General features: G+C 44.0%; 4 protein-coding genes across 4 annotated transcripts; 2 read left to right on the forward strand and 2 right to left on the reverse strand.

Moving 5' to 3' along the window:
• Window positions 1–603: 603 nt before the first annotated feature.
• LOC309543194 (homeobox protein SIX4-like) lies at window positions 604–79,731 on the reverse strand. Its single transcript, XM_082242619.1, has 3 exons — window positions 78,850–79,731; window positions 52,777–53,441; window positions 604–1,933 (listed from the first exon to the last, which is right to left on the reverse strand). The coding sequence occupies exons 1-3, from the start codon at window positions 79,530–79,532 to the stop codon at window positions 1,134–1,136; spliced, it is 2,148 nt and encodes a 715-aa protein (XP_082098745.1). The 5' UTR covers window positions 79,533–79,731; the 3' UTR covers window positions 604–1,133.
• Window positions 79,732–128,232: 48,501 nt separating this feature from the next.
• On the forward strand, window positions 128,233–462,237 carry MNAT1 (MNAT1 component of CDK activating kinase). Its single transcript, XM_082242630.1, has 8 exons — window positions 128,233–128,391; window positions 203,267–203,419; window positions 214,867–214,940; window positions 225,154–225,257; window positions 241,716–241,856; window positions 259,594–259,713; window positions 332,818–332,939; window positions 461,788–462,237. Exons 1-8 carry the CDS (start codon window positions 128,303–128,305, stop codon window positions 461,906–461,908), a joined length of 924 nt encoding a protein of 307 aa, XP_082098756.1. The 5' UTR covers window positions 128,233–128,302; the 3' UTR covers window positions 461,909–462,237.
• A 20,690-nt stretch (window positions 462,238–482,927) lies between these two features.
• Window positions 482,928–515,924, reverse strand: TRMT5 (tRNA methyltransferase 5). The gene is made up of 5 exons (XM_082242625.1): window positions 515,855–515,924; window positions 509,950–510,575; window positions 503,052–503,176; window positions 498,803–499,454; window positions 482,928–483,103 (listed from the first exon to the last, which is right to left on the reverse strand). Exons 1-5 carry the CDS (start codon window positions 515,857–515,859, stop codon window positions 483,036–483,038), a joined length of 1,476 nt encoding a protein of 491 aa, XP_082098751.1. The 5' UTR covers window positions 515,860–515,924; the 3' UTR covers window positions 482,928–483,035.
• An 87-nt stretch (window positions 515,925–516,011) lies between these two features.
• Window positions 516,012–636,070, forward strand: SLC38A6 (solute carrier family 38 member 6). Its single transcript, XM_082242626.1, has 16 exons — window positions 516,012–516,185; window positions 529,778–529,908; window positions 541,216–541,289; window positions 547,587–547,639; window positions 548,075–548,114; window positions 591,564–591,642; window positions 599,856–599,938; window positions 600,391–600,449; window positions 614,730–614,795; window positions 616,675–616,725; window positions 626,029–626,108; window positions 627,831–627,931; window positions 629,613–629,737; window positions 631,079–631,223; window positions 632,819–632,913; window positions 635,672–636,070. The coding sequence occupies exons 1-16, from the start codon at window positions 516,099–516,101 to the stop codon at window positions 635,753–635,755; spliced, it is 1,353 nt and encodes a 450-aa protein (XP_082098752.1). The 5' UTR covers window positions 516,012–516,098; the 3' UTR covers window positions 635,756–636,070.
• The last annotated feature ends 305,493 nt before the right edge of the window (window positions 636,071–941,563 follow it).

The raw sequence follows: 941,563 nt of genomic DNA on the forward strand, positions 1-941,563 counted from the left end.
CCTCCAAAAAATGGCCAACTGGGCCACGTTAGCTGGTCCTTGTGGCACTATACCTCCAACTGATACAAGACACTATTCCTCCCACTGATACATTGCGGCATAATTCCTCCCAACAACAGAGCATTCCCCCCACTGACACCAATGATGGGGAACTCCCACTGACTACAGGGCCTGAGGCAACTGCTACTCCCACTGCCCAGAGTCCGGCCCCCCTGAAGTCTGAAGGACAGTATACCGGCCCTTCTATCTAACCTATAGACACATGTGGATTGAATCTTCCAATAAAAAACGTATCACAAATATAACCAGACAAACAAGACACATATGACCGCTCCACTCTTAGTATGTGCTTGGCTGCTAAATAAATGGCCCACAGGCCAGAAGGCACAGGAAATTTTTAAAATAGCTAGATTTAGATAAAAAAAATTCATTGCAACAGCAGAGAACAAGGCCAAACTATGAAAAATAAAGTTACAATTTGCTATTCTAAGGCTTTGAAATTCGCTTTTAGTGTTTTCCAAAAAATAAAAAAATAAAAGTCTTGCATATTTTCAGCTTTTGCTACAAGTAAAATTAATTTAAGGAGTTTTACAACTGCTGCAATTGCTACTACAAAGGAGGTCTGAATACGATACCTTAAGTAAATGACACGACATTCTGTTTGTTTTAGTCGGACAGTACAGTTGGCAAAGATTAATAACATTCTTGCATTAGCAGAAGCTCACTGCAAAGTCACTGTTCAAATGTAACATTCCAATTTGTCTAATAAAGTTTGAAAGGAAAAACAAAAAAAAAGTGTCAAGAGTGTAGCCTTGGGAAAAAGGGGAGGATGCCATTGTTTTATCCCTTATTTGATAATTTTATATACATTTCCAGCATAGCCCAAAAAGTAATAAAGTACCAAAAAAAAAAAAAATAGTTCTTTTTTTGTTTCGTACACCAAAGTGGTGTTTCCTTTAAATACCCAAGTTAAAAAAAAGGATTTAACTGGTTTTAAGGGGGGGGGGGGGGTAAAAGAACAAATTGAGAAAAAACAAAGGGGTGATTTGCCAAAAAGATCCTACTTTAGTCAACTATCGATGAAACTGTAAAAGGGTCATCAGAATCCATTGACTTTAGAAACTTTTTCTTGCTTATAGGTCATGCATATCTTCATCCATTTGAACATTCTGAAGCTTGACCAACTCCTTTTTGTCACCTTCAAGTTCCTCACAGCCAGAGTTGACCATACCACTTAGGACATACTGGGATTTTGCATCCAACAGCATGACGCTGCCACTAATAGTGGTGTTGTGGCCAACCGATAGGTAATTCTGCTTTGCCTCGGGTAAAGGCTGAAGAACCAGATTGTGATGGTTGTTGAAATCTTGATGGGCCTGAGGAGCCGAGTGGCTGGTGTTATTATTGCTGCTTGTGGGGATGGATTCCCCCAGGTTTGCCTGTGATGTAGAAACAGACAACATGTCTTGAGTAGTGATGTAGTGACAGTTTGAAAGAGGTGCAAAGTTTGCGTTACTAGTGGGAGTGATACTGGCTGTGGTGGCGGCGACAGATGCAGAAATGGACTGGTTGACAGCTGCCGGTTGGTTCCCTGTAACAGAAGCGAGCTGCCCAGCTGCGGTAATTAAGGTAGAAGGAGCAAGGGTGAAATTTGGGGAGTGAGTTCCGTTTACTAAGGAGGCAGCAACGGACTGCAAGGCATCCTCTGAAGGCATGCTAATGTTTACTTGTGCTGTGTTTTGATTAACAGGCATTAACTGAGAAAAGACGAGGCTGCGTTCCAGACCGTCCTGTTTTAAAGAATGCGGAACGGTGTACACGACTGTGCTCGGTGGCAGGGAGCTGAGGAACACTTTCCCTTGATCGCTGTTTGAGGTGGTGTCACTTGTAAACGTCCCTCCGTCTGAAGTACAAGGAGCAATGGCAAGATTCCCTGCAAACAAGAAAAGAAAGCATAAGAGAAAAATACACAATGTGTAAAAAATACGCTGCGAAACAGGACAGATTTCTGCTGTGAGAAAAGGGGCCTAAAAAAGGAGCATCCAGTCGTATTAAAATATATGTAAAGATTTGGGTTTGGTGATAAGTTAGAACCCCTGTCAAGTTTTTATTGCCCGTTAGGGAGATTTGCTCTCTCTGCCTGTAATGGTGACCGCTGTCCTTGGAATTAAAGGTGACAATCCAATAGTCTGAGATGTCATCAGAACAAAAAGTAAATTCTTCCAATGGAGACACTTGTTCTAGTTACAAGAGGACATTTTGGGGGAGATTTACTAAAACTATAGCACTCAGAATCTAGTACAGCTGTATATGGTAGCCAATCAGCCTCTAATCTAAACTACAGCTTGTTCAATGAAAGTGGTTCTAAAGCCAAAAGGTTTTTTTACCTTCATGCATTCTATGTATGAAGTTAAAAAAACCTTCAGTGTGCAGCTCCCCTCTTTTTTACTCTGCTGAGCCCGATCCCAAGATGTGCACAAGAGCAGAAGCTCTTCCAGGTCTCTGCCTCCTTATTGGCTGAGACACAGCAGTGAGGAGGAGGGGCGGAAGAGGCGCACTCTAGGCACACAGAGGCCGCTCGGGAGCGAGAACACACGAGTGTGGGGGGCCTGGAGAAGAAGTGGATCGGGGCTGCTCTGTCCAAAACAATTGCACAAAGAAGGTAAGTATAACATGTTTGTTATTTCAATAAATAATAATAACCGGAAACCTTTCCAATCACTTTAAGCTTTGACAAAAAAAAAAAAGACACACGAAGCTTATTTCTATGCAGAGCTGCTCCAGATTTTGCACTCTCCAGTTTTAGTAAATCTCTACCTATGTATAACTTTTATAGCACAAAGATGGTAAAAAAACAAAAAAAATCTGACAGGCATTTTAAAACTAAAGATGCTGACTTTAGATCTAATATAAAAGTAACTCGGTCACAAGAAAAATATAGATGCCTAGAAAGTCAAATGTACTTATCAGCATGCCTATAATGGATCAGTAACTCAAAGCATTGAGGCCAAATAATCAGTGTGACAGCACAGTAACTAGTATTTGCAGAAGAATTTAGCAATGGCAATATTCAGGTTTTAATATCACAGGGGTCTCCTTTGATCTTTCTCTAGTCTGACTTTATTAGACTGAAACCAGAGTGGTCCCCGTGGGTTACTGTACTTTCTACATCTAGTCTGTCCTCTGCACTGCTTTACTGCATAATCCTGCTTCTGTACCTGCTGTCTTTCATGTAAACCTATTTGGCCCCTGAAACCTCCTGGGACACATCACAAGTCCCAGGAGGTTGTGGGACCAACCGAATGCGCAGTGCAGCTCACACATAAGCAGTGGGGATTCAGCTGTGAAACACCAGGCAGTCACAGCCAGCTTCCCATATCCAAGATGGCCGCACCGGGGACCTAAAGACTGGCAAAGAACCGGCCCAGGTGGAGACAGCACTGAATCCCTGGGTACAATATTTGTAGCTGCTGACTTAATTTATATAGAAATGAGCAGAGCTCCTCTAATGACAGAAATATCAGTAATCATGAGATTAGTCTTCCTAGTCTGGGTTCAGCTCATTGACATTTGTTTCTTGTGCCCTTTACCGGAAGACATTAATATTATGCCAATGTTGTGGTTACAGAACTGTACAGTAGGCGTTGCAAACTAGACTGATTGACATTGACTTCTGGTTAAAGCGCGATTAATACTTGCACTACAATGCACCTGTACGTTAGCCCTCTAGTAAACAAGAATAACCAGATTAGAAAGGTAACAGCTGATTCTTCTATGGTTTCTTGGTAACCCGGACACCATAACAGCCGAGAGATCCAGCACTTGTATTACATGTTCACTTGTCCGTTTAGCTTACTAACTGTGTTAATATTGATATCTTGCATAGAAAGAAAACCATACACTCTGTGCAGCAGGTATCTCATCTTAACAGCTGCTGACAGACAGTAATTGCACTGAACGCCTAAGGGCTCCCTCTAGTGACTAATCTAAAAAAGCTCTACAATTATTACAAGAAAAATGTGAAATGCTTTAGGACAGCCCTTCCCATGGGTGTAGATTGGTATGGCCGTGTACCTGGCTCTGCCTGCAGGCTGGAAAAAATATTTATAAACGAGTTGTACAGGATGCCAGGGATGGGTACTGGGAGGCTGATGTGTGTCCCTAATATTTGGGCTATGGTCCCCTTAGGGAGGATGAAAAAGCTCAGTTGGAGTACTCCGGGATTCTCACTCATGCAGGGGGGGATGGGTTCCAGAGTGATCCTATAGAATGGGAAAGCTTTCCCTGGATTATTAAAGGATAAGTTCACCTTTTTAAATAACAAAAATTAATGCTCATCTTTTTGCAGGTAAAAAAAAAAAAAAGTGCATTTATTTAGAACTTGGAGCCTGTAAAGTATTGCACCCACAGTCAGCAGATGCATGGTGCCACGTGGGACTCCTGCAGACATCTCAGTATCGGTCTGCTCGTATCAGGTACGGGGCAGGCAGATAAACACTGAGAGAAAAAGACAATGATCAGATCGCTAAAGAGCGCCATGGTAGTTAAATTGAGAACTATAAGCTAAAAGCCGCAAAGGCTGTCGGTACTTGTAGTTTCCCATTCAGAGAACTCTGAATGAATTACCCGGCCTGGTGGGCGGAGCCCCGCATGGGTGTTTTTTTTGTTTTTTTTTTATACAGCAAGCAAGCAGGGGAAGAAAATCCCTGGCTTGCTGTCACTAGAGGCAGCAGAACAGGTTAACCCATCTGCAAAAGGGCTAAAAAGGGCAGGAAGCTGTCAGCAGACATTTGTGAGGTGTTGAGTGGAAGAAGATACAATTATAGGACGACTGTCTTATATCTGGCTACCGAGGTGTCCTTTCCTAGACCCTGAAAACAGACAGGAACCCCAAACCCTGGTGTCAGCCTGTTCTACTGGTGGTGATCTGTTGTGTCATTTGCTGTATACCAGAATCATGGGCGGTTTTTGTTTAAAGGAAATGTACAGCCAAAGCTCGTTTGACTGTACATCTCCTATGGATCACAGGAGTGCAGTTCGTTCTGTACTCCCGTGACCCGTTCTGTGACTGAAGTCCGCTCTCTGCTGACGTCACAGATGTCAGTCCAGGCACTGCATCATCACAACCACAGAGTCGTGATCAGCCAGGTGCCTGGACCGACACCCAGCTCAGCCTCTACGAGCCGGCCGGTTCCCCACCCCTCCACAGCCCAGCGCTCAATTGAGTGAGGAGGGGGAAGAGCAGAGAGCTGCTGACTGACAGTTAGAAGCTCTCTGCTCGAGGAGCTGTCAGAACCAAGTGATCGGTGGTGTTCAATTGCTCGGTTCTTAGTGTAGAAGCGTCGGGGGGACAGATGCAGCATCTACCTAGGCAAGTATAAATTGGGGGGGGGGGGGATGTAACCCCATACATCTCATTTAATCTGCTGAAGAAAATTGTTTTTGTTTGTTCTGTTTTTTTGAAAGAAAAATAAAGACCATTTATTTTAACAAGCAGCTGGCTAGTGTTCTGAACCCCAAAGATTGCAAAGGTTTTATATTAATGTGACATAAAAATTATTGTTAAGTACTGAACATACAGTTAAAGTTTTAACCTAATATTTCACTTTTTCCTATAGATTCTCCATATTGATTTCGGGATCTGTACTCCCAACTTTCTCTATTTTTGCTGTATCCTGTATTTTAGTTTAACTGGCCAGAGATGGAACAGTTGGACATACATGCATGGGCTGACCTTCTCCTAATGATTGCAAGTGCAGAATCTCCATTAAAGTGTTTCTGCTTAAGCAGTGGAGAATCTGTACCAGGCTCTGACAGCATGGCACAGGGCGCTCCCAGCACAGAGACCAGGGGTCTACCCAAGAGCCCCGGGCCCCATACTAACGATCGGGACTCAGAACTCCCAATTCAAAGTCACCTGATCACTGATAGCCTCTGATTGGTTATAGTAATCAATCACTGTGAAGCTCGCCCCCGTGTTTTCTCTCTGAATGGAGGAAAGAGATACATTGTATCCCTTTCTCTCTCTCCTTGCAGAATCAAATGAAAGCCCAAAAGGCAGTATAATCCACCTGGATACACAAAGTAGTTGTGATGATATGTACGGTTTTACTAACACGTCAAAGTTGATAAATTGTGCTTACGCATTAACATTTGCTTTACCCTTAGGTGCGAAGGGGTTAAAAAGGTACGATTTGCAGTCCAGTTCAGGTGTGATTTCCAGTGGCATACACTTTAAAAATCTGCACCTGAACCACTGAACGAAAATTACACCGGACTCCCTCTACAAATCGAACAGAAACCATTCCTGCACATATGTGAACCCGGTCTTTTTAATATCTGCAAAAACAGTAATGGTTATAGAATTTGTAGGCCTCATCAAGTCTCAAATACCCAGGTCAGGAGATCTAATTTAAGTTGGGTTGTTGGCACTTTGGTTTTCTTCACCGGGGTCCAATTTCATTTTCCCACCAGGGCTAAGTTAGAAGGGTGCACTTGAACACTTTCAGTTGTGTTAAACTCTTTCCTTGGGGTCTCTCTTGAACAGCTTTATATACTTAGATTTTTTTTTTTCCAAGTAATATTGAATTTCGAATACATTTTTCAAGCAGAAAACAGAAGATGTATTTATATATATATATATATATATATATATATATATATATATATATATATATATATATATATATATATATATTCACACACACACACACACACACAGGATCAGTAGTTTGCATTTTGCAAAAAGTACAAAAATATACCATATAAATATACAAATGTTTAACTTATCAATTCCATGTAAACAGTACATAGAGCATATAGGGAAGTCTAGCTGAAAACTTTAATATAATAAAAAAAAAAAAAAAAAAATGGCGTAGAAACGAGGCTGCAAGGTGAGACGGGATTTTCAGTTTATTTACAGATCCCTGTTAGTTAATGATGCAGCTGTGCAGGCACCCCACATTTTATATGTGACAGCAGCTGCAACAGAAGAACCGCCTGCCTGCTGTCACAGGGGTGGGGAGGACTGGTTATTAGCAACATGTCACATCCTAAATAATAGTATAACCTGTGTATAACATGTGCCCTCAACTACATGTGGAATTCTCTCAATCTGGCTGGCCCCTACAATTTGGGAGCCACTGCATTATGCGTAAAGCTGTCCAACCCAAGATATTTTTTTTATTGGCTAAAGATCAATGTCCAGTATGTTTTACAATTTCTTGGACTTTGCCAATCAGGGCACTGTCGCCATAGGGTCACTTACAAAAAATACCAACTCTGTATAGAAGAGGCACTTAAGTGGGGTACACACTAGTAGAAAATCTGCCGAAAATTCCCGTCCGAGTAAAAATCGTATTTCAGCAGCCGATGCCGACATTTTCAACGAAAAAAATCGGAGGGATAAACACCAAAATTAATATCTTCCATCCCTAGCACGGCCAATTTTCGTTTAATGTGTACGCTGAGCATGAGAGCGAAAAGAAAAAAAAAAAAAATCGGAGGATATTTCGTCAAGTGTGTACGAGCCTTTACTTTCCATCAACCTGTGTAATGAAACAGCTGCTTCAAGCTTCCCAGACGCAAGCAGGTATTTGTCCATTCGAATGAGTTGAATACCCGTCCCCTTGCTGCATGCAATAGTTCCTCCGGCCGGCACATACATCCTGTAGTGATGTAGGGCTGGTAGAAGAAAACCACTGCATGTGATGGGAGGCGCAGGTATTCAAAGTCTGAAAGTGCAGAATACCTGCAGCAGTTGGGCAGAGCAATAAGTAGGGGTGTTTCAATACAGAGGTATGTGTCTTGTATAGAGAGCCTGCTCTTTAGGTCCTATACGCCATCTGATAGATTTTCTGTCCCCCTCTCATGCCTACAGCTAATAATATAAAATGTAATTTGTTAAATTTATTCTGAATCTGTATCATAACTGAACTACACTGTCAAAGTGAAAATACAACACAATCTTCTTTTTACATCTGGAGAGAAAATGTAACCAGCGTGTTCCGCTTCTGGCCATCTTGAGCATAAATGACAAATATTCCTTCTTGGGTAGAGGACATCCAGGCTCAATGATCTCTACTCACATCATCAGAAACCTTCCTATAATGTAAAATACAGTATAAAAGATACACACTGAAGCAAATCTCAAATGTAGAATTCGGAATAGAATTTCACTGCTAGCCTGAAGTGTCGGATACTGATCAGCAAGCTTAGCTCTTGGTGGCATAGGTGGCAAGATAGGTATTAGTTCTTTATTTGGCAGGGTAGCCATTCCATGTGCTCCTTGCTGTTATAGGTGAGCGCACTGGCCATTCATTTATACTGTTGAAATATTGGTGGGGAAACACTACTAGACAAAGCGGTGTTGCTAAATGCAGCTGAGAAAAAAAGTCCCATAACCAAAACGTAGCCTGTTGCTGCATAAACAGTATATCACAAAAGTGAGTACACCCCCTCACATTTTTGTAAATATTTTATTATATCTTTTCATGTGACAACACTGAAGAAATTGCTACAATGTAAAGTAGTGAGTGTACAGCTTGTATAACAGTGTAAATTTGCTGTCCCCTCAAAAAAACTCAACACACAGCCATTCATGTCTAAACTGCTGGCAGCAAAAGGGAGTACATCCCTAAGTGAAAATGTCCAGATTGGGCACAAACTGTGAATATTTTGTGTGGCCACCATTATTTTCCAGCACTGCCTTATCGCTCTTGGGCATGGAGTTCACCAGAGCTTCACGGGTTGCCACTGGAGTCCTCTTCCACGACATCACGGCACTGATGGATGTAGGGATCTTGCGCTCCTTCCAGTAATCCATGTCCTTCGTCTGCTTGTCTTCAGCAAACTGTTTGCAGGCTTTCTTGGGCATCATCTTTAGAACAGACTTCCTTCTGGGATGACAGCCATGCAGACCACTTTGATGCAGTGTGCGGCGTATGGTCTGAGCACTGACAGGCTGACCCCCACCCCACCCCTTCAACCTCTGCAGAAATGCTGGCAACACTTATATGTCTATTTCCCAAAGAAAACCTCTGGATATGACGCTGAGCACGTGCACTCAACTCAACCTGTTCCGAGTGGAACCTGTCTTGTTAAACTGCTGTATGGTCTTGGCCACCGTGCTGAAGCTCAGTTTCTTGGCAATCTTCTTATAGCCTAGGCCATCTTTATGTAGAGCAACAATTCTTTTTTTGAGACCCTCAGAGTTCTTTGCCATGAGGTGCCATGTTGAACTTCCAGTGACAAGTATGAGAGAGAGAGCAGCAATAACACCACATTTAACACACCTGCTCCCCGTTCACACCTGAGACCCTGTAATACTAACGAGTCACATGACACCGAGAAGTGAAAAGGGCTAATTGGGCCCAATTTAGACATTTTCACTTAGGGATATACTCACTTTTGTTGGCAGGGGTTTAGACATTAATGGTTGTGTGTTGAGTTATTTTGAGGGGACAGCAAATTTACACTGTTATACAAGCTGTACACTCACTACTTTACATTGTAGCAAAGTGTCATTTATTCAGTGTTGTCACATGAAAAGATATAATAAAATATTTACAAAAATGTGAGGGGTGTACTTACTTTTGTGAGAGTGTGTGTGAATGTGTGTGTGTGTGTGTGTGTGTGTGTGTGTGTGTGTGTGTATGTGTATGTATATATCACATTTCTATTGTGTATTGTGCTTGGAGACAAGATATAACACTTATTTGTGGCAATCCTGTGGTAAAGGTAGTAGGACTCAGTGGCTCTGATCACCTCCTGGGCTTGTGATCCTGCTACAGAGCATTTTCCAGCCATTCACTGACATTGTGTGTATGTCTATTTTTACCCTTGGTGCCACATTCAGAAAACTTCAAATACTAGTAATGATTAAAAAATGAATACACAGCAGTACGATCATAGACACAAGCATGTTCACCATGTACTACATTCACTGTGATGATCTGTACTGCAAAGAGGAATGATTTGTGATGATGGTGTAATATAAAATAAATAAAATACAAAAAACGATTTAAAATATTGCACATACAATCGATATTGTGTTACAATAAAAAAAAAAAAAAAAAAAAAAAATACACCGGAAAAGCACCTAAAGTGAATATTTACATAGAAATTGACATTGTTTATTTGAAATCGTAAACTTATAAAATTAAAATGTATACCAAAATGTTTTGCGAAGGCCTTCCCCTTTAAACAAACATCATGCACCACTAGAGCTGCACAAATATATGGAGTAAGGTAATGGAAAAGGTTATGCTGTCTGTCTATTGCCAAACTTTAAACACACAGGCAACTCAACATATTTCACTGGAAAACCTTCCATTCTTCACCTGAATGAGCAGCTTACCCTTTCAGGAGGTAGCTGCTATCTGGTTCCAGTCTTAGGTCAGCCATACACAGAACAATTTTATTTCCTGCACACATGGGTTGCAGGAAAGAAAATTGCTTGATTCCCCCATTAACACAGACAGACAGTGTTGATGCGGAAATCCCTCCTGCCAGATCATTGTCTTCTCCTGGCAGGGAAAACCCATCCCCACTGAGAGAAGACAGCGATTATTGTTAGCAGCCACTAGTGATAATCGCAAGAGCATTCAGCAGGCTGGCTGTACCCAAGTTGATCGATCAACTTGGTACATTCAGCCTGTCCATTAACGATTTGAATCTCGGTCGGTTCCTGGCTGCTGAACCTGCCGAGATTTGAACAGTGTATAGCTGGCCATAAACGGAAAGCCTAATCTATTCAAATGACATGATGGCATAATGGTGGACTGAATAGGCAGGGGCTAAAAGATGGTTAATGTCCAATTCCCTCTTTATAGGAGTTGGAAAGGCCGAAGGTTTTTTTTTTTTTTTTTTTATCTTAATGCATTTTTATGCATTAGGATAAAAAACCTGTGTGTAGCAGCCCCCCCTCATACTTACCCGAGGTCCCTCTCTGTCCAGCAATGTCCACAAGTGTCTAAGCTGTCAAAAATTCTCCCTCCTGATTGGCTGAGACACAGCAGCGGCACCATTGGCTGCCGCTGCTGTTTGAGTCAGCTAGCCAATCAGGAGTCAGGGGGTGAGGCGGGGTCTGAATGGACACAGGGAGCTATGATTTAGCTCGGGTGTCCCCATAGCAAGCTGCTTGCTGTGGGGGCACTGAACAGGAGGGAGGGGCCAGGACAGCAGAAGAGGGACCCAAGAAGAGGGGGATCTGGGCTGCTCTGTGCAAATCCACTGCAACAGAGCAGGTAAGTATAACATGTTTGTTATTTTTATAGGGGAAAAAAAAAAACTAGACTTTACAATCGCTTTAAACTACAAAGTGAAAGAATAAAGTTCAGCACGACTTAAAACAAAACCAAAAAAGAAGATTTTATGGCATTATCTGACCCTGGAAGATTACTGCTCAGTCCTGCTGCTGCTTGTCTTTTAGGTTTAATTACATCCATTCAATCTATTTCTTGAGAGTCCAGGGCATCATGGGCCCATCACACCACCCAGGGCTAATGGGACTGCTGTGATGAACGGTGCAGACACATCTCCTTTGTCAGTGATCTTAAAAACACCCCTCCAAGATTCTTGTGGTCTCAACAAAAAAAAAAAAAAACATAGCTGTACTAAATATTTCACAGCCACCAGACTAAACTTGGTCTTCGAAGTCTCAATGTGTTTGGCAATTCAGAAAGCACAGTGAGCAAGGCCACTGTCTGATCTGGGGGTGCAGTAAAAAAAGTCAGGGGGCACAATGTCAACACTGTGTGTCACTAACAATCTGTTACAGAGGTTGATCTACTAAAACTGGAGTGTGCAAAATCTGGTGCAGCTGTGCATGGTAGCCAATCAGCTTCTAATTTCAGCTTGTTCAACTAAGCTTTGAAAAAAAAAAAAAAAACCTGGAAGCCAATTGGTTTTTGTGCAGAGCTGCAAAAGATTTTGCACTCTCTCCAGTTTTAGTAAATCAACCCCACAGTGTTACACAGTGTTATTGGTACAATAGATCCACTGGTCTCAGACCCGGTGGACCACCCCAGCAACCCACTAGATCCGACCTGAGACAAAGAGGAAGGCCCCTTTCACACTTGTACGACCTAAAAGTTGCACAATTTTGACTGGACTTGAAGCAATGCCTGTGTAATCTTGAGGTCTATGGGATCAAAGTCGGACCAAAGTAGTGCAGGGACTACTCTGAAGTCGTTTCAGCTTGAAGTCACACAGCTTTAAATGGAACTTGGAAATCATGGAGTAAGACTTGTCATCCCACTTTGCAGTCCCAAGTCAAAGGACAAGTCCCAACAAGTGTGAAAGGGGCTGAAGTTGCACCAGTCACCCTTTAAGAAGTCTAAACCTTCTCCTACTAAGTCTGTTACATCTGCTTAGTAGAAGGCTGGAGTTGTCAGACCCTGTAAAATGGCTTTTTGGTAACCACAAAGCCAGCCCAACAATCAGGTTGCACATGGATAACTATATAATTATAAAAAGCAAAACAAAACTGGATTACAGAGCAAATCAAAAAGAACATGCTGACATGAGAACTGTAGGAGCATCTGTAGGGAGGGATGTGGCCAGAACAGTATAAGCTTTCTGCTGCTTACACCTACTTTCCTTCCACTCAATATCCCACTGCCCCATCAGAGCGCCATCAACCCAGAACTACTATTGGTGAAGTGCAATACCTTCCATAACTAGGTGTGTATGAGCATCCACTACAACCCCTGAGCCCACTAATGTCTTGCTGTGTCCTCACCCAAAACCCAAACAGCTTCTGGAGATCTGGAGGGTAGGTACAAGCACTAGTACAGCACCTGACATCAAGCACAATGATTGCTTTATGTTGAATATGCAAAAGTACAAATTCACTTTAACAAAAAGGAAAAAAAACATCTCCACACATTATTGGGAAAAGTATGAAATAGGGTATAATAATCACTGGTAGGCTTTTGCCAAACTGCAACACCAGGTATTTTTTCCCAAAATGCAAAAGATTAGAACTTTTGTCAAAATTGTATTTATTATTTTGGTGCTTGTGTAGATTTCTCTTCACTTTGTCTTATCACAGGATAAGAAGTGAAAGAATATCGGTCAATGAGAACACAGAAAAAAACCTAAAAGAATCTGAGCTTTCCTGAATTTGTCTGATAATTAAAAATGGCGTGACCAAAGTTCCATTTTATGATCATGAATTACAGCAGACACCAACAAGCACACTAAAAGCAGATTTTTTTTATTTACAAGGAAATACAAAATGCACATTATAACAAAAGAAACAGCTAAGAACAGTCAATGATCCAGACTCATTACTCCTACTTGAGACAGCTGCAAAATGATCTCATGTTTTAGTTTCTTTCATGTTGAAGCTTCTCTGTTACCCCAGTATTGGCAGCTGAAGATTTCTCAAGAAGTTCCAGCATTTTTCCCAGTATCAAACCAATGTTGGCCATCTCTCCGCGCAAACCTCGCAGGTCAGTAGCCATGCTCCTCTGGAGTTCACAAAGATCTCTTAATCTTTGGTCAACACAGGAAAATTGTCCCCTGGAAGTACACTGGGCCCTGCTTGCACGTTCCTCAGGAGATATCTGAAAGTTCATAGGTTTTTTTGACTCTGATACCAATAAAGAACGCCGCCTATATTTCTTTTTTTTCCTCACTTTAGGTCGTTCATGTTGGCTGGATGCTTGGCTGTCTGAAGAAGAATCATGCTCAGCCAGATAAAGGTCTGATTCAGACAAGCAATTGGAGGACACCTCAGCTATGGTCATCTGTCCCTGAGCGGATTCATCAACATGTGGAGGAAAATTGGAGGGCGTACTGCCTATAATATGGGCATTTAACAGCTTTTCTGCAGTTGTATGCCCTAAATTTGCATGACAGACTTCCTCAACATATGAGCCCCCCGATAGAGAAAGCCGGTCCTCATCCATGGCTGTTACCATGCACTCAGAATGAGAAAATGGCATATTCTCTTTCTTTAAAGAACAGTGTGGAAAGATCTTGGCTTTAGAGCAGTGTGGGGATGATACACATTGATGCATATCTTCAAGACCTCTGCTGGTTGAGGGAAATGGCCGTCTCTGTTCATCTCTCCCTTCATCTCCTGTGAAAAGGAAAAGCAAGAAACATAAAAAATAATCCCTAAGCTCCTTGAATAGTAGCTTACATTTATGTATTTTTTTTTCATTAAGTACTTACACATAATCACGGAGTAGTAGTCTGCAGCACAGGGTCCTGTCCACTGAGCTACTGCAAAGGAGCAGGAAGAGACTGACTGACCTCATGTAGTTCTAACCTTAAAAACAAATACATTTTCTGCTTAAAATTTGGTGCCAAAAGGCATGGAGGTCAAAAAATGAAGCAAGGTATTTTAAAATAAACCGAAATATTGTTTAATAGGAAAAAATGCAAATAAATGATGGGTTTTCTTACCTGAAAAAATGTGGATCGTCTATCTTCCAGTAATGCGCCAACTAGGGCTTGTGTTTGTATTCTGGCGACTGTCCACAATGCTGCCATGTTGTTAATGTTCACACAAGATAAAATTCAGAAAGCTTCTTCTCTCTCTTGCAGTAGCCCAGAATAGACATGACAAGCAATAAACATAATACATCAACTAAAAGGAGGCAGTTCATCCAATCATAAAGGTTCCATGCCTCTGTCACATAGACAGGATAATTAGGAGTCACAACTGAACTGCACTCTTTTCCATTCACTTTACAATATTCTGTTGTGGCCTTTATATTATACATTCATTATAAAACACGGTATAGGTAGAGATTGATGACAGGCGAAGGAGAACCTTAAATCCGGTATTAAACCCAAAAGCCAACATTATATTGCAGCTTACCAATTCTTAGATGTGGCAGCTGTATCCATTTTATTGTTTTAGGCTTTTTCCTTATTTTGACCTGGTGGTGTGGCCAATAAATCTGTTTTTCAACAGAACAAGCTCTTCTGTAAATGTAGCCATTACAGGGCTGAGAAAAAACATTTACCACTGGCAGGGGTGCTTACAGCGATCAGCTTTTATTCATTTGTGTTTATAACCTTTATCCCAAAGGGGAAAAAAAAACTGTTGCTGTTAACTGACAAGATAATGGATTTCCTAGTGTTCATGCACATGGCCATAAGAAAATACAACTAGCACACAGGATCTTGTTGGCAGAAGTTGACAGCAAAATGTTGTGTAAAAAGTATATTATATATATATATATATATATATATACACATACATACATACATACATACATACATACATACATACATACAGGGAGTGCAGAATTATTAGGCAAATGAGTATTTTGACCACATCATCCTCTTTATGCATGTTGTCTTACTCCAAGCTGTATAGGCTCGAAAGCCTACTACCAATTAAGCATATTAGGTGATGTGCATCTCTGTAATGAGAAGGGGTGTGGTCTAATGACATCAACACCCTATATCAGGTGTGCATAATTATTAGGCAACTTCCTTTCCTTGGGCAAAATGGGTCAAAAGAAGGACTTGACAGGCTCAGAAAAGTCAAAAATAGTGAGATATCTTGCAGAGGGACGCAGCACTCTTAAAATTGCAAAGCTTCTGAAGCGTGATCATCGAACAATCAAGCATTTCATTCAAAATAGTCAACAGGGTCGCAAGAAGCGTGTGGAAAAACCAAGGCGCAAAATAACAGCCCATGAACTGAGAAAAGTCAAGCGTGCAGCTGCCAAGATGCCACTTGCCACCAGTTTGGCCATATTTCAGAGCTGCAACATCACTGGAGTGCCCAAAAGCACAAGGTGTGCAATACTCAGAGACATGGCCAAGGTAAGAAAGGCTGAAAGACGACCACCACTGAACAAGACACACAAGCTGAAACGTCAAGACTGGACCAAGAAATATCTCAAGACTGATTTTTCAAAGGTTTTATGGACTGATGAAATGAGAGTGAGTCTTGATGGGCCAGATGGATGGGCCCGTGGCTGGATTGGTAAAGGGCAGAGAGCTCCAGTACGACTCAGACGCCAGCAAGGTGGAGGTGGAGTACTGGTTTGGGCTGGTATTATCAAAGATGAGCTTGTGGGGCGTCCAAGTACTCCACAGCGTGGCTGGCAAGAAAGGATATAAAAGAAGAAAAGCTAATGACATGGCCTCCTTGTTCACCTGATCTGAACCCCATTGAGAACATGTGGTCCATCATCAAATGTGAGATTTACAAGGAGGGAAAACAGTACACCTCTCTGAACAGTGTCTGGGAGGCTGTGGTTGCTGCTGCACGCAATGTTGATGGTGAACAGATCAAAACACTGACAGAATCCACGGATGGCAGGCTTTTGAGTGTCCTTGCAAAGAAAGGTGGCTATATTGGTCACTGATTTGTTTTTGTTTTGTTTTTGAATGTCAGAAAACGGAATTTTTGTAAAATCTTACCTGTAAAACGGAATTTTTGTAAAATCTTACCTGTAAAATTCCTTTCTCTGAGTCCTCCGACAGTCGCCGCCTCTTCATATTCGTCACATATGGGGTATTAGACTTTGCTCCGAAGGAGTAGCTAGGCAACAGAATATGTTAACAATAAAGCTTTAACATATCCCACCCTCAAGGGGTGGTCCCCTCAGTCAATACCCTCCTACTTCCTGCAACCATATCTCAGTTTTAGTGGAATAGCAGTAGAGTATACATTCAAACCCCAAAGGAGGGGCGGGGGCGGCGACTGTCGGAGGACTCAGAGAAAGGAATTTTACAGGTAAGATTTTACAAAAATTCCGTTTTCTCTTACGTCCTCCGACAGTCGCCGCCTCTTCATATTCGTCACATATGGGGACGTCCCAAAGCAGTGCAAACATGAGGGGTGGGAAACGCATCCGCGCCGAAAGGCAACGCAGTCTCCACATCAAAGAAAGGAACCTTACCAAAGGAAGGAAACCAGCTGGGCAACGGCAAAAAAAGTGCTCAACAGGAGCAACAACCCAGGAAAAGACAAAAAACCCAGGGAATACAAAAAACTATCCCAACAGCCAGGAGTCCCCAACAAGGGACCCTAGGGAACAGCCGCACTAAGAACCTTGCGGCCAAAGGAAGCATCCGCCGATGCCTGAACATCTACTTTGTAGAATTTTGTGAAAGTGTGCACGGTCGACCAAGTCGCCGCCTTACACACCTGGGCTACAGAAGCCCCATGACGGCAGGCCCAAGACGTACTCAGAGATCTAGTAGAGTGCGCCTTCACAGGCACAGGGGGAACCTTCCCCTGCAAGGCATAGGCCTGTTCAATGGTCTGCCTGATCCATTTGGCGATGGTAGAGGCCGAAGCCGCCATGCCCTTCCGAGGACCCTCTGGAAGAACAAACAAGGAGTCCGTCTTACGAAAAGACTCAGTCGATTTAAGGTAAACCCTTATCGCCCGAACAACATCCAGAGAGTGCAATCTCATCTCCTTTGGATGTTTAGGCTTCGTGCACAACGAAGGCAAAACAATATCCTCGTTAAGATGGAATTCCGAAACTCGTTTCGGCAGAAAAGAAGGATTAGGTCGCAAGACCACCTTATCCAAATGAACAACCAGGTACGGAGACTTGCAGGACAAAGCCGCCAGTTCCGACACTCTGCGAGCCGAAGTGATCGCCACCAAAAAGGCGACCTTTTTGGACAACATAGACAACGAGATCTCCCTGATCTGTTCAAAAGGAGCACGTTGTAACACAGATAGAACGAGATTCAAGTCCCAAGGGGGCAAAGGATCCCTCCTAGGAGGAACCAGATGCCGCACACCCTGAATAAAGGTGCCAACCAAGGAGTTGGAAGCCACGGGACGTTGAAACAGAACGGCCAACGCAGACACCTGACCCTTTATCGTAGCCAGCGCCAAACGCTGATCGACACCCGTCTGAAGGAAAGACAGCACACGGGAAACCGAGTACGTGCGGGGTGAAAACCCCCTGGACTCACACCAGGCAAAATAGGCCTTCCAAGTACGGTAATAAACCTTCCGAGGAAGACTTCCTCGCGTTGATCAAAGTATGAACGACCTCTGGAGAGAGACCCTTCTCCTTCAGGACCTCGGTCTCAACAGCCAGGCCGTCAAAGCCAGCGACTGTAAAGCAGGATGGTAAATCGGTCCTTGAGACAGTAGATCGTCTCGAAGAGGCAGACGCCAAGAGGCGTCGACCGCCAGATTCACGAGGTCTGCGTACCAGGACCGGCGAGGCCAGTCCGGTGCCACAAGAATCACCGTGCTGCGTTCCGAGTGTAACCTGCGAAGGAACCTGGACAGCAACTGAATCGGTGGAAACGCGTACATCAGCCTGTACTGATGCCACGGGGCCACTAACGCGTCCGACGCGTCTGCCCGAGGGTCGCGCGTCCTTGCCACGAACCTCTTCACCTTGGAGTTGAGGCGAGACGCGAACAGGTCCACATCTGGAAGACCCCACTTCGCGCACAACATCTGGAAGACAGCCGGGTGGAGAGACCATTCCCCCTGATCCAGGGTCTGGCGACTCAGATAGTCCGCCTGCCAGTTCTCCACTCCCGGAATGTGAACCGCCGTTATCGCCGGGACATGAGTCTCGGCCCAAGATAGAATGTCGGCCACTTCGAGCCGCTCGGGCACTCCTGGTGCCCCCTTGGTGGTTGATGTAGGCCACCGCCGTGGCATTGTCCGTCTGCACCCGAACCGGGCAGCCCTGCAGTCGGTCCGTCCAGCGATGAAGACAGAGCCTTATCGCACGCAATTCCAGAATGTTGATCGGGAGGGAAGACTCCCCCTTCGACCAGGTCCCCTGGGCGGACAGAACGCCCAGAACACCACCCCAGCCCGACAGGCTGGCATCCGTGGTGATTACCGTCCACGAGATCGGACGAAACGACTTGCCCCCGGACACCAACGGGGACTGGAGCCACCACAGAAGGTTTTCCCTGGTGCGATGACTCAACGAGATCTGAAGATCCAGAGATTGAGGTCGCCCGTCCCACCTGGACAGGATCTCCGCTTGGAGACCCCGCGTGTGAAACTGCGCGAAAGGAATCGCCTCGAAGGCCGAGACCATCAATCCCAGACATCTCATACACGTCCGCAGAGACGAGTGCGGAAGGTCCCTGAGGGACCTGACTTCCTCCTGAAGAGTCCTGAGTTTGTCTTCCGGCAGGAAGACCTTCGCCTGCACCGAGTCCAGTATCATTCCCAGATAGGGGAGACGAACCGACGGACTCAGTGTCGACTTTGGAACATTTATCGTCCAACCAAACTCCTGTAGAGTTTGCATTGTGACAGACAGGTCCTCCTCCAGACCCTGTCTGGTCGCAGACCGAACCAGAATGTCGTCCAGATACCCCAGGACAGAAATGCCCTGGGCCCTCAATAATGCCAGAACCGGTGCAAGCACCTTGGTGAAGACCCGCGGAGCCGAGGCGAGACCAAAGGGCAACGCCACGAACTGGTAGTGATCCTCCGCAATGGCAAATCGAAGGTATCTCTGATGACCCTCGAATATGGGGATGTGAAGGTACGCATCCTTCAAATCGATGGAGGCCATGAATTCCCCCGGAACGAGGGCAGCCACCACCGAGCGCAGGGATTCCATGCGGAACTTGCGAACCCGCACAGAGCGGTTCAGAGCCTTCAAGTCCAGAATCGGACGAACCTTGCCCTCCTTCCTGGGCACGGTGAACAGGATTGGAATAAAACCCCCGAAATCTGTCCCGATGAGGCACCGGAACCACCACTCCCTGAGCCCTTAGGTCCCTTACCGCCAGGTGCAGATCCCGCAGGCGCTCTGGAGACAGTTGAAGATTTGAGGGAAAAAATCTGCTCTCCGGCCGAGAGAGAAACTCGATCTTATAACCAGATCGAACGATTTCCAGAACCCATCTGTCCCGCACACGGGCCAACCAGGGCTGAAGAAAACCGAGCAAGCGTCCCCCCACCCCAAAACTGGGTGAGGGCGCCCCTTCAGGCCGAACTGTTATGGGCTGCAGGTCCGGATTGGCCGGACTTCTGTTTCCCAGACCAGGGCTTCTTCTGAGAGCCTTGGCCTTTGAACGGTTTGCCCTTGTAGTGCGGCCGAAAGGCACGAAAGGACCCCTGAGGGGGCCGAAAATTAGCATGCTTCTTCCCAGAAGCCCCCTTAGCCTTGGGGAAATGGGGCAAGAGAGTGCTCTTACCTCCGGTGATCCCCTTAATCAACACATCCAGGGACTCCCCAAAAAGGCGAGACCCATCATAAGGCAGATTGGCTAAGGTCTTACGGGAAGATTGGTCTACCGACCAACATTTCAACCAAACCAGGCGGCGAGACAACACCGCCACGCTGTGCACACGTGCAGCCAACGGAATCAGGTCCAGGTCCGCATCACACAGATACATGACACCCTGGTGGATCTGATCCACCCTATCCAGGGTCGCCGCCGAGGCCGAATCGGCCACTAGGACGCGCCTAAGCATCTGCGTCCAACTTGCGATCGCCTGGGCCGCCATGAGAGAAGCAAACAGAGCCTTAAGCATAGAACCCGTAACAGAATAAGTATGACGGGCAAGAGACTCCAGTCTCCTATCCGTGGCATCACGGAAAACAGGGGAAGCCTCTGCAGGAATCGCAGTGGCTTTGTTCAAAACCGCAATTGCATGATCCACTGGCGGAGGCACACACCACCGTTCATCAGTGGCAGGCGAGAAAGGATAACGCAGCTTGAATTTACTTGGTACCGCAAAAGGCTTGCGCAGATCGCGCCATTGATCCTTAACAGCGCGCTGAAAATCAGCATTGCAGGGAAAAACCTGCGGCGTCCTGCATTTCCTCTGCGTCCCATAAGTCGCCAAGGCAGCGGGGGGACACACTTCGTCTTGCAAACGTAGCGTCTGCTTAATGGAAGCAATCAACTCATCCATGATTGCAAGCTCTTCAGGCGAGCCAGGGGGAGAATTATCAACCCCTTCAACTTCAGCCTCAGACCCCACTAGATCAAGAGAGGAGCGGGACCCCGATAAGGAGGTCCCTGCCAGAACAGCCCCATCACCTTCACCCTCAGAATCAGAGGACAGAGCAACTCTGGGCCGTTTAGTAGATTGAGCAGCCACCAGCATTTGCACCTGGGCAGTAAGGCCAGCCACAATAGTGGCTAAATCCCCCCCTGGGGGGGAAACAGCAGTCCCCTGGCTTTCCACCAATACTGTAGGAAACTTGCCCTCCTGAGAATCCATTGCCCCTGTAATGCCAGACAACCAAGGGTTAACTGCCCCCTTTTAGCAAGCGCGGCAAGCGCAGCCCACCGCACCACACTCAGGCACAATGAGACCCCCACAGGGAATATACAAACTGAATACAGGCAATGGATAGCAAGAACAGAAGGATAAAACCTGAGGAGACCCCGCTGCTGCTGCTGCCTCGATCGGTGTTCCTGGAAAGAGGAAGTGATGCTGCCAGGGCGCTCTATGTAAGCCTATGGAGGCTACAAGAAAATGGCCGCCGTGCATGTAAACCATGCGGCCGGAGCGGGCGCCGGTAAAATGGCGTCGTTTGGCGCCGAAAACGCCGCTCCACAGTGCATAAAAACACACACATTACATCCCAATATAAGGATACATGTTAGATCGCCGCAGCGATCACTGTATATGCCCAAACATGCCAAGAAAAAACATGCCCCACAGCACACAGCTTCTCACACTGCCCAGCCTGACACACACAGTGTCATACAGCTCCCCCCCCCCCCCTTGCAGCCCACAGCATGCAGCCGAGAGATAGGGAGACAAGCAGTGTGATTAAAGGCAGGTTACACAGTCCCAGACTGAGACCCCCCCCAGACAGACAGGTCCCCACATAAATACACTTACCTCACATGGCGTGGGGAACCCGCACAGGCGAACAAGCCGCTGCACATGAGGCAGGGAGAGTCGCAATTCAAGACGCACACAAGGGGGGTTAAGAAACCGCACAGCGTCCAGTGAGGTAGCCACCTCACCAATCATCCCTGCACCGAACAGGGATGGGTCGTTCACTGTGCCAGGAGCGTTACCTGGCTGAACGCTCGATGGCAGACTGGGAAGCCACTGACCCACGACCTGCGACCAGGGGGATCAGCCCGAGACCCAGTCCGCATGATCCTCTTCGTCCGAAGAACTAACTAATGCTGACAAAAATAACAGCTAAGTAAAGATAGAGAGAAAACTCAAACAAAATATTAAAAAGAAGAAAGAGTCTGGGACAGAAAGTCCCAGCACAGAGAGAGCCAGCCACTCCTGACAAGCTAGACATTAAAACTGAGATATGGTTGCAGGAAGTAGGAGGGTATTGACTGAGGGGACCACCCCTTGAGGGTGGGATATGTTAAAGCTTTATTGTTAACATATTCTGTTGCCTAGCTACTCCTTCGGAGCAAAGTCTAATACCCCATATGTGACGAATATGAAGAGGCGGCGACTGTCGGAGGACGTAAGAGAAAATTCCTTTCTCTGAGTCCTCCGACAGTCGCCGCCTCTTCATATTCGTCACATATGGGGTATTAGACTTTGCTCCGAAGGAGTAGCTAGGCAACAGAATATGTTAACAATAAAGCTTTTAACATATCCCACCCTCAAGGGGTGGTCCCCTCAGTCAATACCCTCCTACTTCCTGCAACGATATCTCAGTTTTAGTGGAATAGCAGTAGAGTATACAACCAAACCCCAAAAGAGGGGCGGGGGCGGCGACTGTCGGAGAACTCAGAGAAAGGAATTTTACAGGTAAGATTTTACAAAAATTCCGTTTTCTCTTACGTCCTCCGACAGTCGCCGCCTCTTCATATTCGTCACATATGGGGACGTCCCAAAGCAGTGCAAACATGAGGGGTGGGAAACGCATCCGCGCCGAAAGGCAACGCAGTCTCCGCATCAAGGAAAGGAACCTTACCAAAGGAAGGAAACCAGCTGGGCAACAGCAAAAAACAAGTGCTCAACAGGAGCAACAACCCAGGAAAAGACAAAAAAACCAGGGGATATAAAACTTATCCCAACAGCCAGGAGTCCCCAACAAGGGACCCTAGGGAACAGCCGCACTAAGAACCTTGCGGCCAAAGGAAGCATCCGCCGATGCCTGAACATCTACTTTGTAGAATTTTGTGAAAGTGTGCACGGTCGACCAGGTCGCCGCCTTACACACCTGGGCTACAGAAGCCCCATGACGACAGGCCCAAGACGTACTCCGAGATCTAGTAGAGTGCGCCTTCACAGGCACAGGGGGAACCTTCCCCTGCAAAGCATAGGCCTGTTCAATGGTCTGCCTGATCCATTTGGCGATGGTAGAGGCCGAAGCCGCCATGCCCTTCCGAGGACCCTCTGGAAGAACAAACAAGGAGTCCGTCTTACGAAAAGACTCAGTCGATTTAAGGTAAACCCTTATCGCCCGAACAACATCCAGAGAGTGCAATCTCACCTCCTTTGGATGTTTAGGCTTCGTGCACAACGAAGGCAAGACAATATCCTCATTAAGATGGAATTCTGAAACTCGTTTCGGAAGAAAAGAAGGATTAGGTCGCAAGACCACCTTATCCAAATGAATAACCAGGTACGGAGACTTGCAGGACAAAGCCGCCAGCTCCGACACTCTGCGAGCCGAAGTGATCGCCACCAAAAAGGCGACCTTTTTGGACAACATAGACAACGAGATCTCCCTGATCTGTTCAAAAGGAGCACGTTGTAACACAGATAGAACGAGATTCAAGTCCCAAGGGGGCAGAGGATCCCGCCTAGGGGGAACCAGATGCCGCACACCCTGAACAAAGGTGCCAACCAATGGGTTGGAAGCCACGGGACGTTGAAACAGAACGGCCAGAGCAGACACCTGACCCTTTATCGTAGCCAGCGCCAAACGCTGATCAACACCCGTTTGAAGGCAAGACAGCACACGGGACACCGAGTACGTGCGGGGTGAAAACCCCCTGGACTCACACCAGGCAAAATAGGCCTTCCAAGTACGGTAATAAACCTTCCCTGAGGAAGACTTCCTCGCGTTGATTAAAGTATGAACGACCTCCGGAGAGAGACCCCTCTCCTTCAGGACCTCGGTCTCAACAGCCAGGCCGTCAAAGCCAGCGACTGTAAAGCAGGATGGTATATCGGTCCTTGAGACAGTAGATCGTCTCGAAGAGGTAGACGCCACGGGGCGTCGACCGCCAGATTCACGAGGTCTGCGTACCAGGACCGGCGAGGCCAGTCCGGTGCCACAAGAATCACCGTATTGCGTTCCGAGTGTAACCTGCGAAGGAACCTGGACAGCAACTGAATCGGTGGAAACGCGTACATCAGCCTGTACTGATGCCACGGGGCCACTAACGCGTCCGACGCGTCTGCCCGAGGGTCGCGCGTCCTTGCCACGAACCTCTTCACCTTGTTGTTGAGACGAGACGCGAACAGGTCCACATCTGGAAGACCCCACTTCGCGCACAACATCTGGAAGACAGCCGGGTGGAGAGACCATTCCCCCTGATCCAGGGTCTGGCGACTCAGATAGTCCGCCTGCCAGTTCTCCACTCCCGGAATGTGAACCGCCGTTATCGCCGGGACATGAGTCTCGGCCCAAGACAGAATGTCGGCCACTTCTCGAGCCGCTCGGGCACTCCTGGTGCCCCCTTGGTGGTTGATGTAGGCCACCGCCGTGGCATTGTCCGTCTGCACCCGAACCGGGCAACCCTGCAGCCGGTCCGTCCAGCGATGAAGACAGAGACTTATCGCACGCAATTCCAGAATGTTGATCGGAAGGGAAGACTCCCCCTCCGACCAAGTCCCCTGGGCGGACAGAACGCCCAGAACTCCACCCCAGCCCGACAGGCTGGCATCCGTGGTGATTACCGTCCACGAGATCGGACGAAACGACTTGCCCCCGGACACCAACGGGGACTGGAGCCACCACAGAAGGTTTCCTCTGGTGCGATGACTCAACGAGATTTGAAGATCCAGAGATTGAGGTCGCCCGTCCCACCTGGACAGGATCTCCGCTTGGAGACCCCGCGTGTGAAACTGGGCGAAAGGAATCGCCTCGAAGGCCGAGACCATCAATCCCAGACAACTCATACACGTCCGCAGAGACGAGTTCGGAACGTCCCTGAGGGACCTGACTTCCTCCCGGAGAGTCCTGAGTTTGTCTTCCGGCAGGAAGACCTTCGCCTGCACCGAGTCCAGAATCATTCCCAGATAGGGGAGACGAACCGACGGACTCCGTGTCGACTTTGGAAAATTTATCGTCCAACCAAACTCCTGCAGAGTTTGCATCGTGACAGACAGGTCCTTCTCCAGACCCTGGCTGGTCGCAGACCGAACCAGAATGTCGTCCAGATACCCCAGGACAGAAACGCCCTGGGCCCTCAATAATGCCAGAACCGGTGCAAGCACCTTGGTGAAGACCCGCGGAGCCGAGGCGAGACCAAAGGGCAACGCCACGAACTGGTAGTGATCCTCCGCAATGGCAAATCGAAGGTATCTCTGATGACCCTCGAATATGGGGATGTGAAGGTACGCATCCTTCAAATCGATGGAGGCCATGAATTCCCCCGGAACCAGGGCAGCCACCACCGACCGCAGGGATTCCATGCGGAACTTGAGAACCCGCACAGAGCGGTTCAGAGCCTTCAAGTCCAGAATCGGACGAACCTTGCCCTCCTTTCTGGGCACGGTGAACAGATTGGAATAAAACCCCCGAAACCTGTCCCGATGAGGCACCGGAACCACCACTCCCTGAGCCCTCAGGTCCCGCACCGCCAGGTGCAGGTCCCGCAAGCGCTCTGGAGACAGTTGAAGATTTGAGGGAAAAAATCTGCTCTCCGGCCGAGAGAGAAACTCGATCTTGTAACCAGATCGAACGATTTCCTGAACCCATCTGTCCCGCACACGGGCCAACCAGGGCTGAAGAAAACCGAGCAAGCGTCCCCCCACCCCAAAACTGGGTGAGGGCGCCCCTTCAGGCCGAACTGTTATGGGCTGCAGATCCGGATTGGCCGGACTTCTGTTTACCAGACCAGGGCTTCTTCTGAGAGCCTTGACCTTTGAACGGTTTGCCCTTGTAGTGCGGCCGAAAGGCACGAAAGGACCCCTGAGGGGGCCGAAAATTAGCATGCTTCTTCCCAGAAGCCCCCTTAGCCTTGGGGAAATGGGGCAAGAGAGTGCTCTTACCCCCGGTGATCCCCTTAATCAACACATCCAGGGACTCCCCAAAAAGGCGAGACCCATCATAAGGCAGATTGGCTAAGGTCTTACGTGAAGATTGGTCCACCGACCAACATTTTAACCAAACCAGGCGGCGAGATAACACCGCCACGCTGTGCACACGTGCAGCCAACGGAACCAGGTCCAGGTCCGCATCACACAGATACATGACACCCTGGTGGATTTGATCCACCATATCCAGGATCGCCGGCGAGGCCGAGTCGGCCACTAGGACGCGCCTAAGCATCTGCGTCCAACTTGCGATCGCCTGGGCCGCCATGAGAGAGGCAAACAGAGCCTTAAGCATAGAACCCGTAACAGAATAAGTATGACGGGCAAGAGACTCCAGTCTCCTATCCGTGGCATCACGGAAAACAGGGGAATCCTCTGCAGGAATCGCAGTGGCTTTGTTCAAAACCGCAATTGCGTGATCCACTGGTGGAGGCACACACCACCTTTCATCAGTGGAAGGCGAAAAAGGATAACGCAGCTTGAATCTACTTGGTACCGCAAAAGGTTTGCGCAGATTGCGCCATTGATCCTTAACAGCGCGCTGAAAATCATCATTGCAGGGAAAAACCTGCGGCGTCCTGCATTTCCTCTGCGTCCCATAAGCCGCCAGGGCAGCGGGGGGACACACTTCGTCCTGCAAACGCAGCGTTTGCTTAATGAAAGCAATCAACTCATCCATGATTGCAAGCTCTTCAGGCGAGCCAGGGGGAGAATTATCAACCCCCTCAACTTCAGCCTCCACCTCAGACCCCACTAGATCAAGAGAGGAGCGGGACCCCGATAAGGAGGCCCCCGCCATAACAGCCCCATCACCTTCACCCTCAGAATCAGAGGAAAGAGCAACTCTGGGCCTTTTAGTAGATTGAGCAGCCACCAGCATTTGCACCTGAGCAGCAAGGCCAGCCACAATAGTGGCTAAATCCCCCCCTGGGGGGGAAACAGCGGTCCCCTGGCTTTCCACCAATACTGTAGGAAATTTGCCCTCCTGAGAATCCATTGCCCCTGTAATGCCAGACAACCAAGGGTTAACTGCCCCTTTTAAGCAAGCGCGGCAAGCGCAGCCCACCGCACCACACTCAAGCACAATGAGACCCCCACAGGGAATATGCAAACTGAACACAGGCAATGGATAGCAAGAACAGAAGGATAAAACCTGAGGAGACCCTCGCCGCTGCTGCTGCCTCGATCGGTGTTCCTGGAAAGAGGAAGTGATGCTGCCAGGGCGCTCTATGTAAGCCTATGGAGGCTACAAGAAAATGGCCGCCATGCATGTAAACCATGCGGCCGGAGCGAGTGTAGGCAAAATGGCGTCGTTTGGCGCCGAAACCGCCGCTCCACAGTGCATTAAAACACACATTACATTCCAATATCAGAATACATGTCAGATCGCCGCAGCGATCGCTGTATATGCCCAAACATGCCAAAAAAACATGCCCCACAGCACACAGCTTCTCACACTGACCAGTCTGACACACACAGTGTCATACAGCTCCCCCCCCCCCCTTGCAGCCCACAGCATGCAGCCGAGAGATAGGGAGACAAGCAGTGTGAATAGAGGCAGGTTACACAGTCCCAGACTGACACCCCCCCAGACAGACAGGTCCCCACATAAATACACTTACCTCACATGGCGTGGGGGACCCGCACAGGCGAACAAGCCGCTGCACATGAGGCAGGGAGAGTCGCATTCAAGACGCACACAAGGGGGGTTAAGAAACCGCACAGCGTCCAGTGAGGTAGCCACCTCACCAATCATCCCTGCACCGAACAGGGATGGGTCGTTCACTGTGCCAGGAGCGTTACCTGGCTGAACGCTCGATGGCAGACTGGGAAGCCACTGACCCACGACCTGCGACCAGGGGGATCAGCCCGAGACCCAGTCCGCATGATCCTCTTCATCCGAAGAACTAACTAACGCTGACAAAATAACAGCTAAGTAAAGGTAGAGAGAAAAACTCAAAACAAAATTTTAAAAAGAAGAAAGAGTCTGGGACAGAAAGTCCCAGCACAGAGAGAGCCAGCCACTCCTGACAAGCTAGACATTAAAAACTGAGATATGGTTGCAGGAAGTAGGAGGGTATTGACTGAGGGGACCACCCCTTGAGGGTGGGATATGTTAAAAGCTTTATTGTTAACATATTCTGTTGCCTAGCTACTCCTTCGGAGCAAAGTCTAATACCCCATATGTGACGAATATGAAGAGGCGGCGACTGTCGGAGGACGTAAGAGAAATGTATATTTGTGAATGTTGAGATGTTATATTGGTTTCACTGGTAAAAAAAATAATTGAAATGGGTATACTGTATAATTGATTTTTAAGTTGCCTAATAATTATGCACAGTAATAGTCACCTGCACACACATATATCCCCCTAAAATAGCTAAAACTAAAAACAAACTAAAAACTACTTCCAAAAATAGTCAGCTTTGATATTAATGAGTTTTTTGGGTTCATTGAGAACATGGTTGTTGTTCAATAATAAAATTAATCCTCAAAAATACTAATTTGCCTAATAATTCTGCACTCCCTGTATATATTTTTTTTAGAAAGGTTTACAAGCATAAATCATTAGAGTGTGAATAGCAATGTTTCTAGGATGTTGCTAGGATGCAGGCAGCTGCTCACTGAATCTGCCTAAAGTGGGATACACACTAGTAGAAAAACAGCCGAAAATTCCCGTCCGAGCTACAATCGATTTTCGCCTAGTGTGTACACAACTTTCAGCAGCCGATGCCGACATTTTCAACGAAAAAAAACGGAGGGAGGACAAACACCAAAATTTTAATCGTCCTTCCCTACCACGACCAATTTTAATTTAATGTGTATGAGTATGTCCATGAAAAATACAAAAGACCGCACAGGGCCCGGAAGTTTGTAATAAAAAAAAAAAAACACAACAGAAATGGATAATTCGTATCTATATTCGTTGCACTATGAACTGAGCACCGACTCTCTATCTAGCCACACATTCAGTGTACAGGGGATATGTAAACTCTATACACCAATGTTGGTATGTCAGAATACAGACACTCAAAGGCGTGGCCTCGGGTTCACATGTATACATACTAACATCACACTCTACGAACAACCGTTCCAAAAAATAAAAAACAGACGAGAAATTTCGTGAACATTATGCACTATCAACTAAAAACGGTTATGACTGCTGAGCAAGAGAAAAATCGGAGGATATTTCGTCCAATTTTCGTCTAGTGTGTACGAGCCTTAAAACCCTGCAGTTGCTAGGATGCAGGAGGGTTCCCAACTAAGCTGCCTAGGGTCCTTCGCTTCCCTGGATGCAGGCAGCTTCTCAAAAAAAGCCTCCTAGTGTCCTTCCATTGCTAAAATGCTGACAGCTTCTCACTGAAACCACCTAGCATGCTTTCATTGCTAGGACGCAGGCATCTTCTTAAGGAGGCTGCCTGGCATCCTTCTGTTACTAGGACACACTAGACTCCAACAGAGCGCATTCACACTGCATGTATGTGAGGGTTTTCACAAACGTTTACATGTGTACACTGAAATTACAGGATTTCCTAGAAATTTTTTTGCACGGAGCTGTACGCAGTGTAAGTTCACTGATCTTTACGAAACAGAGTGCAAGGGCCTATAGAAAGCTATACATAGCTGAACATGCGATCTGTCCTTGTGTCACTCAGTCACCTCCCCCCACACACGTTAGTAAGCACCAGGCATACATTAACCCCTCCCTCTCCAATAAAATTAACCCCTTCCCTGCCAGTGTCATTTTTACAGTAACAGTGCATATTTATAGCACTGTCACTGGTACCCCCAAAAGTGCAAAAATGTCAGTCAAGGGTCCGATCTGTCCGCCGCAATGTCGCAGTCCCGCAAAAAAAAAAAACACACCAAAAACGACAGAAATCTTTCCCTTAGTTAGTAAACGCAATAACTTTTGTGCAAACCAATCAAAATACGCTTATTGTGATTTTTTTTTTTTACCAAAAATATGTAGCAGAAAACAAATTAGCCTAAAATGATAAAAAATTTTGATATTTACATTTTTTTGGGGGGGGAATTTCACAAAAAAATTTGAAAAATATTGTTATTTTTTCAAAATTGTCGTTCTTTTTTTGTTTATAGCGCAAAAAGTAAAATCGCAGAGGTGATCAAATACCACCAAAAGAAAGTATTTGTGGGAAAAAAAGGACGTACATTTCGTTTTGGGTACGGCGTTTCATGACCACGCAATTGTCAGTTAAAGTCGCACAGTGCCGAATCACAAAAAGTGGCCCAGACGTAAGACAGCAAAATCCTCCGGTGGTAAAGTGGTTAAAAAAAAAAATGTAATAAAGAAAAAAAGTTTAACCACTTCCCGACTGCCTAACGCCGATCTATGTCGGCAGTCAGCCCCTCACAGGCAAAGTGACGTAGGGCTACGTCACTAGCTTGTGAGGGTCTAGGGAGCGAGCGCGCGCTCCCGCGTGGTCACGGACCCCCCCACGCGTGTGACCGGCGGACCCGATGTCCGCCGGTCACTCGGCGATCGGCGGGGGAGAGGGAGAATGTCAGGCAGCTTGTGTAAACAAGCCACCTGTCATTCTCCTTGCTGTTAGGATACTGATCACTCGGATCTAGTATGTAGATCCGTTGATCAGTGTCCATACAGCTCAAGCCCCAGCCAATCACAGTAGAAAGCACGCCCCTAGGGATACACACAGCCCCTCCCTCCCAAATAAAGTTAACCCCTTCACTACCAGTGTATTTTTACAGTAACAGTGCATATATATAGCACTGATTACTGTAGAAATGTCACTGGTAACCCCAAAAGTGTCAAAAATGTCAGTCAAGGGTCCGATCTGTCCACCCCAATGTCGCAGTACCGCAAAAAAAAAAAAAAAAAAAAAAAAAAAAAAAAATCGCAGATCGCCGCCATTACACGTTAAAAAAAAAAACAAAAATGACAGAAATCTTTCCCTTTGTTAGTAAATGCGATAACTTTTGCGCAAACCAATCAAAATACGCTTTTTGCGATTTTTTTTACCAAACATAGGTAGCATAAAAGAAATTGGCCGAAAAAGTAAAAAAAAAATTGATTTTTAAATTTTTTTTTGGGGAATTTCATATAAAAAAATGTGAAAAATATTGCTATTTTTGCAAAATTGACGCTCTTTTTTTGTTTATAGCGCGTGATCAAAAAATCACACAGGTGATCAAATACCACCAAAAGAAAGCTCTGTTTGTGGGAAAAAAAGGACGCCAAATTCGTTTAGGTACAGCGTCGCACGACCGCGCAATTGTCCGTTAAAGTCACGCAGTGCCGAATCGCAAAATACCCCCTGGTCGGAATGGGGGTAAAATCTTCCGGGGCTTAAGTGGTTAAAAAAAAAAAAAAAAAAAAAAAAAAAAAAGAAGATGTATTAAAAGTTTATTTATTTTTTTTTTTTTTACATACTGTGACCAGTCGGTGTCTCTAATCACTGAAACCCCAGTTATATGATGACACTGTACTGTACTGGTGACAGTATGTAATTCATTTTCCAAATTTTAACTTAAAAAAAAAAAAACCCACAACATACCATGCCTCTTAGTAAGTACCTTGGACTGTCTACTCCTTTTTAAAAAAAAAAAAAAAAAAGTAATTAGGGGGATATTTGTACTGCCCTGACATTTTTGGGCCTCAAGAAATGAGATGAGATAGGCCGTCAGTACATCAGGATTGGATTGATTTTCAGATATACTGTATTTTACTATAGATTTGGGACTTCAACTTTCTTACAGCCTAAATTAAAAAAAATGGATTTTTGTAAGATCTTACCGTAAAATCCTTTTCTCTTAAGCTCATTGACAGACGTAGTCTTCTTGATTCTCAAGAGCTGGGTTATGTTGTCTCCGCAGGAGTAGGACTAGGCAGAAAGAAAACGTTCTGGCTCCACCTTAGGGGCAGTCCCTGAGGGTATATCCTCCCTCTCTCTGCTACAGGGAATCAGTTCTGTTTAAAGCAGTACAGAGAATTTAACCCAACCCAACTCAATGATAGAGGGGCGGGTACTACGTCTGTTAATGAGCTTAAGAGAAAAGGATTTTACGGTAAGATCTTACAAAAATCAATTTTTCTCTATCGCTCATTGACAGACGTAGTCTTCTTGATTCTCAAGAGCTGGGACATCCAGAAGCAGTGCCACAAATGAGGGGTGGGATTGACAAAATCAAATCCAATCTAGAAGGCCCAACCGGTGCCAAACTAGAAGTTTTAAAGGCTCATTATAAACAAAGAATGAGACTAAAGAAAAAAATTTTCCAACGGAAAAAAACCCTCGAGGTAGACCACTGGTCTCCTCAAATTGCGGCCTGCAAAACCTTGCGGCCAAACGAGGCATCAGACGATGCCATTACATCAACTTTATAATGTTTAGAAAAGGTATGCACCGACGACCAGGTAGCCGCCTTGCACACCTGGACCACTGACGCCTGATGGCGAAAGGCCCATGACGCACTAAGTGCCCGAGTGGAGTGCGCCTTAACAGGGAACGGGGGCTCCCGACCCTTAATAGAATAAGCCTGTACTACCGTCTGTCTGATCCATCTGGAAATGGTCGCGGCAGATGCAGGCAACCCCTTTTTGGGTCCATCTGGGATCACAAAAAGTGAATCCGTCTTGCGAAACGAGTCTGTCGTTTTCAAGTATACCCTGATCGCCCGGACCACATCCAAGGAGTGTAACGCAAACTCCCGAGGATGACTGGGCTTAGGACACAGGGAAGGTAATACAATTTCTTCATTCAGATGAAATTCTGAAACCACTTTTGGTAGGAAGGATGGATTCGGACGAAGAACCACCTTATCTCTATGAACCACCAGATATGGTGAACGACAAGATAATGCGGCCAGTTCTGACACCCTGCGTGCAGAAGTAATAGCCACCAAGAAGGCCACCTTCTGGGACAACGTGGGTAGAGGAATTTCCCTAATATCTTCAAAGGGAGGTTTCTGAAGAACCGACAACACTAAATTAAGATCCCAGGGGGGTAACGGCGCGTGCACTGGCGGAGCCAGATGTCGCACCCCCTGGATGAAGTTCCGCACCAAGGAATGAGTAGCCAAAGGCTTCTGAAAGAAGATGGCTAATGCTGAGACCTGACCCTTGATAGTACTCAAGGCCAGTTTCTGCTCAACCCCTTGTTGCAGAAAAGCCAATATTCGACTAATCGAATAAGACCGAGGACGGAACCCCAAAGGTTCACACCATGCAATGTAGGACTTCCATGTGCGATGATAAATCTTTCTGGAAGTCGCTTTCCTTGCTTCAACTAGAGTAGGAATAACTGAAGCTGACAAACCTTTGTCCTTCAGCACCTGGGTCTCAATAGCCAGGCCGTTAAAGCCAGCGATCGTAAAGCAGGATGGAAGATCGGTCCCTGAGACAGTAGATCCTCCCTGAGAGGAAGTCTCCACGGGACGTCCGCCACCAGTCTGACCATGTCGGCGTACCAAGCTCGACGAGGCCAGTCCGGAGCTACCAGGATTACTGGGATTCCTTCCTCCTCTATTCTGCGAAGAAGTCTTGGCAGTAATGCGAGAGGAGGGAAGGCATATATTAGCTGGTATTGCCCCCACGGGGCGATCAGTGCGTCTGCGGTTTCTGCTAGAGGATCGCGGGAGCGAGCCACGAATCTCTGAACTTTCCTGTTGAATCGTGATGCCAACAGATCCACATCCGGGGTGCCCCACCGTAGGCACAACTGGTGGAAAACGTCTGGATGGAGGGACCATTCCCCCTGATCCAGGGTCTGACGGCTGAGATAATCTGCCTGCCAATTCTCCACCCCCGGAATGAATACCGCAGAGATTGCTGGAACAAATCGTTCCGCCCAGCGAAGAATGCAAGCCACTTCTTTGGCCGCTCGGACACTCTTGGTGCCCCCCTGGTGATTGACATAAGCCACGGCCGTGGCATTGTCCGACTGGATCCGAACCGGGCTGCCCTGGAGCTGCTCGGTCCAGTGAATCAGACAAAGTCTGATCGCTCTCAGTTCCAATACATTTATCGGTAACCTGGATTCTTCCGGGGACCAGAGTCCCTGGACAGATAACTGACCGAGAATTCCTCCCCATCCGGATAGACTGGCATCCGTGGTCACTATCGTCCAATATATTGGCAGAAATGACTTTCCCTGGCTGAGCATTGGAGACCGAAGCCACCAAACCAGAGACTCCCTGGTCTGTTTGCTCAATCGTATCTGATTGTCCAGGGATTCCGGATTCCGATTCCATCTGAGAAGAATCTCTTGCTGAAGAATTCGGGTATGGGACTGGGCAAATGGGACTGCTTCGAATGAAGCCACCATCAACCCCAGAACCCTCATGCAAGTCCGAAGGGAAGACCAGCTGTTGGACAGTAACAACTGGACTGCTGATTGAATCTTTCGGAGTTTCCCTACCGGAAGGAAAACTCTTGTCCTGACTGTGTCTAGAATTAGACCCAGATATTCGAGCCTCTGGGTGGGAACCAGAAATGACTTTTGCTGGTTCACCAGCCACCCGAATTCCTGTAAAGAAATCATAGTAATTTCTATGTTTTGTAGCAAGGTCTGAGGAGACTCTGCATGAAGCAGAAGATCGTCTAGGTAACCTGGAATCGATATACCTCTTTGGCGCAGAAGTGCCAACATTGGGGCCAACACCTTCGTGAAGACCCGCGGAGCCGTGGCGAGACCGAAAGGTAACGCCACAAACTGATAGTGGTTCTCCTCTACGGAAAAGCGTAGAAACCGCTGATGTCCTGCGAAAAATGGGAATGTGAAGATAGGCGTCCTTGATGTCTATGGACGCTAGGACATCCCCTGGATGCAGGAAGGCTGCTACTGTGCGAATGGACTCCATTCTGAATCTTCTTATGTTGACGAAAGAATTGAGTGCTCTTAAGTCCAGAATTGGACGCACTTTGCCCTCTTTCCTGGGTATTGTAAACAGGTTTGAATAAAACCCTTGAAACCGTTCTGTCCAAGGAACGTGGACTACCACTCCTTGTTGTAGTAGATCTGTGACTGCTCTCCGCAGATCTTCTAAACGATCTGAGGATAGTCGGATATTGGAAGGGAAGAATCGTGCCGGTGGGAGAGATCGAAACTCGATCTTGTACCCTGACCTTATGACTTCGCAAACCCATTTGTCCGGGATTCTGGAAAGCCATGGATCCGGGAACCGGCGAAGACGTCCCCCCACCCCAGTTATGGGTGGGGGCGCACCTTCAGGCTTTGGATGGTTTATCTTCAGGTCTGGAGGGGGCGGGCTTTTGCTTGCCCGACCAACGACCCCTGACGCCTCCTGCAGGAGCTTTGGAGGACTTAGTTTTTTCACCCGCTGGACGAAAAAACCTCTTGTGAGCAGAAAAAGAAGGCCCTCGTCTTTGACGAGTTCCTCTACCTTTAAAATTTTGCGGTAAAAAGGTGCTCTTTCCACCGGTGAGATCCTTAATGATCTCATCTAGGTTGGCTCCAAATAGACGCTCTCCTGAAAAGGGGATATTAGCCAATGCTTTTTTGGAACCTTGGTCGGCTAACCAACCTTTTAGCCACAGTGTACGCCTGAGAACCACTGCTGAGACTGATGCTCGCGCCATTAATGGAGTGGCGTCCAACGCCGCATCACACACAAACTGTAACCCCTGTATCATTTGTTCCAACAAATCTGATACCGCCTGAGGGACCTCTTCTAAGTCCCGGCGTAACCACTTGGTCCATTCAGTTACAGCCTGCGAAACCAGACCAATAGCTATTATAGGTCTGAAAGCTGATCCAATCAAGGAAAACATGGTGCGAGACATAGCTTCTATCTTGCGATCCACTGGATCTTTAAAAGACGGAGCGTCTTCTAAAGGAATAACCGTGGCTTTATTCAATCTAGCAATTGGTGAATCCACCACAGGTGGTTCTGTCCATTTCTTAATAAGGGTTTCCTCAAACGGATAACGCCTGTCAATGCGTTTAGAAATAGTAACAGTGCGTTTTGGCAGACGCCATTCTTCTTCGATTGGATTGCCAAAACATTTGGGCAATGGAAAAACCTTCGCCACTTTGATGCGTTTTTTAGTCCCAAAAGGGATTTCAGTTTCAGCTATTTCCGATGGAATACCCTGTAACCTTAAGGTCTCTTGAACAGATACAATGAGTGCGTTTACCAACGCTTCCTCTCGGGCTATGGCAGATGCCGAAACATCCTCCTCACTGTCTGAAGAGACAGGACCCGAGACACCAATACCAGATGAAGTACCTGCAACTGCAGAAATAGGCTCAGAGTCTGAATCCGAGGTTTCAGATAATAAGGGGTTAGGCGGGGGTCGCTTTCTTGCGCCCTGTCCCTGACAAGCCACTTCCACCCGGGACACAAAAGTTTCCATAATAGCTGACAATGATTCAATTGTCAATGGGGTGCTGGAGGATCCCGCAGACCCCTCGAGGGGATCCGGAGGAGATACATGAGTGGCAGGGTCCATGTTAATACAGGACACCTTTGCCAGCAAAACAAAAAAACTTTTTCTTTTTTTTTTTTTTTTTTTTTGTGCGTCTCCCCCTAGCGCAATAGCGCCCCTCAGAGTACCTGCTTCTCGATCCCAGAGAGAGAGAGAGGGACCCCCAAGGCTCACCAACCGATGCAGTGCAGTTTCCAACCAACTGCAGTCAGCGTCTGTCTTACACAGACTGGAAGGAGCTGTTTGCTTTTTCCCGGGCAGAAGGCGTGGCTCCGCCCCCTGTGTACGCCTTCCGGCGTTCCCAGCCCTCCACGAGGTAGCTGGGCTCACAAAACATGGCCGCCCCCATAGAAGAGACATAAGACTCCAAAAACATGGCGGCCGGCGTGACCTGAGGACATACATGCATTCGGTCTACGGCAAAATGGCGGCGGCCCGCCGATATCGTCTTCCCAGCACATCCACCTGCACTCTGCTAAGAGGTGATATATGGATCTACAGAGATACACTACACATAAGGTAGGATTATACCTCCTATGTCTGCTGTAATGTTACAGTCTGCTGGGTAGAGTGTTAGCTCTTGAACCAAGTCCACTTCCCACAAACACATGCTGTATTACAAGGGGGACTTGTAAGTATCAGATATATACTGACCATATATGGAGGGGCCCATAGTATATACTGCCTCATAATGAGGAAAAAAGGGAACGTTTACTCACCATACCGAACCGACAGGCACCCTCTCTTCACAATACCCTCTCCACCGAGGTGGGGGTTTGTGGACGCCTCGACTCTCTGGTACCTGGCGTCCAAGCGAGACTTTTAACTCGCAAAGTCAGTCCCTTCACTGGGACTCCGTCGCGGCCGACCCAGCGCGGAGCTCTGGTCTGCACGCGCTCGTAGGCAGAAACCGGGGTGACCACTGGATCTCAACATCCAGCCCGTCGCCCGGCCCCGCATACTTACTTGAATATGTCGCGGCCGACCAAGCTCAATGCCATGGTCTGCGCGCGCTCGTAGGCCGGCTGGGGTGACCACAAGTGTCGCCCAGTCCGGCATTTTTGCTTGAAGATCTCACAGGAAAAAACACTGGAGAAAACTACCTAAAAAATGTCTTTCTTAAAGAAAAAAAGTCTTGCCAGGACCAAAAGATCCCAGCAAGGAACTTAGGTCCTTACTCCTGACTAGACAGAAAAAAACTGATTCCCTGTAGCAGAGAGAGGGAGGATATACCCTCAGGGACTGCCCCTAAGGTGGAGCCAGAACGTTTTGTCTTTCTGCCTAGTCCTACTCCTGCGGAGACAACATAACCCAGCTCTTGAGAATCAAGAAGACTACGTCTGTCAATGAGCGATAGAGAAAACACGGTTAGGGTTATTTTCATTAAAGAAATTTAGATGAATACAGCTTGGCCTGAATCTATGAAGATAGATTGGTATAAATTTTTGCAAAGAAATAAAGTAATAATGCATTTTTATCCCCAAAATGTATTCTTTTTCAGTTTATTTAGCAAAAAATAAAAAACCCAGTGGTGATTAAATACCAAAGGATAAAAAAAAGAATTTGGGTACAGTGTTGCATTACCGCGCAATTGTCAAACTGACAGCACAGAGCTGAAAATTGGCCTGGTCAGGAAGGGGGTGAAAGTGCCAGTTACTGAAGTGGTTAAAGTGGAATTTAATGCTAGATCTAACCAAGCCAAAAACTGCTCCCACCATCCTTTTAACACCTATACTAACCTGTAAAACTAGGATGCATAAACTTACCTATCCTCAGGGTGGTCAAGTCCAGTCCAATCATGCGGCAGGCTTCAGGGGAAGAGGAGAGAATGTAGACAATGGCTGACATGCCAAGGCGGTGATGTCACCAGTACGCTTGCTATGGGGCATCCGTTGTTGGCTGTCCCTCCTCTACCCTAAGCCGCTACTGGGAGCTGATCACATACACACACACTATATATATATATATATATATATATATATATATATATATATATATATATATATATATATATATATATATATATATATATATATATATATATACTTCTCAAAGAGTTTTCTTTATTTTCATGACTATGAAAATTGTAGAGTCACACTTGAAGAGGTAGTCACCTGAAATGGTCTTCCAACAGTCTTGAAGGAGTTCCCAGAGATGCTTAGCACTTGTTGGCCCTTTTGCCTTCACTCTGCGGTCCAACTCACCCCAAACCATCTCGATTGGGTTCAGGTCCGGTGACTGTGGAGGCCAGGTCATCTGGCGCAGCACCCCATCACTCTCCTTCTTGGTCAAATAGCCCTTACACAGCCTGGAGGTGTGTTTGGGGTCATTGTCCTGTTGAAAAATAAATGATGGTCCAACTAAGCGCAAACCGGATGGAATAGCATGCCGCTGCAAGATGCTGTGGTAGACATGCTGGTTCAGTATGCCTTCAATTTGAATAAATCCCCAACAGTGTCACCAGCAATGCACCCCCACACCATCACACCTCCTCCTCCATGCTTCACGGTGGGAACCAGGCATGTAGAGTCCATCCGTTCACCTTTTCTGCGTCGCACAAAGACACGGTGTTTGGAACCAAAGATCTCAAAATTGGACTCATCAGACCAAAGCACAGATTTCCACTGGTCTAATGCCCATTCCTTGTGTTCTTTAGCCCAAACAAGTCTCTTCTGCTTGTTGCCTTTCTTTAGCAGTGGTTTCCTAGCAGATATTCTACCGTGAAGGCCTGATTCACACAGTCTCCTCTTAACAGTTGTTCTAGAGAGGTGTCTGCTGCTAGAACTCCGTGTGCCATTGACCTGGTCTCTAATCTGAGCTGCTGTTAACCTGCGATTCCTGAGGCTGGTGACTTGGATGAACTTATCCTCCGCAGCAGAGGTGACTCTTGGTCTTCCTTTCCTGGGGCGGTCCGCATGTGAGCCAATTTTCTTTGTAGCGCTTGATGGTTTTTGTGACTGCACTTGGGGACACTTTCAAAGTTTTCCCAATTTTTCAGACTGACTGACCTTCATTTCTTAAAGTAATGATGGCCACTCGTTTTCCTGTACTTAGCTGCTTTTTTCTTGCCATAATACAAATTCTAACAGTCTATTCAGTAGGACTATCAGCTGTGACTTCTGCACAACACAACTGATGGTCCCAACCCCATTTATAAAGCAAGAAATCACACTTATTAAACCTGACAGGGCACACCTGTGAAGTGAAAACCATTTCAGGTGACTCCTCTTCAAGTGTGACTCTACAATTTTCATAGTCATGAAAATAAAGAAAACTCTTTGAATGAGAAGGTGTGTCCAAACTTTTGGTCTGTACTGTGTGTGTGTGTGTGTGTGTGTATATATATATATATAAAATTTATTTTTTTTTATTTTTTTTAAGAACATACAAGGCCTTCTTACTTTGATATAGTCTTAAAAACTATTTTTTTTTATGCAACTCCGATTAAAAAAAAAAAAAAAAACCCCTTGCACTTTAAGCTATCTTAGAATAAATTGGATACTTATCTACAGTAACACTGTTTTCATTTAAAGGACACAATTCTTTATTGGGTACCAAGCTATTTGCAAAATTCAAAAAGTTTTTTTCTTCTCAAATTTTGCACTTTTGTTAATGACATTAAAAATGTATTAATAGAGCGGAGGACATTAGGCATAAGGAGGAACTAAATGACACGATGAAGGGCAGAGGAGAGTAAACATGGTTTTAAGAGGGTTATTATACTTTCTCAGAAGAATTCAAAATAAAACCTAGCAGGCTGACATGGTAGACTTGTTATAATCCTGTTTCTTGAGCTATCCATATTCTAATTCTTGAGGTGGGCAATGTGGCCATCCTACCACCTTGTACATTCTCCCACCATCATTTTTAGAACAAATAAGGCCTTCTTACTTTGATATACTGTAGTCTTAAAAACTATTTTTTAAGACTAATCTTTCCCTTCCTGTTCTCTGCTCCTTCCTTTATGTCTACCCCTATAACTAGATTTACCTTTGTCGACACATGCGCTTTGTACTTTTATTTTTGGAAATGTTTTAGGCTCCGTTCACATGTAGGCGTTTTGGGGCGTTTTTGGGGCGTTTTTCTGCTCTAGGATCAGCTCTCAAAACGCCCAACAAGACAAATCCTATTCATTTCAATGGCCCCTGTTCACATCTGAGCGTTTTGACGCTGTGAGCAAAACGCCCAACGCTCAAAAAAGTACATGAGCTTCTTTTTGGGCAGATTACAGGCGTTTTCCGTTGGTCTCTAGTCAATCTAAAAACGCCTGCACAAAAATCGCGGTAAAATGGCAGTAAAATCGCAGTAAAAATCGTGGGTAAAAAAAACGCACGAAAACGCTACGCTCAGGTGTGAATGTAGCCTTACTGTACACCCCTGTAATTCATAAATAATGTAAAAAAAAAATAAATAAAAATAAAATAGGGACGACAGGATTAACCATGATTCCTCTGTATCTCGCCCCCTCACTAAATTTGAAACTTTTTGCACTGAAACCTCACCTCAACAACACATGATTTCTAACATTCATGCCATGCTTTTTGATTCCATTTCCCCCCAAATCAGGAAAGGCATGCCACATATGGTAAAGGGATCTGCAGGTGGATTTATCTGAAGACCAATGGGAACGTACATTATCTGACATAAGTGAGTACACCCCTCACATTTTTGTAAATATTTTATTATATCTTTTCATGTGACAGCGCTGAAGAAATGAGACTTTGCTACAATGTAAAAGTAGTGAGTGCACAGCTTGTAGAACAGTGTAAATTTGCTCTCCCCTCAAAAAAAACACACAGCCATCAATGTCTAAACCGCTGGCAACAAAAGTGAGTACACCCCTAAGTGAAAATGTCCAAATTGGGCCCAAAGTGTAATAATTTTGTGTGGCCACCATTATTTTCCAGCACTGCCTTAACCCTCTTGGGCATGGAGTTCACCAGAGCTTCACAGGTTACCACTGGCGTTCTCTTCCACCCCTCCATGACGACATCATGGAGCTGGTGGATGTTAAGAGAACTTGCGCTCCTCCACCTTCCATTTGAGGATGCCCCACAGATGCTCAATAGAGTTTAGGTGTGGAGACATGCTTGGACAGTCCATCATCACCTTTATCCTCAGCTTCTTTAGCAAGGCAATGGTTGTCTTGGAGGTGTGTTTGGGGTCGTTTCGTTGGAATACTGCCTGGCGGCCCATCCTCCGAAGGGAGGGGGGGGGGGGATCATGCTCTGATTCAGTATGTCACAATACATGTCTGCATTCATGGTTCCCTCAATTAATTATAGCTCCCCAGTGCCAGCAGCACTTATGCAGCCCTAGACCATGACACTACCACCACCATGCTTGACTGTAGGCAAGACACACTTGTCTTTATACTCCTTACCTGGCTGCCGTCACACACTCTTGACACCATCTGAACCAAATAAATTTATCTTGGTCTCATCAAACCACAGGACATGGTTCCAGTAATACATGTCCTTGGTCTGCTTGTCTTCAGAAAACGGTTTGTGGGCTTTCTTGTGCATCATCTTTAGAAGAGAAGAGGATTCCTTCTGGGACGACAGCCATGCAGACCAATTTGATGCAGTGTGCAGCGTATGGTCTGAGCACTGACAGGCTGACCCCCCACCCCTTCAACCTCTGCAGCAATGCTGGCAGCACTAATACATCTATTTCCCAAAGACAACCCCTGGCTATGACACTGAGCATGTGCACTCAACTTCTTTAGTCAACCATGACGAAGCCTGTTCTGAGTGGAACCTGTCCTGTTAACCACTGTTTGGTCTTGGCCACCCTGCTGCAGCTCAGTTTCAGGGTCTTGGCAATCTTCTTACATCCTAGGCCATCTTTATGTAGCGCAAAAATTCTTTTTTTCAGATCCTCAAGAGAGTTCTTTGCCATGAGGTGCCATGTTAAACCTCCAGAGACCAGTAGAAGAGTGAGCGATAACATCAAATTTAACACACCTGTTCCCCCCATTCACACCTGAGACCTTGTAACACTAAGGAGTCACATGACACTGGGCAGGGAAAATGGCTAATTGGGCCCAATTTGGACATTTTCACTTAGGGGTGTACTCGCTTTGTTACCAGCAGTTTAGACATTAATGGCTGTGTGTTGAGTTATTTTTAGGAGACAGCAAATTTACACTGTTATACAAGCTGTAGACTCACTACTTTACATTGTAGCAAAGTGTAATTTCTTCAGTGTGGTTTCATGAAAAGATAGAATAAAATATTTACAAAAATGTGAGGGGTGTACTCACTTTTGGGAGATACTGTATTTACACTATAGCCCACAAAGGCTCACTCAAAGTCACGATCCAAGAAAATAACTAAGACCTTCACCTGATGGTACCGATCACCTACCCTACTCAACAAAGTTAATTCAGATGTCCCAGACAAATGCTGGCGATGTTCTAGGGAACAAGGTACCCTTCTATACATTTTGTAGCTGTGCCCATTATTACAATCATTTTGGACGCAAGGTCATGAATTAACCTTGCATAAACCTGAATAAACCCAATGTACAAAAGAAATTATGCAGTAAAACAGAGAAAGAAAGCCCAGCATTCCTAATCTCATTGCCATGATCTGTTGAGCTCTATCAGTTGTTTGCGGAGTGTGTCACCCATGCATTTACAGCTCCAGCTACTGAGTCACCAGCGCTGAGTGTATCTACTTTTTCAATCACATAGATTAGAGACCAGATCACAGAAATCAGGAAATTTTTCCATTGATAACAACTGTACAAGTGATTGCCAAAGTTAAACAAAAAGGGAAATAAGTAAAATGGATTGGTTGATGACAGAAGCCAGGAAAGCAAAGTGTAAAGCCTAGTACACACGGGCCAAATGTTGGGCGGCATTGGCCAGTACAAGAGAAACCAGCTGACATTTGGCCTCTATGTACTTCAGTCAGTCTGACAGAAGCCAACCAACTTCTGTTGAAGGGGCATGACCAAAAAAGGTCTGCCGATTGGCTCCCTATCAGGGCTCTCCGCTAATGAGGGGGTGTCCCTCTGCCAGAACAGCAGCAAAGCAGGGGAGATCGCTGTGCTAAGGTTGGATGGTTAGTTCAGTGGCTCCTCCTGAGCTGTCTTTTTTTTTTTTTATTCAGCCTTACTGGGTTGAAAAAAAAAAAACACTAGTGTGTACGAGGCTTAAGGCAGGCCATAGATGAGATCACTCATCTCATGAATCCCACTCACAGAGCCATTGTAATCATCGGCAGGGAGGGGCGCAGGGAGCATTTATAGCGCAGTGCATAGAGCTTTCCCGGGCAGCAGAACACTGATTACCGCTAGAGGCTTTAGCCACTGGCAGCAATCACATGTAAATAATCCAACAGGCTGCTTGTACCCAAGTCAATTTATGGTACAATCAGCCAACTGGCTGACTTTAGAAACTGGCCACCTGCATTGTATGTTGAGGAATAGTAAAGTGTGTCCCCAGTCTGTGTGGGGACAGAGACACTGAGACTCTCCAGAACTGCTTACAAAACTGCCATGACACCTTATCCTAAGAAACTTATGAAAGGAGAATTAAAGTCCACCCCAAAGTGGGTATGCCATAATGTACTAGTATGCACAGCATATTAGTACAATATGGCAGACTTCCCTGTCATATGGTGTCCTCGAGTGCAGTGCTGGGACCGATACAGCGGGTCCCCAGCGATTCCATCTTCGCCCGATCTTCCTTCCAGGTCCCAAACCTTCGGCCACTTGATAGGACAGGCTGCAATGACGCCATCACCGTGGAACGGATCAGGGCGGTAAACATTCGCTGAGCTACGAATGCACGGCTCAGTGAACTTGACAGCTGGCAGGCAGAAGGATGCATTTATGGCAGGAGAGAACAATAGGGTCTCTTCTGTCATAAATACCCTGCCTGTCAGCCATTTGATTACACATCAACTATACTTCCACTTGAAAGAGAATAGGTTTATGGTGTGCTGTGTGTATGGGAACACACAAACATAGTGGTGTTTTCTCAAATTTAACTGCCGAACTGAAAATTCTCCTTACAGTGCAAGCATAGCTGCATTTTCATTTTGGTTCTGGATAGAGTAAAGCCCCGTACACACGTACCGAATGTCTGCCGAACGATCGGCCGTCTTTTGTCCGGTGCTGTCCTGTCGGTTGAAAAGTACTAAAGACTGCACACGAATTTTGTCGGCCAACAACAGCCGACTGCAGAAGTGATGTCATGTGATGGTTAACTTTCCGTGTGTTTTTTCTTCTCTGAGCATGCCCAGTCTCGCTCATCTGCTGTTAGTCTGCCGAATTCTGTACTGACTGAGGAACAATCGGCCGTTCTGGTGTTGGCCAACAAAAATTTTAATGCCTGCACACCAGATTCTGTTAGGCCGAAAAGTCGCAGTCGGTTGTCGGAAGCATCATACTAACAAGCCGACAATTGGCCGATCGTTCGGCGGCCGAATATTTACGGCCGACAATCGCTACGTGTGTACGGGCCTTATGGAAGAGATAAATGGCCTCGGAGGTTATTTATTGCATCCGTGGCTTTAGCTTCCCGTTGCATTTCCAGTAAGGAAGTAGGAGAAATCCCCTAAAGTGAAGGAATTCACCTTCCAGAAAGCGGTCACAGGAATATGTATTTGCATTGGAGGATTTTGACTGACAAGCCCAATTTTGCATTTCCAATTTTTTCCCTATCTGGGTGATTACGTTATAAATACAGGAGAGAATCTCACCAACAAGGACACAGCCAGCAATCTAACTCCTACACGCTATCCAAAGAAAAAGAAACCCATTTCACCGTTGCATACACTTTACCTGGCTCCTGGTTTAGATTGATTTCTAAAATGCTCTGATTATATGTCATCAATGAGAACCTAAGCGCCAATCAATGTAGTCTGATCAAAAGGAAAGCCTAAATTTCACAGACGAACTTTAGTTAAGCTTGCATTTGCAAAAATCTGTAACTGGAATTAACTGCACCTAGTCAGGAGTTGTATACACAACAGTATAACAATTACTATAGAAGTCCGCTGGTGCTCACTATGTCACGCTAAGAACCTGTAGCTAACAGAACCCTCACCTGTTCCAAGGGTTTCACTACTTTCATGGCCAATCCAGTGAGGTGTCAGTTACTTCTTCCTCATTGGCAGGTTCGATTTTGGAACAATTCGGCCAAGTGACACTATAGAACAAGGTTCGGGTTCTCATCAGTGAGTTGAGGTATTGCTGGCAAGTTGCTTTCAGCCACAGGTTCACTATTCTGAGAGGGACCAATACCTGAGGGCCTGTTCAGACTCTGGCATCCTGGTGCATTGTGCCAACATGTACTAATATGGAACTAAAGGCACAAATACTTACCTTTTTTCCAATGGTCTGATGCCTGGGAGGCCCCTTGCTGGCATCTTCTCCAAGACCGGGAAGCCAGCCATTTTGACTGGCCAGCGTGGGGTGACATCACTCTCATACAAGTGCGGGAATGCAGTCACCCCAACACCATGGCAGTGTGCCAGAAGGTAAACGGAGTTGTACATGCACAGCTCAGTGTACATTCTGCAGAGGATTGCGAATAGGCAGGCAAGTGTACTTTACTACAGGAGACACACTGCGTTTTGCTTCTGCAATAAAAAGCCTGCCTGGTCGCAGACTTGTACTTTTTCATTTTTGCAGCCCATTCAAAAACACTGAACTGGAAACAGACCAAAATGTCCAAAAAACAGACATGCACCATTTTTAGGCACACAGCACACCACAACTGGTAGTGCCTTACTGCGTGTTGTCATGCGCTGCAATGTGTGTGCACTGGAGCTGCGTTTAAATTAAATTAGAAAAAAATGCTTGACAGGTAGAATTATGACAGGAGAGACCCTATTGGTCTTTTCTGTAATAACTGCTTCTCCCTGGTGGTCAACATTTGTGCACATGAGCGTACATTTTTTTTTTTGGTGGAGATTTATTTCCACAGTAGTGATATTAAAGCGGTAGTATACTCCGCTTTTTAACTTTTACCTACAAGTAAGCCTATAATAAGGCTTACCTGTAGGTAAATTTAATATCTCCTAAACCTGCATGGTTTAGGAGATATTCGTCCACTGACACCAGTGGCGCCTGCGCTCTGAAGGTCCGGCGGACCTTCAGAGCTCCTTGCCAGAAAGTGAACTCCAGCGCGCATGCGCGGGAGTGACGCCATCGCAGTTCCGGCCACTCACAGCATTGGAGCCGCCGAACCTGGAAGAGACGCCAAGGGAAGATGTCAGCTGCCTCAGCAGTGTCCGGGCGACCGTGTTGGGGCTTTGTTCTAAGGTAAGTATTTCATAATAAGCTAGTATGCGATGCATACTCGCTCATTATGCCTTTGTCCTGCAGGGTTTGTTTTTTTTTTGATGATACAACCGCAGTCTTTTTTTTTTTAAATAACAAACATGTTCTACTTACCTGCTCTGTGTAGTGGTTTTGCACAGAGCAGCCTCCATCCTCCTCTTCTCGGATCCATTGCCAGTGCTCCTGGCCCCTCCCTCCTGCCCGTTGCCCCCACAGCAAGCAGCTTATGTGTCCATTCAGACATGGAGCCACAGCTCAGTCCTGCCCCTCTCGCTCTCATTTGCTCACTGACTTTGATTGACAGCTGCAGTCTCAGCCAATGAGGGAGCATCCTGGGCAGCTGAGGCTCGCGCGCAACATGGCTGGAGAAAGATGCGCCAAGGTAAGCATTAGGTTGGGGCTGCTGCACAAAGGTGTTTTTTTCTTTTTATCTTAATGCACAGAATTCTACCTTTACAACCACTTTAACTTGCCTTGAGGTGCAATTCAAAACTAATGGTGCCATAACATGCACACTGGATTTAAGTGGAAACGTGTGTTTGGCCCTCCACGACGGCAATGTTGCAGAATAAAAACAAAAACTGAACAAGCAGTAAGATTCAGCTACTGAACGGAAGACACATGGATTATGCATCTGGAAACAGCAGCTACTCTGAGCAGTGCCTTTCAAACTGTTGTGATTTTGTATTTGCAAAAAGATATTCTATACATTTCCCACTTATGAGTAGCAATGACTGCACATCTTTGGGAAAAAACAGTTATTAAGCAAACCTGACAGTGAGGTTTTTATTGCTAGTGCTAAAAGTGCCTAAAATCTATGACGGATATACCTTCCACTAATATCACTCGCTGTTGCTTTACACTTTTGTATCCCCTTTGCGTTCCCATAGACAAATACCAGTATTTAGCCCTGGTGGTGCAGGGGGGGGGGGGGGGCATGGAGTTCAGCTTTAAATCAACAGCTAAACTAAACCCATTCAATGAGGTCTTATGTATAGCTGTGATATATTTAGTTCCAAGCTGAACAGCTGCAAAATAAAAGAGGCAAATGCAAAGCTTCACTACTGTTCCTAATGACCACACGTGGCATTGAACGGGTATAGTTCATTAGTAGGATTAGAAATCTCTTCCATGGAATGAATGTTCTGCATAGCTTCCAGAATTCATCTAAGGCCTGAGACAAGCACAGCCATAAAAAAGGGGCACCCAGTAAGGGCTCCTAACATGCACTGAGCAATCCCTGATGTTCAAGACATACAGCGCCTCAACTAGGTGCAAGCATTAGTTGGCACGGACACTGCAGCTCTTAGATGATTAAAACCAAAAAGGGGAAGTTCTGTTTTTCTGCCCCCCTCCCCCCCCCCTCAAGTTTTTTTTGGGGATAGAGCAGGTACTTTGTTTTGACAGGTACCCGCTTCCACTTCCGTTCGGCAAACCATGGTGATTCAAGCAAAGTTTGCCCTGGCCCTTCTTCACCCGCAGCCTTCTGGGACACATCAGAGATCCCAGAAAGCTGCATGACCATACACAAAGTGCTTCTCAAAGGTGACCATAACTGAACCCGAAGATGAACGACAAGGTGGCTCGGGTGAGGATAGCAGTGGATCCCTGGACAGGTAAGTGTTCCATTATTAAAGGTCAGCAGCTACAAACACTGTAGCTGCTGACTTTTAATAATGGGAACACTTACCTGTCCAGGGATCCACTGCTATCCTCACCCGAGCCACCTTGTCGGTCATCTTCGGGTTCAGTTGCTGTCATGTTTACTTTACATTTTTTGTTTTCAGGGTGAAAAACCGCTTTAACTATTCTAACGGAGGCAGCTAACTGCTAGGGATATGGTAAATGGTCAGTTTACAAGCAGTAGAGTCCTACTTTAAGCCTTCTTACTGAAGTTCTCATATGATCTATAGGTGTGCAAACAAAAAAAAAAAAAAAATTTAAAAGTTGAGGTGCAATAGGACTTTTTGGTAAGATAGATAATTAGATATTATATATCTATCTCTCTCTATATCTATATATCCATCTCGCTCTCTATAATATCCAATGGTTGCCACCGCACAGAAATCAGGGATAAAAAAAAAAAAAAAATGGGCCGGTGTGCACAGCAGAAACAGCGCATATAAACCAAAGAAGAGAGCGGCACTCATGGGTCTTGAAAGGTGAACGGACAATGATGGTTTAATCAACGTTTCGACGAGGCACAAGCCCTTCTTCCATCCTGAGGAAGAAGAGCTTGTGCCTCGTCTAAACATTGATTAAACTGTCATTGTCCGTTCACCTTTCAAGACCCATGAGTGACGCTCTCTTCTTTGGTGTGTGTGTGTGTATGTATATATATATATATATATATACATATACACATATATACATACATACACACACACACATACACACACAGTAAAACCTTGGATTGCGAGCATAATTCGTTCCGGAAGCATGCTTGTAATCCAAAGCACTCTTCTATCAAAGCGAATTTCCCCATAAGAAATAATGGAAACTCAGATGATTCGTTCCACAACCATTTATTCACAAGTCCTTCAGTTTATAGTCCATATAAAAAGATTATAGCATTGCGATAGATTGCATAAAATGTCCATCCACAAATAGCCCCTTCCATAAGGGGATTAGAAGCAAAATCCAGCAGGAGCTACAGAGTATCAAAGAGAAGAGAGGCGCCTCTAAGTGTAGCAATATGGTTCCATTTAATGAAGGTACAACAAGTAGCAACTCACATGGTTGATGAATAAAACAGGCACATCTAAGTATGCAGGCATCCAGGGTAAAGCTGTCCACATAGACCATCTTCTGCACCGCCAGCTGGCAGTCTGTAATCCTGACCGGGAAGACCACCCTGCAGTAAAGAGATCTGAAAGCGAGGGGCAGCATGGAAAGGATGACATAGATGGCGGTGCAGAGGATGGTCCTATGTGGACAGCTTTACCCCGGATACCTGAATCCTTAGATGTGCCTGTTCCAATCATCAGCCATGTGAATTGCTAAAAGTTGTACCTTCATTAAATGTAACCATATTGCTACACTTAGAGGCGCCTCTCTTCTCTTTTATACTTAGCTGTGACTTGAGGCTACTTGTATATCAAGACATCGCTTGTATATCAAGTCAAAATTTATTTGAAAATTTTGCTTGTCTTGCAAAGCGCTCTTAAACCAAGTTACTCTCAAACCAAGGTTTTACTATATATATATATATATATATATATATATATATATATATATATATATATATATACATACATACATACATACATACATACATACACACACATACATTACATACATTATATATTTATTTAATTCATTCAAACACACACAATTCGACCACAGTAGTACAGGAGTCCAGAAAAACAAAACCACCATGTTTTACCTCCTCCTGTGTACCTTTGTGCTGCACCACATTCTAAGAGCACCCCTGACCTATCAAATGACTGGTGACACAGATGGTGAAATTTCGACAGGACGTTGTGTCCTGATGATAGCGGGGTCACTGCATACTTCTCCCCAAGATTGCAAGCTCAATTTTCCAACATGAATGAATAGAAGCACCGGTTACTAGAGCAGAGTTTTATGAGGAACAATTTGTAAGTAGCTTCTTAGTAGCATCTGAAGAAACCCCATGTTGGGTAAATTTCTGCTTTAAAAGAGAAAGTAAAAGTAATAAATATTTTCTTTATTATAAGAAGGATTTAAAAAAAAAAAAAAAAAAAAAGCTTTTTTTCTGTTTGGGAACTTTGAATAATTTTTAAAGCCTTCTTTGCAACCAGCAGGTGGAGCTCTACTTTCTTTTTGACATCATTAATCCAATGACTTTTCAGCGATGTTAAAAGAAGCCTGGTTACACAACTCAAGGAGTTACTGCAGTGATTCACTCATTACTGAGTGTGAAGTCTGCAGTGTCAATCGGACAACTGAGCTGCAAAGCAGTTTGCTTTGCTGCGGTGATTTTAGCTTTCTCAGTGCTTTAGGAATCCTTTGACATGTATTAAATAATTGTTTATGTCTAAAGCAAATTGTAGAAAGGCAGTAGAAATACAAAAACAAAAATTAATATTAAGTTAAGTGTTTCAACTTTTAAGTATTAACTAAAATGGTTCCTAAACTCTAAAGTGTAATGTCACACACGTTTTAAACAATATGCAGTATGAGATATAATAAAAACCAAGGATAATATTTGTGAACTATAAGATTTGTAAATACCTTTTTTAGATTTTATAGTTTATAGCGATGCTTTTCTAGTCCTTCAATAAGGTCAATGTGCAATAGGTGGGAGGAGATCTAGCAGTAATGGGAGGATTTAAAAAAAAAAAAAAAAACTGAATCTAAAGCAAAAAGCATTATGTAAATAAACACACGACAGCAATGCTTGCTTTCATGTATGGAGGTAGACTTTTTTTTTTTAATTCAGTAATAAAAGAGAGAGAGAACACTCCTCTGCACGTGACACTCTGACATCATGCGGGGTGGCTCCAGGATCATGATTGACAGCAAAGATTGACGCATTGCTCCTCTGTTTATCATTGCTGAATATCTAATTATGTGGGCAGAGCTTCAGGGATCACATGATTCATTAATAAACTCTACAAATGGAAACATTATGTGAAGCAAAAGTGTGAACGAAATACTTTCTTTTATGTGTTTGGTTTTAAATACTCTCATGCACACGTGGAGCAGTTATCAATGGATCACATGATCTCCAGTGCCCTGCCCACATATTCAGCAAGGATAAAGAGTGGATTGATGAGTCAATGCTATTCTACCAATCACAATCCTGGAGACGCCCTGCATAGAATATCATATAGGGCCGCTTAATATGGAAACAAGGAATTAGAGAACGCACAGACAATGGCAACACAGGGCAGGGAAGAACACGGACAATGTTGCCACTCAATAGGGAACTGGCAGAATCACCAGGTAATTACAACCACAAATCCAGGCAGCACAGTGGTGTAATGGTTGCACTTCTGCCTAGCAGCACTGGGGTCATTGGATGAATCCCAACCATGGCACCACCTGCCTGGAGTGTGCATGTTCTCCCTGTGCCTGGCAGGTTTCCTCCGGGTACACCAGTTTCCTCTAACACTAGAGACATGCTGGTATGTTTATTGGCTCCTGTCTAGATTGGCCCTAGTAGGTGTATGAATGTGAGTCAGAGGCCTTAGGATTGTAAGCTCTTTGAGGGCAGAGACTGATGTGAATGTAAAATATATATGTAAAACGCTGTGTAAATTGACAGTGCTATAAAAATACCTGTAATAAAAATAAACCGCACTTGTTATACAAAATAGAAAACACACATATTCAGATGCAATACTCTTACATCCTAAGCTAGAATTTAAGGTCTGGGTTTAAGGTCGCTTTAATAGTAGTTCTTTGAAGAAAAAATGATAGCACAGTGGCTATGTGGTTAGCACTTCTACGTAGCAGCACTAGGGTTGTTGGTTCAAATCCCATCCACAGCAGTACCTGCCAGGAGTTCGCATGATCTCCTTGTTTCCGCATGGGTTTTCTCGCACATTCCAAAGACATGCTGGTAGGTTAATTGGCCCTAGTATGTGTATGTAAAAATGGGAATTTGGGACAGGACTGCAAGTTCCTTGAGGGCAGGGACGGATGTGAATGTACAATATATATGCAAAGCTTTGTGTAAATTGATGGTGCTTTATAAGTACCTGTAATACTAATAATATAAAATGCACTGTTGCACGCTTACAGATGCTTATTTACAAATTCTGATACAGGAAAAATAGCCTACGCTGCCGACATTATAGCTGCTGTGCTTCACCTTCTACACAGACAGTAAGGCCATTTTGGGTAAAAAGGAAACACACTTATTGCAAATTGTGCATTTCATAAACACTGTGTTTTGACATAATGTACTTACCTTGAGAGACAGCGACAGAGGGCAGCTGGAGTGTGGAGAATCCAATACTTCCATTTAATAACTGAGCATTTGTTCCTGAATTGGGTATTTGCACAATGCCATAGGGGTTTATCTGTATGGGAGTGGTGAACGTAACAACTGTTCCGCCATCTTGAGAGGTAATGGGCTGGATGGCCTCAGTCTTAATTTCAGAGGGAGGTATTAACCCTGGGAAAGAGGGCTGCATGTTTGTCGTGTACGTTGAAGAGGAATCTGAGAGGCCAGTCTGTAGAACTTTGACATCCTCCGAGGAAGACACCAAAAGATCAGAGTTCAGGGCACCGTTGCTTACAATGGTGGGGGCCAATTTTGATGGGTTCAGCCCCACAGTTTGTGAGTTTGCCACATTGATACCATTAAGGAGCACTCCATTGGGTCCTTGGATAAATGAGCCACCGTTTAAGAAGACAGATGAAGGATTGGAGGACACCAAGCTTCCATTCAACAGCACTCCAGGGGAGCTTAGTTGGATTTTATTACCAATTTGTTGCATGTACACAGTGTCGGCTTGAGAGGGAAGGTTCATGTTGGAAATCCCATCCGAACTGTTGGAGAGGGGATTTGGGGAGAGATCATCGTGACCTTTGCTCGATTCATCTTCAGTGCTGTGGTTCCCATCTGACTCACTGAAAAAGCAACACAAAAACAAAAAAAGAGACATCATTAAAACTAATCCAAAAGGAAATGTAACAACCTGCCCATGCAAGACTATGTTCCCAGTCTTCTGTTATGTAAAAACAAACAAATGGTTCAGAATAACCTTTTGTGTGGAGGCTAATGGACTCTTCAGCCTGTGTGAACTGGTAAGGAGCAAACATTACAAGGACAACAAGGGCCATTTGGCAAGTCTCTGGTAATCAAGTGGCAGTATGTGCAAATGAATACCATTTGTCAAGAGGCTTAACACATACCAAGCACAGAAAAGGAATATAAAAAAATTAAATAAAGGTTACAACATTTAAAAAAGCACAATTACATTTCCTGCAAATGTGATCATAAGGGCAGAAAAAAGATCAGCATTGTATGTGGCCCTAACTGTATTTTAGGATTATATAGGTTCCTGAAATCAGAACTCCATATTAATATTTTGCTATAACATAACATGAAGCCTACCTTCGCCCTTTTCATCCATTCTCCATTAAACTACTCCTTTGCCCCTACTTTTACACAGCCACACAAATTATTTTTCTGTAAATACCTTGTGCCAATGTCACATACCAACAGATTCTCCCCTAGATAAAGATTCTCCCCTAGATAAAAAGAACATATCCCCCTGCCGGTAGGCTCCTGTGATACTTGCATCACCCATTTAGGAGGCTTTGGGCCAATCCACCATATAAGCTGCGGCACTGGGGGCCTGCTCTCGATTTGGCTCATTCATGTCATCAAGGGGTTGGCTACAAGAACCAACACAGAAGGCAGGCTCCTGATGTCAGGAAAAGAAGATGGCTGCATGGACCTCAGGTGTAGTGGCAGATCACGACAGAACACCACTGATTTTAAGGCTCGGTTCACACTAGGGCGACCTGTGAGGCGACCTGGTCGCCTCACAGGTCACCGCAGGTCGCCTCCCATAGGGAAGCTGCGGACCCGTTCTAATAGGAGCGACACAAGTCGCTCCGACCTAGAAAAAGGGTCCGGAGCTTCTTTGGGGCGACCAGGAGGCGACCGCCATAGACTTCAATGTTATGAAGTCCGTGGCGGCCGCTCCGAGGTCGCGGCGCGCTGTTCGCACCGCGATCTCGGAGGTCGCCCCTGGAAGTAGCGTCGCGGTAATGTGAACCGGCACTTAGGAAGCATCAATATGTTTGTCAACGATTTCCCAATAAAGAAAATGAAGAGGGATAAAGAGAAAAAAAAAAAAAAAATAGGGAGTGAAGTTACTTTAAAGCGGTCTGCCTGGACCTTCAGAGTGCATGCAGGGCGAATATCTCCTAAACCATGCAGGTTTAGGAGATATTAATTTTACCTACAGGTAAGCCTTATTATAAGCTTACCTGTAGGTAAAAGTTAAAATGTGGAATATACTACCACTTTAAGACACAAGAGTGTTGATAAACAAAAACTGTAGCAACCAATCAGGGTTCACTTTTAAATCAAACAAGCACTCAGCTTGCTAAAAATGGCCGCACAGTGGCTAAGTGGTTAGCACTTCTGCCTAACAGCACTGGGGTTGTGGGTTTTGGCACTAGCTTCATGGAGTCTGCATGTTCAGCCTGTGTCTGCGTAGATCTGCTGGTAGGTTATTTGGCTCCTGTCAAATTAGGCCCTAATATGTCTATGTATGAATGGGAGTTATGGACCTTAGATTGTATTCTCCTTGAGGGCAGGGACTGATGTGAATGTACAATATACTGTTCTAGATTGTAAGCTCTAACGAGCAGGGCCCTCGGATTCCTCCTGTATTGAATTGTATTGTAACTGTATTGTCTTCCCCCACATTGTACAGCGCTGCGCAAACTGTTGGCGCTATATAAATCCTGTATAATAATAATAATAATAATAATAATATGTAAAGCGCTGCGTAAATTGGCGGTGCTATACAAGTACCTGATATAAAATAAACCGTTTCACTTTTTCACCATAAACAGTTCAGTCTGCATTGCTCCATAGGCAACAAATTAAAATGAACAGATTAAAAAGTTATTTTAACTCCTAGTTCTAGAGCAAGACATTATAAATCCAGTTTACAACCTTTAGGTTCACACTGCTATGGAGATCCTATGCGATGTGTGTGCGATGCAAATAGAAACTGTATGGCTGAATTTGCATCGCATTCGGACCACACTCATGCAGCTCCCTTTTTTTTATCCTCACCGGAATCAGATAGCATGGATTTTCTAGGATTCTTCAAATCATGCTGCATTTTGCAAACAGATTGCAGGGTGTCGTTAACATACACGCTGCAATCAGTTCGCATGATCAGGTTGCGATTTTGATGCGGTGTGGATTTGCAGCGAATTCGTACCGCATCTAGTGTGAACCGGATCTTAGGATATTTAAAGCCCAACTCTAGCCAAAGCCTTTTGCATTTGGTTTTAAATGTTTTATCAAGGATGAAAATGGAGAACTGAAAAGATTTCAGCAGTTAGATCAATTTCTTTCAACCTCCTTTAAAAGCAAGTGTCACACCTATTATTTTATAGCAGTATGTCAGAACAGGAAGTGATGGGAAATCACCCCAAAAGGGACATAAAAACATTACTAGGGCGAGTAGAGTCAGTTTCTGGCAATATTTTTATTGCTCCACGTCTTCCCTTTCAGTGACCACAACAGATCCTCCATTTCCTGTACAGAGACAGGAAGGGAGTTAAAATCTCTCTGATGTGGTCACTGACCAAGCTAAAACAAAAATTGTCTGGAGTTAAATGAGAATTATATTCTTTTTGCTTTCTTTATGTTTTTTCAATCATGAATGTAAAATAGAACAGCATTATGTAACTCATTTTTATGAGCAAAATTTTAAATAACCTTGTACGTATGTAATTAGGCACAAAATGGGGGCTGGCCACATTTTTTCATTATACATACAAGCCATGCTCTCATTTGCGGGTTACCTTACTTCACAGCAAGTCTGATGGGATTGGTTTGCAAACAATGAACTGTGTAGCCTTCAATTAGACATCCACAATGCCTCTGATAGAGAAAATTTTTAATTTACAAGAGACACACACTTTAATCAAAAGAATAGTGTGAATCAAAAGATACCCCAAAAATGGAAAGCATCAATATGTGAAATAGCTACAAATTACTAGGGATGTGCCAAATCATATCATCCGAAAATCGTGTTATCTGCATTTTGCTGATGAGAAGAAGGTGCCGATAATGTCGCCGAAAACACCAAAAAGCTTACAACAATAAATATATACATCAGTGCCATTTGGTATAAAAGGCACTCAATGTACTATTATACATAGCAGCAGTTTTGTGCTTTACAAAATAAAGGGAAACAATACGGTTACAAAATTTTTTTTAGGAATTAAAGACAGGAGGAGGGTTAGCAGGGCTCACAAGAGCTTACAATCTAAAAAAGGAGAGGCGAGTAAAACAAAAGGTAATAGCTGTGAGGAATTAAAATTCCAGCTGTTCGGTAGAGATGGGATGAGATTCCCTAAACATAGGAGTTTTCTGGACACACCTAAGGGCGCACAGTAGGAGATCGCTGTACAGGTTGGTGTAGGGAGTTCCAGAGGCTCTGGTGAAATACTGGAAAAGAGCACAGGAGGAGATGACAGAGCTAGAGAGCAGTTCAACGAATGGTAAAGCATTACCCTATGGAGCGGTGTGCTGTACTACACAAAATAGTGCTGGTCCAATTTTCAATCCATTGTGGTGTGTTGACAGCCCAGGTAAACAAATGGGACACCTTATGTTAACATGTGACAATGTGTTGATGTAACCGCAAAAGACCAGGATAGATCTGAATGAGCACTAAGCAAAAGGAGGCACCACAATGACAGTCTGGCTTTTTGTTCTATGGAATAAATGGGCAAGAGACCAATTTTGCATATGTAAATCAGCTCTCTATGACAACCTGATTTTAAAGCTGAACTCCAGGCAAACCACTAAATACAAAAATGAAATACAAAATACGGGAGTGGTTTTACCTTCATCACACTTGAGCAGTGCTTCTGTGTTTATATATATATATATATATAGTTTTTGTACAGGCACATTTGTGCGCCTTTTAGAATTAAAGTGTTACTAAACCCAGGAGCTTGCATTCACTATATCTGGTCTCCCACAGTACACAGAACGTGGAAATGCAATAGTCTTAGTAAATATAAACTACTAAATACCTTTTCTCATCAGCAGTATGTAGCAGTTTTCTGACTTCTATCAGTGTCCGGTTAAAGCTTGTAGGAGGAGTTCATTCTCCTCTGACTGTCCTATTAGGCTGCAGGACCCCTGACCCTCTGTCTGGACAGTGCTAATTGACCCTGTGCTGATCACATGCAGGAAAAAAAAAAAAAAAAAACTCTCTAGCAATACACACCAAACTAAGCATGTGAGAGTGCCCCCTAGGTCTCTATCAGAAGATGGTTCGGGGACAATGGAAGAAGGGGAGGATAAGATGACAGAATCAATCAGCCTTTTTACACAATGCAGAGGATTATTCCCTTCGGTTCCACGGTGAGTATAACAAGCATGCTTTACTGCATATACACACTGATTTTACTGTTGTGGGTTTAGTAACCCTTTACAAATGTATCCCTTTCAGTGGGATTGAGCCCACACTGCAAGGGATAACTGCCCGTTTAGGTCTCAGGGGCTTGATAAAGAAGATTTACTTACCCCCAAGCTGTTCCTACATGCTGATAGACTAGTACCCGAAGTGTCTTCTCTCATGTGTTCTACCAATCTAAGTTCCTGACATCAATGCCAATTGAAAGCTAGTTACTAGGCAAGAAAGCATACATAAAGCCCATGTCGCATGCATTTTCCAGGCGCTCTCATTGAAGTCTATTGGAGCCAAAACATGTGAATCTAATCTGCCCCAAATGAAGCTTGTGTGCTTTTCCAAGCAACAAGCTTAAAGCGACACTACACTTCGATGTGAAAGGGGACCTCTGATTATAATAGAAATCTTAGTCCAGCATTGAAGAGCTCCTGATAACGTTGTACTTCAAATAGCTCAGGTGTGAACAGGCACCATCGAGTAGAACAGATCCTGGGAGGTCCCTCACTGGTTCCTTCTCCCCAGCTTCTTCGGGGGGGGGGGGGGGGGGGGCTATCTTTGGACATTTGGTCATTGGCCTGTGCAGAACGACCTAACCCCTGGTCATGCATCATCCCTGCACACAGGGACCACAGAAGTCTGCGAGCAGGCAGGTAGGCGTATTTTATTACAGAAGAGACATTACAGATCTCTTCTACAAACGGTTTTTAATGCTCTCGGTTTATCTAAACCTTCTAAGGGCTCCAGCACCCTGCAACTCAAAAAAAAAAAAAAAAAGCTGCTTTTACAGGCCTTTGCACTTTTTTTTTATGGTGCTTTTTCATGTGTTTTTTAGCTTTTTGCAAGTTTTTTTTTTGTGTGTGTGTTTTTTTCATGTCTTTTCATGCGTTTTTGGGTGCTTAGGTGTCCTTTCTGCTCGAAAGCTCCTCCCAAAAACATGAGTTTTGTGGTGTTTTTCCCTACCTGTAAGCTCATATGCCTTTAAACTTGTGAAAATGCCATAGTCTGCATGGACACATTTGGCTAACATGGAGGGGAGTTTCCAGACAGAAAAAAATTAGAGCTCCAAAGTCTGTCAGAACAGCTTCTTTGAGATGCAGTGTGCATTGGCCCCAAGCCCTAAACCTGCTTATACATCCAATGCCACCTTTCCCTCAAACTGACAATGCTGCTGTCCAAAGGTGTCCTAGTTGCTCCCCCATACAGAGTGAAGATACCATGAGACATAAGTGTGTTACTGGCTGGATGACAAGGTTAAAATAAAGGAAAAAACACCTGAATAAAGAAAACAAATGCAGCCACCAAATCTAAGGATTGGTAAGCTACAACACATTACATTTTTGCTTCAGGCCCCCTTCACTCCAGCAGACCAATCAGGTCCATCTGTCAGGGGGACCTGATCGGACCACCCACTGTTCTCTATGAGGCGGTAGATGTCAGCAGACATCCGATTTGTCATCCAATCTGCTAAAAACAGACGGATGGGAATCCTTTCCCCATATCCATTCGGTGGATCAGACCGGATGATAATTGGATGGCAGTCCATTTCCATCCGACTGCCCCATAGAGAACAGCAAGCTGTGTCTGCATAGCGGAGCAGACACAGGCCTGTCATCTGCCTGCTCAGCGGGGATCAGTAGAGAGATCCCCCACTAAGCAGGCGGATCCGTTTGGATGGATTCCGCCCCTTTCCAACATGCGGACTGTTCAGATCCGCCTGTCAGTTTCTCAGGTGGATCTGAACGGATGCCCCATGCATCTCTATGGGGCAGCAGATGTCAACGGAGGCATGTCCGCTGACACCCACTGCCATCCGATCCGATCTTTCAAATCCGGACGGATAGAAACCCTATTTTCCATCCGTCCAGCGGACTGGATGAGAACGGACAGCGGGGATCTGACACCTCAGTCTCTACACACAGCGCGGACACAGAGCTGCCATCCACCTGCTCAGTGGGGGGATCGGCGGATCGATCCCCGCTGAGAAAAACAGAGTCCGCCGACGGAGCAGACAGTGTGAAAGGGGCCTAAGGGTTTATTACCACATTAATGATGGATTCATGAATACAAAGCTACATCATCTTGTGTCTTCTAGATTGGCTTTAGATACATTGAAGTCTGATAATCTCCTTTTACATACTCGCTCAAAATTAAAAAACTGCTTTACATAACAGTTAATTTAAATTCAGAAGACCTAAAAATAAATATTAACCAAACTCACAAATCAGAAGAGTTTATGGGTTTGGATACCTGTGTGGATTTTGTATTCCTCCATTATCAAAAGGCTGATCTCCCATTCCCAGAAAACAACTTTCTTTCTTTGTGTAATTTTCAGGAGACTGCTGGAGTAAGAAGCACAAAGTTTCTGCCTTAACTGGACACTTCCTGAGCTGACAGGCCTACAATTTACGAAGGGCCTGGAGCTTAGAGGCTGGAATGTCCCCAAGGTGTGAATGTGTGGGGGAGCGAGAGGAGCTTCAGTGAGGTGGGGGAGGAAAGAAGTGAACCAGGAAGCAGTAGTTTACAGCCCAAAGAATGTTACCTGTCTGCGTTTGCCCATCCATCAAGCAGCCCTCCCCCCACAAGCTCTGATCTAACAGTAGACTCATTGCTCTTTGCAAGGCAAAAAAAAAAAAAAAAAGGCAAAAAAAAGAAGCCACAATTTTTTTTCAAAACTGTAAATGTTTCAGTAGATTCTTTTGAATGGCGCTGCTTCCAATATGCAGCCTTGACATAACGCAGAGAGCTGCAGAACAGCACATTAAAAAGCTTATGAATATTTTACAAGCTGTAAAGGTTTAATCCATAACAAATATGTCTGCATCAGTTGTCTGCATGCGTAGGCATGTGAGGACCCAAATAGGAAGTGACTGGACCAATACAGCCTCTGCACAACCCCCATCCATCCAGCTCTCTTCTTTTTTTTTTTTAGTGAATACTTGCTTCCCTTCCCCTCTTCTTTTTTAAACAAAGCAAAGTCTTGTGAGCAATGAAAACTTACATGCTGGTCTATACTAGTGGTGACTATAGCCGTTTTAGAGAACTTGCAATAAAAAATGTTTTTTTTTTTTTTTTTTTATTTACACTAATTTTTTACATTTTTGGGTGGCTGCATTTGTTTTGATTTTTATTTTTCTCTGGTGATACAACAAGTAAATTCTGTTATTTTTTTACCTTTACCTGTCTGGGCTACGTTGTTCTCACAAGTTGAGGTAACACTACTTTCTGAAAGTAGAGACCCCTTTCTTGGGCCTTATTAATACAATATGCTTAATTTACACACCAACACAACAGGAGAAGGATCCTTATTTGTATAAAAAGGATTCTTGTCAGCAGAGTGCGATGAGATGAAGGTGGTTGTAAAGTCAGGTTTTTTTTTTTTTTTTTTTTTTAATGCATTAGGATAAAAAAAAACCTGTGCGCAGCAGCCCCCCTCAGATCCCCCCTGATGCTTACCTGAACCCCCACTCGATCCAGCGATGTCTATGACTGTCTCAGACGCCCGGGACTCCCCTCCTCATTGGCTAATGGCCGGAATACACGATAAGAAAATCAGCCGAAAATTTCCGTTAAGCGAAGGATCGGCCGATATTCTACTCGTTAATGCCCAGCCATCAGTGACCGATATCAATTTTGTGAATGAAAAATCCCGTTTGAATAAACCGAAAAATTGTCGTCTCATTTGCGAACGAACGATATTCTATACATTGGTGTTAAGGTCGTTCATTTAAAACCTGTAGAACATCATCACGCATGCACTGTTTCGATGGTCGGCGGTCAAACGGTCGGGCGATATTCGGCCTGTGTATGTTGGCAACGTTTTCGACCAACGAACACTTTTTCATAAGTCGGTGGTCGAATGATCGGGCGATATTCAGCCCGTGTATTCCAGCCATAAGACACAGCAGCGGCGCAATTGGCTCCCGCTACTGTCAAAGTCAACTAGCCAATCGGGAGAGAGAGGGGCGGGAGTGAACCGCAGCTCCGCATCTAAATGGATACATGGAGCGGTGATTCGGCTCAGGAGCCCCCATGGCAAGCTGCTTGCTGTGGGGGCAGTCAAAGGGAGGGAGGGGCCAGGAGAGCGGAAGAGGGGCCCAAAAAGAGGAGGATCTTGGCTGCTCTGTGCAAAACCAACTGCACAGAGGAGGCAAGTATAACATGTTTGTTATTTTTATTGGAAAAAAAAAAACACGAGACGTTACAATCACTTAAAGCCCCTATTCACACCTCACAGCGTTTTGTAGCTTGGAGCTCGAAGCTCCAAAATACTAGAAAGAGAAAAAAAAATCAATTATTCTTATAGTTGGTTCACATCCCCAATACAAGTTGCCTGAAGCTCAAAAAAGTTCTGGAGATTTTTTTTGTAGCTCGAATCTGTCAGATTGGTGTGTTCTTAAGCAGTTTTTGTTCCATTAAAATAGATAGATTGATTAGAGCATTTTTTCCTGTGTTTTTCTGCTCAAAAGGCAATACTTACATAAAAATAATAAAATTAAAAACTAACCCTTATGGCCTCTTTCACACAGCCGCTCCGTTTTTTTTTCTCCGCTCCGGCACTTTTTTTCACGGACATGGATGACACTTGTGTCATCCACTCCGTATGTCCGCATATCATCCCATCCGTTTGAGGATGATATACGGACATAATGCATGTCTATAGGGATTGCGGATGTCAGCGGATGACACCGCTGACATCCGATTTTGCGTCCTTTCCGTTTTTTAAACGGAAGAAAAATAGGGTTCTGTTCCGTTCCAAAAAATGGAACAGAACTGAAAGGACACAAAAATCGGATGTCAGCAGATGGTCATCCGCTGACATCCACAATCTCATTGACATTCATTATGTCCGTATATCACCCCCAAAACGGATGGGGTGATATACGGACATACGGAGCGGCCGTGTGAAAGAGGCCTTACAGTACACACATCCGAATATCGTATGAAAAATATCGCTTTCAAAGCCGTCGTGCGAGAATCTGATTGTTAGTACAGAGCTTTCGAGAGCCGATCGGACAAACAAACATTTTTCTCGTACGATAACAGATTGTAAGATTTTCTTTTAATCGGTACAGTTGTCATTCTAAAATACAACACAAATACACTACAACACATTACATCACTTCCAAATTATTATTCGGTTGTACGAGAATTTTCGTAACCTCTTCAGTTTCGATCTGGGCATGCAAAAAAAAAAAAAAAAAGGACAATCATTTCATCCGATCATCACAACATGTGTACGGGCCATAACTCTAAAACCACCCACAAAGAACTAGAAAATAGATAAAAGCAAATGAAAAAAGCAGAAAAACATAGCAAACATTGAATCAGAAGATATTTTTTCTCTACTGGTAATTACAAAACACCAAAGCTCAAAAATGCTTTAACGGCTTCCTGCAAAATCACATAACTGTACGTCATTTTGCTGAAGTGGCTGTACAGGCATCACCCAAGTACTGATTTTTTTTTAGAGCAGACGATCGGCTTTCTTGTAATAACAATTGATGCGGCTAAGAAGCTGCTCGGCTGTTATTACAAGCAGTGTAATAACCCCTCCACCCCCGCCGCTGCTCTGCCATCCACCTGCTGGCCGGAGACCCAAACAAAGCCGGAAGCTTTGATCAGGTCTCCTAAGTAGCAACATCATTTCTGGTTTACTCTGCAGCAAACAGCGCCAGTTTTAAAAAATCCAAAGTATTCAAAAACACAGATCTTGATGTTTTCAATACTTTGAAGTGCAGAGGAAGGGTTTGGGGTCTTTTAGACTGTAGAGTGCCTGTCATTGCCTATTCTGTCACAAGGGATGTTTACATTTCTTGCAACAGCAATAAAAGTTATCAGAAATTATTTTAAAGGGAGAGAGTAAAAAAGTAAATTAAAAAAAAAAATAAAAACTTTTTTCTTTTAAGAGCCCCATCCCTCCCGTTAGAAATGGTTTAAGTGTCGCCTATGGAGATTTTTTTTAAGTACTGTAGTGTATTCCCCCCCCCCCCCCCCCCCCAAAAAAAAAAAGACTGCTGCGCAAATACAGTGCGACATAAAATTTTGCAACTACCTCCATTTTATTCTCTAGGGCAGTGATGGTGAACCTATGGCATGCGTGCCACAGCTGGCAGGCAGAGCTCTCTCTGTGGGCATGCGAGAGCCACCGCCACCACTGACTGCAAGGGGAGAAGCGAGTACGGACTGTCAGTGTATTTCCCTCGCTCGCCCCTCTTTTTCTGTCAAGCAACGCGGGACAGGGACAAAGTGGTGCTTGCAGTGATCACCGCCCACTCTGATTCCTCCGGCCTCTCCATTGGCTGAAGCCAGGGACCAATGAGGAGCCAGGACAAATGAACCATGGGACATGTAGTCCCGCAGACTATGGCTCCTTTTTTTTTTTTTTTTTTTTTATTGATTAAAAAAAGAAGGACAGCTCTAGCATGCCCTGAGAAAATAAGGAGGGACAACCTGGAGCCCGGGGAAACAAAAAGGGCTGAGAGAGAAGGGAGAGCAAGGGTGAGAAGAGTGTGGAGACGAGATTGAGAGGAGGCTGAGGTGGTTTAAGAGGGAGAGAGAGCCCAAGCCACAAACAGCCCCTTGAGTTGAACCAGCCAGAGAGGAGCAAGAGGATGGTGCTAAGAGGACACCATCAAGAATGAGGAGGGTGATCAAAGGCACCAACAAAAAGGAGAAGCTGCTGCCAGGCACACCGACACTAAGCGCCGACGCCGGGTGTACTCCCCACTATACTGGCCATTGCAGAAAAAGGCCTCTCACACATGGGAGTAGTTTTTTACTGATCGGAAATTAAATGTATTGTTGTCTATGGGACAATATGCACAGAGTATGATCAGTAATACAGTGTTGAGTACAGAGCAGTAAAACAAAAATAGAAAATTTTTCATTTAGCCTTTTGCTTACTGCAGCTAGAAAAAGCTCAGTACAGAGTTATTTTTTTTTCCTCTTCCCGATTTAAAACGCAACCCATTGTTTACAATGTGCCTGTACACACAGGTGTGTAAGAGCCCATTCACACTAGGGCGACTTATGAGGCAACTTGTGTCGCCCCAGGTCGCCTGACATAACAAAAGCAATGTTAATCAATCAGTGCCGTCTTAATTGGCACTACTGAAGTCGCTCCTACTTCAGAAAAGGGTCCCGTACTACTTTGAGGCGACCCGTGATCCGACTTGTCCCATATACTTCAATGGGAGTCGCCTCCTTATCTTATTTGAAGCGACTTGTGATCAGACTTTCCATAAAAATGGTATTGAACAAGAAAAAAAAAAAAAGAGCATTTTTCTTATAATTTTTATTAGAACATTAATACGGCTTCTCTCCACCTGGCTTTTTTTCTTGCAGGCATTTATCGGGCATTTTTTGAGGCAGGCATTACATTTTTTGGATTTAGTGTCTGGGGGGTCTAAAAAGTGTCCCTGTGAAGTTTCAGCTCTGTAGCATGTCCTGAACCCACACTGCTGTATTAATAATTATAAGAAAAATGCTTTCTTTTTTCTGGTTCTGGACATGCTACAGAGCTGAAACTTCACAGGAACACTTTTTAGACCCCCCCCCCCCCCCGACACTAAATCCAAAAAAAGTCACGCCTGCCTCCAAAAATGCCCTATAAATGCCTGCAAGAAAAAACGCCAGGTGCAGAGAAGCCGTATTCATGTTCTAATACAAATTATAAGAAAAATGCTATTTTTTGGGGGGTTCTGGACATGCTACACAGCTGAAACTTCACAGGTACACTTTTTGGACCCCCCAGACACTAAATCCAAAAAAAGTCATGCCTGCCTCCAAAAATGCCTGCAAGAAAAAAAGCCAGGTGGAGAGAAGCCATACTAATGTTCTAATAATAATTATAAGAAAAATGCAAATTTCTTGGGGGGTTCTGGACATGCTACAGAGTTGAAACTTCACAGGTACACTTTTTAGACCCCCCAGACACTAAAGACATGCCTGCCTCCAAAGACGCCCAAAAAATGCCCGATAAATGCCAGAAAAAAAAAAAAAAAAAGGAAAGGGAAATTAGGTCACAACACATCATATTCTGATTGGCCAAATACAAAGTAGTCTTGCGTAAGTCGCGCTAAAAGTCGCCCCTTATGAGGCAACTTTAGTGGTCGCGGCAGTGTGAACCGGCTCTAAACAAGGAGCTGCGTATTCTCGTATTCTGCGTATGTAAAAACAAAAGAAAGGAAAATCTGCGTTCCCAGGCAGTATTTTGCGCCGGTACACGCAGATATGAGCATAACTAATGAATTTTCCCTAGGAATGTATTATGCGTGCAAATATGCACAAGACAACCATCTGAAATGACTTCCAAAAAAGTAAATGGCTCAAACATCAGTACCGTGTGCAAGAGGATTTTGAGTGCAGCAATTTACTCGCATACATGCGTTTACACGAGTATAAATGAGTATATTGCAATACTGGCGATAAAGAAGAATTGTACTTGTCTATACGCTTATGCACCTTTACTCGCCTATACTCCACATTACTCAGGTCTTTACACACAGGGTCACAAGTTCCTGAGTAAACATTGTTTCTTGATTCAACCCCTCAACCTCTCAGTGCCGCCCCTTTAGAGAATACAGAGCCAGGTATCATTTTGTGGTGCTAAGTAATTTGTATAGAATTTGGTAATAATAGCAAGAAAAGCAGTAAAATAGATCCCCTGCAGCCACCAGCAATAGACTGCCCCCATCTCCCCCCAGCAACCACAGATCTCCCAGCAGCAGCCAGCCTTCCTCAACAGCAGGTCTTATCCAGCAACAATTGACTGCCCAGCATCATAAGCCCCCCTCCAGCAAACCAGCAACAATTGACCTCCTCAGAAACAAACAACCATGCAAAAATAGATCCCCTCCAGCCAGTATCAATAGACCCTCCAGGACACCCCAGTACCCCTTGCCATTAAATACAGTACCATTCAGTACTGAAGGTGCCGGAACTGCTTTCCCCCACGTTCCTGCTGAAAAAAAGCCCTGATTACAAGGGATGTTGACATTCCCTGTAATAGGAATAAAAGTGATCAAAAAAAATTAAAAGGGAAAATGTAAAAAAAAAAAAAAAGTAAAAAAGTACCCCATCCTCCACGCAGAAGTAAATGCATACGTACGTCGCACCCACACATGTAAAAAAACGTTATATCCACACATGAGGTAAAGCCGCAAACGTTCAAGCAAGAGCAACAATTCTGGCTCGAGATCTCCTCTGTAACTCTAAACAGGTAACCTGTAAAAATGTTTAAAGCGTTGCATACGGAGATTTTAAGAAAAAAAGTTTGGCGCCATTCCAAGAGTGTGCGCAATTTTAAATGGCGACATGTTTTTCGGTATCTATTTACTCGGTGTAACATCTTTCACAATAAGGGTTTTGTTTTTTTAATTTATGAAACATTTTTTCCAAAAAAACGCGTTTGAAAAATTGCTGCGCAAATACCGTGAGGCATTAAAGTTTCAATGACCGCCATTTTATTCCCTAGGGCAGTGGTCCTCAACCCTGGCCTACAGGGCCCACTAACAGGCCAGATTTTCAAGATAACTGAAATACATCCCAGGTGATATCATTTGCTGCTCAGTGATTGCATTACTCTAGTCTGCATCCCCTCAAGGTAATACTTAAAATCTGGCCTGTTAGTGGGCCCTGAGGACCGGAGTTGAGGACCACTGCCCTAGGGTCTCTGCTAAAACAAAACACGTTTGGGGGTTGTGAATTTTCTAGCAAAAAAACTATTATTACATGTAGAAGTGGAGTGCCAGAATTGGCCCAGTATAGAAGTGGTTAAGATATAAATTAAAAAAAAAAAACCCTGTGTGCAGCAGCCCTCCAAATACTTACCTGAGCCCCATCTTGATCCAGCGATGTTGCACAAGCGCCTTGGCTGTCCGGGACTCTTAATCTTCATTGGCTCCCGTTGCTGTCAAAGTCAGTGAGCCAGTGCCAGAGCTGCTGCTCAGTGTCTGAATAGACAGAGCACCGGCTTGGGTGGCCCCATAGTGAGCTGCTTGCTGTGTGAGGATTCCGCAGGAGGGAGGGGCCAGGAGTGACAGCAGGGGAGCGGAGGAGGAGGAGAATGTGGGCTGCTCTGTGCTAAACCATTACACAGAGCAGGAAAGTATGACATTTTGTTATTTTTAAACAAAAAAAAAGACATTAACATTTATTTTTTTAAATACATCTTCATGTTCTAAATTAAATTTAAGCAGATTTAAAAAAAACCCTATTTAACCACTTAAGCCCCGGAAGATTTTACCCCCTTCCTGACCAGGGTTTTTTTTTGTGATTTTTTACTGCGTGACTTTAACGGACAATTGCACGGTCGTGCGACGCTGTACCTAAACGAATTTGACGTCCTTTTTTTTCCCACAAACAGAGCTTTCTTTTGATGGCATTTGATCACCTGTGCGATTTTTTGATCATGCGCTATAAACAAAAAAAAAGTGTCAATTTTGCAAAAATAACAATATTTTTCACATTTTTTTATATGAAATTACCCCCCAAAAAAATGAAAAAAATTTAACATTGTCGGACAATTTGTTTTATGCTACATATGTTTGGTAAAAAAAAAAAAAAAAAACGCAAAAAGCGTATTTTGATTGGTTTGCGCAAAAGTTATCACGTTTACTAACAAAGGGAAAGATTTTTGTCATTTTTGGTGTTTTTTTTTTTTTTTTAACGAGTAATGGCGGCGATCTGCGATTTTTTTTGCGGGACTGCGACATTGCGGCGGACAGATCGGACCCTTGACTGACATTTTTGACACTTTTGGGGGTACCAGTGACATTACTGCAGTAATCAGTGCTATACATATGCACTGTTACTGTAAAAATGACACTGGCAGGGAAGGGGTTAACTGTATTGGAGAGGGAGGGGTTAAGTGTGTCCTAGGGGCGTGGGACATGGCTACTAGTGTAAAAACAGAGATCAACGGTCCTACATAGTAGAACCGTCTGATCTCCATTTTTACACAGGGGAGAATGACAGGCGGCTTGTTTACATTAGCCGCCTGCCTTTCTCCCTTCCCGGCGAACGATCGCGATTGACCGGCGGACATCTGGTCCGCCGGTTACACGCACTGACTTCTTAGGGAACGAGCTGAGGGCGGGCGCGCACTCGCCCGCTATTGGCTCACAAGCCGGTGACAGGCTAGTGACGTACCGGTACGTCACTTTGCTTGCCCGGGGCTGACCGCCGCAGTATATGTACTTGCGGCGGTCGGCAAGTGGTTAAAATTTGATTTCATCATTTAAAATTTTTTTTTTTTTTACAACATGGCCCTCATACAGAAAAGTTTGGAGACCCCCTACTCTAGCACCAGAACAAAAAGGCCTTTGTAGAGACCTGGGGTTGGAGGTAGAGGACGCAGAAGCCTGTACATTGCACCCATGACACACTGTTCACGGCTGCAAAACTGCAGATTGCAATGCAAAAATGGAATACATGCAAATGTTTTATTTGATCTTTAGAGGAGAAAATACAGTGTGCAAAGCTCATTAAGCCAAAGCAACCTATTAGAATTCTTTCATTGCACCGTTTCTGTCTAGTGATGGATGAAATCTTTATAGCTAACGGTTGCTGCATATAACCGCGCTTAGTATTTCCTTAAATCACAAGCCTCCAAAAAAGGTGTTGATTATGCTAAAGAGTCTCGTCATGAAGATAAATATGATCATAAACCATAATTACGTATACGTCACAATCATCCCTTGGCCCTTTGTGCACACGCCAGCAATGCAAGCAGCAAGCAGTATACATTCTCCGCCTTTCGAGAAAAAAAATGCCTGTGGGCAAGTTCTCTTTATAAAGTTCAGTAAATGCGTGGTGATAAAAGAGAAAAAAAAAAAAAAAAAGGGCTGGGCCTAGCCTTCTGCTGGAGGAACCTGTCACCTCCACCTGGCAGGCCAAACCAGTCAGAAACCTGTAGAGATAAATGATTTTCTGCCTGAAGACAACAACCAACCCCCTGCAAAGCCTCAAAATCCCTGAGCAATGTGGCCCTGGACCTTGCACCCAGACACAATGAAAGAGCAGCTAATCTACAAGAAGCCCTTCAACTCAAACATGACAAGACAAGTTACTTTAGATGGTATCTGCCATGTGCACCTGTGTGATAAGGCTCTGGTGAAAGCAGCCATTCCCCGAATCATGTGACACATATACTTGGTCTGAATCAATGAAGCTAAAACTACTGAATGGCCAATCTGGAACCAGCAATCGGTTCATGCTAGAACAGAGCTACTTCCAGCAGAGCTTAATCACACAGGTGCTTTACAGTTCAGGAGTGCAGCCGATTAATGCCGATAAACTTTGTTGTAGATTTTAAACCATTCTGCTCCATTTTGCAAATGTTGAAGACAAATCCTAATGGGAGTGCTGGTTGTCACTTTAAACAGGATGCTAGCAGGCTTCAGGACTTCTTGAAGCTTGCTGAAACCTGCTAGCAGCATGCTTATAGTGGCAATCAACACTTGCATTAGGATCGGTGTTCAACATTTATAAACTGGAGCTGAATAGTAGTTTAAAAGCTTTAACAAAGCTTGCGGAAAGCTCTGCAAATGCTGTTCACACTGCTCTTATACAAGCTGAAGTCCATAAAAAACAGGCCTAAGGCCCCATGCACACTGGTGCTCTGGCATTTAGTTGCAGGCAGCAGGTACAGGTGTCTCTGCTGCTAGCAACCTGTCAAATATGAGGCTGACAGCTGCTGCAACCAGATGGTGCAACTATTGCTATAAATATTTAGGGCAGTATGCACCCAGGGACGTGAGCAGTCTGCGTTCTGGGCATGTCCGCTGACGCACACTGTCCTAAACGCAAAACTTGTTAAGTGCGCCATCCAGCTGCAGCAGCTGTCAGCCTCTGTGTTTGACAGGCTGCTTCATCAGAGCTGGATGGGACACCTGTACCCCCTGCCAGCAGCTAAATGCACAGAGCAGGGGGCCTAAATAATATAAAAAGATCAGACAATGCATCGAAATATTGACACTTGAAAGTCAAGCTTCCTCTGTGAATGGTATTGCAAACGTGCTCTGCAGAACATGAAATGTTAATAACAAAAGCGACGACCAAAGGAGAGCTCCACCCAATAGGGGAAGATCCGCTTGTTCCCACTTCTCGCCACATTTGGCACTTTTTGAGGGTAACAGATACCTGTCAAAACCAGGTACCTGCTTCCACTTTTGGGTAGGATCACTGCACGCCGTCTGCGATGATCTACAAAATATCTGGCCCCTCCTCTCCCCCACAGACACACGGGTCCCAGAAGACAGCCGGCCCATTCAGAAAGCACAGCGTGACTCGCTCATGCGCAGTAGGAAACAGGCTGTGAAGCTGCAAGGCTTCACTTCCTGTTTCCCTTAGTGAAGATGTCGGCGCCTGCACCCACAACCCATGGACGAATCGGCTAGGGGTGCCGACATTGTGGGATACCTGGACAGGTAAATGTCCTTATATTAAAAGTCAGCAGCTACAGTATTTGTAGCTGCTGACTTTGATTTTTTTTTTTTTCCCGACAAGCTGGAACTCCTCTAAGACAGAGCAGCATGCATTTTTTATTTTTTCCTGTCCATACATATAGGCATCTGAATACTCAGAAGTGAACAATCAGACGATGAACAATCAGATGAAGAAGATGATACAGAGCAATGTCCCCCTTCCATAGGAAGCAATAAAAAAAAATAAAAAAAAAAAAAAAAACGAAGATTCCCATGCTATCTCTATTATTGGAAACCATCACTGTACATCTTCGACTGCCTTGCAGTATCGATAAAATCAGAATAGAAAGTTTGAAGTTTTAATTGCCATATGCATGGCCTTGCTTTAGACCTAAAAACAATGATTTCGAATAAGAGTTCCTGACAGGCTGTAAATTAAATCGATGGTATAACCAGGCCCTTGTATGATCTAGTCTCTTGCTGCAGAGAGATTTAAACACTTGAAGGCTGTCACATTATTGGGTTAGAGATTCACAGAAATTAGAAAGTAATGGCACTTTTCCACTGCAAGTAACGGCTTGGCTCTACTCGGCCCGGTTTGGCCAGGTTTGCTTTTCCACTGCTGGTACCGCATGGTACGGTATGGTTTGCTTTTTCACTAAAGTAGTACTAAAGTTAAGTGGGTGGGATAACAACGGGGTGGGTGGGATTCTCTGACCAATCAGTGGCTAGTAGTGACTGCATGCAAAGGATTGTGGGATATGGTACCGGGCATGGTACCTGTTGGAACCACAATCGAGGTGGTACTGTTTTTGAGAGCTGTACCGTTCGGTTCCATGCAGTGGAAAAGCGCCGCCGTACCATACGGTACCAGCAGTGGAAAAGCACAAAAGCGAGCCGAACCGTTCGGTTCCATGCAGTGGAAAAGCGCCATATCTCAGGTGGATTATTAAACTGCTAAAAGTAGCACCTTTTACATCGCTAAATACATGGAACACACTGTCATCTATTAAATTAACTAAACAAGTGGCATATAGTAGAGATCAATCTCCCACAATTACACAATGTTACAACCAGGATTGCTACTAAATGCTACTTGAGTAACTCACTCTTAAGTGAAGGTTCCCACCAGCGCCACTTTGAAGCCGTCATCCCTGTGCAACTTCATCGCAGCTTCCCCAAAGTAGTGCAGAAACCGCATTCTTCAGTCGCACCACTTAGAAAGGTTCCATTGCTTCTCCTGCAACTTTGCCGCATGACAAGTCAGGGTAAGGTGAACCAGTGCTAAAGTGGTTTACACTAAAAGAAAATCGGGCTAACGATTGTCCGATTTTCCTCGTTGTTTCACAGAAAATCGGAACCGATGAAAGAAAATTCTCGTATGACAAAGGCTTTTTTTTTGTTTATTGTTTCTGATTATGCGCAGTCTGGTTTTTCTTGTACAAAAATCATATGAGGCTCGGGTCACACTATTGCGATGCGGGAAGGCTGCGAATTCGCAGCCTTTTCCCGCATCGCACACGCACCCCCGGCAGTTCACACTGCCATATGCGATACGCTGGGGGTGTCAATGTAATCTTAACTACACCCCCAGTTTGATCGCATATCGCAGTGCGATCGTGCAGTTCGCACAGGATGGGATCGCACAAGTGTGAACCGCTGTGCGATCCGATCCTGATGCGGCTGCAAAAATGCCTCCTGTGCGTGTTTGCACCGGGTGCGATGCGAATTTAGCCATACAAACTGTATGGCTAAACTCGCACCGCACAGCTGATCGCATGTAATGTCGGAGCAGTGCGCTCCGACATTACATGCGAACCCGGCACTCGCATGAGTGTGAACCGGGTCTGAAAACAGTACACATTAAACGAAAATCTTACGTTTTTTCCCGTATGAGAAAAATTTTGGAGTTTGTCCCTTCGAGAATTTTCGCCTGAAAATTTTGAATCGTCTGTAAAAGTGCTGTACACACTATTCGAAAATGGTACGAAAATTCTTTAGAAGAAAATGTTGGCCAGATATTCTTATAGTGTGTACGAGCCTTAAGTAGCCATTTGCTCCATCTGTTTAGCAGTCATTTGTTACACTTTGGGAAAGGATGCTTGCATTACAACTGTGCTACTAAGAACCTCCTATGTAGCTCTAGGGTCTAGCAGTTCTAGCTTATAGAAGACTACACAATTAGATTGTAATGTAATGTATATGGTCAGGTAATTTAGAAAAGAAAAAAAAAAAAAAAGTTTGAAACTTTCTGGACTTCTGACATGTAGATCAAATAACATTCCTTCATGTCATTCCAGGACTGGCAGCTGTGGGAACAAACTCACATCTGTTCTAACACTCTCCTCTGCAACCTCAGATCCCTCCAGATCCCAACCCCCCTCCGGCTGCTGATCCATCTAAGCAGAAAATCTGACCCTTTTCACAGCTAAAGTGTCTAATGCTGGCCATACACTATACGAAAAAAACGTTCAAACTAATTTCCAAAAAACTAACACTCGGCTGTGAGAGCAGACAATCGTGCCATCATGTAATGACCGAATTTTGATCGATAAATCGTTCAATGGACATGAATGAATCAGTTTTTCGTTTATTTTAATCACATATGCTATGCCTAGTGCAAACAGTTCGGGGGAGAAACACATTAACCCTTCAATTTATTGTTTGTTCAGCAGAATTTTCCAAACTGTTAGGGTCCTTTCACACGAGCGATCCGATCAGATCCACCTGCAAGTTTTTTAGGCGGATCTGATCGGATCCTCCATGCACCCCTATGGAGCAGCGGATGTCAGCGGAGACATGCTGACACCCACTGCCATCCGCATCCAATCCTGCAAAACAACATGGGTTTTACCTATTTTCTACACCAGTCAAAAAAGTAAAAGTTGGCTTTGGATACATTTAGGCCCGGTTCACACTATTGCGATGCGGGAAGGCTGCGAATTCGCAGCCTGTACCCGCATCGCACACGCACCCCCGGCAGTTCACACTGCCATATGCGATCCGCTGGGGGTGTCAATGTAATCTTAACGACACCCCCAGTTTGATCGCATATCGCAGTGCGATCGTGCAGTTCGCACAGGATCGGATCGCACAAGTGTGAACCGCTGTGCGATCCGATCCTGATGCGGCAGCAAAAATGCCTCCTGTGCGTCTTTGCTGCGGGTGCGGTGCGAATTTAGCCATACAAACTGTATGGCTAAACTCGCACCGCACAGCTGATCGCATGTCATGTCGGAGCAGTGCGCAATGTATTAAAAACCTTCTGCACTTCTGACATGTACTTCAAGTACCATTCCTGCAGGACTGGTAGCTGAGGGTACAAACTCACATCTGTTCTAACACTCTCCTCTGTAATCCCAGCAGATCCCTACCCCCAACCCCTCCGACTGCTGGAGACCAGATCCATCTAAGCAGCAAATCTGACGCTCTTCTCCGCTAAAGTGCCTTATTCTTAGCAGTGCAAAATAAAGATCACACAGAACTGTTGTCAGTGGGAGGAGTTATCCCTCATCGTTGGTATCAATGTGAGAAAAGGTGCCACATCACAGATGTCAATAGGCAGAATATTGGTGTTTGTGAATGCCCCATCATTGGTGTCAGTGGGAGCAATTATCCCCCCTTTTGGGATTAGGGGAAGGAGCAGGCTCCTCCCCCCAAAATCAGGGAATAGCGGAAGGAACAGTGCCCCCCCCATATCAGGGATGGCGGAATGAACAGTAGCCCCCTCCAATATCGGGGATGGCGGAAGGAACAGTGCCCCCCTCCAATATCGGGGATGGCGGAAGGAACAGTGCCCCCCTCCAATATCGGGGATGGCGGAAGGAACAGTGCCCCCCTCCAATATCGGGGATGGCGGAGGGAACAGTGCCCCCCCCCATATCTGGGATAGCGGAGGGAACAGTGCCCCCCCCAATAACTGGGAGAGCGGAACAGTGCGCCCTCCCCCAATATCAGGGTTAGTGGGCGAAATACCGCCCCAATATTGTTAATTGTTGTTTGTGTCAGTTGGAGAAAATGTGCCCCATCATTGGTGTCAGTGGAAGGATTATTACCCCATTAATTGTGTCAGTGGAAGGATTATTACCCCATTATTGGTGTCAGTGGAAGGATTATTACCCCATCATTGGTGTCAGTGGAAGGATTATTGCCCCATTATTGGTGTCGGTGGAAGGATTATTGCCCCATTATTGGTGTCGGTGGAAGGATTATTGCCCCATCGTTGGTGTCAGTGGAAGGATTATTACCCCCTCGTTGGGGTCAGTGGAAGGATTATTACCCCCTCGTTGGTGTCAGTGGAAGGATTATTACCCCCTCGTTGGTGTCAGTGGAAGGATTATTACCCCCTCGTTGGTGTCAGTGGAAGGATTATTACCCCCTCGTTGGTGTCAGTGGAAGGATTATTACCCCCTCGTTGGTGTCAGTGGAAGGATTATTACCCCCTCGTTGGTGTCAGTGGAAGGATTATTACCCCCTCGTTGGTGTCAGTGGAAGGATTATTACCCCCTCGTTGGTGTCAGTGGAAGGATTATTGCCCCATTGTTGGTGTCAGTGGAAGGATTATTGCCCCATTGTTGGTGTCAGTGGGAGAAGTAGTGCCATAATATTGGTGTTCGTGAAATAGTGCCCTTTCATCAGTATCAAGGGGAGGAATAGTGCCCTATCACCAATTTTAGCGGAGGGAATAGTGTTCCAAGGGTCAGTTAGGCAAGCCAAAGGATCTTCTTAAACAAACTACTCGTAAACCCAATCCCAAGTAACAAATACAACCAAAATACACTGCTCAAACAGAATTAAAGGAACACTTTTTAATCAGAGTATAGCATCAAATCAAACCATACCAGTATAGATCCTAACATATTACCCAATCCATACCAGTATAGAACCTAACACATTACCCAGTCCATACCAGTATAGATCCTAACATATTACCCAATCCATATCAGTATAGATATCCAGCATGAGATGTTTCCCCATTGAGATCTGATATGTTTTCAAAGTGTCCCTTTCATTTTTTTGAGCAGTGTATAAAACCCATAAAAACACCTCTACTTCCCAGTAGAGAAGTGTGACAGGCAGGAAGAGGCATGGAGAGGAGGCAGAGCCCGGCATGGAGAGGAGGCAGAGCCCGGCATGGAGAGGAGGCAGAGCCCGGCATGGAGAGGAGGCAGAGCCCGGCATGGAGAGGAGGCAGAGCCCGGCATGGAGAGGAGGCAGAGCCCGGCACACAATGAGTCTTCCGTCTCTTTAACATTTCATTGAAACCCGAGCCCAGCCAGGCCAGAATCAGGTTTCAAAACACAGGCAGCCCGCTCTTCTCCATGCTTCTCCTCCAGGATCCCAGTCAATGATTGACTCTGTCATTATTGCACCCCGTGCCCCAACAACCGCTTCATCTATGGAAAGTTTAGTCCTGCAGCCATATTGCAGCACAATGGAGGAGAGGAGTACAGGAGAGTACAGAGAAATAGAGGAGAGGAGTACAGGGATAAGAGGACATGAAGGAGTATGAGAGAGGAGTAAACGGAAGTACAGGGGGAGCAGAGGAGAGGGGTAAAGGGAAATACAGGGGTGCAGAGGAATATGTATATCAGGGGAGTATGGGGAAGGGGGCAGGGGACTACAGGTAGATGAGGAGTATGAGTACAGGGGAAAACAGATGAGTACAGGGGAGTATGAGGGGGGGGGGCAAGGAGAGGAGTACAGCATGGCAATGGAGTAGATGAGAGGAATACAGGGGAAGCTCAGGGAGGGGAGTATGGAGGTGTATTGGGGGGGGGGGGGGGTGAGAGCAGTATGGAGGTGTATGGGGGGGGGAGCAGTATGGAGGTGTATGGGGGGGGGAGCAGTATGGAGGTGTATGGGGGGGGGGGGAGCAGTATGGAGGTGTATGGGGGGGGGGGAGCAGTATGGAGGTGTATGGGGGGGGGGGAGCAGTATGGAGGTGTATGGGGGGGGGGGAGCAGTATGGAGGTGTATGGGGGGGGGGAGCAGTATGGAGGTGTATGGGGGGGGAGCAGTATGGAGGTGTATGGGGGGGGGGAGCAGTATGGAGGTGTATGGGGGGGGGGGAGCAGTATGGAGGTGTATGGGGGGGGGGAGCAGTATGGAGGTGTATGGGGGGGGAGCAGTATGGAGGTGTATGGGGGGGGGAGCAGTATGGAGGTGTATGGGGGGGGAGCAGTATGGAGGTGTATGGGGGGGGGAGCAGTATGGAGGTGTATGGGGGGGGGGGAGCAGTATGGAGGTGTATGGGGGGGGGGAGCAGTATGGAGGTGTATGGGGGGGGGGAGCAGTATGGAGGTGTATGGGGGGGGGGGAGCAGTATGGAGGTGTATGGGGGGGGGAGCAGTATGGAGGTGTATGGGGGGGGGAGCAGTATGGAGGTGTATGGGGGGGGGAGCAGTATGGAGGTGTATGGGGGGGGGAGCAGTATGGAGGTCTATGGGGGGGGAGCAGTATGGAGGTCTATGGGGGGGAGCAGTATGGAGGTCTATGGGGGGGGAGCAGTATGGAGGTCTATGGGGGGGGAGCAGTATGGAGGTCTATGGGGGGGGAGCAGTATGGAGGTCTATGGGGGGGGGGAGCAGTATGGAGGTGTATGGGGGGGGAGCAGTATGGAGGTCTATGGGGGGGGAGCAGTATGGAGGTCTATGGGGGGGGGAGCAGTATGGAGGTCTATGGGGGGGGAGCAGTATGGAGGTCTATGGGGGGGGGAGCAGTATGGAGGTCTATGGGGGGGGGAGCAGTATGGAGGTCTATGGGGGGGGGAGCAGTATGGAGGTGTATGGGGGGGGAGCAGTATGGAGGTGTATGGGGGGGGAGCAGTATGGAGGTGTATGGGGGGGGAGCAGTATGGAGGTGTATGGGGGGGGAGCAGTATGGAGGTGTATTGGGGGGGGGGGGAGTATATGGTGGATGGGAGAAGAGTATTTCACCTCTTGGAGTGCACCTAGGAAGGGTATTGGGGGAAGTGGAGTATTTGGAGGGGGGGGGGGTTGTATATGGGGGGGTAGTAGAGGAGTATATAGGTGAGGAGAGGAGTATATAGGGGGTAGGAGAAGAGTATCTCACCTCTTAGAATGCGCTTCGGAGGGGTTTCGGTCGCGCTGTCTCCGGTTCTAGAACCAGTTGCTGACCTGTGTGAGGTGGGGAGGTATGGGGGGGTGTAGTGTATGGGGGGGTAGTAGAGGATTATAGGTGAGGAGAGGAGTATATAGTGGAGTAGTAGAGGAGTATATAGATGAGGAGAGGAGTATATAGGGGGTAGGAGAGGAGTATAGGGGAGAGGAGTATATAGGAGAGGAGTATATGGGGGGTAGGAGAGGAGTATATAGATGAGGAGAGGAGTATATAGGGGGTAGGAGAGGAGTATAGGGGAGAGGAGTATATAGGAGAGGAGTATATGGGAGAAGAGTATCTCACCTCTTAGAATGAGCCTCGGAAGGGTTTCGGTCTCGCTGTCTCCGGTTCTTGAACCAGTTGCTGACCTGTGTGAGGGAGAGGCCGGTAATCTTGGCCAGGTTCCTCTTGGCGGCGGGGGATGGGTACCGGTTGTGTTTGTAGAGCTCTTTGAGGGCGTTGCGGGACTTCTCCTTGAAGCAGTAGACGGTCTCCTCTCCGTCCCATATAGTACGGGGAAGGGGGAACTTCCTGCGGAGCCGGTATTTATCTACAGCCCCCAGAGGTCTCCCCCGGGCCCGCTCCGCCTCGTTATATCGCGCCTTATACCAGAGGTCCTGGAGGGCGGCGTGGTTGGCCGCCTCGAAGTTGTGGCTCTCTAGGACGGAGAAGAGCTCCTGGTATCGGCCCTGATGGAAGGCCACCAGAGCCCGGGCTTTCAGGATACTCTCGTTGCCACGTAGCAGCTCGCTCTGGGGCAGAGACCACAGGAACCGGGCCAGCCTGTCCAGGTCGCCGCCTTGTTGCAGAGCCTCGCACACACAGGCGACGTGCTCCGGGGAGAAGGCCAAAGTGTACGGCGGGGACACCTCACTCTTCACCGCCTCCTCCTCCTCCTCTTCCTCCGTCCCGGGCTCCATGGAGAACGCCGCGCCGTCCAGCACATCCTCCTGCTTGATTTCTATCCCGTTGGAAGGGGAAGACATTTTCTCCCCTCACCCCCCTTCTGTTTCAAAAAAAAAAAAAAGTCCTCCCCTCCGTCCGATCAGGTTTCCATCGGCCACGCAGCGATCATTAGGAGCTCCTCTCCTCTCTTTTTTTTTTTTTTTCCTAAGTGTAAACGGAGAGCAACAACGTGACTTCTCCACTACTGAGAAACTCTGGCAGCAACGTCCCGGCCCCGGAGCTGGGAGCACCATTGGGGGACTGGGGGCGGGGCCTGCGCCCTACAAGACCGGCCGTCGTCCTGGCAACCGTCACTCAAAGTACACCCCCACCACCCCCCTTCCTCCTCCACCACCACCTATCCCGCACACTGCGCACACCTCTACCTGGACGGACGGAGAACGTTTCCCGCACACACAGCACACGGCTGCCTCTCCTCTCCTCTTCTCTGCAGTGCTTAGCGCACCGGGGTCCCAATCCACATCAGGGCACTCACTGTCTACATGGAGTTTGCATGCTTTCCCTGTAGGTGATATGGGATCCTCCCAGTCCCCCACTGTCCTCCCACACTCCAAAGACATGCTGGTGGCTTGATAGTGGACCTTCAAAATTATTTGTACCTGGCTCCAGCGCACCCCCCCCAAAAAAAGTTATTTGTACCTGGCTCCAGCGCACCCCCCCCCCCAAAAAAGTTATTTGTACCTGGCTCCAGTGCACCCCCCCAAAAAAAGTTATTTGTACCTGGCTCCAGCGCACCCCTCCCAAAAAAAGTTATTTGTACCTGGCTCCAGTGCCCCCCCCCAAAAAAAAGTTATTTGTACCTGGCTCCAGCGCCCCCCCCCCAAAAAAAAAAGTTATTTGTACCTGGCTCCAGCGCCCCCCCCAAAAAAAAGTTATTTGTACCTGGCTCCAGCACACCCCCCCCCCCAAAAAAGTTATTTGTACCTGGCTCCAGCACACCCCCCCCCCCCAAAAAGTTATTTGTACCTGGCTCCAGCACACCCCCCCCCCCCCCCAAAAAAGTTACTTGTACCTGGCTCCAGCGCACCCCCCCAAAAAAAAGTTATTGGTACCTGGCTCCAGCGCACCCCCACAAAAAAAGTTATTTGTACCTGGCTCCAGCGCACCCCCCCAAAAAAAAGTTATTTGTACCTGGCTCCAGCGCACCCCCCCCAAAAAAAGTTATTTGTACCTGGCTCCAGCACACCCTCCCCAAAAAAAACAATTATTTGTACCTGCCTGCAGTGCACCCCCCCCCCCCAAAAAAAGTTATTTGTACCTGGCTCCAGCACACCCTCCCCAAAAAAAACAATTATTTGTACCTGCCTGCAGTGCACCCCCCCCCCCCAAAAAAAGTTATTTGTACCTGGCTCCAGCGCACCCCCCAAAAAAAGTTATTTGTACCTGGCTCCAGCGCACCCCCCCCCCCAAAAAATAAGTTATTTGTACCTGGCTGCAGTGCGGAACACGTGGCGTTATAGCGGTCCCAGCTGAAGCCTGATTTATTTATTTTTTGTTTAATAAATGTTTATTGAAGAAAATGCAGATACAAAGAGATACAAATGAAAACGCATTGCTAGAAATGCACATAAAAGTACATGGTGTAACATAGGCAAAACTAAGGATGCACGCAGGGCTGGAAGCTGAAGCCTGATAAGGAGAAACGCGTCGGTGGAGAAGCCATGCTGTCATGCCACACCACGTGTTCCGCACTGCAGGCGGTCACATTTGGTATACTTGGAACTATTGTGTATGCCCAGTTCCTTCCATTTGCCATGTAAGTGTGTTTCTTTTTTAATAAAGTTTTTTTAAAAGGATAATGCACTATTGGCACTTTATATCGTTGTTATGGGGGAGCTACATTAGAGTACAGTATCGCCAGCCACATCGGTGAGTTGGATATGGTGGAGTGGAGAAACATTCAGCCCTCGCATTGAAGCCACCATTGGATTCCCTCTATCTGGTGCATCCGTATAAACAGTGGTTTATGCCTACCCTCTACATTCTTCTGGTAAGAAGTTTGCACTACAACCGAGGTGTCACCTCACTTCATTTCATTTGTTCACTTGTGGAAAGTGCCGATTCACCAATAAGGCTCACTGTTTAGTGTTATCTGGACTGGTAAGAGGCTATTTCTTCTATTTCACCCTCACATATCGGTCTAAGATTAGCAAGATTGAAGATCCACTATTGATGGAAGCTTGATCTTTGGCTATTTGAGACTATCTGGATCAATTGGAGGACTATATATATATATATATTTTTTTTTTTTTTCACGATTGTTCTAAATTATATGTTTTTGCATAAAGAATTTTCACACTGTATGAAGATCACCATAATATTTGGGTCATCCCAGATGTCATATGTTTAATATTTATGATTGTGTTGAGCACACTATACCTTTTTTCACATTTATTTTCCCCATTTCAGTGCTGCCGCATAATTGTATGGTTAGCGCACCCTTTTTTCTATCACAAACATAATGTTACACCAAGTAAATAGATACCCAACATGTCATGCTTCAAAATTGCGCACGCTCGTGGAATGGCGACAAACATTGGTACTTAAAAATCTCCATAGGCGACGCTTTAAAAAGTTTTACAGGTTACCAGCTTAGGCTCCGTTCACATCTAGGCGTTTTGGGGCGTTTTTGGGGCGTTTTTCTGCTCTAGGATCAGCTCTCAAAACGCCCAACAAGACAAATCCTATTCATTTCAATGGCCCCTGTTCACATCTGAGCGTTTTGACACTGTATACAAAACGCCCAATGCTCAAAAAAGTACATGAGCTTCTTTTTGGGCAGATTACAGGCGTTTTCCATTGATCTCTATTCAATCTAAAAACGCCTGCACAAAAATCGCGGTAAAAATCGCGGTAAAAAACGCCGCAAAAATCGCGGTAAAATCGCGGTAAAAAACGCGCGAAAAACGCTACGCTCAGGTGTGAATGTAGCCTTAGAGTTACAGATCCCTTGTAGTAGAAATAAGCATGACAGGTCCCTCTTTAAAGCGGATTTCCGGCCACAAAATCTACTTCGATTTTGGGACATCCACTTGCTTATGGTCACCTGAAAAATAAATGGATAGTTACGATATTTTTTTTTTTTTTGTTTACTTACCTTGTTATTAAAGAAAGATATACTCACCTTTCTTCTTTTTCCTTCCTCTGCGGCCGCGGCCCGTGCCGTCACTTCCTCTTTGCATTTATTCCTGGGAGCTGAACGTCATCGCTCCCAGGAATCAATGTGCCTGCACCGGCCCCGCTCATCACTTCCGGTGCAGGCGCGTCATGCCCTGCTAAACAGCTTCTGGGCATGCCCAGAAGCTGTGGAGGGATGACACGCCCGCACTGGAAGTGACGAGCGGGGCCGGTGCAGGCACATTCTGGGAGAAGAGGACACGGAAGAGGACGCGCTGGCTTCAGCTGCCCACATCCGAGATGGCAGCGCTGGAGAAGAAATTTTCAAGGTAAGTAATTCTTCTAAAAGATAAGTGCGATCCGGGACAGTACAGAGGCTATCCATTGTGGAATGTACTAGCCCTGACTGTCCCGGGGGTATTTTTATTGAAAAAATATTTTCGTGGCTGGAACTCCGCTTTAACCACTTTACCACCGGAGGATTTTGCTGTCTTACGTCCAGGCCACTTTTTGCGATTCGGCACTGTGCAAATTTAACTGACAATTACGCAGTCGTGCTTTTTTTTCCCCACAAACAGAGCTTTCTTTTGGTGGTATTTGATCACCTGTGCGATTTTTACTTTTTGCGCTATAAACAAAAAAAGAGCGACAATTTTGAAAAAATAACAATATTTTTCACATTTTTTATATGAAATTCCCCCCCCCCCCCCCCAAAAAAATGTAAAAATCAAAATTTTTTTTAATTTTTGGCCAATTTGTTTTCTGCTACCTATGTTTGGTAAAAAAAATCACAATAAGCTTATTTTGATTGGTTTGCGCAAAAAAGTTATTGCGTTTACTAACGAAGGGAAAGATTTCTGTCATTTTTGGTGTTTTTATTTTTTAACGAGTAATGGTGGCGATCTGCGATTTTGTGTTTTTTTTTTTTTTTGCGGGACTGAGACATTGCGGCGGACAGATCGGACCCTTGACTGACATTTTTGACACTTTTGGGGGTACCAGTGACATTACTACAGTAATCAGTGCTATAAATATGCACTGTTACTTTAAAAATGTTACTTTTAAAAAAAAAAAAAAAACAATATTCTTTACTTTTTGCTATAAGATACAGCCAATAAAAAAATGTAAATAATTGTCTAATTTCTTCATCAATTTGGAAGTGTATTCTGCTACATGTTTTGGTAGAAAAAAAAATCCCAATAAGTGTATATTGATTGGTTTGCACAAAAGATATAATGTCTACAAACTATAGGATAGATTTATGGGATTTTTATTTATTTATTTTTATTTTTTACTAGTAATGCTGGCAATCAGTGATTTTTACTAGGAATGTAACATTGAGGCGTACAAATCGGACACTAAGTGACACATTTTGGCGACCCGTGGCTCTAATACAGTGATCAGTGCTAAACAAAATGCACTGTCACTGTAATAATGACACTGGCAGGGAAGGGGTTAACATCAGGGGCGATCAAAGGGTTAACTGATCTCCTAGGGGGTGCTTTCTAACTGTGTGGGGGATGGACTGACTGGAGGAAGACAGAGATCCGTGTTCCTGCTTAGCAGAACACAAGATCTCCATCTTCCTCTCTGACATCCTTGTTTACGTAGACAGACCGCCATTCTGCCTCTCCTCTAAATGATTGGTGGGTCTTTGCGGAGATAACGTCCACCGGACGCGCTGATCGGCTCCCGGTGTGTCCAGTCACAGCGGGAGTGGGTCGTCGGCGGTGCGCACCCCAGACCCAGAGCACAGGTACGTCGGTTCATGCAGAAAGGCCGCCCTGCCGCAGTATATCTGTGTGGGGCAGTCCTTTAAGTGGTAAGGGCTGATTCACACCTACAGATGGTGTGCGGTGCGATTTGACTAAGCCCGATGAAGTGATGAGCTCAGCAGGCCGCACTTTTTTTTTTTTTTTTTTTTTTTTTTTTAACACAGACACCATAACGACATCTTAAAAGCTCAAGAGTTGGCCACATGGTGCAAAGCAGGGGATTGCCACTGGCAGCGATCTGCGTTTTTTTGCGGGACTGCAACATTGTGGCAGGCAGATCGGACCCCTGACTGACATTTTTCACACTTTTGGGGGGACCAGTGACATTACTACAGTAATCAGTGCTAAAAATATGCACTGTTACTGCAATAATGACACTGGCAGGGAAGGGGTTAACATTGTGGGTGATCAAGGGGTTAAATGTGAGCCTAGGGGGAGTGATTCTAACTGTGGGGGGGGTGTGGCTTCTGAAATGACCATCGAGACCTGTGATCCTATATAGAAGGATCACAGGGGCTCTGTGATCATTCCAGGGAGAAGAACGGTCAGCTGTGTTCTTCTCTCTCAATGGGGAACGATCGCGGGTGTCAGGCGGCAATCAGAGCCGTCTGCCCGCAGCATCGGCTTCCCCGCTGATGAGCGGGGATGGGATCGTGCCGCCGGCGGCGCCCACTCACCCCCTAGCCTCCTGCGCGTGACCGACGTATAGCTACTTCGGTTTGCCCAGGAGCGGCTGCCTGCTGCAGTATAACTGTGGCGGGTGGTCGTAAAGCGGTCAACATGGACTTCAATGGCCGTAGTTCACACCAGTGCAGTGTGTTCCCATGCAGTCAACAGAAGTAGAACATATTGTATTTTTTTTTCTGTATAAAACACAGCAAAACGCATCAAAAACACATTAGAACACGAAGCAGGAGGGGAAAAAACACACCAGAACGCATTAAAAACACACATGTACCAACACATCCTGAAGGCAGAAATTGCGGTGTGAACCGCCTTAAGGCTGGCTATTCATGGGCTATTTTTTTATTTTTTTTTCATTCATAAATTTTCTTTCATTCATAAATGTCCCAAGTGTGTTGATGGTGGAATCCTCCCAACTGTCTCATTGAATTCTTACAGCAGGGAGACTCCCCCACTGTCAGATTACATAGATCAGTGCTGCAGCCTATTGCTTGCAGTGCAGGGCGGTTGAACAGTAGAAATGCGTTCCACGTATGGCAGTTCCCGTTCACGAGGAGATGATCTAGTGATGAACTCCTCCTGAATGGGACTGCTGGTATATTTTCGCTCAATCATCTCTTGTAGCCAATCAGATGCAGCGCTGATCAGTGTATTCTGGCAGCGGAGGAGTCCCACTGCCAGAATAAAGTAGCGCAGCAGGGGGATTTCCCCATCCAACTGAAATGTGTGGATCAGTGGGGGAGCTAGACTTTTAAAACAGGGGTGGCAAGGTATTATTTTGGGGGGGTCAATATATAAAGTGTCATTTAGTGTCAGATTTGTCCACCGCAATGTCGCAGTCCCTCTAATAATCGCTGATCGCTGCCATTACTAGTAAAAACAATTAAAAAAATAAAAAGTTCCATAGTTTGTAGATGTAATAACTTTTTTGCAAACCAATCAAAATACACTTTTACAAAAAATATGTGGCAGAATACATATTAGCCTAAATTTATGAAAATAGGGGGGAGCTGTAAAGCACTGTGGGGAGCTGAAGAGCCCTGGGGGAGGGGGGACTAAAGAGCACTGGTGGGGGGGGGGGGGCCTGAAGAGCTCTGGGGGGTACTGGAAAGGGGGGGTGTAAAGTATGCATTTATTAGATACAGAGAAGAAAAATACATCCACATCAGCAGTTCTATGGCACATCATTCTTTGTCAGTTAAACACTCTGACCTATACATATCTGTGAACACTTGCAGATTAATATGTGCACATTATTCTAGGTATATTGGGGACAGTGGCGGCTGGTGCTCACAATTTTTGGGGGGGCGCAAACAGAAAAATGTAACAGGCATTGCTTTGCGGCAAAAAATGCTGTAAAAAATTGCGTGACTTTGAGGTCGCAAAAGTGTGAAAGGGGCCTTCAGTAATTAAGGTATACTGTGCCCCCTTTCAATGCAGAGAGACCAGCGTGCCCCCTTTCAATGCAATGACCAGCGTACATGCCCCCTTCAATGCAGTGACCAGCGTACATGCCCCCTTCAATGCAGTGACCAGCATACATGCCCCCTTTCAATGCAATGACCAGCGTACATGCCCCCTTCAATGCAGTGACCAGTGTACATGCCCCCTTCAATGCAGTGACCAGCGTACATGCCCCCTTCAATGCAGTGACCAGCGTACATGCCCCCTTCAATGCAGTGACCAGTGTACATGCCCCCTTCAATGCAGTGACCAGTGTACATGCCCCCTTCAATGCAGTGACCAGTGTACATGCCCCCTTCAATGCAGTGACCAGCGTACATGCCCCCTTCAATGCAGTGACCAGTGTATATGCCCCCTTCAATGCAGAGATCAGCATACATGCCCCCTTCAATGCAGAGATCAGCGTACAACCTCCTTTCAATGCAGAGATCAGCGTATATGCCCCCTTCAATGCAGAGACCAGCGTACATGCCCCCTTCAATGCAGAGATCAGCGTACATGCCCCCTTCAATGCAGTGACCAGCGTACATGCCCCCTTCAATGCAGTGACCAGCGTGCATGCCCCCTTCAATGCAGTGACCAGCGTGCATGCCCCCTTCAATGCATTGATCAGCGTACATGCCCCCTTCAATGCAGTGACCAGTGTACATGCCCCCTTCAATGCAGTGACCAGCATACATGCCCCCAATGCAGTGACCAGCATACATGCCCCCAATGCAGTGACCAGCGTACATGCCCCCAATGCAGAGATCAGCGTACATGCCCCCAATGCAGAGATCAGCGTGCGTGACCCCAATGTAGTTACCAGCGTACATGCCCCCAATGCAGAGATCAGCGTGCGTGCCCCCTTACCTACCTGGAGCGTCAGCGGGCGGCTTCTTCTCAGTCCCGGTGACCGGCGGCGCGTCTCCACGAGTCCTTCCGCCTCCTCCTCGGCTAATGGCAAGGGGTTTGTCTTGTGGCAAATGGCAAGGGGTTTGTCCTCCCTCCCCCCCCCCTCGGGCACTCACATTCTTCTTTCCCCCCTCCTCGGGCACTCACATTCTTCTCCCCCCCCTCGGGCACTCACATTCTTCTTTCCCCCCTCCTCGGGCACTCACATTCTTCTCCCCCCCCCTCGGGCACTCACATTCTTCTTTCCCCCCTCCTCGGGCACTCACATTCTTCTCCCCCCCCCTCGGGCACTCACATTCTTCTTTCCCCCCTCCTCGGGCACTCACATTCTTCTCCCCCCCCTCGGGCACTCACATTCTTCTTTCCCCCCTCCTCGGGCACTCACATTCTTCTCCCCCCCTCGGGCACTCACATTCTTCTTCCACCCCCCCCCTCGGGCAGTCACATTCTTCTCCCCCCCCCCTCGGGCACTCACATTCTTCTCCCCCCCCCTCGGGCACTCAGATTCTTCTTCCACCCCCCCCCCTCGGGCAGTGGCACTCACATTCTTCTCCCCCCCCCCTCGGGCAGTGGCACTCACATTCTTCTCCCCCCCCCCTCGGGCACTCACATTCTTCTTCCACCCCCCCTCGGCAGTGGCACTCACATTCTTCTCCCCCCCCCGGCACTCACATTCTTCTCCCCCCCCCCTCGGGCACTCAGATTCTTCTTCCACCCCCCCCCTCGGGCAGTGGCACTCACATTCTTCTCCCCCCCCCCCCCTCGGGCAGTGGCACTCACATTCTTCTCCCCCCCCCCCCCCGGCACTCACATTCTTCTCCGCCCCCCCCTCAGGCACTCACATTCTTCTTCCTTCTGCTCTCAGAGCAGCGCTGCAGCCAGAAGAAGACGGAGGGGGGTGGAGGCGGAGCCAATGCTAGGCGGCAAGGAAAGGAATTTGAAATCCTCCTCCGCTCCGAGAACCTCTTCTGCTGTCATGACGAGAGGAGGAGGATTTCAAATTCCTCTCCTTGCCGCCTAGCATTGGCTCCGCCTCCACCCCCTCCGTCCTCTTCTGGCTGCAGCGCTGCAGCTGAGAGCCGAAGGAAGGAAGGAGGTTAACGATCCACACGAGACCTGGGGCTTTTTAGGGGCACACTCGGGGCTGAAGCTCCGTTCAGACACCCCCCCCCCCCCCGCCGACACCACTGGCTGTGTATAGTAGCAGGAGTCCAGTCTTCCCTGCTCTCCATCCGCCTCCCTCCGCATGCAGCTCCCGCCCGTACGGCGATCCCCTGTGATTCTCCCGCTGCCCTGCCATGCACCCGGCCACCCCCGCCCAGGATTGGGGTGGCAACAGGGGTGGCAAGGGCTTCTTCTGGGGTGTCAATTGCCACCCCAGCTAACCCTCTGGCTCCGCCACTGGTGTGGATGGGCAAATGTTGTTGTTGTTTTTTTTTATCAGTCACTCGGCTGTTCAAAAAAATCAGTTTATCTATGGGCTGCTTAAAGCAGAACTTTACCTATAATAACTTGATAAAAAATAATGTATAACATACAGTACATTCCACAATAATAATGATGCTAACAAAATTAGTGTGTGCTGTAAATTGCCTCCAGCATTGCTCCTGTTTCTAATTACTGGAAGCCTCTATCTTGCTGAAGCCCAGAACCCCTGAACAGCAGTAAATCATAAAGCAGAACTATCCCCATCGATTTAACGGTTTAAAAGAAACAGTTACATTCCTGGAATGCCGGGATTGCTAACTGTCACATTTGCTTGTGTCCTCAACCAAACTGTCAAACCATCAAATGACTTGTGTCATAACTGATTGCATGTGCAGCTCCTTGGCAGTTGCAGATCAAACAGAAGCAGTTTTCTTGGCTGTAAAGGAGGGTTTAGTTCCGCTTTAAGGCTGTCAGCAGATCCGCCACTACAAATTCAGCAGTGCCTAAAAATAGAGAGCAACTGAGCATGTGCAGAGCAGGGTAAGACAGTTTATGTCTGGATTTTAAACAGTATAGGCACTTATTTTTTATGTTTTACAGTACATAGATATACCTGCAAAAGGGGCCACCCTAAAGTAAGTGAGCAGGACTTTATTGTTTGACTAAAGTTCCACTTTAAGTAAAAAACATTGATTATCTTGTTACAATGGCACCTGGAAGTTGGTGGGATATATTAAGCAGCAAGTGAACATGTTGTCCCTGAAGTTGATGTGTTGAAAGCAATAAATATGGGCCTCACAGTTTGCTGCGTATGGGGCTGCATAGCCGCAGAGTGGACAGGGTGCCCATGCTGACCTGTGTCCACAGCCTAAAGTGTCTACAATGGGCACATGGCCATCAGAGCAATGGAAGAAGGTAGCCTGGTTGGATGAATCCCCTTTTCTTTTGCATCATGTGAATGGCCGGGTGCCTGTGGGAAGAAATGGCATCCTACCTGGGGAAGAGATGGCACCAGGATCCAGTATGGGGAGAAGTCAAGCTGGCGGAGGCACTGTGATGCTTTGGGCAATTTTCTGCTGGGAAACCTTGGGTTCTGTCGTTTATATGGATGCTACTTTAACACCCACGACCTACCTAAACATTGTTAATGACCGAGTACACTCCTTCATGGAAACAGCGTTCCCTGATGCCATTGGCCTCTTTGAGCAGGATAATGTGCTGTGCCACACTGCAAAAATGGTTCAAGAATGGTTTGAGGAACACAACAATGTGTTCAAAGTGTTGACTTGGCCTCCGAAATCTCCTTGTCATAATCCATCGAGTGTCTGTGGGATGTGCTGGAACAATAAATCCAATCCATGGAGGACCCACCTCACAATTTATAGGACTTAAAGGATTTGCTACTGATGGCTTGATGCCAGATACCACAGTATACCATAATAGATCTAGTGGCATCCATGCCATCAGAGTCCACCTACATCAGGTGTACCCATCATAGTACCTCTGTACCTTTTATAGCCAGGCGGACAGAAGGTGGGAAGCAGAGCAGGCTACAGGTCTGGATGAAGGAAGTTCCACTTTTATCCTCCTGTGATGCAGGGGATTCTGCAAGTATGACATCATCAGTAGTTAGAATGCCGGTGGTCCTAGCCAGCAATGACAGCAGAGGAGGAGAACGTGCACTCAGGATTGGCTGGCTGGTGGTCTGGATAGGACTGTCACTAGGTCTGGGTTCGGACCGCAGGCCACCATTTAGTGATGGCGGAATTAGGGGATCCAAAAGGTTTCTTCCCGCCTGTTGAACTTTATACATTTTTTTTCTTCCTCTGGTTTAGCTTTGGGTATAGGGCTCTGTTTATGGAGGTTTTCTTATCGGTTGAACTTGATAAATTTGTGTCTTTTTTTTTCAACAAACTAAGGGTCCTTTCACACGGACTTTCCGCCCGGTGGACTCTGTTTTGCTTAGTGGGGATCGCTCCGCCAATCCCCGCTGAGCAGGCGGATGACAGGTCCGCCTCCGCTCACTGTGCTGAGACGGACCTATCAGATCCCCACTCTCCCCTATGGGAGATCGGATGAAAACGGACCGCCTGTCCGTTTTTATCCGATCCTCCAGACGGATGGAAAATAGGGTTTCCATTCGTCTGGATTTCATTGACAGAATTAAATAGCAGCCATAGAAAGCCAGTGTGAAAGGGCCCAACTAGGTTACTATGCATTTTACCTTCAATCCAGAGATTTCATCTTCAGATGTCCTCAGTCTGATGGCCAGCACCATTCAACCTACTTCCACTACAGTCAGGTCATCCTGGACCCCCCAGGCTGTGATTGGACAGCGAAAGGAGAAGCAACACTGTGATGAGCTCGTCTCTCTGTCACTCTGCTCTCTTCTGCTATCGGCATGCTTCTTGCCACCACATGAAATGATTGGTTCCTACTTGTGCTGCTCACACTCCAGTTCTGCAAGAAGGTAATATCAGGTCGCATTCAGATACTTACACTGCTTGAATTAAAACAAAAATACATATAATTAAATACTAATAGTTACAGAGCTGCAATATTGTGTGTCTTTTTATCTGGTTAGAGTTCAGCTTTAAACGTTTGACATTCTGTTTAAAGTGTTACTAAACCCAGGAGCCTGCATTCACTGTCTGATCTCCCACAGTACTCAGAACATGGAAATGCAATTATTTTAGTAAATATAAACTGCTAAATACCTTTTCTCACCAGCAGTATATAGCAGCCTTGTGACTTCTATCAGTGTCTGGTTAAAGCTTGTAGGAGGAGTTTTCATTCTCCCCTGATTGTCCTATTAGGCAGCAGGACCCTTGACCCTCTGTCTGGACGGTGCTAATTGGCCCTGGGCCGATCACATGCACCCTCCCAAGAAAAAAACTCTCTAGCAATACATACCGAACTGAGCATGTGCAGGGTGCCCTCTAGGGCTCTGTACTATCATGATATGGATTTGGGACTGTGGAAGAAGGGAAAGATTAGAGAAGACAGGATCAAATAGCCTTTTTACCCAATTCGCAGGATTAACCTCTTAGGTTCCACAGTGAGTATAACAAGCATGCTTTAGTGCCGGTTCACAAATATGCGATGCGGGAACCCTGCGAATCCACTGCGTGTTCCCGTATCGCACTCAACATGCAGGCAGTTCACACTGCCATATGCGAATCGCTGGGGGGGTCAATATAAAGTAAACGACCCCCAGATCAGTTTGCATATCACAGTGCAAACTGTCAGTTTGGACATGAATCGGATCGCATAGGTGTGAACAGCAGTGGTGTATTTTGGTTTTGTGCTTCCCTAGGCAAGACTAAAATTGGGCGAGCCACCCCCCCCCCCCCACCAACACCTATATACATTTGCCCCACTCCTTTTTTAACGGATGTGACTCCCTCCAAAATTGAAGGAATATGAACCCCTGAGATCTCACGAGAGGGGGGGTTGAGAGGAGTTGGGTGAGAGATAGAAGGGGGGGATCAAATAGTGATAGAGGGGAGATGAGAGAGGGAAGATGAGAGAAAGGGGGATGAGAGAGGGAGGGGGTGAGAGAGGGAGGGGGTGAGATCGGGAGGGGGGTGAGAGAGAGGGGGATGAGAGAGAAAGAGGGAGGGAGTGGGAGAGAGAGGAGGGGTGAGAGAGAGAGAGAGGGGGATTAGAGAGAGGGGGTGAGAGAGGCGGCTCTAGCAACCAGTGGCCAACAGAGTCTCAGGTGGAGGGGGTGGCTTTTTTGCTGCCCCCCTGCAAAGTGCCGCCCTAGGCCTGGGCCTTGTTGGCCTAGGCCAAAATACAGCACTGGTGAACAGCCATGCAAACCGATTCTGGTGAGGACCAAAAAAAGGTCCGAATGCAATGCTAATTCAGCCATACAATATGTATATCTGAATTTGCAACCTGCAGACATCGCATGTGATTTGCAGAGCAGTGCGCTGCGAATCACATGCAATGTCTGACATTGCATATGTGTGAACCAGCACTCACTGCATATACCCAATGATTTTATTGCCGTGGGTTTAGTAACACTTTAAAAAAAAAAAAAAAGTTTTGGCTTCAGATACATTTTAACTTTTCTTCTTTTACCATTTAATTTTTCCTTTTTGCAATTGCTAACATGGCTGCCACACTTAGGAGCAACATTCTTATCATTTATAATTCAACATTTCTAATAGCAGACAGCACACGTCACACAGTTGAATTGGCGTCAAACAAATATCAGTTGCCCCCGCTGTATGTCAAAATCTGATGTCAAAGGTTAAGCACTCAGAGATGTCTGCAGAGCATGTTCAATAATCCAATCCATTTTTATACCTGACAAAGCCTGATTGCTGATGATCACCAGTGGGACCGGACTGAGATTCTGGAGAAGGATCTGGGTTGTTCATGAGCTATACCATTCCTTTGTGATTCCCTCCCTGCTGGGGTACACGGGATAATGTGGCGTAAAGACAATCAATGACCTCAGCTTCACATCTAGTTTTGGTAATATAAATTAAATGGAAGCTATCATTAATATTTCATTGTGTTTATATTGATACAGACTTGGTGTTTTGTCTGGTCGGGCTTACCACTTCCCTATTACGTCGTCCTTTCTGTGTTTAGGATATAAATATATTTATGCATGAGATTCACCACTCCGTGAACCCAGTACGGAGACTGGTGAATATATTTTGAAATGAAGACTGAACAGAAATGAAGGCTTAATGCTTTTTATGGGCTTCGCCATTTGCGTCATTGCATGTCTGTAATGTGTATGAAACAACCTGGTCAGAAGGCAGCATACAAACCAAAACTACAGAAGGTCTTGATTTAAAGTTATCTCTAGGAAAAATCTTTATTTTTCATCGAAAAAAGTGAGGGAAGGGTTAGATCCTCTGTAAAATTTGTATTGACGTGTGTGTCCCCATTGGGGAGAACCGCCCCTCTATGTATACTAGTGACCATTGTCCCCCGAGAAAGTGAGGGGACATCCTAAATTTTAGGTTGGTGAGGAAAAATGGGGACATCTATCTAAAAGAAACACAAGGGGGGGGGGGGGGGAGAGTTGGCGCAATGATGCAAGTGCTAATGAGCCCGAAGTTATCAAACAGAATCAAGGACAGTAAGATCAATAAAAAATTAAGATCAATGGTGATCAATGATTAGTCCCCCCAAAAAAAAGCTCAGTGAAAAGCAAGAAGCAGCTTTGGGGAGTCAGGGCTGGATTAAGAGCATTATGGGCTTGGTGCTGAGGATTTTGAAGGGCCTTAAGGTCCGTGCCTCGGCATGCGCCCTGAAGAAAAGGGGTGCAGCCGCGCAGGCCTAATACAACATGAGATGCCCTCTCCGAAGCCCATAAACACATCCATGCATTGTAAACTGTCCCTCTGTGTCTGGTTTTCGTGCTGTGTGGGGTGGTTCTGAGAGAGCTGCCTGGGGAAGCATGCCTTCCCTTGTAGCACAGAAGCCAGACTTCTATGTTTACAAGTGACAGTAAAGAGCTGGCCAGCCCGGGCCTATATTAAGGTGGGGGCCTGAAGCTGCAACTCCAATAGCCCCTACCTTAATCCGGGCCTGTGGGGAGTAACTGAAGAGAAAACACAAGCGCCAAACTGAGTGTAGTATGTATGGACATTTAAATTAAAATGGTACTCACAAAAGTAAAACATGATAGGCATTGAGCACTGTGTTGGATCAATCATCAACAAAGCTGGACGTCGGAGTGGCAGCTGTGGTTGGTGTACTCTACGGCAGTGTTTCTCAACTCCGATCCTCAGGGCACACTAACAGGCCAGATTTTAAGTATTACCTTGGGGAGATGCAGACTAGAATACTGCAATCACTGAGCAGCAAATTATATCACCTGTGATGTATTTCAGTTTTCTTGCAAACCTGGCCTGTTAGTGTGCCCTGAGGACCGGAGTTGAGAAACACTGCTCTACGGGATGGCTCCGGTGGCTCTCCCCGCTTCCTAGAGCCATGGAACGGACAGGGAGCCAGTGATGATGGCACGTCCCTGGTGTGATGTGATACCTTAGGCAACGCGTTTGCGGAGCATGCGCTACCTCTTCAAGCCTAGTGAGTGCCATCTTGGACAGGGGCATATAAAGGTGCGCTGGTGGACACTGGTTCCTAAGCTCGAACGGTGACATATGTAATGTGATTACTTTAGCAACCACACCAGATGGAATAATGGCAGTACATTGACAATGCATGAACTAACATGACATAACGTGACAGTCTGTACTTCCACAGTATAAATATAGTAAAATGTAAACATTTCAAAACAAGATAGTATATTCAATGATAAAATCTTATACAAGAAAAATAATAGAGAGAAAAATAGGATTAATATAATAAAATAAAATTAAAAAAAAATGTAAAATAAAGATAATATACATAAACAATGTACACAATAATCTGGTCACTAAATAGACAGAGTTTTATAAAAATTCCCAAAAATATAGGATATTTATTAATAAGTGGGCAGCATGAATGCAAAAGAATGTAGCAAAATAGTTAAAAACATATGCCCCATATATTTTATAAATCGTATTATTTGTATACGCAATTTCTTGCTGTATATAACATCATGGATTAGACCCCATTCACACTAGCGCGACTTGTCAGGCGACTTGGTCGCCTGACAAGTCGCGGTGGGTCGCCTGCCATAGATTAGCACAGGACCCGTTCTAATAGGAGCGACACAAGTCGCTCCGACTTAGAAAAAGGGTCCTGTACTACTTTGGGGCGACCTGAGGGCGACTTGCATTGACTTCAATTATATGAAGTCCGTGCATGTCGCGCCGAGGTCGCGGTGCACAGCAGGTCACCCCGGCAAGTCGTGTCGCCCCTGTGTGAATGGGCTCTTAAAGTCACCATAGTAGATTATTATTAATATTTTTAATTGTGTTTTTATTGTTTTACATAAAAAAGGGATATCTCCCAGAACAATGTGGGGGAGGCCAGGGAGTGTATATTAACATGATATCCCAAATAAAATAATGTGCAGTGGGTTTTTTTATGCGTTTTTTGGTACTTTTTTCTTTTTACAATAATAGAAGGTGCATTTTCGGTGCATTTTTCAAACAGGGCACCAAAGATGCAGCAAGCAGGACTTTTTGAAAATGCAGCGCACTTTTAAAAAAAAAACGCAGTGCAGAGACGTGAACAGATAGAAAGGTGCATTTTAGCGTGGCAAAAACGCACCAGTGTGAACAGGGCCTAAGACAACATTTCTTTTCTTTTTTGTCCTACAGGGAAAAATGTATTAAAGCAGTAGTAAACTGCAACAAAAAAAAAAAATTTGGCCCCCGGGCGCACTGCATAGTAGCACATTATGACAGACTTACCTGAAAACTAAGCCCTACAGCGGCGCACTGTCGCCACTGTAAGAGCTTCCATCTTCACCTGGTCTTGATTCTAGATTCACGGGCTTCGACCGCCTGAATGGCCAAACCGTGATGTTGTCACTCCTTTGCATGCTCACGGAAGTCACGGCCACTGCAAAGAGTTCTGAATGGACAGCACAGTCCATTCAGAGCCCAGTCAGCATGTGCTAGAGATGTTATCAGCTGCTGCTAAAGTAAATATCTCCTTAAAGCGATTGTATCATCAAAAAAAACAAACCCTGCAGCTGCAGGACAAAAGCATAATGAGCTAGTATGCATCGCATAGTAGCTCATTATGAAATACTTACCTTAGAACGAACCCCCGACACAATCGCCCGGACACCGCTGAGGCAGCTGACATCTTCCCTCGGCATCTCTTCCGGTTTTGGTGGCTCCGGCGCTGTGAGTGGCCAGAGCCGCAATGACGTCACTCCTGCGCATGCGCGCGGGAGTTCACTTTCCGGGAAGGAGCTCTGAAGGTTCCACCGGACCTTCAGAGCGCATGCGCCGTTGGTGCCAGCGGCTGCATGCAGGGCTAAGATCTCCTAAACCGTGCAGGTTTAAGAGATATTCATTTTACTACAGGTAAGCCTTATTATAGACTTACCTGTAGGTAAAAGTTAAAAAGCGGAGTATACTACCGCTTTAACTTCCCTGGCAGTATGATTCTTTCCGATTTTAGGTGCTGAAAGCGGTACCATTATTTTGCATGTAATTCTTGAGAATGAGCAGCCCAAACCAACTATTTACATATTTTTTTTTTTTTTTACTGTGCGTTCTTCTTTATAACATCTCGGGTATGATAAAGTTTGAGACACAAAATCATAAATTATAATATAATGAACTATAAAAAAGTGTATATATATATATATATATATACTGTATGTGTGTGTGTATATATATATATATATATATACTGTATGTGTATATACTGTATGTGTGTGTGTATGTGTATGTGTATATATATATATATATATATATATACTGTATGTGTGTGTATGTATATATATATACACATGTATACATAAAAAGTACAGTAAAACTGCAGGAAAGGGCACTGAGGGGCAATGTAATGTGAATTTATTTTATTTTGAATGGTATCAGTGTGTTTGGTGTGTTTTTACATTTGAATTTGCCGCCGGTTCCACCCCCCTGCGAACGTCACGTCACAGGAGACGGAAGCCGGGGCACGTAGAGGATCGGGTGGAAGATCCGCCGCCGCACACCGCTGAGATACATCGCTGGATCCCGGTGACAAGGTAAGAAACCTCTTTTACAGGATCCAGCCATGCTTCTGGCAGTACCCCGAGTGTGGCTCGGGGTTACCGCTTTTGGCTCTGAAATTTAACCCCGAGCCACGCTCGGGAATACCGCTAAGAAGGTTAACTGTGCACGTTTAGGAGATATTTACTGTACGTACAAGTAAGCCTTATTGTAGGTAAAAATCAACCATCTGACTTTACTACCATTTTAAATATATTTAGCTTTCTCTAGGTTCCTAGATGAAGGTAATGCCATGCTCCTTCTAGCAATATCCTGGGAAATGCTGAGTAGCCCAGATCGCACAACAACATTCCCCTGCCTTGCGTTTTGAGTGTCATCTTGTGAGATTTGGGCTACTTAGCATTTTCCCAGGATCTCCTCAGAAGGAGTGTAATGTAACCCCTACAGCACAGAAGCCAGGGGAAAGGTATGTATATTCATTGACTTTACTATCCTGTTTTTTTTTGCTGACTTTTGGTATAGGAGCGCATATTAAGCCCCATACACACACGTAGATGGTCGTCATACAAATGTTCGTCTTTTCTCCCCGGGATGTCGGTGTCTGTTGAAAAGTGCAAAGACAGCACAAGGACAGCACAAGAATTTTGTCCGCAGACTTCAGCTGACTGCAGAAGTGATGTCATGTAATGGTTAACTTTCCCTGTGTTTTTTATTTTCTGAGCATGCCCAGTCTTGCAAATCTGCGGTCTGTCGGCTGATTTCTGTACTGACAGGCAAACAATCGTCCGTTCTGGTGTCCGCAGACAAAAATTTTCATGTTTGCAAGAAAGACTCTTGTCCGCGGATTGTGTGCAGACAGCTGTCGGAGGCACCATACTAACACGCGTACAATCGGCAGATCTTTCGTCCGCCGACGTTTGTATGACGACGATCTGCGTGTGTGTATGGGGCTTAAAGGATAAGTGCACTTTGCAATGTGTATATTCTCCATTTTTTGTAGGAAGTGTTTATTCATTTAGTAAATCAGTTCCAATGATTCCTCTTTTATTGATGCCCTGAGGGTTTAATCTGTTTTTATGCCACTAAATCTTATCTCAGTAGAAAATACAATTATTGTGTTAGCGGAATTCAAAGACAGCAATGGGTTTACATGAAAGGTTTTACTAGTAAATTATTGCTGTCATTTTCGTGTTTAATAGTTGTATTTTGATACAATGACAGTTGATAGTTTTGTTACTTTTTGTAACATTTTTTGATACAGTTTTATACATTTGTATTACCATGTAAACTCTGATCCACATTTGAGTGTTTTGTAGCCACCCAGGATACAGAGGTGCAGGGGCATGCAGGCAGCATGTTGAAATCAATGACAGAGTTTTACAGACCTCGCGCAGCCCTCCATGCACATCCCGGAGTGTGCACTCACCGGCTACTTTATTAGTTACACCTGTTCAATTACTTGATAACACAAACTGCTTATCAGCCAACCACATGGCAGCAACACAATGCATCTAAACATAGTGATGATGACTTGCTGAAGTTCAAACCGAGCACCAGAATGGGGAAGAAAGGGGATTTAAGCAACTTTGAGGGTTGCATTGTTGGTGCCAGACAGGCTGGGATTTTCATGCACAATCATCTCTAGGGTTTACAGAGAATAGTCAGAAAAGGAGAAAATATCCAGTGAGCGGCGGTTGTGCGGAGGAAAATGCCTTGTTGATATCAGAAGTCAGAGGAGAATGGGCAGACTGGTTTAATCACTTCCGCCCACCCTATAGGCAAATTATGGCGGGAAGGTGGTTGTATTATCCTGAGCCGCCGTCATATGATGTTGTGCGGGATAATGCGCTCTGCGCACCCCCGGGGGCGCACAGAGCGGCAATCGGTGCTGCGGTGTGTCACTCTGACACACCACAAGTTCCGATCGCAGTAAAGAGCCTACTAACTAAGGCTCTTTACCATGTGACCAGCTGTGTCCAATCACGGTTGGTCACATAGTAAATAGGAAGAGCCGTTGATCGGCTTTCCTCAGTTCGTGCCTGACAGGCACGAGTAGAGGAGAGCCAATCCGCAGCTCTCCTAACAGGGGGGGGGGGGGTCTGTGCTGGTAACCAGTGCAGACCCTGGGGGGGGTTCCACTAGAGCCACCAGGGATGCCCACCCATGACCAGCAGGAAAGCCCACCATGGCCACCAGGGATGGCAATCAGAGCTCAGGGCGCCTGACAGTGGTTCCCTCCCTATCAGTGCTGCCCACCATTGCCATCTATCAGTGCAACCCACCAGTGCCTATTATTGCCCACCAGTGCCACCCATCAGTGCCCATCAGTGCAGCCCATCAGTGCCACCTATCAGTGCCCATCAGTGCCGCCTATCAGTGCCCACTAATGCTGCATATCAGTGCAACCTATCAGTGTCCATCTGTGCTGCATATCAGTGCCGCCTATCAGTGCCCATCAGTGCTGCATATTAGTGCCATCCCATCAGTGCCTGTCAGTGTGGCCTCATCAGTGCTCATCAGTGCAGGAAAAAACTTATCTATTTGTAAACTTTTATAACATAAACAAAATATCTTTTCATCTGTCTTTTTTTATTTGTGTACCAAAAAAAGAAAAAACCTTGTGGTGATCAAATACCACCAAAATAAGGCTCTATTTGTGGGAAGAAATTGATATAAATTTGGTTTAGGTACATTGTTGCATGACCGTGCAATTGTCATTCAAAATGCAACAGCGCTAAAAGCTGAAAATTGGCCTGGGCAGGAAGGAACTGCCATGTATTGAAGTGGTTAAGATGATAGAAAGGTAACAGTAACTCAAATAATCACTAATACCAAGCTATTCAGAATACCATCTCTGAACACACAACACATTGAACCTTGAAGTAGATGGATTACAGTGCCACTGCTGTAAGCTAAGAACAGGAAACTGAGGCTACATGATCTGGCCCTCCGCCCTTTCCAGCGTTCGGATCGCTGCTCCGTATGTACCCTTTGTGGTGGGCTCCTTGGTTGCCTGTGTGGGGATCGCAATGCGGGGGGGGGGGGGGGGACGGATGGAGGACCCTCCTCCATCCAGTTGGAAATGACATGGAATCAGTTTCTGGTAGAGAAATAATCTGGGATTGGTGTTCTCTCACCTGGGGGTGGTCTCACTTTCACTTTATATACCCCTAGCCTGCAATCTCATTCTCCTCCGGCTGAGGGGATGTGTGCACGCTGCAGGCTGGTATAAAGGTAATTACTTTGCTCGTGTTTCACCCTTGTTATGGGTCTTCTCTCATTTACTCCACAACGAACATATTTTATTATTTTTATTTTCTAATTGAATTATATGTTTTCCTTTCCTTTCTCTTCTTCCCCCGAAATAACCTATGGTTTTCAGCTTGGTTGTTTCTGGCTTTTTCTATTTTTTCTGAGTCCTTCTTGGTTTTCTTTCATGCACAGAATCTCTTGGGGGTGCACTGATCCCTAATATTGGGTCTGGTTCTAGGACAAACAGGTATGTTATTTATTACTTCAAAAAAAATTTCTTTTCTTGGGCAACTTTGATTGTTCCCTGTTCCCCTCTGCTGCATTTTCTTCTCTTTCTTTACACCCTTCTCCACCAGGTCTGGTTCTGCTTAACAACCACTTGAAAGAGGAAGTTGAGATTCCGGGGGGGCATTTGCCCCCCCCTTGCCCCTACCTGCAGACGCCCATGCACGTCACATTTAGGACACACAGAAAACAATTGTTTTCTATGCATCCTGTTCACACTGCAATGCAGCCCAGAGGTGCGGTGCAGTGAGCTGTGATAAAATGTATACATGCTGTATTTTGTTGTAGCGTACAGGAAGAGATCACATGTTACTATGCAGCAGCGCAACCACCACGCTGCCATGCAGTGAAAGGAATAATGTATCACTTTGTGCACTTCAAATAACGTTAAAACAAAAAACAGGGAACTGTGTGATGTTGCCAGTTTGACATCTTTGCCCTGAGCACCAGATGACCTTGTCCCGGCCCTGGGTGTATGGATTGGTATGCTCGTGTAAATGAGACCTAAACCAACAATGTAACATTGTTCCTCTATCATTCTGTGATATAAAACTGAACAAAATCAGGCCGAAACTCAAACCTGAGATTATCAGGACACTGGTAAGAACAAAGAAAAATATTTTTTGACAACTGGCCAGTAGTAATTTGGAAACCCTGGGCAATGTTGTACAGCTTCCATTCCTACTTGGCTTCAGTAATGTGGAGAATTTTTTATGGCCTCATTTTCAAGCTTATGGAAAGATGACATACAGGGTTTGATTTGATTCTTGACCGTCCCTCTCAGTGCTGTATCCTGGCCTAGGCCAACAAGGCCCAGGCCTAGGGCGGCACTTTGAAGGGGGGCAGCAAAAAAAAAAATATTTCACTATTTGTATAATGACTATAGACTTTCTATTTATTATACAAACAAGTGAAAAAATCCCATAATTTACAATCAGTGGCAGCAAACACAAATCCAAATATCTTAAAAGAGTAATCTTACTAATCCCATGACATAAGGCTATACTAATGGGCACTGATAAGGCTGCATTGGTGGCCACTGATGAGGCTACACTGATAAGGCTGCACTGATGAGGCTGAACTTATGGGAACTGATGAAGCTATGCTGATGGGCACTGATAGACTGTGGTTGTGGTCTGTGGTTTACAGATGACAGGGTGGGTCATAAACAGGAAGGGGTGTGGCCTTTACAGGAAGGGGTTGGTCATATTTAAATTAGGGGGTGCACAAGTTTAGTCAGGACTAGGGCAGCACAAAACCTAAATACACCAGTGGTCCCTCTTAGATTGTAAGCTCTAGCGAGCAGGGCCCTCTGATTCCTACTGTATTAAAGTATATTGAAGTTGTACTGTCTACCCTCAAGTTGTAAAGCGCTGCGTAAACTGTCGGCGCTATATAAATACTATATAATAATAATAATAAAGGCAAACAGGCTGTGAATGAAAGGGAAGCTTCACTTTACAAGGAAATTTGCCCCAGAGTTAAGTGAAAGTGAAGATCTTGCAGGCTTCCATCATTCAATAATGTGCAAACAAAAATTGTGTTTTTGTTTACTTGCACGTGATAGAGGTTTTCTTTTTTCTTTTTTTCACTGCATTTACTAAGCTTTGGGGAAAACTCTCTCGCAAAGTGAAACTTTCCTTGCAAAGTAAACAGCCAATTTACCTGTAGTAAATCAACTCCAGAACACTTTTTTTAGAAATGCAATTTTCCAGTGTATCATAGAGGCCATTATCTCAAAGCGAATAGAGAGAACATTTAGTTTAGTGCTGGGACAAAGTCATCCAGTGCCCAGGGCAAAGATGCCAAACTGCACCCAACCCCCACCCCATTCGTGATGTGTAAGCTTAGGGGATCCTACAAAAAGTACCCTTTAGTGCCGAGTCACACTTGTGCAATGCGGGAAGGCTGTAAATTCGCAGCCTGTTCCCACATCGCAAACGCACATCTGGCAGTTCACACTGCCATATGCGATACGCAGGGGGTGTCAATGAAATGTTAACGACACCCCCAGTTTGATCGCATATCGCAGTGCGATCTGACAGTTCGCACAGGATCGGATCGCACAAGTGTGAACCACTGGCCAGTAGTTCGGATCGATCCTGATGCGGCTGAAAAAAAGGGTCCTGTGCGACTTTTGTGCGGGTGCAGTGCGAATTTAGCCATACAAAGTGTATGGCTGAATTCGCACCGCACAGCCGATCGCATGTAATGAAGGAGCAGTGCGCTCCGATATTACATGCGATCGCCGCACACGCTATAGTGTGAACCGGCTCTTACAGACACAAAAAAAAGAAGCTATATGATATCTTGATTATTGGATAATAATAATCCACTTATTAAAGTATATAGCTTTTTTTGGACTATCTCCCTGTCAATTATTTTTGTCTACCATATGGCTTCTTTTTCCTGTGTATGTACAGGGTACTTTTTGTTCATATGCGTCAGGCTAGGATGACAAACACCACATTGGTGAAGACAGACTTGAATGTACCTCTCCAAACTTTAGCCTAATTTTTCTTGCTTTTTATATACATGAGGGGATCCTACACCTAGCAGCCACTTGCTTGTCAAAATCACTACCACTGTCTCGACAACCTTGCAACAGAAGGAAGGCGCCCCCATCCCTAAAGTGGATCATTGCAACCAGGGCAGCCAACCCTCCTGCCCACCCCTTGTCCCAGCCCTGTTGGGGTGGATTTACTAAAACTGGAGAGTTCAAAATCTTGTGCAACACTGCATGGTAGCCAATCAGCTTCTAACTTCAGCTTGTTCAAGCTTTGACAAAAAAAACTTGGAAGCTGATTGGTTTCTATGCAGAGCTGCACCAGATTTTACACTCTACAGTTTAGTAAACAACCCCTGTATGCCAGGCAGAGGGGATTCCAGATTGGAGGAAAGTTTAGAACATCATTAAAGCTGGTCTTACAAGCTAGCAGATTTCTGAATGAATACTCGTACGAACATCTATATGAAAATTCTCAGTTAATTCAATCACTTGATGAATGTCATTCGAAACTACTACAAAATTTAATTTGCTTTTAACATTTTATATTGGAATAAATATAGTTTCCTGAACCAAAAGCAAATACACTGTTAGAAATTTATATGTTCAAGAAACATTTTCCATCTTGCTTCTTTGAAATTTCTTATCACTGTGGTTGAAAAAAATAAAAATCTAATTGGCCAGCTTGTGGTTCTAAAGGTTAAGCTTTTTTTTTTTTTTTACCTAAATACATTCTATACATTAGGGTAAAAAATGCTTCACTGCCACCCCCCCCCCCTCCCCCTTAAACACTTACCTGACACCTCCATTGATCCAGCGTTGTGCCCATCTGCAGCATCGCTGTTCTCTCTTCCTCTTCTCACAGGTGGCTTCTGTCAGTCCAATCCTATGAAGAGGGAGCAGGGGACATGTCAGAGCCTCGCTGTGTATGTCTATGCATTTTCTTTGGTGCGCAAGCTCATAAAATATTTAAAATATTTTTTTTCCTATTTATTTTATTTTATTTTTTATTTTTAACACCATTTAAAAAAAAAAAAGAAAATCTGATCACTGATCACAGAAATGTAAACAGTAATAGGCAGTGACAGGTACTCTTTATGGAGGGATCTGGGGTCTAAAAGAATTGGTATTTTTGAATACTGACACTTTTTTTTAAATCGGCGCCATTGGCAGCTGAGTAAACCGGAAGTGACGTTGTGACATCGCGTCCGGTTACATGATCAGAGACCCGATCTAAGCCGAAGCCGGCTTCATTTGGGACTCCAACCAGCCCGCGGATGTGCCGGCTGGCTGCTCGAGTCTCCCAGTGGACTGGGAGACCCGGGCAGTGCCGCGTAAGGCAGGGGGAGGGGGGACGATAATGGCTGAGTGGCTCCTGAAAGCCAACCGCCGGCTCTAAAAAACGGTACTGGGTCGATGCCTGTAGGCATCATCCCAGTACAACCAGTGCCATCTTAAGAGCATTAAAGGGCCCCGAGCAATGCAGTGCACTGGGGCCCTGCCTACACAATCACCCACGAGAATAAAAATGCGAATTATCGATAAGGCGATATTTATTGGTACAGCAGTGCCAGGCTAATGACAGCTTCCAAGTTTGGCAGCTGGGTCCAGTGAACACACACGCAGATGGGAGTCAGACTCTACTGTCCTGTGTGTGCCTGTTCCCGTGGAGGTGGACAGGTATTCCTGCAGTTGTGGGCTCCCCCTCCACAGCCCAAGTGGCCTGACAGCAGCGCAGGGCGGACAGGCGCTTGCCACCTGCTAAGTTCAGAGGAATGCACACGGGAATCGGGAATAATGCTTGGCTGGGGCTGGGTCGCTGGGCAGGTGGGGCCCCCCGGGCAAGTGGGGCCCCGGGGAACTGCCCAGCGTGCCCATTCAGTAAGATGACCCTGAGTACAACCACTCCTTCAAGCAGACGTACAGGTACATCGGTGTACGGGAAGTAGTTAAGATGCTTCTTTTGCATTCTAACACTTAGGCTCCATTCACATATAGGCGTTTTCGGATTGCGGGCAGAATTGCCGCAATTCTGCCCATGATTTCGAACCATTAGAAGTCGCGGGAAGCCCAAGCGATTCCCGTAACTTGCAATGGCACCCCAAACGTGGCACGATTTTGCCGCGATTGCCGCCCGACGAATCGCGCAAACAGAATCGTGGGACACCTGACCCCCAATAGAAGTACAAGAACTTTTTTTTGGACGTCAGGTGTCCCGCGATTCTGTTTGCGCTATTTTAACGCGATTCGTTGGGCAACAATCACGGCAAATTCGCCCAACGTTTCAGGTGCCATTGCAAGTCACGGTAATCGCTCGGGCGTCCCACGACTTGCAATGGTTTGGAATTGTGGGCAGAATCACGGCAATTCTGCCCGCGATCCGAAAGGCCTATATGTGAACAGAGCCTCAGTCTATTACAGCATAAAGTGACATTAGTGATTATAGCGATACAACAAATAGAAACATTACATTGTGCAAAAAATGAATATAAAAAGTGTGCATTTATTAAAATAAAAAGTGTGCATTTATTAAAATAAAAAAAAGTGTTTAGTATTTTAAAAAATATTTAAAAACAGAACAAACGTGGAATAAATTGCAGCTTACCATTCATTTGATTAGTTTTACTTATCCTTTTTAACCCCTTTTTTTTATACCTGGCCATCCTGCAAGTAACACACTTGCTACCCCAGGATACCCTCACTTGTGTACTGTATCTTTGGAAGAGCAGCACTGTCACCCTAGGACAGGACTATAGATTACCTCTCCTTTCCTTTTCGCCATAAAAAGGGGTATGTTTTGTAGTCTACAGAGATAGCAGCTTGGAACAATGTAACAAGAGTGCTGCTGAGGAAGTTACCAGCTCACGTGATTTCTTGCAGGTTCAACAGGTATTAATTTACACTTATTGACCAGATATAACAAGATATTTTCAATGGTGTAAAAAAGAGCAAATCTGAGAAGTTTGAGCTTACATATATTTTAGTAGCTAGGCTATAAGAATCTTATTTCATTCGCCTTCCATTACAAGCTGTGTTGATATGCTCACTATAGCTGTACTTCTGAAAATCTTGAACTGTTATCAGGGGTGTGCCCAACAAATCTGTTTTAATTGGCAGCTATTATGTTATCCTGCTCATCTTTTAAATGCTGACTCTGCGCTTCAGGGCCAGCTAAAATCAATGCATTAAAAAACACAGAATCAACCTGTTTGCATCTTCCTGTAACTGAGATTTCAGTTAAAGTGGAGTTCCGCCTCCCCCTCCCCCTCCAAAAATTAAAAGTCAGCAGCATACTGTAGCTGCTGACTTTTAATATTAGGACACTTTCCTGTCCTGGAGTCCAGCAATGTCGGCACCGCAGCCAATGTTTCCATCGGCTGTTGGGTGCTGCCGCCTCCATTGCCGGTGAGGGAACCCGGCAGTGAAGCCTTGCGGCTTCACAGGCGGGTCCCTACTGTGCATGCGCGAAGCACGCTGCGCATTCCTATTGGCTCGGTGGCAAAGGAGGGAGGAGGGGACCGAACTTCCGAGGGACGGCGCCGCGACGCCGTATCCCGAAAGTGGGGAAGGGTACCTGTCAAAACAGGTACCCATTCCAACCTCCCCCATGAAAGGTGCCAAATGTGGCACTGGAGGGGGGGGGGGGGAACAAAAGAGCGTAAGTTCAACTTTTAGGTGGAAGTCCGCTTTAAGGATGATCTACCATTTATTAACATTTAGACCAATAAATATAAAAGCTTTCAGGTAACCAGTGCTTTGGCCATCCTTAAAGCGGAAATTCCACTGTTTTTTGTGTTATTAAAAGTCAGCAGCTACAAAAAGTGTAGCTGCTGACTTTTAATAAACACACCCTCACCTGTCCCACAGTCCAGCGATGCGGCCGGCGGGAGCCGCTGGTTCTCTCCCTCTTCTCCCCGCGGTGCGGGCACCACTACTGTGGGCACCCAGCTGTGACAGCTTGCGGCTTCACACCTGGGTGCGCACTGCACATGCACGAGTCATCTGCGCATCCTGAGTGGACATGCATTCTTCTGGGACCTGTGACGTGTTCCAGAAGATTGCAGGGAGAGAGGGGGAGAGGAGAACTTCCGCTAAGCAGAAGTGGGAGTGGGTACCTGTCAAACCTAGGTACCCACTCCCCCCCCAAAAAAAATGACATGCCAAATGTTTCATGTCAGGGGGTCAGAAGGCCTTAAAGCAGAAGTTCCCCTTTTGAGTGAAACTCCGCTTTAAAGTGTTACTGAATCCACAACAGTAAAAACAGTCTGTATATGCAGTAAAACATGCTTGTTATACTCATTGTATAACCTAAGGGGTTAATATTCTGTATTATGTAAAAAGGCTGCTTGATCCTGTCTTCTCTGATCCTCCTCTTCTTCCACGGTCCCCAAATCATCTCCTTATAGAACAGAGCCTTAAGGGCACTCTGCACATTTTCATTTTGGTGTGTATTGCTAGAGAGTTGTTTTTTTTTCCTTGGTAGGGTGGGTGTGATCAGCACAGGGCCAATCAGCACTGAAATGACAGAGGGTCAGGGGTCCTGCAACCTCATTGGACAGTCAGAGCAAAATAAAAACTCTTCCTGCAAGCTTTAACCAGTGATCGTCCAGACACTGATAGAAGTCACAAGACTGCTATATACTGCTAATGAGAAAAGGTATTTAGCAGTTTATATTTACTAAAATAATTGCATTTCCATGTTCTGTGTACTGTGGGAGACCAATTGTAGTGAATGCAGGCTCCTGGGTTTAGTAACATCCCAAATCCTAAACACATTTCTAGTCAAATTGTGGGTGTTTACATCTAATTTTGTATATTTCTGTGGAACCCAAATATTGTCTCCTAACCGTGTTTTACTCAATGTGTTTTCAATTGTTACCGATGCTTTATCGCTGTTTTGTTAGTCCATTCGTACTAATACAGAGGCATTATAGTATCTTTTAAAATCCGGAGCCATTATCCCCTCTCCCCTGTGCTTTATTTTTAGTTAGTATTGCAAACTGTATTCTCGGTTTCTTATTCTGCCATAATACCTTATTTATCATTTCAATCAATGATTTGAAATACCTCTTTGGGATTGATATTGGTAACATCTTAAATTTATATAGGATTTTTGGCACTATCACCATTTTTACCATGTTAATCCGTCCTAACCATGAGAGTGGTTTAGTTATTATTTTTTTAATGTCTACTTTGATTTCGTTCAGGAGTGGTATATAATTTGCTTGGTAGAGGTTTTTTAAAGATGGGGTTAGTTTTATCCCAAGATATTTTAGATTTTTTTTCCCCAACTAAATGGAAATTCTTTTTTAGAGCCAATATTTCTTGTTTATTCGTTTTTATGTTTAAAATTTCCGATTTTACAGGGTTGATTTTTAACTTTGAGAGTTCACCATATCTTTTCATTTCTTTTATTAAATTTGGTAATGTAATTCTTGGTTTTCATATATAAAACAGCATTTCATCCGCGTAAGCCGCCACTTTATGTTAAACTCCTCCTATCTTAAATCCTTCTATGTCGCCGTTGTTCTGTATTGTAGCCTGTAATGACTCCTATGATAGCACAAATAGCAGGGGGGGAAAGTGGACATCCCTGTCTTGTCCCATTGTGCATCTCAGAAGGTGCTGACAGGGTGCCATTTACCTTTACCGAGGCTACTGGTTGATTATATAATGTTTTAATCCGTTGGAGCATCTTTGGGCCCAGCCCCAATGTTTCCAACGTACCAAACATAAATCCCCAGTCTACCCTGTCAAATGCTTTTTAAGCATCTATTGACAGGAGTAGTGCTGGGGATCCATTTCCCTCTGCTTTTTGCATCAGGAGCACGGTTCTTACTCTATCCTTTCCTTCTCTTACTGGTATAAATCCTGTTTGATCTTTGTGGATCCATTCAGGCATTATTTCCTTTTAGTCTACTGGCCAATATTTTTGCATATAGTTTTGTATCTGTGTTTAATAATGCTATCGGTCTGTAACTAGAACTCAAATGGCGCTTTTCCACTGCATGGAACCGAACAGTTCGGCACGCTTTTGTGCTTTTCCACTGCTGGTACCGCATGGTATAGTGTAGGAACGGTTTGGTACGGCGGCGCTTTTCCACTGCATAGAACCGAACGGGACGGCACGGTACGGCTCTGAAAAAACAGTACCTACTCGATTGTGGTTCCAACAGGTACCATAACTGGTACCATATCCCACAATCCTTTGCATGCAGTCACTACTAGCCACTGATTGGTCAGAGAATCCCACCCACTTAACTTTAGTACTACTTTAGTGGAAAAGCAAACCATACCGTACCGTACCGAACCGTTCCAACACTGTACCATGCGGTACCAGCAGTGCAAAAGCAAACCGGGCCAAGCAGGGCCGAGTAGAGCCGAGCCGGTATTTGCAGTGGAAAAGTGCCAAAAGTCGGGTCCTTCCCCTCTTTAGGTTTAGGTTATTACTATGACATGTGCTTACAGTGACTCTTTCCTCAACCCCTTTCTTTCACCTACCCCATTTATATAAGAACAACATTTGGGAATTAATAATTCTTCTAATAATAATTATAAATAATCTCTTTAAAGATTTTATAACGAATAATGAATTCATCAGGTTCTGGACTCTTCCCCGTAGCTGTGGGGTTTTTTTAACGCTAATTCGATTTCTTCTTTTGTTATTGGTTCTTCTAATAAATGTAACTTTTCTGCTGGTACTCTAGGTAGATTTGCTACTTTAATATATTCCTGTATTTTTTTTTATCTTGTTATATCTGTTTCCTGGGATCCTTTTAATCTTACCGAGTATATGGAGCTATAATAAATTTGGAAAACTTCTGCAATTTTTGATGTTGAATAAACCATTTCCCCTTTTTGTTTTTCATTTTCCCTATAATTGATTTCCAATTTTTAACATTTTTGCAAGATATTTTACAGGTTTATTTCCCCAGTTATATCTGTCTATGGCCACTCTTTTGAATAAATTTCTTGTCTCTTGCTCCATTAACTCTTTTAGTTCCTCTCTCTTTAAGATCAAGGCCTGTTGTTTTCCTATATCTGGTGTTCATTTATGGATTTGTTCTAAGTCATATATTTCTGTGGTTAGTTTTTTTCATCTTGCTTATTCTTTCCCTTTTCTTTTTAGCACCTATAGCAATCAGGATTCCCCTTATATAGGCTTTATTTTCCTCGCAAATTGTGGCCTGTGATAACCCTGGCATTTCATTAAACTGAAAATATTGTTGTAGTTCTTCTTTTATTTTATTTTTTACCTCTTTCTCTTGTAGCAAATCTTCATTTAATTTCGTTTTAATTTCCAATTACTTATCCTTTTTTGAGTTTCCAATAACTTTATTCTCATTATAACTGGTGCATGGTCTGATATGGATATTATTTAAATGGGATGTTTTTACTACTAAGTCTAATGAGCCATACACACTATAAGATTTTCTGAAGACTTTTTCCTTTAGATTTACCAAAAAACATATAATATGAAGTCAAACCTAAACACTTTCCATTTGTATGCAATCTGGCAGGCCCTTAAACTACATAGAAAAGGTAAATCTGAAGGAAAAAGTCTTCAGAAAATCTTATAGTGTGTATGGCCCTTAAGAGTTTGTAATCTAGCATAATATAGTCCAGTCTTGAACACGTCCCATGCACTGGTGAATAAAATGTATAGTCCTTAACCCCTGGGTGTTGTACTCTCCATACATCTACCAACTGTGCTTGATATAATTGTTTCCTCATTTTAGCAGTTGATGACTATACTTCTCCAGTGCATGTGACATACTGTCCATATGTGGGTTCATACAAAAGTTTAAATCACCAGCCAATATTACCAATCCTTTTTTAAAGTCAATTAACTTCTCCACCACTTTATACAGGTAACCTGTCGGGTTTTTATTTGGACAGTATATGTTCGCCAGGGTGCATGCACTCTCTCTCCTGTAGCTTCCCCCATAAGAACATATAGCCACTATTCTCTCCTCCAGAGAGAATTTTACCTCTTTTGCAAATCCTATTGCCACTGCCTTTGCTTGTTTAGTTGTGGAGTCTCCGTAGTACCAAATCGGGTGATCCTTTGAATATAGTCTTACATTTCTATCACATATTATATATGTTTCCTGTAAAAAAAAAAATATTACTTGCAGAGTATTGTTTAGTTTCCCTGAGGACCCTATGTCTCTTTGTTGGGGTGTTTAATCCTCGTACATTATATGTAAAAATATTTTTCCCCCTTCCCCTCCCCACCCAGAAGCTCTGTGTCTTCGAGTATTTATACAGACTCCCAGCAACCTTCGGGGCTATACTCCCTGGGATTGGCCTGGGCTGTATAAATATGCATGCTGGTAAATGTATTGCTCCACATAGGGCCACTGATAAGGGGTACCACCGGACCTCCTGTAGGAGGCTAGGACACACAGGAGGACAATTACAGGACAATGCACTGTGTCTGTGTCTTTCACTCCAGCAGCTGAAACCCGGTTCCTACTTCCACTCCCTCCCTCCCTTTAAGCTGCTGGAGGAAGAGACACAGACAAAGTGCATCATTCTGTAATTTCTCTCCTGCCCCACCACACCAATCCCTCTCTGTGCGCTGCCCACATCTGATTCCCCCTGTGTGCCCACACCCAGCAACGCTGACGGATTTCCTCTCCTGCCAGCTGCTGTGGGTATAGAGGTGGGGGGGGGGGAAGGGTCCCATAAATATTTACTGGCCCTTCCTTTTCTGAATTGAAAATAGTGAGTGATCAGTACCGCTCCTGTGTCTATTAATAACTGAGCATATTAAACTGTGTTCAGTTCTGTCTCCTGTTCATTCATTTTCAGTACAGCTGAGGCTACAGGGAAAGAAATTTAAGAATCTGTGTCCTCAATTTCATTCTCTGTCTTTCTTGTTTTCTTTTTTACATTTACTAACACCTATGTTCCAAAGAATTCTACTGTTCTCTGGAAAGCAGAGGAAACAGTTAAACCAGCACCGGCTGAAACACTGAGCAGACCTAACTAATCACATGCAGCTGCACTTATTACTGGGAGCACAGCTAAATTTACCTATCACAGCAATTGCAGTCACACTGGCTACAGTAAGGCAAGCTAAATTTACCTAACCACTAAAAAACAGCTTCATCCACACAGTGAGCTAGAACTTAATCTACATATTCCTAGCACCTAGCACATCTAGGAGGGTGTTACAGAAGTTTGTGCTAAAAAACTCTGAAAAGGGATCTATGGTTAATCCCATTTATGGTTAATAGTATTTCAGACTGCATCTAAGCAGACACTCTTTGATAAATGGCAATTTCCAATGGAACCAATGTGCCGCACAAGAAGGATCATTGGTCACCTAAAAACACACAACTCGCTGGACCCAAAGCAGTATGCCTTTACTGAGGGTAGATCATGTCAGACTAATCTGATTGAATATTTTGAGTGTATTGCTAATGTTTTGGAGCAGGGGGGTGCAGTGGACATAACATATCTTGATTACTGCAAGGCATCCAATAGAATTCCACATAATAAACTAATACAAAAGTTGTACAAGCTAGGACCTAACCCTTGGGTGGTTTAGTGGATATTCAGTTGGCTAAAGCGGGGGTCTCCAAACTTTCTAAACAAAGGGCCAGTTTACTGTCCTTTAGACTTTAGGGGGGGGGGGGCGGACTGTAGCCATCAAAAGTAGAAAATGCCCCAGCATCAGTGGGAATGATTAAATCCCCATCTTTGGTGTCAGTGTGAGGAATTGTGCCCCGTCATTGGTGTTATTGGATGGGAAGTATCATGCCCCATCGTTGTGTCACTGGGAGGAACTGTGCCCCACTATTACTGTCATTGGGAGGAACATAGCCCCTTTGTGTGTGTCATTGGGGGGAATTTCATCACATTGCTGGTGTCAGAGGATGAATAAAAGCAAGCAAAGGGCCACATTCGGCCCCTGGGGCACAGTTTGGAGACCACTAGGATAAAGGATAGATATCAGATAGTGGTTGTAAATGGGGTTCATTCGGAACAGAGACTAGCCCCTAGTGTATAGCTCCAAACTGTCCCTGATTTTGAGGGACTGGCCCTCATTGGAAAAACAAAGTCCCTCTGTTCCTCTTCTCTTCTCTTTGTCCCTCATTTGGTCTGATCTATGTAGATGTATATAAAATGCACTACTTATCTATCAAAAAGTGTTTTACTGTGCTAAAATTCTAAATTTCTGCATTTGTAAATTCCAAAAGCAAATTTAAAGGAATAGTAGTGATGAAAAAAGCACTTGTGGGTTTAAACAATTTTGTTTTGTACAAATCACCTTTATGTCTACATCATTTTGTTAATAGGTGTCCCTCATTCCCATCTCAGCAGGTTGGGGGGTATGCTGGTGGTGTACCACAAGGCTCTGCACTAAGTCCTGTTCAATGTAATCTATATGTAAGTGATATAACTACTGTAAAAGGTTGGTGGGTAAGGTATGTCTTTTTGCTGATGATACAAAGGTGTGTAGTAGAAGTGATAGCCCTGGAGGTGTCTGTAATATGCAACATGAGTTGGCATTGCTGGAAGATTGGTCAAAGCAGTGGAGTCCAATGCTTATAAATGTAAAATAATGCACCTAGGGCAAAATAATCCCTTGACAGGTCACAACATTGGGGATACAGTGTTAGCCAGCACTACAGAGAAAACAGATTTGGGGGTATTTATTTCAAATGATTGCAAAATGAGCAAATAGTGTGACCAGGCAGTGGGAAAAACAAATAGAATTCTAGGATGCTCAGCATTGTAAAAATGTCTACTACATTGTATTACTTTATTTTGTAAAACTAATAAAAATTATTGAAACAGAAAGAAAAAAAATAGTCCCTTGAGTCTTGTAGCCTAACGGTTGCGAATACTGCCTTGATTGAGACTTGGGACTATACCGATATCCCTTGATTTTGAGACTACTGTATGCCCTTACTGTTCTCACTGCCTCAGATTTATAAAAAAATGTCTACTACAGTGTATCACTCTATTTTATAAAATTAATAACAAGATTGAAACAGATTTCTAGGATGCATCACTAGAGGGATCGCCAGCAGGAGGAAAGAGGTCCTGATTCCTCTATTTAGGTCTTTGGTGGGACCTCATTTTAAACACTGTGTCCAGTTCTGGAGACCTCACTTACAGAAAGATAATGATAAGACAAAATGGGTCCAAAGACAGGTAACAAAAAACATTTTATTATGTCTGGAGGAAAGAAGGGAAAGGGAAGACATGACTGAAACCTTTAAATACATCAAGGGAGTGAATTGGGTTCCAGAGGCAGGATTTTCAATATAAACCCAAGATCCAGAAAATGGGAACATGACCTAACACTAACTGGAGGAAAGTTCAAAACTGCCAAGGTCTTACCTTGCCCCATAGGCGTGCGCACAGGGTGTGCCAGGTGTGCCCAGGCACACCCTAATCACCCTGTGCAGCACAGATTCCCCCTATTGCCCTGGCTACCATCCCCCTTACCCCCACAGCTCTCCCGGCTTCCCTCCTTTCCTCTCCAGCCGGCTGTTGCTGTGGGGATGTTTTAGGATGAGTGGGGAAAGGGGTTGGTAAAAATATAATTTGCCAGCCTCCTCCCTTTCTGAATGAACATCGTGAGTTATCGGTAGTGTGTGTTTGAGCTTTGGTGTGCGCACCCTAATGCATTAGGCTGCGCACACCTATGCCTTGCCCTCCTGTTGGCAGCTATCTTGGACATGTGCAGACTGCTGCCTCATATAGACTCTGATTGCATCATCACTTCCTGCTGCCTGGGCATCGCGCATTGATGATGCTGCACACCTGACTATATATATCACCTGTTGGGTTGCAATCCTTGCCCTTGTGTTTGTGCTCCAAGCTGCATCTCTGCTAGCAGTCTTCTGTTCTCTGTGTTCCTCCATGTATGACCTGGCTTGGCTGTCGACTATCTTGGCTCTTGACCGGCATGGCAGATGGCCCGGCATCGGCAGACTACCCACTTCTGGACCCAACCCCGGCTTGGATGATTACCCACTCCTGGACTTGACCCCGGCTTGTTCCTGATCTCGCTTCTTCACTCTTACTGTGCGTTTATTGTTGCTTTCTCTAATAAACTGCTTTATTTTACCTGCATCCCCGTGTGGTCTGGTTTCCTGGCACCTTGACAAAAACGTAGAAAGTATTATTTTATTGAAAGGGTAGTTGATGCTTGGTATATACTTCCAGCAGAGGTAGTTAGCCAGAATAAGTGGCTTCAAACATGCTTGGGACAAACACAGGTCTATACTCAGACAAAAAAGTTAACAAAAAAAAATACAAAACCATGTAAAAATTAAAAAAAAATAAAATCGGACCACTTTTTTCTTCTGACTGAACTGAACTCAATGGGTTTATTTACTAAAGGCAAATCCACTGTGCACTTCAAGACCTGAGGGGGCAAGGAAAATAAAAAAACAGCATTTTTGCTTTCACATGATTAGATGAAAGAAATCAGCAGAGCTTCCCCTCATTTCAGACATTCTCCTCAGATCTACAGCGACTACACTTCCAAGTTCAATTGCAGTGCACAGTGGATTTGCCTTTAGTAAATAAAGACATTAGTGCTAACCAATTTCCACCTTGATTTCTATGTATATTTATGCATAAATGTCTTGTTTATTAGGTTTAGCATGACTCCATACCCTCTTCGGAAGAAAAAAAATTGACATTTTGTCATTTCTTGACTCCATGCCAGGCTAAGACCTATTGTCATAAATAGTATTCCAAACTCTTTCACCGCTGGGAAACAGAACTTCAAACCATTGTGTGTGAAAATGGTAAGATTTCCTTCCTGCTCTTTTAGCATTTATGGTATAGTACTAAACCACTAATTGCGGTATAACCCAATGTCAGACAGGAGATCTCACTGCCTGTGAGACTGCAGTTTTAATCCATCCACAAAATAAATATACTACCTAATACATAGCTTGTTCAAGTGTTTGCATTTGCTTACTGATTTTTTTTTTTTATAATAGTAAAATAACAAAGGATTACAATTTTTTTTAGAGGTTTAATAAAGGTTTAGATGACCCATTAATCTATATTTTCCTAGTGCTTTCATAATCATAATTATTATTTCCATATAGTTGTGGGTGGGACTAGAACAACACTTGCTAATTGCCTAGGCAGGAGTTTGCTTCCATGTGAAAATCAACATTAAAACAATTGTAAAATCTAGTTTTTTTCACTATAAAAATAACAAACATGTTATACTTACCTGCTTGGTTGCAGTGAATTTGCACAGAGCAGCCCTGGTCCTCCTCTTCTCAGGTCCCTCTTCAGCACTCCTGGCCCTCCCTCCTGTTCAGTGCCCCCACAGCAAGCAACTTGCTATGGGGGCACCCAAGCCAAGTCACAGCTCCCTGTGTACAATCACAAATGGAGCCCTGCCCTGGCCCCGCCCCCTCTCTCTCCTGATTGGCTAGCTGACTTTGACATCTGTGGTAGCCAATGAAGGGGGCTGCTGCACACAGAAAGTTGTTTATCCTAATGTATAGAATGCATTAAGATAAAAAACCTTCTGACTTTACAACTCCTTTAACGCATAACTGCATAACTTTAGACTAAAGCCTCGTACACACGCGTCGAAATTCGGCCGGGAATTTTCGTCCGACGACCGATCTGACGATTTTCGGCTTGTTAGTATGGTGCTCTCGACAACCAGAGATGTATAGTAACGAAGTAGAACTACTTAAGTACTGTACTTAAGTACCGAAATGCGGTATCTGTACTTTCCTAGAGTAGAATTTCTTTCTCCTACTTCTACTTTTACTTCACTACATTTTTTCGATGATTTCGATACTTCTACTCAAGTATTTTTTTTTTGTGCTGCATAGTTATTTGTTACTTTTAAAAAAATTACCACTGCCAGAACAGTAGATGGCAGGTTGCATAAAGCTCAAAAAAATGTGTATAATGTCATTTGTAAATCAGCGCATACGAAAATAAAGGCTGTGTATAATTAAAGCTGCTATACCAAATCTTTCCAATAAAAAGAAAATATGAAACAAACAAATAAATGGTGCTACAGCGCTTAAAGTGCATCAAGAAACTACTAACAAACACAGGTTAATCATTTGAAATAATAAAAAACAATATGATGTTCAAACGTTTGACTTCTTTCTTTAATAACTACATAACACAGTACTTGTACTTCTACTTTCAGTACTTGAGTAGAAATTTTTTTTCAAAACTACTGGTACTTTTTACTTTTAGTACTTAAGTAGCAAATTTTTTTAAAAAACTACTTGCAATACTTAAGTAAAAAAAATGTTGAATACTTTAGTACTTCTACTTAAGTAACTTTTTCTGTGAGCACTTCCACTTCTACTCAAGTCACTTTTTGATCGAGCACTTGTACTTTTACTCAAGTAGAAATTTCGAGTACTTTATACAAGTCTGTCGACAACCGACTCTGACTTTTCGGCCGAAAAAATTCTGGTGTGCAGGCTATAAAATTTTTGTCCACCGTCAAAACACGTCCGATTTTCGTGCAGTCAGTACAGTTTTTGACAGGGAAAAATCTTATGAGCAAGACTGGGCATGCTCAGAGATGAAAGAACACAAAGAAAGCAATCCAACACATGACATCACTTCTGAAGTATAATTCTGTCGGACGACAAAATTCGTGTGCAGTCTAGAGCACATTCCAACCAACAGACACGACTCTGGACAAAAGACAGACGACCGGTCGGCGGAAATTCGTTGCGTGTGTACGAGGCTTTAGTAGCGAGCCACAATGAACACAGGCAACCCTCTATTTACCCATGGCTAACTGACTGCACTATTACAGAAAGCACTAGAAACACTATCACAGTTAGAGAACACCAACTCCCAGGTGCACAGAATTTAGGAACCAGGGTCGCAAAGCCTGCACAGCACCCACCAACCCAGCAATACCTATCACCTCACTCCCAGTGACATGTCCACAGTTACCAGTGGCTATAGGAAATGAACCTCACTTTGTAACTACATACTTGGTCTCTCTCTCACTCAGGGGCCCCTTCTGCGTCTCTCCTGTGACTCCCAGGCTAGGTCCCTGTATACTCTGCACCGCAGGTCTTGTCCCAAAATGTGGGACCCAACTTTTAGTGAAGTGGATAAGCACAACACCCCTTCATTACCAAAGTAACCATCACCCTTGGCCATCCACCCATTCCCTGGCTGGTTGGTTGCCTTAAGCTATGATACATGTACGGTTGTCCCTAGCAATGGCATATTGGCCTACACTAGACAGCAAAATACATGCTGGACTAAAGTGCACTGTATCTACTCTAACCTACAGTCCCCATGTTACAAGCCTTGTTTGTTGGATACCCCAAGATATACACCAAGAAGAAACTTCAGACCAGGCATTAAACAGTTAACAATAACTTTACTGAAGAAAGGTATCGCACTCCTTATAAAGCAGCTGCTCACATGGATTCCTGTACAAGGTGCTTTAGTTTCTTTAGGGTAATCATACCAGCATACCATACCATACTAGCAGAGTCCATTAATGTCAAACAACCCACAAGAGGTAGTACAGGGTCCATAAAGTCAATGTTTGGCAAAGATCCTCAAAAGCCAATCAGTCCATCCTTGGTAGTTAAGAGTCCTCAGGTTCCAGGTCCCTCACGGAGCCCCGTCTGCCCCCCCCCCCCTAGCTGAGGGTACAGTCCAGCAGAATAATAGCCTATATTTTGACAGTGTTGTAAGTGAATCTGTAGAAAGTTGGCCAACAAATCTAGCCAATCAATTCCTCAGATCCACCACACATTGTACCATTTTAACTGCAAAACATGAGTCACCATAGAAAAAACATTAACCCTTCTGTGGGCACCTACCTACATACTGGTAAAGGATAGTTAAGTAGAATAATAAAACCTAAATCCCATGTCTTAGCTTTTTTATGTTGTTGATAGAGTAGTGATGAGTTAGAATCTCTGTCGGGTTCCTTTTGTTCTCTGTATCCCTATTAATGAGATTTCTGCTCACTTGCTGTCCTTGGGATAAACCAAAAATTGATTGGATTTTGTTTCTTAAAATTAAGCAAAATCCCACCTCGGACAGTTGTCAGTACAGGAAGTGATGAAAAATATTTTCAGTGGGGACACAGACATCCCTGTTTCAGAATGGTAAAGATTTAGAGCTTTTGCCCGGTTAATATACTGTACCTTAAGGCACATGACAGGTGGAGAAAATCGCCAACAAAACAGCAATGAAACCCTGAATAAAATAGTTACTCTTCAAAAGTGTAAAAAAAAAAGAAAGAAAAAAGGTTTTGTCTGGAGTTGGGTTTTATTGAACCGCATATTATTACAGCAATGCTGCCAGGTGGAATAAACAGTAATACATATATATATATACATATATGCAGGGGCAGACTGGCAACACTCAGGGCCCCCACCAAACAAAGCAAGGGCCCCCTGGCCCTGCACATAGCCCCTTGGCCCCGCCTCTACATTTTGCACAAAGTACAACAAAAAATCTGTTAAAAGCATCCCCCCCCCCCCCAGGCCGCATTAGAGACTACAGAGGAGTATAATGGGACCTGGAGGAGGGTCTCTCTTCAACAGTGTCCATTAGACAGTCAGTTAGAAAGTGTCCCCTCCAGGTCCCCTTAGAGAATGCAAAGGAGTATAATTGGACCTGGAGGGGGGGGGGCCTCTTTTTGTACAATGAACACCATCATTCACTCTGGTCACTCTGGACCCCCTCCTTGAGCCAAAAACTCTCACCCCTGCCCCAACCTCTCCCTCTGCTGTGGGTGGGTCACTGTGGATGGCTGGCTGGCCCCCTGGTCTTGCTGTGGGTGGGTCAACATGGGTGGCTGGCTGGCACCCTGGCTCTGCTGTGGGTGGGTCGCCGATTCACTGTGCTTGGCTGGCTGGCACCCTGGCTCTTCTGTGGGTGGGTCACTGTAGGTGGCTGACTGGCACCCTGGCTCTGCTGTGAGTTGATCACTGTGGATGGTTGGCTGGCACCCTGGCCCTGCTGTAGGTGGGTCACCGTGGGTGGCTGGCTGGCACCCTGGCCCTGCTGTGGGTGGGTCACTGTGGGTGGCTGGCTGGCACCCTGATCCCTGGCCCTGCTGTGGCTGGCTGGTGGTGTGTCCTTGACCTCTCTGTTCCAGTGCACTGGTTGATGAGCCAGGGGGTGGCAGCCTTTGCCCTACTGACATCCAGGTAGAACTAGAACAAGCCAGCCCACTAGCCCAGGAGGTCTAAGAAGGTTTGCAGGCCCAGTGCGTTGAGGAACGCGACGCAACATGTAATGATGTCACGTGCATGTGCTGCATGAATCCGCTCACTGAACCTGCAAACCTTCTGGGTCCTGGGCTGGCTTTCGGCCGGTTTAGAAAAAGATGGACACCACGAGCCTGCAGCCGCTAGTTTTTTGTTCCACCCGCTGGAGGGCCCCCCGAGAGTTCGAGCAGGCAACGGCGGCGGGCCTACTTCCTCGGGCGGGCCCCTGGTCGGTCCGCCCCTGTACATATGGCAGAGGTCCTGCTCTCTGCCACTGTGTTAGCACAGAGTATTTTACATGTGTATGTGAAGCCATTAGCAATCAAATTGTCCATTTCTATGGCAATCCTTAGAATTACCCTACATTTTTTTGAAGTATACAAATACTTTTTTTTTTTTTTTGCAGAATGGTAACCCTAATAGTTCCATAGTATCTGTGCTGATATGAGTAGGGGTGAATCCAGCCAATGCACGTGACATACAACATAATTGTCTCCGTGGGTACGTGTGGGTTCGTTGTAAAAGTTTCACTGCGCATGTCTGTTACCCTGGCCTGTAGTAATTTTGCTAGAAACAGCTGGATGTAGAAAGGGGGGTTACTTCGTATGTCTGTCAACGCTGCCTTAGGTTTGAACGCACAAATAGACTGCTGCCTCTTGGGATGTCAAGTCATGCATTCAGCAGGCTTCAGAGCAATCTACAGTGCATGCATCATGGTGCGTCATCAGAGATCTTATGTCTCTTCCTGGTTCTTGCAGGCAGCCCCCTGGTGATGCCCAACAGTGCATTGTTCATCATCGGGGGTTGGTTTCAAGAACCAGGAAAAGAGAACTGGCTCCCAGATGACATAAGAGAGGAAGATGGTGATGTGGAATCAGGGAAGCATTAGCAAACTGGCAGGTTACTGAAGAGCAACACTGGAATTGAATTTCTTGGCATCTACAGTAAGTATAGTTATGAAAGACATAGATGGGGAGATGGATTTAAAAAAATAAATAAAAAATGGGGGTCCTTTTTAATATCCTTTTCCACGCAACAGTTTGTCTAGAGTCTGTGTAAAAGGAGAAATTTGGGGCAGGAAATTAGTTGCTGACCATTCAGGATTCCTGGTCTTCTATGCTATGTTGACCAACCTGTTTTTCTGCATGTCTGGACCAACATATACGTATTCCTCTCAGTGACCAAAGCACTGCTCTGACAATATTATCTACCTCCACCTCTTGTAGATTTTTTTTAACCCCTGAAAGTACAGCATTAGCAAAAGCAGGTGTGTTTATTTTTTTATTTTTTTAAGTACCTCTAGGGTGTTTATTTCACATTAAGCCCAGGTTCACACTGCTCTGAAATGAAAGTTTGCCCTGCAACTTTAGTCCGACTTTGATCCGACTTAATGTGACTTTTAACACTCTATGGCATTGAAGTCGTATCAAAGTCGTACCAAAGTAGTGCAGGAGCCTTCTCTAAATTCAGAGAAATTTGTGTCTGATCAAGACAGATTTCATAGGGAAACATTGAATTTGACAAGTCATACGACTTGTGCTCTCACAAGTCTGATCCCATATCGCACCAGTGTTAACCCGGGCCTAACTGTTCAATAAATATAACCAGTTTTCCTTACTATCAGCAATGATTGTGAATGGCTAGGCTGAACAAGGGTCCACTGAGTTTAGGGGCCATTTATTTCACAAAGGTTTTTATTGGGTTTTTCGAGGTTTGTTACAAAAGATGCATAGAAAGGTGTAATAGTAATACTAAGAAAAAGAGAAATTAAGTAATGGAGGTTGGCACATAGTAACAAGTCTGTTTGGACATAATGGCAAAGCACAATATATCTTCACAAGCAATGAACGAGACTGGTAATTACCTAGATCCAGGAGAAGTATGTGCCAATAGGTGGGGGAAGAGAACAGAGGAGAAAGGAAATTTGCCCCGGGGGCAAGGACAGACGGACAGGAGGGGGAAATTCCAGAACGTTCTAGTCCACTGTACACAATGGATCTCCCTAGCAATCATACAGATAACAAGGAGGTGTCCAGACCTAGACGGTCATTATAAGTGATCCATGAGTCCCATACCTTTGGCGCGGGTATCTGTAAGGATAGATGTGAGCTTCTCGTAAACCATCGTTTACATTAGATGCTATTTAATCTCAGCAAAACTAAGAAATGGTTGGCAATTTAGCCAGGGTCTGTTGAGCTGCCAGGAAGAAAAACCCCACCAGCTTCCTCTGGTCCTTGGTCAAAGACAGGATGGACTTATGCAACAGGGCTTCCCAGGGGTCGGGTGCAAGTGAAACATTCAGAACAGATCTAATTATAGAATAGACTTGGGTCCAGAACCGCAGGGCTTTGAGGCAAGACAACCACATATAAAGGTTACCAGATATAAAGATACCAGGTTCCCTGCATCCCCAAAAACATAAGGGAGATACAGAGGGGACAAATTTTGCCATTCGCGGGGGCTTGTGTACCAATGGGAGAGTAGCTTAAAGGCGTTCTCCTGAGCAAAAATATTACAAGAACATCTTGAAGCGTGTAGCCGAATTTGATTCCAGGAAGATTGATCTAGGGTCTTGCCTAGGTCAGCTTCCCTTTTGGAGACATAGGAAAGCTTGCAAGGTCCCATAGAGTTTGTTAGGGAACAATAGAAATCAGACACCAAACCTTTCAAAGTAGGGTCTTTACAACACCTGTTTTCAAAAGAGGTCAGGCATTTGGGGGAGTCCGATTAATGCTTAAGGAGAGAATGAATATAGTGGCGTATTTGGGTATATTGGAAGATCTTAGGGACCCAATGCTTTGAGTAGGTGCTGGGATCCCTTCCCACTGTTTTGGAAACCTGAACAATTCTCAATTCTAGGACAGTAGAAAAGCAGGAGGCATTGTCTATGCCCTATCCATTCCACCTAATTGTAAAACATTTTGTTAACTCATTTTACCTTAAAGTTCAACTCTGGCTCAGGTCCCTCCCCCTATAGGCCCCTGCTTTTTGCTTTCGTACACTATAAATAAAGGGTACTGTAGTGATCTCCTCCTAGAAAGAAGGACCATGATACTCATTTATTCCTAGTATATCCATAGTCCATCAAGTTCAATGACATTTGGTGTCATTCAACCCTCAAGACTAAGGACATCTTATGCAATATTTGAGAAGTACTGCAGGGCACCTGGATGGAAGGTAAGTATGGTAGCATGAGTGGTTTAAATATTTTGTTGCCTACCTGGGGACCCATTTGAAGAAGAATTCCAGGTGTATACTTACATTGGTCCAGCTTTCATAAACCATACCTGTGGGATCTCTCTAGAAGCTGGAAATCACTGTAGTAGACTTTGCTTCTCCAGTGATCTTCACAAGCCTATGGGACCAATGCCACGTGGCTGCCCTTCTGCATTGTGAGCACAGGATGTTGGCTTCTGGGCATGGATGGTGAGAAAAATGCATAGTGATCTCAGAACGGCGCCCATCCTGAATGGTCGACCTTCTTTGTTTACAATGCAGAAGGGCAGCTGATTGGCACAGGACCCGGAAGCTAGTGGAGATCACTGGAGTAACAGTGTGTACTACAGGGATTTCCAGCTTTTAGAAGGATTCCACAGGTATGGTTCACCTGGACCAATGTAACTTTGTAAAAAATATCAATACATGGAATTCTTCTTTAAATAATTAGAAAAAGTTGACTGGAGTTGGGCTTTAAAGGGAAACAATGTTTTTCGTGTACATTTTATTTTTTTTATAGCTTTTTTTTTAACGTTTACACTGTTATGCTATATCTTTGTTTTTACTGTATGTATGCAATCTCTGCTTTACAAATAAACATTTAATATGTGACAAAGGATCAAGAGCACTACAGGTTAACTAAAGAGACAACAAAGATGTAAATGGCATCTTTCAGGCAAGCTGGTTCTCATTGAAACCCCAATAATAAAAGATAAGTCACTGCATTTGATTTCTTGTATGTAAGTCAAGTCATTTGATTTCTTGGATGTAAGTCAAGTCAAATGATTTCTTTGATGTATATCTAAGCTTGTGCTAATAAATTCTTTAAACTACAAGATTTTCTCAACAGAGGGGCAAGCAGACTATGATAAACATGGGGAAAGGAGCCTGAAGCTCTATCACTCTATTTCATTAAATGTTGATCAAGTAATTGAGGTTGCCACCTAAAGTTTCATAAAACTTGTGACAGATGGCTGGCACAGAGTTCTACTTGTGTGGTATCTACCTAACGTGAATGGTGCCCTGTTGTAAACGGCTCCATTTGCCTTTCTTGGGCCCCAAAACCGGTAATACTTTACAAATTCTATAGAAACTACCTTCCACATTGCTCTACAGTGGTGGTTAACAAAGTTATGTATTCAAAGCTAATGCAGATAAATTAGACATGACTTGTTGTTAGTTTAGCTTTCTATTATGCAAATTCAGTTGTGGATCACTTTTCAGTGGGCAGTTTCCGGGTGGCTGGGAGGCAATATGTTGCCTGCTCGCCACCTGTTTTAACCCTTAAAAGGCTGCACCACCACGCAACAACTGCATGCAAAAATCAAGGCTCAATTGCTTGCTTTTACCCCCTCCTGGCGGTCCTAATGAACCCTAAGTGGACCTAATTGTAGAGAAGCCTCTTGGGGCATCTGTACAATTAGGCACTCTTAGGTGTAATAAGTTATAACATTGGAATGAACATCAGAGCTATGTATCGAGGCGTGGAGTGTCATCTAATCACATTTTAATTAAATGGATTGATTTACTGACTTTGATGTGCAATCCTCAATAAGAGAACGCAGAATAGTAACATGTAATATTTTATATTTAGCTTCATCAAAAACGAATTTTAAGTCCTGTCTTAAATGATTAAAGAAGATCAATATGTACTAAATCACTAAATTAACATTGGCAGTTAATGGGCATGAAATGGGGCAATCGGTACAACATGCACACAACTAATGGGCAATCCTGACAATACATGGGCAGCAAATATGAATTAGACCAGCAACAATCAGTTAATCTTTATAATCTCTCCACTGATCCCCGCTGAGTAGGCGGATGACAGGTCCGTGCCCACTCCGCTATGCAGAGTGGACACAGTCCGGCTCTCCCCTACAGGGCAATCGGATGGAAACAAATGGAAAATAGGATCACCATCCTTCTGTTTTTGGTGGACAGGATCGGATGGCGGCGGGTGTCAGCAGACATGTGTCTGCTAACATCTGTCGCTCCATAGAGGACAATGCAAGGTCCAATCAGGTCCGCCTGAAAAACAGGTGGACCTGATTGGACAGCTTGTGTGAAAGAGGCCTTAAAGATGTCTATACATTAGACAGAATAGAGGGGCAAATAAGTCGGACAGAGTTGGTTCCAGTCCATTATATTAAGAAAGTTAAAAGGATATGTAGACAGCAAATGCATAATATTTGCACAAAAATCAGGCAGCTGTTGCAATATGTGAGCAACAAAAGAGCAATTTTTCAATATGTAGGTAACAAATGGGCAATTTTGATAATATGTGGGCAATGACAAAAATAGTGATTACAACTGGAGCTCAGTCTGCCCCTCCTCCTTACCTTTCCTTTTCTTCAGCCTAATGCCAGCAGGACCAGTGGGTGCTCCTGGTAGTCTGGACCCTGGTATGATTATGGTAAGTGCACCTTGGTTGTAGCATGGGTTTACACCCACTCACGTTGTGGCTTCCATGGTGCCAGGAAAGTAAAATCATGGTATGTATTTCATACAATTTTCCGTATTCCTGGTGCCAACATGGCAGCATATTATCACATGTATGCTGCCATGAATTGGAGCCACCAAGCGAAAATTATGATAAGCATTTGATTCAGTGTTGTGTTATGTTATGTTGCGGGGTCCCACTTTGAAGTAAGGAAGGACACCGGAATAACAGCGCACTGCAGCACTCTGTTTCCGATAAAGGGTCAGGGTTGTTTTTATCTCCGCTGGGGTGTGTTGGCAGCCCATTTAACCGGTTGCCGACCGCCGCAAGTACATATACTGCCCCGGCCAGGCAAAGTGACGTATGGGTACGTCACTAGCCTGTCACTTGCTTGTGAGCCAATAGCAGGTGAGCGCGCGCCCGCGGAGGCGCGCGCCTGCCCGCCCCGGCTCGTTCCCTGGGAAGTCCGTGCGTGTGACCGGCGGACCCGATGTCCGCCGGTCACTCGCGATCGTCCGCCGCGAAGAGAGAAAGGCAAACAAGCCGCCTGTCATTCTCCCCTGTGTATGAATAGTGATCATACAGTTCTACTATGTAGGACCGTTGATCACTGTTCCTACACCAGTAGCCATGTCCAATCACAGTTAGAAACACGCCCCTAGGGACACACTTAACCCCTCCTTCCCCAATAAAGTTAACCCCCTTCCCTGCCAGTGTCATTTTGCAGTAACAGTGCATATGTATAGCACTGATTACTATAGTAATGTCACTGGTAACCCCAAAAGTGTCAAAAATGTCAGTCAAGGGTCTGATCTGTCCGCCGCAATGTCGCAGTACCGCAAAAAAAATCGTAGATCGCCGCCATTACGCGTTAAAAAAAACCCACCAAAAATGACAGAAATCTTTCCCTTAGTTAGTAAACGCAATAACTTTTGCGCAAACCAATTAAAATACGCTTTTTGCGATTTTTTTTACCAAACATATGTAGCATAAAACAAATTGGCCTAAAATGTTAAAAAATTTTGATTTTTACATTTTTTTGGGGGAATTTCATATAAAAAAATGTGAAAATATTATTTTTGCTAAATTGACGCTCTTTTTTTGTTAATAGCGCAAAAAGTAAAAATCGCACAGGTGATCAAATACCACCAAAAGAAAGCTCTGTTTGTGGGAAAAAAAGGACGTCAAATTAGTTTAGGTACAGCGTCGCACGACCGTGCAATTGTCCGTTAAAGTCACACAGTGGCGAATTGCAAAATAGGCCCTGGTCAGGAAGGGGGTAAAATCTTCCGGGGCTTAAGTGGTTAAATAAATGAATTACCTGAATGTGCATTGCTGTAACATAATGATGTAAACCCAGCCTTGGGAATGGCGGAACGCATGCAGTTTTGTACCTCCTACGTATAGACCTGTTATCAGACCACATCCTGCAGGAACCTCCGTTCATCACAGAAATGAGGGGATTGGTGGTCAGTGATAGCGGTCTGAGGATGGGGGGCTGATGATATCATAGCAACAAAGCTGATTGGTTGCCAAGAGCAGACAGTAATCTTCCCAATAGCAAACCTTTCATACATCATGGCCATTTCATTGTCCATAACACAGGACTGTACTTCTCTGTGCTTTCAAACATTAAGATATTCTTTATTACAAGTATTAATTCCTTACACTATGATTTGTTTCTTATATAAACTATCCAGGAAGAGCTGGAAGAAGTCCTGCAGAAATGACATCTGTAGAAGAGAGGAGCAGTGACCAGGAGAACACTGTGTGGTGCTGAGTGAGGAAATCCCCAGCTAGTGTATAACAGCAGTGGGGGGAGGAACCAAGATTCCTCTGCCGGGTTCCCGGGGACACAGTTTGCAGTGCACCGAGGTGCTGTGTGATGAAAAGAGATGGATGACCAAGGCTGCCCGAGGTGTAAGACCACCAAATACCGCAACCCCTCCCTGAAACTGATGGTGAATTTGTGCGGACATACTCTGTAAGTGCAAACAGGACACTTTTACTGAGAGCACTGTGCACACTGGGGCCCCTGACAGGCTGCACTGTGTACACTGGGGCCCCTGACAGGCTGCACTGTGTACACTGGGGCCCCTGACAGGCTGCACTGTGTATACTGGGGCCCCTGACAGACTGCACTGTGTATACTGGGGCCCCTGACAGACTGCACTGTGTATACTGGGGCCCCTGACAGGCTGCACTGTGCACACTGGGACCCCTGACAGGCTGCACTGTGCACACTGGGGCCCCTGACAGGCTGCACTGTGTATACTGGGGCCCCTGACAGGCTGCACTGTGCACACTGGGACCCCTGACAGGCTGCACTGTGCACACTGGGACCCCTGACAGGCTGCACTGTGCACACTGGGGCCCCTGACGGGCTGCACTGTGCACACTGGGGCCCCTGACGGGCTGCACTGTGCACACTGGGGCCCCTGACGGGCTGCAATGTGCACACTGGGGCCCCTGACGGGCTGCAATGTGCACACTGGGGCCCCTGACGGGCTGCACTGTGCACACTGGGGCCCCTGACGGGCTGCACTGTGCACACTGGGGCCCCTGACGGGCTGCACTGTGCACACTGGGGCCCCTGACGGGCTGCACTGTGCACACTGGGGCCCCTGACGGGCTGCACTGTGCACACTGGGGCCCCTGACGGGCTGCACTGTGCACACTGGGGCCCCTGACGGGCTGCACTGTGCACACTGGGGCCCCTGACGGGCTGCACTGTGCACACTGGGGCCCCTGACGGGCTGCACTGTGCACACAGGGGCCCCTGACGGGCTGCACTGTGCACACAGGGGCCCCTGACGGGCTGCACTGTGCACACTGGGGCCCCTGACGGGCTGCACTGTGTACACTGGGGCCCCTGACAGGCTGCACTGTGTACACTGGGACCCCTGACAGGCTGCACTGTGTACACTGGGACCCCTGACAGGCTGCACTGTGTACACAGGGACCTCTGACAGGCTGCACTGGGACCGCTGACAGGCTGCACTGTGTACACTGGGGCCCCTGACAGGCTGCACTGTGTACACTGGGGCCCCTGACAGGCTGCACTGTGTACACTGGGGCCCCTGACAGGCTGCACTGTGTATACTGGGGCCCCTGACAGACTGCACTGTGTATACTGGGGCCCCTGACAGACTGCACTGTGTATACTGGGGCCCCTGACAGGCTGCACTGTGCACACTGGGACCCCTGACAGGCTGCACTGTGCACACTGGGGCCCCTGACAGGCTGCACTGTGTATACTGGGGCCCCTGACAGGCTGCACTGTGCACACTGGGACCCCTGACAGGCTGCACTGTGCACACTGGGACCCCTGACAGGCTGCACTGTGCACACTGGGGCCCCTGACGGGCTGCACTGTGCACACTGGGGCCCCTGACGGGCTGCACTGTGCACACTGGGGCCCCTGACGGGCTGCAATGTGCACACTGGGGCCCCTGACGGGCTGCAATGTGCACACTGGGGCCCCTGACGGGCTGCACTGTGCACACTGGGGCCCCTGACGGGCTGCACTGTGCACACTGGGGCCCCTGACGGGCTGCACTGTGCACACTGGGGCCCCTGACGGGCTGCACTGTGCACACTGGGGCCCCTGACGGGCTGCACTGTGCACACTGGGGCCCCTGACGGGCTGCACTGTGCACACTGGGGCCCCTGACGGGCTGCACTGTGCACACTGGGGCCCCTGACGGGCTGCACTGTGCACACAGGGGCCCCTGACGGGCTGCACTGTGCACACAGGGGCCCCTGACGGGCTGCACTGTGCACACTGGGGCCCCTGACGGGCTGCACTGTGTACACTGGGGCCCCTGACAGGCTGCACTGTGTACACTGGGACCCCTGACAGGCTGCACTGTGTACACTGGGACCCCTGACAGGCTGCACTGTGTACACAGGGACCTCTGACAGGCTGCACTGGGACCGCTGACAGGCTGCACTGTGTACACTGGGGCCCCTGACAGGCTGCACTGTGTACACTGGGGCCCCTGACAGGCTGCACTGTGTACACTGGGGCCCCTGACAGGCTGCACTGTGTACACTGGGGCCCCTGACAGGCTGCACTGTGTACACTGGGACCCCTGACAGGCTGCACTGTGTACACTGGGACCCCTTACAGGCTGCACTGTGTACACAGGGACCTCTGACAGGCTGCACTGGGACCCCTGACAGGCTGCACTGTGTACACAGGGACCTCTGACAGGCTGCACTGGGACCCCTGACAGGCTGCACTGTGCACACTGGGACCCCTGACAGGCTGCACTGGGACCCCTGACGGGCTGCACTGTGCACACTGGGACCCCTGACGGGCTGCACTGTGCACACTGGGGCCCCTGACGGGCTGCACTGTGCACACTGGGGCCCCTGACGGGCTGCACTGTGCACACTGGGGCCCCTGACGGGCTGCACTGTGCACACTGGGGCCCCTGACGGGCTGCACTGTGCACACTGGGGCCCCTGACGGGCTGCACTGTGCACACTGGGGCCCCTGACGGGCTGCACTGTGCACACTGGGGCCCCTGACGGGCTGCACTGTGCACACTGGGGCCCCTGACGGGCTGCACTGTGCACACTGGGGCCCCTGACGGGCTGCACTGTGCACACTGGGGCCCCTGACGGGCTGCACTGTGCACACTGGGGCCCCTGACGGGCTGCACTGTGCACACTGGGGCCCCTGACGGGCTGCACTGTGCACACTGGGGCCCCTGACGGGCTGCACTGTGCACACAGGGGCCCCTGACGGGCTGCACTGTGCACACAGGGGCCCCTGACGGGCTGCACTGTGCACACTGGGGCCCCTGACGGGCTGCACTGTGTACACTGGGGCCCCTGACAGGCTGCACTGTGTACACTGGGACCCCTGACAGGCTGCACTGTGTACACTGGGACCCCTGACAGGCTGCACTGTGTACACAGGGACCTCTGACAGGCTGCACTGGGACCGCTGACAGGCTGCACTGTGTACACTGGGGCCCCTGACAGGCTGCACTGTGTACACTGGGGCCCCTGACAGGCTGCACTGTGTACACTGGGGCCCCTGACAGGCTGCACTGTGTATACTGGGGCCCCTGACAGACTGCACTGTGTATACTGGGGCCCCTGACAGACTGCACTGTGTATACTGGGGCCCCTGACAGGCTGCACTGTGCACACTGGGACCCCTGACAGGCTGCACTGTGCACACTGGGGCCCCTGACAGGCTGCACTGTGTATACTGGGGCCCCTGACAGGCTGCACTGTGCACACTGGGACCCCTGACAGGCTGCACTGTGCACACTGGGACCCCTGACAGGCTGCACTGTGCACACTGGGGCCCCTGACGGGCTGCACTGTGCACACTGGGGCCCCTGACGGGCTGCACTGTGCACACTGGGGCCCCTGACGGGCTGCAATGTGCACACTGGGGCCCCTGACGGGCTGCAATGTGCACACTGGGGCCCCTGACGGGCTGCACTGTGCACACTGGGGCCCCTGACGGGCTGCACTGTGCACACTGGGGCCCCTGACGGGCTGCACTGTGCACACTGGGGCCCCTGACGGGCTGCACTGTGCACACTGGGGCCCCTGACGGGCTGCACTGTGCACACTGGGGCCCCTGACGGGCTGCACTGTGCACACTGGGGCCCCTGACGGGCTGCACTGTGCACACTGGGGCCCCTGACGGGCTGCACTGTGCACACAGGGGCCCCTGACGGGCTGCACTGTGCACACAGGGGCCCCTGACGGGCTGCACTGTGCACACTGGGGCCCCTGACGGGCTGCACTGTGTACACTGGGGCCCCTGACAGGCTGCACTGTGTACACTGGGACCCCTGACAGGCTGCACTGTGTACACTGGGACCCCTGACAGGCTGCACTGTGTACACAGGGACCTCTGACAGGCTGCACTGGGACCGCTGACAGGCTGCACTGTGTACACTGGGGCCCCTGACAGGCTGCACTGTGTACACTGGGGCCCCTGACAGGCTGCACTGTGTACACTGGGGCCCCTGACAGGCTGCACTGTGTACACTGGGGCCCCTGACAGGCTGCACTGTGTACACTGGGACCCCTGACAGGCTGCACTGTGTACACTGGGACCCCTGACAGGCTGCACTGTGTACACTGGGACCCCTTACAGGCTGCACTGTGTACACAGGGACCTCTGACAGGCTGCACTGGGACCCCTGACAGGCTGCACTGTGTACACAGGGACCTCTGACAGGCTGCACTGGGACCCCTGACAGGCTGCACTGTGCACACTGGGACCCCTGACAGGCTGCACTGGGACCCCTGACGGGCTGCACTGTGCACACTGGGACCCCTGACGGGCTGCACTGTGCACACTGGGGCCCCTGACGGGCTGCACTGTGCACACTGGGGCCCCTGACGGGCTGCACTGTGCACACTGGGGCCCCTGACGGGCTGCACTGTGCACACTGGGGCCCCTGACGGGCTGCACTGTGCACACTGGGGCCCCTGACGGGCTGCACTGTGCACACTGGGGCCCCTGACGGGCTGCACTGTGCACACTGGGGCCCCTGACGGGCTGCACTGTGCACACTGGGGCCCCTGACGGGCTGCACTGTGCACACTGGGGCCCCTGACGGGCTGCACTGTGCACACTGGGGCCCCTGACAGGCTGCACTGTGCACACTTGGACCCCTGACAGGCTGCACTGTGTATAGGGGCCAGTAAAATGCTACAAGTGTACAGTACACCATGTACAGGAGCTTCTGACATACTTGTGTATAGTGGCCCCGACATGCTGCGCCGTGTACACATTGTGCACCCTCTGTACACAGGGGCCCCCCGAGCATGCTGCCCCATGTAAATACGCTACATTGTGTTCACTATGAATTTGGTCCCTATCTGTACATCTGTGGTTCCTCTGTGGCTGCTCCAGGTTTTCACCATCACTTCACAGATATGAGACGTCTGACATATTTTGTCTGTTTTGTACAGTCTTGTGGTCTGTGTTACCGGCTGTGTTATGTGGAGCAGTTATCAGTATTCCTCATGTGTCATCTTAACATTAATATTCTTGTTTTATTGTTTTTTCTTTTTTTTTTCACCAACATCTTTTACACACATCATTAATTTGTATCCTTCTATAGTCCTGGTGAAAGTGTATATTCTGGCCCCCGAAACGCGCTGGATGAACGGTGGGGGATGCCATCCCCGCTGGGAGACGACAGTGATTATTGCTAGTGGCTATAATTGCCGCCAGTTATAATCATATGTAAAATCTGATGGGCTGGTTGTACCCAAGTTGATGATTGATCAACTTGGTGCTGTACATTCGGCTTGCCCATACATGCTTCAAATCTCACCCAGTTCCTGCTGAACCTGCTGAGATTCGAACCGTCTATGGCTGGCTTTAGATGCACTAGCACAGTGATGGTGAACCTTGGCACCCCAGATGTTTTGGAAATACATTTCCCATGATTCTCAACTACACTGCAGAGTGCATGAGCATCATAGGAAATGTGGTTCCAAAACATCTGGGGTGCCAAGGTTCACCACCACTACTAGCAGATTTAATTGAATTTCACATAAGTGACTAACAGATTGAAGCTGAACTCCAACTAACTCCTTCTAAGCAGTTACAGTCTCCTATAGAAGTTAATGACTGTAACCACATCAGTTTGCACGTACAGCTCTCAACACAAACATTCTGTGACCAGATTTGTGTGCCTGTCCGCACACGACATACTTGTGTATAGTCATGTGTAGCTATTGACTTCTATAGGTGGCAGTATGCGGCACCTGTGGGCTTCCTGGGTGCGAAGAGCACAGAATTTTATACTATACGGCCAGATACCACCATGTGCAAAATCCACTGCTCACAAGTGGCTCCTTTTTTATAATTTTTTATTTTTTAATTTATTTTTTCTCTGTAAAGTCATGTGCATTTATTTCTTTTTTTTTCAAGGTGAACTTATTCTTTATAGAGACTGATTTACGAAACAAGTTGAGAATTTTTACTGATTGTAGCAGTGTTCACTCTGAATACCAAATTGTGAAGATTCTCAACTCCTTTAGGCCCAATTCACACCTGAGCATTCCAGAAGAGTGGCAAAACGCGTGACGCGTTTGCAATGCCATTACTTCTTAATGGCATCCCCAACCCCGGTGCGATTTTTGCCACGGTTTTTGCATGATAAATTACTCTGCAATCGTGGCAGACAGCATCACAGAAAGATTGTCATCCAAAAGAAGCTCCTGCACCTTTTGGATGACAAGCTTCCCACAATGTGATTTGCCACAATTGCAGCGCGATTTATTGTGTGATAACTGCGGCAAAATCGCACTACTTTTGGGGTGCCATTAAGAATGCCATTGCAAACGCATCCCACGTTTTGCTGCGATCCCGGAACGCCCAAGTGTAAAGGGAGCCTTAGTAAATCAGCCTCAGAGTGTCTGTAGAATTAATATTTTCTTATCTGCTTGAAAATTTTAAATACTGCTATTTTTCAATACTGGATGCTTGGTCTTCTCTATTTTTTTTCCACAATGGAAAAAATGAAAGCCGAACTAAACCCATCGCTTTAACATTTTAAAAAAACTGTTCATTCCCAGTTTGCTGGGATTGCTAACTGTCACATTTTCTTGTGCTCTCTACCAAACCATCAAATGGCTGGTGTCATAACTGATCACATGGGCAGCACCATGGCAGTTGCAGATCAAACAGAGGCTAAGATGGCAGCTTCCTTGGCTGAAAAGGATAGGAGGGTTTAGTTCCGCTTGAATTGCATTGTAATTTTATATATAATATTGTATCATTTTGTTCTAATGTTATCAATTAAAGTATAGTTGGTGGCTTTCTTGTTGGTTGGTTGATTGTAGTTTACAAGGTTATGCAGATTTACACAGCTCTTTACATACTGTACATTCAAATCAGCCCCTTCCTATTGGATTGTAAGCCCGCAGGAGCAGTCCTCCTAGCCCTCTTGTATTGAATTGTATTGTTGCTATATTGTAAAGCGCTGCGCAAACTTTTGGCACTGTATAAATCCTGTATAATAATATTAATAATCAGTCCTTGTCCTCAAAGAGCTTGTTAGGTCTTTATCTCACATACATATATATGTAATGCTTCTTTTAGTGGCCTGGGCTTGTCTAACCTATATAGGTGGCTTTTAGTAGAACCGTCCTTCATAAAATAGATTTGCAGCCTGCAGTGGTTGGGAATTCTAGTGGGAGAGTCTTGCTGCACACTTCAGAAGTCAACAAAGTAATGGGAAAGTAGAAAATCATATTAATGTACTGTGACAGGAAGTCAGGTAAATCTGTGGATGTAGTCACAGACAGGAGATACATTTCCACCTGGTTTGGAAAGTTCACCAATTACTATAGGGTGTCGGCTGCAAAGGTAGCCAGAACTGGCTTAAGGAAGTTGAAAGGCCTTCAGCTGTTCGGAATGAGGAAGTTAAGGCTTCTATAATTGGTCCAGAGGAAGTCGTTTGATTGCTGCCTCCTGTCGCCGTGTGGGCTGGGAGAGGAGGACAGACAGACGTGTGCCCCCTGAAAGCTGTGTGAGCATGGGGAAGACCTCCTTAAGCGATGTGAAGACTACTCAAGGTGAGGTCTTGAACTATTTCTATGTGGAAGAAATCAATGAACTGTTTGTTATGTGAAGCGACAAGCAAAGGGACATGTTCAATGTGAAGAGGAAAAGGGGACATGTTCAATGGACATTTGTTGTGTGAAGATAAAACATGGACTGTTGAGAGTCTGCTCTATGATCAGCCAAGTCTGCCCAACAGTAGGTTGGGGACAGACTTCATAAGATAGGTTCCGGTATGTGAGAAGGTAGCCGCCCACAGTGGCAAGGATTTATTTTGTGTTTTATTTTGATGTTTTTGGAGCTTGCACTTGTGTGAAGAAAATAGCAAGAATAAACCATAGTGTTGTTTGCAACCACTTCTCGGCTGTCTCCCTGTGTAACGAACCCCCCCAAGGGGTCATCCACGCCTACCACCGAGCTAGTCACCCCACAGTACACTTTAGTTTTAATGTTTCTGGCTGGTTTTAGAAAGCAGCAGTCGCATGTAAACCATGGTGGACTGTCAGCAGGGTTGCTGTGCCCATTAGACTATTAGGGCTCATTCACATGGGGGCTGTGGCCCGTATAGCATGAATGAGTGCCTTGTTAATGCAGATGGAGCTGCATGCATGGAGCCCATATTTCTTTATGGTGATGCGGTAGTGATTTTAAACATGGCCACTTTTCCTTTTTGTGAAAGGCGTTCAGGGGTAAGTGAGCATCTCCCGACTGTCCGCGTGCAGCTCCTGGTGGCTCCAGCCACTTAAGCAAGGTGCTATTTCGTGCAGTATAGTCACAGAGCTTCATGTGAATGATGCCTTAAAATGTATGTCAAGGCATTGCCTGCATTTGCCACCAACTCTCCTTCTCCCCCCTCTAGATCGTGTCTCAGTATTTTTTTTTACCTTTTTTCCTGAAGTGAGAAACAACTTTTTTTGTTGTGACATCATCACCAGGCGTGTAAAATTCTTAAAGCAAATCTTCACAGTCGAAAGAAAAGATTTCAAGTCAGCAGATACAAATACTGTAGCTGCTGACTCTCTTAATAAAAGGGCACTTACCTGTGCAGGGATTCAGTGCTGTCCTCACTCGGGCCAGTTCTTTACTGGCCTTCAGGTTTCCGGAACCGGCATGTTTACTGTGGGAAGCCGACTTCTCCTCGCAGCTGGCTTTCCACTACGCCTGTGTGAGCTGCTCTTTGTCAGTGGTCCTGCTGCCTTCTGGGAACTGTGGTGTGTGCTAGGGATGCACCGATCCGATACTAGGATCGGATATCGGCGCCGATACTGCCAAAATAGCTGTATCGGGGAATCGGTAAAATTAACCGATCCACGGGCCGATCCGGTTTTGCTGAGTCTCGGCTCAGCCGTTCCTTACTTGCACGTAGCCGCTACTTCCTGTATAGGTCTCACAGGCGGAGTGATATCAGGTGCAATCCGCCTGTGAATGAGCCATACACATGAAGCAGTGGCTTTGCTCTGTACTGCAGCCACATGCATATTGTGTATGTGTGTAGTTCCGGATCGGTTTAGGTATCGGCAGATACACAATGCCAGGTATCGGGACTAGAAAAGTCGGATCGGTGCACCCCTAGCGTGTGCCAGAAGGCTGAGAGCAAAGAGGGGGGTGGTAAACTTTGCTTGGATTGCCTAGTCGGAGTGGGTACCTATCAAAACTAGGTACCCATTCCCCCCCAAAAAAAAAGAATTTGCCAAATGTGGTTGAGGAGGGGTGGAGGAGTACAAAAGATTGAACATCCCTTTCAATGTGTTTTGCGCACATTGTGGTGCATTTGTAAGCATTTTAACAGGACGCGGATCTTGCCTAGAAATGCAGAGTAAGCAAAATAGAGTTTCAAGGTCCATCAAAGCCCCAGGCAAGGCACTAATTTCCACAACTAAAACAACTGGTGAGGAGCATTTCCAGCCTGCTGACTAGATAGTTACATTGATAAAATGACATATGTATTTTTATGGTAAAATACATTCCTGCATTCTTTCATGTTATTTTCACATCTACATAGAGTTCATTTTTTAAAATGCAGAAAATCATATTTTGTAGTAAAGTGGGGGGGGGGGGGGTGTGTTAAACCAACTGACATTGTTAGTAGGGATGCACCGAAATGAAATTCTTGGCCGAAGCCAAAGCCGAATAATAATGAAATGCTTGGCCGAAGGCCGAAGGCCCAATACCGAACGCGGTGTTTCGCATTTTTTCCATTTATTTTGCCAATTTTTAGGGGGCACGCTGATGGGCACATTTTATGTTAGGGCGCACGCTGATGGGCAAAACAAAACATTTAAATCAGCGTTGCTCTTAACATAAAATATGCCCATTAGCGTGCCCCTTAAAATAAAATATGCCCATCAGAGTTTCCCTTAACATAAAATATGCTCATCAGTGTGCCCCTTAACATAAAATATGCTCATCAGCATGTCCCTTAGCATAAAATAAGGGGCACGCTGATGGCCACATTTTATGTCAAGGGAGCACTCTGTTGGGCACATTTTTTTTTCTTTTTTTTTTTTTTTAAGGGGCACTTTATAGGGCACTCTAATGTAATGAGCATGGCAAGTGGCAACAACATATGGCAGTCTGCACACTAATGCTTGTGCAGCTGCCAGCTACCGTATTCTCCCCCAAATGTGCTCCGCTCCACATCACATACCTGAACTGCAGCCGGAGCCAAAAGCCGCGAACAGGGGGGCGGGGCGTGGACCTAGTGTGAAGGAGCCGCAGTCAGGAGCAGGGGGCGGGACGCGCGCGTGACGTCACACCCCCCACTCGCGGTTGGACAGGACACCCGCGGCGTGTGAGAAGGGAGCCGCGAGCCGCAATGAGGAAGGTGAGCGGTCAGGGCGGAAGCTGACATTGTTCGGCTCAAAATTATTCGGCCTTTTGACTTATTCGGCCGAACGCCGAAAGTGCTATTTTCTCTATTTTCGGCCTAATAATGTTCGGCCGCCGAATATTCGGTGCATCCCTAATTGTTAGGGATGCACCGAAATGAAAATTCTGACCCGAAACCGAAAATGCAGGATGCCCTTGGCCAAAAACCAAAACAGAAAATTACTTTTTTCCCCCAAATGATTTTTAAAATAGATAGAACGGGGGCATACACCAAAAACAGGCAGCGACGTACACCTGTCGCTGCCACCCTCTCACAGTATATGTACTGTGACGGGTTGGCAAGTGGTTAATTTAATTACCAATGGAATTTGTATTATGCAGCATGAGGGGGTTAATGTATTGCCACTGCTGGTCACTGATGCATTAGTGACCGACCAATGGCAGTTAATTAACCCCCCCCACTGCCTCTGCGTCCCCCCCCGCCTCAGCGCCCCTCCCCCCCAAGGATGCAATCTCCTTACTGTCACTCAGCTCCTCCTGTGTCCTTCCTTTCAAAAGACCCGCCTCTGGCCGGCGGCCCGCCTCCCTGTGATGTCACTACTACTACGATGTTCATGAATGAACTAACACGGCGGGCGGACGAGCGGCCGCTAATAGCTATAACCATGTGAGCCCTTCAGTTCCCTGTCAGAGGAGATTCCCACCTGACAGGGAAGTGAAGCGCTCACTTAGTTACAGCTATTAGCGGCCGCTCGCCCGCCCACCCAGTGTGTTAGTTCATTCATGCACATCGTAGTAGTAGTAGTGACATCACCGGGAGGCGGGCTGCCGGCCAGAGGCGGGTCTTTTGAAACCTGCACTGCGGCGGCCATCTTTAATATCGGCATCTTTAATCCATTTTCGGCCGAAATGGAATATGCCCATTTTCGGCCGCTAAAATTTCGATGCACCACTAGACATTGTTTTTATTTCTTGCCGTACCTTCCTTTCCTGATGACTGTACCCCCTAATTATTTGTACAGCATTACACAGGCAGTAAATGAGGACACATTTCCTCATCACAGGCAGAAATAAACTGAAAAACATTTTTTTTCTTCTTAACTTTGTCCAAAACTATAAAAAAATTGTATAGTTAGGACATGGCCCAACAATTAATGCAGTGCTTTTCACACACACATATATTGTACATTTACATCAGTTCCTGCCCACAAGGAGCTTTCAAAGGTCCCTAAAGCCCCGTACACACGTACCGATTGTAGGCCGTAAATATTCGGCCGCCGAACGATCGGCCGATTGTCGGCTTGTTAGTATGATGCTTCCGACAACCGACAGCGACTTTTCGGCCGAACAGAATCGGGTGTGCAGGCTATAAAATCTTTGTTGGCCGTAACCAGAACGGGCGATTGTTCGCCAGTCAGTACAGAATTCGGCCGACAAACAGCAGATTAGCAAGACTGGGCATGCTCAGAAAAGAAAAAAGACACGGAAAGTTAACCATCACATGACATCACTTCTGCAGTTGGCTGTTGTTGGCCGACAAAATTCATGTGCAGTCTTTTGCACTTTTCAGCCCACAGGACAGCACCGGACAAAAGACGGCCGATCGTTCGACCGACATTCGGTACGTGTGTACGGGGCTTTACTCACATTCACATATACACATTCTAAGGCCAATTTAGACAGGAGCCAATTAACCTACCTGCATGTCTTTGGAGTGTGGGAGGAAACCCACCCAGGCATAGGGAGAACATGCAAACTCCAGGCAGGTAGTGCCATGGTTTGGATTTGAATCGACAGGCCTTGTGCTAACGGGCAGAAGTGTTAACCACTTAGTTTCTGTGCTGCCTTTTAATCTGTATGTGGGGAAAATAATAAAAGGAGAATATTCCATTGACAGCATTATAGGTTCTTTTTATGCAGCGCTACAATTCTACCGTACAGAGCATCAAATGAGAAAGGAGAGTTGGCTTTAGGGTTTTGAACTGCAAAGACTCTTTTGACTCTTCGCAATATCCTCTGAACCCCCTTTTATTATCTTGTTAAATTTACTTAGGCCCAGAAATAGAAGAAGAAAAATAAGGAAAAAAAACAGTTGCCTACAGGGCACTTTCATCCCCTTCCTGCCCAGACAAGTTTTCAGCTTTCAGCTCTGGCCTACTTTGAATGACAGTTGCGCGGTCATGCAACACTGTACCCAAATTACATTTTTATCACACAAATGGAGCTTTCTTTTGATAGTATTTATTTGCTACTGGCTTTTTAATTTTATGCCAAACAAATGAAAAGACAGAAAATTTTGAAAAAAAAAATGGATTTTTGTCTAACCGTAAAATCCTTTTCTCCGATGTTCATTGACGGACATAGCTTCATATCTTCTTGACTGATGGGTTTATTCTGCTCTCCATAGGAGTAAGACACTAGATGGAAAAAAAATTGACCACCCCTATAGAGCAGTCCCAGGGGGTATACTCCCCACTTCCTGCTATAGGACTTCAGTTTTGTAACAAGCGGTGTCTGAAGAACATAAAACCCAACTTAATAGAGGGGCCAGTGCTGTGTCCATCAATGAACATCAGAGAAAAGGATTTTATGGTAAGACAAAAATCCAGTTTTCTCTTCCGTTCATTGATGGACACAGCTCCATATCTTCTTGACCGGTGGGACATCCCAAAGCAGTGTCAATATGAGTGGTGAAAAAAAAACACACTTCCCAAAGGCTAAACATAGCCAACCAGGAACAACTGGAGCTTATCTGACAAAAAAAACAAATTCACCCTCCAGAGGTCTAAACCTCTCTAACAGCAGCCTGCAAAACCTTGCAGGCCAAAAGAATCATCCTCAGATGCTAACGCATCCCCCTTATAAAATTTTGTGAAAGTGTGCACGGACGACCAAGTGGCCTACTTGCATACCTTCATCACTGACGCCTGTTGACGGAAGGTCCGTAGAATACGCCTTAGCAGGAAAAGGAGAATCCTGGAATAGGCCTGCACCACCGTCTGTCTGATCCATCTGGAAATGGTCACGGCAGACGCAGCCATCCCTTTACGCGGTCCATCCATAAGGACAAACGGAGAATCCGATTTCCGGAACGACTCAGTCGCCGCCAGGTACATCCTGATTACCCGAACCACATCCAAAGAATGTAAGGCAATCTCTTTAGGATGCTTAGGCTTAGGACACAAGGAAGGCAACACAATGTCTTCATTTAAATGGAAACCAGAGATGACTTTAGGAAGGAACGACTGACAGGTACGAAGCACCACCTTGTCTCTGGGAACCACCAGGTAAGGTGAGCGACAGGACAACGCAGCCAGCTCCTACACCCTGTGAGCAGAAGTAATGGCCACCAAGAAAGCTACCTTCTGTGTCAAAGTGAGCAGAGGAATCTCACAAATATTTTCAAAGGGCATTTTCTCACAGAGGGAGCCAGGTGGCGGACCCCCTGAGCAAAGGTTTGAACCAAGTCATTTGTGGCCAATGGACGTTTGAAAGAAAGTCGCCAGGGCCGATATCTGGCCTTTTTGATGGTACCCAAGGCCAAACGTTGATCTACACCTCTTTGGAGTAACTCCAAGACACCGAGAAGGAACGAAGGAACGGGCCCGAGACTCACACCAAGTAATATTCCAGGCTCAATGATAAATTTTCCTAGAAGTAGATTTTCTAGCATTTAACAATGTCGGAATCACCGATTCAGACACCCCTCTGTCCTGTAACACCTGGCTTTCAATAGTCAGGCCGTCAAAGCCAGCCACTGTAAAGTGGGATGGAAGATCTGTCCTTGGGTTAACAGATCTTCTCTGAGAGGGAGCCTCCAAGGGACATTGGCGACCAGCCATACTAGGTCTGCGTACCAGGACCTGCAAGGCCAGTCCGGTACCACTAGGTCAATTGGAATCGCTTTTGCCTCAATCCTTCGCAGAAGTCTCGGCAGAAGAGTAAGTGGAGCAAATGCTTGCAATTTCCTGTTGAGACAAGAGGCCAACAGGTCCACATTGGGAGTCTGCCACAGGAGGCACAGTTGATGAAACACCTCCTGGTGTAGTGACAATTCTCCCTGATCCAACTTCTGCCGATTTAGGTAATCCGCCTGCCAACTTTCCCTGCAATATGCACAGCAGAGATGGCTGGAAAAAAGCGCTCTGCCCATCTTAGAGTGCCGGCTACTTCCCTGCCCGCTAAGGCCCTTGATTATTGACACGCCCCTGGCATTGTCCGATTGATTCCTCGACGGGCGCCCCTGCAGACGGTCCATCCAATGAATTAGGCCAGGGGTCTCTAAACTACGGCCCTCCAATTGTTGCGTAACTACACGTCCCATGAGGCGTTGTAATACTCTGATATTTACAGCCATTACTAGGCATGAAGGGAATTGTAGCCTGACACCTGAATTTCCAGGATATTGATCGTCAGACTGGACTCCTCCCAAGTCCAAACCCTCTGAGCCGGATCTGTGCCCAAGACCACCGTCCAGTACAGGGGAGATAGGATTTTCCCTGTTGAAGCTCCGGAGAGCGGAGCCACTGGATCAGGGATCCCCTCGTACTCCGGCTCAACAGGATCAGATTGTCTAGAGCCTGTGGATTCTTGTTCCATTTGACAAGGATCTCCTTCTGTAGAGACGGGGTATGGAACTGAGCAAATGGAACTGCCTTGAAGGTGGAGACCATCAGGCACAGCGCTTGCATGCAAGTCCTGAGGGATGATCGCCGGTTGGACAACAGGAGCTGTGTCGCATCCTGCAACTGCTTGAGTCTCACCTCCGGAAGAAACACCCGGGCTGAGGTTGTGTCCAGGGTCAGGCCCAGATAGTCCAGTTTTGTGGACGGAACCAGAACAGATTTTTGGAAATTCAGTTTCCATCCGAACTCTTACAAAGTTTGCCCTGAAATGTCCAGGGAGTCTTTTTGGGCAATCAGAGATTCTGCTCGCAGAAGGAGATCGTCCAGGTACCCCAGCCCCACAATCCAACTATTTTGTAAACACCCGAGGAGCCGAGGCGAGACCAAAGGGTAATGCCACAAATTGATAGTGCTCCTCGCCCATCGCAAAGCAAAGGAAACGCTGATGCCCGAAATATATTGGGATATGAAGGTAAGCGTCCTTGAGAGGCCAGAAAATCCCCTTGTTGAAGGGATGCCACCACCGTGCGAATGGATTCCATTAGAAATTTCTGAACCCACACAAAGCGGTTCAAAGCCTTGAGATCCAGAATGGGATGGACCTTGCACTCCTTCCTGGGAACAGTAAACAGGTTTGAATAAAACCCCTAAAAACTTTATGATTCTGGAACCTTTACAATGACCCCCTGTGAGAGCAGATCCTGTATTGCCCCAAGAAGACCATGTAGATGATCTGGGGACAAACGCAGATTGGATGGCAAGAACCTTGCCTGAGGCAAGGACTGAAACTCTATCTTGTACCTGGACCGAATCAACTTGTGGACCCATTTGTCTTGAATCCAGGAGGTCCACGGATCTGGAAAGAAGCAGACGTTTCACCCCCACCCCACCTCAAGTACGGGTGAGGGTGCCCCTTCAGGCAGAAGCGAGCTTGTCTGTGATCCTGGAGGGTCCCACTCTTGACCTACCTAGCCAGGGCCTCTTGAAACCCGCTGCGCAGTTACGGGTGGATTTTGGTCCCTGGTCCTGGATGAAAGGACAACTTATGGGCTGAGAAGAAAGGACCACGCTTGCAACGAGTCTTTACTCCTGGCAGACTGCGGAAGCCGAGTACTTTTACCTCCTGTAAGATCCTTAATGATCTTCTCCATGGAAGCACCGAACATGCGGTCTCCTACAAAATGATGTTCTCCATGGAAGCACCAAACATGCGGTCTCCTACAAAGGGGAGATCAGTCAGTACCTTCTTGGAAGGCTGGTCCGCAGACCAGTATTTCAGCCATATCGTGGTGCAGAGTCACCGCCGTCACGGACACACTGCAGGCTAAGGGGGGCGCATCCAGAGAGGCATTACAGATATATTGTGTGATGGTGTTCGTTGTCACTGGGAGTGAGGGACAGATACTTTGGGGACACTGAGAGAATTGTCAACGGTGTCTCAAGAAATGTGGAGATTTTGATCCCACTTTGCACTGTGAGACCTGTGGCCTGTTGCCATGGAGTCTGTGACGCCTAGATGTATATTCCATATGTTTCATTGTAGACGGACAGACTGTCATTGGCAGTGTTGTCCTATTGTCTATCTATTGAGCTGGGGTGTGGATTGTGTTAAGTCTGCCTGTCCCATTGTTAAATGCTAATGACCTCACCTTGTTCTGTCCAGATGGCCAGATAATTAGTTCAGGTTAATTCTGTTTCTGTGCACAATTTCATCTGCATAGGATAATGTAATCAGGCAACCCCTGACCTGTGTGTAGTAATTTGATCAGGAGGGGGATGTGCTCATGTGTGTATAAATTTAGTGTGAAACTGTTCAATAAAGGAGAAGGTTCCAAAACTTATATGAGCTAAGTTGTTGGCTAGCTTTGTATGAGGGCAGCTGGTAAAATCTGGGATATGTAAGTTCATGACTGCAAGGAAGCCGTATACTGATGGAAGACCACAAGTACAGTGTGGGTAATTTTTCTCCTTCACTAATGTGCGTTGATGGGCGGCACTCATGGGCACTGTTGGGACTGCACTTATAATTGTGACACTGATAATCAGTGCTGATGTCCCTTTAACTCAAGCTGGTTATCTGCTCTCCTCTCCTCATGCTGTCAGCGTGAGGAAAGAAAAGCCGATAATCGGCTTGTTTTTACTTCTGTGATCAGCTGTCATTGGACATAGCTGATCATGTGGTAAAGGGGCGGCTGTGATTGGCCCTCTACCTTGAGGACTCAGTGATCACTGTGCATATCGCCTGCGGGCAGCGCGATCACAGGAGGACGCCATTCGACGTCCTTCTGGCAAAGTGAGCCCATCATTCGGCTATAGCATGGGTGGGAAGGGGTTAAAGTGATTGTAAGATCTTGTTTTTTTTTTTTTTTCTAATAAAATAACAAACACGTTCTACTTGCCTCCTCTGTGCAGTGGTTTTGCACAGGGCAGCTCAGATCCTCCTCTTCTCGGATCCCTCTTCGGTGCTCTTGGCTCTTCCTCCCTGCTGAATGCCCCCACAGCAAGCAGCTTGCTATGGGGGCACCCGAGCCGAGCTGCAGCTCAGTTTATTCAGACATGGTGCTGGCGTTTTGCCCTGCCCTGCCCTCACCCCCACTTTCTCCTGATTGGCTTACTGAGTTTAATTGAAAGCAGGAGGAGCCAATGGCTCCACTGCTGTGTCTCAGCCAATCAGGAGAGAGAGTTCAGTTGGCTGAAGCACTGGTGGACATTGCTGGATAGAGAGGTGGACATTGCTGGATAGAGAGGGGGCTGAGGGGGGCTGCTGCACACAGAAAGCTTTTTATCTTAATGCGTAGAATGCATTAAGATAAAAAAGCCTTCTGACTTTACAACCCCTTTAAGGCTGCATTTACACCTGAGTTTAGTGACTTTCAGACGTTTTTATTTAACATTTTTTAAAAGTGTATTACCAGCATTTTAGAAGCCTATTGCAAGCATTTTACGGCTTCAGGTATTATTGTTTAGACAAGAGAAAGCACAAGGGGGAGGAAATTAGGGGTGGAGAGCCGCTGTTTGAGCAGAAAACGCGCGACAAAACGCTCATGTCACACGTTTTCAGGCTTTTCTATTGAAGTCTATAGGGCCAAAAAACGCTTGTAATCAGCCAAAAACAACCTCCTACTTTTTTGAGAGACAAGCGTTTTGCTTTAGAAAACAGAACGCTGTGAAAAGGGGGCCATTAAAATGAATGTGATTTGGCTTGTTGAGCGTTTTAGAACTACAAGCCTCAAGCAGAAAATCGCTCAGGTGTAAACGGGGCCATACAGTTTGAGGTTTGGCGCTGTTTTCTTACCCTGCTGCCCTAGGCACTGGGCCACAAGTGCCATTCTGGTATATACAGCCTCAGCAGTCATTATATTAATGGGTGGTAGGTTGCATTATTGGGTACTGGCCTTTCCACGTTGTTATTGCTCTTTTCACTACCCGAGAGATGGCAATCTAAAAGTCTTAATGATGTGGCTTTGTGTATCTATTTAAATTACAATAATTTCTCAGTTAACTGCAAATTTAGTTCTCCACATTACAGAGCAGGTCATGTAAGATTTAATATTCCATTTGAAATGGTTGTCTTAAATTGTATAATAATTTGTTTCTGTGCCTTGGCGAAACACTCTAATAATTCTTGCCGTTTTGTAATACTTATTAAATGACCACGTTATTTGCTTTGGCTGTAAGCAGCACATTTTTGCTGAATAAAGGCTGTGGGCGGCTTTTGCTGAAATAGATTAAAATTGCCTGCTTGCTTCGATTATTGCCTCCTTAACTGAATGCAGAAAGGTGGACAGCAAAATTTACTCCTTTGTGTCTAACATTTTAAAAGTGTGTTGAATAGTTAGTGAGATTGTGCCGACAGAATGCTTAGAGAGTCAGTAAATCTTTAAGTGTATCTAGGCCCTAAATAAAAAATTGTCATATGTTGCAGCTTACCTTAGCCTGGAAAAAAACAAAACAAAAAAAACAAAGAGCCATCACATCTTTATTTCCTTTTTTTTTTTTTGAACTGGTGATCCTGCCAGTAACACACTAAAGTGTCCCTAAACCCTCACCATAAAAAAATCAATAAATGGTGTATGACAGGCTGTTCATACTCAATAAATCACTATGGGAATAGTTTTATGTATTCTGCAAAAAACCTGGTTGATCCTGCTGCTCTCTATCTCCACCTTCTGTTCATGTCCCCAGTTCAGCTAGGGATTTTGCAGCTGTGGTGGCAACTCTGCACGTTTAGTCTTCAGTGAGTTTCAATGCTGAGCATCCCCTGGTCATCGGATATCGGTATCAGCCGATATTTTCGGGCATGTAAACATTTTTTATATTTTTTCTTTTTTTCCAGGTACTGTTGAGGAGGGATCTGGGGGTCTAAAAGACCCCAAACCCCTCCTCGGCACTCAAAAGCATTCAAAACGCCAAGTTTGGCAGTTTTGAATGCTATCAGTTTTTTGAATGTGGCGCCGAGTATCCGGAAGCGATGTCATGATCACTTCCGGGTTGTTTACATGGAGACCTGATCAGAGCCGAATGTGGCTTTCTGTTCGGCGGCCATGCAGGTAGGATGCCTGGGTCTCCCAGTGCAATGGGAGACCCGGGCGAGCCGCGGGAGGGGGGCTTCTCAGCCGCATCTGTTGTCATTACAAGACAGCCGACAGCCGGCTATGGACACCGGTACCGGGGGGATGCCTCTAGCTGCAGGCATCACTCCAGTACAACACTTTCCTGAAATATCAGCAATATCGGTAACCTCAGGTGGTGCCCATAATCGGTCAATCCTTAATAATAAAAAAATAAATATATATATATATATACAGTGGGTACGGAAAGTATTCAGACCCCCTTAAATTTTTCACTCTTTGTTATATTACAGCCATTTGCTAAAATCATTTAAGTTCATTCTTCTTCCTCATGAATGTACACATAGCACCCCATACTGACAGAAAAACACAGAATTGTTGACATTGTTGCAGATTTATTAAAAAAGAAAAACTGAAATATCACATGGTCCTAAGTATTCAGACCCTTTGCTGTGACACTCATATATTTAACTCAGGTGCTTTCCATTTCTTCTGATCATCCTTGAGATGGTTCTACACCTTCATTTGAGTCCAGCTGTGTTTGATTATACTGATTGGACTTGATTAGGAAAGCCACACACCTGTCTATATAAGACCTTCCAGATCACAATGCATGTCAGAGCAAATGAGAATCATGAGGTCAAAGGAACTGCCTGAAGAGCTCAGAGACAGAATTGTGGCAAGGCACAGATCTGGCCAAGGTAACAAAAAGATTTCTGCTGCACTTAAGGTTCCTAAGAGCACAGTGGCCTCCATAATCCTCAAATGGAAGACGTTTGGGACGACCAGAACCCTTCCTAGAGCTGGCCGTCCGGCCAAACTGAGCTATCGGGGGAGAAGAGCCTTGGTGAGAGAGGTAAAGAAGAACCAAAAAGATCACTGTGGCTGAGCTCCAGAGATGCAGTCAGGAGATGGGAGAAAGTTGTAGAAAGTCAACCATCACTGCAGCCCTCCACCAGTCGGGGCTTTATGGCAGAGTGGCCCGACGGAAGCCTCTCCTCCGTGTAAGACACATGAAAGCCCGCATGGAGTTTGCTAAAAAACACCTGAAGGACTCCAAGATGGTGATAAATAAGATTCTCTGGTCTGATGAGACCAAAATAGAACTTTTTGGCCTTAATTCTAAGCGGTATGTGTGGAGAAAACCAGGCACTGCTCATCACCTGTCCAATACAGTCCCAACAGTGAAGCATGGTGGTGGCAGCATCATGCTGTGGGGGTGTTTTTCAGCTGCAGGGACAGGACGACTGGTTGCAATCGAGGGAAAGATGAATGCGGCCAAGTACAGGGATATCCTGGACAAAAACCTTCTCCAGAGTGCTCTGGACCTCAGACTGGGCCGAAGGTTTACCTTCCAACAAGACAATTGTAACGCTCCTGCGTTTTATGTATGATGTGGATTTACAGCTGCAGAAATATTCCACTTCAGTAGTCATGTAGAGAAACGCTGAGACACCAATGCCAACTCCCAAGACTCATCATGTGTGGATGATCTCAATTCAGCATACAAATATACACACTCAATAAGAAGTTCCTGGAGTGATCTATGTATATAGTAGTATAGAGGTGATAGGCTGAAGAGACAGGTTGAGTAGAGACGATAGGTGACAGACACTTGAGAGGAATGTTCTTGAGAATGAGATAGTAACAGGTGGGATGCAGATAGGTTACCAATCATGTATGGTAGTAGATGATAGGATAGCAGATGACATACAGGAGAGACTAACCCAGTGCAAGAGCAGATGATAGTAGGCTCAAGAGCTAGCAATCTAGATAATGCAGATGTAGTAACAGTCCTTAGTATGCAGAGCTAGACAGTGCAAGAAAGGAGAGAGCGGCGCCAGCTTAGTATAGTACAAGTTTATTTAACACTGTTAAAATTGGTGACTCACTGTCCGAGGTTGGGTGAGACCGGTACACAAAGACTGTTAGGGTCATCCATCTTCCTCTTCCAGGATAGTGGTCATAGGAGAAGGTGGTGAGGTTCCAGAGGTATAGCCGAGCCGCTGTGGGGCTGCTAGTTGTCACTGGCCGCGGCGGAGCATGCACAACAGGGCTCCGGCTGCCGACTTCTGATCCCTGATGACATCACTTCCTGGCAGGAGAAAAATAGGGGTTGCACGCGTTCGGAGCATCCGTGCTCCTTCGTTAGGCGATGGGAGTGTCTCAGGTGGGGCAGGGAATTTATACCCTGTTGCCGGACTAATTGCAAAGACATCTGTCTGTGGGGGGGCGGAGCCAAAAGACTCTAAGAAAGTCATCTCAGTAAAAACACAATTGGGGATACATGTCTCTAGGAAATCCATAAAAGTACATAAAAATGCATGATGGTATTACATAAAAGAGGACTTATAAGAATAAATCCCATAAAAACAATACTGACATGGCCATGGGGAAAATAGATCGGTAATGTGTGTATACATCTACATGAAAAAACGGTATTGGAGGGAAAAAATAAAAATAGAAATAAATGTAAAGATAAAAAAAAAATAAACCTAAAAATAAAAATATAAAAATAAAACTAAATGTAAATAAAAATAAAAATAAACATAAAAATAAACATGAAAATAAAAGTAAAAATAAAGACAATAATAAAAATAAAATAAAAATGAAAATGAGAATAGAATACACACACACACACACACACACACACACACACATATATATATATATATATATATATATATATATATATATATATATATATATATATATATATATATATATATATATATATATATATATATATATATATATATATATATATATATATATATATAAAAATATTGATGGAAAAAAAAAAAATATAAATATGTCACTGATAGGGAATGATGTGTGAATGTATGAGGTGTCACAAGTATATGTGCAATATTTTAGAGTGCGATATTGATTTCTAATCCCTCGTTTAGGCCTCCTGGCGCTAGAGTGTCCAGGGTATAAATCCAGTAGTTTTCTCTGGTACACAGTCGCTTGAACCGTTCAGCAGGGGGAAAGTGTGCAGGGATGGCTTCCAATACCCACACTTTGAGTCCATCGGAGCTCTTGGGATGATACTCAGTAAAGTGTCGGGGACGCTATGTTTATCGGAACCTGTTTCAACAAGGTTCCGATGCTCTCCAAAGCGTTTGCGTAAGGTCCGTATAGTACGGCCTACATAAAGTAGGTTGCAGGGGCACACGAGGCAATAGATGACATATTCCGTCGAACAAGTGTAGAAGTCAGTGAGGTGATGGGTTTTTCCATTGTTTGTGAATTCCTTTAGACCGTGTCTCACATGTTTGCATGTTAAGCACCTGGTCTTACAACATTTGTACATTCCCTTGATTTGGAGAAAGGAGGTGAGTGATGAGTTAGTTTTTGGTCTAATGGAGCGGACCTGGCTTGGTGCTATTAGAGTTTTGAGGTTTTTTGCGCGCCTGTATGAAAAACGGGGGCGCTCGGTGAGGTCTGCACGTAGGTAAGTGTCTTCCTTTAGGATTGCCCAATGTTTATGGAAAATGCGTTCCATGTGCTTGAATTTACTGGGAAACTGGGTAGTGAATCGTGCGGAGGTGGGATGATTGTTTATTTTCCTTGTATACTCCGCTCTACTTTTCTTTAGATCTTCATGCAGGTAGTGGTCAGAGGCTTTTGTTATGAGTTCTTCAGGATAGCCCTTTTCAAGAAATTTCTGTTTGAGTAGTGTTCCATGGTGGAGATATGTTTGGGACTGAGTGCAATTGTGTTTAAGGCGGCAATATTGGCTCTTTGGTATATTCTGAATCCATCTGGGGTGGTGACAGCTATTGTAGTGCAAGTATGAATTTCCAGCGGTGGGTTTGACGTAATTCTGAGCACTGATTGTATTATCATGATGGTATAACTCGAGGTCCAAGAAAGTAAGTTTTTCGGCATCTGAGACTGATGTGAAGGAAAGCCCCATCTGGTTGTTATTGCAGTGTTCGAGAAATGGTGGTATGAGGGAGGCAGGGCCATCCCAGATGATAACTATATCGTCGATATATCGACCGAAGAAGATGAGATGAGAAGCAAAGGGATTGTTGTGCCAAATGTATTGCTCCTCCCAGTAGCCCATAGTTAAGTTGGCGTAACTGGGGGCAAAATTGGCCCCCATGGCCGTGCCTTTGATTTGGGTGTAGAACTCGCCATTAAACTCGAAGTAATTGTGGGTGAGACAATATTCTATGAGATCCAGGAGAAAGTGTGTTTGCCGGGGATTGAGTGCAGATTCATCATTCAAGAAGAAACGTACGGCCTGAAGTCCAATGTGATGTGGTATAGATGTATAGAGAGAGACTACGTCCAAAGATAGCCAGAGATATGATGGTTGCCATGGGTAAGAGGATAATAGGTCCAGTAGATTGATGCCATCCTTAACATATGACGGAAGTTGTTGGACTATCGGTTGAAGGAAATGGTCGATATAGATGGAAAAATAACTGGAGACACTCTCCATGGCTGCAATGATGGGTCTGCCCGGGGGATGAAGGGGATCTTTATGGATCTTGGGGAGATGATAAAAATATGGCCTATGGTAAAAGTCATGTTTGAGAAATGACACTTCTGTGGAGGTGATGACATTGTCCTTTGCCGCTTTTTCAATGAGGGAATGAGCTTCCCTCTCAGAGTTTCTTCTTGAATGATGAATCTGCATCAGTGACATATTTATATATATATATATATATTTTTTTTTTTCCATCAATATTTTTATATATATATATATATATATATATATATATATATATATATATATATTTTTTATATATATGTATGTATATGTATGTGTATGTGTGTGTATATATATATATATATATATATATATATATATATGTGTGTATTCTATTCTCATTTTTATTTTTATTTTTATTTTATTTTTATTTTTTTCATTTTTATTATTATCTTTATTTTTACTTTTATTTTCATGTTTATTTTTATTTACATTTAGTTTTATTTTTATTTTTATTTTTATTTCTATTTTTATTTTTTCCCTCCAATACCGTTTTTTCATGTAGATGTATACACACATTACCGATCTATTTTCCCCATGGCCATGTCAGTATTGTTTTTATGGGATTTATTCTTATAAGTCCTCTTTTATGTAATACCATCATGCATTTTTATGTATTTTTATGTACTTTTATGGATTTCCTAGAGACATGTATCCCCAATTGTGTTTTTACTGAGATGACTTTCTTAGAGTCTTTTGGCTCCGCCCCCCCACAGACAGATGTCTTTGCAATTAGTCCGGCAACAGGGTATAAATTCCCTGCCCCACCTGAGACACTCCCATCGCCTGAGGAGCACGGATGCTCTGAACGCGTGCAACCCCTATTTTTCTCCTGCCAGGAAGTGATGTCATCAGGGATCAGAAGTCGGCAGCCGGAGCCCTGTTGTGCATGCTCCGCCGCGGCCAGTGACAACTAGCAGCCCCACAGCGGCTCGGCTATACCTCTGGAACCTCACCACCTTCTCCTATGACCACTATCCTGGAAGAGGAAGATGGATGACCCTAACAGTCTTTGTGTACCGGTCTCACCCAACCTCGGACAGTGAGTCACCAATTTTAACAGTGTTAAATAAACTTGTACTATACTAAGCTGGCGCCGCTCTCTCCTTTCTTGCATCTCTCAGGGCTTCTCCACGCTTCAGCCGGCTGCCGCGGACTATAGCTTCCCTACAGTACCAAACTTTGTCCCCCCCCCCCCCCCACGCAGCCCCATAACCCCCCCCCCCTCCCATCCACCCACATTCCTTGTACCATCTTGGGATATTAGAAGAGCGCCATGACACCCCCCACTTTCATGTCAGAGCTAGACAGTGTAAGCTTTAGTATGAAGGTTATTGAGGTTTCCCCTGTGGGGTACTTATCACTAGTAGCAATGTAGCAGAGGAGAGGTTCGACAAGAGCGGATGATCCGGTAGCGGGATACAGGGATCAGCGCAGCGTGGTTCCGACAGCGAGGTATGCTTGCAAGCATGAGAGCTTCGAGACAGGTTAGCATCAAGGCACATCTAGGCACACAGCAGGTTGAACGAACACATGTGAGTGAAAGCTGGTGATTTAAATAGCTGTTCAGTCCGGCGCCTCATGATGATGTCAGCACTCTTAAAGGGAAACACACCTATATGTGCTTCATCTATCTAGGTAGATGGAAAGCACCCGGAAATGATGTGATAGGAGGCACTGAGAGTGCCAGAACCTTACAACAATGACCCTAAGCACACAGCTAAAATAACGAAGGAGTGGCTTCACAACAACTCCGTGACTGTTCTTGAATGGCCCAGCCAGAGCCCTGACTTAAACCCAATTGAGCATCTCTGGAGAGACCTAAAAATGGCTGTCCACCAACGTTTACCATCCAACCTGACAGAACTGGAGAGGATCTGCAAGGAGGAATGGCAGAGGATCCCCAAATCCAGGTGTGAAAGACTCCTGGCTGTATTAGATCAAAAGGGGGCTTCTACTAAATACTGAGCAAAGGGTCTGAATACTTAGGACCATGTGATATTTCAGTTTTTCTTTTTTAATAAATCTGCAACAATGTCAACAATTCTGTGTTTTTCTGTCAGTATGGGGTGCTATGTGTACATTCATGAGGAAGAAGAATGAACTTAAATGATTTTAGCAAATGGCTGCAATATAACAAAGAGTGAAAAATTTAAGGGGGTCTGAATACTTTCCGTACCCACTGTGTGTGTGTATGTATGTATATATATATATATATATATATATATATATATTCAATGCGGAGTGACCACAGCGTGCCCCCTTTCAATGCGGAGTGACCACAGCGTGCCCCCTTTCAATGCGGAGTGACCACAGCGTGCCCCATTTCAATGCGGAGTGAGTGACCACAATGCAGAGTGAACAGCGTGCCAAGCCCCAGTGCACTTGACTTACCTGTTGCAGCGGCGGCTTCCTCTCTTCAGTCCCCGCGTCTATTCGAGTCCTCCCACGTCCCGCCGCCTCCTCGGCCAATGACATTGGCCAAGGAGGAGGAGGATCCGTGAGACAGTAGCGAATTTTCATTTGCTATTGTCACACAAATGGGCGGGCTCGCGGTGCACTGCTCTGCGCCTCGGGTCCACCCTTTTCGGAGATTCAGTGTCAGAACGGAGCCATCGGCTCTTTCTGACACAGCGGCACGGGGGGGGGGGGCGGATTGCAACGATTGTGTGGCCCACACAGAAGGATCGTGCGGGCCGCATGCGGCCCGCGGGCCGGAGGTCCCCCACCCCTGAAGTATATGAAGGAGAAAAAAACAAATAAATATATAAACAAACATAATAATCATACATTTATTTAACCCCCCCCCCCCCCCCCCCAAAAAAAAAAATGGAAAAACCCAAACAATAATAAAACACCATATATCTAGAAAAATATACATATCCCAAACCACGGATGCACAAACACTACTGCTGGCCAGTAACACATCTAAAACTTCAAAAAGGAGGCACATGTTGTCCCTGACTGCACTGGATGTGAACAGGGAACAAAAAAAAAAGGAAAAAGAAAAAATATATATGCATGTGAGAGAGGTATTCAACCCATGGGCATAATATAATTCTTGTTATGCCCATGGGTTGAATACCCCTCTCATATGCATACAGTATCTCACAAAAGTGAGTACACCCCTCACATTTTTGTAAATTTATTATATCTTTTAATGTAACAACACTGAAGAAATGACAATTTGCTACAATGTAAAGTAGTGAGTGTACAGCTTGTATAACAGTGTACATTTGCTGTCCCCTCAAAATAACTCAACACACAGCCATTAATGCCACTGGCAACAAAAGTGAGTACACCCCTAAGTAAAAATGTCCAATTTGGGTCCAATTAGCCATTTTCCCTTCCCGATGTCATGTGACTCATGAGTGTTACAAGGTTTCAGGTGTGAACGGGGAGCAGGTGTGTTAAATTTGGTGTTCTCTCTCTTACTCTCTCATACTGGTCACTGGAAGTTCAACAAGGTACCTCATGGCAAAGAACTCTCTCTGAGGATCTGAAAAAAAGAATTGTTGTTCTACATAAAGATGGCCTAGGCTATAAGAAGATTGCCAAGACCCTGAAACTGAGCTGCAGCAAGGTGGCCAGGACCATACAGCGGTTTAACAGGACAGATTCCTCTCAGAACAGGCCTCACCATGGCCGACCAAAGAAGTTGAGTGCACATGCTCAGCATCATATCCAGAGGTTGTCTTTGGGAAATAGACGTATGAATGCTGCCAGCAGTGTTGCAGAGGTTCAAAGGGTGGGGGGTCAGTCTGTCAGTGCTCAGACCATTCGCCGCACACTGTTGTCCCAGAAGAAAGCCTCTGCTAAAGATGATGCACAAGAAAGCCTGCAAACAGTTTGCTGAAGACGAGCAGACTGAGGACATGTATTACTGGAACCATGTCTTGTGGTCTGAGACCAAGATAAACTTATTTGGTTCAGATGGTGTCAAGCGTGTGTGGTGGCAACCAGATGAGGAGTACAAAGACAAGTGTGTCTTGTCCATAGTCAAGCATAGTGGTGGGAGTGTCATGGCCTGGGGCTGCATGAGTGCTGCCAGCACTGGGGAGCTACAGTTCATTGAGGGAACCATGAATGCCAACATGTACTGTGACATACTGAAGCTGAGCATTATTCCCTCCCTTTGGAGACTGGGCCACAGGGCAATATTCCAACATAACACACCTCCAAGAAGACCACGACCTTGCTAAAGAAGCTGAGGGTAAAGGTGATGGACTGGCCAAGCATGTCGCCAGACCTAAACCCTATTGAGCATCTGTGGGGCATCCTCAAACGGAAGGTGGGGGAGCGCAAGGTCTCTAACATCCACCAGCTCTGTGATGTCCTCAAGGAGGAGTGGAAGAGGACTCCAGTGGTAACCTGTGAAGCTCTGGTGAACTCCATGCCCAAGAGGGTTAAGGCAGTGCTGGAAAATAATGGTGGCCACACAAAATATTGACACTTTGGGCCCAATTTGGACATTTTCACATAGGGGTGTACTCACTTTTGTTGCCAGCGGTTTAGACATTGATGGCTGTGTTTTGAGTTATTTTGAGGGGACAGCAAATTTACACTGTTAGGCCCCTTTCACACTTGTGTGACTTGTCATGCGATTTGGGACTGCAAAATCGCATGACAAGTCGTTCTCCATTATTTCCAATGAGTACCATTCATATCAGTGCGACTTGAAGTTGCACCGACTTCAAAGTAGTCCCTGCACTACTTTGGCACGATTTTGAGGCCAAAGACATTCAAGCCCAGTCAAAATCGCGGTAAAAAGTAGTGGCAAAATCGCGTGACTTTGAAGTCGCACAAGTGTGAAAGGGGCCTTATACAAGCTGTACACTCACTACTTTACATTGTAGCAAAGTGTCATTTCTTCAGTGTTGTCACATGAAAAGATACAATAAAATATTTACACAAATTGAGGGGTGTACTCACTTTTGTGAGATGCTGTGTATAGTTTTTCTTTTTCTCTCTCTCTCTCTCTTTTTTTTTTTTTTTGTTCCCTGTTCACATCCAGTGCGGTCATGGACAATATATGCCTCCTTTTTTGAAGTTTTAGATATGTTACTGGCCAGCAGTAGTGTTTGTCTGTCGTGGTTCGGGATATGTATATTTGTCCTTTCAATCTCCCCTTAACTGGAACATATCCAACGTTACCTTTCCGTAGGTATATGGTGTTTTATTATTGTTTAGGTTTCCCCCCCTTTTTATTATTATTTTTTTTGGATACATAAATGTATGATTATTATGTTTCCCTGCAGACAGGCTAGGAAAGATCTCTAATCCTCCTCCTAACTCCCTTCTAAGCCAAGTCCACAGTCCTGGTCTCTCTCTGCCTCGGTTTCCTGTTGCTAGAACTGCTGATCCAGATGTACAAGTTATACATTACTGTCTGTCCCTTGCCTCCTCCTTGTCTTTAAATCCCTATAGTTTCTTCAGCCAGGTTTACTCCACAAACAAAATAGCTGCTGCTCATTGTAACTGCAAATCAGACAGAGTCTACCATACTGTATGTCATATTGCATACAGGGATTTTTTATTTTTTTACCTGACCCACACATAGCTGAATCAAATAATAACAAACATGTTACTCTTACCTGCTCTGTGCAATGGTTTTACACATAGCAGCCCTGATCCTCCTCTTCTTGGGTCCGCTGCCGGCGCTCCTCACCCTCCCCAATGCCTAGTGCCCACCATAACAAGCCACTTGCTATAGGGGGGCCCTCATGTGGGCTCGCTCCCAAGCAGGCTCTTTGTGTCCATAGACACACAGGGTGCAGCTGGGTCCTGCCTCAGCTCCCTGGCTGTAATTGACAGCAGCGGGGACCAATGGTTACCGCTGCTGTCTCTGAGCCAGTGAGGAGGGAGAGAGTAGAGAGAACCTGAGATTGGGCTCAGGTAAGTGTAGGGGGGAGGATTATAAAGAGAGGAATTCCTGTCTTATCTTGCCAGTGTCCATTCAACTATAGGTGATGCATAACGCATTAGGTAAGGATTCATACAGTCACTTTGTCTCCCGTGATATACTCCAAAAAATGGATTTTGCAGGTAGGTACAAAAATCCATTTCTTCATAGGTGAGGAAAGGGTTTGGTTTGCTCACCAGTCCTCTAACAAGTTTTAATTTCCCTTTAGAGTAGCAATGACTGCCTATGTGCTCAATATTATCTTCTAGGCTAGTGGTCTCCAAACTGCGGCCCTTTACTTGTTTTTATCTGGCCCCTGGGGTACTATTTCATCCACTGATACCAACAATGGGGCATATTTCTCTTGACTGACACCAATGAAGGGGGCACATTTCCTCCCAATAAAATTAATGATGGGGCACAATTCCTCTCAATGACACATATGATGGTGTGCAGTTACTCTCACTGAAACAAACAATGGGGCATTATTTTTTCTCACTGACGCCGGGACCTTTTATACTCCCACTGGTCACAGCCCGGCCCTCCTAAAGTCTGAAGGACAGTAAACTGGCCCTTTGTTTAGAAAGTTTAGAGAACCTATTCTAGGGCATCACTAACTACCTTATAATTCTGAGATAGGAGTTTTGGATCAAAATAACATTTATGAGAATGTAAGAAGCATCTGTGAATATTATTTGCAGCGGATTAAGATTTTATTTTAAACTTGTGGTTTATAGAACCGGTCCAGCTTTTCTCGACCCTTGACTTGTCACTTCCAGTAGGACACCTGTGCTTCCCCCTCCGCAGTAGATTCTTCAGCGGCTGAGTCACATGCAGTAGAACCCTGGTGCCAAGAGTAATGTCAGTTATGAAAAGCATACCGGCAGCCTCAGCATCTCCTGGATGTCCTGGGCTCGGCGCGGCCTCTACAGTCTGCAGGTTCAGCATCTGTGCCCTTGAGTCAGTGAAGGCTGTAAAACCCAGCAGCTGAAACAGCAGACTTTTAAAAGATGCAGAACACAGGCTTGAGAAGCAGACACTAAGCTGCTGGAAGATTCCAGAACAGGTGTGTGTGGTCTGACATTAAAGATGGAGATGTTGGAAAGATCTCAGTGTTATTTAGGCAAATCCTACACTTATCTTCTAATCTAGGGCAATAGTTTTTGGACAGTCTGTGCTGCCCAAGATTACGCCTCAGATCCGTTTTGAACATGTCACACAGAGGAGCATACATGCTGAAAAGTACTGTGCTCATCATGTGTATCTCTGGTCTATGCGTACCAGTCTTTGGAAGTTTTTAAGGAAACAAGCAATAGGGATGGTCATGTAATATTTGATCTCCCTCATCTGCCTTCTGTGGGCACACATAATAATAATAAGTTAATTACATATTCGGGCACTGTTTTGCTTACAAAAAGGACATAGATTTTTGCCCAGGCAGTTTTAAGATGTTCCCAGTCCTGCCACACAGCATTGCTGAGTTAATGACCTCACCTTTCTCTACTATTAACCAAGATAGCCTGGTCACTTCCCTGTCCCCAGTCTGTGAGTGGACAGTTAAGGAGTAGCAGAATACTCATGTTATCCTGCTGCTCTCAGCATGTACATTGTCAACACGTGTATCTAGCACATTTGATTGCATATAGACTTGAAGTGCCGCTCAAAGCTGGAAAATAAGATTTCCCTGCTGGTTTGCAAAAACGTGGGAGCAGGCATCCATGTAATATCAAGGGGGGTAACCCTGCGCTAAGTGTGCACAGGAACAATTGAAAAAAATGTCCCCAAACAAAAGATAAGAGCAGCTAAACACAGGACCTATAGAAATCCAACAGAAATGTATCAAAAGAAGTGTAGCGCTAATAAAGGTTATCACAATAATTCATGAACACATGTGTAGTGACATTGAGATAAAAAATAAATATATATAAAAAAGTCCATAAGAGACGTAAGTCCCAGAATGGATAATTGATAAGGAGCTGTAGTCCAAAGGCAGAATCCCAATAGGTGGTGAGGGAGGAGGAAAACACCCGTGACAGGTACTAAAAGATGGCTGCTTACCAGAATAAATGGGCCTCCAACTTAATGGACAGGCCACAATAGGCTTGGTAGAAAGCTCAGCTCAAACTCTTGCCTCCACAAACACAGGGTTATAGGCATAGATCCATGCACCCGTTATCAACCTGGCTCCACAGTGCAGAAGATTAAACAATATATTCAAATAGGGCTACAATCATGTGTGATGCCATACACGTGGAAGAGAAAAATTGAGGGAGACCATAGCGTAATCCAGTGTTGAATACCAAAAAATCATTTATTAGGTCACACTTACATTTTTGTAGACAGACATGCAAACAGTAAAAAACCGTGGCGTCCCGCGGGGAGGTAACAAGCCGGCGTTTAGAGGGGCGTGATCAGCTTGGTGTCCGGTACAGCCCGACCGGTTTCGTCAGATGTGACGTCGTCCGGGGGGGAAAACTATGTTAGGAGTGTGGACATGTTCAAGGTGAGACGCCGATCAAACCAGCCCGATGCTTTAGAAGTTCATGTAACTGCCCATGGCCTCAGCCAGCGCTACTCTAGCCATGCCCTCTGGAGCATTTTCACCCTGCCCACCGGGGGGGGCTTGGTCACAGAGGTCAGGCTCTGTGACCAAGCCCCAGTGGGCAGGGCGAAAAGCGCATCTGACTTTGAACATAGCACACCTGATTAGGGATCGGCCGATTATCGGAGGCGGATACTCACTTTTTTTGAAGTATCGGCCACAAACTTGCCGATATGACTGATATTGCTTCAAATGGTTGTACCCGAGTGATGCCTGCAGCTACGGTTGGCTTAATTGTAATAACAACCGATGCGGCTAAGTAGCTGCTTGGCTGATATTAGAAGCAGCGGGAGGGGACATCACCCTCCCCCTTCCGCCGCTCCCCCTGGGTCTTCCGTTCCACCGGGAGGCCCGAGCAACCAGCCGTCACATACATCGGCTAACCGAAGACCCGAACAAAGCTGGAATTGACTCTGATTGGGTCTCCTGTAGTAACCCGGAAGTGATGTCATGACATTGCTTCCGGTTCCTGGAGCCTTAAAGACGCTAGATTTAAAAATAAATGACAGTATTCAAAACAGCTAATATTGGCGTTTTTGAATGCTTTTAAGTCCAGATCCCTCCATAAAGAGTACCTGTAACTGGTTATTACTGTCACAAGGGATGTTTCCAAAAAAAATAAAAAAATGAAAAGGACAGTGTAAAAATAAACTTTAAATGTGCGGAATATCGGCACCTAATGTGGGCTACCAGCCTGAAGGGTGGCCTGAAAATCGGTATAGGCCCTGAAAAAGCTATATCGGTTCATCCCTACACCTGATTGGCTGCAAGTGCAGTACTTCCTTCTAACAGTCTGATTGCTTTGATGGGATTACAAGAGGTACATACAAGTTTGAATTCTGGAAGTTAGAGTATCTGTATTTAAAATATACAGTATTTTCATTGAGTCATAAAGAATATGTAAAACCAACATTTCATATTCCTTATATGTACCATGTGCTGTACCATGTACCAAGAATCCTGTTTTCTTTGTATTGCTTCCTTTGTGTTAAATCCCTGGTATTCCTGTCAGTCCCTCTACTTTTCCTATGAAAAACTGGCTACACTAGGCATGAGTGCACACAGTGGTCAGTTCTCTAGCTATGCTGGGAACTCAGCTTGCTCTCTTCCAATGATCAGTCTTGTCCTGACAACCCCCATGCACAGCCATTCATTGGGAAGACCAGTGTTCTGCTGCTTCGCCTCCCCCAGCTCTCTGTGCTCCTTATGCAGCTCAGAAGAGAGATTGTAATCGCTTAAAAAAAAAAATTGGAAAAAGGGTATTTAAAATGGTTTTTATATCAGTTGTTTTACAAGGTGACCTTTTAACATATGCTTTAATGAATACCTAACTGCCTTAGCTGGTGAAATATTTTATATCTGCTTTACTGAATCTTCATTTTTATTGATGTGAGTAAAAAATCCCTTCACAGTCATCAAGTCTTTCCTGTATGTGCTATAGCTACAGAGGAGACAAGCCATCCCAATGCAGTCACTCAGATGCATCTATGGCAGGGCATACACGGTGCAATTTTTGATGCAGGAATCCCTCCTGCCGAGCAATTGTCTGCTCTCGGGGCGGGGGTGGGGTCTCCCTTTTGGAGAAAACAGTGCTATAGCAGCCGCTATCAATAATTGCAAGAGAATCTGTCAGGCTGGTTGTACCCAAGTTGATCAATCAACTTGGTACATTTAGCCTGCCCATTAATGGTTTGAGCCATGTATGACCGGCCTAAGTATGTGCAAAGAGACAAAAAAGATACCTGCACAGTATAGGAGGAAACTGCTTCCCTGGCCGTCTTTAAAGCTGCAATTTCTGAGCTAATAATCCACTGCAGTAAACCTAAGGACATCACTCAGGATGGCATACTGTACATGGCAAGCTGTCAGCAGTTTGCCTCTAGTAGAGGCGGAAAGCCAATTTTATGGGTGGGTATTCTGGGAAATCTTTCCGCAAAATTGGGTACTGCTGCCATTATTTAAAGGTAGGGAAAATCATTTTTGGCAGTGATGGGATATTTTTATTGGTATTTGGTATTTTTTTTTTATTAATCTTTAATTACAAAATGATTTTTGTAGCAGTGATGTATCCTTTTTTATAAACTTGAGTTTTCTTTTAATAATGGTTTAAACTTTAAAGCTTTAAAATCAACTTGTGGAGGGTTTAAAACTAAAAAAATTGGCACCTACTGGACACATTTAAAGTAAATACATTAGCTACATTTAAAAAAAAAATAAATAAATAAAAATTACCATTGGTGAAAGACATTTGTAAATTAAAGGGTGTTGCGTGGTTGCCAGCAGTTCTGCAATTTTTAGACAACAGACATTACTGTAGATCTGCGTCATATTTTCAAACCGGTCAAAAGGGATCAAATAATCCAAACTTCATTCCTACAACATAATAAATACATTTCTTAGGGAAGACAACTTGCTTATTGAATCTTTAAACTCACTTTGAAAGTCACTGAAAGATGGCTAGGTATGTGCAGGGTTATAAATAGCCTAATGCCGGACGCAATGACCTGATGTCTATTTTAGAAGCCGCGTCTGTCTGACTGCTTTAAGAGGACTAGCACACTTTTTAGCTCTGTCCATCTATTGCCTTCTCAACCAGTTTCCTGCTCTGTCTTCTTCTCTGCTTTTTTTACTGCCTTGAACACTGATGTTAGTTACCATCATGGAAAGAAGTTCTTCCTTGTAAAGGTGGCTATGCATCATGTGAAGGGGCTGATTGTTCAGTAACAGATGAGCAGATCCATGGGTGACATACAAATAGCCACTAGAGGGAGAGTACACAGATCTGTATGTATATCACCTGAATAAAAAAAAAAAAGGGAATACTAACAGTTTTTCAAAAGGTGAAACACCGTTTTTTTTTTTTTCTTATTTTAAACATTTCAGTACCATCCAAAAATGTGTTAATCACATTATAGTTTTACCTGTAAAAATAATTTTTGGGGATTTCCAGGTTTTAATTTTGAAGGAAATGTAATTTGTTGTGTTATTTATTATGTTTAGAACTAAAAGTAGGTTAAGATTGTTCCCTTCAGCACAGAGAACTGAACAAAAAAAATCACTTCATTTCCTCTGTCCATGCTAAATGTCAGAGGAATCTCCACTGCCAGCCATTGTATTCTGACAGCAGCAGCTGTCTCTTTGGCTGGCAATACCCCCACCCGACTCCTTTTGATTTTTCAGTTTGTTGAGCCGGATGGTGCCAATAGGGCCACCCACAGCTCAAGTTTGGGCTGATTCAGCAGGAGTTCACTAAAATTCAAGCTGTGTATAACCAGCTTAAAAGAGAAGTATGGGAATCGAAGGAACTGCACTCCTGTGACCTACAGGAGAAGCATAGCCAAAAAAGGTTTGGCCCACATTTTTCTCAAGTTGCCTTCCAGGGCAGCAACTGAGAGATGGCTCTCCTCCCACTTAAAACAGGAAACCCATAATCCACCATTTTAAAAGGCCGTCACCTCAGTGCCTGAGTTCTTGTGTTTCCTCCGGACCAACAGGAGCTGCAAGCAGTTTATTTTCTTCTAGGCTCAGTGTTAGTTGCAAGGGCCTTCCCGTCTGACTGCCTGCACAAGCCTCCAGGGAGGTTAGGCAGCTTCAGGACAGGGGCAACTAGAGGACCCCCCTCAGGATTACTCTCTCCTTTTTTTCCGGGGTTTCGCTCCCACTGGGGGTAAGCAACTGTTCCATCTGCAAGCATTTAATGAATAGTGCCCTGAGTGTGTCTCACTCATTGCTGCAGGGCCAGGAGGCAGCGGGGCACTGACTCTCTTTTTTTTTTTTTCCCCCAGGCATTGGCTTCTACCTGCTGTGATCTGGAGCACATGGTGGACGGGGGTGACCTCATCATTTCTGACCGCCATCTTGGTAGATGTATGAGCGGATGTGTGGTACACCACACTTCTGGTTGCGTCACTTGCTGGTACATCTTGATTGGGTGCAGCGAGTAGCATCCCTTCTGGTTTTGCCAATTTGGCGTTTTTTGGAACCTGGAACATGCAACCTTAATCTTACGAAGCCAGACACCTTCTGCAGCAGGGAGGACAGAGCATAATATCAGCAGGTACAGTTGTGCTCATAAGTTTACATACCCTGGCAGAATTTTTGATTTATTTGCCATTTTTAAGAGATAATAAATAAAACAAAAACTTTTCTTTCACTCATGGTTAGTGTGTGGCTGAAGCCATTTATTATCAATCAACTGTGTTTACTCTTTTTAAATCATAATGACAACAGAAACTACCCAAATGACCCTGATCAAAAGTTTACATACCCCAGTTCTTAATATCGTATATTGCCCCCTTTTAAACATCAATGACCGCTTGAAGTCTTTTGTGGTATCTGTGGATGAGGCTCTTTATCTTCTCAGATGGTAAACCTGCCCATTCTTCCTGGCAAAAAGCCTCCAGTTCTTGTACATTCTTGGGCTGTCTTGCATGTTTTGAGATCTCCCCAGAGTGGCTCAATGATATTGAGGTCAGAAGACTGAGATGGCCACTCCAGAACCTTCACTTTATTCTGCTGTAGCCAATGACAGGTCGACTTGGCCTCGTGTTTAGAATCATTGTCATGTTGGAATGTCCAAGTAAATCCCATGCGCAGCTTACAGGCTGATGAATGCAAATTTTCCTCCAGTATTGTTTGATAACATACCGCATTCATCTTGCCTTCAATTCTGACCAAATTTCCTGTGCCTTTGTAGCTCACACATCCCCAAAACATCAGCGATCCACCTCTGTGTTTCACAGTAGGAATGGTGTACCTATCATCATAGGCTTTGTTGACTCCAAATGTAGCGTTTTATGGTTGTGGCCAAAAAGCTCAATTTTGGTCTCATCACTCCAAATGACTTTGTGCCAGAAGGTTTGAGGCTTGTCTCTGTGTTGTTTGGCGTATTGTAAGCGGGATACTTTGTAGCATTTGTGTAGTAATGGCTTTCTTCTGGCGACTCGACCATGCAGCCCATCTTTCAAGTGCCTCCTTATTGTGCATCGTGAAACAGACACACCACTTGTTTTCAGACCTGTATTTCCCCTGAAGTTATTTGATGGTTTTTCTTTGCATCCTGAACAATTTTCATTGTTGTGGCTGAAATATTAGTTTTGTCTACCTGACCGTGGTTTGGTTTCAACAGAAACCCTAATTTTCCACTTCTTGACTAGAGTTTGAACACTGCTGATTGGCATTCTCAATTCCTTGGATATCTTTTTATATCCCTTTCTTGTTTTATACAGTTCAATTACCTTTTCCCACACATCCTTTGACAATTATTTTGCTTTCCCCATGACTCAGAATCCAGAAATGTCAGTGCAGCACTGGATGAAAGATGCAAGGGTCTGTCAGAAGTCCAGAAACTCGTTGACCTTTTATATACACACACACTAATTACAAGCAAACAGATCACAGATGAGGATGGTTACCTCCCTAAGCATGTGCTTCATATGAGGGCAAATGGCAGCCAGCTGGGCCAAAAATCTTTGCCAAAAGTGCATAAGCAAACCTGTGGCAAAAAAATCCCTGGGAGTCCTAAAAGGATTTGTCTCCTCTGTAAAAGTCATCAGACACCTTCCTCTCCTTTCAGTCTGAGTGCAATCAGGTCTTTGTGCTTGATTTTGGTGTGAATCTTGCAACATATATATGACTGGCTCTTGAACTAGTCCTCTATGCAAGGTCTGCATAGACAAACCTATGCCTAATGACTGCTAGTTATCACAGGCAGGTGGTGTACTTCTGACTGCTCTGGCCACATTTTCAGGCTCAGGATGTCAGCAGCTTTAATTTACTACCAGGCCTGACCAGGTTAAAGCCTAGTACACACGCAACAATTATCGGCCGACCCGACGTCCATCTTTTGTCCAGAGTGGTATTTTGTTGGTTGGAATGTGCCTAGACTGCACACAAATTTTCTCGCCCGACAAAATTCTACTTCAGAAGTGATGTCATGTGTTGGATTGCTTTCTTTGTGCTCTTTCTTCTCTGAGCATGCCCAGACTTGCTCATAAGTTTTTTCCCTGTCGAAATCTGTACTGACTGCACGAAAATCGGCCGTGTTTGATGGCAGACAAAAATTTTATAGCCTGCACACCAGATTTTTTTTGGCTGAAAAGTCAGAGTCGGTTGTCGGAAGCATCATACTAACAAGCCGAAATCGGCAGATCGGTCATCGGACAAAAATTCCCTGCCGATTTTCAACTCGTGTGTACGGGGCTTAAGGCTGGCCATGCATGTTCAGTTATCTTGTGCAATTTTCTTTTGGATTTACCAAAGACCATGTGATATACAGGCCAAAAATAAATAACACTTACAATTGTATCCAATTAGGCGGGCCTTGCGCTACATGGTTGAAGGTGAATCTAGGGAAAGTTGTAAAGTATGTCCAGCCTAAGACCTCAGGAATTGAGAGACTTTGGGTGCTTCTCATCTGAGTGAGATATTCAGGTTTACTTTAGTGTACTTTTCTCTATGGGTGACTCATTCCAACTAAACATTTTGGCCATGGTCAGGGATGAGTGGAAGCTGTACCTATCATGGGTTACTACTAGTATCCACTATACACACCACTTGGTGCACTCGCCTTCACACTTTTTACCTGAAGTCCCCCAGTACTTCCACTGAATAGATATATAATGCATTGGCAGCCACAGAGCAAATTTTTTACCTAGGTTCTGATTCTGCTATCTGCTTGATGGCATAAACATCAATTGCATATGCATTGCAGATCAGGAGGTGTCTCCCTGTTGAATGCACCATGACTGTCCTCAGGGTTCTGCAGTATACTAGTATTTTATATCTATCTTAAACATACACATAAAGTGGATATATTGGGGGCAGGATCTCTGGTGGCTGTAGTTCAACTAGATTTCCTTTGCATATTTAACGTTTCATGTGAAATTCACTATCTGTGACTGTGCATTTCATAAACTATTTCTCCATCTATGTGGTGTTTCTAATGAGCTTTCTTTTAGAAGCAGATTTTTTTCCAGAAGTTTCCGTGTGATGGTGCACTATACAGAAAATATTAGCCTTCTGTGTTTTATATAAAGACATGGGGGTTCAGTTGTTTCTAATGCATCCTTTTGAATATATTCAGATGGTAATTACACATGAAGGGCCCAAGAGTCTTGGCTGCTGGGACTTCTCTGATGGTTTTGCAGTATACTCTGTCTCAATATGTTATTTTGTCTACATGTATGATATTGTTTGGACATTAACATGGACATGAATTAGACTATTAGGGACTGGACATCTAGTTGCGAATGTTCAACAAAGTTATCTTTGTCGCAGATCAAGGCTTTTGCCAATAATCTCTGACTCTGTTTTTTTGATGCTACTGATAGTCTTCTTTGTGCATGGATCTCAGCCGTATATGGGCCATGATTTGGTAAACTTTTATTATACGCATACTGCTTTAACTCAGACTATATGCAGTTAGCAATATGGTTGTCTTTATACATAGACAACGTGTGTGCCTGGTTTGGGGGTCAGACCTCTGGGCAGGAGCCTGACTAGGGTACTTTTATTTTTATTTTTTATTTATGAGCTCACAACCGGTGACTCTATATATGGGTGGTCTTTCTACACACCTTCTCTAGGGAATGGGCTTTGTTGCAGCAAGTTCTACATGATTAAGCACTAGTTAGTTCTTTATACATGTATCTCTTATACTCCAGTTGTATCTGTCCTTGCATATGGATTGCCCAGGAGACCTAGCTCCTGAGGCTTCATCCAGCAGACAATCCTATCCCACACATCCAGGCATTACCAGACACATTCCCTGGGGCCGGACACTGGTAGCTTTTAGGAAATGATTCCAGTCCTCTAGCTTCAGGGAAATATGGTATATCCGGACAAAAAGTGCAAAGAAATACAATAGACATTCATATGAAAAAAAGTTTTGCTGAAAAAAGTCCAAAGTATGTAAAACGCTGGATCTAAAGGAGTAGTCACAGCATTGAGACAACCACCGGTGGTAAGAGATATATAGTTGCAGAAACAAAGGGTGACTGGAAAGTAGTTACTTCACACCCAAGGTAAGTAATTAAATCTGCTTACCAGAATAAATGACCACTAAATTATAGGTGGTCTGATTAAGCTTAGAAAATTTAGACCTCTTTTGGATCATAAGGGATGAAAGCCACTCAGATGATACAGCCGATTCCCAAAAGGTAAAAAACACAAAGTGCTCCCATAGTGCAATGAAGGGTATCACTTTTAATTGTATATAAATAAATGCACTTACAGGCTCCAAGAATCAAGACAGAGTGTAAAAACAAATGTTGCGGCGTTCCTGCGGGCTATCTCTCGTGCTTACAGGTCCAACAGAGAACCAGCCAATCGGGTATGGATTGCGTGATGAGTCACCGTAGTAGACCCCGCCCTACTAGTTTCGTCATAGAGAACAACGTCTGGGGATAGGTCCGAGTGGCACGACATCACACATAACAGTATTTATAGGCACAGACGCTATCTTAACTGCTGGCCAATACCCACTCTTAATAGAAATTAATGGAAAAAGGAGACGCTGTCTTGATTCTTTGAGCCTGTAAGTGCATTTATTTATACACCATTAAAAGTGATATCTTTTATTGCAGTATGGGAGCAGCTTGTGTTTTTTTTATCTTGTGGGAATCGGCTGTATCATCTGAGTGGCTTTCATCCCTTATGATCTGAAAGAGGTCTAATTTTTCTTTGCTTAATCAGACCATCTATAATTTAGTGGGCATTTAATCTGGTAAGCCGATTTAATTACTCACCTTGGGTGTGAAGTAACTACTCTCCAGTCACCCTTTGTGTCTGCAACTATTTACATCTGTCATCACCGGTGGTTGTCTCCATGCTGTGACTACTCCTTCAGATCCGGCGTTTTACATACTTTGGACTTTTTTCAGCAAAAACTTTTTTCATATGAATGTCTATTGTATTTCTAGTGCTGCACTTTTTTGTCTGTATATTAGTTTGGAGTGTGTATCTTTGCTCTTAGTGCTGGCAGCTTTTCTATCCTAGCGCAGTGTTTTTTGCCATTTGAATATGGCATATCACTTATCTCCTCAAAAACAATTGTGTTTATGCAGACATCCCTACAGTAGAGATGGTCTTCAGGTTATGGCACTATATAAGAGGGTATGCCTACACTAAGGATGTGGGGCCACTACAATTATATTATAGTGTCAATGTTCTATACAATAGTATATCCTGGGCCAGGGCTGCAGAGGCAGCCAGGTCATTCACATGATAATCTGCAGCACATTTTATGTGCAGTGTTTATGGGTGTTTCAGCCTATCATTATTTGCTATCACTCGGACCTTATACCTGTTTGTGGTTGTTATGGCACTATATTCAAATATAGTCAATATGTATCTTTTTATATCGCCCCTGAGCAGAAGTGAATCATAAGGCCCCTTTCACGCTTGTGTGACTTGTCCTGCGGCTTGGGACTGCAAGTCGCATGACAAGTCCTACTTGATGATTTCCAATGAGTATCGTTCATATCTGTGCGACTGCAAGTCAAAGTAGCTTCAAAGTAGTCTCTGCAATACTTTGGTCCAACTTTGATGCATTTTGAGGTCTATAGACCTCAAGATTACACAGGCATTGCTTCAGTCCAGTCAAAATCAGGGTTTTTTTTTCACTTTTAGGTTGCGCAAGTGCGAAATGGGCCTAAAGTGGAAAAAATCCCATCAATTTAGGTCTCTAAAAAGTTAGCAATACAGGCATTCCAGGAATGTAACTGTCACATGTGCTTGTTGCATCAACCAAACTGTTAAACCATCAAATGGCTGGTGTAGTGACTCGCATCGTATGTGCAGCACCATGATGGTTACAGATCAGACAGAAGCAGCTTCCTTGGCAGTAAAGGATAATGGGGTTTAAATCTATTTTAAGGCTGTCAGCAGATCCGTTTACCATCTCGGCAGTGCCTAAAAATTCCTAAAATGGGGAGCAACTGAGCATGTGCAAAGCAGGATATGTCAGAGTATTACTGAATTTTTCACAGCAGAGACCATTATTTTTAGCGCTTACTGCTACATCTGCAGAAGGGGCCAGCCTGAGGTGATATAGCAGGACTTTGTTTTCTGGCAGTCCCCCTTAACAGATCATGGTGTAACAATGAACATGAACAGGTTATCCTGTTACTGCTACAGACTCTCTTCAAGCAGGGATCTACCCAACCCTACTCATACCAGTATCACAACTAGCGCCAGTGTCCTTGGAGGGACTCCGAATTAATACACAGGAAGAACACCTAACCTTTGCATTCAGATGAGGAGACGGTTATATTGTGTATGCAAGAATGTACTGTATGATTGATCTTGCATATTGCTCATAGGCGTAGTAACTAATTGGCAGTCTAGCAGTTTCTGTGTATTTCTTTCTTTTGTGGTCAGAGGACTTTCCTGGTCAGCCCTTTCTACACTGATGGTCAAGGGCGTTGTTTGTTAGTCCATGCTTTAAGTAGCTATTTGGACACATCAGGAGTTGCAGTGGTAATTATGGTCTAGTTATCATGGAATTCTACTATACTGTTTTATGCTCCAGTCTCTATAATCTTTACAGAAGTTCACTCCGATTCAGGTATCGTTGATCTTTTATCCATTTTCAGACCCAACCAGGGATGGAAAGCTGCGTCTCCATGCTTACAGTGCCTAATTGGCTGCTCATCGGATGGTGCTTGGGTGGTTCTGAGGCCAATGACACTTAGGAAACCAAGTGGCATCATAGCAATGTTTTTTTAATAGGGTGGCATTCTGGTCATCGCTGTAGGGGTTTTTTAGTCCTTATTGTCTACAGTGTGTGGAGCATAATTCCAATGGCCCACAGAGTAATCAATTTCAGTATGATTTCTAAAACTGATTTAATTAGGGGTTCTCTGCTACTCTTCATAGTTATAGGTAGAACCTCTCATTGGAGTCTGTGGTCATTTCCCAAATCTTTCACACCAGTATGGACAGAGGAAGGGGGTTTGCCTCATAAACTCCACAGAGCTGGCAGTTAGATCAGACTACATTTACCAATCTCAACCAGGTACCACCCAAGGGGATCACAGCCCATTCTACCAGGGCCTGACCATCTTTATATGTGGAGAAAGCTGGCGTTACGCCAGAAAAAAATCTGCCAGGTGGCAACCTGGTCGAGCTTCTGTACCCTTACAAAATGTTACAGGATAGATTTTCTGTCCAGCCAAGACCAATCTTTCAGTGGAAAGGTCCGTCAGGCTGCAGACCCCCCCCCCCCCCCAGTAGTATTGCTTGTTAAATCCCCTGATGCTGCCCTGGAAGACAACTTGAGAAAAACAGAGTTAAGTACCTGGTAACTCCTTTTCTAGGAAGTCTTCCAGCGCAGCACTTCTACCCGTTCCTATTTTTTAGGTGGAAGTTTTTGGAAGGATAGTGTATGTTTGCCTGTTGTTCCTCTGGTACTTGTATATTACTGAGGTATGTGACGGCCTTTTAAAATGGTGGAAGATGTGTTTCCTGTTTTAGGTGGGAGGAGACCTATCACTCAGATGCTGTCCTGGAAGACTTCCTAGAAAGGGAGTTACCAGGTACCTAACTGTTTTTTGCGCTCCTTTGGACCTAGGGTTGCTACGGACCCAAAGGTGAATCTCTGTGAGCATTGGTGTGTGCAGGATGCAGGTCAGAGTTTGGGGATCTCTCTCATCTATAGGCTGTTGCTTGACACAGCGGATACACTCCGCTTCTCTCCTTTTTTTTTTTCTTTCTCTTATATTTGAAGTATTTGACAAAATGTTGCACTTTTTGGAATTTTGGGTGGCGGCCCTTCCCGTACTGTTTTAGTTTAGAGTGGTGAACCCTTTTCAAAGCGTTTGATGTCAAAATCTTATTACGCCCCATAAGGATCTGAATGTATTTGTGATGACAAGTTTATTGTGGGCTGTACCTCATTGCTGTGCCTTTTCTGTTTTATTCTTTATTCGTGACTTGCCGGTGACTTTGTTATTGTTTATCTTATGCACCTCACTTTTGATACAGTTAAGGGCTCTTTCACACGGGCGTTCAGTTTTTTATGCCCGATCAGTTCCTTTTTTTTTTTTGAAACGGACACGGATGACACTTGTGTCATCCGGTCCGTATGTCCGTTTTTCATCCCATTCGTTTGCGGATGAAGAACGGACATAATGTATCTCTATGTAAATACGGATGTCAGCGGATGACACCACTGACATCCGTTTTTGCGTCCGTTCCATTTTTTGAACGGAAGAAAAAATAGGGTTCTCTTCCGTTCAAAAAAACTGAACTGAACTGAACGGACAAAAAACTGATGTCAGCGGATGATCATCCTCTGACATCCGTATTTACATAGAGATACATTATGTCCGTTTTTCATCCGCAAACGGATGGGATGAAAAACGGACATACGGAACGCCCATGTGAAAGAGCCCTTAATAAAAAAAATAGAAAGTAAAAGCTTTGGCCATACTTCTCCTTTTAAGGATAGATTTTGCTCCGGTAAATCATATTGTTTACAAATTTCAATCCTGTTTGTAAACTTTCTTTGTGAAGATCTCCACACATTTCCCTGCTGTATCACAGAATTCACAGCGTCTGCTTTGTGTTGCTGAAGCACAGTAAGTACAGGAATCAATGCTTGCAGGCTGCAAGGTGCCATGGGATATGTAGTCCTTTAGAAAATCAAAGTAAACAGGAGAGGGGAAGCTGCAAAAATGCAAGGAATCCAGGAAGTTATAGAAAAACCTTTTCAAGTAAAATTATTTTGGTTTGTGAAAAATAATTATTATCTCTCAACTCTGAAAATCCGGGGGGGGGGGGGCAGCAAAGAACTCTGAGAGCTGATTGGAGGGAAGAGACACCCCCCCCCCCCTTCACGCAGCAACAGGGCTGAGGTTGTCAGTTACAGACTGTGCCATCACCATCACCATTTTTCTTCTTGCTGTCAGTAAAACTTGTCAGAAGGGACACATGCTAATAGCAGAGGAAATATGAAGCAAACAGAAATGACACTTAGTGCTCTGGATTGAGACACGCACACACTGTGGATGAATATGCTTTGCTCATATTTCATATGAGAGGTTTGAAACTACTTTTAAGCAGAACTAAACCCATTAACTAAACAGTTAAAAAAAAAAAAAAAAAGTTACATTCCTGGCATGCCCAGAATGCTGTCCACATTTGCTCACGGTTTCAACCAAGCTTTTTAAACCATCAAATAGCTGACGTCATAACTGATCACATGTGCAGCACCATGGCAGTTACAGATCAAACAAAAAAGGCAGCTTCCTTGGCTGAAAAGGATACAAGAGTTTTTAGTTCACTAAGTTTAACCTCCCTGGCGGTATGATTCTTTCCGATTTTAGGTGCTGAAAGCGATACCATTATTTTGCATGTAATTCTTAAGAACGAGCAGCCTAAACCAACTATTTACATATGATTTTTCTTTTACTGTGCGTTCCTCTTTATAACATCTCGGGTATGATGAAGTTTGTAAATAATAATATAATGAATAACTATAAATAAGCTAAGTATGTATGTGTATATATACTGTATGTATGTATGTGTGTGTATGTATGTGTGTGTGTGTGTGTGTGTGTATATATATATATATATATATATATATATATATATATATATATATATATATATACACACACACACACACACACACACAGTGGGTACGGAAAGTATTCAGACCCCCTTAAATTTTTCACTCTTTGTTATATTGCAGCCATTTGCTAAAATCATTTAAGTTCATTCTTCGTCCTCATGAATGTACACATAGCACCCCATACTGACAGAAAAACACAGAATTGTTGACATTGTTGCAGATTTATTAAAAAAGAAAAACTGAAATATCACATGGTCCTAAGTATTCAGACCCTTTGCTCAGTATTTAGTAGAAGCCCCCTTTTGATCTAATACAGCCAGGAGTCTTTTTGGGAAAGATGCAACAAGTCTTTCACACCTGGATTTGGGGATCCTCTGCCATTCCTCCTTGCAGATCCTCTCCAGTTCTGTCAGGTTGGATGGTAAACGTTGGTGGACAGCCATTTTTAGGTCTCTCCAGAGATGCTCAATTGGGTTTAAGTCAGGGCTCTGGCTGGGCCATTCAAGAACAATCACGGAGTTGTTGTGAAGCCACTCCTTCATTATTTTAGCTGTGTGCTTAGGGTCATTGTCTTGTTGGAAGGTAAACCTTCAGCCCAGTCTGAGGTCCAGAGCACTCTGGAGAAGGTTTTTGTCCAGGATATCCCTGTACTTGGCCGCATTCATCTTTCCCTCGATTGCAACCAGTCGTCCTGTCCCTGCAGCTGAAAAACACCCCCACAGCATGATGCTGCCACCACCATGCTTCACTGTTGGGACTGTATTGGACAGGTGATGAGCAGTGCCTGGTTTTCTCCACACATACCACTTAGAATTAAGGCCAAAAAGTTCTATTTTAGTCTCATCAGACCAGAGAATCTTATTTCTCACCATCTTGGAGTCCTTCAGGTGTTTTTTAGCAAACTCCATGCGGCCTTCATGTGTCTTACACTGAGGAGAGGCTTCCGTCGGGCCACTCTGCCATAAAGCCCCGACTGGTGGAGGGCTGCAGTGATGGTTGACTTTCTACAACTTTCTCCCATCTCCTGACTGCATCTCTGGAGCTCAGCCACAGTGATCTTTGGGTTCTTCTTTACCTCTCTCACCAAGGCTCTTCTCCCCCGATAGCTCAGTTTGGCCAGACAGCCAGCTCTAGGAAGGGTTCTGGTCGTCCCAAATGTCTTCCATTTGAGGATTATGGAGGTTAAGGTTCTCTTAGGAACCTTAAGTGCAGCAGAAATCTTTTTGTAACCTTGGCCAGATCTGTGCCCTGCCACAATTCTGTCTCTGAGCTCTTCAGGCAGTTCCTTTGACCTCATGATTCTCATTTGCTCTGACATGCATTGTGATCTGGAAGGTCTTATATAGACAGGTGTGTGGCTTTCCTAATCAAGTCCAATCAGTATAATCAAACACAGCTGGACTCAAATGAAGGTGTAGAACCATCTCAAGGATGATCAGAAGAAATGGAAAGCACCTGAGTTAAATATATGAGTGTCACAGCAAAGGGTCTGAATACTTAGGACCATGTGATATTTCAGTTTTTCTTTTTTAATAAATCTGCAACAATGTCAACAATTCTGTGTTTTTCTGTCAGTATGGGGTGCTATGTGTACATTCATGAGGAAGAAGAATGAACTTAAACGATTTTAGCAAATGGCTGCAATATAACAAAGAGTGAAAAATTTAAGGGGGGTCTGAATACTTTCCGTACCCACTGTACATAAAAAGTACAGTAAAACTGCAGGAAAGGGCACTGGGGGGGCAAACTAATGTGAATTTATTTTGTAATGTATCAGTGTGTTTTACTGTTTGAATTTGCCGCCGGTTCCACTCCCCTGCGAGCGTCACGTCGCAGGAGACGGAAGCCGGGGCACAGAGCATCGGGAGGAAGATCCTGCCGCTGCACACTGCCGGGATACATCACTGGATCCCGGGGACAAGGTGAGTACCCTCTCTTACAGGATCCAGCGATCTCCCTAGCGGTTCCCCGAGTGTGGCTCGGAGTTACCGCTTTTGGCACTGAAATTTAACCCCAGGCCACACTCGGGAATACTGCTAGGGAGGTTAAAGTGGAAGAAAACCCATCGATTTTAAAGCGGAGTTCCACCCAAAAGTGGAACTTCCGCTTTAGGTATTCTAACCCCCTGACATGCCACATTTGGCATGTCATTTTTTTGGGGGGGGGGGAGCGGGTACCTAGTTTTGACAGGTACCCGCTCCCACTTCCGCTCGGAGCGCCGTGGCGCCCTGAGCGGAAGTTCTCCTCTCCCCCTCCCTCCCTGCAATCTTCTGGGACATGTCAGAGGTCCCAGAAGATTGCCGGCCAATCAAGACCCGCAGCGCGACTCGCGCATGCGCAGTGGGTACCTGGCTGTGAAGCCGCAAACTGTCACAGCCGGGTGCCCACAGCAGTGATGCCGGCGCCGAGGGAGAGGATCGAAGCTTCGGGCGGCCACATTGCTGGACCGTTGGACAGGTGAGTAAAATGGCTGGAACTCCGCTTTAAGTTCATAAAAACAGTTACATTCCCGGATTGCTAACTGTCAAATTTGCTTGTCTCCTAAACCAATTTGTCAAACTATCCAATGGTTGGTGTCCTAACTGATCACATGTGCATCACCATTGCAGTTAGTGTAAAGTGGAACTTTAGTCAGAAAATTAAGTCCTGATCGATCACTTCAGGCTTGCCCATTTTGCAGGTATAGCTATGTAAAACATTACAATTCAGTGTCTATACTGTTTAAAATCCATTAATACATGGTGTCACCCTGCTCTGCACATGCTCAGTTGCTCTCCATTTTAGGCATTTTAAGGCACTGCTGAGTTTGTAGAGGCGGATCTGCTTACATCCTTAAAGCAGAATTGAAAAAATTGGTGGGGTGATAAATGCGCTGTCACGTATGTATCCGAGTGGGAGGATTCCTCTAATATGCCGCAGCTCGTTATAAATAAATAAATAAAAACTCTGAGATTCGGATTCAATCTTCTTAAAGCAGAATTAAACCCTCCTATCATTTAAAACCAAGGAAGCTGCTTCTGTTTGAACTGAAACGTGCATGGTGCTGCACATGTGATCAGTTATGACACCAGCCATTTGAGGTTTTCACACTTTGGTTGAGGACACAAGCAAATGCGACGGTTATCAATGCCGGCATTCCAGGAATGTAACTGTTTTTTGAAACCACAAAATCAATGGGTTTAGTTCCACTTTATGATTTACTGCTGCTTGTGGCCTCTGGGCTTCAAAATGGCAGCCTCCAGCAAGAAGCAAGTTGTTTTGGGTAAAGCTCTGCTTTAAACCAAGATGGCAGCTTCTTTGGCTGAAAACAATAGGAGAGTTTTCTTCTACTTTAGGTATTGCTGAAGTAATCACAAACTTGCTGCACAAAGTATACATACCTTCCCCAGTCATTCAGCAGTTATTTATTACTGTAATTATTTTAATGATGATGACTGGCATCTGGTTGCTATGAGTTACTAAGTTTTGAAGATTATCCTTGCTTGTTGTGATAGCAAATTGGACAAGCCTGTAAACTGTTTAAACTGAACAGACAGAGAGTTCATGGAAATGTTTGTGCTGTGTTTACTTTGCTCTGGGCTGAATGGTGTTTGAGATCTTGCCTGACGCTTACAGGATGATGTCAGTAGCAGAGCATTAATACTGCATAAAATGTGTGTTTACTGTAATGTGATCTCTCCTTGTGTCATTGTCTTCCAAGCCATTAGGACAGGCAAGGGTGTCCAGTGTCTGCAGTCCAGTGTCTACTTTCTTTATAACCATAAGCAGCATATTGACTTTGGGCGTCTTGTCTGCTAACGTAAGCCATTTGGACTTTTTTTATGTTCATAGATATCCAAAACTTTTTAAGGGGACCTCATACTTCACCTTTTTATTTTTTTTCAAGTTTTTTCATATATTCTGATTCCATGTGTTGCCTAAAGAAATATTCTACTTTTTGCAAAGAATACTAAATACACCCATATCGATTTATTAAAAAAAGTGAATGTATTTATTATTTTTGCATTAGAGCAAAGCATTGCAGCCATGATCATGGGTGCAATGCTCTGGCTTCTGCAGACTATTCTTCTGGTATTTGTACTATGATGTTTGATCTGTACTGAGGTTTGGATCTTCAGTTAGAGCTCTTTCACACGGTCCGCCTCCGTAGGCGGATCCGTGCTGCTCAGCGGGGATCGATCCCCGCTGAGCCGGCGGATGACAGCTCCGTCTCCGCTTGCAGTGCGGAGAGGGAGGTGTCACAGCCCCTGCTGCTCTCTATGGGGGATCGGATGAGAGTGGGCCGCCTGTCCGCTCTCATCTGATCCGTTCCCTGAACGGATGGAAAAATAGGGTTTCCATCCGTCCAGATTTCACGGACAGTATCGGATACGGGTGTCAGCGGTGATGTCTCCGCTGACATCCGCTGCCCCATAGAGCTGCATGGAGGATCCGATCAGATCCACCTAAAAAAACTGGCAGGCGGATCTGATCGGATCGCCCGTGTGAAAGAGCCCTTACGGAGCTGGAGGGTGTATCAATGGACTACAAGTGTGGTCATGTCACCACACTTGTACTCCATCGAAAACTACAAATCCCTTTGTCGCGGTAGAAGATGGGACTTGTAGTTTGTAGCTGTGCAGATGGAGTGACACACAACCGCACCAAATTCAGGTAATAATAGGATGCTGCAGGGAGTTGTTTGTCTTGTCTGCCTAGTGGCATATATTTTTGTATATTTGTAACTCCACTATAGCTCGGATAGCCTACCTTTCCTCCGGTGTAACGGACGATCGCGAGTGCCCGGCGGACATCGGGTCCGCCGGGCACACGTGCGGGGGGGTCCGTGACCGCGCCTCCGGCGGCGTGTGCTCGCTCGCTCCCTAGAGCCTCACAGGTTAACGACGTAGCCCTACGTCGCTTTGCCTGTGAGGGGCTGACTGCCGACGTGAATAGTCATGCGGCGGTCAGCAAGCGGTTAAATAAAATTAAAAAAAATACCCAGTGTTAGAGTGAAATCTAAAATCCATCCTAAAGTGCAAAACAAATGAACAGTAATAAATCAAAGTCTATAAAAAAAAGTATTTTTTGTATCATAGAAAGCATTGCAGTATATTAAAGTTCCAAAATGCTTCTTATTTTCCCGGATCACAGTGAACAAGTGAAAATCGTTCCCCTTTTGGTTCAAAACCAACTTTTTCTGCCACCATTTTACTGATTAGCAGAACAGACTTTGAACACTCCTTCCAGATAAGCCGATCTTCCCTGTGGTCCAGATGCCACTATAAGAAGATGCACTCTCTCGTGCTCAAGGGAATAAGATAGCCCGCATAGCATAATCCAGTATAAAACACATTATTTATATTAAAATTCCCCAATAAAACACTTACAAAATGACATCAGTAACAATGTCAAAGAAAGTCACAGTGAGCCAGCATGTCACCCCAAATAGCGTGGGAACAAATTGTGTTTCCATCCTACCATACTTGCAGTCCTCCCAGCCACATCTCCTCCAATCGGCATGTTGACATCACATCCAGTCACCATATGGTCTGGTCCTGATGCATTTCATCATTACAATTTCGTCTGAGCCATACGGCATAGCAACAAACCACTTATAGACGTCCGCTGGCCAGACTTTTCGGATATTGCAGTCCCGGGACTCTCCAGGGCTGCTGATTTCACTGTCTCAGCACAAGTCATTGGAGGCCAGCACTTCAACATGTTTAATACATCAACTGAATCATTACATCTAATCACTCCTAATCTACTTAGACATTATTATATTTGTCATAGACCATTAAAATATTTATTAGGTAATTTCCATACAAGTTTAATTAAAATAACTCCCACTCCAAATATTTAAAAAAATATTCCTAAAAAGGATATTGCTAAAAAATACATATTTACGGTTTTCCGGGACTATATTATTGCAAATTTCAGGACGTTTTGTCCTCTCATCTCTGTGCATTCTTTAATGCAATACGCCTTGGGGGAAACCTGCCGCTTCAGGAGAAAGCAGCATTCATTCATGTCCTCCCAAAACCGGGGAAGGATCACAGTATGTGTGAGAATTATCGCCCAATATCGTTAATAAATTCAGACTTAAAGATCTTAACTAAAATCATGGCGACTAGACTTGGCTCTTTCCTATCTAGCTATATTCACCCTGATCAGGCGGGGTTTGTCCCGGGACGCCAGACTTCCGATCAGACTAGGCGGGTACTGGACATCATATCGGCCATCCACTCGGACTGGGATGGGGGGGGGGCCCTCGAAAGTGCATGCTCCTCTCATTAGACATTCATAAGACATTTGATTCCCTCTCGTGGGCTTATTTGTTTGATGTCTTAGCGAGATATGGTTTTGGCGCGCCTTTTCTCAACATGTTGAGGGCTCTCTATAGCTTTCCCACAGCGAAACTAATGTTGAAGGGTTACGCGTCAGGTCCGATAACCATTGGTATGGGAACCCGACAGGGTTGCCCCTTGTCTTCCCTACTTTTTGTGTTGGCCTTAGAGCCTCTGGCAATTAAGATACGTGCCTCGGCAGATATTAAGGGAGTGCTCTGCTGGGGATCGGAGCACAAATGCATGTTGTTTGCAGATGACATTCTGGCCTTGATCTCTTCGTCGACCACAACTCTTCCGAACCTTTTTGCGTTGCTTCGCCAATTCGCACGTATATCGGGCTTGAACGCCAATCAAGCTAAGTCGCAGGGGATGAATGTTTCTTTAGAGGGTTCAACGGTTACCGCCTTACAACAGTCTTATAAATTTATCTGGCAGACTAAAACGTTACCTTACTTAGGCATACAATTGACACCGTCCTTACATACACTGTACAATAGTAACTATCCGCCCCTCTTTGCTCGACTACTGGCTGACATGGATAGGTGGCTGCTCCACCCTCCGTCGTGGTTTGGCAGACTACACTCAGTTAAAATGAATATCTTGCCTAAAATGTTATATTGGTTTCGCACATTGCCTATTGCCTTACGTAGATGCGATATCCAGAGGTTACAGATCAAACTGTTATCCTTTATCTGGGGGAACAAGAGACCTAGGGTGAACAGGAGAACGCTTTTGACTCCCAGAAACAGGGGTGGCTTGGGGGTGCTGGATTTGATGAAGTATTACTATGCTGCACAACTGGCCCAATTAGCAAAATTTCACTCAAACGGCCCCCACCCTATCTGGATGTAGCTGGAGGCGTGCTTTGTTCCGGATAAATTGATCTCTCATTTATTGTGGTAACCGCCTAAAGAGCGCCCCCCTGTTTTATGCCTGGCTCTGTCCCATTCTTTGGCCGTTTGGGACAGATTGTCCAAGGCACATAATTTCAAATCGCTCCACACTCCTCTAGCTCCTGTGCTCAACAACAGCGGGTTCCCCTGGGTCTCTCTCCCAGTCTCTCTTTCCAGTGGTGGACAAATAAGGGGCTTATACGGATAGCGGATTTCTGCGATCATAGGGGTTTTCTGACGAGACAGGCACTGATTGAGAAGCACGCTTTACCTACGTCTGAATTTTATCGTTTTAACCAAATTGTGCACTTCCTACGTACTTTGTCTCAGATTTCTGATTTAATGACTATGACTCCCATGGAATTTCTCTGTCGGAAATACGACAAGCTTCACGGCTATATCTCCATACATATGTTGTCTGAATCTTCTGTGAAGCTGTCATATATGGTTCAGTGGGAAGCCGACCTGCAGGAGGGCATTGAGCTGGTCGACTGGCGACTTATGGCTCAGGCCGCCTCCAAATCACTGATTAATACCTCAATTATTGAAGCGAACTACAAAGTATTTTTGCGCTGGTATACGGTACCGGCGAGAATTTAGAGATTTGTACCTGGCGCATCTTCCCTGTGCTTCCGTGGCTGCGGTCAGGAAGGAACTATGTTTCACATTTGGTGGCAATGCCCTAAGGCGCGCCGCTATTGGATAAGGGTGTATAACTTTATATACACCCTTACACAAGTTAACCTGACTAAATCCCCACAACAAGCCTTGTTAGGGTTGAAGGTGGACGCTAATGACAAATGGGGGAAGGGAATGTAATTAAAAAATACATAGGACAGACGGCATATATATATATATATATATATAACATATGGTAGAAACAGGTAAAATGTGGATGAATCCATACCACAGTAGTATTTCAAGACAAGCCGAAGGCCTAGCAGCCCTATCACTAAGGGAATAAAATGAGGAAGGGGAACAAGTGGGACTTTATATGAAGTGCATATTGGTTGGGGTGTATAACATGGCTAGAGTAGGTAAACAGATGGGTGCACAACCAGGTAGCAAAAAGAACAACAATTTAATGATAATTGTCACCATCCATACAAATATCCACAAAAGGCATAGGTACATGTATAAAAAGTAGGGTACAATAATAACACAATGGAACAGCATATATGTACAGTCATAGAGAACTGATGGAGCCTAAACAGATGAAGCCATGGCTAAAAATGGGCATATAAAGCCAAATCGGTAAAATGTAGGTCGAGTAATAAAAGGAATGCATAGTAACTGGCTCTACGCGTTTCATGGAGTAAATTCCACTTCTTCAGGAGCAGATGCATCCCTTGTCATGCTTTATGATGAGATAATTATGTAATATACTGTATGGGCAACAGTCCAACCAGGGAAAGACGTCTAACCGGGAGCTATGGGAGCCCAGTCTCTAGCCAGTAAGGGACGACGAGAGGACATCAAAGGAAGAAATTGGTGAACCCAGGTGTGTAAAATAAGTGGCGTAGTTAGATAGCAATTACCAACGGATACTGCATATAGAAAATATATGTAAAAATTAAAGGTGGGTGGTAAAATATCAAGTATATAGTGCATGTAGTAGCCAGAATAGAGAGCCACATCCCAGGGCAAGAACCTCTATAGCAAGGTAGGTGAGGGGGCCAGGGTGATGGAATGGGAAAGTGCAAAAAAATGATGATAGAAGTAGGACAATGCTAAAAAATGAGTAGATGGTGTTAGCCATTGCCACCGTGAGAATTTAGCATAGACCGGATGGTGGCATGTGTAAACCCAGTAGAAATGAGAAAACAAGACAGCCAGGGGAAGAAGAAAGAAAAAAGAAATAGTAAGGATATACAAGGGAGATGTCCTTAGATAGTACCCAATTAGCGGCCACAAACAGCTCCCATCGTCACGTCAGCACTCACAAAAAGGGAAGAGGACGCCACACCACGGGTGGCAGCAGCCAACCCGGACTGTGGCGCCAAGGTCTCCCCCTGTTAAGAAGTGCAGCTGTAACCCGACGTGCCGACGCCGTGGCGCCAAAAGGATGACGTCACACGTAACGGCACGGGATGCGTGACGCCGATGCACAGCGGGCAAACCCTCCCACGTCCCTGCGTCAGAGGGGAGGGGGAAGGCCCCCGGTGTGCCTCGCAGCTCCCGGCGCCTGACGGCAACCCTGCCGGTGCCACCGTCCACACATTGAAATAAACCAAGTGCCTATAGATGACCCAATGGCCATGGTAAAGGACAGGTGGTGGCAATATTATAAATCAATGAAATTGTATGGTATAGGGCACCCCATAGTGTAATGAATGAATATAAGCCATATAACCAACCAAATAGGCACTTCCATCCCTAATCAATTGCAACAAAAAAGAGGAGGTTTTGGGACTTTATATGAGGCATCACCTAAAGGTGGACGCTGCCGCGGGGGCGCAGAGAAGGCTTATTTAGTTTATTTTTACGGCTGCCAAAATAACGCTGGCACGATCTTGGAGGTCTCCAGTCCTGCCGCTCGACCAGCTCCGCCATAAACTTACCTGGATAATGCTCAATGAACGTATGTCGGCTATGCTGAATGATAAGATGAAACAGTTTGACAAGGTATGGGAGCCGTGGCTCCGCTATCTCACTGGAGGTAGCTAATGGAAACTGGGGCATCGGATTTTGGGGACAGGGGGGGCAGGGCGGGGTCCTACTAATTCTCTTCCTACTACTTTTTTCCTTTCTTCTCTCTTGCTATTCCATCTTGTTCCTATCTCTTTGGCCTTATGGATGTGTACCGTTAGCCCACTTGCATTTTCTCACATTCAAACCCTCCATGTGATTACATAAGCAGCACTGGGGCTGGGGTACGGCAGTGGGCTGAATGGCTTTTATTGCTTACAACATTTTTTAGCCCCTATTACTTGCTGTACTATGATGCTCGCATTCCCAATACTTGTTCTTGTTGGGTGTTGTTCTGTAACCTGTTGAACTGCATATAGATTTCTCACTCTCCTCGGACTATGATTCATAGCGACTGCCTACGCTGCGAGTGTCTTTTTCCTACGTTAATATTTTGTAATTGCAGTAGGACAATTGTGACTGTTATGCCTATGTTAACGGTATTTCTTTCTGTACCTTTGATGTTTTTTTTTTATTCTCATGAAAATCTCAATAAAAAACATTGAAACGAAAAATACATATTTACATTAATACTAATAACTTCAAGTAATATTAAAAGAATTATTAATTATTAGAACCCATAACAATTCTGCGCTCCATCCATATATACTGTATTATCTGGATAAATTAAACACAAGCTCCAACATTAATACATTACCTATAGTTTAATATGAATCAATTAATGTAGCTATTAATGTCTTTAATGGTTATTGATTTATGTTAAACTATAGGAAATGTATTAATGTTGGAGCTGATTTTTAGTTTATTCAGGTAATATATATGGATGGAGTGCAGAACTGTTATGGGTTTAATAAATGAATCCCTTTTTTTTAATATTACCTGAAGTTCTTAGTATTATTAAAAATATCTATTTTTTAAGAATCACATTTTTATGAATAATTTTGTTAAAATAATTGGAACGGGAATGATTTATTGTGTATTTTAATTAACTTTAATGGAAATTACCTAATGAGTATTTTAATGGTCTATGATAGATATAATGTCTAAGTAGATTAGGAGCGATTAGAAGTAATGATTCAGTTGATGTATTAAACATGTTGAAGCGCTGGCCTTCCATGACTTGTGCTCAGATCGAGAGTGAGCTCAGCGACCATCGAGAGTTCTGAGACTGCAATATCCAGAAGGGTTAGGTTTAGGCGTCTATAAGAGTTGTCACTACGCTGTATGGCCACACCCTCAGACGTTGTCGTAATGACGAAACACGTCAGCAGGAGACCATACAGCGATAAGAAGCTACATCAACAAGCCAACTGGAGGCAGCAAGGATTGGGAGGACTGCGAGTGTGGTGAGACACACAATTTGTTCCCACACTATCTGGGGGGACGTGCTCACTGTGACTATCTTTGGCATTGTTACTGTTGTCATTTTGTGAGTATTTTATTGGGGAATTTTAATATAAATAAAGCATTTTAAACTGGATTAAGCTATGTGGGCTATCTTTTCCCATTGAGCACAAGTGAACTCATCTCCTTATGGTGATATCCTGACCCTGGAGAGGATCAGCTTGTCTTGAAAGAGTGTTTAAAGCCTGTTTTACCAATCAGTATAATGATGGCAAAAGCAGTCGGTAAATATTGAACCATAAGAGGAGCAGTTTTCACTTGTTCACTGTGGTGAAGTGGATGTGGAAAGATGAGAAGCACTTTGGATTTTAATATACTGCAAATTTTTCTATGATACAAAAGGGACTTTTTATGGACTTTGATTTATTGCTGTTTGTTTGTTTTGCACTTTAAGGTGGATTTTAGATTTCAAACTAAAGCCTGGTACACACTAACCGGTTTTTTTTTTGTGCAACCTAGCCGGTTGCCCAAAAAAGAAAAAAAAAAACCGACCGCTCAGTTTATTATATTTATATAATATTTATTTTTTTCAATTTTATGTATTTCTCCTAGGCGCGATAGTATTTGGGATAATTTGTTTTAGAATAACATGTTATGTTTTTTACTTTAAAAAAAGCTTAATATTCCTTTAAAACGACTTTGTTTTTTGCTATCTGTGTCTCAATCAGGATATTTCCATTTACTTTCTATCCTATGAACTAAACATGAAGTGAAAGGATATCTTTCTAATATCAGGGAAATCCCTGTCCCGGGAACAGGTGTCACTATTGTAAGATTTCCCCTCTATTTCCGTTCTGGTGGCAACTCCTAAATGTATTTACCTCACTTTAATTCCTATGGACATTGGCAATGACAGCAGTTAGACATCAAAGACAGCAATAAAAACCTGACAGTGTCTACACAAGTGTTGATCATTTCGAATTTACATGGCTGTAGGTGTGAATTGTCAAAACTAGGTAAAGATGTTAAAACAGCATTATATGTGAGAGACAAATGGTATGGAAAACCCCCAACCCTGTTCAGGGATGGTTGTTTTAGTTTGAATTAGATGGCCTCTTTCACACTACTTGTGAAACAGTTGTCCTTTGTCTAAAACGTGAACTTCACTGTCCTCCAAAGAATGTCCCTTCGAGGTCCTCTTATTTTAAACAAATGAGGAAAAAAATTTTTTTGACTGTAGTCACATTTTAATGAACCACTCTTAATACTTAGTTCTAATAAGTACTATTTGTTGCCTGTTGCTTTTCTTCTAACAAGAACCCTTCTGTGTAGTTCTAATCGACCGATTATTGGTGGGGCCGACGTTCCCTTTTTGTGAAGTATCAGTATTACAGGAAAAAAGGGGTTATACCTGTGCTTAGACAATAAATAATTATAATCAGGTGCTCAGTGAAAAAAAATTGGCTGCTGCTGATAAAGGAATAATTCCTTTTAAAATGCTTTATATGCTTTATATTTCTCATATTATGATTGTTGGTCATTAAATAATGACATTATGGCGCATTTAGTTGGAAAAAGCCAGGTATATATATTCGGAATAAGACTATACTGCTGACAGTTTACAAATTTGGGAGTAGTATTATGGCGTCTGTTAAGTTTCCGGAGGAGCAAGATGGCGGCAAGGGTACTTCCGGTTTGGCACTGACTGTTAATCCCCTGATAATAATTAGAAAGATGGAGCAAGTGCAATACATGACTACTTAAGTCAAGCAGACGCATTACACTGTAGCTTCAGAAGATGCTCTGTAGGAGGGGCAAAACCGGTAAGCTTCTAGTTGACGTCGCATCCGTTTCCGGTGGTTGGAGCGCAGGCTGGTTACGGCGTCCACCACACCAGGAAATATTGCCTTTTTAACTTGGAAAGCTCGTGAGTGCATTGATTTTGTAATTTATTTAATAAAGCTTCTTTAACCACTTGCCTACAGTGCACTTTCACCCCCTTCCTGCCCAGACCGATTTTCAGCTTTCAGCGCTCTCACACTTTGACTGAGTATTACTCAGTAATGCAACACTGTACCCATACAAAAATTGTGTCCTTTTTTTCACACAAATAGAGCTTTCTTTTGATGGTATTTGATCAATACTGGGTTTTTTATTTTTTGTGCTATAAATAAAAAAAGACTGAAAATATCGTGAAAAAACGCATTTTTCTTTGTTTCTGTCATAAAATTTTGCAAATTAGTAATTTTTCTTCACAAATTTTGGCCAAAATTTATACTGCTACTTATCTTTGGTAAAAAAAACCCAAATAAGTGTATATTATTTGGTCTTTGTGAAAGTTATAGAGTCCACAAGCTATGGTGCGAATCATTGAAAATTGATCACACTTGATCACACCTGATGTACTGAAGGCCTATCTCATTTCTTGAGACAATAAAAGGTCAGGAAAGTACAAATACCCCCCGAATGACCCCTTTTTGGAAAGTAGACATTCCAAGGTATTTAATAAGGGGCATGATGAGTTTTTTGAAGTTGTAATTTTTTCCCACAATGCTTTGCAAAATGAAGATTTATTTTTTTTTATTTTTTTTTTTTTTACAAATTGCCGTATTAACAGGTTATTTCTCTCACACAGCACATGTATACTTGCAACTACACCCAAAAACACATTCTACTACTCCTCCTGAGTATGGCGATACCACATGTGTGAGACTTTTTCACAGCCTGGCCACATACAGAGGCCTAACATCCAAGTAGCAGCGTCCGGCATTCTAGGAGCACAAATTACACATATCATTTCCTGACAACCTATCGCACTTTTGAAGGCCCTGGAGCACCAGGACAATGGAAACCCCCATAAAATGACCCAATTTTGGAAAGCAAACAGCCCAACGTATAATTTTTGAGGCATAATGAGTCTTTTGAATATGTCATTTTTTTCCACAAGTTTTTGGAAAATGTGGAAAGAAAATGAAAACACATTTTTTTTACACAAAGCTGTCCATTTATGCAATATTTCTAACACATCGCATGTACATAGCAAAACTTGCACCCCAAAATACATTCTGCTATTCCTCCTGAGTATGGCGATACCACATGTGTAACACTTTTTCACAGCCTGGCCACATACATAGGCCTCACATCCAAGTAGCGCTTTACACAAAGTTGTCCATTTATCCACTTTAAGACTGGGCCTATTTTTGACACTTGGTGTTTACAAGCTAAAATCATTTTTTTTGCTAGAAAACTACTTTGAACCCCCAAACATTATATATTTTTTTTTAGCAGAGACCCTAGAGAATAAAATGGAGATCATTGCAATATTTTTTATCACACCATATTTGCGCAGCAGTCTTCCAAATGCAATTTTTTTGAAAAAAATTCACTTTTTTGAACTAAAAAATAAGAAAACAGTAAATTTAGCCCAATTTTTTTCCATAATGTGAAAGATAATGTTACGCCGAGTAATTAGATACCGAACATGTCATGCTTCAAAATTGCGCATGCTCACAGAATGGTGCCAAACATTGGTACTTAAAAATCCCCATAGGCAACATTTTAAAAATTTCTGCAGGTTACTAGCTTAGAGTTACAGAGGAGGTCTAGGGCTCAAATTATTGCACTCGCTCTAACGATCGCGGCGATACCTCACATGTATGGTTTTAACACCGTTTACATATGTGGGCAGGACTTGCGTATGCGTTTGCTTCTGCGCGCGAGCTAACGGGGACAGGGTGCTTTAATTTTTTTTTTTTTTTTTTTTCCTATTTATTTTATTTATTATTTTTCTATTTTTACACAGTTTAAAAAAAAAAAATGTTTTGATCATTTTTATTCCTATTACAAGGAATGTAAACATCCCTTGTAATAGAAATAGGCATGACAGGTCCTCTTTATTGTGAGATCTGGGGTCAAAAAGACCTCACACCTCACAACTACACTAAAAAAGAAAAAAAAAAAAAAAAAATTGTTGAAAGAGGAAAAAAAAAAAGCAAAAAAAAAAAAGCGGCCCTTTAAACCGGTTGCTAGGCAACGTCTTTTGACGTAGCTCCGGTCCTCCAAGACCATAGAGTTGAATGAGGGCCATTTTGCCCTCACTCGACTTCCTGTCTCTGAGGATCCGGGATCGGATAGTTTTCCCCGCTGCCGGTGGGTCCGGTAAGCTGGGAAAACGTCTGGGACGTGGCAGGAGGGGGGGGGGCACCTCTTCCCCTGCACCGTAAGGGTAATTCCGCGGCGAATCCGCCACTGGGACCACCCTTATCTGAAAGCCGACCGCCCGCCGTTTCAAAAAATACCGGGGTTATGGGGGCTATCTGCTGCCATAACCCCAGTATTTAGCTTTTAATGGCCGACGCATATAGTCGTTAGGCGGTCAGTAAGTGATTGCATGTATATAGCAAACAGGTGACGATGACTGATGGGGTGACAGGTGACAATGACTGATGGGGTGACAGGTGACGATGACTGATGGGGTGACAGGTGACGATGACTGATGGGGTGACAGGTGATGATGATTGATGAGGTGACAGGTGATGATGATTGATGAGGTGACAGGTGACGATGATTGATGGGGTGACAGGTGACGATGATTGATGGGGTGACAGATGACAATCACTGACGGGGTGACATGTGACCGGTGAACTTTAGGCTACGTTCACATGTGAGCGTAGCGATCACGGGCAGAATCACTGTGATTCTGCCCGTGATCCAGAAATCATTGCAAATCGCTGGACGCCTGTGCGTTGCCCGTGATTTGCAATAGCACCCCAAACGCTGTGCGATGTTGCTGCGATTTCCGCCTGCCGAATCGCGGTAACATCGCGCAAACAACGCATGACGCTCCAAAGAAACTCTTGTACCTTTTTTGGGCGTCATGCGATGTTTGCGCGATGTTACCGCGATTCGGCAGACGGAAATGGCGGCAACATTGCACAGCGTTTGGGGTGCTATTGCAAATCAGGGGCAACGCACAGGCGTCCCGCGATTTGCAATGATTTCCGGATCGCGGGCAGAATCGCTGTGATTCTGCCTGCGATCGCTACCCTCACATGTGAACGTTATAGGTGTCAATTTCTGGGCACTGATGAGGTGACTGTTGGGTGACAGGTGACATTGGGGGGGGACTGAGGACTGTGTGGGGACCTTTTATTTGTGTGATTTTACTGTGCTTTTACATTTTACAGGTACACAGAGCAGTAACTCAGTGTTTCTAGCTCTGCTCCCCTCATACTGGAAACTGTATGAGGAGAGAAGAGCTAGTAACACTGAGTTACTGCTCTTTGTTTACATTTTGTGATCGGCTGTGAATGGATTCACAGCCGATCACATAGTAAACAGTCACTGTCAGTGACTGTTTACTACCGCCGGTGACAGCTGTGTTCCTACGGAACACAGTGCCACCGACATGACCGCGCTGCGCGCTCCCGATCGCGCATGCGCGGTCATCTTGTGGGCGCCTTCATTGTGATCGGCTGTGTCATTGGAACACAGCCGATCACGTGGGAAACGGCCACGCCCATTGGCTGTTTCCCCCCTGCCGGTGACGGGGGGTGTCCCGGGGACACCCCGACACCGGCAGTGCAGGGCGGCGCGCACGCGATCGCGCGCCTGCCCTGCTTAAAGTGCCGCCGTCATATGACGGCGGCCCAGGATAATGGTCGCACCGCTCCGCCGTCATATGACGGCGGGCGGGCGGCAAGCGGTTAATATACTACACTATGGAAGCATGTTCTCTTTATATGGTGGCTGGTATGTGGAATTGAGGAGGAGCTAGCCCCGGAGTATAGGAGGAAATGCTGGAGTGGCCCACATCCCTGTGGGAAGTGCAAGGTTTACCCCTGTGAAGATCTGAATGGCCCATACCCTACCTGCCTCTGGTAAGTAGGGAGGAAAGAGGGGAGCACGGTTTGCAGCACTGACCATAGTGAGAGATTACAAATGTAATATACCTGAACAGTGGACACCGGTCACTTTTAAGCATTTATGAACTGCATTATTTAGGGACTAAAGAACAGAAGGGAGAGCAGTTTATGGACGATTCGCACTAGCACTTGTCACTTTATTATTATTTTTTCACTGGATTTATATTCTTTATGAGATAGATATATATTCACTCAATTTATTTATTTATATGATGCATTTGTAATTTATTAGAGTTCATTGCTGTTATCTAGATATATATTGCTGGCACTTTACATTTATATTTTAAATCCCAGATTATATCACCCATTTATACTTTTTATAGATACAGCACTAATATTGTTATAAGAAATTTATATCTACTTGTTTTATACATTCTAGACCAGGCATCCTCAAACTACGGCCCTCCAGCTGTTGTGAAACTACACATCCCATGAGGCATTGTAAAACTCTGATATTCACAGAAATGACTAGGCATGATGGGAATTGTAGTTCCTGAACAACTGGAGGGCCAAAGTTTGAAGACCGCTGTTCTAGACACTACCATATACACGTTTTATTAATTTAGGGTGATCACAGGTTGAGTCACTGACTCACATTCGTTTTTATACTTAGGAGTATATTGAGAGTCCTTTAATCTAAAGAGCAGCGCTGATTTATTTGCATTCAGTCAAGTATCAGTATTGGTCACGAAACTTGCCGATATGACGGATATTGTGCGCGGAAGACGCGACAATGCCTATTCTGCGCCATGCACATCCGCGCACTGGGCCTGCATGTTCTGGCTTCTTAGGCCGCCTCCCTTGTTTTTGGACAGTGAACACCAGGGAGGACACCCCAGCCAGCAGCCACCCACCCACCCACATCCCCTGTGCCAGCCAGCCACAGCAGCAGGGTGCCAGCCAACAGCCAACCAACCCACGGCCAGGTGCCAGCCAGCCACCCACGCACAGCAGGGTGCCAGCCAGCCTTTTTTTTTTTTAACCTTCTTCAGAATAAACTTTCAGATTGCAATGGAGATGGATGCAGACAGAAAAAGTAAAAGTGTGGTGGGGGACTATTTCTTGTCTCCACCATATCCAAGAAAAGCAGCAGTGTGCAACACATGCAAAAACAATGTAAGCATGGGATCAGCAACTGCAAGAAACAAAAATAAGTCAAATATTTGGGCCCATTTAAGAGTTCATCATGTTGAACTGCACAAAAAAAAAAACTGAATCACAAGGTAAAATACCTCCACTACCTCAGATAACAATAACAGATATGTTTCAGAAAAAAAAAAACAGGTGGCTAAATTTGGATGGAAGATCCCAACTGCTGAACAAAGTAGTCACAGAGATGATGGTCACTGATAACCAGCCATTTACAATGGTGTCGGACTCTGGATTTAAGCGGTTGATGTCCATAGCTGAGCCAAGGTACACACTGAAGAGTGAAAAGTATTTTCGAACTGAAATGCTGGGAAAGGTAGTTCAGAAAGTAAAGACTATGCTGCAACCAGAGAATGCTGACAACTCACTCTCATTCACGATTGACTGCTGGTCAGGACAAACAGTCACTAATGAGTCTTACATACCACTTTATTGACAGCGGATGGACAAAAAGGCAATTGGTGTTGAATACAAAAGTGATGCAAGGATCTCCCATTGGGGAGTACAATCGAGAAATTCTAGGCATGCTTGAAGACTGGGGAATAAACAAAGACTGGGTGATACTTGTGCTTCGAGGCAGCGGAGCAAACGTAGTGAAAGGAATGAGGCTTTCTGAAGTGTCAGACCTCAATTGCATGGCACACACCCTGCAACTTGTGGTAAATAAAGGTCTGTCAAGCCAGAGAGCTTTGATTCATATAATTTGCATGCTGAACAGGTGCTTGGGCCATTTCCACCATTCAATCCTTGCCAAGCAGTGACTGAGGTGCATTCAGAAAGACCTTGGCCTACCCAAAAACAACTTGATTCAGGCTGTTCCAACACGATGGAACTCAACACTTCACATGCTGCAAAGAATGCTGGAACAGAAGCGAGCTCTTACCATCTATTCAGGTGAATATGGAGGATATTCTTGTCCTACTGCTGATCAGTGGGGCATTATAGCCAATGTCATTGAGACCCTCCTCCCCATAGTAAAAGTGACACTAGAGGTGAGTCGTTACGACTCATCTGTGTCATCTGTCATCCCATGTGTGAGAGTGCTAGAGATGCTTCTTCAGGAGAATGAAGGACCCAACACATTCGGCATTGAAACATGTAGGCAGGCCATGAGGGAAAGCCTCACCAAATGTTTTGAGAAGCATGAAGAGAATAAAAATGTTGTGCTGGCATGTCTATTGGATCCTCGATACAAGACTCTTGCTTTCTCTTTTTCTCTATTCTGATGATGCTTTCTCTTCTGATGATGTTTAGCCCAAGGCTGAGCGAAGATATTCAACAGGAGGTTCCTGCCGAAATGTCAAGCCAGGAAGAGCATGTTTCTAATCTGGAAGAGCAGGATGCTGTAAAAAACAGACAAATGTCCAAAATGACAACGGACAGAAGAGAATCTTCATTGTGGTCGAATTGATGGTCAGGGTTTTATTGGAGCCTCATGCTGAGGATTCTTCTGAATCTGCAATAATCGGCCTGGATGATGAACTTCATCTCTATTTGAAGGAACCAGTAGTTGACAGAAGAAGAGGTGATCTTCAGTGGTGGAAAGAAAATGAGGCACGCTACAAAAGACTTGCCTCTCATGCTAGAAGATACCTTTCTGCTCCTCCTTCCTCAGTACCAAGTGAGCGTGTTTTTAGTGAAGTGGCAGCAATATATGAAAAAAAAAAAAAAAACGGAAGCCGTTTCAGGTGAACATGCTGAAATGTTATGCTTTCTGCACTATAATATTGTTGTGCTTAACTGGGAGTATTTAAGTAACTATAGTGTCCACTGTCTAGCTTTTGCACTGCTGTAGTGATTTAAATGTAATCATTACAGTGAGTGCACTGCAGCAGTTTATGCCATTTTTCTATGTTTTGGGAAGCCTTTAAAAAGTTTTTATTTTTCAAGCCCTTTGTTTTACAGTTGTCTACTTCTAGGCCTCGTTCGTTCAGTCACACCATGGTATAGACAGAGACATCTGTTTTGCTGCACACTTTCTGCAAGTGCACAAAAAACAATGGTTCTTCTCTATGTGGCCTGTTCAGTGTTCACACCACACAATGTGCATGAAAACTGACTGAATTGTGCATGAAAACGGATGTGAAACATGTCTCTGCAAGTGAAGTCTGTGCCGTTTTCCTATCCATTTTCATGCAGGCAGGTATGGTGTGAAGAATGAGCCCTCAATGTTAAAAATTTTAATAAACGTTAACATGTTCAGTACCAGATTTTTTTCGAAAATTGTGTTGATTTTTCAAAACTTTAAATGTACAGAATATCAGCACCTAATATCGGCTATTGGCCTGAAGAGTGACCGAAAAAATCGGTATCGGCCTTGAAGAAACTATATCGTTTGATTCCTACTTCTGTGCTCCTCTAATTGCTGAAATGGAAAGTTGGCTGAATTTTGCAGATAGCGGGTATTAAATATCAGGTTATGTTTAACGGAACACAAGATATGTTTCTATCTCGGAAACGTTCATGCTGACCATTACACAGCATACACGCACATTTTTTTTAAATTGTAATTAAATCTATAAAACGTGAAACATTGTCCGTTTAAAACATCGGTGGGTAGAACAGGGTGAATTGTTTTATCCATTGGTAACCCAACCACACCTCTAGATTTGCTGTTAAGATTTCCAGAAATAATTCATTGTCTGTGTGTATTGCCTTGTGAATTCTTCTCAAGGACGTTTCAGCGTTGAATTTCAGGTTTCTTGCCCAACAAGAATTAGGTGTCGATAAAGTGTACAATAAATGTATAGCTTTCTCCCACCCCCCACCACTCCGTTCTGAGTAAGCTGTTCAACATAAAATTTACGAGTCATTGAAAAGGCAGCTGCCACTCACATTATAATTAAGGCTTCTTTCGTGCAAAAATCACAAAAACTAAAATACACACGCCTTGAAAAATAAACATGCAAAAACCTGTTTCTTGTTGATCTTATTGTGCAAATGCCGTACTGGTTCACTTTGAAGTAGTCTGCATAATATTTCCTTTTATACAAGGGCTTTGTGTGCAAACAACGTTTTTTGTGCATTTGTGAACTGAACTGCAAAGTACAGTAAGTGTGCGTCTACATTCATTCATTGACCTGGTACAATGTACATCTGGATAGGTTGCATAATCCCAATATAATTTCAGAAAACTTTTTTCTGGTAAAAAAAAAGGGTAAATATAGGGTTCCTGTGCCGATTACATAGGGGTCCTTAACCACTTAAGCCCCGGAAGATTTTACCCCCTTCCTGACCAGGGCCTATTTTAACGGACAATTGCGCGGTCGTGCGACGCTGTACCCAAATGAAATTGACGTCCTTTTTTTCCCATGAACAGAGCTTTCTTTTGGTGGTATTTGATCACCTGTGCGATTTTTTTTTTTTTTTTTGATCATGCGCTATAAACAAAAGCGACAATTTTGCAAAAATAACTATTTTTCAAATTTTTTTTATATGAAATTCCCAAAAAAAATGTAAAAATCAAAATTTTTTAACATTTTAGGCCAATTTGTTTTTTGCTACATATGTTTGGTAAAAAAAATCGCAATAAGCGTATTTTGATTGGTTTGCGCAAAAGATATTGCGTTTACTAACTAAGGGAAAGATTTTTGTCATTTTTATTATTATTATATATTTTTTTTTAACGAGTAATGGCGGCGATCTGCGATTTTTTTTTTTTTTTTTTTTTTTTTTTTGTGGGACTGCGACATTGTGGCGGACAGATCGGACCCTTGACTGACATTTTTGACACTTTTGGGAGTACCAGTGACATTACTACAGTAATCAGTGCTAAAAATATGCACTGTTACTGTAAAAATGACACTGGCAGGGAAGGGGTTAACTTTATTGGGGAAGGAGGGCTTAAGTGTGTCCCTAGGGGCGTGTTTCTAACTGTGAAGGGATGTGGCTGTTTGTGTAACAACAGAGAAATACGATCCTACATAGCAGGACCGTATGATCTCTGTTCTTACACAGGGGAAAATGACAGGCGGCTTTGTTTACATTAGCCGCCTGCCTTTCTCCCTCTCCACCCGACGATCGCGAGTGACCGGCGGACATTGGGTCCGCCGGTCACACGCGCAGGGGAGTCAGCGAACAAGCGGGGGTGGGACCACGCTTCTAGCGGCGCGCGCTCACCCCATGGAGCCTCACAGGCTAGTGACGTACCCCTACGTCACTTTGTCTGTGAGGGGCTGACTGCCGCCGTATATAGTCGTGCGGCAGTCTGCAAGAGGTTAATGTGTTTGTAAAACCAAGATGCTTAGTTTTGCAAAGGGTATGGAAAGTTTAAACCCCCTGTCAGGTGTTTTTTATTTTTTTTTATCGGTTTACCATTGGGGAGATTTGTCTTTACTTCCTGTCCTGCAGACACAAAGGAAGGGGGGGGGGGACATTTCTGAAGTGAGGGAAGTCTCCTCTTATACAGATGTCACTGGGACAGGCATCCCCATTGAAAGATTAAGGCTGAGTTCACACTATTGCGACTTGGATGCCGGGTTTCCAATACCCATGTCAGGAGATTGTGACCGGCTCTCTATGGATCCGATTCACATATCTCCGGAGCGACAGTCCTGTGCATCTTCTGGTCCATTTCAGGTCCGAATTCAGCCCAAAATTCGGACTGAAATTGGACCTAAAACGGTGAACAGGGACGCACCGGACCCCAGCTGTGAGCCACTCGTGTGGCAGTTTGAACCCAGCCTAATTCTCTATTCCATGTTCTTGTGATAACCTACATTTTTGGATTTTTGCACTACTTTGGGTCATGATGACAATTATCAGTGAGACAAATAGTATGAATGATTCCTGTGGGACACAGCAAAAAAAAAAAAAAAAAAAAAAAGAATTACATATACTTTTAGATTTTTACAATCACAGGCCCTCAATAGATTGCTTCTTTCACCAGACTGTCAAAATAATTGTCATTAGTCCTCCTATATGCCAGTGTGAGCAGATTTACACCTTTCTTTTAAATAAATGTGCGTTTTTAAAATGTTTATTGTTGGGAGCCTGTTAAGTATTAATTAGCAGATCACGAGTGCAGTGTCAGGCTCCTGCAGACTGTCAGTGTAGCTGGGTCGGGGCAGGCAGTTACTGAATGGTAGGAAGAATCAATGAACTACTAGAGCGCTCACCAGTGTCATTGTAGTTCATTAAAAACTACAAGCCGTCCCCTGCAATGATTGACAGTAGTGGTAGTTTTCTTTCATTCACAGCACTGAATGATGCAGGGGGTAGGGGAGGGTATGGTTGGGGAGAGTGAACTGCTGTGCTCTTTTCAAATTGTGAAACTGATGCTGGGAGAGGAGCTCCTGCCTGCTGTCACGTGGGGGAGGAGTTTGATGCTGACTTAGTAACATGTTGCACTCTAAATATGGGTTTAACATGTTATAAAAGGAGAAATTTATCCTTTATTAAATACAGGGAGGAACCAGACTAAGTGCAGTATGTAAAATCACTTTAATTTTTTAAATAGACAGTGATCAACTCACATTGTCTATAAAATTTACAGGCACGTCTAGTAATCCGTGGCAGGGTGCTTCGGGTCTCGTTCGGCACTCGTTTTTGCAGTCTGCTCATTGGAGGATGTGGCCAGGAACTGCGGTAACCAGCATTTAAATGCAAATGAGGCCGGGCTAGAATTTACATCATCTGTGCTGCTGTGAATGGGGGGCAGTAACGCATTTCGTAGTTTCCACTTCTTCCTCAGACCTGATTACTTGATGCCTGTGTTTAATATAGGTCCTAAGGGGGGTGGTGTTCAAGACAAATAGCTGGTAGTACGAGCTGAATGCCTGTCTTAAAGGGAACCACAATTAAAGGGATTTATTTGGATATATACAGTGGGTACGGAAAGTATTCAGACCCCCTTAAATTTTTCACTCTTTGTTATATTGCAGCCATTTGCTAAAATCATTTAAGTTCATTCTTCTTCCTCATGAACGTACACACAGCTCCCCATATTGACGGAAAAACACAGAATTGTTGACATTGTTGCAGATTTATTAAAAAAGAAAAAACGAAATATCACATGGTCCTAAGTATTCAGACCCTTTGCTGTGACACTCATATATTTAACTCGGGTGCTTTCCATTTCTTCTGATCATCCTTGAGATGGTTCTACACCTTCATTTGAGTCCAGCTGTGTTTGATTATACTGATTGGACTTGATTAGGAAAGCCACACACCTGTCTATATAAGACCTTACAGATCACAATGCATGTCAGAGCAAATGAGAATCATGAGGTCAAAGGAACTGCCTGAAGAGCTCAGAGACAGAATTGTGGCAAGGCACAGATCTGGCCAAGGTTACAAAAATATTTCTGCTGCACTTAAGGTTCCTAAGAGCACAGTGGCCTCCATAATCCTCAAATGGAAGACGTTTGGGACGACCAGAACCCTTCCTAGAGCTGGCCATCCGGCCAAACTGAGCTATCGGGGGAGAAGAGCCTTGGTGAGAGAGGTAAAGAAGAACCCAAAGATCACTGTGGCTGAGCTCCAGAGATGCAGTCAGAAGATGGGAGAAAGTTGTAGAAAGTCAACCATCACTGCAGCCCTCCACCAGTCGGGGCTTTATGGCAGAGTGGCCCGACGGAAGCCTCTCCTCAGTGTAAGACACATGAAAGCCCGCATGGAGTTTGCTAAAAAACACCTGAAGGACTCCAAGATGGTGAGAAATAAGATTCTCTGGTCTGATGAGACCAAAATAGAACTTTTTGGCCTTAATTCTAAGCGGTATGTGTGGAGAAAACCAGGCACTGCTCATCACCTGTCCAATACAGTCCCAACAGTGAAGCATGGTGGTGGCAGCATCATGCTGTGGGGGTGTTTTTCAGCTGCAGGGACAGGACGACTGGTTGCAATCGAGGGAAAGATGAATGCGGCCAAGTACAGGGATATCCTGGACAAAAACCTTCTCCAGAGTGCTCTGGACCTCAGACTGGGCCGAAGGTTTACCTTCCAACAAGACAATGACCCTAAGCACACAGCTAAAATAACGAAGTAGTGGCTTCACAACAACTCCGTAACTGTTCTTGAATGGCCCAGCCAGAGCCCTGACTTAAACCCAATTGAGCATCTCTGGAGAGACCTAAAAATGGCTGTCCACCAACGTTTACCATCCAACCTGACAGAACTGGAGAGGATCTGCAAGGAGGAATGGCAGAGGATCCCCAAATCCAGGTGTGAAAGACTTGTTGCATCTTTCCCAAAAAGACTCCTGGCTGTATTAGATCAAAAGGGGGCTTCTACTAAATACTGAGCAAAGGGTCTGAATACTTAGGACCATGTGATATTTCAGTTTTTCTTTTTTAATAAATCTGCAACAATGTCAACAATTCTGTGTTTTTCTGTCAGTATGGGGTGCTATGTGTACATTCATGAGGAAGAAGAATGAACTTAAATGATTTTAGCAAATGGCTGCAATATAACAAAGAGTGAAAAATTTAAGGGGGTCTGAATACTTTCCGTACCCACTGTATATAAAAACCTATATGTATATATATATATATATATATATATATATATATACCATATATATAAAAAAATATATATATATAGATAGTATATAAAAAAGAATGACAATGTGTAATGAGCAAGGGTGCAAGTACAATACATAAAAAATGCAATAATTTTAAATAAGAGGGAGCAATGAGCAAGGGTGCAAGTACAATACATAAAAAATGCAATAATACATTTAAATAAAAAGAGGGAGAAAAATAAGAGTGAATATTAATAGGATGCAATGTAGTGAGGAGTAGTATGTGTGGGAATTATTGAGCTAATTTAATGCAACAAAGTATACGGAACTAAAAGAAGACATGTATATCCTGACAATACAAATAGACCCCTCATTATTGTAAACATAATGAATATAATTACTAATATGTAATGCAGGGTTCAATTAGTTCAAGTCTGGCATGTGTACACCACCAAACCGGGGACCACACACACACCCCACGCATAGACTCCAAGGGCTAAAAAGTTTTATGCACCGGTTAATACAGCAAACCATGTGCGTATACTACTATATACTACTTACCACCCAAAGCTGTAGTAGATGATGAATTATAATTAAAAGGCATTTGGGAATGATAAAAAAAACTGAAAATTCGTAAAGGTAAATAGTTCATGATGAGATATGATGAAGACAATGGATAACAATAGTCTAAAATCTATTGCAATGCGCCACCCTAATGTTTGGTAGATATATACATCTCACTAAGAGTCTACGTCTGGATAACGAATTAGACAACCATACTGTACTAGTCTCAATTTCTTTGTTCAGACCTTTTGTTGCTAGAGTATCTAGTGTAAAAATCCAATAAGTTTCCTGCTGACACAGTCGTTGGAAATGTTTGAATGGTGGTAATGTGTCTGATATGAACTCAACCCATACCTTAAGCTCTTGTGAAACTTTATTGTGAAATTCAGAGAAATTACATGGTACACTATGCTTTCTATTGCCCTCCTCTAAAAACAAGCGGTGTTCATCGAACCTTTTGCATAGAGTGCGCATAATACGGCCTACATAAAGTAACCCACAGGGGCAAGAGCGGCAATAGGCTTCGTGCAGGGAGGAACAATTATGGAAGGCACTGATGCGAAAAGTTTTCCCATTGGTAGGGGAAGGACTTTAGACCATGTTGTACATGTCCACATGTCAGACATAACGATTTTTTACAACGGTACAAGCCCACAAGTGGGATTAGGGTAAGTTGTTTACCCATAGTACATTTTTTGGTAATTTTAATGTTCCATATTTTTATTCTTCCACATTTGGCATTCCCCCCACTTCTGATTGGATTGCTGCAGCGATCTGAGTGGAAGTTCACCCCTTCGCAGCCTTCTGGGACACATCACAGGTCCCAGGATTGTGGGACCATTCACAAACAGCAGCCAGTGCTGCTCGTGCATGCGCAGTGGGAAGCTGCCTGTGAAGCTGCAAGGCTTCACTGCTGGTTCCCTTAGTTAGGATTCTGGCACTGGGACCCTGAAGTCCATTGAAGAATCGACTCGGGTGAGGGCAGTGCTGGATCCCTGGACCTGTAAGTCATTATGTTATATTATATTATGTTATATTGTATTACAGTATTTGTAGATGCTGATAGGAGGTCCTCTTTAACCACTTTCTAAACATAGGACTTTCATGGACATCCTTAGATTGAAGTGGTTTTATCAAAATAATGCCTGCAGCTACAGGCATCTCGTATCCTTTTTTTCTTTCTTTTCAGCCAGCGATTCAGTTTTTTGTAAAAGCCATCCTATCGGCTGGATTTCTTTTACAGGCAGCAGGAGGAGAGCCTGGTATGCGATCCGGTGCATCTGCTGGGTTACCATAAAGCTGGATGTGGACCAGATGGTCCCTACCCATCTCTATGCTCCTGGGAGGCTGGAAGCGACGTCATGCTGTCACTTCTGGTTTTGACAGATGTAAACGCTGTCATTTTTTTTTTTTTTTTCTGGAAAGCTGAGATCAGTGTGTTTTTATTTATTTTTATCTCATGCTTTCCGGGGTAGAGGAGGGATTTGAGAGACCCCCAGATGTCTCCAAAAAGAGGACCCGTCCTGCCTTTTTTCTATCACAAGGGTGATGGGAATAAAAGTGATAAAAAAAAAATTAAAAGGGACAGTGTAAAAAAAAAAAAAAACTAGTTATTAAAATATATAAGGATTTTTAAAGTGCCCTGTCCCCTCGTACACATGCAAGCTATCGCCATGAATTTTATTTTTACAAATGTTTTTTTTTTTGCTGTGTCCCACTGGAATCATTCATACTATTTGTCTCACTGATGATTGTCATCATGACCCAAAGTAGTGAGAAAATCCAAAAATGCATCATTGGTTTTATTGGAAGTAAGAGGGCCCCGTTGTGAGTATCAATGGGAAGAATAGTGCCATCAATGGTATCCGTACAAGAAATGGAGTCTCATCATTGCTGTCAGTTAATGGAATAGTGCCCTAAGGGTCAGATAAAGACAAGAAAAGGGCCACATCTGGCCCCTGGAACCGTGGTTTAGGGACTACTTCTCTACATCTATCAGCGTTCTCCTTTTTTAGCCCATATGTACTGTAGCTTTGCTGAATGTTTTAAATAGGTTGAAAAAAGACACAAGTCCATCTAGCTCAACCAACAAAAAAGAAAATGCAACCATACAATCCCATATACACAATCCTATATCCATAGTTGCATAGTTTTCTTGTACTGCTTCTGTCTCCCAGTCTGAGCTCTGTTTAAAATGTGGACTGCAAGAGGCTGGTACAAACTCTGACTGAACTGCTTGCATTTAAATTAATACATTCAATCTGTAATTAGTACAGAACTGCAATAATGTGTGCTTTAACAAAGATACAATTTCTTTGCATTGTTCAATACTGTGCTTTTCTCACATTTAATTTTCTTGTTTTTCTAGGTGTGAAAGTTGTGTTGATTTACTTTTTGTTCGAGGTTCTGGTACTTGCCAGGAGTGCAACACACCCCTCCGAAAAAGTAACTTTAGAGTGCAGCTCTTTGAAGACCCCACAATTGATAAAGAAGTGGAGATCCGCAAAAAGATCATAAAAATGTAAGCTTTTTTTTTTTTTTTTTGCTTATTACCTTCATGGACCAGGTACAAATAATATGTTTAGGATGTTACTGTATCTAATGTGATCCTGTTCTACAGAGCACTTGTACGTGCCTAGACTCTTTGCTGGCGCTTGCTAAATATAGTCTTTCAGTCATTAACTATATTTAGGTGGACACCAGTGGTGGACAGCAGATGGACTGTTCTGGGAGATAGTTATACAGGTGTCTTTTGATGCTTCGCCTATGGGAGGTTGCCCAGTGGTGCCAACTACCATGTCTCTTTGTGATCTGTTTTATTGTTTTTGCTGCCATTAAGCTGGACCAACTCTGCTCAGATTTTTCTGCTTTGGGCTCCAAATTAAGTGGTTCTAAAGGTAAAACATTTTTTCTCTTTCATTCATTGACGGACACAGCTCCAGATTTTCTTGACTCTTGGTTTATGCTGCTCCCTTCAGGAGTAGGACATTAGGTGAAAAAAAGTTTGACTACGCCAATAGGGCAGTCCCAGGGGGTATACTCCCACTTCCTGCTATAGGTCCTCAGTTTTTTTTCCTGCCTAGTCAGGAATAAGGACCTAGTTCCTTGCTGGGATATCTGGTCCTAGCATTTTTTCCCTTTTAAACTGATGTTTTTCTTCTTTTATTGTTTTCTGTTTCTGTGAGAACTACAATCAATTCTGTTCCTGTGAGAACTACAATCAACTGCCGGACTTGGCGACGACTGGATATCCTAGATCCTTATGGTCTTCCCAGTTTGGCCAGGGAATGCGACCCGAAATTAGCTCTGCGCTAGGTTGGCCACAACATAGCCCCACTGGATGGGGGCTGGCCGGCAAGTTAAACGCCTCACGAGGACGCATAGCCCTGCTCACAGCCCTGTTCAGGACCTGAGTCACAGCGAGTCTCTGGCCCGTTGCACCCACATTCCAAGATGGTGCGGTGGTCTGCCTGGAGCTGTGGCCGCCCGGTCCCAAGGTGTGGCAAGTAGTGTCCCCCCTCCTTTCTGGTGGTTTTTCTGGGTGGACGTGGGGTCCCCTCCCTGGGTTGGTCAGACCCCCAATGCCCTTCCTTCCCTCCTGTCGCTCCCCATCACTATCGGGGTCCCTCTGCAGACCACCCCCATTCACCCATCCCCCCCCCCCGGGGCCATACCTTGTTTTTCTTGAGGGTGTTGGGGGCAAGGGCGGGGGACGCCGGTTGCGCAAAACGCGTTTTTTGAGGGCGATGGTCTTGGTGGGAGGTCCTGGTGTACCTGGGGTACCCCGGGGGAGGGGTCCTGGGAGCCACGTGGGCGCCCCGTGTAGCTGCCAATTTGCCGTGGATGACTGCATGTATAATCGGCGGCATTTTTTGTATGGTTCGGTGGCCGCTTTCTTGTAGTTTCCCATTGCTATCACGCGGCGGCCATGTTTTTGAAGCCTATGGAATGGTGAATCGGGGGTGGGCCTCTAATGGCAGTTCCTGAACTTCCTCTTTCTCTTTGATCGCCGCATGAAGCGCAGCCCAGCTCTCAGGCTCTGCATCTGAGGAGGGGGTGCTAAATGGCTCCCTCTTTCTGCTACAGCGGTATTTGGTGCGCTGGGACTTGTGGTGCCGCTGGTGCAGTGGTGGGGGGGGAACTTTTAACAGCAATTTTTACACTTCTTGCTGGCAGTCCCCAGGTAAACTATGGAGTCCCTGGAGCACGTGTTGCCATCTGACCCCCCTCTCAGAGGCTGCAGGGCCCGCAGGGTCCCAGTCACCCTTGTCTGCTATGACGGGGGTCCTGCAGTCACTGGTGTCCAAAGTAGATATGGCCCTCCAAAATAGGACAAGCAAAAATCTTCCTCCGCCTTCACCTGCATCCTCTGTCTCCTCTGAGGTTGATTTGGCCGCTGTGGACGCAAGTCAACCTACTGGGTCTGCGTCCACGCACCCTGAGTGCTCTGATAGTGAGGATGATTCCTCTTCCACTACTGCCACGCATGATGAAAAAGCGCTAGTGGATGCGCTGATTGTATCAGTGCGGGAAACTTTGAAGTGTAGCTACTGCTGCGTCGGCTGCGCAGGTGCAATTTGGTATCACAGAGCCTCCAAAGTGACAGAGGGGTTTCCCTTTCCCGCCTATTTCGACAACATTGTCATGAGTCAGTGGGGTTCCCCCAAACGCACAGTCGGGGGTCCCTAAGTGCTTTGCTAGAATGGTATCCTTTTTGAAGAGTCCCTGTTAAAGAAACTGACAGTACCACCTCTGGTGGACTCGCAGGTTTCCAGGTTGAATAAAACCACCCTTCTCCCAGTGGATAACTCTCAGTCCTTGAAGGACCCTTTTGACAAGAGAGCTGAATCTCTTGTCCGATACCTTTTTTACCATGGCCAGTTCTATTCTGCGGCCAGTTTTTGCCATAACCTTGGTTTCCCAGACCTTAACGGAATATGCTAAGCTCCTGCGCCAGGATTTGGAAGGGGGACAGTCCCCTCCTGACCAAGCGGAGCTGGCGGACCAGTTGGTCCAGGTGTTGTAGTATATCTGTGTTGTCTCTCTGGATACGGCCCCCTTAGCCTGCAGGGTGTCCGTGACAGCGGTGACTCTTCGCCGCATGATATGGCTGAAATACTGTTCTGCGGACCAGGCTTCCAAGAAAGTATTGACTAATCTCCCTTTTATGAGACAGCTTGTTCGGAGCTTCCATGGAAGAGATCATTAAGGGTCTTATTGGAGGTAAGAGCACTCTGCTTCCACAGACTACCAGGAGCAAAGTGTCTCGTCGCAAACGGGGCTCTTTCTTCTCAGCCCATAAGAGGTCCTTTTGTCCCTTGGGATCTAAGGAACAGGGATCAAAATCCGTCCGTAACTCCGCAGGGGATTCCAAGAGGCCCTGCCGTGGTAAGTCAAGAGCAGGTTCCTCCGGGACCGTAGACAAGCCCATTTCCTGAAGGGGGGGCGCCCTCACCTGTATCTGGGATGGGGGGATGTCTTTGCTACTTTCCGGATCCGTGGACTTCCTTGATTCAAGGCAAATGGGTCCACGAGTTGATTTGATCCGGTTATAAGATCATGTTCCGGTCCTTGCCTCCGCCAAGGTTCTTCCCTTCCAACCTGCGTTTGGCCCCAGATCGCCTAGGAGGCCTTCTTGGGGCGGTACGGGATATGCTTTCACAGGGGGTCATTGTACAGGTTTCGGAATCTGAATGCTTTCAGGGGTTTTATTCAAACCTATTTACTGTTCCCAGGAAGGAAGGCAAGGTCTGTCCAATTCTGGATCTCAAGGCCTTGAACCGTTTTGTACAGGTTCAGAATTTCAAATGGAGTCCATTCCCACAGTAGTGGCATCCCTTCATCAAGGGGATTTTCTGGCCTCTATCAGTATCAAGGATGCTTAACTTTATAGTCCAGTACAGTGCCATGCAAAAGTATTCACCAGACCCCCCCCATGGCATTTTTCGTGTTTTGTTGCCTCACAACCTGAAATTAATTTACAGAACATGCCCACAACTTTGAAGATTTTTTTTTTTTTATTGTGAAGCAAACAACAAATAGGACAAAATAACAGAAAAAGTCAATGTGCATAACTGTTCACCCCCCTAAAGTCAATACTTTGTAGAGCCACCTTTTGCGGCAATCACAGCTCCAAGTCGATTTGGATAAGTCTCTATGAGCTTGCCATATCTTACCACTGGGATTTTTGCCCATTCCTCCTTGCAAAACTTCTCCAGCTCCTTCAAGTTGGATGGTTTGTGCTTGTGAACAGCAGTCTTTAAGTCTAACCACAGATTTTCTATTGGATTGAGGTCTGGGCTTTGACTATGCCATTCCAACAAATTCCGTTGGTCTCGCCTCAGCTCCTCGGGTGTTGGTAAATGTTTTGGCCCCGGTGTTAGCGTTGCTAAGGCAGAAGGGGATTGCAGGGAAGGGACTGGGACAGAAGGGACTTGGGTACTTGGACGACCTCCTTCTGCGAGCAGAGTCTCCGAATGCCTTAAGACAGTCTGGACATTTCGGTGTGAACTCTGCAAGAGTTCGGATTTAAACTGAATTTCCAAAAATCTGTTCTGGTCCTGTCCACCAAGCTGGACTATCTGGGCCTGACCCTAGACATAGCCTCAGTCCGAGTGTTTCTTCCAGGGGTAAAACTCCAGAAGTTGCAGGATGCGATACGGTTCCTGTTCAGCCGGCGGTCATCTCTCAGGACTTGTATGCAATCCATCTTTCTCCTCCCCCTTTTCCTTTAACAACCTCCCCCCCCCCTTTATTTTTTTGATGGCTTCCTAGAATGCATCTACGCATAGCTCTATCATCTTTATTGTCACTCAGACTCATATCAGAAGGCCCTTCTTGTATATAAACATTTCTCCAACTATTTACGTTTCCCCACCATCAGCTGCATCCTATGAGGTCTAAAATTATTTAAAATATGATTATGATTTCCCCTCTTTTTATTATCATTTCTTAATAAGTAACATTAATTTTATAACTCTGTAATTTATTTTCTGTGTTATTGTCTTTTTGCTGTTATTTTTTTTTTTAATCTGAGGAATTGATATTGTATGCTCCTGTGAGACTATTTACTCCTATCCCAGTTTTTCCTGGTAGCTGGATGTGTATTATGACCCACATTTACATATGTTTACTGAGTGCCTTCCCCCTTCTCAAGTAGCCTATTTAAGCTGTAGGCATACTAGTGCAGTGTTTCTCACCTCCAGTCCTCAAGGCACACTAAAAGGCCAGATTTTAAGTATTACCTTGGGGAGATGCAGACTAGAATACTGCAGTCACTGAGCAGCAAATGATATCACCTGTGATGTATTTCAGTTTTCTTGCTAACCTGGCCTGTTAGTGTGCCCTGAGGACCGAAGTTCAGAAACACTGTACTAGTGTAATAATGCTTTGAAAAAGAAGCGGGGCTGCCGCAACACCCGCAGCTCACATGCTCAGAAACGTGTCGCATACCGGTGACGTCACGATCCCGCGCTGCTGGAGTCATCGCATCCCAAGTCTCGTTCTGAAGATTTATCCACTGCTCAGTCGGAACGCAGACAGTTACCTAGCAAAGCTGCTCAGGTCTTACATCACTTCACAGGACGCCAGCGTATGGGACTGACACCCACCTAGGATCCCCTGATCCACTACTTTCTTGATGTGCCTGCATGTACTAGCCTCCATGTGAGTTACTATTGTTTTTTACTGCTATTAAATTTTAAACCTGCACTCAGAGGTGCCTATCTCTTCTGTCTACATTGCAGCCTTGGATACATGGTTTCAGTCCCCATTGACGGCAGCCCTAAGTACATGGACTTTATAGTACTTATGTGAAGTGCATGGACTTCTTATATTCCCTTGTCAATTTCCTCCTCCATTTGTATCCCACTCCATGCCCATGGATTATTTAGATCTGCAGCTCCAGCGCCTTTTTTTTTTGTTGTCGTTCACCCTATCTGGTGGTTCACAGAGACAAAGTGGTGCTTCGTCCCGGCCAGTTGTTCTTTTCTAAAGTCATCTCTGGTTTCCATTTAAATGAAGACATTGTGTTGCCTTCTTTGTGTCTGAAGCCTAAGCATCCTAAAGAGATTGCCTTACATCCTTTGGATGTGGTTTGGGCAATCAGGGTGTACCGGGCGGCGACTGAGTCGCCTCGAAAATCAGATTCTCTTTTTGTCCTTACGGATGGACCCACTAAGGGGCTGGCCGCGTCTGCTGCGACCATTTCTAGATGGATCAGGCAGACGGTGTTGCAGGCCTATTCCATTAAGGGTCAGGGTCCTCCTTTCCTTGTTAAGGTGCATTCTACGAGGGCGATTAGTGCCTCTTGGGCCTTCCGTCATCAGGCGTCGGTAGTACAGGTTTGCAAGGCGACCACCTGGTCGCCCGTGTACACTTTCACAAAATTTTAGAAGGTTGATGTGTTGCCATCTGCGGGTGCTTCTTTTGGCCGCAAGGTTTTGCAGGCCACTGTTGGAGAGGATTAGTCCTCTTTGATGGTGTTTTTTGTATTTGTCAGGTGAACTCCAGTTGTTCCTGGTTGAGCTCCTGTTTTACCTGGTTGGCTATGTTTAGCCTTTGGGAAGTGTGTTTCGTTGCTGTGTTCTTCACACCCCTCATGTTGACACTGCTTTGGGATGTCCCAAGGGTCAAGAAGATCTAGAGCTGTGTCTGTCAATGAACGAAAGCGAAAACCTGGATTTTTCTCTTACCGTAAAATCCTTTTCTCTGATGTTCATTGATGGACACAGCACCTGCCCCTCTATTGAGCTGGGTTTTATGTTCTTCTGACACTGCTTGTTACAAAACTGAAGACCTATAGCAGAAAGTGGGAGTATACCCCCTGGGACTGCCCTATATGTGTAGTTAAACTTTTTACTTCTGTAGGGGGCAGCATAAACCAAGGGTCAAAAAGGTCTGGAGCTGTGTCCGTCAATGAACATCAGAGAAAAGGATTTTACGGTAAGACAAAAATCATGTTTTACCCTAATGCATTCCCTGGAAAATGTTTTTTTCAACATGCTATGCTCCCCCCCCCCCCCCCCCACCTCCCTAAATACCTCAGTTCTCAATCAATCTAGCTCTGTGCCCAGGTGCATCGCTTCTCTCCCTCTACTCACAGGGACTGAGGTAGCAGCCATTAGGTCCTGCTGCTGTCAATCAAATGCTGCGGGTAAGGAGTGGGGTTTAGCTGCTCTGTGTGTCTCTATAGATGCAGCCCGCATGTCTGCCCCATAGGAAGTGGCTTTCTATTGTGGCAGACACAGAAGAGGAGGAGCCAAGATTGCTGGCGAGGGACCCCAGAAAAGGAGGCCTGGGGCCGCTCTGTGCAATATTATTGCACAGATCAGGTAAGAATAACATGTTTATTGTTTTAATTTAAAAAAAAAAAAAGTATCTTTATAAATTATTTAACTGCTGTCTATGATTCCCAACTGAGTGTTTACGGCTATATCATGAATTCAAAAAGAGCACGAATTTATCCTCCAACTACTGTATCCTGTAGGGATGCATACCTGGCAAAAGGAACCGCAGAACGCAAAGAGGGACCAGGAATTTGGGGCAACAGAGTGGCTAAGTGGTTAGCACTTCCACCTAGCAGCACTAGGGTCCTAGGTTTGTACCCCAACTATGGCACTACCTGCATGGAGTTTGCATGTTCTCCCTCTTCCTGCGTGGGTTTCCTTTGGGTACACCGCTTTCCTCCAACACTCCAAAGGCATGCCGGTAGGTTAATTGGATCCTGTCTAAATTGCCCTATATTGTGTATGTATGAATGTGAGTTTAGGGACTTTAGATTGTAAGCTCCTTGAGGGCAGGGACTGATGCGAATGTACAATATATATTAAACATGCTGCATAAATTGATGGCGCTATATAAGTACCTGAAATACATAAATACATTTTTGACACTTCCAGGGGTGTCGGATTCTAAAGACATTTCAGGAGGCGAACCTTTACCAACAAGGATTCCATTTTAAAATTCCTCACTCCTCCTCCTTTTTACCCACAATGTCTCCTTTTTCTAATCGTTCTCTATTAATGAGCAGCAGGTGGGTATCTCTGAAGATAATAATGTACCCAGTGGGTAAAAGAAGATAAATGATACCTTTCGGATGGACGGTAAACCCAACTTTGCTCTCTTGTAGTGATACAGCTGTATCTGGTATTGGGGTGTTCCCAGATGCTGTGTCCAGTCAAAGACCTATCTTTCAAAACACCTGGTAGTGTTGGATTCCCATGGCGGCTGTAACTCTGCAAGAGAGTGTAAATTGGAGTCCGCACCTACTGGGCAGGTGGTATTCACCTTCTTGTACAGGCCTGAAGTTCTAGCAACAGAGTCATTTTAGAGTGAACCTTTCGATGACCTTGGCAGTTTTAATGGAGAATTTGATAAAAAAGATGCATAGGTAGAAAATACCTTTAGTGAAAGCTGCATGCCAGAACAGTTAGTTGATCTGAGAATCTTTAAGCTGATCTCCAGGATAAACACGTTATTTTGTAATTGAATCCTTTTATAAATGTTCTAGCGAATCGCCAAATGATTTTACAGATCACTTACATAATTGCCAAGAAAACTGATATTTAATCATTGTTCAGCTCTAAGTTAAAAATATACAGATGGATATATAGTGCCTTACAAAGTATTTGTACCCCTTGACATTTTCCACATTTTGTCATGTTACAACCAAAAACGTAAATTTATTTTATTGGAATTTTATGTGATAGACCAACACAAAGTGGCATATAATTGTGAAGTAGAAGGAAAATTTATCAATTTTTTTCAAATTTTTTTTTACAAATATGTGAAAAGTGTGGCGTGCATTTGTATTCTGTCCCCTTTACTCTGATACCCCTAACTAAAATCTAGTGGAACCAATTGCCTTCAGAAGTCACCTAAGTAGTAAAGAGTCTACCTGTGTGTATTTTATCTCAGTATGAATACACTTGTTCTAAGAAGGCCCTCAGAGGTTGGCTAGAGAACCTTAGTGAACAAAACGCATCATGAAGACCAAGGAACACACCAGATAGGTCAGGGATAAAGTAGTGGAGAAGTTTTAAAGCAGGGCTAGGTTATTAACATAAAAATATCCCAAGCTTTGATCATCTCACGGAGCATTGTTCAAAGCATCATCCGTAAATGGAAAGAGTATGGCACAACAGCAAACCTACCAAGACATGGGCATCCACCTAAACTGACAGGCCGGGCAAGGAAAGCATTAAAGTGAATGTAAATCCTTGCATATACCAAGTGAAGTGAATAGCCTGAAATAATATATTAAATAAATCTCCCAACATAAGTTTTACTTGTAGATCTGCAGTCTTCCCTTTTCTACACTCTTTAAAAAGATTGTGTTCAAAATCTTTCTTCCTCATTCAGGGCAGAGGGGAATCTGGGCTTACCCTCCACATAGGCAGAGAAACGAAGGAACATGCAAAGCTGGAGTCTGAATAATCTACCTCTAAGCTCCCTCCCTGACACAAATTTCCAACTGCTTTTATCTCTTGTGTCGGAGAACTTGTCAAAAGTTACCCTGCTGCTAACCGAGGAATGGAGCGCTTTGAGGAGAGATAAGTAAACACTAAAGATATATGTGCCTAGGTCAGATTTCATGAATGGTGTTTACAATCACTTTAATCAGAGAAGCAGCCAAGAGGCCCATGGTAACCCTGGAGAAGCTGCAGAGATCCACAGCTCAGGTGGGAGAATCTGTCCACAGGGCAACTATGAGTCGTGCACTCCACAAATCTGGCCTTTATGGAAGAGTGGCAAGAAGAAAGCCATTGTTGAAAGTAAGCTATAAGAAGTCCCGTTTGCAGTTTGCGAGAAGCCATGTGGGGGACACGGAAACCAGGTGCTCTGGTCGATGAAACCAAAATTGAACTTTTTGGCTCAAAAGCAAAATGCTATGTGTGGTGGAAAACTAACACTGTACATCACCCTGAAGACACCACCCCCACTGTGAAACATGGTGGAGGCAGCATCATGTTGTGGGGATGCTTTTCTTCAGCAGGGACAGGGAAGTTGGTCAGAGTTGATAGGAAGATGGATGGAGCCAAATACCAGGCAATCTTAGAAGAAAACCTGTTAGAGTCTGCAAAAGAATTGAAACTGGGGCAGAGGTTCACCTTTCAGGAGGACAACGACCTAAACATACAGCCAAAGCTACAATGGGATGGTTTAGATCAAAGCATATTCATGTCCCATATTCATGTCCTGGAATGACCCAAAGTCCAGACCTAAATCCAATTGAGAATCTGTGACAAGACTTGAAAATTATTGTTCACAGATGCTCTCCATCCAATCTGACAGAGCTTAAACTATTTTGCAAAGAAGAATGGGCAAAAAATGCACTCTCTATATGTGCAAAGCTGATAGAGACATACCCAAAAAGACCTGTAATTGCAGCAAATGGTGGATCTACAAAGTATTAACCCGGGGGGCAGAATACAAATGCAGGCCACACTTTTCACACATTTATTTGAAAAAAAAAAAAAAAATGAATATAATTTCCCTTCCACTTCACAAGAATGTGCCACTTTGTGTTGGTCCATCACATAAAATCCCAATAAAATACATTTACGTTTTTTGGTTGTAACATGACAAAATGTGGAAAATTTCAAGGGGTGCGAATACTTTTTCAAGGCACTGTAAGGGTACTTGTCACCTGACTACACACAGACCAGGCATTGGTTTCTGGTCCCCATGACAGCAATTGGGGAAGAGAAGGGCTCCAAATGATTAGTGTGCTTAATTTTACTAAAATTCAAGGACACTGGCTAGAAGGGTAAGAAATTACCTACATGGCTTTTTGAAAATTGTGCTCAGAGTGAGGTTTTAAATTATCTTACGCATGCAACCTCCTCCAAGACTACTGGTGCACTTTAAAGAGCCAGAAAACTCCTATTTATGATGACAATATTATTCAAGGCTGAAAAGGTTGGTGCAGGGTGAACTTTTTTTATGGCACAGAAGTTGTTCACCTAATTGTTGCCTTAAACAAAAACTACGACCCTTGCATTGGGTCCCCCTTCACGTTAAGCGTTAAATGATCATTTTATCTAGAGATGGAGGCAAAGGCAGCTATGGTTACCCTATTTCTCACTCCTCTGGCAGCCAGTGCTCTCCTCTGCTCTCCAGCTCTCTGTAATTTGGGTGGGTCCTTGCACACATCGCAGGTTTGCTGGTCCTCCATTGTACCTGGTGATGTTGGAATGCATGCAACCTACAAAGGAATGCAACTTCAGGGGACCAGGCATTCAACATGGAGGAAGTCTGTGGTAGTGAGTAATAAGTGTAGCTGCTTATTCCTCTGCTTCTAGATAAAAAGAACATTTAACGTGTGCAGAGGAGGTTTTTTTCTTAACCTGGAGTTCAACTTTAAAGCAAACTTGTTGCTTTACCTTGTCTGGACTAAGCACAGGTTTGCTTTTATGCCCAATCAGATGCTATCTTTCAATTTTTGTAGCAGCACTGGAAAGATGAAAGAGAGTATTGGATGTCTCTGGGAGATGTCTGTCAGATACATGTGTGAATGAGGACCAAGAGAATGTCTGTCTATAAAAGCTATTGAGTTTCAGGCCATGGAGGGGCCACATCGATCTCCAAGTTCAGGCACTTTCATGCAGTATTCTAAATTTACCTCTACGTGTATAAATCTGTCAGAGGGTGAAATGCACATAAATATGTGAAAGATTATCCAGGTTCATGTAACGTACTAAACTGTAAATACTTCTATTATACCGGTGTGCGAAAAACCTAGGTCTTCTCAGGATTTTACAGTAATATGAGGTTGGAATGATCTAAGAAAAGAAGGGCTGTAATGCATCCTGTTGTGTTTTTCCTTTCATCTGACAAATAGCACTAGGTAGTAACACCTCACATTGAGAAAATATAATAAAACAAATTTATATCGATCAGGCAGCCATTAGCTAGAAGGATGTTGCTGAATTATTGAATTATGCTTAAATTTCTCTTTCTTGTTAGATATAATAAGCGTGAAGAAGACTTTCCATCTCTGAGAGACTACAATGATTTTTTGGAAGAAATTGAAGAAATAGGTAGGTGTGTTGTAGACTAAAAAAAATATATATATTTCTACTAGCTTTTACTAAACCTCACCCAAAACAGTTTTTTCCATTTTGGGTGATCAGAAAGAGACTAAACCCTCTGTTGGGTTTGGACTGGTGACAGCAGCATTGGCGTAACGCATTTACTTCTTGAGCTTTCCTTAGAAATATGTGGTGAAGTCCTAAAATGTAATGGTCCTCCAAAGCCATGCCATGAAATATCTAAATCTGACTGCTTACAGAGAGCTTGATATCTATATATCCCTACCCCAGTTTTATAGAGCAGCTCTTTTGTACAACCATTAAAGCCCAATTGTAGTCAAATGAGAAAAAAAATTAATGCAGTTCGATATTCCTTAACCCCTTGCCTACCAAGGTACACTTATAAATGTCCTGACATTTGCGTCTGCTGCAGCCGTGAGCATAGGGTTTTTTTTTTTTTTTTTCAGCCAGCAATCAGATGGCACCTGCAGTAGTTCCCAGGTTCTCCCATTTTTTTTCAGGGAGCCTGGAACTGTGGTAAAATGCTACAGAGTGAAGGGGAGGAGGAATTTGGGGGAACATGGTTACATAGGTTGAAAAAAGTCCAAGTTCAACCCCCTAAAAAAACAACATACAATCCCATATACACAATCCTATACCCACAGTTGATTCAGAGGAAGGCGAAAAACCCCAGCAAAGCATGATCCAATTTGCTGAAAAAATTCCTTTCTGATCCCATGAGTATCGCTGTGAGCTTCGGAGTGAGAGCAAAAATTCTAGGACCATAAATTATGGTTAACTCTAAACTGATAACCTGTAAAGTCTATTAAAGTGTTGCCTTTGGTTAATTTTGGGTACCCTAGTTTTTTTACGCATTCAGGGGCACACGCAATTTTAAGGCTTGATACTGTATGTTAGGTATCTAATTACTTGACGCAACCTCCTCCTCTTCTTCTTTTTTTATTCTACCAAAAAATGGGTATTCTAGGTTTTCACTAAAACATATTTTTTCCTCAAAATATGTACTTGATAAACAGTTGAGCAAATATTGTGTGATAAAAGAAAAAAAACATTTCAAGTGCTTTCATTCTACAGGATCTCTGCTTTGAGAAAATATATACAGTAATTGTTAGGCTCCATTCACATATATGCGCGATTTTACAGTGACTCATCGGGCTACAATTGTGGCAAAATCGCACCGTGTTTGAGGTACCACTGCAAGTCACGGGAATTGCACGAGCGTCCCGCGACTTGCAATGGTCCTGGATCGTGGGCAGAATCGTGGCAATTCTGCCTGCGATTCGAACCGCCTATATGCGAATGGAGCCTCAGTGAGGACATTTTTTAACAATAAAAATGCAGATATTGACCGCTTTAGGTTTGCCCTTTAGCAGTTTTTCTGCTACAGGGCAGCACCTGTGTGGCTGATCACGTATATGTACGTTATCCGACATTTCTGGGTAGGGGGTGCATAGTGCAAGGTATTCGATGTCCTCCGCCACCCACTGATGTTCGGGCAGAGACATGGAATGTAAACAAGGCAGATCGCTGTTCTGACAGGAGGAAAGGGGTGGAGTTTGTGTCCATGTAAAGCAGGGAATAAATTCCAGTTAATCCTTTGATTGTCCCTGATGTTAAGCCCTTCCCAGCCAGTGTCATAAGTACATTGAACGTGCAAATTTTTTATCACTGTATTAGTGTCACTGGTCCCCAAAAAGTCCCAGTTGGTGTCAGAATGTCTGCAGCAATATCTCAGTACTGCTATAAGTCGCTGATCGCCGTCATCACTAGTAAAAAAAAAAATGAATAAAAATATCCCATAGTTTGTAAGCGCTATAAAATTTGCTCAAACCAATTATGTGCTTATTGGGGTTTTTTTTTTTTTTTACCAAAAGTATGTAGTAAATACATATTGGCCTAAATTTATGAAGATTTTTTTTTAGATTTTTTTTTTTTTATTATTAGATAGGATTTATGTAGGAAAGTAAAACATATTTTATATTTATTTCAAAATTGTCGGCCTTTTTTTGTTTATAGCGCAAAAAATTCAGAGGCGATCAAATAACCACCAAAAGAAAGCTCTATTTGTGGGGAAAAAAGGACATTATTTATTTTTTTTTTTTGGGTACAGCATTGCATGACCACGCAATTGTCATTTAAATGAATGCAGTACCACAAAAAATGGCCTGGTCATGAAGGGGGGTAAATCTTCTGGAGGTCAAGTGGTTAACATGTGTCTGTGCTTGTGTGTAAATATGTGTATGAAAAATAGGTACACTTTCATTTTTATTAAACACTTCAGCTCCGGAAGGTTTACCCGTCTTCATGATCAGGCCATTTTTTTGCTTTACGGCACTCTGTTACTTTAACTGACAATTGCGCAGTTGTGCGACGCTGTACCCAAATAAAATTGATGTTCATTTTTTTCCCACAAGTAGAGCTTAATTTTGGTGGTATTTGATCACCTCCTGTGGTTTTTCATTTTTTGTGCTATAAACAAAAAATGACAATTTAGAAAAATAAAAACAAAACCTTTTTTACTTTCTTCTATAAAACACGGGTCGCCAACCACCAGGCTGTGGCCCAGTACCGGGCCATGGCCTCTCTGCAGCCGGGCCGCGTGTGCGGGTAGTCGGATGAGAGTGCAGAGAGAAGACCATCTCTCACTGCCCGCCCTGCATCACAGATGTTCCGCCCTCACTGTGCAGCTGCAGGCAGCAGAGAAATTACATCACCTCTCACTGCCAGCCCTCTCTCTGGGACCCAGCCAATACTTAAGTGCTGCATCTGGTGGCAAGTGACAATCTGCATCTGGTGGCAGGCGACGTGACATGCTGCATCTGGTGGCAGGTGACGTGGCCAGTGACAAGCTTCATCTGGTGGCAGGCGACGTGACAAGCTGCATCTGGTGGCAGTTGACGTGGCCAGTGACAAGCTGCATCTGGGGGCAGGCGACGTGGCCAGTGACAAGCTGCATCTGGGGGCAGGCGACGTGGCCAGTGACAAGCTGCGTCTGGTGGCAGGCGACCTGGCAAGTGACAAGCTGCATCTTGTGGCAGGCGACCTGGCAAGTGACAAGCTGCATCTGGTGGCAGGGGACGTGACATGCTGCATCTGGTGGCAGGTGATGTGGCCAGTGACAAGCTGCATCTGGTGGCAGGCGACGTGACAAGCTGCATCTGGTGGCAGTTGACGTGGCCAGTGACAAGCTGCATCTGGGGGCAGGCGACGTGGCCAGTGACAAGCTGCATCTGGGGGCAGGCGATGTGGCCAGTGACAAGCTGCATCTGGTGGCAGGCGACATGGCAAGTGACAAGCTGCATCTTGTGGCAGGCGACCTGGCAAGTGACAAGCTGCATCTGGTGGCAGGCGACATGGAAAGTGACAAGCTACATCTGGGGGCGGGTAATGTGGCCAGTGACAAACTGCATCTGGGGGCGGGTGATGTGGCCAGTGACAAGCTGCATCTGGTGACACGCGACATGGCAAGTGACAAGCTGCATCTGGTGACACACGACATGGCAAGTGACAAGCTGCATCTGGGGGCAGGCGACGTGGCCAGTGACAAGCTGCATCTGGGGGCAGGCGACGTGGCCAGTGACAAGCTGCATCTGGGGGCAGGCGATCTGGCCAGTGACAAGCTGCGTCTGGTGGCAGGCGACATGGCAAGTGACAAGCTGCATCTTGTGGCAGGCGACCTGGCAAGTGACAAGCTGCATCTGGTGGCAGGCGACATGGAAAGTGACAAGCTACATCTGGGGGCGGGTAATGTGGCCAGTGACAAACTGCATCTGGGGGCGGGTGATGTGGCCAGTGACAAGCTGCATCTGGTGACACGCGACATGGCAAGTGACAAGCTGCATCTGGGGGCAGGCGACGTGGCAAGTGACGTGGCAAGTGACAAGTTACATCTGGTGGCAGGCGATGTGGCAAGCTGCATCTGGTGGCAGGTGATGTGACAAGCTGCATCTGATGGCAGGGGATGTGACAAGCTGCATCTAGGCGGCACTGTTGGGCAATAATGGGCACTGATGGGCGGCACTGATGGGTCCTTTTCCTGTCTGCAAGCATGTGCGCGGGATAAGTTCGCTCACGAAGAATGCAAGGGGGAGGAGGCTGTGTCGTCATCTAAAATGTCTGATAATGCATCTAGCATAAGGCAACGCTTAGGAAGAGGGTACATAGTGCTACAAAAAAAAAAAGAAAAGAAAATAAAATAAAAAATTAAAAAGTGAGAAGACTTCTCTAAAAAAAAAAAAAAAAAAACGTGACGTAAACATTCCTCAACTTAGTTTCCTGTAATCTCCTGTAAATGTGTGGGCAGTATACAGACTTGAAAAAAGGTAAGGCCAGAGTGAGCAGAGGGATAACCTCCATCCCTGCAGTGGTTCCCATTCATTATTCAATTAAAAAGCTGGGACTGTTTGTGGGTTTTGCTGTATCAATAATGGTGCTTCCAGACAACACAACAGTGGAATCTGAGACTATTGGATTATACTGCTGCCTTTAGGAGGACATTGGCAAACAAGATCACTGTTTGCCATCCAAGTATAAAACTCTGTCTCGTCCAGTGGTCGGACCGGCTTCGGGGCTGTCCTGTTTGGGTACAGACGGACAATGCTACCGCGGTGGCTTACTTCAACCACCAAGGGGGCACCAGGAGTGCCCGGGCGGCCCGGGAGGTGACCGACATTTTGTCTTGGGCCGAGACTCATGTCCCGGCGTTCTCAGTAGTTCACATTCCGGGTGTGGAGAATTGGCAGGCCGACTATCTGAGCCGCCAGACCCTGGACCAGGGGGAATGTTCCCTACACCCGGAGGTCTTTCAACTGCTGTGTGCGAAGTGGGGATCCCCGGACGTGGATCTGTTCGCGTCTTGACTGAACCACAAAGTGGTAAGGTTCGTGGCAAGAACGCGCGATCCTCTGGCAGACGCCTCGGACGCGTTGGTAGCCCCTTGGCATCAGTATCGTCTGATGTATGCCTTTCCTCCGATTCAGTTGCTGTCCAGGTTCCTCCGCAGGTTAGCCTCAGAACCGCACCTGGTGATTCTGGTGGCGCCGGACTGATCACGTCGGTCCTGGTACGCCGACTTTCACCTGGCAGTGGCGCCCCCGTGGCGGCTGCCAATGCGGGAAGATCTCCTGTCACAGGGTCCGATCTTCCATCCTGCTTTACAGTCGCTGGCTTTGACAACCTGGCTGTTGAGACCCAGGTCCTGAGGGATAGAGGTCTCTCCCCTGAGGTTATCCCTACCCTTGTCAAGGTTAGGAAAACTTCCTCTGGTAAGATCTATTACCGTCCCTGGAAGGCTTATTTCGCCTGGTGTGAGTCCAGGGGGTTCTCCCCTCGCTCATACTCGGTGTCGAGAGTGTTGGCCTTCCTCCAGTCTAGGGTGGACCAGCGCCTGGCGCTGGCCACAATCAAGGGCCAGGTGTCCGCACTGGCTATTCTTTTCCAACGCCCGGTGGCGTCTCATTCCCTGGTTCGCACCTTCATTCAAGGTGTGCGACATTTGGCTCCTCCAAGGAAGGAGCCGTTACCTCCATGGGACTTGAACTTGGTTCTGTCCGTGTTGCAGCGTGCTCCCTTTGAAAAAGTTATGGGAGATATCGCTGCCTCTGCTGTCTAAGAAAGTTGCCTTTTTAGTGGCGATCACTTCGGCTCGCAGAGTGTCGGAACTGGCGGCGTTGTCTTGCCGTTTCCCCGTACTTGGTGATTCACGAGGATAAGGTGGTCTTGTGTCCACATCCCTCCTTTCTTCCTACGGTGATCTCTGAGTTCCACCTTAATGAGGACATTGTCCTGCCTTCGCTTTGTACGAAGCCTAAGCATCCTAGGGAGTTTGCTCTGCATTCCTTAGATGTTGTCAGGGCGATCGGGTTTTACCTGTCGTCTATGGAATCCTTTCGGAAGACGGATTCCCTCTTTGTCCTTCCTGAGGGACCTCGGAAGGGCATGGCTGCGTCTGCAGCGACTATTGCCAAATGGATCAGACAGACCATTGAACAGGCTCATGCTTTGAAGGAACGGGTTCCGTCCTTCCCTGTTAAGGCGCACTCTACCAGATCTGTGAGTGCGTCCTGGGCCTATTGGCATCGTGCCTCGGTGGCCCAGGTGTGCAAGGCTGCGACTTGGTCGTCGGTGCACACTTTTTTTTTCCAAATTCTATAAGGTAGATGTTCTGGCATCAGCTGATGCCTCCTTTGGCCGCAAGGTTCTTAGTGCGGCAGTGCCATGAAGGACCCTTGTTTTTTTATGGGTCCCTGGCTGTTGATATTTGCTTTCCTGGGCTGTTGCACCTGTTGAGCATTGTTTTTCTGTTGCCCAGTAGGTTCTCTTACTGTGCGTGTAAGGTTCCTTTCTCTGATGTGGGTACTGCGTTGCCTTTTCTACGGTTGCGTCTCCCACCCCTCATATCTACACTGCTTTGGGACATCCCAATAGTGATGACTTAGAGGCGGCGGCGACTGTCGGAGGACGTAAGAGAAAACTGAATTTTTGTAAAATCTTACCTGTAAAATTCCTTTCTCTGAGTCCTCCGACAGTCGCCGCCCCGCCCCTCTTTTGGGGTTGTCTTATTACCTACTGCTATGCTACCAAACTGAGTTGGGAGTGGTCACTGCGGGGGGGGGGTATTGCCCTATGGGGACAGCCCCCATGGGTGTGTATATGCAAATGCCTTTGTTCCTTTTGACTGTCTTATGCCTAGCTACTCCTGCGGAGCGGAAGTCAATACCCAATTGTGATGACTTAGAGGCGGCGGTGACTGTCGGAGGACTCAGAGAAAGGAATTTTACAGGTAAGGTTTTACAAAAATTCTGTTTTTTGTACTGCTTGCTGGCCCATTGGGACTCCTATTGATACTTTATACAGTAGGTCCCTGTTTCTGAGGCACACGTCTGAGAGTTACATCATTGTGAGCACAGACTTTGAAGTGGAGATGGTCTCATCACTTATTATTTAATGGCTTTTTGTGACTGTGGAATATATACAGACTAGCAACCTTGTATTAATACTGAACCCTGAAGATTTCCTTGGAAGTAGGCCCCCATTAGGGGGATGAAGACTGCCTGGAATGTGATTTATGTTCACTGGGTTCTGCATGTGGCACTCTCCAGTACTTTGCAACTGTGTTTGTTGGCCACAGAGTGCATTTAGAACCTGCGCTCATGGTAATTCTGGGTCATAGCCCCTCATGGGCTGGGCACACCATTGTTAAAGCTAAGCTCTGGGGAAGTGATACATCAGCAGAGTTGCACAATTACTTTGCCTCTTCACACTTTTCGGCATGTTTAATAGTTGCCCTACTGCACTGCATTGTGTCCTAATGATCCAGCAGGCCTCTCCAGCTCATGTTGCTTTAGCAGCAGCTTAGGGACTGCCTGCAGTATCTTGGATTGGTGTCCCCTGCTTCAATCTACTTACTCCTTGTAATCTTTCCTAACTTTCCCAGGTGTTGCTGTTTCATCTGCTCTGTTCTACAGATGTGCTAGATTTTATTAACAAAATCTCTGTCATAATAGCAGAAGCAGAATGCAGAGGGTCAATAGGAAACATCTACGCCCTCTCTTCCAAAGTTTCGGACACTCTTGCAGGTGGGTCAGCCTCTGTGCAGTCAGCTGTGGATGTTGAGGAGTATCATTAGTGCTTCTTGGATGAGTTTGTGTTTGAGGAAACTCAGTCTTCTGACATAACACCTAGGCTTAAAGATACTATATTGATTTTTGTTGACCTGGTGTGATTATGTTTAAAACTCTAGGAACTTTGTCTTAGACTGCTCCTGTCACCAGTCTGGGTTCTCTTAACTCTGAAAAAAAAGGCCACAAAAGGATATTCCAGTGTTTAGGGATCAAGCTTAGAAGTTTCCCGATATTCTTTCCAAGTCCTATTTCTCCCCCACAGACCCTGCCCTGTAACCTGTTATCGCTGTCATGTCTATTTGCCAGACTTTACAAGTGGGAACTAAGGAAATGTCCAAAGAACCTTAAGTCTTTCATCTTAACCATGCAGTCCTGGAATGTTTGGAGCCTATGGCTACTGCATTGCACAGCTGGGCTCTGAGGGCTTGGTCAGTATTGCCTATCTCCTATTAATGAGTCCCCTGTATATTAATAGGTGATAAATCCTTGGCTAAAATGCAATGTGAAAAATCCTTGCTTTGTATGGCCTTCGATTGGGACAGTCTTTTGTGTGCTTCCCTGGGCAACTTTATAAAGCATGTCACATGTCAGAAAATGTCCTCTTTTACCAAAACAAAAGAAGCCAAAGACCCATACTGGCAAAACTCATTTGCTATTGAAGACAGAAAAATCGTTCCTTTCATTTTCCTCAGGTCTCTAAGTTCAGGCCCAAATTTGGGACCCAGTTCAGTCATAAATCCTGGACTCCGTAATGCTCTGCACTGGATTGATGGAGGAGAGTTGGGTGTTGGGGAGGGGGTGAGGGACAGACAGTGCAATTTTTTTTTTTTCCGCTTAGGCTATATTCTTGTATGACTCCAAAGTCATGCAACTTTCGGGTGCAATTTTGGATGGGTGCGACTTGGATGTGACTTGTCCCTCTGCAAAGTCGGACCCACTATTGCATGTAAAACATTCAGGTATGACTTTCATGCAACTTTTGAGGGTTAACATTGACAACTATGGCCCTCAAGTTGCATTAAAGATGGACCAAAGTAGTGCATGAACTACTTTGGAGTCGCTGAGACTTTGTCACACATATATGAATGGGTATCATTGTAAAACATGGGTTATGACTTGTCATGCGACTTTGGACCTTAGTTGCATGACAAGTCGTACAAGTGTGAATGGGTTGTAATACAGAGAATGCATAAGGTAAAACAAACCTTTAGAGTTTATAACCATTAACCACTTTATTTCAGACTGCTTGTTTCTCGTGTCCTAGTAAAGGCCTTTGTACAGGTTGTTGCTCATATAATTCTACCTGTACAACCACCGGTGACCTCTTGGGATCTTAACCTTGTTCTCTAAGCTCTTTAAAGACCACCCTTTGCACCCATCAGAGATATTCCCTTGTCTACTCTGACTACCCTGTCTGTGTCCTCTCACTCACAAGGTGATGTCTTTCTAGTTGCCATCATTTATGCTAGGCATGTGTCTGAGCCTGCAGCCTAATACTGTAAAGGACCCTTCTGGTTCTCCACAAGGACAAAATTATAAAAGCCTATTAGGTTCCACCTTTTCGAGTCAAGGTGCTCTCTACTATATCAGTGAGTACTTCCTGGGCTTTCTGGCATCGTTATGCATCTGCTTCCCAGATGTGAAAGGCTGCCACATGGTGCTTTGTTCACACGTGCTCTAGGTTTTACTAGTTGGATGTCTGATGCAAGCTTTGGGCATAAGTTTCTTCTGGCAGCTCCCAGTATGTTTTTAATATTATTGTTATTTTTTTGTTTTGTGGGCTGGTTAGCAGCGTTGTTGTTTGCTGTGTTGCCCACACCTCATTTGGACTCCTTTGAGATGGCCCAATGGTCTCAGATTCCACTGGCGAACAAATATAACCTGATTTGTTCTACTGGCTGTACAATCCTTTTCTTGGAGTCTATCAAGGGACATAGTTCCCACCCCACTATGTTTAGGATCTACTCCTAATAGTGATTTCCTAAAAACTGCAATTGCCAGTGTCCAGTTCCTCCTAAATGCGGCAGTATAACCCAACAGTCTCAGATTGCACTGATCCTGTGTCCCTTTAATGAATTCCGAGAAGAGGATTTTACAGTGATTATAAATAATTTTATGACTTACCTTTCCTAATGTTAATGTCACCGATCTTTGCTCCCTTGAAGAGTTATGGAGGATGAAAAATATTCAGCATTTGACTGTTTCTGGTGTGTTGGAAGCCTTGTCCCCCTCTGCGTGATGTGGTTTTACTCACCAGCCCCCTACGCCACTACATCGTAGAGGAGTACATCCTGGGCTTCTGACATACCTAGATGTGCCAGATGCTAAACATTTTTCGGCAGTGATTATCAGCTGGATAGGTTAGAATTCTTTAATTTACTGGCTGTCTTTTCATTTCTTCTTCTTTAATTTTGTTTAATTAGCTATATGATCATTAGCTATATGATCACTTTATTACTGGTACAGTAATACAGCTGCAGGAAATGTACTGTGCCACACCCTGATATATTTTTTTATGCATGTTCAACAATTCTAAATTAACTTTTTTTTTTTTCCCTTTTGTCCCCTTACTTTTCCAGTGTTCAACTTGACCAACAATGTTGATCTTGACAACACAAAAAAAAAGATTGAGATGTACCAAAAGCTAAACAAAGATACCATCGTAAGAAACAAAGTAAAATTGGTTAGTATTGTTTTGACTTTTATCTTTTGCTGTTACATATAATGGTCACTAGGCTCTGACTTAGCAAGGCTGAAATATTGAATTGCTAATGATAGCATAGCTGGGAATGGCAATGTTATGATCCTGCAACTTTTCACGTAGGATCAAGGGATCAGCCAGCTGTTTTCCTTTCTCTTTTATTTTGTTCCATGGTTTTAAGTACTGTGCATGGCTTACATATTGTCTGATGATTCATAATAAGGAATAAGGTACTACTGTCTACATTAATTTTTCATTTTTTTTAAGTTCCCAGGTCAGATAAGGCTATGCTCCTCATCACAAAGGCAATATGTCTGAACATTGTTTGATATGTGCATTGTGTATACTAGTGATTGACCGATATTGTTTTTTCATTGCCGATACCGATATTTTGGTCAACTCGTATCGGTATCGGCCCATATTGGCCGATATATTTGTACATTTAAAAAAAAAAATGTTATGTTTATTTTTTTTACTTCACAGGTACTCTTGTTGAGGGATCTGGTGGTTTAAAAGACCTCAAACCCCTCCTCTGCACTTTAAAGCATTCAAAAACCAAAGTTTGGCTGTTTTGAATGCTGTAATTTTTTTTAATCTGGCGCCAGTACCCGGAATGCGGCTTTGATCGGGTCTTCGGCGTCCGTGCAGGCTGGTTGCCCGGGTTTCCCGGTGGGACAGGAGACCCGTACGAGCCACAGGAAAGGGGGGGGGGGACGTCCCCTCCCGCTCCTTGTAATGGCAGCTGAGCGGCTTCTCAGCCACATCGGTTGTCATTTTAAAAGACAGCCGACCGTCGGCTATGGACACCGGTACCGGGGCGATGCCTCTAACTGCAGGCATCACTCCGATACATACACTTTCCGAAATATCGGCAATATCGGTAACCTCCGGGGCCGATTCCGATATATTGGGGAAAGTGCATATCCGCCCTCTATATACAGTATCGCCTTTGCCGGCAATCGGTCGATCCCTACTGTATACTTTAGGTCACTTTCAAGCTGATATGTACAAGAATAAAAATAAAATTCTTATTGGTTGTTATATGTAGCAAAATCACTTCCTTCTGTGGTCGTAACATGGTTTGACAAATCCTTGGGGAAGGGCTTACATGACAACAATTAAAGCATGTGTCATGTCATCCTTATGTGGTAGATTTTTTCTTTTTAAAGTAGATCTAAATGAAATCGCTTAAATCTAATGTAGGCTTTAAAATGTTAATATCATCCTTTTAGGTTGTTTCCACTCTTGTTATGTTACTTTTAGTAGAATACCGATTGGTAAAGCTATGAAGGTCCTTGTTCATACACTATAGTGTATTGTGCAAAAAGTCCGGATGGCTGCACACTCGACTGGAAGATCCAAAAAAGCTTCCCTCCCATGTCTGTACATCTGTGTTGCTTTTATCCTTGGTGATCAATAAAAGCTAATTTGGATCTTTCAGTCGAGAGTGCAGCCTTCCCGACTTTTTGAATTATACTTCAGTTACGACTGGGCTTGCACCTCGAACCTTACAGACCACACATCTGAATGCTGGCTCACCTGGAGCTGCGTTAGCATGCATCACTTGTTGAGACACTGTTTTGGTATGGCAAACTGTTTTCCATTTGTGCTCCATTGTCACCCTGTCACATGTGTCCCTAATGGAGAATATAGGCGGTCGTGCTGACAAAACATCATGCAATGCATGGTCCTCTGATGATGTCAGTCTCAGGATGATGACCCCAAGCAATGATGTATAGCAGATGCTGGGGTGGGTGCATGTAAACAGAAGTGGCTAGAAGACTTCAACTCTGAGTGCAAAAGAGGACTTAAAAAACAAAACAAAAAAACAAAATGAGTGTTTCTCTATCATTCATTGATGGACACAGCGCTCCATAAATCATAACTACTGGGTTAACCCTCCTCTTGTGTTAGGGTCAAAACTGACCCGTTTTCAGGTTTTGAATGTCTATAAGTATCACATAAATTTGTTTATTGCATCAATATTTTTTTACTTTGTCAGGAACCTCTATTTAAACAATGTAATAGAAAAATAATCCTTTTCACTAAATTATAAAATACTGTGGTGAAAATTAAGACGTTCATGGTGTTAGGGTCAATTCTGACCCAGTTATAATATAGGATTTTAGGACACTAATAAGTGCCAAAACTGAAATCATAAACACTCTCTCTGCTTAGTAACAGTGACAGCCAATCCCCTCTCAACCCTGTGAGCTGTAGTTAGGGAGGGGCCTATCTCTTTTCCTGCTTGTCTGCTTCTCTAAATAAAGTGAAGAAACATAGGACAAATTCATTTCCGAGTTGCTGACTTTATTTTACCATTTTTTCAATTTGACAATGAGAGGTATGCTATCAAAAGAAAGGTCTAGGGGTCACACCAAAAATATTAAAACCAATCTTTCTCTGTCGCTCATTGACAGACGTAGTCCTCCTTGATTAATATCAACTCGGGTTATACTGCCCTCTACAGGAGTAGGACTAGACAGGAAAGAAAACGTTCTGGCCACACCCTAGGGGCAGTCCCAGAGGGTATATCCTCTCACTTCCTGCTACAGCAAATCAGTTTTTTTTCTGTCTAGTTAGGAGTAAGGACCTAGATTCCTTGCTAGGATCTTCGGTCCTGGCAGGATTTTTTTTTAGAAATACTTTTTTAGACAGCTTTTTTTCTCCAGTGTTCCTGTGAGATCTTCAAGCAAGTACACTGAAACTGGGCGACGGGCTGGATGTTGAGATCCAGTGGTCACCCCAGTTCAGCCTACGAGCGCGTGCAGGCCATAGCTCCGCGCTGGGTCGGCCGCGACATAGTCCCACTGGACGGGGACTGACCCTGCGAGTTAAACGTCTCGCCTGGACGCCAATGACCAGCAGAGTCACAGCGTCCTTATTGGTCGACTGGTTGGTTCTGTCAGGAGTTGGCGCCCGCCTGGTTCCGGTATGGTGAGTAGAATGTTCCCCCCTCTCCCCCTGTCGGGTTTGTTGGTGGACGCGGGCCCCTCTCTGGGATAGTCGGACACTCAGTTTCTGGGTCTCCCCTCTATTCACAGATCCCCCAATTTTGAGTGTGATTTTGTGAATAGAAACCAGGAGGCTTGGTTTGGGAGCTGACGATCTAAAGTCACTATATGACTGTAAGGGTGACTGAAGTCAGTGGCAGACTACTAAAAGGCATTACCATGAGGATAGAGGTATCCTACCTGTCATAGTGTGTACACAGGCCGATGCCTATGCCTGAGTACTGCAGCCACAGATCGCTATCCCTCCAGAAAGCCGGTCACTTCCACAGGCCACACAGCCTCCCGCAGGCCGAGGACACATCCTGCAGGCCGAGGCATTCCCGTAGGCGCACAGGCCGAATGCACACCTCCCGCAGGCCGCTGCTAGCTTGCAAGCCGCCGCTATCCTATACAGACCGCCGCCATTTTTTCTTGCAGATCGCACGAGGCCGCCATATTTGCGTAGCCTCGTGTCTCCAGCATGTGGGCGGCCATGTTTGAGGTGACCAAACACCTCGTGGAGTAATTGGGAGGCGCCGGAAGGCGTGTAAAGGGGCGGAGCCGCCTCCTTGGCCCAGGGAAAGCAAGCCAAAGACTTCCTGTCTGTAACAGACAGTGTTGGAAGCAAGTTGATAAGAAACTTCTGTGCATCAGGTGAGCCTTGGGGTCTCTCTCTCTCTCTTTCTGAGGGGTCCAAGCAGGTAGACTGAGGGGCGCTATTGCGCTGGGGGACTAAGTTAAAAAAAAAGAAAAATGTTTTTTCTCTTACGTCCTCCGACAGTCGCCGCCTCTTCATATTCGTCACATATGGGGTATTAGACTTTGCTCCGAAGGAGTAGCTAGGCAACAGAATATGTTAACATTAAAGCTTTTAACATATCCCACCCTCAAGGGGTGGTCCCCTCAGTCAATACCCTCCTACTTCCTGCAACCATATCTCAGTTTCAATGTCTAGCTTGTCAGGAGTGGCTGGCTCTCTCTCTGTGCTGGGGCTTTGTGCCCCAGACTCTTTCTTCTTTTTTGATTTTTTGTTTGAGTTTTCTCTCTACCTTTACTTAGCTGTTCTTTTTGTCAGCATTAGTTAGTTCTTCGGATGAAGAGGATCATGCGGGCTGGGTCTCGGGCTGATCCCCCTGGTCGCAGGTCGTGGGTCAGTGGCTTCCCAGCCTGCCATCGAGCGTTCAGCCAGGTAACGCTCCTGGCACAGTGAACGACCCATCCCTGTTCGGTGCAGGGATGATTGGTGAGGTGGCTACCTCACTGGACGCTGTGCGGTTTCTTAACCCCCATTTTGTGCGTCTTGTATGCGACTCTCCCTGCCTCATGTGCAGCGGCTTGTTCGCCTGTGCGGGTCCCCCACGCCATTGTGAGGTAAGTGTATCTATGTGGGGACCTGTCTGTCTGGGGGGGTGTCAGTCTGGGACTGTGTAACCTGCCTCTGTTCTCACTGTTTGTCTCCCTATCACTCGGCTGCATGCTGTGGGCTGCAAGGGGGGGGGGGGGGAGCTGTGTGACACTGTCTGTGTCAGCCTTGTCAGTGTGAAAAGCTGTGTGCTGTGGGGCATGTTTTGTGGCATGTTTGGGCACTATACAGCGATCGCTGCGGCGATCTACCATGTTTTTTTATATATGGATGAAATGTGTGCATTACTGTACTGTGGAGCGGCGGTTTCGGCGCCAAATGGCGCCATTTTGCCTACACTCGCTCCGGCCGCATGTTCTACATGCATGGCGGCCATTTTCTTGTAGCCTCTCATAGGCTTTAATAGAGCGCCCTGGTCTCATCACTTTCTCTTCTCCCGGGTACACCGATCGAGGCAGCAGCAGCGGCGAGGGTCTCCTCAGGTTATATCCTTCTTATCCATTGCCTGTGTCAGTTTTATTGTCCCTGTGGGGGTCTCATTGTGCTTGTGTGTGGTGCGGTGGGCTGTGCTCGCCGCGCTTGTTAAAGGGGCAGTTAACCCTTTATTATCCGGCATTTGATATTGGGGCAATGGATTCTCAGGAGGGCAAATTTCCTACCGCCTTGGTGGAAAGCCAGGGGACCGCTGTTTCCCCCTCAGGGGGGGATTTAGCCACTATTGTGGCTGGCCTTGCTGCTCAGGTGCAGATGCTGGTGGCTGCTCAATCTACTAAGAGACCCAGAGTTTCTCTTTTCTCTGATTCTGAGGGTGAAGGTGATGGGGCTGTTGTGGCGGGGGTCTCCTTATCGGGGTCCCGCTCCTCCCTGGATCTAGTGGGGTCCGAGGTGGAGGCTGAAGTTGAAGGGGTTGATAATTCTCCCCCTGGCTCGCCTGAAGAGCTTGCAATCATGGATGAATTGATTGCTTCCATAAAACAAACGCTGCGTTTGCAGGATGAAGTGTGTCCCCCCGCTGCCTTGGCGGCTTATGGGACGCAGAGAAAACGCAGGACGCCGCAGGTTTTTCCCTGCAATGATGATTTTCAGCGCGCTGTTAAGGAACAATGGCGCAATCTACGCAAACCTTTTGCTGTGCCAAGTAGGTTCAAGCTGCGTTATCCTTTCTCGCCTTCCACTGATGAACAGTGGTGTGTGCCACCCCCGGTGGATCACGCAATTGCGGTTTTGAACAAATCCACTGCGATTCCTGCAGAGGATTCCCCAGTGTTCCGTGATGCCACGGATAGGAGATTGGAGTCTCTTGCTCGTCATACTTACTCTGTTACGGGTTCTATGCTTAAGGCTCTGTTTGCCTCTCTCATGGCGGCCCAGGCTGTCGCAAGTTGGACGCAGATGCCTAGGCGCGTCCTAGTGGCCGATTCGGCCTCGCCGGCGACCCTGGATATGGTGGATCAAATCCACCAGGGTGTCATGTATCTGTGTGATGCGGACTTGGACTTAGTCCCGTTGGCTGCACGTGTGCACAGCGTGGCGGTGTTGTCTCGCCGCCTGGTTTGGTTGAAATGTTGGTCGGTGGACCAATCTTCACGTAAGACCTTAGCCAATCTGCCTTATGATGGGTCTCGCCTTTTTGGGGAGTCCTTGGATGTGTTGATTAAGGGGATCACCGGAGGTAAGAGCACTCTCTTGCCCCATTTCCCCAAGGCTAAGGGGGCTTCTGGGAAGAAGCATGCTAATTTTCGGCCCCCTCAGGGGTCCTTTCGTGCCTTTTGGTCACACTACAAGGGCAAACCGTTCAAAGGTCAAGGCTCTCAGAAGAAGCCCTGGTCTGGGAAACAGAAGTCCGGTCAATCCGGATCCGCAGCCCATAACAGTGCGGCCTGAAGGGGCGCCCTCACCCAGTTTTGGGGTGGGGGGACGCTTGCTTGGTTTTCTTCAACCCTGGTTGGCCCGCGTGCGGGACAGATGGGTTCAGGAGATCGTTCGATCTGGTTACAAGATCGAGTTTCTCTCTCGGCCGGAGAGCAGATTTTTTCCCTCAAATCTTCAACTGTCTCCAGAGCGTTTACGGGACCTGCACCTGGCGGTGCGGGACCTGAGGGCTCAGGGAGTGGTGGTTCCGGTGCCTCATCGGGACAGATTTCGGGGGTTTTATTCCAATTTGTTCACCGTGCCCAGGAAGGAGGGCAAGGTTCGTCCAATTCTGGACTTGAAGGCTCTAAACCGCTCGGTGCGGGTTCGCAAGTTCCGCATGGAATCCCTGCGGTCGGTGGTGGCTGCCCTGGTTCCGGGGGAATTCATGGCCTCCATCGATTTGAAGGATGCGTATCTTCACATCCCCATTTTCGAGGGTCACCAGAGGTACCTTCGATTCGCCATTGCGAGGGATCACTACCAGTTCGTGGCGTTGCCTTTTGGTCTCGCCTCGGCTCTGCGGGTTTTCACCAAGGTGCTTGCACCGGTTCTGGCATTATTGAGAGCCCAGGGCATTTCTGTCCTGGGGTATCTGGACGACATTCTGGTTCGGTCTGCGACCAGCCAGGGTCTGGAGAAGGACCTGTCTGTCACGAAGCAAACTCTGCAGGAGTTTGGTTGGACGATAAATTTTCCAAAGTCGACGCTGAGTCCGTCGGTTCGTCTTCCCTACCTGGGAATGATCCTGGACTCGGTGCAGGCGAAGGTCTTCCTGCCGGAAGACAAACTCAGAACTCTTCAGGAGGAAGTCAGGTCCCTCAGGGACGTTCCGCACTCGTCTCTGCGGACGTGCATGAGATGTCTGAGATTGATGGTCTCGGCCTTCGAGGCGATTCCCTTCGCCCAGTTTCACACGCGGGGTCTCCAAGCTCCAAGCAAGTCATCGCACCAGAAGAGACCTTCTGTGGTGGCTCCAGTCCCCGATGGTGTCCGGGGGCAAGTCGTTTCGTCCTATCTCGTGGACGGTAATCACCACGGATGCCAGCCTGTCGGGCTGGGGTGGTGTTCTGGGCGTTCTGTCCGCCCAGGGAACTTGGTCGGAGGGGGAGTCCTCCCTTCCGATCAACGTTCTGGAATTGCGTGCGATAAATCTCTGTCTTCATCGCTGGACGGACCGGCAGCAGGGCTGCCCGGTTCGGGTGCAGACGGACAACGCCACGGCGGTGGCCTACATCAACCACCACGGTGGCACCAGGAGTGCCCGAGCGGCTCGAGAAGTGGCTGACATCCTGTCTTGGGCCGAGACTCATGTCCCGGCGATAACGGCGGTGCACATTCCGGGGGTGGAGAACTGGCAGGCGGACTATCTGAGTCGCCAGACCCTGGATCAGGGGGAATGGTCGCTCCACCCGGCTGTCTTCCAGATGTTGTGCGCGAAGTGGGGTCTTCCAGATGTGGACCTGTTCGCGTCTCGTCTCAACAACAAGGTGAGAAGGTTCGTGGCAAGGACGCGCGACCCTCGGGCAGACGCGTCGGACGCGTTAGTGGCCCCGTGGCATCAGTACAAGCTGATGTACGCGTTTCCACCGATTCAGTTGCTGTCCAGGTTCCTTCGCAGGTTACACTCGGAACGCAGCACGGTGATTCTTGTGGCACCGGACAGGCCTCGCCGGTCCTGGTACGCAGACCTCGTGAATCTGGCTCCAGGGGGTTTTCACCCCGCACGTACTCGGTTTCCCGAGTGCTGTCCTTCCTTCAAACAGGTGTCGATCAGCGTTTAGCGCTGGCTACGATAAAGGGTCAGGTGTCTGCGCTGGCCGTTCTGTTTCAACGTCCCGTGGCTTCCAACTCCTTGGTTGGCATTTTTGTTCAGGGAGTGCGGCATCTGGTTCCTCCTAGGAGGGATCCTTTGCCCCCTTGGGACTTGAATCTCGTTCTATCTGTGTTACAACGTGCTCCTTTTGAACAGATCAGGGAGATCTCGTTGTCTATGTTGTCCAAATAGGTCGCCTTTTTGGTTGCGATCACTTCGGCTCGCAGAGTGTCGGAGCTGGCGGCTTTGTCCTGCAAGTCTCCGTATCTGGTTATTCATTTGGATAAGGTGGTCTTACGACCTAATCCTTCTTTTCTTCCGAAGCGAGTTTCGGAATTCCATCTTAATGAGGATGTTGTCTTGCCTTCGCTGTGCGCGAAGCCTAAACATCCAATGGTGGTGAAACTACATTCTTTGGATGTTGTTCGGGCGATAAGGGTTTACCTTAAATCGACTGAGTCTTTTCGAAAGACGGACTCCTTGTTTGTTCTTCCTGAGGGTCCTCGGAAGGGCATGGCGGCGTCGGCCTCTACCATCGCCAAATGGATCAGGCAGACCATTGAACAGGCGTATGCTTTGCAGGGGAAGGTTCCCCCTGTGCCTGTGAAGGCGCACTCTACTAGATCTCTGAGTACGTCTTGGGCCTGTCGTCATTGGGCTTCTGTAGCCCAGGTGTGTAAGGCGGCGACCTGGTCGACCGTACACACTTTCACAAAATTCTACAAAGTAGATGTTCAGGCATCGGCGGATGCTTCTTTTGGCCGCAAGGTTCTTAGTGCGGCGATTCCCTAGGGTCCCTTGTTGGGGACCTCTGGCTGTTAAGTTTTTTATCCCCTGGTTCTTTGTCTTTTCCTGGGTTGTTGCTCCTGTTGAGCAATTATTTTTCCTGTAGCCCAGCTGGTTTCCTTCCTTTGGTAAGGTTCCTTTCTTTGATGCGGAGACTGCGTTGCCTTTCGGCGCGGATGCGTTTCCCACCCCTCATGTTTGCACTGCTTTGGGACGTCCCCATATGTGACGAATATGAAGAAGCGGCGACTGTCGGAGGACGTAAGAGAAAACTGAATTTTTGTAAAATCTTACCTGTAAAATTCCTTTCTCTGAGTCCTCCGACAGTCGCCGCCCCCGCCCTTTTTTGGGGTTTGGTTGTATACTCTACTGCTATTCCACTGAAACTGAGATATGGTTGCAGGAAGTAGGAGGGTATTGACTGAGGGGACCACCCCTTGAGGGTGGGATATGTTAAAAGCTTTAATGTTAACATATTCTGTTGCCTAGCTACTCCTTCGGAGCAAAGTCTAATACCCCATATGTGACGAATATGAAGAGGCGGCGACTGTCGGAGGACTCAGAGAAAGGAATTTTACAGGTAAGATTTTACAAAAATTCAGTTTTTTTTTCTTCTTGCAATTAATTTTTTTGTGTTTGCTGGCAAGTGTCTTGTTACATGAACCCTGCCACACATGTATCCCCACCTGATCCCCTCGGGGTGGCCGCAGGACCCTCCAGTACCCCATTTGTGATGATGCATTATCAGCAGTTTTGGAGTCTTTGGTATCCCGGGTGGAGGTAGCCTGTCAGGGACGGGGGTCAAGAAGAGCGACCCCCGCCTACACCTATGTCATCTGATACTTCAGATACGGATTCTGAGCTGGTCATTGCAGCCCCTTTTCTGGGGTTGTTGTCTCAGGTATGGTCTCCTCAGACAGTTAGGAGGACGCTTCTGCCTCCGCCATAGCACAAGAAGCATTGGTGGAAGCACTAGTTGTGTCTGTCCGGGAAACCTTAAATCTTGAGGTTATACCGACAGAGTTAGCGGAGACTCATATTCCTTTTTTGGTACTAGCAATCCTACCAAAATGATGAAGGGTTTCCCTTGCTCAAATAGCCCCTGCTATTTCCAAACGCATTGCTAGGCGCTATCATTTTGAGGAATCCCTCATTACAAAGATGGACGGTACCACCAATAGTGGACTCACCGATTTCCAGACTAAATAGAACCACTGTTATCCCGTTGGATTGACAGAATGGGCCCCACCCATCTCTAGGGTGGGGGGACGTCTTCACCGGTTTCCGGATCCAGGGCTTTCCAGAATCCCGGATAAAGGGGTTCGCAAGGTCATATGTTCGGGATACAAGATCGAGTTTCGATCACTTCCACCGGTGCGATTCTTCCCTTCCAATATTCGACATCCCCGGGTCGCTTAAAAAGCTTTGCGGGGGACAGCTTGATGCAACAAGCAGTGGTAGTTCCCATTCCTTGGAGGAGTTCTAGTCGAACCTGTTCACAATGCCCAGGCAAAAGGGCTAGGTGCGTCCAATTCTGGTCTTGGAAGAGATGGAGTCCATCCATACAGTGGTGGCCTCCCTGCATCAGGGGGATTTCCTGGCGTCCATAGACATTTAGGATGCCTATCTTCATATCCCCATCTTCGCAGGACATCAGCGTTTTCGTTGCTTTTCCCAAAGATCATCCCTGGTTCCCACCAGGAGACTGAACTATCTGGGCCTAATTTTGGATACATCCTTGGCAAGAGTGTTTCTCCATGCGGAGAAACTCCACAAGATTCAGTCAATGATTCGGATGTTGCTGTCCGTCAACTGGCTGTAATTGATGGTCGCCTCTTTAGAGGCAGTACCGTTTGCCCAGTCTCATACCCAAATTCTCCAAAGAGGAGATTCTTCTCATATGGAATTGGAATCCCGAGTCCCTGGACAATCGGATCCGATTGAGCGAGCGGACCAGGGAGGCTCTGGTCTGGTGGCTTCGGTCTCCGATGCTCAGCCAGGGGAAGTCATTTCTTCTGATAAATTCCAGGTTACCGATAAATGTGTTGGAACTGAGAGCGATCAGACTTTGTCTGATTTACTGGACCGAGCAGCTCCAGGGCAGCCCGGTTCGGATCCAATCGGACTATGCCTCGGTCATGACTTATGTCGATCACCAAGGGGCACCAAGAGTGCCCTGGCGGCCATAGAAGTGGCCAACATTCCTATTGGGGGAACAGTTGTTCCAGTTCTCTCTGCGATATTTATCACGGGGGTGGACAGGCAGATTATTTCAGCCGTCAGATTCTGGATCAAGAGGAATAGTCTCTTCATCCAGAGGTATTTCACCAGCTGTCCCTTCATTGGGGCACCCCGGAGATGGATCTGTTGGCAGGTTGGCTCAACAGGGCTCGCGCCCGCGATCCTCTAGCGGACGCAGCAGACGCGCTGAGCGCCCCGTAGGGGAAGTATCAGTTACTGTATGTCTTCCCCCTTCTCAAGTTACTGCTGAGATTTCTCCGCAGGATAGAGGTGGAGGGAACTCCAGTTATCCCGGTATTTCGGGCTAGCCTCGTCAAGCCGGGTACGCCGACTTGGGCAGGCTAGTCGCGGACGCTCCTTGGAGACTTCTTCTCAGGGAGGATCTGCGGTCTCAAGGACCGATCTTCCATCGTGCTTTACAGTCGCTGGCTTTAACGGCCTGGCCATTGAGACCCAGGTACTGAAGGACAAGGAATTGTCAGCTTCAGTTATTCCTACTCTAATTAAAGCAAGAAAAGCGACTTCCAGCAAAGTCTATTATCGCACATGGAAGGCTTATATTGCGTGGTGTGAATTGTAGGAGTTTTCCCCCACGTACCTATTCGGTGACCCGAATCTTGTTTTTTTCTGCAAAAGGGGGTTGAGCAGAAACTATCCTTGAGCACTACCAAGGGTCATGTTTCAGCGTTAGCAATCTTCTTCCAGAAGCCTCTGGCTACTCATTCCTTGGTGCGGAATTTCATCCAGGAGGTGCAGCACTTGGCTTCGCCAGTGCGCGCGCCCTTACCACCCTGGGATCTTAATTTGGTGTTGTCGGTTCTTCAGAAACCTCCCTTTGAAAATATCAGGGAGATTCCCTTGCTTACATTATCCCAGAAGGTGGCCTTCTTGGTGGCTATCACTTCTGCACGCAGGGTGTCAGAACTGGCTGCATTATTGTGTCATTCCCCATATCTGGGGATTCATAGGGATAAGGTAGTTCTTCATCCGAAGTCATCTTTTTTCCTAAGGTGGTTTTCAGACTTTCATCTGAATGAAGATATTGTGCTACCTTCCTTGTGTCCTAAGCCCAGTCATCCTCGGGAATGTGCGTTGCATTCCTTGGATGTGGTGCGGGCAATCAGGGTATACCTGAAGACTACGGAATCGTTCCGTAAAACGGATTCACTTTTTGTGATCACGGATGGCCCCAGAAAGGGGTTGCCTGCATCTGCCGTGACTATCTCCAAATGTATTAGACAGACGGTGGTACAGGCTTATTCTATTAAGGGTCGGAATCCTCCGTTCCCTGTTAAGGCGCACTCCACTCGAGCGCTCAGTACTTCTTGGGCCTTCCGCCATCAGGCGTCAGTGGTCCAGGTGTGCAAGGCGGCTACCTGGTAGTCGGTGCATACCTTTACAAAATTTTATAAAGTTGATGTGATGGCATCCGTGGATGCCTCATTTGGCCGCAAGGTTTTGCAGACCGCAATTTGAGGAGACCGGTGGTCTACCTCGAGGGTTTTTTTCCGTTGGAATTTCTGTTGAGTCTCATCTTTTGATTGATGAGCCTTTTAAACTTCTAGTTGGCACCGGTTGGGCCTTGTAGATTGGATTTTGATTCCCATTTTCCCACCCCTCGTTTGTGGCACTGCTTTGGGACGTCCCGAGTTGATATTAATCAAGGAGGACTACGTCTGTCAATGAGCGACAGAGAAAAATGGATTTTTGTAAAATCTTACCATAAAATCCTTTTCTCTTAAGCTCATTGACAGACATAGTACCCGCCCCTCTGTTTTTGAGTTGGGTTGGGTTAAATTCTCTAAACACTGCTTTGTGACATAACTGATTTGCTGTAGCAGGAAGTGAGAGGATATACCCTCTGGGACTGCCCCTAGGGTGTGGCCAGAACGTTTTCTTTCCTGTCTAGTCCTACTCCTGTAGAGGGCAGTATAACCCGAGTTGATATTAATCAAGGAGGACCACGTCTGTCAATGAGCTTAAGAGAAAAGGATTTTACGGTAAGATTTTACAAAAATCCATTTTTTCAAGGATAAAGAAGCCTAACAAGGTAACCAAGAGGTAAGAAACAAATTTGATGATAAATAATTATTCAGAGGGTATTTTATGGCTGATTTAAAACACGGGTCAAAACTGACCCTAACATCATGGATAGTAACGGAATTCTAACATAAGAGGAGGGTTAAATTGCCTCTTCCAGGAATAGGACTAGGCAGAAAAGCTGATATATAACCCCCCTCTCTGATCTAGGTAATCAGTTTTATTCTGTCTAGCACAGGGTATCGGAATTGGGGGCATTATCCTGTTGCAGTCCTTGTTTAGTGGTCTATAGGGATAAAGTGGTTCTTCGTCCCTGTCCATCATTCCTACCCAAATTTGTCTGACTTCCATTTGAATGAGGACATTGTTGTGTTGTCTTCTGTGTGTCCCAAGCTGGCTCATCCCAGGGAATTTGCTTTGCATACCTTGGATGTGGTTCGTGTGATTCGGGTGTATCTGGCAGCTACTGAGTCCTTTCGGAGGTCAGACTTTTTGTGGTTTATGGTTGGACCAAGGAAAGGGCTGGCCGCTTCTTTGGCTATCAGCTCCAGATTGATCAGGCAGACGGTGACTCAGGCTTATTCAATTAAAGGTCAGGTTCCTTCTTTCCCTGTCAAGGCGCACTCTACTTGGGCGCTCAGGGCCTCCTGGGCCTTCTATCATCAGGCGTCGGTGATGCAGGTTTGCAAGACGGCCACCCTGTTGTTAGTGCGCACTTTCACAAAGTTCTATAAAGTGGATGTGTTGGCCTCTGTGGATGCTTCTTTTGGCCGCAAGGTTTTGCAGTCTGCATTTTACGAGGACCTAGTCCTCCTTTGGGGGTGTCTTGTTTTTTTCAAGTTAGCTCCTGTTGTTTTGGTTGAGCTCTTGTTGCCTGGTTGGCTACTGTTTAGCCTTGGGAATTTTTTGCTGTTCCCACCCCTCATGTTTAACACTGCTTCGGATCAGGAGCTTTGTCCGTCAATGAACGAAAGAGTAAATGGGATTTTTGACTTACTGTAAAATACATTTCTCTGATGTTCATTGACGGACACAGCACCCACCCCTCTGTGGAGTTATAATTCTTCTGACACTGCTTGTAACAAAACTAAGTACCTATAGCAGAGAGAGGGAGTATACCTACTGGAACTGCCCATAGGCGTAGCCAGACTTTTTTTCTGCCTGGTGTCCTAATCCTGTCGGGGGCAGTATAACCCAAAGGTTATAGAAGATCAGGAGCTGTGTCTGTCAATGAACATGGATTTTACGGTAAGTCAAAAATCCCATTTTTTTTAAAATGGCTATTATTTATGATGTGAAATACTAAACTAAACGACAGTTAGGGTATCTACTTTAATCATCTTCCTCTTTATATGTCTCCTAAGCAAATTTTTGTCAGTCAGGTACTTCCATACTTCAGCTAGTGCAGACCTCTCTTGTGAGACTACTGGGTGATGCTCTTTGCTGGACTGGATGTATGGGATGATCAGAAAAATGAAATATGGCACAACCGTATATGATCAAGGATGATCTAGTGCGTAGGTTTCTCAAGCTATGTTCATTTGGCTTTCCTGTTGATTTATAGAGCTGCTAGTCAAAGCGTGTTATTGTGCCTAATATTATTGCCCTATAATAATTAATGCCCTATAAAGTATTGCTTGTGTAATATGAAGCATCATTCAGAAACGTTATATATACATTTGTGCTCATAAGTTTACATACCCTGGCAGAATTTGATTTCTTGGCCATTTTTCCGAGAATATGAATGATAACACAAAAACTTTTCTTTCACTCATGGTTAGTGTTTTGCTGAAACCATTTATTATCAATCAACTGTGTTTACTCTTTTTAAATCCTAATGACAACAGAAACTACCCAAATGACCCTGATCAAAAGTTTACATACCGCAGTTCTTAATACCGTGTATTGCCCCCTTTAACATCAATGACAGCTTGAAGTCTTTTGTGGTATTTATGGATGAGGCTCTTTATCTTCTCAGATGGTAAAGCTGCCTATTCTTCCTGGCAAAAAGCCTCCAGTTCCTGTAAATTCTTGGGCTGTCTTGCATGAACTGCACGTTTGAGATCTCCCCAGAGTGGCTCAATGATATTGAGGTCAGGAGACTGAGATGGCCACTCCAGAACCTTCACTTTATTCTGCTGTAGCCAATGACAGGTCGAATTGTCCTTGTGTTTAGGATCATTGTCATGTTGGAATGTCCAAGTACGTCCCATGTGCAGCTTCCAGGCTGATGAATGCAAATTTTCCTCCAGTATTGTTTGATAACATACCGCATTCATCTTGCCATCAATTCTGACCAAATTTCCTGTGCCTTTTTGTAGCTCACACGTCGCCAAACATCAGCCATCCACCTCTGTGTTTCACAGTAGGAATGGTGTATCTTTCATCATAGGCCTTGTTGACTCCAAATGTAGTGTTCATTGTTGTGGCCAAAAAGTTCAATTTTGGTCTCCTCACTTCAAATGACTTTGTACCAGAAGGTTTGAGGCTTGTCTTTGTGCTGTTTGGCGTATTGTAAGCGGGATACTTTGTGGCATTTGAGTAGTAATGTCTTTATTCTGGCGACTCAACCATGCAGCCCATCTTTCTTCAAGTGCCTCCTTATTGTGCTTTTTGAAACAGTCACAGCGCATGTTTTCAGAGAGTCCTGTATTTCACCTGAAGTTATTTGTGGGTTTTTCTTTGCATCCCAAACAATTTTCCTGGCAGTTGTGGCTGAAATTTTAGTTGGTCTACCGGACCTTGGTTTGGTTTCAACAGAACCCCTCATTTTCCACTTCTTGACTAGAGTTTGAACACTGCTGATTGGCATTCTCAATTCCTTGGATATCTTTTTATATCCCTTTTTGTTTTATACAGTTCAACTACCTTTTCCCGCAGATCCTTTGACAATTCTTTTGCTTTCCCCATGACTCAGAATCCAGAAACGTCAGTGCAGCACTGGATGAAAGATACAAGGGTCTGTCAGGAGTCCAGAAACTCATTGACCTTTTATACACTCTCACTAATTACAAGCAAACAGATCACAGGTGAGGAAGTTTACCTAAGGTTATTATGATTTAAAAAGCGTAAACACAGTTGATTGATAATAAATCGCTTCAGCCAACCATGAGTGAAAGAAAAGTTTTTGTGTTATCATTCATATTCTTGGAAAAATGGCCAAGAAATTATAAATTCTGCCAGGGTATGTAAACTTATGAACACAACTGTATGTGTAAATATATATATATGTGTATATTCTAGTAATATGGTAAAAATATTAATAAACCTGCTTTTATGTCTTAATATAGACTAGGGAGCAGGAAGAGCTAGAAGAGGCCCTGGAAGTTGAGAAACATGAGAATGAACATAGGAGGCTTCTTATACAGAAGGAAGAACAACTTCAGCAAAAGATAAAAAGGAAGAATAAACAGGAATTGTTGGATCAGCTGGTAAATGTCTGTTTTTTTGTTATGAACCCTAACTTTGCTTTTAAAGAAGAACTCAACTGTAAAAGCTATGCCCAAAAAGGCAAGTGAAGAACAAAGACTAGTCAACAGCATTGCCTCTGGTCTTTCTGCAGTTGATCTTTTCCCTTTTACTGACTTTCCATGCTTTGTTCTACACTGTGTCTCTGTGTGTGGAGGTGGCCATTTTGGTAGGTAGAGAAGCACGATAATGCTTTATCGTGTCAGAGCTAACCCGCCCCTAATGACTGATGAGGTAATATCCAAGAAGCAGCAGGAGAGGTGCACAGATCCACAGACTGACTGAAATGAACCAGAAGCAGAGAGATCCTTACACTATAGCCTAAAACCATGAGTTTTTTTTATCCGTTCAGTCCAGCAGGTTGAAAACAAAAAACATTGCTCCGGTCAGAGCCGCTGTACTAACAATCTGATGTTAGTACAGCAATCTCCCCCCGCTGAGTTGTTGTACAACAATCTCCCCCCACTGAGTTGTGTTGTTATTGGGGGATGGCCCCCCTGCCAGAACATTATGGTCAGCTGCTGGTTTTCCAGCATGAGCATCCAACAAAAGCTGGCCACTGTACACATGTTTTTTTCTAAACTGGCTGATGTTGCCTGAAATTTTGCCCGTGTGTACTAGGCTTTAAAGTACAGCACAGTAGTGACCTCAAATCTCACTTCAAATCCCATGAGACTAGCAGTCAACAGTAGGAGTGCTATAGATTATTTTATACTGCAGATATACAGGCATGAGGCTTAAGTAAGTGCACTGCTTTTTTTTTTCCAGGAGGAGTTCAAGACGAGTTCACCTGAAAAGATGAGATTCTTTAAAATAGCAAATCTTCACTTTTTAAGTTCTTGTCCCCTGTAGAAACCTTAAGCTAGCCATACATGGATCAAAATTCTTCCGGTTCAGCAGGACCCGGTCGAATTTTGATCCTTGTGTGGCCAGGGGTCTACAGAAGTGTGTCTACCGATTGACTTCTGTAAACCGACCTGTTGGTATATTTTCGCTCAATCAGCACCATAGGCAATAGGTTGCCGCACTGATCTGTGTATTCTGATGGCGAGGGAGTCTTCCTGCTGTCAGAATACTATGACACGGGGGAGGATTGCTGGATCCACATAAAATTTGTGGATGAGAGAAACGGGTCCGTTTTTTCATTCAACCTGCTAGTTGAATAAAAAAGACTGACCCATGTATGGGCAGCTTAAGTTTAGCACAGCATTGCACAACAGCAGTAAACAGAAGATAATGTTAATCACAATATAATGACAAGGTTATAAAGACTTTTAGGAACAATTATTTTTATGTTTGACCCCTGTTCCCTTAATTGCTGATCCAAAGAGGTGAACAGAGCCAAATGGCCATGTGGGTGATGGCTAAATTTTTGTAAGGTTCCCCTGGGGGTGGGATTTTAAAGGCACAAAGCAAGCAAAAAAAAAAAATATATATATATGCAAACAATTGAAAAAAAATATTCAAGTTTTATTATACAAACAATACAATAAATGTTAAAACCATGAGCAAGCAAAAGACATAAATATTGTGTCAGAACCAACCACTGAGTCCAAAGTTGATACCCGACGCGTTTCAAAGTAACTGCTTCTTCATCAGGGGTGACTTTGGGTGGTTTTCTGTTGAAAATATAGTGATAAAGCCACATATAAAAATGTTTAACAATTGTCAAAAAGGTACAATGAAAATACATTCCACTTATATGTTATATGATAGAAAAGAGTATAAAACTCACATGGTTAACTGGTATATTATTTTTTTTTTGCTTTGTGCCTTTAAAATCCTACCCCCAGGGGAACCTTACAAATTTTGTCTATTACCCAGGGATGCAGCATATTTTCTAGGAACCCTGTCAAGAGCACACATTGGTGCATGTGGGTGATGGCTGAACATGAAATGCTGTGTTCATCCCATGGTTGCCTATTGATTGATTTGATCTTTTGAGAGTGGTCAGACATAGATGGAGCACTCACAACAAATGCTAACTGAAACAAGCTTGGTTAACCCAGCCTCCGAGTATTGTTTCTCTCACCAGAAAAGCTAGGGATGAAGGGATTAGGGTGTGACACTCTAGACCAGACCTGGGCAAATTGCGGCTCAGGGACGCATCCAGCTGTTTGGCTGTCCCTATATGGACCTTGATGCCTCAATTGTCAGCATGCCTCTCAGAGCCTGTCAGCTTTTTTACCATTTTTATCTCTCTCCTTCCCCAACCACTCATCTGAAAGAGACCTATTTCATAAGCAATTGTGCCTATTATTCCTAGGGGCTGGTTTTCCATATGTTTATATACAGTGGATATAAAAGTCTACACACCCATGTTAAAATGTCAGGTTTCTGTGATGATAGAAAATGAGACAAATCTAAATAATTTCAGAACCTTTTCCACCATTTAATGTGACTTATAAACTGTACAACTCAATTGAAAAAAGTAAAGTAAAAAGTAAAGTATAAAGTTCTGAAATGATTTATCTTTGTCTTGTTTTTTACATTACAGAAACCTGACATTTTAACAGGGGTGTGTAGACTTTTTATATCCACTGTACTTATGGCCTTGGCAGGTCCAAAATTAATATTGAGCAGAATTGTGTTTGCCCCCCCACAACACTCCCAGTTTCTTATGTGGCCCCCTGGGGAAATGTAATTGTCCAAACACTGCTCTAAACAAAAAAACTCTGCTTTTAAGATCGGGGCACACGTGTCTTGTTTGAGCCACATTTTAAGAAGCTATGTATGTGTTCCATGTGGAAGTGCCCACTGTCACTCTGTAAAGTGTGTTTCTAAGGGTAGATTTAGGCATGCATCTAAATCTCCCTTGCTTCCAAAGCCTAATTCACGTTAGGATCGCGCTCCAGGAGCTACTGACAGGCAGTGAAGAAGTGATGCGGCACCTCCTCACTGCCTGTTTTAATCCCATTTGTGCTGACAATTGCGCAGCAACTGTATGCATTGCATGCGGTTGCATGGTGTTTGTGGTGCTTCCCCATTGACTTGCATGTGTAGCGTTCGATGAGCTTGTCGCCTGCTGAACGACATATGTCAGGTAAACTGTGCTGTAGCTACGAAGTGAAGCATCGTGCCCGCAGCATAAAAAGACCTCTTTCAGCTGTCTATTGCAACTTAGCTTAATGGGGGGAGGGGGGAGAGGAGGAGGGGTCAATTAGCGGGCTGCAAATATGCAGCTCAACCGCACATTTTTGCTGCCCTCCAACTGCTAGTCTAAATGAGGCCTAAAGCTTATTCTAATAGAAGGTTTGTTTTGAATTAAAATTACAGTTAGGATAGAACAACAGCTAAATTAGTAAAATATATAAGAAGATACAGATTAGTATATTTTATATACTGAAGTTAAAGAAAGAAAGAAAATTTGTATCTGGCAGCTGTACAAGAATTTTTAGTCAACTGCATGTGAAAATTTTGGAATGTTTAGCTGAGTAGATCAGAGAAAAGTAAAACTCTGGATCCTTTTTTTCTCTTTCGTCCACCGACGGACGTAGCTGCTGCTTTAAATCATAGATGAATGGGTAATAAGCCCCTCCCACTAGGAGTGACCAGGTAGAGCCAAAGGCTTTGACATGCCCAGGGGGGCGGGGTCCCTGGGTTATTACCCCTGGCCTCACCGTTGCATCTTCAGTTTTAGCTGCCTGGTCTTAGGAGCTCTCTGTTTGTGAATACGGATGGACCCTGTACGGGTCATGCTACGTCCTGTGGCGACCATCTCTCGATGGATCAGACAGACGGTGGTGAAGGCGTATTCTCTTAAGGGCAAGGTTCCTCCTTTTCCTGTCACGGCTCACTCTACGTGGGCGAGCTTTCCGCCATCAGGCGTCAGTGATGCAGATTTGCAAGGCGGCCACTTGAGTGGATGTGTTGGCATCCTTGGATGCGTCCTTTAGCTGCAAGGTTTTGCAGGCCCCCATTTAAGGGGCAGTCTACTTTTCCTTCTCCTTTATGGGTTTGCTACAATTGAGCCCCAGTTGTTGCTTGTTGGGCTCCATGTTATATAGTTGGGCTATGTTAACCGTGGGAATTGCATTCTTTTAAGTTTGTCCTTTCCCCGCCCCTCAGTGGTTACTGCTTTTGGACGTCCCATCCATCTATGATTTAAAGCAGCAGCTATGTCTGTCGGTGGATGAAAGAGAAAATGGGATTCAATGGGAGTCCGACGGACGTAGCTCCCACCCCTCTTTTCTCTGAAGAGTTGGGTTTTGGTTGTTATTGACTGCTTACAACTAAGCTAAAGATGCAACGGTGAGGCCAGGGGTAATAACCCAGGGAACCCGTCCCCCTGGGCGTGTCAAAGCCTTTGGCTCTACCTGGTCACTCCTAGTGGGAGGGGCTTATTACCCTTCCGTCTATGGTTTAAAGCAGCTACGTCCGTCGGTGGACTCAGAGAAATGGTCTTTACGGTAAGTAAAAAATCCAATTTTGTTTACTTTGTCCTCTCTAGAGTTTAGGTATACATGTGAAAACATTTGGCTGTCCCTTCTTTCACTGTTCTCTCCTTTGCTTACCACTGGTCCAATCCAAAGCTATACAGGCCACACTTACATAATGATACCGTGCCATTGCCAGTGTTAGATTTACTGTCAGATTTAAATACACTAACAAATTGAAGCCAAACTCCAGCTAATACTTTTACAGTTACAGCACACAGTTTTTTCTTTTTGGGAGAATGGTTTTACATGAATAAAATCTGATCATTGTAAGCACCCCTGTCAGTGACAAATGGTTTGTCTCTCAACACAGTAAGTGATGCGTTCTGCTGCTGGAGAGCTTGTTTTTTTTTTTAAAAAACAACAGACTTAAAGTGTTATTAAACCTAGAACCCCAAAATATCTGGTCTCCCACAGTACACAGAACATGTAAATGCAATTATTTTAGTAAATACGAATGGATGCATACCCTTTCACATCAGCAGTATATAGCAATCTTGTGACTTCTATCAGTTCCTAGTAAAGTTTGTAGGAGGAGTTTTCATTCTCCCTTGATGCTCTATGCCAGTGGTTCTCAACTCCTGTCACCAGGACCCACTAACAGGCCAGATTTTAAGGATTACCTTGTGGGGATGTAGACTAGAATGCTGCAATCACTGAGCAGCAAATGATATCACCTGTGATGTATTTCAGTTATCTTGCAAACCTGGCCTGTTAGTGGGTCCTAAGGACCGGAGATGAGAACCACTGCTCTATGCACTCTCCAAAAAAAAAAAAAAAAAAAACCTCTCTACCAATACACATCAAACTGCGCATGTGAACCCCTGCCCCTAGTAAATATCAGGTTATTTTTTGGAGACCGTGAAAGAAAAGAAGGATCAGAGAGCTAGGATCAAACAGTCTTTATACATAGTGCTAAGGATTAACCCCTTAGGTTCCACTGTGAGTATAACAAGCATGCTTTACTGCATATACAGTGCCTTGCGAAAGTATTCGGCCCCCTTGAACTTTTTGACCTTTTGCCACATTTCAGGCTTCAAACATAAAGATATAAAACTGTAATTTTTTGTGAAGAGTCAACAAGTGGGACACAATCATGAAGTGGAACGAAATTTATTGGATATTTCAAACTTTAACAAATAAAAAACTGAAAAATTGGGCGTGCAAAATTATTCAGCCCCTTTACTTTCAGTGCAGCAAACTCTCTCCAGAAGTTCAGTGAGGATCTCTGAATGATCCAATGTTGACCTAAATGACTAATGATGATAAATAGAATCCACCTGTGTGTAATCAAGTCTCCGTATAAATGCACCTGCACTGTGATAGTCTCAGAGGTCCGTTTAAAGCGCAGAGAGCATCATGAAGAACAAGGAACACACCAGGCAGGTCCGAGATACTGTTGTGGAGAAGTTTAAAGCCGGATTTGGATACAAAAAGATTTCCCAAGCTTTAAACATCCCAAGGAGCACTGTGCAAGCGATAATATTGAAATGGAAGGAGTATCAGACCACTGCAAATCTACGAAGACCTGGCCGTCCCTCTAAACTTTCAGCTCATACTAGGAGAAGACTGATCAGAGATGCAGCCAAGAGGCCCATGATCACTCTGGATGAACTGCAGAGATCTACAGCTGAGGTGGGAGACTCTGTCCATAGGACAACAATCAGTCTTATACTGCACAAATCTGGCCTTTATGGAAGAGTGGCAAGAAGAAAGCCATTTCTTAAAGATATCCATAAAAAGTGTTGTTTAAAGTTTGCCACAAGCCACCTGGGAGACACACCAAACATGTGGAAAAAGGTGCTCTGGTCAGATGAAACCAAAATCGAACTTTTTGGCAACAATGCAAAACGCTATGTTTGGCGTAAAAGCAACACAGCTCCTCACCCTTAACACACCATCCCCACTGTCAAACATGGTGGTGGCAGCATCATGGTTTGGGCCTGCTTTTCTTCAGCAGGGACAGGGAAGATGGTTAAAATTAATGGGAAGATCGATGGAGCCAAATACAGGACCATTCTGGAAGAAAACCTGATGGAGTCTGAAAAAGACCTGAAACTGGGACGGAGATTTGTCTTCCAACAAGACAATGATCCAAAACATGAAGCAAAATCTACAATGGAATGGTTCACAAATAAACATATCCAGGTGTTAGAATGGCCAAGTCAAAGTCCAGACCTGAATCCAATCGAGAATCTGTGGAAAGAACTGAAAACTGCTGTTCACAAACGCTCTCCATCCAACCTCACTGAGCTCGAGCTGTTTTGCAAGGAGGAATGGGCAAAAATTTCAGTCTCTTGATGTGCAAAACAGATAGAGACATACCCCAAGCGACTTACAGCTGTAATCGCAGCAAAAGGTGGCGCTACAAAGTATTAACTTAAGGGGGCTGAATAATTTTGCACGCCCAATTTTTCAGTCTTTTATTTGTTAAAAAAGTTTGAAATATCCAATAAATTTCATTCCACTTCATGACTGTGTCCCACTTGTTGATTCTTCACAAAAAATTGCAGTTTTATATCTTTATGTTTGAAGCCTGAAATGTGGTAAAAGGTTGAAAAGTTAAAGGGGGCCGAATACTTTCGCAAGGCACTGTACAGACTGATTTTACTGTTGTGGGTTTATTAACACTTTAACTACTTACCGACGGCCAGCAATACATATACTGTGGCAGGTCGGCTCTTCTCCGCGAAACAACCTAACTGTACTGCCCATTCGCCACAGGGGAAGCTGATCTGCGGGTCCGGCGGCTGTCGTCTGCCGTTGTAAACATGGCAAACCGCTGTTCTGTCAGCAATGAACACAGGGCTCCTGTGTTCCTCCTATTAAGGAACACAGGTCCCTGTGTTCATTCCATAAGTAACACCCTCACATAGTTAAAAAGCACCCCCCTAGGGACAGGTTTAACTCTTTGATTGCCCCTTCCATTGTCATTAGTACAGTAACAGTGCATATTTTTAGCACTGATTACTGTAGTAATGTCACTGGTCCCCCCAAAAGTGTCAAAAAAATGTCAGGTGTCCGATCTGTTCGCCGCAATATCGCAGTCCCGCTAAAAATCGCTGATCGCCACCATTACTAGTAAAAAAATAAATAGATATATAAAAATGACATAAATCTTTCTCCTAGTTTGTAGACGCTATAACTTTTGCACAAACCAATCAATATACTTACCAAAAATATGTAGCAGAATACATATTGGCCTAAAATGGTGAAAAAATGTGTTTTTAAATTTTTTTTTTGGGAATGTTGTATAGCAGAAAGGGAAAAATATTATTTAGCACTCTTAGCCATTGAATGAGGGCACTGATCAGATGCGAATCGGCAGACTTTTCCGTCATGACCCTTCTACAGAAGCCGGACATCTTTCTGTTGGACCGACTGCCGTACACATAGGCTGAATGTCGGCTGATTTCTATTGAACTGGCCGATGCTGCATGACATTCGGCCCATGTGTATTGCCCCTTTACTGTCCGGATTACCAGGATTACCAGGTTAAAATAGAAGATAGATGTTTCAGCTGTATTCATTTTCTTATTTAGGCTTTCTAAGAATTGATAAGCTGCAGTAAAATAAATGTTTGTTTTGGGGTTTAATACTTCTTTAACTTTATATAGTCTGCCATCATGGTTGTTTAAATCATTTTAAATGTATTGGCATTGTTCAGTTGCTCTTGTAAATACGGTAAGTTGCACAGGGCGTAGAAATCTCTTCACTGACATTGCCCTTATTATTGCACCACATTTGGTGCAGTATACTGGAGAATGTAGTATATAATGAGTATACTGGAGAATGTAGTATATAATGAGTATACTGGAGAATGTAGAATCTGGCCTTTTCATTTTTACAACAGATTTGTAATGGTTTATGTGAACTTAGTTAAAGCTTTGCCTCGAATCAGTCATCAGTGATTTGTTTTTTTAGGCAGATGTGCATACTGTTCTTGCCCTTCTCCAGTGTATTACTGCAGCAGTTCAATACAGACGTCTCATTTGGTGCTGGAGCTCTAACACTTTCTGTTTAAAGAAATTTAATTATTTCTAGTGAGACCTATATTTAGAAGAGTAAATGAATGGAAATCGGGGAATGCACTGCCTAGGCTGCGCTGTTCAATCAAGGCATTCTTTATGCTTTTAATTGATTTAAGGTGCATTAGCTGCTGAGAAGCCAAGTCATTTATTTACACAATTAAAAATAGTTCTTGGATGGTTACGCCTCCTTGCGGTTCTCTCCATTTCACAATTACCCGTTCCACTGGGCTCCACTGTAGCAGATAAAAAGCTTTGGTGAGTTATTGAGTTTAGACAATGAGGATTTTGTGACATTATCTCTCTCCTGGCCTCCATACTTCGGTGGTCCTGAAACTGACACCAACACTGCCAATAAAAAGAGATTCTCTTGACTGTTTGTTTTTTTTTTCTTTTTTTTCTCCTGACTTCCAGACTGTTAACAGAATACTTGCTTTATTCTTGAATTTAATGAATAAGGTGCATTGAAAGCTAGAAGTTTAAAGAAAGTAGACTCCCTCAGTGCCTTATTTTACCTTAAAGTTAACAACCCTTACATATACCCAGTGAAGTGCCTGGCCTCAGGTGATAAACAGAGATGAAACAAATCCTACCTCAAAGGGTTACCTGTTTAACTGCAGTATTCTCTTCTTTGCATCCATTTAAAGTCCAGAATTTGTAAAGCTCGTCTGAGCTGTCAGTAAAAAACAGGATCGTGAGCTGCAATTACGCTCTGCAGAGGTCAGTGAGGAGAGTTGAGAGCTGATTGGAAGGCCAACCCCCCCCCCCCCCTTTCACACAGCTTACTTGAGCAGAGCTGGGGCTGTCAATCACAGGTTGTGTGCTGGAGCCCCCTCTCCTGACACCTTTTTTACCTCTTGGTGTCAGGAAAACTTGTCAGAAGTTGACTGCTGATAGCAAAGGAATGAGGCAGAAACAAAAGGCACTTTGTGTTCTGGATAGAGACAAGAACACACTATAGAGGGATATGCTTAGTTCATGTTTCATATTTTTTGTCTGAGGTTTACAACCACTTCATTACTAAACTCTGGGGAGACAAAAAAAACAACAACCTTAGATGCTTTAGGTCGTGGGCAGGCCTTCAGCAACCTCACTTACAATGCAGGACTACAGGTCCCACATTGTTCCAGATGACATCAGGGTGGGACTGCCGGGCAGAGCACAGAAAAGAGAGTACAGGGATGTTCAATTCCCGACGCTCATGACATACAGTTCCAGGAGCCTGGGCAAGAAGTTTTTTTTTTTTTTTTGTTTTTTACATTTAGCCCAGCTGCAGGTAAACAGCAGGGTTTAGAGCCGACAGTCGGCTCTTGTAAAAGCAATCCGATTGGCTAACTAGCTGCTGGATAGCTTGTACCAGCAGTAGGAGGGGCGCTGTCTGACCATAAAGGTAGACTAAGAGCGAAGCTGCTCTGTCTGCCTCTATGATATAGGAAACAGAAAGCAATGAGCATTCATCACTTCTGGTTTATCCATCTTGGTGTGATCAAATGCTTTTAAGGGCAGAGGGGGGATCTTGACCCCAGATCTCTCTATAAAGAGTACCTGTTACTGCTGTCACAAGGAAACCAAGTGATTAAAAAAATGTTTTCTCTTTCATTCCTTGACTGACACAGCTTCTGACTTTCATAACTATTGGGTTATACTGCCCCCATACAGGAGTAGGACACTAGGCAGAAAATAAATTTTGGCTACACACATGGGAAGTCCCGGGGGGGGGGGGGGGGGTCGGGGGGTATGCCCCTTTTCTCTGCTATAGCCACTCAGTTTTTTTCTGCCTAGTCGGGAGTAAGGACCTTTTTTCTTGCTGGTATCTTTGGTCCTGGCAAGAACTTGGACCGGGCGACAGGCTGGATAATCTAGATCCAGTGGTCACCTCTGTCTGGTCAGCGCGCGCGCAGACCTCCGCTCCGGACTGGGGCTGGCCTGCGAGTTAAACACCTCGCGGGGTTGCATACGACTGGGTCTTGGCCTAAGTTGCAGCGTTCCTCCTGGCCGACAGCCCCCCTCTCCCATTTAGCTCCTGGTATGTTAAGTAGCTGTCCCCCCTCTCCCCCTGGTGGGTTTTGGGTGGACGTGGGCCCCTCCTTGGGACAGTCGGACCCCTGGGTTTCCCTCATTCCCGCAGGCACCCCCCTTCCAAGTCCCTTATCCTGCTCCCCCTCCACGCTGGGGCTATTTGGGTGGTCTGACCATTTTCCTGGGATGGGACAGGGCGCTAACTGGCAATAGGGGCTGGGGGAGGCACCGCCGGCGACCTGACGATCAATTGTTCCGAGATGGGGTCGTACCTGGTGTGGGCTCCTGCCAGGGCTTCCTGTCCTGCCTGGATCTGTCCTTGAGGTCTGGTCTCACTCCGGGGTCCCTATAAACCTTGTGGTGCCACCGGGGCAGCCATTTTGTTGTAGCCTGTGTGTTTCTATACACAGAGGCCATGTTTGTGTAGTCTGGCAGCCATTTTCTTGTGGTTTGCCGTTGGTCATTGAGGCGGCCATTATAGTGGAGCCCTGTGGGTGGCGAGTTTGGCGTTGGGAGCCCCTCCTCATCCTCTGGTGCTGACTCCTGAATCATTTTTCTTCCTAATCGCCGCACATGTAGTGCAGATTTTCATGGTGGCTGCAGGTGCCTGTTTCTGTGGCTGGTGAGTCTGGTAGGGTCCTCTCCCTCTCGACTGAGAATCGCTTTGTGCTTTGTACCAGGCGACCGGGTGGTGTTGCTAGCGCGGTGGGGGTTATCCCTTAGCAGTGTTTTACACTTTTTGTGGGGTCCCCCTGGTGACTCAATGAGTCTTTAGAGCACATTTCCCCACCTGTTCCCCTCTCTGATGCTGCGGGCCTTCTGGGCCCCAACCATCCATGCACTGATGGCGGCCCTGGAGTCCCTTGTGTCCCGGGTGGAGATGGCTTGCGGGAGATGGGCTAGCAAAAAGCACCCCCTGCCTCATCTGTCTCATCTGTTCCTGAATCTGATTCGGCCGCCATGGACGTGGGTCACCCTGCTGGGTCTGCAACCATGCGCCTGGAATCCTTTGATAGTGAGCATGATTTCTCCACCTCAGGTGTTTTTCTTTGCCTGCCTATTTTGACAGATTTGTCGCTAAAGAGTTGGGATGTCAAGGTCTTACCTTGCCTTCTGTTGGCAGCCCTCTTGGACATGTGCAGACTGCTGTCTCTTATAAATTCTGTTTGCATCATCACTTGCCTACTGCCTAGGCATCGCTCAGTGATGATGTTGGATGCCTGACTATTTATATCACCTGATGACTTGCAGTCCTTGCCCTTGTGTTTGTGCTCCATGGTGCATCACTGCTAGCAGTCTTCTGTTCTCCTTGTTCCTCCGTGCATGAACTTGTCCCCGGCTTGGATGACTACCCACTTCCGGACTCTATCCTGGCTTGGATGACTACCAGCTTCTGGACTTTACCCCAGCTGTTCCTGATTTCCCTCCTCTCTCTTGCTGTGCGTTTATTGTTGTTGCTATAATAAACTGCTTTATTTTACTTGCATCTTTGTGTGGTCTACAATCAACTGCGGGACTGGGCGCCTGGCCGGATAATCTAGATCCAATGGTCACCCCCAGCCTGGCCAGCATGCGCACACAAACCTCAGCTCTGCCGGTGAGTTGTATATGACCGGGTCTTGGTCCGAGTCGCAGCTTCCCTCCTGACAAACAGCCCCCCATTTCTGTCTGGAGCGGTGCCCACCTGGTTCCTGGTATGGGGTGAGTAGCTGTCCCCCCCCTTTTCCCCCTGGAGGGTTTTGGGGTTAATGTGGGCCCCCCCTTGGGACGGTCGGACTCCCGGGTTCCCCTCCTTCCTGTCAGGCACCCCCCTTCATTTGTCCCCCCAACCTACCTCCCTCCCATTACGTTGGTGCTGTGTGGGTGGTCTGGTCCACCTCCTTGGGTGGGGGGCAGGGCGCTATGCTGGCGATGAGGGGTGCACCGCTGGCAACCTTATGATTGGCTGTGCAGGGGGTTGTGCCTGGTGGGGGCTCCTGCCATTGCTCACCCATTTTGCCGGGGCCTGTCCTTGAGGCCTAGGGATTGCTCCTGGGTCCCTGGGAGCCTTGCGGGGCCACTGTTTTTGTGTAGCCTGTGTGCTCAATGCATGGCGGTGATTTACCATTGAAAGTAGTGGAGACCATGATAGTGGAGCCCTGTGGGTGGCGATTTCGCTGGTGGGAGCTCCTCTACAACCCCCTGGTGCTGTTATCTGGATCTTTTCACTTCCTGATCGCAAAACGTGGAGTGCAGATTCTCCTGGTGGCTGCAGGTGCCTGTTTCTACTGGGTGGGCAGTCTGGTGGGGTCCTCGCCCTTTCTGCTGAGGATCGCTTGGTGCTTTGTGCCAAGCAACCAGGTGGTGCTGCCAGTGCGGTGGGGGTTGTGCCTTAGCAGTGTTTTACACTTTTTGTGGGGTCCCCCTGGTGACTCATGGAGTCTTTTGGAGAACATGTCCCCATCTGATCCCCTCTCTAAAACTGTGGGGCCCTTCGGGTCCCAACCATCCATCGATGCACTGACGGCTGTCCTGGAGTCCTTTGTGTCCCGGGTGGAGGTGGCTTTCGGGCGACGGGCTAGCAAAAAGCGCCCCCTGCCTCATCTGTCTCATCAGATCCTGAATCTGATTCGGCCGCCGCGGACTTGGGTCACCCTATGGGGTCTGCGACCATGCACCCAGAATCCTCACATAGTGAGGACGATTCCTCCACATCTGCAACCACGCATGAAAAGACGCTGGTGGAAGCACTGATTGTATCTGTGCATGAGACCTTGAAGATAGAGAACGCAGCTGCAACGGAGGCGCAGGTTCCCTTTAGCACTACGATCGTACGTGGAAGGCGTACGTTGCGTGGTGTGAGTCTTACGGGGTTAATCCATGCTCTTTTTTCGGTGGCTTGGATCTTGACCTTCCTTCAAAGGGGAGGTTGATCAGAAGCTGGCCCTGGGTACTTTCAAGGGTCTGGTGTCAGCCTTAGTGGTCCTCTTTCAATGGCCCCTGGCCTCATGATCCTTGGTGCATACTTTTCTTCAGGGAGTTAGACACTTGACCGCTCCAGTGCGGTCTCTGTTGCCCCCTTGGGACCACAATTTGATGCTCTCAATCCTCAAAAAGCCTCCTTGAGAATCTTTGGGAGATTCCCCTATGTACGTTGTCCCAGAAGGTGGCTTTTTTGGGGGTTTTCGCCTCTGTGTGCAGGGTGTCGGAATTGGCGGCCTTACCCTGTCGTTCACCTTACTTGGTGGTGCACAGTGATGAGGCGGTCCTTTGCCCCTGTCCGTCGTTCCTTCCTCAGGTTGTCTCTGATTTTAATTTGAATGAAGACATTGTGTTGCCTTCCCTGTGTTCCAGGCCAAAACATCCGAAGGAAATTGCTTTGCATGTCTTGGATGTGGTCCAGATGATTATGGTGTACCTGGCAGCTACTGTACCTGGCAAACTCGCTATTTGTGCTTACGGAAGGGCCTCCGAAAGGGTTGTCGCTTCCTCTGCGACCATTCCCAGATGGATCAGACAGACGGTGATTTAGGCTTATTCCATCAAGGGTCAGGTTGCTTCTTTCCCTGTCAAGGCGCACTCTACTCGGGCGCTCAGTGCCTCCTGGGCCTTCCGTCATCAGGCGTCAGTGACGCAGGTTTGCAAGGCGGTCGTCGGAGCAGACTTTTACAAAGTTATATAAAGAGGGTGTGTTGGCATCTGCAGATACTTAATTTGGCTGCAAGGTTTTGAGGACCTGGTCCTCTTTGAGGGTGTATTTTTTTTTCACGTGAGCTCCAGTTGTTTTGGTTGAGCTCCTGCTTACCTAGTTTGCTATAGTTAGCCTTGGGAATTTTTTTTTTTTTTTGCTGTTCCCATCCCTCATTGTAACACTGCTTTGGGAGGTCCCAATGGTTAAGAAGATCAGGAGCTGTGTCCGTCAATGAACATCAGAGAAATTGATTTTACGGTAAGTTAAAAATCCCTTTTTTGACACTGTGAAGATTTCCTTTAACTCTTTGAAGTAGAAGTTCACTCAAATCCTAATTATACTTAAACCTGCTCCCAACCCCCATTATATGCCTATTCTAATTATCCTGTAAAGGAAAGATATCTATATTTGCCTGTTCTGAGGGGGCTCTGGTCCAGTCACATAATCGGGTCCCAATGCCGACTTCAGTGTAGAGGAGCTACAGCCGACAGCAAATACCCCATAGTAGGCCTATGGGTGATGTCACTGCATAGGCTTTGCAGCTGTTATTGATTTCTCCTCTTAACTGAAGCTGGCCACTGGAGATATCATGTGATCAAAGTGTCCTGAGAATAGGTAAAGATTGATATCTTTCCTTTACAGGGTAGTTAGAATAGGCTTAGAATGAACTTGGTAGCAAATTTGACTTCTTCATAAGGATCAGTTCCTTTCATAGTTCTCTTTCTTATTGTACAACATAGCCCTCTCCTCTTCTAGGAATTATAATTACTGTTTGTGCTGGTCTAGCTCCTCTGCCCTTCCCCTCACCTCCCTAGAAAACCTTTTATGATGTTGCTGGGGGAGGAGCTAAGGGGAATACTATAGAGCAGGGGTCTTAATTGGGCAGCCCTCCATCATGACTCTGCCTTTGGGAGTCATGCTTGTAAATGTCAGCCTTGCAATGGCTCATGGGTATTGTATTTCTGCAAGAGCTTGAGAGCCACCAGTTTGAGACCCCTGCTATAGAGTGTCACTTGAGTGATAGCTCTAAAACTGCTGAGGCTGTTGACATCACATCCAAGGTGGTGGTGCCTGTCAGCAGTCTCAAGCCTGATATCGACAGAAGGGAGCCTTTTTACAGGTTGCACACATGCATAAAAAAATAAAATGCACGTATGTTATGGGATGATAATTAAATGAATGGTCTGGTGATGGAGGCTTCCGGAAGGTTCACCCTGCTTCCTGACCAGGCCATTTTTTACAATACGGCACTGCATTGTTTTAACTGACAATTGCATGGTCACGTGACGCTGGTGTGGTTAGCGAGTAAGCGATCTATAGCATCGTGAAACGCGTCAACCCGACACGTCTGTTTGTGCACTGTCTTTTTGCTTTATCTATGAGGAATAAAAAAATGTATTGATTTCATCATATCTCCTTGAGTGCGGTCTCAACTTTGGATTTTTATCACGTGACGCTGTACCCAAATAAAATTTATGTCCTTTTTTCCCACAAATAGGACGGACTTTTGGTGGTACTTGAGCACCTCTGCTGTTATTTTTTGCACTATAAACAAAAAAAGACTGACAATTTTGAAAAAAAAAAAAAAATGTATATATATATATATTTTTCCTTTCTGCTATAAAACACATCCAATAAAAAATTAAAAAAATTGAATTTCTTTACCGATTTTCCGAAATGTATTCTGCTACATGTTTTTAAAATCCCAATAAGTTTATATTGATTGGTTTTCGCAAAAGTTATAGTATCTACAAACTATGGGATAGATTTATTGACCTATTATTTTTTTTTTTTTTTTGCTAGTAATGGCAGCGATCAGCAATTTCTAGCAGGACTGCGGTATTGCGGCCGACAAATCTGACACTAAATTACACTTTTTGGGGACCAGTGACACTAATACAGTGATCAGTGCTAAAAAAGCACTGTCACTGTACTAATGACACTGGCAGGGAAGGGGCTATCATCAGGTGCGAAGAAGTAAATCTGTTCCCTGGGAGTGCTTGCTAACTGTGTGGGGGAGGTGCTTTGACTGGGGGAAGAGAAAGATCCGTGCTCCTGCTTAGCAGAAACACAAGATCTCCATCTTCCCCTCTGGCTGAACAGCGATCTGCCTTGTTTTCATAGGCAGACTGCCAGGGCCGGCCTTAGGTGTTCAGGCGCCCTGTGCGAGCTAATCCTGTGGCGCCTCCACCCCCCACCCCCGCGCGCGCATTTTCTTGCACCTTTTTTGCACTTTATTTGACTTTTCTTTTTTGTGATCACTAATAACTTAGCCCCCCTTACATCAGAGACCCTCACAGAGGCCCCCCTTTACATCAGAGACCCTCACAGAGGCCCCCCTTTACATCAGAGACCCTCACAGAGCCCCGCCTACATTAGAGCCCCCCACAGAGCCCCCCCTTAAATCTGAGCCCCCCCTTAAATCTGAGCCCCCCCTTAAATCTGAGCCTCCCCTTAAATCTGAGCCTCCCCTTAAATCTGAGCCTCCCCTTAAATCTGAGCCTCCCCTTAAATCTGAGCCCCCCCTTAAATCTGAGCCTCCCCTTAAATCTGAGCCTCCCCTTAAATCTGAGCCCCCCCTTAAATCTGAGCCCCCCCCTTAAATCTGAGCCCCCCCCCTTAAATCTGAGCCCCCCCCTTAAATCTGAGCCCCCCCCCTTAAATCTGAGCCCCCCCTTAAATCTGAGCCCCCCCCTTAAATCTGAGCCCCCCCTTAAATCTGAGCCCCCCCTTAAATCTGAGCCCCCCCTTAAATCTGAGCCCCCCCTTAAATCTGAGCCCCCCCTTAAATCTGAGCCCCCCCTTAAATCCGAGCCCCCCCCTTACATCGAGCCCCCCTTACATCACAGACCCCCCACACAAAGCCCCCCTCACATCAGAGAGCCCCCTTACATTTGTTGCAAGAGAGAGACCTCACTTACCTCACGCTGTCTGCAGCTTTTTTTTTCTTTAAACTTCCCGCCCACACATCCCTGGGGATGTGGGCGGGAGGGGGAGGAGAAGAGGCGGGAGGAGGAGGAGAAGGGGCGGGAGGAGCTGACGATCTCTCTCCTCTGGCGTTCCGGCAGAGAGTAGGAGGGATCAGTCAGTGGCGGCGTCTCTTTGGCTGAGCTGTGTGTAATACACAGCTCAGACTGCAGCAGTAGGAGACCGAGGCACAGCCACACATCGCGAGGTAAGCGGCGGCCGCAGCCTGTGCAGACCCTGTCCAGGCCGCGGTCGCCGCTAACCTCCCGCTGTGTGGCCTGATCTTCTGCGAGCTGTGATGGCCGCACGGCGTCCCTGTTGCCCATGGCGCCCTGTGCGGCCGCACAGCTTGCACACTCCAAAGGCCGGCGCTGCAGACTGCCATTCAGTCCACTTCGGGAACAATCGCGAGGCATACGTGATTTTGTGCTTAAGGGTCGCCTTGCCACAGTATATGTACGTTGGGCCGTCCTTAAGTGGTTAGTATACAATATATTACAGTAAATATAATCATTGTAGATCTATTTCATTTATAGTCTTGATCTAATCCCCTGTTTCTTTCACCTTTAAACAAATAAAGGAGACATCTCGGCTTCCCGCATCAATTCTGTTGGCCCAGCACAAAGGGAAAACCACTCAGATTGAGATGCAGCTGGAAAAGGCTAAACCAGCAGTAACATTTTCAACTGGCATTAAAATGGTAAGTAATCAATAATTTAAGTTCAAGATACCTATAAGCTTGATGTAAGCAGTAATATTTTGGCTCTGCTTGCTTTATAACAGAATATGTAAAAAAGAAATCAAGGCCGCAGAAATTCAAACCGAATGACAGATTGCAAAAGTTAGTAGGACAAATCCCCCAAAATTCTTCAAAAATATTAATGGTAAAAAGGTTAGGTCTGAGCATGTGGGTCCTTTACAAAATCTAGAGTGGGTGACGGGACAAAGAGAAGGCAAATTTTATTAAATACCTTCTTCAGCTCTGTGTATACAAAGGAACATGGGGGAGCACATATCCATAATGGGGATGATATTGACACAGTCCCAAATGATCCACATTGGCTCAAAATTGATATGTCCAGAAATATTTAGACAGAATAAAGGTGAATAAAACACCTGGGCCAGATGGCATCCACCCTCAGATCCTAAAATAATTGAGCTCCTATTTCAAAGCCACTGTTTATAGTTTTTTTCCCCCAGCCTTTATTGACTGGAATAGTACCACTGGATTGCCGTAGGGCCAATGTGGTGCCTATATTTAAAAAGGAATCAAAGTCTTTACCAAGTAACTATAGACCTGTTAGTTTAACTTAGTAGTACTTATTAACTTAATAACTTCTAGTTGGGAAGATACTGGAGAGTTAAATAAAAGACTACATAGATGAGTTCTTGCTGGAAAAAAATATTTTAAGCAACAGACAGCATGGATTCATGAAAGACAGAGGTTGTCAATCAAACCTGATTTCTTTTCATGAGGATGTAAGTAAAAGCTTTGACAAAGTAGTGGCTGTGTTCGTAGTATACTTGGATTGTGCAAAAGCGTTTGACACAGTTCCCTACCCACGACTAATATGTAAGGTAAAGTCTACAGGCTTAGAAAACTCAGTTTGTAAACTGATGGAAAACTGGCTAAAAGACAGAATTCAGAGAGTAGTGGTTAATGATTTATAAATGATATAGGGTCTGGGATTAAAAGTACCATTTCAGTCTTTGCAGATGACGCTAAGCTTTGCAGTCGAATAACTTCTTTACAGGATGTCTCCAATTTACAAACCGACCTCAATGCACTGTTTAATTGGGCAACTGTGTGGCAATTGAGGTTTAATGTTGATAAATGTAAAGTTATGCACTCGGGGGCTAAGAATATGCATGCATCATACATACTAGGGGGAGTACAACTGGGGGAATAAATGGTGGAGAAGGATCTGGGTGTTCTGGTAGATCATAAGCTTAATAATAGCATGCAATGCCAAGCTGCAGTTTCCAAAGCAAGCAAAATCCTTTCTTGTGTTAAGAGAGGCATGGACTCCAGAGAGAGAGAGAGATCTCATGTTGCCCCTGTACAAATCATTAGCAAGCCCTTATCTGGAACATGCAGTTAAGTTTTCGGCACAAATTCACAAAAAGGATTTCAGGGAACTGGAGAAAGTGCAGAGAGAGGCAGCCAACCTGATAAGAGGCATGGAGGAGCTCAGCTATGAGGCACTGAATTTATTCTCTCTTGAGAATAAGAGATTAAGGGTAATATGAGCAACATGTGTAAATACATACGTGGTCCATATAGTGAACTTGTTGAGTTACTCCCTTTAAGGTCATCACAGAGGACATGGGGGCACTCTTTACATCTGGAGGAAAAGAAATGTAATCTATAAATACGGAAAGGTTTCTTCACAGTAAGAGCTGTGAAAATGTGGAATAGACTCCCTCAGGAATTGGTTCTGTCCAGCTCAGTAGATCGCTTTAAATTAGGCCTGCATTCTTTTCTAAATTTACATAATATAACCAGACACTAACCTTTATAGGTAAAGTTGATCCAAGGATTATCTGATTGCCTCTTGGGGGATCAGGAAGGAATTTTTCCCCCTGCTGGAGCAAATTGAATAATGCTTTGTTGGCTTCTTTGTGTATATAGGATTGTATAATTTTGTTTTCCTTTTATTGGTTGGACTGTAACAATGCTTTTTCTCAAAGTGAACCTACACATGCCTTAAAGGGACTTTCACAACTATAAAAGGTCTAAAAATACACATCTGTAAAATAGCTACTGAGTAGCACCTATTTCTGACACAATATCTTTAGTCCCGGTTCACACTGCCACGACTTGGTCGCCTGACAAGTCGTGCTCCATTCTGTGCAATGGATCCGTTCTAATCAGAGCGACTCAAGTCGCTCCGACTTAGAAAAAGGTTCCTGCACTACTTGGGGGTGACTTCGGGAGCAGCTTGCATTGACATCTATTAGAGAAGCCTTTTGCAAGCCGCAATGAAGTCGTGCTGCACGGGGCGGCTTCAAAGTCGGGGCGACTTTGAGTTGCCCCAGTGTGAACCGGCTCTTATTCTTAACAGAGATATCTGCTACCTTAAATAGGCAGAAAATATACACTTCCTGTAGTGTCTGATCCTCTGACTTACAGGGCCAACCTCAGCTGGCCTCTTCCATGGCTCTTATGCAATCCCTGTTACAGCTGTAAGTGATACATTTCAAAAGATTGGAAGTGAAAGCCTCTGCCTGGTAAATTCTGATCTAGAGTATTTACTATACAGAAACAGAAACTTTTACCTCTTATCTTTTGCGATTTCTCTACCTGCAAAAGTAAGAGAGATGATACAAGGGCCAGGAAGGAGAGTGTATGCAGGCAACTTGAAGTCAGAGGATCTGACACTACAGGAAGTGTTGATTCTCTGCACATTTATCAGGGTGGCAGAAAATGTATGTAATTATTGAAAAATAATTATAACAAATACAAATACCTGATGTTTTTATTTTAGCCACTTGTGATCCCCTGTACAGTGGCACACAGACTGGAAAAAGAAGGGGCAGTACTTTGTATCCTGTACGCACATGAGCTGACAAGGAAAATGCTGACGGGAGGAGAGAGTGGAGAGATGACCATATCAGTCTTCTGCTACGGGGGGACAGTGTGATGCGTTTTTTAGCACATCACGCAGCTTTTTTTTTTTTTTTAGCTTTATGTGAAGTACACAAAGTGACACTTCATTCTTGTCACTACGCAGCATGCGGTGACATGCAGGGCCATCCAGAGAGGTGCAATAACATGCACACATTGCATAATATCACACTGCTCTGGAGCGCAGTGTAACACTGCATTCTGGTGTGCATATGACACACAGCAAATTATTGTGTGTTGTGTGTCATTGCAGTTACCTGCATTTATCCATGTGGAATACGCAAGGTAACTGCACATAGTGGGCCCTTAAGATTAGAGTGAATATCTGAAGGCGAACCACATATAGATATGTAGGAAAATACTCTAATACTCCGCAAGAGTGCTGAATAATGTAGAGGGAGTTCTTATCATCGACGATTATCTTTTTTTCTTACATAGCCCTAAAAAGAGTCATTCCAGGTATGGATATATTATAAATTGTTAGTGGTCCAGCTTGGACCAATGTACTGTAACTGTAAATATACCATACCTGGCTGATTCCCCTTGGAAGCTGGAACCACTGAAGTAGATGCCCCTACTCCAGTGATGTCCACAAGCTTCTGGCTCCCATGCCAAGCGGTTGGCCTGCTGCATTCTGAACACAGGAAGTTGGCTGCTCGAAGCAACCTTTGATTGGAAGAAATGGAGAGGCAAGGAGATGACGCCCCCCTTAATGTTGTCCATGCCGGGCTGCCAACCTCCTGTGTTCAAGCTGGACCAATGTATCTAAATATAAAATATCCATTCTTTCCTTTTTAAAGCTATGGCCTCTCATGAAAATCATAGCCCAGCCATGCACCTGTGTCATCTTAGAATAACATACTGGCCTTCCTACTGGAAAAGAACTATTTAGCATTGTTACTGTTCTTTCTCCTTCAGGCAATGTGTCTTCTCAAATACAAAGCTTTGTATGAGAACAGTATCGGTTTCCTGTCCTGTAGATAAAAAGGCCTTTTTCAGACAAAGGTGGTACTGCTGCCTTGTCTGCCAATATCTCACACTCACATGGCTTTGTTAAATAAGGATGCTTTGAATGAGGAGCTCATTAAGAAGTTGGAGCTTAAGTTACATGTGGATCGTCTTACCATGAGTTTGCATTTTCCTGCTGTTCAATTGAAAAGATCTTTTCTCTTCACATATACAATGTAATGATGTGCCGACGATACTAACTGTGTACTGCCATATGAGGCAGATTGCTTGTGGCCGTAGCACATGCCATAAATTAAAGCGTAACTTTACCCATAGCAACTTGATTAAAAAATTGTATTCAGCAAGGAACAAACATTCAACATTGACAATTATGCTACCAAACCTAGTGTGTGCTGTAAATTGCCTCCAGCATTGTTCCTGTTTCTTCTTGACAGAGGCTGCCATTTTGCTGAAGCCGAGAGCCCCAACAGGGCATAAAGTGGAACTAAACCCATCGATTTAACAGTTTTTTTTAAATAACTGTTACATTCCTGGAATGCATGGATTGCAAACTGTTACATCTGCTTGTGTCCTCAACCAAACTGTCAAACCATCAAATGCCTGACTTCATAAGTGATCACATGTGCAGCACCATGGCAGTTGCAGATATAACTGAAGCAACTTCCTGGGCCGTAAAGGATTGGAGGAGGGTTTAATTCTGCTTTAAGACTTTCAGCAGATCGGCCTCTACAAATTCAGCAGTTTCTAAAAATGCTTAAAATGGAGAGCATCTGAGCATGTTCAGAACATGGCGAGACAGTGTATTACTGCATTTTAATCCAGTTTAGGCACTTAATATTTTACATAGCTACAGTGGGGATCGAAAGTTTGGGCACCCCAGGTAAAAATTTGTATTAATGTGCATAAAGAAGCCAAGGAAAGATGGAAAATCTCCAAAAGGCATCAAATTACAGATTAGACATTCTTATAATATGTCAACAGGAAGTCGAGTGAGGGCAAGATGGCCCTCACTCGACTCTATGGTCTTGGAGGACCGGAGCTACATCAAAAGTCGTTGCCTAGCAACCGGTTTAAAGGGACGTTTTTTTTTTTTTCTTTCCTTTTTCAACAATTTTTTTCTTTTTTAGTGTAGTTGTGAGGTCTTTTTGACCCCAGATCTCACAATAAAGAGGACCTGTCATGCCTATTTCTATTACAAGGGATGTTTACATTCCTTGAATTAGGAATAAAAATGATCAAAACATTTTTTTTTTATAAACTGTGTAAAAATAATAAATAAAATAAATAGGAAAAAAAAATTAAAGCGCCCTGTCCCCGTTAGCTCGCGCGCAGAAGCAAACGCATACGCAAGTCCCGCCCACATATGTAAACGGTGTTCAAACCATACATGTGAGGTATCTCCACAATCGTTAGAGCGAGAGCAATAATTTGAGCCCTAGATCTCCTCTGTAACTCTAAGCTGGTAACCTGCAGAAATTTTTAAAATGTTGCCTATGGGGATTTTTAAGTACCAATGTTTGGCGCCATTCTGTGAGCATGCACAATTTTGAAGCATGACATGTTGGGTATCTAATTACTCAGCATAACATTATCTTTCACATTGTGGAAAAAAATTGGGCTAAATTTACTGTTTTCTATTTTTTAGTTCAAAAAAGTGAATTTGCATTTGGAAGACTGCTGCGCAAATATGGTGTGATAAAAAATATTGCAACAATCTCCATTTTATTCTCTAGGGTCTCTGCTAAAAAAAATATATATAATGTTTGGGGGTTCTAAGTAGTTTTCTAGCAAAAAAAATTATTTTAGCTTGTAAACACCAAGTGTCAAAAATAGGCCCAGTCTTAAAGTAGATAAATGGACAACTTTGTGTAAAGTGCTACTTGGATGTTAGGCGTCTGTATGTGGCTAGGCTGTGTAAAAGTGTTACACATGTGGTATCGCCATACTCAGGAGGAATAGCAGAATGTATTTTGGGGTGCAATTTTTGCTATGTACATGCTATGTGTTAGAAATATTGCATAAATAGACAGCTTTGTGTAAAAAAAAATGTTTCTCTTACGTCCTCCGACAGTCGCCGCCACTTCATAATCTTCACTAATGGGGTAATTGACCTTTGCTCCGCAGGAGTAGCTAGGCAACAAGATTTGTTAATATCAAAGCTTTTAGCATATCACACCCCTAGGGGGTGGTCCCCTCAGTCAATACCTCCCTGCTTCCTGCATTCTCAACTCAGTTTCTAATGCCTAGCTTAGGAGTAGCTGGCTGATCCTGTGCTGGGGCTTTCAGTCTCAGACTTCTATCCTCTTTTTGATTTTATTTTGAGTATTTTTCTCTTTCTTTTACTTAGCTGTTCTTTTTCTCAGCATTAGTTTAGTTTCTTCGGATGAAGATGATCATGCGGAGCTGGGTCTCGGACTGACCACCCTGGATCCCAGGGTTCAGGGCCAGGGGCTTCCCAGCCTGCCATCGAGCGTTCAGCTCAGGTTTCCCTGGCATATTGAATGACCCATCCCTGTTCGCTGCAGGGATGCTGTCTGTGAGGTGGCTACCTCACCGGACGCCATTTGCGGTTTCGCACTGCAGTTCCACTGCGTCCTGACTGCGACACTCCCTGTCCTCAGTGCAGCGGTTTGGTCGCTGGAGAAGGCTCCCCACGCCATCCGGACTGGTAAGTGCAAATCTATGTGGGGACCTGTCTGTTTTGGGTGTCAGTCTGTGACTGTGTGACCCTGCATGTCTGTGTATCTGCTGAGCTCCCTGTCAGATTCCTGTGTGGAATAGCTGCCTTTCTGTGGGCTGCGGGGGGGGGGGGGGGCTCTCCCGCTCTGCTATGTGAAAGTATGGGGCAGACTGGGTTTGGACATGCTGTGCGGCGGCCGCTACTGCGTCCCGCCATTTTTTTCCGCAAATTATGGTGACCGGTCCTGTGTGGTACGACGCGGTGTTTTGGCGCCAAACGCCGCCATTTTGGTGGCGATCGATCATACAGCCACATGTCGGCGCCATTTTCTCATTGCCTAAAATGCCTCAGCCGAGCAGCCATGTTTGTGTAGCCTGCATAGGCTTTATAGGGCGGTCAGTCATTGCATCACTTCCTTTTGCTCTGGAACAGCGATCGGTGGCAGCAGCCTGTGTGGTCTCTCCAGGTTTTTACCTTTCCTTTTTCCTGTATTTCCTTGCTCAGTGTCCTTATCCCTGTGGGGGTCGGTACATACAGTAGTGTGCGGTGGGCTACGCTCGCCGCGGTCTTAAAGGGGCAGTCCTCCTTTTTCAATTATTGCTGGGGCATGGATTCTCAGGATTGCAAGTTTCCTCCCACCTTGGTGGGGGGCCAAGGGGCTGCTGCATCCCCCGAGGGGGCTGATCTGGCTGCTATTGTGGCAAACCTGGCTTCTCAGGTGCAAATGCTAATGGCTGATCGATCCGCAAAACGGCCCAGATTGTCTATTTCCTCTGATTCAGAGGGCGATGGGGCTGCTATGGCTGGAGTGCCCTTCTCAGGGTCTCGCTCATCTCTGGACCTTGGGGGGGTCTGAGGGGGAGGCTGAGGTAGAAGGGGTTGATAATTCTCCCCCTGGCTCGCCTGAAGAGCTTGCACTCATGGATGAGTTGGTTGCCTCTATCAAGGAAACACTGCGTTTGCAGGATGAACCATGTCCTCCTGCTTTGATGTCCTCTTATGGGACGCAAAGGAAACGCAAAACGGTGCAGGTTTTTCCCTGCCCTGCGGAATTTCAGCGCGCTGTTGATAAGCAATGGCGCAATTTAAAGAAGCCATTTACTGTGCCAAGTAAGTTCAAGCTGCGTTATCCATTTACACCCACCACTGATGAGTGTTGGTGTGTGCCGCCTCAGGTGGATCACGCGGTGGCGGTTCTGAATAAATCCACTGCGATCCCTGCTGAGCATACCCCGGTGTTCCGGGACCCTACGGACAGGAGATTGGAGTCTCTTGCCCGTCATGCTTATACGGTTGCTGGTTCTATGCTGAAGCCTATTTTTGCTTCCATTTTGGCAGCCCAGGCTATTGCGGATTGGGCGCAGGTGCTCAGGCGCACCCTGGTGGCTGACTCTGCTCCACCGACAACATTGGCTATGGTGGATCAAATTCATCAGGGTGTCATGTATTTGTGCGATGCGGACTTGTATTTAGTCCCTTTGGCTGCACGCCTCTCAAGTGTGGCGGTATTGAACCGTCGCCTGATATGGCTGAAATGTTGGTCGGTTGACCAATCATCTCGCAAGACTTTAGCTAATTTGCCCTACGCGGGATCTCGCCTTTTTGGCGAGTCTTTGGATACTCTGATAAAGGGAATTTCCGGGGGTAAGAGCACTCTCTTACCCCAAACTCACAAGAATAAGTTTGTTCGCGGTAAGAAGAATACTTTGTTTAGGCCCTCTCAGGGGTCCTTTCGTGCCTTTCGGTCGCAATATAAGGGCAAGCCCTTCAAGGGCCAAGGCTCCCAGAAAAAGCCCTGGGCGGGTAAGCAGAAGTCCGGCCAGTCCGGGTCCGCTGCCCATGCCAATTCGGCCTGAAGGGGCGCCCTCACCCGGTTTCGGGGTGGGGGGACGTTTGCTCGGTTTTCTTCTACCTTGGCTGGCCCGCATTCGGGACAGGTGGGTTCAGGAAATCGTTCGATCTGGATACAAGATCGAGTTTCTCTCTCGGCCGGCGGGCAGATTTTTTCCCTCAAATCTTCAGCTGTCTCCGGAGCGCTTGCAGGATCTGCACCTGGCGGTGCGGTACCTGCGGGCCCAGGGAGTGGTGGTTCCAGTACCTCATCGGGACAGATTTTGGGGGTTCTATTCCAATCTGTTCACTGTGCCCAGAAAGGAGGGCAAGGTACGTCCGATTCTGGACTTGAAAGCTCTGAACCGCTTTGTGCAGGTTCGCAAGTTCCGCATGGAATCCCTGCGCTCAGTGGTGGCTGCCCTGGTTCCGGGGGAATTCATGGCCTCCATCGACTTGAAGGATGCGTACCTTCACATCCCCATTTTCGAGGGTCACCAGAGGTACCTTCGATTCGCCATTGCGGAGGATCATTACCAATTCGTGGCGTTACCCTTTGGTCTCGCTTCGGCTCCGCGGGTTTTCACCAAGGTGCTTGCGCCGGTCCTGGCTTTGTTGAGAGCCCAGGGCATCTCTGTCCTGGGGTATCTGGACGATATCTTGATTCGGTCTGCGACCAGTCAGGGCCTGGTGAACGACCTGTCCATCACGATGCAGACTCTGCAGGAGTTCGGTAGGACGATAAATTTTCCAAAGTCAACGCTGTGTCCGTCGGCTCGTCTCCCCTACCTGGGGATGATCCTGGAATCCTGTTCAAGCGAAGGTCTTCCTGCCGGAAGACAAGCTTCGGACACTTCAGAACGAAGTCAGGTCTCTCAGGGACAATCAGTGCTCCTCCCTCCGGACGTGTATGAGGTGTCTGGGATTGATGGTCTCGGCTTTCGAGATGATTCCCTTCGCCCAGTTTCACACGCGGGATCTTCAGGCGGAGGTCCTGGCCAAGTGGGACGGGCGTCCGCAATCTCTGGATCTGCGGATTTCATTGAGCCGCCTCACCCGAAGGGGTCTTTTATGGTGGCTCCAGTCCCCGGCGGTGTCGGGGGGCAAGTCCTTTCGTCCTTTGTCGTGGACGGTAATCACCACGGATGCCAGCCTGTCGGGCTGGGGTGGTGTTCTTGGCGTTCTGTCCGCCCAGGGAACTTGGTCGGAGGAGGAATCCTCCCTTCCGATCAACATTCTGGAATTGCGAGCGATAAATCTCTGCCTTCTGCGTTGGACGGACAGGCTTCAGGGCCGTCCGGTTCGGGTGCAGACGGACAATGCCACAGCGGTGGCCTACATCAACCACCAAGGGGGCACCAGGAGTGCCCGAGCGGCTCGGGAAGTAGCCGACATTCTGTCTTGGGCCGAGACGCACGTCCCGGCGATATCTGCAGTTCACATTCCGGGGGTGGAGAACTGGCAGGCGGATTATCTGAGCCGCCAGACCCTGGACCAGGGGGAATGGTCCCTTCACCCGGATGTCTTTCAGATGTTGTGCGCGAAGTGGGGTTCCCCAGATGTGGACCTGTTCGCGTCTCGTCTAAACAACAAGGTGGAAAGGTTCGTGGCAAGGACGCGCGATCCTCGGGCAGACGCCTCAGACGCGTTAGTGGCGCCCTGGCATCAGTATCGTCTGATGTATGCCTTTCCACCGATTCAGCTGCTGTCCAGGCTCCTTCGCAGGTTGGCCTCGGAACCGCACACGGTGATTCTGGTGGCGCCGGACTGGCCTCGCCGGTCTTGGTACGCAGACCTCGTGAATCTGGTGGTCGACGCTCCGTGGCGTCTGCCTCTTCGAGAAGATCTCCTGTCTCAAGGACTGGTATTCCATCCTGCTTTACAGTCGCTGGCTTTAACGGCCTGGCTGTTGAAAGCCAGGTCCTGAAGGATAGGGGTCTCTCCCCTGAGGTCATTCCCACTTTGATCAAGGCTAGAAAAGTCTCTTCGGGGAAGATTTACTACCGTACTTGGAAGGCGTATTTTGTCTGGTGTGAGTCCAGGGGGTTTTCCCCTCGCTCATACTCGGTATCGAGAGTGTTGGCTTTCCTTCAAACGGGCATGGACCAGCGTTTGGCGTTGGCCACGATTAAGGGTCAGATTTCTGTGCTGGCCGTTCTCTTTCAACGCCCTGTGGCGTCTAATTCTTTGGTTAGCACCTTTGTTCAAGGGGTGCGATACTTGGCCCCTCCTCGGAGGGACCCTTTACCTCCATGGGACTTGAACCTTGTTCTGTCCGTGTTGCAGCATGCTCCCTTTGAGAAGATCAGGGAGATCTCGTTGTCTCTGTTGTCCAAGAAGGTTGCCTTTTTGGTGGCGATCACTTCGGTTCGCAGGGTATCGGAGCTGGCGGCCTTGTCCTGCAGCTCTCCCTACTTGGTGATTCACTTGGATAAGGTGGTCTTACGACCTAACCCTTCTTTTCTTCCGAAGAGGATCTCGGAATTTCACCTCAATGAGGACATTGTCTTACCTTCGCTTTGCGCGAAGCCTAAGCATCCAAAGGAGGTGGCTTTGCATTCCTTGGATGTGGTTCGGGCGATCAGAGTTTACCTGTCGTCGACGAAATCCTTTCGCAAGTCAGATTCTCTATTTGTCCTTCCAGGGGGTCCTCGGAAGGGCATGGCGGCGTCGGCTGCGACCATCGCCAAATGGATCAGACAGACCATTGTCTATGCTTTGAAGGGGAAGGTTCCCCCTTTCCCTGTGAAGGCGCACTCTACCAGGTCTCTGAGTACGTCTTGGGCCTATCGTCATCAGGCTTCTGTGGCCCAGGTGTGTAAGGCGGCGACTTGGTCGTCCGTTCACACCTTCTCAAAATTTTACAAGGTGGATGTTCAGGCATCGGCAGATGCTTCCTTTGGCCGTAAAGTTCTTAGTGCGGCAGTGCCTTAGGGTCCTTGGCTGTTGGGGTGTTTTTTACCCCTAGGTTACTTGTTCTTCCTGGGTTGTTGCTCCTGTTGAGCACGTTTTTCCTGTTTCCCAGTTGGTTTTCTTACTTTGGTAAGGTTCTTTTTTCTGATGTGGGTACTGCGTTGCTTTAGGGGCGGCTGCTTTTTTCCCACCCCTCATGTCTACACTGCTCTGGGACGTCCCCATTAGTGAAGATTATGAAGTGGCAGCGACTGTCGGAGGACGTAAGAGAAAACTGAATTTTTGTAAAATCTTACCGTAAAATTCCTTTCTCTGAGTCCTCCGACAGTCGCCGCCCCGCCCCTCTTTTGGGGTTTGTTTATGTACTCTACTGCTATGCTACTGAAACTGAGTTGAGAATGCAGGAAGCAGGGAGGTATTGACTGAGGGGACCACCCCCTAGGGGTGTGATATGCTAAAAGCTTTGATATTAACAAATCTTGTTGCCTAGCTACTCCTGCGGAGCAAAGGTCAATTACCCCATTAGTGAAGATTATGAAGTTGCGGCGACTGTTTCCAAAAACTTGTGGAAAAAAATGACAAGTTCAAAAGACTCATTATGCCTCAAAAATTATTCGTTGGGCTGTTTGCTTTCTAAAATGGGGTCATTTTATGGGGGTTTCCATTGTCCTGGTGCTCCAGGGTCTTCAAAAGTGCGATAGGTTGTCAGGAAATGATATGTGTAATTTGTGCTCCTAGAATGCCAGACGGTGCTACTTGGATGTTAGGCCTCTGTATGTGGCCAGGCTGTGAAAAAGTCTCACACATGTGGTATTGCCATACTCAGGAGGAGTAGTAGAATGTGTTTTGGGGTGTAGTTGCAAGTATACATATGCTGTGTGAGAGAAATAACTTGTTAATACGTCAATTTGTAAAAAAAAAAAAAAAAAAATCTTCATTTTGCAAAGAGTTGTGGGAAAAAATTACAACTTCAAAAAACTCACCATGCCCCTTATTAAATACCTTGGAATGTCTACTTTCCAAAAAGGGGTCATTTGGGGGGTATTTGTACTTTCCTGACTTTTTAGTGTCTCAAGAAATGAGATAGGCCTTCAGTACATCAGGTGTGATCAAGTGTGATCAATTTTCAATGAATAGCACCATAGCTTGTGGGCTCTATAACTTTCACAAAGACCAAATAATATATACTTATTTGGGTTATTTATACCAAAGATAAGTAGCAGTATAAATTTTGGCCAAAATTTCTGCAGAAAAATTACTCATTTGCTAAATTTTATGACAGAAACAAAGAAAAATGCGTGTTTCACAATATTTTCAGTCTATTTTTATTTATAGCACAAAAAATAAAAAACCCAGTAGTGATTAAATACCATCAAAATAAAGCTCTATTTGTGTGAAAAAAAGGACACACATTTTTTATGGGTACAGTGTTGTCATTCAAAGTGTGAGAGCGCTGAAAGCTGAAAATCAGTCTGGGCAGGAAGGGGGTGAAAGTGCACTGTAGGCAAGTGGTTAAGTATAGTTTTTTTTTTTTTTTTTTTTTTTTTTGCGAAAGGAGAAATGGGCATGTTGGCAAACTTGCTCAGATGATGACATAATAGGGATTATCTTGTGCATGGGATGTAGAAAAACTATGTATCTGGTGCCCAGTCAAATGGAGCTAAACTTATACCAGTATTTCATTGAAAATACTATAAGCAACTCTTCCTGGTCCAGGAATTTATTATAGCTTTCTAATAAAATCCATTTGAAAGGCAAAGTCCCAGAATATAGCAGGGCCCACAGCAACAGAATCCTGATGCTCCAGAGCATCAGGTAACATTTTTCCAACTCAATGATCCTGCATTAGTGTAGGTACCATAAACAAATAAGCGGTATAGTTGGTATAAAGTTTACTTTACTCTCTTCAAATGGTAAATTATATTTTATATCCAAAAAACCATGTGTTCAGTATTACACTTTGCTATTACACTTCAGCCCCAGAAGGTTTTACTCCCTTCCTGACCAGGCCATTTGTTGCGATACAGCACTGCATTGTTTTAACTGACAATTCGGTGGTCGTGCAAAGTTGTACCCAAATAAAATTGATGTCCTTTTTTTCCCCACAAATAGAGCTTTTTTGATCACCTTTGCGGTTTTTATTTTTTGCGCTTTAAACAAAATAAGACTCACAATTTTGGAAAAAAAAAAAACAATATTTATTACTTTCTGCTATAAAACATATCCAATAAAAAAAATATAAAAAATCTAATTTCATCAATTTAAGCCAAAATGTATTTTGCTACATATTTTTGGTAAAAGAAAAACCCAAAAAGCGTATCTTGCTTGATATGCGCAAAAGTTATAGCGTCTACAAACTATGGGATAGATTTATGGAATTTTTATTTTTTTTTAATTATTTTTATGTCAGCGATTTTTAGCGGGACTGTGGCATTGCAGCGGACAAATCTGACACTAAGTGACACTTTTTGGGGAACAGTGACACTAATGCAGTGATCAGTGCTAAAAAAAATGCACTGTTACTTTATAAATGACACTAGCAGGGAAGGGGTTAACATCAGGGGCAATCAAAGGGTTAAGTGTGCTCCTAGGGAGTGCTTTCTAACTGTGTGGGGGATGGACTGGGTGCAGGAAGAGCGACATCTGTGTTCCTGTTTAGTAGGAACACAATATCTCTCTCTTCCTGTCTGACAGAAAGACAGTCTGCCTTGTTTACATAGGCAGACCTCCGTTCTGTCATTTCATTCCTCTGAATGATCTCAGGTGGCCAGCGACTAACGCAGCTGCTGAACCCACTGATTGGCTCCCACTGTGTCTAATCACAGCAGAAGCACACCTCCAGCAGTGCGTGCTCACGCCCCAGAGCCGATTGAAGAGATGACGTACAGGTATGTGATTTTGTGCTTAAGGGACGCCCTGCCACTGTAAATGTGTGTGGGATGGTCCTTAAGTTTTTTTTTTTCTACTGGCATATATAAAATACACTAATTAACCACCTGCCGACCGCCGCAAGTACATATACTGCGGCGGTCAGCACCCATGCAGGCAAAGTGAGGTATGGGTACGTCACTCGCCTGCAAGCCAATAGGGGACGAGCGTGCCCCGCCGGAAGCGCGCTCCCGCTCGCTCACTGTGGTTCCAGCGCGTGTGACCGGCGGACCCGATGTCCGCCAGTCACTCGCAATCGTACGTTACAGAGGGAGAAAGGCAGGCGGCTAATGTAAACAAAGCCGCCTGTCATTCTCCCTTGTGTAACAGCAGAGATCATACGGTCCTGCTATGTAGGATCGTAGATCTCTGCTGTTACATGAAAAGCCACATACCTGCACAGTAAGAAGCACGCCCCTAGGGACACACTTAGCCACTGCATCACTAATAAAGTTAACCCCTTCCCTGCCAGTGTCATTTTTACAGTAACAGTGCATATGTATAGCACTGATTACTGTAGTAATGTCACTGGTACCCCCAAAAGTGTCAAAAATGTCAATCAAGGGTCCGATCTGTCCGCCGCAATGTCGCAGTCCCACAAAAAAATTGCAGATCACCGCCATTACTTGTTGAAAAAAAAACAAAAATGACAAAAATCTTTCCCTTAGTTAGTAAACCTAATAACTTTTGTGCAAACCAATCAAAATACGCTTATTGCGATTTTTTTTTTTTTTTTTTACCAAACAATATGTAGCAGAAAACAAATTGGCCTAAAATGTTAAAAAATTTAGATTTTTACTTTTTTTTTGGGGAATTCCATATAAAAAAATGTGAAAAATATTGTTATTTTTGCAAAATTGTCGCTCTTTTTTGTTTTATAGCGCCCAGGCTCTGGGTTTGAAGTGGACACCTTACTTAACTCCAACAGAGAAAGTGTTGTAACCTTCCTGTCTGTGGCAGAGGGGTATGAATCGCAAGTGAGAGTGGACGCAACAGACATATAAGATAGTTTACGTATGTGCAATTAGGCCACGTATTAACTGTATGTCTGCAGTTCTGCTTTAAAGGATGGGTTCACTTTTTATTACAAAAAATTAAAAAAAAGAGGAAATGTGCAATTGTTTTTCATTTATTATTTTTTGTTGCAAGAGCCTGGAAAGCATTGCAAGAGCGATCACCAGAACGCTGATGCCATGCAGGTCTCCTGCACACTGTCCTTGTATCGGCTTATCCGTACATCCCATACGGGTAAGTCATTACTCCCTTTTTATCTTCTCCAAATAGTAGATTTAATCACATTCTATCAGGCACATAAATGCACCCAAAAAAGTTTTACTACAGAGCTTTATGGATTTATCTAAAATCAACATAACGGAATACTTCAGCAATGTAAAACCATTTATGTCTAGAGACTTCATGAAAATTCAAGCCATGTAGAACGACTCCTTTATTTTTCCATTGTCATCAGCCAGGCTTTTGGGACTGATTTATTCCAACAAAACTGTTCTATAACTTGGTGAGAGCAGAAAATAAATAAAAACCCGGAGAACGCAATACTTCAGACGCTGTTCATGAATGGATATTTTGTTAGTAAATAAGAATCCTCTGTGTGTGTGACAGGCCTGTTTTCGAGGACTGTCGTGTAATCTGCAATGTGTAGGTTTTTCTTGGCTGATTACTTGAAATACGTTCCATTAATAGCCGCTCCAGATATGTGAAATCACTGTTGATATTTTATTGGCGTGCAGTAATTTCCTGCCAAGGGAAAAGTTGAGAAATGTAACGCGGGTGGGCTAAAGATGTGTGGATTCAGCTTATTTATATTTCTCATGTATTGGATTTTAAAACTCTCCCTACACACTTTTACTGGAACAGACATTTGATTTCTGAGTGTGAGAATTTGCTTAGCCGGGATAACGTGCTGTGCTGTTTCCTTCGTTGATCAGGATGTACTGATGTGCCTGTATATTTAGAATATTGGAAGGTACACTCCAGTCAATTTGGAATATTTAGCATGGGCATACGCAGTAGAGCATGGTTTCTTAACCTTTTTAACCCCAGAGGAACCCTTGAACTAATTTTTCAGTTCTCTGGGAACCCCTTCTAAAACTTTTTTATCAGTTTTACATTGGTGATCTTTGGAAATACCCCCCTCACAGTGGTGGTCTTAATGCCCCCTATAGATAGCAAAAAGTTCATTGGTGTCATGCTTTTGCCTCTGCATGTTGCCTTAACCCTGGAACTATGCAGGGACATTCAAGCAAACACTGGAGGAACCTCAAAGTTCCAAGGAACCCTTGTTGAGAATGGCTGCATTTGAGGCCCATACTATTTGCCCAGGATTTTTTTTTCTTTTTGACTGGGCAACCTAAAAGGGAAGTGCTTAACCACAGACAGATGTAGACCAGGGGTGTTAGGATGTACAGTAAAGACTGATTGTCTAGGTTCCTGGTGTTAAGCCTGTCCTCTGAAGGCCACATGCAGCCTTTTGCCCTTGGGCCTCATCAGCTAGTAGTGTATGTGATTGTTTTGTAAGGGGCTACAATGGCATTCTCCTGAAGCAAGTATCCTGTCCCTGACCATCTTCTGAAGAATTTGTCCAATCTCTAAGTCTAACCCTCTCCTTGGGCTGGAACAGGGATCCTCAAACTACAGCCCTCCAGCTGTTGCGGAACTACACATCCCATGAGGCATTGTAAAACTCTGACATTCACAGACAAGACTAGGCATGATGGAATTGAAGTTTCTGAACAGCTGGAGGGCAATAGTTTGAAGACCCTTGGGCTAGAAGATTGGTATATTGGTTACTTGGGCACCCCGTTACTACGAGGGATTCAGTACAGACATGCATGTGAGCTCTGTCCTACAGTAAAGAAGGTACGGCGTTTTTCTATTGTGTATGGGAGTCACATTTTAGGAATCCAACAGCACAAACTGACAGCTGCTTTACCTGCTATTTCTCTTTAATGCTGGCCATACATGCAATAATAAACATTCTATCCACAACATAGTCGATTTGTTTCCGACAAAAATATGGATTGCTTGTTACTAGAAAGGCCCATTACAAACCAGGACAAATATGTTTTCACTTGAAAGCTTGATAATCCCTGGTCCTGAAGGGATGAAAGTTGAACCCCAGGTAGAAACAAAAAACACAATTTAGTCCAGCTATATTTTAACTTTCTTTTTTCCTATACAGAATAAGTGAGAGAGGAAGGGTTGGAAGTCTGAACCAATCAGGACTTTATTAGGTTGCACAGTGTTGACCTTTTTTAACTGTGAACATCCCCACAGAAGGTTAAAGCACACGGGGGACCTCATCAGTGCTCATTGTCCAGCCAGTTGACCTTAGGTAGTGAAAAGTGAGTTTATGGACCTGGCTATGCTGTTTGGTAGTGATACCTGGATCACAATATACTACAAACTACAACGTATTTAGGTAGGTAACCTTTTTTTCGCGCTATTTCTGAATGGGACTGCAGCTATGTCACATGACTGTGCTGTAAGTCCTAGTCTTTAAAGTTCAGAGAGATGGGAGTTCTGGAATCTGTAAACTATTTAGATACTAAGATACAGACAATTGCAACTGCAGGGCAGAACGGTTATGAAGACCAATGCCAGGATAAAAGTTTGGGCCATTCTACAGGTAGGCAGCATGTTGAGAGAGGGAATTTTAAGTATATCCAAACCCAAGAGCAAAAAAAAAAAAAAAAAAGGTAATAAATGGTTTATAAACCTGTTAGTATAAAAAAAATAAAAATACAGCTCGAGATGCCAAGAACCACATTAGCAGTGTTTCCACCAGTCCTTCTCAGAGTTCCCACTTGGCCTTGTTGTTCAGAAGTTTTTTCCCCTCTTCAGCCACCAACCACACATGCTCATGAGAAAACACAAGAGCAGACGCTCCACATAGTGTAAAATCCCATAAAATTCTTTATTACTAAAATAGAAGGCACTTACAAATGGTCACAGTTCGATGCACAGTAAAAAAACATATCTAGCCAATAGATCTAAATCGGGACCTCTTCCAGTTATGCTGTGATTTCCACAAACGGCTCCTCCCTACATGTTTCGTCACATGTGACATCTTCCGAGAAGAGGACTCCTCTGAGAAAGACTGATGGAAACGCTGTTAATCTGGTTATTTGCATCTTAAGCTGTATTATTTTTCTCTTTTAGAGGGTCATATACATTTGGTAAGCTTTCATTTTGACCATTCTGTTGGAGGTTCCTGCTCTGGCTTATCACCTTTGAAGATCTTTGGGTGGAATATCCCTATATATACACACACAGTGTGTGGACTCTTGTATCTTTACAGTTGGGACATTATATACATATATTTTTTTTCACTTTTTTAGTTTCTTATTGGTCACATTTTGGCTGTATGCTTTATTTATTAGCACAACACCATAGATTTATATAAAAATAGCAGCTTAGCAGTACTTGGATGGGTGGCGGCCTTTATTTTTTATATGTATATTTCTTTTCTGCAAGTGCAGAAAAATGCTAGTAAAATCATACCCGGAATCAAGTTTCCTTGTGGTGTTTCCTTACTCACTGACTTGAATTCTTAAAGTATGTTATCAGCTTTCTGAGCCATCCTCAGTAAACTACAAACCCTTTACCCCGTGTAATGGTGATGAGGAGAGAAGGAGGTGTTTGTAATATCAGGAGACCAACCTAGGGGGACAATGCTGCTAAGACCGGAAGTGTGTCGCTGATGATGATGAGAAAAACAGGTGAAAATATGGAAGACCCCCCTTCCAAAAAATTTGACATTACGCTAATGCAGCCACCACATCTAAGGACTGGTAAGCTGCCATATGTAAAGTTGTTGTGTTTAAATAGTCTATTACAGAATTGTAATGTTCAACTGAACTTTTCTATAGTCCGTCTCCTTTGCATTGTCACGCTTGCTCCACACCCTTTTTTTCTTTTATCAAAACTGCAGTTTCCATTTGTGTGAATCACAAAGTTGATGACTATCAACAGTAAATTACCCTTCAGTCCAACAATTGGAAAATCAAATATCCCTTTGCGAATTATGATAATAAGCACTCCTTTATCTTGCAGTTCAGAGCTGAAGCGATGACGTCACAGGGACTGAACTGTTTATTTAAAATCTCTCTTTATATTTTGAAAGGAAGATTATATTTAGCTGTGCACACTGAGCATGAGTATTATGCAAGAATTGCCTCTCATTTCCCTTTCAATAATAGATCTCCACCATGTACTAAGCTTGAGGGCTTTGTGCCAAGAAGAACAGGTTTGACTTGTCTGTGAGGATTTACACTCTGGTAAACGGCACAACTGCTTTGACAGAGGTCATAGCAGAGGTCGTAAAGTCCATTGCTCATCACTAAGAATATTCTGGGGGTAGTCCCCAAGAGTTCATCTAGCTTCATTGTGAGAAGAGAGCATGGCAGGAAGTTAACAGCTTACATGATTTGTGCCAATATCATCATGTATTTGCCCTTATCAAACAGATATAACAAAAAATGTCAATTGTATAATTAACAGACCAAAAAGGATCAAACAGGAGAAGGTCAATGCTATGGTTTACTTACATTGCCAATCAGTGGGTGCTGGGCACTGGATGTCCTTCGGCATCTGCCAATCATCAATATGTAAACAAGGCAGATCTCAGTTCTGACAGAGGCGAAGGAATGAATTATGTGTTTTTGCAAACTCTTCCCTTAGTAAAAACACTGGCTAGGCACACAGTTAACCTTTTGAAAGCCCTAGATGTTTAACCCCTTCCCAGCTAGTGTTATTAGTACAGTGACAGTGCATATTTTTAGCACTGATCACTGGTTCCTTCAAGTGTCAAAAGTGTCAATTAGTGTCCCATTGTCCACTGCAATATGGCATCCCCTGATCGCAGCCATTACTAGTATAAAAAATGAATAAGAATTCCATAAAAATATAGACGCTATAACATTCTTGTAAACCAATCAATTTACACTTATTTGGATTTTTTTTTTTTACTAAAAACATGTAGCAGAATACATATTGGCATTAATTTTTTACGAAATTATATTTTTTACATTTTTTTTTTTTTTAGGATAATTCTTAAGAGCAGAAAATAAAAAATATTTGTCGGTCTTTATTTGTTCATAACGCAAAATATAAATCGCAGTAGTGATAAAATACTACCAAAAGAAAGCTCTATTTGTGGGAAAAAAAAAGTACATCAATTTTATTTGGGTACAGCGTCGCATGACTGCGCAATTGTCAGTTAAAATAACGCAGTGCTGTATTGCAAAAAATGACCTGGTCGTGAAGGGGTGTAAATCTTCCCGAGGTCAAGTGGTTAAAGCACTTATGCAAAGTGAAGTAAATCCTGAAAACATGACCTGTTTGGTGTACTTGAGAATTGAGGTTTGGAAACCAATGCCTTGTTACAAAAAAAAAAATTGTTTTACTGCCAGAATCGCCTTGTGAAAAGAAAAATGTAAAAAAGCTCAAGTTGAACAGTTCCACCCTATTTGACAGATCTCTGTTTTTGAGCACTCACAAATAGTTGAGGGGAACCACGCATAATGTGGAATTCCAGTCTAGAACTAACTGCTCCCACCCATCTTCTAACTCCTATACTAACTACCCTGTTGAAGGAAGATGCTTATACTCCCCTATTCTCAGGGAGCTTCAGTCCGGTCAGATGATCGGCTTCAGGGGAGAGAAGGGACAGCAGACAACAGATGCCCCATAGTAAGCCTATGGGTGACATCACTGCCCAGGCATTCCATCCGATGTCAGCGCTCCCTCCTCTCCACTGAATCTGGCCACCGAGGAGATCACCTGACCACATCAGAGCACTCTGAGAATAGGTAAGTCTATGCATCTTCATTTTACAGGGTTGTTAATATAGGAGTTAGAAGGTGGGTAGGAGCAGTTTTAGGATTAGTTAGTTCTAGATTGGAATTTCACTTTACCTCTGTGCAATACAAATTATAGCTGCTGTATTTGCATAGGAATTTTCTATATAGAGTGGTGTATAAATAAGAAAAGCAGACCCTAAAGATGCCATCTAGTACAATGGTGGTCAACTTGAAAATCCTAGAGGTTCTCCAGTATGGCCCCCAGCAGCATGTAATAAACTAGGTGGGACTGATAGGCAGGATTATGGATGAATTGCTAGGCCATACTTACATGACCCAGTCAACACCCAAAGCGATTATCCAGCTTTGTCTTCCAGAAACTCGGGATGTGTTTGTCATGGTAGGTGCTGAATGCTCCACTCTTTGTCAAGGGGGGTAAATGGGAGGATAAACACACACCAGAGGAGGTAAAGCTGGTAGATGGGCACACAGACCAACATATCTTCATTTTTTGGAGCAGGAGCACAATTTTTGAGGCAAACCTAAATTTCTCTAGCGCTCATTGACAGACGTAGTCCTCGGTGATACACCACCTTCGGGTTATGTTGCCTCCACAGGAGCAGGACTAGACAGGAAATTAAAAAGCTCTGGCCACACCCTAGGGGCAGTCCCAGAGGGTATATCCTCTCTCTCTCTCTGCCTCAGCAAATCAGTTATTTTCTGTCTAGTTAGGAGTAAGGACCTAGATACCTTGCTGGGATCTTAGGTCCTGGCAAGATTTTTTTCTTAAAGGATTTTTTAGACAGCTTTTTTTCTCCAGTGTTCCTGTGAGATCTTCAAGCAAGAAAGCTGAACTGGGCGACGGGCTGGATGTTGAGATCCGGTGGTCACCCCAGTTCAGCCTACGAGCGCGTGCAGGCCATAGCTCCGCGCTGGGTCGGCCGCGACAAAGTCCCATTAAAGGACTGACCCCGCGAGTTAAACATCTCTCTGAAACGCCAAAGACCATGAGTCACGGCGTCCATATCGGTCGACAGCCCTCCCGCCCCGGTGGAGAGGGGTACTGTCAGGAGTTGGTGCCCGCCTGGTTCCGGTATGGTGAGTAGTATGTTCCCCCTTTTCCCCTGACGGGTCTTGTGGTGAACGCGGGCCCCTCTCTGTATGGTAAGATAGAGTCCCTCTCTATCCTATAATGACACAAATCCTCCTACTTTGAGTGTGATTTTATGTGCAAAAAGCCAGGAGGCTTGGTTTGGGAGCTAACAATCTAATTGTATACATGTTAAAAAGATTATAATCTGTGGCATTCTGGGAATCTTACGGTGATAAGAATAAGCTACCTACCAGTCAGAAGCCACGGACATGTAGACTGCCTTCCTAATCAGATCTCCAGCTATTAGCAGGCCTCCCGAATGGCCATGCGGTCCGCCAGGGCCGGTACCGCCAACCACGCCAAATCCCCATGCAGAGAGAGTGTTGTGTGCCCTGCAGCACACCGCTATTCAGTACAGGCCGCCGCCATTTTTTTTGCTGGATCGCACGAGCCGCCATTTTGGCGTAGCCTCGTGTCTCCAGCATGGGGGCGGCCATGTTTGAGGTGATCCAAACACCTCATGGAGCTAGGGGAGGCGCCGGAAGGCGTGCAGAGGGGCGGAGCCGCCTCCTTTCTTCCTGGGCAGCCAGCCAAAAGACTTCCTGTTTGTCAAGACAGCGCTGTAACCTGTTGCAGTTAAACTCTGAGCATCAAGTGGTGAGCCTGGGGGTCTATCTCTGTCTCTCTCTCGATCGATAGGGATCCCTAGCAGGTAACACTAAGGGGCTTTTTGTGGCGCTGGGGGTCTGAAAAAAAAAAAAAAAAAGTTTTTTATTTGAATTATATTATCCAGGAAGTGACTGGAATTATCATGGACCCTGCCACACATATTCCCCCACCTGTTTCCCTCGAGGGGGCCACGGGACCCGCCGGTGCACAGAGTGTAGAGTCATTTACAGCAATTTTGGAGTCTATGGTGGCTCGGGTGGAGGCGGCCTGTCAGGGACGGGGGTCAAGGAAGCGACCCCCGCCTACCCCTATACTATCTGACACCTCTGACTCTGATTCAGAGATGGTCACTGCAGTTGCAGGTTCCTCTGCAAAGGCTGTTATCCCAGGTAAAGCCCCCTCAGACAGTGAGGAGGACGCTTCTTCTCCTGCTATAATTCAGGAAGAAGCATTGGTGGACGCACTAGTTGTGGCAGTGCAGGAAACCTTAAAACTTGAGGCTTTACCGGCAGAGGCAACTGAAACAGAGATTCCTTTTGGTACTAATAAGCCCATCAAAACGGTGAAGGTTTTTCCTGTACCCAAATGTTTCGGTAATCAGATTAAAGGAGAATGGGAGCATTCTAAACGTACCTTTACTATTTCCAAGCGTATTGCTAGACGCTATCCGTTTGAGGAATCCATCATTAAGAAATGGACGGTACCACCAGTGGTGGATCCACCTATTTCCAGGCTGAATAAGGCCACGGTTATCCCAGTGGAGGACACTTCGTCCTTTAAGGATCCGGTGGATCGAAAGATGGAAGCAGAGTCCCGCACCATCTTCTCTCTGATAGGGTCAGCATTTAGACCAGTAATTGTTATTGGTCTAGTTTCCCAGACACTTACGGAATGGGCGAAAATGGTACGCCAAGACCTTAGGGGAAAAGATATTCCCCAGGAGACATCTGATTTGATGGAACAGATTATACAAGGGCTACAGTTTATCTGTGACGCAGCCTTGGACACTACTCCCTTATTAGGGCATGCATCTATGTCAGCGGTGATCCTCAGACGTGTGCTGTGGTTAAAATGCTGGTCAGCTGACCTAGGTTCCAAAAAGACCTTGACAAATCTCCCCTTTCAGGGGAATCGTCTATTTGGGGCCAACCTAGATGAAATCATCAAGGATGCCACTGGGGGCAAGAGCACTTTTTTGCCACAGGCTGCTAAAGCTAAGGGACCTCGCAACAAGCGAGGACCTTTCTTTACCGCCCATAAAGGGCGCCCGGCTGGTACTAGCGGGAAAGGCAAGACTCCTCCAGGAGGGTTCAAGAAGGGCTGGTCGGACAAGCAGAGGACCAACCCAGCCAAACCCGAAGCAAAGGAGTACACAGCCTGAAGGTGCGCCCCCACCCGGTTTCAGGGTGGGGGGACGTTTTCACCGGTATTCAGGACATTAGATCGAGCTTCAACCACTACTACCGGTGCGATTCTTCCCTTCCAACATTTAAGTACTACAGGAAGCGGTAGTTACCGTTCCCTGAATAGATCTTTTCCTTTACCTTTTCCTAAGATTAGTCCCTATACCTCACAGGAATCGGATCTGGTTGACCAGATAGGCCAAGTAGCCTCTAGTCGGGTGACTTCGGTCCCTGAGGTTCAACCAGAAAAGATCACCCTTCCTGATAACAATCAGGTATCTGATAAATGTGTGGGAACAGAAAACGACCAGACTTTCTCGGATGGTCGGGGCCAGATACCTCTAGGGACGCCTGGTTCAGATTCTATCAGCCCCAGTGGTCCTAGAAATTCTAGGCTGGCCTCCTCAAGCCGGCCTGGCCGACTTGGACATGCTAGTCGCAGACGTTCCGTGGGAACTTCGTCTCAGGGAGTGTCTGTGGTCTCAAGGACCAATTTACCATCATGCTTTACAGTCGCTGGGTTTAATGGCCTGGCCATTGAGACCCAAGTACTGAAGGACAGAGGTTTGTCTACTTCAGTCATTCCTACCCTTATTAAAGCAAGGAAAGCGACTTCCAGCAAGGTCTATTATCACACATGGAAGACTTATATTGCGTGGTGCGAATCTTTAGGATTTCCTCCACGTACCTATTCGGTGACTCGAATATTGGCCTTTTTGCAACAAGGGGTTGAGCAGAAGCTAGCCTTGAGCACCATCAAGGGTCAAGTTTCAGCATTAGCAATCTTCTTTCAGAAACCTTTAGCTACCAAGTCCTTGGTGCGGAATTTCATCCAGGGGGTGCGGCACCTGGCTCCTCCAGTCCGCGCGCCCTTACCGCCCTGGGATCTTAATTTGGTTTTGTCGGTTCTACAGAAACCTCCCTTTGAAAACATCAGGGAGATTCCCTTGCTTACTTTATCCCAGAAGGTGGCCTTCTTGGTGGCTATTACTTCTGCTCGCAGGGTGTCAGAACTGGCTGCATTATCATGCCAGTCCCCATACCTAGTGATTCATAGGGATAAGGTAGTACTTCATCCTAAGCCATCTTTTCTTCCTAAGGTGGTTTCAGATTTTCATCTGAATGAAGATATTGTACTACCTTCCTTGTGTCCTCAGCCCAAGCATCATCGGGAACATGCGTTGCATTCCTTAGATGTGGTTCGGGCAATCAGGGTATACCTGAAAGCTACGGAATCATTCCGTAAGACGGATTCACTTTTTGTGATCACGGATGGCCCCAGAAAGGGTTTGCCTGCATCTGCCGCGACCATTGGATTAGACAAACGGTGGTACAGGCTTATTCTATTAAGGGTCAGAGTCCTCCGTTCCCTGTTAGGGCGCACACCACTCGAGCGCTCAGTACTTCCTGGGCCTTTCGCCATCAGGCGTCAGTGGTCCAGGTATGTAAGGCGGCCACCTGGTCGTCGGTACATACCTTTACAAAATTCTATAAAATTGATGTGACGGCATCGGCGGATGCCTCATTTGGCCGCAAGGTTTTGCAGGCCGCAATTTGAGGAGACCGGTGGTCTACCTCGAGGGTTTTTTTCTGTTTGAAAAAAAAAAAAAAAAAATTTTTCTCTTTTTTGTTGAGTCTCATCATTAAGGATGAGCATTGTAAACTTCTAGTTGGCACCGGTTGGGCCTTCTAGATTGGGATTTGATTTCCATTTTCCCACCCCTCATTTGTGATACTGCTCTGGGACGTCCCGAAGGTGGGGTATCACCGAGGACTACGTCTGTCAATGAGCGCTAGAGAAAAATGGATTTTTGTAAAATCTTACCGTAAAATCCTTTTCTCTTAGCTCATTGACAGACGTAGTCCCCGCCCCTCTGTTTTTGAGTTGGGTTGGGTTAAAATCTCTAAAGACTGCTTTTTCACATAACTGATTTGCTGAGGCAGAGAGAGAGAGGATATACCCTCTGGGACTGCCCCTAGGGTGTGGCCAGAGCTTTTTAATTTCCTGTCTAGTCCTGCTCCTGTGGAGGCAACATAACCCGAAGGTGGTGTATCACCGAGGACTACGTCTGTCAATGAGCTAAGAGAAAAGGATTTTACGGTAAGATTTTACAAAAATCCATTTTTACCTCTAGTTGGGGAATGTCAGGAAGGCCATGTTTAACTCATACATATGGTGCAGCATAAGAAAACACCACATTAAAAGTGATATGTGTAAGATTTTTTTCACAGAACGTGGATAGTTGATTATTATCTGGCAGTATAATGCATCTCATTGACAGGGATCCCAATAGACAACTTGGAAGCTGCCGAAAGCCTGATTTCATGGTGAACCTTTGGTTGTAAACATAACTTTTGTAAAAGTGCAAGCGGGCAGCTTTCTATTGCAGAAGAGACATGCTCTTTCTCTTCTGCAATAATAAACCTACCTGCCTGCTCAGAATTTTCTACCGAATGTACACTAAATTGGCAACCGGGAGATGTCAGCAGCCAGCGAGGGATGTAACCGCTGCATCACTGGAAGTTAGAAGTGTGTGCACTGCATTAATAGCCGATGACAGGATTATTCAACTTTACATAACTAAATATGCACATTGTGTGCTTACATGTTCTTTTCTTCCTTTTTGCCCGTTAAGCAGAAACAGAACCGAGCTCTGTATCATGGGAGAAGGCCACATACTCCCCCATTCCTGAAAAAAATGAGTATTTCTCTTTAGTTCATCGACGGACACAGTGCTCCATAAATCATAACTACTGGGTTATATTGCCTATCATCATGCCAATCAACTGGCGGGCTGGGCGACGGGCTGGATAATCTACATCCAGTTGTCCCCCCAGCCCAGCCAGCGAGCGAGTGCAGACCGCTGCTAGGCACTAGGTTGGCCGCGACATAGCCTCACAGACAGAGGGGAGCCCATGAGTTAAACATCTCGCAGGGTCGCATACGACCGGGCTTGGGTCTGAGTCGCAGCAGTCCCTTGGCCGACCACTTCCCTGTGGCGAGGATTCTGTCTGGAGCATTACCTGCACTATGGAAGGGTAAGTACAGTCCCCCCCTCCTTTTGGCGTTTTTTTATGGGGTGGACGCAGTTAACCTCCAGGGACAGTCTGACTTGCCTGCAGGTTTCCTCCTCCCATCCTTTAAAATCCCTCAGTGAGCTAGGCTTCCCCCATTCCCTTTCCCCTATGTCTGTCCTAGGGCAGAGGATGCAGTGGAAACCCCTGGGGTCCTCTGCTATCCCCACTCTGTAAGGGTTATGGGATAGTGTTTCCTGCCCTGGTAGTCTGGAGGAGTCCCAGTGTAGAAGACCCCTAGGTGCATGCCCCACTGTTTGCAGTTTGGGTATAGGGCAGGGGGGGATTCCCAGTGCAGAGACCGATACAGAGTGTGCAGCGTAGTCTCCCCTAACGGGTGTCTTACCTTCAGGAGGGGGGTCCCCTTGCAGAGGGTGCAGCATTGCAGAAGGCACAGAGAAGATCCTGGCAGCATGTTGTAGCTGATGGCACTAGGGCTATTTTCCCTTAGTCTGACTGGTCTCCAGTTGGCGGCCATGTTTGTATAGCCCAATGTCAGGGGGGCCATTTTCCCTTAAGAAACTATGTTGGGTGGGGAAACTAATAGTCTAATTAGGTATCCTCACCAAAAGGTTAGAAACCTCTGTGTACCTTCCCACTCATTAAATTAAGTGGGGCTCAATGGCCAGTGTACCATATAACAAAAACAAAAGATAGGCAGAAAAGGAGCATTGCCCTAAGGACCATATGTATCAGGCATGTCCAAAGTCCGGCTCACGGGCCAATTGCAGCCCACAGGCCGCTTTGATGCAGCCCCACAGGTAATTTGGAAAAATCTATTATTGTGGCCCCTGTGAATCCCAGAGCACTGCTCAGGACCCCTAGGATCTCTGGATCTTTCAATTCCGCACGTATGCCATATTAGTTCTTTTACCATTCATTTTATACATCCTCTTATATATGCTACTGTTTTTTCCTGTTTCTTGTGAATACACTATTATTAACACCCACTGCCTGCCCCCGCCAGCTTTCTATTCCTTGTCCAATCTGGCCTCAGCCTAATTAGGGAGCAGTGATAAGTGACTCCTCAAAATGGTAACGTGGGATCATGGTAGCTTTGTTCAACCTGTTGGTGGACCCTCTGTTTCCAGGTTGAACAAAGCTACCATGATCCCAGTAGAGGAATCCCCGTCCTTTAAGGACCCAGCTGACAGGAAAGCGGAGGCTGTGGCACGCAGCAGGTCTACTATGGCTGGTTCGACATTGTGGCCAGTCTTCACCTCAGGCCTGGTGTCTCAGACCCTAACTGAATGGGCCAGGCTTTTGCGCCAGGGCCTGGGGGGTGAGCAGGTCCCTGCTGCTTATGTTGAGTTAGCTGATCAGTTGGTTCCTGGGCTGCAGTTTATTTATAATGCAGCTTTGGATACAGCTCCTGTGCTGTCCAAACTTTCTGTCTCAGTGGTGGTGATTAGGCGCGTGGTGTGGCGTAAGAATTGGTCCGCAGACCAAGCCTCTAAGAAAGCTCTCATTGATCTGCCCATCTGCCCTTTCAAGGCAATCGCCTGTTTGGGGTTACACTGGATGACATCATAAGGGTAACACGGGGGGGGGGGGGGGGAAGGGTACCTTCCTGCCATAGTCTAGCAAAGAGAAGGAACGTTGTCGCAGATGGGGGCCCTCCTTCTCAGCACAGAAAATTATTTTGTGCTTCTGGGACAGAAAATAGGGGAAATAGATCTTGCAAATCTTCCCCGAGAGGTTCCAAGCATCCTTGGTCTGGTAAGCCTAGAGCTAGCTTCTCTGGACCCGCAGACAAGACCTCAAATACAGTGAAGGAGTTTAAGCATGCATGGGATAGGCATAAGGCTATCCTTCATACAAGATAGGGCCAGGGACTATTCATAGGATTCAGATATATTGGGCAGACTAGATGGGCCAAATGGTTCTTATCTGCCGACACATTCTATGTTTCTATGTTTCTCTTCAGCATTTAGGTCTGCCCTCACCCATTATTGGGGTGGGGGGACATCTTCGCTGGTTTCCGGCCCCGTGGACCTCCTTCATGAGCGTCAAGGGGATCCACAAAATGATTCTTTCGGGGGTACCCAAAAAGGTAGACAAAGCTTGTCCTTTCAGGTTTTTTTAGGTCCTGAGTCTCCTTGTGCCGATTTAATTCCTGCAAAGGTTCAGGTGATGTCCGAACTACCTAAGGTCCCCTCCCTATCCCTGTCCAGGGAATTGATTTACCTAGGTCTGATTCTAATTCTGACCTGGGTGGTCCTTCCTCTGGACAAACTTCAGGAACCACAGGCCGTGATTCACCGGCTGCTGTCACACAGATAGTTCTCTCTCCCATTTGCATACAGGTTCTGAGTCTGGTGCTATCCACCTTCAAGACAGTTCTGTTTGTACAGTCCTACATGCAGCTCCTTTAGCAGGTTCGGCTCCACAGGAGGATACCGAGGTACGTGGCGAGATCACAAGGTGCTCTGGCAGACGCCGCAGGCCAGTATCATCCTCGTCTCAGGCTTCTTCCGCAATTCCTGTGAGGAATGAAGGGCGAGGTCCTTCCAAACAGTCTGGTGGCCATAAACGTCCCTTCGAGGGCTTCCTTCCAAAGAAGACCAGTTGTCCCAAGAGCTGATCTACCATCCTGCTTACAGTCACTGGTTTTAATGGGTTAGCTATTGAAAACCAGGTACTGAGGGATACAGGTCTGTCTGGATCAGTGATCCCTACTATGGTGAAGGTGAGGAAGTCATCTTCCAGCAAGATATACCATTGTACGTGGAAAGCGTCCATTTCTTGGTGAGAGTCGATTGGCGCTCATCCTCCATCCTTTTCTGTGGCTCGGATCTTAACCTTTCTTCAACAGGGCGTTGATCAGAAGTTGGCCTTGAGAACCATTAAGGGCCAGGTGTCTACCCTGGCGATCTTCTTTCAGCGACCCCTAGCCATGTACTCTTTAGTTCGTATCTTCATTCAGGGGGTTCAACATGTGGCTCCACCTGTACAATCTCTTTTGTGGCCATGGGATTTAAATTTAGTGCTTGCGGTTCCCTGAAAACGTCCATTTGAGAATATTCGGGAGATTCCCTTGCCTACGTTATCCCAGAAGGTAACATTCTTGGTGGCTATTGCCTCGGCCCGCAGGGTATCGGAATTTGCAGCATTATCCTGCCGCAGCCCTTATTTAGTGGTCCTTAGGGATAAAGTGGTTCTTCGTCCCTGTCCATCATTCCTGTCCAAAGTTGTTTCTGACTTCCATTTGAATGAAGACATTGTGTTGCCTTCCTTATGTTCCAAGCCGGCTCATCCCAAGGAATTCGCTTTGCATAACTTGGATGTGGTTCCTGTGATTCAGGTGTATCTGGCAGCCACTGTGTCCTTTCGGAGGTCAGACTTGCTTTTTGTGGATACGGACAGACCAAGAAAAGGGCTGGCCGATTCTTCGGCTACCATCTCCAGGTGGATCAGATAGACGGTGACTCGGGCCTTTTCCATTAAAGGTCAGGTTTCACCTTTCCCTGTCATGGCGCATTCTACTCGGACGCTGAGTGCTTCTTATGCCTTCCATCTTTAGGCATCAATATCGCAAGTTTGCAAGGCGGCCACTTGGTCGTCCTGGTCCTGGTTAGGGCTCTTATGTTTTGCCTTGGGTTATTTCCCCCACCCCTCATTTTCCTTTTGGCACTGCTTTTGGACGTCCCAGTAGTTATGATTTATGAAGTGCTCTGTCCGTCAATGAACGAAAGATAAAATTAGATTTTTGTACTTACGGTAAAATCGATTTCTCTTGGTTCATCAACAAACACAGCTCCCACCCCTCTATGGCATTCTGATACTTCTTTCTAATAGTGCTTGCTACTAAACTGATTACCTAGAGCAGAGAGGGGGGGGGGGTTGTATACCAAGCTGAGGACGGCCCATGGGCGTAACCAGGTGTTTTTTGTTCTGCCTAGTCTTTCTCCTGGGGGAGGCAATATAACCCTGTTATTATGATTCATGGAGCGCTGTGTTCGTCGATGAACTCAGAGAAATGGATTTTACGGTAAGTACAAAAAATCCTATTTTTGCAACAGTAGTGATAGGGCTGAGCTGTAAAGGTGAGTATCATTGAACCAGGGGTCTTATTAAAGTATATCTAAAGCTAACCATAGATTGCTTTTTTCGATTAGCCAGCAGGCTGATTGGAAAAAAAAGGGAATAAATTCCTCTATCTACACAAGTGTGGTGGATAGAGGAATCCTCCCTGTTGAGAGATAGGGTTTTTTTTACTAAATGCAAATACACTCTGCACTGCAAGTACACTACAAGTGCACTGGGAAGTGCAGTCGCTGTAGATCTGAGGGGTACATGCAAGGAAAATAAAAACAGCATTTTTGCTTGCACATGATTGGATTATAGAAATCAGCAGGGCTTCCCCTCATTTCAGTTCTTCCCCTTAGATACATAGCGATTGCACTTCCAAGTGCAGTTCAAAGTGCACTTGCAATGCACTTGTAGTGCAGAGTGGATTTGCCTTTAGTAAATCAACCCCATAGTGTTCTGACACCAGGGACTCTTCCCTGTCAGAATATTCCGGTCATCGGCTGCAGCTGGTGATCCACAAAAATTTTCCAACATTCCCCTTTCGCCAGAAGTCAATAGTTAGATCACCTCCTGTCAAACTGGAGCAGCCATACATGGATTGAAATTTGGGCAGTTCCCTCTGAAAAAGATGAATTTCGATCCATCTATGACCAACTTAAAGGAGTATTAAACCCTAAAGCAAACCTTTATTATACTGCAGCTTACCAATTCTTTTGGTAATCTTTTTGTTTTCTTTATAGGCTTTCTTCTGTTTTCATCTGGTAATCTGGCCAGTAAGTCCCATTATTTTCAAAAGCACAAGCTGTCTTGCAGATATAATAAAGCGGTCGTATACCCCGCTTTGTTATTTTTACCTACAGGTAAGCCTATAATAAGGCTTACCTGTAGATAAAATGAATATCTCCTAAACGTGTACTGTTTAGGAGATATTGACCCTTCATGCAACCGCTGACGTCAGTGGCGCATGCGCTCTGAAGGTCCATGGATCTTCAGAGCTTCTTGGCAGAACCAAGGGCTGCTGCGCTTATGCACGGGAGTGACAAAATCACAGCGCCGTATGTTGCTGTAACTGTTTATAATGTATTAGCTGGAGTGAAGGCTGACTTCTAACTGTAACCTCACATTGGTGCAGTGCAGAAAAGTGCAATTTGATGTGCTTGCATATATAATTTTTAGTAGGGTGTGGTGCGTTAACCACTAAGTGTTGTTTTAAAACTGAACAGGGGCATTTGTTCAAGTGTAGTTTTAAGTGGCACTGGGAATCAGCAATTATCTTAGTTTCCTGCTGGCATGTGGACTGAAACCATCAGCTGTTAGTGACAGCTGGAATCCATCCCTAAGATCAGGATCTGAAGCGAACAGCTCCTGAGCTTCTGATCTTGCTACTCAGTAGGAGCACCTGTAGTAGATTAATGTAAACACAATGCTTCATTATCTTTACATTTGAAGCTGGTTGACATCACATATTACATCAGCATTACAGCACTTCCTTCTAGCATGGATGCTGGGGCAGAGTTCTAGCAATCTATACTTGCTTCTCCCAGCAGCAGATCATTCCTGCAGTCGGCTGACTTTAACAATTATATTATGGGGTAAATCTCTGGGGCTGCCCTGATTTTGTAACTAATGCTTTGGGAAGAATTACAGGAAAATACTTTTAAACATTTTCAGTACTTCTTCCTAATTAAAACCTAGAAAATAATGTTTGTATCCAAGTCTTCTATTACTTTAAAGCCCTATCTATCCTAAAAAATCGATGTATGATATATTAGGAAAGACTACAAAACCTAAAAGATAAAAGGTGCGGAATTGAGACATCGCTAGGGAAAAAAAATGATCTGGAACTTGAGGTTGTTTTAGGGGAAAAAAAAGGCCTGGGGACTTGAGCAGTTAAAGAAACATGCGTTAATGCATGGCATAACTCTCATTAACGCACTACGGTAGGCTGCAACAATGATTGGGCCCTAAAAAAAGATATGAATATAATAATATAGCGCTTATTTCTTGTATACAAAGCAATTTGATAAAAGAAAAAGTCAACTTTGTTGTCAGTGTTTACAGTTACCCATAGTTTGTATTTAAATGTCCAAATTTTTTAGTAAAATTTAGTTTCCTGTTTATACTTAAATGAAAAGCAGGGCTTCCGTGCCATGGATTAAAAGTAGGTGTGTTTTTATTTTTTTGTCTGCCTTATAAACAAGCTGTTGTTTCAAATCTGTTGTCCGGGGTTAGAGCTTGGAGATTAATTAGTAAACTGGAATGTGCTGCAGCAAATGTGTGTGTGATTGGCAATCACATCTGCTTCAGCAACTGGTGGTGGGGCCATACTGCCCTCCTGTTCAGATATTTCCAAAAAGGCTTAAGAGTCCTCTGCCACATTCTACGTTTCCTAGTTGGAACGAATAACGATCCAGGAAAGGATTCCTGGTTTAATGAGGGGTGAAAAACAAACAATGTTTTTTTTTTTTTTTTTGACTCACCAAAATGAAATTTACAAGTGACTATATTCTGAGTCAATTTAAAGGAACTCTGGAGACAACCTTCCACTGCAAACTTCCTTTTATATATTATCTATTATCTGCACACTGGATGTTTTTACAGCAGCTGTTTTTGGTGTCCGATGTTTTTTTTCTACAGCCAGTAAATTCCCCAGCTATGGGTCCATGCACATTTAGGCTATCAGCAAATTTTGGCGGGGGCCTTTTCTGGCTGGTAAAAAACCCCAGAACTAGTGGGTTTTGAGAGGAGTTTTTCAGCTGTAAATATGCTCTAACTCTGATAAAAGCTTAAAAATGCCATAAAATGCTGAAAACGCAGCGATTCTGCGATTATCTACGTTTTTGAGCCATAAGCTTTTGTGGGAGTATAGTTTTGCTAAAAAAAGCTAAAGAACGCTACAGCTGAAAAACTCCTTTTACAGCTACAGCTTTCTACTGCGTTTTGATAGCGTCCAGTGTGCATGAAGCTGTATAGTTTGCTTATGTTGATTTTGATTATAAAGATTCATGAGGGCTGATGCTTGGACAGCTGTGCCTTATGATAATCAGCAGCTGAGCTTGTCAACCAGCTTCCTATAGCCAATTAAAAGAATTGTCCACATGCTGACCATCCGCCCTTAATCAAGCGTGACCTCACACTTATAGCATGTAGTGGGTCACTGCCGGGAAAGTGAGCAGAGTTTGTCGTGAGATGGCTCTTTAAGGTAGTAATTTTAACCAGATGTTAAGAAAAGTGAAGCCATGTAAGAATTGGAAGAACCCTTTCCTGCTTTTCAAGCAGTTGATAAAAACTGCTTCTGGAGAGTTAAAGCCTGCTGTGACATAGTTTGTGAAAGTTAAAAAAAAATAAAAATAAATTCACAGAAACAACACTGTTAGCCTAGGCCATAGTTAGTGTTGACAGGGGGACCCCCAATTGTCTTCTCCCGGCTGGGGCAGGCGGCTAACTAACTAAACGGGGCCGGCGGCTGCACTTGCGTGTTCTCATCCGCAGCTGTAAATAAAAGATTTCTGCCACTGCGATTAAGGGCAGATTTCTCGCACTGGCCTTAATCGCCTATGTAAATGTAAACTTAGTCATGTCAAAATAATTATAAGTGAAAAATATTAATCGCAATGGGAAAGGTTTCTCTTCTAAGAATTTTTTGATAATTTTTCTTAATATTAGCCATGTACTTATTGTCACAAAGTATGTCTCAAGTGATGAAAGCTGGGAATGCAAGTTAGAAAACATGGATTAAAAATGATTGTTGTGTGTATAGTGTTATCCATAGTTCAGTTATGATCAGTTTGCTGCCATAAATTAATTGTTTAAAAATTAACCTTAGCCGGAAAATGTTTTTTTCTAAAGCTTTATTTGACTCAACTTCCCTGTAATGAAGGATGTGACAGAGTGACACATTGTGTTAGCAGATGGATCCCGGAGATATCTACTGTGTAGGAATACCCTCCCTGTTCTTTTCCTACTGCTCAACATCCAGCCTGGGGGGTGCTAATAGCTCAGAGCATTCTGTGAAGCTGCAGTGAACAAGCTTCTGACGGGGACACACCCTACTCTCTCCCCCTCTAGTGGGAAAAGCTGTTTCATTTATTAAACTATATGTAACATGATCTGTGATTTGGGGAAAGAATCCTGTGACCCATCAGACTCTCCTTCATTCACATATCTTGTTACATGCAGTGTATACTGTGAAACAACTTTTTCCCAGTGGAGGAGAAAGTAAGAGGGGGCAAGTAGCAGTTGGGAGCTTGTGCATTACAGCTTCCTAGTAGACTTAGGTCCCGTACATCCTATGGGAAAATCGGAACATTCCGTACGTGACACGATTGCTCGATTTTCCTATAGTGTGTATACAATTTTCGACATGCGATTCCGTCTTTGCAAACAAAAATTTCCGAAGGGACAAACCCCCAAAATGTTTCTCGTACGTGAACAGAACGAATGATTTTTGTTTAATGTGTACTGTTTTCATACGAAAAATATTAGCTACGAAAGACTGAGCATGATCAGAAACAACAAATAACAGAAAAAAGCCTTGTAAGAATTTTCAGACATTTCAATCCTCGGTTCCAACTTGCTGTGAATCATCGAGGAAAATGCCCCACATAAGAGCCTAAAACCATTTCAGTGCCGGAAGGTCAGTGGCAGGAATAGGGCTGGGCTACAGTTCTCTGGTTTTGCTAAAGAGGGAGCACAACAGAATCTGTTTCTTTTCAGACACAATGAGGGTTATAGAGGTAAAAATCTTCGCTCATGAGATGGTGTGACTATTCACTTTACTTATCCAATCATGTGAATAGCAAATTCATGTTCACTTTAAATACCCAGTCATGTCTGGATCCTATTCACATTATTGGATAATGGAAGTGAATACTCACACCATCTCATGAGAGAAGATTCTCAAATCCCTTAGTAAGTCCACCCACCTGTTCCTGATTAAAATCTCATATTAAGCCAAAGGAACGGGGATGAGTCACTGATTTGGCAAAACGTTTTTTTGTGTGAATTTTAGCTTCAGCTACTGAGCTTTGTAAACATAGTTTGTTTTGCTATAGAAAAGAAACCAGAAAATGTAAAAGGCAAATAAAAATTCACCTGTTGGGTTAAAAATAGGAATACAAAAACAATGTGCAATATTTCAGATTTATCTAAATATATGCATTTTAAAAGGTTACTTTTTTATCTCTAAAATAGAGAAAATGTATAAAATATAGAAATATACAGTATATAAATACTGTATAGTATAGACAACTATACCTTCCCATCATAAAGAGATAATTAATTTTTCTTTCTATCGGAGTGGTTTACTAATTTAGGCAAAGACCTTGGCAGTATGCAAGGGGAAATTTTCAACAGCAGCAATTTAGATATTTTCTTTTATTAATGTTGCAGCAGATTTTAAATTTTTTCTTGCAAAACTTTGATTGTCAGTTGTACAGGTTGATGACTTATTACTAGTTTTTGAATTGACATTAAGCAGAATGCCTTCTTAGGTGAAAGTCCTCTGCAAATGCAGTGTGTGCAGCATTGCAGAAAATTACAATGGACCAATATATTAGAAATGTCTAAAAACTAATATGTACTTCCAGAGTAAATAAATCTGCCAGTCGTGGTATGTTTTCACAAGGTTTGGCAAAGTAATCGTCCATACTCTAGTTACTGAAATTATTTTGTTAAATGAACTGGAAATGATCTGTTAAATGGTCTGCATAGGGACTGTTCAGTCATGTGTTGCAAGCCTGCCGCACCCTTACCTTTACTGTCCTCTGACTACAGTTGTGTACAGACTTAGGGCTTACAGCACTTTTTAGTAAATAGTATGTGTAATTAAAGGCTACTGCTTTTCTTTTCATCTGGCATTCCTCTTGTTCAGCTAAATGTCTCTCGCGCCAAATCACTCTGGTCACTATTATCCATATTATTTTCCTTGTTGAAGTCAGGTCAACATTTCTCTGAATTTGAGCATTACACTCGCTAGTTCCACAAAGAGTTATCTGTGAATAGCTTTCTGGATATGTACAGTATGTAATCATCATTTTAAAATTTAGATTGCGGGCTCGTCCACACCATACGTGCATGAAAACTGAAGGGAAAACCACACAGATTTCACTTGCAGAGGCATAAGTTTACATCAATTTTTACATGCGTTTCAGTTTGATTTTATGCACATTGACATCATTTTTTATGCGCGTCAGTTATTTCCCTGATCACACCACAGTGTTGTCATTTCAGTTTTTTTTTGCACAGAAACTGCATACATGTTTTAGATTCTTGCGCAGAAAGTCTGCACATAGGGCTGGGCTACGGTCTGCGCAGAAAGTCTGCACATAGAGCTGGACTACAGTCTGTGCAGAAAGTCTGCACATAGAGCTGGACTACAGTCTGCGCAGAAAGTCTGCACATAGAGCTGGACTACAGTCTGCGCAGAAAGTCTGCACATAGAGCTGGACTACAGTTTGCGCAGAAAGTCTGCACATTGAGCGGGACTACAGTCTGCGCAGAAAGTCTGCACATAGAGCTGGACTACAGTCTGCGCAGAAAGTCTGCACATAGAGCTGGACTACAGTCTGCGCAGAAAGTCTGCACATAGAGCTGGACTACAGTCTGTGCAGAAAGTCTGCACATAGAGCTGGGCTACAGTCTGCGCAGAAAGTCTGCACATAGAGCTGGGCTACAGTCTGCGCAGAAAGTCTGCACATAGAGCTGGACTACAGTCTGCGCAGAAAGTCTGCACATAGAGCTGGACTACAGTCTGCGCAGAAAGTCTGCACATTGGCCTGGGCTCTGTCTTATTAGGAGATGGATTGGGAACAGTAAAAGAAGAGGAGGATCAGAGAAGACAGGATCAAACAGCCTTTTTACACAATGTAGAGTATTAACCCCTTATGTTCCACAATGAGTATAACCAGTATGCTTTCAGCATATACAGGCTGATTTTACTGTTGTGGATTTAGAAACACTTTCTGGGTCATCTTTTCTTGATACTTGTTGCCGGTTAGTGAATATGGCAGTCAGAAAACCTTTGAGAGCCATGTGACTAGCCTTTTCAAATAGGGGTAAGCCATGAAGCTGACATCTTCCTCTTGATTGGTTTATTTAAAAGAAAACCTTTGCCAAAAAAAATGCAAACAAGATAAATGTTACAAGAAATGTAGAATACACAGCTCACTCATAGTAGGAAAGACTGGACAAAATTAGTGAGTGTTTTTTCCCAATCCTTCTCTGATACAAACATACACATTCACTACATATATTTTCTTCTGGCTTAAGTAAACATGAGGGGCCAAGAAAAAAAAAAAAATCAGGAAATCCTGGATAACCTTTTCTTGATACACAAGTACTGTATCTTGAACCACTTGGCTCATTGTAAAGAACAGGGGAATTGTCTCTTTACGTAAGTGATTTGTATGTGTTCCTAAGTGCTAATAGCTCACCAGTATGGAGACCAGTCTTTTAAAATCGCCCACCAGGAATTGTGGAAAGTTCTTCCGGTTTCTTTATATGGTCCCCAGAGCTCTTTTGTTTTTATTTTGTAGGATTTGTAAAATGGTATGCTAGTGAAGAAATGTACAACTTGGTCATTAAACACATTTGACAGTTGTGGGCCAATTCAATTTGACATTGGTACCTAAATAAGCAGGGGCACCTGGTAGGTTCAGTTGGCAATCATTTCCCTGATATACTGTACATGGAAAGTTGTGGCATACACTGATTAACTTTCACACAGCTAATAAAGCATCATTTGTGACACTGGACTATTCTTACTGGGCAGTCAGGATAAGGTTCACACTAGAAGACAAAATATGACGTTGAGTCTTAGAGTAACTGAGGTCCTAATAGTCTATTAAAATGTATTTTTTAGCAGGTGTCAACAGATAAATATGGAATGTGGGAATTGAAATACCAAAGCTAGCAGCCTGTCAAGTAGCACTACAGTACACTTATCACAGTAAGGTCTAAAATGCATTGCTTTAAAAAAAAAAAAACGTCATGGAGGAATTAAATGCTAGTGAGTTGGCTGTTCGTCCAACCCTTTGCCTTCAGTGCTTTGAGACATGGACCCTGCACAAGTGTTTAGATCAATAGCATCAGATGCATGCTTGTTCTGGGTCATTGATGCAAAGTAAGAGGATCAGCAGAACAACCAGAGAGCAAACATTTTCAGAAGTAGAGCCCAGCAATAGCAAGCGTTTGTTTATCCTGTTGCAGGTTTTCTTTAAAGGATAAGTCCAGGCAAATCCTAACGCTAAACCTGCTTTGTGCCACTATCTAACCCTGTAAAGCAAAAATCACTGTACTTGCCTATTCTGCAGCCGATCCGGTTCGGTCCCACGCTGAGTTGTCGGTGGCGGCTTCAGCGTGAAGGTGGATGCTGGAGAGGCACTCTACAATGGAAGGCCCCATAGTAAGTCTATGGGTGCCGTCACTTCCCATTCATTTCACAGCTGTTGCTGGTCCTCTCCTGCACACAGCTTCTGTCGCTGGAGACCGGATCTGGTGCAGAGTGGGTAATACAGTGATTTTTGCTTTACATGGTTGGATAGATTAGGTTTAGAATGTGGCACAGAGCAGGTTTAGCGTTAGTTAGGTTTTGCCTGGACTTATCCTTTTAGCCTTTGGGATATGTTTGTCTGGGCCTATTTGTAGTTGACCTGGGGGAAACCTGGGGTTCTGCGGAACAATCAGATACCAACTCGAAATGCATCTTGGGGCAAAAGAAGAGAAAGAGAGGGAGGAGAGCAGGGGGAAGGGCACAAAAAAAAGAATGCACCAATGGGTACTGCTATCTTTAAGATCAGCAGTAAGGACCTAAATAATATTAGGGTTCTGGATAAGAGTTTAAAGTATGCCCCTACCAAAAACCTAAACAAATTTGACACTTATGTATTTAAAAATTTGTACGAACATTAAAAGAAAAGAAATACTTTTTGTCCAAAACAGATAATAGACTCCCTCTGGTGGAGATGGGTCATCACTCCACCTTAAAAAAATAAATCTGTGTTTAACCCCCAGAATACGGACAATACATTTATTGATGTCTTTCAGGATATGGTAGTTGAGGATTTGGAAAATTTGAGAATTAAAAAAATCAACCACCCCCCAGTGGATAAAAAAGGGTATAGCAAACGGAACAGAATAAAGATGTTGTAATACGCACTATGGATAAGGAGGGAGGGTTAGTGATTATGAGCAAAAGTACTATCTAGAAGAAATGGAGAGGCAATTGTCAGACACTGAGACATATCGAGGGTTAGTGATTATGAGCAAAAGTACTATCTAGAAGAAATGGAGAGGCAATTGTCAGACACTGAGAAATATCAATTTGAACCGAACCCCCAATAATGAATATAAGAGTAAGTTGGAGAAATTATTTAGGAAAGGCGTAAGGAAGGATATACTAACTAAGAAGGAAGCACAATATCTTAATCCTATGGTTTGGACCCCCATCATTTATTTTCTTCCTAAGATTCATAAGGATGCAGCTAGACCCCTGGGTAGACCGATTATTAACGGTATCGAATCAAGCTGCTCTAGATTGGGCCATTATATTGATTACTTTTTGCAACCCTTGGTCCAGACAGAGGCTTATATTAACCACTTGTGGACCGCATGGTTTTACCCCCTTAATAAATGTGGGATTGCAGCGCCCATAAAAAAACATAATTATAGGAGTAATAAAAAATCCTTCAAGTCCATGAATGATAAAGTCCTTAAAAATGAAAAAAAGTCACTCACCAAAATACTCTAAAATGTGATAAAAATACCTGATGAATACACCAATAAAAAAATCGAGAATGTCCATGTTGCATTCAGTCTCGCTCTCATAAAGTGACATATGAGGAAAAAGCAAAGAATATGAGACTCTCATAGTGCAATCAAAGGTTTAAAATGTATTCCTAAATATGCGGCAGGCAATCTGACGCTGTCCGGTATTAACACTAAATAACGTTAATGCGAACTGATGTCACCTGTGACACTAATAGTGATCAGAGAAAAGATCTGTACACTATTAATAGTGACACTGTGACAGGGCAATGAAGGGGTTAACTGGGGGTGATTGGGGGGGGGGGGGTAAATCTTTATTGGGGGATGTATAGTCGGTATCCTAAACCTATCTAGGACTACCTCTTAACTACCACTATCTGTCTCTTACACTAACTAAAGTCACAAGTGACACTAATACAGTGATCAGTAAATTATCTGTATACTGTATATAGTGTACACACTGACACGAAGTGAAAGGGTTAACTGGGGGGTGATCAGGGGGTTAAATGTGTGCCTTTGTGTACTGGTGTCAGTGTAGTGCATGTGTACTCACAGTTGATGTTCTCTTCTCTCACTCTGGAACCGAAAAGGTTGCATCATTTTCTGGGCCTATGTTTACATTACACAGGCACGGGACATTCTGCAATTGGTCAGAACCGATCACCAAGTCAAGGCCAAAAATGATTGGCCTGGACCTGATGACTGATCGGTTCTGAACCGAATTAGATCATCGCGGGGACAGCGCGCGCCCCCCTAACCCCACGCGAGACTGACGTACAGTTACGTCGGTTTGCGCAGCCGAGCCACCTTGCTGCATTAAAACTACGGCGGGTGGTCGGCAACTGGTTAAAGACACTAAGCATATCATTCAATGTCTTGAATCACTAGAAGTGTTTAAAACGTATTTTGGCTACGGCAGATGTGGGCTCATTATATACCATAATCGGACATGATGAATCAGTGACTTACAAGGCTCTGATCTGACTGAGGGACATAAAAAGTATCTTTTGAAATGTCTGAAATTCTGCCTTACCCATAACTATTTTTGGTAAAGGAATGTTTGTTTACAGGTGCGAGGTGTAGCCATGGGTGCTAGATTTGCCCTGAGTGTAGCGAACCTCTTCATGGCTTGCAGGGAGAATGAAGTTCTGTGTGAATGACCAGCTGAACTCTTAACTTATAAAAGGTATATAGATGACCTGGTGATCATCTGGAAGGGAGATAAACTGTCTTTTGATAGGTTTATGGACAAAATGATAAGGAATTCCAAAAACATTAAACTGACCTGGACCACTAGTAGCGAACAAATAGTCTTTTTAGATTTAGAGATTTATAAAGAACAAGGTTAGTTGGGTACTAGGAATTTTTTTAACCTACAATTGGGAATTCCTATTTTCCATGAGACCGTTGCCATCACAAAATATGGCTCTGTAATATCCCTAAAGGACAGTTTATCAGAATGCAGAGAAACTGCTCTAAGAAGTCTGACTATATACAACAATTGGAGATCTTAGTAAATAGATTGAGAGAAAAAGGGTATAAAGTAGAAATTATTAATCAGAAAATGAAGGTATTAGAAGTGGATAGGAGACTACTGCTACAGGATGTCAAAAAGCAAGGGGTACCGAATTTTCAATATAAATTGATAATGAATTCTAATGCCCAATTTAGACAGGTTGAAAAAATTATCAATAAACACTGGAACATTTTGAGAAAGCTAAGATATTGGGACCTGCTTTAACTATTAAATCGGAATGTATATACAAAAAAGCCCCCACATTGAAATATATTTAGTGGCCCCAGTGGTTGTTGATCCCCTATTCAGGCTAAAAGTAACATTAAAAAGAAAAAATATTTTTTATCTAGGAGCACAGGAAGAAAGTATGAGATCAAAGATCTGATTACCTTTTCCACTACTGGCGGTGTTTATATGTTGGGAGTGTGGATGCGGGCTCCAATATATAGGGCGCACATCGGGATGTCTGAATATTAGGGTGGCAGAACATATTAAAAATATTTAGAAGGGGGTCATCACACATAATGTGTCCAAGCATTTTAGAGATGTTCATGACAGGGATCCAAATTCACTTAAATTCTGAGGGATAGAAAAGACATTGGAGGGGGGATTATATAAGGCAACTGAGCAGAAGAAAACCTGTCTGGATTTTTGAGGCCAAGGTTCTTTCACCTAGAGGCTTCAATGTGGACTTTGACTTCAACTGCTTTATTAGTGACAAATGATTTCATTCTTATCCAATTTGATGGAAAAAAAAAAATATATATATATATAGAAAAAAATATTTATACATTAAATAATTGTTTACTGTATATTTTATTACATGATTAGGTGGTGTGTCCAATCCTGAGAGTTTGATGTTCATTTTAAAAGCTTTGGGTTTTGTCAAGTTCTGTGTAAAGGTGGTCGGGATGGGAACTGATGTAAGTGGGTATACGCCGCTTGAGTGGTGTCCCCAGTATTTATCTTTCGGTGACCCCTTCCTCTCGTCACGCTATTTCCGGGGTGTATCCCATTGAGGGGTGGCTGATTATGCTGTCTGAGTGTTATTGAGAATAAAGGCAGGCATTGCAGTCCATCAAGCTGAGATTATTTAAAGAATGGAGTGATGTCCTAACCCCATCCCTACTGAAGAAGTGTACGCCCTGATGTAACGCGTGTAGGGGGCAGAGCCTACGTGCTGACAGCACATCGCGGCCATCTTGATTGAAGAGATACATATGTTTTTTATGCCGGATCAGCTTAAGTGCCACAAGTTTTATCAAGATTTTGTATTATCTTGTATTTTTATGTAACAATAGAATTTGTTTAACAGAGAGCACTAGATTCTGCTATTCTCATGTTCCCTCATATTTTTGTAGCACTGCCCCCTTGAGGACTGCTGGATATTACACTTTCGTGTCCCCCCTGGGTTACCTTTAGCAACACTGGTATTCACAATTTAACACTTTACTTCTTGGCTCAGTCAATGGTCCAGGGGTATGTAGTTTATTTTTGGTGTTTTATTTTAAATGGGTATGGAAGAAGGGAATAGTGGGATACTCCAAATTAACTATCCACAAATTCCGAGGACTCCTGTCTGATGATGCAGCCAGGCTGCTGATCCACATTGCCACTTAGGTAGATTTGGGTTTAAGTAATTTGCTATAAGACTTGGCGAACTACATTTCTCTAGCGCTCATCGACAGACGTAGTCCTCGGTGATACACCACCTTCGGGTTATGTTACCTCCGCAGGAGCAGGACTAGACAGGAAATTAAAAAGCTCTGGCCACACCCTAGGGGCAGTCCCAGAGGGTATATCCTCTCTCTCTCTGCCTCAGCAAATCAGTTATTTTCTGTCTAGTTAGGAGTAAGGACCTAGATACCTTGCTGGGATCTTAGGTCCTGGCAAGAATTTTTTTCTAAAAGGATTTTTAGACAGCTTTTTTTTTTTTCTCCAGTGTTCCTGTGAGATCTTCAAGCAAGAAAGCTGAACTGGGCGACGGGCTGGATGTTGAGATCCGGTGGTCACCCCAGTTCAGCCTACGAGCGCGTGCAGGCCATAGCTCCACGCTGAGTCGGCCGCGACAAAGTCCCATTAAAAGGACTGAACCCGCGAGTTAAACGTCTCGCTGAAACGCCAAAGACCATGAGTCACGGCGTCCGTATCGGTCGACAGCCCTCCCGCCCCGGTGGAGAGGGGTACTGTCAGGAGTTGGTGCCCGCCTGGTTCCGGTATGGTGAGTAGTATGTTCCCCCTTTTTCCCTGACGGGGTTTGTAGTGAACGCGGGCCCCTCTCTGTATGGTAAGAAAGAGTCCTTTCTATCCTATAACATGTCACAAATCCTCCTACTTTGAGTGTGATTTTATGTGTGCAAAAAGCCAGGAGGCTTGGTTTGGGAGCTAACAATCTATTGTATACATGTTTTAAAGATGTAATCTGTGGCATTCTGGGAATCTTATGGGTTAAGTATAAGCTACCTACCAGTCAGAAGCCACGGACATGTAGACTTCCAAATCAGATCTCCAGCTATTAGCAGGCCTCCCGAACGGCCATGCGGTCCGCCAGGGCCGGTACCGCCAACCACGCCATATCCCCATGCAGAGAGAGTGTTGTGTGCCCTGCAGCACACCGCTAGTCAGCACAGGCCGCCGCCATTTTTTTTGCTGGATCGCACGAGCCGCCATTTTGGCGTAGCCTCGTGTCTCCAGCATGGGGGCGGCCATGTTTGAGGTGATCCTACACCTCGTGGAGCTTGGGGGAGGCGCCGGAAGGCGTGCAGAGGGGCGGAGCCGCCTCCCTTCTTCCTGGGCAGCCAGCCAAAAGACTTCCTGTTTGTCAGGACAGCGCTGTAAGCTGTTGCAGTTTAACTCTGAGCATCAAGTGGTGAGCCTGGGGGTCTATCTCTCTCTCTCTCTCTCTCGATCGATAGGGATCCCTAGCAGGTAACACTAAGGGGCTTTTTGTGGCGCTGGGGGTCAGAAAAAAAAAAAAAAAAAAAAAAAAAAAAGTTTTTTTCTTTTGATTTATATTATCCAGGAAGTAACTGGAGTTATCATGGACCCTGCCACACATATTCCCCCACCTGTTTCCCTCGAGGGGGCCTCGGGACCCGCCGGTGCACAGAGTATAGAATCATTTACAGCAATTTTGGAGTCTATGGTGGCTCGGGTGGAGGCGGCCTGTCAGGGACGGGGGTCAAGGAAGCGACCCCCGCCTACCCCTATACCATCTGACACCTCTGACTCAGATTCAGAGATGGTCGCGGCAGTTGCAGGTTCCTCTGCAAGGGCTGTTATCCCAGGTAAAGCCCCCTCAGACAGTGAGGAGGACGCTTCTTCTCCTGCTATAATTCAGGAAGAAGCATTGGTGGACGCACTAGTTGTGGCAGTGCAAGAAACCTTAAAACTTGATGCTTTACCGGCAGAGGCAACTGAAACAGAGAGGCCTTTCGGTACTAATAAGCCCATCAAGATGGCGAAGGCTTTTCCGGTACCTAAATGTTTTGGTAATCAGATTAAAGAAGAATGGGAGCATTCTAAACGTACCTTTACTATTTCCAAGCGTATTGCTAGACGCTATCCGTTGAGGAATCCATCATTAAGAAATGGACGGTACCACCAGTCGTGGATCCGCCTATTTCCAGGCTGAATAAAGCCACGGTTATTCCAGTGGAGGACACTTCGTCCTTTAAGGATCCGGTGGATCGAAAGATAGAAGCAGAGTCCCGCACTATATTTTCTCTGATAGGGTCAGCTTTTAGACCAGTAATTGTTATTGGTCTAGTTTCCCAGACACTTACGGAATGGGCGGAAATGGTACGCCAAGATCTTAGGGGAAAAGATATTCCCCAGGAGACATCTGATTTGATGGAACAGATCATACAAGGGCTACGGTTTATCTGTGACGCAGCCTTGGACACAACTCCCTTATTAGGGCATGCATCTAAGTTAGCAGTAATCCTCAGACGTGTGCTGTGGTTAAAATGCTGGTCAGCTGACCTAGGTTCCAAGAAGACCTTGACCAATCTCCCTTTTCAGGGGAATCGTCTATTTGGGGCCAACCTAGATGAAATCATTAAGGATGCCACTGGGGGCAAGAGCACTTTCTTGCCACAGGCTGCAAAAGCTAAGGGACCCCGCAACAAGCGAGGACCTTTCTTTACCGCCCATAAAGGGCGCCCGGCTGGTACTAGCGGGAAAGGCAAGACTCCTCCAGGAGGATTCAAGAAGGGCTGGTCGGACAAGCAGAGGACCAACCCAGCCAAACCCGAAGCAAAGGAGTACACAGCCTGAAGGTGCGCCCCCACCCGGTTTCAGGGTGGGGGGACGTTTTCACCGGTATTCAGGACATCAGATCGAGCATCAACCACTACTACCGGTGCGATTCTTCCCTTCCAACATTTAAGTACCACAGGAAGCGGTAGTTACCGTTCCCTGAATAGATCTTTTCCTTTACCCTTTCCTAAGATTAGTCCCGATACCTCACAGGAATCGGATCTGGTTGACCAGATAGGCCAAGTAGCCTCTAGTCGGGTGACTTCGGTCCCTGAGGTTCAACCAGAAAAGATCACCCTTCCTGATAACTATCAGGTATCTGATAAATGTGTGGGAACAGAAAACGACCAGACTTTCTCGGATGGTCGGGGCCAGATAGCTCTAGGGACGCCTGGTTCAGATCCAATCAGCGCCAGTGGTCCTAGAAATTCTAGGCTGGCCTCCTCAAGCCGGCCTGGCCGACTTGGACATGCTAGTCGCAGACGTTCCGTGGGAACTTCGTCTCAGGGAGTGTCTGTGGTCTCTAGGACCAAGTTACCTTCGTGCTTTACAGTCGCTGGTTTTAATGGCCTGGCCATTGAGACCCAAGTACTGAAGGACAGAGGTTTGTCTACTTCTGTCATTCCTACCCTTATTAAAGCAAGGAAAGCGACTTCCAGCAAAGTCTATTATCACACATGGAAGACTTATATTGCGTGGTGCGAATCTTTAGGATTTCCTCCACGTACCTATTCGGTGTCTCGAATATTGGCCTTTTTGCAACAAGGGGTTGAGCAGAAGCTAGCCTTGAGCACCATCAAGGGTCAAGTTTCAGCATTAGCAATCTTCTTTCAGAAGCCGTTAGCTACCAAATCCTTGGTGCGGAATTTCATCCAGGGGGTGCGGCACCTGGCTCCTCCAGTCCGCGCGCCCTTACCGCCCTGGGATCTTAATTTGGTTTTGTCGGTTCTACAGAAACCTCCTTTTGAAAACATCAGGGAGATTCCCTTGCTTACTTTATCCCAGAAGGTGGCCTTCTTGGTGGCTATTACTTCTGCTCGCAGGGTGTCAGAACTGGCTGCATTATCATGCCAGTCACCATACCTAGTGATTCATAGGGATAAGGTAGTACTTCATCCTAAGCCATCTTTTCTTCCTAAGGTGGTTTCAGATTTTCATCTGAATGAAGATATTGTACTACCTTCCTTGTGTCCTCAGCCCAAGCATCATCGGGAACATGCGTTGCATTCCTTAGATGTGGTTCGGGCAATCAGGGTATACCTGAAAGCTACGGAATCATCCCGTAAGACGGATTCACTTTTTGTGATCACGGATGGCCCCAGAAAGGGTTTGCCTGCATCTGCCGCAACCATTGCCAAATGGATTAGACAGACGGTGGTACAGGCTTATTCTATTAAGGGTCAGAGTCCTCCGTTCCCTGTTAGGGCGCACTCCACTCGAGCGCTCAGTACTTCCTGGGCCTTTCGCCATCAGGCGTCAGTGGTCCAGGTATGTAAGGCGGCCACCTGGTCGTCGGTACATACCTTTACAAAATTCTATAAAATTGATGTAACGGCATCGGCGGATGCCTCATTTGGCCGCAAGGTTTTGCAGGCCGCAATTTGAGGAGACCGGTGGTCTACCTCGAGGGTTTTTTTCTGTTTGAAAATTTTTTTGTTGAGTCTCATCATTAAGGATGAGCATTGTAAACTTCTAGTTGGCACCGGTTGGGCCTTCTAGATTGGGATTTGATTTCCATTTTCCCACCCCTCAGTTGTGATACTGCTCTGGGACGTCCCGAAGGTGGTGTATCACCGAGGACTACGTCTGTCGATGAGCGCTAGAGAAAAATGGATTTTTGTAAAATCTTACCGTAAAATCCTTTTCTCTTAGCTCATCGACAGACGTAGTCCCCGCCCCTCTGTTTTGGAGTTGGGTTGGGTTAAATTCTCTAAGCACTGCTTTTTCACATAACTGATTTGCTGAGGCAGAGAGAGAGAGGATATACCCTCTGGGACTGCCCCTAGGGTGTGGCCAGAGCTTTTTAATTTCCTGTCTAGTCCTGCTCCTGCGGAGGTAACATAACCCGAAGGTGGTGTATCACCGAGGACTACGTCTGTCGATGAGCTAAGAGAAAAGGATTTTACGGTAAGATTTTACAAAAATCCATTTTTATCTTCGGGACACTCTCCTCAGTATCCCCTTTCTGAACTGCTAGCACCCGTCCATTGACTATCCTACTTTTGGGGTGGCCCCCCTCAGGTCAGACCCCTTGACACAATCCCTTGTACTAACGATATGGTTTTTCTAGGGTATCCAGTGTCTCCCCACTCAGTCAGCTTTCCTGGACTTCTGGAATTAGCTCCTTTCCTCTGGTTCCCAGGCCGACCGCCTGTGACCACGTGTCACTGCTACAGAGGAAGCGGCAGCTGCCACCCTCCCTCTGGGACTCTGCTCTTCAACCAAAGACCCCGCAGCACATGTGCTTCTGGCTTTTACACAGTATCCATTAATGCACCAGACAGCTGGTGTCTGCCAATCACCGGGACTGTATCAAAGCCTATGTACCCATTGGTCCGGTTTCCTCCCACTGTTCAACATGCCTCCCTATTGGACCAGTGTGAAACACTATTTAGACCCAATGAATCACACACTGAGCAGACCTAACTCACAGATACTGTTCTCTGGTAAGCAGAAAGCAATATAGATTTGCCTGCTGCTCCTCTGATAGGCAGACAGAGCCAAAAACTATACTCTCTCACTAGCACCTACCTAGAAGGGTGCTACATATTGACTGATATCGAGGCTCGCAGAGCGGGCTGGAGGGAGAGTAAGTTGCAGAGGAACACTGGATAAATCAGTTGTCCCCAGAGGGTTTATTTTACATGATTGTTTGATTTTTTTATGGTTTTCACACTTTGAGTATCACTTTATTATTTAGAATTGAGTATTATTGCACTGTATGATCTATTTATTATAGTTGTGCCCCAGCACTGTTTTTAGTTAAATGTATTTGTATTTGACCTTACTATGTAAGCCTAATTTGTTATTTTCACTCTTCATGAGTTTTCATGTTACTATAAGGCAGAAGGTAACTTCCATAATCACTCCTTCTAAAGCACAGGTTTTGGAAAGGCCTTTTTTTCTCTGTAAAAACTCCAATGTCAATTAGTCCTTTCAAGTGGGGGAAAGAACCGCTTGTTAAATGTTGGTATGGCCCAGTAAGCTGAAGAGGTACATTTCGTAGGCCATTTCTACTTAGAGAACCTTATTGTCTACTTGGGGAATCTTATTTGTCTGCTCTTTACAGGGAGCATTGGAAGAGCATAGAAGTCCAGCACCAACACACTTTGGAATAAAATTCCAAATAATAAATAAAAGTCCTTACCATTAGTATATTGTATTTAAAGTCAAAGACTCCAGTCAGATGCTGTCTTGAAGTCAGTCACTTCTCCACACATGGCTCCATAAGTAGAATTAAGTTTAGGAAAAGAAATGTGTGTGTGTGTATATATATATATATATATATATATATATATATATATATATATACACACACACACATACATGTACACAGATAAACACATACATACAGACATCCATGCACGCCCACTCCTACCAAAATCCCAACCACATAATTTCTAATACCTAAACCTTATGTTGTTGCCAATGTAGTAAATGTATTCTGGAAATTTGCCTGGAGTTGACTATAAAGGCATATGGTAGCTGAAGAATAGAATGTCCTACTCCTGCCAAGCTATTTCTTAGACATTCTATTCTTGGCATTTTACCATAAACTGTTGACTTGCTTATGTGAGCACTGAAGTACATACTCTTTAGTGTCCGTATCAGCCGTTCTCAACCAGGGTTCTATGAGCACTAAGCAACGTCTGACTCAAATACAGTGCCTTGACAAAGTAGTCATACCCCTTGACATGTTACAACCAAAAACATAATTGTATGTTATTGGGATTTAATGTGATAGACCAACACAAAGTGGAGCATAATTGTGAAGTAGAAGGAAAATGATAAATGGTTTTCAAAAGTTTTTACAAATATCTGAAAAGTGTGGTGTGCACTTGTATTCAGCCCCCTGAGTCAATACTTTGTAGAACCACTTTTTGCTGCAATTACAGCTGCAAGTCTTTTTAGGTATGTCTCTACCAGCTTGACACATCTAGAGAGTGACATTTTTGCCCATTCTTCTTTGATAAATAGCTCAAGCTCTGTCAGATGGAGAGCGTCTGTGAACAGCAATTTTCAAGTCTTGCCACAGATTCTCAATTGGGTTTAGGTCTTGACTTTGACTGGTCCATTCTAACACATAAATATGCTTTGATCGAAACCATTCCATTGTAGCTGTATGTTTAGGGTCATTGTCCTGCTGGAAGGGGAACCTCCACCCCAGTCTCAAGTATTTTGCAGACTCTAATGGTTTTCTTCTAAGATTGCCCTGTATTTGGCTCCATCCATCTTCCCGTTAACTCTGACTAGCTTCCCAGTCCCTGCTGAAGAAAAGCATCCCCACAACATGATGCTGCCACCACCATGTTTCACGGTGGGGATGGTGTGTTCAGGGTGATGTGCAGTGTTTGTTTTCCATCAGACATAGCATTTCACTTTTAGGCCAAAAAGTTAAATTATGGTCTCGTCTGGCCAGAGTAAGTTCTTCCACGTTTGCTGTGTCCCCCACATGGCTTCTCGCAAACTGCAAACAGAACTTACGGCTTTCTTTCAACAATGGCTTTCTTTTTGCCACTCTTCCATAAAGGCCAGATTTGTGGATTGTACGACTAATAGTTGTCCTGTGGACAGATTCACCCACATGAGCTGTGGATTTCTGCCTCACCTCCAGAGTTACCATCGGCCTCTTGGCTGCTTCTCTGATTAATGCTCTCCTTGCCCAGCCTGTCAGTTTAGGTGGACAGCCATGTATTGGTAGGTTTGCAGTTGTGCCATACTCTTTCCATTTTCGAATGGTGGATTGAACAGTGCTCTGCGAGATGTTCAAAGCTTGGGATATTTATTTATAACCTAACCCTGCTTTAAACTTCTCCACAACTTTATCCCTGACCTGTCTGGTTTGTTCCTTGGCCTTCATAATGCGGTTTATTCACTAAGGTTCTCTAACAAGTCTCTGAGGGCTTCACCAAACAGCTGTATTTATACTGAGATTAAATTATACACAGACTCTATTTACTAATTAGGTGACTTCTGAAGGCAATTGATTCCACTAGATTTTAGTTAAAGGTATAATTTTTCTTCGACTTTACAATACGTGCCACTTTGTGTTGGTCTATCACATAAAATCCCAATAAAATATATTTAGGTTTTTGGTTGTAACATGACAAAATGTGGGAAATTTCAAGGTGCATGAATACTTTTTTAAGACACTGTAAATATCTAACAACAATCTTTTAAGCTATCTGTAATGGGGACTTTCTTTCCAGTGACCACTAATGTACGGAGCTTTCTTTCTACTAATCATCGCTGTACTTGACCCTTCTCCTACTGACCATCGGTGTAAGGCAGGTCTTTTCCCTTTAACCTCCAGTTTAATTTGACATTTTAATGACCACCAATGTAACAGGGCCATTTACTAACATGCAGTGTTAAGGGCCATTTTTCATATATCGATAAATGTAAGCAGGCATTTCTTCACTGACCACCAATACATGGAAACACTAGCATTTTCATGGCCTGTGTTTCTTTTCTAGCCATGATTATTATTAATAACAATTTTCACATTTTATTTGTAATTACTGAAAATATTTTTTCCTATAGAGGCCCTGGGTGTCGTATACACTAAGTGTGTCTCATTACTTTTTCTTTTTTAATATTTATTTTTATCTCCACCTACAGTTCATGCTAACGTACACTATATTACCAAAAGTATTGGGATGCCTGCCTTTACACACACATGAACTTTAATGTCATCCCAGTCTGGCAGCTATAACAGCTTCAACTCTTCTGGGAAGGCTGTCCACAAGGTTTAGGAGTGTGTCTATGGGAATGTTTGACCATTCTTCCAGAAGCGGATTTGTGAGGTTAGGCACTGATGTTGGAGAAAAAGCCTTGCTCACAGTCTGCGCTCTAATTCATCCCAAAATTGTTCTATCGGGTTGAGGTCAGACATGGATGAGCGATTTTGGGGTGGAGGAACTTGACTAGCCTGCACATAGTTCTGACCTCAGCCTGATAGAACCCTGAAACTGATGAAATAGTTCTACATTGATTGGTTTCATAAGACGCGGCTGTATCTTTCATACTGCCAAGCCGCAATATCTACCCACCATAGCTCTTGGCTTTGTCCCCTCCACATAGAGTTTTGGGTGTTCTATCTCCTTGCATGTTCTGTTAAAGTAAATTAAAATTCCAGCAGGCAGAGTAGGGCTCCCTTGTTTTGTGAACAAAGAGGCTTCATCCTTGAAGTCCCAGAGATATCCCACAGAAAGGGTTTAAATATCAGTTTTGGATGGTTCAACCCCTCCTCTGTCTGACCATTTTTTTTTACTATTTTGCACACATGTTAAAATCCAAATTTTTGGCTTGAAAATTACTTAAAACACCTAAAATATTATACTGTATTTTTTTTAAAGCAGAGAACCTGTATAATAAAGAGATGGTAGTTGCAATTTTAAATGTGTGATGTTTGTTTAGCTGTTTATCAAACCTATATTTTTAGCAAGAAATAAACTCTGATTTTAGTGTACACAAACCTAATATACCGTATTTTCCGGCGTATAAGACGACTGGGCGTTAAAGACGACCCCCCTAATTTTCAAGTTAAAACATAGGTTTTGGGCTATACTTGCCGTATAAGACTACCCCCCTTCCGAAGCAAGGCAACACCATTGAAAAACATCAGATTTCTCATAGATCTCCAAGGTACCCCAAGTACTGTAATACATGTAATCTCTCATAATATCTCCAAGGTACCCTAAGTATAAGTATTACCGGTAGATGTAATCTCAACACGCTGGCGGTGCGGGAATCCTGTATCGGTATACCGTATGTACCGTAGCTTTGGCTACATACAGTGTACCGCGCTAAGCCAATCACAGTGAGCGATGTATTCTGTTATTGAATGCAAAGCCTGCTCAGATTGGCAGAGTCAGAGAGGCTGGCTGATGTTACTCCACCAATCCAAGCAGGCTTTGCATTCAATAATAGAATACATCGCTCTCCCTGATTGGCTCAGCGCGGTACACTGTATGTAGCCGAAGCTACGGTACATACGGTAAACCGGTACAGGATTTCCACACAGCCAGCTTCCTGAGAGATTACATCTACCGGTAATACTTATACTTAGGTTACCTTGGAGTTATTATACTCGGCGTATAAGACGACCCCCCATTTTTTGGGGATTTTTTTGAGGTTCAAAAGTAGTCTTATACGCCAGAAAATACAGTAATTCCCAATTGTTTTGGAAACTTTTAGAAGATGACATTGTTAAAGAAAAATATACCAGAATATGAAATAGTGTGTGCCCGTAAAATGACGCAAGCAAAAAAAAAAATAGGATCCAAAAATTGTCCATAGACAATGCTTTTTAAACCTTGTACAGCTCATCAGTTTGAAGTTATTGGTAAATGAAGGCCTTAGAATCATTCCTCCCACATTTAACCGGTTGCCGACCGCCGCACGACTATATACTGCGGCGGTCAGCCCCGGCCAGGCAGAGTGACGTATGGATATGTCACTCGCCTGTCACTGACTTGCGAGCCAATTGCGGGCGGGTGCGCGCCCGCCGAGGCGTGCGCCCGCCGCGGCTCGTTCACAGACAAGTCAGTGCGTGTGACCGGCGGACTCGATGTCCTCCGGTCACACTACGATCGCTCCTGTGAAGGGAGAAATGTTAAAAAATTTTGATTTTTACATTTTTTTGGGGAATTTCATATAAAAAAATGTGAAAAATATTGTTATTTTTGCAAAATTGACGCTCTTTTTTTGTTTATAGCGCATGATCAAAAAATCGCACAGGTGATCAAATACCACCAAAAGAAAGCTCTGTTTGTGGGAAAAAAAGGACGTCAAATTCGTTTAGGTACAGCGTCGCACGACCGCGCAATTGTCCGTTAAAGTCACGCAGTAAAAAAATCGCAAAAAACCCCCTGGTCTTTTAGCAGCCAAATCCTCCGGGGCTTAAGTGGTTAACATGCATAGCAATACCTAATATACAGTATGTTATAAAATTGTCATTTACGTATGCATGCTCACCCTGTGCATGGTTATGTGTGGAGGTTAAAATCCTTGATTCAATTTATTTTAATGTTTTTATTATTATTATACAGGATTTATATAGCGCCAACAGATTGCGCAGCGCTTTACAATTTTTAAATCTATGTAACATTATTGCCATCACAAGGGGGCTTCCACATTGCTATGCAGTTATGTACAGTATATATATATATTTTTACTCCTCTGTAACTATACTCATTCTGTGGGGGGAAGGGGGGCTGTGGCAATGCTGACACTACATAGAAAGGTGCCCTGCATTTCAATCCTCTGGTCTTCAGAGAATATAAAATTTACTCTTTTAACATGAATACTATTTGGCACTATGAAATGACTTTCTAAAATGCTGAATGTTTTTTTTTTTTTGTTTTTGTTTTTTTTAAGAGCCAGTAAAATTGGCAATGTAATTACCTTACAAGTCTCTGAGCACAAGGCTTCCTTCCTCTGGATGAGGCTCATTAAATTCAGAAATAAGTTGTGCTGGACTTTATTGGTTTGCCTTTTTAAGAGTCAGGCCAGTAGAAAAATCAATGTAATTCTGCTCAGTGCTGAGCCAAGCAGTTACCTTAAGCAGATGAAAACTAAAACTACTGTTGCCTAGGCAGTACCTGCGTTATTTCCCTATGTGAATTTTAAGCAGCAGAAGCAGCCCAGAATCTTTGTTTGCTGGAGATTTGACTAACAAATACTTGACCCTACTATTTCTGTGTACTGCTGTACTGAGCTGGCCACTTTTATTTATTTTTTTATTTTATGCAAATATGTACGAAATATTTTTGTCCTGACCTTGTCAACCGTATAAACCAGCAGTTGTCACTGCACACACATCCATGAGAAAAATGGGCCCAGGTGCTCAGCAAATCATGAAGTATATTTAATTCAAAAGATAGGGTGGCACTCACGGGTTGAAAGGTGAACAGTCTGCGATTAGGTTTATTTTGACTTTTTGACAGGGCACAACCTTATCTTCTCTGTGAAGTGAAATAGAACAACATATACACATACCCCAACATATACATCCCATTATTTCCACCCATATTTAGTATTTACCCACTTTTTTTTTTTTTTAGCTGGAACTTTGACTTTTGCACTTGATGATGTAATCACATGGGTGCTAATGATGGGAATGATTTTAGGGTATATATGTTCATGTGTCATCCTGTACAGCTTTGCAGTCATGTTATGTTGCTCCTAAAACAGGCTTGGTTGTGACTTTCTTTTGATGTATAATTCATACCTTTGTGTTCCAAAATGAATTTAGAAGCAGAGTGTTCACTTATGGAAATAAACCTGTAATATGTTTTGTTTGAATTGATGGCATGTATGTTTGTGCAGCATATTTTATGTTTTTTAAATTGATCATTTCAAATATTCTTAAACATATTTAATATATTATGAATTATTTAAAACCATTTCCTGTTTAAATATTTATTGGAGTCCTATACTAATATACATTTTAAAATTTCTAAGTACTACTTTCACTTTGTCACTGTGCAAATCAGCCTCTTCCTGGTTCTTCTCCAGTGACGTCACACATCCAGCACAAAGATTGGTCTTTCTCCAGTAAGTCCCACCTCCAGCATGCACATATTGGTCTTTTACTAAGTGAGTTTCCACCTCCAGCACATAAATTGGTCTTTCCTGTCTATGCCAGCCTGCATACTTTACAATATATTGTAAATGTATACATACATATTGTTATACAAATTCATTCTGAAGTGTATAAGCATTCCCTTTCAGTGGTCAGCTGCCACAGGAGAAGATTGTACCTTTCAGTATAGGCTTTAACCCTTTAGTGGCCCTCTGCTGTGTATTTGATATGCTTCAAGAGCATGTAAAGAATCTCCTCAGTGATAAATATTTACTGTGTGCGCCTTAATTCCTTAGTGACCGGTCAGCAGCACATTAGCATTAAATTAGCTGTAAAGTTGGAAGGTTTTCTTTCTTTTTTTTTCTTTGCCTAGCAGACAAAGTGCATTTATTATTTTTGCCTTTTCCATCTGACCTAACCCCCCCCCACCATGCCTTTACAAATGTATACTTACTGATATCCTGTGTTTCTTAACATCCAGCACTGCAAGTCCTCTGTCTCCTCTTTGCATCTGCGTAGTACAGCTCAATAGCAGGCAGCGGGGCTCATCTGCCCCCTGTCTTGTTGACTTGGGTGGGAAAAATCCTCAGTTCCTCAATTCGTAGGTCCACCACTTATGTGGTAGCCAGACCTTGTACTTATCTCAGCAGTCCACAGGCCTTTGTTTGTGAGCTGTTTAATGTTCAGAGCTTTCTATGGTGAGAGCCAGCTGCTGGGTGAAAAAGCTGGCAGAACACAAATAAGGTACCAGAGCTAAAAGAAAAAAGATACCACGTTAGTGCAAATAGTAATAGATCAAAGTGAGCTGCAACTATTTTGTGAGATATGCACGATGTAAAAATAAGATAGGTATAAGTTGCGGTAATAGTGAATGTCCATAAAGATCAGAAAACAGACCATAGTTGGAAGTATTAAAAAAAATCCTTGATGTGATGAACACCACCCTCTGTCACCCTGGATAGGCTCCGATAACACTGCCACCATCACCACCACCTAAGACTCGTATCAAGGTTCACAACTTTAAAAATTTATCCTTTACAGGACCTAATGTCCACAACTTTGTAATGCAGGTTAAGAGTTGTTAATAAATGCATTCACATCTACATTTAAACCATATGGAACATTAGATTTGATCCTATGTATCCAGGCCATTTCTAATTTAGAAATCTCCCTAACTAAAGAACTACTCCGCCATTGAGGCCTATATTTGTCTATACCCAAAAATAAAGTATGTGTAGGATCTCTATTGTGCACAGTTGCATAATGTTTTCATACTGAAATGGTTTTTAAAGCCCTTTCTGATATTGCTAATTTGTTCATTTAGCCTCACCTGTAAGGCTTGTTTAGTCCTGTCCACATACTGAAGCCCACATGGGCACTGCAACAAATATACTACCCCAGTACTGGAGCATGTTATAAATGGTTCGATCACAAACGTATGTGAAGTGCTTGTAGAGACAAAACTATTAGTTCTCTTGTTTTTACATCCATTTAGGCCACATACCTGACATTTTCTACATTTATAATACCCAGTAAGGTTCTGAAAAACCCTAAATTGTTGTGAACATTGGGAGCAATTTTATCTCTCACGGAGGGGGCACCCCTAAATACTACCTGTGGTCTACTAGGCAAAATCGACTTCAAAACTCCATCATTGCCCAACAAGTGCCAATGCTTCTGTATGAGACATTTCACATTTTGATGTTGAACAGAAAATGTTGCGATAAATGGAAGGAGGCGATTTTTTATTGTCTATTATGTAAGTGCAATATTTTAGATTTTAATAACGGAGTTGAACGATCTTACACTATGCGGAGCTTTTGCATTTCTGGGTTTAGCTATGATGTTATCCTATGGTCATCGGTGTGTGGAGTCATAAGAGGACCCTGAATCCTTTATTGACCTCCAGAAACGGGGTCAATATGAGCTGGTAAGAGTCCATTTTAGTCTTTGGTGGTGGCAGTGTTGTCAGAGCCTATCCAGGGTGACAGAGAGTAGTATTCATCACATCAAGGATTTTTTAATACTTCACCTATGGACTGTTTTCTGATCTTTATGGACATTAACTATTAGTGCAACTTATACCTATCTTATTTTTATAAGGTACCAGAGCTACCTATTTTGTTTTCCCGGAACTAATTTGGGTGCAACTCATTAGTCGGGAACTGACCTGAGTTTAGTTAGTATCTTAAAAGATTGGATGTTTTGTTATTTTTTTTATTCTATGGATTTGCTTCTGTCTCCCATTGGAGAGATTTACTGTCACTTCTGGTCACATAGCCAGAACAGGGAGAGAAAGGAAATCCCTGCAAATTAAGGGAATTGGGGGGGCCCCAGGTCACCAGAACTAGTGTCTCCATTGGAAGGTTTCCCCTCTATTACTTTTCTGGGAACAACCCAAAATGTGGGGTTTTCATTTACTTTCACTTTCAAAGATATTGGTAAACAGGACAAATAGAGAGGGTGAATCCCCCTAATGGAGGCACATACTGAAAAAAAACAAAAAAAAAAACTAATAGGTGTTCTAATACATCTTTACTCTATCCAACACTTTAAAAAAGAAAAAAAAAGTTTTGCCTTTAGTTATACTTTAAGGTAAAAAACCTTTTTTTGTGTAAATAATTTACTGAGCCAAAACTAGATCCAGCGCTGTGCCTGTGAGCAGTGACGCTGCTCTTCCTCTCCCTCCTCACTGATTGAGAGCAGCGGGAGCTATTCACTCCTGCTGCTGTAAATCAAATGCAATGACAAGGGAGCAGGGGGTAGGGCCGAGCAGCACTGTGTGTCAATAGACGCGCACAGTTCGGCTCAGGGTTAAGCCAACACAAGTGCCCACGTAGTAAGCGCTTGCTCTGGGGGCACTCAGAAGAAGGAGCCAGGAGCATCAGATGAGGACCCCAGAATATGGGGGTTAGGGCTGCTCTGTGCATAACATGTTTGTTTTTAAAAAATAAGAAAGAAACCTTTACAATCACTTTAACTTACCCACCAAAAGTCTTACACTCATCAGTTCTCACCCCTGCCTGAGTCATGCAACTCCCCAGCCGCAGAGGCACAAACTGCATTTGGCAGGGGCATGGACAAATGAGTATAAGATTTTGTGGAGCTGGGGTGAGAGTTGGTCTTACTACTTCCAGAGCTTTCAAAACTGAAAATGGATCACATTTGCTAGAGCAGTATTTCTCAACATTTTATTCAGTCAAGGCACCCTTTAAAACTCTCCACAATCTCGAGACACCCCAATTTTATAGGTAAGATACAAAACTATTTGTTTTACATAATGCATCAACATCCACACATGTAGAACATCCAATATTAGAGGTGATTTACTCTTGCAAAGCAAATACACCTTTGCACACTGGTACTGACTAGTATTCCAGTGTTTCTCTTCTCCCTTGTATCACTCACTCAGCTAATATGACCCCAGTGCTGACAGAGAGGGGTGGGGGGTTAAACAAGGATGCTGTCCGGGCGCCCTATGTCCTCCTCTTTATCAACCAATTACATTGGTTATTTGGATGCTGACAGCTGAAAGGTTGTAACGTTGCGCAATAAAAACATGGCTTTGCTGAAACTGATTGATCCACACGTTGACTTGTAGACACATTTTTGGGCAATTTGCCAAGGCACCCCGGTTGAAAAAGTCTTTGCTAGAGTATAATTGGTCTAGTTAGTATAGTAGCACCATTTTTCCCACTGTAGAACTAATGTCTTCAAATGTTGCAGGTGAATCTTCTATGTGTTTAAAAAAATTTAATGTATTGCGTACCACATTTCCTGCTTGCCATTTAAACACTCCTCTAAATTTTATCATTGCCAAAGCAGTGGAGCTGTGAGAATAGTATATACACTATATTACCAAAAGTATTGGGACACCTGCCTTTACACGCACATGAACTTCAATGACATCCCAGTCTTATGCCCCATACACACGTGCAGATTATCTGCAGACTTACCTTTTCTATGTAGTGCAAGGGCCTGCCGGATTGCATACAAATTGAAAGTGTTTAGGTTTGACCTCATATTATATGGTTTTGGTAAGTCTGCAGACAAAAGTCTGCAGATAATCTGCACGTGTGTATGGGGCATTACTCTGTAGGGTTTAAAATTGAGTTGGCCCACCCTCTGCAGCTATAATCGCTTCAGCTCTTCTGGGAAGGCTGTCCAAAAGGTTTAGGAGTGTGTCTATGGGAATGTTTGACCATTCTGCCAGAGAAGCGCATTTGTGAGGTCAGGTACTGATGTTGAAGAGAAGACCTAGCTTGCAGCCTCCGCTCTAATTTATCCCAAAGGTGTTCTATTGGGTTGAGCTTAGGACTGTGCAGGCCAGTCAAGTTCCTCCAGCCCGAACTCACTCATCTATGTTTTTATGGACCTTGCTTTGTGCACTGGTCCAAATCATTTGGTGGAGGGGGTATTATGGTGTGGGTTTTTTTTTTTTTTTCCCCCCATGGGTTGGGCCCCTTAGTTCCAGTGAAGGGAATTCTTAAGGCGTCAGCATACCAAGACATTTTGGACAATTTCATGCTTCCAACTTTGTGTGAACAGTTTGGGGATGGCCCTTCCTGTTCCAACATGACTGTGCACCACTGCACAAAGCAAGGTCCATAAAGACATGGATAAGCGTATGAGAGTGAGAGTTTGTGGTGGAGGAACTTGACTGTCCTAACCTCAACCCAATAAAACACCTTTGGGATAAATTAGAGCGCAGACTGCGGGCCAAGCCTTCTCGTCCAACATCAGTGCCTGACCTCACAAATGCACGTCTAAAAGAATGGTCAAACGTTCCCATAGTCACACTCCTAAACCTTGTGGACCGCCTCCCCAGAAGAGTTGAAGCTGTTATAGCTGCAAAAGGATGGGCAAACTCAATATTGAACCTTACTGACTAAGACTGGGTTGCCATTAAAGTTCATATACTTTAAAGGCAGGCGTTCCAATACTTTTGGTAATATACTGTATGTGCTTGTGTTAGGGATATTGGATTACCGGCTTTAGTGCTGCAAAGCCTGATACAAATGGTAAACACATATTCTCTAAAGTGACATATAATATGCCAACACTACATCTGTATGTGAAATAAAAACCACAATCTGATTCCTGTTATATGTTTTGGCCACGTGATGGTTTCTGTCTCGATGACAATGGTCGCCAAAGTTAGTCCAACTAGCAGGAACACAGTAATAAATAAGGACTAGGCAGAGGTTCTATCCCTTCCCTACTCTATTAAAAGGAAATAAAATATTAACAGCTTTACGTACATTTTAGATTTTGTTTTTTACTATAAAGCTGGCAGATAGTAAAGCTGCATGAATTGCAGCATTCTTTATCTTAGCCCTGATCCTAGACCTGGCTGGATTTGTTGTGTATGTGACCTACTTGGTTTTCTCTGTTTCTAATGTATACATTGTCTAAATCTGACATTGAATGTTATGATGTCATTGAGGTAGACTGGTGATTGAGTGCCCCCTGCAGGCTTCTGATCCAGCCGTGTTCTGCACCTTCATCAGAGCCGATAATATAATCTATCATGTCAGTTACACATAAACAGCCTAGTTAGTGTTCCTTGGAAATGCATATCACTTCCTTGTTTTTGTCCTCTCATTACTTTAGTATTTGCTTTCACATCAAAGTGAAATTTAGAACACCTTAAATTTGTTGCGTAAGGCTGGCCATGCACTGTTCAAACTGTGTGTTGAACAAAAAAACAAACCGATTTCTCCATCCATGCTATGCAGCACAGCTCGACATATCTCCCACTGTGCCTATTGTATTCTCTGTTTTCAATGAAAACTATCCAATTCTTTCATTCTTAATCATGGGAGAATAGGGATGTTTTTTTGTTTTGCAGTACACACACAGCTGTTTCATCTGATTGGATGCATCTGCTGTTCAGGTGAAAGTTTTTAATCAAAAGATATTGGGTGGTGGGGGGCAGCAGGGCCACCCTCTTAGCAAGGTTTGACTGGTTCATCAGGAAACAGCTGAAATTTGCATAGTGTATGGTCAGTTTAACAGGCAAGTCAGTACATAGGAACCTAGTACACAGGTATTTCTCAAAATAAAATGCCCAGAAAAACATGCCTATTTGCCCATGATTACCCATTTGACCTTCATGACCGGGCCATATTTTGCGATATGGCACTGTGTTAATTTAACTGACAATTGCGTGGTCATGCAAAGCTGTACCCACATAAAATTTGTGTTATTTTTTTTCACACAAATTAGAGCTTTCATTTGGTGGTATTTGATCACCTCAGTGTTTTTTTTTTTTTTTACGCTATAAACCAAAAAAGACCGACAATTTTGGAAAAAAAAAAACAACTATTTTTTACTTTCTGCTATAAAACATATCCAATAAAAAAATTGAAAAAGTGTTAATTTAGGCCAATATGTATTTTTGGTAAAAGAAAATCCCAGTAAGCGTATATTGATCGGTTTCGCAAAAAGTTATAGCGCCTACAAACTATGGGATATTTTTTAACTTTTACATCTTTGTTTTGTTTTCACTGGTAATGGTGGTGATCAGTGACTTGTAGCTGGACTGCGATATTGCAGTGGACAGTCTGACACTAACCGACACTTTTCAACATTTTTGGGGACCAGTGACACTAATACAGTGATCAGTGCTAAAAATGTGCGCTGTCACTGCACTGGCTGGTAAGGGGTTAAACAACTGGGTCGATCAAAGGGTTAACTGTGTGCTTAGCCTGTGTTTTAGAGCCGGTTCACACTGCGACTCAGTCGCCCCGACTTTAGGCGATTTTAAAGTCGCCCGTGCAGTGCGACTTCATCGCGGCTTGCAAATGACTTCTCATAATAGAAGTCAATGCAAGTCACTCCGTTTTCGCCCAAAAATAGTGCAGGAACCTTTTTCTAAGTCGGATTTGAGTCGCTCTGATTAGAATGGTTCCATTGCACAGCATGGAGCGCTACTTGTCAGGCGACCAAGTCGCCTGACAAGTCGGAGTAGTGTGAACTGGCTCTTAGTGTACTGCGAGGTGCTTTTACTAGGGGAAGGCATGGATCCATGTCCCCGTTTTTCACGAACATAGGATCCATGCCTTCCCTACTTACGGCCCGCTGTTCCGCCTCGATACTGGATGATCGGCGGGTGCAGACGGACTTCAAATTTGCGGTACCCGCAAATCGGCTCCTGCTGTGCATAATTACAGCATTAGTGAGTCGCCACTGGCACGCATGCTCGCCCCCAGACCCGGAAGTGTTGGATCACGTACTAGGAGTAGTGCCACCTTGCCACCATATGAGTTCTACGGGCAGCAAATGGTTAAGGATGCGAGAAATTGGTGGGATTCTTTTTCTTCAAACATAAGTGAAAATGGAGAGATTTTAGTGAATATTTGCCATTTTGTTTAAATGCATTTGAGTCCGTAGCGAAGATATAATGAACTTAAAGGGATTATAAACACTTTTATCACTCTTATCAACTACCCCTGACTCAAAGGCCAGCCATTCACAGTGCTGAACCGGCTGAGATTCGAACCAATGGGCAGGCTGAATGTACCAAGTTGATCGATCAACTTGGGTACAACCAGCCTTCCGTAGCTGCTTGTGATAACTGTCTTCTCCCAGCAGGAACGGCTTCCCCCACCCGCTCTCCCTCCCTCCCGCCCCCCCTGCTCGGTAAAGACAAATGCTTGGCAGGAGGCATTCCCCTGTCAGCACGGTCTGTGTTGATGGGGAAATCGTGCAAATGTCTTTCCTACCTGTGGAAAGAAATTCATGCACCGTCTATGGCCTGCCTAAGACTTGGTACAGAAAATTCGCCCCTTATTATCAGGCATAGAAAACTACTTAAAGCTGGGGAAGATTATCTTGCAAAAGGGTGTGTCTATGGGTGCACAACCTGTGTCCCTCCAGCTGTTGCGGAACTACACATCATGCCTCAGACTTTGGGAGTCATGCTTGTAACTGTCAGCCTTGCAATGCCTCATGGGACTTGTAGTTCCACAAGAGCTGGAGAGCCACAGGTTGAGCACCCATGCAAAGTTAGGTAAATCAACCCCACTGCGTTGTCAGCTCAGTGCAGGTAGTAAGGAACTCATTGGATTACTGGGAGGATCGTCTGGTATTGTTCTTTACATGCAGCAAGATACAGAACATGGGGACATATGTATGTATTGCAATATTGTACTGCTCATGCTTTTTTTTTAATTCTGATTTTGTTTTAGAATTTTTTTTTTTTTTCTATGACGTAAAAAAAAAAAAGGAAAAACATAAAAACAATTCAAGACATAGAAAAGAAATCTCAAACACAGATCTAATTGCCTCACAGGACAATACCAGCAGCAATACATTTGATTCATTGCCATCAAGTTTTCAAAAAAATGCAAAGATATTCATTCAGAAATATTCAAAAATACTCCAGAGCAAGTGATATGTTATATGAACCATATATAAGAACTCGCTATGATAGGCCATCCTAGTCTACTAAGAACATACCCAAACGTTGTTCTATATTAAAATTAGACTGTGATGCAGCTAAGTATATAGCATAAGTATAGTTCTCAAACATAACCTGTTTATCCATTTCCCAAATCCAGTTATCAAGGGTAGTAGAATTGGGTGAAATCAGCTTGCGTGCCATAAAAAGTGATCTAGCATTAGCCACTACCTAGTCTTGATCCAGGTTGTTAGGCTTTACATGCCCTAGTAGGCAAAGAACGGGATCTGGAATCAACACAATGTCATATACAGAATTCAACATGTCTAGCACTTCTTGCCAATACTGATATCTCCAGAACAGATGCATAAAGGAGCCAGGAAACTAAGCACATTTTACTTATTCACAGTTTTCACTCCTGCCTACCCTATGCAGCAGCTCCAGAGTACGATAAGCCCAATGCAGAATGAAGAGTTTGGTCACTCTGTGTTGGAGATGTGGAAACCAACTGTACATTCTGCAATATTTGGTCCCGTATATCCCCCAAAGCCTCATCAATATCTGTCTCCCATCTTTACTTGCATGAAATAGGAAATGTAGAAAGAAGTATCACATGTAAACCTTACTAATAAGGCCCTTAGCAGTATTTGGAAAACAGTTCAGCACTATAAAGATCACATTAATGCTTCTTGCAAGGGATAATCGATATATATAAGCAGAAAAATGTGATCATAAATGTAAAAAAGAATTATACGCACATAAGTTCATAAAGATAATAAACCAAAAAGTCCCAATGACTCTTCAGTAGTATTATTCTGCTTTTCTAGTACATAAACATCTCACATTTTGTTAATAATAAATACAGTATATAGTTTTTTCTTACCTCAAAATGTAATTACTAAACACAGAGGTGCTTGTAAGGGCTCTCTTTGATTGTTAGTATTTACTGTTGGGAGATTAAATCTCTTCTTAATTGCCTCACATTTTCCAAACCTCTTTGCAAACATCATTTAGGAAACTGTCTCTATTTTTTCCATGATGTGTTATTGCTTCAGTTTTGTTAGTATATTTAAATTTGTAGTTTGTATTCAAACTTCTTTTTTTTTTTACATTCTATTTAAAGTAGATTCTTAATATATATATATATATATATATATATATATATATATATATATATATATATATATATATATATATATATATTATTTTTTTTTTAACAAAGTAATGTGTTTGACAAACAGGATTGTGCTCCATGATTATGGTGGCCTAGTACATTTTTCACTTCTCAGATTGTGATTTAAAACACATCTATGCTCAAATTTAAAATCATATAATAAAATCAATAATTTCCACATTGTTTTTAAAATTATTTTTAGCCTGATAAAGTTTGTAAACTTTATTATGATCCCGATATATATTTACTTCCTTGAATCCTGTGACACCTATTCACTATGCCCTGTGAGTAGGCATTGCTGTGTCACATTTTATAGAGCCTGCTTTCTAAACTACAGAGGTGCTAAGTGGAAGAGTTTAGGGAGGCAGGATCAGTACAAGAATCGCTGCTTGCAGACAGCAAAATATCATGGGATATGTAGTCCTTAACAGAGGTGTAGCTGCAAAACATGCAGGGAATCCCAGAAGTTGTTGGAAGAGATGTCCAGCAGAGAGGCAGCACTTACAACATAAAAGTTTACAAGTAATCTTGTATTTGAACTGTAAAAATAACTTTCTCTTTCATTTATTGATCCATATCTTCTTTGACCCTTGGGTTATGCGGCTCTCCATAGGAATTTTTTTCTTCTTTTATTATTTTTTGTTTCTGTGAGATCTACAATCAACTGCCGGACTGGGCGACGCACTGGATTTCCTAGATCCTTACGGTCTTCCCAGTCTGGCCAGCGAGCGTGACCCAGCTTTAGCTCCGCCTCGTGAGGACGCATAGCCCTGGTCACAACCGGAGTAACAGCGTACCTCTGGCAGCAGTATCCCCATTCTAAGATGGTGGGAGAGAAGTGGAGAGCCCACACAACCGGACACTTTCCTGCTCGTGTGTGTCTTAAGAAGGGTCCGGGTGTAACGCTCCGGCGTTTATTTGTGTGGTGTGGATTTGCAGCTGCGGAAGTTACACTCAGTAGTCATGTAGAGATGTGTTGAACTACCATATCCAACTCTCAAGACTCATCATTGTGCATCAGCCTGTCTCAGCAAGCACATACACAAACACAGACACTCATTAAAGATGTTCCTGGAGTGATATGTTTATATGTGAAAGTATAGAGATGATACTGAGGGGACAGGCGTGGATAGTGATAGCAATGGTAAGAGGTAACAGATGGTGATAGTAAGCACTTAGGATAGCAATCATGTACAGGTAACAGGTGGTAGTGAAGAGCAGATGAAGTGTACAGGAGATGCTAGGCTAGTGCAGTGACAAGATGGTAATAGGCTCAAGAGCTTGCAATCTAAGTAGCGGTGCAGATGCTAGATGTAACAGTATAGTTCTTAGAGTAGCAATAGTCTTTAGTAAGCAGAGTAGTAGTGAAAGTAGATTAGGAAGGTATTCCCCTGTGGGGTACTTATCACTGGTAGGTTTGTAAGGAGAGGGTTCCGGCGGTGAGGTAATGATCTTGTAGCGAGATACAAGATGTTGTAGCAAGTCTTCGGTCAATCCAGGTATTAGGGAATAGCTGGAGGATTCGGCAGCGTTAGGTAATGCTGTAGCAAGCGGTTTGCACGAACACATGTGAGTGAATGCCGGCGGTTGAAATAGCCGCTCAGAGCGGCACTCACTGATGAGGTCATGGAATTTAAAGGGACAGGTACTAGATGCGTTCCACCTATCTATATGGTGGAACGTAATGTACAAATAATAGGCTGGAAGGGTACCGCAGGTACCAGGATCTTACACAGGGCTGACATTAAAGTCCCCTCCCAACATTGGTCGTTCCTTTTGGAAGTCGGACAATTTATCAAGGACTATATCGGTAAAAGAAATCTGTTGTGAGTTTGGGGCATACAAGGTTGCAAATGTATAAACCTGGCCCATGAATACATTTCAAGAACACATAGCGTCCCTGGGGGTCAGTATAATGGGCTAAGAGCTGAAAGGGGCAACTCGTGTGGATGGCAATAGTCATCCCCCGGGATTTCGGTGTTGGGGAATTACTCAGGTACCACTGTGGGAAGAAGCAATTGGGTAGTTTAGGGATGGAGGCATTTGTGAAATGTCTCCTACAGAAAAAGCTCCTGTGTCCTTTTGTATTTTAGCTCCAGCCATAGCCTGCTACGTTTGTTGGGAGAGCATAAACCACAAACATTATATGAAACTACCTTAGCCATTGCCATATTGTGTCAGATGTCAGTTGTCCATTTGAGACCAGCTGAAATATTGAACCAGGTGTGCGCAGCCTTAAATTTAAATAAAAGAAAATTAATAGAACGCACAAACAGTATCCAACAAAGAGAGCGAACGGAAGACACAATAAGTCTCTGAGGGCTTATAGTCTGCTGCATGCCTGACCCCAGGAACCCCCTGCAAGTGGAGGAGCCACCTGTGTGAGGCTTGGTGCCCAAAACAGGTAATCCTATGCAGGAAGTGTAATTGAACATGAGAAAAGGGTATATCCCAGTCCCTGCAGTAAATAAATGCTAAAATTACACTGGGGATCAAAAAAAGTGAAAATAAAGGGCGTGAGAAGAGCCTCCTTCCCTCGGCAGAACGGATGACAAGGGGGTTATCCAGTAGAGACTATGTTCATCTTGCAGACTCGCAGCAGCGAAGATGGAGGGGATGGCTTAGCGTAGATTAAAAGGTTAGAAAATGGGGACGCTAACGGTCCCCTCCTGCTAGGCAATTGGGCCACTGGATTGTCCTCACATTGAATCAAAGCCAGATAGGGATGGGAGTAACCTCAGAACGAAAGTTCGGGAGCCCAGGGAGCGTCAGCTGCTACCATTCTTGGCCCTGGGTGAGGTATTTGATGAAGAGCGTTTGCGGCCCTGTGAGCATTCTGAGGGCCGAGCAGGGAGCCAAGGGTTTGATGCCGATGGAAGTTGCACATTCGTATAATGGCGCCAGTCCGGAAATTCCACAGGATCTAGGCCCAGTTGAGAGAGGGAGTGTGGAAGATCGTCTTTAGTGCGTAGGGTAGCAGACTTGCCTTCTCTTTCTGCCTGAAAGTTAAAGGGGAACCCTCAACTGTATGTGATGCCAGCCTCTCTCAGAGCTTCCAAGAGGGGCTGAAGAGCTCTGTGTTGCATTAGGGTGCGACATGACAAGTCTTAGTAAAAGAACAAACAGGCACCATCAAAATCAAATAAAGGGTAATTGCGCATGCGTTGCATAATTTGCTCCTTTACCGTAAACTTGTGTAACTTGCAGATAATGTCCCTAGGGTTTGCAGCATCTTGTTAGAGGGGTCTGAGAGCTCTGTGTGCTCTGTCAATCTCCACTGTATCAGTAGGGTAGAGATCCAGAATCTTCCTGAAAATGTCTTGCAATGTGGAGACAATATCTTTAGTTGATGTTGCCTCTGGTGACCCGTGTATGCCGATATTAGAGCGACAGATACGGTTCTCATAATCGTCTAATTGGTATAGGAGGGTCTCGATCCTTTGGTCCTGAACAGAGCACTTGTCCCTGAGCTGGGATATAGCTGGAAGAGTGTCCTTGACTCTTTTCCAGAGTTTCCAATCTGGTGCCTAGTTGAGTGGTATCTGCCTGTAGCTGTTCAACATCCTGCCTAAAGGCCTTCTCTACTCTCATACAAAGCGCTCCAGGTCATCTTTGCTTTAGGTCTTAGTCCCCTAGAAGCTCTGATATGTCTGAACCCTGGCCTTGTGAGATTGAGGAGCCAGGAGAAGCTGGTGGGGCTGACTCACTTACCAGTCTCGGCGATGCAATGGGGAGACTGCAGGCTGTAGAGAGGTTTGGCCCACGGGAGCTGTGTCACGTCCTCTGTCCCGAGCCGGGTGCCATCTTTGTTGCCTCGCAATGTGGCCGCCCTCCATCGCTGATAAAAATGCTTATGGAGCCCTTGTTCGGCTTTGCGGAGCCCCGGGGCTGTGAGTGGGCTCTCCGACGTTGTGACATCCCGATGAGGGCCAGAAGAGCTGTTTAAATTACCAGTGTGAGTGGCTGAAGTGTCTGTCTGCAAGAAGCTGTGGATCCGTGCCTCCTCACTCGCTAATGTCCAAGCCACGCCCCGAATGAGCCAAGCTTTTGTGCCAGGGTCTGGGGAGTGAGCAAGGTCCCCGCTTCCTTTATTGATTTAGCAAACCAGTTGGTCCATGGGCTGCAGTTTATTTGTGATGCAGCTTTGGATATAGCTCCTGTGCTGTCCAAACTTTGTTTCAGCGGTGGTGGTTAGGCGCGTGCTGTGGCTTAACAATTGGTCCACAGACCAAGCCTCTAAGAAAGCTCTCATTGATCTACCCTTTCAAGGGGCTACTTTGGATGACATTAAGGGTATCACGGGGGGAAGAGAACCTTCCTGCCACAGTCAAGGAAAGTGGAAGAGCCTCGTCACAGACGGGGCCCTCCTTCTCAGCCCATAGAAAATTATTTTGTGCTTCTGGGACAGATCTTTCCTGGGAGGTTCCAAGCAACCTTGGTCGGGTAAGCCTAGAGCTAGCTTTTCCGGACCAGCAGACAAGATCCCTTCAGCATGAAAGTCTGCCCTTATCCGTTATTGGGGTGGGGGGCCATCTTCGCTGGTTTCCAGCCCTGTGGAGTTCCTTTGTGAGCGTCAAGGAGATCCGCAAAATGTTTCTTTTGGGGTACCCAGAAAGGTTGTCAAAGTTTTTGTTCTTTTCAGGTTTTTTTGGGTCCTGAGTCTCCTTTTGCGGATATATATTTCCTGCAAAGGTTCAGGTAATGTCTGAACTACCCAAGGTCCCCCCCTATTCCTGTCCAGGGAATTGAATTACTTAGGTCTGATTTTTATTCTAACCAGGGTGGTCCTTCCTCTGGACAAATTTCAGGAACCACAGGCTGTGATTCACCGGCTGCTGTCACACAGATAGTTCTCTTTTCCAATTTGCATACAGGTTCTGAGTCTGGTGGTATCCACCTTCAAGACAGTTCCGTTTGCACAGTCCTACATGCAGCTCCTTTTAGCAGGTTCGGCTCCATAAGAGGATACCGAAGTTGGTGGCGAGATCACGGGTTCTTTAGGCAGACGCCGTAGGCATCCAAGGGCCACGTTAAGGCCAGTATCATCCTTGGCTCAGGCTTTTTTGGCAGTTCCTGTGAGGAATCAAGAGCGAGGGTCTTCCAATCATCCTGGTTGCCGTAAACGTCCCTTGGGGGCTTCCCTCAGAGAAGACCAGTTGTCCCAAGGGCTGATCTTCCATCCTGTATTAGTCGCTGGTTTTAATGGCTTAGCTATTGAAAGCCCGGTACTGAGGGATAGAGGTTTGTCTGGATCAGTGATTCCTACTATGGTGAGGGCGAGGAAGTCCTCTACCAGCAAGATATACCATCGTAGGTGGAAAGGGTACATTTCTTGGTGTGAGTCGATTGGCGCTCATCCTCGATCCTTTTCTGTGACTCGGATCTTAAACTTTCTTCAATGGGGCGTTAATCAGAAGTTGACCTTGAGTACCATCAAGGGCCAGGTGTCTGCCTTGGCAATCTTCTTTCAGCGACCCCTAGCCACGCATTCTTTAGTTTGTTCCTTCATTCAGGGGGTTTGTCATGTGGCTTCACCTGTATGGTCTCTTTTGCCGCCATGGGATTTAAATTTAGTGCTTTTGGTTCTCCAGAAACCTCCATTTGAGAATATTCGGGAGATTCCCTTGTCTACGTTATCCCAGAAGATGACATTCTTGGTGGCTATTACCTCGGCCCGCAAGGTATCGGAATTGGCATTATCCTGTCGCAGTCCCTATTTCGTGGTCTATAGGGAAAAAGTGGTTCTTCGTCCCTGTCTATCGTTCCTGCCCAAAGTTGTGTCTGACTTCCATTTGAATAAGGACATTGTGTTGCCTCCCTTGTGTCCCAAGCTGGCTCATCCCAAGGAATTTGCTTTGTATACCTTGGATGTGGTACATGTAAATCGGGTGTATCTGGCAGCTACTGAGTCCTTTTGGAGGTCAGACTCGCTTTTTGTGTTTACGAACAGACCCAAGAAAAGGGCTGGCTGCTCTTTCAGCTACCATCTCCAGATGGATCAGACAGAGGGCGACTCAGGCATATTCCATTAAATGTCATGTTCCACCTTTCCCTGTCACAGAGCATTCTACTCGGGCACTGAGTGCTTCTTGGACCTTTCGTCATCAGGCATCAATATCGCAAGTTTGCAAGGTGGCCACTTGGTTGGCGGTGCATACCTTCTCAAAGCATCTGTGGATGCTTCTTTTGTCCGCAAAGTTTTGCAGGGTGCTGTTTGAGAGGCTATTCCCTCTTGAGGTGTGTTTTTCTTTAAACTTTTATTTTTCAGACGGGTCTCTTGTGACCCGGTTAAGACTCCTGTGTCCTGGTTAAGGGCACTTATGTTTAGCCTTGGGTTATTTTCCCCACCCCTCATTTTCTTTTTGGCACTGCTTTTGGACGCCCCAGTAGTTATGATTTATGGAGCGCTGTGTCCGTCGATGAACGAAAGAGAAAATTGGATTTTTGTTCTTACCATTAAATCCATTTCTCTGAGTTCATCAATGGACACAGCACCCACCCCCTCTATGGAGTTCTGATACTTCTAATACTGCTTGCTACTAAACTGATTTCCTAGAGCAGAGAGGGGGGTTATATACCAGCTGAGGATGGCCCATGGTCATAGCCAGGTGTTTTTTGTTCTGCCTAGTCCTACTTCTGGAGGAGGCAATATAACCCAGTAGTTATGATTGATGGAGCGTTGTGTCCGTCGATGAACGAAAAGAGAAATGGATTTTACGGTAAGTACAAAAATCTATTTCCCCCCCCCCTAAGAAAAACAGGCCTGGATAAATGGGGCCCTATTATGCTGCTATTTAACTTAATTAGGGGTATTTAATATTTTGTTTTCATTACAGGTTCAACATATTTCATCAGTTCCAATTCCAAAGCTGGAAGAATCTTTGTATCGTTATCAGCCCATTCATATAGAAACGCACGGTCCAGAGGTCCCCCGTATAGAAATGTTGGGAACACTGGGGTAAGTTTGTGTCTGGTAATGTGTTTTTACAGGGTCAGTCTGATCACTTATGCTGGCAGGTCTGGGGAAACAACCTTATGTTTGTTCAATGTATACAAACTATGGAACACCTGATGTTAGTGAACACTGTGGAATTTTCCTTATACAGAAGCTTTAGAAGCCTAATTCCATCCTAATATTCCACCAGCAACATCCCCAAAAGTACATACAGAGGGTAACAAACAGATATGGGACTTTTAAGATGCCTGGGAAGAAAACTCGTTATCCATTCCACAATTCAAGCTCAATATATTAAAATATAAATTTATTTATTGAAAAAGTTAAAAACATCAATTCACATTAAAGCAAGATGATTATAAGTATATTGTGAGATTGTTACATTTATAGTTCCTGTTTGCGCTTTTAATTTGCTGACTGGTTTCGCCAAAAAGGCTTCTTCAGAGACAGCGCAGGTATCAATCTGCCTAATAAACAAAATATAATCAATACAAAAACATATTTTATATAAAATATATATAACAAAATTAACTACACAATTATCCAAAAATTGCCCAATGCCTAAATAGAGTGCAGATATAGTGAAAGTGTCCAAACCTGAGGTATGGCTGAAATCTTGTTGAGTAAAGCTATGTGAGCCTGTGTCTGGGAGTTAATGGCACGTGTCAGACGCATGAGCCTCACGGCCTAGGGTCTCCTGCAGAGGGGAATAGACAGAGCTGAGACAACAAGTACAAACCTGTTTGACAATAGACTCTACTTAGGATACAAATAATTAAGTATGGACACTTTGACTATATCTGCGCTCTATTTAGGCATTGGGCAATTTTTGGATAATTGTGTAGTTTGTTTTGTTTTATATATATATATAAAATATGTTTTTGTATTGATTATATTTTGTTTGTTATTAGTCGGATTGATACCTGCGCTGTCTCTGAAGAAGCCTTTTTGGCGGAAACCGGTCAGCTAATTAAAAGTTCAAACAGGAACTATAAGTGTAACAATCTCACAGTATACTTATAATCATCTTGCTTTAAGGGGGTAAAACCTTCCGGTCCAGAAGTGGTTAAAAGCTTGTTTATGTATTGCAGTATAGTATTTTATCTGTTTCTAAATGTGGTTTGATTATTTTTTGCGCTAAAAACGTGCACATTTGTTTTTGGTTAAAGTAACCTTTATTTGGTGTTTAAGCACCCAAAAAAAAAGTATCACTTAAAACAAATTGTGACTTTCTGACCCATGAGCTCAATAGAACACCTAAACCTAACCCTTAACCTCATACTAATCCCTGAACCTAATCCCTAAGCTTAACCATTAACCTCAGTGTAACCCTTAACACTAACTTTAAACCTCAGGCAAAATTTATACCTCAGGCAAAATTTATACTATCCTAGCGATTGTACATGAGGCTAGCAAATGTTGGCCAGTTCCTCAAATGGGTAGATTCAGAATGATGGTGTTAATCCTCGGGAATATGAAGTTTGTACATGTGGTTTCATTTTGTTAATTATACCTTTTCAGTATAAAGAGTCTTTTTGTGAATCACTCAGAGCTAGATAATAGATGCACAGTGATATTAACCCTTTAATGCAAACTTTGCATTGAAAACAGGGATTCTTAGGGCATGTACAGTATATTGCAATGCATGTTCAAGCTGACTGACTAGAGCAAAGTGATCACTGGCTTGGTAGTCTGCTAAAAAAAAGACTCATGCTTATGTGTACATATTATATGTGAATGGAATGGATGGATATATAGTGGTAATGTGGGGGCTAGACCTGGTTCTTCTACTTCAACTTAAGTTCAAACTCAATAGTTTTTAGTTTTTCTCTTTCGTTCATCGATTGACACAGCGCTCCATAAATCATAACTACTGGGTTATATTGCCTAATCAAGGAGTAGAACTAGGCAGAAAAAAAAACTCTTGGGTACACCCATGGGCTGTCCTTAGCTTGGTATTTAACTCCCCTCTCTGCTCTAGGTAATCAGTTGTATTCTGTCTAGTCAGTTTTTTCTCCTTCCTTACATCTTTTTTGTTTTTTCTCTCGGGAGATCTACAATTAACTGATGGGCTGGGCGACGGGCTGGATAATCTAGATCCACTGGTCCCCCCAGCCAGCGAGCATGTGTAGACCGCAGCTAAGCGCTAGGTCAGCCGCGACAGAGACTGGCCCGCGAGTTAAATGTCTCACAGGGTCACATACCACCAGGCTTGGGTTTGAGACGCAACGGCCCCTTGGTCGACAGCTCCCCTACTTCGGGGCGAGGATTCTGTCTGGAGCAATACCCATACCATGGAAAGGTAAGTACAGTCCCCCCTCTCCCTTTTGGTGTTTTTTTTGGGGTGGAAGTGGGTAAACTCCAGGGACGGTAAGACCTGCCTGCAGGTTCCCTCCTCCCATCCTTAAAACCCTCAGTGAGCTGGGCTTCCCCCCCTCCCTCCCTCCGTCTGGACCTGGAGTCTGGTGGGGGTCCCAGTTTAGGAGACCTAGTGCATGCCCTACTGTTTGCCGTATGGGTATAGTGCAGGGGGGTCCCAGAGAAGAGACTGGTGCAGAGTGTGCAGCAGAGTCTCCCCTAAACGTGTGTCCTAACTTCAGGGGGGGGGGGCCCTTGCAGAGGGTACAGCATTGCAGAGGGCGCAGGGAAGATCCTGGCAGCATTCTTCAGCGTCTGTAGCTGATGGTGGCCATTTTCCCTTAGTCTGGCTGGTCTCCGGTTGGCAGCCATGTTTGTGTAGCCCAGGGCTTGACAAACCCGGGCGCCAGGTTGCATTGGCGACTAGAATTAGCGACCTGGTGCCTGGGGTGCACTGCAGGAGGTGTCCTGTCCCTTTTGTGCTCCCCCACCCACTCCCTGAGTGCACGGACTACCACTCCATCCGATAATTGAGGCCGCGCCTTTTCGGCCTTCTTCAGTGAGAGAATAGGGAACTGGCGCCCTCTTGTGGTGGCCGGGAGTTTGACAAGCAGTCATTAATGGCTGTTTCCCCTGCCTGTCCTCAATGCCTGTCCATCTCCTTCCCAAGAGGAGATGAGAGGGAAGATTTTGCAGGCTTCATCTCCCTGTCCACTTACCTTTGCTTGAAGGTAAGTGGACAGGGAGTGTGGTTATTATTATTTTTTTTTTTTAATTATTAAAAAAAAAAAAAAAATAAGTTTTTTTCTTTTTTTAAAAAAAAATATTTTTTTTTCTTTTTCAATTATTATAAAAAAAAATTAAAGATGTTTTTTTTTCTTCAATTATTATAAAAAAAAATAAATAAAAAAAAAAAAAAAAATATATATATATATATATATATATATATATATATATTTTTTTTTTTTCTCCTCATCGCCATGCCACAGTTACACAGCCGAAGGCCCCTTTCACACGGTCTGTCTGATCAGGTCCACCTGTCAGTTTTCCAGGCAGACCTGATCGGACCCTTCAGTCTCCTCTATGGAGCGGTAATCTGCCGCCATCTGATCCTGTCCGCCAAGAACAGACGGATGGTGGTTCTATTTTCTATCCATCCCGTGGATCAGATCAGATGGCATCGGATGGAAACAGACACACAGTCTGTTTCCATCCGATTGCGCTATAGAGGAGAATGGGGTTCTAGTCGTCTTAATGTGTAAATTTAGTATGTTATTTTTTTTAAAATAAAGCTTGGTTGGTTGTTTAAAAAAAAAAAACTGGCTCCTAACTTTTTTAGCTGGCTTCTAGATTTCAGGCAAATTTGTCAAGCCCTGGTGTAGCCCGATGACGTCACAGGGGCCATTTTCCAATGGTCCGGTAGACGCTGGAGACGGCCAAAGCCTCGCGGGGATGCAGAGGATGCGGCTGATGTAGCTACGGATGTGGCTGTGTCGTTTGTTACGCAAAAGTCACCTCATACTCTAAAGGCGTTTCCTTATGTGCCTTATTATGACCGGTTTTCCTGTAAGGAATGGGAACAACCAAAATTACCCTTTGTGGTCCCCAAACGTTTTGCTGTACGTTACCCTTTTGAGGAGTCACTTTTAAAATTTGAAATTTGAATTTCAGCTTGAATAAAGCAACCATGATCCCAGTATTATATTCTATTATATTATATTATTACACAGGATTTATATAGCGGTAACAGTTTACACTTACAGTTTACAATAAAAAAGGGGACCGCACAATTTACAATACAGTTCAATACAAAAGGAATAGAAGGGCCCTGCTCATGGAGCTTTCAATCTAAAGGGAAGAGGAGGTGGTACAAAAGGTAGTGGCTGCAGGGGATGATCTGATGGAGGAGATTCGAGTACAGATCGGATAGGTGGAGGTGGGGTAGGCTTCCCTGAATAAGTGTGTTTTCAAGGATCCCCTAAAGGCGGACAGGGTAGGAGCTGACCAGACATACTGGAGCAGGGAGTTCCAGAGGATGGGAGTGGTTCTGGAGAAGTCCTGGAGGCGAGCGTGGGAGGAGGTAACAAGGGAGCTAGAGAGCAGGAGGTCCTGAAAGGAATGAAGAGGACGATTTGGGCAATCTCTGCAGATTAGGTTAGTGATGTAACTGGGGGTGATAATGTGTATGGCCTTGTATGTTGTGGTTAGTATTTTTGAATTTTTATAAGATGGGGTAGAATAAGCCAGTGAAGAGATTGGCAGAGCAGGGAAGCAGTCACGGATCAGTTATTAGGGTGAGATTAACTAATAATCTGACAGCAGCATTTATGATAGACTGAAGTGGGGATAGCCTGTTTAAAGGTAGGCCAGTGCAGAGGGAGTGGCAGTAGTCAAGGCTGAAAATAACCAAGGAGTGAATACGTTGTTTTCGGGTGTTTGGAAGGAGCGAATTCTGGACATGTTGCAGAGGTTAAGGTGGCAAGATTTCTCCAGTGATTGGACGTTGGGGCTGAAGGAGAGGACCGAGTCTAGGATTACACCCAGCACCCTGGCATGTGTGGAAGGACCAATGATTGTGCCATTGATCTCAATGGTAAAGTCTTGTGAAGGGAATCGGGGAGGAGGAAATATTACAAGGTTGAGTTTGAGTGATGTGTCAGTGACTGATATGTCACTCAGCAAGTTTTTGATGCGTGAGGAGATTGAGGCAGGGAGTTGGAGTCGAGAGATAAGTCGAGAGGCGTTCAAGAAGCTTGAAGGCAAATGGGGAGCAGGGAAATTGGTCTTAAGTTTTCCAGACAGGTGGGGTCTAGTGAAGGTTTTTTTAAGTATGGGGGTAACCAGTGCAGGGAAAAGTGGCGGAAGAGAGGGAGAGGTTAAAGATGTGGGTTACAGAGTTCAGGATTGAGCAGGAGGGTGTTCGCAGTAGTTGCGAGGGGACAGGGTCCAGGGATGGTGTTCGCAGTAGTTGCGAGGGGACAGGGTCCAAGGGATAGGTAGTGAGGTGGGCTGTGGAAAGGAGTTTGGCAACTTCATCAGTGGTAACAGGGTTGAAGAAGGAAAGTGTGGAGTTTGGAGTTGGACATGAGGTATTGGTTGGTGGAGGAAGGATGGACGCTGGATATTGCATCACAAATTGTTGATTTTGTTTTTGAAGTGATTGGCTATTTCTTGGGCAGTAAGCAAGTTGGTGGGTGGAGGCAGTGGGGGTGGAGTAAGGAATTAAGGGTAGAGAAGAGTTGACAAGGTTTGGACGAGAGGGTTTTGATGAGAGTGGTGTAGTAGGTTTGTTTAGCGGAGTGGAGGCAGGAGTTGTATTTGAGAAGGGCAGATTTGTAGAGGGTGAAGTCTTGTAGGGATTTCGTTTTTCGCCACACTCACGGCTGTGTATCTTGAGACTTCTGGTGTCATCAGAGAGAGGAAAAGGGGTGTTAAAGGGGTTGAGGGTAGTGCAGAGGTGGGAGAATATGAGGTCAAGAGCGTTGCCATTGGAGTGGGGGGTGGTTTGTGTCCATTGTGTTAGGATGAAAGAGAGGGGGTTAAATTGAGTAGTTACAAAGTGGCTGAGGTCTTAGCATTGATTGGAATGTTAAAGTCGCTGAGAATATTGGCAGGTACTTCTGAGTAGAGAAAGTAGGGTAGCCATGCGGAGAAGTCATCTAGAAAACGTGATACTGTGCCAGGGGGGGGGGGGGCGGTAAATTACTGCAATCCTCCGACAAACTGGGGGCAAAAGGCGAATGCAGTGCACTTCAAAGGAGCAGAGGGAAAGAGAGGGAGGTGTAGGAAGAACCAGGAAGGAGCTTTGTGGGGAGAGGAGAAGTCCAACTCTGCCTCCTTTTTGTCCGCTGGATCTAGGTGAGTGAGTCCAGAGGCCCCCATGGGAGAGGGAAATTGGAGAGGCAGTGCCGGATTCCTGGAGCCAGGTTTTGTTGATAGCAAGTAGATTGAGAGATTTGGAGAGAAAAAGGTAATTGACAGAGGCAAGTTTGTTCGAGACTGAGCTGGCATTCCAGAGGGCACACAAAGGGAGGGGGGGGGTGCGGTGCTGACTCTTGCAATAAAGGGAATTGAGATAAGAGAGCAGGAGTTATGGTTACAGAGACAGTAGACTGCAATTTCTGGGGCTAAAAGTTGGCTGGGGGAGGGCCAGGGTTTGGGACGATATCCCCAGAAGTTAGGAGTAGTAGGAGGGTGAAGGCCATAAGGTGGGATTGGGATTTATATGAGGGCAGGTGCTGCAGTGAAGTGGAAGAGGTAGCATTGTGTAGGCTCTAAATGATAAGTGCAGTAATTTTGAGAGAGCAAAAGTGAGGGGGATATGTACAGGTTGTGGGATATGTACAGATGGCGGCCCTCCTTCTCAGCCCTTAGAAAATAATTTTGTGCTTCTGGGACAGAGAATAAAGGAAATGGATCTTTCAAATCTTCCCCAGGAGGTTCCAAGCAACCTTGGTCTGGTAAGTCCAGAGCTAGCTTCTCCGGACCCGCAGACAAGACCCCTTCAGCATGAAGGTCTGCCCTCACCCATTATTGGGATGGGGGGACATCTTCGCTGGTTTCTGGCCCCGTGGACTTCTGTTGTGAGCGTCAAGGAGATCTGTGAAATGTTTCTTTTGGGGGGTACCCAGAAAGGGGGGCAAAGTTTGTTCTTTTCAGTTTTTTTATGTCCTGAGACTCCTTGTGTGGATTTAATTCCTGCAAAGGTTCAGGTGATGTCCGAACTACCTAAGGTCCCCCCTATCGCTGTCCAAGGAATTGATTTACCTAGGTCTGATTTTAATTCTGACCAGGGTGGTCCTTTTTCTGGACACATTTCAGAAACCAAAGGGCGCAATTTGCCGGCTGCTGTCACACAGACAGTTTTTTTCTCCCGATTTGCACACAGGTTCTGAGTCTGGTGGTATCCACCTTAAAGACAGTTCTGTTTGCACAGCACTACATGTAGCTCCTTTAGCAGGTTTGGCTCCACAGGAGGATACCGAAGTTCGTGGCAAGATCACAGGGGGTCCTCTGACAGACGCCGCAGGCATCCAAGGGCCACGTTAAGGCCAGTATCATCCTTGGCTCAGGTTTTTTTGGCAGTTCCTGTGAGGAATCAAGAGCGGGGGTCTTCCAATCATCCTGGTGGCCGTAAACGGCCCTTGGGGGCTTCCTCTCAGAGAAGACCAGTTGTTCCAAGGGCTAATCCACCATCCTGCTCAACAGTCGCTGGTTTTATTGGCTTCGCTATTGAAAGCCGTGTACTGAGGAATAGAGGTTTGTCTGGATCAGTGATCTCTAGTATGGTGAAGGCCAGGAAGCCGTCTTCCAGCAAGATATACCATCTTACGCGGAAAGCGCACAGTTCTTGGTGTGAGTCGATTGGTGTTCATCCTCGAACCTTTTTTGTGGCTCAGATCTTAACCTTTCTTCAACAGGGCATTGATCAGAAGTTGGCCTTGAGTGCCATCATAGGCCAGGTGTCTGCCTTCGCAATCTTCTTTCAGCGACCCTAGCCACACATTCTTTAGCTCGTACCTTCATTCAGGGGGTTCCACATGTGGCGCCACCTGTACGGTCTCTTTGCCACCATAGGATTTAAATTTAGTACTTTCGGTTCTCCAGAAACCTCCATTTGAGAATATTCGGGAGATTCCCTTGTCTACATTATCCTACAAGGTGACATTTTTGGTGGCTATTACCTAGGCCTGCAGGGTATCGGAATTGGCGGCATTATCCTGTCACTGTCCCTATTTGGTGGTACATAGGGAAAAAGTGGTTCTTCGTCCCTGTCCATAATTTATGCCCAAAGTTGTCTCTGACTTCCATTTCAATGATGACATTGTTTTGCCTTCCTTGTGTCCCAAGCCGGCTCATCCCAAGGAATTTGCTTTGCATACCTTGTATGTGGTTCGTGGAAATCGGGTGTATCTGGCAGCTACTGAGTCCTTTTGGAGGTCAGGCTCACTTTTTGTGGTTACGAACGGACCAAGAAAAGGGCTGGCCTCTCGGCTACCATCTCCAGATGGATCAGATAGAGGGTGACTCAGGCCTATTCTATTAAAGGTCAGGCTCCACCTTTCCCTGTCATTGCGCATTTTTCTCTGGTCCTGGTAAGGGAACTTATGTTTAGCCTTGGGTTATTTTCCCCACCCCTCATTTTCCTTTTGGCACTGCTTTTGGATGTACCAGTAGTTATGATTTATGGAGAGCTGTGTCTGTCGATGAACGAAAGAGAAAATGGGATTTTTGTACTTACGGTAAAATCCATTTCTCTGAGTTCATCAACGGACACAACACCCACCTCTCTATGGAGTTCTGATACTTCTAATACTGCTTGCTACTAAGCTCATTACCTAGAGCAGAGAGGGGGGTTATATACCAGGCTGAGGACGGCCCATGGGCGTAGCCAGGTGTTTTTTGTTCTTCCAAGTCCTACTCCTGAAGGAGGCAATGTAACCCAGTAGTTATGATTTGAGCGCTGTGTCCGTCGATGAACTCAGAGAAATTGTTTTTACGGTAAGTACAAAAATCCCATTTTTATAAAATGTGTGCCTGTTGAAAAGAAATGTTCTTTATGTTGGCAACACTGGAAGTGAATGGGAAATCTTGATAAGGGAGATAGACAGTAATGCCAACCCTTCCACTCACCAAAGAAAAAAATATATATATTCTATTGCTTCCTATCTTGGTGACAGAATGAGCAGAAATCTTCCCAGTGGGGCCACAGGAAGCAATAAAAACCCAGCATATTTTCTTGTGCTTCACTATGTTAAAATGTCAAATTTAATAATGCAGTGGTTCTCAAAGGCGAATACCGTAAAATATTAACAATGTGATAATATAATTTTTACAGATTATAATAACATTAAGAATTAATAACATTTTAGGTACTGCACACTTTTCTTTTACTAGTAGGCTGTCTTCCAAAGATGCTAGTTGTCTGACTAATACACTGACAAACTGGGTTGTGTAAGGTTTGAGTCACTGACCCGGAAGTTTAAATCTGTAACGTTTTGATGCGAGAGTTACCCTACATGACCGCAAGGAAACTAGCAATTGTAGAATGAGAAGTTGGAATGGAAGTCCCCATGTTTTTCCTTTATAACAGCCTTACATGAAACCTTTTCTGGTGGTTATGGAGCAGGGGGAATCTGTGTTGAGCTTTGTTCCCAATCTGGTGTTGCAATTCAACCCCTCCTGACTTTGGTACCTTTGCAACACCATAGACCTTTTGCTATAAGTTCTGTCCTACAACAAAATCTCTGATCTCTTGTACAGAGTGGACTATCTGTTTTCAAACTGCATTGTACCAGATGTTTATGGGTTTAGATATTCTTTTTTTCATGCGGATTCTGGTTATGACATATGGTCAGAGTAATTAAATTATCTGGCCTTTCTAACCAGCAGGGGAGGTATCTTTTTCTCTGAAAAGTTGAAAATCACATGTTGTAAAGCATGTGCCAAGTGTTTGCAGAGTCTCCAGTTATAACATAATGATAAATTCACCTGACCAAAGGTCCTTGAAGCACAATTAGTCTTTCTTCATGTTACACCACTGAGGAGCCTTTGGCTGAAACCAGAGATGCAGAATGGCAAATTCACGTTTTGCGTATACAACTCTTCACTCGAAATATAAACTAGCAAATGTTGCTGTGAGCTGATTGGTGAATATGAACAAAGGTTCTAATCTCCGCATACATTACATTACTAGTACACTTACAGTAGTTCAGCGCCAAATCATTTGAGGGGGAACATTAGCAATCGGGTAGTATTTTCCATGTTGTTCAGTCACTTTCTGCTCCAAAAAATGGTAAATGTATTGCTTGTTATAGGTTATTGCTGCTTGTAGCACTGTTGGGGAGAATATCTCTAACTTTTTGTTTTCACTAGTACAGGATTTCAGGGGAAGTCTCCAGCGGAGATGCAGACAACCGTAAAATAATGTCGAGATTCTAGCCTCCTCCCACTTTACTACACAAAAAAGCATTATTAATTATTTTGCGACCCTGTTTGGGGCTAAGTGTTCTAGTGACTAGGTCTTGGAGGTGGGAAGTGAAGGGGGATCTCCCTAATGGGTTCCTCATATAACAAAATATAACACAGGTTACCCTTTTCCTAATTTATTAGTAGTTTTAATTTACCTCCTAACATGAACTAAAACTTTAGCCTATGCCCAACATGTATAGTTAAAAGGGTACAAGCGCAAGCAGTCCCTTCCAAGTCTTCCGTGGTGTAGAACAGCAAGGACGACGGTAACATCAAAGACCTAAGGTGATGCTGCCCTCCTCAGACGGGGTGGTCCGATTGGTACTACAAAAACAAAAGAAAATCTGTAAGGTGCACGCACCTAGTATATTACCAAAAAGCAGAGCTAGGCTCTGAGGAAGGGGGTGTGCCCCCGAAATTCTTCAGTGGTTTATCCCGTAATGTGAATGCAACAGGTGTGTTCCACTGTCCAGCGTTTGTGAAGTCTTATGGCTTGTTCCTTTCACCACTTTTGTGAGAACCCATTTTTTATTGTCCATATTATTGCATAAATGTTTTATGGTAATGCACTAGGTGTGTGCACCTTCCATTTTCTATTTTGTTTTGTTTTTTTAAGGTAAAAAGGTAACTCTATCTTTGTGGGAAAAATCTGAAAATAAAAAAATTGCATATACAATGGCTACACAAGCCTTATTGTAATTTAATGTAATAAAAACTACATTTTCTTTTCAATCAGCAGCACTGTATATTTCTGAAAAAATTCAATGCAATATGATAACCTGGAGGTGTGTACTGAACACCCCCAAAAAAATAATTTCCTGCTTTTGTGACTCACTGATTTCCCTAGAAGCCTGCACTAATATACAAGTCACATTTTAGACATTCTCTGCAACAAAAATGTAATTTCTTATGAGATACTCCCAAAGGGTTAATTTCTTCCAAAGGCATGCAGACCCCGCATGTTCCTCATTAGAACACTCCAAGTGCATCAGCTGATTAGTGGTGAAAAAGTAACTCCCATTCAGATTCACTCTCTAGTTAACAAACACCTTTTCCTTCAGAGAAGTAGGAATGTGCAGCAAGGTTTGGTAAAATCCGTGCAATGTACATTGATTCCATCATGAAGCAAAAAGTGGATCAGTGTAGGATATAGGGCTCACCTAAGTGATTAGAGAAAGGCCATGAGATCAGCATATTCGAAGCCTGGAATGGCGGTGCTGCAAAGAGATGGAGTATATTCCCCCTATATATGCCAACAGAGACAGCTCCTCCCCTGCCTCCCGTCCCCTACGTCACACGTCCTATTCCTTAACATGTCCTTAACCTCTTCATCAAGGCTAACTTAACCCAGAAAGTTAGTGATCAGCCTGATATTTTCCTTATACCAAAAGTATCAACCTGTAACAGCCATGCAAAAAAAAAAAAAAGTAACAGCACTGGAATATGGTGCTGAATAAATTTAGGACACCTAAAGGGTTATGTTGTTATGCTACCTAATGGCTGAAATACTTAATTCACTTTTTTTTTTACTTTTATATATTTCTTTTATTTAGCAATTTAAAAAAATGGAGGGACCTGACAGAAGCAAAGTATTTTAAAGCCGTTTCAATATTTAGACACATGCAGTCTGTAAAATACCTGTTGTATGTAAATTTTTCTGTAGATTGGTTATTGGTTGCATAACTCGCTATCACTGCTTTTTTTTAAGGTAGCGTTTTTTTTCCCCACAATAAGCCAAACTGGCATGCGTTTAAAATATTTAAACTTGAGTTTGTAGGCTCATGGCCTTTAAAAGTCATATGTTATTGTGTGCAGTATTGTATTCACTGTCGGATTTTTGAAAACAAATGATCTACATTCTCAAAAAAGGATTCTTGAAATTGTTTTAAGTCTGTCTGTAAAAGTGTTTGACTTGAATATTTTTACCTTGGAATGTTAATTTTGTTTCAGGTCTTTGTTCCTAATCTTTTGAAAAGTTTGTCTATAAGAAGTGTCTTTTCAATGATTTTAGCAGAAAACATCAGCCCTAGCAGACTGTTATACGATACTGTGTAGGATGTATTGTTCAGATACTGTTGCAATGAAATTGAAAGATTTATTTTTCTTTTTCTTTTTTTTTTACATGAGGATTCGCTTTTGAGACAGTCTTTACTTTTGTAGGCTGAACGTGGTAGAGGGTGGACATATGAGGTTTTATTTATCTGCTGGCACTAATAATGGGTTGCTGCCAGACAAGCGGTTAAAAGAAAATTCCAAAAACTTTAAAATTTTCCTTTGCTTACTTTAGTTGTGAGACTGCAGGAAAGGAAGATTGTAGATTGTATATAGCACAGCAACTTGTCAGTGTTTTATTTTTTTTTCTCCTTTCTTGGTTTGCCATTTTCCAGTCAGCACATTGCACACATCCATTTTGTTCCAGTAGCCTGGCGACACAACCTTTACTTCCCCAGTCTAATTGCATATATTCTTGATCTTGGTAAAAAATAAATGAATACATTGACAGAAGAGCACATTTAACCACTTTAATACAGGGCAGTTAAACACCTTCCCGCCCAGACCAATTTTCAGCTTTCAGCGCTCTCACATTTTGAATGACAATTGCTCAGTCATGCTACACTGTAACCAAACAAAATTTCTCTAGCGCTCATCGACAGACGTAGTCCTCGGTGATACACCACCTTCGGGTTATGTTACCTCCGCAGGAGCAGGACTAGACAGGAAATTAAAAAGCTCTGGCCACACCCTAGGGGCAGTCCCAGAGGGTATATCCTCTCTCTCTCTGCCTCAGCAAATCAGTTATTTTCTGTCTAGTTAGGAGTAAGGACCTAGATACCTTGCTGGGATCTTAGGTCCTGGCAAGAATTTTTTTCTTAAAGGATTTTTAGACAGCTTTTTTTCTCCAGTGTTCCTGTGAGATCTTCAAGCAAGAAAGCTGAACTGGGCGACGGGCTGGATGTTGAGATCCGGTGGTCACCCCAGTTCAGCCTACGAGCGCGTGCAGGCCATAGCTCCGCGCTGGGTCGGCCGCGACAAAGTCCCGTTAAAAGGACTAAACCCGCGAGTTAAACGTCTCGCTGAAACGCCAAAGACCATGAGTCACGGCGTTCGTATCGGTCGACAGCCCTCCCGCCCCGGTGGAGAGGGGTAATGTCAGGAGTTGGTGCCCGCCTGGTTCCGGTATGGTGAGTAGTATGTTCCCCCTTTTTCCCTGACGGGTTTTGTGGTGAACGCGGGCCCCTCTCTGTATGGTAAGAAAGAGTCCTTTCTATCCTATAACATGTCACAGATCCTCCTACTTTGAGTGTGATTTTTTGTGTACAAAAAGCCAGGAGGCTTGGTTTGGGAGCTAACAATCTATTGTATACATGTTTAAAAGATGTAATCTGTGGCATTCTGGGAATCTTATGGGTTAAGTATAAGCTACCTACCAGTCAGAAGCCACGGACATGTAGACTGCCTTCCAAATCAGATCTCCAGCTATTAGCAGGCCTCCCGAACGGCCATGCGGTCCGCCAGGGCCGATACCGCCAACCACGCCATATCCCCAGGCAGAGACAGTGTTGTGTGCCCTGCAGCACACCGCCATTCAGCAGGCCGCCGCCATTTTTTCTTGCAGGATCGCACGAGCCGCCATTTTGGCGTAGCCTCGTGTCTCCAGCATGGGGGCGGCCATGTTTGAGGTGATCCTACACCTCGTGGAGCTTGGGGGAGGCGCCGGAAGGCGTGCAGAGGGGCGGAGCCGCCTCCTTTCTTCCTGGGCAGCCAGCCAAAAGACTTCCTGTTTGTCAAGACAGCGCTGTAAGCTGTTGCAGTTTAACTCTGAGCATCAGGTGGTGAGCCTGGGGGTCTATTTCTCTCTCTCTCGATCGATAGCTAGCAGGTAACACTAAGGGGCTTTTTGTGGCGCTGGGGGTCAGAAAAGAAAAAAAAAAAAAAAAAGTTTTTTTCTTTACTTTTGAATTATATTATCCAGGAAGTAACTGGAGTTATCATGGACCCTGCCACACATATTCCCCCACCTGTTTCCCTCGAGGGGGCCTCGGGACCCGCCGGTGCACAGAGTATAGAGTCATTTACAGCAATTTTGGAGTCTATGGTGGCTCGGGTGGAGGCGGCCTGTCAGGGACGGGGGTCAAGGAAGCGACCCCCGCCTACCCCTATACTATCTGACACCTCTGACTCAGATTCAGAGATGGTCACGGCAGTTGCAGGTTCCTCTGCAAGGGCTGCTATCCCAGGTAAAGCCCCCTCAGAAAGTGAGGAGGACGCTTCTTCTCTTGCTATTATTCAGGAAGAAGCATTGGTGGACGCACTAGTTGTGGCAGTGCAAGAAACCTTAAAACTTGAGGCTTTACCGGCAGAGGCAACTGAAACAGAGATGCCTTTTGGTACTAATAAGCCCATCAAGACGGCGAAGGCTTTTCCTGTACCTAAATGTTTTGGTAATCAGATTAAAGGAGAATGGGAGCATTCTAAGCGTACCTTTACTATTTCCAAGCGTATTGCTAGACGCTATCCGTTTGAGGAATCCATCATTAAGAAATGGACGGTACCACCAATCGTGGATCCGCCTATTTCCAGGCTGAATAAAGCCACGGTTATTCCAGTGGAGGACACTTCGTCCTTTAAGGATCCGGTGGATCGAAAGATAGAAGCAGAGTCCCGCACTATCTTTTCTCTGATAGGGTCAGCATTTAGACCAGTAATCGTTATTGGTCTAGTTTCCCAGACACTTACGGAATGGGCGAAAATGGTACGCCAAGATCTTAGGGGAAAAGATATTCCCCAGGAGACATCTGATTTGATGGAACAGATCATACAAGGCTTTACCGCCCATAAAGGGCGCCCGGCTGGTACTAGCGGGAAAGGCAAGACTCCTCCAGGAGGGTTCAAGAAGGGCTGGTCGGACAAGCAGGGGACCAACCCAGCCAAACCCGAAGTAAAGGAGTACACAGCCTGAAGGGGCGCCCCCACCCGGTTTCAGGGTGGGGGGACGTTTTCACCGGTATTCAGGACATTAGATCGAGCATCAACCACTACTACCGGTGCGATTCTTCCCTTCCAACATTTTAGTACCACAGGAAGCGGTAGTTACCGTTCCCTGAAAAGATCTTTTTCTTTACCTTTTCCTAAGATTAGTCCCGATACCTCACAGGAATCGGATCTGGTTGACCAGATAGGCCAAGTAGCCTCTAGTCGGGTGACTTCGGTCCCTGAGGTTCAACCAGAAAAGATCACCTTTCCTGATAACTATCAGGTATCTGATAAATGTGTGGGAACAGAAAACGACCAGACTTTCTCGGATGGTCGGGGCCAGATAGCTCTAGGGACGCCTGGTTCAGATCCAATCAGCGCCAGTGGTCCTAGAAATTCTAGGCTGGCCTCCTCAAGCCGGCCTGGCCGACTTGGACATGTTAGTCGTAGACGTTCCGTGGGAACTTCGTCTCAGGGAGTGTCTGTGGTCTCAAGGACCAATTTACCTTCGTGCTTTACAGTCGCTGGTTTTAATGGCCTGGCCATTGAGACCCAAGTACTGAAGGACAGAGGTTTGTCTACTTCAGTCATTCCTACCCTTATTAAAGCAAGGAAAGCGACTTCCAGCAAAGTCTATTATCACACATGGAAGACTTATATTGCGTGGTGCGAATCTTTAGGATTTCCTCCACGTACCTATTCGGTGTCTCGAATATTGGCTTTTTTGCAACAAGGGGTTGAGCAGAAGCTAGCCTTGAGCACCATCAAGGGTCAAGTTTCAGCATTAGCAATCTTCTTTCAGAAGCCTTTAGCTACCAAATCCTTGGTGCGGAATTTCATCCAGGGGGTGCGGCACCTGGCTCCTCCAGTCCGCGCGCCCTTACCGCCCTGGGATCTTAATTTGGTTTTGTCGGTTCTACAGAAACCTCCCTTTGAAAACATCAGGGAGATTCCCTTGCTTACTTTATCCCAGAAGGTGGCCTTCTTGGTGGCTATTACTTCTGCTCGCAGGGTGTCAGAACTGGCTGCATTATCATGCCAGTCACCATACCTAGTGATTCATAGGGATAAGGTAGTACTTCATCCTAAGCCATCCTTTCTTCCCAAGGTGGTCTCAGATTTTCATCTGAATGAAGATATTGTACTACCTTCCTTGTGTCCTCAGCCCAAGCATCATCGGGAACATGCGTTGCATTCCTTAGATGTGGTTCGGGCAATCAGGGTATACCTGAAAGCTACGGAATCATTCCGTAAGACGGATTCATTTTTTGTGATCACGGATGGCCCCAGAAAGGGTTTGCCTGCATCTGCCGCGACCATTGCCAAATGGATTAGACAAACGGTGGTACAGGCTTATTCTATTAAGGGTCAGAGTCCTCCGTTCCCTGTTAGGGCGCACTCCACTCGAGCGCTCAGTACTTCCTGGGCCTTTCGCCATCAGGCGTCAGTGGTCCAGGTATGTAAGGCGGCCACCTGGTCGTCGGTACATACCTTTACAAAATTCTATAAAATTGATGTGACGGCATCGGCGGATGCCTCATTTGGCCGCAAGGTTTTGCAGGCCGCAATTTGAGGAGACCGGTGGTCTACCTCGAGGGTTTTTTTTCTGTTTGAAAAAAAAAAAAAAATAAATTTTATTTTCCCTTTTTTTGTTGAGTCTCATCATTAAGGATGAGCATTGTAAACTTCTAGTTGGCACCGGTTGGGCCTTCTAGATTGGGATTTGATTTTCATTTTCCCACCCCTCAGTTGTGATACTGCTCTGGGACGTCCCGAAGGTGGTGTATCACCGAGGACTACGTCTGTCGATGAGCGCTAGAGAAAAATGGATTTTTGTAAAATCTTACCGTAAAATCCTTTTCTCTTAGCTCATCGACAGACGTAGTCCCCGCCCCTCTGTTTTGGAGTTGGGTTGGGTTAAATTCTCTAAGCACTGCTTTTTCACATAACTGATTTGCTGAGGCAGAGAGAGAGAGGATATACCCTCTGGGACTGCCCCTAGGGTGTGGCCAGAGCTTTTTAATTTCCTGTCTAGTCCTGCTCCTGCGGAGGTAACATAACCCGAAGGTGGTGTATCACCGAGGACTACGTCTGTCGATGAGCTAAGAGAAAAGGATTTTACGGTAAGATTTTACAAAAATCCATTTTTTTATCATTTTTTTCACACAAATAGAGCTTTCTTTTGGTGGTATTTGATCACAACTGGGTTTTTTAATTTTTGTGATATAAGCAGAAAAAGAGCAAAAATTTTGCAAAAAAAACACTTTTTTTTAGTTTCCATTAAAAAATTTTGCAAAAAATTAATTTTTCTTCATACATTTTGGCCATAATGTATACTGCTACTTATCTCTAGTAAAAATAACCCATATTAGTGTATATTATTTAGTCTGTGTGAAAGTTATTGAGTCTAGAAGCTATGGTACCAATTCCTGAAAATTGATCACACCTGATGTACTAACGGCCTATCTCCTTTCTTGAGGCCCTAAAATGTCAGAACAGTACAAATACCCCCCAAATGACCCCTTTTTGGAAAGTAGACAGTCCAACGTATTTAGTAAGAGGCATGGTGAGTTTTTTTAAGTTTTAATTTTTTCCCACAATTCTTGGGAAAATGAAGAAAAAAATTGTTTTTTCTTTTTTTTCCCACAAAGTTGTCAATTTATAAACTATTTCTAATACCTAGCATGTACACAGCAAAAATGACACCCCAAAATACATTCTGCCACTCCTCCTGAGTATGGCAATACCACATGTGTGAGACTTTTACACAGCCTGGCCACATACAGAGACCCAACGTCCAGGGAGCTCCTTCAAGCGTTCTAGGAGCATAAATACACTTATAACTTTCTGACTACATATCACACTTTTGAAGGCCCTGACTGGCCAGGACAATGGAATTGCCCACAAAATGACCCCATTTTGGAAAGAAAACACTCCAACGTATATTCTATGAGGCATTGTGAGTCTTTTGAACATGTCATTTTTTTCCACCAGTTTTTGGAAAACGTGGGAAAAAAATGAAAACCTATTTTTTTTACACAAAGTTGTCAATTTATAGGATATTTTTAACACATAGCATGTACATAGCAAAAATGACACCTCAAAATACATTCTGCCACTCCTCCTGAGTATGGCGATACCACATGTGTGAGACTTTTTTACAGTCAGGCCACATACAGAAGTCCAACATTGAAGTAGCACCTCCAGGCGTTCTCGGAGCATAAAATACACTTTTCATTTCTCAACCACCTATTACACTTTTGAAGGCCCTGGAGCACCAGCACATTGAAAAAGCCCACTAAATGACCCCATTTTGGAAAGCAAACACCCCAACGTATAATCTATGAGGCATAATGAGTCTTTTGAACATGTCATTTTTTTCCAGAATCTTTCGGAAAATGTGGAAAAAAAATGAAAATGCATTTTTTTTTTCACAAAGTTGTCCATTTATAAGATATTTCCAACACATAGCATGTACATAGCAAAAATGACACCTCAAAATACATTCTGCCACTCCTCCTGAGTATGGCAATACCACATGTGTGAGACTTTTTTACAGTCAGGCCACATACAGAAGTCCAACATTGAAGTAGCACCTCCAGGCGTTCTCGGAGCATAAAATACACTTTTCATTTCTCAACCACCTATTACACTTTTGAAGGCCCTGGAGCACCAGCACATTGAAAAAGCCCACTAAATGACCCCATTTTGGAAAGCAAACACCCCAACGTATAATCTATGAGGCATAATGAGTCTTTTGAACATGTCATTTTTTTCCAGAATCTTTCGGAAAATGTGGAAAAAAAATGAAAATGCATTTTTTTTTTCACAAAGTTGTCCATTTATAAGATATTTCCAACACATAGCATGTACATAGCAAAAATGACACCTCAAAATACATTCTGCCACTCCTCCTGAGTATGGCAATACCACATGTGTGAGACTTTTTTACAGTCAGGCCACATACAGAAGTCCAACATTGAAGTAGCACCTCCAGGCGTTCTCGGAGCATAAAATACACTTTTCATTTCTCAACCACCTATTACACTTTTGAAGGCCCTGGAGCACCAGCACATTGAAAAAGACCACTAAATGACCCCATTTTGGAAAGCAAACACCCCAACGTATAATCTATGAGGCATAATGAGTCTTTTGAACATGTCATTTTTTTCCAGAATCTTTCGGAAAATGTGGAAAAAAATGAAAACGCATTTTTTTTCACAAAGTTTTCCAATTATAAGATATTTCCAACACATAGCATGTACATAGCAAAAATGACACCTCAAAATACATTCTGCCACTCCTCCTGAGTATGGCGATACCACATATGTGAGACTTTTACACAGCCTGGCCACATAACGAAACTCAACATCCAAGTAGCACCGCCAGGCATTCTAGGAGCATAAATTACACACATAATGTTCTGACTACCTATCACACTTTTGAAGGCCCTGGAGCACCAAGACAATGAAATTGCGCCCAAAATGACCCCATTTTGGAAAGAAAACACTCCAACGTATATTCTATGAGGCATTGTGAGTCTTTTGAACATGTCATTTTTTTCCACAAGTTTTTGGAAAATGTGGGAAAAAAATGAAAACTTATTTTTTTTTACACAAAGTTGTCAATTTATAGGATATTTCTAGCACATAGCATGTACATAGCAAAAATGACACCCCAAAATACATTCTGCCACTCTTCCTGAGTATGGCGATACCATATGTGTGGGACTTTTACACCGCCTGGGCATAAACCGAGACCCAACATCCAAGTAGACACCTTCAGACGTTCTAGGAGCATGCATTTTACATCTAATTTCCTGACAACCTATTACATTTTTGAAGGCCCTTCATATTTCTAACACATAGCATGTACATACCAATTACACCCCAAAATATATTCTGCTGAGCAAAGGGTAAATAAATGATTACCTGTGGTTTTAGTAGTGGTCCACAGAGGAGAGCATCCAGGTAGAAGGCAGGGATGTGGTCCGTGACAGCAAAAGCAATCGGACAGGCAGCAGGCAGAAATACTGTCCATAGTCATTACAGGCAGCAGGCAGGAGTACTGTGCATAGTCATTACAGGCAGCAAGCAGGGATACTGTCCATAGTCATTACAGGCAGCAAGCAGGGATAGTGTCAGCACAGCCAAGCATTGGTCCAGGTAGCAGGCAGAGATGTGGTCTATAAAGTCCTGGGTCATTATATGCAGCGTTATGTTCAACCCCACAAAATATTGATCCAGGCAGCAGGAAGGAACATCACGCTTAGGCCTCTGTCAGGAAAGAATGGGGACAGGGGTAGAGGCTTCTCCCACCCAAATCGCTTTGAAGCCTCCAGACTCCAGACCCTGTTATGGGAACACAGAAAACCAAAAACGGTTTTTCCATACTCCTAACTCTCTTCTGAAGCCCCTCACATATATGTGAGACCCCTGTCTACTGAAGTAGAAGGGCAAAAGATCAGTCCAAGTGGCAGGCAAAAAGCGTGGTTGATTAGCAGGCCGGGTCGGTACACTTGGAAGTCAGAAATTTGGTTTAAATCGGCAGGCAAAGGCATCGTTGGTAAACAGGCTGAGGTCGGTACACATGGATTTCAGAAACTTGGTTTTCAAAGCGGCAGGCAAATGCATCGTCGGTAAACAGGCCAGGGTCTGGTAACGTAGAAACATGGTAGCATGGTGATCTGGAAGGGTATTTCAAAAAGGGAAATGGCAGTCTTAAAATTAAGGGGATCTAAAATCTTATGGCTGTATGGTAGATTTTGAAACAATCTCCAATGCATAGGCCAGGTTGGGAGGGACAATCGGGACAATGATAACTTGTGTCTCTTCGAATTCCATTACTGCTGCACACACGACATCTCTTTTGGCGCCTTCTTCCTGATTCTGTGGGGGGAATACTATAGGGAAAATGTTGCTCGTGAAGTCTACTCACACTATCTGAGCGAATGCTTGCTGGGGCCGGTCCTCGTTGGTATATTAGGGCAGTGATGATTTCTTCAATGTACTTGAGGTAGTGGAGGTGTGGGTTTCCGGGTGTTTTTTGATGGCAGACAAAGGAATTGTACATGGCCAAATGAAATAGGTAAAATGCAACTTTTTTGTACCAGTAACGGGACCTTCTGGTTGATAAATAGGGCTGCAGCATCTGGTCATTTAAATCCACCCCCCCCATGAACAAATTGTATTCGTGGACGCATTCAGGCTTTGTAATGGGGCCACGTCTTCGGGGAATCTCCACCACGGTGTCATTGTGGATGGTGGACAAGATGTAGACATCTTTCTTGTCCCTCCACTTCATGGCCAACACTTCCTCATTCCTCATAAATGCGGTTTCCCCCGGTTGAAGGTTTTTTTGGACCAGAGGTTGTGGTTTTTGCGATTTTTTCTGCTAGTACCACAGGCCAGGGTTTTTTCCAGGTATAGGTGGCGAAAAAGGGGAAGACTGGTGTAATAATTATCCACATAAAGATGGTACCCTTTTTTGAACAGGGGGTATGCCAGGTCCCAGACAATTTTCCCACTGGTTCCGATGTATGTTGGGCATTCGGGGGGCTGGAGCTGGGAGTCTTTGCCTTCATAGACACGAAAGGCGTAGACATACCCAGTGGCTCTCTCGCATAATTTGTTCATCTTCACCCCATACCTGGCTCTCTTATTTGGGATATATTGCTTGAAGTGCAGCCGGCCAGTATAATGGATCAGGGATTCATCCACACAGATGTTTTTGTCTGGGACATACACTTCAGCAAATTTTTGTAAAAAATAATTTATTAGGGGGCGCAATTTATATAATTTGTCGTGGTTGGGATGATCTCGGGGAGGGCACTGTGAATTGTCACTAAAATGGAGGAAGCGCATGATCATGTCATACCTTGATCTGGACATGACAGCGGAAAAAAGAGGCATGTGGTGGATGGGGTGGCTGGACCAATAGGCATGGACTTCATTCTTCTTAGAAAGCCCCATGTTGAGTGTAAGTCCCAAAAATATTTTGAATTCGTCCACTGTAAGACGGCGCCAATTGAACGGGCGGGCATAGGAAGAATCGGGGTTGGAGGCAATAAATTGACCTGCGTAAATGTTGGTTTGGTCCACAATGTACTCCAGCAAGTCTTGGGGAAAAAACAAATAAAAATAATCCAATAGCGAAAAATTTGAAGTGTTGGGCTGCACACCTGGCTGTGCGGTGAAAGGGGGGATTATCGCTGTTCCTGAGCTGGCAGGCAACCATACAGGGTTTGCCAGGGCATCGGGAAGGTGGGTTTGGGCCCGGCTTCTTCGGGTTGCACTAGTTATTCCAGTGCTGGTACTGGGCTCCTCTTCTTGGGGTCTAGCTGCGGCGGTGTTGGTGCTGCTAGATGACGGAAAGTGTTCTGGGCTTACTCTCCTTATCCTTTTAGGAGGACGGACTGTTTCCTCCTCGGATTCAAGGTCCGATCCACTATCCTCCACTGGCTCATATTCCGATCCAGTATCGGATGATGCGAGCTCCCCGGCGCTCTCATCACCTGACTCCGCTATCATTTCAAATGCCTCCTGTGCTGTGAAAAACCTTTTGGCCATACTGGCGGTACTGATTGGTACTGGCGGTACTGATTGGTACTGGCGGTACTGATTGGTACTGATGGGTCCTGGCGGTACTGACAGTACTGGTGGGTATTGGCGGTACTGGTGGGTATTGGCGGTATTGGCGGTACTGGTGGGTACTGGTGGGTACTGGTGGGTATTGGCGGTATTGGCGGTACTGGCGGGTACTGGTGGGTACTGGTGGGTACTGGTGGGTACTGGCGGGTACTGGTGGTACTGATGGGTACTGGCGGGTTTTTAGATGTTCCAGATATGATGACAGATCCACAGATCCAGATGTTCTGACAGATCCAGATGGGCTGTGAGTGACACTGGTGACAGGTCCTCTTTATTGGGGGGGGGGGGGGGGCTGTGTAGTGCACTTTTTACTACAATTACACAGTAAATGTACTCACTGATCACTGATCTCTGCTATTCTCCTCACACGATCGGTGTGTGTGAGGAGAACAGCTTAGATCAGTACTATCAGCTTTCCATTGTTATTGTTGTGACCGGCTGTGATTGGACACAGCCGATCACGTGGTAAACAGCCAATTTTATTGGCTGTTTACCCTGATCGGGTATGCGCTGTGTCCGAGGGACACATTACATGCCCGATCGCTGCGGTGCGCGCTCTCAGGAGCGCGCAGCAGCTTGTTATCCTGGCCGCCGTCATATGACGTCCGGTCAGGATAACTCAACCACATTCCCGCCGTCATTTTGCAATAGGGCGGGCGGGAAGTGGTTAAAGACAATGACAGGACCTCTTTCAAGCCCACCACTGACTCATTATACTCACCTTCCTCATAACCCCTGCTGTTCTGGTGTACTGCAGTGTTAAACAGAGGTACAGTGCATCCGGAAAGTATTCACAGTGCTTCACTTTTTCCACATTTTGTTGTTACAGCCTTATTCCAGAATGGATTAAATTCCTCAAAATTCTACAAACAATACCCCATAATGACAACGTGAAACAAATTTGTTTGAAATCTTTACAAATGTATTAAAAATAAAAACACAAATAAAATCACATGTACATAAGTATTCACAGCCTTTGCCATGACATTTAAAAATTAGGCTTAGATGCATCCTGTTTCCACTGATCATCCTTGAGATGTTTCTACAACTTGATTGGAGTCCACCTGTGGTAAATTTAGTTAATTGGACATGATTTAAAGAGGCACACACCTGGCTATATTGGGTCCCACAGTTACATGCCAGAGCACAAACCAAGCCATAAAGTCGAAGGAATTGTCTGTAGACCTCTGAGACAGGATTGTATCGACGCACAGATCTGGGGAAGGGTACAGAAAAATGTCTGCAGCATTGAAGGTCCCAATTAGCACAGTGTCCTCCATCATCCGTAAATGGAAGAAGTTTGGAACCACCGGGACTCTTCCTAGAGCGGGCCGTCTGGCCAAACTGAGCGATTGGAGAAGAAGGGCCTTTGTCATGGAGGTGACCAAGAACCCGATGGTCACTTTGACAGAGCTTCAGCATTTCTCGGTCGAGAGAGGAGAACCTTCCAGAAGAACAACCATCCCTACAGCACTCCACCAATCAGGCCTGTATGGTAGAGTGAGTGGCCAGACGGAAGCCACTCCTAGGTAAAAGGCACATGATAGCCCACCTGGAGTTTGCCAAAAGGCACCCAAAGGACTCTCAGAACATGAGAAACAAAATTCTCTGGTCTGATGAAACAAAGATTGAATTCTTTGGCCTGAATGGCAAGTGTCATGTCTGGAGGAAACCAGGCACCACTCACCTGGCAAATATTATTCCTACAGTGAAGCATAGTGGTGGCAGCTTCATGCTGTGGTGAGGATGTTTTTCAGCGGCAGGAACTGGGAGACTAGTCAGGATTGAGGGAAAGATGAATGCAGCAATCTTTAGAGCTATCTGTGATGAGAACCTGCTCCAGATCGCTCTGGACCTCAGACCGGGGCAACGTTTCATCTAACAAAGCACACAGCCAAGATAACAAAGAAGTAGCTACGGAACAAATCTGTGAATGTCTTTGAGTGGCCCAATTAGAGCCCAGACTTGGACCCCATTGAACATCTCTGGAGAGATCTGAAAATGGTTGTGCACCAACGCTCCTCATCCAACCTGATGAAGCTTGAGAGGTCCTGCAAAGAAGAATGGGAGAAATTGCCCAAAAATAGGTGTGCTAAGTTTGTAGCAGTATACTCAAAAAGACTTGAGGCTGTAATTGGTGCCAAATGTGCTTTAACAAAGTATTGAGCAAAGACTGTGAATACTTATGTACATGTTGTGATGGAACTGACCCACACTGTTCTTGAGTGCTGCTGTCAGTATACTGCTTCCTCCAGTCTTGAACATAGATATCAGATATTATAGCTGCCTGTTGCAGCCAAGAACTAGGCAGAACTCGTTTTAGCTGAAAATCTGGAACTGTTTATTAAACAAACTCACACAGAATATATACCCCACCAGGTCAGGCGCCTGATTACATTATCGTATGCAGATGAAATTGTATACAGAAATATTATTAACATATCTAAGGAACAAACAACACAGTATACTACTTTCTCACTAGCAACTAATAGCTGACAGTGATTTAATTAACTTGAGCTAAATAACTAGCCACCTGGACACTCAGAGGTCTCATCCCAGCAGACTTGCCGGTATGAAGCTCATGAAGTACACTACACATTATTACAAGTGTAAAAACATCCCTTTGCAGACAATAGGTGAGGTAATTGGCACAGTTAGCAATGTGTGGAAGACAGGTGGTTGAGCTATTAGCATCTGCTATGAGTCTGACTGTGTGGAGCGGTCCCTATTGGTAATGGGAAGCTAGGGCCTAACAGGGACCCTGGGCCTAGAGTCCCAGAGTCTGCGTGTCTTGGGGGACATGGACTTGAATCCAAAGTAACATTATTCCAAGGGTACCCCCAGCATACACCTCACAAAGAGTAGTGTTTCCTTAAAAGCCAGGGCCCATAGTCAGTAGGCAAGAGGCTAGCCTGAAGTCCCCTCCAAAAGCCTCTGTCCCGAGTGTGTCTATCACATTTCCTCCCCATCAAAAGTTGACTAATAAGGTCCCAGACCTCCACCTGCTTTGTACATGCTTTAGTCCGGCAGAGTGAACTCACATAGTCCGCATGATCTCCATTCTTGGCTGCAGGGTAAAATTGTCCTCAGGTGTGGGACAGAGGCCATTGACTCTGTCTGGCTGGCAGCTCTTCAGCTGGGATTGGAAGCATCACTAAATCAGCTTGTCACTGGGGAGTGGTGCCAACTGCCCCAGCTCCCTGAAGCTGTGAAGACACTGAAGGTACTAGGCAGAGGCCAGCAATGCTATGGCCCGTTGCCACGATTCAGCTGGGATTGGAAGCTTCACTACATCAGCTTGTCGCTGGGGAGAGGGGCCAACTGCCCCAGCTCCCTGGACCTCTGTAGTTGTTGCTGGTACTGGGCAGAGGTAGCACTCTGTGCTGTTGTCAGCACTCCTGCTGGCTTCTGTACTCCTGCTGTGGAGTGAGAACGACTTCCTTTGCTCCTAAGTCACTACACTGCCATAGGGAATGGAGGACGAACACCTCCTGGATCCCGATCTGCTGCTAGGGAGTGACCACCATTTTCTCAGCCTGGGCCTCCAGAACTGCCGTGGGTGTTGGGCAGAAGTCCTGGACCCTCTGTCTGGTTGTCAGCACTTCATCTTGAGAAACTTCTTCTACCTCCATAGGTGCTGCTGGCAGGAAATCCCATATCCCTGTCAGTGGTGTAGGAGAAAGGCCGGCTGCCTCTTCTCTCGGAGGGGCTAAAACTACTGTTTGTGTTGGGCAGAGTTCAGTGATATTTGGCCCTGATGCCAGCTCTTCTGCTGGAGGCTCACCAGGTTGTTCTTCCTCAGCAGAAAAGTCTATTAAATCCCCAATCTCTAGAATTGCTGAAAGTCCAGGGCACGGGCTGGCTAGGGTCGTAGATACATTTTTGATCGGGGGGGGGGGGGGGGGGGTTCAGCAGTAGGTACTAAGTAAAAGTCTTTTTAAAAAAAACAAAAAAAAAACGGGTTGCGCCAAATTAAAAAAAAGCTGGAAAGAGGAGAAAACTATGTGTTGCTCATAGTAAGCAATCACATTCTTAATTCTATTTTGTCAGATCCTCTTGAAAATTGAGCCTGATTTCAGTTTTGCCTTCTTCCAGTTCTTATGAACATTGCCCAGTTTGGTTGGCTATTGTCCAGCCTAAAGCTGGGTACTGGCTAGCTGTGTTAGTACAGCGATCTCCCCAGATGTGCTATTGTGTCCACCCCCTCACCAGAACACAGTGTATAGTGCCTTCAGCCATTGGACTGGCCACAGGGCGGTGCACTGTAATAGCCAATCTTACTGGGCAGGTGCAAAGGGCACCATCTTGAGGAAGGAAGTACTGATTTTTTTTGTTAACCTGGCATATCAGACAAGAGAAGCGGCACTGTGCATTATTAGTTTTATCTCAGTGATGCTTTTTTCTGCTACAGAATTACAGTATGCACTGGTTTTGTAGCTTTTACTCAATGTCTATATTAATTTTTTGTCTTTAAGCGACAAGTCCAAAGACATTTGCATCACCAAGCAGAGTAAGTGAGCTGTGTGACACTGAAGATGACAGAACATACCTCACAACTTCAGAGCTTCAGAGAATGAGGGACATGACAGGGAGGAAGTGTGCCACCAATGCCACATAGGGTGCCACCAATGTGCTTCCGTCAGTATACTGCTTCCTCCAGTCTTGAATATAGATATCAGATATTATAGCGGACTTTTGAAACCAAGAACTAGGCAGAACTCGTTTTAGCTGCAAATCTGGAACTGTTTATTCAACAAATTCACACAGAATATATACCCCACCAGGTCAGGTGCATGATTACGTTATCTTATGCAGATAAAATTGTATAAAGAAATATAGTTAACATATGTAAGGAACAACCAACACAAACGGTATACTACTTTCCCACTAGCAACTAATAGCTGACAGTGATTTATTTAACTTTAGCTAACTAGCCACCTGGACACTCAGAGGGCTCTTTCCAGCAGACTTGCCGGCATTGAGCTTGTGAAGTAAAATACACATTATTACAAGTGTAAACACATCTCTTAGCAGACAATACAGTAGCTCACAAAAGTGAGTACACCCCTCACATTTTTGTAAATATTTTATTATCTTTTCATGTGGCAACACTGAAGAAATGACACTTTGCTACAATGTAAAGTAGTGAGTGTACAGCTTGTATAACAGTGTAAATTTGCTGTCCCCTCAAAATAACTCAACACACAGACATTAAGGTCTAAACCGCTGGCAACAAAAATGAGTACACCCCTAAGTGAACATGTCCATATCGGGCCCAATTAGCCATTTTCCCTCTCAGGTGTCATGTGACTTGTTAGTGTTACAAGGTCCCAGGTGTGAATGGGGAGCAGGTGTGTTAAATTTGGTGTTATTGCGCTCACTCTTTCATAGTGGTCACTGGAAGTTCAACATGGCACCTTACGGCAAAGAACTCTTCTGAAGATCTGAAAAAAAGAATTGTTGCTCTACAAAAAGATGGCCTAGGCTATAAGAAGAGTGGAAAGACCCTGAAACTAAGCTGCAGCACAGTGTCCAAGACCATACAGCGGTTTAACAGGACAGGTTCCACTCAGAACAGGCCTAGCCACGGTCGACCAAAGACGTTGAGTGCATGTGCTCAGTTTCATATCCAGAGGTTGTCTTTGGCAAATAGACGTATGAGTGCTGCCAGCATTGCTGCAGAGGTTGAAGGATTCTAAAGATGATGCATAAGAAAGCCCGCAAACAGTTTGACGAAGACAAGCAGACAAAGGCCATGGATTACTGGAACCATGTCCTGTGGTCTCATGAGGCCAAGATGAACTTACTTGGTTCAGATGTGTCAAGTGCAGGGTTCGTACGGTCCTGGAAATCCTGGAAAAGTTTTGGAATTTGTAGATGACACTTTCCAGGTCATGGAAACTTAGGAAACACACTAAGGTTTTGGAAAAGTCATGGAATTATTTACTGGGGAGGAGCGGATGCTTAATTATTTTAATTTATTATTTTATTCCCTAATGATATTGTATTGCCAGTGCCACATACTATTTACATTTACTTCGCCTTCCGGGTCCGCGGTATGCGCGTGCGCTGTCACTGGCCAGCAGCAGCCGAGGAGATGATTGTGAACCAATCAGGCAGCGGGGAGGGCCGGCCGCGGTTTGCCTGGAGACACTGTGACTGGCCAGCAGCAGCAATAACAGCCGGGAGATAACAAACCAATCACAGGCAGTGGAAGCGTCACTGATGATGACGCGGAAGGGGGCGGTGACCGTTTCGCCTTCCAACCCCCTTCAACAAAGCTTTCCAAACCCCCCCTTAATTCTCTCCAGTCCCCCCCCGTGCCCTTCAGCTCCTCCAGTGCTCTCTGCTTCCCCTGTGCTCTTCTATCTTCTATCATGTCCGCAGTCTCTGACTACCTCCTGTATCATGTCCGCAGCCTCTGACTACCTCCTGTATCATGTCCGCAGCCTCTGACTACCTCCTGTATCATGTCCGCAGCCTCTGACCACCTCCTGCATCATGTCCGCAGCCTCTGACCACCTCCTGTATCATGTCCGCAGCCTCTGACCACCTCCTGTATCATGTCCGCAGTCTCTGACCACCTCCTGTATCCTATCCGCAGCCTCTGACCACCTCCTGTATCATGTCTGCAGTCTCTGACCACCTCCTGTATCATGTCCGCAGCCTCTGACCACCTCCTGTATCATGTCCGCAGCCTCTGACCTTCTCCTGTATCGTGTCTGCTAAATGTACAGTGTGTGTCGTAAAACGTTTGACATTTCGAACATGGGAGAGGCAGCGCTTTCTAGCCACGCTAAAGGTGCAAAGCACCAGTCTGCAGCTCATCCACTGTAAAACAAGGGACCATTTTGAGTCACGCTGTATCCAGAAACTAAACCCTAACTGCAGAGGTACTGTACACTACAAAGATTGTCATTTATTTTAGTAAAAATATGCTGGGTGTGACATGGATTTTCTTCTTATTTAACATGTATACATAGACATTTCATGAAAAATTAGGTCCTGAATATTTACGTGAAGTCATGGAAAAGTCATGGAATTTTATTGGTGAAAATGTGTATGAACCCTGCAAGTGTGTGTGGCTGCACCCAGATGAGGAGTACAAAGACAAGCGTGTCCTGCCTACAGTCAAGCATTGTGGTGGGAGTGTTATGGTCTGGGGCTGCATGATTGCTGCCGGCACTGGGGAGCTATAGTTCATTGATGGAACCATGAATGCCAATATGTACTGTGACATACTAACTAGGGATGCACCAGCGATATTCGGATCGGAAATCGGCCCCGATCCAGACAAAATAGCTGGATCGGAGATCGGTAAAATTTAGCCGTCCCATGGGCCGATCCGGTTTTTGCTGAGTAACGGCTCAGCCATCCCTTACTAGGTGCAGTAATAGTATGGGATGGGAGCCACTACTACCTGTATAGGTCCGGCTCACCGGCGGAGTGATATCAGATGCACTCCGCCTGTGAATGGAGGAGCCACACACATGAAGCAGCAGCTTTGCTCTGTACTGCAGCCGCTTGCTTTTTGTGTAGCTCCGGATCGGTTCTGTATCGGTATCGGCGATTTCACAACGCCAGATATCGGTATCGGCTCCAAAAAAATCGGATCGGTGCATCCCTAATACTAACGACCCCATACACACCCGCAAGACGACCACTGCCTTGCTAAAAAAGCTGAGGGTAAAGGTGATGGAGTTGCCAAGCATGTCTCCAGACCTAAACCCTATTGAGCATCTGTGGGGCAACCTAAAATAGAAGGTGGAGGAGCACAAGGTCTTCAATATCAACCAGCCCCGTGATGTCGTCATGGAGGAGTGGAAGAGGACTCCAGTGGCAACCTGTGAAGCTCCAGTGAACTCCATGCCAAAGAGGGTTAAAGCAGTGCTGGAAAATAATGGTGGCCACACAAAATATTGACCCTTTGGGCCCAATTTGGACATTTTGACTTAGGAGTGTACTCACTTTTGTTGCCAGCGATTTAGACATTAATGGCTGTGCTTTATTTTGAGGGGGACAACAAATTTACATGGTTATACAGGCTGTACACTCAGTAATTTACATTGTAGCAAAGTGTAATTTCTCCAGTGTTGTCACATGAAAAATATAATAAAATATTTACAAAAATGTGAAGGGTGTACTCACTTTTGTGAGATTCTGTAGGTTAGGTAATTAGCACAATTAACTATGTGTGGAAGACAGGTGGTTGAGCTGATATTAGCATCTGCTATGAGTCTGACTGTGTGGAGCAGTCTCTATTGGTAATGGGAAGCTAGGTCGTAACAGGGACCCTGGGGACTCGAGTCCCAGAGTCTGTGTGTCTTGGGGAGACATGGATTTGAATCCAAAGTAACATTACTCCAAGGGTCCCCCCCAGCATACTCCTTTACAAAGAGTAGTGTTCTCTTAAAAGCCAGAGCCCAATGGCAGTAGGCAAGAGGCTAGCCTGCAGTCCCCTTCAAAAACCTCTGTCCTGGGTGAGTCTATCACACGTCATTTTTTTCTATTTTTATTTTTAATAAATCTGCAAAGATTTCAAACAAACTTCTTTCACATTGTCATTATGGGGTATTGTTTGTAGAATTTTGAGGAAAATAGCACATTTAATCCATTTTGAAAAAAGGCTGTAACATAACAAAATGTGGAAAAAGTAAAGCGCTGTGAATACATTCCGTATTCACTGTAATTTCCATGTCAGATCGTGTTGGAGATAACACAGGGTTGATGACATACTCCTTTTCTGGTGGAAAGTTCGGGCCTGGTAATACGTGACTCAGGCTTGAGCATTGCGCTTTGGCTGGTGGTCACAAGCTCCCCCCATACTTCAAGATGCCAGATATTTGCGAAGACTTCTGTGGAGTGCACACATTCCTAAGGATCAGTCAGACTTATAGAGGGCTGGTGACAGAAATAAATATATTTGAATATTTATAACTTGCATACATTCTGAATATTTTCACGTAAGAATCATACAACATCTGCCAAGATTCAATTGGAAAAATTTATAAATTTTGAGTGGAAGTTTTGTGACTCTTGGGTGAAACCATTGATTCCCATTTTCAAAATGTGAATCACATTTACATTACCTCCTTGTTTTTATTTTTTACCATGTCTTGCTGATTTTTGGTATTATATGCACTGACTCTTGGCTGAAGGTAGTCCCTCTAATTAATTAATTTGGGAGCATGTTATTGCTCCTATGACGTCGCACTCTTTTTGCCTAGTGCAGTGGTGCTCCAAGCCTGTCCTCAAGTGCTGCCAACAGGTCATATTTTCCTCACTGCCAGGTAGGGACACAGCTGTGTAAAATAGTAACATTTAAGTGAGCTGAACTAATTATTTAATCGGTTTCTATGTAAAAAAAAAAACGAAAAATGTCCTTGAGGTTCCGATGCTGCTCACCAGAAGTCTAGTTTTGATTTGATTTCGAGTATGCTTCTCAATGAGTTCTATAAATAAACCTATTCTTTTTTTTAGTGACAGTGTTCCATGACCGCGCAACTGTCAGGTAAAGTAGTGCAGTGCTGAATACCAAAAAATGGCTTGGTCATGAAGAGGGTAAAAACTTCCGAAGGGCAAGTTTAAACTTCCCAAAGCACTTCACTTATCTGATCCAGAGCATTATAGTAGAAGACAGCCTTTTTTACTCTCAGTTACAGCTGAAACAAAATGTAGGAGGTCCCACTTGACATCACAGGAGAGGCAAAGTCACACATCTGATTGCAGAAAGCAACCACATCTCAAAAATTAAGAGCCAGGACAGCCAGCACCATCCAGAGAAAGCACCTCAAATAGACAAAGAAGAGGGTGGACATGATTCAAACATTTAAGTATAGAATGTAAATGTCACAGTTGGACTTGCATAAGAATCTAAACATGTAGACTTTAAAAATTGCTAGGAGGTAGTTGTCTTTGTGGAAGAGACTTTGCATGTCTCTTCTGTCAAAATTTTTCTTTTTCTTTCTCCCAGCATTTTTGTTTGGTACACTACCTGCGACACACAGTGCATTGTATACACTGAAATCATTCCTGATATCTGTAAAATGTTGATGGACGTTAAATAGAACTTCAGTGCACATGCGCAGTCTTTTCATCATTACTGCACATTCCCAGTTGTCACCGGCTGCTCCCAGTCACTGTTAACGATTGGGAGCTAATCGGTGGGATTCACAATCATGCAGCCATTGTGACAGTCAATCAGATTGGTCTCCTGATCACTCTGCCTCCAATCTTTAAGAACCGAGGCGGTGGGAGGTGGCTGCAAGGATCTAAGTGTGTTTGCTACAAGTCCATCAAGATCAACCGAGAGAAAAAACAAATAGAAAACCTCCATTTACACAATCCCTTATCCATCTTTGATCCAGAGGAAAGGGAAAAAAACCTCTATGAAGCATGCTCCAATTTGCTTCATTGGAGCAATTGGCCTGCAATTATTCCCTGGATCAAGAATTCCTGGTTTTGTAAACTGCTGGGGTTTGTGATTTGATGTGTTAGCTCTCAGTAACAAAACAATTCTACATTTAAAGCAAGTTGGAACTTGATTTGAAGCTCTTCTACTGCTTGCTAAGAATATGTAAATAGTTTAATGTCTATAGTCTAGGCGCATGTTCACTTTAACAACTTTCCATCTGAGTTATAGCCCTGAAACGGCTACAACCCGGGCTTCCAGTGTCGGGAGGACATCTATAGACGTCCTACCGTGATTGCGCTGCTTGCGCGCCGTGCTTTGTGATCGCCAAGTTCTTCGGACTCTGCAGATCACAGAACATGGTAAAGGGCCAATCACAGTAGCCCTTTACCACGTGATCAGCTGTCAGCAAATTACCTTATCGCCATTTTTTCTCCTCACTATCAGCATGAGGAGAAAAGACAAAAGCTGGTAACAGGCTTCTGTTACAGGGACAACGGTCCCAATCTGTGCCTATCAGTGCTGCTAATCCTTGCCACCTATCGTGCCTATCAGTGCCTCATCATCAGTGTTACCTATCAGTGCTGCTCATCAGTGCTGAATCATCAGTGTCCATCAGTGCCAACTACCAGTGCATCCTCATCAATGCACATCGGTGAAGGAGAAAACTTACCTGTCCGCTAAATTCTATAACAAACTGTGAAAAATGTTTTTTCTCTTTCGCTCATTGAAGGACACAGGGACCATTCTTCATTAGTCGAATAGGTTATGCTGCACTTCCTAGGAGTAGGGCACTATGCTGAAAAGGGTTAACAAAGTTAACAGAACTTTTAGCTATGCCCATGGGGCAGTCCCAGGTGGTATACTCCCACTTCCTGCTCTAGGATCCAGTTTTTTACTTCCTAGTCAGTAGTAAGGACCTAGCTCCTTGCTGGGATCTCTGGCCCTGGCATTTTTTCCCTTTCTAAACTGAATTTTTTTTTGTCTTTTTATTATTTTCTGTCCCCCGGGCGTTAGTGACTGGGGCAGGGATGTCCTTTGGGGCTCCCTGCAGTGATTATAGGGGGGGGGGGTCTGCGCCTCACGTGGCTGGATCGGGCTGAAAATGTAGACCACGGCTTTGCGGCCTACTCGCGGCTGTCCGGATACTTGACCAAGCTGTCCGAGGGCCTGACCAAGCTGTCCAAGTGCCTGACCGAGGTGAGCGGACGGGCGCCTCACACGGCCGAATCGGGCCAAAAATTGAGGTCTCGGCTTTGCAGCTTACTCGCGACTGACGGAGCTGACTGTCCAAGTGCCTGACCAAATTGTCCGAGCGACTGACTGGGCTGTCCGAGCTCCTTACCGATCTGTTCGAGCTGTGGATCAAACTATCAGAGCTGCCGGAGCATTCGCGTCCAAATTTAGGCCGAGGCTCTGCGGCCTACTAATGGCGGACTCCGAGCTGCTGGTCAAGCTGACCCAGCTTTTGAGAGGCTGTTTGAGCTGCTGACCGGGGTGATAAAGCACCTCCCCCCTTCGCCTCAGGGGGTGGACATATGGACTGCCTGGAGCCCCCCTTGATCCGCAGGGGCAGCAATTTTTTTGAAAAAAGTGAAGCAGCCATTATTGTGTGGGGGTACTTTGCCTGCGCGTCTGTGTCAGGGTGGGCCCCACTTCACCTTTCTAAGGGGCTATGACCCTTAGATGTAATAGGTGGTCCTTTTGTGGACCTTTAGCCAGCGTCTCCTTGCGGGACTGTGGTAGGCGACCTCCCCTGCTTGTTATGTTCTCAGGGTGAGCTTAGCATATAGCGACTCTACTGGGTCTGCGTCCACGCACTTTGGGTGCTCTGTGGTAAGGATGATTCCTCTTTTTACTGCAGCTGCCTTCTGCAGATACATGGAGGTGCCATTAATTCCTAATAGTTCCCAGACGCAGCTTGCAAACACGCATGTGTTCGCAGCCGGCAAAATGCAGGGTACTGCAGTACCGTGTGGCTTGGTGCAGCGAGATTTTAAAATTTGTCTGCACTGCTTTTGCATGCGCATGCAAGTGCGCTGGTGAGTGCATTGATTGTATCAGTGCAGGAAACTTTGAACATAGGGAATACAGCTGCGGCTGCATCAGAGGCACCGGTCCCATCGAGGCCCTCAGATCCCCTAAAGCTGCAAAGGTATTCCCTTTTCCCGCCTACCATGACAAAATTGTCCTGAGTCAGTGGAGTTGTTCTAAATGCAATATGGCGGTGTCTGAGCATTTCAAAAGATGTTATCCCTTGAAGAGTCTCTCTTGAGTACGTGGGCAGTCTCACCTGTGGTGGACTCTCAAGTTTCCAGGCTGAATAATTCTGTCCTATTTTCGGTGGTGGAGTCTCTGGTTTAAAAGATCCTTTTGACGGGAGACCTGAGACTTTGGTCGATTCGGTCCTTCGATTGGTGTTCACCCTTGCATGGTGTCCCTGACTTTCCCGAGTGGGCAAGCTTTGGGCCAGGATCTGGAGGGGGAACGGATTCCTCCTGCTTTTGCGGAGCTGGTGGATTAGTCGGTCCAGGGGTTACAGTTAGTCTGTGATGCCTCTCTGGATGCGGCTCCCTTAAATCCCTGGGCTGTCTGTGACAGCAATGATCCTTCGGCACACGAAATGGCTAAAATGCTGGTCTACGGACCAGTCTTTCCAGATGGCCTTATGTAATCTTCCCTTGGTGGTGAATCGTCTGTTCAGAGCCTCCCTGGAAGGATCTTCTCCGGAGGTTCAATGAGCGCCTGGTCTGGTATGCTGACGGGGCCTTCCAGACCTGCAGATAAACACTGCTTCGGCCTGAAGGGGAGCTCTCACCCGTATCTGTGGTGGGGAGGACGTTTTTATTTTTTTCCGGACAAGTGGATCTCTCGGTTTCAAGACAAGTGGGTCCACGAGCTGTTTTGGTCTGGCTACAAGATCGAGTTTTTGGTCTTCTCCTCCAGAGAGTTTCTTTCATTCCAACCTGCCTTTTTTCCCCAGACCGCCAGTGACATATTTTCGTGGCGGTGCAGGCATTGCTACGACGAAGGGTGATTGTTCCAATCTCAGAATCGGAATGTTTGTTTCATGTTTTCAGGTCCCAGGTGCCTACGGCCACACCCCCCTAAATGGGCCCGATCTCATCTGATCTCAGAAGCTAAGCAGAGTCGGGCCTGGTTAGTACTTGGATGGGAGACCACCTGGGAATACCACGTGCTGGAGACTTAAAGAAAAGCGAGGTACATCCAATTTTGGACCTCAAGCTTTGAGCCGCCTTGTGCGGGTAGAGCTACTGCAAATGGAGTCTATTCATGCGATAGTGGCATCCCTACATCAGGGGGATCTTCTGCCCTCTATCGCTATTAAGGATTAAAGATTCATGTTCAGAGGTATGTCGGTCTTCCGCGTTTCCTCCACTTGCCGTGGGTGAGAGGAGCATTATCAAGAGGTCTCCCCTAAACCCCTCGGGTTTTTCGCTAGTGCTGGCCCTGGTGTTGGTATTGTGCCAGCAAGGGATTGTGATACTAGATTATCTCGATGATCTTCTGCGAGCAGTCTCCGACTGCTTTGGAGGACAACCGGGTGATTAATGTGGGGACTCTGCAGGAGCTTGGTTGGAAATTTAATTTCCAGATATTGGCTCTAGTTCTGTTCTGGACTCAGCCTCAGCCAGGGTGTTCCTCCCATGGGACGATTCTTGTCATATGTGGCAAGATTTCACAGTATCTAGACACTCTGATCCTGTTGAACCGGGGTACAAGAGGGTCCCTGACGTGGTGGCTTCGTTCTCCGGCACTTTAACAGGTAAATCTGCCTTCCTTTGTACGGGATGGTGGTCACCACAGATGTCAGTCCAAATGGGGTGGCATTTTTTTGGCACGGTTTGTGCTCAGGGTGTCTGGACTTTGGAAGAATCCAGACTGCCAATCGATATACTGGCCACTTCTTCCGGAGGGGCTTCATCAGTTGTGTCTCTGGTGGGATAATCCCGAGGTGGTCATGTTTGCCTCTACAGGAAGGTGCTTGGGTGTGTGGCACGGTCTTGGGATCCTCTGGCCGACGCCACAGACGCACTGGTGGCTCTTTTGGGACTAATTATGTCTGATATACATCTTTCCTCTTCTAGAACTTCTGCCAAGACTCCTGCGTAGACTTGAGGCAGAAGAGATCTGCTGGCTCAAGGGCCAATCTTCCATCTTGCCTTATGGTCGCTGGCTTTTACGACTTGGAAGCCGGGTGTTGGAGGCTAGAGGGTGGTCTGAATCGGTGATTCCCACACTGCTGTAAGCTAGTTAATATACTTCTAGGTAGGTTTACCATCGTGTTTGAAGATCGTACTTTGCGGATGCGAGTCTCTTGGGGTTCATCCGGCTTCTTTTCTTTGACTCGGATTTTGGTCTTCCCCCAACGCGGTGTGGAGCAGCGTCTGGCCACGGGTACCACCGAGGGCCAGGTTCGGCTTTGGCGGTTTCTTTCATCGTCCTTTGGCTAAGTTTTTTCTGTGGCTCGCGCCTTTGTTCGAGGGGTTTGCCACTTGGCTTTCCCAGTGCGTTTTCATTGCCCTTGTGGGATCTCATCTTGGTGCTGTCGGTTCTTCAGTAACCGCTGTTGGATAATATTTGATATTCCTCTGCTTATATGTCCCAGAAGGTGGTCTTCTGGTGGCTTTTTCTTCTGCACGTAGGGTGTCGGGGCTTGCAACTTGTCTTGTCGTTCACCTTACTTGGTGGTTCACGGAGAAAGTGGTGCCCCAGCCCTGCCAGTCGTTCCTTCCAAAAGTCATCTCTGGTTTTCATTTAAATAAGACGTGTTACCTTCCTTGTGTCCTAGCCTAAGCACTGCCTTACACGCATTAGATGTGGTTAGGGCAATCAGGGTGTACCTAGCAACGACTGAGTTATTCCAAAAACCAGATTCCCTAATTGTCCTTAAGGATGGATTCGGTTAGGGGCTGGCCGCGTTTGCTTGTAACCATTTCCAGATGGATACGCAGACGGTGGTGCAGGCCTATTACATTAATGGTCAGGATCCTCCTTCCCTGTTAAGGCGCATTTTTTATGGCCACTTAGTGCCTCTTGGGACTTCATCCTCAAGAGTCAGTGGTGCAGGTTTGCAAGGCGGCCACCTGGTTGTTTGCGCACATTTTCACAAAATTTTTATAAGGTGGATGTGTTGGCATCTGCGGATGCCTTCTTTTGGCTGCAAGGGTTTGCAGGCCGCTGTTGGAGAGGATTAGTCCTCTTTAAGGGTGTATTTTTTTGTCAGGTGAGTTCCAGTTGTTCCTGGTTGAGCTCCTGGGTTACTTGGTTGGCTATGTTTAGCCTGTTGGGAATTGTTCTTGCTGTATTTGTTTCCCACACCTCATGCTACTACTGCTTTGGGATGTCCAATTTGACTAATGAAGATATGTCGCTGTGTCCGTCAATGAACGAAAGAGAAAACTGGATTTTTGTCTTACCATAAAATCCTTTTCTCTGATGTTCATTGACGGACACAGCACCCACCCCTCTGTGGAGTTGGGTTATGTATTCTTCTGACACTGCTTATAACAAAACTGAATCCTAGAGCAGAAAGTGGGAGTATACCACCTGGGACTGGTGCTATACCACCTGGGACTGGTAACCCCATGGGCGTAGCTAAAAGTTCTGTTAACTTTGTTAACCCTTTTCCATCTAGCGTCCTACTCCTAGGAAGCGCAGCATAACTTATTTGACTAATGAAGATATGTCGCTGTGTCCGTTAATGAACATCAGAGAAAAGGATTTTACGGTAAGACAAAAATCCATTTTTTTCTTTTTCGGTCTTTGTTTCTTTAGCAAAAAAATAAAAAAACCCAGTGGTGATTAAATACTAATAAAAAGTTCTATTTGTGTGAAAAAAATGATAAAAATGTTGTTTAGGTACAGTGTTGCGTGACTGTGCGATTGTCATTCAAAGTGTGACAGCGCTGAAAGCTAAAAATTGGTAGGAAGGGGGGTATAAGTGGCCAGTAAGCAAGTGGTTAAATGCAATGTTCCCCTTTTTTTTTTTTTTTTTTTTTTTTTTTTTTTATATATGTACGTAATTGGCAGTTATTCATGAGCTATAAGGAGGTTTAGGAGGTCAGAGGGTTTTGGGTATACCCAGATTTTAGAACGTGTGCTCCCTGTATCTTAGGAACTACTGATTGTTTTGACATGCGTTTTTAACTGAGGAAAGCATTTGCTTTTGCATTTTTTCATCACAGTCTGTTTGTAGTAGTTGGTTTTTAGTATACAAAGCTGCAGATGTGAAAGGGTAGCATATGTGCTCAGTAGTCGAATTGCATGTTTATAAAGCAGGGCAAGGAATAATGATATGTTTAACGAACTAACACATCAGCCAGTCAGAAGTCAGTGCTTCTTGCACTGTTTTATTTAATTAAGCCAGTCTATGTATACGTAATAATCAATGAATATTTTTCAAATAATTGATCTGACAAATTGGTATTGGTGTGTGTGTGTGTGTGTGTGTGTACGTACGTATGTGTATGTATGTATATATATATATATATATATATATATATATATATATATATATACAGTATCTCACAAAAATGAGTACACCCCTCACATTTTTGTAACTATTTTATTCTATCTTTTTATGTGACAACACTGAAGAAATTACACTTTGCTACAATGTAAAGTAGTGAGTGTACAGCTTGTATAACAGTGTAAATTTTCTGTCCTCTCAAAATAACCCAACACACAGTCAATAATGTCTAAACCACTGGCAACAAAAGTGAGTACACCCCTAAGTGCAAATGTCCAAATTGGGCCCAATGTGTCAATATTTTCCAGCACTGCCTTAACCCTCTTGGACATGAACTTCACAGGTTGCCACTGGAGTCCTCGTCTACTCCTCCATGATGACATCATGAAGCTGGTTGATGTTAGAGACCTTGCGCTCCTCCACCTTCCAATTGAGTTTGCCCCACAGATGCTCAATTCTTTAGGTCTGGAGACATGCTTGGCAAGTCCATCACCTTAACTCTCAGCTTCTTTAGCAAGGTCATCTTGCATGTGTGTTTGGGTTCGTTATGTTGGAGTACTGCCCTACGACTCAGTCTCCAAAGGGAGGGGATTATGCTTCAGTATGTCACAGTACATGTTGGCATTCATGGTTCCCTCAATAAACTGTAGCTCCCCAGTGGTGGCAGTACTCATGCAGCACCAGACCACGACACTCCCTCCACCATGCTTGACTGTAGTCAAGACACACCTGTCTTTGTACTCCTCACCTGGTTGCTGCCACACACGCTTGACACCATCTCAACCAAACAAGTTTATTCTCACCAGACCACAAGACATGGTTCCAGTAATCTATGTCCTTAGTCTGCTTCTCTTCAGCAAACTGTTTGCGGGCTTTCTTGTGCATCGTCTTTAGTAGAGGCTTTCTTCTGGGATGACCATGCAGACCAATTTGATGTAGTGTGTGGAGCACTGACAGGCTGACCCCCCCCCCCCACCCCTTCAACCTCTGCAGCAATGCTGGCAGCACTCATACGTCTATTTCCCAAAGACAACCTCTGGCTATGACGCTGAGCATGTGCACTCAACTTTTTTGGTGGATCATGGCGAGGCCTGTTCTGAGTGGAACCTGTACTGTTTAATGGCTGTATGGTCTTGGCCACCGTGCTGCAGCTCAGTTTCAGGGTCTTGGCAATCTTCCTATAGCCTAGGCCATCTTGATGTAGCGGAAAAATTCTTTTTTTTTCAGGTCCTCCGAGTTCTTGAGGTGCCATGAGGTGCCAGTATGAGAGAGTGGGAGCGATAACTCCAAATTTAACACACCTGCTCCCCATTCACACCTGAGACCTTGTAACAGTAAGGAGTCACATGACACCGGGGAGGGAAAATGGCTAATTGGGCCCAATTTGGACATTTTAACTTAGGGGTGTACTCGCCTTTGTTGCTAGCGGTTTAGACATGAATGGCTGTGTGTTGAGTTATTTTGAGGGGACAGCAATGTTACACTGTTATACAAGCTGTGCACTCACTACTTTACATTGTAGCAAAGTGTCATTTCTTCAGTGTTGTCACATGAAAAGATAGAATAAAATGTTTACAAAAGTGTGAGGGTTGTACTCCCTTTCGTGAGATACTTTTTTTTACACCATACTATTTTTACCTTTTCAAAGCCCAACTCCAAGCAAACTCTGTAATTTCCCCATCCCTCCCTTCTTCCAACCCCCTCTAAACCATCCTGCTTAGTTGTTCAATTTACCTTACCTTTGCTGTGCAATTTAGATATGTTTTACATATATTTTAGTTGCATTACCCTTGAGCTCTATAGAATGTGCATTTTCATAAAAGCGCATGAAACGTGCAGCAAGGAAATTTTTATTTTCACACCACCTAAAAAGCACCATAGTAAGTCCCCCCATCTAGGTCCCTCATTGATGCAAATTCAGTCTGCTGGGACCGCTGGTCCATCGCTGCTCACTAACCCTCACCGTTCGGTCCCCTTCACTCCTCTCGGTCCAGTCTTCTAGATCTGGCAAGAACCCCTCCTCTGGCTGGCCAATGGAAGAAGGACCCCTCTGGGAAATAGAGAGGGGAAGAACCCAGCGCTGGATGACCATGTGATCGCTACTTCAGGCTAGTGAAAACAGAAGTTTAGAAAGTTTTTTTTTTTTTTTTTTTTTTTTAACTTAGCGATCAGATTAAATGGGGAGGGGATAATTCTATCCCAGAAATGGGCTCTTATCCTCTGTTCCATCTCAGTGCTTCTAATTAACTGCAGCCTCATTGCAGCAAGTTTCCATTTACATCTACTCCATTGATGGCTGCATAGCATTTTTCAAGGTGGGTTTCCATTATCATGCATAACGTGTGTTGAAACCGCCATTATTTCTCTATCAAAAACTGTGACAGGGTGACAACACAGGAGCACAATTGGAAGACAGGGACAGAGCGTTGTCACCAGAACACAGGAAGTGCCTCAACAAGGACCTTTCTGCAGATGTAAGAATGCTGAAAATGTTAAAGCTAGTATGAGAATTTGGTGGGTTTTTAGATACTTTAAATACAGAGCATGCTACCATCAGCCTTCCAGGATAGAGGCAGGTCTGAGATGTCAGTGCAGCAGTTTATTAACAGATGCCAGCAGCTCCCTGATTGCGGAACCGATCTGCATATTTTCTCCTCCAGCTTGTCGTTTTGTAGACACTTTGTAAAACTCGGCTCTAACAGCTTTGTTTCCAGGCAAAAGCAATCCAGAAGAGTGATGAAAAACAGGCAGCAACAAATTCTGAAAGCTGCAGATGAAATATTATAGAGCCTGAAGCTGCCCTCTGTAGGACACGGGCTTTAGCTGAACCTCTCTGTCAATGCCATTAGACAGCGCACAAATGAAAGGTAGACCGCTTATGAAACTTGAAGAGTTTTCTTTCTTTCTTCCTCCCCGCCCACCTGAGGGAATAGTGTGGGCTCTGTAGCAGCTAGGATTCCCATGAGGACGATAAAGGCACAGAATATGGAAAATGTTGAAAGAAACTTCGAGGAAGTCTGCTTGCATGGTGTAGTTACTTATATTAAAAAGTTGGCTGCAGCTCGAGCACACCACTAAATTAACCTCAAAAGCTGGCCATGACGGCAAATATCCATAGTAATTGTTTTTGTTGGCTTTTAACTCGAATATTAACTCATCGATCTAACATGAGCCTCTGTGTTTGGAATGCTGGTCTGGCCGCTTCATTTTTTTTTTTTTTTTCCCCTAACTTTTCTTTTTTTGCCCTGCAAACTTTTTTCTTTTTTTATGTAATCATGGAAAAATATGTTTCTGCTCGAAGCAGTTGTCAAACATGTTTCTTTCATCGGCAATCAGACGCAAGGCAGCTGAGCGGAGCTGTTTAGTCTGGAAAAAATACCCAGGAGATTGCAGTCACTGTAGGAAATGTAATTATACAGAATAGTCTTTTTGTAGGGTGGGATTTAAAATTGTAAATCCCAGTGTTTATCCACAAAAAAAAAAAAAAATGAACAATATTGCTATAAATTTAAAAACAAACTCGATGCCACAAGGGAAAAACTGTTTGGAGTGCTGTTGCAGTGTGAATCCAGGAATCTTTTAAATTTCATTTTTAAATGAACCTGTTAAGGACAAAAGTTCTGTCAGGTTTTCACTGGCATCCAGGGCTTCATTAGGGAGATTTATCCTAACTTCCTGTCCTGGTGACAATGGCTCAGATAGGAAGTCAGGCAAAGTCCCTGACAGCAATGCAGATATTTTTTTTTTTTATGTAGAGTTGGGGAAGGTTTAGAGTGCCAATTTTATTTATTTTATGCTCCTGTACTTCCTGCAGGTTCTGATTAGTGGTTAGCATTTGCGTAAGAATACTTAAAATACATTTTTCTCTTGGAGGTTGGTCTGCAAAACCTTATATGCCCCTAAGAAATGTAGAGGTATGGGAGTTTCATACCTTCAGAGATTCTATAAAGTAGCTCAATGAATTCACTGGTTGCAAACCTATTCTACTAAATATAAGCAAGACTGGATAAAACTTAAATCTCAAGTGGGCTCCCGGCACTTGATAGACCTCTTTATGTTGGTCCCATTTCCATCTCTGGGACACAGTCTTTAAAACATTCCCCTTTGTCACTGCATACACCAGGGGCCTCCCTCTTCAATAACCCAGCTTACCTGATCATTTTGTGTGGTGGATAAAAAAAAAAAGGCCATTGGAACACTTCCTTCAAACATTTGGGATGTCCCCATCAGAAATGTTACATTCACAGCCAATACTTTATTTTGAACAGTCCCTTATGCCATCAAAGGAAGATATTACCACTAAAACCATTTTTAAAAATGGATGCATGCAGGACACTAGCCCTTGGGGAGGAGGGGGGGGGGATGTTTGGGCAGCATTTCCTTGTATCTTTATAATTTTTCTTCACAACCACCAATCGGCGTGGGGAGAGGATTTGGGTACAGAGCTAGCTGAGGAAGATTGGTGCCAGTGGACAGCCATGATACACAAAGGGATTCTCAACACCACACTTATAGATGAAAATTACATTATTCCATTGGTATTTTAGTGACATCAAGGGTTAGTAGAATCTTCCCCGACACATCCCCTCTCTGCTTTCAGGGCTGACGACAGGAAGGTAAAGGAGAACAGCTGCACCATATTTGACCTGTGAAACGGTTTAAAAAGAACAATAACCCTTAGCAGCTACCAGAAAAGGGGGGTACCCCCACAAAACATTCTATATTGCAACAATATTAAAAAAACTTTGCCAATGTTTTATTATAAGGACTTGTCCTAAAGTCAAGAGATTTTGTAATAGAGCAGTCCTCAAAATTTCGACTCACCTGCTCGCATTAGGCTAGTGGAAATAAGCTAAGGGCAAGTGTGGAGCCGCAGACGGCAGGCTGGGGTTGAACGGGAGAGGGTTCTCCTCCCAGCCTCTTCCCTCTGTCATTCTCTTAGCAGGGCTTGGTATACAGCGGGAGTCGGAAAAGAACTAGATGAGGTGGGAATGGGTAGGGGGCAAGGAGGTGGGTTGGGTGAGAGCTGCCAAAGTTTACTTTTCCTTTTTAACAAGCTGATGATTGGTTGCTCAGACCCCCTAGCTACCAATCACCAGCTTGTTAATAGAAAAAAGTTAACTTTGGCAGCTCCTGCTCCCCTGTCCAGTGCTGTGCTCCTTTGTTAGTCTCTCTGCATCCTAAATCAGTGAAAGTGTCATTCATTGGTTTTAGTTTTTAATATAGCATTAAAATATTTACCTAACAAGGCAGAAATGATGTGGACAGTGACTATAGTAGCCAATCATATTTTATCCTTATTTTATTTATCACATTCAGATCAATGAAATGTGCTTTATGTTAATATTGTTAACAATGTTGTTGTTAACATTTATTTTTCTAAATTAATTCTACATAAAAACATTTAAGGGTCCTTTCACACCTGTCCGTTCCGCCGACGGACCCTGTTCTGCTCAGCGGGGGATTGATTCCTTCGATCCCCGCTGAGCAGGCGGATAACAGCCCCGTCTCTACTCTGTGTGAGGAGAAGGAGCTGTCAGATCTCTGCTCTCCTCTATGGGGGAAAATAAGGTTTCCGTACGTCCGGATTTGACGGATCGGATGGCAGCGGGTGTCAGCGGACATGTCTCCGCTGCCCCATAGGGATGCATGGGGCATCCGATCAGATCCGCCTGAAAACTGACAGGCGGATCTGATCGGGACCGTATGTGTGAACGGGGCATTAGTGTCATTTCATGAGATACAAGGGCGTGTTTAGGGGTGGAATTAAAGGTAGGGTAGGGGTTGGGTGGGGCAGCTGGTGGCGAGTAACTCTTAAGGCCTGGCTAGTAGCTCAGAACTTGACATTTTGAGCCCTGTAATAGAGTATTTACTTTAATGCACTTGGTAACAACATTTTAAAAAATGATAAAACAGTGGTTTTTAATGATCTGACGGACGATATCCCTAGACATACTCGATCCCTCATATTCTACGTCATTTTGGAGGCTAAAATGTCCATGTTGGCTTGCATCTTTCAGGACAAGTACACTAGATTTGGAAAGATTTGGAATAACACATCTATATTCGCCTGTGTATGTCAGGTGCTGTGGTGGGGAGTCGGGATCTGAACCAAGGGTAGCAGTTCCTTTCACTCACTTTTCCGTCTTCTTTCCTTTTTCTTTGTTCTCATATCAAAATTCCTTTTTCCGTTTCATTTTCCACTCTTTTCCTTAATGCTACATTACTCTTGTAAGACAAAATCTTTTCAATGTTAGGGATCATTGCTAATTTGCATGCTAAGGTTAATTTGATACTGCTGTATAATGATCACTGACTAGTGAAATCATTTATTCAGAGCCTGAGACATAGGATTGAACGGGCATACAAACCCTTTCTTCTTCAGTTAAAAGCTGGATATGCTTTTTAGCACCACATAATGTTACTGTAGTTTGAGTATGTGGTTGCTATTTGCTCCCAATCTTGTCACTCAATGTAGTTGACACTTCCTATTTCTGATCAATGACATGAACTGTTGTTTTTTTTTTTTTTGTATATTGTAGTGCAAGGAAAATATTGGAAAAGAAAGAAATGCATTTCTCTCAGTGAAAATGCTGCTCTTTTCCCTCCCCCTCCAGTGTTCTACATGTGAGCATAAGTCACCCCACAGCCCAACTGTCCTCTAACGGACTTGAGGAGAAGGGAAGAGGTATATTAGACCAGAGTTACTATTGAGAGCTTTTTACAGAGTGCACTGTGTCTAAAGCTAACCATACATGGCTGGATTTTCTCTGCGGGTTTCGCCTGTGGGCTGAACAGAGAATCAGTCTATTCCCCCATCCACTCTAAACCGCATGGATGGAGAAATCTTCACTGCCGACGATGGTATTTAGGCACCCATTGCTGTCTGCATTCAATGAAAATGTTAACTTTAATAAGATGGTGATTGGATTCAGCTCCCTTGAGTAGAATTCAGACATCTATAGTAGATGTAGACTCTTCAGCACTTTTGACACCTGAAAACAGGCTGTAGCGAAAAACACATTGGGCGGCGTTAAGAGTGCTTGTGTGACGCCACCACATGGAGTGTATATGACGGCCATACTTCATACTTTCTAAAGAAGACACGTGGGTGAGTGGTGTAATGCGTAAAGGGGGAGCCAGACGGCATATACCATTGCTTGATCTGGATGCTGTGAGACCCCGTTACACTGTTTTATTATATTGCTTGTTTTTACCGGAATAAATGTGAGTGCATTTCCTTAAGCTTGGCTGGTATTCTCTTATGCTGCACTATTGGAGATTTTTCCTTTTATTCGGAGTGTTGTGTGGAGTCATCCCAGTTGGGGAAATGTTCTCATCAGAGGAGGAAGTTAGCGAAGGACCCACTATCTGGTGTACAGGATTGATTACCATTATGCTTTGTTGGCCCTTTCAAGGGTCTTGTCCTGAAGTAAGCAAGTATTGCACCTGGTGACGGAGCACTCTTGTTATATGGTGGAGCACATATTGAAATATGAAGATGCACTAGAGCACTTTATTTGTGGACTATTGGGACTTTATTTACCCAATGTGTGTGTGTGTGTGTATTTTTCACTGTATCAATGTTTATAGCAGTTATATAGAACAGGAGTTTTATATTGAATGATTGGTTGATCGCTATTGGGCGATTTACCGATTGCATCGTATGTGGAAACACATTTAGTGATAGCAGTAGCCTCACGTTTTATATATATATATAGGAATAAGTGGCAGCGCACAACATCTTTACTTTTTTTACATACTTGTAAGTGCCAGGCAATGTTATCTGTTTTCATGTGCTTTATGCAGGATTGTTTTAACAATAAATACACCATGAGAGAGATATTGGGCTCCATTTTGTGAAAATGTATCCTGTACAGTGGTGAAACTTACCTCCTTGTCCTGGATGGCGGTGATTTACCCAGTGTCGCAGCCAGTGAGGTGTCTCCTTAAAGGGGCTCCATCATGGGAAGAGGTGGCGTTGCCTGGGCAATATAATAGTGTGTTTGCCTATATTCATTCGGCCATATATTCTGGTGAGTGCAGTGTACTGGTGGTGGTGACTGCACAGTGGATACTCTGTGGTTGTTTTGTCGGTCCACATAGGAACGGTGGAAAGTTGTCCTACTTTATGAATTGGTGGAATTATCATCAATATTTATACACAGACTAATTGACTTCATTCTACTTATGAATTGGACTTTATTGGTGAATTGCACATTTTTTCATTTATTGAGATAATTTTGCACTGTATTTTCATTAACTGCACTGTTTTAGATATTTAGTCTTTATTATAATAGGAGCTGTACTTTATATATATATATATATATATATATATATATATATATATAATTTTTTTTTAACTTAGGGGGGTTTGGCAAATTGACCTTGTTTCAAGCTTCATTTTGTCTTCCAGTAGGCGCTGATTTAGGATTTTTTTTTATTCCCCTTTATTGGCATTATTGAGAGGAATAAGCCCCATTGTTGGTGTAAGTAGGAGAAATTGTACTTCAGTGTTAGTGTGAGGAATAGTGCCCTAAGGGCTGGATAAGGGTAAGCAAAATGCTGCAGTTTGGAGATCCCTACTCTAATCACAAGCAAAGTTAAGAAGTGGTCAGGGTCAGGTTTCATTCTGCCGCAGTGTTACCTTAGAGCAGGGGTGTTAAACTGGTGGCCCTCCAGCTGTTGCAGAACTACAAGTCCTATCATGCCTCTGCCTGTGGGAGTCATGCTTGTAACTGTCAGCTTTGCAATGCCTCATGGGACTTGTAGTTCTGCAACAGCTTGAGGGCCGCCATTTTGACACCTGTGCCTTAGAGCATCAAATGTAGGGATGTATCCTACTTTAGTGCTGCCTGTGCTCGGTGGGATTTGCCTATCTTTCTGTGGATGGATCAAGGCCCTGTCTGGGTTTAAGCCGCAGGCATGTTTGACCCTGAGAGGTCTCTATAAGTCGGTAAGGCAATCTTTATGGTGGAGGGTATACTACACTTTGGGTGTTATTATTATCACAGGAGGGAGCCTGATTTTTCACTTTTGGATTTACCCAAAAACGTTCATTTTCACTATTTATGCACTGGTGCAATTTACCTGGATGGACTTAACTTTTTAATATTTTTTTTCTTCATTTAATGCACGGTTCATGGATGCATTTAATGTACAGTGCCTTGCAATTGTTGCATTTTTCCTATTTTGTTGCCTCACAACCTGGAATTAACATGGATTGTTTGAGGATTTGCATCATTTAATTTACAGAACATGCCCACAACTTTGAAGATTTTTTTTTAATTTTTTTTTTTGTGAAGCAAACAACAAATAATACAAAATAACGGAAAAAGTCAGCGCATAGCTATTCACCCCACTAAAGTAAATACTTTGTAGAGCCACCTTTTGCGGCAACCACAGCTCCAAGTCATTTTGAGCTTGCTACATCTTACCACTGGGATTTTTGCCCATTTCTCCTTGCAAAACTGTTCCAGCTCCTTCAAGTTGGATGGTTTGCGCTTGTGAACAGCAATCTTTAAGTCTGATCACAGATTTTCTATTGGATTGAGGTCTGGGCTTTGACTAGGCCATTCCAACATATTTACATGTTTCCCCTTTAACCACTCAAGTGTTGCTTTTTTTTTTTTAACAGAAAAGTTTTTATTTATGTGCAAAAACAAAGGACATACATAACAAGGTACATCCAAACATTAACAGAACACAAACCTGGGGATTACAGTATCAAAAAGAATTAGAAGCGAGATACTTAAGCAATCAATTGAATCATAGCAGATAATACAAACAACAATAGTGCATAGTACACATGTCACAGTGCTGAGATTGAGGTAGCCGTGAGAAAGAAAGGGGGGGGGGGAGAGGGAAGGGAGGGGGGGGAGAAGGGAGGGGGGGGGAGGGGAAGAGGGGGGGGCCAGAGAAAGAGTGGGGTTAAGGTGCGGAGGCCGTAGCCTCGCCACCGGCAAACAGTGTGGGAGAGGGCTAGCGACCCAGCCATGGTCCCCATATTTTATCAAACTTAGCGGGACACTTCCTGGACATATAGGTAAGTCTATAGAGGGGAAGAACCGCATCCACCACCTTCCGCCATTGGGACACGGTAGGAGGATCAGACTTCCTCCAGTTGGCAAGCAAAGTCTTCCTGGCGTAAAAGGAGGCGTAAAAAATCAGAAGTTTAGCGTTTTTCCCCGCAGGGAGGCCATCAGCCACACCCAAGAGGAAAAGCTTGGGGTCTAGCGGGACATCTAGGGTCGTTATTGCAGACAATTCCCTCGCAACCACCCTCCAGAAGTCCTGGATCAACGGGCAAGACCAAACCACATGTATAAAGGAGCCCAGAGCGTTCTGACATTTGGGGCAACGGTCAGACCTATCGGGGTAAATCCGGGCCAACTTTTGCGGGGTATAGTAAACTCTATGAAGGAAGCGGAGTTGTGTGTAGCGGTCTCTTGCGGAGATGACCAGCGGAATATAGTTCCCCAGGCCTTCCTCCCATTCATCCTCCGTCAAGGAAGGGATGTCTCCCCGCCAGGCGTCAAATAGTCTGGTCAGGGCCACAGGGTCATGAGTCGAGATCCTAAGGTAGATGGAGGAAAGCAGTCTATCTGCATTTTTGGTAATGAGGAACCGTTCAACTGTGTGTGGAGCCACCTGGGGCGGAGTGGGAAATTGGCTAGAGTACGCGTGCCTAAGTTGAAGATAACGGAAAAACATAGATGAGGGGAGCGCAAAGGTAGACCTGAGCTCATCAAAGGAACGCAGGTCACCCCCTGGCATAATATGTTCCAGTTTCTTGATTCCGTAACCGGCCCAAAGACCCGGATCAGGAATCGAGTAGAAATGAGAAAGACGAGGGTTCCCCCAGAGAGGGGTATGGGGGGAAACATCCCCAGCAGCCGACACCGCCTCTGAGACCTGCTTCCAGACCAGAACCGTGGTACGCATTGGGACAGTCACGTTGGGGTGTGCCTTAGGGCCTCTGTAGACCAGGTTACTGAGCGCCGCGTACGATCCCAGGATGGCCGCCTCGAGGTTAACCGACGGATTGGAACGAGATTGAGCAAACCACCATCGCACCGTCACCAAGACCGCCGCCCAGTAGTACTGCCGAAACGAGGGCAACGCCAGCCCCCCCTGTGAAAGCGGGAGTTGTAGCGTACTTCTCGCTATCCGGGGGACAGAACCGGACCAAATAAAGGCTGAGAGGACCGTATCCAATCTACGAAAGAAAGAGAGGGGAATGGGGACAGGGGTATTCCGGAAAATATACAGAAATTTAGGGAGAAAGGTCATCTTAATAAGGTTAATTCTACCCACAGGGGAGAGCGGGAGCGTCTTCCAGGCCTGACACCGAAGTACAAGTTGTTGGAGCACAGGGTATAGGTTGTCCGACAAGAAAGAGGAGAGGTCTCTCTGCACCTCAATCCCCAGGTAACGAAACCTCGGGACCCAGGACAGCGGCAGGGAGGGCGGAGAGGGCGGCGGCGTTGGCGACAGCGAGAAAAGCAGGGATTTGTTCCAATTAACCCGGACTCCCGAGAATCTACCAAACCTATCTATAATCTCAAGGGCCGCAGCAAGAGAGTCCCCCGCATCAGGGAGGTAGAGCAAAGTGTCGTCCGCGTAGAGGGAGATCTTTTCCACCAAGGGGCCCACCGGGATCCCCGCGACGGCGGGGAGGGACCTCATCAGAACAGCCAGGGGCTCCAACGCCAAAGCAAACAGGGAGGGGGAGAGTGGGCACCCTTGTCGGGTTCCCCTACTCAACTCAAAGGGGGGCGAAAGAATACCATTCGTCCGCACTTGGGCCATAGGTTTGTTGTATAAGAGCTGAATCCAAGAAATAAACCTGGTACCCACCCCGAAACGCCGGAGCACCTGCCAGAGAAAGCCCCATTCCACGGAATCAAAGGCCTTCTCCGCATCCAAGGAAGCCACAAGACCCGGGGACTCAGAGTCGCCTATATATGCCAAGTTGGTGAAGAGTCGGCGGAGATTGATGTCAGTGCCCTTACCCGGCATGAAGCCCGTTTGATCGCCGTGGACCAGGGACAAAATCACAGAGTTCAGGCGATTAGCAAGGAGTTTAGCAAAGATCTTGGCATCAACGTTAAGCAAAGAGATTGGTCTATAAGACCCACACAATTCAGGATCTTTGCCGGGCTGGATCTTTGCCGGGCACCACAATCACCGCCTGGGCCATGGACTGAGGGAGGGCGCCCAATTCAGCCACCTCATTCACCAGGTCATGGAAGTGGGTTAGGAGGACATCTTCATTAGCCTTAAAGAACTCAGATGGGAGCCCGTCGGGGCCGGGAGTCTTACACGTCTGCAGGGAGCCTATCACAGTCTTGACCTCTTTCAAAGTAAAGGGGACCTCCAAGCGTCTTGCCGCCTCTGTAGACAACTCAGGGAAGTCAACTAGGGAAAGAAAGGAGTCTAAATCAGCATCAGTATAGTCCACTCTGGAGGCGTAAAGTCGGGCATAAAAACTAGCAAAGTGGTCGTTGATTCCAGCAGGGTCTGAGCAGACAGAGCCGTCATTTCCTCTAATACGAGCTATATGGGCAGTGGTCGAACGCTCCCTGGAGAGCCACGCCAGCAACCTGCCCGTTCGCTCCCCTTGTTCAAAAATACGCTGCGTCTGGGAGAGCACCAATTTTTTGCAGGAAACAGTCCGGAGGAGGGTTATTTCCCTATAGGTCATCGTCAGTGCACCATAAACCTCTTTATCACCGGTGGCCACATACTCCGCTTCCTGCCTCTTGGCCCTGGACTCCAGGTCCTCCAGCTCCAGAGAGGATTCTTTACGGGCCGTCCCTATAAGCAGTTGGTACTGGCCCCTAGCATAGGCCTTAAATGCATCCCAGGTCGTGGCCGAGTCTGCGGTGCCCTTGTTGTGAACCCAGAAATCCAGGAGCTCAGACGTCACCCTTGGAGCCACCCTCTCATCCGTGACCCAAAACCGAGACAACCGCCAAAGGCAAAGCCCAGGAGACGTGTCCGTGCCGAGCCTCAGGAGCACAGGAGCATGGTCCGAAATGCCCCTGGGGAGGATGGAGGCCTCAAGGGTGAGTGCTAGGAGGGGATTACTGGCCAGCATGAGATCAATACGGGAGAGTGTAGCATAAGTGGCAGAGTGGCAGGTAAACTGCCGCTCATGGGGGTGCTTCCACCGCCAGACGTCCCAGAGGCCAAAAACCTCCGCCCACCGGGAGAGCGGGGAGTCCTCGGCTGGGTCGCCTCTCATCCTGTCCACCGAGGGGATCGGGGGCATATTAAAGTCACCGGCCAACAGAACCAGGGCAGAAGGGTATTGAGCCAGGATCGGGGTCAGCGTGTGGAGGAGAGACATAGCTGCTGGGGGGGGATTGTAGATCCCCGCAATAACCATTTCAAGTCTATCACACATAGCATGTAGTACAACATATCTACCCCCCGGGTCAAGGTGGAGATCCAGTAATACAAAATGAAGGGACTTGTGGATAAGAATACTCACACCTCTCGAGTAAGCGGAGTACGTAGAGTGGTAATGGGAGCCCACCCATGGTTTCTTAAGCGCAAGGAGTCTGCTGCCCACCAGGTGGGTTTCCTGGAGGATACAGATATGCGGACGGTATTTCTTTAGGTAATCAAACATCAGTGAACGTTTAAATTTAGAGTTAAGGCCCCGGACATTCCAGGACACTATGACTAGGGGGGCCATAGCAACAGGGAAGGACAGCACAAGGGGGTCTGGATCTCCACCCATACCCCAGGATCAGTCAGGAAGGAGGAAAGGGGAAGGGACACAGCACCATAGGACAAAAGCATTAGTATAAGGCAACCCCAAAACAGGAGGAGCAGCCCGGAAGACCATCGTTGCATAAGAGGAACCCACAAAATAAAGGGGGACAAAACAGTAAACCCCAACAGAAAATACAGGCAAAACAAACCCCCCCCCCACCCCCCACCCCACGCAACCCCCCGAACATGGGTGCGTTTTAAAGCCCCAAACCAGGATGGCAACTGCCATACAGGGGAGTGAACAGTGGCACCCCGAAGGGTGATGTAAGGCCAAGTTCCAGAGTCCAGGCCCCAACGTGGATCGCCTTGAAGAATGGAGAAATCACGGACTCACGGTCCCTGCAAGATAGCGAATCTCCCGGAAGAGTCCGGGGGCACAAAGCTTGATTGCAGACAACGTCAGAGGGAGTAACAACCATGAAAAGTAAATCCAGTAACACAAGTTCCAAGGCCCCATAGCAGTATATCAAAAGACAGGCGTGGAAGGCATCAGCAAGTGGGCCAACAGGGCAGATAGTCATAGTCCGGGAGAAAAGATAAAGGGGTGGAGAAAAATTAAGCTCCAGGGCTCAACCAGACTATCGTAGATCATCCAAAAAAATAGAAGGCAGGTGGGCCAGGACAGACGGCTCAGGTCCGCGGGAGGGTTTCAATCCAGCGTGAGGCCTCATCTGGCGAAGTAAAGAACCGGACCGATTCCCCATCCTGCACCCGCAGCCGAGCAGGAAAAAGCATACTGTATTTTATCTTCCTGTTACGAAGGTCCAGCTTGACATGGTCAAAGGAGCGGCGGAGCCGTTGCGTGTCCACAGAGTAGTCAGGGAAGATCATTAACTTAGCTGCCTCAAAGTGAAGGGACTCCAACTTCCGAGCCTCCCGCAGGACCAGATCCCTGTCGTGAAAGTTGAGAAGGCGGAAGATAAATGTGCGTGGCGGGGACCCCGGGGGCCCCCGGGATGCAGGCATTCTATGCGCCCTCTCCACCACAAAAAATGGGGAGAACTGTGCCTGGGGAAGGAGGGAGCGTAGCAGGCGTTCAGTGAAGGACGCAGGGTCGGGACCCTCAGCCCCCTCAGGCAGGCCGACCACCCGGAGATTATTTCTCCTATTCCGATTCTCCGCATCTTCTGCCCTGGATTCTAAAGATTTCACCTTGACTTTCAGAGTGTGGAGAACACCTGTGTGGTCATGGAGAATGTCCTCCGCCTCCCCCACCCGGCGCTCAACCTCCGACACGCGGGTGCGGAACTTGTCCATGTCCCTCCGCAGGAGACCGATGTCGGACTGGATCGAGTCTATCTTACCCGTTAGGGTGGCTTGGCAAGTAGTTATAGCCAGCATCAGGGCCGTGAACTGCTCCGAGTCGCGCCGGGTCGGGTCCGCATCATCCGTCTGGGACGCCATGTTGGATTGTCTGGCGGGAAGGGCCCTCGGGACAGCAGCAGCGGAGGATTTACCGGACTTCGGGTGGTGAGAGGAACGGGAGCTGCGGCGCATCACATCCACCGCCACAGCACGGGTCGGGAGATCAGCTTAGGAAGGTCGGTGAGTGCAGGGACCAGGCAAGCAGCGGCGATCCACACGGAGCTCTCCTACTTAGCGTCCGCTCCGGTGGCCATCTTGGACACGCCCCCCACTCAAGTGTTGCTTTAGCAGTGTGTTTGGGGTCATTGTCTTGCTGGAAGGTGAACCTCCGTCCTAGCCTCAAATCTAGCACAGATTGGTACAGGTTTTGCTCAAGAATGTAAATAACGAGGGTGACCAGCGCTATGGAGTTATAGGAAAGAAATCCCAAAATTAATTGAAAAAGGTGTAAGCTGCCAACAACCGAACCCACAGGGGTTAAAAATGAGAAATAGATGCAAAGAGGTTGCAACGGCGCTACCTTAAAAGTGAACGAGTGCTATAAAGGTGCCAACCTAAATAAACGTGCTGGTATGCTATAAATACATTAATATAATTTGGGTCCAAAGTAAAGTGCACTAGTGACTTGTGATGTGTCAAGATTAACCAAATTATTTATCCTGGACCCAAAAAAGTGCAAGTAAATAAAGTACAAATTACTGTGCCATATAAATACTGAAATAATAAAAATTCTATAAATTGCAGGAATTGAAAGTGAAAATTATTACTGTGCCTTATAAATGCTGAAAAAAATATTCAGTGAATTGCCGGAATTAATAGTGCAATTTTTCATTGATGAGTAGTTATTTTCTTGAAAACCGGCTTCAAAAAATAAATAAATAAATAATAAACAAACAAATGTTTCTGTAATCAAAGTGCTGAGTGTGACAAGGTGAGGATATCAAATTGATGAAGGGTAAAAAGTAAACCAAAGAGCGGTGATCAGAGAGATAAAGAATGGGGTTGCAATCTCTAGTGTGACCACTAGATGTCCCCCCTTGTATACGACCTGTTTATAAGCAATAGATGATCCGGGGGTTCTCCAGTGGAATAAATACTTTAATCCAGCTTTGGTTTCCTCAAAAAGAGAGAAAAGGACCCCATGATGCCGTATACAATAAATAGTGAAGTAAAGGATAGTAGTAACTCACAATCAGGCTGTCCGAGATCAGTATTCACGGCCGGGAAGCTTCCGCGTTCCACGGCCTGGGCTCCGAAAACCGGAAATGACGTTGTGACTCCACCCTACGCGTTTTGTCAGAGGACGTCTTCTGGAGCGGCGTCAACGTAGCAAACTTCCGGCCCTTAAATAGCTTGTCCATCTCCTAGCAACCATACGGCCTCCCCCGCCGCCATATTGGTGCGCACAGCATGAAGCTGGACAGAGGACATATTTGGCCTCCTTGCAATGCCAGTTCAGTTGCGAAGGACAGAACAGAGGGACAGCTATTTGGAACATCATTTCTGGACAGCCTTTTTGATCCCAAATAGGGTGTAAGCATACAAAACTTTATTAAATTGTTTAAAAATCCTCAAAAAATAAAAAAAATTTAAAATACAATAAAAATCACAAAAATTTAATAAAATCATGAAAAAACATTTTTTTCTTTTTTTTTTATAAAATTCAAAAAATATTAAAAAATCTTCCTGTGGGGACAATTCACTGAAAACTATATTGTAAAAGGGGAAAAAAAAACATAAAAAAAGGGTGACATGAACTATATGTGTATGGAAGATTAAGAACAAGTGGCAACCACAATGAAACAGGTCTAAAATCAATAATATATGTGCGGGAAAGAGGCAAGATAAATCTTGAGAATAGCATTAGATATTGTAAACATTGGAAATATATTTCCAATGTTTACAATATCTAATCTAACATTACGTCATTTCTGGTTTCCGGAGCCCAGGCCGTGGAACGCGGAAGCTTCCCGGCCGTGAATACTGATCTCGGACAGCCTGATTGTGAGTTACTACTATCCTTTACTTCACTATTTATTGTATACGGCATCATGGGGTCCTTTTCTCTCTTTTTGAGGAAACCAAAGCTGGATTAAGTATTTATTCCACTGGAGAACCCCCGGATCATCTATTGCTTATAAACAGGTCGTATACAAGGGGGGACATCTAGTGGTCACACTAGAGATTGCAACCCCATTCTTTATCTCTCTGATCACCGCTCTTTGGTTTACTTTTTACCCTTCATCAATTTGATATCCTCACCTTGTCACACTCAGCACTTTGATTACAGAAACATTTGTTTGTTTATTATTTATTATTTTTTGGAAGCCGGTTTTCAAGAAAATAACTACTCATCAATGAAAAATTGCACTATTAATTCCGGCAATTCACTGAATATTTTTTTCAGCATTTATAAGGCACAGTAATAATGTACACTTTCAATTCCTGCAATTTATAGAATTGTTATTATTTCAGTATTTATATGGCACAGTAATTTGTACTTTATTTACTTGCACTTTTTTTGGGTCCAGGATAAATAATTTGGTTAATCTTGACACATCACAAGTCACTAGTGCACTTTACTTTGGACCCAAATTATATTAATCTATTTATAGCATACCAGCACGTTTATTTAGGTTGGCACCTTTATAGCACTCGTTCACTTTTAAGGTAGCGCCGTTGCAACCTCTTTGCATCTATTCCCCTATTTGCTCAAGAATGTTCCTGTATTTAGCACCATCCATCTTTCCCTCAACTCTGACCAGTTTCCCAGTTCCGGCTGCTGAAAAACATCCCCACAGCATGATGCTGCCACCACCATGTTTCACTGTGGTGATGGTGTTCTTTGGGTGATGTGATGCGTTGGGTTTGTGACAGACATAGCATTTTCTTTGATGGCTGAAGAAATCAATTTTAGTCTCATCAGACCAGAGTCCCTTCCTCCATACATTTTGAGAGTCTCCCACGTGCCTTTTCGCAAACTCAAAACGTGCTATTTTGTTTTTTACTGAAAGTAATGGCTTTCTTCTGGCCACTCTGCCATAAAGCCCATCTCTATGGAGCGTACGGCTTATTGTTGTCCTATGTACAGATACTCCAGTCTCTGCTGTGGAACTCTGCAGCTCCTCCAGGGTTACCTTAGGTTACCTTAGGTCTCTGTGCTGTCTCTCTCTCTCCCTCCTTGCCCGGTCCGTGAGTTTTAGTGGGCGGTCGTCTCTTGGCAGGTTTGCTGTTGTGCCATGTTCTTTCCATTTGGTTATGATAGATTTGATAGTGCTCCTGGGGATCATCAAAGATTTGGATATTTTTTTTATAACCTAACACTGTACTTCTCAACAACATTGTCCCTTACTTGTTTGGAGAGTTCCTTGGCAGTGTTTGGTTAGTGGTGCCTCTTGCTTAGGCGTTGCAGCCTCTGAGGCCTTTCAAAAAAAAGGTGTGTATATGTAATGCACACAGGTGGACATCATTTCACTAATTATGTGACTTCTGAAGGTAATTGGTTGCACCAGAGCTTTTTATGGGCTTCATAACAAAGGGGGGTGAAGACATACACACAAGCTAATTTTCTGTTTTGGATTTAAAAAAAAAATAGTTTTATATATATATACTTTTCTCATTTCACTTCACCAAGACTATCTGATCCATCACAAAAAATTCACATTAACAAAACATACTTTTGCAAGGCACTGTATGCTAGGGCAGCTCTGATATTTATTGTGTGTGTGTAGATATATATATATATATATATATATATATATATATATATATATATATATATATATATATATAAATGTATTTATTTTTTAACTGTAGCTACACGGTTTATCGCTGTTGCATTGGTCTTATTTAGCTTATGTTGGATGGACTGAAAAAAGTGAGATGTCTTAGAAATATTTAACCTTAGTAATCATATATTGTAGAGTCTTTCCTATATTTTGAAGGATTCTTTCACTTCATGTAATTGCCTCTCTAGGGATGCTTGCAGTTTTATGCTTAGGTTGAGAGGAAGAAAAAAGTTCTGCCCTTTCCATTTTTTTCGATTTGTTGTGTCAAAGCTCATTTTAGGTTGGATGAAAACTTTCTGCGTTCAATGTACTAGGGGTTTTGACAGTTTTCTAGTATTAACAGTGTATTAACATTGTTTGACTTTTTTTTTTTATTATGAGCACTCTGATGAGTTGTTGGGACAGATGACCCTAAATTGTGCACGTTTTTAAAACAGAACTAAACTGTCACACTGAACAGGTTTGGGCCCCAGAAGATTTTTTGTCATATGTGTATTTGCACATTATGGCAGACTTGCCCTAGCAAAGCAACCGCCTCCAGTGCAGCAATATCCAAGATCGCCTCGGTTGCCGTCCCTGCCATCTTCTTGTCTTATTTTAGGTTTTGAGTCTTTAGCCATCTCTATTGGCCAGGCCAGGGCGATATAACTCCCAAGAATAAGAATGGGAGTTATTTTGTCCCTGCTCTGAATCATGCTTGAACTGTATATCGATCTGTTTATGCATGGCTTAGTGTACACTTACAGAAAAAATTGCTGATTGGGCAGGAAGAAGCATCTTTGACAGAAGATAGTCTCTTTTGTCATTAAATCCTGCCTGTCAGCACTTTTTATTAAACCAACTTTAGTTCCACTTTAAGCCCAATTGCATAGAATTTTTTTTTTTTCAGTTTTTGATAAACTGGGTGTACTCATTGGGGAGATCTTTCACTTCCATCTTTTGTGAAGCCTTTACACAAATAGGAGGTGCAGAAAACTTCTAATTATTCCTTTACTAAAAAATGTGTTTTTGTCTTCATTGCGTCATTTCTGCATCACTTCTTGTACTGGGAAATGATCCTAAAAGAAACCCAGACAGCAGCCACAGACTCTTTCCGAAGCAAACTGAAAATTTTACTGGAGTTGGGCTTTATGTTCACACTTGAGCTTCTTTGGGCATATTTTCAGTGCTTTTTTATGCGCATTTGTACATGCATTTTGCAGGCAATTTCAGGCTTAAACATTTTGTTTTGGAAAGCTAGTTACTAGAAGAAAAATCAAGAAATCCCATGGAAAGCACACATTTTCCATGCTCTTTCATTAAAGAGGTTGTAAACCTCAGAATTTTTTTTTTCTAAAAAAAACGAACACCTGAAAGACAAACACATAATGTGCTAGTATGCATCGCATACTAGCTCATTATAAAATACCTTAGAACGAAGCCCCGAAGTGCCGACCGCTCACCTCTCTCATGGGTGACATGTTGTGTCGCCCTTCTTCCGGGTTTGCGGTATCCAGCCATCTGATTGGCTGGAGCCGCGATGACGTCTTGCACGTGGGAGCCGACGGTCACGGCACAGGGCTCTACAGGAACGTCACGAGCAGCCGTTCCTTCAGAGCGCATGCGTCAGTGATGTCACTGGCTGCATGCAAAGTAAATATCTCCTAAACGGTACATGTTTAGGAGATATTTACAGTACCTATAGGTAAGCCTTAATATAGGCTTACCTATAGGTACAAGTTGCAGAGGAGGGTTAAAGGAGAAACATGGGAACATACATACTGTAGCATCACTGTAATGCTGTAACTTTCCCCTGCCCACTCTAAGACTGGGAACTGAGCGACAACACGATCGCTGAACGCTCAGTTCTTTGTCTTCTCTGTGCGGAAAGTGGTGATTGTTAATCTGCCCTTCCAGCTGTCACTGCAGTGCTGGACTGGGAAGAGAGCGAAAGTGACTGGCAACAATGCTCAGCTACGCCCTGAGAGGCTGAGCCAGCTGCCAATCAGACTTCTGGGTGGATCCCGACAATAGGATCAGGATCCTTCCAGAGCCTGAAGTGGTTCTGTGACATCAGCTTACAGTGGGCTTTAGCCGGCTCGCCTCATTCTGGGTCACAGGAGGGTACATGTAAGTGCACTCCTGTGACCCAAGAAGTGTGGCCAAAAAAGCTTTGTTCATACTTCTCTTTAAGGCCTAGTTCACACTTGTGCGCTTTCAGATTTGACTTGAGTTGCACAGAATCACATGACAATGGAAATTACATTGATTTTAACAGTGTCACATCGATACGACTCAGCACAGAGGGATTTGGGAAAAGGTTCCTGCACTATTTTTGGTGCATTTCCAGTGTGATCTTGGCCCCATAGAATATACAAACGTTATCAAAGTTGCATCCAAGCTGCACTATGCAGCGTGACACTAGCCCTAAAGTCTTTAGGGACCAAACTGATCATTTAGGGAAGACATAAAAAAACACCTAAATGTCTCTTTGTCACTTTGAGGAGATTTCTCTTCACTTTTTGTTCTTAAGATGCAGCAGGAAGAGAGAGGAAATTGTTCGAAGGTGTGGGGAATTCCTCACCTATGTTTTGGTGACCGAATGAGAAAAATTAAAATCTTCCCATTTTTCTGTCTTTGTTAGTGGTCACCAGCACTGATGCAGTCTAGACAGTAAGACAGGCATAAAAACCTGACAGTCCTTCTAACCCTGACACATTCAACCAAAAAAAGGTTTGGATATACAGTACATACATTTTAATCATTTGCTGACCCATCACCGTACATACACTGTGACAGGGTGGTTCCTACAGGCACTGTGACATACCCGCACGTTGTTGCTAGTTTGATTTGACTCAGCAGGAGTCTGTCATCAGATCCTGGCCAATGATTCATGGCCCAGGACATGCTGATTAGCAGTGTCTAATCACAGCCCATAGCCCTGTGTGGACAATCAACACAGGGTTCTGAACAGAGGGAAAGATCGCTTTGGGAAAAGAAACAAATACACCTGTAGCAAAGATCACACACATTACACACTGTTAAGCCCCGTACACACGTACCGATTGTCGGCCGTAAATATTCGGCCGACGACCGATCGGCCGATTGTAGACTTGTTAGTATGATGCTTCCGACAGCCGACAACGCATTTTCAGCCGAACAGAATCTGTCGTGCAGGCATTAAAATTTTTGTTGGCCAACACCAGAACGGCCGATTGTTCGCCAGTCAGTACAGATTTCGGCCGACAGACAGCAGATTAGCAAGACTGGGCATGCTCAGAAAAGAAAAAAGACAGGGAAAGTAAACCATCACATGACATCACTTCTGCAGTCGGCTGTTGTTGGCCGACAAAATTCGTGTGCAGTCTTTTGCACTTTTCAGCCGACAGGACAGCCCTGGACAAAAGATGGCCGATCTTTCGGCCAACGATCGCTACATGTGTACGGGGCTTAAGGCACACAATTAACCCCTTGATTGCCCCTAGTTTGTAGATGCTATAACTTACACGCAAACCAATAACTTTACACCTATTGGGATTTTTTTTACCAAAGACATTTTCTCCTAAATTTATGAAGAAAATAAATAATTTTTTTTTTATATAATAAAAAAAACCTAGTGATGATAAAATATCACCAAAAGTAGGCTCTATTTGTGTGAAAAAAATGCTACAAATTTTATTTGCATACAGTGTTGCATCTCTGCAAAGTGCAGAATAGAAAAAAATGGCCTGGTCGTGAAGAGGGTAAAATCTTTCAGAGCTCAAGTGGTTAAGTAAAAATATTAAATGTACAGAAAATATATCAATTGCCAGGTGGCTCATGGTTTTGCAGAGGACAGTTCTGACTCTTATTCAGAAAAACATTTCTGCTTCCTCCCAAGATTCCAGTAGATTCTAGATTCATCATAATGGTGTTCTTATGAGCCAGCAGGGGCATTTGTGCTAAATTTGAATCTATTATTTATTCTTATCCAGCCAGAAATATGCAGTCGTGTTAATGAAAGGCCAGGGTAGACAGGTGCCATGTGTTTTTTTTTTTTTTTTTTTTTAGTGCACTTGCAGAAAATCATGCTAAAAATCAGAAAATGCTCATTGTGTGGCTTGGGTTTAGCATGTCGCCAAGAAATGTTGAGTCTTTTGCTTATCAAACGAGTAAGACCTTAATGAAAATCGGTTTAGTAGATGACAAACATATTCTCTTTACCTCATAAGGACCTCGAGTATGCATTTCCATCTTACGTGTTTATAGCACATGAAATAAAGTCTCTGAAATATTGCCTGGAAAGAATTCGGATATGAAAGCATTCTTCATTTTAATCATACAGTGAAACTGCGGTCTTCATTCAAGTTCGAATTTAAACCTTATTTTTCTTTGCGTACAACTAGATTTAAATGCAACCACATATATTGCAATCCATTTAATGAAAATAAGAAAGAGGGGAGGCATGGTTCTCATTTTGTACAATTTCCTGCGTTACGTGCTGCTAAACTAGGTTCCCATTTACACCAGTGAAGGTAGGCACAGGAGAAGTGTGCAGTCTGTTTTATAGGCACAGGGGAACTGGTCATAAATCATGGTATTGAAGAAAGCAGTGTCTTATTTAATCAAATTCCCTATTGAATGGTCCGTGGAAATGACAAAGATAATCTTTCTTCACAAACACAGCATTCCGAATGCTTCGTTTACAGAATCGGATATAGAGAGAAAATGACCGTGCTTTTTCATTTTATTATACCACTCTAATAAAATATTGTGGTGCACATAATTTTCTCCATTCTCCCCAGTTTCCATTAAAATACAATTCAGTAAAATCTTTTTTTCCCCAATAAAATTCCTGCTGCTTTTTTGGTTGAGAGGTGGGTGTGCTTTGTCCTTATTTTTCAATGAATACACCATTCTAAAGGGTGACTAATATAGCAGGGTCCACGGACTAGCAAGGTTCTGTATTGGATCATCCCAGTCTCCCCAACACTGGAAGAAAGCAGATTTAAAGTCTACATATGGAAAGAATTCTTAACTTTGTGATACGACTTCCACAGGATCTGGTACTAGATTGCTTCAAATGGGTCAGAATTTTTTCCTAAATGTACAAAATGTAAATGGCTGTTAATATTTAAGAAATCCCATTGTAGAAGGTATATTCTGAGAAGTTTTTCATTGCTTTTGGGGTTTCAGGAAAGAGTTTTTTTTTTTTTTTTAGAGTAAATAGGACCATGCTTTGTAAGGCTTTTGTCTTCCTCTAGATCAGTGTTTTTCAACCTTTTTTCACCCAAGGCACACTTTAAAATCTGGAAGAATCTCAAGGCACACCAACCAAAAATGCAGCCTGGACTGGACAGAACAACATAACGTCGCTCTGGCCCTCCAAGGCCATAGAGGCTATTAAAGAGGATATACTCTTTCATCGCCCCCTGGGACTAGCCGGCTGCACTATTGGATTGCTTCTCGGGTGAGCCAGTGGGAGGGAAGTACATCCCCTCCCGCTGCTTCTGAAAGCATTCCAGTGGCTCATGTGCTGCTTGGAACCCTTTCATTAGAAAGCCAGCCGTGGGCTGTAAAAAACAATACTGAGGTTATGGCTGATATCTTCAGCCATAACCCCGATAAACCATTTCAGAGCCGGAACGTATATTTAACTATGACTCGCTGCAGTGCAGGTGTAGCCCAGGGTACCTGCACTCTTCATGTGCATTACCTGCCGTTTCTCATCAACTTCTATTATGTCCTACATTTTCTGAAAGCACACCAAAAATGAGGAACATAATAGAAGTCTATAGGAAACTGCAGGTAATGCACATGAAAACCGCGGGTACCCTGCGCTACACTTGCACTGCGGCCAAACTGTAGCAGAGCAATGTGCATGCGGAAGACAAAATAAAAAGAAGTGCAGTTACCATTAAAGAAATATAGTTACTATTACCAATAATAATAATAATAACCAACATATCTTATGTATATTTTAGGGATTCACCGAATGTTCGGCAACCGAACATTATTCGGCCGAAAATAGCAAAAAAAGCACTTTCGTTGTTCGGCCGAACAAGTAAAAATGCCGAATAAATTTGTGCCGAACAATAGGGCTGAACGATAGTCGATATGATATCGACTATCGTTCTGTGGCCGTAGGCGATATTCATATCGCCGAGGTCACGATATTTACATAGGCAGGGGGAAGGGACTCGGAGGAGGACAGGAGGACTCACAGACTTCCGTGTTAGGCAGGGGAAGCCGGGACACTTCAGCGGTGAGCATACATACATTACTCACTCGTGCTTTAGCTGCACAGCGAACCAATCACGCGTGCCTGCACACCTGATTGGTTCCGCTGTGCCGCTACTCACGGCGTGATTGGCTTCCTGAATGTGCCATTGAAAAAACTAGGGAGGAGAGTAAGACTCACTGAATGTGTGGGGCGGGCTGCAGTGCACGAGTGAGTAATGTATGCATGCGGCTGTGCTCCTTTCCAGGCTCCTACTAGTCCACCTCCAGCCTCCTACTACCACCACTATGAGAGACTGTCTGTCACTGTATAATCTGATCGAGTCCACACTGACACTGACTGACTGTCACTGAGTAATTGATGTTACCATATTAACCCTGACCTGCCAAGTGCCCTGTATCTGCAATTAAAATTTACAAGGCTGCCTGCATGCTTCCTGATTTCCATTCCCAGCATCCTTCCCAATCCCTACAGTGTCACTAACATTAACCCTATGGTACAAGGCTGCAGTGTGCACTGAATCCCATTCCCTACAGTAACATTTAGGGAGAGAGAGACATGAGAGGACAAGAGAGAGAGAGAGACATGAGAGGACATGAGCGGACAAGAGAGAGAGAGTGAGAGGACAAGAGAGAGAGAGAGAGACACGAGAGGACAAGAGAGAGGACAAAAAATTGGCAAAATAAATGGAAAAAATGCGAAACACCGCGTTCGGTATTCGGCCTTCGGCCAAGCATTTCATTATTATTCGGCTTCGGCCAAGAATTTCATTTCGGTGCATCCCTAGTATATTTATATTGCAGGTAAATTACAGGTACAATTGCTGTACCTCATGGAGCTCAGAGGAGCTCATATGCAGCCACTGAAAAGCCTCCTCCCTGTTCTTCCTCCTCTCCTCATGCTCTGCTTCACCTCCCCTAGGGGAAAAGTGCGCCAGCCAGCGTCTCCTAGGACCTGCGTCTTGCACATCCCAGAAAGCTGTGCGTACGCTTGACCCGCTCCTAGCAACCGATGACCTCATCGGTTGGCAAGATGCGATCGGACGGCCCGCACAGCTTCCCAAATGCCTGTGGCAGCGGGAAGTGAGCTTTAGACAGCGGATCAGAACCGCTATAACAACAAGGCTTAACTGAGTGGCCAACACAGTTTGTAGATCAGATGGGGTCATTTTGCCACGGCACACCTGGGGACTGAGGGTAGTGGTGCGCTTCTCAGACAGCGCAGGGATCACACACACCCCCTGATTGATTGACACCTGGGGACTCTTCACGGCACACAGGTTGAAAAACGCTGCTCTAGATCAAAGGTCTCTTAATTTTTTTAGTACAAGCACCAAATTGTATATTTTAAAAATATTCATGTGTGGAAAATGTATTTTTTTTAATAAATGATTTAAATTTAAATGAATGAATATGTTTTATTATGAATTTTTTGCAGTAAGCATGATATTATTTCGAAGTAGAGTAAAAAAATGTCCAAAATAAATTGGGCACATCGATTGGGTGGACCCTTGTTACATGAGAACCCCCATCAGCAGTAGCAGCCATGAGCTTGTATTACATTTCTTTATCCAACCTTGGTTGTTTAGAGAAAGTAATCCATTGCTCCATCTGAGTGTTGTCGCCTAACCCAATGTAAGTTATGGTGTTCGGTGATGCTAGATCTACTTTTACACCTATTCCTCCTCCTGGTCAGGTGATAATGTGTGGACCAAGTTATTGGCTGTTCGGATCTGAACATTGCATTCTGGAAGGAGGTCACTGTCTCCTCTATACTAGGAAGGACTGACTGTGTAATGAAATAACTGAGAGAGCAACAGGGAAATACACAGACAGTATCTGGGCCTGGGAGGTTGTAATGCAACAGAACCTGTCAATTTGATCTTCGTAGTAAATGTTTAAGTGACAGGTTCTTTTTAAAGAAGGCCAAACAGGGGTCAGGCTCAAAAGCACCAGACAGAATACTGCTTTTGACTAACTTCTGGCTTCTAGTCTGTCTACATAAGCCATAAATAACTGAATGTAGACTGTATTGGGACGCCTGCCTTTACACCACATGACATTTATTGTCATCCCAATCTTAGTCCATAGAGTTAAATATTGAGTCAGGCCCACCCTTTGCAGCTCTAACAGCTTCAACTCTTCTGGGAACACTGTCCACAAGGTTTGGGAGTGTGTCTATGGGAATGTTTGACCATTCTTCCAGAAGCACATTTGTGTGGTCAAGCACTGATGTTGGACGAGAAGGCCTGGCTCACTGTCTCTGCTTTTATTCATCCCAAAGGTGTTCTATCGGGTTGAGGTCAGGAGTCTGTGCAGGCCAGTCAAGTTCCTCCATCCCAAATTTGATCATCCATGTCTTTATGGACCTTGCTTTGTGCACTGGTCCAAATCATTTGGTGGAGGCGGGATTATCATGGGGGGTTAAGATTGGCCCCTTAGTTCCACTGAAGGGAACACTTAAGGCGTCAGCATACCAAGACATTTTGGACAATTTCATGCTCCCAACTTTGTGGGAACAGTTTGGGGATGGCCCTTCCTGTTCCAACATGACTGCGCACCAGTGCACAAAGCAAGGTCCATAAAGACATGGATGAGCAAGCTTGGGGTGGAGGAACTTGACTGGCCTGCATCCTTTTTGGGATAAATTGGAGCGGAGACTACGAGCCAGTCCTGCTCATCCAACATCAATGCCTGACCTCACAAATGCGCTTCTGGAAGAATGGTCAAACATTCCCATAGAAACACTCCTAAACCTTGTGGATAGCCTACCAGAAGAGTTGAAGCTGTTAGAGCTGCAAAGGGTGGGCCTACTTAATATTGAAATCTACAGACTAAGATTGGGATGCGATTAAAGTTCATGAGGTGTAAAGGCAGGCGTCCCAATACTTTTGGCAATATAGTGTATATAAAAACATGTTGGGGCTTAGGATATTTGGAGTATAGTGTATAGAGGAAGGGCATGAGCTCTCGGATTAGGTAACGGTAAGTCCCAAACTGGAATATGATTAAAACAAAAGCTGCAGAACAAATAAAGGGCATCTGTCACATACCCACATAAAGCATTTAATTAATCAAAATAAATTCCATATAACAAATATCCTAATATCAAACAAGAAAAATTGTCTTTCCCTACAACTTCTCTCAAATAAAATGAAAAGACAATGTTGGGCCAAAAAAGAAAACTTGGATAGTGGCGAAGGATTCCCCTTCCTCCAAGTTTACGCTTATCTGGGCCTGCTGGCTTAATTTTCAAATGACTAATAAATATAAACTCTTCATGGGGTCATCTACCTTGATGAATATTCCACCTTGCATCTGATTGACCGCCGTTCTTCCCCTTACTGACCCAGATATGCCTGTTCCCTCTATGGGATGGGAACACTTGAGGAGGGTCGTTGCCTGAGGGACCTCTTTGCTTCTGGTGCTCTCCCTACTCTTTCCCTACGTTCTCCCTTTTCACCACCCCCCCCCCCCTACCTTTTTTATTCCTCTTTTTTCACCCTGTTTATGTGACTCCTCACCTGGGCTGGCTAGTGGCTACGTTCAGCTCTTGAAATAAGTTTTAATCAGGATTCCATTGGCCATAGTCCCGATTTTCTTCCTAGCTATGGTGCATCCTGTCTAGACCCTCCCAGCTCCCTTCAGATGTTCCTTTCCCCTTCTAGCAGTGAGATGCTGGATGCCCTTTTCTTTTTTTTCCTCGTTTTTTTTTATACCCCCGCCCCCAGGTATTATTCCCCCTTATTTCTTTCTACCAAATATTCTCTGTGACTGAACACTGGCCATGTACCCATATGTTTAATGATTGAGATTTGTCATTTGATGTTTAAAGTTCATTTAGTTTCTCTATGATGTCAGCTTATAGCTGTGTGTTTCCTTGTATTTGTGATGATTTCTGTTCTAAAACTGCTTTTGTACTAGGATCCTATACTGTACGACTGACAGGTTTTTGTATTGTATGAAAAATTATTTTCAATAAAATGTATGCATTAAACAAAACTTGGATAGTGCTGCACAGGTACCTGTCGATAAACTATGAATTTAGTTTATATGATACTTTTTTAGCCTAACCTCCAGAAATAAAATACACACATTAACCACTTGTCTGCTGGGCACTTTTACTCCCTTCCTGTCCAGGCCACTTTTCAGCTTTCAGTGCTGTCATACATTGAATGACAATTGCACGGTCATGCAACACTGTACCAGTATAAAACTTTTTTTTTCACACAAATAGAGCTTTCTTCTGGTGGTATTTAATCACCACTGGCTTTTTTATTTTTTTGCTTTTTTAGTTTTTGCTAAACAAATTAAAAATAAAGAAAAATGTTTTTTCTAAGTTTCTGTTAGAGAATTTTGCAAACAGGTAATTTTTCTCCTTCACTGATATGTGCTGATGAGACAGCGCTGATAGGCGGCTCTGATGAGGCTTCACTGATATGCAACACTGATAGGCAGTACGGTACTGATGGGCATTGGTAGGCAGCACTGAATGGCATCACTGATAGGAACTGATTGATTGTGATAGGCAGCACTGATGGGCACTATTGGTGGCACTGATAATCATGACACTGATCAGTGCCCTGATTATCAGTGCTGATGTCCCCTTTCACACTAGCCGGTTACAGGCTCTCTCTTCTCCTCATGTTGTGACAGCTTGAGGAAAGGAAAACCGATAAATGGCAAGTGTTTACATTGTGACCAGCTGTGATTGGACACAGCTGATCACGTGGTAAAGAGCTGGTCATTGGCTCTTTACCCCTGTGATCAACTGTGTCCAGAGGATATACAACGCCCTCCCAGAACTGCCTGACTGCACTGTAGCCATCTTACCACTGTAGCAGTCGGTAAGTGGTTTAAAGGAGAAGTATGGCCAAAGCTTCCAACAGAGACATTACTTCTGTTGACCCTGGTAACAACCAGAGACTCCCTCAGAATTTCGCACTTCCTGTTTTGGCTGTGGGACAGGAAGTAAAGGGAAATCTTCCCAATGGGACACTGATGGCAAAAATAAACCTTACAGGCATTATAACTCTTCCTTGCTCAATCCAAAATGGAAAAAAAAAAAGTTTTGCCTTGAGGGTTCTTTCACACGGGCTTTCCGCCCAACGGACTCTGTTTTGCTCAGCGGGGATCGGTGGCTCGATCCCCGTTGAGCAGGCGGATGACAGGTCCGTCTCCCCTTACTTTGCAGAGACAAAGCTGTCAGAGCCCCGCTCTCCCCTATTTCATCCGATCCGATAATCCAGACGGATGGAAAATAGGGTTTCCATCTGTTTTGATTTCACGGGCCACATCAGATCGGATAGCAGCGGGTGTCAGCGGAGATGTCGACGCTGACATTCGCTGCTCCATAGAGGTAAAAAACTCCATAGAGGTAAAAACTGACAGGCGGACCTTATCGGAAAGCCAGTGTGAAAGGGGCCTAAGTGTTACTTCAAAGAGACTTTTTCATTGGGATTATTTGCTTGTGTGTGGCTATGTGACAGTTGCCCTACGGCAGCCTTTGGAGTTCATTGCTGAACTGACTGCTGCTTCTTTCTAATTTACTGTTCTGAGTAGATAGCTCCATTGTCATTATTCAATCTCTGAATGTAATCATCTACACAGGCCAAGCATACTTTATCTCTCTAGTCACATTTTACTTTTAAATTTCTTACAGCTTACTGTTTAATAACATAAATAGCTAAAGATGACTTTGGAACATTGCTGTTTTATTGGGAAGATATCAAGTAAATCAATCACCCTAGTCAAAACCGTCAGTGAAAACACGACAAATCTATTTTTAAAGCTCAAATTCTGTAAACATTGTACTGATGTGATTTCTCTTCGGTTTTTAAAATGTTGTGACTTAATTAAAATCTCCGCCTGGCAGCAGATCAAATCCTAATGTGTAATGATTCATGCTTTAATAATCAGGATCTGCAATGGGTATGTGGTGAGAAGGAAGCAGGTGCGCACTTGGTACATGTGATCTTAGCACAATAACATTGAAATTGGGGCTTAACTATTATCAACTCAATGCTGAATTCCATGCAAATGGTCAAATACACAGATTAACCACTTAAACCCCTTCCTGACCAGGGCCTATTTTGCGATTCGGCACTGCGTGACTTTAACGGACATTTGCGTGGTCATGCGACGCTGTACCCAAATGAAATTGACGTCCTTTTTCCCCACAAACAAAGCTTTCTTTTGGTGGTATTTGATCACCTGTGCGATTTTTTTGATCATGCGCTATAAACAAAATAATAGCGACAATTTTGCATATAACAATATTTTTCACATTTTTTTTATATGAAATTCCCCCCCCCCCCCCAATAAAAAATGTAAAAATCAAAATTTTTTAACATTTTAGGCCAATTTTTTTTTACCATATGTTTGGTTAAAAAAAACGCAAAAGCGTATTTTGATTGGTTTGCGCAAAAGTTATTGTGTTTACTAACTAAGGGAAAGATTTTTGTCTTTTTTATTGTTTTTTTTTTTTAACGAGTAATGGCGGAGATCTGCGATTTTTTTTTTTTTTTTTTGTGGGACTGCGACATTGCGGCGGACAGATCGGACCCTTGACTGACATTTTTTACACTTTTGGGGGTACCAGTGACATTACTACAGTAATCCGTGCTATACATATGCACTGTTGCTGTAAAAATGACACTGGCAGTGAAGGGGTTAACTTTATTTGAGAAGGAGGGGTTAAGTGTGTCCCTAGGGGCGTGATTCTAACTGTGATTGGATGTGGCTGTGTGTGTAACAGCAGAGATCTATGGTCCTACATAGCAGGACCATATGATCCCTGCTGTTACACAGGGGAGAATGACAGGCGGCTTTGTTTACACTAGCCGCCTGCCTTTCTCCCGGTGTAACCGGCGATCGCGAGTGACCGGCAGACATTGGGTCCGCCACTCACACTCGCGGGGGGGGTCGTGAGCGCACCTCCGGCGGTGAGCGCTCGCTCCCTAGAGCCTCACAGGCTAGTGACGTACCCATGCGTCACTTTGCCTGTGAGGGGCTGATTGCCGCTGTATATAGTCGTGCGGCAGTCGGCAAGTGGTTAAATGCATATATAGGATATTCAAAATAATAAAATTGCTGCGCTAAAGAGAAAATAAAATAACTGTAAAAACAGCAAATATAATTGGGTCCAGCAGCCACACTAATCCGAATTGTAGCAGATTAAAATTAAAATAAAAGCAAAACTGTAGCGCTAAAAACCCTTGGTCATGACAGTCCCACTTGAAGATGTGAATAAAGCAATATGATGACAGTCCATATGAATCCAACTCCTCATTCAAAAAGTGATTTCTAGGATAGAAAACCGCCACCAGACAGCACTCCAACACCAGTAATTCTAACTTCTTACCAGAAGCTGTTGATCCCCATGACAGAGATCAAAAATTGCGCATAACCAGTGGTAGGTGAAGGCTTCTCCAGTGTGTTCCTGATATGCTCACAGTAGAATGCAATATGCAGAGAGAGAAGGAACATCTCAAAGCGTAGACTGTTTAAAAATGCTTTATTCTAAAAAGAGGTATGGTACTCACAAACATCATGATGTATCTCGCATGTAATATTGAGCATAGAGACCTCCAGATGTCTATAGGGCGTCCTGTCCGTGGACCACCAAACCTATGGCCGTCCTGTCTCCTCCAGGGATTCCGGCACGCGCTACCCAGCACGCCACCCGACGTACGTTTCGTCCGATTGGACGTCGTCATGGGTTGTGGCTACAGGGTGCACCAATGCCTTCTATAGTGGAGGAGAGAGCCGCCCACCGGAACTGAGCAGCCGGAAGTGAGGTATGCGCTCCACACGACCGGAAACAATGCTCAGACCGGAAGGAAGGAAGGGGAGAACCACACAGTGAGAAGAGAAAGGAAAAGACATCCAAAAGAGACTCACCATATTAAATCTCCTCTACCTTTATGAAAACAAAACCCAATATATGGAATGAACCAGAAAGAGGGGAAATACTCCATATACCAAAAGGCATATAGAGATTGCATATGTTAAGCCGTGACTCCGGGGGAGACAGCGCCATCTTGTGGTGCCCCAAGTTCAGAGCAGCCCAAGCACAAGGAGGTCTCAAAAAGCACATACATATACAAAAATAATACAACAAAATGACACACATAGAAACGTTTAAAATGCTACACAATAAAATGAATTAGTATGTTAAAAAACATTTAAACTCTTATGCATAAAAATATCCATTAATAGCACAGCAAACAAAGAGAAATAAAAAGAGAAAATAGAGGAAAAATAAGGGGCAATCTAGGAATTACTGATATGGGCATTTAAATCCCATTCAATATTCAGGCCCAGGGGGGTATAGGATTTGAGTCTATAAATCCAGCTCGTTTCGAGTTTGGAAACCCCTCTTGTTAAATTACTTCCCCTCCAATGTCCTGAAAATTTGTCAATACCCAAAATTAGGGTGCCACTGGGATCACTATTGTGGCACTCAGCATAATGCCTAGAAAGGCTGTGTTTGGGAAAGCCCTTAACTATGTTGGCCACATGTTCCTTGAGCCTCACATGAAGCTCTCGGATAGTGCGGCCAACATAGTCCAGGCCACAAGGACATCTCACCAAGTAAACCACGTACCTGGTGGTGCAGGATATAAATGATTTGATTTTAAAAACCTGTCCAGTGGAGCCAGATTGAAAGGTATCCACACGTCTCTTTTTCTCCACATTAAGGTGGCAGATAGTGCACCTCCTACATTTATAAAAGCCTCCCATTTGCTGAAAAAAGGAGACTTTTTTGGGGGGATCCCTAATGTTGGGGGCAATCTGCAACCTTAAGGGAGGGACACCCCTGTAAATAACCTGAGGCTGGGGAGGTAAAAGGGGGCCCAATACTGAATCATTCCTCAAAATATGCCAATGGCGTCGAAGAATGGTCTTAACTGAAAAATGTTGAGTGGAGTACGAAGAAAGGAATGCAAAATCAAAGGGACGTTTGATATCCCTCTGTTTAGGCTGAAGAAGATCCTCTCTCACTCTTGAATCAGCCTTTAACAGGGCCTGATTCAAAAGAGATTAGTCGTACCCCTTCTCACGAAATCTTTCTTTGAGAACTGAGGCTTCCTGCAGGAAATCTTCCTGACGCGAGCAATTACGCTTCAAGCGTAAAAACTGACTGACAGGAATGGATTCCAACCACTTCCTATGATGACAACTCGTGGTGTCTATGAACCCGTTCCTGTCAGTCGGCTTAAAGAAAGTTGAGGTAACAATCTGACCTTCCTCGATACGGATTCTTAAGTCCAGGAAGTGAATCTCGCTGACGCTTGATTCATAGGTCAGACTGATGCCCCTGTCGTTGTCATTTAGGGTTTCCATGAACTCAGGGAGTCACCCGTGCCGTCCCATAGGAAGAGGATGTCGTCTATGTACCGCCGCCAGAGCACAAGCTCTGGCCTCGGCACACCCCAGACGACATCCTCTTCACATTTGGCCATTAACAGGTTGGCCATACTGGGCGCGAATTTCGCTCCCAGTGATCACCTGCATGTGTTAAACTTATCCAGTTGTTTCGGGGGTGCATACTTTAAACCCCTATTAAGGACACGGTTGAACAAATGTGGGATGCACTCCGCCTTTAACAGGGGACTGAAGTCTCTTAGAGAGCGAAGTGATATCATAGTGAGGCCTGCGGATAAGGGCGGCGGAATCGTCATTATGGACACCGCCGCCTCTGATGCAGAAATGATGAGATTACTTTCCGATGGGGACACTTATGTTCCCTTTAGAGGTGACCCTACTGCCAAATACAAAAAGGAACTGATTGCCCTGGTGAAAGATGGCTTTGACAGGAAGCTTCTCACTAAAAAGGAGAAGGCTTTCCTAGTGCCCTCTGCCCCTAGGGTACCCGTTATGTATTTCCTGCCCAAAATACATAAAGATCCTATTTGCCCACCCGGGAGACATATAGTTAGCGGTATTGATTCCGTTACCTCCCGGGTGGGCAAATATATTGATCATTTCCTACAGCCTGTGGTGGTAAAAATGCCCTCGTATTTACGAGACTCCATGCAGGTGATCAATGGGTTGGGCAATATCACCTCGCAGGATAATTACATTTTGGTAACAGCGGATGTTTCATCCCTGTATACCATAATTTCCCACCAGCACGGCAGAGAGGCAGTGTCACATTATCTGAGGTCAGAAAGGTTGTTGAGTTTTCAGAGGGATTTTATTATTTCCCTTCTGGACTATGCAATGTCCCGAAATTACTTTTGGTATAATGGCATTTATTATTTACAGAACAGGGGTGTGGCCATGGGCGCGAAATTCGTGCCCAGTATGGCCAACCTGTTCATGGCCAAATGGGAAGAGGATGTCGTCTGGGGTGTGCCGAGGCCAGAGCTTGTGCTCTGGCGGCGGTACATCGACGACATCCTCTTCCTATGGGACGGCACGGGTGACTCCCTGATTGAGTTCATGGAAACCCTAAATGACAACGACAGGGGCATCAGTCTGACCTATGAATCAAGCGTCAGCGAGATTCACTTCCTGGACTTAAGAATCCGTATCGAGGAAGGTCAGATTGTTACCTCAACTTTCTTTAAGCCGACTGACAGGAACGGGTTCATAGACACCACGAGTTGTCATCATAGGAAGTGGTTGGAATCCGTTCCTGTCAGTCAGTTTTTACGCTTGAAGCGTAATTGCTCGCGTCAGGAAGATTTCCTGCAGGAAGCCTCAGTTCTCAAAGAAAGATTTCGTGAGAAGGGGTACGACGAATCTCTTTTGAATCAGGCCCTGTTAAAGGCTGATTCAAGAGTGAGAGAGGATCTTCTTCAGCCTAAACAGAGGGATATCAAACATCCCTTTGATTTTGCATTCCTTTCTTCGTACTCCACTCAACATTTTTCAGTTGAGACCATTCTTCGACGCCATTGGCATATTTTGAGGAATGATTCAGTATTGGGCCCCCTTTTACCTCCCCAGCCTCAGGTTATTTACAGGGGTGTCCCTCCCTTAAGGTTGCAGATTGCCCCCAACATTAGGGATCCCCCCAAAAAAGTCTCCTTTTTTCAGCAAATGGGAGGCTTTTATAAATGTAGGAGGTGCACTATCTGCCACCTTAATGTGGAGAAAAAGAGACGTGTGGATACCTTTCAATCTGGCTCCACTGGACAGGTTTTTAAAATCAAACCATTTATATCCTGCACCACCAGGTACGTGGTTTACTTGGTGAGATGTCCTTGTGGCCTGGACTATGTTGGCCGCACTATCTGAGAGCTTCATGTGAGGCTCAAGGAACATGTGGCCAACATAGTTAAGGGCTTTCCCAAACACAGCCTTTCTAGGCATTATGCTGAGTGCCACAATAGTGATCCCAGTGGCACCCTATTTTTGGGTATTGACAAGTTTTCAGGACATTGGAGGGGAAGTAATTTAACAAGAGGGGTTTCCAAACTCGAAACGAGCTGGATTTATAGACTCAAATCCTATACCCCCCTGGGCCTGAATATTGAATGGGATTTAAATGCCCATATCAGTAATTCCTAGATTGCCCCTTATTTTTCCTCTATTTTCTCTTTTATTTCTCTTTGTTTGCTGTGCTATTAATGGATATTTTTATGCATAAGTGTTTAAATGTTTTTTAACATACTAATTCATTTTATTGTGTAGCATTTTAAACGTTTCTATGTGTGTCATTTTGTTGTATTATTTTTGTATATGTATGTGCTTTTTGAGACCTCCTTGTGCTTGGGCTGCTCTGAACTTGGGGCACCACAAGATGGCGCTGTCTCCCCCGGAGTCACGGCTTAACATATGCGATCTCTATATGCCTTTTGGTATATGGAGTATTTCCCCTCTTTCTGGTTCATTCCATATATTGGGTTTTGTTTTCATAAAGGTAGATGAGATTTAATATGGTGAGTCTCTTTTGGATGTTTTTTCCTTTCTCTTCTCACTGTGTGGTTCTCCCCTTCCTTCCTTCCTTCCGGTCTGAGCATTGTTTCCGGTCGTGTGGAGCGCATACATCACTTCCGGCTGCTCAGTTCCGGTGGGCGGCTCTCTCCTCCACTATAGAAGGCATTGGTGCACCCTGTAGCCACACCCCATGACGACGTCCAATCGGACGAAACGTACGTCGGGTGGCGTGCTGGGTAGCGCGTGCCGGAATCCCTAGAGGAGACAGGACGGCCATAGGTTTGGTGGTCCACGGACAGGACGCCCTATAGACATCTGGAGGTCTCTATGCTCAATATTCCATGCGAGATACATCATGATGTTTGTGAGTACCATACCTCTTTTTAGAATAAAGCATTTTTAAACAGTCTACGCTATGAGATGTTCCTTCTCTCTCTGCATATTGCATTCTACTGTGAGCATATCAGGAACACACTGGAGAAGCCTTCACCTACCACTGGTTATGCGCAATTTTTGATCTCTGTCATGGGGATCAACAGCTTCTGGTAAGAAGTTAGAATTACTGGTGTTGGAGTGCTGTCTGGTGGCGGTTTTCTATCCTAGAAATCACTTTTTGAATGAGGAGTTGGATTCATATGGACTGTCATCATATTGCTTTATTCACATCTTCAAGTGGGACTGTCATGACCAAGGGTTTTTAGTGCTACAGTTTTGCTTTTATATATAGGATATTACTTATCTGCTAAAGGATTTGATTATCTTTCTATATGGTAGTACAAAAAAGAAGAATGGAGGGCTGTCGGAAGATACCTCATCCATATATATCGTATCCATATACAGTGGGTACGGAAAGTATTCAGACCCCCTTAAATTTTTCACTCTTTGTTATATTGCAGCCATTTGCTAAAATCATTTAAGTTCATTCTTCTTCCTCATGAATGTACACATAGCACCCCATACTGACAGAAAAACACAGAATTGTTGACATTGTTGCAGAGAATTGTGGCAAGGCACAGATCTGGCCAAGGCTACAAAAAGATTTCTGCTGCACTTAAGGTTCCTAAGAGCACAGTGGCCTCCATAATCCTCAAATGGAAGACGTTTGGGACGACCAGAACCCTTCCTAGAGCTGGCCGTCCGGCCAAACTGAGCTATCGGGGGGAGAAGAGCCTTGGTGAGAGAGGTAAAGAAGAACCCAAAGATCACTGTGGCTGAGCTCCAGAGATGCAGTCAGGAGATGGGAGAAAGTTGTAGAAAGTCAACCATCACTGCAGCCCTCCACCAGTCGGGGCTTTATGGCAGAGTGGCCTGACGGAAGCCTCTCCTCAGTGTAAGACACATGAAAGCCCGCATGGAGTTTGCTAAAAAACACCTGAAGGACTCCAAGATGGTGAGAAATAAGATTCTCTGGTCTGATGAGACCAAAATAGAACCTTTTGGCCTTAATTCTAAGCGGTATGTGTGGAGAAAACCAGGCACTGCTCATCACCTGTCCAATACAGTCCCAACAGTGAAGCATGGTGGTGGCAGCATCATGCTGTGGGGGTGTTTTTCAGCTGCAGGGACAGGACGACTGGTTGCAATCGAGGGAAAGATGAATGCGGCCAAGTACAGGGATATCCTGGACAAAAACCTTCTCCAGAGTGCTCTGGACCTCAGACTGGGCCGAAAGGTTTACCTTCCAACAAGACAATGACCCTAAACACACAGCTAAAATAACGAAGGAGTGGCTTCACAACAACTCCGTGACTGTTCTTGAATGGCCCAGCCAGAGCCCTGACTTAAACCCAATTGAGCATCTCTGGAGAGACCTAAAAATGGCTGTCCACCAACGTTTACCATCCAACCTGACAGAACTGGAGAGGATCTGCAAGGAGGAATGGCAGAGGATCCCCAAATCCAGGTGTGAAAGACTTGTTGTATCTTTCCCAAAAAGACTCCTGGCTGTATTAGATCAAAAGGGGGCTTCTACTAAATACTGAGCAAAGGGTCTGAATACTTAGGACCATGTGATATTTCAGTTTTTCTTTTTTAATAAATCTGCAACAATGTCAACAATTCTGTGTTTTTCTGTCAGTATGGGGTGCTATGTGTACATTCATGAGGAAGAAGAATGAACTTAAATGATTTTAGCAAATGGCTGTAATATAACAAAGAGTGAAAAATTTAAGGGGGTCTGAATACTTTCCGTACCCACTGTATATCGTATCCAAAAAGGGAGGGGGGGGGGGAAGCAAGAGGAAAGTAGGACTGGTACCAAAAAGAGGACTGACCATATGCAAGTTATAATAAAATATCAAATATTCATTACAAAATTGAGATAAAAAACAGTCTATAAAACCACAGAAAAAAAGAATTGCTCTCATTGGGTAGTATGTACTCCGTAATACATTGATCAATATCTTTGTGCTAAGTGTTCCAAGAGGTCAACGCGGTTTGCATATAGAACAGAAGAACAATATACATATGATTTAACAACATATCTCAGTCTTTAAAAAACAACAACTAGCTATGTCACCACATTTAACTTATGTGATCCCATAAGAGCCCCAACAACGATGGTGGAACAACAGATCTGCGTAGACAGGTGTCAATAACAGCTGCAGAGGATTTAACAAACAATAAAGGCAGTGGCAAATTAGCCCTCTTGTAAAAAACAAAAAAGGGGCATATTAGTATTTTCATATTTTGTTATCTTTAGATACGAAGTACGAACCAATGTGATAGAATACATCATAAAGGCCTCAAAAAATTATACACTTAGCAAAAGACAGAATGCTTACTTTCCCTATAGCTAGAAAGCCTGTTTTCCATGTAGCATCACAATCGAGCTAAGGTGATTGCTTTATACCTTATTCCGGTAATTGATTAAGTGTGCTCTCGGGTGTTTTTTAGGTGCATACGGCAATTCAGAAAGTGGCAGATGAAAATGATGCAAATATGCTTTACTACTATGTATTGGGTTATCATAGAGTGAGAGTACACTGATACAGCCATTGGTAAATATCTCTTTTGGAGAGTACCCATTTCTGGTGTATTTTCTTGGTATTGATTGAGTATAATTTTTGTTTAATAACAACCTGAGGTCAATTGTGATGCTACATGGAAAACAGACTTTCTAGCTATAGGGATAGTGTGCATTCAGTCTTTTGCTAAATAAGTGTATAATTTTTTGAGGCTATATGATGTATTCTATCACATTGATACTTAATTTCTCACTATCTAAAGATAACAAAATATGAAAATACTGATATGCCCACTTTTTTGGTTTTTCAATAGGGCTAATTTGCCATTGCCTATATTGTCTGTTTAATCCTCTGCACCTGTTATTGACACCTGTCTCTACACAGTTCTGTTGTTCCGCCATCGTTATTGGGGCTCAGATGGGATCACTTAAGTTAAATGCGGTGACATTGCTTTTTGGATACTGTCTATATAGTACTGAGATTTACATAGCTCTGCCACACAGCACAGTCCTGTGTTTCAAGGCAGGAGGCCTGACTTTTCTTCGTTGCAGTTAAAGTGGTTCTAAAGCCTAAACATATTTTACCTTAATGCATTCCCTGCTTTAAGATAAAAATGTTTAGGTAACCTTATTGCCCTCTCACCCCCTTATACTTACCTGAGTCCACTCTTGATCTAGTGCTGTGGTGCCGTCTATAATAGCTCTCCATGCTCTCACAGGTGTGCCACGATAGTAAGTGGCTTTCTATGGTGGCACACCGAGAAGAGGAGGTACCAGCAGGGGACCTGAAAAGAGGATCGAGGCCACTCTGTGCAATTCCATTGCACAGAACAGGTAATTGTATTGTGTTTGTTATTTTAAAAAGCATTGACTTTCCTCCTGGAGCCTTGAGCTCTTACTACTCATATTTGTATCTAGGCCTGCCTGGAGCAGTCGACTTCTCCCTTCTTCTATCCTTTCTTTCTACTTTCTTCCTATCCTACCTTTTCTTGCCTTTCATGATACTAAACTGTTGGATTTTGATTTTATGGAATGTAGTCCTACATATACCTCCCATCCTTCAATTTGTATTGCTTGTGTCAGCTTCAATGTTGGCTCTATTGTTTACTCTGACATTTTTTGAAGGCCTCATACCGTCTCCATCGTTTATATATGTTGCCTATTTGTCATGACCTGGAATAAACAACTTTTGAATATTCATATTTGAATGTATACATTATGTTTTTTGTATCTAAGTATACTTTGTGATCAGTTCTACAATAACTAATAAAAAAGAGTGCTCCATGCTGGAATTGGTCACTGAAAGGAGAAGCAGCATATTAGTGACTAGTAAACTCAACTCTAACTCTTTCTCCTTCTATCAGATTGTCCTCTATTCGCAGATGAGTACTGCAGTACGGCTGATCGACTTTTTGTGCTGCTTCTTCCTTTCCAAGTCTAAGTTCTGTTATATAGGGGATTGTAAGAGACTGATGCACACTAAGAATCAGACTCTTAATGAATGTTGAGTCCATTAATTTGTGTCTTTTTATCGGACTGGGTTCAGATTTAAAGCAATCCTATTGCATACTTGCTTTCTTTAACAAAGGTCATACTTGCAAAGCAGAGAGTGAATACTAAGTTCTCTCTACTGTCCCCTGTACTGTCCACTAAAGTCTACTGGGAAACTGGCATTTTTGTAATGTCCATCTCCGTGGACCCCTATAGTGCTCCCTCCTCTTTCTCACATCACTGCAGAAGAAAGCAGTCAAAACAGACCCACAATTAAGAAGTGGTCAGGAGCAGGTTTTATTCAGTGAAGGAAGAATTTATAAGCAATGCTTTCTAATTATCTATTTTAAAGATTCATATAACACATATATTCTTTTTGAAATTTGTATCAATTCATTGAGGAGTATGTGAATTATAAAGTTGCTAGACCTCTTTAAGGGCCCATTCACACCAGGCCTGCATGTGACATGCTGTTTGGTGCAGTGTGATTTTAGCCCTATTCATTTTAATTGGGTTGAAATCGCACCGCACCAAAAGTAGTGCATACTTTCGCATGAAAGTCACGGCAACTGTATCGCAGGGTACTTTTTCTGTTTGGGGTGTCATTAATTTTGCACTGCCCCCCCGCAGCAGATCGCAAGGGCAGTGCGTTTTGAATGCGTGTGGGAAGCTGCACGGGAACGCGGCTTTCCCGCACTGCGTTCTAGTGTGAACAGGCCATAAAGCGAAACTAAACCCATCGATTTAACCATTTAAAAAAACGTTATTTCTCTTACGTCCTCCGACAGTCGCCGCCACTTCATATTCATCACTAATGGGGTTATTGACCTTTTCTCCGCAGGAGTAGCTAGGCAACAAAATAGTTAATATCAAAGCTTTTAACATATCCCACCCCTAGGGGGTGGTCCCCTCAGTCAATACCTCCCTGCTTCCTGCATTCCCAACTCAGTTTCTAATGCCTAGCTTAGGAGTAGGCTGGCTGTTCCTGTGCTGGGGCTCTCAGTCTCAGCTTCTTTTCTCTTTTTTGATTTTATTTGGAGTTTTTTTCTCTTTCTTTTACTTAGCTGTTTATTTTCAGAATTAGTTAGCTTCTTGTGATGAAGATGATCGTGCGGAGCTGGGTCTCGGACTGGCCACCCTGATTCCCAGGGCTCAGGGCCAGGGGCTTCCCAGCCTGCCATCGAGCGTTCAGCACAGGTTTCCTTGGCACATTGAACGACCCATCCCTGTTCGCTGCAGGGATGCTATCTGTGAGGTGGCTACCTCACTGGACGCCATTGCAGTTTCGCACTGCAGTTCCACTGCGTCACGGCTGCGACACTCCCTGTCCTCAGTACAGCGGTTTGGTCGCTGGAGCAGTCTCAGACTGTCTAAACCAGGTATTCTTCTTACCGCGAACAAACTTATTCTTGTGAGTTTGGGGCAAGAGCGTGCTCTTACCCCCAGAAATACCTTTTATCAGAGTATCCAAAGATTCGCCAAAAAGGCGAGATCCCGCGTAGGGCAAGTTAGCTAAAGTCTTGCGAGAAGATTGGTCAACAGACCAACATTTCAGCCATATCAGGCGACGGTTCAATACCGCCACACTTGGGTGCGGCGAGCGTAGCCCACCGCACCCACTGAATACACCGACCCCCACAGGGATAAGGACACTAGGCAAGGAATACAGGAAAATGGAAAGGTAAAAACCTGGAGAGATCACACAGGCTGCTGCCACCGATCGCTGTCCCAGAGCAAAAGGAAGTGATGCATGACTGACCGCCCCCTGTAAAGCCTATGTAAGGCTACACAAACATGGCCGCTCGGCTGAGGATTTTATAGGCAAACAGAACATGGCGCCGACATGTGGCCTGATCGATCACCGCCAAAATGGCGGCGTTTGCAAAGAGACAGACGAATACAAATCCTTCATCAGCTCTCCTTAATTTGAATCCAGCATTTGCAGGATGAACCATGTCCTCCTGTTTTGATGTCCTCTTATGGGACGCAAAGGAAACGCAAAACATCGCAGGTTTTTCCTTGCTCTACGGAATTTCAGCGCGCGGTGGATGAGCAGTGGCGCAATTTAAAAAAGCCTTTTGCTGTGCCGAGTAGGTTCAAGCTGCGTTATCCCTTTACACCCGCCACGGATGAGCGTTGGTGTGTGCCGCGGTGGTGATTTTGAATAAATCAACTGCGATCCCTGCTGAGGATACCCCGGTGTTCCGGGACCCGACGGACAGGAGATTGGAATCTCTGGCCCGTCATTCTTATACGGTTGCTGGCTCTATGCTGAAGCCTATTTTTTTTGCTTCCATTATGGCAGCCCAGACTATTGCGGATTGGACGCAGGTGCTCAGGCGCACCCTGGTGGCTGACTCTGCCCCGCCGACAACTTTGGCTATGGTGGATCAGATTCATCAGGGTGTCATGTATTTGTGTGATGCGGACTTAGATTTGGTCCCTTTGGCTGCGCGTCTTTCAAGTGTGGCGGTATTGAACCGTCGCCTGATATGGCTGAAATGTTGGTCTGTTGACCAATCTTCTCGCAAGACTTTAGCTAACTTGCCCTACGCGGGATCTCGCCTTTTTGGCGAATCTTTGGATACTCTGATAAAAGGTATTTCTGGGGGTAAGAGCACTCTCTTGCCCCAAACTCACAAGAATAAGTTTGTTCGCGGTAAGAAGAATACCTGGTTTAGACCCTCTCAGGGGTCCTTTCGTGCCTTTCGGTCGCACTATAAGGGCAAGCCCTTCAAGGCCAAGGCTCCCAGAAGAAGCCGTGGACGTGTAAGCAGAAGTCCGCCAGTCCGGGTCCGCTGCCCATAACAATACGGCCTGAAGGGACGCCCTCACCCAGTTCTGGGGTGGGGGGATGTTTGCTCGGTTTTCTTCAACCCTGGCTGGACCGCATTCGGGACAGGTGGGTTCAGGAAATCGTTCGATCTGGTTACAAGATCGAGTTTCTCTCTCGGCCGGCGAGCAGATTTTTCCCCTCAAACCTTCAGCTGACTCCGGAGCGCTTGCGGGATCTGCACCTGGCGATGCGGGCCCAGGGAGTGGTGGTTCCGGTGCCTCATCAAGACAGATTTCGGGGGTTATATTCCAATCTGTTCACTGTGCCCAGAAAGGAGGGCAAGGTACGTCCGATTCTGGACTTGAAAGCTTTGAACCACTTTGTGCGGGTTCGCAAATTTCGCATGGAATCCTTGCGCTCGGTGGTGGCTGCCCTGGTTCCGGGGGAATTCATGGCCTCCATCGATTTGAAGGATGCGTACCTTCACATTCCGATTTTCGAGGGTCACCAGAGGTACCTTCGATTCGCCATTGCGGAGGATCAATACCAATTTGTGGCGTTACCCTTCGGTCTCGCTTCGGCTCCGCAGGTTTTCACCAAGGTGCTTGCGCCGGTCCTGGCTTTACTGAGAGCCCAGGGTATCTCTGTCTTGGGGTATCTGGACGATATCTTGATTCGGTCTGCGACCAGTCAGGGCCTGGTGAACGACCTGTCCATCACGATGCAGACTCTGCAGGAGTTCGGTTGGACGATAAATTTCCCGAAGTCAACGTTGTGTCCGTCCGTTCGTCTTCCCTACCTGGGAATGATACTGGACTCTGTTCAAGCGAAGGTCTTCCTGCCGGAAGACAAGCTCCGGACACTTCAGAACGAAGTCAGGTCCCTCAGGGACAATCAGTGCTCGTCCCTCCGGACGTGTATGAGGTGTCTGGGATTGATGGTCTCGGCCTTCAAGGCGATTCCCTTCGCCCAGTTTCACACACGGGATCTTCAGGCGGAGGTCCTGGCCAAGTGGGACGGGCATCCGCATTCTCTGGATCTGCGGATTTCGTTGAGCCGCCTCACCCGAAGGGGTCTTTTGTGGTGGCTCCAGTCCCCGGCGGTGTCGGGGGGTAAGTCTTTTCGTCCATTGTCATGGACGGTGATCACCACGGATGCCAGCCTGTCGGGCTGGGGTGGTGTCCTGGGCGTTCTGTCCGCCCAGGGAACTTGGTCGGGGAAGGAATCCTCCCTTCCGATCAACATTCTGGAATTGCGGGCAATTCATCTCTGTCTTCTGCATTGGACGGACAGGCTTCAAGTCTGTCCGGTTCGGGTGCAGATGGACAATGCCACAGCGGTGGCCTACATCAACCACCAAGGGGGCACCAGGAGTGCCCCCGCGGCTCGGGAAGTGGCCGACATTCTGTCTTGGGCCGAGACGCACGTCCCGGCGATAACGGCAGTTCACATTCTGGGAGTGGAGAACTGGCAGGCAGATTATCTGAGTCGCCAGACCCTGGACCAGGGAGAATGGTCCCTTCACCCGGAAGTCTTTCAGATGCTGTGCGCGAAGTGGGGGTCCCCAGATGTGGACCTGTTCGCGTCTCGTCTAAACAACAAGGTGGAAAGGTTCGTAACAAGGACGCGCGATCCTCGGGCAGACACCTCAGACGCGTTGGTGACGTCCTGGAGTCAGTATCGTCTGATGTATGCTTTTCCACCGATTCAGCTGCTGTCCAGGTTCCTTCGCTGGTTGGCATCGGAACCGCGCACGGTGATTCTGGTGGCGCCAGTGATTCTGGTGGCCTCGCCGGTCTTGGTACGCAGACCTCGTGAATCTGGCGGTCGACGCTCCGTGGCGTCTACCTCTTCGAGAAGATCTCCTGTCTCAAGGGCCGATATTCCATCCTGCTTTACAGTCGCTGGCTTTAACGGCCTGGCTGTTGAAAGCCAGGTCCTGAAGGATAGGGGTCTCTCCCCTGAGGTCATCCCCACTTTGATCAAGGCTAGAAAAGCCTCTTCGGGGAAGATTTACTACCGTACTTGGAAGGCGTATTTTGCCTGGTGTGAGTCCAGGGGGTATTCCCCTCGCTCGTACTCGGTATCGAGAGTGTTGGCGTTCCTCCCGACTGGAGTGGACCAGCGTTTGGCGTTGGCCACGATTAAGGGTCAGATCTCTGCGCTGGCCGTTCTTTTTCAACGCCCTGTGGCGTCTAATTCTTTGGTTAGCACCTTTGTTCAAGGGGTGCATCACTTGGCTCCTCCTCGGAGGAATCCTTTACCTCCATGGGATTTGAACCTTGTTCTGTCCGTTTTGCAACATGCTCCCTTTGAGAAGATCAGGGAGATCTCATTGCCTCTCTTGTCTAAGAAGGTTGCCTTTTTGGTGGCGATCACTTCGGCTCGCAGGGTATCGGAGCTGGCGGCCTTGTCCTGCAGCTCCCCCTACTTACAGGTGGTTCACCTGGATAAGGTGGTCTTGCGACCTAACCCTTCTTTTCTTCCGAAGAGGATCTCGGAATTTCACCTCAATGAGGACATTGTCTTACCTTCGCATTGCGCGAAGCCTAAGCATCCAAGGGAGGTGGCTTTGCATTCCTTGGATGTTGTTCGGGCGATCAGGGTTTACCTGTCATCGACAAAATCCTTTCGCAAGTCGGATTCTCTTTTTGTTCTTCCAGAGGGTCCTCGGAAGGGCATGGCAGCGTCGGCTGCGACCATCGCCAAATGGATCAGAAAGACCATTGTGCAAGCCTATGCTTTGAAGGGGAAGGTTCCCCCTTTCCCTGTGAAGGCGCACTCTACCAGGTCTCTGAGTACGTCTTGGGCCTATCATCATCAGGCTTCTTTGGCCCAGGTGTGTAAGGCGGTGACTTGGTCGTCAGTTCACACCTTCTCAAAATTCTACAAGGTGGATGTTCAGGCATCGGCGGATGCTTCCTTTGGCCCCAAAGTTCTTAGTGGGGCAGTGCCTTAGGGCCCCTTGTTTTGGGTCCTTGGCTGTTGGGATGTCTTTATCCCTAGGTTACTTGTTTTCCTGGGTTGTTGCTCCTGTTGAGCACGTTTTTTTCCTGTTGCCCAGTTGGTTCTCTTACTTGATAAGGTTCCTTTCTCTGATGTGGGTACTGCGTTGCTTTAGGCGCGGCTGCTTTTTTTCCCACCCCTCATGTCTACACTGCTATGGGAAGTCCCCATTAGTGATGAATATGAAGTGGCGGCGACTGTCGGAGGACGTAAGAGAAAACTGAATTTTTGTAAGATCTTACCTGTAAAATTCCTTTCTCTGAGTCCTCCGACAGTCGCCGCCCCCGCCCCTCTTTTGGGGTTTGTTTATGTACTCTACTGCTATGCTACTGAAACTGAGTTGGGAATGCAGGAAGCAGGGAGGTATTGACTGAGGGGACCACCCCCTAGGGGTGGGATATGTTAAAAGCTTTGATATTAACTATTTTGTTGCCTAGCTACTCCTGCGGAGCAAAGGTCAATAACCCCATTAGTGATGAAAATGAAGTGGCGGCGACTGTCGGAGGACTCAGAGAAAGGAATTTTACAGGTAAGATCTTACAAAAATTCTGTTATTCTCAGCATGCCAAGAATGCTAACATTCACATTTGCTTGTTCTTTCAACGAAACTTTCAAACCATCAAATGGCTGGTATCATAACTGATCACATGTGCAGCACCATGGCAGTTGCAGATCAAACGAAGCTAAGATGGCAGCTTCCTTGGCTGAAAAGGATAGTTTAGGCTTTAGTTCCACTTTAACGACCAACTCCACACAAATAAGTACTTCGAAGTAGTACTGACATTATTTAAAGACACTAGTTGCATCCATTTCTGAAATAGCATGAAAATATACATGTATTTACAACAGGGCTCGACAAAACCCGGGTGCCAGGTCGCATTGGCGACTAGAATTAGCGACCTGGACTACCGCGCCGTCCGAAAATTGAGGCCCTGGCTTTTCGGCTTTCTTCTGTCAGATGAGAGAGGCTTCCAACGGGGGAACTGGCACCCTCTTGTGGTGGCCGGGAGTTTCACAAGCTGTCACTAATGATTGTTTCCACTGCTTGTTCTCAATGCCTGCCCTCTCCTTCCCAAGAGGAGAAGAGATGGAAGTTTTTGCAGGCTTCATCTCCCTGTCCACTTACCTTTGCTTAAAGGTAAGTGGACAGGGAGTGTGGTTATTATTATTTATTTATTTTTTAAATTATTTAAAAAATAATAATAATAATTTTTCTTTTCAATTATTGAAAAATATATATATATATTTTTTTTATCATCTCCCTGCCATGCCACAGCCACACAGCCGAAGGCCCCTTTCGCACAGGCTGTCTGATCAGGTCCGCCTGTCAGTTTCTCAGGCAGACCTGATCGGACCCTTCAGTCTCCTCTATGGAGCGGTAATCTGCCGCCATCTGATCCTGTCCGCCATAAACGGACGGATGGTGGTTCTATTTTCTATCCATCCCGTGGATGGGATCAGATGGCATCGGATGGAAACAGACAGACGGTCTGTTTCCATCCGATTGCCCTATAGAGGAGAGCGGGGTTCTAGTCGTATTAGTCGTATCAGTTTTTTTTTTAAATAAAGCTTGGTTTTTAGTTTAAAAAAAAAAAAAACTGGCTCCTAACTTTTTTAGCTGGCTCCTAGATTTCAGGCAAATTTGTCAAGCCCTGATTTACAACCATGGTAATTTATAATACTTTCCATGGTATGAGAGACAGAGGAAGCAAATAACGTTTCAACGTTTAACCGCTTCAGATCAACTTCCTAGAACTCAGGGCAATATAGTTGTCCCTTTAATGCTGGACCTCTTGACTACAGGGTCACCCAACTGTTATTAGGGCAGTGCCATGGCAATAAGAAGCAGACTTCAGTCCAACATGGGCTCCACATTCTGGCCCTTTCTATACAGGCATAAAAAATCAGCAGGTCAACTTTTCCTGTCTCAGTTGTCATCGTCTGGTGCCAGGGTAGTGGTCAGAGGGGTTTTAGGACCTCTGTAGAAGATGGGGGACACTGAATGTGCACCTTCTGGCATCCAGGTTCAATAAGAAACTGGACAAGTTTGTCGCCAGGACCCTGGATCCTTATACCTTCTAGGTAGATGCCCTGGTAACTCTGTGGGGTGAATTCAACTTGATGTATTATTTTTCCCTTCCAGATTGTCCAGATATTCTGTGCTACTCTGTCACTAGCCTATTGGATTTGGTCATCCCTGCGCTCCTAAAAACTAGGAAGTCAACTCCTCACAAAGTCCCCCACACATGGTAAGCCTGTTTCATGTGCTGCAAGCCCAAGGTAGTTACTTCCTTCCACCTTAACCAGTACATTATGCTTACCTCTCTGTCCTAAAGATTTCAAGGAAATTTCTCTCCACTATCTGGATGTACTGTAGCACGCACTGTGCGAGTCTACTTCATGGCTTCCGCTTCTTTAAGTAAATACATTCTTTGTGATTCCTGAGGGTCCCCATAAGGGATATTCTGCCTCATGCTCCACCTTGCCAGGTGGATTAGACAAGTGATCATTTAAGCTTAGTCTAAATGGCAATATTCCCCCCCTTCCCTGTTGGGACATTCTCCACCAGATCTGTCAGTGCTTCGTGGGCTTTTCAGCATCAGGTATCAGTTTCCCAGAGCTGCAGGGCTGGCACCTATTCTTCTTCATATTGCACCTATTCTTCATATGTCTAAGTTTTACAAGGGGGATAATCAGGCCTCATTTGCTGCCAGTTAATGGTGTAAGGTGCTTCAGGCTGCTCTCTGAGTTTCAAGCCCCTTTTTGCCAATTTGTTATGTGGACCTCTTAGCGTTTGCTGTCTTGCCCACCCTCCAGTTTCATAGCTGTTGGTCATCTCATGGTCTAAGTCTAAGATCCTTTATCCTGTAATAAACAATTAGGGAATTAAAATGTTTTACTAACCCATAAAATTCTTATTCTTTGAGTATATTACAGGACACAGGTCCCTCCCGTCTGTTCATTCTGATTCCCTTCTTATTGCTTGTTAGTCTGGGGCTTGCTGGGAGTGAAAGGTCAAAATATTCTATGTTTTACAGTTTTTATACTATATGTAAATGAACATAAGTAAGCTCTGAAAAGGTTGCCAAATGGTTAGAAAACAAGACCCTGGGCTTTAATTGGTGGCAAGCCACACAATTCTTGTTGGAGAGGCTTAGAGAACTGATGACCGGACAGCGATAAAGCCTGGACACCAAGCAAACCATCCCACATAGACCCCATGAGCAATGCCACAAGGTCAGTCACATGATTGGCCAGTTTTTCAACTTCAAGTAGAAACCATTGGTTGGTATTTATTTTTATATTGCTGTTATTTTATTTTTATTTCAGTATATTATAATAATAGACTTTCTCTGGAATGGTAAAAGGTACTCATTTTACAGTAGGCTTGCAATTTTTCTTATCCTGTTGACCTGTTATGACTATTTCTTGCTTTTTCTTCATTACAGTTTCTTTGGCTTTATAAATTCTTTTATCCTCATAAACAGGCTGTTTCTTGCTGCCACAGCTGTTGTCTCCTATGCTTTACTGGAAAATGTACATTCTAGACTTCAACCCAAGTGGTCACCAGGGAGATTAGTGAGTGACTGAGATGGGGAAGGAGGTTGTATTAAGAACCCTTATACAACCTTATGCTGTCGTCTGTGCCTGAGGTCCTACTGAAAGCCTTTTCTGCTAGTCACTGTGGCTGTCATTTCTTCAGCAGAAGTGACATAGTCTTCTGAAGCTTTGCCTGATTTATTTCCTTGCAAAGTGACATATGACTGGAGACTGACATAGGACTGCAGGACAGTTGAGATGCCTTAGCCAAAAGTTTGTGAACACCTGGCAATCACACCTGTATGAACTTGCTGTATTCCCATATCATTCTCAAAACCATGGGCATTAATTTTGAGTGTGCCTAAGGGAGTTTGTGTCCATTCAGTCAAAAGAGCATTTGTGAGATCAGGTTTATTTTTATTCATTACAGGTACTTCTATAGAGTCATCAATTTACACATATATATTTTGCACATTCACATCAGTGCCTACCCTCAAGGAGCTTACATTCTATGGTCCCTAACTCACATATATAATACACATAGTAGGGCCAATTTGTGACAGGACCCAATTAACTAACCATCAAGTCCTTGCAGAGTGGGAGGAAACCAGATACCTGGAGGAAACGCACGCAGGCACAGGGACAACATGCAAACTCCAGGCAGATAATAGGCTATTTTAAGGCGTATCCTGCGATTATTTTCTGTAAAAATAATTCAGCAAAGGTACTAACTGCACCACTTGAATTACACATAGCCACTAGGAGAGACTGTATAAATCCAAACATGAAATACCATCATGAGAATATTGAAAAGTAATACAATTTACATTGGGTACATTTTTATTTATATCCCTAAAAATGAACTCCCTAACAAATATACAGCATTTTCCCCCTTAACCCAATGGTTGTATATGTTTGTTTTTATTTATATTTGTGTCTTTTTTCATCTGTCTGTCTTCCCTGTATAGGTCACTTTTTTAGCAGTCCATAAATAGCTAGATACATGGCCGGCATGTCCTTGCCCTTTACATCCTTAGTTGCTGGCACAGGAATTTTTTGTAATGATTTATTAGACTATTCAAAGCTGCATTCTTGCATACCTATATTTTCATATTCATGTGCTTACGTGTGCTCTCAAACAGCTGGAGGTGACCTGCCTCGTGGATAGAAACGCTTGTCTTATGGAGAGGAGTAATTATTACTTTAATCAGCAAAAATGTGATCAATGTTTTGTCTGAGGTTAACCTTCTTGGCGGCTTAAAAAAATGCAATTGGTAACTTTGACTGTAAATCCAAAACCAAGAAAACGTTTTTCTTGAAGTTATACTTTAATGGTTGACAACCTTCCCATAAAAATGAATAGAGGTTTGTCTGGTCTCCTGGTCTGGAGACTTTCTGTCTCTAACCACACCCCACCACCACCACCACCTGCAAGTGCTCTTTCCTGGTCAAATAATGTGATAGGGGGCTTTACTGACCAGAAGGGAGCCGTGAAAGGGAAGAGAAACATGTTTTACTTAAAGTGTATCTATGGTCAAAATGTAAAATCTTATATTGATTTTTACATTGTATTTCAATTATTTCTCGCTGACCCCTAATAATCTGAACTATCTTGACATTGATTACTTTGTGAAGAACCCTACACAATTTTCTTCCTTGAATTCCATGACGTATTCACTATGCCCTGTGAGTGGACACTGCTGTTTCACACGTTGCATAGAGCCTGCCTTCTAAACTACAGAATTGCTAAGTAGGAGCTCTGGAGGTGGAGTCAGTACAGGAATTACTGCTTACAAGCAGAAAGAGATCATGGGATTTGTAGCCTTTGGAAATTGTAAGTAAACAGAAGAGAATCTGCAAAACATTCAGGGAATCAAGGAAGTTGTGCAAAGAGATGGCCAACAGACCATGAAAGGAGATTTTTTTCAAGTAAGCTTATATTGGAATTATCCTATTTAACTATTGTTTGTTATTGTGACAGACCTATCCAGGACAGGGGCTTTTAGAGAGGACTGGGAACAAGCCACTTACCCACTAACTATGGGCCCTGGCTTTTTAAGGGAACACTGCTCTTTGGAAGGTGTATGCCTGGCGGATCTATGGAGTGGTCTTGTTTCTGATTCAAGTTCATGTCTCCCCAAACCACACAGACTCTGGGAACTGGAGGTTCTATATCCATATTTGGGGCCTGTGTGCCTCAAACCAGCAATGACTAGATGTTAATGTAATCTGCTCAAACCACTGGGGTCCCCTGCCTTAATGTGTTTTAGTGATCAACCAATATCGTTTTTTCGTTGCCGATACCGATATTTTGCCGATCGCATATCGGTATCGGCCGATATTTGCCTATATTTTCACACATATTGACACAAATCTCTTAACAAACATGTTAATCTTTATTAACATTTTTAACATTAAGTGCTCGTTCTTCACACCTTAACTGCATAAAAACTGATAGGAAAACTTAAATTGCAAGGGTACACATTAGCATTTCACATCATCTGATTGTGCATTCGTGTATAATAAAGTGCTGCAGTAGTGGACTCACTCACTGCAATATAAAAATTTTAATTCACTACTGCAGTGCAGTCAGCGCAAAACTGTTAGGAACAAAACTAGGCAACAACAACAGCATCACAATAAAATACACATACATACTGCACAACTGCTATAAAAAGACCAAGGCAATAGCTACACATGTCACAGTGGATTGGATTGGACTGGACTGGACTCTGAGTCAGTGGAGGACTACCTATGTGTGCAGTATGGCACTCACTGCAACTACTGCAGTGCAGTCAGTGCAATACTGCTAGAAGAAAAGCAAGGCAAGTAGGCAACAGCTACACATGTCACAGTGGATTGAACTGGAGTCAGTGGAGGACTCACTGCAGTATGGCACTCACTTCATCTACTGCAGTCAGTGCAATACTGCTAGAAGGAAAGCAAGGCAACAGCTACACAGTGGATTGGACTGTGTACTACCGCTGCAGTAGTGATTTTAGTACTGCAGTAGTGATTTAAAATTATTGCAGCAATGAGTGGCGTTCTACTGCAGCAGTAGTCCACTGGCACTGACTCCAATCCACTGTCTGTCTATTTTTTTTCTATCACTTTTGCACTGACTGCAGGGCAGAGCAGTCAGTGCAAAACTGTTAGAAAAAAATAGATAGACACAAGCTAGACAGTGGATTGGACATACTCAGTGGACTGGTGGACAGACACTACTATAGACTAGCTACACTTTCAAATCAATACTCCCAGTTAAGTAGAACAATATTAGTGCAAAAAGCATAACATTTCAGCATGTTCACCAGTTAAACGGCTTCTTTTCTTTTAATAAATTGCTGCCACTTCACTAAAAACATGCTCACTTGGTACTGAGGAAGGAGGAGCGCTCACTTGGTACTGAGGAAGGAGGAGCAGAAAGGTATCTACTAGCATGAGAAGCAATTTTTTGTAGCGTGCCTCATTTTCTTTCCACCACTGAAGAGGGTAACTTCTGTCAACTACTGGTTCCTTCAAATAGAGATGAAGTTCATCATCCAGGCTCATTATTGCCGATTCTGATGAATCCTCTGCATGAGGCCCCAATAAAATGCAGAACATTGCATCTATTTGACCACGATGAATTTTCACTTCTGTCGGTTGTCTTTTGGGACATTTTTCTCCTGCATCCTGTTCTTCCACATCAGAAACCTTCTCTTCTTGTCCTTGACGTTTTTTTTCGTCAGGAGGAACCTCCTGCACCTGCTGTTGAATATCTTCTGTCAGCCATTGCTTTGCCTTGGCCAATACATCATCAGAAGAGAAAGGATGGTTCTTGTATTGAGGATCCAAAAGATATGCAAGCACAACAGTTTTATTCTCCTCATGCTTCTCAAACCTTTTGGCGAGGCTGTCCCTCATGGCCTGCCTACATGCTTTGATGCCACGTGTGTTGGGTTCTTCATTCTGTTGAAGAAGCATCTTCAGGACTCTCACACATGGGATCACAGAGGAAACAGATGAGTCGTAATGACTCACCTCCAGTGTCACTTCCTCAATGGGTACGAGCGTCTCTATAATGTTGGCTACTATGTCCCAGTGATCTGCAGTAGGGCAAGAATGTCCTCCAAGTCTATATTCACCAGAATATATGGTGAGAGCTAGCTTCTGCTCCAGCATCCTCTGTAACATGTGTAGCGTTGAGTTCCATCGTGTTGGAACAGCCTGTATCAGGTTGTTTTTGGGTAGGCCAAGGTCTTCCTGAATGCACCTCAGTCACTGCTTGGCAAGAACAGAATGGTGGAAATGGCCTGCGCACTTCTTCAGCATGGTAATAATGTCCAGCAAAGCTTTCTGGTGTGACAGACCATCATTTACCACCAGTTGGAGGGTGTGTGCCATTCAACTGAGGTCTGACACTTCAGCAATTCTCATACCTTTAACCATGTTCGCTCCACTGTCTCGCAGCACAAGCATCACTCGGTCTTTGCTGATTCCCCATTCTTCTAGCATGCCTAGAAACTTTTCTTTAATGTACTCCCCAGTGTGGGATCCTTGCATCACTTTTGTATTTGACACCAAATGCCTTCTTGTCCATCCACTGTCAATGTAGTGGCATGTTAGACTCATTAGTGATTCTGTTTGTCCTGACCAGCAGTCCGTCGTGAATGAGAGTGAGTTGCCAGCATTCTCTGGTTGCAGCGTAGTCTTAACTTTGTCAACAACCTTTTGGTGAATCTTTTGCAGCATTTCAGTTCGATAAAACTTGTCACTCTTCAATGTGTACCTTGGCTCAACAATGGACATCAACCGCTTAAATCCAGAGTCAGACTCTATTGTAAATGGCTGGTTATTAGTTACCATCATCTCTATGATTACTCTGTCCAGCAGTTGGGGTCTTCCATCTGATTTTTGGCACCTGTTTTTTTTCTGAAACATATCTTATTGTTTCTTGGGATAGGGATGAATCACTTTGTTTTTTCTGTGTTGCATTATACAATTCAAGATGATGAACTCTTAGATGGGCCCAAAGATTAGACGTATTTTTGGTTTTTGCAGTTATTGATCCCATGCTCACATTGTTTTTGCATGTGTTGCACAGTGCTACTGATTTTCTTGGCGATAGAGAAGAGAAATAGTCCCAGATGACACTTTTAATTTTTCTATCTCCATCCATTTCCATTGACACAAGAAAGAGTCAGACACGAATTTAGGCATACACAAAATGGCTGGCTGGCACCCTGTGGTGGTGCGTGGCGAAACATACGTGATGTCACAAAAATATCGGCAAATCAACAGGCCGATTCCGATATATCGGGGAAAGTGCATATCGACCCCCGATTATATCGGTGTTGCCGATAATCGGTTGATCTATAATGTGTTTAGTGTAAGTAGGTCTCTTGCTATAGTCTGTTGCCTACTAGTCTGAGGTGGAGTGAGATCATTGTTTGCATTGTTAATTGTGCTAATTAACTCACCTATTGTCTGCTAGCGAACTATTGGGGGATGTGTTTACACATGTAATAATGTATATTGTACTGTGTAAGCTCGATGCCGGCAAGTCTGACCTGGAATGAAATCACTGATTGTCCAGGTGGCTAGTGTTTAATTACCTTAAAGGAGTTGTAAAGTCGGAAGGTTTTTATCTTTATGTATTAGGATAAAAAACCTTCTGCGTGCAGCAGCCCCCCTCAGCCCCCCTAATACCTGAGGTCCCTCTCGGTGCAGCAATGTCCATGAGTGTCTCAGCTGTCTGAAATTCTTCCTCCTGATTAGCTAAGACAAAGCACCATCACCATTGGCTGCCACTGCTCTCAATTGAAGTCAGCTAGCTAATCAGGAGAGCGAGGGGTCGGGGCTCTGTGTCTGAATTGAGCAGCTTGCCATGGGGGCACTAAACAGGAGGGAGGGGCCAAGATCACAGTAGGGGGACCCAAGAAGAGGAGGATCTGAGCTTCTCTGTGCAAATCCACTGCAACAGAGCAGGTAAGTATAACATGTTTGTTATTTTTATAGGGGAAAAAAATGAGACATTAATATCACTTTAAAGATTATAGTGTTCATTATATTTCTGTATACAGTTGCATATGATGTGATTAACCTCACCTGAGTGTGAAGTGTATAAAAAGCCTGTATTCTTGTTCAATAAACAGTTCCAGTTCTGCAGCTAAACGAGTGCCGCAGAGACTACAGAGTCCCGAGGCTATAATATCTGATACCTATCTTCAGACTGGAGGAAGCGGTATACTGACAGAAGCACTCAATCGAAGTGTGGGACGGTTCCCTCACAGTTATTACAATTCTATTGTTATAGTAAGAAAGTGTATGCTGTGACTATAGATTTCTTTTAAAGGACCACAAAACCCAAAAAACAAAAGTGTAATTTGTTGTAGATTACTAGTCCTTAGATGGCTGCATTCATTTTTCATGTTAAGGACATTTTCAGTAAGCACAGGACATACCTGCTGATCTTTCCAGAAATGCAGTTTCCTTGTCACTTCCTGTGAGCTGAACTGAAAGCAAAAACAGTTTTAGCTTTCTTTCTTTCTTTCACAAGATTTTTAAATTTTGTTGGTTTTGTAAATTTTTATGTAGGTATTCAAAGATACAAGTATTAACAATACAGTTATACTAAAGAATAATATTTGATATATTAGACAACAGTTAAGCACAGTAAGTAGACAACAAGAAAAACAGTACAGTGCAAGAAAACAAAAAAATGGGGAGAGAAAGGGAGGATATTGCCATAGAATTTTAGCTGTTTAACCCGACCACAGTAGGTAGGAAATTCAGAAGACAAATGATTGCTAAGAAGAACATGGTATTGAAGGTATTTACTGTTGACATTAGATGGATAAAAATAGTCCCTATGTTGTGGGGTTACACAACGGATGGCTTAAGGAGGGGAGGATCTAGTGGCATACATTAGACAAACTTCAGTCATGAAATAGGGAGGAGAAGGAAAATTGAGAGGGGTGGAAGGAAAAGAGAGGAAGGGGAAAATTTAGAGGGGTGGAAGGAAAAGAGAGGAAGGGGAAGACGTAGATATTAGGAAAAAAGTGGAGAATTGTATCTTCTTTTTGTAAATGTACACATTTTCCTATTCCCCATGTAATGGAGATAAACAAAGGCAGACATATTTTCAGACTATCCTGGGTGACGACCATAAAATCCCCCATAGATACAGTGGAGGAGTGAGCACACCCACCATAGAACAAGAAGTGTTATCCGCAGAATCTCCAGATTAATCACTTCAATACTGGGCACTTTTACCCCCTTCCTGCCTAGAACAATTTTCAGCTTTCAGCTCTGTCGCACTTTGAATGACAATTTCACAGTCAGGCAACACTATACCCAAACTAAATTTTTATAATTTTGTTCACACAATTAAAGCTGTCTTTTGGTGATATTTATTCACCACTGGGTTTTTGTTCTTCATAAACTTAGCCCAAAATGTATTCTGCTACATTTCTTAAAATTCCAGAACAGTACAAATATGCCTCAAATGACCCCTTTTTGGAAAGTAAACAGTCCAAGGTATCTAGTAAGAAACATGGTGGGTTTTTGGAAGTTGTAATTTTTTTGTCATTATTTTCCAGCACTGCTTTAACCCTCTTGAGCATGGAGTTCACCAGCGCTTCCCAGGTTGCCACTGGAGTCCTCTTCCACTCATGAGGACATCATGGAGCTGGTAGATGTTAGAGACCTTGCGCTCCTCCACCTTCCCTTTGAGGATGCCCCACAGATGCTCAGTAGGGTTTAGGTCTGGAGACATGCTTGGCCAGTCCATTACCTTTACCCTCAGCTTCTTTAGAAAGGCAGTGGTTGTCCTGGAGGTGTGTTTGGGGTTATTATGTTTGAATACCACCCTGTGGCCCAGTCTCCGAAGGGAGGGGACCATGCTCTGCTTTAGTATGTCACAGTACATGTTGGCATTCATGGTTCCCTCAATGAACTGTAGCTCCCCAGTGCTGGCAACCCTCATGCAGCACCAGACCATGACACTCCCACCACCATGCTTGACTGTAGGCAAGACCCACTTGCCTTTGTATTCCTCACCTGATTGCCGCCACACACACTTGACACCATCTGAACCAAATAAGTTTGTTTTGGTCTCATCAGACCACAGGACATGGTTCCAGTATTCCATTTCCTTATTCTGCTTTTCATCAAACTGTTTGTGGGCTTTCTTGTGCATCATCTGAGCACTGACTGCAGACTGTACGCCTCACACTGCATCAAATTGGTCTGTGTGACTGTCATCCCAGAAGGAAGCCTCTTTCTAAAGAGGCTTCCTCTGTTAATTGGGAGAGTGAAGCTCCACTTTAATGCATAATGTTTGAGATTTATAACCACTTTAACTACTTCCGGTTCGCCCACCACAGCTTTACATCTGTACTTTGACATTAAATACTGGTGTTATGGCAGCAGATAGCTGCAATAACCCCAGGATTTTCTTACAGGGTGGGCGGTCCTCTTTCACATAAGTGGTCCCAGTGGTGGATTCTCTTTTAATGGCGGCGGGAGAGGGCCCCCACCCGCAGCTTCCCGGTAGTTTTCCATGCTTACCGGAGCTGTCGGTAGCGCGTAAAACGATCCGATCTGTCCATGTCCCAGGCAGGAAGTCAAGTGAGGGCAAGAGGGCCCCCACTCGACTCTATGGCCTTGGAGGACCAGAGCGACATCATATGCCGCTTCTTTCCAACCGCCTTAAAGGGCTCACTTAAAAAATGTTTTTTTCTTTTTGCTTTTAAGGGTAGATGTGAGTCCTGAGGTCTTTTTTGACCCCAAATCTCACATTAAAGAGGACCTATCCTGCTTATTTCTATTACAAGGGATGTTTACAATCCTTGTAATAGGAATAAAAGTGATCAAAAATTGTTTTTCAAAGGGGCAGTGTAAAAATAAAAGGTGAAAAAAACAAATTGAAAGCGCCCTGTCCCTCCGAGCTCACACGCAGAAGCGAAGGCATACGCACGTCATGCCCACATATGTAAACGGTGTTTAAACCACACATGTGGGGTATCGCTGTGATCATTAGAGCGAGAGCAATAATTCTAGTCCTAGACCTCCTCTGTAAAGCTCTATACACACTATACAATTTGTACCAATGTGTGTCGCCATTCCACGAGCGTGCGCAATTTTGAAGCATGACATGTTGTATCTATTTACTCAGCGTAATATTATTTTTCACATTCTAGAAAAAAAATTGAGCTAACTTTACTGTTTTCTTATTTTTTTTTTTTATTCAAAAAAGTGTATTTTTTCCAAAATAAATTGGGTTTGTAAGACCGCTGCGCAAATACAGTGTGACATAAAGTATTGCAACAATCTCCATTTTATTCCCTAGGGTCGCTGCTAAAAAAAAATATATATATATAATGTTTGGGGGTCTAAGTAATTTTCTTGCAAAAAAAAAAAACTGGGATTTTTGACTTAGTGTAAAATCCATTTCTCTAATGTTCATTGACGGACATAGTTTAGGGAACACTTCACATTTTCTCACTGAATGCAAAGCAGTCTCTGCTTGAAAGAGGTGGAGAGGCAGGGCATTGATTTTGTGATCTCCACCTCATCCAGTCAGAGAACACTTTGCATTTATTGATAAAATGGAAAGTGTTCTAAATGGCCCTTGTGCTGAGTGGCAGGGCAGCCGCTTGGCATAGGACCTGGAAGCTAGCGGAGATCACAGTGGTAGTAGTGCCTACTTAAGGGATTTCCCGCTTCCAGGGGGACCCCACAGGTATGGCACACACATAGGTAAAGTGGTCCAACTTAGCCCAATGTAAGTATGTAAAAATTGCCATACCTGGAATTCAGATTTAACTTTTATATAATCTCAGATTCATCTGGCAACTAATATATACTAACTTCAAGGGTGCAGTGTTCTCCTACAAAATGTTAAATGCATAGAATAATGTAATAATATATATATATATATATATATATATATATATAATATGGAATAATATATAAAGTTCATCAGTGATCAAAATATATTAATTAAATACAATACCTATTATATACGCAAATATATATTTAAATATATCAAAGTGAGTCCATCTTTCAGTGCCAGTCCATAAACGTATATATGTAAAAAAAAAACTGTGAGTTGTGTAATCCCATACACCCAAAAAATCCTTTGTGTTACATAGTTGGTTGGTTACATAGAGGTTGAAAAAAGACACCAGTCCATCCAATTCAACCTATGGTTGGTGTGTTTGTGTTTATTAGTGATAGACCGATATGGGTTTTTTTCAGGGCCGATACCAATATTTTGGTCACAACGTATCAGTATGGGCCGATATTTTGTACATTTAACGTTTTTTGAAAAATAAAGACAATTTTTGACACAAATCTGGTACTGAACATTTTAATTTTTGTTTAATGCTTAATGGCTGGCTTGCTTGCACCCTGTGGTGGATGACTGGCTGGCTGGCACCCTGTGGTGGATGGCTGGCTGGCACCCTGTGGTGGGTGGCTGGCTGGCATCCTGTGGTGGGTGGCTGGCTGGCTGGCACCCTGTGGTGGGTGGCTGGCTGGCTCCCTGTGGTGGGTGGCTGGCTGGCTGGCTGGCACCCTGTGGTGGGTGGCTGGCTGGCAGGCACCCTGTGGTGGGAGGCTGGCTGGCACAGGGGCTGTGGGTGGCTGGCTGGCACAGGGGCTGTGGGTGGCTGGCTGGAACAGGGCCTGTGGTTGGCTGGCTGGTTGGCTGGTACAGGGCCTGTGGGTGGCTGGCTAGCTCGCTGGTACAGTGCCTATGGCTGGCTGGTACAGGGCCTGTGGATGTGGGTGGCTGGCACTGGGCTGCTGTGGGTGGGTGTATGGCTTTGACACTCCTGCAAGACTAGTCCTGACTCCAGACGAGGCTGTCCAAGGCAAGGGAGGCAGCCTAAGAAGGCAGAATGACATCACAAAAATATTGGCAATATCGGCCAGTTCCAGGGCCGATACCGATATATCGGGGAAAGTGCATAACGGCCCCCGATATATCGGCCTTGCCAATAATCAGTCTATCCCTAGTGTTTATGTCAATAGTACATCTTATACCCCTGTATGTTGTGGTCGTTAAGGTGCCTATCTGAAAGTTTTTTTAAACTATCGATGCTCCCTGCTATTACCACTGCTTGTGGAAGAAAATTCCACATCCTTACTGCTCTGAAAGGAAGGAACCCTCTACGCAGTTAAAGGCTAAACCGCTTCTCTTCCAATTTTAGTGAATGTTCGCGTGTCTTTTTAAACTCCCTTTCACTGCAAAAATGTTTTCCCTATGTTGTGTCACCAAAAAGGTGTTTGTACATGCAGTAAGGTGTTTGCACATGGATATCATATCCCCTCGCAAGCGTCTCCTCTCCAGAGAGAAAAAGTTCAATGCTTGTCTTTCCCCAAAGCTGAAATCCTCCAGTCCCTTTATTGGCTTTGTTGCCCTTCTCTAGATTCTCTCCAGTTCCAGCACATCTTTCCTGAGGCCCAGAACCAGACGGCATACTCAAGATGCGCCTGGACCAGAGTCTTTGTATCGGCCTTTGTTCACCACAGTGCTCTTCACCCCACCTAAGGGTGTCTTCTAACCTGCTTGGGTGGACAATTGCAGTGTAAAGGTGGCACTGCTTCCACTAACAGATCAAATCCAGTCCACAGCTCACAGCGTAGTATCATATATGTAAGAGGGAAGAGGAAAAAACCATAGTGCAGATAGCCCATACAAAAATAGTAATAGTAAAAATACCACTCACAATTCAAAAATCAAATACAGGCATATTTTATTAATCTATTAGTACTATCTTTTGCTTGCTCAGCTCCACCTGGCTCTGTCTAGCGTGATTATGTCACCACCCACCTCACACGTAGCGCCCAATGGGCTTTCTCAATCTAAAGCCCATCTAGCTAGACCTTTGAGAAAGCCCATCAACGTAAATCAGTGGGATTTACGGACTGGCACTGAAAGATGGACTCCCTTTGATATATATATATATATATATATATATATATATATATATATATATATATATATATATATTTGTGTATATAATAGTTATTGTATTTCATTTTATAAATATACCTTTGATCACTGATGAATTTGATTTATTAATCTATGCACTTAAAGTATTGTAGAAGAGCGCTGCACCTTGGAAAGTAGTGGAAGGGATGTATGCTCATCACTTCAGGCTTTCTATACAACAGAAGCGATCAGAGCAAGTGGGATTGGAGAGCCCAAGAAAAGCCACGGGAGGGGTGGGACATCTTCTCCATCTGCTTGTAAAACAATCTAGCGGCTAAATAGCCGATAGGATTGCTTTTGTAAGAAAGCTGACCATTAAGATAAAAAGCCTTTTGTGTGTAGCAGCCCCCTCCCAGCACCTCCTAATACTTACCTGTGCCCCCTCTCTGTCCAGCTATGTCCACGAGCCCCTCGGCTGTCCGGGACTCCTCCTCCTGATTGGCTGAGATACAGCCACTGCGCCATTGGCTCCCACGGCTGTCAATCAAAGTCAGTCAGCCAATCATGAGAGGGCCGAACGGCGGCTCTGTGTCTGAATGGAAACACGGAGCTGCCGCTCGGCTCAGGCGCCCCCATAGCAAGTTGCTTGCTGTGGGGGTACTCAATAGGAGGGAGGGGCCAGGAGCAGTGAAGAGGGACCCAAGAAGAGGATCTGGGCTGCTCTGTGCAAGTCCACTGCACAGAGGAGGTAAGTTTAACATGTTCTTTACAATCACTTTAAAAAAAAAAAAATTGCCTTATAACCACTTTAATCTTCCTAGCAGGACAAGAGTTGGTCTTCCCTACTATACAGTAGATTGCTTTTGTTATTAAAAAAAGTTTTACAGCATGATCCATCTTGAAAATACTGTCCATTCTAATTACCTAGCTCTGCAAGTCAGGTTTGACTTGGTGACATTGTAAACAATTTCAACATTCTGCTAATTTACAGCCTGTTAAAAGGCCTCTCTATAAACGGGAGGGAAAGTGGCCCCTGCTGAAAGCTCTCCTATCTCAGGGTCAAGTGCACGTGACTTCTGACTTAGTCATTTGTCTATTTGTAGCTACAGCTCTGCAGACTCCACAGTGAAATCTATACTAGCAGAGAAAGCACATTACAGGAATCCATCACGCTGCAGTGTCCTTGCTGTGGCACATAGCACAGCACCGAGGGGATGTTAAAAATGCTTGCTTGCATTTACTCTGGATGTCCTGCAAGCGTTGATTGATTGGCTGCATCTAGAGGTACAAAACCCGGGAATGCAAGCAGGGCCCACTAGAATGCGTGCCCTGTTTTTGCCAGGCAAGGGTGTTGAGAGCTGAGACAGCTGTTTGCTTGAAGGCAGAGGAAAAAAATTATAACAAATGTGGAGCCAGGTGTCCTTATTGTTGGGGGAATGCATTTAAACGCTCCATTTCCACAAGCCCTACCGACGGAAGCTCTTCAGTGCTAAGGGAATGTTTCCTGCAAGTGATATCACGGTTACCAGAAAAAATAATCGTTAACCTTTCATTACTAAAATGGAAAGCTAATGAATTCCGGAATCATTTAGGGAGAAAACCCTTCATAACAATGTAGTTCAGGGAGGCTGGCTGCCTTTCAAACTGCATCTAAACTGGGATAACGTGATTAGGACATGATGCACTTATTATGTGATGAGGAGATGATTAACTTACTGAACATCCCCAGTTACAGAATTCAGCTGGGTACTCTGGATGGGGGGGCGGGGTTACTGTCTTTGAATCATTTTGTTGTAAGCAAACATCATATGAAAGCAATCCTTTATTGACTTTTTAAGTATTTTATGGCTATAAATATATAAATGTGATTTGCCTAAATTCAATGAACTTGTCAGCGTGTATAATGTTTAAGTGGTTGTTCACACCTGATGAGTTGGGGCTACGCTAGCAGCTATCCCAGCACAGCCCCAACTCATACACCTTGGGTGTTGTCGTGCACATTACAGTGTTGGTGTGTGCTAAAAACAAAATACTGCATGTAGTACTTTTTTTCAGAGCAGCGGGTTGTGACGTGAACTGCCGCATCGCCATGCTACTGCTGTAAGTAGAACAGTTTTAAAGTGTCACTCAAAACATTTTAATAAAGTTCTCAATACAATAAAAAGTAAACCGTGGCTGTAAGATCAACAGGGTTTGCTGATGTGAGCAGCTCCTAAAGTGTTATTAAACCCAGGAGCCTGCATTCACTATATCTAATCTCCCACAGTACACAGAACATAGAAATGCAATAAGTTGAGTAAATATACACTGCTAAATACCTTTTCTAATCAGCAGTATTTAGCAGTCTTGTGACTTCTATCAGTGTCCGGTCGAGCACTGGTTAAAGCTTCTAGAAGTTTTCGTTCTTCTCTGACTGTCCTATGAGGCTGCAAGACCCCTGAGGTCGATAACCTGCACCCTCCCAAGAAAAAACTCTCTAGCAATACACACCAAACTGAGCATGTGTATAGTTCCCCCAAGGCTCTGTTCTATCAGGAGATGGATCGGAGACAGTGGGATAAGGTGGTCTTGCGACCTAAGCCGTCCTTTCTTCCAAAGGTGGTTTCGGATTTCCACCTGAATGAGGACATTGTTTGTTTTACCTTCGCTTTGTGCAAACCCTAAGCATCCAAAAGAGATTGCCTTGCATTCTTTGGATGTTGTCAGGGCGATCAGGGTTTACCTGTCGTCGACTGAATCCTTTCGGAAATCGGATTCTCTCTTTGTCCTTCCTGAGGGACCTCGGAAGGGTATGGCTGCGTCTGTTGCAACCATTGCCAAATGGATCAGACAGACCATTGTACAGGCCTATTCGTTGCGGGAACGGGTCCCTCCCTTCCCTGTCAAGGAGCATTCTACCAGGTCGGTGAGTGCATCCTGGGCCTTCCGGCATCAGGCTTCGGTGGCCCAGGTGTGCAAGGCTGCGACTTGGTCGTCGGTGCACACCTTTTCCAAATTCTATAAAATTGATGTTCTGGCGTCAGCTGATGCCTCCATTGGCCGCAAAGTTCTCTGTGCGGCAGTGCCATAGGGAACTCTGGTTTTGTATGGGTCCCTGGTTGTTGGGTTTGTTTTCCTGGGTTGTTGCTCCTGTTGAGCCTTTTTTTTTTGTTACCCAGAAGGTTGCCTTTCTGTTCATGTAAGGTTCCTTTCTCTGATGTGGGTACTGCGTTGCCCACCCCTCATGTCTACACTTCTTTGGGACATCCCCATTAGTGAAGACTGTATGAGTGGGCGGTGACTGTCGGAGGACGCAAGAGAAAACGTAATTTTTGTAAAATCTTACCGTAAAATTCCTTTCTCTGAGTCCTCCGACAGTCGCCGCCCCCCGCCCCTCTTTTGGGGGGTTTTTCTACACTGTTACTGCTTGCGACCAAACTGAGTTGAGATGGCTATTGCAGGGTGGTATTGGACTAGAAGGACAGCCCCCATGGGTGTAACTATGTAAATGAATTGTTCTTTTACAAGTCTTATGCCTAGAAACTCCTGCAGAGAGGAAGCAATACCCCATTAGTGAAGACTGTATGAGTGGGCGGCGACTGTCGGAGGACTCAGAGAAAGGAATTTTACGGTAAGATTTTACAAAAATTCTGTTTTCTTTTGTTCGTTGACAGACACAGCTCCTTATCTTCATAACCATTGAGTTATACTGCCCCCTACAGAAGTAGGACAATAGGCAGAAAAAGAATCCGGCTACGCCTATGGGCAGTCCCAGGGGGTATACTCCCTCACTCTGCTATAGGTACTCAGTTTTTTTTTCTGCCTAGTCAGGAGTAAGGACCTAGTTCCTTGCTGGGATCTCTAATCCTGGCAAATTCTTTCTGTTTAGGTAGAAATTTTTTTCTCCTGGTTTTTTTTTTTGTGAGAGCTACAATCAACTGCCGAACTGGGGGACGTGCTGAATAATCTAGATCCAGTGGTCAACCCAGTCTGGCCAGCGAGCGTGCGCAGACCACAACTCCACGTTAGGTCGGCCGTGACATAGCCCCACTGGACAGGGGCTGGCTGGCAAGTTAAATGTGTCTTGAGGTCGCATACGACTGGGTCTCGGCCCGAGTTGCAGCATTCCTCCTGGCCGACAGCCCCCTATTTCGATGGCGAGGGGTTCTCTCTGTAGCGGTGCCCGCCTGGTTTCTGGTATGGTGAGTAGCTGTCCCCACTCTCCCCCTGGAGGGTTTTGGGGTGGACGTGGGCCCCTCCTTGGGACGCTCTAGACCCGGGGTTCCCCTCCTTCCCGTCAGGCACTCTCCTTTCATCTGACCACATCCTACCCCCTCTCCACTTATGCTGGGGCGGTGGTCTGGTCCACCTTCTGAGGTGGGGGCAGGGCACTAAGCTGGCGATGGAGGCTGGGGGGGTGCCCCCGCCAGCGACCGGACAATTGGCTGTAAGGGGGGTTTGTACCTGGTAGGAGCTCCTGCCAGGCCCCCCCCATCCTGCCTGGGCCTGTCTTTGAGACCTAGGGATCCCTCCTGGGTCCCTGGAAGCCTCATGGTGCTGCGCGGGGCCACCATTTTGCTGTAGACTGTTTGTTTCTGTGCACAGCGGCTATGTTTGTATAGTCTGTCGGCCATTTTGTGGTGGTTTGCCATTGAAAATAGCGGCAGACATGACAGTGGAGCCCTGTTGGTGGCAATTTCAGAGGTGGGAGCCCCTCCTCATCCCCTGATGCTTACTCCTGGATCTTTTCACTATGATTCCGGTTAAAGAGTCCCCGGCCTTTAGAGATCTCGCTGATAGGAAGGCGGAGGCTGTGGCCCTCAATATGTACACTCTGGCTGGTTTGGCACTGAGGCCGTTATTCACCATTGCCCTGGTGTCGCAAACTCTGACCGAGTGGGCTAAGCTTTTATGTCCTGACCTAGAGGGAGAACAGCTCCCCCCATGCCTTTAGTGAGCTGGCAGACCAGCTGGTCAAGGGGCTGCAGTTTATCTGTGATGTCTCTTTAGATGTAGCTCCCCTAGTGGCTCTGCTCTGTTTCGGCAGTGGTCCTTCGGCGTGTTTTTTGGCTCAAGTGCTGGTCTGCGGATCAGACTTCAAAAAAAGCCTTGACTGATCTTCCTTTTCAAGGAGATCGCCTGTTTGGAGCTACCTTGCAGGACATCATTAAAGGTCTCACAGGGGGGAAGAGCACTTTTTTCCACAGGTTACGAAGGGCAAGGAACCTTGTCGTAGCCGTGGGTCCCTCTCCTTGGCTTATAAGAAGTTTTTTCGCCCCTCAGGGTCAACTGATAAGGGCTCAAAGCCTTTCAGGGCCTCTTTTGGATGATCCAAACAAACCTGGTCTGACAAGCCGAGAGTGGGCTTCTCCAGACCTGAGAACAAGGCTCCTTCAGCATGAAAGTGCAGCCTCATCCGTATTGGAGGTTGGGGGACGTCTTCGGACCGGTTGATTTCTCTGGTACAAGACAAGTGGGTCCACTAAATCATTTGGTCCGGCTACAGTATCGAGTTTCACTCTTGTACCCTGTCAAGGTTTTTTCCTTCCAGCTTGCGCCTGTCCCCGGATTGTTTACAGGGTCTGTTTGGGGCAGTAAAAGACCTGTTGCTTCAAGGGTTGATAGTGCCGGTTCCGACTTCGGATTGTTTTCAGGGTTTTTATTCAAACCTGTTTATAGTTATCAGGAAGGAAGGCAAGGTGTGTCTAATCCTGGACCTCAAGGCGCTGAACTGCTTTGTGCAGGTGCAAAAGTTCAGGATGAAGTCCATTCACACGGTGGTGGCATCCCTGCATCAGGGGGATTTTGTTGCCTCTATCAAAATCAAGGATGCTTACCTTCACATTCCAATATGTGCTGGTCACCAGTGCTTCCTCTGCTTTGCCGTGGGAGAGGAGCATTATCAGTTTGTGGCGTTATCCTTTGGTCTCGCCTCAGCTCCTGACTAGGCAGAAAAAAACTACCTATAGCAGACTGAGGGTGTACACCCCCTGGGACTGCCCATAGGCATGGTCAAATTATCTTTCTTCCTAATGTTCTATTCTTGTAGAGGGCAGTATAACCCAATGGTTAAGAAGATCAGGAGCTGTGTCAGTCAATTATATGGATTTTATGGTAAGTCAAAAATCCAATTTTTTAAAATTTTCATTGCGTGTTATTGGGTATTCTTTGCAAAGTGAAGCTTTACCTCATTTACTAAGCTCTGGAGCAACTTCACTTGCAGTGCACAGTATATTTGCCTTAAGTAAATCAACCCCTATATGTATATTGGGGCAGGCAGCCATATTTGCTCATTGAAGGAAAGCTCCAGGAACTTCTACACTTGCTCCCATGCTGTTGTTTTGAGGATACAGCTCTGCAAAAACTGTACAGATTGCAGCGATAACTTTAGCGTAAGATACATCTCTTCAAAAGCTTGTCACGCATATTGCACTTATTAACCACTTGCCGACTGCCTAACGCCGATCTACGTCGGCAGTCAGCCCCTCACAGGCAAAGTGACGTAGGGCTACGTCACTAGCTTGTGAGGGTCTAGGGAGCGAGCGCGCGCCCCCGGAGGCGCGCTCCCGCTCCCGCGTGGTCACGGACCCCCCCGCGCGTGTGACCGGCGGACCCGATGTCCGCCGGTCACTCGGCGATCGGCGGGGGAGAGGGAGAATGTCAGGCAGCCTGTGTAAACAAGCTGCCTGTCATTCTCCTTGCTGTTAGGATACTGATCACTCGGATCTAGTATGTAGATCCGTTGATCAGTGTCCATACAGCTCAAGCCCCAGCCAATCACAGTAGAAAGCACGCCCCTAGGGATACACACAGCCCCTCCCTCCCAAATAAAGTTAACCCCTTCACTACCAGTGTATTTTTACAGTAACAGTGCATATATATAGCACTGATTACTGTAGAAATGTCACTGGTAACCCCAAAAGTGTCAAAAATGTCAGTCAAGGGTCCGATCTGTCCGCCCCAATGTCGCAGTACCGCAAAAAAAATCGCAGATCGCCGCCATTACACGTTAAAAAAAAAAACAACAAAAATGACAGAAATCTTTCCCTTTGTTAGTAAACGCGATAACTTTTGCGCAAACCAATCAAAATACGCTTTTTGCGATTTTTTTTTACCAAACATAGGTAGCATAAAACAAATTGGCCGAAAAAGTAAAAAAATTTTGATTTTTAAATTTTTTTTTTGGGGAATTTCATATAAAAAAATGTGAAAAATATTGCTATTTTTGCAAAATTGACGCTCTTTTTTTGTTTATAGCGCGTGATCAAAAAATCGCACAGGTGATCAAATACCACCAAAAGAAAGCTCTGTTTGTGGGAAAAAAAGGACGCCAAATTCGTTTAGGTACAGCGTCGCACGACCGCGCAATTGTCCGTTAAAGTCACGCAGTGCCGAATCGCAAAATACCCCCTGGTCGGAATGGGGGGAAAATCTTCCGGGGCTTAAGTGGTTAAGCAGAAGCCCCATTGAACAGTGCCTAAAATTACTTTTAAGCCAGTGGGTTGATGAAAAAAAAAAAAATAACAGATTCTTTCACACAAACAAGATGGGTAGAGGAATCCTCCCCACTGGGCCATTGTATTCTGACAGCTGGACTCTCTGCTGTCAGAATACACTGATCAATGGCTGCAAGCTGCTAATCGGGAAAAGTTTTCCAACATTTCTGTTAGCCAGAAGCCGATCAGAGATGGCCATACATGGATCAAAATTTGGCTGGTCCCTGCTGAACTGGCCTAATTTTGATCCATCTATGGTCAGCTTTAGAGTTCCTGACTTTCTGAGCTATAAAAAATAAGGTATGTTGGGCTTATCACAGGGCTGCTGCAATAGAACCTTTTGTCACAGCACAGAGCAGGTAAGTATGACATGTTTGTTTTTATTAAAAAAAAATATGCCTTTATTATAACTTTAAGGCCCCACTCTGGGCAAATGCAGTGCATTTTTTAAGTGTGCCAAGTCCTATTGTGCTGCAGCGCGTTTAAAAAAAAAAAAAGAGTTGGGGACTTCTTTCCCCACATTTCTTGTGGGCACAGCGTGCACGCGAACATGCTGTGCACATATTTGAAGCTCTTAAATTTATCTTTGACAAGGAATCTGCAGGTAGATTCCATTTCCAGTGCCACTTGTTTGTAAAGGCTATTGCCATCTCTGTGAATCATTGAAATTGGGTAGATTTTAGCTGATGACTGGTAGCAGTAGTGGGACAGGAGTCCAGCTATTGTTTTCAAGGGGGGCTTTGGGATATAGGGATGCTTCTGTATCCCTACACTTAGTGTAGCACATAGCTGAATTCAGTTTATCCTTACTATTTTAGAATAATAGAATTATTTTGCCATTTTCTATGAGCATTTCGGATAACCCAGGCTATAAATATGAAGGTGAACCTGGATGACTTCTGGGCAATGCCACTCTCAAGTAAGGAAAGAAATGTTTACACAATGTCGACATTTGCTGAAAACGCAAACCTTTTATAGTGTTCTGCTGTCTCATTTGGAAAAACTCACTTCACTTTGAACATGTCTGCGACACCAGATAACAGCCAGCCACATAACGAGCAATGAGAGCAAACCTTTGCTGCAACAAATGAATTCAGGCTGGCCGTATGAGCAGCTGAACTCCACAACTGGATTCCGAGCCATTCAACTTTTAAAGGATAACCAAACCCAAGAACAAAAAGGCAATATTTTGCAGCTTTTAGTCCTTGGATGTGGTGGCTGCATTATTTATTTCCAAGCTAAACACATTTTCAGCAAGTAGAGAAAATTCCAGTTGATCTGGGCAGAAATGTATTGTCTTTCTCACTTCCCTTGAGCTACATCAAAGAATATATTTCTTGCTAGCTATCTTCTGTAAACTATCACTTGCCCTGCCCACCATGTAATGTAGATGATGCAATACAGACATGTCTATAGTCCATATCAAGAGAGCAGAGTAGGGCAAGCAGGTCTCCCTCTATAGATAAAGTGGAGGAGTGATGTAGCCACCATGGGGAAGGAAGTTATTTTCAGGATTACCAGGTGAAAATAAAGCAGAATAAGCTTGAGAAAAACAAAGACGTAACAAAGACAACAGAAGATCACAACAAAAAACTGAACAAGATACAAAAACACAGCAAAATGGCTAATAACCATTAGCACCAAATAAAAAAAAAATTAAAACTACATTACAAATAAAACATCTATACAATTAAAGTACAACATAGAATAAATAACACAGAATAAAATAACAGACAATCAAACTACCAAATGCAAATAATGCACCACTTTCTCTAACACCACTCCAAATAATAACCAACACAAAAGCAACATACTATAAAAACAACACTAAAATGCAGATCATAAACCAGAATTAAATCTTTACCTCCAGCCCTCACAGAGAAGAATTGTATAACTTGATCGCCACAGGCAAAAATTATTTCCTGTGGTGCTCTGTGGTGCATCGTGGTTGTAACCACGATGGTACTCCGCAGACTGACCAAGATTGAATGTAACTTGAACAACATTCTCTTGTCCAACACTGTTGCAAAAGACTCCAATTTCAATATAACAACATCACTGGCCTTGCAAATCAGTTTGTTGGTGTCGGACACCCTAAGCGTGCTTCCTCAGCATGCCATTGCATACAGGATAGCGCTGGCCACCACAGACTCATAAAACATCTTCAGCATTGTCCGGCAGATGTTAAAGGACCTCAGTCTCCTCAAAAAGTAGAGGCGGCTCTTTGCCTTCCTATAGAGCAGCTCAGTGTTATTGCTCCAATCCAGCTTATTAGCTATGTACACCCCCAGTTACTTGTAACTCTCTACTACCTCCACGTCCTCTCCTCGGATGGAGATTGGGGTCACTGGCGGCTTCCTCTCTCTGAAATCCACAACCATCTCCTTTGCCACATTTTAGATACAGCTTATTATCCTCACACCATTTGAAAAAGTTCTCCACCACAGTCTTATACTCAGTCTCTTCCCCATCCCTGATACATCCCACTATTGCAGAGTCATCAGAAAACTTCTGAAGATGGCGAGACTCTGGTAGCTGAAATCAGTGGTATAGACAGTAAAAAGAAAGAGAGAACTGCCCCTGTAGAACCCCAATATTGCTGATCACCCTATCTGCCACAAAATCTTGCAAACGCACATACTGCGGACTTCCTGTCAGGTAGTCTACAATTCATGACACAAGGGAAACATTAACCTGTATTGCTGCCAGCTTCTCACCCAATCGATCCAGCCCTAATAGTATCAAAAGCACTGGAGAAGTAAAAAAACATGATCCACATAGTGTTTACATGCAATTTAACATAAAAATTATAGCATCCTCATCTTGGCTGGTATGCAAACTGCTAAGGGTCTAAACATTTACTAAACATGGGTTGTACCTTTTATATAAAACAAGTCTCTCAAGGTCTTTATGATGTAGGAAGTCAAAGCAACTGGTCTGTAATCCTTGGAGCCACGGGGACAAGACATGATGTCTTCCACAACACAGGAACCTTTTGCAGACTCAGGCTCAGGTTAAAGACCCATTAAAGGACACTCCCCAGCTGGTCTGCACATGCTGTAATCACCCTGGGGCTAACACCATCAGGGCCTGCTGATTTTCCTGCCTTAAGTCCCCTCAGCGGTTTACTCACCTGATCAGCTGTAAAAGACATTGATGCACTTTCCCGTAAAGGAGGAGTTGAGTTCTTCTAAAAAGAACAACTGGTAAAAGTATCCAATGGGGGGTAAATCAGAACACACAATAAAAGAGAAAGGACGTGTAGTATGAGGAGTGGAGGGTACTTTTCACAACTCTGCTCTCCTACAGCTTTGTGTTGAATCTGAGGGAGTTAAAGCTAGGGCTTCCTAATGAAACCTATTAACAAATTGGTTCAGCTCATTTGCCCTCTCTACATAGTCCCTCCACCAACCTGCTTAATCACTGTAATGGTTCTCATGCCACTCCAGACCTCTCTCACTATGTTTTGCTGGAGTTTCCACTCTAGCTTTCTCCTATATTTCTTCTTAGCCTCACTAGTTTTTATCCTCAAGTCCCTTTAAATCATTTTAAACTCACTATTACCCACTCCAAAAGCCATCTTCTTGGAGTTAAGAATATCTTTAATATCCCTAGTTACCCATGGTTTAATATTTGAATAACAACGAACAATTCTTGTTGGAACAAAACAATCTACACAGAACTTAATATAATGTGTTATGCACTCAGTAAGCCCATCAATGTTCCTTCTATGTGGCCCACAGAGTGCATTCCAATCTGTTCCCTCAAAACAGCCCCGCAGTACCTCAAAGGACTCCTCAGACCATCTCTTCACTGATCTGGTGGTCACAGGTTGTCTCTTACCGTGGGCACATAACAAGGATTTAGGTAGACCAAATTTTGATCTGATCTGCCCAAAGGTGGAAAAGGAGAAGAGCTGTATTGTATGCATTCTCCAAATTGGCATACAGCAGATCCAGGGTCCTAATCTCTATAGTTGGGCAGCTCACAAACTGTGTGAAGTTAGTCAAGGTTTTACATTTGGGGTTTAGATTATTTGATGTGGAGTGTGCAGAATTCTTTAACCAGCAATTAGTTATACAATTTAAATAATGGGTGACAGTGTTGCGCTGCCCTTAAACTAAACAGATGAATTAACTTCATATAAATATATTGTACTCACACATCTGTGATTAAAGTGCATAAACCGACTAGTACAACACAACATGCATGTCGCTGCAAAATACATAAAAAAGGAATTCATATAAAGTTCATCATGGTAAAATGCCAAGTGCAAAATAATCTACAAAAGTGCACCATGCGACAAACAAAAAAACACATACAGTATCTCACAAAAGAGAGTACACCCCTCACATTTTTGTATATTTTTTATTATAGCTTTTCATGTGACAACACTGAAGAAATGACACTTTGCTACAATGTAAAGTAGTGAGTGTACATCTTGTATAACAGTGTAAATTTGCTGTCCCCTCAAAATAGCTCAACACACAGTCATTAATGTCTAAACCACTGCCAAAAAAAGTGAATACACCCCTAATGGGTCCCAATTAGCCATTTTCCTTCCCCGGTGTCATGTGACTCTTTAGTGTTACAAGGTCTCAGCTATAAATGGGGAGCAGGTGTGTTAAATTTGGTTTTATCGCTCTCACTCTCTCATACTAGTCACTGGAAGTTCAACATGGCACCTCATGGCAGAAAACTATACTTACCTGTTCTGAAGCTGGTTCTGTCTCCAGCTGCACCCGCTGTGTGCAGGAGAAAGCTGACAATGGCTGGGGAATGAATTAGAAGTAACGTCAGCCATAGGGTTACTATTGGGCTTCTGTTATCTGCTGCCTCTCCTGCACCCGCCTACACAGCAGCTACCACTGACAGCTCAACGTGGGACCAGACTGGCTGCAGAACAGATAAGTATAGTGATTTTTTTTCTTTACAGGGCTAGATAGATTAGGCTTAGAATGTGGCTGACAGTAGGTTTAGAGTTAGGTTTTGCTTTTACTTCCACTTTACCCATTTCCTACTCTAGCCAAAACTTCACTTTAAATACACTTCTTTATCCACTTGCCAACTGCAATACATATATATATATATATATATATATATATATATATATATATATATATATATATATGTGTATATGTGTATATATACATTACAGTTAGCACGTGGTTTACTGGGATTATGACTGAAGCTATCAGTCGTAACCCTGGTATTTATTTTTTAAGCTGGCGGCTGGCTTTCTCACTAAAGCGGTCCGAGCAGCTCATTCGCTGCTGGATCACTTTCCGAATTAGCCCCCCTCTCCGCGCTTCCCGGTTTTTCTCGGGCTTACCATTTTCACCGGAGTGCCCAAGAATTGATACAATGGTGCAGCCGGCTGGTCACAGTAGCTACCAGAGAACAGATAGTCTCTGGTTGCCTCTATGGCCTTGGAGGACTGGCACAACGACATGACTTCCAGTCAAAGGGGGAAGTAAACAATTTTTTTTATCATCGTTTGCTTTTAAAGGTAAGGAAGATTTCTCTATCGCTCATTGACAGACGTAGTCCTCGGTGATTCAACACCCTCGGGTTATGCTGCCCTCTACAGGAGTAGGACTAGACAGGAAAGAAAACGTTCTGGCCACACCCTAGGGGCAGTCCCAGAGGGTATATCCTCTCACTTCCTGCTCTAGCAAATCAGTTTTTTTCTGTCTAGTTAGGAGTAAGGACCTAGATACCTTGCTGGGATCTTCGGTCCTGGCACGATTTTTTTCTTAGAAAAGATTTTTTAGACAGCTTTTTTTCTCCAGTGTTTCTGTGAGATCTTCAAGCAAGAAAGCTGACCTGGGCGACGGGCTGGATGTTGAGATCCAGTGGTCACCCCAATTCAGCCTACGAGCGCGTGCAGGCCATAGCTCCGCGCTGGGTCGACCGCGACATAGTCCCACTGGACGGGGACTGACCCTGTGAGTTAAACGTCTCGCTGAAACGCCAAAGACCACGAGTCACGGCGTCCGTATTGGTCGACAGCCCTCCTACCTCGGTGGAGAGGGGTACTGTCAGGAGTTGGCGCCCGCCTGGTTCCGGTATGGTGAGTAGTATGTTCCCCCTTTCCCCCTGACGGGTCTTGTGGTGAACGCGGGCCCCTCTCTGTAATGGTAAGGATGGGTTCCCCTCTATCCTATAACATGTCACAGATCCCCCTAATTGAGTGTGATTTTTGTGTACAAGAAGCCAGGAGGCTTGGTTTGGGAGCTGACAATCTAATTGTAAAAATGTGAAAATGATTGTAGTCAGTGGCAGTACTAGAACTTTACTGTAATAGTATAATGTATCCTACCTGTCAGAAGCCACAGGGCGATGTCTATACATGTATACTGCATTCCAGATCATTCCTCCAGCTAAGCAGATGCCTCCCGACGGCCACGGACCGCATACGGCCCGCCAGGGTCCGGTACCGCCGACCACGCTGACCACCATGAGGGTGAAGGGTTGTGAGGCCGAGATCCTTCTGCAGCATGCCGCTATTCTGTGCAGGCCGCCGCCATTGTCTGGTAGATCGCACGAGGCCGCCATTTTGGTGTAGCCTCGTGTCTCCAGCATGGGGGCGGCCATGTTTGAGGTGACTCAAACACCTCATGGAGCCAGGGGGAGGCGCCGGCAGGCGTGTTAAGGGGCGGAGCCGCCTCCTTTACCCAGGAAATAGGGCCAAAGACTTCCTGTCTGTAACAAGACAAGCACTGAGCAAGCTGATGAAAACTTCTGTGCATCAGGGATGAGCCTTGGGGTCTCTCTCTCTCTCTCTCTCGGGTCCAAAAAGGCAGGTAACACTGAGGGGCGCTGTTGCGACTGGGGGACACAAAAAAAAAAAAAAAGTTTTTTACTTTGTCATTTTTTGTCGCTGGCAAGTGTCTTGTATAATCATTGACCCTGCCGCATAGGTATCCCCACCTGATCCCCTCAAGGTGGCCGCAGGACCCTCCAGTACCCCACTTGTTTTTAATGCATTATCGGCAGTTTTGGAGTCTTTGGTATCCCGGGTGGAGGTGGCCCGTCAGGGACGGGGGTCAAGAAGCGACCCCCGCCTACCCCTATTGTTTATCAGATACTTCAGGGGCTGTTGTCTCAGGTAATATCTCCTCAGCAGTGAGGAGCACGTTTCTGCCTCCGCCATAGCACAAGAGTGGTGGATGCACTAGTTGTGTCCGTCCGGGAAACCTTTAGTCTTGAGGTTACACCGGCAGAGGTAGCTGAGACTGAGATTCCTTTTTGGTACTTGTTAGCCTACCAAAAGGGCGAAGGATTTTCCTTTACCCAAATGGGGTCGTTTTGAAACGAACCCCTGTTATTTCCAAACACATGGCTAGGTGCTATCTGTTTGAGGAATTCCTCTTTATAGGATAGACGGTACCACCTACTGTCTTGCCACAGACTGTTAGGATAAAAGGACCTCGTAACTAACGAGGACCTTCCTTTTCTGCTCATAAAGAGTTGTTCGTTCCGCGAGGGCGGGCGATAAGGTGAAACCCTCCAAAGCCCCTTTGGTCGGCTAAACAAAAAGTCCGGCTCAGCCAAGCCTGAAGATACAGCCTGATGCGCCCCTACCCATCTCTGGGGTGGGGGGGATGTCTTCACCGGTTTCTGGAGGACACAGGATCGAGTTTCGATCACTTCCACCGGTGTGATTCTTCCCTTCTAACATTGAACGGTTTCAGGGGTTCTATTCGAACCTATTCACAATGCCCAGGAAAGAGGGCAAGGTGCGTCCAAATCTGGACTTGGGAAGAAATAGAGTCCATCCGTACAGTGGTGGCCTCCCTGCATCAGGGGGATTTCCTGGCGTCCATAGACATTTAGGAGGCCTATCTTTATATCCCCATCATCGCAGGACATCAGCGTTTTTTCACTTTCCCAAAGATCATCCCTAGTTCCCACCAGGAGACTGAACTATCTGGGCCTAAGGTTGGATACATCTTGGGCAAGAGAGTTTCTCCTTGCGGAGAAACTCCAGAAGGTTCAGTCAACGATTCGGATGTTGCTGTCCGTCAATTGGCTGGGACTGATGGTGGCCTCCTTAGAGGCAGTACCGTATACCCAGTCTCATACCCGAATTCTCCTGAAGGAGATTCTTTTTTAATGGAATCAGAATTCCGATTCCCTGGACAATCGGATCCGGTTGAGCGAGCGGACCAGGAAGTCTCCGATGCTCAACCAGGGGAAGTCATTTCTTCCGATAGTATCCAGATTACCAATAAGGGTATCGGAACTGAGAGCGATCAGATTTTGTCTGATTTACTGGACCGAGCAGCTCTAGAGCAGCCCGATTCGGATCCAATCGCATATGGCCTCTTCATCCAGAGGTTTTTCACTAGCTATCCCTTCATTTGGCCTTTCCGGATGTGGATCTGTTGGCACCTTGGCTTAACAGGAAGGTGCGGAGGTTTGTAGCTCGCGCCGCAATCCTCTAGCGGACGCAGCAGAAACGCTGATTGCCCCGTGGGGGCAGTATCAGCTACGGCATGCCTTCCATCCTCTCAAGTTGCTGCGGGAACTTCTTCGCAGGATAGTGGTGGAGGGAATTCCAGTTATTCTGGAAATTCCGGACTGACCTCGTCGAGCCTGGTACGCCGACTTGGTGAGGCTAGTCGCGGACGCTCCTTGGAGACTTCCTCTCAGGGAGGATTTGCGGTCTCAGGGACCGATCTTCCATCTTGCTTTACAGTCACTAGCTTAATGGCCTGGCCATTGAGACCCAGGTACTGAAGGACAAGGGAGTGTCAGCTTCAGTTATTCCTACCTCCAGTTAAAGCAAGGAAAGTGACTTCCAGCACATGGAAGTCTTATATTGCATGGTGTGAATCTATTGGATTTCCCCCACATACCTATTCGGTGACCCGAATTTTTGTCTGTCTGCAACAAGGGGTTGAGCAGAAACTATCCTTGAGCACGATCAAGGGTCAGGTTTTCGGCGTTAGCAATCTTCTTTCAAGAAACCTTTGGCTAATCATTCCTTGGTGCGGAATTTCATCCAGGGGGTGCGACATCTGGCTCCGCCAGTGCGCGCACCCTTACCGCCTGGGATCTTAATTTAGTGTGGTCGGTTCTTCAGAAACTTCTCTTTGAAGATATTAGGGAGATTCCCTTGCTTACATTATCCCAGAAGGTGGCCTTCTTGGTGGCCATTACTTCTGCACGCAGGGTGTCAGAACTGGCCGCATTATCTTGTCGTTCCCCATATCTGGTGGTTCATAGGGATAAGGTGGTTCTTCTTCCGAATCCATCCTTCCTTCCTAAAGTGGTTTTCAGAGTTTTTCATCTGAATAAAAGTATTGTGTTACCTTCCCCGTGTCCTAAGACTAGCCATCCTTGGGAGTTTGCATTACACTCCTTGGATGGGGTTCAGAAGGATACACTTGACTACTACGAATTTGTTTTCGTAAGACGGACTCACTTTTTGTGATCACGGATAGCCCTTGAAGGGGGTTGCCTGTGTCTGCCGCGACCATATCTACATGGATCAGTCAGACGGTGGTACGGGCTTATTCTATTAAGGGTCGGAATCCTCCGTTCCCTGTTAGGGCGCACTTCACTCGAGCGCTCAGTACTTCCTGGGCCTATCGCTATCAGGCGTCAGTGGTCCAGGTATGTAAGGCGGCCACCTGGTCGTCGGTACATACCTTTACAAAATTTTATAAGATTGATGTGATGGCATCGGCGGATGCCTCATTTGGCCGCAAGGTTTTGCAGGCCGCAATTTGAGGAGACCGGTGGTCTACCTCGGGGGTTTTTTTCTGTTGAAAAATTTCTGTTGAGTCTCATCATTGAGGATGAGCATTGTAAACTTCTAGTTGGCACCGGTTGGGCCTTCTAGATTGGATTTGATTTCCATTTTCCCACCCCTCATTTGTGGTACTGCTTTGGGATGTCCCGAGGGTGTTGAATCACCGAGGACTACGTCTGTCAATGAGCGATAGAGAAAAATTGATTTTTGTAAAATCTTACCGTAAAATCCTTTTCTCTTAGCTCATTGACAGACGTAGTACCCGCCCCTCTGTTTTTGAGTTGGGTTGGGTTAAATTCTCTAAACACTGCTTTGTGACATAACTGATTTGCTAGAGCAGGAAGTGAGAGGATATACCCTCTGGGACTGCCCCTAGGGTGTGGCCAGAACGTTTTCTTTCCTGTCTAGTCCTACTCCTGTAGAGGGCAGCATAACCCGAGGGTGTTGAATCACCGAGGACTACGTCTGTCAATGAGCTAAGAGAAAAGGATTTTACGGTAAGATTTTACAAAAATCCATTTATTTGAGGTCTTTTTGACCCCAGATCTCTCCATAAAGAGTACCTGTCATCCTTCTTTCTATTACAAGGGATGTTTACATTCCATGTAATAGGAATAAAAGTGATTAAAAAAAAAAAATGAAAGGAATAGTAGAAGAAGAAAAAAAAAATCTAAAGCGCCCCTATTCCCCCAATCATCGTGCGCAGAAGCAAACACATATGTAAGTTGCACAGGCATATGCAAAAGGTACTTAGACCACACGTGTGAGATATTGCCATGAATGTTGGAGCGAGAGCAATAATTTTAGCACTAGACCACCCCTGTAACTCTAAACCGGTAACCTGTAAAAAATGTTAAAGCGTCGCCTCTGGAGTTTTTTAAGTACCATAGTTTTTCAATGAGTGTGCGCAATTTTAAAGTGTGATGTGTTAGGTATCTGTTTACTCCGCGTAACATCATCGTTCATATTTAAAAAAAACCAAAAAAACATTGGAGTATATATATATACCGTGTGACAAAAAATTGCAATGATTGTCATTTTATTCCCTAAGGTCTCTGTTAAAAAAAAAGTGTATAATGTTGGGGGGTTATAAGTAATTTCCTAGAAAAAAAATACTGGTTTAAACTTGTAAATAAAAAGTGCCAGAAAAGGCTGGTCTTCAAGTGGTTATAGAACGCTTTCAGGTGAACCGTGTACTTCACTTACGTGTTTCTTTAGAAGCCTTGAGGCTGGGTTCACACTATTGCGATGTAAGACATCGCATGTGATTCGTACCGCATTGCTGTGCAGATCACATGCGATGTCTGTGCGATGAGAATTCAGCCATACAGATTGTATGGCCGAATTTGCATTGCATTCAGACAAAAATAGTGCAGGACCCTTTTTTTGGTCCGCACTGGAATCGCACCCATACGATTTGATTCCTGCACCATTTGACAATTGACACTGTGATCTGCAAATCGATATGGGGGTGTCATTAACTTTGTATTAACACCCGCAGCAGTTGGCATTGGGCAGTGTGAACTGCCTACGAGAAACATGCAATGCGGGAACCAGCACTGGAATTGCACATCGCAATAGTGTGAATTGAAGTCTTAAACGTTGTTTAGTGAATGTTGAATGTTCAGTTCAGCTAGTGTAACTGCCCAAAATCTTTATTCTGCATAACCATTCATCTGCTGAAAGCTGATCTCAGCTTCGCAGAAAGAGTGCCTTTCTAAGTTTATGGGCAGATGGAGGGAGGTGCTTGGGTAGACTTATAAGAGAAAGGGGATTTAGGGTGTAGCACATCAGTTGTGGGTATGTTAATTCTTGTCTGGAAAAACAAAAGTTGTTCTGTATTAAAGGACATTCTACTTCTATAGAACAACTCTATGTAGAAAACTCCAGAGGATGGGTGTGGAATGTTGCATATCTGCTCCAGCTTACAACTAATTATCCCCTTGTAAAAATAACCTGGGTTCTGGAAGGTATTAAAGTACGGGAGCCCTTCTCCTCCTCTTATTTCACCCTCATGCCAGTTGTTTCCAGGGGCGATGTTCCACGGCTGAACTCTGGAATATGGTTTTCGGTAAATCCATATTTTTTCAATATGATGGGAGGAATGGAATGTAAGCAGCAGTAGGACCATTGTATAAACTACTTAATGGTGCATATGATCCTAATCTGATCCTAATTTATCCCAGTATGATTGTAGAAGTAACGAAGAAAGAAGCTTCCTGAAGAAGCACCTGTTTTTCATCATCCAATAGAATAATATACATAACAGAGAAGGGTCTTTAAAATATACAGCTCTATGGGTAACCTATATGTTCATTTGCTTATCTGTCGTTTCCTGAATAATCAGAAAATGCTAAACAGTGTGTTATCTGTTTGTTTTATTCAGTGCAGGGTGGAAAGTGAAAGTTTTTGCTTGCTTTTCTAAATTTACAGAGCATAGTGTACTGATGGCTTGTACTTCCCAAGAACAACAGACAAGGGATTGGTAGGCAAAGGGTTGTGCACGGGAGTGTTTCTGTATATCCAAAGGGTGCTCTGACTTGCAAAGAACCAGAATTATTGCCCTATGAATTCAGAGGCTGGAAAAATATTCCAAAGGTTAACAAGAGAATTGTGGATCCTAGGGCAACTGGGCCCTATAAAGTTTATCTGCCCTTCTCCCCACACCCGCGGTCACAATTTAAAAACAGCACGGCCTGTGAATGAGCGAACTATAACTACCATCATCCACTGCGGCTGACGGCCTGTTCTGAATGAATTGCAAGGGCGCTAATGAGCGATCTCTTCATTCACAAACCCTGCAGCTTTTCAGCCAGTACCTGCATACAGCTGTCTGTTTGAAAGCTGCAGGGCTTGTTTGCGGAAACCTGCTGTCCACATAGACCATCCTCTCCTCCGCCATCAATGTCATCCCTTCCACACTGCGCTCCATGTGCATTTCAAGCCTCATTTTCAGATCACTTAAGAGCAGGGTAGTCTTCAAAGTCACGCCAGATGCTTGTACCTTCATTAAGGCTCTGTTCACATCTTGGCGTCCTGGATCGCGGGCAGAATCGCCAACATTCTACCCGCGATCCCGAAAAACGACAAACTGCGGGACACCTGTGCGATCCCCATCACTGCCAATGTCACCCCCATCGCAGCGCTATTTTGCTGTGATTGTTCCCCAAACAAATCACTGTAAAATCGTGCAAACTAAATCGCGGGACGCCTGTGTGCCCAAAAGAAGTTTATGTACTTTTTTTGGGCGACAGGCATCCCTCGATTCTGTTTGTGAGATTTTACAGCAATTCGTAGTGCAACAATCGCTGCAAAATCGCGCCACAATCAGGGTGCCTTTGGAAGTGACAGGGATCACACGGGCGTTCCTTGATTTGCTTTGATTCGGGATCACAGGCAGAATCGCAGCGTTTCTGCCCACGATCACGATCTAGGAGGCTAAGATGTGAACGGAGCCTAAATGTAATCCTATTGCTACACTTAGAGGCACCTCTCTTACTTGAGCCTGAATGAAGTTAAATATTAACCCTTTGCTAGTTAAACTTTGGTTCATAACATTTCTGTTCCTCCCTGTGTCATGGACAGCCACTCTCATTGAAGTCCTATCAGATCATTACAAATCTCACAGAAGTAGTGCTTAATACCCGGTGTGACCACAGCTTCTTCGCCGTTGCTACTCGTATTGCAAGACATCGCTCATTTATCAAGTTAAAATTTATTAGAAAATTTTGCTTGTCTTGTAAAACACAGATCAAGTTACTCGCAATCCAAGGTTTTACTGTACTAGCAAAGAAGAGCTGGAAGAACATTTTGCTACTAATTAGGTTAATTGGCAGCAGGTCAGTAACATGATTGGATATAAAAAGAGTGTCTCGGAATTAAAGCTTGGCAGAGGTTCAACAATCTGTGGAAAGCTGTGTCTAAAAATTGTCGAACAATTTCAGAATAATGTTCCTCAATGTAAAATTGCAAAGAGTAAATGTATCATCTACAGTACATAATATAAAATGATTTTGAGAATCTGGAGAAATCTGTGCACAAGGGACAAGACTGAAATACAAAATTGGATACCCTGATCTTCTGGCACTGCATTAACCACTTGCCGCCTGCGCTATAGCCGAATGACGACTACAGCGCGTCGTCCAGTTCTTGGAGGCCATCATATGACAGTCTCCCGTGATAGTGCCCACTGCTGCGTGTGGGCGGCGCGCTCTCTGCCGAACACAGATTGAGATAAAGAGCCAATCAGCGGCTCTTTACCACATGATCAGCTGTGTCCAATCACAGCTGATCACGATCTCAACAGAAGGCGTTTACTGGCTCTCTTCACTGCTGCTTCTCACTCGCCAGCGTTTGGAGGAGAGGAGAAAAGAGCCGATAATCGGCTTCTGCAAAAGTGCTGCCAATCAGTGTCCACTGCTGCCAATCACTGCCCACCAGTGTCACCTATCAGTGCCGCCTCATCAGCAAAGGAGAAAAATTACCTGTTTGCGAAATTGTTTAACAAACTATGAGAAGGTGTTTTTTTTTTTTTTTTATTCAAAATTTTCGGTCTCCGTTTATTTAGCAAAAAATAAAAAACCCAGTGGGGATTAAATACCACCAAAATAAAGCTCTATTTGAGTGAAAAACCTGATAAATTTGTTTGGGTACAGTGGTGCTGACCGCGCAATTGTCATTGAAAGTGCAACATAGCTAAAAGCTGAAATTTGGCCTGGGCAGGAAGGGAATGAAAGTGCCCAGTGGGCAAGTGGTTAAAAACGGGGGTTGATTCTGCGAAGGACATCACTGCTTGGGCTCAGAAAAATCACTGTCTCCGAAAACAGTTTGCCGTGCCATCCAAAAAAACAAGGCAAATCTCTACCATGTAAAGAAGAAGCCATATCTAAACTGGATCCAGAAACGCCACCGCCCCATCCAGATGATGTATTTTTCAGGGAAGGCCTTGCATATTTTATTAGGACAGTGCTAAACTACATACTGTATCTATAACAACAGCATGGCTTCATAGTAGGAGTCCGGGTGCTTAACCAACCTGCCTGCAGTCCAGACCTTTTAAGGTCTGGGGAGTTTCCTGGCCATGGACCCACAATTTCAATGTTTTGTTCCCCAAGCCACTTATTTTTTAGCTTTGCCTTATGACAAGGTGCTCCATCATGCTGGAAAAGGCATTGTTCATCACCAAACTGTTCTTGGATAGTTGGGAGAAGTTGCTCCTGGAGTATGTATTTGTACCATTCTTTATTCATGCTATGTCCTTAGGCAAAATTGTGAGTGAGCCCACTCCCTTTGGCTGAGAAGCAACCCCACACATAAATGGTCCCAGGATGCTTTACTGTTGGCATGACACAGGACTGATGGTAGCGCTCACTTTTTCTTCCCTGGACAAGGGATTTTCCATGTGCCCCAAACAATCGGAAAGGGGATTCATCAGAGAAAATGACTTTACCGCAGTCACAATCCCTGTACCTTTTGCAGAATATCAGTCTGTCTCTGATGTTTTTTCTGGAGAGAAGTGGCTTTGCTGCCCTTCTTGACACCAGGTTATCTTCCAAAATTCGCCTCACTGTGTGTACAGATACACTCACACCTGCCTGCTGCCATTCCTGAGCAAACTCTGCAATGGTGGTGCCCAGATCCCACAGCTGAATCAACTGTAAGAGACGGTCCTGGCGCTTGCTGGACCGTCTTGGGCGCCCTAAAGCCTTCTTCACAAATTCAGTGGAAATGTTTTTTTATGGGATAAGTAAATTTTTATGGCAAAGAGGTATTTTGCAATTAATTTCAATTCAAATGATCATAACATTCCAGAGTATATGCAAATTTCCATCATAAAAAATGAGACAGCAGACTTTGTAAAAATTTATATTTTTGTCATTCTCAAAACTTTCGGCCATGGCTCTACAGAACCACTATATATTCTCTTTCAACATGAGGTATGTGTGATAAAATGGACACCATAAAGTAAATTTGAATCGTTTGCTAAATCTCTAAAGAGCACCAATCCTGGTTGTCACATGAAGGTTGGACCTTGGTTTCCAGTAATTAGCGGTATTAATCCCCTGCAGGCAGAACTCTTTCTCAGGAGCTTATGGAATTATGGAAGTCCCTTCAGTTAGCTCACATTTACAAATAATCCACAGGGTTTAATACCCGTCTGCAAGTGCTCTTGTGTTGGGATTCCCATAGCTATCTGGTTTTAAACCTTGGTGATGACAGATACATTGGATAAAAGGGAGTTATCCCAAATAATTTTTATTAAGTTGGACATGTCTTTAAATCCAGGATACTGAGTGCCGAGCGCTGGTCACCTTTGGCCTTTCTACCTAGCTGCACTTAAAGCGTTTTGGTCTGCAGAAATGATACACGTCTAGAACAAACAGTTCACATCAGGACACGGCATATGCGGTCTCTAAACGTAATTTATAGGAAGATAGACTTTTCAGACACAATCACTATTACATTGAGGTTTAGAACAATAAAAATACATAATTTTAATGTGGTTTGCACTAGAAAAAATTATTTTTGATTGAGGAAATTCCTTTCTCGTTGCTCTGGCTCTGCTAGAAGGCGAATCACATTATTCTATGGAATCAGTGCTGTCTAATGGCCTGTATGTTTTTAAAGTAGATGTAAATCCTAAATGAATCACATTTAATCTGCTAAAGCACTGTGTATCATAGATAATTGAGGTTTTTTTTTTTTTTTTTGTTAAATACTGGTTTCACTTTTCTTTCACCCTTCATTGCAACTTAGTGCTTCTGATCTCCTGCAGCCATTTTGCAGTTTCTAGCTACATCCAGGCCAGCAATGGCTGTATGGCATTAATTAGGGTGGGTTCTCCTGATGGTGACAATAGGACCTTGCCGGTGTAATGTGTAGTGAATAGGATACTTTTCTCCATTAGAAGCTTGTGTGACCCGGGACCCAAACTCCATCATTTGATGAGATGACCACATACTTCTGGATATATAGTATGCTTGTGTTAGCTAGATGCTATAGAGGTCAACTCGCAACTTTCTTTAATCTCTTTGAGACTATTGGTAAAATCCTCTGCATTTGAGTTACTGGATTTGCAAACCTATTCTTGTTGGTAGAGTGGGAGTCTTCAAAATAGTTGGGTTTATTTATCTTATATTCTGGGGAATTCAACAACAGAAGTTAGAACACACAAAGGTGAGGAAGAACAGCCAAAACTGCCAGCTGCATAGAATCAAGCATTATGGCAAGGAAGCCATTCTGCTGGATTACCCAGGACATTTAAGAATCCAGGGGAGGACTGTGTACACATGCCCCAGCAACAACTAAAATATCACTTTTGGCAAACAGACCTATTAATGCAGGGGTTCCCAACCCCCAGACTGGTTATTCTTTGTGGTCTATTGATGACTGGGGCCACACAGCAGAAGGTGAACTGGGACTGTGGTCCGAGCGGGACTGTCACAGGACGCGGTTGCCGCTCACCTGCTGCTGTGCGGCCGTACAATTTAGCCTGTGTGTCGTCTCCCACTGACATCATCCTATCAGCAGAGCAGGGGGAAAGAGCAGCTGGAGATCTGCCCAGAGAGTTGGAGCCTTTTCATATTAACAAGACGGTAATCACCAACTTGTTACTATACGTTGGGCAGCTCCCACCCCACATCCAGATCTGCAGCTCCTTGCCCCCAGCTCTGCTGATAGGATGACATCGGCGGCCGGACAGGAGAGGAAATACAGTACAGGCTTATAATGGCCTCTACCCTGCCTAAATTAGGACTGTGCAAGGAAGGCAGAGAATTAAAGGGGTCACTGTAATGCTAAAGAGGAAATGGGCATTGGGCATGACTGCAAGGGGGCAATGTGATGTAAAGGAGAAATGTGATATAAAGGGGAAATGTGATATAAAGAGGACTGCACTGTAAAAGTGGCACTGTAATTATTAAAGCCCCCCCTTTATATCACACCGCCCGTTCACAGTGCAGTCCCCGTTGCTTTACAGTTCCCCTTGAAAGTGCAGTCCCCGGTACATTAATTTAAAGGGGACTGCACTGTAGAGGGCCACTGTGATGTGAAGGGGACCTGAGGACACTGTGGGGCAGCTTTAAAGGGGCAACTACAGGGGGATGGTGGAACACTACACTGATATAATGGGGGGGGGGGGGGGCTGTGCTGTAAAGGGGGTTTGAGTGCTGACTTAGTGAATACCCCCCGGAAAAATTTCTGCCACTAAACTGGTCCCTGGTGCCAAAAAGGTTAAGGACTGCTGCTTTAATGAATACATGCAGCCAAAGAACATACTAGATTGCTAGGATACTAGAAGCCATTACAGCTGCAGTAAACATACTGTGCTTCAGCTTTTTAGTGCTCTGTCTCCATCACATTAATGTAATGGAGGGGAGGTATATATCATTACACGTGCTACACTGTATTTCCCTCCATCCAACATATTTCTTTAATATTACTTCTGTCCTGTAAATGGTGGCCGTCACCCGTGGTAGATCAGTAAAAATTTCACTTTCAGACTCTCTCTAGTGGCCAAATAAAACACAGGTGAAGCAATATAACCCCCGCGGCATTAACACCTCATAACCTAAATTGCTGTTGGGATGCCCCTTTCCAAGAAATGATGGCATCCGTACAGAATGAAACCAACTGATGTGTTCTGGTGGTCTTTTTTTCTTGTCTCCTGCCAGAACTGCATCTGTTTTAAGTTTTAGTGCTGAAAATCAGCTTGTTTTGTGGGGTAATGCTAATGACTCAACTCCCCCCACAGTCTGCTACACTAAGATGTGACGAATCAAAGCATCACGGTTTTCCAACAGGCTCCTAATCGCTTCTTTGCATCTCATGCTTTTCATGAAGCCGATCTTATTTATTTTTTTATAAAGGTCTCAGATTTAAAACATATTTATGCATTTGCTCAATACAAATAGTAATAAACCATGCTTGACAATATGGTCGGTAAACATCTGGGTATTCCCAGCCAAAATGAATGAACATTTTATTTCTGTGCTTTGAGGCTAACAATGTTGTCCTTTGTTTTTAGGTATCTAAACCATGTACGAGCTGCTTCCCCTCAGGATCTCGCTGGAGGCTACACTTCCTCCCTCGCATGCCATAGGGCACTGCAGGACGCCTTCAGCGGACTCTTCTGGCAGGCGTATTAACTTGCATACCCAAGTCTGGACAAGAACGGACGTTGGCACAGGACCAGCAGCTAACACAAGTGAATCTGGTAAAATTACTGCCATCTGCAGCTATACCTAGGCTCGGAGTGCTCTTTAATAAAGACAGCTGTGTTCCAGGGAAGTTTTTTTTCCCCCCCTAAGACAGAAAAAGTCCTTCAAACCAATACATTTTTTTCCTGGGCCTGAGAGCAACTGAAACAACAAGTCATGTCTGATGGAAGAAATGAATAATTCCATTTAAATCATTGGGATTTCTCTAAGAAGTTGTAAATTTTCTGTTTATTTTTAAATAAAGCCAACTTTTATTAGTTTGTGGTTTTCAGTTTTGTACAAGGCTTTGTTGGATAAATATTTACTCAGCGTTAGTCACAGAGTGTGTTGGACCGCTGAAACACGAACGGTTGTCATTAATCCAGAGTTTTTGCTTCATCTTTACAATCAATGGCTATCTTTGGGAGAAATAAAAATAAAGTGCACCTGAAATTTTAGAATAAACAAATCGCTATGGAGGAAGACCACGTGTGTGCTCCTTTCAGTCATGGAGGTTTTAAATATGAATTCCAAGCAGTTATGAAAGACACATATCAGTGCAAATCTCTATCCATGAATATTTACTTTTGTAAGCAGCTTACCTGAATTTTATTTGGTATTAGCATCCTTTAGTCCATTGTACAGCAAAGCTCTGACTGAGAAAAGCAGGGCAAGGAGCCACTTGGTTTTTCTGCAGTGTGGCAGCAAGAAACATGCTGATAGAGCTTAGAGTGACACTCCTCAATCCACTCGGTATCCTTTCACTGTCAGTCAGAGGCTAGTGGAGGCTGCAAAGTGAACACTCAAAGAACACTGATCGCTCAGTTCTCAGTCTTCAGTGAGCAGAGAGCCCTTGACTGTCAGTCACCGGCTCTCTGCTCTGCTCCTCCAGCTCTAACTGGAGCGCCACGCTGCGCAGGGGTCAGGAGCAGCTGTCTGTCTTCCAGCGCTGAGTGTCTGATCCAGATGCTAGTGCAGGCATCTGGGTGGTTCCCAACATTAACACCTTCCCATCCTACCTATAGCATATTGACGGCCGAGTGGGACTTTGCTCCTTCGGAGTGGACGTCATATGATGATCTATCAGAAGGTGCCGTGCAGCAGCGCTAGCTGTCATTGGACACAGTTGATGATAGATCACTATACCAGCCCGCTGCCAGTGTCATGTGATCGCGGTGATCAATCACAGCAAATCGCATAACAGTTGTAAACAATGGATGACTTTCTTTCATGCCATCCATTGTACACAATTATTTTCCTAGCTGTGATTGGTCACAGTGATCACATGCTAAAGACAGGGCCAATCACAGCCCACCTGTACCACATGATTAGCTTTTGCCAATCACAGCTAATCACAAGAAGACACTGAACCAGTTTCATTCAGTAAAAATGGTTGCTTATACCAATGTAATTCATTGTTATAAGTGATCATAATGTGAAAGAAAAAAACCATGATCACTTCCCCAGAGTAGTACCGTGTTACTGTAGTAACACTGTATTGCTCTTGTCACAGTTTGTTAAAAATAAATAAAATGTAAAAAAAAAAAGTAATACAAATTTTATTTTCACATCCCTAATCACCACCACACATTATATGACAATGCTGTACTGCACTGGTTTCTTTATTTTCCAAAAAATTAAATATTCACCATGCCTCTTACTAAATACCTTGGTCTGTCTACTTTCTAAAAAAGGGGTAATTTGTGGGGGATGCTTGTACTGTTCTGGTGTTTTCGGGCCTCGGGAAATGAGATAAGCCGCCACAACATCAGGATTAATTGATCTCTATATATATATATATATATATATATATATATATACACACACACACACGTGCATGTATATACAGTGGATATAAAAAAAGTCTACACACCCCTGTTAAAATGTTTGATTTCTGTGATGTAAAAAATGAGACAAAGATAAATCCTTTCAGAACTTTTTTCACTTTAATGTGACTTATAAACTGTATAACTCAGTTGAACAGAAAACAAAACCATTTTAGGTAGAGGGAAGTATAAAAAAAAAATAATAATAATATGGTTGCAAAAGTGTGCAAACCCTTAAACTAAGTTGAAGCACTTTTTTTTTTTAATTCTTTATTTAAAGGTATGCAAAAGAAAAGAAGACATTAGTAGGACATGGCATCACAGTCCTGTGATTCATTATCTGTGGTACATAATAGGGAATAAACTAATGTAGTTTGATAGTTATTAACCAAAACATATACCAACTGGGAGTTCATTAACAGAATATAGCTGACAATTCAAAATATTAGGTAATTGTAGGAAAAGACACTGCCATGGAATAGACAGTGCTAGAAGGAACATGCCTCGTATGAACCTAATGATAGGGTCATGACCCCCATCGGCATCTATCTCTTGGCCAGTATAAGGAGGTTATGATCTCCCGACCATAGGGTTAATGATGACTACACACGCGATATTCCGGCCAGCTGATATGTGCATACCAAAAGGCATTTACAAATGGTTTCAGACAGAAAAGAGGACACCTTCGGTGTCATAGAGAAGAGGAAAGGGGTGAGACAGATGGAAAGGATGGGGGGGGGGGGGAGAAAAATAATAGAAAGAGGGTTAGGGGGTTCCGCAGTGATGTTGTCTACACTATGCAGTAAGCACTCAGTTGAGTACCCTCAGTTATTTATGAGTAGGATAGATATTCATCCAAAAAATTAAACCCGTCCCAGTAAAGCCAATGCATATTGTGCTCCTCTGTCTTGTCTCTGAGGACCGCAGTGAGGTGTTCCGTTTGTTGAATATCACTCACTTTGGCAAACCATTGGGATATAAGGGGAGGTGTTTGTTGTTTCCACATATTGGGAATGCAAGCCCGTTCAGGAGATGCTTCAATAAGGATTTACGGTATCTCTTTACATAGACGTCAGATTAAGAAGTATCGCAGCTGGGTTGCCGATTAGAGAGTAGTCTGTGAGTTTGTGCACAATTTGCAAAACCTGTTGCCAAAAGGGGTGAATCATGGGACAATCCCAAAAAATGTGACTGTGTGCCAGTCTGGATACCACAATGCCAGCAAAGAGGGTTAAGTCCTGGGAAGAGGGACGGTAGCACTGAGGGTGTCCGGTACTAGCGCATCAAGATTTTATAAGATATGTCTTGATATTTACTGCAAAGGGAAGATTTGTGTGCAAAGAAGAGTCTTTTGGTCCTCCAAGAATGTGGTATTTAGATCTCTTGCCAACTTGAGCAGATACGACTGGTCTTGCTGAGAAGTAGCTGCGAGTAAAATAACATAAGAAACAGAGAGGGATTTTCGAATCTTTCCCTCAACCACACAGGGAACTTCAATTGACATTGGTTGTCTTTGAAACCTGGAGGTGGAAGGGACCTGAGGAAATATGATAATTATAACAATTTCCACTGTCCCAGAGCAGTAGAGTTGAATAGATTGTACATCTACTTAATCTCTAACAAGATTCTCTCTCTGTCAGTAAGTCCCAGAGCAAAGTCTGGGTGTCCAATGATGGGTGTCAGTGGAGAGGGGAAGCTGGGAGTAGCTGATATCTTATAATATCCAGGAAGTTCAGTCAAGGTGGCTTCAATTAGAGAGCGGGAAGGCACCAAACTAGAGTATGGGGTTCCTACCCATGGAAGGCCGGCTAAAGAAGCTGCTACCGATTCTTGTTCCAATGACACCCATAGTTTATGAGGGGCATGTCTGCACCAATCAATCACTCTGGTCATGTGGACTGCTGTACAGGGTCAGGAAGACCGACACCACCTCTAAGCTTGGGTCGTTGCAAAAGTGAATGTTTAAGACGAGGAGGTTTTCTCTTTACCAGACCAATCTAATAAAAGCTGTCCAGAGTTTTCGAAAGAATTCTTGTGGCAGTTTGACCGGTAATGCTTGTAGAAGGTATAAAAGATGTGCCATTTTATTCATTTTTAAAACACTGCATCTGCCAAACCAAGAAACTGCTAAAGTTTTCCATATCCTTAAATCCGATGAAAGGGTAGCCAGTAAAGGTTGGAAATTGTATTGAAAAAAAAAAATTTCCCTAGTTATTGAATAGCCTGAGGAGCCCAGCGGAAGGGGAAATTATCACTAAGGTGGGCAATTGCTTGAGTGTGGAAGGTGAGTTCCAATGACACCCATAGTTTATGAGGGGCATGTCTGCACCAATCAATCACTCTGGTCATGTGGACTGCTGTACAGGGTCAGGAAGACCGACACCACCTCTAAGCTTGGGTCATTGCAAAAGTGAATGTTTAAGACGAGGAGGTTTTCTCTTTACCAGACCAATCTAATAAAAGCTGTCCAGAGTTTTCGAAAGAATTCTTGTGGCAGTTTGACCGGTAATGCTTGTAGAAGGTATAAAAGATGTGCCATTTTATTCATTTTTAAAACACTGCAGGCGCTAGAACGGGAACATTTGCGTAAATTACTCCACATATTGTTTCACTCTAGGGGTGAAAAAACACAATTCAGGTCTCTTTCCCATTTGATCATATACCCCTGCTTCTCAGGAAGAGAGACACCAACCAAATATGAGTACAATGAAGAGATAATACCCTTTCCTCTGGGAGAGGAGGAGCAAATGTTCTCGAACACAGTAAATGGTGGGTTCAGTGATACGGGGCTTTTGAGCGAAAGAATTCAGTTATATTTAAATAATGGCCCAGTTCAGATCTGGGAATATTGTGCAGTTGAGTAAGTTGATCAAAGGTGCAGAGTGTATTACAGACTGTGATGGCTTTAAGAGAAACAAGGTTTCTGGATATCCAAGGTTCCAGATCTATTTCCTCTAGTGGAAAAGAGGGAGAGCCCAAATAGTTTAAAAAGGAGGTCAGAGGTGGGGTTCGAGATACCATTTCTAAGGGGGTCTTCAGCTTGAACTTCATAGTTGAAGTAAATGATTAATAATTTTGTTGGGGAATGTTTTGTACCGAGGTTGTCTCGGGATGTCCCAGAGTATGGCCTCCAACGAGCATGGGGCAGCAGAAGCCCGTTCAAAATCCAACCAAGGGACACTGTCATCCCTGGAACACCACTGTGCCAACTGCTGGAACTTGGCTGAAAGGTAATAAAGCCAAAGGTCAGGGAGACCCAGACCACCTTGAGATTGAGGGGCATGCAAAACCTGTTTATTATATCTAGATTTCTTTCCACACCAAACAAACTTTGAGATCTCTCTCTGAAATGACAAAATATGTGTCTTTGGAACATTGATGGGGAGGGCACGGAAAAGAAATAACTTAGGGAGCACAATCATCTTCACCGCCAAGACTCTACCCAGAAGAGAGATATGGTAAGTAGACCAGGTTTTTAGTACTAGTGTCAGTTTTTTGAACATATTAGGGAAATTCAGCAAAAACAGAGAATCATAGTGAGGGGTAATATGCACTCCCAAATATTTGAATGATCTCGGGCACCAAGCAAATGAAAACCGTTCTCTAATGGAAATCTGCATCCAACTCGGGAGGTTGATTGGCATGAGAGAACATTTGGAGAGATTAACTCCCAAACCTGAGACTGAGCTAAATTGCTGTAGTTCCACTAATAGTTGAGGAAGAGATATATGAGGGTGGGACAAAAAAAGGACATCATCAGCGTAAAGGCTAAGTTTGAACTCCCTTCCCTCCCTAAAGTAGCCACTAATCTTGACATTGTTTCTGATAGAGATTGCTAAGGGTTCAATCGCCAGAGCAAACAAAAGAGGGGAGAGGGGGCACCCCTGCCTGGTACCCCTTTTTAAATGAAAAAATTCAGAGTTATATCCAGGAAGGCGGATCCTCGTCTGTGGGGATTCATACAGGGCCCTAAAACCGTGAACTAATCCCTCACCCAAGCCATATCTTGGGAGCAGATGATCTAAAAAAGCCCAACTGACGCTGTCAAACGCCTTGTTGATGTCTAGACTGACTAGGCAGGTGGGAGATTTGCTAACATTGGCATCATGTATTATATTAGAAACTAGTCTAATATTGTCGGTAAGTTGCCTACCCGGGATAAAGCCTGTTTGATCAGGATTAAACAAATGGCAGATATACTTAGCCAATCTATTGGCAAGTATGCGACCAGACAATTTTTAAGTCATTGTTCATGACCGAGATGGGCCTAAAGTTTTGTGGGAGAGAATGGTCTTTATCGGGTTTGGGGATGAGTGACATATTAGCATATAACATTTCTTCTGGGAAATTACCGCCTTGTAAAATATAGTTAAATAATTTGGTTAATTTAGGAGACAGGATTGAGGCAAAGCTTTTATAATACGAGGTGGAGAATCCATCTGGGCCCGGAGCCGTGGAGGATTTCAAGGACTTGATCAAGTGTAGGATCTCCTCCTCCGAGCAGGGCGCCTCCAGTTCCTCCCTCTGAGAAGCAGAGAGGGAGGGAATCTGTAATTTCCCCACCCAAGAGTCAAACTCAGCCCGAGATATATCGGATGACACTGATAGCAGATCTTTATAAAAATACGTAAAAATCTTCAATACATCTTCAGGATGAGAAACCATCTTTCCATCCTGCCTTCTAAGCTTATAAATATGGGAGGGTTTGGAATCTTGCGTGAGTTTTTTAGCGAACATCGTAGACATGGTATTGCTGTTAAGCATAAATTTTGCCTTGGACCACCTGAGGGCCTTTTCAGTATCACCGGATAAAATCTCGTCAAGGGCACACCTCCTAGTGGAGAGCAAATACATCAAATCTGAGGAGGGAGCCTGATTATGTAAATTATATAACCTATTTAACTCTCTAGTAAGGGATTTTATGTCGGTTAGTCTAGCTTTATTTTTGGCTGAAGCTAGAGCAATTATCTTACCCCTAATTACCGCTTTATGTGCTATCCAAACTGTTGAGGTGGGAGTATCATCATTTTCATTTATACTAAAATATTCCTCCAAGGAGGATGCAATCTGAGATGTAAATGTGGGGTCATTCAGTAAAGAGTCATTAAGTCTCCAATTAAATGTTGAGCTCTTTAAACCGACCCCGCAAGACTCGAAAGACACAATTTTATGATCCGACCAAGGGCAGATGTGTATCCTAGCGTCCGAGGAGTTAGCCAGTAAGACTGGTGTGCTAAAAATATAGTCCAGTCTGGCCGCACTTTCATGGGGGTGGGAGTAAAAAGTGAACTCTTTAATACCTACATTATGTGCTCTCCAGGTGTCGATCAATTGGAAGTCACAAAGGACCTTAGTTAGCGTTTTGGGGAAGGCCTTAGAAGAGGGCGTAACCCTACTCCTATCCAGAGAAGGGTGAGCGGACAGATTGAAGTCCCCACCAACTACCATATGGGGCGATGTATATCGACCTAAAATCTCAAAGAAGTGTTTAAAAAATGTAGCCTGAGCTTCATTAGGAGCGTAAAGAGAGGCAACTGTCAATGATTTACCCGCTATACTACCTTTGAGGATCAAGAATCTACTATCCGGATCAGTATATACAGAGGATACATCAAAAACAATGTTGTTACGGATGAAGATAGCTACACCTCTCGCCTTGTTGTGAAAAGTAGAATAATGAAATTGTCTAAATGACTTGTCAAAAAATTTAGGATGTTTGTCAGTGGCAAAGTGCGTTTCCTGCAGGAGAATTATATCAGCACCTATTCTTTTGTAATGTCTAAATGCTTTATGTCTTTTATTTGGGGAATTAAAACCCTGAACATTATGTGAAATAATTTTAAGACCCATCATTAAGGAGGAGGAAAAATCTATATTACCTGATAATCAGTAGAAAAAATAGTTGAGACTGAGCCCAATCACTGAAAAAAACCCATAAGTGTGTTTGAAGCCCATATACAAGCGAAATCTTAAATACAACATTTTGATGATAACATGGCAAAATTATTCCCAAGACCGGAAGTGGTGCAACCTTCAAGTAAGAGATCGTAAACAGGTCTGCTGACTGAGGAGTCAGTAGAAAGATAATAATGATCTGAATGGATGACTTTCTATTTTTCAAAAAACAATATTTTTGTGGTATCAAAAAAAAGCTAATACCAACAGGAGTTTTAAAGACTCTAAGACGTAAAGAACATCTCAGGGAGACGGGCAACTCAAGTAAACCCATCAAAAATACAACAAAACACCGGACGATTAAGTCCAGACGCCATTCGTAGGGTCCAGCGCCCCGGGGCCATAGGAACCAGCGGCAGGACACCGAATTGCTCCTACTGAGGGCGCGGGCACCCACGAAAAGGCACATGGGGGACAAACCAGCGAGGGGGGGGGGGGGGAGAGAAGGGCACTTGTAAGTTATAAGCCTAGAAATCCAAAGATTTCAACCATCAGTATTACATATCAAAATAATAATGCACTGAAGAGCATTATAGGCACAACGAAACCCATCATACCATGATAGGTCTCTTATCAGCAACAAGTACCTACAATAGACCTCAGAGGTTCCATAGGTGTTCCTGCTAATTCACATACAAGCATGAAAGTGAGAAGCAGAAAATAAAAAGCCTCATTTTTGGTATTTTAGATGACTAAAAGGGACCATCTCTAAAGGGGTTTCGCCATCTGCGTTGATCCCTTCTTGTAGCTGGGGTAGACCACACAGGTGAGGGTCTTGGAGTGGTTTGTGGTCGGGCTTCAGGAGCAGCGTTCATCAGGCCCAATTTGATAAGCAGTTCTTTTCCTTGCATCAGGTTGTAAACGACATGAACAGCACCATTGTGGGGCACTGAAAGCTTAAAGGGAAATCCCCATCTGTAACGAATCCTGGCCGTCTGCAAAATGGTGGTAACCTCTTTCATACCACGCCGCTTCTCAAGGGTGGCCTGCGATATATCCGGAAAGATTTGAATCCTAGTGCCTTCCAACATAATATTTGGGGTGTTCCTGGATATGCGCAGAATGTCCTCTTTAACCAAGAAGTCTTTAAGGCATAGTACCACGTCCCTTGGGGGCTTGTCAGGGGGGGGGGTTTAGGGCGCAGGGCTCTGTGGATTCTATCACACAAGAAGGCAGCAGCAGGTTTATCTGGCAGCAGTTCACTGAAAAGTTTGGACACTGCAGGGGTTAGCTCAGACACTGTCTCCGGAATACCTCTGAGGCGCAGGTTATTAATACGATTTCTATTGTCCAAGTCTTGAACCTGAGATTGCAATAAATCGTAATTGTCAGACAGGAGCTCAAAATCCTTCCTGAGATCATTATGTGCAATGGCCAGTTCGTCATGTTTTGCCTCAAGTAAATCAGTGCGGCCCCCTAAGGCAGCTATTTCTTGTGACAGTGTATTGGTCGATTTATCGATCTCTGTCTGGAATTTGTCTGCCAGTTTGTTGTACATCGCTGTGAGACTAGCATCCAAATCAGCTTTAGATTTGCTATTAGCGTACTCACGGTCTGCTGCAGGGGGTGTAGTGGAAGGTGGCGGTGAAGCGGTCTCTGCATGCTGCTGAGAGCAGGCCTGGGCGCCATCTTTGGTCATCTTGGTGGTTTCTTTAGTGCGGAGGAGATATGTTGTCAGGGAGCGTTTTTGAGGGCGACCCCGATTGTTCTTTTTGGCTGACGGCATGCACGGGATGTTCCCACGGGGGTGCTGGTACTTTGTGCTGTGAAAAGTTTCGATCTGGCCCCGTGAAAGCCGCCTGTCTCTCCCCCTTCCGACGGAGCTGAGCCGCTAGTGACCTTCCAGCTCCGCGCATGCGCCCCCAAAAGGTATAATCTCTATCCTGCGGGTGGAGAATACACCAAATATCTACCAATTGATGCGAGTGGAGATGTTTTTTAAGTCTAGAACGGGTATTTTGAGGTAGGGATGAGGAGCCCGTTGTTGAGTCCTTATGTGGGTTGAGTGTAAAGTTGAAATCACCTAAAATAAGAGTTCCTTCCGCAAAGGAGTCTAGGGAAGAGATACATGACTCCAGTACTGTTATTTGTCCTGTATTTGGGAGATACATTTGCCAGAGCGAATGTCTGCGACTGGATTTTGCCCTTTATAAAAATGTATCTTTCCTCCTGGTCAGTGTAGATGTCCAAAAATTGCCATGGGAGGGTACTGGACAAGAGGATACTTACCCCCTTTGATTTGGAAGAGGGAGACACACTATGGTATGCCACCAGGAAATGCTTAATATGCAGTTTCAGGACTCTATCTGCTCTAAAATGAGCTTCCTGAAGAAACACTATTTGAGGGCGTTGTCTCCATAAATCGGAGAGGCAACTGCTCTTTTTTTCAGGGGTGTAAAGGCCTTTACCATTCCAGGACAGTAGTTTCAGCACCATCCTGAAGAAATAGGTCCCACTTGGCAACCCTCACTGGTGAGTGGAAAACTGGGTGGAGGGGAGGAGGAGAGGAAAAAATAGGGGGAGGGCAGGGAGGGTGAAGAAGGGTGGGAAAGAAAAAAAATAAAGAGATAAAGGAGGGGGAGAAAGTTAGTTAATAAAGACAGAAGAGGGAGAAACCAGCAATAAGGAGGAAGAAATCTACTACTTTGACTCCAAATGGAGATTAACTGCCGTCATCGGCAAACTTTCTCCTCGCTGCATTTAGAATTCATAACTAATAACTCTTCAACTAATGGGTTCAGATGTGTAGACTGTTAGTTCAGGGTGAGGTGGCAAGCCAGACTGTCCCTAGTTAGTCACTCCGAATCCCCTGCCAGACAGACAGGGAGGTTTGCTACTGAGAGGACAAGCCAGTCCTTGCCATTTGAGGTAACAGACCAAGTGATAGCATTCTTCATGGTTACATTGGTGAGGTGGGTGTAAGCCAGCCACATGTGCACATGAAGCATCTGCAAGGGGCCCTTTGCAAAACTGCATCTATCACAGAAGAGCTTAAAACGTAACTCCACTTTTGTTGAGAAAAAAAACATTCCCCTTTGTCATGTGCCAATATTGACTGGTATTTGGAACTGTTCATAATTCCCTCTACCTTAGTTCCAGCTGAAGAAAAACAGCCCCAAAGCATGATGCTGTCACCACCATGCTTCACTGTGGGTATGGTGTAGTTTTTGCACCAAACATATCTTTTGGAATTGAAAAGTTAAACCTTGGTTTCATCAGACCATAACACATTTTCCCACATGCTTTTGGGAGACTTCAGATGTATTTTTGCAAAATTTAGCTTGGCTTGGATGTTTTGTCTCTCAGGTCATCTATGCAGGTGCTGGTGGTGTCCTCCTTCGAGGCCGTATCATATGCTCAGGCCCACACGAGACTTTTGCAACAGGAGATCCTTGTCAAATGTAAAAAGGATCCTCTATCCCTGGACAGTCTGATTCATTTGAGTCGGAGATCCAAGAACTCCCTGAATTGGCTCAGCTCTCCGAATCTTCTCCACGGAAATCCTTCCTTCAAGTATTGTGGATGGTGGTGACGACAGATGCCTGTCTGACTGGTTGGGGGGGGGGGGGAGAGTGCTGGGCACCCTGAATGGTCAAGGGACTTGGACGCTGAAAGAGTCCAAGCTCCCAATCAACGTTCTGGAACTGAGAGCAATCAAGTTGAGCCTGTTCCACTGGATGGACAATCTCAAGGAGTGTTCTGTCCGAGTCCAGTCTGACAATGTCATGGCCGTGGCATATGTCAATCATCAAGGGGGCATGAGGAGTGCCCTGGCAGCTCTGGAGGTAGCCGAGATCCTGCGCTGGGCAGAGGACTACGTCCCAGCCCTATCCGCCGTGTACATTCTCGGTGTAGACCATTGGCAGGCGGACTACCTGAGTCGTCAAACTCTGTGTCTTCAGTGGGGGACCCCGGATGTGGACCTGTTCGCCTCCAGACAAAACAGGAAAGTTTCAAAGTTTGTGGCTCGCTCCAGAGATCCTCTGGCCAATGCAGTAGACGCCCTGGTGGCTCCCTGGAGCCAGTATAGGCAAATTTATGCGTTTTCTCCGCTGAAACTTTTATCTCACCTGCTACACGGGGTTGAGTTGGAGGAGATTCCGGTGGCTCCAGATTGGCCCCGGAGATACTGGTATGCCGACGTGATTCGGCTGAAGGTCGCAAGTCCATGGACACTTCCTCTGTGGGAAGATCTTCTATCCCCGGTCCGATTTCCATCCTGGTTTACAGTCGCTGGCTTTAACGGCTTGGCTGTTGAGAGCAAGGTCTTAAATGACAGGGGTCTGTCCGATTCTGTGATCCCTACCTTACTCAAGGCTAGAAAGTCCACTTCCCGGAAGATTTATCATCGTACGTGGAAAGCGTACATTGCTTGGTGCGAATCGCTGAAGCTGCACCCTAGATCCTTTGCTATCAGCAGGATCCTGCCCTTTCTATGGAAAGGGGTTGACCAATGTTTGGCGTTGGGCACTCTTAAGTGTCAAACCTCGGCCTTGGCTGTGTATTTCCAACGCCCTTTGGCTACGTACTCTTTGATTTGCACGTTTCTTCAGGGGGTTCACCATTTGGCTCCCCCCAGGAGGTCTCCGTTACCTCCTTGGGACCTTAATTTGGTTCTATCGGTTCTTCAAAAATCTCCTTTAGAGAACATAAGATACATTTCCTTGCTCGCCTTGTCGCAGAAAGTTGCCTTTTTGGTGGCTATCACCTCTGCGCACAGGGTTTCTGAACTAGCACCGCTATCTTGCCGCTCTCCTTATCTGGTAATACACAGGGATAAGGTAGTGTTACGGCCTAATCCGTCGTTTCTTCCTAAGGTGGTTTCAGACTTCCATCTGAACAAAGACATTGTGCTTCCGTCACTCTGTCCGAAACCTTCACATCCTAAGGAAATTGTCTTGCATTGCTTGGATGTGGTTCGGGCGATACGGGTGTATCTGGAGACTACTGAGTCCTTTCGTAGGGGTCAGGCTGCGTCTGCGGCGACCATCTCTTGATGGATCAGACAGACGGTGGTGAAGGCGTATTCTCTTAAGGGCAAGGTTCCTCCTTTCCCTGTCACGGCTCACTCTACGCGGGCATTGAGTGCCTCTTGGGCTTTCTGCCATTAGGTGTCAGTGATGCAGGTTTGCAGGGCGGCCACATGGTCCTCTGTACAAACGTTCACCAAGTTTTACAGAGTGGATGTGTTAGTATCCTCAGATGGGTCCTTTGGCCGCAAGGTTTTGCAGGCCCCCATTTAAGGGGCAGTCTACTTTTCCTTCTCCTTTATGGTTTTGCTACAATTGAGCCCCAGTTGTTGCTTGTTGGGCTCCATGTTATATAGTTGGCTATGTTAGCCGTGGGAATTGCATTCTTTAAGTTTGTCCTTTCCCCACCCCTCAGTGGTTACTGCTTTTGGACGTCCCATCTGTCCATGATTTAAAGCAGCAGCTACGTCCGTCGGTGAACGAAAGAGAAAATTGGATTTTTTACTTACCGTAAAATCCATTTCTCTGAGTCCACCGACGGACGTAGCTCCCCCCCTCTTTTCTCTGAAGAGTTGGGTTTTGGTTACTATTCACTGCTTGCAACTAAACTAAAGGTGCAACGGTGAGGCCAGGGGTAATAACGCAGGGATCCCGCCCCCTGGGCGTGTCATTTGGCTCTACCTGGTCACTCCTAATGGGAGAGGCTTATTACCCATCCGTCTATGATTTAAAGCAGCAGCTACGTCCATCGGTGGACTCAGAGAAATGGATTTGTGCACACTTAAGCAAACACATTTTAGTTTTATTTTTAATTCAGAATATGGCGTAAACATCATGAAAGCCTGGATCCATCCTGCATCGTATCAACAGTTCAGGCTTGTGGTGGTGGTGTAATGGTGTAGGGGATATTTTCTTGGCACACTTTTAAATGCCACAGCCTACCTGAGTATTGTTGCTGACCATGTCCATCCCTTTATGACTACAGTGTACCCATCTTCTGATGGCTCCTTCCAGAAGAATAATGCACCATGTCACAAAGCCGAAATCATCTCACCACTGGCAATGAGGTCACTGTATTATTATTATACAGGATTTATATAGCGCCAACAGTTTGCGCAGCGCTTTACAATGTGGGGGAAGACAATACAGTTACAGTACAATTCAATACAGGAGGAATCAGAGGACCCTGCTTGTTAGAGCTTACTGTACATCTCACCACTGGCAATGAGGTCACTGTATTATTATTATACAGGATTTATATAGCGCCAACAGTTTGCGCAGCGCTTTACAATGTGGGGGAAGACAATACAGTTACAGTACAATTCAATACAGGAGGAATCAGAGGACCCTGCTTGTTAGAGCTTACTGTACTCCAATGGCCTCCGCAGTCACCAGACCTCAATCCAATAGAGCACCTTTGGGATGTGGTGGAACGGAAATTTGTATCATGGATGTGTAGCCGACAAATCTGCAGCAACTGCGTGATGCTTTCATGTCAATACGGACCACAATCTCTGAGAAATGTTTCCAACAACTTTTTGGATCTATGCCACGAAGAATGAAGGCAGAAGGGGGTCCAACCTATTACTAGCAAGGTGTACCTAATAAAGTGGCCATTGAGTATATATATATATATATAGATAGTGCTTTGCGAAAGTATTCGGCCCCCTTGAACTTTTCGACCTTTTGCCACATTTCAGGCTTCAAACATGAAGATATAAATCTGTAATTTTTTGTGAAGAATCAACAAGTGGGACACAATCATGAAGTGAAACGAAATTTATTGGAAATTTCAAACTTTTTTAACAAATAAAAAACTGAAAAATTGGGCGTGCAAAATTATTCAGCCCCCTTAAGTTAATACTTTGTAGTGCCACATTTTGCGGCGATTACAGCTGTAAGTCGCTTGGGGTATGTCTCTATCAGTTTTGCACATCGAGAGACTGAAATTTTTGCCCATTCCTCCTTGCAAAACAGCTCGAGCTCAGTGAAGTTGGATGGAGAGCGTTTGTGAACAGCAGTTTTCAGTTCTTTCCACAGATTCTCAATTGGATTCAGGTCTGGACTTTGACTTGGCCATTCTAACACCTGGATATGTTTATTTGTGAACGATTCCATTGTAGATTTTGCTTTATGTTTTGGATCATTGTCTTGTTGGAAGACAAATCTCAGTCTCAGGTCTTTTGCAGACTCCATCAGGTTTTCTTCCAGAATGGTCCTGTATTTGGCTCCATCCATCTTCCCATCAATTTTAACCATCTTCCCTGTCCCTGCTGAAGAAAAGCAGGCCCAACCCATGATGCTGCCACCACCATGTTTGACAGTGGGGATGGTGTGTTCAGGGTGATGAGCTGTGTTGCTTTTACGCCAAACATAACATTTTGCATTGTTGCCAAAAAGTTAGATTTTGGTTTCATCTGACCAGAGCACCTTCTTCCACATGTTTGGTGTGTCTCCCAGGTGGCTTGTGGCAAACTTTAAACTACACTTTTTATGGATATCTTTAAGAAATGGCTTTCTTCTTGCCACTCCATAAAGGCCAGATTTGTGCAGTATACGACTGATTGTTGTCCTATGGACAGAGTCTCCCACCTCCGCTGTAGATCTCTGCAGTTCATCCAGAGTGATCATGGGCCTCTTGGCTGCATCTCTGATCAGTCTTCTCCTTGTATGAGCTGAAAGTTTAGAGGGACGGCCAGGTCTTCGTAGATTTGCAGTGGTCTGATACTCCCATTTCAATATTATCGCTTGCACAGTGCTCCTTGGGATGTTTAAAGCTTGGGAAATCTTTTTGTATCCAAATCCGGCTTTAAACTTCTCCACAACAGTATCTCGGACCTGCCTGGTGTGTTCCTTGTTCTTCATGATGCTCTCTGCGCTTTAAACGGACCTCTGAGACTATCACAGTGCAGGTGCATTTATACGGAGACTTGATTACACACAGGTGGATTCTATTTATCATCATTAGTCATTTAGGTCAACATTGGATCATTCAGAGATCCTCACTGAACTTCTGGAGAGAGTTTGCTGCACTGAAAGTAAAGGGGCTGAATAATTGTGCACGCCTAAATTTTCAGTTTATTTGTTAACAAAGTTTGAAATATCCAATAAATTTCGTTTTACTTCATGATTGTGTCCCACTTGTTGATTCTTCACAAAAAATTACAGTTTTATATCTTTATGTTTGAAGCCTGAAATGTGGCAAAAGGTCGCAAAGTTCAAGGGGGCCGAATACTTTCGAAAGGCACTGTATATATATCATAGTTTTGTAGACTCTCTAAAACTTTCCTACAGGCTAAATAGACACGGATTTGGGTTATTTTTTTCATCAAGGAAATGTAGCAGTATACAGTCTTCCCTTAATTTATGAATAAAGATTATTTGCAAAACTTTATAACAGAAACAAAGAAAAATGTGTTTTATTTCAAAATTTTTGGTCTATTTTTGTTTACCAAAAAAATTAAAAACCCAGTGGTGATTAAATACCACCAAAAAAAAAAGCGGTGTCCCCCCCCCCCCCCCCCAGGCTCCTTAACATGCATTCTACCTTATATATATTGCTTCAGTCTCCCCTTCATGTGTCTCTGCCCAATTTTACAAATTCTTGGTCCATGGACCTTGGCCATGAAGTTTTTATGAAGATTGGCAAACCTCTTTTTAATTTACTCTCAAATCTTCTATCCCATGTTATGCCCAGGAGAAGAATTTTAAGATCTTATCACGCTGGTATAGAGATACCGTTACACTTCACAAAGGGTTTCTCTCCATGCCTAGTGCTTGCTGGAGATGTGGACAGGTAAGAGGTACCAAATTTTATTTGTTGGGAGTGTTCAAAAATACACCTTCTTTGGCAGTCTATTTTTGAAATGTATAACACGTATGACGAATCCTTGCAGCCTTCACTGGAAATAGCTCTATTATCCATATTATCTCATTCAGGTACTTCTCAAAAATGGAGCCTTTTATGTTTTTTTTTTATCTCTGAGCAACTAGACAAATTATACCTTAATTTTGGAAATTGTCCACACCCTTTGGGTTTCTACCCTAAATTACATGTTCATGGAGAAAATTAAAGCACTCCATGCTGACAAGTATGATCAATTCAATGTACTTTGGTAATTGGGATACATTTTTCGTCATCAGATTCCCTTAACCGTTTCCTTCCCAGTACGGTTGGATCTGTCTCCTCTTCCCTGGTAGTTGGTTGTATTTTGAGGACTCTTAAAGTGATTGTAAACGATCACCTTGAAAAACAACCCATTCAGTTTAAAATAGAAATGAAAGGCAAAACATTGTTGTATAAATATTAAAAAAAATACCTTTTTTCTCTTTTTTTAATAAGGGATCACATTCACTCTCTCAGCTACAAAAGAGCTTCGAGGGAGGAGGAGAAGATACAGCACACTGATTTTCCCAGTGAATGGTTGTGCAATGGGGGTGTGTCAGGACAAGTCTGATAATTGGAGGAGAGCAGCCTGAGTTCCCAGCATAGCTAGAGAACTGACCACGACGGTGTGCTCTCCTGCTTAGGGTGGTCAGTTTGTAATAGGAACGCAGGGGGCTTGGCAGGAACACCAAGGATTTCACATAAAGGAAGCAATACAAAGAGAACCGGAGACTTTCTCATACAATTGGGAATATGAAGTGCTGGGGGTAACAAACACTTTAAATCCCTGGTTTTCCATCTAGGAGGGAATCGTCTTCCTGGGAAGGAATTTTTTCCTCCTCCATTTTGTCTCTTCATAAAGCCCCTCTGCAGAGGTTTATATTCTGTCCATGGGGTCCTCCCCCCATGTCATACAACCCCTTTTTTTTCTTCCCCTCCTTTCTATCTCTCTCTTGATGTGTGTTTCACCTTTCTTCATTGGGACACTTGATTTTTTTCTGTATTTGGTATGCAAGGTTATCCTTGGGCTTCAGCCTACTATTGTTTGAACCGTTGTTTTGGTATTTCAATTATGTATTACTCTACACTTCATGTCTCTACTATATTTGGTTCATATCATTTGCTGTTACACGTGAGCTGATGAATACTTCGACCTTGATGAAATTCAATGTCCATAATTTTCCTCATAATGTCGTCTTCATTTCCTTTCTTTTTTGTATATTGTCTGTGCTTAACCCTAATAAAAATATATTAGACTATATAGTCACAATCGCTCCAGGGCCTGGATTGGCTTAGTGACATCTGCCTACAGCAGACTTTACCCTGCTGTTGGCTGTAAATGGGTCACAGTAGTGCAGAACAGAGCTTGGCCCTACTTCTGCTTTAAAGTGGAACTAAACCGACATTTGCAAAAGCTGCTAGCAGGGAGCTTTTGGCCAAAAACCTGGAGAGAAGAGGACAGTGACCAGTGAGGGAGGCAACCACTGCATTGCTGGAAGGTGGAGAGTATCTCTGGGGAGGGGGGACAGGCTTTGTTTAAAGTGGAACTTTACCCATAACAAATGCCTCCAGAATTGGTCCTGTTTCTTCTAGCTGGAGGCTGCCTTTTTGCTGAAGCCCTGAACAGCAGTAAATTAAAAAGTGAAACTAAACCCACTGATTTAACGGTTTCAAAAACGTTACATTCCTAGAATGCTGGTATTGCTAACTGTCACATTTGCTTGTGTCCTCAACCAAACCATCAACTCATCATATGGCTGGTGTCATAACTGATCACATGTGCAGCACCACGGCAGTTGCAGATCAAACATAAGCAGTTTCCTTGGCTAATTATGCTTTAAAGCAATCAGCAGATCAGCCTATACAAACTCGGCAATGCCTAAAAATAGAGAGAAACTGAGCATGTGCAGAGCAGGGTGCGAAAGTATTACTGGATTTTAAAAACAGTATACAGGCGGTCCCCGGGTTATAAACGGAGGGAGACAACATGCAGTGAGAGGAAATCTAGCCCTAGGCAGGGAAATTCACTTCTGTAAGAGTTCTCATGGGAAAAAGGTGTCTTCACTGAAGCGTTATTACAAATCCTTGTTTCCACAACAACCCAAACTTTTCGAAAACCAGTTGTCCTAGGGACAGAAAATGAGGTGAAATCTTCTGAACAGTGATACAGACAGCAAAAAAATAAATAAATTGTACAGGGGTGTTAACCTTCCCTATGATATCCAAAAAACTAAAAAAAAAATATTATTTTGGCTTGGCTGGAGCTACACTTAAAATATGTACCTGTTCCGACTTACAAACAAATTCGACTTAAGAACAAACCTACAGTCCCGATCTTGTTTGTAACCCGGGGACCGCCTAGAGACACTTAATTTTAATGTTTTCCATAGCTATACCTGCAAAATGGGCAAGCCTGAAGTGATCTACCAGGACTTCATTTTCTGACTAAAGTTCCACTTTAACTGCAGCAGATAGAAATCAGGTTTTCGAACCTGTGGTTCGATGTATTTAGCGTTCCTGTTGAGTATGGCAGTTTATCTATACATACAGTACTGTGCAAAGGTTTAGGCACTTGTGAAAAAATTCTGTAAAGTCGGGATGCCTTTAAAATGTATTGGGTGAACCCTCTATATATGCATTGGAGCTCCGACCTGTAGAGAAATCACCAGAGAGCATAAAGTGCACCTGTCATGAAACAAAATATTTAGGCTCCGATTTCTGACAATGTTCGTTGTCTATCAATCATGCCAATGCTTTGAATTTTAACGCTTCCCGAGTTAATGACAGAAAACAAATAAGGAATTGTCAACAGTGTTGCATTTTGGTTTTTATGTCATTGGCAGCCAGGTGACTAGAATCTTCTGAACAAGGCCAGCCTCCCCATTTCTCCTGTCACAGCATACTTTAAGCCCGGTCAGATCAGAGGCATCATTCAAGGAACCTATACAAAGACATATAGCAGATCTCATCACTGACCTGTTTCTGTAAATGCTGGTTGATTAACTCTGGCTTAAAGTGATGCGCTAAAGCTAAGAACATTTTCTATTCCTCTGCCCTACCCTTCACCTGTGTGAGGGGGAAAAGAAGGAAGAATAGATCCAGTGTTTGGCACGGCTGCACCTATTCTCCCCTCTAACACAGCACTTGAATAGAAGCAGGAGCCATTGGCTTTTGCTGCCATCAAATCAAATGCAATGAGGAGGAATTAGGGAAGTCCCATTGTGTAAGTCTATGAAGCGCGGCTCCATAGACACAGCTCAGGAGCGTGCAGACGCGGTGTGCCTCCATAGCAAGTGGCTTGCTATAGGGACACATGAAGAGGAGGAGGAGGCGGCGCCAGGATCGCTGGCAGGGAACCCGAAAAGAAAAGAAGAGGATCGGGACCGCTTGGTGCAATACCACTGCACAGACCAGGTGAGTAGAACAAGTTTGTTATTTTAATTTAAAAAAAAAAAAAAAGGATTGACTTTACTTTAGTAACATCAGGGAACTAAGAGCTTCTAATCTGGTCTGGGTCAGTGATGCCAAGTACTGAAGTGTTTGGACCGGAATGACCAGAAGCATGCTGCTAGGTGGAGAAAGAGCTCATTATGCTGCTTCTGCTTCACTATCCAACCACAGGTTGGGACAGGTTCAATACAGTCTGGGCTAGAGGAAGTGGGTTCAATAATGCCGGTCATCACACTAAGGACATCTTTTAGAGAAAATGAAGTAGCCTGGGGGAAACCTCTGGATTGAAAGGTAATATTGCAACAAAAAGGTGTTTAATTGTATATTTTAATGGGCTATTCCTTTTTTTTTTTTTGGGTGCAGTTCTGCTTCAAAGTAGGGATGCACTGATCCGGCTTTTTTGGAGCCGATACCGATATCTGGCGAGGTGAAATCGCCGATACCGAACCGAAGCTACACACAAAGCAAGCGGCTGCAAAGCCGCTGCTTCATGTGTACGGCTCCTCCATTCACAGGCGGAGTGCATCTGATATCACTTCGCCTGTGATCGGACCTATACAGAAGTAGCGGCTCCCATCCCATACTACTACTGCACCTAGTAAGGGATGGCTGAGCCGTTACTCAGCAAAAACGGCTTAAACTTTACCGATCTCCGATCCAGCTATTTTGTCCGGATCGGGGCCGATTTCCGATCAGAATATCGGATCGGTGCATCCCTACTTCAAAGCTGTGTAAAATCCAACCCGTAGTAATCTAAAAGTTTTTTGAGAAAAAAAATTCACTTAGTTGTGGCTCCACATCCTAATTTTCTTCTCTTTCTCTACTTGTAAACAAAATCCAACCCAGCATGTAAGTATTCAGACACCAATGTGCTAGACAACTTGTTATAGTTGTTTGTTCTTTAATAAAATGTAATCATACACACGAATCACATTCATAATTCAGTCTATTCAAAATGCAGAAAACAAATTAAAAAGCGGGTCACCCAACTACTGTGTTGATTCATTTTCTGTGCCGCTTTCTTCATCTTTGCGAATTCGCTTCAGCGCTGGCTCACCTAGAACAGAAGCACACACAAGTTACACTTCCACTTTATTTTGGGATAAGTTTGTATAAGTTTTTTCCCAAGTTTCTCATCCTTTACTCAGAACAGATATTGGGGAAGGTTAAATTCCATGTCAGGATTTTATTACTGTCAGTTTTCCCACTAGGACATGATGTAAGCACAAATAATCCCATACAGACAAAGACCGACAGGAATCTGGCCACCATAAAAGATAAAAAAAGTGATTGCTATGTCATTGTAGTGATGTACCCTCAATCACTGCCATAGGGAAATCTCTCTAACTGACAGCATATACCCCTCTCCAAAAAAAAAAAAAAACTGCTTAGTATAATATACAGTGGGTACGGAAAGTATTCAGACCCCCTTAAATTTTTCACTCTTTGTTATATTGCAGCCATTTGCTAAAATCATTTAAGTTCATTCTTCTTCCTCATGAATGTACACATAGCACCCCATACTGACAGAAAAACACAGAATTGTTGACATTGTTGCAGATTTATTAAAAAAGAAAAACTGAAATATCACATGGTCTTAAGTATTCAGACCCTTTGCTGTGACACTCATATTTAACTCAGGTGCTTTCCATTTCTTCTGATCATCCTTGAGATGGTTCTACACCTTCATTTGAGTCCAGCTGTGTTTGATTATACTGATTGGACTTGATTAGGAAAGCCACACACCTGTCTATATAAGACCTTCCAGATCACAATGCATGTCAGAGCAAATGAGAATCATGAGGTCAAAGGAACTGCCTGAAGAGCTCAGAGACAGAATTGTGGCAAGGCACAGATCTGGCCAAGGTTACAAAAAGATTTCTGCTGCACTTAAGGTTCCTAAGAGCACAGTGGCCTCCATAATCCTCAAATGGAAGACGTTTGGGACGAACAGAACCCTTCCTAGAGCTGGCCGTCCGGCCAAACTGAGTTATCGGGGGAGAAGAGCCTTGGTGAGAGAGGTAAAGAAGAACCCAAAGATCACTGTGGCTGAGCTCCAGAGATGCAGTCAGGAGATGGGAGAAAGTTGTAGAAAGTCAACCATCACTGCAGCCCTCCACCAGTCGGGGCTTTATGGCAGAGTGGCCTCTCCTCAGTGTAAGACACATGAAAGCCCGCATGGAGTTTGCTAAAAAAACACCTGAAGGACTCCAAGATGGTGAGAAATAAGATTCTCTGGTCTGATGAGACCAAAATAGAACTTTTTGGCCTTTATTCTAAGCGGTATGTGTGGAGAAAACCAGGCACTGCTCATCACCTGTCCAATACAGTCCCAACAGTGAAGCATGGTGGTGGCAGCATCATGCTGTGGGGGTGTTTTTCAGCTGTAGGGACAGGACAACTGGTTGCAATTGAGGGAAAGATGAATGCGGCCAAGTACAGGGATATCCTGGACAAAAACCTTCTCCAGAGTGCTCTGGACCTCAGACTGGGCCAAAGGTTTACCTTCCAACAAGACAATGACCCTAAGCACACAGCTAAAATAACGAAGGAGTGGCTTCACAACAACTCCGTGACTGTTCTTGAATGGCCCAGCCAGAGCCCTGACTTAAACCCAATTGAGCATCTCTGGAGAGACCTAAAAATGGCTGTCCACCAACGTTTACCATCCAACCTGACAGAACTGGAGAGGATCTGCAAGGAGGAATGGCAGAGGATCCCCAAATCCAGGTGTGAAAGACTTGTTGCATCTTTCCCAAAAAGACTCCTGGCTGTATTAGATCAAAAGGGGGCTTCTACTAAATACTGAGCAAAGGGTCTGAATACTTAGAACCATGTGATATTTCAGTTTTTCTTTTTTAATAAATCTGCAACAATGTCAACAATTCTGTGTTTTTCTCTCAGTATGGGGTGCTATGTGTACATTCATGAGGAAGAAGAATGAACCTAAATGATTTTAGCAAATGGCTGCAATATAACAAAGAGTGAAAAATTTAAGGGGATCTGAATACTTTCCGTACCCACTGTATATCATATCATATCGATTAGTGTTGATATTTTTCAAATATCCTGCCTCTGTGTATAGTTTATAAATAAAAGTCACATGCCTGATGAAAGGGTCCTGCTGTAATGATGTGATCGCTTAATTACAAAAAAAAAAAAAAAAAAAAAAAAAAAAAAAACAACACTTTGGAGCCACTCTTGAGATTCTTGGTGAGCTGGTGAAATTTTTTGTTCTAGTTTGTAATTAGGCAAAAGTGCAAATCAAATTCCCTGATATACAAAAATCACTAGATGGATTATCTGCAAATCTGTGTATGTATTACAATACTTAAAATAAGGAACAGCACGTAAAATAATTCAAAAGTTACTTTAACCACTACACTATTGCTGTATGTTTAGGAGTGACAGATAAGTGGGACTGTTAGTTCCCCCAGCACTGTTTATAAATGTCACTACCCATCCCTAACGGCTGTAAACTGAGCTGTCATTTGATGGCTTGGGCCACAGCCATTATGTACTGAGCTGATCTGTGTGGCTCTGTACTATGTGACTAATCAGGGTGGATAAAAATATACATATAATATATTTATCTTTTTTTTATATTTATTTTAATAAAATACTTTTGAAGTAAAAATCTATCTAAAAGATAGTTTTCTATTTAAGGTATATTGATAATTAAGTTTATGCAGCATGAAATGGAGCTTAGTTGTGTAGCATGAGGCTGTATTATTCTGCAATATTTACATTTGTGGTGAACTCATTCAATAAATCCAAGCCCTGCAAGTTGAGATAACATGCACTGCATTGAGGCATTCACACAATCTCACACTAACCATGAGATATAACAAAGTTCAGGAATATTCCTTTATCCCATTGTTTTGCAAATTTATGTACACTAAAAACTGTATGATTGAATCGGTTTCTATATCGCGGTTTTACTAATCTGACAGCTTATTATTCTAAATAGGAAACCTTCATTTCTCTATCGCTCATTGACAGACGTAGTCTTCTTGATTCTCAAGAGCTGGGTTATGTTGTCTCCGCAGGAGTAGGACTAGGCAGAAAGACAAAACGTTCTGGCTCCACCTTAGGGGCAGTCCCTGAGGGTATATCCTCCCTCGCTCTGCTACAGGGAATCAGTTTTTTTCTGTCTAGTCAGGAGTAAGGACCTAAGTTCCTTGCTGGGATCTTTTGGTCCTGGCAAGACTTTTTTCTTTAGAAAAAGACATTTTTTAGGTAGTTTTTCTCCAGTGTTTTTCCTGTGAGATCTTCAAGCAAAAATGCCGGACTGGGCGACACTTGTGGTCACCCCAGCCGGCCTACGAGCGTGCGCAGACCATTGCATTGCGCTTGGTCGGCCGCGACACATTCAAGTAAGTATGCGGGGCCGGGCAACGGGCTGGATGTTGAGATCCAGTGGTCACCCCGGTTTCTGCCTACGAGCACGTGCAGACCAGAGCTCCGCGCTGGGTCGGCCGCGACGGAGTCCCATTGGAGGGACTGACCTTGCGAGTTAAAAGTCTCGCTTGGACGCCAGGAACCAGAGAGTCGAGGCGTCCGGAGTGGTCCACAACCCCCCACCCCGGTGGAGAGGGTATTGTGAAGAGAGGGTGCCTGTCGGTTTGGTATGGTGAGTAAACGTCCCCTTTTTTCTTTCCTCGTTATGAGGCAGTATGAATTATGGGCCCCTCCATATATGGTCAGTATATATCTGATACTAAAAAGTCCCCCTTGTAAATACAGCATGTGTTTGTGGGAAGTGGACTTGGTTTGAGAGCTAACACTCTACCCAGCAGACTGTAACATTACAGCAGACATAGGAGGTATAATCCTACCTTATTTGTAGTGCATCTCCTGTAGATCCATATATCGCCACTTAGCAGAGATGCAGGTGGATGTGCTGGGAAAACGATTTCGGCGGTCCGCCGCCATTTTGCCGTAGACCAAGTCATGTATGTCCTCAGGTCACGCCGGCCGCCATGTTTTTGGAGTCTTATGTCTCTTCTATGGGGGCGGCCATGTTTCGTGAGCCCAGCTACCTCGTGGAGAGCTGGGAACGCCGGAAGGCGTACACAGGGGGCGGAGCCACGTCCTTCTACATGGGAAAAAGCAACAGCTCCTTCCAGTCTGTAAAAGACAGACGCTGACTGCAGTTGGTTGGAAACTTCACTGCATCGGTTGGTGAGCCTTGGGGGTCCCTCTCTCTCTCTGTGGGATCGAGAAGCAGGTACTCTGAGGGGCGCTATTGCGCTAGGGGGAGACACACAAAAAAAAAAAAAAGAAGCTTTTTTGTTTTTGCTGGCAAAGGTGTCCTGAATTAACATGGACCCTGCCACTCATGTATCTCCTCCGGATCCCCTCGAGGGGTCTGTAGGATCCTCCAGCACCCCACTGACAATTGAATCATTGTCAGCTATTATGGAAACTTTTGTGTCCCGGGTGGAAGTGGCTTGTCAGGGACAGGGCGCAAGAAAGCGACCCCCGCCTAACCCCTTATTATCTGAAACCTCGGATTCAGACTCTGAGCCTATTTCTGCAGTTGCAGGTACTTCATCTGGGATTGGTGTCTCGGGTCCTGTCTCTTCAGACAGCGAGGAGGATGTTTCGGCATCAGCCATAGCCCGAGAGGAAGCGTTGGTAAACGCACTCATTGTATCTGTTCAAGAAACCTTAAGATTACAGGGTATTCCATCGGAAATAGCTGAAACTGAAATCCCTTTTGGGACTAAAAAACGCATCAAAGTGGCGAAGGTTTTTCCATTGCCCAAATGTTTTGGCAATCCAATCGAAGAAGAATGGCGTCTGCCAAAACGCACTTTTACTATTTCTAAACACATTAACAGGCGTTATCCGTTTGAGGAAACCCTCATTAAGAAATGGACAGAACCACCTGTGGTGGATTCACCAATTGCTAGATTGAATAAAGCCACGGTTATTCCTCTAGAAGACGCTCCGTCTTTTAAAGATCCAGTGGATCGCAAGATAGAAGCTATGTCTCGCACCATGTTTTCCTTGATTGGATCAGCTTTCAGACCTATAATAGCTATTGGTCTGGTTTCGCAGGCTGTAACTGAATGGACCAAGTGGTTACGCCGGGACTTAGAAGAGGTCCCTCAGGCGGTATCAGATTTGTTGGAACAAATGATACAGGGGTTACAGTTTGTGTGTGATGCGGCGTTAGACGCCACTCCATTATTGGCGCGAGCATCAGTCTCAGTAGTGGTTCTCAGGCGTACACTGTGGCTAAAAGGTTGGTTAGCCGACCAAGGTTCCAAAAAAGCATTGGCTAATATCCCCTTTTTAGGAGAGCGTCTATTTGGAGCCAACTTAGATGAGATCATTAAGGATCTCACGGGTGGAAAGAGCACCTTTTTACCTCAAAATTTTAAAGGTAAAGGAACTCGTCAAAGACGAGGGCCTTCTTTTTCTGCTCACAAGAGGTTTTTTCGTCCCGCGGGTGAAAAAATTAAGTCCTCCAAAGCTCCTGCAGGAGGCGTCAGGGGTCGTTGGTCGGGCAAGCAAAAGCCCGCCCCCTCCAGACCTGAAGATAAACCGTCCAAAGCCTGAAGGTGCGCCCCCACCCATAACTGGGGTGGGGGGACGTCTTCGCCGGTTCCCGGATCCATGGCTTTCCAGAATCCCGGACAAATGGGTTTGCGAAGTCATAAGGTCAGGGTACAAGATCGAGTTTCGATCTCTCCCACCGGCGCGATTCTTCCCTTCCAATATTCGACTATCCCCGGATCGTTTAGAAGATCTGCGGAGAGCAGTCACAGATTTACTACAACAAGGAGTGGTAGTCCACGTTCCTTGGACAGAACGGTTTCAAGGGTTTTACTCAAACCTATTTACAATACCCAGGAAAGAGGGCAAAGTGCGTCCAATTCTAGACTTAAGGGCACTCAATTCTTTTGTCAACATAAGAAGATTCAGAATGGAGTCCATTCGCACAGTAGCAGCCTTCCTGCATCCAGGGGATGTCCTAGCGTCCATAGACATCAAGGACGCATATCTTCACATTCCCATTTTCGCAGGACATCAGCGATTTCTACGCTTTTCCGTAGAAGAGAACCACTATCAGTTTGTGGCGTTACCTTTCGGTCTCGCCATGGCTCCGCGGGTCTTCACAAAGGTGTTGGCCCCAATGTTGGCACTACTGCGCCAAAGAGGCATATCGATTCTTGGTTACCTAGACGATCTTCTGCTTCATGCAGAGTCTCCTCAGACCTTGCTACAAAACATAGAAATTACTATGATTTCTTTACAGGAATTCGGGTGGCTGGTGAACCAGCAAAAGTCATTTCTGGTTCCCACCCAGAGGCTCGAATATCTGGGTCTAATTCTAGACACAGTCAGGACAAGAGTTTTCCTTCCGGTAGGGAAACTCCGAAAGATTCAATCAGCAGTCCAGTTGTTACTGTCCAACAGCTGGTCTTCCCTTCGGACTTGCATGAGGGTTCTGGGGTTGATGGTGGCTTCCTTCGAAGCAGTCCCATTTGCCCAGTCCCATACCCGAATTCTTCAGCAAGAGATTCTTCTCAGATGGAATCGGAATCCGGAATCCCTGGACAATCAGATCCGATTGAGCAAACAGACCAGAGAGTCTCTGGTCTGGTGGCTTCGGTCTCCGATGCTCAGCCAGGGAAAGTCATTTCTGCCAATATATTGGACGATAGTGACCACGGATGCCAGCCTATCCGGATGGGGAGGAATTCTCGGTCAGTTATCTGTCCAGGGACTTTGGTCCCCGGAAGAATCCAGATTGCCGATAAATGTATTGGAACTGAGAGCGATCAGACTTTGTCTGATTCACTGGACCGAGCAGCTCCAGGGCAGCCCGGTTCGGATCCAGTCGGACAATGCCACGGCCGTGGCTTATGTCAATCACCAGGGGGGCACCAAGAGTGTCCGAGCGGCCAAAGAAGTGGCTTGCATTCTTCGCTGGGCGGAACGATTTGTTCCAGCGATCTCTGCGGTGTTCATTCCGGGGGTGGAGAATTGGCAGGCAGATTATCTCAGCCGTCAGACTCTGGATCAGGGGGAATGGTCCCTCCATCCAGACGTTTTCCACCAGTTGTGCCTACGGTGGGGCACCCCGGATGTGGATCTGTTGGCATCACGATTCAACAGGAAAGTTCAGAGATTCGTGGCTCGCTCCCGCGATCCTCTAGCAGAGACCGCAGACGCACTGATCGCCCCGTGGGGGCAATACCAGCTAATGTATGCCTTCCCTCCTCTCGCGTTACTGCCAAGACTTCTTCGCAGGATAGAGGAGGAAGGAATTCCAGTAATTCTGGTAGCTCCGGACTGGCCTCGTCGAGCTTGGTACGCCGACGTGGTCAGACTGGTGGCGGACGTCCCGTGGAGACTTCCTCTCAGGGAGGACCTACTGTCTCAGGGACCGATCTTCCATCCTGCTTTACGATCGCTGGCTTTAACGGCCTGGCTATTGAGACCCAGGTGCTGAAGGACAAAGGTTTGTCAGCTTCAGTTATTCCTACTCTAGTTGAAGCAAGGAAAGCGACTTCCAGAAAGATTTATCATCGCACATGGAAGTCCTACATTGCATGGTGTGAACCTTTGGGGTTCCGTCCTCGGTCTTATTCGATTAGTCGAATATTAGCCTTTCTGCAACAAGGGGTTGAGCAGAAACTGGCCTTGAGTACTATCAAGGGTCAGGTCTCAGCATTAGCTATCTTCTTTCAGAAGCCTTTGGCTACTCATTCCTTGGTGCGGAATTTCATCCAGGGGGTGCGACATCTGGCTCCGCCAGTGCACGCGCCGTTACCCCCCTGGGATCTTAATTTAGTGTTGTCGGTTCTTCAGAAACCTCCCTTTGAAGATATTAGGGAGATTCCTCTACCTACGTTGTCCCAGAAGGTGGCCTTCTTGGTGGCTATTACTTCTGCACGCAGGGTGTCAGAACTGGCCGCATTATCTTGTCGTTCACCATATCTGGTGGTTCATAGAGATAAGGTGGTTCTTCGTCCGAATCCATCCTTCCTACCAAAAGTAGTTTCAGAATTTCATCTGAATGAAGAAATTGTGTTACCTTCCCTGTGTCCTAAGCCCAGTCATCCTCGGGAGTTTGCTTTACACTCCTTGGATGTGGTCCGGGCGATCAGGGTATACTTGAAAACGACAGACTCGTTTCGCAAGACGGATTCACTTTTTGTGATCCCGGATGGACCCAAAAAGGGGTTTGTCTGCATCTGCCGCGACCATTTCCAGATGGATCAGACAGACGGTAGTACAGGCTTATTCTATTAAGGGTCGGGAGCCCCCGTTCCCTGTTAAGGCGCACTCCACTCGGGCGCTTAGTGCGTCATGGGCCTTTCGCCATCAGGCGTCAGTGGTCCAGGTGTGCAAGGCGGCTACCTGGTCGTCGGTGCATACCTTTACAAAACATTATAAAGTTGATGTGATGGCATCGTCTGATGCCTCGTTTGGCCGCAAGGTTTTGCAGGCCGCAATTTGAGGAGACCAGTGGTCTACCTCGAGGGTTTTTTCCGTTGGAAATTTTTCTTTTAGTCTCATTCTTTGTTTATAATGAGCCTTTAAAACTTCTAGTTTGGCACCGGTTGGGCCTTCTAGATTGGATTTGATTTTGTCAATCCCACCCCTCATTTGTGGCACTGCTTCTGGATGTCCCAGCTCTTGAGAATCAAGAAGACTACGTCTGTCAATGAGCGATAGAGAAAAATGGATTTTTCTAAGATCTTACCGTAAAATCCTTTTCTCTTAAGCTCATTGACAGACGTAGCACCCGCCCCTCTATCATTGAGTTGGGTTGGGTTAAATTCTCTGTTACTGCTTTAGAACAGAACTGATTCCCTGTAGCAGAGAGAGGGAAGATATACCCTCAGGGACTGCCCCTAAGGTGGAGACAGAACGTTTTGTCTTTCTGCCTAGTCCTACTCCTGCGGAGACAACATAACCCAGCTCTTGAGAATCAAGAAGACTACGTCTGTCAATGAGCTTAAGAGAAAAGGATTTTACGGTAAGATCTTACAAAAATCCATTTTTTATTTGCAAATATTAAAGAGTCTAACTACCAGAAAGAATAAGTCCTTACATTTAAAGAGCACCTGTCATTTCAGATCCATCATGGCACCGCCTGTTAGCAGGCATCCACTCACCTGCTGCAGCCACGTCCCTCACCTTGTGGCGTCACTGCCGCATCACCAACCGTCCCATTAAAGTGAAAGGGACTGTCGGCAAGTCAACAGCGGGTCAGAGGAGCCACTGCAGGTCAAAGATGAAAGTTGCTCTTCATAAATTAGGATTTAAATCAAGCCTTTACTAGTGATTTAAATCGAATCCACTCTGTGACCAAGCAAAGTGATCACAAACGTAAACACTTTTTTGTGGGTTTCCATCCCCCTTCCGTGTACAAAGAGAAGAAATGGAAATTTAAGAAAAAGGAAAGAAATTAATGGATCAGCAGCTGGTCCATTCTTTCATTTTTACTGACCGTGAGATCGATCCCACTACTGTGACAATAATTTGCGTGATGTAAAACTATATTTTCTCTTTAGAGAAAACTTGTGCAAGTAAAGGCGGCCATGTATCAGCACCATAGTATTATTTTAGAAATAGAATGTCCTGGTCTGTGAAATTAAACCTATTACTGTGCTTCTGACATCCAACAACTTCAGAAATTTGAATTTAGATTCCGGTGTGGGTCTAGCAGGAAAAAAATACTCAATTACCACAATGCATTGAAAAGCCCTTTTATAATCCGTTTTGTTTGATCTATCCTGTTTGCATGTTGTAGTAGAAGAAAGACACAGACACAAAATAGTTCACCATGAACGGCATTGAACTGTATATTGCTTTGTATATAGCAGAAAATCCTTTTCTTTAGTATTCTGCTTTTTAATTACACCGGCCTTGTTTAGTCCTCCCTGATACACTCTGCACTAGTCTGGGATTGAAGAAGCTTATTAGAGGTGTCCTGCCAGCGAGCCCCCTTTGCACACCCAGCACATGTTCCCATGTGGGGAAAGCAGCTTTATGTTGGTGTTTTGGAGTAACAGAAATGTTTGATACAAACTCAGCGCGTCGGACGTAGCATGTCCTAGCACATCAGCATGCACACCATGCCAGGAACACTAAAGCTAGGTCACAGTTTATTTTTCATGCTGTGTTTGTCTCATTTGTGTGTGTGTGTAATATATATACCGTCACATCAGACTTCTTGCACACGGCCATACAGCATGCATGTAAGGTCTCCTCTGGGTCCCAATGCCGCAGCATATGAATGCAGATGGTGTGCGTTTGGAGCATACATCAGTGCACATGTGGGTGCTTTATGCAAACCCCTGCGTATAGCCCCCTCTTCTCAATGGGTCATGGGGGGAGGAATTACACAGGCTCTGCATGCTGTATGGCCATGTGCATGAATGAAGACTTATGCCTCGTACACACGCAACGATTGTTGGCCGTGAATTTTCGGCCAACGTCGGATCGGCCGATTTTCGGCTTGTTAGTATGATGCTTCCGACAACCGACTGCGACTTTTCGGCCAAATAAAATCTGGTGTGCATGCTATTAAATTTTTGTTGGACGTCACCACAACGGCCGATTTTTCATCAGTCAGTACAGATTTCTGGAGACAAAAATCAGATGAGCAAGACTGGGCATGCTCAGAGAAGAAAAAACACACGGAAAGTAAACCAACACATGACATCACTTTTGAAGTTGGTGTTTGTTGGCCAACAAAAGTCCAGTGCAAGTCTAGAGCACATTTCAACCAACACTGGACAAAGACGTCAGATCGGTCGGCCGATAATCGTTGCGTGTGTACGAGGCATTACTCCTTCATCCATGTCCCTGACTGGGAGTTGCAGCTTTCCTGATGTAAACTTTACGTATTTCCCTCTCCCTAATGTCCGACTCTGGGGAAGTTACAAAACTACTCTTGCAGTGGGGTTCCCCCAACACAGTAAGGGTTAAACACTTGTTGTCTAGGGTACCTTAAAAGATAGGTTCACCTTTGCAACACGTTCCATCTGTTTTTAGGGTGGAACATGTAACATATTCCATCATCTGCGCCTTCTCCCCCCTCCCCTCCCCATGACAGCAGACAGGAAATCTCCCTGGATGCTTTGTCACAATTTTAAAACAGCTGGGTTGTGCAAGGTTCCGCCCACAGGGCCACATCATTCATTCACAGTTTCCTGAGAGTAAATAGACTACAAGTACCGTCAGCCGCAATGTAGTTCTCAATTAAAAGCAAGGCTACTGGTGAGCGTCCACATAGTTCATCAAAGAAAGCCGTTTTAGCAACCCTGTCCCTCCCTCTCACATGTTCCTCCTCTCTCTCCATCAGTTGCTCTCCTGACATCAAATACAATGCAAGATTAGCAGCCCTGCATTGTAAAGAGATACCGTGGGCCCACTCACAACCTGGAATGTCAGAGGGAAGAAGAGAGCCCCGCTGCCAGGGTAGGTAAAACTTTTTTACTAGTACCCTAGACCAGCGGTCCCCAAACATTTTTGGCACCAGGGACCGGTTTCTCTGTAGCCAATTTTTGCGGGGGGATATTAGGATATTCACAGAGTCTGTCCTCAGGCCCCCTTTACAGCACAGCCCCCCCACATCAGTGTCCTCAGTATCCCTTCACATCACAGCCCCCCTATACATTAATGTAACAGAGACTGCTCTGTAAAGGGGGCACTGTGAAGGAGGAGGCTGTGATTGCTAGGGGCACTGTAATGATTACATGGCCGTACCCTTTCTATCACAATGCCCCTCGAAATCACAGCCTCCTTCACAGTGCCCCTTTTGTCTGCACCCCCATTTCCTCTCTAACATCACAATTCCCCAATCGAATCTCTGCCTCCCCTGCACAGGATTCCTACTTTTGGCAGGGCAGAGACTTTCATCAGTTTGTGTCCTCTCCCATCTCCCCAGTAGGGCAGGGGGCGGGAGGAGCTCTCCATTATGATAACCAGCTCCTCCCACCCCCTGCCCTGCTGTTTGAATGACATAGTTGGCCGGGGGAGATGGCAGAGGACACACAAGCATGGCAGGAGGTATGCTGCAACCACGGTCTGTGGTAGCCCTGTGTGGACCACAGTTGCTGCTCATCTCCTGCTGTGCGGCCCGATCATGGGACCCCTCTCCTAGAAAAAACACCAAGTTGACACCATGACAGGAAGACACAAACCACAATTAAAAACATAGCGAACACAATTTTTCCCCTTTCTATCCAAAACAAAAACTTTGGCCTAGGTTTGGGCTTTGACCGTTTGCTTTGGTGCTTTTTTGTCTATCAGCTTCCAATTATTACTGCCTCAGCTGCCCTTTTGAAGTCTACGGCAATGCAGAAGCTCAAGCCCCATTTTACAGGTAGATAAGGCATTATGTATAAAAGAAAATGTTTACAGAAACTAAGACTGCAATTCTCATTTTTCTCAAGCACATTAGAAAAAAGGATAAATTTGGCTGTTGTGGGCTATATAAAAGCTAGGCTCTTAAAACACAGCACAAGACATGTCCATACTGTGCAGGCTATAGAGGGAAATGGGATGTCATCAGCACAGACACTTGCTGTTCCTGTACAGAGTGTTCCTGGCATGACAGAGCTGGAAAGGATTAAGGCCCATTCACCATTAAAAAGCAGCTGCTTTACTAGCTGCCCTGGGAATCCATTGACACTGATAACATGCTGTACTTAGCAAACAGAAACATTGACTTATGCAGGACAGGATGATGTGCAAGGTGCAGCAGACAATCAGAAGAAATCTCTTAAAGAATGCCAGGAATTATTTTCAGACAGGTCTGCTGCAAGTCACTGCAATGTGTTAATTACACTTTCTGAGATAGCACTGAAGTGTATTGGTACTGTTAATTGACCACTTCTGGCCCCTGCACTTTATTTGAAGCAGTTCTGTTGAAGTAGCTGAAAAAATCCAAGTCTATAGGGCTGGAAATTATCGGCTAATGGTACCGCTGCACCCATACTGGGATATTCCTAGTGCTGCATTTCAGGAAGGATGCAACATAGATAAGTGCCTTTAACACTTTACACTGCCTGCAGTTTAACGTGATATTGTAGAATAAAGAGAGTCAGGGAACACAGCCGATTAATATTTTTTCCCTATTTTCCTTGCAATGGTGAAATAAGGCAGCATGGCATCCAACACCTGTTCCACTGATAATGTCTGTGTCCACCCCCTCCACTACAACTGACTTACATAAAGCAGAATAGGGAAACTGCGTATTGCAACATGGAAGTATGATATTTTTCTTTTCTGGTTATACTAAGGTTTTACATTTCTCTTTCGTTAATTGACGGACACAGCACTCCATAAATAACTACTGGGTTATATTGCCTCCTCTAGGAGTAGAACTAGGCAGAACCAAAAACACCTAGCTGCGCCCATGGGACGTCCTTAACTTGGTATATAACTCCCCCTCTCTGCTCTAGGTAATCAGTTTTAATCTGTCCAGTAAGGAGTAAGAAGCCAGGCTCCCAGCGGGGATCTCTTGTCCTATCAATTTTTTTTTCCTTCCTTATATCTTTCTTGTTTTTTTCTCTCAGGAGATCTACAATCAACTGCCGGGTTGGGTGATGGGCTGGATAATCTAGATCCAGTGGTCCCCCCAGCCCCCTTGCAGACCGCAGCTACGTGCTAAGTCGGCCACGACTTAGCCTCACGGACAGAGGCTGGCCTGGGAGTTAAACGTCTCACAGGGTCGCATACGACTGAGCTTGGGTCTGAGTCCAAGAGGTCCCTTGGCCGACAGCTCCCTTACTTCAGTGGCGAGGATTCTGTCTGGAGCGCTACCCGCACCATGGAAGGGTACGTACAGTCCCCCCTCTCCCCTTTTGGCTGTTTTTTAGGGTGGACGCGGGTAACCTCCAGGGACGGTCGGGCCTGCCTGCAGGTTTTCTCCTCCCCCCATCCTTAAAAATCCCTCAGTGAGCTGGGCTTCCCCCATTTCCTTTCCCTGTCTGGACCTGGAGTCTGGTGGGGGTCCTAGAGCAGAGGATGCAGCGGAGACCCCTGGGGTCTCCCCAGCTATACCCACTCTGTAAGGGTCCTGGGATAGTGTGTTCTGCCCTAGTAGTATGGAGGGTCCCAGTGTAGGAGACCCCTAGGTGCATGCCCCACTGTTTGCAGTGTGGGTATAGTGCAGGGGGGTCCCAGAGGAGAGGTGGGTGTATGGTAGGAAGGTAGGCTTTACAGACACGGTCACTTTACCCTGAATGAGCAGGTTGACAGAGGGGGAGATTTACTAAAACTAGAGAGAGTGCAAAATCTGGTGCATAACTGCAGAGAACCCGATCAGCTTCCAGGTTGTATGTCAAAGCCTAATTGAACAAGCTGAAGTTAGAAGCGGATTGGCTACCATGCACAACTGCACCAGATTTTGGGTGCACCAGTTTTAGTAAATCTCCCCCAACGTCCTTAAGTGTTAAATTCATATTCACTGCTCTAGAGCCAATGCACACCATTGGATCAGGAAACTTCCTTTACAGACTTTTGGGTCAGGTGTGCACAAAGAATGGGGAAGCCATGGTGGTGGGATACATGCCTGCTATTAAGCAGTAAGATCTGTGTTCACATAGAAAAGCTGATTGGCTGATCGTAATGGTACTTTAGGTCTGCTTTAAATGTGGCATATTCCCCTTTCCTATACAAATCATGGATTCACTGCCAACTACTCATTTTGTATATGTTAAGGCATCAATAGATGGATCATATCTCGGCTGCTTCAGCAGGGACCGGCAAGGATTTGTTCCATCTATGGGCACGCTGACTGTACCCAAGTCAATCTATCGATCAACTTTGGTACAACTAGCATGTCGGATTTTTAGAATCCGATTTTTGCTAGCGTCTATAGCCAGTAGCAATAATTGTATATTAAAAAAGAATAGCGCACACATGCAAAAGAAATGACTATCAAATATGGAGACAATCCATAAATAAAAATGGGGATTTAGTCCCACCATATGGCCATATCGTGCTCAAGCCCACCACTACGTCAAAGTACCCCATTATCAGTGGGTCCTATACTATCCATAAAAAAGGGGTGTCAAAGTACCCCATTATCAGTGGGTCCTACACTATCAATATTTTTTATGGATAGTGTAGGACCCACTGATAATGGGGTACTTTGACGCAGTGGTGGGCTTGAGCACGATATGGCCATATGGTGGGACTAAATCCCCATTTTTATTTATGGATTGTCTCCATATTTGATAGTCATTTCTTTTGCATATGTGCGCTATTCTTTTTTTAATATACATGTCGCTTGGTCCATAGCAGCACCGGCTTTAGATATACATGTTCAGGGTTTGCTCCCCCAATTTTTTGCTTGTTTATTCAGTAGCAATAATTACTATGTTCTCATTGCAGGAATCGAGCAATAAAATAAAAATCGCATAATTTATGGCCTGCTTTGTCTGGCTGCTAGGTTATCCCATTGACTTCCATACTTCGAGTCCCCAACCCAGATCAAGTCTGCAGATAAGAACTTTCCAGATAAGCACACTTGTCCTGAGTCAGTGGTTAAGAAAGCATCAATGCTAAAGGGTTTAGCATTTTTTTTTTTGGGTAAGTTTACATTATTTGTGCACTCTGGTCTTGGTTATTTATGTCCATTCTCTGTCCATCATTTTTAAGGTTCAGTCATACTTTCTCCTTTTCACTGAGTATCTCTTGGTTACTTTTACCTGTAGGGTTAGGTTATGGGATTTAAAATAATTATTGTATATAGAGGCCTTATTGTACTTACCCACAGAATCTAATTGGACTGCAAAAAGTATCTTCCTTGGCAGCTTAAAGCTTATACACATCATCTCCTTATTAGGGGCGACGTTCCTTACAAGATGAACGGAGCAGCTTTCCAACACAGTACCTAAATACTCCTCTGCCCTCTCCCTAATGTCCTTTTCTGGGTTGTCATCCTTTGAGAAACCATAGCAATGTACTGTTGGCAGGATGGCCTCGCTGCAATGATCCATGTCTAAAAGGTGTCTGAAGGCATCAAGAAATTCCACAGCCATAGCTGGCAAGTTCATGACAATGTGGAGGTTGTTTTTCCTCTCTGTGGTGAAGGACTTGATATATTCTGATAGTTCCTTCTTTATAACAGTCCTGATAAACTCTCGCCCATCAACATTGAACGCCTGCACTTTCTTGTCCACTTTATTCAGTTTGCAGTTATGTAGCAGCCATTTATAGGACTCTGGGTTCAAGTCATTGGCGTAGACAATGCAGTTTTTCTTAGCAGCAGGGATAGCAAAGGGCCCTACACCTGCAAACACATCAAACACCAAATCTCCACTCTTTAGGAGTCCAGTAATTCTATCATGCTCTGTCCCAAGCCTCGAATTCCAGTAGACTTTGGAAAAATCAAATTCATATGCGATACCATTTTCTTTCACCTAGAAAAAGAGATAACACTCATTTATTCAAAGATTTAAAAACATGTCATGTAAAAAAGCGTGTTCAACTAACACTAGCTCCCAAAAGCAAGCACAAGATGTCTGCAAGCACGGTTACTTGTGAGAATCTTTGTTGTTACCTATGAAACACCAAACCCAAATACAGCAAGTAATCTCAATTTTTTTTTTAGAATCTTTATTCAGTTAAACAGATAAACACAAAGAAGGAAACAACAAAACCAAATGGTAGAAAATAAGATGGGGCCAAACAGTGCCCCACCTCAGGGGGTACAGTATTGCAATTCAGAACGCAGTGCAAAAACCAGGCAAATAGCATGACCAAAACCATTATAGGACAGAGGGCAGGATGCCGGAAGCCATAAACAAGGGGTAACTATGGCCAGCCACAGGCGCCAATCAGAACATTGAGCTCACCCTGAGGGGCCCCAGATCGGAACCCACCCCAGGAGAGGGAGGCCAACAGCCTCCATCAGACCTCCCCTGATGCGGCCCCACGACCAGGGACCTCTCCGGACTCGTCCCTTCGCCCAAAACAGGCAGGAGGGTGGAGCGCAGCAGCAGCCCGGATCCTGTAAGCTCACTTTTTAGGTCCAACTACACCCCCTAGTTTCCCACTATGCAATGTGGAACCTTTACTCACAACTGAAAGATACAGTCAGACACTTTGAGGGAGATTTACTAAAGCTGAAGAGTGCAAAATAACTTCTGCAAAGAAACCAATCAGCTCCCAGGTTTTAATGTCAAAGCCTAATTGAACAGGTTGAAGTTAGAAGCAGATTGGCTAACATGTACAGCTGCACCAGTTTTAGAAAGTAAAAAAAAAAAAAAAAGACAGATCACCTTACTAACATAAGCGATGTTAGTGCAGCAATCTCCTCTGCTGTGCTATTGTAGTCTGACAGGGGGACCCCCCCCCCCCAACACACAGATCAGCACTGGCAGCCAGCGCTGGTTGGATGCTGGCTTTCCAGTATGCCCATTTGACAGAAGCCAGCCTTAAGACTAGCTTCTGTAGACCAGACAGCTGTACACACTTGCCAAAGGTTGGCTGGTTCCTGCCAAACCGACTGTTTTTGGCCTATGTGTACCCAGCTTGGCAGTTCACAACTTTTGTAACAGCTGTCCATAAAACAATTAAGAAAAAAAAAAAAAAAAACCCAAAGCAAATGATTGCACTTCGCTGCCTTACAATAGCAGATTTACCTGCACTTATGTCTGCTTCAAAGTGTATTTTCACCTTTGCAGTCAAATTGGTGGACCCCCCCCCCACTATATACATTTGTGTGTTCCAATTCACACGGCATACCTAAAAATAACAGTAACAATAAAAATAGCATGTTTGTACATTGGACTCTATAAGTAGCTTGCAATGTGCAATTGGGGGACAGATATAGGGAGCTAACATACAAAGTACCATCAAAGCTTTTCGTGGGAGCGCACAATTTTAACCACTTTACCACCGGAGGATTTTGCTGTCTTACGTCCAGGCCACTTTTTGGGATTCGGCGCTGTGTGATTTTAATTGACAATTGCGCGGTCATGCGACGCCGTACCCAAACGAAATTACGTCCTTTTTTTCCCCACAAACAGAGCTTTCTTTTGGTGGTATTTGATCACCTGTGCGCTTTTTACTTTTTGCGCTATAAACAAAAAAAAGAGCGTTTATTTTGAAAAAAATAACAATATTTTTAACTTTTTTTTTATATGAAATTCCCCCCAAAAAAAATGTAAAAATCAAATTTTTTAAAAATTTTTGGCCAATTTGTTTTCTGCTACCTATGTTTGGTAAAAAAAAAAAATCACGATAAGCGTATTTTGATTGGTTTGCGCAAAAGTTATTGCGTTTACTAACTAAGGGAAAGATTTCTGTCATTTTTGGTGTTTTTTTTTTTAACGAGTAATGGCGGCGATCTGCGATTTTTTTTTGCGGGACTGCGACATTGCGGCGGACAGATCGGACCCTTGACTGACATTTTTTAAACTTTTGGGGGTACCAGTGACATTACTGCAGTAATCAGTACTATATATATGCACTGTTACTGTAAAAATGACACTGGCAGTGAAGGGGTTAATTTTATTGGAGAGGGAGGGGTTAATGTATGCCTGGTGCTTACTGACGTGTGGGGGGGGAGGTGACTGAGTGACAGAAGGACAGATCGCATGTTCAGCTATGCTGAACACTCCGATCTGTCAGTCCCTGTCACTTAGGAGATCCGCCCGCTCTGTTTACACAGGCGGGCGGATCTCCTCACTCGATTCCCTGACGATCGCCGCTGCTCCTCCCCTGGCCCGACTCCCGCTGTGACTGATAACAGCAGGAGCGCGCCTCCGGCGGCGCGCGAGCGCCGCCTACAGGGGGAGGAGTCCAGCGATGTAGGTCTACGTCGCTGGACGGGAACGAGCCACTGTGCCGCAGTAGCAGCACAGTGGCTGGGGGTAAAGTGGTTAATGCTTCACAGGTTGGGAATTTACTGAGCACAACCTCATCTTCTATACCTTCCAAAAAAGGACTTCTAAATTGTGTTTGAGTTACCAAAAATTACTGAAATTTTATGGATTTTAAACCACTGCATTACTAAATATCATTTGCCATAAGAAATTGGTACTACTGTTTTTTCCCCCATGACGTCTGCTTTCAGAAAAAAAAATATATTTTAGGGTTTTCACGTAATCTTTAGGCCTACAAATGCAAGAGGATTAAGCAGTGTGTATTCAGTAGGAAGGCAGCCAGGCTAGGTGTACCAAAATCAAATGTATACTTCACAAGCCAGTGTCCTTTTAGGTCATGAGTCCCAGAGCGGTGGGGACAAGCACTGGGGAACAGACGCAAGCAGAAACTTCTAACCAAATTACGTTTCTGCTGCTATTGCTACCCACAGAGCAGAGTGACTACAAGTCACTTGTCCTAATATTTCAGATTGCATGGCCCAGATCTGAAGTGCTGGGTAATCTGCTTATTACAGCAATGGGCTATGTATCTGATATCTTCACTACCTACTAAAAGTCTGGGTCATCTATTAAAGTCGATCTAGTGCTACAGTAAAGAAAACTTTTTAAAACAAATATAGAAACTGCCAATGCTGACTTGTTTTTGAAAAGGCAAGGCCCAGGGCTGTCATCCTGAGTCACTGAAGTGTCAGGATGCCTGAAAGGCACATACAACTGTTCCAGATTGGTGGTGTATGATCAAGATAACCATTCCTGAAGTATGCAGTTTGGGTTTTAAAATCTGCTGCCAGCGACTCTGAGCCAAAAATAAGGTAAGCCCTAACTAATGTTCAGTTTGCTAACGTGCTGTGCAGCAAACATTTTTGTTTTGTTTTGTTTTAGAGTGCGGTTTTCACCCTTTTTTCATTAGCGGTAATGTGTCGGCACAGCCACCTGTAGACTTCATTTGTAAATGTAGGAGAGCAGCTGGGAGACAGAGTTGTCACACATGACCTTCAAGGAGGGAACATCAGGTAATATTTTGATAGAAGCTGCAGATTTAAAAAGGTTAGCCTTTAAAAACACCATTAGCCGGTTTGAAGAATATATGAGATTGCAGCGATTGGGTTTACATTAAACAGCACAGACCTTTGTTATCATGTTTTCCTCGCCAGCCAACACTTCCATCTGAAAGTTTCTATATGTTGAATCAATAATGTTGGTTTTATTAACAACAGAGGTGATGCCGGGGTTTTTATCCAGGAGTACTTGTCCTGTCAAAACAAAAACAGTCCTTTTACAAAAAGTCATTTGCTTTCTTTCCACTACAAAGACCAATTGTAGACTGCCCACAGACAGATGTCTTTTTAGTAAAGATGACCATTGAGAAATCAGACTGTCCTTATCACGTAGGCACATTGATTGTTCTTCATATTGGCCAGAGTTTTGTCCCCTTTATGGGCAGAAAAGAGTAATCTGTGCAGTGTGGGACAAGCTCCTTTAGCACCCAACTTGAAAAGGCCAAAGTGTTCCCCTTTCATTTTCTGTGAATTCATTCAACAAGATAGATGGCAGGTCCTGCCTTTTTGTGCCCCTCTTGCTGAAGTGCCCCAGACAGCCGTCTATTTTGCCTACCCCTTGGGCCGGCCCTAAAGCAGTCCCTGCCAACTTGGAACATTTTTATACAGCTGCATTAGTAAGTAATCTTGGCGATGCCTACATCACACTAGTGAACCTTTTGCAAATGGCACTTATTAGTGATATTATTGTCAACAAAAAAGCAGTGAGAACGCTAACTTGCTCCTACAGTGTAGCTCCTCTCTGGCCAAAAGAGATGTCACTCCATTGCTACTCTTTCCCTGGTGAACAAGAATCATCAGTGCTTTGGACAGAGAAGGAGCAATTTATTAAAAACAGGCGAGTAGTCTCTTCGCTTGCATTTTGCCACCAGCAACAGAATCACTTAGTGGATTCAGAGAATAGGACCACCATCCGTCTGTTTTTGGCGCACAGAATCGGATGGCGGCGATTGTCAGAGGGTACGATCAGGTCCGCCTGAAAAACTGACAGGTGGACCTGATCCGACAGTTCATGTGAAAGGGGCCTTCAGCTGTGTGGCATGACAGGGAGGGAATGAAAAACAATAAATTAATTTTCATTAAAAAAATAAATAATAAACGGTTTCCATTTTTGTGAGGTTGTAAATGGAACTGAGGCCGTTCCAACCAGCTTCCCCACATTCCCTGTCCACTCGCCGGTAAGGACAGGGCGCCAGATTAAGCCTGCAACACCTTCAACCTCTTCTCTTTGGAAAGAGACGGGCGGGCAGTGAGAGCAGGCAGGGGAAACCCTCAGCGCTACCAGTGACTACTTGTGGTAGCCCCAGCCACCACAAGAGGGTGCCAGTTCCCCAAAGTAAACACTGGATAGACACACATTTAACCCTTTGATCCCCCTAGATGTTTAACCCTCTCCCAGCAAGTGTGATTAGTACAGTGACAGTGCATATTTTTAGCACTGATCCTTGTATTAGTGTAACTGGTTCCCACAAAGTTTTGAAAGTGTCAGATTGCCCACCATACTATCGCAGTCCGGCTATAAGTTGCTGATCATCACCACTACTATATAATATATATATAAAAAATATTTAACATTTTCAGGTCTTTTTTCGTTTAAAGCGCAAAAGATAAAAGCGCAGTGGTGATCAAACACCACCAAAAAAAAGCTCTATTTGTGTGAAAAAAAATTATATACAAATTTAATTTGTGCAATGTTGCATGACCGTGCAATTGTCAGTTAAAGTAATGCAGTGCCAAAAAAAATGGCCTGGTCATGATGAGCACAGGTTTAGATTTCTTCTATTGCATTGTAGGTCAGTGACCAGACCTGGGACATGTAGCTCTCCTACAACTTCTTTCTATCTGCCCCATATTGGCACTGTATCCAATGTAGCATTTGCAGAACAGAATAGGACTGGCCAGAGAGGGATTGCTTTGACGTAGTTGACCCAGCTTAAAAACATGTATTGTACTATGGTGTCCGTTTATGAAACCGAGGTGAGCAGCGATCCTGATGAACGCAGCTCATCTTGGATAATTTTTGGTTTATGAAATAAAGATGACTGAGGGAGAACATGTTCTCCGCTGATCATCTCCACTCATGGAGAATCTGTCATTGACTGCAACAGAAACGGACAGTTTATGAAGCTGCGATCTCCGCACTTCACTAGCGATCTGTGCCAAAATTTACACTCCCAGATTCACCAGCCCAGAGGGGGGGGGGGGGGGCGGAGGAGGAAGATAATTGGATTTCCTTCTTCCTCGATCAGGCCCCCAAGACAATAAACATGTCAACCTGCCATAATATATATATTATACACACACACACACACACACACACACACACACTATCGTTAAAAAGTTTGGGGTCACTTAGAAAGAAATGTCCTTATTGTTGAAAGAAAAGCACTGGTTTTTTTTTTTTTTTTCAATGAAAATAACATTAAAATAATCAGAAATACAGTCTAGACATTGGTAATGTGATAAATGATGTGATAAATGACTATTCTATCTGGAAATGGCTGATTTTTAATGGAATATCTACATAGGTGTACAGAGGCCCATTTCCAGCAACCATCACTCCTGTGTTCTAATGATACATTGTGTTTGCCAAGTGTGTTAAAAGGCCAATTGATGATTACAAAACCCTTGTGCAATTATGTTAGCACAGCTGAAAACTGTTGTGCCGATTAGAGAAGCTATAAAACGGACCTTCCTTTGAGCTAGTTGAGTATCCTGGAGCATCAGAATATGTGGGTTCGATTATACTCTCAAAATGGCCAGGCAAAGAGAACTTTCTTCTGAAACTCGACAGTCTGTTCTTGTTCTGAGAAATGAAGGCTATTCCATGCGAGAAATTGCCAACACACTGAAGATTTCCTACAATAGTGTGTACTACTCTCTTGAGAAAAAACAGCACAAACGGGCTCTAACCAGAATACAAAGAGAAGTGGGAGGCCCCGATGCACAACTAAGCAAGAGGACAAGTACATTAGAGTCTCTAGTTTGAGAAATAGAAGCCTAACAGGTCCTCAACTGGCAGCTTCAATAAATGGTACCCGCAAAACGCCAATCTCAACGCCCACAGTGAAGAGGCGACTCCGGGATGCTGCCCTTCTAGGCAGAGTGGCAAAGAAAAAGCCATTATCTGAAGGCGGTACAAACGATAAGAAAATCTGAAGGGAAATTTCGTCCGACGACCAATCTGCCGATTTTCGGCCGACAAAATCCTGATGCGCAGGTTATATAATTTTTGTCGTCCATCAAAACAACGTCCGATTTTCGTCTCATTAGTACAGATTTTGACGGAAAAAAAAATCTAAGAGCAAGACTAGGCATGCTCAGAGACGAAAGAACACATACAAAACAATCCAACACATGACATCACTTCTGAAGTAGAATTCTGTCGTACGGGAAAATTCGTATGAAAATAACCTCTTCACTTTCCACATCAGGCTAGCATGCCACAAAAAACAGACGACAGATCGTTTGATAATCTGATCGTGTGTACGGGGCTTGAGACTGGCCAATAAAAAGGAAAAGATTAAGATAGGCAAAAAAACAGACATTGGACTGAGGAAGATTTGAAAAAAGTGTTATGGACAGACGAATCTAAAGGCCCGTGCACACGATAAGAAAATCTGAAGGGAAAATTCGTCCGACGACCGATCTGCCGATTTTCAGATTGTTAGTATGGTGCTTTCCACAGCAGACTCCCGACTTTTTGGCTGAAAAAATCCTGATGTGCAGGCTATAAAATTTTTGTCGTCCGTAATACAACCACCGATTTTCATCTCATTAGTACAGATTTCGACGGAAAAAATCTTAAGAGCAAGACTAGGCATGCTCAGAGACGAAAGAACACATACAAAGCAATCCAACACATGACATCACTTCTGAAGTAGAATTCTGTCGTACGGGAAAATTCGTATGAAAATAACCTCTTCACTTTCCACATCAGACTAGCATGCCACAAAAAACGGACGACAGATCGTTCGATAATCTTATTGTGTGTACGGGGCTTAAGTTTGAGGTGTTTGGATCACACAGAAGAAAATTTGTGAGACACAGGACAAGTGACCAGATACTGGAGGAGTGCCTGACACAATCTGTCAAGCATGTTGGAGGTAATGTGATGGTCTGGGGCTGCTTTGTACCAGGGAAAAAGGATTTTGAATAAGGAAGGCTATCACTTCATTTTGCAACGCCATGCCATACCCTGTGGACAGCGCTTGATTGGAGCCAATTTCCTCCTACAGCAGGACAATGACCCAAAGCACACCAACTATGCAAGAACTAATTAGGGAAGAAGCAGTCAGCTGGTATTCTGTCTGTAATGCAGTGGCCAGCGCACTCACCAGATCTCAACCCTATTGAGCGGTTATGGGAGCAGCTTGACCGCATGGTATACAAGAAGTGCCCATCAAGCCAATCCAACTTGTAGGAGGTGCTTCAGGAAGTGCGGGGTGAAATTTCTTCAGGATTACCTCAACAAATTGACAGTTAGAATGCCAAAGGTCTGCAAGGCTGTAATAGCTGCAAATGGAGAATTCTTTGATGAAAGTTCGAAGGACAAAATTATTATTTCAAATAATCATGATTTCTAACCTCGTCAATGTCTTTACTATATGTTGTATTCATTTTGCAACTCCTTTCCATGTAAAATAGTGTGATTTTTCATGAAAAACATGAAATTGTCTGGGTGACCCCAAACTTTGGAATGGTATATATATATATGTGTTGGGGGACTAATTATTTTCTTAACATTAGGTGGGGGGGGGGTCTCCTCTAAGAATGCACGTGTATTATTACCACTGCTTAATAAATGGGCACTAGAGTGTTTCAGGGATTTTCTTGTACTGTAATCTTGCCATGTCTCACGAGATTACAGGCAGCCCATTCACTTTTACATGGATCTCGGATGTTTTCAGAGGAAAAACTTCTCCTCTCTTCTCCCTATGAGAACTTAAGTTCTCCACATCATAAACAGGGTGCCAGAGGAGATAATTTTCCTCCTGAAAACTGTGGAGAAGTGAACGGAGAAAAAAATTCTGTTTCATAAAACCTACACCTTTATGTGAACTGAAAATCTCCATTGTTTTTATTGCAGTTTGCTAGAGATGGTGTGTTGCATTGATTAAACTACAAAGTTTCATCTTCCACCGCAGCAGACAGACCTGTAGCTCTCAATGGAACAAAAGTGCCATAATCACCGCAGTCATACCACTGACTCTTCCTCCAGCTCAGTAACTGAAAATCTGTACCTTGGATACAGACAGAGCTGGAAGCATCGCACCCATGACCCAGTGATTGTGCTTGCAATGCTTTGCAGTAGGGCTGAACGATAGTCGATATTATATCGACTATCGCTCTGCGGCCATAGGCGATACTCATATCGCCGAGGTCACGATATTTTGCATAGCAAGGGGAAGGGACTCGGAGGAGGACTCACAGACTTCCGTTAGGCAGGGACTCTGAGGAGAACTCACACATCCATCCCACTGCAGGCTGCAGCCCGCCCCACACGTTCAGTGAGTCTCACTCTCCGCCCTAGTTTTCTCAATGGCACATTCAGGGAACCAATCACGCCGTGAGCAACTGCACAGCTAACCAATCACGCGTGCCTGCACGCCTGATTGGTTCGCTGTGCCGCTACTCACGGCGTGATTTGTTCCCTGAATGTGCCATTGAGAAAACTAGGGCGGAGAGTGAGACTCACTGAACGTGTGGGGCGGGCTGCAGTGCACGAGTGAATGAGTAAGTGTATGCGGCTGTGCTGTGATCCTTTCCAGGCTCCTAGTCTGCCGCTCCAGCCTCCTACCACCACTGTGAGAAAGACTGAATAATCCGATCGATTCCACACTGTCACTGTGACTGCGTAATTGATTTGAGAGTACCATTATTAACCCTGACCTGCCCAGTGCCCTGTATCTGCAATTAAAAAATTTAGAAGGCTGCCTGCATGCTTCACGATTTCCATTCCCAGCATCCTTCCCTATCCCTTGTTGACTTTAGCCTGGATTGACGGGTCCCTCAATATTGCAATATATTTTTTTACAATATCGTGCAGGCCTACTTTGCAGGCTAATTTGAAAAAAAATATATATATATATATATATATATATATATATGAGAATCATTTTGGCAAATCTATTTGAATTTGTTTCTTTTTTGCAAAAGGTGGACTTAGGCTCCATTCACACCTATGCCGTTTGCTTTTGAGCGTTTCTTTTTTTTTTTAACCTTGATTTGCCTTTTTTTATTTTTTTTTTTTTTTTGGCGGGGGGTGCAAATTTGTTGTTGGGCAGATTAGAAGACGCAAATCGTGCTAAAAACACACTACATGCTTTTCTGCAGCTTCTCCATTGAACCAAAAAAAAAAAAAAAAGAAGAAGTTTTGCATTTAAAAAAAGTCCCTGACTTTACAAAAAAGCAGAGGCAGAAAAATGCATTCATGTGAACATGTTCCATAGGAACCCATGTTAAAAATAACGTAAAAATGTAAAAAAAAAAAAAACAAAAACATTATTGTAAATGGAGCCTAAAGGCTCATACACACAATAAGAAAATTGGACCAACTTCAACTAACGATCTGCCAATTTTCGTATGGTTAGTATAGGGCTTCCGACAGCCGATTCCGACTTTTCGGACAACAAATTCTAAATGTGCAGGCTATAAAATTTTTATCGTACGTGAACAGAACGTCTAATTTTCATTTAGTACAGTTTTCGTCCAAAAAAAAAAAAAAAAAATCGTAAGAGCAGGACTAGGCATGCTCGCAAACGAAAGAACACAAACAAAACAGTCCAACACATTACATCACTTCTGAAGTTGAATTCCGTCATATGAAAATTTGTTAGGAGACCAGCATACAACCAAAAATGGATGAATATATGTCCAATATTCTAATCGTGTGTACGAGGCTTTAGTCTTTAACTCAGCACAACTTTGAAAAAAAAAAAAAAAAACACTCACAAACCAACACCTACCAATCAAATTCTTATAAGGAAGTTGGTGATCCCGGAGATTCATGTGAGCAATGTGTCCTACACGGCTGAAGCCAGTTGTCACATCCTGACCTTTGGGCAAAACTGCCTTCAAGATTTCGTCAGTCTTTAAGTTGTCGTAAGTCACTTGCAGATCAGCCTGAAAAATCTGAGGGCTAATCTGAAACTTCTTGAAGAACTCATGGTCCCGTTCAGTGAATGAATCTTCTGATGTGATCGTGTATGGGTCCAGTACAATCTTTTTATGGCCCTCATCATTGGGGTCATCAATAATTATTTTTAGCTTAGGTCTCTTCATCAGTCTGTGCTTTAGATTTTTCATGACAATATGGATGGCTTCCTTTTTTACTTTGATCACAGGAACGTGTATGGTTTTGGTGAAGGCATCGCGGTCTAGTGTAGTCATTCCCTGCACTTTAGGATTAGGAGAGAACAGTCCAGGTTCATCACAATCACCCTGAGCCTGGGTCATGGCGGAGAAGGTATTTCTTTGGAATGTATGGAATATAGATGCAGACCATAGACTGGTTTTAGGGGTTACTTTATTTAAGGCAGCAAATCCATAGCCGTTAAGAAGATTTGTTAAGTAATACAATCTGTTAATGTTCCTGAAAGGAAAAAAAATATATATAATAAATGCATTTTAAATACAAAAAATCCCTCTATTTTTACCTCCTATAACCCCACCCCCTAACTCTGAATATTCCAGTAACATTTACTACTTACCTTCTCCCTGTACCATAGAAACCCTCTTCTTCATACTTTATGTCATGTCTTGGCAGAGGAGGGATCATAAAGGGCATCCAATGTCATTCCTTTAGTCACAGGGCAATCTTTATGACCACCTCACTCAATCCAAAATTAGGTGATGTGGACATCACTGTGCTGCCAACATTGCACAATTTAGGTACAGGATGGGGGCTTAAACATGGATCAACTGCCTGTTTTTACCACCCCCAGGCTGCCTATGTGAATAAGGCCCTAGATCAGGGGTCTTCAAACGATGGCCCTCCAGTTGTTCAGGAACTACAATTCCCAGAGTCGTCTGCTTCAGTATGTCACAGTACATGTTGGCATGCATGGTCCCCTCAATGAACTGTAGCTCCCCGGTCCCGGCAGACCACAGAATATGGTTCCAGTAATCCATGTCCTTAGTCTGCTTGTCTTCAGCAAACTGTTTACAGGCTTTCTTGTGCATCATCTTTATCTTCTGGGACAACAGCCATGCAGATCAATTTGATGCAGTGTGCGGCGTATGGTCTGAGCACTGACAGACTGAACCCCCCATCCCTTCAACCTCTGCAGCAATGCTGGCAGCATTCACATGTCTATTTCCCAAAGACAACCTCTGTATATGACGCTGAGCATGTGCACTCAACTTCTTTGGCTGACCATGGCGAGGCCTGTTCTGAGTGGAACCTGTCCTGTTAAAACTGCTGTATGGTCCTGGCCACCATGCTGCAACTTAGTTTCAGGGTCTTGGGAATCTTCTTATAGCCTAGGCCATCTTTATGTAGAGCAACAATTCTTTCTTCATATCCTCAAAGAGTTCTTTGCTATGAGGTGTCACGGTGACCAGTATAAGAGAGTGAGAGCGATAACACCAAATTTAACACACCTGCTCCCCATTCACACCTGAGACCTTGTAACACTAATGAGTCACATGACACCAGGGAGGGAAAATGGCTAATTGGGCCCAATTCAGACATTTTCACTTAGGGGTGTACTCACTTTTGTTGCCAGCAGTTTAGACATTATTGGCTGTGTGTTGAGTTATTTTGAAGGGACAGCTAATTTACACTGTTATACAAGCTGTACACTCACTACTTTACATTGTAGCAAAGTATCATTTCTTCAGTGTTGTCACATGAAAAGATATAATAAAATATTTACAAAACTGAGGGGTGTACTCACTTTTGTGGCATACTGTATGTACACTACAAACTGTATGATTGAATCGGTTCTGATATCTCGGTTTTACTAACCCGAGAGCCTTTTATTCTAAATAGGAAACCTTCATTTTATTTGCAAATATTAAAGATTCTAACTACCAGCAAGAATAAGTCCTGCCGCCACATCCCTCACCTTGTTGTGTCACTGCCACATCACCAGCCATCCCATTAAAGTGAATGGGAAGGTCGGTGAGTCAACAGTGGGTCAAAGGAGCAGCTGCTGTGGGACAGAGATGACAGTTGCTCTTTAAAAATTATGATTTAAAATTAGTTGATTTAAATCAAATCCACCCTGGTACAGTGTAGCATGACTGCGCAATTGTCATTCAAAGTGTGAGAGTGCTGAAAATTGTCCCGGGCAGGAAGGGGGTAAAAGTGCCCGGTAGGGAACTGGCTCAGCTGAATGGGATATTTTACTAGGTGATCTTTTACACTAAATTTAAAGTATAACTAAAGGCAAAATTGGTTTTATTGTTAAAGCGTAACTCCACTTTTGTTGAGAAAAAAAAAACATTCCCCTCTGGGTGATCTCTGTACGTTGCAGGGATTTTAACAAACTTTGTTGCAGATTCCTACTTTTTGTTATTCTGAATAAATCCGTTTGTTCCTCTGTGCTGAGTGGGTCTAATGGGAGTGGTTTCATAATTATCAATCAGCTGTGGCAGCTGCAGAGCACTATTGATGAAAGCTGCTGGGCCTGCATCCCTTTAGATGTGTTCCTATTGGGAGTCTCTCACCAAAATGACATTTTTGTTGCAGGGGATGCCAGAAATCTGACTTGTATCTTAGGCAGACTTCTGGGAAAATTGGTGAGCCAATCACACAAGCAGGAAATGATGTTTCTGGGGTGTGGTCAGTATACATTCTGTGTACAGAACGCCTCCAGGTAGCCATATTGCATTGCATTTTCAGAAATGCAGATTGAAAAGGAAAGGCAATTTTTTAATAACATTCAATTACAATATGATTTGTGTCACAATTGTATACGCTATATTGTTTTTTCCCCAGGAATGTGGAGTTACCCTTTAACCGCTTCCTATCTGCGCTACAGCCTATATACGGCTGCAGCGCGGACTTGAATTTTCAGGAGGCCGTTTTTAAACGGCCTCCCAGTGACACGCCCCCCCGTGCGCGCGCATCGGGGAGAATCTGTGTCGGCCGTGTCCATCACAGATCGTGGTGAATGGCCAATCACAGCGGCCATTCACCACGTGATCAAGCCGTCCAATGAGAGATGATCTCATATGTAAACATATGAGATCATCTCTCATCGCCGGCGCTCCTTCCTCACACAGAGACTGCAGTGTGAGGAAGGAGGGGGAGCCGACAGCCGCTGGGGACACAGGGGAATGTAATCAGGGCACTGATCACCAGTGCCCTGATTACTAAAGGTAAGAAAAAACACACACATTGCCCCCCCATCAGTGCCCACCATCAGTGCCCCCATCAATGCCCACAGTGCTGCCAGTCAGTGCCTGCTCATCTAGGCACTGATGAGCACTGACTGGCAGCACTATGGGCACTGATGGTGCTGCCCATCAGTGCTCATCAGTGCCGCCCATCAGTGCTACCCGTCAGTGCCCATCAGTGCCGCCTATCAGTGCCCATCAGTGCCCCCCGTCAGTGCCGCCTATCAGTGCCGCCTATCAGTGCCCAGCAGTGCCACCTCTCAGTGACCAGCAGTGCCACCTCTCAGTGCCGCCTATCAGTGCTCATCAGTGCGGCATATTAGTGCCACCTCATCAGTGCCGCCTCATCAGTGCCCATCAGTGCCGCCTCATCAGTGCCCACCAGTGCCGCCTCATCAGCGCCCACCAGTGCCGCCTCATCAGCGCCCATCAGTGAGGGAGAAAATTTTATTTTCAAAATGTACTCGCAGAAAATAAGAAAAACTTTTTTTTTTTTTCAAAAATTTCTGTCTTTTTTTTTTTGTAAAGAATAAAAAACCCAGAGGTGATTACATACCACCAAAAGAAAGCTCTATTTGTGTGGAAAAAAATGATAAAAATGTCATATGGGTACAGTGTAGCATGACCGCGCAATTGTCATTCAAAGTGTGCGAGCGCTGAAAGCTGAAAATTGGCCTGGATGGGAAGGGTGTTTAAGTGCCCAGCAGGCAAGTGGTTAAGCCTTTGGATAGAGTGGAGAGGAAGTAGAACATCTGTTTATACTCGGCCTTTTGGCTAAGATCAAGTGTAGTATCTGTTCTTATCGGTTGGTATGGGCCTTAGCTAGTACCAGTTTGACCAAAACCCGGAGCGCTCTTAGTTGGTGAGGCACGGGGAGTAGGTCATCTGGGAAAGCATGTGGGGCCCGCCGCCTTCTGATTCGAATGGGTTGAACTGTCCTAACCAGTTTGAAGGGGGCAGGAAAGCCGGTCTGACTGGGTGGCCGGTGGAACTGCTCCTGGATGTAATGGGCTGAGGAACAGGATGGCGAGGGGGGGGCTTTCTCTCCTGGGTTGATCTGGCTTGTAGAGGGCCTGTCCCCAGTGGTAGGTAAGCTCTCCCCAAGTTGTCTAGGTTCTGATGTCTGCTGGTGGGGATAGGCTACATTTGGTCTGGCCGGGGGCTGAGATTGAAAGAGCCCATAGTGTAAGTGCCCCTGGGGTGGCAGCCCAGGGGTGCCTTAATTTCTCACTGGTGAGGGGCAGCTCGCTGTGAGTTCTTTTGGCACCTTGGTCACTGCACACCTTTTTCACACCTGCCTCTTGGGACAGGCCTTTTGGCTTGCACCAGAGGAATTTTTTATTCCGGCTGGAAGGCCTGCCTTGGTCCCTCACATGGCACCATCGCACTTTCCCCACTTCCCTTCCCCCACTTCTTTGTTTTGTCTGTTTTTTTCTTTGGAGTCCGTCACTGCACTATCACCTTTGTTTTCTTTATTTGCACAGACTGGAGTGTGTGGGTCCTCGGGCCCAGCCTTAAGTCTTGGGAGGGGGTGGATATGGCCTTTTGGCTTAGTTCGCCCTCTCCCATGGGGTCTCCCTTCGGGGGAGCCCTACTTAGTACTCGGTGGGGGCTGTTCCGGCAGTCCCCCTGAAGAACGGGGTCGGTCTGGTTTCGGCCAGACAGACCATGAGTACCTTATGTCCCTGTCAGGAGTCTTGCGCCCCGGGGGATTGAGGTTTCGGGTCCTACCTCTTCGGAGGGAAGACCATACGTTGTCGCACACCCTGTGCTTTTTTGTGTTCTCACTTTGTGTGTGTGCACTTTTTTATGCACCGGGTGGAGTCTTTTGAGTGTGTTGCACACACTACGGGCTTTAAAAAAAAAAAATCTGTTTATACTGTTGTCTCTGACCCCATTATGGAGATTTTTCATCACTATTTGTCCTGCTTACTGTTACCACTGAGAGAAAATCCCAACTTTTGGGCTGTCACATTAACAGGAAAAGAGGAGAAACCTTTTAATGGGAAACCGTATTCAGATTACCTCACTTCCTGTTTTGGTTATGGGACAGGAAGTGAAGGGAAATCTCCCCAATGGGGCACAAATGAGAAAAAAACAGACAGGGGTTATAACCCTCCCTTACTCTATCCAAAACTCAAACTTTTTTTTTTTGTCTTTAGTTACACATACACAAGATGCACCTAAAACAAGGGCCCTCGCGTCTGGCTGCTGTATATACAAAGTTCACAGCACCAAACACCTGAAACATGTTGGTTTTGTTGTTATACCGTCTTGCTAAATGAACAAGTTTCTGGACTCTCACCGCATTGGTCTAACACACTTTTTGGACTTTGTATAGTATAGGTAGCACTCAAATCCCAAACTGGTTCTGACCTTTCCCTGCCAAATCTAAGCGAGAAAATAAGGCTATGCTTGTCCTGTATCTATGTGGGGTCTCCTATCACCCCAGCCTCGTCCCTAACTCTGCCTATGAAGCAGAGCATGCTGGGAATTGCCGCCTGACCACCCCACCCGGCTTCTCACCTCATGCTTCTTCTTCGCCATGCTTTGTACACGTCATCAACCGGCGACTACGGGCAGTGAGGGCAGCAGAGTGACGTAAAAAGTACTCAGTGCCGGTGTCACATGACCAGCCCAGTAAACAGGAAGCGGCTCCAGGGAGGATCATGTGACTTCACTCAGTACTGTGTAGTGTGTGTACTGTCAGAGCTCAGTGCTGTGCTCTCCATGGCAGCTCAGGATCACTGATCTCCCTCTGCTCAGCACTATGTCCATCGCCGGCCACAGCATCAATGCGGAGTATGGACACCGAGTGTGTGCCCAGGATGAGAGCGCTCCTCTGCTGGGGGGACATGTGAGTCTCACTTCTCTCTTCTTCCATTAACATGGATCACCTGACTTATCCTTCACATACAATCTGATTGTACAACCTGACTTATACTTCACATACAATCTGACTTATCCTTACCATACACCACATACAATCTGACTTATCCTTCACATACAATCAGACTTATCCTTCACATACAATCTGACTTATCCTTCACATACAATCTGACTTATCCTTCACATACAATCTGACTTATCCTTACCATACACCACATACAATCTGATTGTACAATCTGACTTATCCTGACCATACACCACATACAATCTGACTTATCCTTCACATACAATCTGACTTATCCTTCACATACAATCTGACTTATCCTTCACATACAATCTGACTTATCCTTCACATACAATCTGACTTATCCTTCACATACAATCTGACTTATCCTTCACATACAATCTGACTTATCCTTCACATACACCGCATATAATCTGATTTATCCTTCTCATACACCACATACAATCTGACTTATGCTGACCATACAATCTGATTGTACAATCTGACTTATCCTTCACATACAATCTGACTTATCCTTAACATACACCACATACAATCTGATTGTACAATCTGACTTTTCCTGACCATACGATCTGATTGTACAATCTGACTTATCCTTCACATACCTCGCATACAATCTGGCTTATTCCAGGTGGGGACCCCAGTCACAGAATACAGGGCTCTGTAGTGGGTGATGGGTGATTTAGGGGTAAGGGGTGGTGGTGGTTATTTTCGGGGTAAGGGGTGGTGATGATGGTGGTGTTGGTGATATAGGGGTAAGGGGTGGTGTTGGTGAGGCTTCATATACTAGACGGGATTTGCTATCCATCTTCTTCAATCTTCCTAATGAGAATAATTTTTTTTATCAGACAGCTATGCACTGGGTTGGTAATTACTGTGTACTCTATTGAACTGTAAGAGCCCATTCACACTAGCACGACTTGTGAGGCGACTTGTGTAGCCCCAGGTCGCTTGACATAACAAAAGCAATGTTAATCAATCAGTGCCGTCTTAATTGGCACTACTGAAGTCGCTCCGACTTCAGAAAAGGGTCCTGTACTACTTTGAGGCGACCTGTGATCCGACTGTCCCATATACTTCAATGGGAGTCACCTCCTTATCTTAATTGAAGTGACTTGTTATCAGACTTTCCAGGAAGAAGAAAGAGATTAGCCAGGCATTCCCCACAGACAAAGTCGCCTCTCTCTTCAAAGTAGTGCACAAGTCTCTTCCAAGTCCCTTCCAAGTCCCTTCCAAGTCCCTTCCAAGTCCCTTCCAAGTCTCTTCCAAGTCCCTTCCAAGTCCCTTCCAAGTCCCTTCCAAGTCCCTTCCAAGTCCCTTCCAAGTCTCTTCAAGTCACGGGGCGACTTTCTGGTCGTGGTAGTGTGAACCGGCTCTAACAGTTTTTGTGTCTCTCTCTAATTGTCTGTTTGTAATAAATAAAGGACTGAACAAAAAACAGGTGTTGAGAAGGCAACATACCGACTGCTCACCGCCCTCTGAAAAGCAATCTGCTGCAAATCACTCTTCACAGGGCACTTTTGTGTAACTGAGCCCCAATTTTGGCATCTCTGTCACTAATGATGTCCTCTCTGTTCCTCAGTGACTATCAGTAGAAATGTGTAGACCATCACTGAGATGAGGGTGGCCCCGGGTTATTTTATGTTGGTGCCCAGAACTTTGCTCACATAGGACAGATATACTGACTGACCACTCTGTTTATACCGGGAATCAATCCATGGGATACCCGGCCAACCCTGGTGTATTGGGTTCACCAGGAGAGATATGACCTGACCGATCTTTCACAGTAATGGGAGAAAGTGTTGAAATTCTCGGTCTGGGGGGAAGGGATGACATTGAAGGTCTGAATGGACCACGAGGTCAGCAGGGTGACAGTCAGCTTACATTGCATAGAGTGTGATATAGAAACAGAGGACATTGATCACTACTGATACAGCTTTCTATACTGATTGTTACAGTAGATCCTTCATTTGTTTATTAGGATTAATAGATGTTGGTAAGACAGGTCTGTGGTCCAGGTACCTAGACATGGGTTATTTATTGTTCCAGCATATTGATGAATTGTCACGACTCAGATGACAGAACATGAAGAGATCCGGACCGTGATGTCCTGGTTATAGAAAGATGTCCCTTGTGCTTCTGGTGGCTCTTTGTAAACATCCTTTACCTTCTGCAAATCCCTCATATCCAGGGCTGCTGTTAGAAATCACGGGGGCCCATACTGCTTACCTGACAGGACCCCGCCCCACCCCCCAGATAATATCAAATTATATTTTTGCTAAAAATACACTAAAATCATTATTATGACATATTTAGCGGACCCTTCTCCCGCTCTCCATACTAAAACATCCCCTTTTATGCCTGCAGCAGCTGCTGTTGGGAGAGTAGAAAAGGGGAGCACACAGGGCCAGAACACAAGTGGATGGGGACACAGATGCTAGAACTGAACCCCCCCCCTGTAGCACAGCTGGAGGGAGGGAGTGGAAGAGAAGCCGGCAGCACTGCAGAGAAAGACAGAAGAGGGGATTGGTGGTAAGACAGTACAGCCGCCCCTCCTGCTCAGCAGGTGCCCGGGCCCCCTTTTTGAACTGATGGGGCCCAGGCCCAGTGCAGGAGGGCTGGCTGTACTGTCTTATCAGCGGCCCTCCTCCTATCCCCACAATAGGGGTGCAGAGGACAGAAGCACAAGGAACACTTCCTATTCAATGCAAGTTCCGTCCTTTCTGCTGATTGATTAAAAAAAAAAAAAAGTTGGCTTTAATGTACCGAATCTTTACCAGATCTACCCGGTCATTGAACTCAGACTACTCTTGTAGAATGATTTCAGTCTGATGCCCACCTCTATCCGATTGAATCAAGTCCACAATATCCAGACGTATGGTGGTCCTATTTTCCCTCTGTCTGGTGGACCGGATCGAATATGATCTGATGAAATCAGACAGGCGGTCCGTTTTTCACCCGATTTTCCCATAGAGGAGAGTGGGACTGTGTGTGTCTCTGCTCTGCACAGTGAGTGGAGACAGACCTGTCATGAACCTGCTCAGCCAGGATCAGCAGAGCGTTCCCCCACTTAGCAAGCGGATCCCACAAAACAAGGGCACCCATGTGAAAGGGGTCTTAGGCTCACCATACACATTACACAATAAATCTTTCTTGCAGAGGTAAAGCTGGATACACACTATACAATTTTCTGTAGATTTACCAAAACCATATAATATGAGATCAAACCCAAACACTTTCAATTTGTATGCAATCAGACAGGCCCTTATACTACATAGTTGAAGGTAAATTCAATAGAAATCTACCAACAAAAGTTGTATAATGTGTATCCAGCTTTAGTCAGCATAGGTGTTAGGAGGAGGGAGGGAGAATTGGAAAATTAGAGGTAGCCTAGAATTCCTCTTTAAGTGAAATATGCAAGCTGCCATCGCTGACATGAAAATGCTAGTTACCTGGCATATTGATACAATGCTGAAAACACTGAGGCACTGATCCTGAACAGGTTTGCATATCAGCGCTGCACTTGCTGCATGCTTGTTCCAGGCCAGCAACTTAAAGCACTGAAGCCAGGGACACACAGGCAATTAGCATTTTCAGTAGGTGAGCAGTTGCATCCTTTGTGTTTTTTCTTGTCATAGGTGTCCTTTAAAAAATTGTTAGTGAAATAGTGAAGTAGCTCAATGAGTAGACATCGGCTGAGTCACCGCACACATTGGACATTTTTTAAAAAGAGGAAGTGACCATTACATTGAAAGGACAGAAATAGGCCAAGTGTCAGCAACATTCCCTGTCTATGCCAAGCAGATCTTTGCACCCATTCCGCAGAGTCGATATTTGTGCATTTTCCAAACATTACATATCTGCTTGATGTAAATCATTTTTGGTTTTGCCAAGACGTTTGTTCCTATTCTGGCATGCTATCAAGGTAATGGAAGAATTATGAAGAGACTGATTTATAAACCATTACACAATGTATCACCCTATGTCTGCAGAATTCAGCGTGTCACATATGAATGGGACAATAGATATTTGTAGCCCAATGGAGCAGAATTCTTATCACTTCCCTCAGCTGTCCTCCTTTACAACCTGCAAATCGCATGACACAGCAACTTTGCAAGCCTTGCAGGGTTTGCATGTTAGGAAGTGGGAATAAGCGAATTATGTTGGCATTGGTGTTCAGGTCATCTTTTCTTAAATATTTCTCAATGCTTTTATTGTTCTTAGACCATGGCCCATCCAAAAGTGGTATTTTAGAGATAAGTGGAGCATGGTAAACTGCTGGCTGTCAGCAATATCTTTAACCCTTCCCATCCCATACCTCCCCACCACTCTCCAACCTAGCCCATCATTCCCCTACCTCCCACCACTCTGCAACCTAGCCCATCCTTCCCCTACCTCCCACCACTCTCCAACCTAGCCCATCATTCCCCTACCTCCCATCACTCTCCAACCTAGCCCATCATTCCCCTACCTCCCATCACTCTCCAACCTAGCCCATCATTCCCCTACCTCCCTCCACTCTCCTACCTAGCCCATCATTCCCCTACCTCCCACCACTCTCCAACCTAGCCCATCATTCCCCTACCTCCCACCACTCTCCAACCTAGCCCATCCTTCCCCTACCTCCCCACCACTCTCCTACCTAGCCCATCATTCCCCTACCTCCCCACCACTCTCCTATCTAGCCCATCATTCCCCTACCTCCTATAATTCCCCTACCTCCCACCACTCTCCAACCTAGCCCATCATTCCCCTACCTCCCACCACTCTCCTACCTAGGCCATCATTCCCCTACCTCCCACCACTCTCCTACCTAGCCCATCATTCCCCTACCTCACACCACTCTCCAACCTAGCCCATCATTCCCCTACCTCCCACCACTCTCCAACCTAGCCCATCATTCCCCTACCTCCCACCACTCTCCTACCTAGCCCATCATTCCCCTACCTCCCACCACTCTCCTACCTAGCCCATCATTCCCCTACCTCCCACCACTCTCCAACCTAGCCCATCATTCCCCTACCTCCCACACTCTCCTACCTAGCCCATCATTCCCCTACCTCCCACCACTCTCCAACCTAGCCCATCATTACCCTACCTCCCACCACTCTCCAACCTAGCCCATCATTACCCTACCTCCCACCACTCTCCAACCTAGCCCATCATTCCCCTACCTCCCACCACTCTCCAACCTAGCCCATCATTCCCCTACCTCCCACACTCTCCTACCTAGCCCATCATTCCCCTACCTCCCACCACTTTTCCTAGCCCATCATTTTCCTACCTCCCACCACTCTATCTAGCCCATCATTCCCCTACCTCCCACACTCTCCTACCTAGCCCATCATTCCCCTACCTCCCACCACTCTACCTAGCCCATCACTCCCCTACCTATTCCATTTTGCCTTCCAAGTTCCCCACTTCCCTAGAACCTTATAATGGACTTAACTCTGCCATATCCACAACCTTCCTGCTCTGCACAAAATTTAATTAGACACAATCTATCTAAAGGGCCATCCAGAAGCACTGGCCCATCTTAGAACAGGACACGGCCCTCTGCCGTATACTCCCAAAAAAGCCCAAAGTTGTATTCAGGTGTGCCAAGTATGTGAAGAGAATGGTGGCACCGAGTAAGATCAAGGGTGCACAACAACCAGTAAAGGACATTCCTATGTTCCAGAACATATTAGGGTCTTACAAATGTAAATTATTGCAATGTAAGGCCTGTACTTATATGGACCATGGGAAGAAGAGTTTCAGCTTGGGGGATGGTCGGATTTTCAACATCAGACAGTTAATCCGCTGTAGTACTCATTTTGTGATTTATGGATTGAGATGCCCATGTGGTTTTGTTCTATGTGGGGAGGACGGTTCGGACTATGCGTACCAGATTTGGCGAGCAAAAAGACCAAGCACAGTGTGCCTCTGCATTTCTGTGAGGCACATGGGGGTAGTACAGCGGGCTTGGAAGTGTTTGGCATTGAAGCCATATCAATGTCTCTCCCCGAAGGTGAAAGTTTTTCGAAGTTATGTATGTGATAACGTTTTTGGATTTCTACTTTGAATTCCATGTCACCTGGGGGATTGAACGAAGAGTTGGAAATTAACCCCCTTATATAAGTTTATGATTTTTTTCATTGTGCGGTGAAAAATAGTTTTTTGAGCCTGTTCTTATATTTTATTAAAATTTCTTTTTTATATATATTGGAGCTATCTGCTGCCATAACCCTGGTATTTGGCGCCAAAGCGCCGACGTAAATCGAAGGCGGGTGGTCGGTAAGTGGTTAAGTGACACGGATCCATCGGGACCTCTCAAGGTGAAGGAATCCAACCATCTCAGCATCCCTTAGGAATATCTGAAGCTATATTTGACTGAGCTTAGCTGCAAGGTCACACACCTAAAGGTGAGACACCCACCTGAAGGGGGGGTCACAAGAGTTGAGGTGGCACACTATCTGTAATCAGGGATCGCTCCTGTCATTATAGAAACACAACTTTTCACTATTTATGGACACTGTCGATTCAGCACCGCGCTCAAATTAATAAGACTCTTTCATTGTGGCATGATTTGATTGCATGCGGAAGCGTTTATTTTGATCACATACTGCACTGTATGGATATTATACATGTGATATAAGGACACTTATAATAGCAAATATTGTAGTGCACTAGGGATTCTATCTATGTGTATATGTATGATCTACTTGTGAAATCATCTTGGTTATATACACAGAGCATATAGGACATGGGTGTCCAACCTTTTGGCTTCTCTGGGCCAAATTGAGTGTAGAGAAATTTTCTCGGGCCGCATATTAAATATATACTATAGTTAACGTATATAAGTAATAAAATGCCGCCGCAGCCTTCCCGCGCCACCCACACTGATTTAACACAACTAGAGGATGATCAAATGAAATGGAATCAGTATACAGAGGTTTACTTCTTCTGAGCGATAATAAAAGAACACTCTAACCACCATGACCACTTCAGTGATTTGAAGTGGTCATGGTGGTAGGAGTCAGAAACACTGCACATGCTCCCCTCCCCCCCCCCCCTCTGAGGCAGCCTCTGCCTACCATTAGTTGGAAGCTGCTGTGGCCGTGCCCCCGACCCGACTTCCTTCCTCCCCAGCAAAAAAAAAAAATGTCAGGGGGCAGTGGGCCGCATTGCCTGAGGTTCCGGGCCGCATGCGGCCCTCGGGCCGCAGGTTGGACATGCCTGATATAGGATTTACAACTATTTTTGCACTGTTTTTATACATAATTTTATACAATCTTCTTCATTGACATTTCACAGCACTCATAACAATTTATTATTCTCAGTTTTTGCGATACTTGTAAGATTTGCGCAGCACACTAAATCTTTTAATTAGCCCTATATCGTTGTTCTTGCATAAAAAGTTTAAGCCCCCGTTCACACTAGTGCAACTTGTCATGTGATTTGACAGGTTCAAGTCGCACACTATTTGCGTCAATGGAACTGTTCAAATCTGCGCTGAGCTGCAGAGATTTGAAAAAGCAGTTCCTGCACTACTTTTGGCAATTTCAGGTGCGTCTAGCATAGACATCTTCACACCTGAAGTCGCACTGACATACGGTTTTGAAATTGTGTGATTAAACAAAAAACGTACGATCTGGTAGCATGCAAGAATTTTCGTGCTTGTCCGATCAGATAATATCGGATGAACTGTTGTGATTGGCTCTCGAGAGCTCTGTACTAATGATCAGATTATCGTTTGATCACTTCGAAAGCGGTATTTTTCATTTGATTTTCGGATTGTGTGTACAGGCCATTAGAGGCTGTCAGGTGGGTAACTGTCCTGTGTCTACCGAAACGGAAGTATCATTATTAGGTGGACTTTTAATACAGTTCTTCAATCTGCAATCTAGAGAAATAGACAATCCAACCAGAAGATAGTAGAATGTTAGCAGGTAGTGTGTGTTGCAGTAGTCAGGCACAATTCTCCACTTCATATTTGTTTATGGTGACTGCGCCTACAGATGGTTTCCTGGTGCTAATTACCAAGTGAAATACTCGGCATACTTGTCATCTTTTACCTGGTAGAAGGAATGCAGTGATTGGTCTTTTCATTTTGTGTAGTTTCTCCTATGTAACAGAATGTGGAAGCGGTTGAGGTGTGGTTTCTTAAAAGTTTGCTAGAGTAAGGGCAAATTTTACACCATTGTGTTATTGGATCATATATTGCCGTAATGCATGGCTGTCTGTGCCTTGCATTGCGATTTCATTTGAATGGCACCTCAGCACAACACATGCATTTTAGCACACCAGAATGCACAGATGTAAACCATGTGTGCCATTTCTTGTGCTGTGTATGGGTATAGGTATGCTAAAACTTGCAAACAAATGGTCTTCCTCGACGCATCACAGTAACACATGTGCAGTAATGCACCCCAACAATGTCAATCCATCCTTAAACTTCAACAATACTGTTCTGCCCTCACTTCTTCGCCTAGTCTTTTTTTGGCTCGGAATCTTGATTGGTCAGACCAGAATGATGTAGTGCCTGTGCATGTATAGGGGAGCTTATCCTGGCACTGAGGCATGCCAAGAACATACATTTTAAAGAAGACTGCAAGCAGGCAGATACCATTTTTTTTTTTTTTTTTTTTTTTTTTTTTTTTTTTAGAAGACTTAAAGCAGAGTTCCACCCAAAAGTGGAACTTCCACTCCCTTCCCCCCCCCCCCCTCATGTGCCTGTGGTACCCTTCCCCCACTTCCGGGAGACAGTGGCGCCGAGCCTATGAGAATGCACAGCACGCTTCACGCATGCGCAGTAGGGAACTGGCTGTGAAGCCGAACAACTTCATTGCCGGTTTCCCTTAGAAAGAATGGCGGGGGCACCATGTGGTGAGTGTCTGGCTGGCTGGCACCCTTTGGTGGGTGGCTGGCACCCTTTGGTGGGTGGCTGGCTGGCTGGTACCCTTTGGTGGGTGGCTGTCAGTGGTACCCTGTGGTGAATGGCTGGCAGTGGTACCCTGTGGTGGTTGGCTGGCTGGCACCCTATGGTGGGTGGTTGGCTGGCTGGCACCCTGTGGTGGTTGGCTGGCTGGCACCCTGTGGTGGTTGGCTGGCTGGCACCCTGTGGTGGGTGGGTGGGTGGCTGGCAGGCACCCTGTGGTGGGTGGCTGGCTGGCACTCTTTGGCTGGCTGGCTGGCACCCTTTGGTGGCTGGCTGGCTGACACCCTGTGTGGTGGGTGGCTTGCTGGCTGGCACTGGGCAGCTGTGGGTGGGTGGCCACGGCGGCTATGTTACACACACTGTGTTCACTGTAGCTGTACTGTATGATTAAGAGAGAATCACTTTCTGTCACGACGGTGCAGACTCTAGTATGTGGCTGCGGCAGCTGTAAACGCACTGTGCACACTGTGAGACTCCAAATGAGACGGCCTAAGAAGGCAGAAGCTGTCCCAGTGCGCAGAGGCGCATGGTGCAACATACGCGATGACGTCACGGCAATATCGGTAACCGCCAGGGCCAATTCCGATATATCGGGGAAAGTGCATATCGACCCTCGATATATATCGGTGTTGCCGATAATCGGTCGATCCCTAATTTAAACCCAATCATTACATATATTTTTGAATATAACTCATTTAAGTTTATGAATTTTTGACTTGGTATCAGTCTCCTGCAATCCCCTGTATAGTAGAATTCAGATTGGAATATTGAAGAAAAATACTATGGAGGGGACTTTGTAGGCACAAAAAAAATACAAAATTTTATTGAGGCATAGTGATGGCGTCCCTCAGCAACTTATAGCTGGATTGTGATAGTGCAGTAGACATTGGCACTAACTGACCCTTTTTTGGGACCATTGTCACTGTACTAATGACACTGGCTGGGAAGGGGTTAACATCAGGGGCGATCAAAGGGTTAACTGTGTGCCTAGCCAATGTTTTACTACATTGTGGGAGGTGCTTTTACTAGGTGAAGAGATGGAATTGATTCCCTGCTTTGCAGAGACACAAATTCCATCCCTTCCCTCCTGTCTCAACCGCGATCTGCCTTGTTTGTATAGGCAGATCGCAGTTCTGTCTCTCTGCCTATCGATCGGCAGGTGCTGGAGGACTTCTGGTACTGTGCACCTGCGATCGTCTTTTGCTGTGTGTAATCACAGCGCAAGTGAGCCGCCGACAGCACGCATGGGTGCCCCTTACCCGGAAGAGTCAGATAATGTATATATTAGACATATGCCGGTTTTCGGTAATTCGATATATCGCGGTATTGCATAGCCACGGTATTGTTATTGTGGCATTTTTAAAATACCGAGTTTCTCTGTCAAGTCTGCCTGACTTGTGAATTGATACATTTCAGTGAGCTGGATGACTCATTCACTCACACAGCTAACACCTTTCAGCATTAAGTCTCCTAACTATAAACAAAAATGATTACATTTGTATCTTTAACCTTCCCTCTGCCAGGGAGAAAGGAAGTTTAACCTCTTAAAGACTGGATCTTTTTCTGACACTTGTTGTTTGCAAGTTAAAATCATTTTTTTTTTGCTAGAAAAGTACTTAGAACCCCCAAACATTTTATATATTTTTTTAGCAGAGACCCTACAGAAAAAAATGGCGATTGTTGTAATATTTTATGTCACACTGTATTTGCGCAGCAATCTTTCAAACGCAATGATTAGACTTTAATGAATAAAAAAAAAAAAAAAACGTAACAGTAAAGTTATCCCAATTTTTTTTTTTTTGTTACACAGAGAATCGTGAGAGAATCGTGATCTTTATTCCAAGCTAAAAAAATCGTGATTCTCATTTTGGCCAGAATCGTGCAGCTCTAATAAATATATATATATATATATATATATATATATATATATATACACATATACATACATACATACATACACACACACACACACACACACACACACACACACACGCGCATAGCAGCCCACATTACATTATTATATAGCCATCAAGCAGTGTCTACAAAAAATGCAGAAAGCTTGCCAGAGCAGGAACTGCAGGTTAGTCGCATGGTGCAAAAGCAGGATGGATTTCAAGGCCACTGAATTTTAAAAAAATGCTGCATGCACCTTTTTTCTGCGGAAAATGAGGGCATAGCAGCCCGTTCAAATCAATGGGCTGCTATGCCTGTGCAAATGTGGGCCGCCAACCCGCATACATGTGAACCGCCAACCCGCATACATGTGAACCAGGCCTAAAGCAATAGTAAAGTCATTTATAAACAACACCTCCTTCAGGTTTAACCACTTCTTGACCACAAGGATTTGCCCTCTTAATGACCAGGCCATCGGATCGGAGCCGAGCGCCAGGACCAGTTATCACCAGTTAGGCCAGACACTGCTTGATGACCTATTTTAGGCCTGGTTCACAGAGTCTGTACTGACTGACTATATAATAATGTGCATAAGTGAACCAAAGCCCCTAAATTCAGCAATGAAATTGAAGTAAGGTGGAAATTTAATAATTTAAATTTAATAATAGAATACCGTGATAATACCGTATACCGTGGCAAAACCTTAATCAATTAATCGCAGCATGAAAATCTGATACCGTCACAAGCCTAGTATATATACATGATGCGGCACACAGGTGCTGCCCTGAAGCAGTACAATTGCTATAGGGTGGACCTTAATTGGTTAAAGGAAATTTGTCATAAGAAAAATATAGCTTTTATTATTGTACAACTAAAGGGTCCTGTATGACTGTCTAAGCAAGTATCACATCTAGTTACTATATATTTTTCAAGCCCCATTAGGTAAACAAAAACCTTCCTTCTACCTTTCCTGACAGCACCAAATCCTCTTCTGTGTCTCACACGCTCCCCTGTCAAGGACACTGCAGCTCACAGTGGGAGGGGTTTGGCCGAAGAGGCAGTGCTGGCAATCCAGAAAACAGTGGGCAGGACTAGGTCTGGCCACGCCCCCTGCAACATTTTTTTCATTTTCATTCCACTGTAATGCAAGCAGGCAGAGCCTACATGAGAGTGGCAACTCTGTTCCAAATTCAAGGGCAGCGCAGCATTATTGTCATAACATCAGAGGAAGATGTATTGGGTGGGCTTCACTAACGGGCTCAACGGGTATTTGTGGGGCTTTGTAGAAAAACTAAGAAGAAACTGTAAGTGCAGATGCACTTATAAAGAACTGCTACTGCACATTTTCCTGATATATTTTTTTTGGGCTTCTGTACTGAGTAAATGATCTGAATTAAATTTAGAGATAAGAATTTCTGACTCTCTCATTTGCTGCATGCATGCCCCAGGTCAGGGGTTCAGGAACATTGAAGCAAGAAAAGTCAGGCAACTTGCATTGTCAAATTGAGGTCAGCATGGACCTGTAATTCTTTCTCATCGGACCTATTCATTTTAAAGCAGAGTTCCACCCTAAAATTATACTTACCTCCATCTTCTTGCTCCGGGTCACCTGAAAAACAAATGGATAATCGCAATTTTTTTTTTTTTCTTTTTACTTACCTTGTTTAGAAGAAAATATACTTACCTTACTTCCTCTTCCTCCCCTCGGCGGCCACGGCGATTCGTCACTTCCTGGCTTGCAATGATTCCTGGGAGCTGAACATCATCGCTCCCAGAAATCAATGCGCCTGCTCCGGCCCCAACGTCAGTTCCAGTGCAGTCGCCGTCATACCTTGCTAAACAGCTTCTGGGCATGCCCAGAAGCTGTGCAGGGATGACGCTGCGGCACCGGTGCATCGTGGGGTGGAAGAGAATGCAGAAGAGGATATTGCTGGCTTCAAGCTGCCCACACCTGAGATGGCAGCGCTGGACAATACATTTTCAAGGTAAGTATTTCTTCTAAAAGGTAAGTGCAACCCGGGACAGATCAGAGGCTATCCATTGTGGAATGTACCAGCCCTGACTGTCCCGGGGGGTATTTTTATTAAAAAAAACTTTCCCAGGGTGGAACTCCGCTTTAAGTCCATACTCTTAGCTGTAACCTGTTTTCCTGTATAAGGCCCCTTTCACACGATTGAACCCCTTTCACACGATCGGACTTATCGGGCCACCCATTGACCTCTATAGGGAAAGGGATGTCTTCATAATGCCCCGTACACACGTGCAGATTATCTGAAGACTTTTGTCTGCAGACTTACCAAAACCATATAATATGAGGTTAAACCTAAACACTTTCAATTTGTATGCAATCCGGCAGGCCCTTGCACTACATAGAAAAGGTAAATCTGAAGACAAAAGTCTTCAGATAATCTGCACATGTGTACGGGTTATAAGATTAGCTGAAAACGGACGGATGGCAATACATTTGCCATCGTTCTATCGGATCGGATGAAAATGGACAGGCTGTCCGTTTTCATCCGTTGTCCCATAGAGGAGAGCGGGAATCTGACAGCTCCGTCCCCACACAGTGAGCGGAGACGCACCTATCATCTGCCTGCTCAGCGGGGATCAATGGAGCAATTATCTCTAAGCAAGCGGAGACCCTTAAAACGGCTCTCCTCCATGTAAAAGGGGCCTTAGCTCATACAACAGATTTGTGACATGTTTTATTACTGTCTTGCAGCGAGCAGAAGAAAGGACGTCCTCCGGAGCCTCGTTCGGCTTTTCTGTCTTCAATTTAATGAACGCCATCATGGGAAGTGGAATCCTGGGATTATCTTTTGCTATGGCCAGCACTGGAATTATTGGCTTCAGGTATTTAATACAAGGGTTAATGTAAGTGTTTGTAGCTTGTTTAATGAGGGACAGAGAAATGCCAGGATGCAGTAACATGTGGCTGTCAGTCAGACTTCCTTTCCAACTGATCGGGCAATAAATTAAATTTGACTCTCGCCTATTTTCCAGTTTTTACCAAAAGCCTCGCTATATTTAGAAATTCCTAAAGAACTACAAGAATTACCTTACTATTTAAAATATGCTGTTTTTCAATGGGTTAGGCCCCTTTCACACTTGTATGACTCCAAAGTTGAGTTGACTTTGGAGTGCAACTTTGGATGGGTGCAACTTGGATACGACTTTGGCTTTGACCAGTTTTAAGAAACAACTGTTGCACACAAGTTTCATTGTATAACATTCAGGTATGACTTTCATGCAACTTCTGAGGGTTAACATTGAAGTCTATGGCCCTCAAGTTGCATGAAAGTTGTACCAAAGTAGTGCATGAACTACTTTGAAGTTGCTGCAACTTTAAGTTGCGCATATATGAATGAGTATCATTGGAAAACATGAGGAACGACTTGTCGTTCAACTCTGATGTCCAAAGTTGCATGACAAGTTGCACAAGTGTGAAAGGGGCCTTAAGTCCACTGAGATGTATGCCACCACGTGAACTTTTCTTTGCAATTGATAGTTTTACTATTCTTCTGGCACTCTGACTCTGGACTTTAGGGTCTGTGATATAGAATCTGCAGAGGCCTGTGCAGCCACTGTGCCCGCCCTTCCTCTTCGTTTACCCATTTATGGAATGCTTTGTATTATGTGAATATATTCACAAAACACAAAGGATTTTCTGAAGGCAAATAGAATGTGCACTTTGTGCAGTTGGACTCATTTTCCTTAGTAAATGTAATGTGATAAAGCTTCACTTTATAAGGAATATCCAATACGGTGCAAGGAAAAAAAAAAGAGCATATTTTTTATTTTTTTTTGCATATGACTGGATGATGGAAATAAGCAGAGCTTTACCACATTTACTAAGCTCTGGGGAAAATGAGTGCCACTGCACTTGCAAATTGCACAGTCTATTTGTCTTTAGTAAATCAACCCCTAAGCCCTCCGTGAATGGACTGGGCAGGGGAAGAGTGGACAGGCACACAGCAGCTGCATCCCTCCTATCAGAGCACTGGAAGTGTAGCACTAGCTATACTCCCAATGCTCAGTAAAACTGGCTGTTGGAAATAAGAGTCCATGAGGTGGCATACATCTCCTTCTATGTAACTTACTGTTAGGTGACTCCACAAAGCTGTGAAATACAGCGCATATAGTCGATTTTAACTTTTTTTATTTATTTTTTTTCTGCCTTTCTTGATAATTGTGGATTTTCAGGAATTCAATCTGAAAGGCTGATAGGTCTGATTTATGTTTCGCATGAGTATGTGCTTCCATGTATATGAAAGCACAGGGGGCTGCATCACCATAGCACAAGGTCTGATTCCATAAAAGATAATCAGCCTCTGTGCTGCTCCTCTGAAGCTGTATGCCTCATTTTACCTACCTGATGTCAGTAATGTCCCTTCATGGTTTCAGTGGGAACAAAAAAAAAAAAAAAAGAGGTCAGCAGCTAGTAGAACGTTTTATATTTTCTGACCCTAATAGCTAAAGTCTAAGGAGGACAGAACGTAACCTAGGCATCGACCGTACACAAAATGCGGTGGGCCTTGGTGCCAAGCGGCCCACATATTTGCGTGCCAATTAGCAGACACAGCTGGGCCAAGGGCGCGCGCTGCCGAAACAGTTACCAGCGGCTAACAGATCATGTGACAGCAGTCATGGCGGTCACATGATCATTAACACCACCCCACCTCCTAGCATCTGAAACCTTTTAAAGGGCAGGGCAGCGCTGGCGCAAACTGGTTAACTCATATTTAATCCAATCCCTGATGAATCGTCTGAAATTTGAGCCGTGGGTCGTCTTGTCGACACCACCCAGCCCCGACAAACTTTTAATTGAAGGAGCTATGTTGAAAATTTTTGTTTTGGCCGAACAGTGACCGCATCCTATCAGATGTAGCGGCTGCTTGAATACAGTAGCTGACAGCAGAGATTCTTCATTGTGTATCATGAATGGGGAATCTCTATTCAATTTTTCCTGTTCAACCTGCTGGATAAACAAGAGAAATCTGTGTAGATATGGTTAGCCTATGTTCTTTGAATATTGATATTGTTTTAGACTAAGCAATGTTAGGGTTGATCTCCAGGCAAATTCCTAAATACACAGATAAAATACGTAAAGGGACCTGTTTTACCTGCTGTTCCTGAAATGTACACAACCCTGCTATACAGCATAGCCAGTGGATGACACCACCTTTTCTGTTTAGTCATTAAACTGTACAGTGGTGTCATCTCTCCACCCACAGCCTGCTGACTGCAAGGATCATCTTTGCATCATCCCTGATTGGCTCCAGGTCCTTCCTTTTCCCTTTCCCAGTGTATTTGCACTATGCTACTATGTGAGTAGATTGCAAGAGGTTGATTGCAAGTTAAATGCAGGTTTTACCCTAAATGCATTAAAAATAAATGCAATCATGTAAGGATGAATAAAGAGTTCCATTAATCTGAGTTTTTTTAGATCTGCCTGACGTTCACATTTGAAATGTCATAACACTTTGTTAGGAGCCATATTAAGATTTACAGCAGGTGTTCTAAACCCTACAGTGGGATCTTGTAAAAGTTTTTTTTTTTTTTTTCACTGTCTAAATTGCTTTTCTCTTACGTCCTCCGACAGTCGCCGCCTCTTCATATTCGTCACATATGGGGTATTAGACTTTGCTCCGAAGGAGTAGCTAGGCAACAGAATATGTTAACATTAAAGCTTTTAACATATCCCACCCTCAAGGGGTGGTCCCCTCAGTCAATACCCTCCTACTTCCTGCAACCATATCTCAGTTTTAATGTCTAGCTTGTGAGGAGTGGCTGGCTCTCTCTGTGCTGGGGCTTTGTGCCCCAGACTCTTTCTTCTTTTTTGATTTTTTGTTTGAGTTTTCTCTCTACCTTTACTTAGCTGTTCTTTTTGTCAGCTTTAGTTAGTTCTTCGGATGAAGAGGATCATGCGGGCTGGGTCTCGGGCTGATCCCCCTGGTCGCAGGTCGTGGGTCAGTGGCTTCCCAGCCTGCCATCGAGCGTTCAGCCAGGTAACGCTCCTGGCACAGTGAACGACCCATCCCTGTTCGGTGCAGGGATGATTGGTGAGGTGGCTACCTCACTGGACGCTGTGCGGTTTCTTAACCCCCATTCTGTGCGTCTTGTATGCGACTCTCCCTGCCTCATGTGCAGCGGCTTGTTCGCCTGTGCAGGTCCCCCACGCCACTGTGAGGTAAGTGTATTTATGTGGGGACCTGTCTGTCTGGGGGGGTGTCAGTCTGGGACTGTGTAACCTGCCTCTATTCACACTGTTTGTCTCCCTATCTCTCGGCTGCATGCTGTGGGCTGCAAGGGGGGGGGGGGGGGGGAGCTGTGTGACACTGTGTGTGTCAGCCTTGTCAGTGTGAGAAGCTGTGTGCTGTGGGGCATGTTTTGTGGCATGTTTGGGCATTATACGGCGATCGCTGCGGCGATCTGACATGTTTTTTTATATACAGACATGTGTGCATTACTGTACTGTGGAGCGGCGGTTTCGGCGCCAAACGGCGCCATTTTGCCTACACTCGCTCCGGCCGCATGTTCTACATGCATGGCGGCCATTTTCTTGTAGCCTCCCATAGGCTTTCATAGAGCGCCCTGGCAGCATCACTTCCTCTTCTCCAGGAACACCGATCGAGGCAGCAGCAGCGGCGAGGGTCTCCTCAGGTTATATCCTTCCTATCCATTGCCTGTGTCAGTTTTATTGTCCCTGTGGGGGTCTCATTGTGCTTGTGTGTGGTGCGGTGGGCTGCGCTCGCCGCGCGTGTTAAAGGGGCAGTTAACCCTTTATTATCCGGCATTTGTTATAGGGGCAATGGATTCTCAGGAGGGCAAATTTCCTACCGCCTTGGTGGAAAGCCAGGGGCCCGCTGTTTCCCCCCCAGGGGGGGATTTAGCCACTATTGTGGCTGGCCTTGCTGCTCAGGTGCAGATGCTGGTGGCTGCTCAATCTACTAAAAGACCCAGAGTTGCTCTTTCCTCTGATTCTGAGGGTGAAGGTGATGGGGTTGTTATGGCGGGGGCCTCCTTATCGGGGTCCCGCTCCTCCCTGGATCTAGTGGGGTCCGAGGTGGAGGCTGAAGTTGAAGGGGTTGATAATTCTCCCCCTGGCTCGCCTGAAGAGCTTGCAATCATGGATGAATTGATTGCTTCCATAAAACAAACGCTGCGTTTGCAGGATGAAGTGTGTCCCCCCGCTGCCTTGGCGGCTTATGGGACGCAGAGAAAACGCAGGACGCCGCAGGTTTTTCCCTGCAATGATGATTTTCAGCGCGCTGTTAAGGAACAATGGCGCAATCTGCGCAAACCTTTTGCTGTACCAAGTAGGTTCAAGCTGCGTTATCCTTTCTCGCCTTCCACTGATGAAAGGTGGTGTGTGCCACCCCCAGTGGATCACGCAATTGCGGTTTTAAACAAATCCACTGCGATTCCTGCAGAGGATTCCCCTGTGTTCCGTGATGCCACGGATAGGAGATTGGAGTCTCTTGCCCGTCATACTTATTCTGTTATGGGTTCTATGCTTAAGGCTCTGTTTGCCTCTCTCATGGCGGCCCAGGCGGTCGCAAGTTGGACGCAGATGCTTAGGCGGCGCAGATTCGGCCTCGCCGGTGACCCTGGATATGGTGGATCAAATCCACCAGGGTGTCATGTATCTGTGTGATGCGGACTTGGACCTAGTCCCGTTGGCTGCACGTGTGCACAGCGTGGCGGTGTTGTCTCGCCGCCTGGTTTGGTTGAAATGTTGGTCGGTGGACCAGTCTTCACGTAAGACCTTAGCCAATCTGCCTTATGATGGGTCTCGCCTTTTTGGGGAGTCCTTGGATGTGTTGATTAAGGGGATCACCGGAGGTAAGGGCACTCTCTTGCCCCATTTCCCCAAGGCTAAGGGGGCTTCTGGGAAGAAGCATGCTAATTTTCGGCCCCCTCAGGGGTCCTTTCGTGCCTTTCGGTCGCACTACAAGGGCAAACAGTTCAAAGGTCAAGGCTCTCAGAAGAAGCCCTGGTCTGGAAAACAGAAGTCCGGTCAATCCGGATCCGCTGCCCATAACAGTGCGGCCTGAAGGGGCGCCCTCACCCAGTTTTGGGGTGGGGGGACGCTTGCTCGGTTTTCTTCAGCCCTGGTTGGCCCGCGTGCGGGACAGATGGGTTCAGGAGATCGTTCGATCTGGTTACAAGATCGAGTTTCTCTCTCGGCCGGAGAGCAGATTTTTTCCCTCAAATCTTCAACTGTCTCCAGAGCGTTTACGGGACCTGCACCTGGCGGTGCGGGACCTGAGGGCTCAGGGAGTGGTAGTTCCGGTGCCTCATCGGGACAGATTTCGGGGGTTTTATTCCAATCTGTTCACCGTGCCCAGAAAGGAGGGCAAGGTTCGTCCAATTCTGGACTTGAAGGCTCTGAACCGCTCTGTGCGGGTTCGCAAGTTCCGCATGGAATCCCTGCGGTCGGTGGTGGCTGCCCTGGTTCCGGGGGAATTCATGGCCTCCATCGATTTGAAGGATGCGTATCTTCACATCCCCATTTTCGAGGGTCACCAGAGGTACCTTCGATTTGCCATTGCGGAGGATCACTACCAGTTCGTGGCGTTGCCTTTTGGTCTCGCCTCGGCTCCGCGGGTCTTCACCAAGGTGCTTGCACCGGTTCTGGCATTATTGAGGGCCCAGGGCATTTCTGTCCTAGGGTATCTGGACGACATTCTGGTTCGGTCTGCGACCAGCCAGGGTCTGGAGAAGGACCTGTCTGTCACGATGCAAACTCTGCAGGAGTTTGGTTGGACGATAAATTTTCCAAAGTCGACACTGAGTCCGTCGGTTCGTCTTTCCTACCTGGGAATGATTCTGGACTCGGTGCAGGCGAAGGTCTTCCTGCCGGAAGACAAACTCAGAACTCTTCAGGAGGAAGTCAGGTCCCTCAGGGACGTTCCGCACTCGTCTCTGCGGACGTGCATGAGATGTCTGGGATTGATGGTCTCGGCCTTCGAGGCGATTCCCTTCGCCCAGTTTCACACGCGGGGTCTCCAAGCGGAGATCCTGTCCATGTGGGACGGGCGACCTCAATCTCTGGATCTTCAAATCTCGTTGAGTCATCGCACCAGAAAAGACCTTCTGTGGTGGCTCCAGTCCCCGATGGTGTCCGGGGGCAAGTCGTTTCGTCCTATCTCGTGGACGGTGATCACCACGGATGCCAGCCTGTCGGGCTGGGGTGGTGTTCTGGGCGTTCTGTCCGCCCAGGGAACTTGGTCGGAGGGGGAGTCTTCCCTTCCGATCAACATTCTGGAATTGCGTGCGATAAGTCTCTGTCTTCATCGCTGGACGGACCGGCTGCAGGGCTGCCCGGTTCGGGTGCAGACGGACAATGCCACGGCGGTGGCCTACATCAACCACCAAGGGGGCACCAGGAGTGCCCGAGCGGCTCGAGTAGTGGCCAACATTCTGTCTTGGGCCGAGATTCATGTCCCGGCGATAACGGCGGTTCACATTCCGGGGGTGGAGAACTGGCAGGCGGACTATCTGAGTCGCCAGACCCTGGATCAGGTGGAATGGTCTCTCCACCCGGCTGTCTTCCAGATGTTGTGCGCGAAGTGGGGTCTTCCAGATGTGGACCTGTTCGCGTCTCGTCTCAACAACAAGGTGAGAAGGTTCGTGGCAAGGACGCGCGACCCTCGGGCAGACGCGTCGGACGCGTTAGTGGCCCCGTGGCATCAGTACAGGCTGATGTACGCGTTTCCACCGATTCAGTTGCTGTCCAGGTTCCTTTCGCAGGTTACACTCGAAACGCAGCACGGTGATTCTTGTGGCACCGGACTGGCCTCGCCGGTCCTGGTACGCAGACCTCGTGAATCTGGCGGTCGACGCCCCGTGGCATCTGCCTCTTCGAGACGATCTCCTGTCTCAAGGACCGATATACCATCCTGCTTTACAGTCGCTGGCTTTGACGGCCTGGCTGTTGAGACCGAGGTCCTGAAGGAGAAGGGTCTCTCCCCAGAGGTCGTTCATACTTTGATCAACGCGAGGAAGTCTTCCTCGGGGAAGGTTTATTACCGTACTTGGAAGGCCTATTTTGCCTGGTGTGAGTCCAGGGGGTTTTCACCCCGCACATACTCGGTTTCCCGAGTGCTGTCCTTCCTTCAAACGGGTGTCGATCGGCGCTGGCTACGATAAAGGGTCAGGTGTCTGCGCTGGCCGTTCTGTTTCAACGTCCCGTGGCTTCCAACTCCTTGGTTGGCACTTTTGTTCAGGGTGTGCGGCATCTGGTTCCTCCTAGGAGGGATCCTTTGCCCCCTTGGGACTTAAATCTCGTTCTGTCTGTGTTGCAACGTGCTCCTTTTGAACAGATCAGGGAGATCTCGTTGTCTATGTTGTCCAAAAAGGTCGCCTTTTTGGTGGCGATCACTTCGGCTCCCAGAGTGTCGGAGCTGGCAGCTTTGTCCTGCAAGTCTCCGTATCTGGTTGTTCATTTGGATAAGGTGGTCTTGCGACCTAATCCTTCTTTTCTTCCGAAACGAGTTTCGGAATTCCATCTTAATGAGGATATTGTCTTGCCTTCGCTGTGCGCGAAGCCTAAACATCCAAAGGAGGTGAGATTACATTCTCTGGATGTTGTTCGGGCGGTAAGGGTTTACCTTAAATCGACTGAGTCTTTTCGAAAGACGGATTCCTTGTTTGTTCTTCCAGAGGGTCCTCGGAAGGGCTTGGCGGCGTCGGCCTCTACCATCGCAAAATGGATCAGGCAGACCATTGAACAGGCCTATGCTTTGCAGGGGAAGGTTCCCCCTGTGCCTGTGAAGGCGCACTCTACTAGATGTCTGAGTACGTCTTGGGCCTGTCGTCATGGGGCTTCTGTAGCCCAGGTGTGTAAGGCGGCGCCTTGGTCGACCGTGCACACTTTCACAAAATTCTACAAAGTAGATGTTCAGGCATCTGCGGATGCTTCCTTTGGCCGCAAGGTTCTTAGTGCGGCGTTGCCCTAGGGTCCCTTGTGGGGACCACTGGCTGTTGGGATAAGTTTTTTATTCCCTGGTTATTTGTCTTTTCCTGGGTTGTTGCTCCTGTTGAGCACCTGTTTTTTCCTGTTGCCCAGCTGGGTTCCTTCCTTTGGTAAGGTTCCTTTCTTTGATGCGGAGACTGCGTTGCCTTTTCGGCGCGGATGCGTTTCCCACCCCTCATGTTTGCACTGCTTTGGGACGTCCCCATATGTGACGAATATGAAGAGGCGGCGACTGTCGGAGGACGTAAGAGAAAACTGAATTTTTGTAAAATCTTACCTGTAAAATTCCTTTCTCTGAGTCCTCCGACAGTCGCCGCCCCCGCCCCTCTTTTGGGGTTTGGTTGTATACTCTACTGCTATTCCACTAAAACTGAGATATGGTTGCAGGAAGTAGGAGGGTATTGACTGAGGGGACCACCCTTTGAGGGTGGGATATGTTAAAAGCTTTAATGTTAACATATTCTGTTGCCTAGCTACTCCTTCGGAGCAAAGTCTAATACCCCATATGTGACGAATATGAAGAGGCGGCGACTGTCGGAGGACTCAGAGAAAGGAATTTTACAGGTAAGATTTTACAAAAATTCCGTTTTTCATGATTGTATAGTAAGTTACTTCTAACTTGGCTGTTTTTCTGCGGTTCATTTAGCAAAGCTTTTTGGATGCGTGGCTTTGAAATGTAATAAAAGAGGAAGCTAGTCAGCATTTTATGCTAGCTGACTGTTTTCATGACTTCATGCTTCATAATAATTTCCATCCACCTCCTGGATAATGCCTGTTTCTTAAACCCTGTATGTTAGTGACCAGTAGATGTAATGTTGCACACTTAGGCCTAATGCACACTGCATCTGTGAAATGCCGCTTTACAGACAAGTGATGTATTTTTATTTTTTATTTCTACTCCTAAATGCCCTTCTATGTTATGGGCCATACACACTGTACGATTTTCTGAAGACTTTTTCCTTTAGATTTACCAAAACCATATAATATGAGGTCAAACCTAAACACTTTCAATTTGTATGCAATCTGGCAGGCCCTTGCACTACATAGAAAAGGTAAATCTGAAGGAAAAAGTCTTCAGAAAATCTTATAGTGTGTATGGCCCTTTAGACTATATGTTCATGCACACATAGGCTTTCACAAGCATTTAGAGGCAGAAAGCTGAACACGCCAAAATCACTTTTAGGAGATGCGTCTACACACAACGCTAGGCGTATTTAGCTCTTGAGCGTTCATTTATTTTAAGGGCCAGAATAAAGTAATATTCTGGCCAAATGAATAAGTGCATACCCATATGCTTGATGCACCTGAATGCGCCTCAGTGGGGGTCTTGGATTTTACACTGAACCAAAACTACTCCCAGAACCTGGTAGTCTCACACCTCTCATTTAGACACCCTGGGGTTTATTTACTAAAATTGGAGAGTGCAAAATCTGGTGCAACACTGCATAGAAACCAATCGGCTTCCAGGTTGTTTTTTTTTTTTTTTTTTTTATCAAAGCTTAATTGAACAAGCTGAAAGGATAAGTTCAACTTTGGAAACATGTTAAATGATCCACCCGTTTTTAGGGCGGAACATGTACTATGCTCCCAATGCTGCAGCCGCTGCCTGGCAGCAGTACAGGGAGAAGTTCCCCGTACTAGCTGTCTCTTTTTGGAATGAAGCCATGCATAGCCGCATCATTTATACACAGAGCTTTGTGTATGAATAAACTACAAGTCCCGACATCCTTCGTGGTTGTCAGCTTGTAGTTCTCAGTGGACTACCATGGCACTGTGGTAGTTCATTGATCCTGTCAGTGTATCTGCTTGCCCATATAGATAGTACGGCACACAGATACACTGACAGTGTGCAGGAGACCTGCATGGCACCAGCACTCTACTGATTGCTGGTGCAATGCTTTACAGGCTCCAAAACAAGAAATGAATGCACATTTTTACCTGCAAAACTGTGCATTTATTTATTTATTTATTTATGTTTTAAATGAATGTATCCTTGAAGTCAGAAGCTGATTGGCTACCATGGACAGCTGCACCAGATTTTAGACTCTCCAGCTTTAGGCTCTTTCACACGAGCGGTCCGATCAGATCCGCCTGTCAGTTTTTTAGGCGGATCTGATCGGATCCTCCATGCAGCTCTATGGGGCAGCGGATGTCAGCGGAGACACCTCCGCTGCCATCCGTATCCGATCCTGTCCCTGAAATCCGGACGGATGGAAACCCTATTTTTCCATCCGTCATCGGATCGGATGAGAGTGGACAGGCGGTCCGCTCTCATCCGATCCCCCCCCAGAGAGCAGCGGGAGTTGTGACACCTCCCTCTCCGCACTGCAAGCGGAGACAGCTGTCATCTGCCGGCTCAGCGGGGATCGCGGATCGATAGGACCGTGTGAAAGAGCCCTTAGTAAATCAACCCCCCCCCCCTGTCAAATTTTAATGCGGTCTCTGTGCCCATTGGCTTTCAATTAAATAAAGGTTTTTTTTTTTTTTTTTTTTTTTTTACAATGCACATTTTTCTTCAGCATTAGTGCAAACAAAACATTTGGCAGCTTTTTCTTTCTGCAACATTCTTAAAGGATAAGTTCACCTTTGGGAACGTGTTGCATGTTCCCCCTGACTTTAGGGTATATGGAATATGTAATCTGTTATCAGTGCTGCAGCCACCACCCGCTGCACCACCACCACCCCCCCCCCCCCCCGCCGTGGCAGCAGCATGGGGAGAAGTTCCCTGTACTAGCTGACAGTTTTTAAAAGCAGTGCGGCCTTGCAGGGCTCCACCCACACGGCCATGTCATTCATACACGGAGATCTGTGTGTCTAAATTAACTACAAATCCTGACCGCCTTTGCGGTTGTCAGGTTGTAGTTCTCAATGAACTACCATGGTGCTGTGGAGCGCCCTGGTAGTTCATGGATTGCTCTTGTCAGGGAGTATCAGCTTTCCCATAGGGGATGAACGGATAAGCCCATACACTGACAGCGTGCAGGAGACCCGCATGGCATCAGCAATCTTGTGATCGCTGATAGCTGGTGCAATGCTTTGCAGTCTCCTGCAACAAAAAATGTGCATTTATTTATTTTATTTTATTTTTTTTAAAAGTGAACGTATCCTATAAACTTTGTAAAAAATATCTTCCTGTTTCAAGCTGGCTGTTTAACTGTGTGTTCTTTATTCTTTACTAGTATTCTGCTGTTGATAGTGGCACTGCTGGCTGCATACTCCATTCACTTGTTGCTCCGTTTATGCATTCAAACTGGTAAGTTTTTACGTTGTAAGCACACATACACTAGAAAGGTATTTAAAGTGATACTTAATCTATTTTTTTTATATATTAAAATAAAGAGGTTTATACTTACCTGCTTTGTGCAGTGATTTAGCACAGAGCAGCCCCTTACCTCTACTTTAGAGGTTCCCCAATATCGCTGTCCTCCTTTTCTCCTTGTGAGTGTCCCCATAGCAAGCCAGCTGATATGAGGGTACTAATGCGAGCGCATACGTGAGCCAGGCTTTATGAGTCTATAGACACACACAGTGTGGCTCATCTCTGCTCCCCACTCCCTCCTCACAGGACTTGACTGACAGCAGCAGGAGCCAATGACTCTCGCTACTGCCTTAGTCCCTGTGAGACCAGGAATTGCAGCTAAAAGACTTGCAGCCAGACACAGCGCTGGATCGATCAGGGGGATAGGTAGGTGTTTAAGTGCCGGTTCACACTCTTGCGGCTGCGGCGATCGCATGTAATATCGGAGCGCACTGCTCCTTCATTACATGCGATCGGCTGTGCGGTGCGAATTCAGCCATACACTTTGTATGGCTAAATTCGCACTGCACCCGCACAAAAGTAGCACAGCGGTTCACACTTGTGCGATACGATCCTGTGCGAACTGTAAAGATCGCACTGCGATATGCGATCAAACTGGGGGTGTCGTTAACATTTCATTGACACCCCCAGCGTATCGCATATGGCAGTGTGAACTGCCAAGGGTGCGTTTGCGATGCAGGAACAGGCTGCGAATTCGCGTAAGTGTGACCCGGCACTGAGGGTGGGAAGGTAGCAAACATTTTTTTCAGGGAGTGTGAGTGCCGGGTCACACTCATGCGATGCAGGAAGGCTGCGAATTCGCAGCCTGTTTCCGCATCTCAAATGCACCCTTGGCAGTTCACACTGCCATATGCGATACGCTGGGGGTGTCAATGAATTGTTAACGACACCCCCCAGTTTGATCGCATATCGCAGTGCGATCTTTACAGTTCGCACAGGATCGGATCGCACAAGTGTGAACCACTGTGCGATCTGATCCTGATGCGGCTGAAAAAAAGGGTCCTGTGCGACTTTTGTGCGGGTGCAGTGCGAATTTAGCCATACAAAGTGTATGGCTGAATTTGCACCGCACAGCTGATCGCATGTAATGAAGGAGCAGTGCGCTCCGATATTACATGCGATCGCCGCAGCCGCAAGAGTGTGAAGCGGCACTGATAGAGAATGTTAGTGGGTGTTTTGCAATATTCAGTGTGTTGATACACCAAATTTGTGACTCAAAATGTTAATACATGCTGTACGTAAAATATATACCAATAGTTTAAAGCCAATCACAAAAATTCAATGTGAAAAAAAAAAATACTATGTGACTCAGTGGTAGAGTGACATGTGCATACAATTAATATAAAAACTTTCAGTTTAAACCAATAAAAGTAAACAAGTGCATGCACACAATATAACAATCCTTGAGTTTGATATTGCACAAAAATCAGAAAATGTGCTTTAACAAAATATTTGTTCCGGTGTTTTCACTCATGCTCCCCCTTGTGTACCGCACTCACCAGAAAGCTCTCCTCACCTGAGGGGATATCCAGCGTTCACCGCACCAGTGGCTGGATGTAATCTCCTATGTGCAATAGATGGATAACACACTATATTCTCATGCTCCAGTTACCCCCACGGTCTCATTCCTTGTCAAGGTCATAATGAAAACCATGTAAGGGCTCTTTCACACGGGCTTTCCGTGTGAAAGGTCCGCTGCGGGACTTTTTTTTTTTTTTTTTTTCACGGAGCGGATGACATTTCTGTCATCCGCTCCGTAGGTCCGCATATCATCCCATCCGTTTGCGGATGATATGCGGACCTAATGTAAGTCTATGGGGATTGCGGATGTCAGCGGATGACACCGCTGACATACGATTTTCCTTCCTTTCCGTTTTTTGAACGGAACAAAAATAGGATTTTTTCAGTTCCAAAAAACGGAACAGAACTGACAGGAGGAAAATCGGATGTCAGCGGATGGTATTCCGCTGACATCCGCAATGCCATAGACTTCCATTATGTCCGCAAATCATCCGCAAAAAAATAGGATGATTTGCGGACATACGGAGCGCCCGTGTGAAAGGGCCCTTAAAGCTGCCATCTGTCCTCTGAGATCTTCAGTCAGCCCCAGCTTTTTATTTTTTTCCATTTTTTTTTTCAGGGAATCCATAAAGGGATAAGTTCACCTTTTAATAAAAAAATAATAAATGCACATTTTTTTGCAGGTAAAAAAAAATGTGCTTTTACAATTTTTTTTGTTTTTTTGTTTTGAGAGCCTGAGAATTATTGCATCAGTGATCAGCAGATGGCTGATGGCATGCAGGACTCCTGCAGACCTGTCAGTGTGTCTGTTTGCACGTACCAGCCGATACATTCTGACAGGAAGAATGAATGAACTACCACAGTGCTCAACAGGGCCGTGGTAGTTCATTGAAAACTACAAGCTTGTAGCTTCCCATTTAAAGAGGATTGTGAATGAGTGACGTAGGCGGGTGCAGTCCTGCACAGCCATGTTTTCTTCAAAGCGTGACAGCGGGCACCCCCGGAGAAGATGCCCGTCCACTCTCACTGGGGAGGGGAGTGAGGGGGAATGGCTGCAGCTGCTGGAACATGTAACAAGTTCCAAAATTTGAACTACTTCTTTAACGCTTCAATATCGGGCACTTTTACCCCCTTCCTGCCCAGGCCAACTTTCAGCGCTGTCACACTTTGAATGACAATTGCGTGGTCATGCAACACTGTACCCAAATTAAATTTCTATCATTTTTTCACACAAATTGAGCTTTATTTTGTTGGTATTTAATCAGCACTGGGTTTTTTCTTTTTCACAAAAAAAAAAAATGAAAAAAAAGACCAAAAATTTTGAAAAGAGGGAAAGTTTTTTTTTTTTCTGTTGGAAAATTTGTAAATAAGTAATTTTTCTCCTTCACTGATGAGGCTGTGCTGATGGGCACTGATGAGGTGGCACTAATATGCAGCACTGATGGACCCTGATTATCTGTGCAGGGCTCCCCTGTGAGGAAATGCCAGTGTCTGACACGCTGTCAGTGTGAGAGAGGAAAGTCAATAACCTGCATTTCCTTGTTTACATGTAATCAGCTGTGATTGGGCCCAGTTCGCCGCCAATCACTGTGCGCCGAGAGTGGGAAGACGTCATATGACCTCTTCCCAGAACAAGAGAGCGCCTCACTGCAGTTATTTGTCTATACGTTGGGCAGGAGGTGCTTAAGGTAAAACATTTTTAGACTTTAGAACCATTTTAATAATTACAAAGCTGTTTAGTGTATTACTCTAGTATTTCTCTCTGATCATGTGTTGTCCAGCCATGCTTTAAAGAGGAAGTAAACCCTCCTCTGACACTTTTACCTATAGGTAAGCCTATGATAAGACTTACCTATAGGTACTGTAAATATCTCCTAAACATGCACCATTAAGGAGATATTTACCTTACATGCAGCCAGTGACGTCACTGGCGCATGCGCTCTGAAGGAACGGCAGATCGTGCCGTTCCTTCAGAGCCCTGTGCCGTGACCGTCGGCTCCCGCGCGCGTGCGCGGGAGTGACGGCACCGCGGCTCCGGCCAATCAGATGGCCGGATGCCGCGATCCCGGAAGACGGGCGACTGAACATGTCGCCCTTCATAGAGGTAAGCAGACGGCACGGCGGGGGCTCGTTCTAAGGTAAGTATTTCATAATGAGCTAGTATGCGATGCATACTAGCTCATTATGCATTTCTCTTTCAGCTTGTAAAAAAAAAAAAAAAATGTAACTGAGTTTACAACCTCTTTAAAGCCTTGGTGCCAAAACTGCGGCCCTTTGGTACGCATTTGTGTGGCCCTTTGCATAATCCAGCAGGCACTGACTTGTAAAAAGACTTTAATGGTAGTGATCTCTAGCAGTCTCAAGTAGCAAGTCCCCGGTTTTTCACTATCTCCTGTAATGTGTCTTCCACCCCTGTTTCAGTTTTGCAGTCTCTAGTATGTTTGAAGTCTCTGACAGTCTTCTATGATATACTAAATAATATGTGCAGCCCTTTGGAGCTGTCAGGGGCCACAGCTGAGGCCCCCTACACCTTGTAAGTTGACAGTTACTGCTTCAAAGTATATATGTACACGCAATCATTAAACTCTCATATAAGCTTTAACCACTTCTGGACCACCCTTTAGCAGGTTTACTGCTACAGGCAGTGGTGTATTTTGGTTTTGTGCTGCCCTAGGCAAGACTAAAATTGGGTGCCGCCTTTCCGACTCCTATGTAAATTTGCCCCACTCCTTCCTTTTTAAAGGCTGTGACTCCCTCCAAAATTGAAGGACTCCAGGTCCCAGCATGAACCCCTGAGATGTCACGAGAGGGGGTGGGAGAGAGAGAGAGAGAGAGGGGGGGTGGGAGAGAGGGGGGGGGATAAGAGAGAGGGAGGATGGAAGAGAGAGAGGGGGTGAGAGGAGGGGTTGAGAGAGAGGGGGGTAAGAGGTGAGAGAGAAAGGAGGGGGGTGAGAGAGAGAGGTGGGAGAGGCGGCTCTAGCAACCAGAGGCCAAAAGAGTCTCAGGTGGAGGGGTGGGGTGGCTTTTTTGCTGACCCCTGCAAAGTGCTGCCCTAGGCCCGGGCCTTGTTGGCCTAGGCCAAAATATAGCACTGGCTACAGGGAGTCCCATCCTGTGCAGGATCATGTGTGTATATATACGTGATTCTGAACTTCCACCTACAGGGGGCGCACGTGTCACTTTTGCTGTGACTGATCACAGCAGGAGCTGATCTGCGTGTGCTGGGCACTGGACGTCCGCCAGCACCCACCGATCATCGGTAAATCAGGGACTAAAATCCATCTCTCCCCTAGTAAAAGCAGCACACGCATGTCACAAAAACACTGGCTAGGTGCCAGGTTAACCCTTTGATTGCCCTAGAGGTTTAACCCCTTCCCATCCAGGGTCAGTACAGTGACCATGCATATTTTTAGCACTGATCACTATATTAGTGTCACGAGTTCCCACAAAGTGTCAAAAATGTAATTTATTGTTCGATTGTCTGCTGCAATCTCGCAGTCCCGGTATAAGTCGCTGATCACCGGCATTGCTATTATAAAAAAAAATGAATTCTATAAATATATCCCATAGTTTGTAGAATCTATAATGTTCCTGTAAACCAATCAATATATGCCTTTTTGTTTTTTATTGTTTTTTACCATTTTACCAAGAACCCGTTGGCTTAAATTTATGAAAAAATTTGATTTTTCTTTTTTACATTTTTTTTTTAAGTGAATGTTTTTTAGCAGAAAGTAAAAAATGTTGTTAGTTTTTTTTTTTTTTTTAAATTGATGGCTTTTATTTGTTTGTAGCGCAAAAAATAATTGCAGTGGTGATCAAATGCCACCAAAAGAAAGCTCCATTTGTGGGAAAAAAATAACATACATTTTATTTGGGTACAGAGTTGCGTGACCGCGCAACTGTCAGTTAAAGTAATGCAGTGCTGTATTGCAAAAAATGGCCTGGTCATGAAATGGGGGAAAATCTTCTGGTGGTTAAGTGGTTAACCTGATAATGTAATTTCAAAAGCTATTTCACGTTTCATCAGGGCAGACGTTTTCTATGTAGCGATGGAACACTAATCAGCAAGTTTTCAAAGTTTGTCCTTGTGCTTCTTCCTGCACCCTTGCTTTTTGGTCCTACAATTTCCTAATTGGGCTTGTCAGATAGCATGCCCCCCACTGAGCGCTGTGGTTCCTCTGGCCAGCTTCAACCTCCTCACCGGAAACAGTGGTGATGTAGTGGCCGTTGGGTGGAACCACAGCACCCCAAAGAGTTGCATACTCTCTATCAGTGGCCATAGCTTTGGAAGAGGGCAAAGATTGGTGGCACCAAAACAGGCTGCTTCTATTTCCTTTTTTTTTTTTCTTGTTCCTGGAAAGGGGTTACTTTAACAATTTGGCATTTTAAATGCCAAACTAAATCGCCAAAACCAAGTGTGCAATTAAAAATATGCTATTTCAAAATACCCCTGAGGTAAAGTGCCTGCTATAGTATTTTTATATATATATATATATATATATATATATATATATATATATATATATATATATATATATATATATATATATATATATATATATATATATATATATATATATAATTTTTTTTTTTTTTTTTTTTTTTTTTAATTATTATTTTTATATTTTTGCAGCAGGTTTAAATATAAAAATGTTGGTCTGTAAATAAAGTATATCTTTAGGTTTTTAGTAACTTTGTCTTTGTCTACAGCTGTTACCTCCTATGAGGATCTTGGCCTCGTTGCCTTTGGCTCACCTGGAAAGGTACTAGTGTTTCTTTGTTTTTTTTTTTTCCTATTAGCTTATATCACCATTACTGAGGATGTCCTGGAAATATATTTAAATATTATACTTCTATGCAACATCAGTCACACAAATCCCAGACTGGAGATTATCAACCCAGTAATTTTTCAAAACTGATTTGCATTAGAAAAAACTATTTTGCATTTGTGCTGTGTCGCATATTCAGAAGCATCCATATAATTAGAGAAAAGCATAAATGGTAATGATTTTTCCAGTAAGAACCTCCAATACCCAAATTAAATTTTGTGCCTAGAGAAAGTGCAATCATTTGGGTTCCATTGTAGAGCAAACAACCACAGAATTGTATTTGCAGTCAGTCCTTTTATTGCTGCCAGACATAATTGCTGATTCTTAATTTTTCTTCCATGACATATTATTTTTAATTTTTCTATTTAGATTGTTGTGGCATGCACCATTCTTATTCAGAACATTGGAGGTGAGATCTACAAAGAACTAAATGTTAAAGACCAGTAGACTTAAATTGCAGTTAAACCGAACTATAAGAATTAAACGTTAAAGTGTTACTAAACCCAGGAGCTTGCATTCACTATCTCTGGTCTCCCACAGTACACAGAACATGGAAATGCAATTATTTTAGTAAATATAAACTGCTAAATAGCTTTTCTCATCAGCAGCAGCATATAGCAGTCTTGTGACTTCTATCAGTTCCTAGGTAAGCTTGTAGGAAGAGTTTTTATACTGCACTCAGAATCCAGGACCTCTGACCCTCTGTCTGGACAGTGCTGATTGGCCCTGTGCTGATCACATGCACTCTCCCAAGAAAAAAAAAACAAAACCTCTCTAACAATTCACACCAAATTGGGCATGTGCAGCCTGACTCCAAAGGCTCTGTCTTATCCAGACCTGTTCTGGAGTCAGTGGAAGAAGGACCTGTGCATACAGGATCAAACAGCATTTTTACACAGAAGATTAACCCCTTAGGTTACACAGTGAGTATAACAAGCATGCTTTACTGCTTATACACATGGATTTCACTCTTCTGGGTTTAGTAACACTTTAAGTAAAAGTGCTATTACAAAGAAAAAAATATATTGAATGTAAGTTGAAATTTGAATATGCTGAAAAGTTGAAAAATGTGTAAAAAATGCATGATTTCCTATGAAGCTGGATGCAACAAAGGGCTTACCAGAGGCTAGCTACAGATTATTTTTAATTTTATTATCAATTACTGGACAGGAAGGTGACTGTTTTGTAGAAGATGTCCTTTCCCCAAATAACGGTTACTAGAGGAAGGCATAGGACACCCTGTTTTATTCGGCAGCTTTCATTGGCCCTACTTCAACCTTTACAGAAAAAGGATATGATGCGAAGCATGCACAGTGACATTCCTCCATCACGAATTGTATGTACAAACATGGAACAGAGGTCATGGGACATTACATAAGGCAGGTCAATAACTGAAATACACATAGATAAAATCAGAACATAGTCATTTATTGTTCATTCAAAGATTGATACAAATTTATATCATCAGCTTCCAAATATGATGCAGACATGTTAAAAAAAAAGCTAACAGAAAAAGTCATATACCGTATTTTCCGGCTTATAAGATGACCCCCTTACTTTCCAGTTAAAACATAGGTTTTTGCCCTATAGTCGCTGTATAAGACTACCCCCCTCTTCTGAGGCAACACCATTTCATAACATCAGTTTTGATTTACTGTAAATAATTTTAATTAAAATGGTTATGACTTACCGGTACTTAAAATCCTTCAAAATCCTCATCATATTCATCCTCTGACATCATAAGTCATCAATGAGATCTTGTAGTACATTTGTAAGACAGTCATCCTATGGATCTACCGGTTATACTGTATCAGATGGATGTGTATACAGTAAGGTTCGACTACTTATAGAATGTCCTGTGCTCTAATACTCTATGTACTGCGCTGAGCCAATCACGGCAAGCAGTGTATTCTAATAATACATACAAATCCTGCTCAGATTGGCAAAGGTTGTATAAGCCTGCCAATCCGAGCAGGCTTTGTATGCATTAATCGAATACACCGCTTGCCGTGATTGGCTCAGCAAGGTACATAGAGTATTACAGCACAGGGACGTTCTGTAAGTAGCCGAAACTTACTGTATACACATCCAGCGGGCTAAAATATTAATAATAGAGAAGTTCTGTTTGTAGCAGAAGCTACAGTACATAGTAGGGCACATCCAGCGGGCTAAAATACTTAATAGAGACGTTCTGTAACTAGCTGAAGCTACAGTACCTGGCATATAAGCAAACCCCCGGTTTTGGGGTATCTTTTTATTATAAAAAGTCGTCCTATACGCCGGAAAATACGGTAGTAAAACAAATCATATTCTAGTAGTAAGCTAATATTTCGTAAAGAAGTGCATGGCTGTCTCTGAATAATATATATATGCATCTGTATGGCTCTACGCGTTTCGTGGATCCCTGTCCACTCATCAGGAGCTGGATGCAAAAAGATGCCTGGAAATATAGGTTTGTATAGGAAGGCAAAAAATCTCATATTTATTGAAAAAAAAAAAATTGAAGAGGATGGCCTTGGCACTTACATGTCGGCATCAAACCTTTAGTGATATATTTAGAACATATAAAAAGTAAGACTCCATGGGGAGATTCCAGTGGCTAATGGGCACTAATGGTTTGATCCATTACAGCATATTCGGGACCTGCCCAACCTATGACTGCACAATAAAGGAACAGCAGACAGTAGCACACTACTTATGTCTTACTTGTGTTCTTCTCGCTTGTAATTATATTCACACTGCTCTACTTCTTTGGACAAGGTTCTCTGATTGGCTTAGAGAATTGAGCTTCTTTCTACCTGTTGCCAATCCTCAAGCACTAATGTTGTCATGTATGAAAAGGGTGGGGGGCTGCGGGGAGAGAACACATGCTCCTCCATTCATAGAAGTACCGGGTATGTTGCATCCCTTCCGAGGCCAATATGGTGAGTGAGCGAAGGAGCAGCTGTGGAGAGTCCTATACATTACCTGCCAGAACATTTGTCATTTTTGGTTAGCCAATATTGCCATCCAGGCACCCATGCCAGACAACAGTGGGTGTGTTAATTGCCTTTACTGTCCTCTCCTTCTGCAAATGCTAGTTGCCCAGCTGTCCTGGTTCTGTATGTCACTTGCTGCATGCTTCTTCAACAAGTCAGAGCTAGACAGCTAGCATTTTCATGAGCAGATCAGCATTGGTATCCTCGGCATTTCTCTCTGTAAAGGATTTTTTAACCACTTTACCCCCAGGCCAATTCTGACATCTGTTATACATGTAAAAATCAACATTTATAGCTAGAAAATTACTTGGAACCCTCAAACATATTTCTAAGCAGAGGCACCAGAGCATAAAATGGTGGGTGTTACAATTTATTTTTGTAACAAATTATTTGTGCAGCGGTATTTCAAATGCAAATAAAAAAAAAAAAAAAAAAACTTTAATTTTAGTGAACATAAACACAATATAATATCTAATTTGGTAAAATATAAAAGATGATGTTACGCCGAGTAAATGGATACCAAACCTGTCTCACTTTAAAATTGCATATGTCAAAATACAATTTTTATAATACAAATTGTATTATAAATATCAAATAACTGTTTTACATCTCCCTTTTAATCATTATTGAATATGAGATGTGTGTTTTGTTTGTGCATTTAATATGGTGGAGTCAAAGTTTAATGACACCACCTTTTCATTTTGTTCAGACTGCATCCAAAGCTCTTTTACTTTACAGGTATTAACAATTACATTTGATATATTTATTACTGACTTATATTAAAACAAAGCGTTTTTGTGATTTTTCTTAGTGAATGTAATCAACCAGCATACCATATCCTGCCCCCATAGTGTTTAGTAATAGGGATATACGGAGGAGGAGGGAGGGCGAGAAGTGTCATTTACCACTGTGTATATGGCACATTTCTGACTCAATAGTTGTGTGGGCTGTATAGATAAGAAAAAGGGAAAACAATGAAGAGCTTAGAAAGGAGCTGACACAGAACATGCTCCGTAGAGGACACCAGCTGGTCTAAACATTCTCAACCTGCAGTGGGGACAGAGATTGGAGGGACAGCTGAAAGCAGGACCAACAAGGTATATTTCACTCTACACAAAAATAATGCTTTTTTGGCTTTTTGAGTATGAATGCTCTGGTATATAGCATGTAATGAGAGTTTTTCATAGTCTGCGTTTAATCACACTTTTCATTTTTTTTATAAACTTTATTGCTATCACAAGGCATGAACAACAGCCCTTGTGATAGCATAGGTCGTGCCAGGTCCTCTTTATGGAGAGACCTGGGGTCTGTTAGACGCTATATCTCCCCTCTGTCCTCCAAAGCATCTGATCAAACTGAGATCGGTTTGATCAAATGCTGTTACTGGCCGGTAACGACTTAAATATAAATGTAAATGTACAAAACTAAACTGAAAGTGACAAAATCCTTGTCGCTTTCCGTTTGTGATCTCAGAGCGGGAGGACCAATGTCAGTATCACTCTCTCTGTACAGTGCAGCTGGTCGGTCCCAGGCTCCCTGATGGGATGGGACGGGACAGGAAACCCTGGGACAGGCGGGGGTGGGAACCCCTGTTGCCACCTGTAAAAGTGATCCAGGAGCTGTTTAGCTGCTCAGATCACTTTAATTAGAAAGAGAATAACAGGCAGTAAAAACGGTACCGGTATCATGATTGTAGCCTCAACCATGATCATAGTATAACCACCTCAATACAGAACGGTATTGAGGTGGTAAATCCTAAATCTATCACAAGGGAAATTGAGGTCAAATAGTTGCAGGTATTGCATTCAGGCACCAAGAGGGTCATATACCTGCAGCTGCCTCCCAAGCCTTCCTGTCAGGGCTAAATCTCAGGCTGTCCTGAGGCAAAACTTTTGGCACTTCTCGATAGTGCTGATGCTTGATTGTCCCTTCCTGTCTCCTACACACTCCTATTGGCCACGATGGCTGCCCATCATAGGAATGTGTGGGGGTGGGCTTAGAGGCAGTCTGATAGTACCCAGCAGTGTCCACACCTTGCATTTCCGAACTGCCCAGTATTTGGCCATGGCAGGTTTGGGAGGCTGATCTAAGTGCTTAATGTCATACCTGCAGCAGTTTGGCCCCCCTCACCTACCAGTGACAGAATCCCTTTAGGCAATATAGCTTTGCTTAAAATTCTCTCCCCAGTCTGCTACGTGGACATTGAAAGGCTAGCAGCACACCAATGAGGTCATTCCTGGGCTCTTCTCTTCATGCATTGAGGGAACCTTGATTGACTTGGAGTTCTGACCCTCCTCTCCCAGTCGGAGTGCTGCTATATGGGGATTTCTTGAAGCTCGTTTAAAAGCGGATTTAAAGTCTCATCGACCACCTATTATGAGGAAGGGGTATTTAAAGCATAGTTCCATCCAAACGTGAAAATTCTGATTTAATGCCTCCTCCCCAGCTCCTGTTTGTGAGAGTGAGCTTTTGGAGGGGGGGAAGCGGGTTCCCTGATTTTTGACAGGTACCTGCTGCAACTTCCGTTCCGGTTGCCTTAGGTCAGTGGTCCTCAACCCTGGCCTACAGGGCCCACTAACAGGCCAGATTTTAGGTATTACCTTGGGGAGATGCAGACTAGAGTACTGCAATCACTGAGCAGCAAATGATATCCCCTGGGATGTTTTTCAGTTATCTTGCAAATCTGGCCTGTTAGTGGGTCCTGTAGGCCAGGGTTGAGGACCACTGCCTTAGGTGATCGGAAGCAGAAGTTCTCCTTTCCCCCTCCCTCCTGAAAGACTTCTGGGACACGTGACAAGTCCTAGAAGACTTTGGGACCTGTCACAGAGCGCAGTGTTGCTTTCGCATTTGCAGTGGGCACCCGGCTGTGAAACCACAAGCTGTCGCAGCCGGGTGCCCATAGTAAAGATGCCGGCGCCTCCGAGGGAGGACACAGAGTGAAAACACCAGGGGTGGGTACACCGCTGGATCGTGGGACAAGTGTGTTTATTAAAAGTCAGTACACTTTTTGTAGCTGCTGACTTTTAATGAACTCAAAAATGCCTGGAACTCTGCTTTTAAAGCGGTGTTCCAGCCTCACCCCCCCCCCTTCCAAAAATTAAAAGTCAGCAGCTACACATACTGTATACATACTGTAGCTGCTGACTTTTAATATTAGGACACTTACCTGTCCTGGAGTCCAGCGATGTCGGCACCGCAGCTGATGTTTCCATCTGATGTCGGGTGCTGCCGCCACCATTGCCACTGAGGGAACCCGGTAGTGAAGCTTTGCGGCTGCACGGGCGGGTCCCTCATGCGCATGCGTGAAGCACGCTGCGCATTTAGATTGGCTCAAGGGCGGGGGAAGGAGGAGGGGGCGGAACTTCAGAGGGACGGCGCCGTTTATTGAAAGTGGGGAAGGGTACCTGTCAAAAAACAGATACTCATTCCCCCCTCCCCCCTGAAAGGTGCCAAATGTGGCACCAGGGGGGGAGGAAGCAAGCTCCGCTTTAAGATGCCTCAGGCTGCCAATGATTGCATGATTGTGTGTGTTTTTTTTTATTTTTTTGGAGTGTTTGTAGTATCTTGCTAATTTTACTTTATATTTATGGTAAGAAATAAAAAATAAAAAAAGTGGTGATTAACTGCTTCCCACCCGAGTCATTGTAAAATGACGTTCAGGCAGGAACACTTTTGTTCACGGAGGGCGTCGTATGACGTGCTTCCAAGAAAGTGGGCCCTCAGTGGATGACAGATCAGTGTACCAGCCTTCTGCCGGTACCATCTCACCGCTGTGACCAATCACAGCAGATCACGACAGTTATAAACAATGAATGGCTTCTTTTCATGCCATTCATTGTATACATTTGTGTTGCTAGCTGTGATTGATCACAGTGATCACATGGTACAAACCAGGCCAATCACAGCCCATTTGTACCATGTGATTAGCTGAAGCCGAACACCGCTAATCACAACAATACAGTGTCTACATACTGTCATCCAGTAAAAATATTTGCTTATTGCAGGAAAATTCACTGCTATAAGCAAACCTAGTATGTAAAAAATAAATAAAATCCAGATTAACTCCCCAGTTACTATGGTAGCACTGTTGAATAAAATAGTGTGGAGCAGCGCTATAGCGATAGTAAAATAGTGAAATAATACATTAGTAAAATGTTGAAATAATACAAGAGTAAAATAGTGAAAAAATACTTAGAATAACAGAATATATATCTCGTTCGTCAACATATACCATGCATATAAAAATATATTGTATGATGAATAAAAAGCAAGAGAAACTAATAAGTGTTGCACACCATCCAATGAAAAATCCAAGTTCCAAAAAAATTATGTGAAATACTCAAAAAAACATGTAAAGAAACGTGTCCAAATACACTCTGCAATAGTGGTGAAAGACCAGCAAAAAGGCTATTGATTTGCGAATACTGTGATCCAAAAAGTGGCAGAAGTGTTCCCCCCCTGACACGTTGCGTCACAATCACGTGACTTTCTCTTTTTTTTTTTTTTTTAATATGGTCGCACTGCATTGCTCTGGTCACAGTGTGTAAAAAAAAAAAAAAAAAAAAAAAAAAAAAAAATGTCAACAGACTGATGGGCCCATATGAGAATGTTTCACAATAAAATATTATGGAACTAAAAAGAATGGAAATTTTTTTTATTTTGTTTATATTTTTTTTACATACTGTCACCAGTCAGTGTCTCTGGTCACCGCCACACCAGTTATATGATGACGCTGTACTGCACTGGTGACCAGTATGTAAAATTATTTTATTTTTTTCTTCATTTTCCGAAAAACTGTGACAAAAAATTACAACTTCAAAAAATGCGCCCCTTACTAAATGCCTCAGCCTGTTTGCTTTCCAAAAAGGTTGTTTGGGGGATATTTTTACTGTCCTGGCGTTTCCAGGTCTCAAGAAATAAGATAGGCCATCTGTACCTATGAGAACTGATCGATTTTTTTAGATATATACCATAGTTTGTGGACTCTGTAACTTTCCTGCAGACTAAATAATATACGCTGATTTGGGTTATTTTTACTTAAGAAATGTAGCAGAATATATTTTGACCTAAATTTATGAAGAAAGATTATTTATTTGCAACATTTTTAAAACACGTTTTTTTTTTTTTTTTTTTTTCAAAATTTTTGGCCTTTGTTTTAGCACAAAATAACAAAAACTAGTGGTGATTAAATCAAAGCAAAAGAAAGCTCTATTTGTATAAAAAAAAAAAAAAAATAGGATAAAAATTTCATATGGGTACAGTGTTGCATGATCACGCAATTGTCATTCAAAGTGCGACAGTGCTGAAAGCTGAAAATTGGCCTGGGCAGGAAGGGGGTAGAAGTGCCCGGTATTAGATTGGTTGTATTTAACCACTTCATTTCAAAACAATGATGTAAACTGAAATGTCAGTAAAACTATCACAGCACTAAACTGCTCGGCAACACTGTAGTTTTAAAATGGTTAATATATCTGCTTGGATTCACAACTACGGTAAACACTTTGATAATTTCTTTGTTAGGTAAATAAATGGCAAAATGCTGAAAGACTTCAGATTCCAGCTGTCATTTTCTTGTGCAGGTTATAAAAACAACACTTGTTTCTCGGTTAGTTGCCATAAGTAATACAGGCTTCACTTTGTATGAATCGGTAACCTTTTCTTGTGCTCTAGTGATTTTTTTTTTTTTTTTTTTCTTTCCCCCTTTCTTACAAAACTTAATATGTTTTTTTTTACTAAATCGGAATCCCCCATTTCAGCCGAGTGAGACTTAAAGGGCAGGCTCTGCAGACCGTGTAATTCTCCTTATGAACACTTGAAACAACAAGGAAGCCAACACCTTTACGCCTTGCATGTTTCTGTTTCTGGCTCCCTCTGGATGGAGACTGAGCAGGCAAAGCTTCCAGACCATGCACTGTTCCATTAGTTACACTTTATAAACATATGTTCTGAAAGTCATTGTTTACAGTGGTTTGTCTGTGTTATCCTCAGGAAACCTCACTCTGATGTTGTATGTGTATAACCATCTTATATCCAATCCATATGTAAGCAGCAGTAACTGGCTTCATGCTATACTAAATTCTAATGTGGTTGAGGTCTGGTAAGGACAGGTGCTCTTCTTAAAGTGATTGTAAAGGTTAATTTTTTTATTATTATTAAAATAATAAACCTGTTATACTTACCTGCTCTGTGCAATGATTTTGAGGAGCACATCGTTAGATCGAGATAGGGCTGTGGGGGGAGCTGCATGCAGAAGGCACATTGTTGGATCGAGATAGGGTTGCAGAGGGAGCTGCATGCAGAAGGCACATCCTTGGATGGAGATCAGGCTGTGGGGGGAGCTGCATGCAGACGGCACATTGTTGGATCGAGAGAGGGCTATGGGGGAGCTGCATGCAGAAGGCACACCATTGGATTGAGATTGGGTCGCGGGGGGAGCTGCATGCAGAAGGTACATCGTTGGATTGAGATTGGGCTGTGGGGGAGCTGAATGCGGAAGGTACATCGTTGGATTGAGTTTAAGCTGCGGGGGCAACTGAATGCGGAAGGCACATTATTGAATTGAGATCAGGCTGTGGGGGGGGGGGGGGGGGCTGCATGCAGAAGGCACATTGTTGGATCGAGATCGGGCTGCGGGGGGAGCTGCATGCAGAGGGCACATCGTTGGATGGAGAACGGGCTGTGGGGGGGAGCTGCATGCACAAGGCACATTGTTGGATTGAGATCGGGCTGCGGGGGGGGGGAGCTGCATGCAGAAGGCACATTGTTGGGTTGAGATCGGGCTGCGGGGGGAGCTGCATGCAGAAGGCACATCGTTGGATGGAGATCGGGCTGTGGGGGGGGGGGGGGGGAGCTGCATGCAGAAGGCACATTGTTGGATGGAGATGGGCTGTGGGGGGGAGCTGCATGCAGAAGGCACATTGTTGGATTGAGATCGGGTTGCGGGGGGAGCTGCATGCAGAAGGCACATCATTGGATGGAGATCGGCCTGCGGGGGGAGCTGCATGCAGAAGGCACATTGTTGGATCAAGGTCGGGTTGCGGGGGGAGCTGCATGCAGAAGGCACATCATTGGATGGAGATCGGGCTGCGGGGGGAGCTGCATGCAGAAGGCACATTGTTGGATGGAGATCGGGCTGCGGGGGGAGCTGCATGCAGAAGGCACATTGTTGGATGGAGATGGGCTGTGGGGGGGGAGCTGCATGCAGAAGGCACATTGTTGGATGGAGATGGGCTGTGGGGGGGGGGAGCTGCATGCAGAAGGCACATTGTTGGATGGAGATGGGCTGTGGGGGGCAGCTGCATGCAGAAGGCACATCATTGGATGGAGATCAGGCTGCAGGGGGGAGCTGCATGCAGAAGGCACATTGTTGGATTGAGATCGGGTTGCGGGGGGAGCTGCATGCAGAAGGCACATCATTTGATGGAGATCGGACTGCGGGGGAGAGCTGCATGAGGAATGTTTTTTTGCGTTGCTGCATAGAATGCAGTAAGGTGAAAAACCTGCTTTTGCAACAGCTTTAAGGTGGTTCTGTAGGCAAAGTGAGATTTCTCTCAGGAGTTGGCAGCTTCCTACACCTATCAATCATAGCGTGTATAATATTTCTCCTTTCTGCTATTGGCGAAACGGCTTCCAGGGGGAAAAGAGGGGGAGTCGGCAAAAGGTATTGTTGTCTATGATGAGTATAGAGGCACATGTCCTGGGGTTGGATTACTTGCAGCATGTGAACATCTAACTTTGTCTTGTTCAGCGGAATGCAGTATTTTGCCATGTAAAAATGCCAATAAAATTGATTTCCATTTCCATCAGAGCTCCTGTATATTTTGTACCTGACATTATACTGACATTTACTGTCAGCTAAACAAGGTAAAGCTGAAGTTTAATCTACTTATAGTTTGCTTTTCCTGGCTCCTCCCCGCTCCTCATCAACATGCCAATATCATTTTTAAAACCTTTCCATTTTTAATACATACCTTTTTATATTAACACAAGAAAAAAAGCAGTAGCTCAGAGGTCCTCCACAGAGAGATGAGGCCTAACAGACAACAAATCCATGGACATCCCGAATGCTTGGCGAATGCAGCCCTCCTCAGATAGGGGAATTCATTGTAAAACTACCAACAAAAAAAAGGGGGGGAAGGGGCAAGCATCTGTATTACCAAAAATGGTTTTATTGGAAAGATATAAAAATGGATACTCACAAAAATGCGACATAAAAGAGCATGTAAACCAGTAAATGCTTAGCTCTGAGGAATGGGGTGCACCCCCAAAACGCGTCAGATTGCCAGTATAGCGGGGTGTTGTTGGAGCATGTGTATCCTGCACTATATGGCATCTTCTGGTTTACATGCTTTTATGTCGCACTTTTGTGAGTATCCATTTTTATCTGTTTTCTATCTTTCAAAAAATTTTTTGGCAATGCACTAGCTGCTTGCACCTTTCCCAGCTTTTTTTTTTTTTTTTTTTTTTTGTATACATACCTTATTTTGGACCAGGTCTCTGTGCTAGGTCTCCAGGTTTTAGCAAAGTTTAAATTGTTTATTTGGAACAACACAGCTGCAAAAAACGATTGATTTCATTGACAGCTGCTGTGGCTGCATGCACTATATGAACTTCATGTAACCTCGGTACATAGTGCTGTATACTGTATCCCCCTAAAGCCCCGTACACACGATACGAAAATCGGAAGGAAAATTTCGTCCGACGAACGATCTGCCGATTTTCGGTATAGTATAGTGCTTTCGACAGTCGATTACGGATTTTCGGATGACAAAACTTGATGTGCAGGCTATAACATTTTTATCATATGTCAACACAATGTCCAATTAATTTGTATGGTTTTCATCCGAAAAAAAAAGTAAGAGCAAGACTAGGCATGCTCAGAAACGAAAGAACACATACAAAACAATTCAACACATGACATCACTTCTGAAGTTGAATTCTGTCATACGGGAATTTTCGTATGAAAATAACCTCTTCACTTTCCACATCAGACTAGCATGCAAAAAAAAAAAACAGATCGTTCGATAATCTGATCGTGTGTACGAGGCTTTAGGCTACAGTTTATATCAGGAGTGTCCAACCTGTTGACCTTCCTGGGCTATGTTGGAAGAAGAGTAAGGGCCAGTTCACACAATAGAAACAGACTATATGCGTTCCATATGCTTTTCTGCATGTGTGTTTTTGGTGCAGTCCAGTGCATTCCCCCCCCCCTTTTTTTTTAACCTTAAAGTGGAGTTCCACCCTAAAATTAAAGATCGGTCCATCTTCTTGCTCCGGGTCACCTGAAAAACAAATGGATAATCGCAATTTTTTTTTTTTACTTACCTTGTTTTAGAAGATAGTATTTCTTCCTCCTCCTCCTTACTTCCTTACTTCCTCTTCCTCCCTCGGCGGCCACGGCGAGTCGTCACTTCCTGGCTTGCAATGATTCCTGGGAGCTGAACGTCATCGCTCCCAGGAATCAATGCGCCTGCACCGGCCCAGACGTCAGTTCCGGTGCAGGCGCCGTCATACCTTGCTAAACAGCTTCTGGGCATGCCCAGAAGCTGTTCAGGGATGACGCTGCGGCACCGGAAGTGACAGCGGGACCAGTGCAGTGCATCGTGGGACAGAAGAGGATCGCGCTGGCTTCAAGCTGCCCACACCTGTGATGGCAGCGCTGGACAATACATTTTCAAGGTAAGTATTTCTTCTTGCAGGTAAGTGCAACCCGGGACAGATCAGAGGCTATCCATTGTGGAATGTACTAGCCCTGACTGTCCCGGGGGTATTTTTATGTATTTTTTTTGGTTTTAGGTGGAACTCCGCTTTAAATAAGGACGTATGTTCCAGTGCATTTTTGATGCTTTTTACGGTGTTCCAGTACAGTCCAGTGCAGGAAAAATGCAGCATGTTCTACATTTTCTGGAACTTCAAGCACTGGTGCGAACTATGTCATTGAAAACCATATAACCTACTATTCTTGAGTTTTTTGAAGCAGAAAAAAACGCACTGGACTGAATGTGGAGTGAACTGACCTTAATAGTTTTGAGCCCCACATAGAATACACTAACAATAAGGATAGCTGATGAGCAGAAAAAGTCAGGCAGATCATAAGTTAACGATCACTGATACAGATCACTTTATTACAGGTGCTTATATAATGCCATCAATTTACTCAGAGCTTTACATATACATTTTGTACATTCACATCAGTCCCTGCCCTCAAGGAGCTTACAATCTAGGGTACCTAACTCCCATTCATACATACTGTATACTAGGGCCAATGTATCTGAGTAATAATTGTTTTTTGTAATATTTTTTATTCTAAAAGAGGGCAACATAAAACTAGTGGGATATTTGACAGTGTTTTTGATAAACGAACACCTCAGTATCTGGTTTGATAGATGTAGTAGGAATTCTCAAGGTGCTCATCAGAAATTTGGGTTCTAATTTTGCCCTTCAAGGGCATTTTTTTACAAAAATAGTCCCCAAAACGATACACATTTTTAAGTAAGTTTACGATTTTGTTTTGGGCCGCATTCATAGCCATGTTAGGCCGCAGGTTGAACACACCTGGTTTATACAGTGCACACAGCTTCGTTATCTGTTAGTGAAGTAAATAGTTTGTATGGAGCAGCTTGTTCCAAATTAATGATTTAAGGTGACACTAAAGGTTTTTTTTTTTTTTTTGTTAAAAAATAACAAACATGTTATACTTACCTCCTCTGTGCAGTTGGTTTTGCAACTGAGTAGCCCAGATCCTCCTCTTCTCGGGTCCCTCTTTGGTGCTCCTGGCCCCTCCCTCCTGTTGAGTGCCCTGACAGCAAGCAGCTTGCTATGGGGGCACCCGAGCCCAGCCGCAGCTCCATGTATCCATTCAGACACTGAGCCATGCCCAAGCTCTGCCCATCTCTAATTTTATTGGCTGACTGACTTTGACAGCAGCAGAAGCCAATGATGGTGCCTTGCTGCTGTCTAAGCCAATGAGGAGGGGAGTTCCCGGCAGCCAAGACACTCCTGCAACATCGCTGGACCTGGATGGGCCTCAGGTAAGTATTAGGGGGGCTGCTGCACACAGAAGGCTTTTGATCTTAATGCATAGAATGCATTAACAGGGTCAAACAGGACTAGTAAGTCCAAATAGCAAAGGAAAAGGAGAAAATAAGAAAAGATATGAAAAAATATGAAAAAAGACAAGAGAAGAAACCGAAGGAAAAAAGGGGAGATAAAAGAAGAGCCAGAAAAACCAAAAAAAGAGAAAAAGAGGGCTATGGGGATTTTAATGGTACCCTACAACAATTGTACAAATGGAGTTAAAACATTGAATCAATTTTTATTAACCACTTGCCGACCGCCGCAAGTACATATACTGCGGCGGTCAGCCCCTCACAGGCAAAGTGACGTATGGGTACGTCACTAGCCTGTGAGGCTCTGGGGAGCGAGCATGCGCCGCCGGAGGCGAGCTCCTGCGCGGTCATGGACTCCCTCGCGATCGTCGGGTGGAGAGGGAGAAAGGCAGGCGGCTAATGTAAACAAGCCGCCTGTCATTCTCCCCTGTGTAGAAACCGTGATCATACGGTTCTACTATGTAGGACCGTTGATCACTGTTCCTACAGCTCAAGCCACAGCCAATCACAGTAAGAATCACGCCCCTAGGGACACACATAGCCCCTCCCTCTCAAAAAAAGTTAACCCCTTCACTACCAGTGTCATTTTACAGTAACAGTGCATATGTATAGCACTGATTACTGTAGAAATGTCACTGGTAACCCCAAAAGTGTCAAAAATGTCAGTCAAGGGTCCGATCTGTCCGCCGCAATGTCAGTCACGCAAAAAAAATCGCAGATCGCCGCCATTACGCGTTAATAAAAAAAAAACAACAAAAATGACAAAAATCTTTCCCTTTGTTAGTAAACGCGATAACTTTTGCGCAAACCAATCAAAATACGCTTTTTGCGATTTTTTTTTTTTTTAACAAACATATGTAGCATAAAACAAATTGGCCGAAAATGGTAAAAAAAATTTGATTTTTACATTTTTTTGGGGGAGGAATTTCATATAAAAAAAATGTGAAAAATATTGTTATTTTTGCAAAATTGACGCTCTTTTTTTGTTTATAGCGCATGATCAAAAAATCGCACAGGTGATCAAATACCACCAAAAGAAAGCTCTGTTTGTGGGGAAAAAAAGGACGTCAAATTCGTTTAGGTACAACGTCGCACGACCGCGCAATTGTCCGTTAAAGTCACGCAGTGCCGAATCGCAAAATACCCCCTGGTCAGGAAGGGGGTAAAATCTTCCGGGGCTTAAGTGGTTAAACAAGTATATAAAAAAAAAAAAAACACAGAACATGACAATAAATGGTATACACACATTTTAAAATAGATTTCTCTCTCTCTGTATGTATGTACTGTATGTATGTGTGTATATATGTATATATGTGTATATATATATATATATATATATGTGTGTGTATATATATGTATATGTGTATATATATATATATATATAGAGATAGATAGACTTTGCTGTGAGCTCCTCCTGAAGACTCCTGGGATGTATGACATAATTTGCCTAGGAGAGAGAGAGATTTTAAAATTTGTGTGAGTTTTTTATTTTTTTTATTTACTTGTTTAATAAAAATTGATTCAGGGTTTTAACTCCATTTGTACAATTTCTGTACGATACCATTAAAATCCCCATAGCCCTTTTTTCATTTTTTTTTCCAGCTCTTCATTTATCTCCCCTTTTTTTTCCTCGGTTTCTTCTCTTGTCTTTTTTCTCGTATCTTTTCTTATTTTCGACTTTTCCTTTGCTATTTGGACTTACTTATCCTGTTTGACATTGTCAATTCCATTGGGATGTAGGTACCATGAATATGCTCTATACTTACTTCAACATAATCAAATTTCCTTCTATAGAATGCATTAAGATAAAAAAAAAAAAAAAAAAACCTTCTGACTTTAAACTTCACTAATGCCTGGAGATCTACTTTAAAGTAGAACCACACTGCTTTTGAGCACCACAAACCAAAAACACTGCTAAATTCATTTTTATTATTCAAAGTAAACTCCCCCCATCCATTCAGGTCTCCATGCTTTTTTTTTGCAGAAAAATCACTTTGAAAAACACCCCCTAACTTTTCGGGCAGTGGCCATCTTGAGTAAGGGCAGATAGTTCATGTAGCATTTACTTCCTGGAATCCATCCGCCCTTAGCTCAAGCACACAGGCAGGAGGTTGTACTTGGCTGAGAGCTCCTCCTCCCCTCCTGAAGACTCCTGGGATGTATGACATAATTTGCCTAGGCCTGGGAGCCAGGAAGTAACTGAAGTGAAATGTAAAAAAAAAAAAAGTGTAAAGCATGTAAATATAATATAACTTCTATTTACTAATGCTGGCAGCATAAGGATTAAAAATAGTCAATGTTGATTGAGAGAGTGACGCATAGACACCACTTTGTTCCCTGAAATCCTTTACATTTTAATGTCTATCGTGTCCTTTATGTAGGATAGTAAATGGATTGTTGTGTAAAGGTAACGCATCCTCTCGCTATCACATATGTAGCTGCTGCTTCACTTATAAGAGAGAACCCGGCTTTTTCTTAGTAAAAGGTGACTGCTTGAAATCTTTTCATGTCTATTATAGGAGGGAAGAGAGTCTGCAAAACCTCAGCTACATGACTGCTACACATTGCAGGGACACAACTTTGCCTGATCTGTTCACTGCCTATCCTCATGGGGTTTTCAAATGCTGCAAGGAAACCTTCATACCAAAATAATATCACTGCTTCCTGGTGATGGATTCCCTAACCACTTCTAGACCGGAAGGATTTACCCCCTTAATGACCAGGCCATTTTTTGCGATTCGGCACTGCGTTACTTTAACAGAAAATTGTGCAGTTGTGCGACGCTGTACCCAAATAAAGTTTATGTCCTAGTTTTCCCACAAATAGAGCTTTCTTTTGGTGATATTTGATCACCTGTGCGATATTTTTTTTTTTTTTTGCTCTATAAACAAAAAAAATTCTGGGAAAAAAAAATTCACTTTTCTGTTATACAAAAAAATAAAAATAAAAATAAAATGTTTTCATCATTTTTGGCCAATTTGTTTTCTGCTACATATTTTTGGTAAAAAAAAAAATCCCTCGTTAAAGTTTATCGCGTTTAAAAACTAGGGGAAAGATTTGCCCTTTTTTATTTTTACTGGTAATGGCGGCAATCAGTAATTTTTAGCAGGACTGCGACATTACAGCGTAAAGATCGGACCCCTTACTGACATTTTTTTGACACCTTTTGGGGGACCAGTGAAATTACTACAGTAATCAGTGCTAAAAATATGTACTGTTGCTTTAATAATGACACTGGCAGGGAAGGGGTTAACCCTGAGGTGATCAAAGTGTTAAGTGTGAGCCTAGGGGGTGTTTTCTAACTGTGGGGGAGGAATTTGTGAAATGAACACTGAGACCTGAGATCCTGTATAGGAGGATCACAGGCACTCTGTGATCATTTCAGAGAGAACGATATTCTGTGTTTATAACAGAAGAGCGTCATCTTCTCTCAGCGGGGAGCGATCGCGACCGCCGGCCCCGTGGATCCACATCAGGTACGGCGATTCGCACAGATGAGCCAAGCCTGCTACAGTAACTATGTGGCAGGCGGTCAGCAAGTGGTTAATTGGAGATCTGGTGAGTGCAATCTGTATTGGGGAGTGGAGTACATGAGGTGCAGTGACGGAACACTCATATTGATCACTCAAGGACTATGGCTGTCTGAATCAACACCATGTGAGGATAGGACTTTGCATTTACATTCACTTATAGGAAGACATGCAGTGTTTTTCTGTCATATCGAAGGAGCGCTGCAAAGTTTTTTGATCATTTTGAAACATTATTTTGTTTAAGCCAATATTAAATTTGTGATTTGAATTTCTTACCCCCCCCCCCCAATTCTCCTATGTGTCAAAAGCAGACCTGTTTTAAAGTCCAGCCTGGGCTGAAACCATGGCTCCCTTCATAGATACAGTGCTTTGCGAAAGTATTCGGCCCCCTTGAACTTTTCGACCTTTTGCCACATTTCAGGCTTCAAACATAAAGATATAAAACTGTAATTTTTTTGTGAAGAATCAACAGCAAGTGGGACACAATCATGAAGTGGAACAAAATTTATTGGATATTTCAAACTTTGTTAGCAAATAAAAAACTGAAAAAATTGAGAGTGCAAAATTATTCAGCCCCCTTAAGTTAATACTTTGTAGCGCCACCTTTTGCTGCGATTACAGCTGTAAGTCGCCTGGGGTATGTCTCTATCAGTTTTGCACATCGAGAGACTGAAAATTTTGCCCATTCCTCCTTGCAAAACATCTCAAGCTCAGTGAGGTTGGATGGAGAGGGTTTGTGAACAGCAGTTTTCAGTTCTTTCCACAGATTCTCGATTGGATTCAGGTCTGGACTTTGACTTGGCCATTCTAACCCCTGGATATGTTTATTTGTGAACCATTCCATTGTAGATTTTGCTTTATGTTTTGGATCATTGTCTTGTTGGAAGACAAATCTCCGTCCCAGTCTCAGGTCTTTTGCAGACTCCATCCGGTTTTCTTCCAGAATGGTCCTGTATTTGGCTCCATCCATCTTCCCATCAATTTTAACCATCTTCCCTGTCCCTGCTGAAGAAAAGCAGGCCCAAACCATGATGCTGCCACCACCATGTTGGACAGTGGGGATGGTGTGTTCAGGGTGATGAGCTGTGTTGCTTTTATGCCAAACAAAGTTTTACATTGTTGCCAAAAAGTTTGATTTTGGTTTCATCTGACCAGAGCACCTTCTTCCACATGTTTGGTGTGTCTCCCAGGTGGCTTGTGGCAAACTTTAAACTACACTTTTTATGGATATCTTTAAGAAATGGCTTTCTTCTTGCCACTTTTCCATAAAGGCCAGATTTGTGCAGTATACGACTGATTGTTGTCCTATGGACAGAGTCTCCCACCTCAGCTGTAGATCTCTGCAGTTCATCCAGAGTGATCATGGGCCTCTTGGCTGCATCTCTGATCAGTCTTCTCCTTGTAGGAGCTGAAAGTTTAGAGGAACGGCCAGGTCTTCGTAGATTTGCAGTGGTCTGATACTCCTTCCATTTCAATATTATCGCTTGCACAGTGCTCCTTGGGATGTTTAAAGCTTGGGAAATCTTTTTGTATCCAAATCCGGCTTTAAACTTCTCCACAACAGTATCTCGGACCTGCCTGGTGTGTTCCTTGTTCTTCATGATGCTCTCTGCGCTTTAAACAGACCTCCGAGACTATCACAGTGCAGGTACATCTATACAGAGACTTGATTACCCACAGGTGGATTCTATTTATCATCATTAGTCATTTATTAGTCATTAGTCATTTAGGTCAACATTGGATCATGCAGAGATCCTCACTGAACTTCTGGAGAGAGTTTGCTGCACAAAGGGGCTAAATAATTTTGCACGCCCAATTTTTCAGTTTTTTATTTGTTAACAAAGTTTGAAATATCCAATAAATTTCGTTCCACTTCATGATTGTGTCCTACTTGTTGTTGATTCTTCACAAAAAATTACAGTTTTATATCTTTATGTTTGAAGCCTGAAATGTGGCAAAAGGTTGCAAAGTTCAAGGGGGCCGAATACTTTCGCAAGGCACTGTACAGTGGAGTAAGTGAGCAAGCGAGAGGAAATGTTACTTTGTTCTAAAAGAAAACGAATGCAGCCACCTCACCCGAAGAATGATAAGCTGCTATGTATTTTATTTTTGTTTTTGGTTCTAGATGCAGATTAATGTGGAAATAAAGTGGTAATAAAAAATCAGCTTTTCGTTTTTTCTTTCTCTTCCTTTCCTTCTTTTTTCCCTCGCAGCCCCCCGCCCCCCCCCCCCCCCCTTCGTTCTTTCTCTTTCCCTTCCTTTCCTTCTCTTCTTTTCTTCACTGTCTTGGCGGGTCGGCACCTGGACGCCCTGCCCTCCTCTTTTCAATAAAAACCATACGGTACAAGGTATGGGTCGCTTACAAGCCGCATGGCCTGGGACGGAACATACGTACAGCTATGTATGTCTTATGTGGAAATCTGCTATTTTTCTTCTGCTGATGTGTGTTTTGCCTTTTTGTGGGATTGTACCCTCTTCGTGCTTTAATGAAGTTTATATTTGGAAAAAAAAAAATCAGCTTTTAAAAAAAAAAAGAAAAAACCATACCTGCCCTTTGCAATGATTTTGCACAGAGCCACCCCGATCCTCCTTTTCTTGGGGACAGCGATCCTGCCTCCTCGCTCTTGACCAGTGTCCTTGCTCATTAGCCCTGCTCCATGCCTCCATAAGACACATAGAGCCACTGCTTGACACCCCCACCCCCGCTCTCTCCTCATTGGCTCACTGCTCCACTGGCCCAATGGCTCCCACTGCTGTCTCAGACGATGAGGAGAGGGAGTCCCAGGACAGCTGAGCCTCCCGTGCACATTGCTGGATCGAGAGGGGGCTCAGATGAGTATTAGGGGGTGCAGCACACACAAGGTAAAGCAACCTTCAGCCTTTACAACCACTTTAAACTCAAAAGCAAACATTTTATTATATTGCAGCTTCCCAATTCAGAGATGTGATGGTGGCATTAGTTTTATTTTTTAAGGCATTCTTTCCCTTTATTTTCACCTGGTGATCCAGCCAGTAAGTCTGTTTGTTTCAAAAGAACAAACTCTCCTGCAGATGTTGTAGTTGCAGGGATGAGACATACCATTCAACACTGGCAGGGGTGCTTACAATGATCAGTTTTATGTAAAACTTTATCCCAAAAGGAAAAAAACAGTTTTCTGTAACAGCTTATAAAGTGTGATCTCGAGTTTGGCTTCAGTTTGTTAGTGTATTCAAATCTGCTAGTCCATCTAACCCTCTCCTCCCCCCAGACTAACAATGCTATAGACCAAAGGTGCCCCCGGGCTCCTTCCAGAGTGGGGGCACTCTAATACAGGAGGTGTTACTGGCCAAATCACCAGATGAAAACTTAGAGGGGAAAGCCTTAAAGAAGTTGTAACGCCAGGTTTTTTATCTGAATGTATTCTATGCAGTAAAATAAAAAGCCTTCTGTATGCAGCAGCCCCCCTAATACTTATCTGAGCCCCATCTCTATTCAGCAATGTCCACGGGTCCCTCAGCTATCCGGGACTCTCCCTCCTGATTGGCTGAGACACAGCAGCGTCGCCCTTGGCTCCCACTGCTGTCAATCAATATCAGTTAGCCAATCAGGACAGAGTGGGCGGGGCCGAACAGCAGCTTCGTGTCTGAATGGACATGGAGCTGCAGCATGGCTCGGGTGCACCCATTGCAAACTGCTTGCTGTGGGGGCAGGAGGGAGGGAGGGGCCAGGAGCAGCGAAAAGTGACCAGGGAGGAGAAGGATCCTGGCTTCCTTCTGCAGCGCCTAGGCAAAGGTGACCTCACCTTCCTTCTGGCCAGATCTTGCACAATGTTGTGTAGACCAAATCTTGTGAGATGATCCTGCACTGTGCTGCTGCGTCTTCTCGTGCGATTTGGGCTACTCAGCATTCCTAGGGTTCTTTTTGGCAGTGGCACTTAATCCTCCCCAAAATTATCCCACAAGAATTGGTGGTCAGTAGCATTTTAACCCCCCATCTTTGGTCACTAGCACTTTAAAGCCCTCAAAACCATCACACAAAACAATCCTGCAACATTGGGGGTCCCCCCCCCCCCGACATCATGCACAGTCTTCTTTTTCTGCAGGCAGGAGGACTTAATGAATTAAAGTGTTACTAAACCCAGGAGCCTGCATTCACTATATCTGGTCTCCCACAGTACACAGAACATGGAAATGCAATAGTTTTAGTAAATATAAACTGCTAAATGCCTTTTCTCACCAGCAGTATATAGCAGTCTTGTAACTTCTATCAGTGTCTGGTTAAAGCTTGTAGGAGGAGTTTTCATTCTGCTCTGATTGTCCTATGAGGCTGCAGGGCCCCTGACCCTCTGTCTGGACAGTGCTGATTGGCCCTGTGCTGATCACATGCAGGAAAAAAAACTTCTAGAAATACACATCAAACTGAGCATGTGCAGCTTTCCCCCTACCCTCTGTACTATCTGGATATGCTTTGGGGACTCTGGAAGAAGGGGAGAATCAGAGGAGACAAGATCAAACAGTCTTTCTCTGTCGCTCATTGACAGACGTAGTCTTCTTGATTCACAAGAACTGGGTTATGTTGTCTCCGCAGGAGTAGGACTAGGCAGAAAAGAAAAAACGTTCTGGCTCCACCCTAGGGGCAGTCCCAGAGGGTATATCCTCCCTCTCTCTGCTACAAGGCATCAGTTTTTTTCTGTCTAGTCAGGAGTAAGGACCTAAGTTCCTTGCTGGGATCTCTGGTCCTGGCAAGATTTTTTTTTTTTTTTGAAAAAATATTTTTTAGGTAGTTTTCTCCAGTGTTTTTTCCTGTGAGATCTTCAAGCAAATACGCCGGACTGGGCGACACTAGTGGTCACCCCAGCCGGCCTACGAGCGCGCGCAGACCATTGCATTGCGCTTGGTCGGCCGCGACACATTCAAGTAAGTATGCGGGGCCGGGCGACGGGCTGGATGTTGAGATCCAGTGGTCACCCCGGTTTCTGCCTACGAGCGCGTGCAGACCAGAGCTCCGCGCTGGGTCGGCCGCGACGGAGTCCCATTGGAGGGACTGACCTTGCGAGTTAAAAGTCTCGCTTGGACGCCAGGAACCAGAGAGTCGAGGCGTCCGGAGTGGTCCACAACTCCCCACCCCGGTGGAGAGGGTATTGTGAAGAGAGGGTGCCTGTCGGTTCGGTATGGTGAGTAAACGTTCCCTTTTTTCCTCGTTATGAGGCAGTATGAATTATGGGCCCCTCCATACATGGTCAGTATCTGTCTGACACTAAAAGTCCCCCTTGTAAATACAGCATGTGTTTGGTGGGAAGTGGACTTGGTTTGAGAGCTAACACTCTACCCAGCAGACTGTAGTATTATAGCAGACATAGGAGGTATAAGCCTACCTTAATTGTAGTGTACCTCCTGCAGATCGATAAACCGCCATTTAGCAGAGATGCAGGTGGATGTGCTGGGAAAAACGATTTCGGCAGTCCGCCGCCATTTTGCCGTAGACCGGGTGCATGAATGTCCTCAGGTCACGCCGGCCGCCATGTTTTTGGAGTCTATTGTCTCCTGTATGGGGGCGGCCATGTTTGATGAGCCCAGCTACCTCGTGGAGAGCTGGGAACGCCGGAAGGCGTACACAGGGGGCGGAGCCACGTCCTTCTACCCGGGAAAATTAACACAGCACTTTCCAGTCTGTAAAAGACAGACGCTGACTGCAGTTGGTTGGAAACTTCTCTGCATCGTGTGGTGAGCCTTGAGGGTCCCTCTCTCTGTGGGGATCGAGAAGCAGGTACTTTGAGGGGCGCTATTGCGCTAGGGGGATACACATAAAAAAAAAAAAAGTTTTTGTTTTTTCTGGCAGAGGTGTCCGGAATTAACATGGACCCTGCCACTCATGTATCTCCACCGGATCCCCTCGAGGTGTCTGCAGGATCCTCCAGCACCCCACTGACGGTTGAATCATTGTCAGCTATTATGGAAACTTTTGTGTCCCGGGTGGAAGTGGCTTGTCAGGGACAGGGCGCAAGAAAGCGACCCCCGCCTAACCCCTTATTATCTGAAACTTCGGATTCAGAATCTGAGCCTATTTCTGCAGTTGCAGGTACTTCATCTGGGATTGGTGTCTCGGGTACTGTCTCTTCAGACAGTGAGGAGGATGTTTCGGCATCAGCCATAGCCCGAGAGGAAGCGTTGGTAAACGCACTCATTGTATCTGTTCAAGAAACCTTAAGATTACAGGGTATTCCGTCGGAAATAGCTGAAACTGAAATCCCCTTTGGGACTAAAAAACGCATCAAAGTAGCAAAGGTTTTTCCATTGCCCAAATGTTTTGGCAATCCAATCAAAGAAGAATGGAGTCTGCCAAAACGCACTTCTGCTATTTCTAAACGCATTAACAGGCGTTATCCGTTTGAGGAAACCCTCATTAAGAAATGGACAGAACCACCTGTGGTGGATTCACCAATTGCTAGATTGAATAAAGCCACGGTTATTCCTTTAGAAGACGCCCTGTCTTTTAAAGATCCAGTGGATCGCAAGATAGAAGCTATGTCTCGCACCATGTTTTCCTTGATTGGATCAGCTTTCAGACCAATAATTGCTATTGGACTGGTTTCGCAGACTGTAACTGAATGGACCAAGTGGTTGCGTCGGGACTTAGAAGAAGTCCCTCAGGCGGTATCAGATTTGTTGGAACAAATGATACAGGGGTTACAGTTTGTGTGTGATGCGGCGTTAGACGCCACTCCATTATTGGCGCGAGCATCAGTTTCAGCAGTGGTTCTCAGGCGTACACTGTGGCTAAAAGGTTGGTTAGCCGACCAAGGTTCCAAAAAAGCATTGGCTAATATCCCCTTTTTAGGAGAGCGTCTATTTGGAGCCAACTTAGATGAGATCATTAAGGATCTCACGGGAGGAAAGAGCACCTTTTTACCGCAAAATGTTAAAGGTAAAGGACCTCGTCAAAGACGAGGGCCTTCTTTCTCTGCTCACAAAAAGTTTTTTCGTCCCGCGGGTGAAAAAATTAAGTCCTCCAAAGCTCCTTCAGGAGGCTTCAGGGGACGTTGGTCGGGCAAGCAAAAGCCCGCCCCCTCCAGACCTGAAGATAAATCGTCCAAAGCCTGAAGGTGCGCCCCCACCCATAACTGGGGTGGGGGGACGTCTTCGCCGGTTCCCGGATCCATGGCTTTCCAGAATCCCGGACAAGTGGGTTTGCGAAGTCATAAGGTCAGGGTACAAGATCGAGTTTCGATCTCTCCCACCGGCGCGATTCTTCCCTTCCAATATCCGACTATCCCCGGATCGTCTAGTAGATCTGCGGAGAGCAGTCACGGATTTACTACAACAAGGAGTGGTAGTCCACGTTCCTTGGACAGAACGTTTTTCAGGGGTTTTATTCAAACCTATTTACAATACCCAGGAAAGAGGGCAAAGTGCGTCCAATTCTGGACTTAAGGGCACTCAATTCCTTTCTCAACATAAGAAAATTCAAGATGGAATCCATTCGCACAGTAGCAGCCTTCCTGCATCCAGGGGATGTCCTAGCGTCCATAGACATCAAGGACGCCTATCTTCACATTCCCATTTTCGCAGGACATCAGCGGTTTCTACGCTTTTCCGTAGAAGAGAACCACTATCAGTTTGTGGCGTTACCTTTCGGTCTCGCCACGGCTCCTCGGGTCTTCACAAAGGTGTTGGCCCCAATGTTGGCACTACTGCGCCAAAGAGGCATATCGATTCTAGGTTACCTAGACGATCTCCTGCTTCATGCAGAGTCTCCTCAGACCCTGCTACAAAACATAGAAATTACTATAATTTCTTTACAGGAATTCGGGTGGCTGGTGAACCAGCAAAAGTCATTTCTGGTTCCCACCCAGAGGCTCGAATATCTGGGTCTAATTCTAGACACAGTCAGGACAAGAGTTTTCCTTCCGGTAGGGAAACTCCGGAAGATTCAATCAGCAGTCCAGTTGTTACTATCCAACAGCTGATCTTCTCTTCGAACTTGCATGAGGGTTCTGGGGTTGATGGTGGCTTCCTTCGAAGCAGTCCCATTTGCCCAGTCCCATACCCGAATTCTTCAGCAAGAGATTCTTCTCAGATGGAATCGGAATCCGGAATCCCTGGACAATCGGATCCGATTGAGCAAACAGACCAGAGAGTCTCTGGTCTGGTGGCTTCGGTCTCCGATGCTCAGCCAGGGAAAGTCATTTCTGCCAATATATTGGACGATAGTGACCACGGATGCCAGCCTATCCGGATGGGGAGGAATTCTCGGTCAGTTATCTGTCCAGGGACTTTGGTCCCCGGAAGAATCCAGGTTGCCGATAAATGTATTGGAACTGAGAGCGAACAGACTTTGTCTGATTCACTGGACCGAGCAGCTCCAGGGCAGCCCGGTTCGAACCCAGTCGGACAACGCCACGGCCGTGGCTTATGTCAATCACCAGGGGGGCACCAAGAGTGTCCGAGCGGTCAAGGAAGTGGCTTGCATTCTTCGCTGGGCGGAACGATTTGTTCCAGCGATCTCTGCGGTGTTCATTCCGGGGGTGGAAAATTGGCAGGCAGATTATCTCAGCCGTCAGACTCTGGATCAGGGGGAATGGTCCCTCCATCCAGATGTTTTCCACCAGTTGTGCCTACGTTGGGGCACCCCGGATGTGGATCTGTTGGCATCACGATTCAACAGGAAAGTACAGAGATTCGTGGCTCGCTCCCGCGATCCTCTAGCAGAGACCGCAGACGCACTGATCGCCCCGTGGGGGCAATACCAGCTAATGTATGCCTTCCCTCCTCTCGGGTTACTGCCAAGACTTCTTCGCAGGATAGAGGAGGAAGGAATTCCAGTAATCCTGGTAGCTCCGGACTGGCCTCGCCGAGCGTGGTACGCCCACTTGGTCAGACTGGTGGCGGACGTCCCGTGGAGACTTCCTCTCAGGGAGGACCTACTGTCTCAGGGGCCGATCTTCCATCCTGCTTTACGATCGCTGGCTTTAACGGCCTGGCTATTGAGACCCAGGTGCTGAAGGACAAGGGTTTGTCAGCTTCAGTTATTCCTACTCTAGTTAAAGCAAGGAAAGCGACTTCCTGAAAGATTTATCATCGCACATGGAAGTCCTACATTGCATGGTGTGAACCTCTGGGGTTCCGTCCACGGTCTTATTCGGTTAGTCGAATATTAGCTTTTCTGCAACAAGGGGTTGAGCAGAAACTGGCCTTGAGTACTATCAAGGGTCAGGTCTCAGCCTTAGCTATCTTCTTTCAGAAGCCTTTGGCTACTCATTCCTTGGTGCGGAATTTCATCCAGGGGGGTGCGACATCTGGCTCCGCCAGTGCGCGCGCCGTTACCACCCTGGGATCTTAATTTAGTATTGTCGGTTCTTCAGAAACCTCCCTTTGAAGATATTAGGGAGATTCCTCTACCTACGTTGTCCCAGAAGGTGGCCTTCTTGGTGGCTATCACTTCTGCACGCAGGGTGTCAGAACTGGCCGCATTATCTTGTCGTTCCCCATATCTGGTGGTTCATAGAGATAAGGTGGTTCTTCGTCCGAATCCATCCTTCCTACCAAAAGTGGTTTCAGATTTTCATCTGAATGAAGAAATTGTATTACCTTCCCTGTGTCCTAAGCCCAGTCATCCTCGGGAGTTTGCTTTGCACTCCTTGGATGTGGTCCGGGCGATCAGGGTATACTTGAAAATGACAGACTCGTTTCGCAAGACGGATTCACTTTTTGTGGTCCCGGATGGACCCAAAAAGGGGTTGCCTGCATCTGCCGCGACTATTTCCAAATGGATCAGACAGACGGTGGTACAGGCTTATTCTATTAAGGGTCGGGAGCCCCCGTTCCCTGTTAAGGCGCACTCCACTCGGGCACTTAGTGCGTCATGGGCCTTTCGCCATCAGGCGTCAGTGGTCCAGGTGTGCAAGGCGGCTACCTGGTCGTCGGTGCATACCTTTACAAAACATTATAAAGTTGATGTAATGGCATCGTCTGATGCCTCGTTTGGCCGCAAGGTTTTGCAGGCCGCCATTTGAGGAGACCAGTGGTCTACCTCGAGGGTTTTTTTCCGTTGGAATTTTTATTTGAGTCTCATTCTTTGTTTATAATGAGCCTTTAAAACTTCTAGTTTGGCATCGGTTGGGCCTTCTAGATTGGATTTTGATTTCTGTCAATCCCACCCCTCATTTGTGGCACTGCTTCTGGATGTCCCAATTGATGTGAATCAAGAAGACTACGTCTGTCAATGAGCGACAGAGAAAATCGGATTTTTGTAAGATCTTACCGTAAAATCCTTTTCTCTTAGCTCATTGACAGACGTAGTACCCGCCCCTCTATCATTGAGTTGGGTTGGGTTAAATTCTCTGTTGCTGCTTTGTGACAGAACTGATGCCTTGTAGCAGAGAGAGGGAGGATATACCCTCTGGGACTGCCCCTAGGGTGGAGCCAGAACGTTTTTTCTTTTCTGCCTAGTCCTACTCCTGCGGAGACAACATAACCCAGTTCTTGTGAATCAAGAAGACTACGTCTGTCAATGAGCTAAGAGAAAAGGATTTTACGGTAAGATCTTACAAAAATCTGATTTTTTGCACAGGACAGGACTAACCCCTTAGGTTCCACAGTGAGGATACCAAGCATGCTTTACTGCATATACACCCTGATTTTACTGTTGTGGGTTTATTAACACTTTAATTCAATTATTTTATCTTCCTTCACCTCTAGTGTGAGACTAAGGGGATGGATCACAATAGATGGCTAAAGCGCCATCTAGTGGCTATTGAACGAAACGACGTACAGGTATGTTAATTCGCGCAATAGAGCCACACTGCCGCAGTATATACACTTTACAACCACTTTAACCACTTCAGCTCCGGAAGGTTTACCCCCCTCCTTAATAACTAGCCCATTTTTTTGCAATACTTTAACTGACCATTGCGTGGTTGTGCGACGATGTACCCAAATAAAGTTTGTCCATTTCTATGGACGTTTATGGTGAAAAAAATCCCAATAAGTGTATATTGATTTGGTTTGCGCAAAAGTTATAGCATCTACAAACAATGGGATAGATTTATGTTTTTTTTTTTTTATTTACTAGTAATAGTGGCGATCAGCGACTTATAGCGGGACCGCAACATTGCGGCGGACAAATCGGACACTAAAACTGGATACACACTATCCAACTTTTGTGGTTCGATTTCCTTCATATTTACCTTTTCGATGTAGTGCAAGGGCCTGCCTGATTGCATACAAATTGAAAGTGTTTAGGTTTGACCTCATATTATATGGTTTTGGTAAATCTAAAGGAAAAAGTCTTCAGAAAATCTTATAGTGTGTATGGCCCATAAGTGACACTTTTTTAGGGAACCAGTTACACCAATACAGTCATCAGTGCTAAACGTATGTACTGTCACTGTACTAATGACAGGGAAGGGGTTAACCTCAGGGGGCGATCAAAGGGTTAAATGTGTCCCTAGGGAGTGATTACTAACTGTGGGGGAGGTGTTTTTGGAGGAATCGGATCAGATGGAAACAGACAAAAAAAGACAGGCGGCATGCGCTCCCCAGACCCGGAAGTGCAGAATTGCATATCTGTATATGATTCTGTGCAGAGAAGGAGCCACCGCCCCGCAGTAAATGTATGTGGGGCTGCCGGCTAAAGGGTTAAGCTTTGGAACTTGGAAGCTGATTGGTTTCTATGCAGAGCTGCACCAGATTTTGCACTCTCCATTTTTAGTAAATTGACCCTAAAGTGTGCACACAAACAGCAGCTTCTGCTGTCAGACATTCTCTGTTCTGCTCATTTGTTTTCATTGCTACTTTGTAATGACTGATGGATAGTCTGCATGCTGTTAGCACCAGTAACTCCATGTTCTAAAATAGAGCACAAATTATTCCCCTGTAGTGTCGCCGTGCGTGTAAACTGCTGGTTTAGCGCAATTTGCCTGCCTGTAATGATCCGGCTGAGGTTCAGTGTTGCTTTAACCCTCTTGAATGAAAGAGGCAGTGTTGCATAGAATTGGATTTTTTTTTTTTGGTTCTGATTTTGGTCGTCTTTGTTTTTTTGTCCAGTGCGTCTCCTGTTGGGCCTACAGGGTTAATCATCTCTCCTCGCAAAATCTCTGACACCTAATTAACACCTTATTTGCTAAATGTTTGTAAAATGTAGCAGACCCTTCCTCCCCCTTCCCTGGACTCTTTTTGTTCAAGAAACCTGATCCTCTTGGCTTCCCCAGTCTTCCTGGGCTAACCATGGAAGCTGTTATGTTTTTGGGTGTGTTTGTGTTTGGATTACTTGATTTTTGGCTTTTTGAGCTAGAAAGATTTTTTTTTCCTCAGATGTGTTTTTTTTTTTTTTTCTTTTTTTTTTTTTTCTTTTTTTTGGTTTTTACTTTCTGAGGGATAAAGAGAATTTTACAGTATGAATGTGGTTTTGTTTTTTTGATAGATCTTTCCCTCCTCATTAAGGTTTTTTAATTTGTGAACAGAATGAAATAGAACAAAGCATCCTCGAATGCAATTTAGACCATTGTGAGTTGATAAGATTTATGAGATATGTGCAACCTTGGCAAACAGTACGTTGGGGATTAAAAAAAAAAATGAAACATCATCTTGTAACACTGAGAAGTGTCATTTCCAGTTTAAAGCTATTCGTGAGATAAGCAGGAGGAAAACTCTGGTCGGCCGCACATCTAAAAAAAATCACCTTTTATTTAGAGGTGTACTGAATGGGAATTTTGGTGCCAAAATCAAAACCGAAAATTCGGGATGCACTTGGCTGAAACCGAAAATATATTCTTTTAGATCATTTTATTCAACTTTTTAATTAATATCATGAATTTAAATGAATATAAATGATATATATATATATTTATTATCGGCACCAGTAGCACAGGAAAAGCTCAAGAAAACTGCATCCCTTTAAATTCTATGTATGTCGATACACTGGTCCGTTGGGCTTCCATTGTGGTGATACTCAGGTCCGTTGGGCTTCCGTTGTGGTGATACACTGGGCCGTTGGGCTTCAGTTGTGGTGATACACTGGGCCGTTGGGCTTCCGTTGTGGTGATACACTGGGCCCTTGGGCTTCCGTTGTGGTGATACACTGGGCTTCCGTTGTGGTGATACACTGGGCCGTTGGGCTTCTGTTGTGGTGATACACTGGGCCGTTGGGCTTCCGTTGTGGTGATACACTGGGCCGTTGGGCTTCCGTTGTGGTGATACACTGGGCCGTTGGGCTTCCGTTGTGGTGATACACTGGGCCGTTGGGCTTCCGTTGTGGTGATACACAGGGCCGTTGGGCTTCCGTTGTGGTGATACACTGGGCCGTTGGGCTTCCGTTGTGGTTATACACTGGGCCGTTGGGCTTCCGTTGTGGTGATACACTGGTCCGTTGGGCTTCTGTTGTGGTGATACACTGGTCCGTTGTGCTTCCGTTATGGTGTTTAAAATCTTGCTTGCTTCATTTTTTGGTCAGAAAAAAAAAAAAAAAAAAAAACGCACCTCCCTGTTGAAATGCATTGAAAACTTTTTTACCTGTTACCTTTTTGATGCAGTTTTTAAGTTACATAACCTATGAAAATCACAGCATAAGCACAGTAAAATACTGCAGCGTCCACAACTAACTCGTTTCACACTAAGTCAGCTATGACCAAGAATGGTCCAGGGAGATTTTAACTATAAAAAGTGTTTTGCTCCATTTAAATCGGGGCTTGAGAAATTTGCTTTGAATCCAGGAGCCAGCTAAAAAAAGAGCCAGTTTTTTCTTTTTGATTAACACTGAGGAAGCTGGCCAACAACTCTGCTTCTCCAAGGCGTTCACTGGAATGCAACCCTAGACCGCAACGTCTGCCATTGTGACGTCACTAAGAAAGTCCCACCTTAAAGCTCACCATACCCTATACAATCTCCTTAGATATTCTATCAACTATGTGCTGCAAGGACCTGCCTGATTGAAAAGCATTGTTTTAGGTTCTCATAGTCTCTAATTTTGGTAACTCTATAGGAGATTACCCAGAGATTGTACAATGTGTATGGGCAAGTGAACACAGCAGTGGAGGAGAGCCTGTGTAGTCTGGAGTAGAAGTAGAAAACCAGGTTGGCAATGCAGCAGAATTCAAAAGTCTTGTAGATTTAAGTTAGTGATGTCAGCAGCCTGGGAGTAATGGCCGACATTGTATAGCCTCTACCCCCACCCATCACCTACTCACTGTGACGGGCCGACCTGGGGCTTGTTCTGACCACATGAAGCTGGAGATAGAGCCTGCCGAGTGTGGACCAGCCCCTCCTCTGAGCAGACACGCCTGCCATCTGTCCACTGATCCCTCCTAGTGGAAAAGTCCACTCATACAGATATCTGTATACCTGTCATCAGCCCTGCACACCAGAGGATACACACAGTACAGCTTTGTCTCTAGTGTGGCAGACCTCTCCTTAGAGAGCGGCTGCAGTGTCCCATGCCATTGGTCTTGGAAAAAAAAAAAAGACTCTGTCTCTTACAGTGTAAAGCCCCGTACACACGCGTCGAAAATTGGCAGGGTATTTTCGTCCAACGCCCGATCTGCCGATTTTCGGCTTGTTGGTATGATGCTTCCGACAACCGACTCCGACTTTTCAGCAAAAAAAAATCTGGTGTGCAGGCTATAAAATTTTTGTCCGCCGTCAAAACACGGCCGATTTTCGTGCAGTCAGTACAGATTTCGACAGGGAAAAATCTTATGAGCAAGACTGGGCATGCTCAGAGAAGAAAGAACACAAAGAAAGCAATCCAACACATGACATCACTTCTGAAGCAGATTTTTGTTGGGCGAGAAAATTTGTGTGCAGTCTAGGCACATTCCAACCAACAAAACACCACTCTGGACAAAAGACGGACGATCGGTTTGCCAATAATCGTTGCGTGTGTACGGGGCTTAATGGAAGAGCCATAGAAATGTTTTTCGCTTTTCAATGGGCTGACAAAAGCCCAGGCATTAGGATGGAATTTATAGTCGCTATGGCGACCTGGCACCTTGGATTTGTCGAGCCCTGATTTATCTGCATAAAGCTAGAAGAATCTTGCCAGTCTTTTTTTCTTTTTTTTTTCTCCTTGTGGCCACTGTCATTGGTTCTTAAGACTAGATGCGTATTATCGTATTTGACTGTTTTGGACAACAGCCAAACTGCATATGGTTGATGACAACAGTGGCAACATTTGTCAGGACAAATGTCAGAGGACTGGGGCTGTAGATTTGGGGCTGGAAGACTGCTCTTGTATGATAAAGCAGAAGGGAAGTACTAAGGTTCACAGAGGAGATCAAACATCGCTGATTGTGTCTGACAAGCACTCTCCTTTCTTGTTAAATGATGTTCTGGTATATAGGACACTGCAGCTCTTGGTGCGCAGGACGCTACAGCTCTTGATACTATTATTTACAGATCAGTCCCATGGTCTTCTGAGAGGAAACCAACCTAAAGTCAGAGGAATTCCCATCTAAGACAGCTGTCACCAGAACATTTTAATGGTTCGCCCTTGCCTCTTGCTCCGGTGACAACTCCTAAATGTATTTCTCCTTATGTGCTGTCTCGACAATGGTCACCAGGATAATCCTATGGGTGAATCTCTGTAATGGGGGGGCGCAGACACAAATAAGAACATGTCAGAGGGTATAATCCTTTCCCACTCCTTCTGCAAAACTTAAATCTCAGGTGGTTCAGCAGGGCGTAGCCAAGATTCGAACCATATATGGGCAGGCTGACTGTACCCAAGTTGATTGATCGATCAACTTTGGTACAACCAGCATGTCGGATTTTTCTACATATGATTTCTGCCAGCGGCTATAGCCACTAGTAGTACCCATTGTATTCTGCCGGCCAGGTATTCTCCCTTGCCCCCCCCCCCCCCCCCCCCGCTGGCAGAATACAATAGCGCAACAAGAGGCATTCCCCCATCAACACCGGCGGTGTTGATGGGGGAATTAAGCAACACGTGGTGGAAGGAAAGAAAGTCCGATCATCTATAACCAGCCTAAGAAAGCAATATTTGCCTTTTCATTTAATTTGTGATGATTCCAAAAATAATTAAGGACCAGCCCAACCAAAACTAATAAATTTGATGTAACCACTGACTTCTTATATGCCCATAGAGATGCACTGCAGGAAGGCTTTCTGGACGAGGAGTCTCCTTTTTGCCTAATACTTTCTCTGCAACTGAAACCAAATGAACATTGACAATAGAACGAGATACAATGGTTGCAGCAATGAGCATTCTATTGCACAGGATTAGTAATTTGGTGAAATTTATATACATCGCTTTATAATTCAGTGCACATTTTATAGAACCAATAGTATCCATATTGTAGATTACCTGTCAGCGCTCGCTGGCTACAGCTGTACAGTACAAAAATAATATCTATTGTGTTGTATGTATTTTTCTTCAGTCACGTACGCACACACGCAACGCACACGTACACACGTTCAAATGTTTGTATGTATCAGCTGCATTTATTCCAGTTTGGAACTCTTGTTCCTCAGTTCTAAATCATAATAATAACAGCATCTTTGGGATCGTACCGCTGTCATCTGTCTGTCAAATACTCAGGCACCAGCCAAAGAAACCGGATACTTTTCTTTGGAAATGCAACTGCGTCTTCATTGAAAGTTCAGGAAAGATGTCATGTTGGTGAGCAGATGTAGTCTTCATCTTCCCATTAGATGTGAAGCCACAGTGCCATCTGCTGGCCATCTGCTCTTTACTTTGCAACTCCATGTCTGTATGTAATCACAGTCTCTGGTATAAAGGCTAAAGCAGCCTATGTGATGCCTATGCAGATTGTGAGATTTGGCGGTGGAAGGGAAGAAAATCACTTGATTTCCCCATCAACACTGAATAAATGCCTCCCACAGCGCTATTGTGTTCTGCCGGTGGGGAGCCGTCCTGGCCAGCAGAGCGCAATGATTACTGCTAGCGGCTATAGCCGCAGGCAGTAATGGCATATCACAAATCAGACAAGGCTGGTTGTACCCAAATCGATCAATTGATCGACTTGAGTACAACTAGCCTGCCCATAGATGGATCGAATCTCGACTGGTTCCTTCTAAACTGGTTGACTTAAGCATGCCTTTTCAGACAGAGTTTCACTTTTCACAATAAATAGAAGCCTTTTCTAATGTCCTTTATGCCCAAGCCACACCAATGTGCTTATTTCTCACTTACTTAGTCCATGGAAGCTTTGAATCTTCACCTCTCAGGTGCACTCTCGCTTGTCCACAAATCCGCACAGTGCACTCCCCCTCGTCCACAAATCCGCACATGCACAGTGCGCTCCCCCTTGTCCACAAATCCGCACATGCACAGTGCGCTCCCCCTTGTCCACAAATCCGCACAGTGCGCTCCCCCTTGTCCACAAATCCGCACATGCACAGTGCGCTTTCCCTCGTCCACAAATCCACGCATGCACAGTGTACTCTCCCTCCTCCACAAATCTGCACATGCACAGAGTGGGAGTGCACTGTACTTTGCATGTGCGGATTTGTGGAGGAGCGGGAGTGCACTGTGCGTGTTTGCGGAGGAGTAGGAGTGCACTGTGTATGTGCGTATTTGCGGAGGAGGGAGAGCGCACTGTGCATGTGCAGATTTGTAGACGAGGGAGAGCGCACTGTGCATGTGCAGATTTGTAGACGAGGGAGAGCGCACTGTGCATGTGCAGATTTGTAGACGAGGGAGAGCGCACTGTGCATGTGCAGATTTGTAGACGAGGGAGAGCGCACTGTGCATGTGCAGATTTGTAGACGAGGGAGAGCGCACTGTGCATGTGCAGATTTGTAGACGAGGGAGAGCGCACTGTGCATGTGCAGATTTGTAGACGAGGGAGAGCGCACTGTGCATTTGCAGATTTGTAGACGAGGGAGAGCGCACTGTGCATGTGCAGATTTGTAGACGAGGGAGAGCGCACTGTGCATGTGCAGATTTGTAGATGAGGGAGAGCGCACTGTGCATTTGCAGATTTGTAGACGAGGGAGAGCGCACTGTGCATGTGCAGATTTGTAGACGAGGGAGAGCGCACTGTGCATGTGCAGATTTGTAGACGAGGGAGAGCGCACTGTACATGTGCAGATTTGTAGACGAGGGAGAGCGCACTGTGCATGTGCAGATTTGTAGACGAGGGAGAGCGCACTGTGCATGTGCAGACTTGTAGACGAGGGAGAGCGCGCTGTGCATGTGCAGATTTGTAGACGAGGGAGAGCGCGCATGTGCAGATTTGTAGACGAGGGAGAGCACACTGCATGTTCAGATTTGTAGACGAGGGAGAGCACGCTGTGCATGTGCAGATTTGTAGACGAGGGAGAGCGCGCTGTGCAGATTTGTAGACGAGGGAGAGCGCGCTGTGCAGATTTGTAGACGAGGGAGAGCGCGCTGTGCATGTGCAGATTTGTAGACGAGGGAGAGCGCGCTGCGCATGTGCAGATTTATACACGAGGGAGAGCGCGCTGCGCATGTGCAGATTTATAGACGAGGGAGAGCACGCTGTGCATGTGCAGACTTGTAGACGAGGGAGAGCACGCTGTGCATGTGCATATTTGTAGACGAGGGAGAGCACGCTGTGCATGTGCAGATTTGTAGATGAGGGAGAGCACGCTGTGCATGTGCAGATTTGTAGACGAGGGAGAGCGCGATGTGTGAACAAGCAATACAGCAGCTCAACGCGTGTTCCTGTGATGATGGCATACTTGATGTACCATCCATCCAAGCTTTAATCTTATGCGTATGACATCACCAATCGCTCAGAATGCTACTTTTTTGGCCAAGTTTTGCTGAAGACTTGGTTGGCCTCCAGGTATGTAATTGAAAGGAAGATTAATTTTATCTACGATGCACAATCATTTGTGAACTATTGGGGCCACTTGGCTGCAGTGCAAACCATCGAGGAGAGAATTTTAGGAGTTGCCTGTACCAATTTTATGTTGTTGTTTTAAATGGATACATCAGAGTTGTCCTGACTTCACTGATCTGCTACAAGTATGCAGGATTGAGGCTCAGGCTTTGTTGGCTACAAATAATGTTCATATCCACAGCACACTTGGTAGTAAAGCCAGCGGGCAGCACCTATGTATCCATCTCTGTAAGTTTTCTTTAATTAGATGCATTGTGTGTTCCATTTTGGTCATTGTGCCATTAGGCTATGTCAAAAACAGTAGTATGGGCATGCATAGTCTTTTTTATATAAGCTGAACGGTCACAAACAAAATTCCATCCTGGCTGATTGACTTTCTGCCCATGAAAGAGTGGACAGGGTTTGTTGGTGGAAAGCCTGCTAAAGAACATTCCCTCATCTGACCATAAATGCCCTCTGATATCTGCAGGTACTTTTTTTTTTTTTTTTTTTTTTTTTTTTTTTAGGCTGTTTTGGCTTTTATATTTTTTATTTTTTTTTTTATTTTATTTTGTCTAGGATACTTGGGTTAAGTGACCCTTTAAAAAGTGATTCTTGTGGCATTCTTAATAAATGAGAGCTGCTCTGGTGACACATTTCTTTCAGAGCCAGCGCCCCTTAAACATAAATTATAGTGGCTATAGGAAGTCTATTATTTGGCAGACAGTGAAAGAATTTGACACTTTCTGTCCACACCAGCCATGCCCTGCAAACATTTATTATGTAAATGAAAGACTCCCAAACTTTCAGGATAAACACGTAACTTCCTCCCATAGTGCATCTGTTTGTTTAGCCTCCCCTAATTAATCCTTTAAATAGTTGACAGCCTCCCCCTAAGTGCTGAAAGTCCAGTTGTCCCTTTAATTCAGTGTAAACATGCTTACTTCTCAGGCATTAAAGCTGGAATCTTTCTCCTTATAGTCTATATAGACAAAAGATTAGTCAGTAATAAATAAAATAATAAAAAAAAAAAATGCTTAGAGAAGCCTCTAGAAACACATTTTTAAAGCCCATGAAAACCATTTTTTGTGTAGACGGTTTATACTCCATTTTTTTCCATCTCCATGCAGTCTTGTATAGTAGCTGAGCTGCCAGGATTTTATGTGCAGTTCTTTCGGTCGGAGTGATTGTGTGTGCCTTACCTGAAGTCTGCGTCACTTCCATGTGACATGTAAGGGGGTACATCTTCCAGCAACCGAAGAGCCCATTTACACCAGCAGATTCTCGTTATGCCTCCCACAATGCAGGCCTGTTGGATTGTGTTGTGTGTGGGGGGCCATGCATTGCTCGGTTTCCTTTTTTCCTTTTTTTGAAATGTCACAAAATTATGTTTAATTTAACTGTATGCATTGTGATGTAATGCAGTGTCTCTCAACTAGCTGTGCTGCATACAAGTGCAATCTGACCTATGCTGCATTGGTATCAGCTGATACCGTAGAATACATGTGTCAAACACAAGGTCTGCGGGCCGAATCCGGCCCTCCATGCCATTTCATGTGGCCCTCACACCCAGGGGCCATGGTTGAGGTGAGATGTGAACAACCTGTAAAAGAGAGCTGATTTTTGCACACTGTGCATAACACACCCCTAAACCCTGCACTCTGTACACAGCGCACCTCTGTAATCTGTATGTTGCACACTCCTCAACACTGCATTCTGTACACAACGCGCCTCTGGACTCTGTATGTAGCGCGCCTCCCTGGACTCTGTATGTAGCGTGCATCCCTGGACTTTGTATGTAGCGTGCCTCCCTGAACTCTGTATGCAGGCCGCATCCCTGAACTCTGTGCGTAGCGCGCATCCCTGAACTCTGTGTGTAGCGCGCATCCCTGGACTCTGTGCGTAGCGCGCATCCCTGGACTCTGTGCGTAGCGCGCATCCCTGGACTCTGTACACAACGCGCCTCTGGACTCTGTATGTAGCGCGCCTCCCTGGACTCTGTATGTAGCGCGCCTCCCTGGACTCTGTATGTAGCGTGCATCCCTGGACTTTGTATGTAGCGTGCCTCCCTGAACTCTGTATGCAGGCCGCATCCCTGGACTCAGTGCGTAGCGCGCATCCCTGGACTCTGTGCGTAGCGCGCATCCCTGGACTCTGTGCGTAGCGCGCATCCCTGGACTCTGTGCGTAGCGCGCATCCCTGGACTCTGTGCGTAGCGCGCATCCCTGGACTCTGTGCGTAGCGCGCATCCCTGGACTCTGTGCGTAGCGCGCATCCCTGGACTCTGTGCGTAGCGCGCATCCCTGGACTCTGTGCGTAGCGCGCATCCTTGGACTCTGTGCGTAGCGCGCATCCCTGGACTCTGTGCGTAGCGCGCATCCCTGGACTCTGTGCGTAGCGCGCATCCCTGGACTCGCGGGCATCCCTGGACTCTGTGCGTAGCGGGCATCCCTGGACTCTGTGCGTAGCGGGCATCCCTGGACTCTGTGCGTAGCGGGCATCCCTGGACTCTGTGCGTAGCGCGCATCCCTGGACTCTGTGCGTAGCGCGCATCCCTGGACTCTGTGCGTAGCGCGCATCCCTGGACTCTGTGCGTAGCGCGCATCCCTGGACTCTGTGCGTAGCGCGCATCCCTGGACTCTGTGCGTAGCGCGCATCCCTGGACTCTGTGCGTAGCGCGCATCCCTGGACTCTGTGCGTAGCGGGCATCCCTGGACTCTGTGCGTAGCGGGCATCCCTGGACTCTGTGCGTAGCGGGCATCCCTGGACTCTGTGCGTAGCGCGCATCCCTGGACTCTGTGCGTAGCGCGCATCCCTGGACTCTGTGCGTAGCGCGCATCCCTGGACTCTGTGCGTAGCGCGCATCCCTGGACTCAGTGCGTAGCGCGCATCCCTGGAATCTGTGCGTAGCGCGCATCCCTGGAATCTGTGCGTAGCGCGCATCCCTGGACTCAATCGACTTGGGTACAACTAGCCTGTCGGTTTTTGTTTTTTACATACGATTACTGCCGGTGGCTATATAGCTGCTAACAGTAATAATTGTGTTCTGCCAGCCAGGAAGGCTCCCCGCAGAACACAAAATCACTGCACGAGGCATTCCCCTATCAACAAGGATTATGTTGATGGTAAAATCAAGCGATTTTCTTTGAAATAAAATCAAATCATCTATAGGCTGCTTTAGTTTTATCAGCTAGAAGGCACCTAGATGGCTGAATAAAGAGAGATTCCTGTATGCCAAAGTGGGAAGGCCAGACAGAAATTTTGAGATGGCAACACACCGGACATTGAACATGATCAGTTGTATTTTTTTTTTATTTCTTTTTTTCATGTATAAAACAGATATAACCCAAGACTTTCAAAGGAACTGTAAATTTAATATAAAAAACAGATCAAATAAGTAAATTGTATGCAAACGTGACAATGAAACCAGCAGTGCATTGTTGCGCGTATTTGATTGTCTGCTCTGCTGTCTGTTTTTCTCGGAGGCTGGCAAGTCACTTTGATGAAGGGCTGTAGAGTAGGTTTAGGCATGCCACCTGCTGGCCGCAAGTGGTATTTTGTGGGTTTTTCTCAGGACGTTTAATATTACTCATAATGCAACACCCGAAGTGAGAGGCCTTACAGCAAGTTGCAGGTATGATCCCTTTAGGCATTGTACACATATGCCGCAGGAAGGGCCTGAATGTCCGGGACCTGAAAAGGGAACTTTAATATAGAAAACAGAGAAAGGAAAGTTATTCATTGTCTTAAATGTGTGAAAAGCTTTACAGAGGGATAGTATAAAATTGTAGTCGGTGCATATATTCCCGTGCACTGGGCACAATTACTGAATTATTATTTTTTTAAGTCAGTTTGCTTTTAATTACCTCGCTAGCAGGGTGTGCAACTCTGTTAGTTCAATAGATGGGGGAGAGAAACATGGTATAAAGCATCCCACGCTGGGACGCATCCTCCCCACTTTTTCTAAAGATGTAAATAGGTGGAACGAAAAAACATTGTCATGCATCCTTTGTTTGATGTCTACCCTGGCATTGACCTGGTTAATCACGCGCATAATGTGGTGTAATTCAATCTTATTTCCCTAGCTGGGGCAGGGAGGTAGAGACGCTGCTGGATGTGTCTTGCTGTAGCGGGAGGCAGACAGCGCTGAGAATCTCCCTGGCGGAGAGGTTCTACGCTTAACGGGAATATATTTTTTCAGCCTGACCCTGTGACTGTTATTATTTAACCTTCCAGCAGGTATTGGGCCTCTATTATTCATATTGCTCATGTTTCCTGCGAAAAGGCACTCTGCTTTCGCCGTTTAATTCATTGAACTTGGGGAGCTATGAATATTGCTGTTGTGAAAACATAATTAATATTCTCTCACTTCAGGGTGAAATGTAATGCGATCTCTGTCTTTTCCTGAGGACGGAAACAAAGAGTTCAAAGTATAAGATATTAGGATTCTGAAATTTTGGTACATCTAAAATCCTATCGGTATTCTGCAGCTGCGATTTTCCTTCGTACGCATCCCTGGCAGCTGCAAATTTTTTCTTTCTAAGCATCCCTGGCAGCTGCGATTATTTATTTTTTTAACTTATTTTATTTCTTTATTTTTTTATTATTTTTTTTTTCCCTTCCTACACGTTACGTTGCAATTTTTTTCAGAACAATTGTATACTTGAAAACAGAACCTTTAGAGCCTTTTCGCACCTCTCATTTTTTTATGCATGTAAATCCTAAATCTGTGACCCATGAGAGATGCTTGAGGGTCCCCGCTCAGGCTGTCAAAGTCCCAGTGAGTTAAATGCCACTGGCCAGTGAGGGTCAACAAACCATCAAAAGTAAGAGAACAGCGCTGTCCAGATGTTGATATTATCAGGATGCTGATAAACCAGCCAATGGATGTAAGAAACCATTTATTGAAGAATGTCAAAGTTCAAATGCAAGAGACAATGTTGCTATACGAGACCGGTGTGTTCCCATGATGATCGGTAATGACTGCTGGGTCCACTGGGTAAATTGTGGCCAAACCACTGTAGATGGAATGCAGATCGTAAAAGCCGTATGCAAGTGGGAGCCGAGCCGGGGCCGCTGGCGCTCACTGCGTGACGTAACTGCGACTCAGAGGCAAAGGCGGAAGTCTCAAACCCGGAACTGTGAACCAGCCTGGAATGCATGGAGGAGATGTTACCATGATGACATGTTTCAAGCGCATGCGCTTTATCAATGACTTCCGCAACAGCGATGTACAGCGTTCAGGAGTGCTCAACGTACAGTGTAGAGTTCAGGAGTACAATATGTACATAGAGCAGGGTTTAGGTGTGCACTATGAACAGAGTGCAGGGTTCAGGAGTATGCTATGTACGGAGCGTAGGGTTTAGGGATGCGCTATGTACAGAGTGAAGTGGTTAGTGTGCTATATACAGGCTTCAGAGTTCAGGGGTGTGCTGTTTACAGGGTTGAGGAGTCTGCTACATACAGAATGAAGGGTTCAGCTCTTTCACAGGCTTTCCACATCTCACTTCCACTGTTCCTCCTCAACTCTGACGTCTGCACCACTCTCTCCCATCCCCCACCTCTGCACACATCTCCATCCACCCTGCCCCCCACCCTGCCCCACCCACCCCAAAAGCTTCCTCGCATTATACCTACCAGGCCCAGCTCTTGTACCTTCCCGTAGGGTAGGCACCGACTCTCACTTGCAGGGAGGTCATTCGTCGGTTTCTTTCCCCAGCGTGAGTGCATGTAGGGCAGGCATGGAACTGTGACAGTTGTGAGCTGCCATGAGGAAAGCTGTCCTTGTAAACGCAGAAGACTTCTGTGTTTATAAGTGACAGTGGTGGGCAGGGAGCAGAGGGCAAGAGCCAGAGGTGGCGGAACGGAGTTCTGCCACATTTCAGCGGAAAAAAAGCCCTGGGTGAGAGGGCCACATGAAGGGGCCTGGCCGGCCGCGTGTTTAAAACGTGCGCTCTAAAGGCTTTTAAAACGTCGCCTATAGATAGTTTTAAGTACCGTAGTTTGTCACCATTTCACAGGAGGTGCGCAATTTCAATTCTTGACATGTTTTGTATCGATTTACTCAGCACAACATCTTTGATATTTTATTTTAAAAAAAAAATGGGCATTCATGTGTTTGCATGCACTAAAATTCATTTAAGTGCATTTGTTTCCTGAAAATTTGGGTTTGAAACACCGCTGCAACAGGAAAAATTGCAATAGCCATAATTTTGTTCTCCAGGGTCTCTGCTTTCAGAAAATATATAATATTTGGGGCTCCTAAGTGATTTTCTAGCAAAAAAAAATGCAGATTTTATCATGTATGTGAAAAATATCAAAATTGCCCCAGACTGCAAGTGGTTACACTGTTGCCCTTTGTGCCAGGTGGAAAATATTTGAGTATTCTTACACAAGTGGCAGCTGTCAAAATACAATAGCCTGGCAGTGGGATTTTTCCATCTGTCCTACATGGAGGAATCTGTTGGGCTTTTTTCATTCAGCCTATAGACTATGGTATGTGACCAGCTTTACAGATCATAAAGGGCAAATTGCAAGTGGTAGTAAAAATCAGGCTTTTAATTATCTGGCCATGGCCAGCCTATGGTAAGCCTTTTTGTTCTGTACAGATACACCTCTAAAGAAGGAGAAATGGAGCTTTTTCCATACTGCAAAACGTACAGAGAATCTTGTGGTTCCTCCCAAAAAAACCCTACAGCCATTTCCTCTTTAAAGTGTTACTAAACCCAGGAGCCTGCATTCACTATATCTGGTCTCCCACAGTACACAGAACATGGAAATGCAATTACTTTAGAAATTATAAACTGCTAAATACCTTTTTCTCATCAGCAGTATATAGCAGTCTTGTGACTTCTGTCAGTAGCTGGTTAAAGCTTGTAGGAGGAGTTTTCATATTGCACTGGCTGTCCTATCAGGATGCAGGACCCCTGGCCCTCTGTGTGGACAGTGCTGATTGGCCCTGTGCTGATCACATGCACACTCCCAAGATAAAAAAAAAAAACCTCTCTAGCAATACACACCAAACTAAGAATGTGCCGCCTGACTCCAGTAACTCTGTCTTATCCGGACCTGTTATGGGGACAATGCAAGAGGAGGAGGATCTGTGCATACAGGATCAAACAGCCTTTTTACACAATGCAGAGGATTAACCCCTTCGTTTCCACAGTGAGTATAACAAGCATGCTTTACTGCATATACAGACTGATTTTACTGTTGTGGGTTTAGTAACACTTTAGTTTAAATGTGCCAGAAAAAGGAGAAAAAAGTAACCAGAGTCTAAAATTCTTGTGACATTGCTTTTCCTGACTCTTATTTACTGTCCAGATTCAAGCGTGCAAGCACTTTTCAGTAAATACATCCCATAGATTCATTAGTACATCTGTCAGGAGTATTTTTTTTTTTATTGGATAGCCATTTATAATAATTTATGTTCTTTGCAGCCATGTCTTCCTATCTATTCATTATCAAGTCTGAATTGCCGACTGCTATTTCAGGGTTTATGTCGGGTGACCACCATGGGTGAGTAACAAACGCACTTTGAATTAGATATTTAGCAACTCTAAGCAGCAAATAAAAGATGAGTTCTAGGTATGATTTTAATTGCACAGTTACAGCTTGGACCAATGTAAGTATGCATATCTCATACCTGAGAGAGTCACTGGGGAAGCTGCAAATCACTGTAGTAGTTGCTGCTACTTCAATAATAGCAGCCATTTCTAGGTTTGTGTGCTGGGCGGCTGCCCTTCTGCATAGTAACTACAGGGGGTTGTTCTCTCAGCACTGCAGCCATTCACATAATGCCTTATATATTTTTTTCTTTATATACAAGCCATATGACATTCTTTGATTGGATGTGGGGATCACTGCCCCGCTTCTCCACCTCATTTGAAGAACTGCTTTTATTAATGAAAAAAAAAAATTCAAGGTGTTCTGTTAATACAGTGTGTTTCCCTGAAAATTTAGACCTAGCACAATTTTCGGGTAGGGCTGCAATATAAGCCCTACCCTGAAATTAAGCCCTAGTGAGTTCTATGTAAGTAAAGTAAGTAAAAATCTATAATCCTGTTTGTAAAAAGAGTATGTAATGTCCAAGTGTCTCCATTTGTAACTTTATTATCAAGATGACCTTATTTACAGCGCCTCTGGGCACTCACGTGACCCGCAGGAGATCTTCTCCTCTCCTCTCCTCCCGGCTGACGGCTCCTCTTCTCCCTCTGCAGTGCTCGGAGCAGAGCTGACGTCGGCAGGGATCTCGGCTCCTCCCTCGGCAGTGCTCAGAGAGGGGCTGGCGTCAGCGGGGATCTCTGCCCCTCCCTCGGCAGTGCTCGGAGAGGGGCTGGTGTCAGCGGGGATCTCGGCCCCCTCCCTCATCAGTGCTCAGAGCAGGGCTGGCGTCGGGGATCTCGGCCCCTCCCTTGGCAGTGCTCGGAGTGGGGCCAGCATTAGCGGGGATCTTGGCCCCTCCTTTGGCAGTCCTCGGAGCGAGCTGCAGTCAGCGGGGGATCTCGGCCCCTCCCCCGGTGGTGCTCAGAGCGGGGCTGGTGTCTGCGGGGATCCCGGCCCCTCCCTCGTCAAACGGGGCTGGCATCTGGGATCTCGGCCCCTCCCTTGGCAGTGCTCGGAGCGGGGCTGGTGTCAGCGGGGATCTCGGCCCCTCCCTCGTCAGTGCTCGGAGCAGGGCTGGCATCGGGGATCTCGGCCCCTCCCTTGGCAGTGCTCGGAGCGGGGCTGGCGTCAGCGGGGTTCTCTGCCCCTCCCTCTGCATTGCTCAGAGCAGGACTGGCGTCAGCAGGGATCCCGGCCCCTCCCTCGACAGTGCTCGGATCGGGGAAGAAGAGGCGATCATGTGAGCACCCAGTGGCGCTGTAAAAGGTATTTTTGACAAAGTTACAAAAGGAAACAATTGGACATTCTATAATATTTTTACAAAACGGATTACATATTTTTACAATGACTTTAACCACTTAAGCCCCGGAGGATTTGGCTGCTAAACGACCAGGGGGTATTTTGCGATTCGGCACTGCGTGACTTTAACGGACAATTGCGCGGTCGTGCGACGCTGTACCTAAACGAATTTGGCGTCCTTTTTTTCCCACAAACAGAGCTTTCTTTTGGCGGTATTTGATCACCTGTGCGATTTTTTGATCACGCGCTATAAACAAAAAAAGAGCGTAAATTTTGCAAAAATAGCAATATTTTTCACTTTTTTTTTATATGAAATTCCCCCCCAAAAAAATGTAAAAATCTAAATTTTTTAACATTTTCGGCCAATTTGTTTTATACTACCTATGTTTGGTAAAAAAAACAGCAAAAAGCGTATTTTGATTGTTTTGCGCAAAAGTTATTGCGTTTACTAACTAAGGGAAAGATTTTTGTCATTTTTGTTGTTTTTTTTTTAACGCGTAATGGCGGCGATCTGTGATTTTTTTTTTTTGCGGTACTGCGACATTGCGGCGGACAGATCGGACCCTTGACTGACATTTTTGACACTTTTGGGGTTACCAGTGACATTTCTACAGTAATCAGTGCTATATATTTGCACTGTTACTGTAAAAATACACTGGTAGTGAAGGGGTTAACTTTATTTGAGAGGGAGGGGCTGTGTGTGTCCCTAGGGGCGTGATTCTTACTGTGATTGGCTGTGGCTTCAGCTGTATGCAGAGTGATCAACGGATCTACATAGTAGATCCGTATGATCATCTCTCATACAGAGGGGAGAATGACAGGCAGCTTGTTTACACAAGCTGCCTGACTTTCTCCCTCTCCCCTGCCGATCGCAGAGTGGCCGGCAGACATCGGGTCCGCCGGTCACACGCGCGGGGGGGGGGGGGGGGTCCGTGACCACGCGGGAGCGCACCTCCGGCCGCGCGCGCTCGCGCCCTAGACCCTCACAAGCTAGTGACGTAGCCCTACGTCACTTTGCCTGTGAGGGGCTGACCGCCGCCGTAGATAGTCGTGCGGCGGTCGGCAAGTGGTTAAGGTTTATTTTTGGGATTAAAGATGTCATAATGTTGACTCCTGAGCTGGCAGGGGAAGAGGGGACACAGGAACTTTTTTATAAACATTTTGTTTTATTCCAGGTTTTTTAGAACATAGAGGGGGTAAATGAAACACAGCACAAGCACTGTGCTGTCTATCACGCTTTAAAGGATCAGGATTTTTTTTTTTTTTTTTTTTTCAGAAGATGACATTACTGTACTGTATTTATATAAATGTAGGTTATTGCACATACTATAAATAAGACATCCCCTGAAAATAAGCCCTAGTGTGTTTTCTGTAGCCAAAGTTAATATAAGACCTGGTCTTATTTTCGGGGAAACATGGTAGTGGCAATAGCTGACAAGCAACCGGCTGTGGTTACAATGCAGAAGGGCAGTCACTTGGCACAGAATCTTAAAGATCGCTGCTATCACTATAGCAGTGGCAATTGCTACAGTGATTTGCAGCTTCCACAGCATTCTTATGAGATATGCATGGTTACATTGGTCAAGCTGGACCAATGTAACCATGCAATAAAAATCATACCTAGGCTTCAGCTTTAAAGCAAAACGCAAGCTTACATATAATTAGAATGAATAGCTATCTGTTAAAAAAAAAATTAAAGTAATGATTTTGGTGAGATACTGACCTTCAATTTTGCACTGGCCACTTTGCTTTGTCCTGGCCACAGCAGGTTGTCAAGCCTTGCAAGTAGGCATAGGCATCCGTAAGGAGGGGCAAGTGCCCCCCCCCCTCCTTGAATCTCAACTTCCTCTTTAAAGTGGTTGTTAAGCCACGTTATACCTTCCTGTCTGGTCTGTTTAATAATCCTGTGTGCCCCTGTGTCTGTGTTTTAAAACAATAAGCCATATCGCCGCTCAAGTGACCTGCTGGCTCTCTCCTGACAGCTGTCAGCAGTGGGCGGGTCGAGGATTTCCCACTAACATCAGGAGAGCAGCAGTGGGTCATGCTAGCGGCAATCGGCGCTCTAAAAACTGGTAAAGAAGGGCTTATTTTATGCAGACACGGGGGCACACGGGGTTATTAAACAGACTGTAGACAGGATATGAAACTACAGTAGCCGGAGGGGAGGGGGACATTGACACAGGAGCAGACAGGCAGGGAAGGGAGGGGGGAGAGAGGACAGAGAAGGCTGCGGATGACAGAGGCACGTAGACTGACCAGGGTGTCAGGGCTCAGCGGCCATGATATACCGTGGTACAGAGGGGAGGACATAGCCAGGCAGGATCAGCCAGGTATTTTAGGTGATAGAAGGGGCCAAATTACACAGCAAAGCACTGTGCTGTATAACATGCTTTAAGAGTAACAAATGCTTTAAAAATAAATACTTGAGAGTTGCAGCTCGAGTGGAGACTGACAGCGCCTTCATGACATTATCAACAAGGGGTGGAGCATGGGTGACCTTAACATGATGCGCCCCCCCCCCCCCAAAAAAGTTATGCGGACGCCCATGCAAGTGGGTCAAATACCGGCTCCTTCCACCATACCATGTGGTTCCAGCCCCTGGTAGTGGGTGGAGAGAAGCAAAGCAAAGGTGTTTCAACACATGGGCCGTCAGAAAGGTACGTATATTGCAACTTCACGTAGCCGATTCCTCTTGTGTCACTTTACTTGGACAGTTTTGATGTAGATGTTAATGTTAAAGCAAAAAGGAAACTAAAATTTATGAACACTATTATAACATCCATTTATTGCATGCAGTTAATTACCACTTCAGCTCTGGAAGATTCCCCCCCCTCCTGAGAAGGCCATTATTTGCGATCCGGCACTGCGTTATTTTAACTGACAATTGTGCAGACGTACAATGCTGTACCCAAATAAAATTGATGTCTGTTTTTTTCCCCACAAATAGAGCAATCTTTTGGTAGTATTCAATCACCTCTGCGGCTTTTATTTTTTGCGTTATAAACAAAAAAAGGCCGTCAATTTTGAAAAAAAAAAAAAAAAAACCTATCCAATAAAAAAAAAAGTAAAAAAAAAATCTAATTTCTGTATCACTTTAGACCAACATGTATTCTGCCACATTTTTTTGGTAAAAAAAATTCCCAAGAAGTGTTTATTGGTTGGTTTGTGCAAAAGTTATAGTGCCTACAAACAACGGATAGATTTATGGAATTTTTTTTTTATTATTTTCTTTACTAGTAATGACCGCGATCAGTGACTTCTAGCGGGACTGCAACATTGGGGTGGACAAATCTGACACTGACACTTTTTGGGGACCAGTGACATTAATACAGTGATCAGTGCTAAATATAATGCACTGTCACTGTACTAATGACACTGGCAGGTAAGGGGTTAACATAAGGGGGCGATCAAAAGGTTAAATGTGCTTACTCACTGTGTTGGAGGTGCTTTTACTATGGGGAGGCAGAGATCCGTGTTCCTGCTTTGCGGAAACACAAGATTACTACCTTCCTTAATGACAGAATGGCAATCTTCCTTCTTTACATAGGCAGACCACTGTTCTGCTGCTGTCCTGAACAGTCTGCCGGACCCGCTAATTGGCTCCTGCTGTATCCAATCACAGACCTGGAAGTGCAGGATCACGTACATATCACTGCCTTGCCACCGTTATATGCACAGTGCATGGTAAGCCCTCACCTTGTAAAACAACCCATGCAGTTCAGAATAACAATGAAAGGCAAAACATTTGTGTGTATGTGTGTGTATATATATATATATATATATATATATATATATATACACACACACACACACTGTACATACATACAATATCTCACACAAGTGAGTACACCCCTCACATATTTGTAAATATCTTATTATATCTTTTCATGTGACAACACTGAAGAAATGACACTTTGCTACAATGTAAAGTAGTGAGTGTACAGCTTGTATAACAGTGTACATTTACTGTCCCCTCAAAATAACTCAACACACAGCCAATAATGTCTAAACCACTGGCAACAAAAGTAAGTACACCCCTAAGTGGAAATGTCTAAATTGGGCCCAAAGTGTCAATATTTTGTGTGGCCACCATTATTTTCCAGCACTGCCTTAACCCTCTTGGGCATGGAGTTCACCAGAGCTTCACAGGTTGCCACTGGAGCCCTCGTTATGTTGGAATACTGCCTTGCGGCCCAGTCTCTGAAGGGAGGGGATCATGCTCTGCCTCAATATGTCAAAGTACATGTTAGCATTCATGGTTCCCTCAATGAACTGCAGCCCTCCAATGCTGGCAGCACTCATGCAGCCCCAGACCATGACACTCCCACCACCATGCTTGACTGTAGGCAAGACACACTTGTCCTTGTACTCCTCACCTGGTTGCCGCTACACACACGCTTGACACCATCTGAACCAAACAGGTTTATCTTGGTCTCATCAGACCACTGGACATGGTTCCAGTAATCCATGTCCTTAGTCTGCTTGTCTTCAGCAAACTGTTTGCAGGCTTTCTTGTGCATCATCCTTAGAAGAGGCTTCTTTCTGGGATGACAGCCATGCAGACCAATTTCACTCCATGTGCAGTCTTAGCACTGACAGGCTGACCCCCCACCCCTTCAACCTCTGCAGCCATGCTGGCAGCACTCATACATCTATTTCCCAAAGACAACCTCTGGATGTGACGCTGAGCACGTGCACTTAACTACTTTGGTCGACCATGGCAAGACCTGTTCTGGGTAGAACCTGTCTTGTTAAACCGCTGTATGGTCTTGGCCACTGTGCTGCAGCTCAGTTTTAGGGTCTCTGCAATCTTCTTATAGCATAGGCCATCTTTATGTAGTACAACAATTCTTTTTTTCAGATCCTCAGGGAGTTCTTTGCCATGAGGTGCCATGTTGAACTTCCAGTGACCAGTATCAGAGTGAGAGCGATAACATCAAATTTACCACAGCTGCTCCCCATTCACACCTGAAACCTTGTAACACTAACGAGTCACATGACACCCTAGAGGGAAAATGGCTAATTGGGCCAATTTTTGACATTTTCACTTAGGGGTGTACTCACTTTTGTTGCCAGCGGTTTAGACATTAATAGCTGTGTGTTGAGTTATTTTGGGGGGGACAGCAAATTTACACTGTTATACAAGCTGCACACTCACTACTTTACATTGTAGCAAAGTGTCATTTCTTCAGTGTTGTCACATGAAAATATATAGTAAAAAATTTACCAAAATGTGAGGGGTGTATTATTTTTTTTAATAAATACAGTTTTTTTTTTTTTAAGTGAATACATATATCTTATTAGCTGCATAAAAGCTAGAGAATGAGAAGCTGCAGGGCACTGGTCTTCCCAGTGGATAGCTGTAGGGGGGGGGGGGGGCTGATCAGTTCAGCCAGTAAACTGACCTCGCTGTTCTCTCATGCTTAGTGCAGTAAGTTTTTATTAGGAAAATAGAGGGGCTGGCAGGAACACCAGAGATTTCACACAAAGGAAGCAATATAAAGAGAACAGTATACTTTCTCATACAAGTACATGATACAGCAGACACATATCAGGAAAATAAAATGTTGGGTTTACATATTTTTGAAAATACAATATTTCTTACCTTCGTGGTCCAGAGGGGGTATAATAGTTTTATGGTAATTTTAATTTGTTTGTACTGTTTACATATTTGTAAACTGATGTTTTATATCCTTAGTATGTAATCTTGGTTTAACAAATATTTATTGCAGGGTACATCCATGACATTTAGTTTGTATAGCATGCTAGGCTTTCTATTAAATAATAGCCCAGCATTGCCTGCATGCTTTATGGCAGCTTTTATGTAACTGGTTATACCAATTGGTCCTATGGCTTATAGAATGGATTGGATTGTCTCCCCTATTTCAAGCTATTCATATTTGTGTGTAATTTTATTTGTCCCGCTGTTCAGGTCCATTTCTCTATCGTCCATTGACAGATGCAGTAGCTATGCTTTTTTACCATTGGGAATCAGTATCAGCTGAATTATGCCTTCCCTCCGATACAGCTGTTGTCAAGGTTTCTCCGCAGGATGGCGGTGGAAAATGTTCCAGTGATTCTAGTGGCCCCAGACTGGCCTTGTCGGTCTTGGTACGCAGACCTGGGGAAGATGGCCCTTGAGCCTCCTTGGCGGCTGCCTCAACAGGAGGACCTGCTGTCTCAGGGGAAGATTTTCCATCCTGCTTTACGGTCGCTGGCTTTAACGGCATGGCTGTTGAAGGCCACCAGGTCTGCGTACCAAGACCGACGAGGCCAGTCTGGGGCCACCAGAATCCCTGGAACATTTTCCACTGGCGCTGTACCATCTTCACATAATTTTTTGGTTTGATATACTTTGTACAAGCAGCCTTTTTAGCATACTGTTCTTTGTGCGCAGCTTTCTTCCTATTATTGTAACATTTTCCACTGCCATCCTGTGGAGAAACCTTGACAACAGCTGTATCGGGGGGAAGGCGTAAATCAGCTGATACTGATTCCCAATGGTAAATAAGCATAGCTGCTGCGTCTGTCAATGGACTTAAGAGAAAAGGATTTTATGGCAAGTTCTTACAAAAATCCAGTTTTTCAACATACAGGTCCTGTAAATCAGCCTACAGAAAGATGCCTCTGCCTTGCGCTCCCTACCTGCTGGCTGCTAATTGTGAATATGAAACCTTTGTATGCAATGCATTACAGTTTCCTGAGAAACACAAAAAAAAACATTTAAATATTAGTTTAGCCCTGAACCTCATAAATACATGGACAAAACTTATAAAACTGTGTACGTTCCCTTTAGGAAAAATGCCTATTTTTTTTTTCTTTTTTAGGGCCTGGTATCTTGATGGCAGACTGGTATTAATAATCACATTGGTCTGCATTGTGCTCCCATTGGCACTGCTTCCCAAAATAGGTAAGACCAAAAAATAAAAAAAGATTTCTTAAATCCCTCCTAATGGATTGGCAGGGGTTGGCAAAGGAGAGGGGGCCCCCATACAAAGCCGCAAGACCATTTTTTCCATTTGGGATGCTTTAATTTGTTTCAGCCAGGGAGCCTGGCTTGTTAAGCCTTTTCTTGGGCTGCAGTAGTGTGTTGTCTGTTATACAAAAATAAAATCTTTACAGGGGAACATTAAAGGGCAGCCCTTACTTATGGCATTCCATTAGCGACAAAGCTCGCCCTAATTCGGCCCTACTAAACGACATGAATGATCTGTGACAGGCACTGGGCTGGCTGTTATTCTGAGCTGTAAGCTCCAGATTCCACGCACTGTATAATAAAACATACCAGAAATGTAAACCCTTAGCCCTGCATTAAGATCAAGTTCCATATAAATTGCTTTTTATTTTACTGTTATTTTACAGGCTTTCTTGGCTACACAAGTAGTTTGTCATTTTTCTTTATGGTCTACTTTGCCATTGTGGTAAGTTCTTAAAATAACTTATTTTATTTTATTTTTTTTCAAACCTTTTTTTTTTTTATTTTCCAAGGGGTTTAAGTGGCCAAAATGACTTACTCTCTTTTCACTTCTTTAATGAGTCCGTCATGAACAGCACAATTTTTTTAACATCTCCTAATGTATTTTTATCACCTCCACCCTTTGTCCTGTGTTTTAGGTCGTGGCAGTTACAGGAGAGAAATAATGTGCGCAAATGAATTTTCATAATCCACTTTTAGGAAGTCTTTATATTTTAATGTATCCATTGAGAACACATATCATTTTATACCTTGTATAAGTATGAAAGGAAAGAAGCTAACTTGGGCTCAGCCCAAAATTTGCAGCTATTAAAACGAAACGTGCTGCACCCAGCTGAACGTTAGACTTCTGTGAACTGCCTTATGGAGAGCTTTAAGTGAAGCCATATTTCATTTGAAAAGTTCAAACGTAAAGGGCACAAGATGCCAGCTATACTTCATTAACTGGAAAAGCATCTATTGTGTGTAATTGTATGTAGAGTCTCACTTTCCCAATGTCAGTGGTCATCCCCTGGTCCACAGAGGTAACTGTGTAGGGCAGGCCATACACAGAGTGAATTGCTTTCCTGCGACAACGAATTGCAGTAAAGAAATTAGCTTGATTCCCCCATCAACGTAGACAGTGTTGATGCTGGAATCCCTACTGCTGGGCCATTGTCGGTGGGGGGCGGAGCCCTCATCAGGGGGGGAAGGCCTCATCGGCAGGAGAAGACTGTGATCATTGCTAGCGACTATAGCAGCAGCTAGTGATAGGCACAGTTAAACCCAGCATGCTGGTTGTACTCAAGTTGATCGATCAATCAACTTGTTACATTCAGCCTACCCATACACGGTTTGAATCTCGGCCGGCTCAGCCGGAACCGGCCGAGATTCAAATTCTGTATAGTCTGCTTAAGTAAAGCACTAAATCTCTTTTTTTTCTGGGGTCCTGATAGGGTAACCCATCTTTGATCAAATATGAAAAATGGTTAAAAAAATGTAAGGATTTATCGGAGTAAAATGAACATATACATGAGGTCTTAACTAACACTTAAAGCATAGTTAGTTATTATTATATTGCAGCATTAAAAAGTAGGATGCAGAACATGTATGTATATTAAGCAAAATACTCTTACACATATACAACAACCCCAAAAAGTTGGGACTGTCAATCCAGTCTTGGGATGTACATAGCTCTGCCACACAGCACAGCCTTGACATGTACCAAATGTAAATACTCTTATTAGTGGTAATGTTTTTTTTTACAAAATCATCTATGTTCCTAGTATAGTTGTGTAGTTTTATACAACCCTGATTCCAAAAAAGTTGGGACGCTGTTTAAAATCTACATAAAAACAAAATGCAATGATTTGCAAACTTCATAAACCCATATTTTATTCACAATAGGAACTAGAAACCAAAATAAATGTTTCAAATGAGAAAATGTACCATTTAAAAAAAAAAATAAGGTCCTTTTGAAAGTGAAGCAACACAAAAAAAAATTTGGGACAGGGCAACAAAAAGCTGGCAAAGTACAGTACTACTTCCGAACATACAAGTTTGGACCAGGCCATATTTACCACAGTGTAGCACCCCCTATTTGACCAGATAAAAATAACATAAGTAAAAACAACTAAAACACACACATATGGATTGGTAAGAATTTAATTTTTTATTAAAAAGAAAAAGATAAAAACAAAAAACAAGTAAAATCATATAAAAAAAAAAAAGCCACAGCCTTTTAACAGTACTCTGTAAATGTCTGGGAATGGAAGAAAGCAGTTTCAGGAGTTTTGGGAGATGAATGTTGTCCCATTCTTAGCTGATCTAAGATTCTAACTGCTCAACAGTTCTGGGTCTTCGTTGTTGTATTTTTTTTTTTATTATTTTAAAATGCGCCAAATATATTTTCATTTGGTGAAAGGTCTGGACTGCAGGCAGGCCAGGTAAGCACCTGGACTCTTCTATTACAAAGTCATGCTGTTATCATAGATGCAGTATCCGCTTAAGCATTATCCTGCTGAAATACACAGGGCCTTCCCTGAAAAAGACATTGTCTGGATTGGAGCATATGCTACTGTATAACCAGGATATGTTTTTCAGCATTAAGGGTGTATTTCTAGGTGTGCAAGCTGCCCATTCCATACACACTGATGCACCCCCATACCATCAGAGTTGCAGACTTTTGTACTAAGTGCTGATGATAAGCTGGAAGGTCCCTCTCTTCTTTAGTGCAGAGGACACTGTGCCTATGGTTGCCAAAAAGAATTTAAAAATTCAACTTCCTCTGACTACAGGACAGTTCTCCGCATGCTACGTTTGATAATGCATTGAATAATCAGATATGGCTTCTTTTTTTTATGATAGAGCTTTACCTTGCATCTTTGGATGGCACAGCAACTGTGTTCTGACAGTGATTTTTGGAAGTATTCCTGAGCCCATTCCATGTTGTCCAACACAGAATCATCCCTGTTTTTAATGCAGTGCCATTTGATGCTCAAAGATCACAGGCATCCAATCTTGTGTTTCGGCCTTGTCCCTTGTGCACAGAGATTTCTCCAGATTCTTGGAATCTTTTGATGATATTATGTACTGTAGATGATATATTTAAAGTGCAATTTTACATTGAGGCTCATTATTCTGAAATAACACGATTGGGTATAAAAAGAGCAACTTAGAGAGTCAGTGTCTCAGAAGTAAATATAGGCAGAGGTTTACCAATCTGTAAAATGCTGTGTCTAAAAATTGTCAACTGACCTGATGCAAATTAACCTAATTGGTTGCAAAATGTTCTTCCAGCTCTTCCTTGTACTTACTTCGCCAGCTTTTTGTTGCCCTGTCCCAACTTTTTTGAGACGTGTTGCTGCCATCCATTTTAAAATTCTTATTTTTTTTCCCAAAAATGGTACATTTTCTCAGTTTAAACACTTGATATGTTTTCGGCTTTCTATTGTGAATAAAATATGGGTTTATGAAATTTGCAAATTATTGCATTCTCTTTTTATGTCGATTTTACACAACGTCCCAACTTTTTTGGAATTGGGGTTATATAGTCCCAAAACTATACGAGGAAAATAGGTGATTTTTTTAAATATTGGCACTAAATATTATTTACAGTACATGTCAAAGCTGTGCTGTGGGGCAGAGCTCTGTATATCCCAAGACTGGATTGGCAGATAAAAATCCTTTGGCAGGTAAAACTGTTCTTATATAATATATGTATTTTTTTTTATCCATGCGCTTAGCAGATTTTCAGAGTTCAGCATTAAAGTTTTTGTATTTGAGATTAATTTTGTTACAGTCGAGGGTTACAGTGCTTTAAAAATTTTAAGTTTTTTTTTTTTTGTTCCCTACCCCTCTTTAAATTAAAGAAGAATAAAATCCTGGTGATTTGGGCAGCATACTTACACATTGACCCACTTCTCCTTTTGGTGTGCTCTCCTCCAATGTTTTAAGGTCTGGGTCAGAAGCGTACCTACAGGGGTCGCAATTGTGACCCAGACCCATGCTCTAGTGGGTCTGTGCGGTCCCCTGTACACCTGGATAGGAGAGGTGGCGGCATATAGAGGAACCAATCCCATTCCTTCCTATAGCTGCTGAATGCCCACTTTTTTCTCCTCTTCCTCCTGCGGGCATTCAGCAGCTGCATGAGGGGGGATCGGTTCCTCTATGTGCTGCCCCCCCTGCTATCCAGTCTCTTTAGGGCCCACAGGCCCCTGTCCTTCCTCCCACCTCCCCTGTGCTCTTCCTGGCCCCCCTCCTCCCCTGAAGCTCTGTCGGAACCCCTTTCCCTCCGGGAGGGGATGCTGTCAGAAAGGAGTGTCATTTGCCGACTCCTTGCTTGTATAAATGAATGTAGTCCGTGATCCATACTGATCACTGACTGTCCATTCACAAACTGAAAAATGGTAAACTGTATTTACTATGTTTCAGTTTGTGAATAATCTGGAAGCTCTATCCAGAGCTTTTCCTGTCCATTCATTCTGTACAACTGAGACTGCAGAGATAGAGATTATAGGCTGTGTTATAAATACAATACAATGGTAAAAATATTATAATAAAATAACAAAAAAAAAAACCTGACACCAGTGGCGGAACAACCAGGGTTGCAAAAGGTCACACTTGCGACCAGACCCGAAGGGAAGGGCCTGGCCAGGGGTCAGGGAGGCCCTTCATAGTTTCTTGCACTGGGGCTCTGAAGGTTCTGGTTCAACAAGCACTCTATGCCTGCTAGTGCCATGTTATTTCCCTTTTCTTCTGGGTCCGCTGTCTTCTTGCTTCACCAATTGAGCAGGCATTGATGTAGCTCCTGCACTGAAGTTAGTGTTTTTCCAAATGCCTTAATTCCCGACATCTCCAAGATGCCAGGAATGATTCAGGACTGTACATTTTACTGTGCATGCATCACAGTCAGTGTAAAGATTTAAGTAAATTGCTAGCAGTTAAGTAAAGGTATTTTTTGGCAGAAGACTTGCCAATCTCTTCTACCTATCTGCTGGCAAATGTATGTTTTTACTTCTGCTTTAATGCTCAAATATACCAGGCACATAAGCTGAGAGTATTAGTATTACCGTATATACACGAGTATAAGCCGAGGCACCTAATTTTCTCTGTCGCTCATTGACAGACGTAGTCCTCGTTGATTAATAACAACTCGGGTTATACTGCTCTCTACAGGAGTAGGACTAGACAGGAAAGAAAACGTTCTGGCCACACCCTAGGGGCAGTCCCAGAGGGTATATCCTCTCACTTCCTGCTACAGCAAATCAGTTTTTTTCTGTCTAGTTAGGAGTAAGGACCTAGATGCCTTGCTAGGATCTTTGGTCCTGGCAGGATTTTTTTCTTTGAAAGATTTTTTTTTTTTAGACAGCTTTTTTCTCCAGTGTTCCTGTGAGATCTTCAAGCAAGCAAGCTGTAACTGGGCGACGGGCTGGATGTTGAGATCCAGTGGTCACCCCAGTTCAGCCTACGAGCGCGTGCAGGCCATAGCTCCGCGCTGGGTCGGCCGCGACATAGTCCCACTGGACGGGGACTGACCCTGCGAGTTAAACGTCTCGCTTGAACGCCAATGACCAAGAGTCACGGCGTCCGTACTGGTCGACAGCCCCCCCACCCCGGTGGAGAGGGGTTCTGTCAGGAGTGGCGCCCGCCTGGTTCCGGTATGGTGAGTAGTATGTTCCCCCTTTTCACCCTGACGGGTTTGTGGTGAACGCGGGCCCCTCTCTGGAATGGTAGGATGGGTTTCTATCCTATAACAGGTCACAGATCCCCCAATTTGAGTGTGATTTTTGTGAACAGAAACCAGGAGGCTTGGTTTGGGAGCGGACTATCTAATGTCATTTTAAAACTGTAAAGGTGACTGAAGTCAGTGGCAGTACTAGAATGGGCATTACTAATGAAGCAAGAGGTATCTTACCTGTCAGAGGTGTTCACAGGGCGATGCCTATGCCTGAATCACTGCAATCCAGCAGCGGTACCGCCGGCCAGGCTTATCACCATCAGGGTGAAGGTTGTGGGACCGAGATAGGCGAACTTAGAATCCTGTACAGGCCGCCGCCATTGTCTGGCAGATCGCATGAGGCCGCCATATTGGCGTAGCCTCGTGTCTCCAGCATGGGGGCGGCCATGTTTGAAGTGACCAAACACCTCGTGGAGCCAGGGGGAGGCGCCGGAAGGCGTGTTAAGGGGCGGAGCCGCCTCCTTTACCCAGGAAAAAGGGCCAAAGACTTCCTGTCTGTAACAGGACAGCACTGAGCAAGCTGATAGAAAACTTCTGTGCATCAGGGATGAGCCTTGGGGTCTCTCTCTCTGTGGGGTCCAAAAAGGCAGGTAACACTGAGGGGCGCTGTTGGGCTGGGGGATTACAAAAAAAAAAGAAAGTTTTTTACTTTGTCATTTTTTTGTCGCTGGCAAATGTCTTGTATAATCATTGACTCTGCCGCATAGGTATCCCCACCTGATCCCCTCAAGGTGGCCGCAGGACCCTCCAGTACCCCACTTGTTTTTAATGCATTTTCTGCAGTTTTGGAGTCTTTGGTATCCCGGGCGGAGGTGGCCTGTCAGGGACGGGGGTCAAGAAGTGACCCCCGCCTACCCCTATTTTTTATCTGATACTTCAGATACGGATTCGGAGATGGTCAATGCAGCTGCAGGTCCCTCTTAGGGGGCTGTTGTCTCAGGTAATGTCTCCTCAGCAGTGAAGAGAACGTTTCTGCCTCCGCCATAGCACAAGAGTGGTGGATGCACTAGTTGTGTCCGTCCGTGAAACCTTTAGTCTTGAGGTTACACCGGCAGAGGTAGCTGAGACTGAGATTCCTTTTTGGTACTTGTTAGCCTACCAAAAGGGCGAAGGATTTTCCTTTACCCAAATGGGGTCATTTTGAAATGAACCCCTGTTATTTCCAAACGCATGGCTAGGCGCTATCCGTTTGAGGAATCCCTCTTTAAAGGAAGGTCATACGGTCAGGATACAGGATCGAGTTTCGATCACTTCCACCGGTGCGATTCTTCCCTTCTAACATTGAACGGTTTCAGGGGTTCTATTCGAACCTGTTCACAATGCCCAGGAAAGAGGGCAAGGTGCGTCCAATTTCTGGACTTGGGGAAAGATGGGGTCCATCCGGACAGTGGTGGCCTCCCTGCATCGGGGGGATTTCCTGGCGTCCATAGACATTTAGGATGCCTATCCTTATATCCCCATCATCGCAGGACATCAGCGTTTTCTTCGCTTTCCCAAAGATCATCCCTGGTTCCCACCAGGAGACTGAACTATCTGGGCCTAATGTTGGATACATCCTGGGCAAGAAAGTTTCTCCTTGCGGAGAAACTCCAGAAGGTTTAGTCAACGATTCGGATGTTGCTGTCCGTCAATTGGCTGGGACTGATGATGGCCTTCTTAGAGGCAGTACCGTATACCCAGTCTCATACCCGAATTCTCCTGAAGGAGATTTTTTTCTAATGGAATCAGAATTCCGATTTCCTGGACAATCGGATCCGGTTGAGCGAGCGGACCAGGAAGTCTCCGATGCTCAACCAGGGGAAGTCATTCCTTCCGATAGCATCCAGGTTACCAATAGGGTATCGGAACTGAGAGCGATCAGATTTTGTCTGATTTACTGGACCGAGCAGCTCTAGAGCAGCGCGATTCGGATCCAATCGCACTATGCCACGGTCGTGACTTATGTCAAGAAAGGGGCACTTAGAGTGTCCTGGTGGCCATCGAAACGACTAGCATCTTTCATTTGACGGAACTGTTTGTTCCGGATCTCCCCGCAGTGTTCACTCCGGGGGTGGGAAATCGGCAGGCAGATTATTTCAGCCATCAGATTCTGGATCAAGGGGTATGGCCTCTTCATCCAGAGGTTTTTCACTAGCTGTCCCTTCATTGGGGCACCCCGGATGTGGATCTGTTGGCACCTTGGCTCAACAGGAAGGTGCGGAGGTTTGTAGCTCGCACCACCCGCGATCCTCTAGCGGACGCAGCAGAAACGCTGATCGCCCCGTGGGGGCAGTATCAGCTACGGCATGCCTTCCATCCTTTCAAGTTACTGCGGGAACTTCTTCGCAGGATAGAGGTGGAGGGAATTCCAGTTATTCTGGAAATTCCAGACTGACTTCGTCGAGCCTGGTACGCCGACTTGGTGAGGCTAGTCGCAGACGCTCCTTGGAGACTTCCTCTCAGGGAGGATTTTCGGTCTCAGGGACCGATCTTCCATCTTGTTTTACTATCGCTGGCTTAATGGCCTGGCCATTGAGACCCAGGTACTGAAGGACAAGGGAGTGTCAGCTTCAGTTATTCCTACCTCTAGTTAAAGCTAGGAAAGCGACTTCCAGCACATGGAAGTCTTATATTGCGTGGTGTGAATCTCTTGGATTTCCCCCACATACCTATTCGGTGACCCGAATCTTGGTCTGTCTGCAACAAGGGGTTGAGCAGAAACTGTCCTTGAGCACATCAAGGGTCAGGTTTCAGCGTTAGCAATCTTCTTTCAGAAACTTTTGGCTAATCATTCCTTGGTGCGGAATTTCATCCAGGGGGTGCGACATCTGGCTCCGCCAGTGCGTGCACCCTTACCGCCTGGGATCTTAATTTAGTGTGGTCGGTTCTTCAGAAACTGCTCTTTGAAGATATTAGGGAGATTCCCTTGCTTACATTATCCCAGAAGGTGGCCTTCTTGGTGGCCATTACTTCTGCACGCAGGGTGTCAGAACTGGCTGCATTATCTTGTCGTTCCCCATATCTGGTGGTTCATAGGGATAAGGTGGTTCTTCTTCCGAATCCATCCTTCCTTCCTAAAGTGGTTTTCAGAGTTTTCATCTGAATAAAAATATTGTGTTACCTTCCCCGTGTCCTAAGACTAGCCATCCTTGGGATTACACTCCTTGGATGGGGTTCAGACAATCAGGGTACACTTGACTACTACGAACTTGTTTCGTAAGACAAACTCACTTTTTGTGAGCACGGATAGCCCTAGAAGGGGGTTGCCTGTGTCTGCCGCGACCATATCTAGATGGACCAGTCAGACGGTGGTACAGGCTTATTCTATTAAGGGTCGGAATCCTCCGTTCCCTGTTAAGGCGCACTCTACTCGGGCGCCTAGTGTTTCCTGGGTCTTCCGCCATCAGGCGTCAGCGATCCAGGTTTTCAAGGCGATGACTTGATCGTCGGTTCATACCTTTACATCATTTTATAAAGTTGATGTGATGGCATCGTCAGATGCCTCTTTTGGCCGCAAGGTTCTGCAGGCCGCAATCTGAGGAGACTGTTGGTCTATCTCAAGGGTTTGTTGGGTTTTTCACTTAGGTCTCATCTTTTTGCTCGATGAGTCCTTGATGCTTCTGGTTGGCTCCGGTTGGGCCTTCTGGATTTTGATTTCTGTTAGCCCACCCCTCATTTGTGGTACTGCTTTGGGACGTCCCGAGTTGTTATTAATCAACGAGGACTACGTCTATCAATGAGCGACAGAGAAAAATGGATTTTTGTAAAATCTTACCGTAAAATTCTTTTCTCTTAAGCTCATTGACAGACAGTACCCACCCCTCTGTTTTTGAGTTGGGTTGGGTTAAATTCTCTAAACACTGCTTTGTGACATAACTGATTTGCTGTAGCAGGAAGTGAGAGGATATACCCTCTGGGACTGCCCCTAGGGTGTGGCCAGAACATTTTCTTTCCTGTCTAGTCCTACTCCTGTAGAGGGCAGTATAACCCGAGTTGTTGTTAATCAACGAGGACTATGTCTGTCAATGAGCTTAAGAGAAAAGGATTTTACGGTAAGATTTTACAAAAATCCATTTTTACCACAAAAAAAACTGGGAAAACTTATTGACTCCAGTATAAGCCTAGGGTGGGAAATGCAGCAGCTACTTGACCCAACTGGACCACCACTGACCCAAAACAGGGGCTGTGGACATGGTACAGGTGATGAAGGGCTGTGGGCATGGTACAGGCATGGCACAGGAGATGGTACAGGTATGGCACAGATGGTACAAGCATGGCACAGATGGTACAGGCATTACACAGATGGTACAGGCATGCTACAGGAGATGCAGTGCTGCGGGCATGGTACAGGAGAATCTCCTGTACCATGCCCACAGTACTGCCTTGGAGGAGTCTCACTTACCTTTCTACCTTACGTTTGAAAATGGTGCCGCCCCGGCGCCAACACGTCACTGCGCAGGCGCCATCTGCCCGGGAATAGGCGAATGTGTACGGGCTTTCCCATGCGGCGGTGGTGCATGCACACTGATCGAGTATAAGCCGAAGGGGGGGGCTTTTTCAGCATTAAAAAAACATGCTGAAAAACTCGGCTTATACTCGAGTATATACGGTAATAATTTTTATTCATTCTATAGCACTAATGTACAGAACAGTAAAACGCTATGCAAAATGTTTGCATATACACTATTCTGAATTCAGAAGATTCTGTTCAATCACAAAATAGTTTAATCCAAGTTTTCACAAATTGTAGGATTGCCCTATTTTGCAGTATAGAAATCAAATAAGCAAATGAATGCCTTTTGACGAGGAAATGTTCATATTACAAAATTATCAGCAGGACATGTTCAGCTGGCCATAAAAAAGGTTAACCTTTAGTTGATGAATTGGGGTCACATAGCTCGTGCCCCTTCACCAGCTGCTGTGTTTATATCACTGGTGTGACCTTTCGTGTGACTGGTAGGAAGAGTTGCACTTGTAATATGCAATCATCATACAGTGAGGCCTGTAAACCTTTGCTGATTACTAACATTTTGGGTCCGATAATGCAGTTAAAATTAATTTAAACTATCACCTAGTGCTTGCATTTAATTTAAATGTCTGAAATATGACAATTCTCTGATACTTTTGGAGGGTGTTTGGTTATTTGCATGTGATGCCCATAGTAGCAAATACAGTGCCTTGAAAAAGTATTCATACCCCTTGAAATTTTCTACATTTTATCATGTTACAACCAAAAACGTAAATGTATTTTATTGGGATTTTATGCGATAGTCCAACACAAAGTGGCACATAATTGTGAAGTGGAAGGAAAATTATTAATTGTTTACAAATAAATATCTGAAAAGTCTGAAGTGCATTTGTATTCAGCCCCCTTTACTCGGATAGAACCAATTGCCTTCAGAAGTCACCTAATTAATAAATAGAGTTCACCTGTGTGTAATTTAATCTGAGAATAAATACAGATGTTCTGTACAGCCCTCAGAGGTTTGTTAGAGAACCTTAGTGAACAAACCGCATCATGAAAGCTAAGGAACAAACCAGACCGGTCAGGAATAAAGTTGTGGAGAAGTTTAAAGCAGGGTTAGGTTATTAAAAAACATCTCACGCAGCACTGTTAAATTTATCATACGAAAATGGAAATAGTATGGCACACACTGCTTGCGGTGCACACTGGGTTGGAGAAGATGTGTAGGCAGTCCACCAGCTGACATCCCTTCCACCCTATACCCACACATGTCACGGAACTTCCTACATCTTCCTCCAGCCCTGTGAGCACCGCAAGCGACTGTGGTTTTACATTTGACATGCAAGATATGTTATGTACTTTTAACATGTGATTTGTGATAACATAACTTATTTTTAATAATCTGTTTGTTTGCCCATTGCTGCACTACTTAGATGGTGCTTCCCCGTCATTCTATACTGGGTTCACACAGGAGTGGTGGGGGAAACCGCATGCGATGTGGACAGAAATCGCACTGAATTCTTGTTTAAATCGCATGCAATTTGAGCCAATTCATTTTGTATGGCCTCAAATCGCACTGCAAAGGTATCTGATAAAATAAAACAATATTGGTGCAACCCTAGTTGGACCCTTACGTTTTTACGGCTGTTTGTCCTACTGGGGTATTTCCTTTACTTTCCTAGGGATCATCAAGACAGAAATATAAGGACATCTCCCTAATGGAGATATAGACAAGAATAAAAACCCAACAAAGAGCTAAACTTTCTTCATTCCATAGTGAAACAGCGCTGTGTCCCTGTCTCACAATTGCTATCTCGCGTTGTCACACAAGCTTCCAAAGCTGGCCACAATGCGGATCCACATTGCACAGGTCTTGTTACTATCAGGAATACCACACTGATGTTTGAGTGCATGCATGTAGGCAAGAAGTACCTGTAAAGAGGGCGTAGGAGGTTAGCAGCAATAAAATGCTGCAAAGAATTAAAGAAAAGGAAACAGTTACAGTTTACTAAAAGAGGGGAGGGCAGAATGTGGTCCTTGTTTGATACCCAGTACTTAATGCCTCGAACACACATTCAGATAATCGTACGATAAAACTCGCTTTTGACCTGATCGCACGATAATCTGATTGTTAGTACACAGCTTTCGACAGCCGATCACGACAGTTCGTCCAACAAAATCCGAAGGGACAAACAGGAAAACTTCTGTTGTACGATAGCCTAGCGAACGACAATCGTTTAATCAGTACACTGTGCGTCTGCTAAAAATCGATCGACAAAGACCGCGCATGATCAGAAACACTGAAATAACATGGAAAAAGCCTGGCTGCCATTTGTTTTTGTTTTGCACCATCTGATGCGTAGCTACGCAACCAGGAAGCTTTTCCAGAATCGTATGAAAAAAATCCTACGTTTATATGCATTGTTGATAAGTCGTCCGATTATCTGAACGTGTGTACGAGGCATTCGAGAACCATAAAGCATTTTGTTGGAGTTTGCACCTACTTTACTAAAGTGCTAAAGTCAAAAGAGATCATAACAGGGCGTGTGTAGACTATAGGTCCAAGGCTCAGAAAGATAACATTTAACAGATGAAAGTCCAATGTTTTAAACATTAAGGATGACATCTATTTGTACTGAGCTGAAGGTAAAGATTAAAGGTAGCATCCATCCCCAGAGGTTGTGGCCAGTTTTCTTCAGGCCTCAGGGTATGACAGTGTTGACACTCTAAAAAGAACTTCCACAAGATGAGTGGCAGAGAAGATAAGCTAATGTGTCATTTCAAGGTGATCTAGTGACACATGCTTGAGTAATGTACAGATCTACAGACACCAGAAGCACTGACAGCCATCGCACATTGCTACCGGTTCTGGGGTTATAGATGGAGTGCTTTCTGTGTTGCGAGCGTTAGGTATTTAAATAAGCAGTTTTTCTTTGTTTATAAAAACACTGATCTTTAGTTTATTTTGTCGTTGATGCATTTGATGGTATGATTTATTGTGGTTGCATTCTTAAAATGAGGATACCTACCTTAACTAGGTCCCTTTTTGATAGACCACACTTTGCAGTTCCCTAAGTCAATTGCATATATCTTGTAGTATCAGCATTGAAATGATCAGCCCCAAGGAATGTGTTCATGTTGTCCAGCAGATTTCCGATGCCATACTTCCAAAGAATTTTTGTAAATTCAAGAAATGATCTGCAAATGACAAATTGTGTGAGGCCTCCTTGAGGCAGATTGATGATGATACATACAGGTAATGCAATTGTGCAACCTGAGCTTTATTTTACGCTATGCTTAAAGTGGTTCTAAAGGCTTTTTTACCTTAAAGTAGAAGTTTCGGCTAAACCTGCTCTCTGCCACATTCTAAACCTAATCTATCTAACCATGTAAAGCAAAAATTGCTGTACTTACCTATTTTGCAGTTGATCCGGTCTAGCCCCAGCATCAGCTGTCAGCGGCAGCTTCAGCATTTGAGGTGGGTGCAGGAGAGGCAGCTGACAAAGAAAGCCCCATAGTAACTCTATGGGTGATGTGACTTCCCAGCCATTTTTACAGCAGTTGCCGGTCCTCTCCTGCACACAGCTTTTGCCACTGGAGACCGGACCGGATCGGCCACAGAATAGGTAAGTACAGCAATTTTTGCTTTACAGGGTTAGATAGATTAGGGTTAGAATGTGGCAGAGAGCAGGTTTAGCGTGCGTCAGTTTTTGCCTGGACTTACACTTTAATGTATTCTCTGCATTAGGATAAAAAAACTATCTGCAAGCAGCAGCCTGCCCCCCCCCCCCCCCAATACTTGAGCCCAATCTCGATCCAGCGCTGTGCCCAAGAGCAGAGGTTCTCTCTACTCTCTCTCTCTCTCTCTCCTCAATGGTTCAGACACAGTAGCAGGAGCTCCTGCTGCTGTCAATCACAGCCAGTGGGGAGGGAGCGGGGCCAGGCTGCATTCTGTGTGTCTTATGGACACACTGAGCCAGCACACGAGTGTCCCCAGAGCAAGCAGCTTGCTATGGGGGCACTCGGCAAGAGGGAGGGCCCTGGAGCGTCAGAGAGGAGCCAGAGAAGAGGAGGATCAAGGCTGCTCTGTACAAAACCATTGCACAGAGCAGGTAAGTATGATAAAGTTGTTACTTAAAGCGGAGGACACTTGCTTGTCCTGGAATCCAGCGATGTCGGCATCGCAGCCGATGATTCCATCAGCTTTCGGGTGCCATTGCCAGTAAGGGAACCCGTTAGTGAAGCCTTGCAGCTACATGGCCTGGTCCCTACTGCGCGAAGCGTGCTGCACCCAGGAATTGGCATGGAAGCAAAGGGAGGAGAAGGGGGCCGAACCTCTGATGTACCCTGCTGCAACAAGGTCTGATGGAAGTGGGAAAGGGTACCTGTCAAAAACCGGTACCGCCTCCCCCCGGAAAGGTGCCAAATGTGGCACTGGAGGGGGAGGAGGCAGATAAGCGGAAGTTCCACTTTTGAGTGGAACTACGCTTTAAAAAAAATAGAAAATGAAAACTGCGCCTTTTTACAATCACTTTAACTGAGTGCCTATTTGTTTTCATTTACAGGTTGTGGTTAAAAAATGGTCCATTCCTTGCCCCCTTCCTCTGAACCACACTGTGACGTACATGGAGGTATTGGCATTATTGCAATTTATAATATACAATTCTTGAATGTTTAAAGGCAATTTAAAGTGTATGAGTAAACAAAACTATTTGAGGCTTTGAATAGAACAAAGGTGAAACCCCTTTCAGGTTTGTGTCCCCCATTCACCCTCCCTTTTGTTTCAGCGACCGTTCTCACCAGGAACACAAAAGTGTTTGGAAATCCAAAATTTCTCAAAAAAAATTGGACCGAAGACTATGGAATTTTTTCCAACCTGTGTCAGGGACGACTTTTTAAGAGGGAATAGCAACCCCCCCCCCATTTTGTTTGACCTTTGTTTGTGTCTTGGGGTGAAATCCTGCACCGAGTCAGGTACCCATGGGACATTTCAAATGTTGATTGGATTCAGGCACATTTAAAATACTTAAATCGGGTTGTGGGTGGGTAGCGGTAGAATACTGCCAAGATAGAGTTAGAATGGGGGTTACATGCAGACCCACGCAGGGTGGAATTTGTGTGCCAGATGTAGTATTGGATTACTCAAAAGTCATAGAAAGCTGTTAATTCACTGGGTGGACACCAGGCAGAGTGATGTTTCCTGCGCTTATTCTGCCCTGAGCCATTTAGTTTTACTTAAACTTGCACTTAAGTTTGTATCAGGGGTCAGAGTTTACCTGAAAACTGGAAGTTGCTTCATTGTCAACCTTAGATACAGAGGAATAGAATAAAGAGTGCATTAGTAGGCAAGCTGCCACTGTCATGCTTCAGGTGCTCTCTGACCCCCTTCAATTTTGTGTTTACATTTTAGTCATTTTTTTTCCTAACATACACTGTTACCAAAAGTATTGAGACGCCTGCCTTTACACACACACATGAACTTTAATGGCATCCCGGTCTTAGTCTGTAGGGTTTGATATTGAGTTGGCCCACCCTTTGCAGCTCTAACAGATTCAACTCTTCTGGGAAGGCAGTCCACACGGTTTAGGAGTGTGTCTATGGGAATGTTTGACTATTCTTTCAGAAGTGCATTTGTGAGGTCAGGCACTGATGTGGACGAGAAGGCCTTGCTCACAGTCTGTGCTTCAATTCATCCCAAAGGTTTTCTATCCGGTTGAGGTCAGGAATCTGAGGGCAGGCCAGTCAAGTTCCTCCACCCCAAACTCTCTTATCCATGTCTTTATGTATCTTGCTTTGTGCACTGGTGTGCAGTCATGTTTGAACAGGCAAAGGCCATCCCCAAACTGTTCCCACAAAGTTGGAAGCATGAAAGTGTCCAAAATGTCTTGGTTTCTGATGCCTTAAGAGTTCCCTTTATTGGACCTAAGGGGCCAAGCCCAACCCCTGAAAAACAAACCTACACCCTAATACCTCCTCCACCAAATGATTTGGACCAGTGCTCAAAGCAAGGTACATAAAGACATGGATGAATGTGCAGGCCAGTAAGTTCCTCCACCCCAAACTCAGTCCTAACCTTAACCCAATAGAACACCTTTGGGATGAGTTAGAGCAGAGACTGCGAGCCAGGCCTTCTTGTCCCCATCAGTGCCTGACCTTGCAAATGCGCTTCTGGAAGAATGGTCAAACAAATAAACACTTCTAAACCTTGTGAACAGCCTTCCCAGAAGAGTTGAAGCTGTTAAAGCTGTAAAGGGTGGGCCAACTCAATATTGAACCCTACAAACGAAGACTGGAATGCCATTAAAGTTCATGTGCGTGTAAAGGCAGGCGTCCCAATACTTTTGGTAATATAGTGTATTTAGATTGTAAGCTCTAACAGGCAGGGCCCTCTGATTCTTCCTGTATTGGACTGTTTTCCCTAATGATGTAAAGCACTGCACAAACTGTTGCCGCTATATAATTCCTGTATAATATTAATATAGTCTAAAATGCAATCTTTTGTTTTAACAGGTATCAAACAGTTCGGAATGCAAAGCTAAACTTTTTGAATTTTCAAAAGAGGTGAGTTTGGGAAAAAAAAAAAATGAGACCTATTCGCGTGTTGGGACCTTTTATATATAGGTTTCAGTTCATTGCATTTGTCTTTTTATTTCTGCTGTCCCTGATTAGTTGTTTCATTTATAATGTAAATGCATAAATAACCTAATGGTGCATGAGTAGTAACAAAAAATTCTGAGACGCTGTTCTCTCCTTGCTGGTTGCCACCTTTACCTTTGCATGGTGTAGAGGCAGTGGAGCTAACATGTCCAACACATTTCTTCCAGTGAAAGTCACACAGTAACCTGAAAAAAGATACTGTATAAATACTGTGGGATGCGGAGTGCAGCAATTAAGTAGTTACCAGCATATATAAGTGATAAGACAATTGTGGCAAAACTTACTCTGCCATAACATACATGCTTAGCAGTTCTTCTCATGATCTTGCTTGCTTCTATTCTTGGTTCCTACACTGAATTATTGTGGTGGGGGGATAGTAGACTTTTCAGAAATTTGGCTGATCAGTCAAGCAGTGGCACTTTTAGGGGCAGATGTCAACTTGCATACAAGAACAATAAAAGCTCTCATTATAATATAAGCTTTAAGAGGAAATGCCCTAGGAATGGCAGGAGGCTTATGTCAGCCCCCAGGGGTAGGGGCCAAAAATGCAGTGGAGGACTTTGTTGTTCCTTTTTACCAAAAAAAACAAAATTGGAGGTCTATTGGAAACAGCTGGTGGAGAAGATTTGGACTACAGCTCCATGGGCAATTTTAATTGCTTGCTTGCTTACTAATGATTGAATAGACTACTTGTGGTAGATCACCTCCTTAAAGTGATTGTAAAGTCTTGTCTTTTTTTTTTTTTTTTTAACTAAAAAACATGTTATACTTATCTCCTCTGTGCAGTTGTGATTGCACAGAGCAGCCCAGATCCTCCTCTTCTCGGGTCCCTCTTCTGTGCTCCTGGCCCCTCCCCTGTTGAGTGCCCCGACAGCAAGCAGCTTGCTGTGGGGGAACCTGAGCCGAGTCACAGCTCCCTGTGTCCATTCAGACACGGAGCGGAGACCTGGCCCTGCCCCCTCTCTTTCTTGATTGGCTTACTGACTTTGACAGCAGCGGGAGCCAATCACGCCGCGCTGCTGTCTCAGCCAATGAGGAGGGGAGCCCCGGGCAGCAGAGAAACTCCTGCAACATCGCTGGATAAAGATTGGCTCAGGTAAGTATTAGGGGGGCTGCGGGGGGCTGCTGCACACAGAGGTGATTTTTTTTTTTTTATCTTAATGCATAGAATGCATCAAGATAAAAAAAAAACCCTTCTGCCTTTACAATCCCTTTAAGCCTCGTACACACGATGAGAATATCAGACAAATGATCGTCCGTTTTTTTTAAAAAATGTTTGCATTCTAGTCTCCTATCGAAAATGAAGAGGTTACTTATATAACTTTGGAAGCAATGTAATGTATTCTTTTGTTTCCGAGCATGCACCGTCTTGGTCATTCGATTTCTTCTGGACAAATACTGTTCTGATTAAATAAAAACGTTTACATTTTCGCTCTTGTCCCTTCGAAAAATTTTGCATGAACTGTTTTGATTGGCTCTCAAACTGTGTACGAACGAACAGATTGCTGTGCGATCGCTTCGTGAGTGGTGTTTTTAGTCTGACTTTTTCATCGTTTGTACTAGGCATTAGGCAATGGCTACACAGAAAATATTTAGAAGCTCAATCATGCTACTAAAATAGGTAGTGAGTGGTTAATTGCTAGAAGTAGCAAATGATTCCTAAACAGATCGAACAAATGATTCCTCATGGAGGAAGCTAACACAGGATCATTGCATATGATTGGAGCATTTTGCGATCTTTTGAAATTGAGAAGTCCATAAAAAAAAAAAAAATTAGCAGTGTATTGCCATCACAATAAACATATCATGTGATGAAAGCTTTGGTGTCTTTTTATGTGCCAAGTTATTGGTGCCGCCAAACCTGTAGGCCAAAATGAAATCATCGACCTTATATAACAACGATATAGTAGAAGCGGAGTATCTGCAAGGCACACAGAAACGTGATCAGTGCATCTCTCTCTCATAGATCATCTTAAGTGGCCCTTGGCATAACAATGATGATGTACTGATATGGAGGCTGAGAGATCTTCTGAACTTCAAAAGCTGGCACCATCCAAGGGGATAATAGGCCCCCAGGGGGAATTGGGTTTCACTGAGCTTGACCGATGGTGGGATTTAAAATGTTGGGGACATTTAAAAATGTAATCCAAGGATGCTTGTTCTTGTCAAGCCTGATTTAACCACGTCCTTTTATAGCAGTGTTGGGTTACAAACACAACACAATGAAGTGGCTCTCTTAAGTTATTATCTAGGATAGAGCTACCTGTGCATAGTATGTGCAGAGATTGTGTCACAGCTGGATAGGATGAGTGTGAAATTGGTTGTTTGGCATTTTCTTCTTGTTTGTCTTATTTGCTGAAAAGTATCATATCACTTGGTTTTCTTGGTTAAAGTGGCCCTGTTCTTAGATATTTATACTGTATGTATCAGGGGTCTCCAAACTTTCTAAGCAAAGGGCCAGTGTACTGTCCTTCAGGCTTTGGGTGGGGCCCGGACTTTGGCCAGTAGGAATAGAAAATACACTGACATCAGAGCCCCATTATTGGTTTTAATGGTATGTATGACTAGTGCCCCATGGTTGATATCAATGAGAAGAATAGTTCCCTGTTGATGGTGTCCATAGGGGGAATAGTCCCCCATCATTGGTGTCCATTGTAAAAGTGGTCGAAGAGCCAAATAAAGGCAAGCAAAGGGCCACAGTTTGGAGACTTCTGGTATATATTAATACCATTAGAGGCACCCTGAAAAAAGTGGAATTTAAATACCTTACTTTTCTGGCAGGCAGCAAGTTAAATCTTCCAGGTGTATCTGATAAGCATGTGCCTCTCTCTGCGCTGTGGTTCCTCCCACCAGTCACTATAAAACACATTAGTGATGTAGCAGTCATTGGGAGGAACAGCAAAGCAGGGGGTGTCCGATAATAGTAATAATAGATATTCGCCAACACACCAAGGATCTTCGATTTTATTCCACGTTTTTTTTATTAAAGAAAGATCACATCACAAATTAGTGTAGTGCAACATTTCAGGGTCACGCAGGACCCCTTCGTCAGGCATGTGATAGATTATTGTAGTGCTCGCAGCTCTTCTCAGAGAGCAAAGATTAAACTCCCACGTGCCAGACAGAAAAATATTTAACTTTTTACAGGCTTTGGTTTTTTGGATTTTTTTTTCTTTTTTGGGCAACAGGGCCAATTTGAAGAGTATCCATAGCAAAAAATATATAATATAATTTTATGAGATTCACCTGTATAAAAAGGTTAAAAGAATAGTCCTGCGTCAGAGCTGGCAGCACTAGATACTATTATTATGCATGCCAGAAAGCACGCTTTCGTGTGCTCTTCAAATCTTGTTTTCACGGATCCATTCAAGAACTGTTGGTTTTAAAAAAAAATGTAAGTCAGCAGCTACACATACAGCTGCTAACCTTTAATAAAACAGGTACTCACCAGTCCAGAAGTCCAGCACTGTCTTCACCCAGGCCTGTTCTTCGCCAGTCTTGGGCTCCCCCCCGACACCACCTTGTTGGCTGTGGCTTCCTGCTGTTTCAGGGCTGGCGAGCTTCTGCTACTTTTGCCTAGGCGAGAATTGCAGAAGTGGGAGCAGGTACCTGTTGGAAAAAGATACCCGCTCCCAGAAGATGCCGCCAATGTGGGGGGAGAGGAGATGCAGGGCAGTGGCGTAGCGTGGGGGGTGCAGGGGGGGCCGGCCGCACCGGGCGCACCATCTGGGGGGGCGCATGATCCGCTCGGCGCTCCGCAGTGTCATGTCAGTTCAGTTGTCACTCACACTGTCTTAGGCTGGCTGCCGCCGCCCGCTCGCACTCGCAGCTCTCTGCCCTGGCTCACTCACTCTCTCACTGCAGTCACAGTGCTGGCTGTGGCTGTGCAGCTCAGCTCCCGAATCCGATCCGATCCGCCGGGTCGCCCACTGTGGGGGAGGGGGGGGGGTGTTTGGAGAGACAGGCCAGGCGTGCAGGAACTATCTGGGGGAGGGACTAACCCCTGCAGCGGCCGCCCAGCGCAGCGCTGAGCGCGGGAGAGAACCACCAGGCCAGGCAGCAGCAGAAGAACCTGGCAGCGGTGGCAGATGAGAGGCCAGAGAGGAGAGAGCCAGTGGAGACGACGGTCAGACGTTACTGTAACTGCAGGAGGAAATCCTAGGGGGACTCGAGGAGAAAACCTAGCCTGCTGTGATCGGGTCTGGGACAGGTGAAAAAAAAAGGTAGGAGTGTGTGAGAAGAACACTGAAAACTGAAAAGATCTATCCCCCCCCTTACAACAGGCCAGGGTGAGGTTAGGTCACTCTGGGGTCCCCCATATAGATCCCCCCCTACAGCAGGCCAGGGTCCGGACCTCACCTCACCCTGGCCTGCTGTAAGGGGGGAGATCTATATGAGGAACCTGCCCTGGCCTGCTCTAAAGGGGGATCTATAGGGACCCTGCTCTAAAGGGGATCTATGCCATAGATCCCCTTTAGAGCAGGATCCCCATAGATCCCCTTTAGAGGAGGCCAGGGTCCCCATAGATCCCCTTTAGAGCAGGCCAGGGTCCCCATAGATCCCCCTTTAGAGCAGGGTCCCCATAGATCCCCTTTAGAGGAGGCCAGGGTCCCCATAGATCCCCTTTAGAGCAGGCCAGGGTCCCCATAGATCCCCCTTTAGAGCAGGGTCCCCATAGATCCCCTTTAGAGGAGGCCAGGGTCCCCATAGATCCCCTTTAGAGCAGGCCAGGGTCCCCATAGATCCCCTTTAGAGCAGGGTCCCCATAGATTCCCCACTTTAGAGAAATGTCCCCATAGATTATATGGAGACCATTCTCTAAAGGGGGATCTATGGGGTCCCTGCTCTAAAAGGTGATCTATGGGGACCCTGCTCTAAATGGGCATCTATGGGGACCCTGGCCTGCTCTATAGGGGATCTATGGGGGACCCTGCTGTAAAGGGGGATCTATAAGGACCCTGCTCTAAAGGGGATCTATGGGGACCCTGCTCTAAATGGGATCTATGGTATACATTGATAATTGTTTAATTAAAAATGTTTGTTTATATTTATTTATAAAAGTGTGTGTGTATATATTCATATATATATATATATATATATATATATATATATATATATATATATATATATACACACATGCACATGTGGTTGAGGTGCACACCCTAATGCTGTAGGCTGCGCACGCCTATGCACTCTGTCTGACTCTGACATAACAGTTCGCTCAGTCAGTTTAGCAGCGAGTGAGCAGAGTCAGCAGTCTGGCGCTGTTACAGATTTCGCTCCTCCTAGCCAATCAGGAAGTAGGATCCGCTTCCTCATTGGCCGAGCTGCCGAGCAGGAGGCGGGAGGACTCGAGGAGACGCGGGGAACTGAGGAGAAGCCGCCGCTGCAGGTAAGTCTCTGCATTGAAAGGGGGCATGCTGGTTTCTCTGCATTGAAAGGGGTCACACTGGTCATTCTGCAATGAAAGGGGGCACACTGGTCTCTCTGCATTGAAGGGAGCACGCTGGTCATTCTGTATTGAAAGGGGGCACGCTGGTCATTCTGCAATGAAAGGGGGCACGCTGGTCATTCTGCATTGAAAGGGGGCACGCTGGTCATTCCGTATTGAAAGGGGGCACGCTGGTCATTTCGCATTGAAAGGGGGCACGCTGGTCATTCCGCATTGAAAGGGGGCACGCTGGTCATTCCGCATTGAAAGGGGGCACGCTGGTCATTCCGCATTGAAAGGGGGCACGCTGGTCATTCCGTATTGAAAGGGGGCACGCTGGTCATTCCGCATTGAAAGGGGGCACGCTGGTCATTCCGCATTGAAAGGGGGCACGCTGGTCATTCCGCATTGAAAGGGGGCACGCTGGTCATTCTGCATTGAAAGGGGGCACGCTGGACACTTAGCAGGGCAACTAATCTAGTGGAAGAGACTCGAGTGCTAAAATCCACAGGTTAGGGGGCGCAAATTACTTGCCTTGCCCCGGGTGCTCACAACCCACGCTACGCCACTGATGCAGGGCTTTCATTTTTAGGTGAAGTTCTGCTTCAAAGATAATTTCCCGGTTTCAAGCTGGTCCAAACAAACTATTTCCTTCACAAACTGCTGTTTGCACTGTATGTAGCTCCATCTGTGAGACGGGAAGTCTCTGTCTCACAGCCTAACATCATTAGTTTGCAAGGGACTCCATTGAAGAATTTGTTATGGAAAATGGTATTCTAAATAACAATCGACATAGATTTATAAAAGACCGCTCTTGTCAGACCAACCTTTTAACATTCCATGAGGAAGTGAGTAGTTTATATAAAGGAAGGGCAGTAGACGTAAGTTATCTCAATTTAGCAAAGGCATTTGGCAGCAGGAACAGTTGTTAGTGGTTATTAATTTAGCCATTGAGTGGTCTAAGGTCCTTAGTGGTGTGTCCCAGGGTTCTATCTTGCGGGCAATGTTGTTTAACTGTATAAATTACATTGAGGTTGGTATTAAGAGCTCAATTTATATTTATTTACTAATGATAAAAAATTATGTAGAGAATGTAACATTACAGAAAGAACGGAACACAATAAGGGATCGGTTGAAACTTTGCTGATGATGATCAATTTTGAAAAATGCAGTTATGGATTTGGGTGCTAAACATTTTTTCAGGCAAGATACTACCTAAGTTACAATGAGAGAATCATAGATGGAAAAACACTTGAGTATCCCGAACCACAAACATGGTAATGGTAAGCAATGTCAGGCTGTCACTAGCAAAGCAAGCAGAATACTTTCATGTATTAAAAGGGTATTTATTCAAGGGATAAATTACTTGTACTCCTTTACTAAAAGCTGGTGCAGCCTCATCTTGAGAATCCTATCCTAGGACCAATCCTAGGACCTAGAAGTAGAAAGAGTCCAGCCAAAGGCAACAAAATTATTAGGGTCATGGAAAACCTCAGCAATGAGGAAAGACTAAGATAACCTTAGAGAGGAGACACTTTGGAGGATATATGATCACCATCTACAAATGAATCAATCGTGACTGTAAAGCTGGTAAGTACTTCCCCAAGTACTGGTATCAGGTGAAAAAAAAATTCTAGGTTTCTTCGATGATGAGCGATATATATATATATATATATATATATATATATATATATATATATATATATATATATATATGTGTGTGTGTGTGTGTGTGTGTGTGTGTGTGTGTGTGTGTGTATATATATATATATATATATATATATATATATATATATATACATACATACATACATACATACATACATACATACATACACACACACACACACACACACCCCTGTATGTTGTGCTCATCGTCGAGGAAATCTAGAATTTATATATATATATATAAATTTATTTTTTTTTTTCTTTCCCACTATGCATTAGTAGGAAGTTATAGTGGGAAGAGTATGTCTGCTGTAAGAACAACCTCAATCATCAGATACTCTTTATTGGGGTTTTTAGCAGTGTTGACCAACTAAGGATTTATGTCCTAATAAAGAGCAGGGTTTCTGCATTGTATTGTATTCGGTGTTATTTACCCTTGATTTCATATATTTTAAATGACCACATTTTGTTGGTTTTACTTCACTGGTCTTTAAGTGAACCTGTACTCCATCTTAACCACTTAAGCCCTGGAAGATTTTACCCCCTTCCTGACCAGGCCCTATTTTGCGATTCGGCACTGCGTGACTTTAACGGACAATTGCGCGGTCATGCAACGCTGTACCTAAACGAATTTGACGTCCTTTTTTTCCCACAAAGAGAGCTTTCTTTTGGTGGTATTTGATCACCTGTGCGATTTTTTTTTTTTTTTTTGATCATGCGCTATAAACCAAAAAAGAGCGACAATTTTGCAAAAATATTTTTCAAATGTTTTTATATGAAATTCTCCAAAAAAAATGTAAAAATCAAAATTTTTTAACATTTTTGGCCAATTTGTTTTCTGCTACATATGTTTGGTAAGAAAAATCACAATAAGCGTATTTTGATTGGTTTGCGCAAATGTTATTGCGTTTACTAACTAAGGGAAAGATTTTTGTCATTTTTGTTTTTTTTTTTTTAACGAGTAATGGCGGCGATCTGCGATTTTTTTTTTTTTTTTTTTTTTGCGGGACTCCGACATTGCGGCGGACAGATCGGACCCTTGACTGACATTTTTGACACTTTTGGGGGTACCAGTGACATTACTATAGTAATCAGTGCTATATATATGCACTGTTACTGTAAAAATGACACTGGCAGTGAAGGGGTTAACTTTATTTGAGAGGGAGGGGTTAAGTTTGTCCCTAGGGGCGTGATTCTAACTGTGATTGGATGTGGCTTTACATGTAACAGCAGAGATCTACGGTCCTACATAGCAGGACCGTTAGATCTCTGCTGTTACACAGGGAAGAATGACAGGCGGCTTTGTTTACACTAGCCGCCTGCCTTTCTCCCTTCACAGCGGACGATCACGAGTGACCGGCGAACATCGGGTCCGCCGGCTGGCCGGGGCTGACCACCGCAGTATATTTACTTGCGGCGGTCGGCAAGCGGTTAAACTTGTAAAAGTCTTGCCAATAACCGTTTCCTTGCTAGTACCATTATTGGCCTGAAAGCTTTTTATGTTCCCCTAACCAATTTAATTTTAAGGTCCTGCCTAAATCTAGCAATTTGATTGTCTGAGACCTCCGCAGTGGCCAGTAAAGCCTGCTGTGTTCTCCCAGTTCTCTCCTGCCCCCCACCCCCACCCCTCCCGCTAGGAGAACACAATGGCTTTAGGGGAAGGGATACCCCCATCAACACTGACTGTATTGATGGGGAAATTGAACTATTTTCTGTCCTCAGAATATAGTGCCATCTTTGGCCAGCTTGGGGGACAATTTGTAGAGCACAGCTATAAAGGAAGGCCCTGGTACAAAATAAAACTAAATCACGGAGGGGCACAGAGAGACTAGTTAGTAAAGGTTAGGCTTCTTGTTAGGCCTGCTCTTAGGAAATGTAAAATGTAGGTGTTTTGTTGTGGCTGCTCTTAAGCAATGTAAAATGGAGTACTGGTTGAATTTAAGATCATTATCCTATCCATTCAAATTGAAAAACTACTAAACCTAAGCCATAAACATGAATTCTTTGTGTTGTACTTCATGCTATGTAGGTTCCCTATTCCAACCTCTTGTATCAATGTGTCATAAACCATTTTCACCCAAAACATTTTCACGTGTCTCCTGTTTTAGAGTGCATTTGCATTGCCCACCATGGCCTTCTCATTTTTGTGTCATACATCTGTCCTGCCCATTTACTGTGAACTAAGAAGGTAGGTTGTATTCATGCTCTGAAAAGATGTTTTATGCCTTTAAGGTCATGATAATTTTTTTTTTATGTTGCTAATAGTATTTTCTGTATAGAGCTATTTTTGCCACAGTTTCATTTTCCATACCCTATATATGGTTGACTTTAGTTTTAAGTACTAGCATTTCGATATTGTTACTCATATGTGTTGAACTGTTATTTTTCACACTGGTCCTAATCAGAAAAAGATTTGGAATTTGTTGCAGGAGTTTACTGTTGGGTTAGGTTTAGGGTTTAGATTAGAAACAGGAAGAGCCTCCTGGTTTTTGCCTCCACGGATATGGCAACTGCCCTGCAGCCAAACAGCAATGTGGAATCAATGACAAAATGGGTCAGAATGCTAATCGCTAATTATTCACAATGGACTAATTTCACATTATAGGGTACAGTTGCCTCCGTCTAGTTCAGTTTTATAGGGAATCTGTCATGAGCAAATATTGGAGGCTGCCACTGGTAATCTCTGCGTTTGACAGTGTAATTCTCTGGCTCTCACACGAATACTTTGGCTTCAGTTATGTCTGAGTCGCTGAGGCTATAGAGGTACAGAATTTTTGACACATTTTTTACACTTATTACCAGCATACTTTTTCTGTCTCTGTGACTCAAAACACAGACCAGCAATGGTAGCCCCATGCTTCTCCCATGACAGGGTCACTTTAAGTGTTAGAGAGAGGTGTAAAAGGCTATATACTACAAGGGTAAAATTACTCTCTTGCTAATAAGAGGATTTAAAGTGACCCTGTCACTAAAATAAATACGCTCCCTGAAAAGTTTATACTAGCACCACTGGTTTCCACTGTATTGAAGTGAAACCACTACATGAATACTCTTCAGGATCCAAGCATTCTGGATGAGTCAGATTCTTGATTTCCCAGCTGTGCTCAATGGTTTGATCAGCTAGTTCCCCAAGACACTACTGTGTCCTGTAGTGTTGTAGGGGCTGGTGATCAACCATGCAGGAGGGTGAAATGAGTGTCTTGTTAGCGGGCCCTTTTTTATATTCATGATAGAGGAGCTTTAAACACAAGAAAACCCTCTGTTTAGACTTAATGGCCACCATAACCTTAAGAATGTGTAAGGGAGCCCAGAATTTTATGGTTGTCACCAGGTGTAAAGGGGACATCTTCTGATCAGGACACCTGTCAAAGGTGGGATTTCCTCCTATTTTGGGAAGATACACCTAGATTTCTTGTATTCAGAGAAACTGCAAGAACTTTTGGGGATATCTCACTGATGGGGGCAGAAACAACAATATAAATCTGAAAAAAATAAAGGAGTGCTGGTTCACATTATCCAACAATCATTGCCACATCCCTAAAAACATAATGGGAAAACGTGAACTTGGTTAGGGGCAGGTCAAATATACGATCAAGCCGAAGGGCTGAAGGGATATCCGGGCTGTACCCCACCAAAAGCATGGGACTTTATAGGCATTGACTGATGATAATTTGTGATAGAAATTCTTGAACAAAAGGCCGTTGTATAAAAAACTTTGATTTTATTGAAAATACAAATAACATTGTTTAAAAGCATTGAAAAACAGACATTGGCTTTTACAGACAGGGTAAATTAATCATGATTAACAGTGTGGGTCACATAGGTCCAAAAAAACAATATAAATCTGATATTGTAAACATTTCTACCATGGTTTTCCAATTTCATTTTGTTTTTTCTTCACTTTTAACAGTCCATCCAAGAGTCGGATGCAGAATGTGGCAAACCTTGGAATATTCCTGAGCTTTGTTGTCTACTTCATGTCTGCAATTTTTGGCTACCTCACTTTTTATGGTATGCACTTAGGAAAAAAACAAGCATTTCTATATTATAACAGCTGCTTAATTGTTTAATGTTCTATTCCAATTTGTAGGATTTTTAAGGGACTGTTAATTTGTCACCCAGTATCACACGTAAACGGTGTTACAGTGCCACTCATTTTGAATGGTACCCCAGTACTCGAAGGCAATACACATGCATTGTAAGCAGTATGTGGGATCTTTAAGGGGCCATTTACATTTCCACCATAATCCATGTAATATGCATTGCAGTGCTTTTCATTGAGATTGGCACCCTAACACACCAGGGTAATGCATCTGCGTTGTAGCACACTGCAGTGCATTTAAATGTGTTGCATTAGAAAAGATGGGTCAAGTTTTTATTAAGCACATTAGGATGCCTTGGAAGCCCACCCATCTTTAATGTTCTGCCTGAACATAAAGCATGTTACAAAATTGTGTTCTTAGTTAAAATCAAAAAGAAATGCTTGCCTGATCTCTGATTTTGTATCCCATTGACTCAACTCACCTTAAGCCTAAAACACACTTGCTGAATATCGGGCAGCATCGGCCGCTTCAATGGAACCGGCAGCTGGTCCAACAGAAGCCAATCGTTCGCACCTGCTTCTGTCGAAGGGGCATGACCGAAAACAGTCTTCTGATCGGCATCCGATTAGTACTTCCAGCCAATGGCTTTGAGCGTTGACCGGTGGGTTCTGGCAGGGGGTCATCTCCCTGTCAGAACACAGTAGCTTAGCAGGGGACTTCGCTGTACGAAAATCGGATTGTTAGTACAGCAGCTCCTCCTGAACACTTCAGTTTTTTTTTCTTTTCTGTTCAATCTAACTACTAGTGTGTACCAAGCTTTAGTCCAGAGCTTTCCTTCTTCAAGGTTGATTGTTGCAACATTTAACCAACTTTCTTTTGAGCCCAGGGTTTCAAAGCCCCACCCTGAGGGGAGTGTGATGAAGCTACCTGGGGACATACAGTAGAATTCTGCAGCATTCACCCACAGCCAATGGCAAAGGAGGAATAAGGGGATCCTGCATATCACAAAAACGACTGAAGACCCGTTAAAAAAAAAATGTTGGGTGGATCCCGGTGAAATAGGAATGAAAACCAGGATATGGAAATGGGCTTTGTTTATTTTTGGATAGAATATGTAATATGTACCCGATAGAGGGTAGAACCTCTATCGGATTGTTTTTTTGTTTTGTTTTTTTTTTTAAAGTCTGTGTTCTGCTCAAAAGATTGTCTATCTGTCCTTGGGATTTAATGGAAAATGAGAGTAAACTTCCCAAAGGGGAGTGACCTTTCCAAAATGTTGCATTTCTCCTCACTTTTTGTCTCGGTGACAGAGATCACCAAGACAAAAGAGGTTGAATCTTCCCAATGGGGACAAAGACAGGAATTAAATCCTAATAAGACAAGCCCACTAGTAATCGTATTAGCTGAGGGAAAACCTGGGAGCATGGATACAGTAATTTCACATTGCCTGATATTAGAGTCCAGTTAGTGTTTTAGCCTAACAGCGTATTTTCAAAACTAAAATATGAGTTGTGGGTGGATGGACCTTTAAAATATAGCCTTTTACTGGCTTGGAAGTGTACCTCCGCTGTCGGCTTCTTTAAAAAAAGACCCTTTTTTTCTGTGGTATATTTACTCTGTCTATCCCCATTGTCTTGTGTTTGTCATAGATAAAGTGGAGTCTGAATTGCTGCAAAGTTATAGCAAGTTTCTCCCTAATGATGTTCTGATCATGACGGTCAGGCTGTCCATTCTACTTGCTGTCCTGCTGACTGTTCCACTTATACATTTTCCTGTAAGTAAATGAATGAAAACCACTATAGATGATATTGGTGTACTGTATAAAAAGATGGTCTCATATTTACTTTCAGTTGTTGCTGTTACTTGGCTACAGTCAGTTGGCTGGTAATGATTTACCACTGTTAGTTATACTTCTAGCCACCTTACTTAGGAGTTAGCTTGTGTAGCATTAAGGTAAAACAGTGGCCAGGCTATGGACAACTTTTGAAGCAAACCCTTGCTGACCCTTGTAGTTAGTCACTGCAGATTAGTTCATTCTTCAAATTTACAAAATAAGCTGCTGTTCAAGTCGGCTCTCGGTGGTCTGTCCCTCCCTACCTAATGAATTGCTCCACAGTGCATGCAGCTACCAAGGTCAATGAGGGCTTTATTAAAAGCTTTTTACTGCTTGAAAATATGTGAGTGTTAATTGCCAAGCCACAGTTCTACTTTAAACAACTAAAGCATCCTCCACACTGGCACTCTTGTGTTTAGCTTTTCTAAATACAGGAGAAATGATTTGGGATGTACAAACCACTTTTCTGCTTCCCGTACTTTCTCCTACATTTTAGCTGTTTCTGCTTTAAGAGCCGGTTCACATATATGCGATGTCTGTGCGATGCAGATTCAGCCATACAGATTGTATGGCTGAATTTGCATCGCATTTGGACACGACACACACAGGACCCTTTTTTGGGTCCGCACCAGAATCCGATCGCATGGGTGATCCGATTCATGTCCGAACTGACAGTTCGCACTGCCATATGCAAACTGATCTCCGGGTGTCGTTAACTTTGTATTGACACCCATAGCGATTCGCACATGGCAGTGTGAACAGCTTGCGAGTTGAATGTGATGCGGGAAACCGCAGTGGATTCGCAGGGTTCCTGCATCGCATATGTGTGAACCGGGACTAAAGCAGGTTTAGCTGCTCCTTTTAGATGCATTTAATTGTGTGCGTCACATTTACATAAGTTTAGAGTTTGTAATCATATCCTGGGTGCCCAGAATTATATTTCCTCTAAACGCAGTTAAACTGGCTGCACCAAAAGATAGGTAAACGGTCAGTGTGAATGACACTATTGCAAATTTATTACATGCATTTAGAAATAAAACTTTAGATGTATATATAGGTATGTAGGTTTGGCAATGCCAGTGTGAATGAGGCTGCTAACTCCTTATGCTGGGTTTGAATGTGTCTCCTGATCCCAAACCCAAGAGACTTATCACTTAGAAGATGGTTGGTCAAGAACAAGAGGAGAATACCTGTGCAGCAAGAAAGCCGGGTGTATGTGTATGCAAATATGCAGAGGATATCTTCACAGACTGTGGTCTTTTTTTTTTTTTCTTGTTTTAGGCCAGAAAAGCGGTTATGATGATGATCTTTTCTAATTATCCCTTCTCATACATCCGTCATATACTGGTGACACTGTTCCTAAATATAATCGTTGTGCTCCTTGCCATATATGTGCCAGATATACGAAACGTGTTTGGCGTAGTCGGTGAGTATTCACTTTAAACTTAATTACAAATTTACCTTTAACTTAATTGCGTAAAATGAAAATCTATAAACTGTAATTTATACAGTACAGAGATCACTTTAATATAATCATATATCTTTAGATGTGTGATCGCACACTGCAGCTGCTTAAGCTTTCATTTCAGTTTCACCTTGGTTTTATCACGATCACGAGCGAGCACATACAATTAAACAGTAAGTCATGCAAATCATGATGCAAGTCTATGGGGCCGAACCTCAACAGCATGCAATGCATGCGATTGCAGCGCAGTGTGCCATTTACAGGGTGACATATTGCCTCCTCTCTTCCTCTGAAAAGGGATCCACTGTGGATCCCTTTTCATGAGGGGCAGCATGGGCTGCCATACATGTTAACGAGCCCTGTGCAAGCTCAAGCTAGAATTAACTTGGCACTGACACAGACCATCTTGTCCTTGTTCCCAGCAGTATAACGTATGAACTTGCATCCCCTTACTCCTAACCTGAACACTAAACTAACCCAGTGCTGTATCTTGGCCTAGGCCAACAAGGCCCAGGCCTAGGGCAGCACTTTGTAGGGGGGGGGCAGCAAAACATTTGGACTTGTGCTTGCTGCCACTGATTATTTCACTTATTTGTATAAGGACTATGGACTTTCTATGTATTATACAAATAAGTGACCTAATCCTAGGATCACAATCAGTGGCAGCAAACACAAGTCCAAATATCTTAAAAGAACTGATGGGGTGCATTGATATGCTGCACAGATGGGCACTGATATGCTGCACTGATGGTCGCTAATATGCTGCACTGATGGGAACTAATATGCTGCTCTGATGGCCACTAATGAGTTGCCAATGGTGGGTACTGATAAACTGCACTGTGATGGGCACTAATGAGGCTGCATTGATAAGGCAGCACTGATATGCTGCACTGATGGATACGAGGTGGCACTGATAAGCTTCACTGATGGGGCTGCACTGATATGGTGCCCTGATGGGCACTGATATGTTGCGCTGATGGGCACTAATAGGCTGCAGTGATTGCAACTGATGAGGCGGCACTGATAAGCTGTACTGATGGGCACTGATATGATGCACTGATAGGCTGTACTGGTGGCCACTGATGGGGCTGCACTGATGGCCACTGATGAGGCTGTGCTGATATGCTGCAATGATGGGCTCTAAAAAACTGTGGTTGTGGTTTGTGGTTTACAGATGACAGGGTGGGTCATAAACAGGAAGGGGTGTGACCTTTACAGGAAGGGGTGGATCATATTTAAATTAGGGGGTGCACAAGTATAGTCAGGCCTAGGGCAGCACAAAACCTAAATACACCACTGAACTAACCCCATAATTTGGTACACTAAATCTTTACACTTACTGACACCACTGTGCTCAAAGATGTCAAACTGACAGCTGATAAAACTAGTGATCCACAATTTTGTTTATTAACCAATTTCTGTAACTTATAGGGTTCACATTTCAGTTTACTGTAGTATTTGTCTGGTTGCTATGGACTATCGCCCTTTGCCACATTGGATAAGCCAAAATGTGCTTTATGGGAAGGTTTTAAAATATGTTTTCATTGTCTGTTTAGGATCTACAACTTCAACATGTTTGCTGTTTGTGTTCCCTGGATTGTTTTACTTGAAGCTTAGCTTTGAAGACTTTTTATCTCGCCAGAAACTTGGGGTATGTTACAGTTTTTATTGTTCATAGGCTTTTCACATTTGCTCTGTTTTCTCAAGTTGTAGCTTACTATGGAAATATTCCAAACTGCATGTTTAACACCTCTAACAAAATATGATGAGATCACCAGAAGATCATCTCTTTTGCATTGTACTTTGGATGTTATTTAACAGCATGATATATGAACTGTAAACTGCTGGTAAGAACTGTACTGCTGAAGAGTTACATTTAATCATCTGTTCTCAGTCACAGCAATACTTTAAACTGTTCCTATCAGAAGTATGTATTACTATTCATTAAAGTAATTTTAAAGTCTCCTCTTTTTTGGTTAAAAATAACAAACGTATACTTACCTGCCCTATGTAATGGTTTTGCACAGAGCAGCCCAGATCCTCCTCTTCTCTGACCCCTCCCTCCTGTTGAGTGCCCCCCACAGCAAGCAGCTTGCTATAAGGGTAGCCGAGCTAAGCTACAGCTCACTGTGTCTGCTCAGACATGGAGCCGCGGCCTGCCCCCTCTCTCCCCTTATTGGCTCACTGAATTTGATTGACAGCAGCAGGAGCCAATGGCACTGTGTCACCGTCTCAGGCGATCAGGAGGGAGAGTATCAGGCAGCCGAGACACTCCTCCAATATCGCTGGATAAAGATGGGCTCAGGTAAGTATTAGGGGGGCTGCTGCTTACAAAAGGCTTTTTATCTTCATGCATAGAATGCATGAAGATAAGAAACCTTCTGACTTTACAACCACTTTCATTTAAAGAAGTAACACCTGCTCTGTTCAACGATAATGCACAGAAATGCCACTTTCGTCCTCTTGGCTCCTCCCCTTCTTCAGGTGTCTGCTGTAGTAGGGTGGGTGCTAAGGAGGCACCTGTACCTGTTCCCCATCAGTCCTGTGCAGAGAAAGCCACACCCCCCATTTCACAGGAGTTTGACTGACTGGAGCAGGAACCTATGGCTCAGCTGTCCTTAGTTTCTATTATTATACCAGCAATTAGGCAGAGCAGCACTGGAGCCAGTGGCAATGACATGGAGCCAGGTAAGTGTTTAGGGAAAGGTGATAGTTGTTGTACACTTTGATGTTCTGCACCTTTTATGATGGGATAAGCATACATAGAAATGTCTATATTTCAAAAAGAATTGAATTTTTAAACCAGCCATTTTTTCCACTTACATGGAACAGTAGGACTTTTCCACAGCTTTTCATTTTCCAAGCTGTGTATAAAAAAAAAAATTAAAGATGGAAGCCGATTGGTTGCTATGGGCAATTGCACCAGTTGATATAGACACTTTTTGTTAAAGCTGCATTTCACCCCAAAAGAAGAGGAAGTTCCACTTTTCTGCTCCACCCCCCCCCCCTCTTCCTCTATCACCTTTGGAAACTGTTTTTGTTTTTTTGGGTGGCGGGTACCTGGTTTTGACAGGTAAATGCTGCTACATTCACTTGGATTGCCTAGGCCAGGGGTTGTTAAACTCAATTTCATTGTGGTCCACATCAGCAGTATGGTTGCCCTCAAAGAGCCAGTTGTTAAAGTACGTTATGTACAGAGTGCAGGGTTCAGGACTATATTACGTACAGAGCGCAGAGTTTAGAAGTATGCTGTGTGTGGGGGTGCGCTGTATACAGAGTGCAACATCTAATTTCCACCCCTCCTCCTGGGCTCTGACCTCTGCACACATTTCCTTCCATACTTCCACAGCCCTTATCCCCCACTCTCTCTCTCCAGCTTCCTCGTATCTCTCTCTCCTACCTGACACAGCTGTAGAACCTCCTGTTTAGGTGGCTCAGGTAGCAGTGTATTCTACTCTGCCTCGCTTGATTGTTCTTTCCCCACCGTGAGTGCCTGTGGATAATTCTTAGAATAGATCTGGGACCTACTGAGAGAAAAGTTGTCAAAGTCTTCGGGTACACGTCACAAGTCCCAGGAGGCTGCAACACCATTCACAAGGTACAGTGCGTCTCACACATGCGCAGTAGGAAGCTGCAAGGTCTCACAGCCATCTTCCCACGCTAAAGATGCTGGCGCTGGGGACCCAAAGACCAGTGAAGTACCAGCTCTGGCGAGGAAGATGCTGGACCCTTAGACAGATAGGTGTCCTATTAAAAGTCAGCAGATACAGTATTTTGTAGCTGTAGACTTTTAATTTTTGGGGCGTTTTTTTTTGTAAGATCCTCCTTAAACGCCATCTTTATCTTAAAGGACCAGTCTACTCCCAAATAATATTTGTGGCCTAGGCGGAGCCTGGTAAACAAAGTCAGGTCCTGGCTTCGTCCATGTCTTGGATAGTCCAGAGTTAGGAATTATGGTAGGGAGATTTCACTATTGTTCGGTCTGCCTGGATGTTTTTGATGTTCCAGAACCTCCAGTTGTATTCTTCCTAATATAAAATTTATTAGAAATTTACAGGGAGAACCCCTCATGATAGCCTCAGTAGGTGTGCAGACCCAGAACTAAATTTCAGAGATCTTACCAATAGACTCCCGGTGATATAATAATCTATTAGTTTGGGTTACCTCTCAAACATCTACCAAACTTTGGTTGGACTCGTTCTTTAAGGTCCCGCATGACCCATATCATTCTTCCCCAGAACATTCTGTAAACAATTGCCCTTAACAACCACAGGCAACCTGTTTTTCCTGAATCAACAATGAGAAAAAGCTTTCCAACCTGATGCTTGAATGACTGGCTGTTCTCACAGAGTGAAAATTGATTCCTTCCACAAGTGCTAATTTGTGTTTGTTTTTTCTTGTGTTCCCAGGCCTGTGGCTTGCTTGTTCTTGGTATTTGTATTGGTGCCTGCAGTTTAACACTAATTACCGTGAACTGGGCTTACAATGAATGAGAGAATCACATCAGAGTTTACATTCGAACAGGATTTACAGCCAAGGATATCCAGTTTCAGGGGGAAATTGCTTGAGAAATAGTTTGTGTTAAGAGCACGCTACTCTCTTGCCCTTTGGGTCCTCTGGAAAAATAAAACTGGTCACTGGCTAAAATGGAAGGCCAAAAGCAAACATTCACTGTAGAGAGGAACTGCATAAATAAACTGGGTACTAAATGTTATGTCACATGACCAGAGATTATACTCGTCCAGACAGATTAGTTGTATATGTTGTAATCATTGACACGTATAAATTATACAGGCGCTGAGGCTAATATAACACTAGTGAAAGTGGTCTGCTACAAGACTTGTTTAAAGGGATCACAAACCCATTATTTTTTTTATTAATAAAAAAAGCTTTCCTAATTAGTGTTTTTATATGTGACTGGAGTTCATCAATAACGTTCATGAAAAAGAAGATAAACACAGATACTTGATTGCAAAAATCCTATACAGGCCTCTGCAGTGTTAATAGCAGTTATTTAATTTCATAGGAGGTTGTTCAGACCTTTTGTATTGCTTCTCCTTCCCTTTAGATTGTAAGCTCCCATGAGCAGGGCCATAACCATGAACTGTTCTTATTTAGTCTCCTTTTTATCTGTTAAAGCAGGGCTTCCCAAACTTTTTTTGGGCCGAGAACCACTTCTGAATACAGTTATTTTTCGGGACCCACTTGCTTATAATTGAATATTGTAAAGTGTTACAGAATTTTGTTGGCGCTATATAAATGCAAATAATAATAATACTAATAATACTAAATGCATATTTTTTTTTTTTTTTTTACTAAATGCATATTTTAAAGGGAGGTTGGATGTTAAATTAAAAATATCAATTTACTACTTTTCAATTTTTTGAATACACTTGCCAGATATTCTAAGTGGGGGGTCAGAAACCTGTGGCATGTAAGCGGAGTTGTAAGTAATCAGCACCCTCATAGACAGTATAAGTCAAGGAGAGGACAGAAATAAACCACCCCAGGACAGTGATCAGCAGGCTATATGGCACTCGCCCTCCTTCCTCTCCTAGTGGTCCACAGTGAAGGTGAAGCCCCTGTTTGCCCTTTCCAGGGCCCAGCACACCTCACCCAGAGTCTCCATGATGAGGAGCTCTATGCTGGTCTTGGTGTCCTGGCTCTTCTACTTCAGATCCTCTACTGGAGTCACAGAAGCTGCCAGGAATTCCTTACACTGCCGGCCACCTGGTCCTCCTATGACACCGAGGCAGCCGTGTCTGCCCACCATAACTGAGAGAATCCCGCTGCCAGTCTAGCCACCACCGCTGCCGCCAGCAGGACCGAGGATCCTACATAACAGCCCACATACGTACTCCCTGATGCAAGCATCCTCCTCGCTGGAAATGCAGACCACCCTTCGTAAACTGCGTGGGCGGGGTCCTGAATCCATCACGATTTGACTGCTCTGGCTCTCTGTAATTTGCGTGGGCTCGCACAGCACAATTTAAGCGGGCCTGCTCTCAGTGATTTCTGGCTCATTGCGACCCACTGAAATACAGCTCGCGACCCACCAGTGGGTCCTGACCCACAGTTTGGGAACTCCTGTGTTAAAGGATAAGTTCACCTTTTGGAACATGTTACACCTGTTTTTAGGGTTCCAGCAGCTGCAGCCTCTCTCGCCGCCCCCCCCCCCACCCCCCACCACTAACAGCATGCAGTTATCTTCCCCGAGTGGTCTGCTGTCACAGTCCTCTGTGAATGGGAAACTACAAGTCCCATCAGCCTTTGCGTCTGTCGGCTGGTAGTTCATTGTCTTTTCCTGTCAGTATGTATCTGCCTGCCCATACGAAGTACGAGCAGACAGCTACACTGAGAAGTCTGCATGGCGCCCGCAAACTGCTGATCTTGGGTGCAATAGTTTACAGGCTACAAGTAAAAAAAAAATAAATGCATATTTTTCTTTTACCTGCAAAAAGATGTGCATTTATTTTTTTTTAAAGGTAAACTTCAAATATGTTTTGTTATACTTGTGCAAAAAAACAAAAAACCCGTTGCTCTTGCCAGAAATTTTGTCGGCTGATAACTTTCTGAGCTGCAAGGTTATCGGTTACATTGTTCCAACCTATCTCTAAAAAACGACAGAATCAAACCCCTCTGTTATACTGAAGGAGGTCCCTGTAGTCCTGTCCTAGGGAGAGAACGATGACTGTCTTCATAGATACATGAGAACTAATGCTTTTGCCACATCTGTTCGGATGTAATATATATATTTTTTATATATTTAGATATACTTTAACTTTCAGCCCTGGTTCACACTGCTGCGACGTGCAACACAGAAAGTCACATGACAAGTCAAAACACATTCATTTTAGTGGGTGCCATTTTAATTGCTGCAACTCAAGTCGCAGCGACAAAAAAAAAAAAAAAATAGTTCCTGCACTTGTTTTCTGCGTCTTCCATGTGACGAGTGCTATAGACTGCAATGCTAAAATCACAAAAGTTGAAAAGGAAGTCATTTTTGTCTTTGCTTTTCAACTTAGACTGCGACTTAAGAGGGTTTTGTTAGTTCAATATGTCACACTGACACTGTTTTGTTGTGATTTGCCAAAGTCGCAAAACATGAAAGTCACATTGAAAATGCAAGCAATCACAAGTCACAATGTGAAGTCACATGACTTTGGGTCGTTGCAGTGTGAACCGAGCCAAACGGGTATGTTATCAGCTAAGTATTTGCACTATCAACCAACTGTTTACAATTTTTAAGAGCTTGCCAAGCATAAATTAAGAAAGATTTAGTCTCGGTTCACATTAGTTCGATCGTGGAGTTCGCATGTAATTTGGAGCGCACTACTCCTAAATTACATGCGATCTCATGTGCAGTGCAATTTTTAGCCATACACTTTGTATGGCTGAATTCGCACTGCATCCGCACTAAACTCGCACCTGACCCTTGTTTTTATCCGTAGCAAAATCGGATCACATAGTGGTTCACACTAGTGCGATCGCAACTGGGGGTGTCGTTAACTTTTAATTGACACCCCCTGCGTATCGCAAATGGCAGTGTGAACTGCCAGGGGTGCGGGATCACGCTGCATTTTCGCAGCGTTCCCACATCGCACAAATGTGAACCGGGACTCAGAAACAAAGGTTTTGGATAGAGTGGAGAGTGATTAGAACACCTGTCAAATCTTTATTGCTGTCTGTGCCCCAGAAGATCCACCCTGTCTATTTATTCTAATTACCATTATGACTAGAAAGCAAAAAAAATCCCAAATTATGGGTTGGCCCCAGAACAGAAAAGTGGGGCATTTTCCAATGGTGACCACCAGGCAGTGGCGTAGCGTGGGTTGTCAGCACTCGGGGCAAGGCAAGTAATTTGCGCCCCCTACACAAACCTACTAGACCACTACACAGACCTACCCCCCCCCCCCCATACACTGACACCTACACTGATCCCCCTTCACTTACCCCCACTACACTGACACATACACTGACCCCCCCCATACACTAACACCCCCTACACTAACACCTATACTGACACCCCCTACACTGACCCCCCCCCCATACACTGACAGCTACACTGACACCTATACTGACCCCCCATACACTGACCCCTACACTGACTCCCCCCTACATTTCCACATACACTGACCCCTACACTAATAGCTATACTGACCCCCCCTACACGGACCTCCCCCATACACTGACACCTATACTGACCCCCCTACATTTCCACATACACTGACCCCCCCCTACACTGATCCCCCCCATACACTGACACCTACAATGACACACCCTCCCCCATACACTGACACCTACACTGACCCCCCCCCCCGTACACTGACAGCTACACTGACACCTATACTGACCCCCTTACATTCCCACATACACTGACCCCCCCCCATACACTGACCCCTACACTGACTCCCCCCTACATTTCCACATACACTGACCCCTACACTAATAGCTATACTGACCCCCCTACACGGACCTCCCCCATACACTGACACCTATACTGACCCCCCTACATTTCCACATACACTGACCCCCCCCCCTACACTGATCCCCCCCATACACTGACACCTACAATGACACACCCTCCCCCATACACTGACACCTACACTGACCCCCCCCCCCCCGTACACTGACAGCTACACTGACACCTATACTGACCCCCTTACATTCCCACATACACTGACCTCCCCCATACACTGACCCCTACACTGACTCCCCCCTACATTTCCACATACACTGACCCCTATACTAATAGCTATACTGACCCCCCCCATACACTGACCCCTATACTGACCCACCTATACTGACCCCCCCTACACTGACACCTATACTGACCCCCCCATACACTGACCCCTACACTAACACCCCCTACACTGACACCTATACTGACCCCTACACTGACTCCCCCCTACATTTCCACATACACTGACCCCATACACTGACCCCTACACTAATAGCTATACTGACCCCCCTACACTGACCTCCCCCATACACTGATACCTATACTGACCCCCTACATTTCCACATACACTGACTCCCCCATACACTGACACACCCTCCTCTACACTGACCCCCCACCCCCCCATACACTGACATCTACACTGACACCCTTACATTCCCACATACACTGACCCTCCCCTACACTGACACCTATGCTGACCCCCCTACACTGACACACCCTCCTCTACACTGACCCCCCCATACACTGACACCTACACTGACCCCCCCGTACACTGACACCTATACTGACCCCCTTACATTCCCACATACACTGACCCCTACACTGACTCCCCCCTACATTTCCACATACACTGACCTCCACTACACTGACCCCTACACTAATAGCTATACTGACCCCCCCATACACTGACACCTATACTGACCCACCTATACTGACCTCCCCCATACACTGACACCTATACTGACCCCCACATACACTGACACCTATACTGACCCCCTACATTTCCACATACACTGACCCCCCCTCCCCCTACACTGACACCTATGCTGACCCCCTACACTGACACCCCCCCCTCCCTCCCTTGTCCACTTCCTCTACACTGACACCTATGCTGACCCCCCTACACTGACACCCCCCCCACCCCACTTCCCTGGACCTTGGGGGCAGGCAAGACATCACTTACCTTGTTCTGTGCCAATGCACTGGCGACTCGAGGAGGGGAGAGACAGCATGTCGGTGGCCGGCCCGGACAGCAGGGGGAGACTCCGGAAGTGGTGCTGCACATGCACCAAGCCACGGACTGGCATCTTCATCCATGACCAGCCCCGCCCCCTGTTTGCATGACACCTTCAGCGGTCCGCCGCTCGTCTTGCACAAAGCGGCGGTCAATGAGCCAAGAGGTGAAGGGCGGGCGGGCAACTTCAGAATAAAGGGACACTTTGATCCCGCCGATTGCAGGCGTGGGATGCACCCCCCTAAATGTTGCGCCCGGTGCCAGTGGTCCCCCCTGCACCCCCCACTCTACGCCACTGCCACCAGGGATTTTGTCACTTCCTATTTTGGCTATTGAACGGAAATCTCCCCAATGGAGGACAGATGGCAAAAAAAAAAAAGGAAGCCTACAGGAGTTGTATACAAAATGGTTGGAAAAAAACATTTTTGCCTTTTAGTTCTGCTTGGATGTTCTGTTTAAAAATTTGAATGCGGCAATAGCTAAAATATTCTGGCTTTGACAAAGCGTTTTGTGTGCAATTTGAACGAAACTAGCTATTGCACATTATGTAATCTGATCTGTGGACACACCCATAGCCTTTCATTTACACCTCAATGCAGAGGGTACGGACTGATTTTTTATTTTTTTGTTGCATATAGGTACATAAATTGCACAGCTTACATTAAAAAGTAATAAAGTGCATAGAAATTCGACTTGTTTTACTTGCAATCAGAGAGGTGTCACAATGGATCATCTGGAACATGTTGTGAACATTGAAAAGAAGGAAGCAAAGAACGGCCAGCATAAATTTATTTGAAATAAGAGCATGTGCCCGTCTTGTGATATATGATTTCAAGTAGATTCTGCATATTCTTGCATCAGCATGCTGGCCACTCTTTGGTTTCTGAGCAGATCACAGCGCCCCCCATAGGCTGTATCCCCAGGAGTTTGGCATGGAGGTGAGTATGCAGAGCAGATTTGTAAGTTCCTGTTGGCTGTCACAGTGAAGACTGTGCCACTTGCATTAGAGCTGCACGATTCTGGATAAAATTAGAATCACAATTTTTTTGCTTAGAATAAAGATCACGATTCTTGGCGTAATATCTTTCACATGATACAAAAAATTGGGCTAACTTTTTTTTTTTTTTTTTAATCAAGAGATGGGCTAACTTTACTGTTAAGTTTTTTTTTTTTAATTCATTAAAGTGTATTTTTTTCCCCAAAAATTGCTTGTGATAGACCGCTGCGCAAATACAGTGTGACATAAAATATTGCAGCCGCCATTTCATTCCCTAGGGTCTCTGATTAAAATAAAAAAGGAGTTCCAAGTAATTTTCTAGCAAAAAAATATTGATTTTAACTTGTAAGCAACAAGTGTTAGAAAAAGGCTTAGTCTTTAAGTGGTAAATCAACCTCATTTACAGACCGAAGTTCATCCCTTTGATCTAAAAGAACCAAATGATACAGTGTTTCTATTTATCTCAGCGCTGAGCAATGTTGTAAAAAAACTTTTGCTGGCTGCTTTTTTTTTTTCTTTTTTTTTTGACAGCTGTGAGCGGGGAATGATTTTTTTTTAATGATTAGTCATGCAGGACTAACTTGCATTAAGCAAAACAGAGGAACTTAGATTACATTATGGATTGTATCATAGGTAAGTGCTTTGGACTCTGTGTACCTCAAAGGGTCATCCCCTTTTTAATTCTTTCTCATGTGACTTTTAAAGGCATAGTAGTTTGTCCCAGGTTTCCAACACTGCAGTGCCATTTTATGTTGGCAGTAAAAATGCAGTTCCTTAAGGGTGTTTGCACATGGGTGGCAAAAATGTTTTATTTGAATGTAGCCCATTGCTTTCAGTGGGCCTGTACACACAAGCATGTAAATAGAAGTAAACTAGTGCTGTGTTTGGAAAAAATCAATTGCAAAGATATGTGTTACTGGCCAGGATTTTCCTCCTATATTATTTATTTTTCAATCGGGAGGTTAGATACATTTTTATGTGTAAACACATGCACTATATGCATCATACTCTTGTTCGGTGCACATGTACTTTCTGCCAGGAAGATCTGGCGTTTGTACAGGATGTGCGCAAGGACCCTAGCATTAAAGCTGATGTCATTCTGATGTGCTAACTTCAGTATGTTTGGAGTCAGGAAGACAAAAGTACCTTCAAATAAATCCCTTTTTATATAAACCGAATTATATCCTATCTGAATACTGTAAATGACTGTTTACTTTTATTTGAATTGTAAAGGATACATAAGGGTGGTCTGAATATATTTGCTTAAAGGCATAGTCCATCTTTTCAAAATTTTTTATAATTGTGCCAGCAATAATATAATATAATAAAATAAAAAAAAAATAAAAAATGTGCATTTATTAAACTTTTGCATTCAGGCCTGCAGAGCAGTGTGTCAGGGGAAGTGCTGAATGACCTACAATTATAATGACATCACCACCACCCTGCTGCCGGTGCACTCTAAGTAGCTCTGCTGCAGTAGCAACTTTTCATTTAGCAGTTCTTGTGAATGGATGACAAATTAAAAAAAAAAAAAAAGGAACACCCCGCGATCTGAGCAAGGGTTGAATGGTGTTGTGTTTTTGATAATATAATATATGCTACCATGCTTCTTGTTATACCCTAAATATGGGTGTACCATGAAACCTGGTCCAAAAGGTGGAATGTGAGCACATCTGTATTTCTAGATACCTATTCCTTTTGACAGCAGCAATAAAGCCGACACCAGTTCCTATGCAAATACTAGCTTTCTGACTGTCCTATAGTCGCTTGAGCCCTGGTGATTTCACTTGGGCACTAAGCTCTGCCACGTAAGGGCATGCCTACTCACTGGTTGGGAGAAGGGATTGGCTGAACACCCCCCTGTTCAGTTCGCAGCAGAACTCCCAAACAGGGGAAATGTTCTAACCTGAACGGCGAACCCCATTGAGGTCTATGGGAGCCGAACAGGACAAATCATAAATGCCCATTTTGAAGGCTTATATACAAGTATTTGGCCATAAAAGGGGTCTGGGTACTGCCCTGGGAGATATGTATCAATTAAAAAAAAGATTTTTTTATTTTTTTTTTAAGAAGCAGTGATTTTAATTATGTTTTAAAATGCATCAATAAAAACTAAAAATCCCTTTAAATATATGTAAAGTGGCGCATCTGTAGAATGTATAACACATGCTACAGCAAAAATGACAATTCTAAAGAAAAAAAAATAGTCAAATCCCATTTAAAATGACTCGCGGTCACAGTTGCCGACACCCGGCTATTGAAAGAAGAAAAAAAACTGCGTGACCCCCCTCCAAAAAAAGTATTGTGTGGTTATTACTTTTGTACACTTTATTCGTGAATGGGTAGGCCGCTCGCTCCCCCTCCCTCTCCTAACCTGCCAGGCTGCATGCCCAGATAAGGGTCTGGTATAGATTTTTGGGGGGACCCCACAACATGTTTTCTTTTTGTGGAGGTTCCCCTCAGGTCTGGCCGTTTTTTTGTTTTTTTTTAACTGCCATTTTTTTTTCCTTATTTAGCTGTCAGCAGGGAAACCCATTGACAGCTGATGACTCATTAGTTGTTAAGGACACTGCGACCGGCTTCCTGGCCCTGCTCCTTAACCAGTTTACACTGTGCCCTGATAGTCAAAACGCACCATGCAGCGCTGTGTTTTGCAGAGTGTTCATCGGGACGAACGCCCTGCAAATTTGGGTGTTTGACAAATGGGCGAACGGGCAAATGTTTAGCCGTTCGCCCATCCCTAATTAGGAGTCACTAGTGGTGATTCCAAAAAGATTATTCTAACCTGGTACTACCTGAACCCTATTCCAGCTTTTAGACTAGGCCTATTTTTTTCTCTTCAGTATAGGTTTACTTTAAATACAAATGCATGTGTGATCAATAGAAAATAGGTTGTTTTAAAACAATTCAGGAAGTTTGTAAATTGGCCTTTTTGTGATATTAGATCTGAGATCTGTAGTTCCAAGTAAAAATTAATGATTTTAAAGTAGAGATCTAATTTACTAAGGGTGATTCGTGCTGTCAATGATTTGCTAGCTGACTTAACAAATGTGTGTATATATTATATACACATATAATTATATAGAAAATTATGTTTGAGGCTGGTTTTCCCCAATGGTTTTTAAACATTTGTTGTAATTACTTTTAGAAAGACTAAGACTTCATTCATGCCAAGCGGGTCCATGGTGTTTAACATGCATTTTGTCATGTGTTAATGTCCACTGAATTAGGCAGCCCATTCATTTTCCAGTGCACCACTGGTTCACCTTTGGAACATGTTACATTTTCCACCCCTTTTTAAGGGTGAAATATGTAAAATGTACCAGAAAATGCAGTCACCCCACCCTCCCCATAGCCACTGCGTACCCACTGTCATAATTTGAAAACAGTGTGGCCAAGCAGGGCTCCGCCAACGTGTCCACATCTTTCATTCACAGTTTTTGCTTGAGAGCACTCTCGTAGTATGTTGAACTTCCTGCCGTCTGGAAAACTGCCTGAGAGTCTGCAGAAGCTGAAAATTGCGCCCGTGAGCCACTGATCGCATGCGCAATGCTCTGCAGACTCTTTAGCAAAAAAAATAAAAATAAACGCACTATTTTTTATTTTTTTTCCCTGCAAAAATAGTTAAAAAAAAAAACCTAAGGAATTCTTCTCCTTATTTAAGCTTTGTATACATATATATCTACATTTGTCCACATAGCTACTCATTGTTTTGACATGTGATTTCATTAAAGGTAACCTCTACTTATTTATATACTTAGTGAACAGAATTATGCCATGTTTACTTTAAATGTATATGTATATATATATATATATATATATATATATATATATATATTTTTTGTAGGTAGATTTTACTAATATACTTTTAGAACCAGTTATATGACAGGTTGGCTGTCAGGAGCCAATTGTTTAGAGAATCAACACAAAATAAAGCAACTAAATCTCTAGGTAAACTATATAAAGCTGTCTGCTAAAACACAACACAATGGTGATATCAACATACCTATCCCAGGAGTGATGAGGTGTTACATTCTTGTGGATGTGTACAGATTTTCTTAACCACTAGATTTCATTTCCAATATGGTTCTAATAAACCAGATTTAGAAAACATGCATGTGTAGACATTTCGGGACCCAAACCTAAAAGTGGCAAAACATTCAGTATTTCAGGTTTATAAGTGGTACTTATTTCCTATCTTACTTTATTTTGCTGTACAAAATGTAGATGCATTCATTGTGCCTAAAGTATAACTAAAGGCAAAACTTTTTTTTAAGTTTTGGATAGAGTAGGGATAGATTAAAACTTAAAACTCCTGTCAGATTTTATTGCTGTCTATGCCCCCGTTAAGGAGATTCCCCCTCTCTATTTGTCCTATTTACCATTAAATGTAAAAGAAAATCCCCAAATTTTAGGTTGTCCCCAGAAAAGTAATAGAGGGGAAATGTTCCATTGGAGACACTAGTTCTGGTGACCTGGGGGTCCCCAAGGAATTCCCTTAATTTGCAGGATTTCCTCTCACTTCCACTTTAGCTATGGGACAGGAAGTGAAAGGAAATCTCTGCAATAGGATACAGGTGGCAAAAATAAATATGACCACGTTTACTATCCTCCATTACTCTATCCGAAATAAGAAAAAATATTTTGCCTATAATTTTACTTTAACTCTATAGCAACAGTCAAGATTTCACATTTACCATTAAAGTAGAATGTTGGCAAAACTAAAAATGACATACATGATGCATCCATTAAAAAAATGACATGTCTAGCTAAGACTACCCTACATAGGGAGACAACGCTGCTGAGTTATTCCATTGTAGAATAAACAGGATTGTCACTCATTACAGAAATGAAAAATAACTGATCTACTGGCACAATCAACAGGTAAATTACATTATGGGGAAGGGGCTCAGATAAACAAAATACACTGGGTTAATGCTGGTGAAAGGCTGCATTAGATATGTCTTTCTCTTACGTCCTCCGACAGTCGCCGCCTCTTCATATTCGTCACATATGGGGGTATTAGACTTTGCTCCGAAGGAGTAGCTAGGCAACAGAATATGTTAATAAAGCTTTTAACATATCCAACATATCCCACCCTCAAGGGGTGGTCCCCTCAGTCAATACCCTCCTACTTCCTGCAACCATATCTCAGTTTTAATGTCTAGCTTGTCAGGAGTGGCTGGCTCTCTCTGTGCTGGGACTTTATGTCCCAGACTCTTTCTTCTTTTTAATATTTTGTTTGAGTTTTTCTCTCTACTTTTACTTAGCTGTTGTTTTATCAGCGTTAGTTAGTTCTTCGGACGAAGAGGATCATGCGGACTGGGTCTCGGGCTGATCCCCCTGGTCGCAGGTCGTGGGTCAGTGGCTTCCCAGTCTGCCATCGAGCGTTCAGCCAGGTAACGCTCCTGGCATAGTGAACGACCCATCCCTGTTCGGTGCAGGGATGCTTGGTGAGGTGGCTACCTCACTGGACGCTGTGCGGTTTCTTAACCCACGTTCGGAGCGTCTTGTATGCGACTCTCCCTGCCTCATGTGTAGCGGCTTGTTCGCCTGTGCGGGTCCCCCACACCATGGTGAGGTAAGTGTATTTATGTGGGGACCTGTCTGTCTGGAGGGGTGTCAGTCTGGGACTGTGTAACCTGTCTCTATGCACACTGTTTGTCTCCCTATCTCTCGGCTGCATGCTGTGGGCTGCAAGGGGGGGGGGGGGGGGGGGAGTTGTGTGACACTATGGGTGTCAGCATGATCAGTGTGGAAAGCTGTGTGCTGTGGGGCATGTTTTATGGCATGTTTGGGCACTTACAGCGATCGCTGCGGCGATCGGTTCTGTTTTTTTTACATACAGACATGTGTGCATTACTGCACTGTGGAGCGACGGTTTCGGCGCCAAAAGACGCCATTTTGCCTGCCCTCGCTCCGGCCGCATGTTTTACATGCATGGCGGCCATTTTCTTGTAGCCTCCATAGGTTTACATAGAGCGCCCTAGCAGCATCACTTCCTCTTCCCAGGAACACCGATCGAGGCAGCAGCAGCGGCGAGGGTCTCCTCAGGTTTTATCCTTCTGTTTCTTGCTATCCATTGCCTGTGTTCAGTTTACATATCCCTGTGGGGGTCTCATTGTGCTTGAGTGTGACGCGGTGGGCTGCGCTTGCCGCGCTTGCTAAAAGGGGCAGTTAACCCTTGGTTGTCTGGCATTACAGGGGCAATGGATTCTCAGGAGGGCAAATTTCCTACAGTATTGGTGGAAAGCCAGGGGACCGCTGCTTCCCCCCCAGGGGGGGATTTAGCCACTATTGTGGCTGGCCTTGCTGCTCAGGTGCAAATGCTGGTGGCTGCTCAATCTACCAAAAGGCCCAGAGTTGTGCTCTCCTCTGATTCTGAGGGTGAAGGTGATGGGGCTGTTCTAGCAGGGGCTTCCCTATCGGGGTCCCGCTCCTCTCTTGATCTAGTGGGGTCTGAGGTGGAGGCTGAAGTTGAGGGGGTTGATAATTCTCCCCCTGGCTCGCCTGAAGAGCTTGCAATCATGGATGAGTTGATTGCTTCTATTAAGCAAACGCTGCGTTTGCAGGACGAAGTGTGTCCCCCCGCTGCCTTGGCGGCTTATGGGACGCAGAGGAAACGCAGGACGCCACAGGTTTTCCCCTGCAATGCTGATTTTCAGCGCGCTGTTAAGGATCAATGGCGCGATCTGCGCAAACCTTTTGCGGTACCAAGTAGATTCAAGCTGCGTTATCCTTTTTCACCTGCCACTGATGAAAGGTGGTGCGTGCCTCCACCAGTGGATCATGCGATTGCGGTTTTGAACAAAGCCACTGCGATTCCTGCAGAGGGTTCACCCATTTTCCGTGATGCCACAGATAGGAGACTGGAGTCTCTGGCCCGTCATACGTATTCTGTTACGGGTTCTATGCTTAAAGCTCTGTTTGCTTCTCTCATGGCGGCCCAGGCGATCGCAAGTTGGACGCAGATGCTTAGGCGCGTCTTGGTGGCCGACTCGGCCTCGCCGACGACCCTGGATATGGTGGATCAGATCCACCAGGGTGTCATGTATCTGTGTGATGCGGACCTGGACCTGATTCCGTTGGCTGCACGGGTGCACAGTGTGGCGGTGTTGTCTCGCCGCCTGGTTTGGTTAAAATGTTGGTCGGTGGACCAATCTTCGCGTAAGACCTTAGCCAATCTGCCTTATGATGGGTCTCGCCTTTTTGGGGAGTCCCTGGATGTGTTGATTAAGGGAATCACCGGGGGTAAGAGCACTCTCTTGCCTCATTTCCCCAAGGCTAAGGGGGCTTCTGGGAAGAAGCATGCTAATTTTCGGCCCCCTCAGGGGTCCTTTCGTGCCTTTCGGCCGCACTACAAGGGCAAGCCGTTCAAAGGTCAAGGCTCTCAGAAGAAGCCCTGGTCTGGTAAGCAGAAGTCCGGCCAATCCGGACCTGCAGCCCATAACAGTTCGGCCTGAAGGGGCGCCCTCACCCAGTTTTGGGGTGGGGGGACGCTTGCTCGGTTTTCTTCAGCCCTGGTTGGCCCGTGTGCGGGACAGATGGGTTCAGGAAATCGTTCGGTCTGGTTACAAGATCGAGTTTCTCTCTCGGCCGGAGAGCAGATTTTTTCCTTCAAATCTTCAACTGTCTCCGGAGCGCCTGCGGGACCTACACCTGGCGGTGCAGGACCTGAGGGCTCAGGGAGTGGTGGTTCCGGTGCCTCATCGGGACAGATTTCGGGGGTTTTATTCAAACCTGTTCACCGTGCCCAGGAAGGAGGGCAAGGTTCGTCCGATTCTGGACTTGAAGGCTCTGAACTGCTCTGTGCGGGTTCGCAAGTTCCGCATGGAATCCCTGCGGTCGGTGGTGGCTGCCCTGGTTCCGGGGGAATTCATGGCCTCCATCGATTTGAAGGATGCGTATCTTCACATCCCCATCTTCGAGGGTCACCAGAGGTACCTTCGATTTGCCATTGCGGAGGATCACTACCAGTTCGTGGCGTTGCCTTTTGGCCTCGCCTCGGCTCCGCGGGTCTTCACCAAGGTGCTTGCACCGGTTCTGGCGTTATTGAGGGCCCAGGGCATTTCTGTCCTGGGGTATCTGGACGACATTCTGGTTCGGTCTGCGACCAGCCAGGGTCTGGAGCAGGACCTGTCTGTCACGATGCAAACTCTGCAGGAGTTTGGTTGGACGATAAATTTTCCAAAGTCGGCACTGAGTCCGTCTGTTCGTCTTCCCTACCTGGGAATGATTTTGGACTCGGTGCAGGCGAAGGTCTTCCTGCCGGAAGACAAACTCAGAACTCTTCAGGAGGAAGTCAGGTCCCTCCGGGACGTTCCGCACTCGTCTCTACGGACGTGCATGAGATGTCTGGGATTGATGGTCTCGGCCTTCGAGGCGATTCCCTTCGCCCAGTTTCACACGCGGGGTCTCCAAGCGGAGATCCTGTCCAAGTGGGACGGGCGACCTCAATCTCTGGATCTTCAGATCTCGTTGAGTCATCGCACCAGAAAAGACCTTCTGTGGTGGCTCCAGTCCCCGATGGTGTCCGGGGGCAAGTCGTTTTGTCCTATCTCGTGGACGGTAATCACCACGGATGCCAGCCTGTCGGGCTGGGGTGGTGTTCTGGGCGTTCTGTCCGCCCAGGGAACTTGGTCGGAGGGGGAGTCCTCCCTTCCGATCAACATTCTGGAATTGCGTGCGATAAGTCTCTGTCTTCGTCGCTGGACGGACCGGCTGCAGGGCTGCCCGGTTCAGGTGCAGACGGACAATGCCACGGCGGTGGCCTACATCAACCACCAAGGGGGCACCAGGAGTGCCCGAGCGGCTCGGGAAGTGGCCGACATTCTGTCTTGGGCCGAGACTCATGTCCCGGCGATAACGGCGGTTCACATTCCGGGGGTGGAGAACTGGCAGGCGGACTATCTGAGTCGCCAGACCCTGGATCAGGGGGAATGGTCTCTCCACCCGGCTGTCTTCCAGATGTTGTGCGCGAAGTGGGGTCTTCCAGATGTGGACCTGTTCGCGTCACGTCTCAACAACAAGGTGAGGAGGTTCGTGGCACGGACGCGCGACCCTCGGGCAGACGCGTCGGACGCGTTAGTGGCCCCGTGGCATCAGTACAGACTGATGTATGCGTTTCCACCGATCCAGTTGCTGTCCAGGTTCCTTCGCAGGTTTCAATCGGAACGCAACACGGTGATTCTTGTGGCACCGGACTGGCCTCGCCGGTCCTGGTACGCAGACCTCGTGAATCTGGCGGTCGACGCCCCGTGGCGTCTGCCTCTTCGAGACGATCTACTGTCTCAAGGACCGATATACCATCCTGCTTTACAGTCGCTGGCTTTGACGGCCTGGCTGTTGAAACCGAGGTCCTGAAGGAGAGGGGTCTCTCTCCGGAGGTCGTTCATACTTTAATCAACGCGAGGAAGTCTTCCTCTGGGAAGGTTTACTACCGTACTTGGAAGGCCTATTTTGCCTGGTGTGAGTCCAGGGGGTTTTCACCCCGCACGTACTCGGTGTCCCGTGTGCTGTCTTTCCTTCAAGCGGGTGTTGATCAGCGCTTGGCGCTGGCTACGATAAAGGGTCAGGTGTCTGCTCTGGCCGTTCTGTTTCAACGTCCCGTGGCATCCAACCTTTTGGTTGGCACCTTTATTCAGGGTGTGCGGCATCTGGTTCCTCCTAGGAGGGATCCTCTGCCCCCTTGGGACTTGAATCTCGTGCTATCTGTGTTACAACGTGCTCCTTTTGAACAGATCAGGGAGATCTCGTTGTCTATGTTGTCCAAAAAGGTCGCCTTTTTGGTGGCGATCACTTCGGCTCGCAGAGTGTCGGAGCTGGCGGCTTTGTCCTGCAAGTCTCCGTACTTGGTTATTCATTTGGATAAGGTGGTCTTGCGACCTAATCCTTCCTTTCTTCCGAAACGTGTTTCGGAATTCCATCTTAATGAGGACATTGTCTTGCCTTCGTTGTGCACGAAGCCTAAACATCCACAGGAGGTGAGATTGCACTCTTTGGATGTTGTTCGGGCGATCAGGGTTTACCTTCGATCGACTGAGTCTTTTCGTAAGACTGACTCCTTGTTTGTTCTTCCGGAGGGTCCTCGGAAGGGCATGGCGGCTTCGGCCTCTACCATCGCAAAATGGATCAGGCAGACCATTGAACAGGCCTATGCCTTGCAGGGGAAGGTTCCCCCTGTGCCTGTGAAGGCGCACTCTACTAAATCTCTGAGTACGTCTTGGGCCTGTCGTCATGGGGCTTCTGTAGCCCAGGTGTGTAAGGCGGCGACTTGGTCGACCGTGCACACTTTCACAAAATTCTACAAAGTAGATGTTCGGGCATCGGCGGATGCTTCCTTTGGCCGCAAGGTTCTTAGTGCGGCTGTTCCCTAGGGTCCCTTGTTGGGGACTCCTGGCTGTTGGGATAAGTTTTGTATCCCCTGGTTTTTGCCTTTTCCTGGGTTGTTGCTCCTGTTGAGCACTTGTTTTTTGCTGTTGCCCAGCTGGTTTCCTTCCTTTGGTAAGGTTCCTTTCTTGATGTGGAAACTGCGTTGCCTTTCGGCGCGTATGTGTTTCCCACCCCTCATGTTTGCACTGCTTTGGGACGTCCCCATATGTGACGAATATGAAGAGGCGGCGACTGTCGGAGGACGTAAGAGAAAACGTAATTTTTGTAAAATCTTACCTGTAAAATTCCTTTCTCTGAGTCCTCCGACAGTCGCCTCCCCCGCCCCTCTTTTGGGGTTTGGTTGTATACTCTACTGCTATTCCACTAAAACTGAGATATGGTTGCAGGAAGTAGGAGGGTATTGACTGAGGGGACCACCCCTTGAGGGTGGGATATGTTGGATATGTTAAAAGCTTTATTAACATATTCTGTTGCCTAGCTACTCCTTCGGAGCAAAGTCTAATACCCCCATATGTGACGAATATGAAGAGGCGGCGACTGTCGGAGGACTCAGAGAAAGGAATTTTACAGGTAAGATTTTACAAAAATTCTGTTTTTTTGATTTTGCTCATTGCTACACTTCAGGTTCACACAGGCATTAGAACACTTGCAAATTGCACTTCAATGTGTTTTTGACGTGTTTGTAGGGTGCTGTCTAAAGTTTTTTGGAAGGAAATGCATTAAAAGCAAAAGCTTGAGTGTCTAAAGCACATTTTGGCATGCATTTGTCATTGACTTGAGGCATTTTTGCTGGCTTTATCAACTGCCAATGCTTGCCAAATGTTGGTGGCAAAATTAAAAGCAATGCAGAACAGGCATTGCCTTTTCAAAGCATTTAGAAAGCTTCAATAATACCGCAAATCTTATACACACCGGTGTGAACGAGGCCTAGGTGAGTTGCAGACATACAAGATGCCAGTCTGTTCAGGATTCCACAGACAGCTGTACAATAACCCTATTGAATTGCAGCATGGCAACATTAAATCCTGGAAAGAGGTAGGGCATTGGCACAGGCATTGTAGGTTCTGGAAAGTTAAAGCCCATCTCTCACTATGAATTTAGGGAAAAGAGTCGGGTTCCCTCGATTTACATTCCTGATACTATGCTGCACTCCCCCACCACTCTGTTTTTCTACCAAAGCCCTTGCAAATATTTCAGGTTTTTCACCTTCCTCCATGATTCAGTGGTTGGTGTCTGAGCAGCCAATATGAAGGCCCAAGCACTGTCACATGGGATGAGGTAAGCTTCCCCCAACACAAGGCTTTTAACTTAGGGGAATGCAGGAAGGGTACCCATAGAAGGGCAGCAGTAGGGGATGTGGGCTAACAGGAGAAACATTCAAGGCAAAGCGATAGGTTTACTTGTAACTTTTATTAGCTTCCTTATATAGTATGCAACAATATAACACAACCGGGTTAGATAGACAAAAAGAAGGTGCTATACTTGTCTTTCTTTAGGTTTAGCCTGTATGTGTATATACTGTGTGTCTTACAGTTTACATGGAAGTACTGTTGAACAGTAGCATTGCTGTTACATGGGGAAACAACTGGTGACCTTCCATTCTTCAGCCTTAAATTAACCAAAGACCAACATAAAATGATCAGGACAATTACCTTAGAGTCTATAGGTACCTTGATGTTTTAGCAGACACCTCTAGTTGACAGATTGTGGGGAAATGAGGGCTAAAACGATCAGGGCAATTACCTTAGAGTCTATAGGTAACCTTGATGTTTTAGCAGACACCTCTAGTTGACGGAGTTTGGGGAAATGACGATCCACCGAGTCAGCCTTTCTGAAACTTTTTAACATAAACTCTTAAAATAAACTTCTAGTCTCAGGAAACCCCTGCTAATATTACTAACCTAAAGCTCACTGTACATTAGCATGATGGTCAGTGGGAAGAATGCTCCTTACATTTGTGATCAGGGAAGAAATTAAAAAGAATTAGTTTTAATTGGAGATAAATTGCTCAAGAAACATCAACAGCAGGGGTCTCCAAACGATGGCCCTCCAGTTGTTTAGGAACTACAATTCCCATTATACCTAGTCATGTCTGTGAATGTTCGGGTTGTTCTGCAACAGCTGGAGGGCCGTAGTTTGACGGTCCCTGCTCCAGAGGAAACCTGGTTGAGAAAGGTTGACCTAATGAGATTCCACTGTCTATCCAAGACCAAGCCCCTTCCAAGGGTTTATGCATGGCCCATATAATTGGATATGCTGATGATCTTAGCCTATCTCTGGAATTCATAAAAAAGGTGCAGATGGAAAGATTTTGCGGAAGGGTCTTACATGTATTTTAAAAGTGGCGCATTGAGCGCGAAATTCATGTACTGGTCTAGAACTTGTACTTGAATTTTACACTAGCTGCACCACTGTTAGAACGCACGCGAGACACTTTCACAAAATCTGTCTGGGCCAGGATCCCTCTCTGCCAAAAGAGCGCACTTCGTTAAGTCCACTTTCATAAGATACAAATTGTCAGTATGTTATTTTAAGTTTGACACAGGTATTGCATCACAATGTAAAAGTGGCGCATTTTAGAACTACCTGAATTCAGCGCATGAGTCTCTGTCAAAACCAAAAGTGTAGCAGATGCTTTGTGAATTTAGCACAACACATTAACAAGAAGGATTAACACCAGAAAGGTTGCGCAGCAGCTTTATTGAATTCCCACCTAAATGTCTCCAAATCTGTATTTTATCTCTCTAATAAATGCATTCAGCAGTGAGAGCACTAACTCGCATTCAACAGATATTTTATGCATATGGACCTAGGTGTTGTCTTTTATTGTGTAATAGAAAATTGACTTGTACTGACATGTACATCTTGCAATAATTTCAGGCCCCTAAATTACAGTATATTCCAGTTTTATTCATAGTTGCTTTTTATGGTTAATTAATGTATCCTAACTAAAAGATGTATTCGTAAAAACAAAATGATTCTTCTACAATGCTGCTAAAATGTTACTATATAAAACTTTTATGTACACCCTGTGATCTTAAAATTGTTAATAAAATATTTTTTTCATAAATATATATGTGTGTTTTTTGTTTTTTAATAACTACTGAGTATATATATATGTATATATACCGTATATAAAATTCATTTTTTACAAAATGTAAGACTATAGTATGATATAGTATGATAAAGTGACAAAGGCTCAACTTCATGATGTCTGGTGCACTATATAACCTAGCCATACCCATTTTCAGCAGGATTTTGTCCAAGGATGAGCTATTGAAATCACTAAAAAGTAGATCATTAACCTTTTAGCCACTTGACCAGTTTTTTAATCTTTTTTTCTTCACATTTACAGTATACATACGAAAATGTTCATTTTGACCTGAAAATTTACGTTAAACTCCCAAACTATATGTAATTTCTAAAAGTAGAGGATCTTTAAAAAAAAAAAAAATTACGGTAGCTACATTTTTTTTTTTTTTTTTTATGCACTGTCTTGTAGAAGTGACTGAGTGCCTTTACAGCCTCCCGGGTCACTTGTACAGTAAAGCCCAGACTTGCCAGCCATGTTACTGCCTCACCGTAATATTTACAGTAGAATTGGTAGAAGATTCAAAACTAAACTTGAGGTAGATCTAAAAGACACAAATTAAAGCAGATCTGTGATCATTAATACATGATACATTCACAGTATTTTGTAATACAACTAGTGCAAGTAACTGAATGTGACCTGGTATCAGCTTCTTCAAATCCTCTATCCAGCAGATCTCACACAGAGAGGAAGGACCCATGGTTTTCATGTCCTAGCAACAAGGCAGGATGTGCGGATTGCAAACTAGGAGTTTTACAGATAGGCTTCCAGGGGGTCCCAAATGGCTTACAGGTATGACAATAAAATTAAAGGATACGTTCACTTTTAAAGAATCGGATGGAACATGTACAAATTTCCCAAGGGAGAACTAATCCTTTAATTAATGTTTTAACAAAGCTTTCTTAGTTTAATACCTATTGGGGCCCCTTGATTGCATAGGCTATTTATCTAGTCCACCTTAAGAAATCAATGCACATATTTTTGCAGAGAAAAAAATGCATTCATTAGAATTATTATTTTTGTACAAAGCATTGCACTCACTATAGTGGATCAGGGATGTAATGTCAGGCTCCGGCAGACCCTTGCTCCAGCTCCACTGAGGTATGGGCTTTCAGTTGGAGAGCTGGAGGAAGTGTTAATGGACATTTAGACCCAAGTCCATGTGCCATTGTGGCAGATAGGATTTGAGGTTCATTCGTTGATTCCTGTAAGTGAATGGTGCCACTGTATTATGTTGCAAAAAGTAAAGTTAAGGCCCGTACACACGTGCAGATTGTCGGCCAAAAAGATTCGGCCGACGACCGATCGGACAATTTTCGGCTTGTTAGTATGATGCTTCCGACAGCCGACAGCGCACTTTCGGCCGAACAGAATCTGTCGTGCAAGCATTAAAATTTTTGTATACCGACACCAGAACGGCCGATTGTTCGCCAGTCAGTACAGAATTCGGGCCGACAGACAGCAGATTTGCAAGACTGGGCATGCTCAGAAAAGAAAAAAACACAGGGAAAGTTAACCATCACATGACATCACTTCTGCAGTCGGCTGTTGTTGGCAGACAAAATTCGTGTGCAGTCTTTTGCACTTTTCAGCGGACACGACAGCCCGGGGACAAAAGAAGGCCGATCGTTCGGCCGACGATCAGTACGTGTGTACGGGGCTTTAGCCTTCAAGTATAAACCTGACCCCCACCCACTTCCTGAGCCATCTTAATAGAAGATCATTGATGAGCCCGAGTGTTGAGATTTTCTGTTCTGACTCGGCTATGTTCTTAGGAGGATTTACACTGCATTTGCAATACACAGATTTATATTTGAGGCAGAAACCAAAAACTAAGTATAGCAAATATACTTTTAAGGAAGGTCACTGTTTCCTTTCAGTATTTCTAACAATCCTCATGATTCACATTTGTTTGCAGTCAAACTTGAATCTTGCCTCAGCCAGAGATTTTGATTTCATGGGGAGCCACATTTGTTTCATAAAACCACTACAGCATAAGGCTGTTTATTTGTCTCTGAATGAATGACTAACTGCGGTAAAGGGGGATGAATGACCTTGTGGTTAGGACAGTGGTTGCTGAAGCATTTTTTCCAGGAGGAATGAAGAATCCCAAACATTAACATTTGACATGACTTTGGTTTATCTCACGTTTTCCACTGAGTCAGCCTAGTTTATGGGCATTTCACCTTAAAAGAATAAAAATGGGCCATTGAAGGTGAGTGTGCCATGTTGTCCAGCTGAACTGTATTCCTCTCACTTCCTATACTTGGTGGGTATTCCATATTGTTGGGTAAAACAAAGTTTGGGAATTGCAACCTGGTCCTTTTCTGTAATAACTCTTACATGTATTTTATTGTCTAGATCAGGAGCTAACTTCCTTTGCAGCTGTGGAAGAAGAATCACCAGTTTAATTCACAGCTTTGAATATATCCCTATTCTGCCTTCCAAAATCCAATATATTAATCTTACAGGACATAGGATTTGATTCTTAGTCCATAGCTTATATGCCACTAGCTTTAGGTGATTGGACACTGGCAAAAGCTTTGCTAGGACTGCCCCCCCCCCCAGTCTATCCATATAACCCGGCCCACTCTGTGATGCGTCATTTTTTTGATAATGGGCCCCTTCTTCTGTTTGAGAAGATTTTTTTTTTTTTCACTAGTTTTCCTTTCCTTCAACTGACATTTCTATCAAGACCTGACTTCTTATGGCTCCCAAGCAGTTTTCGGATCAGCTACCCTTGGTGTATAGCTTTAGAACCAGCCAGTTTCCTCCAAAGCCTGCAGCAGAAATGTCACTGATTGTCTCATGTGTTCCCTGTTAGCGCTGGTAATCCACCATTGCCAAGTAAGGATCTTTCTGTGAGAAATACTCCCGAAATGGATGTGGACTGATTGGGTTATTGCGATTCCTTCAGATCACGCTGAACCCTAACAGTTCCTGTGGCTGTGAGAGTCTTGGGAATCTTATAAGCACTGTCTCACTAACCGGAGAGGAACTTTTAGTAGTGAAGTGCAGGAAAAGGCCGCCAAATAAATCCTATATTACTATCTAGAAGGCCAAAGTAAGTGGGTCAATAAAAGCTAGGGAAAACACACTCAAAGTGGCTTTCCCCATAGCCTGTGCCTCCACAATTGTTAGTGTGCTTAGCAGTGTGTCTTGCTGGATAAAAGAATATACTGTAGCGTACATTATCAATACAGGTAATGATCCAACAAGACATATATAGCCAGAAATCAGTTTTAAAAGGTGCAGGGAAATCCTGTCCATATCACTAGACCTGTCCAGGGTCCAAGCTTTGCCCATAACATTGGTCATACCCACCAAAGGGGTCTTCAGGGTCTGGGTGCTATAGGATTGGACCACGGCCGTGGACCTGTATGGCACCCTGCAACTAACTCACTCACTGCTTCAGGTGCACCAAGGTGTACACTGAAAGGAGAATTCTACTGCCTGAAGCAAACAGATTGAAAGCTGTTCCCTTGTTCTGGAGCATGGTCTTACAGACACAGCTCCATCCCTCCAATTCAGGCTCCCTCGAACATGCTACATGTTGCCTGTCTAACTAAAGCAGAATGATCAATTCAAGTCAAGGCTACTGCATTGACTTGGAAGTGGCAGGTGCCAACAGTCATAGATGCTCTTCTGCTTTTCTTCCCTCTGGCTTTATTCATGGGTGACAATCACAATTGCCTGGTACATTTACATTTGGGGAAAGCATGGGGGACTTGGATATCTTAATGGAGGTTGCTGAAGATATTTTTCATTGCCAAATTTTGTGAAGTTAATGCTTCAACTTCTTGCCACATCAATGTACTAGTCTCCTGCTAGACACACAGTTCTGCACAGCCTCCATATATTCCAATAGGCACAAAATACAAGGAAATTCCTAGAAAGCCTTTCCCTATTCTTGATCAAGCAGATTGGGCTTTATATAACGATTTGCCCAACTCTGAGAGGCTATTTACTCCTCCTAAACTTTTTGTTGCCCTGTACCCTGCAAAAGAAGAATTCAAGAGGAAATTCCTATTTTTGTAGTGGAGCTGCACTTAAAACTTTTACTTTTTTTTTTTTTTTTAAATTGCTCCTTCCTTATGGTCCAATAGAGGGGAGAGTGACACACTGGCGCAGGATTTCGCCCCCCCCCCCCTAAATTTTACGCCCAGGGCCACGGCCCCCCTCAGCCCCCCATGCTACACCACTGCCAGGGGGAAAGAAAAAGAAAACAACAAACTCAAAACACTGGTGGGTCAGAGTTGTAGAAGTCTATCCATCACTAACTCAGGGCGGGGTGATTTCGAGGGGCATGGTTAGGATTATCTAACCAATTCTGCCAAATAAGATTAAACTTCTGTGTCACATTTTGATGGCAGTAAGCCAGTTGTTGCCGAGGTAAAAAGGAGTTACCATAAGCAACCCACTCTGTTTTGGTAGGCACTGTAGATGCCATCCAGAGTTGGCCAATTAGCTTTCTATCTAAGTACAATAACTTAGTTGCCATAATGTAAACACCCTTTGAATGCATTTTAGCATTTATTGTGCTTAGAAGGCAGTGGCACACTAAAGGAGTTGAAGGTACAGGTACTTGAGCTAGAGCAGAAATAGTTTGCAGTACCTCTCCGGTCCTAGTTGAATTATCTATCAGGTCTACTGTAAGCTCTATGAAGGATAAACCGTTGTGAGAGATTATGTGAGGCTGATACAGATACAACTGGGATCAATTCCAGAGCCATATCCCACTGGTCACCATCTATATATCTCCAATATCAGTAACCCAATGAGCCCTATATTTTAATGAATCAGGATCCCTAATGAAAGAGAATAGTACAGAGTAAGCACTCAATATCAGGCGTTTACCAGCAGTGGCTTGCAGGACCTCCAACAGTAGTGAGGAGCTAGATATGGTTAAAGTACGCATTTGCATTTGAATCTACAGCGCATGCCTAAGCTAGAGATATTGATAGATTTGTTTAGGGGATAATGAAAATTCTGCACACAATTGGTCATATGCCTTTAGAGTATTAGCATTGTATAATTAAGGAAAGTACTAAACTATTCTCTGCCTCCATGAGGAAAATCCCTATAATTCTCCTAGCTCAGGATAATTAGGATTGTTCCACAAGGGAGTAAACTCCAGAGGGCCAGTAATAGATAACACCTCCTTAGATGCCTGCCACACTCTAAGGAGACCTGCTGTTGGGGAAGAAGGAGGAATACTTGGGAGATCCATCTCCAAATGGGAGCTGGCTGTCAATTTAGGGTTAGACAGAGACACCAATTGAGCTATAGGGTCTGTATTACCACCCTGCCCCCATTCGGCAAATTGCTGCAATGGAGTGGCCAAAAAATGCATATTAGAATGCAGGACTGCCAACCCCCCTATATCACTACTATATTGCAGCATAGACAAACTGATACGGCCTTTTTCCTCTTTCTTAAAAGATTCCAAAACTGTGAGTCAGTAGGTTTAAACCACTTATTAGAGAGCCACATTGGGAAGTTTTGGAAGATGTATAGGAGCTGTGGGGCCCAAATCATCTTTATTAGATTAACATGCCCCACTACCGAGAGGGGAAATTTGCACCAGCGTTGCCTGTGCAAAAGGGGACTTCAATTCAGTTAGAGGTAACTGGAAGGGTCCAAGGACACCACCACTCCTAAATATTTAAAAAGAAGGAGCAATGGTAATTTGGCTGGCACCTGCAGGAAGAAGTAGTACCAAGGAATCAAGGGGCAATACCAAGCAAACGACAGCTGGCAACTCTGTTTAAATCTTCCAATTCTTTATTGTCACCCCTCAGTGAGTAAAAACAAGGTGGCTAATGCATTTTGGCAATGAGGCTTGATCACAGCACACACAACATATGAAGAAACATTTATAAATATATATATATATATATATATATACACATGCACACATGATAGGAGACTCCACCCCCACAACAATCAATTAGTAATTAACTTGAGTGCTGTGCGGACCAAAAGGTTCAACAGCTGTTACAAAGATTGAAGGAGGGAAGTGGTCTCCAATGTGCGTTAATTAAAACAGATAACAGCCATAACAAAATATATAGTATATTAAGATACATTAAAATGCATGAAACATACACGGTCATATAATAATTCACTTAAGAAAAAGATCCACATCATACTGATGATTCATTCCTAAAGGCATCCTTGTATGGAGGTTAAAGATCCACCATACCTCACGAGATAGGAGCCTACGGTGGATTTCACCCCCTCAAGAGGACAAACCAACCCTTTCCAACCCCTGAAAGGTAAAATAAGCCATATCTCCATGGTGCACATATTTAAAGTGTTATGAATCAAGGGGCATAAGAATGGATTTAGACCAATTTATGGTAAATCCAGATAATTCACCAAATTTAGTAATAGTCCCTATTAAAGTTTGTAAAGAGCCAGCGGTATCTCCCAGGTACAATAGTGCATCACCCCATAGAGGGATAATTCCTCTTCTAAAGAGCCTCTGCGAAAACCTATAATGGCAGAGTTCTTGCGGATCAGGATGGCCAAAGGTTCCACTGCTAGCGCAAATAGTAAGGAGGATAATGGATACCCTTGACGAGTGCCCCTATGAACAGGAAAGGGGGAGAAAGGTAAATATTATTACGAAGCCTAGCTCTGGGCGCAGATTAGAGGACATGCAACCCAATTAATAAAACTCACCCAACCCGAGCCAGGATCTCCCAGAGGTAAGGCCATTCAACACTGTCAAATGCATTGGCTGAGACTAAAGAAAGAATTGGCCCTGCCTCCTGGATTATCCATCGCTACCTTTAAATTAGGAAACAACCGCCGAATATTATCAGTCGTTGATCAAGTTGGGATAAACCCAGATTGATATTGATAAATCAATCTTCCAATCACCTTAGAGAGTCTGGTGGCCAGGACATGAGCAAGAAGCTTGACATCCGAATTTATTAGTGAAATAGGACGGTATAAGTCCGGTAAAAGTTTGTCCTTCCCTGGCTTGGGGAGCACCACTATAATGGCCTCTTGTATGGTATCAGGTAAATTGCCTGTTTTGCCACCTCACATAGGGCCCGCAAAAGTGATGGGAGAAGAATATTTCTGTACCGGGAGTATACCTGAAAGGCCACCTGAGCCCGGGGATTTGGGATTAGGAGCATCCGCCAGACCTTCAGTCAATTCCTCAATGGTGATCGGAGAATTCAGAGCAGGTCTTTCAGCGGCATTCACCTGGGGGAAGGGACAATCCTGTAAAAAGAGTGCCAGTTCAAGGGATGTAGCGTGAGCTTTAGATGCATACAAATCTGTACAAAAATTATGAAATATATCTATTATGTCAGAATTAGAAGTGCATATGGCCCCGGACAAGGACTAGATTACAGAAATTGAGAAAACGTCCTGCTGTGTTCTAGCCACCAGATCCAAGAGGTGGCCCATGATCTCTCCCTCCTCAAAATAACTCTGTAGTATTGTCAGCAGTGGAGAAAAAAAAAGATATTTCCTTCAACAGAGTTGTACAGGGACTGGGCTTCAGCCCAACTGTTGCAGGTAGTCTGGGTAGGGTTAACCACTAATGCCAACTCCCTACACTACAATTCAGTGTGGACACTTTAAGTGAGTCCCAGAAAATAGCCACACTATTGGACCTCGCTTTGAACTGGAGGAACTCTGCCAATGCTTTAGGGATAGTGTCAGGAGTTGGGAACAGTGTCAACAAGAATGGATTGACACACAGGGCAAGCAGATGAGTCCGCAGTAGCTAGACACACCCAGAAGGGAGAGTGATCAGAGAGGAGGTGTGGCTCATATGCAGAGTCAATTACATAGGGGAGCATGGCAGCATTACCCAGTCCTTGATCAATATGAGATAAACCAACATGTGAGGCTGAATAGCAAGAACAACATTTGACATCAGTATGTCTCTCCTGCCACACATCCCGCAGGCCCAACTCAGAAAGCAAGGAAGCAAAGGTAGTTCTGCAAACAGTGGAGGCTGTAGGCTGCGGGGTTACTGAAATCTTTCTAGTTGTGGGTTGGGAACATTGTTAAAATCACCCATGGCCAAGACAGGTACACTGGGATGTAAGGCTAAGAATTGTGCCAATTTCTTAAGAGGGTCGGAGAAGAAAGGCGGTGGGACATAGATAGCCGCAATAATGCATAGGAAACCATTGAGCTTACATAACAAAAAGACAAATCTACCGTCTTCGTCAATCTGCTGCTTTAAGCATACAAAGGAAATGTTATTAGTAATCAACAGTCATGCCTCTAGAAATAAAGGAGTATGTAGAGTGAAATTGCAGGGGGAATTTATGTGAGTGCAGCAGGTGGACAGAGTACGGTTGCAGATGTGTCTCCTGAAGGCAAATCAAGTGTTGTTTCAACCTAGAAAACCAATATATATATATAAAACTTTAAATAATTGGCATCAGCCAATCATAAATTATGTCTCACTTCTCTGACATTGCTAAACTGCTGAAAGGTGACATCTGATTGCTTGCTCTGAATTGTTGCTCTTTCCACTGCTTAATAAAATAATTAATTGTGTATTTACCAGTTGCATTTCATTCTTAGAACTATAAATGGGGAGCAGGCTCACCTGTGGAACACTATCGCTTTCCCCTTTGCGGTAAACATATGATGAAGATCTAGTAATGTATAAAACATTTATATGTTTTGGCAGTTTTAAGTAGCTTTGACAACTTCTTGGCTTTCCATATGTACCAATTCAGCCGACATTCACTTCCCCCTCCCCCTCTACTCATAACATGGAATAATATATTCCAGACAAAGCTTTGTTTGGGGACTTCTCTCCAGACAAAAAATTAGCGGTTTGTACATTCTGAAAATATGAAGCAATCCGAGTTTCCAAAAGAGTCAGTGACAACATTCCCTCATCAAGAATTATTTTCTGAGTCTATTATGAGTTCATTTTTAATCCAATACAAATATTATCCTTTTCTATCTACTGGGTCCAGGTCATATTTATGAATAATGGAAAATTGCAAGGAGCATGCGATGAGGACTTTTCTAGTGTAAAGATATACAGTATCTCACAAAAGTACACCCCTCACGTTTTTGTAAATATTTTATTATATCTTTTCATGTAAAACAGGGGTGGGGAACCTTTTTTCTGCCAAGGGCCATTTGGGTATTTATAAAACCATTCGGGGGCCGTACAAAATTATCAACTTAAAAATGTGCCTGTTATATTTGGTCAAACATTTAATTAACTCACCCCTAATGTGATGGCTGCAACTGCTTCTCTTTGGTGAGGTGTGTGGTGTTAGCTGGTATTGATGATGTTGCTACTCACAACTTGTTTTCCAGGTTTGAGTCGGTCAGTCTGGAGCGCAGTCGACTCTTTGTGGTGGTAAGTTTTGAAAAGAACTGCTGGCGGGTACTGCTGGTGGGTATAGATGGCTGGTACTGCTCGTGGGTACAGCTGGCTGGTACTGCTGTGAGTACTGCTGGCTCTGGCTGGTACTGCTGTGTGTGCTGCTGGCGGGAAATGCTGGCTAGCAGCGGCGCCGCGCTGGAGGAAGAGGCGATGCTTCCTGTATTGGTCACAGGCGGAGTGCATTTGATATCACTTCGCCTGTGACTCACTCAGACTGTCAGAACAGAGCCAAAACTATACAGGAAGAATCGGCTCCTTTCTGACAGATCAGCTGAGAGACACAGACTCAGCTGCACGGGGGGCCGGACCAAATGACTTTAAGGGCCGCATACGGCCCCCCAACCATAGGTTCCCCACCCCTGATGTAAAAGGATAAAGCTGCACTATAAATTACCAATATATATATATATATATAAAGAAAATTATATATTCACTTAATAAGCACACAAAGTGAAAAACAGAGTTAAATATAAAAATAAAAATAATAATAATAATTGTGAACATAAATGAATAAGGTGCAACACACAATTAATAAGATATTGAAAGTCCCAAAAACACTTGGTGTATAGTGGCGAAAATTATAGAGTCCTCCACCGCAAATTGAAAAATAAGATTCTCCTCCAAGGTGCTCCTGTCAGAAGTGCATACCAATGCGCTCACCAGATTTCAGATATCAACAGATCCTAATGGAGCAGCTAATATGGGTAGGAGGTGACCTGGAACCGTGACTGGATAGGTGTATACACATATATAACGCACTCAGACCAAGAATACCATCAACGATGTCCATCCAAGGGTTAACATGCAGGACATAAAACAACCTGTACGGCCCTATAGTAGCCTGAGCTCTGGCGCTGCAGATAATCTTCCTGTTTCATGTGGCAACACTGAAGAAATGACACTTTGCTACAATGAGTGTGAGTGTACAGCTTGTATAACAGTGCAAGTTTGCTGTCCCCTCAAAATAACTCAACACACAGCCATTAATGTCTAAACTGCTGGCAACAAAATTTTGTACACCCCTAAGTGAAAATGTCCAAATTGGACCCAATCAGCCATTTTTCCTCCCTGTTGTCATGTGACTCATTAGTATTACAAGTGTATAACTAAGGGGCCCTGCGCTTACGGATATTAAAATAAAATAAAATACTGTGCATCAAGCTGCTAGCTGCAGTGAAAAGTGCTGGTGCTCTTTTAAAAATGAGAGATGTGAGTGCAGCGCTGCTTTAAAATTATAAATCTATAAATATATATAAAAAATATTATAGAATTGTGCAATAACTTAATACATCTGTGGTGATCTTCAAAGGAATAATATAAAGTGTACAATCATAAAAATCTATTATTTATACACAATGTGTTCCAAATAGAAAAATATATAAATAATTGTCCATATATAAATCTTTCCAGAATGCTGTGACTTTTTCCGATATTCATAAAGTGCTTGAGTGTTCAAAATGTGCAATAAGCGGGGTTTCCCCCTTAAGATGTCTGCTTACCATCAACTGGATATAATCAGGCATGGAATAAAGGTTTTACACTCTGTTTTTCAATTGGTGAGGAATATTAGCTGGAACCTCAAGATTCATCGCCCCCGTATCCTCAAAAAGAGAAGCTTTTCATGGTGAAGTTTGTTTTAAACAACACATTTATTGGGTACATGGCGGGGATTTATACTCCCTCTATGCTTGTTTTACTTTGTTGTTTGTGAGTATAAATCCCCGCCATGTACCCAATAAATGTGTTGTTTAAAACAAACTTCACCATGAAAAGCTTCTCTTTTTGAGGATACGGGGGCGATGAATCTTGAGGTTCCAGCTAATATTCCTCACCAATTGAAAAACAGAGTGTAAAACCTTTATTCCATGCCTGATTATATCCAGTTGATGGTAAGCAGACATCTTAAGGGGGAAACCCCGCTTATTGCACATTTTGAACACTCAAGCACTTTATGAATATCGGAAAAAGTCACAGCATTCTGGAAAGATTTATATATGGACAATTATTTATATATTTTTCTATTTGGAACACATTGTGTATAAATAATAGATTTTTATGATTGTACACTTTATATTATTCCTTTGAAGATCACCACAGATGTATTAAGTTATTGCACAATTCTATAATATTTTTTATATATATTTATAGATTTATAATTTTAAAGCAGCGCTGCACTCACATCTCTCATTAGTATTACAAGGTCTCAGGTGTGAATGGGGAGCAGGTGTGTTAAATTTGGTGTTATAGCTTTCACTCTCTCATACTGGTCACTGGAAGTTCAACATGGCACCTCATGGCAAAGAACTCTGAGGATCTGAATAAAATAGTTGTTGTTCTACATAAAGATGTCCTATGCTATAAGAAGATTGTCAAGACCCTGAAACTGAGCTGTAGCACAGTGGTCAAGACCATACAGCGGTTTAATAGGACAGGTTCCACTCAGAACAGGCCTTGCCATGGTCGACCAAAGAAGTTGAGTGCACGTGCTCCGCGTCATATCCAGAGGTTGTCTTTGGGAAATAGAAGTATGGAGCGCTGCCAGCATTGCTGCAGAGGTTGAAGGGGTGGGGGTCAGCCTGTCAGTGGTCAGATCATATGTCGCACACTGCATCAAATTAGTCTGCATGGCTGTCATCCCAGAAGGAAGCCTCTGCTAAAGATGATGCACAAGAAAGCCCGCAGTTTGCTGAAGACAAGCAGACTAAGGACAGGGATTACTGGAACCATGTCCTGTGGTCTGATGAGACCAAGATAAACATATTTGGTTCCAATAGTGTCAAGCATGTTTGACGCCAACCAGGGGAGTACAAAGAGAAGTGTGTCTTGCCTACAGTCAAGCATGGTGGTGGGAGTGTCATGGTCTGGGGCTGGAGTTCTGCCGGCACTGGGGAGCTACAGTTCATTGAGGGAACCATGAATGCCAAAATGTACTGTGCCATACTGAAGCAGAGCATGATCCCCTCCCTTTGGAGACTGGACTGCAGGACAGTACTCCAACATTATAACGACCTCAAACACACCTCCAAGACGACCACTGCCTTGCTAAAGAAGCGGAGGGTAAAAGTGATGGGCTGGCCAAGCATGTCTCCAGACCTAAACCCTATTGAGCATTTGTGGGCATCCTCAAATGGAAGGTGGAGGAGGGCAAGGTCTCTAACATCAACCAGCTCTGTGATGTCTACATGGAAAAGTAGAAGAGGGCTCCAGTGGCAACCTGTGAAGCTCTGGTGAACTCCATGCCCAAGAGGGTTAAGGCAGTGTTGGAAAATAATGGTGGCCACACAAAATATTGACACTTTGGGCCCAATTTGAAGCAATTACCTACAGTACTTTTCGGCTACTAGATGTCCTCAGTCTTCCTGGTTAAATGACAGCCAGCATCAATAAACCTACTTCTGATCCCTGGCTGTCATGGACCTGCTCCCTGAGGGGGGCACACCATAAGGACATCTGGAAGCAAATAGTTAAGCTGACCATACATAATTAAAAAATTTTGGCTGATTCAGAAGAGACCAGCTAAATTGTGATGCATGTGTTTGGCAAATGAGGTTAAACATTGACTGAATGCTGTTCAACCACCCTGTAGTTCTATTCCTGCTCGATCAGTGCCACAGGCAGTAGACTGCAGGGCTGATCTGTGTATTCTGACCCCACAGTCTCCCCACGGTCAGAATACAATGACACAGTAGGCAGGATTCCCCCAACCACATTGTATATGAGGATGGGGAAATTGGGTCTGTTTTTTTGTTCAACCTGCTAGTTAAAAGAAGAAATTGACTCATGTATGGCCAGCTTTACTTTTGCTCATTATGTGAACACCATTCGGTGCAGCAGTAGGGACCACAGCCATTGCTGGCAGAGATGAGGAAGAGCCCATATTGACTCTTGGAAAAAGTTTTAATTATTTTTTAATGTTTAATGCTTCAGCATTAATTAATTTCAATGGCCAGAATAAATAATTTATTCTGGTCATTAAAATTAATTAACGTCCAAATGCTTGACGCGGGAAAACACAGCTACACACTTTTAGAAGCATCATTCTTATTTTTTGCCAAAATGCTGCTGCCAGAAAGAAAGGCTTCTAAGAGAGTTTAGAATACGTCCTGTGTACATGTGGCCTTAATCAAGTGAACAGATACTAGTAAGGGCTCCAAATGTAGGAATAAGCTTGCCTTTGCTCTTTATACCTGCAGCAAATTGACACAATAATATGAAGGACAACAACACTCCCCAATTGAATTGAAAATGCATTGGGGTTAATAGGGACAGTGAAATAAAGATAGTTGTTGAAGGCGGGGCTCACACATATGCGAATTGGATGTGTTTTTAACATATAACATATGAATGTGACCGGCTTTCAATAGAGCCTGTTCACACATGTGCAGGGCTGCCGCGGTGCGGTTTTAAATAAGAGTCCTGTGTGTTTTTGGGTCCGGTTCAAGTGCAAATTCAGGTAAAAATTTGCACCTGAATCGCACCTGAACCGGAGAACAGAAACGCACCCGACTCTGCACTGCAAACCGCAGCCGCATATGTGTGAAGCCAGCCTAATGGTTTTAAGGGTGTAATAAGCTTTAAATGGCTCATGATGGTAACAGAAGCTGCTCTAATTTATCCTGGACCTGTCCTTATGTCAAAATATAGCTCCTAATTGGCCTCAATATTCTACATTATACAGAAAGAAAAAAAACCTGGAAAAAATAAAAGCAATAATGCACAAATATTGATTAAATTAAAAAAAAAAAAAAAAAACACAAATCAAAGACCACTAAATGAAATACACTAAACTACCCTAAATACACCCCCAAAAAGCTTAACCCTCTAAATAAATAGTAGAACTTTTTATTATCAAGCGTCACCTTAGAAGCTCATGAAGTAAAATTGAGAGTTTCTAATTCTGCAAAATGTCTCCAATTGCAAAATCAATTTTGTTATGTATGTATACAGGCTCAAATGATGCCTTATTTGGGATAAAGACAATTCTGATTAAGTACTGGTAACTGTGCAGAACAATTTTTATAATAAATTCTGTATTCAAATATTTTTGTCCTTTTTTCGCTTTGATATTTATTTTTTGACTCTCTGAAACACTTTGTTACATTGCAGGCTCCAGTCCCTATTCAACATCCTGAAACCCAACCTTGCATATCACCCGTAGGTGTTAGCACACATTTTCCAGCAAACATCTATAGGGAAAAATATTTATTTTTTGACACTTTTTTGCCTCAGCAGAACTACAAAAGTATGGTGAACTTTACAGTCCTGAAGGGAATTGGACAGAGATCTTGTGTTCTAAATCTTCCAAGTTATAGTCTAAAATAGAGCGCTTTAAAAAGTTAATTGCACGTTCACTCTTATACATTGATGCCTTTTGAGCCATCAAAAAGCAGACTGTAAATCATTTCCAATTTTATATATCTTTTCTGTTTTTATCGACAGAGTCTAAAGGATGTGGAGCGGGGGATGTAAAAAGCTAAGTTTAAAAAAAAAAAAAAAAAAAGAAAGCTCTTATGAATGCTTTCGGGGGAATTTTGAAAGGAACCATATAAATGTCCATGAAAGTTTGTCCCACCTGCAACTCAGAGTATGCTCTTAAATGGGCTCTTGGGGGTTCTAAAAACCCCGGGAACTTTCTCTTTGTAGTCTGATCATTCCATTTTGGAATTACAAGAAGTGTTCTGTAAAATGTACATTTCATACGCAAGTCTGTCTGCTTGGAAAGAATCTTGTGATTTTTTTTTTTTTTTTTTAAACAGTAGTCCAGATTCGGAGCTGAACAGTATTCCTTAGAGTCCAAACAAGGTCTAGGTTCATTAAATGGCCTTTGAAGATGGGTTTTATGATGCTTTCTATACGAGGATGTATAAGGTATAACTCTTTTTCACAAGGGCAACCTTTCAGTAAGGTCAAACCCCTCCACTGGCAGAGTCCAGCGAAATGAATGTTCTATGTCTATGGTTCCTCAGGGAGAAGTTTAGTTGGAAGGTTACAACCCAAGTTTCTCCTGAATTCACAGGAAACACGTGGAATTATAGTCTTAGAGAAGGGTTGACAGCTTAATGCAGTGATTGTGGTTTGCTAGGGTTAAGAAAGAGGTTGATGAGTTTAGCTTCAGAGAAAAACATCTCATCCCATTCTTCCACCCTAAAGAACATAGTAATCGTTCGCCGCGCAGACATAATTGTATGTAAGGTATGAGCCATATGTTTAAACCGAACTTGTCTTCTCTTGTTATTTTTGGTTTTTCTAAACCTCTAGCCAGAGCATGGCAAACTACAGAAGCCTTTTCTTTTTCATATCTGCCTGGATCTGCTGAATTTATGATTCAGAGAGCTGTATTATAAAAGAAAAGGTCCAGGATTGCTTAAGATTCTGTTTTGAATGCTTACATTTTTTAAAATAAATTTCTTTTGTAGTGATTTGTAACCTTCATCTCCCCAGTTCACCATCATAAATCTGTCTAATGTTTCCTGCTGTTGAAAAATCTAAGTAGCTGGTGACATCACAAATGAACTAAGTCAGAGAGACTAGACGCTGAAATGGAACAGTTAAGAACTAAGGTTTGCCTTAAAGATAAAAGTAAATATGTTGGCTGCCATTCTGGAGTTCTTCTGTAAATGCTAACTGCCCGGCTTTCATTCTCATCCAGTGGCTTTAGAACTTTCGGTGCTATGGGTCCAGAAAAACTATGCATGCTTTATTGGCTGCATACTTGTTTTGTGCCAGAGACTTAGGAAGTATTTAAAAAAAAATACCACCTAGGCAACTACCGTCTTAAGATTGGCAAAGACTGCATACATATTGCTTTTCAGAAATAATATTGCTATACGATTTTATTTTTATATTTCTAAGTTTGCGCAATTATTTTTTTTCTATTTATATGAAATCTTTGTTTTACAAAAAAACGTTACCCTCAAGTTATAAAGCGCTGCGTAAACTGTCGGTGCTATATAAATACTATATAATAATAAGCATTAAATTCAGGATGCAGCCATATCACAGGATTTACAGGGTATTGCATATTTTCTTATTAGGAAGCATAGCTAAAGCTGTTTGCTTTCATCCTCCTTCTTGGACTGAAACTTTATATGGCCACACATAAACAGAGCAAACAGGACAGGTGGGGAGGAATCACTCCTCTGAGTTATTCAGTTCTCTGTGTACATTTTTGCTCAGCTAAGATGTACAACAGCTAAGATAGGAAAAATTAAAGTGATTGTAAATCTTACATTTTTGTATTTTTTAAATACCAAAGATGTTATACTTACCTGCTCTGTGCAATGGTTTTGCACAGAGCAGCCCCGATCCTCCTCTTCTTGGGTCCCCCCCAGTGCTTGTGGCTCCTCCGCTCTGCCGAGTTCCCCCGGAGAAAGCCTCCTCCTCTGGAGGCAATCGTGCATGCTAACCCTTCATCTGGGTCTGTGTAAACATTGACACACAGAGTGTTGGCTTAGCTCCGCCCCTTCTCACTGGCTGTGATTGACAATGGCTCCTGCTGCTGTCCCTGAGCCAATGAGGAGAGAAAGAGCCGAGTTAGCTGCTGCTCTTGTATACATCACCGAATCGGGATTGGACTAAGGTAAGTATGAGAGGGGGCTTGGGGGGGGGGGGGGGCTGAGCTTTGAAGGTTTTCTACTTTAATGCAGAGAACGCAATAAGGTAAAAAAAAAAAACTTCAGCCTTTACAACCACTTTATTATGGAAGGAAGCCCAACTATACTTTTTTTTTTTTTGTAGTCCTGAATATTTAAATCAAATATTCAGAATACATGTACATTTGATTTACACCAAAAAAATGTTTCTTACATTGTTGAGATATTGGTGTTCAAGTTCCTAGGTCTTTTAGAAAACCCCCAAAGCTCTGTGAATCAATGACAAGAGTGCACCCTAAGCTAAATGTTTTGATATCAAATTTTAGTTTAAAAACTTGAAAACCTAAAAAACAAATAATAATAATAATTATATTTTCTCTTTAAGCATCTACCAAAAACCTAAAATATCAGTTCACTTTTACTATGACTAGTAACTAGTCATTTCAGAAATGAGGGTAGTCATTCTTTTGACTTGGTAAGCTAGTAGGCAATTCTAATATGACAATCTGATCCACTTGCGGCATACCATACACCTCAAAACAAACCAAGAATTTCAACAAGAAATATTAACGTCTGTATGTGGTGCACCAGATGGTTGTATGTATTTAATAAAAGTCATCTGCATCCAAGTAGGGATGTTAAAGGTCCCTTGCTAAAAGCTACTAAAATTGCTACTGAACACCACAAGACTTCTACACACCTAGCAGCAACTTTGTCATAGAAAATCATGTGACTCTTACACGGTTTAAATAGGCAGTGGGCCCAAAGCACCCCAAAAGGTTTACAGTACATGGTTTGCAGTAGAATTTGGAAAACAGGGAAAAATATATATTTTTGCACACACAAAACTATATTTCCATAATCATTTAGTTAATTGTACTATAAAATGTTTAAATATACGTAATACATAAATAGGAAAAAAACATTTAAAGGGAAATACAAGGAATGTATAAAAAAAAAAAAATAAAGAAAAAAAAATTGTATATATATATATATATATATATATATATATATATATATATATATATATATATATTTATATATATATATCCCTGCACACAGAGATACTTATCACACAAATTATTAAATGATTAAGTCCTCATGCACACTGAGCATTTGCCCAGCTTTTTTCTCTTGGCAGGAGAAAAGCAACATAAAAAACAAGCCTAAAGCTGCGTTTTGCAAATGCACAAAGGCATGTCAAGTTTCCGGGCATTCATTTATTCCATTGGCCAGAATATTACATTTATTCTGGCCATTGAAATGAATGCTCAAGTGCTAAAAACGTCTAGTGCTTAGAAGCGTTTTGGTGTGTTAAGAATTTAATTCTGCCGGAACACTCCTCTCCTGAAGGGTTATGTGATTTTTTTCTTTCCTGCCTCTAAATGCCTATAAACACCTATGTGTGCACAGACATATAGACTACTTAGAGGCTGAGAAAAAAAAAAAAAAAAAGTCAAACGTCCTTAAAAGTGGCGTCTATAAGTAAAAACCACAAGGCCTGCAATGGGGCTGTATGGGAACAGCTGTTTTTGGGCTGGAGTAGATGAGAATTTTTTTCCTGAATTTGATGTGTGTTTGAAGCTCACTTTAAATGCAGGTCAACGGGTTCTTATCTACTTAATGGCATTGTGTGGCTGAGTTGTTTTACAGGCAAAGCAGGTTAAGTTCAGCCCTTTGCTACAATTTCCATTCCAGCACATGCATTTAAGGTGCACTGCACTACACAAGCACTTCCTGTGTTTTCTTCTTTAAAAGCGAGCGGGGCTGTGAAAAGCCAGGGTGTGTGGGCATGTACTGCTACTATGCTGCATGGTTAATTGTATCAAGCCACAAAGGATATGCTTCCACATCATGTACACAATATGCCTTTGCAAGCCCAATATTATCTTGTAAAAATAGTGGTGACATCATCACCGTGCTGCACATAGCCAGTACAGAGAGCAGAGCTGTGGGAGGGACTTGTGGCTCCACCCATTACAGGCTCCTTGCAGAAAACTACAGAGGGTGGAGACAAGGCCAGTCACTCTTCACAAGTAGAAAGAACAGCAGTGACCGGCCTTTATCACAGCTGTACAGAGGTGTTTCATGCTGGATAACTCTACAAGTCTAAAAAAATGCACATAGGACACAGAGAAACAGGTAAGAATGCAATTGGCTCTTGTATTTAAACAATATAGTTTTAGCTTTAAAATTAAACTCCATTTTCAGAGCAGACCTGCAGATCTCTTTCAGATATTTGCATTAAAACCATGCAGATCTGCACTGTACAGAAGAACACGTGCTTTGTGTTCTCCACTTCTTATGTGTCTTATGGACTGTACAGTACATATTGGTTATACATGTAATGATAAAGAATAAGGGCCCGTATACACACTGTGTTGCATGTGTTAGCGCACTGCAATGCCATTCATTGAGACTGGCACCCCAACAACCAGGGTGGATAGAAATCAAATCCAAAGAGTGTACAAGTACACAGTACATACGGCGCTCCTAGGAGATGGGCATAGTCCCTTGGTCCATTGGAACGTTCATCTGTATCTGTAGACCATCAACAGGGTAGAGGTATGGATGAGGCAACTGGAGGGATGGAGGAACAGTGGAAGGGACCCAGACTTGAACCTCTGCAGCTCCCGCAGAAGATCTGGGTAGGATTACCTCAATTTAAACAGGTATTGGCGCAAAACAGATGAGCATTAAGTCTCAGACAGTCTGTGGTAAATAATGGGAAAGAAAGGGACAGGAATAGTTCCAATGGAATGTCTGCACACTGTGACGGCTGCTGATGGTGGAGAGAGAAGCGGCTCTGTCATCAAAAACAAAGAGGAGAAACCACAAGCCCCCTTCTAAGTGTAGCAATAAACCATTTAATACATTAAAAGAACAATACAGTAGTATAAAAAACGATCATGGGATATAAGGTAGGTCATAGGCATCGGCATCAGGGGGGTCCCTCTGAATGCGGTCATAGCTGTGGCTGGGGGTAAGGGCCGCCTGTGAGTTGACACCTTGGTGAAGTGAGGACCAGGGAAGCCTCCTGTTACCCCCAGCCACAGCTACAACCGCATCCAGAGGGACCCCCTGATGCCGATGCCTATGACCAGCCTCATATCCCATGATCGTTTTTATACTACTCTTGCGAGTAAGAAATTGTTCTTTTAATGTATTAAATGGTTTACTGCTACATTTAGAAGGGCGCTAGTGGTTTCTCCCCTTAGGATCACCTTAATGAGGAAGAAAACTAATAGCAGTGAGCTGAGGTCAGTATAAAAAAAAAAAACACTTTATTAAAAAAAGCAGCACACTTACATAGAAGTTAGCATGAAACAGCATGGATAGGGAACACCTGGGGCCAAGCAGCTGTAATCAGTGTGAGGATGTAAACATCACTGAGCAAAACAGAGACTGAGGATGACAGGGAGTCAGCCAGCTCCAAGTATGGGAATTGGCAGCAGTGTTCTAGGCTGCACACGAAGATGACAGCTGTCAAAATGCCTGGTGGATATTAGGAGAGGGGGTGTGCATGACGCGTTTCCAACTTCAAATGCAAGGACAGTTAATGGAAGTGATGGATTTATAAAGCCAAAATGGAAGGAAGGGGAGGAATATGAGAGGGGGAGGAAAGTAGGAGGGGAGAGAAAAATCACAGAAGCTATAGCTGAGCCAATAACCCTTGGCTTGCAGACTGCCAGTATCAGGGAATACAATGTTACTACTAGAAACAGGGAGTAAAACAAGAAAATGAAATAAAATAGCTGCACTGTAAATAAAAGGATCAAGTATTACATTACAATATTACCATTACTATGACTAGAGATATATTCATATATGATTAAAAATGGATATATATTGGTAAGCTAAATTAAATAAATAATATATATATATACACACATATATATATATATATATATATATATATATATATATATATATATATATATATATATACATACATACATACATACATACATACACACACACACACAAAACTACACAACTGATATGCAAATCTAATTCAAAGAGACTGAATGGCATGTAGCAAAGGTACATGATAACAGAAGCGCCGAATAATATACCAAAATTGAAAAATGTATACGAACAGAGAGGAGACCAGGTACTCGCTACAAAATAGTAGGCACCTTAAGTTCCTCATTGAGGGCTCCTGGCGACAGAGTATTGAGGTAATAAATCCACAAGGTTTCTCTGCGGCAGAGGGTCTGAAACTTCCTCGCCACACCGCCACAGGGGGGAATTTGTTCCACAACCCAAACTCGAAGGCCATAGGCCATAGTTTGTATTTAAAATGGTGGGGGTCACTATGGTCAGTGCTGCCTTTTTCAATGAGTCTCCTGTATTCACCAAAACGTACCTGGACTGTACGAATAGTCCTGCCTACAAAATGGAGACCACAGGGACATGGGAGGCAGTATACTACAAAATCCGTGCAACAGGAGAAGAAGAAGCTGATTGAATATGTTTTTCCTTTGTTATCTGTAACCACTTGCCTACTGTGCACTTAAACCCCCTTCCCATCCAGACCAATTTTTAGCTTTCAGCGCTCTCACACTTTGAATGACAATTGCGCGGTCATGCTACACTGTACCCATATGAAATTTTTATCATTTTTTTCACACAAATAGAGCTTTCTTTTGGTGGTATTTAATCACCTCTGGGGTTTTTATTTTTTACAAAAAAAAAAGAAAAAAGACAGAAAATTTTGAAAAAAAAAAAGTTTTTCTTATTTTCTGCGAGTAAATTTTGAAAATAATTAAATTTTTCTCTTTCACTGATGTGCGCTAATGAGGCGGCACTGATGGGCACTGATAGGCTGCACTGATGGGCACTGATGAGGTGCCACTTATGGGCACTAATGAGGTGGCACTTATGGGTACTAATGAGGTGGCACTTATGGGCACTGATGAGGAGGTACTAATATACCGCACTGATGAGCACTGATAGGCGGCACTGATAGGCGGCACTGATGAGCACTGATAGGCGGCACTGCTGGGCACTGAGAGGTGGCACTGAGAGGTGGCACTGCTGGGCACTGAGAAGCGGCACTTACGGACGGCACTGATGGGCACTGATAGGCGCCACTGATGGGCACTGGCGGATGGCACTGATGGACACTGACGGGTGGCACTGATGAGCACTGATGGGCAGCACCATCAGTGCCCACACTCAGTGCCCATAGTGCTGCCAGTCAGTGCTCATCAGTGCCTAGATGAGCAGGCACTGATGGGCACTGACTGGCAGCACTATGGGCACTGATTGTGGGCACTGATGGCGGGCACTGTGGGCACTGATGGTGGGCACTTTGTGTGTTTCATTTACCTTGTGTAATCAGGGCACTGGTGATCAGTGCCCTGATTACATTCTTCTGTGTCCCCGGCTGCTGAGCAGCTCTCCTCCTTCCTCACATTGCAGTCTCTGTGTGAGGAAGGAGCGCTGGCGATGAGAGATGATCTCATATGTTTACATATGAGATCATCTCTCATCGCACGGCCCGATCACGTGGTAAATGTCCGCTGTGATTGGCCATTTACCACGATCTGTGATTGGCTGTGTCCAAGGGACACGGCCAACACAGATTTTCCCCGATGCGCGCTTGCGGGAGCGCGCGGGGAGCCCGTGTCTGGGAGGCCGTTTAAAGACGGCCTCCCTCAAATGTGGGTCCGCGCTGCAGCCGTCTTTCGGCTATAGCGTGGACCGGAAGTAGTTAAAACTCTTTTTGCGGTGGTTCGACAAATTTGCACATCTTGCATTTTATTTTTTTTACATTGAAACATCCCTACTATATTGAAGGTGGTAGACAAAGGATGGCAGGAGGACTTATTTCTGGATGGTAATTTGCTGGGGGCAATTATGTTTTTTACATTGGGAGCCCTTCTATAGACAAATTTAGGTCTGTTCGGGAGAACTGGGCCCAACTTGGGGTCCTTCAAAAGGATCCCCCAATGTCGTGCAATGAACTTCTCCATCTGTTTAAAACGGAAGTGAAGCTGGGTTATAAATTTGATATCGGCCCCCAAGTTATCCTCTGTTTTAGCGGCCCTAAGCTGACTAGTGGCACATGTTTTAAAGGATTGTTAAACTAAGCTGGGATTGTTTTAAAGGACAGCTGTCATCCTCACGTGCAGCCTAGAACGCAGCTGCCAATACCCATACTTGGAGCTGGCTGACTCCCGGTCATCCTCAGTCTCTGTTTTGCTCATTGATGTCTACAGCCTCACACTGATTACAGCTGCTTGGTTCCAGGCGTTCCCTATCCATGCTGTTTAATGCTAATTTCTATGTAAGTGGCCTGTGTGTCCTGCTTATTTTAACAAAGTGTTTTTAATTTGATACTGACCTCAGTGCCCTGCTTTTCGTTTTCTTCCACATTGGATAAAAATCCATGATTTAAAAAAAAAAAAAAAAATCTAAATCTAAAAAAGGTCAGATTTTTTTTTTCATTTAAGTCGGATTTTCTTTTTTTTTTTTTTTTATCAAATTTATTTTAATAAAATGCTTTTGGAGTAAAAAATATATCTACAGATAGTTTTCTATTTAAGATACATTATTCATTTAGTTTATGCAGCATGAAATAGAGCTTAGTTATGTAGCATGAGGCTGCATATTATGCAATATTTACATTTTTGGTAAACTCATTTAATGAATTCAAGCACTGCAAGCTGAGATAACATGCACTGCACTGATGCATTCACACAATTTCACAGAAACTATGAGATAAAACAAAGTTCAGGATCAGGAACATTCCTTTATCCCAATGTTTTGCAAATCTATGTACAGTACATACTGTATGATTGAATCAGTTCTGATATTTCTGTTTTACTAACCTGACAGCCTATTATTCTAAATAGGAAACCTTCATTTTCTTTCCAAATATTAAAGATTCTAAAAACCAGAAAGAATGAGTCCTTACATTTAAAGAGCACCTGCCATTTCAGATCTATCATGGCAGCGCCTGTTGGCGGGCATTCACTCACCTGCTTCCGAGACACTGTTCTAAAAGAAAAACACAAAACAATGCCTCAGTAAATAAAGTGTCCACTTTAGTTAATGAATGTCACATAACTGTGGACTTCTCTTTCTGCTGCCCATTCTACTACTAGCAGTGAGCACCAAGTCCATGCTGGTGATTGGCAGTTTAGCTGTATCTGTTTGTTGTTTTATATTGCACTGTTTGTTTGTAAAACTATTGTTTGGTGGTCCTCAAATCCCACAATTGTACAAGTGAAACAAAAAATGAAATGGTTTCTACTTGAAAAATGGCTGCTATTCTCAATGTCTCGATGAACACATTTAAAAGGGTCTGAACTTCTTGGGTAAATCATTATGTTTAAGCTGACTTTGCTTACATACCGTCTGACAAAAGAAGCTCTTCCATATCAATGGCAACATTTTTGGCCACTATAGGCAGGATCCAGTCCCCCCACCCCCACAAACACACCTCTGTAGGACACACCTCTTTTTCATCATTTTGTTCTGTCTTTACTAAATGTTATACCTTCACACAAAGAATGCTGTCCCCCCCAACACGCACAGTCTACCTCAGAGTTCAAATTCCAAAAGCAGACTTTGTCAGCTTTATACTTTAATTCAATTCATTTCCAAGAGCCTACAGTTAATCATCCCCTCCATTCTCCCAACTATGGGCTATCCATGATATTTTGGGATACTCACAGTCTCCTCACATATCACTAATTTACTATCAGATATATCGGTCTGGATGTCACACCACTTCCTCAAACTCAATCCATCCAAAACTGAGCTTATAATTTTTCCTCCACCACGTGCCCCTTCCCCTGATCTCTCTGTCAATATCGATGGCATTACTATCAGCCCATCACCGCATGCCAAGGTCTTAGGTGTTGTCCTGGACTCTGAACTCTCCTTCAAGCCCCACATCCAATCGCAGTCCAAATCTTGCCGCCTCAACCTCCGCAACAGTCATCTCGCGCCTCGACTACTGCAATTCACTTCTCATTGGCTTACCTCTACACAGGCTATCCCCCCTTCAATCCATCATGAATGCTGCCGCCAGACTCATCCACCTTACCAATCGCTCAGTGTCCGCTGCTCCTCTCTGTCAAGCCCTCCACTGGCTTCCGCTCACCCAACAAATTAAATTCAAATTACTTACAACATCTTACAAAGCAATCCACAGCTTAGCCCCCAGCAACATCACTAGCCTAGTCTCAAAATACCAACCCAATCGCTCTCTTCGTTCCTCTCAAAACCTCCTGCTCTCTAGCTCCCTCGTCACCTCCTCCCATGCTCGCCTCCAGGACTTTTCCAGAGCGTCTCCAATCCTATGGAACTCCTTACCCTTATCTGTCCCATTATCTCCTACTCTATTAGCTTTTAGGTGATCTCTGAAAACCCTCCTTTTCTGAGAAGCCTATCCTACCCACAACTAACAAATATACCTAAATTTTCTCCATCAGCCCATCCTCCACTGTTATTGCCTTTTGTTTCACTTGACCCTCCCTTCTAGATTGTAAGCTCTAATGAGCAGGGCCCTCTAGTTCCTCTTGTATTGAATTGTATTGTAACTGTATTGTCTTCCCTCACATTGTAACGCGCTGCGCAAACTGTTGGCGCTATATATAAATCCTGTATAATAATAATAAAAATAATAGCAAGAGTCTACGGACACAATATTGATAAGGTAGAGCAGCCTTTTTCAACCAGGGTGCCCAGGCACCCTGGGGTGCCTTGAGACTTCAGGGGTGCCTTGGCAAAATGCCTAAAAAGTGCCCAAAATTTGCATACAAAGCCTGCCTTTTAGTTACACATAGCCACAGGTTTTCATTGCGCACCATTTCAACCTTCTAGCTGCCGGAGTCCTAACAACCATTGATAAGGAGGATGTAAGACGCCTGCATAGCATCCTTATTTCACTGTCCCCTGCCCCTCTCCATTAGTGTTGAGGTCACATTAGCTGAGTGATTGAGAAAAAATGAGGAGAAGAGAAACATTGGAATACTACTTCGTACCAGTTTTCAAACATGTATTTACTTTGGAGGAATAAACCCCCTCCAATGTTGGGTTTCCCACATGTGTGGATGTTGCTGCATTAGGTAAAACTATGAGAATAGTTTTTACATTTTAGAATGGGATGCCTCAAGACTGTCCATACTTTTTAAAGGGTGCCTCCGGATTGTCCATCATTTTAAAAGGGTGCCTTGACTGAAAAAAGGTTGAGAAACACTGAGGTAGAGGATGGACATGGACTCGTGGGTGGCCTCCTAACTTCATTGTTAGTATTAATGTCTACACCCTGTACTTGTCTACTCTTAATTGTTAACTTTTAAAGCTTTTAATAAAAACAGACGAACTATTGTGTTGTCCCAGTTTTAACTGACAACGGAACTAATAGAAGTGGAAGTCAAACGTGGGCTCAACTTTGGCCACACTTTGGCTAAGATCCACCCCCAGTTCTCCCTCCAACCTCTACCCCATTCCAAACCCAGTTGAATACTGCCTTTTTCTATTACCTTGTTCTGTTTCTCCTCTCTTTATAACATTTTTAACCTTAAACACACATGTCCCCCAACAAGCACAACCTCCCTCAGAATGCTAATTGCAAAAGCTAACTCTGTCAACTGTATTTTCTGTTGATCCAAATAGCGTCCAAAAATGTACATTTACCCATTGCCTTCCTCATTCCAACTATGGGCTATCCTCTTTAAAAGGAAGTCTTATTTTCGGAGATCCTCATGTGCTGGCAACAGATCTCTTCTTATCCTCTTCAAAGGGTTCCATGCTACTTTGGAATACAGACACGAAGAGTTGACAAGAGTGTGTGTCCACATTACTGATAAGAGTATGGGCAAGTACTCATTGGTGACCCTTTAATGTTATTATATGCATTACAATCTTCACTCATAACCTCATCACCTCTTTATAATTACCTTCGAAAACTTGCAACAAAAATGTATAGAAACAGAAAACTATTGTTTGGTACCAGTTTTAGCCACCAAGAGATTTAATAGAGGTGGGGGTCAAATGTGCGCTGTGAACACAGCACATTTAAAAAGTCCTTTCCTGAGATGAATACTGAGGAAGCCTTTGGGGACTTCTCATTCTACAAATGCTAATTGTCTGGATGTCACGGTGACCCTCTTACTTCAAAACTGAGTCACTGACCTAAAAGTTGTAGGAAAGAAAATAAACAATTTCTCTTTGCCTGGGCCTAAGTTCCTACAGCTTAGCCAAAAGTTTGTCCCGATCTGATGAAAATGTATTAAATTCTGCAGATGTTTAATGGTGGATTAGAGAAAAGGGTGATTGACTGGAGCAGCTGAGGAGGAAGATTACAAACATGTTTTTCTAAGCAAGCCTGTCGTATGAACGATGAGTTCATTAAAGCATCATACTAAAGATAGAGGTGCTGACAGGATGAATTAGTATTTTTGTTTTTGCAACAATGTTAGCTGATTGGATCCCTTTTGACTAGTTTATCATTAAGGCTACATTCACACCTGAGCGTAGCGTTTTTCGCGCGTTTTTTACCGCGATTTTACCGCGATTTTTGCGGCGTTTTTTACCGCGATTTTACCGCGATTTTTACCGCGATTTTTGTGCAGGCGTTTTTAGATTGAATAGAGATCAATGGAAAACGCCTGTAATCTGCCCAAAAAGAAGCTCATGTACTTTTTTGAGCGTTGGGCGTTTTGTAAACAGCGTCAAAACGCTCAGATGTGAACAGGGGCCATTGAAATGAATAGGATTTGTCTTGTTGGGCGTTTTGAGAGCTGATCCTAGAGCAGAAAAACGCCCCAAAAACGCCCCAAAACGCCTAGATGTGAACGGAGCCTTAGGAACAGTAAGTATAAATTCAACATACAGTAAGCACTATTAGTATATTATAATTCTAGTTTAAAAAATCAATTAATAAATCCAAACTCCCATCAAAACTCTATATTTCTTATATTTAAAGAAAGTGAAAAGAGTTTAAAACCTTTGTCATTTTTTTACTGGCATCCATATTAGAGAGATTTCCCCTACCTTCCTGACAACAGGACAGGAAATAAATGTAAAACTCCCGCTGGAGGTACCCACCCCCTTCCACTCGCTCAAAAACCCAAAGCGTATGCAGAGGCAAAGTATTTTTTGTAGCTATGGATAGATTAGGAAATGGTTCGACCCTCTCAAATTTTTATTGCTGTCCTCACTGGGGGTTCGCTCTTCTGTTTGTCCTGGTGACCTGTCATCAAGACAGAAAGTGAGGGAAAATCTAATATTTTAGAGCGGTTACGTGAGTAAGAGGTGAGGGTAAGTTATCCAATGGTGCCAAAGGTTCCAGTGACAACAGGAAATTTCCTTTTAATTTGGTGAGATTTACTCACCAAAGACCTTCGGCTCCTGTTAGAACGTCACCCACATTTGTGGGACTGGATCACTAGCAGGTAATAAACTCCTCTTCGGGATTTGATATCCCCGTGTCCTATAGCGCCTGCTGCCTACTTACCTTCCATCCTGTTCACATTATCATATTCCCATGGCTGGTGATACTCACACCATTTTTGAGGATAAGCTGGAGATTATGGCTCACCTATGGTCTGGCGGAATGCATTGGATTGGATAACTGCACATATACATGTTTAAAAAATTATTCATGTCTGTAGAGATAATATAGCTACAGTATATTTATGGTTTCTGATGAAGCAGCTGTTGATCACTACCAATTTGCGAAACGCGTTGAACTGGCATATCATGTTTCTGTCTACAGTCTATATATATACAGTTTGTTTTTCCAACCATTACTGGATGTAACATGTTTTTAACATTTTTGTATTTCTAATAAACGTATACAATTTTTTACTTATTGGTGCTCACCTGCTTTTTGACAACTCCATAACTTTTTGAAACATCATGACTGGGTCCCTCTGACCATGTTGTGGTTCTGTTTGCCTTTCCATTTTTCTTTTGTACAAATAATTGAATGTGGTTATGGAAAGTTGTCTCCAGAACTGATATAATAATACTTGGTGAGATTTACTGTCATTTCCTGTTGTGTCTCCAGTATGGAAAGTGTGAAGGAGCAGCAGAACACAGCAAAATATAAACTGATACGTGTTTGAATACTCTGGTCTATACATACAAATAAGGCTAGGTTCACACTGCAGATAAATGTGGCTGACAGCAGGGGTCCAGTGTGTCCCTGCTCTCTGTTTCAGGGACGAATCAGGCCCGAATTTTTGGCTGTATTCGAACCTGAAATGGAGCCAAAGACACACAGGACCTCTGTGCAATTCGCTCCACAGCCGCTCCAGAGATGTGTGAACCGGCTTTATTGAGAGCTGGTCACAATCTCCTGTCATGCAAATTGGATGCGAGGAAATCCAATTCGCACTAGTGTGAGCCCAGCCTAAAGGTTTAGCTGGAGTTGGCTTTACAGCCCAGGAAAACTAGGGTATATAAAAACTATTCAGTTGAAATTAACAACCAACCAATTTCTAGCAGTCATTTATCTTGTGCGGAGCAGCACAGGATTGGTAGTGTGCTAGGCAGCAGGAGCACCATGGGTCAACCAAATCTACAATGGTGTTGGGTCAATTTAATTAATGGATTAGGCATATTTGTAAACTGTTAATAAAAAAATATATACATATTTAATTTTATAAAACAGGCATTACAGGGTGCACAGATGACACATCAAAGTCTTAGAGCATTGGGGTTTTTTCTGCTTAAAGAAAGAGGACAGTATTAGATCTCTTGGTTGCTAAAACTGGTATCCTTCATTAAAGGAAAGTTAGCTCACTAGAGCTATGGAGATTTTTCTTTAATGGCTAAACCTCAAGTATGTGGTTATCAGCCATGCCACATGAGCGATCCTGTCTTTCGCTCACTCAATGACTGAAATGTAGCAGAATATTGACAGCAAGAGAGCAGAAGAAATGCATCAGCATGTTAGAGGAAATCTCCCAAAGTGCGGGGAATTGCCCCCCCCCCAAAGTGCGGGGAACTGCCCCCCCAAAGTGCAGGAAATGGCCCCCCAAAGGATCCCCCCCCCCCCCCCATGAAAGCCTTCTTTGGAACAGGTGCCCTTATTAGAGGATTTTTCCTCACCTCTTGTTCTGGAGACAATGCTAAAATGTTGGATTCCCTTCACTTTCTCAGTACAGTGGTCATCTTGACAAATAGAATATTCCCAAAGGGGGAAACTGACAGCAATAAAAACTTGAAAGAGGGTATGACCCTTCCCCACTCTATCCAAAATGTAATAAAATGTTTCATCTAGAAATACACTTCCATGTTTTAATAGAAATGTGTGTCACATTTTTAAACCCAGAAGCAGACAAATATTAGTTACCAAAGTTCTGTGTAGTCGATGTTTATAGCGTGACTCCACTTTTGTTGAGAACAAAACATTCCCCTCCGGGTGATCTCTGTACATTACAAGGATTATAACAACCTTTGTTGCAGATTCCTACCTTTTGTTATTCTTAAGAAATCCATGTTTGTTTTGTCTGTGCTGAGTGGGTCTAATGGGAGTGGTTTCATAATGATCAACTAGCTGTGCAGCTGCAGAGGAAATTGTTTGGGTCTGTATCCCTTTAGATGTGTTCCAATTGGGTGTATCTTACCAAAGTGACATTTTTGTTGCAGGGGATGCTTGAAATCTGACTTGTATCTTAGGCAGACTTTTGGGAGAATTGGTGAGCCAATCACACAAGCAGGAAATGATGTTTCTGGGGTTGTGGTCAGTATACATTCTGTGTACATAACTCCAGGTTGCCATATTGCATTGAATTTTCAGAAAATTACAGTGGCTGCAGATTGAAAAGGAAAGGTAGTTTTTAATAGCATTCAATTTCAATAAAACTTTGGTTGCATACGTATGTGCTATATTATTTTTTCTTTATTTGCTATTTTTTCCCCCCACGAAAGTAGGGTTACCCTTTAAGTTTGCACACCCTAGTCTCAGGCTACGGGGGCCTTGCAATGGAGCCAAGGGGGTTCTCAAAACATTGTATTCATACATTGAACAGCAAATAGCCAAAATGTCAAATGCTTTGCATTTTCTTCTGGCAGTTTACATTTTATGCCTGCAATAACGTCTCCCGCTGGGATAAGCATTCATGCTTAAGGTGGGCTTACTGGTTGGAAGAAAAAAAGATATATTATGGGCACGTAATGGCAGCAGGAGACCTTTGTACTATATAATTTAAATGGTGTACTAATTGCTACCTTCCACATATAAAAGTGTGTGTACTGGGAAAAGGAAAGTTCACATATTTGAACATTTACAGAGATTGTTTGATACAATCAACTTTACATATAAAAGTGACCTGACTGCATTGTAACACTTCTGAAAAAAAAACTTTAAGGTCTATTGACACTAATACCACTGTGTTAAAAAGAAGAATTCCAGGTATGGATGGATAGATTATACATAGATACATTAGTCCAGCTTGGACCAATATATACCATACCTTTACGATGCCTCTGAAAGCTAAAAATCACTGTAGACAGAGCTACTCCAATGACCTCCACTTGCTGCTGAGCAGCTGTTCGGCTGCATTCTGAACACTGAGGTTGGCTGCCTGGCATGGGGGCCATTCAGAGAATGCTTTGCAGTTTTTTGAGTGAATGCAAAGCGTTCTGTGAATAACTGAGGTGGAGAGCATGACATCACCACTGATGTTGCTGTCCTGCCCTATTCAAGGGATACTGTGATCCCCCCTCCTCTTATTCTGCATACCCTGATCCTTAACACCGCTTGAGGAAATCAAACCCCTATTGACAAAGTTATTTAGAGTGGGTGAATCGCCATAATTATGTCTATATTTTATATTATAGTTATACTTTACAGTGGTTGCAAAACTTTGAAATGAAAAATGAACAAGGCATATGCTCAAATAAATTGAACTTTCCTCAATCCACAGCACCTAGTGTGGATCCTGGCTGCTCTCTCCTTCCCATGCAACCTCCATTTGTCCTTCTGACAGTTTTCTCTGACACCAAGCAATCCATGGTGATAGACTGCCCCCTCCCCATACCGAGGACATAGCAGGTAAATTACAGTCTCAGATGTGCATGTTTCCCAACGAGGCTGTGTAGAGGTGGATGGTTCTATTCCCTCCGCTCAGGTGTCAGATTACACTCAGCACTTTGCTCTTGGCTCTGCTTCCTAGAAGCTGAGAAATGCTTCTGATCTGTGTCCCTGAAGGAGAGAGCTGCAGAGAAAAAGATAGATTTTTTTATCACCCAAGGCTTGTCATTTCAGGGAGCCTATGCAAAGATTTGTTACCAATTTAAGTGCCAGTTCACATTGGTTCGATGCGGGAACCCTGCGAATCCACTGCGGGTCCCCGCATCGCACCCGACTCGCAGGCAGTTCACACTTCCATATGCAAACTGCTGGGGGTGTCAATACAAAGTTAACGACACCCCCAGATTAGTTCGCATATCGCAGTGCAAACTGTCAGTTCAGACAGGAATTGGATTGCATATTCCAATCGATCCAATTCTGCTGCGGACGAAAAAAAAGGGTCCTGTGTAACTTTGGTCCCAATGTGATGCAATTTCAGCCATGTAGATTGTATGGCTGATTTTGCAATGCACAGACAATGCATATGTTTGAACAGGCACTAAGGGCCTGTATCAATAAGATTTTTTCCCCCATTACGAGGGTTTTCCATTCCAGATAAGTATATGGGATTAAAATGTACAATCAAAAAACTCTGCGCTATAAAACTATTATATCAAACAAAATTGTATCATTATCTGTGCTAATAAATTACACTTTTGCCACCATGAACATATATAAATGCAAACGAAAAAAAGTTATAGTGTGCCACTTTAATAGGTAGCACTGTGAAAATTCAAACAAAAGTTCAATCCAAAAGTAAGTCCTTATGACAGCGCTATATAAGTACCTGAAATAAATAAATAAATGATGTAAAACATCCAGTGCTGTTCTTCGTGCTAAAACTTCAATGTGCCACTGATCTGTAACATATAATCTGCATAGTCTTCCTCTTTGTAAATCTCCACTTCCAAACACCACCTCGGGTGCAGTTAGTGATCCCTCTCCCTTTAGATGAAAAACTTACCAACTCCAAATGCCTTCCATTCTCATGGTTGGCAAGACAGCTTTTTTGGTTGAAATCACCCAACTCAAGGGCAGATGTGACCAATCACTCCACACAGTGTAATATGCCAGATAGAATGTGGAGGAAAAAAAAGGAAACTTTTAATGGCATAGTAACTAAACTACAACAATTTTTATTTAAAAGATAAAAGCACTGCTCACATTGCTTAAAAACCGTTTAGGCGTTATTAATATAAATCCCATGAAGTGCTGTTTCCAGATCTAATCTCACCACCGATGGACGCTATCAATGTACATCCCAGTGTCTCCTCTGGTCGCCGCGTGGCCACGCCCCGCGCACTCCTTAACCACTTCTGGACCTGAAAATTTTACCCACTTAATGACCAGGACATTTTTTGCGATAGGGCACTGCGTTATTTTAACTGGCAATTGCACGGTTGTGCAACGCTGTACCCAAATACAATTGATGTCCTTTTTTCCCCCACAAATAGAGCTTTTTTTGTGGTATTTGATCACCTGTACGATTTTTTGCGCTATAAAAAAAAGAGCAACTAATCTGAAAAAGAAAAAAAAAACAATATTTTTTACTTTTTGCTATATAACATTCCCAATAGAAAAAATAAATAAAAAGAGGAGGAAGATTTCAGACTTTGGTGCACTGGTTCTTGGTAATAATATGGATTCACTTATAAAATGCATATACATGTTGCATTTTTTAGGATTTTTTTTGTTTATGCGATTATATTGCAATATTGTGATTTTGCGATCACGCCATTCAGTTGGATTTTTTTTCTTTTTCAGTACATATTTGTGTTTCACATTTGCAGTCACTGTATTAGAGTTTACCTAGGAACCAGTGTTTAATTTCATAATATCAATGTTTATACATGAGCCACTTACTATTTACCAAGGATCCTAAGGAGGAAAATTTTAGACTTTGTTTGCACTTTACAACACAATTCTTTTACTGACACTACTAAGGGCATTAGGCGCAACAACAGACACTCATTATTTGATTCACATTGAGGGAACACAATTAGATTGTATGCAGTCACCCATCACAAGACAAGCCATATATTATTACCTATAAGGTAGCGTGGGATATCCCACACTTTTTGTCATACACGGTGACCAGAGGAGACACCAGGATGTACATTGATAGCCACAATCGGTGGTGAGATTAGATATGGAAATAACACTTCATGTGATTTATATCAATAACGCCTAAACATTGAGGGATTTACAAATACCTCAATGGCGATCCCAGCATAGGTAAAACGGTTTAGTCCCAAGGAGTGCAAGAAGACACGTGGCCACAGAATGAGATTAGAGGAGAGGCGGTTTAACCTTAAGCTGCATAAGGGGTTCTTCACTGTAAGGGCGGTGAGAATGTGGAACTCTCTTCCACAATTGGTGGTAGCTGCGGGGGAGTATGGCTACTTTTAAAAGACTCTTGGATGTGCATTTCACAGATCACAACATTTAGGGTTATGGGAAATGATCACGCCACTGACACACACACACACACACCTATACAGGTTGAACTGGATGGACTGATGTCTTTGTTCAACCTCAACTACTATGTGTAGCACCACCCCCGCAGGAGCTGCTGATTATGTTATTGGGTCTACACCCTGCCTAACAACCCACAGAATTGGCTCGAACCCTCCCTAGGCACAACTGACCCAGAAAAGGACTGGAACACCAAATGACTACAAGAGAACACAACTTAAAATATTACACTTCAGCAAGTAATAATGACTTGTTACCTTTTTCCAATTGCAGTCCTTCTGGGTGACACAATGGGACAACACACAGGATTGCGTTAAATTAAGGCTTAATTTACTATGTATCAGAATGAACAAGTGAGATACAATGAAATATGGCTCTTTAGGAAGTTACTTGTACCAACTTAGAAAGATAAAAATACCCCCACACTCTTGTATAATAAATGCTAGACACAGTACCAGACAGGTAGGCCTATCTGAGTCCCTTCACACAGTTCTCTTCTTTCTTCTCAAGATCTTCGCATGCAATGCTGGTGCACGGGTCTTTTTGTATTCCACACTAGAGATGGATGATCAAGAGAGAGAGAGAGAGAGAATGGCAGCTAACAGTTGATAGTCACCGCGGGGCGTCTGTGTAATTTGGCAGTAAAACTTCTGTGGAAGAGATAGGCCTCGGACGGCTCTTATACAGGTACTGATGTTTGTCTATGAATCTCCTGAGGTGGTATACTGAGCCACCCGGGGTTTATTGCCTTCTGTTATATTACGGTTATCTCTGGATAAAGCTACTTCTTTTGGTAAATAAAGTCAGTTTTGGGCAAGTGCCCTCTCACCAACAGGATTTTTCCCTCTGGAACTCTCCACTGCTGACTTAGTCCCTGATCTCTGTCACCAGCCGCGCTAGGTGTTTGTGGTGGACGACTCCGGTCTCTGCAAGCATCGATAGGACCCCCGGGAAGGGTCTTCTGCTGAAGATGGAACGTTTCAACTTAGTCACTTCAGGCCCAGAAGCTTTGGCCTAACATACAGCATCAGTCCACAGCGCTGGCTTTTTGCTTGGCTCAGAGTCCAGTGCAGAAGGGCCGAGCCTGGCTCCTCCCTTCCTTTATCAAGCTTCCCCCAGAAGGCTGTGCGGTGAGGCAGTGCACCCTGGTACTCCCAAAGCACTTTGGACGATGTAGTCTGCTCAACTTCCCGAAAGGAAAATCACATCACAGGAAATTCCAGAGCAGCTGCAATGTGTCGTTTTGGCCACTAGATGGAGCCGAGTTCCTCTCAAATGTCAAACAGTCATCTTTTAGGCATATAAAACACTGCTACATATGTAACTATGTTTTTAAGCAATGTGAAGATATAAAGAGAGAGGCAGCGCCATATAAGAGTAGCAGTATGAGACTTTAATACCCGTAATAAGTAAACAACTCACAAGATAATGATATGTAATGATAAGTAAGCGCCCGCGGTGTACTACCGGATGGTTGGCGATCCTAGTCATGAAGGCCAGATGGAGCCTTCAGCTATGTAGGTGGATAGCAACACTTCCTGGAGCTGGTCCGAGGATCCTGGGGGGGGGGGGGGGATGGCGTCCCGGGTGTCACAAGCGATAGGGTTGGCACACGTTCGGAGCATGCGTGCTCCTCTTTCAGGCCGTGGGGGGGCCATGTTTGGAGGTGAAATTTATATGCAGCCAAATCAGCAAGGTACACCTGATAGCGCTTAATACAATCATGGAGAGATAAACCCCCCTCTAATTAATATCAATAGACATCATATGGACTTATTTTTACATTTAAATTCTTGCATTTTCACAGCGCTACCTGTTAAAGTGACACCCTGTAACCTTTTTTCGTTTGCAAGTCTATGGGATTGCAAAACACACATGAAGAAGCTGAAAGGGAGGTCAAATGCAAGCCAGGTGCACCGGACAATGAATTCTGAATCATCTCTGAAGCATCTCAAACTGCCCAAACAAGCCCAAAAGCTTTGATCACAAGCCCCCCCCCCCCTCATCCCCCCGACCACACACAAGCACTTTAATTGTATTGCCTTTTTTTTTTTTTATATTATATGCAGGAACTTCTGCTGAAAATGCTAGTTGCCTGGCTGCATGGTTTTAATACTTTGAGCTGCTAACTAATATGGAATAAAGTCAGTACTCTGAATTTGCATACTTTTTCCTGGGTTAAGAGGTTAGAAAGTATTGAATCTAAAGAATCCTCTTGAGCCAGGCAATAGCAGCAAATGTGTTTTTCCTTGGGACAGGTTATTTTAAAAGGGAAACTTTAATTGTCGTTTTTACATTTAAAATGTTTGATATTCAATATCTAAAAAAACAAAAAAAAAAAAAAAAAAAACAAAGAAAAATAAATATCTTTAGGAACAAAAAAGAAAAAAAAATACACACAACTATACTCTCTTTTTTCTAAACATTGGAAACCCAGCACAAGAAATTTCCAAAAGTTGGCCATACATGGATCGAAATTGGGCGGTTCAGTAGCAACCGGACAAATGTCAATCCATCCATGGCTGTCCCTGTTCATGAGAGGTCAATCTATCGATCAACTTCTCATGAACAGTCCTGCTGGAAATTTGCAATTCAGTCAATGCTTGTAGCCAATTAGCTGCAGTGCTCATCAATGTATTCTGACAGAGGGGGAGTCCCGTTGTCAGAATACAATGACATATTAGGAAGGATTACCACATTCATATCGAATGTGGGGATGGGGGAACTGGGTCAGTTTCTTATGTTCAGCCAGTTGGCTGCAGGAAAAAAACTGACTCATGTATGGCCAGCTTTGGAGACACTCTGTCCCCCACTGAATGCCTTTGCGGTGCCATACAGAATGCCGCTCTGACTTATTCACTTCTATGTGTAAATTACAGATCAACCACTTTTATACTGGGCCAATTCTGGCACTGCACTCCTACATGTAAAAATCATCATTTTTTGCTAGAAAATTACGCAGAACCCCCAAAGATTATATATGTTTCTTTAGCAGAGACCCTAAGGAATAAAATGGCGGTCATTAAAACTTTTATGTCACACGTTATTTGCACAGCAATTTTTCAAACGTGTTTCTTTTGGAAAAAAAAACTGTTTCATGAATTCAAAAAAATAAAACACTAAACTTAGCCCAATTTTTTTTGTATAATCTGAAAGATGATGTTATGCAGAGTAAATAGATACCCAACATGTCCCAATTTAAAATTGCGCACACTCGTGGAATGATGCCAAACTTTGATACTTAAAAATCTCCATAGGCAACGCTTTAAACATTTTTACAGGTTACCTGTTTAGAGTTACAGGGAAGGTCCTGGGCTAGAATTGTGGCTCTCGCTCTAATGTTTGCAACGATACCTCACGTGTGGATTGAACGCCATTTACATATGTGAGCGTGACATACGTATGTGTTCAATTCTGCTATTAATTTTTTTTTTTTATTGTTTATTTTATTTTAATTTTTTTATTTTTACGCTTTCCCTTTATTTTTTTTAATCGCTTTTATTTCTATTACAAGGAACGTAAACATCCCTTGTGATGTGCATGACCGTTCCTCTTTATGGAGAGATCTGGGGTCAATAAGACCTCAGACCTCTCCTCCAGGCTGGAAAGCCTGAGATAACCTCTAACGGGCAGGGCCCTCTAATTCCTCCTGTATTAAATTGTATTGTAATTGTATTGTCTTCCCTCATGTTGTAAAGCGCTGCGCAAACTGTTGGCGCTATATAAATCCTGTATAATAATAATAATAAATAACAAAAAAAAAAAAAACACATCTCTTTTCAGCTAAGATCACGGCAGTATTTACAACTGCCAGGCCAGGCCTCCAAGAGTCAGAGACTGCATCATTCAGAGGTCATTCAGAGGTATTCTCTATGATGTACTTCCGCCACTGGTGGGTTCCTTCTCTGGCTCGCCGGTCGCACGGACTCGTCGGTAGAAGCACCAGAGGGCGGCGGGAGGGGGGGGGTGTCCCCTCCTGCCGCCTGTAAGAACAATGAAGCAGCTGAATAGCTGCTATGATTGTTCTTTTGGTGAAGAGAATCGCCGGCTACAAAAAATTATATCTGAATGACCTCTGAATGATGCCTGCAGCATTTCCCTACTCAAAGCCTATGATATCTGAATGATGCTGCAGGCATCATTCAGATATCCCCACTCAAAGCCCAGGACGTCATATGACGTCCAGCAGTATGGAAGTGGTTAAAGTGACATTAAACTAAAAAAAAAAAAAAAAAAAAAAAAAACATAAGTATGTATTCCTAATTCAGAGAAGAATCTCCAAATTCCTTTTTTTGTCACTGTAATCCAACTTCCCGTTAGAATGTACAGGTAACTTTCATTCATTGTTCCACCGTATATAGAAACATAGTCACCCTCTTTGCTCACTCCCAAGAAGGACTATGGAGAATATTTTTGGAGAATAAGGATATCATTTAGTGTCACTTTCCGCTACTAAGCTCTGCAAATGCTTTTTCTTTCCCAATAAAGGAGCAATGGCGAGCCTGAGGAGTATAGTCATGTTCAATATTTTACATTTCCATGTTTCTTCTACGGTTATACTTTCAGCACTGATTATAATTAACGAAGAAAGGAAAAGCACTATAATTCACTTTAAGACAGGGTCAGGACGATTTCTGTATTCAAAATCATTAATCGTTTTTGTTTGTCACACAGACGTCTTGGGTTTATTTTGATCCTTCACCCTTCTAAAGAATCTAACAAGGGTCCATAAATCTTTTATTTCATTTTATTTTTTTAAGTGTTAACAAATCAGCATTTTAAAATTCTCACACAACAAACAAAAAGTACCAGACGTATAGCGCAGCTTTGACAGTTGAAAGGTTATAGGTTACGTTGTGTGATGCTTTTACTAATGGATGTGCAAAGCTTACCAGAATGGGACGTTACTGCAAGATTGCTGGCCGCCAGATCTCACCCCTCTTAATAAAGACCATGGTTTGCTTGAGTCAAAGTATTATCGAATCACTGTTCACATGCAAGGTTTGGGATTAGACATTTGGTGTGTCTCTGACAAATTTATCAGGATATAATAATGTAGACATGGAAATATGTTGGCCAGTTAAATTACTCTGATAAGAAAGACCAAACTATCTTTACAAGTAAGGATCAGTGGAGTGATTTCACCGAAATGGATTTTGCCATGAATCACAGATTTTATCATCAGCAAAGTTACACCATAACAGAAAATGTCATGTTCGTTTGCTAAGCTGGTTTGGCAACACTTTGCATTTGTACTTTGTTCCTCTATTTAAAGAGTGTTTTTTTTTTTTTTTTGGGGGGGGGGGTCAGTTCAGGGTGGTCAAGTTGATTTCATTCAGTGTTTGCTGTATTTGTGCTTTTTCCATTTTTGTTACTGTCCACTGTTTTCATCCTGTGAAAAAAATTAAAATAATTAGCCTGAGGGGCCAAGAACAGGCCCAGGACATCTGCAAGAAGCTTTCATATCCCTCATGAGCCATGTGTTATTCATTGCACCCTTCAAAGCCACATTAATTTCACAAGAATCCCCCCCTCTCTCAGTTTGTAAAGAAATTGGCTGTATGTTTCGGGGTCATTGTCCTGCTGCAGAATAACTTTGGGGCCAATCACACACCTTCCTGATAATATGGCATGAAGGATATGTATCCATGTATTTTTCAGCATTTAGGACACCATTGATCCTGACCAAATTTCCAACTCCATTTGCGAAGGACCTCCATCGTGCTTCACTGTTCCCTGCAGATGCTCATTTTGTACCGCTCTCAAACTCTTCGAGAACAAACTGCCTTTTGCTAAAGCCAAATATTTCACATTTTAAATCATCAGTCCAGAGCACCTGCTGCCATTTGTCTGCACCCCAGTTCCAATGTTTGTGTGCAAGGTTGAGTTTCTTAGCCTTGTTTCCACAAGGTATGGCTTTTTGGAGGCAATTCTTCAGTGAAGACCACTTCTTGCAAGACTTCTCCGGACAGTAGATGGGTGTACCTAGGTCCCACTGGTTTCTGCCAGACCTATGCGGATAACACTGCTGGATATTTTGTGATGTCGCAGGGAAGTAAGCATGAGGTGTCATTCATCCACTGAAATACGTTTCCTTGGCCAACCACTGCATCTACGGTCCTCAAAGTTGCCCGTTTTTCTGTGCTTCTTCACAATTGCTTGAACAGCACATCTTGAAACCCCAGTCTGCTTTGTAATCTTTACCTGGGAAAGACCTTGCTGATGCAGTATAACTATCTAGTATCTGGCGCTGTGCTAAGTCTTGCCATGGTGTATGACCAGTGACATGAAATGGTCTTCCACAACCTCATCTTATGCCTCGTACACACGCAACGATTATCGGCCGACCGATCGTCCGACTTTTGTCCAGAGTGGTGTTTTGTTGGTTGGAATGTGCCTAGACTGCACACGAATTTTCTCGGCCAACAAAATTCTACTCCAGAAGTGATGTCATGTGCTGGTTTACTTTCCTTGTGTTTTTTCTTCTCTGAGCATGCCCAGTCTTGCTCATCAGATTTTTGTCTGCCGATATCTGTACTGACTGACGGAAAATCGGCAGTTGTGTTGACGGCCAACAAAAATTTTATAGCCTGCATACCAGATTTTTTTCGGCCGAAAAGTCGAAGTCGGTTGTCGGAAGCATCATACTAACAAGCCGAAAATCGGGGGCGATCGGACATTGGCCGAAAATTCCCGGCCAATAATCGATGCGTGTGTACGAGGCATTAGAAGCAGAGCTTGGTTGTTCCTCATCCAGTTTTAAGCCTCCTACACAGCTGTTTCTGTTTCAGTTAATGACTTTGTTTCAACCTACATACTAAATCAACCTAAATATGATCATTAGCACCTGCTTGGTATAATTGGTTAATCATACACCTGATTCTAATCCTAAAAAATCCCTGAATTTGTGCAAGTGTACAAAGCGTGTAAATGTAAAGCCAGCCATACGTGGTTTGAAATTCGGCCGGTTCAGCAGGGACCGGCTGAGGTTCGATCCATGTATGGGCAGACTGATTGTACCCAAGTCAATCTATTGATAGACTTGGGTACAACCTACAGTTCATTACTGCCGGCGTCTATGGCCATTGACTTTATTTAGTTTTTTCTGTTCAATCATTTTGCATTTTGTGAATTGCTAAAAATAAACAATTAAAATATATACTTTTGAAAGCATTCTTTACAGCATTTCTTCATACCTGCCTAAAACTTTAAAAAAGTTGTTACAGGCTAAACCTTATTATAGAACATTATATTTGCTTCCAGTGTATGTCAAAATATAAATCAGATAAAAATAAATCTACTACTTTTTCGTTCCAGTTTGGGGATTAAAATGGGGCAGTATGTTAAATTCACCCACAATGCCCTAGTCAGAGCAGTTTAGACATGATCCAACTAAATGAAAGGTGCTATTCTGTAGCATTAGCTGGGAATGTATCCCTCTGCAGACAGCATGGCCCTTTCTACTGCTCAGAATATTATTGCAGGCATCATTAGGATTTTATTTGGTGTCGGAATCCCCTCAGGCAATTCACACCTGCTAATGGTTTTGCTTGTTGTCAATGGCTTATTTACATTTTGCCTACATTGTATGTCAGGTTTTTCCTTTTCAGACGGTGTACACCTGCTGCAGAGGTGGCTTACTATGTGGAATACAAAGAAAACAGTTCTTTTTTAATTTTCTTAACTCATGGCCCCTATTTAAAACAGAGCAGATACTGATTTTTGCAAGACATCATTGCCATTGCTCTGCATTGCATCTGCTTTTTTTAAAATACATTTTAATTATTAAGATGGACCGTGAGGTTTGGATCCTGTGGTGTCCTCAGGAGTGGGACTGGAGGGGAATTCTGCCTTATAACGTGTCAACGTCATGTGACCGACTTCCTCTTCCCAGCTCATGAATGGGACTTGACTTTGGAGTCCAAATGCATGCACAGAGAAAAGCACATCACCGCTCTTTAGAATTGGGCCGAATATTTTTTGGTTTGTTTGCCTTTACTGCTGATTTATAATTACTTAAAAAAAAAAAAAAATAATAATAGATCAAACCCCAGTGCATTTATCTTTGCCAGGAAAGTCTGTCCATAGATGGATTGGTTTTCTTCGATCAGCCAGCAGTTTTTATAAACGATAAACCAAACGTATTCCCCCATTGCCACCGTGCTATTGTATTCTGACAACCGGAACTCCTCTGCTGTCCAAAAACAAAGATCAACGCTGCAGCTGCGGATTGAACTCAGATTTTCCAATGTTCCCGTTCGAGAAAAGCCACTTGTTTGAATGATTTTGGTTGAGCAGGAACGGCCATAGATGGGTCAAAATTCAGTCAGTCTCTGCTGAACCACTCACATTTTGATCCATCTATAAGCAGCTTTACACTATGGGCACTAACGTCTCACTCATCTCACCCTCAATCGGACCTAGTCGTACAGCTAAGCCATAGGCGTGCCCTGTGCAGTGCCCATTTCTCCTGCCTTCTAGGGTCCCCTGTCTCCCCTCTGCAGTGTGTGCCAGCTTCCTTTCTCTCCTGCCGGCTGCTGTGGAAGATGTTTCAGGATGGAGAACAGGGAAAAGGGGCCAGTAAATGATTTACCAGCCCCTTCCTTTTCTGAATGAACACAGTGAGTGATCTGTACTGATCGCTCCTGTGTTCATTCTTAACTGAAGCACAGTAAACTATGCTTCAGTTTGTGAATGAACAGGAAGCCACTCAGCACAGAGCACTTCCCATTCGTTCACTCTCCAGTGCAGCTGAGGCTGCAGAGAAAGGGACTGAGGGATCTCTGTCCTCAGTTCCTTTCTCTGTCTCAAATATGAGACTTCAGGGATCTATTTAGACCTTTGACATTTAACTAAAGCACCCCCCCCCACCCCAATGGGGCTCCTACAAAAAAATAAAAAATAAAAATTTTAAATTGTAAAACATAATATTGTAAAAAAATAATTTTTAAAATAATAAAAAAATAATAGAAATTAAAAAAAAACACGTTCACTGCCCTACTGACACCAATCTTTCCTCTACTGACTCGAACCACTGCTCTGTTGACACACATGGGTGGGTTGTCAGCACCCGGGGCAAGGCAAGTAATTTGTGCCCCCTAACCCGCGGGATTTTAGCACTCGAGTCTCTTCCACTAGATTAGTTAAAGAAACCCTTACCCCCTAAGCACATGTATTGTTTGTTATGAAAATACTGATGTAATTAAAGTAAAATGCATCTAAATACAAGTTTGAATGACCAGCGTGCCCCCTCTCAATGCAGAATGACCAGCGTGCCCCCTCTCAATGCAGAATGACCAGTGTGCCCCCTTTCAATGCAGAGTGACCAGCGTGCCCCCTTTCAATGCAGAATGACCAGTGTGCCCCCTTTCAATGCAGAATGACCAGCGTGCCCCCATTCAATGCAGAGAGACCAGCGTGCCCCCTTTCAATGCAGAATGACTAGCATGCCCCCTTTCAATGTAGAGAGACCAGCGTGCCCCCTTTCAATGCAGAATGACCAGCGTGCCCCCTTTCAATGCAGAGAGACCAGTGTGCCCCCTTTCAATGCAGAATGACCAGCGTGCCCCCTTTCAATGCAGAGAGACCAGCGTGCCCCCTTTCAATGCAGAGAGACCAGCGTGCCCCCTTTCAATGCAGAATGAACAGCATGCCCCCTTTCAATGCTGAATGACCAGCGTGCCCCCTTTCAATGCAGAATGACCAGCGTGCCCCCTTTCAATGCAGAGAGACCAACGTGCTCCCATTCAATGCAGAGAGACCAGCGTGCCCCCTTTCAATGCAGAGAGACCAGCGTGCCCCCTTTCAATGCAGAGTGACCAGCGTGCCCCCCTTCAATGCAGAGAGATCATCATGCCCCCCTTCAATGCAGAGAGATCATTGTGCCCCCTTTCAATGCAGAGAGATCATCGTGCCCCCTCTCAATGCAGAGTGACCAGCATACCCCCTTTCAATTGCAGAATGACCAGCGTGCCCCCTTTCAATGCAGAGAGACCAGCGTGCCCCCTTTCAATGCAGAGAGACCAGCGTGCCCCCTTTCAATGCAGAATGACCAGCGTGCCCCCCTTCAATGCAGAGAGATCATCGTGCCCCCTTTCAATGCAGAGAGATCATTGTGCCCCCTTTCAATGCAGAGAGACCAGCGTGCCCCCTTTCAATGCAGAGAGACCAGTGTGCCCCCTTTCAATGCAGAATGACCAGCGTGCCCCCTTTCAATGCAGAGAGACCAGCGTGCCCCCTTTCAATGCAGAATGAACAGCATGCCCCCTTTCAATGCTGAATGACCAGCGTGCCCCCTTTCAATGCAGAATGACCAGCGTGCCCCCTTTCAATGCAGAGAGACCAACGTGCTCCCATTCAATGCAGAGAGACCAGCGTGCCCCCTTTCAATGCAGAGAGACCAGCGTGCCCCCTTTCAATGCAGAGTGACCAGCGTGCCACCTTCCAATGCAGAATGACCAGCGTACCCCCTTTCAATGCAGTATGACCAGTGTGCCCCCTTTCAAAGCAGAGAGACCAGCGTGCCCCCTATCAATGCAGAATGACCAGCGTGCCCCCCTTCAATGCAGAGAGATCATCGTGCCCCCCTTCAATGCAGAGAGATCATTGTGCCCCCCTTCAATGCAGAGAGATCATCGTGCCCCCTTTCAATGCAGAGTGACCAGCATGCCCCTTTTGAATGCAGAATGAACAGCGTGCCCCCTTTCAATGCAGAGAGACCAGCGTGCCCCCTTTCAATGCAGAATGACCAGCGTGCCCCCCTTCAATGCAGAGAGATCATCGTGCCCCCTTTCAATGCAGAGAGACCAGCGTGCCCCCTTCAATGCAGAGAGACTTACCTGCAGCGGCCGCTTCTTCTCAGTTCCCCGCATCTCCTCGAGTCCTCCCGCCCCCTCCTCGGCCGATGGCATGCGTTCGCCTTTCGGCCAATCAGGAAGCGGGTCTCGGAACCGCTTCCTGATTGGCCAGGAGGAGGATCCGTGTGACAATAGCGGATTTTCATTCGCTATTGTCACACAATGGGTGGGCTCGGGGCGCACTGCTCTGCACCCTTTTTTGAGGCCTATTAGAGCCTCTGGCTCAGTTTAGCAGCTGACTCACTCGCTGCTAAACTGACTGAGCAGTGAGGAAAGGCAGCATAGGCGGGGCTTGGCTTGCAACGCCACCCCACCCTACACCAATGGACAGGTGAGGCACAGTCCAGCCCCGCCCCGACCCGCCATTTTCAGCCATAGGGCGGCCGCGCTGGACATCTCCCAGCCTAAAGATGGAGGCAGCCGCAGAGAGTGTGTGAACTGTGTATGTCAGAGTCAGACAGACAGAGTGACACTGCGGATGCGCCCCCCCGAGATGTTGCACCCGGTGCGGCTGGCCCCCCCTGCACCCCCCACGCTACGCCGCTGCACACATGCATGTGTGTTTGTGCTCTGGGGTGCACACCCAAATGCAGAGGTCTCCAAACTATGGCCCTCCAGTTGTTTAGGAACTACACTTCCTATCATGCCTAGTCATGTCTGTGAATGTCAGAGTTTTACAATGCCTCATGGGACATGTAGTTCCGCAACAGCTTGGAGGGCCGTAGTTTGGAGATCCCTGCCCTAATGCAATAGACTGCCCACACCAATGAGCTAAGCCCAATAGAGGGTGAAATGCAGCAGTTCAGGTAGGTGATGTGACAAACAACTGAAGTGGAGAATATTTAGGGTTCAGTGCATTTATCTTTTGTGGAGTATACTGGCTAGTAAAGAACAGGCCAATGCGACGATGCACCCAAAGGTGGAAAAATATTGTTTTGGAGTTCTAGAGTTCAGCATTATTGGATTATATCTATTTGGATAGGGCCCATAGTATTAATATATCCTTGTAGTATATCACAGAGAATACTAAACCAATGACATCAGTCCTTGCCCATGTAGGAGCTTATATTCTGATGTCCCAAAACATTACACACACAGTAGGGCTTATTTGGGCAGTAACCTGTTAAAGCCCAACTCCTGGTTTTAGAGAACTTTAGTTTGTTTGGACCAAGCTGGCTATTTCCTTTAATAAGGGATGCAGTGGTTGCCAGCAGTGCATACACTGCATGCAACCTCAGCCACATATGGTATACAGAGATGTGTTTTAGCAGTGGGATGAGAATCTTCTGTCCTGCTCCCAGAACAAAATCAAGTTGGGCTGGTGGCTCCTGTCCCACCAACAAAACACAGAGCTGTATACTGTATGTAGTTGAGGCTACATACCAGTTTATTCAGTGCTGATAGCCCCATGCATCATTTAGCTAAGGAACTAGCTTTAGACCAGTTTGGTCCAAAGGAACTATTTAAAGTTTGTAATCAAGTGGGGTAAGTTCTTATTGCCATCCCTGAGCAATTTGAAGTATTTCCGATCTTTTCCAGTCTTTCTGATGGACAAGGTCCCCCATTTTTGAGGGCATTTGGCCTGGAATAGTTTTCGGAGGGGGTGCGTTTTGACCAGGCAGGCTACATGTTTTTTCTTTTTTTTGCAGGACATCCATAACAGAGCCTCATCAAGGCTAAAAGTCTGACATGTATTTTTAGGGAGAATCTATGGCTCTTCTTTTTTTTGGTGTGGGGGTCCCCCAGTACTATATGTATCAAACCCTCATGTAGGATAAGAGTCTTGTATAGATGAACCAGTTAACGACTGCCCTATTGCAGCTTTACTGATACAGGGCGGTCTCTATGTGCCGAATCACGTATATATACACGTGATTCTTCTGTTCCGGGTAGCCGGTGCGCTGCTTCTCCTGTGATTAGTCACAGCAGAAGTCGATCAGCGGGTGCTGGCTAATGGATGATGACAGCACCTGCTGATCCGCGAGCATCCACTCCTGAAGAAGTGAGCAGTGTTCTCACGAAACGCGTAGAGTTACAAGATGCTTCCATTTTCATCATATAAATTTACAACTGCTACTTACATGCATGTATATTATCATATATTTTATGATTGACTGTTTTGGCATATGTATTCATGTATGACAATTTTTTTGTTTTCAATAAAATGAACTACATTCATTTTACATTTAGTGGCCACTTGTGTTCACCTCATTTAAAGTCTCAGGACTATTTTCTCTTTTCTGTATTTGCAACCGTATAACGGCGTTATGAGGTTGGCAAGTGGTTAATAGGTGTAGGCTAGAAAAAAATCAAAATACTATATGAAAATAAATATATGATTTTATATTTTGACCATAGATTTGCTTTAAAGGAACTCTGCATGTTTAATATTGATCTTTAAGCATTATTAAAATTGCTGCAACCCCACCAATTGGAATTTATTTTATTTTTTATTTTTATGGTACATGTTCTTCAGGGCAGTGCAAAACCCCCCCATGCCATTTGTTTGGCAAGTCCTTGCCTATTACCCTAAAACAGCCTTTTTCAACCAGGGTGCCCAGGCACCACAGGATGCCTTGAGGCTTCTTCAGGGGTGCCTTGGCAAAATGCCTAAAAATTGCTCATAAATTGTATACAAGCTAGCATGTGGATGAAGCCTGCCTTTTAGTTACACAAAGCCACGGGTTTTCATTATGCACCATTACAACCTTCTAGCTGCCGGCATCCTAACGACCAATAACATCAGTTGAGAAGGAGGATGGAGAAAAACTGAGGGGGAAAAGAAACATTGGAATACTAGTCAGTGCCACTTTTCAAAAAGTGTATTTGTTTTGGAGGAATAAATCACCTCTAACGTTGGGTGTCCTACTTGGACTTGTGGATGTTGCTGCATTATGTAAAACTGTTAGAATAGTTTTTACATTTTAGAATGGGGCGCCTCGAGAGTGTCGATAATTTTTAAAGGGTGCCTTGACTAAAAAAAGGTTGAGAAATAGTGCCCTAGAAAATCGGGATTACTGTTTTTTTTTTTAACATTCTACACCTATTGACTAAATTGGGCTTCGGATTTTGCATCCCGAATTTAGTCATTTTCCTCAAACTGAACCTAGCACAGGTTTCCTATACACAAACACCTTCCATTTTTATATGTGCCACCAGTTCTTTCTATCTGGCAGAGTGCTTGGAACTGTATTGACCACAACTGTTGTGGTCAGAGAACTCACAATTATCATAGAAATTCAAGAACCTGCATCTGTGCATACAAGTTTTATTACAAAGTGCTACCACAGGCTGTTATGATCTCATAGAAGAGCTGGAATGGCGATCACTACCAAAAAAAAAAAAAACTTAAAAAAAAAAATTAAAGCAATGCCCAAAATATGTTTTTATAAAATATACTTTATACATTGTTGTTCATCAACTGCTAATAGCTATAATTTTCTTTATAGATTTACAATCACAAAATGTAAGGGTTAGGACATCACTGCCCTCTACAGGAGACATGTTAATAGTTTTTCTAAAATATTATATTAGTATTAAAAATAATTAAATCAAGGGAACTCCTCACCAAAGTAAAGCCAAGCAGCAAGTCACTAAATAAAGGAACAATTTATTTTTGCTTGTTGGGTGTCCAAATTAGAGTAAGCGTTACAATGTAATTCAGAATTCAGTCTGAGCATGGTTATTCAGAAGAATTCTGTGTGAATTCTGCCAAGCACCAAACTACAAGCAGCCCTCTGCTATCTAGATGGAGATCTCCTTAATAGGCAGGAAAACCACTGACTTTTCCATTGTTGACAGCTTGGCTATGCTGTCATAAATGGGACAATTTAAAAATAACATTTTTCTTTTTTCACAATCTGCTCTACAACACTGTAACCTTGCTTGGTGTGTTTAAACCCTGGTTCACTCTGGTGCGGCTTTGAAATTGCACTACTTCAGTGCGATTTAAAAGCCACAAATCAGTGCGATATGCACCTCTGATTTAATTGCGGCTTGCGACTTCGTTTAACAGAAGTCTATGCAAGTCGCAATGAATTTGGAAAAAAGCAGTGCAGGACATAAGTCGCGGCAATCTGAATGGTTCCATTGCCGAAAATGGGGTGCGACTTGTCATGCTATGTGGAACTGTCAAATCGCATTAAAAATCGCACTGGTGTGAACGAGGAATTAAAGGGGAATGCTTTGGAACGGTCAACCACAACCTAGGTGTACTACATAGTTAGCACTCAGCTCAGTACTCTGGTGATAAATTTTGTTACTGTATGTATACCAGTTTAAACACGTACCAAATGCAGTTAATATGTGAGAACATAGACTGCTGCTCTGATTACTTTCCCCTGCATTCTAGAGGAATCGAGAATTATAGTGGGAGGAAGGACAGGCAGCCTGAATATTTGTTTGGCACTCCAGCCAATCAACTGGGGTAGTGTGCCCAAAAGGTGGTGGAAGAGCCCATAAATAGACTTGGGCTTAAGGCAGAACAGCAGAGTTCCTGGGCTCAGCCCTGCTGAAGGAGACCCCTGTGCAGGTGCTCTGTCCCTGGGGCAGCTGTCTGGAAGGATCTGTGAGGAAGACACAGAGGTCCCAGCTAGGCCTAGCAGGGAGGGCCTATTTGCAAGCTGAAATTCCAGGGATCTAGTGGGGTCTGGAGAAGCTCACTGGAGGGAACCAGGAGAAAGTTGGTAGGGAGCAGTCCAGCTGTCCTTTGGTGGCGTGAGCCTTCATCTCCCTTACTGGAAAGAGCCTGATGGATATCAGCAGGAGGTAACTAATGATCCTGTGGCTAAGTGAGTAAGAAACCCCATTGCTGAGGAGTTAGTGACTGTGTATAGCTTTAAATCCAAGGAGTACAGGTCACCATCAGCATATGAACTATGAACTAGATTAGGGAGAGGGAGCATGGGATACCCCAAAACCTGTAGAACTGGATAACTTCTAGACTCCTCAATGTATGGCTGCACTGCACACTTTAAATGTCCTTTGGGACATTGAGGAGTCTAGAAGTTATCCAGTTCTACAGGTTTTGGGGTATCCCATGCTCCCTCTCCCTATTCTAGTTCATAGATCCCAATAAAAACCCAAAAAGAAACTTAGACTGTTCTTTGGAGCCAATGGAAGAATTCAGGAAATGCTGTGCGCCTGGTCGTATGTGCTCTGAGAGGGAAATAGGACCAACATTTACAGCAGTTCTTTAGTGGGTATGCTACACATTCAGTTTATCCCTACCCTGTAGTCATCAAAGCTCATGTTCTCTGCTGATGGGAAAGTTCTGATTCAGCTTGCACAACCTTAATGTTAAACAGCTTCTCTTCTCATAATCTGCAGAAATGTTTGGCATTCATCCATGAGTGTTAGTAGTACAAGTTTTATATTAATCAGGTTGAAAAAACGGTCCAGATTATGTTTAAAAACATCCATGCAAATTGTAATGCACGCCATAATTTCAGTAGGCCGCCACGTTTTATCTGGTCATGTCTCGGTAACCTCATCGAATTTAGACACAGCGAAATGCTGCATGTTTTTATTCATGAAAAATCTGAGAGTGTAAATAGCAGGAATGTGTAATTCAGCCGTTTCCGAAGTCTACATCTTTAGATCGTTCATCTCACAGTGTGAGGTAGGAGGTAAATTGATTTGTCTGGCGTGATCTGGCACAGATGTAGTTGGTCCACGAACACATGTACAACGTGTACTGCTGGATGCAATCTTCTCAGCAACAAAAAGTCTGAAATTTCAGACCACATTCAGCAATGAATGCAGGAAAAATATGGTTCTATATTACCTTAACACGTGTTTCTGAATCCTCATCGAGAGGGGAGGAATCTTCTACAACACAAGCCGTAGAAGTGTGCTCTTCCTTCTATCACAGTTCATTAAGGTGGATTTCCTAGGCATTTCTGGGCAGGATGTCAAAGCCTGAGTGATCGCTGAGACAGCGATTTTTCAGGGTCCTTACCAGGCAGGACACTCATCATTATCTCAGCAGAGCGGGAACACTGTATTTTACAACATTTGGTACAAAAAAGACACTAAGGGCCCTACATTTAAAAAGAATAGAGATTCTTAACCACTTATTTTCCTGCTATAAAATAAAGCTATACACCAGGTGACGACTAATGCAAAAGATGAATGTGATCAGGGCAGTGGCTTAGTGGTTTGTACTTCTGTCTTACAGCACCAGGGTCCTTGGTTCAAATTTTGACCAAGACACTATCTGCATGATGTGTGCATGTGCTCACGTAGGTTTACTACCAAGACCTGCAGGTAGGACCCTGCATTCACTATATTTGGTCTCCCACAGAACATGGAAATGCAATTATTTTTGTAAATATAAACTGGTAATGCTAAATACCTATAGCACTGCCTCCTAGGGAGCTGCGGAGATCGGATTCCCCTGGGTTACCCATAGCAACAGTCTGTTTCACTTTAAATCCTTGGCTCAGTCAATGAACAGTCCAGGGGATTTGTTTTTTTGTGTTTTATTTGAAATTGGGATGGGAGAAGGGATGAGTGGGATACTCTAAATAGAACTATGCACAATCCTGAAGACAATTAACTGTAGTGTGTGTGTGTGCGGCAAGGCCGCTGCTTCACTCAGCCACTGAAGTGAAGATGAAGAATCTGAACTCCTGTTTAGGTCACTCTTCAGGGTCTAACTTGGCACCCCCTTTCTCTCTCTCACTGTGTGCGCTGAACTCCTGTCCACTGACATTCTACTGGAGTGGTCCCCTTCCTGGGCAGACCCCCGGCAAGCTTCCTGGTACTCACGGACACTGTTTTTCCCTGGGTTGCTTCTGCCTTCAACTCCCTTGTCGGCATCCACTGGACCTTCCGGATCAGCATCACACCTCTAATTCACCAGGCCGACTGCCTGTGACCATCTTCCATACTGACAGAAGGAGAGACAGCCGTCACCCTCCTCCTGGGACCTGGCTTACCGCCAAAAGTCACCCTTGCCCTTGGCTTTTATAACATATCCCAGGATGCACCACTGCTTGTGCCAACCCACTGAGATAGTTACAAAAGCCTGTGTGTCAATGGCTGGGTGTCCTTCACTGTCCAACCGGCTCCCCTATTGGATACAGTGGGGACACTCCCTCAGACCAGGTGAATCACACATGGACACATGCAACAAACCTAACTATCGCTCAGGCTCTCCTGATAAGCAGGCAGAGCAAAAAACTTTACTTTCCCTAGCACCTATCTAGGAGGGTGCTACATACCATTTCTGATCAGCAGTATATAGCATTCCTGTGATGTCTATCAGTGTGTGGCCGAGCACTGGTTAAAGATTGTAGGAGGAATTTTCATTCTCCTCTGACTGTCTTATGAGGCTGCATGACACCCGACCCTCTGTCTGGACAGTGCTGTGTGGCCCTGTGCTGATCAGATGGACCTCCCTCCTCCAAAAAAAAAAAAAAAATTCTCTAGCACTACACATCAAACTGCGCATGTGCAGAGTGCCTCCTAGGGCTATCAGGAGATGGATTGGGGACTGTGGAAGAAGGGGAGGAACAGAGAAGACAGGATCAAACTGCCTTTTTACACAATGCATATGATTAACCTGTTAGGTTCCATAGGGAGTATAGCAAGCATGCTTTACTGCATATATAGACTGAGTTTTACTGTTGTGGGTTTAGTACCCTTCAAGTGGAATTCCAGGCTATAACTATCTACTCCTAAAACTACTTCTATTCAAACTATCCTGTAGAAGGAAAATGCTTATACTTACCCATTTCTAGGGCGCTTTGGTCTGGTCACGTGATCTCCACAGCAGCCAGCTTTACAGAGGAGGAGAAAGTGGCTACAACGGATGGAAGGCCTGGGCTGTGACATCACCCATAGGCTTACTATGAGACCTTCATTTTCGGCTGTCCTTCCTCTCCCCTGAAGCCAATAATGTGAGGAGGGCCCTGAGAATAAGTATAAGCATCTAACTTCTACAGGATAGAATAGGAACTAGAAGGGCATAAGAGCAGATTCAAGATTAGATAGGTATAGCCTAGACCAGCCTTTTTCAACCAGGGTGCCTTGGCAAAATGCTTAAGAATTGCCCCAACATTGTATACAAACCAGGATTTGGATTAGTTATAGTTACACAAAGCCACAGGTTTTCATTTTACACCATAACAACCTTCTAGCTGCTGGCGTCCTAATGACTAATGGCATCATCAGTTTATAAGGAGTATGTCAGTTGCCTGCATAACATCCTTGTCTGACCCTCCCCTGCCCCTCTCCATCAGCTTTGAGGGCTGAAAAACTGAGGGAGAAGAGAAACATTGGAATACTAGGTAGTACCAGTTTGCAAAAGTGTATTTGCTTTGGAAGAATAAATCAACCCTAACGTTGGGTGTCCTACTTGTGTGGATGTTTCTGCATTATGCAAAACTATTAGAATCGTTTTTATTGACTTCCACAGGGTGCCTTGACTGAAACACTGGACTAGACTTCCACTTTAAAAGTATCGGAGCACCACAAACTGAAAAAGCTATTTAATCAATTTTTAATATTCTAAGCAAACTCACCCATCCATCCATGTTGATTTTGAAAAAAAAAAAAAAAAAAAATCAATCACTTAGAAAAAGACCCCCTGGCATTTCTTAACCACTTGCCGACTGCCTAATGTAGATCTACGTCGGCAGTCAGCCCCTCACAGGCAAAGCGACATAGGTCTATGTCGCTAGCCTGTGAGGCTCTGGGGAGCGAGCGCGCGCCGCCGGAGGCGCGCTCCCGCTCGCTCACGGACCCCCCCCCCGCGCGTGGTCCGCCGGGCACTCGCAATCGTCCGTTAGAGCGGGAGAAAGGCAGGCGGCTAATGTAAACACAGCCGCCTGTCATTCTCCCTTGTGTAAGAATTGAGATCATACGGTTCTACTATGTAGGACCGTTGATCTCTGTTCTTACACAAGTAGCAACATCCAATCACAGTTAGAAACACGCCCCTAGGGACACACTTAACCCCCCCTCTCCAATAAAGTTAACCCCTTCCCTCCCAGTGTCATTTTTACAGTAACAGTGCATATGTATAGCACTGATTACTGTAGTAATGTCACTGGTGACCCCAAAAGTGTCAAAAAGGTCAGTCAAGGGTCCGATCTGTCCCCCAGAATGTCGCAGTCCTGCAAAAAAAAAAAAAAAACGCAGATCGCGGCCATTACTTGTTAAAAAAAAAAAAAAATCTTTCCATTAGTTAGTAAATGCAATAACTTTTGCACAAACCAATCAAAATACACTTTTTGCGATTTTTTACCAAACATATGTAGCAGAAAACAAATTGGCCTAAAATGTTAAAAAATTTAGATTTTTACATTTTTTTGGGAAATTTCATATAAAAAAATGTGAAAACTATTGTTATTTTTGCAAAATTTACGCTATTTTTTTGTTTATAGCGCATGAAAAAATAGCACAGGTGATCAAATACCACCAAAAGAAAACTCTGTTTGTTGGAAAAAAAGGATGTGAAATTAGTTTAGTTACAGCGTCGCACAACTGCGCAATTGTCTGTTGAAGCAACGCAGTGCCGAATCGCAAAATAGGCCCTCAGGAAGGGGGTAAAATCTTCCGGGGCTTAAGTGGTTAAAGAAGTTGAGGCAAATGCAAATGACCTTTTACTTCACAACAATGTTAGGTGGTTGAGTAAAGACAGTGTATTGGAACGCTTTTGGTCCATTCGAACTGAAGTAGCAGCTTTCTTAGTACAACTCAAAAGCCAGAAAGCAAAACAGTTTTCACTGTTTTTACAAGGGCACAATGGATAATATTGCTTTCCTAGTGGACATAACATCACACCTTAATGAACTCAATTTAAAGCTCCGGGGCAAGAACAATTCCATCTGTGATTTGATGACCGCTGTCCACGCCTTCCAGAGAAAACTGGATTTGTTTAGGGAAGATCTTCAAGGAGAGTGCTTGCATTTCATAAAGGTGAAAGAACAGATTCAAGGAAAGAGAGATGTATCTCCTTTTGTTGATTTCATAGATAAACTGATTGGAAACTTCAGTAAGCGCCCATTCAGACTGGCGCAACACGACTTGCTGGGGTGACCTGTGAAGTCGCGGTGCACGGCATGCACCGCGACCTCGGCGCGACTTGCAGGGACTTCATATAATTGAAGTCAATGCAAGTCGCCTCCAGGTCGCCCCAAAGTAGTACAGGACCCTTTTTCTAAGTTGGAGCGACTTGTGTCGCTCCTATTAGAACGGGTCCTGTACTATTCAATGGCGAGCGACCGACCGCGACTTGTCAGGCGACCAAGTCGCCTGACAAGTCGTGCTAGTGTGAATGGACTCTAAAAGGTTTGACGGCTTCAGTCTTGGACAGCAGATCCTCCTGCTCATCCACAATCCATTTATCATTAAAGATGTCAGAGTGTTTTCAAAGGAGGTGATGCAGACCTTCAAGTGGGCACATGAGGGATCTCTACAGACAGAACTTATTGATCTGCAAACAAATGTTGCACTAAAGCCCCATACACACGTAGCGATCGTCGGCCGAACGAGCGGCCGTCTTTTGTCCAAGGCTGTCGTGTCTGTTGAAAACTGCAAAAGACTGCACACGAATTTTGTCGGCCAACAACAGCCGACTGCAGAAGTGATGTCATGTGATGGTTAACTTTCCTTGTCTTTTTTCTTTTCTGAGCATGCCCAGTCTTGCTAATCTGCTGTCTGTCGGCCGAAATCTGTACTGACTGGCGAACAATCGGCCGTTCTGGTGACAGCCAACAAATATTTTAAAGTCTGCACGACAGATTCTGTTCGGCCGAAAATGCGCTGTCGGCAGCATCATACTAACAAGCCTACAATCGGCCGATATTTACGGCCGACAATCGGTACGTGTGTACGGGGCTTTAGAGAGCACTTTGGAGGAACTGATCCTGCTAACTTCTGGCTGCAGACTGTGCCTGAGACTGATTTCGCTTGTCTAATCAAGGTAGCTCTACACACCTTGACCATGTTTGGATCTACGTACAACTGTGAGTCAGCATCCTCCACTATGAACATTATTAAAACCAAGTATCGTTCCAGGCTCACCAATGAGCACCTACACATGCATGAGAATGGCAGTAACTATTTAAGCCAAGATTCAAACTACTGGCAGGACAATCAAAAGCCCATTTTTCTCACTAGACAGGGAAGGTGTAAAAAATAAAACTGAGGATAATTTGTGCACTTTTTCAAATTGACACCTTGTTTAAGTTAGAAGGTGCAATTTAAATTTTACTTTAAAAATGGATGGGTTTTTATAAAAGAGTTATTGATTTGTTTCCATATTGTTTTTGTTAAGGATAGTTGCTTGTATTCCATACAAAGACTAGAGCAAATGTAAAGCTATCCTAGTCCCAACTGTCCACATGTTTAATGTCGTAACTGAAACTTGACAATAAATATTGTTGAAATGCTATGGAAATTGTACATGTCTCATTTTTTGATAAGACATATAATGACTACAATCTTTCTGAGTCAGCACAGACTTGAGATTCGGACCTCGGCCCAAATAAAATTTTAGCGGCCAGGCCTCCTTGAATTTTAATTTATTACCCCTGATCTAAACCATTCCATTGTAGCTCTGGCTGTATGTTTAGGGTCGCTGTGCTGCTGGAAGGTGAACCTCCGCCCCGGTCTCAAGTCTTTTGCAGACTCCAACAGGTTTTCTTCTAGATTACCCTGTTTTTGGCTCCATCTATCTTCCCATCATCTCTGACCAGCTTCCCTGTCCATGCTGAAGAAAAGCATCCTCACAACATGATTCTGCCACCACCATGTTTCACGGTGGGGATGGTGTGATTTGAATGATGTGCAATGTTCGTTCACATATCGCTTTGCTTTTAGGCCAAAAAGTTAGACTTTGGTCTCATCTGACCAGAGCACCTTCTTCCACATATTTGCTTTGTCTCCCACATGGCTTCTCACAAACTCCAAACAGGACTTCCTATGGCTTTCTTTTAACAATGGATTTCTTTTTGCCACTCACAGATTTGTGGAGTGCACAACTAATCGTTGTCCTGTGGACAGATTCTCCCAAAAAAGATAAGTGCTATACAGCACCCCCTTTTCCTGCGCTCGGAACCTGGTCCTCAGGCTGCCTCAATCCCGGAACTCATGCTGATATTAGGCATCCATGATGGCTAGGCTTTGCTGCCCCTTACGACCAGGGCGGTCAACCAAACACTGAAAATACAAAGCAAAAAAGAGGATGCACCAGCCTAGCCCATTATCCTCAGCGAGTTTATTTAGATAAAAATTAAAATCAGCTACTCACAAACAATCGTGAAATTCAGGCACATCAATTCCATACACCTGCCTCCTGCCAGAGGATCAACGTCTTTACTGGAAGCAGAGGGCTGACGCGTTTCGAGGCCGTGCCTCTTCCTTCAGAGGCTCTGAGGAAGAGGCACGGCCTCGAAACGCGTCAGCCCTCTGCTTCCAGTAAAGACGTTGATCCTCTGGCAGGAGGCAGGTGTATGGAATTGATGTGCCTGAATTTCACGATTGTTTGTGAGTAGCTGATTTTAATTTTTATCTAAATAAACTCGCTGAGGATAATGCGCTAGGCTGGTGCGCCCTCTTTTTTGCTTTGTATTTTCAGGACAGATTCTCCCACCTGAGCTGTGGATCTCTGCAGCTCCTCTAGAGTTACCATGGGCCTCTTGGCTGCTCCCTGAACAATGTTCTCCTTGCACGGCCTGTCAGTTTAGGTGGACGGCCATGTCTTGGTAGGTTTGCAGTTGTGCCATACTCTTTCCACTTTCGGATGATGGATTGAACAGCGCTCCATGAGATGTTCAAAGCATAGAATATTTTTTTTATAGCCTAACCCTGCTTTAAACTCCCCAACAACTTTATCCCTGACCTGTCTGGAGTGTTCCTTGGCCTTCATGATGCCGTTTGTGCTCTAAGGTTCTCTAACAAACCTCTAAGGGCTTCACAGAACAGCTGTATTTATACTGAGAATAAATTACACACAGGTGGACTCTATATACACATTTATTCAGGGAAGCCTACCCCACCTCAACCTAAGATCTGTACTTGAGTCCCCTCCATCAGATCATCCCCCACAGCCACTACCTTTTGTACCACCTCCCCCTCCCTTTAGAGTGTAAGCTCCATGAGCAGGGCCCTCCTATTCCTTTTGTATTGAACTGTATTGTAAATTGTGCTGTCCCCCTTTTTTATTGTAAACCGCTGCGTAAACTGTTGACGCAATATAAATCCTGTATAATAATAATAATATTTACTAATGAGGTGAAATCTGAAGGCAATTAGCTCCACTAGAATTTAGTTAGGGGTATCAGAGTAAAGGGGGGGCTGAATACAAATGCACGCTACACTTTTCATATATTTATTTGTAAAAAAAATTTGGAAACCATTTATCATTTTCCCTCCACTTCACAATTATGTGCTACTTTGTGTTGGTCTATCACATAAAATCCCAATAAAATACATTTACATTCTTGGTTGGAACATGACGGAATGTGGACCATTTCAAGAGGTATGAATACTTTAAGGCACTGTAAATGAGAGCTTTTTGCTTTAAAACTCCTAGGAAATACTTTTTTTTTTTTTTTACTAGTGTTCCTCTCCAATGATCCCTGTGATGTGTTCCCAGGGATGATGTGTCTCTATTGAGGAGCCATGATATATAACTGATGGTAGACACTGTCTCTAGAACATATGGCAATGGAATTAAAGACTACATAAGTGCAGCCACTAAGGTTAAATGACAACGATATTTCAGTTTTGTTTTCCTACCGTGACAATGTTCAAAGCTGCGCTTAAGACAACCCACGTATTCCTTTGACCCAGCCACAGACTACATAATTGCCGACAACTGTTACTAAAGGTTAATGCTTTAGTGCGGCCAAACTCGCCTTGCTGCATGCTGGCTTGTCCTGTGCAGGCATGTAATGGTACATCTGAACAAACATGGATGGACCCGGCTTATCTGAATCCATCACTTCAAATGTGACAGGCTGATGTCACAAGTGAAAATGTCCCGAATCTACAACTAATCCGATCCAAGAATGTTAGAAGGAAAGAAAAAAAAATGTCAGCTGCCAATGGTGATCTCTTACTTTAAAATTCTGCACAATCTTAAAGCGCTCAAATGGCTGGTGTCATAACTGAGCTCTTGTGCGGCACCGGGGCAACTCCAAATCAAACAGAGGCTAAGATGGCAGCTTCAATGACTGTAAAGGAAAAAACAAGAAAAGCGTCTCTAAGTGCAATAGTTTTGATCAGTGGCGGCTCTAGTGCTCCCCAATAGCCCCCCCCCCCCGATACGCACCTGAACCCCTCTCAATCCCATGATGTGCACAGGAGCCTCGATTGTCCTGGGTCTCTCTCTCCTCATTGGCTCCCACATCTGTCAATCACAACCAGTAAGCCAATGAGGAGAGAGCAGGGGCAGGGCAGAGGTGCGCCTGTGTCTTTTGGACCCATGGAGCAGTGCTCGGGAGTGAGCGCACACCAGTGCCACCATAGCCAGTGGCTTGCTATAGGGGCACTGGTCAAGGGGGGAGGTGCCAGGAGCGCTGGCGGAGAACCAGAGAAGAGGAGGATCAAGACTGCTATGTGTAAAACCACTGCAAAGAGCATGTAAGTATGACATGTTTGCTTTTGTTTTGTTTTTTAAAGCCGAACCCTTAATACCACTTTAAGTTACAATGTCACCCATTTAACCCTCCGGCAACATTTTTATAAACCATATCTAATTTTTTTTAGCCCGTGGTGCGTTAAACACACTCAGACTAGCACCCGGTGCAACATAAAAGTGCACACAAAAAACGTGGGAACACAAAAAAGTGCACAGGGTGTACACATGGTCTTCCTTCTAAGAGGAAGGACCCTTACCCTGATCCCCCGGGGGGCAAGGCTCCTGACAGGGACTAAGGTACTCACTGGTCCACCTGGCCAACACCAGGTGGACTTTGTTCTCTGGGAGGACTGCCGAAACAGTCCACCCCAAGTACTAGGTGTGGCTCGCTCAAAGGGAGACCCTATGAGAGAGGGCAAACCAGACTAGAGGGCCATGTCCACCCCCTCCCAAGACTTTCAGGGCAGGCCCAGGGACCTACACCCTACTAATCGAGGTGAGTAAAAGTACACAAGCGCAAGTGACAAAAATACACATATAAAAGTCGGGAAAGGGAAGTGAAGAAGTGCAGTAGTGCCATAGTTAAATTCCATGGCAGATCCTTTGGCCAGGAATCAAAGATTCTTCTGGTCCCAGCCAAAGGCCTGGCCCTAGAGGCAGGTGCAAAAAAAGTGTGGCATGAAGCCAATAAAACTCAACATGCCCAGTTCACATAGTGAGAATTACGGCACCCATGGACTGCCATGGGGCACATACACCAAGGGCTTCTTTCACAGCATATCTAATTCGAAGAACAATATTGTAATATATTCTGGCCTAGAAGCCCTTAGCTGAGGTAGCTGCATAAGGGTGCTTTCACAGGAGCTTTCCGCCAGACGGACACCGTTTTGCTCAGCAGGGATCCCCGCTGAGCAGGCAGAACACAGGTCCATCTCAGCTTACATTGCAGAGACAGACCTATCAGATCCCCGCTCTTCTCTATGGGAGATCGGATGAAAATGGACCACCTGTCCGTTTTTATCTGATCCAATCCTCCAGACGGATGGAAAATAGGGTTTCCATCCATCTGGATTTCACGGACCAGATTGGATCGGATAGCAGCGAGTGTCAGCGGAGATGTCACCGCTGACATCCGCTGCTCCATAGGGGTGCATGGAGTATTTGATCATGTCCGCCTGAAAAACTGACAGGCGGACCTTATCGGAAAGCCCGTGTGAAAGGGGCCTTAGTTTTCTGTTTATAGGTTTTTCTCCTGTATTTTCACTTGGTGATTCTTCTAGTAACACACTTCCTGTCTTTGGGGTTGACTCACCCTCCTGTTAAGAGGGGAGATGATCGCAAAATACTAATCTTTGAATGGTGACTCTAGCATTGGGGGGAAACCATTTTAATCCTAGGGCTCTAAAGAGGACACAAAGCCACACAATAGGATTGGAAAAGTGGTTCAATCTTAAACTGTGTAAGGGATTTTTAGTGTTATATCAGTAAGGATGTGGAACTTACTCGCACAGTTGGTGGTGTCAACGAGGAACGTAGGTAAAATTAAAAAAAAAAAAAGACTTATGTGTGTTTCCCACTGAACACAATGTACATGAATATGGAAAATGGTAACAAAAACACACACTCAAGTTGAAGTGAATGGATCAGTGTCTTTATTCAACGTTACCATCTACCTAACTATATATGTGTAGCACTGTCCCTGCAGGGCCTGCTGAAAAGTGACTTGACGGGCTCCCCTGATTACCAGCTCATGGTTACCTTGAGATGTAGTCCATGAATCCCTCCTTGCTCCTGAATAAACAGTCTAGGGGTGTTGGTTTTTTGGTACTTATTTGGAACTGGGATAGGAGAAGGGAATAATGGGATACTTCAGTTGAACTATTCACATTAGTTAAGGACTTCTATCTTCAGGCCTTCTAGGGTAATTGGAAACAGCTAGGCTGCCTAATTCACACTGCCATGAATGTAGAAACAACTTTCCTAACAAGACGACTTTGTAGATGATATCTTATCTTCAGGACACTCTCATTAGCATCCCCTTTCAACTGACACCCTACCACTGACTATCCTAGGAGCAGGGGTGCCCCCCCCCCCCAGGTCAGACCCCTTGACACGAGATTCTCTACTCACTGTACTGCAGAGACAAATCCCCCAGTGTCTTCCCTCTCAGTCAGCTTCTCTGGACCACTGAGTTCAGTTCCTCACTGCTACTCTCCAGGCCCTCAGGACGACCACCTGAGGCGGCATGGCCCCTCTACAGAGGAGGAGTCAGCTGCCCCCCTCCCTCTAGGACTCCGCCTCAAGCACATGTGCTTCTGGCTTTTATACAGTATCCCAGCATGCACAGAGGCACTTTTCCTCACCAGGGCTGTATCAAAAGCCTGTGCACCCATTCGTCAGGTTTCCTCCCACGGTCCAATATGCCTCCCTATTGGACCAGTGTGGAACACTCTCCAGACTGAATGAGTTGCATCCTGAGCACAATGAGCAGACCTCACTAAACAGATTCTGCACTATGGTAGGCAGAGAACAATATATGCAGCCCTTCTGGCAAGCAGACAGGACTCAAAACTATACTTTCTCACTAGAACCTACCTAGGAGGGTGCTACATATGTGTAATACTAATACATTATTACATTATTTGGTAGAAAGTTTATTCTCATTAGACAAGAAAGAGCACAAAAGTGAAAAAAATATTAAAAAGGAAATGCTACAGACTGAATAGGAATCTTAATTTTGTGAAGCAATGTGTTATGGTCATTGGCCAAAGTGACAGTGAACACCCCAACCCCCCCCCCCCCCCCCCCCACTGGCCACAAACAGTGACCACAGCATTGCACAAGTGTTAATGTTTACCAAGACATCATTTAGAAAACCTTTGCTGCTCCAAATAGTTGGGATTGCTGTAGAACACATTTCACAATAATACAGCCGTTGGTTGGAAAATATAATTCAGGATAAAATTAGGAATACATTTCAGTCTGAGAAAACATCCTCTAGCTAAACCAAGGCAATAAATGGACACAGCTTAAATAAATACTGGTCAAATATGGTGTTACTCTTAAAGCTGTCTTAAGACAAGTATAGATGTTATTACTGACCTTCTTTCATAAATGCTTCCCTGGCTGATTGTGACCTCAACCATAAAGCAGTAGTAAGCTGCCAGAAAAAAAAATAAAAAATTGGGCCCCCTGCAGGTTTAAGTTATAATGTACTAGTATGCACCGCACAAAGCTCTTAAGGCATGACACAGGTATGCCATCCTTTCAGAGCGCATGCATCATTGAGGTTACTGGCTGTATGCTATGTGAATATCTCCTAAACAGTGCACATTTAGGGGATATTATTCACTGTACCTACAGGTAAGCTTTATTATAAGCGTAAAAGCTCAAAAGTATAAGTAAAGTAGTATAGGTTCAAAAGTAGACTTCACTTCAACTTTAAGGGTCCATTCACACCACTGTGTTGCATTAATGTGTGCATTAGCACAATGCATGTTACAGTGAGGGGGAAAAAGTATTTGATCCCCTGCTGATTTTGTATGTTTGCCCACTGACAAAGAAATTATATAATTTTAATGGTAGGGTTATTTTAACAGTGAGAGAAAGAATAACAAACAAATCCAGAAAAACGTATCTCAAAAAAGTTATAAATCAATTTGCATTTTAATGAGTGAAATAGGTTTTTGACCCCTTTGCAAAACCTGACTTAGTACTTGGTGGCAAAACCCTTGTTGACATTCAGAGGTCAGACGTTTCTTGTAGTTGGACACAAGGTTTGCACACATCTCAGAAGGGATTTTGTCCCAATCCTCTTTGCAGATCCTCTCCAAGTCATTAATGTTTTGAGGCTGACGTTTGGTAATTAAAACTGTAGCACCCTCCTAGGTGGGTGCTAGGAAAAGCATATGGGTGGCCCTGTCTGCTTATCAGGGCGGGGCCTTAACCACTTTACCACTAGAGCATTTTGCTGTCTTACGTCTGGGCCACTTTTTGCGATTCAGCGCTGTGCGACTTTAACTGACAATTGCGCGGTTGTGCGATGCCGTACCCAAACGAAATTGACGTCCTTTTTTTCCCACAAACAGAGCTTTCTTTTGGTGGTATTTGATCACCTGTGAGATTTTTACTTTTTGCGCTATAAACAAAAAAAGAGCGTTTATTTTGAGAAAATAACAATATTTTTCACATTTTTTTTATATGAAAAACCAATTTTTTTTTTAATTTTTGGCCAATTTGTTTTCTGCTACCTATGTTTGGTAAAAAAAAATCACAATAAGCGTATTTTGATTGGTTTGCGCAAAAGTTATTGCGTTTACTAACAAAGGGAAAGATTTTTGTCATTTTTGGTGTTTTTTTTTTTAACGCGTAATGGCGGCGATCTGCGATTTTTTTTGTGGGACTGCGACATTGCGGCGGACAGATCGGACCCTTGACTGACATTTTTGACACTTTTGGGGGTACCAGTGACATTACTACAGTAATCAGTGCTATAAATATGCACTGTTACTGTAAAAATGACACTGGCAGGGAAGGGGTTAACTTTATTGGAGAGGGAGGGGTTAATGTATGCCTGGTGCTTACTGACGTGTGGGGGGGGAGGTGACTTTGTGAGACAGGGACAGATCGGATGTCCAGCTATGCTGAACACTCCGATCTGTCACTCCCTGTCACTGAGGAGATCCGCCCGCTTGTGTTTACACAGGCGGGCGGATCTCCACACTAGATCCCCGGCAATCGCCGCTGCTCCTCCCCTGGCCCGACTCCCGCTGTGAATGAAAACAGCGGGAGCGTGCCTCCGGCGGCGCGCGAGCGCCGCCTACAGGGGAGGAGTCTGACGACGTAGGTCTACGTCGTCAGACGGGAACGAGCCACTTTGCCGCAGTACTGTTACAGTACTTAGCGGTAAAGTGGTTAATTGTTCAGCTAGGCTGTCATGTGTTCTCAGTGCCTATTGAGCTTGGGGAGTCTCCCCACTGTGTTCAATGAGGGCTTTCATTGGACAGTGGAGAAAACCTGACCAATAGCATGCCAGGGCTTGTATCTATCCCAGAGGGCAAAATATGCCGCAATGCATCCTGGTAGGGGATATAAGTCTGAGGGGAGCACATGACAGGGTATCAGGAAGCAGAGTCACAGGAGGAGGGTGACGGCTGTCTCTCCTCCTGTCAGTGTGAGGAAAGGTGCCCTTGGCGGTCAGTCTACAGGACAGAAGGTTGAGCTGAGCTGCAGAGAGGGATCCAGTGCGCTGAGGACCGTGCAGAGCTGTTGGGGCCGGAGTTTCCAGGAAAGCAGAGTTGTGAGTACTGTAAACTGCCCTGGGGTCTGCCTAGGATAGGAGACCACTCCAGGAAGTCAGAGGGATCCAGGAGCCAGCTAACAAGGAGGAAGCTTAGAAAGGGGGTGCCTAAGTCTAAGCCCTGAAGAGAGTTCTAGGAGAAAGGGTGCCGATGTGGGCCCTGAAATGTTAAGAGTTGCAGCAGTGTTACAAGTGGCTACCTCAGCCAGGAAGGTTAAAGGGAGCAGTACAAGGGACTTTGGAGTCACGAGGAAGTGTCAGAAATCAGTTCAAGTCCACAGACAGCAAGATAGAGTTCACTCGTGCTGGCGGGCGTTGATCGGCATTCAGCCAGCGTTAAGAGGCATTTTTCTCAGAGTCCCATTCTATTGTGTATAGTCGAGCCAGAGGAGTATCCCACTCCTTCCCTTCTCCCATCCAAGTTCCAAAAATAAAGACAAAAACCAAAAGATGCTGGATTGTTTCTCGTCTCAGTGCTCACACTTGGAGAACATGCTTAAATGTGCTGTTGTTACTAGCGGTAACCCTGGCAGACCCCCATCCAGCACAATGGCCGGGAATTCTGCTACAGAACCTTCAGAGCACACCAAACAAATAAAAACAACCAAGCAAACAAAGTGCATCCAAATACACATTTCCCAGTATCTATTAAATTTGGGTAATAAGCCCCCCCACCATCATGTCCGTGAGGCCAACAAGGACAGGCAGACGTTCCCATGCCACTGTGAGGGGGCCAGCAGCGTGTGTGTCCAAGTGCAAAGGTGGACGTGGTCCGTCCTCAGTAAGCGCATGTTTTTCTCTTATAAGTGATGTTGCCCGTGCTATCCACCCACAGCATGCAAAGGTGGTGGTGGACTGGCTTACTGAAAAATCCTCATCCTCTATTACCCATGCTGAGACTAGTGCACAGTCCACCGGAGCACCTTATTCTGCCCTCCTTGTCCACAGCTACTAGTGCCTCAGCATCAGGCATGGAGGAGTCAGCTGAATTATTTGAACAGTGTCAGTCCTGCGCCCTCCAAGAGTAACTGTGAGGAGTTACAGGGTGCAGGCACCACCAACAGCCAAGGCCAAATTTTTCCGCACCTGTGTGATATTTTTAAGAGCATGCAATCCTGAATTTGATAATAATAACTGTTAAGGTTTATGGTGTGAAGTCACCACCAACACCCAATGCCCAATTTTTCCACACCTAACTGGCAGGACAGGGATCTGATTATGTACAGGTCTACCACAGCCTGTGATTGGACTGTGAAAAGAGGAGCAGCACATAAATTGTAAATTGCCCATCACTCTGTTCTCTCTTCCTATCATTATGTTTTTTGTTAGCATATGAATGCTGCAGTGCAACTGTCTCCTTGTGCCATTTCTGTCTCGCCATTTGTGTTGTTGTACAGGCACTGAAACATACTCTTGCCAAGTCAAATTTGGGCACTTATTCAACACAAAATTTAATGCTGGAATGACTAAGGCCCCTTTCACACAATCAAACCGATTGGGTCCGCCTGTCTTTATTTCAGGCAGACCAATTCGGCCACTCATTATCCTCTATGTGGAAGGGGATGTCAGCGGACATGCGTCTGCTGACACCTGCCTGTTCTCTGATCTAACAAGATCCGCTGAAAACAGACGTATGGTCGGATGGGATCGGCTGTCCATTTTCATCCAATCTCCCCATAGAGGAGAATGGGACTCTGACAGGTCCGTCTCTGCACAGTGAGCAGAGACGGAACTGTTATCCATCTGCTCAGCAGGGATCAGTGGAGCGATCCCCCCTGAGCAAGTGAAGTCCGCAAAACAGATCCGCCCCATGTGAAAGGGGCCTAATAGAGAGCTGCATTAACCTGTGCCTTTTATATCTGGCTGGAGTTCAGCTTTAAAGAACTTTGAAGGTGGAGTATAATGCAACACAGTAACAATGGTTATCTTGTGCTCCTAAGAAAATCTACCATCTTAAATATAAAAGAATTTCCCATATTACTTTTGGAATTTGAACAAATCAAGCATTTCATATAATTTGGATTATTAAAATAAACAAATTTGAAACCATAGCGAAAACCAAACGATCTTTATCATGGAAATAAATAGCTTTTTGTCACTTTGTTTATGCGTCATGTTGCCCAGGGTTAGTCAGTCCCGTGAATTGTTATGTCATTTTCCTTTATTATTAGGTTATATAAATACAGTTTTGGGTGGCTTTTATTACTTTAGATATTAGATTACGTGTAACTGTTCTTTAAATCGGTCATTGTGACCCAGACTACCCTCTAGATGTTTATGTGTTGTTCCCCAGTAAATGAGAATTCTAAATATAGTTGTACTTATTTATTACATAATAATGTTGTCTTTGCAGCTTAAGAGGAAGAAGTAAAAAAAAAAAAAAAAAAAAAAGTATTTTCATATTAATATAGTCTACTACCAGAGTTTTGTGGCTTGTACGCATAGGGTATTGTAGCATGCTATCTGCAGCACAGGTAAAATATATGAACAAAAATCTCTACTGTCTTCTATGGGATGTATAGGAAAAAAGTTTTGTATCGGGTGCGTTGCAACTCTATTGAATGAGGTACTTAAAAACCTCAGCAAAATGCATTTCAAAATACACTACCATATGCATTGCCATGGGTGTTGCATTATTAATCAGTCTTGAAGTCATCCTCTTTCTTGCCCAATCAACAGGTTTACCTAAAGCTAAACTCCTTGATAAGGAAATATTGTTTAAATACAAGAGAGTCATATATATTGTCTCTTGAATCTTGCTGTGCTTTGTATATTTCTTCCAGATCTGTGCAGTATTTCTAGTGTGAAACTTTGCCCCTGTGCAAGAACTTCCTGTAATAAAGACCAGTCACTGCTGTCCTCTCCTTGTGCAGGGAGACTGGTCTTGTCTCCGCCCCCTTGTGTAGTTTTCTACAGGCTACCTGTAATGCAATGTTTCTCAACTCCTGTCCTCAGGACCCACTAACAGGCCAGATTTTAAGTATTACCTTGGAGAGATACAGACTAGAATACTGCAATCACTGAGCAGCAAACTATATCACCTGTGATGTATTTCAGTTATCTTGCAAACCTGGCCTGTCAGTGGGTCCTGAGGACTGGAGTTGAGAACCACTGCTGTAGTAGGTGGACCCGCTGAGCCCCTCTCACAGCTTTGCTGTCTGCATATCCTTCTATAGTGTGTACTTGTCTCAATTAAAAGCACTAAGTGTTATTTCTGTCTGCTGCTTCGTTCCTCTGCTATCAGCACGAATCACTTCTGACAAGTTTTCCTGACACCAAGAGAAAATAAGGTGACAGGGGAGGGACCTACAGCTGATTGACAGCCTAAGCGCTGTTCCTGTGAGTTATGTGAAGGGGGGTTTGTCTCTTCAATCCAATCAGCTCTCAGACCTCCCCTCACTGAGCTCTGCAGAGTGTAACTTCAGCTCTCTGCCCTCTTTTTTTCCAAACTCTCAGACAAGCTTTATAAATTCAGCACTTTGAATGAATATAGAGAGAGGAGAAGACTAAAGATAGACTTGCAGACTAGATGCAATATATTTAGGAGTATTTGTTTAATCTATGTGCTTCACCTGAGGATAGTTCCTTCACTGAGTATATGTAAGAGTTTACAACCATTTTAAGTTGTCCTGACAAACACTACTTAAGCAAAATTTGATGCTGTGTAGCCAATAGATGGGAGAGTGGACATCAGTGACAACAACTACCAAGAAAAGTCCTAGTCACTTTTATTCCAATGCAGAGGCCAATTTTTACAGTAAACAAAGTAAGATTAAAAAAAAAAAAAAAAAAAGATGCCTACAGTCACAACATTTCTTTAAAGTGCAAAGTAACAGGTCAGCTTTCACAAAGGGTGGGGGCACAGGGCACAGTCAGCCTTGTCCGGGGTCTGGTATTGAAGTATTGATGCAAGACACAATCAACAAACAATTCAAAGAAGGCCAACCATTAAACTTCTCCCAGGGTAGGGTCAGCAAGTACTGGCATTATGCAATGCCTTAAAAAACGGTAGGAATCATATTCTACAATTTACAAAAATGACTGACAATATTATCTGCTGCTTCACAGTTTTCACTACAATGCACACTTTCATTGTTAAACTATGCGCTTCTGTGCCTGCAGTTTATCAAGCAGTTCCTATAATTATAGACTAGATGAACCACCCAAGACTTCCTCCCGACTGTCTCATATTATTCTACTTTTACCAACCGACTGAGAAAGTCCAGGTCTCCATGAACATTTCCTGCTTAATATTAGACTTGTTTTTTCACTTTAATCTGCAATAATTAACAGAAACCAGCAAAAACTACAAATCACACTTTTGAATTCGGACAAATTTAATAATGCACAAATTCCCCAGATTACATTCATCTGCTTTTATTTTCAAGTAAAAGTAAAACTGGTTATTTAAACACATTAATTAAAAAAAACATACATACATATACACACACTATATATATATATATATATATATATATTATATATATACATATACATACATACATACACACACACACACACTATATATATATATATATATATATATATATATATATATATATATATATATATACACATACACATACACATACATACATACACACACAATATATATTCCTGTGCAAAAGTTTTAGGCAGGTGTGAGAAATGCTGTAAATGATGAATGTTTGTAGAAATAGAAGTGTTAATATGCCTTTTTTTTAACAATTAACACAATGGAATATAAATGAACAGAAGAGAAAGTCAAACCAAATCAACATTTGGTGTAGCCATCCTTTGCAGTCAAAACAGCATAAATTCTTCCAGGTGCACTTGCACACAGTTTTTGAAAGAACTCGACAGGTAGGCTGTTCCAAACATTTGGAGAACGAACCACAGATCTTCTTTGGATGTAGGCTGCCTCAAATCCTTCTGTCCCTTCATGTAGTTCTAGACAGACTCAATGATTTTGAGATTAGGGCTCTGTGGGCACCATTACTTCCAGGACTCCCTTGTTCTTATTAAGGCTCCATTCACACATAGGCGTTTCGGATCATGGTCAGAATTGCCACGTATCTGGCCGTGATCCTGAACCATTGCAAGTCGCAGGATGCCCGTGCTATTCCCGTGACTTGCAAAGGCACCCAAAAAGCAGCGCGATTTTGCTGTGATTGTCGCTGGATAAATCGTGGTAAAATCGCGCAAACAGAATCGCGGGACGCCTGTCGCCAAAAAGGAGTACAAGAACTTCTTTTGGGCGACAGGCGTTCTGCCATTCTGTTTGCGCGATTTTACCGCGATTCGTCGGGTGACAATGGCGGCAAAATCTCGCTGTGTATGGGGTACCATTGCAAGTTAAGGGAATCGCATGGGCGTCCCGCGACTTGTAACGGTTCCGGATCACGGGCAGAATCTCCACGATTCAAAATTAATATGTGTGAATTGAGCCTTAGGCTGAAGAGAAGTTCTAAATTATATTGGCTGTATGTTTAGAGTTGTTGTCCTGCTGCAGAATAAATTTGGTGCCAATCACACACCTCCCTGATGGTATGGCTTGATGGAGATATAACTACCTGTATTTCTCAGCATTGAAGACACCATGAATCCTGACCAAATCTCCACCTACATTTGCAGAACTATTGTCCCAAACCTGCAGGGAACCTCCACCATGCTTCCCTGTTGCCTCCTGCTACAGCCAAATATTAAACATTTTGGTTCATCAGTCTAGAGCACCTGCTGCCATTTTTCTGAACCCCAGTTCCTATATGTTTTTGCATAGTTGATTTCCACGGCAGCAATTGTTCCATGAAGACCACTTCTTGCCAGATGTCTCGGGACAGTAGGTGGGTGTACCTGGGTCACACTGATTTCCACCTGTTCTGTGTTGATGGCACTGCTGGACATCTTCCCATGTCAAAGGGAAGTAAGCATGGTGTGTCTTTCATCTGCTGCATTAGGTTTCCTTGGCCGACCACTGCATCTATGGTCTTCAACGTTGCCAACTTCTTTGTGCTTCTTCAAAAGAGCCTGAAAAGCACATCTTGATACCCCAGTCTGCTTTGAAATCTTTGCCTGGGAAAGACCCTACTGATGCAGATTAGCTATCTTATGTCTTGTGCTGTGCTCAGTCTTCCCGAGGTATGGTATATGACCCGTGACTAGAGATGGGAAAGCCCGGAAAAAAAAAAAAACAACAACATTTTGGAAAAAAAGTTTTCTTTTCCTTGTTTTTTTCAAAGCTTTTTTTGTGTAATTTTTTTTTCTATAATGATAAATATTAAATCTATGACATGGAATTCAAACTATATAACAAAGACCTTAAAAAAAAAACAAATGAATGAAAAGATTTCTGAGACTTTATGTAAAGTCTTAAATTATTGCAAGTTCTCTCAGCTGAAGAAAAGCAAATCCCGGAATACAGTTTAAGTGACACTGTACTTCTAAATACAGTTCCCAAACAAGAGAAAATGCATTTCTGCCAGTAGGGGGCACTGCAGGGGAAAGCCTCAAGTTTATTTGCTTGGGGGCTCCATCTTGTACCTCCTTTGGGTGATTGTTGTGATACAGTAGATGATAGCTTCTGTTCTCTTGGGCTTTAACCAACAAGTAAGAGGGTAAATTTGACAAATTAGTTTGTCTTTATCACTTTTAAATGATTCCTATTAATGTTCTCCACCATCACAGCATACTGTTTTCCTATAGTCTGGTTAGTAAATTGTGTTCTTTTTTAACTCCTTTTAGTAAAATGGTTAGACCAGCATCTTGAGTTTGGAAACATTTCCACAGTGCTACTTCTGCTGAGAGCAAAGCTGCAATTTGCAAATTATTGTGAGAAGCAATATTCTTTTCCAAATGCTACATAGATGACAAAACAAATCCTGGCATGCCAGAGGTGCCCTAAGGACATTAAAAATACTTTATGGAATTAAATGAGGACCATAATAAAAGTGCAAGTAGCTTTTCCCTCCAGAGTTCTCATTCCAGAAACACTATTTCTGCTGCCTCTGGATCATCATAAAGAGTTTCTTCACCAGCAGAATCTTAGAGTAAGGAAGAGTTGCAAACCGCGGGCTCACAAAAATACACAATCCTTACATTTTTAGAGAAAATTACACCGGAAAATCTGGAGAAAATTGATCAAGCTCCTACAAGAGCAATACATGCTTCTGGAGCAGCATTGTCAATAACTGAAAATGCATATTGACAGGAAGCTTTTACATTGTTTGGAGGGAAAAGGGGGGGGGGGGTGGTTAACTGTTCTCATGTATAGGTGAAATGTTCTTATCATATACAGTCCTTGTAATTCCATCATTTGTAATATAAAAATAAATTTAAAAAAAGCAAGTTTAGTTTATTTACTGAATAAGCTGTACTTTTATTTCAAGCATAACGCTTTTTTATATACACTGCATTTCACCTTCCCAGTGTAACAAAATGAGTTTCAATTTGTAAAACTACAAAATAATTTTTTTTTTTTGTTTTTCTAAAACTTTAATTTTATTCCAGGAAAAAAAAAAACACTTTTTTCCAAGGCTTCAAAATTTCCAGAAATCTTACATCTCTACCAGTGACATGAAATGGTCTTCCCCAACCTCACCTCACCGTACCATAGTTTGGCTGTTCCTCACCCAGTTTTAGGCCTACACAGCTGTTTCTGTTTCAGTTAAATCATGAAATATGATGATCATCAGCACCTGCTTGGTATAATTGGTTAATCATACACCTGACTCTAATCCTACGAAATCCCTGACTTAGTGCAAGTCTACAAAGTATGCAAGTTTAGGAATCGATGCTGGTTTGAAACCAAAGGGTAGTCACATCGTATATTGATTTGATTTTAACTTCGGTTTTCTCACTTTGCATTTTGTAAATTGATAAAAATAAACAATTATAATATATATTTTTGAGAACATTCTTACTTTACAGCATTTCCTCACACCTGCCTAAAACTTTTTCACAGTACTATATATACACTCAGTGTGTATATAATCTAACATAAAAGAAAAAAATATATTTACATGCTGTAAAAGGAAACATATTCATCAGACAAGGCTACCTTCTTCCATTAGATAAATCCAACAAAAAGCCAGCAACTCTGTGTTTCTTCTTAAAAGATCTTTTATTAATGCACAACAGCAAGTACAATGTCCATTGATGCTAACGTGTTTCGGCCTTGTATTTGCTGTTCTGCATTTTTAAAGGATCTTTTAAGAAGAGGCACCAAGTTTCCGACTTTTTGTTGGATTTATCTACAGTGGACTGGTTGGCCTGATCACTGACATTCTTAACATCATTGACATGGCAGTAGAGCTTGGGTGAGTTTTTTATACCTTCTTCCATTGCTCAGTGGTCAATTTCTAATGCTTACATGTCCATTATATGCACTTCTGGCTGTGGACATGGGTTACCCCATGTTACCCCATGCACGACTAACTGTGATGCCCATTTTTTTCTGCTTTCAACACTTTATCTTTAACTTCATTTACAACATGCCCACTTGCTGCCTAATATATCCCACCCACTTTCAGGTGTCATTGTAATGAGATAATCAATGTTATTCACTTAACTTGTCAGTGATCTTAATGTTATGGCTGATCAGTGTGTATATGGACATATATAGACACACACTCCATAGTTATATGATAGTTGTGTACACTGTGTAAATTAGATTCATTTCATATATACCAGCGGTCCCAAGCTGCCGTCTGGGGGCCGGATGTTGCCTTTTACTTGCCTTTATCTGGCCTTTGGAGCACTATTCTGCCAATCAACACTAATGATGGGGCACCATTCCCTCTACTGACACTATCAATGGGGCACATTTTCCTATTGGTACTAACAATGTTGAAACCAATGTTGGGGCACTGATGCCAGGCATTTTCTACTCCCACTGGCCACTGTCTACCTAAAGCCTAAAGGACAGTAGATTGGCACATTGCTTAGAAAGTTTGGAGACCCCAGATATATACAGTATATATTATATATGCATAAACCATTTTTGTAGACTCTATAATTTGCACACAGTGTAAATACACTTTTGTGTGTTTCTTTTTTTAACCAAGGACATGTAACACAATCCTTTTTTTGTTTAAATTTGTTAAAAGAAGATTGTTTTTTTAATAGGTTTTATAAAAGAAAGTAAAAGAAAAAAGTTTTTTCTTTTTAACTGTTTGGTCTTGTTTCTTTTATATAATAAAACTAAAACTTTCAGTGTTTAACAAATACCACCAAAAGAAAGCTCTGTCTCAAAAAATTATATACAAATATTTTGGGTAGATTGTTACTTAACCGAGCAATTGTCAGTCCAACTATCACAGTTTTCATAAATTACATCAGTGTATCTCTAAACACGATACAATTCATTCACTTATACATCAACCCAAAAATGTGTCTATAAGTATATGTAGTACCTATAACCTTTTCTATCTGCATAATCTCAACAAGTTGCTCTAGCGGCAATGTCACATCAGAATAAAAAAAAAGTCTACAGACAGAATAGTCATTTACATTCAGCCCTTTGGTTTATTGCTATGGTGCATTAAGTTTATTTTTCTGGGTAATTGGCTTGTTTGTAGCTATGGCTTTTTCAAAATTTCAAGCAATATGATATTGATGACAGATTTCTCACAGGCCGCTGACCTGCACCAAAGAGAGATATTCACATTCTGCTCTTGTATATGTGTGGTTTTGCTTTGTTTATGTACTGCTTAAGTCATGCTTGTGCATTTACCCCCCACCAAAAACAAAATCTACAAACATGGACAAAATCACTATAAAACAACATACCAATGAAAAACAGCAGTTAAAGTGTATGCAAAACCTAACAATGATCTTCTCTTATTTTCTCATCTTTATCCCATTAAATTTACAAATTAAATATTTTTTTAAATGCAAAAAAAAATATCTCAAGTAGTTATATCAGCCATGCACAGGGGCTCTGTGAGCTATGGATGGAACCCCCCTTTCCCATACTTGATGGAGATAAGGAGGGGGAAGTTTCCTGTAGTCCTAACAAATTCTCTTTTCTCTGTCTTAGGCCCCTTTCACATTTGTGCGACTTGTCCTACGACTTGGAACTGCAAAGTCAAATGTGCGAATTCAAGTCCCAGCGACTTAAAAGTAGTCCCTGCACTACTTTGGTCTGACTTTGATGCGACTTGAGATCCATAGACCTCAAGATTACACAGGCATTGCTTCAAGTCCAGTCAAACTTGCATTAAAAACGCGCCAAAATCGTGCAACTTTCAGGTTGCACATGTGTGAAAAGGGCCTTAGGGTGACAATGCTGCTCTTAAAAAGATATTGTACAATGAGTCAGCATTGTCACCCTAGAACAAGGAGTGTGTTATTGGCAGAATCATCAGGTGAAAATAAAGGAAAACGGGCCCGAAAAAAGAAAAGGAATGCAACCAACTCATCTAAGAACTGGCAAGCTGCCATATATCATTTTTTTCGGGATTAGTTACACTTTAAAGTGGTATTAATCTTGTTTTTTTTCAGTTTCAAAAATTTTTGAAAGTTTTTCACAAAAAAGTAAAAAAGGCAAAATAGGCATATGTTCATTTTCCAGAAGAAGAAGCAAGTCTGCAAAGCAGGTGGAGTATATTGCCAAGAAAAAACAAATGCGTAATTGCAAGGTTCCATGTATCAGAGCATAGTGAAAGAATAACAGCAATGCAAAAAAGGGAGGGAATTGACAAATTTCAGGCTCTCTAAAAATGGGGAATGAATCCCAAGCGTAGGTTACCACGTGCCCACTAAGGTGCAAAAAACATTACCAGCCAAACAGTAAAAACTCCTGTATAGTGAAACGTTTGCAATATATAAAAAGTATGTGGAGACATTCACAGGAAGAAAGAGAAAACCATGAGAAAGGAATAAAAGAGAAAAGAAAAGAAGGGAGTAAAAAAAAAGGGGGCAAAAAAAGTCATAACCAATCCAGCCACCACTCCCGGTCAGCACCATTGCAGCCGGCACAAAGGAGATTGAAGATATTATATCCAAGGATTCCAGAATCTCTAAAACCTTGGAGAAGTATCCCTGACTATGTTGACCAGCTTTTCGTTTATCATAATCCAAGTGAGTTTGCGATTCACTACTGCCAGATGAACCAGTGGCTTTTTCCAATGGAAATTTTTATATGCATAAATGGTTCCCAGGTGGTTGATGCCATAATATGCTGGAATGCACCACATAATATTAGCACAGTACATATTATGATAGAGTTACCTGTTGAACAAAGCCCTCCAGGGCTCCCTCTGCTATCTTCCTTTACACCTTGATAACGGTCTTTCAAATGAAACGCATCGGCTAGAGCTATAGCGGTGATGCCATCCCAGCTGCCAGGGTGCTACATGTGTTTGATTGTATCCTATGCAAGTTTACTTCTGATTGATTGTAAGTGGTTTTAACCTTTGTTAAAAACTTGAACTTGTAATACTAGAGTTCCTCCTCGGTTTCCCCTCCTCATTAAGAGCACTGTTGGACAATTTTGATTGCTTGGTTTATCCGTCTTGGAACCCAGGCTCTTGGCATCCTTCCACCCAACAGAGATATGGGGTTAAGGTGCAGTTATACTTCCTTCTTTGGGTCCTAGCAGCTGATTGTGGATCGTCTTGATTGCTTGGTCAATCCATTTTGGAACCCTGGCTCCTGGTATCCATTCACCCCATAGGGATATTGGGATAAGGTGCAGCTAAACCTCCATTTTGGGGTCTTAATAGCTGGTAAGCGGCTTGTGAATGGGGTGTGCACTTTCTGGGTGTAAAGAATCCTTCATTCACGTGCACTGAATATTGTTAACACTGAAATGTCTATATTTTTGCACTAAATCACTTTATTTTCTGGACTTTATTGATTATGAATTTTTCAATTACTTGCACATATATTTTTAATCACTTCAGTTTTATTTTTCACTTGATTGTATGAGGATTACAATGACCTTATGCACTTTATATTGTTAACGAAACACAATTTTTGTTTTAAAGCCCTCCAGTTCTGAGCTGTCAGCACTTCCATCTGCACCTAGTCTTCCTTCCAGGTTCGCACTCTCCGACTGCTTGAATGGCCAGGCTGCAAAGACGTCACTCCCACGCATGCACACAGGAGTCACCATCTTGGCATGGCACAAGTAGTGTGCCGTGAATGCAGAGGTAACTGCACATGCGCAAGGGAAGCCACCGGCAGGAGCCCCATCTCTAGTTACTAAAGGGTTTATTTGGTTGTCAAGGTACCTACAGGTAGAACTTTTTATAAGCTTACCTAAAGGGCAAAGTTAAAAAGTAGAGTTCAATACAACTTTAAAGGTTTTTCACTTGTCTGCGGCTGTAATTTTATGGATTGGTTTTAATGCATATGGAACTCTTTATAAAAAAAATGTGTGTATCACAATGTATACACTTGACTTTTGCTTTTTGTTATCCTATATTGTTCTATTGCATGCATTAAATCATATACCATGTAATGCAGCATTCCATATCTTGCTTTGCTGAACGCTAACAGACTTGGAACATGTGGATACAAGCCTGCCTGCTAACGGACTCTGAATTTAAAGCTGAACTCCAGTTAGTTTAAACATTTTCTTTTTTCAAAATACACAGCCTCACCTTTCCCAAAAAACATTCATCCCTTTCTTCAAATTAGCAGCTTTTCTAGTAACATTCAGCCTCAAACATATCTCTCAGAAAGTTTGAAGGAAGCGAGTTTTTGGTTCTAATGACCGATTGCTGCTGTGCTTTCCTTTCTAAGCACAGCAACTGGTGTTAATCCCCCTCCCCCTCGTAGTCCAGCAAGGCAGCACTGATGTCTTTATGTCAGTGCTGCTTTTAGTGGGGAGATCTGGTCTTGCCTTACCAGGGCAATTGATTGGCTGCACATACATGTGTTTGATGTGACACATGGCCCCCCACTGGATTGTCCTTCTGGTTTGTAGTCTTTGTAAAGGTCTGAACTATTTGGTGGTGATATCAAAAATAATAAAAGATGAGATTTCAGGCCACCATAACTTAAGTGCTTTTCAACTGTGATTAAGAAGAGGGAGGATTTATGCAATAGAGTATTTATCCTGAAGTTCAGCTTTAATTAAACTTGCACAGCTGCCTAAATATCTATAGTTATTTGATATCCTGAGTTTCTGAACGACCCTGACTCAAAGCCTGTGAAAATACACGTTATAGCTTCCCAAGTTTTGAGCATAGCCTTTTGTATTTATAAAAGGGAGAGGATGCACTGCATAGTCATATGACAAGAGACTGAAGTACTATCCACTTGAAGACCAGGCCTTTTTCTGACACTTTTTTGTTTACAGACAAAAATCTGTATTTGTAGATAAAAATTACTTGGAACCCCTAAACGTATGTACAGGTGCATCTCAAAAAAATAGAATATCAAAAAAGTGAATTTATTTAATAATTCAATTCAAAAAGTGAAACTCATATTATATAAATCGAGTGGACACACAAAATATTTCAAGCATTTTTCTTTTAAATTTCATTATGGCTTATAGCTAGTAAAAAACAAAAATTCAGTATCTCAGAAAATTTGGATATTACATAAGAACAATAAAAAAAAAAAAAAAAAAAAAAAAAGGTTTAAATTGAGGAAATGTTGGCTCACTGAAAAGTATGTCCATGTACAGTATAGTATGCACTCAATACTTGGTCCGGGCTCCTTTTGAATGAATTACTGCTAGTGTTGAGCGAACACGGACTGTATTATTCGTGTTCGTACCGAATAATTGGATTTTTTGTACCCGAACACGGACACGGACACTTTACTGTATGTTCGGGTAAAAATCCGTGTTCGGTCGTTTTATTTCCGGGTTTTGCATGCTTTGGCGCTCTTTTCATGGCGGGCTTTCAACAGCCAATCAACAATCGTTTAACTGGTGTGCCTTAAGCCATCCCAGCCATGCCTGCAAATGTCTCAGTAGCTGTGATTGGCCGTCTGAAGCATGTGACCAAGTCTTTATAAGTTCGAGGCAGCCGCAGCGGCGTCATTATGCTGCTTAGATTCAGGGACAGAGCACACATCAACGTGCTGGCTGCTGATTAGGGAAAGATAGGCAGGAAAAAACCATTTGTGTCCGGATAGAATTGAGGGACAGGTCGGAGTGTTTAGGCAGGGCGAGTTGTAGGCATTTTAGGGATAGAGTCTGCTGAATTATATAGGGTCAGTGTCTTCTACAAACTACAATCGATATTGCTGTGTGGGGGGTGGGGTGAATCTGCACTCAATCCTGATCTACGATCTCTTCTCAATCCTGTTAGGGACAGAGTCTGCTGAATTTTAGGGAAACTGTGTTCTACAAACTACAATCGATATTGCTGTGTGGGGGGTGGGGTGAATCTGCACTCAATCCTGATCTACGATCTCTTCTCAATCCTGTTAGGGACAGAGTCTGCTGAATTTTAGGGAAACTGTGTTCTACAAACTACAATCGATATTGCTGTGTGGGGGGTGGGGTGAATCTGCACTCAATCCTGATCTACGATCTCTTCTCAATCCTGTTAGGGACAGAGTCTGCTGAATTTTAGGGAAACTGTGTTCTACAAACTACAATCGATATTGCTGTGTGGTGTGGGATTGGAGATAGGCAGGTGTCAGTGATCCACATCCATTTTTCTGTGTGTGAGCTGCAGTGAACACAATCTTTTTGGGCTGCAGTGAACACAATCTTTTTGGGCTGCAGTGAACACAATCTTTTTGGGCTGCAGTGAACACAATCTTTTTGGGCTGCAGTGAACACAATCTTTTTGGGGTGCAGTGAACAAAATCTTTTTGGGGTGCAGTGAACACAATCCTTTTTGGTGTGCAGTGAACACAATCTTTGTGGGGTGCAGTGAACAAAATCCTTTGTGGGGTGCAGTGAACACAATCTTTTTGGGGTGCAGTGAACAAAATCCTTTTTGGGGTGCAGTGAACAACATCCTTTTTGGGGTGCAGTGAACACAATCTTTTTGGGGTGCAGTGAACAAAATCCTTTGTGGGGTGCAGTGAACACAATCTTTTTGGGGTGCAGTGAACACAATCTTTTTGGGGTGGAGTGAACAACATCCTTTTTGGGGTGCAGTGAACAAAATCCTTTTTGGGGTGCAGTGAACAAAATCATTTTTGGGGTGCAGTGAACACAATCTTTTTGGGGTGCAGTGAACACAATCTTTGTGGGGTGCAGTGAACACAATCTTTTTGGGGTGGAGTGAACAACATCCTTTTTGGGGTGCAGTGAACAACATCCTTTTTGGGGTGCAGTGAACAAAATCTTTTTGGGGTGCAGTGAACACAATCTTTGTGGGGTACAGTGAACAGAATCTTTGTGGGGTGCAGTGAACACAATCTTTGGGGGGTACAGTGAACACAATCTTTGTGAGGTGCAGTGAACACAATCTTTGTGGGGTGCAGTGAACACAATCATTGTGGGGTGCAGTGAACTCAATCTTTGTGGGGTACAGTGAACACAATCTCATACTGAAGGTTTGAGGGTGCTGCCTGTTCCATACTCCCCCTACTCCTCATCTAGCCTTTTAGGGGTACAAACAATAGTAATTGGGGCCTAGTGTGGTTGTGTACGTGTGATATACATACACTTTTTTGGGATCATATTTTCTATTCCGCTATTTAATCAAAAACCTTTGGGGATCAGTTAAATTGGGGGATAGTCTGTGTTGGTACGTGTGAGAGAGATCCACCTTTCCAAGTTGTTGGGGTTCATCTCATACTTCTGAAGGTTTGAGGGTGCTGCCTGTTCCATACTCCCCCTACTCCTAGCCTTTTAGGGGTACAAACAATAGTAATTGGGGCCTAGTGTGGTTGTGTACGTGTGATATACATACACTTTTTTGGGATCATATTTTCTATTCCGCTATTTAATCAAAAACCTTTGGGGATCAGTTAAATTGGGGGATAGTCTGTGTTGGTACGTGTGAGAGAGATCCACCTTTCCAAGTTGTTGGGGTTCATCTCATACTTCTGAAGGTTTGAGGGTGCTGCCTGTTCCATACTCCCCCTACTCCTAGCCTTTTAGGGGTACAAACAATAGTAATTGGGGCCTAGTGTGGTTGTGTACGTGTGATATACATACACTTTTTTGGGATCATATTTTCTATTCCGCTATTTAATCAAAAACCTCTGGGGATCAGTTAAATTGGGGGATAGTCTGTGTTGGTACGTGTGAGAGAGATCCACCTTTCCAAGTTGTTGGGGTTCATCTCATACTTCTGAAGGTTTGAGGGTGCTGCCTGTTCCATACTCCCCCTACTCCTAGCCTTTTAGGGGTACAAACAATAGTAATTGGGGCCTAGTGTGGTTGTGTACGTGTGATATACATACACTTTTTTGGGATCATATTTTCTATTCCGCTATTTAATCAAAAACCTCTGGGGATCAGTTAAATTGGGGGATAGTCTGTGTTGGTACGTGTGAGAGAGATCCACCTTTCCAAGTTGTTGGGGTTCATCTCATACTTCTGAAGGTTTGAGGGTGCTGCCTGTTCCATACTCCCCCTACTCCTAGCCTTTTAGGGGTACAAACAATAGTAATTGGGGCCTAGTGTGGTTGTGTACGTGTGATATACATACACTTTTTTGGGATCATATTTTCTATTCCGCTATTTAATCAAAAACCTCTGGGGATCAGTTAAATTGGGGGATAGTCTGTGTTGGTACGTGTGAGAGAGATCCACCTTTCCAAGTTGTTGGGGTTCATCTCATACTTCTGAAGGTTTGAGGGTGCTGCCTGTTCCATACTCCCCCTACTCCTAGCCTTTTAGGGGTACAAACAATAGTAATTGGGGCCTAGTGTGGTTGTGTACGTGTGATATACATACACTTTTTTGGGATCATATTTTCTATTCCGCTATTTAATCAAAAACCTTTGGGGATCAGTTAAATTGGGGGATAGTCTGTGTTGGTACGTGTGAGAGAGATCCACCTTTCCAAGTTGTTGGGGTTCATCTCATACTTCTGAAGGTTTGAGGGTGCTGCCTGTTCCATACTCCCCCTACTCCTAGCCTTTTAGGGGTACAAACAATAGTAATTGGGGCCTAGTGTGGTTGTGTACGTGTGATATACATACACTTTTTTGGGATCATATTTTCTATTCCGCTATTTAATCAAAAACCTCTGGGGATCAGTTAAATTGGGGGATAGTCTGTGTTGGTACGTGTGAGAGAGATCCACCTTTCCAAGTTGTTGGGGTTCATCTCATACTTCTGAAGGTTTGAGGGTGCTGCCTGTTCCATACTCCCCCCTACTCCTAGCCTTTTAGGGGTACAAACAATAGTAATTGGGGCCTAGTGTGGTTGTGTACGTGTGATATACATACACTTTTTTGGGATCATATTTTCTATTCCGCTATTTAATCAAAAACCTCTGGGGATCAGTTAAATTGGGGGATAGTCTGTGTTGGTACGTGTGAGAGAGATCCACCTTTCCAAGTTGTTGGGGTTCATCTCATACTTCTGAAGGTTTGAGGGTGCTGCCTGTTCCATACTCCCCCTACTCCTAGCCTTTTAGGGGTACAAACAATAGTAATTGGGGCCTAGTGTGGTTGTGTACGTGTGATATACATACACTTTTTTGGGATCATATTTTCTATTCCGCTATTTAATCAAAAACCTCTGGGGATCAGTTAAATTGGGGGATAGTCTGTGTTGGTACGTGTGAGAGAGATCCACCTTTCCAAGTTGTTGGGGTTCATCTCATACTTCTGAAGGTTTGAGGGTGCTGCCTGTTCCATACTCCCCCTACTCCTAGCCTTTTAGGGGTACAAACAATAGTAATTGGGGCCTAGTGTGGTTGTGTACGTGTGATATACATACACTTTTTTGGGATCATATTTTCTATTCCGCTATTTAATCAAAAACCTTTGGGGATCAGTTAAATTGGGGGATAGTCTGTGTTGGTACGTGTGAGAGAGATCCACCTTTCCAAGTTGTTGGGGTTCATCTCATACTTCTGAAGGTTTGAGGGTGCTGCCTGTTCCATACTCCCCCTACTCCTAGCCTTTTAGGGGTACAAACAATAGTAATTGGGGCCTAGTGTGGTTGTGTACGTGTGATATACATACACTTTTTTGGGATCATATTTTCTATTCCGCTATTTAATCAAAAACCTCTGGGGATCAGTTAAATTGGGGGATAGTCTGTGTTGGTACGTGTGAGAGAGATCCACCTTTCCAAGTTGTTGGGGTTCATCTCATACTTCTGAAGGTTTGAGGGTGCTGCCTGTTCCATACTCCCCCCTACTCCTAGCCTTTTAGGGGTACAAACAATAGTAATTGGGGCCTAGTGTGGTTGTGTACGTGTGATATACATACACTTTTTTGGGATCATATTTTCTATTCCGCTATTTAATCAAAAACCTTTGGGGATCAGTTAAATTGGGGGATAGTCTGTGTTGGTACGTGTGAGAGAGATCCACCTTTCCAAGTTGTTGGGGTTCATCTCATACTTCTGAAGGTTTGAGGGTGCTGCCTGTTCCATACTCCCCCTACTCCTCATCTAGCCTTTTAGGGGTACAAACAATAGTAATTGGGGCCTAGTGTGGTTGTGTACGTGCGAGATACATACACTTTTTTTGATCATATTTCCTATTCCGCTATTCAATAAAAACCTTTGAGGATCAATTGAATTGCGGGATAGTCTGTGTCGGTACGTGTGAGAGAGATCCACCTTTCCAAGTTGTTGGGGTTCATCTCATACTTCTGAAGGTTTGAGGGTGCTGCCTGTTCCATACCCCCCCTACTCCTCATCTAGCCTTTTAGGGGTACAAACAATAGTAATTGGGGCCTAGTGTGGTTGTGTACGTGCGAGATACATACACTTTTTTTGATCATATTTCCTATTCCGCTATTCAATAAAAACCTTTGAGGATCAATTGAATTGCGGGATAGTCTGTGTCGGTACGTGTGAGAGAGATCCACCTTTCCAAGTTGTTGGGGTTCATCTCATACTTCTGAAGGTTTGAGGGTGCTGCCTGTTCCATACCCCCCCTACTCCTCATCTAGCCTTTTAGGGGTACAAACAATAGTAATTGGGGCCTAGTGTGGTTGTGTACGTGCGAGATACATACACTTTTTTTGATCATATTTCCTATTCCGCTATTCAATAAAAACCTTTGAGGATCAATTGAATTGCGGGATAGTCTGTGTCGGTACGTGTGAGAGAGATCCACCTTTCCAAGTTGTTGGGGTTCATCTCATACTTCTGAAGGTTTGAGGGTGCTGCCTGTTCCATACTCCCCCTACTCCTCATCTAGCCTTTTAGGGGTACAAACAATAGTAATTGGGGCCTAGTGTGGTTGTGTACGTGCGAGATACATACACTTTTTTTGATCATATTTCCTATTCCGCTATTCAATAAAAACCTTTGAGGATCAATTGAATTGCGGGATAGTCTGTGTCGGTACGTGTGAGAGAGATCCACCTTTCCAAGTTGTTGGGGTTCATCTCATACTTCTGAAGGTTTGAGGGTGCTGCCTGTTCCATACCCCCCCTACTCCTCATCTAGCCTTTTAGGGGTACAAACAATAGTAATTGGGGCCTAGTGTGGTTGTGTACGTGCGAGATACATACACTTTTTTTGATCATATTTCCTATTCCGCTATTCAATAAAAACCTTTGAGGATCAATTGAATTGCGGGATAGTCTGTGTCGGTACGTGTGAGAGAGATCCACCTTTCCAAGTTGTTGGGGTTCATCTCATACTTCTGAAGGTTTGAGGGTGCTGCCTGTTCCATACCCCCCCTACTCCTCATCTAGCCTTTTAGGGGTACAAACAATAGTAATTGGGGCCTAGTGTGGTTGTGTACGTGCGAGATACATACACTTTTTTTGATCATATTTCCTATTCCGCTATTCAATAAAAACCTTTGAGGATCAATTGAATTGCGGGATAGTCTGTGTCGGTACGTGTGAGAGAGATCCACCTTTCCAAGTTGTTGGGGTTCATCTCATACTTCTGAAGGTTTGAGGGTGCTGCCTGTTCCATACTCCCCCTACTCCTCATCTAGCCTTTTAGGGGTACAAACAATAGTAATTGGGGCCTAGTGTGGTTGTGTACGTGTGATATACATACACTTTTTTTGGATCATATTTTCTATTCCGCTATTCAATAAAAACCTTTCTAGGGCAAGATCTTAAATTACAGAAATATGAGGAGACCGTCAAATAAGGGCCGTGGCCTGGGTCGTGGTGCTGCTGGTAGAGCTCCTGTTGCAAGGAGAGGACATGGTCGATCTGTGCCAGCTACACGCACAAGTGAAACACCTTCCTCAAGTGTGAGTAGGCGACAGAACCTGCATCAGTATTTGGTAGGGCATCAAACGCCCCTAGAAGTGATGAGGCCAGAACAAGTTGAGGCGATAGTAGATTGGTTTGCTGCTGACAGTGCCTCCAGTTCCTTCACATTGTCTCCCACCCAGTCTACTGCAGAAAGGTCAGAGTTGGCACCTGCAGCCAATGTCCAACCGTCTTTCACCTCACCCCCTTGCAAATCAGGCCAGCAGTCTGAGCCCCAAGCCATACAGCAGTCTCTTATTCTTTTTGAGGACTCTGTCAGCAGGGTTTCCCAGGGCCATCCACCTAGCCCTGCCCCAGAAGTGGAAGAGATTGAGTGCAGCGATGCCCAACCACTTATTCCTCAAGATGAGTACATGCAAGGATCATCGCAGCACGTCTCCGATGATGACGAAACGCAGGTGCCAACTGCTGCGGCGTTCAGCATTGTGGAGACCGACAAGGAGGGCAGGGGTGAAGACTGGGTGGAAGATGATGTGGAGGACGATGAGGTCCTCGACCCCACATGGAATGAACGTCATGCAGGTGAACTGAGTAGTTTGGAGGAAGAGGCGGTGGTCGCACAGAGCCACCAGCACAGCAGAAGAGGGAGCAGGGTGCAGAAGCGGAGCGGCCGTGCCCTAGACACTACGCCCGCTACTGCCCAACGCAGCAAGGGAACGAGCGCACCAAAGTCAGCTCAAAGGAGTTCTCTAGCGTGGAAGTTCTTTAGAAAATGTGCTGATGACAGGACACGAGTGGTTTGCACCCTGTGCAATCAGAGCTTGAAGCGAGGCATGAACCTTCTCAACCTGAGCACAACCTGCATGATCAGGCATCTAAGTGCAAAGCACGAGCTGCAGTGGAGTACACACCTTCAAAACCAAGAAACGTCTCTGGCTCATCCTGCTTCCTCTTCTGCTGCAGTCTCGGCCGCTCCAGCCACATCTGTAGTGATACCGGCACCTGCCACCCCGCAAACAGACGATCTGTCAGCAACACCACCACCTGGGTCACCAACAACCATCTCCACAATGTCCCGTGGAAGCGTTCAGCTTTCCATCTCCCAAACACTTGAGAGGAAGAGGAAGTACCCCCCTACCCACCCGCGATCCCTGGCCCTGAATGCCAGCATTTCAAAATTATTGGCCTTTGAAATGCTGTCATTCCGTCTGGTGGAGACGCACAGTTTTAAAAACCTTATGTCGGTGGCTGTCCCACAGTACGTCGTGCCCAGCCGCCACTACTTTTCCAGGCAAGCCATCCCTTCCCTGCACAACCAAGTGGGGGAAAAAATCAGGTGTGCACTGCGCAACGCCATCTGTGCCAAGGTCCACCTAACTACGGATACGTGGACCAGTAAGCACGGTCAGGGGCGTTATATCTCCCTAACGGCACACTGGGTAAATGCAGTGGCGGATGGGCCTGAGGCGGATAGCAATTTGGCGCATGTCCTTCCACCACCGAGGATTGCAGGGCGCTTCAGTTTGCCTCCTGTTCCTAACTCCTCCTACTCCGCTTCCTCATCCTCTACCGCCTCCTCATCCGGACAGCGTAACACCTTCACCACCAACTTCAGCACGGCCAGGGGTAAACGACAGCAGGCAGTTTTACAACTTGCCTGTTTGGGGGACAAACCACACACCGCGCAGGAGTTGTGGAGGAGCATGGAACAGCAGACAAATGAGTGGTTGCTGCCAGCGAGCCTCAAGCCCGGCCTGGTGGTGTGCGATAACGGGCGAAATCTCATAGCAGCTCTGGGCCTAGCCGGTTTGACGCACATCCCTTGCCTGGCGCATGTGCTGAATTTGGTGGTGCAGAGGTTCCTTAAAAACTACCCCGATATGTCAGAGCTGCTGCAGAAAGTGCGGGCCGTTTGTGCGCACTTTCGGCGTTCTCACCCTGCTGCTGCTCGCCTGGCAGCGCTGCAGCGTAACTTCGGCCTTCCCGCTCACCGCCTCATATGTGACGTGCCCACAAGGTGGAACTCCACCTTGCACATGCTGGAAAGACTGTGCGAGCAGCAGCAGGCCATAGTGGAGTTTCAGCTGCAGCACGCACGCGTGAGTCGCTCTGCGGAACAGCACCACTTCACCACCAATAACTGGGCCTCCATGCGAGACCTGTGTGCCTTGTTGCGCTGTTTTGAGTACTCCACCAACATGGCCAGTGGCAATGACGCCGTTCTCAGCTTAACTATCCCACTTCTATGCCTCCTTGAAAAAACAATTCGGGCGATGATGGAAGAGGATGTGGCACAGGATGAGGAGGAGGAGGAGGATGAAGAGGTAACATTTCCAAGGCTTTCAGGGCAGTCATTCGCAAGGGGCTCCGAGGGTGGGTTCCTGCACACGCAAACGCCAGGGACGCAATTGTCCAGCAGGGGCACAGTTCTGGAGGATGAGGAGGATGAGGAGGAGGAGGAGCTGGAGGAGGAGATGGAACCATGTTCACAGCAGGGTGGCACCCAGGCCAGCTCATGGCCATCACTGGTGCGTGGCTGGGGGGATACAGAGGACACGGACCATACACCTCCCACAGAGGACAGCCTTTCGTTGCCTCTGGGCAGCCTGGCACACATGAGCGATTACATGCTGCAGTGTCTCCACAACGACCGCCGAGTTGCCCACATTCTAACTTGTGCTGATTACTGGGTGGCCACGCTGCTGGATCCCCGTTACAAGGACAACGTACCGTCCTTAATTCACTCACTGGAGCGCGATCGCAAGATGCGCGAGTACAAGCGCACGCTGGTAGACGCCATGCTGCTGGCATTCCCATCTGACAGCGGGGCCACAGTGGAAGCACAAGGCAGAGGAGGAGGAGGAGGAGGTCGCCAACGCAACCAGGGCACCGCCAGCACCTCAGAAGGCAGGGTTAGCATGGCCGAAATGTGGAAAAGCTTTGTCAGCACGCCACAACAAACAGCAGCACCAGCAGCTCAGATGGAACGTCTTAGCAGGAGGCAGCATTTTACCAACATGGTGGAGCAGTATGTGTGCACACGCCTACATGTAGTGAATGACGGGTCTGCCCCCTTCAACTTCTGGGTCTCCAAATTGGGCACATGGCCTGAGCTTGCCCTTTACGCCTTGGAGGTGCTGGCGTGCCCTGCAGCCAGTGTATTATCTGAACGGGTATTTAGCACGGCTGGGGGCGTTATAACAGACAAGCGCAGCCGCCTGTCCAGAGACAATGTGGACAAGCTCACGTTCATTAAAATGAACCAGGCATGGATCCCACGGGACTTTTCCGTACCTTATGCAGAATAGCAATGGATACCGACCTTACCCACCCATTGTTCCATTTTTGCTCTTTCTCACTCTTTTGGGGTGTACCCTCATTTAAAATTTGTGAAAAGAAGCAGTGTTGGCTACCTCGTCCTCCTCCTCAGGGCCAGATTAATGTAGGGTCTATTGGAGCTGCAGCTCCAGGCCCCTACCTTTTATATAGGCCCCGGGTTGGCCATATTCACTGTTACCGCTCTTCTGTCACTTGTAAACACAGAAGTCTGGCTTCTATGCTCGCTTCCCCAGGCAGCACCCTCAGAACCTCCCCACACAGCGTGAAGGCCGGACAAGGAGGGACAGTTGGCGATGCATGGATGTGTTTATGGGCTTCAGAGACAGCATCCCATGTTGAATTAGGCATGCATGGCTGCACCCTTCCTCCTCTGGGTGCATGGCAAGGCACGGCCCTAAGGCCCTTCAAAATCCTCAGCACCAAGCCCATGATGCTGTTAATCCGGCCCTGGTCCTCCTCCACCGCCGCTTCCACCTACACCGCCCATAGGTGTGCGCAGCCTATTGCATTAAGGTGTGCACCCCAAAGTTGAAATACACATGCATGTGTTTGCCAGCAGGGAGAGTAATGTATCGGGGCCATGTACCTGTAGGCAAGGAGAAATAGAGCAGAGCAGGTCCCAGGGAGATCTTTCCCATCTCCTCACTGGCAATGCTATGTGCCCTAGGTGATTAGGGTGTGCCCAGGCACACCCAGCACACCCTGTGCGCACGCCTATGTCACCGCCACATCCACCACCACCTCAACCTCCCTCCTACTCCATATGGGCCTCGTCCTTCAGAGATGAAGAAGAACATTGTTTTATTTTTCTGTTTTTTTTTGTTGTTTTAAGTTATTTCCCTATCCACATTTGTTTGCAGAGCACTTGCCATGCTCTTAATTACGTTTTGCTGCCATTTGCAGCACTCTAGCCCTTTCCTTTGGTGTTTTAGAGCCATTTTAGTGCCTTAAAGTTCGGGTCCCCATTGACTTCAATGGGGTTCGGTGTCCGGGAAAAGTTCGGTAAAAGTCCGGGACACGGACCCGGACTTTTTTTTAAAGTTCGGCCGAACCCGTCGAACACGGACATCTAGGTGTCCGCTCAACCCTAATTACTGCATCAATGCGGCGTGGCATGAAGGCGATCAGCTTCTGGCACTGCTGAGGTGTTATAGAAGCCCAGGTTGCTTTGGTAGCGGCTTTCAGCTCATCTTCATTGTTTGGTCTGGTGTCTTTCATTTTCCTCTTGACAATACCCAACAGATTCTCTATGGCAGTGGTTCTCAACTCCAGTCCTCGGGACCCACTAACAGGCCAGGCTTGAAAGATAACCAAAATACATCACAGGTGATATAATTTGCTGCTAAGTGATTGCAATAATCAAGTCTGCATCTCCCCAAGGTAATACTTAAAATCTGGCCTGTTAGTGGGTCCTGAGGACTGGAGTTAAGTATTACCTTGCAGACTAGAGTGCTGCAATCACTTAGTAGCAAATTATATCACCCGTGATGTATTTCAGTTATCTTGCAAACCTGGCCTGTTAGTGGGTCCATAGGACCGGCGTTGAGAACCACTGCTCTATGGGGTTTAGGTCAGGCAAGTTTGCTGGCAATCAAGCACAGTGACAGCATGGTTGTTAAACCAGGTATTGGCACTTTTGGCATTGTGGGCAGGTGCCAAGTCCTGCTGGAAAATGAAATCAGCACCTCCATAAAGCTGGTCAGCAGAGGGAAGTATGAAGTGCTCTAGAATTTCCTGGGAGAGGGCTGTGCTGACTCTGGACTTGATAAAAAACACAGTGGACCAACACCAGCAGATAACATACCTCCTCAAATCATCACGGACTGTGGAAACTTCACATTGGACCTCATGCAACTTGGGTTCTGTGCCTCTCCACTCTTCTCCCAGACTCTGGGACCTTGATTTCCAAATGATATGCAAAATGTACTTTCATCCGAAAAGAGGACTTTGGACCACTAAGCAACAGTCCAGTCCTTTTTCTCCTTAGCCCAGGTAAGACGCTTCTGACGTTGTCTCTGGTTCATGAGTGGCTTGACACAAGGAATGCGACAGTTGTAGCCCATGTCCTGGATACTTCTGTGTGGTTGCTCTTGAAGCCCTGACACCAGCCGTAGTCAACTCCTTGTGAATCTCACCCAAATTAATCATCAAAATAAAAGAAAGAAATGCTTGAAATATGTTTGAAATATATCACTCTGTGTGTAATTTCACTTTATGAAGGGAATAACTGAAATAAATTAACTTTTTGATGATATTCTAATTCTTTTGAGATACACCTGTATATTTTTAGCACAGGCCCTGGAGAGTAAAAATGGTAGGTTTTACAATTTTTTTATGTCACGTGAAATTTGGTTAGCGGTTTTTCAAATCCAATTTTTTTTTTAAACATACACTTAAATGAATTTTAATGCACACAAACACAATAGAATAACCAACTTTTGATAAAATATAAAAGATGGTGTTGAACTGAGTAAATAGATACCTAACATGTCATGCTTTAAAATTACGCATGCTTGTGAAATGGCAACAAACTATGTCGCCATAGGTGACACTTTTAAAGCCTTTAGAGGTTACCAGTTTAGAGTTACAGAGAAGGTCCAGTGCTACAAATGTTTACTCTCGCTCTGACCTTCGTGGCAATACCTCACATGTGTGGCAATATTGCTGTTAACAAATGCGTGCGGGACCAAAGCATACGTTTGCCTTTGGAAAGAATGGGGTTGACCAGTGCTATGGAGTGAAAAATCTATTGTGTACAGGTGTAAAGCTGCCACCAACCAACCCCTAAATAGGGGTCAAGTAAAATTGAAGGGTGTGAAAGGATTGGTATCGGCGCTACCTGTTATAAAAGTGTATTGCACTAGATCCTATACGTGTGTATTAGTGGTAAACACAAAATATAAAAGGTATAGATAAAATCGCAAGTGATAATAAAGTGCAGGTGCCAAATAGCAGGATCTGTGTTTGGGCTAAGAGTATATATATGCCCAAAAAAGTGGGGATGGGATATTATATCTTGATTGACTGAGGCTTCACCTCCCTGGTATTCTTAGACACAGGCTGGAGAGGCATTACACAGCCTGTAACGGACAGAAATTTGCCCACACCATGTTATTGCCAAAAAAAAAATATTGTATGACAAATTTAAAACAATTTTTTGATAATATAATTATTTTTATGCGGTATCCCGAAGGCTGTTTTTTATTTTTATTTTGAACATGTGACCAGCAGCAGAGGAATAGAAGTTCCTCCTGTTTGTTTCCCTACAGGCTGGGAAAGAGCTGGGTCATGTGACAGCTGTATATCATTAGGTAAAAAGATATCAAGATGTTTTTTTTTTTAATTAAAATAATTACAGTGCCATCATCCACATACAGAAATAGAAGGGACAATGCCAATTAAACAGTATGTGTTTAGTATCACTTTATTCTCTTGTTCCCACCAGACAAAATCACCTTTAAAACGTGCCTGACTATAAAAAGTAATTACTTAAAGAGAGCTCCACCATTGCACACTGTCCCTGCCAAACTAATATCCTGAGCAAATTGGATCTCCGTAGACCCCCCTACATCGAAAGAATGGTTAGCTCAAATGCAGGATAGCCTCCGATTAGAAAAATATATTTTTCAACACAGAGGCTACTATGATAAATGATGAATACACCTTGGTTAGAAACAACAGGTCTAGCGGCAGTGGACCTGATTATGGACCATTTGGTCACTGGCAGGGGTTAATAATGAATTGGTTTTAAGGTTACCCATGGGTAATGGAGAGTGGGGTTAAGTGCACATTCCTGCAAGTCGTGTATCTGGCAATGGTTATGGATTATTATGTTTCGTTGGATGTATTACTTTTATGCTTTTAAATCAGTATGTTGTATTGCATTTTGACTGAGTTGAAGACTGTACTGCTGGCACAATTTATTCAATAAAACTTTATTTTAAGAAAAAAATAGATCCTGAGCAAAAGTCATCAAATAATTGATTTTGTAAATCGTTTTCATAGTTTCATTATGCTAAAACCTTGTGCTGAAGTTTCAATTGCACCTATTTGGATAACTGTAATGGTTTCAGCTCAATTTTAATTTGGTTATTATATATATATATATTATATATATATATATATATATATATATATATATATATATATATATATAATATTATATATATAATTATTATTATTATATTATAACAAAGAGGGTGTATGGTAAAATATATTTTATCATACACCCTCTTTGTTATAATAATAAAAGACAACAGATTCCCAGAGTTCTACAAATATGTTGAAGTATAACTAGCAGCAAAACCTTTACTTTTTTTTTTTATCTTTGTATAGGGTGGAAATGGGTTAGAACACAGGTTCTTATTGCTGTTTGGGTCCCTGTTAGGCAGATTCCCCCTTTCTATTTGTCCTGTTTATCATGATCATTGAAAGTGAAAGTAAAAGAAAACCCCATTTTTTGGGTTGTCCCCAGAAAAGTAATAGAGAGGAAATCTTCCAATGGGGATTGTAGTCCTGGTAACCTGGGGGTTTCCAAGGAATTCCATTTATCTGCAGGGATTTTCTCTCACTTCCTGTTTGGCTATGGGACACAGATGGCAAAAAAAAGTTTGACAGAGGTTTATAACCCTTCCTTACTCTATCCAAAATGAAAAAAAAAAAATAAGAAGTTGTGCCCATAGTTCTACTTTAACTAGACAACAACACAGCAAACACTGCTGGCTTGAAGGCTTTATTTGTCTGATTTAAATCAGAGTTCCACCCAAAAGTGGAACTTTCACTCATTTGCTTCCTCTCACCCTCCGGTGGGAGGGGGAATGGGTACCTGTTCTTGACAGGTATCCTTCCCCACTTCCGGGAGACAGCGCCACAGCACCGTCCACCAGAAGTTCCGTCCTAATTCCCTCGCCACCGATGCCTCTGAAAATGTGCAGCGCGCTTCGCGCATGCGCAGAAGAGAACCAGCTGTGAAGCTGAAAGGCTTCATTGCCGGTTTCCCTTAGAAAAATTGGCCACGGCAGCACCTGGCGGCCGATCCGAAAATCAACTGGGGTGCTGACATGACGGGCTCCCTGGAAAGGTAAGTGTCTATATATTGAAAGTCAGCAGCTACAGTATTTGATGCTGCTGACTTTTAATTTTTTTTTCTCCAGGCAGAACTCCTCTTAAAATTGGACTAAGAAATTAGTCACTGTGTTAATCAGCTGTGCACCTAAATTTCAGCTTGAGCTAATATGACCATCATGCTTTTTTTATTACAGTATGTAATATTTTATATTTATCGACCTTAGAAAAAAACAATGCCAATGTAAAAGTGAAGTTTTCTTTTAAATAACAGTTATGCGAACAATCTCAGATCAGCTTTCCACAAATCTGCAATCTTTTCTGAACTCATCAAGAGAGAAGGATGGAAGAGAATGCTACAGGCGAGTGCTTGACATGGTAAATCCCATCACTGTCATCTCCCTCAAAAAACAACCATATACTTCTCTATCCTCTAATCTAAACCCCGTCCAGTCTGTGTTCTGGTGTTATTAATAGTCCCTTGGGTTCATCTACAATTTTACCATGTAGCTTGGTAGCACCAACATATTATGCTAATACGAACACTCACATTAGTCCTTACCAGGGCTTTTTTCAGCTTGAACTTGGTGGAACTCAGTTCCACCACCTCTGGCTCAGGCCCCCTGCTCCCTGCTCACCACTATCACTTGTAAACACAGAAGTCCGACTTATGGGGATGGGGACAAGGGAGATGCAGGTGCCTATTGTGCAGTGCGAATGCTGACAACCCCACTGGATGATCTCCCTGCAAGTGAGAGAGGCAGAGCCACCTACAGTTTGTGGGGGGCTGCTAGAGCTAGCTGGGTGCTGCAGCTTAAAACAGCAACACAAGTAAGACATGTGGAAGATGGTGGCGCTTTTAAGGGCGGGGAGATGGGGGCATTGGAGGGGGGTTTGTATGTAGGGTTCAGAGCTCAAGAGGGGTGAAAGAGATATGGATGGGGATACAGAGGTAAGCAGCTGTGGAAGAAGGCTGAACTCTGCACTTTCTGTGTAACACATCCCTGAACTCTGCACTCTCTGTGTAGCACACCCCCTGAACTCTGCACTCTGTGTAGCACACCCCGAACTCTGCACCCCCCCAAACTCTGCACTCTGTGTGTAGCGCACCCCCAATCTCTGCACTCTGTGTGTAGCGCACCCCCAATCTCTGCACTCTGTGTGTAGCGCACTCCCCCAAACTCTGCACTCTGTGTGTAGCACACCCCCTGAACTCTGCACTCTGTGTAGCACACCCCAAACTCTGCACCCCCCCAAACTCTGCACTCTGTGTGTAGCGCACCCCCAATCTCTGCACTCTGTGTGTAGCGCACTCCCCCAAACTCTGCACTCTGTGTGTAGCACACCCCCTGAACTCTGCACTCTCTGTGTAGCACACCCCGAACTCTGCACCCCCCCCCCAAACTCTGCACTCTGTGTGTAGCGCACCCCCAATCTCTGCACTCTGTGTGTAGCGCACCCCCCAAACTCTGCACTCTGTGTGTAGCGCACCTTAAATTCTACACTATGTATGTAATGCACTCCTGGTATTTAATGCCCCTGTAAGACCCTTCCACTGTTTGTGAAATTTTACCACACCCACTATTTGATGAGGTTTGGAGGGTGTGTGGAGGGGGGAGTTGGGTTTTGAGGGGTCGTGGTTGAGTTCCTGCATTTATTGTCTGAGAAAAAAAGCCCTGGTCCTTACAGAACATCTTGCACTATAAAAGGTCCCTATCACAGTGAGAAACACATTAGGATGACCATCAATCAACCTACCAGTAGACTGAAGACTGAAGTACCCGGAGAAAACCCTGTATATGCATACATATTTACGCAAAGGTTTTTCCCCTTTTTTAAACATACTTACTCTAGGATAAAGATATTTTTACATCTACCCAACTTGTATTTTTCGGATTTCAGACACGCTGTCCTCAGACTTTATTGTGCCCATAAGCTCTAGTCGGCAGTAAGCTAGGAGTTCTATCCCATATGGAGTTGAAGAGTGTTATTGCTTTGTGCAGCTCAGGGTCTGCGCTAGATACTATTTGCTTAAATGTCTGAGAATCTGCCATGCTGATAAATTCCAGTAGCAGCTGCTGGAACACATCAACACATGAAGATATCAGATGCTCGGGCCAGCAGAAGTCCTCATGACAGGCAGAGTCCCCACAGAGAGGCCATAAAACAACTGTATAAAAAGAAAGTATGAGTAATCACCAGCTCACAGCTATAACATGAAAAATGCATGGCAGATATAAGCAGTCAGGTCAGCACTGGAGTGAGAAATGAGGCACCCAGCCATAAATAAAAAGCACATTACATGTGTAAGGATTCTCTGTAGTTGATTAGGATTACAGTGGAATTATTTGTTGAACAAAAAGGAAGCCATTTACATTTATTTTCCATTTAAAGTTAATGTAAAAGCATATTGAGGTCATTGGGGGGCGATAATGAGCAATTCCTTTGGAAACCTCTAGGGCACAGCTCTGTATATCAATATATACACACCTATGTTTTTGATTGGCTGTACAGTGCCTTGAAACAGTATCCACACCCCTTGAAATTTTTACACATTTTGTCATGTTACAACCAAAAACATAGATTTTATCGGAATTTATTTGATAGACCAACACAAAGTGGCACATAATTGTGAAGTGAAGGGAAGTTGATAAATGGTTTTCGAAATTATTTCCAAATAAATATTTGAAAAGTTTAGCGTGCTTTTGTATTCACCCCCTTGACTCTTATACCCCTAACTAAAATCCAGTGGAACCAATTGCCTTCAAAAGTCACCTAATTAGTAAATAGAGTCCACCTGTGTGTAATTTAATCTCAATATAAATACAGCTGTCCGGTGAAGCCCTCAGAGGTTTGTTAGGGAACCTTAGTAAACAAATAGCATCATGAAGGCCAAGGAACACACCAGACAGGTTAGGGATAAAGTTGTGGAGAAGTTTAAAGCAGGGTTAGGTTATAAAAAAATATCCCAAGCTTTGAACATCTCACAGAGCACTGTTCAATCTATCATCCGAAAATGGAAAGAGTATGGCACAACTGCAAACCTACCAAGACATGGCCGTCCACCTAAAATGATAGGCTGGGCAAGGAGAGCATTAATCAGAGAAGCAGCCAAGAGGCCCATGTTAACTCTGGAGGAACTGCAGAGATCCACAGCTCAGGTGGGAGAATCTGTCCACAGGACAACTATTAGTCACGCACTCCACAAATCTGGCCTTTATGGAAGAGTGGCAAGAAGAAAGACATTGCTGAAAGAAAGCCATAAGAAGTCCTGTTTGCAGTTTGCGAGAAGACATGTGGGGGACACAGCAAACATGTGGAAGAAGGAACTCCGGTCAGATGAGGCCAAAATTGAACTTTTTGTCCTAAAAGCAAAAAGCTATGCGTGACAGAAAACTAACACTACACATCACCCTGAACACACAATCCCCGCCGTGAAACATGGTGGTGGAGCATCATGTTGTGGGGATGTTTTTCTTCAGCAGGTACAGGGAGGCTGGTCAGAGTTGATGGAAAGATGGGTGGAGCCAAATACAGGGCAATCTTAGATGAAAACCTGCTAGAGTCTGCAAAAGATTTGAGACTGGGGTGGAGATTCACCTTCCAGCAGGACAACAAACCTAAACATTCAGCCAGAGCTACAAAGGAATGGTTTAGATCAAAGCATATTCATGTGTTAGAATGGCTAAGTCAAAGTCCAGGCCTAAATCCAATTGAGAATCTGTGGCAAGACTTGAAAAGTGCAGTTCACAGACGCTCTCCATCCAATCTGACAGAGTTTGAGATATTTTGAAAAGACAAATAGGAAAAAAATGTACTCTCTAAGTGTGCAAAGCTGGTAGAGACATACCCAAAAAGAAATGTAGCTGAATTTGCAGTAAAAGGTGGTTCTAGTACAAAGTATTAACTCAAGGGGGCTGAATACAAAATACGCCACACTTTTCAGATATTTGTAAAAAATTTCAAAAACCATTTATCATTTTCCATCCACTTCACAATTATGGGCCACTTTGTGTTGGTCTATCACATAAAATCCCAATAAAATACATTTATGTTTTTGGTTGTAACATGACAGAATGTGGAAAATGCCAAGGAGTATGAATACTTTTTCATGGCACAGTACCTATATGTTATTAATCACAGGGTTTAAAAAGTGAACAAAATTATTTTACAAATTTACACAACTGAAGGGTGTTGTTTTTGGCATTTTAAAGCACAAGTCCACTTTAGTTTAAAAAAAAAAAACTTCCCCCTCTGGGTGATCTCCGTATATTGCAAGGATTATAACAACCTTTGTTGCAGATTCCTACCTTTTGTTATTTTAAAGAAATCCCTGTTTGTTCCTCTGTGCTGAGTGGGTTTAATGGGAGTGGGAGCACTAATGAGGAAAGCTGCTGGGCCTGCATCCCTTTAGACGTGTTTCTATTGGAAGTATCTCATCAAAAATGACATTTTTGTTGCAGGGGATGCCAGAAATCCGATTTGCATCTTAGGCAGACTTCTGGGAAAATTGGTAAGCCAATCACACAAGCAGGAAGTTATGTTTCTGGGGTGTGGTCAATACACATTCTGTGTACAGAACACCAGAGGCGGCTCTCTAATTAGGCCGGTAAGGCGGCCGCCGAAGGCCTCGCAGTTAAAGGGGCCTCGCATGATCTTTCCCAAACATTTTTTTTTTTTTTTTTATTGAATAGATCCGGGGTCCTCAATAGGCGGACTCCGGACCCACACGGATTAAAATCTGGACCGCCGAAGCGGTCTGCTTCCTTCTGTCTCAGCGGGGGGCAGAATGTAGAGGATCGGGAGGATCGGAGTGGCTGTGTTTACCGCTGCATGATTACAAAAAGCCGAGTACAAGTTCTTCTTACCCGGCGGAGAGATGTCCTACAAAGTCCCGCCTCCTGGGCCGGCTCTTACCTATGATAGACAGAACACAGGTGACGTCTATCATAGGAGCCGGTGTCCAGGAGGCGGGACTTTGTAGGACATCCTCTCCGCCGGGTAAGAAGAACTTGTACTCGGCTTTTTGTAATCATGCAGCGGTAAACACAGCCACTCCGATCCTCTCCATTCTAACCCCCCCGCTGATGACAGAAGGAAGCAGACCGCTTCGGCGGTCCAGATTAATGGGGGCACACACACTGGTCAATCTGCAATATTGGGGGCACACACACTGGTCACTGCATTATTGGGGGCACACACACTGGTCACTGCATTATTGGGGGCACACACTGGTCACTGCATTATTGGGGGCACACACTGGTCACTGCATTATTGGGGGCACACACTGGTCACTGCATTATTGGGGGCACACACTGGTCACTGCATTATTGGGGGCACACACACTGGTCACTGCATTATTGGGGGCACACACACTGGTCAATCTGCAATATTGGGGGCACACACACTGGTCACTGCATTATTGGGGGCATACACTGGTCACTGCATTATTGGGGGCACACAATGGTCACTGCATTATTGGGGGCATACACTGGTCACTGCATTATTGGGGGCACACACTGGTCACTGCATTATTGGGGGCACACACTGGTCACTGCATTATTGGGGGCACACACACTGGTCACTGCATTATTGGGGGCATACACTGGTCACTGCATTATTGGGGGCACACACTGGTCACTGCATTATTGGGGGCACACACACTGGTCACTGCATTATTGGGGGCACACACACTGGTCACTGCATTATTGGGGGCACACACACTGGTCACTGCATTATTGGGGGCACACACACTGGTCAATCTGCAATATTGGGGGCACACACTCTGGTCAATCTGCAATATTGGGGGCACACACTCTGGTCACTGCATTATTGGGGGCACACACTGGTCACTGCATTATTGGGGGCACACACACTGGTCACTGCATTATTAGGGGCACACACTGGTCACTGCATTATTGGGGGCACACACACTGGTCACTGCATTATTGGGGGCACACGCACTGGTCACTGCATTATTAGGGGCACACACTGGTCACTGCATTATTGGGGGCACACACACTGGTCAATCTGCGATATTGGGGGCACACACTCTGGTCACTGCATTATTGGGGGCACACACACTGGTCACTGCATTATTAGGGCCACACACTGGTCACTGCATTATTGGGGGCACACACTGGTCAATCTGCATTATTGGGGGCACGCACACTGGTCACTGCATTATTGGGGGCACACACACTGGTCACTGCATTATTGGGGGCATACACTGGTCACTGCATTATTGGGGGCACACACTGGTCACTGCATTATTGGGGGCACACACACTGGTCACTGCATTATTGGGGGCACACACACTGGTCACTGCATTATTGGGGGCACACACACTGGTCACTGCATTATTGGGGGCACACACACTGGTCAATCTGCAATATTGGGGGCACACACTCTGGTCAATCTGCAATATTGGGGGCACACACTGGTCAATCTGCATTATTGGGGGCACACACTGGTCACTGCATTATTGGGGGCACACACTGGTCAATCTGCATAATTGGGGGCACACACACTGGTCACTGCATTATTGGGGGCACACACTGGTCAATCTGCATTATTGGGGGCACACACACTGGTCACTGCATTATTGGGGGCACACACACTGGTCACTGCATTATTGGGGGCACACACTGGTCAATCTGCATTATTGGGGGCACACACACTGGTCACTGCATTATTGGGGGCACACACACTGGTCACTGCATTATTGGGAGCACACACTGGTCAATCTGCATTATTGGGGGCACACACACTGGTCACTGCATTATTGGGGGCACACACTGGTCAATCTGCATTATTGGGGCACACACTGGTCACTGCATTATTGGGGGCACACACTGGTCACTGCATTATTGGGGGCATACACTGGTCACTGCATTATTGGGGGCACACACTGGTCAATCTGCATTATTGGGGGCACACACTGGTCACTGCATTATTGGGGGCACACACACTGGTCACTGCATTATTGGGGGCACACACTGGTCACTGCATTATTGGGGGCACACACTGGTCAATCTGCATTATTGGGGGCACACACTGGTCACTGCATTATTGGGGGCACACACTGGTCAATCTGCATTATTGGGGGCACACACTGGTCACTGCATTATTGGGGGCACACACTGGTCAATCTGCATTATTGGGGGCACACACTGGTCACTGCATTATTGGGGGCACACACTGGTCAATCTGCATTATTGGGGGCACACACTGGTCAATCTGCATTATTGGGGGCACACACTGGTCACTGCATTATTGGGGGCATACACTGGTCACTGCATTATTGGGGGCACACACACTGGTCACTGCATTATTGGGGGCACACACTGGTCACTGCATTATTGGGGGCACACACTGGTTGCTCTGCATTAATAGGGGCACGCACACTGGTTGCTCTGCATTAATAGGGGCACACACATGGTCGCTCTGCATTAATGGGGGCATGCACACTGGTTGCTCTGCATTAACAGGGGCACACACATGGTCGCTCTGCATTAATGGGGGCACGCACACTGGTTGCTCTGCATTAATAGGGGCACGCACACTGGTTGCTCTGCATTAATAGGGGCACGCACATGGTCGCTCTGCATTAATGGGGACACGCACACTGGTTGCTCTGCATTAATAGGGGCACACACATGGTCGCTCTGCATTAATGAGGGCACGCACATGGTCGCTCTGCATTAATGGGGACACGCTCTGCATTAATAGGGGCACACACATGGTCACTCTGCATTAACGGGGGCACGCACAATGGTCGCTCTGCATTGGATGAGGGCAAGTTTTGGGGGAATGCCTTTTTTTGTTATTGGCGTTCTGTATAGCACATGGTCGCTCTGCATTAATAGGGGCACGCACACTGGTTGCTCTGCATTAATAGGGGCACGCACACTGGTTGCTCTGCATTAATAGGGGCACACACATGGTCGAAATTTTTTATCGCGCAAGGGGGGCCTCATATTTTAATTTTGCCTAAGGCCTCAAAAAGTCTAGAGCCGCCTCTGCAGAACACCTCCAGGTAGCCATATTGCATTGCATTTTCAAAAAATGACAGTGGCTGCAGATTAAAAAGGAAAGGTAATTTTTAATAACATTCAATTACAATATGACTTGTGTCACAATTGTATACGATATATTATTTTTTCTTTATTTGCTATTTTTTTCCCCACGAAAGTGGAGTTACCATTTAAGAAATAACTACATGTAGTAGTTAATACACATATTGATTGTACTTGGTATAGCAATGCCCTTTTTATTGCCCCTTTTTTAGTCTCCACATTTACCTGCCATCCAAGCTGTCCAGCACCTGGGGTTAGAACAAACTAGAACAGTGACAGGGTTGCTTGAACATTTGAAGCAACATCTTTTTTAAGAAGAGAATGTTTAAAGTGTAATTGAACCCAAAAAAATGGGAGTTCACCAGATCAAATTGAAGTTCACCAGATGTGACTGCATTAGTTTCCTTTTTTCAATTTAAGAAACGTTTTAGCAATTACAGAAAATTAAGATAAAAAGCCTTGTGTGTAGCAGCCTCCCCAGCACCCCCTAATACTTACCTGAGCCCCATCTCTGTGCATGAGACTGGGACTTTCCCTCCTGATTGGCTGAAATACAGCCGCACGCTATTGGCTCCCACGGCTGTCAAAGTCAGTGATCCAATCAGGAGAGACAGGGAACAGGGCCAAACGGCAGATCCGTGTCTGAATGGACACACAGAGCTGCAGCTCGGCTCATCTGCCCCCATAGCAAGCTGCTTGCTGTGGGGGCACTCGATAGAAGGGAGGGGCCAGGAGCAGCAACGAGGGACCCAAGAGAAGGGGAGGATCCAGGCTGCCGTGTACAAAACCAACTGCACAGAGGAGGTAAGTATAACATGTTTGTTATTTTTTTATTTATTTTTTTTAATTGAGACTTTATAATCACTTTAAGCCTTTGAAATAGACAGTAAACTCTGTAAGCATCCTCAGAAATTATACAGTTTGTCCCAACCCCGTCACTTTTCTAGACAGCTTGCTCTGCGTGTAAATGTGGAGGAAAAAGTAAAGATGCACATATAGTTAATAGACCACGCAATTATTGTGATAGTGGTCCTTTAAGTCTCACTAACACGCGCCTCTTTAGTTTGCTGGCTTGACTGTGGGCAGAACAATGTCATATATTTTAGGGAAACTTGTCTGTTTTTGTTAAAAAAAAAAAAAACACAATAACCTATTTTAACAAAACTTATTTTTCAATAAAGAAAGCTCTACATTTATCTTCTGCATTTTGTCTAAAGATAAATCAAATCAAAATATCAAAATATTATATAACATATTATAATTTAAAATAAAAGTTTTACAGTATACTAACACAGGCTGCTGGTTGCCTTAAGCAATTTTAAAATACACTGTTATTCCAATTAATGAAAACATATACCATGAATGTATGTATAAAACAAAAGCCAATTTTACCATACCCTATTTTAATACAGTTTTGTACTTCTTAATATATTCTATTGATATATACTATTATATATATATTCTATTAATATATACACATGTACTGTATATTAGCACTCACCCTCAGTTCCACAGTTATGTTCCTATGAAACATAATCCCACTTCATAGCTGCTGTAAAACAAAAACAAAATGCAATCAGATAAATGTTCAGAAGAGTTTATTCTGTTAACAATGTAAGCCCTGGTTCACACTGCGGCAACTTGTCATGTGACTTCAGAATTCAAAGTCACATGACAAGTCGCGTGCCATTAATGGCAATGGAATGACTCAAGTCGCTCTGACTTAGAAAAAGGTTTCTGCACTACTTTGGTTAGACTTAACACAACTTGTATTGACTTCTGTTAGTGAAGTTGTATGCAAGCCACCATGAAGTCGAGCAGGGATGTCGGATTCTAAGTCATGCTGCTGTTCGGCCCTGCCCCCTCTCTCTCCTGATTGGCTAACTGACTTTGATTGACAGCAGTGGGAGCCAATGGCACCGCTGTTGTGTCTCAGCCAATCAGGAGGGAGAGTCCAGGATGGCCGAGGGACTCCTGAACATCGCTGTATAGAGATGGGGCTCAGGTAAGTTTTTGGGGGGCGGGGGGGGGGGGTTTAAGGGGAACTGCTACACACAGAAGGATTTTTATCTTAATGCAGGGATCCTCAAACTACGGCCCTCCAGCTGTTGCTGAACTACACATTCCATGAGGCATTGTAAAACTCTGACATTCACAGACATGACTAGGCATTATGGGAACTGTAGTTTCTGAACAACTAGAGGGCCATAGTTTGAAGACCTCTGTCTTAATGCATAGAAAGCATTAAGATAAAAAAACCTTCTGCCTTTACAACTTCTTTAGAGTGAATCTGTGGACATAAAAAAATTACTCTAAAAAGCCATATCTGTAGAAGAGTGTACCTACCTACATGGGCATCCGCAGGTAGGGGCAAATGCCCCCCCCCCCCCTGGAATCTCAACTTCCCCTTTCAAGTGGTTGTTAAGGCACTTTTTACCATCCTGTCTGATCTGTTTAATAATCCTGTGTGCCTGTGTATGTGTTTTTAAAAAATAAGCCGTTCTTTACCAGATTTCAGAGGGCCGAGCACCGCTCATGTGACCCGTCGGCTCTATCCTCTCCCCATCTGACAGCTGCCTGCAGCGAGTGGGGCCAAGGATTCCTCACTGATATCAGTCGAGAGGGGAGGGGGAGAGGCAGAGAGAGGCGGCGGGTCACGTGAGCAGCGAGTGCCGCCCTGAAAACTTGTAAAGATTGGCTTATTTTTCTAAAACACAGACCCAGGGGCACACAGGATTATTATACAGACTGTAGACAGGATATGAAACTTTAAATGAAACTACAGCAGCAGGAGGGGAGGGGGTGGGCAATGACACAGGAGCAGACAGCCAGGGAGAGAGGACAGAGGAGGAGAGGAGGGCTGCGGATGACGGAGGAACATAAACTGACCACAGTGTCAGGGCTCAGTAGCCGTGGTATACCGTGGTCAGTTTACAGAGGGGAGGACATAGCCAGGCAGGATCAGCCAGGCATTTTAGGTGATAGAAGGGGCCAAATTACACAGCAAAGCACTTTGCTGTATAACATGCTTTAAGGGAATGGGATACATTTTTTTTTTTTAGATTAACAAATGCTTTAAAAATAGATGCTGCTGTTTGCTCTTTAAAAATAAATACTCAAAATAAGTATAATGACTAAGCCCCTCCCCCTCATGGCATTGTTGAGAAGGGTCGGAGCATGGGTGACCTTAAAATGATGCCCCCCCCCCCCCCGAAAAAAGTTCTGCGGACGCCCATGCCTACCTACATTATCCTCTATGTGTCTACACTGCTAACGGCTGTTCCGATCCTGAGGAATGCCCCCTGATTTCCACTCGGAAACCAACATTTCTAGGTGTGTTGGTCTCATGGCTTCCTCGCAGCTCTCACTGATTCCCCCTGCTGTCTCCTATGTCATTATAGGAGGTAATAGCGGTCAACAGGAACTCGTGAAAACTGGGGGGACCCTGGAGATGAACACTAACAGAAGGGTGAGTTTCCCAGGAAACTTTAGGGGGGCATTCTGCAGAATGGGAGCATGGTCCAGCAACAACAACAGCGGTCTTTTTACAGGTATAAACAAGCAAAAAGTTGGAGCAAACCCTGAACATGTATTTCTAAAGCTGGTGCAGCTATGAACCAAGCGACATGCATATTAAAAAAAGAATAGCGCACACATGCAAAAGAAATGACCATCAAATATGAAGACAATCCATAAATAAAAATTGGGATTTTTTTCCCACCATATGGCCATATCGTGCTCAAGCCCACCACTACGTCAAAGTACCCCATTGTCATTGGGTCCTACACTATCCATAAAAAAGGATGAATCCAGCCTCTCTAACCCTTGGACACAACACTCCTTGCTGGGAGAAATGTGCTAATGCACTACAAGGGACTCCTCCTATACTACTTGATAGTGGACACTGATAGAGTACAGGTGTGTGTGTGTGTGTGGGGGGGGGGGGGTGCTGTGGGGTGCTCGACCTCAGAAGTCTGGTCAGACCGAATACATAATAAACAAGCAAAAAGGTGGGGGAGCAAACCCTGAACATGTATTTCTAAAGCTGGTGCAGCTATGAACCAAGCGACATGCATATTAAAAAAGAGTAGCGCACACATGCAAAAGAAATGACCATCAAATATGAAGACAATCCATAAATAAAAATGGGGATTCTGTCCCACCATATGGCCATATCGTGCTCAAGCCCACCACTACGTCAAAGTACCCCATTGTCAGTGGGTCCTACACTATCCATAAAAAAGGATGAATCCAGCCTCTCTAACTCCTTGCTGGGAGAGATGTGCTTGGTTCATAGCTGCACCGGCTTTAGATATACATGATCAGGGTTTGCTCCCCCAATTTTTTGCTTATTTATTATGTATTCGGTCTGACCAGACTTCTGGGGTTGAGCACCCCACCCCCCACACACACCTGTACTCTATCAGTGTCCACCATGAAGTAGATATAGGAGGAGTCCCTTGTAGTGCAGTTGCACATCTCTCCCAGCAAGGAGTGTTATCTCCAAGGGTAAGAGAGGCTGGATTCATCCTTTTTTATGGATAGTGTAGGACCCACTGACAATGGGGTACTTTGACGTAGTGGTGGGCTTGAGCACGGTATGGCCATATGGTGGGACTAAATCCCCATTTTTATTTATGGATTGTCTCCATATTTGATAGTCATTTCTTTTGCATGTGTGCGCTATTCTTTTTTAATATACATGTCGCTTGGTTCATAGCTGCACCGGCTTTAGATATACATGTTCAGGGTTTGCTCCCCCAATTTTTTGCTTTTTTACAGGTATGCCTTATTAGGAGTAACATTTTTATAATGACAGGGTCACTTCAAGAAAGAGGTGTGCATCCTATGTGGCTAAGACACGGTGCTGAAATCAATCCTATAAAGTACAAATATGCTGAAAATCATTAAAACAGAACTGTGTGGGAGTTACATATTGCAAAAGACTTGTTTGGGTCATATAAAGGCAGAATGAGCCAACATGCTTCAGTGGCATGTTTACCACAAAAGGTTTAGGAATTTAATTAATTGCCCCCAAAGAGCCTTGTTAGACCTGAGACTAAAATCCCTTGTACAATATTGATACATCTGGGAGAAGAATGAAGGGAAGAATGAAGCGAATAATTGCATTTTTGGAAGTACTGATGGAAAGAAAATGTGTAAGGGTTGAAACGTGAGCGGTTGTGTTTCATTTGCAAAATGTTGTATATAAAAAAAAACAAAAAAAAAAAAAACAATAAAATTATTGTATTTGCATATTGACCTCTATTCATTCACGTTCTTAAAAGATCTCATTTGGTGAATACAAACATGTGCTTTGTTTCCAATCTGCAAAGTTAAAAACATGTATATATGGAGTATAATTCCAGATGTGCTCCCAAGCAGTATTCATACAATGCTTTATTTTTTACCACCTTGCAACATGTTTGTCGGCTGCTCAGGTTACAGGTACACATGCGGAATACAAAGTAAAATACTAGTAAAGAGATCTGAGAAATAAGCTTGGATCGCTGCATTTTCTATTTATAAGATTCTCCTGGAGGAAAGGTAAATTCTAAAACTAGCCTGGTTTATTCAATAAAATGGTACAGAAATAGAATGATTATGTACAAGTTGCAGGGCACTGACTCATAGTAAATTTTAGATTTCAATTTATCCTAGTTAGATAATCGAAAGTCGATTGCTTAGTATACATTATTACACCTACTACACATTGTTGGCTACCACGACAGCCGTACCTTTATATAAATGTTTGCTCACCATCCCCCCCTCCATTCCTCCCCCCCTCACACCAGATCAAACACCACACTCAATATTTTCCTCCTTCAACCTGTTACCACTAAGGAAGTTGCCAAACTCCTTTCCACAACCCACCTCACCATCTGTCCCCTGGACCCTGTCCCCTCACAATTACTGCTCTATCCTAAACGCTCTAACCCACATCTTTAACCTCTCCCTCTTCTCCGGCACCTTTCTCTCTCTGCTCAAACATGCACTGGTAACCCCTGTACTTAAAAAACCCTCACTGGACCCCACCTGTTTGATTAACTTAATACCCACCTCCATTCTCCCATTTGCCAAGCTTCTTGAACGGCTTGTTTACAACTGTATGAGTTGCTACCTCACTGGCAACAACCTTCTCGATCCCCTGCAGTCTTGCTTCTGCCCACAACATTCCACTAAAACTGCCTTACTAAAACTCACCAATGACCTACTAATTACTAAATCCAATGGCCAGTACTCCTAACTCATACTCTTGGACCTATCTGCTGCCTTCGACACAGTTGACCACCCTCTCTTCCTCACCACCCTCTCCTCCTAAATAAACTCCACTCCCTTGGACTCCTTGACTGAAATCTCTCAAGTAGGACACCAATGACAGAATTAAACTGACAGAGGTTTTAACCATTCTCCATATCCAGCCTTTCTCAACCTCTTCACCCCAGAGTAACCCCTAAACTATATTTTAAGTCTTGGGTAATCCCTGCTAAAACCAATTTATTGGCAGTCACTGAACAAAATGCCCCTTACATTGGTGGCAGGTAGCAAAAGTGACAAGAATGTCACCCTTACAGACAGCTAAAAAGATAATTGGCATCATGCGGCTGGCACTGCTAAGCGGCGATGGCCCTTGAACCATCAAAGGGGAGATGAATCTGCCACAAATCAAATAACCCCTAGCGACCTCTGGAGGAACCATAGGGTTTCATGGAACCCTGCTTGAGAATACAATAGTTGGCTTTTGACTCTCCTAAAACTATTTTTCTTCTTGGATAGGAGTGGCACTAGCCATTAAGGATGTCTGTAGAACAAGTTTGTCCTCTGCATTCAACAAAACGCTTGGAATCCTGACCTGGAAGGTTTAGGGTAACTACACACATAAGAGAACTGGCTATTTATGGCCAGATTCGGGAACATTCTTATATCTGTAGGCTTCTTCTGATGTACCCTGGCTGAGCATTGGGCAAAATTTCTCAGCATTATTTTCGCTTGAGACAAGCCAACACCTGCAGCATTATCCTAGGCCCTTTTGTATTGACACAAACATGCAATTTGCCTGATGTGAATTAGTATGTTTATAGAACAATCAATGTTCCTTTGGCAGCCAGGTCATCTGTACTGGCCAGGCACAGTTCAAAGTCAGTAAGTACCTTTAAGATGGTCAAAAACACTAGAAGGCATGTATTCATGGTCCAAAGAACATCAGGTATCTGTGCATACTTAAAATCTGAACAAGTGTGTAGGAGTGATCATTTCTTTTTTAAGCTTACGGAGCAGGGCAGGGAAGGCCACTGCAGACACCTCCAACCTTTCTGTAGGTGGCCCTCAGACATTAGAAGTCAGTCAGTCTGCAGGGGTGATGTACCCAATCTCAGCATAGAAATTCAAACAAGTACTCCATAGACTTGCAAGGGTGGCTCTCTTGACTTGGCAAGTTTATGAAAATACAGTCGGGGGGGGGGGGGGGGTTAAAGAACCCATAGAAATGAGATCATAGCTGAGGAATAGGGACTGTTGTCTTATATCAATAGAGTAACTTTAGGGTATTGATTTAATTTAAAAGTGTACTGGGAAGATCTCTTTCCTAGATCCTTAGAGCTCAAGGTGGTCTAAAATTAATCACTTTTTCTTTAAACAATATATTTTTTTTTAATTTTACCAACTTTGATGCACAGTCCAGTTAACAATTCATTAGTTATGTGTCATGAGAATCCTGGCCAAATTATCTGTCATTGTAAACCAGATAATTTAAACAGGAACTGATTAGATCTTGACAGCTGCCTGGAAATTGATGTTATAACGCTGGCTTTATAATACTGTTCTGCAAATAGAAGCAGTTATCAGGATCTCTAATAGGATAAATTAAAAAAAATGTTATAGCCGTGTTGAAGTACATTTATTAATACTGTCAAACAAATTATTTTTGTGGATTGAGAGAGGTTTTCTTGTACTTCTCCTTATGTATTTGCATTGCGTTAAACAAAAATATATTTTAAACATTATGATAGTCGTATAGTGTTAACAAACTTAACGCATACAGTATCTAAACCCAAGAACAAAACGTAGCCTATAGTGTAGCTTACCATCCTTAAATGTGGTAGCTGCATTATTTTTGCTGGCAGTGATCAGTAACAAACTTCTTGTCCTTCAGGGACAGTGCCCTCTCACTAAGCACCATATTTGCAACTGTGTATCCATTTCCAATTATAAATTCACCTCCTTCCATCATTACAGCCAAGGTTTTTTTCTTAGAGGTAGAATATCAGTCTTTGGGGGGAAATGACCCAGACTGTTTAAGTCACCCAAGATTAGCTGGCATGAAATATATGAAACATTTACATGGCACCCCCATAGACATGTGATTATTACCTGATCAGCCAGAAACTAGGCAGATAGATATATGAGAGGAGATAACCATTGCTCAAAGTACTTAATCGATTTTTTTGATCTCCACAGACTTCCAAAGGCTTTCGGCCACCTGCAGAACACATGTGCCAGTTAAAAAGCACCTAAACAATAGACAATTTTGTTTCCTTTCATTTTGGTATGTTTATGTAGCTTTTATGGTCTAATGGTCATGATCTTGAAACCCTTCATTTAAGGTTATAGCTGAGGTAAAAGATGGCTAAGTGGATATTGATGATGAATAAATAGGCTAATTGCTGGTTACGTTTTTAGGCTTGGTAAGCAAGGATCCTAGGACAGCCACTTCGGCTGTTTCAGAATGTGAGACATACAAAATTTATGGTAATAAAGATCGGCAGCCATAACATGGAGGCTACAGAGCAATGTTTCCTAACTTCTTTTAAAAAATATAATATTCCTTTTATGAAAACCAGTGTTTACTGAGTACTCCCTGGTGTCACTCACCTACTTTCAAGTACGCACAAATATGGGTACATTTATTACCAGTACCCCTTCTGTCTATATTCTGTGCAGGTTTTCCAAACAATGCTACATTTTAAAACAGGGCTTGACAAATCCCAGGTGCCAGGTCACAATGGCGACTAGATTTTGTGCCAGCCCATTTACTGTGGGTTCCAGACATAAGCAGCAGCACCGCGCACAGGCCCCATCTACAATAGCAGCTTTTTATCTGCCACCTCGCTGCACTCCATGTTCCATGCATTTTGATCTAACCAGACAATGCACGCGCCACTGCCAGAAATCTCCAGGTCTTCTCCCAGGCGTGCCCCCACCCCACCAACCTCACAGCGTCTCCTCCAGGGCCCTGCTTCTTCTCCCTGCCCCCAGCTTCAGAAGGTGAGGGAGGGGGGGGGGGGAGAAGGACATGGTGAGGGGGTTGTCAGGGGGCACAAGATGAGGGGGAGGGTTTTCCACAAGGTAGGGTGGGGTAAAGGAGGACAAGATGGGGGTGCACAAGGGGGGGGGCATGGGTAGGCTGCACAAGGTGGGGGTAGGGGAAGGTGCACAAGGTAAAGGGGTGGCAGGAGGACAGGCAGCTTTCCCTCAGCCTTTGTTTCTCCCTGTTCCACGGTGGCCCTGAAGTGCTGCATTGGTTGCTCCAGGGCGCCCTGCCAGTCCAGCCAATGTCAGCTAAGTGAGACCCAATAATAACAGCTGCATGATCACACAGCCCCCCTGTGTGCTGTCATTGCCCCCCAACTTAGTACATTTAAAACTGTAATAGCAGTGAGAGATAGAGACTGGAGACTATCGCTCACTAATTATGATTTTAAAGTATTAAATTCTTAAGGAATCTGAGCAGGTTATTAGGAAAAATCTGAGAGGCATAACTGTGTGTAAACTGGTGTTGTGAACCTGTAAAGATACACATCAGGGCTACATATAAGAAGGGGTTTTGCCATTGAAAATAAAGCTTTGTTAGTTAATGTAGCACTACCCCCCTAGGTTCAGACATAGTGTATACACCTTTAAGGAACACACTGACCCAGTATAAATGAGTTTCAACTTTTACTCACTGAATAAGCGAGTGACATTTTGTCAGTCAGCTGAACCCCACATAAACTATCAGAGTTGTGCAAGAATGACACCGAAACAACAGATAAACAGAGTGTTATAATATCAAGGAACAGTATTAAACACAATCTTCTATATTCTGAAAGTATATAGATATTCTCTACTATAGTAAAGCAGTACTCAGATTAAAGAGGAACTCTGAGCTAATCTATACTGTCAGTATTCTAATTAAAGATATGGCAATAGAAACTAGATCATGTCCCCTTTAAGAGCAACTATGCAACAATGCCCCTCCCCTTAGCAAGGCCTTGCTATGTTCTTCACCAGCATTTGGAGCTCATATTAGATAATTTCCAGTGTGGCCTAATATAACAAAAGGGGTCAAGATGATAAATTGTAATCCTAAGGGATCTGATATCTGCTTCGATGTTTGTGTTCAGTGTAAAGATGAAGTGTATACTTGCAGTCTGGAGCAAGAACAAGCACCCTCTCACCAACTTCTGACATCCGTCTGTGAGGGCCCTATGGAACAGGCGATGTGGTCTTCCATGCTCCAGCATCTGGAAAACCTGCTGTCTCAGGATATGCAGCCAACCTCTACTTTCTCTCTCGGCGATACTGCAAAGACATCCGCAGTGCAGCAACAGACATACGCTCCGCTGAGGCTGAGTTCTGCAAGCGGGTCAGGCATCCTGCCGTAGGCCGCATTCTGCTGTCTCACTCAGCAGGCTGATGTGCACGCGATGGGTCCCAGGAACAAGAGAGTTTAAGTCTGTCTCGCAGATAGTTTTATAACCCTCCCAAAATGCTTCACTCCCTCTTGGCCTCCTTGGGAAGGTAGGTTCCTGAGCAATCCAGGCACATGATCAGCACTCTGCAAAAAACTACAGTTCCCACAATGCCAATCTTCCAGTTCCTGCAAGATGATGATCCCATCTGAGTCCAGCATTAAAGGGGCACAGGAACGATTTCAACAAACAAAAGATAAGCCTGTATACTTAAATATGGCAGTCCGGATACGGCTACATTAAAAAAAAACTGGCTCCTAGACTGATTTTTTTAGTTGGCTCCTAGATTTAGAGCAAATTTCTCGAGCCTGTCGAGCCCCGTTTTAAAAGCCCAGCTAAACATTCCAGTTTAAAGCAGCTAATTACATTTTAGGGGTATCAAAACAAAACAACTGCAAAGAAGGGAATGTGAGCTTTGCTTACTGTAGAGCATAGGTCTAAAAACTTACTAAACAAAGGGCCAGGTTATTGTCCTTCAGACTTTAGGGGGACTGGACAATGGCCAGTGGAAGTAGAAAATGGGCCAGTGTCAGTGAGAGAAAACAAAACCTTGGGATTGGTTGGCAGTAGAAATAAAAACAATTACATAGCACGTGCGGTCAGTAGTAGAAGGAATAGTGTCACATTACTGGTATTGCTGGGATAAATATTGCCAATTGTTGGTACCAGTGGGAGGAATGTGCCCCATCCTTTGTGTTAGTAGGAGGAATAGTGCCCCATCCTGGAGTCAGTGGAATGAACAGTGGCCCATTGTTGGTGTCAGTAGGAGGAATAGTGCCCCATCCCCGTAGTCAGTGGAAGGAATAGTGCCCCATCGTTGGTGTCCATGGGAGGAGTAGTGCCTTATTGTTTATTTTAGTGGAAGGACTAGTGCCCTAACCCTGGAGTCAGTAGAAGCAACAGTGCTTCAGTTGGGGTTAATGGGAGGAATAACGCCTCATTGTTGGTGCCAGTGGAAGAATAGTGCCCCATTGTTGAGGTCAGTGGAAGGATTAGTGACCTATTGCTGGTGTCAGTGGAGGGAATAGAGCCTCATTGTTGGTTACAGTGGAAGGAATAGTGCCCTATCTCTAGTGTCAGAGGAATTATGCCATGCATCAGTGGGAGGAAAAGAGCCCCAAAGGTCAGATAATGACAAGCAAAGGGCCGCCAATTGGAAACCACTGCCTTAGAGCTTTAGGTTAGACCTCTGCAGAGAGACCACTGCTTCCTCACAATAAACAAGGGTCCTTTTCTACAGCATAATGGTAGGGACCTTACAGCTCTTCTATCTTAGCGGGAACACAGACAGCAATAAATAAATAAAAAATAAAAAAAACTATTAGGCGATCTAAGTCCCCATTCACACTGGGGCGACCTGTCAGGCAACCTGGTCGCCTGACAGGTCGCCGTAGGTCGCTCGCCATAGAGAAGCTATGGACCCGTTCTAATAGGAGAGACACAAGTCGCTCCGACTTAGAAAAAGGGTCCGGAGCTTCTTTGGGGCGACCTGCATAGACTTCAATGTTATGAAGTCCGTGCCGGCCACTCCGAGGTCGCGGTGCGAGCAGCGTGCCGCGACCTATGAGGTCGCCCCGGCAAGGCGGATCCCCCCAGTGTGAACGGGGCCTAAGCCTCCTGCAGTTTTGATGCTGCCCCTTCATAACCAGGGGTTTAAACATTTCACTTCATCAACAGCAAAAATGACTCCTTTAGTAATATAGGCCTTCAGTGCGAGTTGTTTTGACATACAACCAAGTTTTGTCATTGCTTCTTTCCAGCTGTGAAAGCTATACAGTTAAATAAATAATAATACAAAATGCAGCCGATGCAGACTTGTAATATATCACTCAGAAAACAGCTCCTCAAATCCGCACACAGAAATGATTTCAGATTTAATTCCTGTAACAAATGTTCAACAGTTTATGAGATGGTTATTTATTTAAGTTTTTATCACATGGAAGCGGTTACTACCTGGAAGTCATACAAAAGTGAAAAAAAATCTATTGTGTTATGGTCAATTTTCTTTTGTTCCAAAATATTATGGGATAAAGTTGTTTTTCTGAGCTGAAGCCACTTGATTGAATAAAACACACACACAGCTCTTATGGCAATGATTTGCTCACAATGTGTTTCTTATAATAACTGGAGTGTGGTCTGAGCAACTGCTTTGGGCAAAGCAAGGCAAAGCAAAATAAGAAAACAGCACTGGGCCTTTAAATGCTGGGAGGCTCCCCGAAATGTGATCTGCACAGAGCTACAAGGACCTATAGACAAGCCAAGATGAAGAATAGAATTCTGGCCAAAACTTTTTTTCCTTCTGTATTGGACAGAGTGGGAAAGGTTTGGAATTTCTTTTAGAATATTTTTTAGTGCTTCTTCAATGGAAAGCTCCACTCACTTTATATTACTGGTGGGAAATCTCCCTTAACACCATGTCTCCCCTCACATTTTTTAGTGTGTCCCCAGATGAAAATGCCCCCTCAATTCCCCTCCTCTGTGGGAAATCTCCCCTCAGATTTCATACCTGGTGGAAAAATCTTTCCTTACATTTCGTCTTCTATGTAGGAAATCTCCCTTCACGTCATTTCCCCATTGGGAAATCTCCAGTCAGGTCCCATCCCTGGAGGGAAATCTCCTGTCAATTTATTTTCCCAGTGGAAAATCTCCCATCATGTTCTTTCCCTGATAGGAAATCTTCCAACACATCTCATCCCTAGTGGAAAATCCCCCATTGTGTCCTGTCCCCAAAGAAAATTTTTTTTATTAGTTACCATCATCAGTGGGAAATCTCCCATCAAGCCCCCATCACTGGTGGAAAATCTATCCTCCTATCTCATCCCTATTGGGGAATCTACCCTCACATCCTGTCCATGGTGAGGAATCTCCCCTTACTTCCTGTCCATGGTGAGGAATCTCCCCTTACTTGTTGTCTCCGGTGGGATATTTCTCCTCTTTCTCCCATATTCGGAGCAAGAAGTGAAAAAAGATCTCTCCAATGGGGACACCGGAGCTTTTAAAAAAGGAGTTTTAGAAGTTTGGTGAAGGCTTAGAACCTCTTTCAAGTGTTTATTGCGGTCTGTTTCCCTGTGATCTTGGGGTAATTAGCTCAGTGGTAGAAGCAATTTAGTGATTCTACACCAGTCCGGGCTTTGGCTTTAAGGCTTGACAACTCACTTTTGTTAAAAAAAAAAAAAAAAAAAACTTAGAGAAAAGTTCAAAACAGAACAGTTGTCAAAGCAGGGGATTTTCACCAGCAAAAAACAGTAATGAAAAATGGCGAGCCACTGGACTCCCTCTTCAGCAGCGCCGCTGCTTAGACCCCAACCTTGGCTATTCGCTGGTACCATCCCACCCAGCTCTCCAGGCTCTCTGGCTTTCTCAGCTTTTTAGCTGCAGCTCCCTGCTGCATGAACCCACTCCCTGGCCTCTCAATAGCAGATCTCCTGGCTCTCTCGCTCCTCTGGTAGCTTCAGATTTCCTCGGTCCCCTGGGCTCACTTAGTCGCCTTGACTCACCTAGTCCTACAGACTTGCCTAGTTATCTTGACTCATCAGTTTTATGGCCAAAGAATATCTTCTCCAGTGCAGAGCATACCGGTCTGTAGGCGTGTGTATTTTGTGTTGCTAATTTTCTTATGTTTTACCATGTTACTGAATTTATGGCGTGTAGCCTCTTAAATATTCTAACTGATTGCTGCAGGGACAGGCCCTGTGTGACATCTTTCTCTTCAGATATGTCATATCCTGTATAAATGGATATAAGTACCTCTGCAAAGGACCAGCCCAGGTGTAGAGACAGTCTTATGGGAGTTTACTGACTGGACAGAGTACTGTGATGGGATTGCTTTCCTGCTGCCACTATCCCTCAAAGGGGTTATCTTTAGGGACACCAGTGACTATGAACTTGTTGCTATGGCACTAGGTTCCTTATGCATCTTGTCCTATGTGAATTAGCTAGGGACAGTGTTCTATACAGCTGCGCCGCCAATCTACCGCCAATTATGTGAACAATCTGTGCACACTTACCAACATTAAAACAATGAGTATAGAGTCAAACACATTTCTGTGATTTTAACCCACCTCTCAAAGGGATGAACACATCTTCAATGGGTTCCCATTGATCTCAGCTCACAGGATTAGAGTCCATTAGCAGTGATGGATGACTGAATGGTCTTGTGCATCATAGATTGTTATATGGTGATCTTTGAAGTCATTTGGACTGTCACTGTGGTGTTTACATCTTGAACTTTTTCCATCACTAAACTTTTTGATTTGATTCAATAGTTTCTTTTGATTTATGAAGATAAAAATGCATGCATTCAATTTTTGTATTTTTTATAGGACGTGCTGCAATGTTATATATATTTACTTTGAATCAATTTATTTCAATGGATGTGTCAGCTGCCGAGTTGGACATCCGGGCACAATTTCTTTTATCTTTTTTTAAGCACAAATTAAACACCTAAAAACAGCTTTCTCTGCTCAAAACTGTTATTATGAGGTCCTGCACTTTGCATTGGTGTACACCCTCTCATCACACACAGATGACAGCTCTCGATCTACTGAAGTCCAGAACAAAATGGCAGCCGGACTAAGATTCTAAGAGGTTACAACAGATAAATAGAGTGGTAACATGTAACAACAAATAAAAGTTACTACACTTCATTCATTAGATCTGACCAGGTTAGTCTGAAAGGTGTGGGAAACTATCAGGTTAATATTGGTCCTCCTGAACTCCTATGTGGCCACTGGCTGTAAAGGTTTTAACTTTTAGACACTATGCATTTTTTATTCAAATTCCATATATTCTATTGTGTATATTTGCTTAGAAATATGCCGATGTTTATTGCTAAATTTTATGATGATAGTAATCTTTGCACTTCCTCATGGATATAATGTGTATATCACACAATGTTCAAGGTTTAACTCTCCTAACCAGAAAGAAAAGCATTTCACCATTACAAACACTTGGGCGCTAAAACCATTCTTCCATAGGAAACCCACTTTGCCAATTCTGGTTACCCCAAATATTTCCATAAAGCATATAACCAATTCTTCTACACACTATTTTCTTACAAATGCAGGGGTGTAGCAATTTTTAAACATAACTCATTCAATTTTGAGGTACAAAATGTATTTCGAGATGAGGAGAGAAGGCTTTCGATACTCATGGGCTCTATCTTGGGTGGGCAGAGAACTCACTATAGTGAATGTATACGCTCCTAATGAAGCTACCTCAACTTTTTTCCACTAATTTCTAGAAACCCTTGAAAAATTCTACTCTCCTCATATGATATCGGGGGGGGGGGGGGGACTTTAACAAGGTGGCTCAACCCTCTATGGATAGAAGCAACCCTACATCTCTCTCTAAGGCATTTCCTAAATGTCTGACTAGAAAGCTACAAGACTCAAAACTAAATGACACATGGAGAGCCTTGAATGCTGGTGCTAAAGAATACAGGTTTTAATCAAACCCCCACAATACCTCCGCTAGGCTAGATTACACTACATCTTTTGTACCCCAATTATATTGGCTAACTCTGTCGTTTCTAACATTTATAACTGTATCTGGTCAGATTAACAAATTGCATCTTTTGCAACAAAATTTATAGGTTTAGCTTCTTCCCCTTATATATGGAGGCCTAACTAATCCCTACAATCAGTCCCACTAATTGAAAATGAGCTTTCCAAAGTTTTAGAGGAATGTTTTACCATAAATTCCAACCAAGATTCTTCTGTCCCCACAACCTGGGTGGCGCAAAAAGCCTATATGAGGGGAAAGTTGATCAGTCTGGCAGCATCTTAAAACAAAGAGCATCTTAAACAGATTCAAAGTCTCACTGAAGAGCTTGACAAACTCTATAAAAACTCATATGACACCAGAAGACATATAGTTCTTAAAAGAACTGAACCTAGATAAGATTTTATCTAAAGTTGAACAAAATCCATCCCTCTATCCAAAGATAATCAAAAGCCAAATTTTTACTTTACGGCAGTTCCTCATCTACGATGTTTGCCAGAAAACGAAACCAATCTATAAACCTCCCCACATTTATAAACTGAACACACCCTCAGGACTACCTTGCACCCCAAAGAAGTTTTACAAATCTTTGAAAAACTCTACACATCCCTACTTTTACCACCCCAAGGTAAAATAACGCCAGGGTCTAAAACATGGTTTGAAAACATACCAATCCCTAAATTATCTGCTTCCCAATTAGATATACTTAAAACCCCTTTCACTGACAAAGAAGTAGCATCAACCATCAAATCCCTTAAAAAGACTTCAGCCCCAGGACCAGATGGATATACGTTTGTATACTATAAAAAATTCTCCACAATCCTAGTCCCTAAATTGACACAGTTATTCAATCATGTTCTCCAAGGACATAACTTCCCAGATTAAATGTTATTAGCAAATATGTCTCTTCTTTCCAAACCCAATAAAGATTTAGCTCACCCACAAAACATCAGACCAATATCCCTGATCAATAACAATTTAAAAATATTTAGTAAAATTTTTTCAGACAGACTCACCTCTATTATCCCTAATCTAATTTCTTCAAACCAATCTGGTTTCATCCCTAATCGTCAGATAAATGAGAATATAAGACTTGCAACCAAAAAAAATTGAAAACCAGTACTCCTAGGACTTGATATACATAAAGCGTTTGACAGTGTTTCCTGGCAATATCTTGAAATGATCCTAACAAAATACGGCTTTAAAGAAGAATTCCTAAACAGTTTTAAAGTTAGTGCTGTATAAATCCTATATAATAAAAAAAGCCCTATACTGCAACTCAAAAAGGCGTATCCAAATACCTGGTTGGAATTCCGATTTTATTCCTCTTGGTAGAGGGCCTAGGCAAGGCTATCCCTTATTACCACTTTTGTTTACTTTAGCCCTAGAACCTTTCTCCACAGCAATTTCTCCACACCCAGATAATACTGGATATACCAAGGGACAAAACATTTTCAAGATCTGTCATTATGCTGATGACGCCATCTTCTATATATCCTAGAAAAATTTGCCAATATTTCCGGTTAAAAAAATAATGTTTCAAAATCAATGGTCCTTCCTATTAACATTTCTACCTCAGAATCGGACCAATTAAATAGCAACAAAAAGTCTCCTTTATCTGGTCCAACAACACCATACCATACTTGGGTATCCACATTTTGCAACAAATATAGTTCATTATACCAATGCAACTACCCCCTGTAAGAATCAAAAATTTGTCAGTACCAAATACTTCACTTATCATTTACAGGCAGAATTACAACCATAAAAATCAACATACTTCCAAAATTATTATATCAATTCAGATCACTCCCTATCACACTTACTAAAGCATACATCTATAAAATTCAATCCACTATTAACAAAATTATTTGGAATAGCAAGCTCTCTAGGTATACAAAAAAAAAATCTTATATCATTCTCACAGATCGGGTGGCTTAGGTCTACCCCAACTCTGGCTATATTATATCTCCTGTAGACTTACTCAAAATGCACAATGGATGATGTAATCCTACAATACCTTGGATTTTATTAGAAAAAAATTACAGTTTCTTTATATTGTATACCTGGTCTTCTTCGGTCAAACTGTATTACAATACATTCAATTTCCACTCGCAATGCTATTATTTCTCAATCTCTCAAGCTTTGGAACAAATGTACAGAAAGACCTGACTCTAATGTCTAACCCCTCCCCCAGTGCATCATTTCTGGGTGATGCTAGACTTAAAATCAGCTTTTCTTACCCTAGATAATTTCCAATAAAAGCTAACTAAGCTATTTGACTTTTACCATAGTGACAAAATTATCTCTTTTAATAAATTTCAAGTATTAAATGAAGCCTTCAAATTCGATCTTTTTACTAAACCCATTATCCCAGACCCTCAAATGCTGCACAGACCCCTTTTGAACATACACTATATTACCATAAGTATTGGGACGCTTGCCTTTACACACACACACACACGAAATTTAATGGCATCCCAGACTTAGCCCATAGAGTTCAATATTAAGTTGGCCCACCCTTTGCAGCTATAACCGCTTCAACTCTTCTGGGAAGGCTGTCCACAAGGTTTAGGAGTGTGTCTATGGGGATGTTTGGCCATTCTTCCAGAAGCGCATTTGTGAGGTCAGGCACTGATGTTGGAGAGAAGACCTGGCTCGCAGTCTCCACTCTAATTCATCCCAAAGGTGTTCTATCAGGTTGAGGTCAAGACTCTGTGCAGGCCAGACAAGTTCTTCCACCTCAAACCCCCTCATCCATGTCTTTATGGACCTTGTTTGTGCACTGGTGCACAGTCATGTTGAAACATGAAGGGGCCAACTCCAAACTGTTCCCACAAAGTTGGAAACATGAAATTGTCCAAAATTTCTTGGTATGCTGATCCCTTAAGAGTTCTCTTCACTGGAACTAATGGGCCAAGCCCAACCCCTGAAAAACAATCCCACACCATAATCCCTCCTCCACCAAATGATTTGGATCAATGCACAGAGCAAGGTCCATAAAGACATGGATGAGCAAGTTTGGGTTGGAGGAACTTGACTGGCCTGCACAGAGTCTTGACCTCAACCCAATAGAACACCTTTGGGATGAATTAGAGCACAGACTGTGAGCCAGGCATTCTCTCCAACATCAGTGCCTGACCCCACAAATGCACTTCTGGAAGAATGGTCAAACATTCCCATAGATACACTCCTAAACCTTGTGGACAGCCTTCTCAGAAGAGTTAAAGCTTTTATGGCTGCAAAGGATGGTAATAGAGTGTATATGTTTTAAGAACCCAAGAGGGAAAAGTCTTATATCTCCTCTTTATAATGACCTCAACATCTCCACCCCCTCCAATAAGTTGCCATATAAGCCCAAATGGGAATCTGAAATAAACATGCAACTGACCATGCCAGAATGGTCTACTATGTGGTTCAATCTATGACAATGTACTAAATCCCTGACAATTAGAGAGACAGCAGTGAAACTCTTCATTAGATGGCATTCTACACCCTCTCATCTAAACATAATCTATCCAGAGATCCCCCAAATGACTTCAGGGGATGTCCAACCGCTGGGACTTTCATTCACATATTTTGGGATTGTACACAGTTAGCTCCCACATAAAAAAGGACGTTTTTTTCTCTTATCAATAAACTTGCAGGAAAAAACATAATACTCACTTATCCTACTATTTCAAGGTATCCCAGATGTACATCCACCTTCGTTACAACTGATCAACACAATTTGTGTTGCCACACACTGGACAACTGCGTACCATTGGAAATTTAGTTCTGTACCTTTTCCACAAATAATAGCGAGTGTAGAGAAGAGTAGAGTAGAGAAGAGTAGAGAGAGAAGGAGCATCGGCTGTTGTAAACACAGCTGACCGTTCTTCTCCCTGGAATGATCATAGAGCCCATGTGATCCTTCTAAATAGGATCACATGTCTCTATGGTCATTTCAGAAGCCCCGCCCCCACAGTTAGAATCACTCCCCTAGGCTCACATTTAACACCTTGATCACCCATAATGTTAACCCCTTCACTGCCAGTGTCATTAGTACAGTAACAGTGCATATTTCTAGCACTGATTACTGTAGTAATGTCACTGGTTCCCCCAAAAGTGTCAAAAATGTCAATTAGGGGTCTGATCTGTCCGCCGTAATGTTGCAGTCCCGCAAAAAATGGCAGATTGCCACCATTACTAGTAAAAAAAAAAAACCCAATAAAAATTACATAAATCTTTCCCGTAGTTACTAGACGCAATAACTGTTGCGCAAACCAATCAAAATTAGCTTATTGCGATTTTACCAAAAATATGTAGATCATCAGTTACAATTTCAGATTATAGAGTGTTGTCTTAACATTGTTTCTTGATATTACCGTTCGTTCCTGTTTTTCTGTGTCAGGCTTGCCGAACCCTGCTGATTTGGGCAGGATTCGGATGACTGACATAATTATATCTGCCTATTCACTATAGTAAAAAGTCAAAGCTTACTTATACTGTGTCATTTTTTTTTTTTTTTTAAGGTATATACGCAATGTCAGAACCTAGAGTGTCAGGTGGGCTGGACGGTTCACAGGGTCATAGTAGTGCTGAGGAATACCCATCAACCAGCAACCCTCAAGGGGGTAGTGCTACAGGCATTTGAAGTGTTGCTTAGTCATATGATATATAAGATTACTATCTGTATATAAGAACACACCTTTTCAATGTAAACTAATTGAATACTTTTCATATGTAATTTCTATCAATAGTGCAGGGGGGCTGTGTTGGGATGTAGAAGGCAATCCTGTCAAAGATAGGGATTTTGGGGTGGAACTCTTCACCTTGTACCTAGCACCCTCTAGAACCCTACATTCTGTACCTAGCACCCTCCTGAACCCTGCACCTAGCACCCTCCTGAACCCTGCACCCTGTACCTAGCACCCTCCTGAGCCCTGCACCCTGTACCTAGAACCCTCCTGATCTCTGCACCCTGTACCTAACACCATCCAGAAACCTACACCCTCCTTAACCCTGTACCCTGTACTTAGCACCCCCTGATCCCTACACCCAGCACCCTCCTGGACTCTGCACCCTGTATCTAACACTCACCAGAACTCTGCACTCTGTATGTAGCATTCTCCAGGCATTTATTGCCCCTTTAGGACCCTCCCACACCCAGTTGCTGCGGCACGTTCAACCCCCAGCCCCCCTACCCAGGGGAAGGTGTGTGTGTGTGTGGGGGGGGGGGCGATTGAGTTCTGCACCTATTCCTGCATACAATATAGTACATTTTCGAATCTACTTAGTGGTCTCTAGTTCAAAATAATTGGATTCGCTCTCAAGTTATAATTACATGACAATATTTTCCACTATTTACCTAGACTACCCATCTATTGCTGTAAATTCAAGCAGTAATCCTCCTCCGGGTGTATCACTTTTAAACAGCTGCAAAAATAAGGAAGGGAAAATTATTTCATCTGTCCTTTAAATTAGTGCACACTTGTGGACGGCTAATCCAGATGATGTAAAAACCAGGTGGATGAGTTTCTGAACTACACATGACATCACCAGGCCGACGTGACTAGACATTCATTCTTTGCTGTTTATATATTATCTTTGATGAAAAGTGCTATGAGAAAAACAACTGCAGATTTGCCTTTACATGATCACTCCCAGTATAGGAGAAGCTTCAAAGTTTATATGAGGGATCTCATAATAAAAGGACTCTATACTCTTTTTAAAGGTCAAGACTCTAGTGTGTTTTCAATAAAGAGTAATTTTAAACTATTACAGTAACATTTACCTGAAGGTCATTTGTCTTGACTTTTTTGTCTTTTGTATTTCCTTAAAATTTCATATTTAGATTTTGTATTCTATGGTATAAATGCAGCACTTCTAATCATCAAATGTATATCAGGGAATTCTAATAGTATTTTCCCTGTTTAAAGCGGATCTTTACTGCATCTGAGCACCACAAACCAAAAACACAATTTAATTTTTAATTTTCAAAGCAAATTTCCAAATTCCTACATCCATCCATGTCTCTATGCTTTATCTTCTTGAGAAATCAATTTAAAAAACACCCCCCCCCCCCTCACCAGAGCTTTTCCTGCTTCACATCCCTCACACACCTACCTCTCACTATAAACAGGGTGTGCTCTCCCCCATCTTCTTAGTGCTGCCAGGTGCCTCATACCTATTCACTGGAAGAGCTTGTATATTCCGAGTGAGGCGGATTGGCTCCGGAAGGTGAATGAGATCATGGAGGCAGAGGAATGGCTTGCTACATGTAGGGAGACATGTAAAAGATTTGACTATTGGGACGCAATAGAAACTTCACACCTCAAGCTCGCACCAGGTATGTGTGAGCTTGGACTTGGCCCTCCTGGCCTTAGCAGACCCTAACTTTTTAACAGTTGGTCCAAAAGACCTCAATTCCACGATCGACAAATCCTTAGTCATTAATACGTCAAAGCCAGGAGCCAGGTATGGACACCATAAGCCTGACCTTACAGGGTGATTTTAGACTATAACTGTTGCTCTAGTGGTGATGGGTCTCGATCGTTCTGTGAACCGTACTTTGGTGAAACTGTGTTTGGTAATGGGGGCTCTCCACTCCTTCCCTTTCGGGGGGGGGGGGGGGGGGGAGGGAGAACTGAGTCAAGGGGGGCCAAATACCTAAGACCAAGGGGAGCCCCTGTGCGCCACTGGATTGAGCTCAGTACCGGGAACCTACCTGTAATGTACATGTGAATGAGAATGATAACTTACTGTTTATTTCCCCCTTTTATTTTTTCTTTCCCTCCTTTTCCTCCCCCTTCCCCCACCCCCTTGGTATCATTGGGGTCACCTTCCCCTTCCTAGCCTCTTATCCTGAATTATGTGCCTTCCTGAGAGTGCGACTCCCTAGGTGCTCATTGTATTTTTGTTTCAGTTGCGACAAATATGTACTATGACCACCAGATACCAGTTTTTTATGTCCATTATGTATTTTTTTGTTACTTGTTTGAAGCTGAAAATAAAGATTATACAAAAAAAGAAAAAAAAAAAAGAAAAACCAACCCCCTAGCATTCTGGCCGTGGCCATCTTGAGTAAGGGCAAATAATTATTGTAGCATTTACTTCCTGGAATCCATCTGCCCTTAGCTCAAGCATGCATGTAGGCGAGTGTCCCCTCCTAAAGACTCCTGGGTTACCTAAAAAGTAACCCAGTTATTCACCCTCCTGAAGACTCTTGGGATGTATGACATCATTTGCTTAGGCAAGAAACCATGAAGCAACTGAAGAAATGTAAAAAAAAAAGTTTAACACAAGTAAATATGATATACATTCCTATCTATTTACTAATAGTAGCAGCATGAGGAGTACAAATATTCAATGTTGATTGGGAGAGTGAAGTTCTACTTTAAAAGTAAAAGTTGGGCCAAAACGTTATTTTATTTTCAGGTTCTATATTGGAGGGTGGGTGGGGATAGGCTATAAGCTCTCACTTCTTGTACTAAAACTAGAAACTGGGGCTGCAAAGTAATAGAAATATCTTCAGTGCGGTCACAGACACCAATTAACCTTTTTTTTTTAAAAGCAGAGTTGGGTACTGGTGGGATCTTTTCACTGTTTCTGAGTTTGGTGCCACTTAGGACACTAAGAGGAACATTTAATAACATCTTAACTTTCACAACTTTATCCAAAAACTAAAAAGTTTTGACTTGGTTTTCATTATTCACGGCATGCACAGTCTTAAACCCCAAGATCTCGATCACACAGGCATACTTAAGCATACATGTGCATACACGTGTGCAAAAGTCTGCATTGCCTGCACCAAATGCACAGATGTTTCGTACTTCCACATACAGGCAGTCCATTCATATCTATTGGAACGTAGCTGCTGTACGCAATCTAAAATCCGTGTGGGTCGGTATCCTCGAACTTACACTGTCTGTGCTCCCACATTCCTGTCAAATTTGGAGCAGAAGCTGTGTCCGTGCAGCCGCTGTGTCCCAACAGATATAAATAGGACTGCCTACATGCAGATGCATGGAACACCTATGTATCCCGTGTGCGAAAACATTGTAAAATATACGACGTGGCCCTCCAAATGAAACAATTTGAAACTGAGTTAGAGCAACAAAATTTTTTTTTTTTTTTTAATTTCGGAGAAAGTGAGAATAGATTAGAACTTCTGTTTTTCTTTTCCCTACAGGAAGTGAGGGGAAATTTGCCACAGGGACACAGGCAGCAATACAAGCTGACTGATGGGGGCTCTAGGCTTCCACTACTTTGCAAAAAAAATAAAGAGTCTCTGCATTGCTTTAGGAGATTTACTCTCACATCCTATCTGCTGCTGTTAGAAATCACGGGGCCCCATACACCCCCCTCCCTCCCCGGAAAGTGTCAAGACAATATTTTCACAAAAAATACACTAAGATCATTATAAGCGGCCAACAAACATAACAGAGAACCTGTGTGAATTGGCCCTTTTTAATTGTTTTTTTACATAAAAAAAAAAAAAATATATATTATATATATATATATATATATATATATATATATATATATATATATATATATATATATATATATATATTACACATACATATATATATATATATATATATTTGTAAAATGTTATCTTATTTTACAATTTTTTTTAATTATTTATTACAATGTTTAACCGCTTCCATACAGAGCAGTTAGACACCCTTCCTGCCCAGACCAATTTTCAGCTTTCAGCACTCTCACACTTTGAATGACAATTGCTCAGTCATGCTACACTGTAACCAAACACAATTTTTATCATTTTTTTTCACACAAATAGAGCTTTCTTTTGGTGGTATTTGATCACAACTGGGGTTTTTTTTTTTTCGTGATATATGCAAAAAAAGAGCAAAAATTTTGAAAAAAAAAAACACTTTTTTTTGTTTCAATTATGAAATTTTGCAAAAAATAAATTTTTCTTCATACATTTGGGCCAAAATGTATACTGCTACATGTCTCTGGTAAAATTAACCCAAATTAGTGTATATTATTTAGTCTGTGTGAAAGTTATTGAGTCTAGAAGCTATGGTACCAATTACTGAAAATTGATCACACCAGATGTACTGACTGCCTATCTCCTTTCTTGAGGCCCTGAAATGTCAGGACAGTACAAATACCGACCAAATGACCCCTTTTTGTAAAGTAGACAGTCCAAGGTATTTAGTAAGAGGCATGGTGAGTTTTTTGAAGTTGTAATTTTTTCCCACAATTCTTGGGAAAATGAAGAAAAAAATTTTTTTTTCTTTTTTTTTCTTGTTGTCAATTTATAAGCTATTTCTAACACATAGCATGTACACAGCAAAAATTACACCCAAAAATACATTCTGCTACTCCTTCCGAGTATGGCGATACCACATGTGTGAGACTTTTACACAGCCTGGCCACAAAAAGAGACTCCACGTCCAAGAAGCACATTCAGGCGTTCTAGGAGCATAAATACACATAAAACTTTGTTACTACCTATCACAATTTTCAAGGCCCTAGAGCACCAATACAATGGAAAAGTCCACAAAATGACCCCATTTTGGAAAGCAAACACTCCAACGTATATTCTATGAGGCATTATGGGTCGTTTGAACATATAATTTTTTTCCACAGGTTTTTGGAAAATGTGGGAAAAAAATGAAAACTTTTTTTTTTTACACAAAGTTGTCAATTTATAGGATATTCCTAACACATAGCATGTACACAGCAAAAATGACACCCCAAAATACATTCTGCCACTCCTCCTGAGTATGGCAATACCACATGTGTGAGACTTTTTCACAGCCTAGCCATATAGAGGGGCCTAACATCCAAGGAGCATCATCATGCATCCTAGCCACTTGCCTAGGCCTATTTTTGACATTTGGTGTTTACAAGCTAAAATCAGTTGTTTTGCTAGAAAACTGCTTAGAACCCCCAAACATTATATATTTTTTTTTAGCAGAGACCCTAGAGAATAAAATGGAGATTATTGCAATATTTTTTATCACACCGTATTTGCGTAGCGGTCTTCCAAACGCAATTTTTTTGGAAAAAAATCACTTTTTTTAATTAAAAAATAAGAAACCAGTAAAGTTAGCCCAATTTTTTTCCATAATGTGAAAGATAATGTTACGCCGAGTAAATAGATACCCAACATGCCATGTTTCAAAATTGCGCATGCTCACGGAATGGTGACAAACTTTGGTACTTAAAAATCCCCATAGGCGACAATTTAAAAATTTCTACAGGTTGCCATCTTTGAGTTACAGAGGAGGTCTAGGGCTCAAATTATTCCCCTTGCTCTAACGATCGCGGCGATACCTCACATGTGTGGTTTGAACACCGTTTACATATGTGGGTGGGGTTTCTGTATGCATTCGCTTCTGCGCGCGAGCTAACGGGGACAGGGCGCTTTAATTTTTTTTTTTTTTTTTACTATTTATTTTATTTATTATTTTTTATTTTTACACCGTTTAAAAAAAAAAAATTGATCATTTTTATTTCTATTAAAAGAAATGTAAATATTCCTCGTAATAGAAATAGGCACGACAGGACCTCTTTTTTGTGAGATCTGGGGTCAAAAAGTCCTCAGATCTCACAAGTACACTAAAAGATAGAAAAAAAAAAAAAAAATAATTATAATATAAAATGAAAAAAAAAAGGACCTTTAAACCGGTTGCTAGGCAACAACATTTTCCGTAGCTCCAGGCCTCCAAGACCATAGAGTCAAGTGAGGGCAAGCTTGCCCTCACTCGACATCCTGTCTGTGAGGATTCGGGACCGGATCGTTTTCCCCGCTGCCGGCGGGTCCGATAAGCGGGGAAAAAGACCGGAACGCGTCGGGAGGGGGGGGGGCGCCTCTTCCGCCATCCCGGAAGGGTGATCCCACGGCAAATCTGCCGCTGGGACCACCCTTATCGGAAAGCCAACCGTCCACCGTTTAAAAAAATACCAGGGTTATGGCAGCTATCTGCTGCCATAACACCGGTATTTAGGTTTAAACGCAGGACGTATATAAACCTTTTTGGACTTGGACATGGTGGCTGTATGAAGGGTGACAGGTACTCGGGTACTTTGTTGGGCAGGTGACAGGTACTCTGGTACTGATGAGCAGGTGGCAGGTACTCGGGTACTCCGATAGGCAGGTGACAGGTACTCGGGTACTCTGATGGGCAGGTGACAGGCAGGTGATAGGTACTGATGAGTAGTACTCACTGACTGATAAGTGATACTGTACTGATGGGTACTGATGATCAGTACTGATACGTGATAGGTACTGATGAGTACTGATGAGTAGTGATGGGTACTGATGAGCAGGCGGCAAGTACTCGGGTACTTCAGGCGTCAGGTACTCTGATGAGCAGGTGGAAGGTACTCGGGTACTCTGATGGGTAGGTGACAGGTACTCAGGTACTCTGATGACGGGTACTCCGTTGACAGTTACTCAAAGTACCCGAGTACCTGTCATCAGAGTACCCGAGTACCCATCATCAGAGTACCCGAGTACCCGTCATCAGAGTACCCGAGTACCTGTCATCAGAGTACCCGAGTACCTGTCATCAGAGTACCCGAGTACCCGTCATCAGAGTACCCGAGTACCCGTCATCAGAGTACCCGAGTACCTGTCATCAGAGTACCCGAGTACCCGTCAGAGCACCCGAGTACCTGTCATCAGAGTACCCGTCATCAGAGTACCCGAGTACCTGTCATCAGAGTACCCGAGTACCTGTCATCAGAGTACCCGAATACCTGTCACCAGCCCATCAGAGTACCCAAGTACCTGTCATCTGAGTACCTGATGGGCTGGTGACAGGTACTCGGGTACTTTGATGGGCTAGTGACAGGTGCTCTTTATTGGGGGGGGGGGGGCAATCAGTGTGTTTAGGGTGCACTGTATTTGGTAACTAGCTGTTACCACAATCTCCTCCTCACACAGGATCAGTGTGTGAGGAGGAGAACACGGTGACAGCTAGTTACCGTGTTCTCTGTTGACATTTGTGACCGGCTGTGATTGGACACAGCCAGTCACGTGGTAAAGAGCCAATTTCATTGGCTCTTTACCTAGATCGGGGATCGACTCTGTCCGAGGGACGAGCCTCGTCCCCGATCGCTGCTCTGCGCGCCCCCGGGGGCGCGCATTGCAGAGAGAACGAGCGGCTCGTGCTGGAGCCGCTCATGTGATCGGCTGTGATTGACACAGCCGATCACGTGGTAAACAGCCAATTTCTATTGGCTGTTTACCTTGATCAGGGATGGGCTATGTCCGAGGGACGAGCCTCATCCCTGATCGCACCGCTGCGCGCCGCCGGGGGCGCGCAGTAGCAGCTAGAACGGGCCGACGTCATATGACGGCGGCCCGGATCTAGACAACCACTTTGCCGACGTCATTTTACATGACTCGGTATGGAAGTGGTTAATAATTATATTTTTTAAGATTTTTTTTTTTCACAGGACAGGAATGCCTGCAGCACTCTGGGAGGGGGGCACAGTGAAGGGGGGCACATGGGGAGATGGGAATCAGAAGCAGGCAGAACAGGGAGGGGGATCGTGTCGGAGAAGCAATTACAGGAATGATGCCCTGTGTCTCTCCCTGCAGCAGCTGAAAGCTGTCAGGAGGGAGAGAAACTGTTTTTCAGCTGTTGCAGAGAGCCACAGAGGGCTTCCTTCTGTAATTACCCTGTGTGCCCAGGTCCCCTACAGGTGGACTGGTGCCCCCCCCTCCATCAGCTGCCCTGTGTGTCAAACAACAAATTGCTTCAGTCAATCTTCTTTGTGGTGTGCGGCCGATTTCGCTCTTTGCCTGATAAAAAGACTAGACGTGAAGTGAGGGGAGGATAGAAGTAAAAACCTATCAGTGATCCTTACCCACCCTATCCAGATTTACCCTTTAACCACTTGTCCACCGCCCAACTATAAATCTAGGTCATCAATTTGACGTTAAATACTGGGTTTTGGCAGCAGCTAGCTGCCATAACCCTGGCATCTTTTTTTCAGTTAGGCGGCCAGCTTTCCGATAAAAGTGGTCCCAGCGGCAGATTCGCCACAGGATCACTTTTATAGACCCCAGGAGAGGTGCAACCCCCTCCTGTCGCTTCTTGAACTTACTGGAGCAATTGGTAACCCGGGAACTGATCCAGTGCAGCCGAAGGCTAGGCAGGAAGCCAAGTGAGGGCAAGATAGCAACCCACTCGGCTCTATGCCCTTGGAGGACGGGAGTGACTTCTGACGTCATTTCCACCTCTCGGGCATAAACCCTTTTTTTTCTTCCCTTAAAGGCAAAATGTAATTTTTTTTTTCATTTCTTTTTAACTTTAAAAAGGTAAATGAGAGATCTGGGGTCTTTTTGACCTCAGATCTCTCAATAAAGAGGACTTGTCATGCTTATTTCTATTACAAAGGATGTTTACATTCCTTGTAATAGGAATGAAAGTGGTAAAAAAAAAAAAAAAGGGGGGGACAGTAAAATAAAATTTAAAAAAATGGTGGATGACCAAAGAATTCTTTCCCTGGTGAAGAAAACACCCTTCGCAACAGTTGGCAAGATCAAGAACACTCTCCAGGAGGTAGGTGTATGTGTGTCAAAGTCAACAATCAAGAGAAGACTTCACCAGATTGAATACAGAGGGTTCACAACAAGATGTAAACCATTGGTGAGCCTCAAAAACAGGAAGGCCAGATTAGAGTTTGCCAAACAACATCTAAAAAAGCCGTCACAGTTTTGGAACAACATCCTATGGACAGATGAGACCAAGATCAACTTGTACCAAAGTGATGGGAAGAAAAGAGTATGGAGAAGGAAAGGAACTGCTCATGATCCAAAGCATACCACCTCATCAGTGAAGCATGGTGGTGGTAGTGTCATGGCGTGGGCATGTATGGCTGCCAATGGAACTGGTTCTCTTGAATTTATTGATGATGCGACTGCTGACAAAAGCAGCAGGATGAATTCTGAAGTTTTTGGGCAATATTATCTGCTCATATTCAGCCAAATGCTTCAGAACTCATTGGACGGCGCTTCACAGTGCAGATGGACAATGACCCGAAGCATACTGCGAAAGCAACCAAAGAGTTTTTTAAGGGAAAGAAGTGGAATGTTATGCAATGGCCAAGTCAATCACCTGGCCTGAATCCGATTGAGCATGCATTTCACTTGCTGAAGACAAAGCTAAAGGGAAAATGCCCAGAGAAAATCAGGAACTGAAGACAGTTGCAGTAGAGGCTTGGCAGAGCATCACCAGGGATGAAACCCAGCGTCTGGTGATGTCTATGTGTTCCAGACTTCAGGCTGTAATTCACTGCAAAGGATTTGCAACCAAGTATTAAAAAGTGAAAGTTTGATTTAGGATTGTTAATCTGTCCCATTACTTTTGGTCCCTTAAAAAGTGGGAGGCTGAAGGGGATCCGGTGTGCCGAGAACCAGCGGAGAGCGAGAGGGGTCCAGTCCCAGGAAAGCCTACACAGGTCGTGAGTACTGAGGATTGGCCCTGGGGGTCTGCCTAGTGTCAGTGGGGACCACCCTGGAGAAGGTTCTAGGATCCAAGTATCAGCTAGCTGTAAAGGGGGTACCTGGTCAGCGGACCCTGAAGTGATAGAGGGGGTACCTAGGTTGAGGACACTGAAGTGTTAAAGGGGGAGCCTGCAGTTTGGGCCCTGAAGAGTTAGTGCACAGTGTGAGTGCATCAGTTGAGAGTTGCAGCCATACAGGAATTCACAACAAGCTACCTCAAGCCAGTGCAAGGCTGGAGGGAGTAGTCAGTGACTTTGCAGTGCAAGCAGTGTCACACGCTCAGTGTTCTACAGTCCTGGATCTTCTGGACTTAAAGTCAAGGTTCCAGCACCAGTTTCAGAGCTTCAGTGTGTTTAAAGCATCAGTGAGCGTTGGCTAGCGTCAGCTGGCATCAAGGCAGCGCTAACAGGCAATTTTCTAGAAAAAGTCCCAAAGTTGTACCTAGTTGAGCCTAAGGAGTTTCCCACTCATTCCCTTCTCCCATCCCCTAAAATACAATAAAACAATCAAACAAAGATGCCAGAGTTGTCGATGTCTCAGTTCTCACAACCAGGGTCGCAGCTCATAGTTACATGATGTGTGTGTGTTTGCTTTTAACCATACATTGTGTACCCCTGTATGTTGTGGTCTCCAAGGTGTCCATCTAATAGTTTTTTGAAACTATCAATGCTCCCAGCTGATACGACTGCTTGTGGAAGAGAATTCCACATCCTTACCGCTCTTACAGTGAAGAACCCCTTACGCATTTTAAGGTTATACCGCCTTTCCTCTAGTTTTAGTGAGTGGCCACGTGTCTTATTGTATCTCCTCTCTCTGAATAGTTTGTTCCTTATGCTAGGGTCGCCAGTACAGTATTTGTACATTGATATCATATCCCCCCTCAATCGTCTCTTCTCCAGAGAGAATAAGTTCAGTGCTTGTAGTCTTTCCTCATAGCTGATGTCCTCCATTCCCCTAATTATTTTTGTTGCCCTTCTCTGGATTCTTTCCAATTCCAGCACATTCTTTCTGAGGACCGGTGCCCAGAACTGGACAGCATACTCCAAATGTGGCCGGACCAGAGTCTTGTAGAGCGGGAGAATAATCTCTTTATTTCTGGAGTGAATCCCCTTTTTTATACATCCCAGTATTCTGTTGGCTTTGCGTGCAGCGGCTTGGCATTGCATGCCACTGCCAAGCCTGTTGTCTACCAGTACCCCCAGGTCCCTTTCCATCCTAGATTCACCCAGAGGTTCCCCCCCTAGTGAGTAGCTTGCTTTCTGGTTTCTGGCCCCCCAAGTGCATTACTTTACATTTTTCAACATTAAACCTCATCTGCCATGTAGTTGCCCACCCCGTTATTTTGTTCAGGTCCGCTTGTAAGGTTTCCACATCCTGCATAGAGGATATTGGCATGCTTGGTTTAGTATCATCCGCAAATACTGGGATTGTACTAGATATACCCTCCTCTAGATCATTTATGAATAAATTAAACAGGATTGGTCCCAGGACAGAACCCTGGGGGACCCCACTTTCCACAGCCGCCCAATCCGAGTACTCCCCATTAATCACCACCCTCTGGACTCTCCCCTGGAGCCAGTTCTCTATCCAGGTACTCACCCTATGGTCCATACCTACCTTCCTTAGTTTGTACAGTAAGCGTTTGTGGGGAACGGTGTCAAAGGCCTTTGCAAAGTCCAGATACACCACATCCACAGGCTTACCTTTATCTAGGTGGCAGCTCACTTCATCATAGAAGGTTAATAGATTGGTTTGGCAAGAACGGTTTTTCATGAATCCATGCTGATTACTACTAATAATACAGTTTTCATTACTAAAGTCTTGTATGTGGTCCCTTAACATCCCCTCCAAAATCTTGCAGACTACAGATGTTAGGCTGACCGGCCTATAGTTACCCGGGATACATCTCGGCCCCTTTTTAAATATTGGTACCACGTTGGCTTTTTTCCAATCAGCTGGCACCATACCCGTCTGTAAACTATCCTTAAAGATCAAGAATAATGGTCTGGCAATCACCTGGCTGAGCTCTTTCAGAACCCTCGGGTGCAAGCCATCCGGTCCCGGTGATTTATTTATGTTAAGTTTCTCTAGTTTCGTTTTAAGTCTATCTTCTTTTAGCCATGGCGGTATTTCCTGAGGTGTGTTGTTTAGTTTGGTCTTACAAGCTAGGTTTGTGTAGCCCCCTGATTCTTTTGTGAAGACTGAAGAGAAGAATTTATTTAACACTTCCGCCTTTTCTCTGTCCTCAGTGGCCATATTTCCTTTGTCATCTTTTATGGGGCCAATGTGTTCTGGCCTCGCTTTCTTACTGTTTATATACTTAAAAAACTTCTTGGGGTTCTTTTTACTCTCCTCCGCTATATGTCTCTCGTGTTCTATTTTAGCCGCCCTGATTTCATCTTTACATTTCTTATTACACTCTTTGTAATGCTTAAATGCTGCCAATGACCCCTCAGTCTTGTATTTTTTGAAGACCTTTTCTTTAGCACTAATATACATTTTTATGTTGGAGTTTAGCCACCCAGGGTTTAGCTTTGCTCTTTTAAATGTATTTCTCTTTGGAATGCACTGGCCAATCCCCTTGTTAATTATGCTCTTGAAGCACTCCCATTTTTCCTCCGTATTCTTTGTTCCCAGGGTTCTATCCCAATTGATATTTTCTAGCAGTGAGCGCAGTTTTGGGAAATTGGCTCTTTTGAAATTCAGCGTCTTAATATTACCCTTGTGCTTCCTATTACTGTAATTAATACTGGAACTTATTGACCTATGGTCACTGTTTCCTAAGTTCTCCTGTATTTCTATATCCGTGAGCAGGTCTGCATTGTAAGTAATCAGTAGGTCAAGTACCGCATTGTTTCTTGTCGGTGCATTCACCATCTGACCCATGAAATTGTCCTGCAGAACATTTAGGAACTGCCGAGCCTTGGCTGAGTGTGCGGTTCCTTCTGCCCAATCTATATCAGGATAATTAAAGTCCCCCATTATAATGACATTTCCCATCCTTGCTGCCAATCCTATCTGTAAAAAGAGGTCCACCTCCCCCTCCTCCCTCTGGTGGGGGGGCCTATAGCATACGCCCAATATTACCTTCCCCACCGTGCCTTCCCTTTGAAGCTCTACCCATAGGGATTCTGCCTCGTCCTTAGCTCCATTATTAATATCATCCCTCATATTTACCTGTATACTGTTCTTAATATACAGACATACCCCTCCCCCTTTTTTACCTTCTCTATCTCTGCGATAAAGGGAATACCCCTGAATGGTCGCCATCCAGTCATGAGAGCTGTCAAACCAAGTCTCAGTTATCCCCACAAAATCTTAAGTCCTCAAACATCAGCAGCTCCAGCTCTCCCATATGGGCTGGAGAGGTAACCGATAACAATGGCAAGACCCATATCAGGCCCAATGCCTGGAAAACCTGCTATATATATATATATATATATATATATATATATATATATATATATATATATATATATATATATATATATATATATATATAGTTTGGAGGTTAGACGTGATTTTCTAGCAAAAAATACAGATTTTATCTTGTAAACAACAAATGTAAGAAAAAGTCAGAGTCAGCAAGTGGTAGTACAGAGCTGAGTGACCGAATGGTCCTTCAGTGGCTAGCCCAATAATGCAACACTATATAATACTTCAAGTAACTTTCATAAATTAAAAAAAAAAAAAAAAATACATTCATTTATTCTTTGTTGCAGGCCAAGCATGACAATGTCTAACTTTATATCACTATCAGTCATGCAGGTAGCATAGTGTTCTCCAAAAAAAAAAAAAAAATCTTCCCCCAAACCTCGTAAACTTAGACAAACAAAAGCTTTTGAAACCTTATATACTGACAGGCTTGGCCAAACTCCCGATAGCTTCTGATTACACTTTTTACCACTCTCCACTTCTTTTGGGGGAGGGAAAATTGATTTTAATTCATACAGTATATTACAATCTTGGCACTGGTTACCATAAAGCCTGAAACCTTTAAAAATAAATGTGTGTGTTCTGTAGCTGGACTATGTATTGTGTCAGAATAATAGTTGTTTCTATGTAACTGTCGCCTAGTTTGTTTTCTCGGTCAAATGAATCTCGAAGACCTCATCCGTCACTGGCAGTATTCTTTAACATGCAAGCCAACTCAATTTCTTTTTGTTTAAAAAAAAAATGTAAGTTTTTTCGGTGCACAAATTAGGGTCATTCTATCCGATTTTTGTGGGTTTGAACACAATCCCATCTATAGAATGAAGGATTATAAACATATCTTATTTTCATTAAGCAGCAATAAAATATATTTAAACCCAATTACTAAAATCTTATATTTTCAAACATATGAATATTAATTCAAAAGTAATTTTCAATATTTTTAAATCTCCTGCTTTCATTAAAATGAAACCTGGTAAATAAAACCTGGTGATCCTGCCATTAATGAACTTTTTGAAGCACTTCCTGTTAAAGGGTGACAACGCTCTGTCTCAGTCTCCTTAATTGTTCTACTGTGTTGTCACCCTGTCAAATAAGCTCCCGATGGAGACTACAATTGGCTATTTCCAACCCACAAAACGTAGGCATGTTCAACAGTGGTCACCATCATGAAACCCACTCTGAGAAATGCCATGCAGCCATTACATGTAGACAGAAAGCTGATGTAAGGAGGCTACAGAAGATCAAAAGCACTGAGACAAGGGAAAAGTTGAAAAAAAAAAAGGTTAATATAGGTATTTTAAACAAAATTTAACATTTTGTATGGTACACAGTGCTTTAGTATGCTACATGTTAGTCCATTTTCACATGGGGTGGGCTCCTCTAAAGTCCGCCTTCACACTGGGGAATCTGTCTGCTAAACCCAGCTGAGCAGGCAGATGGCTGGTTCGTGTATTCAGAGCGGACACAGACACAGCCCACTCTCCTCTATGGGTGTTCAGATGTAAACGGTCTGCCTGTCTGTTTACACCCAACCGCCATGCGATCCGCAAGATGGATGGGGAACGGATTCCCATTTGTCTGTTTTTAGCAAACTGGATCAGATTTTGGGGGGTGTCAATGGCCTGTTGACATCCGCCGCTCCATAGAGGGCTATGGATGGTCCAATCGTGTTCAACTGAAGAACTGTCGCCCACGTGAAAGTGGCGTTAATTAGTTAAAACTTTCATATTCTTTACAGTCTTTATTTTTAAGTTGCTAGTGCCAAAGTAAGGGTTGTTTTTGACTTTTTTGACTGCTTTAATCACCTCAGTACCAGACACTTTCACCCCCTTCCTACACCCATGCCATTTTTAATTTTTTAGAGCTGTCACACTTTGAATGGCAATTACTCATGCAACGCTACCCAAATTAAATTTTTATCATTTGTGTGAGACAGATAGAGTTTTCTTTTGATGGTATTTTTTTCACCACTAGATTTTTTATTTTTTGCTATATAAATGAAAAAATATCAACACATATTTCTTAGTTTCTGTTCTAAAATATTGCAAATAAATCTTTCTTTATAAATCTAGGCCAAAATAAATTCAGCTACATTTCTTTGGTAAAAATAGCCCAAATCAGTGTATACTTTTTAGTCTGTGAGGAAGTTATAGAGTCTATAAACTATGGTACATATACTGTATATTTGGAAAATTGATCAGACAGTCCCGACTGCCTATCTCATTACTAAGGCCCTAAAATGCCAGGACAGTACAGATACACCCCTAAATGACCCATTTTTGGAAAGTAGACAGTCTAAGGTATTTAGTAAAAGGCATGGTGAGTTTTTTCAAGTTGTAATTATTTTTTCACAATTGTTTGGAAAAGGAAGAAATTAAGTATTTTTTTTTCCCCCACATAATTGTCATTTTAACAAGTCATGTCTCACACATAGCATAAGCATACTTCTAATTAGAGCACAAAACAAATTCTGCTATGCCTGGGGACACCATATGTGTAGCCTACATTCATTGAGGGCCCAAAATCCAAGGAGCACCTTTGGGCTTTTAAGGAGCATAAATTTACCAAAGTATGCCTCTAATTTGCTGATTACCGATTACATTTTTGGAGGCCCTGGAGCACCAGGACTGTGGAAACACCCATAAAATGACCCCATTATGGAAAGCAAACACTCTGGAGCAGGCAAATATAGACCTGTATGGGTGTATTTATTATTTATTCACAAATAAATATCAAATACACCCTTGTCATTTTCACACAGCAACAATCATCTTATTCGGCTCGTAGAGTACTTAATTGTTTACAATTCAGTTTCAATACCCTTTTTAGCATACACAGCATGTTAACAATAAGCTGTGTCGAGTCCAAGCAAGTTATTCCTGAACATTTTTACTCAGCATAGAAGCAAACAAGTCATAATGCAGGAGGCCTTCGTACAGTAAGTCCACAGGATAAAACAAAACATCTCCTCGTCCAGGCAACCAACAAAAGACAGATTTGTTTCTGACTAACAGGGTGTCCTGTATAGGGTTCCCCAAAACAAAAAGACAGCACATGTTCCTTTTTAGTGTTCTGTCAGCACGCCGTCACAGCAGAAATAATAAGGCTGGCCATACATTATACAAGTATCTTGTACAATTTTCCTTTAGATTTACCAAAACCACATAAAAGGAGGTCAAACCTAAACACTTTCGATTTGTATGCAATTGGGCAGGCCCTTGCGCTACATAGCTGAAGGTAAGTCTAAAGGAAATTGAATAAGACAATTGTATAATGTATGACCAGCTTAAGACAGAGCCCCAAGCATCAGTCAACTTGCATTTAAGAGCCCATGCACAGCGGCGAATATTAATGAGGTCTAGTACCATCCCCATCCAATACACTAGAAAGCCCCTGGCTCCAAGGCAAAGAGATAATGCATTTGTTTTCTCCATATCAGTCATCAACCCTGGAGCCCCTCATCAGGTGTAGGTGAGAAAACACACATCAGGCAAAAAGTAACTATACACTTTCTATGGATGCCACATCCCTAAATTGGATACAAATGTGTGGACATAATAGGTGGGACTAAAGGCATCAAGAGAATATCACAATCATATATATTTAAAACAGATACAAAGATTAAAACATATGAATGGATCATATATAGATACATAAATACCCCAGAAAACCACATGGGTGGAAATCTGAAGATTAAACCCCAACGCATTTTAACGTCATTAGTCTTCCTCAGGGGGTATTTGCAAAAAAAGGGGAAATGTCTACAAAACAAACAATGTATTAACAAAAATGACAGTATAACAAAATATATTGTTATATTTATATACCGTATTTTCCAGCATATAAGACGACTGGGCGTATAAGACGACCCCCCTATTACATGATCTACCGGTAATACTTATACTTAGGTTACCTTGGAGATATTCTACTCGGCGTATAAGACGACCTCACATTTTTGGGGGATTTTTTTGAGATTCAAAAGTAGTCTTATACACCAGAAAATACAGTATTTATATATATTGGTATATACAATGTTGTACATTATGGTATTGAAAAATAATCAGTAAGATATGAAAACTTACAATATTGATTATATAGGCCAATCTACTAATGAATCAGTCCAGGAACCCAGGGAACATGGACCACACAGGGGGAAGAGAAGTCAAGGGACAAGTTGCCACTAAGAAGAAAATACATGTATATACCAATAAGTAAAATATAAACACACAAGCATTGAACACCTAGGATATAACACCCAAAAAATCAAAATAAAAAAGGAACTTACAAATGACCAGAATCAGTCTCAATTATCTCTCAAAGTGATTAGGATGTATGAGGATCTTGCCAATTAATTTATCAAAAGATATGGATAGGTCCCAGATGAGCAAGTATCTGAACTAAATCACAAAATGCTTACTATAAGTAGTAAGACACATTACCAAAGCTTCAATCAAAATTCTGTGCATAAAAAATATATAAGGTCAAATACCTGTAGGCATGGACATGAATTAATTCCACCAAAAAGGGAGTTCAGACAATCGCACACACATGGACATTAACCCACACAGAGGCAGAGGGAGCCCTCCTATAGGAAATAGTTATACTGCCTATAGAAACAAAGATTTACAAAATTCACAAAAGTTGACATTCGCCATAGGACATGAAAGGTATTTAGCGCAAAAAAGGGGGAAGTGTAGGTCAAAATAACTAAAATTGAGTTGCAGCTGGATTATGAAGGTAAATCTGGGTGTGGGCTTGATGGTAATTAACCCATCAATAGCTCGGCCCCACGCTGTATCCATGCCAGACAAAACAAAAAATTCCCCATCCAGTGTTTAATAGAAGTCCATCCAACACCTCCCAATTGATTCTGGGAATGTTGTGGCTGGACTGGGCTAACATGGTGGCTGTATGCTGCTTATAGCCCTGCTAGGTGCAGGTGAGTAACCTAGGTGACACATAATACATCATCCACAATACTGCTACCCAGTGCATCACCTACCCTCCGCTCCTACACACCTGTTAGAAGGAGCACATTTTGCGAACATATAGTGAGTCCCTGACTTGTGTTCTGTTCTAAATAAAATGTAAAGTGTTGCAGTACTAGAAACCATCTTGTTGCCCTTACATTGTTTCCCTTATTCTAAGCCATTCACCATAGTAGAGAATGGCCCTTTGACTAATCCAAACAGTCTACCAAAATGTAATATCCCAATTACTCCAGTACCCACTTTATGGATAGATATTCCCTTTCCACTTTCGGATAGTTCCTTACTGCAGAAATTAGTTTCAGATGTTGTATGCTACTGGATGTTCTTCCCAATTAATTTTCTAGGACAAGACTGCTATCAGAGGCATACGTTTGTACAAGACATTTTTGACTGAGGTAAGGGGTGGTCGGTCTATTATACTAAACTGCCATAAGCTCTTGAAAAGGTCTCTCTACCTCTTCATTGAATGTCAGCATAGTGGACTTGCTCTTTTTGGTGCGATTAGTAAGCAGGGCTGCTATAGTAAGGAATTGAGGCACAAACCTCCCCTAGGAGCCTACAATCATTTGAAAGGCTCTAACCTGTTTTAGGACAGGGGCTAGAGCCAACTTTTAATTGCTTCAGTCTCATCTATTAGAGACATTTTGACTCCCCTCACCCAGTGCTATAGCCCAAATACCAGGCATTCTTTCTACTGCACAATATTTGGACTAATAACCTGGCCATAGGTAGGACTAAAATGGCATTGCCTTGATGTGCCAAAATATATGCTTTGTGGGGCTTAAGAATGTGATCCATCATTTTTTGGAATGAGGCCAGGGTCCCAGGTAAGCCAAAAGGAAGGGCCATGTACTGGTACAGCCCATTTGTTATTACAAAAGCTGTTATTTCATTTTTCATGTCTGTTAGGGGACCATCCAATACCCTATATTAAAATTAAGGGTGGTAACTTACCTGATGGATTTCTATCCACTCATTCACCAGGGGCATGGAATAAGTACCACATTTGTATGTTTAATTTAGTTTCCTTAAGTTGTTGCAGAACCTCAGACTGCCATTTGGCTTAGGGATGAGCACAATGGAACATGACCACTTGCTGATATATATTTCTATGACCCCAAGGGCAAGCATTTTTTGTACCCCTTCGAAAATCACTTTTCTCTAACTTTCAGGTACCCAATAAGTTCTCAGCTATACTTTGACATGAGACTAAGGGCTTGATTTACAAAAACAGGAAAGTGCAAAATCTGATGCAGCTGTGCATGGTAGCCAATCAGCTTCTAAGTTTGGCCTGTTTAATTAGGCTTTGACAAAAAAACTGGAAGCTGATAGGTTTCTGTGCAGAAATGCACCAAATGTTGTGCTCCCATTTTAGTAAAATCAACCCAATTTTGTTAGTTAGGCCATGTAATTCTAAAAACACCTCTCGATTTTGATTAAAAGAACTCCCTCACCTCATCAATCTAAAGAGCAGACAAAATCTGACATTCTAACCAATACATCTTTCAGTGACAATACTTTAGGGTTGATTTCTGCCAAAAAAACTCACAATCATTCCAGGGCTCCATTAGGTTAACATGGAGGAGCGTTCCCTTTCTGAGCTGGTATACCTGGAAATAGACATCACGGATTTGTCCTGATCTTATAGGGTCCCTGACATTGTGCTACAATTGTCAAGTAGGTATTGAATCTAAGACTCCCCCCCAAGTTAAAGGTTCTAATTTTAGCAGACAGGTTGCAGACTCATTCAGAAACCCCAAGAGGCACAGGCCAACATTCTTCAAAGATGGACATCTAAACAATGTGTTTGATTACACATTCGTGAGGTGTGGCCTCTTGTTCCACATGTCTCCTGGGCTATATCCATGAGACGTCAGGGTCTTCTATCATATAAAAGTTCAAATGGGGAAAACCTGGTGGAAGACTGTGGCACCTCCCTTATTAAAAAAATAAGTATGTTAACGCTCAGTCTTTTCCATTCTTTTCAAATAATTTTAGCCTACCCTTTAGGCTTCTATTGAACTGTGCTACCAGCCTGTAAGCAGGTTGAAATAGCCAGATAGGTGCTCTGGCCGGGAGGGTCAGAGTTAATGCTTTTCCCCCAGATCTTTGGTCTTTTAGTGGGTTTTTCTCTAGGTCCGGCCCTCTAATCCTGCGGTATATAAATAAGGGACAGTGGTCTGGCGAGAGAGGCCCTCCAAAAGTCCAAGAGTTCATACTTTTTCCCAGAGGACAGTGAGTTCTGAGAGTTCACCCATGAAGAGCCTGAGAGAGAGAGAGAGGGAGAGAAAGCTGTAAACCGGGGCCCATAAGGGAGAGAGATGGAGAACGATACCTGCGAGGAGCAGGAGATCAGTTATCACTATCGGGATGTAAAGTCATCTGAACCTGGGGTTCATCCTGAAAACACCAGCACTGGAGTATGCCTCTGAAGGACTTACATATGCGTGAGAGTGCCTCTGAAGGACTTACATATGCGTGAGAGTGCCTCTGAAGGACTCATTGCTTGGACTTCACCTTTGCAGGTATGCCGGGGCAGAACAAGCCTGTAGCTAGAAGTAGGGACGTAGGAAAAACCTTGCACTTGTATGTTGGACTTTGGAATGTTCTTTTTGCACTTTTCCTCTGTAAAATATTGAAATGTCCTTGCCTCGTCTGAAGTTACTAAAAAGTGTATCGCAAGTAACCGGCAAACATAGTTCACCAAGTGGGCCTTAACACTTTGGGGTATGAAGACATCAGTGTGGAGTGGAGTAATGTAAAGACACGAGTGGTTACCTAGAGTAACAAAAGTTTTTCAAGCAGCCTGTCAGTAACGTGCAATGTCATAGGTGGATTGACCTCTAGCAACGAGGGAGATGTTGGCACCGCTTCTGCCAATGGTCTGTCTCCCACAGCAAGGAGAGTGGAGAGGTTCCTAGCCTGTACAGAGGTATGGAGGTTTAAGAGTTAAGTGCTTGTGTGGAGTCCAGACAGGGTGCACAGCGGGGCCCACTCTGGGAATACATGTAGTAATGTGACCCTGTACAAGGTGCCTAGCTTAGCCCACAAGAACCCACCCCAGGGTAGGCCTCTTATGTGACCCTTTCTTGGCACCCAATGAGGAGGGAAAAACGGAGGATGTGACGAGCAACCACCCACTTAACCTTTCATGCCCATCAGTCTGGGGGTGGTGCACTGAGTTACATACGTGAGGAAGGGAGGGAGCCCTGAGCATCAGTCAGCTTACACATGTGCTCCAGGACCCAGGCTTATTAGGATTCGGAGAGAACTATTTTTTATATTATATAAAAATTCATATTAAACATCAACGCTGCACACAATATATATATATATATATATATATATATATATATATATATATATATATATATATACACACACACACACATATACACACACACACACATACACACACAGAACACACTGCACATTCTGCATTTTTAGTATAATTTGGAGATTTTCCTCCACATCCACAAATCAGATTAAAAACTTTGGGAACATTTCATATGCCATCTAGTAGTAGTTACTAGTAGTAACTTCTAGTCCTAGTAAGAACATATAGATAGAGAGGTCCCTAGTGTTGACCAAGAAATGATTTGGGATGTCTGTGGATGCAATTTAAGCCTGTGGTCCTGCAAAGTGGAGTCTGGACTAGTTTCTTTAATCCACTTCTACGACCACCCAATGATTAGGACAAACCTGAAGGTCTAAAAAAAATATGTTCTAGTTATATCTGAACAGTTAGTTATTCTGACACAAGCAGCATTAGAAAGCTACTCAAAAATATGGTGTAGGGCAATAACTACAGAATAAGGCTTCCCAGGTATACGCGTTACTAAATGCCAGACTGTCTAGAAAATTCTTAAGTCAGGAAAGGGTCAAAAAGATTCCTCTGCCAAAGCAGCACGGAACATCTGCTTTGCGTTAGGCCTGATGGAGGGACTACTTATAAATGCATGACTTAACCAGCTTCTGCTGAGGTGAATGTCACATATCTGAGACCAGTCCAGCATCAGATTTAAACTCAGCTTTCTTTTAAGCAAATAAAAAGGTTCATTTTAAATATGAGGTATTTTTATAGGCTAACATTAGCAAATAAAATGACAAATGAAAGTACAAAGATGACTTTCCTTTAAAACCCAAAGTAAATCACTTCTCTTCTTAAATAATGTTACCTCGGAGAAGTCAGGTCTCTAGAGGAGGTGTTATTTATTCAATGAGAGAGATAAGGCCTCCTCAGAACACACTGGATGAAGACATCCAACCTAATCCAAGTTCATCTTGAAAGACTATAAAAGTGGGTATTGACAATAGTAAACTGATGGCTTTAGTTGGAGAGATACTGACTAGACTGCATTTCCTGTTTCAAATGTTGAATATATCACAGCGAAAGAATGCACCTCTGGAGACGCCCAATACGAGACATGAATAGTGTAGCAAAAATGTTGGTTCTATCAGGCCCGTTTCCAATTTCATTACCTGGCATACACAAATTTAATATGACTCGAGTAAAATTAAGTGAATATGAACCCTGGGCCTGCAAGTACATTTTTCAGGAAGGATGGAGGCCTCATATTTCAGGCATCGTGTGGTTTAATTTAATTGAATGTGATTGCTAAATGCACTCTAAAATGAATTGCATCACATGAGTTCCATATTTCCATAGTCATTCATTTCATGTTTCCTTGGCACAAGTTTCAGCTTGTGGGGGCAGTATGTAAAAGAGTGATAGGAAAAAAAAATAATGAAAAACTAATAAAAAGTGTAAAGACAGCAGTTTTGCTGTCAACATCTCTTGGAGTAGACAGACTATCGGGGTTAGTTTTTGTACGCACAGATCGCAAGAGTGCAAATAAAAGTAGGTTAAAACTGTCTGGAACCAGGTGTTTTGTGATTCCAGCATCAAAAACAACATAGCAAACAGATTCATCATAAAATAACATTAAAATAGACATGTTGGCTGCTTGTCCATGGCAATAAAACATAACACATTAAAGCGGTTGTCAATGGCAATTATTCAGTATATTTTAAAAAAAAAAACACATATTACTTACATAAACCTACTCTTCTAGGGTATCTTGCCATTAGCTACTTGACTTCTCAGTGCCTCCCTATAGAAGGCGGTTGCCTATGGTGGTGCACCTGCGGGCTTGGCTGTGTGCCTTGAAAAAGTAATCATACCCTTCGACATTTTCCACATTTTGTCATTTTCCACATTTTCCACATTTTGTCATGTTACAACCAAAAACATACATCTATTTTGTTGGGATTTTATGTGATAGACCAACACAAAGTGGTACATAATTGTGAAATGGAAGGAAAATGATAAATGGCTTTCACATTTTTTTTAAAAATAAATATGTGAAAAGTGTGGCGTGCATTTATATTCAGCCACCCTGAGTCAATGCTTTGTAGAACTTCCTTTCGCTGCAATTACAGCTGCATGTCTTTTTGGGTATGTCTCTACCAGCTTTGTACATCTAGAGAGTAACGTTTTTGTCCGTTCTACTTTGCAAAATAGCTCATGCTCTGTTAGATTGAATGGAGAGAGTCTGTGAACAGCAATTTTCAAGTTTTGACACAGATTCTTAATTGGATTTAGGTCTGGACTTTGACTGGGCCATTATAAACACACACATATGCTTTGTTTTAAACCATTCCATTGTAGCTCTGGCTGTAGGTTTAGGGTTGTTGTCCTGCTGGAAGGTGAGCCTCTGCCCCAGTCTCAAGTCTTTTGCAGACTCTAACAGGTTTTCCTCTAAGATTGCCCAGTATTTGGCTCCATCCATCTTCCCATCAACTCTGACCAGCTTCCCTGTCCCTGCTGAAGAAAAGTATTCCCACAACATGATGCTGCCACCACCATGTTTCACAGTTGGGATGGTGTGTTCAGGGTGATTTGCAGTGTTCGATTTCCGCCATGCATAGCGTTTTGCTTTTAGGCCAAAAAGTTAAATTTTGGTCTAATCTAACCAGAGCACCTTCTTCCACATGTTTGCTGTGTCCCCCCACATGGCTTCTTGCAAACTGCAAACGGGACTTCTTATGGCTTTCTTTCAACAATGGCTTTCTTCCATAAAGGCCAGATTTGTGTAGTGCACGACAAATAGTTGTCCCGTGGACAGATCCTCCCACCTGAGCTGTGGATTTCTGCAGCTCCTCCAGAATTTCCATTTTTTTTAACCTTACCCTGCTTTAAACTTCTCCACAACTTTATCGCTGATCTGTCTGGTGTGTTCCTTGGCCTTCATGATGCAATTTGTTCATTAAGGTTGTCTAACACAGTGGTCCTCAACCCTGGCCTACAGGGCCAACTAACAGGCCAGATTTCCAAGATAACTGAAATACATCCCAGGTGATATCATTTGCTGCTCAGTGATTGCAGTACTCTAGTCTGCATCTCCCCAAGGTAATACCTAAAATCTGGCCTGTTAGTGGGCCCTGTAGGCCAGGGTTGAGGACCACTGGTCTAACAAACCACTTCTCAGAACGGCTGTATTTATGCTAAGATTAAATTACACAAAGGTGGATTCTATTTATTAATTTAGCGATTTCTGAAGGCAATTTGTTCCACTAGATTTTAGTTAGGGGTATCAGAGTAAAGGGAGAGGAATACAAATGCACGCCACACTTTTCAGATATTTATTTGTAAAAAAAATTGGAAAACTATTGATCATTTTCCTTCCACTTCACAATTATGTGCCACTTTGTGTTGGTCCATCACATAAAATCCCAATAAAATACATTCATGATTTTGATTGTAACATGACAAAATGTTGAAAATTTCAAGGCATTGTATATATTTTTTTAAATAACACACATGTTATACTTACCTGCTCTGTTCAATGGTATTGCAGAGAGCGATCGTGAACCTTCTCTTCTGAGTCCCTGGCTGTCACTGTTGGCTCCTCAACTTCTCTGTGAGTCCCTATAGGAAGCAGCTTCCTATGGTGGTGCACCCACAGGCTTGCTCTTGAGCCAAAAAGCACAAGTACACCCTGAAAAAGATGGGATGTGGTCATAGATGTATATGCATATGTCCTGTATATAATGTTTTTAACTTCTTTGAGAGGTTAACAAATATGGCTTTTGTTACCTCTGGGTGCTTTATCTTATATGCTGGGTAGTGAATGATATTAACTCTCCGAGGACATCTCGGGTCTATCAAAAGGTAACGCTAGACTACTGGCTTGTTAAAATCCTCAAAGGTGCCATCAATCAAGGCCCTTTAAATAGAGAGAGGATAGTTCACTCCCACAGCTCTGATGAAACCAGCGCAGATTGGCTGGTGAAACGCGTCATTCCGCTCAGCACCAATCAGGGTTCCCGGTAGGAGCATGCCCGATAGCCGCGGTAATCGCAAGCTGAGGTTCACGTTGGAGTGAAGGCTTGCAGCAAACCCGCCCCCTCCCCTACATGCTCGTAGAAGCATGGGAGGCAGCGAGGACATGCCACGCTGAGCAGCTGACAAAGTTACACCCCCCGTCTTTGTAGCTTGGGGGAGGCAGTAAAACATGGCTCAACTGTGTTTTTACTACTCTTCAACCAGAAGTGTAAAAAAGCCCTTAAAGTGATATTAAAGTCTCGTTTTTTTTTCATTAAAAATAACAAACATGTTATACTTCCCTCGTCCGTGCAGTTAGTTTTGCACAGAGCAGCCCAGATCCTCCTCTTCTCGGGTCCCCTCACTGACGCTCCTGGCCCCTCCCTCCAGCCCAGTGCCCCCACACCAAGCAGCTTGCTATGTCCATTCACCCCCTTTCTCTCCTCATTGGCTCACTGACTTCGATTGACAGCAGCAGGATCCAATGGCGTTGCACTGCTGTCTCAGCCAATGTGGAGGGGAGTCCTGGACAGCCAAGTGTCTCGTGCAACATCGCTGGATTGAGATGGGCTCAGGTAAGCATTAGAGGAGCTGAGGGGGGCTGCTGCACACAGAAGGTTTTTTATCTTGATGCACAGAATGCATTAAGATAAAAAACCTTCTGTCTTTACAACTACTTTAAATCTGGGCTCAATTCCCCAATTGCATTGTCTGTGCAACAGCTAGTGTGCCTTGCCCCAGTTGCCGTGAGTGATCTTAGTGATCCTCAGTGATCCTTGTACCAGAGAGAGTTCCTAGTGATCCCCAATATTCCATGTCCCTATAAGAATTGCTTGCTCTATTTTTTTGCTTTCAGACACCGCTGCCCCCTGTGCCTCCAGCGATCCCCGATGTCCCTAGCCTCCTGCATCCTGTGTCCCAATGTGACTCCAAGCACCTCAGGCTTCTACCTGCTCCTGTGTCTCTGTGCACTCCAGGCAGTGTTCTTCTCCCGTGTCTCTGTGCACTCCAGGCAGTGTTCTGCTCCTGTGTCTCTGTGCACTCCAGGCAGTGTTCTGCTCCTGTGTCTCTGTGCACTCCAGGCAGTGTTCTGCTCCTGTGTCTCTGTGCACTCCAGGCAGTGTTCTGCTCCTGTGTCTCTGTGCACTCCAGCCTGTGTTCTGCTCCTGTGTCTCTGCTCTTTGCACTCCAGCCTGTGTTCTGCTCCTGTGTCTCTGTGCACTTCAGCTTGTGTTCTGCTCCTGTGTCTCTGTGCACTCCAGCCTGTTTCCTGCTCCTGTGTCTCTGTGCTCTCCACCCGGTGTTCTGCTCCTGTGTTTCTGTGCACTCCAGCCTGTGTCTTGCTCCTGTGTCTCTGTGCACTCCAGCCTGTGTTCTGCTCCTGTATCTCTGTGCACTCCAGCCTGTGTCCTGCTCCTGAGTCTCTGTGCACTCCAGCCTGTGTTCTGCTCCTGTGTCCTGCTCCTGTGTCTCTGTTCATGCCAGCCTGTGTTCTGCTCCTGTGTCTCTGTGCACTCCAGCCTGTGTTCTGCGCCTGTCTTTCTGTGCACTCCAGCCTGTGTTCTGCTCCTGTGTCTCTGTACACTCCAGGCTGTGTTCTGCTCCTTTGTCCTGCTCCTGTATCTCGGTGTACTCCAGCCTGTGTTCTGCTCCTGTGTCTCTGTGCACTCCAGCCTGTTTTCTGCTCCTGTGTCTCTGTGCACTCCAGCCTGTTTTCTGCTCCTGTGTCTCTGTGCTCTCCACCCTGTGTTCTGCTCCTGTGTCTCTGTGCACTCCAGCCTGTGTCCTGCTCCTGTGTCTCTGTGCACTCCAGCCTGTGTTCTGCTCCTGTGTCTCTGTTCATGCCAGCCTGTGTTCTGCTCCTGTGTCCTGCTCCTGTGTCTCATAGTTGTCAACATTTAAAAAAAATTTCCAGGGACACTTTGCAGCACAGCTATCAATTACCACATCCACTTCCATGAAGCTCCACCCACTCTCCATAATTAATCTCGCCTACTTATCAGATTATAGAGTCTACTCAATATAGAGAGAATTACAGGAGATTAAAAAAAGGGAATTTCAAACTTAAGGCCACAGTAGCAGAGTTGGAATAAGTCTCTCATTTGGCTGTGCTACTTCTGCATAACATTTATGGGCAGCCCCATTAACAGGCACTTCCAGGGACAATATAAATTACCTGGGACAGGCTCCTATTTGCAGGGACTGTCCCAGGAAAAAAAGGGACAGTTGGCAAGTATGGTGTCTCTGTGCACTCCAGCCTGTGTTCTGCGCCTGTCTTTCTTTTCCTCTCCAGCCTGTGTTCTGCTCCTGTGTCTCTGTACACTCCAGGCTGTGTTCTGCTCCTGTGTCCTGCTCCTGTATCTCGGTGTACTCCAGCCTGTGTCCTGCTCCTGTATCTCGGTTTACTCCAGCCTGTGTTCTGCACCTGTGTCTCTGTGCACTCCAGCCTGTGTTCTGCTCCTGTGTCTCTGTGCACTCTAGCCTGCATCCTGCTTCTGTGAGCCTGTATTCTTATCCAGTACCCAGTGTACTCCTGACAGTAATCCAGCTTCAGTGTGCTCCATATGCACTCCAGCTACATCTAACTTTTCTTCTTCAATGTGTTCCCTGCACACTGCAGCCATATACTGTATTCTTGCTCCAGTGCGTCTACTGGATGGTCCTTCCAGCCCCTATGTGCCCCTGTGCACTCCGGCCTTCACAGTGCTACACAGTACTCCTGCACTTCTTGGTGCCATTAGACACCCTAGCACTTCCTGCAAGTTCAGCAAGTTCAGCATTCTTTTCATCTAGTCAGGGTCAGCCTTAACCGGTGTGGCTGAGGGCCAACGCAACCTGGGAGTCACCTACAGCCAGTGGTAATTTTGGTAGCAAATTTCAATTTAGCTTTAGTCCTAGTCTTTTGACTAAAATGCCATTTTAGTTTTAGTCTCATTGTAGTCATCTGCAATTGTTTTAGTTTTAGACGTATTTAGTCGACTAAATCTGCTGCAATACATTTTAGTCGATTACTCTGCATAGTAATCAATCAGATTCTAACTTCAGCTTGTTCAATTAAGCTTTGACAATAAAACCTAGAAGCTGATTGGTTACTATGCACAGCTGCACCATAATCTGCGTGCACCAGTTTTAGTAAATATTCCCCTCAAACGCCTAGGTTCACAACCCTACCAAGCAGGTTGCGCGGTGGGTCCACAATCCCCAGCCATTTGCGACATGTGTCCCAAATGGAAAGATTCACCCCTCTATCTGTCCTGTGACAGTCGTCGCAAACACAGAAAGTGAAGGGAAATCTAAAAGGGTGAGTTGTCAACCTGAGCATAAGGGTAGGGAAATCTTCCAGTTGGGATCCCATTTCTTTTGACATATCTAAAATAGAGATTTATTTTATTTCAGAGAGACTACCACTTACCTACTGCTTTTATACTTGTTGAATTGCTTGTTGTTAAATTCCCCTATCTATGTCCCTATCCTTGGTCATTTTCCCAGTGCTCCGTTATCAGATCACAGTCCACTTCTTCTATCCCCAGTCTATGATTAGACCCTACTATCTTCTCTCTATTTCCCCATGCATGATCTTCTTCTGCTTCTCTTTCACTTCACATTTATAACTTTCCTCCGTGTTCAGCTCCTACACTGCTTCCTCTGCCTCTTCCAGTGTTATATGGTCAGTTGTCTTCTCCACTTCACCACTTTCCATGCTCAGATGGACTACATTTCGTTCTCCCACTCTCACCCACTAACTCTCTGCCTAGGATTATATTCAACAAAAATTCATGTGCAATATTTTATATGAACCTGACAAAAATATAAATTTTTAGTTGACCATAAGAAAGGGAAAAAGTATATAACACCACACACTTTAACCCCTTCCAGTCTGGACCGATTCTCACTTTTTTCCCATACAGTACATGTTAAAATCAAATTTCTTTTTCTTTTGCTAGAAAATCACTTAAAAACCCAAACATTATATATTTTCTAAAAGCAGAGTCCCTGGAGAAAGAAATAGTTGTTGCTTAAATGTTTTATGTCACAGAATATTCACAAATTTTTAGGAAAAATTCACCTAAATGGACTTTATTGCACACAAACACAAAATAATACCCAATTTTTTGGTAAAATAAAAAAGATAAAAGATGATGTTGCACTAAGTTAATCGATACCAAACATGGCAAGATTAAAAACTTCGCACACCTGTGAAATGGCGACCATCTACAGTACCTAAAAATCTACATAGGTGATGCTTTAAAAGCTTATAGGTTACCTGTTGAGGTTCTTAGCAATACCTCACATTTGTGGTTCAATCACCATTTACCTACATGTGCATTTGTGTGTGAGCACTTTAATTTTTTTTTTTTATTTATGTGACAAACTCACTCAGGACAGGGGCTTTTGGAGGGGACTGCAGGCTAGCCTCTTGTCTACTGACTATGGGCCCTGGCTTGAGAGGGAACACTGCTTTTTGTGGGGTGTATGCTGGGGGGACCCTTGGAGTAATGTTACTTTGGATTCCAGTCCACATCTCCCCAAGACACACATACTCTGAGACTCAGTCAGACTCATGGCAGATGCTAATGTCATCAGCTCAACCACCTGTCTTCCACACACTGTTGATTGTGCTGATTAACTCTACCTATTGTCTACGATTGTCTACTGTGGGGATGTGTTTACATTTATAATAATGTGTATTGTACTTCATGAACTCGATGACAGCAAGTCTGCTAGTTAATTAGCTCAAGTTAATTAAATCATTGTCATCTATTAGTTGATAGTGGGAAAGTAGAATACTGTTTGGTGTTGGTTGTTTTCTTAGATATGTTAATTATATTTATGTACACAATTTCATCTTGAGGGTTAAGAATGCATGCGTTCTACATACTAGGGGGAGTAGAACTGGGGGAATCTGGGTGTTCTAGTAGATCCTAAGTTTAATAATAGCATAGCAATAATTCTTTCCTAGGTGTACATAATATAAATGGGTAATAATATTTATAGGTAAAGTTGATCCAGGGAATATCTGATTGCCTCTCGGGGATCAGGAGGGCATTTTTTTCCTTGCTGTAGCAAATTGGATCTTGCTTTGCTGGGGTTTTTTCGCCTTCCTCTGGATCAACTGCGGGAATAGGATTGTGTATATGGGATGTTATGGTTGGGTTTTCATTACTGTTTTTTATTGGTTGAACCAGATGGACTTGTGTCTTTTTTCAACCTGGCTAACTATGTATGCATATGATAATGTAATCAGGCACCTGACCTGGTGGGGTATATATATATATATATATATATATATATATATATATATATATATACACACACACATACACACATACACATGGTGTGAGTTTGTTCAATAAATGTTCCAAATCTTATACAAGCTATTCTCGGATAGTTTTGTTCGCGGGCAGCTAAAATATCTGATTATGTTCAAGATTGAAGGAAGTGGTATTCTGACGGAAGCACATTGTGGAGTCGCGGTTCCGTTTACATTTTTTTTTATGCTTATTTTTTTGTTTTTCATTCAACTTAGAGACCTAGGATCTATTAGACCCCTGATCTTTTTTCTGCTCTTTTTTTCTGCCCTCAATGTCAACAAATCAAGCAGAGATTAGTTGGATTGGCTGACCGTCTGGCCAGTAAACAATTAACTGAAACTGGAAGTAATGCAATACACCCCGTCATTTCTTTGTCACAGAGGAAAGGGAAGAATAGATATTCCTCTGCAGCTGGCCTGACCAAGTGTAATGGCCCTGGGCTTCCTCCCGGGAATGGGAGAGCCTGGGAATGGCGGCAGGGGAGGCCCCTTTCTACACCCTGTACAATTGATTGGGTGGATGTAGAGTCGCTCGGATCACTTTTACCAGAAAACCATTTTTCCAGCTACAAATTTTGTTACTAGGATCTTAGCTGCAGCCATGATCCTGGTATAACCACTTGTTCCCAAGGACATACAGGTACATCCATGGGACAAAACGTGGTCAAAGCAGAACTCCAAATCGATTTCAAAGACACAAATGAAGTTCGGGATTTATTAAAACATTAAATGTTTTTTAATATTTTTTTTCTACTACCTTGACTTTTGGTGTCAGCCTTATGCAATTCCCTGTACAGAAGAACTTTGCCTGGGGAAAAGGTGAGCCAATCAGGTGTGCTGCAGTGCTCATATTCTAACAAGGAGCATGAAAATTGAAAGAGAAAGTAGAGTGACAGAGAGAAGAGCTCATCAGTCTGCTGCTCTCCTCTCACTGTCCAGTCACAAGCTGCAGTGCCATCTTAAGAGCATTAAAGGGCCCCGGGCAATGCAGTGCACTGGGGCCCCGCCTACACAATCACCAATGAGAATAAAAATGCAAGTTATCAATAAGGCAATATTTATTGGTAGAGCAGTGCCAGGCTAATGACAGCTTCCAAGTTGGGCGACTGGGTCCGGTGAACACACACATGGACGGGAGTCAGACTGGACTGTCCTGTGTGTGCCTGTTCCCATGGAGGTGGACAGGCTTTCCTGCAGTTGTGGGCTCCCCCTCCATGGCCCAAGTGGCCTGACAGCAGCGCAGGGTTGACTGGCGCTTGCCACCTGCTAAAGTTCGCTGGCAGAATGCACACGGGAATCAGGACTAATGCTTGGCTGGGGCTGGGTCACTGAGCAGGTGGGGCCCCCTGGGCAAGTGGGGCCCCCAGGCAACTTCCCAGCATGCCCTTTCAGTAAGATGCCCCTGACAAGCTGGCAGAGGGACAAGACCGGTAAGTGTTACTTAACTGCAGAAGTGAAAAATCAGGCCCCCTACCATGCCAGACAGGGCTGTGTTGTGTAGCAAAGCTATGAAAATTTCCAGACTGGAAGGACAGAAATACAGTCATAGCAGCCAGAACAGCTCCAATATACAGTAAGTATTTCATCTTTGCATTTCGCGGTTTGCCTGTAGTTTAACTCTAAGTAGACCTATAAATGTGTCCTCTTTGTGAGACAAAGCTGTTTTTTAGGCCTTATTTCACCCTTAGGACAGCTTTTAGAAACAACCCAGTAAAACAGCCTGGACAACTAGCGACAACTGACAAGCATACCTTGTTGTGGAGCAGATATTTGTACTTATTGTTCCTGCTGAACGGACGCCAAGCCATCCATTATTGGCAACGTAACATGAGACAAAAACAGAAATATTAAACGCCCCTTGAAAACAATGACCAAAGGTGTTCCTGGTCCTTTGTGAGCCTACAGCAAATTGCACTTTTTAAATTCACACAGGTGCGGAATGATAATCAACAAGGGAGCACAGCTACACAGGAAAATGACCTAGTTTCTTGTCCTCACATAATAAGTATAAGTGTATATATGAAGCTACAAATCTGACTGCTTCTGTGTAATGATGTGTAGTCCGGGGTGTGTGACAGATTTAGTTATATTTACAAAATGCAGCCTATTTGTTCATGGGTTCCACAGATTTACCTCCCCTTGTGAATGCGTCCATTTTAATCCACCCTGTAGAATTTGCAGTAACGCTAGGCTTCAGATATTTAAGTGAATAAAGGAAGTTGGTTTTAAGAAGAACTGATAGCTTTTTTTATTTTTTTGAAAAAAACCATGGTTGTGTAAAGAGACCCTGTTAAGGCTGTGACAGGTCAAGACTCTGTCACTGTGAAAGTGGTCATTTAAAGCAGTGGTCCTCAACTCCGGTCCCACTAACAGGCCAGATTTTAAGTATTACCTTGGGGAGATGCAGACTAAACTGCAATCACTGAGCAGCAAATGAGATCACCTGTAATGTAATTTAGTTATCTTGCAAACCTGGCCTGTTAGTGGGCCCCGAGGACCGGAGTTGAGGACCACTGATTTAAAGGACACAGAGTGTGCACATTGGCTCTGTGCAGGACTACAGAGCTTAGATGTGCAGTGGAGAAAACTGCTATTGCAGCTTTCTCCAGGTTTTGGTATTCCTGGATAGGGCTCTGTAGTTTGGAGATTTCATAGTGTCTTGGGAGGGACGGAATCTCCAACTCTGTGTCCATGTTTTGTGGATGACCAGCAGGGTGTGTGCTCAAGTGCACACAGACTTTATAATGAAGGTTTAGGAAGACATCAGGGCTCCCAGTTAGAGACTGCTCCACCCAAGGGAGAAAGGTCCACTTGTAAGATGGAGGACCATTAGCTCAGTGGCAGATGCGTTTTTCCAGTGATTCACTGCAGGCAGGTATTATATTTTAAAGTATAGTAGCGCCAAACACTAGATAAAATATCAGATAAAAATATCAGATAAAAGTGATGCACTGGGGTCCCGCCTACACAATCACCAATGAGAATAAAATTGCAAATTATCGATAAGGCGATATTTATTGGTACAGCAGTGCCAGGCTAATGACAGGTTCCAAGTTCGGCGGCTGGGTCCGGTGAACACACACACACGGATGGGAGTCAGGCTCGACTGTCCTGTGTGTGCCTGTTCCCCTGGAGGCAGACAGGTATTCCTGCAGTTGTGGGCTCCCCCTGCACGGCCCAAGTGGCCTGACAGCAGCGCAGGGCCAACAGGCGCTTGCCACTTTCTAAGTTCAGCGGCGGGGATGCACGCGGGAATCGGGACTAATGCTTGGCTGGGGCTGGGTCACTGTGCAGATGGGGCCCTCTGGGCCAGTGGGGCCCCTAGGCAACTGCCCAGCATGCCTATTCGGTAAGATGGCCCTGAACTGACTGAAGTCACAAGACTGCTATATACTACTGATGAGAAAAGGTATTTAGCAGTGTATATTTACTAAAACGATTGCATTTCCATGTTCTGTGTACTGTGGGAAACTGTGTATGTGTGTATTATGTGCTGCTTTTTACAAAAAAATCGATTTGTTCCTCTCCCTGCGTGCCTTGTACCTGGAAGAGGCCAGTGACGTACAGGTATGTTGCTGTGCCTGTAGGAGCCACCCATCCGCAGTACAAAGCCTGCGGGCGGTCCTAAAAAAAAGTTAATATTGCACATGTACTATATGTAAGAAGAGACAAGGCAATGCTAGCTGTTTGGCTGCACAGAAAACAGGAGCAGTTTCAGTTAAGTCAAGAGAATTATTTTATTTTTTAAAGTGTAAATCCTCAAGGTTTTTACCCTAAAAGGAGTTGTAAAGTCTTATGGTTTTTCACCATAATGCATTCTATGCATTAAGGTAAAAAACCTTTTCTGCTATAGCTGCCCCCCTCAGCCCCCTTTTTCTTACCTGAACCAATTGTTCCAGCAACAAGCATGAGCACAGGGACTCCAGCCACTGCCTCAGGTCCTCATTGGATAGATTGATAGCAGCAGGAGCCATTGGCTCCCACTACTGTCAGTCAAATCCAGTGACATAGGATCGGGGGGGGGGGGGGCTGGGCCGAGTCCTGCTGTCTGTGTCAAAGGATGCTGCAGTGGGACTCGTGAGCGTGCCCCCATGGGTGCCCCCGTGGAATGCAGCTCTCTGTGGGGACACCCGATGAAGAGGAGGAGTCAGAAGCGACGCTGGGGCACCCCAGAAGAGGAGGATCGGGGCTGCTCTGTGCAAAACCCTTGCAGAGAAGGTAAGTATAACATGTTTGTTATTTAAAAAAAAAAAACCTTTACAATCACTTTAATGCATTCATTGCATTAAGACGAAGAAAACCCTCTGTGGTGCAGCTCCATCCCAGACCTCCCGGCTTTCCCTGGGGGCACCCAATGAAGAGGAGGGGCCTGGAGTGCCAGGCGGGGACACCAGAAGAAGAGAATCAGGCTGCTCTGTGCAAAATGATTACACAGAGCAGGTAAGTATAGGCATGTTTGTTATTTTTATTAAAAAAAAAAAAAAAAACACAAAAGGTTTACAACCCCTTTAAGGTTAAATGATAAAGACAAAAAAAAATGATGTGATAAAAAACAAATGCAGCCTGCATTCCATTTGGGATTTTTCTGTTGCTAGGCCCTGGTCTATATGACCTTCACAAAAACCTGAGACTGTTTTATAATAAACCTTTGGTGGGAGTCAGAACTTCTCTATCCATGAGCCTCCATGCTTACACCCATCTTTAGGCAACGTAGTTACTTTGTTGGACGCAAGTCCACAGAAGCTGCCTCTGTAGCTCTTGTTAATATAAAGTATGTTTGAAGGGCTCTTACAGTTCATCATCTGGTTTTAAAAGGAGTTGGCCTGTCTAATTACTGCTCTGTTTCTTTTCTCTCTAATTGCCTGCCAATGGTCTGAAACACACGTTTTATGCAGCCACTGTTTGAACAGCTCCAGGATTCTGAGAAGCAGGTAATCCCCTGAACAAACTCAGAAGCATTGCCCAAATGTCAACAGCGCTCAGGCTGCCTCAACATGGTGTTCACTTAGATCTCTATAAACTGCTTGTATTTACACTCTGCGAGCGAGATCAACATGAGGTTACTTTTTGCCAAAAGAGACAACACGTTATTTCATGAAAGATAAAGAGCAATTCTAGACAAGAAAAACAAGCTGATGAATAGTTAATTAGTTTATTAAAATTTACCTTTAAAGTAAAAACTCTTTATTCATGCAGGACAAAGCAGCAGGTTCACTTAACAGTTGTCATCTCCAGCTGCACCTTTCTTTCCCTCCCCAGAGATCTGTTTGCCTACCAAGAGTGAAGAGAAGAAGTCGTGGGCAAGCTCTCCAGATTGTGACTTGGAGCTTACACAGGGTTGTGGATGTTCATTCCACCCCCTTGTGACAGCACTGTGCAAGGAGTAAAGTCACAAGCTCCCAATGGAAGATTACCAGATTTAACAAATGAAATATGGAGGACACCATGCTGACCATGACCAATTTTAAGCACACCCATAAAATCACACACACATTTGTAGTGACATGCATAAAAATTACACCATTTTTAACGTGTCAAAAAACAATTGGTCAAAGCTTTTGAAATAAATGGCAGAAAATTAAGGCCTAAAGACAAGGGTTATGGTTAAATCAAACCTTAGCCTACTGTGCTACGGGTCAAGAGTGTGTGATGCACAGAGTGTAGGGGTAAGGAGTGTGTGATGTACAGAGTACAGGGATCAGGAGAGTGTGATGTACGGAGTGCAGGGATCAGGAGAGTGTGATGCACAGAGTGCAGGGGTCAGGAGTATGTGATGTACAGAGTGCAGCGGTCAGGAGTATGTGATGTACAGAGTGCAGCGGTCAGGAGTGTGTGATGTACAGTGTGCAGTGGTCAGGAGTGTGTGATGCACAGAGTGCAGTGGCCAGGAGTGTGTGATGTACAGAGTGCAGGGGTCAGGAGTGTGTGATGCACAGAGTGCAGGGGTCAAGAGCAAATAGAGTGCAGGGGTCAGAGGAGTGTATACTACACAGATTGCAGAAGTCAAGAGCAAATAAGAATGCAGGAGCCAGGAGTAAGCAACAGAGAGAAGATGAAGAGCAAGTGATGCACAAAATGCAGGGGTCAGTAGTAATGCAGAGAGAGCAGCGATCAGGGGTAGGTAATGCACAGAAAGCAGGGGTTAGGAGTAAGTAACACACAGAGCAGAGGTCAGGAGTGATGCACAGAGTGTATGGGTCAGCAGTATGGTTTCTAGGTTTCTGGATAATGCATGGTTATAGTTTGGTTATAAATTACCAAAGTGGTCCTAAAAGTGCACTAGTTATGAAACCCCTTAACTCAGCTGGATAAAAATATCCATGTACTAAAGAGGACATAAAAAAAAAATAGGGTGCAAGGCAACCTTCTTGCAATAAGATTATAAACCCTTTAAAAAAATAATTGTAAAACTGCACTCACAGGTATACGAGTTGAGCTTAATGCCACAAACTGATCTGACTTCCGTGGCAAGTGGAGAGGCTGTGGGAGAAGGGAAGCCCCTCCTGAATCCTTGCAGAAAAGCAGAGAGTTAGACATGTCCCTGGCCTCCAGGCAGTGCAGTGTAAACATTACACAGGCACCCCAGTCGCCCCAAAATAGTGCTGCTGGACTTTAAGGATGGACACTGGGCACATTCTACTCTCACCATCCTTCTTCCATCACAGATACAGATGCATTTTCAACAAGTTTGTCTAAAACATGCACTTAGTTCTAATGGAAGAGAAAAAGTAGAAGGATATTATTTTGAAGTTGAACTCCGTGCACTTGCCCCCCCCCCCCCCCTTAAATTGCTTCATTTTAAAACATCCTGATTTCAAAGTCAATCTACTTAACTAGATCCGTGTTCAGATGAGGAGACAGGTCGAGTCTATCTTCTTCAAAGCCCTCCTTAAAGTGTCTACATCGTTGCCTGAGTGAGAAGAACATTTCCTATTGGCTGTCCAATGATTAGGCCTTCTCAGGCAAGGGTAAACTGCACAGCATTACAATTTCACCTATTGGCAACTGGTTGAAGTGTGTACAGACTAGAAGCACACCCAGAAGCGACACCAGCAAAGGACACAGATGGAAGAATTTGCTTTTTTCTCTTAAACAGATGTATGGGTAGGAATTAAAGCTTTTGGATTAAATTAACCCATTTATTTCAGAGTTTATTTATCCCCCCATTAACCACTAATAGCTGAACTAAATCAGAAATTTTAGCCAGTAGATCAACTTCTGTACAACCAGCCTGCCCATACATGGATCAAAATTTGACTGCTCCCTGCTAAACTAGCTCCATTTCAATACATGTATGGCCAGTTTTATTCTCCTTGTAACCTTTATTGTTCACTACAGGACCATTTGAGGCATCTCCATGTTGGATAAATGCCAAATTATACTCCACTGTGCTTCACTGTACAGACGTCTGTTCACAGTTAGGAACAAAATTGATTTTAAGTCCAGCACCTCTGACCTACATCTACTGAATTTCGTTTTCCAAAGCACTGTGTATCAAACAAGTGTGACGTTTTCTTCAGAAAATACAATTTTTACCTTTTTTTTTATCTCAGTACTCTAGATCACCTCCAGCCCTTTTTAGCCACTTCCAGACGGTTTCACTCCAGTTTGTGATGCACATTGTTTTTGACTGGCTTCCTAATAGTGATAACAGTGGACCATATGTGTGCAATATCTGTCAGCATGGTCATCATGGGAACATGTGACAGCCAGGGTGACAACACAGGAGCACAACTAGGAGACCATTAACAGAAGTGCCACAACAAGGATCTTCATGGCATACAAGATACACAATTAATAAATAATAATATACAATTAATAAAGTGCAAAATCAAATACATCATTGTAAATGACACCTGGTACACTATGGAAAGTCAAGCTAAAATGTGGATATGAAAAAACTAAAATTTCAATATGTGTAAATGAAATAATACTTTCTGAAAATGGATATTGGATCAGTCCTGCAAAAATACTCAAAACTAAATATATTATTAAGAAGAATATTGACCTATATGGGCAATACATTGATGACATCCTTATGATCTGGCAAGGTGAAGAAGAGTCATTACTTCCATTTATTGACTACTGCAACACCAATCCCTTGGAATACAGTTTAAATCGGTATAGAGTACAGATTTAATAGAGTCAGAGAAGAGCTGACCACACAAGAGAAAAGAGTCCTAGAAAAGGACAAAAATTTGCACCGAAAAAGAATTAAAATAAATTTGATGCATATGTTGATATACTAAAATTTACCAGAAAAATCAACTTTAAGAAATACATGCTGTCTAAACCTGGAGAACCACAGATAACAAGACGCACAGACAGCAGTGTAATCTATACAGACCTTAAAAACAAATCACTGTTCAATTCATTAATTGAAGTCTTTTGACTCCAAGTAATTATTTACTAAAAGCTACAGATTTATTTTGATTTAAAAAACTGAACTTGCATTGAAATATTAAAAGTATATGAGATTTTCATTATTGGGTTAAAATCTGGAAATAAGTTCTTTCTTTGCAAATCATCTTTTTATTTTGCACTTGCCTTCTTAATTATCCCATGTGCCTTTTTCACAGCAAGCTATGTTTTCCGGATAAGAGTGTATGTTATGCTACTAGCTTAGATAGAAACAGAGTTTAGGAGAGTTTTTGTTAAAATAGAAATTCTTACCAAATATCAGATTTTTTTTTTTTTTTTTTTTATGATTGAGCGGTTAATTGCAGGAACTACAATAATGCACAGTAAATGGAGTATTGCCTCATAGAATGTTCTTAAATACAGCTTCAAAACAGCGGAATTTGCAGACAGACCCATTATTGACAGCTCTACCTGGAAAAATGTTAATGTGCAGGAGAGAAAAATATGTAAATGGTTTCCAAATCTTGAGGGCAGATCTCTTAAGAATGCTTTCTTTGGACTATGCTGTGTTATTTCATTGGCGTTCATGCTGTGGTCAGCGCGATCCTCAGAATATTCAGCAGAGGCAGAAAGACTTGCGCATTTCCTATGGATTTCCCAGAGGAAGACCTCCCCACCCTTGGCTCTGCCTTCTACATACTACATGTTCAACTCAGAGGATTTTTCCGCTGACTTCAAATACGCTGCTACTTCTTCTCCAAAAATATTCATCCATATGGTTCTGATCAGTCTGGATTCTCCAAGCGCGAACCATCTGCATCTTCTGCTGGCTCTTATACTGACTCAATTAGATGGCCATTGATAACTTGTCATACATGTATTCATGATGAATTCATAAATTAGCTAAACTAACAGAAAAATACCCGGCAAAATCTTAACTGGGCTAGGAAGACGCAATAATATTATGAAAGGGAAACTTAACATAAAATATAGGCTGGTTTTAAAATACATAGGTTTAATGTACAACAGGGTCTTCTTACCAAAACACGAGGCTGAAACTATAAAACTGGGGACCTAAATGTGACATGTATTGCTCTATGTGATATTCTGTATATAGGTAATTTTGTAAAATTTAAGATGGAGGTTACAGAGGCAAGGGACCTATAAATGGTTATGCTATGGGATCTATACTGTACATACAGCCCTGAGTTGATTTCAAAATTCTATGGTCTGTGGACCACTTTAAACAAAGTTACAGTTGTGGTGGGCTACAAGCTTACATCTCAGGGGTCTCCAAACTGTGGCCCAAGGGCCAGATGTGGCCCTTTGCTAGCCTATATCTGGCCCTTGGGGTACTATTACTCCCAATGATATGAGGCACTATTCCTCTCATTGACACCAAAATTGGGGCACTATTTCTTCCACTGACACCAATGATGGGATACTATTCCTCCTACTAATAGGGGCACTACTCCTCCTCCTACTGACCACCAACCCTGAGGCCATATTTATTCTCACTGATGCTGGGCCCAGGACATTTTCTACCTCGGCTGATCACAATCCGACCCTCCTAAAGGTCTGAAGGACAGCAAACTGGCCCTTTGTTTGAAAAGTTTGGATACCCCTGTCTTACATTGTAAACTTTTTAGATGTAAACTTTGAAAGTGGAGATTCGCCATCTTATAGAAAAATGTCAACTGTGCCTAAATAGTGACGATTTGTCTTGAATTCCTGGGAACCTCTATATAAGAAATGTTACTCTGTATAGTAGGGATTCTAGTCAGTGGCATAATTAGAAATCACAGGGCCCCATATCGAATTTTGTGTTGGACCAATATCAGTGGATGTAATCTCTAATGCAGCCCAATTAACGCTTTCCCAAAATTGGTGGTTGAAGGCAGATGGCCCCCATTACCCCCTGTTTTCTGCACATTGATATATGTGTGTGTGTATAGGTTGTTAGTGAGTTCACGCCAACCAGGAAATGCATTTTCAGGACTTAATGGCCCACATCAGATTTTCCCATGTAGGGCTTTCCACCATCACTTCACATACACGAAAAATAAATGATGCTTAGCCTCCTGGCTCATTCCTGCAGCACTGCTACTTAGGCCTCAGACTCCAGCTCCAGCCTCTGGTAGGGTCGCTCAGAACCTCTCACACCTCAGCTCTGTGTTTATGTGTCTCTTTGTCAGTTCTCTGGGCTCTCTCCTCTCAAACCTCTAAGTTCTCTCAATGCTCTGGACTCGCTCAGTCATCTGGGCCCTATAGACATGCTCAGTTGTCTAAACTCTCTGTTCCACAGACACAGAACCTCCTGACTACAGTATAGAGTAGGGTCACCTGAGTGGAGCACACCTGTCTGCTAACGGGAGCCATGACTTGCTGTCAGGCCTTTGTTTATAAAAGAGCTATGCACACCTGCCACACATACTTTGCTGGTCTCCGGCAAGACCTGGACACTGGGTAAAGGCTTTGTCCCATCCAAGACTCTTTAAAGCCTTTGGACTCCAGATTCCAATATGGCAATTTTAAAACCTCAAGAAGCAGAAAAACCACCTTTCCCTGTTGATATTCTGGAGCCAGGCAATCTGCATTTCTGTTAACCCTGTGTTACTTTTACACTGCTTGCGCTGTCACAATATTTTTACATAACCACAGTGGTTATAAATTGGATATATAGTAAAACGGTTTATATGACACTTTGGAGTATGGAAGGGTTAAGACCGTCAGGTTTTTTTTGCGGACTGCGTTTTCCTTCCCTTCACCAGTTCCAGAGACACAACAGAATTATTAGATTAAAGAAAAACTCCAGCTTTTACTCCCCAAAACAACAGATGCACTGTGCATGTAAATAAATCACAACCCCTCTGTCAGTTTGTGTGTAACTTACAGTACCTCCTTTAGCTCTATACAGGAGGTTTCCCTGTCTGATGTCACTCCTCCTGGCTGAATTTCAAAGTTCTCTGACTTACAGTTTCCTTCCATTTCCAGTCCTGATACATGTCCCATGATCCTTTGAGCCTCTGTAGCTTCAGGGCGGGCTATGGGAGTCACTTGTATCAGTTCTGGGAGTTGATGTGGGTGGGTTCTAGGGTTACTGTCAGGGCCGGCGCCAGCAATCGGCAGGTTAGGCAGCTGCCTAGAGCGCCATGGTAGGGAGGGCAGCAAAATAATTTTTTTTTTGGATTCCAGCAGTGGCGTAGCATGGTGTGGCATGATGTAGCATTGGGGGGGGGTCACCTGGGACTATGGCCACGTGCGCAAAAATTTAGAAGGGCCCCTTCACTGTGTGTGTGGGATGCGGCGGGATTCGGGAAGGACAAGGTGAGTGACAGCGGGAGCAGACAAGAAGGGGGCGGTGGCGGCACATAAGATGACTGCAGAGTGCAGACAGTATTGTGCGGCTTGCAGCAGCTGCCCCTGGTTGTAATGTCGGGTGGGCGGCATCGTCCTCGTGGTGCGGGCATCTATCCCCACACGATGAGTGTGTGGTCCAGCAGAAGGAGGCTGCGCCCCTGTGGAAGGTGAACTTCGAGGGAAGTTGGGAGCCCAGGAGAGAGAAGAGCTTCACAGCCACCTTCAGTCCCGAAGAGCCGCACAGAAGCATCCGTGGAGTCCTAAAGCCTGGTCTCCTCCAACCTCCTCTCTGCTCCAGCATAAGCAGTAAGGCCCGGAAGGACAAGGACGAACGGGAGGCACAAGCTGCCAGGGAGCTGCTGGAAGTAGCAGCAGAGCACCTCCAGTATCAAGTAGGTATTAGGCATCATACACTGACACAGACATAGCTGCAGATATAGACTGGGATGGGGGGGGCAGATGAGGGACTGTGGTTAGGGACAGGGTTTGAGGTTTCTCTCTCTCTCTCTCTCTCTCTCTCTCTCTCTCTCTCATCTTCCCACCCTCTCTGTCACTCCCACAATCTTTGTCAGCCCCCTATCTCTGTTAGCATCCTTTCTCTCTCTCTCAGCCCCTCTCTCTATCCACCACCCTCCATCTGTGCCCCCCAGTGTCTCTCTCAGCCACCCTCTCGGTCATCCACCCTCTCTCTCAGTCCCACCCTCTGTCCACCACCCTCTCTCTAAGCCCCTCTGTCTCTCTCTAGGCCTCCCCCTCTGTCCACCACTCTTTCTCTGAGCCCCCCTCTGTGTCCGCCACCCTCTCTCTGAGGCCCCTCTCGCTCAACCCCCCTTTCTGTCCGCCACCCTCTCTCTGAGGCATCTCTTTCTCAACCCCCCTTTCTGTCTGCCACCCTCTCTCTGAGGCCCCTCTCTCTCAACCCCCCTTTCTGTCCACCACCCTCTCTCTGAGGCCCCCTGTGTCTCTCTCAGCCCCCTCTCCATCCACCACCCTCTCTATGAGCCCCCCTCTCTCAGACCCATCCTCTGTCCACCACCCTCTCTCTAAGCCCCCCTCTCTTTCTGCCACCTTCTCTCTGAGGCCCCCTGTGCCTCAGCCACCCTCTCCATCCGCCACCCTATCTCTGAGCCCCCTTCTCTCTCAGCTCCACCCTTTGTTCATCAGCCTCCCTCTGTGCCCCCCTCTCTCTCAGTCTCCCTCTTTCTCAGTTCCCACTTTCTCTCAGCCCCCAGTGTCTTAGCCACCCTTTCTCTCAGCCACGTCTTTCTCTCTGCCCCCTTCTCTCTGTCCCCCCTGCTCTCTCACGCCCTTTTTTTAAACACAGCCCCCCTCTCTGTCAGCCACCCTTCTCTGTTAGGGGTGGAGCCAATAGAGCGGCAAAATGAGGTTTCGCCTAGGGTGTCAAAAATCCTTGCACCGGCCCTGGTTACTGTGGGTGTTTCTAGGCCTTCATGTGTGTGGTGAAAGGTGTAAATGTGCCATTCTGGTCTTGCAGCATGCCAAAGAATATTGTATTACAGCACGACTACAGAGGAAGGGCTATGGGAGGTTAATATGGAGGAGTTTCCTTTATATGTAAATAATAATTTCACAGAAAATTGGGCTCTAGGAGGGCAGGGCTCTCCCCGTTCACACTGCTAAGCATATTTAACTGGCCAGGATTGAATTCTAATTGTGATCCACTCAACCTTGCCCAGCAACAGCACAGCTAGCTTTCAGAACAGGCTGCATATGAAGGCGTTTCCCTCTGGGATGATGCTGTGATCTGTGAGGAGGGACTGTAAGTGTGACTGGTGGGGATTGAATACTAATTGGGATGATGTATTCAATCCCACCCACCATCAGAGCTGTGAAGGAAGTTACATAATTTGCACAGTCTGAAAGACTACGAAGGGAAGTGTACAGACTTAGCTGCTGCAGGAAGTGGCTGTGGAAGGGACAGTCTATCGGCAGGATTTACAGAGGGTAACATGATACAAAGCCACAACTAAACCCAGAATATAAGGGGAACTGCAGACAACAGAGCAACATGGTACATATTTATGATCTATGCTGGGATTGTTCATTTCATTCAGTTCTAGTGAAAAGAAAAATGGAATTCAGCTTTAGCATCCCTTCTTAGATAACTATTACAGGAAGAGGGTTCCCAGTTTGAAAATGTTTGCTGATCTTCTGATCCTGTGGCAACTCTAAAATTTTGGATTTTGTCAGGAGTGCGTACTGCTCCTGCTCCTCATTCCAGCATCATGGTTTTGGCTGTGGCATTCTCCTTGTCTGCCTGTCCACCTGCAAGGTGATTGATGTGGCCAGTCTCTGGGTGGAGACCAAACCTGATTTAAGTCAGCCAAGCCTGCAGTCTCATGCTTGTTATATTGCTTTTGTAACACGTGCTCTAAGCTCCCTGTTTGTCTGCCTGCTCTGCTAGATTGAATTCCTTCGTTGATGACCTTGGATAGGATTTCGACTACTTTCTGAACACTGCCTGCCTTTTGACTATGGATTTGATCCTGACTATTCTGAACCTTGCCTGCCTTTTACCTGGACTGTCATTGAACCCCTCTGCCTGTCTGCCAACTGCAAGTACCTGTTTTCTGTGCTCAGTTTGTGTCTGTCCTATCATTGTAGCCAGGCACTACAGCATTTTGTGTAAGTCCTGGGCGCAACAGAGTACCAGTAGGCCTGCTTGCCTAATTTTGAAAGGTGGCTGCTATAGGTGGAGAACACAGAAGCCAGCTATAGTATCTGACCACCTGCACTAGGGGTAAGCATGCCAGATTTACTGTCACTTTCTGTCTCAGTGACAATTGTTGTCAAGACAAATAGAGAGGGTGAATCTACCAAGCAGATGTACTGAAAGCAATATGACAATTATTAACTATCCATTTCTTCACACAAAACAGAAAAATAAAGTCTTGGCTTTACATGCACTTTATAGTCTAAACCTATTAGAAAGCTTTTATATTTTAAAGTAAGCCTTTTAGTCAACTAGATTACATTGACTGACATTCAAAAGGTAATCATTGCAGCCCATAATTATGAATCTTTGGGTCTAACATCTAAATAACTCCCAATGACTAGCTGACATGTTTTTACCATAGCATCTTAATCTGTTTCATGGGACTAACTATTCCCCACTTTTCACCTCTGGGGCACATATCATACCATTTGTGGCTTTTATCACTCTTAATTTTTTACTGAAGTCTATGCAAGGTAAACATCATCTGGGAAACCAATCAGAGGGATGTTCTACAGCCTGTGTGAGCTAGCTTTTTTGCAGAGTCAGAAATGATTTCTTGATTTTCCTTTCCAAGATGGCGGACTTCTTTGGTATTGTGAAGGGATAAGGGATAGCGTTAATAAAAAAAAAATGAAAGTTTGCATTTAATGTACATCGATTTGTGTGCCATTTAATTTTTATGGCTGCACAGGCCTCACACACTGGGTATCTGGCAAGAGACTCAGGAAATTCAAGGATCTGGCAATACTACCAAACTCACTGACATTTGTAAGACCGGCTATAGATGGAGCGATTTTCTTTTCTGCAACCAAGGGTCCCCTCCTGCAGAGCCAATGTGAAAAGCTGTCCCCACCAGGAGAACACACTGGTTATTGTTAGCAACTATAACAGCCTGAGCCTCTAGCAATATTCACATGTAAAATCTGACAGGCTGGTTGTACCCAAGCTGATTGATCGATTACCTTGGGTACATTCAGCCTGCCCATACATGGTTCGAACCGTCTATGGTCATCTTTAGCCACTTTTCAAATACTAAAAGGTAAACAATAATAATTGCAGAACAATGGCTGGAGACAATGATAACAATGAATTTCGTTTTTGATAAGGCTACAGTCATAGGCCAGAGGTGCTGCCACCTCAAATCACACAATAGTCTCAACAGAACATATACACACTACTGATGGAAATACATGGTAGCCTAAAAACATATACAGTAAACCCCCGCTCCATCGCGGTTCCGTTTTTGCGGTCCCGGTATATTGCGTTTTTTTTTTGTAATTTTGTTATTTTACTATATAAATCATTAAAAATGAAATGAAATATTTTTGTGTTTTCCATAGCTCTTGCTATGACTCTCAGTATCTTTTATGTGTTTAAATGAGTTTCTATTGTTTTAAAAGTGTGTTTAACCACTTAAGCCCCGGAGGATTTGGCTGCTAAAGGACCAGGGGTTTTTTTGCGATTTTTTACTGCGTGACTTTAACGGACAATTGCGCGGTCGTGCGACGCTGTACCTAAACGAATTTGACGTCCTTTTTTTCCCACAAACAGAGCTTTCTTTTGGTGGTATTTGATCACCTGTGCGATTTTTTGATCACGCGCTATAAACAAAAAAAGAGCGTAAATTTTGCAAAAATAACAATATTTTTCACATTTTTTTATATGAAATTCCCCAAAAAAAAAAGTAAAAATCAAAATTTTTTAACATTTTTCGGCCAATTTGTTTTATGCTACCTATGTTTGGTAAAAAAAATCGCAAAAAGCGTATTTTGATTGGTTTGCGCAAAAGTTATCGCGTTTACTAACAAAGAGAAAGATTTTTGTCATTTTTGGTGTTTTTTTTTTAACGCGTAATGGCGGCGATCTGCGATTTTTTTTTCGGTACTGCGACATTGCGGCGGACAGATCGGACCCTTGACTGACATTTTTGACACTTTTGGGGTTACCAGTGACATTACTGCAGTAATCAGTGCTATACATATGCACTGTTACTGCAAAAATGACACTGGCAGGGAAGGGGTTAACTTTATTGGGAAGGGAGGGGTTAAGTGTGTCCTAGGGGCGTGCTTTCTACTGTGTAGGGACATTGCTATTGGTGTAAAAGCAAAGATCAACCGTTCTACATAGTAGAACGGTCAGATCTTTACTTTTACACAGGGAGAACTGACAGGCAGCTTGTTTACACAAGCTGCTCTGTCTTTCTCCCTTCACAGGAGCGATCGTAGTGTGGCCGGCGGACATCGAGTCCGCCGGTCACACGCACTGACTTGCCTGTGAACGAGCCGCGGCGGGCGCGCGCCTCGGCGGGCGCGCGCCCGCTCGCTATAGGCTCGCAAGTCAGTGACAGGCGAGTGACGTACCGATACGTCACTCTGCCTGGCCGGGGCTGACCGCCGCAGTATATAGTCGTGCGGCGGTCGGCAACCGGTTAAAGACCTTAAAATGCTTTTACACGTACAGTGACAGTAAAAAAAACATGCCTACAATGCATTTTAATAGGGTCTTTCTATTTTGCAGATTTTCACTTTTCGCGGCTGGGTCCGGAACGTAACCCCCGCAATGGAGGGGGGTTTACTGTATAGGTAAAGTGAGCGATGGAGACTGCGGGACCACTCAATAGAGCAGCCTCTCAACTTTGTCAAGGTAACCCAACCCACAAGTCAGTGTCATCTAAAAAAAATACCCTGTGGATCAAAAACGTGTGTAAAGATGGGAAAAGGAGAGAAAGGTAGACAAGTGGCAGAGAGAAAGAATAGGGTATATGTGGAAGAAAGAACAATGTCCAGGCACTTCTGGGTTTAAAATAAAAATGCATTGTTTTTTCCTCTCTCTCACCATTTCTATAAAACTTTATTTTACAAATGCACATCCAAATATACAAACACAGTGGGGACTGGAGAGAGCAAAATCTGGTGCAGCTCTGCATAGAAACCAATCAGCCTCCAGGTTTTCTTGTCAAAGCTTAATTGAACAAGCACTCTTCAGTTTTAATAAATCAACCCCAGCATCTTCAGTGGCCCCAACATTTTTCAGGATACCAGAACATGGATTTTATATTAGCCCCTGTTCCACTGTAATGCGATTTCTGCAAGAATCCAAATATTTAGCCCTAAATTATAATAGTGCTGGCTTTCTCATGAAAGCTTTTGCATTTCACATCTTATCTACATTATTTTATCTGGATCTGAGTCTTAAGTTTAAAGTGGTTGGAAACCCTCACATACATCCAGTAAAGTGAACAGTCTCAGATGATACACAGAGATGAAACAAATCCTCCTACATACACTAGGTTTTACTTCTTTATCTGCAGTCTTCTCTTCCCTACATTACAGTGTGTGAGAGATAATTGGAGGAAAGGCACACACCCCCCTCCACACAGCAGAAGAACTGTGTTCTGAATAGACAAGCTGCGTGCTGGGCTCAAATTTTATCTTGTGTCGAAAAACAAAGCAACAGAGAGAAACCACACTTAGAGAAATAAGTAAACACTACAGATATACTGCATGTGCTTTGCTCAGATTCCATGACTGAGCTTTACAACCATTTTAAAGACACCGGTCAAAGTCACCTGGACTCTGTGTGCAGTGCCGGGACAAGGTCACCTAGAGCACAGGGCGAACGTGCCAAACTGCAAATGAAATTTGACCATATTCAATAGGCTCTGGGCAAAATCCATTCCAATTTTCAATTTCCCTTGCAAAGTGAGCAACCTCTTTGACTTTAGTGAATCAACCCTTGAGGGTTAATGTCCTGTTATCTGTTTCACCTTTCCCAACCCCAAAGTGTGCATAACAGTGTCAAACAACAGACCCTTCATAATCAAAGCCCATCTCTGGGCAAATATATTTTCCCTCTCAATAACCGCTACCCAACCCTTCCTTCCCATTCATTATGTTTTTTGTTGTCTAACAAGGATTTTTACTCACCTGGGTCTGCCGTAATGTGACCCGCCGTTCACCTCTTCTTGAAGTGCAGCCCTGTGATCAACTACTGCAGTTTGGGCTCATTGCCATTGGGTCACCATGTACTGCTGGAGTCTAAGAGAGCTGTGAGAACCCAGCCAACGAGAATTAACCATCTCACAAGGCAGCAATGTAGACTCCCGAAAAAGGTCACTACCACACTGCAGTCCAAGAAGAGAGAAGACTCAGGACTGGTTCACAAGATTCCCGCATCACAGGTGTCCTTTGGGTCTGCATGTGGGTGTCAATGTGATGTTAATGGCATCCCAAGCACAGATCGCAAGCACTACTTTTTTCACGGTGCAGTGTGTTTTGCAGCCCATTCAAATGTCAAACTGTCAAAACACACTGCATGGGAATCTATGTGAACCGGGCCTTAGGGCCCAGTGCAATTTTTTTTAATTGCTACAGGGATTAGCTAGTGGGTATGCTTTGTAAACAAGGCCTGAAATGAAGGCTGGGTTCACAGTGGTGCGAATTGAATGTGGGTTTCCCCGCATCCAATTTGCATGTCAGGAGACTGTGACTGGCTTTCAATGGAGCTCCTTCCCATAGCTCCGGGGCGGCCATGGAGTGCTTTGCATAAGGGGCCTGTGCGTCTTCTGGTCCACTTAAGGTCCGAATTCAGCCAAAAATTCAGATAGAATTCGGAACTGAAACGGTGAACGGGAAGCACTGTATAAACCCAGCCTAAGACTTTAAGGAGGCAAACAACTTCATTGCTCTGCTATTTATTATTGTTATGCACACTCAGAAGCGGAGTTATAATATTATTTATTTATTACAAGTACTTTTATAGCGCCATCAATTTTTGCAGCGCTTCACATATATGTTATACATTCACATCAGTCTCTGCCCTCATGGAGCTTACAATCTAAGGTCCCTAACTCACATTCATATACCTTGTACACATCCTAGGGACAATTTAGACAATTTAGGTGCTAATTAGCCCACCAGCATTTGTTTAGTGTGTGGCAGGGAACTGGAGTATCCAGCGGAAACCCACGCCGGCACAGGGAGAACATGCAAACTCCAGGCAGGTAGTGCCATTGTTGGGATTTAAACTGACTGCCCTAGTGCTGCTAAGCGGAAGTGCTAACCTCTTAGCCACTGTGCTGCACAAATTTTCAGTAAAAATATACACATTAGTTTTAGTCCCCAAAAACACAACATAATACACTTTTTTTGGTAAAATGTAAAAGATGAGGTTGTGATGAGTAGATAGATACCAAACATGTCAAGCCTCAAATTTGCGTTCCTGTGACGTTGCATTCACAGCAATATACACTGCCCAGTCAAAAAAAAAAAAAAAGTTGCCACCAAAAACAAAGGTCACACACTAATATTTAATTGGACCGCCCTTAGCTTTGATTACGGCACGCAATCGCTGTGGCATTGTTTCGATAAGCTTCTGCAATGTCACAAGATTTATTTCCATCCAGTGTTGCATTCATTTTTCACCAAATGATGGGAAAGTAGGACCACTGCGCAAAGCCTTCCCCAACACATCCAAAGATTCTCAATGGGGTTAAGTTCTGGATTCTGTGGTGGCCAATCCATGTGTGAAAATTATGTCTCGTACTCCTTGAACCACTCTCTCATAATTTGAGCCCGATAAATCCTGGCATTGTCATCTTGGAATATGCCCGTGCCATCAGGGAAGAAAAAATCCATTGATGGAATAACCTGGTCATTCAGTATATTCAGGTAGTCAGCTGACCTCATTCTTTGGGCACATGCAGTAACTACCCAATAGGATAGTTACTGCATGCGTAGTTTAGTTAGTTCCTTAGTTAATTCCAGGTGGCGACTTTTTTTGCCGGGTAGTGTATAACATGTGCAAGAAAATCATAAGTAGTTGCACTGGAAGCATGGGTTCATGTTTTTAGGTGTGTGTATGTGGGGCAGGCAGGGCCGGCCCTACCATGGGTCCCACTGGATCCATTGGACCCAGGCAGAGCTTTGAGAGGGGCAGCAAGTTGACACCCAAGATTTCTTTTTCAGCAGTTTTTTGTGTCATTGGTTTGCGGCACCTTTACAGGTGGCATTTCACTATCTCATTCTGCTGCCTGCAGTGCAAACTGATGAGTATGAGGAGGTAGAGTATCTCCTCCTGGGAATGACTCTCACGTAATTGTGGTGTGTGCAATGACAGACATCAGCGCACTCCATCTCATGCAGGGCAGGCTGGATCTTCTAGGGTGGTGGCCGCGGTAGACACAGTAATGACAGAAGGACTGAGGACAGACATGGGTATTTGGTGGACTGGTCTGGTGGTGAGTTATGGAAGAAGATAACAATATATATATAATTGTAGCACAATTCCCAGCCGTTTTGCTGGATAAGGGTCCACATGGGTTACCGCTAGCAACAACAGCACATTTAAGCATGTTCTCCAAGTGTGAGCACTGAGACAATGACCAGTCTAGTATTTGTTTCTTTTTATTTATTTTGTAACTTAGATGGGGGAAGGGATGAGTGGGATACTCCTTTGGCTCAACTATGCAGAAATTGCTAGGGACAATTGAAAAATGCCAATTGGCGCTGACTTGACGCTGGCTGGATGCAACGCCAATTAACGCTGGTTAATGCTGGCCTGCTGCCTGTTAACGCTGAACTGACTTCTGACTGCTTTCCATGATAAAGAAGTCTTCTTTAAGCCCGCTTAAGCACTCCTTGCTGAGGTAGCTACTTGTATACACTGCTGCACTGCTGAACACTTCAGGGCCCGCACCGGCACCCCTTTTCACTCTCTTATCTTCAGCTTTTAGACTCTGGCACCCCCTTTCTAAGACTTCTCTACTGGTTAGCTGGCTCCCGGATCCCTTTGACCTTTTGGAGTGGTCCCTTCTCCTAGGCATACCCCTGGGCAGTTTCAAGTACTCACAAGACTGTTTTTCCTGGAAACTTCTGCCCAGCAGCTCCACTAGGTCCACAGCACTTTGGATCCCTCTCTGCAGCCCAGCTCAACCTTCGTCCTCTAGGCCCACCGCCCAGGACACCTTCTCTAACTCTGAGAGGAGGAGAAACAGTCGTCAGCCTCCTCCTGGGACTCTGCTTCCCGCCAAAGACCTTCTGTCATGTGCTCCCCTCAGACTGATACCCCCATCCCAGGATGCATTGCGGCAGACTCCGCCCACTGAAATAGATACAAGCCCCAGAACGCTATTGGCCAGGTTTCCTCCACTGCCCAAACAAGAGCCCTCATTGGACACAGTGGGGAGATTCCCCAGACTCAACAGACACCCCTGGAAACACAAGACAGCCTAGCTGAATGATCAGGCCCCCGATAAGCAAACAGGGCCAAATAAATGCTTTTTCCTAGCACCTACCTAGGAGGGTGCTACATAATATTTCCTAAATGTTATACTTCTATAAAATAATGGATGTGGGGGCCTTTTAGTGAGCATGATTTTTTTTTTTGGGGGGGGAGGGGGGGGCAGCATTTCATTCTTGGACCCAGGCAGCACAATGTTTCGGGCCAGCCCTGGGGGCAGGGCACTTTAAAACTTTTGTGTTTTACCTTCCTTTTTTTATTTTTACAATTAATTTTATTGATATTGCCCCCTATCTGGTAACATGATATAGCGTAATGATTTTTTAGTGATGTTTTTTTTACTGAGAGATCAAGGAGTCTATAAGACCAGGCAGAAGTGCTAACCACTTAGCAACTGTGCTGCCCTCAAGAACAGGAATAAGAACAGGCAGCTAACAGGGTAGCAATTGTCCATATAAAATCAACTTTGGCCTCATATTCAGGCTGCAAAGTCAGATGAAGCAAGCAAGAGTATGAATCTTTCCTAAGTAAGCTTGCACAGTTACAATAATGACTAAATATTCAGATTCTTGAATAAGCCCAACTGTGGTTGGTTTGCTTTAAAACAATTTCCTGTTTTTTTTTTTATTAGAATTCTTTTAATGCGGGAAGTAGGCTGGCTGTTTAATATTAGGAAACTGGAAAGCCAGTTATGGCACACGCATATTTTAACACTACTTGACTAATTACTTGCAATTATTTTCATTTTTCTATTTGTACTAGTAGACCAATTTTAGTAGTAAATCTCAGTGGTCGTTTTCCCCTAATGCATAACGTGTGTAACTTTTTAGGTAAGAAAAACTTTGGCATTCAGCAGACCCATCCGCGGATCTGACTCACACATAGCGTGATTGGTTACACCGGATCTATAGCTTTATTTGCTTTGGCTGGCCGTGTTTCTTTAGGAAGAGAAATCATCAAACTAAAGTACTTCCTCTGTGTATTGTCACAGGAAACACTACTTCTGTGCTTTTTCAAATACTGTAGTCTTTTTTTTTTTCTCCTACAGACGCAGCCTTACAATTAAGTGCTAGACTCCCGATAGACCCCATATAACCCAAATCTTGAATCCATTGCTAAAGGTTAAAGCAATGAATTGATATGAGAAATGCTGTAAGACTAGTTATTTTCCTGTATGAAGATATAATTTGTGTATGAGCCTTAAAAAAAAAATAAAATGCATTTATTTAAAACAGCTGTATATGTTTGAATGCGGTGCTGGCGAGGTCAAAGGTCGACTTTAACACTGCTCTCAGTGGAACTTTGAAGCTGACATTTTGCAGATTATATGTGTCTCTGAACACACTGGGCATGGCATATAAATTGAACTAAGAGGCCCCTTATTTGTTCTCTGTTTTTTTATGAGCCAATAGAGATCTTCTTTGAAGCCGCATACGCAAGGGAAGAAAAGTCATTTTAATGTTCTAGGGCCATTGGCAATAAATCATGTTAACATCGTCATTCCCATTCCACAAGGGTGTACATTGAGGATTTCTTTTTAAATGGTGTTGGGGTAAGATTTTGCTAAAATGTTATTTGATACTGGCAAAAAAAAGTCTGGGGTCACATGGTTTGAATGATTACACAGAGAATACCATATCCTAAAACGCATATATTCAAATTTAATACATTATTCAGGCAGGGATAGAAATTGAATAAATGGATGTTTTGCGCAACCAATACAGCAGCACAATACGGGCGCAACAAAATTAAGAGACAGTGTGCCGCATCCTTAAAGCGGAGTTCCACCCTGGTTATACATTTTTTTAATAAAAATACCCCCGGGACAGTCAGGGCTAGCACATTCCACAATGGCTAGCCTCTGATCTCTCCCGGGTTGCACTTACCTTTTGGGAGAAATACTTACCTTGAAAATGTCTTGTCCAGCGCTGCCATCTCAGGTGTGGGCAGCTTGAAGCCAGCGCGATCCTCTTCTGTGTCCTCTTCCTTCTTCTTCGGTCCCACGATGCACTGCACCGGCCCCGACGTCACTTCCGGTGCGCGCGCATCATCCCTCCACAGCTTCTGGGCATGCCCAGAAGCTGTTTAGAAGGGAATGACGCGCACGCCCCGGAACCCCGGAACTGACGTCGGGGCCGGTGCAGGCGCAATGATTCCTAGGAGCGATGACGTTCAGCTCCCAGGAATCATTGCAAATGCCAGGAAGTGACGAATCGCCGTGGCCGCCGAGGGGAGGAAGAAGGAAGTAAGGAAAGTATATTTTCTCTACAAGGTAAGTAAAAAAAAAAAAAAATTGCGATTATCCATTTGTTTTTCAGGTGACCCGGAGCGAGAAGATGGAGGTAAGTATAAATTTAGGGTGGAACTCCGCTTTAATAGGTATATTGAATCATTGGGAGAAGTTGAATGGACTTTAAAGGCACAAATAAGGGTAAAGTAAAAAACTTTATTGATTGACATATAAAAACAAAGGGAAAGCCCCTAACAAAAGGGGAATACTTAGTTGTACATACACAATATACATAAAAAGCACCAAAATGTACCTAGACAATAAGACATATGTGTATATCAATAGTAAAATGAGTAATTGCGTAACACATGAGACATGGTGGTATCAGGATGCTATACATTACATCCTACAAGACTCGAAGGTAGTGCCAGGAAAATGACGCTATATAGGTCCTCGAGTATAGTTGGTACAGCCCTGAAATGAGGGATAGCTCATGTAGCCAGATGCCCTACATGTTTCGCTTGAGGAATCAAGCTTCTTCTGGAGCTACTGGTATACAGACTCCCTGTAGAGACAAATCGTAATTCACAATGGCCGATGTATTTTGGTACAAAAGGTATATAGATCATAAATAATCATCATGGTGGTTTATCCCCATCCGGGGGAATAGGTCCGCTGTCTGTTCGAGTCCGATGTTTTGATATCTCTCCTCTGAGGGACTCCCCACATCTTGGACACATTTGTGCCATATTTACTCTGGCCTGTTGCTTCCAGTGGGTCACAACCATCGGCATCTGTCCTAAGTTAACATATATCTCGCTTATTTTGTCTGGAGTGATACCAGCTGATAGACTCACTACAGCCCACCCCCCCCCCCGTTATTATTTATGATCTATATACCTTTTGTGCCAAAATACATCGGCCATTGTGAATTACGATTTGTCTCTACAGGGAGTCTGTATACCAGTAGCTCCAGAAGAAGCTTGATTCCTCAAGCGAAACATGTAGGGCATCTGGCTACATGAACTATCCCCCATTTCAGGGCTGTACCAACTATACTCGAGGACCCATATAGCGTCATTTTCCTGGCACTACCTTCGAGTCTTGTAGGATGTAATGTATAGTACCCCGATACCACCATGTCTCATGTGTTACGCAATTACTCATTTTACTATTGATATACACATAGGTCTTATTGTCTAGGTACATTTTGGTGCTTTTTATGTATATTGTGTATGTACAAATAAGTATTCCCCTTTTGTTAGGGACTTTCCCTTTGTTTATATATGTCAATCAATAAAAAAGTTTTTTACTTTACCCTTATTTGTGCCTTTAAAGTCCATTCAACTTCTCCCAATGAGGGATAGAAATTGGGTAGCCATTAAGATAAAATAAATTTTTAGGGAATGCAAAGTGCTATTTTATAATCTGCAGTAATAAAACCTCTCTTTTCAATTGGGTAGAAATAAACTATTCAATAGGAATATTGTATGTTGACCATTATCAGATATCAGGTTCTCTAAAGGCTCCTTCTTATACCAATTTTGCTAAAAATAGAAATCAATGGCCCAGAAGAGGAACACACCACTACCAACAAAGGATGCAATGGTGTTGATTTTCTAAAACTGGAGAGTGTAAAATCTGGTGCAGCCTTACACAGAAAATAATCCGCTTCCAGGTTTTTTTTGTCAAAGCTTAAAGGGTAATTCCACTTTTGTGGGGAAAAAAATAGCCACTAAAGAAAAAAGAATGTAGCGTATACAATTGCAACACAAATCATATTGTAATTGAATGTTATTAAAAATGACCTTTCCTTTTCAATCTGCAGCCGCTGTAATTTTCTGAAAATGCAATATGGCTACCTGGAGTTGTTCTGTACGCAGAATGTGTACTGACCACACCCCAGAAACATAATTTCCTGCTTGTGTGATTGGCTCACCAATTTTCTCAGAAGTATGCCTAAGATACAAGTCAGATTTCCAGCATTCCCTGCAACAAAAATTTCACTTTTAGTGAGATACTCCCAATAGGAACATGTCTAAAGGGATGCAGGCCCAGCAGATTTCCTCATTAGAGCCCTGCAGATGTATTGTAACTGGGCGACATTTGGCCCATGTGTATGGCAGCTGATCCACCTTCTGTCGGATGTACATGCTGGAAAACCAGCAGCCAACTGGCTCCCAATCAGCGCTCTCAGCCAATGGCTGAGAGCACTGACCGGAGTGTTCTGGCAGGGGAGGGGGCGGGTGTAATGTAAAGGGGGAGGGGTGGTGGGTTGTGGTGTGCAGGGAGGACTGAGAACACTATTGTAATGATAGGAATGTGATGTGAAGGATCTGAGGCTAGGTTTATAACATTGCTACCTATTGATCTGCATGTAGGCAGCCCATTCATTTCAATGGGCTGTCTTACATGCAGAAAGACACAAAATAGTCCCGGACCCTTTTAAATTGTGCTGCGCCAAGCTGGTTTGATGCTCACGAAAACGTGCAATAATTGCCAGTGCTTCAAGGTGCCATTAAGAATCAAACATGATTCGGAACCTTGCTGGAAGAAAACTTTAGTGACTGGACCTCTGTGAATTTTAATTCAGTACCCCTGCGCTATATTATTTTTCTTTATTTGCCATTTTATTCCTCACAAAAGGGGAGTTACCCTTTAAGCTGGCCATGCATGGGTAATATTTTTCATTCAACCAGTGGGTTGACCAAAAATAAACTGACCCAATTCCACTTATTCACACATTCTAGGTAGATGGGGGAATTCTATCTGCTACGCTATTTTATTCTGACAGCAGGGAGACACCCCTGCTGTGAGAATACACAGATCAGCACTGCAGCCTGTTGCCTGTGGCTTTAATCAAGCAGCTTTTATCCAACAGGGCAATTAAAAAATAAGTGGATCTGTTTAACTGCCGTGGCCACACATGGATCTAAAATGAATTCGGTCCCTGCTAAACTGGTGGAATTTTGATGCATGTATGTCCAGGTTAAATCTTCTCTGCACATCATTTGAATCAAGTGCGACAGTGCTTGCTAGGTGGATTGGGTTGTAGAGTTTCAAGGCTTCAAAGAGTATTGTGAGGGATGAAGCCTCCTCTAACCCTGCATCCACACTTACTGGAGACCAGCAACTTGATGGTGCAGGTGTGCACAGCCTTTTTAATGAAGGGGCTGTCTGTGATTCAAGCCTCCTTTACCTGCATGTGTGGATGGAGAGACACTAGGAAAGTGCCTACTATGACCTCAGGGAGAGGTGGCCAGATCTGACCAAGCTGTTGCCTGAAAGTGATGCTTTAGGATGGGGTAGGGAACCTACCCGCAAAGGCATCTGGTCCGGTCCCCGTGCAGCTGAGTCTGTCTCTCAGCTGATCTGTTAGAACAGAGCCGAGGCTTCCTGTATAGTCCTGGCTCTGTCCTGGCAGTCTGAGTGTGTCACAGGCGGAGTGATATCAAATGTACTCCACCTGTGACCAATACAGGAAACATCGCCTCTTCCTCCATCGCGGCGCCACTGCACACTACACTTCTCCTAGCCAGCATTTCCCGCCGGCAGCACACGAAGCAGTACCAGCCAGAACCAGCAGTACCAGCCAGAGCCGGCAGTAGCAGCCAGAACCAGCAGTACCCACAGCAGTACCAGCCAGAACCAGCAGTATCCACAGCCGTACCAGCCAGAGCCAGCAGTACCCACAGCAGTACCAGCCAGAGCCAGCAGTACCCACAGCAGAACCAGCAGTACTCACAGCAGTACCAACCAGAGCCAGCAATACCCACAGCAGAACCAACAGTACCCACAGCAGAACCAGTCAGAGCCAGCAGTTACCCACAGCAGATCCAGCAGTACCCACCAGCAGTACCTACAGCACAGTACTAGCCAGCAGTACCAGCCTGAGCAGGCAATACCCACAACAATACCAGCCAGCAGTACCAGCCTGAGCCAGCAGTACCCACAGCAGTACCTGCCCGAGCCAGCAGTACCCACAGCAGTACAAGCCAGTTGTACCAGCCTGAGCCAGCAGTACTCACAGCAAAGTACCAGCCAGCAGTACCAGCCTGAGCCAGCAGTACCCACAGCAGTACCTACAGCACAGTACCAGCCTCAGTCAGCAGTATCCACAGCAGTACCAGCCTTAGCCAGCACTACCCACAGCAGTACCAGCCAGCAGTATCCACAGCAGTACCAGCCAGCAGTACCCACAGCATAGTACAAGCCAGCAGTACCAGCCTGAGCCAGCAGTACCCACAGTAGTACCAGCCAGCTATACCCACCAGCAGTACCAACCAGCAGTACCCATCAGCAGTTCTTTTCAAAACTTACCACCACAAAGAGTCGACTGCGCTCCAGACTGACCGAAGCAAACCTGGAAAACCAGTTGCGAGTAGCAACATCATCAATACCAGCTAACATCACACACCTCACCAAAGAGAAGCAGTTGCAGCCATCACATTAGGGGTGAGTTAATTTAATGTTTGACCAAATATAACAGGCACATTTGATCATTTTGTACGGCCTCCAAAGGATTTTATAAATACCCAAATGGCCCTTGGCAGAAAAAAGGTTCCCCACCCCTGCTTTAGGACTTTGTGTGTAACTGGGCAGGAGCCTGTTCAGCCCAAGGTAGACAGAGTTGTGATAGCCAGGAGGATAAGAGATTTATGTTCTGTCGCTGAAAACCCTTGTGAAGGTAGCCTTGTGTTTTTTCAACTTTATTTTTTTTTTTTAAATGGACTTTTCTTGCAGGTGTGAAGTTGATGAAAAGCTCTACATCTGAGTGAAACCCTCACACAAGGAAAGAAAAGTTGGGTAAATGCAGGGTGGCAGTTAAGCAAACATGTTGCTTTTCCCTGCATAGGCAAAGCACAAGTATACTTTAAAGTAGATCTAAAACCAAAAACAATACAGTAAATATATTGCAGCTTCCTAGTCTTCAGATGTAGTGGCTGCATTAATTTTGTTTTTTAAGTTTTTTTTCTTTGTTTTTATCTGGTAATTGTGCAAATAACACACTAATTATTCATTTAAGGTTACATTTATATCTAAACTGCATCTAAGACGAGAGCCATGGTTGTCACAGGCTGGACTTTAAACATGTCTGCTTTTGTTCATCTCCATTACATGGTGAATTTATTGCATTTGTAGTTTACACAAACTAAAGGTAAGATCAGCAAGAAATTGTGTACTTGCCTAAATTATAAAATGCTGGAAAAAAAGAAAAAAAAATGTGGCCGCCACATCTAAACTCTGATAAACTGCAATAGATCACATTTTGTGGATTAGATATGCCATAAAAGGTAATTTGTTGCACTATTGGACTGTGAATGAATAATCTAAGGACTGCCTGCTAAAAAAAAAAAAAAAACAGCAGTGACCATAGTCCATTTGAAGAATCTGGAGCCAAACGATTTAAAACAAATTTTTAATACTTAAAAGGGCTTTGTCATAAAAAAAAAAAAAAAAAAAACCCCAAAAAGGCATACCTGCAAAACACTCACCTTTTCCGCAGTCTGTGCATTCAAATACTTATTGCTGAAAAATTGCCCCCCCCCCCCCCCCCCAAGTCAGCTGGGAAATCCAACACTTCCAGGAGTCTCAATCTCCCATGGCCCTCACAGTGATTGGTGGGTTTTCCCACTGACTTCCACGTCACTACAATATACAGTAATAATGTGAATGTCAGCAGGAGGAACCAGTGACCCCGGTGGGGGACCAGGTGATTGACGTTTCGGCAAGTGTGAATTTTCCAGCAGAATTCCTCAACAAAGAAAGAACAAATCAGCAGTGTGGGCAGAAAAATAGAGGAGTATATACTCTGTTCTTTTGCATATATATATATATATATATATATATATATGTATATTTATTATAATTTATGATTATATATATATATATATATATATATATATATATATTTTTTTTTTTTTTTTTTTTGGGGGTAGAATATTTTTTTTTTTTTGAGTCAGCGTCACTTTAAGTCATCATCTGTGCATAGTAGAAATTAGTTCTGCCATTTCATTAAAAACATATATATTTATAATCAATTAAATAAATAGTGCTTGTTCATCGCACAGCTGCACGGTTAAAAAAAAAATTAGAAAAAAAATATTTATATATATTTATATGAGAGGGCAATATTAATGGCAATAAAAAAAGGCTTTAAGGTAATCTTTCATTAAAAACATATTACCTTATAAATCTTTGAAAACAGCCGTAAGCGTAAAATTTTATGTTTGTGACTGTTGTAATGGAGGAGTCAAGTTCCATATATCAAGAATTACTCTTTTCTGCATCACTCTCACACTTCTAAGCCTTCAAGCCCTCCACAACTGATTACATAAACTTTAAAAGATATACTCTATATTTTTAAATTGCATACTAGTCATCCGATGGTTAAATTGGGACTAAAAGCAGTTTTGGCTTATAAAATATACCAGGCCACAATTTTGTATGACCAAAGTTTGCTATTTGCTAAGCCCAGTGGACTAATTATAGAAATGGATTGCTCTGTGATACAGGACAGAGTCAGCAGTGGTGCCAAGTGTGAATATGTATAGGCTATATTGAACTACATTTTTATTAAAATGAGCCCGGGAAGTAGCCCAAAAATACAAGACCTTTTGGCAAATACCATGTATGAAAAATATATGCGCTTATCCAAAACAACAGTGCTAAAGAAATCAATAATAGCATCAATTAAAAAAAGATTGTTGTATCACAAAGAAAGTGAAATAGTTAAACCAAAAGCAAATCCATGGTTAACCACTTGCCGACCAGTCGTGGCAGTTATACGGCGGCAGCTCGGCAGATTCCCGCGATTTGCCGTACCTGTATGGCGGTTCTTCGGAAGCGCTCCTGTGGGCGTGTTCGCACTGCTGGAGGTGCGCACCCATGCCCACTCAACAGAGAGGAAGCCGAGGTGCGGGGCCGGGCACCCGTGATCGCTCCCCATTAAGAGAGAATGGCGGTCTGCTGTTGTAAACACGGCAGACTGTTCTTCTCTCTGGTATCAACACAGAGCCCCTGTGTTCCTCCTATTTAGGAACACAGGTCTCTGTGTTGATATTACAAGCCCATCCCCCCAGTTAGAAAACACCCCCTAGGCTCCCACTTAACCCTTTGATTGCCCCTGGGTTAACCCCTTCCCTCCCTGTGTCATTTATACAGTAACAGTGCACATTTTAGCACTGATTATTGTAGTAATGTCACTGGTCCCCCCCAAAAGTGTAAAAAATGTCAGTTAGGGGTCCAATCTGTCTGCCGCAATCCCGCTAAAAATCGCTGATCGCCACCATGACTAGTAAAAAAATAAATAAATAAATGACAAATCCTTCCCCTAGTTTGTAGACACGATAAACTATTGCGCAAGCCAAACAAAGTTATTGGCTTATTGGTATTTTTTTACCAAAAATATGTAGCAGAATACAAATTTGCCTAAAATTATGAAAAAATTTGATTTTTACATTTTTTTTTTGAGAATGTTGTATAGCAGAAAGTGAAAAAATTGTTTTTTTTTTTTTTCAGAATAGTCGCAATTTTGTTGTTAAAATAAAATTGCAGAGGTGATCAAAAACCACCAAAAGAAAGCTCTATTAGTAGGAAATAAAATGACATCAATTTCATTTTGGTACAGCGTTGAACGACCGCGCAATTGTCCGTTAAATTAACACAGTCCGAATCGCAAAAAATGGCCTGGTCATTAAGGGAGTAAATCTTCCAGTCCAGAAGTGGTTAAATAGATTAAAAAAAAGTCCCATGCACAAGATAGTGTGATCAGATGTAGATTCCCAACAACCATTCAGAGGTTATTCTCTCTGTATAAAATTGTTAACCTATTTAAATACACCGTGCTCCACTGCCCACAAAAGAGGATTTGCCACTTACCAGATGGATTGACCTTTGCCGGTCTAACGCAGCCTTTTCTGCAGCTTTTTCAGTGCAAGCAAAGAGCGCCTCATCTATGGGATGACAACACTTTCTTAGCAAATCCAGGTTCTCGGTATGAATAGATAAACCACATCTCATTAATATCTGTTCATATGACTTCCGCCAGATCCCCAATGTTGCCCCAGTGATGACGTTCATTAGAACAAAACGTATGTCGGGTCAGTGGTAGCAGTGACATCTTATCGTTTGTAAGGAACGCCAGACGCTGCCTGTGTGTAACCGATTTGACTAGAATATCCTTCTTTCATGTAAGTACATGTCTATACCAATAAATCGTTTTTTATGGATGTCTGCGCAATGAGTTGTTTCCTCCTTTTTCATATGTGACACAACGAGCTGGAGTGTGGATTACTAGCACAGCTTGATATTAATGAGATGTGGTTTATCCGTCCATACTAAGAGCCTGGATTTGCCAAGAGTGCCATCCCATAGATGAGGCGCTCTCTGCTTGCATTGAAAAAGCTGCAAAAAGGCTGCGTTAGATCTGCAAAGGTCAATCCATCTGGTAAGAGGCAAATCCTCTTTTGTGTGTAGTGGAGCACGGTGTATTTAACCACTAAACGCCCGCCCGCCGCGTCGGCTCTCTTCCGCGAAAGGATGTAACTGTACGTCGCTTCACGGGGGCACACACGAACACCCATTTGCCACAAGGGAAGCAGATTAGCGGGCCTGGTGGTTACGATTGCCGCCGGGCACCTGCGATCACTCCTCGTGGAGACAGAACGGTGGTCTGCTGTTGTAAACACGGCAGACCGCTGTTCTGTCAGTTATGAACACAGGGATCCTGTGTTCCTCTTATTTAGGAACACAGGTCTCTGTGTTCATGCAGCAAGCCTATCCCCCCACAGTTAGAAAGCACCCCCTAGGGACACATTTAACCCTTTGATTGCCCCTGGTGTTAACCCCTTCCCTGCCAGTGTCATTAGTACAGTAACAGTGCATATTTTTAGCACTGATTACTGTAATAATGTCACTGGTCCCCCTAAAAGTGTCAAAAATGTCAGTTAGGTGTCCAATCTGTCCACCACAATGTTGCAGTCCTGCTAAAAATTGCTAAGCACCGCCAATACTAGTAATATAAATATAAAATAAATAAAAATGACAGAAATCTTTCCCCTAGTCTGTAGACGCAATAACTTTTGCACAATCCAATCAATATACGCTTATTGGGACTTTTTTTACCAAAAATATGTAGCAGAATACAAAGTGGCCTAAAATAATGAAAAAGCTTTAGGCTGAGCCTTGAGGGTTGTGCCATTACATTTTGGGATTAGTACCAGGGACATACCAGGGACACACCATGGGGTACCATGGTCATCCCTCAAGCCACTACCACTGGAAGATGGTTCGGACATTCTGCTGACTACTTCAAAATGTGGGCATGGCTTCCATGTGGCTATGGTACAGAGAGATCAGACAACTATTTTCTCAAATGTTCTGTTTTCCTCTACTAAATAATCAGAAATGGAGAATAATAAATTAGAGAATGTTCAAACTGTAAAATGTATTGATTTTTAAGATACTTGTATATTTTAAACACTCCTGTGGCAAGTGAAAGCCAACCTACCATTGGGAAAAAAGAAAAAAGAAGACAACCTTGCCATAGGAATGAATAAAGATCACTGGCACACACATCAAGCTTACTATTCGTCCCCATTTCCTGGTGACAGTCCCCGTTGTGAGGGGTCCCTGACCTCATCCCTGGAAGCCTGGCAGTGCAGAATAAACCTTGTAATGTGCAGGCACCAATCAACAGTGGCACTGCCCATATGGAAAAAAAATATATTTCCAATATATTTAGGGAAAAATGTTTAGAAATATATTGAATATGGCCAAAATTGTAGCATTTCAAATATTTCCAATATATTTGGGAAAAATAAATTTAAAATGTTTTTTTTTTTTTAATATATTTCAAATATATTTTTCTTACATGTGGGTGGGCAAGTGTCAGTCCAAAATGGCGCTGTTCGAGCTGCCTGCACAAGCATGGTAACATGGAGGCTTGATTAACACAAACCTCCAGCTGCCCCATTTGGGACTGACTTTTGCACAGTGCAGCTGTGGAGTTGGCTTCCGTGTACTGCAAGAATTACCCTTTGCTCTCGAGTGCCCAGGTACAGTGCAGAGGATGCCTGCAACTGTCTACCTGTTTGACCTCAAAAGAGCAGGAGGGTGATGAATGGATGCTGGACTTTCACATTCGAGAAACCAGGTGCAACCAGTGAGCCACCACCTTGCCAAAAAGTATGAGATACTTCTGCAGCAAGATAACAGAGCTGTAAAAAGTCCAGTAGGTTAACCTTTACCCATAAGTAAATAGCCAGTAGTAATCCATGGCTGTGAAAGTTGGGCCATAAGGAAGGCTGAACACTGAAGAATTTATGCTTTTAAACTATGATGTTGAAGAAGACTCTTGGAAAGGTCCTTGGACGGCAAGAAGATCAAACCAGTCAATCTTGAAGGAAATCAACCCTGAATATTCATTGAAAGTACAGACCCTGAAGCTGAAACTCCAAGGCCTCTTTCACACGGTCCGCCTCCGTAGGCGGATCCGTGTTGCTCAGCGGGGATCGATCCGTGATCCCTGCTGAGTCGGCGGATGACAGCTCTGTCTACGCTTGCAGAGCGGAGAGGGAGGTGTCTCAGCCCCCGCTGCCCTCTATGGGGGATCGGATGAGAGCGGACCGCCTGTCCGCTCTCATCCGATCCGATTACTGAACGGATGGAAAAATAGGGTTTCCATCCGTCCAGATTTCACGGACAGGATCGGATGCGGATGGCAGCTGGTGTCAGCGGAGGTGTCTCCGCTGACATCCGCTGCCCCATAGAGCTGCATGGAGGATCCGATCAGATCCACCTAAAAAACTGACAGGCGGATCTGATCGGATCGCCCGTGTGAAAGAGCCCTAATACTTTACTAACCTAATGCAAAGAGAGGTCTCATTGGAAAAGACCCTGATGCTGGGAAACACGGAAGGAAAAAGGAGAAGAGGAGGACAGAAAACAAGATGGATAGATAGCATCATCGAAACAATGAACCCGAAGTTAAGCAAGCTCCGGGAGGCAGTGGAGGACAGAAAAGTCTGGTGTTCTTTGGTCCATGAGGTCACAAAGAGTCGGACACAAATAAACGACTGAACAACAACAAATAAATGACCATCTTAAACTGATGTACCCTTTAATATGACCCTGTCAGGAGATTTACAACATTACAAAGACACTAACCTGAGAAGAAAGCAGTATTATGCCCTGTATCAGAGCTCTCAGCACCAATCCTATTTCACACTTCGAGGAGCAATAGTGTGTCCCCTACTGGCCATTGTGGTTCCTTCAGCCGACCCTATGTCACTTCTGTATCCTGTATTGACTAAGGGTCAGTGGGAAAAACCAGTGTGACCCGCAGGGGGAACGCTCTATTTAACCAGCCCGAGGAGTCAAATTGGATTGGCGCCAGGAACTCTGCTACAGAGCAAAGTTTTAGCAAATGAACCGACAGATGGGTATATATAAAACTTCTTTCTTCTCAAGTTTGTGCCTTTGTAACTTTGTTGACCCTCTGACATGGTGACTTTAAAAGTAAAAATGTGTTGAGAAAAAAAAAAAAGAAGAAGAAGTATCTTCAGATCAGTTATATACAGTACTTTACTAAGAATTTCATAACATTCATTGTTAAATCTTAATTGCTCCTGCTCTCTGGATACCAAGCTAACTAATTTTAGCAACTTCCTCAAACTGCAGAAAGTGGATATTTTTAAAGTGGCGAGGTCTGCCTGCTATGATCTATGAATAGAGGAAGAGTGGATGATTGATAGGGCCACCCCCTCTATTTATAGATCCAATTTAATTCTTAGAAATTGTAGTACAGCTAGGGGTGGAAACGGTGGGCATGGTCAGGCTTCTCTTGATGACAGCCTGTGACAGCCTCTTAGTTCTATTAACCCCACTACATTGGAAAATTACAGTGGTGGGGGTGGGGCATTGATGGAGGAGGATTTCAACTGAAAGAAGAGGCATCATTCATCAATGACTGTAAGTTAACCACTTAAGCCCCGGAGGATTTTCCTGCTAAAAGACCAGGGGGTATTTTGCGATTCGGCACTGCGTGAATTTAACGGACAATTGCGCGGTCGTGCGACGCTGTACCTAAACGAATTTGGCGTCCTTTTTTTCCCACAAACAGAGCTTTCTTTTGGTGGTATTTGATCACCTGTGCGATTTTTTGATCACGCGCTATAAACAAAAAAAGAGCGACAATTTTGCAAAAATAGCAATATTTTTCACATTTTTTTATATGAAATTCCCCAAAAAAAATGTAAAAATCAAAATTTTTTAACATTTTCGGCCAATTTGTTTTATCCTACCTATGTTTGGTAAAAAAAAAAAAAAAAAAAAAAAAAAAAAAAAATCGCAAAAAGCGTATTTTTATTGGTTTGCGCAAAAGTTATCGCGTTTACTAACAAAGGGAAAGATTTTTGTCATTTTTGTTGTTTTTTTTTTTTTAACGCGTAATGGCGGCGATCTGCGATTTTTTTTGCAGTACTGCGACATTGTGGCGGACAGATCGGACCCTTGACTGACATTTTTGACACTTTTGGGGTTACCAGTGACATTTCTACAGTAATCAGTGCTATACATATGCACTGTTACTGTAAAAATACACTGGTAGTGAAGGGGTTAACTTTATTTGGGAGGGAGGGGCTGTGTGTGTCCCTAGGGGCGTGCTTTCTACTGTGATTAGCTGTGGCTTGAGCTGTAAGGACACTGATCAACGGATCTACATAGTAGATCCGTGTGATCAGTGTCTTTACAGCGAGGAGAATGACAGGTGGCTTGTTTACACAAGCTGCCTGACATTCTCCCTCTCCCCCGACGATCACCGAGTGACCGGCGGACATCGGGTCCGCTGGTCACACGCGCGGGGGGGGTCCGTGACCGCGCCTCCGCGGGCGCGCGCTCGCTCCCCAGACCCTCCCAGGCTAGTGACGTTAATTAACGTCACTCTGCCTGGCAGGGGCTGACTGCCGCAGTAAATCTACTTGCGGCGGTCGGCAAGCGGTTAAAGTGATTGTTGATGATCACCTTGTAAAGCAACCCATTCAGTTTAAAATCGAAATGAAAGGCAAAAACATTTGTGTGTGTATATATATACACACACACACAATCTCACAGAAGTGAGTACACCCCTCACATTTTTGCAAATATTTTATTATATCTTTTCATGTAACAACACTGAAGAAATTAAGAAATGACACTTTGCTACACTGTAAAGTAGGGAGGGTACAGCTTGTATAACAGTGAGTGACAAAAGTGAGTACACCCCTAAGTACACCCCTCAGTGAAAATGTCCAAATTTGGTCTAACTAGCCATTTTCCCTCCTCGGTGTCATGTGACTCGTTAGTGTTACAAGGTCTCAGGTGTGAATGAGGAGCAGGCGTGTGTTAAATTTGGTGTTATCGCTCTCACTCTCTCATAACCTCATGGCAAAGAACTCTCTGTGGATCTGAAAAAAAATAATTGTTGCTCTACATAAAGATGGCTATAAGAAGATTGCCAAGACCCTGAAACTACGCTGCAGCACGGTGGCCAAGACCATACAGCGGTTTAACAGGACAGGTTCCACTCAGAACAGGCCTTGCCATGGTCGACCAAAGAAGTTGAGTGCACTTGTCCAGCGTCATATCCAGAGGTTGTCTTTGGGAAATAGACGTATGAGTGCTGCCAGCATTGCTGCAGAGGTTTAAGGGGTGGGAGGTCAGCCTGTCAGTGCTCAGACCATACGCCGCACACTGCATCAAATTGGTCTGCTTGGCTGTTGTCCCAGAAGGAAGCCTCTTCTAAAGATGATGCACAAGAAAGTCCAGTTTGCTGAAGACAAGCAGACTAAGGACATGGATAACTGGAACCATGTCCTGTGGTCTGATGAGACCAAGATAAACTTATTTGGTTCAGATGGTGTCAAGTTTGTGTGTGTGGTGGCAACCAGGTGAGGAGTACAAAGACAAGTGTGTCTTGCCTACAGTCAAGCATGGTGGTGGGAGTGTCATGGTCTGAGGCTGCATGAGTGCTGCCGACACTGGGGAACAATGAATGGCAACATGTACTGTGACATATTGAAGCAGAGCATGATCCCCTCCCTTCGGAGACTGGGCCGCAGGGCAGTATTCCAACATGATAACGACCCCAAACACACCTCCAAGACGACCACTGCCTTGCTAAAGAAGCTGAGGGTAAATGTGATGGAATGGTCAAGCATGTCTCCAGACCTAAACCCTATTGAGCATCTGTGGGGCATCCTCAAATGGAAAGTGGAGGAGGGCAAGGTCTCTTAACATCGACCAGCTCTGTGATGTCGTCATGGAGGAGTGGAAGAGGACTCCAGTGGCAACCTGTGAAGCTCTGGTGAACTCCTTGCCCAAGAGGCTTAGGACAGTGCTGGAAATTAATGGTGGCCGCACAAAATATTGACACTTTGGGTCCAATTTGGACATTTTCACTTAGGGATGTACTCACTTTTGTTTCCAGCGGTTTAGACATTATTGGCTGTGTGTTGAGTAATTTTGAGGAGACAGCAAATTTACACTGTTCTACAAGCTGTACAATCACTACTTTACATTGTAGCAAAGTGTCATTTCTTCAGTGTTGTCACATGAAAAAATATAATAAAATACTTACAAAAATGTGAGGCATGCGCATGACGAAGAAATGTGTTTGGCCGAATTTCATTTTGGTATTCAGTAAGTTTGGTTTATACTGTAATTCAGGTAGTTGGGCATATTCAAAACACAAAAAAATTGTCCGAATATTCATTCGGAACGAAACGAACTGCACATGTGTAGCCAAAACGCGTCAATCTAATTTCCGGATCTTGGCAAGACCATTATGGCTTGCATCCACGTAGTGGACGGCGATTGATGGCATTGGCGAACAAGCATGTAATGAATTGGTTTTTAAAGAACATTTTATTGGATTAAATAAAGATTTGTATGCATTTTTAATATTATTGATGCATTTTGTGCTTATTGGAGGGGTATTTAAAATTCTACCATGCATGTGTATATTATTTATTCTAAGGAGGAGACCCTCCACTGGTATGTTTATTCAGTAGTATGCTTCCCCACATACACCAAAAACCTTGTTTAAAAAAAAAAAAAAAAAAATGATAACAGGTTGCAGATTCAAAAGAAAAATGAATTATTAGTTGACACATATTGCAATGATATACGTTATATCAATTTTTTAAGAAAAGTGGGGTTTTCCTCTAACAAATACCATTAGCAGCACTGTTCTTTTTTCCTCATTTTACTTTTTTTGTAGTTGTCTAGTAAAAGCCTTTAAGATCCTATTTATTACATACAGCGATACCATCATAACGGACGATTATGATCATCATAATGTGTGAAAATAAAAAATAATTTTATTGCACACCTCTATGTACCTTGAGTGGTATCATAAATTTAATAATATAGTAAAAATTACCCCTACATATTAAACATGTAGAATAATTGTTTTAGTGGAATAAAAGGGCTTTAAGCACACAGAGCTCTGCCCCGGGGTATTGGGTTTCACTGTGGGACAAGTTCTATTATTTGTTTTATTGAAAGATTATGGCGATTATACATTTTATGTTACTAGGTGTTTTAAATCGGGCATGCGAAGGACCTACAAGAAACAGGCTGCCAGAGAATTTTGCTGCAGGCTCTAGAGCCACCTAATTAATTTCCAAACAAAGCTTTCAGTGGTTCATTTACATTAGGCATAATGTAAATCATGAGGAGACAAATGGGGTTAAATTGCTATTGCGGGTTTGTGGGACTCAGTTTATGGGCAGTGTAAGTACGAGCTGTGCAAATCCCACACAGGCAGGGATGGACTGTTAGACCACACTGCTGTTCTTTCCACAAATTTGGTTAATTTAAAGCCCAAGTTCACCTTCTTCACAGCTTCTACCTGTAACAAAATGGCTGTGCATACTACTGAAATAAATGTAATTTATAAATAAATTTAAAGTTTGGCCCAAAAGTGATATTTCAATTATAGAATTATATAGATCTGAAGTCCATGTACAACACAAAACAACGGACTGGCAGGACACGTCAAGGAGCTCCTCTTCCCCTGCACAGGTAATTGGAAAATAGTAGAAGTCAGCAACTTTCTGGACACCTCCAGGGAAATCTCAGAGCTTCAATAAAAGCTGAACTCCTACAGAACTGCTAACTAAAGCCCCGTACACACGTACCGATCGTCGGCCGAAAAGCTTCGGCCGACGACCGATCTGCTGATTGTAGGCTTGTTAGTATGATGCCTCCGACAGCGCACATTCGGCCGAAAAGAATCTGTCATGCAAGCATTAAAATTTTTGTATGCCGACACCAGAGCGGCCGATTGTTCGCCAGTCAGTACAGATTTCGGCCGACAGACCGCAGATTTGCAAGACTGGGCATGCTCAGAAAAGGAAAAACACAGGGAAAGTTAACCATTACATGACATCACTTCTGCAGTCAGCGGACAAAATTCTTGTGCAGTCTTTTGCACTTTTCAACAGACACCGACAGCCCTGGACAAAAGACGGCCGATCGTTCGCCGACGATCGGTACGTGTGTACGGGGCTTTAGTTAAAGCGGAGTTCCACCCAAAACTGGATCTTCCACTTTAGGTAGTCCTAACTCCCTGACATGCCACATTTGGCATGTCATTTTTTTGGGAGGGGGGGGGGGGGGAGGCGGGTACCTAGTTTTGACAGGTACCCGCTCCTACTTCCGCTCGGAGCGCCGCGGCGCCGTGAGCGGAAGTTCTCCTCTCCCCCTCCATCCCTGCAATCTTCTGGGACATGTCAGAGGTCCCAAAAGATTGCCGGCCAATCAAGATGTGCAGCACAACTTGCGCATGCGCAGTGTGTACCCGGCTGTGAAGCCGCAAGCGGTCACAGCCGGGTGCTCATACCACTGATACCACTGATCCAAGACCAGAGGGAGAGGATCGAGGTTTCGGGCGGCAGCATCGCTGGACCGTAGGACAGGTGAGTGTGTGTTTATTAAAAGTCAGCAGCTACACTTTTTGTAGCTGCTGACTTTTAATAAACACAGAAAAAGGTTGGAACTCTGCTTTAAAGTACATATAGAGAGGGCTATAGAAATAAAAGATTAAATCAAAAATTAAATGTATGTACCAAAATGATACAGTATTTCAATTTTTTTTGTGGTTCATACTCCCTTTATAGAAATGTATTGAAAGGAATACAACGCTCTTCAGGGCTTTTTTTCTCAGAAAAAAGGTGCAGGAACTCAACCACGACCCCCCCAAAAACCCCCTCCCCAAACTGGTCAAAATTTCACTAACAATGAGAGGGTCTTAAAGGGGCATCAAATACCTGGAGTGCATTATGTACAGAGTGCAGAGTTCGGTGGGGGTTACACACAGAGTGCAGAGTTCAGAGGTGTGCTACGTGCAGAGTTCAGGAGTGTGCTACATATACAGTGCAGGGTTCAGGGGTGCACTACATACAGAGTGCAAAGTTCAGTCTTCTTCTACAGCTGCTTAGCTCGGCATCTCCCATCCACATCTCACTTTTACCCCTCTTCTTCTCTCGCTTGCAGGGAGATCATCCAATGGGGGGTGTCAGCATTCACACTGCACCCCAGGCACTGGCATCGCCTTTGTCCCCATACTGCACTTGGAAAACACAGGAAGCCAGATCTGTTTACAAGTGATCGTGATGAGCAGGGAGCAGAGGGCCTGAGCCAAAGGTGGTGGAACTGAGTTCCACCAAGTTCCAGCTGAAAAAAAGCCCTGCCGCTCTTGGTATTAGCTATTGAAGACTGTCAGCTTTCCACCCACAAGCCTACTTACTAGATAAAGAAGAAGGAACACTGTACAGATGAGCTAACCTTAACTCTTCATTCACACCTGCGTATTTCAGGGAATATGAGCAGAAGTGTGCAGAAATGCACATTGCCGTGCACATTCCCGCAATGTGTGAAAAATGCGAGTTGCACTTGCAGTGTCATTAGTGCTTTGGGCCCATTCATACGGAGCATAGCAGGAAAGCGCATTTTGTGTGCATTTTCATGCATAGGTGTGGCGGCCATCCGGGTAGGAACACGGGTCTCGCCACCAGAGAAGTCCTTTTCCCCCTAGTAGCGAGTTTATGCTATAGTAACTTTGGTCTCAGTAGCAATAAAAAGTAGACTTTCCCAAAAGCGATAATCCAAAGCAGGTATAGTAGTAATATAGCAGGTATAGCTTTCCCCTGCAGACATTAGTAAAGACTGAATGCTGGGGTTGAACTCTTTATTGAACAAGAATACAGGCATTTTATAGACTTGAGAAGTATGTCAGTCACTACATTAACAATGACCCAAATATTTACCCAAAACATCACATAATGGTTAAATAATGAGGTACAGCTGACACAAGGCTAATCCCATCATAAAGGATCCTCCAAGAGCTAATTAAATTAGCCACCAGACAGAAACAATAGATCAGGAAAAAAGGAGAGGGGGAGAGGCACAGACAAGCAATACATTTAACATATCCTGCACCAATAATGGGCACAAGGTGACCAAAATACATCTGGGGACCCACATATAGGGTCTGTCTTTCATTACCAGTGACGGTGACTACCGTTGCAGTAGGGATGACCTAAATGCGACAAAGTGCCAAAGAAGCTCCTACATCTTTTCAGGCATAGAACTTTGCTCGTTTTGCTGTGCATGAAATCACAATCTGCTGGCTGCATTTGGGGTGCCACTGCAAGAACGAATACCATTTTTTCACAGGGCGCAGAAATGCATAGGTGTGAATGCAGCCTTAATGGCACTCCAATCTCAGCCAACAGACGTGCATTTTTGCACACAAACGCCCCAAAATGCGTGGTTCTACAAAATAAACAAAGCTCTGCACTCCAAAAGGTTCAGGGTCTTCTTTGGAGCATTTGTCACATGTAGGACAGCCCATTCAAATGAATGGGCTGCACTATGCATGCTACCGCTACACTAGGTATGAATGGGGCCTTATGCTCACCCACACTTGTAAGTACACTACTGTGCCAAAGTTTTAGGTAGATGTGAAATAAATGCTATAAATTAGTAATGCTTTTAGAAATAGAAGAGTTCATTTATTTTTTATCAAAAACAAGATGGGAAGCGAATGAACAGAAGAGAATTCCAACTAAAATCAATATTTTGTGTGACCACCTTTTGTCTTCAAAACAGCATCAATTCTTCTAGGTATATTTGCACATAGTTTTTAAAGGAAATTGACAGGTAGGTTGTTCCAAACATCTTGGAGAAATAATCACAGATCTTCTTTGGATGGCTGCCTCAGATCCTTCTGTCTCTTCATGTAACCTTAGACAGACTCAATGTTGAGATCAGGCCTCTGTTGGGGCCAAACCATCATTTTCAGGACTCCTTGTTCTTATTTATGCTGAAGATAGTTCTTAATGACATTGGTTGTAAGTTCGAAGTCATTGCTCTGCTGCAGAATAAATTTGGAGCCAATCACACACACCTTCCTGATGGTATGTAATGATGGATAAGTATCTGCCTGTATTTCTCAGAATTGAGGATACCATTGATCCGAACCAAATCTCAAACGCCATTTAAAGAAATGCAGCCCCAACTTGCAAGGAATGGTCACCATATGCTTCATGGTTGCCTGTCATAGTTGAGTCACTTAGCCTGGTTTCCAATTCAGAGGTATGGCTTTCTGGACACAATTCCTCCAGTCAGACCACTCCTGGCCAGACTTCTCCAGACAATGGAAGGGTGTACCTGGGTCACACTGGTTTCCACCAGTTCTGTGCTGATGGCCCTGCTGGACATCCTCTGATGTCGAAGGGCAGAAAGCATGATGTGTCTTTTATCTACTGCATTAAGTTTCCTTGGTCCATCACTGCATCTGCAGTCGGTAATGGTGCCCATTTCTTTGTGCCTCTTTAAAAGAGCTTCAACAGCACATCTTGAAACCCCAGTTCGCTTTGAAATCTTTGCCTGTGAGAGACCTTGGTGATGCAGTATAACTACTTTTTGTCTTGTTGCTTTGCTAAGTCTCGCCATGTATGACCTGTGACATGAAACGGTCTTCCGCAACCTCACCTTAGTAGCAGAGTTTGGCTGTTCCTCAACCAGTTTTAAGCCTCCTATACAGCCGTTTCTGTCTATATATGAAATCGATGATCATTAGCACCTGCTTTGTATAACTGATTAATCATACACTGGACTCTAAAGTGTTGAAAGTATGCAAATGTAGGAATGGATGCTGGTTTGAAGCCAAAAGGGTAGTCACACCAAATATTGATTTGATTTACAATGTTCTTCTGTTCTCTCACTTTGCATTTTGTAAATTGATAAAAATAAACAATTAAAATATATATTTTTTGAAAGCATTCTTACTTCACGGCATTTCTTCACACCTGCCTAAAACTTTTGCACAGTACTGTACTGTTCATAGGGCGGGACTGACAGCACTTTACAAAAAAATAGAGCTTTACAAAACAAAATATAATTTTGATGCACATGGGGATTCGAGAAAGCTAATAAAAAGTTTGGATTACTTATACTAGCTGATAATTTATTTAAATATTTATTACAGACCTCGGATTAAATGATTTAATTTTATAATTGCCTAGAGTTGTATTAATAGCACCAAGATAGCGTAAAACACATACCTTGCTTACATTATTTGGATCAAACAGTCATTGTCTCCTACCATATGTTTAAGTGCAAAATAGTGGGTCCCAAACAGGAATACAAACTCCTGGAAATTATTTTTACTTACAATTTACAGAAAATTTTATGGATATTCCTGAGACAGGAATTATCAAACTTGACACCACAAGTTAAAAAAACAAGTTAAAATAAAGAAATTTTACATGAAATGAAAAGGGTTTCAACAGAAAGAGAACCTAACCTTGATTAAAAAAAAAAAAAAAAAGTATTCATAGATTGTGGACACGCTAACATGTGGTTGCTAACCTGTGGTTACATAACAATAGACCTTTTCAGTCTCTGCTTGCTATCATATAGCCAAACCAGCCAGCATTAAAAAAAAAAATAAATAAAATCAGTAAGGACTCCTTAAAAAGGAGTGAAAATAAAATTGCAATAATTTTCCCTCCACTTTTAACAGGGTCTAAAGTGTTCCCTTGTGTACAGAGCAGGATATACCCCTTTATTACACTTGTCCAAAAGAATTACAAATAATTAATTGATTTGGTTTCACCTTCACATTCATAACACATGCCACACAAATACACACATATTAGACAAATAATATAAATTGCAATAAGAGAAAACATTAATAAACCCCTCCAAAAAAAAAAATCACTTAAAAAAAGAAAGATTTACAATAATTAAAACTACGGTACCTATTCTTGTAAAGCCATACATAATTAGTGAAATAGTTAATTTCTTCACGAAATAATCCTTTACATATTCACTTAGGAACATCCTATAGATGTGTTGAAGCTGGACCCCTGTTAGGCTCCGTTCACATGTGAGCGTATGGATCGCGGGCAGAACCGCCGCGGTTTCGCCCGCGATGTGGAGATTATTGCAAATCGCGGGACGCCTAGCGTTGCCCGTTGATTTGCAATAGCCCCCCAAACGCCGAGCGATGTTGCCACGATTTCCGCCTGCCGAATCGCGGCAACATCGCGCAAACAAAATCACGGGACGCAATACGCTCCAAAGAAGCTCTTGTACTTCTTTGGAGCGTATTGCGTCCCGCGATTTTGTTTGCGCGATGTTGCCGCGATTCGGCAGGCGGAAATCGCGGCAACATCGCTCGGCGTTTGGGGGGCTATTGCAAATCAACGGGCAACGCTAGGCGTCCCGCGATTTGCAATAAATCTCCGGATCGCGGGCGGAACCGCGGCGGTTCTGCCCGCGATCCATACGCTCACATGTGAACGGAGCCTTATTGTCACTTTTGTTGGACAGCTTGACGTTCATGTAAATATGGGCAAAAACCAGTATGCATGTAAAATAACAAACTTGTATTCTGAATATGGTCATTGCATGTATTGATGCCACATAGTTCTGAAAATGCATCATTTTGTGTTAGTGATCCTTTTAACCCCTTCATGCCTAAGTCTTTTTCTGACATTTGTTGTTTACAAGTTAAAATCAGTAGTTTTTGATAGAAAATGACTTAGAACCCCAAACATTATATATATTTAGCAGAGAACCTAGAGAACAAAACAGCGATTGTTGCAATATTTTATGTCACACAGTATTTGCGCAGCGGTCTTTCAATTGCAATTTTTTTGGGAGAAATACACTTTCATGAATTAAAAAAAAACAAAAACAGTAAAGTTATCCCAATTATTGTGAAAGATGAGGTTTCACCCAGTAAATAGATACCTAACATGTCATGCTTTAAAATTGCGCACACTTGTGCAATGGAGACAAACTACGGTACCTAAATATCTCCATAGGCGACGCTTTTAAAAAAATTTAATGGTTACCTATTTAGAGTTACAGAGGTGTGCTTGAATTATTGCTCTCGCTCTAACAATCGTGGCGATATCTCACATGTGTGGTTTGAACACCGTTTACATATGCGGGCGTGACTTACGTATGCGTTCGCTTCTGCGCCCGAGCATGGAGGGACGGGACGATTTCAATTTTTTGCACTGTCCCTTTAAAATAAATAAATAAATAAATGTAATCACTTTTTTGCTGTCACAAGGTAATGTAAAAATCCTTGTGACAGGTAACCTTTATAGAGGGATCCAGGATCTTAATGAAACCCCTCCTCTGCACTTAAAAGCATTCAAAACGCCAAATTTGGCCGTTTTGAATACGGTCATTTTTTTTTTTTTTTTTTTTAAATCTGGCATCTTTAAAGGCTCCAGTAACCGGAAGTAATGTCATGACATCGCTTCCGGGTTTCTACATCGGAGACCGATCAAAGCCAAATACAGCTTTGTTTGGGTCATTGGCCAGGTGGTGGACGTGCCAGCTGGTCGCTTGGGTCTCCCTGTGGGGCGGGAGACCCGGGTGAGCCGCGGATGGCGGCGGGAAGAGGGGGGGGGGGGACGACATCCCCTCCCGCTCCTTGTAATAACAAATGAGCGCCCCCTTAGCCGCATCAGTTGTCATTACAAGAAAGCCGACCGTCGGCTCTAAACAACTGTACCTCGTTGATGTCTCTAGCTGCACGCATTACCCCGATACAACCCCTTGAAGCCGAGGCCTCATATTTGCATTCCATCGGCGCAAAGAGGTTATTACATCACTTGTCCAAATGTGAGATTATTTACAAAAATTTAATTTGAAAAGACAGACTTCATGTTAGTTTTAGGAAACACAGGTTTATGTAAAAAAAGAGTAAGCATGTACTAATTTTTGTTAAAACATAGGTACAGGTACATACCTATGTGCCATGTAAATATTCTGTTTATTTACTTTTTAATAAAAAAGTGCCCCTAAAAAAAAAAAAAAAAAAATACGGCTTTTTAAATGTCCCAAACGTGTTTGGGTATAATCTTACCGTAGGGTGTGTTAAAGGGATTAATGATCTCCCAACTAATTTTCAACTAATTATTCTGAACATGTTGTCAACACATACTAAGCAATGAGTTAATGTCCCATACAGCACTGTGGAGGTGTACAGAACAAGACCCCCCCCCAGGAGAGATGACCTTCATGAACATAACAGCTGTTAGGGTTCATTAACTTAAACCATCATGAAACAAAAATCCTTTTAAGATCGTTTAACTTCTTTAAAGGGAATGAGAGGGGGAAGAAAAGAAATCTATAAACTGGTAGCCTGACCAGCAGGGTATGGAGTAGCTTAGGGCACGATGGGTGGCGACGGATGATATATGGGAAACAGATGGAATTTCCTAGTTGATTGCGCTCTGCATTGCCTTTACTGCCAAATTACATAGGCAATGCGCCGTAATTAAAGAACAATAATTGTGCATGATGGCAGGAACTTTAAGACAAATAAAAGTGTTCATGTTTTGCAGCCGCACTGTAAAGATCACGAGGCGTCTTAACGCAAATATCCCAGGCCGAGCGTCATGGGAGGACAGAGGGAGCCAAAAGTGGTTAATGGTTTCAGAGGCCTCTGCTGTGAAAGCATGCTAGCAGTCTGCTTCTTGCATTAGGTCGTGAATTGCTGGTCTGATTGCAGAGTGTAAACTTCTCTACGGGATGCCAGAGAGAGGCCAGTGGATGTTACAGTGGAAAGGTCGGTAAGGTCAACAACTGCTGAAGGATATGGCCCTTAAAAAAAGGAAAATTTAGAACTTAGGATTGTTGTGGGAATTATTAGTATTCTTATTATTTTACATGTGTCCAGCAGATCTCAGCAGACCTGCAGGATAATGCAAACAAATCAACATATAAAAATTGTTATAGAAAAACAACTCCAATACATTATCTGGATGAAAAGTCAAGTTAGATGAGGTCGCATTATGCAGTGCATATGTTTTTTAGATTAAAGCTGAACTGTAGTATGATGTGAAACATTTTTTTTTTCTTTCTTAGAATAAATGTTTTATTGAAACTTAGGAGAAACACAAAGTTACAATAAAGAAATAGGCAGAATAAAACATTTTACCACTAACTGCTGTACAATAAGACAACAGGGGTATATTCAGGTATCATTTGGCGGATTGAACATGTAACTTATAGTGCAGTTAGCAAAACAATTTCACTATTAGGGGTGTTTAAAAGAATTATGTAATTGATACATCACGATGCAGCCTTAAACGATTCTGCATCCATGCAGAGAACGGCTGCATCGCGATTGTATCAATGGCATTATCGGCCCCTGTCAGAATCCCCCCTCCCTCTTCCTCTCCGTGCCTAAATGTATACGTGTGATCACACACAGCGGGGATGTCCCGCTGTGACACTAACCTTGGATCTGAAACGCCCGGTGGCTGCTATAACAAAGTCCCGCCTCCTATGATAGACGGCACATTGATCCAATGCCGAGAAATGAAATCAGTGTGATGTGTATCGTAAGAGCCGGTCTAGGAGGCGAGCCCTTGTTGACAGCGCCCGCCAGGCAATTCAAATCTAAGCTCGGTGTAACAGTGGGAAGATACCCGCTCTGTGTGAACCGGGCACTGATGGGGATGCATTGATTGCCACATATAAGGCTGCATTGATGAGGCTGCATTGATGGAGTCTAATAAGGCTGCCCTGATGAGGTTGCATTGATGGTCACTAATGGGGCTGCACTGAAGGTCACTGATGAGGCTGCACTGATGGCCACTGATAACCTGCACTGATGGCAACTGATAAGCTGCACTGATTGCCACATCTAAGGCTGCATTGAAGAGGCTGCATTAATGGGCTCTAATAAGGCTGCACTGATGAGGTTGCATTGATGGTCACTAATGGGGCTGCACTGAAGGTCACTGATGAGGGTGCACTGAAGGTCACTGATGAGGCTGCACTGATGGCCACTGATAAGCTGCACTGATTGCCACATATAAGGCTGCATTGATGAGGCTGCACGGATGGGCACATATAAAGCCGCACTGATGGGCACTGATAGGCACTGATAGGCTGCACTGATGAGTTTTTGATGAAAAACCATGGGCAGTAATCGTGATGCATCGCAGAATCAATACGAATAGTTGACAGGATAATCATAATTGAATAGAATCATGAGACCAGGGAAGATGCGCACCTCTAGCGGCTATAGCAGCAGCTAGAGATAATCGCAAGTGAATCCAGCGGGCTGGTTGTACCCAAGTTGATTAATCCATCTATCCACTTTGTACATTTAGCCTACCCATTAACGTTCGAATCTAGGCCGTTTCAGTAAGATTCACACCATGTTTGGCTGACCTAAGTAACTATGGTCCAATATCATCAACAGTTGCACATTATGTGAGGACATGATCAAAAATGAGCTTCAAGACCATAGAGATTTTTCACAAGGATTCTTTGCCTAGATGTGTTCAGTAAATATTATGAATAATAACAGGGAAGGGTTAGAAACTGCAAGACAAAAAAGTGAAAAAAGGATGGAGGGAGGGGCGGGGGGATGATTGTAAATGTAGCACAGGTAAAGAGGCTGGGAGGGGCAAGCGTCTAAATGTAATCTTATGTCATAAGGAAAGATTAAATCCAAATAAGAACACGCAAAACAGTATTAAACCCAAAACAAATGTAATGTATTGCAGCTTACCAATCATTAGATGTGTTGGCTGCATTCGATTTATTTATTTATTTCCATTTTTTTTTTCTCCTTCTGTTTTCACCGAGTGATCTGGGCTGGCCAATAAAACATTTCCTATATGAAGAGCAACAGAGGCACCCTTGAACAGCAGAATTTTTAATTTGGGGGAGGGGAGTGTTAGATGTACTAGCAGATTTATATACACTAAAACATTGAAGCGAACTCCAGCTCACACTGCAGTTACAGCAACAGGTTTTTCCTTTTGCGATAAAAGTCTTACATAAACAAACAACAGTTGATCATTGTAAGCACCCCTGTCATTTCTAAATGGTTTGTCTCAACACTAACTGCAACACTTGCAAGAGAGCATGTTTTGTTGAAAATCCACAGACTAAAGCTTCGTACACGCGATCAGATTATCGGACGATCTTTCTTCCGATTTTTTGTTGCATGCTAGTCTCATATGGAAAGTGAAAAGGTTACTTTCATACGAAAATTCTCGTAGGACAGAATTCAACTCCAGAAGTGATGTCATGTGTTGAATTATTTTGTATGTCATCTTTCATTTCCGAGCATGCCTAGTCTTGCTCTTATGATTTTTTTCGGATGAAAACTAAACTAATTAAAACGAAAATCGGACGTTGTGTTCACGTACAATAAAAATTTTATAGCCGCCACATCCAGTTTTGGTCGTCTGGAAATTCGTAATTGGCTGTCGAAAGCACAATACTAACAATCAGAAAATAGTCAGATCGTTCGGACGAAATTTTAATTCCGATTTTCGTATCGTGTGTATGGCCCTTTACTGGCCAGAACACCAGGGAAAACTAAAGGAAAGAAAGCCTAAGCGAAGCCATCACATCTAAGAATTGGTAAGCTGCAAAATAATAAAGGTTTCCATTTGGGTTTAATACTGCTTTAATCCACAGAGTGGCCATTATAGCTAGAATTGATAAATGCATTCTAGGCGCTCCAGGCTTAAATACATTTTCAACATCTGTCATGCACCTGGATTTTGAGTTCTCAAGAAGAATTGTGTTTTTTTTTTTAAATGAGCCCCTTTAATAATCTGCACTGCAGTCATGAGCTCAAAAGAGGGATGGGCAGCCCTCTGACCCAATCAGGATCCAATTGGAGTAAAAAAGGAATATAAGCAAGGGTTGCCCTAGGATTGGTTCACACCTACAGGTGCGACTAAGCGTGGGAGTGTTTCTGCAAGTTTCTTGCTCTTCGCATGTAGGGCAGCTAATTCATTCCAGTGGTCTATCCTACGCGTGAGAAATGCTGAAAAAAAAGTCTGCAACTCAATTCAATGAACTGCTTGGTTTGTATCTGCTTTTTGCAGATGTGTGGGGGTACCAATAACAATTATTGGCACTATCATGTCTGCTAAGGGATAGTGCTTTATGTGCATGTCAGAAAAGTGCACAATTTTGCCTATGTTCTCGAAACGCAAAAGATGCAAACCTGTCTTAAATCAGTGCGTTGCTGCCTCACTGTTTAATTAGCAAGTTGGGAGTGTGTACTTTATCCTGAATTTTAAACCCAGCATTGCTGCTGTAGTGCAGGCTGAGGAGCTGGTTATATGGTCAGTAAAGATACATGGATCACAAAACTGACTGACTACACAGAATTAAAAACTATTTGGCAGGGAACACAGCTTTCATATACTGTGTATATAATTTCAACTTTATATTTAGCGGTTTGACTGGAATTCAGCCCCAAGTCATATTTTCTTGAAATATATAATTGTCAGGGCTGGGCTGGCAGCAACACTCTTCTCTGTGCTCAGGCTGCTCAGCTGTCAGATAATTGTCAGCTCTCATTGTTTCCTCAGTGGCTCACCTAGTCATCGTTATCTGCTCGTCAGTTCCGGCTACAACCACTTGCTTCTTGCTTTTTATTGCCTTGTTCATTCCTTTCCTGCCTTCGCCTGGTCAAATTATCCTGAGTTGTCTCTGCTGTGTTCCTGTTAAAGACTTTGCCCGGCTGACGTCCCTTCTGGTTCCTGATCCAGACTTTCTGCTTCCAACTATGCTGATTTCTGGCTCCCTGATCACTGGTTTGTCTGATTTCCCGTTCTAGCTTCCAAACCCTGGTTTACATTTTGACTACGTTCCTGGTCTGTACTATTTTTACTATTACATTAAAGGTTTGATTTTAACTGTATTTTCCATCTCAGTATGATTTCTGACATTACTGTCAGTAGGATTTCTGACAGTAATGGATTTTCATATAGCTTGTATTGATTTTCTACATTTGAAGTAATTATTTCCTCTGCAATAAAGTAATAAATAATAATTAAAAGTTATCAGCCTCTGAACAGGACATCCAAAGTCTAAATTCCTAGTTGTGGGTACTTGGGACACCAAGCATGCTTCCACAGGTCAGATATGTCTTTTATAAAAGAGTGTACTGTTATGTCCAACTTTTCTCTTTTAAATGCAGTGTAATTTTTTTCCATCTCATGTCCCTCACCTTCTGGTATTTAAACTCCCTTTACCTAAAAGCAGTACATTACCCTGAGGTTTACCTATGCAGTAGCAGCTATTGACTACTTATGCCTCTGTAATATATCACCATCCTCCCTTTGGAGATATAAACATCAGTGGTTATGATAGCAGATATAAATGAGATGGGCATCGGCAAACTGAAAGACGTATAGCTCTTATAGCTAATAGCTAAAAATAAAGCATTATGTAATGCAAATATGCCCAAATGGTGTACATAGGTAAATGCCAGGGATGCAATTTTGGTTAGCTTTTGTAAAAGAGGCCAAGATTACTGCTGAATCTAGTCCAAGTGCAGGGCTATGGCATTCCTCCAGCAGTTTAGATTTCAAGGATTGTACACATGCAAGTATAGCACAATATTTTGTAAAAAAGAAAAAATATTTTTCTTTGTTATCTTTCATTTCACCCAGCATAAGAGTTTTTTTTGTTCCCCTAAAGACTGTTTTTTGTACATTTTAAACCAAATGCCCCATCCCTTAATTGAATGAGGAGTGTTATTTGTGATTGTTACAGCAACCATGTTATAGACAAGTGAATAACTGAAATTCCACCTATTACTTAGTGAAGCGGATGTCCTAATTTGCGCCACCAGTTAAATAAAATATTGCACTCTGTAAGTAATATGATATTTACAGTAAGTGCCGGTTTACACTGGTGCGATGCGGGAACCCTGCAAATCCACTGCGGATTCCCACATCACACCCAATTCACAGACAGTTCACACTGCCAAATGTAAACTGCTGGGAGTGTCAATTCAAAGTTAATAATCACCCCCAGAGTAGTTCGCATATCGCACTGCGAACTGTCAATTCGGACAGGAATCGGATTGCATAGGTGTGAACACCCATGCAATCTAATTCCGGTGCAGACCAGAAAAAGTGTCCTGCACGACTTTGGTCCGAATGCGATGCAAATTCAGCCATACAAACTGTATGGCTGAATTTACATCACATGTGATTTGCATAACAGTGCGGGGCGAATCACATGCAATGTCTATTTTGTGAACCTTCACTAAAGGTTCAGCCTACCCAAAAGTGATATTTTTATTGTAGGTGGAACCTGGTGTGCAGAGTCAGTCCCTGGCTTTTTATAGGTCATTAGATCATCCAATGAGGCAATCTCCCTAACATAAATCCTTACATTGTCCACCAGGACATTTAGAACAAATTGCGATTGATTTACTAAAACTGGAGAGTGCAAAATTTGGTGCAGCTGTGCATGGTAGCCAATCACCTTCTAATTTAATCTTGTTCAATTAAGCTTTGACAAAAAAAAGACTGGAAGCTGATCAGCTGCTATGCAGAGCTGCACCAAAATTTGCACTCTCCAGTTTTTTAAATTACCACCATTATGTCATCATAATAAAACCTATTGCTTTTGACTATGGTTTCATTTTTTTGCACTAATAAAGTCCCACACTTCTTTAGTTTTGCTTTGAATATTTGTACAATTGGATGTAGTACCATTTCGGTCTCCCCTACATTCACTCTATTTCTTATGAACTGTCCACTAGGAGTTTTGGATGTTCCCAGTCACCTTTGCTAATTCCCGCACCTCTGGTTTCGTTCTCAATAAAAAAAACACAACACCACATTTAGCAGAGATAATCCTTTATATTATGCACAGCAGGGTGCAGACTTTGGAACTTAGAATGTCACCAGCAGAGAACCTAAGAGATAGAATAAGTTGGTCTAACTCTTTGGCATCTAGCAAAAGCTCAAATATAAAATGTGGGTGGTCCAACTAAGATTTGAGTGGCTCCATCCATTATAATTTATTTACAGCAGTTATTCAACAAAGTTGCCGATTGGCTGCTAGACCTACAGATGGCTGCAAATCAAGAATCGCACGTATGAGGATTTTAAGATCATGAAAAAAACTGGTCAAGAACATGGAAATCACATTATGAAATATTTTCAAGTAAGCAATAATAACCAAGTGACCTCTAAAATACATTACAATTCAGCTTAATATATCACTGTAGGCTAATGTATGGCTTTTCTTTTATAAGATACTGATAATCAATAGTCAATTTCCTGGGAATTTATTTGACCTTGCACCTCAAGTGACCTTGGATAGCTCAAAGCTGCACCTGCATGACATCAGTTCAGTAACTTTACCTTCTTTTGTGTCCTATCCTATAGCCAGTATCATGTTACCCATTATTCTAACAACTGAAACAGTGTGTTTTTTTTTCCCCAGGGCAATACACAAATGCAGAAGATTCTATTTATCCTGAACACTTGGCTCAACGCTGGACAAGCTGCTAGGTTTTAGATGCTTGCACTGCAATCCCTGTCATTTGCATAGGGATGCCTTACGACAGAGATCTCCAATCACTGAGGCATCCACATCCAAATGTAACACGTAGAAGTCAATGTTTTAAATGAATGGCATATCTTCCTGTTTATAAGATGTGCCTAATCCGGCAGGTTTTCAGAACTTAGCAATTTAAAAGATGGACCTGAAAAAAACATTGAACGTGTTCCAAGTTTCTGATAACCCTGCTCTAAGTTTATTTCAATAGATAACAGGTGCAGCTAGTTGTAATCTCTGGAATATGTTTTATACCAGGTCGGCACTTGGTCAGAGAACCACTGGTTAATAAGCGTTGCAGTATTCTTTATTTATATGGGCCTTTTGGCTAAGATCAAATGTAATAGCTGTTCATATCAGTGCCCAGTAGGGGTGCTCTGCCATTTTATGGTTGGCTGTATAGTACTCCTGCTGGCATGATCAGGGGTCCAGATGGATCTTCCCAAGGGTAACGGAAAACGGGAGGGCCCATTGGGTTAGGTGGGGCACAGGAGTAATTCTTTGATGGAGGATTCTGAAGGGCCTAGTGCCTTCTGATCTGATGGTCCTACCTTGTCTGGTCAGAGGCTAGGAAGGAACAGAGTCTGTGGAGTCAAGTGCCCCCTGGGAGTGGCATTTTGGGGGTGCCAGAGTAGCACTGGAACCCGGCTGTGTGAAACCACACTAGGGCACCACACAACTTTCTTTCTGCACAACGTCTTATGGTCTAGGACTTTTATTCAAGACTGGGGAAATTTTTGTTACAAGGCTGCAATGGTTAGCCAATGCACCTGCACTGGCACATTCATTTTGAATATGTATTTACTCTCCACATGTGTCACTTATTTATGGGTTTCTTTTTACACCAACAATGAAGGCTCTGAGCCTACCCAAAAGTCTAGTGGGAGGATGTGTGCCCATCAGATTCCTTCCTCCCTTGTCTTGAGGGCGGAGGGGGGTCTCACTTCGGGAGAGCCCCCCCCACCTAATACTCATTGGTTGGCTTCAACTGCCCATAAGGAGTGGGGTTTGCTGGGCCTTCTGGCTAGATGGACCCGAGTGGGTCTTCCCCTATCAGGAGTCTTGTGCCCTGGGGAGTTCAGGGAAGGGTCCTTCCTATTTGAGAGGAGACTAAGGCACACCCTATGCATTTTTTTTGTCTTTGTTCACATTCACTTCATTCCTTCACTTTTGGTGTTTAATTTTTGTACACCACACCACGGGCTTAAGGAGCTTAAAATCGAAGGTCCCTATCCCACATGCACATACAATAGGAGCCAAAAATCCTACCAGCAGGTCTTTGGAGTGTGGGATGAACCTGGAGTACCCAAAAGGAAACCCACCCAAGCACAGGAAGAAAATGCAAACTCAATGCAATTAGAGTCCTTGTTGGAATTTAAACCGAGGACTAGTGGCAGCCGGTGTGTTGGGAACATGGAGTTCAATGGGGCTTTTTTTTTGTTGCATCACCTGATTAGAGCCAGAGGCTCTAATAGGGCGATGCAAAGGGTGGACCCGGGGTGCAGAGCAGTGCGCCCAGACTCCACCCATTGTGTGACAATAGCGAATGAAAATTCGCTATTGTCACACAGATCCTCCTCCCGGCCAATCAGGGAGCGGGTCTAATACCTGACTCCTGATCGGCCGCAAGGCAAACCCCATGCCATTGGCCGAGGAGGAGGCGGGAGGACCCGAGGAGACGCACCGTAGGACTGAGGAGAAGCCGCGCCGCTGCGGCTGATGATCCAGGTAAGTGCACTGGATTGAAGGGGGCACGCATGCTGGTCTCTGCATTGAAGGGGGCATGTATGCTGGTCACTACATTGAAGGGGGGATGTAGGCTGGTCTCTGCATTGAAGGGGGCATGTACGCTGGTCTCTGCATTGAAGGGGGCATGTACGCTGGTCTCTGCATTGAAGGGGGCATGTACGCTGGTCTCTGCATTGAAGGGGGCATGTACGCTGGTCTCTGCATTGAAGGGGGCATGTACGCTGGTCTCTGCATTGAAGGGGGCATGTACGCTGGTCTCTGCATTGAAGGGGGCATGTACGCTGGTCTCTGCATTGAAGGGGGCATGTACGCTGGTCTCTGCATTGAAGAGGGCATGTATGCTGGTCTCTGCATTGAAGGGGGCACGCTGGTCACTGTGCATTGAAAGGGGGCACGCTGGTCACTGTGCATTGAAAGGGGGCACGCTGGTCACTGTGCATTGAAAGGGGGCACGCTGGTCTCTCTGCATTGAAAGGGGGCACACTATACCTTAATTACTGAAGGCCCCTTTCACACTTTTGCGACCTCAAAGTCACGCAATTTTTTACAGCGTTTTTTGCCGCAAAGCAACGCCTATTACATTTTTCTGTTTGCGCCCCCCAAAAATTTTGAGCACCAGCCGCCACTGCCGAGGACCCCAGTGTTGCAAGACATTGCAGTGCTAACCACCAAACCATTGGTTTTCAACGTTCTTCTTCAAGACCTGGAAGAGTTCCCGAAGTCAGAAGAGCTTAATGAAGGACAATAGGCAACCTATGGCCAATTAGGGAAGGTGGGAAGTTCAGGTCTAAAATTTCACTTTATCAGTCACCAGCATCTGTTTAAAGAGAACCAGTTAGAAATGTGTATTTGAAAGTTCAATCAATCTCTGAGGAATGGTGCATATGTGTGTAGTTATTTATCTGTATTTTTCCCCCTGTCTCCAAGCAAAATGACAGCTGAGTGTCAGGCTCTAAGGCACTGATGAAGGCTGGGGATGAGAAATGACACACTGTAGAGGCTGCTACAGGAAGGAAATCTGTCTGAGTATTTGAGAATCATGAAGGCTGCCATTGCTCAACATTCCTAATGAGGATGTTAGGTGCCCGGCTGTCATGATGATGCCTTGCCTTCATAAGTATTTAAGCCTGATAACGGCAACAAGCATTTACACATCTCTTTGATGTAATCCTGACAACACCTTGACAGTTTTGAGTTTGTTATCATTAAGATCTGGCAGTACACAGTATGGCATTATACCCCAACATTCATCCTGACACTTCTTGCCCAACAGGGAGAAAATACAACTAAATAATAAAACACGATTCCCTGAGAGGTAAAATCAGACTATTTCAGATGTCATTTTGCAGTATGAATTATGAAAAGGACAGTTGGACCTGGCTGCTTTGGGCAATACAGAATGGTTTCTTCAGTTTGATTCAAGTTGCACAAGGAGAAATGTGTGTGTAAGTGCAGTAACCCAAAGCAATCAGATTTCAGAGTTAGCAACCTGGGTATACAGAATGGTTCTGATAACAGATACTTAAGAGTAACTCCACTTTTGTTGAGAAAAAAATATTCCTCTGTGGATGATCTATGTACATTGCAGAGGTTTTAAACAAACCTTGTTGCAGAGTCCTACCTTTTATTATTCAGACGTAATATTGGGTTGTTTGTCTATGTGCAGAGTGAGTCTGTATGGGAGTGATTTCAGAATTATCAATCAGCTGCTGCACCTGCAGGGCTCTAAAAAGTAAATTTGCAGGGTCTGCATCCCTTTAGCTGTGATTTTCCTTTGGAAGTATCTCACCAAAAATGAAATTTATGTTGCAGGGAATGCTCAAAATCTGACTTGTATCTTAGTGGGGACTTCTGGGGAAAATCAGTGAGCCAATCACACAAGCCGGAAATTACATATCTGGGGGGTGCTCTGTACACCATCTGTGTACAGAACACCTCTAGGTTGCCATATTGCATTTTACAGAAAATGTAATTAGAATATGATTTGTCACAATTCTATACGCTATATTATTATTTTTTTTATTTGCTCATTATTTTCCCACAAAAGTAGAGTTAGACTTTAAGTGTGGTCAGTATTATATGAAAGGCAACTAAAGGTTTGGTTGACAGTTTTACCCTCCAACAGCCCAGAAAGTGTCAGGTATTTACCGGGTGTTTGGCCAGAAGACAGCTTAAAGTGGAACTTCACTCTCCCAATCAACATTGAATATGTTTTATTCCTTAGCCTGCTAACATTAGAAAATAGACACAAAAGTTTATCAGATTTACTGGTTTAAACTTTTTTTTACATTTATTCAGTTGCATCCTGTTTTTTTTTTTACCTTGGCAAATGAGGTCATACATCCCAGGAGTCTTCAGGAGGATAGAAGAAGAGGGGTGGTTTTCTCAGCTAAGCGCACTCTCCTGCATGCATGCTTGAGCTGAGGGCAGATGGATTCCTGGAAGTATATGAATCATTTGCCCTTACTCAAGTTGGCCACAGCCAGAAATGCTGAGTGATTTCTCAACAAAGAAAAGAATATAGACATTGATGGACCTGGGAGTTTGCATAGGTGTGTGCAGCCTATTGCATTAGGGTGTGCACCCAAAATGTATTAAAACATTGAGGGTGTCAGTGGGGCAGTAGAGCATTGGACTTGTTAGTAGGGCAGAGGTTGGTGTCAGTAGGGCAGTGGATGGTGTCAGTAGGGCAGTGGATGGTGTCATTAGGGCAGTAGATGGGTGTCATTAGGGCAGTAGATGGGTGTCAGTAGGGCAGTAGATGGGTGTCAGTAGGGCAGTAGATGGGTGTCAGTAGGGCAGTAGATGGGTGTCAGTAGGGCAGTAGATGGGTGTCAGTAGGGCAGTAGATGGGTGTCAGTAGGGCAGTGGATGGTGTCATTAGGGCAGTAGATGGGTGTCAGTAGGGCAGTAGATGGGTGTCAGTAGGGCAGTAGATGGGTGTCAGTAGGGCAGAGGTTGGTGTCAGTAGGGCAGTAGATGGGGTCGGTAGAGCAGTGGATGGGGTCAGTAGGGAGAGGTTGGTGTCAGTAGAGCAGTGGACTTGTCAGTAGGGCAGAGATTGGAGTTAGTAGGGCAGCGGACGGTGTGAGTAGTTTATTTTATTTACACTTTTTTTTTTTTTGGAGCCCCGTTGGGGGGCTTTGGTGAAATATCAGCAGGGAGAATCTTCACCACACAGGGTGATTAGGTTTTGCCCAAACACACCGCCTTGCCTATGGAAGTTTGCTATAAATGCTAAAAATGAAATATAGTTTTTGATTTGTGGTGCTTGGATGCATTGAAGATCAGGTTTAAGGTTCATTTTACAGCCCCCCAACTGGGCGATGATTTCTTCTCTGACAGGGAGAGAATACAGGTAAGTAACAGCACACATAGCCAGCCTTCTAAGGAAAGTCTGCAGTTATACCAGCTTTAGAGTGTAGATTCAGTTTCATAGAACTGGCCATTATTGACAGTTTCTCTTTAATGCAATGAGTATTAAGGGGCTAATGCAACGAAACATTTAAAAAGGGTTTTCTATTCAATGGTAGGATGTATGAAGCTGGCAGTATCATGGTGCTTGGTCTGAGACAGAAAGACCAACAGCTGAACTCCCACCAGCATGCAACCAAAGTATGATTGAACGTTGCCGTATCGCCTTTTGCTGCGAATTGTTCCCAGAACAACATTTTAAATGATAAGAACACAACAAGCTTTTGTTCTGCTTTATATCCGTTATTAGTATTTCCTCCTTCGCTTTGCCTCTGACAACGCCAGCACCGCATTTCCTCCCCTGGGAGTTTCATACTTTTTCATATGTTGCAAGATAAATCATTTTTGGTGCGGATTTTTCATAGCGTGGAATGAGCTTCTCGAGTTTCAGATGGTGTAGGTTTAACTAAACAGAGACACGTTAAATTGCTTCATAAAATTACAACATGTTCTCTCTAAGGTTCGATTCTAATATTTATTAGCCAGACCTTGATTTAGCAACTGCTGAGGCCAAACCTATACTAACATTTTCTATGGGCTAAGGTTTCTATCTAGTGGTTGCTTGCAGTAACTGCTGGAATGTAATATTTCACAAAAATGTTATTCCACAAAGGTTTACTTTTGATTGAGGTTTCCTTCGTAGGTTTGCTTAATTTTATATTTATGTTACGTTAACAAAAAAAATAAAATGCTTTAATAAAATTACAGATAATCCACATGGAGGAAATTCACTAAGCAAAGAGAGCAATCACCTTGAACAAGAGCAGAAGGCTAAGTGTTTATGTTCCTGTTGGAGAGTTTCTTGGAAATTAATAAAGTAGTAACAATTATTGAAACCTATAAAAATTAATGAAAGCAAAATCACTAAAGGACTTATTGACATGCATGCATGTCATAAATGTAATGAAAAAGTAAACCTAAAAACTCAAGAACAAAAAAGAAATCTATTGCAGCTTGCTGATCCTTGGTAGCTGCTTTAATTTTCATTTTTCAGAACTGTGTTTCTGCTATTTTCACCTGGTGATTCAGTTAGTAACATTCTTCATGCCTAAGGTCAACATTGCTCATACACCCTACAAAATCTATGGAGGAGCAGTATTTTACCCCAGGACAGGACTACAAAACACCTCCCCCTCTCCTCTTCACCATAACATAGATGGTTAGGGCTTTGTAGTCCTCAGAGAAAGCTGGGAACCATAAATCTGATAAGAATGCAGTAAGAGCCCGAAATGGATCATCTGACAAAATTTCTGGCAAGATTAATCAAGTTTTTTTTGTATTAGATAGAATCAAACTTCTTATAGTATACCTAACAGACCAGAAACATAATATTACGTTTTACATACAATTTTAATCCTAAAATGTGCAGACAATGATTTTTTTTTTATATTAATCCAGTGATATACAAACATATTGAATGTTCCCTGTTGATCACTGAACTTGGCCACTGATTCTATGTGAAGACTCACCAGAAGTGCAGCAATCTGAACTCAGCTCTGCTCTTCAAGCTCAATTCCAGGTATGGATATTTTTGCACAGTATGCATTGGTCTAGGTTGGACCAAATAAAGTACCGTATGTATGTACCATATAACCTAAAAAAGGAAACTCCCCCTGATGTCTGCTATGACGAAACGCGTCAGTTGGGCCAGCAGAAGTGATGTCACCACACACGCTGATACCGGAAGCAGTATTGTAGATCGAGACATTGGCTGATCGGATGGTATTTTCAGTGTGTTTAGATGGCTTGCCTGCCTTTTAATATTGTGAGAGCGCATTTGTTTTATGACTTTATTCAATCTGGGAATCTTGGCTGTTACCACACTATGAGAGTATTTCTATTTTATGTCATCTGTCTGCCTGGCTTGGAGCGCTTTATTTGTGTTACCTGCTAAAAGTCTTTTAGAGCCAGGACATCCAGGGCCGGGACAAGGGGTGGGCAGGAGGGGAGGCTGCCCTGGGCGTGGTGGGGATTTTGGGGGGTTGTGATAAAATGGGTGATTTGGAAGGGGGGGGAGTTGTACTGCGACAGTGGATTTTCATAGATAGAAGGGGAAATTTTTTTGGGGGGGAAGGGGGCTGGGTAAATGCTAAGATAGGGGATTTAGGGGGATTTATGCTGGGAGAGGGTGATTTGGAGGAGAGGAGATGATTCATGCTCAGAGGGGAAACTAGAGTGGTAGAGGATTTGTGCTAGAAGTGGGGAATTGGGGAGGGAGAGGATTTGAGCTTGGAGGGGGGGATTTGTATTGGAAGAAGGGCAATTATTTTGGCAGGAAAATTTTGTCTTGCAAATGGATTGAATTTATGCTTAGGGGGTAAGTGTGAAGATCAGTGCTCACATTTTTTTCAGGGGGAGGGAAAGGATTCTTGCTGACACAATGCTTATACATTGGGGGGGGGGAGGGGGGGAGTCGCCACTTGGCGTCTTCGCCCTGGGCACTAGATGACCTTGTCTCAGCACTGCAGACATTTATAGGCTATGAGCACTTTATGACCATATCCTCATACATGGTCACATGCCTTCTGGTAAGGTACTCTATGTGCACATAAGATGATCAGGAAGTGTATGAAGCATCTTCTGTATTCAAATGGCAGAAGAGCATTGCGGAGGAATAGACTTCGGCTTTATTTTCTTTTGGATTTTTCGGCTATTATCACATGGACTCAGGGGCGTAACTACAGGGGTTGCAATCGCAACCGGGCCCCATGCTCCAGGGGGCCCATGCAGCTCCCCTGTACACCTGGATAGGAGGGCCGGCGGGGGCAGCATGTAGAGGAATCACTGTCCTCCCTTTTCCTCCTGTAGCTACAGGAGATTGGTTACTCTGTATGCTGCCCCCGCCACTCCTCCTATCCACTTTACTTGTCTTCTGCTGTCTTTGGGCCCCTGTGTCCTCCCCTAGGCCCCCGCCCCTACTGTTCTGCCCTCCCACCCCTACTGTGCTGCCCCCCCCCCCTCCTGTCGGCTGCTGCAGGGGATGTGTCACAATAGAGAACCAGGAAGGGATCAGTAAACATGTCATTTACCAGCTCCTTCCTTTTCTGAATGGACAGAGTCATAGTCAGTGACATTGTAAAAAATGATAAAAAATAATACAATTTATAATACCAAAAATAAAAACTACTGACACCCATGGGTGAACTTCCAGGATCACAAAGGTCACACTTGCGACCGGGCCCTGGCATTCCACCACCGTGGGGAGGCCCCAAGATGGCAGGAAGGGGGCCCAGTGCAGAACTTGTGAAAGGGTCCCCCTGTGGGACTGTAATAAAGGGCCCCAAAATGAGAGTAAAGGGCCCCAGGATCAGTGGGAAGAGCCCCAGGCTTGAAGGGAAGGGCCCCGGCCAGGGGTCCGGGGGGCCCTTCATGGTTTCTTGCACCAGGGCCCTGAAGGTTTTAGTTACGCCTCTGCATGGACTTATTACTTCAGGTACTTCTAAAGCGCCATCAATTTACACAGCGCTTTACATATACTTATGAACTTTCTTTTTTGATTTCCCCTTTTGTTCATAATGAAACCATTATTGTTGCTTTCATATTACTGGATGAGGAAGTCATTAGAGTTTCACTCCATCTCCATTTGCTTAACAAAGAAAAAGTTCCCTTAGCAAACTGAATATATTATATTTGCCTTTAGTAAAATCAACCCCATAGTGAGAGTTTCTCAAATTTGTCTACAAAATTGGAAATGCACTTTAAAGAGCTATGGTGTGCAAATTATCTTCAGCATCCAAAACCTTTCTGATGTATTAGATGCCTGGATGCTTTGTGGTCCCACTCAAAAGCCACTGTGTCATTAACTGGTCTTGCAGTGAAGTATGAAGGTGGGCTCCGTGGGAGGCCCAGAAGTCTCATGATAGGACACTGCTGAAGTGCCGTTTACTGGTTTAGTGACGGTTCACACATATGCGATGCGAGACATCGCATGGCATTCGCACCGCACTGCTATGCAAATCACATGCGATGTCTGTGCAATGCGAATTCAGCCATACAGATTTTATGGCTGAATTTGCATCGCATTCAGACCAAAGCCGCACAGGACCCTTCACACCTATGCGATCCGATTCCTGTCCGAACTAACAGCTCGCATTGCGATATGCAAACTAATCTGGGGGTGTCGTTAACTTTGTATTTGACAAACTTAGCAGTTCGCATATGGCAGTTTGAACTGCCTGAGAGGTCAGGTGCTATGCTGGAACCCGCAGTGGATTCACAGGGTTCGCACCAACATGAACCGGCACTTAGGCCCCTTTCACACGTATGGGACCTAAAAAGTTGCGTGATTTTACCCCAATTTTGCTGCATTTTTTTACTAGACTTGAAGCGTTGCCTATGTCTACGGACTTCAAAAAGCATAAAAAATCTGCCCAAGTAGTGCAGGGACTACTTTGAAGTCGTTGCGATTTGAAGTCATACAGATATGAATGGTACTCATTGGAAATCATGGAGTACGACTTGTCACGCGACTTTGCAGTCCCAAGTCGCAGTGTGAAAGGAGCCTAAATTGCAGGACTGATAGCTTAGCTTGGAACTCTCAAACTTCAGAGAGCACATCTTTAGAGTGGACCTCCACTCAGAATTTCACCATAGCACTGGCCTAGCCTGTCCTCCTACACATGTGGGTTTTTTTTGGGAGGGGTGCAGCAAGTACCTTCTTCAACAGGTATGTGCTCAGTTCTCATCCCCTCACCCCCCACAGTGCAGAGGAGACTGGCAGAGGCACAGAACACAAATCAGGAAGGTCCCATGGCATCCCTGGGAACTACCAGGTCCGCACAAATCCTTATCAGTAGACCCAAAACTGCGCAGTGACAAATGTGGTGGCAGCTGGGAGTTGAATGCAAGCTGCAGACAGCGATCGGGAGTGAATGTTGGGGGGAGTTCACAGTTTGGCATCTTCAACCTTTGACATGGATGACTTTGTCCTGTCCTGCTAACCCCTCACTGCTCTATCCAAAGCCAATAACAAAAAATAAAAGTTTGTCTTTAGAGGCACTTTAATGACAGATGCAGATTTAAAAATCATTTTTCTACATAGACAGAGAGCAATAAAAACCTGCCAGGGTTGCTAACCCTCCCCCCTGTACAGTAAAACCTTGGTTTGAGAGTAACTTGGTTTAAGAGCACTTTGCAAGACAAGCAAAATTTTCAGATAAATTTTGACTTGATATACAAGCGATGTCTTGATATACAAGTAGCCTCAAGTCACAGCTGAGTATAAAAGAGAAGAGAGGCGCCTCTAAGTGTAGCAATATGGTTAAATTTAATGAAAGTACAACTTTTAGCAAACTCGCATGGTTGATGATTGGAACAGGCACATCTAAGGATGCAGGCATCCGGGGTAAAGCTGTCCACATAGACCATCCTCCGCACCGACATCTACGTCATCCCTTCCATGCTGCCCCTCGCTTTCAGATCGCTTTACTGCAGGGTGGTCTTCCCGGTCAGGATTACAGACTGGCAGCCGGCGGTGCAGAGGACGGTCTATGTGGACAGCTTTACACTGGATGCCTGCATACTTAGATGTGCCTGTTTTATTCATCAACCATGTGAGTTGCTGAATGTTGTACCTTCATTAAATGGAACCATACTGCTACACTTAGAGGCGCCTCTCTTCTCTTTGATACTCTGTAGCTCCTGCTGGATTCTGCTTCTAATCCCCTTGTGGAAGCGGCTATTTGTGGATGGACGTTTTATGGTTACACAACCTATCGCAATGCTATAATATTTTTATATGGACTATAAACTGAAGGATTTATGAATAAATGGTTGTGGAACGAATCATCTGAGTTTCCATTATTTCTTATGGGGAAATTTGCTTTGATATAAGAGTGCTTTGGATTACAAGCATGTTTCCAGAACGAATTATGCTCGCAATCCAAGGTTTTACTGTATTTATAAACAATAAAGACATTTTTTACTTTTGATACATTTAAAGTGTAAAGTGCTGCCCCACCCAAAACTAATAATTTGCTCACAAAAGAACTCCGTGTAATAGTGGTCACACATGACTCAATTTTTTTAATCCAAAGGATTGAATCTGCAAACAATCAAATAGCTGTAACTTCCCTTCTGATTAATTTAGATTTGATGAAGACAAGAGTCAATCAACCAGGGCAGAAAATTATCAATCATTTTGCATCAATCCATAGCGCGTTCATGAATACAATTGTATTTTGATTGATCAGATAATGTGATTTCATGGTAGAAACCGATGCGATCGATATTGTAGGATTTTATGTTATGATCATATCTTATCTATCAATCTAAATCCACCTTCCCGTGTATGGCAGATCAATTGAATGGGTTGTTGACTATAGATTGTTCCTATTGGAAGAGATAAATCGGAAAATAAAATCGATCATGTACTAAAGTGTATATGGACACCATATGGCAGATTAATTATCTCAAGAATGTTGGATATGAGGTCCTTTGATAGCAGCTCTACCTCATTTCTGCACTTTGGAGTCTCCCTTCTGTTGCGTTATATGTAGTTTATGGCATGTGTAATGTTTATTCAATATCACTAGCACTGCAAAAGAACTGCCAGATATATGCAGGATATTTGTGTCCAGATTGTAGTATTCAGTGATATTAGAGCTCCCTCTTGTGGTAAATAGCTGCACCTCCAGCTACAAACTATTTTATTAAACAATAAGATAGTTTCTACTTTTCTGATCAACTTTATCAACTATTTAAAAATGACACAAAGGGGAGCATTTTACAGAACACACAGAATCTGGAGTAGAATAACCAGTTTCTAACTTAGCCCTGGTTCATACTGATGCGATTTCAGATCATGGAAATGCATGATAAGGGAATTATATTTGTATAGATAGAGACACACCAGGCCATAAAAAACGCATCCAGTGCCTAAAGTCGCACTTCAAAACTCATTAAAATTGCACCTCAGTCTGAACCTAAGTTTAAAGAACATGAAATATGTACAAATAATATCCCTCTATAGTGTGTACTTGTCTCAGTTTATAGCATGAACTGTCATTTCTGTCTGCTGCTACGTTCCTCTGCTATCAGCATGAGTCACTTCTGATAGGTTTCCTGACACCAAGAGAAAAATGGTGACAGGGGATGGGCCTCCAGCTGATTTGACAGAATTAGCTCTATGCCTGTGAGCTGTGTGAAGGGAGGCGTGTCTCTTTCCTCCAATCAGCTCTCAGAACTCTCCTCACTGAGCTCTACAGAGTAACTTAAATTCTCTACCCCCTTGTTTTCGGAACTCTCACACAAATTGCAAATTCAGCACTTTGAACAAATGTAGAGAATAGAAGACTGCAGATAAACAGGTACAAGGAGGACCTGAGGCCAGTCACTTCATTGGGTATACGGGTTTACAACCACTACGTTTGTTCAATTAGGCTTTGACAATAAAAATGTAGAAGCGGATTGCTTACTACGTATAGCTGCACTAAATCCTCCCCAAAGCTTTACATACATAGTTACATTGTAGTTGAAGTTGAATAAAGACAATAGTCCATCCAGTTCAACCTGTGTAGGTGTGGGTACACTTATGTACACTCTGAAAATGTTTTGTTACTGAAATGTACAAGAGTCATGACTTCACAAAGAGTCCAGCAAAGCCATCAATAACATCTTTATAACCAGGAAAAGTAAATATATACCAACCTCCGAAAATTCTGTACAAATTCTTTCTGTGGCACACCAGTATATCAGCCTGTGCTGTATATTTCCAAGTATGTAATGATTTACCATTAAAAATACCACTTGCCATCTAGGCCACTTCAGACATTTCTCATTTACAGTGTGTATAGAAAAGAATCACCCCCTTTAAAATAATCCCATTTTGTAGCTTTGAAGCCTGAAATGAAGACAGACACAGTTTTTGTTTTTCCAGCTGTATTTACAATTTTGAACATACGAGTGAAAGATATAAAACACCAACATGCCAGGAAAAAAAATAAAATAAAAAAATTCAAAAACAGAATCACTGAGTTAGAAAAAGGATCACCCCCTTGTGACCGTATTACAGGGAGTGCCGAATTATTAGGCAAATGAGTATTTTGACCACATCATCCTCTTTATGCATGTTGTCTTACTCCAAGCTGTATAGGCTCGAAAGCCTACTACCAATTAAGCATATTAGGGGATGTGCATCTCTGTAATGAGAAGGGTTGTGGTCTAATGACATCAACACCCTATATCAGGTGTGCATAATTATTAGGCAACTTCCTTTCCTTGGGCAAAATGGGTCAAAAGAAGGACTTGACAGGCTCAGAAAAGTCAAAAATATTGAGATATCTTGCAGAGGGATGCAGCACTCTTAAAATTGCAAAGCTTCTGAAGCGTGATCATCGAACAATCAAGCATTTCATTCAAAATAGTCAACAGGGTCGCAAGAGGCGTGTGGAAAAACCAAGGCGCAAAATAACAGCCCATGAACTGAGAAAAGTCAAGCGTGCAGCTGCCAAGATGCCACTTGCCACCAGTTTGGCCATATTTCAGAGCTGCAACATCACTGGAGTGCCCAAAAGCACAAGGTGTGCAATACTCAGAGACATGGCCAAGGTAAGAAAGGCTGAAAGACGACCACCACTGAACAAGACACACAAGCTGAAACGTCAAGACTGGACCAAGAAATATCTCAAGACTGATTTTTCAAAGGTTTTATGGACTGATGAAATGAGAGTGAGTCTTGATGGGCCAGATGGATGGGCCCGTGGCTGGATTGGTAAAGGGCAGAGAGCTCCAGTCCGACTCAGATGCCAGCAAGGTGGAGGTGGAGTACTGGTTTGGGCTGGTATCATCAAAGATGAGCTTGTGGGGCCTTTTCGGGTTGAGGATGGAGTCAAGTTCAACTCCCAGTCCTACTGCCAGTTTCTGGAAGACACCTTCTTCAAGCAGTGGTACAGGAAGAAGTCTGCATCCTTCAAGAAAAACATGATTTTTATGCAGGACAATGCTCCATCACACGCGTCCAAGTACTCCACAGCGTGGCTGGCAAGAAAGGATATAAAAGAAGAAAAGCTAATGACATGGCCTCCTTGTTCACCCGATCTGAACCCCATTGAGAACCTGTGGTCCATCATCAAATGTGAGATTTACAAGGAGGGAAAACAGTACACCTCTCTGAACAGTGTCTGGGAGGCTGTGGTTGCTGCTGCACGCAATGTTGATGGTGAACAGATCAAAACACTGACAGAATCCATGGATGGCAGGCTTTTGAGTGTCCTTGCAAAGAAAGGTGGCTATATTGGTCACTGATTTGTTTTTGTTTTGTTTTTGAATGTCAGAAATGTATATTTGTGAATGTTGAGATGTTATATTGGTTTCACTGGTAAAAATAAATAATTGAAATGGGTATACTGTATATTTGATTTTTGTTAAGTTGCCTAATAATTATGCACAGTAATAGTCACCTGCACACACAGATATCCCCCTAAAATAGCTAAAACTAAAAACAAACTAAAAACTACTTCCAAAAATAGTCAGCTTTGATATTAATAAGTTTTTTGGGTTCATTGAGAACATGGTTGTTGTTCAATAATAAAATTAATCCTCAAAAATTCTAATTTGCCTAATAATTCTGCACTTCCTGTATGTTGAACCACATTTTGCTTTATTTACAGCCTTAAGTCTGTTGGGATTTGTTTCTACTAACTTTGCACATCTAGACTTTGCAATATTTGCCCACTCTTTTTTGCAGAACTGCTTGGGTTCAGTTAAATTTGATAGTGACCGTTTGTTGACTGCAGTCTTCAAGTCATTCCACAGATTTTCAATGGGGTTTAATTCTGGGCTATGACTAGGCCATGCAAGAACATTCACCCTTTGCTCTTTCAACCACTGTATGGTCATTTTTGCTGTGTGCTTTGGGTCATTGTCCTGTTGGAAGGTAAACTTTCTTCCCACTGACAACTTTCTGGCAAAGGGCAGCAGATTTTCCTCAAGAAATTGATGGTATTTTGCCCCATCCATTTTTCCTTCTATCCTGACAAGTGCTTCAGTCCGTGCTGCAGAGAAACAACCCCATAACAGGATATTACCACCTCCGAGCTTTACTGTTGGAATGGTGTTTTTTGGAGGGTGAGCTGTAATGGATTTCCACCAGACATATAAATGTGGTGTGGAGGCCAAATAATTCAGTTTTAGTCTCATCTGACCAGAACACCTTTTTCCATGTGGCCTCAGAATCTTTAAGGTGTGTTTTGGCAATGCTCAGTTATGACTGCATGTGGCCTTTCTTGAGGAGTGTTTTTTCTTGCAACCCTCCCATACAAGCCACATTGGTGGAGAATTTGTGATATTGTTGTTACATGCACACAATGATCACTCTTTGTCATAAATTCCAGCAGCTGCTGTAGAGTTGCTGTAGGCCTCTTGGTAGCCTCTCTGTCCAGTTTCCTCCTGGCACTTTCATCCAGTTTGGAGCGACGTCCTGATCCAGGGAGGGTCTGTGTTGTACAAAATACCTTCCACTTCTTAATAATAGACTTTACTGTGCTTCTAGGTATTGATAAAGCCTATGACATTTTTTTTGTATCCATTTTCTGATTTGTGCCTCTCCACAACTTTATCCCCGAGATCTTTGGCCCATTTCTTGGCACCCATAAATAATGGTTTGCTCCAGTTGCATTACCAGGGACTGAAATGCCCTAGGAAAGCTCTTTTCATGCTGGTCAAAATGACCACAGCTGATCACAGTTGGAAGTCAAATGGTAATTTTTATGTAATTTTTAGGAAGAAGGAGGAAGGGAGGGGAGGGGAAGGCAGGGGAAGAGAGAGGGAGGTGAGGGGGGGGGGGGAGGGGAGGGTGATCCTTTTTCCAACTTTGTGGTTCTGTTTTTGATATTTTTTTATGGTTTTCTGACATGCTGGTGTTATATCTTTCACTAAACTACAGTATATACAGCTGATAAAACAAAAAAACAAAAACTGTCTGTCTTCATTTTAGACTGCAATGCAACAAAGTGTGATTATTTTAAAGAAGTGATTCTTTACAATAACCACTGTTTATGTAAAAATCTCTAGACGGAAATTAAAAAGACCATCCAGCGCTAAGACCAAGAAACTTCACGGCACGTAATGATTTTAGCAATGCAGCCCTCCACAAACTGGGCCATCTTCGAAAAACTGAAAACATGTACAAGAGGGCGCAAACGCCTAGTGCTTTATCTCCAAAATGGTTTACTGTAAAATCATAAAATGGTAATATACTCACAAAAGCAGAATAAAAATCAAGCTACATGATAGCAGTATTCCAGCAGGTGAAATGGACATCCTCACCAACACAACACAATGGCGAAGCCTACGCATTTCGGGGGACAGACCCCTTTCCTCAGAGCTATCCCTACCAAACCGTTTATCACCATTTATATGTTTGCACATGGAAGACACATCCTCCCTGAGAAAAAAACAAAAGTGGGCGGGAGCACACATCACCCATAACCCCTTCTATGCTGACACATCAATCCTCTGCAGGGAAAAAAACAAGCACCAACAGAGAAATAGAACAGAGCAAATTAAGAACAGAGCAATTTAGGCACAAAATGGAGGTAGCATACCTCCATCTGCAAGTGAAAAACTCTCACCAGTCACAGAGGTTCAACCACCATGATCTCCTAGTAGAATTCCTTAGGGCAGTAAGTGGCTGGAATGCATGCCAGTGTTGCCAACTGCCCATTTTCGGTCTGCCCGTAAATCCCCGTTACGGGCATCGGTGCCCGTAAAAAAAGATGGGTGCGTGCCAACAATGTGACTGCGCATGCGCCGTTCCGATGCCTGCCTGGCTCGGGAAAACTCGTACAAGCTTGACCGGGTGGATGATGTGCAGTTATGTAATGGTGCCGCCTTGCGCCATTTTTGAATGTGAGGCACTTGTTCTCAGCGGCGCCTCGCCGCCACAGCAGAGGAGGAGCCGAGGAGGCGTAAGGATACTCATGTAAGTGAGGGGGCAGAGGAGGACATTACTGCAGGCAGGGTGACGCCATGAAGGGGGCAGAGGAGGACACTGATGTGCCTGTGGAGAGGTGAAAGGGGCACAGGAGGACCCTGATGTGGAGAGGTGAAAGGGTCACAGGAGGACCCTGATGTGGGAGAGATAAAAAAGGGGGACGGGAGGAGGACACTGATGTGGAGAGGTAACATGAAGGGGGACAGGAGGAGGAAACTACTGTAAGGGGGGTGAGGAGGACACTACCATGTCTGTGCAGCCTCTGACCACCTCCTGTACTATGTCCACAGTCTCTGACCACCTCCTGTACCATGTCTGCAGTTTCTGACCATCTCCTGTACCATGCCCACATTCTCTAACAATCTCTTGTATCATGTCTGCAATCTCTGACCGCCTTTTGTCTTTTATCATGTCTGCAGTCTCTGAGGGGGGAGTCTGGAGAGGAGTCAAGAGTGAGAGCGCCGCCGGGATGGGGGTCATGGGAGGAGTCAGACGTGTGAGGACTGTGCAGGAGACTATAGGATAAAACTGGAGCTGTCTGAGCCCTGCATGGTGCACCTGAGAGGAGGTCAGTGGCAACGCTGCCAGGCCAGTCTGATGAGGGGGGGGCACTGATGTAAGGGGGAGTGAATACAATATTGTAGGGGACACTAATATAAAGGTCCCCCCTATATCTCCAAAGACATGCTGGTAGGTTAATTGGATCCTGTATAAAAAAAAAAAAAAAAAAATTGGCCCTACTATGCATGTATGAATGTGAGTTAGGGACAAGGGGGAACTCTGCGGACCCTGATATAAGTGGGAACTCTGATGTAAATGGGAATGCAGTGGACTCTGATAGAAGGTGGTCTCTGGTCACCAGGTACAAACATTCATGGCAGGAAAAAAAAAGAAGGGGGGTTGAAAAAGAAAACAGGCCCATTGTAAAGAGGAATTCCGCCTGGCGAAAAAAAAATTAAAAAAAAGTCATCAGCTACGAATACTGTAGCTGCTGACTTCTATTATATAGACACTTACCTGTCCAGGGAGCCCGCGATGTCGGCACCCCAGCCGATTTGTCATAAAGGGGGACCGGAAGTGAAGCCTTTTCGGCTTCTCAGCTGGTTCCCTAGTGCGTATGCACGAAGCACGCTGTGCTTTCCAATTGGCCGAGCGAGGGAGGAAGGAGGAGGGGGGCCAAACTTCCGAGGGATGGTGCCTTGGCGCTGTCTACCGGAAGTGGGGAAGGGTACATGTCCCACCTCCCACTGAAAGGTGCCAAATGTGTCACCGGAGGGGGGTTGCAGATCAGTGGAAGTTCCACTTTTGCGTGGAACTCCACTTTAAATACATGAGAGTATGTAAACAAGGCAGATCGCCATTCTGTGACAGGAGAAGACAAAGATCTTGTGTTTCTGCTAAGAAGGAACATGGATCCCTGTCTTCTTACAGTACAAGCAACCCCCCCCCCCCCACACACACACACACACACAGTTAGAAAGCATGCCCTGGGGACACATTTAACCCTTTCATTGCCCCTGATAACCCCTTCCCAGCCAGTGTCATTAGTACAGTGACAGTGCATATTTTTAGCACTGATCACGTTATTCTGGTCACTAGTCCCCGAAAAAAAGTGTCACTTAGAGCCTAATTCAGTAGTTGTGCTAGAAGCAGGTGAATTGCACATGTAAATAATGTTTAGAGTCTAATCTCTGATTAAATGGTTCCTAAACATGTGGTATAATGTTTAAAGATGATCTGCTTTTAAATTTCTTAAAATATTGTTGTGAAAGTAGAAATATGCTTCAAAGTCTGAGAAGAGATAAATTCACCCTGTTTTTAGAACTCTGTACTGACACAACTGAGCATGCCCAGACTAGAAAACTAGTCACGAACCTACGCTCATTTCGTTTTAGCCCAGTGCTGTAGTGAATTCCAAAATGTGTGAATGCTTAGAAGCTTGAATTTGTCAGAGCTAGCAAACTATGTACTATTTATGTCTAAATCATTGATTCACATATGAACTCTTTAATTCCTAAAATAAATGGACGAGAGCAAGAGAGAAAAACGAGAGAGAGAGAAAAACGAGAGAGAGAGAAAACGAGAGAGAGAGAAAACGAGAGAGAGAGAGAGAAAAAAAAACGAGAGAGAGAGAGAAAACTAGAGCGAGAGAAGACGAGAGAGAGAGAGCGAGAGAAGACGAGAGAGAGAGCGCGAGAGAAGACGAGAGAGAGAGAGCGCGAGAGAAGACGAGAGAGAGAGAGAGCGAGAGAAGACGAGAGAGAGAGAGAGAGAGAGCGAGAGAAGACGAGAGAGAGAGAGAGCGAGAGAAGACGAGAGAGAGAGCGCGAGAGAAGACGAGAGAGAGAGCGCGAGAGAAGACGAGAGAGAGAGAGAGCGCGAGAGAAGACGAGAGAGAGAGAGAGAGAGCGAGAGAAGACGAGAGAGAGAGCGCGAGAGAAGACGAGAGAGAGAGCGCGAGAGAAGACGAGAGAGAGAGAGAGAGCGCGAGAGAAGACGAGAGAGAGAGAGCGAGAGAAGACGAGAGAGAGAGAGCGAGAGAAGACGAGAGAGAGAGAGAGAGCGCGAGAGAAGACGAGAGAGAGAGAGAGAGAGAGAGCGAGAGAAGACGAGAGAGAGAGAGAGAGAGAGCGAGAGAAGACGAGAGAGAGAGAGAGAGAGAGAGCGAGAGAAGACGAGAGAGAGAGAGAGAGAGAGAGAGAGAGAGGGAGAGAAGACGAGAGAGAGAGAGAGAGAGAGAGAGCGAGAGAAGACGAGAGAGAGAGAGAGAGAGAGCGCGAGAGAAGACGAGAGAGAGAGAACGAGAGAGAAGACGAGAGAGAGAGAGAGCGAGAGAAAACGGGAGAGAGAGAGAGCGAGAGAAAACGGGAGAGAGAGAGAGCGAGAGAAAACGGGAGAGAGAGAGAGAGCGAGAGAAAACGGGAGAGAGAGAGAGAGCGAGAGAAAACGGGAGAGAGAGAGAGAGCGAGAGAAAACGGGAGAGAGAGAGAGCGAGAGAAAACGGGAGAGAGAGAGAGAGCGAGAGAAAACGGGAGAGAGAGAGAGAAAACGGGAGAGAGAGCGAGAGAAAACGGGAGAGAGAGAGAGAAAACGGGAGAGAGAGCGAGAGAAAACGGGAGAGAGAGCGAGAGAAAACGGGAGAATGAGAGAGAGAAAACGGGAGAGAGAGCGAGAGAAAACGGGAGAGAGAGCGAGAGAAAACGGGAGAGAGAGCGAGAGAAAACGGGAGAGAGAGCGAGAGAAAACGGGAGAGAGAGCGAGAGAAAACGGGAGAGAGAGCGAGAGAAAACGGGAGAGAGAGCGAGAGAAAACGGGAGAGAGAGCGAGAGAAAACGGGAGAGAGAGCGAGAGAAAACGGGAGAGAGAGCGAGAGAAAACGGGAGAATGAGAGAGAGAAAACGGGAGAGAGAGCGAGAGAAAACGGGAGAATGAGAGAGAGAAAACGGGAGAGAGAGAGAGAAAACGGGAGAATGAGAGAGAGAAAACGGGAGAATGAGAGAGAGAAAACGGGAGAGAGAGCGAGAGAAAACGGGAGAGAGAGCGAGAGAAAACGGGAGAGAGAGCGAGAGAAAACGGGAGAGAGAGCGAGAGAAAACGCCTATGTGTTCCATAGGGAAGGACAAATAGCAGCTTTGAGAATTGCACACCAGCACAACTTGCAGCCTCTTACTAAGCAAAAAGCCCCAAAATTAGAGATGTTCCTATAGGAGCATGCAGACAGTAATCAGCCATATCCAGCCTTGGAACCAGATGGCATATCACAGAAACAGGTTGGTCAATGGCACTCAGGACTTGGCCAACTGGTTAGCACTTCTGTCTTGCAGCACCGGGGTCATTGGTTCAAATCCCAAGCATGCAACTATCTGGTTAGAGGTTCTTCCTCTGTTGTAGTGTTATAGCTTCTTTTTTACAAGGTATTATATTTCTGATGGGTTTCACATATTGGAAACAAAAGAAATGACATTGTAAATAAAGAGAGTGTGGGTTTTAAAAAAAAAAAACTGTTTGGTGTAAGTCCGATATGGATATATAATTATAAGTATGGTGTGATCCTGCGCCCATATTTAAATGTTGGATATGAATGTGCTTGTCAACAATTTGTGTGAAGCAGCCCTCACAAAGTATACATTTCCTGCTTTGTACCCTCCACATGCCAAACAAATTACAACTTGAATTGTTTTGTTTTTGGTATCACTGATCATGGCCAGAGACTTAGACATTTGATCTTTTCCATTATACACTACACATACACACACATGTGCTTATATAGCTGATGCATTCTTTCATTTGCCAAGAGTGTGTGCTCCTGATCAACAGGTGTAAGTACTTGAGGCATACATGAAGAGACAGAATTATTTACACTGGTGGGCGTGTCCTTTAATGGGTGAATGTAGGTGTGCGTTCAATCCAACCTATGTTATATAAAGGCCTGCACTAGTGTGGTTTGCTTTGCCTGAGAAGAGGCCAGATTATTTGCAGGCAGGGGGTGATAGTGTGCCTGATGACCCCCACTGACTGTGGTTTGGTGAAGGTTTTGTCTGCTGTAAGGCTTCATGTACACGGGACGTTGTTAAAAGTCCCTTTGAATGCTGGACTTTTTAGGACGTTTAAAAAGTCCGTTAGGTCGCGTTTGCACCCGCGTTTAGCGGGCGTTTGCGTTTAGAACCGTTCCTAGAGGTAAAAAAAAAAATCATTCCCCTTTAAAATGGAAAAACGCGGGTCATCACATTCGGTCGCGTTTTTGCGTTTGAAACGCCGGGAAACACACGTTCGAACGCAAATAATTGCTTTCCAAAAAACGTCCCTGAACTCAACTGCCTGCAAATGACTGTAAACGACCCTGTGTACATGCACAGATAAGATAAAATGTAGATGGGTTCAGGGGCTTCTGAAAAAAACGCCCAACTGCTCCTAAACAGCCATTTACAACGTCCCGTGTACATGGAGCCTAATTGTTCTGCATTTTGGCCCTCAAAAGTGGATTTTTGTGTGTCTTTGTCCAGTGTGACCATGCGTTTCTTGTTTGTGAGCATCAGCTGATCCTTCTCTTTTGATTGTTACTTACAATTCTCACGTGTTAGACAACTCCATGTTGATCGCGTTTCCTGAATGTTTTTTATAAAAATAAAGTTTCCTGATAACCCTAACCAGAAACGTGTGTGTGAATTTGGTGGGGTGTAGTTCTTGTGCTACCTTTTATTTTGTCAAATTTTAGATCTTGTCCGTTTTGTTTGTTTAATCCTGCACTTAAAACTTTTGATGGGGGAGGGGCGGTGAGAATTGTTATATCTAAAATGTTTGACACGGTTAGTGCTCACCTTATTGTTGTCCTTGCTGTACACTATGAAATTTAAGGTGTCCAACTGAGGGGTTTCTTTTAGATTGTAAGCTCTTTAGAGCAGGGCCCTTCTAATCATTTTGTAAAGTGCTGTGAAAAATGTTGCAACATTAAATGCCAGTCAATTTTTTGGGCAAAGTAGCTGAATGAACAAAATAGTGTTCCCTATTGTCCAAATAAAATGTAGAATTGGTTTAATTTTTCTTTTTTTTTTTGAGGTTTAATAAAATATTTAAGAAGTGGAATGTCTTGTTAACACCTTTCAATCTCTAGTAAATCTACTTTGCTACAAAATAATTTTATTCTGCATACAAGTCATTAAATAAAGAAAAAAAAAAAATGAAGAGCAAGCTTTTAAAACAGCTCCAATGCTGATTTTCAGGTTCCCATGGTTTTTGCTATGGCCTAGGTAAACTATTGAACATTTCAAATTAAGTGTTAATTTTCTCTAATCCCCAGATGCCCATCCTATTTTAAATAAATATTTAGCGAAATAAGCATATTGAACACATGTGAAAAGATCTTAGCATATGTGAATTTATTGAGATTGCGCATATCTTTTCACAATGGCACACGACTGGTTGTCCGGGCCGACTCCTGGCCTGGAAATGCTTCCTCATGTGTGTGAAGGACGTTCAGAAGCACTTACAAGTGTTAGTGCTGCTCAGAATAATCAGCAAGTAAACATGGTAAGATCACTTTTTTAATCATGAGATGTTGCCGATTTGCAAGGTAAGTGTGGGAGAGGTCTTGGTGTTCCCAGGGTTTAGGGGGATGTAGTGTCAGAACACACGTCACTTCCTGATTCTATGCACAGTAGACTTCCTGCATTTGTACATGTTCCTGTAAATATAGTGTGGAATGTGTGGATGCATTTTAGCAAGTGCTCCACAAACTGTTGGCTAAAATCAAATCCTGTATAGTCATAATGAATTCTACGCACATGTAACTTAGCTAGCAATTTTCACCACCCCATACATACTGGTCTTGTTTTTGGTTGCCTCATCCTGGTGATGTTCACATGTCGTCAACCAATCAAAAGTTCACCATTCACACAAATGCCACAGATGAATTATCTCTGGTCACATTTTACAAGTTTTCACTGACAGCCAAATGCGTCTGCATATGCCTCACTTAAAGATCAAGTTCACTTTTCATTTCGCTTAACCACTTGCCGACCGCCGCACCACTATTTACGGTGGCAGTCAGCCCCTCACAGGCAAAGCGACGTAGGTCTATGTCGCTAGCCTGTGAGGGTCTAGGGAGCGAGCGCGCGCCACCGGAGGTGCGCTCCCGCTCGGTCACGGACCACCCCCCCGCGCGTGTGCCCGGCGGCGCAAACCAATCAAAATACGCTTTTTGCGATTTTTTTTTTTTACCAAACATATGTAGCATAAAAAAATTGGCCTAAAATGTTAAAAAATTTTGATTTTTAAATTTTTTTTTGGGGGGGGGGAATTTCATATAAAAAAATTTGAAAAATATTGTTATTTTTGCAAAATTGACGCTTTTTTTTGTTTATAGCGCAAAAAAAAAAAAAAAAAAACGCACAGGTGACCAAATACCACTAAAAAGAAAGCTCTGTTTGTGGGAAAAAAAAGGCGTCGCACGACCGCGCAATTGTCTGTTAAAATCACGCAGTGCCGAATCGCAAAATAGGCACTGGTCAGGAAGGGGGTAAAATGTTCCGGGGCTTAAGTGGTTAATTCCAGCTCCTCTATGTAACAATATACCATTAATGCAAAACAATACACAATTTCTTTAATTGAGAGAAGGCCTTACCTGTGCTTTTGCATTATTTCATCTCTTGCTGGTATGTAGATATTAGATATAGAAGCCAGTAATGCTGGGCATTCGCTATACAAAAAATCGTTCAAACTAATTTTCGAAAAATGAACACTCGGCCGTGAGAGCAGATGATTGTGCCCTCATGTAATGGCCGATAAATCGATCAATGGCCGTAAATTAATCTGGTTTTTGTTTGTTTTTTTAAAAAATATACCTAGTGCAAACAGTTTGGATGAGAAACACATTAACCTTTCAATTTATCGTTTATTCGACAGAAAATTTCCAAACGTGTCCTTTGTTTTTTGGCTCAAAAACGTCACAACCGATTACCGATTTGTGCCCATTTACTGGCTGAAAAGCGAACAAACTATCCAAATGACCGAATTTTGGCTGATTTCTCCTATAGTGTATGGCCACCATAAGACACAGGAAGGAATGCATCAGCCGACTTCATTAGCACACACCTGTGGCTGCCTTCCCTCCTTCCAGCAGATCCCAACCACCCCCAGCTAGATGCACGCTTTTCTAATACAATTAGGCTGCATTCACATGTAAGCATATGGATCGCGGGCAGAATCGCCACGATTCTGCCCGCGATCCGGAGATCATTGCAAATCGCGGGACGCCTGTGCGTTGCCCATGATTTGCAATAGCACCTCAAACGCTGAGCGATGTTGCCGCGATTTCCGCCTGCCGAATCGCGGTAACATCGCGCAAAAAAAATCGCGGGACGCAATACGCTCCAAAGAAGCTCTTGTACTTTTTTGGGCGTAATGCGACCCGCAATTTTTTTTGCGCGATGTTACCACGATTCGGCAGGCGGAAATCGCGGCAACATCGCTCAGCGTTTGGGGTGCTATTGCAAATCACGGGCAACGCACAGGCGTCCCGTGATTTGCAATGATCTCCGGATCGCGGGCGGAATCGCGGCGATTCTGCCCGCGATCCATACGCTGACATGTGAATGCAGCCTTAATCAGTGTGGAAAAATGCTGCAATTTTACACTAAGCATATTGTTAAGTTTCTAAACTTTCGTGTTCATAATGCCCAGCATAGCAGTTAATTCCCATGTTCTATGCAGCTAGGAATATATTTATATACATGTTAATGCTATTGGAGGCTCCTTCACCTAAAGCAACTTTGTTCTATGTTAAAGCAATATTAATCCAAAAGCAAACATTTATTATATTGCAGCTTGATGGCTGCATTCGTTTTCTTTTTTTAGGTTTTCTTCTATTTTCATCTGGTGATCTAGCCAGCAAGTCTGTTTTTCAGAAGAAAAACAAGTTATTCTCAGATGTATCAGTTGTACTGTGACAGGGGTGCTTACAAAGATCAGCTTTTATTTGTTTATGTAAAACTTTTATCCTAGAAGGGAAAAAAAACTTGTTGCTGTAAGTGATTATAAAGTGTGAGCTTCAGTTTGTTAGTGCATTTATTTTTCTATGTAGCACTACCCCTTTGAGGGTTGCTGGTTAGTGGGTGTTCTTCAGCACTACAGTGACCCTGTGAACCGACCAGCCCACCTGACACTCTAGGTTCAGACATAGTGTATACACCTTTAAGGAACAAACTGACAAAGTATAAATGAGCTTTAACGGTTTACTCAATGAATAAGCAAGTGAAATTATGTCAGTCAGCTAACCCTGCATAAACTATCAGGGTTCAGCAGGACAGACACACAAAAACAACAGGTAAACAGAATGATATTATTTCAAGGAACAGTATTTAAGGTAATATTCTATGTTCTATAAGTATATAGATATTCTGTACTGTAATAAAGCAATACTCAAGTTAAAGAAGAACTCTGAGTTATTCTATAGCGTCAGTATTCTAATTAAAGATATGGCAATACAACTAGAACATATCCCCTTTAAGAGCAACTATAGCACAGTGTCCCTCTCCTTTGCAAAGCCTTGCTATGTTCTTCACCGGCAGTTGGAGCTCATACAAGACTATTTCCACTGTGGTTTAATATAGCATAATATTGTAATCCTAAAGGGGTCTGGTATCTGCTTCACTGTTTGTGTTCAGTGTAAAGGTGGGATGTATACTTGCAGTCTGGATCAAAGACAAGCACTCTCTCACAAACTCTGACGTCCATCTGTGAGGGCCCTATGGAACAGGCGCATAGTTGCAAACATTTGAAAAAAATTTCCAGGGATACTTTGCAGCACAGCTATCAATTACTTACCACACCCACTTCCAGGAAGCTCCGCCCACTCCACATAATTAATCTCCGCCTACATTTTTAGAGGCTTATTACATGCGTTTTTTCTGGCATTTTTTCTGGCGTTTTAGCGGCGTCTTTGTGCAGCCGCTTTTTAGGTTGACAAGTAGCCAATGTAAAAAAAATAAACGCCTGTAATCTGCCAAGAAAGAAGCTCATGTACTCTTTGAGCAACGGGCGTTTTGCTTAAGGCAACAGAATGCTCAGATGTGAACAGGGGCCATGGAAATTAATGGGATTTGTCTTGTTGGGCATTTTTAGAGCTGAGGCTTAGAGCAGAAAATCGCCTAGATGTGAACGGAGCCTAAAAAAAAAAAAAAAAAAAAAAAAACAAATGCAGCCAATACATCTAATGAATTAATTATATTGCATTTTGAGTTAAATACCGCTTTAATTGGGGCTTTCGTGTATTTTTGAACACACTAAAAATGTGTGGATTATAATTTTCCTTTAATGGAATAAGCGCATTTCTAGCGGAAAAGAATGAAAGGCTGGAAATATTATCTTCCACAAATATAAACTATCCTTGTTTAGAAACACTGTGCTGTGGGGATTTGTAAGATGATCAGCCAAGAATCACAATGGAAACAAATATGTTGTTTCTCAGACAGAGACACAAGCCGTGAATGCGGTCCTGTATTTATACTGCTCAGGCCCACTTTCTGCTCCAGTGTAAGCAGTGCTGGAAGATGCATTTGTAGTCAAAGCTAACTTAACCTAAACAGGATTTTTAATATATAGTAGAGCTCATCAGAGAATAAATCAAAGTAAAACAGCACAGTGACCCAATTCCTAAAAAACAGATCAGTTGTCTCCGCTATTCCCCTTTCATTCTGTATAAAAGTCCATAAGAGCTCACAGAGTGCCTGGGGACATCCCTACGGAGAATCCTAAATTATTCCACTGCATTAGTTAACTAAAAGAAGTCTAGCTCTAGCTCTATTCTAAAAACAGTGCAAAGTGGTGAAATCGATAGCAAGCAAAAAAGAGGCACTTTACTCGTTTCCGTCCGGGACTTGACATCTTGTGATTGGTGAGGGTCGGTACTGCTTGGTTTTAGATTTTGACTTTACATACATAAGGGCTCATTCACATATGCGTTTAGGCTCGATTCACACCTATGAATGTTGCTTCTGAGCATTTCTGTAGTGCTTTTTGCTGTGCTTTCCATGTTGCGATTTTGCCACAATTTGCATTTTTTTTATTTTTAGGAAAATTTGTTGTTGGGCAGATTTAAAAAACACAAATCACTGCAAAATCGTGGTAAATACTGAGTCTTTGATGCAGGTCCATTGAAGTCTATTACAGTAAATAATTTACAAAAGTGCTGCATAGTGTGCAAAAAGGTGTATATGGGATATATAAATATTATATAAATAAAGTGATTAATATACCATATATAGGACAAAAATAACAAACTATGCAAAATCGTGCGATAAGTGCTTAATCACTGAAGCATATATAAAAACAATTGTGAAAGGTTCCTTCCAAAAATTGTGAACTAAGTAAAATATATCAATAAATAAATAAATGTAATTAATAATAAATCAAACAATGCAAATTTGCAAACCGTACATGCTAAGCAGAATTTGCGATCTAAAAAAAAAAAAAAAAAAAAAAAAAAAAAAGTTGCAATGTGTACCGCTTTAAATTCACAATGCATAAGTGTGAACCAGTGCTTAAGGTTCACACTTAATACGGTGCAAATTTATTGCGGTACACGGTGCAAATTCGAATTGCAATTTTTTTGCATCGCAATGCAAATTCTGCTTAGCACGTGCGGATTCCATGCAAATTTGTGATGGGAGTGGTCACATCTGCAATTTTATTTTCTATAAAATCTAGGTAATAAAAAAAAAAATAATAATAATTGCAGTGATGTGAACACTGGACTGCAAATTCAGTCTGGTCCCATAGAAGTCTATGGAGCTAAAATTCACACCGCACTAAACACGCAGAGGACCCTTTTTGAACCGGATCAAATTCCCACCGCATATATGTAACCAGCCTTCATTGGAAATAATGCTTTTTTAAATTACATGCAAAGCTATCGCATCTGATCTGCATAGAGTTTGCATAAGTGTGAACTGGGGCTAAAAGAATGCAAAATCTTAAGCCACCACAATCTAAAATGTAAAAAACATAAATGAATGACCTGGGGCAATGCACACAACCCCCCCCCCCCCCCCCGGGTTAAATTAACTTCACATCAGAAGCTCCCCTTCACATCAGAGGTTCACTTTGAGAAGCCCCTGCAGCACATCAGAGTCCCTTCATTGTATCAGAAGTCCTGTCACCACTTCCTTTCAGTGGCCCCATCAAATTAGAGTTAGGCCCGATTCACCGCCATTCCTGTGCGTTTCCCGCACCGCATACCAAACGCACTTCGTTCATGCGAACCATCTTGGGTGTCAAAGTTAAGTTAACGATTCCCAAAAAGGGTTCACAAATTGCAGTGCAATTGACTGAATCAGAACGCATAGGTGTGACGCTATTCCAGTGTGGCAAAAAAAGAAAAAAAAAAAAAAAAGGGTGACACATTTTGGGGACCAGTGATAAAAAAATGCACTGTCACTGTACTGACACTGGAAGGGAAGGGGTTAACATCAGGGGTGATCAAAGGGTTAAGTGTGCTCCTAGGGAGTGTTTTTTAACTGTGTGGGGAATGCTGTGATGGGGGGGGGGGGAAGATAGAGATCTTGTGTGTCGGCTTAGCAAAAAAACAAGATCTCCATCTTTCTGTCTGACAAAACCGTTGTCTGCCTTGTTGACATAGACAGACGCCATTCTGCCACTCCTCTGAATGATCAGCAGTTCCTGGTGGACATCGCGTCCGCCGGACGCGCTGATTGGCTCCCGCTGTGTCCAATCACAGCAGGAGCAGGTCGCCGACGGCGCACGCACACACCCCAGACCACGAGCCGATGTACATGTATGTCAGTTTGCACAGAAAGGCCGCCCTGCTGCAGTATATCTGCGTAGCGCGATCCTCAATTGGATTAATAATCACTATGATGCACAATATTGCACCACAACAGTGTGACTACAGATTCTAAGGGGTTAATGTACTGAAGGAATAGAGAGTTTACTTATCCCAGTTCACTTTATTTGCCCATATATTCAAATCTGACCCCACCAAAGTGTAAGCTTCTGTTCACACCTATGAAGTTTAATTTTGATCATTTCTGCGGTGCGTTTTTGCACGCATGATTTTCATTTTTTAGGGGTTTTTTTTGGTCAATTTGTTGTTGCGCACTGCATGCTTTTTCTGCCACTTCTCCATTGAAGTCCATGGAAACAAAAAAGCAAAAGTTTTGTGTTTAAAAAAAAGTCTCTGACCCTTTCCAAAAACGCAGCGGCTGAAAAAAGTATAGATGTGAACGTCTCCCATAGGAAACCATGTTAAATGAGCTGTAGTATGTTTCTGCAAAAAGCACCAAAAAACGCATAGGTGTGAACCAGGCCTAACTCCTGTTTTCTTGAGAAAAATCAGTCCCCTCTGCATAACATAGCATTAACATTACCAAACTTTGTAGATTCCTACCTTTCTCCATGAAGACGTTATGGTTTGTTTCACCTTTCTTCTCACACTGATTTCTGAATGGGAAGGTCTGCACTCATCATAGGCACCTGATGACGTCTCTGTTCTATGCAGGAGAGCTGCAATCTCTGCATCCCTTTAGTAGAGAATGACCTTAAAGAGTAACGCAACAAATAAGGCTGGATACACACTATACAACTTTTGTTGGTAGATTTCCTTTGGATTTACCATCAGCTATGTAATGCAAGAGCCTGCCTGATTGCATACAAATTGAAAGTGTTTAGGTTTGACCTCATATTATATAGTTTTGGTAAGTCTAAAGGAAAAAAATCTAAAGAAAATTGTGTAGTGTGTATCCAGCTTAAAGTTCCTATTGCGGGGGATGCCTGAAATATCTCAGTGAAGAGGTCTGAGAAGGTCAGCGGGCCAATCACACAGGCAGAAAATGAGATTTCTGGGGGTTTGGAGGACAGTTGGCCTCTAGGATGCCATGGAAGTTACATTTGGATCAGTTTTAGAAAATAACCGCAGCTGCAAATTGGAATGGAGAGGTAATTTTAATAATACCTTTCATGATGGCTTGTTTGGCAGTTATATTTGTTATATGAACTGTATTGTAAATGGAGTTTAATATGATTGGTCATACAAATCTTCACTGGAAAAGATTGTAGCAGTTTCAGCAAAATTTGTTACACTGGAGACTATATTTTTATCAAATTTGCTTACAGAGTTGCTTGGGTGACGTTTCCTACTTCTTTAGGCCCCTTTCACACTTGTGTGACTTGGGACTGAAAAGTCGCATGACAAGGTGTACCCTATGATTTCCAATGAGTACCGTTCATATCTGTGATACTTCAAAGTAGTCCCTGCACTACTTTGGTTCGACTTTGATGAGACTTGAGGTCCATAGACCTCAAGTGTACACAGGCATTGCTTCAAGTTCAGTTAAAGTTGTGGCAAAGTCGCATGACTTTCAAGTCTCACAAGTGTGAAAGGGGCCTTACTGTTAAATTGGAGGGTTATTTGGGGTGTATTTGTTTAATCCAACTTCACACATGGGTTGTGGTTATTGCAGTGCACATACCGTGTGGTAACTAGATTTGCCACCTCATCCCTCATCCCTTTCAAACTGAACCCATACTAAAGAGGAAGTAAACTCAAACTCCTAATTTGTACCTATAGGGAAGCATATGGGCTGCTCAGCCTAAAATTCCCGGCCTATTTTTTGTCCCAGTCCAGGCCTGAGCACAGTTATGGTGAACCTTGGAACCACATTTCCCATGATGCTGATGCACTCTGCAGTGTAGTTGCGCATTATGGGAAATGTAGTTCCAAAACATCTGTGGTGCCAAGGTTCACCATCACTGTGCTCAGGCCTGGACTGGGACAAAAAATAGGCCCGGGCATTTTAGGCTGAGCAGCCTATTTTTTTTTTTTTTTTTAACCTCCTTCGCGGTATTCCCGAGTGTGGCTCGGGGTTGACTTTCAGTACCAAAAGCGGTAACCCTGAGCCACACTCGGGATTACCCCAGAATCACACTCACCCTCCCTGCGCTCCCCCGCCATCCTCCCCCGTCGTCCTGCAGGCATCCTCACACTCTCTCCCTGCTCTGCAAATGCCTGCACTTGCCTTCCGGTTCCCTTCCTGTGAGCATTGCGACGCAGGGGGGTGGAACCGGCGGCAAATTCAAAAATGTAAATACACAAATGACATGATACAAAGCTGTGATCGTAACGGATTACACTGTATCATGCCATTTCACCACAGGATTTCACTCGGTGACTTTTCCAGTGCCCTGCCTGTGCTTTTCCAGTTCTTTGTGCCTGAAAAATAGAGAACGCCCATGGCGTCCAAAAATCTTTCTTTTTGAGCAAAAGCGCTTTTAGACGAACTGGAAAACAGCGACAGCAAAACGGAGTTACTTGAAGAACTGAGCGATAGCGATTCGTGGGAGAATTCGTCATCAGGTACGGAAAGTGACGACAGCGAGGACTCTGATGTCTCTTAGTGATTTTGCGCAGCCGAGCCGCCCTGCCACAATAATATTACGGCGGGCGGTCGGCAAGTGGTTAATAAGCACCTGGGCATGAACCTGTACAGATGTTGTTCAAGTCGCCCCCGAAGTCGGACTAATATACAGCTTTGAAATCGTGCGAGTTCAGGTGAAGTCGCACAATTTCAAAGCCGCGTTCAATGTGAATTAGGGCTAATCTCCTCCCCCTAGTGCTTTCTATTTGCTAAAATAAAAACGCCCGAAGCTTGAACACAAATGTACAGCACAGTGTATGTTAAAGAGGGATGCCGCATTGGAACACATAGATGTGAAGGAGGCTTTAGAGTTCTAGCTTTGAATTGAGAGTAACTTGGTCAGAGAGTGTTTTGCAAGACAGGCAACATTTTTTTTTATAAATTTTGACTTGATAAACAAGCGATGTCTTGATATACAAGTAGCATCAAGTCACAACTGAGTATAAAAGAGAAGAGAGGCGCCTCTAAGTGTAGCACTATGGTTACATTTAATGAAGGTTCAGCATTTAGCAACTCACACGGTTGATAATTAAAACAGGCACATCTAAGTAAGCAGGCATGCGGGGTAAATCTGTCCACATAGACCGTCCTCCGCACCACCATCGGCGTCATCTCTTCCACGCTGCGCACCACAAGTGCTTCAAGCCTCGATTTCAGATCGCTCTACTGCAGAGTAGTCTTCCCAGTCATGACTGCAGACTGACGGCGGTGAGAGCCGGCGGTGTTGAGGTGTTGAGGATGATCTACCTCTCTTCTCTTTTATACTCTGTAGCTCCTGCTGGATTTTGCTTCTTATCCCCTTGTGGAGGCGCCATTTGTGGATGGACATTTTATGGTTACACAACCTATTATATTGCTATAATCTTTTTATATGGCCTATAAACTGAACGATTTATGAATACAGTAAATGGTTGTGAAATGAATCATCTGACTTTGATATAAGAGTGCTTTGGATTAAAAGCTTGTTTCCTAAATTACGCTCGCAATCCATGGGTTTTATTTTATTTATTTATTTCATTATGTTGCCTTTTATTCTGTTTGTGTTTTTTTTTTTTTTTTTTGTATTACTTTATTTCACTACATTTTTACTTCACTTACTTTTTTCTAATCTAAATTTCTAAGAACAAGAAAAATTAAGACTTTTTTTTCTTTGTACACAAACAGGTCTAATATCGTTAAAAGGAGCTTCTGTAACACCCAGGTGCCAGTTAAAATCCACTACAATTGTAAAAGTCCCTATAGACTACCCTAATTTTGCCCTCTGGATTGACTCCAATTCATCTTGCTATGAGCAGATCATTTCAGTGTGTTAAAACGCATTGATACGGGTCTAAATCGCACCCCAGCCCAGGCTTTTCAGAAAACTTGCTTAGCAGCACAATGCACTGGCATGTGTTGCAGTTCACTGTGCTGCCAAAAATGCAGCAGGCATTATTTTTAGTATATTGTGGTGCGTTGGGCTGCCCTAGTGCATAACGCAATTGTTTAGCACACCTCACTGGACTGGGCTGGTGTGAATTGGCCCTAAAATTGGGAAAATCTAGTAGAAATTCACTGATAAGAAAACTCTCAATTTAACTCTTCCCTAATCTTAAAGAAATGATATAAGCATTCTCCTCAATGGCTCAGTCTATGAAATTGCAACCTGTGAGAAGTACTCTAAGACAGTGGTGGACAACTTGACGTTGGGGGCCTCAAGTGGGGCCCTTGATATCGCCCAAGGGCCTGCACATAAAATTCAGTAAATATACTGTATAGCCCGGGTTCACACTATTTTGGTGTGGGACACCTCATGTATTTCGCACAGGAATCACAGCACATTCCTGCGTGAATTACATGCGGTTTCTCTGGGGTGCGATTTGAGCCATGGATTTGTATGGCTCAAATCGCACTGTATTTGCACCAAACTTTTTGTCAGCATCAGATTTGTATCACATGTGTGTGAACACCCTTGCAATCGATTCTGCAAATCATGCTGCTTTTTTCAAACCAATTGTTGGTCCTCGTTAACTTAATACACTCCACAAATGGCTCGCATGGACAGGTTGCAATTTAGATGCGGTGCCGAATATCACACCGAATCTATGAACCCAGGCTCAGTGTCACGGGCAGCAGACACAACAGGATATAGTCATTGATTTATGGCATGATAAGAGATGGTCAGAGATTGCAGACATAATACAGGAGATGGTCAGGGATTGCAGACATGATACAGGGATAGACTGAGGTCAACCTAGGACATAATACAAGAGATGGTCAGAGGCTGCAGACATAATACAAGAGATGGTCAGAGGCTTCAAACAAAATACAAGACGTGGTCGGGGGCTGCGGACCTGTCGCAAGACGTGGTCGGGGGCTGCGGACCTGTCGCAAGACGTGATCGGGGGCTGCGGACCTGTCGCAAGACGTGGTCGGGGGGCTGCGGACCCGTCGCAAGACGTGGTCGGGGGCTGCGGACCCGTCGCAAGACGTGGTCGGGGGCTGCGGACCTGTCGCAAGACGTAGTCGGGGGCTGCGGACATGTCGCAAGACGTAGTCGGGGACTGCGGACATGTCACAAGACGTGGTCTGGGGCTGCGGACATGTCCCAAGACGTTATTAGGGGGCTGCGGACATGTCACAAGACGTAGTCGGGGGCTGCGGACCTGTCGCAAGACGTGGTCGGGGGCTCCAACACAAAAAAGGAACTGGAAATCCTACATTTTGAGTTGTCACAGAACCCATATGTAGAGATCTCCTCCTACTTCCTGCTAAGTCTCTGGGACAGGAAGCAAGAGGAAATTTTGCTGACAGCACATAGTCGGAAAATAAAATACTGTCAGGAGCCCTAACCATCTCCTGCTCTTTCCAAGACTAAAAAAACCTAAAAAGATAAAACTATGGTTTTACGTATTGTGGGGATTAGCTCGGTGGCGGGTATGGATGACCCCTTGGGGGGGGGTGCGTTTAGTCAGGGAGATAGCCGAGAAGTGGTTGCAAACAACAGTTTGGTTTATTCTTGCAGTTTTCTTCACACAAGTGCAAGCCTCAAAACATCAAAATAAAAATAAAACACAAAATAAATCCTTGCCACTGTGGGCGGCTACCTTCTCACACACAGGATCCTACCTAAGGAGTCCGTCTCCAACCTACAACAAATGTCCATTGAACATGTCCCTTTTCCTCTTCACATTGAACATGTCCCTTTGCTTTTCTCTTCACATAGAACACATTCCTTTGTTTGTCTCTTCACATAGCAACCATTCCTTTGCTTGTCTCTTCACATAGCAAACAGTTCATTTATTTCTTCCACATAGAAACAATCCCAGACCTCACCTTGAGTAGTCTTCACACTTTTTACCCTCCTCAGCGCACATCACTTCAGGAGGTCTTCTCCCATGCTCACACAGTGTCGGGAGGCACACATCTGACTGTCCTCCTCTACCCACACGGCGTCAAGAGGCAGCAATTCTTCTCCCAGGCTCACACAGCGTCGGGAGGCACACATCTGACTGTCCTCCTCTCCCCAGCTCACACAGCGTCAGGAGGCAGCAATCAATCGACTTCCTCTGGACCAATTATAGAGGCCTTAATTTCCTCATTCTAAATAGCTGAAGTCTGTTCAACGTCCTTAGACAGTTCTGGCTACCTTTGCAGCCGACACCCTATAGTAATTGGTGAATTTTCTAAACCAGGTGGAAATGTATCTCCTGTCTGTGACAACATCCACAGATTTACCTGACTTCCTGTCACAGTATGTAGTGGTACCCCCACACCAGCCAATTAGATATCGGTTTGCTCGGGCCTCTCACTGATTGCTCTACAGCCAGATACAGGGTAAGTTCCCACAGCCAGGGGCACACACTCTTCCGCTTATCTTCAATGATCAGTCTAGGGGATTTGTTTTTGTGTTTTTTATTTGGAGAACTTGGATAGGAGATAGGATTTAGAAGGATACTCCAAATTAACTATTTACAGGTGAGGATAACTCTCTCAATAGAACTGTATAGCAGATCTTCTGTAGGACCATACAGCGCCTGTATGGGATAAGCAAGTCCCTTTGTAGCTGAAGGAACTCAGTGAACTTTGTCTCTTCAGGACACTAACCAGTGTCTCCTTTAGCTTGCACCCAGTAACTGACTTCTAGCACCCTGAGGGGGAACTAACAGCATAAGTCCCAGGGATCCCCTGTGGGGGTCTGTACTCACAAGGCTCCTGAAGCACACATGGCAGCCTTCTACAGTAGCACCAGAGAGGATCCACGGACACCCTCCCTCAGCCAGCTCTCATGAGGACCATGGGTTGCAACTTCAATGTTTCAAGGCCCTCAGGTCGACCACTTGGGGGTTGAGGCCGCATGGCAACCTGTTCTTAGGAGGGGCAGCAGCTCCCTCCCCACCTGGACCTTTCTCTGTAGAGGTAGACTGGACCCCAAGCCCATGTGTTCTTCAGATATAAATACAGGTACCCAGCATGCCTAAGGGCACACCCCCTTCTAATTGGCCAGGACAGTACAGACATCCATACTCGCCTGCTGGGTTTCCACCCACTGTCCAAAATACTTTATAGCTATTGGATCAGTGTGAAAGACAATATGAGCAGAACCAGAGCACACTGAGAAGACCTCACTAAACCATCACAGCTCTGTTAAGCAGACAGCACTTACATTTGCCTAGCTGTCTCTCTGTTAAGTAGAGAAACCAAAAACGATATACACTCACTCTAGAACCTACCTTGGAGGGCGCTACACATATACTGTACTTTAATTATCCAATATTTCAGAAATCTTCTGAAATCCTTCTTGTGACTGTACATATGCTTAAGAACAAAATGTCAAGCGATAAGTAACTGAGTCATCGGAAAGCCTCAACCTACAGAGTCTATGAAGATCTGGAACAAAATTCCAGAAATAACCGCTTCTGTGTGTTCATTATGTCGGAAACATTTTACATACACATATTGCTATAAATATTATATATAATGTAAAATAAGACATTCCTTCCAGCCGTTGGGAGAAAAGACAGGTGTGATAAACGCACAGAAAGAAATACACAAACCATAACCTAAATATACATAGAATCACATGTATACATGGGTCTAATCTCTGTGTTTTTCTGCTCACCATAACTCATCCCTTCTAACATACAGCGAGCTTCTGTAATGTCCGCTGTATACAGTCATGTACAGCCATGTTCATAATTGGATAGGACAAGGTGGAACTCTAGCCAAAACTTCTTTTCTTAGTTTGATTGAGAAGGGTTAGAACCTCTGTCAGGTTTTTATTATTAGAGAGAAAGGCGCCACTAAGTGCAATATTAACCACTTTAGCCACAGAGGATTTTGCTGCTTAATGACCAGGCCCTATTTTGCGATTCGGCATTGCGTGATTTTAACGGACAATTGCGCGGTCATGCGACGCTGTACCCAATCGAAATTGAAGTCCTTTTTTTCCCACAAACAGAGCTTTCTTTTGCTGGTATTTGATCACCTGTGCGATTTTTATTTTTTGCGCTATAAAAATCTTCTTTTGCGCTATTTGAAAAAAAAAAAAACAAACAATATTTTTCACATTCTGCTATATAAACATTCCCCCCCCCCCCCCCCCAAAAAAATGTAAAAATCTAAATTTTTTAACATTTTAGGCCAATTTGTTTTCGGCTACATATTTTTGGTGAAAAAAAAAATCGCAATAAGCGTATTTTGATTGGTTTGCGCAAAAGTTATTGCGTTTACTAACTAAGGGAAAGATATGTCATTTTTATTGTTTTTTAATTTTTTTACTAGTAATGGCGATGATCTGCGTTTTTTTTTTTTTTTGCTGGACTGCAACATTGCAGCAGACAGATCGGACCCCTAACTGACATTTTTGACACTTTTGGGGGACCAGTGACATTACTACAGTATTCAGTTCTAAAAATATGCATTGTTACGGTAATAATGCCATTGGCAGGGAAGGGGTTAATACTATGGGTGATCAAGGGGTTCAATGTAAGCCTAGGGGAGTGATTCTAACTGTGGGGGGGGGGGGGGGGGTTGGGCTTGTGAGATGACCATAGAGACATGCGAACCTATATAGCAGGATCGCATGGTCTCTGTGGTCATCTCAGGGAGAAGGACAGACGGCTGTGTTTACATCAGCCGTCCGCCCTTCTCTTTCAGTGGGGAGAAATCGCCCATCAGAGAAACAGTGAAACTCGCGCCAGCTTCCCCGCTGACGAGCGGGGGCAGGAGCGCGCCACCGGCGGCAAGCAAAACAAGCAAAAAATTTGGGGGAGCATACCCATGTATTTCTAAAGCTGGTGCAGCTATGAACCAAAAGACATGTATATTAAAAAAGAATAGCGCACACATGCAAAAGAAATTGCTACCAAATTTGAAGACAATCCATAAATAAAAATGGGGATGTGGTCCCACCATATGGCCATATAGCGTTTTTTTTTTACATAATAAACGAGCAAAAAATTTGGGGGAGCATACCCATTATAGGGGGGAGCATTGGGGGAGCATCCCACTATATGGCCATATGGTGGGACCAAATCCCCATTTTTATTTATGGATTGTCTTCAAATTTGGTAGTAATTTCTTTTGCATGTGTGCGCTATTCTTTTTTAATATACATGTCTTTTGGTTCATAGCTGCACCAGCTTTAGAAATACATGGGTATGCTCCCCAAAATTTTTTGCTTGTTTATTATGTATTCGGTCTGACCAGACTATCGAGGTTGAGCAACCCACCCCACCCCCCACACACACCTGTACTCAATCAGTGTCCACTATCAAGTGGATATAGGAGGAGTCCCCTGTAGTGCATTTGCACATCTTTCCCAGCAAGGAGTGTTGTCTCCAAGGGTTAGAAAGGCTGGATTAATCTCTTTTTCATGGATAGTGTAGGACCCACTGATAATGGGGTACTTTGACGTAGTGGTGGGCTTGAGCACGATATGGCCATATGGTGGGACCAAATCCCCATTTTTATTTATGGATTGTCTTCAAATTTGGTAGTAATTTCTTTTGCATGTGTGCGCTATTCTTTTTTAATATACATTTCTTTTGGTTCATAGCTGCACCAGCTTTAGAAATACATGGGTATGCTCCCCCAAATTTTTTGCTTGTACATCATAATATATAGTTTTGGTTTTTTTATATTGCAAAAAAATAAAAAAACTCAGTAATAATCAAATATCACTAAAAAAAAAAGCTATAAAAATTAAATTTGAATATAATTTTGCATGACTGCGCAATTGCTAAATAGCAAAAAATGCTCTAGTTGTGAAGGGGACAAAACCTTCTGGCGCTCAAGTGGTTAAAATGGGAACTAAACCCACTGACTTAACACTTTTGAAAAACATTCACACTCTAAAGGTGACGGTTATGCTCAATGGTCACATTTGCTTGTGAAACCCAACTGTAAATCCATCAAATGGCTGTTCTCATAACTGATCACATGTGCAGCACCATGGCAGTTACAGATCAAACCGAGGCTAAAATGACAGCTTCCTTGGCTGAAAAGGATAGGAGGGTTTAGTTCCGCTTTTAAAGTTGAAGTATAACTTTAGTCAGAAAATGAAGTCCTGCTAGATGCTCTATATTGTCAAAAGTATTGGGACGCCTGCCTTTACACACACGTGAACCTTAATAGCATCCCAGTCTTATGCCCCGTACACACGTGCAGATTATCTGAAGACTTTTGTCTTCAGATTTACCTTTTCTATGTAGTGCAAGGGCCTGCCGGATTGCATACAAATTGAAAGTGTTTAGGTTTGACCTCATATTATATGGTTTTGGTAAGTCTGCAGACAAAAGTCTGCAGATAATCTGCACGTGTGTACGGGGCATGAGTCCGTAGGGTTCAATATTGAGTTGGCCCACCATTTGCCGCTATAACAGCTTCAACTCTTCTGGGAAGGCTGTCCACAATGTTTAGGAGTGTGTCTATGGAAATGTTTGAACATTCTTCCAGAAGCGCATTTGTGAGGTCAGGCACTGATGTTGGATGAAAAGGCCTGGCTCCCAGTCTCCGTTCTAATTCATCCCAAAGGTGTTCTATCGGGTTGAGGTCAGGACTCTGTGCAGGCCAGTCAAGTTCCTTCACTCTAAAATCACTCATCCATGTCTTTATTTGCCCTAAAATTCACTAGTGTGTTTTTTTATGGAAATTTTGCGTTCCTTAGACTTTTGGGTAATAATGTGTGACATAAAAAATTGGAACTACCCCTATTTTACTATCTAGGGCACATGTGTCAAACACAAGGCCCCTTTCCAGCATTGCCTCCAGCTTCTTCCAAGCAGCAGCACAATGTAAGGGGGGTGAACTGTGATGCAGTGGCGGCTGGTGAAGTTTTAAGATGGTGGGGCGCAAGATACCGCCCTTCCATTTTGACCCCTCCCATTTCTCAGAAGCCCCACCCCTTATAGACTCCACCCATTTTGTCCCCTGTATTTTGCTTGCGTGAACAAATTCTCCCAATATATTACATATTAAGGGGTCCATCAGTACTAGTATATCCCATAATAGGGAGCAGGGGCCCTATTATGGGATATACTGTGAGAGACACCCTATTATGGGATACACTGACTGAGAGTGGCACAAACCCCACAGTACAGACCCCCTAGCACAAACCCCTCAAGCACAAACCCCACAGTACAGGCCCCCTAGCACAAACCCCACAGTACAGGCCCCCTAGCACAAACCCCACAGTACAGGTCCCCTAGCACTAATCCCACAGTACAGACCCCCTAGCACAAACCCCACAGTACAGGCCACCTAGCACAAACCCCACAGTACAGGCCACCTAGCACAAACCCCACAGTACAGGCCACCTATCACAAACCCCAAAGTACAGACCCGCTAGCACTAATCCCACAGTACAGGCCCCTAGCACAAACCCCACAGTACATGCCCCCTTCAATGTAGTGACCAGTATATATGCCCCCTTTCAATGCAGTGACCAGCGTACATGTCCCCAATGCAGTGACCAGCGTACATGTCCCCAATGCAGTGACCAGCGTACATATCCCCAATGCAGTGACAAGCATACATGTCCCCAATGCAGTGACCAGTGTACATGTCCCCAATGCAGAGATCAGCGTGCGTGCCTCCAATGCAGTGACCAGCATACATGTCCCCAATGCAGTGACCAGCATACATGTCCCCAATACAGAGATCAGCGTGTGTGCTTCCAATGCAGTGACCAGCATACATGCCCCCTATGCAGTGACCAGCATACATGTCCCCAATGCAGAGATCAGCGTGCGTGCTTCCAATGCAGTGACCAGCGTACATGCCACCAATGCAGTGACCAGCGTACATGCCCCCAATGCAGTGACCAGCGTACATGCCCCCAATGCAGTGACCAGCATACATGTCCCCAATGCAGTGACCAGCGTACATGTCCCCGATGCAGTGACCAGCATACATGTCCCCAATACAGAGATCAGTGTGCGTGCTTCCAATGCAGTGACCAGCGTACATGTCCCCAATGCAGTGACCAGCATACATGTCCCCAATGCAGAGATCAGCGTGCGTGCTTCCAATGCAGTGACCAGCGTACATGTCCCCAATGCAGAGATCAGCGTGCGTGCTTCCAATGCAGTGACCAGCGTACATGTCCCCAATGCAGTGACCAGTGTACATGTCCCCAATGCAGAGATCAGTGTGCGTGCCTCCAATGCAGTGACCAGCGTACATGTCCCCAATGCAGTGACCAGTGTACATGTCCCCAATGCAGAGATCAGCGTGCGTGCTTCCAATGCAGTGACCAGCATACATGTCCCTAATCTAGTGACCAGTGTACATGTCTCCAATGCAGAGATCAGCGTGCGTGCTTCCAATGCAGTTACCAGCGTACATGTCCCCAATGCAGTGACCAGTGTACAGGTCCCCAATGCAGAGATCAGCGTGCGTGCCTCCAATGCAGTGACCAGCGTACATGTCCCCAATGCAGTGACCAGCATACATGTCCCCAATGCAGAGACCAGCGTGCGTGTCCCCAATGCAGTGACCAGCGTACATGTCCCCAATGCAGTGACCAGTGTACGTGTCCCCAATGCAGAGATCAGCGTGCGTGCTTCCAATGCAGTGACCAGCATACATGTCCCCAATGCAGTGACCAGTGTACATGTCCCCAATGCAGAGATCAGCGTGCGTGCCTCCAACGTAGTGACCAGTGTACATGTCCCCAATGCAGAGATCAGCGTGCGTGCTTCCAATGCTGTGACCAGTGTACATCTCCCCAATGCAGTGACCAGTGTACATGTCCCCAATGCAGAGATCAGCATGCGTGCCTCCAATGCAGTGACCAGCGTACATGTCCCCAATGCAGTGACCAGTGTACATGTCCCCAATGCAGAGATCAGCGTGCGTGCCTCCAATGCAGTGACCAGCGTACATGTCCCCAATGCAGAGATCAGCGTGCGTGCTTCCAATGCAGTGACCAGCATACATGTCCCCAATGCAGTGACCAGTGTACATGTCCCCAATGCAGTGACCAGTGTACATGTCCCCAATGCAGAGATCAGCGTGCGTGCTTCCAATGCAGTGACCAGCATACATGTTCCCAATGCAGTGACCAGTGTACATGTCCCCAATGCAGAGATCAGCGTGCGTGCCTCCAATGCAGTGACCAGTGTACATGTCCCCAATGCAGAGATCAGCGTGCGTGCTTCCAATGCAGTGACCAATGTACATGTCCCCAATGCAGAGATCAGCATGCATGCTTCCAATGCAGTGACCAGTGTACATGTGATGTCCCCAATGCCGAGATCAGCGTGCGTGCCCCCTTCAAAGCAGACACTTACCTCATTAGTCACGGACGGCATGCTGCTCTGAGTCGGCCCAGGGCGGCGGCGGGACTACACTGTCTGTGGATGCGGTGCGGTGGTGACACGAACTGGACAGTCATCTTCTTCTTCCTCACGCGCGGCGGCGGCTCTCCTTTCTTCTCTCTTCTCCGGTGCCAGCAGGCGGGAACTGAAGGTGAACGTGACGCAGGGGCGGTGCACCGCCCCCAGGCATCACGGCACCAGGTCCGACGTCCTCCTGTGATTGGTCCAGGCTGGACTCTGGACCAATCACAGCCCGGACATCGTTAAAGTGGGGTGTGTCGGGCGCATTGCTCTGCGCCCCGATGACCCCCAGAAGAGCGCCAATCGGCGCCTCTGCCGGGCGAGGGTGGGGTCAAAAACCCCACCCCCCCATACCCAGCACTAAGTCCGGCGCCCCTAGAGGGCGGAAAATGACTTTTTCTTTATTTAATCTTTTTTTTATGCTTCTGTTTGGGGGGGCGGCGTCCCTGCGCCCTCTATGGGCGGGCCGCCACTGCTGTGATGTAAGGGAGGGTGAAGGACTCACCTTCTGATGGTGGAGAGGCTTTTGATGTCTTATGTAAGAGTAGGGGATGCTCTGGACATCTAGTCTTACAGATACAGCTGGCCCTTTTGAGGGCGATCATAATGCTGATGCGGCCCGCAATTAAATTGACCTTGACACCTCTGATCTAGGGTGTCTGCTTTCAATAAATATATAATGTTTGGGGTTTTTCTGTACTCTTCATGCATATAATGATTTTTTTAAACGTGTGCAAAAAACAAAAAAAGCAAAAACGTCTCTGGCTGTGAAAAGGTTTAGGGCACGTTCACACCACATGCAGTCCAGTGCGTTTTTTTTTCTGCATCAAAAACGCATGGATAGTAAAAAAAGAAATAAAACTGCACTAAACTGTACTGGAACGCGGTAAAATGCATCCAAATCGCACCATAATGCACTGAAACACACCTGTCCTTATTTAAGGTAAAGAAAAAAGAGGAGGGAAAAAACACACCGGAACGCATAAAAAATGTGCCAAATACACATAAAGAACATACCAGAACACATCAAAAACTGCAGTGCAAAAAAGCATTCGGAGTGCACCTAGACTGCTTTTTTATGGTGTGAACTGGCCCTAAAGGCTCTTTTACAAATCAATTGGCTGTTTGGCCTAAGAGCCGCACTGCAAACACCAAAGGTCTGTAGGTTGGGCACCAGGGGCGGAAACTAAAGTATAAATTAAAGTGCATCAATAACCAAAACTTTTTTTCAGTTTAGATAGAGCAGGGATTGGTTACAACCCGTCAACATTTGAATTGCCGTCTGCTGTGTAGAGCAGAGATTATGGTTATAGGTAGGTATAGGGCTTCCATTACAAGCCACTTACTGAAAACTGCTGAGCTACTGACTTCAATTCTTTTCAGTAACCTACCCAGATCACGTATGTTATAAATGAGTGTCAGAACATCTTATCTCTTTACTTTTTCTGGCTCGTGGACTTAACAGCTCTGAAATAGAACATTACAATGTCGACATTTTTAGATTGAAGGGTTGACTTTGACAGCCCCTATTAATCTTTCTTGACAGATTCCCTTTAAATTGGATCTTTGATGTTTAAGTACCAATTGTCATAATGGAATGTGGCTTATATTATACGTTGGGGACCTTTGTATCAGAGCTTTTTATGTTTGTATACCTTCGTCATTTTGTTAATATGCTAACATTCTTTAAATTGTTTCAAGCAGACCTTGCACTATATGCAGTGTCCGCAATTTGCCTTTTACTGCCCCTCCCCCTTGCTTAAACGCTGTAAATAAAGTTATAAAAATACCTGGGGGGGAGAGATATTCTGCTTGCCTATCGTCTGGCTTCTGTTTTGCAAGGTGTGACATCATCATCCTTTGAGGTCCCAGGGAGTGCTGAGTACTCCAACTCCTATAAGAAGATATTGTAGCACAGTGCTGGACATGCTCTTCAGTAAAATTTGGAGTGGACCTTGTTTTTATGGCACAAGGTTTGCTTTAAGAGTAGGGATAAGTGAATCGACTTGGGTTTAGTTTGTGAACAGTTTCATGAATCTTGCTTGAACTTCAACTTTCGGGAACTTTGAGTCAAATCCCATTGAAGCCTTTGGATGAGAAAGGGTAGCCAAACAAAGGGCATAGGAAGCTAGGTACTACCACGAGAGATATGTATCAATCCAAAAAAATAAAAATGAAGAAAAAAAAAGCAAAATAAATAAATATATCTTTACATAGACACTGCCTGGCCAGAAAAAAAAGTTGCCACCTGGAATTAACTAAGCAACTAACTAAACTAAGCATGCGGTACGTATCCTATTGGATAGGTACTGCATGTGCCCGAAGAATGAGGTCAGCTGACTACTTGAATATACCGAATGGCCAGTTTAGTCCATCAATCGCTTTTTTTTCTGATGGCGCAGGCATATTCCAAGATGACAATGCCAGGATTCATCGGGCTCAAATTGTAAAAGAGTGGTTCAGGGAGCATGAGACATCATTTTCACACATGGATTGGCCACCACAGAGTCCAGAACTTAACCCCATTGAGAATCTTTGGGATGTGCTGGAGAAGGGTTTGTGCAGTGGTCCGACTCTCCCATCATCAATACAAGATCTTGGTGAAAAATGAATGCAACACTGGATGGATATAAATCCTGTGACATTGCAGAAGCTTATCAAAACAATGCCACAGCGAATGGGGACTTTTTTTTTTTGGCCAGGCAGAGTGTGTGTGTGTGTATATGTGTGTAGGGAAGCCCATGTGGACCCTGTTGGAATCCTTGGCTGATGACTATCTGGTTGCAATCAGATGATCACTCATCAGAAGGCACAATCCTAGATATGTGGTTAGGAGCACCTAGTAAGAAACATTTGAATTTCCTTGAATTTGTCCCTATCTAAATACAAAGTAGATGTAACTTGTATGACTTTAGCGACGACCTTTGTCCTGAATGGCCTTTACCTTTGTAACTGCACCTTAGGGAAATAGAACGAACGATTACTCATTATGACAGACATTAGCCAAAAATAGTCTAGAACCATCAGATGAACATCAACATTTCATCAATCTCATGAGAAAATGTATTAGCCTGACAAAAAACGGCTATGACTTTCACAAAACTCCTTTAAAACTTTGTCAGCTCCTACACTGAAAATGTATAGTGGAGTTATTCCAGTGAAACCATTATTCCCCATATTATCATTCTCATGGCATTTCAAATAATTACTATTTAATAAAAAGTAATTGCATTGCTTAATGGAGAAAGAAGTGTGAGGTAGTAAAGCGGTCCTAAAATGAGTAGATCACTACTAGACGCCGCACCTTCATTACTTGAACTAAATCTAGGGAAGGCCAAATCTGAGCTATACAGTACATATAGCCTGTACACACCAGTGCTTGGTATAGGCACCAATTCAGGAAAACCTGGTGCAAGTAATATTAGTTTAAACACTCAAAAACAGTTTTCTACATTTTTAAAGGGCCCATTTGGATTGTGCTTTGTTTCTAGTTAAGATGTCCTGCGTTAAACAGCCTATTAAATTTTGAATAGTGTATAAAGGGTGCATTGATAAAGTAAAAAGTGCTGCAACCAAAGATCAAAATGTGGTCTGAAATAATGAAGTAAATAGTCCGGTGCGCTAAAATAATTATAATGTCACTCTAAATGTCAAACACACGGAGTGAAAAAGAAACTGTAGGTGCACTACAACAAATGTAACCAATAGTTACCAAAAATGAATCATATATGGTGAATGGTGATATATGAACACAAATGAACAATAATAGAAATGTGCAATAATTCCAAAGGAATATACAAAAGTCCCATATATGGTGTCTCAAATTGTCACGTACCTGATCCGAAGCTGGAGTGTAGAGAGGGCTCCCCTTGCGGCTAGGTGCAGAACACCCCTGGAGGTGAGACAGGGAGTGCTGTGCCCAAGTAGCACGGGTTGCCGGCTGGGATGGCCAGATGGTGGCTGAGCCCAATGGGTGATAGATCCAAGGCGGATCTGGAACACTTGACAAGCCAGGCAGGTGTGCTGCAAGAACAAGGTAAGTTGGATAGCCCACAGGAGACTGGTAAAGCGGAGTCAATAGCCAAGCCGGGTCAGACACTGGAGAAAACAGGGAAAGTCCAGGGACAAGCCAAAGGGTCAAAAGCCAGAGGTATCAAGAAGAGTCGATGGTCAAGCAATCCGGGTCGGCAACAGGAAATCCAAGATAAAGGCAAAAACAAGGCACAAGGGACACAGGGACGCTGTCACGTCCTGCGTGTGTGTGTGCGCATTGGCGCACGCACATTCTTAGTTGATCTTGCCTGGAGTTGGCCAAGCATGCGTATTCGCGCCAATGCGTGAATTTGCTGATTAGCCAAACTGTTGGAGTTTACCTGACACAAATATAAGTCCAAAATACTCCAAATATTGAGAAAAAAACAAACGTAAACCACTCCAGGTGATGAGATGAAAATAAGATGTGTTAGGGCTCCAAACAAAAACACGTGTCAGGTGCTTATATCTTGTGTCCCACCACCTTAAAGATTTACTTCTTACCAGCTGATAGAAGTCAAAGGCAGAGAAACAGCAACCTCAAGAATATAGACTCCTTGTACTGTGAGGGTGATACACTTTTTTCCCACACCTCGTGAAGGGGTTGTAAAGCCTCTTACCAAGATAGGTGAAGGTCCAAGGCGTGTGTCTATCCCCTTGAAAGGGGCTTTTTCCCATCACAATGAGTCTGTTCTTGGGCGTAATGCGGAGGATCCCTGGTAGCCTTTATATTCCTTCCTGGTCCCCAGATTTTCTCTGATGGTTCATTAGCAGTTCCCGATGGAGCTCCTGGTGACTTTTAGATGCTTTTACTGGATTTAGGAGTTTCTTGGGTTTGATGAGTTCAGTGTTTGCCTCCAGATAATCAGGATGAGCCAGAATACTTCCTATATCAGGTGGGTCCCTCTGTATTTCAGAGTACATGGAGGCTGTGCCATTGATAACATGCTTTCCATTATTATTATGGAGTTAAGCGTGAAGAGAGTATTCCTTTATTAAATATAAAGCAAACAGCTCCTGTAATGGACGGCAGGATACAAAGGTTCTCACATCACTTCCGGTGTGCAATACAATACAATATTTTGAATAGCCCATCAGCACAGAGTCACTTGTATAGAATGAAATACCCAGTAAAAGGACCGTCACTATACTTGTCTTTGGTAGGGAAAAAAGAGCAGCGCCATCTAAATGTAGTGTAAAACCATTTTACTGAGCAAGCAGTATAGGTAACTCACAAGATATCGGTAAGAATGCACAGGGAAGTAAGTTGGTGTGATTTGCTCTGTAGATGTGAAGTAGAAGGATAGGTGTGCAGCCACTGGCCCCAGCTGTGTTTGTGGTTTATGACACTTCCTAGATCTTCGGCGCCTCCGCCTCTCTAGTTGTCATCATGTCCCAAATGAGCAGGGGAATTGGCGCGTTCGGAGCACGCATGCTCCTTCATCAGGCATACTAGGGAGCCATCCTCGAATGGGCATAACTACTGTGCGAAAGCCGATACAAGTGTTCAGTCGCCATAGCAATGCGGCTGCAATTGAGGACACTGGGATGGACCACCATAGTCAAGGTTAAAGGGAAGTGTATGGTGGCTCCCAAGCTCAAAAACATATATACATATATCGAAGGGAGAAGATTATTCTATAAATGGGGGTAGTAGTAGTAATAATAATTAACAAATTCCGTATGTAGCTGTAAAAGTAAAAGATCTACTGTATATGCAGAGAATATGCTTGCAATCAAGCCATTATAAAACTCATGATGTTCACAGTGACAGAAGTTTTTTTTTTTTTGTAAAAAACAGGGCAGGAATGGGAGAGGGGGAAGGTACAAAAAAAAAAAAATAATAATATTCACAATAAAGGACTGACTTCTAAGTCTTCATTTAACCCCCCAGGAGCCAGAGTATCGAGTCGATATATCTAATAGGATTCACGGGAACAAAGGCATTTAAACCTATCGGCTTGAAGGGGAGACTATTGGGAATAGCCTCAATTACCCAAACTCTAAGTTGTTGAGAAGACTGGTTGTGGTGTGTAAAAAACTGTTTGGGAACACTGCCAGATCTGGCTTCTACAAGGCGCCTATGTTCCCCAAAAATCTATACGTGTATGCCCAGCAAAAGTATGACATGGTTGTTTGTACATGTGGTCTTCTTTTTTTTTTTTAATTACAACCTTTTAGAATCCATTTAAACCCTTCCCTACCCTGTCCAAAATTAAAACTAAATGCTATACATGCTTTTCGACTGTTATTTGCATGAAAAGGTTGTTTATGCTTTTCTAGACTATGGTAGGCCACAGTGTCATGGAAAACTTAGTTTTGAGGCTTCTGTTGGTCAAGAGAGGAGCAGTGGAGAAGGGTGGCCGCCTAAGTGATGCATTTCACAATTTTGTTAGTCCTTCGCACCCAGGGCTGTCAGCTTTTACATCCCATTGGTAGCATCTGCATCATATGGTGGACAATAATCTAGGAATGGAAACGGAGATATAGCGCTTTCCAGTTGAGGATCCACTGGGTTACTGGGTCATGAGAATAGACCACTGGCCAGAACTTGCCCAGTTTGCAATTGAGCTGCTGGGCTGCCCTGCATCCAGCATGCTTTTTGAGTGGGCATTCAGTGCTGCCGGAGGTTTTGTTACTGATAATCGAGTGTGTCTGTCCACAGACTCTGTGGACCATCTGACATTTATCAAAATGTATCAGTCCTGGATTACCAGCAGCTATGAAGCCCCTGATGCTGATGTCGCTGATAAAGTGTTTTTGGGATGTGGAATCTCTGCAAGACTTCTAGACTGCCTAGCGTTGTGGGTGTTGATTTCATCTGGAAGAAATGTTTTGGTGTAGGTTTCATGGGCACAATTAACACCCAAAAACCAATTTTTCCACACCTGTTTGACAGGTGCATATCATTTCACTTTTTGACAAACCAATTCTTGATTTCATCAAGAGTACCTCTTTAGGGTTACAGTGTGAAGGCACCTCCGACACCCAAAGACCAATTTTTCCACACCTGTTACTTTTATCCAAAGTCTGCAGAAAAGATACCAGAATTTATCCAAAAAAATCTCTAATCTTGTTCCCAGCGCACTACATTGTGGCCTCATCATACAGACTGGATCCCCAAGCCGTTTTTTACAAAATAAAGAAAGCTTGCAGGGAAAATTTCATTTTTTATTTGCTTTCTACATGCAATTCTTGCTGCAGCAGCTTCTATACACATTACAGATGTGCCACTTTACAGGCAAACTAAGGCGAGCCCACAGGCACTATATTGAAAGGAATTTTTCATTTTTATTGTTTCTCATTTTTATGCTTTTAATTTAGGCATCAGTAAATCGCTGCTCATTTAAAAATGACGTTTTTTACAAACTTTTCATTGATACATGTCCCCTAGGGCAGTGCCAGACCCCCATTTTATGGCCAATTACTTGCATATAAGCCTTCAAAATGGGCATTTTTGATTTTTCCAGTTCACGTCCTATAGACTTCAATAGCGTTCGTTATTCGGTTCCGAACTTTTGCGATTTTCAAAAGTTCTAGTGCAAACCAAACAGGGGGCCAGTCAGACCCATCCCTACATATTGAGTTAGTGATGTCTTAAGCATCCCAACCCATTGTGTACATGTAGTTTTTTGCCCTAACTTCTAGTATCGGCTTCCTTTGCAGCTCCTAGCATTTGGTTACATGACATCTCAGAGCAACAAAAAGTGCTGGAAAATTTCCACTTTTGGATATGTTTTTTTTTTTTTTAGAGCGGGTACCTATATCTGACGGGTACCTGCTCTACTTCTGCTCATATGCTCCCCCCCTCCCCCCGATCTGCCCGCAACCTGTGGGTCCATCAAAAAAGCACAGTGCTACCCAATTATGAGCAGTGGGAAGTCGGCTGTGAATCACTAGGAAGTCACAGCTGGCTTCCCACATCCAAGATGGTGGCGCCGGGAACTGGCTAAGAGCCGGCCCAGGTGAGGCCAGAGCTGTATCTCTAGACTGGTAAGTGCATGTTTGTTAAAAGCTAGCAGCTACAGTATGTGTAGCTGCTGTCTTTTATTTTATTTTTTTTTATCAGATCAAAGTTCATCTTTAATAATACCGGCCCAGGGGCAAGTGCCCTCCTGCACCCCAGTCCTGTCCTCTGCTGTCTGGTGTGGATTGAAGGTGGATTCCACCCCGGTCGCATGCTCCCAGCTGGATTGCTGTTCTTCAATTTTTGTTCTACAGACAGTAGATACTAGTAAAGGAAACTGTCAGGGAATTTTTTTTGCAACCGTGAAAAAGACAGCACTAGAACCTGATTGATATTCTTACTCAAAAATTCAGCTGGTCTTCATTTGGCTCACTGGTACATTTTTGCATGTTGTAAGTGTTCCTCATCATCACTCTTGTGCTGCTTTTTTGAATAGTCCCATTTGTAGGTGACTGGTATGTAAATGGGTTCATTTCCTTACAGAAACTCAGCGTATCAGTATTTACACTTTTTGTTCCTCTTTATGATGAAAACAACTGGTGGAGTGGACTATTATCCTCCTGAGATTTGTAGAAATTACCCTGTTCCTCTTCTCTTTCCACCGATATTTTGTGAATCGTAAAATAGTCAGTTGTTAGAGTTAAACTGCCATTCTCTGAAGTCCACATGTACTCACACTGCCGTTCTGCTAAATATATAACAAATAAAGGAATGGGTCGTGTGATGTTGCACATGTGACAGCATACACCTGGGCAAAATTGAAAAAAAAGGCAAATATTTGGTACATCTCTGTAATAGGGGTATTGTAAAAAAAAAAAAAATATATATATATATATAAATATATATACGTCACAGCAAAAATAAATAGAGAAAATTAATAAGAACGGGCACAGTGGATATCTATATGATGTAAAGTCCATCAACAGGTTTTTGTGCAGACAGCGCTATCCCCACTATGTGTACTGTGCCACATTGAATCAAACAACCGTGCTTATATATTCATAATGATAAAGTGTTAAAACATAAAATAATGTTCTGTAATGTACAGTATATATCATAAATATAATAAAAATAAAACAACAATTCATATAATCACTTTAAATCAAGTTTCTAATGCATAAAAAGTGATGTTCTGTAATTTACAGTGGGTAAAAGGGGGATTGCAGTGAGAATTACCAGTGGGAATATGTTCTGTAATTTATGGTGCAAAACGAATCACCCCTCCTTTAACCACTTAAGCCCCGGAAGATTTTACCCCCTTCCTGACCAGGGGGTTTTTTGCGATTTTTTTATTTTTTTTTACTGCGTGACTTTAACGGACAATTGCGCGGTCGTGCGACGCTGTACCTAAACAAATTTCACGTCCTTTTTTTCCCCCACAAACAGAGCTTTCTTTTGGTGGTATTTGATCACCTGTGCGATTTTTTGATCATGCGCTATAAATAAAAAAAGAGCGTAATTTTTGCAAAAATAACAATATTTTTCACTTTTTTTTATATGAAATTCCCCCCCCAAAAAAAATGTAAAAATCAAAATTTTTTAACATTTTCGGCCAAATTGTTTTATGCTACATATGTTTGGTAAAAAAAAAAAATCGCAAAAAGCGTATTTTGATTGGTTTGCGCAAAAGTTATTGCGTTTACTAACAAAGGGAAAGATTTTTGTCATTTTTGGTGTTTTTTTTTTTAACGAGTAATGGCGGCGATCTGCGTTTTTTTTTTTTTTTTTGCGGTACTGCGACATTGCAGCGGACAGATCGGACCCTTGACTGACATTTTTGGGGGTACCAGTGACATTACTGCAGTAATCAGTGCTATACATATGCACTGTTACTGTAAAAATGACACTGGCAGGGAAGGGGTTAACTGTATTGGACAGGGAGGGGTTAAGTGTGTCCTAGGGGCGTGATTCTAACTGTAGTGGGACAATGCTATTGGTGTAAAAACAGAGATCAACGGTTCTACATAGTAGAACCGTCTGATCTCCATTTTTACACAGGGGAGAATGACAGGCGGCTTGTTTACATAAGCCTTTCTCCCGCTGTACCGACGATCGTAGTGTGACCGGCGGACATCGGGTCCGCCGGTCACACGCCCGCACTCCTCCCTGAACGAGCCGAGGCGGGCGCCCGCCCGCTATTGGCTCAAATCCCAGTGACAGGCGAGCGACGTAGATCTACATCACTCTGCCTGGCCGGGGCTGACTGCCGCAGAAAATATACTGTGCGCAGTCGGCAACCGGTTAAAATAATCAGTTTGTTGCTTTGCAGCCTGAAATGAAGACAGACAGTTTTTGTTTTATCCAACTGCATTTGCTAAGTGTAACATAACAACTAATATTTTTTAACGTTCGCACAATAACAACTTATTATTTTTTCTGACATGTTCGTATTCTATCTTTCACTTGGATGTTATAAGTTACACTGAGTAAATACAGCTGAATAAAACAAAAACTGTGTCTACCTTCATTTCAGGTTGCAAAGCAACAAAATGTAGTTGTTTTAAAGGGGTGTGATTCTTTTCTATACCCACTGTACATATCCTAAATATAATGAAAACCAAACGACAATTCATATAATACCTTTTCATAAGCTCATCCATGTCTTTATGGACTTTTCATTGTGCACTGGTGCGCAGTCATGTTGGAAAAGGAAGGGCCAACCCCAAACTGTTCCCACAAAGTTGGGAGCATGAAATTGTTCAAAATATCTTGGTATGCTTATGCCTTAAGAGTTCCCCTCACTGGAACAAAGGGGCCAAGCCCATCCCCTGAAAAACAACCCCACACCATAATCCCCTCTCCACCAAATGATTTGGACCAGTGCACAAAGCAAGGTCCACAAGGACATGGATGAGCGAGTTTGGGGTAGAGGAACTTGACTGGCCTCAACCTGATAGAACACCTTAGGGATGAATAAGGGCGGAGACTGCGAGCCAGGCCTTCTCATCCACATCAGTGCCTGACCTCACAAATGCGCTTCTAGGCGAATGGTTAAACATTTCCATAGACACACTCCTAAACCTTGTGGACAGTCTTCCCAAAAGGGTTGAAGCTGTTATAGATGCAAAGGGCGTGCTCAATATTGAACCCTACGGACTAAGACTGGTGTAGTATGGTAAGCAAATGGGATGCCATTAAAGTTCATGTGCGTGTAAAGGCAGGTGTCCCAATACTTTTGACAATATAGTGCTGCAGTTCTCATGGGCACTGGGGATCTTTCCACCAAAACCGTCTCACATAGTCATCCAACAACGATAAAACTCCATGCTCCAAAGAAGGGCATCATAAAGGAAAGAGGGATCTCATAGTGTAAAAGCTTTATTCAAAAAAATAACTTGACCCACTTACACAATATAAACCTGCCATATATTTTACCAATCCACCTGCGAGCCCAGACTTGGTGTGCCTGGTGACGTCACATCAAAGGCCCTACCCGACGTCCTCCAGGGGCGGAATCTATATAATTTTAGTTGAAGATCTATGAATTGTCGTTTGATTTTCATAAATTTATGATATGGAAATTACAGGACCAGCAACTTTTATGCACGAGACACTATTTATTTATATATTTTATATGTTCTATAAATTATCGTTTGATTTTTATTTTATTTCTGATATGTATATTACAGAACATTATTTTTTGTTGTAAAACTTTATCATTATAAATATATAAGCATGGTTGTTTGGTTCAATGTGACACAGTACACATAGTGGGGATAGCGCTGTCTGCACAAAAAAAATTATTAACATCTTTGTAATACATGCACATTTCCCCATGGTTTTTTTTATTTTTTATCCCTTTTAAAAACAAATGCCTGTTGATTCTGCCAGAAATCCAGTGAGCTGCTAGCTTCTTGTACACCCTGCCTCTGCTGCGCTGAAATCCAAAGCAAGTGCTTTCAGACCTGCACATCTCCCCCCAGCTTATCAAGATGGGTAGAGTTGTTCTGTAGGCCACCAAAACAAACTGGGCAGGGCTGCCTGTTCTGCAGCAGAGGCGCCATGTTGTCAGCTAAAGCAGGAAGTTAAAAGCACATCCGATTTCTTGCAAATCAGCAGATTTTATTGTTTCTGTTATTGCAGTGTTTTCTATGAGACAAAACCTGGACAAATGTGTGTATACTACAGAGATGTACTGCTTCCCTCCAACTGGTTGTTTGGCAGAGATCTTGCTTGTCCCATTCCACGGTCCATTCAGTTGCTGGGGAGCATTGGTTCCATCCATGCATGCCCACCCAGTTGCCGCTCTTCCTCCTCCAGCGTGCAGATGAGATCTCCAGTGCCAGTTGGTGAGACCAAAAAAGTATTCTGCAAACAGAGATTGTGTTCCAACCCTGACCTCTGGCAATTAATTATCTATTGCAGGGGTTGACAAAGTTTATAAACAAAGGGCCAGTCTAATGTACTTTAGACGTTAGAGAGGTCTGGCTGTGGCTAGTGGAGGTGGAAATGCTCCAGTATCAGTGTAGGTAAATAAATACATAATAAATCACCGGGACCGGATGGCTTGCACCCGAGGGTTCTTAAAGAGCTCAGCCAGGTGATTGCCAGACCATTATTCTTGATCTTTAAGGATAGTCTACAGACGGGAATGGTGCCAGCTGATTGGTAAAAGCCAACGTGGCACCAATATTTAAAAAAGGGCGGAGATATATCCCGGGTAACTATAGGCCGGTCAGCCTAACATCAGTAGTCTGCAAGATTTTGGAGGGGATGTTAAGGGACCACATACAAGACTTTAGTAATGAAAACAGTATTATTAGTAGTAATCAGCATGGATTCATGAAAAATCGTTCTTGCCAAACCAATCTATTAACCTTCTACGATGAAGTGAGCTGCCACCTAGATAAAGGTAAGCCTGTGATCTGGTGTATCTGGACTTTGCAAAGGTCTTTGACACCGTGCCCCACAAACGCTTACTGTACAAACTTAGGCTCCATTCACACCTGGGCGTTTTCAGCTCCAAAAACGCTAAAAAGAAACGCTTCCAAAACGCCCAACAAGTAAAACCCCATTCATTTAAATGGCCCCTGTTCACATCTGAGCGTTTTGCAAAACGCCTGTAGCTGAAAAAAGTACATGAGCTTCTTTTTGGGCTGATTACCAGCGTTTTTGATAGATGTCAATGAAAAACACCTGAAAAAATCGCGGTAAAATCGCGGTAAAAATCGCGGTAAAATCGCGGTAAAAAAACGCTACGCTCAAGTGTAAATGCAGCCTAAGGAAGGTAGGTATGGACCATAGGGTGAATACCTGGATAGAGAACTGGCTCCAGAGGGTGGTGATTAATGGGGAGTACTCGGATTGGGCGGGTGAGGAAAGTGGGGTCCTCCAAGGCTCTGTCCTGGGACCAATCCTGTTTAATTTATTCATAAATGATCTAGAGGAGGGGATATCTAGTACAATCTCAGTATTTGTTGATGATACTAAACTCAGCATGCCAATATCTTCTATGCAGGATGTGGAAAACTTACAAGCGGACCTGAACAAAATAATGGGGTGGGCAACTACATGGCAGATGAGGTTTAATGTGGAAAAATGTAAAGTAATGCACTTGGGCGTCAGAAACACGAAAGCAAGCTACTCACTAGGGGGGAAACCTCTGGGTGAGTCTAGGATGGAAAAGGACCCGGGGGTACTGGTGGACAACAGGCTTGGCAGTGGCATGCAATGCCAAGCCGCTGCAAGCAAAGCCAACAGAATACTGGGATGTATAAAAAAGGGGATTCACTACAGAAATAAAGAGATTATTCTCCCTCTCTACAATACTCTGGTCCGGCCACATCTGGAGTATGCTGTCCAGTTCTGGGCACCGGTCCTCAGGAAGGATATGCTGGAACTGCAGAGAGTCCGGAGAAGGGCAACAAAAATAATTAGGGGAATGGAGAACATCAGCTATGAGGAAAGACTACAAGCATTGAACTTATTCTCTCTGGAGAAGAGACGATTGAGGGGGGATATGATATCAATGTACAAATACTGTACTGGTGACCCTAGCATAAGGAACAAACTTTTTAGAGAAAGGGAATACAATAAGACACGTGGCCACTCGCTAAAACTAGAGGAAAAACAGTTTAACCTTAAATTACATAAGGGGTTCTTTACTGTCAGAGCAGTAAGGATGTGGAATTCTCTTCCACAAGCAGTCATATCAGCAGGGAGCATCAATAGTTTCAAAAAACTACTAGATGGGCACCTTAAAGACCACAACATACAGGGGTATACAATGTACGGTTAACAGCAAACACACACACATCATAGGTTGAACTGGTTGGACTGATGTCTTTTTTCAACCTCACAAACTATGTAACTAGGTAAACCATGCCTTAGGCTTGGAGGTCAGTGGGTTATGAAAATAGAGGGCTAGCGCCCCTCCATTATCAGTTGGAGGAAAAGAGTTCTATTGGTTATATCAATTGGAAGAATTTTGCCCCATTGTTGGCATCCATGGGCGAAATAGTGCCCCATCATTGATGTGCGTGGATGTGCCCATCATTGGTGTCAATGAGAGGAATAGTGCCCATCATTTACAATAGGTGTGAGGCAAAGTGCCCCATCATTGGTGTCAGTGGGAGGAGTAGTGCCCAATACTTTGGATCAATGGGAGGAACCGTGTTCGATTGTTTACATCAGTGTGAGGAATTTTGCCCAATTGATGTCAGTGGGTGAAATAGTGGCCCATCATTGGTGTCAGTGGGAGGAATTTTACCCCATCATTGGTATCAATGGGTGAAATAGTGCCCCATCATTGGTGTTAATGGAAGGAAACGTGCCCCATCATTGGTATCAATGGGTGAAATAGTGCCCCATCATTGGTGTTAATGGAAGGAAACGTGCCCCATCATTGGTGTCCATGGGAGAAATAGTGCCCCATCATTGGTGTCCATGGGAGAAATAGTGCCTCATTGTTGGTGTCCATTAGAGGAATAGTGCCACATCATTGGTGTCAGTAGAAGGAACAGTGCCTCATTGTTGATGACAGTGGGAGGAACAGTGCCTCATTGTTGGTGACAGTGGGAGGAACAGTGCCTCATTGTTGGTGACAGTGGGAGGAACCGTGCCCCATGGTTGGTATCAGTGGGAGGAATAGTGTCCTATATTTTGTTTTAGTGGGAGGAATACTGCTTCATTGTTAGTATCAGTGTTCTATTGTTTAAATCAGTGGGAGGAATTTTGCCCCATCGTTGGTCTTAGTGGAAGGAATAGTGCCCCATCATTGGTCTCAGTGGGAAAAATTGTGCCTTGTATCAGGGCCATATAAAGGCAGGCAAAAGGCCACAGTTTAGAGACCACTGATCCGTGGCAATCTTTACACTGAAGCATAGTGTCTTTTCTTTAGTGATTCTGACACTTACATTGCTACAATATGTATAAATGTGCACTAGAGATCGAATGGGGTGTGTGTGTATGTATACTGGCCACCATGCTGCAGCTCAGTTTCAGGGTCTTGGCAATCTTCTTATAGCCTAGGCCAGTGGTGGCGAACCTTGGCACCCCAGATGTTTCGGAACTACATTTCCCATGATGCTCAACTACACTGTAGAGTACCCCAAAACATCTGGGGTGCCAAGGTTTGCCATCACTGGCCTAGGCCATCTTCATGTAGAGCAACAATTCTTTTTTGTCGGATACTCAGAGAGTTCTTTGCCATGAGGTGCCATGTTGAACTTCCAGTGACCAGTATGAGAGAGTGAGAGTGATAACACCAAATTTACCACACCTGCTCCCCATTCGCAACTGAGACCTTGTAACACTAATGAGTGACATGACACAGGGGAGGAAAAATGGCTAATTGGGTCCAATTTGGACATTTTCACTTAGGGGTGTACTCACTTTTGTTGCCAGCAGTTTAGACATTAATAGCTGTGTATTGAGTTATTTTGAGGAGACAGTAAATTTACACTGTTATACAAGCTGTACGCTTACTACTACTTTACATTGTAGCAAAGTGTAATTTCCTCAGTGTTGTCACATGAAAAGATTTACTAAGATATTTACAAAATTGTGAGGGGAGTACTCACTTTTGTGAGATACTGTATATACACTGTGTGTGTGTATGTATATGTGTGTGTGTGTGTATATATATATATATATATATATATATATATATAATGTATATACAGTCAGGTCCATAAATATTGAGACATCGACACAATTCTAATCTTTTTGACTCTATACACCACCACAACAATCGACAATAGATTTGAAATGAAACTTTCAGCTTTAATTTGAGGGTATTTACATCCAAATCAGGTGAAAGGTGTAGGAACTGCAACAGTTTGTATATGTGCCTCCCACTTTTTAAGGGACCAAAAGTAATGGGACAGATTAACAATCATAAATCGAACTTTCACTTTTTAATACACTGGTTGCAAATCCTTTGCAGTCAATTACAGCCTGAAGTCTGGAACACAGACATCACCAGACGCTGGGTTTCATCACTGGTGATGCTCTGCCAGGCCTCTACTGCAACTGTCTTCAGTTCTTGCTTGTTCTTGGGGCATTTTCCCTTAAGTTTTGTCTTCAGCAAGTGAAATGCATGCTCAATCGGATTCAGGTCAGGTGATTGACATGGCCATTGCATAACATTCCACTTCTTTCCCTTAAAAAACTCTTTGGTTGCTTTCGCAGTATGCTTCGGGTCATTGTCCATCTGCACTGTGAAGCGCCGTCCAATGAGTTCTGAAGCGTTTGGCTGAATATGAGCAGATAATATTGCCCGAAACACTTCAGAATTCATCCTGCTGCTTTTGTCAGCAGTCACATCATCAATAAATACAAAAGAACCAGTTCCATTGGCAGCCATACATAACCCATCGCCATGACACTACCACCACCATGCTTCACTGATGAGGTGGTATGCTTTGGATCATGAGCAGTTCCTTTCCTTCTCCACACTTTTCTCTTCCCATCACTCGGTACAAGTTGATCCAGAACTGTGAAGGCTTTTTTAGATGTTGTTTGGCAAACTCTAATCTGGCCTTCCTGTTTTTGAGGCTCACCAATGGTTTACATCTTGTAGTGAACCCTCTGTATTCACTCTGATGAAGTCTTCTCTTGATTGTTGACTTTGACACACATACACCTACCTCCTGGAGAGTGTTCTTGATCTGGCCAACTGTTGTGAAGGGTGTTTTCTTCACCAGGGAAAGAATTCTTCGGTCATCCACCACAGTTGTTTTCCGTGGTCTTCCGGGTCTTTTGGTGTTGCTGAGCTCACCAATGTGTTCTTTCTTTTTAAGGATCTTCCAAACAGTTGATTTGGCCACACCTAATGTTTTTGCTATCTCTCTGATGGGTTTCTTTTGTTTTTTTCAGCCTAATGATGGCTTGCTTCACTGATAGTGACAGCTCTTTGGATCTCATATTGAGAGTTGACAGTAACAGATTCCAAATGCAAATAGCACACTTGAAATTAACTCTGGACCTTTTATCTGCTCTTTGTAAATAGGATAATGAGGGAATAACACACACCTGGCCATGGAACAGCTGAGCAGCCAATTGTCCCATTACTTTTGGTCCCTTAAAAAGTGGGAGGCACATATACAAACTGTTGTAATTCCTACACCTTTCACCTGACTTGGAAGTAAATACCCTCAAATTAAAGATGAAAGTCTGCAGTTAAAACACATCTTGTTTGTTTCATTTCAAATCCATTGTGGTGGTGTATAGAGCCAAAAAGATTAGAATTGTGTCGATGTCCCAATATTTATGGACCAGACTGTATGTGTGTGTGTGTGTATATATGTGTGTCTGTGTATATATAGTTTGTGTGTGTGTATCTATATCTATATCTATCTATCTATCTATCTATATATATATATATATATATATATATATATATATATATATATATATATATATATATATATATATATATTGGTACACATAGTTGAAAACAAATGTGTTTTGTCTGCCACAAGGTTTGAAATTCTGTTCTGCCAGTCTTGCGATTTACACACTTCGAGCAATCTGTATTGTCAGGAAGATATCTCCTCTATCTCTGATGTATCTGTACAGTTTCCTGCGTTGTGTCTGTAAATTGTATAATGAGTCAGCAGTCTGGTAATGGAAATTAATTGTCGATGAGCAGGCAGGTGACACTAGAAGCTGCCAACAACAGTACTAGGCAGACATATGAGCCAAGTCAAGACTGAGAACAGCATTGGTTCTCTCTTAAATGTTACCAGTATATAATTACAATTTAGGAAAGGACAGCACTGCATTTCCTACTGAAGGATGTGAAGGTTTTATTTCATGCATTGTACCTTAAGGGGCCCATTCACAGTTGGGTGATGCAATAGCGTGTGTGTCAAGGTGCGTTGTGCTGCAGTGCCATTTATTGTAAATGTCGGCCCCAACATACTATAGCAGCCTACACACATACACACTGGGGTGCACTGCGTTGTAAAAAAAAGTGTCTTGTGCATTTTTTATGTCCTATGCAGTCCATTGCCAGATCCCTCAGAATAAATATGCTGCTTTAACGCAAGAGTGTTAACACACACATACTGTAAAGTTTCCCACTACTCCAGTTTTTACTTTGGCTGTCCATTCATGGTAACTTGTGAAACTCCACCTAACATACCAAAGAGGTGTAAAGGTGTCTACTCTTCAAGGTAGGGCATCACTAGAGAAGGGTAGAAATAGCCTTGGAAATTTGTATTCCTAACAATGCCCCTGGTTCTGGATCTATTGGGGCCTGCTTACAGCAAAAAAATAGTTTTCTATGTGGAAAGAAAAAAAAATTCTATTGTTTTCTATGCATCCTGTTCTCCCCATAGTGCTGCGTTTTATGCTGCATAACTCTCCTCATTGCACGTCACAGCACCTGAAGTGTCATTTTGTAACACTTCAATAAAGTTAGAAAAAAAAAACAAAAAAAAAAAAAAACAGTGTGATGTGTTGTAAAAAAGCATCGCACCACACCACTCATCATTTCCCCTTTACAATGGACACCAGACACAATGTGAGTGCCCGTTCACACCATTTGTGTGGGGCTACTCTTCCATTTCAAAGTGCAGTCTCAATGTAAAGACAAGGCAATTAGACTTGTTTGCTATAAAGATAGTTCACACTTTGCATTGCGGCGGTGTGTGGTGAAAAAAGTACTGCATAAATATTTATTTATTTTTATATTTTTAGTGCAGCATGTTGTGCCGCAAACCTCCGCCTCGCAACACTGCTGCGGCGAATAGAACCAAATTAAATGTCAGACAGTTAAATAAAGTTCTTATTTAAAAAAAAAAAAAACTTAACCATTTGACCTTTGTAAGATTTATCCCCCCTTAATGACCAGGCCATTTTTTGCGATACAGCACTGTGTTACTTTAACTGACAATTGTGTGGTCATGCAACGCTATAATAAAACGCTATACCTAAATAAAACTTTTTTTGGTGGAATTTGATCATCGCTGCATAATATTTTTTTTGCACTATAATCAAAACAATTTCGAAAAAAAAAAATAAATAAAAAAGCAGTATTTTTTTACTTTTTGCTATAAAACATAGCCAATAAAAAAATTGAAAAAAAAAGTAATCAATTTAGGCCAATATGTATTCTGCTACATATTTTTGGTTTAAAAAAATCCCAGTAGGCATATATTGATTGGTTTATGTGAATGTTATTGAGTCTATAAACTGTGGGCTATATTTAAGGAATCTGTATTTATTTTTTATACTAGTAATGGCCGTGATCGGAGACTTCTAGCGGGACTGCAATATTGCGGCGAACAATCGGACCCTAACTGACACCTTTAATGCTTCGTGGAAACCAGGGACACTAATACAGTGATCAGTATCAAGAGTATGTGTGTGTATATATATGTGTGTATGTGTGTGTGTATATATATTATAATACATGGTGCACTTATTCCAAATTGTGTATAAACCTATTGATACAAAAACGCATAATAAAGAAAAAATGTTGAATAAGAATATATAGTCCACATCTAGGATGTGATTTTAAAATTCAACATAATCAAAAAATTGTCCAAAGAAAAAGGATTTTGTAGGGATCCAGCAATGCGCACAGATACTGCATCCACAGAAACTTCTCTATTACCGCGCCAAAGTGATCCTTTATGGACAACCGGTCAAATAACACCTTTTGTGTGGGTGTGTGTGTGCATTATTATTATTATACAGGATTTATATAGCGCCAACAGTTTGCACAGCGCTTAAAAAAATGAAGGCAGACATTAGTTACAATACAATTTGGTACAAAAGGAATCAGAGGGCCCTGCTCGTTAGAGCTTACAATCTAAAACGGAGGGTCAATTGATACAAAAGGTAATAGCTGTGGGGGATGAGCTGATGGAGAAAGTGAAACAGAGTATTAGTTAGGATAGGCTTCTTCAGGGATCGTCTAAAGATGGATAGATTAGGGGACAGTTGGACAGATTGGGGTAGAGAGTTCCAAAGAATGGGAGAAGCTCTGGAGAAATCCTGGAGGCGAGCATGGGAAGAGGTGACAAGGGAGCTAGAGAGCAGGAGGTCTTGGGAGGACCGAAGAGAGCGGCTTGGTTGATATTTTGAGATCAGGTTAGTGATGTAGCTGGGGGCAGAGTTGTGGATAGCATTGTAAACAATTGTTAGCACTTTGAATTTTATTCGTTGGGTGAGTGGAAGCATGTGAAGGGATTGGCAGAGAGATCCAAGAGTAAGAGTACTGAGTAGTATTGAGTAGTGACCATTGGTTTTAGCTGTTAGTAAGTCATTTGTAAGTTTTAGGAGAGAAGTTTCTGTGGAGTGTTGCCAGCGAAATCCAGACTGAAGGGGATCGAAAAGAGGTGACGGGACTGTGTGAGAGGGTGTTAATGAGAGTGATAAAGTAGGTATGTTTGGCAGTGTGGAGGCAGGAACTGTATTTTTGGAGGGCAGATTTATATTGGCTGAAATCTTGCTGTGTCTTAGTCTTACGCCACAGACGCTCAAGAGCGCGACTACGTTTTTTGAGGCTTCTGGTATTGTCTGTCTGCCAGGGTTGTAGCGGTTGGGGCCTGATTCTGTGTGTAGTGAGGGGGGCTAAGGCATCCAGGGTAGATGACAGTGAACTGTTGTTGACTGAAGTGGCCATGTTGGGGCAGGAAAGGGATGAGATTGTGTTGAAGAGACAATCTGTAGCAGAAAAAAGAAGTGAAGGGCTAAGATGGCGAAGGTTGTGTGTATATATGTATGTATGTACATGTGTGTGTGTGTGTGTGTGTGTGTGTGTATATATATATATATATATATATATATATATATATATATATATATATATATATATATATATATATATATATATATATGTATGTATATATGTATGTGTGTGTGTGTGTATATATATATATATATATATATATATCTCACACTGACGCTCAAACACATCAGATCTCAGTAGGGAGAAATCTCATGATGGATATCTATACTGATATGGACTGGGTAATGTGTTAGGAATGAAAGGATGCCACATCGTTTGATGGAAATGAAAATGATCAACCTAAAGAGAGCTGAATTCAAAGACACCCCGGAAATCAAAGTGAAAAAATGGTGCAGCAGGCTAGTCCATTTTCCTGAAATTTCATTGCAGCCACTCAGAATGGTATTCAGTAATTTGTATGGCCCCCACGTGCTTGTATGCATGCTTGAAAACATCCAGGCATGCTCCTAATGAGACTACAGATGGTGTCTTGGGGTATTCCCTCCCAGATCTGGAGCAGGGTATCACTGAGCTCCTGAACAGACTGAGGTGCAACCTGGTAGTGCGGTTGAACCAAAATATAAAGTCCCAGAGGTGTTCTATTGGATTTAGGTCAGGCGAGCGTGGGGACCATTCAATTGTATCAATTCCTTCAATTGGCGGCATACTCTCGCCACATGAGGCTGGGCATTGTCGTGCACCAGGAGGAACCCAGGACCCACTGCACCAGTGTAGGATTTGACAATGAATTCAAGGATTTTATCCCGATACCTAATGGTAGTCAGGGTGCCAAATTGTGTAGTTTGTAGAGGTCTGTGCATCCCTCCATGGATATGCCTCTCCAGACCATCACTGACCCACCACCAAACCGGTCATGCTGAATGAGGTTATAGGCAGCATACCGTTCTCCCCGGGTTCTCCAGACCCTTTTACGTCTGTCACATGTGCTCAGGGTGATCCTGCTCTCATCTGTGAAAAGTGCAGGGTGCCAGTGGCAGACCTGCCAATTCTGGTGTTCAATGGCAAATGCCAGTCAAGCTCCATGGTGCCAGCCAGTGAGCACAGGGCCCACTAGCGGATGTCGGGCCCTCAGGCCACCCTCATGAAGTCTGTTTCTGATTGTTTGGTTAGAGACATTCACACCAGTAGCCTGCTGGAGGTCATTTTGTAGGGCTCTGGCAGTGCTCATCCTGTTACTCTTTGCACAAAGGAGCAGATACCAGTCCTTTTGATGGATTAGGGCCTTCTACGGCCCTGTCCAGCTCTCCTAGAATAACTGCCTGTCTCCTGGAATCTCTATGCTCATGAGACTGTGCTGGGAGACACAGCAAACCTAGCAATGGTACGTATTGATATGCCATCCTGGAGGAGTTGGACTGCCTGTGCAACCTCGATAGGGTCCAGGTATCGCCTCATGCTTCCAGTGGTGACACTGACCCTAGCCAAATGCAAAACTAGTGAAAAAGAGTAAGAAAAGATGAGTAGGGGAAAAAAAACGTCAGTGCCCTCTACCTGTAAAATCATTCCTGTTTTGGAGGTCGTCTCATTGTTGTCCATCTAGTGCACCTCCAGTTAAATTCATTAACACCAAAGCAGCTGAAACTGATTAATAATCCCCTGTGCTACTTAACTGACCAGATCAATATCCCAGGAGTTTATGTGACTTGATGCTATATATATATATATATATATATACACATATACACATACACAGTGCCAGAGGCGTAACTAGAGCCTTCAGGGCCCCGATGCAAGAAACCATGAAGGGCCCCCCCCAGATCCCTGGCCGGGGCCCTTCCCTTCAAGCCCAGGGCTCTTCCCACTAATCCTGCGGCTCTTTACTCTCGTTGCATGGCCTTTTATTACGGTCCCGCAGCAGGATCCTTTCACAAGTTCTGCAGTGGGCTCCCTTCCTGCAATCTTTGGGCCTCCCCACAGTGGTGCAATGCCAGGGCCCGGTCGCAAGTGTGACTTTTGCAATCCTGGAAGTTCACCCACTGGTTTGCTACTGGGCCCCCTGGAGCATGGGGCCCGGTAGCAATTGCAACCCCTGCAACCCCTGTAGTTACGCCCCTGCACAGTGCCTTGCGAGAGTATTCGGCCCCCTTGAACTTTGCACACATTTCAGGCTTCAAACATAAAGATATAAAACTGTAATTTTTTGTGAAGAATCAACAAGTGGGACACAATCATGAAGTGGAACGGAATTTATTGGATATTTCAAACTTTGTTAACAAATAAAAAACTGAAAAATTGGGCGTGCAAAATTATTCAGCCCCTTTACTTTCAGTGCAGCAAACTCTCTCCAGAAGTTCAGTGAGGATTTCTGAATGATCCAATGTTGACCTAAATGACTAATGATGATAAATAGAATCCACCTGTGTGTAATCAAGTCTCCGTATAAATGCACCGGCACTGTGATAGTCTCAGAGGTCCGTTTAAAGCGCAGAGAGCATCATGAAGAACAAGGAACACACCAGGCAGGTCCGAGATACTGTTGTGGAGAAGTGTAAAGCCGGATTTGGATACAAAAATATTTCCCAAGCTTTAAACATCCCAAGGAGCATTGTGCAAGCGATAATATTGAAATGGAAGGAGTATCAGACCACTGCAAATCTACGAAGACCTGGCCGTCCCTCTAAACTTTCAGCTCATATAAGGAGAAGACTGATCAGAGATGCAGCCAAGAGGCCCATGATCACTCTGGATGAACTGCAGAGATCTACAGCTGAGGTGGGAGACTCTGTCCATAGGACAACAATCAGTCGTATACTGCACAAATCTGGCCTTTATGGAAGAGTGGCAAGAAGAAAGCCATTTCTTAAAGATATCCATAAAAAGTGTTGTTTAAAGTTTGCCACAAGCCACCTGGGAGACACACCAAACATGTGGAAGAAGGTGCTCTGGTCAGATGAAACTAAAATCAAACTTTTTGGCAACAATGCAAAACGTTATGTTTGGCGTAAAAGCAACACAGCTCATCACCCTGAACACACCATCCCCACTGTCAAACATGGTGGTGGCAGCATCATGGTTTGGGCCTGCTTTTCTTCAGCAGGGACAGGGAAGATGATTACAATTGATGGGAAGATGGATGGAGCCAAATACAGGACCATTCTGGAAGAAAACCTGATGGAGTCTGCAAAAGACCTGAGACTGGGACGGAGATTTGTCTTCCAACAAGACAATGATCCAAAACATAAAGTAAAATCTACAATGGAATGGTTCACAAATAAACATATCCAGGTGTTAGAATGGCCAAGTCAAAGTCCAGACCTGAATCCAATCGAGAATCTGTGGAAAGAACTGAAAACTGCTGTTCACAAACGCTCTCCTTCCAACCTCACTGAGCTTGAGGAGGAATGGGCAAAAATTTCAGTCTCTCGATGTGCAAAACTGATAGAGACATACCCCAAGCGACTTACAGCTGTAATCGCAGCAAAAGGTGGCGCTATAAAGTATTAACTTAAGGGGGCTGAATAATTTTGCACGCCCAATTTTTCAGTTTTTTATTTGTTAAAAAAGTTTGAAATATCCAATAAATTTCGTTCCACTTCATGATTGTGTCCCACTTGTTGATTCTTCACAAAAAAATTACAGTTTTATATCTTTATGTTTGAAGCCTGAAATGTGGCAAAAGGTCAAAAAGTTCAAGGGGGCCGAATACTTTCGCAAGGCACTGTATGTCTTCAAGTTCTGTATCCTTCCATCTAATTCGGTCTGTCACATCATGAATCCCCCGACTGTGACTAATTGGAACTGCTCCTCACGCTTCTTCACGACAAAGATTCTGTTACATCAGCTGTGCAGGGTGGCTAAATATGGTACCAAAGTTAGAACTCGTGTTCTCAATAATCAGCACTCAATAGCCATGCTAAAAAATATGCACGGTCACTGTAGTAATGACACAGGCTGGGAAGGGGTAAAACATCTATGGCAAATAAAGGGTTAACTATGTGCCTAGCCAGTGTTTTTGAGTACTGTATGTGCTGCTTTTTTTAGGGAAAGCTATGGATTTTATTCCCTGCTTTGCAGGGACACACAATCCATTCCTTCCCCTCCCCCCTTTAGAACAGAGATCTGCCTTATTTGGATAGTCAGCGCTCTGTTCTGTGTGTTTTGCACATGATCGGCGTGTGCTGGCGGACATCCAGTTGCTTACGCATGCAGATCAGCTTCTGCTGTAATTAATCACAGCAGAAGTGGGCCGGCAGCGGCATGCTCACGCGCCCCCTAGTCGTACAGAATCACATATAATATATCCTTTATAATATATATATATATATGTATTGTGTGTGTGTGTGATTCTGCAGAGGACAACCACCCTGTAGCAGTAAATCTGCTATGGGGCAGAAGGCAAGTGGTGTAATGAACATGATTGGTGCATCGGCAGTGTTTCACAGTGCACATCAGTGGCTGGGCGCTAAGCCTTTAGTACACAAGCTGGTGTGAACAAGCCCTCAGGCATGTTTATGTACATTTTTGACTCCTCTTTGGGGCTAAAAGTGCACCAAGTAGCACCAAAAGATGAGCCGGCATGTTTTAAAAAAATCGCATTGTATTATGTTGCATTGATGTGAATGGGTAACATAGACAATAGTGTGATTTCCATAGTTGTGCGTTTCAGCATGATGTCTATCGTTGCACACAGTGTAGGGACTCTGTGCATGCAAGGGTGGGCTCCATAGGACGCTACAAGAGAAAGGAGCCACCCTGAAACCAGGAACGTGAAGCAGTAGGCATGGCACCAACTCATGGTGGCCACACACACTTGGATTTTATTTATTCAATTGATGTACAACTCAAACAAAATGATTGAATCTATAAACAATCAAATATCCATAACATCACTTCCGATCAAATTAGACTCAATTTTGAGCAAATCTGATCAAACTTTGTCAATTGGCCAGGGCAGAAAATTATTGAACATTTTGCATTGATTGGCAGCACTGAGATGCATGGTGGAAACAGATGTGATCGATAATTTACCATTATAAATTACGATCTTTTGCTAATTATTGATCCAAATCTACTTCCACCATGTGTAGCATATTGATTTGAGTGTTTTGTTGACTATATAGATCAATCGGAAAGGAAATTGATCATTTATCAAAGTGTGTATGGTCACTATTGCACAGGAACATAGTCTAGGGTTAAAAGATGAAGAAGCTGCATATTCAGCAAGGCTAAGTTTTTTTAGAGGTGTTTTCAGAGGCGTTTGACAGGCAGCGAGGAAGGGGATGTGACGCCTCCTCCTCGCCGCCTGCTTTAACCCTGTAATTGCTGAACACCGTGCCTGTGTGCATTGCATGCAGTTTCAGAGCGTTTGTGTCGCTTCCCCATTTGCTTGAATGGGTGACTTTTGGTGGGCTTGCTGTCCACTGGATGTGACGGGAGCGATCATTTCTCCCATGGACACACAGCAAAGAATTATGTCTGTGGCATGTGAACACCCAATTTCTTTGCCTTTTGTAGCTTAAAGGGGAGAGGTTGGGGGAAAGCTAAAAATATATTTGCTAAAAAGTACTTGTCCTGCGACTTGGGACTGCAAAGTCGCTTGACAAGTCGTACTCCATGATTTCCAATGGGTACCGTTTAAATCTGTGCAACTTCAAGTCGCAGTGACTTCAAAGTAGTCCCTACACTACTTTGGTCTGACTTTGATGCGACTTGAGATCCAAAGACCTCAAGATTACAGGGGAATTCCTTCAAGTCGCGCCTAATTTCCTCGACTTTCAGGTTGCACAAGTGTGAAAGGTGCCTTTACAATCATTAGATGTGGTGGCTGCATTATGTTTCTTTTTTAGGTAACACACACCTGTATTAAGCCTAGTACACACGGGCCGATAGTTGGGAGACATCGGAGGGTTCAATAAAAACTTGCTGACATTTGACCCGTGTGTATGGCAGCCGATCTGAAAGAAGCTGCCTTCTGTCAGACTAGCATGCTGAAAAACCAGATCAGAGTGTTCTGGCTGGGGGGGCGTCCCCCTGTCAGAACTAAAAAGAACAGCAGGGGAGATCGCTGCACTAATGTCAGATTGTTGGTACAGCGGCTCCGACCGGAGTTGTCCATTTTTATTTTTCATTCAAACCCGCTGGGTTTAAAAAAAAAAAAAAAAAAAACTAGGGGTATATACCCAGTATTAGAGTGCCCCCACGCTGGATGAAGGAGCACAGGGGGCACATTTGAACAACAGCATTGCCAGTCTGGGGGAAAGGGAGTGTTAGATGTACTAGAAGATTTAGATACACTAACAAATTGAAGCCAACTTTTAGATCACAATTTTATAAGTAGGGATAGGCTGAATGGCACCTTGTTCGGTTCACGGCAGAACTTTTGAACCCCATTGAAGTCTATAGGACCCAAACTGGAATGATCAAAAGTGCTTGTTTTGAAGGCATATAGGCAAGTAATTGGGCATACAATAGTTATGGGGGTCTGGGTACTGCCCTGGGGGACATGTATCAATGATAAAAAGTTTGTAAAAAAACATAATTTTTAAACTAGCAGAGATTTACTGATGCTTAAAGTGAAAATGATAAATAATTCAATATAGTGCCTCGGGTTCCCTTAGTCTGCCTGTAAAGTGGCCCATCTGTACTGTGTATAGAAGCTGCTGCAGCAATAATTGCATTTATAAAGCCAAAAAAAAGGACATTTTCCCTGCAAGCTTTCTTTATTTTGGAAATAAAGGTGGGGGGACCAGTCTGTATGATGAGTTCACAATGTAGTGCACTGGGAACAAGATTAGAGATATTTGGGATAAATTCTGGTGTCTTTCGCAGACTTTGGATAGAATTACCAGGTGTGAGGAAATTAGTCTTTGGCCCCTTTCACACAGGCTTTCCGAACAGGTCCGCCTGTCAGCTTTTTCAGGTGGACCTGTTTAGATGCTCCATGTATCTCTATGGAGCAGCGGATGTCAGTGGAGACATGTCCGCTGACACCTCCTGCTATCCGATCCGATCCTGTCCGTGAAATCCGGACGGATGGAAATCCTATTTTCCATCCGTCTGGAGGATCGGATGAGATGAAAATGGACAGGCAGTCCGTTTTCATCCGATCTCCCATAGAGGAGAGCGGGGATCTGACAGGTCTGTCTCTGCAAAATAAGCGGAGACGGAGCTGTCATCTGCCTGCTCAGCGGGCATCGGCAGATCGATTCCCCGCTGAGAAAAACTGAGTCTGACGGGCGCACAGCTCCTGTGAAAGCACCCTTAGGGTGTTGGTGGTGCCTTCACATCGTAACCCTATAGAGATACTCTTGAATCAAGTAATGGCTGTGCATCGTAAAGGAGCAAGTGGCTGACACTGTGTTCAAATAACTCAGCTGACTCCTCCATGCCTGATGCTGGGGCTTTGGCAGAAGTAGCTGTGGACAAGGAGGAAGAATAAGCCACTCTGGCAGCTGTAGTGGTCTGTGCATTAAGCCTCGTACACATGCAACGATTGTTGGCCGACCGATCGGCCGTCTTTTGTCCAGTGTTGTTGTGTTGATTGAAATGTGCTCTAGACTGCACACGAATTTTGTCGGCCAACAACAACCAACTTCAGAAGTGATGTCATGTGCTGGTTTACTTTCCGTGTGTTTTTTCTTCTCTGAGCATGCCCAGTCTTGGTCATCTGATTTTTGTCTGCTGAAATCTATACTGACTGACGGAAAATCGTCCGTTCTGTTGACGGCCAACAAAAATTTTATAGCATGCACACCAGATTTTGTTCGGCCGAAAAGTCGCAGTCGGTTGTCGGAAGCATCATACTAACAAGCCGACAATCGGCCGATCGGACGTTGGCCGAAAATTCACGGCCAACAATCGTTGCGTGAGTACGAGGCTTTAGTCTCAGCTTGGGTGACAGAGGATGAGGATGGTTAGTAAGCCAATCTACCACCACCTCTGAATGCTGTGGCTAGATATATAGTTACATAGTCAGGTTGAAAAAAGACACAAGTCCATCCAGCTCATCCAATAAAAAAGAAAACACAACCATACAATCCCATATACACAATCCTATACCCACAGTGGATCCAGAAGAAGGCAAAAACCCCATCAAAGCATTATCCCATTTGCTACAGCAGGGGAAAAATTTCCTTCCTGGTCCCCCGAGAGGCAATCGGATATTCCCTGGATAAAAATTACCTATGAATATTAGTACCCAGTTATATTATGTACACCTAGGAAAGAATCCAGGCCTTTTTTAAAGCAATCTATGGAGCTGGCCAGCAGGGCTGCCATCAGGGGGAGAGGACCCAGGCCCAACCAACGAGATTGAGTTGTCGCTGCTGTAGTAACTAGCAATTGCTAAAGCATACAAAGACAAGGAAGAATCACTGCTCCAGGTAAATCAAGAAGCCTGATGATGTACAGGTGCACGCCTCGGCTCGCCTCCGCAGACAATCAATATAGAAGAAATTGCTGCACTTCAGGTATCATCAAAATTCTGGTTTATTACCCGAACATCCCAATGTGGCAAACAACAGGTAGACGCGTTTCACACACTAGCAAGTGTGCTTAATCATTTGTAATGATTAAGCACACTTGCTAGTGTGTGAAACGCATCTACCTGTTATTTGCCACATTGGGATGTTCGGTTAATAAACCAGAATTTTGATGATACCTGGAGTGCAGCAATTTCTTATATATTAATTGCTGAAGCAGGACAGCCGCAGAGTAAGCCGATGTAGCTGAAAGGATGTCTCTTTGCTGAATACATGAAGCCATCTGTTTGCTGGATTGGGATGTCTTTTTGCTGAATTGAGCTGTCTCTTTGCTGAATATATGGAGATGTCTCTTTGCTGGATTCAATTCATTTTCATATTTTAAGTTGTAAGACTGTTAAAATAAAAGTGGGTGCACTGAAGGACTCGGTGGGAGGGCTAGTGGGCGGATTTGGTGGGACTGCTCTAGGGAATGTTTGTTGTCAGGCCCGTAGGGGCCCAGGCCTAAAGCTGTGGAAGGGGCCCCAAAATTTCTGATGGCCAGAACCACCTCTGGAGGGAGTCTATTCCACATCTTCACAGCTCTTACGGTAAAAAAAACCTTTCCGTGTTTGGAGACTAAATCTGTTTTCCTCTAGACGTAAAGAGTGCCCCCTTGTCCTCTGTGATGACCTTAAAGTGAACAACTCAACACCAAGTTCACTATATGGATGGACCCCTTATGTATTTATACATGTTGATCATTTTCCCCTTAATCTCCTCTTCTCAAGAGAGAATAAATTCAGTTCCTCTAATCTTTCCCCATAGCTTAGTTCCTCCATGCTTCTTATTTGGTTGACCTTCTCTGCACTTTCTCCAGTTCCCCAATATCCTTTTGAGAACTGGTGCCCAAAACTGAACTGCATATTCCAGGTGAGGTCTTACTAATGATTTGTACCGAAGCAAAATGATATCTCTCTCTGGAGTCCATGATTCTCTTAATATAAGAAAGGGCTTTGCTTGCTTTGGAAACTGCAGCTTGGCATTGCATGCTATTATTAAGCTTAGGATCTACCAGAGCACCCAGATCCTTCTCCGCGGTGGATTCCCCCAGTTGTACCCCCCCCCCCTAATATGTATGATGCATACATATTTTTAGCCCCCCGAACTTTACATTTATCAACATTAAACCTCATTTGCCACATAGTTGCCCAATGAAACAGTGCATTGAGGTTGGCTTGTAAGTTCTCCTGTTAGCACGGGCAACATCACTAAACAGAGGAAATTATGTCCTGCCTGAGGACAAATACACTGCTGGCCCCCTCACAGTGCCATGGGAACATTTGCCTCTCCTTGTTGGCCTCCCAGACATGATGGGGTGGCGCTTATTAACAAAGTGTAATAAACATGTAGAAATGTGTACGTGGATGCACTTTAATCAATAGAAAGTTGGTTTTTGGTGCACTTTAACCTGAGTACTCACTACACAGACACACTCCACCGACACACTACAATATACCACAGTAAAACTGCACTGACGCACTGCAATATACTGCATTAAACATGCACCAACGCACTGAAATATACTGCAGTAAACCTGCCCTGACAAAATAAACTGACACTAAAGTAAAAATGAATGGTCACTACACTCACACTGACAATCATGGCTCTGAGAGTACTATGCGCCCTGATTGGGCAAAGTTTTCATTGCTTCAGCCAATCAGGGCTTCCAATGCACTGTGTGGCGGCACAGTGCATGTAGTCATTCGGCGGGCCGAATAAATGGTCAAACGCTCTGACAATTCAGGTGTTCATCAAATGGGTGAACAGCCAATGTTTGGCCCAAACTCATGCTCTGTCGGGCCAAACCATTCGCTCATTGTTATTTATAAGCAATTACAGCAAGCAGTCCTTTTCCTTTTGGGATAGAGGTTTTATATAAATAAATAAAAGCTGAATATTGTAAGCACCTCTGTCAGTGGTAAATGGTTTGCCATATCCCTCTTACTGCTACATCTGCAAGAGAGCTTGTTCTGTTATTGGCCAGATCCTCAGATTAAAATAAAAGCAGTTTCATGCACAGATTTCTATGCAAGTTGCAGACGAAGCCGCCAGAAGTAGTGCAGGATCTACTTTTTCAAATCAATGCTGCGCTGCAAAGTCAGTGTCACATCGATATGGACAGTACCATTGCCGACAATAGGGTGACACTTCTCATGCACCTTGACCTGTCAAATCGCATGACAAGTCGCTCCAATGTGAATGAGGACTAAGGCTACGTTTCCACTAATGCGACTACAAAGTTGCGCAATTTCAAGTATGACTTTGTAATGTGACTTGTGTGCGACTTTACAACGACTTCTTGCCTTCTATGAGGGACAAGTCTCACTGAAGTCGTCAAAAGGTAGTGCAAAAACCTTTTCTGGAGTCGCTGCGTCTTGAGTCGCAACAGTTAGGACAGTCCTGATTGAAATGAATAGGTTTTGACCTGTCATGCGACTTGACATGTGTCAAGATGCACAATAAGTCGCACTAGTGGAAATGGGGCCTAAGGGTTCTTTCACACTGATGCTTTTTTGTTGCGTTTTTTCTCTTGCTAAAAAAATAAATAAATAAGCAAGAACAATGTTTCCTTTTAAATGTTATGGGACTCTTCACACCCCATTGCTGCAGGTGCGTTTTGAAAAGTCTTGCTTGCAGCATCTATGCAGTTTGCTTTTGAGCGTATCTGCAATGCTTTTTGCTGTGCTTTTTGCATTTTTAACCGCAGTTTTATATATTATATATGATTTTGTGGTTTTTATGCTTTTTTTTTTTTTTTTGGCAAATTTGTTGTTGGGCAGATTTAAAAAAAGCAAAATGCAAATCGCAGCCAAATTGCGATAAAAACATACTTCATGCTTTTCTGCTGCTTCTCCATTGAAGTCTAAAAAAAGCACAGTTTTGTGTTAAAAAAAGAAGTACCTGACCCTTTCCAAAAATGCAGAGGCAGAAAAATGCATTAATGTAATCCTGTTAATATGTTCCATAGGAACCCATGTTAAAAATAATGCCCGGTGTTTCTGTAAAAAGCATGAAAAAATGCATTGGTGTGAATGGAGCCTGAAATAACTAGATAACCAGAGTTGTATAAAGTACTCAAAACCCATACTTGAGTAAAAGTACAAGTGCTCGATCAAAAAGTGACTTGAGTAGAAGTGGAAGTGCTCGATCAAAAAGTGACTTGAGTAGAAGTACTAAAGTATTCAACATTTTTTTGTACTTAAGTATTGCAAGTAGTTTTTTTTTTTAAATTTTGCTACTCAAGTACTGAAAGTAAAAGTACCAGTAGTTTTGAAAAAAAAAATGCTACTCAAGTACTGAAAGTAAAAGTAAAAGTACTGTGTTATGTAGTTGTTAAAGAAAGAAGTCAAAAGTTTGAACATCATATTGTTTTTTATTATTTCAAATGCAGCTTTTATTTATACATACAGTAGCATTTATTTTCGTATGCGCTGATAATACACGTTTTGAGCTTCATGAAACCTGCCATCTACTGTTCTGGCAGTGGTAATTTTTATAATAGTAACGAGTAACTATGCAGCACAAAAAAAAAAATATTGGAGTAGAAGTATTGAAATCATCGAAAAAATGTAGTGAAGTAAAAGTGGAAGTAGGAGAAAAAAATTCTACTCTAGGAAAGTACAGATACCGCCTTTCGGTACTTAAGTACAGTAGTGAAGTAGTTCTACTTAGTTGCTATACATCTCTGTAGATAACACACCAAAAACGCAGCAAAATGCATAAAAAACACACCCGCACTGCGTGTGTTTTTTTTTTTGTTTTTAGTCACATGTCCAAATTTCGCAGGTGCATGCTGGGTAATAGGCACTAAAAACCCACAGGAAACACATCAAAGGGCCAGTTCACACCACATGCAGTCCAGTGAAGTTTTTCAGTTTTTTTCTTCTGCATCAAAGACGAATGGATAGTAGGTTATATGGTTTTCAATTTTATGGTTCACACCAGTGTGGTCAGTTCCAGTGCATTCTGGTTCCAGATAAAAAAGTAGAACATGCTGAATTTTTTTTTTGCACTGGACTGTACTGGAACACAGCAAAATGCATCAAAAATGCAGCTGAACACGCCAAAAACGCACTGGAACACACGTGACCTTATTTATATATTAAGAAAATTGAGGGGGAAAAAAATGCACTGGACTGCATCCAGAATTCACCAAAAAACAAATCAAAAACATGCACGCAGAAAAGCATCCGGAACACATCCAGAATGTGTTTCTTTGGTGTGAACTGGCCCAAAAAGCAGAAAAAGCACATGCGATTTTGATGCATTCTTTCAGAGAAGCAGTGTGAAAACAGCCTTAGGGCACGTTCACACCACATGCTGTCCAGTGCGTTTGTTTTGCATCAAAAATGCATGGAAACTAGGTTACACAGTTTTCAATGGCATAGTTCACACCAGTGCCATCCGTTCCAATGTGTTCCAGATCCAGAAAGAAAAGTACAACATGCTTCATTTTTCCTGCACTTAACTGTACTGGAATGCAGTAAAATGCATAAAAAATGCACTGGAACACGCATGTCCTTTTCAGGGTTGGTTTACAGCTCATGCAGTCCAGTGCATTTTTTTCTGCATCAAAAACACATGGATCGCTATATGGTTTCCAATGGCATAGTTCGCACCAGTGCGGTCAGTTCCAGGGCGAAAAAAAAGTAGAACATGCGGAATTTTTCCTGCACTTGACTGTACTGGAACGCAGTAACACACACCAAAAATGCACCAGAATGCACACGTCCTAATTAAGGTGAAGAAAAAAAAGAGGGGAAAAATGCATTGGAAAGCATCTGGAACGCATCAGGACTGCGCTTCTATGGTGTGAACTGGCCCTTAAAAAGAATACTAATGCAGCCCATTACATCTAAGAATCGGTAGGCTGTAATGGAATGTTTGCTTTTGGGTGTACGGCTCGATTCACATCTA

This window comes from Pelophylax lessonae, assembly GCF_965119305.1.
Source record: "Pelophylax lessonae genome assembly, chromosome: 13".
Classification (NCBI taxonomy): Eukaryota; Metazoa; Chordata; class Amphibia; order Anura; family Ranidae; genus Pelophylax; species Pelophylax lessonae.

Bases quoted from the DNA above. Each gene is read 5' to 3' on its own strand.
- LOC309543194 (XM_082242619.1), bottom strand. From the start codon at position 79,532: ATGTCTTCCCCTTCCAACGGGATAGAAATCAAGCAGGAGGATGTGCTG. The intron at 53,442-78,849 runs GTGAGATACTCT...TTGCTTTTTCAG, and splicing joins TCCGAGGCTCATTCTAAGAG to TGAGTCAGATGGGAACCACA. The intron at 1,934-52,776 runs GTAAGTACATTA...TCTTGTTTGCAG, and splicing joins CTCTGTCGCTGTCTCTCAAG to GGAATCTTGCCATTGCTCCT.
- TRMT5 (XM_082242625.1), bottom strand. The intron at 503,177-509,949 runs GTAGGTGTTGGT...TTGTTTTGACAG, and splicing joins TCCTTATAAGAATTTGATTG to GACAAGTACTCCTGGATAAA. The intron at 499,455-503,051 runs GTCTGTGCTGTT...CTCTTTTTCTAG, and splicing joins AGGAAAACATGATAACAAAG to GTGAAAGAAAATGGTATCGC.
- MNAT1 (XM_082242630.1), top strand. From the start codon at position 128,303: ATGGATGACCAAGGCTGCCCGAGGTGTAAGACCACCAAATACCGCAAC. The intron at 128,392-203,266 runs GTAAGTGCAAAC...TTGTTTTTCTAG, and splicing joins AATTTGTGCGGACATACTCT to GTGTGAAAGTTGTGTTGATT. The intron at 203,420-214,866 runs GTAAGCTTTTTT...CTTTCTTGTTAG, and splicing joins CGCAAAAAGATCATAAAAAT to ATATAATAAGCGTGAAGAAG.
- SLC38A6 (XM_082242626.1), top strand. From the start codon at position 516,099: ATGTCCATCGCCGGCCACAGCATCAATGCGGAGTATGGACACCGAGTG. The intron at 516,186-529,777 runs GTGAGTCTCACT...ACTGTCTTGCAG, and splicing joins CTCCTCTGCTGGGGGGACAT to CGAGCAGAAGAAAGGACGTC. The intron at 591,643-599,855 runs GTGAGTAACAAA...TTTCTTTTTTAG, and splicing joins ATGTCGGGTGACCACCATGG to GGCCTGGTATCTTGATGGCA.